This window comes from Eulemur rufifrons, chromosome 3 (assembly GCF_041146395.1).
Source record: "Eulemur rufifrons isolate Redbay chromosome 3, OSU_ERuf_1, whole genome shotgun sequence".
In the NCBI taxonomy this organism is placed as follows: Eukaryota; Metazoa; Chordata; class Mammalia; order Primates; family Lemuridae; genus Eulemur; species Eulemur rufifrons.
This window is the reverse complement of record NC_090985.1, coordinates 72120105-73273537: the sequence shown is the minus strand read 5'-3', so window position 1 is coordinate 73273537 and position 1153433 is coordinate 72120105. Positions and strand designations below refer to the sequence as shown.

General features: G+C 34.6%; 1 protein-coding gene, 1 non-coding gene and 4 pseudogenes across 29 annotated transcripts; 4 read left to right on the top strand and 2 right to left on the bottom strand.

The window, feature by feature from the left end:
- Positions 1-182637: 182637 nt before the first annotated feature.
- Positions 182638-182837, bottom strand: LOC138382020 (small nucleolar RNA U3; annotated as a pseudogene).
- A 210923-nt stretch (positions 182838-393760) lies between these two features.
- Positions 393761-1046426, top strand: RALYL (RALY RNA binding protein like). Of its 28 annotated transcripts, XM_069466276.1 has the most exons (10): positions 394247-394560; positions 395312-395406; positions 693782-694060; positions 907764-907839; positions 933347-933379; positions 960401-960448; positions 977037-977197; positions 989274-989387; positions 1004500-1004672; positions 1045450-1046426. In XM_069466276.1, the coding sequence occupies exons 3-10, from the start codon at positions 693805-693807 to the stop codon at positions 1045465-1045467; spliced, it is 879 nt and encodes a 292-aa protein (XP_069322377.1). In that variant the 5' UTR covers positions 394247-394560; positions 395312-395406; positions 693782-693804; the 3' UTR covers positions 1045468-1046426. The 28 variants fall into 28 exon arrangements, with proteins under 28 accessions (XP_069322381.1, XP_069322386.1, XP_069322377.1 ...); XM_069466280.1 differs by lacking the exons at positions 394247-394560; positions 395312-395406 and adding an exon at positions 393761-393908; XM_069466281.1 differs by lacking the exon at positions 395312-395406 and having other exon boundaries at positions 1004503-1004672.
- LOC138381781 (large ribosomal subunit protein eL21-like) lies at positions 738201-738683 on the top strand (annotated as a pseudogene).
- Positions 813345-834659, top strand: LOC138381887 (26S proteasome regulatory subunit 7-like; annotated as a pseudogene).
- LOC138381778 (mitochondrial transcription rescue factor 1 pseudogene) lies at positions 1016396-1017120 on the top strand (annotated as a pseudogene).
- Positions 1043279-1043382, bottom strand: LOC138382305 (small nucleolar RNA U13). Its single transcript, XR_011233391.1, has one exon. It is a non-coding gene; the product is annotated as a small nucleolar RNA U13 (small nucleolar RNA).
- Positions 1046427-1153433: the final 107007 nt, after the last annotated feature.

The following is a 1153433-nucleotide window of genomic DNA, read 5'->3' as shown; positions in this document are numbered from 1 at the left end:
TTTTATCACTATAAAGAAGAACTGACATGGGGGACAACTGATAGTCTCTTAAAATCTATTTTACAAAAGTCAATAATTATTTCTGATGAAACCTCTTAGGTGATAAGAATTGAAGGATACTTCCATAAAAGATATTGAATCCCAAATTTAAAAACTACTATGAATCTTAAGAAATGAAACAATAGAAACAGTCATGTTAAAGATAAAAATGAAATAAGTTTGACCCCATTAAAAATACTATACATAGATAAGGTATAATTCTGAGAGAAAAGAGTGCCCACTGTCACCACTTCTGTTCAACATAGTGCTTGCAGTCCTAGCCAGAGCAATCAGGCAAGAGAAAGAAATTGTGGGTATCTAAATTGGAAAAGAGGAAAACTATTGCTTTTTGCTAACAATATGCTCTCATATAGAAAACCCCAAAGACTCTACCAAGAGACTCCTGGAATTGATAAATAAATTCAGCAAAGTCTCAGGTTACAAAATCAATGTACCTAAGTCAGTAGCATTGCCATACACTTATAAAAGTCAACTTTAGCATCAAATCAAAGACTCAATACCATTCACAATGGCCACAAAGAAAATAAACTACCAGGAATATATTTAACCAAGGAGGTGAAAGATCTCTACAAAGAGAATTATGAAACACTGAGGAAAGAAGTCTCAGATAACACAAATAAATGGAAAAATATATGTTCATGGATAGGTAAAATCAGCATTGTTAAAATGTCCATACTACACAAAGTAATTTACGGATTCAATGCAATCCCCATCAAAATACCGACATCATATTTCACAGATATAGAAAAAATAATTCTATGCTTCTTTGGAATCAGAAAAGAGCCCAAATAACAAAAGAAATGTTAAACAAAAAGAAAAAATCTAGAGGCATCGTATTACCAGGTGTAAATTTGAGAATACGTTTTGACTCAGCAAACCCACTACTAGGAATTTAAACTAAAAAGATAAACAAATATTGAAAAAGATTAGTGTTCATCAGCATTAAAAATAGCGTAATTAAAAAATAATGGATATTAGAATCACTTGACTAGCAGCAAGGGAAGATATTGCACAAATTAGGACACATTCATATGGTAGTATACTATTGAGTCATTAAAGATCATGCTACAAATAAAGGATTTGTGTGAACTCTGTGTCTGAATTATATATCAAAAAGTATATAAATATTGTCAAAATTTTAAGATGAAATAGTGTATATGAAGCAACTGGTAAGCAACTGAAAAGTATTTTAATTTATAATGGCTAATCCCTAGATATTGAGATTATAAGAAATTTAATTTTGCTCTTTTCATATTATTAGCAAAAAAGTATTAAGTACAGGATAATTATTTTAAAATAAGTTAAATAGTGTTTTAGAAGCTTGACTAGACATGTACTATTTGTAAGGGATAAAGAAAAAAAATCACATCAAAAAATCTTTGCTCTGCAATAAGAGGACTCATTAAACAAGTGTTAATTTTTTTTACCCACTAGGTTGAAAAAACAGTATTTGAAATATTAATGAAACTGAAGAAACTGTAAATCTTGAATTAAAATTTACAAAATACAAATGCAATGGAAGTTTGGAAGGAGATATAATTAATGTAGATTGGACTCTGAATGGAGAATTCAAACCGGAAAATCATGAACAATCCTCTGAGAGAGAATGTGTAAAGAAATACAGAGAAGGACCCCTTAAGTTATCTCACCTTCTCAGTGTGGTGGTTACCCCACAAACTTAGGTTAGCATAAAAATCATATCCTCTTGGATCTTTAACCCACGTTTTAATTTAACAAAGATTTGTAATACATGCATATGGAAATATAAAATCTACTGAAATATAGAAATGAAGATTTAAGCAATTTAAGACACATTATACACAGATTTATTTGGAAAAAGATGCCATTTTTCTCTTAAATCATATATATACGTAAGATAACCCTACCCACAATACCAACAGGATGTAATACAGAGTTGGAAGAGTTTCTTTTTTCTAAAATTAATAATAAAAAGCAAAGATTCAAGTATATAAAAATCCTTCTGATGGGGGACTTGGCCTATCAAATATGAAGACTTAGTCTAAAACTAAAGTAATTACAACATTGATATCAGCATAGGAATAGACATATAGAACAGTAAAACGAAGAAGGGAGAATAAAAGATTCTGTATATATGGAACTTTAATATGTGAAAACATTGTCATGAGAGACTTATGAGGAAAGCAGAAACTAAATAAGCAAATAGGAAAACTTATTATCCATAAAGGAAAAAAAGCATGAAAATAGATCTCTGCCTCACATTATACAAGGAACTCAAACCCAGATCATTTAATTATCTCATGGAAATGTTTTAAATATTTACAAGAAAATAAAGGAGAATGTCTTTTAGACCTTCATATAAGATTTCTTACACAAAATATAAACAGCAGCAGCAGCAACAATGACAAACCATGGGTCTTAATAAAAGATTTCTAAATTTAAATATGTTAAAATTAGAATCTTGTGGGAAAAATAACCTATAATTGAAAGAAAATGCTTTTTATATGCATATATGATAAAGGATTGATGTATAAAGTTTATAAAATATACATAAACAATGAGAAAACATACAACCCTGTAGAAAATGGAGAAAAGATGTGAAAAGTTCAGGTTAAAATTTAGTATGTACAGAACAATACAGGCTTAATATCTTTTACACCTCCGTTCTTTTCTGACTGGCCTGATATCTGTTTACATTGGTTGCTGCCTTCCTTCTACTGGTTGCTAAATGTTTAGAATATCACTCCACAAAGCAGGCATTTCACAGAATAGGAAATATGTATGACCGATAAACATATGAGAAAACAGGCAATAAAAAAACCCACAAATCCTTATCGTAATGAGGCCTTTCACAACCAATGGATTGAAAACTATGAGTTTGACAATACCAATGATAAAGAGAATACAAGTCAATAGGATCTTTTATAAGTAGCCTATGTGAGTTTAGATCCATAGAACATTTGGAAAACAATATGAGATTTTCTTTTCAAGTTGAATATTCCCACTATATCCCACAGCCCCACTCTTCCACTCTTAGGAATATACCCAAGAGAAATGCTTGCATGTGTGCAGCAGAAATAGAATCTTCCCTTTCTTTAGTGTTTCCTGCCTTCAGGGAGTCTTTGTTTACAACCTGTGTTTGAAAATACTTGTCTCTTCAAGTCCACTAATCCCTTCAAGCCCAGGCCAATAATGCAGATTGTGTAAAAATAACTTCTGCATTTATACCTGTAACACAAAAGCAATATAAACACTTGGCTATGTAAATAAACCAGAGTAAAAATAAAAAAGAGTAAGAAACAAAATAAAAATTAATATCTAAATAATTTATCCTGGTCTATAGTGGTAATAATATATCAGCCATCATTTACAGTGTCCTCACTGTATGTCAGACATCTTACAAAGCATGTGCCATGATTAATTTAGTTAATTTTCACAATATTTCCATAAAGTTTTAGCTATTATTTTTTTTTTTTTTTTTTTTTGTAAATAAGGAAACTAGGGCAAATTCCTAAAGCTTGGAAATAGCAGAGTCAGGATTCTAATATAGGTGATGACTTTGCAGAAGCCCCAGATATCAACAACTACATTAAGCCCCTCTCAAGGTCTATTTCTATCTTTCCTTGTCCTTTGCCCCTGGTAATCATTATGTAAAACATGAACCAGGCCCTGAACATGGTTCATTAGAGCAAAGTTGGGTAGCTGATCAGTGTGAGTCAATGACCTTTCCATAGGAATTTGAAATTTGGAATGAGCATTAGGATCTCAAGATGAAGGGCCTGGAATAGCAGAGGCAGAGAAACAGAGAGTTGGGGCTCATGACAAAACATGCCAATAAAACCTCTAGCTCATCAGTAAATTGTAATTACTAAAAATAGCATTATCTTTTGGTTGAAGCATGTAACATATCAGTTAATAATACACTAAATTATCAGAATCAATCTCATGTAATATTTCCATGCTGCTCTTCAGCTTTCAAAGTGGTATGACTTCAATTCATTTTAAACTGATTTTTAAAAAGAAAATAAGTAAAATATTAATAGATGAGGAAATAGAGGGTCAGAGAGTTGAGATAATTATGCAAAATCACTCTAATCATTACTTCCAAGTTCAATTCTAATCCCACATCTTCAAATTGTTATTTTTAATAGTAAATATTTTCCTAAAGCTATTTTTTTCATCTAAAGATTTATGGTATTTATTCACACTCTCTCCTGCTCCCACCAAAATATCTTTACCCTTGATTTGGTTAGTATAAGTTGTAGGTGATTGCATTTTCTTTCTTCACATTAACTGTAAAATAAATTTGTTTTCATGACATAATTCAGTGTCTTAACAAATTAAAACTACTTAATACAGAATATGACCCCAGGTAGCCTCTTACTGAGATAATGTACAAGATAGGAGATTCAAGCTTGATAGAGTTTATTCAGGAGGACCTCATTCAACAGGGCTCAAAGGCACAATTCAGACTTCACAGCATGTTACAAATTCATTGCATCTCCATGGTGAAAAGGGGAGGATAAAAAACATTAAGAATTATTTTGTTATTGTTGCTGGAGTTGCATGAAAATGCAGTCAACAGTAAAATGTAAGATGTTAAAAGACACAGAAGATTATATTATAGTGCATATTGGTTTAACTCTGCTGTAGTTTAATTTGGAAAATGTCATATGTTAATATAGCTCTTGAAATTCCACAAAGATTAAACTAAGAAAAAGAGTCTGTATAAAAAGAAATGGAACTCAAATAAAATAAAGCCAAAATAGGTTAGATATAATTTTGTTCAATGCCTTAATTAATATTAAAAAGAATAGACACCTAATTACATTAGTTATTTTAGTGTATTGACAAAATATGTCCAAGGTTTATATTGTTTTTAGGGAACAGGTTTTAATTCAGGGATTTAAAATACTTTAGAATCACCACAAATGTTTTAAATATGTAATGCAACATTTTATTTGAAATTGAAATTATTCCATAAAAGTTATATGAAGATCTGAAAGCACTATACTAAATTTTCTTTGATTTGTTTTAAGTGTTTATAAGTCCTCTGATTTCTGGACACTACTACAGAAACACATTAATACTTTGTCTTTACGGCATATTTTTAATACCACCCAGTCCTCTTAATGAGTAATTTACTTTACATGGATGTGTTCTCCTTTTTCTATATATTCATTATAGACAGAAAGAGAATATCATAAAAAATAAATTCAGAGAAAACATTTTACAATTAATTTTCCTGGATGTGGAGAGATAGGAAGACTCATACACTGCTAGTGGGACTGCAAACTAGTACAACCTCTGTGGAAAGTAATATGGAGATACCTCAAAGAGATACAAGTAGAACTACCATTTGATCCAGCAATCCCATTACTGGGCATCTACCCAAAAGGAAAAAAAGACATTCTATAAAAAAGACATCTGCACTAGAATGTTTATAGCAGTACAATTCACAATTGCAAAGATGTGGAAACAACCCAAGTGCCCATCAATACATGAGTAGATTAATAAAATGTGGTATATGTATACCATGGAGTTCTACTAAGCCACAAAAAACAATGGAGATCTAGCACCTCTTGTATTATCCTGGATAGAGCTGGAACCCATTCTACTAAGTGAAGTATCCCAAGAATGGAAAAATAAGCACCACATGCACTCACCATCAAATTGGTATTAATTGAGCAACACTTATGTGCATATATAATAAAAACATTCCCCTGGTGTCGGGCAGATGGGAGGGGGGAGGAGGCGATGGGTATATACACACCTAATGGGTGCAGTGTGCGCCATCTGGTTGATGAACACACTTGAAGCTGTGACTAGGGTGGGGCAAGGGCAATATATATAACCTAAATATTTGTACCCCCATAATATGCTGAAATAAAAAAATAAAAAAAATATAAAACTCATTTGGTGGCAAAACCTGACCTGAACTGACATGAGGCTTGGAGTCTTTTTAAAATCCCACCAGTGTAACAATTTCTATATTCTACTGCAGAAATAGTGACATACTTGATTACTATGGGAGTGTTAGGAAAGATACAGAATATGTACTCTATTTCCTCCTTGAATTCTAAAATCCATCTGATTGTAAGGGTTTTGTTTAAAGAATTTTGACCCCATAAATTAAATGCCTATTTTTGAGGGAAATAAAAAGGAACAAAATTGCTGATGATTTGAAATATAAAATATTATATTTCTAGTCTTATGTGATAGGAACTCACAGCGACAACATCATCAGCCTTTATGACACTAGTAATAAGTCAAGTGAATGCATACTAATCATGTTGGCTGCTGGAGGTTGTTGAGTCAAATATGATATAGGTAGTGCAGAATTTGTGAGATATTTGGGAATATTAAATGGAGGAGATCAGAGAAGGAGATCTAAAAACAGAAGTAGAGGTCAGAGTAATGTGCCCATGAGCCAAAAAATGTGGGCAGCTTGAGAAGCTAAAAAAGAAATCGAGAGAACAAATTCTTCCCCTTGATCCTCTGGAAGAAACACAGCCCTGATGACCCATTTTAGACTTTTGACTATCAGGTAATAAATTTGTGCTGTTTTCAGCTGCTGAGTTTGTGGCAATTTGTTGGCTACAGCAGTAGGATGCTAACACATATCAGCAATTCAGGCATGACTTGAAGTCATCATATACTTCCTCATATTTCTCTCTGTACCTAGCACATAGAGGTTATGTACAATAGGTTCTCAAAAACTTTTTCCAAATAAATGGAATTTATGCCTTTGATGATCACCTGAAAATTTTCATGTAGATCCAGAATAGAATAGAATAGAATCCTCATAAAGTTCTTGCTAAAAATAATGATCAAACATAATTTTATTATTTTAGAAGAAAGTCTAATAAGAATAATTTACTGATACACCTTTAAAAGTAGAACTCTGATATATTTCCACTACAAAATTTCATTGATAGAGTTATATTTAGACACCTCAAATGTCTTCTGAATTGCCTCACTTTAGGAAATGTGTTTAACAAATTTAAATGTAATATAGAATAATGATTTTGTGCAGATTTCTGGACAGAAAATAATGACCTTAACCACAAGCTTTAGTAATCTGAATGATGTGCCTTATAGAGTCAAGCAAAGCATATGTGTAAGATCACTTCCTCCATCTCACTGTGTAGATTCTGTATTCAAATTTACTAGAGTTTAGAGATTGTCTAAATTAGTTTCTTCAGGAAAATATATTTAAAAACTTCTAGGTAATTTCATTATCAAAGTTAAAGATATTTTTCTGCTCCAAACTTTTGAACTTAAAATTATCTATCTATTTATGGATTTATTTAACATGAAAAAGTAGGATGAGATAATTGAGCTATTTATGAATGGCAAGCCATGACATGAAATATTTGTTATTAGACATAAAATTCAAAACATCCGAGGATTCTTTTAATTGGTGTGGAAGTAGAAGTTAAAAGGTGGGTGCATAGACATGAAAATTCACCAATTATAGCTATGATAAAAAGACATATCATAGTCTTTGGTAGCAATATATCACCTTTCAAAATGAGTGTTATGGGTAAAATCATCATAATCTGAATCAATGCACAATTCATAGGCACAAAGAAAAACACAGTATGTTATTTTTTTTTAAGAGACTGACTACAATATATCACCTGATTGACCATATATATTCTCAGAAATCTTATGTTGTCAAACTAACTGGTTACATTAGAAATCTTCCTCTTCCTCTTGTTAAAAGTTTCATAGTGTCCAACTTACTTGATGCCAAAGATTCCCAGCACTGTCCTCCTCCTGGCCAAAATGAAGGTAATCATTTTCCCCTCTACATAAAATCTAGGTTCACCTTTCTTGACCTCATTGGTTAACTTGAATTCCTTACTTTCATCAATCTTCTGATTTCTCCTCTTCCTGATTTCCATTGAACACCTTGTCAGCCAAGGAAGAAAGATGCTCAATCCTCTATTGCATGATGTGTGGCATGTATAAATGGACATGAACCAATCAATGGCAATAACATAACCAGGATTGCAGTGTACAGTGTTAACCTCTGTTTCCCTCAGTAAAAGGGCATGCAATAACAATAATACGACTCAGGAACTAAATTTAGAGAAAAATAAGATAGCCTCACTGAAAGATAAAAAACAAAATCAGGTGTAATGGTAAATTTTATATGTTCTTGGCTAGACAATGGCACCCAGATATTTGGTCAAATGCTACTCTAGATGTTACTGCAGAGCTATTTTTAGATGAGATTAACATTTAAGTCAATATACTTAAAGTAGATTATCCTCTATAATGTGGATGGGCCTTGTCAAATCAGTTGAAGACCTTAATAGAACAAATACTGACACCCCCTTGAGAACAAAATTCTAGATTGCCTTTAGACTCCTGCGGAAACATCAGCGAGTTTTTACAACTGCATGAGCCAATTCCTTAAAATAAATCTATCTCCTTATGTATAGATAGATGACAAATAATAGAAGAATAATTGATAAATGGATGGATAGATAATCTATATACACACACACATTTTATTGTATTGGTTCTGTTGCTCTGAAGAACCCTAATATACTAGGTATTCATAAAAGCATAAAAAATTAATAAAAATGGATAATGTTCTCCCACTTCTCCTTTTCTACCCCAATTAAGAATTTTGATATTTACAGAATTTCTAGAAATTAGCATTGCATTTACCTGCTGGTAATGTAGTAGATTATCAGAAATATTTCCTAGAATCACAAAATCTACTCTTTTCTGTTACTAAAATTGTGAGTTCAAAAACATGTATATAATCCTCGTAAGAAAAGGGACTATATGGGAGCTTCACACGTGATTTGAGGGCAGAGTTTCCCTTCTAGAGCTATAGCATGTTCTAGTTATGCTTAGAAAGAAATATGATAAGCTTTTTTCTGTGCAGCAATAGTTTATATGAAATTTATGTATATGTTGCCTCTATTTTATGTGGATGGAATGAGATTTCCAGTGAGATATCTTACTGTTTTCCTAGAGTTGGTGGCTGATGTTCACAGCTGAGAAAAAATGACACCTAATACCTCACATTCTTGCTTCAGATAATTCCTAGCTCTTTGTGGTATCACCTACTGTGGTACTCCTTGTGCCTTTCTACCCCACTCCCACCATTCTGTAAGTAAATGCCCAAGACTGATAATTTCATGAGAACCTCTTTTGCATAAAGCTTTGACATCGGAAAGTGGATCCCAAAACTGAGGTCCTGCCTGGAAGCCAAGAGGGTTCTTGGTTTCCTGCAGGAAAGAATTCAAGCATGAGTCTTAAGTTGGAAACAAAAGTACCATTTATTAAACAAACAGTAAGCAGGCTACACCATAGACAGAGTAGCCTCTGTACATTGATGGCAAACTCTATTTATGCCTATCTCTTAAATATATACTAAATAAGGGGTAGATTATTCATGACTTTTCTGGGAAAAGGGTGGAGATTTCCAGGAATTGGGGGTTCCTCTCCTTTTTAAACCATATAAGGTAACTTCTGGATGTTGCTATGGTTACTGTAAATTGTCCTGGCACTGGTGGGAGTGTTTTTAGCATGTTAATGCCTTATAATTAACATATAATGGGCTGCAAGGTGAGACAGTGGTCATTTTCTCTTCCATCTAGCTCTCAGTTGGCATCAGCTGGTTTTTCCATATTCTGTTGTTTGTTTAAAGAACTATGTAACTTTTGAACCATATAAATTTGCTTTGGAAAACTTAATCCTGCCAAATCCAAATCCCTATGTCAGCTTTCTCCTAGAGAAATGAGATGCTAAGATGCCTAAGACAAGTATACCTGACCTTTAAAGGAAATAGTTTATCTGGGAAGACAAGATATATACACACAAATTACAATATATAGCGGGGGCATGTGTAAAGAGTGCAGAAAGTACATAGACAAAAATGCAGACTTCTGAGGCCTTAGAGATCCAAGGAAACATTTTTTGACTGCTAAGTTTATTAAAATTTTAAGAAAAGCAGTTATCATAGGTAAAATTGTTTAATTCTATTTAGTTCAAGCAAAGCTTCAGTGCTTTTAAACGACATAAAATAATTTCCTAAATTTAATCAAGTTTTATACCTATTGGAATGTCCACATGTCAATTACTCTGTTATAGTATTAGGATATGAGCTCCTCAAAGACTACAACTAGATATTGCTGTCTTTCTGTCTATAGAACACAGTACAGGGCCTGGCATTTACTATGTTCCAAAGCCATTCTCTTTCGTTTACCAAAGTTCAAATAAATGACTTCCCAGATGACAACAATTTAGTTTTTGTTCTATATCAAAAATATTTGTTAAGATGTAAAGAGAATGTGAGTTAGTGTAGTTATCCCACTCTTTCCTGAAACAGAAATTCTAGTAGAGGAATGTCATTGCAATTAGACAGGACAAGGTGACTTTTTCCTTTCAGACTACAAGAATTTGGGAGAAATTCGAGATGGAACTTCAGATCGTGGCACCAGGTATCCTTGGCAAATATTTTTTCTCCGTGGAATGTTGATAAGAATGAAGAAAAATCAAGATTTTGAGGCTTCTTTAGAAATTTAGAAGTTATTTATTTTTAATTTTTGATGATTCATTGTCCATTTCTTTCCTTGAATTGCTTTCTGGCAATTAAGCAGAAAAATTAACCATTGTAATAAAAACAACAACAACAACAACGTTCTTAGTCTCTTTCTGACTACTATGAGGATGGCTCGTATAGAATCCTCCTTTGAAAATATATCTTTACTTTTAGGGTATTTTGTTTTTTAGTGTTTAGCTGAAAGTTAGCCATTCATTGTTGTATGGCATAAATGCTTACCTTCAAGGATTCATCTAACAACAAATACTTTTTGAATACTAATTAAACAGAAAGGAGAGATTACAGACAAAAATAATGAGAAATAGAAACTTTAAAAAGATGTTGGGATTTCATAGCATCTACTGTGTGTGTCCTTATTAAACACAAAGATATGACTGTTAGAATTATATGTATATTTCTGAAGCTACTTCTTAAAATGCTAAAAGCAAGATAAATATTTTTAAAATATTATTTTTTGAACTAATGAAGCTTAGCTATTATACAAATGGATTCTCTGGAAAATTTCCCAGGCCCTATCATTCCATCTCTAAATTAATGTTATTGCTTAGTCAACAAATTCATATATACACATGTGTGTATATATAAGTGTATGTGTAGATATATATGTATATATAAAGACCGATGCATGAATCGGTAATAGAAAACAAGAGTTTCTAGCAAGAACTTTATTTCAAGATTTTTCCTGCATATTTATAATCTAACCATAAATTATATATATGTGTATATACACATATATTTAACAAAAATGCTTAAGACCACTTATAAAATTTTTCTATAGAATAATTTGGAAGTTAAATATCTCAGCAAAATATCTAGTTCCAGTGACATTAATTTCATGTTGAGAATTATGAAAGGCTGACTGATTGTCTTTATAAATTTTAGACTGATTTAATGTTATTGGACTAAAATAGTCATAGAATTCTTTTTAACTTGAGAGTCTTCACTGATACAATGAAAACATTAAAACATGCTCTCAATGTACACATTAATATTGAGAAATTATACACTATTGAAAGCTGTGGTAATAACTTCAAAATAGCAGGATCAAAACATAGTATGTTAATGCACTATTAAATTGATGATAAACTTAGGGGAAATGGGCCTTATATATATTAGGGTATATCCATCTTAAAAAATAATTTGTTGTAAAAATGTCATTTATAAATGTACCATATAAATTGATAAAGTCCAAAAGCACTCTAATTTAATGCTTCATAAATAATGGTGCATTTTTAACTTTGGAAATTATTATTCTAATGTATAGTAGTTAGGTAGACACAAACAAGAAATTAGAGTAGAAAGAAGGAGAAAATATAAAGTGAAGTTGAGGAGAGCAATAAAATTGAAAAAATAAAGCATAGCACAAGAAAGAAAAAAATAACTAATAAACTGCTTTTGTATGTTTAATTTTAAATTCAGATTTGGAACTACTATTAATTTGGGACTACTAGAAAATGTTTTATCTTTGAGAAGGAAAAGGATGAAAGTGTAGGAAAACTTCATGGAAGAAAAGGTACTATGTTTCTTCTTTACTAATTTAAACTCAAAATAATGGCAAGATTCAGTGAGAAAACTAACAAGCACATATTTAGATTACTTATCTGATCCTAAACAATTATGTTAGTCTCATACCATAAAATTAGTCCTTTATCAGAAGAATTGAGAACAATAAAATCTGGGAACTAAAGCATAGTTATCTCAAACTGTTCAACTTTCTTTCAAAAATCCAATTAGCAGTAACTCATCAGGACTTGCGAAAATATCTTATGTTTAACAGGGAAAAATGATCACTGTGAAGCTGAAATTGCATTTTTCTTTACACTTACATCCTATATTTACTGATAACTTTCAAAAGCATGTATCCATTGCTGCTTTACACAGAGGTCTCTGTGTAGCACACACAAAAGTGAAGTAGAGATATCAGTACCTGCCTTATAATTGAAGCAAACAGCAGGTTTCGTGGGGAGGTATGGGCAAGCAAGGCTCCCTCCTCTTTCCACTCTCATTGATATTTGTGCACCAATTCTGTACTTAGGGTACAATCTGCATGTAAGACCAAATAACAAACTACAACAAGAACACTGAAGCAAAGCTGCAAGAAAAGTACAGCACAAACAACTGGCCAAGGATAGATTTGGTAGTCTTGGGACCCCATCTTGATGCTGTGAGTAAAAAGGTTTATGGATTATTTTAATGATCTAACCAACTATTAACTACTAATACCTAAATTCCCAAATTAGATGTTTGCCTTTAGGAGTTCTTGTTACCTCTCGAAACTTTAGCTTATTCTAGCTAAAATAGAAACATCAATATCTGCCTGATTTGACTTTCTGGAAGATTAAATGACACACCACATTTGAAGCAGCTAAAATGATGTCTAACAAATATCGAGAGTGTCATAATAAATTGCCTTTCCCTAACCCTTCTTACACTAGCTGAAGAAGTTCATACTTCCTCTTGCATTTCTAATCAAATCCCATCCAGAAATAGAGTTACAGCTTCTCCCCTCTCCCATCCACCTCACAATCCCAGACCTCCCTTTATCACTACCATTAATAATGACAACAAAGTTGTATAGTATCCTTATGGAGGCAAATTGATCTCCATCACTGATTAAGCATGTGATTCTAAGGCTTGTGGAGGCAGACTACTTGGGTTTAAACCCTGGTTATAATATATATATATATATATATATACACATACACACATACACATATATATACATATATTTGTCTTTGTGGTCTTCTGCAGTATCGTGTCGTTAATATAAAGCATAACAGTTTTACTGAGTTCTAGTTCCTTATCTTTAAATGAGCTATGATAGTATATATTTTATTGTTTGGTTTTTCTGTAACATAAAATCAATTAATTGATGAGAACATGTAGCAGAGTACCTGGAATAATTTAAATATGCCATAATTCTTTCTAAATTTTTATAAATTTAACAAGAAAAAATGAAGTCATGAAGCTACATATTACATTTCATAGTGACATGTCTATCCCTAATTAGGGTGTTCTGAATTTAGGGTGACAACCATGAAATATTTCAGATAGTATGTTTATATGCCTAGCCATGGATTTCTATAGCTTATGGGAGGGAGTTTCCATCACTTTGTCTCAACTTCTTAGGACTTTTTATTTCATCATTTTTGTACATATATTTTTGTACCAGGAAAGCATTATGTGAAAATAATTTTCAGAAGTGAGTCTCAAATTCATCACGTCAGATGCTTGCAAACATTTCTCAGGTCCTGTTATGGGACAATGACATTGACAAAGCTACAATCATAGTGGCAGTTTCTAGAAAAATTCAATATGGCCACATAAAACCCTGTCAAATATGATTTCTATTACTTACTCCAGGTTGTGGTTGCTGTTATGTTATTTGCTATACTCATCTATATCAAGACAGCTCAATCAGATTTTTATAAAATTTATTAAATTTAAAATGTATTTTATAAATCATGGAAATCAATATATATTTGATTTCTTGAAAACATAGCTAACTTTTGTCATGCAAAATAATCAGAAGTTGAGAACAGTATAACAGAACACTATACAAATGAATAACATTTATATATTAACTAATATTTATAAATATGAAATCATATACCTAATAATACTTAAGATTTTAGTGTTATTTCAGGTGTATTTAGATACAACTGACATCTTGTTCAAATATTTTTGGCTTAATGCTAAAAACTAACTAAAGTTTTGTTCATATGACTTATGTCACCAAAATCACCATGCACCATGTTAGTTGCAGAATAAAATGGGATGTTACTTGCTAAATCTATATGTTTGGTTTGATGGATATAATTCACATTGATTAAAATGAGATGCTGTTAGTAGATAATACAATAACATTACTTGTCATAAGGCTAAGTTTCTCTCTCCCAAAACAAGGCACAGTCCATTTTTAGAATTTGCTTGATAGCGCTTTATGTAATAAATACCACTTGGCTCCTTGTATTCTAATTCTGATCCCACAATTCTCTTTTTCAGATTCCTTTGTGCTAAATATATTGATAATATTTATTATCCATTCAAATGTTCCTGGTTTTGTTGTAGTCTACATTTTGAAAATCTCCTTTGCTCTGCCTCACCCTTAAATTGGTAAGCTCCTAGAAGGTAATTCCTTCTGTCCACAGATGGAGGTATTGATATTAAGGAAGCTGATTGGAGGTGCCAGATGCCATAGAAGGCCAGAGTGAGGATCTCAAGGCCAGAAAACAAGTAGATTGTGGAAAAAGTCTATACAAGGAGCAATTTAAACCCTCAACTTATATATTTCTTTGCATGTGCTAAGGTGGCTTTCTCTCCTCCATCTTCTAGGAGGAGAAGAGGCTGGCTCAAAGGTAGCAGGCATGTAATGTTGTGGCAGAAAAAAGTGAATTCTAAGACAGAAAACCTGAAAATTAAGTAAAAGGCTCTTTTCTCAACTGCAAAACTCCAGATGCTCAACATCCAGGCTACTAATCCACAGCCAATGGACATTATTATCTTCTATGAAGTAAATGAGCATCCCAGAGATAAATCCTAAACATTCTGATACGCGAAAGTCTCCAGTGAAAAATATGACAGCAACGCTTTCATCCTATGCTAGCTGACCAGTAGCAAATCTCATCCATGCACAGAGACTTTTCCACTGTGAACAAAGACTTCCATATTCATAAGTTTCCAACACAAGAAATGGAAACCAAAATAAACATAAAAATGGGAATGTTGAGGGATAGAGACATAGATATATAATTTAATAGAAGTTTCAAAAGGAGTGAACAAAAATTTTTGATGGGGAGAATATTACTTTTTAAAATATATATATATTTTTTCTAAAGCAAAAGTCTTTAAGTCTTGGGTGGAGAAAGTATGGTGGTAGCAAACAATTCTCCTTTTGTTAAATTTTCAAACATTGGAGATAAAATACCATTTTTAAATTTTCCAAAGTAGAAAAAAAATGTACAGAAGTTTGATAATTAAAATGGCATCTGAGTTCACAATAGCAACGTTAGAAGACAGAATAAAATGGGAGGAAAATGCCTTCAAATTTGTAAATTAAAATAGTTTCCAAACTAGAATTCTAATGCACTAAACTGGCACTTGATTATAAGGGTAGAATAGATAAATTTTTGACATACAAAGTTTGAAAAATAAATATAGCTCTCATAACCCCTTTCTCAGGAAGCTCCTTAAGTATGTCTTTCAATAAAACAAGTAAATACACAAAGAAAAATTTAATCAGTCATCTACAAGAGGGTACTCAACACCTGAAAGAGGCAAAGAGAATCCCAAGGGTCACAACTGTGCAACATACCCACAGAGCAATCTGAGAGGGCTTTAGAATTCTAGGAAAGCCCTAGGGATGAAAAAGGCAACTAATAGGTTATTTGACCAATATAATCTTATGAAAAATTATATTACTCAAACATTTTACAGAATTTATAAATTGTGGGATGGGTATAACAAAGATTCCAAGAAAATCAAGTTGCAAAAAAAAGATCCAATTATTACCCCAGGACAATGCAAAGCATATATAAGAAAGAGAACATACCCATGGTATGTCATACTTGGAATATCAGTTAGTAATATTTTAAAATCCAGGGAAAAATAGAAACACTGAATTCAAATTTGCAATATAGCTATTTTGGGAGGATGGGCCAACTGGTGGTTGAAGAGTACTGAGATAATACCTAAAATGCTGAGTTAAGAGGTAGAAAAATGTTAATATTAGAAATATGAAAGAAAACACACTGGATATATTTAAAAGGCTTTAAAGTAGCTTTCTCTGGACTTAAAAGTGGGTAAAATTATGTGGTGGAGTGATGGCCAGGAATTATTTGGTTCATATTCTTTTTTAATTCAAGATATTATGAGGGTACAAACATTTTGGTTACATGAAATGCATTTGCCTTGCCCAAGCCAGGGCTACAAGCATGTCCTTCCCCCATACAGTGTACCCCATTTCCATTAGCTGTGGGTTTATCCCCCACCCCCCAACACCCTACCTGACCAGCACCCAGTGAGTATGACTACCATGTGAGCACCTTAGTGTTGATCAATTACTGCCAATAAATAGGCAAAGGACATAAACAGAAACTTTTCAAAAGAAGACAGACTAATGGCCAGCAAACATATGAAAAAGTGCTCAAAATCTCTAATCATTAGGGAAATGCAAATCAAAACTACAATGAGATATCACCTAACTCCAGTGAGAATGGCCTCTAGCAAAAAGTCCCAAAATAATAAATGCTGGCATGGATGTGGAGAGATTGGAACACTCATATACTGCTGGTGGGACTGCAAATTAGTACAACCTTTGTGGAAAGTAATTTGGAGATACCTCAAAGAGCTAAAAATGGTTCATATTTTTATAAGCTTTTAACACTATTTTTATGCTATGTGTATATAGTAAATGGTTAAAAACAATAATTTAAATTAATAAGAAAAATATGACCAATTACTAAAAAATAATATTTATAAATTTAAGTTAACAACGAAAACAGTCTATAATTGCAGTTCATAAAAATCTGTACTCCTATCTCTTTCTATTAAAATCCAAATGGAATCAGAGAAAAAGAAGCAGTATAGTGAAAACAGTGTTTTAGATGAGCAATAATCAAGACATACAAGAAAAGTGGAAAGCATGTTAGATGGTGATAAATGTTAAGGAGATTATAGAAACAGAAGAGAAGAATATGAAATGTCAGAGCTGGGTAGTTTGGGAATCTTAGGTAGGGTGACCTGGAAAGGAAGGGTCCATAATTCATGAATCTTTGAAATAAATTTATATTAATTTAAATAGAATGGGAGCCAATTTTTAAAATCTCTATTGACCTACTCACAGATCATAGAAACGCAGAGCGAAAGGAAATCACTTAACAAGTAGAGACATGTTCAATAATAATCCCAATGTTAGACTCAGTGTCTATGTGTTTGAGCCACACTTTTCTTTACAGATATCAGTATTCCTCTGCCTGATAAATATCCACTAAATTGTGTATAGAATATGAAGGGTAGTATACATAGAAAGAAAACTGGAAGGAACATATATTGTAAGGATTATTAGAGATTATGTTTTTCAATAAATGTTTCAGGGCAAAAGGAAAGCTCTGAATATTTCCAAAGTACTCAGAAATGTATTCACCTTCTCACAGACAGAACAATTCATAGTGAATGTTCTACCTCCATTTATTATAACCATAATAGATCCCCTAGAATTTTGACTAACATGTACATGTTGTACCTCAGCTTAATATCTGAAAGTAAAATGCTAGAAATAGCTGTAGGTGGAGCATGAGCTGTTGAAGGAGGCCATTAAAAGGAAGAGGAGATAAATAAAAATAATAATAAAGGCACAAATTCATACTATGTTGGACTCTATTTATTTGAGTTAAGAATACTGACAGGATCAGCAACAATCAATGATAAACGTATTGGAGCCTGAACATATCAAAGGATTCTGCAATGTCTGAGGATCACTTCTAAAATATACATGAAATGAATTACACTGAAAAAAGATACACTACAGTAGAACTTCACAGTTGATCTGTTTATATTCACATTTAATCATACAACAAATCTTTTGAATACCTGTTATGTTCTAGGCATGATTCCTGGAGATGTAGATATGGGAGTCACCAAAATGGACAAAAATCCATGCCTTCATGGAAAACTCTTTCAAGTGATTTTGGTGGTCAATAACCAAGAAATAGGGACTGGAAGAGAAAAATATGCAAACAGATAATAGCTGAGAATTTTCTAGAATGTATGAAAATACAATCCTCAGATTCAGACAGCACGACAAATCTCAAGCATGATATATAAAAAGAAATTTTATCACTAGATATCATAGTCAAATTGCAGAACATCAGAAATAGAGAAGATCTTTCAAAAACATCTAGAAAGGAGACACAAATTACTCACAGAGTAGGGTTGTCAAATTGACGATAACAACAAACATAAGAAAAGAGATAAATGAGATCTTTAAAAGAGAAGAGAAAATGGCTATCTGATGAAAATTCTACACCAAATGAAAACTATCTTTCAAAAGTGAGTTTAAACGAAAATATAACTGCACAATGGAGGGAACAGGCTGATAGCATGCTAATCCCTAATCAGTCTTAGCACCAGTGCTGGTACGGCTATTAGACATTATATGTCTCTTGAAACAAAGAATGAAACTACACAATATAACCCATAATGCATTCAGATTAAAGTTTACTGAGACTTTACCCTGTGCCAATGTAAAGGAAATAAAGAATGAACTAAATAATACCAAATAATAATAAATAATCAGTAATAAATTGGTAATTTGTTTATCCATATAAGCACATTTTAATTTTATTTCAAAGTTATTTTATTTCTGAATTGGAGAAGGGTGATACTTTTTTCTCCTGATTCCACAAAATCATAAATATAATATTTACTTAGAAGAAAAATTTGAGAAATAAATATTAATAAAAAATAAAATTTCAGGAAAACTATTTAATTTTCAGTGATATTCATAGCCTAATTGAGTTTCTGTTTTTATATAGGCAAGTTTCCTCTTTTAGAGAACTGGGGTGTCAAGGTTGCACTTTAAGTAAATATGTGGTCCTAGGCAAAATTCAGTGTCTAGGGTAGGTACAGGATGTTTCATGGTTAGAGACACAGAGATAAGGGCATTTTCTGTGTCCTAAAAGAAAGGCTGAAGAAATGTATGGAATTCACATTGTAAGGAAGCACACCCCAAGATAATATGTATTAAAGGGGAGTGAGGTAAAACAAAGATAAATTGAAACCAAGTCTGGGTTAGATGAGAGATACCATCTTGGAAAGACTGTCCAATCGAATAGGTAAAAATGAGCATCATTTGATTGAGCCATTGATGTTTTTGGAAGACCCAGAACTTCCTAATTCTGTATCTCAAACTGAGGAAGATTTTTCCAGGCAAAATATAGATGAGTATGTTAGAAAAACTAATATCTGGTCCAGAACACAAAGGAAAGATAGAAAAGGCACTTAAATGTATTAATAGCAAAAAGTACTAGACTTCATGTAGACAAAAAGGAGAAGTAACAATTTAAGAACTGTACCAATTCTTAGAAATGCAACTGAGCCCTCTTGAAATGACTTTCAGAACAGCAGAGGTAAATAAAATACCAGAGTCACCACTCACTTCAGCAGAAAAAGATGCCTAGAGTGCCCTGTGGCCTAGGGCACAGCAGAAAATGTTGAAAAAGGGATCAGTGGTCAACCCTTGGAAACATCATGGCAGCTTTACATAGTGCGACTGCTCCGCTGAAGCAAAAAATGAATGAGGGAGAAAACTTCCTGAGGAAAAACAAAATTTCACAGGTACAGGAAATTCTATACAAGGGCCCTAGAAACAATTTCTGTCATAAGACTAAAAAATTTCTTCTCACCAGAGATAGTGAAAGCTATGTCACTATTCGGTAGTCCACCTCTACACAACCAGAGGATATCAGAAATATGGGACACCAAAAAAAAAAAAAAAAATAGCAAGGAAGATGCTTTAAATACACTAGAAGGAGTTAAAGGAACCCCAGTCTAAGGCTGACATGACTACAAGTTATTAAAGGGGCAACAAAGCCACTTTAAGCCCCCTTGCTTTTTTTAAATTTTTTTATTCATAAATATTAAAGGGGTACAAAAGTTTTTGTTACATGAATACCTTTTATAATGCTTAAGTTGGAGTTTTTAGTGTGCCTGTAGCCAGAATAGTGTGCATTGTACCCAACTGATAAGTTTTCACCCCTCATCCCCCTCCCACGCTTCCCCTTCTTGGTTTCCAATGACATTTCCATCTCTTTGTGCCCCTGTATGCACATAATTTAGCTCCCAATTATTAGTGAGAACATGTGGTGTTTGTTTGTCCATTTATGAGATACTTCAATTAGGATAATGGTCTCCAGTTCCATCCAAGTTTCTGCAAAAGACATTATTTCATTCCTTTTTATGACTGAGAAGTACTCGGGTGTGTGTGTGAGGGGTGAGGCGATTGCATTGAATCTGTAAATCACTCTGGTCAATTTGAACGTTTTAAAAATGTTGATTCTACTAATCCATGAGCATAGGATGCTTTTCCATTTCTTTGTGTCATCTATGATTTCTTTCATTAGTGTTTTGTAGTTCTCCTTGTAGAGATTTTTCACTTCCTTGGTTAAGTATATTCCCAGGTATTTTATTTTCTTTGTAGCTGTTGTGTATGGCATTGAGTCTTTGATTTGAGCTCAGCTTGACTGTTATTAGTATGAGGAAATGCTACTGATTTGTGTACATTGATTTTGTATTCTGAGACTTTGCTGAATTTATTTATCAATTCTAGGAGTCTTTGGTGGAGTCTTTAGGACTTTCTAGCTACAATATCATATCACCTGCAAAAAGGGATAGTTTGACCCCCTTTCCCAATTTGGACACTCTTTATTTCTTTCTTTTGCCTGATAGCCCCATTTCTTAAATGCCAGTCTCAGTGAGAAGAGAGAAAGCAAACGCATATCTTTGTTCCCTATATTGGGTATATGTATATGTCAAAAATAATATTTTGCTGAGTGATTTCTCCAAGTTTATTTAGTTTTATAAACTATTGACTCTATGCAACCAAAATTAACTGACTGGCATATTATGTACCTGAGGACTTTTTAAAACCTTAATATCTCCTGAAATTATTCTTCTCCTATAATCTTGAACTCCATTCTATTTTAGCCTGTCATTCTCAAAGTCATTGTATGGACCATGTAATCACTAATAACTTAAGCTCTTCTATGTTTACAATTTTATCAATTCCCATTTCTTACCACCACTTTCTATATTATCCAGCCTAATTTCAGTGTTAGATAGTCATAACTACTCCTTGGCCTATGCCCTCAGCTCCCTTACTCTTCTTTTACTTAATTATACCTCCTTGGTAAAATCACAAGTCTGGGAATGTCTAAATCTCTCCCTTGTTTGCTACTGTACCCATACAGCTAAACATAACAAAAGAAAAGGTACACTCATCCTGACTAAGCTCCATTAAAATTCATAAATTTTGGAATGTAGAGTGGATGGTATTTATAATTAGAGTGGTAGAATTGGTATAAACTGAAGCTGTCCCTGGAAAACTAAGGTATACAGTTAATTATATATAAACAAAAAAATAATAATACGTACACAATCTCAAATGTCAAGAGGCTTTTGAAGGAACAAAAGTAAACAAGATAAAAATGGATAAATTTAAGATACTTCTTCATCAAAAGACACCAATATTGCAAACTGTAGAGTTGGACAATATGCAAAATTTTGAATGAATAAATATTTTCTTTCAAAAATACATTAGCGCTCCTACAGACTAAGAGGGAAAAGACAGGTTTTCTAATATAAAAATGGACGAGAAACTTGAAGGTAGTTCACAAAATGAGAAAAATGCCAGTACAAAGTAAACATATAAAATATTGTTTTATTTCATTAGGAAAAAATAGGGAAATTTTGATTAATCCTACAATGAGATGCCTCCCCCAACCATAAGATAAATTTAAACATTAAAAAAACAGACAATATTAGGTCTTGGTGAAGATGTGAGCATGAGAACTCTTATACATTTATGGTAGAAGTGTAATTGGAACAACAATTTTAGAAAACAGTGTACCAATACCTTCAATTACGATATCTTCAATGTAGCAAGTGCCATATATCCTGCATCCAATAATTCTGTTATAAATATATGCCCAACAGGTACATACAGACACAGACAGACAGATATATAGACTAAAATGTTATAGATGCCTCATTTGTAGTAACTTGAAACTAGCCTAAATGACCATGAACAGTAGAGTGAATAGGTAAATTGTACTATGTTTTAAAATGCCTGCAATACAACTATATGCAATAACATAGATTGATCTCATACACAGAAGAAGCTAGAAAAAGAACACATAGTATGATTCCATTTGGCTAATGGCACAAAAATACCATAGCATTATGTAATAAGTGGATAAAGGAAAAGTAAGGAGAGAGGTGATTAGGAAAAATCTCTGAATTGTAGATAGAGAGGAAGAGTTGATTTTAGCAGATTAGGAATGCTAACTGCATTCTATTTCTTGATGTGGAAGGTAGTTATACTAGGATTCTCTTCATAATTTTTAGTGATTCTTAAGCTATACATTTATGGTCTGTGTACTCTTGTGGACCTATGTTATATGTAAAAATAAATTGTATATATATATTTAATAGTTTATATTACTTTCTAGATATATGTCTCTAGTACTAATCAATTCCTATCATAATATCTAAATGCAATTCTTTAAGAAATTGCTAAGGAAAGTATAGTCATGAGGCTACTTATGTCTAATCTAGAAAAAAGAGATCAAATTCTTTTAATGTGGACTCAATATCATTTAAGATTTTTTTTGTTGGTGATGCAATTTCTCTCATATCAGAGAAGCAGGTTTGCATTTTTAGAATTATAGAGAGAGATCGAAGGAATATATCTAGACCTGCTCTAAGATGTTTTATAATTTTTCTCTTTAATTTTCCCAACTCTGTAAATAGTTGGAGGAAAAAAAAAAACAAACCTAAGATCTTTAAAAAAAAATCTTTCCAAAATGTCATTGACATATGCTTATTTATAAAGCAGGCCCTCCCACGTGGTCTTTTACAAGAAATGACAGCATCTAATTGGAGATTATTGGTTGGTGAAAAGTATCTACCTGCAAAAGATTAGAAAAAAATGAGCTCAAATATCCATCCCTAACTCTGCTTACATGGTAACAGAAGGGATAAGAAAGCAAATAGAGAGGCATCTAATACAAGCTATGAGCATTTATAGTTTCTCAAGAATGTTGTTTACTAAGTTATAACAATCCATAAATAATAATATGGTTGTTTGTCTAGTTTGCACTGGTAGGAATATTTGCTTTTATTTTGGTCATGAATTATGATAATTAAACCCTGAAAATTACTCTGTCATGGCATTTTGGATTGGAATGACCCTTAGAAGAAGTAACAAACATGATTCTAAATGTATTATCAAGTTTAAAATAAAGCAAAAAACTAGACTTGGGTATTCACTTTTATTAAAATGTACTAGGCAGAATGAATTAAATATCAGTATGCGAGTACTCCCAGTGAATATGGTATAGGTTGTAAACACTTCTGGAAAATTTTTATTATGTCTCTTTTTAAGTTGGAAAACACTGATATTCAAAATATTAAATTGCATTCAAAGTTCTTTGGTAGTTTTGTGTGTTGTGCATTGTTTGCCCAAATTTGCACATGGCAAAAATGCGTACACAAAGAGTTATAGAGAACAGAAATAAAATCAAAGATAGAAAGAGGAATTATATACTACTTAGCAAAAATATTTATTAATTGACTTCTTGAGTATGGTGGGTTTGTTCCATATGAGTGTCCTTTTGCGCCTAAATCTTAAGAGGAAAGGAGTTATATTTCTTACTGTGACTTAGACATGTACCCTGTTTTTCTAGTTATTTGACCAAAGTATGAAACTAACAGTATGGAGTAGGAAGTTCTCTCCATATAAAAGAGTTATTGAACATTTTTCTACTCTGTAACTCTCAAGCATTTGTTATAACCCCTTCTTTCTGGAAAGGCACTCTAATCGGAAAGGGGAATTCTAGATGTCATGTCCACTCACTTCAACTGGACAGACTCCAAGGTCTGCCAATGCCAATGACAGTTAATGCCAGTCTTCACACTAGTGAGAGATGTGGTAAGCTGGTAGGAATCAGATAACAGTTTTTGCAATATAAAATGCCAGACTCCAGTCTGACATCTTGCCTGATAAATTTCACATAATTTTTATTTACAATTTAATAATGTGTACAGCAGGTTTTATATCAAAGAATGAAGTCAAATGAAAATTACATAAATAAACAATAAAAATCAAAACAGCTGATGTGTCACCAAAAGTCAAATATGATAATTATGAAAATTAAACCCTGAAAATTACTCTGTCATGGCATTTTTGGATTGGAATGACCCTTAGAAGAAGTAACAAATGTGACTCTAAATGTATTATCAAGTTTAAAATAAAGCAAAAAGCTAGAGAAACATTAAAGCAATGATTATACCAACACCTTCAGCAAAACCTCACTAATTATTCACCAAAGCCACATACACCCATGTGCACACATACGCAAAAGAGTTTGACAAAAGAATACTTGTATACATGCAATGAAAATTTTACCTCACCTTTTCTGATTTGCTCCCTTTTCCTACCCTGAATCTATAATACTTATTTTCTAGAATGGAGAGAATTAGACTGCCCCTAAGAATAGAAACAAATGAAGATCCCTTAAGGACCAAATCTGCAAAATCACATTATAAAAGTACAATTTTTTTCCTTAATGAAAAGATAAATAAATCCAATTACAATCTGGTTGTGTTAAAATGGTTCCATTTCTGAAAGGAATTCCAGGACTACTGAACTTCATAGCTACATGGAAATTTGTAAATTTTTAGTTCAAACTAAAGTTATCAAAAAAGATTGTTTCACCGAAGGCTGGTTCTATTGAACTCCTTTTAGAAAATAAAATAAAATTAAACTGAGATAGTTAAACAAAAGAAATGATTAAGAGAGGTGATTTTTGATAAAAGAAAACCCCAGCATATTTACTACTTTAGCAACTTGTAGCTCTGAGATCCTGGGAAGATAATTATTATATTTATCCCTCAATTAATATTCTAATTTGTAGAATGAAGATAAATATTATTAATTCTCAATCACAAAGATGTAGAAACAACCCAAAGGCCCATCAATACATGAGTAGATTAATAAAATGTGATATATGTATGCCATGGAGTATACTCAGCAATAAAAAATGGTGATCTATTATCTTTTGTAACAACTAGATGGAACTAGAGACCATTCTTCTAAGTGAAGTATTGCAAGAATGGAAAAACAAACACCACATGTACTCAAGACCAAATTGGAGCTAATTGATCAACACTTACGTGCACTCAATGGAAATCAAGTCGGGGGGTGGGGGGGTAAATTCCTGCCTAATAGGTACAATGCATACTATCTGGGTGAAGGGCACACTTATAACTTTGACCCAAACTATACAAAAGCAAACTGTAACCAAAATGTGTGTACCCCTGTAATATTCTGAAATTTAAATAATAATAATTATGGTAGAGATTATGATCTTGAATGTAAACCGTATAGCAGAGTGCTTTAACCAATAAGGCTAGTTTTAACCAATAGCATTCTCATCATCATCATCATCACCACACTCTCGAATTAAGGCCTATGAATCTGTTGGTTGCCATTTAATATGGCCAGTCAGTATTCTAGTGCTTTAATTTGATTGGTTCGTGAAAATTTAACTTTTGCAGAAGTGTAATTGTCTCTTTTTTTATAAGTGAAAGCTCATTTAAATACATCAAATTTCCATTCCTTTAAATGTCATTTACTACACCAGTTCATTTGGCTTATGTTTATTGAGACCAACCAAATGCCAATCTTTGAATAAGACCTTGGGAATACAAAGATGTCCATGAGATAATTCCTCATCTTGAGGAGTATGTTGTTCCAGATAAATTTAACTGCAAATAACAAAATACCAACTAAAGGAGGCTTAAATTAAAATACAATTGATTAGTTTAAAAAATTGTAATAATCAATCTATTTGCATTTACACCTACATGCCCTGCTTTCTTTCCCATTACTGTGGATATACTATAAGACTTTATAATGCTTATCTTTCCATGAGGAAACTGGAATATCCTCTGTTGTCTATTCAACAATAGTATTCCTTAAACTGGTTTGGCTCTTATATTTTTAATTATTCTTTTTCTAATTGATCAACTCTCAGCAGTGCACAAATACACTGTGTCATTTACTGTCTCAAACACATGTTTTTATTGTTCCCATACCACCCTCAGGCTTTCTCACCTTTCATCATCACACTATTGTAAGAAAAGTCTTTTAGTATATTATCTGTAGTTCCTGTCTAGTGTCTCTTTTCTTTGTCCATCTGTCAGGACATAGTCCAGTCAGGTATTCTTCCTCACCATGCACATGAAACTCCTTTGGCGACAGTCACAAATGACCTCCACATTGGCAAAACCAATGGTTCTCACTCCTCAATTTGCTCAAAAACTAGCAGGATTTAAGCCAGCTAATAACTGCTCCTTCATTCTTTAAATATTTTTTTGTCTCAGCTTCTGAGTCATCATTCATACTCTTTGATTTCTTTCTGTCTCACCGCCCACTCCTTCTCAGCCTCCTTTGCTGATTCCTCCTCATTTCCCTCAACACTGTAAACAATCATGGCCCCAGAATCAGGCCTCAGGTTCTTTTCCTTTGCCCTTTTGTCTATATTCACTCCTACAGTGATATCACTCAATCACGGACAATAAATATTTAGACATTAGCTACTCCCAAATTTATATCACTCACCCTAACATCCTCCCTGCACTTCAGACTCAAATATGTAACATCCTACTTGAAATCTCTACTGGGATCTTAATTAAACTTCTTCAAATTTAACACTCTTAAACCATCAAAATTTATTCCTCTCACAGATCTTTCCCCATCAGTTAACATTTCAATCCAGATGCTCAGGACAAAAATTTTTGTTGTCTGAAATCAACATCAGCAAACCTCACCCACTTCTCAGAGAAATAGAAACGACATGCTTCTTTGTTCTTCCACTGCACCATCAGCTGTCATCTGGATAACTGCAATGGCCTTCCAACTAGTCTTCCTGCTTCTGCACTTGTTCTCTACATTTGTTTCTCCTAATATGAGTCATAATGATCCCTATAAACCTAAGTTAGTCCATGACACTCCTTCTGCTTATCATGAATGTGATCATATAGCTGTAATTTTTCCAAGAACAGCCACCATATTTCTATGTCCACCTCATTTTTCTCACTGGATATCAGATTTCTTTGATGATATATCAATCCTATTCCATAATATTTCTGTCATTCATTTTCAGTTATTAAATAGTCTTATTAAGGTCCTTAATACTTAATAACGATAACTTTAAAACCTCATTTCACATTTTATTCTTTTTTCTACTTTCAGTGGAAAATAGGTTTGAGGATATTGCAATCTGTGGCAGAGCCAGCCTGGTCGCTGCCATCCCTCCCAGTATTTGTAACACTGATGTTACAGTAGGAAGACGTGGAGGAAAAATGTGTTTCTTGGTGAGATACTCCATGGCTAGGTGGCCATCCTTTGCTGACTTGGCACTCCTTCATTTACTTTCTGATCTGAACGATCCTACATTAACAGTGGAGAGAATGTTCTGCTCCTTGAGTGATTTTTTAAAATTTGTTAAATACTGATTTTTTTTATTTGCCTTGTGATAAGTGATCCAAATGCTGGTTCTATCAAAAGAGATATTTATTGCTTCTTCATGAGGCCCTAAGGGGAGCTCCCCTTGCACCATCCCCAGGTAAGATCCTCCTCTTTCTTTCCCCATCCATCTTCACCATGGTTGAAGCCACCAATAGCTTTGAGCTATGGGATTCCATATCCAATGTACCTGTTTAAAGTATCTATGTAATGCTTTAAGCCTCTAAAACCTTCCTTTGTGTCATTGCAGCCCATGGGAAACATAGATACATGTCTTATAAAAAGATAAAATAGTATAATATTCATGCCATGCACCAAATTCTGGCATTCCTTCTTTTCCTTACCCCTTCTTTACATCTCAACAGCAGCAATCACTCAACTGGCTCAATGGCTCAGTAAATTTCAAGCAATAGATGATCATCTACTCTGACTTTTATACTGGTGAAAGGGTAAGGTTCAATTTAACCTATTAATATAGTAATTCGCAAGGTTGCTTTGGGGAGAAGACAAGTGGAATAACCCTCCTCCCTGATGAATAGGGTAGAAAACCAACAGTCCTCTCTTAGTTCCAGTCCTGCTACATATTAGCCTTCACTTTCTTTTATATGTCATGATAAAAAAGACAACAAAACTTGCAGCTGTTTTTTTTTTCTTTCTGTAAGACATACAGATATTTCAGACAATAAATAGTCTAAATTTAAATCTTCTTTGAGTAATTTATTAACTTTCCTTTAAAAAGTTCCTACTTTTGCAATAAAACATACACCTTTATAGGAAGAGGTGTTTTAATGGAACTTCACATTATGACTTATAAAAGCAGAAAAAGAAAATATAAATAAATACATTTTTAAAGTCTATTTAGATTAATAACTTGGTTAGCTTCCATGGCTAAAATGCTTATTCTCTAAAACTGTTATTATAGAAATATCTAGAAAACATTTACCTCTATAAGACTGAGTACCAGTGAAATCTTAGAAAATATTTTAAGATTTTACACACTCTGTGGTGTGGAGATGAGAATAAGAAATCATATTATAGCCTAAATATCTTCCCCATCATTTCTTGTATCTGTATTTTATTGACTCAATTAGTATAATTAACAAATCAGACAATTTACACCATAAGGAACCACCAGCCTCTAGATTCATTCATGGAAAAGAGAACATATATATCACCATTTAGCAGATAAATCTGTTTATCAATTAAAATGTCACTTTAAGAAAAAAATATGAGAATTTGAGAAATAAGCTACAGTATGCAAAATTCAAGTGACTCAGAAAATTAAGTAGATAGTTTTCTTATAAAAACTATGTCCTTTTCTTGAAAAGCTAAATGTTATATACACATTACTTCTTTTATATACGGAATTTGCACTCCATTCACTACTCACAATGTATTCTCAGCATCGTTTTGTTACCATCTTTACACCAAGGCTGATCCTTACCTAAGCATTTGGAGTCATATCTGACAAATTAAGTGGAAATAAAAATAGGTAAAATATTTAATATTTTATACCTTCCTATACCTATAAATACATCCTTTTTTCAAAATGGGCACATTGAGATGTTTTAATTAAGAGCTGCATCAAAGAGGCCACTTCAAATCTATAAGGCTAAGTGTCTATAATTTTCATTAGTTGCAGGTTTGCCCTGCTAGTCACTACATTTTGCATTTTGAGCCACAAGCCAGTTTCTAGCAAAAAGAATGACCAATATAAGATTAAAATGCAACAATTTTTTTAAAATTAAAATACCCAAATACTTGCTTTTACACAGGTAGACACTGTTGGATAGAAGAAAACTTATTACTGTTTTATATGTCCTTTCGTTTTCACATCCTATTACCAATTTATACAAATAGAAAACAAACAAGAACAACTGCCCTGAACTAAAAATCCATATGGAAAGGTGTTTCCCTTTACAGCTTACAACTTTAGAATAAAACATTATTAACAAGAACTCTTCATGATAACTTCTAGCTGTATTTTCCCAGAAACAATTTAAATAGCCTGTATTTTGAGCCAATAGTGTTGTAGTTACATTAAGATGCCTTACACATCTTTGGAAAACCTATATGTGACAATAAAGTGTGGGATTTTAAAAGAATGTAATTTCAAAGAGCAACAAAAGACTATTGGAAATGCATTTTTCATCAAAATCTAAAGTTTTACTATGTAATTTTCAATTATTTGCCCTCATTATAAACATAGACATACATACTGATATATATACATATACACACACATATTTGTATGTGGTCAGAGGAAAGAATAACTCATGACATCATATTATTTTGAATATAAATTTAAATACTTCTGAAGGAGCAAAAAATGTGCCCATATTCTGTACAATAAAGTCAAAGGGAGAAATATATTTTGACAATATTTTGTTAGTGTTCATATTTTCATACAATAGAACCCACATTTTCAAGTTTAAGCAAAGAGAGGATTTTTAAAACATAGAATATAACTTAAAAATTTCCAAGGGAGCCAAAGAACTGGGAAAAAGTACAAGAAAAATACCCAGTAGTGGCAGGTTAGGTTACTCAAGAAGCTGACCCTAAAATGGGGAGGGTGTGAAGCAAATTAATTAGGGAATGCTCTCGAGATTAACATGTACAAGAAGTTAAAGAAACATGGTTTGAGCAGAAAAAGTACTTGGGTAGTGATGCATCTCGGCAATGCTCTCAGCCAATCCTATCAAGAGCTCTGAAGCTAAGAAGACCATTCATTGTTTTCTGGAGTAGGAGCGAGTAGGATGGCAGTTTACAACCCTGCACTGATCACTTATTATATGCATGTTGTCCTTGAAAAGGGCCATGACCTTGAGGAAGTGACTCTCTTCAGCAGACACATGGCAATTCCTAGAGAGGGCTGGCTGTAGAGATGTCTGCTGACGGCACACTCAACCTCTGGAAGACCTCAATGGATTTCTAGTTGGCACTGCAAAGAATGTGCTATGCCATCCATGATAAAGTAATGTTCCAGTAAAACATCACTGCCAGGGCTGTCCAAATCTGGCCTTATGACATCAAGGGCCAAATGTTCCACCACTGCTGCCTCAGGAGTTCCTAATATCTCTGCCACAATGTGCACTATTCTTCCTTCACATTTCTCCTTCCACCTGCAAGTTTCCCACGGGTGGATCTATCTCATGAAAATTAAATGATATACAATTCTTAAATTGTACTTGCTGGATTTCCAGAAACTGGCAGAGAGAAATCAATCTAGAATACCACTAGAAAAAGTACTAAATTTGACTATGTATTTAGCCCTTTGACTATTCAAAGTCCATGTATATCTCCATTTAAATGTCCACACAATGGCTGTAACAAGCTTATCTTGCCTGACACACTACTGCTATTCCTCATACAAATGAAAATTCAATTACATTCAACCCACCCCAGAAAAGGTGTTTCAATATTCATTAAATATTACAACTGTTTTAAGTTTTATTGAGACACAGTTATACAAAAAGTGCACATGTTTAATGTATACATTTTGATGAGATTAGACATGCATACACCCATGATGGCATCACCTCAGTAAAAGTACTAAACAGATCCATTACCTCCAAATATTTCCGTGTGTGTGTGTGTGTGTGCGTGCGCATGTGTTTTATTTATTTTCTCTGTGCATGGTAAGAACACTTAACATGAGATCTATCTTGTTAACATATTTTAAAGTGCACAATACCACATTGTTAATTATTTCTAACATTCATTTCTCTTCTAGTTCAGTCAAAATTTCCCTTACAGTTTCTAGAAATTTTTGATTAAGGTATAGAGTCAATCACCCCTGTAGTATAGTAAAAATGTCCTAGTCCAAATTTTCTAGAAAATATATACATGTGTGTTTATCTCAGATGGGCAGCCAGCAGTGGCAATAAACAGGTCAGACTGATGAGTGACAGTCTCTGTTAGGTTTATGCAACCCCTGTTCCTTCTATCATAACCACTTAGTTTATAAGGCAAGAGTTTTTTTGATAGCCACAGAGCATGTCACCTTATCTACCTGACTTCAAAATGCCTTCTTTTCAAAGGTACGTTTTTGCTCAGTAAACATTCTCACATTCTGTGTCCACTTTGAGAGGTCCATCCATGTACTTTTTGTCTAAATCTTCTTATTACCCCTCCTCCAAGCTGTTTTCCCCCAAATCTCTGATAATCTGTCAAAACCATTAGCATCTACACCGAATAAGTGTATAGCCTTACCTTAGAACACCTGTCCTTCCACTCAAGAAATTTGGCATGCTATTAGATGTTTCCCCCACAGGAAAGATTTATTTTCTCCACTATTTCTAAGGGCCTTCTCCATGTGTTCTTATAGAACTACAGTGTTTATCCTCCTATTGCTGTTAGCATATCAATCAGCTAACCAGGTTCACTTACACATCATTCAGGAGATCATAGGATTTTTCTATGAAATTATAAATATGAGTCATGTGAGAGAAGGCAGTAGAGTTTACATACCAGCATTTAAGCCTTCAGGAAGTTTTCATTTACAGTTTTGAGACATAAATCCATGTGATGATGTGCTACTTAATACACTTAGTTTTACGGTTTGGAGGACCAGGGAACCTGGGATCATATGGATGTTAGGTGACCTAGGGTTGGATTAGGGTTTCTACAGGGGCAAATCAGCAAACCAGGAATTGCCTCTAAACAGAAAAAATGTTTTGCTCAACAAGATACGGCTTTGGTAAAACAAAGGCAAATAATAGCAGCAAGAAAAGCCTACTTCTTCTGTAATTAATCTACCTAAGCTTTCCTCATTATATGTATGTCACAATTTGCATATCCACTAAGTTGTAACATTAGATCCTCAGGATAAAGTCTCATCCATGCTCGTACTTGAGCCTTGATCAGCTTGAAATTATTAGAGCTTACAAGCTACAGTTCACATAGGCAATGCAACAGACCCAGTGGTATATGTTGAAATCAAAACTAAAAGAGAATCAGCAAGCATTTTGCTTCTTTCACAGTTGAAGAAAATATAAGATGTAGAATCCATCTCTTACTTTGGAGGGACACTCAGAAAGTAATTAAGACAGCAGGAGCCTGAATTTTCCTGTGGTTTATCTTCTTTCTCAGGCACAGAAGTAACTTGCCAAGGAATCTAAAGTAACTATGACTTCCTACCCACCAACATATACCATCTTGAATAATCTATCCAGAGACCTACTGGTCTCTTCTATTGCAGCTTAAAGTGACTAAATGAACAAAATTATTATTAATCTAGACAGCTAATATAAACCTCTGTCAATATTACAAAGGTATATTGCTGTCTGCCAATTACAAAATAAACAAATAAGTGCTGCCAGAATTATCTTATTAAATAATAGGGAAAAAACTTTTACCAGATCAGTGACTGTACACGCAGGCAGAGCTGGGTAGGTTCACCCCAGTCTGTGTTGCTATGGTCTTGGTTGTGCAGATAAGTAGGACCTTTTTGGGCTTCTCAAGTAATTAAAGTACCCATAATCGTTAGCCACTGCCAAGATCCTCATGGTTCACGTTTTGTGACTAATTGTTTGGTCTTGTTCCCTATTACGATAATGCCCACTAGGAATCTAGATGATGCATAGTACACTTTGACACACTACTCTGGAAGTCCACTGTCTCCACTGGAAGCAGGGATATCATTTAGGAATAGCATTTCATGACGACCATAGTCAACGGAAAACAGTCATCACGATGAGTTTTCATTGCCAAGGCTAGTGTTAGCTTCTCTCATTCATTATCAATGCCATGATCTAGGAAGTGTTTTCTAGGCCTTCTTGTGTGACATAGTTAGGAGGAGGGCCAATACGCTACAAATTATAAGTCTACTATAATATTCCTGTCTCCCTAAGACATTGGGTTCTTTTTTTCTATAGAAGAAATATGTGGGTTCTCAATTTCATTTGGCAAAGACCACTGATGATCAAGATTCAGTCGAACAGCCAAATAAATGTTTGTAACCCCTCCCTAAAATTCCATTAGCAGATCAAACTCAAATTCTGGTTATTGACCTGGTTCATGGGCATTCCAATCATTAGAAATTGGAAAATGAGGAGAAACTAGTAAGAAATTATTTGGGAGAAATGAATTACAGTGTAAGAGGAAGAAGAGTCACGAGTTTTCCAGGATCCAAGTGAAGGAAAATGTATTTTTATAGAATAAGTGAATTATTAACTGTGTCAAATGCAACTTATGAAGTTTATTGTTTAACCGCAGAGAATTGACCACTGTATTAACAATATGGAGGACACAGTTATAGTTGGCAAGAGCTATATTATTGGAATTCTGGAGACCAAAGTCTGACTAAACTGAATCCAGGGGGAAAAGGAAAGAGATCAATGAGAAATCACATAAATAAATAAATTTGTAGAGAATTTTTGATATTAAAAATAACAGAAATGGTGGGTTCTGGGCTCACTGGAGTGGGACATAGGGTGAAACAGTTTTTATTTTTAACATGAGTAACATTATAACTTGTTTGTTTGCTGATGGAAATGATCCGGGTGATAAGAGCAAAGTTGTTCTAGGAAAGAGAGGAAAAAATTAGAAAATGATGTTCTTGAGGATATGAAAGGAGTCAAATCTTATACACAAATGAATGGTTTGGCCTTATATAGGAGAAAAAAACAGTCTTCCCGTAGGGACCAAAAAAAAAAAAAGCAAGGAATGAGTGCAGTTGCTTGTTTACATGTTGCGGTGGTAAATGTAGTAGATTGTACGTAGAAATTTTTTTTTTCTGATTGGTTCTCTTATCGTGGTGAATTAGTAACTAGAAACAACAGCAGAGGATGGAAAGTTTCAGGAGAGGAGAGGGCATGACTTGGACCTCACAGACTGTGGAGGATGAAAGCGTAACAGAAATGTGGTAGGAAAGGCATTATTGAGAGTCTAACTGAGGTCAATGTAAATGAATTTAAAGTATAATAGTCATCATGCTTGTTTTTTTTTCTTAGCTTTGTATAAAAGTTGCTTTTTGGGAAAGTGAGTTAATTTAATTTGGGTAGGTAGACAATTTGTTGTGTCAGTCTTTCCCATCCATATAGAATGTAAAGTTTATAAACGCAAAGTACTCATTCTCTTGTTTAGTGCAGTCCCCTCACTACTTATAATTCCTGGATTGTAAAATTGCTCAATAAAGATTTGTTGAATGGATAATAATTAATGAATCCATGGGTAAACAAACATATTAATACTTTCTTTCTAGACAAAACTAGTTACTTACCAACACTCAATCCAAAGTGTTTAAAACTTTTTCCCCTAAATTTTCTCTTTTCCCTGGTCGCTATATTTCTTCATTCTATCATTTCAAAAAGTTATAAGTAAATATTCTGGCCGGGCGCGGTGGCTCACGCCTGTAATCCTAGCACTCTGGGAGGCCGAGGCGGGTGGATCGCTCGAGGTCAGGAGTTCGAGACCAGCCTGAGCAAGAGCGAGACCCCGTCTCTACTAAAAATAGAAAGAAATTATCTGGCCAACTAAAATATATATAGAAAAAATTAGCCGGGCATGGTGGCGCATGCCTGTAGTCCCAGCTACTTGGGAGGCTGAGGCAGTAGGATCGCTTAAGCCCAGGAGTTTGAGGTTGCTGTGAGCTAGACTGACGCCACGGCACTCACTCTAGCCTGGGCAACAGAGTGAGACTCTGTCTCAAAAAAAAAAAAAAAAAAAAAAGTAAATATTCTCTATCATAGTATTCATTAAATAATTATAAGTAATGGCACAGCCCGAACTGAAACTTCTCCTACAATAAAGCACTTTTACTATGTTGGTATTTGAAATATTTTCATGAAACTCTTAGAATTTTTCACTAATATTCTAGAGCCAGCCAACAGGTAATTCCCCAAAGGTAAGCTCTTCTGTGCATATACATGAGAGCTTCTTAGTTTCTGTTGCTTGCCATCTGCCTAGGCCAAAGAAAGAACAGAATATGCTTAAACCTGACTTAGCAACAAAGTTTTGTTTATATGATTCTTCCCAGACAATAACATATTAGACTATGTGGTTATAAATATTTGTGTCAGAAAACCTTCTGCAAAGTTAATGATATTTTTCTTCCTGCCCATGTAACATGGAGAGTCAGGAAATGAAATTTAGACGTGGCAGGTAATTTTATTGCCTGATTTCACACCTTGGCCTACCCATCCCAGCTCTGGCCCAGCACAGACACCTTGATACATAGTAGGGATTCAATAAACATCTGTTGAAGAAATGAAAATTTTCTTATGATAATAATAATAGCTAACTTTTATAACAATACTGCCAAGAACTCCTTTAAGTGTTTTCCATACGTTAACTTCCTTAATCCTCACAAAAACAATGTCAAAAATTGATTTCCTGAAAATATACATTTTTTATTCTTTTTTGATACTCTGCATTTGGGTCCCTATCTTGGTCAGAGACATTTATCACCTTGTGAGATTTAGAGGGACGTAGATCCTACATCCTACTAGAAAGATGAAAATCCCAGGTACTGGCTTTCCCAGCTTCCCCTTGAAGCTAAGGTGGGAACAGCTGTACTAAGCAGACACACATACCTCATATTGAATTGGGAGATAGTGACAAAAAATAATTAGGGTCACAAAAAAATCGGTCCAGTTGGAATGGCAGCTGCAATTAGCTTAATTTCCCAAGAGCACCACTGTCTTGTTGGAACTAAGTTCAATGCTTGATCTTCTGCAATGATGCTATTCCTATCTTAAATAAGAATCCTGAACAGATTGTTCTTTTGTTTCCCTTTGTTCCAGCCCAATTGTTTGAACTTGATTCTCTAGGTTCTTAGTGATTTCTCAGCTACATAATACTATTCAACTAATTATTTTAAAATTAATCAGCCACAGTAGGTTTCTGTTTCTTGCAACTAATATATTTGATTGATATACTCACATATTACCTTAGATCAGGAGACACATTTAAAATTAATTCCTCATTAATAAAATGTATTAAATAACTTGAAAAGATATTGATTGCATATGGTACTGAACCTTGAGGGAATACAATAATGAACGAGGAGTTCCTTGTGACCTTATTGTGCAGTAGATGAGTTAAGCCATGTTAATAATTACTGATAGACAATTAATAAGTTCTAAAAGAGAAATAAATATCCAAAAAATCCACTGAAGAGAGATTATTTTCACCAGCAGTTTTCTGGGAAGGTTCACTTGAAATAGGAGATTTTGATCTATGCTTCAAAGTTAGGGAACATGAAGTGAGGGAGGAAGTACCATGAACAAAGCCAGAATGGTGAGATGGTACAAAGCCCATCTTTAGTTTTGCAGAAGCACACTGAGGAAGGGCTAGAAAAGGCCAAAAACTTAAGTGATTATTGGGGCCAAGGATACTCAATAAGGGTATAAATAAGTCAGTATATGATAGTCTCAGTGCTGCAGCCTGTAGTGACAGTGCCTCGACTCTTTAAGACATTAAGTTTTGCATTTTTTCAGACAAAGTGCTTATGAAATAAAATATAAAATAAAGCTACAGATGCTAGTTACTGACCTCTGATGCTAGTATCTGATCTTTTTATATAGTCCAGAGGGTGCTTTGAAATTTTCTAAGTAAAGGAAGAAAAGAATAGATAAGTAGTTCAGGAAATTCAATCAATGTTGGTCTTTAAATAAATTTAGGAACAAAATTATTCAAGTTCCTCCTTTTGAACAACATTAAGAATTCCCTGTGGAAGAGGAATCTTTATTAGGTTTGAGATCTACAGGGAGATCTATCCCTTTACCTCTCCAAGCTTGTTTCTTTGGATTAGGCACATCATGGTATTTTTCTTCCTTTTCATTCATGTTTCTGATTCATGGTTAATTCTGAACCACATAGCCAAAATACCTAAAAATGCATTTGACTCAAATAAGATAGAGGTTTATTTCTCACTCATGTAACAGACCCTAGTGGGTAGGTAGTATCTACTCCAGGATTTATTTTAGGAACCTTCACCAACTGGGCACACTATCATCTACAACACATTTCCAAGTTTACTCCAGGAATCACTGTTTCCAGTCAGCTGAAAAGAAAAAAAAAAAAAAAAAAAAGGAATATATTCCAGACCAAGGAATTTCTGTTTGTGCATTTATTTTTAAGAAACTATAGTGGAAGTTGCATATATACTTATGCTCATATTCCATGAGTGAGAACTTAGTCATATGACCACAAGGAATGCTGTGTAAAGTAAAGTAGGCTTCCCAGGAAATCAAGTATACAGAAAGGAGAAAACAGACTGAGCAGGTGAGAGGGGCAAACAAAGGTCTTCTTCCTCATTTCCATTTGTCTTCTATACTTCACACAAACAAAAATATTACCTGTTAGAATCTACTTTACTTCCACGTTCCTCACTAAGACATAGAGTGATAGACATGAAAGGAGCTCTAGGAGAATACAGAATGTCTTGCATTTTCAATTTCATTTTGAACTTTTAGGTAGAAGAACTTAAATCTAATATTTGACTCTTAGTTTTTTTAATTTTGCTGTTTTAGATATCAATACTGTCTAGCAACATGCAAATACTTTTATTGACACCTGAGTGTATCTTATTTTATGTTGCATACTTAACAGAAATGTAGAGGTCAAAGTGGTTTTATTTAATTTTTCATTGACGTCTGAAATGTATTTGGAAGTTTTTGGTTGGTTGGTTGGTTGGTTGCCTAAGGCGATAAGGAAAGTCACAATGTATTCTTTTCTTCAAATGGAATCGGATATTTTAATCTGCATTTCTGTGGTAAGCAGCCTCCAAGAGCTCTCAGATGATTCATGCCTCCTGGTACTCATAAATCACTGGAGTCCCTCTCTCATTGAATAGAACTAATTAGGGTGACATATAAGATACTGTGGAAATGGTGGAGTGTGATTTTTGAGGCTAGGTCACAGAAGGCATCTGGGTCCTGTCTTTCTGTCTTGATTTACTCTCTCTGAGTGAAGACTAGAACATGTCATGAGATACATAAGTAGGCATAACTAGTGTCACACAAGTGAGCCATCTCGAAGGCAGATTTTCAAAACCAAGCCAAGCCTTCAGAAAATTGCAATACTGGATGCATCTTAACCATGTGTTGTAAGATACCCTGAACCAGAATCACCCAGCTGAGCTGCCCCTGGATTCCCTATCCACAGAAACTATTACATAAGAAATACTTATGTTTTAATCTTTATTTTAATTGATAAATAATAATGATATATATTTATGGAGTACAATGTGATGTTTTGATATATGTTTACAGTGTGAAATAATTAAATCAAGCTAATTAACAAATTTATCACCTCACATATTTATCTTTTTTTTTTTATGAAAACATTTAAAATTTGCTCTGAATGGGGAAGAGATGTTTATCAAAGTGTACAAAGTGTCAGTTAGACAGGAAAAGTATCTATTATTTTAAGCCACTGAGTTTTTACATAGTTGTTTACACTGTAAAGATAACTAATAAAATTTTCAACATATTAATAGAATACATCTCTGTACATCTATCTACATTTTATTTTATGTTCAATACAATATAAGCTTGAAGTTGTTATAGTTTTCACACTGAATGATGGTACAATTTTTGTCTTCATTCTCTTGTGTAGGAATTATCCAGCGAGTTTTTCCCATGAACAAGATTTGGGCCACATAGAAAGAAAATTGACTGGAGTTTATTTTCTAAGAAGGCTTCATAGAAAAGCAAAGTGAATCTCCAGATTTATGGATTCTGAAAAAGAAACTGCAACCAATGAGTTGGAAGAAAGAGCATCATCTGCAACAAGAGAACAGATGAGATATTGACCAAAATGTGCATAGATAATCCAAGCACTCTATAAAAACACTTATGAAAGAATTAGCTTTAACCACCTCCCCAGCTTTAAGAGTGTGATTCCAGCATACAACATTACCAATCATGATAATTTTTCTGACCATCTTTCCCCCGATGCCTGTACTCCAAGCTTGATAACAGGTATGGATCAGGAATAACTCTTAGCAAGGTGGCAGGGTAGAAGCAGCCAACTGTTCCTCTTCCTTCATCACTTTTCCATTGCAATGAATCCAGACTGAGGGGTGGAGGGAAGATGGGAGCACTTTGACTTTGAATCAAGTTCAAAGTTTGATTTTGACATGATATTGGGGCTTCCATAACTAAATAAATACAGTTTGTATTACAAAAGTATGAGAAATCATAAGAAAAAAAGGTTCTTTATATTTTATACAATAGTAGAGGGAAAATTAGCTCCACTGTATCTATGTAAAGGAATAGTGAGAAACTAAAATAATATTGCTTTATTATTAAATCCCCAAAGTCATATATTTCAGTATAATAGTTTGATAGGAAATGAGATTTATATAGACCAAAAACAGACATTTGATTGATGCAACTGTTCCTAAAATATACATGCAAAAATAATAATTTTCACTTTAAATGTAACTAAATCGAACTAATGTATTTTACAAGAGAAAAAAGCTCCTTCTGTTCTCATTTTGTTTTGTGAAGCTATATACAATGTAAAGAAGGGGTGTTTTTTCTTCTCTTGTGAATGTAATTAGTTGGAGGAGGTTAATAACCAGACATAAAAAGCTCTGTAAAAATTTTCCAGGCACGCTGCACTCTGATGTATTTCTTCACAGTTTTCAGTCACATTCTGAGGGGCACAAATAGATGTATTACCTTATTTACATAGTGGAACCGTGGAGTCAGCATAGCTATTGCATAGGCCAACATGTCAGCGAGAGCTTAAGAGTCTCAACTCAGGTTTAAGAAGAGATTCCAATATGCATCTAAATCAGTCAGATACACACACACACACACACACACACACACGCATGCACATATATATATTAAATTTCAAACAAGAACCTAGAAATGGTTGAACCAAATTGATTTCCAGCCCAAGCAAATTTGTTTAAATTGATAGGATAGTAAGAAATACATAGAATACAATACACTTATTTCAATTTTTACTTTGTTTCAGAAGACAGTTTGATAATAAATATTTTGATGCTACTCTGACATAATGCAAAATCCTTCAGTAAATTAAAAGTTTCTATTTTCAATCTCTCTATTACTACAAAATGTTAACAATTGCATGACTAATTCAAAAAGGCTTGTATTAGGAAAAAGAATCCATAAAAGATCAGCTTTAAATATATGCATTTTAACAACTTTTTCATATAGTGCTACATTAGGAAAAAGAGCATTTTATCTCTAGTCTATGCAGTTTAGTTTTATAGACTCATATTTTAATAATAAAACAGTTAATATGCCTAGCTTCTTAAAATTAGCACCAAAAATATGGAGACCTAGAATTGGTAAATAGCTGTGTTTTCATATTATATTTAATTATGAGAAAAAAGAATAACTTTTAATGCTGCAGATGCACTATGGTTTATGATTATGTGTCATTTACCTAGGAGCCATTGTGTAAAAAAGACAAACATAGAATCATAAAAAGAAAGAAGTAGAAGACTCCTTAAACCTCATTAAACCCAATCCTTTATTTTCAGAGAAGGAACGTAAGATCCAAAGTGCAGACAGATTCTTTAATGGTGGACAATAACTGATTTGACTCATAGCATTTATTAAACAATGATAAAATTCTCACAATTGTGATTTTTCAGTCTTTTTCTGCTGATGGTTGCAAAGCCTGTATTCAGTATAACTCACATGATCTTTGCTTGACTCTCCAGTTGGTGGCTGTGTTTCATGATCTAGTGAGAGGGAGGTATTCTTTTGTGTTTTTCTCTTCTTCTTTCTCTCAGAAAATTAGGAGGAAATAACATGTTATCTGCCCAGAATCCCTGTCTTAATAATATATTTATTTACTCAAAAAGGAACAACGTTCATCTCTATCATTACAGTAACTAGCTGTAGGGGGCTCCCAGCAAATTCTCATTATCCTTTCTTAATCTACAACAAACCTATTTAATTTACAACTGACTCTCCACCTCCAGCTTCTGCCAATTTAAGTATAATCCCTTCTAAACATGATGGGGTTCTTTAATTTTAAGTTAAATTTATTTTAAACACTATAAATCTCTCCTAGAACATAAAATGTAAGCAAGAAAATATAATAGTAATTTTCTTAATTGTACTTAAATTTAAATATATCATGTTCAAACTCTACTTTTTTTATCTAGTTAGAAAAGCATTGGAAAGTCATCATATTCTGTGCTTCAGAATGAAACATAGTTGAATGAGTCTAGATTCTAACCCATGGTTCTGAGGAATGACTAAAGATCTAGAGCAGTGGTCCCCAACCTTTTTGGCACCAGGGACTGTTTTCTTGAAAGACAATTTTTCCACAGACTGGAGAGGTGGGAGGGGGGAATGGTTTTGGGAGGATTCAAGCACATTACATTTATTGAACATTTTATTTCTATTATTATTACATTGTAATATATAATGAAATAATTATACAACTCATCATAGGTTGGGGACCCCTCATCTAGAGGTTTGACTGGACTAGACAGTAAAGCCCACTACATCACCCACTGCAGCAACACAAACTCTTTATGTCTCAGTTAAAAGGCGCAACACTTAATTCTCACTTCATAAAGTTGTTTGAAGGAATAACAGAACCTAGATGAATATATCGAGCAGAGTTCCTGATTATTTGCATTTATTCAGTACAAATTTGTTTCAACATTTCTTTTTCAGTAAATGTGTTTTTCCTTCTTAGAAGGGAAATTTTTTTCAACTTTCTACCTTGGTTTATATGTGTATTTTTATATGTTTGTCTATTTCTATTTTTGAAAATGAATTTTCGAAGAAATCCATTGTCAGTTGTTTTTACAGTCATAATTTTCACTAAGTTTTCCTAAGATTTCTCAATGTATTTATTGCCATATATAATGGAATGATTTTTAACAAAGTAAATAATTGCAAATTTTAGAATTCAAGTGTTTATATAATTACTTATATGTTTGACAAATTCTCATTCAAGTGTATTCTTCGGACTGAAAAATAGAAGTTAAATATATGCATTTAACCTAAATATACCAGTATTCCTTAGCATATTTTATATAAATAGTTTATGTTAATATTCATAATATCACTGAACATAATAGAGTTAAGAATATCAAAATAAGACTTTACAATTCCTTAGTTGGTCTCAGATCCTGTAACTGTCCTTGTCCTATTTGCTTTGAACTCTTACATATTTACAAAAGTGAATCCATTGCATAACAATGTAGTAGGGCTTATATTCTTGCAGACTTTAAAATTCATAGAAATAAAGATTTATGGGTTTTCTTTTTCTTTTTTGATTCCTGGCTCTGTTTCAAAAATAGTAACTCCAAAAACAGAGTAATTTTACTTGATAGCCTAAAAGCTCTGGGTGAAATTTATTTATCTTCCTAAGCTCAGCATCCCTGTGAGAACCAGGAAGTATACCCTGGGATAATTCCATCTTCCTCATACATAGGGCTGCTAGCGGTAGTTTATCCCACAATTTCTTTAAAACCTCATGCCAATGCATGGCAGAATCTAGAAAGAAACTGACTGGTTCTTTGATCCAACCAAGGACTCTCCATTCCTCTTGCACAAGCCTCAATAACTTCTTACTTACGAGATGTAGGAGTATAATTCCTAGCCCACCAGTTTAGTTGGTTTATACTTCTTAATCTCTTCCAAATCTTAATAGCAAAACACATATTCCTGTCCCTGTCATCCTGTCCTATTCATTTATTTTTCTTTCAAAACCCTCTTCTACTTTTCTACTATTTTACAAACCATTAAACTTATAATGATGGATTGATTTAATCAATGATTCATATTTTTTAAATTTAATAGTGTATACATATTTATGATATAAAGTCTGTTGGCACCAAAATCTAATAGGAAAAGGTTAGAAATGGTGGGGGAGTGAATTTTATTATGATTGTAAGGTGTTCATGGCATTTAATACCTGAAAGTCAAGGACACTACATGTCATGTAAGGAGAGACTAATGTTAAGGAATAAAGAAAATTCCCTCCGCTACCCCAAATGACAAATGTTACCTTATTAAGAAATGTCAAATATTAGATCCTTAAGTAAATTTTCATTTGATTTTTTCACTTAAATATTAATGAGATTCATACTTTCAAAAATTTAGTAATGATTGCCTGATAATATTAGTTATGATTTGGGGTGTAATAGGGCATTTATTGTCTTTTCATTAATAATGTTTATAATTAAAACAAATAAAATTAGATATACAGTAATACTAAAGATTTAATTAATGTAACTGATTTAAACTAGGATAATCAGGCATATCATATTTTAAGAAAAAGCATAAAATATTAAATCAATTAAAATCAATGTGGTGTGCAGATATTACAGAAATATACTGAAGGCAGTAAGCAAATGATGGTTGTTTGGGAAAAACTGAATTTGGTGTTGGGTTTGTGTCTGTGCATGCACGTATGTGTGTGTATGTTTAACAACACAGTTTTAATAAATATAACTTTTTTTCCCATGTAAGTTCATACGTTCTCACACACATATATTAAGAAGAAATGACAGATATTTAAGGTTGTGAAGGTTGTTAATATAGCAAACGTAGTTCACAGTCTGATAGTTCCCAAAACTCAGGTATGCAAACATTATCACTATAAACCAAATATAATTTAGTTTTTCATCCCTCTATTTATGGTTAAAATTTTAATCTTGCCCATTCTTCTGTCTCTTCCTCTGGACAATACTTGATCAAAATGCAGGGTTCTTTCCATCACTGCTCACCGTTTCTTCTGCTTGGGGATTATCGAAATTGCAAAGGGATTTAGGCATATCCCCAGCATTAAAGAGCATCATTACATATACAAATCTCTTCTGTTGTCTGCTGACATCCTATGGGAAGTAGCTTTCCTCCTTTGGGTATCCTTATAGTGAGTTTCCATGATCTGCTGATGTGTGTAATTGATATATACACTTTGGTTACCAGTTCCAGGTATTCTGCTCTTTCTCAGACTGATCACAAGCCTTTCAGATGTTCTAGACTGACTGTTTTCCTTCTGATTCCTCCTTTAGTCCACAGATTTTTCGCCATCTTCTAAACTATTCTGGAAATTCTGCTGCTAAATCCACCCTCCCCTCCCACAGACTTCCTCGGTGAAAGGAAAGCAGGAGGCAGTTTCCACAAACTAACAGCTAAACACTCATGCTCTTCTTTTTCAATCTTCTTCAAAGTTTTTACCCCAATTCAGAAATGTTCCCATACCTTTTGTTCTGCATAAAAAGAAACCTTTCTTGCATCATCTTGCATTTTTCTACCCTTAGTGCTTTAGGCTACAGAGATTGGTAAACTTTAATTTGGTAGTCAAGGGCAAACATATCAGAATTAAATGCTTAAAAAAATTTGCAAATGTATGGCTCTTGCAATCTAAGTTCAAATTGTATTTCAAGACAGTTTTGGAACTCAAAGCCAGCAATTTCACATAGTTTTCTTTTTGGGTTTTTTAAAAATTCTCTGTTCCCTGGGGCAATAAGGCTTCACTTATGGTCAATTATTAATGGCAGAAGAACTGCATGAAGAAATGTATTTGCCAAGAAGAAAAAAATATGTGTATATTAATATGGAATATCCCATTGCTAAAATCAAAATCAACTATATTTTAATAAACAAAGAAAAAATAGTATCAAATGTACCTATCTTTTTTGAATCACAATGAAGAATTTTTTTCTCTTGTCAATACGATAAAACTGATAAAGACAAAATGGATTAAAGAAACAACATTCTAAATATCTTTGTTCTAACATGTAATAGAATGAAAAGTTTGAACACTCCAAGACCAATGGTACATGTACTTATGGCATGCCCAACTAAGGATTAGGAAATTAAAGAATTTTTCTCTTTTTCACTGTCCATCAAATGACTGGTTCTATTATCAGTGGATTATGAATGCTGAACTAAAACTCAAAAATGCAATTTTAAAGAGCAACATGGCGGTTGACCTGTAGGTCTAAATATCACTGAAAGGGTTATTTAATCTTTCTCCACTGTGTTCATGTGTAGCGCTCTCAATGATTTTAAGCTACAAGTTTATTAAGTATTTAGAATGGGGGATGAGTAAAAGTCAAGAATGTTGCAATCTCTACATGATGTAGTAGAAATATTTAAATAAAGATATACATTTATACATACATAGTAATGTACCTAAGTATGATTCATTTTTTGACCTTTGCTAGGATAGCACAACTCAAAAAACTCTTTCTCTAGGTCCACTTGTCTAATATTCTCTTGATTTCTGCATAATTCCATGAATGATTCTATTATAAAGCAATTTCTGTTCATGGAAATGTGATTCAAGCAAACAGAATTTCAGTTATGCTTACTAATAACTACTGATATCTAAGCCAATACATTAACCTTTACGTTTTGATCTTTTCTACATTGAAAATATTTTCTACAAATATAATTAGTAAAGTTAATTTCATAATTTCACACTAATTTCAACCTAATTTGGTCACTATGGATGAACAAAACCAATTTAAAAACAAGTGTTTGTGAATACATCATATTTTGCTCCAATAACCATCACCACTAGGAACAAGAATTATTTCTGTTATTGAAACCATTTACTACTTGCGGGTTATCTGGACTGTAAGCCTCTGTTGACATACTTAAAACTGCTTTTCTGTAGTGAATTGTAAATTAATGTTTCAATCAAGATGATCTGTAGCTTTAAGGTATTCAAAAGAAAATATGGCTTGACCTATTTAAAATCATGAAAAGATCCAGTGGAAGATATTTTTGAAATATGATCTCACAGTTATCTTAAAATATAGATTTGTGTCAGGTGAACTGTCTGACCTTAGAAAACTGATAACTTCCTTAAAGTGAAGGAAGCAAAAATATCTTTTACCTATCTGACATTAGGAGTTCTATATGGATAAAATAAAATTATACCTATTAAAATACTTTCAAAATAAATACTCTTTATATCTCTCAGATATTATTAAATAAAGGAATCTTAATATAATCTTCTTATAAAGTAACATAGGTCATGTTATCCTCTGGTCAAAGAGTCTTCAGAGGCTCCTGTAACCTCCCATATTCAGTTCAGTTTCCTCTACCTGATACACTGCCCTCCACAATAGTTATGATCTGTTTTCCAGTCGTATGTTCTATTACCTATGCAGATGCAGAACTCCATCCATCATCATTTCAACTCCTTGTCTCATGATTTACCATCTCAGAATCTTTTTCCATTATCCCTTTATCCTAGAATGTGTCTTCCATCTCTACCCAAAAGTAGCTACCTTATCCTCATTTCTATCTCCAGGATCTAGTAAAAGAGTAGGAAAATAGTAATATTTCTGCAAATAGTAACAGAATCAAACTTACATCACTAACAGTAGTCAGCCTAATATTACATTCACCTTTTGATTTAACATGGTACCTAGGTTTCAAAAAGTCAAAAATGTTTCAATCAAAATTATTTATTTTCTTTCTGAAGACAAGTCACATTCCCAAAGTTATCACAATTAAATACAAAAAAAAAAAAACCCTCAAAGAAATTATAATCTGGGATTGGATAGTTTATATGGTGAGTTTACAGGTAGTGAGATTCTATTATACTTAAGGATTTTACTTAAATATACTACTCACTTAATATACTAGAGGTCCTCATAATTGTGAAATAGTTACTTAAATTATTACCTATAGTTATCTGGAATGAAATGCCTATTGATAATGATATTTTGGTTAAATAATAGGCCACTAACAAGAGCATTATGAAGGACATGAAGAACAATAATCAGAGTAGTGTTTCACTGTTTCTGAAAGAACCAGAGAGCTTACATAAATGCTTAAGTTTCGAAGGTTTAAATTCTCAGATGACAGTGTGGTCAAAGAATCAGCAAGTGTCCAGGACTGCTTCAAAAAACTCTCTCATCTCCTTAGCTGTAAGGCTGACTCAGCTTTAAAAAAATGAGTGACCCTGCTGTCATAACTTTGTTTCATAGCCTTATCAAGTCTCTTACAAGAAAGTTAGGGCAATGATTTAGAGTCATGCCACTAGAATTGAAAAGTTAACAATTTGGAGGATTTAAAACCTCAGATCTCACTGAACCTCCCTTGCCACTGAGTGATTTTTTTTTTCAGTATAAGTGGATGTGTTTATTCAAGTCCAAGTTTATAAGTAGCATTAAGTAGTTTACAAAAATACTTTAAATATGATTTTTCTAAAACTTGTTTTGAAATGATTTTAGATTCACAAGAAATTACAAGACATACAAAAAGTTCCTGAGTATCCTTCATTCAGTTTCTTCAGTATTATCTTACATAACTATAATATAGAATTAAACCCAATGAAATGGCATTAGTACAATACTGTTAATAAAACTACACCCCTTATTTGGACTTTACTAGTTTGTGCATGCATTAATTGGTGTGTGTTGTTTATTTTTGTGTAGAGTCCTAAAAAATTTTATATCCAGTTTTAGTAAGATGGTCCTGACTTATTTGAAAACCCTATAAAGAACACATCTGAGGTATTATAGCTACTGCTATGTTTTATATATATATGCATATATGTAAAAGAACTGCACTTGTACCCCCTAAATCTATAGAAATAATTTTTAAGAAAGAGTAGTATGCTGTGGCTTTTAGAAAACTGCAGGTGGGGCACTTAGAAAGGAAGAGTTTTCTGCATTCATGGAGCATCTGCTGTGTGCTAAGGTACATCAAAAATATTTTCTTATAAAATCTTCACAACAAAACTTAGCAATAATTGATATCATTCTATTCTACCCATTAGATAAATGAGACACATGTCAAATATATTTTCTAATGTATTTGAGCTCTTAAACTTTCTTCAACACTACATTAATTTTTAATATATTAATTTTCATGGCCGGGCGCGGTGGCTCACGCCTGTAATCCTAGCTCTCTGGGAGGCCGAGGTGGGCGGATCGTTGGAGCTCAGGAGTTCGAGACCAGCCTGAGCAAGAGCGAGACCCCATCTCTACTAAAAATAGAAAGAATTATATGGACAGCTAAAAATATATATAGAAAAAATTAGCCGGGCATGGTGGTGCATGCCTGTAGTCCCAGCTACTCGGGAGGCTGAGACAGGAGGATCGCTTGAGCCCAGGAGTTTGAGGTTGCTGTGAGCTAGGCTGACGCCACGGCACTCACTCTAGCCTGGGCAACAGAGTGAGACTCTGTCTCAAAAAAAAAAAAATAATAATAATAATAATAATAATTTTCACGTAGTGGTTTTTAAGAAGAATGAAGCTTTAACTCAGTTATCAGCAACTAACTATGGTTCCATTGTATTTTCAAAAGAAAAATGGAGGATTACTATGGCTTAATTTTGAATAAACACTATCATTCTGTACTTCATATCCAAGAAGAGCAGAAGATAGATCATTCTACATGCTAAATAAGTCACTAGTAATTTCTCATTCTACATTGAGATATTTCTACAATTGTATTTTTGTTTTATTTTAAGATAGAAAATTTCCACTGTAGCATACCAAAGACTTTGGAATGTATTTCTCTTTGTTCTAATTTTTTTTCATTACATTTGTTACTATAAACTGAAATTTCACTTTGTGTATTGAGCCAATGAAATACAAAAAATAAAGTGAAAAATGTATTCTGAATACTAAGTCATTTAATGTTTCATTGCAGTTTAGAAACTCTTATTGCTTATTTGGTGGTAATTTGCTTTAAAGCTTATAGAACATTGAACTAGACTAAGTCCCTTTGGGATGTTTGTTTTCTACTAATTAAATATTAGTATTTTAGCTCTGGTACAGCTACATATTAATAATTCACCTTTAAAATGAAAGTAATTCTTATAAATTCTCAAAGAATGAAAACCACTGTATAAGGATTAAAATATTTTATAAAACTTACTGCATAAGGATTAACTACCTTGACATTGAATTCTGTTTTTCCCCAGAAATGCCTACCTTATAGTTCTGTTGCCTTAGCTCTCTGTGAAGACTTTTATTTCAATACTGGCTGCATTGCATTAAAGCATCTATTTATATGTATTTATCTATCTCTTGCTCTAGAAAAATTTTTCATTGGAGTGAAAACTGTCATATATCTCTGTGTCACTAACATTTAGCCAAACATCTTATAGTCGCATTGTGGGCATTTGAGAAATATCTGTTACAAGAAGAAATGAATAAATAAATAATTTTTAATACTGTGAATTAGCGTATTATATCAAAACAATGACTTTTAGTCATGCATACTAAACATAAGGGCACATCAAAACGAAACTATTAAACTAGTGAAATGGATTAACTTTGACTTCAGTTTCACTGCTACTTTACTTTCACAACCTCATTTTATTATGCCACCAAGCTGCTTTCATTCTACTTGTAAAGTAATAGTAGGCAAGACAATATGCAGTAATTTTTATTCGTTATCACTATTTCTTATTAAAACTAATGTTCTGAGATCTATTCTCCTGGCTACTTACTGTGAAAGAGAGTCCTTTCCTTTGTGCTCTACCCTAGACTATATTATTCTGCCCCATACTAATCCCACATTTAAGGGTACTGAAGAAAATTCTACCCTCTTCACTCCTAAGCTACATAGTCGGATTTTAAAGATTTAAAAATATACTGAAGTGTTATGGTGGAGCTTCTTCACAGAAGTGTTAAATATTTGATGTGCTATGACTCAGAATCCAGGCAGGAACAGACTTTGCTCACGCAATTTTTTAAATGACCATTAGATAAGTTCTTCATGCAAAGGTAGATGATGTGATACATTATGTAAATAACATATTAAAATAATGTCTTCATTCTACTCTTGGCCTGTATTAGGTTTCATTGCACTTGAATATGTCTTATCTATTTTACTTAGGCATTTCTGCTTCATTGGCCAATCTTAAACTGATATTTATTACCTATTCATCTTCTTAAGGCTTTTATTAGTTGACAGTTTACTATAATTTAAGTAATATTATATTATGAACCTTGGAAAACTAATGTCTGCCTTATTTTCCTTTTCTTCTATATACAAAGAAAACAAGGTAGAACATTTGTTAAGAAAGTGGCATCCCAGGGTGAAGATGCAGCTCAAATCAATAAGCTCAGCAATACTTTTATGTCTAGAAATTGAGTTTCCTGTGGAGTAGTTTTCAATCAGTTTTGTGCATTAAAATGAAGTTCTTTGAAAATTTGTGCAGTTTTTTAAACTTTCATAAAGTAAGTTTCTTCATTCTGGGAACTGAGTCATGATTGATTATGCTTTGTAAAAGAATCAAGCCGTGAACAGAAGTCCAAGAAATTATCTAATGTGGAGATTTACTGAAGGTTTAAAATGTACTGAAATTGTATGATATACATTCATGCAGTTTATATTATTTTAAAAATAACACATAATTCAGATATTTGTATATTGTGCATATAATATTCATTTACTACTTTTTAATAAAACACCTTAACTTTTAAGATAGTATGTTCAAGGCACTACACAAACCACTTCATATACTTGGCAGGGTGAGTTTTTCATGTATGCATGCATGTGCATGCACATATGCGGATGTTTATCATCCATAGTCCATACTAACATTCTGGGAAAGTACATGGAACGTGATTTAGCAATTTATTGCTGAGGGAAACACAGAAATGCTTTTAGCAAATAAATTACAGGAGATGTGATGAGAAGAGATTATAGTAAAAAGATGTTAAGGGAACTCTTTCCTCCTTACTCAACAGAGCAAGGAAAATATGGACAAGTAGACAAGTGATAGGAATCAAAAGGCAAAGCGAACAGGTACCAAGAATTCAAAGGGAGTTTATAGAAAAAGTATAGAATCCAAAGAGCCTTTCATAAAGGATCTACATCCACTGAAAACCCAGAGATGGGAATGGGAGTTCAAAGAATTAGAGAATCTCCGAATATTATTTACTCCACACTGAATCCTTGTACACTCAATAAAATTTGGAATAATTTATACCTCATGCAAAGTAAAATTTTATAGATTCTTTATTATTCCTTCTATGCACTTGATTATTAAGATTGTTAAGTAATGGACAATAACACCCCAAATTCCTAAACAAATGAACATGGTGTGATGCAAAAATCAACTCATCCACCAGTCAGGACAACCCTTAGAACTATGTTTTTCATAATACAGATGAGCAAATTGAAACACAGGCAGATTTTAGAAGAATAGCAACTTGAACTCAAGTCCCTCTGGTTCAAAGACAGTGCTTTCAAAATTATATCAAAGTGATCAAAGTGATATGTTTAATTATTTGTGTATTTATAAACTCCTTCATTACACAGAGCTTTATGGGATCAGAAATTGTACATATACAGTTGGCAAAAAGAAAAAAAATTACAAAGTTCCAAAAAGCAAAACTTGAGTATGCCACACACTGAGTACTATGTTGAATCCACATGAATGAAGAGATGTGTGGGCATTGTATTAGGTTTTATAAGTAATCCAGAGGTGACTTAAAGTATACAGCGGGATGTGTGTAGGTTATATCAAATACTATATCATTTCATATAGGGAACTCGAGGATCTGTGGATTTTGATATCCGATGGGGGTCCTGGAAACAACTCCCACGGATATTAAGGAACAGCTCTAGTATGTTCCTAGGCTGCCATAACAAATTAACACAAACCTGGTGGTGTAAAACAACAGAAAATTATTCTTTCATAGTTACGGAGGTCAGAGTACAAAATCAAGCTGTCTGAAGGGCCAAATTCCCTCTGAAGGCTCTAGGGAAAAATCCTTCCTTGTCTTTTCCACCTTCTGGTGACTTCAGATGTTCCTTGGCTCGTGGCTGCATAACTGTGATTTCTGCCTCCTTCTTCAAATTGTCTCCTCCTCTGTGTGCCTGTCATCTCCACTTCTGTCTGTATCCAATCTCTCCCCGATCACTTTTCATTGGGTTTAGGACCCACCTGGATAATACAGGATGATCTCACATCTGTAGATCCTTAGCTTATAATGTCTGTGAAGACTCATTTCCCAAATACGGTTACATGCATAGGTTCTGGGAGTTAGAACATTGACGTACCTTTTTTGGATGCCACCATTCAATGTGCTATTTTTATGGTTAGACCAGGAATTGTGCGTTACTCACCTTTACATTATGGATGCAAATGGAAGGGCCTCACACATAATAAACTCAATATGTTTTTATCAAATTGTAACAAAGGACAAATTACTACTTAATAAAATTGGTATACTATAATATTTTTGGCTTGGTATAATTGTAATTTCAATGCCACAGGATATTTTTACCCAATATAAAGCAACCACATTAACCTGACCTATATTTTAATATAGTCATTATTTCAAAATATATCAAAATAACTATCCAAAGATGCAAGAAAACTGTGGATCAGGATGATTGTTTTTCAGTTAAATTTATAATAAATACTCTGAAGTTGTTTTTATTTGTACAAAGAATGAGAAAAATCTTAAATTATAACAGTAATAAAAATGATAATTATTAGTGGTGGTAGTATTTTATCAATACTTTAATCTTTAGATAGGGAAGAACTTTGCAAGCATAGCACCAAAAATATCACCAACTGTAGTGGTGACAATGTTTCTTCCATGCATACTTTTTCAGCTTCCCTTAAAATTAAGTTGGGAATTTTGTGAGTCATTTCTGGCCAGTGAAATATGGTTTGAAATAATGTAAAATACAGCCACTTTCAATCGTAACCCTGAAAAGCAGCCTCCCAATATTCCAGCACTCTCTTTCCCTTGCCCAGTATCCTCACAACTATAAGTTCCATTTAGTATCACTACATTAGGGAAGAATGTGGAGTTTAGAGACACTATTTTTAGATTTATAGAAGGGCCAAGAAATACTGCATTATGGTCATCCAATTGCGACTTGAATGAGAGACAAATTCTTCTTGTTCTAAGCTAATGAGATATTGGGATCTAATACCACATATAACCTCACCTCTCTTGATTAAAGGAAATACTTCAATAAAAAAAATGCTTCAAGGAATATATAGGAAATTTACAATAGAATAACAGGTTAAGAATCAAAGTCAATAAACTGATGTGTAACCTCCAACCTCCTTTGTAAAAAAGATACAACTTTAAAAACTATGATTCTCTTATAATGTTGGCAAAACAAATTTTTAATACAGTAATATTCTCTTCTTGTTGAAAAGTAAATGGGCAAATTACATCCACATAGTCTATATTCATTTCTGATTTAATTGACTTTATATCAACATGGAGCTATTAACACTTTATATAAAATAATTACATGAATCTAGGTCTATACAGATGGATTTGTTCTAACTCTTGTTATTGGAATGAAATATACAAAGTAATGAAATAGTTATAGAAAAAAGTGTCTCATTGTACATTATAAAGATTAACACACTTTTAACAATACATTTATAAAAACACCATATGTTTTCATAGTTTAAGAAAAAATGATTTCAATACCAGTTTGTAGTGGCAATAAAAAATACCTCAGGGAAGAATTGTAGATTAACAACATTGAATTTTAAAATGAAGATGGGCTGCAAAGTGTTGAATCTTTAATCAAAATATGCTTCTTGCAAATACTAATGGGGAAATAAAATATTACTTCATGCCAGAAAAGTGAATTATTGTGATCACAATTCAAAGATATGAAAATTGGGCAATACTAGTTGCACAAGCATAGGAAAAACTGCTCAGATGAATTTCAATAATGCCTGGAGACATGCATGCATTTGGTCCTTAAATGTGTAATGCAAACATTAAATGCCAGGATCTGGTATGTATTCACTCATCGTTTAAATGAACCAGACCACAGTGGATAGTGCTTTCATCTGGTTGCTAGTCCCGTTACATGTGTTTCATACAGATTACTACATAAGATAAAGTCTTCTCCTCTTTTCTCTTCCAATAAATGAACAAATAAAAGCTGCTCAATAACCTATTTTTAACCCAGCCTTTCAATCAATGAGCATTATTAATTTTTTTCAGAGTTTAAGTCTTTTTATCATAAAATATAAAATTGCTTATAAAATTACAAAAATGTTATCAATTATTTAGGTTTATAATTCTTAAGTATTTTGCATTTATTAACTCTCAATATAAAGGGTTCTGGTATCCTTTTAAAAATTATTCAAGACCTAAATTTTATACATATATATGATATATGAGATACAAAAGTTTGGGCTGCTATATTTCTATCAAAAAATTAACATGAATAGTGTTTGCTAAGATCTGCTCCTGGGTACCAAAATAAAAGTTTCAGTAGTTATCAAGATACTAATATTTACAGGGAGTGTATAATGGCTATAATAAGGTACACACAAAATTTATTTTTATTGAATTTAAGTTACATAATTTAAATTTATGTTAGTCTTCTTATTCTATAATGGCTCCTCTATACATGCAGTTGCTCAAAATAAAACCTACAGTCATCTGTGATTAGTTTGTTTTCTTCATCCATGCATGCCACCTACCAATAATTCTGGTTGGCTTTATCAGGAATATATATTACAAATCTGACCGCTCTTCACTAGTTATACTTTTTCTCTAGCATTCAAGACCAACGCTATTTTTCACTGGTACAAAAAAACACACTCCAAACTGGTCTCTCCACTTCTAGACTTATCACATTACAATCCACTCTCCAGACAACACAGCATCATGTTAAAAAAAAAAAAAAAAAAAGCCCGAGATCACTCCTGTCATTAAAACATTTCAATAACTTGGTTTAGAAATTATAATAAATTCTAATTTCTTATAATTATTCTGCCAGACTCAACAGAAGCTGATGACTACTTATCTCTCCAGGAAGTTTATTTTTAGTTTTTCTCCTTTTTAATAATATACTCCAGCCATATGTGTCTTCTTTCTATCTGGAAACCCCATTGCCTTTGTACCTTCTATACCTTTCAGCACAGATGCTGTACTCTGGTGTTTTGCATAGTTCCCTTTGGATGATTTATATATCTCATCTCAGAGATCACCTCTTTACAAAAGCTTTTCGTGACCACCCTAACTGAAGTAGCTCTAGTGGTAGCCATCGTATATGCCCATTTTGCAAAGCCCTTTATTGCGTCTGAAAGGGTGATATTTTTGTTTTCATGCTTACTGTATCTTTCCCCTCACTAAAAGATAATCTCCATGAGGGAAGGAATTTTGCATGGTTTACCACCATATTTCCTGCACTTAAAACAGTTGGGTGCATGGTAAGCATTCAATAGCTATCTGTTTAATTAACTTGTTAACAGAAGTATCTCACATACTAATGAGAATTTGTCTGTAATTATTAAATGCATAACTTGAAACTATTTTTGTGGAAATTTTATTGATATGAAGAAGCAGTTTTTGTGTCATTTTAAACATACAATGTACACACCGCTCTCAGTATTTGAGTCAGATTAAATTTATGGTAGATATGTATAAAATCGCTCTTAAACTGACCTTAGTCTTAGCATGCACACTGCTTTTGTTTTATAATTTATTGTGTTTTATTATCTCACTTTATGTCTTCTCCACCAGTCAAAACAATGTCAAGTTTAATGATGGCATGTTACTAATCACCAGAGCCCCTACTGTCATGTGACTTTTTGTTTTAATAAACAGACTCTTTTGTTTTTAACAGCAATCAGGAGGAAAAATAGATCCTATCTTAAAAGCTGAAAGGAAAGGGTATTAATATTTCACTGAGGCACACTCATTTCCTGAATGGAAGATTAAGGGAGCAATAGTTTACAATCTATGCTGATGCACATTTCTGGGCAACAATAAGGAAAGTTATTAAAGTGAATGCAAAGTGTAGGTTGATCCCCACAATGACTTATCTTCCTAATAACAAAACAATAAAAGCTCCACACTGATACTCTCAGAAAAACTCAATACCATCATTTGCATCTCTAGTGTCTACTCATATGGATGAGCATTAATATTTGACCTTGAGCTACTGAGTTTGCTATTTTAATTTCCTCTTTTGCAAAGTCCACTGACTGTGAGGCATTAGAAATGACAATGAGTTTAATCAACCAGACTCATAGAAATCTACTGTCCACAGAGAAATGGGAGAAAAGAAAAGGGAAGAAATATAGGGAAAGAAATCCAAAAAAATAGAGCACAAAAGAAAAGGAAGAAATAGAAATACTAAGGGAAAAGAATGGTAATGATGAACCAGAGATTGCCTTGTGACTAGAAAAATCAGATCATCACACATAGAACCACATTCTCCTCTTCAATTTTGAAAACATTATTGAAGAAAATTGGATTCCTAAAAGCTTCATAAATACCATTAAATATTATTCATTAAACAAAAATTCACCACTTATGGTTATTGTTCCAGATTCTGGGGACACCATGGTCAACAGACAAAGTCTCTGCTGGTAGTTTATGCTCTAGTGGGAGGATAATGTGATAGAGTGTTAAATGAATAATTATTAGACTAGGCAGTCAGGAAAATGATCCAAGGAATTAACATTTCAGAAAATACCTGAATTATAAGATATTGTTAGCCAAAGAAAAAATCAGAAGAATTAAGCAAACAATGATAAACCCTGTAATGCCTTGAAATATCTATAGCTGCTTTTAAAGCTAATTACATATGGCATGTCTTATGGCATGAGTGTTCATAATCTAATATGAATATTATTATATGACTAAATATAAACAATTTGGAAAGTGAAATCATCACAAGGTGGATCATTCAATGATAACTTAGATGTCTATGTTAGTTTGGTTTAGTATTAATTTTGACAATTATAATAATTCAAATTATTAAGTACCTTGAATATGCTATAGCAAAATTATTTTAAGCTTCTAGGTCAGTTTCATATTTCAGCTTTTTGAGTTTTTCAGATGTGTGTGACCTTGGACAAATTATGTCACCCTTCTGCATCTCAGTTTCCTTGTTCTCAATATGTGAATTATATAAATATTTCACAAGATGTTCAGTTTAAATGAGATAATACACACAAAATTACAGTTGATTCTTGAGCAACAAGGATTTAAACTGTGCAGGTTCACTTTGACACAGATTTTCTTATACCTCTGCCACCCCTGAGACAGCAAGACCTACTCCCTTCTTTTCCTCCTCCTCCTCCTCAGCCTACTCAATATGCAGACTAGAAGGATGAAGACCTTTATGGTGATCCACCTCCACTTAATTAATCGTAAATTATCTTTTCTTCTTTGTGATTTTCTTTGTTTTTAGAGACAAGGTCTTGCTCTGTTGCTCAGGCTGGAGTGCAGTGACTCGATCATAGCTCACTGCAGCCTCCAACTCCTGGGCTCAAGCAAGACTCCCTCCTCAGCCTCCCAAGTAGCTGAAACTACATGTGCATGCCACCATGCCCAGTTTATTTTTAAAGTTTTTTATAGGGGCAGGGTCTTGCTAAATTTCTCAGGTTTGTCTTGATCTCCTGGCTTCAAGTGATCCTCTTGCCTCAACTTCTCAAAGTGCTGGGATTACAGGTGTGAGCCACCATGCCCAGCCATGATATTCTCAATAACATTTTTTTTTCTCTAGATTAGTTTATTGTAAGAATACAGTATATAATACATATAACATACAAAATATGTGTTAATTGACTGTTTATGTTATTGGTAAGCCTTCCAGCCAATAATAGGCTATCAGTTAAGATTTTGGGGAATCAAAAGTTATACATAAATTTTTGACTGTGTGTACAGTCAGTGCTCCTAACCGTTATGTTGATTACAGGTCAACTGTGGAACACATAATATGTAGTAAGCTCTTAATAAATATTAGCAGTCATGGCTCTCCCCTTACACACTACTCATTTAACTAAATGTATGCATGAGGCTTTTAAGAATACAATATTATATATATAAAAGAAAAATTGACTTTAGAATTAGAAATTAATGGCTTAGAATCTAAGGTAACTCTTTCAGTTAATTTGCCATTAGCTGAGCAATCTTGCATAATTTAATTTTCTTCTCTGAAACTCAGTATAGTTACCTTCAGATGAACAACAATGTTTAGCACCTAGGGTTGTTATTAGATTAAACAATTTATTTAGGGCATCAGGCAATAATAAGTGTTTAAAATCTATATGATAGTTTTATACAATGAAGTTTAGTATAACTCTGCTTACACGAGATCTAACGACTACTTTCACAATTCAGACATCAACTTTATCTCAGAAGGAGATAAAAATCTGTGTTAAATTTTTCATTAAAAAAACCCCATCTAAAAATAAAGTTCCAAATTTCACTAGATTGGTTAGTCTGGCTCAGGCTACCTTTAATTCTTTAGTTAGAGATAATATTTGATTAAAATATGGTTATCTTAAATTGAAAAATTTATGTCTGTGTAAGGTAGCACTAAATTGTTCCCTATTCATTAAGATTCTCAGCTTAAAACAAAGTAGGTTGGATAAATTGTATGTGGGAAAGAGAGGTTTGGAAATGTGCACCCTGGTTTATATTTTGGCATTACGACTTTCTAGCTGTGTGATCTTGGATAAGCAGCATTACTTCTCTAAGCCTATTTTCTCAAATAGAAAGGAAAAGTATAACAGTGTCACTGTATGTGCAGTTGCTCAAACTAAAATATATCACAAATTTGACCACTCTTCACTAGTTACACTTTTAAGCTTATTTTGAGAAGCAAATGAGAGAGTGTTGTGAAATAATTCAGTGCTTGGAATATTGTAAAAATGTAAGAAATGTTAACAAATTCTATATGTATCTGTATATTAGTAAAGAGGGATGGAGTGTTTCATTGGACATTTACTATGTGCCAGGATTTATGTTAAAGAGGTAGTGATTCCACTGTGAAGGGCGTTACCAGATGATAAATAAAGCTCTTTAATATGGTGTTGCTCATTTGATTAACTGTTATAAAAGAAGATATTATCAGTAGAAAATTAAAACGTGACCTGTATTTTCAGTGTTGGGTTATACACTCTGATCATGCTGCTGTGAACAATTAAAAACAATAGATAAAATTTAAAGCAATGGGTAAATAGAGAAAAAGAAATGCATCCTTGTGACACTTCACTTTGAAGGATGAGCTCCAGCTTCATCCAGGGTAATACAAGAGGTATTAGTTCACCATTGTTTTTTATGGCTGAGTAGTACTCCGTGGTATACATATACCACATTTGATTAATCCACTCAGGTATTGATGGAAACTAACTGATCAACACTTATGTACACATATGCAAGTAACATTCATCAGGTGTCCAGCAGGTGGAGAGGGAGGGATGGGTAAACATGGGTAAACTCACATCTAGCCGGTCTGGTGAGTGCTGTCCGGGGAATGGGCACACTTGTAGCTCTGACTCAGGCAGTGCAAAGGCAATATATGTAACCAAAGTGTTTGTACCCCCATAATATTCTGAAATGAACTTTTAAAAAAGAGAAGTGGGCCGGGCGCGGTGGCTCACGCTTATAATCCTAGCACTCTGGGAGGCCGAGGCAGTGGATTGTTTGAGCTCAGGAGTTCGAGACCAGCCTGAGCAAGAGTGATACCCTGTCTCTACTAAAAATAGAAAGAAATGATATGGACAGCTAAAATACATATAGAAAAAATTAGCCAGGCATGGTGGCTCATGCCTGTAGTCCCAGCTACATGGGAGGCTGAGGCAGAAGGATTGCTTGAGCCCAGGAGTTTGAGGTTGCTGTGAGCTAGGCTGATGTCACGGCTCTCTAGCCCCGGCAACAGAGTGAGACTCTGTCTCAAAAAAAAAAAAAAAAAAAAAAAGAGAAGTGCACACACATGTTTACATGCACAAACAACTCTTGAAATGTTTTAAAGTATTGAGCTGGCGGGGAAATAAAATATTCTCAGGGGCCAAAATGAATAAATAAAAATGAAAAGTCAGAGGAATATGGGGCACTAAAATTGGTATTCACCTGTATTACATTTGACAGACATCAGGGGCACTGAGCACTTTACACACATATATATGGATAATCCTGGTGAAATTTGAAGCAGGAGTAAAAAAATGCTTAAAGCATAAGAAAAAAAGTTGCCATAGTGTCTAAGTTCACTTTGTGCTGTTGTAACAGAACAACATAGACAAGATAATACATAAAGAAAAGAAATTTACTTTTCACAGTTCTGGAGACTGAAAAGTACAATATCAAGGTGCCAGCATCTGGGAGGGACATATTGCTATGACATCCTATGGCATCAAGCGGAAGGACAAGAGAGCACAAGTGCAAGAGAGAGGACAGAAAGGGACTGAACTCATTCTTTTATCAGGACCCTACTTCTGTGATGATGGCATTCATGCATTCATGAGGACAGAGTCCTAATGACCTAATCACCTTTCAGAGGTTTCATTTCTCAGTACTGTTGCACTGGGGATTAAGTTTTCAATACAAGAATTGGGCCCACAAATGACCTAAGATATTAGAATTAAAAACACAAATATCATATATATATATTAAAAATATGTGTGTATATGTATACGTTTAAAGAAATTATATGGGAAGTCAAAATAGCATTAAGAATCAAGAGATATAAAATCTTCAGATTTAAAAAAATGAAAATAAAGATGGTAGAAATGAAATATACAATTAAAATTAAATATAAAAGATGGGATTGAGAAAATTAACAATAGTTGAAAAAAGTAAATTGGAAAGAGTTTGGGAGAAACTACCAATAAGTCAGCAAATATAGAGACTATGAATAGTGGTTAAAACCCATAAAAATAGCATAAAATGGTTCAATATATTTCTAGTTAGAATTCCAAATGAAGAAGAGACAATGAATAAGAGAAAGATAGTATTTGAAAAGATGTCAAGGAATTTTCCAAAAGAATTAAAAGATATTAATTTTCTAATTTATTAAATCTTCCAAATCAAAAATAGGATATATGAGAAGAAATCCACACCAAGACACATAACATTATGTCTATACGACTTCAGGCTACCACCACCAGAGACAGAAAAGATCCTATGAGAAGTCAGGAAAAAAAGCAGATTAATTTTTAAAAAATAGCAGTTACCAAAAGTGCAGGATTTCAGTAGCAGCACTGTAAATAAGAAGGCAGTAGAATAATATCTTCAAAATAATAAGAGAGCATAATTGTTGAGTTAGAATTACAAACCCATTAAAACTATTATTTCTAGAATGGGGGCTATTTAAACATTTCTCAGACAAGATGAACAAAACCAGAGAGAAATTATCAACTCAGAACCTTGATAAAGGGCATTCTAAAGGCTAAATTTATTAATGGAAATCAGAAAGTGTTTCAGATGAAACATCTGAGATATAAGAAGGAATAAAGAAGAAAGAAAGTGTAAAAATATAGACAAATCTAAGATAATATGGGCTTTACAAAATAATAATAGTAGCAGTGTGTGGTATTTTAATGAAAACAATATAAGACTAAAATGTTGAACAGCTATACCATACCAATTAAGAGATGTGATCTGACAAAGCATTTTAAAGTTTGTTATTTGTTGTTGGTGGGATGGGGGAGCCAGAGAGCTATTGATTTTCTCCAGTTTATGCATGTTATATGTATTAGGTAACCATTACAAGAATAGAAATGAAGTACATAACTCAAGCTAGTAAGGAAAAAAACGAATGAGGAAGAAGATTAAGTCAATTGTTTTCCAGAAAGAAAGAAGGAAGGAAGGAAGAATTGATAAAAATGAAAGTTGATTCTTTGAGGGACTGACACGTAAGATATTTATGATGAGAGGATGACTCAAGAATAAAAGAGAAGAAAAAATGACAGTAGAACTTTTTAAAATATGTAAATACAGATATCGCAGAGAATAAGATGACGTTACTAATTGAATAATTTTCTGCCAACACAATTTTGTAAAGTTATAGTAATACATAAATTACTAGAAATAGTGGATTTCGAGCCTTACAAAAATAGAAATAGAAAACACATGTTTCCCTATAACAATTATGGAAATACCAACATTAGTTAGAAATATTCCCACCACCAGGCACAAATGGTTTTACAAAAATTGTCTATCAAAACTCAATTTTTCTAATTTAAAAAATTTCCTCCATTTTATGTTGGCACAATGTGTTATCAAAATCAGACAAGAATATCATAAAAAAGGAAAATTAGAAGCTAAACTAGTATAACAATAACAAAACTTAAAATTTGCTTTATTTATAGAAAATCAATTATGCAATTCATGAAAATAATACTATAAAAGAAAAAACTGTGTAATCATTTCAGTAGATAAAGAAACACATTAGAAAAAAGACAATACGTATGTCACATAAACAAAGCACCTTGAGATTTTTTTTTAATTTTTTTATTTCAAAATATTAAGGGGTACAAATGTTTTTGTTATATGGATACTTTTATTAATGCTTAAGTTGGGGCTTTTAGTGTGCCCATCATCTAAATAGTGTTCATTGTACCTGATAGGTAGGCTTTTACCCCTTCTCTCCACCCCTCCTTCCCACTTTTGGATTTCTAATGACCTTTATTATCTTTGGGCTCATGTATACTCATTGATTAGCTCTGAATTATTAGACAGTACATCACATGTGGTATTTATTTTTCCATTCCTGAGATACTTCACTTAAGATAAGCTTCTTCAGTTCATTGAAATTTATGCAAAAGAAATTATTTCAATGCTTTTTATGGTTGAGTAGTACTCTGTGGTATGTATACATATATACCACATTTTTTCTAATCCATTCATGAATTGATGGGAACTTAGATGGATTCTACATCTTTGTGATTGTGAACTGTACTGCAATAAACATTTAAGTTCAGGTGTCTTTTTAATAAAATGTCTTCTTGTATCTAAAAAACGCCAATGACTCCACCAAAAGACTCCTAAAATTGATAAATTCAGCAAAGTCTCAGGTCACTAAATCAATGTACACAAATCAGTAGCATTTCTGTATACTAATAACAATCAAGCTGAGATTCAAATCAAATACTCAAATACCCTTCATAATAACTACAAAGAAAACAAAATACTTAGGAATATTCTTAACCAAGGAGGTGAAAGATCTCTACAAGGAGAACTATGAAATGCTGATGAAAGAAATTAGAGATGATATAAACAAATGGAAAAACATATGCTCATGGATGGGTAGAATTAACATCGTTAAAATGTCCCTACTGCTCAAAGTAATTTACAGATCCAATGCAATTCTCATCAAAATACAAATGTTATATTTCACAGATCTAGAAAAAAAAATTCTGCACTTCATTTGGAACCAATAAAGATCCTGAATAGCCAAAGCAATTATAGGCAAAAAGAACAAATCTGGAGATATCACATTACCTGCCTTCAAATTATACTACAAGGCTACAGTAACCAAAATAGCATGATACTGGTATAAAAGTAGAGACATAGACCAATGAAACAGAATAGAGAACTCAGAAATAAAACCATCTACCTATAACCAACTGATCTTCAACAAAGCAGACAACAGCATACACTGGGTAAGGGAAGCTCTATTCAATAAATGATACTGAGAAAATTGGATAGCCACTTGCAGAAGAATGAAACAGGACCCCTATCTCTCCCCATTTACAAAAATTAACTCAAGATGGATAAAAGACTTAAATGTGAGGTATGAAACCATAAAACCTGTAGAAGAAAATGTAGGAAAAACTCTTCTAGACATCTGTCTAGGTAAAGAATTTATGGTTAAAACCTCAAAGGCAAACATGGCAACAACAAAAATAAATGAATGGGACTTGATTAAATTAAAAAGCTTTTGCGCAGGAAAGGAAATAATCAACAGAGTAAACTGACAACCTACAGAATAGGAGAAAGTATTCACAAGCTATATATTTGATAAAGGGCTAATTACCCAGAATCTACAAAGAACTCAAACATTCAGGAAGGAAAAAAAAAAAAAAACACCTCCATTAAACAGTGGGGAAAAGACACAAACTGAAGTTTTTCAAAAGAAGATGGACAAATTGCCAATAAACATATAAAGAAATGCTCAACATCACTAATCATCAGAAAACTGCAAATTAAAACCACAATGAGGTGTCACCTGACCCCATCATAATTGCCATTATGAAAAAGTCCAAAAAAAAAAAAAACAGATATTGGTGTGGATTCGTAGAGAATGGAACAGTTATACACTGTTGGTAGGACTGCAAATTAGTACAACCTCTATGGAAAACAGTATGGAGATTCATTTAATAAATATACGTAGACTTAACAGTCAACGCAGCAATCCCACTACTGGGTGTCTATCCAAAGGAGGCTTATAATTTTTGCATGTAAAGAAGCTCTGAGATCAAAAACTGACTAACAATTAGTATTTCCTTACTTTATTAAAATAATGAAAATGAATGAATTGCAGCCACGTTTAACACAGATTACTCTTAAATTAATAATAATGGAAAAGAAACCAAGGTGCAGTATATACATAGATGCTTTGATTTATATGGATAAAATATAAATAGTAAAATATAAAGAAAACAAAGTGAAAAAACATTGAATTGAAGATAATTATTACTTCCTGAGGCAAGAGAGAAGGTGATAGGATTCGAAGAACATACGGAGGAATTTCAAGGTAATATTTATATTCTATGTGTTAAACTGAGTCTTAGACAAGTATATTTATTGTATTATTGTTAATACTTTATGTGCTATATTTATTTATATTTATTTGATATTTAATGAAGTATAAACAAAACATAAATAAATCATTCTTTTATTATTTTATAAGTACTTTTTTCAACTTAATGATTAATAAATCTGAATTTACTTTACATTCATAATATGGATTTCTTTGGTCTACTGGAAAACTATTATAGTTGGGGATTCCTCTGTAATATGACTTCATTTTCCATGGATATAATGAAAAGGGAATGTTTATACACTATTGGTAGGAATGTAAATTAATACAACATCTATGGAAAACACTTGAAGAATTAAAAGTAGCTCTACCATTTGATAGGGCAAGTCCACTACTGGAGATCTACCTGAAGGAAAAGAAGTCATTTTATAAAAAAATACACATGCATTTATGTTTATTTCATATTAAAAAGATTTTTCATTTCCATGGATTATTATTCATGTTTTGTTTTAAGATACCAATTGATATTAATAGGATAAGAATGTTTTGCCCTTATTATAAGTAACTTTCTAATTCATAGTTGTTATTTTTCAGCTGGCTGATAATGAAAAATTAATTTAGGACCATAATGAGTACATCTGTATTAAATTATACTCACGTTATGAGAACTTTCAATTAAATGTATCTCTCTGAAACAAACAATGTTGTTGCTGGCTCAGCTACATTACATTTATCATTGCCATTAACAGAGATTAACACAGTATTCTGTATAGTATGATGTCTACACTACAAAAATATTTTCTTTGGAAATTTATATTGCATTTTCCTTTGTAATATATTCAGAATCATTTTCCATTCCATGAGAATTTTGCAAAAATTAATTATTCTATTGAAAATTAATTGTTTCATCATTTTATCAGTCATTACAACATAATATTTTATCATTTTAGAACCCCAAGGGGACTCAGATAATTTTTCCGAATGTAGAGAAAAAAAAGAAAAAAAATTGAAATAAAGCTTTTCTGGTTAAAATCAAGATGATGACCCCAGACTCCACTAACGAAGATTTGTCACAGCTCTATCCCTAATCTCCTATGTGCTAAGATCCTAAAACCATATCCAATAACTCCCAAAGTACAAGGAACACAATTGAAACCACATTGAATCATCATCTTGATTTTCAGATAAGCTACTGTGGAACAAAAGTTTAAACGTGTTATACATCTAGATTAATGACAGAGTCAAAATAGAACACAGGTTTCTTTTCCCATGTTCATTCTTTCCAGTACACCTCCATATCTCTCCTAGTATTGCCATCAACAGAACCCATATGTGCCCATGCAACTGTACTTGCCATTATTCTAAACACTTCACCTCTTTCTATCATTTCTAACGTTTTTATCATTAACTTTCATATTCCAGTTATTCTTCAAATTTTCAAAAGCTAGTATCAGGGGAGAGAATTCTAGACGTGATGTGTTGAACACACAAATCTATCTTTCCCTACTCCCTCTGTGGCGTACTATGACCATCATGATGACAAGTTGGAAAATCTTATATCTTGAATGTAGCAGCTGCTCCTTTTTCTTAGAAATCTTGGAAGATGTACACAGTATAAATGTGTCCCTTTACTCCACTAAGAAAAACATAGAATTAGACAAAAGTAGTGATCACGGTTTTCTCTTCTTTAGCTTTCCAGTATTCTCAGTTCCTCTCTGACTTCTAATGTCCTTATGGTCATAATCCCTGCATTGATAATCATATCTAGGGAAGAATAGAATTGCTCAAACTTTTCAAGCTACACAGAAATTATACACTATGTGGGCTAAATCCATGGTGTTATACTGTTTAATAACACTGTTTATTTCCAGTTGTTTCTTTGAAAACCTCCTAGGAATGTCTTGGCAGCCTTTGATTATAATATTGTCTATTTACAAATATAATCAAATTTCCTAGAGTTTTCCTTAGAGAATATGCATGTAGGTAAGTATTGAGTAAGGAAAAACTCATAGATGTCTCCAGACAACCAAGCTAGTTTCCCTTGCCAGTTGTAAAGAGATATTGTTTTGTGATAGAGAGACCAGTAAGAGCCATTAAGGCTGACAAGTTTATTCACAGTTTGGAAAAAATCCTTGCAGTGAAAATGTTTTCAAATTTAAAAAAATCTCCACTCACTGTAAATACATTAACAACACACATTGAAAACTAAGAAGAGGTTTCCAAATATCCAAAATATTTAGAAGTTAAAAATTTATCCAATTTGGAAAAATATGTTTTTAGAGCTAACAGATTTAAAACTGTAAGCATTTAGTCTTACCAAATCTGTAAGCTAGCAACAGAGATCACTTACAGGAAAAGATGGAATATTAGTTAAAGGAAATATTAGATATATGAAAGGAAAAGGAAAAGGTCTACAGTCTTTTAAATTCAATATTTCATCATACATTAGACATTTTTAATGAATTATGTATCAACTAGAAAAAAACTGAATTCCAGTATCTGAAATGATTCCACTGAATGAATCTAGAGAACAAATATATATTCCAGTTCATGGAAAGGTAAAGGGATAGTAAAAATGTTCAAATCTGTCTCTGAACCACTTATATATGCCATTCAGTAGATATCAAAAGGATAAATCTTGAGACAAGAAAATAATTAAAAAGTCATTTACACAGAACTAAAGTTATGTTTGTTTATATAAAATAATGTAATAAATGTAATGTATTTATTATGCACAACATGATCACTGGAATGTGAAAGATTTTATAAATAATAGTTGATATTTATTACTTATATGTGCTTTATCTCATTTCAGCCTTGAGGATATGGAGTAGAAATGACCAACATGTATACCAAAAAATGCTCAACAATCACTACTCATCAGGGAAATGCAAATCAAAACCACAATGAGATATCATCTCGTTCCAGTTAGAGTGGCTGTCATCAGAAAGGCAAAAGAGTAAAAGTGTTGGCAAGGATGTGAAAAAAAAAAGGAACACTTACACATTATTGGTGGGAATGTAAATTAGCACAACCATTATGGAAAACGGTATGGAGGTCCCTCAAAAAATTAAAAATAGAACTACCATATAATCCAGTAATTCCACTAATAGGTGTATATATCCAAAGAAAAAGAAATCAGTATTTCAAAATATATGCATTCCCATGTTTATTGTCGCACTGTTCACAATAGCCAAGATATGAATCAACCTAAGTGTTCAATAGTAGATGAATGGATTTAAAAAATGCGGTAAATATAAAACATGCAATACTATCAGTCATAAAAAAGAATGAAATCCTGCCATTTCCTACAACATGGATGAACTTGGAGGACATTATATTAAGTGAAAAAAGCCAGACACAGGAAGACAAATACCAAATGATCTCATTCAAGTCAATAAACTGATTTCATAGAAGTAGAGAGTAGAACAGTGGTTACCAGAGACTGGAGAGGGGTAGAGAATGGGAAGATAAGGAGAGGTTGGTCAACAGGTATGAAGTTACAATTAAATCGGAGGAATAGGTTCTGGTATTCCATTACACAGTAGGGTGACTATGGTTAACAGTGAGGTATTGTACACTGCAAAATAGTTAGAAGAGAGGTTTTGAATGTTCTCACCACGAAGAAATAATAAATGCAGAATAAATGCAGGAGTGATAGATACACTAATTACCCTGATTTGAATCACTATATAACATACACATGCATCAAAACATCAAATTATGCTGCATAAATATGTATAATAATGTGTCAAAAAATGGAGTATGGAGTAAGTACTATTACCAACTACATTTTAGACAGGAGAAAAATGAAAAATTAAAATGTCTAGCCTAAATGCCATAAAACACTGAATATTTTCTGCAAATGTTAATTAAAAAGAAGAAGGTATAATTATTTTTCCATTTTGTGGATGAGAACACTGATATTCAGAAAATTTAAATAATTTTTTCACCATTACACAGTGGCAAATCCAAATTTATATTCTTAAAATTTAAAATGCACTGCCTCTCACAACTTATTAATGATTTTTAAAGTAATAAGTACCTTTTCCAAGATTATGCTTAGTTATAAAATAGATCCAGAATTCAAAAGCAGCTTTATGAAACCAGAGAAACATTGTCTCTGGATTTAATCTCTTCTTCTTTTCTATCAATAGTAATTCATAAGTAATTTCATCCTATTTTATGAAAGGCTCCTATGTTTACATTTGTAGCTCAAACATTTTTCCTTGAAATTGAGATACATATATTCAACTATTTACTATGTGTCAGTACCTGCATGTATATGGTATCCGATAACTTATTTAATGGTTCTAAAGGGTACATTTAAAAATAACTTGTTGAAATACGAGTTAAAGCTTCACTTTTTGATAGCTTTAGAATTATGTTAGAGAAAGTATTTAAGCTTGCTAAATATCAGTTTTTTTCAACTATAAAATGAGACTAAAATAGCATCCATCTCATAATATTATTATGCAGCTTAAGTAGATTCACATATAAGAAAACTGAAAGAATATATTTAAAGCCTGGAAGAGAGAGCCACAAAAAGCAAAGAGAGAGAAAGCCAAAAATAAGAGAACAAGAGAATAAACATAGATGGAAACAGCAAGGAAATAAGTAAGGGGTGTGTTGATGTGGATTAGGGCTGTTCTTGGTGTCAAACCATAGAGTTCAGGTGGTTTGATAGACAATATAAAATTGTTGAACATGTATATGCTATAGAGTGAATGTTATGACAAGACATGCATTTTAGGAAGCTTAATGTGGATGCCATGTAGAAGCTATGTAAAGATGAACCGGAATGGGAAGGACCTAAAGTCATCGAGCAGATGCTTAGCTCTAGGGTAGGTATACAGTGGAAATAAAGAAGAGAAAATGATGGATTTTTGCGATGTGTGAGAGCAGAGGGTGGTCAGTGTTTTGATGCAGGATTTATGTTACAGTGGCTGCAGCTTTGTGTCACCACAGGCTCTCTCCAATACTACATGTGTTCACGCTGACCTAAGTTCACCTGGCATCTCTTACTGCACTTCCCCCCCCCCCAATAGCAAACTTACTCATCTTTTCTCTCCCCTTCCAGAAATAGAGTGGGGACAGTGAAGGAATTTTCCATTTTCCTAAAAACATTTTTTTCCTCTTCCTAAATAACAATCTTGGATCTGATCTAAGAAAAAAGAATTCTTTGAAGTGAAAGGAAATTGCACAACAGGAGGCTGTCAACAAACATATTATAGAAAGCCTATGAAGAAAACACTATCTCTAGCATCAAGACTCTTATAGTTATCTTTTCCCTCTACATATGATAGACGCTGAGAGAGACTAGCCAGATACAATAAATTTGGAAAGACAGGAATTCCTAAATATGCTGCTGGGGTGAGGTAAGTACAGTCAGTAATTCATCGATTCTCTCCTGTGTTCTCCTGATACTCAGTTCCGTTTCCCTCTGAGCAGCCTTAATCTTAGATCTTTTTAAGAGCTGCCTCATCCAAGCACAGATAATCAGAAGAGCAGCAGGTAAAAAGTCCATCCCGCAGGCGGTCACAGTTCTCTCTCCTATCCCTCCAAGCACGTACCTCATTCACCACACAGCAGCCTAGTCAAGGGTGGGGCATTAGGACAGGGAAGAGAAAATGAAAAAATAAAAATAAAAAGTGTGTAAAGGGAATAATGCCAAAGACAGCATGCAGTCTCTGTAAGGACTATGTGTTTAAGTTTTAGGGTGTTTAAAATGGCTTGAAGTGATAGGTGAGGGGCAGGGGAGGTTTAAGTGCCAAAAGTCCTAATGCCAAGTTACCTAAAAACATACCCACAAGTGCACTGAAAATTAGTAGCTAAACATTTCTAATTGCTTCAGTGGCTACTAAGGTCCTAATGCTCTGCGCATTCTAGACGCAGAAGCTTAAGGAATCTGGCACTCTGATCATCCTGAAGAAGTGGAAACTGCAGCTGAGGGAAATAACAAAATGTCTTCAGATTAACTAAACCCACAGAAAAACAAAACACAGAAAACTGAGTCTCATATAAAAACTACATCTTACGCTTCACCAGAACAGTGCATTTTAGCTTTTTATGATATTTCCTGCCTTCAATGCTGTTCTTGATACTATATTAATATGTTAATTAGAGATGCACAGAGTATAGTTTATCCTGATTTTCATCTACCCTAAGTCTGAATATCACGAAGAAGACTAGAATCTATAGTATTCACACCCTAGGGATGGAGACAGGCAGATATGATTAAAGACAGAGACATGAGATGAGTAGCAGGATCCCAGGCTCTGTGGGAAAAAATGGTGGGTAAGGCAGGTAGGTGGAGAGACTCCAAACAGAGTGAGCATCCATAATCATTCCATCAAAGTTCTTCTGTTATCTCTTCTCCCTTTCTTGCACATATTTCACATACTTCCTTCTTGTAATATCTATTTTTTTATTTTTTTAAAAAATGCACTTTATTTTTTAGAGCAATTTTAGGTTCACAGCAAAATTAAGCAGAAGGTACAGAGATTTCCCATAAACCTCCGGCTCCCACAAATGCATAGCTTCCCTGTTATCAACATCACCCTCCAAAGAGGTGCATTTGCTACAATTGATGAACCTACATTGACACAATTATCATCCAAAGTCCATAGTTTACATTAAGGTTTATTCATGATGAACATTCTATAGGTTTGTAAAAATATATAATGACATGTATCTACCATCATCATGTCATATAGTGTAGTTTCACTGACCTAAAATTTTTCTGTGTTCTAAACCATGGTTTTTAAATACATAGAGGCATGTAACTGAGTTTTAGTAAAGTTTTAGAAAACTGGTAGAGGTTTTGGCTGATGTATGTATTGCATGATATTTTTTCCTACATTATGGACTTCTTATTTAATAGAATAGGTTCCCTATTGGTATTTCACGAAGAACATTTTTTTCTTTTTAGAGATGGGGTCTTGCTGTGTTGCCCAGGCTGCAATGCAGTGGCTATTTACAGGTATGAACATCCTACTGATTATCACAGAACTTTTGACTTACTCCATTTCTTTTTTATTTTTTTAATTTCAAAATATTAATTCAGAGGGTACAAGTGTTTTTGTTACCTGGATATGATGCATTGTATAATGCTTAAGTCAAGGCTTTTGGTGTGCCCATCAAAAGTATAGCATTCATTGTACCCAGCAGGTAAGTTTGTATCCCACACAGCCCTTCTGACCATCCTCCTTTCTCCATTTCTCATGTCCTTTATATCCCTTTGTGCCTGTGTGTATCCATTGTTTAGCTCCTACTTATTGAGAACATACGTGTTTGGTTTTCCATTCTTGGGATATTTCACTTAGGATAATGATCTCCAGGTCCACCCAAGTTGCTGCAAATGGCATTATTTCATTCCTTTTTATGGCTGAGTAGTACTCCATGGTGTGTGTGTGTGTGTGTGCGCGCGCGCGCGTATATACTCTTTATCCACTCATACATTGATGAGTACATAGGCTGATTCCATATCTTTTCAACTGTGAATTGTGCTGGAATGGACATTCAAGTGCAGGTGTCTTTTTGATAAAAATGCAATAGCTGCAACCCAAACATTTGTACCCCTGTAAAAATTTTGTAATGGAAAAGAAAATAACTTTATTTCCTTTGGATTGATACCTAGCAGGAGGATTGCTGGATCGAATGGTAGGTCTACATTTATGTCTTTGAGGAATCTCCATATTGTTTTCCACAGAGGTTGTACTAAATTGCAGTCCCACCAATAGTGTATAAGAGCTTCTTTCTCTTGGCATCCATACCAATATCTATCGTTTTTTGGACTTTTTATTGCAATAATGGTCATTCTGATAGGGTTAAGGTGGTAGCTCATTATAATTTTAATTTACATTTCCCTGATGATAAGTGATGTTGAACATTTTTCATATGTTGGTTAGCCATCTTCTTTCTAATAACCTCTGTTCATATCTTTTGCCCACTTTTTGATGGGGTTGTTAGTTTTTTATTTTTGTTTTTGTTTTGTTTTGTTTTGTTGCTTTTTTTTTTTTTTTGCTGATTTGTTTGAGTTCTTTGTAGATTCTGGATATTAGCCCTTTGTCAGATGTATAGGTTGTGAATATTTTCTCTCATTCTATAGATTATCTTTTGACCTGTTGATTATTTTCTTTGCTGTGTAGTTGTTTTTTTTTTTTTTTTTTTTTATTTTAACGAGTCTCTTTTATAAATTTTTGTTGTTGGAGCATTTACCTTTGGGGACTTAGTCATAAATTTTTTGTGTAGATCAATGTCTAGAAGAGTTTATACTATATTTTCTTCTAGAGTTTTATGGTTGCATGCCTCATATTAAAGTCTTCTATCCATCTTGAAATAATTTTTGTACTTGGTAAGAGATAGTTGTCCTGTTTCATTTTTTGCATGTGACTATCCAATTTTCCCAGCACCATTTATTGAATAGATATTCCTTTCCCAAGTGTATACTGTTGTCTGCATTGTAGAATTTCAGTTGATTGTAGGTAAATGGTTTTATCTCTGGGTTCTCTATTCTGCTCCATTGGACTCTATCTCTACTTTTATACCAGAACCATGATGTTTTGCTTATGTATAGCCTTGTATTATAATATAATTTGAAGACAGGTAATGTGATACCTCCAAATTTGATCTTTTTGCTTAGAATTCATTGGTTATTTGGGATTTATGTTGGTTCCAAATGAGGTTTAGAAATTTCTTTCCTAGATCTGTGAAACATGATGTTGATATTTTGATGGGGATTGCGTTGGATTTGAAAATCACTTTGGGCAGTATTGACATTTTAACAATGTTGATTGTACCAATTCATGAGCAAGGGCTTTTTTTTTTATTTGTCTGTGATTTATTTCATCAGTGTTTTGTAGTTCTCCATGTACAGATCTTTCAACTCCTTATTTAAGTATATTTGTAAGTATGTTATTTTCTTTGTAGCTATTGTGAATTGTCTTGATACCTTTATTTGACTCTCAGCTTGACTATTATTAGTATGTAGAAATGCTACTGATTGTGAACATTGGTTTTGTAACATGAGACTTTGCTGAATTTGTTTATCAATTTCAGGAGTCTTTTGGTAGAGTCTGTAGAGTTTTCTAGACACAAGATTATATCATCAGCTGACAGGAGTAGTATGACCTCATCTTTCCTGATTTGAATGCCCTTTATTTCTTTTCCATGTCTGATTGCTTTGGCTAAGACTTCCAGCATATGATGAATAGAAGTGGTGACCATGGGCACCCTTGTCTTTTTGCAGTTCTTAGGTGGAATTTTTTCAAGTTTTCCCCATTCAGTATGAAGTTGGCTGAGGGTTTGTCATATAGACCTTTTATAATTTTGAGGTATATTCTTTCTATGCCATGTTTGTGGATGGTTTTTATCATGAAAGGGTGCTGAATTTTATTGAATGCTTTTTCTGTATCTGTTGAGATGATCATGTGGTCTTTGTTTTTGTTTCTCTTTATATGGTGAATTACATTTATTGATTTGTGTATGTTAAATTATCCTTGCATCCCTAGGATGAAAGTCACTTGATCATGGTAGATTGTCTTTTTGATGTGCTGTTGAATTGGGTTTGCTAGTATTTTGTCAAGGATTTTTGAATCTGTGTTCACAAGAAATATTGATCTGCGGTTTTCTTTTTTGTTGTGTTATATCCTGGCTTTGGTATCATTGTGATAGTGGCTTCATAGAATAAGTTAGAGAGGATTCCCTCCTTCTCAATGTTGTGGAATAGTTCCTGTAAGATGGGTAGAGTTTTTTGTAGGTCTGGTAGAATTTGGCCGTGAATCCATCTGGCCCGGGGCTTTTATTGTTGGGAGAATTTTTTACTGCTTCAATCTTGGTACTCATTATGGATCTGTTCAGGATTTCTATTTCTTCCTGATTCAGTCATGGGAGGTTGTGTGTTTCCTGGAATTTGTCCATTTCCTCTAGATTTTGTAGTCTGTGTAGAGGTTTTTGTAGTATTCACAGATGATATTTTGTATTTCTGTGCTATCAGTTTTAATATCTCCTTTTTCATTTCTGAATGAGATCATTTTAGTCCTTTTTCTTCTATTTCTTGTTAATCTGGCTAGTGGCCATCAATTTTGTTTATCTTTTCAAACAACCAATTTTTTGTTTCACTGATCCTTTGTATTGCTTTTTTGGTTTCCAGTTCATTTATTTCTGTGCTGAAATTTGTTATTTTTTTTTTTTCCTTCTGCCAGCTTTGGGTTTGGTGTGTTCTTCTTTTTCTAGTTCTGTGAGATGTGACATTGGATTGTTCATGTGTGATCTTTCTTTCTTTTCGATGTAGGCATTTAAGCCCATGTATTTCCCCCCTAAAACTGCTTTTTTCTGTATCTCATTGATTTTGAAAGCTAGTGTTCCCTTTGTCATTTAGTTTGAGTAATATTTTGATTTCCATCTTAATTTAATCATTGAACCAAGGATCATTCAGCAGCAAGTTGTTTAATTTCTATGAATTTGTTTAGTTTTGAGTGTTTCTTTTGGAATTGATTTCTAGTTTTATTCCACTGTGGTCTGAGAAGATACGTGGTATGATTTTCAGTTTTTTTGAATTGGCTGAGGCTTATTTTGTGGCCTAAGATACAATAAATCTTGGAAAATGCCCCATGTACTGATGAGAAAATGTATATTCAGTAGTTTGGGGGAAGAATGTTCTGTAAACATTGTTAGGTCCATTTTTTTCTAGAATCTTGTTTGAGTCCAGTGTTTCTTTATTCATTTTCTGCTTCAATTATCTGTCCAGTTCTGTCAGTGGAGTTTTGAAGTCCCTGGCAATTAAGATGCTTATATTTTTATTCCATTGCTTAGATCTAGGGGAATTTACTTTATGAAACTGGGAGCTCCAATGTTAGGAGTATATATATTTAGAATTAATATATCCTCTTGTTGAATTGCTCACTTTATCATTATATAATGACTATCTTCGCCATTTTTTTTTTTTACCATTGCTGATTCAAAACCTATTTTATCTGATATGAGAATGGCTGCACCTGATCACTTTGGTTTCTGTTTGGGTGGAATACTTTTTTCCCAACCCTTAACCTTAAGTCTGTGTGAGTGCTTGTGGTTTAGGTGTGTTTCTTGGAGATAGCAAATATTTGGCTTGTTTTTTTCATCCAATCAGGCATTCTATGTCTTTTAAGTGGGCACTGTTCACATTGAGTGTTAGTATTGATATGTGGGATGTTGTTCCGTTCATCATATTGGATGATACATTATTTTTTCACTTTCCCATTGTCCTGTTATTTTATAAGAGTTGTGAGCTATAACTTTTGAATGTTTTTACACTGGTGTGTATCTGTTGTGCTTTTGCATGCATAATTCACTTTTGAGCATTTCCTGTAGGGCAGGTGTAGTAGTGACAAATTCCCTTAGTGTTTACTTTTCTGGAAAAGTCTTTATTTCTCCATCATTTATGAAACTTAGTTTTGCAGCACACAAAATTCTTGGCTGGCAGTTGTTCTGTTAAAGAAGATTAAAAATGGGGCCCCAATCCCTTCTAGCTTTTAAGGTCTCCACTAAGAACTCTGCTGTTAGCCTGATGTGTTTTCCTTTGGAGGTTAGTTGTTGCTTTCATCTTGCAGCTTGTAGAATTTTTTTTCTCATTTTGACTTTAGCTAGGTTGATGACTATGTGTGTTGGAGATGTCCTATTTGCTACGAGTCTTCCCAGTGTTTGATAACTATCTTGTATCTGGATATCTGAATCTGTGGCCATACCAAGGAAATTCTCCTCAATAATTCCCTTGAATAGGTTTTCCATGTTTTTTGCTTTTTCTTCTACTCTCTCAGAGATGCCTATAATTCACATATTGACTCGTTTACTGACTGGTTGTTCATTCCTCTTTATTCTTTTTTCTACAACTCTGACTGGGTTAGTTTGAAAATCTTGTCTTCAAGCTCTGAGATTCCTTCTTCTGCGTGATTTAGGCTGTTGTTGAAGCTTTCTGGTTCTTTCATTTCTTTAAGTTCTGTTATATCCTTTCTTAGGTGTCTATCTCTTCAGGGAGTTTTTCATTTTTTCATTCCTATCTTGAAACATTTTCTTTGGCTTCTTTGTGTTGGTTTTCAACATCTCTTCAATTCTATTCATCATGTTTGCCATTCACATTCTGAATTCCATTTCTGACATTTTGACAATCTCCTTTTCATTGGAGTCTATTGCTGGAGATCTATTGTAATCCTTTGGGGGTATTGAACTAGCTTGCTTTTTCATATGGTCAGATCTTTTTTTCTCATTTCTTCTCATCTGAAACTTCATCTCTCAGCTCAGGGCTGGTAGCACACCTATTCTCCTTTGCTGGGAACTCTCCTACTTTTTGAGAAGGGGGAGAGTTCCCTAATTAATGCTTTGCTTTTGCATCCTATTTTAGTGACTTAATCCATTGGGAGAGGGGCAGATGTACTGAGAGCCTGTAACACATCTGTTTTCTTGTATCATTGTGGTCCCCTGTGGTTGTCACAGTCCAAGCCAATGCTGGGGGAATTCATTCAGATTGGTGTATTCGTTCTCAAGCCACTGTTGGAAGTTCAGGCAAGGGGCTGCAAAAGTCCTTCTCCACAGAGGCAAGTGGAGTGACCTTGGCTGGTGCCTAGGCTGGTTGTGCAACTTTGATGAGTGTCTGGGTGTGTCACAGGACGTTGGCCAGGCTGGGGGATCTCTTTGTGGAACAGTGGGTTCATCCCTAGGCCACCATTGAAAGTCTCAGGCAGGGGACTAGATGAGGCCTTCTCCACTGAGGTGAGTGCTGTAGAAGATTGCTCTGCTGGGGTCTCCCCACAGTACCACTACTGTGGCTGTTTGGTGAGGCTATGTAGGCCCTGGCCGCAGGTGTCAGACATTCGCGTCATCCAGGTCTAGGTGTAATGGTGGTACACAGCAAGGGGGAGGCTTTTGGCTAGCAGGTCCACAGTGGAGAGATAGAACACAGACGTGGTGTCCAGCAGTGCTGCAGGGGTGTGGCCTGCCAGGCAGTGCACAGAACTAAAGGGAATGGCCCACAGCATGGCACTCAGGGAGGGAGTGTGGCTTGCCTGCCACACACAAGATCAGAGGTTCTGGCCTGCCAGTTGGCATGCAGGTCTGTGCAGATGTGCACCTCCGTTCAGCACCCAGATACACAGGGGTGTGGGCCTCTGCGCAACAGTGCACGGGCCAAGTTGCTTGCTCCATTGGGCAAGGTGTGGGGCTGTGGGGGCTGGGCTGCTGGATGCCTGGGGCTCTTTCCCCATACAGGTCCTGAGGCTGCTACCATGGGACTCCTTGAGATCTGTTCAAGTTTCCTAGTTGGGGTTTGGGGTGGCTGGCTCCCAGTCACGGTTGTATGAGAGTGGCTGTTCTCCCTGTTCCCTCCCCAGACTGGCAAGGGGCAGGTACAGGGACCACAATCCCTGTGTAGACCTGGAACTCTAGACCTGAGAGCTCAGAGTGACATCAGCTGCAGCAACTGAGAACAGAGACCAACCAGACCCTGCTGAGCCCAATCTCTGATGCAACTCCACTATGCAGTCTCAAAGCAGTTCCCTCCTCAGCATGGAGACCCAAGGTGATGAGGGGGCCCCTCACAGCTCAAGTTGTAGTGTCCACGCAGGGAGCATGGGACCCTAGGGCTGTCTTCTTTATCACTTCCTCACGTGTAGGCATCTCCTGATCTTGGCGAATGGAACTCCCTGTCCCCGTATTCTTCACTCTTAGTGTCTGTTGTCAGTTCTCTGATGATCTACAATGCTCTCTCCAACAGTGTCCATCCACAGGTGAGCATCTACTTGTGGTTTTCGATCCTCTCCCAGAGAGTGGCATGTGTGGGCTGCTTCTACTCCACCATCTTGGCCGGAAAATCAATCCTCTTTTTAATTTCCATTTTTGCTTTTCTTTCTTATTTTATTTGAAGTGAAATCCCATACCACTTTGTATTTTTTATTGTATGCTGTATTGTGCCAAGATTAGAAGATATAGATATGAAAGATATTTAAACTATAGTCCTTGGAAATTATAATATTATTTATGATGATAAAGATAGGAATTAATATCTACTTAGGACTAACAATGTACCAAATACTAGAGTTAATCATTTTACATACATTATAGTACTTAATTTTAAAACATATATATCAAGTAAGAATTGATTATTATCTCCATTATATAAACATGCTTTTAGATAGAGTCCTATGGCACAAATAAGTGGTGAAACCACCATTTAAACCTGAGCGGCTGGACTTTCACGCTCTCAACTACTTTGCAATTCTGCTCAAGTGAATATAATCCCTTTACTTACCTTAATATTAGACCACCAAAGATTTTTACAAAGCTTGTGTATAATAAGAATAGATAACTTGGATATTAATTTCAACTTTTTAAAATTAGTTCACCTATGTTTATCCCTACACCAGCTCCCTATCTTGATAACACTGTCTCAGCAAAAATGGTTGCTAATGGTGGTAATATTAGTATATTCATTTAATATTTCAGCATTTTACATTGCTTCATTCTCTCTTTACAACAGCCCTGTGAATTAGGCAATATTATCAAAATTATATTGACAAGACAACTAAGTGCTCAGTATTGGATATTAAAGGTATTTAGGAAAATATGTCATTACTTTGAGAACTGTAAACTTGAAGTTACTCTCTTGCATTATTTTCTCTAGATCGTGATAATTTTTATCAAGGTAATTCAATGGATTATAATTGATTTGCTGTTCCATCAATCCCAGAAATAAATGTCAACCCTTTCTATCAGGGAAGTTTACTAACTTCACTTATTACAATTTAAAAAATATCAGATTGCAGTCTCCCAGTTACTCTCCTGTAAAGAAGTTTGTCTGACAAATAATATTTTAACCATTTATATTCTAAAGTTTAACTTATACTTACACTGAAACTGGATAGATATGACAAGGAAGTAAAATATAATGTGTTGGGTACTAAAAGAAATGATCTAATGCCATACCACCTACCATTGCGTCTATAGGCAGGCAGTTTATTCCATTGCCCTCAGATCGCCCTGTCCCCTGGTGTTCATGTCCTGCTTAATCCTCTAGCACTCCTAGGCAATGGAGTGATGGAATGTCACCTCTGTGATTCAGTGATATAATAATATAATGACTTTCATTTTGCTAGCAAATTGTCTTACCGTTGTTGATGAATTAAGTCTGCACATTGGTGAGGCCTACATGGCAACAATCTGAGGATAGCCTCCAGCCAACAGCCCACCGAAACTGAGATCCTCATTCCAAGACAAAAGAGGAACTTCCCTTGAATGTGCCTTGAGCAACTTCAATTCTATCAACAGCTACTCGAGCTTCTCAGTGATTGTTCCTCAGTCTAGCTTTGGGAGAAGTCTCCAGCCTTAACCTTTGATTTTACCATTTGTGAAAAACCATGTATGTAGGCCCACCTAAACTATTAGTTTCTGTAGTTACTATAGAAACAATGAGATAAATATAGGTTGTTTTAATCAACTAAGTTTGCAGAAATTTGTTATTCAAAACTAGACAATGAATACAGGGTCTACTCCAGGAAAAACCCCATCCTGATTTTTCCAGTTTCATTATGCCATGGGATTGTTGTAAGGAATTGAGTCCCACAGGCCTGAGTTAACAAGCGTTAGTTATTACACAAGAACATTGCTACAATACAGAGATAAACCAGTAATCAAGATAGTTCATGATGTAACAGAAAGATCAATCTGTGCATGCAAAAAAAGCAAAAAAACAAAAACAAACAAACAAAAAACAAAAAAAAAAAACACCTAGGATGTAATTATAAGAAAACATTATTGTTTTGTCAAGATGCATTTATTCTCTATCTTGTGATTGTTGCTGGAGCAGTCCCAACTCTTTGAAGGATACTGACCACAAAATTGTCTGAGGAATTTGGATACCAGCTGCCAAGTTCTGTTTCAGTGAGGCCATCCATGTTTTCCTTAATAAAATTGTTTTCTAATAGCTGTGATTTCTGTCACCAGCAGTCCCCTCTAACAACGCCATCCATGGAGATGCACAGGTTTGAAGTTCACTTAAACAAATTTCTATAAACACAAGGCAACCTCCCAGTGATCCTCCTCCAGTGGAAGGGCCTCTACAATGGGTCTGTCAAAGCAAAAACTGCACTGGACAAAGTTAAACAGGCAAAGACTTTATCTATTTCAATGGGGCAGAGAGGCCAGAAGTAAAATCTGAACTCAATTCTGCTGACACTAAGGGTGAGAGAATTTTTAAAGGCTCAGGTGAGAGGGAAATCATGAAACATGTGTGTTTGCTAGTTGGTTTTACCCAAAAGAAAATTAAATGTTCTCCTCCTATCTTTATAGTAGGAAGTAATTATACAGCTCAAAGTAGAGGTCCACCAAAGTTACACTCCTACTTTCCCACAGAGACTGGGAGAGATGAGTGATAGCTCCCTGGATGATTGCATTTCAAAACGATGGCTGCCAGATCCTTGAAAAAGACCTTCCTGGATTATAAAACTAGCAAGAGGTTTTTAAAATATATTTACATTTCAGAGATATAGAGAAAGAAATTACAATTACATATTCTTCTCAAGTAAATGCTCCCAGGAGAGGTTGGTTAGGGGCCTTAGTCAGCCTCAGGAGTGAGGTCAATTAAAGTTGCAGAAAACAGCTTTACTCCTTACTATGCTGTATGCACTGGGCATTATAAATGCCTGATTCTCAACATTAAGCAATTGGAAAAGGAAGAGCCTTGCTTCTTAGATACAGTGAATCATGAATGTAGGAGCTGCATTCCCTGTTTACCTCCTTAGTAATTTTTCCAACTTTGGTTCCTGATTAATATACACAAACAATTTTGGCATTCTTGTGCAGGAAGCATATGTCTGTAATACAAGCTAAATGATCACTTTTGAACTATAACTTGACTGCATTGGGTTGTAGACAGAAAGATGGTGCTTTATTGTGCAAACACGAATCAAAAAAGTTTTCGTTTATCTAAACAGAGAGAATGCATGTTGAGAGCATCCCCTGTGAATGTGGAGTCAACTCTCTTTAGTGTCTATCCTTTCTCATATCGTCTGTGTCTGTCAAAAGCTTCCTCTTCAGTGGCTCATATACCCTAAAGTTGATATTCAAGAAGGGCTGCAGGGATTTAATGCCTTTCCACTAACTTATAACACTCATTTGTAGTGGAAACATGATACAAATTGGCATAAACATCTTATCCTACATAGGGAGATACAGTTTTCTAACTTAGAACCAAAAAAACTCCCAGTGATAAGGTCTCATGGCACTGTAAAAGAACTTTCTTTTTCCATCATTCCACTTTGGTTTTAGTTTTTGAACATCTTTTTCTTTCCATGACTCTCAAAGGTGAAAATCACAAAGACTTCCCCACACAATATCACCTGAGGCTGTTTCCTATCTCTCTGAAAAATCATTCCGTTGTCATTTTAGATTCAATTTGGACTGATGTGAATGTTCCATTCTACAGTACCTTGTTTTAATTAGTCTTTCTAACACAAGATCCATTAAGACACAAAACACAATGCCCACATTTTTGTGGACAAAGGCCAAAGGCCTTTTTATTTATTATATGATACTTTTATTGATTGAATGTGATGTTTACCTAAATTTTCTGAAAATAACATACCTCTGTTACAGATAAGTGAACAATTAAAAATATACAATGCTTTCCCTGAAATCTGCTTAGTTTTTTTTATAGACTACCTATGTTACAGGAAAACAAATAGGTAGTTCGTAGAAATTTTGGAAGGTATATTTAAGATGGTTTTATTTTTAAAAAGTAAGCATTTAAAATTAACTGTACAGTATAGCCATGAATGGCAGGCAATCATTCTTAACAACAGCTGAAACTAAGGACAACTTTTTAAAAAATTTGGACAAAGTGGTTGGAGAAAATATAAACAATGATGCATCTATAAAATTTACTTAGGAGGGCTCTAAGCAGTGTGTATTTAGAGGGAGTGTCATATAGAGATGAACATACATATGTACAATCATATTTTCACATTTTGAAAATAAAAATATAAACTAAATATTTAATTTAAATTTTATTTTTAAAAAGGGTCAAAACCTGCCTTCCTACAACCTTGATTATTTCTCATAACCCACTGGCTAGAATTTAGGCACAATGACCCATCTATCAGGAAAGATCATCTAGCTATTTGCCCAAGAAGAAAAAAGAGATGTTAAAAAAAAAAAAAAAAAAAATTTAGCCAGTTCCTGCCATATCCAAAGAATTTGCTCCAGAAAACCTAGCCAAATATTCCTGACTCCTGTTTAACATCAACCCATCCATTACTTTCCACGCTTGAGAAACAAATGACAATAGCAAATTGCTGATTATTTTCTATTGTCTTTAAGCATCAGTGAGATATACACCTACTTTTTAAAAGAAATAATTTGTACAAATTGCTACAAGTTGTATAAATTTTTTTACCAGATTTCTGTATAAAGTCTCAGTCCACAAAAATATGCCAAGGCCAATAAATCCCTTTAAAAAAATAATGGATTGTGATTGGACCTCACCTTTGGTAATCATTTCTGTCCAAAGAGGCTTTATAGAATGTTTACCTTTTTTAACAAGTAGTCACAAGGTTGGAAACAAAACTCTTTAAGCAAACAAAAAGTAGGGAATTTAAAGGTTCACTTGAATTTTCCCCTCAAAGAAGAATCTGACCAGTGGAGTGCTGAACTCATGACAATGTCCACATACTATATAATATTGTTTTGGATAAAAAAAAGATTAAAGTAACACTTTGACACATCTCTGGGCCCATTGTTGTTCTGAAACTGCTGTCTTGTGTGTACTGAAAGAATTGATATCAGTTCTGCTTCAGAAAAGGGAGACATTACATATTTTGAAAATTACCTGCAAGTGTAACACAGCCACATTAGTGATTTAGCTATTGTTCTTGCCATCACAGCCAGCTGGGCAGGAATTCTATAGACACAAGGATTTCTGTTCATCTAAATGTCAAACACAGCACTGTTAAGGAACCCAAAATCCCAGTGATCTTATTAACTGAAACTCATGGATTTAACCGAAAAGTGGCATCAAACACACTACCTATTAAAGTTGACCTTGATCTTCCTCTTTCGGCTGCGTCCTTAATGGAAGACATAATATTGGTACTTTCATTATGTGTAAGTAGAGTGCAGAGATTTGGCCATCATTGGACCACTTGCTCTGATTGTCTTCCTATATTCTCTCTGCTTATGGCCCTTGCTACTCATTCAATCTTTTGCCATTTTGATGGGGCTGCAGTGGATACTTGAGATGGGAAAGGAAATTCTCCTTCCCACAATGTTATTGTTAATCAAGGATGCTTTATATCAATACTGGCTAGGGCTCCAAGGGTTAAATTTTTTAGAAATTTTTATTTCTCTAATCTATAGTCAGAAAATCTGAATAAGGACCCAAATTACTCATTTATTTCATCATCTAACATCACCCTCCCTCTGACCTTCACCCTTAGGATGAAACCAGCCAGTTGGCGCTGTTCCCTACCACCCTCATGATAAACCTTTCAGATCTTAGTGTGTGATTTCAGAAAAGGGCATTGGTGAGTGTCATTCTATTCTCTGCAATAGATTCTAATAATTTTGAACTTCAAAGGGAAGGAGTTAAAGCCATTTCTTTACAGAAGCTACTTCTTTTATATAAATGTGTTATGTGAAAAGTTTCATAGTACCCAGCTCCATATAGCAATGCTTATATTCTTAAGAAGGATGACAAGACACCAAATGCATAAAAATTCTAAGTCTAGAACAATTTTAATAATAATAAAATAGCAGATATTTATGAAGTTTTTACTATGTACCAAGCAATGTCTAAGAACTGTTAAATTTGTTTACTCTAAATATGCTCCCAAATTTTTATCTTCACACAACAATAACCCCAGAAAACTAAATATACCAAAATGTTGATTATTTCTATCCCATTTTTTATAATAATTTTATACATGCAGTTTGGAGCTTTTGATTTATAATTCATTTTGTTGTTTAAGTCCTGATTGGAGCTAAAAGTATAAAATGAGCAGGAAAAATGTCAGCTTTATGAACTTATACAATAGAACAAAGTTAGCACGGACCAAGGCAAAATAAAAGCTACCATACACTTTACTTTTTTTTTTTTTGGTGAAATATACATTTACTTACAAGTTTGTACCAAAATATTTTCATTTGGGCCATGAAATGAAACCAAGCAAACAAAATCTTATATTTCTAAATATTTGGCAGAATAAACAAATTTATTAGTTAAATATACCTCAAATATAAAAAAGTCTTTATTTTATAGAAATATTATATCTAGATATCTATATAGAAGTTACACATCTTACTTCCAAAATGTCAATAAAGAGCACAAGTAATTTTAAAAATTACTATGCATAAATATTTCCTATTTAGTGCAGACTCCTGGATAATTCCAAGTTATTGAAGGAAAGTCTTACTATAGTAGGCTTAAGTTTTGAAATTACTGGAGAAGTATCTAAAACCAACTTTCTCTTATTTCTGGCCATTAGTAATTATCTGTATCACACAATAAAGTGTGACCGATTTAAGGTGTGTTTGCCAGTGCGAGGATTTATTGCTGCAGTTATGAGAATTTCTCCCAACACTGTAATGTGGTCTTATTTTTTAGTCTATAAGGCATTTTGTGTGTCTTCATCGACATTTCAAAGGATACTTGAAGGAAAGAATACCAAAAACTTCTTCACATTATTGAGAAAATCAGACACTGAGACATTTAAAATCAAATATCACTCTGACCATTACTTTCCATGCTTTCAGTTTTCTCACTTTCTCACACTTACAAGAATACCATTTTTTTTTCTTTTCCATCACATTCTCCCAACACCTGAGACCCTCACATGCTTCACTGCCTTCACTATTAGAACTGGACCGCAAAGCAACAATTCTAACACTCTCTTGTTAACTAATATCACAAGGCATTCACTCTCTTGTACTTTTAATACTGTCCCTGTAAAAACAACTAGTCCTGAGCCAACCTCCATCCTGTCCAACCTAATAAGGTACAGAGCTTTGTGCCACTAAAAATTTATGGTCTCTAATTTCAGAAGATGCCTAATAGTTCTGGAACCTTATTCTGCATGTCCTGGTTCAGCTTCCTTTCTCATTTCTCTTTCCAAAAGCAGCTAGCTCCATAGGTATTATACATACATACAATTTTTATTTGTCAATTTAAAATAAATAAATTTGAGAAAAAATAAGGTAATGACTCTCAAGCTCATGTCAAGAATATATATAATAAAATTAGAATACAGAGAACATTAACATTCCCCACATGCAAAGTCATTATGTAATTTTTATATATTTGAAATTAAAAACTATTTCATTGATCCTCTCAAGACTATATCCTCCCCTGCACCTGCTCTTACTTGCAAAATACATCAACCCATGGCTTAGTTTTCTATTGCTGCTGTAACCAATTATCACAAGCTTAGTGGCTTCAAATGACACAAATTTATTATCTCACATTTTTGTAGGTCAGAATACTGGTATCACACTGTACACAATTTGCATGTTGGGGAAGAAATGGTGACTTTTGACCTATCATGGGCCCTTATGATTACTTATTGTTGGAAGTTTTAGTATCCTGTTATCTGAAAAGGATTTGATATTATAGAAAACTTTTAGGAACAAAACAGATGATAATACTAAGTCATGAAAAATAATGCTTTTGAGGACTATTTGGTGAAGGAAAGTAATATTAATGAAATTATTAATATTATGTGTGTATGCATGGTATGTGACCAAATTTCAAAAGTCAGTACATACAAAAATAACTACTTGTTCAATAAAATGGATGAATAATTAAATGATATCATGACCATGGGCAATGAATTATTAATAATACAATAATGAAATTGTATTGTACACTTACATTTTGAAAGTTAACTAAAACAGCTTTAAATATTTTAAATTTTATTTTGGCCCTGAGAAATATGCAAAACTCAAACATGGAAATAAAAGCACAAAGACCCTATCATGTTTTGAAGGCTTACCGTGCACCAAGCACTAAGCCATCTGTTCAGACTTTAGGCCAGTCAGACCCGGGTTTAGATTCTGACTTTTACATTTTCTGGAAGCGTGAATGGAACCAATTTGTTTCTTCTACTTAAATTCATGGATTTTTTTCGGGATTTAGATGCTATTGGAGTTAAGAAATAATTGTATTATGATAATTTAAAGAAAGTAACTACTGTCTTTAACTCCCTATTTTCTCCTAGGAGGTTTATAAAAACCTATGAGTTTACATTTCAAAAAAGTCTAAAATTTCAAAATATTTGTTACTTTAAAAATGACATGAATTTTCATAACAATTTTATAAAAATGCAACGATAATAATTTAATTTAAAGATGGTGAAAAGCAAAGAGATATTACACTTTTAATAAAAGTAAAAATTTAAAAAATTGTTATATATCTGCCACCTAATTGTTTAAATCATTTACTCACTTCTTCCTGTACAAACCTTTTATAGAACAGGTAAATGAGGCCATCTAACCATTATTATAATCTGTTATGAATCACTGCTCATGTAGACTTAGAACATAACAACTTAATTCTTCAATCTGGTTAAACATGCTAGTCTACTGCATGTCTGCTTTTGGAAACGCTGTTTCATATATGCTGAAAAGGTTAATTTTTCCATAGCAAGAATGGATGATTTTCTCTAAAGTGTAGATAGACATGCCCTACTCCTAGTCATGTAAGGAGAGATGACACAGATTCAGTGATTTCTGTCATCCCAAGTAGATCATTGCACAATAACATATCTAAACATTTTCTTCCTCATATTGAAAGGATTTAGATAGAAAACTGTGACAAGTATACTAGTGTTCAGCTTTTAGTCCTTATGTTATTCTAATACTTAATGTTAAAGGGATCAAAAATGACACTTTACCTTTCCACCATCATCATGAATGATAGTGTAATACAACCCTTGTCCATTACTTTGTCACTATAACTAATGGGGTCATCCCAATATCAATGCAAGTAGTTGAACAGCACATGATGAAGGATTAGAATATTGTAATGAATTCTAGCAGAATCATATTTTAAAGTTTAATTGTTTCAGTTGTATTTCAAAGTTAATGTGGATCTTTATTTAAATGATGGACAATAAGGTGTCTGCTTACACTTAAATGCTTTGTAAGTTGAGTATTGAATAATTTCTACAAGCTTATTACTCAGAGTTGGAAAATCTTAAAGCATAAAGGTCTTGTACAATTATTTAGGGAGATGCAAAAGGTACAAATAAGACTGACTGATGAAGAATTACTCATTGAAAATGTCGACATCCTGAAAAATGATGATCATCAACTTTAATGAAATAGCATGTGTTTTATTAAAGTCCAACATTCTTTAAGAATAAATGTGGAATTTTCTGATCTTTCATGACAAAGGAGAAAATAGTTTAATATAAAAAAATAATAAAATACTATTCTACCCCCAAATAAAAGAAGTCTTCAAGTTACTTATTATTTGATCATCTTATAATAAAGAAAATAGTTTGTCTCTGTTTCTAGCTTTCCCTTTTACCCCTCATTAAAAGTCAGAATTCCTTCCATAAAAGATAACTTCATAAGTTTGGATAAAAGAAATAGCAGCACATTCCTTTACAGAAATGAAGTTTGAAAGGGCCCCAAAATGAATTAGAACATATTCAAAATCTTTTGATTAAAAACTACTATGAAAAATTCAGCCTTTTAAGTTATATATTTAAATTTCAAGTTTCTCCTGTTTAATCTCAGTCAAAAAATGTTATAACAGAACCTATTGTAAGTTTTCTGTACTTCCACTTCTGATTTAGCATAGACCTAGACAGATAATAGAAGACAAAATATTTAATTAAATTTTTAGGAACCCAAATGTGAGCTAGATTTGGAAAGCCAGGTTTGAATTAAATATTAGAAGCAGTTTGAATTTTTCTCTAAAAAACTTTCAAAACCAAGATCGTTATGCACATTATGCTCTCTTAAAAAAAAAATCTATGTCGCATTGTAACAGAGCAATAAAAGTAATGGGTAAAGTTCTTTTGATTTCTGTCACCATCAAAAAAATCTATAGTAAGTGTTATGCAAATAACATAAACAATTTCAAATAAAGAGTCTTTATGTTGAAAATTATTATATATTAGTTTTTACAAGTACCTTTAAAATCTTTGAATATCATTTAATCAACAAATAGTAATTGAACATGATTTTATCTGAGAAAATAAAGGAAAATATAACAACTTTTGTTAATCATGGGAGACAGTTATATCAACAGAATTCAACTTTAAAATAAGGGCTCCTAGTTATAATTATTAATACTTGTTTTTTAAAAAATGTATTTTTTTTATAATTAACTTGATTGATATTTTCCCCTATAAGACTTGGACACATGATATGTAAGAGAGAAAAAAAAGCATGGAATCAACAATTTAATGTTTACTAATTTATACCATAGTGTTCATTTCACTGTTTTAACTGAATTGAGCAACTTTTTTTCCTTTCACATTTGATCGATATATTTTCTTACTTGCTGTGCCAATGTGAGACCCTCCCATCCTAGATTTCCAACATGCCTTTCCAAACACATATTTGTCCCTAAAAGAACTCATTTCTCCTTTGTTGTTTTAGATCATTGACAATTTAGAAAATGAAATAAGTTCTTTTTTCCAGTTTTATTGAGGTATAATTGACAAATAAATATGTATATATTTGAGGTGTACAACATGATGATTTGATGTACCTGTATGTTGTGAAATGAATACCACAATGAAGCTAGTTCACACATTCATCACCTCAAAAATTATCATTTGTGTGTGTATGTGTGTGTTTATGTCTGTGTATGGGTGGGTAGTGATAACACTTAAGATCTACTATTTTAATACGTTTCAGGTATACAATACAGTATTATTAACTAGGATTGCTGTACTGTGCATTAGATCTCCAGAACTTGTTCACCTTAAAACCGAAATTTAGTACCCTGTGATAAGCATCTCCCCATTTCCCCCACCCTACATACAGCCAGTCCCTGGTAACCACCATTATATACTTTCTGTAAGTTTGATATTTTTAGATTCCACATATAAGTGAAATCATGTAGCATTTTTTTCTGTCTAACTTATTTCACTTAACATAATTTCATGCTGCAAATGGCAGGATTTCCTTTCTTTTTTAAAGGCTAAATGATATCTATATTGCATCTTTTTCCATTCATCCATTGAGGAGCACTAAGTTTGTTTTCATGTCTTGGCTTTGTGAGTAATGCTGCAGTGAAGAAGATATTTCTACAGGATAATGATTTCATTTTCTTCAGCTATATATCCAGAAGTGGTATAGCTGGAGCATATGGTACTTCTATTTTTAATTTTTTGAGGAACCCACATACTGCTTTCCATAGTGGTTGTTCTAATTAACATCACCAACAGTGTACAAGACTTCCCTTTCCTCCACATCCTCACCAGCACTTATTGTTAGTCTTTTTGTTAGTAGCATCCTAACATATGTAAGCTGATATCTTATTGTAATTTTGATTTACATTTCCCTGATGATTAGTGATGTTGAGCATTCTTTTACATAGATACTGGTCATTTGAATGTCTTCTTTGGAAAAATATCTATTCAAGTCTTTTGAATAGACATTTTTAAATTGGATTATTGTCATTATTTTTGCTGTTAACTCATGTGAGTTCCTTATAGATTTTGGATATTAACCCCTTATGAGATATATGGTTTTCAAATATTTTCTCTTAGTTCATAGGTTGTCTCATCCATAGGTTGATTGTTGATTGTTTCCTTTACTATGCAGAAGATTTTTAATTTGATGGAGTCAGCTTATTTTGTTTTTGTCCACTGTGCTTTTGGTGTCATATTCAAAAAATCATTGCCAAGACAAATGTCAAGTTTTTCTACCATTTTATTTTAGGAATTTTATAATTTCACATCTTACATTTAAGTCCTTAATCCATTTTGATTTAATTTTTGTGAGTGTTGAAAGATAGAGGATCGATTTCATTTGTTTACATGAAGAAATCCAGTTTTCCCTGTACCATTTATTGAAGAAACTATGCTTTCCCCTTTGTGGATTCTTTGCCCCATCATTAAATGTTACTTAACTACATATGCATGAGTTTATTTCTGTGATTGTGATTCTGTTCCATTGCTCTATGCATCTGTTTTTATGCCAGTATCATGCTGTTTTGATTACTATAGCTTTGTAATACAGTCTTAAGTCAGAAGTATGATGCCTCCAGCTTTGTTCTTTCTCAGGCTTGCTTTAGCCATTCAAAGGCTTTTTTGGTTCCACATAAATTTTAAGATATTTTTATTTATGTGAAAAATACCATTGTATTTTTAGAGGGATTGCATTGAGTCTTTTTTTTTTTTTTTTTTTTTGAGACAGAGTCTCACTCTGTTGCCCAGGCTAGAGTGAGTGCCGTGGCGTCAGCCTAGCTCACAGCAACCTCAAACTCCTGAGCTCAAGGGATCCTCCTGCCTCAGCCTCCCGAGTAGCTGGGACTACAGGCATGCACCACCATGCCCGGCTAATTTTTTCTATATATATTTTTAGCTGTCCATATAATTTCTTTCTATTTTTAGTAGAGATGGGGTCTCGCTCTTGCTCAGGCTGGTCTCGAACTCCTGAGCTCAAACGATCCGCCCACCTCGGCCTCCCAGAGTGCTAGGATTACAGGCGTGAGCCACCGCGCCCGGCCCGCATTGAGTCTTTAGATTACTTTGGGTAGTGTGGACATATTAACAATATTAATTTTTCCAATCCATGAACACATCATATTTGTGTTTTCTTCAATTTCTTTTATCAGTGTTTTATATTATAGCATTCCATGTACAGATCTTTCACCTCTTTGGTTAAATTTATCCCTATGTATCTTATTGTTTTTTGTGCTATTTTAAATAGGATTATTTTCTCTTTTTTTCAGACAGTTCATTGTTAGTGTATAAAACACAATGATTTTTGTGTGTTGATTTTGTATACTGCAAACTTACTGAATTTGTTTATTAGTCCCAGTAGTTTTCTGGTGGAATCTCTAAGATTTTCTATATATAAGGTCATGTCATCTACAAATAAAGGCAGTTTAACTTCTTCCTTTCTGATTTGGATGGCTGTTATTTCTTTTTCTTGCTTAATTGCTCTGGTCAGAACTTCCAGCACTATGTTTAAGGAGTGGTGAGAATGGGCACCTTTCTCTGGTTTCTGCTCTTAGAGAAAAAAAATTTCAGCTTTTCACTGATGAGTATGATGTTAACTGTTGGCTTGTCACTTATAGTCTTTATTATGTTGAGATATATTCCTTCTATACCCAATAGCTTCTTGCCAGAAAAAAATGCATATATACATATATGCATATATATATGTGTGTGTGTGCTGTATCATGGAGTTTATAAATTTATTAATTTAATGAACTTTGTCCTAGAAAATTGGTAAGAACTGTCATTGGTTGTGATTTGAATGACTTCTGACTACTTGAGAGCTACCAAAATAAAGTACCCAAAAATCTAAGTGGGCAAAACTTCTGGAATCAATCTGTAGAAGTCAGATTCGAAATTTTTATTTGGCCCTGAAAATGTTCTAAATTCTCCTATATTCTATTTTTTAGATGGAATCAATAAAATCTTCAGTCAACAAATCAATTCTTTGATTCTACATGACTAGTCATTCCATACTTCTAGCCTAATTAGCTGACAAACAATATTTATTTGAAAGGTAAAAAAAATATGCATCATATAAAATACTCTTGGTTGATTTCAAATTTCATTTTTTAAATGTCAATTAAATATATCTCCACAAATAAGCCAACAAACACAAGTATGCACAATATATACAAGCTATAACAGATATTGTTTTAATAATCCATTAAAACTATTCTTTCATTGTATTAAAATTTCTTTCTTTGTTCATTAAAGCTTTTGACTTACTATTTTACCTAAAGGTTTACAGCACTGATAAAGCTCACTTTATATTTTTTTGAAATCAGCAATTTATCTTTAAAGTAGATTTCTGCCATTTCAGAAGTCAGATTCTTCATTATCAAAAAATTTCACCATGATAAATCTTAAAAATATGTATGATCTTCCAACATTTCATTAGTATCTGGAAGGCTACTTAAAAGCTATAGGATAAAATAGAGATTTTTAAAGTTTGTAATTGATTATTATGGAATGCATTATGTTATGTTATAATCTAAGGACATTTGCTTTTTAAGCTACTTATTAGATATTTATAATGTGGGCAGGTAGTCAATTTTTTTTTTTTTTTTGAGACAGAGTCTCGCTCTGTTGCCCTGGGTAGAGTGCAGTAGTGTCATCGTAGCTCACCACAATCTCAAACTCCTGGGCTGAAGTGATCCTCCTGTCTCTGGCTCCCAAGTAGTTGGGACTATAGTCACATGCCACAATGCCCAGGTAATTTTTCTATTTTTAGTAGAGAAGGGGGTCTCTTGCTCAGGCTGGTCTTGAACTTCTGGATCTTGCTCTTGCTCAGGCTAGTCTCAAACTCCTGAGCTCAAGTGATCCTCCTGCCTTGGCCTCCCAGAGTGCTAGGATTAGCTTCTTGCCAGAAAAAATGCATATATACATATATGCATATATATGTGTTATGTCATGGCATGAACCACCATGTCCAAGCTAAAATTCTTAACTGTTAAGAAATATTTGTTCTCTTTACACATGAAAGTGTATCATGTCCATGGTTCCAATAAATTATTCACAATAATTGCTTGTGTAATTAAATGTACTTTACATTTAGAGTTTTGATTCACCTCTTAACCATTCTGCTTTACTAATTCCCTAAAAAATGAAGAAATTATGTTTGGCAAAAACTTAAGTTCCCACTGTTAACATAAAATAATGACTTAGTCAAATTTAAGCCAAAACAAGACAAATTGTATTGGAGTATTTATTGTTTTAAATTATTAAATGCCATAGATTAGAGGTCATTTAAATTCTTTATGTGTAAACTGTATCCAGTAGAGGTTTGTGGAATAATTATTATAAAACAAAGAAAGGGACACTTTACAATTTATATTTATGTTAATTATCTGTAACAATCAAAAACCAGTTTTTCAGAACTTCTTTATTTAGGAAGAAAAAGTATAGAAAAAAATTCTTGTTTTCAATAAACTTTAGTTGCACCCATACAATTAAATATTTCCAGGCAATTGCTAAATTTCTTTTTCCTATTATGATAAACAAAGCTTAATTCAGTCTCTAAAATGTTTTTGTCAAGTAATTTTAAGTTTAAGATCATGGAATTGGTGAACTATCTGAATACCTGTTCTGTGTATTTATTTATTTATATATTTTTTAGCTATGTGGAAAATCTTTATATAAAGAGATTTATTCCTATGGTTCTTTATCCATTTTCTGGTTAAAGATAAATTCTTATATTTCCCAGATTTTGCTATCATATTGTAGTTCTAAGGGCCAATGTTTTACAAGCCAGTGTCAAGAGAACCACTTCTCTTCCTAATAGCAATGAACCACTAACGTGCTTTCATTTTAGTATAAGTGTGGATGTTCACCAACACCTGTTTCTTCAACATTTCATGTTTTAAGCATAAATTAGATAATATGAATCATCAAATACAAACATCCGGCATGTCACTGAAGCTCAGGTAATATTGCATTTTTACAGCCTCAAATGACATTTCATATATGCAGCACAAATTAATTGCAAATCTTTGATGATATTAGGAAGATCTAAATAATTTAATTATGAAGAATACATATATATACACACACACACATCCTTGAGCACAGCACATAGAATGTTAAACCTAAGCCATGACCATAGTTAATTATTTAAAAGAAAGATGCAATATAACTTGGTTATATTGAAAATAGATTAAACAAAACTCAGGATATAATTGAAACATTTAAACATGTAAAGTTCTTGAACTCACATCTGACCACCACATTATTATTAAACAATAATTAATAGAGTAAAATTTTCTAGTTCCCGAAATGCTTTATATCATGAACTGAATGGATAAAATGTTCTTAATATATATGACTGCTCCCATTCTTCCATTGTTTCTCTTGTTTTCCTAACTACTCCAAGCTCTCTGAATGTGCTATCTTTATAAGCTAAAAATTGATTTACACATACACACAAAAACAGACTAAGGTGAGAATAAAAAAAATCGTACCTTTTAACTGAAATCTCCTTTTCTCTTCCTGAGCTGTAACTTCCAACCCTTTCTTTTACCAAAGGATTACTGGATCAGCCAATAAAGGCAGCCTTGATTAGTGTGAAACATTGCACAGGCACTGAAAAGTGCTGAGTAAAAAATATTAATAAATCAAGAGGAAATGAAGTGGCTCTGACCATACTAAGAATATGAGTCAATCAATAGTGAAAACAATTCAATGAGGTAAAAGCAAAATCCTGGAAAAAAGGGCCTTTAGCTGCTATGGTCTCCTTTTCTGTTTTATTCTACAGTGAAGTGAACCAAAAGTGTTTTCAGATCCTTAAACCAGGTTATTCCTTTTTTACATTGATAAATTAAACTTATGCAAGTTCACTCAAAACAACAGCAGACTAAATTTAGCTAACAGGTACAATGAACATTATTCGGGTGATGGGCACACTTATAGCCCTGACTAAAGCATTATAAAAGCTATCGTTGCAAAAAAAACATTTGTATCCTTTTAATATTTTGAAATAAAAATAAATAAAAATATCAAAGATTGGGTGAAAGGAGGCCCAAAATTGTTTTATTGAAAATAAATGAGCAAAAATAAATAATATTCTATTGTCAAATACCATTAATGGGAATTCCAGACACCATTATAATAAAGGTAGTGTAATAAAATTGAATATATAAACCATGTCAGGAAAAGTTCAGACTGCTTATCGATAAAATAAGAGGCTATCAAAATAAACATGTAGGCCGGGCGCGGTGGCTCACGCCTGTAATCCTAGCACTCTGGGAGGCCGAGGTGGGCGGATCATTTGAGCTCAGGAGTTCGAGACCAGCCTGAGCAAGAGCGAGACCCCATCTCTACTAAAAATAGAAAGAAATTATATGGACAGCTAAAAATATATATAGAAAAAATTAGCCGGGCATGGTGGTGCATGCCTGTAGTCCCAGCTACTCGGGAGGCTGAGACAGGAGGATCGCTTGAGCTCAGGAGTTTGAGGTTGCTGTGAGCTAGGCTGACGCCACGGCACTCACTCTAGCCTGGGCAACAGAGTGAGACTCTGTCTCAAAAAAATAAATAAATAAATAAACATGTAAAAATAATAAAAGAGTATACATTTACATTTTATGTGCTAATATTTCTATTTGTTCATAAAATTTCAATAAAGAAAATACATATGGAATACATATTAATACAAAAAATTGTACAAAGACAATATCCATGAAAACAAAATATTTGAAAAAAGAAAGATCCAGGGATAAAAAAAATAAAGGGAGAAAAAAAAGTTAAAGGTAATGCCAGAAACAGACGTGTATTTTAAGCTCATATATATTTGTTTGAAGTGAAGTAATCATTTATTCTAAAGTTCTTGTGGCTAAAAAACCGATAAAAACATGAGCATTTCAAAAATCACTGTGTTTAAAGATTAAAAACATAGCTTTAGTTCATGAGAAGAATGACCTTTACTGTCAATAAAACCTGAGAATAATCTCCCATCTCCATCTTTATCGAGTTTTTATAAAAGAAGATCCTATGTGATGTGAAAAATAGTATCCTTCAAAATGGCTTTACAATAAATAAAATCATAAATTCAAAGTTTTATATGATTTCTGATATATACATACCTCAAAGCAATCTCAGGGTAAAATGACAAAATTTCAATTCAGTTAAGGCAAAACTATGAAGGTCAAAAGCAATATAATCTAAAGTTGAAGATATATGATCTGGCATTGATCCAGACTAAAATATTTATGTATATAAATGTATAGAGAGATATAGATATAGGTATATACACACAAATACATACACACATACAGAGAGACAGGTACATAGATACATAGAGATTTGAAGTTATGTTTTTGGATGACTTTGATCATTTGACATTGAAGCAGAAGATATACACTTTATCCAGTGACTCTTTGCAAGTAATTGAGTAATCTTTGGACAAATAAGACTGAGTGTGGCTTGATGCTTAGTGTATGGTGGTATGAAAGAAAGAGATGTATAGAATGGATTAAGTACCTCTTCTATGTGCTCTGACTGCTTTCTGTACTTTCTTCATTATATTGTGCCTTATTGCCTATTTTACATTCCCTGTCTAATAATATCAAGAACCTTGTGAACTTTGATTTGAAGCCTCAAAATCAGAATGCTGGCTAACTCAAGGTGGAGGCTCATAAAATATTTGTGGATCAATTAATCAATTAGTATTCCATGAGTGAAACACCAGATAAAACCTGTTGAAAAATGTAAAAATTCATGGACTAAGAGAAAATTAGGAAGAAAGTAGACAAAACAAAATTATTTTTACTTTCCTTTCCAAATTAATTATATGATGAGTTTCTCAAAATATTTAAAAATATTTATAAAGTATTAGAAAATAGCATCTTATTTAGAAATTTTTAAATGGCAAAACTTTGTTTGCATTTATAAGAAGTTTTAAAATAATTGAAAATCTTTGAAAAAATATAGATGCTGTGAATGAAGGGACATTGGACTACACTCAAGAACCACAGTAAAAACTGAATTTGATAAATATAATCTTAAAATTAGGTCAAAATTGGCTCTGTGTATAGTTGTCAAAGAATGAAATGGAAAACTGAACTTCAACAACTTCTTCACTTGGGACTTGTTTTATAATATATCTTAGCATTATTATAAGACTGCATTACCTTAATGGCTTAATTGTGAATACTATCATTTATCATTTACAGTTTCCTGAGTTGCAACATAAGAGAAGTCAATGTGCATAAAGAAGAGATCATAAAAAATGCAATGATCACAGGCAATAAAAAATAAGGTGATATATTACCTTGCCCCCACCTAGGCTTATCCTAGAAATATAAATAAGCATGCTAGTGAACCGTTTTTTCCTCTGTATTTTATCCAAGTAAAATGAAGTGAGAAGTTGACACATATTTCAGATAGCTGGAATGAACTGGGTTATCTTTCGCATCATTGCACATTTCTCCTATTTACATTTCTTACTTTGAACTTGTTAGTAATTGGCAATATCCTTCAATATGATTATATACAGACTTAGGACCCGAAAAAAAAAAAAAAATAGAACACTTGAGAGCTTTAACTAGGCAAGGAGTATGTAAGAATTTTATGTGAATAGAAAAATTAGTTTGGCTATGGATTTTCCCTGACAAGGAGCCACCCTAAGAATAGAAATGGGAACCAGTTTTGCTCATCGCTATATTCCCAGTGCCGACCATTCAATATGTCACTTACAAGAACTCCATAGATATGTATTGACTTAATTTAGAGAGTTACCACCTTGGGAGGAAAAGGTGAATCGGTCCCAGATTATGGAAGCCATTTGTGAGCTATCTATGATATGTATCACAAAGAATGCAATAGACTCTTTTACAATATATCTGCTCTACGAAAATGTTTGGAATGCGAAGAATAAATACTTTCTTTGTGGTATAGGGAAAGGATCAGCTTATTTTTAAGTCAAAAGAAAAAAGAATAATTTGATGTATTTCCTCTTAGAAAGCAGCTAGTGGATATCTTCAGTGTTGCAAAAAACCAAGTTATTGTAAATTTGATGTGGAATAGCCTACCAATCTACCCTGGCTTGCCTGATTTGTAGCATTTCCTTACAGAATGCTTTAGGAAGTGTTCATGATAATGTGGACAATAAGGCATTTTATTACCATCAAGTGATCCTTGCACCTAAAAGTGATTTATTTTCAGCCTTCCTTACAACATGTTTTCTGGCTATAGGCTAAAATGTTAACAGATTTTCTAACTTTGCTTAAATTATATGTGATATAATAGCAATCATTACTAAGACATCAAACTATATATTTTCCATCTCATGATATAATTAACACAGTTTTATATTATTCAGATATGAAATTTTATTGTTTTTGAGAATTATGTATTAGATTTAATCTTTTATAAAGATGCCAAAACATAAAATATCTATAACAGAGAAAACAAAGTATGATTTGAACTATGTCCATTTTCTCCTATTTTTATAGCCAAGTAGATTGCTTTACGATTGTCCATTGTTACTGCGTATCACAAGAGCTGGAATAGACCCAGCACCCAAACCACCGCTCAGTTTGTAGGTAACACATAGGAATCATCTACCTAAATCATCATTAAAAATTTCATGCTAAGTATTTAGCAAGATGCCATTTGAAAGCAAAGGAGGGTTTTTTTGTCACCCAATCTGTGCTATTAAAACTAATTTATAGCACATTTTTATATTTCATATTTCACGCTAATTTCATATTTAACAGTTCTATAACTTATTTTTTTGATAACCAATAAAGTGTTCAAGAAATACTGTTGAATTTTTTTTCTCCTCATAGCACCAGCCCTGAGGACTATCTTAGGTAAGCATTTACCCACTAGCTGCCAAGGGCCTGGGATACAAGAATCTGGCCTTTTTCCATATCTTTCCATTAAGACTCACACAGTGGCAACATTTCCAAACTAGAGGGAATAAAAAGGTTCACTGCAAATCAGTGTCAGTGGGAAATTCCTGTCTTTGGGCTACTATGGGCACCAATTCAAATACCAACATTTATACCGTCCTAATGTAACACTGGGCAATTTATTTTACTGTTTAACCTCAGGTTCAAAACGCTTAAAATAAGGATGATAATATTTATCTTGTGAATATTAAAATACCATAAAAATAATATGGTACAATGAATGCATGATACGCCATCAATAAATATCAGCTGTTACTCATTTTATTCAACAACTATTTGAGTGCTGAATATATGCTGGACAGAGTTATGGTCACTGGTAGTGCAACAGTGAAAATGAAAGACAAAGTTTCTACCATTGTGGAACTGAGTTCAAACCCTGGTCTACTTTAATTAACTGTATGATTTTGGGCAAGTTATTCCCCTTACCATTAGTCTAAAATATACCTTTAAGTCTAAAAATGCCTTTTTTCTGGCAAATCATTTTTTAATTTTTTGCACCATTTGTTATTATTGATATTGTTGTATAAAATTATTCAAGAATAGGGTGGCTGAAAGTCTTATTTACTACTGTATAACTAGCACTCAGAAGAGTATGATTGGTAATGACTCAATAAATAGTCCTCAAATAATCAATAAATTTAGTTAGGTTACCTATGATTAAGTCTCTTAATCATTAAAATGGGAATCAAAATAGTTCATATCTTATAAGTTTGTTGAGAATATCAAAAGAGATAATAGATTTATAATAGGGTCTTAATGTAATTACTTTATTAAATAATGGTAGGTTTGTTCACATATAACTATTTTTTTACTCTGAATGCGCAGGCGTTGGTTTCAGTCAAGTATTGTTTCTGAGAGGAGAGAAATTGTTAACTCTTTAGCGGAGAAACATGATATCCGCGAATAAGTCAATAATAGTGCTAAGAGCTAGAATGACATATATTTTATCGGTATCATTAAATATTAGCTGATTGCACTGATTGGATCATCTTCCAGATCTTACACATCAACTTGACTCCTGCACTCTGGCCCTGCATCTACGTATTGTTAATGACTGGATATCTCCACTTCATTCCTCTGCCATCACTCAGTATGAGCTCATTTGAAACAAGGCTAATGATTTCAGCCCACACCTATTTCAAATTATCCTCTCAGTCAAGTGTATTTGAAATCCTTGGGTCACTTTTACTTCTCTCCCTCCTTCATCCCCTTTTCTAGCCATTCACAGCCTTGTCCAATATTACACCTTGAAAATTTCCTTTCTATTTCTGTCAGGAACCAGACTCCCAGTTGTACATTTCTAGAATACGACATTTACTTCTCAACTATCTCAAGCTTCTCTTGATCTTTTTTCTAATTCAGCCAGCAAGTCATTACCAGGTTATTTTCATATATCATCATGCTCATCATGTTTTCTCCCTAATGAAATCCCTTTAGCACCTCCCCTTTGTCTATTAAGTGAAGATTAATCTGCCTTCATGGGTTTATGAACTGTGATCACAGAGCTTCGTGCTTAGCAGGGCTCTATGTTTGGTTTATTGATCTACTGTCACCATCTTGGAATTCTCTTTATTTTTAAATTAAAAACACCATATTTTCACTTTTCCTTGGACCCTGCGTATTATCTGCCAGAACTGAATGCTTAGCCTGGCATTCATTCATTTTACCAGTCCTTTCCAATCTCATTATCAACTAATCACATCCTTAAATTCCTAAATTAATTAAGGTTGCTGTACTTACTGTTCCTCACACATTACTGTGACGGTTAATTTTATATGTCAAATTGGGTTACGGGATGCAAAAATACCTGGTAAAACATTATTTCTGGGTGTGACTTTGAGGGTGTTCTAAAAGAGATTAGCATTTGAATCAGTAGACTAAAGATCCAATGTGGGGTGGATATCATTCACACTATTGAGGGCCCAAATAAGACTAAAAGGCAGAGGAAGGGTGAATTCTGTTTCTTCTTGAGGAGGGCTGGGCATCCATCTTCTTCTGCCCTCAAACATCAAAGCTCCTGGTTCTCAAGCCTTCAGCCTTCATGATTTATATCAGTGCCCTCTCCAACCATACAACCTCCCTGATTGTCAGGCCTTGGGACACCATCTGGAAGTTCTGCCATTGGCTCCCTTGGTTCTCAGACCTTTGAACCTAGACTGAATTACATCACTGACTTTCCTGGTTCTCCAGCTAGCAGACAGCATATTGTGAGATTTCTCAGCTTCCATAATCATGTGAGTCAATTCTTATAATAAATCTCTTCTAATATGTATCTACATATCTATCTATCTATATCCTATTGGTTCTGTTTCTCTGGAGAATCCTGACTAATAAAATTACTGTCCACTTATCTTTTACTATTAATATATATTTTCTATTCGGTTGCAATATTTATACCATTCTTCAGTGCCTATCTACATCTAGACCAGCTCAAAACTGAACTTTTCTTCAAGATGATCTGACCATTGAGACCCAGTAATTTGCTCCCTCTGAATGTGTACAGCATTTTTTATTTTAACCCATTAGATAGTTATCTAATTTTGGTATTTCAGTTTTCCATAGATGGTTGTTACTCTACCTAATTTAGTAGTTCCTTAAAAACAGGACCACTATTTGTTAGATGTTTTCTAGGCCCACTGTACTTATTAAAGTGCTTATCACAGAACTGCAATTTAATGATTATTTTGCCAAAAAAGTAAAATGGTTAAATTATCATAATACATTTGTTTATAACATTAAAAGATAAGCTCTATGGAAATTGCTTGAGATATTCTACATTAAATTTTTATTTCTCAGAGTGAAGAAAAGGAGAAACATATTTCTCTGGGTCATAACGATTTGAGGAACAATTATATATATGTTTTATATATATATATCATTAAAAATTTAGTTTAAAATTACTTATTTGACTATAGTCCCTCCAGCATAATTTGTAGAATGTTACTTTTCTGTCATTGAATGCCTAAATTATTTAATTTATACCCACAGTAAACCATGATAAGTCATCTCTTCCTCCTTCTGATCTCCTACCTAGGTTCCATGGTTGCTCTTAATGACCACATCTGTCCCACATCCCAGAGTTGAGATCACTTGTTTCAATCATGGATATGTCTCGATAGCTGTACTGAGATCAATCCTCCTGGCTAATATAGTTGGCCTTTTTGTCTCATTATGGTTTCACAGTGATATGGTGATATGGAGATCCTTGGCTCTGTATGGAGCCATGCTGAAGGAAATTGCATTTTCTCACCTGCTGTCTTCACCTTTCTCAAATGCCTCTATTTTTAGACCATACGCAAACATCTATGGCTTCCACTCTCTATTCTTCACAGAGCTGCCAGGCAGTTTTTCTAACTCTTTAATGAATCCCTCAATGACAGTTGTCAAAAACTCAATATCCTAGATTCTACCACGGTGATTTCTGTACGGGTACTTCATAGTCTATACGAAACAAATCTAAAGGAAAAAAAAAGCAACAACAACTTCACATTCCTGGTCTGGTTACTTGAACTTTAAGACATCAATAGTATCAAAATATATTTTTTCTAGCCCAGTAGATTCCCTTTACATTATGTTGTAGTCTTTACCTTACTTTCTGTAAAGGAAAGTATATGGGATTTATTTAGATTTTAAGAAAGTGTAACAGTTTAAAGTAAATTATAAGAATAAATTCAAAAAAAACTATAATTTTTAAATATTAGTAATATTGAGATTAAAACTTTTAAAGCTATATTTTTATGAGCTTGGATTGCTTTAGTATAAACTAAACTATAAAACTTTTTTGCTTTGTATTCATCGTGTTTCCTTAAAAATTTCAAAAGAAATATACAAATAAAAACTTTGAGAAATTCTTATAGCATATTATCAGGAAGGAAAACTCTTCCTCCTAACATCACTTTATAGCATTACCCAATGACGAGTATATTTGAAAATTATTTTAATTGTGGTAGGTTTTAAGCTATGGTGGTAAAGCATATAATATGTTATTTATTGTTGATACAATTATTAACCAAGGATCAATCTTTTTGGAAAAATAATACACTGATTATTTTAACATCAAAGAACATGTGGCTACAATAAATATAATTAAAAATTGATAGTTATTGATAGCAGCTAAAATTGTTTTGTTTATGAGGGAGTAGAGTCTTAAATCTTATATTTCTCATATCGTAATTTCAGTGGTTTTTTAGAAAAGCAGATATTTAATTTTTTATGCTTAAGTCATTGAATAACCAAAACCTAGTTTGTGTTAATTAACAACTATTTAAGCAACACTGTTCAAATATATGATAAACACTCTTACTTTTAAATATTTTTTTAAATATTAACTGAGTCTTATACACATATGAAAAAGCAAATATTCCCCCAAATAATATGCACTTTAGAATAATAATATTTCTTTAAATTTAGCTTGCTTCAGAATACTATCCAATTTCAAGAATTTGTCTCTATTGACTACTTATTTTTCTGTTTATGTGTCATATATTCCTGTTTATTTGTGTGTCAAAGGTTTTTGTTGAAAACTGGACATATTAAATAACATAAAATGGAGTCTCTGCAAATAAATTGACTCCTCCCCAGAATTTGTTATTGTTGTTGTTTTTGTTGTTGCTTTTTGTTGGTTTAGTAACTTTGTTGAACTAATTCTGTAAAGTATATTTTTTTTTATTGTGTGGCCACTGAAGGCTCTACTCAGCTTCCTGGTCACCTGGTAATTATTAATAGATAGAGACTTCCTTAAGCGCCTTGAAACAATAAGTCAGTCTTCCCACCTTCTGCCAAGAGGTGCTGTGTGATTGTTGAGGCACGTGTTCATCACTCCAGCAGCTTACAACTGTGCCTTGTCTTTCCTTTTTGCTTGCACAGAGCCTCAATGTTAGCCAGAGGCGAGCTTCATGGGTATTCTAAAGTCTTTCTTGGTCATACAGAAGCTCTGCTCATATGTCTGGCCTTCTAAATTACTAGGAATATGCTGCAGTTTTTCAAGCTTCTTATGGACATTTCACTCTACAGATTTTCCTTTTTACTGTTTTGACAATCCTCTTGTTTGCTCCAACTGTTATCACTGCCATAGGCAGCCAATGTTAAATTAAATGCCTTGGGGGAAGGTCTTTCCTCACTGAGCAAGATTTCAGTCACGTAAAATAAAGACAACTTCTGTGAATGGAGTTTTTCATGTAAGTTTCCCCGACAGGTCAAATTGTGACAATTCTCTAGGAGAGGGACATTTTGAGTTGTTTCAAAGCCATTCAGTCCCCTCCAGTGGCTAAGAAGCTGCTGATTTTCAAGGTAACCACAGAGCTTTGGCAAATTAAATATTATAAAGTCCTCTGTTCTTACTGGGATATAGCCACTTTACTTGAATAAACTCTGCTCAAATAGTTGCAAGCTACTGGTTAATTTCCAGAGTTCTGAAAAAGGTGATGTTTAAAAACTTTCTAATGTTCTTTTTCTTTTTAGAGAAGAGAATATTTTAGGAGGTCATTACTACTGCATTTGGAGATGTTTCTCCTTCTATTATTTTTTTGGTCTTAAGAGTTTTCTTTTTACTTAAGAGTAACAGTGGTAGATTTTAACTGACATTAAAAAACCCTGGATATGATAGAAGAAGTTAATATACTGAACATATTGTTCTTCCAACCCCCATCATTGTCTCTACAGTTTTAATTCATGAGCAAAAAGTTTAAAATTTGGACACTAGGCATTTAGCAGCAAGATGAAAAGCCTGTGATATTGAGGAAAAATAGAACTACATGAAACTACAGGGAACATCTCAACAAAAGACATATTTTTGCAGCCAGAAGTGATTAATTGATGGCAGTTCAAAGACACAAAAAATACTCTGAACATTTCCTCTAATCTAATTTTCTTTTTACAGTCTGTTCCTTGGCCAAAATCTATAAACATCAGCTTCAACATTTTTGAAAGACCTAAATATCTAGTACGCTGGTTCTTCTTCTGTTTACTGACTTTCCAATAGGCTGCACTTATTCCTCAGTTCTCCAGAAAGGCAAAGGGAACCTGCATTACCTACTTAACAAAATAACAGAATAGCATAGCAGATCATTCTCTCTTTCCCTCTCCATTTTATTCATAACCTCATTCAAATACTCTCTGTCTCCTTAATGAAGAAGAAAATGAACCAGACTATATGTTCACACTGCAACTTTGACAGTTAAAGCTCCAAGGAACTACCTAAACACAACACTGGGGAAGAGCTAAAAATAATGAGACGTTATATTTCTACACTCACGTAACAGGTATTGTAATGGAACGTTACAATCATCATCTCATTTAACTATCATAAATTGCTATATGCTTTGCCCTAAGTTTCTCCCATATTACAGATGAGGCACTGAAACTCAAAATTGTCCAGCTAGTGAGTGATAGACGGGCAGGGAGGAGGGGCGGGGGGAAGACCAAACACATTTTTGCATAAATCTAGTCTATGTTCTTCCTATGAGTTTCCCATTTCCCTTTCATTTTAGCTCATGTGCATCTTCCCCCCAACCTATACATAGCTATATTCACCCACTGGGCTGAAAAAAATTAAATATTGTAAGCAACTGATTTATTAAATAAGGTAACACAGGTACCAGAAAATTATAGAAACTTCCACAATCATGGTTTTCTTTAATATCAAAATATAACACTTTTGAGTCTGGCAAACTGAGGAAAATCTCAGTCTTCTTGGTTTCTGGAAAAGATTTTGTATTTTCTGGTTGTTTCTTTATACCTTTGGTTCTGAAATGGTGCTCTGGTTAGCACCGATACTCTTTCTTCTGTCATCTCAAATCATTTTGGGAAGTGGGTATTCTCTCTATTCACACAGCTTCACTGTGTCTAAGCTCAACACAGGTACAAGTTCCCTTAAGAAGATATCCCAACAAAAGGAAAGAGGAAAGTGGACAAATGACCAAAGTCCAGGAAACACTGGATTACAACACCAAATGCTGCAAAGCATGTGGAGCAGCAGGAATTCTCATTCATTGCTGATAGAAATGCAAAATGATACAGCCACTTTGGAAAACAATTTAGTGGTTTCTTACAAAACTAAACATATTCTTAGTATATGTTCCAACAGTCGCACTCATTGACATCTATCCAACAGAGTTGAAAATTCAGATTAACACACAGAAAAAAAACCTGACCATAAATATTTAGAGCAGGTTTATTCATAATTGCCAAATCTTGGAAGCAAACAAGATGTCCTTCAGTAGGTGAGACAATGGAATATTATCCAGTACTTTAAAAAAAAAAAAGCACTGACAAGCCATAAAAAGACATGGAGAAATCTTTGGTGCATATTTACTAAGTGATAGAAGCCAATCTGAAAAGGCTACATATTGTATGATTCCAACGATATGGCATTTTGAAAAAGGCAAACCTGTGGAGACAGTAAAAACATTAGTGATTATCAGAGGTTGAGGAGGGGGGAGATGAATAAGAAGAGCACACTAGATTTTTAGGGTAGTGAAAATACCCTAAAAATACTATAATGGTGGTAAAGACTTTATGTCTTTACATAAATTTTAGAATCACTTCATAAATTACTTTTAAAAATCATAGTTTGTGATTACAATGCAGTTGGTGTGGATCTAGAAATACTTTGAAAATTGACATCAAAATTGATTATTCTCATCCATGAACATAGTATATCTGTGTATTTATTTGGGTCTTTAATCTCTCTCAGCCATATTTTACATTTTTCTGTGTAGAGATTATATACATAGGTCATTAAATTACTCCTCAGTATGTCATAACTTTTGATGCTATTTTAAAAGTATTACTTTTCAATTCCAATGTGACATGGAAAATAGCATCCAGTCTCCATAACCAGTTAGAGCCTGATTTCAAAACCTAGTTATTCCACTTACTAGTTTTACGACCCTAAATGAGCCTTTTAAATAATCTATTTCCTTACCCATAAAATAATGAAGAAATACATAATGGTAATAATCATTTTTAATTTTGTTTATTACTTATTATTAACTCCCTTCCCTTTTGATTTTGATATCTCACCTTGTGAGTAATGCCAGAAGGCAGCATCCAAAAGACCAAATATTCATTTTCTCTTCTTTCTTGATAATTAGGACATGGACATATGATCAATCCTAAAACAGGTACTCCCAACCACCCAGGATTTTCATTTGGAACTATTTTCCAAGAAGTGCAGCAGGGAAGGGAGGATAGAGAATTAATTTTAGCCACAGGGACACTGGCGTACAAATGAAGTTTGCAGAAGCAAAATGGCAACAAAGCTAGCAATCAACCTAGCACCCCCTGCTGGCAATACAGTGGCTGGAGCTGTGGGTCCCAGTGCTATCTCCGGACATGCTTTGTTAGAAATGTGGCCATTATCTGGCTGCCCATCCTTTGTTCATGCTGTTTTGTGAGCTTTGTTCTCCAAATTTTCCATGGACTCTACGAGATATCCTAAATCCTTGCAATAAGTTCTTTTTCTGTTTAAATTAGCCATAGTCAACTTATGTTGCTTTCTGCTAAGAACCTTGACTAGTATTCTGCTTCACAGCATTTGTGTAAGAACTAAATGAGGTAAGAACCCGGAACAATGCCTACTCCAGAGTACACAAACAACAAGTACAATATTATTTCTATGTTTTAAATATTATAATCCATTCTGAATTTTCCTTTTAACTCCAATTTTTAATCAATGTCTACTTTAGATCATGGATAACATACAGCTTCAAGATAATTTATATCTTTAATGAATAATGAAATCTCTATCAATTCAGAATAATATTCTCTATAATCACCCATGGATAAGCAGAGGATTTCTAAACTTATTAAATTGTCTGGACTTTTATGAAATCAAAATATCTTAAACTCCAAAAAGCTATAAATACACATTAATATCTGACAAAAGAGGGGTACTTAATTCTTAAATTTGAGTCCCTTTCTCCAAAGGTGTTTTAGCCTGAAAGTTATCAGGGAGGAAATAGAAGAGTTATACAAGCAATATGGTATTGAGACACTTTCTGTGCAGTATTTATAAGAATTCTAGCCACTGAAATAATAGTTTCTCTCTAGCTTTGTGTCTCTAGCTTTTCTGCCAATAAAATTTATCTTCCTTTTTGCTTTTACTTCAGCAGGATATTTGTTTAAAATCTTTATGGATTTTTCTATAATACATCCCTAATTCTTATTCAGTGGCATTCTAAAGTATTTTTCTACAAAGAGAGACTTTGTTCAATTAATTTTGGCTCTAAGACTTACTTTTGAATTCTTGTTTTATATGAACTAAATTTACTATTTCTCCACTCTGTTTCCTATATGCTTTAAAACCTTCCAAAACACACAGTTATATCTTACACACTTCATTTGATCAAGGTATCGAACTAAAATCTTTGTATTATTAACTAGACCCCAAGAGAATATTCTTTACCCATTCTTTTTTATCCATTACACCATGGTTGGTTTTATTACATACTCTTTCTTTTCTTAAGACTACCCTTTCCTACCAAGATTCTACTCTTCCCAGAACAAAATATGATTTGCTTCCAGAGTTCTGAGTCATTTCTATAGAAATGTGAAGTCCTAGGTTATTAAGAAGTATTAACCAATACAGTTATATTCACTAGTTTGACCACAGGAATAGCAGTCAGAAGACCTGGTTTAAATCCCAAATGCAAATTTTTTTTGTTATGTAGTTTCAGGGAAATGAATTTAAACTCCAATCTTAGCTTCTTGCAGTTGTAAAATGTGGATACTATGGGTAATATATATGTACCCTACCTACTTCCAAGTAATACCTTGAGCATCAGATGGTGTGGTATATGTAAGAGCAATTTGCTAAACTAAATAGCACTTCAAATTGCTTCCCTCTAAGAAAGCACTCATCACAATGTCTGGTAATTATCTGTTAACTTGTCTGTCACCCCCTTCTAAATGGCTTCCTCCTTGAAGGAAGATGAATGAATGAAAATGTAAATTACAAGTTACAGAGCCAATAAGAATGTCATAGTACTTGAAATCTAAAAGATTTTTACCACTTGCTGTGCTTTTGCAATCTTGTCGCCTCTTGCTTAAATTTAGAAAGAATTTGTATAAATTCTGCTCCCACTGTCCTTTGCTTTTTTTCCCCTTGTTGTTTTCTTAAATATAAAATGAGAAAGAGTTGAATGAGCGAGTATAGGATTATAAAACCTTCACTGTCATAGACAAGAGAACAAATGTAAGTAATAACTGAAAGAAAAAGCAAAGATTTAAACTTTTTATTTAATTAAAGCTGTGATTTTTACAAAAACAGCTTTTATAAGTATTAACTAATTTGCCTCTGTAGAGTTTTATACGACATATATATTAATACAATAATCTTCAATATTACAATTAAAGACATTTGGGCATAATTTATAATGTCAGAGGGGGAGTCATTGCTGCATTTGTGGTTTTAAATCTGATATCTGCTTTCATGCTTTGAAATTGTGCTTAAATCACTTATCCCTTAGCATGTAAAGAAAACATTGTTTGTCTGTTTGTTTTGAGGGATGTCAATGCACAAGTCATTGCCTAATTTATTTTCAAGTTAAATGGTGTTTTATTATAACATCTGATAGAAAAGCTCTCATTGTCATGAATAAAGCTGGTAAATGTATAATTATCCTAATTTTTCCCTTTTGCTTTGAGGTGGAAAAAGTCCTGGAAAGAGTTTCTGCCAAAGAAAATACCTGTGTTTTTAAATTGCATAAAGTAAGTATCAAGTTTCATTGTAAAATTATAACTTTGGCAAAAGTAAGTAACTTGTATATGTCCACAGAGACCTTAGCTAAGAAGGCACAGGTGTGAGTAAACAAGGAAATATAGTAATTATATGAAGATATAGCAAGTACATCATTTTTCTGACTTTTAATTTGTCAAATAGTCATGGAATATATTTTGTCCCAAGCATTGTGCTAGACAGTGTGGTTCAAAGATGAGTATAGAGCTATTCTGAGAGCTTCTGTCTTTATAGATGCAAAGTCTAATAAAGTTGAGAGTTAGGGTGAGACAGAGGCAAAATCGTGGATTGAAAGAGTTTTGGTTTTGAACATCAGATACCCTGTTTATAAGCACCAAATCTTTCACTAGTAGGCTTTTGATACTAGTCAAGTTAATTATTACAATAGAAAAGGAATTCAGGGCCGGGCGCGGTGGCTCATGCCTGTAATCCTAGCACTCTGGGAGGCCGAGGTGGGTGGATCGTTTGAGCTCAGGAGTTCGAGACCAGCCTGAGCAAGAGCGAGACCCCATCTCTACTAAAAATAGAAAGAAATTATATGGACAGCTAAAAATATATATAGAAAAAATTAGCCGGGCATGGTGGCGCATGCCTGTAGTCCCAGCTACTCGGGAGGCTGAGACAGGAGGATTCCTTGAGCTCAGGAGTTTGAGGTTGCTGTGAGCTAGGCTGACGCCACGGCACTCACTCTAGCCTGGGCAACAAAGTGAGACTCTGTCTCAAAAAAAAAAAAGAAAAGGAATTCGGCATAAAGTATACATAACAGAATTAGAGTCAATATATTTGAAATCTAGTCCCACCATGATAAATTTTTTTATTTATATGAAGTATATTTAAAAGTAGAGCCCTTCAATCTTCACATATATTGAATTCTGCTTCTTTTTTATAGATAGTAGATTGGTAATCCAATACATCAGTCTATGTAAAATTGTCTTCAACTTTGTATGCAGATTAGTAGAATACAGTCATAGTGAGTATAACATTCTTGAAGACTGAGTAGCAGAGTCAGGTGGTGTCAGTTCTAGCTCCACCACTTTATATGTGTCCTTAGAAAAAGTAAATAACCTTTAGTATCCATTTTCTCATCTATAAGACAAGTTTAACAATGTTATATAATGCATGTGGTGGTTTGTTTTCATTTTTTATTTGCTTTAATATTCAATAAGATGTTGCTGTAAGTAAATCTTCCTAGGAGAGTGTCTGGCCCAGAGTGGATATTCAAGGAATATGCACTGCAATCTAATCACTACTGCTCATTTTAATATTATTATTCAATACACACAAGTGAACTGACAGACGCATCATCCAGCCTTGATCTTTTTCTCCTGCCACCTGACTGCAGGCATGTAAGTGAGGAGAGAAGTCAAAAGATAACCCACAAAATACAGAATCCATGCACAGAAAATTGAGATGACTACATCAGGAAATGCTACCCTCATGTGTGTCATTTATTAGAAATATCAACCAGTATCCTACAAAAGAGCAAGAATCATGTTTGTGAAATGTATTTATATTCCCCTAAACACTGGTGGCTTTTATAATTTGATGATAATAATAATCAACATTTACACAATGTTACATGCCTGAGTCCATTAAAGAGTGAAAGACCAAATCTCAGGTTGCTTCAGTTAAGAACAGAATGCGGCGGAATGGCTCAGCAAGTAATATAATTTCATGTTCTTGTACACTGAAGGGGAATTAGTGGTTTGAATTCATCCTGCAACTTTTTTCTAACCTTAGACAGTCAATATATTTATACAACTACTCTTACTTTCACAACTCAAAGCAGAGATGGAGATAACTTGCAAATCAAAAGTGAACCAAAAGTAGATTCAATGGTCCCTTTGACTGGAGCATAACTGACTCCCTCAAGTAGCATCAAAGTCTATTTATGTGTAGTAGCCATGTAGAAATAGTAGCACCTACATAGAAATGAATGTGATGAAGGTTCTGTACTCAGAATCTGGCCAGTCACAAAAGTCATTATTTTTTCCAAAGAAGTACTCAGCTCTCCTACATGATACTTGGATGGGACATAGACAAAGATCTCCAAGGAAAAATAATGTGTTGTCAAGAAGCAGGAGGCAACAATGGAACCAGGACAAAGGTGTTATTGAGATATAATCCACGTATAGTAAATTCCACATATCTTAAAGGAATTACTCAATGAATTGTTATATTTGTATATGCCAGTTAGACCACAACTCAATTCAAGATATAAAGTATTTCTTTCACCCCAGAAGCTTTATTGCTCCCTTTTTTAGAAGTAGCTATCATTCTGATTTTTTTTCAGCAGAGGTTAATTTTGCTGTCATTGAACTGCATAAAATTATATAAATATCTTATTAAGTAGGAATTTTAATTGATCATATATTTTCACATTAGATTTATTGTTTACTTTTGTCAATGTATTTGCTTATATTAGTGGTACAAACTTAGTTATTTTCCAGTAACCAAACCTTTCTACTGGAATTTTAAATAATATGAACAATATTTGTTATTAAGCAATTGTGATCCAGGTGACAGCTGCAGGCGAGAATGTGTCATGTTCTTGTGGGTAGACTAGGCAAGCAGTGGCCGTTACATAATGACAGCTTGTTCTTGAATAAAGTCTATGTGTGTCTCATGTTACTTTTCAGTTCCCAGAGTTCTTTTATATGATTGTTTCATTTGGCACTTAATACAACCCTGTAAAGTAAGAGGGCATGAGTAATTTTCTGCATTTTGGGGGGATTATAAGCGGTAGGTTTCAGAGAAGTTAACGGAGCAATCTGGCACTCAAAAGGCATCTTATCTCTCTCTACTATACAACATTACTTCTTCTTAGTTGTAATGATTATGATAATGCTAAAGGTGGTATATCACAAGCATTGCACACAAAATGCCTATGATTTACTAATAGATTGAACCCTGGCACATTTATAGCCTTTCTCTCTCTTCTCCCATCCCTGCCCTTAAAGCCATTTTATGGATGAGTACAGCAAAAGAATAAGCTGTTTTTCCTAGAAGAAAATAAAATAATCTTGTATTAAAAAGGGGGGAAAAAGTAATAAGGAAGGAAGATGAGACACAAAATTTGGGCAGCTGATCTCACTTAACAACTACAGAGTGTGTTGAGTCCATTATGCAAGAGTCACCCTGATTCCTGATGATCACCTCAGGCTGAGGGGTCAGGGTGCCAAGTCTCTGAGTCCTTTACCACTCTTGCAGGATCCTCTCACAGTTCAGAGACTTAGGTTTAAAACATGTGGATTGCACCCATCTCTTGGAGGTGGTTTATGTTCAGTCAATCTTAGTACAAGTGGGGAATAGACTATATTACATTTTAACATTTCTTCTAGCTCAGAGTTTTATGATTCTTTGGAGATTCATAATTTTCAGTGTCTATGACATTCCCTGGTATTAAGCTGGGTTTTTCTAATTTACTGCACCACACTAAATGGTGCCCTAGTGGTCTGAAAAATGAATATGTGCACCCAACCCTAAATACTGTATTTAGTACACTTGCCACTATTCCTCTCTTCTTTGCATATTTTCATCCAGAATTATCTCTTGTGAGCAGGAAAAAAAAAAAAAATCCTTGTCACAAAGCAGTATCAACTGAATCCTGTGTTCACCATATAATGGCCGTAGGAGGCCAGTTTCCTCACATAAAGAGAAAGAAGGGAAAATTATATATAGCTCCCAAGAAGCTAAATGAATTAACATTGTAAATAAAACTTCTAACAAAATATCTGAGCATATAATAAGAATTTTCAAATACTAATATTTTATGAATATATATCTAATATATATAGTGTATTTTATATACACTGTAATAGGTATCATTTATGTATTATCTCTAAGTCTGCTGAAGTTCAATTCTGAATTAACTTCCAAATTGATATCACTGTTCTCTGTCTTGTTCTCATTTTTCCTCACCTGGGGTAACATAATAGCCTCCTAATTGGTTTTCTACTTCAATTTATGATCCACACTGCCAATGCAGTATAAAAGTGCAATTATCTTATTTCAGTATCTTTGATCTCCACCCAGAAAGCCTACAGTGTTAAATCAAACTTGCTTAGTATGACCAAAAAAGTCACCACAATCTTTCCCAACTTAAATTTTAAACTCAGTATCTTGCAGCATCCTTTGTCATTGCTCACTCATACCATCTCCTACGGTTATCTTTGACTATGTTGACTATTAGACATTTTTTAATAGCTGTTTATTATGCCTCTGGTACCATTATTTCCTGTCTATGAGATGTTTCATCTACTTTTCTACATCATAAACTCTGAGTCATTCTTCAAGTTTAGATAAAATATTATCTTCCTAAAACTCTTAGGCAGACATTTTCTTCCAGGTTTTCATGGAGTGCTATCAATTCTGCTGGTGTAATGTCTATCTAATTGTGTAACAAATAGTTGTTTATTGTTAACAACCACTCTTGACGGTTGTGAGAACAGATGGCATCTCCGTCAACAAATTGCATCAGGATCTACCCTATGTCAAAGATGTCAGTCCCTCCTCTGTGCACACATAGCACGTTATAACATTTAACAAACTTCATTCTTGGTTTACTTTTCTGTCTCTTATTCCTCCTCCTATTTCCAGTATGTGAACTTCAAGATACTGCATTTATTAATTTATTTATTTATGCATTCATCAATGAGCCCAGGGCTTGACATAGAGAAATTGCACCATTAATGTTTAATATTTTTAACTTTTATCTATAGGAAAACTAATATTTAGCACATCCCTCATATGAGATTGTGTACAGCAAAATGAGCTAGTTGGAGCATCTTCTTCAGTTGGTTTAGTGTAAAAAAGAAAGAGAAGGAGAAAATAACTTCTCCTAAACTCTGCACTATAGGGAGCCAAACAAACTACCCAGGAATTTTTAATATACTTATTTCACTGTCTTACATTTTTAACACGTGCTTGTCAATCATGCATGTACATTTGCATACATTGTCCTTACTATTTGAAATTTGATAGGACATATTCAGCTGGACTGACATGGTTACCGTTTTGTGCCCTTGTCATTCTAAGCTTATTGGTATCGTCTGTCAGAGGCATTTTGAGTGGCATAGGAGATGGAGTCAGTAACTGATGCCTCTGCCTTTATTTTTACATTTAGACTTTTCAAATTCTTGAATAGTGCCTGCCTGTTATCTGTGTCATTCCATACATTACACATGTTCCAAACACTGCATTTTTTTGTTGCTGTCTCAGACACTTGTTACTATTGCCACTTAAAGACAGTGAGCTGTAATACTAAAATACTCATTGTATTATTTCAATTTTTAGCATGTATAGAACTGAAAGTCCAATAGATTATCTATACTAGCCTCTCTCCACTAGCCAGTGGAGATCCAGAGTGTGGCCTGTATAAGTAGAAATAGTGACACTAGAACACTAGTCTGGAATTGTCACTCGCTAGATACATCATGAGGGCAGCTTAAAATAGCATACATTTCATATCCAGCACAGTAAGGAAACAGTTATTGTTACTCAAAAATAGTGTAAGCCTTTTTTTTCCTTCTTTTCTTCCTCTATTCTTTATTTCCTCCTTCCTTCCATCTTTTGTCTATTTTATTTCATTCTATTTTATTTTTGTCTTTTTTTGTTGTATTATTTTATTTATATATCACAGTTGCACATATTTTGGGATACATTTATCTTTTCTTTGTATTGGCACCATTACAATTCTTCTCTTCTAGCTATTTTGAAATATGCAATAAATTATCATTATAATTTTCCTCTTATACTATCGAATACTAGAACTTACTCCCTCTACCTCACTGTATTTTTGTACCCTTTAGCCAACTTTTTTTAATCCCCCTCTACTTCTTTAATTTCTATATCAAGCATTTAATAATATATCTGTGAAAAATATTATACTATGACCTGTAGGAAGTACTGATTTAAGATAAGATTAACTGACAAGATTAACAGACAAAAAAGCTTTGTTCTTTAAAAATAGCTATTTACTACATAGATATATCTATGATACTAATCATAAGTAATGGTTAACAGAGCCCTAATATTCAGTAAGAAATGTTCTAAACACTGTACATGTATTATACATTTAATACTCACAGTGGAAATATCTTATTAGAACTATAAAAAGAGAGACAAACCAAGGCTGATAAAGTCTTAAAGAGAAAACATATTTATTTAAGGATAATATGAAAGATTTCGGTAAAGACGTAACATTTGATTCTGGTATTAATGGGTGGATAATTTTGCGCTAGTAGAGAAGGTGTACGTAAAGAACTGGTTCCCAAACAAGGGGTCACATGCTTACTACTTGGAAACTCTTTTTATAAAAATTCACAGATGTTCGAATCAGAATTCTAGGGTGATTCATTATGAAGAGCTTGGACAGAAGCCAAGGAATTTTCCTTTTCACAAATGACCTCAATAAAGTGGACCATCTACAAAGCAGCGATGCTTCCCATCCCCTGGATTATGACATAACCTGAGAAAAGACTCAGCGTGGTCTGGAATCCTAAGTGGGTGGAACTGAAGGCACATGGGGCACAGAAAGAAAAAATGGTTGATAAATCTTGAAAGGCAAAGTAGTTGCCAGGGAATGGGGCTCTGGAACACAAGGCTAATTCTTCTAGTATTTAACACATTTTTTGAGAACCACATTGCTATTCTGGGCTTTAAGGATCCAGCAATAACCAAGGTAGATATCTGTTCTTTTGGAGCTTACATGCCGGTGAAGGCAAACAACGAGCAAATACAAAAATAAGCAAAATTACCTCAGATATCCTGTGCTAGGAAGAAAGGTTGACTCAGAGAAGGGATATCAGGACAGTAATATTGAGAGAAAACTTAACAACAAGAGAGAGCCATCCATGAGAAGGTGGAGAAAAGAGCATTCCAGGAAGAGGAACAGCAAATGCAAAGGTTCTAAAACACAAACCTCCCGGACATGTTTGCAGAACAGAAGGTATCAAATCAATTGATAATGGGCCACTATGAAATGTTTTAATGTGAAAAGGGGGCTTGATATTACTGTTAACTAGAAATATTACTTTCTGGGCAATATAAAAATTGTAGAGTGTAGAGAGGATACTGAAAAAGCCCAGCTAAAATTTACTTGTAGTAGCCAAGATAAGAGGTAATAAAATCCTTCCCCAAGCAAATGATCCTCAGAATGGCCAAGAGATGGACAAGCATTTTGAGAGAGAGTTTGGAGATCAAACTCACAGATTTGGCAGCTGCTCAAATGTGAGCTACCAAGGTCAAAACTGAATTTAAACATTTAAGCTTGTGTGATGTTACTTGATGGCATTGTTGTGTGCAAAAATAAGGATGTTCGAAAAAGAAGTCCTTACAAATTTTCTTCTGATCACACTAACTTCAATCATCTGTGAGAGGCAGAAGGATGCCTTCTATGGTTTATATAGTACATTTAAAACTGGCTTTAGTTCAGAGAAGGTGCTTGATATATATGCATTACCAGAAAAAGCATCATTCAATTTGTATCTGGATCTCAACATACATTAGGCTTTAATTTTTTATTTGACCGGAATAGAGTACTGAATTGGAAGGATTAAAGCCCTAGGTTCTTAATGTGGTTCAAGCCCTAATTGTGCAATCTTGAGTGAGTCATGTTTCAGATATTCAATTTTCCCATTTAAAAGGAGAGCATGAACAAGAAATTTCATTTCATTTCAGTTCTAAACATTTATGATTTTATCATTGTTTTGATAATTTAGTTAACCTATGGGAAAAAACTTTTGCACACACTCTTCATTTAAGTATAAATGCATTAATAATTGCATTTCCTAAAACAAGTATTTATTCTCTATCCTTAGTGATTAAACACTCTCAGCAGTGTCCAAAGATGTAGCAGTAAAAATTATAATTAATGACCAGAAAAGATACATTCATGTGGTTATTCATAGCCATTTTGTATATTTTTTAAATATTTTGATCAGTATATAATAAACTTTCTTCATGGGCAATCAGTAGTGAAGTTAAGATGTATAATCAGGATCGTGTTTTAATGAAATGCTTCACACAGGCTGCTCACGTCATTCTTCATATATTTAAGCCAATACTAATTTCTTGTGGCTATAGTGTTTCTGCTGGTATCATTATTTTGAGATGGCACTATTTTAAATATTGATGCATTCTTATGAATTTTTTTGGAAGAAACTGTTATATAATGGTTAAAAGCAAGACAGGATATCACCAATAATTTTATTTGCTTCTAAATTGTAAGACTTCACTTAGGAAAAAGTGGATTATGCTGACACAAGCAAAGAACAACTTTTGTAAATTAAAGTTGAGGCTAATTCTAAACTCTCCCAAGTACCTTGGGCAAACCATTTATGTGAGAGCAGTTCATTCTCCTTAAAGGTAAAATAAGGATAATTATACCTGTGCCCTACCAACTGCACAGTAAAATTAAGAGGATTAGTGATTCAGTCTGGTGCTTTGAGGTCGTCAGTTCTGGCACTAGTAAACAAAAAGTGCCATCATTTAATTGGGGCCTGTGGCATATAGCCTAACCCCTCTTACCTTTGCTTCCTCATCTGTAAAATGGGGAGACTAATAACCCCCTGCCTTACCTAATTAATCTCCATGTGGATTAATTAGCAAATGATGACTTTATTCAGCTTGATGTGGGGAAAACCACATTACTTACTGATTCCCAATAGATTAGTTTCCTGCATAAATGCTCAGTCTCTTTTTGTAAAGTAGATGTGCGTTGACAGTTTATGTTACTTAGATTCAGCAATTGAATCTATGTATTGCACAAATTTCCTGAAAACTTGTCTCTTACTTTATTCTATGGGAAAGAAACATTCTTTCATTATCTTCAATCTATCTTTCAACAATCAAACTGCAAGTTAAACACTATTCCTCTGCACTTTATGTTGTTAGAACTATTTAAATTTGTTTTTGCATGTTTCTCCAATTCAGAAAGTGCTTGACTAAATTATATTTTCTAAAATATACATTCATGTTTATAGTTATGAATATAAACTAGAATAACAATAATAAAAATAATAAATATGTGAAAGTTGTATGTATTTATCACAAATTGTTATTACATAAACACTATGTTTTAATTTCAATTATGAAACTTACCTAGCAAACAAGAGTACATAACAGGCCAGGCACAGTGGCTCATGCCTGTAATTCTAACACTCTGAGAGGCCGAGGCTGGAGGATTGCTTGAGGTCAGGAGTTCAAAACCAGCCTGGGGAAGAGCAAGACCTTGCCTCTATTAAAATACCAAAAATTAGCTGAGTGTGGTGGTGCACACCTGCAGTCCCAGCTACTCGGGAGGCTGAAGCAGGAGGATAGATTGAGCCCAGGAGTTTGAGGTTGCTGTGAGCTAAGGTGACACCATGGCAGTGTAGCCTGGGCAACAAAGGGAGACTCTATCTCAAAAAATAAAATAAAATAAAGTAAAAAAATAAATAAATCTATTTTAAAAAAAGTCACTCATGTACTAACTACCCAGATATAGTAGGTGTTTACATTTTGCTGCGGTAATAGAATATTTTTTTCTGTTTCTCCTCTCAAATGTATTGCTTTTAAATGAAAACTTCATTCACACATTAAAATGACAAAAGTAAAATTTTCCTCCTTTTTTTCCAAATTTTATTTAACTAGATGTATGCATCTTTGAAAAGGTACTTTCTAATTAATGCTATTATTTAATATTTAAGATTACTGTTTCTCTGTTTTCTTGAGACTATAAACCTATAGGAATGTGAATTTACATTAAAATTCCTACTAGTACCATCTCCAGGAAAAACAAGTTTCTATAATTAGATTAATCTTACCACTTACATTTTTTTGCCTAAAAATAATACAGCCCATATTTATTTTCTTTCAAAATACTATTTGAATGTAGACAAATTAGTTAAGTTTCAAGAATGGATAAGATGTTATGAAACTTGTTTTGACCTAAGCATGAAACTGCTGTTTTGTTTGTTTTTTAACCTTATAGGGATAGATTTGCCTAGAATGAAATTTGGTTCTGCAGGTATCCTGTTGTGTTTCTACAGTCACAATTAAACAATTCCACAACAGCCTAATTACATTACATTGGCTACACAGAACTTTTTTTTTTTTTCCTATTTTTTCAGAGTCAAACTGGCTCAGTAATGAGACAAACTCACTAGGCAGGGGGGCCTTAATGCTGAATATGTTCTTCAGCTACGCTTAAGATAGTTTTCAGCTGATGCTAAACAAATGTTTACCTGGAGTAAAGAAAAATAGCTCCAGTTTTCTATCTGCTGTATATTCCATGGTGCTCATCAAGAGAAATTTCTTAAATTCAATTAGAGTATTAAACAGATTCAGAACCAAGTAAGGAATAGTCTCTAGGATATCAAAAAGTACACAAGTCCATATACTTTTTAATTTTATATTTGTCAAATGAGTAACTTGAATAATCTTATATCAAACAAAAAAGAATAATAAATCTATTTGTTGCCTATGTCTACTTAATATTCAACAAATAATTGTTAAATCAAATATTTTGTTCAATTTTTAAGGTTGTTTTTTGGTTCTAAGAATGAGCCAATCTATTAAGCCATGGATACGTTCGGGTAGGTTAAGAATTTCTTATAATGTCAGGATATTAATCTATCTGGATACAAGAAGCAGAAAACAAGTCTGGTTAACTTGGTCAAGGTGTGTGGGAGTGTGTGTGTGCCTGTGTTAGGCAGTGACCAAATCTGCAGGTGGCAGACACAGGCCGGGAGGGTGGTTCTTAGGGGCAGAGAAACCAGGGAAGGGACTACAGGAAAATGCAGCTAACAACCGCCAAGAGGTTTTGAGGCATACATGCCTGTGGAGTTGCAACTTTGTTATAAGAAAACCTGCCAATCATGTACGTCAATCACCAGATAATGTCCCACAACTCCTGTAAGCCCTCCCCCAGACCAGGTCAATAAAAGGAAACCACCTGGGAGTCCTCAACATCTTTCTACACTCATGGAGACTGACCCATTCCTCTTTGGAATGTATTCTCACTTTGTGTAGCTCCCTTCTTTTCTGCAGTAAAATCCGTTTGCATGGAATTGCTTCCTGTCTGTGGTCAATCCATTGCATGTGCCCTGCTTGTGAATTTGCCAAGCAAGGAGCCAAAGAGCCAGGACAACTGTCTGCCAAGAGGCCCAGACTGACACCTGCGCATGCACATGGGGGTGGGGGAAAATAACATCTAAGGAACTGTTGAACAGTGAAGACTCACAAAGAAATTATTTTTGTCCCAGGAGCCTCCTCTCCAAAGCATCTTAATAACATGACTTATCTCCCAGTTTACCCATTCTCTGGGAGTCTCAATTAAAAATTTCAAATGTTTATTAAACAATCTCATTAGATTATTTTGGAGCAGTTAACCAGCCCTGATTTAATCAGATCTGGACAAAATACTAGAAAAAGCTTTGCAGACACTAAAAAAGGGATTTTGTATATTACAGAACAAAAACATTTAAATTTGGGATGGGAGGGTGGCTATTACCAATGTGTAAAAGAAGATTTCAAATGTTTACTCAATACATATTTGACCATATGAGGGAATTTATTTTGTTGTTGTTGTTTCCTAAACAAGAGGTTACATTTGTGCCAAAGTTTGTTTGAAATGTTCAGTTAAGAACTTCAGAGATCCAGGTCACTGTTAAATAGCCAAAGTCCTCACAATATCAGATCCAGTTATTTTGATTTTGTCAATCGACTACAAAATTAGATCAACCGTGCACAACTGTACCAAGAGCTCATCAACTGAAAATAAACCACCGTTGGTTTATATTAGTATGAGGCTACATTTAGATATAGCAGCAGTGTTCTATTTTCTTACTAATGTGGACCCATCACTGTTATATTTTTTAATGGTAAGTGCAGATCCTGTTTTCAAAATAGCATTTCTCTTCTTTATTTCCAAAAGCATCTTTTTATTAAAGGTGTATACATCAGAATCAGAATGACCCTCCTCTCAAAGCAATGTTCCAATTAATCCCTCTTGTGATTGCCTCTGGATTCCTGTTGCACCTAATGTTTATTACATCTGAAATAGGAGTTGTCCCATAATGATCTTTAAAACCTTGCAGCATTTTTCCTGCAAGTTTGAAACTGTGGTTTCTGCTGGAATTTTTATTCTGTGTATTTAATGCTGTCTGCCATCCAACTTCCAGAAAGCTCTCATAATTTCTTGTAGTGGACTTTTTGGTTTTCCAGTGTTATTAATATCTCTCTCTCTCTCTCTCTCTCTCTCTTTTACTCATGTGTGTACACTCTCTTTTACTCATGTGTGTACACACTTCACGCTTAAGTATTTCCTCCTTGGATTTGGAATGGTTGGAAGCAACAGGGTACATTGGCTTTGTCCATATTTTAGTTTGGCCAGTTTATCAGTGATCTATTACCACAAAAACGCTGTACAACAGACAGCCACACATTTCATTGGCATATGGCAATAGATGTTCCTTTCTGTATATGAGTCTATGGGTATTCAAGCTTGTTTTGCTAGTATGAGCCTAGCTTGACTGATCTCAGCTGTGCTTGCTCATGTGTCTTTGGTAAACTAGTGGGTCAGCAGAGTGCTGCCTAGTCTAGAATGGCCTTAACTGCATCACTACACTCTCCTCTATAAAATCATCACATTATTCCAAGAGACTAACCTGGACATACTCTCAAAGAGATCAATCACATGGAGAGAAGAGAGATGAAAATGTGTAAGCACTATTTCTTTTTTTTTTAACTTTCAGGTTTTTTGTTATTTCAGCATATTATGGGGGTACAAATGTTTAGGTTACATATATTGCCTTTGCCCTGCCCAAGTCAGAACTTCAAGCATGTCCATCCCCTAGATGGTGCACACTGCACCCTATTTCAAATCTCTGTTTGAGTCAGGTTTGTGACTTTCATATTGACCTTGCATTTACCAGCAATAACACAAGGAAAGTATTCAGGGATCTTTGAAAAACAGATATAATCAGATAATAAGTCTAAGCAAACATAATAAGCAAGAAAGAAGCTGTTACCATATGTGGAAAAAAATATAAACATAGGCATCTAATACATTAAAAAATGTGCCTGTTTGATTCAGGTTCCATTCTTATGAGTATATATTCTTATAAATAAAGCCTAAGAAAATATGTAGAGGGTATAAAGAGTTAGAAAAACTCATCTAACCATTGGCTTTTTTAATTAAATGAGGAAAATAATATCTAAAATAGTGGCTTGATTACTTTTTGATTAAATAAATTGCGGTATATACATTGTGAAAGACCTTGAAAAACTAAAAATTTTCCAAGGTGACCCTTGCAAGACCTTATTACCCAGCTACTTTTTTCTATTCCTCTTAAACCCAAAATGACTAGCCAACAGCTGGTACACTGTGACCACAGTCTTACTGCCCTGACATCCTCTTCCATGATTAATACAATTTTGCCTGACCTTAGCCGATCTGCCCTATAAAATTTTTAAGCTCCTCACTTCCTCAGAAAACTTGTCTTGCTGCTGTTATCAAATTGACAAATTTTAACAAAGGTGTAAACTAATGTCCTCAGTTGATTTGTCTCCTTCCAAACCATACAATGGAAGAACATATATCTATTTTAAAGGCTAACTATAGAAGATAATAGAATCAAGAATGTTTCACAAGACATTACATAAGACACAATGATTACACATGGAAAAAGTATATATAAAATAAAATATGAAAAGTATGATCTCATTTTAAAATTGGTTTAAATGAATGTTTAAATATATAAAAATATGTATTTACACACGTGTATACATATGTGGTAGATTATCCATAAGACCACATATCAAAAAAGTAAGTGATTATTTTTAGTTGATAACAGGTGATTTTTTTTTCACTTTGGGTTTGTAGAATTTCTAAGTTTCCTCATGAATTTTGGAATGTGCATTATGAAAGACTCTGAAGGGCTTTTCCAATGCTTTTCCAATTCATCACACACATATATATGGAGATATATATGATGAATGCTAAAATACTGCCTTAATCTTAGAAATTTACTTTAGTCTATCAAGTTTTTTGATCATATATTGACATTGATGCTTAAGTAGATGTTTAAAACATAATTTTTAAATAAATAAATGAAAATATTAAAAATCAAACATGAAAATAAATATTTTGAAATATTTAAAAGTATTGTATCATAACAATTAATTATACAGCTTTATGCCCATAAGCTTAAGAAACAATAATGCCTTTTTTCGTAATATGGATAAGACTCAAGTATTTGTTGCATGCTATCAATTCACATTTGATATCTAGCATATGTTTTATTTTTAGACTTAAGACAGAATATTAAAACATTTTATTCTCTTATTCAACTAGTAGAAAAATATAGTTTTTGTATTTCTCAAAAAATCACTCCCAGCATTGTTTATAATTTTAAAAAATAAGAAAAACTATATTTAAAATTGTGAACTGAGCCACATGAGCAGTGATAGCCCCCAAATTAATCAGTTTTTACATATAGTCTATTATAAACTGATGCATATCTGATCAAAGGTGGAATGATGCATTAATAAGATTTCTAAAACCAAAAATCAATAATTGGCAATATGATGCAAAGCCACACTTCTCTAAAGCTTCTAGAGCCCAAATGAATATATGCATAAAAGCAAAATCTTTCATTTCACACATAAAAAATACAATATAAGGCACATTGTTAAATTAATAGAATAAAAAAATTTAACTGTAAGTACACACACATTTCCTAGTGAGGAAATGGTGTAAGAGTGGTAATTTGGAATAGATGATAGAAGTTATAAATTTAATTCTGGCACCAGAACATGACTTTGAAATGCTCAGTAAGGCATGAATGCAATACGATCCAGTCACCCTGAATCAGTAGCATTGCCAGCAAAGCACAGCATTGCAATGTACAGGAGGAGGAGCAAAGAACACATCCCTGGGCAAAGTACACATGATTCTATATAGCAACACTGTCCAATAAAATTTTCTTAATCTATATAGATATTCTATGTCTGCACTGTCCAGTACAGTGGACATGAGTTGCAAATGGGTACTGAAATCTTGAATTGTGGTTTATATGACTAAGAAGCAGTATTTGTAATTTTTAAAAATTAATTTAAAATTTTTAATTGTCATATGTGGATAATAATTTTCAGATAAGGCAGCTCTATAATTACCCTTTAATCAATTTTATTAGAATCTACACTTCCAACTCAGTCTATTTTTTTGACTTGGGGGCAAATGTGGTTAACAAGTAAACAAATTAGTCAATGTAATGAGTTTTTGGTGTTGCTCTATTGTTTATTCATGCTATTCCTGTAGGAAAGTATCAGCTACCTTTTTAAAATGCCTTGGAAGTTAAAGTCACTCCAAAAGCAGCACAACTGGAGAACTCAAGCAACTGGATAAATACTAACCTTGGCTTGGCTGGATCAAAATATCAGAGCCAGAGAATGATGACTTACTACCTAATACTCACTGTCTAGATACATTGTTGATGAAGTCTAAGAATCTTTTAAATATGTTTCTGATAATAACAGTATTTTAATATTATATTTTAAACTGTTCAAGTTTGAATAGATAAATTATGCTAGTCTTGTTCAATGTTAAATTATCATTCAATAGCACTTGGCTTCAGTCTAATTTGGCTTCAGAGCTCTGCCCCAAGTGAGAAATGTTTATTTATTTGATAGCACACAGTGCAGCTCAGGGCGGAAGTGATGTGAAGCCAGAAACAAAGTGGACTGACTTGATTGTTGTGTTTGGATGTACAAATTAAAATGTATTTCAAATGTTTTCCAAACAAGCAGGCTCCATATGCTCAGTGGCCTTGCTGCATTTTGCAGGAGAAGATAAAGAGTAGGAAGGTTGAGACAGGTCATTCTCACTCACTTATGCTTGAAACGTCGTGACCCTTAATGGTTGGCCCAAAAGGAAGAAATAATTAAATCATGCTAATTGTTTGGTGGACTCTATTTCTCTCGATATTTACGTTTCCTCAGCATGCTATTTCATTCACTATCTGAAGATGATTTCAAATGACAATAAAGTCAAAACCTTTGGTAAAGTTGCTTAAAAACCTCTTTAGGTTTATTCCATAAAGTGAAGTGCATCGACTGTATTTATGAGTTTCTATTAAACTGTGAAATACTTTGACTGTAACCATACTTGATAGTTATGATGTGACCCTTCCATATTCATTCTTAAATTTGAAGGTGAAAATAGCACCTCCAAAGAGTCATGGCTTAAAGATTGAACAGTATCACATGATTAATTCTTTCCTTTCTAGTACTAATCACCTCCAAACCTCAGAAATACACGTTCTTCTGTTTTATTTCCCCCCTCCTCGTTATATCTTTGATATTTTATTTTGTTATTGTGATGGTTAATTTTAGGTTTCAACTTGACTGGATTAAGGAATACCTAGAGAACTGGTAAATCATGATTTCTGGGTGTCTGTGAGTCCATGGACCAAGTGGGGAGACCAGCACTCAATATTAGTGGGCAGCATCCAATTGGCTGGGGGACCAGACAGAACATAAAGGTAGAGGAAATAATTTTTTTTCTTTCTCTCCTGAAGCTGGGGCACTCTTCTCCTCCCCTTGGACATCAGAACTTCAGGCTCTCCAGCCTCCAGACTCCAGGACTTACACCAGCAGCCCTTAGGTTCTCAGGCCTTTGACCTCAAACTGGAAGTTGCACCACTGGCTTCCCTGGCCCTGAGGTTTCCAGACTTGGACTGAACAAATCTACTGGCATCCCAGGGTCTCCAGCTTGCAGATGGCCTATGGTAAGACTTCTCAGCCTCCCTAATCCTGTGAGCCAATTTCTCTAATAAATCCCCTCTCATATATCTGTATATACATATATACACACACATATCCCATTGGTTCTGTCTCTCTGGAGAACCCTGACTAATACAGTTAATGTTCTAATTTCATATTTCATTTACTATTGCTATCAAACTATTTTTATAATACTCACTAAAGGGCAGCTTTTGGCCAAATCTCATCATCTCTGACTTGGTATCTTTAGACTTCAAAAAAAATTGAAACAAAGAAAATCAAGGCAAATATCACGATTTAATGATAAATGAGAATGTAATTTACATAGTATATGATATAACTTATCACATGCCAAATGTAGAAATTAAAAAGAGCAAGAGCCTAATAAAATTATTGATGCCTTAAATGGACTTAACAGTTCATTTTTGAACAGAAATAAAAAAAATTACACCTTGCTATAATTGGTACCAGTCTTATAGCTTTTGTAGTATGTTTTTGAGATTAAGTTTTAAAAATTTGGTTAAAGATGCTGAATTATGTGAGTGTTAGATGAAGTCAATATTTTTAAAAGTGTGTTTTACATCATAGGTTATGTCTCAATACAATCAGCCTTAGGTGCAAACATAATATACATATGATGTATACCCCAAAACTCACAAAAATCATAAGAATGCATATGCATGAGATAAAATAACTGTTTCATTATAATTAATGACAGTCTTTGTAAAACATATCCCTTGTAAAGAGCCACTGCACTCACTCCAGCCTGGGTAACATAGTGAGACCTTGTCTCCTAAAAAAAGATTAAAAAAAAAAAGCACTGATACTTACAGAACATTGAACATTGCAGCATTATTTGTAATAGCTAGAATAGTTAAATATGTATGTTATTATATGATCATATTCTAGATATTAATGTAGTTATTAAAAAAAATTAGAAATATATCTTAATTTGGACAAATGACTATGATGTATTTTTAAATAAGAAAATGAAGAGTCAAAATAATTATCATGTTTTTAAGAAAAGCAATAAACCCCCATATATGTGTTTGGATAAGAATCATAAGAGATACCATTAAACTATTATTAATAGAGAGGGTTGGGGAGGAGATACTTTACATTAAAAAAATATTTTCATTGTTTCATGATGTAAAATGAACATGAATTGCTTCTACATTTAGAATTTAAAAATTTAAGAGGTGATAAGAGTCATAAACATAACTTTATTTCCACAGACTACAAGTTTCTTCACTTCCTAAGTGAGACAGAGAATATGAAATCTCTTTCACTGAAAGTAGCAGTTTTGAGAACAAAGAAGGGAACTCAGTGTGGATCTCTCTGTTTTGTTCACTTCTGCTTTTTCTTGTGATTTGGCTCATGCTCAATGTAGGCCACTATCTTTCCTCTGGCTAACATGGGACCTATATAGAAATCAGATATTTTTCTTTTGTTTTAGCAAAATTTACACCCATATAATGCATTGTAAGAGCAATTGAGAAATATTTATTTTCAATTTATTATAGGAATGCTAATATGTTGTGTAGGGCAATAGAGTCAGAACTTTTACCGAGTCAGATGGATCTCTGCTACTTGGCTCTGAACTGGGGAGGTTTTCTCATTTAAAGAGTGCTATGAAGTAATATGAAAATGCTTCACACATAAATGTTCAACCAAATATTAGCTCCATTTCCTTAACAATCTTTTCAAAACTTACTTCATATCAAAATTTTATCTTCAGTCCAGCTTTAACCAGCCATAGCTATAATCAACAACCGATAGAGAAAGTTGGTACTTCAGGTTTATAATTAGGATATATAAGCAAATTCTGCTCATCTTCTGTACCAGAAATCTTGTCAAAGCTATTTTAAAATATTTTTCTATGATACTTCAAGGCTTTGCTTTAGTAATTCAGCCTCTTTTTTTCAGAGGCAAGGTCCAGGAATCGGATCATTTAGCATACAAATTAGCTTCTTCTTTTGCATTGGCATTTAGTTTCTTTAACTTTCCTTTTCCTGCCATTCAAGATAACACAGTTGTCTATTGCTTTATGTTCCAATAAGAAATAGGAAGGAAACCTCAGAAACATGCATATATACAATACCAAGTATGTTAGAATGTTCTCTGATGCATGCTTCCGAGAGGACAAAGGGCTGTGAACACCAGGCTGTGAACAGTTCAGGATGTGATTATTTGCTCAAGCTGGTTTGGTACTTTAGAACTGAAGCTTTCCAAGGATTACATGAACTGAGGAAAGAGTTTAGTCTATCTAAACTTATACAAGATGATTCTGTGCAAGAAATTTAATTTTATAATATAAATGATAAATATAACAACAAAGAAATCTGGATAGTTTTATTAACTGATCTATCTCTTTTTATTTGAATAAGCAAAATTTTAAAAACCTTCCCTTGAGAAATATAAGATCATGATATAGTCTATTGGTCTTCTGTGATATTTTTGACAATCAAAGGTCGTCTAGGCAGGCATCTTTCCAAAGGAACACTCACTCTATTAAGGTTAGAAAGGCTGTGGTGTCTCTGTACCAAAACCCTTTTCCTCTTGTTTCTCTAGACTGTACAAGCCACTAAACTACTGTGTATATTTTCAACACCACCTTAGTTATCTTCATTTCTATGATGGCCTACCCCATTCATGGTGTTTAAAATTCCTTAGCTTCCCTTCCTAACCATAACATTTCCCTCTCTGTGTCATCTTCTACTCCCTTCTGGACCCTAATCTGGGCATCTGTCTCACTTGGTTGATTTACCACTTCATACTGATTTCAAAACAGCATAGGCAGGCATTTGTTATTGTTGTTGCTGTTGTTTAAAACATCTTTCTTGAAAATAGAAAGTAGAATACATGCCAGAAAAGTAATCTTGGTATTAAAGAAGGCAAAGTACAAAATGTTGTAGTAGAAACACATCGTAACTTAGATATTGCTGGGGGCATAATGATGAATTTTATTTGGTTCATGGTTTTCATTTCAGAGGAAAAAATGTTCCATTGCATATCTAGATCCACTTAAAGTATAGAGTTTCAAAGGAGGTTCTATGTCCATGGATCTCTATTAGAACTTGGAAATTACCGGAGAAATAAGTATGCCAGCTAAACTGCTTCAAGTTCAGGTTAAGCCCTTCATTTCACATTCTGAAGTCATCTAAATAGCACATTAAAATTGTTGTGTATAGTTTAGAGTATGATCTAGATAGTAGATAAAGTCTCAGTTATCTATGAAATTTACACATTAATAATAAATTTTATAGAGCATTTTATTAAATACATGAAAACTTGCATTGGCAAATGTATTAAGTGTGTTTATATATCAGATAAAATGCTAACCCCTTGAATACAGTGATATGATAAACACATTATTAATAGGAAATGGAAGTGAGTAGCCACATAAATTAATCACAGATAGCTTACTTCAGGGGCTGACGTTCATATCTGGACTAATAAAATTTGTTTAAGAATTCCTTTGGTTGGATTGCTAAACAATGATGAAATGGATTTCATGATCTCAGCACTGATCTGTGTGCTCTTAATATTCTCACTCCATGCAATAAATAGCCCCCGTTTGGATGACAAGTTTACTGAACATAAAAGCCAAAATAATGTATGTGTTCGGAATGCATTTAATACTGTCAAACAGCTTAAAGTGGTTTACTCTGAGAATAAACAACCCCCAAACAAAAGTTCTTAAATATCTACATAACCTTGACTTCAAATATCTTATTTTTGGAATATTATGAATATAATGTGGAAGACCAAATATTTAACATTTCATTTGTGCATGGTAGTTCAAACTGGATCCCCCAAAGCTTTTACAAGTCAGTAAAGATTAAATAAGCAGTTTAAATTAGAACTACTACTATGCTTTTCTCGAATGCTTCTATATGAATATTTCTATTGTAGATATCTGCCTATGCCAACAGAAGCTAATACTCAGTACAGTGTTCTCTATTAAGACAATAAAAAAGAGAATAACAAATAATCTAAATGGTTCCAGGCAAAGGGCTCCTATTCGTAAATTTTAGAATATAGTTTAATCTGAGAAAAGGACCCTGAAAAGGACCGTGAAAAGTACTGAGTACATAATTTGTTTGTTCAACTATGGTACAGAAGCCAGATACAAGTTCCCTTATATTTTGAATAAAATTTGTATTCCCATTGCCACACTGGATGTTAGTCTAGTAATTAGCTAATCATTAAGTCACTCAGCATTAATCTAATAACCAGTAATCCTGCAACTTTCTATTCTCACAATCTCCTCCTCATACAAATCTGGGTAATTAATACTGATAACTCTGCCATAACCCTGTTTCTCCACTTACAAACTGGAAATAGCCCAGCAATTTCCCTATCTCTTCATCAAAAGCACATTTGTGTTATAAGATTTCACAGCAGCCTGCATTTGTACAACTATTGAGTCTTTCAACCCTATGTCAAGCATTATTTCATTTGATCCTGCTTTTTAGGTAGGATAAGCATACATCTTAGTTTGCCCAGAACAAATGTGGTTATATCTACTATTCTGGTGTGATTATTAATACTGTCCCACTTAATCATTAAAAAGTATCCTGATTTAGATGAAAATTGTATAGTCACCCTACTGCTGGAATGAAAGCATACCTATGGAATAAAATGGGGCATATTATTCTCCCATTTTACAGTGATGAAATTTAAGACTCAAAGCAATTAAGTTAATTATCTTTAGTAACCCCTGAATCTAGTCAATGCTTTTTCTGCTACAGCTTTCCGCTTATGTTCACATAAACCTTTTATTGGGAGATATTAAGATAAATAATATATCCACTATAGAGTATAAAGAAATAAAAGTTTATCTATATTAATTCCAGATTGATAATTTGGATATACACTGTAAAAACTGTGACAGTGGCATAAGCCTAATTAGTATCTGATACTGTGGAGCAAACTCCTTGGCAAAGAGCCCAGCAATCCCATTACTGGGCATATACCCAAAGGAAAAAAGATCATTCTATAACAAAGGTACGTGTACCCAAATGTTTATAGCAGCACAATTCGCAATAGCAAAGATGTGGAAACAACCCAAATGCCCATCAATACATGATTGGATTAGTAAGCTGTGGTATATGTATACCATGGAATATTACTCAGCTATAAGGAATGATGAAGATACGACATCTCTATGGTTCTCCTGGAGAGAGTTGGAACCCATTATATTAAGTGAAGTATCCCAAGAATGGAAAAACAAGCATCACATGTACTCACCAGAAAATTGGTTTCCCTGATCATCACCTAAATACAAATCTGGGAATGACACCAATTGGACATCAGACTGAGGTGGGGGGTGGGGGAGGGGATGGGGGTATGCCTACACAATGAGTGCATTGCACACCGTTTGGGGAGTGGTAACACTTGAAGGTGCTGACTCGGGAAAGGGGGGGTGGGGAAAAAAATATGAAACTATTGTTTTTAACTTGCACTGTTCACTTAATAATTTATCATGAATATTTCCCATATTATTTCATATCATTGTACAAGAAATAATGTATACATTATGAGGACATACTGTATCTAACAAGATATACTGTTAGACTCTTTGATTCTGTAAAACTAAATTGAAAAAAAATATATATATAATAAAAAAATAATAAAAAAAAAAAAAAAAAAGAGGAAGGTTGTGCTTGTCTTTCATGGTAACCAAAATTTCATTATTTTTACTTGAATTTAAAAAATTTCAACCTACATGATAGTCCTTTCAAATGAAATTCACCAGATAAAAATGACCTACTCATCCTTAACATTGCTGGATGAATGTATCATGATGATGTGTAATATAAAATTATATAATCATAGAACATCTGTGACTCAAGGGACATAGAAACTTTAGAAATCATCTCTTCAAGTCCCTAATTTTACAAATGGGGAAACTATGTCAGGAAAGTCACATATAGGCCAGGCGTGGTAGCACAAGCCTAGCACTCTTGGAGGCCAAAGTGGGAGAATCATTTGAGGTCATGAGTTCGAGACCAGCCTCGGCAAGAATGAGACTCCATCTCTACTTAAAATAGAAAGAAATTAGCTGGGCAACTTAAAAAATTAGAAAAAAATTAGCTGGGCGTGGTGGCATATGCCTGTAGTCCCAGCTACTGGGGAGACTGAGGCAGGAGGATTGCTTAAGCCCATTTGTTTACAGGGCCCATTCCATACTTCCTCTGCTTATGGCTTACTTTTCTGCAAGGTTACATAGCTAGTACTTGATGTAACTATCTAACGCAAGCAGTGGGATTCTAAGACCCAACTAAATCACTAGAGTCAAGGCAAGAATGTTTGAAGGGTAGTGGATTTTATGAGTGGCACAGAATACATGGCTACTTATAGTGGTCTTAGAGGCCAGAGCAAAGACCCTGATGGGTGAGCTTTGATTTGAGACAGTACATGCATTGAGAAACAGAGCTAAATTTATCACTTTCCAATACTTGCTTGGACACACATTATCAGAGAGAGGGAGATTCATTTAGTTGGCCATGTGAAAAGCTCCCTAGGTGCCAGTATAAGTACCCAAAATGTTTTTGTCAAAACAAATTCCTCCTTCAGCAAAATGAGGAAGGACTCTGCATCAATAGAGTTTATGGCTGTCCAGACAAGATACAAACCAACCACAAACCACAAATTTTAAGTTTATATTTAGAGGAAAAGATCACATTTCTCATGTCAACCTTGAAATTAAAATTTTAATCTTTCATCAGACTAAAGTGAGAAAGGAATTAAGATTAATCTTAATTGTATGAGTGCATACAATGTGGAAAAATCATCAGTAGGTGTTTTGCATTCCATTAGATCATTTAGCCTTCAGTTTACAGACTTTAAAGTGATGTAATTATCTAAATTTTTTAGATGACAAAACTGGGCTCAGAAAGATTTGGGTGATTTATCAGAGATCATGTCACTAGCTAAGCCACAGTGTTGGCATTCAAATACAACTACGTGGATTCAAATGCCCCTGGTCTTTCTGCTCCACCAATATGCTTCCATAAATCTGATATTTAAACTCAGGAAAATAAGCAAGTGAAAATAAAAACAAAATTGCTTCTAAAACTAAAATGTTCCCTATGTTTTTCTACTTTCCTTCAGGCTAAAGACTTAAAAAACAAGGCCACCATAATCAAAACAAGTATTTTTTCTCTGATTCTGCCCCCACCTATGTTTTCAATGCCACATCTCCAGATTTCTCAGGAACTTTACATTCTTCATTGTTTTCTTTTCTGTTTTGCATGTTTTATCTGACTTCATTTTTAAATTAAATTTTGAGTATGTTTAAGTCTCTCACATTAAAACAAAACAAAGCAAATGAAAAATGTCCCTTCATTCCACATCCTTCATTCTTCTCCAGACGTTACTTTTTGTATTGCATCACTGCTGTTTCAAACCCATGCTCTTGTAAATGTTGGCTTCATTGTTTAATTTCTTCATATTTCATTCACTCTACAACCAACAGTATCATGGCATCTTCCCCTGTAATGCCACAAAAGAAAATCTTTTGCCACACACCCCCACTCGCACACACTCCCACCCAAGTCCTTGGAAAAATTGTCTTCTGTTGCTAGGGGCCTCACCGCAGGACGTGAGTGGCAGGTGGGTGAGGGAAGCTTCATCTGTATTTAGAGCAGCTCCGCCTACCTCCCCGACCCCCATCCCTACCCCATTCATGGAAAAATTGTCATCCATGAAACTGGTCCCTGTTGCCAAATGTTTGGGGACCAACGCCTTAAAACATTAAAAAACTGATCTCTGTGTTAAACTGTCTACTGATGCTCTGTTTTTGATCAGTGTCACTAAGAAATCTTCATGTAAAAATAGCTTTAAGTTCTGCACACAGTACATACGTTATTTCATGGGTGGAAAGAAGTCATTTTGGCCCTTTTGTTATCACAGAGGGGTCCGTTTGTTGTCTGTGGCAAACCTATCTTGCTCTTACTCTGTAAACCTATCTTGTCCTTCTTCAGTAGACTTCTTTTTAGACTTGCCTTGAAAAAAGAAAGTAAGAAAGAAAGAAAGAAAGGGAGGGAGGGAGGGAGGGAGGGAGGGAAGTGAAGGGAGAAAGAAAGAAAGAAAGAAAGAAAGTTAGTTACTTTGCTTTGTGTGTCTCTGGTTCTGCCTCCCAAGAATCCTTTCTCGTATTCTTATATTTCAGAGTTTAAGAAATAAGATTTCTCATGAAACTAACATAGTAAAAAGACATTTTTTTTTTTTTTTTTTTTGGAACTGGTGCTCTGTACTTTTAGTCTGGATTTAGACTCAAATTAGAAGATTTCAAACATAGGTATAATAGATAGTTCTCCAAGCTAAATAGATGAATGAATAATTTCCCTAAACTCGTTCCCCAATTTAGGGTGGAATAATTAAGGCGCGATTGGTACAAAACGATATTCTGTGACTGGTCTTCCTATATACTCTCTTTCTGTTTCAAAACATAGAGATAATTCCTGGGATATGGGAACATTGTGTGATTGGCCTAATTTTTGTATGACTGCATTAATGCAGTATAAAAACCATCCAGGCCTATGCCAAAGTACCCACGCACTCTGCTGCTGAAGTGGATTGCAAGTTGGGCTCTCAGCAGGGAAGAGCCACAATAATTGACTCTGTGAAAGTGCCTTAAAGTGTCACTGCAGCACTCAAGTCACTGCTTCTCACAAGTCAAGACTAAATATTCTGTAATGCTCTGGCCTTTTCCTTGGAGAAGTCAAACTCTGTGCTGGGCAGAACAGACAGATAAAGTAGAATAGTTCACAGAAGCTTCTCCAGCCTCATTCCATTTCCCGTTTTTCCCTCTCACCAGGTCAGAGAACTCTCTTGGCAAATTGAGACACTTGGCAAGGCATAGTTTGCCAATGCTTCTCTGCATCCTCTTTTTTATTTTAGTACACTTTTTTTTTAGAGCAGTTTTAGGTTCATAGCAAAATTGAGTGGAAGGTACAGAGAGATTTCATGTACCCACTGCCCCAGCATGGGCACAGCCTCCCCCATTGTCAACATCCCCCGCTAGACTGGTACATTTGTTACAATTCAATTGATGAATCTACACTGATGCAACGTTATCACCCAGATTCCATAGTTTACATTAGGGTTCACTCTTAATGTTATATATTCCATGGGTTTTGAAAAATGTATAATGTCATCAATCCACCATTATAGTATCATACACAGTATTTTCACTGCCTTAAAAATCCTCTGCGCTCTGTAATTAATTCTTCCCTTCCCCTAACCCCTGATAACCAGTCTTTTTACTGTCTCCATAGTTTTTCCTTTTCTGGAATGTCATATGGTTGGAATCATACATTTTGTCAATTAGTTTTTTTCACTTACTAATATGCTTTGCAAGTTCCTCCATGTCTTTTCATGGAATTGAGTTTTTTTTTTTCTCTTTTTCCTTCCCTTTAATGTCTTTTAGAGAGCTCCTCAATGAACAAAGCCACAGTCAGTATGTCTCTTACATTGTCTCCTTTTAATTTTTTTTTATTGTCTCCTTTTTATCTTACGTGTGCTACATCTTCTTCCTATTCCCTTTCTCCATCATTCTTTACAATAACTGGCTCTTACTGCGGAGTCTTCCTGCCTTTGCATGCATAGTACAGCTTTTACACACTTTACCAAGATTCTAGCAGGGAACTTGACAAATATGTGGAATTTTCTGTGGCAGGTTTCACTATATGAAAAATAGGGATTTTTTTTTATTAATGACATAATGAAATCTGAGCATGTCATCCCTCTACTTAACCATTGGTCAAAAATGTTTATTGTTCCCCTTCACATAAAAGTAAATTCCAAACTCCTGAGTGTGATATCTAAAAGCATTCTTCATCTGACATCATCGGAGGTGAAAGCCTGAGTTTTTCATGTGTTGATTGCAGTGAGGGCCACTTCTGATTTAAAGGTGTAGAGGAGCAGGGCAGGAAGGAGACATTGTCCTTAGAGGTATGGGCTTAAAGAGCAGTGTCCAGGGAAAGCAGACTATGGTAAAGTGATGATTTTTATAATGAAGAGGAGTAAAGACCTGATCCCAAGGAATTAGGGACTGCCTCCCTAATGGCATCACGTTCTTTGAGCACAAAAATATTGTACATTATCAACAATTTTATCAAGATTTTTAATCAAATCATTTCATTTTTGAATAGTCCAATACTAATACTAAGCAAAGTTGCTCTCTGTCCCAACTGAAACCCAGTATAAATGAATTTGGATTTCCTCGTAGAATGTCCGGGTATCAGTATTCAGCAATACTGCGGTGTTTCTAACTATTTCAGAGAAACTGATCTAATGCTAGAGAAGAGCAAACCTATATCCATTAGATGTCTAAGAGACAAAGTCTCAGTAGTATGAAATATATTTTCTTTGTCTTAAAAAGGAAGGCATTTAACTTAATAATGCACCAGTGTAAATGATTTAAATTCACACCTAATGTGTGCAGTGTGCACTGTCTGGGGGATGGGCATGCTTGTAGCTCTGACTCGGGCAGTGCAAAGGCAATATATGTAACCAAAGTGTTTCTCCCCCGGAATATTCTGAAATAAAAAATAAATAAGTAAATAAAAAGGTTAAACTCCCCCCCCAAAAAAACAAATAAATAAATGGACATTTCGGTAACATCATGGACACATAGTTCATTTTATCCTGTGGTTTCTTTCTCCTCTAGCACAATGTAAAAGTATTTGTAAAAATCTATTTTTTTTTTTTGTTATTTTTGTCCTTGGAGGAATTTTGCTTATATCACAGTTTAAGAAATCGAACATGGTACGTTTAACATCTAGTCTCAGCTCTCTTTTCTCCTGATGGACAGGTCAATTCAGAGGTTTGTGATTGCCTGGGGCAAATGTACAAGAAATACATACAAATCACTGCATTCTTCTAATTAGAGGTATATTTGTGAGACAAAGTACAAGAGAAATAATTCTATGTTTCTGATCTCATTCTCATGCTGAATAATTGGAGGTAATTCTCACTGATATTTGAACATCTATTGATATCTTTACAACTAAATCAAACTCATATCTTGAATCTTTTCTGTGGTTTACAAAGTTGAGAGTTTAGCAATCATGCAGGAAAAGAAAATGTAGACAGCTGACCTAGATAATGTGGGTGTTTCTTTACACCACCAAAATTAACTGAGTTTCACGCTCGGCCTGCAATTCATTTTGACTGCATAGGTCAGGCTCTTGGCTCCATTACCTGAGCCCAGTGCATAACAGGTACTTTGTTCTGGTTAAATGACTACACGTATAGCAGGTTCCAGTGCAGAGTTCACATTCACCTTCACTAACGCAAAATATTTCACCATCACGGTTAACAGTGCCATTCAGTATATCTGTCAACTACACTCCAATATGTCCTGGCAGCGATTCAGACCATACGATTTGCAAAGACATGATGGCCCACTTGAGGCCCACCAAATCACTCTCTCTGTAATAATCACATCTAGCCTTGGCACTCAGTCCCAGATCATTCTCCCCAAATGAACAAATAAAACGATTGGGGGAAAATGCTTCTTGGCAACAGACTGAACTTAAATGGTGACAACAGCTGGTTCAGCAGATGTTCTTCATATGATATAACACCTGCATTCTTGAAGATAGAATTTTTTTTACTAAATTCATACTTCTAGGTGTCTTAAAAACTATTTTAATAGAATTGCTCAAGTGAAAGTAGAAAATACTATATTAAATCAAGAACATTAATGATATAATAAGATAATATTCAACTCTATACTTTTAGTAGCCATATATTTCCAAATTTAAACTCCTTTCTGTAACCTTACAATGACATCCAGGACAATCAGTTCTAGCCTACAGTGTTGCTGATACAGAAATGATTTGAATATAATGAATGCTATGCAACAAAATGAATGCATAATTTTAAACACCGGTAATTTTCATGTTTGCCTCTGCGTTAAGTAATTTTTTTTAAATATAATACTCTCCTCTTCTAGAAGTAGTTTTCCCCATGGGAAATAAAATCACTAAAAAAGTACCAATTAAGCCTTAGAGTTGCTTATATAAATGTATAAATATACTGGTAATATATATGTTACTATAGACATTGATATGTTGTACTCAGGAAATTTAAATTCTGGATTAAAATGTTTCAAAAATTCTAGAACCACTGATTGTGGTAACTTTGACAATCTTGGCTCACTGCAAAATCAGCTACATCTCTGAACCCAGCCATTGTTTTAACATCTAATCATAGTAAAGATGTGTAAGAAAATCATGAATATATTACATGACGTTTCCACAATATTGATGAGTCTATATGTTGGTCTAAAACTGGTAAAGCATCAATGTTAATAGTGAGGAGTGTACTTTGTGTGTAAAAACAAAGTATTTGTGAGAATCTAGTTATTTACATTTTTAAATATTTTTGGCACATCCTGGAGTATTAATATGTTTTTTAATATCTTAAGTCTTTCTTAAGACACTATCATTTCTTAATAACGTCAAATCTGAAAGTAACAATGCCTAGATGGTTAAATGCCTTTTTTAAAATAAAATTGATGGATAAGTAACAATTCTCAATTAAGAAATTCTAAACTAGGAGGCCTTCAGTGAACCCCAACCAAAAATAGTTTGAAATGTAACCATGGGAGTGGAGAGGCCTCTATCTCAGAGTGGTTTACAGCTATATATTTCACGATCAATACCCCAAGCAAATTAACTTATAGTGCAAAGAAGGGGAAATGCCTATTACTAGTAATATACACTGTCTACAAAAACTTGAATTGCCATGTTCTATATGAGATTAATCTTCCTAACTCCAATCTTAATCTCCAAAAATCTAAAATAATCAATTTCATTTTCTGAACTCCTTCTTTGTGCCTGAAATTGTGCTATGTACTCAATGTTTATTATTTCACTTAATTTTCACCATTCTTTAAGTCAGAGTTTATTATTATTCTCCACGTTAGTTAAGACACTGCAGATTATGCAGCTCAACTCCCATTGGCTTAACTAGCTTTTTAAAAAATAGTATATCACATTTGAAGATGTCCAGAAAAAGGACAAGTTTCAAGCCTGTTTGATTCAATACTTCCTTAATGTACTTAATGGTCCATGATTTTTCTATTTTTGTTCTTCTTTACATAGTATAAGTTTCATCCTAAGTCTGATTCACCTCATGGTTGCACACTGGTTTAAAGAAATAACTGGGTTCATATGTACCTTGATCACACCCAGCTAGAAAAAGCTTGGCCTTTCATTCCCAAAAGCCCTGTGTATGCCTCTTTTCATGCTTTACTGGACTAAATTATATTTACAATATCGCTAAAGCAAGTGGGATGTAACTGCCCTAATTGGTTGAAAATGAGTGTAAGAGATGGAGAAGATGTTGGGGAATACATATAATATCATTCCATTTTTGTTTTGGAAATATAAAAATTGAGAATGAGAAGTTAAATAATTTGCCTGAACTTCTGCAGTAACTTAATGATGGCTCCTAAATTGAAGACTACATATGTGCAATAGCATATTTTACTTCATTCTGCTTTACGCTTAAAAGTGGATACAGGTAGATAGAGGTAGGGAGTAATGGGCATAAAAAACTAATAATGTCCTTTATTTCTATATAAATAATTCAGTAGCATTTCACAACTAACTTCTACAGACATGCAATTCCATAAGATATTAACAGGTATTCTCAATTTTTTTAAATCTATTTTCATGACAAGTGGTGTAAATTTATTTCTCTCTGTTCCTCCTAACTAAGGACATATTAATAATGCAACAGACAATGGTAAGAGGATTACAAAAGATGGAATGCAAAGTTGGACTGGATGTGGATTTCAGGACTTTAGGAACAAATGCCACAGATGACGACCCTTCCACCCACTGTGGTGTTAATGGGGATGGCTGGCATGGAATGACCCAGGACAGCATTCCCCTAAACCCTCTGGTGTGGTGTCAGTGGAGACTATAGGGACTCTAGACTTCCAATTACATCCCAGTGATGGAAAGTTGCACCCAGCCTCACCCAAGTAGGCAGTGGAGGTAGCATCTCAGAAAGGAGGGAACTACAGAAAATGATTCTTTAAACCTGCATAGGAAGTCCTGGGCAAATCTTTATTGACCTGTGTTGTTGAGTAGAATCAACACACCCAATGGTTTTAGAACTGCACTACAGTGTAGAACAACCTCTGCATTCACAGTATAGCCTCCTGTCATCACACGAACAAAGCAGACCAGAATAGCACCGCAATAGCTCTAAAACTAAATTGTCATTGGAACCACAGCCCACCAAAGCAGACAGCACTTGTACATTAAACCTAAACAAGGTGACTGTCTGATCAAATAGAATAGTTAAGGAAGATGTGGAATCTTGTAATATAATTCCCCGAACAGGATGTGATTGAAATCACTCATCATGCAAAGAACCAGGAAAATCACATCTTGACTAAGGGAAGATAATCAACAGATGTTAACAATGAGATAACTCAGATGTTGAAATTTGACAATTTAAAATCTGACAAGGATTTTAAAACAATCATCACAAAAGTGCTTCAACAAAACAGATGGAACATACAGAAATGAATAATAAAATGGTGAAATAATTCCTAATATACAATAATTACATTAAATGAAAATGATCTAAATATATCCATTTGAAAAACATATTTATATCATCACTCTTCCTGATTTCAAATTGTACTATAAAGCTGTAATAATCAAAGAGCATGGTGCTGGCATAAAAACAGACACATAGAACAATGGAACAGAAGAGAAAATCCAGAAATAGACATCAACTAATATTGACAAGGGCATCAATAATACACAATGGGGAAAGGATAGTCATTTCAGTAACTGGTGTTGAAAAAACTGGATATCCACAAGCGAAATAATGAAACTGAATCTTATACCATAAACAAAAATCACCTCAAAATGGATTAAAGACTTCAATGTAAGACCTGAAACTTTAAAACTTCCGGAAGAAAACACAGGGAATAAGCTCCTTGACATTAGTGTGGAGATAATTTTCTGGATATGACACCAAAAGCACAGGCAATAAAAGCAAAAACAGACAAGTGAGATTACATCAAACTAAAAAAGCTTCTACACTGAAAAGGAAACATTAAGTAAAACACGAAGACAAATTACAGGATGGGAGAAAATATTTGCAATCATAATAAGGGAGTTAATGTCCACAATAGATAAGAAACTTAGACAACTCAATAGCTAACCCAGAAATAACTCAATTAAAAAATAGGCAAAGGGTTTGAATAGCTTTATTCAAAGAAGATATACCGATGACAATAATATGTGAAAGGGTGCTCAACATCATTAATCACCAGGAAAAACATAAAACTATAATGAGTTATTACTTTAGATGGCAGTTATCAAAAGACAACAAATGTTGGTGAGAATGTGGAGACAATGGAACCCTTGTGCACTACGAGTGGAAAGGTAAATTGGTGCACCATTATAGGAAATAGTATGGGGTTTCCTCAAATCATTAAAAATAGAACTACCATATGATCCAGCAATCCCTCTTGTGGGTATAAATTCAAATGAAATGAAATTACATGAAATCGGTATCTTAAAAAGATATCTGCACTCCCATGTTCACTGCAACATTATTCACAATAGCCAAAATACACAAACAATCTAAGTGTCCATTGATGGATGAATTGATGAAGAAATTATGATATATATGTGTTTGTGTGTGTATATATGTGTGTGTGTGTGTGTATATATATATATATATATATATATCATGTCAGCCTTAGAAAAGAAGGAAACCCTGCCATTTATGACAACATAGATGAGCCTGGAGGAAATTATGCTAAGTGAAATAAGGCAGACACAGAAAGACAAATGCTCTATGTGCTGACTTATGTGGAATCTAAAACAGTCAAACTCGTAGAAGCAGAGAGTGGAATCGTGGTTATGAGGGGTGGGGAGAGTTGGGGAAATGGGAAGATGAGTGTCAAGATGAACAAAGTTTCAATTACATGGGATGAATGTGTTAGAAATCTAACGTAGAGCATGGGGAGACTGTAGTTAATAATACTGTACTGCATACTTGAATTTTGCTAAGAGTATGTATATCTTAAGTGTTTTCACCACAAAAAAAAATCATACCTATGTGAGGAGATTAATATGTTTTTGGTTAGGAAAACAACTTTATTCTGAAAACCAGTTTTAACACACAAGAGATAGATATGTTAATTAGCTTGACTGCACTAATCAGTTCATTATGTATATGTATATCAAAACATCACAGTGTACACCTTAAATATATACAATTTCAATTAGATAAATTAAAAAAATAAAACTAAAATTCATGCATTGAAAAAATGTTAAGGGTGCTCATTGTGAGCATAACTGAGAACAGTGTTATTTTAATAAAAAATGAATATGATATTTTTAAAAAAACATTTACTTATATAAATATGATCCAACTATTTACTATCTTTAAGAAGCTCATATCAAACACAAAGACATAGCATAGTTAGGTTAAAGGGTTAAAAGTACAATAATGAAATAAGACATATGATCCAAACATTAGTTTTTTTAGAAAAGGAATAACATCAATATCAGGTAATTCAATTTCAATGCAAAGGAAATTACCAGGAAGAAACAGAGAAATTATCTAATGATAAAATATCAATTCTTCAAAAATATTTTCCCAATGTGAAGAAGGAAGGAAGGAAGGAAGAAAGAAAGGAAGGACTGAAAATTTGAAAGCAAAAATGGATAGAACTGCAAGGAGAGAAACAGACATTGATAATTGTAGTTGGACTTGAACTCTCTATCTTCAATTGAAGAATTACTTAAAACAAAATAAGCAAGTGTAAAAAGAAACTCAACAACACCATTAGCCAACATAATCTAACAGACATTTACATAACACTCCGTTCAATAACAGCAGAATGCAATTATTCTCAAGCTCACATGGACACCCACAAAGATAGATCACATTCTGGGCCATAAAACATACCTTAAAAATTGTAAAAGAATAAAATCTTACAAACTATATTTACAAAAAGTGTAGATAGACTAGATTAAAAAAAAAAAAAAGTGAGACCTGCATGATGTCTGATAAGAATGATGAATCCCAGCCAGATAAATCAGGAAGGGAAAAAAAGGTGTTAATTACCAATATAAGAGGTGATATAATCATATATTCTGCATATGTTAAAAAGATAATATGGGAATATTATGAACATTTTAGGTCATTGTAAAATGGACATAGCCTTGAAAGAGACAAATTACCAAAATTCACTCAAGAACAAAAGTAAACTTAATAGCTACTTATCTATCAAATGAATTAAGTTTGTAGTTCAAATTTTTTCCACAAAGAAAATTACAGCCCTAAATATCTTCACTAGGTAATTCTACTAAACATTTCCAGAAAACTGATGACGATATAATATTACCTAACTCTTCTATGAGATCAGCACTATTCTAATACCAAAAGCAGGCAGAGACCTTACAAAAAAATGAAAGTACAAGCTATATACTCTGAACATAGATGCAAATATTTTTAACCAAACTTTACCAATTCAAATGTAGCTATATAAATAAAGGAAAGCACATCACAACCAAGTAGAGTTTACTTCAGAATTGCATAGTTTAGCATTTAAAAAATCACAAAATTAATTTACAATTTTAAGAGATTTTTAAACATATGCTCCCCTCCTCAATAGATGCAAAAAAAAAAAAAAAAAATCCAACATCCATTTTAAATAAAACATCCTTGATATACAAGAAAAGAAAAGAATATCCTCTACTAAAAAAGGATATCTGTAAAAGAGCCTACAGTTAATGTCATGCAAAATTGTGAAGGACTGCATGTTCTCCTCTTAATATAAATATAAATTTAAAGATATCCATTGCTAGTACTTCTATTCAACAGGCCATTCCAGGCAACCCAACTAGACAAGAAAGTGGAAAGAAAGAAGTAAACTATTCTTATTTGCAGAACAAATCATCATCTATAAAGAATAGTCAACAAAATCTCCCAAAAAGTACCTAGAACTAGTAACTGAATTCATCAAGACTGAAGGATATAAAACTAATATAGACAAATAATTGCATTTTAGGTACTAACACTATTCATAAGATAGAAAAAGCAATACCATTGAAAGGGGTATTAAAATATGAAATACATGCTGATAAAACTGATAGAATTGCACAATTTGTACTCTTAAACCACAAAACATTGCTGAGAAATTAAAAATTTCAAGTGAATGGACAGATAAAATATACTTATGGATCAGAATATTGTTAAAAATATCAATTCTTGCTCAAGTTTATCTATAAATCTAGAGATTTAGTACGATCTCAATCCAACTTCAAGCAGACGTTTTGGTGTAAGATGATTCAAATATTCATATGGAAATAAAAAGAACCTAGACTAGCCAAAACAACTTTGAAAAAGGACAACATTGAAAGATATACACTATCTGACCTCAAGATCTATTACAAAGCTGCAGTAATCAGGACACTGTGGAATTGGCATAAAGATAAAGAGATCAGTGGATAAAGAGTTCAAAAATAGACCCACACCAACCTGGAGAAATAGTTTTTGCAAAGACACTTCTGAGGATAAATGACTATATTTTCAACAAATGATGCTATAACAATTATATGTCTGTGTGCAAAAACAGTTGATTAAAAATTTCATACTATATGCAAAAATTAACTAATAATTTATCTTAGACCTAAATACATAAACTAAAACTATAAAACTTCTGAAAGTAAATAAATTAAAAATCTTTTAAATTAAATATTTCTTAAATATCATACTAAATGAATACACTTAAACAATATAAAAATTGTTCCATAAAAAACAAATTAAAAAATTAAATTTAATTTAGAGAATTAAAGAATTTCTGTTTTTTGAGAATCACTATTAAGTAAAAAAGGAAATCCACATCTTGAAGATCAAGTATTTGTAAATCACAAATCTGATAGTGAAGTTGTATCCTGAATATATAAAGGACTCATAGAATTAAATATTGAGAAAGCAAACAATTCATATGCAAAAGTTAACAAAAATATTTAAAAAACACTTCATTGATGATACCTGGATGCCAAATGAGTACATGAAAAAGATATTCAATATCAGTAGTTATTAGAAAATATAAATTAAAACCCTAATAAGATAGCATTACATACCTATTAGAATGTCTAACATGTTAATTCATTGATTTAATCATTCCACATTGTATACATATATCAAAACATCACATTGTATCCCATAAATGTACATAATTAGGATTTGTTAATAAAATAATATTAATAACAAAGTTTTTTTTTTTTTTTACAAAAGACTGATCATACCAATTCTTGGGGAAGATACAGAGCAACTAAAACTTTCATACACTGCTGTTGAACTGTAAAATGGTGCAACCACTTTGGAAAAAATTTTGAGTCTGGAAATGTCTTAAAATGTTAAACATACACACTTACCATGGAATCCAGAGATTCTACTCCTAGGTAGTTACTCAGTAAAAATGGAAATTTATGTCCCCACAAAGATTTGAACATGAATCATCATAGCAGCTTTGTATATAATAAATATGTGGAAGCAGTCCAAATATGCTTCAACAGGTTAATGGAGAAACAAAATGTGATAAATTCATTTGATGGAAACTATTCAGCAATATAAAGGAATACAGTATTGATAGACCTGTCAACATAAATTAATATCAAAAAAATATGAGTCAAATAATCTAGCCAAGAAAGAATAAATATCTTATGATTTCTATTCTGTAAAATTCTAGAAATGCAAACTAATATTAATATATAGCAACAGAAAATAGATTAATGGTTGCTAAGGAATAGAGTGTAATGTGACAGAGAGCAAAAGGAAGGAAGGATTACAAAAAGACATGAGGAATCTTTTGGAGCTAATAGATTTCTCCATTGAATGTGGAGTGTATTTCATAGGTGTACATATGGCGAAAATATCAAATTTTACTCTTTGAATATATGTTATTTATTATATGCCAATTACAAACCCATAAAATGTTAAGAAAAGTAAGTCGTAGGGTCAAATTTTAAGTATACATAGATCAAATTAAAGTAGGTCAAATTGATATGTAATAGATGTTGCAAATCTTTCAACACATAGCCAAAAGTCACTGTCATTAGATCAGCATTGCTGTATTAAAATAAAAGTGTCGTGGAATGGCAGTGAGATTCAGATATAGCAGATAACTATAGTGTAAGTCTCAGCAAGAACAGTGGAGCCCCCGAGGCTGCTAATGCTACCATGTCAAGCTCCGGTGAAAAGCTTGAGTTAGTTTCACATCAGTACTGTCAGTATCCAGCTTGAAAGAGCTCACACTCAATTCCCACGAACCCATTTTTCACTCCTATCCAATTATTAAGACTCTAGTATGAAAGATTTATTATTTTTCACTCCTGAGTTTAAAGATTTTTTAAAACATATGCTCTTCACTTAATGCGCTTACTATTTTTGAAAACTGATATTTTATTTTAATAGATAACTCTTCCAAATCCTACAGAATTTGAATTTTTATATAACAAACTTCTTTCAAAGAAAAATTAGGTGTTTTGTTTGTTTGTTTTTGGGTCTGTTTGTTTGCAGATTTTACTCTAGGCACTTCTGCAGAGAAAGAACTTCACAAATTAGAAATGACATGAAGGTATTTGTAAAAGTTATAGACTGGCCAAACAGTTTTAAAGTGATAAGGCCGTAACCCCATTAAAAATTGATTCTTTTAAAGACAGCTACTTTGAGAATATATAAGCACCTTTGGATGATAGAACTGCTGTCTTAAACACTTCCCTTCCATCTGTGTATAAAAGAGATGTATTGATTGCTTCTTGCCATCTATATTTCTGATGACCTCTCTGCAACCAACACAATGGCAGAGTGTCACTTTCAACACTATTCATACAAACATCATTAAATCAGCTGGCAAAACAGAAGCATGGCTCCTGGGAGAGGGATAACTTCATTGGAGAAGACAAGGGCAACTCGGAGACATGACTTCAATACGCTGAAATGTCTGTTACAAAGGCAGAACAACAAACATCCTAAAGAAATATACTCTTCTGTACCTTCTATAATAGCAGCAGTATGCTTGAAAATCGAATTGTATCTTCCTATTTCTCTTCTCCTTCATGGATTCTGAGAAGTTTCTCTTAAAATTGAAATGCAAACTATGTCATCAAGATAGTAGAGGAAAACAAATCTAAAGGAAAATCAAAACAAGAAATGAGGACTGATAAGGGCCAACCTAAGTGGGTGATGGCCAAATTAGAGAACAGAACTGACTTCATGAGCTCTGTGTGTGAAATGAATAGCACCCTGCACTAGGAGTTCTAAAACTCCAAATTTGACCACTGTGTTCCTTAACTATTTTGTCCCTCTAACTTCTCATCTATGAAATGGGAGACATATATATATATATATATATAGTGCACACTGCTTTATGCAGATCAAAATAAGATGAATGTGAAATGTTAAGCACTATTGAGTTTTATAAATATAAGTTCTTGTTGAGTGGCAAATATTTAGAATGTATGTTACATTTTAATCTTGATAAAGTACAATGCAACTCTCTGTATAAATCTATAGTTATTAATAATGGAAAAGTTCAATTATTACCTTTCTATTCAAAGAGATATAATATGACAAACTCACCTTTTCTACTGTGCTGGAGAGCAATATTGAATTCTATATAAAGTCACAAATCATAAAAACTATTTCCCTGATTTAATGATATCATAGCTAGTACAGACAAGAAAGTTGCTCACATTTTATAAGTAGATATTAGGGCTGGGATCCAGCCAGGCACAATATTGATGTTTAATAAATTTCATTGATTCATTGCTTTACATAGAGACCAGAATTTGGAGTGACAGTAAAGATACCACTGCAAAACTGTTAATTTTTCTCCTTTGTCCTCTCCACAGGAGGCTTTTCCTAGAAATATGTAAAGAGTAGTAGAAGTTCCAGAATTTTTCTTTCTTTAATAACATGATTACAAGCATTTATTAAGCATCTATAATGACAGGAAGCTATGACTGAGATACCAAGAAATATGAGACATAATTTCTATACTCAGATAGCTCAGGATCATTAACAGCAGTAACAATAAAAATACAAGCAATAGCACAAAACTATAAAAAATCATTTCATATGAAGCATAAATTATTAATATATCATGTATAAACTATACACTTACTTCATTTCCCCTTAGAATTATTGATGAGAATTAACTGTATCTTGATCAACTAGCCTTAATAAATTCTTGTTATGATTATTTCTAACTATGACAGTGAGGAAAGTCTCAATACTTGGATGCTTTGGTATTTAGGACTTTAGTAGGTTAGCCAATTAGTAGCTACCTCAAAGTCTTAATATTTCTGGAAATGCCATGTTTAAATTTTGAATATATAACACAAATCCAATGATTTGGTTGGATTTAATTTTACTAGATGGAATCCAAGCATTTCCTAAAACTCCATCAGATAAGATGTGTTCCATGAACATTTATATGTATTTATGTGTTGAGTGTGCATGTAATGTAGGGCTCCAAATGGGACAAGCTTATATTAATACATTTATGTGTGTATATGTGTGTTCACACACAGAAAGAGGCCACAATCCAAGCTCTTGCCTATCCACTCAACTCTTCCAAAATGGAGTTATGAGACTCTACTTCTTGCTTACTCCAGTCCAACCCATTGTAGCTGACCGTGTGGTTCACTTCTTTTCTTATCATCCTACAGAACATTGGCATGATGTGGCGTGCACACGAAGAAGACTCTCAGTGAACTGCACCACACAAGACCTAATCAGTAATGTACAAGAGCCCACTATCTGTGTAATACAAGCCAGTCTTCCTCTGCCATTCTGCCCTCCTGCCCACTCACAGATTTGTCAAGCATAGATGCCACAGGAGAACCCTAAACAAGAATTTTTATACAGGAGATGCATAGTGATGGAATCTGGTGGGAATATGGTTGGAAGTCAGGGCTCAATTATTTCTCTTGATCCTGAATCTGTATAGCACCTTTATGAATCTTAATTACAGTGCATTTTTTTGTTTATTTATTTGATTTTTAGTAAATATGGATATCCAAAGGTAGCTTTAAGTGGTTGGGGAAGGAGACACTGATGGAGATTGTGACCGTATTTCAGCCGCACCCTCAATTCCCCTTATACCCCACTACCCTGACACACACACACTCTAAACACGCTTTGGTGAGACCACTGGTCAAGAGTCCAGTCACCACACTAGATGAGGAAAACAAATATTATGATACCAGGACTTCAGAATATTATTTTTTGGTCTTTAACAGCAGTATACCTTTCAAAAATCCAAGCTTTTATTTCTCTATTCTATGTTCTTCCAACAATATGATTTTATTTTGACTTCAGCGAGGATGGAAAAATCAGATTAATGATAAGCATTGCTTTAGATCCTTCACGAAATCATCATGAGGCGTTCCTTCTGCCAGTCAAATACAATTAGAATTATTATTCACAGTCAGTTTTTCTAAAGACTTTAATTATTCCATAGATTATCCCCTAAAGAATGCTCATCATCTTACCAACAGAATCCCTTAAGTGGTTCAATCAATCGAACAAATCATTAGTGGTGATTATGATAACCCACAATTTAAAGCATAAAGTTGAGGAACAACTTTCTAAAAGTTCTCAGAAAATAGAATGTGATACAATACAACTGTAAGACATTCAAATATGTCATTTTATTTGTCAGGTAACTATAAAAATGGGGGAAGGGCATGGTACACATCGTTTATGATAACAGTTTAGTTATGTCTGGTTTTAATTTGAAATAAATTATATAGTTTTTTGATGGCTGCAAGTAAAGTTTAAAATTTGGTATGGTAATGGTAAATAGGTTTTTATCCATGAGTTTACACTAATTAATGTTTGGAAACAATTGTGTAAATTTCATTTCTATTGGAAACAGAACAGCTCCTTTAAGCCTTTGTGCCCATGATTGAGGATTTGAACACTGTTTTCTACAAAGCATATAGTGCTGTAGAATAATCCAATCATTAATATTATCTCCCTGTCTGGGAATTAGTCCAGAGATTAGGTGATCTCTGGGGATTACTGAGGTTTGAAAATGTGTGACATGCCAATTGCTTTTTCAGGGATTCAAACAAGTACATAAAACCAGTATTTTCTTTAGTAAATACTAACACCCCAAATGGAGAGCTGACCTCTAAGAATGTGGGGAGGACAGAGGGACCATCCCTGCCTGGAGCTTATCCTGAACTGGTGGTGGTCTCCAGGTTGCAAGCTGGCATCCACCCACTGCCTGACAACCTGCCCCTTCTCAACTTCATCGAGCATCAAGGAAGTCCAGGAAAAGCAGACTGCAGACCTCACTGTGCTCCCCATGTTTTGCAAGGACCTTCTCACCACACACACACCCTCTTCCCAAAGCTTGAAAACTGAAAAGCACAGAGGATTAAGCAGAGATGGAGCTGCTGAAGCAGCAAGTGTCAAGGCATAAGAGAGATCAAAGGCCTAGAATGCGCTGAGTCCTTTGCCCAGCAAGAAAATCACCTAAGCAAGGAACTGCGAAGGAAGGCACAGATGCAGCTTAGTGGATACGGAGTTCTGAAGCTGAAGGAAACTTTTCAAAACTGTCAATAATAACAGTAACAAATAATAATTCAATAAATAATGCTGGAGACAAGAACATAATATTTTTCTAATCTTTTAACAGCAATATTAGAGCGTTGTCAAATGACAAAGTGAGCAAAGAATATGGAGCCAAAACAAATTAAGGAGAGTATTATAGACGTGTGCCAGGAAGGCTATAGTTATTAGTCTGTGTTACTATTCTAAATGTCATGACTGTCAGCTTTTTTAAATTTATAACTTTTTCTAATTTATTTTCTCATTCTAAAGAAATACACATTTGCATGCCTAATTTTATATTCCTATTTTGTTTCTTTTCTTTGTTACTGAATACATTCCTTACCCACAAACCCTGAGTCAGCCTCAGTGTTAGTGCACATTCTCTAGACATGAATGGCTGATGCCGTATGTCTATTATTTTCTTGTGTCTAACTCACAGGGCTTATAGATCTTTACGTTTCACAAGTGCCATTTGTTACAATAATGGAGGTTAGCTGCGCCAGTAGTCTCCTGAATGTTTTCTTTCTTAAACTTCTTTGATTTTACTCTTCTGAAGCAACTCACCTGCACACTTTCCCTGTCCTGTGTGATTCTCATGTGGCTTTTACTGCTCTTTTGTGGTTCTGCATCTTTTCTTGCACGCTGTTCTCACCTAGTTCACCTGAAAACTCATACTCTTACCCTCTCTCATTTCCTAAGTTCTACTGTGCTTCAGTATTTGTCCTTTGTTCCCAGCTGCTTGTTGCCTATGTTGCCTATTTTTCAGGTATTTTGGCCCCTAAAATGAAAATTGGGATATTCAATTCTCTCAGTCAGTGATGGTCAAAAGGTGGTTCCTGGAGCATCCTTATCAGAATCTCTTGAGCCATCATGAACTGGAATCTCCAAAAGTAGGGCTCAGAACCTGCATTTTAACAAGCCACTCAAGTGAGGCTTCTGCACACTTAGGGTAGAGACCCACAGTCCTGTAGAGTTAAACTCGACCTTCTGATCACCAAGTTCCATTTTTCAGTGGCCACAGGAGAACCAGTAGAGAAATTTTCTTTTTTCTCTCCTCCTTTACTCCAGGACTTTTCAAGAAAAGAACTCAGTTCAGAGGCCTCTCTTCTCAATATGAGTTATGTCATCCTTCAAATTCTGAAGTTCAGATGCCAATGAAAATAAAATTAACTTTTGTTTTAAATTGATAAAAATGTTCACCGTACCTAAATGTCGAAAAAGTGGTCTGAATAACTACCAACAAAACAAATAAGAGTAACTTTAAATAACATGTACGTTTTTTGTTTGTTCAGGCCATACTGCCTGTTGAAAAGAGATTGGCTCAATATGTTCCCAAACTACATTTTTAATCTAATTTCTTATATTTAATCTCTCTCCCATGTACCCAACACTATAACTGCAATCTCATCTGCATATAGTACTTGCCATTTCCTGAACTTATCCTTTACTCACCAGTCTTGCCCAAAGCTGTCTCTCATTTTTCTTTCTTTGTATAACTACTGCCACCGCTGCTGCTAACATCTTACACATTTTTATAGCACTTTATGTTACTAGTTTATTAAGCTCTTCCACATCCTGTTCAATCCCTACAACAATTTCATTAAGACAGGAGGAAATTAGAAATCAAATATATTAAATAAACTGCTCAGAATTCCAGTGTTGGCAAGAAATGGAGTCAAGTTCAAAAACACAAGCTTTTTTGTGGTTTTTCTATTCCAACACAGTACTCCTATCAGTGAATCAGTTTTCCAAGAAATATACCCATATAGCTGTCCAAAGAGAATTAATCTCCTGTAACTTCATCAGTACATAAGGGTGTAGGAAGGAAATTGACATTGTTTAAACTTAAGGACGATTGAGGGAATTAAAATGCATAATGCAAAAACAGAGGACAAAACTATGATGTTGGAAATCAAGATAATAGTTACCCTTGGAGATGAAAGATTAGTGATAGGTGACAGGAGGGTGTCACGTAAGATCTTCTGGAGCTTTTGGGTTTCTGATTATACTGAGTTTCTTGATCTGCATGCATATTAAACTGGTATTGTCACTTTGTAAAAATCCACAGTCACCCAATTAGAATTTGTGCACTTTTCCATATGTATGCCATACTTCATTAAAAAAAAAACATACTGTGTGGAACATTCTCAACAGAGCCTTATAATAATAGGCACTCTATTAACGTTAGTTGATAATATTAATATTGTCATGATTATTGTTAAAATCCTTGTATAAAATTCATATTTTATTTCACAGATAAGGAAACTGACTGCATCAAAAAGTTAAGTGAATTTCACCCAGTTAATGAATAATAGAGCAGAGATTTGATAGAGGTAGAATCCTTTGCAATTTCTATTCTATTGTTTAAAGAACAATAACAAACCTGTAGCTCAGTGACCATTACCCAATCGCCCATGGGCCATCTTAGATGAATATCCTCTAGATATATATTTAGCACCTTCACTAACCCTTGAGCACCTGGAGGAGAATGTGTTTTGCTCTTTCCCATGTGAGCTTACACATTTTGCATATAGCCCTCAGAAAATCACATATATGCACACATACACCTAAACACACACTTTTAAACCTGTTCTAAACTGAAAGAATATAGACATCTTGAGGGGGGCATACATGTTGGCACATTATCAGTGTATTTTTGTATTATCAAGCAAATAGTTAATGCTATGGTCTGAACGTGTCCTTACAAAATTCCTATGTTGAAACTTAAACTCCAATGTGATACTATTAAGAGGTGATACCTTTAGGAGGTGATTAGGTCATGAGGTCACTGCCCTCATAAATGGGGCTAATATTCTTGTAAAAGAGACTTCACAAAGCACTCTTCCCTCTGCCCTTCCTCCTTCCGCCATATGACTACACAGCAACAAAGCCCTATCTTGGAAGTAGATCGTGAACCTTCACCAGTCACTGAATCTGCTGGTGTCTTGATCTTGGATTTCCCAGCCTTCAGAACTGACTGTGAGAAACAAATTTCTGTCATTTATTAGTTTCCCAGTCTAAAGTATTTTGCTATAGACAGACTAAGACAGTTACTTTTAAAAATTAAACTAAATTTTGAAAATAAACTTATCGGTTGACTGAAAATCCCTGCAAAGTATTTAACTCAATCATCCACTTTCCTGAATTCAAATATCTATTCATGTAGCATGCTAATAAAAATCCCACTTTTTAATATGCATTATTCCTTGAACTTTTAGCTTTCAAAAGAAGATGAGTCAAAAAAGCATGAATAAGTAAATGTGCTATGCATTAGATTCTTTTAAGTAGCAGAGAAATTTAAGAGCTTGGAAATCTTTATAAAAGCCATTTTTTTTTAATTTACTAAAGATAAATAGGTTAAAAGATGTTTCATTGGTCTTGTATAGAATAATAAGTGTTCTTTACTGGTGTTTTCCATGTAGGGGTTTGATTGAACCTACTTGTTAAGAAATGTTCTGCTTTTTAAATTTCAAATATCTTATTCTAAAGGTATGAAAGAATAGGAAAATAAGATTTCCCATTTTCGTTTATTACTGCAAGCAGAATGAAACCATAATCATTCAGTCTAACTAGAGACAATAAGCTGATTTATAACAAATTTGTTATCAAGTTCTATGAAGTCTAAATATTATTGTCATAATATCCACAATGCTTAAGACATTCAGAAAAGCCTAGGTGTTACTATGTAGTGAAGTGGAAAATTGTATAGCTGCTACAAGAATTAAGCTACCTGTTCTCCACATCTTTATCTTTGCAGCCATAAGAAGCAAAGACTTAAGATGATTACACACATACACACACACACAAGTCCAATGTGCTCCTAGATTTAATTCTAATTTCATATAAAATATCTAGGAAAAGGTATTGGTTTCTGTAAAAATACTTTTGTATGACTAACAAGAAAAAGTGTGATAGAGTGTGTCATAGAAAAGATAAGAAAGATCGGAGATGGATTTTAGGGAAAGGACATGAATTTTTAAAATGATAAATCAGGAGCCTATAACAATAATTCACTAAAAATTGTCCAAGGAACCTACAGAATAATTATGTCTATTTATGGTTAGGTCATTTCCTATTATTTTCTTGGCCATGTGCATTCCACATACCAAGGCCAATGTATTTTTTATTTTTTTAAAAACTTTAGAAAATTTCCAAAATTAATAGGAAGAAAATAAATTTTAACAAAAGGGTGACACATTATCCAATAGATTATGAAATGATGAATGCAAATTGAAAATAAAAATGTAAATAAATAAATAGCAGAATTTGGAGTAGCTCAAAGAACATAAGACTCCCTCGTTCTTCCTTTGTTACTCTCACATATATTGATAACACATCTGGATTTCCCAAAGATCCGGATGAACTTCAAATGTTTCCATTTCCACAGAAAAAAAGTGGCCCTGATAGGTAGAGAACTTGAGGACACTCAATGTAACAGGAATGGAGATTAGGTTTTCAAAGTCGATGGATCAAAGTTTAATTCCTAGATCTGATAGTTACTTGCTGTGTGATTTCTGGCAAGTCACTTGAACTCTGTGACTTAAAGTGATCTCAAAGCAGTAATTATTCCCACCTTTCAGAATTAATGTAAAAATCATACATAATACAGTAAGAATAATAATATCTAGAATATATTAAATACTCAAAATGTCGCAGATACTGTTTTAAATATTTGTATGTATTATCGCATTTAATCTTCACAGCAACCTGAGGAGATGGTAGCATTTCTTCTCCATTGTATAGATGAGAAAAGTAAAGCAGAGAGAGTTAAGAAACAAGATTACATAACTATTAATAGCAAGAGGAAAGCCTGTATTCAAACTAGTTAGTCTGGTTTAAGAATCCACCTGCTTAACTATTTTACTCTATTGCCACTGATGTATTCATAATGGATGAATAATTTTAAAATAGTAGATGCTAAACAAACCATAGCTAGTTCTATTATATGCCAATAACTATCTTGTTTTTCATCACTTAGAAAAATCATTGGCACATAGTAGGCTTCCTAAACATTTAATGTATATATAAATAAATGAGTTACAAAATAAAGTATTTCAAGAGAACATTGTCCCTATTAATATCCTAATTTTTATTTAAGATTTTAATGTTAAGTGTCTTGAAAGAATTTTTGGTGATTAAATATCAGTAGCTTATAATTAAATATGAATCATTTTAATGAAACAAGAATTTTGCAATATTTTAGGTCTTTGGAATATTTTATATGTTAAAGTAAATTTGAAAATTTTTTGTAATATTATTATGAACATTAATGTATGTGGGCAAGACCTATCTTCATACATTGTGCAAAGGTCAATATCAACCAATTTGCAAGCAAATGATAAATTAGACCTTGGTGGTTCAAAATTAAAAAGTGCTACTTATATGACAAGCTGTTCTTTTATGGTATATATGCACAAAATGTGTGTGTGTGTATATATGCACACATACATATACATATACAAAAATGATCATGTCCTCTGTAGCAAAACATTAGCTGTTAATGTAAATTATACTTCTTTGTCCAATACCCTGAGAGATTGCTTGTTTGAAAGTTCAATTATTAATAGTTTGAAGAAAACATTTAGCTTTTTTTTAGTTTCATCTTGCTATTGGAACTAGCAATGTTACTCTGGAATTAGAGATAAATATTAGCTTTATCATACCTAGACCATAACAAAAAAAAAAAAAATAGGAAGTTGGGTATCCCATTATCTGAACTATCACTTGCTTCTATATTAGGCTATTTTAATAACCTAGGAACTGATGGTATTTTAATTAACTAAAGATGAAAACTTTATAATTTCTTTTTAAAATTTTGATGTATGCCAAATTTTACTGAATTGGAGCAAATATTTAAATATTCATATATGTATTACTTAAATCATTTCTCATCTTATTTTTATAACAATTGCATGTTTTATTATAAAGTGGCTCCAGCAGTAAAATGTAACTGCACAAATTCATCAATTATGAACTTTTTAGTAAAGATGTAGAAAGCATTTGTTTAATCACTCTTCCTCCTAATTTGAAAAAAAAAGTTGATTAAATAAAAGAAATTCCATAGTGACAGTAAATCAATGTATATGGTCTATCCTAATACTAGACAAATATGTTTGGTAATACTAGGCAAATATGTTCTCTCGTAAGTGAGGGTGATACATCTTTCTGAAACATGCTGCTCTGAGCCACTCCAGTGGACTTCATTACCCCCTAAGGGAGGCCCCAGAGATTCTCTTGCAGACTGTTAGCCTTTGCTGACTGATGCATCATAATCACCTGCCCATCTGTAAGCACTACCCCAAAAAGCAGAGGTCCACGTCCAAAGATTTAACTGTACCTCGTGAAAATCACTGAGAGTGTTTATGAACAACCATTTATTACCATCCATGGGGCCCATATAATTAAAATTGTCTGTGTCCCTAATTTGCTGTTGAGTGAGATTTAGAAGAAGAGGGATATTGCTATAAAATGACACAGTCACAGATTTCATTACTGTCCTCACAGGGAACCATTTGTCTTCCTATAGTACCCTCTTATGGTTTCTCATCTGTAACTGATCTGATGTTCAGTTTCAGAAAGTAGGCTTAATCCCTATAGATCCTAATTATACTAATCATAATTGTCACCACTTGTTGCATGCCTTTAATGCATCAGCCAGTGTTATAAGGGAATTGTGAAGATTGCTTATAGTGCTTTCTACCAAGCCACTTGCCGGTATGTGGATTTTACAATATAAGAAACTGAGTTTAAAGACATTAAGTGAATTGCTCAAGGTTAAATATTAGGAAGTAACTACGGAGATTTAAACTCAGGACTATGTACAGAACCACAGTCTCATACTTTTCCTTTGCTCACTATGCCAAGACTAAGGGTTTAGGATCTTCCAGAGAGAATTAAGTATATTGCCACACTACAATCTATATAGGTAGTGAAATGTGTATTCACATATACTCACAAACAGTATAAAACATTCTTTGTAAGTACTTCTGTAATTCATTGGTGATATCTCTCTGATATCATCAAATAATTTTCTAAGTACCAAAATAAAGGTATTCCATGCTAAATTACTGGTTTCATTATTCACACAAAAATCAAAATGACTGTCAGTAAAAGTGGCTGGCTATCTATAACTATATAAAAAACTATCATGGATTGAAAACTGTGTACTCTTCAAAATATTGCATATTTTCTTTATTATCAAATAGATATTTTGACATTAAGATGAAAACAGTGAATGACAGAATGACAATTCTCAGGATCTCTAATTTGGCAACTAAGCATATGAGGTTAGTATGAGAAAAAGATAGAGTATATTCCTTTAAGAAGATGTCTGGAGATCACAACTCCATGAATTCACTTTACTCATATTAATATCCTTTTGTAAATACATGACTTAACCTCTGAGTTTCAATTTCATCCTCCATAGAATTTGTATTGATTTACAAATAAACTCATTGCACGGATTCCAAAAGAGGAAAATTATGATGACCTGTACTATGGTTATGAAGGAAGGCTAATCATTAGGCGAACGCTACCTAGCATAGTGCCAGATGCATATCAGTAAGTACAGTAAATATACACTCTAGAGCAAGTCTTCAGTTGTATATCACTACAGATAGGTGCTCTGGAAATGGAGCCGGTTCTTATCAGGGCTTCGCTCATCACTGATGTTTGGCAATGTCTTGTTCTTCTATGCCTCCATTTCTGGTTTATGAAATTGGGGGTGGAAATGTATTATTTATTCCATAAGATTTTGTGAAAGTTTAAATAAATGTATTCATATAAAGTTCTTATAACAATGGCTATCTCAATAAATATTAAATATTAATATTAGGAATATTTGAACATATAATAAATGTTATGTTTATTAAGAAAGATTTAAGATAAAAGGCATCTATATATAAGCAATACAAAATGGTTATGGCACTTATGGGAAGCCCTAGGTTAAAACGTAGAGCTAAGTTACTTAATTTCTCTGAACCAATTATACCCCATCTGGGTGATTCACTCACTCATTCATCTGCACACCATTTATTTGATAACTACAGTGTGTTAGGAAATATAGAGAATAAGCTAGAAAATTAATAGCAAATAGTATATTACTTGGTTTATGCATTGTTTTGAGAATTAAATGGATTAATTTATGAAAAAAGCAAATCTAGGAAGTGTCACCTGCTATTTCGCTTTTTCTCACATTTTTATTACAGGAGACCTCATGGCTTAAACTTTCTCATATTAGTATAAAATCATATCCACACAAAAATGTAAAATAAGTAATCCAGTTCATCTACCTGATTTTTGGAAAGCTAATAGAAGTAAATGAGAAATAATTTAGGTTATAGGATTTTTAAAAAGCTGCAGCTATACCTTAACACTAACAACAAGAGCAATAAAGGCTCAGCATATACGTTACCAAACATTTTTAAAAGCATACCAGTATTGTTATTATTTTAGAGAAATGTTTGTAAAAATGGCATATTACCAATCCCTATCTTTATGGACCACATAAAGTCTCAGTCATATAGTCTTCTTATTCTTCCTTTTTTAACTCTTTAAAAATGTAAAAATTATTCTTAGCTTGTGGGCCATATAAAGATTAGCCATGTGTCAGATTTAGCTTTTGACTACCGATCCCCAGTATATTAAAAAAAAAATAAAAACTCTGAACCTTGTTCAAGTTGCAGTTACAGTCTCCTGTAAGGAGCTCTCCAAGTAGCCAAGCCAACTCCTGTTATCCATTCAGCCGATCATCCATTCAATGAACGTATGTTCACCTACTAAATGCCAGGTATTAAAAAAAATAGAAATATAAGGCAGTATGTGCTTAAACTCAGAAGTTTATAGGGTTTGTTTTTGTTATTGATGTGCTTTAGTGGAGTGTCCAAATGTGAATGCAAACAAGTTAATTCAGGGTGAAAATGCTAAGATATGAATAAAAGCAAGATATTAACAAGGAACAACAGGAGAAGCTATTAATTCTCAGTGTTGTAGGAAATATGGAAGTTTCTGGAGGAAGTGATGTCCAAATGAAGATGAAAGGATAAGTTAAGGAGGGAAGGGTTCAGGAAGAAGGGAGAAAAATTAGGTGCAACATTTTACAGGTGAGAGAGAACTTGGCATGTCTGTGAAAAGGAAAGAAATCCCTTCTGGCTAAAGTACTCATAGAGGAAAAGGGAGAGAGGCAGGTTGAGTAATAGATGAGGCCAGAGAGTTAAGCAGGAGACAGATCATGGAGGGTCTCATAAGTCAAATTACAGAGTGTTGACTTTGCCCTGCAGAGAATGAGGGAAACGCTGAAGGATGTTAAGCACATGAAAAGTATGATCACATATACACTTTAGAAAAACACGGCAGAAGAGTATGGAGTTGAGAGCTATTTGGAAGTGGAATTGATAGACCTTTGTGACTATATGAAGGATTTTATGTGGCACCTAAGGGAGAGAAAAGCATCAAGATCGCTGTCCAGTTATGTAATGTTTGCTTCACCTACATCAAGTTAATGTCTCAGACACAAATTGTGTTCTTTTCCTTTTGCCACGGTCATTTTCCCCACACAGAATGCCTCAGCCATTTGCACTAACCTCTTGAAATCCTATCTTTTTTTCAATGCCCAGTTCAATCTCTCCCTCTGTTAAAAGGCAACATTTCTTGTCTAAAATGATTATATTTTTGTTTGTTTTCCTCAGCTTTCATATTATAGAAATAGACAAAATATAGTAATTGATTCTATTTTCTGAATTACGTTATCCTCCCTTCAACCAAAACAGTGTTGGTTGCACGAGTGTCGGGTGTGTAGTCAATGATTGATGTACAACTCTGAAAACATCAGTGCACTAGCTTCGCCAGCTGTTACCTACACACTCTGTTTTAGTAGCCGTGTAGATTTCCACAGACAGGATTCTCACACATCACTATAGATGAATCTATTGTCTAACAAATATAACGCTCAAAAATTTTTTTCTTACTCAGTTCATGTATTTCAAATATGTCTAATTCCTTGTATCCCTACAAAGCAGTTGGCCTGCAATCCCTTCTCTCTGGGAAGAATTTAGCGCTACCTTAATTAATATTTTCCCGCACAGACTTTTTTTGTCCCAGTCCAATTCATTCTTCACATGATGTAAGAGTATTTTTAATAGAAGTTAGATCAAGTCACTCCCCTACTGAAAAACCTTTAGTGGATTTGGTCTGAAATCTGAGTCATGATGTGTATAATTCTTTCATGTGCTGAATCCTTGCAGGCTTTTCAACTTTATCATGAGTTACTCATTGCTGCCCATGGCCAGTTCCAGGGGATGTCTGTCCTTTTGTGCCTTTTAGCTCACAGTTCTTTTTCATCTCAGGAACATTACCTAAGTTGTTCCATCAGCTTGCTGCATGTCTTGCTCTATTACCACCATCCACCAGCTTTTACTCATCCTTCTAAACTTCAGGTAAATATTAATGCCCATGAAATTCTTCCCTGATGTCCTCAGTCCTGAGACTAATTCAAACCCTTCTGAAATCTATACTCATCTTTCAATTTATATGCATATTCAGTATAGTATTTTTTTCTATTTTCCAAATTGTTTAAAATGTGATTAGATCAATGGTATATCCGCCAATATGGGGCATCTTAAAACTGAAGGAATATGGTGTGTTCTGAGACAACCCTGCTGCTGCCCTCCTGCTAAAATTATTTCCGTTATCTTCTATTTCTGCTCACCTGAAAAGCACCCTAAGTGCTGACCTTGTCTCAGGCACTACCTGAGCTCTTAGCACAATGTTGGAACTTAACAGGTACATATTTGGTCAGTATTCATTACTTAAACAATGATTTCATTGTTTTTCTTTCTCTCTAGCAGCAAATATATGGTGTTGAAGGTGATAAATACATTGAGAGTTTCTGGAAGGGTTTCGGTAATCTTGTCTCAAATCTACAATCTCAACACCTGGGAGAGTCTAACACTGCAATACCATCCTTCACAATTGCTGCCTCTACATTGGCTGGGGGTTCTTAGGTTATTTTAGATTTGTTAAAATCTGCCCACAACTTGTTACAAAATGTAATCAAACACTTTTAGTAGAAATTAATTCCCATCAAGTATGTCATGAGTTATTTTTTCTTTTTGTTGGATTACAAATTTATGCAGTCATGGTGGAGAGAGTTCATTATATTCACCACAGCAGATTCTGCTGATCATTAGTCGGCCTCCTGTTGTGCCGTCAACCTTGATCCCATTACTAAAACTATGATACACGTAGCCATCCTCAGAAACACTGGCCCTGTCTTCACTCAGGATCTACAGTGAATAAAATTTTCCACACTCTTTACATGAATTTCATCCTGGTGCCTCGTGTTATTTTAGCATCCAAAATACGTGCTTTTGATAGAACTACCATAAGATCTAGCAACTTCACTACTGGGTATATATCCAGAAGAAAAAAAATCAATATATCAAAGAGATATCTTCACTCCCATGTTTATTGTAGAATTATTCACAATAACCAAAATGTGGAATCAAGTATCCATAAATGGATGAATGTATGAAGAAAACTTGATATATATACACAATAGAATATTATTGTTATAAAAAAGAACTAAATCCTGTCATTTGTGGCAACATGAATGGAACTCAAGGTCATTATGTTAAGTGAAATAAGCCAAGCACACAAACACAAATACTGCATGTTCTCACTCATATGTAGGAGCTAAAAAGTGGATCTCATGAAAGTAAATAGTAGATTAGTGGTTACCAGAGGTCAAGAAAGGGCAGTGGGGTGGTGGTGGGGAGTGGGCCTGGGGAATGAAACAAACAAACAAAAAAGAAAATAGGGGAAAAAAAGTGCTCTGAAACTGGTGGACTCTTCTTGGAAAGGAAACTGTAAGTATTGGGCAAAATCAAACTTTACTGGGAGAATTAAAAGTCTTGGGAGGATAGAGCAAAGAACATGGGTTTTGCAGTGAAACAGAGCTAGGTTCTACATCTAGATCTGACATTTAATCAGTGTGTAACCTTGTGAAAGTTGTCTAATATCTTCAAACATCAATTTCTTCAAGTATCAAATAATACAGAAACACTGCTTAAGTTTGTTGTAAAGCTGACACATAGATCCTGCCAAGTATGGTGGCAGCTGCATGACAGCCATTTAATGTTATAGCTATGAATGCCCGTAATGGAAAATGAACTACCTAAAAATGAGGAAATAATAATTTTAGAATAATATATATAGGTAAGGAAATTTTTATTCAGCAGGGAAAACTTTCTCCCATAGCCATACACAACTCCCACTCTCACCCTCCCCATTTATCTTTGAATGGCTGTTTTTACCTGCAACAATAGTAGACGATTACAGAAAAGTATCATGATATACAGCCAAGTTTCAAATATAAAAGTTGAAAATTAATGCTCTAAGTCACTAGCTATTATGTTTAAATAATAGCAATTGGTATTTATGTTATGTTTCAATAATAGCATTAGCTATTAATCCTCTTACATTTTAAAAAAAAAATTGCAGGTTTCTTTAACAAATTAGCAAATGCAAGAAAATGAAATCAATCTTACATTATAATTTTATTTCACAGCATGATAGTTATGTTTCAAATACTCTTGTTTCAGCATCTAGCCTCTCATCTAAGAATTCTTCTAATAAGTTCATTTTGAACAGAATCAAGCCTTCAAAGCCTGAAGAATAAGTTTATTCTGATATGGATTAAGATATAATTTTCAAAATGATGGATAATAAAACTTACCTTAATTATAGAGGTTCTGCCTAATCATTTCAAGTGTTCTTAATATTTCACAACTCCATGGAACTTTAGAGAGTGAGATTTGGTGTAGAATTTAAAATGAATTCAATTAGTGAAACTCATTTTAACAGAAATGTAGTCAATCAGTCCAGCAATGTCTACTGGGTCCTTCTATGTACCAGCACCAGTGCTAGATAATATAAATCATTATTTTTTTAAAAAACAGACACTATTCCTGTTATTACAGCTCAGCAGGGTAAACTTCTGGTAGTCAGAGTCACAGACACAAAAGGAGAAAAAGAAACAGATACCATAAAGGTAAATATTAATTTACTATATTATTTTTTAAATTCCATGCTGTAAAAGATGCCATAAAAATGTAAAAGACAGAAATACTTAGAGAAATGGAGAAATATTTTCACTACATATGAAAAAAGAAATGCCAAAAACTAACACTTAAAATGTTAACCAATAAAATATTTTGTATATATCAGTGCATATAGAAAAAATGTGGAAGATACACAGCAAACTGTGAATATGATTACCTGTTGGGCACAGAATGTGGTTAATCAGGAAAGAGGAGGTTAGTAACTTTGTCATTTTCATTTTAGTGCTTATCAGTGATGTCTAAATTATTTATTCAATCTTCTATTATTTTGTAATTCAAAAAGTATGTACTATCTACATTCATAGGAATGCAATATAAACTACTCCAAAGTATAGGCAAAATCATCTAACTTACGACCTATTTTTTTCAAAGTAAAGCTTTATATGTGGTCCATTAAGTGACAGAACAAAAACAAATCTACTACAATTCCTTATAAAAAAGACTATGCTGAGAAAAATAATAGATGATTACATTAAATCATACTCCATTTAGGGAGAAGATGAATAGTTAAATCATGTTCAGAAATGTGTCTTTAAAAAAATCATGAATTTACATCTAAAAGCAATTGCTGACCACTGAGTAAATGTCAGACTTCTAAGTCCCAGAAAATCAATGACAATGACAAAATTTTCAAGGGAGGGAAAATTTCTTATGGTAGAAGATGAAAAACAAAGAACACAATCAAATGCGATCACATTGCTAGAGCTACCTCTACTAAGTGTTATGGGAACATAAATAAGAGAACAATCAACTTTGACCCAAGTCTGGAATGGCTTACCAGAGTAGAGAATGGTGAACCCAGGCTTTAGGAGGAAAGTGAAATCCATTAATGAAAGAAGAGGCAAAGTGGCATTACAGACAGGAAGAATGTTGTGAACACTATGCCCAGGAGTGGCATATCAGGGTGAAGAGCTTAATTTAGATTAGTATATGATCCCTGATAAAAATTAACATGCATTATTTTTTAAAACAAACTATATTGTGCACACACACATAAATGTGCCTGCAAATCACCTGGGAATATTGCTGAAATTCAGATTCTGATTCAGTAGGGCTCCCGGTGTGGCCTGGAAGTCTGAATGTTTCTCAAGCTCCCATGTAAGGTTTGTCCTGCTCCATCCACAGACATCTTTGAGTCACAAGAATATGACACATTTGACAAGTTGTTTTATGAAACATGTCTGCTTCATCCTGGATCTCTATTCCATTAAATCAATCTCAAAGATCCAAATTAAATATGTTATTCTGTAGCAGCGAACTATTTTGGCATTTCTAACTTCATAGGAAAGTGAACATTTTACACACTTTTCACTTTTTATTTGTGTTTTTATTTTTTAAAAATTGGGATTGGAATTATTGTTTTGGCAGTTGTTAGTTTGTTTTGCATTTACTTTCTTACATTATTCTCTTCAACTCTTTGCCCTTATCTTGGTTCTGCAGTATCTACCTTGGTAAGACCTCTGTGATTTTTGGCAGTCATTGTCTTAGCAGCCTACGGTGGCATAAAAGAAAGAAAACAAGTCATCCAGTCTTTGCTTAGCATTGAATATTATTATCTAACACATGTTTATATAACATATATTCTGGGTTGGAAGTACGGCTGATTGTGACATCCTTCCTTTCATTGATGAGCAAGGTTGTTGACATCACTAATCTAGGTGAAGAAGTGTTCTTCCCCCTGCCTCTTTTTTCTGAATGCATCACTAAAACTGAGATGTAATTAAGAATTTGAAATCAAGTTTTATAGGATTAGATCTGCACAATTCACTAACAGATTGAGTGAATTGAGACAGGAGTATCAGTTTCCTCCTCTGTAAATTGGTAACTATAGTAATCATCCCATAAGGATAAAGTGAATAGTGTATATAAACATTTAACACAGTGTATGGCACATCCTAAGCCCCCATTATATGGTTGGTTTTGCTCATATTATTGTAGTGAATATAAACATCACAACCACAACAGCCACAAAATTCAGGTATGGAAAAGTGCACCTCTATTTCTCTATGATTAATTTACCCAGTAAGTCCCAATTCTCTCTGATGTTATCAAAAATTTTTCCTATTTAAACAGAGAAAAATGATGGAGCAGGATAGGTTTTTATTTTAGATATGTGCTCACAGAAGGCATCTCTAATTGGTGATATTGAAGTAGAGATCTGAAGGAAGTGAGGAAGCAAAGCATACTGCATGGGATCCCTTCAGTCCTTACCTCACTACACTGCAGGACGCCCACTTCACCTCTCAGAATCTGCATCCACTCTTTAGAAGAGCTTAGTGATTTCTCCCATATCTGCATGAAACCAACCTCCCAAAACATCTAGGACTCTCATGGAATGTTCAGCTGTGTTCTTGGAATCTTTTTTACGATGTGGTCAGTTCCCTCCTGCAAATCCATGAATATGGGATTTTTACACAGTGTATGCTACTTCCCAGCGGCTTCATGCCTCCCAAGCATACAGTCAAGATGGAATCAGGAAGGCCAGAATGGCTTTATGGATCTCTCCACCCACTTGGCCACAAGGGTTCTGAGAAAGTCTCACTAGAATTGGTCAGTGCCTAGCACTGACTTTGGCACAAATTAAAGGTTCAGTAAACACTTGCTGAATGAATGAAAGCCCTGACTATGAACTATATCTGAAGGAAGGATGTATTTAAATGTGGTAGAATATTCTATAATAAAGTACATTCTCCTCACGAAATTAAGATGAAAAGTTTTCAACTTTGCTTTTATCAAAAGTCATCAATTTCTCTTTTTAAGTGAATTTAAATTTGAGACAATAGGTTTGAGTTTTTCAAATTCTTCATTTTCCTTAAAACTTTCACATGTATATTTAATCTATAAGAATATAGAGATCCTGAAATTAAATAGTGGTGGTCAGTGCACAATTTTGTGAGTATACTAAAAACCGATGAATTGTGTATTCTTAAAAGGGTGAACTTTTTATGGTATGTAAATTATATCTCAATAAGCTATTATTTTAAAAATTCCAATTTAGATGTACATGCTTGAAGCTCTGACTCAGGTGGGGCAAAATGTTATGTAACCTAAACATTTGTACCACCATAATATGCTTAAATTAAAAAAAAAATGAAAAATAAAACAATAAAAACTCCAAGTTAATCTAAATTTCTTCTGGATAATTGGTCAAGTAAGGATTGCCCCACTCACCCTTTTCAGTTCCCTAATTTTCTGGGGTGGAGTAGATGGGAAAGCTTGTGATTTGCCATTTTTGGTGAGAAATTGTCTTCTTTTGGTCACCATTTAGTTATCATCACCTTCACAATCATTAGAAAGTGGTTTCTGCCTGCATCTGCTTATAACTTCCATGGGCTCCAGTCATCAGATCTACAGCAGTCACTTTACATGTGTTCTTATGGCCTCAATCTCAGAATCCTGAAAGCCTTCTGCCCACTGCCAGTCACTTTGTTTTCTCTCTCAGGAGCTTGAGAATTTGAGGCATCTCCTCCCATACTTGGCTTAAATTCCAGGAATGCCGAGTTCTATCTCAGGCCTCGCTTTCTCAGCCCTTTCACTATAGTTCTAGCTCCCTGATGGAATCAGGGCTTCTTTAAATAGCATGTCATCTTCCTGGGCTATTCCCTTGAAGAGGGCACAACATATCAGAGGTTTTTAGTTTCTTACTCTCTAAGGTGCAATCCTAAACCTCATTTGGACATCTAAGTTCTCTTCTTCTCTATTTCTTTTAAAGTTTCTTCTTGGGGGCAGAAAGAGCATCAAGTTCCTCTTTGTGTAGGAGAAAACCTACCTTTTATTTTATTCTTAATGCTTCCCAACTTTCTTCTTTATGGATCAACTTTATACTGAGTTTTAGGCACTAAATCTTGTTCTAACTCAAAACTCTCAGCTTTTGTGAATATGCCTGCTTTGTATTTCAAAACTATTGTCTCAGCTATGAGTTTTAAAAATCCAATCAGAAATTCCTCTGGCTTCTTTGTTCTGAGCTATATTCATACTCTGTTTGAAAGAAGTGTGGATGGAAAGCTATTGCAACTGTCAGAATCATGAGGGAAAAGTACAGCATACAATGGCACTCACTAGGAAGGAAACTTCTGTTCATAAAGATAGAAGTGCTATATGTTAAATCATTTAATCTTGTGGAAATTTTACCCAGATATAAGATCAATAGTCTTTGCATGCATAGAGAAATGATAGATAAATATATACATAGATATATAGATAAATATTTACTTTTTCTCCATTTCAACAATATATTTCACTTTATTAAGTCTTGAGCATAAAAAGATTGTGCAGAACAGAATGACTGTACTTCTTGAGTTTATACTGTCTTTTAGTCTTCACTCAAATAATATATGCAGATGCTAGCCTCTTCCCCACTGTTCCCATTTGAAACCTAGTAAGCTCTTATTCATTGTGGAATATTCAACTCAAGAAAATCACCTCTTCCACACAGAGCTCCTTCTACCTACCCCATGCACAATCATACCTTCCCTATCCTCCATCAGTATTCTCTTTACACCTCTACTACCCAGATCTTCACATTGAAATTGAATTACCCTCTACAGAGTTAGATTCCCAAGGTCAAGGATGGATGTATCTCTTTAAATATTAATTTGAGGGAATGTTCCACATATTTATCTTTGCCTAATCAAAGTTGAAAAATAAGGCCAAATTCTGTTTCATAGATTCCTGCTAGTAAGGCAGTTGAATTAGCCTGGATCCTACTACATGGTAAACTGGAGTGGGCATGGAGACTGTGGTTTCCAGATTTGCCTAAATGATTTTGGCAACGAAACATGTTCACAGGAGAAACAGGAAAATAGACAACTACATGAACGCTTCTCCTACATGCAAATTCTAAGAAAAACAGGAGGTTTGTCAACTTTCCAACAATTCAGAGGTGGTGATCAATACCAAGGAGAGTTTCAAAACCAAAAATGCTTCTTATAATACTTTGGTGGAGAAATGGATGGCAAAGACTGTAGGAATTTAGAGGTGTGAAAATTGAGGTGCCATAGAAAACATTTCACCTTTGGGGATTTAGGGTGTGATTAACAGAAGTCAGCAGGACACTAAGAGGTACTTTAAGATAGATTAGGGTGTAAATAATGTAGCAACATGTCAACTCTATCATATTCAAGCCAAAAACTCTTTTCTGAATACCTCCTCTGAACTCACCAATTAGGTACCCACTCTATTTTCTAATTATATCTGCATTTATCTGCAACCTCCTCTGAACTGAATTCAAGGACTCTTGGTATTCTTTGATCTGGCACAGTGGGACAGAGTAAATTCTCAACAAATACTGGTTGAAATGATCGAATAAGCACTCCAATGTTGGCTGGTGAAACATTACATCAGTGAGTGTGTAGCAGGAGGCACCAGATAGAGTGAAAATCAAAGGTGATGCATAGCAAAATGGTCTGAAAACTTACTGCTCTAAGACAAGCTAATATTTTCTTCCAGGATGTGAGTATCTTTTCATAATTTTTATTCTTTCCAGGATACTGATAACCTGGAAGACATTGCAGATCAAATAACATCTATTTAAAAATAGATTTTTCTTTTCTCAGTTTTCTAAGTGTTTGTAAGAGGAAAGCATTGGACGTTCTGGTAAGATATATTTGCCCTGATTTCAGGATAAATATTTAAGCAAAATAAGAAGGAAATCCATTCCAAATCAGGGGCCCTTAGTTTCATAGAAATTTTAACAGCATTATACATAGGTTGCTGCTGCTTTAGTTAATTGGTTGCACTGTCTTTGTTGTGGACTGTTCAAAAAGGCACTCTCCCTGGATTTCAGTCATGTTGCTGATGATGATTTTTTTGTTTGTTTCTTGTGAATAATCAAAACAAAGGGGAACCATATAGTATAGAAACAAGTGAAACTTACAGAAACGTGGAGAAGGAATGGAAAAGAAAAAGAAAAATACACGACTGGAAAGTGGAAAAATAAAAGACTGAAAGAGAGGAGATGATATCAGAAACAAGTAAAGAAAACAAAATATAAAAATTAAGTGGAGAAAAGGACACATTGAAAGCAAAACATGAAAGAAAGTAGAAGAAAGCCCTTCAGAGCTGAGATCACATACAGTGTTGTTAAACTTACCCTTAACTTGAGTGGACACCCCTTCTTTTATTATTAAGGACTAGGTATTATTAAGTACACTTTTAGTGTTCCTTGTAAGCAACATATGTATGTCTGAAAAGTCATTAATGTGATTTAAAATATAATAAATGGGCATCAATTTACTCATTTAAAAACATAAAACTGTTCAAAAACATGTCAGTAAGTGACCATATTACTGAGTAATAATTGTATTCTTGATGGGAGAAGAAATGGAGATAGAGTTATGCCAACTTACTACATTAATTAAGGTAAGCTGTACAACTGTAAAAAAAAAAAAAAAGACTCTGAAAACAGGAATTTATTTCTTCCTCACTTAACAGTTCAAAACAGGTATTCAGGCTTGTTTGTGCCTTTCTTCTATATGATGATTCAGTGACCACCCCCGCCCCCCAGGTTTCTTCCATCTTGAGGGGTTCACAATCTCCTAGAACCTTGTCACTTTTACATCGTCTTAAAGAAAAAGAATAGTGTGCTTGAACCATTGTTGTTGCCTTAAAAGCCCTGACCTGGAAATAGCTTGCATCATTTTTATTCATGTTCCATTGGCAAGAATTTAGCCACATGAACCCACTTAATGGATATGGTGTTCGTAGAACAGTCTTCTAGTCTTACACTATTATCCATCGGCAGTAGCATGTGGCATCAATGACACACCCCTTCTACCTAACAGACTTCCTTCAGCTGGTTTCTGGGATTCCATACTCTCTTGAATCTATTCCTATCTCACTAGCTGTTCTTCCTCAGTCTCCTTCTTCCCTGGTTTCTTTTCTTTCTCTTTGACTCCTAATGTTGGAATTCTCCGGGACTCAGCCATGTAATCCAGTGTCTTCTCTATCTAGAATCCTCAGTCAGTCAGTTATCTTTTCCAGGTTTGTGACTTTCAATATGATTTATGTACTGACAACTCCCGAAAGTATTTAACTCAGACTTTTCTGAAGAACTCCAGCCACTTTTTAGCCAACAACACACTCAACCTCTTCACTTGTTTTTTTTTTTTTTTTTTGAGACAGAGTCTCACTCTGTTGCCCAGGCTAGAGTGAGTGCCATGGCATCAGCCTAGCTCACAGCAACCTCAAACTCCTGAGCTCAAGGGATCCTCCTGTCTCAGCCTCCCGAGTAGTTGGGACTACAGGCATGCACCACCATGCCCGGCTAATTTTTTCTATATATATTTTTAGCTGTCCATATAATTTCTTTCTATTTTTAGTAGAGATGGGGTCTCGCTCTTGCTCAGGCTGGTCTGGAACTCCTGAGCTCAAACGATCCGCCCACCTCGGCCTCCCAGAGAGCTAGGATTACAGGCGTGAGCCACCGCGCCCGGCCCAACCTCTTCACTTGAATGTGCTGTGGATACCTTAAACTGCACATGTCCAAACCTTAACTGGTGATTTCCCCTCTTAAACCTGCTCCTTCTAATGCCTTCCCCAAATCAGTTGATAAAAATCTCATCCTTCCAGTCGCTAAAGTCAAAAAACAATGCCCCTGACTCCTTTCATTTTCACACTCTACATACACCCCAATCCAAAAAAAAAAAAAAAAAAAGAATGTCCAGTTAATTCTACCTACAAAATATTCAGAATCCCAGAATTTCTCACTTCTGCTTATACCAACCAGATCTAATCCACCACAATATATCTTCTAGATTATTTCAATAGCTTCTTAAGCTGTCTCACTGTGTTTACAAAGTCGACCATCATAGTTTATTCTCAAAGCAGCAACCAAAGTTATCTTTCTAAAAAGGTTAATTTTTTTTTTATTTCAGCTTATTATGGGGGTACAAAAGTTCAGGTTATGTATATTGCCCATGCCCCCTCCCCCATCTCCCTCTCCCCGAGTCAGAGCTTCAATCGTGTCCATTAAAAAGATTAAATTTTAAAAAAGGTCATGTCACTACTCAGCCCAAATCCTCGAAAAATCTCCCCTTTTCACTCAGAGTTAAAGCGGAGTTGTTTACAATGGCTTGTAAGGCCATGTATGACCTGACTCCTATTATCTCTCTGATCTTATATACTAATCCTCTACTCTCTCCTTGACTTCCAAGTTTGCCCTCTCACAGGTTCTTCCTTGTGCAGGATACCCTGTGACCATATCTGAAATGGACTTATGGGAAAATGTCCTCCTAGGGGCCTGTACTGCTTTCACAATTTCCTGCTGGTGGAAGCTTGATAGCATGAGGATAGATTTAAGGTTTGAACAATCATAGGCTTTTTAGGCAAAGCTCACTGTTTCTTTAACAATAAAATCTTCATAAAAACTGAGTATTTTTCTCCTATGTTTTGTTTCTAGCATCTATTTTTTTAAACATAAATATTAGTCCCACTATTTTTGAGTTTTGTTGTTGTTTGGTTTTGAATTTGTTTTGAGCTCTGCTTTGTTGTTGGTTCTCTCTCTAACTTTAATACATCGATAGCCACACTAGAAAAAAAAAATTTTTTCCACGGGGCCAGGGTGTTTTATTATGAAAATAGAATAAAACTTTGAAAACAAAATGCTCCTTTCTAATTTAATGAAAAAATTGTTGTTTTTTTATTATTTTCTGTGCATAAGTTATATGCAATTAAATTTGTCAAAATTGTTACAATAAGAACATCAACAAGTGAGCTTTTCATGAACCAACTGCAGGGTTTTGCCCAGGGGCCACCCATCACATAACGTGCATGCTACAGGATGGCAGCGTGAGTTGCCTGAGCACCACATGGCTCCCAAGGTAAAGAGACGTGTGAGTTACATATGTTTCACCAGGCCCTGGGCTCAAAACTAGAATGAGTTAAATACAACTCACATAGCAGCTAATGTGTTAATAGTGGCTATACACTAAAGCCATATGAAGTAATGAGCTTAGGCTTTCACAGCTCTCTGGAGCCCCCATTTTCTGGACTCTTCTTTTCTTACCTCTGTTTGCAAATCTATCAATCCCTACCTAATCTTGTCTCCTATAATATCTTGTTATAAGCTGCAAGCAGCAGTCAAGACAGTGACTTTCTGTTGTTGTCAAACATTTCCCATAGATCTAAAAGCTTAAAACATGCTCTGACTTCCAAGTTGTCTCATGACAATTTTATCAAAGGCTTACCAGAGTTTGACAGGAGTCTCTTCCTTTTAAAACTTCAACCCACACACTGCTTACCAACTAAACTAATGCCATATCTTATAATTTTATCATCACAACACTCTCCCTTCCCATGCAAATATCTGTATTCTTAGGATCTACATAACATATCAAAAACAATAGAGGCCTACTTCCTGTTCCTATAAAAGACAAGACAAAATTTTAAGAAGCTAGTCTCCATATACTGATTAAAGAAGCCAGAACATTTTATATTTCTATTCTATCCATTAGGGCTACATTGTTATCTGTATCCAACAGGCAGAAGAAAAAGAAAGTATAAAGAAGACACACCTTCTCTCTTAAAAGCTCCAACCTAAAAATGATGTACATTAGTTTTTCTCACACTAGAGAAAACAAAATCCACAACTACTGCAAGGATGCTGGGAAACATACTCTATCCATGTGCCCACAACTAACCTACTGGAATGGAAGAGGAGGAAGATGAATTTTGGTAGACAGGTAGCCACCACTGCCACCATTACTGTTTATGGCCTTGGTTCTTGGAAACTAAGAGGAAATAGAAATCAAATGTCTCATTTTATATACCTATACTAGTTGGATTTAAAGTAAGCAGACTATATAGAACATATAATATAAATTATAAATTTATAAGATAATGCACAAATAGCTAAACTATCAATCAATGAGAAGTTATAGGAAAACTATATCCTGTGTTTAGACTTTACTGTTACTTAAAGTTTCTAGGATGGAAACAAGCTAAGAAAATATTATTAAATTACCTCAAACTGTCACTTTAAGAATTATGGTAATCATTAGGAAACCATAGAACAAATGAGGACTAAGGCTCTAATTTTAATAACAAATTGACTTTAAAAAGTAAAATAATTAAAAATATTTTAACGTGGATTTTCCTTTTTTAGAATATATTAAGGTGTTTCTAATAATTAATAATGTTCATAGAAAATTGAACATTTTTTCTTTGTTTGTTTCATAAAACTCTCATAAATTATTAGTTTTATTTCATCCATTTTCTACATATAAAAATGTAAGATAAATTAAAATAATATCCACTGTTTAAAGGATTTTCCTTAGTCAAATTGACAAAATGGGTCAATTTGAGACATAAATAGGATGCAAGATTAGATTATTTTAGCCCTGTGCACAGAGAAATCATTTTTTTAGATGAAAGTGGAGAATAGATCAATGTGATGCATTTTGTGTCATTGCTAAACTGAGACTTTAGGTAAGATTCTCATCTATAAAGAATCCTTAGTAAAAATGAACATATCTTTGAAAATTGGATCTTCTAGCAGAGGAAATGATGGAGCCATAATCACATCAGTGAACTCACTTTGTATTGAAGTTTACAGGTTCATCTAACTTCATTAAATTTTTCCCCTTATTATTGTTGAAACAGAAAGATGGCAGGTGAATGTAGAAATTAATCCATTAGAGTGAACATGTTTCCATTTCAAAGTATGTTAATTTCGTTTCTACTTTGTCAGCTTTAATTTGTCACTGAACCTAAAATGGGATAATTGTGCCAGCATTTAAGTTCTCATACGTCGTCAAGGTTTTTCCTAGTTTTATAAAATTACATTTAGATTCCGTTGACACTGCTCAATGTATTACAAGGTAACATGTGTTGAGACTTGGCTCCCAACATGTCAAATTAAATCAAAATATAAATTAATTCAATGACAACTCCTGTTGATATTTGCTCATTATGTTGTAGATTATGCGTGGAATCCCTACAATTTCACCTAAATTATGCAAAGTACCTTTTATTATTTTTTAACACCTTGGATGTTCACTATGCAAAACCACAGGTACAATGATGCTTAGTTTGGCAGGGGAAGTATGGGACAGGTACTTATGCAACAGTGGAGATGTAAAGACACCAGCTAATACCCAGGGATAACTCCAAGGATTTTATCCTCTCTTAATTCATTTTGAATAGCCAAGATAAAATTGAAATAGCTTTGAAAAATTAAGAGCATAGAAATTTTAATTTTCAAAATATCTAGTTTTCTTATTTAACCAATGCCATGGTATTTTTATTTCAAATCATATATTCTTAGAAAAGATTTTTTTATTTGTCACATCTTAGTGTAAATGAAAATATCTCACAGATGAAGTTTTACTTTAATGATAAGCAGGAAAAGAAAGGATGGAGGAAGAAGAGCTTTTATATGAATAGATAAATGTCTATTTTGAGAATAAATGAATGAGTAATGAGTGAAAATAAGGGCAAATATATTTTAACAGTTCTCAGTTCTATACTCACACCCTTTTCCTCCTATGATATCATCTACCTGTATTAAACCATTCACTTTGGATAATTTAATACTTACTTCCAATTAAAGGATATCTTTGACAGTGTCCTTCCCCATGCCAAGGCACTCCATAAAATTTAGGGAAAAAATCACCTACCTAGTATGTGATGTAACTAATAATAAAAGGATCCTAGAAAATATTTTCAAATTATTTTACAGCATATAAATATTTTAGGGTGTTTTATTAAAATTAGATTTATAATGTATCTTTTTATATTTATGTTCTTGACTACAACTAAATACTAAGTATCTACAATGTGTTATAGTAAATTTTTGTCTTCTTTCTGAATAACTCATCAAAATAGTACAAACTGGGTTTCTCTTGCTACAGCTGTTAAAATATATTAGCACATTTTATTCACACTAATGTTACTGTCAAAGAGAAATCAAAAACTATATATAATCTGTGCCCAAAGTCATGTAATATTGAAAGACCAGAAAAATTTACATGAATAGTTACCTTATAAAAATTATTGGTTGCTAGGATGAATTTTCCTAGCTCATCTATTTAATGAAATACTGCTTAAGATCCTCCATTTTTACTTGAAGGTATTATTTTTCTTGCCAAAAGAATTTCACCTTTATTCTTTGCTATTTATGCAATTGTCTGACTTCAAAGAAAGAATATGTAATTTGATATTATCTATATTTTTTTCTATTTAGAACTGTAAAGAACCATCCTATTTTTGAAATAAGGACAATTTATTTTGTTTTTCATAATTTTTTATTGGATTTCATACCAAAACTAAGAAAGTTAAAACTCAAATTTAAATATATTAGTTATTAAAGAGAGAGGATGACAAAAAGTCATATTTATATCAAATATTTTCTAATAATTGGCTATTTTTCTAGTTATGCTATACATATAATTTTTATTATAACAATATTAAATTACAAATCTCTAGCTGAGTATGGTGGCTTATGCCTGTAATCCCAACGACTGGGATGCTGAGGCAGGAGGACCACTTGAGATCAGGAGTTTGAGACCAGCCTGGCAGCAAAACAAGATCCCTTCCTTAAAAAAAAATAAAAACAAAATTAGCCCCACATGGTGGTACACACATGTAGTTACAGGGACTGGGAGTTTGAGACTACAGTGATCTATGATACTGCGACTGCACTCCAGCCTGGGTGACACAGTAAGACTCTGTCTCAAAAAAAAAAAAAAAAAAATTTTTTTACACTTTCATTTACTCATCATCAACATGGAATTTTAATTAGAGAACATAAAACATTATGATATATTATGGTGGTAGAAAATCAAAAACATAACCAAAAAAATAGAAATCACCCAAAGTTAACTTTTATTACTATTCTGACATTTTTTTTAGTCATGGTATAATTTTATATAATTTTAAAAATCATATGGAAACATTCATTTTTCTTAAAAGGAAGATAAAAATATCAAATACATAAAGGTCAAACAATATAACTCGTATACACTCAGAAGAGTTGTCATTTGACTTTGTTCAGGGTGATGACTGCATGTCTTAGTGATGTCCTATTTGCTATGAATCTTCCAGGTGTTTGATGATCATCTTACATCTCTATGTCTAAACCTCTAGCAATATCACGGAAGTTTTCCTCTATTATTCTTTCAAATAGGTTTTCCATACTTATTGTTTTTCTTCTTCTTCCTCAGGGATATCTATAATTTTTTTTATTACTTCACATTCCATAATATCATACTTCACTCAGTGATTGGTCATCCATCTATGTTCTTTCTTCTGCATTTTTTACTGACTATGTTACATCAAGATCCTTGTCTTCAACCTCTGAAATTCATTCTTCTGGTTGGTCTGTCTGTTGTTAAAGCTTTCTGATGTATTTTGAAATTTCCTAAATGAATCTTTCATTTCTGTAAGTCCTGTTATCTGTTTGCTAATGTATATCTCTTTAGCGAATTTTTTGTTCATGATCTGAATTTTTTTTCTTTGGTTTCTTTGAGATGGTTTTCTACCATCTCCTCAATTCTATTCATCTGACTTGCCATCCATAATCTGAATTCCATATCTGCCATTTCAACAATTTCCTTTTTGTTGGAGTTCATTACTAGAGAGGTATTTTGATCTTTTGGGGGTGTCAATCCAGCTTATTTTTTCATGTTGCCGGAGGTTTTTCCTCCCCACCCCCCTCTGGTTTCTTCTCATCTAGGGCCACTTCTCTCAGTTCAAAACAGCAGATGTGGTACACCTGTTCTCTGCTGAGACTTTTGTTGCTCCATGAAGATAGAGATGGGTCCCTTGATGGCATGCTTGGGTCCTACTCCAGAAGCTTGACCAGGCAGAATGCACTGTGGGCCTTTAACACTGCTCCTCTGCCACATCTCCCCTGTTCCCCTGTGGCTATCAATGGGCCACTATGGCAGGGCTGGCCCCTGGTGCCAAGTGCACACATGAGGTGGAGCTCGCTGGCAGGATAGTGCATGCTTGTGGGATAGAGCAGGTCCACTGAGCTCAGCATGCATACTTGCATGCATACTTGCAGGCCTGGGCAGCTGAGGTGCCAGATGCATGGGTTGGGTGAGGTCCATGCAGTGCAGGGCACAGCAGGTGCTCAGGACATAGTGGCCCCATGGGCCCATGGAGCATAGCGTGGGGTAGCCCCTGGTGTGGAGGGGCCATCAGTTCACAGCTTACATGAAGGGTAGAGCGTAAACTCCAGACACAGCAGACGCACAGGGCAGGGAATCTACTAAGGATGGAGCAGGACTATGGGGTGTGGTGCTCACACCCATGGGCTGGGGGCAGCCACGGGGAAGGGTGCACAAGTAGGGCAAGGTGCTGCATCCATGGCACTTGTGCAGGACAGTGCAGACCCCTGGAATGCAGACCACCCATATCCAAAGGCTGCAGCTGTGCTGGCTTTCATCTTGCTCCAGGCCTTTCAGACAGCAGCAGCAGTAGCAGCAGCAGTCTAGCTACCCAAACAGTAGGCAGTGGGCACCGAGGGCTATGGGCATGGGTCCTGGAAAAGTGCAGTTGAACAGGATTGCCCGAGCCACAGCAGCAGGTGCCAGGCTCTTGGTCTCCTGCTCTCCCCAGATCCCCAAGCAGTGGTGGAGGTGGTGGGGGTGCATGTCACCTGCCCATGGGGTGCACACAAGTGCTGGTATTCCTTGCTCCTTCTCCACCTGCCAGGGGCAAGGGGGAAGCCGCAGTCATAGATCTGACCCCTGGGCAAAAGTAGCCTTCCAGGGTTGGGATGTTACAACCCTCTGCATATAGCTGTTAGATGACAGTTTTAACAGCTAATAGTGATCATTATTCTGTTAAGGTCATATTGCTTAATGCCTAATTTTAAATGCCTTTTTTTCTTTTTAAATGAGGCTTTAGCTTTTATTGAATCAACTGCAACAAATACTGGAATAAACATATAAATATTCTTATTTATCATACAAATATATTTTATTATTTATTTTGTAAACTGGATAAACTACCTGGTATAAGACAAAACACTCATTTTTTAGACAAAAATGTAGAAATATGCTTACTATAAAACTTTTAGAAACCTGGGTGTTTTACTGATAATATGAGTACTTTTATTTTTATTAATATATATTATTTATGGTGTGCTTTTACTTTCATTAATTTTATACTTACTTTCTTTGGGATTGATATTTATTACTTTTTTCCATTCTACTGTAACTTATTTAGTTATAGTATATTATTCTGTTAGCATATTGGTTTTCTTGCTATCTCTAACAAAGTGAAATATATTTACAATTGTTTGTTCCAGTATGAGCAGCATTTACCCCTGGACCGATCAGTTTCAGCTGGGTACTGGGTAAAATATATGAAGCATGTTTATAAAATATAAATCAACTGAGGAAACTCTTCATTTTAAAGATATTATAACTTCTTATCCAGAAAGATGATATATGTTTATTTAGTAAAGATTATTACTTTATTTTAATAAAAGGCTCATGCATTTTATTTTCTGTTTATATATTTATTTAAGATATTATATTTTCTAGCTATCTCAAGCTGTTGTATAAAAGATATTGACCTTTTTTTTATTCATTGATCTTATCAAATTATATTCCTAATTATAACAACTTGTCTTTAGATTTGGATAGGATGGACTGTCTATATCGTATCACTTGCAAATAATGACCATTTGTCTCTTCTGTTGCATTTCTTATGTTTCTTGCTATTTGTCTAACTGCAGCAGCTAAAATTTCTGTACAATGTTGAATAATGAGTGTAGGCAGACATAGTATCTTTTTTATAATTTAAAGAAAATATGTTCATGTATCATTATGAAGTATGCTTTTTGTTTAATGCCTTGACTCATGCTTGGTAAATGGCCTGCTTTTTCTAAGTTTCTTTATTATAAATGGATACTATTTATTTTTACTTTTTTGTGTATCTATTAATATGCTTACAAAGCTTTTATGGTTTACTCTTTTAATGTGATATGTTATATTAAAATATTTTCTAATTTTAAACGAGCCATGAATTCCTTGGTAAGAAAAGCTTGGTTATTATATGTTCTGGTTTTGTTTAGTTTTGCTGCTAATAAATTTCTGGGCTTCTTTTATCCCCTAATATATTGTTCAGGAATTTTTTTTTTATTTTTTTATTTTTTTATTTTTTTTTTGAGACAGAGTCTCGCTTTGTTGCCCGGGCTAGAGTGAGTGCCGTGGCATCAGCCTAGCTCACAGCAACCTCAAACTCCAGGGCTTAAGCCATCCTACTGGCTCAGCCTCCCGAGTAGCTGGGACTACAGGCATGCGCCACCATGCCCGGCTAATTTTTTCTATATATATTTTTAGCTGTCTAAATCATTTCTTTTTATTTTTAGTAGAGATGGGGTCTCGCTCTTGCTCAGGCTGGGCTCGAACTCCTGACCTTGAGCTATCCACCCACCTCGGCCTCCCAGAGTGCTAGGATTACAGGCGTGAGCCACCACGCCCGGCCCGTTCAAGAATTTTGAATCTATTTTTGTCATTGAGATTCATTTATAATTTTATTTTTTATCCAGATACCTGATTTTATTATGTAGTTAAATTTAGCCTCATATAGAAAAACAGTTGCCCCCTATTTTTTATTTCCTGGAAGAGTTTGTAAAAGCAGAAAATACCTGTGATATAAATTCTTAGAATAATTCACCTACAAAACTATCTGAACTTAGCCGTTTGAAGGAACATTTTGAATTCCTAATTTAATTGCTATATAATTTTCATTATTTCTGTTTCTTCTTGAGCTGGCTTTTAAAATTACTTTGCCTAGGAATGAATCCATTACATCTAAACTTTCAAGTTTATTGGCATAAAATTATTCACTCTCTTAGTGTATATTTAGTTTCTCATACTTTTACTTTTTTTATACTTTATGTACAGCTGACCTTTGAACAATGTGGTGTTGGGGGCATTTACTCTCAATGCAGTTACAAAGCCACCTATAATTTTTGACTCCCTTAAAACTTAACTATTAAATACTAATAGCCTACTGTAGACCGGAATTCTTACAAATATCATAAACAGTTGATTAACAAATATTTTTATGTTATATGTATTACATACTGTGTTCTTACAATAAACTAAGGTAAAGAAAGGAAAATGTTATTAAGAAAATCATAAAGAAGAGAAAATATATTTACTATTTATTAAGTGAAAGTGGATCTTCATAAAGTTCTTCAATCTCATTGTCTTCATGTCCAGTAAGTAGGCTGAGGAGGAGAAAGAGAAGGGCTTATTCTTGTCGTCCCAGGAGTGATAAAAGTGAAAGAGGTAGGGGAGGCAGCAGAGGCAGGCCCTTAGGGAACTTTACAGAAATACATCATGATTTCTGTCTGACTTTTTTGCTTGTTCATTTCTTTAAAAATAATTCTATACAGTACCACTCCTACTTCCACTATTTGCTTTAGTTTCAGTGCCTGTGTCATAGAAAGGCCCATGTCATAAATGCAGGCAAAAGCAGTCTTGCATATAACCTCCCAGAGGAAGAGAACAATCATCAATGGCAAGTGGCAGTTGCAGTGAAGCAAAACCAACAGCTGGCTTCAGGCTCAGGAGAGAAGATTAAGTCTCCTCCTTGTGGTTTCCAGTGCTCTACACATTCAGAGAAACTTCTCTAGTAACGAACTATAGAAATGGTCTCAGAAAATATAATCTTGGAACGCTTCTGACAGATAGTCTAATGTCAAGTTGTTTTCTGGCACTTCTACACCTTCGTCCTCAGCCTCTGGCATTGGTTTGGAAGCAGTCACCTCCATCAAGTCACCTTCTGTTAATTCCTCTGGTTTGGTGTCTATTTACTCTTAAATTTCTCTAAGATTCATATTTTGAAACTCTTCACCCCCACCTTTTTTACCATATTCATAATCTCTTCCATGATTTCTTTGATTGGCTCTGTTGTAAATCCTGTGAAGTCATGCATAACATCTGTGCGAAGTTTTCTCAAGCAGGAATTTATTGTTTTGGTTTAATAACATTCACAGGTTTTCTATAACAGGGATAACATCTTCAATGGTGTAAGCCTTTCAGACTTTCATGATGTTCTCTCTCTTGGGGTTCTATTCCATAGTGTTGACAATCCTTTCCTTAAGGTAGCATGTGTAATGAGCCTTAAATATCCTTATAACCTTTGATCTAGAAGCTGAATTAAAGATATCATATTTGGGGGCAAGTAGACCACTTTGACACCTTCAGCATTGAATTCATAGAGTTCTGGGTGACCAGGAGCATTGTCTGATATCAAAAGAAATTTATTAATAAAAGGTTTCTCTTAATGGCATGGTACTTCCTGGCTTCAGATCAAAGTATCAGTGGAACCAATCCAGAAAAAAATGTTCTCGTTGTCCCCGCCTTCTTATACTACTGGAAAACTGGCAGTTGGTGTTTATCTTTTCCTTTCGAGGCTCAGGGGTTATCAGCTTTATAGATAAGGGCAGTCCTGATCATAAACTTGACTACATTTGCACAAAACAGAAGAGCTAGCTTATCCCTTTCTGCCTTAAATTCTGGTACTTGCTTCTCTTCCTTACTAATAAATGTTCTTTGTAGCTTTTTTTTCCCCAGAATAGGACACTTTCATCTGCATTACTTGTCTGCTGCCCCGTGGTTAACAGAAGCTGCTTCTCCTGTTATCTTGACATTTTTAAAACCAAAACTCTTTCTAAACTTATCAAACTATCCTTTGCTGGCATTAAATTTTGCAGCTTTAGATCCCTCACATCCTTTGTGTTTTAAGTTCTCATATAAAGACTTCACCTTTTCTCAAATTGTAATAAAGTACATAGGTATGCCTTTCTCATGGCAAGCCTGCACCCACACAAAAGTTGTATTTTCAATATGAGACAAAAAGTATTTTGCAAAATGTGCAAGGTTTTTGTACCTACTGGAACAGTTGCAGAGAAGGCTTCACAAATTTCCTTTTCTTTGTTTACAGTGGTCCTTATTGGATTCATTTATGTTAAAATGGTGGGCAACTATAGTTGCAGACCTCAATCTATAGTTCAATTGCTTTTTTAATGTCATGACTTTTTTCTGCTTCTTGGGAACTCTTTGAGTATCACTAGTGGCATTTCGTATGGGTCCCATCGTGTGATTCAAGGTTTACTGTATCATACTAAATGTGACGAAAAATACATGAGAACTGCGAGAGATTACTTTTCACTGTAATATGCAATTTACTGGAGGGGATGAACTGCTCAAGTATTAGCATCACAGAGTGGTGGATACTGGCAATACTTGAGCTCACCACAATAGCAACAGGAGGTGGCTACAAAATTATTATACTGGTATCATATGTACTACAGTTAATTTTCTGCAGTTATGACTTAGTACTGTATCTTTACATTGTTTTACATTTCTCTCAATTGCAAATGATGCCAAGTACAGTCTGTACATATGTGCATAAATTTTCATAAATTTTAACTTTTGTAATTGATTTGTGTGTATTTTATGGTAGAAAGTGATAAAAATAGACTAGTATATGCATATATTGTACGCATTCATGACATATCTTTCTTAATTTTTTGACATTTCTAGTCTACACAGTTCGTCTAAGAGTTTTTTCAAATTGTCACATAGCTCCAAAAAATTTTCCAATATATGTATTGAAAAAAATCCAGATACAAATGGACTCACACAGTTCAAACTCATGCTGTTCAAGCATCAATTATAATGTCTTTGTTGCTTTCTTCTCTTATTATTTGTCTTGATTAATTTGAATAAATTGTGTATCTTGTATTAGTTGTTTCAAAGAACCAATTTTGGCTTTGTGTATTCATTTTATAATATATATATCTCATTAAAGTGTACTCTTACGTTTATTATTTCATTCATTTCATTCTCTTTCTTTTTTTTCAAGCAAATCTTTTCATTCTCTTTCAACTATTGTTCTTTTTCTTCTTAAATTAAATGCTTCACTCTTTAATTTTCAATCTTTCTTCTTTTTTAATATGAATATTCACGGTTATATTTTTCCCTCTAAGTACCACTTGGGTGACATTGCATATATTTGACATATGATATTTTAACTATGGTTTATTTTTAATTTTTCAAAAATTTATTATATTTTTAAACTATAATTTATTTAGAGTTGTTCCTTTTTGTTATTTTCAAGCATACAAAGATTTTTTGTAGTTCATTTATTGATTTCTAAATAATTGCTTTTTGTTCATGAAGTATGAAATTTGTAAAAGCTAATTTAATTGCTTTAAATGTGGTCGATTTTAATGAAAAGTTCCTTGTGTAATTAAAACAAATGAGAATTCTTCTAATTTTGGCTGCAGTGTCCTTTATGTGGCTATCATAAATATAAAAATTTACTTAATGAAGAGAGATAATTTGTTTCTTGTTTAATTCATTATTTTTAATGTCTGCTAAATTCAGAGAAAAGTAACTCTAACAGATATAACATAGATAAACATGAAGTGATCATGGGGAAAAAAAATTATCTTCTGTGGCACCAAATTTAATGATGCAACAATCTTACATAGCACATAACATGAACCTTTTAAGACACATTCTATTAAAATTTTTCCATTGAGTTTCATTCTCTGAATTTTTAAAAATGTTTTTATGACTCACTTTGGTCCAAAATAGCAACCCTATGTCGATGTAAATGATAGCTGATATATTCAAGATAAATTAGATGCTTCTTAAAATATTTTAGTATTGCCAAACAAATGTCTTTAGCAAATATTGGTGACTGTTATTTTTTAAAATATCACAATATCCTATATGAAACACAGAAACAGCACCCAAAGCCAGTCTAGTATTTGTAAAAATTATATCAAGTATTTTTATAAATCTACGTGCTCTCTAAGCATATTTTATTACCTAAACTGGTTTATATATCTGAAATGTATTATATATTAAAAGCAAATTATGTTAGCTTCATTTTAAGCAAATACTATTAAAGACCAAAGGAGAAACTACAAATAAGGCACTAGAACTATTATAAGCATAATTCTTGACATTTCAGTTGCTGGTGAGTATAACAGTTCATTATGATATTTGAACTAGTGGATACTCAGTAAATATCAGTTATTCTGACCACACTGCTTTTCAGACAGATTATTGATCTGGGTGACTTGTCAAAAGAATTCAGATTAATCCTCTATCACTGCATGTGCTTTGTCAAACTTCAAGAAAATTCATTTCAAGTTCCCATTTCTATATGGACTTGTTTTTGATGTTATCAACAAGTTTCTAAGTAAAACAGCATAAAGTACAATAAGAATACATATTTTGTCAAGGAATATGTAATTATTTACATTTTATTATATATGCAAAGTCTCTTGGTGCGGGAAGGTTGGAAACGAGAGATGAAGTTGGACTTCAATAGGCTGGTTTTGGATTTGATGATATAGAGCAATTATAAATAATGAAGACATGTCATTCAGGACAAAAATATTATTCTTATAATTATAGTATGTACCAAGGAAGCAAAGAAATTAATAAAGAGATATACTAGAGAAGATATGTTATATTTTTAAAGAATTTTGCCCACATAAAGAAAACTAGCTTATATCATATACTACATTGAGAAACTGAGATGGTCTTGTTCTTGATATAGTCTTTGTATTTAACAAAGATGTATATACGTAATTCTCCCTGTGCACTTGCACTTATATTAGCCTTAATATAACTTAATGTGGTAGATTATATTATTTTTCTAACTTTATTCTACCTACTACCTATTCCTGAGCTCTAGAAGTCAGTTTTGGCTATGTGACTGTCTTGGACAATCAAATGTGACTTAGCAGTTATGAGTAGGTTACCCAGAATAAGTTTTATGAGTCATTGTGTTTCCAACCTGCTCTTTATTCTTTCTCCTTAGAATCCCAGATGGAAAATAATCTGTCAGCCTGAGTATCAGTCTGAAAACACATGGAGCTGAGCCAGAGCTAAGCTGGACCTCTGGTTATGTAACAAATTGGGGACTATTGGGCATTGCCCATCCTTCTCTTTTTAATAGGAATATTTATTGCAGTTATCTTTTCCCTTTTCCAAAGTTGTAAATTGTATAGGAGATATAGCTTGTCCTTGCAGTTCAGAAATCTCTAGATCAAAAGAATCCACATCCTAAACTAATATAGAGCTCATCATGAGACCCAGTTAGGAACTGCCCCATCAGTTGAGGACCTAGAATGGAAACGTGTAGCAACTATAGGTAGCATGTGATCAGTATATAACATAAGTGAAAAATAATATTTGTTGCTATAGCTGTTAAGATTCTGGGGTCATTTATTAATTACAGCATATTTTATGCTGAACTGAATTAGAAATGCAAGAAGTAATCAAAAATCAGTATTCTGAGAGGAAATTACCCTTTCCAGCTAGAAGTTGGGAACTCAGCCTTAGTAAGAACGTAGTTAAGAATATTAAGATGGCTTTTATTACTTCTCTTTCAAATTTACTCTGGTCTTTCCTATTTTTGATGATCAGCTGATCATGGTTATAAGGACAATTTTGATGAAAAATATTCAGATGAGTGTTATTCCCCATCATCTACCAATCTTTTTAATTATTTTTATTTCATCTTTTTGAATCCCATTTGAACTTTACTCATATACTCTTCAAGTTAAGATTATTTTTACTGAGCAAAATTTGGCTAAAAAATTGATTCATGCATCTCATAAAACAGATAATTAGCAGAATGTTTACAGAAAGCTAAAAATGAATTTCTAGAAAATGAAGCTAGTTTCTTTAGTGGAGACTTAAAAATATATATCCTTGCATAACGTGTTATATTGATAGTCTAAAAATATAATCCATTGATAAATGTTAACAGGTATAGTTCTTAGATAGACATTTTTAGTACATCTTCATTAGCTAATGCATATTAAGCTTCTAATGATCAATAATGTACACGTTAGCATTATTTTTCCTAGTTTATGATAACATAGTATGTGATAAAATATTTTTTTTATAAAAAGCTAGTGCTTTACTATAGTACACTAAATGTATAGATTATTTCTCAATGAAAAAATTGGGAAAATACATTCTCCAAAGGTTTTTTATTTATCTCATTAAAAAATATGTCCCGAGGACCTAGCAATGTATAGTACATTGTTAAATATTGGGAATTTTAAGAGACATACAATAGGTTTTGTTCTTAAGTAACCTTTAATATCTAGTGAGTAAGACAAATCACATATAGAACAGATTTAGTGTCAAGTAATTGGTATGGGTAGTGAGTACCAAAGGCTTCAAAAAAGTGAGTGATCTCCAAATATTTGTAGGACAAGAAAAGATTTTCTGGAGAAGATGAGATCAGTCTTTATTTGAAGGTTGACTAGGATATAGCCAAGTGGAATAAAAGGATAACATTTTTTTGTTTGTTTGTTTGTTTGTTTGTTTTTTGAGACAGAGTCTCACTGTCTTGTCCGGGCCAGAGTGCTGTGGCGTCAGCCTAGCTCACAGCAACCTCAAACTCCTGGGCTCAAGCCATGCTCCAGCCTCAGCCTCCCAAGTAGCTGGGACTACAGGCATGTGCCACCATGCCTGGCTAATTTTTTCTATTTTTAGTTGTTTTGCTAATTTCTTTCTATTTTTAGTAGAGATGGGGTCTCGCTCGTGCTCAGGCTGCTCTCGAACTGCTGAGCTAAAGCAATCCTCTTGCCTCGTCCTCCCAGTGTGCTAGAATTACAGGCGTGAGCCACCTCGCCCAGCCAGGATAACAGTTTTATTGAAAGAAACAAACTTGAAGATAAAATGACCATCAGATTTTTAGAAAAACTCAAGACTCACTTTAACTGGGACAGATCATTTGTGAAGAGGAAGAATGAAAGATACAAGAGCCATTGCAATCTTTGATAAAGGAATCCTATCAAAGCAATAGGCAGATTCAACTGACAGGGCAGAGAGCCTTTGTTTTGAAGTTATAATATTACAGAGGAAGGGTCAACATGGTTGGTGACTGTAAATATGGTCAGTGATGAAGGTATATTCGATGATTATTCCAGAGTGTTACGTTTTATGAATATTGGTAACATACATAGATAATAGAACTATTTTAGGAGGAGCAGTTGCTTACTGCAATAGGACAGGTGGAGAAAGAATGGTTATGATTTCACAACAGGTTGAGTTTGAGGTGCTAGTGAGTTATTTAAATGGATGTGCACAGTATGATTTTATTTATGAAAGAATAACTTTGGATAAGAAGTTAGACTTTAAATATAGATTTGGGAGTCGTTATGTAAAGCCATGTTTCTAGACACTAACACCCACAAAGTGCACAAAAAGAGAGTCCTGGGACCTAGTACAAAGACAAAGAAAAGATATTCACAAAGAAGATTGAAAAGAAACTGAAAATGTGTAAGAGGAATGAGGAGAAAATAATGTCACAGAATTTAGAAAATACACAATTTCCAAGAGTGAGTCATCAAAAGTGTCAACACATTCTAACATCTTATAGAAGGCAGGGGTAAGGACAGAAAAATAAAGACCGTTGAGTTATAAGGTACTTAGAAAATCAGTAACAGCTAAAAATATGAGTAAGGTGTAAGCAGGAGGAGAGGATCAAATGAACTGAGTATGAAGCACGTTAGATTTTAAGAATTCCAAAATGGTTAGACTGTCAGTTATTTCCTATGGTGGCTGCCATTGGTTACCATCAGGAAATAATTGCTGGAGAGTAGCTAGTGGCTACTTTCATAAATTTTATAACTGCATGGCAGACATCTGCATTTATATATTTAAACTTGTTTCTGCTTATTAAAGTAATATATAGGTTTAATTTTTTTAAAATAAAGTAAAATTGTTAAAACCAAACATGACATTATCTTGCCTCATCCCTCTACACATTCACCCCTGTAACTATTTCTCCCAGTGATTGTGTTCATATTTCTCATAATTTTAAATAACATATTAATGTTGCTATTTCTTCATTTGGAAACTTCATAAATAAATTTGGCTTTTTTGTTATGATTTATTCAACCAAACTCACTTCATCTTTTGCTCTCAGCATAATTACAACACCAAACTTAGAAGCTGTATTGCTTAATTTTGGTAGATTTAAATTATGGTTCTTGGGTTTTTATTTCTTACTCTGTATCATATATGCAGTATTCTTGACTCTAAACATTATATATAAATATATGGGTATTACTACTCTTCTGATTTCCTTTTCTTGTTTCTCCTTTTACTATTTGACTCTGTCATGTATACTTTTACTATTATATTGTCAAGGTTGATTCTATTCAATTAATAAAGTTAGTTCCTCCTATCTTTGGCTTTAAGCTGATTTTAAAATTTGAAATGAATACATTGGTTATGCTATTATGAGTATTAAAATACTGATAATTATATCATTGCAATTCAGTTCTTAGAAAGTTTGCTTTTCTTTCAGTCACTAATTTCGTTCACGAAACAATCTATTTGCTTTTTCAGTTTTGAATTTTGTTTATTGCTTAATTTAGCTAAAATACCTCCAAAAGTAACATACTAAGATAGGATGTATGGTAAATAACCATTACAAATGCTTAAATGCCTAAAAAGGTTTTCATTTTGTTTTCACATTTGATAATTTTGCTAGGCATAGAATTATCAGCAGAAGAGTTAAAAACTTTGAAGGCTTTGTTATACTTTTTTCAATCCACTGTTGCTGAAATTTTAAAGCCAGTCAGTTATTTTTCCTTGTAGGTGATTTTTTTTTTTTTTTTTTTTTTTTTTGACTTGTTTTGCTTTTTCACTCTGGAAACGTTAAGATCTTCTCTTTAGCCTTGGGGTTCTCAAGTTTCCCAATATGGTGAATAGGTATTTTATTCTACCTAGGTCTTTTAATCTAATGGATTGTGTCCTTCAGTTTAGGCAATTTTCTACATTATTACTTTTGACAATTTTCCCTTGTTTTTTTTATTTTCTCTCTTCCTCAAACTCCAGATGTTTGACCTCTTGTGTTAGTTTTTTTTTATAATTTTTAAATAACATTTTCTGATTTTCTTCATTTTATATATTTATGGAATATTTTCTTTCCCTTATTTTACAACCATTCCATAGAACTTTTAAGTCCCCACTCACATTAAGCATGTAAAATCACTTTCTTGCATTCCAATCATTTCTTTTTTATATCATCTTATTCTTTTGTTTTTTTGTTTTTATAGAGGTACAGTATCTTTCTGAAGCTCTCTAATGTTACAAATTTAAATGTTAGATTTTTCATTAATTTTTGTTTTGATCCCTAAATTATCACTGGTACACCAAAGCCATCTTGCATGCATGAAAATATTGAGTTCTTTTATACAAAAAATTTTTGTTGAAAACCTTCAGTCCTAAGAAACAGACAACAAAGAACTAAATGTAACTTCTAAGTAGTATTCATGTCTTATCAGTTATTGCTCTCAAGAGAATGGGAACCTCACACTTTGAGACCTTAAAACCAAAATGCTCTGAGGCTTCCATGTCCATACCAATTACCTTAGTTCTCATCGGATAGTACATTCTTTAGTCATCAGTGAGTGGTGGTAAATGTCTGGAATGGAGAGAGTTAGGCAGTCAACCATTCTACCTACTGATTTGTAATTAATCTCTCTGTTTTAATCCTCATACTTTAGTTAGCATATCAAACACAAGCCTTTCTGTCTAAAACCTACCTTGCTCATCTGCTACCCTCTTGGCTACAACCACCTATTCACTTATCCTAAACTGAAGCTCTGACCTCATCAGTAAGCCTTCCTCAATTTTCTTTTCATGTATCTAAAGAACACTGATCTTTTTTCCTTGATCATCAACCCATTTTCTTCAGCATTGTGAATGTAAACCTTTTTTAGTCCATTAATGTCATCTCAATGGCATCTCTGGAAGGAAAAAAGCTAAAAATGTGTGTTCAGTCTCTCACATTGATCCAGAAATGCACATTTTCTATTACTAATTTTTGAAAAGTTAACAATAAAACCAATGATGATTTAATTAACCTTGTTGGATAATTAGAAGGGATACATTGGCTAAATTGTATGACTCAGCCTTATAGACCAAAAATGGTGGAGAGTGCTTAGAACATTACTTGCCCTCAATAAATGTGTTCTATTTGCTAGGGGAATCAACATTCCTTTTGGACTTCTTCTGGAATAAGAAGATCAAATTGGCATGGAAGGAATTTCTTTATATTTATACATGTCTTAGGCATTGTATCTTCCACTGTATACCAAAAGCAGTGTTTCCCTATGTGACTTTAATCAGCCTATAGCATCTTTCCTTTCCTTGATGACCACCACCATGATCGCTTAGTATTATGTAACTTATCTGTGTATGTGCAACTCTCAAAATTGAGTGCTTGGTCAGAGACTTTCTGTTTTCTTTCTTATACCCAGTTTCTCTCTTGGTCAAATGTGGATTTAAATATGCACATAAAATAGTATAAGGCTTAATGACTCTGCATAATCTTCTCCACTTCATTTCCATGTCTGACACTCCCAGGCGTACAACTGAGAGGTTCAAAGCACTATATAGCAAGTAGTTAATTACACACACTCCCAGACCATTATATGACTCCTTTTGTTCATAGTTTCTTCTACCTGAATTTCCTTCCCTCTTTGTTCCACATTCTTACCCACCGTTCTCTCCACTACTTTAAAAATTTGTCTTTCAAACCTCAGCTCAAGAAACATGTCACCACTTGCCCTGCCTCTATCTGACCAAACAACTGTGGCTCTCACCAACCCCCTCCATCTTCCACACTCCCCTGCATAACTCTATTCAAGGTTCCTACCACATTATGACTATCTGTTCATGTGTAGTTCAGCCTCCCCTTTTAGGTTGTATAATGGTGGCTCTATTAGGGGATGCAAATCATAATCAATTGAAGAGCTTTTTAAAATTAAGCTAATTGCCATCTTCTGGGGTGCGGCTCATTGCTGTGTCAAAGCTCCCCAGGTGATTCTAATGTGTAGACAAGGTGGAGAACCATTGATGTTAGTCCCCAAGTGTAGGAACATGCTTTATTTGTCTTTAAAATGTTAGTCTCCAATACAGTGCCCAATACAGAGAGAGTAAGATGTTAAAAAGTTGCTATATCAGCACATCACATTGTATTAATCAAAATGAAATGATTTAAAGGTATACTTTAAATATCTAATATTTCAAAAATGAAAATTAATCATTATGCTTTATCAAGCAATTCAGTTTTGTGTTTGAAAAATGCTTCTAAAGATTATTAAATAATAATCCACACAAGTCAATCCATGGAGAAAACATTATATGAAAATAAGTATACCTACCTTTATATGTGTGCATTGTTCTATGGACAACTAGTTTTACATAAAACTAGAAATTCAAACACACACACAAACACACACACACACACACACACACACTGAAAGGGCTGGATTATATATTACATTCTGATGTTTTGGGTTCTCACTAATCAGGGGGCTAAAATAGTTTTCAGAAATTAAATAAGACTGCTGTGAAACGTAATTCAAAAGAGGCTGAAAGACACTAAGTAGATATTAAAGCATGCTGTCATAACAGGATTAGTTGCATTTTTCCATCACATTGTTAAAATAAAAATAGGAGAGAAGAGAGACGGAAGAAAACAAATACCAAATAAAGTAGATCTCATCCTGAATTTAAAGCTAGATATTAACACTACAGGTAGACAAAGGTTTTTCTAAAGAAATCATTAGCAGAAAGCTTTGGATTTCTATTGCCGGATACTGATGCTGAATGGAAAAATACATATGGATAAACTGATGGATTGATAGCTTTATTCCACACAGAAAGCAGGTCTCCAGAAATAGATTCTAATTCAGAAGAATCAGAAAGTATTTTGTTTTGTTTTTGTTGTTGCTGTCAGCAGCCATCTCAAAACTGTCTGGATAATAGAGATTGCTCTAAAATGTTTTAAGTTATAAAGAAAGCATTCAACACCCTTATCTGACAGAATCCAAAGAGTCTGATCATTCAGCACCCTTATCTATGAGAATCCAAAGTATAGAATACCTTTTAAAAGTTAATTTATCACAATAGATCAAAGATTTCATTTTAGAAAAATCTAAATATTATACTTGGTAAATGCAGCATGAATTACATGAGAACTCAGTACAAATAACTGTGATAGCATTTTGTGAAATAATCTAAGTATCATCATATCATCCATGTGAATCCTGCTTTTAAAAAGACAGCAAGGTTTGGCCTCACTTATGGGTGAGGTGCCTATAGTGTTACTAATGGCATCTTGTTATATGGTAAAAAGACACATTCTGCCATGAAAAAATGTTTTCACAGGGCAGGCTTTCCACATTAGAAATGGGAGAGTAGCTTTGACCGGTTAATGAATAAGAGATTTTTACAACTGCAGTACAATTTTCTAGGCACAAAGCATTTGAAAGTGTTTGCAACATCAGATACGCCCTCTTTTCAGCAGTGCAGGGATATTTGGGCAAAAGACACGTCAAAGAAAATAAATGCAACAGACAGTTAAATAGGCAAGGAAGACTTCATTCAAGATTATTGCAGTAGGGGAGGGAGACTGAACTCAACTCCATAGAAACAAAGGGTGGGATGATTTTTAAGCACTAAGGTGAGCAAGTGGAAAATTACTGGAGGACTTTTGGGGGGGAGTTGATCAGTGTGATTGGGCTATCTTTGTTTACTAATTGTTACTTATCTAAGTTAGAGTCCCATGCTCTCACAGAGACTGTGAGATAGGAGTGCTTTCTTTTTTAATGATTACATTTTAAAGTGGTGCCTCCAGAAAGAAGTTCCTGGGTTATAAAACTGGCAAGGGACTGAGAGACGATTTACACCTCAAAGGGACAGAGCAAAAATATACACTGTAAAATTGTATAATGTAAATGTTCAGAGGTCAGGGCCCTGTAGTCAGGAAGAAACCTGTCTGAAGTTTCCTCAAGCTGAAGGGCAGTGTTAGGCAGTCTTTGACATAAAACAAAATGATTAGCTCTCAGGGTGCCAGATGCCCTGTCACTATTGCCAAGAATGAGTGTTTCCATAGTGTAGCCATTAAGTGTGGCGAACTGCCTGGGTTCGAATCCTGGCTTTGCACTTAACTGGCTACAGCAGTGTAATCATTGTAAAATGGAAGCAACAAATAAATAATTACAGGCAGATGTCACCATTTCTTTCCAAGTAAGAAATTTGTTTTATTAAATAAAGTATCCTGATAGGTCATCCAGATTATGGATAGATAAGCTCCATGCCCTGGAGTGGGCAGATCTTGAAAAAAGTGAAACAAAAGCAAAACTCTTGCATAACAAATTAAGTAGTATTTGATGTATTCTGCACAGGATAGGAAATGGAGGACAGTCTTGAAAATGAAGAAAAGAAGTAAAATTAGAGGAACATAGCTAGAGGGACCAGATTCCTGACAGGAGCATGGAGCCTCTCAGGGATCAGAGAACAGTGGTCAGTGAGAAATTGCTGGCAGCAGGGCGCATGAGAGGACTTTAAGAACAAGTATGTACATCAGTCATTCGTAAATTGTTTGCAGTTCTGGGAAGAAGCCTCTCCTCAGCCTCTCCCTGGCATCTTCAGCGGAAACCAGCTCCACACAACTGCCTTGTAAGGATGGTGCTTCATGGAAATCAGTGAGGTAGAGGTTAAAAAGCAGTCATATTATGTGAGAGAAAATTCAGCAGAAATAGGAATTTGGAAGCACAGGAAGCCTCATACCATCACCATCCCACTCCCACCCTTTTCAGAAATACTGAAAGGTAAGAATTGTAAAAGGTTCCCAGGCAGTAAAACTGAATATTACCTGAAAGGCAACACTGAAAAGATACTCAAGCAGTTGACCCTGGATTATATGGAGAAAATAACAGTAATCTACTGGGCCAGATTAATGCATAGGTTTAGAAGGGGCTAGTGTAGGTGCCTGGTGTTCAGTACTGACAACCTATTAGTGTTATCATTAGTTATTTTAAGTGTGTAATTAGGAAAAATAGCAGGATCTATTAATGAGCTAGTTAGTAAAAATTCTGAATGTAAGTCCTTCAAGTAAAATCAGAAGAAGGGTTTTTGGTATACTTCTGTTAATATTAATAACTTGACAAGGAGATTTGAATCCCAATAACATATAATTATTAAGTAATACACTGAAATTTTCCTAGACACAAATGCAGAATGCAATGTCTACCACGGTGAGTATGTCTCAAAAGAGGATTCTGTAGTCCCAGTTTTTAAGCAGTTATCATATGCATAAGTATCTGTTTCAATCAATTTCTAAAATTAGAAATATATATATCTTTAATATATATAAATATATTCTCTTTACATATAACATTATCCTTTTATATATAATATCCATATATATAAAATATACTATAATTCCTATAGATGTATATAAAGCTCAGATTCACATCCTAGTCCTTGCTTTTGAAGATTTTTGACTATAGATTTATAGTCATTTTTAGCAGCCTCTAAAATAAGTAAGGTATAGAGTTTATTGACTCCTACATAATAGACATTACTTTTACATGTGTGTGTGTATGTGTAAAAGTAATGTATATACATACACACATACACACACACACAATTTTGCATTCATTCAACAATTATTGAGAATGAGCTATTTTAATGAACAGATATGATGCCTACCCTCAATAATTTGCAATCTAGTGGGAAATATTGTCAAACAAATGAGTAAAAATGTCACATGCCACCTTTGAGGAAATATATATTTGTTTAGCTCTTTGTTTTAGAGGTAATGTAAACTACCTCTAGATTTTCTTCTAAGAAAACGTAGATTCGTATATTATTTCTTCTAGTCCTGTCTTCCTGAGAAACTCAGTTTGAGACTTCCTGCATCTTAAGAAAAATCTCTCATTTAAAGAGACAGAAGTCTCACAAACATTTTGGAAACTTTGTGGGCCATACAAATGAGTACCAAAGCCATCATTTCATCACACAAAGTTTACTGGTGAGATCATTTAAAAGGCAATCATTTCAGAAAAGATGAGGTGTCATTTCCACAAAGGTTTCTGTCATTCAAGAAATTATTATGCATTTGCTGATTTCATCTGTTCTATAAAATCTCTACATATATACCAGTAAGTTCTGTATTGCCTAACTCTAGTAATTCTATTTTAATGATATTCATCTAACAAAATGAACACAAGGGGTCCCATATTTCAATGAAATGTTCACTGAAGACAAGGCCTATACTCACTATAGCATATGCTTTATATTTGTACTTATCTCAAGCTTCTGTGTATAGAAGCCTTAACTATTAATTTCTGTGATTGGAAATACATAAAAATGACAAGTTAGAAAGTAAATATTTTACATATAACAATGGTAGGGATATTTCTCTATCTCATTATGTGTGTGTGTGTGTGTGTGTGTGTGTGTATGTTTTTTCCTTTTGGTAAACGTCTACATTTGTTAAAGATGTCATTAAATAATTTCCCCTCTTCTTCAAGGCCTCCAGTTATCCATCAGCCTTTGAGGAAAGAGTGTGCTTTAGGCTTAACAGCAATAGAGTTAAAAGCAGAATATGCTCAAGAAAGTGAATATAGGAACACACAAAAGCCAGAAGGTATAGAAGCTCAGATAAAATAACTATCTTTTTCTGGAAAGAAAAAGGGAAAATAATTCAAGAGAAGACAAGTAGGAAGGAGGAATAGCAAGTTTAAGATTAAAAATGAAATGCATCATGCATATAAATGTGTGGATCAAAAAACAGGATGGCAAGACTGCTGAATGTTTAATCTTTAGAAACAGCAGAAAGAAAATTAAAAGCTAAAAGGAAAAAAATAAGACTGTATGCTTTAGATCATACACTTATCTAAATAATTTGCCAGCTCTGTTTTTCAAGTTCAGGTTTTCTGGGGACATAATCTGTTAAAGAGTTTTGGAAGGTCTCACTCTGACCCCCAGCTATGGCTCTGCTGCTCCTAGACATGAAACCGTGAGTGTGAGTTAGTGTCATTATGAGGCCAGGATTTGGTGAGCCTTGAATTCTTGCCCAGGGAATTCTAAATTGCACTGCTCTTTTGACTTCACCTCCTCTTGGATAGTTAGTTGATATTGATCAAGGCCCTAGTCAAAGCTTCAAGAGAAACAGCAGCCAGGATATTCCAAGGTGTTTCCAAGGTGTTTTTTGATTTTCTCTGTTGGTAGAATAATCATTCTGATTCGATTTTATAAATAATTATTAAACATCTCCCATGTACTAAGTTCTCCGAGGAATAGAATATGCAAATGAAAAAGATATGCACTCTGAATAGATATTGTAGTCATAAAGCTTATTATTTTTCATTTGTTTTTTCTTTTTGAGTTTCACGTTTCTGCACAATAAGGTGAAACATTTGGGCTGCTTCTATTAATTCAATAAATAATTATTCAGCATGTTCTGTTTGTCAGGTACTGTAGTAGAGCCTGGAAATACAATATTAACTTGATCAATATGAAATTGCTATATATATATATATATACATATATACACACACACACACACACACACACCTCAATATACAACTCAAGGACAGAGCTTCAAGGAGCTAACAATGTAAAGATGCTGCAGAGAAGTAAGTTAATGTTTACAAGATTATGGTAAGTGCTATATTTGGGTAAGTACAGAGTTCTTTAGGAACATATAAAGGGGAACACATTACTCAGAAAAACTTCCAAAATTAAGTCCAGAAATATAAGTAAGAAAAGCGTCCTTAGCAGAAGGAATAGTAATTGCAAATATCTAGAGCAGGGGTGGGGAACCTGCAGCCTTAAGGCCACATGTGCCCTTTGACAGAATCCAAATTTTACAGAACAAATCCCTTTATTTTTATTAATACATTTTTGTTCATCTTTTATTTCATTTTTAAAAAGAACATTTTTAAAATACCAAAGAATAAAATAAGTTTTGATGAAATAAACCTCCCAGATTGACCAGCAAATTAGAACATTAGTGAGCTATAAGGGCTAAATTGACGGCTGCTGCACTCATGATTTAGTTCTAACTTTCCCCGCCTGACTGACACCACTACTACAGGCTGGGTGGTGAGAGATTATGGGGGTTGAGTACACCAGTTTGTTATCAGCTTTTGATAATGTGCACTGTGTTTCTGTTTGAAGTGGAATTTGTGAGTAGCTGCACAGCTCAACTATATTTTTTAATTCTGTCTGCTCAACAGCCCGTCATGTCAAAGAAGACCAAGAGAGCGCTGAAAGAAGAAAACGGATTTTTTAGTAAGGATTGGGAATTGCAGTTTTATATTGTTTCTGCTAAAGATAAGATGATTTGCTTGCTTTTTGATGTTGCAATATCAACATTTAAGAAATTCAATGCTCATCAGCATTATAACACTCATAAGGACCACAAGCATTATAAATTAGAGGGAGAGGCATGAAAGGTTATACTGCAAAAATTAAAAGATGAAAAGCAAAAGCAAAGACATTTCTCTCAAGCAGCAATAAGACCTGGAAATAATGCCACTGAAGCAACTTATAAAGTAGCTTATATACTCAGGAAAAAAGGAAGCCATTCAGTGATGTAGAAATTGTAGAAGAATTCATTGTTGAAGTTATAGGATGCTTAGACCCCATTAATGTTTCAAAATACAAACATCTGCCTCATTCAAGGAGAATCATAACTGATCGGCAGCATGAATAAGCCTTCACCCTAACAGAACGACTTCATGCAATACTTCAAAAGGAAATATATATATATATTCAATTGCTTTGGATGAATCAACTGATAGTACTGACTCAGCACAGACTTTATGCTTCATTTGGGTCATAACAGAAGGTTTTCTTGGCTACAAAGAGTTTCTAGCTTTGGTCACTCTTGTGAACAGAACAATATAGATATCTTCAACAATTTTCAAGATAAATGTCCTGAAGTTGTACTGAATTTGGTAAATTTAGTGAGTGTATATACAGACAGTGTACCTTCCATGACAGGAAAACATGAAGGGTTTATTGGACAGATTAAAAAAAGGTATTAACAGATCCAGATGCTCTCATCGCTTGTCATTGTATGTTGCATAAACAAAAACCTCTGTGCTAACGCTACTAATTTAAGTGACACTTTGCAACAAGTTATAAGTACTGTTAACTACATTTGTGCAAATGCAACACGGCATCATCAGTTTCTTTACTGGCTAAAGTTGAACTATGAGGTATTCAGTGTGGATTTGCTGTATCATTCTAAAGTGCATTGGCTATCGCAGGGACAGTTGTTAGCCAAAATTTTATCTCTGCAAGGACAGTTAAATTTTATGAACAACAGAATCAGCAATGTGAATTATTGAAAGAAGATTTCTGTAGGAATGCAACATCTGTGTTATATCATGTCAAATCAAAATGACTTGAATATTTCTTTGCAAGGTAAAACTAAGTCTATATACGATATGTGGCAAAAAATCCAAGTATTTTTTTCAAAACACTTTTTCTTCCAAAGGAAATTTCAGATGAACATTTTCCCCAGTTAGCAAAGGTCATTGTTGAGCAGAATGATATATGCAAATCATTTGAAAAATACGCAGCTGTTATAGACTTATTTATTGGAGAATACAATGAAAGTTTTACTGACTTTAAGAATCATGACATCACACTCAAATTAGCATTTCAGCCCCACCTAGCTGATATCATCAAGGTACCTAAAGAACTACAGATGAAATTGATCAAACTCTCAATAGACGACATTTTAAAGTTATTTTTTGATGCCAAGAAAGATCCAATTGAAATACGGGAAAATGCAGTAGAATACCCACACCTTTGGCAACAAGGTCGAAAAATGCTTTCTTGCTTTTCAACCACTTATTGCTGTGAATCTCTTAGGTAGATAGTTAGGATCTCTGGCTCTTCTCAGGACAAGAGTTTTTGTTTTTAGTTGTTTTTTGTTTTTGTTTTTGTTTTTTTCCTAGTCTAGACTTCACCTCCAACTAGCACTTCACCTATTTTGGTGCTCTTTTAGCAATTGCTCCACCTGAGAAGAAGGATAAATGCCAGCACTCCATTTTGGTGTTACCCCACCCTTAATCCTATCCCAAGCAACTGCTACACCTGGAGAAGGAGGGAATGCTTTATCAATGTAGGAATTCCCCAGCCCAGACATAATAAGATTTAGAAAGTGACTTAGAGTGACCTAAGGGTAATTAATATGCCATTAGCTTGAATTTGCATTGTGGTTCACCCCCAGGTTAGTTTTCTTAGAGGGTGCTATTATGTGCAGATGGAATTTTGAGGACAACTGTTGATCATTTGATGACATCATACACCTCCCCAGAGCCCTCCCTCCTCCAGTCTGGGCTAACAAAAGGAAACAATCTGAGAACTAAGAAAGTGAGTGGGTCAGTCAGTGAATGAGTTGGTCTGTCTCTCTTCACTTGTGGAGACAGACCCATTTTATTTTACAATAAAGACCTTCCCTTGTAAAACTGCTTCCTGCCTGAAGTTATTCCACCATATTGGCCTTGCTGGCGATTTTTCCAAGAAAGGAGTCAGAGGACCAGGACAATAGTCTGGACTTGACACTTTGGTGTGTCTGGTCATTTTTCCGCCAAGAGCACACCAAGAACCAAGGGCAGACTGCCACCCTGACATCTTTGGCGACAAAGCCCAGGATTCTGACAAATCTACATTCTCTACCTCATGCAAAAAAAGATGCCCTTAAGGTCACAAATGATTGATATCCATCTAGAGGATCAACTGAAACTGCAGACCTCCATGCTGCAATCAAATATTCAAATGCTTTCCAACAAAAAGCAGACACAACAAAATCACTAAACGGCTAGTTAACTTTAAAATTAACAAAAAGTTTTCATTTTTTGGAAATTATTAAGTACATAGTGGTTAGATTTTTTTACAAAATAATATACATTTTTACGTATACCTATGTGAAGTTTCTTGAATGCAGCCTTATTTGATTACAGCTAAATTAATGTGGCCTTCCAACATGAAAAGTTTCCCCACCCCTGATCTTGAGGCAAGTAAGAATATGAACAGTGTGACTCAGAAAGAGAAGTTGGATGTGGTAGAAATTCATACTGAAGAGATAAGCAGGGAGTATATCAGGTAGAACATGGCCGTATCATTCATGATAAGGCTTGTGAACTTTTTCCAAAGAAAAACAAGAAAATATTCAGGGGCTTTTAAGTAAAAATATCATAAGAATTATAATTTAGAATTAAATTTTAAAATGTAATACAGCTAAATGAAATAATTCAACAAAAATTTATTGAGCATCTACTGTGTGCCACACATTGTGATTCAATGCCTAGACACAGGCTCTAAGAGGTCATTAACCCACTCTGGGATTCAGAGAGGAATTCCTGTAGAACATGGTACATAAATAATGATAAAGCCTCAAAAATAGGGACAAGGGGTGTAAGAGTGGAAGTTGCAGGTAGAAAATGCATCATTAGCTAGGTAGGCCCTGAGCTGAGAGGGTAAATGGCTTTGGAATTAGCTTTGGCTGGGAGAATTTCAAGAAATTTTGTAGGAATGTTGGACTTGATAGATTGAGCATTGGGTAAAATCATTCCAAATGAATTTAAATTCATTAATATGGAATAGATATATAAAGGGCATATTAAGGGAAGAATGAATCTGCTTAGGCTTTGACTGGACTATGGTATTTATGAGACAGTAAAGAGAGAAATAAAGTTGGACACGTGGGTTGGGCTTAGATCATTTAGGAAATAATATATTGACAATAATTGCAAATTCTATACTCAAGATTTAAGGAAAATTTTTAGAGTCTGTTTTGTAAAGGATAAATATTCAGATTTTCACGAGTAAGTTGGGTAAAAGATTCATTGAAAGCAGAAAGATCCATTACCAGCTTGTTAAAGGAATATCCCAGTAGTCTAAGAAAATTCTGTCTCAAGCAGTGGCAGTTTGGATGAAAGGTAGGTAATTTTTCTTCCCTTCATGTCTTTTCATGCTTTAATACCTCATTTCTTTTTAGCACTGAATGATACTCCATTGTCTTGAATTTCCAGTGCTTTTCAGATCTTTTAATTGAGAAGAATTCAGAGATACAGAGATGATTGGATCCATTTAATTATATTTGTGTGTGCATGTGTGGTGTGTCTATATTAAATTTGAGATTTCCTTAAAGATACTCATTTTAAAGCATTAATATTGCTCAATTCTTAATAGAACTTTTAAGACAGATGCTATTTTTTGTATTTCAAAAATTAAAAGTCTGATTTAAAGTTAATTTTATCTGATATGAGAATGAAAATGGCTATATCTGCATTTGCATGGAATAATTTTTCCATCCCTTCACCTTGAGTCTATATATATCCTTGTGGGTTAGATTTATTTCTTGGAGACAGCAGATACTTGGTTTGTATTTTTTTTAATCCATTCAGAAAACCTGTGTCTCTTGAGTGGGGAATTCAAACCATTCATATTGATTGATAGAATTTATATGTGGGATGCTATTGTATTCATCCTATTCAGTAGTATCATGTTACTTTGTTTTACCTCTTGCACTATTGTTTTATATGAGCTCTGAGCTTTAGCTTTTTTGATTGGTTTTACACTGATTGGTGACTCTTGAGTTGATCCATGTATAAAACAGATCTGAGAATTTCTTTCGGGGCAGGTCTGATTTTGACAAATTCTCTGTGTTTGCTTGTCTGCAAAACTCTTTATTTCTCCTTCATGTATAAAACTTAGTTTTGCAGGATACAAAAGTCTAGGCTGGCAGTTCTTCTGTTTAAGAAGACTGAAGGCCGGGCGCGGTGGCTCACACCTGTAATCCTAGCACTCTGGGAGGCCGAGGCGGGTGGATCGCTCAAGGTCAGGAGTTCGAGACCAGCCTGAGCAAGAGTGAGACCCCGTCTCTACTAAAAATAGAAAGAAATTATCTGGCCAACTAAAATATATATATATATATTTATATATATACACACAAAAAATTAGCCGGGCATGGTGGTGCATGCCTGTAGTCCCAGCCACTCGGGAGGCTGAGGCAGTAGGATCGCTTGAGCCCAGGAGTTTGAGGTTGCTGTGAGCTAGGCTGACGCCACGGCACTCAATCTAGCCCAGGCAACAAAGCGAGACTCTGTCTCAAAAAAAAAAAAAAAAAAAAGAAGAAGACTGAAGATGGAGCCCCAATCCCTTCTTGTCAGGTCTCAGTTTTGAGAAGTTTGCAGTTAGACTGGTGTGTTTTCCTTTGTAAGTTACTTGATGTTTTCACCTTACAGTTCACAGGAGTTCCTCCTTTGTGTTGACTTTGGCCAATCTGATGATTATATGTTCTGGAGATTGCCTCTTTGCAACAAATCTCCAAGGTGTTCACTAAGCTTCTTATATCTGGGTGTCTAAATCTCTAGCAAGACCACAAGTTTTTCTTGATTATTCTCTTAAATAGTTTTTTCAGCCCTTGTGCATTTTATTCTACTCAGACATGAAGAAGAATCACTTAATGACTTTTGCAACAATATGGATGAAACTGGAGACACTTATCCTAAATGAAGTATCTAAAGAATGGAAAAATGAAGATCACATGTACTCACTATTAAATTGGAACTAACTGATGAGCACACATGTGCATAGACAGAAGTATAACTCAATGGAAATCAATTAGGGGGACACAGAGGGGAAGGCAAAAACCTATCTAATGGGTACAATGAATACCATCTGGGTGATGGGCACACTGACTCTGACTCAAGCATTACAAAAGCAATCCATGTAGCCAAAAACATTTGTACTCCCATAATACTTTGAAATAAAAATAAATAAATAAAATAAGTTAATAAATAAAAAGAATTGAAAGTCTGAGGGAGACAGCCATCAAGTGAATTGGCCGAAGTTAAACAGCCAATATGTGAGGAGGATATCTTGTGAATGTAGATGATTTGATTTCATAACCCACTCTCTTAGTCTAGACAGACTCAAAAAAAAAACAAACAAGAAAGACAAACAATTGCCTCTGCAATTCATTTTCAACATATGTATGGATTTATAATCGTATCGAACATTAAGTAAATAACTTCTTAAGTAAAAATTTTCTCTTTTATAAGATTCCTAATACATTTTGTATTTTACTGCTTCATTTTTCCAAACCTAAAAGAGGCATTATCATTTCAATAGTAATTTAAACTATATTAAAATATAATTAATTTTGCAAAGAATACATTAATGTTCCACGTATTGCATAAAACCATAGAAAAAGAATAAGAGTTTGAAATATGCATGTGTAGAGTCCAAGCCACAGAAAAGTCAAAGTTAGCACCTGAATGAAATTAAAATTTCTTAAGATATAAAATCAAATCATTATGTTGTAGACCAAGAAATGATACAATTTTCTATGATAGTGAAACAGACACTCATATCTTTAATGGAGCCTACCTATAGAGCAAAAATTTGGCATTGATCTCCAATAAGATTTAAATGTTATGTATAGAAAAATAAATTAGATATGAAAAAATATTGTATATACACATGTAATTGGATAGCAATGCTTATATACTGTATAAAGCAAATATTCTCAGCGACACAAATTTCTATGATATTCATCATTCAGTCAAAATGGTGCCTTTATTTATTCATAATACGTAATTTGTAGCTGAAATGACTTTATTTAGGAAGTGATTTCTTAAGGAAAAAGTATCCACATTTTTCAGATTCTTTGAAATTGCAAACTCATGGCTGCAAGCTGAAAATATAAGCTTAAATTTTGGTATGGGAAATAGAGAGTATTCTGGGAAACAGCAAACAAACATGCAATTAGTCAAACATGTTACATATACTTGATATCAAACACATTTGAAAATATTCTTAATAGAAATTCTTAATTAACTGAACAAGTATCATAAAAAATGTTGCTATAAATTTTTCTAAAGGCTTTGGTTTAAATTTGTGGCTTAAAGAACAGTTTCCAAACATACAATACCTTCAAATCGTAGAAACTACTATGGGTGGTGTTGTCAATGTACATTGATTCATTTAGCTCACAAATAATGCTGGATTACTAATCTATAATCAATGTTTTTAATTTATTTTTGGCCAAATACTTTTTAAATTTTACTTAATTTTAAATTCTAGCCAGATGAGGAAGAAGAGAACAGACCAGATGAGGAAAAGAAGACTAGATTGGACAGGAAGAGGAGACCAGATAAGACCAGAAGAGGAGATGAGACCAGATGAGGAAGAGGAGATCAGAGCGGATGAGGAAGAGGAGACGAGACCAGATCAGAAGAGGAGACGTGACCAGACAAGGAACAGGAGACAAGACTGAACAAGGAAAAAGAGATGAGATCAGACAAGGAATAGGAGATCAGAGCAGATGAGGAAGAGGAGACGAAACCAGAGGAGGAAGAGACCAAACCAGTCAAGGAAGAGGAGACCAGACTGGAAGAGGAGACGAGACCAGATGAGGAATAGGACAGGAGACCAGACGAGGAAGAGGAAATGAGAACAGTCGAGGAAGAGGAGACCAGACCAGATGAGGAAGAGGAGACTAGACTGGATGAGGAAGAGGAGATGAGACCAAACAAGACCAGATGCAGAAGAGGAGACCAGACAAGGTGAGGAAGAGGAGACCAGACTGAATGAGGAATAGGAGATGAGACCAGACCAGACAGGCAAGGAAGAGGAGACCAGACCAGATGAGGAAGAGGAGACTAGACTGGACGGGGAAATCAGACCAGTGAGGAAGAGCAGAGGAGGCCAGATCAGACTGGATGAGGAAGAGGAGACCAGATCGGAGGAGAAAGAGAGTGCTAAGTTCTTAATATGCAATACCTCATTCAGACCTCATGAACCATCCTATATGATAAGTATTGTTCTTTACCTTGTTTGCAGATGAGGAAACTAAGGCTTAGAGAAGTTATATAATCTGCCCAAGGTAACACCTTAACTCATGAAACTGAGAATAAAAGCCAGGCCTGACTCCAGAGTCTCTGCTCTTAGCCATTATGCAAGTTAGATACCTTCTTTCTGCCTATATGGTTGTTCCCACAGCTTCCTCCAAAGGTGGCCTCAGGCTGGCCCTGGGGCTGAGCCATAGCTGCTGTCCTGGTGATTTTCAACCCCAGATTTTATTTTTACTATGTATGGGGGTGGGGGGGAGCCACAGTCCTGGGCAGAAATTGGGCTTTTTGTGCTGTTCTGTCTCTGGACACAAGAGGGTGAACTCTCAGCAGGCATCTCTTGCACTAGGCCTCAGTTGCCCCATTAATAACATGGGAAGAATAATCCTACTCCTGGTGCCTGCCCAAATTACTCTTTTTTGAGATCATATGTGGAAGAATTCTGCATGAAAGATTAGCACTTATTAGAGTATGTATAGATCTAGTCCCCAAGCAAAGTTCTAGACTTAATTCCCAAAAGTTCCCAGCAAATTTGGAAAACCTCCAAAGGATCCTTACCTCCCTGCATTTGTTCATGCCTTTCCATGTATCTGAAAGGCCTCCTCATCTTTATCTACCATAATCCTACCTATCCAAAAGGCCTAGTTCATAGACTTCCTCTTAGAAGGTGTTTGTGGACAGCTGTCCCTGAAATGATCCATTTCTCCTACCTAATCTTTGGCTGTAAGCACTTAAGACAGGCATCACTCATAGCCTTACCATGTAATTACTGATGTATAGGACATCTTCTCTATGGAGGACATGTGTTGATTTCTGCTTACCTAATATCTTCTCCCCCTTTTAGTAACAGCAACTTGATTTTCCTCAGGTGAACAACCTTCCCTCACTTCTAATCCATATGATTTGGATGGGGTCAATCCCATTTCCAAATCCAGAGGTAGGCATGTGATGTAGGCCTATTCAGAGTTACTACAATGGGTTCTGCAAAGGGCAGTTGACTCAATTAAAAGGATTGAGAATTACTCCTAGGACTTTTGCTAGAACCATTGGCATATAAATCTCTATTTTTGCTACAATTGGATGTAAACATGGAGCTGTGAGGGGCTTTCACACAGAAAAAAAAAAAATTCCTGAGAATGAAGCCACCCAAGAGCAGGTTATAGAAAGAGACCTAATCTGGAGAATAACATTGTTGGAAACTCTTGGATCTTAGATTCAGCTATTCCTGAAACTGTTAATAGAAGTAACCTGCCTAGGACAAATAAATTCTGTCCTCTGCCCACATTCTTTTTTTCCTTTTAAGCTAATTTGTGTTGGGTTTCTATAATGTAGAATTGAAAGATAGGAACACATCCTCAATTTGTTTATGAACTTTAAGGGGCCAAAGGCCTTATCTTTTTAACTTTCCATCTCCTCGCATGGTATGTGGTAAGACAGAGGGTGCTGGAGGTGTGATGATTGATTCATTCAATCTCACTTTCCCTGAACGCCTACTATGAGCTGAGCTAAGCACTGGAACCACAAGGAATAATTAGACATAGTCCTTGCCCTCGATCAGTTCTGAATTTAGTACAAGAAGGAGGTATGAAAATGAACATTTAAAATATAACTTGGGCTATGATAGAAATCTGAGCAAATTTTTGTGGGATTCTGGAGGGCTGCAGGTTTTGGGAGATGGGATGTGGGAAGGCTCCTCAGAGGAGGTGACATCTGAGTTGGGTTCTTAAAGAACAAATAGAAGTTCCTAGGCAGAGAAGTGCCATGAGGAAAAGGTGTCCCAGGGATGAGGTATTCCAGGTGGAGAGAACAAGATTATATATTAATAATTATAAAATTAATAATAATATCACCATCTCCTGTTCTTCCTATGGCCTCTTCATAAGTTCCTTCCTCTTTCTTTTCCTCTGCCTCATCTATCAGTGGAACCATCATAGTGTTTAAGAGCACAGGCTCGGAGCTCTGAAAGATTTGGTTCTGCCAAACGGAGTGTCTCATGCCTATAATCCCAATGACTCGGGAGGCTAAGGTGGCAGGATCACTTGAGCTCAGGAGTTTAAGACCAGCCTGAGCAACATGGTGAGACCCCATCTCTACAAAAATAGAAGACTTAGCCAGGCATGTTCATGCACGCCTGTAGTCCCAGCTGCTCGGGAGGCTGAAGCAGAAGAATCACTCGAGCCTGGGAGTCAGAGTATGCAATGAGCTGTGATGATGCCACTGCATTCCAGACTGAGCAACAGAGCAAGACTTTCAAACAAACAAAGATTTGGTTCTGCCACTTGCTACACACATGACCTTGAGCAAAATCACTTACATTTTACAAATAAGGACAATAGTGTATTTGCCTTAGAAGATTGTCAAGAACATTAAACAAAATTACAAATATAAAGAATGTGCCTGGCACAAAGTAATTCTCAAGAAACAATAAAAATAAAAAAAATAAAAATAAAAAATCAATTCTAAAACATGCACTAAAGTGCCTAACCACAATAAGAGCAGAAAAAGTTAAGTTCCATGGAAAAATCTAGACAAAATAATTGGTTTCTAAATTATAGAGACTTGTTAACTGTCAGTAATTTTTGTAAATCCTTACTTTGCTCCTACATACCTGCATGGTTTCAAGAACTTACTAAATCACATTTTATATACTTTTATTACATTGCTTGCTGTGGAAAGATTTTCAAGTTTATCATTATAACATCCTTTTGGCACTGCCCAAATATCCATGATATTTATTAGATTCCATTGGAGAGGAATCACTTGTACAAGAATGAAAGAAGAATTCAAAGTTGCTAGAAAGAAAATTAAAAAGTCATATATATTGTCCTTCTTTCTTATTCAACATATCTCCTGAGAACAAGAAACAATGTTTTAACCCCTGTAAATATAGGTTCCAATCACTGCAAGCTAAAGCCAATTTGGTATTATTATTCTTCAAGGTGAATATAAGTCATTGTGTAATCTTTCTATTAGACGAAGAAGATGAGGAAGAACATGACTAATAGCAGGAGTGAAATAGGTTTTGTGTCAAATAAAGAAAGAACAATGTTTTCTAAACCCGTTAAAATAAATACTCCTTACAACTTAGTTTGCAAATATTATTTTATTTGATTCAGAATTTTAGAAACATATTTTGTTTGTACAACCAATGAGTATCTCCATAAAATCAAGGTATAACTATAGTCAGCAGTTATTCATTGTTTCAGTGAATTCCCCGAGGCCCCACACACTTTAAGAACAGTAAGTCCAGTATTTCAACCCTGAGGCAATGCCCAGACAGTCCACAGAACCAGGAAAGACTGTGCAGTTATTACACTTAAGCGGCAGGGTGAGCTCTCTAATCTGATCACGTCCACCCCGCTTCTGCTTTCTCTGCCACTTGGTGTCGCTGTGGAAGCTCAGGGGGTGTAGTTAGTACTCCTATATTGCCTTTCCCGCTCAGATTCGTCCCTGGGAGTTTCTTGCAGGGAAAATGTTCCCTTCCCTGAGCACTAAACCTAGTGTAGAATCCCATGGTTGGTTTCCGAAGGCAACGTGTTTTTTTGTGAAGCACTTTCAGAATCTAAAGTGCAACTATTGATTCATGCAGCACCATTTTCCTTGCTTCCTTCCTGCAAATCCACCAAATAAAGAACAGGTACCTTTTTCTGTTAAAGACTCAGAACACAAAGAGACCAACGGTAAATAATTAATTTCAGAAATTGGGCAATTAGCCTTATACCAAGCTTCTAAGTAAACATATCTTCACCAATTTTCCAGGTGTTTCATACCTTTTAAATTTCTACGTGGGAGAATGAGGCAGTTTTAGAGATTCCCAGATGGTTTATTACTGGAGAGTATAAAAATGAAGCACAAAGAATCTCCTGTGAGGCATCAGGCAATGTTCATATTTTCTTCTACACAATGTGCTGTGGTTCTTGCATTTTTCTTGAGGAAAAATGTGACAGCGAAATTAGAATATAATATATTTTTATTATATTCAATGGTTTTATATAGTGAACAAAATCAGAGTGTTTTCTGGAAACCTAACTACTGTGTATCTTTTTCTAACAACTTTGTTGAGATATAATTGATATGCAGTATTACCCATCTAAAGATTACAATTCAGTTTTTTGAAATAGTCACAGATTTGTGCCACCATCCTCACAATATATAATAATTTTAGAACATTTTTGTCTCCCAGAAATGAAACTTCCTACCTATTGCTAGTCATTCCTTACTCCCCACTCTTCACCTCCAACCCTTGGCAAATACTAACCTACTTTCTGTCCCTACAGATTTGACTATTCTGAACATTTCATGTCACTGGGATTGTACAGTATGTGGACTTTTGTGATTGGCTTCTTTCAATCAGTATAATTTTTTCAAAATTCGTCCATGTTGAAGCATTCATCAGTACTTCATTCATTGTTATTGCTGAATAATATTCCATGTGCAGATTTTCCACATTTTGTTTGTCAATAGATGAACAGTTGTGTTGTTTCCACTTTTTGACTATAATGAATAATGCTCCTTGAAAAATCCATGTATGAATTTTTGTGTAGACATATATTCTCATTTCTTTTGCACTTGCTGGGACTACGGAATCAAATGGTATTTCTATCCTTAACTTTTAAGGAATTGTCAGATAATTCCAAAGCAGATGCACCCATTTATATTCCCTCATGTAATTAATGAAGGTTCTGATTTCTCCACATTCTCACTTACCCTTATTATCTGATTTTTATTATTATAACAGCAATTACTGATATCTCATTTTGGTTTTTAATTGCAGTCTCAGATAACTCATGATATTGAGCACTTTTCATATGCTTGTTAGCCATTTATATATCTTCTCTGTGGAAATGTCTATATAAATTCTACATCCATTTATTATGTTATTTATATTTTATCATCATTAGAGGGGTTCTTAATATATATCCTTTATAAGACATGAGATTTGCAAAAATATTCTCCCATTCTTTCGGTTGTCTTTACTTTTTTTTTTTTTTTTTGACTTGTCATTAGAAGCACAAAACTTTTCAATTTTGATGAAGACTAATTTATCTATTTTTTATTTAGTTGTTTGTGCTTCTGGTTCTGTATCTAAGAAATTTTTGCCTGATCGAAAATTATAAAAATTGACTCCTATATTTTCTTCTAAGAGCTTTATAGTTTTAGGCTATTATATATAGGTCATTGATTAATTTTGATATAATTTTTTTGCACTCTGTGGGGAGAGTCCAATTCAATTCTTTGCATGTATATATTTAGTTGTTTCAGTACTATTTCTTAAATTATTTTCCCATTGAACTATATTGGCACCTGTGTTGAAAATCAATTGAGTATTGTCATTATATCTCAATAAATATGGGAGGGGTATAAAATCAATGGAAAATAAACAAAAAGATGTATTTCTGAATTCCCATTATATTTCAGTGGTCTATTATGTCTATTCTTTTTTATTTTAAAATATTTAATTGGCAAACATTATATATATTCAAAGTATAAAATATGATGCATTGACATATGTATGCATTGATTAATGGTTACTATAATTAAATTAATTAACACTTTCATTCTCACCCATGCTGTACATTGTTAACATATCCCCTGAACTTGTTCATGTTATAGCTTATATTAAATAGTTTGTACCCTTTGAACAACATCTCCCTGTTTCCCTCACCCCATCCAGACCCTGATAACCACCAATCGGTTTTCTATTTCTATGAATTCACCTTTTTTATTTTCCATATGGGAGATCATACAGTATTTGTCTTTTTCTGTTTGGCTTATTTCACTTAATGTCCTCTGTGTTCCTCCATGCTGTTGCAAATGGCAGGATATTCTTCTTTTCATAGCTGAATTGTATTACATTGTATATGAATGTACCACATAAAGGTGTCTATAAACACATATACACATGAATATACAAGTATGTGACTATGTATATGCATACATAAATGTACATAACTTTTTGTAAAATCTATTTAGCTTATTTGCTCAAAATAGAATAGAATATTAGCAAATCTTTTATATTTCTAGTATTTTATTTAAATCTGATATTTTTATAAAACATTATTAATAATGTGCTATGAAAATATAAAATATAGGCATATTAAACAAATGAAAATAGGAAACTATGGTGTAAATTTTGGATGAATAGAAAATATCACACTCTCTGATGGTAATTTGCTATTTTCTCTCTTTATAAACAAAGTATCATGAAAAAGTGTCTATTTCTAGCTTGGTTCCATATTTTAATTAATAATAGGAATAATTTTGATGGCTTCTATATGCTAGGAACTATGCATTTATTATCGTGTTCAGCCCTCACAGAAATTCTGTGAGGAATGCTTTCAATATTGCCATTTGGTAGAAAACTTGAACTTGTAGAGATTCTAAGAAAAAAAATTAAATTACCCAGGTGGTAAAATGCCAAGCTGTAACTACCTGCTTTCTCTAGACGTCTTGTAGAAAAGCTCTCTGAGTCAGCCAAAGTCTATTAGCATTGGAGAGTTAATGGTTTAAGAGATACATATGTCACATGATCAATGGAAGATTACGCTAAAATTGTTAAGTGGTCAGAAGTGTGTTCACATATCCTCTACGCTTTTGCTAATTCTCCATTCCTTTTATTACCCTGATCTCTCAGACAGGATTGTCCTCAACTTACAATAGTGGACATTCCAAATAAAATGATTGGCTATAATTTTAAATTCTTTAAAGAGAGATTCCTGGGTTTTCTGAAATAACAGCCTGAGGAGGAAGATTTACTCATTAAATTAATCACAAGTACCATTCTGAGGTGGTGGAGAGATATATATGGCTCTCCTGCCTTTGCCTTCTTTGTGTCGTATTATTGGCTTTCATTCTGTGATGAGTATCAGGATGATGTCCTTAGAAGAAAAATGACAAAAGAGGTTTTCTCCCTTTTACTTGTAGTTTTTTTTTTTTTTCTTTTGAAATAAGAAAATCATGAGAGGAGCATAGTAGGAAGGTGTCTCCATTTCCTATTAAGAATTACATATTGCAATAAACAAAGAACTGTAAAGTAACAATCTCTGCATTTTTACACTGAAAATCATTTTATTTTGGGCCCATAAATGTTTAGTTGTTAATGAGGTTAAATGTATTCTAGGATGCTTCACTGTGTAAATATGTGATTGTAATTTTTCTCCTTTGTGATCTATTTACAAATTGTAAAGGATGACGTTTCCAAATTTTACAAATTCGTTTTTTGCAACTCAAATAAGCAGCTTCTCCAATAAATCATAAATGACAACAATGTCATGTGGTTAAAAAAATACCAAGAATGAGATAATTATGCATAAAATGGTAAGTATAATGGAAATTTTGTCTGAATAAAAACAATATGAATCCTGTTACTTGTTGCATTTAAGAATATTAAAAGATGCATCATGACAAAAAATATAATTTAATTGTGTAGTTAAGTAACAATGTTTCTTCATAGGTAGTCAAGTAGCCAAATTAAGAAAAAGCTGATTAGGTCCTAAAGAATTAAGCAGTAATGATTCATGAGAATGAGGAAAGAGAATCAGTGCATATTAGCACAACTGAATGATTATGTTACAAGATTCTTTATAACCTAAAGTGTAGCTATTTCCTTAAATAAGATTTAATAAGTAAGAGAGCAGGATAAAGAAGCATATGAAAACAGGAAATAAATAATGCTGCCAAAAAGATTATTAAACATGGATAAGTTATGAAGGCAGTCAACATCCATTCAGGCTATGGATTTGCCTTTGGAATTTCACTTAGTTAGAAGACAGTATTGCCAATCAGTCATTACTGCAAAGACAAATAAGAGAATATTAGACATTAAAAAGACAAAATGATTTTCAAAGTCAGCAGTGTCAGCCTAAATGCTAGAGAGGGGACCTATGTTCCAGTGACACAAATAGCATGTAGATCATTGTAGGGAATTTCATCTTAAAAATTAAATTTCTTTCAAAATTGCCAAAATGCCAGAAATATTTCATTAAGATTAGAGTTTTGAGCAACATAATACAATTGTTTGTAGTATTATGTTTGTAGTATTACAATGCAACTGATTATTTCTTCTAAGTAGGTAGGCATTGATCTTAGGAGTTAAGGTTGACAACAGTGAATACCTTTGAAAACTTCAGGGGGTTAGTCCTTGGCAAATGCCTGTAATTCCCTAAGGAGTTTCTTTCTTTCTTTCTTTCTTTTTTTTTTTTTATTTCCTTTCTCTCTCTCTCTCTCTCTCTCTCCCCGGGCCTTTCAAGTTAATTTATATTTTTCACTGAAAATAACCGAAAGATTATTTTAATATTTATCTCAATAGAAAATGAATACTTGGTCATTATATTATTGGTTTCTAGCACTATATAAGGATTTTTGGGGTTAAATAAAAGCCTTACTAATGAAGTCATGTAGTCTTAATTTTACTTTTCAGTGGAGTTTATTCCCAACCCTTTTTCTTATCTGAAGAAATGAAAGAGGCATTATGTTCCAATTGGAAAAGAAATTTAGCTTATATGGAACTGGCAGATGTACAGTTTTACTGATTATTTTCCCTTTAAGAAAATTGGTTACATGGTTATGTTTAAAGGTCAAGGAAGAACAATCATGAGATTGTTGCATAAAGTTACAGTAAAGAGGTCAATTCAACAGAAAAGTAAGATTATCTCACTCAATAAGTTGAATCTGTTTTTATCTTGTAAATAAACACTAAATATCTTACTTCACACTATTAATGATTGCATATACTGTTACAAATGAATTTGCAAGAGCTTAGATATTATAATCAACCAAAGTAAAAAGATAGTTTGACAAATTTAAGCACCTGGGCTGACGAAAAAAAAATAATTTGTACAAATCTTTTTCACAAAGTGGTTCAATTTTAATGCCAGCATGTGAGCTTTGGTTGAATGTCCAGATGCTATGATTTTTTGGTTTGCTAGTGTAGTGAGTGTTGAAATCCTAAAGTAGCCGTAGAAGCAAGTGAGGGAACTCAAATTAGTCAGGAGTCTGAAATGACTAACTCTTCTTACCTTTTGCTACGTTTCACTTTTTGGGTTTTGGATTCAGAATAATATATTTTTATTAAATATTCTCCTTATGGAAATGGCTAAAAGTCATACTAAAAGTTATAAGGAATTAATGAAAGGAAGATGTGATTTTGCCCTCCAAGACCTGTCAGGATATTGGAAGCATAGCTACATCTAAATAGGCAAAGTGAAATGGAAAGTTAAGAAAATGTATCTACCTAACTTAAGGAGAAAATTTCTTCTTCTGTTAAAGAAAAAAGAAAATGTTTCAACATGAACGATTCAGGCTAAATGTCTGTATTGTTCAGACACCTGCTCTAACTCACCGCATCTGTTAAGGACAGTGTTTTATCTTTATCATAATTAACATATATACATATATGTATATATGAGATTAAAATTAAAATATAAATAGTGTCAAGTTATTTTAGTCACATCCTGAAGACAGACCTATCAGTTATTTTTCAGTAGTAGAAAGAAGGTTGTTGGAGGTGCTGTTGAGGATTATTTTGGTGCTGGCTGGCTCTCAAGCCAAGCAGCAGTATGAATAATGGGCTTTAGAAAAGGAAGCTTCTGGTCTTACTTATACATGATGAAAAGATGGTAAGATGGTTTAGTGGAAGATTGTGCTGTGGAATAGAACACAGCTCTGGTAAAATCACAATAGCTGCTATTTACTGCCATGCCGCCATTTACCCAAGGCCTATTTTTAATGCAGGAACTGAGCTATTTTTAAATACTATTAAATATTAAAATGTTACTTTTCTGCCACAGCTCCCCAGTTAAATTTTAAGTATGCTATTCATAGAAAAGGCTTCTTTTTAAATACACAACTAGCACATTAATACCTCAAATATCCTAATTTATCTAGTAAATAATCACCTGATAAATGGTAGAAATTAATATAATTATTTAGCTCATTTTCTTCCTGATGACACTGTGGACAGGAAGTGCCATATTGTATTCATGGACGTATCTCTAGCGCCTAGCATTGAACATGGTAAATTCTTAATAAATATTTTTAGTAAAGAATGGTTATTTTGTTTGTTTTTATTTATGTGACAAAGCAAAACAAAAGAAGAAAGGAAGGGAGAAGGGAGGAAAGGATGGGAAGGGAAAAAAAGAAAGAGAGATAAAAGAATGTTCACTCCCCAAAATACTAGTACATATTTTATGCCAGTAAAGCTTACTTGAATGGACAAGTATAATAACACAATGCTTTTGATTGCACAATTAAATATCTTAAGGGAAAAAGCTTTTACGGAGATGTTAGGAGTTGCATCAGTATGATTAGTAAGCAGTAAATAGAAATATGTACAACAGTTGCTCTAAGAGAGTCACTGGAGTCATCAGCTGCTTTAAAGCTTCCAAGCAAGAGTCTGGCAAAGATGGGTCTAGCTGCAGGAGCTTTTGATCAATCAGAGGATGACAGAGGTTCACTACTCAGAGGTTAACTAGAAGTGATTAAAGGGGACTGCTGATACAATCTAAAAGAAATACCTCCACTGCGCCAAGCCCCCTGAGTCAGTTTACCAACAAGAACAAACCGTTGTATGCCAATGAATGAGAATAATTTTGGCTTTTTCTCTCTGCCATAGTCTCTCTACTACAGGGGAATGATTTGAAATTAATTTTGTACGTTAAGTGTCATTTAGAGTGAATTTGTGTGTGTGACCTAAAAGAATTTCAAATAAGAGGCTTGTTTAATAAGTGGAAATAATGAGTAAATAAAATGAATAGTCAAATTTCTACCTTTTAGCTAAGAATTTATATATCTGCTCCTGACCAGACACTAGAAATGAAATTATTAGCTCTTTAATGGAGTACCATGGTACCGTGGATAAATTATAGATTAAGATTAGGTCTAATTTTAACCATATAGATGTTTAGTATTTAAAGTAATATGCATTAAATTTTTATTATAAACTCCGTACTAGTCAGAAATTGACCGGCATGTCATGAGTTATCCAAAGTAGGATCTATATGCCCAGGTCCTAAACGCATAGACATTATAACAACATATACTAAAATCTTGGTTAAAATAACATCTTAGGAAATACTATTAATTTAGGTAACAGTCTAAATTTTCAATAATCAAAGTTATTATAATTACCCTGTAACTATTAGGTAAAACTACATCTAATGTACACTTTTTATTTTAGCGTCATTAAATTAATGCTTATGCTTCAACAATGCTCTGAGGGTTTTTGTTTTGAAACACTTCCGTCGATAAAAGATTTGAGTTGGCTTGATTTTTATAAGACTTATTAATATACATGCTTTCTTTTTAAATGTAATTATAAATTTTAAAATGTACAATAATAACAACCAGCCAAAAGCATATATAGGCAATTTTTTACTTAAACTTAAATCAGAGAAATAAACTGGAGTTTACTCTGAGCCAAATTTAACAAAAACAAAGATTAGTGTGAAGGGGAGTGATTCAGACGCTCAAAGCCATAAGATTGGGTCTACTGCCCAGTATCTGGCTGCCCCACCTGCAGGCCATGCGGTCAGTAGGAGAGGTGGTGCCTGACGCTTAGAAAAGTTACAAACAAAGTATCAGGTGATCTGGAACAAGAAAAATACTGGTCTTAAAGAAAAAACTTTTTTTTTTTTTCCTATTTAAAATGTGAAATAGTTGGGTTCCATTTTGAGAATTTGCATATATCTTCTCCAAGCATGTATTATAGATCCTGTAAACACCAACAGTCATCACACCCCCGATATTTTCTCCAGATCCAGTTGGTTTTAAACCACAGCCTATTAACAAGTAAACAAAATCTGTTCTTACTGTTCTCTGAGTGAGTCATGTTTGGTGATTTATTTCCTCCCGTCTATTACCAATGACAGTGAATCAATAAAATTGTCAGAGTAATCCCTGACTCCCATTGCTTAAACCCAGTGAAATATTGTTCCACCTGCCTAGCCATAGGTAGTTCCCATTCCTATAATTTCTTTATTAATAATAAACTTCTTGACAACCTGCATTAATTCAAAACTGCATAGATCTTCCTTCAGTGAGTAACATGAAAATCCCAGCACAACTCCATTATTCTTAATTTAACTCCTTAATAATAAACATGCCTATTTTATTTTGTTTTATTTACACCTATAAACTACATCAAAATTATTTTGGAAACTTTAAACAAATTATAACATGTCTTTTCCTACTGCAGTAATTTAAGGCTTCCATTTCTTTTGCCATTCCATTTCCTCTTACCAACCATTCAGCTCTAGTTTATGCAGAGGGAAGTTTGAGACTAATGGTAACAAGGATGAAAGGAGGAGCCTCACTCCCCTCTTTGTGTACATGTTACACACTCAAGTCTAGGCCTGGGGCATTTAACACATCCTCCTATAGAGCCCATAGCTATTGGCTTTTTTTTTCTCTTGGATATTTTTTTATATCAGTTTTACCAAAACAACATTTAAAAGAACATTTTTTGTTGAAATGTTATTAAATCTGACTTCAATTTTTTGTGTACTAAATATTAATATAATAGTCATATACTGATTATCTTTCTTTAAAAGTGTAAAATTTGAAAAGAGAAATGAGGTGGGAGTAGGTGAGTGTCTTTTGTTTTGGTCCTCATGGTTGGTTATATATTGAAACTTCAAAAAGCTGTCAGTCGTCATGGGAAGGAGAGAAGGAGAGAAACTGTGAGACTGCATTAGCAGGTAAAATCCAGTTGGTTTTAAACCACTGTCTCAAGCAGTCAAATATGCCAGAAGAAAGGGTTGAAGCATTAAAATGTGGCCTAAGAAGAGTCCTGGAAATCAGAATGTTTAACACCTGCTCTAGATAGGGAGTAAGACATTTTGTCAATAAATTAAAAGCTAAATAGGAAATATACAAGTTGTGATAAATACAGATGGAAGAAACAGGGTTCAATATTTAAATATTGTCCAAATGGAGCCTGCAAACTCGTTGTTATGATGCCAAATAGGCAGCTGCCTCAGCTATGCATGCAAAGGGCTAGGTTTGTCCAGGCTTGGTTAAGAGCAGGCAGAGATAAGAATGGATTTCAGCAGGAGGTGGAATGTTCAATACAGTTTAAAAACAAAATTAGAAATAAGAAGTATACATCTTAACTGTCAAAATGTCTCCAGTTCCATCCCATTCTGTAGATTGTCTATTTGCTCTATTGATTGTTTCGTTGGCTGTGCAGAAGCTCTTTCATTTGGGTAATGGGCACACTTATAACTTTGACTCAAACTGTACAAAAGCAATTTATGTAACCAAATGTTTGTATCCCCATAATACTCTGAAATAAAAGAAAAAAAAAAAAAAAACTGCCAAAATGTCCAGCAGCCAAATGACAGAGAAGTCAAACAGAGACGTGAATAGGCCAGAATCAGAGACCACAATTAAGATAATTTATAATTGTGGCACTGCGAAAATTGTGTTGACCAGCTTCTACTGCCATGGAAAGTGATGAGCCTATGTTTCATTTATTATGATTTTCCTGGCTCTAAATATAATGCTGGGCACTTGGCAAGTGTTCAATACATGCTCCTTAGATACAAATTCCAGATTAGGGAAATGGAGTAAAGGCTGAGGCAGCAGTAGGAGTACATACAAAGACTGGGAATACATGCAATGACAAGATCGGTTTCCCTGAAACTGAGTGGGAGGGACATGATTAAAACCTCACTGTAAATCCTGATGGGATATGGCACTTGCCATCAGCTTTTCCCAGTAACTGTTTTCTCATTCTTCCATAGCATTAATAACACCTTCCTCATTTTTAATTGACCGCACAGTTTTCCAAGGGCTTCCATGCACTTGTTTCTGCACATGGTTTGGTTGAGAGTAGCATTTCAAAGATACTTGCACAGCAAATAGCCTTGGAAGATAGAAATAGGTTCTCTCTCCAGGTCAAAAGACACACTTGTTTTTCAACTAGATAATAAAAATAGTGACTTTGGGGCAAAATTTGGGCAGGTTTGTTAGGAGTTCCTTTATAAGGTTGGGAATATTCTAAGCTCAGATGTCCTCAACTGTGACACAGGCACAACATGTACATGGCATCTCATGTGGACCCACGTATGTGTGTGCCCCAAGGAGCAAGGGAAACTGATACACAGAAGGCTCATGCTGCCTGCTCTGCTGTGAGTAATAAAGTCCTTTGCCCTTTATCCTAGAGTCTTGTATTTTTGCAGCATCTATGAAACTATGACAGGCTAAGTGGTTAGCTTGCAAGTATGGTCAAGTCTCAGACATTTTTCCATTCTTGGTGTACACAAGACTGTATTTATTAGCCTACCTTCAGTTAGGCAATGGCCTCGTGACTAACTTCGGACTAATGGGGTTTTGTGACTCTTATGACATACCTTTGTAATTAGGGACCATGATCTCCTAATAGTCTTCCTGCAGGATGAAATATAGTTGAAAGTATTGAGGCTTCAGTGTCCACCTGGGAACATAATTTGGCTTTAGAAATAAAATCCGTGCAGGACTGAGCAATAAGATAGGATCCATGGTCTTTGAAACTACATAAGATTTTGTAAGATACATTAACATAATTTTGTTTTTTTCATTAAGCATCATAATGTACCAGTCACTTGCTAAAAAAATGCCACTTATTAAATCAGTCAAGCCTCACTAAAATTTTATAATGCAATATTCATTTTACAGATGATGTAAATTGATGGTTATCAAACTTAAGAAACTTGGTCACCTGGCAAATTACTTAGAACTAGAAAGTGGCATATAACTAGCAAATGGCACTGAATCAGAGAAGAGCAAGGCTAGGGTGTAAACTCAGTCTTGTTGATGCTGCCAAGCACTATATTAACCTTTAAGTACAAGGGCAAGGGCCAGGCCTGTTCTTTTCACTACCATCTACCCCAAACCCTGCAACATGCCTGATGCAAACTAGTTAATCAAAATTTATTGAATGAATTAGGGATCTGAAGTCACTTAATCACTCCGGCTCTCATTTCCCTCATACATAAAACAAGAGTAATAGAAATCTTGAAAAGTGTTACTTGGATTAGGCATTATACATGAATAAATGCTGTCATATATTAGATACACAATTCATTGTTTTTTGGAATTAGTTAACGTATGTTACGAAAAGTGGCAGTTGATTTCACTCTGTTCTTCTGATCTTTATTGACACCCTTCCTGGGGTTAATTATGGGAAACATGAAACACAGAGCTAGACCCTAGTTTACTTGACATCTAAATGTGAATGAATCTGTTAATGTTGCATGTTGCAACATTAAAGAAATATTTATAATTTGACACAGGAGGTAACTACAGTGGGCAGTGGGTTTTATTGTTGTTGTTTTATTTTTTATACTGTCTGAAGACCCTTTAAATACCACTCAGGTCAAAAATTGTCTTCTCTGCAAAAAATGCCAAATTAGTTAGCCCTTACACAATGACGAAGCCTAGAGATGAATACATTCCCAAGCAGCTGCATCACATAATTAAAATGCACATGTTGGTTGACAGCCTGCATCTTCCTAACCTCCAGCATTTTTCACAAGTCTGTTTTTACAAAGCAAACAGAAAGGATGAGCTATTGTTAAAAAAATAAAAATAACTGATAAACACTCTATACTCAATGATTTAAAATATCAAGCAATTACAACCTGAGACACTGAGAACTCCATAGCTAATCTATCAAATCTAATATAAAGAAAGGGTCATTTCAAGATGAACAGACACAGATCACCATGGTATATAGAAGAGAACAAGGATGAGACAGAACTGGCATGATTAAAGAACAGGATACAAAGGGAAGAACAGAGACATCCCCTTAGTCCTTCCTGGATAAAAGCTCAACTAGATGCTTAATGAAAAGGAATTGAGTTAATACCAAACAAAAATCCTCTAGAAATTATTAATATAGCTAAGACATTATGGCTACCGTAATGTAGCTCATTCAATTATGTAGGCTCATTCTCAAAAAAGAAAAAATAATAATTTTGTCTTTATAAAGATTTATGTAAAACTATAACAATGAGTACCTGATACTGATTGGACAAAATGATAATTGCCATTAAGATTTCACTAAATATATGGGAATATTAGATTCAAAAAGGGCATCTCTTATAGAAGGTAACTGCATAGGACCTTCTAAATCGAGGATGTTCTTTCCTGATAAACATGCAAAACTAACATTTTCAAATAGAACGAAATAAAAAAGGGTATATCTAACTCATATATGCAAACAAATATTTAGGTTATTATTTGGGATAGACCATAAGTCTACAGAATATACTTCTATAAAATTAATACTTTAGAAATGAGAGAGATTTAGTAGTTCATTAGCAAGACATTGTAGACACAATTCTCCCTCACATAGCTGGTATAAAGTACTATTGCTGCCCCCATTTCTTGCTTCAGATTTTATAACTATTTTGGGATATGGTCCTATTTCAGTCAGATTTAAACTCATTACTACATTCACTTGGTGGAAGAGAAATTATCTGTCATCTTATATTTGACAGGATGTTCTCCTGGGCTGTATATTTTAGGTTGAAATATAGATTCTGCCTCCTTCTGTCATTTTGAGTCTTGTCTAGTTGAAATCAGTAACTAGGTGAAAAATATTGTATTTATTTAATACTATATCTATAACTATTGCTGATCTAAAATAGTTATTGATGTATTCTTTTACTTCAACATTTTAAATGTTCAATTTTCTATCTATTTGTTACAATCTCTTCAGTTGGTGCCTAAATCTTGGATGCACACTCATCATTGTTTAGGAAGTAGAATCCACACATTTCATATCACTGTGAGAGTTGGGACAGCTGTGTTTTGGACTACATGCTGGCTCTGATATATTTGTAAGATTTACTATTTTTGAATGCATCTTATGAAAGAACGATCATCACATGTCTAAATGATGAAGTCATTTTGAGCTACAAGGTAGGGAAAAAAGTAATCTTTCCCCCAGAACCAATCTGCAAGTGTTCAACAGAATAATTGGCTATGAAATCTAATATATTTTCCATTCTTTGCTCTTAGTACTAGTTGTATTTTTTTTTAATTTTCAGCATTGATAAGATTTTGTATATCTTCCAGTGGCATTTCTTCCATCTTCTTTTATAACATATTCTCCATTTATTTTTTAAATTTTAAAATAAATTATCATAAAATGTACATCCTTTATTAATTATTAATGAAACTTTTCACCTGTTTCATACTGCCACCACAGTGCCTTCTGTTTTAATGATTATTGAGTGCTACTGTTTCTCAGAAAAGATTTATTTCTAATATTTTCTATGACAATATCATAAAACAAAAGGAATTCATCCTAATACAATGAATCTAATTCATCTTAAAATATGAATCATATCATCATTACAAAATAATTTTTCTTACATATTATGTACCAAGCAAGCTAACTATATTCAAATAGGAAAAAATTCTAATTCTTAAAATTCCTAGATATACACCTATAAATATCAAAATTGTGAAGTGATAACATCAAATCCATGTCATTAATTTCCAAGAAAAATATATTTGCAAGACTATTTCAAGAATATTGTAAGAACTGAACAATATCTAAGACAGGGCCAAATATTGCCAACATTTGTGAATGTATTTAAAAATATGTACATATCTGTAAAACTGGATTTGCAATGCCAATGTTGTTTCTTGATAGATAATAAGAAATAACTCAGCCAAGTAGGCAGGCAGAATTATGGTCAGATAGGAAAATGACATTGGCTCAAAAGTTCCAGGGAAAAAATACATATATGTAAAAAATATCAACTAGTAAGGAGAAATATAATAAAACCCCATTGCTCCTTCTTCAGTAGGTTTTGATTGAATTGGAAATTAATGATCTGAAGATTTGCCTTTGACTAGAGTGATCAAAAAATATTACCCAAATTCAGACAATTTTGAAAGTGAAAAGGGTCTCTGTTAATCACAGCAGGTCAAGTGCAAGCACAGAGTATCCCAGTCAAACTAGGCAGATGGTGAGCAGACCACAATAGATGAACGAGTTTTGGAAATACTGGTGAAAAGGAACTATTAGAAGGGGTTAGACTGTTGCTGTGTGAGGCCAACTCAAGTATATGTTAAGGTCCTTAGACTCCAATCTGAAAAAATATATATTTCTAAGGAAGGTTTAATCTCATTCCGTAGGTTATTTAAAGATTTTACTTCATTATAACCTAGAATATACCTACTGATTTTAAATGACAAGTGATTTCTGGATATTTCCTTTCCACTTCTGTTGAGCCCTTCTTTTTCCCCACATTAAGTGCCAAATGAGAAACTGAGGAGGAAAATATGGCTGAAAGACATAGTCATGGTTTTGATCTATTGATACTGTAATGAGAATAAAGAGAAGCAACAGATTCATTGATGAGACTGCAGAGGAGACTGTGGCTCATGAGGAATTCTAAGAGTACTATAAAGTAGCTTGTAAGTCATTTAGGATCAAAGAGTTTATTCTGAAAGACTAATATGTTTAATAATAATAATACCTATCATTAGCAGTAGTAATAGCTAACATACAAATGGCATTTGGAATGTACCAGGCACTCTCTAAATACATTACATGCACCACTTAACAATGGGTGTAGATTCCAAGAAATGCATCATTAGGTAGTTTTGTCTCTGTGGGAACATCGTAAAGCATACTTACGCAAACCTACATGGTGTAGCCTATGACACATAAAGGCCATGTGGTGCTCCTATGCTGTTGACGTGTACAGCATGCTACTGTACTGAAATACTATAGGCAACTGACAGCTATGACCTCATTAGGTGACGGGAACTTTTCAGTTACAATTTTATGGGACCACTGTTGTATATGTGGTTAGTTGTTGACAAAAATGTTGTTTTACAACACATGATTGTATAACTATAGTAAACCTCATAACAATTTCATAAGGTAGATATGACTATTAACCCCATCTTACAGAGGAAGAAACTGAAGCATGTGGAGATTATGTTATTTGCTCAAGGTCAAACAACTAGGAAGTAGTCTGGGGATTTGAACACAGCAATTTGGATCTAGAACCCTTACAATTAGGTTGTAAAGACAGACTTGTCCAAAGATAGAATCAGTCTCCTCTGGACTAGATACAGAGAAATTCCAGTAAATAAAGAAAACTTAGGAAGGATCTTTCAGTTGATGGTTAGATGAGACAATAGTCCTATGAAATCTGTTCATGCCTTCCTGTATTTTAGAGTTAGGAGAGACATTTCCCACCATTAATATGTGTGTGTGTATAAAATTTAGCAACAGAGGAAAATGGAGCCTAGAAATATGAGGTACTCCTACAATCACAGTGCAAGTTGGAGATTAGACGTTAGTTCTAATTATAAGGCTTTTTTCCTTTCAATATAAAAATCATACTGTAACCTTCACTTTTAGATGGTATTGACATAACTACTGAATACTAACCATTTCATATTGACCAGTAAACAAATAACTTAGTATTCTTTAGTCCTAATTTCTTCATTTGTAAAATAGGTAAACTATCTCAACCTATCTCATGCCAAAATCTCATATATCAAAATGTTACTATTTTTTACTATTACTTTTGTATTCTGGAGCATAATACATACATGGTAACAGCACAAAATGTGAACGTGCAACTTAATAAATTATTGTAAAGCAAACATTTAACTACCATCCAGATGGTTCCCCTCCCTAATCATTATCTTCTTCACAGATGGAAACATCATTCAAACTTGTAACAACAGAGTTTAGTAGCCTGCATTTGAGCTCAATAAGAATGGAAACCTCTGAGGCCCGGTTGATGGCTCACACCTGTAATCCCAATATTTTGGGAGGCAGAGGCAGGAGGATGGCTTGGGGCTGGGAGTTCTAGACCAGCACAGGTAACATAAAGAACCCCCCCCATCTCTATAAAAAACACTGAAAAAGTAGCCAGCCTGGCAGTGCCCGTCTGTAGTCCCAGCTACTTGGGAAGCTGAGCCAGGAAGCTTGCTTAAACCCAGAAGTTTGAGGTTACAGAGAAATCCTGTCTCTAAAAAAAAAAAAAAGAAAAAAGGAAAGAAAAAGAAGATTGGAAACATCTGAAATGCATTCCTGGATTGGCCTCCTTTGATTAACATCATTTCCCATTTGTTTCCCTTATTGTATACTATTCCACTGAATAAATATATCACAATTTATATCTGTTAAAATTTAGTTGATAATACCAAATTCCAGAAAATATTTAAGTTCCTGTGACCCTAGCAAATTCAGAACCTCTTAATTCAATCAAGGATTGAGATAATGTAAAGCTCAGTTTTAATCCTGAGAGACAATCAATTTTTTGTTTATTTTCACTCTCTCTTTCTGCTGCCAACAGAAAGCTCTCTAGAATCAGGATTCTTCCTTCTTGGCTAACTCTAAATCCAAATTCTTCTCACTCCAGATCCATGAGTCAATCAAAACCTCTGCTCAGCTTTTGAGCCTGTCAGACATTTCCTTTGGAATCAGTACATTACTGGAAGAAAGAAGTTGACCCAGTTTCATCCATGTTGCTACAAATGACAAAATATCATTCTTTTTTGTGGCTGAATAATATTCCATTGTGTGTACATGCCACATTTTCTTTATTCATATGTTAAGTGAAATAGGCTAAGCACATAAAGATAAATATTACATGTTCTGACTAATATGTTGAGCTAAAAGCTTAAAAAGTGGGTCTCATGAAGATAGAGCGTGGATTGGTTGTTGCCAGAGTCCAAAAAGGTGAGGGGAGAGGGGGGTGGAAGGAAAAGAAAAAATATAAATGTATTTACTACGACTGAACTGTACACTTAGGAATGGTAAAGATGGCAAATTATATATGCATATTTCACCTCAATAAAAATAAGTAAATGAAACAAGAAGTTGACCCCATTCCTTGATCTTTTCTCTCTTGCTGATAGTTACTCACTTACTTAGTGACCAGGAAGCTCTTTTTTGTATTTAAGCAGATTTCCTTTTTAATATAATATTTTTAGATCTCAGCAGGAGGTTTTGTCTTAACCAGTTGGTCTACCACTGTGAGAAATAGGATGCTTCAAAAAATCAATATTTAATGGCAGCAGTGATACAGAATAGCAGAAGTAATATGAGAGGAAAAAAAACAAATCATGTAAAAATATGGTTTGTTGTAAAAAGTACAACTTGAAATCATTCTCAAAGAATTCAAAGGCATTTATAAAAGTACAAAAACATGACTAAAGAAGACATATTTGAAGAAAAAAATGGAGAGTCAAAGTACAAGTTAAGAATATCCCATAGTATTAGGCAATTGGAAAATAACATATAGTTAAAATTCAAATAGAAATAAAAAACTCTGAAAAAGCATAATTTTTTTTTTTTTTTTTTTTTTTTTTGAGACAGAGTCTCACTCTGTTGCCCAGGCTAGAGTGAGTGCCGTGGCGTCAGCCTAGCTCACAGCAACCTCAAACTCCTGAGCTCAAGCGATCCTCCTGTCTCAGCCTCCCGAGTAGCTGGGACTACAGGCATGCGCCACCATGCCCAGCTAATTTTTTCTATATATATTTTTAGCTGTCCATATAATTTCTTTCTATTTTTGGTAGAGATGGGGTCTCGCTCTTGCTCAGGCTGGTCTGGAACTCCTGAGCTCAAACGATCCGCCCACCTCGGCCTCCCAGAGTGCTAGGATTACAGGCGTGAGCCACCGCGCCCGGCCAAAAAGCATAATTTTTATAGGCATATTTTATATAGAAATGGTTCACTTTGAGAGGCCGAGGCAGGAGGATGGATCACTTAAGATTGGGAGTTCGAGACCAGCCTCAGCAAGAGGCTCTACAAAAAATTAAAAAATGAGCCAGGTGTGGTAACATGTGCCTATAGTCCCAGCTACCTGTGAGGCTGAAACAGGAGGATCACTGGAGCCCAGGAGTTTAAGGTTGCATCTAGCTGTGGTGACACCACTGCACTCTAGCCAAGGAGACAGAGCAAGATCGTTTCTAAAAAGAAAAATGCACATTCACTGAAAAATAATTTATGGTTTTAATATGATCCCAATCAAAACTGTCAAAGATTTATGGGAGCCTAGCAAAATAATTCTCAAAGACATCTGAAAAAATGCATCCAGAATTACACCTCCCCAAAAGTGGGATGTATGGTTATCTTTGTTAGTTTTCCATTGCTGCACAAAATTGCTGGAAACTTGGGAGCTTAATACAACACAAATTTATTGTCTCACAACTTCTTTATTCAGGATTCTGGGCAGAACCTACCTGAATCCTCTTCGAAGACTTGCAGCTTTATAATCAAAGTGTCAGCCAGGCTACCCAAGGAGGCTCGAATGGGGAAAAATCTACTTCCAAGCTCATTTAGGTTGTTGATATAATTAATTTCTTTTTGATTACATGATTGAAGTACCCAGCTTTTTATTGACTGTTAGATGGAGGCCACTTGTAGACATGTGGGCACTCAAAGTTAGCAGGAAAATGTGTCTATCCAGTCTAAGGCTAAGACAAAGTCGTATCTAATATAACGTAATCAAGGGAGTGTCATTCCTTGTCATATAAAGTAATATAACTAGGAGACTGGCATCCCACTACCTCTGCCATATTCTTATTCTATTGATTAAAATCAAGCCACAAGTTCTACTCACACTCAAGGGGAGGGAATTATACAAGGACATGACTTATTGACAGTCACCTTAGGTTGTGTCTGCCACAAAACATACACTAACAGGTATTACTAAGTCATAATATTTAAAACAATATGGGCAACAGTATAAACAGTGAAACAAAATATAAGGTTTAGCACTAGATGGTGTGTATATATGTGCATAAAACAATTTACTATATGCTAAAAACAGCATTTAATATCGATTGCTGCTGAAGATATTTATGGTTATACAAATAGTGGATCTTTGAGTTACAGTAACAGATGGTGGGGGGAATATGGAATGACTTTTTAATTGTTTCTATTTTATTATGAACAGTCTAAGTACATCTGGGAAAGAGTTTCTCAGATTAGTTTTATCTGCCTCATAAATGGAGAATTTTCTCAGAATTTGGCAACAGATTGTCTTTCCATCATAGTTTCCAGCATCGTACTGGTGAGTGAATCTGTATGTACGCATGTGAATACGTGTACATAGATATTTTAGTGGAAATTGCTAATGATTGCATTAATGAACCAAGCAAATAAAGATTTCTGCTTAACAGAATTTTATATTTTATCCCATTACAGTGATGATATGATGGCATATATAGAAATCAAAAGACTTGAAGAGACAAAATTTCTGTCGATATTGTCAATATTGAAACAGTAGTTCAGTATAGATTATAAAATTAAATGTATTTTTCTTTGTTCGTTTAAAAAAAAAAAAAATCTCTTCTAACAGACAACTTACTTGCTGCCAAAAGAAGTTAAGAAGTTGTGAAATGAAGAAGTAAATAAAAATAGTAAAATTAAAACCATAGAAAGAATAAACAAACTTTATTTTACGAATGCTTTTTTCTTTCTGTTTTTACCTGGATAAAATAATGACTGAATTATTTTAGTAATCTTATTAAAATTCTAAAATTGACTTTTCCTTAGCAGTTCATTTGCATATCTTAGGTATGGACATTTTTTTCTGTCAATGAGTCACATAGACATAATTTACTCAGATATCTCTTGACTTCTCAAAATCAAGATACAATTAGCAAAATTATTAAAAAAATAACATTTTTACAACCACTGATAACTCTCTCTAGAAGATCTCATTCTAAAAAATGGGAACAGACGGTAATAAAAAGATTTTAAGACGATGAAAATGACTTGCCAAAAAGAAATTAACGAACATATAATACTATAAAAAGTAAGCTTTATAACTTAAAAAAATATAAAGTGAGTAGAGAAATAAGTTTTAACTATCTCAGAGGGTGAAAAGAGGAAGAAAATATTATTTTCTTTTCTGGGTTTGAAAAATTATTTTCACAGTATTTTTATTCAATTACTGTATTTTTACTAAAAACAATGGAAATTTATCATCTAATTTTTTTTTTTTAAATGATACATTTGTGTTGTAGTTCTAGTGTACTCTTTCTAAGTTCTGTAAACTTTCTAATTTCTGAAAGTCAAAAATAAAAGAGTCTTTGTGGGTAACTAAAAGTTTCTAATTGTAGAAGTTAATATATTTATTTGGGAGAAATTGTGTTTTAGTTTTTAAAAAAATACAGTATGATGCACCTTGTCCACAAAACGTAAAATACCACCACCAACCTCCAAAATACATAAATAAGTAAATGAATAAAAGTTATAAATGGTATTTGAAGTGAAATTAGCTTAAACATGTCTTTGTTGGAAATATCAAATTGCTACTACAATGATGGCCATAAAAATGTACATCCAGAAGAAAAAAAAATCACTAGGTATTTTCCCAGCAGCTTCATTTTTGTGATTTTTGCGAAGAGGTGATACAGGTTCTTTTCAGAGTTAATACTTTAAACTTAAAAAAATAAAAAGCAAGGTCTCCAAAGCCCAACTTTCTGGTAAGTACAAGTCTTCAGACAGTGAGCTCAAGAGCAAAACAGAATTTCAAAAATATAAGATTTTTTTTCCTTTCATAACTCCAGATTCGATTATAAGCAAGAACATGACAACTTAAAAGTCAATCTTAAAAGACACTTTAGAGAACACCTGGCAGGTGAAAGGGAAAGTGCTCAGTTGTACGTAGCCAAAATGAACATCACATACCTATATAAAACATTCATGCATGGGGACACAGCGAGTCCTAATCCATCTGTTGTTGAAAAATATATAAATAAGTAAAAGAAGAGATGAAATAAACAGTCTAAATCTGCCTCTGAAGGAGCTTTTTCTGTTGAACCTTCTGTGCCAGCTGTTCTAAAATGATTCAACTGCTCTCCTTTTCATGTTTCTTACATTCTAATTTTGTTTTGTTTTGTCCATTTTTTCCCCTCTGAAATGTGCTGTATTTTTCTGATAACTTCTTTGTTGTTATAAATAGGATATCAGTGTTATTAAAATGTCAGTAGATTAAAAAGGCACAGTAAAACATACTTTAATTTAAAAGTAAACTAGTTTTCACAAATATTTCCAAAGAAGAAAGAAAAATTTTGCAACATACATTCTTTCTTTTAATAATGTGTAATCTGCTAGTTAAACATCAAAGAATATAATTTGATAGAGTGATTTATAAACTAGCCAATAAAAATGTACAAGTCATTAGTGGAAAATTATTAGGATAATTTACCAAACTGCAATTTTAATGAACCCTACATAAGTCTTTTGTTATTTATTTGTTGTTGAATAATTTATATTCTTATAATTATTGTTGCCATCATAGAACAAAATAGCAAACAGAGATGATAGATACGTAGATCAAGATTCAGAACTGAACATTCACTTGGTCCAAATATTTGAATTTATCACTCACCCATAACAGATAAGCTTTGAGTAACTAAGTTGGTCAGATGTGTAGGAATTTTTAATCCTGAAATGGCGTTACTATTGAAATATGGGCAGGTCTCTAATGAATATGTTCATTCATTTAATTAATTCAACACTATTAGAATACTACATGCATTCTAATACTGGGGAATATTATTACGAAACATTCTCACCTCTTGTTGAGTTTATAGTTTAATGGGGGGAGGACAAGAAATAAGAAATTTTAGTTCAATGTTATGGTATACACACAATTCAAATGGCATCTCTTTATTGTGCATATAAAAGGTAAGGGTTTTAGTAATTAGTAAAATCAATTTGAGTAATAAGTATAAGCTATTCATTCAGAACGAAAATTCACTGAGGAGTTATTAATAACAGCAGTTTCCATAACAAGACAAGAGATAATATGACATTTCCAAAGCATTGATCAAACTGCCCCTTAATTATTATATTCCAATGTTTCTAAAACTTTGATGGCTAGTGTGATAATAAAGGAGCAACATAAAAGGTATGCTAGGTGGATGAAATTGTGACTTAGTGAACCAAATCTATTTAACTTTTTCTTTATTTTTAGGCATTTATAAGCTCTCCAATTTTTTCAATTCAATAGACATTATTGTATGTACATTTTTTGTACTTATGCTATTTCTTACAATGAATGTTAGATGGAGAATTTTTAGGTCAGAAAGAATATATTTGGAAAATTTTGATGCATATGGCCAGATTTCTTGAAGAATGGTATATTTAACTCTTACTGATGTTATGTGGAAAAGACAATACTGTAGTTAAAACTCTATGACTGCATTGTCAAGTAAAGCAGCAACTAGCCACAGCTATTCAAATTTTAATTTTAATTTGAAAAAATTAAATGAAGTTAAAATTCAGTCCCTTAGTTACATTAGTCACATGTCAAGTACTCAATAATCACATATGGCTAATGGATGCATACATGATCTGAAAGATATGGGGGCATTTCCATTATCATAGAAATTTCCCTTGGACAGCACCGCTCTGTAATAGATTTCTGTCAATATTTCAGCCCTTTTCTACTTAATGTAATAAAGTAATATTTTGCTTTACATTTTAATGAGTTTGAACACATACATGCTTTTTATTTTTATTTTTTTACATTTTAAGAAATCTTTACACATCAGAGATAACTTATGTCTGTTAAATATTAAATCCTTAATTTATTTTCCATAGACAGATTATTATTGTTGTTGCTTGGTAAAGAAGGTGATTGTAGACGGAGGTGTTTAAGGATGAAAAGATAATAAAAGTTTCTTTTGTTCTCAGTTTTATTATCTTACTTATATTACTTATCAAACTCTCAAAAACCAAAATTATAAAAATGATTTATTTATTAAAAATTTATGTCTTTGATAGATCTGGGAATATTTCATGTGACACAAAAGGTAGGAATCTAACTTTTTTACTTACATATGGCAAATCACATGTCTATATAGTATTTATTGAACTAATTTCTCCTTATCCCACTATTTTGAAAAAACTCCTAATATAACTTCCTAAAATTTCAAATATATCCTGGTCTTTTTCTAGACATGTGAATTTAGTTTCATTGGTAAGTCTACTTTTGTACTTTGGTGATTTGTGTTAAGTAATGTGTTTTAAAATATGCTTCAAAATTTAATGAAACTAGTCCCCCTCTATTATTCTTTGTCTTAAATTTCCTAGGTATTTTCACATGCTTCTTTTTGTAGGTGAGTCTGGAATAATTTTAAAGCCCCAAAATGAAAGCAATTTGAATCATTTTTAAAATTATACTAACTTTTTAATTTTCATTTAGGAATGTATATCTTTTTAGAATACATTCTACATACATTTAGAATACATTTTATCAACCAGTTATATTGCATGTCTATATATATCACCTTATTCTTCCTTGGTAGGATTGTATATATTTTTTTTCATGCAAATCCTATACTTTGAAAAAATTATTCCCAGTTATATGATCATCATAACTTTAAAAATGAATATTTCAATCTTATTTTCTAAGCAATTATTTTTTTTTTTAAATCGGATGTTTATTCATTTTGCAACTGTCCACAATCAAGAACTATCTTAAGGCCAAACATAGAGGCTCCTGCCTATAGTCCCAGCACTTGAGGAGGCCAAGGCAGGAGGATAGTTTGAGGCCAGAAATTCAAGACCAGCCTGGGCAACATAGTGAGATACCATCTCTACAAAAAAATAGAAAAATTAGCCAGGCATAGTGGCCCACACCTGTAGTCCCCGCTACTTGGGAGGCTGAGGCATGAGGATCACTTGAGCCCAGGAGTTTGAGGTTGCAGTGAGCTATGACAATGCCAATGCACTCCAGCCTGGGCAACAGAACAAGATCCTATCTCAACAAACAAACAAGCAAACAAAAAGAACTATGTTATTAATTTTACTAATTTTACAATGATATTCCTGGATTTGTAATGCACATGGTCATGATATGTGCAAATAATGATACTAGCTAGAGAATTTAAAAAGTCTCATAAACTAAAGTCGTCTTTGATGAGGTTGAGAAGGTAGAAGCTTTGCCTCCTTTATTGCAGAAATAATTCAAATAGACTATCTTCTCAATGCTGTGCTCTTGTCTTCAGATTTAAACTCCTCTAGATTAGGTAGTATTATCCCATGTGGGAGTAAATCTTTGCCATTTTTAAGAACCTGGCTTAGAGGAAAACAATAGCAAGAAGCAATCCTACATTTTACCTTATAGCCCCTTTGAACTATTAAATGCTGTTTATCCATGGCGCGGGAAGGAATATCTCATTTATTTGCAGTCTACCCATGTATCCCTATGTTGGAAGGCCAACAAAGAGAGTAGTGATGAAATATGCCTAAAGTCGTTTAATTTTCTTCCTGGAAAACCAAACTACTGTCTCAGGAAGGGAAAGTTTACATCAGTTCCAAGTGTCTTCATTAAATTATCTAAAGCATTTTGTACCTGGAAAAATTTTCTTGAGGTTATGATCTGCTACCTTTTCTTTTTGCAGTTTCACTGCTGATCAATTCTTTGTTTTGTGTGTATTTTTAATTTGTTATCTGCCTCCTTTTTTCTTTCTAGACTTCTGGATGGTTTTGGTAAGGGAGATGTTAAAAAAAAAAAAAACTTTAGACAAATTAAATTTAACAAAGTTTAACTGAGCAAAGAACAATTCACAAATCAGTCAGTCACCCAAACCAGAGTAAGTTCAGAGAGACCCCACACTACCATGTGGTCCAAGAGGATTTATGGACAGAAAAAGGAAAGTGACAGAAAATGGACATGAGGTACAGAAACACCTGGATTGGTCGCAGCTTGGTATTTACCTTATTTTCATATGGTTTGAACAGTTGGCCACTCGTGACTGGCTGAAACTCGGTGATTAGTACAAGAGTAGGTTACAATCTGTTTACACATCAGTAGGTTACCGTTCACTATATACAGAGAAATCTTTAGCCTAAACTTAAAATATGTAAGGAGGCAGCTTTAGTCTAAAATTAATTTAACAGAAGGAAGATCATTTATTATTTTCAGCTTTATCCCCTAAAACTGTAGAGTTTTGGTATTTACCTGTACGTAAAAGCTGCTCTTCTCCTAATTAAGGCTATACAGTTGTATGTAATTCCCAGCTAACCTCCAGCACCACTTTAGTGTTTTCAAAGGTTTTTCAGTTAAACACTATTGGGAACCAGAAGAGGGAAATAAATGTAAATTAATAAATGTGAAGTTATTAAGGTTTTAGATGCTATAAAGATTTTACAGAAATGTTGAATTTTGTACTCCTAATCATGTTGATAAGGTGGCATCTTGAAACCACATGGTGTCTTCAGCCTTAGATTCCTCCAGATTTATTAACAATTTTTTTTCTACTTCACCCTTCTGCAGTTAAGCTTGTTACATTCCCAACTTCCTGAAGTATTCTATCCCAGCGGAAAGGCCTCCTGGAATAGAGAGGGCAGAAGAAAAATAATCCCCATTTTTAAAAGTCTCACCCCCAAGGAAGATTTGACTTGGGATGCCACCGCCGCTGCAGAGTGCCATGTAGAGAAGCTTCACAGCTTCCATGTAACTCCTGAAAGAATCAACAGTCCCTAACCATGCACATGCCAAAGAGTACACATATATACCAAGAAGATCTTTTTGCATTAACATTTCCCAAATAGAGTGTCTGAAATTTCAGCTCGTGTTGGCATCTTCATGACAGACTGGACTGATAATTGCAATGACTGCATGCTAGAGGTTGTGATTTAAAAAAAATAATGATGCAGAATAAGGTGGAAATTGATCACTACAATTACACTGACATAGAATTTTTAAATATTTATTTTTATTCAAAAATATAATTATGTGGTTGGATTCCTATTACTTCAAAAACACTGATGAGCTCATCTTTTTCCTGCCTAGATAGAGGCCAGATCGAACCGATTCGTGACCAGTGCAAACGCTTCAGTTATTTTAGTCGTCAGTTCCCATCACTGTATCTAAATTGGTCTTTCCATGATCGATATCAATTGCTAAGCTGAGCAGCTTATGTGAGTGCTTAGGCTACAGGCAAATGATCATATAAGTTAGATAAATATCAGTGGAGTGATATTATCAATAACAAGCTAATGTTTTCCCATTATCAGTTTCTTCTTATTGAATTAACAACTTAACATGTAGCTTGATATTTTTCAAAATTAGGAAAAATTTTTTAAATTTTAACATTATTGAAAGTAGGATATTTATAACAATCACTTCCCTTCCTCCCCCTTCCTTCATAAAACACAGAATGCATTAGCATCCATCTCCACCACAATTATAATGCTGCTTATAGCTATGCCTTAGGCTCAGAGGAGAACTTGGAAAAAGAAAGCAGTTTATTTGTAACTGTGATAGAAGTGTTTTGTTTTCCCTTTATATTCTACATTTATAGTATTAAAGTATTAATATTGCTTGTGATTTCTCCATATTTGAATGTAACCAGTATTGTGATTTTCTTATAAGTAAATCATTATTTTTCCTTTTAATTTGTAGTATTTTATGCAATATCAACAATACACCATGCTGTTAACTGCCATGAGTATATCTAAATACATTCACTGGTATTTGTTTTTAATTTATCACATTTTATTTACTATAAATAATATTTTGAAAACTTTTTCAAATATCTCCAGAGTTTCAGAAACTATTATTGAAGCATCGTTAAATATCTAGCAAAGCAGTTCATGTTGTTTTGGTCTTTTCTAGATGTTATATCCCTGGTCAGCAGTCCCCAAAGTTTCTCTTGGGGGAAGAAAAAAGTGGTGATCTGATAAATGGCAGAATTGAAGGGCAGATTGCAAGCAGGGAAACAGTTTTCTATCAGCATTGACTCTCAGCACAAAATACCATTGTTTATGAAGTCTGCTTATATTTGTGTACTGAAAGTATCTGCTCTGTAGCTATTACTGGCCAATTGAAAAAATAACACACATACATGCATGGGACATACTTATTCTGTACATTGTAAAGACAGTTTGAAAACAGATTCAGAGTAAGTAATGAAAAGAGAATTTTAAATTTTGAAGTTACAAGAAAGATCATATACTTCCTTTCTGTGTTTTATAAATTAACAAAACTTCATGGATGGGCTAGAATCAGAACTTGGGCCTTGAGACAGATGGCCTGCGTAATTCCCCCCACACTTTACTCCTCAACATGCAGGCAGAACCTTTTAGAGAAATGAGTTCCAAACAAGGAAAATGCATTTTCTTCATCTGTACTCTAATTTTCAGAAGTATCAATAGATTGTTTGAAATCTTGGGAACTATGGCATATAAATTTCTGTGTTCATGAAGATATCAAAGTTGTTGATTTGGCTTTCCTTGCAAAACTGTAAAAGACTAATAAGGCCACTCTACAAACAATTTGGATAAATCTCCCATTAAAGCCTCAAGAATTGTTTGTTGTGTGCTTTACTATAATTTGTTTAAAAAAAGCAGATCTCAGATCCACTGAAATGTCCACATTGAAAACAAAGTGAGGATGAAGAGGAGGAAAAGAAGGATGGGAAAGCAGAGGAGAAGAAAAAGGAAGAGGGAGACAAATGCTCTTACCAGTGGGATGGAAGAGTTTGTGAACTAAATAATTCAGTGGTAAGTACGTGAATCAAAATCTAAGTGGTAAGAGAAATAGTTATGAGTGATGGGTACTTCCCACTCTTAGCATTATAAAAATGTTGCAAATTTAAGGAAAGCATGAACAACTGAAATAGTAGCATACAGTGGGTAATCAATGTATTCTTTTCCAAGGATAAGATTCTTTTTGTGGATCTTAAAATACTACAGTATTCTTCATCTTGCTATTATGCTAGAAATCCATTAAAAATAAAGACTTTGATAGCAACTAGATGCATCCAAATTCATTTGTGCTATTTACTAGTGCTCACATGAGTTCTGTAACTCTCACTTTCCCTACTTCATATTGGGAGTAATAATACCTTTGCAAAATGAAGTTAAATAAAACTATCTATCTATAGATGACATGATCTTTTATATAAAATAGTTTAAGAACCAATCAAAAAATTTTTAGAACCCATAAACAAAGTTGTCAAGGATGCAGGATACAATATTAATGTACAAAATCAACCGTATTTTTATATACTATCAATGAATAATCAAAAATAAAATCAAGAATCAATTTCATTTACATAGATATAAAAATATGTAGGAATAAATATAACACAAATGCAAAGTTTATAACCTGAACACTGCAACACGTTGCTGAAAAAATTAAAGGAAAAAATAAATGGAAAAAAAGCTCATGTTCATGGATCTGGAAACTGAATGGTGTTGTTAAGATAGCAATATTCCCCAAATTGATCTATAAACTAAATGCAATCTCCATCAAAATCCCAGCAGGCATTCTTGCAGAAATTGACAAGTTGATCCTAAAACTTGTATGGAAATGCAAAACAATCTTTAAAAAGGCAAAATGTGATTGAAAAGAAAACAAACTTGCAGGACTAACACTACTCAACTTGAAAAAAAATAAAGCTACAGTAATCAAGAATGTGTAATACTGGCATAAAGATATGTGTATGTGTATGTATATGTGTTTATATATATATATATATATATATATATATGGAATAGAACTGGGAATTCAGAAATAAACTCTTAAATTAATGGTCAGTTGAATTTTGACAAGAGTGACAAGACAAATCAAGTAGAAAGAATAATCTCCTCAACAGTGTATGACAACTGTATATCTATATGCAAAATAGTAAAATTGGACTCCTTCCTCATGCTATACACAAAACATTAACTCAAAATGAATCATAGATCTAAATGTAAGACCTAAAACTATTAATGTTTTAGAAAAAAACTATAGTAATAAAATTTCTTGTCCTTGGGTAAGGCAAAATCTTCTTAGGTATGGCACGAAAGCATAAGAAACAAAATTTGAAAAATAGACAAACTGAAATTCATCAAAATTAAAAACATTTTCCTTCAAGTGATATCATTAAGAAAATAAACAGACAACCTAGAAAATGAAAAACTATATTTGCAAATCTTATCTCCAATAAGGAGCTTGTGTCTATAATATAAACAATTCTTCCAACTCAGTAATAGCCCAATAACAAATGGGCAAAGAGTCTGAGCAAACATTTATTCAATGAAGATATACAAATGGCCAATAAACACATGAAGAAACGTTCAATAACATTAATCGTTAGGTGATTGCAAAGGAAAACCACAGTGAGATAGCCCATGACACCCACTAGGATTGCTATAATCAAATAAATAATAAGAAATATTGGAAAGGAGATGGAAGAATTGGAAAACTCATACAATTCCCATAGGAATGTAAAATGATACCAGTTTGGGAAAAAGTCTCTGACAGTTCCTTAAAATGCTAAACTTACAGCTAATATATGAACCAGCATTTATATTCCTAGGTATGTACTCAAGAGAAAGAGAAATAAAAACATGTTTGCATGCCAATGTACATAGAAGCATTATTTATAATAGTGAAGAAGTTGAAACAGCCAAATGTCCATTAATTGACGAATGGATTAATAAAATGAGACACACCCATATACACACACGCACACACACAAACAGTGGAGTGTTGACCGTGTGCTTAGTGGCTGCTTTCAAACAGTAGAGTGTGCAAAATAAATAAATATACTGTGAAGAAACCTGTTAAATACAACTGATGAAAGTGAATATTAATCAGTGACAGATAATAAGTAGTCCTGTTATGCGACACCCTAGATGCCTCATTTCCATGATATTCTTCCTAAAAACCTATAACCCTAGGCTAAACATGAGAAAAATATTAAACAAACCCAAACTGAGAGACATTGTACAAAATGTCTCTCTAATACTCAAAACTGTCAAGGTGATGAAAAACAAGGAAAGTCCGAGAAACTGTCACAGCCAAAAGAAACTTAAGGAGACCTGACTACTAAATGTAATGTGGTACCCTGGATGAAATTCTGGAACAGGAAAAGATGCTACTAAAATGCTAAAAGTCTACTAAAATATAATTTACAATAAAATGTTACCCAATAATAAATCTAGTCAGAAATAAGCATAAAGCTCATGAATATAGTTGTTTAAATTCACTGGATTAAATAAATGATGAAGTTTCTATGATTGAAGAGGAAAATACTCAATATCTTCATTTCTCTCAAAATTATTGTATTAATTCAATGCAATCCAAAAAATTCAGTGTTTTTCACAAAAATTAAAAATATCTACCTAAAATGTGTATGAAATAGAACAAATAATAGCCAAGATATTTTTAATAATAAAAATTGTCTCAATTATATTTCAAGACAAAAGACAGAGTATTTGAAACAGTGTGGAAAAGATCATTAGACCAATGAAACTGAATTTAAAAAACAGATGCAAACCCAAACTTTAATGAAAACTTGGTGTATATCAGCAGAAGAATTATACAAAGGTATAATTTGAACTATTCAATAAATTATGCCTGTTTACTTGGAGATCTATACAGAAAGTGATTAAAATATATCCTTACCGGCCGGGCGCGGTGGCTCACGCCTGTAATCCTAGCTCTCTGGGAGGCCGAGGTGGGCGGATCGTTTGAGCTCAGGAGTTCGAGACCAGCCTGAGCAAGAGCGAGACCCCATCTCTACTAAAAAAATAGAAAGAATTATATGGACAGCTAAAAAAAATATATATATATAGAAAAAATTAGCCGGGCATGGTGGTGCATGCCTGTAGTCCCAGCTACTCGGGAGGCTGAGACAGGAGGATCGCTTGAGCCCAGCAGTTTGAGGTTGCTGTGAGCTAGGCTGACGCCACGGCACTCACTCTAGCCCAGGCAACAGAGTGAGACTCTGTCTCAAAAAAAAAAAAAAAAAAAATATATATATATATCCTTACCTATACCTTGTAAAATATAAACTCCAGATTTAATTTAAAAACATCAATGATAAAAACAAAACTCTTAGAAGAAATTATTATCTTTATGATATAATGTTATTAGTGATAAATATAAAGGCTTTTAGCTAAAGTGGATTAACCTTTATCTGACAGATCCTGCCACCACATATAAAGAAAACCAGAGTTAATTATATGTAACTGAAGCCCGCAAAAAGCATTGATTTAGCCAAGTTCAAAAATGTCAAGATTCTGAAGAGAGAGTCCAGATTTGTGAGTCTACTATTTGGTGCTACCTTTCCTTACCTTTTTGTAGAGGCATTTACCACTTCAAATGGTAGCACAGACATCTGGGCATCTGAGCAGTGCTTACAGCTGCCTCACAGAGGTGGAGAAGCAAAAGTTGGAGTTCAGGACCCATCAAGGTAGAGGCATTCTGCTAACGAACTCTAGATTTAAAATGGGTCCCCCAAAGGAATAAAAACAAACTGTAAATAAAACATCACTTACAGAAAATATTATAAAACTGGTCACCGAATCACCTCAACCCTTGACTTTAGTATGGATATTTACTTTTGCGTTAGCTATAGCTGAAAAGCTGAACAGAGTTGGCAATCCCACACTTCTGTAAGACAAAGAGTGGAGTGCGGGATCTCAAGGAGAAGAGCTCATTAAATACTCTTGTTTTTCAGTTAAGTCTTATAAAAGACTCAACAGAGAACTAAGGAAGAAGTGGAAAAAGAGAAAAACTGATAATATAATATAAATAAGACCACAGGAGATCCAGGTATTGGAATATCAGATAAAAATTTTGTAACAACAGAAATTACTATTAATACATTGAATAAAATAGAGAAAATACAGAAATTCAACAAAGAATGGGAATATATAAAAGGAATGCAAATAGAAATTTCAGATATATCAACATAATAACCAAAGCCAAGAACTCAATAGAACAGTGTAATGGCAGACTAGACAGAATGCTTTCCCTCTAAAAAAGAAAAAAAAAAAAGATTAATGAAGTGGAAAGTAGTTCATTAGGTCCAGATTCAAGCATAGAGAGGAGGGGAAAAGGCTGGAAAACACACTAAAGTGCTTAAGAAACATATAGAATGTGTTAAAAAATGCTTAATGTAACCTGTAAATAAAGTATCAGAAGGAAATGGCATAGGCAATATTTGAAGGAAAATCACAATCTTCCATTAAACACAGATTCAAAATATATAATGAACCTCATGCAAAATAGAAAGGAAATAACTCCTGGGCATATCATAGGAAAACAAAAATAAAAAGAAAATCTTAAAAGCAGGCAGGTAGAAAAACATGTACCCCTTACCTACAAGTAATAGTAACAGAAATGGCAACTGGCTTCTCTATAGAAATGATGAAAGCAACTGACAAGATAATTGAATTTTTTAAAACTGAAAAAAAAAAAAAAAACAGGCACTAACCACTAACAATGCTACTCCCACATGAAATGTGCTTTACAAGTGAAGGTAACATAAAGGCTTTTTGGATACTTAAAAATGAGGAAAATGTATCAATAATGGGTCCATACTAATAAAAATACTTAAGGCAGAGGGCAAATAATCTCATGTGGAAGCCTGGAAATTGAGAAGGAAATCAAAATAAAGAAAGATTAAATATGTGGATATACCTAAATGAATATTAACTGCATTTCACAATAATTGTAATAGCTTGTGTGCATTTTAAAATTGTGAATAATTAAATTAAATGACAACCATAGCAAAAAAGCAGAAGAAGGAAAATGAAATTAAAGTGCCTTAAAGTCCGTGCATTGTCAAGATAAGTATTGAAAGCGTTAAGTTAAATGAGACTTTAATAAATGAGTAATATATATAGTAATTTCTCATGTAAACACTCAAACATTATTTTTAAAATGACAAATAAGAGGATGAATATTAATAGTCTTACTTAATCCAAACAATGCAAAATAGGAGGAAAAGGGAAATACAAAACAGGTGCAAGAATACAAAGCAGATAAGATGGCTGCTTTAAACACAAATTGATGAGCAATTATAGTAACTGCCAAGTAAAAGATAAAAATTTGTCAGACTGGATACGTGAAATAAGAACAATTAAAAACTTGATCAACTGAAATGACAAGATAAAAAGTATTTCAAGCCAAAAAACAAAGAGTAAGTTGGTAAATTTAAATAGAAATTTATTAGTAACTATGTTCCCTGTAAACAAATCCTAGTTTAAAAATAAACATAAATTATGCTTGATTAAAAAAAGAACCAACTATATACTGAAATTAATATTAGACAAAATAGACAATAAGATGACAAACACTATCAGAGATAAAGAAGGGCACTTTAAAACAATATAGATGTCATCTAACTCAGAAGTTATTCAATTCAAAACATGAATATACTAAATAATATAGTCTTAAATTATATACGAAAATAAATAAAACTATGATAATACTGGTAAAAGGCAAGAAGCTTCTGGGTCAAAGACAAAAGGACAGTTCATAATTCACTACAATAGCAATAGACAGAATAATGTCATTTGTAGCTGCTCCCTGATCCTTAGCTCCTACAGAACAAAATGCCTTATCAGGTGAAGCCCTAGGATGTATTACAGAGTGGAATCTAAGGTAAGGAAATCCTCAATCTTATAAAAAGGCTACCAGCAAATGTGGTCAACCTTTTCCCAAGACATTATATTATTATTACCTGTTCAGAAAACAAATTTTCTCTCTGCCTCAAGGAAGGCACTGTATTTTCCAAGTTGTTTTCTAGACATTTCTGAAAAGCTGATTCCAGATGTGCAGAAGCACCATGGGAGAATTGTCACCCACACCTCATATACATATATCAAACATCACCATAAGTGTGCCATAAATATACACAATTTTTGTTTGTCTATTTAAAAAATCTATTGAGTATTCAGAAAACAAACAAAAAAAGGAAGGCAGAACTCAGGCAGTGACGCAAGCGATGGGGAGCAGCTGTAATTACAGATGAAGCTTTGTTTGCTCACCCGCAGCTCACCTCTGGCTGTGCAGCCTGGTTCCTAACAGGACACAGACCCGTACCAGTCCCAGTCCGCAGCCCAGGGGGTTGGGGACTGCAGCTATAGAGTGATTAAATGAATGAATTGCTGCCACAAACAGAAAAGTCTTACAAAAATAATGATGAGGAAAATGATCTAGGATCAGTGGCATAAAAATACTTATTAATAGTTCCCTTTATATAAAGTTCAAAAATAGACAAAATTAATCTATTTAACTAAAAAGAAGAATGGTAGTTAACGTTGAAAAGAATAGTGAGAGGGAAAGGTTCCAATGTAATTTTGGGGTGCTGACAATGTTCTATTTCTTGATCTGGGTGGTAGTCAAAGAGGTATGTTTGTTTTGTGAAAATCCATCAAACTCCACACTGTTTTAATTATTCTTCAACATAAAAGTCTACTTTGAAATTAACTTAATATAGTATAATATCATCAGGATATCATTTTATGGAAGAATGTCTTAAGCCAGACAAAAATGTGATGTAGGAAAACATTAACAAATTTTGTCCCATAAACAAAGACAAAAGGTAAATCTTAGTCTGCAAAATATAACTACAACACTTATAGATGATAAACGACTAGCTAGCATCAAGATTTTATAAAGTCTTATTCTGACAACCAAATTAGAAAGAGAAAAGAAATTATTCAGAGACTTCTTTTTTTCTGAATAAAATTTAAAATTATTTACTTATTTTTTATTTTTTTTATTTCAGGTTATTATGGAGGTAAAAACATTTTGGGTGCAAGTTATGACTTTGACTCACCCAAGCCAAGGTTAGAGGCGTGCCTTTCCCCCATACAATGCTCATCGCATCCATTAGTTGTGAGTTTACCGACCCCCACCCGCCAACACCCAATGAATATTACTACCACATGAGCACCTTAGTGTTGATCAGTTAGTACCAATTTGATGACGAGTACATGTGGTGCTTATTCTTCCATTTTTGTGATACCTCACTTCAGAGGATGGACTCGAGCTCTATCAAGATAATACAAGAGGTGCTAGATCATCATTGCTTTTTGTAATTGAGTAGTATTCCATAGTATACATATACCATATTTTATTAATCCACTCATGGATTGAAGGGCACTTGGGTTGTTCCCACATCCTTGCAATAGTGAATTATGCTGCCATAAACATTCGAGTGCAGATGTCTTTATTATAGAATGTCTTTTGTTCCTTTGGGTAGATACCTAGTAGTGCAATTGCTGGATCAAATGGTATTTCTATTTTTAGCTCTTTGAGGTATCTCCAAATTATTTTCCACAGGGATTGTACTAATTTGCAGTCTCACTAACAGTGTATGAGTGTTCCAATCTCTCCACATCCTCGCCAGCATTTGTTGTTTTGGGACTTTTTGATAAAGGCCATTCTCACTGGAGTTAGGTGATATCTCATTGTGGTCAGAAACTTTGAACAAGAAATTCACAGAAGGGAAAACTTAAATGGCCAATAAACATATGACAAAATGTTTAATCTCCCTAGAAAACCGGGAGATACAAAACCACAACCACACTACCAGCACTACCCCAAGGTATCATTTCAAATCCATATTAGCAAAATAGAAAATATATTAATATGATAAGATATTAATAAAAGTCATATTAGTTCCAAAGTTGAAATTTATAAATTTGAGGATTCTTATTGTAAAAAAGAGTGTAAGAGTATGTTACTTTCAAAAGATTTCACAAAATCCTATAATGTGTGAAAACAGGAGTTTGGGTGGGGGCCATTTCAGGTCAAGATCCCTGCAGAGCTCTTACCTTTCATTAGCTTCATGGTAAACCTTCATCTGTGCCCAAGCAAGAATGTTGGGAACTCAGCAGTATTATAAAGGTGGGTGGGAATATAAATATGTACAACCATGTTGGATTTTCTGGAGTAATAAATAATACCCCATTTCCTCATCCAAGGATTGAACTAAATAAGATACATGGAGTTATCAGGCAAAGAAGACCAAAATCACACCCTTACTATTAATAAAGGCTAGGTCGGAGACTGTGGTCCAGATGAGTGACAGCATTGGGCCACCTAATACTGAATCCCGGGATGAGGCAGACTGGCCAAGTCAGCCATAGACAGTGTGGGCAAACTGCAGGCTTTCTCTTCAGTGGGCTTTTCTTAGCCTTCCCATGTTGGCAAGATCAGTCAGAAGGAAAGAACACATTCAGGGAAAGCCCTAAGACAATCAAAATAGAAAGGTGGCAGAGCTATGCACACCGAGGCCCTCTTTCCAAAGTCACCAAATAATCCTTTCCATTTCCTCAGAGCAGGAGCAAGAGATAAGGTGGAAAGAAGTCAACTGTTGACAGCTGTCTCCTCACCTGGACGGAAACATCAAGCTTGGTATGTATTTCCTGCACTATCAATCTACTTAGAAGAAAATGTGCAATATTCAACAAAATTGAAGACTAAATGCCCCAAACATATCTATTCCATTTTAATATTAAATATTTATATCCTAGAACAGTGGTTCTACACAAGAGACACACTTGGAAAGCCCTGAGAAAAATAAGCATATAAACAAAACAACTAATGTACATTCAAACAATGGAAAAATACACAGCACTTAAAAAGAATAAACTTGATCTACATGTCTGTGTACGTGGAACAACTTCAGAAAATGTTAATGAAAAAAAAGCAAAATTTAAAAGTAAACTATTGTATGAATTTTCAAACAAAACAATGTTTGTTACAGGTAGATACATATATAATAAATGCATTAAAATACATATACAGAATGCATATCTTAGGATACCTATAGAAGGGAAGAACGGAGAATAGGGCAGGAAATACCTAAAGCTTTAATGCTTTAGTCTTTAATAACTAACAGAAATACTGAAAACATTATAGCAAAATGTAAACATTTTTTTAAATCCAGTTGATGGGCACATGTATGTTTCAGTACATTAGAAATATTTCAAGAGTAAATTATTTAAAATATTTATTACAGAAAGAGAAAAGTACCAGGAATATAGAGGAGATCCAGGTAGGTCAGCACTCGTCACCGTATGTAGGCCCGTGCCAATTTTTTCAGCCTCAGATTCCTCCACCCCCCCCATACGTACCAGCCACATTAAAATACTTGAGTTTCCTGGATTTTGAGGGGGGACGGCATAGTTTCTGTGTAGAAATGTCCATACACTTATTGATGAATATTTAGCTCACTTGTAATTTGTTGCAATTATAAATAATGGTGTAATAAACATCTCCTATGTGTAATAAACATCTCCTATGTGTTTTATTATGTACTCATTGGAGTTGTCTGGGGTGATGATCTTCATTCTAACTGTATTATAAGATTCACTTGGGGAGATTTTAAAAATACCATTGTTCAGGCCCCCTTCCTCCATACAAAATGATTCTTACTTGATGAACCTGAGTGGTGTCTTGGGCTTTCAAGTGTTTTCTTATCAAACTCTGCGAGCTTCTCACATATAGAACTATTGCTCTAGTGGAGTTATAGTACCTCTTCTATAACGCCATTTAGTCATCTCTTGGGCCTCCTCTGGGCTCTCATTGCACCTTATTCAATAATCTACTGTATTATATGTAGCATATTTTATAGTATATAGATGATAGATAGATTCCTCTGTATATTTAATCTATGTGAATACAGGGGACTAGCAAAATAAAATTGTGCCATGAGTGCTGAGAGAGGGTAATAATGCAATGTTAATGAGACAGTATTCTAAATTATTAATCTTTTGCAGAATTTGCACCTGATTAAATGATATATTTCTCATCACAAGGCTAAACCTACCATCTTGTACAAATTTGAAACTAGTAAGTATTTACTAATCAATTGAATGTGACCAACACCAATGGAGTATTGATTCCAGGTTGTGAAATTATGCTGTATATTTAAAAATGCAAGTGCCTGAATGTTTCTTAAGAATAAAACCATCATAAAGCTATTTTGATCTGATAACAGTTAAAACTCCAAAAGTATAATTTGTCAAGAATATAATTATGGTAGAGATTTTGGTATGTTTTAATATAAAAATACACAAATGATTTTAAGATTTGATATTTATTGGGTTTATATAAACCCACGGGCCAGTACTACCTGAACTTATTTGACCAAGACAAAATATATAAATCTCACTATTATTACAATTGCAAAAATAAGGAAACAAAATCTCAGACATATAAATAATTATCCATGATCACTTAGAAAGATGTAGGATGCAAACTCAGCTCCATTTACTTATAATTCCCATTAAAAGCCAAAGCTTTTTTTAATATAACATAAAAATCTAATAAGAGTAGCTGTTAAACATTGATTTGAATAGTTGTTGAATTTTGAATATTAAGAAATTCTTATATTATCTAGCAGCAGTTATAAGCCAAAAGTTATGTAGAATATTTAAATTTGTTTTGTTAATACATCTGATCATGACACCCCTTTTTTTTTTGGCAAGTCACAAAATTTACATTTAATGGAGAGAATGTCTCAATTTGAGTTTCTTCTATTTGTCTTAAGCATTGGCAACTTCTGCCACTTTCCTGGTAGCAGGTTCTAGCAGATGGCAAAAGGGAATGAGTAAGAAGCAAGCAAATATGCACAGAAAAATTGGAACCATTCACCGTGCTTAGAAGAAAGCTAATTTTTTTTTGTTGAATATATTCTCTGGGTCGTGATTCTATTTGAATAGATTTGATATAGCATACTTTTTATAGTGAAATCATTCCATTTTTACATGCAAGGATAAAATTCATCTATTTTGATGGTGGTCTCCAAGGACTACTAGGACTATCATCCAAATTTGAAATGTCTCCTTTCTGTGGCCCTTTCCGCCCTTGCAACAGAAATGAGAATTAACTTTATTATGGCAATTTTCAAACTCCACATTTACTTTGGTTTGTTTTTAGGGACAATATTATTCCTCTCATTTCTAACCTCCTCCTTTGTCTTTCTGAAATCATTTCATCTTAAATGAAGTTGCATTTTCTCCTAGCATTCAGTTTAGTGATATTTAGCTATAGTTTAATTATATTTAATTATATTTTATATTATAGTTATATTTAGCACTCTCATTTAGGTACACTTCCCCATTTTTATTTATATTATAGTCTGTTTCAAAAAGTTCTGATTTTTCCTACCCTACAATGTTTTCACTGCTTACTTTCTTTTGAAAGGTTGAGGTCTTTCTTCTAAATTCATCTAATTATAATTACCACTCCAATAGCAACATCATTGAGATTTTTCTATTCTAATCTAAATTAATCTCTTCTAGTCACACTTAGTCTGTGTAAGAAGATCAAAAATATTTAAGATAAGTATACTTATTATTTAACATCTAAATTATAGAGATTTCATTTAGTTTGCACCAAGTCATGTGTTTTGGAGTAATATTTTTCTACCACATAAAAATGGAGAAAACATTTGAGGTGCAAGAGTAGTAGGAAGTTATGTGATGCCTTTACACATTGATTATCAAATACTTAATAGAAGAGAAAGTTTAGGAAATATACCTTCTCCGAATATTTTTTCCAAACTAACAATCTATTCTCTTTTCACTTCTAAAAAAATCTATGGAAATTTTAAACATCTAATATCTTCCTTTTAGTGTTATAATTTGACATATAATTGTTTTAATTGTTATAATTTAGAAGACGTTTTTAAGATGCTTAAGGAAATCGTATAAATCTTTAATGGAAATTTAGCAACCCAAAATAGTAATATTTTGACTCATGACATTAAATCTACATTAGTTAATAGAAAGGGATCTTCTAAAATGAGATTTGACTTAATCTGTAAAATTATCAGGATGTATTGTCTCTTTTTGATCATGAGCAATAAGTTAATAAGTGATCAAATTTTAAAAGGATACTGAAGTTAATTCTCTCTTGGTGAAGTAAACTGATATTACAATGCAAATGAGGTATAGTTGTGTTTGGTTTCCTGCAATTTGCCTTTTAGATTTCACAGAATTTCTGTGTTATCCTGATGTACAAGCGTGATGCAGTTCCAACCAAACACCTGGATTTGATATGGCTAGGAAAGGCTACTCTGTCTTATTGAGTTCCTGTTTCTACTGTAATCTTGGGATTCTTTAAACATTATTTTAGGAAAAGGCAGCTACTGAAAACCTGCAATTTAGGGCTACAATAAGATGCTATAATCGTTCATTATTTTAAAATGTATTTTTATAGTTGTTTAAAAGATAAGATAAAAATAGGAAAAAAATACTAACAGTATTTAGGTCTGGCTCTCAAGAAGTTGAATTGCTTAGTGCTTGAACCAGCAGATGGCAAATAAAGATAAAATAAAATAATTAATTTGGGATCAAAGAACCAAGCTAAGTAATATAAATGGGATAATCTTCCAGCAGACTAGTAAGGAAAAGGATGTGGATGCTATACCAATGAAATTACTAAAATAATTTCATTGGTATAAAAAATACAAAATAGTATGGTAATTTGTTCCTAAAGAAACAACAGAAAGGAAAATTAGTGATGCTATTGTCTGGGTGTTTTTAGATCCTTTCTGTCATAGTGCCCATAAATTTTCTGCTGTCATCTGGCATTAAAAATATTTCTATTTGGGAAATGTGAGACATAAACTAAAGGAAACACATTCTTTCTACCCACATCATCTATTCACAAGATTAAGACAGATTAATCTTTTCAGTCATCTCTTGAAACTATATAAGTAAACCTCTCCAAAACTTAGTTGTATTCAGCCAATGAGTTCTGCTTTCTGCTTCACATAGTGTTATCTAGAGTCACTCATGTTGCTGCACTCAGCTAGGAGCTAGATTTGAGGTTCTCCTGAATACAGTCTCCATAACCACCCCCCTTCTCCCTGTCATCATTAAATAGGCTAGCTTAAGCTTCTTTATCTGATAGCTGATTGAAAATGCGAGGGGGAAATGGAAACTACAAGATTTCTTAAGTCATAGACCCAGAAATTACTGTTTCATTCCCTCTGCATTCTATTGGTGGAAACAAGTCACAGGACCAGCATAAATTCAAGAGGAAGGCAAGTATATCCCACTCATTTACAGGAGATGTAGCAAATTCACATAGCAAGGAGATGTGCAGGATGTAATGGGCTGATGCACAGATCTTTGGAAACAATCTACCATTGTCCACCCTTGGACACAACAAATTGCCTCCCAAATGCAAAATACACCCCACCTTCCCCAAGAAGTCTCATATCTTTAAAACGTTGTCTCAAAACCCAGAATGTCACTGTCTAAATTATGTCTATATGTGGATGAAGTTTTCTGAATATAGCTACTCAGGCTCAGTTGCTCTTGATCCAGGGACAAGAAATGAAAGGCAGATTGTCTGCTTTCTAAACACCTAATATACACTGAGGAAGCACAGATAGAATGATTGCAACAGCCACCTGTATTTAAAAAGGAGAAGAACAGGAAGTAATTATTTCTCACTGGTCTATGGCAATTCTGAATGCAGCCCAACACATGTGGCCAGGTCCTCCTACTTTAAAAGCAAGAAACATTCCTTGAGTAGGGTACAGTCCTGGTTCCTGAGAGTGAATTCACAATCCATTATTTTCAAAAGATCTTGGGTTCACTTCAGAGTCATTTTTTCTATTCTAGAAATAGGTGACATTTGCAGCTGAGTAGCTCTCTCAGCAGCTTTTTTCTTTTCTTAGAAGTTGGGAGCCCTTTGAACATTCTTTTCCCTTTTAGTCTAATCAGATGCTGCTTTTGCTAATACCCAGCTCTTAAAACCTTCACGATTTTTCTGTAAATCTTATTGGGGTTCACTTCATGCCCCCAAAGCAATATCTCTCAATTTTTTTTTTCAAAACAAAGCTATCCCTATTTTGCATATGTGAGAATACTGTGGGAAAATGCTACTACAATTCTTGGAAGTCCTATGTCTAGTTGCAGCAGTCTACCAGGAAGCATCTTTTAATTTTCCTGAGGTCTTAACAAAGGGGCTTATAGCAACGCAATGGATAAAATCCTTACCCTGAGACCGTATTTTACTCAGAGAATCTTTGGTCAGCTGGAGAAAGTGTACTATGCCATAGGAAAGAGATTACCACTTGATGAAAGACCAAAATCACATTATAAAAGGACAAGTGAGATAGGAGGTCTTGTTGAATCTCTATGTAGAAATCACTGAGGTCAATTATCACTCTCAATCTGAATTACTTCTAAATGCTGAGCTCTGAGCCATCACTATTCTGCTTTTCTTTTATTGATAAATAGTAACCTGGGTGCGGTATAACACACAGCAATATTATGAATGTCTTCAAATTAGTCTTAAATATTTTATACTGACTATAGAATTTTATTGCACAGAAACATTTTTTCACCTATTTAATAGCGGGAAAGGTGAGCCTTGTTGATTCAAGTTTTTGCTGTTAATTGCCTAAATAAGTATCTGCCTACTTTGTATGTGCATATGTCTACTTATTTTGGGTTTCATAACTTTGTGTTTGTTCACAATAGAATAAATAAAATCGTATTTAAAATCATTCTATGTCACTTCAGATCCATAACTACATGATGAGTGCGATGCGCACTGTCTGGGGAACGGGCACACTTGAAGCTCTGACTTGGGGGGGATGGACGGGACATGGGCAACGTATGTAACCTGAACTTTTGTACCCCCATAATAAGCTGGAAAAAAAAACAGAAAATAGCAAGTGTCGGCAATGATGTAGAGAAATTGGAACCTTGTGCATTTCTAGTAAAAAGTAAAGTGGTATAGTCCCGGTGGAAAACGCTATAGCAGTCTCTCAAAAAAATTACACATAGAACTACCATGTAATTCAGGAATTCCACTTCTGGGTGTATACCCAAAAGAATTGGAAGAAGGGACTTTAATACATGCTTGTACAGCCATGTTCATAACAGCATTATTCACAACCACCAAAGGTAGAAGCAAGCTAAGAGTCCATCAATGGATGATTGAACAAAATATGTTATACACATAAACTAGAATATTGTTCAGCATTACATAAAAGGAAGTTTTGAAACATGCTATAACATGGATGAACCTTGAGGACATTATGCTAAGTGAAATAAGCCAGTCACAAAAGGACAAATATTGTATGATTCTACTTAAAAGAAGTATTTAGAGTAGTCAAACTCATAGGAGTAGAAAATGAAATGTAGTTGCCAGGAGTTAGGGGGAGAAAGGAATAGGGAGTTAGTGTTTAACAGGTACAGAATTTCAGTCTGGGAAGATGAAGTGTTGCCGATGGACAGCTGATGGCTGCACAACATGAACGTACTTAATGCTGCTGCACCGTACACTTAAAAAGGTTAAAATGGCAAATGTTATATTTTACCAAAAACAAAAAATTCTTCCAATATACCCAGTAATATATTTAAAAGGATAAGATAACGAAGACCAAAGAAAACACCTTAATCTTACATTTAGTCAGCTGACACATGTACTCTAATTGCTTCTTTATAAATAACAAATCAGCATGAAATAAACCCATGAGTCTGTGAAAATTTAATGGTAGTTAGTCTTCACATTAATGAATATCTAAACGGTGCAAGCAAGTTCTCCCTCGTGTTTCAAGCTAACATCTTTACCAAACAAAAGATACTCGCCATAGATTTTAGGGCCATATCCTGACTGCAGTGGAAGACAGTGAGACCATCTTCCCCAGTCCTGAGCACATGTTTCCACTTGGGGTGCTTGTTCTCTAACTATCTATGCCTCTAGAATAGATCCTTGATGTTTGCTTACTGTCTGAACGCTCACCTCGGAGGCTTTCCTTATGAGTTTGGAAGCATTGGAATAGGCTTTATTTTGTTTTCTTTTAGTTACTTCAGTCGTATGTTCACTGAAAATCATTTATGAAGCCTTGCATGTAGTAGGCATGTTGCTTTTTACTAAGGACCCCAAACTTTCACACCTCCTGGTGTGAAGAGGAATTGCTGAGAAGAGGAATAAAGAATAATTAAGTAAAAGATAATTCAGCCCTGAAGTCAAATCCAAAAACCTTCTAAATGCTTTGTGCAGCAGTTGTACTCATGATTTGGAGGAGTAAAAGTGATTATAATTCTTTTGGCAGTTTCTAAAATTATTTACAGCTTAATGTGACAGAAAGAATTCAATGCATACTGAGGATATTTTTCTTGCTTCCTTCACTGTGGTCAATCAGAAACTAATTTAAAAGAATAGAGGAAGTTTAGGGAATAAAAAAATATCTTGCAAAAAATGACTGCATAAAAGCATTACATTATTTCAGAAAAATGACAAATATTTTTGACAGTTTAAATGATGCAAAAATTAAGTTTAATGAGAAATTATAAAAATATCAAAATCAAAATAATTACAATGAGAATATATTTTATTTTCTATATAAATTTTAAAATGTTGTTTGCTGTGCTTCAAAATGCGATGATTGTCTAGTTAAAAATCAAGTGTTTTATAAATGTTCAGCTAATGAAGCACTAATTTTGAAAAACACAGGCCAGACCCTCTGATTAGTGATATTAAATGTCATTTCCTGGTAAAACTAAGGAATGCATGTAGTCATTTGTCGCTTAACTACCAGACTAGGTTATGAAAAATGTGTCTTCAGGTGACTTTGTCCGTGTGCAGACAAAGTAGAGTGAATGTAATTGCACAAACCTAGATGGACTCTAGCTTACTACACACCTAGGCTGTATGGTATAGTGGCTGTTGCTCTGAGGCTACAAGCCTGTACAGTATGTTACTATTCCGAATACTGTGGGGAATTGTAACACAATGGTAAGTATTTGTGTGTCTGAACATATTTAAACACAGAAAGAGTGCAGTAAAAATACAGTTTAAAAGATTAAAAATAGTACACACTTATATAGGGCACTTATCATGAATGAAACTTGCAGGACTGGAAGTTATGGGTGAGTCAGAGACCAAATGATGAGTGAATGTGAAGGACTAGGACATTTACTATCCACTACTGTGGACCTTATAAACACTGTACACTTATTTTGGCTACACTAAATTTATATGAAAATGTATTTTTCTTTCTTTAATCATAAATTAACCTGAGCTTACTGTAACATTTTTACTTTATAACTTTAATTTCTTTTAATTTTTGACTTTTCTGTAATGATATTTAGATTAAAACACAAACACATTGTACAGCTATACAAAAATATTTTTATTCTTTATATCCTTATTCTATAAGCTTTTTCTATTTAAAAAAGAATTTATTTTTGTTTACCGTTTAAACTTTTTTGTTAAAATCTAAGACACACACACGTTAGCCTTGGCCAGCACAGGGTCAGAATCATCAGTATCACTGTCTTCCACTTCCATATCTTGTCCCACTGGAAGGCCTTCAGAGGCAATAACACACATGGAGCTGTCATCTGCTAGAAGAGACACTTTCTTCTGGAATACCTCCTGAAGGTCCTGCCTGAGTCTGTCTTACAGGTAACTTTATTTTTACACAAGTAGAAGGAGTTACAGTCTAAAATAATGATAAAAAGTACATATAGTAAATACATAAACCAGTAACATAGTCACTTATTATCAAGTATTATGTACTGTACATAACAGTATGTGCTATACTTTTATATGACTGGTGGCAACACAATACATTTGTTTATATCAGCATGGCCACAAATATGTAAGTAATACCTTGTGCTATGACATTAAGAGAACTACAAAGTTACTAGGTGACTGTGTAGCAGATAGGAATTTTTCAGGTTTGTTATAATATTATGGGACCACCATAGTATATGTAGTCCCTCCATGGAAAAAGGTCATTATGTAGCGCATGACAGTACATCCATGTGCAATAGTATGTGATATAATTAACTCTGAGAGTAATATTCCTAAACTTTCAAATTTTTGTGATTTCTTTCAAGCATTGAAAGTATTAAAATCTGCCATAATATTATTTTTGTGTTTTTATCACCCAACAATGACTACATGAAAAAAAGAATTTACTTTTATGGAAAGTATTTGTATTTATAGACAAAAGTGGTAAGTTCTGTATCTTCCATACCTAAGGTTACTTTATGCTAGAGGATATAGATAACAGACTTTACATTGTGTCATTATATAATTGTTATGATTAGTATCTTGATTTTCTTTAATTTTTAAAAGAATTGCCTGTTTTTACAACCTGTAGCAATGTCATTTTATAATTCAAACTTTGATAGGTAATTGCATGGACGGCTCAGAAAATTCTTCTGTCTCTTGAGAGCCTACACTAAATTAATTTACAAATTAAAGGGGAGGGAGCAATCAGATAGTAATCCAGCTAATTTGCATAAATATATTATATCTCAGGTGTCTTGAGAAAAAAAAAATAGAAAATGAATTCTGCCTTTCACGAAAGAGCCGTTCTCTTTTTCCACTCAGAATTTTGTTGTTTGCAGCAGTTTTTGGGCGCTGCTCTTGGCTTCCCTGACTCTGGCTTTAGATGCCTCACTGGAGCATATTTTAGATGTAGCACCCATATTACCTTATACTTTGAGACTACAACTTCTTGCTTTATTAGAAAATAAATTAAAACATTCAAAATTAGGTTGGAAAGTTGTCAACCTTTCCATAGTTGCTTGAATGGCAGTGGTTTGATAACATTCATAACTAGGGAAACATTAAGGAGAAAGATACACAGAAGATGCACTCAAATTTTCTATAAAAATATCGTCTGAATGTAATTACACACAGAAAGCTTTTATAACTTGCAAGATGTACTAAATAGGAAACTAATTAAAACACAAATTTAATGCAAGATGACTGGATTTACTTACTTAACACTGATCTTCCTGAACTTCAGACTTTTTGTTGATTTCCCAAAAGTGTCAAATATGATGTTGTGATTTAAGGGAAGTTGATAACAATTCATTTTTTGGTCAGAATGATATGAGAATCTTATTTTAAAGTGAAATCAGAAGAGGAAATTCTAATGTACCTCATGGAAACAAATATACACAAGTTATTTAAACATATCAAATAAAATGTTAATCACATTATATGTTCTTTGATGTTTCACAAACTGCAGTTGTGTTTCCTTCTGTATATTATTCATAAAAGTATGTGTGTGTGAATATTATTGTTATGGTTTTTTGTTAGAATCATAAATTATGTTTCTCAGCTTCTCCAATTGCTTTTATTTACTTCTCAAATTCAAACCCCCTGATTTTTACCAAGATATTAAAATGTACATAATTATAAAATTTAAAATATTAGAAAATATCAACTAACATTTGATGAAATGTTTATTCTTTTTACCACCCTCAACATAGATGATAGAATATTCTTTAAGATTCTAAAATAATCAACTAGTATTTTAAATAGATGTTAAGGTGGAAGATAATTATTTAGCACTATCATAACTCATTCCCTATGAACTTTGAGAACTCATGGATAAAGAGACATGCTAAAAATTAGAATTTACCAAGAATTTTTAGGAAAAAAATGTCTTTACCGAAAAATAGATACAGATGTGTTGACTTGATGTGAAAACCTCAATCTATTATACCACATTGATAATTTCTTTTTGTTATTTTAAAAGTCTATAATCACATGATCATTTCAATTGATACAGAAAAAGCATTTGACGAAATTCAACACCCTTTCAGGAATAAAGTACTCAAGAATCTAGGAATGGAAGGAAACTACTTTGACATAATAAAGGCCATTTATGAAAAGTTTACAGCTAACATTATATTTAATGGTGAAAAACTGAAAGCTTTTCCTCTAAGATCAGTAACAAGACAAGGATGCCTACTCTTACCATGTCTATTCAACATGGTATTGAAAGTCCTACACAGAAGTATCAGACAAGCAAAAGAAATAAAATTTATCAAAATTGGAAAGAAGTAAAATCATCTCTGTTCACACGTAACACAATCTTATATATAGAAAACTCTAAAGATACCACACAAAAATACTATTAGAATAAATGAGTTTAGCAAAGTTGTAGGATACAAAAGACACAAAAAAGCAGTTGTGTTATAACTGATGTTTATTAAATAAATATTAGCCCTAACATGTAACTTTTACCAAAAAACAGTCTATAATCAAATCCTTATAAGGAAAAGATGATGTTCACTGGTTAGTTCTCATTAACCAGCAAAATAAGCCTAAAAGACATTCTCTACTCACCATTACACTTTCCTAACATCGACTTGACTGCTCATTCTTCACCAATCACTCCTTACCCTTTGTGTGTGCTTATGTATATAGGCATGTTTGTGTGTGTGTGTATGCATGTATAGGTGTGCATGTGATAGTATTCTGAGTTTAGGTATTATCACTTAGATTTTTAAATTTCTCTTATTTAATTGAAATAATCTAATTTCATGATTCTCCTTAATTTGCAATGAGGAAAAATATTTTTAAGTTTAGAATGGTTTTTTCCCCTAGAAACAATTGCTCTGTATGTAATTTGGTACTATATAAACTATTTGAGGGCAAGGACCAAATTTTGATATTTGTCATTATCTATCACGGTGGAAAACAAAATATCAGATATTCAAGAATGATTTAATGAATAAATGAATGAAGGAATGGACCGTTCTGTTGTACCAAAGTATTTTTCTTTTTTTTATGAGGATTACTGGATGGAGATAAGAAATAAATAGCACTTAATCTATCACTGAAATTTAATATAGCATTTGATATGCTTTCTCATAATATATTTGTAAAAAGATCATATGGAGGAGTAGATTTATGGTGATATTTATGTTGATTAGTAAGAGATTAAGTAATCTAATATCAAAAAGATTGATTAACACAATTTTTCAGAGTGAGAGGTCTCTAATTCTTTTCTTGAGCCTGTCCTCTTTAATATTTTTAGGAAAAAATTAAGGAGGCATATTTGTGCAATTAGGGAATAAAGGATTGAATTTCTTATTCCAGATACCTTTCTATACACGTTCTAGTTTATCTCTTTTACAATGTCATTCCCAAATCTGGATGAAAGCTCCAGGTGTTGTCCTCTAGTGCTAAGTATGGCACATGGTAAAAAAAGTGCTTCTAAGCTTGTTTGAAGCAAACTTTCCTTGATAAACCCAAATATCTCACCCATTTTTGAATGTTTGACATTCAAATACATGCTCCAAATAACTAAAAAAAAAAAAACAATAAAACAATGGCAAAAGCCTAACTTTTATATCATCTCCCCAAATATGCCTTCCCCTACATGGGTCATGTTCTCCCCACTTAGGAATCAAAATCAGGTGTATCCATGTTGTCACAAATGACAGAATTTAAACCTGGAGGATGTTATATTAAGTGAAATAAGCCAGGCACAGAAAGACAAATATGGCATGATCTCAGTTATGTGGAATGTAAAAAACTCAAACCCATAGAAGTAGAGAGTAGAATGGTGGTTACCAAAGGCTGGGGCTTAGGGGGTGCACAGTGAAAGGGGAAATATTATTCAAAGGGCCCAAATTATTGCTTCAACAGAAGAAGTAGGTTCTGGTGATCTATTGTACAGCATGGTGACTATAGTTAATAATAATGTATTGTATATTTCAAGATAACTAAAAGAGTGGATTTTAAATGTTTTCAGCATAAAGAAATGGTAACTAGTTGAGGCAAACCATCATATGTTGGGGTCATCTATAGTCTATAGTTAGGATATTAGAAGGTTACTCTGAGATAGTAGAAACTTTTCAAAATAAGATAAACTCATCGTCAAGAAACATGAAAAACTGCTCAACATCTCTAATCATCGGAGAAATCCAAATCAAAATCACAATGACATATCACTTCAGTGAAAATGGCTTTTATTAAAAAGTCCCAAAAGAACAAATGTTAGTGTGGATGAAAAGAGATAGGAACACTCATACACTGCTGGTGGGACTGCAAACTAGTACAGCCTCTATGGAAAGTAGTATGGAGATACCGCAAAGAACCAGAAGTAGAACTACCATTTGATCCAGCAATCCCACTACTGGTTATTTGCCCAAAGGAAAAAAAGACATTCTATAAAAAAGACACCTACTCTCTAATGTTTATAACAGCACAATTTACAACTGCAAAAATGTGAAAACAACCCAAGTTCCCATCAATAAATGAGTGGATTAATAAAATGTGGTACATGTATACCATGGAGTACTATTCAGCCATAAAAAATGGTGAACCTCTTGTATTAACCTGCATGGAGCTGGAGACCCTTCTTCTCAGTGAAGTATCACAAGAATGGAAAAACAAACACCACACGTACTCACCATTAAATTGGAACTAATCAATCAACACCATGTGCACATATGGCAATAACGTTCATCGGAAATCAAGCAGGTGGCAGGGGGAATAGGGGGTGGGTAAAATCACATCTAACAGGTACAATGAACACCATCTGGAGGATCGGCATGGTACAAGAGCAATTTATGTAACCAAATCATTTGTATCTCCATAATATTCTGAAATAAACTATAACAAATAAAAAAATAAATTTAAAAAAGAATGTGAATGGAAATTAGCAACAGCAAGAATTCTGGATTATCAATTTTTTTATTACTGCTTATAAAATCATCCCATAATTTAGTGGATCAAAACAAAAAGTACTTTTCAAAACTCTGTGGGTTAACTAAGTCTTCTACCAGTCTTTCCTGGGCTTATCGTGTAGCTGCATTTAACTTACAGAGCTCCTGGAGGCTGGTCTCAGGTGAGCACCTGGGTTGTCTGGGCTTTGTTTCTATGCTGTCTTTTATCATAGGCTGCTCCTCAACATAAGAATCTCATGTCAATATTCCAAAAGAATGAAGGCTGGCCCTGCATTGCACCTTGAGGCCTAGGCTCCAGATCTCAACAATGTCACTTCAATCACATTCTCTTTGTTTAAGCAAAACATGAGACCAGCCCAGATACTAAGAATGGGGAAATGGACTTCACCTTCTTTGGGAATGAGCTGAAAAATATTGTGGCCATATTGTTTAATCTACTGTATCTGGTAAACACCAATATGTAAAAGCCAGATGTAGAAAGGGCTGAAAAAATAAGATACAATTATAGTAAATGTAGAAGAATAATGAGCAAGCTATATCATGAAAGCCAAAAAAAGAATGAACATTAAAAACAACAGACTGGCTAAGAGGGTCGAATTTCATAGAGAGTGAAGTATCATTAGATTTAACAAAAGGATATGTCTATTAGATTTAGTCATTAAAGGTCTTTGGTGATCAGAATGAGAACAATTTTAGTGGCAGAGTAAGGATAAAATCCAGATTGCAGTTTATTGAAAAGTAAATGGAAGTAATGAAAATAGTCACGTTAGGTTATTCTTTCTAAAATTTTAGATGAGAAGGAAGGGGAATGATATTTAAAATCATGCAATTTTTTTTTTATTTCAGAGTATTACAGGGTACAAATATTTTTGGTTACATGGATTACTTTTATAATGCTTAGAACCATGCAATTTTTTGATGGGAGATATGTGAGAATATATACATGCTTAGGAAAAAGAGCCAATAGAAATATAAACAGTGAAGAGAGACAGAAATAGACAAGGAGACAGAGACAGAAACAGGGAAAGGGGGTAGGGTTGCAGTGGGAGCAAGAGGGAGAGATGTGAGGACAGGAGGGAGAGTCAGGGAGAGAGACAGAGACAGAGAAAGAGAAAAACACAGAGCAAGAGAGGAAGAGACAGAAGGTCAGGCAGAGACAAACGAAGACAGACACAGAGAGAAACAAATTCAGAAACAAAGAGGCACACAGAACAACATAAAAAGAGATAGAAAGGCACAGAGAAATTGAGCAAAAAACAGAGAGAGAGTGCACTGCGTACATGGGTCAAAGCCATAGAGAGAGACTCAGGGAGACCTGGAGGTAGAGAAAAGCACACACAGAAATACTCACCTAGAAAGTCAAAGACAGGTAACCAGAGACAGAAACTGAGACCGAGTATAAGAATAAACTGTTCAAGAACAAAGTTGGAGGAATTGGGTAGGAACAGAACCAAGGATCTTGTCACTGAGACTGGAGAGAGATTGGGATGAGTTTTGATACATGTAAGTTTATGCAGAGTTGAGGCAAAGAAACAGGAAATTCAAGTGTGATAGTCCCAGTATCTTTGAAAAGATTAGATTGAAATCTTTTTGCTGAAAAGGAACATTTGAGGATGCATTAGAGCAGCGATTTTTCAACCATAGCTTCAAGTTAGAATCAACTGGGAAGACTTTTTAAAAATATTGCCTGGCCAAACTTCCAGAGATTTTTGTTTAATAGCTGTGAGCCTGAGCATCAGAAAATAAATCTCCCTCAAAACTTCAGGTAGGCTTAACAACTGTTAGTTAACAGGCTTGAGGATAGCAATAAAGTTTTGAAATCATTCCTGTGGGCACTATTCCAGGGAGCAGACCATGAAAGAGTGAGGGATGATGGGTGCACTGACAGCCCTGGCAACACTGGACCCCCTCCATAGACAACGGCACCAGGCCACCCGCTAGCATGGGTTTCTGCGTTAGTACTCAGCTGCCCAACCAGAGAGGAAAAGAAGATTGTAGGATTTCCTGGAATGATGTTTCCTAATGGAACAGAACAGAAGAGATTGCTAAGATATTATGCCAGTGACAAACAAGGATCCAGGTTTATTAGGGAAGGAAGCCAGATAGGAAGAAAATAAAGGAATTATGAAACCCTAAGTATAAGATCGAAAGACAGTTATAACAAGGGCATATTTAAGGTAAATATCCAGAAGCTTAGGCCTAACGATAGATTGTGGCATTTGGAAATATCTAAAACGGGACAGCTCTGGGCCCAGGGTGTGCAATGTGAAATGGAGGCAAGGATCGCCTGAAAGCAGGGGATTAAGAAACCGTGTGTCTCTACAGCGGTGCAGAAACCACGGCTTTGAGGAGGAAGTCACTCGAGAAGGTTTGTGTAGAAAATGATTTTTCTTTTTGTGCATGAGGGAGAGCAAATAAGAAGAAGTAGTAAAATACAAGAATGTAGATGAATTAAGTTACTTGTTTAAGGTCATGCAAATAGGTGTCTTGTACGTAGATCAGACCTGGTTCATAATAAACACTGATTAAATATTAACTGTTATTACTATTATTATTATTATTGTTAAGAAACAGAGCCAACACTAAGTCTATCCAACTCAAAAGTAACTGTTTTTTTTTTTTCTAAATATACCAAGAAGGTTCCTTTTTAATCTTACAACTATTCCCCAACCCTCACCAATTCCCTATGAAGAATAAAATTCTACTCTAAACTTAGCAAGTTGGCTGGAGTTGCTAATGTGAGAAAACTTGTCTGTACCCTTAAAACATTCTTACACACAAACCTCTTAGAATAATGGAGGTTGATAAAGGTCCAACTCTCCCCGGGGAGCCCTTTTTGTCTGTCCCTTCACAAATTACCACTGTCACAACCACAATGACCTCAGGGAGGCACTGCTTTTAGCATTTTCACTTGGGTGAGTACAGGCTGACTAGAATATTTAAATATCTTCTTTAAAGGCTGGGGAATATCTGTTAACTCACATCAAAGAGTAGCATGCATAATCAGTGATTCACAAGCCCGGTGTGCAACAGGGTCTTGGGGAGATTTGGATTCTAGCATTAGTGAACACATCTAAGCTTATTTTCAATAAGCTCCTCAAGAGAACAGATCCTCATGCAATCAGCTTGGCTGAGGTCTGAAGTTCAGCTTAGGAAAATGCTGCATTAACGCCATGTTTTGAAAACTTGCTAATAATAGGAACCACCTGAGAGAATTACTAATAATAAAAAAAATTTAATTCTGGGCTTTTTCTCTAAAGAGTATTATTTGCTACATATGAAATTGACACGGGAGACGGGGCATGGTAGCTCACTTCTGTAACCCCAGCACTTTGGGAGGCCATGGCAGGAGGATTGCTTGAGACCAGGAGTGTGAGACCAGCCTGGGCAACATAGCAAGACCCTGTCTCTGCAAAAAAAAAAAAAAAAAATTAAAAATTAAAAAAATGGCTGGACATAGTGGTACACATCTATAGTGCTAGCTACTCAGGAGGCTAAGGCAAGAAAATCACTTGAGCCCAAGAATTTGAGGTTACAGTGAGCCATGATCACCACTGGACTTCAGCTTATCCCTGTCTCAAAAGAAAAAAAAAATTGTACATGGGAATCCATGTTTGTAATAAAAGCTTCCAGGTGATTTTTTTGTGATGAAGAAAGTTTGGGGAATTTTACAGTAACTAATTCTATGAAGTGAATATTTATATCTGTCCCAAATTCATATTAAAATCCTAACTCCAAAGGTGATTGCATTAGGAGGTGGGACTTTGGGGAGATGATTAGGTCATGAAGACAGATCCCTTATGAATAGGATTAGTGCCCCTTATTTTAAAAAAGCCCCAAAGAGACCCCTCACATCTACCTCATGAGAACACAGGGAAAAGGCACCATCTATGAATCAGAAAGCAGGCCTTCCCCAGACCCAGATCTGCCAGCACTTTGGTGATGGACTTCCCAGACTTCAGAATTCTGAAAAATAAATTTCTATTGTTTATAAATTTCTGTTGTTTATGGTATTTGGGTCATAGCAGCCCAAATGGACTAGGAAAACTAACCTGCCTCAATAGATTCTCACTCTCTTTAGCCAGTAAAATTGCAGGTCTCCTAGAGCTTTACCACTCAGAGCGGGCATGAAAACACTCTTGCACACAAACCTCTTAGAATAATGGAGGTTGGTGAAGGTCCAGTTGGCACCACCTGGAAGAGTTTTAGAAATTCAGGATCTTGGACCCAGCCCCAAACTAGTGAATGAGAATCTTCACTTTACAAGTATCAGCAAACGATTAATAAGTAGGTTAAAGTTTGAGGCTACAGAGCCTCTGCCTATCTAAAGAAATTCCTCTCTGCTCACTCCTAGCTATTCTTAATTTGGAAGAGGCCATCTTTCTTCATTTACTGAGGATCATTTCCTGAATCCTGTTAGCCATTTTTCTGCAGAGATGGACCAAACAAGCTTCTCAGATCATTTACTGGTTGATTTTGGATAGACCTTTTCCGATACAATCCTCTAATCCACAAAAGCTGAGAATCAAGATCAACCTATTATCTTGGATGATTTCTCTCCTGGATCACCAGCCCTTCTGAATAGAGGGTAGAATTAGGGCAAATGGGAAGTTATGGAAATATATATCCCAACTCAATATTAGAAACAACCAAACTAAGAATCAGAACTAGCTGTGTATGCCAAAAAGCAAATATGAATGAATAACCGTGAGTTACACTTCACAGGAAACTTCAGAGAATATGCTAGAAGACTATCTGACAGAATGGTTAAAAAAAGAAAAATTCCAGAACCTAATGCAAGGTTATAATTTCTTACTTTTAGTATCACCATCAGTCATGATTTTCTATTCTTATAAATACTAATATATAATATTTCTCATATCCTAGAAAACATAATGAGATCTTTTATATCAGCATTTCACAAAGTGTATTCTACATCATTTGTAATGTTATGTTTTAAAAATATGCAAATAATCAAATCTGTTTGAGAATCAGTCAGTGAACTAAAAAGTTTTCATTATTGTAACACTTCTTATAGCCTTTAACATATTAATGTTCCTTGTGACCCTCCAGGCTGAGCACAGAGAATGCAGTGTTTTTCAACAATGCTTAACCATGAATTGCTCTTTTTTACAGAATGTCTCAAAGCAGTATGCTCTGTGGAACACAGTTTGGGAAATGAAAACATATAAATAAGTCCTTGAATACATAGAGTCCATATTTAAAAAAAAAAGAATTATATTCAGTGTTTTCCTACCTAATTTAACATCTATGTGCTCTGCCACCTTGCATAGAAAAATGATGCCACAAATAAACATATGTCATCACAGCCATGTAGTTTGTGTCATTTTAACTTCCCTGTCTTTCAAAATACAAATCACTCCACCTCTATTAATAGCCTAGTATCATTAGTATTTCTTTACCCAAGCCTCACTGCATTTGACACACTTAAAATACTGAAAAAAAAATATTGAAATTTTCTCCTCTTTTTTATTTAAAAAATGAGACAATAATATATAAACACGTTTTTAGGTGTAGCCATAAAACTGGATGATATTGTATGATTTTGTTTTAACTTGGTAAGTCTGAGTTTTTAATTAATAGATATTAAAACAATCATCTAAATCGTAGAAAGAATATATTTTAAATTTAGAATATCTGCCTGAACATAGATAATTGGACTGATTTCATTAGAAAAATCTGACACTTTCCCAAATTCTGCCATGGGTGTAATAACGTGAGGTTGCTACTAGGCAAAAACTCAAATTATCTCACTGACCTCCATATTTGATGATGGCAAATAAGCTATAAAATATGTGTATACAAACTGGAAAGTACACACAATATACACCCACACAGGATAACCTGATGTGTTCCTAATCCAATCATGTAGGCTGTCCTAATGATAGATGTTGATGATTGCACAATTGCATCAGCAGCAGCCATTGGAATCAATTATTGAGATGACTAAAATAGCCTTGCTGGCTTTACTGTGTTCTGGTCATTTCATGTTTATAGCTCAGACTATGCAAAGTCACTTTAAATGGATGTGAAATGGGAGCATTTCTTCAATCAGCCTTCACAACAACTAATTCCATGCTCCATACTGACGCAATAAAAATATTGTCATTTTTCCCTTTGCAGCTCAAGAATGGAATAACACATGCTATATAAAAATTTTGATATTGCAATGATTTATCATCTGGAAAAAAAACTAGACGCCAATATTACTTTGAAGGAGATGGGGAACTGCCAAGGCACATAGTCAGAGAGAATTCTCATTATGCTGAATCAGTTACATCTGAGCCCTTATGGTGTTTTTCAATCCACATTTTACAGTGTAAATGTACATTTAAAAATAGTTATAAAACTCAAATGTATAATTTTGAATGACCAACAAATTACATTTTGAAAACTCAATCTCTAAGTTGAAAAAGGCTTTTGGAAAGAAATTTTAGAAATTCCTTTACAATGAATTAGCTAAAATAACTTCAATAGTAAAATAACAATTTGTAAATTTATTTTGATAACACTAGAATACTTCATAATTCTAATGTCCAGTTGCTTGAGAAACAGAATTATAGTTCAAATAACAAGAAGTGAATAAAAGTTGTATCTGAGAATACATCATGCTTTTGAGACCAAGATTTGGCATATGGAATCATGGTCTTTGTATATAAATTATGCATATTAAAATCATTTTACATTTTATTATTCATATCTGTGATATGGACCCAATCATTTTAATTAGCCAGAGATAAAATTAAGTCCATATAACATCAGTTGCCAGAAAATGTACTAGATTGGCCCCCCTCTATATCTTTTTCTCTCTTATATCTAGTGTCCCAAACTGCACTAAGGTCCACATTAAATTAGGATTATTACTCTGAGCTTTTTCATGTTTCTCAGGTCCAATTTTGTGTTTCTAAGCAGAGACACTGTCAAGATAGCACAGTGAGAAGAACTTGGCCTTTGAGTTAAATAGGCCCTGGTTTTAATCTTAGCTCTGCCAGCCACTCTTCTGCTATTAACAGAGTCCTTTATTCTGCCAAACGCCAGCTTCTTTATTTGTAAAAAATAGTAATAGTAATAAAAACCTAAGTAGCCATACTGTTGTGAGGCTTCAGTTAGCAAAGGACATGCACCAGCTTGTACATATGAAGAGCTTAAATGTGGCTTTTTATGCTTAGGGTGATTTATTCTTTTTTCTTTACCAAATAATTTTTAACCTTTAATTTATAATTATATGTGTTTTAATTTTTGAGAAGTCTCTCTAAGCAATTTTAGTTGGATTTTAAAGAAATCAATATGAATTTATCTGCCTTCTAGGAAGAGATCTGTACAATTACTGACATAATTGATCTAATTGTCCTAACTCCTGCCACTTAGTTTTATTATTTACAAATTATAAATTTTGTTTTTATTACATATGATTTTCAAGATAAACTATGCTTTTTCGTTTTGTCCTTGGGATTCTAAAAATACCTTTTATTTTAAATCACTTTTCATTATTGTCAGGTTTTCAAAAACACTCTTTAAGTAATTGATTCATAATCATAAATGTAAAATATCACCAAATAAATATTTCTATATCCATGCTTCTAAATTTGGAAATGTTTTCAAGTTTGTCACTTCCTTTGTGATCCCTTTTCTCCAGGATCAGTGATACTCAATAAATACTCTAATGTTGATTTTTCATTATTGTTTTAATTTTGTTGTTTTTTCAAAATCTTTTCTTTTCATCTCATTCACCTCCATTTTCATTGTAGCCACAGATGGAAATTCATCTTGTTCACTATTCTTAACTTATACTTTCCATATAGCTTTTGCTTTTTGTTTCTGTTTCACAGATAGTATGTGTGCCATAAAAGTTTTCAGGGTATGCTTTTATCAATAATTTCATTCTGTAGCTTTGGATCATAGGCTACATTATTTTGTCTATTTTTTCTCAGTTTAGAAAAGATTTGTCCAGATAGGGTGTTCACTAATACACATAACATGACTTTCCAGTTATCCCACTCTAGATCCACTCAGATGTGGATACAAATATTCTTATAAGGTCTTCACACAGAGGGTAGGTTGTTTAAGTGATTGCCAGCCATCGCTGTGGGCATGCCTTTAGTAGAGCTCTGCTAAATTAAAGTAGAATATCCATGTGCTCCATGGTCAAAGCTCTCCTGCAGTGAATGGATAGACAACACAATAGACACTGATATTAATTATGTACCATTACCAAGACTCTTCCTTTGCCTTCCAAACACACCTAGGCATCAAAAACCTCAACACTGGAATTTTACTACTTGAAGTAGTATGCAGTGATTCACTGTCAGTTTCCCCACTCAGTTTCTGTGGTTATTTACAAGAACTATAAAATGGGATCCTGATGAAATTTGGGTCAGGAAGACCATACTTCCTCAAGTAATCTTACACAATAGATATTTGTCTATTTAGAGTTGTTTTACTGAGGAATCTTAAAAACAGAATAGAACAGACTTTGCTTAACCATATTTTCAGGGCAGTATATTTAGATTTTGCTTCATTTTAGATGTTAAAATATGCATGCATCCATCAATTTCAGGCATCTTTTAGCACCAGAGGTTTTATAGATGGTAGAAAATCATCTCAAATTTTGTCAACCTGTTGACTCTCAAAAAACTTAGTGGTCAGTACAATTAAAAGTTTCTACCACTTTTTTCTTCTCAGGATATGTTGGTTGATAGTCACTTCAAGCCATGAAACAAACTGGTAAGGAGAAGTCTCCCTTCAACAATTTCTAACACAATAAAAAATATATTTACACATAATAAATGAAGTAAATCATAGGTTAATATTTTTATCCTGAAAGACATAAACATAATTAAGCCTTAAGGTAATAGGAAAAGAGTCAAGGAAGTCGCCATTCCTTTACAGGCTGTAATTGAATCAAACAGACTTAATGATAACAAAATTATAAAGGGTTCTACGTTTGTAACCTCTTACACTCTTGTATTACCAAAGAACACTCAAAGGAAGAGAGGAGGCAGAAGGAGTTTGAACTAATTAGAAGACATACTAATTACTATGTTGATGTTTCAGCACAACCAGCTCACTAATCAATAACAGAGTCCACGTGAATGCCTACAGTTTTATGTTGCTTTAAAAATCTCGGTGAATTTTCAAAGACACATTTAGCATCCTTGTAGATTGCCTATGACCTTGTTAATTTGCAGCAAAGCATCTCTAATGCATTTATTTAAAAGTTTTCACCATTAAAAAGCGGCTATATAAAGATCTGGGATTTTGTAACACACAGGAAGTTTTTATGGGCTGGACTTGACACGTTAGTTTGTGGCTCCTGGATGGCCCTTGCCATTGACACAGCAGCATTTGGTTTTGTGTTTTTCTCCCCGGGGAAGCATCTGGTATTGACCTTAATCTCCTGCTTTTAATGACTAATAACTGGTATATAACCATATTTCTCTTTAGATAGGCATACAGCAATTAACCTCAAGTATTCTAAAGCAAAGCTGATACTTTTCATAAGCCAAGAATTCTGAGTACTTGAATTTGGCCTGAGAAGGACACTAGAGCTTGTACAAACCAATATATGTCTTCTCTAGTTTTAAGTTGTAACTCAGTATTCTGGAAGAACCTTGGTAAAATTCTCATGTACGGGACTAAAAAAGATAAGACGCTGTGCCCCTCCCCAACAAAACTCACCACACAATTAATCTTCCCTCCATCTTCAGAAAAAAAAGTAAATTAAAATGTGAACCTGCATAGTGTAGTAGACCTTGGAATACAAACTCTGAAGTCAGGCAACTTCAGTCATAATCCTAATTAACTTACTAGTTAGAGGAGTGATACTGTATAAGATATTTAAGCTCATTGCAATAATAGAATAGACTTCATATACTAGTTGCAAAGATTATATGACTTCATTAGAAAAATTACGCTTGTAAAAAATTTTGTAAAAAATTGTTTCTTTTACAGATTTTGCCTGCTTGATGCTTTCATGTTAATAATATGGAATGGAGAGAAATGTGTCTACTAGACTGTCTCAAATAAGGTAGTTAAAGTCTTCCTGGATGTTACCTGTGGACTTAATTTTTGTAATAGAAGTAAATATTTTTATAACTTTTAAAGCAATTGTCCAGTGTTACTCCTAAACCAATGAGTTTATTTGCCTTCTCTGTTTTAAAAAATCTGTATATTTATGGTCTTTTGAAAAATTAATGTTTCAAGCAGAGAGTTGAAATTAGAGTATAAAATAATGAATGGCCATTAACTAAACATTCATAAATATCTACTGAATGTCTAGTATGTGCCAAGCATTGTTCCAGGCACTGGGACTACAAGAGCTAATGAAGCGAATCTTTGCCTTATAGAACTTATATTCTAGCAGCAGGAGAAAGACAATAATATAATATTTATATAATAGCCTATACATTTATAAGTAAACACATATATACACATTACATATATGGCTATATATGCATATATAGTTAAAAGTAAAAAATGAAGTTAAAAAGTACAGCAGTGAATTAGGAAGGCTGGTAGTGAAGTTAAAATTTAAATAAGATAATCACATCAAAGACTCAATACCATTCACAATAGCCACAAAGAAAACAAAATACCTAGGAATATACTTAAGCAAGGAGGTGAAAGATCTCTACAAAGAGAACTACAAAACACTGAGGAAAGAAATCACTGATGACACAAATGGAAAAACATATCATGCTCATGGATCAGGAGAATCAACATTGTTAAAATGTCTATATTATCCAAAGTGATTTACAGATTCAGTGCCATCCCCATCAAAATACCAATGTCATATTTCACAGATATAGAAAAAAATTCCACACTTTGTTTGGAACCAGAAAAGATGCTGAATAGCTAAAGCAATCTTAAGGAAAAATAAAGAATCTAGAAGCATTGCATTACCAGACTTCAAACTATACTACAAGGCTATAGTAACCAAGCAGCATGGTACTGGCACAAAAATAGAGACATAGACCAATGGAACAGAACAGAAAATCCGGATATAAAACCATCCACATAGGGCCAATTGATCCTTGATAAAGCAGATAATAACATACACTGGGGAAAAGAAGTTCTATTCAATAAATGGTTCTGGGAGAATTGGATAGCCACATGCAGAAGAATGAAACAGGATCCATATCACTCACCACTCACAAAAATCAGTTCAAGATGGATAAAGACTTAAATGCAAGGAATGAAACCATAAGAATGCTAGAAGAAAATGTTGGAAAAACCCTTCTAGATATCCGCCTTGGCAAAGAATTTATGAACAAAACTGCAATGGCAATCACAGCAACAACAAAAATAAATAAATTGGACTTGATTAAATTAAAAAGCTTCTGCACAGCTAAGGAAATAATCAACAGAGCACATATATAACCTACAGAATGGGAGAAAATATTTGCAAGCTATATATCCGATAAAGGGCTAATAACCAGAATCTACAAATAACTTAAGCAAATCAGCAAGATAAAAACAAACAACCCCATTAAAAGTGGGCAAAAGACACGAATAGAAGCTTTTCAAATGAAGATAGACAAATGGCCAATAAACATATGGAAAATGCTCAACATCACCAATCATCATAAAAATGCAAATTAAAACAATGAGATTATGACTTCACCCTGGTTAGACTGGATTTTATTAAAAGTCCTAAAACAATAGATGCTGGCATGGATGCAGAGTGAAAGGAATGCTTATACACTGTTGATGGGACTACAAATTAGTACAACCTCTATGGAAAACAGTATGGTGATTCATCAAAGATCTAAAAGTAGACCTATCATTCAATCTAGCAGTCTCATTACTGGGTACTTACCCAAAGGAAAATAAGTCATTTTATCAAAAAGACACCTACAGTTGAATGTTTATTGCAGCACAATTCACTATTGCAAAGATGAGGAATCAACTCAAGTGACCATCAAGTCATGAGTGTATTAACAAAATGTGGTATATTTATACGATGGAATACTACTCATCCATGAAGAATGATGAATTAAGTCCTTTTGCAGCAATTTGGATGGAACTGGAGAACATTATCCTAAATGAAGTATCTAAAGAATGGAAAAACAAACACCACTTGTACTTGTTATTAAATTAGAACTAATCGATGAGCATATACGTCCATAGAGGGAAGTAAAATTCAGTGAAAATCACCTAATGGAGAGGGGGAAAGAGTGGATGAGCAAATATCTACCTAACAGGTACAATTAACACTATTCAGGTGATGGACACACTTATAACCCTGACTCAAGCATAACAAAACCATTTGTACCAACATAATATTTTGAAATAATAAAATATAAATAAAAATAAATAAATAAGATAATCAAGGTAGTGCTTACTGAGAAGGTAAAATTTGAGAAAAGATTTGCAATAATATTTTTAATATTATTTTGTATAAGGAACAAAGGGAGCAGGCCAGGAGGAGGGGATGAAAACTTTTCATGATGTAAAGTGTTGCCTAATTACTTGAGTAGGTCAAGCCTAGATAAATAAATAAACTTTGATTTTGACAAATACCTAAAATACTCAAATGTTGATAATAAAAGCATCAGGGAAGGATTGTAGTGTTACCTGTTCTAAGTCCACCTTTGCCAGAAATTGTCATATAGGGTCCTTTCAAGACTGGTCTAGATCATTTGTGTATCCACCATTCTATCTGGAAAGATTATTTTATTTGAAACCATATGGAGTTATCAAAAAGTTTAATTGAAATAGAAGCTACATAGATTTTTCACATACTTATATTTAATAAATAATGCAGGGTCTATATCTGAGTCTAAGACATGAATACTCAACTTCCCTAAGAAATAGATACTCATGATGGGTCTACTCCTTCTGCTGCTTGCCTTTATGAATTCATCCCATGGTAAGATTTGTCTGTGAAGTGTTTATCAAGGCCCTCATTATCACTCACCAATCAAGAGCTTGAACAAATTTCCCTACTAGTGAGTTTTATCAATTGGTTGCTGTATGAGTTGTTCCCCACACCTAGAGCCTACGACAAGCTAACTGTCTGCTTCTTTACTCACCCATGAATGGATAAGTTTTGCTCCAGCCATTTCTATGAACTAGAAATTCTGAATTCTGCCCCCTTAGTAGAGCCAGGAGAGCATGACTTCTTCGTACTAAAGGTGGGCAAAACGTTGACAGCTGCATCTAACACATAAGTGGCTGGGTAGACTAGGGAAAATTCTTCAACTTTTCCAAGTCAAAGTTTTTTTCCTATATAAAAATGGAAATAATAAAAATATCTACCTCAAAGGGTTGTAGTGAGAATTAAATAAAATAGAGTACATAAAGTTTAGAGAAGTGCTCAATACCTGGTTAAAGATCTATAAAGATATCTCTTAATGATTTTTGCTAAATTCTCTTCCAGACATAAATAAAACATATGTGGGGTAAATTAAATCTAGATATCTCTGGTATTCAGTCTACCCCTGGGATAGTATCATATAGTCTCAATTGTGAGTGTCTTCATTGGGGGGTTATAGAATTCTTGAGCCTGTTCTAGCATTCGGTTTATAACCATTCTCAATAAGAGACAAAAGCACTGCATAACTCTAGTCAAAACGACTAGACAGAGCCAAACAAAGAAATGTCATTTCAAGCTTGGTAGTAAACTGAAATGAGAGGAATTAGGTATACCATACCAGAATAAGCTTTCAGTAACTAATTTTTTGTGTGTGTTTTCAATAGGTAAGATGTCTATATTTCAGAGTTTAAATAAAAGGGGTAAACTTTAAAGACAAAAGACTGAATATATGTAAAAAGTTGGGTTTTAATTTTTCCAGAATAAAAGAAGACAATGAGAAATGCCATTTCTAGACTCTGGCTTTGAACATGGGGTAGACTTCTTAAAAAAAAAAAAAAAAATCTGATTTCCATTTTATCTTTGGTCATCCACATTGTGTCATCTTATTTTTACTCAGTAATTAATTAACTAATTGATTCAACAGACATATTTATATGCCTATTTGGGCTTAAGGGATATAAGAATGAATAGATGAATAAAAAGTCTCTCTTAGCATGGCACTTAAGATAGTTTGCATCAGAGACTGTTATCCAGGGATGTGTCTGTGTGTATGTATGAGTGCACTGGGGCCAGGGGGGTGGTGTTGTGGGAGGTAAGGCATAGGGAAAAAGTGATCCACCTATGACCGACTTGGTAGACACCAAGGTATTTTAAAGTGAGCTAGCTAACTCCAGCCACAGTTACACTACATAAGCTATATCTTTAGACATATCTAAAGCTTTAAATTTTTTTACATCCTTATCTTTTAGGTAGAGTTGAAGAAAGGAGATCATTTTTCATTCTAAGAACAAATTCAATGATTTTAGTAATTTTAGACAAAAGACTTGGAAACATTTCTGAAATCCCAGAGAAGTTCCCTTTCAGGGGTATTTCTAGTAGATCGTATCATTCCTCACATTTGCAATCCTTTGGGGGAAAAGTGAGTTCTCAATGATTGTTATGAAATGAATTGCTTTTGGTTCCACTCACTCTTTGTTTTTTCATCTAGGATGAGTTTCTATTGAATTCTTGGTACATTATTACAGATCCTAATAGGAAATGGTGGGGAGCCGCCATTTCAAGAAAGAATTGGAAGGTCACCAAGCCTTTTTGCACAGTTCCAGGGAGATAGCTTAAAACATTACATTGTCTTCCTGACCCTGAAAGTAAATATAATAAGAACTAGGACAGAAATAAGAAAAGAGCAACACAAACGAAGTGGTTGGAGGGATTGACATAAGAAAAAAATGATAAAATAACTGAATATGCACAGTTTGCTGAAATGATAACCCAGAAGGGTATGGCGGCTGACTTCAAATATCTGCATTCTTAGAGACAACTGTTAGTGGTAGTTTATGGTAATTATGAAGTGGAGTGGAAGTGGACTTAATAAGAAAGCAAATTTAAACTCAGTGTTAGTAAATTTAAAAGTGAAATGTATGAGTGTGAGAAAAAGAAATGTATTCCTTGGGGAAAGTCCTGAGTTACTCCAAATGAAGCAAAACAGAATGTACTGTTGGCTGTTTTCAACAAAGGCAGAAGATGAGTATCAGCCATGAGATAAGTTATTTCCTTTTGGTTTGATTAATAGTAAATTAAATAAGAATTATTTGGGGCAACTTTTAAATGCCTAAAAGAAAAAGGTAATATGCAAATATTTGGGCAGTATCACAATGTTTAAAAATTTATGACAACAATGATCTGCGATTAGCAAAATCCTCACATAATGCAAATACCTAACTGCAGTTCAATACAATCAAATTTTGATCATGTGTTGTAATTCATTTGAATATAGGGAGTGGTATGTCAATCATAGATAATTCTAAACCATTAATTTAAGAACTATATTAAAACTCCATCAAACTGTTCCTGTGCTGTTAAAAGGGAGCTAATTAACTGATGGATATTTTATCTCTTTTTTTATTTCTCTCCTTACCCACTTGGGTAGTTTTGGACGAGGAGCAAAAGTGCCAAAATGAAAGATATCTCGAGAAATGAGGAGAAGAAACAATGGGTTAAATGCTCCACAATGCAGATAAATATACTTAATAACTTAGAGGTGGCTGTGGTTTATTACTACTCACAAGGAATTTTTCTAGGAGAATAGAAGCTATTGATATCTATAAAATAGAAAAAAGTACACTGCTTTTTATAAGAAGTCAAACTATAAAATACTACATTGTATTATACTGTATTGTAGCTGTTATTTTAATATATTAACATCTGAAAAAAAAATTTCTTATTCCTAAAGTACAAGTTAGGCTAGCAAATTTATATCTTGGTGAACTTTTATTCATTATTAGTAAGCAGTAATGTGAACTTATAATTTTAGAGAGCAAAATTTAGATTGGACATATATTTTTTTCAAAAGTCTTCAGTTACCTCTTAGATATTTTTTTTTCTTGTGGTTGGAGAAAGCAAGAAATTATCTTTTTCCAGGAGAAATTTTAATGTTGCCCCATGTTGTTTTTAAAAGGTGGCTCTAAAAGTGCAAGTGTGAAATCATAGGAGCACCAGGTGAGAAATAGATAGACGGGGGCATACAATCTGTTCTTCCATCTGCAAGCAGGGCTTTGCCTGAACTACTCCGGATAATGAGGCATCCAGTGTCTTAAATATTTTCTTTTCTTTTTTTTTTTATTTCAGCATATTATGGGGGTACAAAAGTTTAGGTTATGTATATTGCCCTTGGCCCCTCCCCCCCGAGTCAGAGCTTCAAGCGTGTCCATCCCCTAGACAGTGAACATCGCGCTTATCATGTATGTAAACACCCATCCCCTTCCGCCCCCATCTGCTCAACACCGACAAATGTTATTCCAGTATGTGCTCTTAGGTGTTGATCAGTGAAACCAATTTGATGGCGCGTACATGTGGTGCTTATTTTTCCATTCTTCGGATACTTCACTTAGTAGAATGGGTTCTAGCTCTATTCAGGAAAATACAAGAGGTGCTATATCACCATTGTTTCTTATAGCTGAGTAGTACTCCATGGTATACATATACCACATTTTATTCATCCACTGATGTATTGATGGGCACTTGGGTTGTTTCCACATCTTTGCAATTGTGAATTGTGCTGCTATAAACATTCGAGTGCAGATGTCTTTTGATAGAATGTCTTTTGTTCTTTTGGGGAGATGCCCAATAATGGAATTGCTGGATCAAATGGTAGGTCTACTTGTATCTGTTTAAGGTATCTCCATATTGCTTTCCACAGGGGTTGCACTAGTTTGCAGTCCCACCAGCAGTGTGTGAGTGTTCCTGTCTCTCCGCATCCACGCCAACATGTATTGTTTTGGGACGTATTGTTAAAGGCCATTCTCACTGGAGATGAGTGATATCTCATTGTGGTTTTGATCTGCATTTCCCTGAAGATTAGAGATGTTGAGCATTTTTTCATATGTTTGTTGGCCATTGTTCTGTCTTCTTTTGAAAAGCTTCTGTTCATGTCCTTTGCCCACTTTTTGATAGGGTTGTTTGATTTTTTCAAAAGATTTTCAGTGTGTGAGATTCCACCCTTTCAACTATCCTTTCTCAGATTACCAGCTAGACCTATTTCCTCTTGTTCTGTTTTTTGTTAAAGACAAAAACAGCTGCTATTTTCTATGTAATAATTACTGATACATTAATAGTAAGTGGTGTTACCCTACGTAGCACCTAGGTGTCATCATATATTGTGAACAGTGCAATAAAACTTATGCATATGGGGAAAATCTGCAAACCCAACATAGAATAGAACATGCTATCTATATTTGCAGAGGCTTCAATAGAAAAAAAATCATTAAATATCTGCTACATTCAAGGTATCTAAATGACCTATCTGATCAGTGATATCTCTAAAACAATGTATAATGAATTTTACAGAATAAAATGAGTTTCTCTTACCTACATCTTAGTAGTGCAGAAGTTTGGAAGTGTTCAGTATTTTAATAAAGACAATTCCTTCTTTGAACTCCCTGTGCTTATTCTCAAAACAAAACATAAAAATGCTAAAATTAACTGTTATCAAAGTTCATGTGACTATGTATCTTGATCTCATTTATGAATATATTCTTTTTTTACATTTTGGACACCTATTTCCAAACTATACCAGATAATGAGTTTCTAATATCATTTTCTAACTATCCTCTATGAATCCTAAATATTTTCTCTTGTAATTAGACAAATAAAGCTCTATACTTCACCTTTAATGCATGTTTATGTGCATTTGAAGATCCTTCTATCTCTCATCTCCCATATTTGTCAGTGATTTCTCCTGATCCTTAAAAGTTTCTTTGGATCTTTGATTCTTTCCTCTTTTGTTTCAGGTATAATTTGCAGCATGCATTTCACACTTACTAGAATTCTCTATGTTTTAAATATTTTTCCTTAATTTTAATATTCTTCCTTAATTTTTGTCCCCAGAAAAGCCCGTCGGCTATGGCAAAGATTGATTTATAATTTCCCTTTCAGAATCAAAGAAGACCCCGTATAGCAAAAGCAATTTTAAGCAACAAAAACAAAATGGGAGGTATTAATTTGCCAGACCTCAAACTATACTACAAGGCCGTGGTTCTTAAAACAGCCTGGTATTGGCACAAGTGCAGGGACACAGACCAGTGGAACACAACAGAAAATCCAAATATAGAACCATCCTCATATAGTCACCTAATTTTTGACAAAGCGGGAAAGAATATACTCTGGGGACAAGAATCCCTATTCAATAAATGGTGCTGGGAGTATTGGTTAGCCACTTGTAGAAGACTGAAACAGGACCCACAGCTTTCACCTCTCACAAAAATCAAATCACGGTGGATAACAGACTTAAACCTTAGGCATGATACAATCAGAATTCTAGAAGAAAATGTAGGAAAGACTCTTACAGACATTGGCCTAGGCAAAGAATTTATGAAGAAGACCCCCAAGGCAATCACAGCAGCAACAAAAATAAATGAATGGGACATGATTAAATTAAAAAGCTTCTGCACAGCCAAAGAAACAATCCAGAGAATAAACAGACCACCTACAGAATGGGAAAAAATTTTTGCATACTACACATCAGATAAAGGACTGATAACAAGAATCTATTTAGAACTCAGGAAAATCAGCAAGAAAAAATCAAGCAACCCTATCAAAAACTGGGCAAATGACATGAATAGAAACTTCTCGAAAGAAGATAGAATGGCTAACAAACATATGAAAAAATGCTCAACATCCCTAATCATCAGAGAAATGCAAATCAAAACCACAATGAGATATCACTTAACTCCAATGAGAATGGCCTTTATCAAAAAAACCCAAAACAACACATGTTGGCGTGGGTGTGGAGAGACAGGAACACTAATACACTGCTGGTGGGACTGCAAACTAGTGCAACCCCTGTGGAAAGCATTATGGAGGTATCTTAAACAGATTCAAGTAGACCTGCCATTTGACCCAGCAATCCCATTACTGGGCATATACCCAAAGGAAAAAAGGTCATTCTGTAACAAAGACACATGTACCCGAATGTTTATAGCAGCACAATTCACAATAGCAAAGATGTGGAAACAACCCAAATGTCCATCAATACATGATTGGATTAGTAAGCTGTGGTATATGTATGCCATGGAATATTACTCAGCTATAAGGAATGATGAAGATACGACATCTCTATGGTTCTCCTGGAGAGAGTTGGAACCCATTATATTAAGTGAAGTATCCCAAGAATGGAAAAACAAGCATCACATGTACTCACCAGAAAATTGGTTTCCCTGATCATCACCTAAATACAAATCTGGGAACGACACCAATTGGATATCAGACTGAGGTGGGGGGTGGGGGAGGGGATGGGTGTATGCCTACACAATGAGTGCATTGCGCACCATTTGGGGAGTGGTAACACTTGAAGGTGCTGACTCGGGAAGGGGGGGTGGGGAAGGGAGGGATATATACCTCATGATGGGTGCAATGCGCACGACCTGGGGAACAGACACGCCTGGAGCTCTGACTTGGGGAGAAAGGCGGTACAGGAGCAACATATGTAACCTGCAATTCTGTATCCCCCATAACAAGATAATAATAATAATAATAATAATTTCCCTTTCAGGTCTATTAACTTGATGAATTCAAAACCAAAGCAACAGCAGAAATCTTTTGGTTTCTGCTGCTCTTGATTCCTAAAGTAACACATCTGGCCCTAAGCACAGCGGCCAGAGATGAGAATCTGAGCCTACATCTGCTGGAGAGTATCTTGATGATCTGTACAAAAATTTTATTATAAGAAAACTCAGCCTGGTGATATGGCTCACGCCTGTAGTTCCAGCACTTTGGGAGGCCGATGTGGGAGATCTCTTGAGGCCAGGAATTTGAGGCTTCAGTGAGCTATGATAGTGCCACTGCATTCCAGCCTGGGCAACAGAGGGAGACCCCTATCTCTAAAAAAATGAAAATAAAAAAATAAATTTAAATAAATAAATAACTTTTATTATAAAAAAATAAGCTAATGTTGGCTAATAAAACTAACGACATGAAATTTTGTGTGTTAATTTTTAATGTATTTGATTTCTGCATGATAACTAGTAATAAATTAAAACCCTGTAAGGCTTAGTGGAAACCTCAAATCATCAGATTTTTTTTTCTTTAATTTAGGTAAATAGCATTGTTGTTTAAACCAGTGGTCCCCAACTTTTTTGGCATCAGGGATCAGTTTCATTCATGGAAGACAATTTTTCCACGGAAGGGGGTTGAGGAGGAGGCGGAGCTCAGGCAATGATTCAAGCGATGGGGAGAGATACAGATGAAGCTTCCCCGGCTCACTTCCGCTGCTCACCTTCTGCTGTGCCTCCCCACCCCCCATCCCATCCGTCCTGGTTTCTTAAGTTTCATGGAAGACAATTTTTTCATGAACGGGGTGGGGAGGTTGGGTAGAGGGGACGCCGTGGACCGGACGGAGTTCTGCAGTCCGGGTCACTAACAGGCCACAGACCGCACCAGGGTGACAGAGGCCGGTTGGAGATCACAGTTTTAAACCATATTGCTTCAAGGCCAGAGTTTCACTTTAATCTTACTAGTTCTATTCCATGCATCAAGTTATTTTCTCTTATATTTTTAAAAACAACAAAAAAAGATAACTGATACAAAGATTTCCCGATACTTCTTTTACTATTTCTTGAGATTATGATTTTAATATAATCTGTGATATTCATCAAAATTTTATTAATTTGATGCTTAAAATACGTTAGCATTAAATCACGACATATTTCTGCTATATCTATTTCATACTTTCCATTATTTAAAATGAAAGTAAACTTAAATCACTTATTTACATGTATATGTGTGTATGTTTATAACATGGATATTAAAATACGCATGATACATCAATTTTGTAAAATATCACTAAACAAATTTCATATTTGTTTTTGTATAGGAGTAAAAATTAATTTGTATCGTAGAGAAATAAAATGATATTCTACTTTTTCGAATAGAACCATTTACTAATTTATAATAAATATGGTAAGTGTGAGGGACATTAAAAGTGCCTATAGCGACAAGTTGGATATAAAATCGAGATTTGAGATTTTAAGTATAAAATAATGTATAACGGATCACAGAAGAAATAAGGAAAGTCACTTTAAAATACAGAAAGGGTCTAGGGCCAATATAAAAAATATTTTTTTAAGAGAGTTGTGTTAGCAGTGGAAATACACATAAAATAAGCATTGGAGAGAGCCGTGTTTTGGCAGGGCTCACTGATGCCCTGTCCAAAGGAGATGGCTTCTCTGCCAATGACTCAATCACACCAGGTCCTCTGGCAAATCTAGTCCTCTCATATTCAGATGCCAATAAATATCTGGATCATAAGACTTTCCTGCCCTGCTTCAGCGAACTTCGACACATAATTTGGCTTCTGACGTAAACCTGCTTAAAGGGAAAGATTATGCTCGCCATGCTCCTATAAATACATGGACACATGATAGCTCTATCTGCTTTTACATTATTTTGCTGTGTATAACTTGAGTCCATATTCTGATACATGATGAGGGCCAAAAGTCATTCACTGCATAAATAAAGAATAAATAAGAGGTAGATCTACATACATTGTGCTAGTAAGATAAATATTCCGAACCTGTCAATGTGAGGGCCAGCCCAAGTGAATTTTTTAAGGTATGAGATGACAGGTGAGGCTTCTTGGCAATCTAACCACCCTCCTTCCTGGAGGCACATCTACCTCACCTAGTAGTTTTCCTTTAAACTGTAACAGATCATATCATTGTCTCTGGCAGCAACAAGGACACTTTTGTATTTTCCCATAAAAAAAGAGAGAACAATACCTACTCTAAAAATACTTAAACATGAAAGATCAAAACCACACATTTAAATATGTTTTCTTCTAAAAACCAGCACTAAAGATATTTTTGATAGACATAAGTCTACAAGATCAAATAGTAAAGGAGTACAAAATAGGACAGAAAAAGAGACAATAGAACAACATTGTAGAATCTGAAAGTAAAAGAAAAAGTGGGAACTCATTAAAAAAAAAAATCCCTATATCTAATGCTGGAAATGTAGGGAAAATGTAGGGAAAACAGAGGATAAATTTATTCTCAAAATCTCCTAATAAGCCAGGTGGCATCAGGACTTCTGGAAACAGGAATGAAATAGGAATAAAGTCCAGAGGGCTGGCTAAAAGTCTGAGGGGCAGTCCAGCTACCCCACAGGTCTCCTCCCCCGTCCCACACAAATCTCCCATGAACATTTGTTTGTGTATGTGTATTTCCATTTCCCTTAGGTAAGTACCTAGTTGTAGAATTACTGTGTGATATGGTAAGTGCTTATTTAACTTCAAAAGAAACTGCCAAATTATTTCCCAAAGTGGCTATAACATTTTGTATTCTTACTAAAAATGTACGGGAGTTCCAGGTGCTTCACACCCTTGCCAACTGCTGGTATCGACACTCTTTTAATATTAGTCATTCCACTAATATATAAAGTGCCATCTCATTGTGGTTTAAATTGCATTAACTTGATAATTTTTGATGTTAAACATTCTCACAGGATGAATGACTATTGAAATATATTATTTGGTAAAGAATCTGCTGGGTGTGAGTTTTTTAATTTTTTTTTTTTTTTTTTTAGTTTCTTAGTCATGCCTTTCAAAGAATAGAAATTTTTAATTTTCTTCTAATTCAATATATCAATTTTTTGGGTATGTGGTTGGTATTTTTGGATCCTAAGAAATACTGTATTTGCCTAACTCAAAATCCAAAGTTTTGTTTTGTTTTGTTGTAGACGTTTCAGAATTTTGGCTCTTATCCTAAATCTATGTCCTATTTCAAATTAATTTCTTTGATGATGTTAAGGTAATAATTGAGGTTCTTTTTTTAACTTTTTCCCCCACAGCTTTATTAAGATATAATTACCAAATTCTTTGGCTTTATAATCCATTTCATATGTCAGTTCTTAAGCCAGTACCACTCTGTCTTGCTTATTGTAGTTATATAATAAGTCTTTAAATCAGGTAGCATAGTGTGAATTCTCCAAATTTTTTTCTTATTTTCAAAACTGCTTGGCTTTTCTAGGTCTTTTCAATTTTCATATAATCTTATCATCATCTTGTCAATATTTAATATTTACAGAAAAATATTTGAGATTAGACTGGGATTCCACTGAATTTGCAGATCAGCTTGGAGAGAATTGATAACTTAACACTATGTAGTATATCCTGATACATGAACACAGAACAGATTTCTATTAACTTTGCTCGTCTTTAGTGTTTCTCAGTAACATAGTGTGATTTGAATTTTACTTGTTTTGCAAGCATTTTGTCAAATTTTCATAACCATTTCATACTTATATGCTATTCTAAATGATATTATTTCCATATTTCAAATTTTGGGTACTTCTTGCCACCACATAAAAGTATAATGTCCTGTGAAATTGATAAACTTGCTTATTAGCTCTAATACCTTTTTTTTGTATACTCCTTGGGATTTTTCTGTATAGATGACTATTTCATCTATATAACAAGATAGTTTCAGTTATTTTGTTCCAAATTCATTTCTCATGACACACTGAGGAAAAATAATAGTTATGTAAATGGTTCTGACCTCAATGGTAAGGCTGAATAGAAGTGGTAAGTCTAGAGAGCTTGTCTTATTCTCATAGTCAGTAGTAGTATTCAGTGTTTTATTATTAAGTATGATGTTAGCTGCTGGTTTTTCTTAGATGTCCTTTATCAATTTGAGGAAGTACCAATCTATTATTAGTTGTTTAGCATTCTTAATATAAATTGCTATTAAATTTTATCGTTTTTCTGCATTTATTGATATTATAGATTATAATGTTGTATGTGTAATGTTTTGATATAGTAAAGTACATCGAATAACTGGCAAAGTTGAATCAAGTTTGCGTTTTTAGAATAAATTTTACTTGGTCAAGATGACTTGCTCTTTTTATATATTGTTAGATGTTAGATTATTCGGTTTAGAATTTTTGTGTCAATATTCTTGATAGTTTTCTTTTCTTGCAAGGTCTGTATTTTTGGTACCATGGCATTAGCCAACATAATAAAATGATCTACAAACTCGTCCTCATGCTTCCAGTTCTCAGATGAATTTGTGTAGACTTGTTATATTTCTTTTTTAAATATTTGGTAGAAATTCCCAGTGAAGCCATTTGGGCCTGATGTTTTCTTTGTAGAACTTTTTTACTATAAATTCAATTTATTTAATAAATATAGGGCTACTTGGATTACAGTTTCTTAAATAGTCTTTGGTAGTTTGTGTCTTCCAAGGAATATTAAGTTACCTAAGTTTTTTAATTGATTGACATTAAGTTGTTGATATTTTTCTATTATTGGTGGCTATAGAATCTATAGTAGCATTCCCTAATTTTGGTGACTTGCATATTTTCTTTTTTTTTCTTGATCCATCTGTCTATTCTTTCACTATGTAATTTCTTCTTTGATCTATAGATTCTTTAGAAATGTATTGTTCAATTTCTATCATTGCAGATGCTTCCAAGTATTTTCTGTAAATTTATTGTGGGTTTTTTTTTTTTAATTTATAGCTTCCTGCCCTTTTCCTCAGAGAGCATACTTTGAATGAATTTGACATTTTGAATATATTGAGAGTTATTTCCTGGCCTAGAATATGTTCTATTTTGTGAATGTTACAGGTACATTTTAAAACATTTATTCTTCTCTTTTTGACTTTGGCATTCAAAATGTCAGTTAGCAAAACTGATTGTGTTGTTGAATATTCTATAATATATTAATTGTCCCTCTGCTTATTTATATTGTCCATCAGCTCTTGAATGCTCTATGTTGTTGGCATTTTCTGATCTATTTTTTTTCTCTTTTTGTTTCACTTTCGATAATTTTCATTAAACTTTTTTCTAGTTCATTGATTCTTTCCTCAATTCTATCAAGTGTCATTATAATTTCATCAAAGGAATTTTTGATTTCGTGTTTTTCATTTCTAGCATTTCCTTTGCACTCTTTAATAAAGTTTCCATTTCTCTGTTCAAATTTACCATCTGTCCATGAAGATACTTTACCTGGTAGCCTTTCACCCTGTATTATTTGAAATCTTAATAATAATTGTATTAAAGCCCTTATTTCATATTTTCAACATTTTTCTTGTCTCTGAGTCCACTTTGTTTTGTTGTGTGTTGTGTTTTGTTTATTTGTTTTACTATTTTTGCCTCTTAGCCGTGAGTTTTACTCCTCTGCTTTGTTTTCTTATGCAGTCCTCCACTTACAACGAATCGACTTACAATTTCTTGACTTTACTGTAGTGCAAAAGTAATATGCATTCGGTAGAAGCCACACTTCAAATTTTGAATTTTGATTTAAAATATTTATAATAACTTTGTTACAAAATAGACTTTTTGTTAGATAATTTTGCCCAACTGTAGGCTAATGTAAGTATTCTGCATTTTAGGTAGGCTAGACTAAGCTAAGATGTTCAGGGGGTTAGGTGCATTAAGTGCATTTTTATTTTTGAGACAGAGTCTTGCTTTGTCACCCAGGCTAGAGTATAGTGATACCATCACAGCTCATTAAAACCTCAAACTCCTGGGTTTAAGCTATCCTCCTGCCTCAACCTCTCGAGTAGCTGGGACTACAGGTACGCACCACCATGCCGGGCTAATTTTTCTATTTTTTTGTAGAGACAAGGTCTCACTCTTGCTCAGGCTGGTCTGAAACTCCTGGCCTCAAGCAAGCCTCCTGCCTCAGCCTCCCAAAGTGGTAGGATTACAGGCGTGAGCCACCGCACCCAGCTTAAATGCATTTTCTACTAATGATATTTTCAATTTACAATAGGTTTATCAGGGTATAACTCCATTGTAAATTGAGGATCATCTGTATGTCTTATAATTTTTTATTGGAGGCCAGACATGGTGATTAAAAAAACAATAAATGCTGAGATAAATGTTTATATTCTGAAATGTGCACACCTGTTCTGTTTCTTGTTATTAGGAGAGGATCATTATTGAGTCTATCAGTCTGCAGTTAAGGAGAGTTTGGGCTTGGTTGTTACTATAGTTAACTTCAGTGGTTTCAAATTTCTTCAGTTATAGACTGCTACTTCTTTGTACAGAATGTGAGGCCTGTAATACTGAAAGGTTTTTTTCTTAGCATTCCTGTTACACTCCCAATAGGCCCTACATACCTTTGCCATAGAAGGACTCTCTCTTTTCTTACCTATTTCCAGGCAATAGACTGTTTTTTTCTTCTTACTCATGGAAAAGATGGTAGCACCCAATGAGTTTCTCAGTTTTCTTGCTCTCTTAGGAAGATCCTCTGTGCCTGAGCCTCCAAGGTAGAGTTTTCTCAGCATTCGCACTCTTCTCATAGTGGTAGCAGATTCTCTTTCCTATCAATGCAGGATCCTGGATCTAAGCAGATTGTTCTCTTACACTCCTCCCCTCCCATGCCGTAGTAGAACTCCTTTGCATATTGTAAACTTAAAATAAAATCCTAAGCCCCCAACCAAATGAACAGACCCCTGTTAGGCCAACGGGACCCCAGAGAAACCTGAAGAACTGAGTTCTCAGACATGATGGGAAAGGAGGTCAGACATACCTTATTATACCCCCTTTCTTTTAGGGTTTTAGACACAATAGCTGACCAGCATTAAGGTCAAAACAGAGGTCCTAAGACTGTCAGAATAACTGTTTGTGGCAATAAGATTCGAAATTACAAACAGGACCTAAGGCCATGCCAGACGAGGTTAAGTTATGCATTCCTATACTTAATAAACAATAGTCTAACTGCTACAGGTTTTTCTTTTTCTCTAGCAGCTAAACAAGCACTGGCCTCAAGATAAGCAACATGAAAACAATTTGCAGCTTCACAAGCCCAGTGCTGACCCCTACCCCCTGTTCCACAAGCCGTAACTATAACTTTGACTGGACAAGAAACTGATTTCACTAACTTTCTTCTGATAAGAAGACCACCAACCATAAACTGGTTCTGGATGGTTTTACAGATGCTGTGCACTTCAATGTCTCTGCGTCCTGAAAAGACCTGATGACCTATGGTCCTGATTATAATACATTTAAATGTTAAGTCTCCACTCCAAATTGAGCATGGGTGGTATGTTACATGCATGTTTGTTCAATACGCATGCATCAGGACCACCTTCCTGAATATTCATGGTTCCTCCTATAACCTGTTGAATATCATACCTAGCTAACCCATTTAACACAAATCCCTGCCCCAAACCCTCCTCCTTCAAAGTGCCTGCTAATGGCTTTGGCCAGAGGCTGTGCTTCCCAGGCTGTTAGAATGGCCATCTTGCAGGCTGTAACCCTTTATTTTTTAAGAAATAATTCTCTCCTTTTCTAAATGCGTAGATTTTGTGATTTTTAAGTTAATGATATTGCATATTCATTGGGGCTGGGGGTTGTGGTGGGGGAAAGGGTTATGTGCAAGCAAATATCCTGTCCCTCCCCTAGTAGGTCATTCAAATTACATTTTTGCAATCATAAATTACAGTATAACCTTTATAATTTTACTTATTATTTTAGTAAAATAATGATGGCTAGATGATATGTTTAAAATAATTTGAGATAAATTCCTAGTTCCTGAGCTCCTACATCATGTAAATTATCCTCAATTTTTAAAATGGTATACTCATTAAAGTACTTGTTTCCTCAAAAAGCTTATGGAGTGTAATTTTTATAAACAATTAGTGCAATGAAGAGGAACAAAATCAGCCAACAATATAATGTTTTCAAACACCAGTCCAGTGAAAAAAAATCTCAAATAATTTCATTGACAAAATTCTGGAGGTATTAGAGCCTGCCGCATAAACCGAAGTCAAATTTACAGTGCCAATGAATAAATGAAATTCCCAGTTGATAAGCAATTATCATAAGGGGAAAAGCCACTATACTAGGTGCCAGTTGGCAAAGTGGTACGTTAGTTGGCAGTCTCTGTCAACACCACAGACTGAATCAACATCCTCACTGAACTATCATCTCACCCATAGAGGTGTTCTGTGTACAACATGGTTGACACATTTTTATAAGAGTACTGGAAAGCTCTATTGTTATGCCTATTCTGTATCTCTTCTATAAAAACACAATGACAAATAAAATGGATTTCATTTCATTAAGATATATTTTGTGTCTAGAAACACTGGTGTATCCACTTCTCCAGATTTCATTGGCATGCACAATATGTTTTTTAAATGTGTGTATGTTATTACAAAAACAGGTTTGAATCTTTTTTAAAAATATACTTTACTTAGAAATCCTAGGTTAAATTCATGCCAAAATTTCAGGAGCAATTGCTTACTTTATTTAAGTTAAAAACTTTGAGTTACTAAATTACAGGGAGAAGTCTCCATGTAACACAGTAGCAGAAAATCTTGCAGCAGGAGGAAGAGTTTTAGAAACAACTTGTGTGACCCAAATGGATAGACTCTAACCATAGAGCAGCTGAGCTGCACCTTTGTAATATTGCTGGGCAGTCTCTAGAAAAATAGGGGATACCCTAAAAAGAAGGGCAGAAGGACTTACGACCTACTAGGTAAACTGAAATTCAAACTGACTTGCTGAGCTCAAAAGAGACACTTTTATTGTGGTGAGTTGACATGGTTGATATAAAGTCCATAACGGAAAGAGGAACTTTTTACTTTACTAAGCATAAACATGCCATTCACTTATCCTTCTTTTCTAAGACATATTTAACACTATCCAAGCTGCCTCTGGGTCAGAACTTTACCTATGGCCTATCCTCAAATCCACTCTTTGTACCTGAAGATAAATGTAATGAACACAGAAGGAGCTTGGAACTCAGTGTCATTATTTATGATCGTTTCTTGCATCTATGTATCCAAAATAATTTTTAATATCAAATATAATTTTTTCTTAGACCAACATTTATTCTTTATCACTTTAACTTTTATATAAATGTATCATAGATAGATAATTCAAATACATATGTACACCAAGAAAATTAGATTGAAATGGTGAAAACGTGTATAAAATATAATGATAAAAATGTTATCTTAAAGTGGTAGTTTACTTTTCCTAAATTTTTATGCATATGCAATCATCTATGCTATAAAACATCTATTCATTACAATAAACTATTCTATACAACAAAAAATGAATCGTTCTTGCCATGCTGTTTTATAAATTTTTTTCACTCAACTATTTATTAAAAACATCTTTCATGAAAATATTATACCCTCACAGTATCATTTTGTTGTTTCCACTACCTTACATTTTATGAGTGTATCATGTTTTATAAAATAAGTCTTCAAATATACACACACACACACACACATATATACAATCATGCTCCCTATAACAAATTTTCCATCAATGACAGTATATACTATAATGGTCCCACAAGATTATGAGGGAGCTGAAAAATTCCTATCACCTACTGACTTTGTAGCTATCATAATGTTGTAGCAAACACATTTTTCACATGTTTGTAGTGATGCTGGTGTAAACAAACCTACCACACTGCCAGTCATATAAAAGTATAGCACATATAATTATGTACAGTAGATAATATTTGATAATGATAATAAATGACTATGTTACTGGTTTATGCATTTACTCTACTATACTTTTCATTATTATTTTAGAGTATACTCATTCTACTTAAAAAAGATAATTGTAAAACAATCTCAAGTAGATCCTTTAGGAGTTATTTCAGGAGAAGCCACTGCTATCATAGGAGATGATAGTTCCATACGTGTTATTGACCCTGAAGACCTTCCAGTGGGACAAGATGTGGAGGTGGAAGACAGTGATACTGATGATCATGACTCTTTGTAGGTCTAGGCTAATGTGTGTGGTTGTGTCTTAGTTTTTAACAAAAATTTTTAAAAGTAAAAAATAAAAAATTTTAAAGACAGAGAAAAGCTTATAGAATAAGGATATAAGGATTAAAAATATTTTTGTACAGCTGTACAATATGTTTGTGTTTTAAGCTAAATGTGATTACCAAAAAAGCCAAAAGAGTCAAAAGTTAAAAAATTAAAAAATATATAAAGTAAAAAAGTTACAGTGAGCTAAGTTTAATTTATTATTGAAGAAAGAAAAAAATTATAAATTTAGTGTAGCCTAAGGGTACAGTGTTATAAAGACAACAGTAGTGTCCAGTAATGTCCTAGTCCTTTCAGTCACTCACCGACTCACTCAGAGCAATTTCAGGTTCTGCAGGCTCCATTCATGGTATGCCCTATACAAGTGTACCATTTTTCACTTTTTATACCATAATTTTACTGTACCTTCTGTGTTTAGATATACAAACACTTTACATTGTATTACTGTAATATTGTACAGTATTCAGTACAGTAACTTGCTGTACAGATTTTAGCCTAGGAGCAATAAGTGTAGTAGACTATATCATGTAGCTTTGTGTTTGTGTGAGTACACTCTACGATGTTAGCACAATGACAAAATTGCCTGCTGATGCATTTCTCAGAATGTATCCCCACACACCCCGTGTGTGTGTGTGTGTGTGTGTGTGTCTGTGTGTATGTATATACATGAGAACCTGTCTTTAGCTAAATTTTTGCAAATATCATTTTATCATATCCTTAAGCTAAATTAATGGATTCTAAAATGGATGTAAAATATAACTTGAAACTTTTGGTCTATATTCAAAATTTAAAGGTTACTGAAATGTTCTAAATTATTCTATTCTACTCAGATAATTATTTCTTTTATAGTTTACCATTTTAATTATTCATATCAAAGGAATTCATACATATTATATTTTGCCTTCAAATGTGAATGTTTTACAAGTGTGGACCATGTAATTTCTTCATTTATATTTAACTTAGTATGTGGCAGAGAGTACCCAAACATTAAATGGTGGTAATTATTCATTTCAGTATTTCAGTATCACTGACAATATCTAGGAAATTACTTTCATCATAGGATAAACATAATCAATTACTGTTAAAGCAAAAAAGAAAAAAACGGACTTAGCTCTCCCATCTAGATTATAATCAGTTATTTAAAGAATTTGAAAACTGTGCTCGTTTCAGCAGCACAAACACTAAAATTGGAAAGATACAGAGAAGAATTTGAAAACTGTGCTCGTTTTGGCAGCACATACACTAAAATTGGAATGATTCAGAGAAGAATTTGAAAACTAAAGAAAAGTTAAATCATATTCAATATCTAAAAAGCAAACCAGGGTAAAATGTGAGCTTAGCTAGTTAGCAGCTGAAAGAATAAGTTGTATTAAACAGGCAGATATCCCAAATATAGAAAAATCTTTATAATTTGACATTTCAGGCTATTGTTTTTTAAAAAACAATATCACATTTCTTTTTTTCTTAAGAGCATACATTGTTATTAATATACACACAGGCTAAATTGAAATGGTGCATAAAATTTATCTTAAGCAACTCAATTTAGCGAAATGTTTTGAATGTCTATCATGTCGGATGTTAGGGGTTTGCAGATATTACAAGGATGAATAAGCTCTGTCAAAGTCATTGCAGTCTAGTAGAAAGTTAGGAAAAGTTGTAAACTTTGATACAACATAGAAATTAATAGAGGTTAAAACAAATATCTTGATGAATCACAAAAAGGAGTAATTTAATTTGGAAGATTAGAATAAATTTAAGGGAAGGAGTAAAATTCGTGATCACCTAGAAGAATGCATAAGATTCTGAGAACAAGTACCAGTAGACATAGGATTACCATATAAAATATAGACCTCCCAGTTAAACGTGCATTTCAAAGAAACAACAAATACTATATTAGCATAAATATGCTCTATGCAATAAATGGGGCATACATATGTTTTAAGTTGTTTATTTGAAATTCAAATTTTACTGGTTTTCTGTATTTTTATTTGCTAAATGAGATGACCTAGAATGAGTGGGTTATGGATGAAGCAAACTATATTATAAAATGCAGAAGGTTGGTGAAGAGCAGGGATTGTTCTGGGAACACTGTGTATAATTCAATTTGACTGACACAGAGAAGCAATGCTTATAAATCAATAGTATTAGAAGATCTAGATTCAAGTTCAGATTACAACACTTGCCCAGCTGCACGATGTTAGACAAGTTGAGAAACATCTCAGTTTTTTTCTCCATTGGTAGCGATATTAGTCACTACCCTCCTGATCTTACACAGCTGTGAACGTCAATGGATGAGATGCATGACCATACTTGGAGATTTACAGAAATGGCATAAATGTTAGTGACTATCTGGGCCATGTATGGGAGCAGGAGTAATAGGGACATGTTGTAGAGTAGAATTTTAACTCTAAATTTAAAACAAGAGACCTCAAGTAAAATTTGGCATAGGCAGAAGTGATATTCAGAATATTTGGCAATTAGAGTGACTCTGGAATAGATACAATAATGAATCAAATTATTTTTTTCTTTTTCACACTGGCCTGTTTTGTGATACACCTCACTTTCTATGTCATGTGCAAGTGCCAGAGATTGACTGCAAAATGAGGGAAGAGAAAAAGGCAATTTGCAACTTACCTTCAGGAGTAACAGCACTCTAATTTTATCACCCTCAAAAAACTCTTCACTGCACCAAAAGCTTACTAAACATTCTAAAAAGACCAGCTAAGAAAATGTCTCAATGCATACTTACAGGGTTTAGATGCTTCTACATTCATGGTGTCTACGTGCCCACTCTTAAGAGATGAGCCAAGGTGGACAGTGTCACCCCCTTCTGAGTTGACCCTGCCTTAATTCCCACGTACCCAGCCTGCCTTCTGCAATTCCACAAGGCAACACTTATCAGCAGAATATTTTCATTTGAAATATCTCTCATACTTTTCTGTTTAGAAACTGTTTCCCTCACTCCAAGATTGTACTAGATTGTATTTCTTTTTTTGATGAAAGAGAAACAGAAAAAAGGTGAGTGGCATTTCCAGACCTGGCCACTGGAGATGGCAGCACCCACAAAAGCTTGGAACCCAACATGATCCTGCCCCCACCTGGAGCCTCCACTCCAGCCAGTGCCGCAGGCATATTACTTGGGTCTGTCTGCAAAGCAGTGTGAACGTGTCCCATTTAACACATTGACTGCCATGTGAGTTGGATTTAACTCAGGCTAGTTTTGACCCTGGAGCCTCGTGAAGCAAAACCCTGCAGTTGGTTCATGAAAATCTTACTTATTGATGTTCTTATTGTTACAATTAATATTGACAATTTAATTGTAAATACACAGATTGCATTGCATATAACTCATGGACAGAAAACAATAAAAAATAACAAATTAGAAATGATTGCTTTGTTTTAATAATACACTGTGGCCCCAGGAGAAAAATTTTTTTTTCTAGCGTGGCAATCAATGTGTTAAGCCATGGATTAGCTGTGGGACTCTGGACAAATGAGATACTCGTACTGTGCCTCAGTTTCCTCACCTATAAAATGAGAGTAGCTAGCACCTTCCTAATAAAGTTGGTCAGAGGATTAAATGATATATAAAGGACACAAAGCAGGGCTGGTGCTGTGGTTTGAGTGTCCACTCCAAATTCATGTTGAAACTTACTCCCCACTGCAGCAGTCTTGAGAGGTGGGGCCTTTAAGAGGTGATTGGGTCATGAGGGCTCTGCGGGCACAAATGGATGAATCCACTTATGGATTAATGAGTTAATGGATTAATGGTTGTCATGAGAGAGGGGTGGCTTTAAAAGAAGAAGAGACCTGAGCCATGTGATGCCCTGCGCTCCCTCAGAACTTTTCAGAGTTCTCACCAGGTGTGCCCCTTGACCTTGGACTTCTCAGACTCTGTAATTGTAAGAAATAAATTCCCTTCTTTATAAAAAAAAAAAAAAAAAACTCTTCACTGAATAACTTTTTAAAAAATATGTTTTCTTTCTTGATTGCAAAATATTAATACTTATAGTATTAATAGAAAAATCAAAATACAGAGGAGAAAAATGATATATAAAAATACTACTTCATAGAATTAGCGACCATTTAAAAAAATTGACTTAATATCTTAATGACAATGATAACAATAATACACACACACATACTATGCTAAAATCTTCTACAAATAAATGGAATAGAAGTTTTAAACAATCAATTGAAAAATGGACAAAGGAAAGGAACAGGAAATTCAAGGTAGAAATAAAAATGGTCAATAATCATATTTAAAGATATTGATCCTCACTAAACAAATCAATGCAAATTTTAAAAAGTTTATTTTCAGTTCAGAAAACATATTAAAAAATAATATCCTTGTTGTTAAATATACAGGGATATAGGCAAGCCCTTCCGTTGGTGATAGGGAAACTTAATACATTAATACTTCATTTATAGAGGATGATTTGAAGTACCTACAAAAAATTTTAAAGTGTAAATTCAAATGGTTGATAATGCAAAACTCCATTTCGCAGGAAAAATATTTTGTATAGACATAGACATAAAGATATTGTCTGTGACATTTGTAATTATGAAAAATTGGATATTGTCTAAATGTCAATAATAGAAAAATCACAGAATTATTCATGGCACATCCATATAAGATCATGACATGAAGGTAATAAAAACTGATATATATCTACATAGATATTGAATTTAAGATATGATTATGAGCTTTTTTGCATAAAAATAAATATTGATACATATCAAGATATATTGCATTATGTTTTTTAAAATTATATAGCATATTATACAATAATGTATTATATATTGCACATATGTATATTTCATTATTACTTAAAGATAAAAATTACATATGTGTGTTTGTGTGAGAGGTGCATATTTACATATATGAAGTAAAATGTCTTCTGGGACTAGAAGATGAAAAACTGAAGCCCTAAATTGTAGTGAAGTCATGAGGATAAAGAGAAAAGAGCAGCTTCAGGAGAGAATGAAAACAGAATCTTAAAAACGTGACATCTTTTGGATGGATGTGTGGACAGGGACAGAATGACAAAGAGGATATAATCAAAGAAGACTGAAGTTTCATTTCAGATTTTTACAGAAATAAAGATACCTGAGGTTGTAAAGAGAAGCTCCTGAGTTACTTTTTAAATTTTTAATTGTGTTTTTTAAATTGGCAAATACTGATTGTACATATTTGTGATGTACATAGTAATATTTTGATACATATAATGTATGGTGTGTTAACAGATCAGGTAATCAGTGTATCAATTATCTCAGACATTTATCATTTCTTCATGTTGGGAACATTCATCATCCTCCTTCTAGCTATTTGAAAGTATATTTGAAAAACCAACAGGTTTATATTTATGTGTGTGTAGCTCTAAAGAAGAGTGGACACCAGAACTTTGGATTGGAGAGCCATCTTCATAGAAATTACAGGCCTGGGAATTGATAAGTTTGCAATAAAGGAAAAAAAGCATTGAGTACAAAAGACTCATCAATTTATGGGTCATGGACTCTAGGCAGTCAAAAGTTTGCTAAAAGCTAATCTGATTTCCCATCTCACACCGCTGCTCTCTCCCTGCAGCTAAAATTACTGAGAGTATTTTCCTCTATTTGAATACATATCTCTTTGAAGCTAAGTAGTGCCTGTGATCCACCATGCTGAAGGTTGCCAACCAGCCAAGATGGATACCAAAACTTTGAAAGCACTGGTTTAGACCTGGATTTCTTTGTCCTCTTTATTTTACTTCAATTGGTATATCATCTCGTAATTTTTATGTGCATAGGCTACTTCATAATAATTCTTTCAATAATGAAAATATAATTCATATATAATGCTTATCTTATGTAGCTTAGTGAAGGTTTAAAATGCCTATAATTAATAAACTAAAATTAAGGAAACACCATGGTGTGGCAACTTCTTCAGATTACCATCAGACTTTAAAGACATACTCTAACCCTGAGGTACCCAATCCCTGGCTGTAGACCAGTTACAGTCTGTGGCCTGTTAAGAACTGGGCCACACAGCAGGAGGTGAGCTAGTGAAGCTTCATCTGTATTTACAGCCACTCTCCACCACTTGCGTCACTGCCTGAGCTCCACCTCCTGTCAGATCAACAGTAGCATTAGATTCTCATAGGAGCACGAACCCTACTGTACGCTGCCTATGCGAGGGATCTAGGCTGTGCACTCCTTATGAGAATCTAATGCCTGATGATGTGAGGGGGAGCTGAGGCAGTGATGCTAGCACTGGGGAGTGGATGCAAATACAGATTATCATTAACAGAGAGGTTTGACTTCACAAAGACCATAATAAATCAATTGCTTGCAGACTCATATCAAAATCCTATCAGTGAGTGGCAAGTGACAATTAAGCTGCATCTGGTGGCAGGCTTTATAGTGGCAACTGAGTTGATGAACGTCAAATGTACAGCTGCATCTGGTGGCAGGCTTTAAATCAGAATCCGATATATTTTAGTCCATGCATGGCCCACCCATTATTTTATTTACCACTTCCGTCCCTGCCTCTTTCCTGCACTGCATACCTGTCTCAGTCACAGTTTTGGTAAGCCCATATGCTAACGCTAGCAAAAATGAGTAAAAAACACACATCTTTTGAGAGCTTCTTTGAAAAGGGGGACAGACCCATTGACGAGACAGCAGAAGCCTCTAAGACTGCCAACAAAATGAAAGCTACATTTGAAAGAAAATACCAAAAATCCTACTTAAGTATTGGGTTCGTTGCAACAGGTGATTCACATTCTCCAAGCCCACTTTGTATAATATCTGGCAATTGGCTATCCAATGAAGCCATGAAACCTTCAAAACTGCTTCGTCACATGGCGACCAAGCACCCTGAATTAAAACACAAGCCTTTTGAGATTTTCAAAGAAAAAAATGTGAACACGAAGAACAGAAGCAATTATTGAAGGCCACCACTTCATCAAATGCGTCTGCACTGACAGCATTGTTCTTAGTGGCCAAACGCATTGCTAAAACTAAGAAGCCCTTTACTGTTGGTGAAGAGTTGATCCTGCCTGCTGCTAAGGACATTTGCCATGAACTTTTAGGAGAGGCTGCAGTTCAAAAGGTGGTACATGTTCCTCTTTTGACTAACACCATAACTAGACAAATTGATGAAATAGCAGAGGATATTGAGACACAATTGTTAGACAGGATTAATGATTCACCACGATAAGCAGTCCAGGTTGAAGAATCTACTGATGTTGACAACAAGGCAACAATGGTTGTTTGTGTGCGATATATTTTTCAGGAGGATATGTTATATACACTTTTGTTGCCAACCAACATCACAGTTGCAGAACTATTCGTCTTTGAATGATTACATATCAGGAAAACTGCATAGGTCATTTTGTGTTGGTCTATGCATGGGCAGAGCAGCTGCTATGACTGGACAGCTTTCTAGTTTCAGTCCTTGGGTCAAAAAAGTCTCTTCTGAATGTGAGTCTACTCACGGTGTCATCCATAGAGAAATGCTGGCCAGCTGGAAAACATCACCTGAACCAAACAACGTTTTGCAGGATGTGATTAAAATTATCAACCACATTAAAGTACATACCCTTAACTCACATCTGTTCATGCAGCTGTGTGAGGAGATGGACGCAGAGCATGCACGTCTTCTCTTATACACCGAAGTGAGATGGCTTTCTAAAGGCAGATCACTGGCCAGAGTTTTTGAGGTACAGCTACTCCAGAGATTTCTTTTAGAAAAACAGTAACCACTGGCAGCACATTTCAGTGACACAGAATGGGTCGCAAAGCTTGCTTAATTGTGTGACATATTCAACCTGCTCAACAAACTCAATCTGTCACTTCAGGGGAGAATGACAACTGTGTTCAAGTTGGCAGATGAAGGTGCTACATCCAAAGCCAAACTGGAATTATGGGGGCAATGAGTGAACTTTGGGATTTTTGACATGTTTCAAACATTAGCCAGAGATTTTGAAAGAGACTGAGTCAGGGCCTTCTTTCCCCCAGCTGATGCATGATCACCTATCTCAGCTTTCAAAAGAGTTTGAGCATCACTTCTCAATCATACTAAGAAGGAATGGATCTGTGACCCATTTGTGAATAATCCAGTTGAATCAACTTTGTCTGTGCTAGAGGAGGGTCAACTGCTTGAGATTGCAAATAATGGTGACCTTAAAAGTATGTTTGAGACAACTTCAAATCTCCATACATTCTGTATTAAAGTCAAGACAGAATATCCTGAAATTTCCACAAAAACACTAAAAAGCCTGATTCCATTTCCAACATCCTATCTTTCTGAAGTAGGGTTTTCTGCAGTGACACCAACCAAAATGAGATTACGGAGCAGAATGGACCCAACCAACACACTTCGGGTGTCACTCTTTCCCATCACCCCCGACTGTCTAGTTGCAGGGAAACAAGCCCAGGGATCCCACTGATTCTGCATTATGGTGAGTTATATAATTATTTCACTATATATTTTAAAGGAATTAATTATAATGTAATAATAATTGAAATAAAGTGCACAATAAATGTAATGCTTTGAATCATCCCCAAACCACTCCCCATCCACGTCCGTGGAAAAATTGTCTTCCATGAAACCAGTCCTTAGTGCCAAAAAGATCACTGCTCTAAACCCTCAAGTGGCACAGCAGAGCAATGACATTCCACCATTAATTTCAGTACTGTATATTGCTTTAAGCCAAAAAAGAATAATGATGATCTGAACTAAGGAAATATTTGGCATGGTATAGAAAAGAAACTACAGGCATTTAAGTAGTAGTAATTGAGCATATTGAAAGAATTTCAGGTTGAATTCCAAGTCTCCATCTTGGGTGTGTGACAGTGTCACTAATTACAATAGGGAAATTAAAAAATGGGTAAATTTCTGAAATAGAATCAGCTGAAGGTGCTGTCTTGAAAGTCAGCTAGAAATGACCAGTAAACTGTTTTTATGCTGAGCATGCAGAGTTGGGTTGGACCTGGGAGTTGGAAATGAATTCCAGATTTCAGAGCCATCAACTTCAGCCACCAGGAGAGTTAATGTGGTCAGAGTGAGAATGTGTAAAATAAAAATAGAATATAACGTATGAGGTGTTGGCTGTAGAAAATCCATAACCTAATAATGGATACCGAGATCGAATATTCAGCTCAAATTACACATATTACATGTAATATGCAACATTATGTATTTCATACTTTGCCTCACTTTGCTATTAAAAACCTTTTATCTATTACTTCATTCTATCACAGTCAATAGTGTTTAGAATCTAAACCCCATTTGTGTCTAAACCTGTTGCTTTCTAATTGTCCTTTTATACTTAGTAGCAGTGATTTTTTTAAGACTTCCAACAGAAACTATATTTTCATGCATATATGTATTATACTTCTTATTTTAAAAGGAAACATTAGCACTAAGTTTCTATAATGTCAAGTATTCTTATTGTGCTTACGTTAAAAATAAAGAACAAAATTTGAAATCTTATAATTTAACATAAAAGATACCTGCTCACTGCATCTTTTTGTGATAACAACAAATGCACCCAGCAAGCAATCTGCCCCACCATGCTAATTCAAAAAGATATTATCTATAGAAGCAGATTATTTTGTAAACAAAAAGAGTAGCTTCCCTAGCTCATCAAAGGAGATAATGTATGTAGAAGTGCCTATCATAGACCTCCTGAAAAGAGATTAAATTATATCTATATCTGGCGTATTACTGTAATTTCACAAAATTCCAAATTCCATAAGATTTTATAAATACTCCACAGTCCACAGACATGCAAAAAAAATCTATTTTTATTCACAGTGCTTCCAGCTCAGTAATGACAACTAGTGCTAGGATTGTTCTGTCACTATTCCATATAATTTAATAGAGTTTTCCTTATGAACAGTAAATTTATGACTAGAGAATATGATTTAATGTTTTCCACTTTCAACAGGATATGTCATTTTCAGTCAACTTGAGTATGGAAAAGCTTAATGTATCTTGAAACATTATTTTGAAAATAACAAAAATTATCTTAGCCAAAACTCCATGTTCCATAGGACTTCTTAGGGAATTTTAGTTTTAAACATAATTCTTTCCTGTGGGGCAGATCCCAAAGCCATTCTCTCTCATTTTCATCATTTTGATCAAAGCTAAGAATATTCAACTAGCATTTAATTAGAACTGGCTGTTTATTTGCCTAAAATATACAGATTATTAATTCATCAAATGAATCAAAAATACCCAGCACATTCCACACATACACAAGTAGCCTCTCAGTGACTAGCCATTAAACGGTTTATCTGGGGCTTCATAAACTAGAAAGCTGAATTTGTTTTAGTGTTGTATGGACATTCTTGACTTCCAAAGAATCTAATAATAATAACAATCATGCTAATAGTCAACCTGAAACTGAGCAGAGACCCAGGCACACTCTGCCTATAACTCTTACAATATCCTGAGTGGTAGATCATATCAAGTTTATATCAAAGATAAAGATCTGAGACTTAGAGATGCGAAGTGACTTAATACCAAACCATATAATTAGTAAATGATGGAGAACAGATAGGAAACCAGGATTTTCTTTTCTAAAACCTAATTCCAGGGTCAATAAAGTAAAGAGATGGTGATTTTTTTTTTTTGCATATGCGCTTCTTAGTAGTTGTGGTTGTTGAATTAGTGGGCCAAGAAGCTAATTTAGCCAAAAATTTAAAAATATTTGAAAATTCTGAATAACGAGATCACATAAACCTTCCCTCAATGACATGTAAATTATTGCTTTTCAAGTCCCTCTCTTAAGAAAAAAGTAAAATCTGGATTATGGTATATTCTGAATGGTGAAGTCTCTAAATTTTTACCTTTCTAGACATACATCAGGAGTTTTGGGGAAACTGCTTGTTTTATGCAAGTTTTCCTATTAGCATGGCTGCCACAGTGCTTTGCGCAAATTCAAGTAAAAGAGTGGGAGATTAAGACAGACTACAAAATAATTTTTTTTCCACCAGCTGCTTGTGGCTGACTAGAAAGATTACAATTAGGAAGCACTACATTATAGCTGGCCCTATAAGAATACAGGATGAAAAAGAAAATCAAAGAGTACAATGAATCAAACATCTGCATAATTTTAGCTACTAGGCCAACAATAGGGCTGCAGTGTTTTTATTTGTGAATACAGAAAAGACACCGAATCCTGCCTAAAATGAGATGAGATGGTGGATTTATCAAAAGTGGGAGCCCTGCTCTGAGGATTTGTTACATTGTGCTTACTAATAGCACTGCAAAAAGTTTAACTTCTATTTCCACTGAGTTTGCCTCTACCTTTTAATAAAACATGAATGCTATGTGCCCTTTTCATTAAATTTTCCAAAAATGTGAGATAATGCAAAAGGATAAAGTGAATGTAAAACTACCCAAAGTTTAATTAAAATGCTTCAAGAGGAGAACTTTATTAATACTTCACATCCCTCTTCTAGTAAAGATTCCTAGGACACTGAAAAAAATTTCAACCGAGAATTAACTCATTATTCCAAATGCATGATTATTATAAATTGTGAAATATAGTATTTTGCCTTATCTGATAGAAGATGATAGCTTGGGTTATAGCATTTAGATTACAATCATGTAAGGAAATATAGTTGCAAGATAATTAGCTAGTTTTGCTCCAAACATTAGAGATAAAGGAGGCCACTGTAAACTTTAAAAAGAGATACAGCTGGGTGTGACGGCTCACATCTGTAATCCCAGCTACTGGAGGGGCTGAGGCAGTGGGGGGACACTTGAGGCCAGGAGTTTGAGGCTGCAGTCAATGAGTTATGATCCTACCACTATACTCTAGCCTGGGTGAGAGAGGGAGACCTTGTCTCTTAAAAAAATTGTTTTTAAAAAAGAATGCAGAATTAGGCATAACAGAGAGAATGCCTCTACTATAATATAGTAGTGTCCCTTATCTGAGGTCTTGCTTTCTGAGATTTCAGTTACTTGCAGTCAACTACAGTCTGAAAATAGGGTTTGGTACTATCCATGGTTTCAGGCATTCACCGGGGGTCTTAGAATCTACACCCCTCACATAACGGGGGACTACTGGAGATGGATTATATAAATGATCCCAATTCTCTGCCCCTCTCTGTATTCATGCTCTTTCCCGGGTGATTTCCAGTGTGTCTGATATCATTACCACCACCACTATGAATCTGGATTAGACTTGTGACCTGCTTTGCTTAATGGGATGTTATGGATGATACTAGCAGATGTGATGTAAAAAGGAGCTTGGAAATGTGCTTGTGCATTTCCCCTTGCCTTTTGCTCCTCTTCCAGAGAATCTTCCTGGGCTAATCTTAGGAGGATGAAAAAACATGTGGAACACAGCCAGCTGAGAACACCCTTTATAAACCCCTAGTTCTGTGAATAAGATCAGACAAGGTCGGCAGATCTGCCTAGCTGACGCACTACTGATCATAGAAGCAAGAATGAGAGCACTTAAGATCAGTGAAGCCCACCCCAAATCACCTGAATTTTGTAAATTCGTCAGCCATATAAACTGTTTTATGCCACTGATGTGTTATGATTCTCTGTTACAGAACATTATTGTGGCAGTAGATAAATGATATGCCAACCTAATATATTAAGAAGCAAAATATAACCCAGATGCAGGTATCTCCAAACCGAATTGCATTCCATTGTCAGCGGGGAGGAGATAGTACCTGTAGCAAAAACAATGAGCTATCTTCTGATTGAATGGACTGTCCTCTCTCTCTCCTCCTACCAAATTCACTTTTCTTTGAAATCATGAATGTCCCCCAACCCTGTAGGGAAAAAATAAAGAAACAAGGAATAGTTTCATCAGCACCTGTGATGGTTAATTTTTAGGTGTCAACTTGACCAAGTTAAGGGATACCCAGATGGCTGTTAAAGCCTTAGTTCTGGGTATGTCTGTGAAGGTGTTTCCAGAAGAGATTGGCATTTGAATTAATGGACTAAGTAAAGAGGATCTGCCCTCACCCAGTGTGGGTGGGCACCATCCAATTGGCTGAGGACTTGGATAGAACAGAAGAGAAAAGGTAAATGTACTCTCTCTTCTGGAGTTGGGATTCCCATCTTTTGCTGCTCTTGGACATCAGAACCCCAGGTTCTCTGGCCTTCAGACTCCAGGACTTGCACCAGTGACCCCCAGGTTCCTAGGCTGAAAATTATACCATTGGCTCCCCTGGTTCTCCGGCCTTTCAACTCTGACTGAGCTATGCCACAAGATTCTCTGATTCTCCATGGAACGCAGCCTCCATAATTATGTGACCCAATTTCCATAGTAAATCCCCTCTTATATATCATTATCTATCTAATTATTCATCTAACCTACTGGTTCTGTTTCTCTGGAGAACCCTGACTGATGCAGTACCTATATCCCTACCTTGAAATAGTTTATTGCTGCCATTACCCCTTTTAGTGTGAGTGTGTGTGCTTGTGTGTGTGTGTGTGTTTGTAGTCTGCCACCAGAAACAGTCACACTTACTTCAAGTAAAATGGCTGCAGGTGAATGTCAGAGAGAAATTGCACTAGGGAGGTTAAACAAGCAAGAAAAACTTTATTCAAGTCTATTGAAACAAGAGAGAGAGAGATTAAACTTAAATCTGATGAAACAAAAGGCAGGAGAATTTAGGTGCTAGAGTAAGCTGGCAGGAAAGTACTGAAGGATATTAGTGGGGAGAGTGGTCAATGGGATTAGGCATCTGTGTTTGTTAATCGGCATTGATGAAGTTAAGCTCCCACCCTCCCACAGAGCCTGGGAGATAGTGGTGCTATCTTTCTTGATTATTTCCCAGGTCCTTCAAAAAGACATTCCTGAGTTGTAAAAGTAGCAAGAGGTTGAGAGAAGGTTCACATCTCAAAGGAGCAGAGAAAGAGTATACAGTCGTAAAAAGTTTCTAAAGTAAACGTTTTTAAAAAATAACAAGGCCAGGGGCCTATAGTCAGAAAGAAACCAACCTGTCTAAAGTTTAGTCAAGCTGAGGGAAATGTTAAGGCCAGCTTGGTCAGAAATTACCTGGAAATAATGTTGGGAATAGAATTGGAAAACTATAACGAGCCACATTCTTCTTTCTCTTTCAATTTGGATATATTTGGTTTCTTTGTTCTGTCTTGTCTCTGCTAATTAACTGCATTATTATTTCCACAGAAAAACTTTCTATGGTCATTCCGCATTTCTAAAACATACCAGTAAAATCAGCATATGATTTTCATATATCAAAGAATTAACATTGGCTCTAAGATCACTGTTAACACTGAATTAGAGAATATGGAACCATTGCTCTGGGAGAAAATACAGGAACAGGTTCCTATGAGCCTCTGATTCAACATTTTTGTCAACCACTCAATACATAACCTTATTGTATGTGCATTTCTGTTTAAAGATGTTTTATTTAATTTGTATTGTTGATTCAATAACATTGAAGTTATGGCCAACAGTACTGTTTTTGACTATTTTTATCACAACAAATAATCTCACAAAATGTAAAGAAAATTCTGATGTAGCTTGAAATAAAACAAGATAATAGTGGAAATACTATTGACCAACCTACAAAGTTAGATAGAAGATAATTTTAGTTGATATTGACCTATATAGTAAAATGAATACTTAACTTTTTCCTATTTAAATCAGTTATATTCTCAAGAATAGAAAGACCATCAGCTATGAGATTCAATTAAAAGTTACTTTACTATATGTCCGGCAAGAGGTGCCAATATAGCATATGCCCTAGACTAAATATATGTTAAGAAAAGTTCTTTGTGTTTATTGCGAACAGTTCTAAATTGGCTGTACTCTGGCTTGACATTATGATCAAATTGACCTATAAAAAGAATAGAATTTTTCAAAGTCTGAAAAAGCCCTTATTCCTCATTGTTTGATTTTACATAGCTATTATCCTAACTTTAGTCATAGATGTTCACCATTGTCAAAACTATTGCTAATTTAAAAATATATGATAAATCCGGGCATATATTAAAGAAAACATATTTATTCCTATTCTATCAGATGATAGAAAATGTTTCCATACCCTAATGATGGATTAACTTGGAGAATATTTTTCAGATACATTGCATATTTGGTGTTGAGGAGGTGAAAAATTGCTACAATGCATATGTAGATTTGTCCAGCAAATCATATTTCTGATAACAAATAGTGATAACATTTTTTTAAAACCCTGAAGGTTGCTGCTTTTTTCAGACCTAATACATGTATTACATTTTAAGTAAGTGAAAAAATTCAAAACCATAAACAATGAGGATTCAAAATATATAACCTTAAATCCAAGGGATATTCATTCAGCAAGTTAGTTTATTTGCAAGGGTAAAACAAACATTTTTTAAGGAATATTCCTCTGAGCTATAAGTTTGCTTTTAAAAATATAATTGAAGAAGCATTTTCAATTGGTCAAGTATCTGACAGTGATCTTTCAGTTGGGTCCAACCAGGTAGAATTATAAAATACTTAAGCTAGTCTTTCTAGGGTCTGTACATGGAACAGAAAAACAGACTGATTGAACATGTAACCCCAGCATCCCTAAATGTACACACTAAAGGGATTTTGCACATTCAAATGGAAGAGTCAAGAGCTAGAAATCACGAAGTTATCAGGAATTATTTCAACTTATTCCCAAGAATATTTCCATGTCTTTTACAGAGCATATGAATTGATTGTAGATATCTACTGGGGATAATTGACACATCCACTATCATGATGGTTTGAAAAAATATGAACATCAATTATATTTTAACATCTTATTGAAAAAAATACACATCCACATGTCTTCACATATGTATAAGAAAAAAACAATTTCTTTAAAAACAGTATAAAACATGGAAAAAAGATTTGACTTTGAAAATATCTATATATTTTGTGGATTAATGAACAAAAATGAGATTTGGGCAATGCCCTTTTTTGTGTGCCCATTGTTCTTACAAACTTACTATATTCATGATATAATAAAAGCTATTATATATGCTGTTATATACCAGGGATTATACACCAGCCAAATATAGCCTGACACCTACTATGGTACAGCCAGAGACCTAAAAATGTTTTTTATATTTTTAGATATTTATAAAATTCAAATAAGAATATCTTGATATGTGAAAATTATATAAAATTCAAATATAAATGTCCATAAGTAAAGTTTTATTGGAATGCATCCATACTTATTCATTTACATATAGTGTAAGAGCACTTTTGCATTAAAATTACAGAAAGGACTTGTAGGGATAAAAATTGTATGTTTCACCAAGCAGAAAATATTTACTAGCTAAACCTTTGCATAAAAAGTTTGCCAAAGCTTATTATACACTATATCATATGCAAATAATATGATAAGCAGAAAGAAGCCTTTATTTACCTCAAGTGATTATAAACATTCATTCACTCCCACCTTGAGCCTTTCAAAATTTCAAAAAATGGCAGGGGAAGGGGAGCAAGTAGGGTGGGGAAAAGTGGGAGGAAGTCAGCTTTGATTCAAATCCCTTTGCCTCTTTCAAAAAGCATGAGTGTTTTCTGGAATAATTTACCTAAAAGAAAGAAAGAGAGAGAAAGGGAGAAAAGGAATGTCACCTGAGGATAATATATTTGACTTTCTATATCTTCAAGCAATACAATTTAAGATTCCTGCGATCGTGTCACTTGATAGCAGAGCATTTAAAAGAATTAATTCTGAATATAAATATTGCCAGACTCCCAAAAACATGTATTTCATAACATACATAATGGGTCAGTTAACGTGGTAGGAGATGAAATTTCATAGATGCAGCCTTAAAAATTTTATGCGTAGCGGTGTAGTTACTTCAAAGATAGTTTTCTCCTTCTGTGAAACTCCTAGTGGCAGTATACCTATTTAGTAAGGACAAGCTACCAGGCCTGGAAAAGGAAAAGAATGTGAATAATCAATTTGTCAAGAGCATGTAAATAAATAAAAGTGTTATTTTACTTATCTCATAAACCCAGAGCTTATTTATTAATAAATTTTCTGAGCTCAGAAAGGAAAATGTTCAGCTAGAGCTATACCTTCACTATAAAATCTCAACTTTCACAGGTGTTATTGAAAGAGATGTAAGTGTATAGAAAAGAGAATAGGCACTGAATTATTTATAAAGGTGAACAATAAAGAAATATAAAGAAATGGGTGCCTTGGAAGATGGTGGTGAAATATGAATTTTTTTCTTTATGAATTCTGATCAGTGGTTTGATTAATAGGCCTCCGTCATCATCAGATTAAACCAGTTCCCTAACCAGCATGCGTATATAAATTTGTAGTCAGAATGACTAATTTGTTTTACTTTATATGATTAGCTTTTGTTATGTTATGTTCAAAATTTACTTTCGAACAGCATATATGGCAAATTAAAACAGATATATGGTATGTATCATAAGGCAAGAAGAAAAATATGCATTGCTAAAATTGTCAACCTTTATATTATCTACAATCTTATGAATACTTAAACATTCTCAACTCATCCTTATTTAACAAGGTGGTATGACAGGAAAAAGAAAAAAAAAAAGCCACAGGTTAGGGATCCTCCGGCAACTGTAGATCAGTGCATATGGTACATCATTACCAGGCAGATTTTAATGGGGTTTTAGAGCTTTAAATTTCACATCACAGTTGGTGCTGATATGCATTTTACTGTTATTGCCTTTTCTTTGCCAAATAAAGATAATTGATGATTTTACTGGATTTTGAGATTTCAAAGGAATGTCTATATTTAACTTTGAGTTTGAATTTTGCGTTATCTCCAGGTATTCCCAACTGTTAAGCATTTAAATTGAACACCTACAGACACATTCTTAAAATTATTTTAATGTTTTATTCAATTACTGTCAGGTCGAACTGTCCAACCCAATATCTTTTTTTGAAATTACCATATAGTATATGATTCTTTATTTGTATCATATAACCAAACATATTGTGAAAATTCTAAATTTTTATTATAATTTTATTCCAGATTTTATGGTTGTACATGCCAAACAATTAAAAAAATAAAAATATTAAAGCTACATTATGTTGATTCTCAAATCTTCCAATTTATGAAAATCAGAATAGCTTCTATACTTTCTGAACTCTTATGAGATACATTTAGTAGGATTAAATTTAATACAAAAGTATGTGCTATTATAAATGTTTTCTAAATTATTTATATGCCTATCCATGATGCTTCTATAGTAATACTGTAATTTACGTAAGGACCAGGAGTATAAATCCTACCACCCTTATATTTTTCACAGCAAGTGACACAATACCTGGCATATGAGATTTTCCCAAAGAATTTCTACTAGAAATACTGTAGATGGTAAAGCTCCACCTTGACATTTCCATTTTGATAATGAAATCACTGGCATATAAATGGAGCAGATTCCACCATTCCCATTGAGTAATTATTTCTCACTAAGAGAAATGTAGGGAGCAGACAGGACTGATCATTGTTTGGGTAAGGACGTAAAAGAGAAAAATATTTGTCCCCTTGGAAAATTTTCTCCACTCAACTTTGAAATAGGTGTAAAATCAAGTCAGTCAATTAATGTGTTGTGGTAGGTTGGAGATTGTGTGTTTTGTGTGTTAATGGGGAGAGAATGGGTGACACAAAGGAACTATAGTGACTTGAGATGAAATGAGGACCACTGTTGTAAACCACGAATTTGTCTTTAGTATTACATATTTCATATGACCTCATTTTAAACAACATATTTAAGACATTAATAGTCAATTTATAATAAATAAGCTCTTTAAAGATTTGTGCTTATTAATGGCCAGGCATCATGGCTCACAGCTGTAATCCTAGCACTCTGGGGGGGCCAAGACTAGAGGACTGCCTGAGCCCAGGAGTCTGTGACCAGCCTGAGCAAAAGCAAAATCCCGTCTCCACTAAAAATATAAAAATTAGCTGGGCATGGTGGTGCATGCCCGTAGTCCCAGCTACTCGGGAGGCTGAGGCAGGAGGATCACTTGCCCAGGAATTTGAGGTTGCAGTGAGCTGTGATGATGCTGCTGCACTCTACCCAGGGCAAAAGAGCGAGACTCTGTCTCAAAAAAGGAAAAAAAAAAAAAAAAAAGATTTGTGCTTATTTGTAAGAAATTTAACACAATTAAGTTATAAAATCTATGTATATTTAGAAGACTATTAAGCATTCCACAAAATGAATAATTGGATATTCTGGAGCTAATCAAAATGATAGAATTCTCATTGAGTCATTGCATCAACCAATTTTTAAACCCCCTTTCATCTACCCTGTACACATCTCTGGATTTCCTACTATGTACAAAAATACCTTTTCTTATTAATTAAGCCAGTCTGAGTAAGGTTTTTCAGGTATTTGCAGATGAAACACATCCTAACTGATATCCAGGAACCTTAGTAGCTCTTGAGAATTTATTTAGAAATGTACATAAGATAATAATAATAATTGCTGTTGAGGGCTTACCATTTGCCAGGCACAGTTCTAATCACTTTTAAGTGTGTTACCTCAATAATCCTCCCACCAACACAAAAGCTAAGAGATATGTACCATTTTAGCCACATTTTACAAACAGAGAAGCTAACACCCTCCAAGTCACAGAATCAGGATTTGAATTTAGGCAGTTTGACATCAAAGCTTAAATTATGCTGGTTTTCTAGAAGTTTATGTAATCTAATAAGAGACTCAAAGGCTCAGTAAATTCTATATATTATTTCAGATACAGCAAGTCTGGAAACAGGAAAGAATTCATTGTGTAGAGGGAATTTGAGTTGGATCCACAAAAAGAAGGTGAGTTAGTCTGTTTGTGCTGTTATAACAAAATACCTGATACTGACTGGGTTATTTATAAGCCACAGAAATTTGTTTCTTATAGTCAGGAGGCTGGGATGTCCAAGATCAAGGTACTAGCAGGTTTGGTGTCTGGTGAAGGCCTGGTCTCTACTTCTAAAAAAGCACCTTGGTCACTACAACTTCATATGGCAGAAAAAATAGAGGGCAAAAAGAGGTCTACCTAGGTCTCTCCAGCCCTTTTATAAAGGACTCACCTCATTTGTAAGGGTGAATCCCTCATAGCCTAATTTCCTACTAAAATCTTCACTTCTTAATCCTGTTGCATTGGAGATTAAGTTTCAATATGAATTTTGGAGGAGACACAAACATTCAAATCATAGCAGAAGGGGAGGTAAAAGCAACCAGGTTATAGTGAGAAAAATATTCAGACCAAGAGAAGGGTGTGAACACAAACTCAAACAAAGATAGAAATGAGCTTGTCCTTGTACTTGTTTGTTTGTTTTTGTTTCCCCCCCTCCTGGTTTTGAGGAGTGGTGGCGGTGCCCAGATCCATAAAGAAGTCTTGGAGGACCGGTAGGTAATATTTTAGAGAAAATAATGCCCCCCCTGAACACCATAATCCTTGAAACCTGTGAATATGTTACCTTACCTATAATAGGGATTATGCAGATGTGATTAAAGTTACAGATCCTGAAATGGTAGAATGATCCTGGATTATCTGGGTGAGACCGATCTGATCACATGAGCCCTTGAAATCAGAGAACTTTCTCCTGCTGGAAGAGGAGAATGAAGCAGGAAAGGTGGTCAGAAATATCTGAAGTGTGAGAAAGTCTCAACACACCATTACTCCCTTTGAGGATGAAAAAAGTGGCCGTGAGCCAAGGAACGCAGATGGCCTCAATAAACTAAGAATGATCCACACTGGCTGGCAGCCAACAAGAAAATAGGGACCTGAATTCATGGACCTGAATTCTGCCAACAACCTGAATGAGTGTGAATAGGATTCATTCCCAGAGCCTACAGAAAGGACCTCGGGCCTGCCCATACCTGGAACTTGGCCTGGTGTAACCCAGTGTGGCTAAGCAACACTGCGTCAGGACTTAGGACCTACACAACTAGGAGATGCTAAATGAGCTCTGTGTTGTTTGCAGCCACTAAATTTGTGTTAGTTTTTTATAGGCAGCAATAGAAAATTATTAGAGGTACCAAACAGATACAGGAGATTGAGACAAAGCAATTATAACAAAAGTATACAAGCTAATGTTTCCCATAAGGTGTTCTACAGAAAACTAATTTTTGAAGTAAAACATCAGATTTAAAAACGTTAACAAAGTACTTAATCACTTAACTTCTTCTTGCATTTAATTCAACAATAAAATGCTAATGTGAACATCTAACAAAAGGAATATATGGTGTTTTTCCATTTATATTATCTAGGATTTATTGTAAATGGTAGATCTAATCTATGTCAGTTACAAATACATTCAATTAAAAATTAATTTAAAAATTATCTGAAACTACATTTCACCTATTAATGCATTTACATGATTTTGAAATTATTTTGAATTTATTTTCCAGATTATTTTCCCAGATCTGAAGTTTTTTTCTCATCTTTCCTTTCTTTTCTTTTATTCATTATTTCATATGGTGCCTTAGCTATTACCATTTTTTAAAGAAGGTAAAAAGTTACTTGGAATTTTCAAATATGTAAAATACTGCATTTATTATAAGGCAATGCTTTGCAATTTTTAGGCAATATTATAGCCTTATAAAATTGTATGGTTAAACCATGGCAATAGGGTGCAAGATTTAATATGATTGCTCAAGTGTTCCTAGTGAAAATAATTAGAGCTGTGGTCAAACTGAAATAAGAGTGTTTCCTTCTGGCTGAAATTTCAGCACATGTATACCAGAGGAAATTTTAAATGAATTATTGGATGAGACTAAAGAAAATTCTCAACAGAGAATCATCCAAGTAATAAATAAAATGGTGTCATGCATGGATGGACATAGGAAGCAATAAAAATTTATTAGGGCAGCACACCAGAAATCAATAGCAATATAATTTTTATCTGTCGTGAGAAATAATATAAAATTTAAAAGACTTAATACTGCTAGTTAATATCACCAATCATACATTTTTGTGCATATAAACTGAACAATCCTGAATTAAATATTTTTAAAATGTCTAATTAAATAGAAAACAACAAGCTTTTTACACAATTCCCATGAAATACATATGCTAAAACTTCAATTTATTCAAAATCAAGTATTTCTCTTATTTTATATCCTATTTTTCACACTGATATCAACAAATTCAAAAGTGAAATCAAGAACCATGATTTTTTGTTTCCTTTTCTTCTCTTTTTAGTTTGTTGGTTTACTTTTCCATAAGTTCATTCATTTATCCTTAATATGAAAGTTTTGCTCCTGGTGCAAGTTAGAAATATTAAGCAAAGAAAGAAAGTATCAATGGTAAATATAGTCCAAATCATATAACACATGTAGTGTGTGTGGGCAGACAGACAAAATCTTGATAAATATGGCATTTCATAAACACAAAACATAAGTTATATAATTGACAAAATATGACAATTGTTTTGCTTTACATGACAATCTCATTAAAATTGATAATTTTATAATGTTAACTCACATTAAATATAATTTTGATTTAATTTTTACATGATTTCCTGCTAAAAATAATTTTAAAATGGCCAACTCATTAGTCTATTAAAAACTGATGTACTTTGCAGTTATCATAGAGGGCTTTATGGTGTTAATATTCAGAAGGACTTTTCTCACTAGCATCTTTATTTAACATTGTTTGATTGTCATGAGTATCAAAAGTCATTTGGTAAAATTTAAATAATAAATCTTTGCAGATAGACATGATTTTATTTTGTTACCCCATATTTAAATTTTTCCAGGAAGTAAATGTGATTTGCTCCCTTATTTTCTTCCTTAATAAAACATAACATCATTTATAATTATATCTCTTCTCCTGTCTCTTCTCATTTCCTTCCTTTTCACCAACCTGATTTCCCCATTCACATACAGGCAGCCCCTCCCCAAAGGAGTGTGAAGATGCCTAAGTCTCAGAGAGGGGACCACATAGGCTGATGCTGTGCGACTTGCTTATATACAATCAACTGGTATCATGAGATACTTACAATATCATAAAATTTGGTAAAATAGAGGCTTGTTAAGGAAAGTCTCTTTTAGCCTCAAATTAAAAGCAAAATAATTTCACTTACTATTTCTCTTCTAGTTATTGTGAAGTATAAAGAAAGAAAAGGTAGAAGTGTTCATGTGATGAGGGGGACTGAATCACTGAAAATAAACTGGCCCAGAAACAGATGTCAGCATTCGGAGAGGTAAGTGATTAGACTCCGACAAGGTAGCGACCACTCTAGGACCAAAACTAGCCTTAAAAATGGAAAATGATGCAAAAAGCAAGTGATTGTATTAATGAAAAGGAGAAGAATGAGTAGGAAATTGTTGGTGTTTCGGCTGACTTTTCTAATTATTATCATATTTATTATCATTTCTATGGATCATATTTTTAACATTCATACATTTAAAAAACAGAGATTTTGGAGTCCAGGAATACATGCACAGAAAGACAAATATCGTATGGTCTCATTTATATGTGGAATTTTCAAAAGTCACGCTCATAAAAATAGAGAGTAGATTAGTGGTTGCCAGGGACTGAGGGGGTGGGAGAGAAATGGAGATGTTGTGCAAAGAGTAAAAAATTAGGAAGAATAAGTCTAGAAATCTATTGTACAGCATGGTGACTACAATTAATAATAATGTATTGTACACTTGAACATTACTGAGAGTAGATCTTAATTAAATGTTATCACCAAAACAAAGTATGTGAGGTAATATGTTAATTAGTTTGATTTAATTATTTCTCTCTCTCTATATATGTATACATGTGTGTACATATATATGCACATACACACATATACACACACTATATTGTATAACATAAGTATATACAATTTTTATATGTCAATTATACTTTAATAAAGCTGGAAAAATTACGTTAAAAAACAAGCAAGCAAACAAACAAACAACAACAACAAAAAAAACCAGAGCTTTTCTATGGTAAATAAGCAAAATGATCACTATTAAAATGAATGATTAATTTTTTCTGCTATCTCTAAAATGAATACAATTATAGTGTTTTACAGTTTTGAACTCAAAATTCATGAGCTGTGCAGACACACTTGACCTGCAGTCAGAATCCTGTAGAATGGGCTGCTGGATGCTCTCCTCCATGTGCTCTGCAGACCTATTGACTGCCCTTCTCTGCGGTGCTCTGGTGTCCTAAGTGAGTACCTCCTTGGACTGCAATAGGTGAATTTCTTTTGCCCACTCTTTCTGGTAAATTTCAGCCAATAAGAGGCATAGCCAGGAGATTATAGACCAGGAAAAAGGAGACTAAGTATTTCTTTTCCACTTCCTTCAAGTTTCTGACAGTAGCTGAAACCTTCTATGATGAAAGCTCCAGCTGAGAAGCCCCTTACTTATCCCTGGGCTCTGATAACTCTCTTTTCTTTCCTTATTCTTTCAGACCAAGGAATGGTAATGGTTTACCACCCAGTGTATTAGTAGCCTGGAGCCTAAACATTTGTGGTTGCTTCCTCTAACTTTGCTCTCATCTCTCTAATCTCTTTGGAATTCATCAGAAGCGGCCTTTTCTTTCTCTGTGGAACTGTGACTGATACAGAAGAGCACATAGAAATGCGATAGAAATTATAGAAATGTATTAAGTGAGAAACAAAAGCCACAAAATGTTACAGCACTAAAGTCACTGACAAAGGCCTGATGATTGATGTGGAATTACACCTGTATTTTTAAGGTTTACTGTCTAAGATAATTAGGAAATTGGTTTCAAAGGAATCAACTAAAAAAAAAAAGAAAGAAAGAAAGAACAGGGAAAAAAAAAAAACTATCAGAACAAAAATAGCCAAAACAATTCTGAATAAGAATAAAGTTGGAAGATTCATATCACCCAATTTTGAGACTTAGTATAAAAACTTACTATAATTTACTATAAAAACATTAATCAAGACTATGTGGTATTGGTGAAAGTGTAGACACAAAAATCAATAAAACAGAAAGTCCAGAAATAGACCCACATATATATATAGTAACTGATTTTCAACAAAGTTCCAAAGGCAACTTTGTAGAGAAAATATAGTACTTTCAATAAATGGTATTAGACCAATTAGACCTCAATATGTAGAATAAAAAAAACTCCTCAATCCATGCCTTGTATTACATAAAATAATTAACACAAAATTAATTATAAACTTAAATATAAATCCTAAAGCTATAAAACGTCCAGAAGGAAAAAAATTGTAACCTTGAGTTGAGGAGAAATAACTTAAATACAACACTAAAAGCATAATTTGTAGGGAAAAAAATGTATAAATTGGACTATATAAAAATTAATAACTTTAGCTCTGCAAAGGACATTGTTAAGAAAATGAAGAAAACAAATCCATTAGACTGGGAAAATATATTTTCAAGATTAATCTGATAAGAAAAGCGAATTCAGAATGTATAAAAAATTCTCAAAATTAAACCATAAAATATTCATAATTGGGCAAAAGATTTGAACAGACATCACAGAAGAACAAATACACATGGCAAATAAGCAATGAAAACAGGCTCAATCAACATCATTAGTCATTAAAGAAATACTAATTAATCACAATCAGATCTTATGCACCCCTAGTAGAATGACTAAAATCAAAGAAACTGGCAAAAGCAAGTGCTTAACAAGGATGTGGAACAAATGGAACCTTCATACATTGCTAGTGAGAATCCAAAATGGTACATCTACTTTGCACAAGTCTGCCAGTTATTTGTAAAGTTAAATCTATACTTACCATATGACCTAATAATCCCACTCTTGGGTATTTACCTTAGAGAAAACAAAATTCATGTTTCTACAAAAACCCGTATGTGAATGTTTATAGTAAGTTTATTTGTAATAACCCCAAACTGGAAATCATCCAAATGGCCTTCAATTTCAAATAATTAAACAAACTGGTGCATCCATACAGTGGAATACTGCTCAGTAATGAAAGGGAATTAACTACTAATACATGCAAACAAGAAAAAAAATTGAATAACACTTCATTATAATAAGTGAAAGAAGCCATATTCAAAAGGCTGCATTATGATCCCATTTATATAGCATTCTTGGAAATACAAACTATAGGGACACAAAACAGATCATTGAATTCCAGAGGCTGGAGTTGGAAAAAAGGTATGGCTAAAAGAATTTTGGAGAAAAATTTTAGTACTAATAAAACAGCTCCATATATTGATTGTGGTGGTGATTACACAATTAGGTGCATTTACCAAAATTAATACAACTTTCCATACAGACCAAGAAAAACAGTTGTTGTAATAAGTTCTACACTTAAGAAATCTTACTTTCAAAAAGTGAACAAAAACATTTTAGCAGATCGAGAGAAAAATAAGGCTGGCCAGAGCCAACAATTTTTATTCAGGGAGGTATTACTAATATGATCTGACAACAGTATAATGAAACAAATATTAAATGTGTCATTTGGAGAAGAGATATTTATTAATGGAGGATAATATTGCATTAGCTTTCTGGGCAACATACCCAAATATGTCTGCTGATACTGGTCCTCTAACCAACTCCAATTCAATAACATAACTGGTTTCAGGGTAATGTATTTATCTATTCTTTAGAACATTATTGCATGCCTTTAAATTTGTTTTTATTGGGATATTTTTAGTTTAAGACTTTTATCTCAACCTATGATAAATACATTTATAATTATAAATCATCTATTGAACATGTTGTCTAACTTCTTCCACTCAGTAATCTGTGGATTAGTCAACAATAGCTTAAGTATCATCATACTAAATTATGTTGAAATTTTCCCTATTGCCTTAAAGATTCATTTTGGCAGTTAGTTTGTTTGAATGAAGACCCAAAGTCCATGCATTTCATTTATTTTTTTATTTATATAACTCTTTTTCATTTTAAAACAATAGTTATGCATTAGAACTTTTTAAATTTTTAATTCATTCAGCTTTGGGAGAAGCCAGATTATTTAAGCTATAGGATATTCTACATACCGGTTGATTTGTTGATATTCTACATACTTTGGTTGATCTTTGTAGTATCATTAACTTGTTCTTCTATCACAGCTGGTAGCTCCTATAAACAAAGAATGATATTCAGAGGATTGACAGATTCAGGTCCACTTTTTTTAGACAAAAACACATCAAAATATTGCTATGCATTTCCTATTGCATCATCATGAGCCACTCCTCATTGCCCATTTTTAAATAATGATAGGATTGATCTCTAGATTTAGGTGGTATCAGTCTGATGGGTTCCTTATGAAGTTCACTATCACTCTTTCACCCATTGATTTTGGCTTCCAGTTATGGTCGTTGCCAAGCACCATTCTTTCAGGAATTGTTCAGTTCCTGAACAATTACCGAATGGTGATGTTCTGATTTTATTTTTTCTTCTGCATTCATTCTCTGGAATTGGAATTCTTCTATAAAGAACTCTCCCACATCAACTATTTTTCTACTTTGAAATTCAATTTATGTAGGAAAGGCAAGATATATGCTTGATTCTTTACTTTTATTAGATGTGTTTTAGAATAATGAGTTGGAACCCAGTCAATATCCAATAGTGACTAATGAGCTGTGTATGTGTTCTATGTGAGTTCAAATATCATTAAGAAACCTCATGAAATGTTATACATGCAATGTGATCCAATCATTTGCAGTTATTTTCTCTTTCAAATCTTGCCATTTATTTAAGTGTGAATTCAAACAAGATGGCTCCTGTTTCTTTTTTACATGACTCCATTACACCTTGATAGATTCCCTGATTTGGGGTATAAAGTTATGTCACAATTTTAGGTTTTACATTTCCTATAATACATCTAGAAGAATACATATTTGGAGTAACCCAAGATTATTTTACTGAGAAATGGTAGTAAGCACCACAATTTTTGGTACTAGAGATGTTCGTTGGCTATCTTTGTTTCTCAGCATTTTCAATGTCATGTTGGGTAATCATATTTATAACACAAGAGAAAAGCTATGAATTGATCCTGATGTTTTCAAATTCAATTAAGGAATATATAAGATAATTGTATTAATAACTACTAAATGCAGTTTGAAATTTCTTTGTATTCTTGGAATATATCCCACTAGATATACAAAATCAAATACCATGTTATAGTATTATTTTTCTTTACATGGTGATATCACCAGCTTCATATATAATAGTATACAGTGTTGGAATATAGTTATCCATGGCACTTCTGCATGTTTTGATTAGCTTTTATTGCTAAATATCTTTTTAAAGATATTTTTAAAACAAATATACTTTGAAGATGGAAATAAGATATCCTTCTAGGCCAGAGAGCAAATTGGTTTCCTGACCAGGATAATAAAGATAATGTCTCCCTCTTGGCAAAGTTTGAGCAGGTTTGCTAGCTGCTCTTCTATAAGATTTACAAATTCCTAAACTAAAGGTTCCTTAGTTCCTCATCACAAACCTATTGTGTGTGCTGCATTCACCCAACCCCCTCTTTGTCACCCCCATGGGATTTGGGAGGCAAGAGTAACTCATGCAAACTTGATACTCTTGCTTCTTATTGTGCCACGAGTTATAAAGCCCTTTGTCTCAGGAATGTCATGTCTTCAGCCAGCATATATGAAACTAGAGTAGTCTAATGAGTAAAATCTCAGATCCTTTACAGTTCTTCACCTTGGTCGGTAAAACATGAAAACAACCTTTTCCAACAAGAAGCTCAGTGAAGTTTTTATGTGCTAAGTTAAAAAAAAAATCAGAATTCAGCACTTTAAAGGCAATATAATAAAACTTTTGAACAATATATTATACTACTCAAATAAAACACCAGATAGATAATACACTGAAATGTTAGTAGTGGTTTTCTCACAGTTCCAGGATTTTTTCTTTTTCATATGTATTTTTGCATTTTCACTTTTCCCATAGTAAGAATGCATTACTCTTACAAGGAGAAAAAATTAAAATTATGTACAAAAATTACATTTTTAAACAATATAACTAAGTCAATCTGGTTGTTTCTCTTAAATACAATTAAAGTAGTTAAAAGAGTCATTGGCACATTATCTTTAAAATGAAGAAAAAGGATTTTTTCTTTCATTTGATGAAAGGGTAGATTTAGCCATTAAAAACTATATGAAGAAATATCAAAGAATAGCAAAGTTTTGACATAAAGCACCTTGACCTTGACGTTAAGGGGAACTATGAAAGTTATTTTACAATTAGCAAAATCTTGAAATGAAAAAGGAAAGGTGTCTCAATGAAGTGTGCAGGCTGCTTTTCTGAAATAATGGTTTTCAAAATCTATTTAGTCATGGACTTTCAAAGGAATCGTACCTGGAAACCTAAAATATAAAACAGATAAAAGGCAATCTGCCATTATTGAAATAGAGATGGGGCGACCCTTGCTGGCAGCCCCTTCTGTGATATCCCTGGGTCACAGTCTGAAAATCACTTTTCTGAAATATAGAGAAGAGCAGTTAAATTAGAACTGAGAATATTAACAACAAGCAGACCCTGGTGTAGATACACATTATTTAATTTCATGGATACTAAAATATCACAAATCCTTGAAATGAGTCAGTGAACAATGACAAAAAAGAAGAGAAAAAATCAAAAGAAAGTATCTAAAGCCCAGAAGCTTACTCTGGCTAAAGGGCAGAGATTTATGTTGACAGCAGTTAATGAAAAGAATAACAAGCCTGTGTTGCAAGAAAGCAAAAGAGAACACATTTTCATAATCACTACCTTACAGTAAAAAATCCTCAGATTTTTGAATACACAATTGTATGATATGACTGTGGTGTGCATAAGGCCCAGGAAGAGCAAAATAAGGATTATAAGTCCTTACATATCAGTTTATTCATTGAAAATGGCATTATGTACATAATATACAATATAACCATATGTGCAAGCAATTGTATCATAGGATCAAGATTAAGCATAACATTTCTATAGAACACTGGATTGAAGAGAAACAAAATTAATTCCACATGATATAAGCCAGATAGAATGTGCTGCACATAGATGTAATTAGTATGTTGAATGAGCAAGATTGGACTTAGAAAACTCAATTGTTCTCTCTTTGCCCATTCAAACCCATTTTGTGGGATAGGCTTTTCCCCTTCCCCAGGATGGGAATCTAACACAAAGCCAATAACTTTCCTACTCATTCTCAGATAATAAAAAAGCCTCTAGGTTCAATATGGGTATACTCAGTGCCGCATAACAAAAATAAACTCCAACTTTCATTTAAAGGTAAATCTCCAGTTTAGGTTCAATATCCTGTATTTCCAGTTCTTTCTTTTAAAAAACAGCAGCGAAAAGAACCAAAAGCTGAGGAAATCAAAGTTGAAGGAAGGGAAGGCAAGGGAAGGGAAATGCCTGAAGTTTATTTAAAGGTAAAGTTTCCCACCCCCTGGGCCCTGTTTCCTTTGGAATGCTTAGCTCATCTCTCCTCCCTGACACCCAGCTCCTCAAGAGGCTGCAGAGGAGGAAGAGAGAGGGAGAGGAATAGAAGTAAGGGAAAGACAATATTATATCATACTTGAAAGTGCGCATCTAATGGGACTTCCATTTCCAGTAACCTGGGCAATGTTTAAAGCAAACCCTTTTATTCTCTTAGTAGCTTTTCTCTCAGGGTTGTACTGATTGCAGCTGCCATAACAAGTGGCAGCCTTGTCTTTGGCTTTCTGCTTAAAAACCTCCCCTCAGGGTCTACATCTGTCACCTTGCCTGACCAGGACATCATTCCACTTTTGGCTCCCAGGAATCGCACACCTCGGACCCACTGCCAGTCTGAGCAAGTTGAAAACCACACAAAACCCGTTCTCTGCTGACTGGGCTCCCTCTTGCACTCCCGCCTCAAGTTCAGTTCTACAGGTGTATGCCAGGCATTTGTCTACTATGCTGTCTCTCAAACTCCCAGAGACAAGTCAACTCTCACAGCAGTGTTTTCTTTGAGGCTCTGCTCACCAAGGCTTGGGGTGATTACTAATAGTAAGCAAACTGCACTCTTCCCTGCAGGAGCAGCAGGGAGGTGGATCATGTCCCACCACTCTGACACCTTATTTAGAGAAATCCCCTCCTTAATCCCAGGCCACTTCAAATTCAACCCTTTACTAATGCAAGTGAGTGAGTCTCTACAAAATTAGGCTTCATATATCCCCTTTCCATGTCCCATCACTATTTTATTGTAAATCGACAATTTATAACTCTATAAATGTATGGGGTGCAAAATGATGTTATAATTTATGAATATAATGTGGAATAGTTAAATGCAAGCTAGTCAATTTGGAATGTGGGAAAACTTGCCACCTGCAGTTTTGTATTTGTCCTTTGGACTCCAAAACTAAGACAAAAATAGTATCATTTTAATGTTTTGTAATATTAATTAATGGAGCAAAGACAATTTTATTTTGTACACATGAAACACAACTCTCTCAATGGTGTCAGAATACTGTATCTGAGATGAAAACATGATTATGAGGATAGAAAAAACTGTAAGTTGGACTAGTCTCTTCATGATATTAAAGAATAGCTATACTCATATATAGGATCCTAGTAAAATAATAAGCCGTCTCTTATTAATACATTTAATTTTATTAAATAAGCTAATACAATAAAGATTATTTAAATTAGTCAAAAAATTGCCTTCCTGAAGTTGAACTACGATATTCTTCAATACCCTGAATAAATCGCACACATACCCATCCACCCACTGCACCGTTTAAATTGATGGTTGTTTTTTGTGACTTGGAAATAGATCAGAGCATATAAAGAGTCCAAGTATTTCCAAAGGTTTGCATAATGACTCTGGTACTTAGGATATCACAGTAAAACAAAATCAACACAATATATGTATAGAAACAAAAAGCAAAGTGGATAATTGAAACAATTATCTTGAGCATTCATGCCTAATTTGCTGAAATAATCCCCCAGATATCCAGATAATAACAATTACAGGCTGTGAGTGCAAAGCGTATTCCACCATTTGGCAGTGAAGTGTTCTTTTGGGGGGAAACAAGACTCTTCTTTAAATTTTCTGTTTAACATATGGTTACCAAAGGCAAGCCTTTTTTTGCAGGAAGAAACGCTAATGAGCATATGCTGAAAGAGCTGACATACAGTGGTAGAATCAGAAGACGCAGGGCATTCTTACTACTGATTTGCCACTTGGTAATGAGAAAAGAAATATTTAGAATTTTCTGAAGTTTTTCCCTCCAGGAATTAATTTCTCTGTTGTTTATTTCTTCAGCTCTTTTCTTCTTTCCTTCATGCTTTCCTTTCTTTTTTCCTTCCTTCCTTCCTTCCTTCCTTCTGTCTTTTTTCCCTTTTCCTTCCTCTTTTCTTCCTTCCTTCCTTCCTCCCTCCCGTTCATCCATGCTTCCTTTCTTCGTTGTCTAGTGAGTTATTGTAAATATACAGGAATGTTAGAACATATTTTTAAATAATTTTTTAAAATTTAGATTATTAGTCTTTGATTTTCAGAAAAGTTGGAAAAATAGTTCTCATATACCTCTTACTGAATTTCCCCTGTTGTAACATCTTACATTACCAAGTTGTCATTGGAACAACTGGGAAACTGACATTGGCATATTACTATTAACTATCAACTTAGATCTTATTATATTTTCTACTATTTTTTTTCTGTTTCAGGATTCCAACCAGGATGACATATTACAATTAGTCATCTTGTCTCTTTAGTCTCCTCTGATCTGTGACAGTTTCTCAGATTTCTTTGTTTTTCATAACCTTGACATTTTTTTGAGTACCCAGTAAGGTATTTCATATAATATCCCTCAATTTGAGTTTGTCTGATGTTTTCTTGTGGTTCAGCCAGGATGATAGATTTTCAGGAAGAATATTATAGAAGTGAAGTGCTCTTCTCATAGCATAACAAGAGTACATGTTATCAATTTGACTTATCACTGATAATGTCGACCTTGATCTCCTACCCAGCCAAATTAGGGCTTGCCACATTTCTCCATAGTGAATGTATTTAATTTTTCCTCTGTTCATACTCTACTCTTTGGAAGCCAGTCAGTAAGTGCAGCCAACACTCAGGGGTAAGGGAAGAGAGCAAAACACATTTTTAAGTGCATAATTATTCTTAATAATAATCTTCAGTGTGATTCTTCCACTGGGTAGAAAATGCATAAGTTTGGCTGCATTATATTTTGAGAGGAAAGCAGAGCAACTCTGCAGATTTTCATATTGTTCAAATTCAGACATTTTCACCTTCTTGCTGGTTGATGTGTGTATGACACAATATTAAGGTAAATATTTCAATATAATTTTTAATATTTAAAGGAAACAGTACATTTATAATTGCACTATACCTATTATCTGACAGTAATTTGGCAGTATATCAATGGTCTTAAAGGCTGAATATACTTATAAATAATTTATTCCAGGATTTAAAGTAAGTCTTTATGTTTTATTGCATTGAATGTCATTTGTTAATATCTGTGCTTTGTAGAAAAACAATAGAAAATAAAAGACACTGAAGGAAACTTAAAATGTCTGTGATTTAAAGGCATAGAATTATAATTGCCTGGTCATCAGCTATGTGTATTTATTTTTCTATTCAAAATGCCTTTTAGAAAGATTGTCGCAATTTACATTTTCTCCTACCATACAGCAAGTGCCCTTTTCTTTTGTAAAAATCAGTGTATTCTCCAAACCATAGGTCAACTTGTCATAAATAATTGGAAGGATATTCTGAACCTACACTTGTAGAAACCATGCTGCATGTATTTAGCATAGAATTTCCTCTTGCCAAGATAAGGTTTCCCATTATTGGACTGTGTGATTAGTTGCACATAGAGAACAATGACAATACTGCCCCAAAAATGTGGAGGTAATATTTCTAGCTGAAAAATAAACTAAAATGTAGCATATTAGAACACCCTAAAGACATAGGTTAACTTTTAGTACAGAATAAGATTTTTCTACAATTTAATTGAAGATAATAACATTCACTTACATAATCAACAAATGTTTATTGATTTATTGAGTACTTACTACATGACAATAATGCTTGGCATTTGAGTTTTAAGAAAAAATGCCTGCCTTTTCAAGGTCATGTCAGAACATTGCTTTACAGGCACACTCAGGATTATTGAACTATCTAGATGAATGTGCCTTTGTTTGACTTGGTATTTCTGTTAACTAGTGCTCACATGCAGTGAAATTAGTTGGTACTTGCAGCGTTTTGTTCAGTAGAAATTTAAATTATTTTTTTCTGATCGAAATTTAGCCTCAAATTTATTATTATGTTGCCTTGTAGGACATAGACAGTTCTATATCTAATCTATCAATATTATCCCTTCTTTGGTGCCTAATATACTGTTTCGCAAATGTGTTTTACCAGTTTTACTATCCTGCTGATCCTCCCATTAAAAAGTTGAATAAATTTTTAACACGTTTATTCAATATTTTATGGGAGTCATTTTACTTTAGCATGGGAATATCTTAGTGAACAAAACAGTAAAAAAATCTTGCGTTCTTGTAAATTATGCCATAGTGGCATAGAATCAATACAAAAAGTAATAAGGTATATATTAATGCTAGAATGGGTAGTTGTTATGTTGAGAAAATAAGTAAGAAACTTGGGAAAGGAATGCAGGAGTGGAAATTGTAATTTTAAAGAGGGTAGTAAGACAAAGCCTCACTGTGAAAATAGTATTTGAACAAATATTTGAAGACAGCGTGGGAGCAATTCATGGGAATTTCCAGGGCAAAAGCATTCTAGGAAGAAAGCAGTATGAAAAAAAAAAAAAAAAAAAGAAAGAAAGAAAGCAGTATGTTTGGAAGTCCTGCAGTGGGAGCATTCCCAGCATGATGAAGACAAGCTAGGAGACCTCCAGTACATAGGAGTGGAAGGGAAGGGTGGTATAGACTTTGGATTTTACTACAATTGGAGATGAGAGCTATTGGAGGTTTCTGAGCATTGGCTGCTATAATCTGATATCATTTTTAAGAATATTATTCTAGTGTGTTCTGTTAAAATAGATTTGGGAGGGGAGGCAAAGGGCAGAAGGAGACAAACCAGTTTGGAGGCCATTGCAAGAGTGTAAGCGAGAGGTGGCAGGGACCTGGACCAGTGTGGTAGTGATAAAGGAGGTGAAAATATTCTTGTCCTGAATCGTTTGTTATATGTAGAGAAATAATATACCATCTGCAAAGAAGATTCATCAGTCTGGCCACAGGGGGATAAACCCAGAGCTAGAGTACAAGGAAGTCAGTATTATGGCAATATAGTAGGAATTAGAAGAAAAACTAAACAACCAAGAAGAGAAAACCTTTGCCAAATTTTCTTAATGTAGACAAATAATTTTATGTTACCTTAATTGAGAGAATTTTTTAAAATTTTGTGTCCTGGCCGGGCGCGGTGGCTCACGCTTGTAATCCTAGCACTCTGGGAGGCTGAGGCGGGTGGATTGCTGGAGGTCAGGAGTTCGAGACCAGCCTGAGCAAGAGTGAGACCCCCGTCTCTACTAAAAATAGAAAGAAATGATTTAGACAGCTAAAAATATATATAGAAAAAATGAGCCGGGCATGGTGGCACATACCTGTAATCCCAGCTACTCGGGAGGCTGAGACAGAAGGATTGTTTGAGCCTAGGAGTTTGAGGTTGCTGTGAGCTAGGCTGACGCCACGGCACTCTAGCCAGACTCTGTCTCAAAAAAAAAAAAATAAATAAAATTGTGTCCTGATTATAAATATAATATATGCTTATAATAGAGCAATGTAAAAACACAAAACAGCATATACCAAAAAAAAAAAAGATTAATCTCTGAAAGCATCCCTAATTCAAAAGTAATTCATGCAATAAAATCCTCTACCTATTGTGACTAAGGTTATTAGTCCTAATATTAGTGCTGCAATGGTGTATTTGGGGGTTCTGTTTTTGTTTTAAATTTTAAGTCATTCAATCCATTGTGCAAATAATATCTTGCTAAGAAGAAAAATATGTAAAATAGTTAAACACAAAACTTCTCTACGTGAAGGTGAGATTGGGGAACAGGAACCAGATTGTTCAGACACCTTGCCTCTGCAGCAGTCTGGTGCATCACCAGGTACACCCAAGGCAGCGATAGCTTCTCAAACCTAGTATCTCGCCACTAAACCCAGATAAACAGGTACCATACCTTCATTCAAAAAACATATATGCAGTTATATATTTTTTCACAATAGATCATAGATTAAGGAAATAAAGTATTATGCAAAAAATATATATATAAAATAAAGTTAGAGATACTCCTGAACTAATTCTTTTTCTATTTAGCATTTTGGATAAATTAAATTGTTCTGAGGGTTTTAAGAGAAGCTGTCCAGTAACAGCCAACCTGGGGCAGAAGTTGGGTGAGACTTCAGTCTAGTAAGTCATCCCAAAATGTCCTGCAAATTTAGATCTCTGTGTCTCAATAATCTTGCCTGTCAAATTAAGTGGCAGGATTGGGACAGATTGCTTACAAGATGTTTCAACCTGTTCTTAAAGAAGGACTTGAACTTTTAGATCAGATTCACAAAATGAAAATATCAGAAAGAAAATAAAAAAACATGATTTAGTATGTAAATCTTAGGTCTCTATTCTGTTATCCGCCACCAAATGCAGAAAGTACTATAAAAACAAAGAGCATATTTAACTCATAAATGGAAAGCTTAAAGAGAGAAGGAATTAGATTTTTTTTTAGAATGCCCATTAAGCATCTAGTATTAATCTTATCACATTGTGATCAATCAACATCATTTCCTTTAGCTATGTTTAAAAGATAAAATAATTAAAAGTTTTAAGAAGACCTTAGGTTGCATATTTATTTTAAGAATACAAACCACACAAATACACAATAAAATGTCACACAGGAATCGACTGGCGTTCACAATATTTTTATATAGGTAGTAAATTTTTTTAAATAAAACTAGGTCACCTCATGACCAAGTTCATCACTTTGCTACCACTACAGAAAAGATGAGTCCAACCTGCACCCGAATGTTTATAGCAGCACAATTCACAATTGCAAAGATGTGGAAACAACCCAAATGCCCATCAATTCATGAGTGGATTAGTAAAATGTGGTATATGTATACCATGGAGTACTACTCAGCTATAAGAAATAACGGTGATATAGAATGACTTTTGTTCTCCTGGAGAGAGTTGGAACCCATTCTATTAAGTGAAGTATCCCAAGAATGGAAAAATTAGCAACACATGTACTCACCAGCAGATTGGTTTCCCTGATCATCACCTAAGTGCACATTTGGGAATAACACCAATTGGGTGTCGGGCAGATGTGTGGGGAGGGGGGAGGGGATGGGTGCATACCTACATGATGAGTGCGATGTGCACTGTCTGGGGAATGGACACACTTGAAGCTCTGACTCGGGGGGGGGGGGATGGGGGAGCATGGGCAATATATATAATCTGAATTTTTTTACCCCCATAATAAGCTGAAATTAAAAAAAAAAAAAAAGAAGTGAAAGCAAGAAATCAGAAAAAAAAAAAAAGGAAAGAAAAGAAAAGAAGAGTCCAAATCAAATAATCTTGGCAAGGGCTATAGACCTTTCCTCCAGGTTTTTTCACTTTTCTTATCAGTAAAGCTTCATTCTGCTTCATTTCCTTCTCCCTTTCTCTTCAAGCCTCAAAACTGCCATCAACTCTATTACTCTCTTCTTATCTTAAAGTATGGGATCCCCCAGCCTCTCCCCAACATACACACACGCACTTCCTAAAGGACTGTTTTCCCCATTCCCTCAGCATCTCTCAAATGCATCCCTGTGTACCATCTGAGAAATGAAAAATATATATTTTTCAAAAGGATCCTTCTATGGACTCATCTTTAATAATAATGGTCTATTAATACTTAAGACAATGTTTCATCCCACTCATCTAAACAGAAATAAAATCATGTAGCATATATTATAACATACTTTTATTGCTTCTTGGCCTTTTAGCTAAGATCAAGTGTATTATAACATACCTTTTCTGTTATAATTATGTTATTCTCATATTGTTACATATTTTCCAACAATGCCATTTAAATGACTATCATTTGGCACTTATGTTGTCTCTCATTTTCTTTGATATTCAAAGATCCAAATGGGTTCATCTTTTTAATCAAATACTTGATAACATCCATGATTTCTTAGGAAAAATTCTGTGAAAATAAATTTGGGGGCCAAAGTACATGAATATTTTTAAGCCTGTTAATATATATTACCAATATTTCCTCTGGAAAGTTTATTGATTTTGATTGTATTGCCTACTGAAATCTTTTTGCTTCTTTTACTTCTCGAATGATTTCTCCAAATCATTAGTTTGATTGTGGACATAGTCCATTTTACAGTTTATAGCAGACTTTATTTAGTCATTTCTCAACCTAGACTATAGGTAACTATTGCTCACTTTTTATTTTATTGGTCCTTAATATAAAACTGTCTGAAACAATTAAATTCAGCTGCTTAAGTAGTTTCAACAGTGATAGAAAACATCCATGTTCTTTAGTATTTCTCACTGCTTTCTTTACATGATTTTCTTTTTTCCTCTGGAATACCTTTCAACTACTACTTCAGAGTGCACAGTAGCCCCTGTGATTCAGAGATTTAGTATTTCTGCTTTCAACAACTGGACAGCAATGATGAAGGTCTAGGTCCTATAATTATGGATAATTTCATCAAAGCAGATATTTGAATAGTGACAATGTGAGTTTGGGTTGGGAGTGAGTCATTTAGTTAAGGCATCTGCAGCTCTGCACATTTTATTCACTGGCAGACTCTTCTCTAGTATCTCTAGAAAGGCACTAATTCTTTTTTACTGTGAGAAATAGGGCCTAGAAAAAAACTCACCTAATAGAGTTGGAGTAGAAACAATCACCAGTAGAAAACATCACCTTTTGAACCAATGAAGTTCATTTGTTCAGATGCTGAAAGTCTTGGTTAAATAAAGGGGCAGAAATTCTAAATAATTTGGTTGTGGATTTTTTTTTCTTTTCTTTTCTGAGACAGAGTCTCACTCTGTCACCCAGGCTAGAGTGCTGTGACATCAGCCTAGCTCACAGCAACCTCAAACTCCCAGGCTCAAGCAATCCTCCTGCCTCAGTCTCTTGAGTAGCTGGGACTACAGGCAAGTGCCAGCACTCCCAGCTATTTTTTTCTATTTTTAGTAGAGATGGGGGTCTCCCTCTTGTTCAGGCTGGCCTTGAACTCCTGACCTCAAGCAATCCTCCCACCGTGGCCTCCAAGAGTGCTAGGATTACAGGTGTGAGGCCTGGTTGTGGATCTTATCTAAGATATTTTTACATTTACTCCATGCTGAGTAGAGAACCAAGGCAATTCTCCCCACTTTTCAGCAAGGGCCTTGATCACATAGTGCATCAAATTAGTGGTAAAACTGGAGAGAGTTTGAAACTCACTAACCTGTTTTTTGAGGATATTGACAACAAACATCTCCCTCTTGCAGAAAATGAAGTTCAGGTGAAATCTTGGGAATCTATATAACAAAGCGTCTGAACAATATATTGCCATGAATAAAAGTTGATATGAGAATTTTAAGAAGAATTTAATGGGAGAGGTAGCATTAGCCAAATATGTGCCTGCCAAGGTTTAACCTCTCAAGCCAAAGAACTTCATAGAAAAGAAGGACCATGGGCCAGGAAAGAAAAATAGTCAATGAAGGCAAGCCTGTTTGTATTGGAAGAAAGTTCCTTCCTGACCAGGCAAGCATTTAATCCATGCACTGCTCAGCAGCAATAATCATTCATCACCATTGATTCACTTTGCTGACTCAGAGAAGTTCATAGTTAGGTTACTACAGTAATAATGTAATGTACTTTGGAGTTTATTTTAATGGCAGAATTAATTTTAACAGCTTTATAAATTACTTTAGTTCTGTATTTATAGAACCATTAAGGTTATGAAGGGGTCAGTCATATTTTCAGTTATACTTTACTGCATTTATAAAGCAAATTATATGTTATGTTAGTATGAGTGAATTAACAGATTCCAGTAGCTCTAAGGGTATAGCACTCAAGAATATACTCTATTCTGAAACATAACTTATGAGTTCTCCCACCCCCAGCTGCAACTATTTTTACGCTTAACTGAGTAGTAATTCTCCCCAGCATCTGCTTTCTCATGGGAATCAACAAATTCTGAAAAATCTGAACACCTTTAAAAAGTAAAATGCTGATTAACCAAAGGTACAACCAGCCTTCTTTGTAAGTGCCTCCGTTATTTTTCTTTTTCATCCATCATGTCCTCCTGCTTTAAGCACAGGCTGTGACTAGCCAGACAAGGTATGAATTACAGAAACAAAGTTAGGGGAAAAAAATCTTAAATAGATGTTCTCTCCAATGTGTACATTGGTAGAGTTATACTTAAAAGTGTTCAAATAAAACTTCCTAGTCAAAGAGGGCATAGGAAAAGAGGCATGCTGTATGATAACTTAGGTATCAAAATACTTGACATTTTATTAATATATGTTGCCACTTCAAGCTCATGTTTGAAATTAGTTGAGATATTGTCTTAAGAATGATTATGACTATGGATGCTAAGAAAAGCACAAAGATGCTGTCAAATATATTTCAGTAAGCAGCAAATGAACCTCACTTGCAACTATAAATCATTAATCTTTAATCACCAGTCAATTTCTCAATAAGCTCATTGGCATGGAAACTCTAAGATACTCAAAGGATAGTTCTCACTGAACTGGCATGCATGGTTGGCTTGTGTGTTTAATTACTGTTTATGCATCGGCAGAATCCAGGCTTTTGTATGTAATAAATAGAATGCTGTCACAGTGTCCAGATGGCTTTAGATTCAAGGCCCAGGGAGCATGTTTGGAGATTATAGAACTGCTTTACTCTCTGTTTGCACCAGTTCAATTGTAAAAATCATGCTAATAGCATGCATATCAAGAATTCTGACTTGTGGAAATAAATGTACTGCTATACTGGTTATTTTGAAAGACATTTAAATTTAACTTTATTTTAGAAGAAATTTGAAAGAGGTTTTGAAGCTAAGTTCATGTCTTTGTTTAATACGATGTTCCTTTATTTTTTAAGGAGATAGAGGAGAATACCTACCAAAGGTCTGATCACTGCTTTATACAATTTGGCTTTTAAAACAAATGAATATATGAACCCAGTTGTGTTCTAATAGCACCTTAAAACAATCTTTTCACAAACTAAGAGTTTCTCTTTAATCATAACAGAGTTTGTACTGAAAAGTTTATAAGTAAAGAAAGTATGTTCAGTGAATCATATTTTCTCTCACCTTTTATGGTTTATTTTAATTTCACATGATAATTCTTTTTTAGTAACAGGACTGTGAAATAAAAAGTGAATTAGACAAAACATTTACTTATTGGTAATTATTTTCTTCATATAAGTTATTTTTAGTTTTGTAAATTTCAGATGCAAGTTGTTAAATTCCACTCTTGCTAAAATAGTAGAGATTTTTCAATATATGAATAACCTAAAATCTTTCAATGTCATTCTAACTGGTTTGAATCTTGAGTTTTGCAGCCATTTTTATAAAAAGGAAAAAAAATTAATCATCTTTTATATAACTGGGTTGAGGGCTAAAGTTAGAATAAACTGAGTAAAGAGAATGCCCTGTCTTCAACTTCAAGACCTATGAGAACAATTCTATCCAGAGGTGTAGACTGAGCATTTATAATGTTTACTGAAAAACATCTATAAGAAAGAAAATTGTTCTAAAGCTGGCCTTCAACAGAATTTTTGAGTTGATATAACCTATTATCCTTTCTGAGAAGTAATTAGCATTCCTGATAAAATGTTTGCGCAATAATCACGCTTCAGATAAAACTCATTGGCTACGATACTGCCACTGCGAAAACTTGTTTGAGTAATTTTATAACAGACATCAAGGATTTTAGAATCTCTTTAGAAAATCCACTCACTTGTATCTTATTCTTGGGAGGAACCTAACCAGTCTCACAAAGAGGTCATGATCTTTAATCAATATGCCAAAGGGGATAAAAATTTAATATTCACCGTATTCATATGATGATTGTGGTACAGCAATGAAAATGAATCAATTGTAAATACAAAGTATGCAGATCAATTTCACTAATATAATGTTAAGCATTACATAATTGTCCATAAAAAGTATATACTGTTGATTCAATTATATAAAGTTTGAAAACAAGCAAAACTAATCTATTGTGCTATAAACCATGCTGTTAGTGAGCTGATAGTGACTGGAGAGAACACAGGGATGGTACTGTAGGTGTTCGTATTATTCTCAAAATTGATATAGATGCTGGTTACATGTGTGTTTATTTTGTGGAGTTTCATTGGTTTGTGGGTATGTATGTGTGCATGTGTGATACATATACTTCAACAAAAAGTTTAGTATAAAATGAATGAACATACCTTATTTATACATACATATCAGGATTTTGCGAAGCTTAAATTAATCCCCAGCATCCATGCTGTCTTCCTTCTGTACCTTGATTTGGCCCACCTCTTAGACCCCAACTCTCTCTCCTTACTTGTTCCCATAGGCTCCATATCCTTTGGCCATTCTGTTTTGTGCAATTTAAAATTGTCCTATGCAATTTGAAATTGTAACCTTGCTTTAGTTAAGGGAATTGTCTGCCATTTTATAACATTAAATAACTAAACCTCTTCTCTATTATCAGATAGGATAGAAAATCTATGCTAAATTTATATCTAATATAGGACTTTTTTTTTTTTTTACTGTCAATGCCCAACCAAAGGAATATCCATTTTGTTGACAGCACAACCCTTATTAGGAGGCGGAGAGAAAGCCCTTCTAAATCTAACCACTCAACCACTCAAGGACCTAGAAAGGTAACAGAGAGATGAGGGAAAGTAGAAACAGAGAGAGAGCCGTATCTTCATTACAGAATGAATTTCAGATTGAGGTAAATAAAGGAAGCTGAAAAGGTTGTTGATTCTTACTCAAAAGTAAGAATATGACTTTATTGGCTGGTGTGAGGTGAAATGCCAAAATGGAAGATGTGCATATTTGCCAATAAAGGAACAAAAGCTATTTTAAACTCAAATATAAGTAATTCTGAGAAATGTGTTAGCATTTTGCATTATCTATGTTCCGTTCTTTTCTGCTTGTAGTTTTTAAATAAGACAGATTGTAACGTAACTCTCAGGAAACTTTATTTGAAAGCAAGCATTTCTATTGGCAGAGAATAACAGTAATTTGTTCCTAGAGAAATTTGGATCAGATTTTGTGCATCAATTTAAGTAATTTTTTTTATTTTTGGCCATATTGTTGTTTTGAATTTTAAAACTTAATAAATTATATCAAACTGGTATGTTCTATGGAGACATACTGAATACTATGCATGGATATTTGCAGAATGAGGCAAGCATAAATACAGGTTGGAAAGATTCCAATATATTAGATATTTGCATCTACAGCTGGGCACTTGGGTAGGTAGAACTTTTGTAAAGGTTCCAATTAGAAGTTTTCACATGCTTCTTTATGTACTTGGATATATATAAAGTCACCTTTGAGCATACCATCTGTGTACTGTGAAGAATTGTTTGAGGGAACATCTTAGTTATGATAATGCAAGGCAAAGATGCAGCTATTGACCAAAGGAAAAATGTAACAGGACTGATTATGTCCCTTAAAGATTCCCTCTCTCAATAATCACCTGCGGTGCATTTTGGGTCTTGGAGAAAGAGAAAGTTTTGCATGGAAGCCTGGGAGAATATGGATAAGAAGCCTACTTTTTCTTTTTAGTTTCAATGATTTTGGAATCCCTCTGAAGTGGTTCTAACTCTTCTTAGCCAAGAGGAAACAAGGACCCAAAGGAGAACTCCTTATTATGGCATGTTCACATTACAAAAATTGCATAATAGTATCTACTAAGGCTGGATGTGTACTAACCTAATTTAGCAATTCCATTCCAAGTTTATATTCTAACAGCTATTAGTTCATATTTTCACCACAAGATTTGTGCTAAAACATTCACAGCAACATGATTTATAATATTTCTAAGTGGAAACTACCCAAATATCTATAAACAGCGTATTTATAGAAATGAGAATGAAAAATTACATGCAAAATATGGTTAAGTCTCACAAAAAATCATAGCATTGAAAGAATGAAGCTAAGCATGAACTAAAACATGCTATAATAAGTCCTTGTATTTAAAGTTCAAAAAGAGTTATAACTAATGTATGTGGTTAGAAATCAGTATATAGTAACCCTTGTGTAGGGTTAATGTCTACAAGAAGACACAGTGGGGATTTCTGATGTGCTAGTGATATTCCATCTCTTGGTCTGGGTACTATAATAGTTACGTAGGAGCATACAGTTTGTAAAATTTCATTAAGCCATATACTGATATGTGCTTTTCTGTATATATGTTAACTTCAATAAAAAATTTAAAAATATAATATGTTGTAAATTTACTTCAAGTTGACAAATGTGTTATGCCAGTTTTGTACGTTATATATTTAAGCCTAAATTTTTGGAAATAATATAATTTTAAGAGGATAAATGTTAGATTATCTTAATTTAAAATATGTTTATATATGGTATAGGTGTTCATATATATACTATGTATGTTAAATATATCTTTCATAAAATAAAGTGTCATAAAATAAACATGTATATTCATTTATAAGTACTAATTCTTTATGAACAGCAATAGAAATTATTTTTAATTAAACTTCTGAGTATATTATAATACTGAACTTAGTTTGCCTATTTTTTATGTAAGATTCCAGAGTGACACTAAAACGTTTGAAAGGGATGTTTAATCACAAAAACAGAAATGTGCTTTAATTATAGATTCCCCTTTTCCATCTTTTTTTATCTATATTATTCAAAACCAAGTACATACGCCTGTTGTGTTCTGTGAAGAAAGGATTCAATGTGAGACTGATGTTGCCCAGAACCTTTGGAAATAAAGTAGCTGGAACAGAATGTGTAGGATGAATAGAGACACCAAAGAATTTGAGGAGAAAAAAAGATAAGACATTATTGCCAGCAGTGAAACTCTGTGGCTTTGATTATTTTCTATAATTCAGCAAACCCTGAATTTAAAAATCATTTATGAATGAAACATTACAGTGCCAACAATAAAATAAGTTTCAGGTAATGGAATTGGGAAAACATATTTTGACCCTGGTATTTAATATTTACATGTCAGTATAATACAAATAATCCTGTGAAGTAGATATTATTATTTCCACTTTATAAATAAGGAAACTAAGACACAGAATGGTTAAGTGCTGTGTATAAGGTGACTAGAATATGGGGGACTCTGAATTCAAAATGAACAATGTCGGATCTTAAGGCCGGGCGAGATGGCTTATGCCTGTAATCTTAGCACTCTGAGAGGCTGAGGCGGGAGGATTGTTTGAGCTCAGGAGTTCGAGACCAGTCTGAGCAAGAGCGAGGCCCCATCTCTACTAAAAATAGAAATAAATTATATGGACAGCTAAAAATATACAGAAAAAATTAGCCGGGCATGGTGGCGCATGCCTGTAGTCCCAGCTACTCAGGAGGCTGAGGCAGGAGGATGGCTTGAGCCCGGGAGTTTGAGGTTGCTGTGAGCTACGCTGATGCCACAGCACTCTAGCCCAGGCAAGAGAGTGAGACTCTGTCTCAAAAAAAAAAAAGAAAAAGAAAAAGAATGTCGGATCTTAGAGCCTATGCTCAGAGTCGTCATGCTATACTTCCTGCAATAGAATCAAAACACACTACAGAAAAGGTATATGTGTTATAGACACTTTGGAGCCTGAAAATATGATTTTTTATCAGTTCATTAAATGGTTGCCAAAACTCATCAACAAAAGAATTTTTCATATCTTAGTAGGTAGAGGGAAAAATACACTTTCTTTTAAAAGTTCAGAAAAAGGGATAACGGCAACATTTGGCAACCTCTTTTGAGAGTCCATACTTAAGGAAGTTTGCCTGGAAAAGGGAACCCTGGTGCTGGGGTTGAATAACTTCAAGCCTTAACAAAAAAAAATGTCAAACTTAAAAAGAAATGTAGCTATCCTGAAAATTGATAAAATGAAAATCATACAAAATCACAGTTGAATATAAGCCTACAAAATAAACAGATTCCCAGACGTCATACACATTTTATTACTAATTTATGTCAATGCTGCAATGTTTTTCCTCTGGCTGTAATGGCTTCAGCTAGTAGTGCCACTGACATCCCCTCTGCTTGCTCATTTGTGAATTAAGATGCATTAAACATTTGCAATGAAGCAGCATCTAAACTCTGAAATGTGGATTTAACAAATGTGTAATATAAATGTTTTCTCTCCTTAAGATACTCTCAATCCATGAAATAAAATTCACCTGTAACTAACAATTTTAATACAGTATAATTATTTTTATTCTCATATAGCAAAGGAAAGATGACATTCCCTACTTTCCTTCTCAGCAATCACTTAAAATGATTAGAAGAGCATAAATAAAAAAAACCCAAATATTATCTTCTCTTAAATTGATAGATACATATATTCCTGGATCACAGTAGCAATAAAGGTCAAAAGAAGTGTCACAGACATTGGGAGAGGACACCCATTGCTGTGCTGCTGACACTGGATAATGCTAGTGGAGAACCCTACTCTAAGGAATGTGACATACACCTAAAGCCAAACAGCCTCTTGCTTAGAACAGCGAAAATCATTGCAAGTCCTTTCTTTAAGAACATTCCTGTACTGAACAGACAAGGCAAATTTGCAGAGAGAGGTTTGTAGATGAAGCATGGTGAAGAAGACCACACTATGAGCAGACCTATGACTCCCAGCCTCTGTGGCATGAAGAGGAGTGAAGCTTCAAAAATCTCTCTCTCTCTCTCTCTCACACACACAGACACACACACACATCTGTGTTACAGAGAATTTATGTAAGCCAGAAACTAGGCTTTACCCTTTTCTCAGTATAAACATCTTAGTTCAAGAAGAACATATGTCATAGAAAGGTAAGTAATAATCACAAAGAAATCAAAGAGACCGTAAGACATTCCATGGCAAAAGGATAAAAAGAACAGAAAAGGCAGCTGGCAGGCAAAAAATGTCAGCCAGAAAAATCCATTCACACAGGAAATGCAAACTATGCCTATACATATGGTCACAAATATATAAAATAATGCAAAAAAGTATATTATAAAACAAGGGACTAAAGCCGAGATGTAAGAATGCAGGTATAATACAGTGAGACAACAGAAATAAACCATGAACTGGTAGAGCTTGGGAGAAATGGAATAAAAAATCAAACTAATAGGATATGGCAAATAGTATAAATTTTATGACATTGGCTGGGATGAGAGGGCAAGTCTTCAAAGAAGAGAAAATGTTTGATAGAGATACTGAAGGGTGAATAGATGTGAGGACAATCAGAGGAGACAAAGTTCAGTCAAATGTAATATATACAAAGTCACATATATATTTGCAGCAAACTAAAAAGGATTATCTATATTTGAAGTTCAGGGTATGAGGGAGAGAGAAATGATACATGGGACTGAAATTGTAGGTAAGTACTGGGTTTGGGAGGGTGATTTATGCCATGCTAGTGAATCTAACTTCCTGTTACTAGTAAAGAGGATCCACTGGTGGTTTAAATCAGAGGATGAACATGATTATTTGAATTTTAGAAAGATTATTCTGCCAGCAGCAAGGTAGGTAAATAGATGAGGATGAAAACAGGGGGCAGATAAAGCAGTGAGAATAATGGAAATTCCTTTCAGTAATCCAGATAAAATATAATGTTCATAACTGTAGCCAATGCTTCAGGGATACAAAAGTATGGGAAAAATTAAAAAATATTTAATATGGAAGATCCATAGAACTTCTTGGTCAATTAAACATAGCAAAGAAGGAAAAGAATGACCCAAGAATGGCTGACTCCAAGTTTCCAAATTGCTTGTCTGATTGGGTGACACTGAAAGAATCAATATAAAACCACCACTGGATATACAGGATTGGTGAAGGGAAGCAGGGGAAGAGTTGATAAGTTACCCATAAGTGAGTATACTATAATAAATCCAAATACTCCAAACATTTATGAACTCTCCCAAAAGTGAAACACCAAAAAGATATTTGGCAATTTGGAATAGTTAAAACAAGAAAACAATCAATATGTTTTCATATCATATTTCATAAAGAATTCTTACCTAGCATGGTTTTAACTCTTGAAGTATGAAAATTATCAAGAATTCTCTGTCAGCAGTAGTAAGGTCTCAGAGGAGATTTTGTGCAGAAATTACATAATTTTGAAAGGTCAGTCTTTCCGGAAATCAACTAAAATGCTAAAATCGTATTATAGACTGGGTTAGAAAACATTAGTACTGTCAAGGAAAACATTACTTTTCTTTTTTTCTTTCTAAAGTAATATGTTTTCTGTTACTTTATAACACCTAAAGTCTCATGGCACAGCAAATGCTTTTCTACTTATTTCAATCTTTTTAAACTTTTACTTTCACATTGATGAATATGATAGATACTAACAAGATGTTCTGTTGTGCTGTAGAAATTTAAGGATATTTGAAACACCAGTCAATAAAATGCTGTGAAATGTTAGCACCAACAGAGTAGGCAGTGTGATGGGAAATGCAAGGGAAGTCTCATGAGAAGCTCTGTTCACAAGGTTCTATTTGATGCCCTGTATTAAACTGCATCACGTTTATTTACTTACCTTTTATGTTTCTTACCATTACATAATGTATGAAGCACTTCGCCTTTCTCTTAGTTTGAGTCTTTCTTCAAATGATTTTTTTGGCTTTGCTTTGATGATTTACACTTCACATTTAGTTTTATTTCTATTTTTAATTATCTTGATATATCTTTCTATAAAGTTATGAAAGACATAACTTCTGAAAAGACACATATTAATATATTTCTGACACGTACAAATCAAAGTATAAAAAGAAAGACTTGGAGAAGAAAGGGCTATGTGATAGCTTTAACATGTATAATATAGATATTGGATTGAAAATGGTAGGTATACATACGAAAGCAACATTCCTCAACATTCCTGTGCTGGTGGCTGTGGGATAAATGAAGTCACATAAGAAATCTCTTCTCTTGTGAGGTTTATGATGCTCTTGCCATGAAAAGTGGGTGCTATGGACTGAATTGTACCCCCCAATTCACATGTTGATGCTCCAAAGCTCAACGCAATTTTATATGGAGAGGGGGCCTTTATGGAAGTAATAGAGGTTAAACAAAGTCATGAGGAGTGGAGCCAATAGGATCAACGTCCTTATAAGAGAAACACCGAAGAACCTGCTCTGTCTCATCTCCATCACGTGATCACACAGTGAGAAGGCGGCCACCTTTCAGCAACACCTCACCACAGCCCAGCCATTCTGGTCCCCTGATTTTAGACTTCCAGCCTCCAAAACTATAAGAAAATAGATTTCTTTTGCTTAAGCCACTCAATAAAGGTACTTTATTATGGCAACCCAAGTTAAGACAGCAGGTTTACAACTAACTACAATCCAGGCAGGCTGCACTATATGTTCTAAGGAGAGCTGGGTGCAAGTGGGATATAGGACTTCTGACTTGGGGACAGACTCAGGGAGAAAAAGAAGATGCCTTTGCAGTGAGTTTTATAAGATCAGCAGTTTTTCTATGGGAATAATGTTCTGATTGGATTAACTTGAACAAAAGCACAAAATCTGAGGTGTGTATGGAGAATTGCAGGTTACTTGTGGTAACTACGGTGTAGGGTATGTGTACGTGGGGAACAGAGCATAGGCGCAGAAAGAGTGAAGGAGTGAATAACATAAAATGAGCTGGAAGAGGCAAGTATTGGGATTTAGAGGGGTGCAGGACATAAACAGCCCTCTTTTACCTGCCAATTTGGAATCAATTGAGAAATAAGATACACAGGTAAGGCTGATAAGGAAAAAAATGCATATTTACTACTGACAAAGTTGATGACAGGTTATGCTACTCATATCCTTAGGTAAGTGAGTTTTCTCATACTGACCCAACCAGTTACGAGCAGCACTGGATCAGAGATGCTCTCCCCATGCAAGAGCCTGTGACCGTATTAAACATAAAACATGGAAAAGTAGAACAAAAAGTTAACTATACAGGCAGCCAGCTCACAGAATAGGAGAAGAGAAGATCTAAGTAGGCAGGTTTGGTTTCTAAACAAGTATCTTGTCTTCGCTAAGAAAGGAGAAAGTGAAGAAGGAAATAGAGACCAGGATATAGAATGATGGAGCTGCCCTAAGCTGAGTCTGGGTCAGAGGCATCTGAGATAGCCCTTCCATGTGGTACTTTCAAAATTTGCAGAAAATGTATCCCATTAGTCAGGTCTTCTTACCTGTATTGTAATCTTGTAATAAAAGCTTATTAATTTGCACTTACCCTTTGAACCTGTGTTCCTGGAATCCCCATACAGCATGAAAGATGGTTATCAGGGAGAGAGGATTAACTTTCTTTTGTGAACATTTTTATTCTTATGCCATAGTAGTTTAAACAATTTGCTCAGCCTATGGAATTTCTTAGCCCTGTAAAGCCCTAAAAGTGATTTCCCTCCTCTGTTCCTAAATCTTTTCCCAGGAGAATTATCCTCAGCAGAGTCCTTATCTAAAGTTGCTTTGTTGTTTCAGAATCCAGTGTACCCAGTATTCTAGGGGATACTTAACCATGTTGCTTCTTAAAACTTTACTTTTCCTCAGCTGTTGTGCGTCCTGGCCTTTCAGTACCCTTCTCTCCACCATACTTTTTTCTAAAGTGGTGTGCATGGAGTCATTGTTTTATTTTCTGCCTGTTCCTCCACTGCTTTCATGAAGTCCCAGTGCACCACAATTTTCCTGAGACCTATATACCCTTATGGTCAATTTTGCTAAGATTGAAACAACCTCTTTCCTATAGTTAAAGCTACCGTAAATTGAAGTGACATATCAAAGTCGAAAATCGCATGCGACCAAAGGCTAAAACGTGTTTGGCCAGGCCATATTGGTTACAAGCTAATTACACTACTATAAAAACCAGCCACAACACACAATAAGAGCTAATACAAAGTGCTGGGGTCCTAACCCCACAAGCCAACCCAACAAAAGGTTGACATTCAAGTATTATTTTGTTTCCCACATTTCGCTGTGGTTTATTCTGTATTCCTCAAGATTTCAGACCAAGCAGGAGATGTTATGGTTTTGAGGAAGTCCATATATAACATTTCTGTTTTCCTCACTTGGATTCTAAACCAAATAAGAAAGAAAAGTAATATATATTGGGATTATCACTGGGAATTTAACCTATATGCAGGCTAGTGGACTTGTTAATACTGATGTCCAGAATAAGAAAACTTTACTCACTCAGTTGTTAAGAGCTGGGATGAGCTGGAAGGGACTGAATTGTTGGGCATAGCAGTCAATCAAGACAACAGGCTAAAATGAAATGAACAGTCAAGCTTTGATTCACTTCCTGAGATACTATAAGCAAGAAGCTCCCACAATATTCCTTTCTTCCCCATGGAACAGCACCAGGGAGGGTCCAGAGGATCAGGACAGACGGGGAAACATTTCACTGCCTGGAAAGCCTGGAATATTTTATGGACCTTGGGATGAGAGGGGAGTTAAAGGGAAAGGTTAGGAGTAGAAAAGTACTGAAAACTGAGTCACAGTGGAAAACAATGTTTTCAAGTTTCCCAACCCCTCACTAGGTGATCTCAGGAGAGGCACCTGAGAGAGGCCTTAACCAAAGGGCTCCACGAAAGAAGCCTCCAAATGGAGGTGCCCAGGCTAGAAATGCAGACACGTCTGAGATCATGGTCAGAGTGGGGAGGAGAAGGAGACATAGAGGGGACTGCTGGGTCCTTGACTGCTATTCTGTTTAGAGACTATAATGTACTGATTGTGCACCAGGTTTGGTATAGGGAGGGCAACTTTCCCCGTGAGGTGTGCAGGTAGAGCTTTGCAGCTGACCATGGTAGGACCTGAAAGATCACACATAGGATTTGGGCCAGGAGCCAGAGTCCTCACTAGCAGAACTTCACCACCCCTTCACTGAGGGGGCATATAAAATTCAAAGTGTGAGCTCTGAGCAGAAAATGTTTCTCATAAGGAGAAGGAGAGCACAAAGGCACCGCAAATGCACTCTATTTTTCTCTCAAACTCAGCAACAAATAGGTCACTCCCCTGCCCCAGGGAAGGTAAGAGTAAAAGGGTAGAAAGAGGCAGAAAGATTGTTGAATATGAGTGAAAATCTCTAGATTTTTTTTTAACTTTGTTTTTTTATGCAGGAGGGCAACTTTATTCAAATATTTTGGCACGCAGTGTACCATAATTAAACAATATCAATCAATAAACAAGATACTTACAAATATCCGTAATTTAACAACTTTCAAACAAAGCATCTTATTTTTTCTAGGTTTTTTTTTAATCACCTCAGATTTTTGGTATCATGTAAAGTCAAATCAACTTATTAAAGTGAGAGGAGGATTCAGAAGAGAGGGCAGACAAAACATACAGAACAACTATGATAGTAAAACAAAAAGAGATGGACAATATCTACAGGGTAAAAAAGTTGACAATATCCTCATCATTCCTAAAATGCAAGCAGGTGGGAGCAGACCTCTGCATCTTTGCATAGGAATAGAAGGAAGCAATGGGGCATCTTATAAATCTGAGATCCCCAAAATAACCACCAGGCACTTAGTTGAAAGCTCGGTAAGTTATTTTGAGGATAGCAGCTGCAAGTGGGAGGGTGCACACAGCAGTAGTGAGGGAGAGAGGAGTCTAGGATGAAGTCCAGAGGTGTGGAGTATTTTATATCTTATGAACTCTTAGAACTCATCCCATGTCTTTTGCATAATACCTCATGCTAAGGAGAAATTGCTGTAACTAGAATTCAAATAAATTAGAAACAATATAATCAAAAGAAAAAGGAGTTTGGGTAAAACTGAGGGAGAGAAACAACCAGGAGTTCTCAGAAAGTAAGTTGCTGTATCTTTTAACAGTTCACAAAAACAACCAAAGAGAGAGAAACTTAGATTCAAGAAGTTAGAAATGCTATCCTAAAGTTTAATAAATTAAGTTCACAAAAATAAAAGCAACAAAATGGCTCCCATAAAAAACTATCACGAAAGAGAGAGAATAAGAAAGAAACAATGACATCCACCCAGGAAACGAAAGTAGAACAGAAGAAACATCTATAAAACATCAATACATTAAAATAACTTAAAAGACAAAGGAAAAGTCATGTAAAATATGAAAGAACAATGTAACTCAGAAAAGTGTTGGTAGAAGTCAAGAAAGAATTAGAAATTTTAAAAAAGCAATTATTCCTAAAATAAAGACTAATAAAGGCAAATATGCAGGCAGTGCTTTAAGGGAAATAAAAAAAATTAAAAAAGAAAATTTTAAAGTAAAAATAAATGCAGAAAGGAATTGACAAGAATTTTTTATATGGTCAAAATTACTTTCAAGCATAAAGTCTGCAGAAAATTTGTCATCAGCATGCAAACTCTCAAGGTCTGTTGTTCCAAAGTATATTATCTTTAAATCTACTAAAGAATGAGCTTCAGACAACCAAAATGACTGGAGAGACTTTGACATAAAGACTTGTGGTGAGCATTGCAGATATAGTGATTTGTCTATATTAGTAGAATTAAGATTGATGGAAGACATAAAGAAGAGCATATAATTTGTATTGGCTATATGTTCTGACAATGAGGACAACAGGAGAAGATGAGTAGACCATTTGCAAGAAAAGCTTTTAAAACTAAATTGGTGGTAATGTTAGCATTATTATTATAAAGATGCTTTGTATATAATCTAGTAGACAATATACACAATTCCAATGATAGTATCCTTGCAATGCAGGACCTTCATTGTGGGGAAAAGGACACATAAAAAAGAAGAGGTTAAATTTTACTGAATATGAATATAAATGTCATGAAATATCAAAAGATATTTTATTTTAACAATATCTATATACATTTTTTTTCTTCTATATCCGTGTATATATTTATGTCAATAGAGCTATGGACAGACAGATATAGCTAGATGGTAGATAGCACACACGCACACACACACAAGTTCTAGCAATGTTCACCATTAGGAATGACACTCCTCTGTTCAAACTGTGATCTCTAAATACCATCTCCCAGGAAAAGGAACCAGGGATACTTGGGTAATTGGCTGAGTCCAGGTCTGAGGTATGAAATCTACAGTATACTATTTTCCTACAAGATTGCCAGAAAAAGTTGTTCTGATAACAAAACATTTGACCAGAGATATAACTAGTAAGAGGGAGAATAACCCTGGGTTTCTAGGAAAGGCCATTCTAGACAGAGGGAACAGCAAGTGCCAAGTCCACTTGGGGAATTGTGTTTGTTGTACTGAGAAAAATTAAGGAGGTTTTCTTGGCTACAGCTCAGTCTGTGAGGTCAAGAGTGGTAGCAATGGGCAGATGGTTTGGAGGTTCACCAGATCGTGAAGGACTTTGTAGGTCATTTTAACCACTTTGGGTTTTCCCTGAAACAGTTCACAGAACATTTGGAGCAGATAAGTAACATGATCTGCCTTCTGCTTTAAAAGGATCATTTTGGCTGCTATGTTGCATTAGATTATTGTGGGAGGAGATCAGTTGGGAACCTGCTGCAGAAATCTAGAAAAGATTTGGTGGAGGCTTAGACTAGCATGAGAGAGTAGTGGTGAAAAGTGGTAGAATTGTAACATCTCTTGAAGGAAGACTAATGGATGGGGTTTGGTATTGGCTGGACATAAGATGAGAATGAAAGTGGAAACTAAAGGCAATCCCAAGACTCGACCTGAGCAACTGTAAAAATAGAGTTTGTAATTCCTGAGACAGTTAGGACTCCGGGAGGGCCCTAAATATTGAGAGGGAAAATCAAGTGTTAGATTTTGCATGAATTGTTCACCATTGTTATTTTATTAAAATTATATGAAATATACTTATTTTTAAATATTACTTTTTTTCCACTGCAACATTTGATTAAAAATTATAGTCAGACTTTGCAAATGCATCTTTAATGTCAGAGGCTTTGTGAAAATAAAGACAATTTTTCAAGCCATCTAACGTATTTTTAAGAGTGCATGATCGTCACTTCTATCTCAGTTGTGAAAAATAGCACCTTTTCAATTTAGGTGTGATATTGTCTCTGAAGGTTTCATTCCATATAGGAAATATTAAGACAATCTTTTGAAAAATTTATCCTATAAGTGTGAATATGTGATCTCAAAATATAAACCACTTATTACATTTTAATAAATTCTAATACAGTTCTATAAAGTGTTCTTTAAAGGAATGAATTAAAACATCATAAACCATTTGCAATGGAGATATTGACACTTACAAAAAAATATTCAAACTTGTAAAATCGTTTGCTTTTCTTCTAATTGAAACTGATGATCTCATTCAAAATGAACATTGGTTTTGATCAAGGTTATTTGAAAAGAGTATGTTTTACCCTAACAGCATTCTCTGGTTTAAAATAAGGTAATTGTGAAAAGACCTTTTATAATAATATGAAAAGCATTGCAGGAACAAGCAAAAGAAGCTACTCTGTTTTCATGGTGATAATTTTGGAAGAGGAAAGAAAATGAAAATAAACAATTTAAATACACTCAGAAATCAAGTTATTCCTGGTTCTTAAAAACATTTCTCTGTATTGTTTGATATATATAAATTCATTACTCCTTTATTGATTTATCCATCTAATAGTTAAACATTTATATTAAACTGTGGAATTTTAGGAAGATAATTATATTTACATATATCTTTATAACATGCAAAAGAAGAAACTTAAAATTACCAAACTCATTCTAGTTAACAACATTTTCTTGACAAGATAGCATCATCAAAAAACATTCAATACTCTAATATTTAACACAAGTTTAAATATTACTTATATTAAACAAGTTAATAAAGATTAATAGTCTGGTAGCTTTCCATTCCTGCTCACTTACCTTTTGGAGGAATTGCTTCATAAAATCTGTTCCCAAATTTCACATATTGTCAGTATACAGAGGATAAAGTGAGTGCCATAATTTTTAAAGAAACTAATATCATTGTTGGAGAGTAAAATTTAAGACTAACTCATAGTGGCCCCAAGAAAGTTCCCTATGAAATAGTATTCCCAAAGTCAAGACATTCTGTGCCAAAACTGAATGTATTCATATATTTAGAAAAAGAATGTGTCAAACAGAAAGGGGTTAAAGAAGTAAAAGAGTGGAAGTGGAATATTCCTAACACAAAGAAGTGATAAATGCTTGAGGTGATGGACACCCCAATTACCCTGATTTGATTATTACACATTGTATTCCTGTATCAAAACACTACATATATCCTGTAAATATATATAACTATTATGTACCCACAATAATTAAAAATGAAAAATTTAACCCCCACCCCCCCAAAAAAACAGGGTTTGGCAACTTATGAAAAACTAGAGAAAAAATTTCATTAGGAACACTGACATATTCATCTGTTCAAGAATAAGAGCAGGTAAACTAAGGGACTCCAGATAGGTCCATCCCACCGATAAAACATTGCTATCATACAATAAATGCAAAGTGCTATCTTTTTAAATTTGGCTAAAGTGATTCATTCTTATTACATGTTTTTCAAGATAATTTCTAATTATACTTTCTTGTAGGGAAAAAAAATCAAAGGAATCCATCAAAATGTATTAAAATAATTCAATTCACAAATTAAAAATAAATAAAATTAGATCTCACGTATCCCTCCATATCATTCTTCAATTCTTTGCTTCCCTCTACATAATTTTTACCAAAGACTTGTGTGTAGTCTGTGTTAGCCTAATTTCTTTTGAACATACTCAAACCAGGATTTTACCCTAGATTGGCAACTCAAACAGCTCTTACTAAGGTGATCAACATAATGTCAATGCCAGCAGTCAATTTGTCCCCTTATTCTTGATATCAGCAGCTTTTAAAATTATTATTAATTTTTTTAAATATATATAATAGTAGGAGTAATACAATGAGATCTCACATAGCCCTCATTGATTCTTTTATTTTGTATTATTATTGTGATAAAAACACTTAACATGAGATTTACTCTCTTAAATTTTTAAGTGCACAATACAATATTGTCAACTATAGGCACAACATTGTATAGCGGATCTCTATAATTTATTCATCTTGTGTAATTGAAACTTTATATCCATTAAAGAAAAACTTCCCCTTTCCTTCTCCCTCTAGCCCCTGGAAACCACCATTCTACTTTGTTTCTATAAATTCAATTATTTTAGATACCTCATATACGTGGAATCATGTAGTATTCATCCTTCTGTGATTTGTGCACTGTTGGTGGGAGTGTAAAGTAGTACAACCATTATGGAAAATAGTATGGGGTTCCTCAAAAAAGTAAAAATAAAGCTATCATATGATCCTGCAATCCCACTGCTGGGTATATCTTCAAAAGAATTGAAATCAGGATCCTGAAGAGATCTGCACTCCCATGTTCATTGCAGGATTACTCACAATAGCCAAGATATCGAAACAATCTAAACGTTCATCTACAGATGAACGGATAAAGAAATTGTGGTGTGTATATATACTATAAAATATTATTCATTCTTATAAAGGAAGGAAATCCTGCTTATGCAACATCATGGATAAACTTAGAGGACATTATGGTAAGCCCTTACATATTCAAACCATGCCCCTCACCTATCACTCAGATTCAACCATTATCAAGATTTTGTCACATTTTCATTTGGTTAAGTATTTAAAGCTCATGATGCTGAGATATTTTAAAGAAAATCCTTAGTATCATGGCATTTCATCATTATCCACTTCAATGTGCATTTCTAAAAACTATAAACCTTATCCTGTCATAAGGCCCCAAGAATCACATCTAATAGAATGAGCAGTAATAAAATTAATGATAAAATAAAACAGTATCTAGTCTGTAAGCAAAATTTCCCTGTTGTCTCAAAACTATGTTTCCATAGTTGATTTATTCTAAAGAGAATCTAGACAAGGCCTACACACAATATTCGGTTTTCAGATTTTTTTAAGGTCTCTTAAATAGAACAGCTCCCTCTGGGTTTTTTGTAGTTGATGAGGGTGGGGAGTTGTTTTGCTTCATTTTGTCTTGTTTTGTTTACTTTTGTTTTTATGGTATTGAAAATTAGTCAGTTGTCATGAATTTTATGTATTTTTTTCGTGGATTCCTATATTTTTAGAATGGTCCCTAAATGTGACTCGGTCAAAGATAAATGCATAAATCATTTTTTTTAGTTATTGCTCAATTTCTCACCATTTTTTCATTCTTATCAGCAATATAAGATTTTATTTCCCTACATCATCCTTATCAAAGGATGTTGTCAAAATTTTGCATGCCTTGTAACTTGGATAGGTAATAAGCAATATTTCAATATTGTTCAAATTTTCATTTCTTTTATTAAATACAATTAACTTATTTTCAGATACCTAAAAGGCCATTTTTATTTCTTCTTCTGTTAACTATCTTTGATGTCAGCAGCTTTTGAAACATTTGATCAGCACCTCTTTGATAAAATACTTTCTCTGTTTGACTTCCAAGACACCTCAGTCACCTTGTCTCTCCCCACCTTCACTGCCCTTTCTTTTCTTCTCCCTATGCCAGACGATTCTTCTCTTGTCAACCTCCAAATGTCAGGCAGCCCTAGGGCTCTGTCTTTGAACGTCTTATGTTCATCTATACTCACTCACTAGGGAATTTCATCCTGTCTTGTAGCTTAAAATACCATCTACTCACTGATAACAATTCCCAAATTTATATCTTTAGACCCTAACTTTTTCATAAATTATAGAAAAAATATACATAAGACTGCTTGACATATCCACTTTAACATCAAATCAAACTTTTGATCACCCTCACATCCCAAAGTGACCCACACATTGTATTCCCCTTCCTCCCATCTCCTTGATCATAATTGCTCAAGCCTAACCCCTTGGAGTTACCAGGAACTCCTCTCTTTCTCTCAGACCCCACTTCTAATCCAGAAACACATTCAGTGTTTCAATTTGACCATGTCATCACCACCCATACCATTATAGTCCCACCATCCTTCCATTGAATTTTTCCAGTAGCCCTCCCACCAATCTCCCTGTTTTTATTTTCTCTCAGTTTTTACCTTGTCTTCTTGACCTACAACAACTAGAATAGATCTATTAAAATATGTCAGATCAGACCTGGCAATTCCACTTCTGGAATAATTGTATTCCAATGCCTGGTACAATTATCAATATATTTTTCATAAATCAATGCTCTGGCATTCTGATTCTGGAGGGCTTATTTGTTTTGTGTACCACAAGGAGACATATCTGCTTCAAGTGCTGATAAACCAAATTTATTTGTCATCAAGACCAAGGTGGATTATACATGGTGACAAAAATAATCAAAATAATGAATTCTATCTCCTTATGCCTTCAGAGGCCACATTTGGGCCTCTATCCACGGGTTGCTTTCTCTTCTGATGATGTCTGAGTATCCAAGTGATATTTTTACTCTCCCTCCCTCTCCAATTAATCATAAAATTTTATACGACTTTTTGAGCCATTGAGTAACTATATCCAATAATGGTGTCAATTTGCTAGAGTCCCATTAAAACAGGATCCTCAGATGTGTTAGGAATAAAGGAACATATTTAGTTAAATTTTCTTTGGTTTTATACAGTGTGCATATAAAGCATATGTATAGTTTAAAAAGTGATAATATTCACTCATATTTAAAAACCTGATATGATAGAGCATTACTATGCCTTTGAATCCCATATCCCATTCCCAGTGTCCCCCTATAGGTAACTACTATCCTCATATAAAATTTTATCACATGTGCATAACCTTAAAAACATAATATTTAATTTTAAACATAGGTCATTATTCATATTTACATTAAATTATTCATACTACATATATTCTTCTGGATACAACTTTTTTTGGCCTTAAATTGTGTTTGTTAGAGTTATCTGTATTTTTTTTCACTTATTTTTCTATCCCTGCTGTACAGTCATCCAATTACTAGTAAAGTTTTATTGCCATTTATAATCTATTTTCCTATCAAAAAATATTTGGAGTGCATCCAGGTTTTGTTATTACAAAACCCACACTATCAAAACTTTTGTACATGTCTCCAGCTGTAGATGTACAAAAAATTCTGTAGAGTACATAAAAAGGTCATGGGGTAAGGAACACTTTTAGTTCTTCTAGTCATGCCAAATTAACTTTCAGAGACTGCACCATTTTGAACTTGTACCAGACATGTGTCCCATTCTTACTCACACATGATTTTGTTGAACTTTTAAATTTTTGTAAAATGATAATAACAAATGGTGTTTCTTTGTAGCTTTAGTTTGCATTTTCTTGATTATCAATGAGATGGGACCATTTATGTTTCCTTGTCTGTGAATTGTCTATTCATGTCTTTTGCCAATTGCTCAATTTTTCCCCTTATCAGTTCATTGTAATTGTGTATATATTTTAGCAATGGGATTTGTTGACTATGTCTATGGTAGATGGAATCATTGTTTAACAAATACTTTCTTCTCTCTTTTGGAATAGCACAGCTGAGCTTGGCCCTTTGTCTTGCTTTAGAATGTCAATGTCTCTGTTCTAAGCTAAGGCTATAGGAGGCATACTAAGTAGCTGAGAGCTCTCTTTGCAATCTTATCTTTTGCCATAAGCCTCTGCTTGTGCTGGGTAGCTACTTGTCCCAGAACAAAGAGACACGTGGGGCTGACCCAAAGCACTCCTGACCAAGTACTGCTCAACTCATCCGTCCTATATGCAATAGCCAATGCACAGACATATGATTGAGAAATAAATCCTTGTTATTGGAAATTATTGAAATTATTTCAGTAATTCACTACTAGGATTATTTTTACACCATATAGTCAAAGGAAATTGCAAGTAATATGTATTTGTTATGAATATTTTTATTTGTCTTGTGTCTTTCTTTTCTTTTTTTAATGGTATCTTTTTTTAATGGTATTTAATCATGAACATACGGTCATAAATATAATTTATCATGTTACTTTGGTGGTTTGAGATTTTTAGGTCATGAATAAGAAATCCTTCTTTATTACCAAATCGAAAATTTTACTGTATTTTTTCTAGAAATTTTAAGTTTCCCTTTCACACTTAAGTACTTAATTTATTTGGGTTTTATTTTCATATACAGCAAAAAGTTAAAAGTTAATTCTTCCTTTTCCTTTTTTTCTTTCCCTTACTTTTTCCCCCCTTTCTTTTCCTCTTTTCCCTTTCCTTTTCCTTTCTGTCTCTCTCATTCTTGCTCTCACTCTGTCTTTTATTTTCCTTTTCTTTGGTTGTTTTTATGGCTAAGTAGTTTTTCTATCTTCAATTATTGAAGACTATTTTTTCATCTCCTATTTCCCTCGTATATTAAATTGTCATATATATTGGTGTTTTCATCTTTATTATTGTGTTCCCTGAGAAAATATCACACTGCCTTCGTTTCTAGACATTTCTGGCAAACCTTGACATCTGTTAGGTGAACTGTTCACAACCTGCCCTTCCAAATTGTCTTGTTTAATCTCGCTCTTTTATTTTTTAATTTTTTTGTAGTAGTACTGTATTTACAGTTATTAGAAATACACTTTCTTTGATTATACAACTAGACAGACCACTAAAAAGAATAAAAGAAACATATGTGGGATGTATTCTAATGAAGAGATATTTTTCCGGTTTGTCTTCTAAATCTGGATATGTTCTTCATTTTCAACCCAACTGATAAAGAAATGAAGTAATTCTATTCTGTTACAGAAACAGAAAAGATATGAAATTACATTCTCTGTTACTATTTAATGATCTTCTAAAAAATTTATAAAATAACTGCGCTATTTTGCAATTATATATATTTGATTGAAGTGTTGGGAAGTTTGCCAGAATATTGACTTCTTTTCTAATAAAATATACCAGAGCCATAATATATCCCATGATTTATCATGAACTAGAGAGTTTGGGAATTTTGGCCTTTATTTTGGGCATGAGTTACTGAAATAACTTTTGTAAGATAGCTTCTCCTGTAGAGTAGTTTCACTCTATGGAGTTGGAGGACACCCATGTGGTCAGCAGGATTCCAGGTGGCTGTCACAGTTTCTGCTCTTTAATTGTTCATATCTATCTAAGAATCAGCTTGTCAAGTTTCATAAGAATAATTCATAGAAATTTTAACTGAAATTGAATTGAATTTCTACATCATTTTTTTGGAAAATTTACACCTTTCCATTCCTGGATCTTCCTATATATAGTGCAAGTTATTTGGGTCTTTGATGTCTTTCAATAAAGGTTATAATTTTCTGAAAAAAGTCTTTTACATATCTTATGAAATTTATTTTTACTACCTTAAATTTTTGGTTGTACTCTTAGATAATATGCATTTTTAAATAAAATTTTCTCTTATTTTCTGATGTGGAGAAACGCCGTATAATTCACCTGATACCTATAGCAACCATTCTAAACTCTCTTATTAATTCTGTCTTAAGATTCTTTGGGGGCTTCTGCGTTGGAAATAACAAATCTGTGTATGCTGATAGCTTTATTTCCTTTTCAGGACCTTATGTTTTCTCCTTTCCTCTTGTTCTGGCCAATCCCTTTAGAACAATATTGAATAGAAATCAGGACAGTGGATACCATTGTCTTATTCTTTATTTAAAAGATAAATGATTTTAACATTTTACTATTAAATGTTGTTATTTTTCCCCAGATTTTTTTATCACTTTAGAGAAGTTGTCTTTTATTCCTATGTTGCTAAGCATTTTGTGTTTTAATTCTTGAATGGCTATTTTATGTGTCTATTGGGATAACCACACTTTTATCTTTAATATTTACATGCAATAAATTATACTAATATATTTTCTAATGTTGAATTAGCCTTGCCTTTCGAGAATAAACATAACTTGGTGGTACTGTTATTTTCTACTTTTTTAAAAGATGTTCCCATCTTGTTTTGTACATAGGGGAGATTAGCTTGTAACATTTTATTTTCATATAGTTATTTTCTGTTTTTACCGTAAGGGTTAAACTAATGCCATGACAAAGAGAAGCTGAAGAGAGTTTTTTTTCTATTTTTATTCCCTCAGACATATGCAAGAGAACAATTATCTGTTCCTTGAATATATGTTCAAAGCTGGTCTTTAAATTGGTCCTAGGTGTTTTCTTTGTGAGTGATTTTTAAAACGTTGATTCAACTTCTTTAAAGATTGTGTGATTCAAACTTCTGTAATTAAAGTCTTGCACTCCATATTATGTGTTTATATGCTAGCAGTGCTAAACAATATAAAATATATGTAGTCTGTTATGTTTTAAATCTGAAAAACTCTTAATTTCAAAATGACAAAATTGTTCCCAAGAGTTTTAGATAAGAAATTGTAGGCTTCTGGTTGATATTCTTCTTGAATCAATATTTTAAGTTACATTTTTTCAAAAATTTATCCACTTTATGTTTTAAAAATTATTTCCATCAAGTTGTTAATACTATTGAATAATAATTGAAAAATTTCTGCTGCATCTATACATCTGGGCTTCATTTCTAATACGTTTTTATGTACACTATTTAATTTTATCAGTGTTGTGAGATATTGTTAACTATACTAATGTTTAAAACAAAGTTAGCTTTCTTCATCCTCTCTATTGCATCATAGTTTTTTATTACATTCTGCTCTTTTATTTATTATTCTTTTTATTCATTCTAATTCCTTCATGTTTGTTTTAGTGTTCTTTTTATAGCTTCATAAATTAGATCTATAGGCCATAATTTGTTAGACTATCTTCTTTTCTAATGAGAATATTTATGTTTTACTTTCACTGCATACCACAAGTTTTCCTATGAATAATTTTTATTATCACCAGTGCCAAGTATTTTCTAAACTCTAGTACTGAATCTAACTTGACTATTGCTTATTTAGAATAATTTTTGCATAATTTTTTAATGTTTTTAAAATATCTAACTTAATTTTATTTGTCAGAAAGTAAGTTCTGGATGTTTTCAATTTTTGAAATTTTCTGTACTTAACTAACTATATTACCTCTTGTTCAAAATGCTATTTACTATCATTATTATATTAATCAATGAGAGAATTAATTTCCTAATACTGAAAATTAACTTTATATCATCAAAACTCTGAGTTTTAGTTTTCTCATATATCAAATGAGGGTAACAATATCTACCTTGATAGATTAGAAGTGACATAAATAAAGCATCTATCACAGTTCCCTGCTAATAGTGGTTGTTCAGAAAACAGCAGCTAAATAAACAAACTCTTTCTTGTGTGCATATATGTATGTGTTTTGTGTACTTGATTAGATTAACATTTCTTGAAGAGGGTGATGAGTCTGATTCTTTTTTATATACAACACAGTTTTTTGATGTAATATATTGTATAAGGTAATGCTATTTTTGACTAATTGATCAATTGGGTAATTAATTGTAAGTCAATCTTTTGGAAATTTCTATAATTTTTCATTCAGATTTCAAAAGTTAATATTAAACATTCAATAAAAGCATGCAATGATGAATAATGGTCTGAATAATGGTATTAAACTGACTACACACCATTTTGTTTATAAAGATTTTCTTAAGGAGTGGTTCAAAGAATGATCTCCTGTGGAAAAATGTTAAGGATGAGCTTTCATACTAGATGCTCTGGATAACTGGAGACATATGTGCACATGCGCACACACACACACACACACACGCCCACACAGACACACACATGCACACACAAAAACATGTCTGAATCCTTCAATAAGGTCTATTGCATACATACAGCCTTCTAGAATGGTGCTATGAGAACTAAAGGATGTGGACCTAATTTTGTCCTGCAACACAACTCAGAAGGCAGTAGCAGAATCATAGCAAATGAACAATGATTTCAAAGTTCCACGTGGATGATAGGAAATAGAGAAAAGGAAATCTCAGAAGCATTTGTAAGAGATAATGAGAAGCAAGTGACGTGGAGAAGTAAATGTAAATGGAAGACGTGGGACAAATGTGAGTCATCCCCCCTTTCCATTTATACTACAAAGAGTCACTCTTGAAGAAAATGAGACTGATCCTTATGTCTTTCAACTCTATGCATTAGTCTGTCTCTATAGCCAAGCTGATTTTATACCTCATCAAGAAAATTAAGTTGTACATGGACTGTCACCCATACAAACCAAATTGTGTGCTTCTTCTCAGGCTCACTTGCAAGCTTCTCTATTCATCCATTGCATTTTATTTTTCCCAAAATCATATTTCTTTTATGTATTGAAAACATTTTATCCAGCTATCAATCTTCATCTCCAATGTCTGAGGTGACTCCAGTATTGTTATGCATGACCAATCCAACATTACACCCACAGTGTCTTGCCGTGAGTTAATTTCAGTTTTCCTCTCCTCTTCCTTCGCTCCCCACTCTCTCAATCTTTGCCATCACTACTCCCTGTATAAGCCCTGACTTGAGTATTCTTTCTAATCATAACCTGATCTCCCTCCATATTACCTATTCAACTATGCCTATTGTTGCTGCTCACTTATATATTTTGAAAAAATGTTTTATGCAGGCTTACCTTTAAAACTCTTACACAAACTCCCTAATTCCTTTCATGTTTAATTCTATTTTCTAAGTATGTCTCAAATTTGTCCATATTTCTAGTACTCCAAACTAATCGTTTTCCTGGGCTACTGCAATAGCACACTAACAGCCTCTTTGCACTTACTCTGGTTCCCTTCCAATGTGCAGACAAGCTGATGTTTTTGCAAAGCTCTATTCATCCCTCTCTCACCACTACTCTCAAGCATAAACAAACAACTAATTATATCCTCTCCTCCCAAGTTCTTTGAGCTCTTTCTCATCATATTCTCTGCAAATATTCTTACTTATTTTCACAACTTTTTGACTGACCTCTTGCCTCCTTATCATGCCCCCCATATTATGCTGCATTAGTCTCTCAAATGGTCTTTTGAAAATACAAATCAATAATATGATTGCCATTTTTAAAATACAGTCATGCATTGCTTAACTATTATATGAAAACACATTCTGAGATATGAGTTGTTGAGCAATTTTGTCACTGTGAGAATATCATAGAGTGTACTTAAACAAACCTAGATGGCATAGACTACTACACACCTGGGCTATTTGGTATAGCTTATTGATCCTAGGCTATAACCTATACAGCATCTTACTGTACTGAATACTGTAGACAATTGTAAAACAATGGTATTTGTGTGTCTAAACATAGGAAAGGTACAGTAAAAATATTATAATCTTATGGATCCACCCTATATACAGTCTGTCATTGACTGAAACATAGTTATGTAGCACATGATTGTACTGCAATGGTTCACCAATAGATTTTCATTATAAATCTCATGTGTTCTAACAAGACACACAAGGATCTGACATCTGTTTTTCTCTCCAGTCTCATCTCACCACCCCTCTCACCTGCCCCCCACAATATCCTCTTCAAATATACTGACCTACTTACAGAAATCTAGTTTATTTAATCACCTTTTTGCACCTATAGCTCCCTCTGCTCCCTCTCAAACGCATAAACCCCAATTTTCTAGCCTTGACCAACTCCTTTTTATCCTTTAAAACTCCCAATTGACTTTTCCTCTAGAGAGCATTACCTAATCCCATTCTACTCTACCTCTTAACTAGATTAAGTGCTACCTGTGTTAATCAACTTATTCAACATATATATATTTATATAAATTACTTCTTATGTGCATGTTCTATACACTAGTAATAAAATGGTAAGGAAAATAATTGTGGTCTCTGCCCTTGTGGAGTTTTACCATCTAGTAGATAAATCTAATGGAGAATGGCATTAATCAAATGATTACGCAAATAAATGTAAATGTATAATTTGTTAAGAATCATTAAGGAAAGGCATATATTCTTGTAGCCCTATACATACTTGGATTATAGTGCCTATCTCCTCCCATTATATTATTATTTGTGTTTTGAATTCCTTTAGAAAAGTCACTTGGTTTAATCTCTGCAACTAAGGGTAAAGTAGTGGTCATTATAAGTTTCAATATTTGCTAATTGAATAAATGAGAAGAAGAATGAATTAACATTCATTTTACCTATTTCCTTCTTGTTTCAGTACAAAGAGCCCTTAATCTTGTGTAATATTTGCCACTTCACCTGTGTTCCAAAGCCCCATCCTCTCTTGTATCTTCTGATAATTTCAATTCACAAATATTAACCCCTTTCCTTCACTTTCAACCTGTGTATCAACTAGCACCATTGTTTTTCAGCATATGAACATTCTCAAACTAATCTTCCCAAACAAAGGAAGCAGGAAGAAGAGGAAGAACAAGAATAAGAACAAACAGAAGCCATCACTTTATTCTACATGGTAATCTAGAATTTCAACTTTCTTCTTCTCTGTAATACCTTGCCCTTTGGAATGAAAATCTGAATTCTTATTTGGGCTTTGTCATCCACCATTTTCCCTTAACTCTTAAGAATCTATTCTCTGAGTCACTCTGCAATACTTCTGATCTCACCAAGACTACTAGTCGTTTTCTCTTTCCTAAATCCAGAGATATTTGTCAGCCTTGTCCTACTTTGCCTCTTTCCTTGGCCTCTCCCTGATTTGACTTCTCCTCCATGTCCAATGCTTAACACACTGGAATCAGAAGTAAACCCCAACCTTTCCTTCATTAGTTAAGCCAATCAATATAGAAAAAAACAAATCTGAATGTGTTTGATTATTGCACTTTCATCGGTTATGATTGCATATTTACTTAAATTAACATTGTCAATTAAACTCTTTGCAACTCAATCAAGGATTTTTAGATGGTTTTCTATTGATAGTAATTATTCAACATTAATTACCTCCCTTGACAAATACACAAAATTCGCATTTTACAATATTTTCAGAAAAATATGCATAAAACTATTTGATGCTATCAGAAGTTTATAATCCAGTTTTAATATCATGTATTTCCTAATAATTGTTCTGCTTTCTATGTGGTCATTTTTGTTTATTTAGCCAAATCTGTTTAACAAAAAAATAAGGAATTTCCTTAAATGTATATCAAAGCAATTTATTAAGCATGCGATGGTCACTATGATAAACCTTTCTTTGAAAAAAGAGGAAACTATAGCAAAAAGGTCAAAAGATTTTTTTTTTTTTACCTTGGCCATGTATTAGAAAAAGTTCAAATGTTCAAAAGTTCAAAGCTCAAAAAAAAAGATTTAGTAGCAAGGCTAATTATTCACTGCCTGGGTTCTCTCATATTTTTCTGATAATCAAATAAAAGAGAGGTAAATGGAAGAATATCCCTCAGAAAAACTTTGGGATAATTTCTGTGTCCAGTTTCCTCTTTCCCACTTAACTTTTCTCCATGACAGTTGGTTTAGGTTTTTTTAATATTTCCACCAGAATAGTTCCCTAGGTAAAAGTGTTACATGGAGTTGAATATAGTTTAGCTGCATTCAGTTAAAACAAACAAACAAACATTAGAAGCTGCAATAAGTTCCTTCAATAATCAAAATTCTCAAACATGGAAAAATGATAATATGAAAATCAAATAGAGAAACCATACAATCAGACAAAGCCTGAAAATGTCAGATTTATAATCATATTCTGGAATTTACTAGATGATGGTAGCACATATTTATTAAGTACCATGCATGCGGCACTTTTTATAGATCATAATAGAAAAGAGAAAAAGAGATGTGACAAAGAATAACAAGTACAGTTCTTTCCTTTAATATACTAGTAATTTTGTTGGGAAAAAAAGAAAAAGGGGTTAAGCCCTTATTATATGCTGGGCACTGTGCTGAGCACATTAAATGCATCATCTCACGTAAGCCTGTAACCTCCTGAAAGAGAGAATTGTTATCTTCATTTTACAAACAAGAATAATGAAGCTGAAAAAGATCAAATAACTTATCCAACCCACAAAGCTAGTAATCGACTATCTTGGGATTCAAGCCCAGATCTATGTGAATTTAAAGCATATCCTTTATCCATTAAGGTCCAGGTTTAAAAAAAAATGCATCAAATCCTAAATGATCCTTATGTCCTCATGAAAACTGAATGTATAGGAAATTGAAAATAGGCAATCAGATTTCACAGCTTATAGTTTCCTTTCTGCCAAAATGAGATTGGTTAGTTCAAATAATTGCATTTGTTATTCTAATTCCTTGGACAAAATAAAGTTTTGGGTATCAAAAGGCTGTAAACAAAGTTATTTACATTATGCATAAATCAAATTTGTAGTAGACAAAAAGATAAATTATTTTAAGGATGTGTTTATAACATTTTAAACTTGTACAGATGCCCAGATATTTATGTACTGAGAATATTTTACAAATTATGGAAAAACAGAGTAGGCACAATATCCAGCTTCCACTAAACGAAGCAGTTTTCAATGCCAGTTTAGATGTTTGGCAATTTCTCTTATTTCATGCGAGGAAAAAATATAAGCCATTCTTTTGATATCTAGTGTGTCATCGTGTCCTTCATTATGATGCTAACAGCATTGCTGCTGTTGGTGCTTGACAGGAAGCATTTGGTACATTTGAATTAAGCTTCTGAATTTTCCCTTGTAATATGTGAATTAGATCTCAGACACTGCTATGAGGGCATACTTATCAAATGAATTAGGGAATGGTCATTTGCATGGCTTTTGTATTTATGTATACTGAATATTAGAATTTCTTGCATTAGGGTCAGCTTTCTAAATATACTTACACATTCTCGGGTAGTCATGGGGTGGGAACTTTGAAAATCTAAGTGACAAACCAGTGAGCCTGTCAATAGGGCATGATAGGTAGAGTGATTATATAATGTATTGTCTCAGTTGAGGCCCGTTTTTGAGCAAATATTCTAAAATCTATTTAAACACCAACACAGCAGGTCTAAACTAGGACTTTCCAAAGCACACCAATGTATAATTCCACACTAGCTCTAAGTCACATGAATCACTAAAGGGACCCATGCACTCTAGATCCACCTTTGTCCTCTCTGCTCCTAATCTATTGACACATTGATTTGCCTGTGCTGAGTTGAACTGATTATCAGAACACATAGAAGTGAAAAGAGAACATTTGAGAATATCTCAGGGAAAATCAAAAATTTAAAAAATTTGAAAATATTATCAGACTGTAAGTTTCTTCAAGTTAAGAATTCATCTGATTTTATGTGTTATAGTACTATAATTCTTCTCAAAATAGCAAACAATTAGAGAAAATTTGGTTATGTGATTATTAATTATTTCATTTAAAATATATGCTGAGCACCCACTATGGACTTAGTACTGTCTAATGCTCTGTGATAGAAGAATAAATTAGATATAATTTCTGCCTTCACAGACAAGGGCAGAAGAGTGAGATTAGTTCTATAATAAAAGAAGAATTTAATGCATTTTATATTAAGAATAAGTAATTGTATGGGCACTTTATAAAGCTGATTAATTCACAAAATGAGAAACAAATTTTTTAGGTTGCATATTAATATGAAAGATTGAAAAGAATTAACATTGAAAATAATTTATTTAACTCTCTCAACTAGTTAATGATGTAAACTCTTCATAAACATTTCTTGGCTTATCACTAATTTATTTAGCTAAAATGTTGAGTTTACAATAATAAAAATAAATGTACATATGATTCAGAATGTGATCTCAGTAATTGAAACAGATACAATTACTTCTAATTCAATAAGAATATAATATTTAATGCAATTTATCAAATGTAAGGATCAATTTGGCAATGCCACAGAAAACATAAGTCACTGGATAATAGGCAGAGTATATAGCTAATAGCAATGAAAATGTCTAAAACCAATAACAGTATTTTATTTGATGCATCCAATACCTAACATGCAAGCAAGGAAATAAAATTAAGTCAAGTAAAAAGCACAGCGTTATGCTTTTTCCTATTCTACACCATATATTTGTTTAAGAGAGATCATTTTTATGAGCCATAATTTTCCTTTAGACATAAATACTTCTGAGAGTGAGATGGGGTATGGCACAAATTGGTAACGATATTTCATGGTAGAATATAGCACAGAACCACACTCAAGAAATTTTTGTATAAATCAGAGTACCACAAAATAAAGACACTCTCCCCTTATGCAAAACAAACTCATGTTTTATTTTAAAAATGCAAAGAAAAAATTTCCTGTGGTTTTTAAAAAATTTAATGTAATTTAATGTTAATTTAATTTAATGTTAGTAGACCTGGTAAATAAAATCTGTAGGATTCTTGAGTCAGATGACCTCTTCCTAATTCAAAATTAGAACTCGTCTGTTACATATAAATGTATTGGGACTTTCTTGAAGAGTTTCTCTTGCTGAGACATCCCTAGGGCTTTAGGAAATGCTATTAATTTATTATACTTATATATCATGAGATATTTCTGGTTGATAAAAAGTGTGAAGTACTAGATAATATGTATGATATAGCAAACTAGCTAAGATCGAAGATAATATCTGGTTTGCTGGTTAAACATCTAGTTATTGGTTACCTAAAATAAGAGATAACTAAAATTATCAAGGATGATATAAGATAATGTTATGTTCTTCCCAAGTGGTTTCTCTCCCATTGGTTTGTCTTACACAAATCATCCTAAAGTACAATTGAAGTCTCCCTTACAACATGCCTTCCTACATATTCTGACCCATCATACTTCTTTTATCCACACTCTAAGAATTTTATTGATGCTTTTTTTTTTCTTGGACAGTTTATACTGTCATATGCTCATTGAGTGTCTTTTGTGTACTAGACTCTTCTTGGAAGTGGGCTCACAAAATTGATTAAGATTGACACAAACTCCTGCCCTCATAGTGTTTCTATTATAATAAGAGATGCAAATCATAAATAATATAAATAAGCAAATTATACTATACGTATTAAATGGTGACAAATGTTATGGAGAATAACAAAGCCCAGAAGAGGACTAAGAAGTATGGTGAGGTGAAACATTATGTTTAATAGGATGGTTAGAGAAGACATTAAAGAGAAAATTACATATGAGTAAAAAGCTCAAGGAAGTAAGGAGCAAACTTTGCAATGGATAGGTCAAAATGTGTTCCGCTTAGCCAGGTGTGGTGGTGTGGGCCTATAGTGCCAGGTACTCAGGAGGCCGAGGCAGGAGGATTGCTTGAGCCCAAGAGTTTGAAGTTGCAGTGAGTTATGATGACGCCACTGCACTCTAGCCTAGGCAACAAAGGGAAACTCTGTCTCAAAAAAACAAAACAAACAAACAACAAAAAAAAAAAAAACGTGTTCCAAGAGAGGCAACATCAAGTGCATAGACTTGGGAACAAGAGTGTATCTCTCCTGCTCCAGGAATAGAAAAAAAGTCCTGAGCTCATGTGATTGTGATCTAAACAGAGAAGTCAAAGATTGGAAAGAAATGAGGTCAGAGAGCAAACAAAATGCAGACCAGGTAAGGACTTGCACATCAAGTCCTGTTTGTTTTGACCTGACTTAATTTAACAAGATAATTATGGTTGCTGTATTAAAATAAATGAAAAAAACAGAAAGATGTAGGCTTATAGAATTTCAGATAAATTGTATTGAACTCATTATGTATTGAGCACTTATAAAATACCTCACTTAATAATACAATTAGCACTTAATAATTTCTTTATATCCATTACCTTGCTAATACAACTAAATTTTGAAATACATAAAAAGACCAACTAACTTTCCAGATTTGCAAACTAAGATTCAGAGAGGTTGAGTAAACTGTCCAAACTCAGTTACTAACTAAGAGGCAGAGCTAGAATTTGAGACCAAACTACCCCAATTCTTTTACACTTACTCAGCAGCCCTCCCCACATCTCCACTTACCACTGATAAATGTGGCAAAAATTGATCTTGAGGTTAGCAGCACTATGAGAAACTTTCAAGCACATTACTGCCAGGGTATAATTATCTTTATGATTAACTTTTCAAATTTTTTATATTTTTACCATGTCTGTCTCCTTGATTCCATCACTTATAAGTTCAACATTTTGCTTTTGTAGATTTTGAGTTTCCTAAGGGGAAGCTAAGTTTTTATCAGAGAGTCTTAAAATGTTAACTATAAGAAGATTGCAGATGGAGAGGTATTCTAAAGCAATTAGCTGAGACCAAAAAAAAAATGAAAACTATTAATGGAAACCTTGGGTCATTCAAGACTATTTTGCCTCAAGAAAATAGTAACAGATCTCTGGATAAATCACTTAGAGAAAGATGACAGGGTCAGATTCAAAAGGTTTTGAGGCTTCTGTGTAGTTCATGCCAATTTTGTTTTCAAATTAAGCTCTAATAATAGGTTTTAGTCTCTGTGGGCCTTGAACCCGTAATACTTATTAATTCTCCTCAAATCTTTAAAGCATGGACTTCCATGAAAGCATCTAGCATAGTGCCTAGCATTTAGGAGGCACTGCTTAGATAGCTGTTAACTGAATGAATTAGTTAATGACAGAATTCCCTAACCCTAAAATTCCACATTTATGTATTAATGTTACTTACAAAGCAGATTAAATAAAAGCTTTTTTTTAATTAGTGGAGAAAAAGGGTGAAGAATACCCTGAAAGCCAGAAAATGGAAGGTTTAGAATGGCATAGCAATAAATCACAAAACAGCAATAGAGGGTAGTATTTATTGAGTGTGTACTATATGCTGAGCATTGCAGAAAGTGGAATATCTAATACACTTCTTCATCACATCACCCTAGAAGGTAGACATAGCATAGCAGTTGCTAAAAATTGGGGCTCAGAGTCAAATTTCTAGTGCTGCTGCTAGCTAGCAAAGTGAACTTGGAAAAATTGCTTAAACCCTCTGTGTTTCTGTTTTCTTTTAGTAAGAAAGAACAATAATCATAGTATCTACCTTGTGCATTAAATGTGTTACTAGGTGTAAGTGTTTAGAACCGCACCTAAGCAATCAGTTTATTCATGTTAGCCTTTTACATTTTCATTTTTAAGATTGATGTGAGTCTGGGCAATCACTTTGTTGGATATGACTCCAAAGCACAGGCAACAAAAACAAAAATAGACAAATGAGAGTGCATCAAACTAAAAAGCTTCTGCATGGCAAAGGAAACAACAGAGTGAAGAGACAACCTACAGAATGGAAGAAAATATTTCTAAACTATACATCTGATAAGGGGTAATGTCCAAACTATATAAGGAACTCAAACAAGTCAATAGCAAGAAAACAAATAACCCAATTAAAGAATGGGCAAAGGATCTGATAGACATTTCTCAAAAAAAGACATAAAAATGCCAAACAGGTGTGTGAAAAAATGCTCAATATCACTAATCATCAGGGAAATGCAAATTAAAATCACAATGAAATATCACCTCACACTTGCTAGATGGCTGTTAAAAAGACAGAAGATAATATGTCTTCAGGAGGATGTGGAAAAAAGGGGACCTTTACTAGTACTGGAGAGAATTTCTATTAATAGTATAGCCATTATGGAAAACAGTATAGGAAGTTCCTCAAAAAATTAAAAGTACAACTTTCATATAATCCAATAATCCTATTACTGGGTATATATCCAAAGGATATGAAATCAGTATGTCAAAGAAATATCCGCACTCCAATATTTATCACAGCAGTATTCACAATAGCCAAGATATGCAACCAATGTAAGTGTTCATCAATGCATAAATGAATAAAGAAAATATTGTAGATATACACATGGGATCCTATCTGGCCTTGTAAAAGAAGGAAATTGTGTCCTTCCTAAAGGGGAAGCTAAATGGGGTACACATACACAGTGGAATACTATTCAGCCATGGAAAAGAAGGAATTCTTATCATTTGCAACAACATGGATGAATATAAAGGAGATTATGTTAAGTTAAATAAGCCTGGCACAGAAAGACAAATACTGCATGATCTCACTTATATGTGAAATCTAAAAAAGTTGATTTCATAGAAATAGAGAGGAGAAAGTTGTTACCAGGGGCTTCAGTGTTTGGGGTTGAGGGTTTGAGGAGATGTTGGGCAAAGGATACAAAATTTTAGTTACTTTGGAGGAATCAGTTCAAGATATCTATTATATAATATGGTGACTATAGTTAACATGTATTGAATTCTTGAAAAATGCTAATATAATGGATGTTAAGAGTTCTCACCAAAAAACAACTATGTGAAGTAATGCTAATTAGCTAGAAGTAGTCCATAAAGCTGATTATTAAAAAATACATAAACAAGCAGCTTCATTTTCCCTTTGAAAATAAGGAAAGAGATTTCCCCCTCCTCCTTTTTCTTAGAGCATTTACTTTAGAAAACTTGTAGTACTTTTTCCTCTCTTTGAAATGTATATAAATCCTTTTGAAACTAGATAGGCTTTTTGTCAGCTTTATGACCCAGGAACGTCTTTCTCAAGGACTTGGGAGCCATCTCTTTGAAATGCACATATCAAGGGAGATAGCATCCCTTTCTATCCAGTTTCTATGAGTAGGTTGAAGTCTAACTTCCGTGAGTACCTTGCTCCAAGTTGCAAACTACATATATCATAAAGATTTGAGAAATTTTGTTTTTCTTCTGGATAAAGCTAATTAGGTAACATAGATGATCACCCCCAAATATCAGGTGAATCAAGGATGAACTAGTGTAACAAATGGCACTGTCAATTCCTCTTACTTGAGGTCTTGGCTATATAGAAGAATGAGGTTTCTGTATTCCCAGCCTCTTAGCAGATTACCTGTAATGCACATTACATCTGGTTTAATGCTTACTGAATAATAAAACAGTGTTCTTTCTCCACTACTTTTGTAGAGAACTTTTCTGAATTGGGAAAAAATGTTTTTTTAATTATGTTTCCCCAACACCATTTAACTAAGAAAGCACATTTTTGTCACCAGGATGGCATTAAATCAAGTGATGTAAATAATTCATTCACAAAAAAGAGTTGGTATAGCAAGAGTACTGTCAGTAGTTATTAGCTAGAGATTATTTTGAACTTTTTGATTATATATTTGGCCTTTATAATACATGAAGAAATGTACAAACACTGGTAGAAAGAGATAGGAAGTGTATTAAAATAATTTCAAGTAATTAAAAAGCAAAATGATAGAATATTTGTATTCTTTTAATTAGGCACCTACCCAAGCATCCTAGATAATTAGTATTCTAAAGTTTGCATAGTAGAAAGAAGTCAATAAAGTAACTATTATGAAGCCAGTTGCAAAATGCTTTATTCATCATTTAATCAATTCACCCATTGAATATTTTTATTTGAATAAATAATGGATGATAATCATAATTCTGTTCCCTGTATAGAATGTATCATAATAAGATAGAATGTTTCTTAAAGACCTGAGAATATTAACTGTTGAGTGTGGCAAGCTTCCTTCCAATTTTACCAGTGTGGCTAAGAATAGCCTTGACCTAAAGAGAACCAGACTGAGGAGAGCATGTGTTTTATTTTATACTTCTAAGTACAAACCTCCTACATGGAGTTGATTCATTCTATTCCACCCCCCTCCTCATTCTAGGAGGAATACAAACTTTAATGAGAGTGAAGACATTCTTTTTAAAATTGTAAATTAGATCATCAGTACTGGTAGAAACAATGTGTACATTGCTGGAAGCTCCTTGTGTTTTCTCATTGATCATTCTACACTCTGGACCAACTAGGGCTTTAGTCTTGCTCACAACCTTACCCGCCATCTTTGAAGAGTAAAATGGTTTATTAACATATGAAAGCCAGATTCCATGACCTCCAGAATCTGGTCTCCCTGGAATAAACCTAATTCAAAATATTATATATATTCTTTTGTAGCAGAATTCATATTAGATTGCATGAATTTTTAATTTTGCTTCATTTTATCAATTTTAAGCATTTATTAAGATTAAATACTTAATACAAATTTTTTTGGTAAATAAACCATAGTAGAGATCTGTATGATTTTCTTGTGTTAGATTTTTCTCCTCAGCATAGGTTTTTATTATCCTTGAGCAGTGATCTAGTTATATCAGAAGATTTTGATTATTTCTGCTTCATAAAATTTTGTTCTATATACAAAGCTACATATTTTTCTTATGGCTAACATTTTTATAATTGTATATTTCATAATAGTATACTTTACTAGTTTATTTTCTATGGAATCTTTACAGCTCTATTAGAATATCAACTTTAAAATGTGTATTTAATTTTTTGATATGATAATATCTGGCACATAAGTTTAGGATATGAAAATTACTCAATAAAGTCTCATCTCATCTTCAGTCAGAATATTGATTCAAAAGTATTCACATAGTTATGGAACTTGGCTCAAACATTCATTCATTCATTCAATATATATTGAATCACATATGAGCAAGAGACTCTGACAGGCTCAGCCTGTGTTAAAATTAAGGTGATAAAAAGAAAAAACAACAGATGCCTATATAGTCAGGGTTGCCTGGAGAATCAGAAATCTAACAGAAGAAAAATGTGTCTAGACTCTAGTATTCAATATTAGCACAGAGAAACCAAGTTATGTCATTGTAAGATAAGGGTCTGACTGTACAGAACAGGTGTATACAATCAAAACTATAGCAAGCAAATGCTTATTGATTTATAAGGTAACTGCTGAGAATATCTGATATAATTATCTTAGTGATTTTATTCTCTATTAGTGCAGAATATTTAAGCAACCAAATCAAATTAATGTGAGAATATTTTGATATCATGGTAAAGTTAAAAGCTAGTATCATCAAAATTGGAAAGCCTGCATTATTTATTCATCAGAGGAAGAAAAAGATGTGTGCTATGGTGGAAAGAATGATGTTTGGAGCTATACACATCTTGAGACAAACCTTGTGCCATCCTTTACTACTGGGTAATCTCTGGAAAATCACTTTTTCTGCTGAACTTTCTTATTGTATAATTGGTATTGCTTGTACAGTATGACATCCAAAAAAAAAAAAAAAACAATTTAAATCATGACTAAAAGTTCTTTTCTAATGTATTAAAAAAAACCTTAAAATCCTTTATTTCCCTTAATATTTCAGAGTGCATTGCCTCCTGAGGGGTGTGTAGGGCCCTGGAGAAACACTACTTGTGGGTCTCTGCCAATCTAAGCATTTTAAATAAAATATTTAATACTAAATTCAGGGGCCTCTGTGAGGTATTACTATATCTCAGTGCTGATTTAGATTAGTGGGTAGAGAAAAGGGGATTACATATTTGTTTATTATTCAGTCAGTGCATATGAAGATCCTTCATGGTGTCCAGGCACAAGTTTGTTGTGTCCAGAAACCATCTCTTCCTGTTTTTTATTGCAAATGTGTTATTACTATAGAACTTCATATTTCCCATAATAAGAAAAAAGTAACAACACTATTATTACTCACAATGCCATGACTCTTTGGAATCTATTTAGATTGAAACAATATAGGCCTTCTTGTCTCTGCAATTCCCCAATACCATTCACTTAATGCTGGTTACATCTTTACTCCCGACTTTAGATCATCCATCATGATATCTGGGTGTACTGGCTTCCAATGACTCCCTCAAAGGTTATTACTGTGCGTCATATTCCCAAATGCAAGTCTTAACCAGAGAATGCAGAAAAGAATGTGAAAGGTAATTCATTCTCTGTTCATATAAAACTTACTACTGCAATTGTATCCACTAAACAGAACACATCTTCCAGCCATATTTTCTTTTGAAATTATTAGTCTGTCATAAGTGCATTCCTAGAATTTGCTCTCTTACTATGTTGACCAAGATCTCCCTAAGGATTTGTGTAATAGCCAGGCAGTACAATGGACATCTTTTATATCACTCAACAATAAAACAAATGCTGAAGAGGAGGAATTTTCCACTTGTTTGCAGAATCACAATGGAAAACTTGTCTATTTTATTAGCAACAATTTTATTGCAATATATGACATTGAGACAAATGCAATGATATGAAACTTGTAGGAGGTGAAACAGAGTATTTATTTTACATATAAGGGATAAATCTATGAACACTTAAGTAACATTAGAGGAAAAATTCAGGCAGACATCAGGTGAATGTGCAACATTTTCTAGGACTTTTTACTACATAGGGATCCCGAGCTATTGGAATCTGGAACTATTCTGTCTAATGCAAAATAATTAGCTGAAATAATATAGACATAGTCTTTTTCACGTGCCATATAATAGGTCCCATATATACAAAGTAAAGATAATGTTTGCTGGGCTTTGTAGGTGGCTTATAAGTATTCTGTTTTATTCTGCATGTTTCATCTTATTATTCTATCATAATATGTTGTGCCTCTGATGAATGAAGTCCTTCAAAGCACAGAACTTCCTGAGGCAAGGAGTCTGGGGGCAGAGGTCCCACTTGGGTTTGGGAGGCTTAAGTGCAAGAAGTATGGTGGCCCTGCTCTTCATCTCTGATCTCACCATTGGAACTATCTCCTAAAATCTCAACTTCAAACTCCTCTCCATTTTCTATTGGCTCCTCATTCCACAGTCCCATTCCTCCTCCTTGCTTTTGAATTTATTCTTCTTATCCTGGTTACTCTCTGTCTTGTCAAATTATTCAGTTTTACCTTAACTGAATCTTTTTTGCCTTCTGCAATTGCCAACTTCAGTCTTAACCAAATCTATGCAATGAAAGGCCAGGGAGATGGAAGAGGCCCAAGAGGGAGGAGAGAGAATACTAAAGCCCATGAATCCTCAAATATTAACATTAGTGCTACTGTCTCAGGATTGTAGTACTCAACAAACAGTAGCCAGCATTGGTACTCTAACATTTTACAGGTCACATATGGGGGCTGATTCTCCAGAGTAGATTCTTCCTTAAATAAAGCTCAAATTTAAACTAGAAGAAAGCCATCATCAACTAAGTTTGGAGCTGGAATGACGGAGTTCAAATTCTGACTCTACATCCTGGGAGAAGTGATTTGACTTCTCTGTGCCTCAGCTTTCTCGTCTCAAAACTGGGGATATTTAGCATTCACCCTTTGGTACTTGTTTTTGGGACAGTGCTTGGGCATAGTAAGCATTATATCAGTGTTAGCCATTATCATTATACGGGAAGTCATAGTCTCTGATTATTTTTTCTGGTTTTCATTATTCGTCAAAAACATTAATTTTCCAGATAGCACATACCTTATCCTGCTTTTCATCTGATGACACTTTGAAAAGGTTTATAGAATCTGTAGAATAATAACCAATACATCTTAGAATAGCTCTAGATGGAAGGTTTCTGCTGATAGGTATTTTAACTCATTTTATGTTTAGTCATGTTAACTTTTAAATTAATATTGTGTCGTTTTTGGTGATTTATTGCCCTCAATATAAACAAATATATATTTATCTAAGAGAGAATAGGGAAAATATAACAACAACAACAAAGAGCTAAAACCAGGTTTGGATATTCGAAAAGTTCTGTTTAGGGTTTATAACGTACTTAAGCCTTGAAAGCCCCCATATGCTGTCCCTAAAAAGAAGCATAAGCCACATCCCAGCTAGCTCACCACTTAGATGAGGAGATAAGAACATAATGATAATTACTACAGGTCCAAGGTGTATACGATAAACTTGCCATGAATGAAACGGAAAATGCTATCTGCCCAAATAGTTTTTTGAGGAATAAAAAGAGAGAAAACTCTGACGGTGTGACAGGAAATAACTTCCTGTTGGCAATTTATTTTTAGGATTTGAGCTGGGCCTTGAATATGCCTTGTCTGCTGAATTATATTTAGGACACAATGTTAAAATTTTTAAGTATTGCAGATTCCTGTCCATATAAGTCTAGATTTTGAAAAATCATTTTCTGATTCTCTGGCATAACCATTTAGCATGCAGGAGGGGGAAATAAGCCCAGAAATGAATGACTTACATTGATTTAATAAATAATATTCTCAAAGATCATCATAAGTAGGTAAAATCCCTGACATGAAAGCACTGGGTACTTTGTATAGATCCTGAATTAAAACTGATGTTTGCCAAAATGCAACATAGTTATTGTCTAAGACATTCCATAATAAATCAGTCTAACTATCTGACCTGGGTAAAGAAGACTCCTCTGATGTTTTGTGTTTTTCCTGAATTTTGTGCAAATATTTACTAAATGCTAGTATCATGCCTTCTAGACCATATCATCTAGCAAAAATCTGTCACGTTCCATGATCTTTGAATACCAAATTCAATTCCTCTTCAATTTAGGGCAGAACCAGGTTCTGCCCAGGGTAGAATGGTTTTTTAAATGTATAAACTTACGACTTTGCTCAGTGAAACCCTTGCTTATCAGTCCTGACTTACTTATCAGCATTGTTCTATTTGGGGTCAAATAAACTTTGAGTCTTTGAGTCTCCAGCAGATATCACCAATCATCAATTTGCCAAAAAATCTTAGATCCCTAAGTCTTACTGAATCATCTAGAGAAAGGAAGAAGCCTGGTATTTTTGTTTGTTTGTTTTTGTATTTGTTTATTTATTTATTTTTTATTTCAGCATATTATGGGGGTACAAAAGTTTAGGTTACGTATGTTGCCCTTGCCCCCACCCAGTCAGAGCTTCAAGCATGTCCATACCCCAGACGGTGCACACTAGCACTCATTATGTGTGTATACACCCACCTCCTCCTCCCCCATCTGCCCAACACTCGATATTTAGTAAACAATCACCATATGGCCTGCATAAGTGATGATTTTATTTAATTTATTTCTCAAAAAACACAATGGGATAGGTACCAAATACTCACTGCATTGAATTCCTTCAGCCAAGAGCTACAAATCAGCATTTCATCTTGCAGTGCAAAGTTTATAAGCTCAGCATTTACACTGTGGCCATGTGATCAGGTTGTCTCCTTTGGGAAGTGAACACAAAAGACGTGCATGATTTTCACCTCACATGCTTAAACGGAAATTGCTTGCCCAGGATGTCTTCTCTTTCTCTTCCTTTGAGATGGAAAACCAAAGTGTCCGGGGTGAAGCATAGACCTGGGAGACTAGGACAATGCCTGTGAATGGGCAGGTCAAACAGAGAGAGAGAACCTGGGTCTCACAATGAACTTTTGAAGCAGATGTGCCCACCAGCCTAGACATGTCTGACTCTTAATGAAAAGAAAGTAAACTTTCATCTTATTTAAGTCATTGTATTTTTTTTTCTGTATTTTTGTTACAGTTACTTACCCTTCACCCTTTTAATTAATACAAGTGCCTTTCATCCTGGATGACCTAATTATCTAGAATTGGCTTTGAACTTGTGGGCTCTAAAGGGCTATAGTATATACTTTGTTTAGGGCTTGTGCTTCATTGACTAAATTATCTGCAGTTTCAACATTGTGCCCATAGCATGCTGCTACATCTATTTTTTTATTTATAATAATAATATATGAAATGTAAACAAATCTTGCAATAGAATTATCAACACAAGTTATTTAAATAATGTACATTGTTTACAGCAAATGATACCAAAAATTTCAATACATGTTTGTGATACTAAAAATGTTAAGGTTTAAATCTCTTTGCATTGGTTTTTAACAATTGTCTTAAAGTCATTCAATAACCCTGCTTAGAGATCAGAAAGTTTTACACACACACACACACACACACACACACACGCATATAGACACACATCTATGAGTATAATTTTTCATGATGGACATCTCATGTATATGGTCCACATATGAACCTCAGTAAACTATCCAGTCACATTTTTGCTCTGACATAAAGTTGAAAAATTACAACACAAACATGAAATGATCACCTTTATTTAATGAGTAATTACCCCAAATTCCTACCCTTAGAATTATCTCTTTTAGTTATGATGCTATTTGTAGAATTCTCTTGCTAAATCAAAAGGTTTTGGCAGGAGAACTACCAACACAATAGCAAAATTAAAAAGCATGAAGGAATGAAAGCAAAAGAAAGGTAGTTTTGCTGTTGACAGGGAAAGATGGTAGAATATATGAGACCAAATGAGGGAAAAGCAGATCTGACTGCTAAGATTCAAGGAAACGCTTTCATTACTTACACGGACAGGCATAAAAAGTAATTGATCTACAACAGAAAGCTCTAAGAGGGGAAATAAAGGAGGCAAAGGGATCCTCAAGTCATATTTTGCCTGTTTGTGGGGTTTCCACATCACAAGATACCAAGACCTTTGCTCCAGACAAGTACCTTAACGAGATATATAGTTGACCTCAGCTCCCTGCATTTATTCTCCAGAAATAATCACTTCTTAAAAGTTAAGGGTGATCTTAAGGGAGAGATTATAGGTAAAAAGATTTTGTCTGGGAAATCAGGAAGAATCACTCTATATAAGGTTGGGAGTTAATCTCTGCTACACACCAAGTCTCATAGGTGGGATGATTCTAAGGCTGTAAGCATTCTCAATCATTTTGATTTATCTCTAGTCCCTTAGAAGCTATAAGAAATAGTTCTATTAGAGACTATCTCAGATTTGTTATTAGAGATGAGATCACATTTTCCAGTTGTCCTGAATTAATCTATAGTTGAGCTATGAAAAGAATAGATAAGTATGTGTTGGGAGAAGACTATATAGATACGAAGTTAAGACAGATGTTTTGGGAGGCTTCAGGCTTGTGAACATGCTCATTACATATGAAGGGTTTCTGTTAGTTAAATTTTCATAAGAAGAGGAGAGAGGAGAATGAGCAGGAGAGGAAGAAAAGTTCGTATTTATTGATCACTTGCTTGTTGTTATGTACTCTTCGAATTGCATTAAATGGTGTTACCATTGTTAATTTTTTCCTTCTTACTGACTTTCTTGTTTTCGATGACTTTAACAGTTTTGCAAAGTACTGGTCAGATATATACTGAATGTAACTCACTTGGAGTTTTTCTCATGGTTAGACTATGGTTAAAGGTTTCGGGGAGGAAAACCACTCAAAGTGTCATTTTCATCACAACAAACAAGGATATGTGCTATTAACAAGACCTATCACTGTTAATGTTAGCCTGGATCCCCTGTCTGAGTTAGTGTTTGTGAGGTTTCTCCATTACAAAGTTATCCTTTCTTCCCCTTTCCATAATGTACTCTTTAGAAGAAAGACACCGTGCTCAAATAATAGGATTTATGCTCCTTCTCCTTAAGGGCAGGATATCTACATAAATCATTTAAATTAACATGTATGGGAGATTTGTTCATTATACTTACTTAATTTATGTATTCAATCATTTAGTTATATCAATATGGACTCACAGATATTTATTTTATCCTTTAGGTTACAATTAAACACTTTTTTGCTCAAAATTTTCCACCTTTAGCCACTGGGAGCTCTTTCAATTGACTTCTGTATCCTTTTGAGTTGCCCTTATCAATGTGCGTGCGTGTGTGTGTGTGTGTGTGTGTGTGTATGAGTGATTAGGAAGGAAGATTAATTATGTACATCCTTCAAGTCATCTGCAATTCTTTTAATATAGTTATATAATCATCACTCTTATTAATTACCATAAAAGCATGCCAATGTTAGGTTTATAGCATGTCATCTTTTATAATTCTCTCTGTCTTCAAGGCTTCCTAAAGATCCTGAGACACTTAATATGAAATTAGAAACTGCTTGGTCTAATTGGGCCAGCAGTGAAGTCTAAATGAAAACCAGGGGAGGGACTCCAGTAGTTCTCAAACTTGGCTGCACATAGAAATCTACTGGGGAGCTATAAAAAGTACTGATGCCTGGGTTCCAATCTACAGACTGTATTCAAATTTTAATTGCCCCCAAAATGCCTTTTATGGGTCATTTTCTTCCAGTTCAGTATCTAGTCCAATATCATATATTTCTTTTACTTGCCATGGCTGTTTAGTCTTCTTTAAATATCTCTGTAGTCTTTGCTTCCAGGATCTTGACTTTTTTGAAGAGAGTAGTCCCGTTATTTTATAGAATGTCTTTTAATTTTGATTTTTTTATGACATTCTCTCATGCTTATTCCTCCTACCTTTCTATCCATTAACTACCCTTAGGCTATCTTCCCCACTCCCTTCCCTTACCCATCTCTAGTAACCAATATTGTACTCTGTATTTCTATGATATCAACTTCTTTAGCTCCCACATATGAATGGCATTTATCTTTTCCTGACTTATTTCACTTAATATAATTGTCCTCCAAGCTCATCTATGTTACTGCAAATGACAGAATTTCATTCTTTTTTATGGATGAATAGTATTCCATTGTGTATAGATACCACATTTTCTTTATCCATTCATCTGTTGAGGGACATTTAGATTGATTCTTTATCTTGGCTATTGTATCTCTTGAACATACCAATTTCCTTTCCTTTGTATATATATTCAGTAGTGAGATTGTTGGATCATATGGTAATTCTATTTTTAGTTTTCTTAAGGAACTTCCTTAGAGTTTTCTATAATGGCTGTACTAGTTGACATTCCCACCAATGGTATATAAGAGTTCCCCTTTCCTCACATTCTCACATTCTCATCAGCATTTGTTAATTTTTATCTTTTTTTTTTTTTTTTTTTTTTTTTTGTGAGACAAGGTCTAGCTCTGTTGCCTGTTGTCCAGGGTGTATAGCGTCATGATCACAGCTCACTGCAGCATCTAACTCCTGGGTTCAAGTGATCCTCCCACTTCAGCCTCCCCAGTACACCAGGACTACATGTATGCACCACAATGCCTGGCTAATTTTTTTTAATTTTTGTAGAGATGGGTCTTGCCATGTTACCCAGGCTGGTCTCGAACTCCTGGACTCAGGCATTTCACCTGCCTTAGTCTTCCAAAATTCTAGGATTACAAGTGTGAGCCACTGTGCCTGGCCTAATTTTTGTCTTTTTGATAATAGTCATTCTAACGGGGGTTGGGTGATATCTCACTGTGGTCCTTATTTGCATTTCCCTGATGATTAGTGATGTTGAACATTTTTTCTTATACCTGTTGGCCATTTGTATATCTTCTTTTGATAGATGCCTATTCAGCTCATTTGTTTATTTTTGATTAGATTATTTGTTTATTTATTTATTTTAAGATTAGGGAATAGTATTAGAAACGAAGATCTGGGTGTTTTGTGGACTACTTTTTTTTTTTTTTTTTTTTCAAGATACAGGGGTCTTACTATGTTATTTGAATTCCTAAGCTCAAGAGATTCTCTTGCCTCAGCCTTCTGGGTAGCTGAGACTATGGGTATGTCCAGCCTAACTACTCACTTTTGAAAATCTGAACTCCCATCATTTCTCAGGCACTGAGAGCTTCTGGCCTATCTATTGTTTCAGGTCGTGCTGTGCCTGTAGCTCAAATGTTGGTATTTTTAAATCCATAATCCCTGTGGTTTTCATTGTACATACTCTTGGATTTCATCATTTTCATGTCTTAAACATTCAGGTAGTAACCTGGATACTGCTGCTCCCAAACTCTACTCCAACCCTGACTCTCTCTGCACTAAAGACTCCAACTTCTTGATGAGCATAATTATTTGAATTTAATAGATGCCTCAACCCAAATATTCTAAAAGTAAATTTACCACCTTATCCTCATGAAAGCAGCCACTCCTGTTCTCCTAAATCTCTGCTGACACCACAATTGTCCACGCAGCCAGCTCACCAGTCACCACGGTCATTCTAGTCTCTTCCACATCCCCCTTCTGCCTCCTACTCAAAATCAAATCCTGTCCATTTCACTGCCTGAGATTATCAGACCAACTCCTTCCTTTTTATTCCTACATTTTTCTTTGCCTACAGTAGTCCCAGTCTTTACCAGCTCTCACTTGAATTATTCAAATTCTCACTGCCTCCAACTTTGTCTTCGCAAAACCATCCTCTAACCTCAGGTCACAAAGATTTGTTATACATTCTCTTCAGACTCTATCATTCCTCTACATAATATATATACTCTCTACCACCATACAGTAAAAATGAAAGTAAAAGAAAAAGAATCTGTGTTTTTTTATTATGATTTTTTGAGCACTTGGCAAAAGCCTAACAGAATAAAAGTTTATACAAATAAAACATCTTGACCTCACTAATATTCTAAATTTTTCTTAGTAATGTGGCAGGTGCTGGAGCAACAAAAAGCTTCCGAAGAGGTTTCCCAAGGTCTGCCTAAACTACTGAAAAATAAATTCCAAAAGTAATCATTAATGTGGAAAGCATCATGGTCACCGTGACAGAAGAGTGATCATAGAATCAATATAATAGCACTTCAAGGAAAACCTAATGACCAAAATGAAATACTGTTTATTTATGCAGTTGTCCTTAATTGCTGCATAGTCAGGATTTGATGTAATACACTCATTTTTTGAGGTTACAGACAATTTGTTACTACTAATAAAGAATTGAAATATGTATATTATTTACATGTTTAATAAATTAATTTTTCTAACATATCCATAAAAGTGTCTATTTTATGCATTTGCATGGCAATGTGATTTCTTGATAAGAAGAGAAAAATCTGTGCTTACAGATAACAACTTGGTAACCCTGGGAAATGCTGCATGGATTTGAACAGCCCTCACCAATAATGGAAAATAAAAATGGCAAGGACTGCTACTTTATGTATCTATGTACCAACAAAACAGAGCTGCTGCTGATTTTTTATGACTTTGAACTGTTTTTACCAACAACATCAGGCCAACTCAACATGATCGACCCCTTACTTCTCTTGCTGAAGTATCATTCACTTATCCAAAATATTTATTCCACAAGCACTTGTTCAATTCTGTGTAAGGCATGAGACTAACAGAATTTCGAAGCTGGTAGGCATCATGTGGTAATCCTGTTTAAAGATGGTCATTCACATGTGTAACTCAAGTGTGCTTTCCATTAGCAGGTATTTAAACACCTTAGCAAGTGTTTAAATAACTAAATTGTCTATGTGTGTATATGTGTGTGCCAGAGGTTTAAAGAGTACAGAAATTATAATGCCACAGATTAATTCCAATATCCCATATTATGTTCCAATCCTATCACTCAGCTTACTGTCAACTAGTATACTATGTTTATTTAAATTCTATCCACCAATATCATTGTGTAGGATATAGGATGTACAGTACTCATCTGCTCTTGATGACTTTAAAATCTAGTTGGAAAGATAAGTCTCTCTCTCTCTGTCTCTCTCTCTCTCACACACACACATACACACACACAGACACAAACACACAAATGCATATTGTTAAAAAGGAGGAAAATTAAGCAAAACAATAAAGTAGATATACCAAATGAGTGATACACATATAGTAAAAGTTTGTGACTGCCTCTTTGTGCATGGTGTGAAAATGCATGAATGGATTTTCAATTTCAAGAGTAAGGTTAGGACTTAAAGTACAAGCCATGTGACATTTCTGGAATTCACTTTGCGGTGCCCAGGTGAAAACTCAAAAGAGTTTCACAATAATGCCAAGAGTAGATGAAACCTTAGCACAAGAGACCTATGTGCTCACTGCAACAGACCTGCCATACTGATTAGACAATTTGAGCAGAGATAATACTTTTTTCAAACATGAGGCCCAAATAAAATGTCATCAGGACATCAGGCTTCAATTTATAAGTATCGGTTTGCAATTAAGCTGTGTCTTACATAGGGAACTCTATGATACACGCTTCAAAGTAAAGAACAACAGGGATTTATTTATATAATCATCATTTGTAGATTTCTAAAGCAATATTAAGAAAATCAGCTAGATTGTAAGTATGATGGATTCAGTGTAAGAAGAAATGGTTGTTTGCTAATGATCAGAGGAAAGCTTTAAAATGTGATTTTAATTGAATTTGGCTATTTAAAAATATTTTTAAAATATTTTGGGTTAAAAACAATGAGCAAAGCTTCTTAAGACAAGGAAAGAGAAAAAAGCAAATAACCTGTTTTGAATGCAGACGCCCATGCCAGATCATTTTGTTAAGTTACTGCACCGCCACATTTGTGATGTCTTAGCCCAGGCTTTAGTTCATTTCACCTCCCAAATTCCCAAATGTCAATCAACCAGTTCCTTAGAGTTCACTTCTCCAAGAATTCAGCCATGTAAAAAGGTGATACATTCCTTTATAGAATATAAATTCTAAATATAAAATTCACTAAACTAGTTCCTTGAAAGATCACATCATCTAATCCTTTTTCAAAACCAAACTGGATCCATCCCTACAACACTTAATTTTTTTTTTGTAATCAAACAAAGCAAAATAAAAAATTATTATCTTCTTTCAGTAGCTTTTCTTCCCCTCATGTAGGAATTTTCTTTCTGTACTCTAGACTTTCTCCCAATCCCACAGAAAAGAACCTCTCTCTGCTATACTCCCTTTCTGGGAAACTACTAGATCAGTTATAGTTTTCAGTTCATATCAGTTAGAGGGTTCTTCTTTATATATAAGGAGACTAATCTACAGTCTTCTGCCCATGTGTTCCTCTTAAGTGTGTAGGATTTTGATTTCCTCATCCTATTGTGTGTGCATACGTAAAATTTGCTTTGGCTGCAGTGTATTTTAAATATCCAAAAGCCAAAATATAGTTACCATATTATCATAAGTCTAATTTTGGGAAACACAAAAAATGCTTCTTGTAATTATTGTTTTGTGATGTCTTTATGGGTTCAATTTGAGCACAATATATTTTGAAAATTGTGTCAGTATAATTTATACCCTAGATTCTACCAACATTTTGATATGATTAATTTTCAGCATCACAATGCAAACACTATAGCAAATATTCTAAATGATAAATATTAGCCTATTAAATATAGACATTTTATTTGCAGTTACTACATTGACATTATAATGTATAACATTTGAGTGACAAAACTTGTTATTTTTCTATGAGTGGCTTGAAAATTTGACTCAACTGAAAAGATGCGTTTTTGAAAAGTCAGTATTATTTTTTTCATAATGTAGGAGAGTTTATAATTATGGTTTTATATCCATATATTTTACCTTAAATATGTTAACAATTAGTTTCTGTTGACAGGGATGAAAATATTTTCTCTTTTAGTAAATGAGCATCATATTTAAGAAGAGAAGATTTACTTGTTTCAAAAAATTATGTGAGCAGTTATATTCTAATTATGTTAGTCAGCATCAATAATTTTATGCTCTACTACATCTTCTTAATACGTCAATATTATTACTGTTAGCAAATATTCTAAATTTAATCTTGCTATAGTGTGTGCATTCTTTTTAAAATCTCCATTTAAAGAAGTGATTCATGAAATCTATTGATTTTAAGTTGATTTTGTATTGGTTCCTGAAGGTTGAATTTAAACTGAGTATAAACTGAAAGAATATGCTACCTTTTTGAAGAGATATGGAGCTATACAGTAAAAAATAAAGGAATATATGAATAGCAATGCAGTTTATCATAACTTACATCCCTCTTTAGAAATTTTAATGAGAACAGTGAACTGAGCATTAAAAAAGTCAAAAAACAAAACAAAAACCTTGTTCATTTCTCATCAGTATTTTAAATTTACAGAAAGAAACCACTTAACTTTTCCTAGTAATTAATCATAATAGAAAATTTCTATTATATTTTATTGTGTAAACAATATAGCTCACCACATTGTTCTCACTGATAATGAATTTCTAATTATCCTTTATAATGGGAAATTAATACAAAGCACAGAGAAAACACGGATAAAGTTTAAATATCTACATTTATTCAACTTTCTTATTTCATCTTTGACTTAAAGAAAAGCATTTAGCAATTTAGCTGAATGTTCTGTACTTCTCCCCTCAAATTTTCTGCAACATTCAGACTATTTCTTTATTGAATAAATAAACATTAAGTGCTACTAATGCAGTCTCTGTGCTATATACCATGGGTCTGGTTAAAAATTCTAAGAGACATAGAATCCCTCTTCTCTTATTTCTCTTAGTATCAGATAACTAAGAGCAGTGTTTGTGTATCTGACAAACACTACTAGTGGCCCTAATAATACCTATTCTCCCCTTCTTCTTTGCTAATAAAACCCTGATTTTCTACAAGTGCTAGTTAAAAATAGTCACTTTCCTGGCTTCCCTTACCTTCTGACCTTTTCTCCTTCTTCTTGACCAGAAGTACCAATTTTGGTATCAGGATAATGAAAGCCGCAGTCTAAGCATAAAAGAAAAGACTCATAGAAGAGATTTGGTTTTTGAGGACTTCTTTAGATAATTCCTTGGTCCTGGACTATCAAGATGTTGGGGCAGGATGGCGTGAGAGAATGGGTAGCAAACAAATTTGTAAACCATTCTTGTTGTTATTAACTGAATTCAGGAACAAAAATAACTTCCTTTTTGATAGAGACTCTGAAAGTTTTGTTAGAATATTTACATTTTGTTAGATAATATCTCTTTTAATTTGAAACATATTTCATTGAGATCTTTAAATCTTAACTTTGATTGCTGAATAGGTAAGCAAAGTTACACTGAAAAAAATCTTTAAAGTTTGTTTCACGTTAAAACTGCAAAATAGAAAGGTTAGACAAATATCAGATGGTGCTATCTGAAAAGTTCAGCAAGCTAAGGTATTTTTCCTCATTAGAAAGCCTTAGTTTGGGTGCATTTAATAATTCCCTTCTTATTCTAATTGAATAACGTCAATCAGTTGAAATAAAATTTATTTTTTCTAAGATGCATTTGAAGTTATTTTCACTGCCAGCCCCCGCTACTTTCCAAGAAAGACAGTACATGCTTTGTTATTCATGCCAGCTTTGGTACTGTTTCAATTATCTCATGGTTCAGGGAGTTGTTGGGTTTTAAATGGATACTCTCGCTATGGGAAATGGCTGCTGTTTTTTCACCATATTTTCTCTTATCATCCACAGATAATTAGTTCTGCCTGACAAAGCACATCACAAGGGACAACTCTGTAGCTTTCATAAGCATCTCAGCAGTATCTTCCTTATGGCTAATTCTTCCTGAACCTGTTTAAAACTGCTTCATTATAATTACGATTCCTCATCACTTGTCCACATTATAAATGTAGGAAGTATTAACAGTATATGTAGCAGATATCTGCATGTCATCTTCTTAATGCTCCCAGATATTTACAGAGCAAGAAATTGGGGCATTAAAAAAAATAAGCTTACTCCTCCGACCCTCAGTATCCACACCATCATTGGAGCCCTGAATAGATTATTAATGAATCTTAAATTCCTAAATATATTACCTCCTCCCACTCTTTACATAAACTGCTTTATCATGAAGGATAACAAATAGCCTCTCTCTTTTACAGTAATAAAATATGTATAATTCATAAATGAAAGCCTATAAGCACTAAGAAAATATATTTTTTTAATTCTAAGATACTGTCAAAAAAGCAACATCTATTTAGTAAAAGCTTCTCAAGAATGGAAAAGAAACACTGTATATTAAATACCTATATTTGTTATAAATAAGAACCCAATGAAAATACGTTAAAAGTGAAATTTTACTTCTTATAGCCAAATAAATATACTAACATCTTTATACTGTGCCTGATAATTAATCACATTTTGAAAAAAAAAATAGTGACATATCCATCCATGCTTTCTACTTAAACTCTCTAACAGCTATTTTCACATTTGCTCCCTTCTCTCACTCTTGTCTTTAAATCTATACTTTTGAAACTTTAGCCCTTGTGATCTCTCCAGGTATTTCCTTTGCAGAGCTCATCTATTCAAAGAGCTCAACTCTCAAAATCTATGCCAATTACTCTCAAGACTCTGAAGAGACAACTGGGAAATTTAAGTTACAAGAAGCATTTTTTCTTATTATCTACCAGCTAATTCTGTATGTGTATCTTGCTGTCACTTCTAGCACGATATGTCCCCAAACTAACTTAACAACTTTTTCCAGGACAATTTCTAACACCAACTTATCCTTCCCCAACGCCTTAAAAAAAAAAAAAAAAAAAAAAAAAAAGATACCTTCATTCACCCAGGAAGTAGGTAATATCAAATTATCTCCTCTTTTCTTTTCAATCTTCCAAAATCTGTTCCCAAAGTCTTTCAGCTTTCCCCTTAACACCTCTCTAGTGTCATTGTCACAACTCTGGTCAGGTTTTTCCCTGAAGCATAAATAGAGGTAACAGACTCCTCTGAAGGTATGGATGTTCTGATTACAGAGTTCTCACCAATGAGATATTTTAGAATCTTTCTAATGCTTTTCTTCTGTATTGTTTACTTCAACACAAAATCACTTCTCTCCCTTGAACTCTCAGCAACATTTGGTTCTCTTGACCACTCTTGCCTTCTCGAAACTCTCCTAGTTTCCATTGCATTCTGACAGCGCCTTTGCAGCCTTCTTAAATGTTGGTGTTTCTTGGGAGCTTGTTAAGAGCTTGAAGTCACACTGCAGATGGTGTGTAACTGTGGACAAAATTACATCACCTCTTTGTGCATCACTTCCCTCATCTGTAAAACGAAGATAACAATAGTATCTATGCCATATGGCTGTTATAACTTTAACTGATTTTATCCATATTTATTAGCACTAATCTGGGTCACTCTCTTGAACTCCAGATAAGAATTTCCAATTATGCAATAGAGATTTTCATGTGAATCTTGCACAGACACTTTCTTCCCTTCAGTTTGTATTCCCTCTTCTCACAGCTTCCCTCACCTCCTTTGTCTATACTTTCTCCTCCCTTGAAAGCTCCAAATTATTCTACAAGTTCTACCTTGGCAATAGCTGTAATGTAGGAAATAAGATCCTGCTGAGAGAGGACGAGGGATAGAGGTATAAAGAACTTGAGTTGAGAGAGGGAAGTAGCTTCCTGATGTGGAAAACGGTGGTGGTGCTGGGGAAAGACCTGTAACAGGCCATGCAGCTGTGATTGGAGATGCTTTATCTAGAGCCATGAACTGGGCATAGCAACTTGCTTCCTCGATTTTTGTCTTCCCGGCATCAAGCAGGTAGTATAGGGAGCATGGCATGGATTTGGCTACTTCTAGGAATGCTTTTAAACCTGACATCCTGGCAGATCCTTAAATATACAGTTCTATTCAAACCAAAGCTGTTTTCCCTAATTTGATGAGTCCACAATGTATACACATATTGAAACATCACTTTGTATCAATACATATATATGTCAATTAAAAATAACATAAAGCTTTAAGCTACTTTTTGTTTGAGTTGATTATTTAAAATAATTGTCCTTAAAATTGTTCAGGCCCTGTTGCCCTTTCTTGTTTTTATCTCTTCGCAGGATTCTGGGTCATAGAACACAGCCATATTACCCATTGCTTTTTTCAAAGCAAAAAATTTGTATCCAACTACTGATACCAATCCTTTGTCACACCATCTTGAGGAAGTGGCCTGGCTCTCCACTTGATTGATGCATACAAATCAGACCCTGAATTTTCACAAGGAATATCATTTCTCCTGCTTGAATGCTTGGTATCTTAAGCATATGAATGTCTATTCAGCAAAGCCCTCTATCAGCTCTTCAGGCACTTGTAAAAGAATTCAACCATGATTTGACGGTGATCCAATACATGGGAAAAGCTTATTTGAAAATCTGATATTTATAAATGTATGGGGAACACATAACTGTCCATTATTCCAAATTCTCAAAAACCAAACCCTGAGTAGTTAGAGAATAGACAGGAAACAGAATCCTGCAGAAATGCTTTTACTAAGTTGAAATTTAATGTTCGCTCCTCAATTTTTATAGAAAGATGATCTAAAAATATTTCTTTAAAAGTCATTCTTTATCACAAAAGAGCCATTTAAGGATCCAAGAAATACATTCCTTTGAGATCTTGGCATTAGAATAAAGTTAATTTTCCTAGTGAACTTGTGTATTTCCTTCATCGGTCAATGGGAACAAACATTCAGAGGTAAATTTACTATTTTGTTGAGGAGACTAACTCATGCCAAGTCTGATACCTTGATTTCTCTGCAACCTTTAAAGAACTTTTGTTTTATTAAAAATGAAAAACTTCTTAAGATCATGTTTTTTTGAAAAATGAAAATAAGAAATAGGAGCAATACATAATGTTTATATTTTAGTTTGAATTTAAAATATTAAGAATCTTTACAAATGATATCTATTGATTATATTGTAGTTAAATTTGAGATTTAAATAAAAAAGAATCCAAGTCTGAATTTTTGAGAGTCTTTTATGAGCACAGAAGCACAAGGTTCTTTTGAGTACATTTTCAGAGTCACATTAACAAAAGTTTCAACAATGAGATTATTTCATCAGTTTTTACTTTTATACAACCTGTCACCTTGCTTGAGTAAGTTAAAGAGTAATTCTATATACCGATAATTTGCAAATATTCAAATATTTTAAGGTACCCAAAATATTATAGTATTTCTCTAACACAAAATAATTTTTCTCACAATAACAAATGGATGCCTTTATAATTATATAAATAATACACAGTTTATGGGACATGAATAATAAAATTGTATGTTTTCATAGTCATCTAATAGAGGTTTGTTCTCTATCTAATCTGATCTATTTATCTACTTGAGTGTTACACTTGTTAATTCATTGTCATTTCCATTGGATTTTTGCTGTTGATGAAAATATACACTTAGAAGTACAGGAGTCCCCTTTTTTCTGTGGTTTCCCTTTCAGAGGTTTCAGTTGCCTATGGTCAACCATGGTCCAAAAATATTAAATAAGAAATTCCAGAAATAAATAATTCATAAGATTTAAACTGTGCACTGTCCTAAGTAGTGTGATAAAATCTTGCATCATCTTGCTCATTCCTGCCCGGGAGAGGAATCATCCCTTTGTCCAGCGGATCCATGAAATCTATATTCTGTGAACATTAGTTACTTCATAGCCATCTGGGTCATCAGAGCCACTGTTGCGGTATCTCAGTGCTTGTGTTCAAGTAACCCTTGTTTTGCTTAATAATGGCCCCAAAGCACAAGAGCAATGATGCCAGCATATTGTTATAATTGTTTTATTATTAGTTATTTTTATTAATCTCTTACTCTGCCTAATTTATAACAAATATTGTCATAGGTCTGCATGTATAGAAAAAAACATTGTGTATATAGGGGTCAGTACTATTCATGGTTTCAGGCATCCACTGGGGGTCTTGGAACTTATTACCTGTGGATAAAGGGGGACTACTGTGGCATTTAAATCACCAATAAATTATGATGTATTATGTTTCAGGATTCTAATAAAGGTCTTTATCCTAAGTAGAAGAAATTCTATTTTCATCAGTAACTATACTCAATTCCAGGAACATTTTAACCAAGCAACAGAGCCTTTGTCTCTATCAGTATATTGTGGCAGAAAATTAGTTTTTGACAAAAATTCTTCTATAAAATCCCTCCTTCTTAAAAAAAGTAGTATATTCTTGACTTTGACATTTACATTATAATTTTATGTTCTTGTTTTCTTTTTGTAAATGCTCATTGAGTGTACTATAATATTTTAATAACAGCTTTTTAAATCAGTGCTGCCTGCAGTAAGTTTGAAGAATATTTGTTGATTTCTTTTTATAGACCTTAAATATATTATATCTTCTCTTGTATTACAAATAACAAAAATTACAGATGACATTTATTTGCAAGATAAAACAAGTGTCAAATTCAAAAATTAAATTTTATCTGTAATTGACACATTTTTGTTAACTCTTGGGTCTTGAACACAGTTGATTTGGGGACTATTATTTAAATTTTTTAAAAAGCTATCAATTCTTGTAAACAATCCAAAAATAATGCTGTACATCAAGTTTTGAAAATTTTTTATAGTTATATGAAAATAGAGAAAAGAGCTACATTTGATTTTATATAATTTGTAAAGACAAATGCTTCTGAAACTAGCATTCATACAAGGACATGTATGACTACTTGTAATGAATGGTGTGCTGCTATTCTGTGATGTGAAACTTAACTGGAATGTTTGTGTATTTATAAGTTTGTAGTTTGAAATATTCATATATTGCCCAGTGGCCTACTAGTAGTTCATTATACTTTTATTTGGAAAACCTGTGTTTGATCTTTGCTCCTGTTTTCTCTGGAGCTTTAAATGAATAAAACAACAAATAATTTACTACCCTGAAGCCAAACAGCCAAGGGCTGTGATCTTTTCAGATCTTAACAAGCGTGACCCCTCTCCACTCTGAGGAAGGAGATATCCATGGGGAAAGAAAAGGTCCTTATTCTACCTGGAGAATACAGACATATACATATCACATACATAATAACTATTTCCTATAATTATCTTTTACCAAATGTCTATTCACACATTTGCAAGTACAAAAGATTTCTACTATTATTTAAATAAAAGAAAAGATCAAGGAATTAATATATTTATATGTCTTATCTCACCCCACACATATACCCTGAATATGGATAGGATATATGAAGATATAAGAAGCCTGAGTTCTGAGAGAAAGTAAAAAGACAGTAGAGAATATCAGAGGACATAAAGAATATAAAACAGGACAGTTACATAAAAATAGCCTATGTATGGTTTCAGCGAGACCACAAAAGAACTGGAGAATACAGATCTGTACATACTACAACTTAGACTTAAATCAACAGTTTCCTATAATTATTTCTTTTTACCAAATGTCTATTCACACATTTTTAGTACAAAAGATGTAAATGAGCAAATATTGATTATTTACTTGTGCAGATCTATCATAAGAGATTTGCAGAGTATAGTCCCACATGATTTGTCATAATAAAATGATTCTACTATATTTATCTGGCCTTTGAAAAACTCGATTTCGTTCATAGAAAAGGAAATTGTGTTTTCAAATTGTAATCTTTATATTAATAAAAATAAATAATTTACTAAATTTCATAGAAATGAGAAGTGCCTTATCTAATTTTTGACAGGAGCCCAAGACTTTATAATAATCAACTGATCTATCTCATGCACTCATCTCTTTTTTTTTTTTTTTTTTTTGAGAAAGAGTCCCGCTTTGTTGCCCGGGCTAGAGTGAGTGCCGTGGCATCAGCCTAGCTCACAGCAACCTCAAACTCCTGGGCTTGAGCGACCCTACCGCCTCAGCCTCCCGGGTAGCTGGGACTACAGGCATGTGCCACCATGCCTGGCTAATTTTTTTTTTCTATATATATTTTAGTTGGCCAGATAATTTCTTTCTATTTTTAGTAGAGACGGGGTCTCACTCTTGCTCAGGCTGGTCTCGAACTCCTGACCTTGAGCGATCCACCCGCCTTGGCCTCCCAGAGTGCTAGGGTTACAGGCATGAGCCACCGCGCCCGGCCTTCATGCACTCATCTCTTGAATGCTATAATGAGTGAATAACCCTCAACTCAAAAAATTTCCAGAGTTTAATTGCATTAATATTCACACTTGAAATCCATATCATCTCTAAACATACAGTTTTTAAAATTAAAACAAGTAGACAGACAAACTAAGAAAAAAAAAGAAAACAGGAGAATAGCTATTACATAACCATGTAACTACAGTTGGTTCTCTATATCAGCAGGTTCCAAACCCTAGTGGATTCAACCAACTGTAGATAAAAAATATTTATAGAAAAAAATAAAAAAATAACAATTAAAAAACACAAGAAAGCAATATAGTACCACTATTTACACAGCATTTACATGGTCCTAGGTATTATAATCTAGAGATGATTTAAAGTATGAGGAAGGATGTGTGTAGGTTATATGCAAATATCATGCCATTTGACATAAGAGACTTGAGCATCCATGGATGTTGATATGGGGGAAGGGGGTCCTGCAACCAATTCCTTGAAATACCAAGTGATGAATGCATCATATGGTATATAAAGGAGCAACTTCATACCTCCGAGTTTAAAATCTTGTGGATGGACAGTAAATATTAGTTTCCTCTTCTGTATCTTCAAGATTTTTCCCCTTAAACAAAATTAATTTTACAGTGAAATGTCTGGTCATTCAAATAAACAAATCTCTTGATTTTTAGACATAAATGAAGATAGCTATTTCTGGTTTTCCTTTCTCTTTTTAAAAATATTGCTTCCTCTTGTTTAGAGTTTTGCTAACCTCAGCAAGATTGTTTTCTGGAGTTTTCAGGCAACACTAAAGAAACACATTATAAAGTCTGCAATATTTTTCTAATGTGCTTTTGTCACATGTCTTTTAGGACTCATCTGTATGACCCAAATCTGTCCAGTGTTTGCACTTGTCATACATTTCTCAAGTATTGTTTTGGAGATTTTCCAGGCCCCTGATGCTCTTGGTCTTATACTTTCACTTTCTCCCTCCTTTGTGTCCTTCCTGTCTTCCTTTCTTCAGTTCATCCCCTCCTCCCTGACCCTCCTCTTCATGTCCCAGACCCATTTATCAGTCTGATGGCTTTGGGTGGAGTCTTTCAGAAATTCATTTTCTGACTATGAGGATTTTATGACATTACATATGTCAAGCATCCAAAACACAATAAATAGTCACTGACAGATATTTTTCCTTTATGTTGTTTCTCAATTGCATTTTGTTTTGTTTTGCATAAATCTCCTTTCTTTTTGTTCTCTTCAAGCTTCTTGTGTGCTTATATTTATACATCCTAGAGTATTTTTAACTTAGCATTTTTAACCATTAGAACCTTTTCATATGCCTGTTTCTGACTCCAGGATTGCCACATTTTCATTTTTAACTCTAAAACTCTAAAGAAGTATCGTGAATAAATTCACATCTTCTAAATATATAAACTGACATATTTTATATTCTCTTTAGGATGGATGATTTTCAGATCAGCAATCAAAGAATAATTACAAATGGTGCAGAACCCTGAACATGTCAAGCTTTTTTTCCTTTCCGTGTCTCAAGTATATTTATCAGGAAACTCATCAATTCTTTCTTGTGTACACACTCAAGTTGCTTTCGCAGGTTACTTTATCATTGAACTGCACTCAATCTATTTAATTCAAAGTAAACATTCAAGTAATAATATTAGTAGATGTATTAATTTGTTCTAAATTTACTTTCTCAACAATAGATACATTTTATTAATATGATATAGAAAGAAATATGAGTGTACACAAATCATACTAAATTTTGATATACTACATATTTTGTTCTATGTATCTGAATTTTTTGGATTCCATAAAATGTTATGTGAAGAGTGAAGTAGGAAATATTAAAAATTAAATTACGCAGAATTTTGATAGTGCTTTCTGCCTTATGTGACTCATGCCATATTATACTCGTAATATTTATTTTCATATTATTTGACCTTTTTTTGATAATTTGTACACATTATTTGATGTGTTTTGGTATTTAAAATTCCCTCCAAATAAAAATATTGGAAAAAATACAAGAAACCATCAAAATTTGAAAGCGAAGATTAAGAGAATGTATTCATAGGTAGGGATAGGACACATAATTAAGAAAAAAATTTAAATTAATCAAAAATAAAAATCACTGAATTGTGAAAAAAATCATCAAGCAAAATGAAAGAAAATAATTAAAGTGTACTGGATGTAAAAATGTGGATTTAAACCATGGAATTATAACACAATTTCTAACTAGGTATGAATTAATATGCAAAATATGTGTAGTTATAATTCATATAACTTCAATATTTTCTAACGAAAAACATTGATATTTTTGTAACATGGATTCCAAAATAGATTTTTTTCCTCAGTCATCATCATTTATTTATCTTTTCTTAAATATAGTATACTTTTCAATTACAAATCTTTCATGGCTTACTTCAGAATGGATATAAAAGGAAGCAGTTTAAAATTGAAACTTTGTTTTCAAAAGTTTCTATAATTAACTCCAGAGGCTGGGACCAGGATGACATGACCACATCTTTTGTACAAATTTTTTGCTGACAAAAATTTAACCCCTTCACCTCTGTATTTTGTTTCCATTTTTTTCTTCTCTTTTCCTTTTTTTTTTTTTTTTTGCAAGAACCGAGAGATAAAGCAAGGCACTTCTGCATTTTGAACATTTATTTTCTTCTCCACTTGTTTTATGGAATCAAAAAAATGAATATAAATATGTGTACTACAATTGTTATTTGTGGTAATAATTTAGCTGAATTAATTTCCACAGATTTATTTTAGATCTGCTGAATTTGAGAAAAGCATGCCTTTGCTAATTGGTAGCTTTCATGTAGTTATTAAAAATGTTTTATTCTAGCTGTAAAACCAAATATAGTTTTGGTCCAATCCTGTCTCTTCTATGTACTAAAACTGGAATCTTATGCAAATTACCTAAAATTTCTGACTTTATTTTCCTTACCTTTAAAATGAGTACAATATCAATGTCATAGAGCTGTTACAAGAATTAAATGAGTGGCTATGCTTTCTAAGTACCAGTACCCTCAACTTGACTTTGTTTACTATTGTTCATAATGTGGTGATGCAACCTAAAAAGATGAGAATGGCACACTGGAAACAAATGGTAGCAGAATATTTTGAGTACTGTACTGTAATTATGTAAGTAAATGGGAAAAGTGCAGGGAGGATATTGATGTCTTGCTTTTCTTCAGCAGAATTGCATTTAACATAAAGGGGAGTCATTTTATTGAATAATAAAAGCCTGACAATCACTGTGATTGGCTGACAGCCATTACTGCAGTGTAATTCTAAACAGCTTGTTTTTCAAAGTTCTTCTTGAATAACTCTTTAAAACCCAGACATTGTCCAGCCCGGTTGAAAGGTTCAAAACTCGTTTTTAAAATGAAGATTTTTACATTTGAATCCCACTGTGATATAAGTAATAAAAAAGATATGCATTAAAATAGCATTTTCTTCCTAAATGTTTGGAATGAAATGTATTTTGACATGGAAAGGAAAATTGGAGAATTTAGCAAACTTAGGTTTCAGTGCTAGATAAAATTAATTCAGGAGTCAAGGAAGAAAAAGATCACTTTTTAAAAGATCTTATTGATGAAAAATGAAGTCCAACGTATTTTACGATGAAAGCACAGTATTTGATTTGTATTAGTCAGCTTAAAATCGTGTGATTTCTGAATAGAATTCAAGACTTCCAAAATTACCAAATCCACTTTGATGTATTCATCTCTCTCAGTCAGTATCTCTAATCAAGAGTCCTCACTGGAAAGTATGTATAATAAGTGGTGTACAGTTGGCAACTCACCAAAATAAATATTTAATAATATTTTAATGGTTATTGAAATCTCTTTATTTAAATTGCGGATTAAAACTTTATTTGGCCAATGAATTGTAACCAGAATGTTTGAGAAACATATTTGCTATTGCAGCTCTCTGTAACGGATGTGTACTTAATTTTCAGAAGTGTCCAGGTTAGATCATCTCTGATGGACGCATTTTATCTTAAACGTCAACATTGGAAACATTGAGATAAAGATCAGGGCAGGAATCTGTGAACTGCAGAACTGTGTTAATTGTTCATTCTCAAACATAGAGATGTCGATTAATTACACACAACCCAGATTCAAAGCAGCACAGGGAAATGGTCCTGATGTGAGTATTGTACAAAAATGAAGAAAAATATGCGTTCCAGGGCCCAGAAAGCTGATTCCTCAACAGGCAGCAATAGGAGAATCCCAACGCATCCAGCGATTGGCTGATGGCATCTTTGTTCAGGCGATAGGCATCCTAAAACAGATGCTGGGTGGAGAAATCCCTCTCTCCCCCTCACCTTCCCCAGAATCCACGGCTCAGCCACCTGGGCTCCCACGGGGTGCGCTGCCGCCTCTCTGCTGGCGCACGTCTCCCCCTCTCGACCGCCAAGTGCTTGCTCCCTCCCGGCGAGCACTCACACAATGGACTCACTTGTTTCCCTTGCACCTGTCCTTTGACTTCCAGCCTCAGTCAACAACTTGAGCAAGAGTCAGGCAGGAGTCTCTGCCATGTAGTATGGAGCCTTCCAGACGAGCTTGGAAGCACGCGCGCACACGCAGACAAAACAAACAATGCCTGGTCCACGAATGAATAAATTAAAGACACCCACGCCCCCACCCACCGCTCTGCAACCCGCAAAAAGAAACCCGGGACGGGGTTCCCTAAATAAGAGATTTTGTTTTGTCTTCCAAACTGCAAACCTCCCTTCCTTGAAGACGGCGAAAGAGATGCCGTGTGTTCAAATGGCAGTAAAGATTGACGGTGGCTTTGCCGTTGACAACGCCCCCAGCATCGCGCTGAGCCAGGTGCCCAGAGAACCGCGAGGGACAAGCGTAGATATAGGGGGAGGGAACAGTAGAGGCAAAGGCAGCTTAAGAGGCATGGGAAGTGGGAAATCAGAAAATTAAAAAAAAAAAAATGAGTTAAACAGGGCTTGAATAGTGAAACTTCGAGAGAGAGAAGACGACGGGATCTCTCCCCAGGTAACTCACTACCTTGAGATGAAAAATAGATGAATGCATCAGGAAGTGGGAAGTAACAACTTTGAGGTGAGCAGCAAGTTGTGCACCTCCTATCAGGCGTTTGGTCATCACCCCCTGAGCTGCCCCCAGAACACACACTCCCAATCGGAGGCGGCGACGGCGGTTGCAGCAGCAGAAACAGCAGCAGTGATCGCGGCAGCAGTGGCAGAGGCAGCGGCAGCTGCGCGCCTCGGGCCCAACCCCGCTCGGCGCCCCCTCTCGCCGGCGCCCTGCCTGTCTTGCGTGTGCGTGTGCGTGTGCTCAGCCTCAGCGTGAGGGGCACCTGCTCGTCTGGGCTCACAGCGGAGGCAGCCTCGCGGTGAGCTGCCGCTGCCGCTGCTGCCACCACTGGTGCCGCCGCTCGCAGGCGCCGGGCTCCCAGTCGCCGCCGCCGCCGCTGCCGCCGCCTCGTCGGCCAGAGTTGAGCTCCGCGGGCTTCCCCCCTCGCAGCCTCGGTCCTTCCCGGCTGCCTGCAAGTCAGCCTGGCGCCGAGTCACGTGTCAGTGCCTGAGGCAGAGACTGAGAGAAAAAAACGCGCTTCATTCCTTCTTCCACCGCCATACTGTATTTTATACTAAATCTCATTTTTATTCCAACATTTTACTCCCGCTCGGTGAGTACCTTCTCAGTGGCATTCTTGTCCTATTCTTTTTTTTTGTCCTTTTTTTTTGTTTTTGTTTTTTTTCTTCTTCTTTTTTTCCACTTCTTTGATTATTGTTTATATTTGGGAAAGCTGGAGGAGCATGGTTTTGAGCCTTTTCCTGAATCCAAGTTTTTCTAGCATGCGATCGTTCTGTAGACAAGGCGCTGTGTCTGGGAGTCCGCGGCGACCGTGCTCGGTGGGAGCGTCTCCCAAGTCCAGCAAAATATGCAACTGGTTTTATGGAAAAAGCGATATGAAGTATGGTGCCTATTTTTTTCCTTTGTAAAAATAAAAAAGCATGTTTCTAACTCTTCTTTTTGCATACTCTTTTTTTTCGGATGACATTTTTGTATAGGTGGGATTTTACGGCAGTGTTTACAAGTTTGTGGTCTTGCAATACTGGTGCAAACCACTGAGCAAAGACATTAATTTTATATTTTTTTGTGCCCTTTTTGGAAGCCGGTGAGAACAAATTCGTTTTTTTCTCTCCTGTTTTTGATACCTATTGATAACATGAAACTTTTCTTGCAGCTGGTTACTGGGATCATTTTTAAGCAAAATACTTTTTTCCTCCTTTAAATTAACTATGACTTTTGCACATTTGACTTTTTTTAAAAAAAAACCGAGATAATTTTATAATAGATATCCTGATATCTATATCTATATTATCCCTTCTTCCTCTCCCTCCCCTCCCCGTAAATCAATTTTCAAATGATGGCAGTGGAAGGTTTTTCTGGAAAAAAAAAAATGAAGTGCGGTTTGGTTTCCTTGTCAACGGAGGATGAAGTGAACAGCTGAGCAGCTCGAAGAGAGCAGGTACTTGGTCCCCTTGGAGGCGTTTCCCGGGTGTGCAATGGCAACACTGGTCCTGGCAAAGAAATGTGTGAGTGTGTGTGTGTTTGCGCGCGCGCGTCTCTGGGCAGTGTCCGAGCCCGCGGTGGGGAAAGGCGCGCGGGGAGCCAGGGAAGACCGAAGTCCGTTCCCTGCCTCAGGGTCGTTTTTGGACGTGCGCAAAATACTGCCCCCCCCACCCCCCGCCCCACTCCGGGTCTGCTGCGCCCAGATCGTCTAAGCAGCGGGCGGCGTCTGCGTCGCGGGCGGCGCCGGCCAGGGACCCGGCGGCCCGCGGGCCCTGTAAGTTCTCCGAGGGCCACTTGCAAAGCAAGAGAGGCGTGGGCCATGTATGTGGCGCTGGCCGTCGGGCCGGCTGGGGCGGCCCCTCAGAGCACTGGGGAAATGAGGGTAGAAGCGGCAGGGACAGCGTCTTCCAGCGGGGTCGGCTCCAGGCCACGCGGGCCAGAGCTCGAGACATTTCCAGAGCCTTGAAGATGGCACCAGCCCCCGCACGCTCAACTCCTGCTCCTCCTCTTCACAATGAGTAAACAACGCAGTAGGTCTTTCCCAGCCTGTTTTGCTTTTTGGAAGGGCTTTGCTTTCTTAGTGGTGCTGTCTTAGGATCTTTTCCTTCACTGTTGTGTTGCATTGGTTTTAAGGGCTTGCTGGTGTCGTCTTCCAGGGGGTGGGGAAATAGTTACTTGTATGATGGTCACTTGGGTTTAATGTTGAGGACGAAACTGTTACTTTGCCTTAATGAGACTATACACCTAAGGTTCAAAATAGCCTTTTACTTAAGTTTTAAAGCGACAGTGTTTTCCCTCTTTTTAACCACCTGATACTAGTTCAAAGGTTTTCCCCTGAGAACTGGGTACAGGGCAGGAGTGAGGGGTTGGTGAGGGTGGTGATGATTTCATGTGTTGGTAGCAGTGAAGTACTCAGTGTTGAATGTATTCCATGATATTTTATAATTGTCCTGTTACATGTTTTCAGCATAATCTAGCACTACTTTCAGAGATGTACCAGTTGGCAATAAAAAGCCTGTTCTGTATTTAATACAGGAACAGAATCGGCTGGAAAATTTGCTGCCTAAATAAATTTCATAAAGTCATACTTTAAATCTTCAGATCTGGAGGGTAACTGTTGTTGAAATTATTTGATTTCGAAGCTATGATTTTCTTACTTTTTTCCTTAAATAAAAAGTTTATCCTTAAATTTATCATGCACATATATTTTGAATTCTGTTAAATAAACATAAAACAAATGAAATAACTTTTTACCTCTCAGGTTAAGGCTTCTTCTAGGTTACCACAGGAATAACCCAATCTCCAACATACATAGGGGCCCATAACGAAGGAATTAGTAGTATATGCTGGCTTTTTTCAAGCAAATATTTCACCGAGTCTGTAACTTCAGTTTGTGGAATGAAAAGTTTTATGCTTTATTATTTACCTTTTTTGGTGAAAGATTAAGGAGTGAAAATGGGCATTTATCTGTAGAAGAGTAAAATTTATTGGAATATCTAGAAAGCTTTCTGTATGTTTTATTAACAATGCACTCATGTATCTAAAGGTCGTTGGACATTGCACTGCATGTGAGATATTTTTGTATTCAGGGTAGCTTTTCTCTGTGAATGAAGTTCTGTTGCATTTATATTAGGGAGACAGTTTGTGTCACTATCTGTGGACACCAAACTTGATATCTTGAAGTGCATAGTTCTAAGATTTGAAGCCAATATTATGTCACTAAGCCTTAAATTTGGATTTTCTTATTTTGTGTATTGAGCTGATTGCTAAAATGTAGTCTTTCATATAGTTTAAACAGCTAACATAAAACATTTTTAAAAAGCTATTTACAACATTCTGTGGTTTTTTAATCATAATGTATATACGTAGAAATGTTTATTTTTTTAAAAATACAAGACAGTGTATAATCTATTTTTGTAGGCTATATGCATTGTAAGTCATTTAGTTCCTTTACAAGAGAGAGAGAAAACAAGGAAGAAATAACTTGAGTGATTAAACCTGAATTTTCATTAAGAGAACCATTTGCTCCCCTAAGGTCGGGACAGTTTGTGTCTTAAGATGGGCAAAGCACTAGCTGTACTGTATGGTATTTCCAAACTAGATTGAAGCCAGAATGGGACCAAAAAAGATACTCATAAGATTTTAATGTGGAGACCAGAGAGGTTGTGCTTTAAATTCTGTAAATAAAGATCAGGCTAAGAACCTTTAGTCAGCTTATGTTTTCATTTATTTAATATTCATTTTTCATTATATTATATACATATATTCAAATTTTTCAAATGTCCTTCTCCATGAATCATACTGGGAATTCTACAACTCTAAACTGGCCACCTGTTATATGAATTTCTTGGTTTCAAATTGTTGAAGATTGTATCCTAGAGTTAGCACCGCCTACTGGTTTCTTATGGAAAAACATACTGCTCTTCATTGACAAAGCAACACAGTGTGATTTCCAGCAACTTCATCCTGCCTACTTTTTCAACTGCTTACTACTCAAAGAAAGAGAGAAAAAAAAGTTTCTATTTTGTAGGGAGATAGGTTTTCTGAGGTGAAGGTGAGGGAGTGAGGGAAAGAAGACACATAAATTGGCTATTAGACCATTAATTGACCTCAAATATTTTACTGTCTAAAAAAGATGACAAAGAAATCATCACAAACTTAATCTGTTAAATTTCCTAGAACTTTTCTAAGGGATGGTAAAATATAAGTATTGTTAAAAATCCCGGATTACTGAATGAATTTTGCAGTTTCTGTCACAATCTTGATATAAAGAAAGAAAATCCTAGTTGAAATTTTGTCTTGAGTTTATGGTCTGTTCAAAAATAATTAAATGAATAAATTTTCATCATTAAAGATAAACACAATTTTTAAAAAACTTATCCTTTCATGGTCATAAGCAATCAAGTAGCAACCCGATCAAGTAGCCGTACTGTGATGGTGTCATATAGAAGGGAGAAAAGTTCCAAACATACATTTATAAAAGCACTTTTTCATATTCTTAACTATAACAAATGTATTACCTTTTAAAAATGATAGCTAGTTTATTTTCTCTAATTCCTATGAAAGGCTCGTGGTTGAAAAAATCTATTATATTTATACGAACAATGATAATTCCAGAATATAAAAATAGTGAAACAAAAATTATTTTATATCCTGAAAATTTGTTTTCCTAGTTAAACATGTATTAATATTATTTGGATAACTATTTCTTAAATAAAATTTTTTTTAAGAAGCCGGTGATAAATATATGGAAATGCCAGTAAGAAGTGTATGCCTGTTGCATTTTTGAAAGCTTTCCACCCTAGTAAGAGTGTGATCAGGCTTTGTTTACTATTTACTGACACTGTCAGCAACTAATTAAGTAGTGCATCAAATCAAATAAAACTTTACATTTCAAGTCCTGGAAAAAGCTTTGTTATGGAAGAAGTGGATATCTATAATTGTTTACATAATAAGAAGGAATTGGAGGAAAATATTTTAATTACAATTTATTTTCCTAACTGAAAAGTACTATTTTTAAGTGGTGATTAGTTGTGACTTTAAAAAACAGCAATTTTTTTTACTTCTTTTATCACACTGCCAGTAAGAAAACTCTATCTTGTGCTTTGAAAAACTGAGATAATGATGAATTTTATTCTTCAATCTGTGTATGGATCTCCAGAAAGTAAATAAAAACTTATTTTTAAAAAATATTCTCGCTGATCAGAAGTTATTGTTCTTATACTCTTATTATTATCCGCTACTTCCAATGACTTGCACAAATGCTTTTAAAGATCCCATTTTTATAACTCAGTATGATTCTTTGATTCAGTAAGTTTTTCTTCAATAATTGACTGTAGCAACATAAACTTTCACATTATTGGCAATGAAAACAGTTTCACTACACCATAATTTTGAGAACAATATTAAATAAAATTTAAGTAATAGGTGATTCCTGAATGTATCAATAGCTAGCTAGTTATACATTTACAAGTTTATATAAATATAATTTTGTTATCAGTCTTCCTTTTATTATTAGATTGTGATCTACAGAAGGCATAGACTTAACATAGCAACTGCCAACTTTTAGTAGTTTTGCTTGTTCTTACAGATTTTAGATTTTTGAGAACATACTGGAGATTTTTTGGTTGTTCCTTTATTTTGTTAGACTTATGTTAAATATGAGACAGTGTGGAAAAATGACTTTGTGTTTTCCTCATTCTTGCCTACATTTAAAAAGGTTTTTGTTTGTTTTACATTATCTTGCTATCTTTCTGAGACTGAATCCTGGAAACCAAAGGTGTTGATTTATATTTTTCCATCCATTCCTAGCCACAGAGATGGCAGTGGGAGAACTTCAGTTAGTGTTTAGGATAAATGTCTTCTGGACTGTCCTTGGAGACTCCTCAGCTGGGGTCAAGACTTCAGGCATTATTTCTTTGGCCATCCATAAATCTAAATGAAGAGAAAAGTATGGAGTAGAACCTGGGAACCCTGTCCTGGGTTTCTGAAAGATGCAATAGAATGCATCACTAAGTTCCCTCATACTAACAAAAAGCTAGATATTTTTATGTGTATAAATATTTGGTACAATTCCATTTAATTTATCAATTAATATTTTTCCTTAGAATAATGTAGTTGAATTTTTTTCTAAATTCACAGTGAAGATTAATTGCATTTATACATAATCCATGTGTTTAGAGAAAATGTTTATACACATTTTGATAGCCATATGCTAGATAATAACAGGAAGAACATATTTCTGAGTTGTTTTGGAAATCATTAACAGGTGGGGGTATTTTCTCATTAAATCAAGATGAGAGAGAAAGAAAACTACTAACATTAATTTGATGTGACAGACACTTCCATTTGTTCTTTCTGTGAGTGGATAGTATCGTCATCATTTTATATGTTGGAGGACAATGAGACTTGGAGAAATACTTAACTTGCTTAAAGCTCCACAGGTGGTAAAAGAACAGATGACAAACAGAAGTCATGTCTCTTCCTTTGCACAGGGATACTTCATTTGTAGAGAGGAATTTTTTTGTTTGGTTTTTTTTATGTAAAACAATTGCTATATATTTATTCTGATACATTATTTAAAATGGCTGTAGTTTGGCAAGTTTTCACTAGTGAGTGCTGTTCACTACCTAGTGTTCTGGCCAGGAATAAAAGAAAATTGTACCACTTACTCAGAGACTCTTACTGGTTCTGAAATGACCTTTCAGTGACCATATTATCACATATCTCTTCAGGACTAGTGGATTTTCTGAAGAGAGCCCAATGCATGGAAATTTGTGAGTTACCACTGATGTTCTATGGCCGGGACAAAATAGATAGTTCTCTATCTACAGTGGTTTTGCAGAGGCCCTAGAAAAAGCATTCAACACTTACTAAGTACAAAATATAATCTCCAGACTCTTGAAGCTTTTACAGTGTGATGTGGAAAATTAGACTTTTGCACAAGGAAAACCAAACAGCTAATTCTTTTATAACACAGAAGTCTATAAATATAGGTGCTTCTTCTGTCTACTAACATCTCACCAACATCTCCACCTCAAAGTTTTACACATATTTGGATGTGAAATTTTTCAAGCTCATTTTACCTATTTGTTAATAACATAAAACACCTATAACTGCAGGATATTATTTTAGGATTCTGTGTTTAATAGCTTCTTCAGATATATGCAGAGAGTCTTCCATTATTAACTAGTTTCTTTGGAATTTGAAAAAATGAGTATTTTCATTAAAGAATGGGAAGCATAAACCACAGTGGAGACAGTGGGAATGAACATGATGGAATGGATTTTAAAGACATTCGGTGATAAATCTATAAGTCTATAAAATCAGGAGATTTGGAGGCCAGTGTGTTGGGAGTATTAAAGGCTACCTTCAAATTTTCAATCTGGATATCTTGAGAACTAGCCATATACAACAAAACAAAACAAGAGAAAATAATATCTAGAAGAGATTCTGATTTGGTTGGTGGGAGAATAGTTCAGTTTTTAACATTTCACTAATTTGAAGTTCTGTCGTTTACTTCAGGAAGAAATGACCAATGTGCAGTTTGAAATTCATGTCTAGTGCTGGAAAACACACTTAAGGTTAGGAGGAGATGACCAAATCATCTATGTTAGAACTCTAGGTGGGAATAAGTCACCCCATGGAAGCAATCTGTGAAATGCCTATATTTTTCTGTGTGGGTGTAAGAAGTGCTGGTAAAAGGCACAAAAATAGAAAGAGTTAGGACGATAGCCACTGAAGCTCAGAAAAGTATCTGGTTATGTGTAAACAAAGAAGTGTTATACAGCTAATGCTGCATAGGCTCAAGAAAAGGTGAGGCCTGAGGAAAAGGTCTTTGAATCTGTGTTTAAAAATCTAATTTTCTTATAGCTGAGTAATACTCCATGGTATACATATACCACATTTTGCTAATCCATTCATGAATTGACGGGCATTTGGGTTGTTTCCACATCTTTGCAATTGTGAATTGTGCTGCTATAAACATTCGGGTGCAGGTGTCTTTTTTATAGAATGACTTTTGTTCTTCTGGGTAGTTGCCCAATAATGGGATTGCTGGATCGAAAGGTAGGTCTACTTGAATCTGTTTAAGGTATCTCCACATTGCTTTCCACAGGGGTTGCACTAGTTTACAGTCCCACCAGCAGTGTATGAGTGTTCCTGTGTCTACGCATCCACGCCAACATGTATTGTTTTGGGACTTTTTGAATGGACACGCTTGAAGCTCAGACTCGGGAGGGGAGGGGATGGGGGGGATGGGTAATATATATAACCTGAATTTTTTTACCCCTATAATACGCTGAAATAAAAAAAATCTAATTTTAAGAAGAAATTAAATGAATGAGACAGATTTGAGTAGATGAAAAAGCGATCCATGATTCTGGATATGATGTGGCAGCATCATCAAGAGGGCTGTTGCCCCCAAGATTATTATATATGGTTTGTGTGTGTGTGTAACATGATCGCAATAGGAAGACCAGTAAGAAGTTATTGGAACTAGTTAAGTTGATTTTAAATTACATATAGAAGTGTAAAAAAACAAGAATAGCAAGGAATATTCTGAGAAAGAAAAGCAAAGAGAGGGCTAACATATCAGTTATTAACATACACTGTAAAGCCTTTAAAAATGAATATATTCACTATCTCTGTCTACTGCAAAGACTTCAAAGCAATATCTCTCCAGAACCAATGAGCACAACTAGTACACAAATCCAGGCTTCTAAATATCATCCCCCACTAAAGAGGACCAGAGCTCCAGGCAATTGGTTGATTTTAGGTATGGGTGGAAAAAATATGAGATGAGCCTGGGGTATCTCATTGTGCCAGAAAGTAAAGGAATGCTCAAAGACAAAGTTGTATCAACGTAAGCAGAAAACAGCTTGAAGGGTCTTCCAGTTGCCCAATTTGAAGCAATTTGAACATCAAGAGTGACTGTAACAGATTGTAAAACATTGAATAAAGTAAAATCCACGAGTCCATAGTGATACTCTAAATAATTTTTTTTAAAAAAATTGATGGTAATTAAATTGAAAGCATTAAATGGTTAGCCTGCCTTTGTTAGTTGAAGGACAGCTCTTTACAAAATAATGTGAGTTAAATGTAATAAATCCTAGAATTAGAAAATTACTGTTTGTAACTCCCAATGAAATATGTGATTCAGGCAAGGATGATCAATCAGCAATAAAAGCCATCATTTAGAAGTATTTTGGGGGATAACATATTCTCATGGCACTCAAACATTCCTTCTGCATTGTTTGTGGCAGTCATCTGATTAAGTAACTGAATGATCAAACCCAGCATCACTGATAGACAACCTGACACCATGAGCCTCCTGATGTGATGCCATATTAGGTCTATAGCACCATTTGCGAAATATTGTTGCTAGAATGTTTAACCTGAATCTACTAATAAAACCTGGTTATACTTAACTTCCAGTTTGTGGAAAAATGCAGGCAAACAACAAATTAAGCTAAACCATAAGAAAATAATCAGGCAAATTCATAAAGTGAGATATTCTGCATTGAAAATATCATACCTATGGCCTAGTCTCTTCAAAAGTCAGTGCAACTGTGGAGGGAACTTTTATAGAATAAAAGAGACTAAAGATAACCAAATGCAGTGTTTGAATCTTGATTTTATTTTTTGAGGCAGAATCTCACTCTGTTGTCTGGGTTACAGTGCAGTGGTGTTATCATAGCTCACTGCAGCCTCAAACTCCTGGGCTCAAGCCATCCTCCTATCTCAGCCTCCTGAGTAACTGGGACTACAGGCTCATGCTACCTTGCTATTTTTTTTTTTTTATTTATTTTTTGTAGAAGCAGGGTCTCACTCTGTTTTCCAGGTCTTGAACTCTTGGCCTCAAGTGATCCTTCTGCCTCGGCCTACCAAAATGCTGGGATTACAGATGTGAGCCACTACTCTTGGACTTACTCTACTTTTTAAAAAAGCAGGCTATAAAGATCAAGTTTTGGAAGAATTGGGAACATTTGCATATGGGCTAGAAAATTAACAGTATTAGGAGATAAATGCTGAATTATTTATGGATAAATGCTATGCTGTCTGCAACTTAATTTCTTATGAGTCATTGAGTGTGTGTCTGTGTGTGTGTATAGAACAAATCATCATTTGCCAACCAATTTTAAATCCAGAGATTGCTTATGCTGGCTTCATTGTATTATCCTTTCAAATATTCTGTGTATTTGAATTTTTCTAGTAAAGAAAGTTGAAAAATTTATGAGTTGTCATGGAGAAAAAATATGTATATTAGGGTTAAATAGAAGCAGAACTCTGATTGCCCATGTTTAACGTCATGGAGGGTCTTAATATATGGAGACAGGAAGTAAATAAAGTTTAATGTTAAATTGTGGGAACAGACTACTACTCAAGGGAGTATATTATCAAAGGAAAGATAGATTTTTAAAGCTAGAATAAGAAGAATCTGAATGTGTGTTTTAGGTTTTTCAGGATAGATTCGCCTAGCAAGGACAGTTGGAAGTATAATGGCAGGGAAGATAATTTTCAAGAGTAAGTTCCAAAATGTTGTGAAAAAGTTGATGTGATCGGTGGTAACACAAGAAGAGGCTGGTCATGTCTTAGAAGATGAAGTAAATTGAATCAGTTGATTAGTTAATTAAATATTCATTATTTACTTAACATATTTTTTGAGCATTTTCTCTATCAGTACTGTGCTGGAAGATGAGGATTCAGTGATAAATAAAACTGATAAAAACCCTAACTACAAAGAGTTTGCCATCTAAGGATGACTTTAGCCTTCTCAAATAAGTATAAGTGAAGTCATAGGTGGAGACATACTAGTATGAGGATTGGAGCTTTGGGAATGTAGCAGGGAATAAGCGTGAGGTATATTAAAAGATTCTAGAGTCGTAATGAGGAACTTGGCAAAATTAACGTTTGTTGTCACTTTAGTCAACACAATTGCATCAGTTTCTCCAGCAACTCTTAGCTTGTAATCTGAATGAGTCAAGGAAAGAACTGAGGTTTACTTGGTTAGGAGATTAATAAGGCATGCATGTTGTGAAACAAAGAGGTGAGCTTTCTAGAAGTAGTGAATATGTTGAATGAAAAGACATAAATAAATCTGGGCTGGGATGGGGAGCAAGAGCAACTCCACGAGATGAATAGAATATGAACTGGTAAGATTTGAGAGCCTTAAGGTCAGGATGAAAACAAAATAGCAGGCTCACAATTTTTAACAGAATGAGAAAGGTGCAAAGATGGATAGTTTTGGTCAGAAAAGAATGTTATGTTTCCAGACTTTGAAAGTGGAGCATACTCACATGATGAATCAGTTTGAGAGTACGGTAAGGTATGCGGCTAAGTAAGGAAGATGCTGCTGATGTTGAGAAGTTAAAGTATTGTGAAGCGAGTCTGAGTGTTAAAGGTGTAACTTAGAAAAAGAGATTTTAAAAATCCGTAATTGGATGACAGAGGAAAACCTAGAAAGGAAAACAATATACACTCTAAAAGTGTCAGTGACATTTCTGGAGGTTTAGAATTAATTAATACCAAAAAGGATTTTTTTTAATTTAAATTTGTGACTTCTGGACTTTAATCCTTTGTTTGGACTATTATGAAATGAGCTATAGGTATATAATATGTGTATTTATCTTTCTTGAATTTGAGGAGAATTTTCAGGTAGTGCAGAAATAAATTTTGCAGTGGATGCAGTAATGCAACCCTTTGTAAGGAATTTACAGATCGGAGCCAATACAGGATACTTCAAATAAATACTGTCCAAATGTAACAGTAAATGATTCAGACTAAGAAGACAGCTATAGAGCAGCAGTCCCCAACCTTTTTGACACCAGGGGCTGGTTTCATGGAAGACAATTTTTCCACAGACAGGGGCAGGGGGGATGGTTTGGGGATGATTCAAGTGCATTACATTTATTGTGCAGCCAAATTTCTCTGGTAATGATAATCTGTATTTGCAGCTGCTCCCCAGCGCAGCATCACCACCTCTGGTCCATCTCAGATTATCAGGCATTAGATTTTCATAAGAAGCACACACCCCAGATCCCTCCCATGCACAGTTTAAGGTAGGGTTCGCACTCCTTTTTTTTTTTTTTTTTTTTTTTTTTTGAGACAGAGTCTCACTCTGTTGCCCAGGCTGGAGTGCCGTGGCGTCAGTCTAGCTCACAGCAACCTCAAACTCCTGGGCTTAAGCGATCCTACTGCCTCAGCCTCCCGAGTAGCTGGGACTACAGGCATGCGCCACCATGCCCGGCTAATTTTTTGTATATATATATTTTAGTTGTCCATATAATTTCTTTCTATTTTTAGTAGAGACGGGGGTCTCACTCTTGCTCAGGCTGGTCTCGAACTCCTGACCTCGAGCGATCCACCCGCCTCGGCCTCCCAGAGTGCTAGGATTACAGGCGTGAGCCACCGCGCCCGGCCATGGTTCGCACTCCTTTGAGAATCTTATGCCCTTGCTGATCTGACAGGAGGCCTAGCTCAGACAGTAATGCAAGCAATGGGGAGCCACTATATATATGGATGAAGTTTTGCTCACTAGCTTCCTGCTGTGCGGCCAGGTTCCTAATAGGCCATGTACCACTACCACTCCGTGAGGCGGAGGTTGGGGACCGCGGCTATAGAGTATTTGTTAATACATTTTATACTTCAGTTAAAAAAAAAAAGGTCATTCTGTAACAAAGACACATGTACCCGAATGTTTATAGCAGCACAATTCACAATAGCAAAGATGTGGAAACAACCCAAATGCCCATCAATACATGATTGGATTAGTAAGTTATGGTATATGTATACCATGGAATATTACTCAGCTATAAGAAATAATGAGGATACGATATCTCTATGGTTCTCCTGGAGAGAGTTGGAACCCATTATATTAAGTGAAGTATCCCAAGAATGGAAAAACAAGCATCACATGTACTCACCAGAAAATTGGTTTCCCTGATCATCACCTAAATACACATCTGGGAACAACACCAATCGGATATCAGACTGAGGTGGGGGTGGGGGAGGGGATGGGTGTATGCCTACATGATGAGTGCAATGCGCACGGTTTGGGGAATGATAATGCTTGAAGGTGCTGACTCGGGAAGGAGGGGCTGGGGAAGGGAGGGACATATACCTACACAATGGGTGCAACGCGCACTAACTGGGGAACAGACACGCCTGGACCTCTGACTTGAGGGGAAAGGTGGTACACGGGCAACGTATGTAACCTGCAATTCTGCATCCCCCATAACAATAAGATGAAATAAAAAAAAAAACTTTTTATTTTATTTTTTTAAATCAGAAGTCCAGGTGGCAGGCAGATTGACAGTAGATCTGGCTGCTGTGAGTTCTGTTGCTGCCGATCCTGCGATCTCATTCCACTTATGGATCAGCCCTTCTGGACCAGACTGACTGACCAGTGCTTGGTCAGATTGTGCCTCATCTTTGTAACACACCATAAGAATATATTATTATGCTAGGTTACAACATCTAGGAGAAAATTAAGGATTGGACAGCTGACTCGTTAAATGTATCATTGCTATTAAATGGCTGAGTAAAGATGTGAACCCAGGACTTTTTGGCTCCACAACTTGAATGTGGACCATTTTTCCTTGTTTAAAACATGGAAAAAAAAGAAATACTTTGATTTTTACATCAATAGTTCAGTGACATTTGTCCAATATCGTAAATACACTCACATAATTAAAGCCTTCACAGTAGCTCTCTCTCTATGGAAGATTGCTAACTTAGAACTGCACTGCAGTAGGTTCTGATTCTAGTCCCTCGTCTCATAGTCTTCCATAACTTTTCCTCTGTGGGGATAATGGGTGTGATTTTGAATGCTTGTTTGTTTATTCAGCCAATATTTGTTGGAAATCTATTATAGCTACATCAATGTTAGGAGAATAAAGCAAAGTTTAAACATAAAACAAAAGCCACTGAACCTACCCTCATGAACTGACAATCTACTTGGGGAAGGAAATGGTGCATGTGAAAAGTGAAAATGCATAAAGTTATGAGAATTAAGAAAAGTGTAAGTGATTATTTATAGTTCTTTACATTATAGTTCTTTACATTATTAAGGCATTTGAACAATTTGAAATGCAGTGCCTGTCTCTCCTCTTCAGTGACTTGGTAAATTCCTCAGCTTGGGAGATTTGATAGCACTTTCTTTACGTTGTTTTCCAAAGTCAAAAATAAATGAAATCAGACAGAGTAGATGTCTATGTAGAAGGAAAAGTAAAGGAGACCAAGCAAGAGGAATAAAAGCAACAAAAAAATTTAGTGCGAGCAATCTGGAAAGAAAATTCAGAGATGAAAAGAACTTGTAAAATTTTGAGGAAAATAAGAGAATGTCAGAGTAAAGAGATACAATTAGTATGAGTTGTATACCCATTTAAATGCTTTGATAAATAGTCTCTTGTTTGAGACAATTAATTTTGTTCTGGAATATGTTGAGATTACTTGAAAATTTCAAATAAAAATATCTTATTAGAAACTCTGAAGTGCTATAAAAATATAAAATGCATTCAGAAATATCTGTGCATTTAGATTTTTTAAAAATGGCTAACAATAGAGTTTTATAAATAATTTAGATTAGTGTACCAATAGTATAAAAATATTTTCTCTTTTATTTCTGAACCCATTCCATTCCATTCGTAATCTTTTTATTTCAGAATTGCTAGATCTTCCCTATTCTAGTCCTCCACCCTGACATTGGTACAACTCAAGGGGGAAAAAAAAAAAGGACAAGGGAAGCTTGGAAGAGGGGAGAGGGAAATGGAGCAATAGAGGGGCAGAGGTCAGCAATAGCCATGGCAACATACTCTTTAGATCAGCACTGTCAAATAGAAATATTATGCAAGTCATGAAAGTGGGCCACATGGTAATTTTAAATTTTCTGGAAGACACATTGAATAAAGGAAACAAATGAAATTAATTATCATAATATATTTTATATAACCCAGTATATCAAAAAATATTTCAGTATGTAATCAATATAAAATTACTTTAAAATATGCTTATTCTGTACTACTTCTTTAAAATCTATTTACTATAATATACTTATAGCACAGAAATAGCCTGTTTCAAGTGTTCATGTGCTAGTGGGTATCACATAGGACAGTGCAGATCTAGAGGGTTCAGAGAAGCCTCAGGGCCATGTCGTGTTTCTAAACTCTTTTTGGCATCTTGTTCTTTCTCAGAGATTAGCCAAGATAGATTTTTAAAATATTCTCTGATTGTTTCAATTTTAGCTTTCACTTTTTATTAAGAACCTCAATTGAAATCCATTGAAGTTCATTTTTTTGTCAAAAAGTGGTCCAAAAATATGTCTGGTTGACTAAGAAATATTAAATTTATCTTGATACTTATTGTTCCTTAGGAGCAGGACAGCCACTTTTACTGAATTAGCTTTTCTAGTCTACTCATTTGTTATTTGGTCCTGTAGATGAAGAAATAATGCAATGGTAAGAAATGGATAACATTTTCATAGACTGGCCTTCTATATTAGGGATATTTGTCTGGCACCTAATTTTTGGTGAGAACTATCCATGGTCCTGCAAAGTCAATACACTATTTTAATAACAGAATGATATACTTGATATGTAAATTTGTTTGTAGACTTAGTCATTGACTACCAACTTAGTTTCAGAAGCTATTTGAAAATTAAATAGCAAATTCTGTATATAATAATTTATTTTCTGCATGTTTGAAGTCCATGAATATAGAAAATAAAGGGCATTGCATAATATGAAACTCTCCAAGCTGCTCAGCCTCAGTTTTCTCCCCACAGCCTTCTATTCCAATCAGACTAGTTTCTTCTGAGTCTCACTCACGTACAGCTTACAAAGTGACATTAAAGTCACCTTAACCCATTACTAGGTCCTACCTCTTATACACAGAAGTTAGTCCCACAGCACTTTTAACATTCCACATTTCATATCCTACTAGGTTGTAGCTTCATTACAATAAGTTTATCTTAATGATGTTTCCTAGTACCTACACTGTCTGACACAAAGGGAGCACTCAACACATCTTTTTGAATTAATTCGTGAATTAATCATTCCTCACTGGTGGCTTACTGCACTTGGACTTTCCTAGATATTTTTAATATCTCTCTAAACTCTCTTTCATAGCATGTAGGTGGCAACTGAATTCAACAAGATTTTTAAAGATCTCTCACCACCATTTGTAACAGTTATCTCTAAAGATGTAAAAAAGAAGACATAATTTCTGCAGCAGGAAGGAAGACAGACATAAGTGCTAAGAGAGTATGTGTACTTTACTTAGATGATAATTTGTCTTAACAGAGTTACCTTACTTTTGTAGAAGGCTTTATAATTCAAAAAATACATTCATACACATTTTAATTTTATTCCCACTGCTTCATTTTTGAATGTTGAAATTTAATCTCAGAGGTAAGGTGACTCAGTCTGCTCACCTTGTAAATGTCATAAAAAGAACTCTACTTATTTCTGCCAATTGCATTGGAAGATAACAGTCTACTCTGTGAGTTCTTTAGATTTTAATTTTAGTCATTTATTTGGAATAGTTTGAAAATCCTAATGCTTATAATTTCTGGGTGCTGCTTATATTTATGATAAAAATTCAAGATATTAGATATTATTAGGATTCAGCTTGAAACAAAGTAAAGTTTTCTACTTTTACTCACTCAAGCTTCTATAACACTGTTATTGTAGGATATCATGAGATTTTAATGGCTATCATGAACAGTTAAACTGTTACCATTTATAGATGCTTACGAATTTTCATAAGAATTTTCATAATATAATGCCCTAAGCAAAATAAATATATTGGATGCTGAGAGTGATACAGGATAGCAGTAATGACCTCTATAGACTCCAGATTCTAAACTTTGTATTAATATTTATTAAATAAACCATATTTCAGGCATTGGTTGACTTTGTAAGAAATTTTTACAGGTGCAAATAAAAAAATAATTCTACACAGAAGTTACTACTTTGGTCGGGCACCGTGGCTCATGCCTGTAATCCTAGCACTCTGGGAGGCTGAGGCGGGAGGATCATTTGAGCTGAGGAGTTCGAGACCAGCCTGAGCAAGAGCAAGACCCCATCTCTACTAAAAAAAAAAAAAAAAAAAGAAAGAAAGAAATTAGCTGGACAACTAAAAATATATAGAAAAAATTAGCCAGGCATGGTGACACATGCCTGTAGTGCCAGCTACTCGGGAGGCTGAGGCAGTAAGATTGCTAGAACCCAGGAGTTTGAGGTTGCTGTGAGCTAGGCTGACGCCAGGGCACTCTAGCCTGGGCAACAGAGTGAGACTCTGTCTCAAAAAAAAAAAAAAAAAAAAAAAAAGTTACTACACTTATCTGATTTAGGAACTTCTATATAAACTTCCATTAATAGAAAGGGTTCTAAGATTAAATAAGTTTGAAAATCACTTCCTTCATGTGGTTTTAGCTAAGACTTTTAACTATTTGCAAATACAAGAGTATCTTAAAATACTTTTAATGGTTAAATAAACCACAACCATTTTTACATTTGTCACTTGAAAATGTAGAATTACTTTTCTATTTAAGTGAATTAAGGGTTGAACAAAATAGAATTAATATTTTATTTAAAAGATGATCTCGGTGATAAATTTTGACAGTTTCTTGGGCTATTTTGTGAACAGTTTATATGTAAAATTAAAAGGCTTGAAAATTCATTCTTAGTTTTAGTGAGGAGAATGTGATAACAATTCAGTTTTTAAGGTTGAACAATCACTGGTTTATGGCATTTACTCATTTGCCAGTTCCCAAACTGTAAGTATATTGTTTAATTTATGAAATATATTATCTTCACATTATTTCATGAATCAGTTCATTTATCCAATAAATATTCCTTGAAAATTCACTTTTTCACCATTCTGCGTGTATGAGACATTACGTAATGTATGAAGATGAAGCTTACAGTGCAGAAGGGGCTGGTGGTGATAAATTCCATAAGAAATGAAAATAAAGTTCACAGTTAAAATGGTATGTTATTTTCTATTAAATCAGAGAATTAATTTTCCTATGTAATTTCACCTGCAAAATGTAACCCATCATGAAGTGAATACAATCAAATCAGCTTTCTAAGACTATGCAGAATAACATTAATTGAAAGAAATGCCTCAAATTTATAGAATATTAAATAATTTGTGTAGTCTTTGAGGTTAAAGTGATTTAGTATCTTTGATTAAAATTTGTGAGTCACCAATCATTTGATGGGGAAATATAAGCATTGAATTTTGATCTATTAGTTATTATTTGGTGTTTCAGAGCTAAGCATATGTCAGTATTCTCTGTACAGATCTTTCAAGTATGTCTCTGTGTGGGAGGGAAGATGCCCTTGTGAGTGTGAGTATGAGTGTGAGTGTGAGAGTGTATGTCGGGGGAATCACTGGCTTATGAACAGCTTTAGGAAATGGTTCTAGCTATTTAGTTGCCATATAGCATCAAATTAGAGGAGTTCTCATTGTTTTTTGCATACTTATTTGATACTATGTCTTTTTGTCCCTAAAAGATGCATGAGACATATTAAATGTAAGTACATTTTGTTATGAGATAGATTTTCTGTTTTTGACACACACAAAAGGGGTTGGGATTTTAAAAATTATGCAGTATTATATTATAATAATGTACTTTGCCATGCCCCGTTCTGAATATTTTAGTTGGCTCTTTTTTCTCTTTATTGCTATTTTAAATAATGTGTATTCTCTTACTTAACATCTTTTTGTGCTTATCTTATTCTGGTATTGTAGCATCTTATATGCTTTTAGTTTATATGAATTCATATACTTCAGTTATATTTATTGGTAAAACCGCAAGCCTTTCACTTCAAGTTTAACCAAAGAATTTGTCTCTTATACAACATTGGTAGAAAAACTGGTTGGGTTGGACTTACTGAGAGATGATATAAAACATATAAAATCATGTATAAGTATTGTGTGATTGATTGAAGATATTTTCAGAAGCATTTTTTAAATACTTTTCATGATGACTTTAGAACATAACCATGAGGAATTATGTGATTGCATTTTGTAGAATATTTTGTTTATGCTATAGGTGTGACATTTTGGGCATTTAATGTAAAAACTTGCCAAATATCTTTTTTATTTAAGTTTAAAATGTTATAATTATTTCTTAATATTTTCACCACATATATATACATTAGCTTTTGAGTGCAAATAATAGCTTTTTTAAATAATATTCATAGGTGAAAATTGCTTGAAAAATGTAACATAAAAAAAACAGTATTATATGGGAACATAGTAGAGATATCAGTACCTTGTGTAGTCATCAATTATTTCCAGCCACACAACAAAAGAATAGTAGTTAATTAGAAAAAGACACAAATGGAAATAAGAAGTACACTTAGAACATTTACCATTTATCCTCTAGGTAAGTTGCCTTTCTCACCTACCATATGGAGAGTGCCTGGTGCTATGAAAGTCTTCTATAGAAAAGCAGCTGTACCTGCAGATCCTCCTTTTGAGTCCTGCAGAGTTGCCAGGATAACTAGAGTTTGCTAAGAAGAATCATTTGGTGTCCTATTTTTTTGTTTGTTTCTTTTTTTTTTTTTTTTTTTTGGTTTTGTCAGTTGGATGAATAACTATAGAATTCTGGAAAATACAGGAAGAAAATGATAAATTTTCTTAGTAGATTATTCTAAACTAATCTTAATGGAATTTTTCAAGTGCTTTTCTTTCAAATGTTAAGTGGGGTTTTGTCCCCTCACATTGTTCCTGGTAATAGTAACAAATGGTGCTACTCAAAACATGGTCTGTGGCTTGTGGGTTGCTGTTTTGAAACAAGAAATTGAGACTTCCACAATTTTACCGAATAATTTTGTATCTCATTGTATGTCTTTGTATTGTCTCCTTCATTTTTCTAGTAATTTATTTTATTATGTTCTATAAAACATGGTTTGTGATTGGTTAGAGATGGAAAAAAATGGTCACTTCAACACAGACTGCTTGAGAAGCACAGGTACAAAACAAGCACCTTATACTTATGCAGCTTTAGTCTTTTCTAGATTATATGTTTCTTAAAACTAGGGATTTTCTAATTCAGTCATTTACTAATTCACTTATTCATTCATTCATTTACAAACGTTAGTGACACGGTGTTAGTCACAGGATGAATAAAACATTGTCCCTTTCTCAGGGGCTCCAAATCTCTGGGGAAACTCTGTGAAACTAGTTGCTTTAGTGCTTATGGATTTTTCAATAAACATTCTAAGAATTTAATTGTATTTATTTAAGTAAATATACATGTGTATATATAAGATATATCACATGTATACAGTGTATATATGTGTGTGTATTTACTTATGTTTTTTGTTTTCTGTACCTCTGGCATTGCATGTGAATTGCCTAAATTTCAAAAGTAATCATCATAGACAAATAATATTGAATTATTCTTATAATTTAATACCTTGAATAAGAACATAGAGATATCATGTAGAGCCTGATATTTTAAGTGGTTTACCCGAAAGATCTGGGCAAATATCAGAATCCTCTTTTAACCGGTAGAACTCCAGGTCAAAGAAAAAATGAGAGGAAGAGCACAAAAAATTATACCTTTTTCCCCTTTGGATTAAAATATCTGGAAGAATATCGATAAATTAGAATCTATAAATAATATTCTGTAATCCTCTTAAAATGTAAAAATGGAGGAGCAAGATATTTTTTCTTCTTTACAGAAATTATACATATTTTGACTCAAATCTGTTTCATGTTGAATGCATACAAACTTGCATTATAACTGTGCATGTCATTACTGCCTACAGGTTCTGCCAGTATTTTGCATATTCCTGATCAACGTCAGTTTTACTGAAATCAAGTCACTCTTCTTTATATTTGTCTATTTGTTTTGTTTGTTTTTACAAAAATGTTGTCTCACCGTAGTATATTCCTCAAAGTACCATTGTAATACTATGCTCCTTTCTAATATTTGGCAAATTCCTAAATGTATCTTTTTTGTGCATGCCATATGTTCAACTGCTGTCTCCAATTTCTTCATAACTCTTATGTGGATATTTATATAATCATTTCTAAAAGTAATTTACTCTGAAGACATAATTTCAGTAGGCAAAGAGAGTGTTCAGCATTTCTAAATTAATTAATAAATGTTATTTGAATTCTTAATAGCAGCTAGACATACAAAGAGTGCTTAAATTTTTTTCCCACAATAGTCCTTGGAGGTTGATTATTTTTATTCCTATTTTATAGATGATAAGAAGCCCAGAGGGCTTAAGGTCCTTGCCCAAGATGATAGGACTAGTAAATAGCAGAGCTAAAACTTAAGCCCAGGTCAGTCTGATTCTGAAAGCCTGTTAACTCTGACCCACTGGGTTACTCTCATCTCATTTCTTATGCTAGAATAAATAGGATTTGATTATTTACTAACATGGCCCTTTCATTTTATCTGTGTGGTTCTTTTTTCTGCCTAATAAAACACATGTTGATACTTCCAAATGTCTTTAAAGCCATTGGCCACAGATAATGTTCTCAATTATGCAGTTACTGAATACTTGTGACCTTGGCTCAAGCAAGATAAGGTGGCAACATAAGGATTTCTAGGACCCACCCCTCTCAAGCTGTTTGTCTTTAGCTTTGCAGGGTAGAAGAAATAAATTAGGATGAGGAAGATCATGTAGCTGGAAATTGCCTACGTGAAGCCCTTTTCTGTTTAGGAGTTAAACAGTTTAAGTTCAGTTTAAGTTCAACTTAGAGAGGATTCCAAAAATATTATAACCTGAAAATATTACACAGTCCCCCTCTGACACATACACAAGGTACTAAAAAGGAAAGACCACTACTTCTCTTTTACTTGGAAGTTTTGTCTTTTCGATATTTTCTTGATTTCCAGCCTGATGCATGGTTACCTGAAGAAATCATTACTTGAAGAAATAAACTTAGTATCACTGTGGGGCTGGATGTTAGAAACAGTAGTGATTTTATAAAGCACTAAGTTAGAAATAAGAAGAACAAGGGGGAAATGAATGATTTCAAGTCACCTATCTTTGTGAATCTATCTTATTATAAAAATCTGGTCTGAGAAGGAGAAAGAAATAATAAATTATAAATTCGAACCAATTCAGCAAATAAATGCTGAGTATTGTGTTAGTTAACTAGGGCTCCCATAACAAAATGCCACATATTATGTGGCTTAAACAACAGAAACTTAACTTTTTCACTGTTCTGGAGGCTAGAAGTCCAAGGTCAAGGTGTTGGCAGGTTTGGTTCTTCTGAGTCCTGTGCCCTTGGCTTTCCGACAGTCACATTTTTACTGTGTCCTCACTTGGTCTTTCCTGTGTGTGCATGCATCCCTGGTGTCCCAGTCTCTTCTTCTTAACATACAAGGACACCAGTCTTATTGCATTAGGGCCTACTCATAAGACTTAGTTTTACCTTTATTACCTCTTTTTGGGGCCTATCTCCAAATACAGTCATACTCTGAGGTACTGGGGGTTATGGATTCAACATGAGACTTTTGTGGGGGACACAATTCAGTCCAGAACAAGTATCAACTATCCTAATCACTGTTGGAAATACTAGAAGAATAAATCACAGACCTAGCTTTCAAGGAGTTTGCAGTTCTACATGGGGCTGGGTAAAACAGCCATGTCATGAGTGGGTGGGTGATTTGGAGGTACCTCCAACCTTGCACATGGCACCTAAAGTCAGGTGACCTCATTTGAGTAGCTGGGAAAGTGTTCTTTACTCAGTCACTTAAAAGCTACTCATTTTGGCCAGGCGCGGTGGCTCACGCCTGTAATCCTAGCACTCTGGGAGGCCGATGCGGGAGGATCGCTCGAGGTCAGGAGTTCGAGACCAGCCTGAGCAAGAGCGAGACCCCGTCTCTACTAAAAATAGAAAGAAATTATATGGACAACTAAAAATCTATATAGAAAAAATTAGCTGGGCATAGTGGCGCATGCCTGTAGTCTCAGCTACTCGGGAGGCTGAGGCAGTAGGATCACTTGAACCCAGGAGTTTGAGGTTGCTGTGAGCTAAGCTGACGCCAGGGCACTCACTCTAGCCTGGGCAACAAAGTGAGACTCTGTCTCGACAAAAAAAAAAATTAAAAAAAAAAAAAAAAAAAAAAAAGCTACTCATTTTAAGAGGATACTTTTCTTATTAGAAAATGTAATTATTTCATCAAGGCTGTATACATGAGACACTGGGAAAATGGTTCAGTGAGAGCCTATGATTAAGGGCTGAATTAGTGGTAAAAGTAAATTCAATTAGAGGACAATATGAATTCAGTTTTTCAAGTGAGAATTTGAGGTGTCAGTAGCTAGAGTAATTGCCATGCACTTTGAGGAAATAGGAATTAAGAGAAATTTTAGAAACTATCTGAGATGAGGTGATATTTGATAGTCGGAATGTAAGTGGATGTATCTGAGAATAAGGAATTGTGGACAAGAAAGAGCTTGTGGCATGGCATTTAATCATGAGGAGTGTTGAATATCACTGAGGCAAAGGAAGGCAAATTAATGAGGAAATTGGAAGGTTTAGTGGAAGCTAAGGAAAAGATCATCAGGAACAAAAACTTTATCCCTGTATATACGTTTCTCAAAAGAAGACATACAAAAGGCCAACATGTGTATGAAAAAAATGTTTAACATCACTAATCATCAGGGAAATGCAAATCAAAACCACAATGAGATATCACCTCACATCTGTTGGATGGTTATTAACAAAACAGTAAAAGAAAGCAAGTGATGGTGAGAATGTGTACATAGTGGGAATATAAATATAATATAGCCGTTATGGAAAACATTATGGAGATTCCTCAAAAAATTAATAAAATAACTTCCATATGATCCTAAAATCCCACTTCTGGGTATATATCCAAAGGGCAGGAAAGAAGTATTTCAAAGAGTAATGTGCACCCTCACATTTCATTGCAGCTTTATTCACAATAGCCCAAATATGAAAATAAACTAAATGTCCCTCAGTGTATAAATGGATAAAGAAAATGTATGTTTCAGCAGCACATGGGAGATTCTCCAAGATTGATCATATCTTAGGCCACAAAACAGATCTCAACAAATGCAAACAAATCGAAATCATTCTATGTACCTTCTCAGACCACAGTGGAATAAAACTAGAAATAAATCACAAGAGAAATACTCAAACCTACCCAAGTTCAGTCATGGAACTGAAACAACCTGCTGCTGAATGATTATTGGGTCAAGAATGAAATTAAGATAGAAATAAAAAAAATTCTTTGAACTGAATGACAAAAGGGACATAATCTATCAAAATTAATGGGACACAGTAAAGGCATTCCTTATGGGAAAATTTATAGCATTAAATGCCTGCATCAAAAAGACAGAAAGATCAAAAATTAACAATCTAATGTCACATCTCAAGGAACTAGAAAAGGAAGAACAAACCAAACCCAAAGCCTACAAAAGAAAAGAAATAATGAAGGTGAGAGCAGAACTAAATGAATTGGAAAACAAACAAAATACAAATGATTAATGAACTAACTTTTTGTTAGTTCTTTGAAAAGATAAACAAAATCAACAGAGCTCTTTCTAGATTAACCAAGAACAGAAGATAAAGGGCCCAAATAAGGTCAGTCAGAAATGTAAAAGGTGATATTACAACTGATACCACAGAATACAAAATATCACCCATGAATATTATATAAATCTCTGCGTGCAGAAATTAGAGAATTTAAAGGAAATGGACAAGTTTCTGGAAACACACAACTTCCCAAGACTCAACCAGGAAGAAATAAAGCTCCCAAACAGACCAATTGCAAACAGTGAGATAAAAACAGTAATTAAAAAAACCTCTAAAAACCTCTCAACAACAACAAAATCCCTAGACCAGATGGATTCCCAGCTGAATTCTACAGACCCACAAAGATCTGGTACTCATACTACAGAAATTATTACATAATATTGGGAAGGAGGGAATCTTCCAAAACTCATTCTACAAAGCCAGTGTTACCTTGATAACAAAGCCAGGAGTGACACAACAAAAAAGAAAACTACAGATTAACATCTCTTATGAATATAGATGCAAAAATTTTCAATAAAATACTAGCAAACCAAATTCAACAGCACATCAAAAATATGATCCACCAGGACCAAGTGGGTTTCATCCCAGGGGTGCAAGGATGGTACAACAAACATATTAATAAATGTGATTTGTTGCATAAACAAAGAGCATATGGTCGTCTCAATAGATACAGAAAAAGCATTTGACAAAATCCAGTACCCTTTCATGATAAAAACCCTCAAGAAACTAGGCATAGAAGGAACATATCTCAGAATTATAAAAGCCATGTAATGACAAACCTACAGCCAACATCATACTGAATGGAGAAATGCTGAAAGCATTCCCCCTAAGAACTGGAACAAGACAAGGATGCCCATTGTCACCTGTTCTATTCAATATAGTTCTGGAAGTCCTAGCCAGAGCAATCAGGTAAGAGAAAAATACCAAGGGTATTCAAATCAAGAAAGAGAAGGTCAAATTGTTGCTCTTCACTGACAATATGATCTTGTATCTAGAATACCCCAAAGATTCCACCAAGAGTCCCCTAGAATTGATAAATTAATCCAGCAAAGTCTCAGTATACAAAATCAATGTGTGTGTGTGTGTGTGTATATATATATATATGTATATATATATATCAGTAGCATTTCTGTATACTAATGACAGTCAAGCTGAGAGTCAAATCAAAGATTTAATACCATTCACAATAGCTACAAAGAAAATAAAATATCTAGGAATATACTTAACCGAGGAGGTGAAAGATTTCTACAAGGAGAACCTATGAAATTCTGAGGAACCAAATCACAGAGGATACAAACAAATGAAAAATTGTATCATACTTATGGATGGTAGAATCAACATTGTTAAAATGTCCATATAATCCAAAGTGATTTACAAATTCAGGGAAATCTCCATCAAATTACCAAAGTCGTACTTCACAGATCTAGAAAAAATAATTCTGTGCTTTGTTTGGAATCAGAAAAGGGCCTGAATGACCAAAGCAATCTTAAGCAAAAAGAACATATCTGGAGGCATCACCTTATTGGACTTCAAACTGTACTACAAGGCTATAGTAACCAAAGCAGCATGGTATTTGTACAAAAATAGAGACATAGACCAATGGAACAGAACAGAGACCTGAGATATAAAACAATCTATCGACAACTGGCTGATCTTTGACAAAGCAGACAGTAACATACACTGGGGAAAAGAAGCCCTGTTCAATAAATGGTGCTGGGAAAATTGTATAACCACATGCAGAAGAATGAAACAGGACTCCTACCTCTCACCACTCACAAAAATTAATTCAAGATGGATAAAGACTTACCTCTAAGGCCTCAAATCATAAGAATTCTAGACAAAAAATGTAGGAAAAACTCTTCTAGTTATTGTCCTAGGCAAAGAATTTATGACTAAGACCCCAATGGCAATTGTGGCAACAACAAAAATAAATAAATGGGATTTGATTACACTAAAAAGCTTCTGCACAGCTAAGGAAATAAGCAACAGAACAAACAGACAACCTACAGGATGGGAGAAAATACTCACAAGCTACACATCCGATAAAGGGCTAAAACCAGAATTTACAAAGAACTCAAGCAAATCAGGAAGAAAAAAACAAACAACACCATTTAATAGTGGGCAAAAGACATGAACAGACACTTTTCAAAAGAAGAGATACAAATGGCCAATAAACATATGAAAAAATGCTCAACGTCACTAATCATCAGGAAAATGCAAATTAAAACCACAGCAAGATATTAAAAAGTCCAAAAACAATAGATGCTTTTATTAAATGGCTTTTATTCATAAGTCCAAAAATATTTGATGCTGGCATGGATGCAGAGAGAAAGATACGCTTATGCACTGTTGGTGGGACTGCAAATTAGTAAACCTTTATGGAAAACAGTATAGAGATTCCTCAGATAACTAAAAGTGGAGCTACCATTCGATCCAGCAATCCCACTATTGGGTATTTACCCAAAGGAAAAGAAGAATTTTCATCAAAAGACACCTGCATTTGAATGTTTATTGCAGCACAAGTCACAGTTGCAAAGATGTGGAATCAACCCAAGTGCCCATCAATTCATGAGTGGATTAATAAAACGTGGTACATGTACACCATGTAGTACTACTCAGCCATAAAAAGATGAATTAATATCTTTTGTAGCAATTTGAGTGGAACTGGAGTCCATTCTCCTAAGTAAAGTATCTAAAGAATGGAAAAACAAACACCACATGTATGCACTATTAAATTGGAACTAACTGATGAGCACACAAAGGCACAGAGGGACATAAAACTCAGTGGAAATCAAGCAGGAGGAACGGGGGGAGAAGGGGAAGGGAAAAAAACCTATCTAATGTGTACTATGAGTACTGTTTGGGTGATGGACACACCTGTAGCCAGGACTCATGCATTAAAAAAGTGATCCATGGAACCTAAAACATTTGTGCCGCCTTAATATTTTGAAACAAAAAAGAAAATATGTATATACAATGAAATATTATTTAGCCTAAAAAAAGAAGGATTTTTTTTCAGTTGAAACAACAGATGAAACTGGAGGACATTATGCTAAGTGAAATAAGTCAGGCACAGACAGACCAGTACTGTGAGATATTATTTACATGTGTAATCTAAAAAAGTTGAACTCAGAAGCAGAGAGTAGAATGTTGCTTGGGACTAGGGGTTGGAGGAAATGGGGAGATATTGGCCAAAGGTTACAAAGTTTCAGTTATGCAGAGTGAATAAGTTCTGGAGATCTAATATGCATCATGGTGATTATAACTAATAATATAATACTATATTGTATACTTAAAATGTTATAAGTGAGTAGATCTCAGATATTCTCACTCACTTTCCAAAAGGGAAACTGTGAGGTGATGGATATGTTAGTTTGATTGTAATAATCAGTTCATCATGTTTCTGTATATCAAAACATCACATTGTCCATCATAAATATATATAATGTTTATGTGTCAATTAACCTCAGTAAAACTGGGAGGAAAAAAGAACAAAAAGTCCATCATAGTAGAATTTCCAATTTGCTGTTTGAAGACAAACATTTAATTTGCTAGAGTTTTATTAGGAGGGAACATTTTTTACCTGCATAGTCCTATTAGCAACTGTCTAATACAGATCAAAGGTACCATTTTTTTGGTCAACAATTTGAGTTTTTTAAATGTGTTGTTGTACACATATCCAGTGACACTCTCTAAGTAACACAGGATTGATTGGCTACTCGAAGCTCTTTCTGTGGAGTGTTAAATTGTGATATCAGTAATAAGAGCTTTATGCTAAAAATCATCATCACAGAAACAAAATCTTTTAGAGTTTGAAGTTATTTTTTATTGTATTTGAAAGATATTAGAGGTTTCTTTTAAAATCAGAATTTTCTTTGTATCTAAGTAAATCATATGTACTGGCAAATTATAAACATTATCATGAGTTATCCTTTTCCCCTAAAATCCTAAAATATGATTGGCACATTACCTTTTTTAGGCTTACTCTCAGCTGAACAGCCCTGTTGTAATTGTGATAGTTCTTAATCTCCTCGGGAGGAGCATAAACTTTCTATAAGGAGGGTTTTCAACTTCTTAAGAATAGACAACCTTGGATAGAGCCTTGGGCTGGCAGGTAAAACACTTGCCTGAAATTCCTGCCCTGACTTTTGAGCTCATATTACACTTTTCTTGCCTGAGCCTCAGTTTCTTCATCTATAGAAATTGTGCTAAATTGATTGACAGAAACACTTTCGCTAATGTTATTCAAATTTATTGTTATTATTTCTGATTTAAAAGGTTCAAGCTAAAAATTAAGGAACTTTTAAAGCAGGGATCACAAACAAGATTGAAACTGTCCCTTTATAATAAAAGAGGGTTCTCTAACTTGGCCACCTGAGAGTAGCAGTCATGTCTACCAACCCAGGATAAAATAGATAAGTAAGAAACAAGGAGAAGGCCAGGCGAGGTGGCCCACGCCTGTAACTAGCACTCTGGGAGGCTGAGGCGGGTGGATTGTTTGAGCTCAGGAGTTTGAGACCAGACTGAGCAAGAGCGAGACCCCGTCTCTATTAAAAATAAAAAGAAATTATATGGACAGTAGCCGGGCATGGTGGCGCATGCCTGTAGTCCCAGCTACTCGGGAGGCTGAGGCAGGAGGATCGCTTGAGCCCAGGAGTGTGAGGTTTCTGTGAGCTAGGCTGACGCCATGGCACTGTAGCCCAGGCAACAGAGTGAGACTCTGTCTGGAAAAAAAGAAAAAAGAAAAAGAAACAGAAACAAGGAGGCCATAGTTAGAAGATTGTATTGGCTGCATGAAGCTCTCAGCCTTTTGGGAGTTAGGTGAATGCTGTGCTTCAATTTTGAATTGGAGAGCCTTGTGTGTGCACACAAATAATAGTAATAATAATAAATAAAAACACTTAAAAAGATGTAACAAACATACGTTGCAAATATATCCCACTCTCCAACCAAAAACAAAACAAAACAAAACAATGCATGCAAGATATTACAAGGAAATTGTTTTTTTCAGGAAGTATTGTCTTTCTAATGTTTCCTGACATCCAGCAGATGGTTGTGCAGTTTTTGAAACAACAACACTGCTGGCTGGACAAAATGTGAATGCTGGTTCATTGTGGCCCCACTTATAAATTCTATGAAAGCTGTTTGGTTTTAGTGTGCTGTGTTTTTAAGAAGTACACATTTTGAATTAGACAGATCTAGAGTCAAATATTAGCTTTGCATTCTAACCTCTAAAAGCTTCCTTTTGTCATGTGGAAAATGAGGATGATAACATCTAACTCTAACAGTTGTGAGGATCACCTTTAGTAAACTGAAGGACCATAGGATAATATTTTCAGTAAATGATGGCCTCTTTCTTATAATTCAGTAGTCCTTGCATGAAATCACCTGGGAGTTTAAAAAAATTTCGGTGCTCTGATGGCAGCCCCAAGATTCAGATTCACCTGGGCCTAGGATGGAACTTGGAAATTTGCATATTAGAAGGTCCCCAGTTTGTTTAAAGTGCTGTTAGGGTGAGAACCAGTGCTGTAATACCATCAGCCAAATGAACAACAGGACAAAGTAGATTTGGCATTCTAGTGTAGTGTTCCAGCACCTCTCCACCCCCAACTGTATGTGTACGTTTACACATGTGTGTGTTCCAATTTGATGACTATTTCTGAATAGGTAGCTATCATTATTTGCACAATATGCTGCTGCTTTGTATTCCTCATTTTATATTTACTCCCCTTTGGCTGACAGCTTATGTAGTGTGATTACAAATTAATACAGCTACTTTTCTCATATGGAAACCTCACACAAGGGCAAAGGCGGTTATTAAAGAGGACTGATGAAAACATCATTGGAATAAGTGTACATATCTGAAGCCCACTACATTGGATTGATAGTTCACAGTTCTGATATTCTGATATGTTTTTAAAATGAATCATGTATTTATATGCTGTCTAGTTTTATAGCTTTAGGACTGTACAAACTTAATCATAAATATACAGATATTTGCATGTATATATATTTTCTTAATTACTTTTCAAATTATTTAAATTACTTTTACCGAGTCTCTGTATTGACAGCTGATGAATCTTTAAATCGTGCATTTAACATTTTAATAAATAATGTTCAATACACTATCGATTTCTCAAAATGGATCTTTTTTTAAGCAAACTCCTTATGTCACCATAGGACCCAGTAGTGCTAGTACCAGTATGAACTGTTTCTCTTGCTCAATTAGTGGTGCATTCACAAAAACAATATTGCATTGGCCTCTAAAAAAAAGCTATTATGATGAAGAAATGTATATGCAAGCACTTATTCAAGAGTCAAAATAGAAATAAAACATAGATCACTTGCTGTTCTAGATCATTTCTTCTACCAGTGCAGAAAATTGAGGAATGTTCATAATATGCAGTGTTTTGTTTTATTCATTGACAGAAACCACTTTGTAAAGTGATGAGCCACTGAAAGTTTATTTTATAGTTTGCTGAACATGTTTTATTATGTTTAATTTTCACAAACTTAATTTTTTCAACAAGGCTGTATGCCATTCATGTTTGTATAGAGGCAGATGTACATGGATTATTCATTTCACTCGGTTTTCATAAATTGCGTCATCAGCATCGTAGCAACTGTTTCTGTGTACCTAATGTGTGCTAGACTCTGATTTATGAACAACTAGCTTAATCTTCATGTTGTTTATGTAAGTCTAGTAAATGATGATGCAGTTTTGTATGATGTTTAAATGTTGGTTTCTTCCTTAATTTTTAAAAAAATTATTTTATGATTACCAATAAAAAACAGCATCAATTCCTGAATATCAATTGTGTGCAGGTATTCCGTAATCATTGTCTCTAGCATTTACACAATCCCTGAAAGATAGATACCTTCTGATCTCCATTTTACAGATTATGGCTGTGAAAAATTAGATCACTTGCTCATATCAGTCAACAAGTGGCAGAAGAGAAATTTGAAAATATATCTCTTTGACGTTGTACCTGAACTCTTTCTCACGTGCCGTACTACATCATCCTAATCCTCACTGCAGGATTGTTGTTACCTAAAGGAGCCCCTTAGTTAATTTTTTAACAGCTGGTCTTGATTTGAAATGCACAGCTACTAGCTTTCCAGTAACAGCTTGGACTGGGGCCTAGAATGGTCTTTTGAGTGTTTGGTTGTATAAATGACTGCAGCAACTTGCCCATCTTCTCCATCAAGCTACTGAATAGTAATGTAATTAGATCCAGCACTTAGATTTTGCTTCCTCCCATGATTTTTTTTTATCATGTGGTGATTAGATTACAATGTCAATGATTACCATGCATGGTTTCCCCACTCTACGCAATAGGAAACTCTCTATTCAATGTTTGAAAATGGCTGCTGGGTTAATTCACTAACTGCCTGTACCTTGATCCAAAATTATATACTGATGAATGGTGATGAATTCCATGAAATTCAGGAAACTGCCTTGTTGGCTGACACCAAGATGTGTTATGATTTGATATGGCTGTGTATAAATGTTTGCACTCAATCAGAACCACAGGAAAATATATTTAGAATTATAGAAGAGAAAATGCATGCAGTTGGAAAACAAATCCTAGAGAAAAATCTATGGTGACATATCAAATCAACTTATATTTTCTAAGAATTATATCATCATAGTGTTTTCTGACAAGTAAATGGAAATTTAATTTATTTTCCATGGTATTTATTTTTTAACATGAAAAATTATATACTAGCCTTCTGCCCTACCATAAATTATATTATCATCTTTTATTTCTCTGTGTTTTCTATTTTCAAAACCACGTTCAACAGTTGATGCAATCCTCGTAACTCCTTCATGTTTTCTGGAGAGACATGATTTTCTAAACTTTTATTAAAAAGAAAGAATCATAGTGACATTTAATGATTAGCACAAAATCACCAGCAAGTGAATCCAGGGCTTAAAATGAGAACACACATTGATTGATCTCTGAAGATGCAAAGGCTATTGCACCTTCTAAATTTTGTTGAAATAGTTTCAGGCTTCAAGAAGCAATATAGAAGGGGAATATATTTGTAATATTTGTTAGTTAAATCTGTTTTCATATTTCTATTTATTATTATAATTTATGTGTGTGTGTTTGTGCGTGCACGTAAGCCTCTCCAGTTCAAGTTAAAGCACAGCATTAGCAATATCTGCGGGTGTAGATGGACGTACAGGTAACATAAATGAGGTAAAGCTAATGTGAGCTCTGTACAAATAGAAATCTTCCCATTGAAAAATAAGACCAATAATTTCAATATTTCACTAAAATATGCACTATGAATTTATGGAATATGTTTGAAAAAAGATTAATATTCTCGTAAGCACACTTTTCTTCAATTACCTTTGCATATTTTAAAAAAAACATTTCATTGACAGTTTTTATCTTTAAGAATTTTATAAGAAGATTTAGGTACATCACAGAAATGACACGTCAGTAATAAGTAATATGATAACTGCCTTACTGTGTGAAAATAAAAAATTTCTGCATATAATAAAATGTTTTATGTTTAAATTAATTAGTATTTTGAAAAGATACATCAGATTCCATTTACAGAATCCTTACTTTTCAAAAATTTATTTGGAATAATTAGATTACCTTTCTTTTCTCAAAAGGAAATTGTGTGTGTGCATGTATGTGTCTATTTTTGGTTCAAGATAACAGTAATCATCTATAATACTGACACAAAGTACATGTTAGAAAATACATGTTATATAAATCCTGTATTTGTCATTTTCAAAACAAATCCCTGAAATGAATTTAATGTATTTCCCATTAATTGCACTTTGGGAAGTATATGAATTACATATACATGTTTAAGTTCTATCCTTAGAATATGTACTTGAATGTTCAAAATTGACATCCATACAAATGGGCAGTTATTTATACAATAATTATCAATCTGTGTAATGTGGATGCCCTCAATATGTCTTGTTAGTATTTAGAATGATTACCTTATATACATAAGTAGGGATTTTTATTGATATTATTGGAAGATAAATGAAGAAAATATTCAACAGAGTTTATTTAAAAAATTCATTATTATTAAAATTCCCCTATTTTTATTTCTAAATTAATAATATTTTGATTTGTTTTGTATTTAGCTAATTTTCTTTGCTATGGCTGTGGTCCATCATTGTTATCAATTTCCATAACCTGTACTTAATACTTTAGGTCAATTATTTACTGAATATGCTAAATTAGGTCGTATTACCGTAGATTATTAGGTTGTTAAAAGATAAGGCAAGGTAATTAGGCAGGATGTATTAACAAATGAACTTTGAGTAATGAAAACTGATAATTTGAATGTAAGGAATTTGTATCATTTCATATGCATAAAATAGGCAGTAGAATTGTGGATATGTTTTATGGCCAAACTCCATTTCTGATAACTGGATGGGTTTATATAGACTGGGGTGGAATGTGTCCTTGTGTTTTGTCAAACTTATATAAACTTAGTAGAGGAAATACTATATCTGCATGAATATTTATATTTGGCATAATAAAATGACATATTTGCTAAAAATATCCTATTGACTTGTTTGTATAATACACAATAACAATTTATTTTACCTTTTTAGTTACTTGTTAAATTTTTCAAACATTGTGAGAGATAATTTAATATTATTTATCATAATAGCCTTGATAACATTAATATACCTAAATGGCAAGAAGTATTTGACACATTTTTATTGAATTATATATTAGCCCTTTTCAGAGCTGCTCAAAGTGTAGTCTATCCACTATACCACTATTCCTCCACTAGTGTTTATTTCGGTTCTGTTGGGAGATAGAAAATGCAAATTAGCATTTAAGAACATTTGTACCAAGTGACAGTAATTTTTACCCATTGACATATAAATACATTGGCTTCTCTTTTTGTGTGTCATATTTTATTTCATTTTGGTAGTAACTAATTTTTATTTTATCAGTCCATCACAGATTGTGTGGTGAGAGGGGAAGCCTGGTCCTTCATTAGAATTTAAAAAGCACTGATTTATTTATCTAAGTAATAATTCAAAAAGTTCAGTATTATGTTTTCGACTAAAATATGATGTATATATATTTTACAGGAAAAACTAATATTTGAGCAACTGTCATGCCCATAATGATTTTTTGACATATGAAATGCAAAACTATCATTAGCATGTGAATAATAAAATATTTTATCAAAATGCTCATTAGCACTGAAATAGATCCTTTCTGTTTATAAAGAAAAATTTTTATGCCTTATCATATATTGATTCTGAATAATGTAAATGATATTATATTTAAAATAATATTCGTTTAAAGGGGATGCATATATTAAGCATGGATAAATTGAAATTTTAATTATTTATAGAAAAATATCCTAGTCTATATTTTTAAATTTATCTCTTCTGCAGTTTACATCTTCATTTTTCTATGTGTAGCTCAGTCCCTTTTTTCCTGCTGACTTATTTCCTTGGTGTATAAACAGTGGCTTTTTAATCTTAAATTCATAATCCAGCCAATACTTTATTCTCTAATTCTGAAAATGTTTGGTTGGCTTTTGTGATTTCCAGATCATACTACCCATACTAATTTATCTATTCCCAAGGTGCACAAAGAAGAGCAGAGGACAGAATCCTTAAAGAACGTTTTTTAAAACAATTATCCTTTTGAATAAGTAATGCATACACATGGCAAACAAGAAAAGATGCAAAAAGGCATGAACTAGAATTTAGATCTCCCTTCTCATCACTGTACACATTCCCTAGAAGAAACTATGACCAGCTAGCTACCTGTATGAGAAAATATAAATATTCTCTGACTTTATAGTCCCAGAGTAACATTTGAAAATAAATGGTACCTCAATAAACAGTGCCATATATTTGCATTTACTACCTGTAAGGCACATGACCTGTCCTTCCTCTCACTACCCTATGATCCAGAGTTCTGATCATCCCTGTTGTACAGATGAGGAAACTGAGCCTTGCATGTTGAGGAGTTTTCAGGGATGGCAGATCCTGAAGTTGAGCCTTGCCTAGGTTGTTCCCAGAGCCTGTACAGACATTTCTGCTATGATTTAATATATGCATTTCTGAACAATCTAACATTTTTCTAAATTATGCACTAAAACTTATAATGCTTATGGGGAAAACGGACTTTGTGTTACACTACCATAAGTATGTGTAATCAGATCACAAAGAAATATATTACTTTGATAAAACTCTTAGCAGAGTTAAAAAGAAATGTAAAACTTTTAATAAAGGAGTAATAAGGCAAATATAAGACTTAACCTTTAAAAATGGTGAAGGTGAAAGGTGGAAGGGGTATAAAGAAGGGATAACACTATGTAATTATTGAATGAGCAGCATGCACAAGTTCAGGGATAAGTGTGCAAAAAGTCCTTCCAAGACTTAGTAGCTGGCCAGCTACTAAGTGGCCAAATGAGCCAGAAGGAAGAAGGAGGCACCATACATTATTGAATTCTTTTGAGGCTTGCTGCTTTCTGCTATACTAATAATAAACTTTGTGTTCACTTGCTAAGACTTGAGGGCATAAACTCCATTTTAAATGTTTTAGAATACATTTTAGTGTGTATATTTAAGGTATACAATAAGATATTATGGGATACATATAATAGTACAATAGTTACTATAGTGGAGCAAATCAGCATATCCATCAGCTTACATAGTTTCTTTCTCTCCTCTTTTATTTAGCTGAATTCCCTGATACAGACTTCCCACTTCTTGGGAAATATTAAGTGTGTACCAGTGCTATGCAATAGAACTTTCTTCAGTGGGGAAAGTGTTCTCTATCTGCTGTTCAGTACATGAGCCATATGTAGCTAATGAGCACTTGAAACGTGACTACTGTGACTGCAAACTGAATTTTTGTTTTTTTAATTTTAACTTATTTACATTTAAATAGCTGTGTATAGCCAATGGCTACCAAGTTGGACATTGCAGATATAAACCAACTGATTTCCACATTGTCCTAACATCATTTCCCAGTCATGAATCTTTATGAGATAATTCACATTGCAGGCAGGTGTTGCAGCAGACTAGACTGGCCTTATAACCAGTAGATTCTGTTCTCGTCCTAAGATAAAATTGAAGCTGGCTTACATCTATGTGCTGCTAGCATATATCAAGTTTTGTAATAAGAACACAAAGGGTTATAATGGGTTATAACCCCTTTAAATAGAAGCCTGCTCATCCCTGAACACAGCTTAGCCTCTGAGCTTGTGCAAACTTTCTGTATCATTAATATGTAAATCTTACGCTCAGTAGGTAAGCTCTTTCGGAACTGTGATCCACTTAGTGTGTCCTTGTTTCCTGGTGAGTAATCTTACCACAGAAGCACATTTTGCATTTTAATTTGCTGTGTGAGTTTGGCTTTTAGAAATTACTAGGTCATTTAATACTTTTTGTTAGAGAAAAGAACTATTATGATTTCCAAAACAAAAATTGCCTAGCAAATGCATATTAAAATCAATTTTATAAGCATATCTTAAATTATTTAAAATACACTAAATATTAAATATATTTGAAGTAAACTATTCTTCAATTGTATGTGCACATAGACTATCTTAAATAAAATAGTTTACAGAAGAGGATGACAAGTTGTGCAATATTAAAGAACTAGAGTGTCTGTAACACTTCAAGGCAAGACCATATAGTGTTACATTGAAAGGAAAATAGGTACGAGTTAAAGTAGAGAACATAAGTTTTTTTAAATCACTTATATATCTCAAATATATTTTTTTCAGGCTTGTGGAACTTGGTTTCTATATAGTGGGAAGTCTCAAATCCACTTGAAAAGCAGAATGTTTGTTAAGATTTTTATAGTAGATCATCCTTGGAAATAGATTGTCTCACTACCTGATTTTTTTCATCAAAATGCCTGGCTTTAATATGATCTGTAGAACCAGCATGTAAAATGATCGTTCAGGATAAAACTAGAGGAGCCTAATGTAATATTCTGTACTAATTCTCTTCACTGATCCAATAGTTTAAGCATTAACATATTTTCTTTATATGTATATATGTGTATATACACACACACATTGTAGAATACACACACATATATATATATATACACATACACACACATTGTAGAATGGCTAATCCAGAAAATTAACATATTTTCTACCTTACGTACTATTTTTTTGTGTGCTGAGAACTTTAAAATTTTATTTTCTTAGCAATTTTCAAGTATACAATATCTTTTATATTGTTTTCTGAAAAAAGTTAGACTCTTTAAAAAAGAGATTTTAGAACATTTTATTTCACCATTTGTGAAAAGTATGGGTGAGCTGTGGTATGGGTTTCTTGCAAGTAGATAGACTAGTCACAGACAATTTATTTAAGCCACTTTCCAAGTTGATAGCTGAAATTATGACAGAGTTTAAGTCTTTGTGGAGAAAGTAAGTCGGAGATGTAACCCTTTATAATTGGAGAGAACCTAAGCAGGACTAGTTACACTCTCCCAGCAGAAATACTGCCCAAGTGATGTCTTGCAGAAACATAGCTTCCTGTATGTCATCAAATCTAAGATGCCGTTAAATATAAGATACACCAGTATTTTCTTAAAAGGAAAAATGCTTTCAATTCAACTATGACAAACCTTCAATTGCAAAATATGGCTTGCTTTCAGAGCTGTTAAAATGTGAAAAATATGTCCTTAAAATTTTATGAAATAAGGTAATTTTTTTCACAGAGATTTTTCTGATTCAGTATTTTTTTTTATAAATAATGCAGACTGACAACAGGGAAGACCTTCATGCTCTACAAGTTAGAATTCCAGTGATGTTTCACTCTCTCTGGAGAATGTTTCCAACTCCAAGTCTTATTCAAATGCCCCTCCTCTGAGCTCCCACAAGCCCTATGCACAGCTCTACTGAAGCTTATCTCAATAGTCAATTTATTGATCTTCTATACCTAACACATAATTTCTAGAGCTCTGGGGGGTATATGGTATCCTTTTTAAAATTTGTAGCCTAGTGCCCAGTATATGCTTGGTGCTGACTAACTCTTTCATGAATGAACAAATGGGTGAATAATAAATGAAAGGGGTGCTGATGTAGTAGCCAGAATATCAAATGAAATTTTTCCTTTTAAACTCTTTCAAAGACAGAATGATTTTCCCACATCTGAATCACATTTCAGAGACATTTTCAAGTTATCCTGAAACCCAGAAAATTTAGTGCACACTCTTGGATAATGTGTTGGGCAAACTAAAGCCTGGAGTTAATTACAGTGAATTTAAATAAAAAGCTATAGGTAAGAAAAGTTGAGATTGTGTACTTTATACATTTTCTGTTTTCTTTGTATGATGATCCACAATCTAATTTTCACTCACACTTTGTATTAAGTGTAACTTAAAAATGAACAACACACTTTGTGTGTGTGTGAGGGAGAGAGAAAGAGAGAGAGAGTTTGTGCTTAACAAAGTGGAAAAAAAAAACATTTTCCTTTTAAGAGAAATGGATGAGAATGCATGGTGCAGCATAGCAGGACTGAATAAAACAAAGTAAATAGAAATCCTAATATTGAAAATTATTACATAACATTAACTCTAACTGGGTCTAATATGGATAGTCGGATCTATGGGAAAAGGAAGAGGATATGAGAAGCAGAAGATTACTGGTTTCTTCTTTCCGAAAAAGTAATGATAACAGAAGAAAATGAATTAATCATAGAAGATTGGTCAAACATTCTTCCTATGCTTGTATGATGTAAAACTAAAGAAAATGGAGTCCTTTATATTTTCGCTATGACAACATTAACAGTTCAATTTTTAGATATTCCTAACCTAATCATCTCAATAAATGTTTGACTATGGCACTCTGGAAAGTTTGAACACCCTTATTTGCATAATTTGGGTATGGTCAACCAATGCTTCATAATGAGGTAGCTAATTGTTTTTAATAATATATTGATTTCTCCTCTCTATGTAATGTTGTATTACTAAGTTATGATATTAATGCTGCTACTGTTATAAACAATTATGAAATCTTAAGTTCTTTAAGACTACAGAAACATGTTCGTGCCATATTTATATATTCAATCACTTGCTTTGTCATTTGTGTAAATATAACATATTTTTGATTGATTTGGCTTGATTTAACATGCATGTTTTGCTGTTAATAAAAGGCTAGTGTTTAGATACATGGTGAAATATAGTACATTTATTTCTGTCCCTGATGAGCCCACAACTGGAAAGCAGATAATATTCTTGTTCTATAACACTAACTTTTGGGAAATGTCATTCATTCTGGAAATGATTGAAATAGAGATCGTTGTTTTATAATACTTTCATTGAAAGTTATGGTAAATGATAATAAAAAGAAGAAAAAACATAACCCATTTCCAAATGTCTTCCTGATTTTTATATAAGATCATAATTTTTATGACACATAATAGCCATTTGAAACAACTTCCATATTAGCCAATATTTTATTTCCCCCAGGTGATGAAATTAGCCACTCATTTGAGTTTCTTTTGCAGTGAGTTTCATGCAATTAAGTCAAACAAGAACAATTTCTGTAAACCATAGTCCGGAAAAGTTAAATAGAATTTGTACTTAAGTGATTAGGAGTGCATTATTAATATAACTAAAATTTTTCATTTCCTTTATTTCATTAAAATTTTTCTTAAATGTACTCACTGTATTAATCTAAATTGTACTGTCTTAGTAAACCTCACCAAACCATAACTCACTTTTTAAAATTTGACCAATATATTTATCTCATATATTAGAATGTGTCTTTCTGAACATTTGACAGAAACACTATTTTTAACATTTTCAGGTGAAATAAAATGTATTTTGCTTATATTTCCTCCTAATGATATCGTTGACTGTAAATGAACAATAATCACTATTTCTTCAAAGTAAATAGGCTTTGAGACTCATTAACCATCTTAGTTTTGCTTCAGCTATTAATCTGATAAGGCATTTATTACTTTGCATATTACAATACAATAGAGACTATCAGTTAATTAATTCCATTGGGAGATTTTGGTGTCATCATAAACAACATTTGAAAAATAATTTAATCTTATAGAAAAATGGAAAGCAGAATATATACATAATATGCACAAAGAGAAACAGAACTGTCAGTAATATTGTTTTCACATTCATAGAAAGGACAGTAGTTATAACTTAGGAATTCTTCCCAGAATTTAAGGTACTATGTATAAAATGTTCATATTAATGCTAAATAAATCTTGGCTGTTATGATTATATACCAGAAGTCCAAGTGCTATAAATGTCTTTTTCCCAATTGTATCATGACACAAAGGGAAATCTAAAATTAAGGTGAGAAAACATAACACTTCAGTTTCCATATATGTGGATGTAGGTTCACTGGTGTGCAACTGGAACAGAAATGTCTACAAAGTACTCTTGGGATTCTGGTACAGCCCCTCTTCCTAGAGTCTGCTAGTTTTGTTTTTTAAAACAAAGCAAAACAATAGCTATGATTTATACATGACCTTAAGTATTTATTTTTTGTATAATTACATTTTTTAAAACATCCATTTTTGTGTTTAGGCTTAGTATGGCTATTTTAAATATTTTGAGCTAAATGGATAGTATGTGATATTGGGTAAGTGAAACAGGTTGCTTAATCATCTATGTAATGGATACATTAATATCAGCCCATCCCCATGAAATTTTTGAGGGATATTTGAGATTATTTATTTTCCAAAAGAGTGCATTGTGGAATATAAATGGTATGCAGAGGTAACTTATCGTTATGCTTATAATACTTAAATAAAATAAATTAAAAATTAATTACAATTATAAGTTGAAATTTATCCATATAAATCAATAAAAATCCCAATTATTTATTGAACACCTGTTATGTTAAATCCTCTATGTTACATCTATGCTGTATTAACACACTAATTAACTTTACTCAGCAACACATACTTAGCAACTCTTTTGTGTTAACTGGAGATACAGACACAAACCAGATATAGCTTTGACCCTGAATTAAAGTGCAGAATGATGGATACCATAATAAAAGTACAGTGGTGAGTCACAGAAGCCTAGAAATGAATCTATTGATCAGAGGATTCTAGGAGGGTTTCTTTGAGACAATGATGCTTAAGTTAGCATGGAGGATATGCAGAAAGATTTACTTTATCTCACTTTGGGAGATTAAAAAAAAACAGCACGTGACTGCCTGTGCTATGGAAATTTATGAATAACATTATTTTATGGGGTCAGAAAAACCTCACAGAAAAGTTGTATTAAGTCACTTTCACCAACGGAAATATGGTTCCTGCTGCATTAGAGGACCTTAAGAATTCTTATGCCTTGAGAACTAACCCCAGCTTCTTATATAACAAGCAAGGGTAAGGGGATGGGGGCAAGAACACTATAAGAAGACCAAGTCTTCGGTTGTGAAGTGCAGGTGGTGTGATCGGCCTTGACACAGGCACCCTGTTCTAGTAAATCCTGAAAAGGGAGGCTTATGGGAATCCAAGTGCCAGAGGAGCCATTACTGTCCTGCCGCTGCCTGCCACATCCAGCTTGGAAAACTTCTCCATTAAGAGAATATCATGTCTTTAAACTTTAAGTGGGAATTTCGGGGACAGATAGAGTGAAAGAGTTTTCTTACCCTCCCTCCATCCATCTCTTCCTCCATCCTCCCTTCTTATCCCTATAAAAATATCTAGAATTTAAAACTAAATGCTCTTTGGTTAATGGATTATATTGATAGGGTTCTAATAGGCTCTTTCCTTTCCAGCTCTTCTGACTAGCTCAGAGTAGTCGCCCAGAATGAGATAAAGGTCAGGTAAAGCACTTGCCTTTCTGGTAACACACTACGATGAGAGGGAAGGGTGGGCAAGGACAATGGTAAAAGTTTGGAATATTAACTTTAATAAAAGGGAAATGAAGCTGATCGATGATAAGCAGAAAGAATGCCAGATAGCAGGGTGTTGCACCATGAACCATGGTTGAACTATGAATTGGTTGTTTTCCTAATTTACATAATGCAGCAGTTTTCTCTAGTAGTTCTCAGAACAGAGTAGGTATCAGGTTGGAAGGAAGTTTAAGGTTCCCGGGTGTAATTACAGAACGCTATGGTGCTGAATAGGAATTATTTTGAACTGCACAGGGGCTGAGAGCATCCTGTCTTGTACAACTTTCTAAGTTTTTGTAAGTGGCACATAATAAATGATTAATAAATATTTCTGAACGAATAAATGAATTTATAAAGATCATTAAAATCCATGTGATCAAGAAAATATGAGACCAAGGGGTTATGCGTTGAATTCTTGCAATATGGCCATAGGAGATGAGATGAAGAAGGAATCATGTACCCAACTTCTTATGTCCAGTAGCCTACTGGACATCATCACTTGAGTGTGTCTAGGCATCTTACGTTTACCCTGCCATAGTTATAACCTCTGATTTTTTATCCCTCCCAACCCCTCCCTTTCTCTAGAACTGCCCCCCAAAAGGGTCCCTACCTTTGGCTTTGTGCTTGCTCTGACCTCTTCCAGCTGCAGCTCACTCTATGGGGCAAAATGGTCATGCTCACTGCCAGTCAGTATTTTCCTCCACTTCTAGACCAAGCTCCGTGTTTCCAAAACTCAAGAATTGCTTCCTCAAATGGCCCATCTCCAACTTTCAGCTGCGTGAAGCCCTTTTCCCCAGGTTCATCTTCACAGAGGTGGATGTTGTCACTAATATACATAACTCAAAGCTCAGTAAGTAGCTTTTTGCAGGAGTGGGTGGCTGGGTAGAACTGTCCAAATGACTATGAGAGAGCATGCTGGCTGCGAAGCATACAGCAAGGTATGGAAAATAAGGGGGTTAGTCTGGGGCCCAGGGGCTGGCTCTGTCTAGGCTGTCACGATGCTACACAAAATTCCAAGGAATTTGAAAATTATATATTTAAGCTAAGCATGATAGTTTATTATGAATGTGTATCCGTCAAGGTAGAACGATATAAAATTATTTAATGAGTTATTAGCTTGGTTAATAATTTGAAAATATTTAAACACATGGTTGTTGTAACTTCATTTGGAACCTAGTTTTGGGACCCACAGATATTATGTATATTTACCTTCCTGTAAACTTTCTGTCTCAGTTAATGGTATCATCCCCATCCATCCAGTTGCTCCGGCTAGATAGTAAGAAGTTATCCTTAATTCTTCTCTTTGCCTTGCCCTTATTTTCTGATACTGAAGAAGTCTTAAGTGTTCCTTTACAAAAACTGTTTTGAATTTCCCCCCCTTTTTTTCCCCATTTCCTTTGCCACCGCCCAAGGCCAAGTCATGTCATTTCTAGCCTAGATTTGCTAAAATAGTCTCTTAGCTGGACTTTCACGTTTACATTCTCTAATCCATTCTCTACACAGCAGTTAGAAGTGATCTTTCCACATGGCAAATCAGATCATGTCACAAGTGGCCTAGTCCTTCAGCAGCTTTTCTCTACCCTGAGAACAATATCCGAGTTCTTTGCAGTGGCTTACATGGCCCTGCCTGATTTGGTTCCTGCTTATCTCTCCAGCCTTGTCTTGTTCCCTCTTGCTGATTATATTTCAGCCACAGAATCCTTCTCAGTTTTTCATAGCAGCTTTATTTCTGTCCAGAATCTTGGCCATTTCTCTCTCTGCATGAAAATTCTCCCTTTAGCTCTGTGTGCTCCTGGTTTCTTCTCAGTTTTGATATCTCAGATTTTATTGCACCTACCAAGAGAAGCCTTGTTTGATCTCAAACTGGTATGACCCCCACTCCCAGTTTTCTTGCTCACAGTGCCTGTTTATTTCCTTTGTCGTACTTAGTGCAATCTAGAATGTGTGTTCTTTTTACTTGACTGCTCTCAATATGCTTCTCTAGAATGAATACTCCATGAAACCATGTCTCTCTTTTTTTCTGTTGTATTTTTATCACTCGCCCCTGTGCCTGACACATACAAAGCCAATATGCTTTTGGAGGAATGAATGACTGAAAAGAAATGAGAAGTAGGTTTTTTAGTGAGTTTAATAGAAAGAGCAGAGGAGCCAATTACTATGGGTAGCAGTGCATCAAAAATATAATTTTGGTACTAATGTATAATGTTGTAAGCATGACTGCCTGTTTATTTAGATCAAATAGGTGTTGGATTTCTTTAGGTAATATCTTAATCATTTTTGACTTCACAAATTTTATATGTTTATTCCGATTAAAATTTAATCTTTTATTTAGATCATTTATTGGGTACCCAGGCTTATTCATTTACACCTCGTCTAATCTTAATTACTTTGACCTATTCTTATTATTCATTAAGAAAGCAACCACTGCCCAATCCATAGGTCAAAATAAAAAAGCTATAAAAGGAAACAAAATTGCCCAACTTAAATTTTTAAATTTGAGAGAAATTATTGTTCAGAAATCTGTTGAGAAAGTCTGATAATTTATACCTATTCACAGAGATTATTTTAGAAAGAAAATAATGTATGTCTTTGCCTTGTGCTAAGCTTAGTTTAGGAAAGGATATATACTTAATAAATGGTGGCTAGGAAGGAGCATAGCTTAAGAGGGAGAGAATTTACATTTGTATCTCTTACCCTTTCAATTTTATTTAGCTGAAGACTTCTTTAGAAAAGCTCAACTTTTTTTTTGAAAAACAGTAGTTGCATGTGTTTGAAAAGTAGCGTTTATCATTGAGGTTAAGTTCTAACTTCTGTCTACGTTGTTTAAGAACAATATTCAATTTTAAAAATCCAGTCATGCCCTGTAATTCTAGTGCTTTGAAAAACCAAAGTTGGAGGATTGTTTGAAGCCATGAGTTCGAAACCAGCATGAGCAAGAGCAAGACCTCATCTCTACAAAAAATAGAAAAATTAGCCAAGCATGGTGGTCCCAGCTACTTGGGAGGCTGAGGCAAGAGGATCACTCAAACCCAGGAGTTTGAGGTTGCAATGAGCTATGGTCATGCCACTGCACTCTAGCCAGGGTGACAGAGTAAGACCCTATTAAAAAAAAAAAAAAATCCAGTTGGATTGTGACCAATATTTAGTGATCTCCTTCTAAGACAGGTTTTTTAGGTGTGGATCACAATGTAATACAGTAGTTTGATATCTATTAGTTGATCTGAGCTAACATGTATATTAGTGAAAGAATGGAATGGAATGGAGTAGAATAGAAAAGAAAAGAACATAGAGTATTTTTCATGGTAAGTTCAGTATAGTTTCATAAAACTTGATTCAGTTATGTGTTTGTACTTGTTTATATTTTTTGTCTGTGGCAGGTCTCAAAAATGTATTTCTTAAAATAAACATTTAAAAACCATTGTTCTAATGATAATCATTATAAAATCATTGTGTATAATTCTGGCTAGTTCAGTCTTATTAATGGTTTCATTGAGAGGGAATTCAACATACATTCAATCAATACTTATCAAACAAAAGTTATGTGGAATTTATTCTTCCACAATGAAATTTTTAATTTTAATTTTTTTGCCTTTCATCTGCAAGCCCTTTTATCTTATTAGAGTCCCATTATGTGATGATATTTTTCCCCAATCAACGATTTCTCCTGGACTCCCCTGTTCCTGTTAAGAAATAACGTAAAGTTGATAAGAATTAATTATGATTACAGTAGTTATGGGTCATTAAGTACTATGAATCAAGTCTTAGAAATCAGTTTCATTATTGTAATAGTGACTCAGAAAACAATTTTTCTCTTTGAATTTTAAATTGTTACTACTATCATATATGCCATTTATGTGTTCATCTATCAAATATTAATCAAGAATTGCTTTATGCCTGCCATTAGCATTTAAAAGACACCTTCCTAGCCCATAGGGAACAGGCATTTCAGTGGAGTGTACTGAATGGAAACAGATAACTATATCATACAGTGGGAAAAGTGCTTCAATGGGTACAGTATAGAGCTGTGTGGGACTGAATTGAAGAGATATTTCCTATTCTTGAGTTTTCAGTGAAATGTCTTTGTTCCAAAATACCATTTAAGCTGAGATACAAAGGACAAAAATCACTTAGGAAAAAAACCAAACAGTGATTGTGGTAGTTAATGTTTCAGTCAGAGAAAATAGCATAGTATGGGGAGATGAGAGTGTAGGAGGTCTATGAAATGGACTTGCAAGGGTAAGCCAGGTTAAAGAATTTAAGCTCCATCCTGGTTGTATAGGCGATTTTTAAGTGTATGACAAGGTCATACAAAATTACTACCATAAAAGTATTTTGTTAGCACTTCTAATCCAAGTACACTTGACTGTAGATAGCTGAGGATAGTACTAGATGCTTGAGAATAAGACTAACCCTAGACACAAAAGGTATCAACTGACAAAATCCTGCAACTTTTATGTGGCATTGGAAATGGTAAGAGCATCAATATTTAGAAGAGAATCTCCAAAACTGCCAAATAGAGAAAAAACACTATATTTATCTCATGATAGTGGGGTAGAGTACATCACTTGCTATATTAAATGTAAATGACTCATCAAAGCTGCATTTTGTACACACGCACACACACACACACACACACACACACAAGATGTTAAGAACTTCTACACCATTGCCATACTCAGGCTCCAGCTCTTTCTGCAGTTTCATCTCACGCTATTCATTCATTTATTCATTCATTCACTCATACATGCATACATACATAAATGCATTCGATTAACCAATCAACCATTTTGGGGGAAAAATTTATAAACCAAGTAATACTTTCAGTTTCTTTGCCAGACTCAATGATCTGAAACACAGTCTCTGTTCTTGAAGAGAAAATAGAAAGTGTTCTGAGTCATACAGAAGTATACATGTAAATTGCTCTGGGTTTCATGAGAAACATAAGGAAGATCTCGCAGAAGTAGTGGAGTTTGAACCAAGTCTCAAGGAATAAGTGAAATTCTAACATGGAGAATACAAAGTAAAGGACAAGCAAGTGCTAAATGCACAGAGATAAATACATGTTAAATGGCAATAGACAAGTTCTTGTATTTCTTCAACAAGGAGATAATTTTGAACTATTTATTCCATAATATTAACTTTCTGTTTGGGCTGTTGAGATTCAGCAACTCCAAGAACAGTCCCTATTAACTCCCAGCACCTATTTTTATTCCTGCCTATCATAATTGTATAGCTTCTCATATCTCTCACTAAATGCTAAGATAACCCAGGTTTAAACTATGAGTAACTAGAGAATAATTAGAAATCTTAGGGTCAAGAAATATAATGGGTCTTTTAGAAGAAAAAGAAATTATAGTTACTATGAACCTTGATGTATTTCCAGTTCAACTTTCTCATTTTGTAGATGAAGATAAAAGTTATGTGACATCCCATGGTTAAGTACTCCTGTATGGGCAGAGCTGGGACTAGAACTCATAGTTCCTGAGTTTCAGTGACTTTCTCCCTATGATAAGGAAATCAGATTATGTCATATAGGGTAAGAAGATGGTTTGCAGAATTAAAACCTAAGAATTTGAGTGTGATATAAATGAAATAGAAAATTACTATAATGATGTTAGCACATAGTTTTATTTGGATAACACCTCTAATTAATTTGAGTAGATAGGACATAAATAATACATAAATGAAATAATTTATATTTAACATTTAACCTAATATAGTCCACATATATAAGCTTTATCTTTTAAACTCCATTAGTGCCAACAGACTACGTAAAAATATGAAAATAGCTTCAAATTCCTGATTTCTAAAAATGATTTGAAATAATTCACAAAATTTTTCTATGGTAGCTGATTTAATTAAGAAATTTGCATTCTATTCAATAAGTTAATTAAATATTTTATGAAATTCACGAGCTAATTTATACATGGAAACTTGTTACCAACGCTATAACATTAATACATGTTGCAGAAGAATTTGTAAAGATGATACAATTCCATTCCTTTAATTTGGATGAGGAAAATACCAAAATAACAAGAATAAACAGAACTTCCATTTCTGGAAATTTAATATACTAATGAATTTTTTTATATATGTATCCTATGAATAATGTGAACAAAAGCAAGTTTTGGTATGTAAAAATTTATTTATATTAAAATATAATTTTTTGTATCATAATATATTTCATAGTTATTGGGATAATATTCATGACTTTATAATATTGAAACATAATCACATTTGTTCTGTATGATCACACTGGACACAGCATGCAATGGCAGGAAAGGGGCCACACAGGTGGGAAGAATACCAGTGAGGAGACTGACAGTAGCTCAAAGTGAGGGTTGGAGGACATTTTTAAAGTTTTTATTTTTTTCTGTTCTTAAAACATATTTTTTGATTACATGCATCTAAGTAAATATATAGAGTTCTGTTTATTTCTTTCATGCTTAAGTTACATGGTTATATCTGCAAATACCTTCGTGGACATTAGGTTACCATTAAGTCCGACAAACTCTCTCTCAAAGTAGCCATTACATCCTTTCCAAGTATGCTTCCTTTGTATAACTACCATATGACTGGCCCTGTCCATGAGAAGACAGCTACATATCCCAGGATTCTGGGCAGGTCTTCTCTTCCTGTTCATAAAATTGCCATGCAGATTAGGAAATTGAGAAAGAAATACAACAATATGGGATTTGTCAAATATATCTGGCATTATAGGTATTTAGTATGTGATAAAGGCAACATTTCAGATAATCATGTTAAAGGCGGATTAATCCAAAAGAGGCCTTAATAAATTCAACTAATTATTTGGGGAAAAAAATGTCTGGTCAGTACGTCACGCCTTATACCAATCTAAGTTTCAGATGCATGAGAGATTTAATTGTAAAAAATGAAACAATGAAAGTACAAACGCAAAATTTGAGTGACTTAGATGATAGAGGGATTTTCAGTAAATGATACCAAAGACAGAAATCCAAAAGAAAACATATATTTGACTACGTAAAAATTTAAAACTTTTCTACAATGAAAATAACATATATATATACATATATATATATACAGAAAGAAAGAAAAATAACTGTGAAAAATGTTTTCAACATAAGTGATAGATGAATAATTAATATGGCCAATAAAATATTCAAATGTATTCAGATTTGGTAATAATCTAAAAATGCAAATAAAATAATGAGGTGTCATTTTATCCTATCCTGTTGAAAACTATTTTTTTAAAAATAAAGTATACAAAATTTCAGTTAGATTGAAAGAATAAGTTCAAGAGACCTCCGTACAACATGATGACTCTATTAATAATGATGTATTATATTCTTGATAAATGCTAAGATGTTAATGCTAAATTATAAATAATAACCATGTGAGGTAATTCATTTGTTAATTATCTAGTAGTCATTCCACATGTAAATATACTTAAACATGTCATGTTTTTAAGAGGAGACAGTCTATATTTTTATGTTGTATGTGTAACAAATACATACAATTTTATGTCAGTTAAAAATTCTATATAATATAAATATAATGTGTTTATATTATATTAATATGCTATAATGTGATCATATTATATATGTGTATAATTATAATTGTGTGATATTTTAATAATATGATAAAATAGCCATAAAATGGTAGAATAATATTTCTGAACATAGGAGAAAGCCTTGATATATCATAGATATTTCTTGGTAATTAGATTTTGGATAATTTATTTTTTTTCTATATTTTCATTTTATTTATGGTACATTTTTATATTTAGAGAAATAAAAACTTTCATTTTGTAGGAGGAAACCTGGTAGATTTGGTGGAGACAAAACTTTAGTACTATGGCAGATCTGGGATCTGGGTATACACATAACACCATCACAGGTGTAAGAGAGCTAGAGTAACTCCAAACCCAAAGCACCTAACCATTGTAGCTTTTGTCTGCTTTAGTTTAGACACTGAGTAGAGCTGTAATATTTGCGTTTTGAAATTTGAGATAGCAGAAGGAGAGGACTGGCACTGCTTCCTTGTTACCACTGTGCCACCTCCATTCTTCTAGTCACTCATACTGGAAACCCTGGAGTTTTCTATGAACTTTCCTTTTTTTTTTTTTTTTGTCTTAGCCACCCTTACTGCCCACCAAGTCCCATTAATTCTTCCATCCATTCTTTTTTCTCTACTTGGACCAGCATCATACTCTGGAGTCCACTATGTGTTGATGATGGAATAACTTTCCATTTGGTCTTGTTTCTTTCTGTCTCTCTTTAGTTTATTCTAACACCTCTGCTAAAAGGCTTGAAAAATGTCATGTTTCAACTCAGATTTTGTAAGTCTGTCCTATTGTCTGTTATCCCTTGGTTTCCATTCTTTGTGTGCTTCAGATGCTGACTGTGAACCTTGTAGTTGGCCAGCCTTTGTTCCACTGATGCAAACTCGGCTTTCCAGTCTCATTTGTCTGCAATTTCCTGATGCATCTTTGATTGCCTTGCCTTTCTTTCTTAGTTTTTGGCAGCACTTTTACCTATTTATCTTTTTGTACCTCTCTGTAGAATGAGTTATAAACATAAATATCATAAAGGAAAGCTAGATAACTCCCTTAATTTTCAGTGCATTATGGTTTTTTGGAAAAAATCCACAGTTAAATTGCTCATATACTCTCAAGAGTCTAGTCATTGCTAATTACTCCTCTTAGCCCAGCCATTTCTTATCTTTGTCAGGTTGTCCCATTTTGTCCATTTATCTTTTGCTTCATCTCAAAAAATAGTATCTTTTCTAAAGAGCTCTGTAATGTAGGCCTTTTATATGTATTTTTTCCTATTCTATGTGATAAGATGACATGCTTCTTTCTCATATCTCCAGCAGAAATAACATCATGTAGCCAGACTTCTTCAGTCTGATCCTTAGGCTTGAACATGTGCTGACCAGGAAACACTGTGACACAGGGATTAAGTACTCTATCTGTAATGAGAAGGCAGGGATTGGCTTTAAATGCATGTTTCATAACTGATCCTGCTGGGTGTGACTTTGGGTAAGATATTTAACCTTTTTAAGCTTCCGTTTCCTTATCTGGAAAGTGTTACCATTTTTGAGAGATTTCCCTTCATTTGAATGTCCTTTTCTTTCAGTCCATCTGTTCACCTTTTCAATTTGAATCATCTTAAACTCAATTGTGTTTCTTTTCTTCTTTTTCTTGTCTTGTCTTTTCTTTCTTTTTTTGACAAGGACTCACTCTGTCTCCAGGCTGGAGTGTAGTGGCATGATCATAGCTAACTGCAGCCTCAGACTCCTTAGCTCAATTGATCTTCTTGCCTCAGCCTCCCAAGTAGCTGGGACTATGGCATGTGCCACCATGCCTGGCTAATTTTTTTTTTTTCTTAATATTGTAGAGACACCGATCTCACTATGTTGCTCAGGCAGGTCTCAAACTCCTGGCCTCAAATGATCCTCCCTCAGCCTCCCAAAGTGCTGGGATTATAGGCATGAGCCATTGAGTCACCCAGCCTAAACTCAATTTTCTAAGAGGACATGCAGTATCATTTTGTTAAAGTATTTACTGACTTCTAAAATTTTAGAACTAATGTGGATATTTTGTTTTGTTTTAGGTGACTTTTTTCATTTTGTCTATTTTGAATATTTTATAAAAATTTTAATTCAATGTTTGCATCCTTCAACATTTATTTTTATTTAATTATAATGTGAAATTTACTTTTAGTTGACTCTAAAGCAATTTCATTTTCATTTCAAGAATATGCAGAAAAATACAAAAATATTCAGATGAGGTTGAAATACAGGCTAAAAAGTCAATTAGGCAAACTGGTTTAGGGCAACTGAACTGCTTTAGACACAGGTGTTTGTTACTGGCCTCCACTTTTCTACAGTATAAGACTTGAAATCTGTCCCTTTTTCTTCATTTACCTGTGACATCTCAGATCACCAGTTATGGCTCCTTGAAAGGTAGTCAGACAAGCAAGTTCAGTTCTCAGTTTTAGTCTGTTCTCCTAAGTTTGTATGAAATCAATTTTTGTTGCCATAATTTGACAAAATTTGAAGTTGGAATGGCCAGAAGATAACCTCAGACTGTCTTGCAAGATACTGATATGAAAGTTTTATAAATCAGGGAAAGAGAAATCCAGGAATGAAATTTCCAATATTAACAGCTTGCCTTATTAATGATGCTGATGCCTCAACACAGAATCTGATAGTGACTAGCACTTTTAATAAGTATTATATTATCATTTCAAATAAGATGAAGCTAGATTGATATGAAATACTCAATATTATCTGATGAAATTCTTAGATATTAACAAAATGATTCCCGTTAATTAAAGCTGCTCCTCTGGCTGTGTGTCATTTTTTACGATGACATTAGGTAGCTTAGTTGTACCACATCCAATATAATTAGCCTGAGTAATACAATTTGTAATGTATATATAATTTTTTTACAAAAGGACTAAAGGCATAGTTGCAAAAATAAGACCACCAATGCTTTTTTTAGTCACATATTTATGGACAACTTTTTATCCTTGCATCTGTCCAATAATATAAAGTTACTCAGGATCACAAAGAAAAATACAGATGAATCAGTTACAACAATCAAAGTTTACACTAAGCACATGCAGGGAATTGTGTAAAAATTTATTCATCAGCTGAACAGTTAACAAGAGTTTATATTCACAGCCTTCGCTAAATGACCCTGCCCCTAAGGAGGTTTGTATTGGGTTGGTTTCTTGCCATTCAGTGGTATTTGTGGGAGTAGACTTTGAACTTGCCTGTAATAGTTACCTTTTATATTGTAGACTGATCCAGGCCATATTTCATGTGATTGGGTTGCCACTTTGATCTCTCCAGTAAAGCAAGACGCAAGGGTTTGTGTGGAAGCAAAAAAAGATGTAGGGAGGGCTCACTGGGGAACTTTTCTACAAAAGACTACTCTGTGTATGCCAGACACAGATGTTGCAAGGACTCTGCCTTCCCATCACTCAGGATACTTTTCTAATCAATATCTTCATGTGTTAACTACAGTGATAGCATTTCACTGTATCAAAATACTAAGAGAGACATGATAAAAATGCAAAAGAAAAAACTGGAAACAAAAAGAAAATGGTTTCAAGGTTCAAACAGGTAGAATATAATTAAATGATGGGAGATGTCATGTACTTTAATAAAACTTTATTAAACTAAAAGAAATAATATGGTGTAGTATAATTTACTTAATTAGTGCCTAGTGAGTTAAGTAAACTTATTTGGTTCTTAGATGGTGAATTGTCTAGGTTCCTGTAGGATAATGATGGCTATCTAAATTTGATCTCTCTAAATATCCTGTAGAAAAATTGACAAGGAGGGCAGATAAAACTGCTTATAATCAAGCCTACAGAATAACTAGCAGAAAATACTACAAACTTCAAGATACTTCTAAATGGGACAAAAGTTACCAGAAACCTGCAGAGCCAGTTTCAAAGCCCATGCTGTCATCAGGTGGGGACACAGCCCTGAACAGGGGAGTGAGGCCGGATTTTAGTGATGGACGATCACAGATAAGATCACTCCCAAGAAAGAGGGAGAAATACTGAGAACAGGCCTGGCCCTGTGAATGGGAGCACTGGCTACTGGGGAATCATAAGGAAGGATCCTAAATGTGTGCAGAAGCAGAGGTGGCAGCCTTGGGAAGGCATTGCCTGGGGCAGGGTTCTCTTAGAGGCTGAGAGGTAAAGGGGAGAAAAGAAGCAATTGGTGGAAATTTGGAGTGTTAAGGAATGAGTATCCCAAGATCATATGACATCCCACCCCCTTTCTGTCAATAGTTGATTTAAAGAAATATACTTTATTATAACAAATAACAAAGTACTTTTGACAGCAAAATTCAAATCCTTTCCTGGATAGAAGCAGGTTTTTGTTGGTACAGAAAACCCCAAGATAATTTAAAATGAAACATTAGGCAGTATCCAAACCACATTACTATAAGAACAAAACAAAAAGGAAGAATCATTTTTTATCTGATAATTATGCTTCTCAAATACCACCCACAAAGCAGAAGAAATATTATTAAATGAGTATTTGCATATGTAAAAGAGCATTGCAAATTGAAAATTCAAAAACTCAGAATGTGAATGGATGAAAAAGTGAAGGATGGGAGATGAGTTGATAAAATCAGGAAACTGAAGAAAAGGAAACATAGTCAACATAGTTTCAGTAAAAAAGACTAAAGTTTCTTCCAAAAATAAAATTAATTGGAAAATAGCTATTAAAATATTAACCTGTAAGATGATATTAATTATAATCATAATGTTATCCTGAAATTGCTTGTAAATCATTTATTGAACTTAAAATATTTTGAAATGTGATCCACCCGTTTTCCTTCATAAAACTATGATGATCTGTTGTTAGAGGTAGGGTACATAATTTTTTTTCAGACCAGCATGACATTCATTAGTGAATTAAAAATTGGAGAATATTTATAAAATACCTCTGTGATGATGCACAGAGGTTGAGCTTATGCATATTGCCAAAGAAACTATTTTGTTGCACGTTTCTGTTGCATGATATTTATCGATGCATTTATGCATATCTATTATATATAACATATTAAAAATTATATTTATTTTTTCCTCCAAGGACTAGAATTTTCTTGAGGACAGACTTTGTTCTTTTATATTTCTATTTCCAGAACTTTTCACTATGCCACATGCATCTTAGGTATACAGTCGATTTTTACGATGGTATACAGCTCCATGAACTACAGCATGTGTCAACCAGCTTCTGCTTACTTTATGACAAGAGAGACTCACATTTTTAATAGAGAGAAACTTTTCTCTTTATTATGTTGTGAAATTCCTGGTGAACCCAGTGAATAAGAGAGGGATGTTGACTGAGGTTGGCAGGGAAGCAATGAAGAAGATTGTAAATGGTGAAAAGTTGAAAGCCCTTTGAAGGTTGCAGTGGCAGGGTATGAGAGAGGGGAGGAGAATTGGAGAGCTTCTTCCAGGGAGTTTAGTGAGAGTTAACACATCTAAGGGGCACAGAGTGACAGCAACTAGAAAGCAGAAGGCATGGTGGCAGCTGTTGATTCTCAGTCTATTCTAGATCTGTAATCAATATAATGAATTGCACATAGTCTAGTTTTATGACAGTCTATAGTAAGTATCTTGTTTCCCGCTACAAGTTATAGCTCAGAATTAGAGGCTCTGTTGTGAGCCATGGGGCTTCTTGTAGGCCGACAAGGGTGTAAAGTCATCTTTTATAATGCTCTGTCGGACACCAGACTGCCCTGTAATGTGCAGGAACTTTCTCTGCCATAGGTGCTGATGAACTATGTCTGAAAATGGCACGAGGCTACACAACCACATTGCTGGTTTTCCCCTCTTGATGTATGGTTTGACAATTCTACAGTTAGTAGGTATATAGAAAATGTCTTTTAAGAAGTTAAGATGTTTTTATAGAAAACAGAAGTTCTCACCAATTGTACATTTATATAGCTTATAATTCATTTATGAACAACTCAAATAAAACATGTTCTATCTTGGTAAATATAACTGAGCCACCTCATGCATTGAATACATTCAGGTCATTTTCTAATTCTGTCAGAACTAGTAAATGTAACATAATCGAATTATAATATGTTTATCTAGAAATAATATGCCTCTGATAATAATTTTTAAATGGCTGCATTGTGTTTATAATGTGCCTGGCCTTTACATGTGTCAGCTCATTAAATCCTAATGGCATTAAGGCAGAGTAATTATCATTTCCATTTTACAGATAAGGAAAATGAGGCATGATAATGTTAGTAACTCACTCAAGGTCTCTCAGGAGCTGCCAGGATTTGCACTGAGGCAGCCTGGCTCTAGTGTGTACCCCAAAGTACTGCATCGTACTTGGTACTTTCCCTTCAAAATAGATTTATGTTAAAGTGACAGACAAACAATAGAAAGCTAATATTTTATTTCAGTGTTGAAGAATCAGTAGCAGTGATGACTAAGTTTTCTAACATTATTTACCGGTGCTTATCAATATCATTGTAGACAGATTAAATTTATATACTTCCTAAACCAGAATTGAGACACATGAATAATGAAAATTTTCCCCTGGTTTGTGAATTTAGCTAAATTGGAAAAGTATACATTTAAATAACAATTATATTTTTGATAATTTATCACTATTTAATCATTAATGTGAAATTTAGATTATCCAGGAAATTGTTCTATTTAGATAGTTTTGATCCAGTGTGTTAAACTGCCTTCCAAAATTCGAATTAGTGTCAATTGAGGTATTGCTTATTTTGGCCTCCTGACATCCTGAGACTACAATATTGAAAGTGCTGGCCTCTTTCTTACCATCAATTCTAATCAACAGATATTTATTGAGTGTCTACTAAGTGCAACACTGTTACAAAGAAATGAATATCTTCAAAGAACATGCATTGTTGTAGGGAATTTTCATTCCTCAAGATGACAGAAGTAATGTCACAAGATGATAATGTGAATTCATTGCCACATGAATAAAACAGACAGCAAATGCTATTGACTTCTGAAAAAGGAGAGAGCTCTTTATACTTACTTCAATATCCTGGATAAAGATGTTCTCCTGGCAAAACTGTCTTGAATTGGGCATTTATAGGAACTTTTCAATCAGTAACTTTAAAACTTTTCAGCTAAGCTACAGACTTTTGATTTTAACAGGGAGAAGTAAAAAGGGTGCAATAAAAAAGCTCAAATCTGAGAATCAGCTATATCCCAGGAACAGCATTGAGTGTTTAAAACAAATATGTGTTTTTTTAAATCAAAGCAATAAATGCACATAGCTTAAAAATAAAATAGTGATATTAAGTTTTTAAAAGAAAGCAGCAGAAACATACCCCATCCTTTACTGCCCTGTATTAAAAGAGAAAAATTCTATTAAGTATTTAAGTATTTTCCTGCATATATTAAAATAATATATAGATGTACTGTCATTTCTGTACATATATATGTTTATTTTGGACAAGAACTATTTATTTTCTCTTAGAGCAGTCAAATGCTTTCTTCTCTTAAACAAACATATACATACACACATGTATGCGTAAGTGCCTGTGCAAACACAGAAGTACTTCCCTTTCACACATTACCGCAATACATTCATGCCACAGTTTATGGTGAGGTGTATTGTAATTATGACTGTTATGATTTCCATGTGATTTTTTTTTTTCTTTCTCTTCATGGTCTCTGCTTCCTCCTGTTTTGATTATTCTTCCTTTGGTCTCTCTTTTTCATGTTGAAAGTTTTCTCAGATGTCTGGTAATCCCTGATTATGTTCACATTTAAGAGTAAGGCAGTACAAAGCTCTGTGTGCTTGGGGTGAGGGTTGGAGAACGAAGAGAGAATGCAGTGGGCTTGACAGCTGCTGGATTTCTTAGAGTGTGATCAGTGATTTGGACTGAAATCTCTGTGGAGGAAGTCTTCCAAATATAAGTATCCACAGCGTTTTTCTTTGAGGTCTATCAGATTTTCCAGAGTGGAACACTGTAGTTTTCTATCTGGAAAATGTGCTTCTCTCTACCCATTTTCTGGAAGTTGGATGGGGAGAAAGAGCAGAGTTAAATGTGGACTTCACTTAATTACTCACTCCTGTACACTGCCCCCCCCCCATTTCAATTAACAATTTAATTTGTCTTATCTCTCTCCTTTGCTGTGCCGAGTTTCTTCCAATCCATGGTCTCTCAGATTTTATTTTTCGAGGGTTGGGTAGTCACAGTGTAGTGGCATGAGAGGTCATTACCTGGCTTCACAGAGATGTGATCCTGCATTATGAGTTAGGGGTTCTGGGAGGACATAAACCAGAAGGACATGCACCTCTCTTTGCTATTTCCCTCTGAAGTCAGGTTTACTCTGCTCTGCTAACTCAGTTGCTATTCTTCTAAGAGCTTTCCATCAACTTAAATGAAGGTATGTCTCTCTTACTTGTTCTTGTCTTTTTTCTTTTCATTTTGTCTATGTTTTAGTAAAATATTTTTTTCTTTACTATTTTAGTGACTTTGGGGGAGGGACAATATATGAACATGCATATTCAGTGTGCCACAATGCAATAGAAGCAACTATGTATTTTATGATCATTATTTCCTATAAACTCCCTAGTATTTCTATGAAGCTATCCCATTTGACAGATGATGATAATAAGATTCAACTGAGTTTAAATATATTACCAACTGGGTTTGACAGAAAGGTCAAACTTTTTCCACTGGTTTAGGAAGAATAAAGGAACATGAAAATATAGGATTTCTTTTAGATACTATGTTTCAAATAATTTTATCTACCAAGCAAACTGTATATATGAAATTAGGCACCATTACATTATGTTCCCTTTTTATGTTCATCCAAATACATCATCAAAGTTTCTGAACAGCATGAGTAGCCAGAGTTGTTCCACAGGACAAGGAAGGGTCTCTTTTCTTCCAGTTTTCAATATCATTCTTGTCACCTTTCTTAAGCCATTCTGAAGGCCATCAGGCTTCCCCTGACAATTTTTTCAAAGCCTTTTCCCCTCTGCCCACCATACTATCATAGATCTGCTGATTTTTTTGTTTTTTTATCAGAGCAGCACCTCACTTCCAGATTTTCGTTGTCTTTGTTGTTAACTCAATTACCTCAAAACCTATTTGCTTTAAACAAAAATGGTCATTTATTATCTTTCACATTTTGTGGATCACAAATTCAGTCACACAGCAGTAGCTATGGCTTCTCTTTGCATCACAGTGTCTTGGGATGGGCTGGGAGATTCAAAGGTCAGGAACTAGAATCACCAAAAATCTCCTCCGCTTATATCTGAAAGTAGATTCTCGCTGTTATTTGGGGCCCTGGAAGAAATGTGAAGGATCTGAGATTTTTCCTGATGTGTAAATTCTCATGGATGCTGGCAGAAGACACAAGATTCCTGAATCAGAGACAAAAGACTTTATTAATTAAGGCACTGCAGGTAACCTGATTTTCAAATTCAAATTATTATTCTTGTCCTTAAGTCCCATGAGGGGAACATGGAATGACTCAGGTGGATGCTGCACATGTGGTGTCTGTGCAAGTGAACCTGCTCGATCTTTGCACCGAAGGGTGATGTGATCTTCATTATTATTCTCGTCAGCAGACAACTCTACCCTCTCTGCAGCCGAAGATACTGTTTCTGTCTTCCAAGGTTCTTTGCTATACAAACATCCTTGGAAAGATAATCTGGAACAGTTTCCTCTGCTAGCAAGATGTGCAGAAACACAAAAGACCCATTCAGAAGTTTCTCCCAATGAAAGGAAGAAGAGGACAATGGATTTTTAAAGATAATTAGCAGCTTCTGATACGTTGTCTTTTAGGACAGGTTGATATAAACAAATAATTTTACCAGAGTGTAATATGTACAGAAAAAAATAGACTTCCTATATTGGTGGCCTAAAGACAAGGCTGACAAATTCTGCTTGGGGGCCTTGATTCTGAGAAGGCTTCACACAGAAAATGCTTGAAGGGAGCAAATTAAATACTAAGAAAATCTTCACATACTCTCCTGTTCTTATTGTTATTGTCATTAGCTGTTTGAGCATATGCATATGACTTATATCTAAGATGCTTGAATGGTTTGGGATGGCACATTTTCATAAGAACATTTATTAATCTTAAGCTAAATGTTTAGCCTGGAGAGAAGGAGACACCGGTGTATGCATAATACCATATTTAAATAATCTGAAGGAATGCTGGGGGGGGGGTAGGTTTAGACCGATCCAGAATACAGAATCAAGATCAATGTATAAAGGTTATGAGGAGGCTGATTTACTTTCACTACAAAGAAGGAACTTTTTAATAATTAAAGCACAGCCTAGGAGGAATCTTAATGGACAAAGAGAAAGTGCAGCTTTGAAAGCAAATGCAGAGAGCTTCACAGAAAAGAAAGCATGGAGAAATCAAGCCCTGAATACTGTAATATCATGTGTCTGTATTCAAAAGCCAAAGGAAGATATTAAAATGGTAGCAGTGACCGTGGCGCTGGGAGAGAACTGTGCTTTTTTAAGAGTGTCAAGCATTTGTTCAGTTTAAACTTGACAGTGAAAGAATGGAAAAGTCTGAGTGCCCTGAGGTAAACTGGCAAGGTCACTTGTGTACCCCAAGAGGTAGATAGCACCGGGGAAGACAGGTGGAGAACACTCAGAAATGAGCTTTTTCCCTTCCCTTCTCTACCTTCCCCTCCCCTCATTCCTTCTTTCCCCTGCCCCGTTTTTGACTTTCTCCCCCCATTTTTCATCTTATAAATATTTACTTTTTGTCAGGCACTATGCACAGATCTAAGGTTATAGTAGTCAACAGAAATCATGGTCTTTATCTTCAAGAAACTTTTAAGTTAGTAAAAGAAACACATATATGATCACAAATCATAAAGACTTGCAAGGGAGAGACTTATAAGGGACAATTAAATTAGACTGAAGGAATAAAAAAGCTTCTCAGAGGAAGTGATATTTAAGCTGAGATCTAAATCCAAATAAGAGTATTCCCAGGGAAAGGAAGAAGGGATTGCCATGGAAGACAGAATAGGAAGTTTTCATGAACTTAACTGGATTGAAATGGTTGTACAAAGCAGGAGACTTTCCAAATTATTCCCATTAGAGAAGCAAGTGTCCCATGCCTTCAGGTACATCCAGTGTGCCCTAGCACAAAACCTGACCATTAGGTTTTTCTTGGTATTTCGTTGTCATTCTTCTGTGATGTCTTAAACCCTTTTGGTTTGTTCCACTATTTGTGTATTGGTTGTAAGGTGCATGTAACTGGTAGTAGCAGTCCCAGCACCTTACTGAACTTGTCTCAAGATTGGCATACCAGGTATGGTGCCCTTGGCAGGTCAAAGGTTAGGTCTGCTTGAAGTTTATTCCTACAAGTTTGTGAAATAGTTTAATGAGATATTTTGGATAAAAAACTTGGTCCAAGCCTGGAAAACTGTAAATACAGTATAGGATGGAGGCTTTAATTACAAGTGAATTGTTAAATAAATCTGTGGTTTAGTTTTGGTTATTCTAAATAGGATTTATTTTACTATTTTCTAAGGGTCTTTAATAAAGTACTCCTTCAAGTGTAATAATCCAGACATGTCTAATCGAAATGAACCAGCTCACCATCTGCTCGCAGATCTGCTATTTAGGAAGGGATAACACTAAAAACATCCTGCCACAGTTTCAGTTATGCAAATAAAATAAACGGTGGAACCCACACTATCCTTGCTTTGCATTAATTTTTATGTCTTAAAAATGACACCCAAGTAGAACCACTTCCTCTGTGTATTATGCCAAATGAATATATTTTATGAAAGCTCTTTGTCAAGTGAAAATTTTTTTCAAAATGTAAATGATTTTTTAAGCTTAAGGTTGCTAGCCTAATAAATTACAATAATGATAATAACAACAATAGTAATCATAGATAAGGTACATATAACTTTATTTCTCTTTTAATTTGCTTAGGGGATGCCTTTATGTATTTAAGAGGGAAAAATAAGAGGATTACTAATTTGTATGCTAGGTATTAAAATATGTGACTAAGTTTTTGGTTGGTTACATGAGGCTGTCATGAGACATCTCTTCAGGATGCTCATAAATAAGTTGGCCAGGTCTAGGCTTACAGCTTGAGGAATGTTTCAGGGGACTCATGGGAGTAATTAGAAGTAAAGATTAGTCAGTAATGGTCCTACTCAGCAACTATATCAAACCTGGACCAAATAATCTGCTGATAGATATGAGTGTCATGCCTCTCCAAGGGGATAACACCTGATGTGTCCCTCTTAATATACCTGGGAGCTCTTTGTTGTCAGAATTCATACCTCATTAATGATTGTTGTAATAGTGTTTCCACAAAATGATAGCAGCAGTAATTTGATGCTCTCTTCTCTTGTTGCTAATAGTCTACTTTTGTATAAACCTTAGCCATCTTTCGTTCTCCACCAACACTGTCTTTCCTGCTTTTAGATTTGCATTGTGATGCTGTAAATAAGGAAAACATTCTTTATTTTTTCCTCTTTCTTGTTATCTGTTCTGATGCTATTGGACATTTTGGGCTGATTATCAATCATCTTGAAAGTTGGCCTGAAATCTGTGCATAACTCAAGCTCATATTTATATGCTTCCAAAATGGGAGCACTAAGTAGCAGCAGTTTCATTTTATGGAAAGATTTACATTTTCCTTTTGAATTACAGAATGTAAAGAAGAAATAATCAACAAACTCTGCTTCAGGGACTTGGTCTTTTAGAGTTAGCTTGATATACCTCAAACATAAATTATCCAGCTTAATTATATCAAGAAAGAAAGAAATATCACTTTGTATTTATGGTTCTCTTTTTATGTATAATATTTGTTTATTCCATAGTCATGGAAGGAACATTTCTTGAACAAAAGCAGGTATTCATTGTGATAAAAACAACAACATTATATAAAAAATGAACTGTGCAGACAATATTGAAACATCTGAATATAAAAATATAAGAAAGGAGATAGTCAAGAAAAAAACTGAATTTGGAGTAAGGAATTATAAAAAGATTGTCTGGAATTTGACAAATTAAATTAAAAAGTTATTTTTATGTTCTTCCTTTTCCCTACTAGAGTTCACCATAGTTAGCCAGGTACAGACATCTGACGCTTATTAGGATTTCTCCAGAATTTGCAATTAGACAGAACTTGTACAATAGTTTAGGTAAATGTTTATGCCTAATCTATCTGAGATCCACATCATTGAGAAGAAAGCATAGTACAACCCTCATTTAAAATTTCCACTTTAAAATCAATAAGCTATTAAAATTTACAACTTTCTTAAAACATTTCTGAGGTGCTAAATGTACTTTTAACTTTATTCTTGCAATTCTACTGTTTTTAATGATTTAAAAACAATGACTTGAGGAAGTGACAAAGAGAATGTGGAATCCTGTACCCTTAAAACTGAAAAAGAGTTGAGCACATATTTTCTCTGCATTTTACAGAAAACTAAACTGGGTTAATACAAGATCAAAGGATACCACTAGATTGTTTCAAAACCAGGACCAAACAAGTTTCTTGATGTCTTAGAGACATCTCTATTACACCATACTACTTATGAAAGAAAAGTTTTCCAGGGAGAGAAAATATAAAAAATAATAATACCTAGAGATAATTTATTATTATTTTTAAATTCAACTCTTTTTCTGCATACACATAACCAAGCTATTATTAATACAATAACAGGAAAATATGGAAAGCTAAACATTTTTGATAAGGAAAATGTTTTGAAAAATATTGTAAAATGTAATAAAAATATTAGTATGGGATTTCTAATTTTATTCTTGCTTTAGATTAGTTTATTCCAATACCCTGCTACATTAAACAGCTGAGACAATATAAAAAGAGAACTGGAAATCGATTTATCTTTATATATTCTTTAATTTTAGGAAAACAGAAGCTTTCTAGCATTCAAAAATTTTAATATCATGACAATCAGATAGCAGTTTACATGATCTTCTTAAAATTTTTAAAAAAGCTCTTTTTGAACTCCAAGTCCTAATGAGCAAATGAGCAGATGGCACAAAGCGAAACTTCAGGTATGTCTTATCTTCATGTTTCGTACATATTTTGTTTAATTTATATTTAAATTCAGTCTGGTGGTATTAAGTTTGGCTTAAAGTAATTTTTTTCTGTTAGCCCAGAGAAATATGGCCATTTTTGACATGTTATGGACAAAAACTATAATTAGTATCTTAATTATAGGAAATTGCAAGATAGAAACATGGAAATGTTTGGCTTTTTACTTAGGAAAAAATGGAAATATATAATAAATATGATGCTGAATTGCTTTAAAAAGTTATGTACAAAATTTAAGGCTGTAGTTGATGCTGATTTATCCTTAGTGTTAAAGGTGGTTTTTCAGTCTACCGTGTACTTCCTTAGAGACATATTACAATAGATTTATCAGCAAGTTAAAAGAAAGATAGGGTATAATAAATAGAAAATAGAATACCAAGGAGCCTAATTTTCACTCCCACAACCTTTGTATACTAGAAAGTAATTTGTGCTTTGCAACCATCTCTCCATCAGTTGATCTTCTACTCAGGTTTTAGTGTGTCAGTTTATTTTTATTCTTTCTTTGCAAAGCTATTTGCTCCTAATTCTTCAATATTAAATAGGTTCTTAAAGTTCTAGAAGAAGTAATGTTGAAAGAGTGTTTTCTATATACAACATGGCAGGTAAGGAACTCTAGGAAACATTTACAAGTTGTTTTTTTATGGAGGATGCCTTTTTCACTTCACTATATTCTTGTAAAAATATAGATGGGGAAAGTATTCTTATTTCTTTTACAGAATTAAGAAAACTGAAGCAAGTAACATTTAAATGACGACTTTTGCATCATCAAAGTTGTGGAAGGTAGACTGCAGGCTAGGACTCAGAAGCCCTGCTGCCCAGATCAAGTTACCACATCAGTTATGTGAGGATACTGTATCAGGATGCAGGAACAAACTTCAGATGTTCATATATTTATTCTGAATTTTTGGTAGTAATTTACTTCTGTTGTCAAATAGTAAAAATTTCTTTGTTAAAAATATGCTAAGTCTTAACAATAGTAAAATTGTCTCCTTGACACCTCTTTCAGTGTGCTTATTAAGAGCTTAGACTCTAGAGTAAGACATCTAGGCTCTACCCCTTATTAATTGTATAAGCTTGGGCAAGTTATTTTACCCCTCTGTGTCTTGACTCTTCTGTAAAATGAATCACGTTTTCCCTATTATTATTTTTTTATTTCTAGGCAGCCAGTGCTCATTTTTGGATTATATTTTTAAGAGTGACCTGAAGGTATTGTAACCGAAAACAAATTCTGTTGCTTCAGACAAATTAAATATTAACTAGTCATAAAATTTTCTATAGACTAGAGGGTAAAGAAAACTCACAAATCCAAGCTGGAAATGTAAATGGTGAAGTATGCAAAATGTAAGATAATAGGTAAAGTCTATGGCAAAATGCAGAGGTGCAGAACCATTTTGAAAGCATTCACACTCAACTATGTAATTTTAATGTGGGAAGGGAAAAAGAAATGACCATAAGCCAAATTTGAGTCATGCAAAGCTAGTGTTTCTGTAGACATTGCTTGAATGATTTTTATAATTTAGTGGTGAAGTGAAGTTTGAGGCAAGTATGATTTCTGACACACATAATCTACTTTTCTGTATATAATTTTTTCTTTATCCTAAAATAACTAGAAAAAAATTCTTAGAATATTTGTAACTGTTGATGTCTTCAAATTAAGATGAAGTATAATTGATAATCTCTTTCAATTTTCAAACTTATGTTTCAAACTAAATTATTTTATTTTTGCATGTTATTTCTTCGTGATGTGTTCCTGATTTTCTTTAAAAGTAAATATCAATATCTCATTTAATTTTCTGCCACATATCTTTATTTCCCTTCATTATGGGAGAGTCTTTTCAAGTGTGTCATTTACATTATAGATTTAGTTTTCTATGTAAAGACTATTTTTTTTTCTTCAAATATTTTAATTTTTTTATTGTACTTACATTGAGTAAAACTTCTTTCCTAATAGGCTATGGCTTTTATTTGATATACATTTACCACCTTTCTTATTTAAAAATATGTGTGTGTGTTGTGGGGGTAGTTAACATTTTACTTTATTACTGTTGAATGAAAAGAAATCTTTCCATGCCTGGCATTTGAAAAGGAATTTATTGGGAAAGACAAATTCTGACTGTCCTGTTCGTGATCCTCCTGGGTGCTGTTAGAGCTCTTGTCTTGCATCCTAAAATGGAAAAGCAGTTGATGTATAAATACAAACATCCATGCCATCTTTTTTGGACCTTGCCTTTGCATGCATATTATGGGTCTCTTGAATTAGGAAATATCTTACTCATCCACTGTCTAGGTGGGTAAAGTAGAATTTACTCTTGGATAACTTAAAGCAGTATTTCTTCCTATGACATCATTGATACCGAAAAGTGCCCTCACGGTTTTTCATGGGTCCATTCCTTCCTATGGCCAATTCCTCATTCCAACATGCGGCATACCATCGCCTGTCCACGTCAGCCCAATATATACTGTCTTTCTGGAAATTGGTGCCCCTGAATGGATGAAAATATTGTTTCTCATCCTTTTGTAACTACGGTGACCAGCTCATCATGATTTGCCCAGCACTTTACTGGTGTCGGCACTGGAAATCCCAAGTCCTGGGGACCTTCACAGTTCAGGCAAATGGAATAGTCACATTATTTGCAACTATAAAATTTAAATTTCCCCAAGATTCTGTTACTTCCAGCGGACTGTGTTTCTTTTATCTTTATTGTGTATTCATTTTTTTAGTATCCACATTAGCCAAGTTAATTTTATTTTCTGTTGTATATACTTTAAAAGCAGTAAACTTTGCTTAAAAGACTTAAGATTAAATTGTAATATTGAATATACTTGTTCACATTTTGGGTACCACTCCAACCCAAGTGACTCTGATACTTGCCTAGCCTGCCTTCAAGTGATGTAGGCAGAGAAGTAATGTAAAGTAATGTAAATGGAAGGAATGTAAAGATGAAATTTGATCTCCTCAGTTAACTCTTCTCTAAAAGTCTGCCAAGTCTGAGGGTCTATAGGTCCTGCCATTAGTGAAACTCTGATGCCTTTGACATTGGGACACGTAATGACAGAAGTGGGTAAATTCTCCTTTATCTGTTTCTAGTCTAAGCATATTTCCTGAGGGCTCCGACTGCCTTTGGCATCTGAAAATTTGTCCTGAGTTTTAGCAAATCAGTACTGTGGGAATTCCGAAGTTTGTGTATGTGGAGGGTATGGGGGTGTTAAACGGAATGAAAAAGTGGAGGGTAAGTCAATTTTGTATCACAAAATGATATATGCTTAAACTGAAAATCTTAATTATTTTAAAAACTTGATTCAACAAATATTTGCTGAACACCTTCTATGTGTACGGTACAGTACCGGAATGTATAGGACATAGAAATTTAGATACAGACTCTGACTTCACAGAACTTTCTTATAGACCTACACTGCAAAGTCTGGGATGTCATGTACAATTGATTTGAAAGAGCTGGAAAAGGAGAGATGGTTTTTGATTGCTGGTGGTTATGGAAGAATTATTTGAGATAATATTAAAAGGTATATTGAATTTTAATTGACAGATTTGGGGGAAACATCTGTAAACCCTTAGAACAAATATGTAGGGTTGAGCAAGTACAGGGTGCATTGGGAAATTCAAAAGAAGCTGGGTTTAACTGGTGCTTCAGATCCTTGATGAAGTTTTGTGTAAGCAATTCTGGAAAGTTCTGTCATGACCAGGTGGGTAGAGGGCTTTGAAATCCAGACTTAATAGTCTCATTTTTTTAAAATCACCTGAACTTTTTAACAGAGAAACTTTGCCCTATTTATTTTTCTATTCGTAGAACACTGCCTAAGAGTAAACACTCAATAAAATACTTGTGCAAAAATAAATTAATAACATAATTGTAGCTGCACATCTTAAATAAATATGACTGTACTTATATGCACTTATGTGGAGTTTTCTTTAGAAATTTCATTTAAGTTTTTTAAAACTAATTTTATGGAAGTGGATGAATGAATGAGATATTGCATATAATTTCACTGGAAACTAAATTAGAAGATTTTTTTCCTTTTTATAACCAGGAGCATAAATAAGGATAGCACTTAGCAAAATTATTATGATTATGAGTAAGGTTTCATTTAAAAAGATTTTGAAAGGCATAGACTGAATATCATGAAATACCCAGGGTTATCGTAAAACAGGCAATTTGCCACAATTACAGGTCCACCAAAGGCCAGGGCTGCAAAGGGTATGTGTGCTTACTGGTGAAGGGTGTAATTATCTCTGCATTGGGGAAGGGTTACATGTGTTGACTTGTTTGCCAACATCTGTCAGCTGTTTCTGTCTATCATGTTTTCTGTTCTAGTTTTTAGCTTAATACAGAGTCCTGAAATATTCCTGGTAAGAGTTGAGTTATGTGCAAAAATGTATTCAGGTTTGTGTCTTAACATAAGTTCCTACACAAAGAATAACATTTCTTCTTTCTGAACAGGATTTTTTATTTTCTAGCAGACACCTGTATTTTGCTACCTAACAGTTTTCATTAAGTTAAGGTGTGTTCTCATATCAAATAGTGGGTAAAGGGCTTCCTATGTAATTACTGGGAGTGACTTACATTAAAAGACATTCTCTCATATAAAACCATTTCTGAAGGTCTTGTTTTCTGTCCTGAGGACTTTTAAAGTAATCTTGTCTCTACTTGATATCCTCATCTTGTCTACATTTTAAAAATAATAGGATCTTCATGCAGCTGTTGTAGAGAAAGTGTACTGGACTTGGATAACAGAAATTTGTTTGAATCAGAGAAATACTATTTATTGACTATATAATACTCAACAAGTAACTTAACCTCTTTTTGTCTCTATGCATTTTTCTTATTCTTAGGGCCTTAAATGAATTAACTTATTTAATTCTCAGACAACTCCAGGGAGTGGTACCACAATAATCATCATCACTTTCTAAATTAGGAAACTGAAGTACAAAGAGGTGAAGTAATTTATCCAGACAGATAGCATACAACCTTAGGAGATGAATCAGGCTTCTGTCCCCTGAGCCAAAGCCTCACTCATGTTCTTCTGTGCCCCACTAATACTATTTACGCTAGAGTATTCTTTCGAGGACTAAATGAGATAATGTCTGACCATAGCAAGTATTTATCAAATGGTTTTTGACTCTGAATGTAAATTTTGGGAATTAGAGATTTTTAAAAAAGAGTTAATTTTTTGGCAAAAATTACTCTTGGTTAAAAAAAAAAAGAAAAAAAGAAAACTTGCAGGGAAAAAGATTATATGACTAATCTAACCAGTAAAGGTAATTGGAAAATGTTCAGGTAGTTGGTAGAGCCCTACTTTCAGCCTGAATTGTTTTATGGAGCATTAGGTCACAGATTATTGAATCTTGGAATTATAGAAGAAAATTTATGCAGGATTTCATTGTTTTTGCCTACTTAAATTCCAATTACCACAGGCTATGCCTGGAGTTGAAGGGTCATACTTAGAGCAGTGACACTTTGAAGAAATGAAGACCCACTTAATTATTTAATGGGACTGCAAAATGCCAAGTACAGCCATAAAATGATAAAAGTTCATAGCAGGCAAGCCTTTTGGTGTTATAAATTTTCATCAGCATCATCATGGTGATATTAACATATGCCTTCTAATACCAGGTCAGAAATTACATCATGCTTGGTTTGTGGTCAACTGTTGGCAGGCCAGGAGTGACTCCAGGGCATTAGACAATAGACACTTGTCATACTCAGAGCATCTTTTCTCTGTATGATTGTATAAGCTATCCTACCTGGATAAGTACACCTCCTGAATTTGCATTGGCTTCATTTTCCCGGTAAAGATTTAAAATAGGCAAGAATGTTTGTTAAGGACATGAGTTTGTGGGTATTTTAAACTTATTTATTATTTAGGGACCAAATTATTTTGTGAAAAAAAAATGAAATGAATCTTAATTTCTAGATGAGAGTATGAGGATAAAACAGACCGTAAGCAAGCTGGATAGTAACAGAAAAAGCAGATGTAGAGAAGAAATGGAAATAAAAACGAGTTTTAGAACATTGAATTTAGAGTCCTTGTTGGGTATCTATTTGAAAATTCTTGAAAATAACTAGACATACAGAACACACAGTCCTGGAACTTAGAGGAGAAATATACTATAGACATCGTTAGCTCATTTAGTTCCTGAAGTAGCCACACTCGTATGTCCTCCTCCACGATCTATTTTTTTCATCAGTGATTTAGATGAATACATAGAAAGTAGGTATTTTTTTTAGGAATTCAAATATAAAAATGAGTGGTATGAATAATATACTGGATGGCAAAATTGGAATTCAATAAATTTCGTTTAACTGGAATCAGTATCTGAAAAAAACAAAGTGAAAATTTAAAGGAATATATATTAAATTCTACATTTAGGTTGAAATATTAAATTCAGCCTTACAGAGAGGCTACCAAAGCCATACTTTAAAGTGCTTAGTTTGAAGGTGGACTAGGTATTTTTTTGTTTAATTATTTTTGCTTCCAAGTTGCTAATTCCTTCTGGAACCCTTCTCCTTCCTCCCCAAATACTAAGTTGCAGTATTGGATGATATCAACAAAAGACATTTCCTGTATAATTTGTGTCTGGGACTTCATTTATTGTTTCTACTTCCCCTTATTCTTCTCAAGATCTGTAACACATTTAGAGAAATGATGGTAGTTTGAACAGTTGGAGGGCGGATCTGTAAATTATTTACTATAAAGATAATGTAAAGAATGTTTAAGAAATTTTTAGCAAGGGGATATTAGGTGCATATAATTAAAGGATTGTTACTGTTTCTCTTTCCCCACAAATTTCACTTTTTATATTTCTCCACAAACTCATTCCCATAATCATCTTTCAAGGCTCAATTCTAGCGATACTTCTTCTGTGAGGACTTCCTTGATATTCCCAGAAATGGACCACTCCCTCTTTTGTGTTCTCTTTGTGTTTCTGCCCTCTCCATATTGTTTCAGCACTTACCACATTAAAGGACATTAATTTATTGACATGTGTGCCTGTCTCCTCTAGACTGCAAGGGATATGAGAACGCAGACCTCGTCTTACTAATGTGTTATGTCTGTAGCCCAAGTGTATGTTCAATTTCTAACAATATGCTTTTGTACTGAATTGAACTGGGGGTATAATAGAAATGTTCTATCGTGCTCTGGAGGAAAGAAATAAGGCCAGAGGGCAGAAGTGACAAGGACACAGATTATTTAAGCTCATTACTAATAATTAGAGCTGTCTGAAAATGAAATGACCTGCCTTTACAATGTAGGTCAAGCACAAGGTGAATGATAATGCAGATGAAATGTTGCATAGCCTGACCTCTAAATTCTCCTCCAACTTCCGTATTCTGTGCCTTACATTTTTCTCTTGTGTCATTAACTACCCTCTTAGGTAGTCTTCAAAAGCACTTTCATATATATTATCTCATTTATTTGAACAAATTTCCTATGATGTATGTAGGGACAGGTATTATCATTCTAATTGTTCAGTAAAATGAGGCATAAAGAAGTTAAGCGACTTGAACAGGGATACTCAGTCAGCGTTAAATTTGAGACCAGGATATAATCTTCCTCATGGTAGTTTAGTATTTTTTGATAGAACATCTGAAATAATCAGATTTAGATATTTGGAGGGACATAGTTTTTTAGATATTCATTAAGCAATATGTTTGTCCTGATTATACTTGTATACATGCTTAGTTTTTTTTTTTAATGGCCAAAGTTTGTCTTTTTATGCCATCTTTAATTTTCATGCTTACTGGTGGTTCTGAACAACCAGGAAAACAACAGAAAAGTATATAATATAAAACTTAATGCCTAGGAGGGAGCAGTGATAAAATGCCATGTGTTTCAGCAGTCTATGTGTGTGATGGAAGCCCATTTGAGTATACATATTGCATTCTATGTCAGCATCCCTAAGAATGAAGTCCAGGCTGTTGCAGGTCAATCATCAGATGTGGCAGGGATATATTAATATATCCAGGTTCAGTGCATTCTGTTAGAGGTACAGAGGAGTTGTTTTGGATTGCAATAGACACTTATTATGCATTTTATTTTATTATGTTCTATTTGGATCTGGTCTTGTCTGGCAGCTACATAAGAAGGATTGTATTTACAAATTAGATATTTCCTGAAGAAAGGTTAAGACCATATGAAGAAAGTTAACTGATCATTTCTGATACCTTTTTCTGTAAAAGAAACCACCCCAGAACTTAGTGGCCTAATGCAATGGCAATTATTTTTTTCTCATGATGCTTTGATTGACTAGTCCTGTACTGGTCTCAGGTGTGATCACTCATGCAGCTACAGTCAGCGGGTGGTTGGGCTGAGGTGTCAGCTGGAACTTCTTAGTTCTCCTCTGTGTGGCCTACTCAGATGGCTACCTTGGTTATTTCACAACATGGCGGCCTGTGAGTTCTAAGAGACAGAAAGTGGAAATTGCCAGTCCTATTAGGCCTGGACTCTGAAGTACAGGAATGTCACTTCAGCCACATTCTGTTGATCACAGCAAGTAAAGTCACAAGCCTAGCTCAGATTAAAGAGGAGGAGAAATTGACTGCCTTTCTTGATGGGGGCAGCAATAAGCATGAAAGGGGTAAGGGAAATCTTTGGTGTCCACTGTTGGTGACCATAGTTGCATGTCTGTTACAGTGGCCAACCAGGAAAATAGTAACATGCAGGGAGGAAAATGTGAATTCTGAAATTGCATTGGTGATTTTTCAAGATCATGGAAATAATTACCTAAAAATTATATGAATGGTGCTTCTCTATATGTTGATTAAAAGCCGTAACAATCCTCATTTTCCTAGAGTAAACCAATTTTCAAATAATTCTGTTGTCACAATTATGCTTTTACCATTTATGTAGTTATTTTTGTAATTTTGGAGTGTGATAAACATTTTTCTGAAATGTAGAAGATGATAATTTTGGGATCTTGAATTTCTGTCATCCATATATATTGATTAGGTAACTGTGCTGCCTTAAGATACTTAATTATGTTTAAATATGATTAGTTCCACTAATTTTTGTGTAGCTACAATAAGTTATTTCCAAAGACTCATGTATTATTATTATAATGCATTACTTGGTTTTTGATTGATCACCAAGTTTAATTCAGATATAATTGGATTAATTTTTAATTAATGTTCTAATAAAATTCTTTAATAAACATCTGAATTAGTTATTTTATCTCAGCAAAATCATGAATCACATTTTCTTTTTTTTAACCACTTACTGATTGATGCATGATAAAAGTGCAGTTTCTTTCCTATATAATACTATTTTGAAATCTGAATATAAGGCTGTAAAATATTAGTCCAAAGCATCTGGGCTTGTTTTTATTAATTCTAGCTGTATTTATTCATTTTCTAGTTAATTGATGTTTGCAAATTTCATTTATGGCATCTATTTTATTGCTTTATCTGTGATATGGCATTAAAATAACCATATTGGTATTTTAAAGCTGTATATGGGCCGGGCGCGGTGGCTCACGCCTGTAATCCTAGCACTCTGGGAGGCCGAGGCGGGTGGATCGCTCGAGGTCAGGAGTTCAAGACCAGCCTGAACAAGAGTGAGACCCCGTCTCTACTAAAAATAGAAAGAAATAATATGGGCAACTAAAATATATATACACAAAAAATTAGCCGGGCATGGTGGCACATGCCTGTAGTCCCAGCTACTCGGGAGGCTGAGGCAGTAGGATCGCTTAAGCCCAGGAGTTTGAGGTTGCTGTGAGCTAGACTGACGCCACGGCACTCACTCTAGCCCGGGCAACAGAGTGAGACTCTGTTTCAAAAAAAAAAAAATAAAGCTGTATATGTATATGTATGTATGTGTGTGTGCGTGTGTATTGCTGTTTTAAAATTCCATTGTACCAATCCAGGTTATTGTAATTTCAAAAAATAAAATGCACTATATATTTAATATTTATAAATCAATTGCCTGGCAATAAAATTCACTTAATAAAGATATTTGACAGAGGAAATTTTGTCTCATCTCATATAAAAGTGTGTATACACACACACACACACACACACACACAGAATCCTCTACTACGTCACTACAATACTTAGAATCTATTTTCATGGCAGCAAAGCCAGCTTTTCTCTATTGAGAGAAATTTACATGATACCAGTGAATGTAGGAGTTACGGTTCCAGAACAGAAGTTTTTGATAATGTTTTCTGTTTGTAGATGTTATTAATTTCAGTGTTTAAAACCGAGTCCTCTGATTTAACATTTCATTCTGGCAGCTGTGTTCTTTCACTGGTGGAAAAATATAGTGTACTTTTTTTTATTGTGGCTTTTATATGCATAAGAATGTTTGTTCTGAGTCACACTGGAGACTCAAAATAACATTTCAAATGTACTTATGAGCAAAGACTATTTACAAATCTAAACTGGAAACAGTCTTTCAATGTGTTTATCAAAATGTTTATAGTTTCTTTTTCTGGAGACATCAAATGTAAATAATTGAATAAAATTCTAATCCATTTCTTGAGCATTTCTGTAAATAAAAGTGACTAAAACTATATAATTTATTGGTTTTTATAATTATTTTTATAATGAATGATAATACATTTAAGTATAGTTTAATAAATTATCCTATCCTGCTCTGTAAAGTAACTGCCATGAGTTATTTTTATAGATTTTTTAAATTTGTAAAGAGAAAGAAAAATGTTTCCAAGTTCTTAGGCGAATTATATAGATTTTCTGCAATAATATTTGTTCAACCTATTGGTGATCTATTAGTGGGTCATGAAATCAATTTTGTAGGTTAAACATGGAATAGAATTTAGTAAAATAGATTAGAATTGAGAATAAGAGAGTACATAGGTGTTTAGTAAAGGGTAGATGTTTCATGAAAGTTTTGTTTCAGTTTTATACACTTATGTGTAGTCAGTCTCTGTAACATATGCCTCTCTAGCTGAGGGTCATGGTCAAATCTGTTCAAAAGGTACTTGTTGAGAAGCAACTCTAGTTTTTTTAATAACAAGATTAAAGCTCATTATTGAACTAAGTCTAGTGTCTCTAACTATATTTTGATGAACCAAAAGATGAGTGATTAATGTGAAAAAGTGTGAAATGTGGGTCATAAAAGTTTTAAGTAAATATTGAGCTCCTGTATTAAATGCTTATCTTTACTATTAAAATGTCTGGGACTCATCTATTGATTTATCTCTAATTTCCCAGTTTATTGTTCATAACCATAGGACAATTGTCAGTCATACTTGATGTATTTTGATGGGAAACTTTCCATTGGTAAGAGTAAATGTATTGGTTTACAGGACAGAAAGTGTTGTAATATTAAATAGTAAAGTTCTATTAATTTTATGTTATGACTTGATAAGGTACTTTCAAAATGAGATGAAGTGAAAGAAATCTATGTAGTAAGAAATAACAATTGTCCCATTCTGAATGCAATTTAAATCATTAGTTTCTGCTTAAGTATCTGTAGGTGTTAATCAAAGATTAATATATTAGGTTTATATTGAAGCCTGATTTTTTTATTCTTAGTAATTGGTTAGTCATGCATTTAATAATTGTACCTCTGTTTACTAGTCTGCTAAAACCCTAAAGGTGTGATTCTCCCTTCAAGAAACTAACATTTTAGTAGAGGAGATAAAATAAATGCTCATGAAATATGTGAGCTCTTGAGGTTAACAATGAGATATATTTATGTTTATCTCTTACACTTTCAGTAGTTTCTTTAACAAAACTTCAGTAAGTACTGTTGAATGAATGGATTATTGAGTGAATTAATTTAAATAATGGGGAAAACTGGCAATGCATATGAATTTAACATGTAGTTAGAGAACAGAGGAACTACTATGATCTCAAGCTGTTTAGTAAAGGTTTCTTAAAGGAGGTTGGGCTAGACTTGACTACTTCCGACTAGTCTGATGTATTCTAGATGGGGAGCATTGCATAAGCAAAAGTACTGTCATGGACTAGATGTGCTTGTAAAGCCCGCCCTACTCTGCCTCTTCTGCTTTTCCTGAGAAAAATAACCTTTTTCAGAGGGAGATACTCTGACAGGAGGAAAGATTCAAACTGTGAGAGACACTAGACCTGCCATTGCTGGCTTTAGAGGTGGAGGAGAGGACCCTGAGGCAAGGAATGTGGGCAGCCCCTTAAAAGCTGGGACCAGCCCTCAATGGACTTCCAGGAAAGAAACAGGGACCTCAGTCCTAGGCTCAGATGGAACTGAATTCTGCCAATAATCTGGATGGGCAAGGAGATAGATCCTCCTCTGGTGGCACCTGAAAGGAGCACAGCCATTTGACACTTTGATTTTAGCCTGGGTGAGCCCCACATCAGATGTGTGATGTACGGATCCCGGACTATAAAGTAATGTTTGATTGTTTAAGCCACTTAAGTTTTGGTTAATCTGTAACAGCAGCATAGACCTGAATACAGTTATGGTGGGGTTTTTTTGGACACCACCTCTTCTCTTTTTGTATCTCTTTGGAACAGAAGGGAGTTACTGACCCAAAGGCATCTAACCCAGAGGTTAGCCAATGGTATGTAAACTCTAGATTCAACGGTAGCACATAAAATCTGTCCTGGTTCAAAAATAAATTTGGCCAATTAAATTCTCTCTCTTTCTCTGGTCTTTGTACTGGAAACAAAAAACATAGAAAAATGTTTCCAATTTTTGATCTGAGTTGTAGCTGAATCACAAGCTAAGGCTGAAAGTTTATGATGGCCCATGTATAAAAGGAAGTTATGGAGAAGAAGAAACTAGGAGCTACCAGAGGACAGTTGTTAGGAGGGAGACGAGATTCAAGCAGGTCTGCAGAGAAAAGCAGAGATCTCACAGCCCCTGACCTAGAAATGCCTCGCAAGTTCCAGTTCCCACCGTAGCCCATGTATATTCTTCCAATGTACCTCTTTTTCCTTTAGATAATTGAAGGGAGCCTTCTTCGCTCAAAACAACAGGCCTAACTAAAACATGAATGTTATCTGTGAGAAGTCTTTAACAAAGCCAGTTTAAATGATTTAATCTAGAAAATTAGGAGAGAGGAAAATAGGTCACAAGAGGAGAAAAAGAAGGGACAGAAAGATGGAAAAATAATCAGCTAAGGCTCAGAACTTCATTCATGAAAGCACATGTGAGAAATTATGTTTAGAATTGAGTAACCTGTCCTAGTTCAGCATTATTTTTTAGGAATAAGAAAAGGGAAAAGGAATGTACGATGATGAGTAGATCTCTCTTTTTTCTCTTCCAGAGCAGCTTAGGTTTGAGGTCCTCAGCGTCTCTATCCGTCAGTTCACGGTTCAGGCAGCTGATAATACCTCCGGTTGCTTTTAATTGGTACCATCCTTTCCCTACTTAGCCAGTTTTGAAATCTACCACTCACAACTTTCTTACACTAACATATAATTTTTTTATCAAGGCCAGATCTTGCAATCTTTGAGTAGTCCTATTTCTCATATCATCCCTTTTTTCCCTTTCCTGTACCCCAAATCCCAATCCTGGCCTGGTCACATCTTGTCTTGCCAACTACATGAGCCTCCTTTCTCCCATCTTTTCCATCTAGTCTCACCTAGATACAGCCCCATAATAATTTTTAAAACTCCTTTTAATCTTCTTGCTTCCTGAGTCAAAAACGTTAAATAGTTCCTTGACATTAATAGGTTCCTCTGTAGTATAGCTTTCAAGGTACTCTGCAGCCTAGTTTCAATTTACATTTATTATGCCTCACATCCCATTATATTTCTACAGAAATCATCTTAGCTAGCCAACTTGGCTCATTCAGAATCCCCTAAATATACCTCTTGGTTTTTTGCCAGTGTGATTTTTGCCTGTCTCATTCCTCTCACCTTCAACGTACTTACTCCCTGGCACATGTTGCCTATTCAAACCCTGGTTCTCTTTTGTATAGTGTCTTTCAAATTAGCAAATGCTTTGCCCTGGCATGGATTGTGTTCCTATTCTTTTAATAACAATGAAGAGGAAACTTCAGAGCTCCAAGAGAGTAAGACCAATGGTAGAATTTTTCCTTTCTTCCCTATCAAATGCAATGTCATGTAATATTTGGATTTTTCCAATATCGCTTTCTCTTTAGTCCTTAAGGTGGGAGTCTGTAGACTATCCTAGACTTCAAAGCTGGGTCAAACGGATCAGGCTAGCCCTCTGGCAAGGGGTGTTTTGACCCTTTGTTTTTCATTACTTTCCCTAGACAGAGATTGAGAGTTCCTGGTGAAATCAAATTACAACCTCAGTAGGTAAATGCCAATCCCTTGAATTGATGTGGAAAACAAAGGGATACCTATCTCCCTGATCAGTATTCTGGGACTTATACTGAGAGAGAGTATAAACACGGGGCCTTAAGCAGCAGATGTGCTCATTATTCACTCTCGGAGCAGATCTGCAGGAATCTTAACAGGAAAGGGCAGAGTGATCTTGCTTGGCAGTCTTGCTAAAGGAAAATGACCATAATCTATTCTTTTAATCTTTCATGTAAGAAAGAAAAATTATTTATTAGTGATCTATGAATTTTAGGACCCATGCGGTTATTTCAGTAACAGTCAGTCTAGGCTACTCTGTTGTCGATTTTATTTTACTAAATGCTTACTGATGTGATCATCAATGTTTACTTGCTTAAACTTGCTCCATTTTTTCAGGTCATTAAAAAGAAGGGATAATAAACGTAACGGTTTCAAGTGAAGAATAGAGGAAAGCTATTTTGAGGATCCCTGAGAATAACTTAAACAGTTTGTGGCACCTATAAACTATAGAACTAATCCTATAGGACATGAAGCTATCAAAATTAGGGTACATCTTTTTTAGCAAATGCTTCACAAGGTTGGGACTTTAAGAGACAGCCAAACACGGTGAGGGGTTCTTCAAACAGTTGTCTAAACCAGTGACAATTTTATGTATTTACAGGGGCAACTTAGAGAGTCATTAGCTGTCTTCTGCTCTTTTCAGCCGCACCTGCATACTTCCTTGCAAGTAATAATCACCTCCGTAAGAGACTTCACTTTTAAAAGCAATCTGCAATCCAATATGTAATGTATAGGTTGTGTACTCATGTTTTCTAGGGAATTATTGGAGTAAACTAGGTCTAAAGTCAAATCAAATTAAATCAAAGCAAAGCAAATAAGTAATATTATAAGAGAAAGAGTAATAAGATGTGTGTTATTTTGTAGTTTATTGTATAACTTTGTGGATTTTTTTCTTTCCATGTTTGTTTGTCTAAACCACAGGAATACCCCCTTTACAAATTAAGTAAGAAAAATTGAACTATATCACAGTATAGCCATCATTTTTAATGTTAATTGGAAGTACAAATACGGAACAGAGAGAAGTCTTTTTAGGATTTTTCCTTTCCACTGAGAATGATTGTTTTGTCCAGTCCTTCAAGCAACTTCTGTAACAAAATATTGATTGATAGCTGCCATGTACTGTAAACTTCTCAAGTAAAAGGGAAAATGGATGGCTCTTCTGTTGTCTCATATTTAATGGACGTTCATTCTTTGGCCTTTAGGTTTCTCTAAGGGAAGGGAAGCATATTGTTTAACAGGGAGAGAAAAAGAAGGCTTGCATCTTATGCAATGATCTATTAGCCTATATAGTCAAATTAAGTATAATTTTAAGTCAATATAACTGTGATCCCCAACTCCCGGGCCATGGACTGGTACCAGTCTGTGGCCTGTTAGGAACTGGGCCACATAGCAGAAGTTGAGCAGCGGGCAAGCCAGAGAAGCTTCATCTGCATTTACAGCGACTTCCCATCGCTCACATCACAGCCTGAGCTCCGCCTAACTTCTCCTCCCCAATCCATGGAAAAATTGTCTTTCAGGGAACCAGTCCCTGGTGCCAAAAATGTTGGGGACCTCTGCATTATAACATGCCCACCACTAAATATATTATAAGTCCAGAAGATGAAAGAGTACTAAGTAATTAGTAGTGAGCATAAATGGTGAAATCACATTGCATTTACAGATGTAATGAATTGCTGGTGGTGCTACTTTTCAGGTGATTACTAGAAGTTTGTAATTCATTCTTTCTCTAAATGTTCTGCTTCAAAAGCAAGATCTCTTATTTTACACTATAAAAATTATATAATTAATATGGGAAAGAATGACTCTACTGCATAGTGAGACTAGAATTATATTGGTAAATACAGATAAATTAAAAACTAATTAATTTGAAATGTATGGACTGGTGGCCACTTAGGCCATGACACATTGAATGCTTTAGGAAGCAATTGCATTATTCAACAGAAGTCTAAGTGGGAGTGATTGACAAATAGAGGGATGCAGGTCTCTTATCATGAATATTGATGAAGTCAGAGGTAACTTTTTTATTTTATTCATAATTAATGATTGTATCTTGTGAAATATATTTTTGTTGTCTGATTTAAATGTTCTTTTTTTGCTTTCTTTTTTTTTAGTTTCAATTCTGTTATCTAATTTAAGTTCTTTAGGAATTACAAACCACGTGGTGTCAATGACAGGAAAACACTGCCCATTAAATTTAATTAGTAGTTCAGACTGATTAGCAATGGCTGAGTAATATCCAAGTGGCTTTGGTAATGTATTTAATGTGTAGCAATTCTAATTATTATTTTTAAGAAATATCATCAGCTCTGTGGTTTAATACAACATTTGTGGTCAATAATTTTTCTGTTTTTATAAATATTTGCTAGGAGAAATAGGTGTTAATACTCTTTGGATCATAGAAAAACGATCCAGATATATTATTAAGCAAATTCATCTAAAGAAAATAATAACATAGACATTTAATTGAAGCACATTGTCTTGATTATTGGTATTTTAAAATTATAGCAGAAATGTTTATCATCTCCTAAATTTTAAGGGTAAATAAGGGCAAATAAGCTAGATTTTTGATTGTGCAATTTTACTGTTAGAATGCTTCAATTATAGCAAACACCCCTTCATTATTCATAATAGTACTGTTGTGGACAAAAGACTGCAGATGTATAATGTTGGCATTTATGTGAGCAGCATTGTGCTCACCAGTGAGGGATTAAATCATGACAGCCCAGTTCTTACCAAGTCCAAAGAGCAGATTGTCTTTTATGCCTGCATATACCAAGACCTCCTGTGGGATTTGTGTTGTGATCAACAACAGGAAAGTAAAAAACTCATCACTCTCTGGGAAAGAAGAAGTGGCACAAATAATGGTCAATGGAGCTGGTAATAGTGGAACTCATCATAAAATAAAACTTTAAACGTGCTCTTCGAAAGATTTTTGATATTTCATACAAGACAAAGGCAAATATAGATTTGAATAGAGACCAAGATGCACTTGAAAACAAAGGTTTTCAAAGTAACTGCCAAGTGGAGAAAGGGGAACATACTGAGATGGAGGAGCCGTAAAGAGATTCTGATGTTTGATCAGAGGAATGCAACATTAGGGACCTTTTGGCTCGAGTTTTCAACTGTCTACTTGACAGGATGTTCATGTGAATATTTTTGTATGTATAATTTTCACATCTTTCTATAAAATATTATTACATAATGTACTGGCTGTAACACATAATATTTATATAGTGTGTTTTACTCCACATTTTTATTCTTAATTTTTAGTGTAGAAGAAATTCTTTCTACATTTATTAAAATATTGTAGATAGGAAAGTAAACATATTAAAAATTTTAAATAATTTTTTATTGCTTGTGTCTAACGAATTACAGTGAATGAATTAGAGGAGAATCAAGGGATCTCATGGGATATGCCAGTATGAGCACAAATCATTCCAATCTTATGTTTGAGTTTGAGTTTGAGTTTATCTCTCAAACTGTACCATGAATTCACAATATGATTTGGGCTTTTATCTCTTATTCCTTCATTACAGCTTTTCTTACTGAATTTTTTTAAAGATACATAGAGTTTTCTTCCTGTAATGTCATAAGAAAACCATTTTTGCTGTAGATCTCTCCTGATTAAAGTTAAATGCCTTTAATTTTGTCTTTGTGGTATCTTTGTATCTGTGTTAAAACAGGTGTACCTTTCTACTCAAATTTTTTTTATTTTATACAGGATCACAGAATATACACATATGTATGTATATATGTGTATAATCAAGAAATAAAATTAAAAATCAAAAAGAATCTCATTTGCAATAGCATCAAAAAGACATGAATGTAAGACCTAAAATTATGAAATTTTTAAGGAAACATAGGAGAAAATCTTTTAATCTAAGAATTAGACAAAGACCTTTTTAGTGACAAAAAAAGTATAAAAAATAAAAAAATGATAAATAGAACTTTATGAGAATTAAAAATATTTATTTCTTTAAAAGACACTAATAAGAAAATAAGAAGACAGCTAAAGGGTAGAAAAGGGCATTTTCAAAATATATATCTGATAAACGACTTGTATTCCAAAATACATAAAGAGGTATTACCACTAAAATATAAAAAGACAACCCAGTTAAAAATGGGGAAAATATTTGAATAGACCCAACAAAGATATACAAATGGCAAATAATAAGCACATAAAAGATACTCAACATCATTAGTCATCAGTAAATATGCAAATTAAATCCACAATGAGATACAATTACAAATCCACGAGAATAGCTAAACTCGAATACCAAGTATTGGTGATCATGTGGGGAAACTAGGACCCTCATACAGTGTTGGGGATAGTGTAAATCTTACAGCCACTTTAGAAAATTATTTTGTAATTTCTTGCCATTTAGTCCAGCAGTTACATTTCTAACTATCTAAGCAAGAGAAATGAAAATGTATCTCTACACAAAATCTTGTATGTAAGAGGAATAAACCTAAATAGCTGTCACCTTGTGAATGGATAAATAAATGTGGTAAATCTATATGATGGAATATTTTCCAGCAATAAATAGAATGAACTACTGATATATACAATAACATTAATGAATCTTAAAAATATTATGCTAGCCGGGCATGGTGGCTCACACCTGTAATCCTAGCACTTTGGAAGGCTGAGGTGGGAGGATTGCTAAAAACCAGGAATTTGAGACCAGCCTGGGCAACATAGTGAGATCCCGTCTCTACAAAAAAATAAAAAATAAAAAAAATTAGCTGGGCATGGTGGCACATGCCTGAAGTTCCAGCTATTCAAGAGGTTGAGGCAGGAGGATTGCTTGAACTTAGGAGTTTGAGGTTACAGTGAGCTATGATGACACCACTGCACTCTACTCTGAGCAAGAGAGGGAGACCCTGTCTCCAAAAACAAAAACAAACAAACAAACAAACTATGCACACACACACACACACACACACACGCACGCTAAGTAAAAGATGCTAGACACAAAAGACTACATATTGTGTTATTCCACTTATTTTATTTTATTTTTATTTTTTTTCCTGAAGTGGAGAGTATATCATTCCACTTATATTGGAGTTTTGGAAAAGGCAAATCTGTAGAAACAGAAAGCAGATCTTTGATTGCTTGGGGGTTTGGGCTGGAGTGGAAAAGACTGTAAATGGCACAAAGCAACTTTGGGGGTTATGAAAGAATTTAAAAATTGTGTTGTGTTTTCACAACTGTATAACAGTACTAAAATCAAATTGTGTGCTTAAAATAAGTGAATTTTTTGGTAATAAATTACCTCAATAGAGCTGTTAAAAATTATTAGGCTACCACCAAAGTGAGATTTTAATATTATTTTCTATTTTTAGTGGGAAAGGTGTGTGCATATTTAATTAAAAGAGAGACATTGAAGGCAAAGCATCCATCTGGAGGGATTAGGAGGCTGCTACTACCTGTGAGATTCCAGAAAGTGTCATTATTAACTTGGTAAATTTACTCTGATGGAATGTCTGGCTGATTTTATCAGCTGATTTTATCAGCAACATGAGAAATACTATTATCACATGGTCTAGGATACAGTTATTTGTACTATAGTACCTATAACTAGTTTACTTACTTCTGTAAACAGAACTACATAGAAAATAAAGTGGCTGTTTCATTTATTAATGATAATGAAAATGCATATGCATATTAGATAGTAGCAATTGCAATGTCAGCCTATATGAATGGCTCATAAAATGCATCATAATCAGAAAATTGCTTGATAAGCCAGACTCAAAATTAGTGCAGTTAATTAGATAAAGTTGGTATTTACTGGAATCAGTATACAATAGTTTGATTCCTCTATTCCACAGCAGAGATGACCTTTTTCCATGGCCAACCGTCTTCGTCAGAGAGATGACATAGATATAAATATAGATGTAGATACACATATAGATATATAAATATAGTTATACACATTCGTTAGATTGATTCCTTTCATTCTAGCAATTATTCAGCCTACTTAGGTGGATTTGCATTTTTCAGCACTGAAAATTAATATGTTGATCATAATGTTTTATAGACAGAGGGCAAATTTATTGCTTTTTATATTATTAATAGTTATCTATTGCTATATAATCAAAGCTCAGCACCTTAAAACACCAACCATTTATTATCTCACAGTTTCTGTAGATCATGAATCTAGAGTCTGGGTGCCTCTGACTCAGGACATTTTACAAGACTACAGCTATTAATAAATCATCTCAAGGCTCTACTGGGAGAGCATCAACTTCCAAGCTCACCGATATGTGGCTGTTGGCAGGCCTCAGGTCCTCTCTGGCTGTTGGCCAGATACTTGCCATGTGGGCTTCTCCCTGGGGCATCTTACAATGTGACAGCTGGTTTCCCTCAGACCAAGTGGGCAAGAGAGCAAGGGAGGGCACCCAAGTAGGAGCCACAGTCTTTTTGTAACCTAACCTCTAAGGTAATCTATCTCCTCTGCCATTGTATCAACAGAGAGGAGTCATTGAATCCCCACTCAAGGGGATAGGATTACACTAGGGCCTGAATACAAAGAGGTGGGCACATCATATCATCCTCTTAGAGGATGCCTACCACATTTGTGTTTATGTTTTGGGAGAAGCTTCACTTTACTTGTCACTATGACTTGACATGTCATCACTGGTGAAAATATGTATTCCTACAAAGAAAGTCTGTATTAAATGTAGGTATAAGACTCCTTTGTTAACAGTTGAAAGGCAAGAGCCCTTTTTAATAAAAATCAGATAATATAATAGAAAGAAAGGAGAGAGGGGAAGGAATGAGAGGTATAGGGTTACTTGAATAGCATAAGAATCATGCTCCCTTGTAAATTATTACTGTTTTTTATTTACCATTAATCTGGATGGAGACATAGGAAAACTATGAACCATAGAAAAAATATCTTTGTGTCTCCCTTGTCTACTGCCTCCTTTCTCCTTTCTCATTGTGAAACTCACATCCATTTTTCGAATTGGCAAAAAATATGTTTCTTTTTTTTTTACCAAGCTGTTTGTGAAGCTCCCAAACTTCAGGGTCATGATTATATCCCAAGAATGACATTTTGCTCAAATATGAAACTGAAATGTGAATTTTGAAAAATCACAATCCTTAAATGTGGTTGTGGTGTTGGTGGTTGTGGTACATTTGTGTGTTCCTTAGTTTAGGAAATTATTGATAAATGTTACAAGTCTATTCAAATGCCATTGCTTTGCCCCCTCATTAATATGTTTTTGATGTGTTTTGTTTCTTATTATCATTGTTTTGCTTTGCCATTTAATGAGTTTTATTAAATATAATAATCCAGAGGGAAAATACACTAATATTCTCTCTTGGTTAATTTTGGGAAGCTTGGCTGTGTATTCTTTGAGTGTAGAGTATACTCTGTATAATCAGTACACAGCGCCCTGAAACTGAGCTGCTCATGAGCTGCTCACTCTTAGATAATGTAGCTAAGAAGAAAACAATAGCAATTCCATCCTTTATAATGAAACTAAAAGTACAAATTTTTGTATATAAGATCACCTTTTTCAACAATAAAGCAAATTAAAAATATATTTAAAATATCACAGCTGAAATTAATAAAACTATTGCTGACACCATGAGATGAGGGACTATTTCTTCGGTGTTGACATTTTTGTACAATTCAGGAATTTTATATCTATAAGCCATGGAAATCAATTTAAGTGAGCATAGTCAAAATCACTATTTTATTGAAAGACTTCTATATTACTGAAGAGAGGATTAAAAACTAAAGCTATATAAACATCTAGAACTCTGCCAAGACTTTGTCATCTCTTCTCACTGTAAGTTTTTGCCATATGGCATATGAGAGCGACAGTCTTCAAACATCCACGATTTATAGCTCTACCATCAGAGTGAAAAAATTCCAGAGATACAATCTGATTGCTCAGGTTTGGGTCAGGTGCCTACCCTGGGCTCGATCACCTGTGGTCAGAGATTCAAGACCCTGTGACTGACTGTACTTGGGCCTGGTGTTCCTCTTGTTCCAATCAGCTATAACCCAGAAGGTAGTGTAATACAAAATCATTGTGAAAGTTATAAATAAGCTTATTTTGGCCTCTGAGCTTAATATATTTTGTTTATTTTTAGACTTTTTTATGAGGAATTCCATTAAAAGTTTAACAAACTCTGTCTTAGTTCTTTGTGTTTGCACTAGAATACAGGGTAGCATAGAAGGAGAAACAGTTCCCCAAGGATGGGAAGAATGCTAGGAAAATAAAGTAAAAATGGCATTGCCATCCTTAAACTTCTCATGTTTTTGAAAACTTAGCTTGTCATTTGTTGAGTATTTTGTGCAAGAATATTAAGTCCAATCCAACTTGTTAATATATCTCATAACTGGATTGGGAAGTGGGAAATGTGCCTGAGTTGGATACCAATGTTAAACTTACAATTCTTACTGCAAGCAGCTTACATTTCTAACATCAGCATTAACTTTTCTTTTTTTGTTGCTTTATTATTTTTTAAGATGACAGATCAAATTATGTGTATTTATCATGTACAGTATGATGTTTTCAAGAATATATGCATCGTGAAATGACTAAGTCTAGCTAATTAACATATGTATTAATTCACTTAGTTATCATTTTTGTGGTGAGAACACATCCACTCTCACCATTTTTCAAGAATATAATATATTGTTATTAACTATCGTCATATATTGTAGAATAGGTTTCTTGCACTTTATGTAATTGAAATTTTACATCCTTTGACCAACATCTCGCCAACCTCTCAACCTCCTCAGCTCCTGGTAATCACCATTCTACTCTCTACTTCTATGAGATCAAGTATTTTAGACTAAACTGAGCATTCGTTTCTTTCTCAAGGATATCCTTTGGAAAAGTGAAATAGCCCATCTGGTTCGGTTTTCTAATTTCTTACCTAGTTCTTTACAGATATTCTTGAAATGAGTTAACCAGGAGTCATTGGCCTTGGGACAGTCTTTGCATTTTGGTTCTATAAGGCAAAAATTAGGCTTACTATGGCAAACTAACTTTTTAAAAAATGATATTCATCTCACTAGTCTATACTTAATGGCATATAAAAATCATATTACTTTCATAATTATGCTTTTATTCTTAAAACATAAGTTATCTGTGGTTGTGCCATCTCTACTTTCATATGTATATAATAATTTTTGAAGTCAAAAGAGCCCATTGGTAATAAGCTCGGTTTTGTTGTTGTTGTTTATTTGTTAATAATGTGTGGTGTTTTGAAAAGAAGATGAGCTTTGGAGACTGACTTTGAATTCAACTCTGCCATGTATTAGCCAGTGTGAATGTGGACATGATTCTAATGTCTTTGAGCCTCAAATCGTCATATACCGGATTGCACTGTTGGTAGGGTTAAGTGTTACAGCATGTGAAAGGCACCTTGCAGCAGATGTGATTTCCCTCCCCTATCTTTACTGAACCTCATTTCCACTACTCTTTACTGTTTTGCATTTTACAAAAATTTTCTTTTAATTTTTGCTTTTTGAACCTCACAGCATCTTTCTGTGGTAAGAAAGAAAGCTGTTATCTCCATTTTGCAGTTAAGCAAACTGAGAAGCACAGTTGAAAATAGTAGATATTAAGTACACTTCTGGGAAGTTTTTAAAAAGGCATTAGAGCTGGGCTTGCCACAGTCAGTCACCCTGTTGACTCAGTCCTTGTGTCCTTATAAGCAGACAACAGTGGGATGAAACGGAATTTAAGAAGAATCACTGTGGACAAGAAGGAAATGAGTGCTAAATGAGGTATGATATTTAAAGTTCAAATTGGACTAAGTTTTGACTTGCTCTAGACATCCTTCAGGGACAGGAAAGAGTAGTATAGTGAATGGAGAATAAAATAAAATTATTTAGTATTTATACCCTGGTGAAGTGTAGATTTTTTAATAAAGCAATTTTTAATAATTGTAAAGTTATTAGATTCAAATTTTATGTGAAAACACATATTTATTATCATCACTATGTCTTCATATTAGTGGTAATCAAAAAATAAAGGACTAATCTTCTTTTTGCCCTAAGAAATAAAGGCAATGCTGACATAATAGTGAAGAAAGCACACAATTGCCAGAAGCAAAATATTTGATGTTCACCTCCATGTCTTTTTATAGCTCTATTATCTCTTCTCCTCACTCCTTCAATATTTATGTAGCATTATGTTTAGGACATTCTTCCAGGTGCTGTGGCTTCTGCAGCCAACAAGATAGTTAAGTTCTATGTCCATGTTAGGGACTTTATGTTCAAAATTGGATAGAAATACATTTATAAAATTGAGAAACAAGGTAATTTTAAGTAGAGGTAAGTGTTACAATGAAAATGAAAATGAAGTGTATTAATATCCTATTGGTATTAGCGGCTTAACATAAAACAAATTCATTCTTTTACATTTCTGGAAGTCAGAAGTTTAAAAGCCAGGTGTTGGCAGGGCAGTGTTATTTCTACATGCTTCTGAGAAGTTTCTGCTTTCTTCAGGTTTTAGAGGGCCCCTGCCTTCCTTGGCTCATGGCCTCTTCCTTGCATCACTTCAGTCTCTTGCTTCTACCATTACATCTTTTACTACTGATTTTGAACCCTCTCCCCGCTGCCGGTCCTTACAAGGGCCCTTATATTTGGGGCCCACCCAGATATTCCAGGATAATTTCCCACGTCAGAATCCTTAATCACATTTGCGAAGTCCCTTTTGCCATACAAGGTAACATATTCACAGGTTCTTGGGACATTTTGGTTGGGGGACATTTTTCAGCCTACTGAAAAATGAAGCTGACTGAGAGAGTAATCTAGAGTGGGTGGGGCTCTGTCAGACTGGGTGTTCATGTATGGCTTATCTGAAGTGGTAACACTTGAGCTGAAGTATAAATGCTGAATGAACTCATGCTGTAGTGGCTTTCTCTGAAAAGAATTATCAGTAGATATGAGATGATAGAGTCTATTGATTCCTCTTTCATTTGCCCTTGAAAGCTTTTTTGACAGTGAAATATATACAATAAATCTCAGCAACTGGTGATATCTCCCAGGTCTCTAAATGAGAACTATTATAGGTCTGAAAACAATATACCAAACTTTCTACATGGAAAAATACTAATTTAGTGATATGTTTTCAAATTTCATTGATAGGCAAGAGACAGTATATCCAGTTATTAATATTTTCCTAAAACACCAAAATATACAATGCCTTACCAATTTTTATTTTATTCACAAAGTTTACCTTACCGAAAGTAGTTTATGTTCCTAATTTAGGGATTTGTAAACTTTCAAACAAAGGTATGGTTAATAACTTTGTAATTTCATTTTATTTCTGGATGTAACACCATAAACATAATAAACACACTAGACATTAAAGGACCATGAAATTTCAAAGACCCTGACTTCATCTTTGCACCAGTTATTTTGCCTTGAGTGCATCATATCTCAGCTTTGAATGCATGGTGTCCAAGAGTGCACCTAGGTGATCCATGCTATTTCTTGGGGAAAATGTAGATTGAGGTATGTGTATGATATATATATATATATATATATATATATATAAAAACTAGATGATTGGTAAACTCTTCCCTACCATAATTGGTTAGTCTATGTGAAATACATCTTTTGAAAGGAGAGAAAGTTTTTTGTTGTTATCCTATGAGGTAAAATCATGGAGAGTAGTCAAACTGACTCTTTCACTTAGATTTATTTTCCAGCTTTAAAACTCTGTGATACTGTGAGCCTGTGTTTTCACACTTCAGTGTGCATGGGGAGGAAGTACATTATCGCTAGGATAAATGTTTGTGTGAGTGAGAAGTCCAAGCTGATAGTTATGGAGCACTTTCATTAGCACTGAAAAAGGGTGTTAACATGCTTACATGGAAATTTTTCTTTGGCCTGAATCCTGGCTTGCTTTCTGTTATTCTGGATTGAAGACCCCAATTGTGGTGGGAGATCTAAGTGCAGCAGTTTCCTGAAATCACTTGGGATGCTGGAATATGCTAAATATTTCTGGATAACTTTAAATATGTGAACAAACATAAGGTTATTTTTTCTAATATTGATTTTCTTGTGTCAATTTTTCATTCTCTCTTAAGTATCATCTTCTCTTGAAGAGAAAAATGAGATGAGGTATTTTGTATCTCCTCATTTACCAAACATTAAGATGCTTTGTTGGAATATTTTTTTCTCAAAATGGATTAAAATGTAGGATTTTACAACATATGAATGACAGAATTTAACATTGAAAGCTAGATTTAACTCTACCTAGAGTATCCTCTTTGGGCATATACCACTGTTTAACTTCACTCCACTGACATTTGCCCCACCCTCCTTTCTTGAAATTGTCTTCCTCAAACTCCAGAGCATAAATTATCGAACAGTTTTGGGAAAACTCACCACAATCCGGTCTCCCAGAAAGATCCATCCCCAAACTTTCCTCTTTCTTTCTTTAATTGACCCACCTGAAAGTATAATAATAAGAGCAATTATACACACACACATACACACACACACACACACACACGTATGTACGTATTGTATATATATAAAACTCTCTTCCCCCTACCCCCTTTGAAAGCCTCCAATGACTTCTCATTTCACTTGAACGTATCTCTGATTTCTGCTATGATCTAGCCCCTGCCTACCTTTCCCAGTTCATTCAATGCTACTCTTCTCTTTTTGCTTTATGCTTCAGCCATAGAGGTAACCTTTTGATTCTCTGAATATGTCAGGTTTTTTGCTGCCTAATGAATTTATACATAGTATTTCTTCTCCATGGAAATCTCTTCCCTTTGCTCTGTGTTTGTCTATTTTTTTATTCTTCAGTCCTTGTCTTATGAAGTAAGTACATACTCAGAGAGACTTTACTCCCCTAGAATTTTATATAAGTGGCCTTCCTCTGTTATCCTATATCACCATATGTACTGAAATATATGCACATATTGCACTGAAAAAAATATAATTGTGTGTGTATTTGTTTAGTTTGCTATGGCCCTTCTTTCTCACTAGATTGTAAGTCCCACAAGGTTGGGGACCCTGTCAGTTTTGTTCTCTAGTATATACCCAGTGCTTAGTACTGTGACTGGCACTTAGTAATTGTTAAAATGTATTTAAGCAAATTAATGAGTAAATGAAACAGTATTATTTCTTTCCTTTTTCCTTGCACCATATTGTCATTCATTTCAAACTGTGAACCTTCTGACCTACTGGGAATAAAAAGGCAGGAGGAGGTAGGACTGGGAGATGGCTCATTACTTAAAGGCTCTTTCCTCAGCTGTACAAAGACCCAACTAAAGTTTTGCAAGGTCCTATTTATTTATTTGTTTTGCCATTTTTTGAAGTTTTGATACTGATCAAAGGAGAATTCTGTTTGAATGGTTGAGGAGCAAACATCTAAGCAAGAGGTAAAAAAAAAATACATATGTGAGGTTACGACAATCAGGTGAATATGTATAGGTCACTCGGTCTCTATGCGCTAGACCAAATGCATAATGGGAAATTACAAAATATTTATACTATTTTTTAGTTTTCAGAAGAGAAGTGAATCAAGAAAACCTTTGGAACTTGGCAAAATGGAACACGGCATTCAACTGAATGTGGATTATGTGCTTCATTCTTGGTTAGCATAGAAGTAGGACACTGCTCTTCCCTGTTTTTAATGGCACTATGATAAGATGATCCATGTAGAAATAGAGTAAACAATGGTTAGAAGTGTTGATATTTTATTCTAACTAGCTGCTTTTGGAAAGGGAGAGTGTTTAGAGAAGGAACTTGGAAAGAATTTGTACCACAAGGAATAACATAATCATGTGTGGAATTTGAGTTATGTATAAAAGAGTTAAGCTGAGCTTGCTGTTGGGTACTCTTCTGGGCTGTTGCTGACCTGCTGCTTTTTCTCTTGACTTTAGTCAAGTCATTGCAGGCAAAAGTCATGTATTTTTGAACGTCCATGTTGTCTTGTCAGCATCACTGCTATCGGAATCCTAAAAGTGGAAAGGGAAAAGCTCCTTTTCATATTAAAAGACAGTCTCAGGAGGAGAAAACCTGTTTCCCAAGCTCCCTCTTTGCTCATGGGAGGCTGGTTTGAGGCCCTGATCCTGGAGGGGCCTCATCTGTCTTGTGACTGTCATGTAATTAACATGAAGAGGAAATTCTAACATGATGCTGCAATTAATTAAAAGAGGCTAGGTCCTTATTTGATCTCTGAGTGGACCCTAGAAGCAGGCATCATTTTAGTGATCAGAAATATTCTTATGTTTTAGGCCACACTTACTTGAATTTTCTATTGTGTACAGCCAAAAGAATCCTTTACAGATTTTTTTTGCCTTTAATATCATCCAATAAGCTGGGCTTCCTGTGAGAAAGAGGGTGGGGAAGGGAGGTAGCATATCTAAGAGATTCAGAATTTCATTAGAGATGGAGATGTGTATATATATCATATGATATATGTAATATCACATAATGCTCACAATTAGTGAAATAGCTGATACCCAGAAGTGAGTATGTATTTTAGTGGAATAATAAAAGGTGTTGGTTATATTTATTAAACAGAGCATTATACTAGACTAGTTAAAAAATTAAAAAGAGATTGCAGTACAGCAAATTAAAGAAATCAATAAAATAGGATATCCACTCAAATGGCAATTTTGTTGTAAAGGCTAAATAAAACATAGAACAACAGGTCAAATAGGTGGAAATAATTCTCAAATGGCTTTAGAGAATTATTCCTGCATTGTAATAAAATGTGGCTAAAGAAAATATTGCAATGAGAAGCGATCTCACTCAATGATAGACATACAGTCTTTCCTTACCCCAGATTACCAGGTGTGAAAATGTCTTATTTAGTAATACCATTTTCTTTCAATTTTCCATTATATAAAAGGTTAGTTATTCTCAAAAAGTCAAGCAGTAATGCAGAAAATTGCTCTGTTTGAATGATTATTTTTTTAGCTTCAAAAGTCATCTGTAGTCCAGCATTAGAGAAATGTATGTTGTTAGGCTATATAAAATTCATTTTTATTTGCTTATAATAGTGACATTGGTGTTTTGTTAAGCAAACTAGCACATTTCCAACTAAATAATGAAATGTTTAGATTCTGAAATAAGTCACTTAGAAATACATAAGTACCTTGTATGTAGCTTTCAATTTTTTCTGGTTTACAAATGTTTTTGCTGCTCCATAGCAGGGTTGTTCAAGGAGAGCTCTGCAGGAATATAGAGCAGTTTTCAATGCAAAGGATTCATAGACCATTGGCTGTACTTTAACCTTATCACAGTCCGACGGGGCATTCCCCAGAGAGTTTTGGATTAAAGGAGCCCGTGAAGTCATTAGCTGGAAAGAGGCACAGGTTAAAACTCATTTGCCAGAGACCCTTCATAAGTTCAGAAGTGGCAAAGGATGGTTAGGGCCAAGCTCTTTCTTTCTAACTAGTGTTTTTTCCATTATCTTAAAACATCTACTTTAAATTATATTAATTGCAGTGTGGGATGTGATAATTTGGAAACCTAAAATTAGTGTCATTTCTAATGCTAGTAGCATATTAAACACAAAGTCTGCTTGGATGTCTGTATTTAAGCTATAATATTCAAGTGAATTTCATCTCTCTGTGAATATGAAATACAAAGGAGTGAAGAGTTGAAGAGAGGACAAGAGAAGTGAAATGAAAGAAATATGATTATAGATGATGGAAAGCCAACACTTCATATGTTCATTTTTTTTCCTTTCAAACACATTAATTTAATAAAGATGAGATTCTGGATACTGGGCTAATTCCAAAACATGGCTCCATCTTTGTCACTCTTACAAGCCAGGAACTCTCACCAAACTTGTAAGACGTAATAACTGTAGTGATGCATTTCAATGCTAGAATCAAAAAATATTCTTACTAGAGTTCAAAGATTTAAAATGTCATTTAAATATATATTCTAGAGCATACATAGATAGTATGTTTTGTGATTTGGGAGTCCTAAAGACAAGCATATTATATTAGTGGGAAATAATGAAAAATCAAAAATAAATATATATAGTGTTATGGCTGGTTATAAATGCTATGGAGAGTGGAAGGAGGATCAGGAGTGCAGGATGGAGGGGATATAATTCTAAAGGACTGCTGGTATTCTGATATAAATAAGGATATTAATCTAGCTCCAGAGGGCAAATAAAGCCCACGGACTGAGTCTCAGGTTGGAAGTCAGGCCAGTGTGCTCAAAGAAATAGAGCTGATCATTGAGGGACATATGCAGATGACCAAGAGTATTGGTTACAGCCACGATTCTCTAGTTTTTCCGCACATTAGAAATATCTGGTTCCTTTAAAAAAAATCCTGACACCCAGGCCACACCCCTAGGCACCAGTATTTTTAAAAATTCCAGAAGTTGATTCCAATAGGCAGCCAAGTTTGAGGGCCATTGTCTTATAGTATCTTCTAATCCTCTGATACTCAAATCATTGAAAGCATCTGTCATGTCATTATTGCCGATTTTCTCTTCTTCAGTTGCTATCTGTTCAAAGTGTGACAGGACCTCATTTTTCAGTGGCTTAGTTTGTTATATAAATAGTTGCAGAACGTCACATTCATCAATTACATGGAATTCTGAGTCTGTGGAAGATTTGAAATGTCATGTTGTGCTCCTTTTTTGCATTTTAGTTGCATACTATTTTTCTATTGCATTTTATTGCCCTATTTGAAATCCTAATTAGCTAACAAAGGCATTGACCTTAAGAATGGGAATAAATGGAAGACATGTTTATTTTACAATTTCTTTGCTTCTCTACCTAAAATCCTGTGTGAGGAGATTTGTAAAAAGAAAGAAATATTTTTCTCTGTTGTATTTTATCTGCAACATGATATTTGTGATTTAGTTATGCAATTAATATATTGAATATATAAAATTTTATTTTTTGTTATAAGTAATGCATTAATAAAATACAATAATACATAACTTTTTATGCTGTCAAAGTAGAGATTGCACTGTCCAAAATTAAAAAGGCAAAGGAGACTTTATTGAAAGCTATCACTATAGGAGAGAGGAACCAGAATGCAGATTGAACTCAACTCTGCTGAAACAAAGGTTGAGAGGACTTTTAAGTGCTAGAGTGAGAGGGAGACTGTTTGCTAACTGGCTTCACCCAAAGGGAAAATAAACTTTCTCTTACCTTTGTGACAGGAGGTACTTTTACAATTGGAGCTGGGCTCCAGCAGGAGTTAGGCTCCTACCTTCCCTCAGAACTAGCAGGTCTCTAAGTTCTGCAGGGAAAGAAAGAGAGGGCTCCTGGGTCCTTGAGAAAGACATTCCTGGGTTGTAAAACCGACAAGAGGCTTTTAAAAAGATTTACATCTCAAAGGGCTAAAAAGGAATTTACTTATTGCAAGTTTTCTAAAAAAATAAAATAAAATAAATCAGGGCCTAGAGTCAAAGAGCACATAGAAAGTTTAGTCAAGCTGAGGCCATTTTGATCAATGTGTATTTCTCATTATTTTTTTAAATTGCCAGTTTTTAAAAACAATTGATTCCTTTGGAAGACAGCCTTTATGATGCTGGTTTTTTTTTTTTTTTTTTTTTTGGTTTGAATTTATACTCTCACTAGTAGCATATGAGGGTTTCCATTTTCCTATGTGTGTGCCAATATAGGATTGTTAAAGAGAATATTTCCAGCTTTTATTTTTATCTGGACCAATTTGTAAGTGAAGAATGAAATATCTCACTTTGAATTACCAATGATATTAAACTTTAAAAAAATATTTATTGTCCATTTGTAATTCATTTGTTGGGAATTTCCATTTTATGACATTTTTAACATTTTTTTTTATCTTTTATATTGTTTTTTTAAAGAAAACTGTACTGTTATCCTGCTTAATGACTCAGAAATGGGAAAAATCCATACAGTGTACAAAGAGCTAATAAAACCTAGCTGTTTCTTTTTCCCCTGGAATTTGCACACAACAGTTTCCATTGGATTTCATAGTTTTGAATAAAAACAATTGGAGTAAGACAATTGATCTAGTTCTGAGGATATTTTCCTCATTTTGGCCCAGTCAAAAGGAATCGGTACATCTTAGCTTGTGAAATATTAGACCCTGATATTTCTGTTGCATAGAGGTAATCACTGCTTATCAGAAGAAGGAAAGGAGAGAATAAATATTTTACAGTATTCATCAAAACTATGACAGAGGAAAGATAAACTTTGCCCTATGTGGCCCACTCTCTTTCCCAGCTAGGACCACACACCTACGTATAGCACACCAAGATGTGTATCGTATGTATTTTAAGTTATTTTAAATATTCTTGGTTGTAACACTTTCATAGTCACCTCTTGTTTACGTGCTTTGACCTTTTTTTAAGAGTTCCCATCTTTACATGCTCATTAAATTCCAAAAGCTTCAATGTTTCTCAGAAAGATCCATAAATCATTGGAGAGAAGTAGTATATTAAAATGTAGTTCTACTTTAGATATCTTCCAGATCTCTTACTTTTCTATATTTGTTACTTTTATCTTCTGTCACTTTTCAAATAATTAGTGAATTGATTGCCTTTTCTGAAATAGACATTATTCTATATAGGGTTGATATAAATACTGAAATGAAGGCCTACAAACTTGTTATAAAGGAAACAGTCATATAAACATATAATTTCAGTGCAGTATGTTGAAGCATAGACTCCAACAAAGGTATAAACAGTGTGAGATAAGGGAAGGGCAGAGAGGAGCACTAAAGTATACTGAGTTCTAACTGCCAAGGGCTGAGAAAAGTCCAATCTCATTTGAGTAAGGAACATTATTGACTGAAAGTCTTGTGAGGAATACTCTTTTATATTTGGTTTTGTCCCTTCAGAGTTTACCACTGTATCTGGTCCATAGTAGGCATTAAAGAAATATTTGCTGATTAGAAATGTATAAAAGCTGGGAAGGCAAGGGACACTGAGCTGATCTTAAAGGATGTGTAGAAGAGATGGGTATATTTTTAATCTTGAAAATTCCTTAATACAATATATAGATCTTCACAATTTTATGGATATCAGAAATACCAGTTGGATTATATTTATGTTCTATAATCAACATTAATTATCAAAACATTGATTTTTAAATCATTGCTAAAGGACTAAAGTTGACATATTAATGACTAGTTAACACCACAACTTTATTGCTGATTAAGAATATTTAAAACTAGTATTCTACTAGTTTTAAATCATGTTTATTGATTATGAAAATTTGCTTACTGTAGATATAATAGGCATCTAGTTCCAAGAAAGCTTGTTATTTGAATGGAGAGGTCTTGCCTTTGTAAAAATGATAATTTTGGTCTTGATTTGTAACCAATACAATGGCATTATATCCATGCAGAGCCTCAGTAGAGCTAATTAAGAATAAATAATGCTTTCTCTGATCATGAACTGTTAACTGCAAGAAGATATCTCTCATTTCTCATGATTCAAATCCAAGAAAGTAAATAAAATAAAATTATAAATATATATAAAATCTACATATACAGAGAATATACATATTATATAACACATATATTAGGAATACATATTAGCCATATATGTAGAATATATATGAAATATACATATACATGAAGTATGTATATATGTGGAAGGTATATATACACACATACATATTCTTTACAATTTGTAATCTGATTTATCCCCAAACCCTAAATTATAGAGGCTATTCTACTGTTCTACTCATGTTCCTGCATTGAAATTTGTGTCTCACCTATTTTTCTTACCAACATGGAATTAACAGAGAACACATAGGTAAAACACTTAGTCTCAAACTCCAGAGAAATAACTCCTCACACATTTCTTCCTTTCCACATCATGCTTCCATAGTTTGAATATTGGTAGTACAAATAAATTCCTTTTTAAGATTACTTCAATATTACATTTTAACTTAATATGGTAATTGAAAAAGTGAAAAGAAGAAATGAAAAAACCTGCTTCTAAGTTTAACTTCTTTTAAGTTTAAAATTCAAAACAGAGAATTAACTGTACATATCAATAAATTGAGTAATAATGGAAAATTTTAAAAACAGAGAAAGAGAAAGAAGGAAAGAAAAAGAGAGAGAGGTAGAAAGGAACGAAAGAATGAAATAATAACCCTGATTGTTAGTCTCAATTAACATTTATATGACTACAATTACAGAATCATGTCACCTAAATGTCAGTTTCCTGGGTGTTCCCAGATCCTTTGGTCTTATGACTTTATTCTTCCTTTAATATGTAAGTAAAATTTATGTTAGTTTCCATACCAATTATTATAGAAAAGCCAACATTTCCCTCGTACTATCTATAGGAACACTTGGTGCCTACATTTCTCTGAATCACTTTTTGGCCCAATTTCACATTTTCATTGAATTCTTCGTCTTCAGGTGTGTTTTCTGCATTTTGTGTTGATGTAAATACCTATATCTTTTTCTCTTTGATTCTCCAAATCATCATGATCACAATGCTCTTGAATTTTGCACGGTTTTTCTAAATCTTTTTGGGCAGCACAGCATGGGAAACAATATCAAATTAAATACTAGAATATTATTATTTTATTAGTAGAAGAATATTATCTTTAACAGTCTTTCAGTCATTACTACTCTTGGAATTTCTCAGAGGCTGTCATTTGTCATCAGACATCAATGTCCTCATCTCTCACCTTTCATGATTAGTGCTGAGATTCACCAACCACATTCTCCAAGCATTGGTACCTTCCTCATTACTGCTTCCTCTTCCTCTTGTTTCTCCCCATTTTATTATACATGAAATTCAATTCTCTATTTTTTTATTGCAGCAATCCCTGACTTTTTATACCAAAACACCTGTAATGAGTAGTCATCCAACCTAGAGAAAAATCACGTACCTCTCTTAGAAGGCCCATTGTTTGTTTTCTCTCTGCCCTGCATAAGGAATTGCAGGTCCCCCCTCCCCCCCCCCCCCGCCACCAGTCTATCTAAGAAAAATGAGAATTTTTGTATTCCTTTATACTCTACTTTTTAATTTATTTTGGTGCCTGATTCAAAAATAGATACTTAGAAAATGTGATTGGCATATTAGAAGGGTTTAAAATATAATGAAATTGATAATTTAGCATCATCATAAGTGGTGCTGAAGTAGGAAAAAGAGTATTGTGATTATCTGAATACACGATAACTAGGTATGTAACTAAAGAATGAAAAGTGAGAGATGTAGAAAGCAGTTTTTTTTAAGTGGCTAGATTTGAGGATGACTTTTGTATGTGGATTAGATTATGTAGTCCAGAAATGCTTGTCTATTGGTGTCCTCAGTTTCATATGAGGATATCAATAGTATCCATAACTCAACTGTCATTGAAATTCTTGGCTGGGCAGGGAGTTTACCAATTTATATTAAAAGCTTGACTGGAAAATGAGTAGTCCTGAAGAGTACTGTTGCTGAAATCACAAGGGGGTTTTGGCCTAGGCCTACTTCTTCCTTGCACAAATGTCCAATTGTTGAAGCAATGAGGATTGCCAAGGAAGAAAGGAATTTTTTAATAGGACAGACATCTTGATGGAAGAACAGGGAAGCTGCCTCATCTTTCAGACTAGTGGAGATCATAGACTTTTAAAGGAAGGCCAAGTGCCTTGGGGTACTTTGAGGTGTAACTAACAAGGGAATACATACATTGTGGGCAGTGGGTTGTGTGGGTTGTGGGGGATGGTGAATTTTGGCCTCAGAAAGTCTGCTCAGGGACCTTCAGAATTTCAGCCCCTTTGTCTCACAGAAAATCTACCATTTCTGGGAAATAATTCAGAAGGTCACAGTAGTTAGTTAAGGGAAAGGATTATAAAAAAATATATAGGGGTCATTGAAATTTGTTCATGGGGCTGGTTACAGTATGCTGCCAATTCAATCTTCTAAAAGCTTCTCCTGTATTTTTCAAATTCTGCTGTCAAAAGCTGTCTCCCATAGAAGGCAAGGAGGACCATCAAAATGAGAACACATACAGGCCACTTAATCAGAGCTTATTATAACAAGGATCATCCACCATCACTTCGGTTTGGCAGAGAATCAGAGGTAGACAGGGGAGTGGGAAAACTTTATAGTAAAAATAAATCTGGGAAGACTTCAATTTTGCATCGATTGGAGGTTGTTGGCAGGGGGATGCTGAGGGTGGGCTACTTAGAATGAGAGGCATCTTTTGTGACTGGTTGGGGAACATAGTTGACTTTCTCTGCTTGGTCCTGCTTAGAAGCAGGGGCAAAAATCATGGAAGCTGGCAGTCTTTGACCAAGTCCTGAACCATCTGAACTGATTCCTGCAGAGGTTGTGCTTAAGAATTCTATTGTCATATATGGTCTTTCACTGAATTTATCAAAGGAACCTGTTAGTAAGACAAACTTGAATTTATTTCTTATCTGGATAAGGTAGAATGCTACCTCACAAAGTGTCTTGGGTAGGGAAAGTTAAAGACAGACTTTGTTGACACCAGAAAGTTTGATTTAAAACAGGTCTTTCAAAGTGGGAAAGAGTTCCATCAGAAGTGGGTGAGGATAAGGATACAACAGTTCAGGCTTGGTTGAAACAGCAAGGTAAGGATTTTGAGGTGAGTGATTCAATAGCCTGTTGATATTTGCCATTGAGGAGATCTTTGGGAAAGTTCCTGTAATGAGCAGTCAAACCATTTGCATGGGCAGGAGCCTTCTGGAAAAAGAGTCATGCCATTGAAGACAAAAGAAGAGCAAATCCATGTTAGTAGAGACAGCAAGGTGTGGTTTTGGTTCTCAGTGTACAAGGCTGAGTGTGGTAGTAGACAGATTTTGCTCTCTGTTTACTTGGACAATATCCTCTTTCTTCCCCCTGGATGCCATTGTCTGGTATTGAAGTTTGCATAATAAATAAAGTAGTTAGGTTAAATTCATAATCACTTTTACTACACAAATAAATTTGTTAGGATTGTACACTACATTTCATTTCCTAGTAGTATTCTCTGCAAATACTGTCTGTTCTACTTAAATATCTCCTAAATAGGTCTAAGAATCCTTGTTTCATGTGGAATTTGATCTTGTTTGGTCTTGCTGACTGTGGAAGGTCATTTTTTTTGGACAAAATCAGTCCATGAAGTTTGTGTATGAATTGTGGTAGCATGACCTGTGCTTTCCTTGCCAGTTGTTACTAGGAGACTTTAAGCTGTTCGGGAAAGGCTACTGAATTGGGGAAGCTCTGTTAGCTCTGGTAAGTAATTGCAATGTAGGTATTGTCCTCAGGAAAGATAAAGAGTGGGTGTCTCCAGAATGTCTATGGAGTAGGAGATTTTTTTATGAAGTTGTGTATGCATGATACACTCTTTAGGACTGCATGTGTCTTTCAAGTAACTTCAGGGTGTGTTACCACCAAAGCCATAACTTGGCATCTACTACTGGCTGAATGAAGGTTTCCTACAGAGGTAGAAATTATTCAAAGTATGGAAATTTTCCTGATAATAAACTCAGATCAGATAATTCAAAGCTAAAACTTTCCCAAGCAACCAGAAAATTGTCTTCATGAATAATGCTTTTAGATCACACACTATATCCCAGGACATATATCTTTATATCACATATATCTTTCCTGGGGCTGTGACATTTTATTATGTTCACCATGTTCATCTTTCCTTTCCCTTTAAAATGCTCCAGGCTCCTTAATAATTTCACCCAGTTTTCAGAGCTTTACATAGAAAAATGTGGCATGCTGAGTCACAAAAAGGTCCCAGTTCACCTGTTCCCTAGAGCAGGAGACATCTTTCTCTTGCATTTATTTGACTGGGAGGTATACTACTCAAGGAACATGTAGTAAAAATTTTATCTGCACCAAATTTACTTGGTTATGCAGAAATACAGAGTAATGGATTGTTTCTCTTGCTTAAAAAAGATCAATCGAGTAATGAGGATCTGATAGGGACACCCATAGACTACTACACAACTAAATGATTATGTAATGTTGATCAGCTGAATATTATACTTTCATTTGTTGCCTAAACATCTTAGAAATGTTGGCTTTTTTTTTTTTATGGAGTAGATGTACATGTGAGGGAGGGCTGAATAAACGCCTTAAAATCTACAGGTGACAAGTGAATTGGATGTGGAAGAAATTGAGAGACTTTGAAGAATAATGTAAGATTAGAATTAAGAGAGTACAGGTATTTCTTACATTGTATGGTAGTGCAAGACCATAGAAATGACTGCAAGCTGAAACTATGCAAAGAGATCCTAAAAATCAATGGGGAAAATTATGTTTGTTCTGCGACCTTTAAATTTTTGTTAAAGATTAGAATGAACAATATTTGATATCACAACAAAAAGACTATAATCAACATAAGTTATGTTATATTTTAAAATAACTAAGAGAGTGGAATAGGAATGTTCCTAATGCAAAGAAATGATAAATACCTGAGGTCATGGATACCCCAGTTACACTGATTTGATTAATACACATTGTATGCCTGTATGAAAACATCACATGTACCATATCAATATATACAACTATTATGTACCCATATTAATTAAAAATTTAAAAAAGTAAAGCTAATATTCATTTAGTACATTGTAATTTAAAATATTAGAGACACTGAGAAAGTGTTTTGTTTCTTTGTAAATAACTTATCAGTCATAGTTTAACCATATTTGCCTTCTTCTCCTTGTATAACTTAGTGGGCATCCTTTCTATGCCATGGTGAATTGTCATATTCCTTTCTAACTCTGAATCAGGTGCCAATATTTTATCCATTAAATTTTCAATATCATGAAAGATATCTGAGAGTTTCTTTAATGTAAAGTTCTTTTTTTTTTTTTTTGCTAATGTCACTTGTTCTGGGACATGTTTTTCCTTTATTTTTCACACTTTCCTCATTTCTGTCAATGAGTTCATCAGTAAGTGTCTTTGGCTGCATATGTGACTCTCTTGAATGGTGGCAGTGCCAACGATCTCATGTTCCACTGTTTCTTCTATAAATCCACTCACATTACATGGAAATTTCATCTTCAGTACTACCAGTTTTCATTTTTTTGTGGCACTTTCATCGCTGTTAGCCAATTCCCTCTTTCGCTTATCCATTTTCATAAAATGTCATATGGTTTTATCATTGAGAGACAAAAAAGCAACACAACGATGTGCTTTACTATCTGTAAGTAAACTGGATAGCCGGTGCACAGTGACCGGTCACCAACAGACTTTGAAAGAAGTGATATGAGTCATCGCTGATCACATCTGTTATTTATGGAGCAAAACTAGCAGCGGAGTTTGTACTTTATGCAATTACTCAGTTAATATAGTGTGGTAATTGAAACTTAGTGTTGTTGGGGGCTGATGGTGTTTAAGTAACCATGGTAACTGGAATTTGTGCATCTAAGAACTGTGCAGAGCAAGGACTGTCTACAATTTATATATATTAAAGTAGATTAATGTATTACTTGTATTTGGTGGTATAATCAAAATAAATAAATGCTGTTATCCAGCATCTTGCTCTCATGAAAGAAACACTAGTGACCAAATGCAGATTTTAGTATCAATTTAGTTTAGATTGAAGAAGACTGGAGAACAAAGAGTTGAGAGAGGATGTGAGGGGATTGCTAATTTGGTGGGCTATCGGTAAATCAAGGAAACCTGTTATAGTAAGGAGAAAAAAAAAACAAACAAAAAACTCCTGGTATGTTTCTTCAAGAAAAGTAGGTATATATGTTAAATCTGTGGTTCCCAACCCCAGGGCCCTGCCAGGAACCGGGCCGCACAGCAGGAGGCGGGCGAGCAAGCGAAGCCCCACCTGCACCCACAGCCTCTCCCCATCGCTCGCATCACCGCTGAAGCCCCGCACCCCGTCAGCTGCGGCATCAGACCCTCATAAGAGAGGGAACCGCACTGCAAACTGCGCATGCGAGGGATCCGGGTTTCGTGCTCCCCGTGAGAATCCAACGTCTAATGATCTGAGGTACAGCCAAGGTGAGGATGTGTCCCCCAACCTTACTCCCACCCCGCTTCCGTGGAAAAACTGTCTTCCACGAAACCGGTCCCTGGTGCCCTGGCATTAAAATGGTTGGGGACCCCTGAAATTGCAAATAAAGTTTAAATACATGTTATGTAAACTGTGTGTGTGTGTGTGTGTGTGTGTGTGTACACACATACATACACAGGAGGGAAGGCATCACTATCACTACTGGTAGTCCTTCATAAGAGCTTGTCAGGTGACTTTGAAAAAGTGGTGAATTCATCTGCAGCTAAGACTATGAAAGTAATGAAGATTTTGAATGTCTCACATAGATGATGAGAACAAAGTAATGGTTTTGATGTAGAGTTAAGGCAGAGTGAAAGAGAAAAATCCCTACAATTTATTATGTTATGACCTTGCATAAAAATTTGTGTACTTTGTTTTATATATCTGGTGCTATTTTTAGCAGACATTTCTCATAAACATAATTATATAATTACTTTATAAGATAACTACAGTCCTTAAATGAAAGTCTAGTTAAACGTTTGGAAAATATGTCCTTTGGCAATATGATTTTTTATTAATTTTTTAATTTAAACGTTGAGAGTTTGGGTAATGGGAATTAAAAAAATCTATACCTTAATTATAATCCAAAATTTTGCAAGTAAATCCATGATTTGCACAAGGCTTTTCAAAATTATCATTTAGCCTTTTGGGGTATTATCCAATGCAATATTTGAAATTTGGAGCAATTGCTGGACCATATCAAAGGTTACTCTACAACTGAGACACCAGAGGGATGTAGAATCAGTTGCTCCATCTTTCCCTCCATGGAGGGATTCTTTTTTTAAGATGCTTGCTATGTGAACATTCTGATACTTTTGAAACACTTTTTCCTTGAGAGAACTTTACATTTTATCTAAAGCAGTGATCATTGAAAAATTCTTTCTCTTTTTGAGCAAAAGGCTTCCTATCACCTCTCCTTGGTCTTTGTTCTTTTCTCAAGAGCAGAAAGAACTAAGCATACTTGTTGAACAGAACTGCTTGCTAAACATCCAGAGAGCTTTCCTGCTTGCTGCCCTCTTTCCTGTAGGCTGTAGATCATTTGCCTTTTGATTTCTCAAAACCTCATAGGTTTATTAGCTCCACCCTCTCTAGTCTTTTTCTTGTACATATACCCAAGAGAGTTTATTGATTTTGACTTTTTATCCTATTCTGTCCACAAAAGTAAGCTTCATTGCTTTTGTGCCAAAGAACAAGAGGTAAATCTTGGAAGATGGAATCTAGACTTTATTCTCAGGTCAGTGGAAAGCCATTTCCAGGTTATATGTAGGCAGAGGAGCATTTTTATGAAGATACTGTGCAGCATTTTAGAAAAAGAAATAGTGTTGGAGAGGGGCAGTGGGGTATGGAAGGTGATTTAATTATGAATTGAGTGAGGGAGTTCTTCAAGTTCCTTTGAGTCAGTGAGCATTTATAAGGATGCTGGAGCAAAGTAATATGACATGTTTAGTCAAGAACTTATATTAGACATCTGAAGGACTCCCAGAAATAATTACAGAGAACTTGAAATGGAGAATCTTAAGTTCTGTAGTTAGTTATGTAGGTAGGAGTCTATGAACCATAGAATTTTAATATTAATGCAGATATAGGTTAATTTTTACCAACATGCTGTTGAGGTTATGGCACATTCAGGGTACATTGCCACTTATAATAAATTATTCTCTATATGTGTCTGTCTCTTCCACTAGACTATGGTCTGACTGATGGTTGAGAGACTGACATATTAATGCGTATGCCTTTTTAAATAGCACAGCATGTGGAACATATTAGAAAGAATATAAATAAACGTGAGCTGAATGAATGAATGATAGACCCAATGTGTAGTTGTTATTCAAATCACATAGTTGAGTTTGATAAAATTTGTTTATTATTATTGTTGTTTGTTTTTTTGAGAGAGGGTCTAAACGTGTCACCTGGGCTAGAGTGCAGTGGCCTCATCATACTTCATTGTAATGTCAAATTCCAGGGCCTAAGTGGTCCTACTGCCTTAGCCTCCTGAGTAGCTGGGACTACAGACATGAGCCACCAAGCCCAGCTAATTTTTCTATTTCTTGTAGAGATGAGGTCTTGCTCTTGCTCAGGCTGGTCTTGAACTCGTGGCCTCAAGCAATCCTCCTGCCTTGGCCTCCCAAATTGCTAGGATTACAGGCCTGAGCCACTGCTCCTGGACTGCTTTTTATTATTTATCTGGCTTAAAAATAAACTTTTTGAGTTAAAATTTGGTAACAAAGACCTACATTAGCAATAGTACAAAAAACATTTTCAGATAACATTTAATAGCTTTACAAGTGTGACTTTAATGAACTTTAAGGTATAGATAGCTTCCCCTGTAATTGCTGACAACTGTGTTGTTGTAGGTTGACGATCAGGCATGCTTATCAGAGGTACTATTGACTTATACTCATTCTGTTTATTGATTACTTAATTAGTTTTCTAAGATAGCTAATCAGAGAGAGATGTAGGTATTTAGGAGTCTTTCATTAAACCATGGTAAGAAATTTAAAACACAAATGTATGACCTGAAACTAAAGCTCAGTAAAGGCAGAGCTCTTGAGGACCATGGATATAATGTATTACTCTATCATGGGTAAAATTGTTACAATTTAATTTCTATTTTCCACTTCAGAATAACAATATTTTCTTTTTGGTTCATTGGTTAGGGAAAGCTATCACATGCATACAGCTGTGATTCATATGGGCATTTCCATTTCCATATGAATCATAGATTAGCAGAAAAGTAAATATACCTTTTTTTTTTTACCTGTATATATTAAACACATTTCAGTTTTGAAACTCTCTCTTTTTATTGGAAATCTATTGATAAAATATAAAACTTGCCATATTTTTTCCATATTTTAGTGGTATATTTTTAATCAAAATCAATTATTTCTGCTCAAATATGTACTAATATAAATTATATTAGTGAAGTACTTTTAACAATTTTTTAGCTTCAGTTGCCTTCTTTAGAAAATGAGTTGCTCATGCTTTCTTTTTAAACAATTTAAAACCACTAGTACTTTTTCATCACATCCTATGATGTTCTATGTAATATAAATTCTAATAAATGTTTCACAGTATATATTTTTAAAACAGTAACATCTAATTTTAACTACCCTTACAATCACACAAGTTTTTAAAGAAAAGTCATAGGATTATTTTGTTCCTTCTGTATATCTGTGCATTTTATTAGATGGTTTGCTATCTATTTTTTCTTAGTATTAAAGTTGATCACAATCAGTTAGACTAGATAGGACTGTGCAATAATGACAGCTGATTGTTAAAGATGTGTGATTAAATTGAGATTTGAGCATTGTACGTTGAGATAATACATTTATACTAGAGAATTCTAGATGCTGCACCTGATTTACAGTAAACTCATTAAACAGTTCTGATCTCGGAACTTTCATGTACTAGTGAGGAAGGCTTTTACTGTCAACTTACATCATCGTTTTAATTAAAAACTATTTTTTCATATGACTTTTGGGAAACAAAAGTTACAGAGCTGGTTTGTCAAAAGTCCTTGCACTAACGGAGTGAAAAATCAAGATGATAAAACTACAAGACAGCTGTAATTCTTTTGTTTTATTTTAAGCTTAAAATCTAGGAGATATATGAACTGTTGTGTAAAAAAGAGCTTATTTAGAAGAATTTATTCATTCTTTCATTCAAGCATATAACCAATATTTATTAAGCATATAATATTTTTATGTGAAAATTGAATCAGAGAGCTTTTTGTTTTAGAGTAAATAGTCTTCATTTAAACATTCTTAACATAGAGTAATAAAAGACTCATCTATACCTGTAGCCACTCACTGATTCATTTGGATGGAACTGGAGACCATTATCCTAAGTGAAGTATCTAAAGAATGGAAAAACAAATACCACATGTACTCATTATTAATTTGGAGCTAACTGATGAGTATACATGTGCATAGAAGAAAGCAAACCTCAAAGGAAATCAAGTTGGGGGAAGCAGGGCACAGGGGATGGGAAAAAACCTACCTAACAGGTAGAATGACCACTATCTGGGTGACGGCACGCTTTCAACCCTGACTCCAACATTACAAAAGCGATCTATGTAATCAGAAACATTTGTATCTCCATAATACTTTGAAATAATAAAAAAATGTTTCCTTTAATCATCTAGTAATTCAGCTGATATTTACTCAACAACAGATGCTCATTTACCTAAAATAAGAAACAATACGTTCAGGAATTGGGAGAGATGAAAAACAGTTATTTAGAAAATAAGAATAAGCTTAAATTTAATGGAAAATAATATATAGAAGAGCACTTAGAAAATATTTGTATAGATTTAGTTGTGTGAAATGGGAGAAAAGGGAACAGAAATTGTAAATGAAGCAAGTAAAATAAAAGTACATGTTTTCCAACTTTCTTGAATTGCATAAGTTTATTTTTTATTGTTTATAGATGATTTAGGGGCATAAATTGCATTAACAGGTATCATTTGTCATATAGTTTATTTAAAACTTGTATTCTGCCTTCTGGCCCTATCCTCCATGTTCTCTCACTAATGATAAAGAAAACAAACTGGTAGATAATTGAATATAATAGTGATCATTCATTCCCGGAAGTTACATATCCATTCTCCTTTACTGCAATAGTTCAATATCAGTGGCATGATTTGGATTAGGAAACTGAAGATAAAGTGAAATATTAATGTGAAATGAAGGAAGACACTACAATCTTTTAGGGAAGAAAACAGAAATGTATATGCTCCAATGCCCTAGGGCAAAGAGAGTTTCAGAAACACATAATCTTTTTCAATGGCAAAAATTATTCTATTATAGCAGTGTTCAAAATAAACCTTAGATACCTCTGATTATGTCCAAATAGGGTTTCTAAAGTAAATATTTTGGCTACAATGAGTTTTTGTAGGCACTTATAAATAGAAAAACTATCATTTCTGAAGCAATATTTTGAGTGGGTCTGCTAACTAGATAGATTCTGGAACCATATCTGCCTGGCTAATTGTTTTTAAACCATCTTTAACAAGTATAGATCAGGCTTTGGTGGTGTAGTATATTCAGTGGTGCTCCTCCTAGACCTTTCTTTAGGGCCAACCCACCCATACGTAGTTGCCTGGCGTATCAGCTGCACCTCACTTTAACTTCAAGAAACTACCTGGGTGTAGGTTATCTCTCTCAGGAGGCTTCCTATTGCCACTGGCAAGCTGATGCAGGGACAAAAAGGCCTGGCCTTTTTGCCTCAGTTCAGGACAACTCTGAAGGAACTGCCACTGCTTGACAATGAAGAAAATTTGAGAAGGGTCTGCTCAGCTCAGATATGAGGATAAAGGGCCTGAGACTAAAATGAGGATAAAACCTTGCAGTAACCCTAGGTGACTCAGACTGAGGGATCACGTTGAATTGCTAGAGTGCTACATCTTGGCGTTTAGATCAGTATTAAGAAAACTGAGGGCAGACATCCTAAACTACCCCACGGGGACTTCTTTCAGTTTTAGCATGTGCATCCCAGAACATAGAGGTTACGCCATTGAAAAACCTTCTGGTTCTGTTTACCTTGAGTGGATGTGGGCCAAGTGACAAGTCCTATTACAGGGAGTATGTGAGCAAGGCTGGCTCATATAACTCTTCAGAAGCAGCAACTGAAGCTTGAGGGTACGAATGATTGAGGAATTTGCATTGGCAGCTACTGCGGTGTTTTACATCAAGTACAGAAGGAGGAATATTGATAGTTTTATGAGTTAGGAAGAGCATAGAAACCCCGTTCATTCCTCTGTGTATTTATATGGAGAGTAGACTTGCCTTTCTTCTTTCTCCTTTTGTTCTGCCACTTATGGGTATACCTCACCCTGGTCCATAACATAGTAAACCATTCTTTAAACCTACCTTGGTGGGCATATTTGCTTAAACACCTAGGAAAATACAAACAGTGGATCTTTTCCAAATATCATGAATCCAGCCTCAGATTGAGGGTTAACCTAAATGAAACAAAATTAAAGGGTAGTTAAATAGTTTGGCTTTGCTGCTCTGCTCAATTCTAGTTTATAGTTTTTTCACTCTTCATAGCAAATTTTTTTCAAAAAGTACAACCAAGTATATTTTAAATTATTTCATTGATTAAAGTAGTATCAATTCAAAATGGCATTCAGAACAAGTATTTCCTCCTTCTCATTCTGAAAATTACTCAAGGCCAGAAGCAGACTAGAAAGTAGACCTTTAATTATATTTTTGGTGACAGTAAGTTAGAAAGGCTATACAAAAGAGCGAGTAGAGGAGAATGAATAGGAAAACGAGGGAGTACTCCCACAGCTGCACAGCTTAGAAAGCCAATCAAGTTCACGTTTCAAAAATGCAAGGCATGTTCTGAGACACAGGACTACATCTTTTATTTGCAGAGGTCAGAATGGGGTTACTGGGTTGAGTCAGGAACTTGCCAGACTATAGTTTGTTTCCCATAGAGGGCTCAGGATAAATAAGGAATATTGTACCCAAGCCATATTTTCAGGAAGAACCCAGAAGTCCTTGAGTAGTGAAAAAGAAATTAGTTTCCTATCTTCGTTAGCTGTTAAGAAATGAGGGCTAACTGAGCCTCTACCCCAAACTCCAAGTCAGAAAAAAAACCCCACTTATCTTAGACCATAATTGTGATCTTTCCCAGACACAAACCACATACACATTAATCATCAAGGAAAAACGTAGCAACTTAAGGATGAGTAATCAAAAATGAACCAGCAAAGTATCTAAATAAAGATTATACAAGGGAGGGAAAAAGGGAGAGAAACAGAAAAGACCAAAAACAAAAGAAAAATACAAAAATAAAACAATGTGATTGTGTAGCAAATAAAAATGGAACATCTTTACAAAAATTTAAAAATATTATACCTCTATGAAGCAAGTACCAAATAGAGGGAAAGAAGAGATCACGGCAGATATGGAAAGATAAGAAGCTTATTATATCTTAAGTTTTTGAAAAATTTACAACAGTTTCCACTTCTTTCCACATTTTTGTTTTGGTTTTGTTTTTTTGCCATTGACTTGTTAGATGCTGCCATTTTCTAGGGCTTTTCCTTAAGTAGTCAATAAAAGATTTCACATAATGACTAAATGGTCCCTAAATGGTTTGTTGACTACAAATGTTCAATTAAGCCACTCAGCATAACAAAGAGGTCACTTTACTTTTTAGATAGTTTATGCATGCCACACAGTGAACTGTCTTTAGTCAAAAAGCAATTGTAAGATACTGAAGATCCTATTATCTCATGGATTTTAATAATACATCCCAATTTCGGGGATAAGATGTGAAAAAATGTGCATTTTAAAACTGAAAGAATATATTGAAATGTACTGTCAGAATTTAAACAAACATCTATTATTCAAATAGATAAAATGGGCTATAAAAATGTTATATTTGATCACATATCAAAGTCCAATTTTGTCCTTTCAACAACAGATACTTTTAAAATAAAAGGATTCTTAAAGATAATATAACTATGATAGTAAAAATATGGACAAAGATATAAAAAGAAAATGACAATAAATAAATATCAAGGTCCATGATCATTATATCACAAAATGTTGACATTGGGCCAATAATTGATAATTGACATACAATTATAATGATAAAGTATATTGTACACAATGACTGTATGGGAACTATAATTATTTTTGTACAAACAGTATAGCATCAATGTTTATAAAAGCAAAAACCATAGGAAATAGAATTAAATGCAACAAAACTACATTTATATTATGAGTAGAAAACTTCAATTGGCCTCTCATAGTTATGACAAATTGAACAAATAAAAATAAAAGATAACTGATATAATTAATTAGGTGAATTAAATTGATGTTCTATACTACTATAAGCTGAAAACATCAATATGCATTCTTTTTAGTATCAACGGAAAAATTCAAAGGAATTGATAACATATTTGATTATAAAAACAGTCTTAATTACTAAACTAGAAGTAGTTTAGAAAACATTCTTTAGTAGTAATGCATTGAAACAATAAATAAATAACAAATTTATTTATTTATTTATTTATTTTTTTTTGAGACAGAGTCTCACTTTGTTGCCCAGGCTAGAGTGAGTGCCGTGGCGTCAGCTTAGCTCACAGCAACCTCAGACTCCTCGGCTTAAGCGATCCTACAGCCTCCCGAGTAGCTGGGACTACAGGCATGCGCCACTATGCCCGGCTAATTTTTCTATATATATTTTTAGTTGTCCATATAATTAATTGCTTTCTATTTTTAGTAGAGACGGGGTCTCGCTCTTGCTCAGGCTGTTCTCTAACTCCTGACCTTGAGCGATCCACCCGCCTTGGCCTCCCAGAGTGCTAGGATTACAGGCGTGAGCCACCGCGCCCGGCCATAAATAACAAATTTAAACAGTAAAAGATCCCTACCATTTTGATATTAAAAAATAAGTATCTAAAAAGCTGATTAAAAAAGTAATCTGAAATAACACATTATTGAAATTCCAGACAATTAATATAATGGAAATGCTTAATATCTATAGTATTGAATGGAGGTAGCAGTGCTCAGAGATATGTTCACAGACCTAAACATTTCTATTAATAAGAAAAAGAAATTATATGAATTAAACATGTATTAATATAATAATTCATTTAAAAAATGGACTTAAGAAAAGCAGAAGACATTAATAAAACAAAATTGGAAAATAGTGAACTGAAAAAACAAAAAGTAGAACAGTAAAACTTCATAAGAAGAAAAATCTCTGAGCTAGGTTTTTTTAAAAAGAAAAAGACATATTGGCTAACTTAACTAAGATAAATGGGAAATGTGTTAATTATTTTGATTGTGGTCATACATACACAACGTATATGTATATCAAGTAAAAAAATGAAAAAGAAAAAAATGGAAGAATGTACTAAGACTGAAAAGAAAGAAAAGAAAAAGAAGAAAAGAAGTAAAAATAGAAAGATGAAAGAAAAGAAGGAAATAAAACAGACAGATGGACAAGAGTGAAATAATATAGACAAGGATGAAAATAAGAACTTTGTTCAATAACATTCAATTGAAATATGAATTTCATTAAGGTGAAAAAATTATACAGTTAACCTGTGAGTTGTCATAAAGGCATTTGATAGAATTTTTGATAAGATAGAAGTAAATGGTTAATTCTAATGTGTGTTTATAAAGTTCACTTATATTTATAAAATATAAATATAAGAAAGTGATATGTATTATGGTTATATATGCATAATGTATTTTAAAAAAAGAATATGTTTATATATTAGCTCCTGAAAGGCTTAGTGGAAAAACCCTAAAAAAAGTGCCATTAAATTCAGGATTAAAGCAAGGCTATTCATTGCCATCATTACTATATATAATACTATAGCAAATCAGTTAAAAAAAAACATTGAAACTATAGATATAAAATTGAAAATATTTTCCAGGCATACAATCATTATCTTTGTAAATAATGATCAGCTATGTGAAAAATACATCAAGGAAATAAACCGAAAAGCTATTATAAACAAAAGATAATTTAGCAAGTTAAATCAATAACTTTTTCTATTCATAACAATGTTTAAACATAAAACGGAGGAGGAGACACATTTTTGTTCTAGTAGCAAAAACAAAATAATATAAACTTAAATGTTCAAATATGTATGATATTTATTATATGTACTTGGAAGACTGAGCTTCCTTTCAAAAGGGGATTGGTTATCTATAAATGAACAATATCCCAGTAAAATACCACAGGGATTATTTTGGTAATTGATGCCATTATTTCTAGATAAAAAAGAATAAGTAAAGGAAAAATCTGAAATGAAGAGCAGTAAGGGGAAACTGGCTATACTAGATATTGAAATTTATTATAAAGCTTCAATCATTTAAGAAGAGAGGTACTGTATATGCACTTAGAGAAAGGGATGGAACAACAATACCCAACCAACAACGACAGAAATAGAACAAATACAAAAAAGAATTTAGTATAAAATAGAAATGATATTCAAATCAGATGGATTATACAGTAAATGGTATTGGGATAATGTGTCCATAAGGAAAAAACAAGTTTGAGACCATGTATAATTCCTTAAACCCTCATTCCAAATTGAACAAAAAAAAATAATTAAGAGAAAGATAAGAAACCAGAAAAATATTAGAAAAAAATAATGACTATATATACACACATATATATGTGTATACAGATACATATAAATGTTTGTATATATATGTTAATTTATATATCATACTTTAAAAATCCATTTCTGTATAAACATATACAAAAAATTTACAAAACCCAAACCGAGTTTTTTAAAAAAAGTAATATGTAAACACATTTAAAAAATATTGCAGACATAATCACCACAAGAAAAATACAACAGAATTACAGATTGTGATATGTATTTTTCCAAAATATATATATAAACAGCTTTTTAATATATAAGTTGGTAAGATAAAAGATTAAAAAATTAATAGAAAAATTGGCTAAAGATATGACCCAAACTCTTTGCAGAAAATATATAGTTCTTAAACATATCAAATGGCCTCAAAGTCACTCTCTGGTGTATAGCTTTGGAGAGACAGGTGTTCCTTGCATAGCTGGAAAGTAGTTTGACAACTATTATTGAAATTACCATGCACATTAAGAACTTTTCTAATAGTATATTCCTATAGGTATAAGAAGTTATTGATAAAATTTGCATAATATTTGTGATAACAAAACTTTGGAAATAAATTAAATATCTGTCAATAAGCCAGTGGTTAAAGAAGTGACATTCTATCCACATAATCCATCTAAGAATTCTTCTATATGTATATCCCCATATGTAAAAAAGAACAGTGTTTCAATAAATAATATTTATCCACACTATAGAATAAAAAGCAGCTTTAAAAAAGATTGTAGAAGGTGCTGGTGGGGGATAATCCAGAGTATGTTTATTTTAATTTTTAAAAATATTTTTATGAAAAGGAGGCAAAGAATGTTTATGCACATTTATTGGATATACAAAAATATATGCTAACTACAAGAGACTGATATAATTTGCAACCTTTGAGAAGAGGAATTGCAGGTCTAGGGGAGAATTGTATGCTGGGACTTTCAAAGAATATTTTTTTTTGTACTTTCTGAATTTCGAGCCAGGCTAACCTTTTTAATTCCATAGTAATCTATCCATCAATCAAAATTTATTGAATAAACTGCCAAATTTCTTATTAATATAAGCCCAGTTAAATAGATTTTATATGTTAATGTACAATGGCGATTTGTATAGCATTTTATAGGAATGGAACCCAAGAGCAGAAGAAAATCTGCCTAATTTATAGCCAATTATAAATATTTAATTTGAGCAAGAAATTGACATTCTACTATCCTACTGCCTGGAAAAATTTTACTGAATCAAGAACAGAAATATTAAAATTGTGCTGAACATCTCCTTGATTTTTTAACTTTAATGAAAATTATAGGTTGCTTAATAATAATGGTTAATTAAAAGTTGGAGTAAGATGCAGCTTTCAGCAAAAACTGATACTATTTATTTCTATTGACTTAAACAAAGGTTCTAATACTTTGTAAAATTACCATTTTTACTTCAGGGAATTGTGTCTTCTACTTTTTGTTAATTTAGAGTCAGATAATCATACATGTGGAAAGTCCTTAAAGCTGATGTTTCTGTCAGGATTTTACAAAGCCATCTTTACTCTGATTTTCCAGAAATAACAGCTATAACTTCTTTGGCTAACCTATTCACTCTTTAGCATCTCTATCCAAAGTATGACTAAATCCCTTCTTTGCAGTTTACTTTCATTTCCAGACATTCTGACTGAGATAGACTTGGAAAACTATTGATGGTGTTCATTTCTATAATAATTTTTCATGTTCTATGAATCATTTATCAGACTTCTCTCAAAAAGTATTAGTATGCTTAAAAATGAGAAAGATAAATTATTATATTTCTATAAGCTAAGTCAAGTTATTATTCATACTTACATTAAAACATTTTATTAGTTGACATAAAAAATTGTATAGAAAATTATAAAAGGTATTTTTTTTCTTGTTTTGTGTGCATTCTAGTGTAGGTATGATTAAATCTTAGTGATTTATTATTTTGGTTTATATCTTTTCTGATGTTTGCTTAAAATTGTTCAAATAATCTGTAGTTGTTTTCCTGGTAGATCTATTTTTTTTTAATTTCAGCATATTCAAATGTTTATTCTAATTCTGTACCCACAAGTTCAATGTTTAAACTTAGCAATTTTCAAGAATTTGAAATTTAGAAGACTAACTTTTTTTACCTCTAGAATCTTTATCAATCTCTGTTCTGACCAAGTAAAAAATAGGCACAGATAAAAGTCTCCCTATTTTAGTAGAAAAAATGATATACTAAACCTTTTTAAAATAGAACATAATTTGAAGTCACTAGAGAGCTGCTACTGCTTTTTTTGTGATCATTTGCTAAGCGTGCTTTTAGTTATGGATCTGATTAATTTTGAATAGCACACATTAATTAAAATTTAATAACACTTCATTTAATTAGGTTAGGTATTCTCAAAAGCACTCCAAAGATAGATTTCATGATTCATAGAAGCAAAAATATTCACTTCTTACCAAACATAAGGATTCCATGTTATGAGGAATATAGTGAGAACAGCAGGGATGAAGCACAGGCAAACCTGTACCAAATACTATTTTGTGATGCTTTATTTGCACATAATTCTTAGCTTCAAAATTAACTCATTCTTCATAACATAAGATACAGTTGAGAGGTTGAAAAAACTGTGTTAAATGCTATGGGCAAAACAAAGATGAATAAAGCAGCCTCTGACCTCAAGGGTATTAAATCTAATAGGATTAAACAAAAGGAATTTAATGATCACACAGTCAAACTTCCAAAATAGGTGGTTATAAGCTGAATAATTCAGCAACCAAACAGAGAGTTTTCCATCTTGCTGGTCTGTTAGTGTTATCCTGAGCTTGTTGTTTCTTTCCTCATGATGTCAAGATGGCTGCCTTAGTTCTGAGGTCATGTGGCAAGCTCAAGTGGAAAAGGGGAGAAGAAACTAGATGTGCCTCTTTAGCAATGCAGGAATCTTTTCAGAAGCCCTCAGACTTCCCGTCATATCCCATTGGTTGGAATTGTGCTACACACCATTGTTTCTAAACTAATAACAACAAAGGGATTGGATTTGCCTGATTGGGTTAGTTGAGCATTTGGTTGTAAAGAGAAGTTTCTACTGAACAAAACCGGGCCTCCACTAACCAGGAGGAAAGGAGCAGGGGATAGATATTGCTTAGGCACCTATTAGTGTCTACTATATTATTGAAGATTTTTTTGAAGAGGGAAGTGTCATAATCAAAGCTGTGCTTTTTGTCTTGGAAATTAAATCTAATTTGGCACACTTGGAAAAGCCTATTCATAGGTTTCATGGAAACTGGCTATTTTCTGCTTTTCTTTTCTTCTTTCCTTTCTGTTTCCTTCTTTCCCTTTTTTCTTCTTTATTATTTCAATTAATTATTGATCTTTTCAATCATTAAATATTTATGTCTGTCACCAGTCCATAAATATTTTTCCTCTTAAAAATCATTACCCTCCATTTTTACCTTAGTCTATTACCATTATTTCTTTTGTAGACAACTAAAATAGCCATAAAACATGTCTGTCCTACTTCACTATTAGCCCCCCACAATGGGACTGGCTCTATCATTTGTGAGGCCTAATGTAAAAGTAAGATGCAGGGTCTTTTGTTGAAAAAATTATTAAGAACTTCAGTATGGCAACAGCAAAGCATTTAACCAAGCACAGGGCCCTGTGAAACTGCATAGGCTGCATGCCAATGAAGCTAGGCCCTGCTTTACAATTTGTTCTCCATCCAGTGCCCTAAAATACCTTTTCTATTGCTTTTAGGATAAATATCTGCATCCTTAATATGAGCTAAATGTTGCCAGCCTAATTCTCCATCTACATCTACAGCATATGATCCTCTGCTCTTAACCATCTGAGCTCTAGCCATAGTAGTTTTCTTTCACTGACTCTCTTTTATCAACATGCCTCTGGACATTTGCACTTTCCATTTTCTCTGCCTGATCCTCCTTCCCTATTCATCTTTCAACTCGTAACACTCATTACATCCTCTTACAGCTTTCAATGACTTCATAACTATGGAAAACTATCATGTGGTGTTTTTTTTTTTTTTTTTTTGGTAGCATTTGTAACATTTATAAATAAATTTACAGTATTTTTTGCATACTTCTTTAATTTTTTATTTCCTCCTCATTACTGGCCATTTAGTCAGGAAGATCAAGTTTATTTATTTATTTATTTTATTTCAGCTTATTATGGGGGTACAAAAGTTCAGGTTATATATATTGCCCATGTCCCGCCCATCCCCTCGAGTCAGAGCTTCAAACATGTCCATTCCCCAGACAGTGCGCATCGCACTCATCATGTAGTTAGATCAAGTTTATTTATTTGTTAATTAAGATCTTACTGTCTACTACAGTGCTAAGCATATAGGAGAGTCTCAAAAGTATTCATCAATTGAGTGGCAATATTGGGGTGATGAGAATAGAGTTGAAAATAGGAAGAATGCAGTGTCTGCCACCATAATGTTTACAATATAGGAAAACTAACGGGGATTTTATGAAGTTTCATTATCTGTAAAATATCTAAAATTAAGTCAATTAAAGATAATTTTTTAATATTTCCTCCTCATAAAATTCTTATAGGCTTTATTTGTGGGAAATAGAGTACCAAAATGTGTTGGGTTTGATAAGGATACACTGCTTTGCCCAGGAATGGGCATTAACAGAATTAAGTGAATTTAAGTGATTAACATAATTTTTGTAATGATACTCAACCAGGAGCTAGCTATTCTAAATAAATTTGAAATATACGTATGGCTTACCCATGTGACTGAGGTAGCATCAGGAACTGGGACATAGTGAGTATCTTGAAGAAGATTCATCTTCTTTCTATGTTCATAGAATAAATAGCTTGGCTCCATTAATATTAAAAATGGCAGAATTATTGCATTTATCCATAATGCTAAGACTGTTGCAAGTCAGCTGGGAAACATTTCTTAATATTTTTTGATGGCACTCTGTCTTCATAGTGAATACAAATGGTAGTTTTCCTAGGAAATGTTTGATTTTTCTAAAGGGTCAGATTTTTCCTTGGTTTGAAAGTAGTTTCAGTACATCTATTAAAAAGAATCTAAATTGCATTTATGGTGTGAATAGCTGACCAATTTCATAACCTTCTTTAGTGTTGAAAAGAAGGAATGGTTGTTCTTTTGTGACAGCAAGACGGAGGAGGGCTTCCTTACGTTCTTCTTAAGGTTGTTGCAGATGCCAACTCAAAAGTGCTTTGCTGGTCATCTTTTGAACTTTCCATTCTTTTAATCATAGCTAGAAGATGAGTCAGTTAGGAAGTCTTGATATTTACTAAATAGAAGTAAAGCTTTTGTTAACAGTTTTTGAGTAACTGGTGCACAGATGAGACTCAGAAAAGATGAAGCTATTCGAGGTGAAAAAACACATTTTTTTTCATCATTTTGTCACTTAAATATATTAGAATATGTTCCTGTTAAACTTTCAAGGAAGATGTATCTTTTGAACTGTGTTAGTTATACAAGAATTTTTTTCAAAAGATATGAATTCTCTAAAGTAATTTGTACAAATGGAATTCAAGTATATAACTAGTTCTGTTCTCTTTCTTGTTCTATAATTTATTTTTACATAGATGTATGTATAAAACTCTTACATTGTACTTAAAATACATAAGTGATGTCAGTGTACATAACTCCTTAAATAAATATCTTTCATTTTAAAACACAAGCTGAGTAAATTATTATTCCAAATTTGAATTCCATTGTATATAGTTGGAATTCTAAATTTCTGTAGTAGTAGTAATTTTATAGTAAAGCACACACATCTATCAAAGTCAGAATAGTCGACATCAGATTCAGATTTATCCTATTTTGTCTAGGTTTTTCATGAAACATATAATGTCAACTATTTTTTGTGTTGTCTACTCTAGAGTAATATGAAATATAGACAGGGACTTGATGGAGGTTCTAAGCTTGATATTTCCCTTATGTATTCAGATCTGCATTCTCTTCTCTCTTTCTATATGTATATGTATGTTTATATATGAATATATATTTGGCTACTATGAATAAATGCAATAATTCTGCCATTTTTAATATAAATGGAGCCAAGCTATTTATCCTATGAACATAGAAGAAAGATTAATCTTCTTTAACGTATATATGTATGCACATATGGTATATATATGTGCATATATATGTGTATTTTATATGTACACATATATATATGCACACACACAATCTTATGTTCTATTTTCAATTTTTATCTTGCTATAATAAAGTTGTACTCCATATATAGTTATAGGTTTACATAGATATATGTATTATGTATCAGCTACATAACATATTATAAATAAATGCATATACCAAAGACACAGAACTTAGTTAATAGTTGTTGCTTTTGAAGTTAGAATGAAATGGAATCATTTATTCATTCCTTAAGCATATGGTTACTTAATATCTGCTATGTATCATATAACACAATAACTTTATTCTTATTTGTAGCTACAAAGGCTTCTATTCTCTATAGCCTTTCTGGGTACTCCATTCATTTTTCTGGTTGCTACAAATAAACTAAAGTTAGAATACTAAAACATAATTTTAGATTATTTATGATTCCAGCTGAGATTATTGGGAAGTTTTTATCTGATTCTACAACGCCTGTGATTATTGGCTAACTTAGGAACTTCTAAGAATGAAAGGAAAACTGTCCTGGACGTAATTCTTCAACCTTTATTTTTTGATTTCTCAAAATACCTAAATTTTCTAAGGAAAAGTCATTGGTTAGGAAAGACTATCCTTTGTATGGTGGTCAAAAGCTTTTTCTTGGTATAGCAATAAAAAGAAGAAGAGAGAAAGAGAATAGTTGATAAGAAAAGTGAAGAAGTGGAAAGCAGAGTTTAAAAGGCAGAAATGGGATTTGTAATTTAGCTTCAACTTGTAAAGAACTTGAAAGCCTTAATTCCTGCCCTTACTATAAGACAAATTGAATAAACTGAAAATCAATGACTTTTCTTAGACACGTCAGAGGAGTGAGGTCTCAGGGCAAACTGCCGTGTTGAAATAGGGAGAGACAGCTAATCCAGGGAGGCACATCGAAGATCTGCTTACCTGACGCAGAAGCCACTGGAGCCATAAACCAGTAGAGACATTTCAAAAGTAATTTTGACAAATCGCTGGAGCCTGTGGACTAGGATGAGAGTGACAAACTCCATGGGGCCATATATATGGTCATGGTGGGGACGTCATCATAGTTGTATGAGTTTTACCTCCTGGGGAACCGAAAAAGATGCTGTCATGGTTCTGGAAGGGGGAGGGGAAAAGTAATCATTGTGAAATATGTCCAGAGCATTTTCCATAACAGAGACCCTCTGTCCAGGGGAAAAGAATCTACCAGAGCATTATCCTAGCTGGGAAGGAGATTTCTCTCACTAAAGCCCCCTCTAGCGTTTGTGTGTCCCTTAAGTTCCGGGGGAAGGAGAAGCTAAGAAACACTTGGGAAAATCACAGCCAGGGACATAGGGCCACTAAAAGACTGAGGTGTAATCTTAAGATAATACAAGACTTCCGCTTCCCCACACCTTACCACTACATCAACACAGCTCCAGTATAATAACAGTGAATTATAGCTGAAAGGGCTTCAAAACACAGACTTAAAAGTAAAGGAATGGAGGAGAATATACCATGCTCAAAAGAAAGCTGAAGTAGCTATTATAATTTCAGACAAAGCAGACATCTGACAAGGAAAATTATCAGGAGTAAAGAGCAGCACTGCTTAAGGATAAAGGGATTAATTTTCAAAGAAGACATAACAATCCTAAACATGCATGGACCTAACAACAGAGTATCAAAATACCTGACATCAAGAAACTGATAGAACTAGGAGAAATAGACAAGTTCACTTTTGTAGTTGGAGTCTTTAACGCTTCTCTTTTAGTAACTGATAGATCAAGCAAGGGGTGTACTTGACCTGAATAGCAGTATCAATCAACTTCATCTAATTGATTTTTATAGAATACCCTAAAAAGCAGCAGCAGAGTACACATTCTTCTCAAACTCACATGAAACATTCACCAAGATGGATCATATTCTGGTCCCGTAAAAGGCAAGAGCCAATGAAGAAAGGAAAAAAAAATCATAGGGGAAATTTATCTAGAAATAGTTTAGGCAGGGATAAAAATTACAGGCAAGAAAAGAGGAAAAGAAGACTAGAAACAGAGAAAATGAAAATAGCTACCCTTTATTAAACTTTTACTGTGTATATGTAGATACTGTCCCAAACTCATTACATATATTATCTCCCTTAATCCTCACATACGCGGATCTGCGTTTTGATCATCATTTGCAGATGAGAAAACTTAGACTCAAAGAAATTCAGTAATTCGTAAGTGACAGAGCCAAGATTTAAAGCCAGAGATGTGACTTTTATTAAGACTGGACTTTGTTGCCTCTGTAGATGTGGGGTCAAGGCTACCTTTTGTGAGACTGGGTTGGAGGGCTTAAATCTAGAATAGATTCATTCATCAATAATAGTTTTAGAGGGTGAGCAGTGCCTGACAGTGTATTTCCATTTTCTCCAGATCTTTTTTCTCATCAGTTTCCAGCTTCCATCCCCCCAGCCAACCCTCTCATCTTCCTCCCACTTGCTATAAACCTTGTTTTCCTCTGCACATTAATTTAGTGCTGCCAGGATGCTTCTATCAAGCACCCCACTTCCATCACTTCATACTATTTAAAGTACATGAGAAGGCTATTATTGTAAGACTGGTGACTTTGTCTGCAAATATAAGTATGTATTATTCTTGAGTGGTGGGACCAGGATTGGGACAGAAGCAAGATAGAGGAGAAGGTTGTTAAAATCAGAAAGCCTGTTCCCCGCTCAGCTGAATTGTGACATACTATTTTTCAGATCAAAGCTATCCAGTGGTACATTGCATGCTTCTTAAGGGCAAGGACTATAACTTATTCATCTTTGTTTCCTCCAACTCGAGGTTTCATAAATAAAAGTTGTTTTAATAAATGATAGATGAATTGTGACCCTCAATAATTATTTTAAATAGTAGAACATGCCTCAAGTTTTAGGAGAAGCTCATAAATATATTATAAATATATTGCATAAAAAATTGAATATATTTTATACGAAGGAATGCAGTATGCTGTTCATACAGCACATAAATAATATAACTCCAATGTATCATAAATTTGGTCTAAAGCAAACAAGCTAGCTATAAAAACCATTTTCAATTTCTTATTTCTTTAAATTTAAAAGAGTTTGTTAGAAGGATTTAGATGGCCTAAGTTTCTAAAAAAAAAAAAATAAATAAAAAGCTGACCTTGGAACTTTGAATAATACTTTCCTTTGATCTCAGTATATGTGCCTTAACAAACAAAAAGTCATTCCGTTTCTTGGCATAGAGCTGAACTCTTAGGAAAAATAAAGTCTGTTTTCCTCTGTGCAGTTTAATGCACACTGTTAAACTGGTAAACCAGCACATTAGTAGGTAAAGACATTTGAAATGTAGTTCTAAATTAAATATTTCCAAATAAGCCAAATGAGGAAAATTATGGATTGCCTATGTGATCAATATACTAAATTCCAGGGTCTTACTATGAAAGGAGGTGTCTCTTGGATTCTGATTCCATCATTCATCATCAAACAAGTGTTTTGTCAGTTAAAATTTTAAGCATGTCATCTTACAACAGCTGAGTGCTACAGTATGACTCATTGCAGAAATTATTCTTGTGATCACAGGGTTGGAATGCTAGAATGTGTTAAACCATATTGGAATGTCACTAGAGCAGTTATGTAATTATCCTTTTAAATATTTTCTTCTTGAATTTCTTGTGGTATATTGTTGGCTCATATATTTAATGATATAGTTAATAGCATATGTGAAACAATAAAACTGTGCTGCAGTGAATTTGGAAGTAGGCATATGTGTGTGTTTACAATAGTACGTGAGTTATTAATAATGATACTTTAATATACAGGTATTCTAATGAATTAAAAAGTCTCTTTATTTTCACCCATTGATTTAAGATTAGTAGTTTGGTAGTTTGAACTATTCAACTAAGTAAACTGGTTATTTAACTATTTTACTGTTCAATCAACAGAGTATTTTAATGCCATATACAGTTAATTTTCCTTCCTTCCTTCCTTTTTATGACTGACAGTTATACTTCAAACAAAATGAAATTTGAGTGATGGTATAGCTTAGAGCCATTTATTAGTGACCTTTCTTAACCATTCCATACTTCAGTTCCCTCACTTAGAACCAACCTCATCAAGTTCTTTTGAAAAATTCCTTAAACATATTAAAATTCTCAACATTTGATAACCAATTCAGTGGAGTTTCATTACAAGGATTACATTCCTTTTGAAATCTTTCAAGTCTCTGTTTATATTTTTTCAGTAAGTAGTTGTATTTTTGTAAATATTTTCAGGTTTTATTTAAAAAAAACTAATTTTTGATAACTGGTGTGATGCTTTTGTTTTTACATTAATATTACTATTATAGAATTATTAATCATTTCCTGATCTCACAGATCAGTAAAGGTAAACTTCTGAGAGATTTCTCACTTGGGAATCAGGTTTTCAGCCACAGTACCTCCTAGTGAGGTTATAAAGGTGTTAAATTCATAATTCTGTCACTAACACACCCCTCCTGCATAACCCGTAATTAAATGTCCTGAAATGTATCATGCAAAGGCTCTTGTCACACTTACGTCCCACACTGTCACTTCCTGGGGTGCTCTTAATTCTATGAAGCTTGAATCACACTGTGTATATATACTCCATCCATGTCCAGCCTTTAAATAATCTTTCTCATTGTGTTATAAGGATTGTTGCACTAGTAGGAAAGGAGTTTCATTTCCCTTAATGATTCCCATGTCCACAACTATGTGGAACTTTTTATTGCAGGTCACCAAGTTTACTTTTATGGATTCACTGTTACGGGGAGAGGGCTCCTCACAACTTGCTCTTGGATACCACATTCAAAATTTCATTATCATGAGGCAATATATCTTCTTGCAGTCATCAAACCATTCTCCTATACTATATTCTTGATGTCCTAATCAATTTCATTCTCTGAATTTTAGATTTTCCTTTTTCTTGATAAATTCAGTAATTACACTGCTTTCCTGACAGCCTCTGCAGTGACTACAGAATCACTACTTATAACTGATGAAATATCCTAAAGTTCCCTGATATTCTCAACCTCTCTGGCTTTTGACGTTCTTTCATTTCAGCCACCCACTGGCAATGCACCGTCTTGGAACCTGTCATCACTCAGAAATTCTCCACTTTCAAGTTGACAGTCTCAAAGATATGCAAGGACCATCTCTCTACTTTCTTGACATCTGACAAACACCGAACTGACAGTTGATGTATTTGAACCTGAATTTGACCCCTCTGTATATTCTCTTTATTTATCTACTTCTATTGCTAGGTTAGAGAAGATGATAATTTATTGATAACTTGGATATAACTTCCTAGCTAGCATCCAAGATGACCTGTCTCTTGGCCTTCAAAAATTCTACTTTTAAAAAACAATTCCATATGAGTAGCAGGTAACTTCTGCTTTGTGTCTCTTTGGGAAAAATCCACAGAGTAAAAGTAGTTGTGCAATTTATTTATTCAAAAAATAAGTAGAAGCACTTATTATAAACTACTAGATTTATTCAATATTAATTTAATATACATATATGATTGCATACATTATAGTGCCATATATTATATATATGAATTACAATGCCAAGAATTTAATGAAAATTCTACTTCTTTATAACTTTAATGCTTAGTATACTGTTTTAGATAATATGTCTCTTATGGTCCATTTCAAGATGTATCAGATTCCAGCCTTTCTTGATTGCTTCTCTACTAATGGCCACTTACTATCCTAATTGGACTCTTCACTTCTTTTCTAGTAGATAAGATTGGAGTGTTATCTTTGCTCTTAGTTAACAGCTTAATTTTCCTTAAGTGGAGTATTCTCTACGATAGGTAGATGGTTGACATTTTATTTATGTAGCTTATGCCTCAAATATGTTAGCTATTTTTATTTTAAAATAATATCATATTGGCAAGAAATATTTTATAGAACATTATACCAGCCCAATAAATAAATAGATTAACTCAATTTGGGGTGGGCACGGGATTGAGAAATATTTTGGAGAAGATTGGGTATTGTAAATGATTTTGAGTTTAGTTAGGAATTTTCCAGGTGAAGAACAGGGTAAGATATTCTGGGTAGTCATATATACTATGAGAACAAGCTATGTCATGAAATGGCACAATCCAGAGAGCAGGAACAAGTCCGCTGCGGCAGTATGTGGAGTTTGTAGAGGGAATGTGGTAGGAGATGGGCCTACAGAGGTAGCTTGTGATGTGATGTCAAGGGCCATATATGTTTTAATTTCATCATAGATACCAGGGGTCTGCAGACTAGAGCCCATGGGCCAAATCCAAAACTTCCATGTGTTTTGTAAATAAAGTTTGTTAGGGACATAGTCACATCCATTTGTTTACCTTGTGTACCTATTGCTGCTTTCCTGCTGCAATGGCAGAGTCGAGTGGTTATGACAGAGGGCCCAACATATTTTCTCTCTGGACCTTCACAGAAAAAGATTGTTATGCCCCTTCCACATCAAGGATTGCTCTTTGGAAGTTTTCAAGCAGGAGGAATTTACTAATGCAAGGTCTTTTAAGGAAGTGTGGAGTAACAATTTATTTATTTTTGAAAATCTTGATAAAATGTTTCTTTTTTCTGTTTTGCTTTTTTTTTTTTTTTTTTTTTAAACATAGACCATGCTCAGAGATTAGACTACAAAAGAATCCGAAGTACATGCACTATAAATAGTTTGTTTACCAGTACTGGAGAAAGCAAATCAAAAAGGATTAGAGAGTGTGCCAAAAAGGTATTAAAGAGTTTGCTTAAGAAGGGAAAGGAGGAATAAACTTTTACATTGAATGCATGGCTGGGCTTTGGTTGCTATTTTAATTAATTCTTGAGGTTGTCTTTCACTTAGAACTTATCATAGTAACATTAATTATTGGGAATTATCTTGGCTATGTTCATTGTCACAGCAACACAATAGGAACTGTTACAGTAAAGCAGTCTGGGTCATGACAACTACTGAACAACTGCAGAGAACATCTGGGTTAGCTCACCCTTTCTAGACCTAGAAATTTGTCAGTTTTCAGAATGACTTCTTTTCAAAACCAATTCACCCCAGGTTTCCTTAAACTTGAAGCTTTTTAAGTGCTCTTCATGAAGTTGTCATACGGTATTAATACACAATGAGCATCATTCATTAAGTCTACATTAATCTGACAGACATTATACTTCACATAATTATTGCCTACTGCATTACCTTTGTCCTTTGTAAGTTTTAATTTCACATGTCAACAGCAATCACTTTGGAGTGTGATATTTGCAGAAACAGAAAAAGTCTTGTCGTGGCAAATATGTACTTGAAAGGTAATGCCTTAAACCATAAACTCCTGCACTTTAGTTTGCCTCACATATTACCATTATTTATTAGAGGATCTTTTAAGCTTGAGTTTCACTTGTATAATTTGTCTGAGTCTTTTGTAGTAAATAAGATTATTTACTCTTTTATTAATGAAATATAAAGCACTGTGACCTGTTATTAAATAAACAGATCCTGTAGGAACTCAGATATTCCTCACTATGATTTAATTCCCCATCAATCCCTTGGGTTTTAAATGACAAGCACACTGTAGAACTACTTTCTATTTTGCATATTGAAGATGAATGCTAATCTGATGCCTTTAGATGGAGGCCTTGAGTTCTTCTATTTTCAGTGGAACTCTGCTTTATTAAGAAATGTACTAACTAAATCCCTATAAGACTTATTTTAAAAAACTACTGCATGGTTAAAAACAAAACACAAATTGGTAAATCAGAAAAATGGATATTATGACTATGTAAAGAACTCATAATATCATAAATAAAAATGTATATATCATTTAAAATTAAAAAATGTGGGCATTCAGTTCACAATGTGGATACAAATAGCTAATAAATATGTGAAGAGATGCATAACCTCTCTGGAATAAAAGAAATGCAAATTGAAATCACAATGACATACTGGTCTTTTTACTTATTTGATTGTAAAGGTGCATAATTATCTCCAGTAGTAGCTAGGGCATGTAAAAACATAAGCACTCTACTATTCACAAGAGTACAATTTTTGGTTTTTGTGGAAGAGACTTTGGCTGTATGTACTGTATACATCTTAAGTGTTATGCTATTTACATACTTGTTTAGTAATTATGCAGGAATTTATGCTGAGGAAATAGTAGAACAAGGGCATAAAGATGTGTGCATAAATTTGTTCATCATAGCATTGTTGATACTGAGAATAAACTAGAAATAACCAAAGTTATCATCTGCTGGAAGTTTGCAAAATACTATAAGATAGACTCATCAAATGGATATTATTTAGCTACTGTAAATGACAAGTAAAAATAAAATGTGGTTTCTTTTTCAAGTACTCTTCCTTTTACTACCCTCAGAGTATACTATGGATTTTCTTCTAATGTCTTTAAATTTGCCTGTCTTTGAAGGCTTATTCTTCCCTAACTGGTAGTTAAGATTTTGATTTCACAAAGTTCTACCCAAGACTCATTTTCTTTCTCATGCTTTCTCCCTCAATCAGACTTTTTCAAACTGTGAATGGTGATCCAGTCATGAGAATTGCAATACATTTAAAAAATTTATTGCAAATGAAATAGCATGAGCAAGGGAATTTCATGAAGTTCTAGAAAACTAGACTATTATGTTCATTTGGACAGTTTCTAGGACTTGACCCTGGTGAGAAGAATCATGGAGAGCATTGTATGCTGTGAAAAATGGGTAGAATTTTGTCTGGAAAATGATGCAGAGACACTGATATTTTAAACTGTATTTTATAGAGGGATTTAATGTACTTTTTATATGCATGAAGAACCGTGAATATCTATTTGATTTATTGGAAATGTACATCAGATATTCTAACATATCTTTATGCGTAGAATGATATTCAGGCTCACCAAATATCTCCACAAAGACTGAGTTTATATCAATAGTCTATTAGGACTTATTTGAGCAACTAGTGACCATAATATTGATTATTGTACTTTTAGGGTTTCTGCATTGTTGACATCTATCTGTGTCTTTACTATTAGGGCAATAGCTGAAAGTATGTGTGCCTGAGTCACAGAAAAGAATAATATTCATCTCATTCTGTACAATTGTAATATATGTAACACTAGAGCCACAGCTTCAAATTACCATAATAATCCTCGTATCATTTGGATCCAATAAAACCAGTGTTACTTTTTGAAGTAACTGCTATTTTAGAACAGATATAGACTCTGAACTTGGACTCCACATCCTTCTTGAAACTATCTTCAGAAATCTCATAAAAGTTTGTTCTTCATTATGCATCCAGAAGTTTTGATCAATATTGTGCTTGTAGCCACAGTCCATGGCAGGGATGAAGGAAGGCATTCTGAATAAGGAAACCTGATCTGAAAAGCCTATATAAATTAACTTTTCCCAAGATGTTTTTCATAGTAGTAAATTTATCTATGACTAAGCAGTGCATAGGTAACATTGATCAGTATATAATTGCCTTATTTTATCATAAAAATATAATGTTTAAATAAATTCCAAAGTGCATTAAACACATGCTGACTTGTTAAACATAATATTCTGTAATCAAACACATACCTTCCACCTTTTCTTGATGGTTCAGAATCAACGTTATAGTTATGCAAACCATAATAATTCCTTCAATCTATATAATGTATTGTAGTAAATACACATATATTATATGTATCATGTGAAATTAAATTATATGTTGTGGAATGCTTAAAATAGTTGAAGCTATTTGGCCCAACCTTCAACAGACCCATCCTGCCAACATTTTGGGGTTCTTGAATCTACTTTATTTGTAGTTTCCTTTCATATCTTACGGAATTTCAACTTTCTCTTAGTAGTACAGGCTTTCTTAAATGTTTTTTTCCTCATAAGAAAAAAGACTATGACTTTTGTGTCTAACGCAGAAGGGCATTTTGCTAAAATGTCAATCTAAAGTGTCATCGGACTCTTCTTTGGTCCTGTTGCCTATCACATACTTTTTTTTTTTTTTTTGGTATCTTCGGGGTTTGATTTTCAAGGGGAAAAAGGCAAGGAAAACTACAGCTTGAGAAAGGGAAATGAAAGAATTATACACAGTTCGGTCCACTTGTTCATAGTTTTATTATATAAATACATACACATATAAATACATATATATGTATGTAAATATACACATATACATATATATATGTGTGTATATATAAGAAATACATATATGAGGGCTGTCCGGAAAGTATCCAGCCATGTAATTGTTCTCATTATATTAACAATGGCTGGATACTTTCAAATAGCCCTCATATATTTATACATACACAGCCTGACTAAAAGAAAAGACAGAGACAAAGGAGAAAGGGAAGCAGGTGGCTTAGGACTGTGGTCCCTAACCCCCCAGGCCGCAGACCAGTGCCGTCTGTGGCCTGTTAAGGACCGCTGCAGAGCTCTGGCTCCCCCCACACACCCAGCAAGAGGTGAGCAGCAGATAAGGGAGCAAAGCTTCATCTGTATTTACAGCTGCTCCCCATCACTGGGCATCACGGTCTGAGCTCTGCATCCTCACTTGTGGAAAAATCGTCTTCCACGAAACTGGTCCCTATTGCCAGAAAGGTTGGGGACTACTGGCTTAGGAGCAGCAGAAATGGAAATAGAAGAATTATAAGGGTTGGATACTATTACTAATAAAAGTCAATCAAAGAGATAATAAGTAACCAAACAATCAATGAAGGAACAAGCTAATAAAGAGCAATTTTATCTTCATTTATATTTTCTGAAAATTATTAATAATATTTTAGGTTTTTAATACTTTCCCCTTTTTAATATCTCCAAGTTTATTATTTTTAAGCTCTTATTTCCCTTTTACAGCTTGCTGCAGGTGTCTTTCTAGTGACTTTTAGAAAAGGGTCCATGAGCAAAGAAAGACTAATGGAAGTCTGCCCAGATAATGGCAGCAAAGATGAGTCCCTGCAGACCACTCTTTGGATTCAGAGAAAAAGAGCTGGAGGAGAGGTGGCCTGGAAACTAAACTAAGATCCAGAAGTGAAACTAGACAATTAAATCTTATAGAGGTCCCTGGGTGATTGCCCTAAAAATATATCAGCAGTCCTATTATTTCAAGCCACTTGGATAGGAAAGCAGACCTTATTCTAATAACATTTCTAAGCTAAGGAACAGAATTTCCAGAAGCACACAAGAAGGCAGAAATAGTCTTAAATATTTTACTGAAGAGTATAATAGCTACTTTAGATTCCATTTACATTTAGTTGATTGGTCCCACTAGTTACTTCGTTTTTGTTTTTGTTTTTTTTCCTGCCAGGAGAATGTTCTCAAGCCTCTTTGAATTAACACCTGCAGAAACCAGTGCATGTCCTTGCCTTTCTGTGCTAATGTTGGACACCTGGATGTAATTGTTTGTTCAATCTTGTCATGAATATCAGTGAGCTAATGATGAAAGTGCCCTGTAAAAAACCTGAGATGCAGTAGGTGTCCTTTAATATTAGTGGTTGTCTTGTTACGCACTATGCAAACTACTATGATGAATTAAAAACTGAGTCTATCCTTGGAACGTTCTCAGTCTATTAGAGAAACTAATACATGTATATTAATAATGGTTAAAATGAAAAAAAATGGGTGAGACTCACATATAAGTCTTTTGACTTTTGAGTTTGACTTTGAAATGACCACTCATTACCCACTCCCAGTTCCTTAACAATAGTCGAAATAAATTTTCCTTATCGTCTTTATCTGGCGGTGTCCACCGTGATCACCTCTGTAATATAGGTGATTTGATCCAGAAAGTCTGCTGATTCCTCCATTTTCAGAAGTTCTGACATGCTCCCGCTTGAACTGGATGGATTTGGCTTTCTACAATTGAGTCAAACAGCATATGTGGGAGCTGGAGACTGTGGTCCCTGTGGAAAAGTCAATGGTTGCCTATTTCCAGATGTAGATATCTGAGTATATATCTCAATAGTAAATTTTTGTTTTTAGATTTTGACCAGGGGGCTAGCTCTAAGGAGTTCGTATTTTATCTTTTTAAAAAACAGATTTCAGCACTTTTAGTTTACTATATTTAATGTTTTAATCATTTATATATTTGATCATCAAGAAAATAATAAATTGGCAGGTACAAAGTTGATATAATAATTTTATAATAAATTAAGAATAAATTGCAAACATGTTATTTTTCACATAAATGCTTCACTATGCATTTCCTAATAAGAACATTCTTTAACATAATTAGTGAATTATAAATATAATCATATAATTCTTATACAATTAAATAATTACATATTAAGTTAAATTTGTAATTTTTACTTAAATTTTTAATTTAAAATTTAATACTAAATTATGGATAATGAAAACATAATTATCAAAATTAAGAAGTTTAATCCACAGTCTATGCATAAATTTTACCAATTTTCCCCTCAATATGCTTTACAGCTTTTTCTTTTTATCCAGATCCAGAACCCAGTCCAGGATCATGCATTGCATTTAGTCATGATGTCTCTATTTTACCTTAATCTGGAAAATGTCTCAGCTTTTATTTGCCTTTCTGGACCTTTACATTTTGGGCATAATGAAGAATAAATTCTAAAATGTTTGATATTTGGTTCCATTAGCACAATCACTTGTCCAGTCCTATTTAAAGTCAAAATTCCAAATCTCTTCTAAGTTAAACCCTGTCCTATTATCCAGCCCAGGCCTCCTTTGGACTGGATGCCCATCATGGGAAAGCGAGAGGGGGGCAAGGTCAGCTTGTTTTCTGTTCCCTCCCTTTCCTGATACTTCTTTACCCTTCCCCTCACTGCTTCTTTACTCACTCTTGTTCCTGACCTCCTTAGAGTTGGCAGTGCAAAGAGGGAAGGTCCAGGAGGAAGGAAAAGCTACACTTCATTGCTGTTGCAGTGGTTGGCATTGTTCAACTTTGGGCTTTACCAAGTTCAAGGCAATCTAGTGGAACACATCCATAGCCTTCGGTGATTCCTCAGTAGAGCTTCTGATTGCAGCATTCTCTCTCTTCTTGCTGGCCACTTACGACATCAGCTTCTAAATGTGATTCAGTACATCTCCATCCTCTCTCTGCTGATGTCTCCTTGCTCCCAGATGAAGCTGTCTCAGGTCATCATCATACTGCATGGCCAACGTTCATTTGGTTCATGGGAAGCAAGCATCTCTGCTCTGCTGTCTTTGAAACCAGAGCCGGTTTCCAATATGACTGTTTTTTTCCTCTGCAGCTGAACAGGCAGTTCCATTAAATTTGTCATAAAAGTTTTGGGGGCCTTGAGTCAGAAACCTATTGTGCAAACTCCAGGGGACACAAACTGAGTTTTCTTAGTTTCTCATTGAATCTTCTCTCTCATCTGACTAGAGCTGACTGGAAGCAATCTCTTCTCCCTCTGTGCCTCCAGGGGGACTGGAAAAAATACCACGGCATTGTGACTGTTTCAAAGAAAAGAATGGCTTAATATTAATAACATCTGTCTTTTCTACCTTTTTTTACCTCTACCCTCTTACACCCTAGGAGTGTCACAAGATCTGATTTTGCCAAATCCTTTGCTCATGCTACTTGGTAGTCAAACATTTCACTTTGGAATGTGGGAGTATGTGCCTTGTTTTGATCTCTGTTTTGGGGGCTTCAGTAAAAACTGAGACAGAAATAGACCCATGTAACAGCCAGGGTAGTGATTAAGTCTTCCATGGGCAATAAGTAAACCTGTGTAGCTCCTGTCCTTCTAGAGAGAAAAACAAAGTTTAATTTCTAGTGGGATATTCTTGTGTACAAGCAAAAAGACTAAGACTAATAATCCTAATAGGCTGGCATATAATATATGTGGATGGTAAATGAGAATGAAAAAATATTATATCTCTATATTTATTTTTAGGGATTGTTTGATTGCTCACTCTACATTACAACGACTTCTCTATAAGAATTACAGAAGAATTTTTCTTCAGTCCACAATTCCAGGAATAGTAATACTTCTCTTGAGCAGCTGATTTTTTTTTTTAATCTTATGGACTCTGCAATTGATTGTTTTTCACTTGTGATGACTGCTAGATCTACTGGAGCTGAGATGGATTTTCACTTCTAGAAAATGTACAAAACTGCAAGATACCTGTTTTGTTTACAGCTTCAACTTCGTCTTATTTTATTTTCCTTCTTTCCTTTTTTCTTTCTTCTGATTTCCTCACTTTTGTCTTCACATGTAGCCTAGTATTTTTTTTAAAAAGTCCTTTTTGTAAAAATGTAAAGTATGATTTAGTAACTCATTGGAAAGATAGCTGTTAACATTTTATGTAATATCAGAGAAGGCCCTCAGCCCTCATTTCCACTTTCTACATGCTTTAGAGACAGGTTGGGATTTTTTTTTTTTTTTTTTTTTTTTTAGAAACAGGGTCTCACTGTGTTACCCAGGCTGGTCTTTAACTCCTGGGCTTAAGTGATTCTCCTGCTTCAGTCTCCCACAATATTGGGATTACAGGTGTGAGCCACCATGCCCAGTATATTTTTAAAGTATATAAAAGGCTAAGTGTTCTTATATATACCTTTAGAGTGGGGGTATTTAAAAATAAGACAAGACAAATCTGTAACTATTAGGGCATTGTTATGTGGTTTTTTTTTTTAATGAAAAGCTTCAAATAAACACGCCTTAATTCTTTTTCATGGTTTTAAACAGCTTCTGATAACAGTTTAAATAGAGCCACAACCATACCTATAGCTGACACTGAAAACAGAAAGTGAGGGCCATCCATTAAGAAGTCCACAACTTAACTGAGACTATGATGTGCAATGCAGTGGAGCAGAGATGATGCTTGCAGTACACTTACCTAGGCTGGGAGAGAAGGGCTCTCCACAAACGCTGGTGTGAGCATTGCTCAGTTTACAGTGAATTAAACACAAGATTGAAACCTGCATGTTATTGTTTGTTTGCCTATTTGTTTTTATTTGGAAATAAGCTGCCTGCCTATCTATCTATCTAATCCATCTATCTAATCGCTTTATTCTGCTTAGAGTTTGAGTTGGCACCATAGAGCTAATATGTTACAGCAATTGGCTATGTCTGGTAAGCTTTAAAAGGGTTAATCCAATTATTACATTTTTACTTGAAGCCTACATTACAGAATTACTATGGAAAGCTAGACTATTACTGTTTTATTTTCGTAAGTGTTTGGGTACATACTTGATTCATTTCAGTGTTGTTAGAAAATTAAAGTGGCATTCTTTTTCTGATGATGTTTTCCCTTGTAGTTACTATAGAAATGGGGCTAATAATGCCAGCTCATTCGAGGAATACGGCTTCAGAAATGAATGTTTTTTTTTTTTTCTTTATATCAAAATGGTAGTTTTTTAAATAGAGATACTGAATGTTGTATTTCAGATATTTTTAAAGGAATACTTAATTCAGAATTGAGTGCAAAGAAGCTACAGAGGATTATTCATCCGTGTAGATACAATTATATTGTGGTAGATAATGGATTTGTGTTATTCTTAATGTCTATACATGGCTACGGCAAGACTGAAGTTGCTTTTATAACTTTTCAGTACATTGAATGTAAGAAAAGTATGACAGCAGAAAGCATCTGATAAATTAAATGTGACATGTTTTTTATCCATATAAAATGGTCTCTGAGCAGCTGGTAATTGTGAATATTTCAGCAGTCATTTTTGATGTGGAATACTACTTCTGTGTTCAACACTAATGAGTTGTGAGTTGTACTTCATCAAATTGACAGTTTCCTTACTTTTGTAAATAGGCATTTGATACACCTTGTAAAAGCTAGTAAAAGATACTCAACTCACCTTTTAAATGCATGGAATTGTCTCCTTACTCTCTTTCTTTTTATGTTTCAACGTTAACTTTTCCTATAAGGGAAGATAATATGAAGAAAAACAAGCATTCACTAGGTGCTTACTAAATTCTCAGTGTCATGCTAGGTACCATAATATTCACTATCCATTGAATAATTATTACAGCTAAAATGAACTCAAAGGAAAAAGTGAAACTATTCATTGGCTATAATAGAATATAAATGAGTGCACAAAGAAATTACCTTTATAGGTTTTGTAAAGTGTCTTAATATGAAATAGTTGTATATGCTGTTGTTATTTTAAAATATGAGTTACTTTTAAAGAATAAGAGATATCTAATGTTCCTTCATCTTTTATAAACCTTTAAAGAGTATTTTTACAACATAAATCTTGTTAATCATAATTCTGTGAAATAGGAAGTTTATGCACTATTCCCAATTTATAGGTGAGGCAAGTTACATAGAGATGAATGTTAGTCACAAAGTAAGACCATAGTGCACACTCCTGTGCTTTAATATATATTATTTCTTTTACTAAGTGATAGAAATAAATTAATTTAATTGTACTAGGGACCTGGAAGAACACAGATTATGGATTATCTGAAGAGAACTAAAGATGTTAAGATAAATTACTCAGGAAGTATATTTTAACAAATCTAAAAAGATGAAATTAGCTGTGGTACTGGAATAAAAGAAAAAAAAAACCTTTAAAATTGATTGATTATTATTAGCAATGTTAACTCAACCTATTCTTTGGGGGGAATATTATATATTAAAAATTATCTTAAAACAAGCAGAATACTATAAGGTGTTTTTTTTTTTTTTTTTTTTTTTTGAGACAGAGTCTCACTTTGTTGCCCGGGCTAGAGTGAGTGCCGTGGCATCAGCCTAGCTCACAGCAACCTCAAACTCCTGGGCTTAAGCGATCCTACTGCCTCAGCCTCCCGAGTGGCTGGGACTATAGGCATGCACCACCATGCCCGGGTAATTTTTTCTATATATATTTTTAGTTGGCCAGATAATTTCTTTCTATTTTTAGTAGAGACGGGAGTCTCGCTCTTGCTCAGGCTGGTCTCGAACTCCTGACCTCGAGCGATCCACCTGCCTCGGCCTCCCAGAGTGCTAGGATTACAGGCGTGAGCCACTGCACCCGGCCCAGAATACTGTAAGTTTTGAGTGGAAATGTAGCTTAGTGGTCAACTATCACAAGTGAACTAGTACAGTTGCTGCCAGGCTTTCAAGTCAAATAGGCCTCTCTGATTTGTTTTATGCTTTGGGATTCTATACAGTATTTCCAAAAATAAAGAATTCTGATGCTAATCCGTTGTCTGACTGCTAGTCATCCATATCTTCATGCAAACTGAAGTGATACTAATTTAGAATCTCACTAGTATACATAATAATGGCAGCATTTTATGCTTTTACTGACAATTGCTATTTTCCAAGAAATTTTATTTTGATGGTTCTGGCAATATGTCAGAATTGGTAACCTGAAATCCCTTCCAAAACAAGTGTGTAGAAATTCTAAAACTATAACAAACCTCTTTTATAAAAGCATAGATAAGCTCACAGAAAACAATTAAGGGATATCCTCAGAAACCAAATACTAACATGGCACCAAAAACTAGGGTGGGTCAGACATGATGGGAAGGTTTGGTTAACTAGAGCTGAGGGGGATTGGGGTCAATCGTTTCAGTCCAGAAGCTTGTGATTTCCCATTTGTCCATGTGAACAAAATTGCAGCTTAGTCTACTACAGAAATTGGACCCACCAAAAGATTATAACCTAGATGGACTAGAAAACATTTCCTCCATCAGCAGAGGCATGTGACAAGGAAACTTGCAGTAAGCTGAAATCTACCTTTGGCTCTTCCTGGTTCTGCTTGCAGGAAAACTTAGTGCAAATCTGGTGTTTCCTCCATGAAGTCCCTCCTTCATTTTATGAGGACAATTACATCTCTGCTAGGTCTTACCTTTTCTAGACTAAACTTTTCTTTAATTGTAGTAAGAACACTTAACATGAGATCTACCCATTTGACAATTTTTAAGTGTAAAATACAGTATTATTCACTGCCGGCACAGTGTTGCACAGCAGATCTCTAGGACTTGTTCGTCTTGCATGACTGAAACTCTATACCCATTGAACTGCAAGTCTCATTTTCTCCCTCCCCTAGCAACCATTATTGTACTCTCTATTTCTAAGAGTTTGACTGTTTAAGTATTTCATACAAGTGGAATCATGCAGTATCTGTCCTTCTGTGACTGGCTTATTTTACTTAGCATAGTATCTTTCAGGTTCATCTATGTTTTTGCATATGACAGGATTTCCTTCCTTTTTCAGACTGAATAATATTACATCACTATTCAGGAGTAATAAATATCAATTATATGTATATACTATATTTTTCTTTCTTCATTCATCAATGGGCAGTAAGGTGGTTCTATATCTTGGCTATTGTGAATATTGCTACAATGAACATTAGAATGCAGATATCTTTTCTAGATCCTGATTTAAGTACTTTTGGATATATTCCCAGAAGTAGGATTGCTGGATCATATGGTAATTCTATTTTAAAAATTTTTGAGGAATCTCCATACTATATTCCATAGAGGCTGTGCCATTTTACATTCTCACCAATAGTGTACAAGGGTTCCAATTTCTCCACGCTATTGCAAATACTTGTTATCTTTTTTTTTTTGATAATAGCCATTCCAGCAGGTGTGAAGTAATGTCTTCTTGTGGTTTTGATTTACATTTCCCTCATGATTAGTAATGTTGAGCATTTTTTCATATGCTTGTTGGCCATTCATATATCTTCTTTGGAGAAATGTCTATTCAAATTCTTTGCCTATTTTTTAACCAGGTGATTTCTTTTTTTTTTTTTTTTTGCTGTTGAGTTATAAGAGTTTGTTACATATTTTTGCTATTAACCCCTTATAACATAAATGGTTTGCCAGTGATAGACTAAACATTACAGTTTTCTTCAGATAGTCTTATGTACATGGTTCTGTTATTACAGCATATGTTCACTATCCTTTTAACCTGGTTAAAGCTGCAAGTTACCATGTAAAATACTGTGCTCAAATTATTGCTCTTTGAGCCTAGTTTCTTTGACTTTAAAAGTTAGACAATTCTTTCTTGAGACTTGAGGTTAGTAAGCATGAAGCCCCTTAACATCTGGCACATAGTAAGTGCTTAACAATTTCCATTTTTAATTATTATTTGTCTATAATGTAATATCAGTATTGCATTTATATATCTATAACCCTGTTATAATACTCCATTTATATACAGAACTAATTTAAATTGCCCTCAAAAAGTCATTAACTGTATATATAAATATATTAATTCAGAATGATGACTGCCTGTTTTCTTTAAAATTAACAAACAAGTTACCAGTAAGATACACAAATCACTCTTGAAAATATACCCATAGACCCATGGAAGTTTTTTATTTAAGAATTTTGCTTGAAGACATCAATGTGAACCAGCTTTAAAGAAAACCGTTGTATAGATACATTTCACTTACCTTGAAGTCACTATTCAAGTCACTGTTCAAAAACAATAAATATCCATCATTTGAAAGTTGCTGAAAATACTTTAGGAGTCAGACAGCCTTGGGTTGTTAACTTCCATCTCTTAACATTACTTCCATGGGACCCTGGAAAATTCACTTCACTTAACACATTTTTCCTCAGTTTTCCCATATGTAGAATATAGTAGACCATTGTAGCTCATACCTCATAGAATTGTGAGGAGGAAGATTTAATTAGGTTATACACGTAAAGTGATTAACACAGAGCATTACCCATAGAAAAGATTAGAGGCAATATTATCATTTTCATTATGATCATACAGGTAAGAAAAAAATATTGTTAATAGGACTGAACTGACAAGTTAAATGAAATATGAACATGCACACCCAGGTGCATACACACACTAAAGTTGATGAACTTTACTTATGGGAGAACCAAACCTTTACTCGGGAACCATAACTGAGAAAATAAAAAAGGCAAAATGAGGAGAATCCATTAAAGTAAAGCAAATTCACAGTAGCAAAAATTGTTAAAAATACCTTGACAGTCAGTGAGAGTACGGAACATCATTAAAAATAAATATATATAACTCAAAAAGCATAGCCTTGCTAAGTCATTTAGCATGACAAGAGCCAGGCCTACACACATTAATTGTCTCTGACGGCATCAGCACAGTCCAGCATAAGGCCAAATTGATGTCCATGGATTTGTTTTCTGAGATAACAGAATAATATTTAATACATTGAACAGAAAATGAAAATTGAACAAACCAAAAGCTTTGGCGCTTAAAGGAGCGAGTTTCTATTATCTAGAGAAATCACGGAAGTAGGTGTTCATTTCCAAATGATGATGGATACGCCATGAGTTTCTATAATTGCTTACTGAATAGACAAATGTTTGATCTAGGCTTCATATTGCCAGTTACTCCAAATGGGGTACAGTGGGATCCAGCTAGCCAAGGTAATACAGATTCATATCATGTCATTTCTGCATGCATGGATAATATTTTGTTTAGTCAAGTTGGGCTTTGCCTTGGCTTCCTTTGGTGTATCAATATTTTACAGCAAAAAGAAATGGTCTGGATGGAAGAATCTGATGAAGCAGGTGTTTTGACCTATCTGTAATCATGAAATATAGTGAGTTGGTAGACAAACAGACACCCCCCACTCCCCATTAGGCCTCTAGCTTTTCCTACTGTTTGGAATTTGAATCAAAAATCACAATGGAATTATGCCAATCTCTCTTATTTTGAAATGCACAGAAACTCTGCAATGTAATATATAACACTTAGCCATTGATCATTTAGTAGACAGATATCACAGAGGTAAAGAATTAAATCACTCTATATTCAAAGTGGATCACAATATTGACAGTTGTGATTCCTAGTATTAAAGAATAATTTCTATCAAAGGAGTATATATATTTAAAGATTTAGTTCCATAGGTTACTTCTTTATGAAAATTCAGAGAAAATCCTCTTGCAGAGAGGCATGGAGGATATTTACTGTCAATAGGTTTATACTATTAATGAGTTATATTCATAGTGGTATGAAATATTAGTTCTGTCAGCTTCTTAAAATTTATGGGACTTTTGCAGACCTTTAGGAATGCAGATAAGCATTGCTCTGCTCACTCGGAATATCGGATACATCCTCCTTGCACTTTGAAAAGCAAATAGAGTACATACATTTATCAATTCTGACATTGATACCTTTCTACCTAGCTCAGCAAGGAATCGTCCAGATAATAAAAAATTGAAAAACTGGAAGGCCAAAAAAAATAAGCAATCTTATGTTTTACAATTGAAATATTTAAAGGTATAAATGAATTAAGTAATTCTACTCCTATCTAAAGGGATATTTTTCCTTCTTTAAATTCTCCCTTTCTTGAAGAAGTGCTCATAAACAGAAAGCTAACCATAATCTTATTTTTTTTTTAACAATTGAAAACAAAACAGAAGCAACTTATATACAAATATAAAGGTCATTGTATGTGACCTACACTGAGATGTGGCAATTGGTTTACTGATTGTGCTTAGAAAAATCCCCAACTTCTCCAATGTCACATTAAAATGGCGAGTACTTCTTAAGGTTTACAATTATAATTAAGAATGCAATTTTGCGTAACTGAAATTTCAGTTTTATAAAGGTATTTGCCACAGTGCGTGGGGACTTTAAAATGGGATTTGTTTCCTCTTTAGTTTATATTTTATAGCCATTACAATCATGATCTCACAGAGGAGAATATGATTAAATGTAATACAGATTAACCTATTAAGAAATGATTATAATTCTTACGATTGATCAAGATAGATAGATATATATATATATATATTTTTTTTTTTTTTTTTTGAGACAGTCTCACTCTGTTGCCCGCGCTAGAGTGAGTGCCGTGGCATCAGACTAGCTCACAGCAACCTCAAATTCCTGGGCTCAAGCAATCTTCCTACCTCAACCTCCCGAGTAGCTGGGACTACAGGCATGTGCCACCATGCCCAGCTAATTTTTTCTATATATATTTTTAGCTGTCCTATTAATTTCTTTCTATTTTTTAGTAGACATGGGGGTCTCGCTTTTGCTCAGGCTGGTCTCAAACTCCTGACCTCGAGCGATCCTCCTGCCTCAGCCTCCCAGAGTGCTAGGATTACAGGCATGAGCCACCGCGCCCGGCCAAGATATTTTTTATTACACAAAAAGTATAAAACTTTACTGTTCTTAGAAATTCTGTTATCATGCTTTCAAATTCTATAATTTAGTTATTTTTTCTTTTTAAAAAAAGATTAATTTATTTAAAGTAGGGTAACATACTTAAGTACTTTCTGGGGCCAGGTAGTGACATAAGTGAAAGTATAACATGATGACATTAGGCTGCTTGTAGTTTGACTAGAGTAATACTTGCCTCATTATATTTATTTTCTCTCTTATGAGGGCATTGTTTTCTTTTTTTTTAAATTTTATTTTATTTTTTGACAAATTATAATTGTATGTAATTATGGGGTAACAGTGATGTTATGATTTAGGTATTCAGTATGGAATAATTAAATCAAACTTACTAACATGCCCGTAACCTTAAATACTCAGTGTTAATTCACCTAACTGCAATCTTCCATCCTTTGACCAACATTTCCCCAGTCCCCATCCCCAGCTCCCCCAGTACCCAAAAGTGAGATTTCTGGATCATATGATAATTCTCATTTTAGTTTTTTGAGGAACCTTCACACAGTTTTCTATAATAGCTGTACTAATTTACATTCCCACCAATAGTGTGCAAGGGTTTCCTTTTCTCCATATCGTCAGTTATTAGAGAGATAAACAGAACATATTTATGGGGTATACTGGACCTTGGAAAGCCACCAAGTAGAGCAATCTATATAATGTTACGCAGGAAGATGCTCCTAGAGAGATTGTAGCTAAATGGTATCTGCTTGCTTTTCATAAAATATTATTCTCTTCTCAGAAAGGCAGTTTGGAAATATTTCATCATGGAAGGGAAATAAAATGCCATCATAATTTCTCTGCTGTGAAGCGTCTACCTCAGTCTCTTCCTGTTCAATTCATACACGCTTTACACTTACCCCACTGTTATTTTTGGATACATGTGTCTTTTCGTATCTTCTCTAAGTTGTTAATGAATTTAATTGGTTGAATGATATCACCTTCAAAGTAAAATCTAAACTCTTTTAGAATGTGACTAACCCACCTTTAAAAAGCCCCATGAAAATCTCCCTCTCATCGTCACTTCTCTCTACCTGCCCTTCTTCGTCTTCTAATATATGGAAGCACATTAATTCATTTGTCTGCTAATGTAAACTGAGAACGCAGAAGGAGCCAGGCACTGTGCTAGATTTTGGTGTTAAATCTTAGGGAACTAGAAAGGCATCATCCTACTCTTGAATAGCTTTACACAGGCTTGTGAAGATGATAGACAATAACCAAATAATTATAATTATGATGCATGTTATGGAAAAGTTTAGGTTCCATGATGGACTATACAGATGTTTTCCAAGTTGCCTGTTGCTATGTTACCTGTTCCTGCTCTTCCCTCTGTGAAGGCTTTCCTCAGTCCTCTGGTCCTCATTAATATACCTATTTGGGGCCATTATTACAACTTCTGTGCATTTCTGTTACTTCTCCTATCCATGATTGCTCTGAATGCAGTGGTTTGCTTGTTTGTATGTTTCCACACTGGACTGTGAGTTTGCTAAGGGCTGTTGTTTTTCTTTTATCTTCCTTTGTAGGCACAACCCTTGGTGAGGGGCCTGGCTACATAGGAAGTGTTCAGTGACTATCAGGAATAAAATATTGCATTGTTGAATTTTTAAAAATATTTAAACTAATTGATGACCAACATCTTACCAGATTTGTCACATTCAGATGACTGTGCAGCCTCAGATACTTCTATTAATGGTGTCAGAGATTGGCTGACAGGCTTGCCTTTCTTTAAAGCACAACTTTATTATTATATTGATTTTTGGGGTGTAAATGGTCCCTGTCTTTTATGAGAGTATATTTGTATTTATAGTAGGGATTAAATACATATGTATTACATGAATGAATGGTTGGTTGTTCTTGTAGGAGAAATTGATAAATGAAGGTTTCTAATGTTGTTTTCAGGCCTATGAATTTTTTATGCCAAAATATTGATTTTAATGGAACTGAAAATTAATACAATCCATAGCTTGAAAGTAAACACGTCAGAATGCATAACACTGTACACAAATAGAACTTTTAATAAGTTGACATTTATAAAATATTTGTAAGGAATAAACACATTTGCCACTGTAGTGTTTTTAGCCCCCACCCCATCTTATTTTTTGCTTTGCTATCTTGTGCTTTCTATTTATTTTGCTGTTCTTCATTTTTCTCGTTCAGATTCTATACTCTGCTGTTCCCAACCACCCCATCCCTGTCATCTCCATGGTATCTCAAACTTCAGTTATGTTAAGGTTTCTCCTTCCTCCTCTAACCACTGGTGCCTTCCTTTTCTATATGTTCCTACTCCTTCTGTGATTCTGGGCTTCAGAGCGTCCTTCCTAATCTATCCTCTCTAAGGTCAATATCCTGTTATTCTCGATTAGTTAGAATATCTTCCTATTGGGCTGGGCGCGGTGGCTCACGCCTGTAATCCTAGCACTCTGGGAGGCCGAGGTGGGCGGATCGTTTGAGCTCAGGAGTTCCAGACCAGCCTGAGCAAGAGCGAGACCCCATCTCTACTAAAAATAGAAAGAAATTATATGGACAGCTAAAAATATATATAGAAAAAATTAGCCGGGCATGGTGGTGCATGCCTGTAGTCCCAACTACTCGGGAGGCTGAGACGGGAGGATCCCTTGAGCTCAGGAGTTTGAGGTTGCTGTGAGCTAGGCTGATGCCACGGCACTCACTCTAGCCTGGGCAACAGAGTGAGACTCTGTCTCAAAAAAAAAAAAAAAAAAAAAAGAATATCTTCCTATTTAGTTTTGATCTAATATACCCTTTTTTCTTTTCTCCAAAACTAATTTAAGTCTATCAGTTCACCTTGGTTCTAATCTAGGCAAGGACATAGGTCCCTAATGTCTATTTTCTGAACAGACAAAATAAAGTATGCATAAATTGCATCTGAATATTTTAGTCCTCTAATTATTTGAGCCGTTTGGCTGTGACTGGAATTAACAACTCTAGGTTCTGTTTCCAGAGGTTTTGTGTCTGTACCTTTGCCTCTTAGGCTTTCTGAAAAGAAAATTTTTAGGCAAATTAAATTTAGCAAAGCTCGCTATTTGAGCAAAGAATGATTCATGAATCAGGTAGCACACTGAACTAGTAGAGGTTGACAAAGCTCCTCCCAGTAGGCAGTATTTATAGACAGAAAAAGGAAGTGACATACAGAAACAGCTTGATTGGTGAAAACTGGGAATTTCCTGTTTTTGAGTATGGAGAGATAAAGCATTTGTCTTATATGGACATAGTCTGATCAGTTGGCAGCCTGTGATTGGCCAAAGCTTGGCTGATGCAATTGGCCAAGACTCAGCTATTTGTTGTAAGAGTACACTCTCAGTTAGGTTACAGTTTGTTTACCTATAGTAAGGTTGCAGTTGGCTAGGTGTGGAGGCAGCTTTAGGGCAAATTTAATTGAATTTAACAGCTCTGTTGCCAAAATCACTTCTGAGAAAAAAACTTACCATTTGGTATCTTCATGCTAGGCTTTACTATCAAAAGGTATGGTTTTTCCGGAGATAAAGTTTGCTGTTTGAGTAAAGACTGAACTTGAAGTTGTCTCACATGCAGTTTTTCCTATATCCTTTGCTTACTGTTCTTCCATTTCAGTTCACCTTGCAAAGCCTCTTGAATGTCCCAATGATGTTCATTCTTCCCAGGCTATTTTGTAGCTCTATTGCCATAAGCATTGCTCTACAAAGAGGGTTATTTTACCCAGCCAGTTGGCCATTCAATGTATAGACATATCTGTGTAGAACTGATCGAATCATTGCACAATGATGAGGCAATTACACCACCAGGAACTGTTACTATTTTATTGACCTTCAACATTTTTCTGGAGTTCAAAATAACAGGATAGCCATGTTCCAGCAGACTCTCAGAAGGTATTCAACCCAAACATTTAATCCAATCCTACAAGTATTTATTTAAAACCAACTTGTTCACAGGTTCCAAGACTATGATAGAAAATTATGAGGGAATAGGATTGTGGGGCATGTTGGTATATGTGTGTAAATTAACATAAGATGCGTGGAAAGTTTTGACACTCCTTGTCCACTCACCTGTGGTTAAAATTGCCCTCACCTGCAGACCAAGTTCTTCAGGCAATCCTGACACAGGCTGGATAAGGAAGAGCAGCCTAAGACTGCCAGTTTAGGTTTGCTGCCTAAGGCTTAGTATCAGTGTGCTTGAGGTTAATTTCTGGGTACTCACAGGTCCAGGGAGCAACCGTTCAGAGGTCTTTTTTCTTGGCTTTCCGTGGGTTTGTCTTACCTAAGTTTTATCGCATTTTGAGACTAACACCTAGAATTAGAACCAGAATTTAAAAACTGTTTTAGTTGGCTAGGATTCCAGGTACTCTATTTAGTACTTACCACCTGTTTTTTTTTCAGGCCTAGGTCCACAAATTAGATGACTCATCCAGAAGTATGCTGTTGCCCCTTTTTCATCTATACAACAACAACTTGTAGTGAGAACTTTGTTAAGCACTTTTAATAGATTATATCCAGTTCTTACAATAACATTACATACTACAGTTTAAGAAATTAAACAAGTGGAAAGGTTGAAATCCAAACCCACATCAATCTTTCACATAATTTGGGGTACAGTAAGTCCCCCAAAATTGCTGTTGCTGCACCTTTCCCACCACACTGGACATATTTGGTGAGCAGGTTAACCTTGTATAGTTACCTGAGCTTCAGATTCTGAAATTTGTCTTGATATTTTCTCTGCCCCCACCCACCCTTGTACCCAGTCAGCATCTGTCATTGTTCTTAATTGCAGTCAACAGATGCAGACTCTAAATATCAAAGGTGTTATTATAAGGTATTTGGTAGATACCTATTGGTGGGAGTTCTGAAAAACCAGGCTTGTGTCTACGTCTTCAGGAGATGTGCTCAGAGGCATGTCACATGGTTGGCCTTAGATGAACATTAGCCCAGTGGCTACCATGGAGTGAGAAGCAGGAATCACCCACTATCTCAGTGAGGTTAGGTCTGAGCCAAGAATTTGACCTTGCATCATTTGTGTCATTATTGTGTCTGCTGTTGTCACCAAGAATATCCAGACACCACTGTAGAACCCCCACACTGTCAACAGAAGTAGAAGCTTCTTCTTAACGTTACACTCACTTGAATACAAGTATCTCTTGATTTTTACATTTGATTTCTGGAGCCTGGGTCACATGCCAACATCACAACTGCAAAGGAATCTGGTAATTTCGATTTGGGCTTCTAAATTGGCAAGGTAGAAGTCGTATTTTGAAAATTTAGTCAAGTACCAAAGGGTAGCGCCATGTATGACCTATGTCCACCAGAATTGTCTAGCCTTATAATTTCATTCCCCCCATGCTGTCCCTTCCAGTATCTTCTCCAGTCAACCATTTCACAATGATCTTAAATGCAGATCAAGTTCCAATGTGAAATCTAATAACAATTTGTTATACTGCAAAACTATGCATAAGTAGTTGCTCTTGAATGCTATTTTTTCAACTATTTTTTATAAATAGTTGGATTTATATGAATTCAAGTTTTGCGTTTATTTTTCTTGTTTTTATAGTGTTCTTTTGAAATCTATATTGTCCTTGGTTTACCCAGTACTATAGTGGTCTGTTTGTGGTCCCCAGAGATGAAATAAATACGTCTTACACAAACAAGCAAGAAAATAAATAAGAAAAACAAGCCATGGATATATTGCTTCAGAACCAGGGTACTAGTAAACTTCACAAAGACACATTAATCAGAATGCTCCACCATTTACAATGACAAGTGGCCCCTTGTCATTATTATTGGGACAATGCTGTCAAATAAGCAAAAACAAATAAAACTCTCCAGTGGAAAATGGCTAAGAGTAATTAGGGGCAAGTAGTTTTGTGTAGACTAAAATGCTATAATTAGAAGGGAAGATTTGCAGTAGTATTTGAAGGAGACGGATCTGTATAAGACTTATTTTCTCTGTTCAGAAGAGCTTTTTCAGTTATCTTTGTTCAGTGGTAAAATGGAGTTATTTTAGAGTAGAAAGTGAACCTGGGCTCTAAGGACTTCTGTTAGGGACACACTTGGGACTGCCTTGCGTATAAGGATGAAGTGAAGGGAGTTAGTGTATGGCAATGGTTTTTGGAAGCATGTAGTTAATAGCAAGACAAACTACCAAAAATAATAATGATAAATGCTTTCTTCCCTTCTGTTTGATATATATATTACTATTTCTTTGAACTTTAAATACCACACAATGTTAAAGTAAAATATTTGTGATAAACAATTAAAACTAGTTCAATACTGAATAATACTTCAATGTTACCTTGAATCTGATTAAGTAGTTATTCTGTTAAGAATGTTATAAATTGATCAATGACTAAGAGGAAGCGTAACAAATCAGAATTCATTGCCTCATATCCCTTTTCTAAAACTGATCATGATATTGTATACTTATATTCATGGTTTGTTCGCCAGGATATTTCTTAGTGTGATTTAAGGGTGAATTTTGTATTTGAGTATCCATTTTTAAAGGTGGTCAATTATTTTTAAATTTTAATTAGAATTTACAGAATCTCTGGTACAGAGGGTACCAGCTCTCAGGGGTACTTGAATTTCCTTCTACTACATTGCTGGCCAGCTGGTAATTGTCTTGCCTCTACGATATCTCTACAATGTGGCCTAGTAGATACTCTTGATTATAGCCCCTTTTAACTTTGGGTAGTTATCTCTGATAGTCTCCCAAACTGTTAATCTGAATTTTTTTCTCTTAGCAGCTTCTTTTCATTTGACCTAATTAGTTCCCTTAAGATTAGCCATTTTTGGGGGTACTATCAGTGGTATAATATGGGTGCTATGCGACTTTATTAAAGGGAATATAGACTGCAAAGTTTCTAGAAATACACATTGTGCTTACACATTTATTATAATAAAAACCTTTGGCATTTTTAATACATTGTTTACACTTGCAATTTATTTAAGAAGAAAAAAGAATTTAAGTTCATGGAGACTGAATGGGATGGGAGTGAGAGTTTGCAAGGTGACCTGGAGCAGTTAATTTCACAGCATGCAATAATTGTTAATTTTTAGGTAGAGATATATATGTCTAAGCCTGACTCTTACCCCACAGCAGAGGGGGAACTGCAGAGAAGGTTGTTCCTTTGACCTTAAAGCAAGTTGAATCTGGAGAGCTATCTAATTAAGAAAGTTTTATCCATCAATATCTTTTTAATTTAATTCTTTCATTTTTAGTAGAGATATTAAAAAAGTTTTTTCCCTTCAATTTCCTATTCAAGTGCTAGTAATATAAAGCCAGTGCTGAGTCCAGAGGAGAAAATTCCCCATGTTCTGGTCTTTACCTGGTTAGTTCTCTGCTTATACTCAGGTAGTTTAGAACCTCTCATATATAAAGTCCTCAAAAACTGAGGCCCCCCAACAAGTCACTATTATTTTTTGTTTTATTCACCTCAGTTGTATACATTGTACCAGGGTTAATGAGTAATAAGAAATTAATATTGAAAACTAATAAACAGCAGATACAGAAATTAAAAATACTTAGAGGAAACATTTTTTAAAAAATCCCAATAGACAGGTTTCAAACAAAATTAAGATATTTGAAGAGCCATTTGGTATGCTCTTGTAGTTTCCTGTGGGTGGGTAACACTTGTATTCCCATTTTACAAATGAAGAAACTGAGGGTCAGACAACTTAAATAATTTCCCCATAGCCATGCAACTAGCAGGTGGTCAAGACTGGGTAACTGTACTGCATCTGGAATTAGGCTGCTTTTAAAAAACTGCTAGTGAAATGGAAAGGGAACTTATATCCATCAAATGCAAACTGTATACTAAGTAATTTGCTGTTATTCAATGCTTATTTATTTCTCATTACAACCCTATGAGATAGATATTTTCATCTTTATTTTGCAGATAATAAAATGCAGGCTTGGAAAGGTAAAACCATTTCCCCATGTTGGCCACCTGGTAGGCAGCAGAGCTAGCACTTGAACATTAGCTCTGACTGTAAAACCTGTGACTTTGCTACTCTGCAAAAAAAAAAAAAATTGTAGACTCTTTTTAGCAGGAAAATTATTTGAACAAATTGTTTCATAGAAACCAAAGCTAAGTATGGTGCTGATTGCCTAATCCCCCTGTTGGACCATCCCCATACTTTGCCCAGGGCACCTGGAGACTTGAAAGTGCTCATGCTGCCCTGCTGCTTTAAGTCATTCTAGCCTTTTAGAATCTACAATTACAAATAATTTCACAAGCAGACTCATATTAACACATACATGTGCAGTCCTTATGTAACTGTCATTGATTCAGCAAATGTTTAGTTGAGCACTTACTATGTGCCAGACTGTCATCTAGGTGCTGGGGAATACAAAGACCAAATTCTAAGCCAAATTCACAGAGCTTCCATTGTTTTTACTATCCTCACTTCACCTACTCCATTGAGTCATTTACTATCTTGATTATATGTGTATGTATTCCATCTCCTACTAGCTTTTATGGTCCCATGGGAAGGAAATTGTGTTTTATTCATTTTTGTTTCTCCCACAGGCCACCTACACAGCAGTATTCCCAAAACATTTCTTCTTTTACACCTTTTTCCAATCACAGGCTTATAACATGCAGTTTCATAAAATCCATCTCTTCACTTGAATAGATTCCAGCTGTGACAATGTTTATAATTTCCCTGTACCTTGAAAGTTTCATCAAATTTCTACTTTTAGAAATGCAAATTTGCAATTAATCAATGAGTCACGCAGAAAGTATGAATTGTTCCTTCGTTGTAGGGCATGCTGAGATGTTACAAGGTGTAAGACTGAACATTGATTGCCTTTTTAACATATAAAAAACATGTCAACCACCTAAAAAAGAGTAGGTTTGTAACCATTTGTTAGAAGACTGAGAGTTGTTCCTCTAAGCAAGGTTAATGGTATTGAGTAATTTTTTAATATAAAATCCTCTAAAATGAAATACAAATATTTCATCCATATTTGATAAAGTGCCATGATGTCTTTGTTCCTCTTTAAAAGCCATTATACAACAAAGTAATTATTTTGAGTAAATTTTGAAATTATTGATTTTAAAACACAGATATACTTGTCATTAAATATCCAAGGGTATTTTTTGAAAGCCCAGAGTTATTGTCAATGACTAGCTATGTATGACAAAGTGTTTTGTGTAGGTCTTTATTTGCATGCCTGAGGAAATTGCCGTTTTTTAAAACTAAATTTTTCATGTGGTCTTTTAAAAGAGAGTTTATTGTAGCTACCTGAAAAAATTCCCAGAGCAATGTTAAGGGTTATCATTTACATAATAATAATTTCACCTTTGACTCAACTCAGTGAAAGCAACCCTGATTAAAAACAGTTTGCTAGAAGTTTCTAGTTACTAGAAGGCACTTGAACTAAATTTATTCTGCAAATTTGTAACCCAACTCTGGGATACAACACTTTTTCCCTAAGTCCCATCTCAGCATGATTCCCTCTTAAAATAAAATATAAAACTAACTCTGGGCAGCACTTAGGAGTTTTTGCTGAACGCTTTTGATGAGTGGTGGGATTAGGATTGCATACCATACACTGAAGCAAACCTAAGAAATCCTCTTCCGGTTTGTCTTTCTTTCCAGAGTCAGTTTAATCAAGACAGCTCTCCACACCCAAGCTTGCCTAATTTCTCCTCAGTCTCTTTTTAGAAATATAAACTCTGGTTCCAGGACTTTGTCATTCCAGTTTGGTCCCCTTTTCCCATATTCTGAACTTTTCTTTTTCTGTGGCCTGCTATGATTCATTCTTATGTAAATCAGTTTAGCCTCTCAAGGATGCTTCTAATTTTTTCCTACTTTAAGTTCCTAAATGAGTACAAAAAGTCCTTGGAGCCAAACAGAGCAAAGGAAGAGTCTGCCTTAGAAGCTGGGGGGAGCCAAAAGCTTGTGTCTATTTATACTTTAGCATTTTTGTCTTTATCACACTGACAATTTAAGGTTTCAGTTTACTTTTGGGTAATGCTTCTTTTGAAAGGCCATACCAATAGGACCTCACAAGGTAGCTCAACTTAAGTAAATTTACCATCTTCCAGGGAAAAGCCCTCAGCTTTTTAATGAATGTTGATTTTTGTCAGCATCTAAGAGTGCTTCCATCTCACGCTCATCACAAATATACGGCCAGTGTGTAAAATCGCAGTAGTAATTTACATTGGAAAATACAGCTTTTGAGAGGACAAGCCTCGTTGTCTGGTATCCCTAGTTTATCTCCTCTATGAAGAAGACCTATGGAGAGAGCCAAATTTTATCCTAGGAAAGTTACTTGTTCTATCTAGAATCAGAACAAGGGGGATTTAAATAAATGCCTATTCCTTCCTTCTTTCTACCAGTACTGAGTACTTAGTCTGAGACAAGGGCTCCCTGTGCAGAAAACTAGGACTATAATGATAAATATGTCTCATCTGTGCCCTCATATTGCTTAGTTTAGTGCAACACTAACCTAAGAATTTTTTTTAAAAAAACTAATTTTGAAGGAAAAACGGTGTTTACTGAGAGTGGTTAACTGCTAGGTTAGGAAAGGCTTTTCCAGGGAAGTGAAAGTGAGTTTGTGTGTGGGGGGGGGGGGTGGGGTGGGCTTGACAGTGGGAAGAAAACAGGGAGGAGTTTTTCAGGCAAGGAAACAGCATGGCTCATGCGTAGACCATGGGATTGATGTTATGTACCAGGTTAAGGATTTAGAAATTAGTTTTGGAGCAAGAGGAAATCAGTTTTTTCCTGTGATTATCAATATAATCAAATTTGTATTTTAAAATGGTGAGTATATTATGGGTAGAGAATATGGTGGAGAGGGTGAAGGAGATTCAGTGAGGCCAATTAGGGAGCAATAGCAGAAAGTATGATGGTCACTTGGCTTATGTTGGTGGAAGTGGAAAATGAGAAATGTAGATGGACTTCCTCATACTTATGAGGTCAAGTCAACAATACATAGAGACTGATTAGAAGTTGGGGTGGAGGGGTAGTGAGAAAGTAACTCTAAAGTTATTGGCATTAATGACTTGGTAGTAAAATGGTGGTATGGAACATAGGATGGTAACCAGGTTTGAAGGCAAGATATTAAATTCAGTTTTCTATCAGTTGCTATTGATTTGGGTTGTATCAAATCTAAATAGTAATAGTAGTTTAAATCATACAAATTCCCCTACCCACCACATATCAAGAAGACCAAGAGAGTAGTTTCAAGGTGGTCCACTGATACTTTGCGCTTTTATTCCATGCTTGTTGCCTAATTGACACAAAATGGTTGTAGCAGACATCATGTTCTCATTGAAGGCAGGAGGAAGGAAGGGGAAAGTCTTAACAAGCTCTCTTCCTATTCTTTCCCCTTTTATAATAAGCAAATATTTACTCCCAGGACTCCAGAAGACCTCCTCGTATGTCTGCTCAGCCATAGCCTCCCCTAACTGCAAAGGATGTTGAGCATTTGGAAAAAGAGAAAGGAATCATCACAGCTGGGTTAAACTGTGTTTCTCAACTCTATTAGATACCAACCTTTGTTTAGTAATCTGAAATGAAATTTATAGATGGCATAATTTACCTGCACACATAACCTAACAAGAAAAAAAATAATGCGCTATTTGTCATAAAACAAAATAATGTGTAAATATTTGAGTCAGATTCAAATTGAGGTAATTAGATTCTTGCAACTATATTTATAGAATAATGGGGTAAATAGAGGTTGCAGCAATATATGGAGTCACAGCAAACCTAGCAGGGCTAATGCAAACTGATACATGTTTGCTGTACTGGTATCAGAATGAGTGCAGTTGACATCACCTTTTCTGAAATACTAAACAACTCTTGGTAACATTCTGAATAAAACAAACTATAATGATTCCTGATCAATATTTTAGTTGCAATCTTGGTGCACATGGAAAAGTAGTGTGAAATGCAGAACGATACTTTGATATTCACTTATTCACTTTTGCTCCTCACATTGTAGAAAAATACTCTGTGGACCCCACTAACCAATGCCAGTGATGCCTGCAATCATTGTGCCAAGCACATTTCTAGGAGGAAAAGCATAATCGACACACTATAGATCAGAGTAGAAATATAAGATCAACTAAAGGTAAAGAGAGATTGATTTCCCTGATTTTGAGTGGCACCTCATAGGTTCCCACATATTGCCTACAGCTATTACAGACATTCACTACAAAGTTAAATTAAAGGTTACCCTGCACTAATTCCTCATTATGTGTTAAGCTATGGAGAGTTTAATGAATTCTATCTAGGATAACACTAATTGTAAAGTTAAAGTTTCCTTAGGAAATCTTGCCCAATACCTGAGGCCCTAGGCAAATACAGTGATTTCAAAGTGAGTCAAAAAGCAGCTTTTTCATCTATCTTTTCAAGACTTAACAAAATACATAGTTTACATTTTTGATACTCTAAAAAATGCCTCATGATTTTAGTGTGTTTCTTTTAAATCGTTGGTTTCTATAGTTTATCATCCTATACTGAACTACCCAGACTTTAACTTTTTTCTTATTATTCTTTCTATTTTAATTTTCCATTTTTTTTTTTTTGCTGATGGCTATTTGCCCCTTTAAAATCAAGTTAAAAATAGTTAATCTTGAAAACAGTTAACTGATTCAGCAGAGGAAAAAATTTAATTGGTAAACATTGATTTCATTAAAGTTTATATGTTTTACTTTTTTTCTCTGCTACATGAAGGAAATACATATTTTTCTTTATGATTTCCATCTAATGGACAGCCTAATAAGAGAAGGCAAAATTACTTTGAAGAAAACATTAGTATTCATAGTAGCCTTTCAAACTGCTTTCTACATTTAAGGTAAATTAGAATTATTTTACCAAGTCAAACAATGTCAAGTAGAAAACAGAAATAGTTGTTGATGAATATATTAAAATAATGAGTCATATTTTACTAATTGTTGTTAATTTTGAATTTTTTAGTGAAGATACTGGCATACTAAGTCATTGTCTTAAAATTTCTTAACCCCCCTTAATTCAATCCAGGTAAGAAATGGTAATTTTATGAATTTATAAAGCAAAGATGAAATATTTTGGGGACAGGACTTAATAGTGGAATTTGGAGAGTTCCCCAGAATCTTAGCTTTTCAGCAGGAAGATAAAATTGTCCGTGCGTGTGTGTGTGTGTGCATACATGCATGTGCCCTAAAATAATATAAAGGTCTACTATGAATACATGAAACGATGTTGCTTATTGCTGTGAAGTTTCAGATTAAGGAACTATAAGGTAGGCTTGATTAGTAAAAGATGAAAAAAGAGATTAGTGAATAATGGATTAGTAAATGATGAGAATGATTTTGAGCAGGCAGAGGCTTGAAAGAAATGATGGATATGTGAAGCCTAGAATACTGATATGATATTGCAGACTGAGAAAAATATGGCGAAAATAAGGCACTCCTGAAGTGGATATGCAAGAAGAATGGCTTGGCTGCACTGGTGAAACTGTGTTAATGAGGAATTGAAAATTGCTTAGATAGAAATAAGATTATTGATTAATGATTTACTGAAGAGGTTGTTGATTTAATGTCCTAGATTTGGATGACAAAAATGTAAGAACCTTGTAGAGGTTCTTTAGGTAAGAGGGTGGTATTATTAATACAAGAGCTATATGTAAAGTAGTTTTTTATAGTATTTTATTGGAGAGGGCACAGGTAGAGGGATCCAGGAGGTGTGTGTGTGTGTGTGTGTGTGAGTGTGTGTTTGTGCATGCGCGCGTGGGTGTGTTGAATTAGTTTAAGCATCAGACAACAAAGTACTAGGTAATTAGATTGCTGGTAAATGTGTATATCCCTCTCTCTCTCTATATATATCTATACCTATCTATATACATGAATGATATAAATAGAGCCTGATAAACAATGAAAAGGTATATATACCTGCATACATACTATTTAACCATATTAATAAACTTTATTAAATTTGAATTAAAGAAAATATTATTTCTTCCCAGTATTTCACAACATATAACCCTAATTTTATTTCCTTTGGGAAGGGGTGTGAGCAGGGGTTGCAGGGTGCTCTGAACTATATGATACTTAAATTATTTTGAGACATAGTTTTAAAATGGCAAACAAACCCAGACAAAAATTTCCATAATTTAATGCTATTGTCCTGTGGGTTTCTCATGAATTAGCATAAATCACATTTGTTAAATTAACCATGTACCCTTATGAAGTGAATAGAATGAAGGATTAATGATTTACTTGTAGATTCAAATATAAATTCATTATAGGAAAGTAAGGAAACATTTATTCTGTTTATATAATAATACACTTATTTATAGGTTTAATATTAAAGTTTTAATCTTTATCCCAGGAATGCTTGCTTTTACTTTAGTTTAAAATAGAAGCATTTTAGTGATCTAGTAATCATACTTGTATAATACATTTTCATATTTTATCTAATCAATTTGACAACACTTATTTCACTAAAAAAATCATACTCTCCTACTTTTTATATAATAAACTGACGCTTTTAGAATCTGAATTAAGTTCTGCAGTAACAAGTTATGCTCCAAGAGGAAAATAAACATTTCTCAATTTTCTAAAATTTAGTAATTTCCAAATAACAACTCTACTAAATATTAATGGCTTTACAGGTGTACCTACCACACCTACACTGTGCCATCCTGTAGCCAGTAGCCACATGTCGCTATTCTGATTTAAATTAATGAAAATTAAGTACATTTAAAAATAGTGTGTTTATCTCTTGCTATGGCACACAAGAGTGTTACTTGAATATTGTTTGAACATTTTAGAGATTATTTGTTGCAGCGAATGCCAGAATTTTGAAACCTCAGACCTTTGTCAGCCATCAAGAAATATTGTCTGAGAACCTCTCAGGCAAGCACTTGTGCTGAGCAATAAATGTGAACATTTTGTATTAACGCAATAAATGTTCTTTTGAATCTTACAAGAGATGTATCAACTTAAAAACTTCCTCCTTGTAAAAGACATTGAAGTATTCAAGAACTTTCTTCCTAGTGAGATACACTGAAAAGTTCAAGAAAGTTCTAATGAGTTATTCATTCCAATGGAAATTGAAGGTTAATAAATAAGGCAATAGGTAAGCATTCATTCTTAATCTTGACTACAAGTAAGAAAAGAGGAAGCAGAAGGCACAAAGATAAGAAAAGTAAGAAATTTTAGTTGGATATAAAGAAATGTTTCCTGGTGTGGAAAGTAATTGCACATTGGAAGGATTTATTGAGTGAGGTTGTGGAATTTTTGGAAATTTTTAAAAATAGAATACATTTCAATCTCTCTAGGGAGGTATGTGATATGCCTGCAGGCATTGAGTGTGGGGATGAATTAGATTCATTGCCATGGTTTTCTCAAACCAACGATTCTATGAATCTGTAGAGGACAATAAAATTGGATAATTCTCACTGTGTTCTTCAGGGAGTCAGGTTCCCAGACTGCTTTTTCTAGCAGTGAATCAGGACTAAAATATTACCTTATATTCAACAACTTTTCATATACAGAGAATAAACATAAAACAAAAAACAGAAACTGTGAAATACTAGTGCTTTGCCATTTTAAGAGTCAGTGTTTCTTGAGATGGATTAGCATTTTCTCTTCTCTAGTAAGAAGGAGATGATTTGGGTCTTAGCGTAAGCACTACTATTAGAAAATCTTGAATTCCTATTATGCCACTGAGTCTGAGGAACATTGTATTTATGATGGTTTGAAAATATATATGAAATAATCATTTGTGCCTTTAATCTGAGTAAAATTAGTTTCACATGTGATAAACTCCATTTGCCACCTTGTATGAGAATGTGCCGTCAGAAATACCCGTTTGGTATTCCAGCCACCTGCTGTTTGTTCCAGCACTCCAATATACAAGCCTGTGGCTGTGCTGGGAATGAGGCAGCAGGCACCTAGGTCAGGGCCACAGACAACCAGGAATTTGGGAAGTGGCCCAAATACACTCCCTAGGGAGGCATTGGAAGAAATTGGGCAGAGAGGAAACTGGGACAACAGAGCTGAACTCGCCGCTGTGGGGGATGAGGTGGCTGCGTCAGAGTTGCAGAGAGTCTAGTCACATGTCATTCACATCAAAGAAGAAATCCAAAGCCATAAGTCATCTGTAATGCCGATGGCTGGATTTTTTTAAAAAAAAAAATCAGTGATGTAATTCTTATGCAGGTTTAAAATGGAAAGCAGATGCAGGTCAGGCTGAGTCATACACAAAAGGCAAAATTGGGGGGAAGCAGGAATCAAAAGTTGGAGGCAGAGAGAATTCTAATTCTGCAGAACACTCTGAGAAGAATCAACCAAATAAACACAGAAAAATACGAAAACCTACACTGGGAGAACACTCCAGAGGGGGACTGGTGAGTGTCTGTGTGAGCCTTCCCTAGAGATAATGTCCTTTTGATGGGCAGCCTCATGTAGCAGAACAAGCCGCCAGCTGGGGGGTGAGACAAACACAAGTTTATTCTCAAGTTTACTCTCATACACATGGGTTGTGTGCCTTTGAGCAAGATGCTAAATCTCTATTTCCTGACTGTTGAAATTCTGATAATAATTCTTATTTTCCAGGTTGTTATATTTCAAAAATGAACAATTCTTGTGCCTGATATGAGTAGAAAAATTAATAAATAGTACCCACTATTATTATGTTGCCTTTTCAGTGGGTGAGCTGTGTCGACCTAGTGAAGATGAAAACTAAATTCCCCAGAATTCCCTTCTCTGTGTGGTAGTGTGTTGGGTTGGTCACAAAGAAATACACATGGTTTTTGGAAAGTAAAGACAGAGCATAACTCATCCCCTTCATACTGTTGTGCAGGGCCTCAGGGACCACTGCACTTCACTCACATTGTCTTTGATCTGATGGTTTACCTCACTGGCATGAGAAAGTAGCCGAACTGGTAGTTGACACAAACTCACCCTTCTCCCCATCCCCTTCAGTGTCTGAGTCCTGGGCCAGGTGCCTGTGCAGGTGTCTTCAACATTTATTCATTCTTCATTCCATAAACATTTATTAAATATCTGCAGAGTGCCAGAGAGTGCTAGATACAGAGGGTACTATCAGGAGTAGCTTGTCAGCTGCCTTACCGTGGTTCAATTGTCTTTAGAAATGGGTCACTGGCAGCACAGAAGCCGCATGATACTACCTATAGAGAGGGAAGCACCTACAGAGAGGGAAGCACCTACAGAGAGGAACTGCATCTGAGTTGGGCAGTTGTCCCTATTGGGATCATAATGGTTTCAGATGTCTCGGCGTCGGACATGTCCCTGATTTTTCCCTCTAAAGGAATATCTTTGGGAATAGCACTTTGGCTAGTTCCACGGGACTTGAGGAGATATTGAAGGCTTTCTTGTAAAAAAAAAAAAAAAAAAAAAATTATAATTATATCAGAGTTTGAGTAGAAAAACAGAAGAACCACAACGAGTGGTTTAGGCTAAGGGATTTATTATTAGGAGTAAACCTCATGCAGTTGTAGGAAACACTGGGGAAATAAAGGTCTGAAGAGGGATGATTGAAGAATCAGAAAAAAATGCTAATTAAGGGTCATGAAGAGGAGCTGCTAAAGAAGTTCTGAGAAAGCTGTTCCCTCCGCTTCTGGTGGAGGGCGTGAAGTCATCGGAGGTGCTCTGGGCAGCTGGGTGGAAAGCAGAGACTTACCTCATCTAACCTCAGTGATATTGGTCATCTGCAGAAAAAGCTGGAGCCCTTCACCAGGGATTTGCACAGGCACATGGCCGAGGGCCCAGACAGGGAAGGGGATGGGGAGAAGGGTGAGGTTGTGTGAACTACCTGTTTGGCTACTTTCTCATGCCAGTGAGGTAAACCATCAGATCAAAGACAATGTGAGTGAAGTGCAGTGGTCCCTGAGACCCTGCACAAACCCTGTGAAGGGGATGGGTTGTGCTCTGCATCTGCTTTCCAAAAACTATGTATATTTCTTTATGACCAACCCAACACGATACCACCCAGAGAAGGGAATTCTGGGGAATTTAGTTTTCCTCTTCGCTAGGTTGACACAGTGTAAAACCACCCTGAGAAGAGAGAAGAGATCTGGTATCATTATCCTTGTAGGCCGACTCTGTGCATTGTGATTCCATTTAACCCTTTCTGCATTGGCAATTCCCAGGCAGAGGTATGAGGAGGGGCTGAGAAGGGTAGAAACAAGCAAATGAAAGAGGCATCCCAGAATCACTTGGGGAGCATTTTCTAACTGATCACTTGTGCTTCTGTTCCTTCATCTCCCCAAACCCTTCGGTTTTGATTACAGTTCTTTTAGAGCAAGGCGAGAACTCACCTTGCTGCTGCTAAAGAACTGTAGCATAGCAAGTCATCAGTACTGGTACAAATGTGTTCCTTCCAAATGTGTATCTATATGGAGTAAAGCTGAGAACCACTGTTTTTTTGTTCTATGCTAGTTTTTGTATGTTTGTTTTTACTAATGGGTTGGTGACTCCTTAAAGGCAGAAATAGACTTGTATATAACTGTGTTTCTCCTCTACATACTTCCCTACTTAAAGTAACTGTAGTCTTGTTATGCAACAACTCTCGGCTCTCAAACTCAGGTATCCCTAAAGGCCAGACATAAAACACAAATGTGAGATCAAAGAATATGGTGGGGCTGAGGGCTACAACCAGAACATATATTGCCTAACCTAAAGCCATTCAAATGAGAAAAAGAGCAGGGTTGGAGTGGAGGGAGAGATTGGGTATCTCTATACACCATCAGTCATCACTTCTGATAAAATAATGGAGGTTTCTATTTTCATATATAAAGTTTGCTTTTATTATTAATAATATAAGAGTCATTCATTGTGGAATCAATTACTATGGATTATACTGTGACCAGCAAATGGTGTTCATAAGCAATGCAGATATGAAACAGCTTTGATAGTAACCCTCTGATAGAAACTAAAACAAAACATTTTAATGTTTCAGCGAACTAGCATTTGACCTACTAAAATAGTCCTTCACTGAAATTTATTGACATAAGTTGGAAGCAAAGTTGTGTATTAATATGTCTTAGCTTGGTCTTTCCACTGAAATAATAAAATATAAAAAGAAGTTTAATAACATTAAAAGTGTGATTGTGATTTGATATTGAATAAAATGTCTATTGGTATGATTAAATTAAGTTACTAAACAGAGCAAATGATACTGAATTGGTTACTTATATGAAGAAAATTATGTATACAATGATAAAAACTTATGTTTCATAAATGCTAACTTATGAAATGTCACATTTCATTTTTATAATTTTCAGGCAATACTTATTAGGAAAGCATATTCCACCCTAGTTCTTTAGTTCAAAATCTTTTCCTAATTGTTCATATTAAACTTTCCAGTTATTGGTAATGTCTTATATCACAAAATTAATTGAACATATTTTAAGAGAAAATAATATATGATTTAGAAAAGTTTACCTTACATGGGATATAGAAGTTCAAAGATAAAATATTACTTTCAGCTTCAAATAAATAGTTTTGAAACATTTTTTTATTTGCTAAAAGTCCCTCCAATGCATTTTCATCACATAAATCTCCTATGGGAATGATAGGCACTATTAAAACTTTTATAGGTAACAAAGCAGGAATAACAACCAACAATGGCACATTGTTGGTCCTTTGGAACTGTTCACTGATGAATAAATAAATGATTATATAAGTAAATAAATGAACAATTCTTACCCTTTGATTATTTACCTGGTCCTCCTCCATGGTAAATTGCCTACTATTCAGTTACATAAAATAAATATCTATTTGGGAGTTCTGAGACATACATGTGTGATACATTTTATATTTTACATAAGGTTCCACTAGTCTTTTCTTACATTTTGAACTCACAAATATTTTACTCATATATTCATCTCCTATCTTTCTAATTTCCCTCTAAACACTGTTTTTTCTTTTCAAATTATAGTAATGACCTATAACTCAGTCCTTATCTGTAGGATAAAACAGATTTACAGTGTTTCAAAACTAATGTTGGCCATAAAAATCAATATATTGTTTATAATCTATAAGCTATTTATAAAAGAAATCGATGTTAGTAATTATAACTCAATTTATCTCATAAATAGAAGGATAAAAACAATTAAAAAGAATTACTGGCAGCACACCCTACCACTGACGGTGTCTAGAAAATTAAAGTAAATATATTTTATCAAATCAGTGAGTTATATATGATGAAGAAGAATGAAGTTTTTAGGGTCAGTGAACCTATGTGCTAATTCAGTATTGGCCTCATATTAATCAAGGTTCTTGGTTGCAAACAAGATAAAGCAATTAGTGATCTTAAGCAGAAAAGAAATTTTTGGAAGGAAATGTTTAACTCACAGAATTGAAGTAAAGGCTGCAAAATTGGCAGAAACCACAGATGAAGAAATGCTTAGGAACCTAAGGCTTCTACTTGGCCAATTCTTATTTTTGGAGTAGCAGCTGGGATGTTACAGCCGTGGATACTGGACCCCACACTGACCCCACTCACGCTGTTGGCACTGGATGCCACACATGGGTACCTCACTGTGGCTGCCATTGTGATCAGTTCTAAACTGTTCTTAATTCTTGGTATCACTTGCTCTAGATTCATAGTCCCAGACGATGTCATCCAGTTGTTGAATTGAGGTCACATGTTTATGCTCTGATGTCTGGAGCCAGAGAGAGCAATTAAATGAAAATTTCAGCTTCTACTATGGAAGGAAGGGCCCTACCTCTAGCCAAAACTTGTAGGACGGCAATCTTTCCACATTGGAAGGAGATATGTATATATTCCAATGACTAGTGAGCGCTAAAGCCATTAAAAAGCTGTGTGATCTAAGGGGGCAAATCATTCAACTTCTTTAGATATTATTTTTCAAACAAGCAAAATAAAGACTGAGAAATGGCTAATGTGTAGCTAAAATAACAAGTTTTCAGTTCAGTTAGAAAGATAATGCAAACACTGAAACACTGCCGATGATAGCAACATCTAATGAGGATCTGAAGCAGTGGGGGTGAAAATGATAAAGTGTAAGGGACGTTTTTATACTATTTGATAACTAGGGATATCAGAGATGGAAAAGAATGCTTAAAAGGTGTCTGGCTGGGGTAACTTGGGGGTTAGTCAGGTCTACACCTGTCTGATATGTGCTCACTACATCTATGAACACATAACTGGATGTTATTATTCTTGTTAAAGCAAATTGTCACAAGAGTGGCAAAGGATGAGAAAATTGGAAAATAGTAGGAAATAGACTCTTTACAATATAACATAGGAGTATTTTAGCTTATTTACAACAGAAGATAGGGAAAACTATATTGTGGAGTTTTGGGAAAAACACTCTATAGAAATTTTCTTGAAAACAACAACCACTTACATAGCAATTTGAGAGAAATGTATCTCATTTTCTTATGATGCCATTATATGTTGTTTTATAATTTGTCATACCTTTCAATATGGTTTACATCTGTCAGAAAAAAAAATTACCATTTTTTAGATTTCTCACAGAATCCAATGGTGAAGATAAGCATAGAAGTATTCTGGAATTTTTCAGAATCTTTGATTTTAGTAAATTGTATTACAAGATGTAGCAGGCTCTCTCATGCTTTTCTTCTGTTAAGAAACAACACTTTTATAAAATTTTTCATTCCAGACACTTGAATATTATAATTTCCCTGTCCTTTTGCTTTATCTCATCATTAAAATCAAGACAGCAAGGTATCTAAGCAAATAAGTAATATTGAAAGGCCTCCAACCACAGTGGACTGGAATTGCAAAGAGCCATATCCCAATGTTTTAAAGTTTATAAAAATTATTCTAGATCCATGCTGTCACCAAATCTTTGAGCTTAGGAAAATCATCTTTTCCTCCTGTTTTCAATTTAATGTTTTCACGTGGTAACGAGGGAGTATCGTAAGTCACTTCTAAGATCACTCTCATCTCTACAACTATGTGATTCTGTCATACCACTTTGTATACTACTTCAGCAAGTCTCCAACTTGTGTTATAAGCAAAAGTTGCATTGAGTTGATGTTTCTTGGTGTATTTCACTCTTCTTTTGAGAATTTGTAGCTAAAAAAGGGAAGTAAGTCAAATGTTTAAGAAACATAAATGTCCAGTATGTATTTAGATATGTGCTTGCTCTCATGGATGAGCTCTCTCCCTCTTTTCTCTTTCTCCCTTTCTCTCAAAGAGAGAAATACAGATATAGATAGATGTGTGTATATTATGCATGAATTTTTGAAGCATGGTACATATAACTTATTTTTATGGATACTTACCATTATAATTACATTATAATATGTTATAATTTTGCTATACAATCCTTTAGAGACAAGTACTGGAATTTACAATTAGAAAAATAATATAATGTATATATCATGTTTTATACAACACTCCCAGCAGCGTTTGGGCAACAAACCCTAATCAAACAAATTTGTATTTCTATATTGAAATGTATGTAGTATTCAAAAATAAACAAAAACTACACTAGCCTCACATCCAAGTCGTGCTAAGTTTGTCTGCCAAATTAGTTCAAAGCAGGACAAGTTTTGCCGTCAAGTGAATTAGAAAACAAAGCTTTTAGTTTTAAGAGCATTTTGGATTTTGGCTGTGTGGATAAGGGATTTTGAACTTGTATATGCATGTTTTCTCTTACTAGAAACAGCTCTTCTTGGGAATGGTTTTTGAGCCTGTTTCTGTCCCAACCATGTATTTTTCACTGAAGCTCCGTGGTGTCCACAGGTCACACCCTCTCCTGGACACCGTGGAGAGCTGCACTGATTGTTCATGAACAGCCTCCACACTGTCCTCTTGGAATTTGATAAAAATCCTGACAAGAAAACTGGCATCAAATTTAACAATCATGGTGGAAAAAAATTTTTTTTTTTTTCTAAATTAATTTATAAAGGTCAAAAGAAAGAAATCGTCTGAGAGGAGCCTCTGTAGAAGACTACGCCAACTTTCTATCAATAAATACTTCAGATTAGAGATCTGGGTTTCTGCAGATTGTTTCTCCTCTCTGACTGTGAATTCTCCTTTCAGTACAGTTCAGTTGTTTCCTACAGATCTTCTGATATGGATGGATTTAAAGGTTAGATGAAGGGAATTTGAGAAGGGTGGGGGAGGAGGCTGTGAAGACATTACTATGAAGATTTCTCACCCCTTTAATCATTGCTTTTACTCTTCATTCAAACATGTCACTTTAGACTTTTTAAAAAAAAATCAGGAGCATATTTATTTCAGCCTTTTAACATTGCAAATGAATGAGGTGAATTACATATTCTAAAAGAATGAGGAAAACAAATGATACTAGTGAATAGAAAATACCAATCTCTTACATAGTGCTTTAGTTTAAGTAGTTATAGGGATGTGCTCTCTAATTATACTATATTAGCCTATAGCAAACCATTACAAAATTCTAATGAATCCTTTTCTTCCCAAAGAAAACTATTTAAGCATCCAATCAGTTAGTATAATGGATTAAAATAGAACATCATTTTGGTGGCACAGTTTCAAAACAGAATAGAGACATTCAGATACTGAACATTCAACATAAGCTATGATTTCAGCAGGGAGTCTTGTTTTGGCCTTTCTTCATTTTAATTCCATCAATTTCAAATTTTATTAACGACAATGGAACACAAAAATTCTGACAGTGATGCTTCACACAACTGTGCAACTTTTGAATAATTTTAGTCTTTGAACCATTTTGTTTCTAAGAGCATGTGCATAAATAATATTTTTTACAGGACTCAATATTTCTTCCCAGTGGATATTGAATAGTTAAGTTGTAAAAGACAATAAATATTTAGTTTCACTGTTCATAAGTGAAATACTGCTTATCTGATTTAACTTCATTTTGAGTAAAAATTTGGGTACAAAGATGAAGATGAGTTACCTAACCTTCTGAACCCATTGCTAAAATAACAGGATTGTCAAGTATAAGCAGTTAGTACTTTTACATAAATGAAAGATAGTTTCGGAGTAGTTAGAACTAATATGGGAAATTATACATATGACCACACACACACACACACATGCACACACTATACACACATAAAGTAGTGTTCTTGTTTGAGCGTAAATCAGTCATGAGTCTTGTAAATGGGGAGCCATATGATATGTTCAGTAAAAATTAGCGTTTCAAAATGGTTGGGGTCAGAAACAGAAACAAAGAAGACCAAAGAAAGTTCCAGAGCACCAGAAAATAAGTATGCAGCAAGCAAATATCAGTGTAAAATCTTCAGTACAGCAAGGCATGGGTATTTTGAACCTGAGTATTTCCATAAACAATAGATGGATAGGTGGTCAGGAATATTTTCAAATACTGTAAATGTGTGAGTTTATAAAATCCTGAAAGTAGGACGCAGATATTCCAATTTATTCACTTTGTGGAAAAAGGAATGCAGGGTTACTATATGGTCAGTAAGTATAGAAGCCTCGGGTTATCAGAGGTTGCAAAATTGCCTTGCTCCAGAAAAATGAGAGTCTCACTAATAAAATTATCATTATCGTCCAAGGGTAAAACTCTTCAAAGAGTGGTAGTGCTGAAAAATTAAACAATTAGGCAAACATAGCCTGGTCTATAGTGTTGAAAGTAGGGATTAATTGTGCTATTCCCTTATCCTTACAGCCTCTTCCACCTGTTCCTTCTAACAGAAGCTTATTAATAACCCCCTTTAAAATGAATTCCTTCCATCCACAATTATTCTGTATCTACTATGTGTCAAGAGCTGGGTTAAATTCATGAATTTATTTTATATTATCTGAGGAAACTGATTTGTGATGGGAGGAATTGATATTATTTTATTTTCACCATGTGCGATGTGCACTGTCTAGGGAGTGGACACGCTTGAAGCTCAGACTCGAGGGGAGGAGGGGCATGGACAATATATATAACCTGAACTTTTGTATCTCCATAATAAGCTGAAATAAAAAAAATATTTTCACCATGAAAAAAATATATATCTATCTCAATATCCTAGGAGGAAGATGTTTAAAGATTTTTAGTGTAAGATATTTGATGATATTTCATGACATTTTGCACCTCTCACTCTTCCCCCCAGCACACAAAAAAGAGCCACAACCAAAAACTACTTGTAACTTAGTATTTCCTCATTGTATTTCTGCACCGAATCCTTTATGATTGTGAGAGCAACAGCAGCATAGATTAAAATAAAGCCATGTAAAACCTATGGAGCTCAAAGTTAGTAAAAATTAGGAACAAATTTGTAATAATCATGCATATATAGAGAGAGGAAATCTTGTTACATATTATTTACCTGAACAGACTGAACACAAAAATTCAAAGTCCCTGAGGACTTTGTGAAATGCTGTGCTAAGACATCCACATCATTAGAGATGAGAAAAACTTTAGATTCATCAGCAATTTGGAGAATTGTTCCTAAAGATAAACCCTTTGAAGATGTTTGCCCTTATAAACAAGTTTCTTAGGAAAAAAAAAATAAAGTTGGCAAATGCCAGAGTAGCTTTTATTTTATATATGGAGAGAGAGAGAGCCTTGATGAATTCAGGAAACACAGGCACAGTCAGTGAGAATTCAGCCTTGTGGAAGATGATAATGACACTGTATGCAGCCAGCTAATAAGACACTTAGCTGTAATTAGCAGTAGAAAAACCTGACCAGAGTATAAAGTCTTTTACACTAATTTAAAAAAAAAATCTAGAAATAAAAATTCTTTAGAGTGCTTGGTAACAACAGAAGTCATTTATATAATATGAAAACCATACTAGGGGTTTTAAAATTTAAAGGAAGTAGAGACATGATACCTCTTGGTTGCTAAGGGGAAAAGACCAGTATTCCTTTATGGGTCAGCAACATCCAATAAAAATTCCTGGGCATTTTTTAGTGAACATCCATGACTGAAATCTACTACTTTGTCAGGGAAGGCCAGATATTTACCTTCTGAGAACCCCGGCAGATGAGGGGCATACATTCACCTATACTCAGCCAATCACAATCATTATCCTGATTCCATATCCATTGATTCAGTCTGGATGTATCATGAAGAAACAAGAATAGTTTCTTCTTTAAAATTTATTCTGCATGTGGCAGTAGCAACAGCCTGCATACAGTAGTAAAGGTGGAGCAGTGGGGTCAGTGGCAATGTAAAAACACAGTCTGTGTGTCATTTTGCATGTAGTTTTCTAACCACCTAGCTTCCTTTGATTTCTGAACATTTTCAAGCCTGAATCATCTGCATTCCCACTGATTCTATGAACCACACACCACCTATCCTTTAAGGCTATTTTCTGCTCAAGATATCCAGAGTCATTTTCTATTCTTCCTTATCCAGAATCTTGACTGCAACCCACAAACAACACCCAATATACAAATTGTCCTACTTTCCACTGTGAGCCAAGTCCCTAATGAACAATACGATTCTTTATTATCGTGAGCTTCTTAAAGTTTAGAGATATAACTCACCATATTTTTTACTGCTTATGGTCTGGAAGAAAGCACATTGTGATGTTTAATAAATACCTCTTAGTGAAAGAATGAAGTAGGCATTTTATTTATAATTTAATGGAACTTTGATCCTCACAGAGTTAAAGACCATATGTTATTTTACAGAACACACTGAAGCCACTACCAAGAACCTATAGAGAGAATTATTTGATCACATTTCTTTTTGTGAAAATGAAGCACATGGATGTTAATGAGGTAACGGTGGTATGCGAATGTACACCACATACTTGACTAAGGATTAGCCTTTCAAATGATTTTGCATCATTTTGCTAATGAATATTGTAATAAGCAATAATGAACATTCAACTTAATTTGCCAAAGTAGATACAAAGACTTCATAAAGATAATGTCATCCAACAAGGATTTTGAAAACATGTAAGGGTAAAATGAGAAGTCCTTAGCTAAAATATATCCACTGCTTTCTATAAATTGTCAATGTACCAATGCCTTGGCTTAATAAGTAATGTGACTGCCATTGATCAGAGCTCCGTAAAAGACCAATGATTTCCATTTTCTTATCTTGTAAACTGGTAGGTTTAAACAAGCAGAATAGATTGAGGAAAGTTAACAATTTTATCAAGGGAAAAGTTTCTAGAGAAATAAGTAAATAATTTCATTTATATAATATGAAAACCATACTAGGGGCTTCAAAATTTAAAGGAAGTAGAGACATGATACCTCTTGGTTGGTAAGGGAAAAAGTCCAGTATTCCTTTATGGGTCAACAACATTAAATAAAAATTTCTGGGTCCATTTTAGAAGAAATAAGTAAATATGTGTACAAAGAAAATGTACCATCCATAATGCATTTGCAACTTTAAGGAGCCCTTTATAAAGGTGACACACCAAAGACCATTTAAAATGGAAGTCACCATAGGATGGCTTATGTTGTTACGGGTAGAAAATTGACTTTTAGGCAAGAAACGAGGGATAAAAAAGGCATTGCTTTGTGTGGGGCAAGTTGAACTAAGGTTCAGTACTGGGAAAGGTTTTACTTTACATTTTTACAAAAGATCTGATAATGTGTGCCCAGTAAAATTTGTTATTTGGCAGATAATACTAAAGGTTTCCAGGTATGCCAGAAATATTTCAAGTGGACCTGAGTGAAGAAAATAAAATTGTATGGGAGTTTTATTGTCAACAAATGTAAAATAATGCTTTGGAAGTAGGCAACATGTGCGAGTCCTGAAAGGTGACCACTTACCTGCCTACATCGGAGGCAATTACTGACACACAGAGGGACCCATTACAAGGTGTAAAAGAAAGATAGAAATCTGTATCATGAGAGGTTGGCACACGTAAGGAATAGCATCTCCAATTGAGGAAGCAGGGTACTTGGCAATTTGTCGAGACTTAACCTCAAATTACTGAAATAAAAGAAATTCAATTACTGGAACTTGGTAATAGCAGAATAGTCAAATCATAGGAGAAATGGGCCCAAGTTGGAGCAGGCCTCACTGTAGATTCACTTAACAACCTGATGCTCATGAGTTTCTTCATTTCTGCTTCTTGAGAGTATCTTCCTCTCTTTCTGATTAAAGTTCATTCTAGTTTCTGACCTTGGGGGCCAACTGGATTCTGCAATTCAGTATCATTGACCTTGGTGAAGAATAGAATTACATAACAGGGGAAAAGCATCCAGTCAAGTAAATTTACCCTCCCTGAAATACTATATACAACCTTGAGTCTTAGATTTGTTTAAAAAATACAGTGGAGGTGAAGAAGAGCCACTATAATGAAGAGTATTGTTTACAAGTTAGAAAAGGATACAAAATAATGTAAAATATAGGAATAAGAGGCAGATAAAGTTAATGAAACTGTGGCTAGTACTGACAGACTAAACATAGATGTATTTTCCAAATTCTGGAATCATTTATGAAAAAATTATACTTACATCGGTAGACTCCAGATTACTCATTTTAAGTACCATGAATGGTGTGAGTGAAAAGTACAGTTTATTAAGGGCCTGGGAGTCTGAATCAAGTGCCCTAATTGAGTCCTGTGAGCAGGCAAGTTTGGGAAATACTGACTTACAAAGCTTGTGTTTAATATATGGATTTTGTGACCCTCAAAATGTCATGCAGGCTAAATAATAAATGGAATCTTGAAGAGTTTAAAGTAAATTATTGGATGGCATAGTCATGTCCATAATGAGTTATTAAGGGAAACTGCATATATCCCTTTGACAAACAGTCTTAATATTTTGAGGTGAATAAGGGTTACTGTTTTTCCACAAAACTCTTTTCTTTATAGATAATACCACTTTTCATAGTCTGAGGCAATGAGAAATGTGTGCCTTTCTGTTCTCAAGTAGGTAGAAAATTATGTTCTTAGAAATAGGTTTTGTTTTAGTTTTCTGGAACATGTGAGACAGTCCTTTTCTATACTAATACTTCTCAAAGAAGTCTCAGTATTTTATCCACCCACACTCCTCAAATACATCCCACTCATCCAAGGAACTAGGGAAATAGGATTATTTTCACGTGAAGAGTTGAAAATTCAGACCAAATGCTTGCAAACAAATGTCAAAACACCAGATCCATAAAACCTGTGGTCACTGACCTTAGGCTTAGCCTAGAGCTCCGTAAAGTTTTCAAGATACAGATAAGTTATAATTACTAGATGGTGTCAGTGCTCACCATCTTGAGGAAGTAAATAATAAGACATGTAAAAGAGATGTGAAAATTTTTCTGTAGTTAAAGAATTTAAGAAAGCAATAAAATTATTGACTGAATGATCTTGCTGATTTGGTGCTATTGAAGCAATGTTTAATACAACTGCTTCTTTCTAGAACACATGATCTTAGGTGGTTGCTTGGATAGATGAACTGTGTTTTGTTCTTTAATTATCCTTAAATAACTGTCATCAAAAGAGATTTCCATTTAATAGTTTTATCTTCAAGGTAATATCCATGTTTATCTCCCTTTACACCTTCTCAATTCTCTTTAAACTACAATAAATTTTAATATGTTTAAATAAAGTTATCATGGGATCAGTGACTTGGTGCTATCTGTGGTGCTTTAAATTAATAGTATTGACATAACATCGGGCATGGCTTGCTATATTTCACTTTTTCTATATATATATATATATAGTTTGTGAATTAGACAAACTTCCATCATTTCCAAAAATAAATGTTCATCTGAGAGTTTAATTTATTTATTTCTTCAGTATTATATATATTTTTAGACATTTATGAAAAAATAATATATGTATATTTAAAACTCAATTTCATGGACACCAGCATCCTCCTGAAAACAATACGTGAGTTTGGAAGACTGGAAAATTGGCCTTTGGAAAATTCCATTACAGTTGTGGCAGAGTTATTTATTGATGAAATGGGGAAAATGCACTAATCATAAACTATAGGTTTTTGTAATATCGAGCAGAGTCTAGAATTACGATAATCATATGGTTGCCACAAGATTTAGCTGATATGCCTTTTTTGCGATGGTAACTTCTATCCTTAAGACATTTAGTTTTTTTTTTTTTTTTTTTCACTTATCTTCAGAGCTAAATAAAGCCTCTTACCTTGATTTGAGTTTGCTATCTTATGTGTTGTATGATTACTTTGGCATTATAGTTTACTGCTTCATGTGAATTCATACAACATTCCTATTTATTGAATTTTCACCACGTGCCAGACCAGGTGTTCTAGTTCTGCATTTCTATTTTTTCTCCTTTACATTAAACTGCTGTACTTGGCTTTCAAGTTCAGTTTTGCTCTTGGAAGCTGCCTGTTCTCTCAATATCTACTTTGCTTTTGGTTGCTGCCTGTTTGCTCAGATGCAGCTCAGTGCTCGACAGCCTGTGGATATGTCCCAAACCACTGTCTCATTTACACAAGGCTTCAGACAACAAGAAGAAAATTTACATTTGAGCAGAACATTTAAATTTAAAAAATTGGATTGTCTTTATGGGTTTTATTTGAGAAATCTTACTGTAGGAGGCATTGGGTAGACACGATTTTAGTAATCTCCCAATGGATTAGTCATAATTTGTTAATTGTAATATTATCAATAACAGTGCCAAGAGAGGTAATAAAATTAGGACTAAAGTGTTTTTCACAGGTGTAAATGCAGTGGTTTATGTTACCTTGACTGAGTGTGCAACTTTCATACACATATAGTGAGGTCGATAGTTATTAAAACTATGCATACAAATGCTTATAAATAAATACTACTTCCTACCATTCATATTACTGATAGTGTATTTAGAGATATTCCTCATATTAGCTTTAATAATAAATTTTAGTTGAAATCAACCTAGCAATAATTTTGTTTAAAAAATCCCTATAGAGGCTAGCTTATAAAACAATGTTTTCATTTAAACTGTGCTTTAATTTCTAGTAATAGAGTGAACTGGGTTTTAAGGCTGCCTTTTCCACTAAAAACAACTAAAAAGAGGAGACAAAATGTAAAATGAATCCAAAAATATAGAGTACAAACAAGAGAATAATCCTTTAGGCCAAAATATAAATGTGGGCAGGAATTCAGAGTGAAAAGTTGCTTTTATCCTGAGGGCATTTGCCAAATCTGGAAAAAAAAAAATCTTAGCTTTGGTTTTCTCAGGGTCATAAAAGGAGAAAAAAAAAAAAAAAACCTGTGCTGTCCTTCAATATTTAAGAAAATATGCTTTTTATTTGCTTTAATACTGTTAAAGTTAGAAAATTTATATTGAGAATTTTCATGAAGAACCTGATTTCACAGATGTTTAGCTTATTGTGTTATATCCCTTAACCCATCAGGTGATAAGAAATTTTAATGGTCATAATCTATATGCTTCTTAAAATAGTAGATAATTCTTTGCTCTAGAAATAATTTGAATTTTGGTGTCACACCTGTGTTGGAATTCTGACTTTGCTCCATTTGCTGTTGTGCAGGTTACTCAATTCCTCTAAAGCTTTGGTTTATTCATCTGCAAAATGGGAAGAATGATGCCTGTCTTGCACACTCCTTACTCCTCACATATAATCCTTTATTGAAGTCCATTATTTATTCTTTTAAAATGTATGTAATGGGCATAATATTTCTGGGATAGAAGACAATGTGTCTTCCTCCTTGGTAAGTTCTAGTTCCTAGTTGCCCCATATCCCTATATGAAGAGCCATCCCTGCTAGACCTACATTGGAGAGTTCCTTTCATGTTATGGAGAGGATGCCCTTTCCACCTGAGGTTATGAGGCTATGAGGCTTCCTGCCCATAAGAATGATGACTAGAAGACATAAAATAAATTCAGATCAGATTGGAAGAGAAACGGGAATGCTTGCTCTTTCTGATCCTTTAGAGCATAGAAGAAAAACAGCAAGTAGCTAGCCACATGTCCCTTCCTATTTGAAATTTTGTAAGTGGAGAACCAAAGAGAAAATGTGCTTATGCTTCTTGTTTTTGGGAGAAGACTGAAACTGTTTAGGATATGCCAGCATCAATGGTGGGGGTCAAATAAGAATGGAAAGGTGTTTCATGAAATGCTTAAGCACAGAGAGGGTCTACATTAACCATCCCATGTGGAGAAAGGGGAACCCTTGTACACTGTTGATGGGAATGTAAATTAGTGCAACCACTATGGAGGACAGTAGAGAGGTACCTCAAAAAACCAAAAATATCCTCTGAGTTAGAAAGAAAAAAAAAAAAAAAAAAACTAAAAATAGACTACCATATGACCGAGTAATCTCATTGCTAGGTATATATCCAAAAGAAGGGAATTCAGTATACTGAAAAGATATCTTTTCATGTTTATTGCAGCACTATTCCCAATAGCCAAGTTTGAAATCAACCTAAGTGTCCATCCACGGATGAATGGATAAAGAAATTGTGGTACATATGCACAATGGAATACTATATAGCCATAAAAAGAATGAAATCTTGCCATTTGCAACAACGTGGATGGAACAGGAGAACGTTATGTTAAGTGAAATAAATCAAGCATAGAATCAGAAATCTTGTATGTTCTTACTCATATGTGGGAGCTAAATATTAAAAACAATCAATCTTATGGAGACAGAGAGTAGAGTGATGGTTACCAGAGGCTGGGAAGGAAAACGGGGAGGGGGAGGATAAATTGGGGATGGCTAATGGGTGCAATAATATAGTTAAATGGATAGAATAGACAGAATGAACAATATTTGGCAGCCCAACAAAGTGACTACAATCAACAATAAATTAAGGTATAATTTAAAATAACTAAGAGTGGAATTGGAATGTTCCTAATGCAAAGAAATGATAAATGCCTGAATTGATGGGTACCCCAAACACTCTGATTTTTTTAACTCATATTGTGTGCCTGTATCAAAACATTACATATACCCTATAAATATATACAGCTATTATGTACCCATAATAATTAAAAATTTAAAATAATAACAAAGTTAACGATAAAAATAAATAAATAAATAAATGTGAAGTAGCTATCCCAGGGTGTCCTTGAGGGGTACAGAAATTTCTACCTGCCTTGTGGTGGTCAGCATGGTATCTGTATTGAGAAGTGGTCTACCTGCATCAAGGCCTAGATGACTGAGCATGAGGTGTCTCCCCACAGAATCTGAGGGCTGGACACCTTAGGCAGGAGGTCTGTGGAGGGTGTGACTAAGTTCAGGAAATCCACCATTGCACAAACAGTCAAGATGAGACCAAGTCATCAAAAAGAAGACCCCTTTTCCTAACATTTATAATACAAAAGAGCCAGATACCATAAAGTACGGATCACAGTTAGAGAAGCCAGGAAAACTCCCAGTGACCACGTAGTAAAAGGAAATCTCCAAAGGGAAGAGATGAGCCAGAAGACAGCCCAAGCCCTGTCTCCAATCTTGATGAGGGCATTTAAACATCCTTCTTTTCCACAGAAGTCACATGCTCTTAATTATCTTCTATGATTCTAAAGTTTTACTATTTACATTTAGGTCTTTCATCTATGAATTGTGCATGTGTGTATATTGGTATAAAATATGTTTGAGAACTAATTTTACCATTTTTCTATGTAGATAGCTTCTTGTTTCAGCGTTCCTTCTTATCTTAAAGGAAGAGAAGTCCTTCTTAATACTAATCTTCTACCTGGTCTCTCAGTTTCATCATTTTTCCACCTCTTTCAAAATCTTACTCCATTGCATATCTTATTTCATTTTTGATTTTCTTTTGCTTTTTTTCTGCTGTTTTCATATTCTCTGATTACAAACATGCTTATGTTCCCTGTATTTCCTTTAACCTGCATTTATACTCAAGCTGGCCCACTATTTTTTTTTACTTCCAGCAATTCTTTTGAAGCAATAGATATCATTTGGTGTATATGTCCTCAACTTTCTACCCACAGTACTTAAACTGAAGTAAGTTTACCTATTACCTAGTTACTAAGTCAATTAATTTGCTTTCATCTCTCATTCAATTTATTCTTCCTGATACATCTAACATGGCCTGCTGTCCTCTTGATACAGTTTTCTTTATTAGTTCTGTGACATTAATTTCCTTTGATTCTCTTTCCATCTACTTGATTGCTATTTCTATGGCTTTTTCCCCTTGCTGTTTTTCTCTCTAAATATAATGACTCATACGTAGGGAAAAATAGAAATCATCTTTGAAACATGAGGGTAAAGGATTGATGATAATATGTACTTTATTGATGATTGGAAATATAATCTGTCTAATGTGGTTATTGAATCCCTCTACATTATAAATAAATTATATAATCAGATTAATATTATCAAAAGTTTATTTTTTAAACTGGAGATATTTTCATTTTTTTGTATTTATAATGATTGAGAAAATCATACGTAACAATGTCAAAAGAGGAACATGTCTTGGTTAACATACATTTGGGATGGGAATTAAATATATGTTCTTTATAAACAGTAAACCAGTAGTGTGATAAAAAATACTGCAACGAGTTGGTTTTTTTTTAATTTAAATATGACTGAAATAACACTTTTGAAATAGTTATTCTTAAGGTTGTCATTGGTAATTTTTTATGGTTTAACACTCCCAAATAAGTGTTCATCGTGCAAAAATCTCTACATAATACATACTGATGCATAAAGAAAAGGCATCAACTAAGCAGATTGTTCTATGATGGCTTGGATTATCAAACATTTGCAAGTTAAATTTAATACGACTGTATAAATTTGAAGAATTAACAGAAATTAACATAATTTATTTAGTCCTTTAGTGAATAATCAAAATTTTAAAGTTCCTCAAGCTATTTTATATGCTTATTAGAATAATTGTAATTATTCATTTCTACTTAAAAATTAAATGATATTAAGCATACAGTGTTTGATGAATAGAAAAATATATATTGCTGAATTACAAATCATCTTGCCTCTAGCTGCCAACTTGAAATGCCAAGCATTTCACTTATCTTCATATTTCATAGAATGTTGAACTATTTATTGTCCCTGTGCTGCCTTATATGTAAAACAGCCATTCTCCTTAACCCTTTATGGTTCATGAAGCAAAAGGGGTTATTTCATTTATGAGTTTCTTTCTTAATAAAGACTGATCACATCTCCTATCTTATTTATCTTTGTGAGTTTAAATAATTATAGGCATGCAGAATTCCCCATTGAGGGTATTTATTAGTTTGTTTTCTCCATAGTAATGGACCATAAGCTCAGTGAGGGTAGGCAGCAGGGTAGTCTTTTTGCCATTATATTCTCAGCATTTAACAGTGCCTGGTTGGCATGAATAAATGCATTTATTTTCAAGCATTTCATTTTTATTTTTTTTTATATAGTTATTAACTAAAATGTAGGTACCCATATCACTGCTTGATGCCTGAGGGTGTGTACCCTGTAAAGATATAGAATGATTATATATCCATAATAATTAAAAATAAATAATAAATAACAAAATAAAACATACTGCCTCCTGTCAGAGGCCTGTGGTATAACTGAAGATACAGATTAATACATATGGATCAGTATCAATATGAGATACGGTATAATTAATTCTACTTGAAAATCACAGAGTATAAATCATGTAGGAATTCAGAAAAGAGAGTCCTCCGTGAAGAAATCAAAATCACAGAAGTGATAGTTGAGTAAAGCTTAAAGAAAAAAATATTTGCCAGAAATAGGGGGAAACTTTGCTCTACAAACAAATGGAGCAAGACATTGAGGGCTTGAGGGAGTAAAAATCATAAAGTATGTAAGAGGCTAGGAGAGTCCAGGGCTTATTGAAAAAGAAAAGAGTATGTTTGGAAATGTTTAGAAATTTGCTGGCATTTCAACTAAAGGATTCCGAAAGGCTGTCAAAGTATTTGTACTTTAAGGATTAAAAAAATAAGAATCTAATGAATGCTTATGAAGAAAAGGATTCACCAGTGGTATATTGCAGTACCTATGGGTAGATTGAAAAGTGGATAAACCAAAGTACACTGTGGAACTGAGTGAGTGAAGACCTGGGTTAAGGTGGAGACAGCAGGAATGAATGGAAAGAAGACGGGGTGAATAATTTCAGATAGTTAAATTAAAAAAATGTAACCAAACTGAAACCAAGTTGTCAAATCTGGATAAAGAAATGAACAGAGGTGCTATAGATAGAGACTGAAAATTGAGATATGGAGGTAAATGTCCCATACATGAAATTTGAGATAGGCCGGGCGCGGTGGCTCACGCCTGTAATCCTAGCACTCTGGGAGGCCGAGGTGGGCGGATCGTTTGAGCTCAGGAGTTCGAGACCAGCCTAAGCAAGAGCGAGACCCCATCTCTACTAAAAAAAAATATAAAAGAAACTATATGGACAGCTAAAATATATATATAGAAAAAATTAGCCGGGCATGGTGGTGCATGCCTGTAGTCCCAGCTACTCGGGAGGCTGAGACAGGAGGATCACTTGAGCCCAGGAGTTTGAGGTTGCTGTGAGCTAGGCTGACGCCACGGCACTCACTCTAGCCTGGGCAACAGGGTGAGACTCTGTCTCAAAAAAAAAAAAAAAAAAAAAAAGAAATCTGAGATAATAGCTAGATAGTTATATGGAAATGTCTCAAAGAATAAGGAAGCTATTTAAACTATGTTATGCAAAATAATTTTCCTGTCATACTTACCATATCAAATGCATATACATGGTCACATAATTTTAGTTTCTTTAATTGTGACTATTTTTCTAGGAAATTTTCATCCTATAAATTTTATTTAGTCTTCCCTGACTCTCTTTTTTATAAAATAATTTATAATGCCATTTATATCAAGAAGAGCAAGATGTTATACAATCACTTTAAATATAAAATTACCTATTTGAAAAAGATACAAAGTTTCCTTTCCTTTAAAATGGGAATGATAATTTTCGCCCTACTCAGCTCACAGGATTGTTGTAAGGATCAAAAGACATGATGGGTATGGAAGCACTTTGAAAACTGAAATACTTTACAAATGCAAGCTATCATCATTATGATTATACAGTGCCCTCTATATGAACCTGAAACAATTTTCAGTTTCCATTTATCATGTTACTCTTCTAATTCCTGTAGAGCATGTCCCACAAGATTTTTATCATATGACTCCATTTTAATCAACGACAAATGCATTTTCATGAAAGCTTAATATTGTTTCTATTATGGATATTCTTTGAACTCTGGATGGAGACTAATACACATTTCAAGGCCCATTATACTTCTGAGGGTTTTTTCCTATATTTTTCATTTCATAGCTGCTTTTCTCCCATATTACGTGGGTGCAATGAAATTATTTCAGTGAGTAAAGTACCATATAAAAACTTAACTGTAAGTTTCATCCTCCTTTATCCTGACTTTATCTTTTCTCACTCTGTGAATTCAAATTCTCTGATAAGCACCACCCATGGGCTCTATGCACTAGCATCAATCTGTCCTAGGAGTCAAACTAAACATTGAAGGTATCGTAAGGTGATAGCAATGTCAGCCTCATTATTTAGCAGAGCTTGAAATTAGGTCCTGTTACCAATCACACTCAAAAGCTGTCGTGTCAAAGAAAGTTCTAATTATTCTTAAGTCTTCCTATACCTATACTCCATCCTTCACCAAATTAGTACTACCCTAATGCTTGCAAAATTTTTTGGCCTTTGGAATAATAACGAAAGCAAGAGAGACACAATCCCATTGGTAAACACAGATTTTATGATCACCTTCTTCTTCTTCCCTGCAACATCCAGAAAAGTAAAGCAAAAGCAAATAGTTTAGTCAACCTATTTAGTATATATCAGAGCATTTTACATGTATAAGAGTAATCACATGCTCCCCTTAAATATCTTAAAATTGCCACTTTTGAAAAAAATAGCAAATTTAATTGGTACAATACTAAACTACTTTTATTTTCCAGTCATCTTAAAGACTAAAAACATTACTGATTGGAATATTAAATGTAAGAAGTTAAATTTGATCAACTTCTAAGAGCTATATAAATGGGTTTTTGGACAACCCAAATTTCTATTATATAGCATTATTTTTTTTTAAAGAAAAGTCCTTAAAACCCATCTAATCATATGACAGTAAAAATTAGAATAGAAATGAACCTTAGTTATTATACTTACTTCATCTAATCTATGAAGAATAGTTTTAGAACAAAAAGAAAAGGCCTCTGATTCCCTGTTCATCTACTCTCAGTGAGTTTTGAAGGGCTTCTTAGCTTCCTAAGGCCTGTGAGGAACAGCCACACCATTCTGAACCATCGCACAACTTCTGTCTTCGTTCCTTGTTACTCCTTTCCTGGAATCTTCCACATGCCCTCTCCTCAAGATTGACTCTCTTTTTTTCATAACTTGACTAAACAGTTCCTAAGTGTATGAATCCTCTTGACCCCTGAATTGTGGGTTTCCTAGCTGCACGTGTCACAGCTAGCCTTTGATGTTAAGTAAATGTCAGACATGGCACAAACTGCACCCAGCAAACTGGTCTGTGGCTCACCCCGAGTCTCACCAATCGCCTTCCTCATCTAAGTTTGTTGGGTGGTTCCACCATGCTTCATATCTAGGATGGTATGGTGAGAAACTGATTCCAAGACCAAGAAGCCATGCTTGTCTTTCTTTATCATTCTGCTGCTGCTTCAGGTGGTTTTATTCTATTTCAGGCTGATAACTTCTCTCTCTCTCTCTCTCTCTCTCTTTGTTGGGATTTCTACAAAGAAGTATAAACATCTGCTTAGGAAAGAGGACCATGGGTCTTTTCTGGCGTTTGTCAAGGCTGGGTCTTTTCTGACACTTGAATTAGGTCACTAGGTCACTGCAGATTTACAGAGAAAAGAGAAAGACTGCACTTGAGAGTTTGCTATAATTGCCAGAAACTCCAAACCTGTAATTACTATCACCACTCTGGAACTCCAAGTGAAGCCTCCATAGTTAGCCTTTGCCCTTATCCATCCTGCCTTTCCTGCCATATTTTTCTACTCTCCCCTTTGTTAGAACTTATACCAGGAATAGAAATTTCAAAATCCGGCTCAGAGATTTTAGACTAGTACAAAGAATATTCTTTTAAAAAATTTATTTGATGCCTAACATAATATACATCAAAGTCCAGGGGGGAAATTTAATGGGTGGTAATAGAATTGTTAATGTTAACAAAAACTGGGGAGGTTTGACTTTGACATTATCAGTTTTTGAGCTCCTAATAGATGACTTATGTACTACTTTGTGACTTAGCATTTCAATATAGTTCCATGGGGTAGATATTTCCTTTATTCCATTTTAAAGATAAGGACACTAAAGAGCATTGCTGATGAGAATACTGGAAGTCAGAGTTCACAGATTTGCCTGATTCAGCCACTGGGAGCTGTTAGACCTCAATGAACAGTGATAGCGATAGTGAAGCTCACACCACACCGGTCACCTCCTCACTTAAATTCATCTCTAAGTCCCACATTGTCTTCAGGGTCCACTACCAAGGAAAGTTACAAGGCGTTTCATAATTTCACTCCATCCTGCCTCCTCTGTGTTCTGTTCTTGCTAGTTCTCTTCCTGTACTCCAGACATTCTAAAACTCTTATACATTGTCCCCACTTCCTACCTGAATAACTGACTCCTATTTGTTAGGCCAGATCCTTTGGGAAAGCTTTAGTGTCATCTGAGTTGACTTCGGATGGTATCTTGTACAATCTCTATTTTTTAGCCATTAGTACTGTTAATTTCCTGGTTCTCCTAGATTAAGCTTCCGAGGGTAGAGAATGCCTCTTTCATTTTTGTTTCCTCTTTTTCTTCATCTATAAATAAATATAATAATAGCTACATTATAGATTTATTGGAAGGATTAGAGGTAATGTATGTAAGTAAAGTAACTAACAGTGCCAGAGACATGGTAATAAAACTAACAATAACTCATATTTATTAAAATCATTTTCTGTGTGCCAGGAGCTATCGTAGGCACTTAATGTGTATTATCTGTAATCCTTATGTAATGATTTTATTGAATGGCCTGAACTCAAAGCCAATGAGCACTTTTACTTTTTCTCTTCAACCAGGTGATCAAATTTTTTGACCCTGTGGTTTGATACATCTTAGGAAGAGACCATAGTTTTTCTGATCTTCAGTTATAAACACAATTTAATTTCAATAATTAAACCTTATTTTCAGTTCTTAAATTTTCCAGGCTGTACTTAATTCAAATAAAATTCAAAATCACTCCCCATCCCCCTCAGTTCAGGTCTTAGTCCTGTCTCTAGAGGTTCTGCATTGCAGTATAGTTTTTTATTTGACTGTATTTTCCTGTTCTCTCTCAGTAGTCAGTGCCTGTGTCATTGGCAGGTTTCGCTGCCTTGTGGGCTGTAGTTGTAAACTATTCAGAGCACCACCCCTCCCCCTTGCCACTACGATTTGGAACCTCATCCTTCTGATAAGGGACATAGTTTAACCGCCACTCTTTAGCTACCACTCAGCTCCAGCACTCAGCAGCAACCCCAGAATCTTCTTCTGCTGGAGTTCCTTTCCTTTGGGAAGTAGTTCTTTCCAGTGGGATCTCATGAAGGTAGAAGATTACTTTCCGGGGGATGCGCTGAACCAGTGGAAATGCAGGCAGCCTCTTCATGCCTAGTGATGTAGGTCTGCCCAGTCTGCTGTCTTCTCTCCTTGCTCCCTGCTGGTATAGACTACTCTAGCCAGTATGATGCCTTCTGAATTCTCCAGGAGGGACTGGAGCAGTCATCTCAATGTTCACATGATCCCCCAAACTCTAGGGGCCACGTGTCAGCTTGTTTCAGAATCTTCTTGTCACACTGGTTTTGGAGAGATTTGTCTGCCCATTTCTGCAGCTCAGCGAGTCTGCGGTTAGGACTGAGCCACTACTGTCTCTGCTTTGAGAGTGTCCCACTCACTTAGACCCATTGGAGCACTTGTGAAGGGGAGGAGATAAGTCAAAAGCCCTTTCCTTCCCTTGGATAACATCTCATTGCTTTGATGACTCTCTTTCGCTCAAAGTACTCCATAATTGTGCTTTGGAGAGGCCAGAGGTGCTAGGTTGATAGCCGGTTTCGTTGCTCATTAGGAAAGCCTAGGCAAGATGACCAGGGGCTGCTCTTTACAATCCTTTCTCTTATTGTTCTCAATCTTAGGGCTGTAGCTGAGATGTCTGAAGCAACAGGAAAAATCTTGCTTCACATCTTGTTACATTTAAAGCACTTGTTTACATCTGAAGAAACTGTGACTCTAGAAGGAGGTTATATTTCCTAAAGCCACAAAACTTACTTAGTAAAAGTCAAAACCTGATTAGCCTCTACGTTAGTCTTATCTCAAACTTACTCTTCTGTTCACTGTACTATTTTCCTTTAGTATAATTGTTCAATTGTAAGTGGTTACCATAGGGCATCTACAAGTTGAAATAGACAGCAATAGAACTCCGTAGTTTTTATTTAGATATTTACAACATAAACTCGGGTTTTGATGCTGTAGGTGTATTAAGGCTTATTCAGCTTAATGACCTCTGCTAGTAACTATTAGTCTTTTTCCCCAGTAAGCGAAGAAAACACTTGATATAGTTAAGTAGTTCCAAGCTCATTGTGAGAATTCAGTAAATATTTGTTAATGAAAGACTACAGAATTCAAAGTTAGCTGATGCCGCCACTCCTAATGAATAGTGACAACGGTGGAGTTTCGTCTGGTACTTTCAGTGTGTAGGCCTCATGGTGGTTCATGCATCCATCATCAGTGACTACGTTAAAGGAAATGTCTATAGCATTTTTACCACATGACAGCATTTTCCTTACATGCAAGAAGGAGAAATACCAGACTTTGAAAGCAGGCTGATTGTGTGAGGGTTGAACATTTAATCAGCAAGAACCGATTTAAAAGTGCCAAGTTGTAGCAAAATCTAGGGAATTCTAACTTTACATATAAAATCCTTTTCTGCTCCACAATAGCCCCAACTTTCTTTCAGTTTTTAAATTTAAAACATTCTGTTAGGTGGCACTGCAAAATAGTTTAACATAGTACAAGAATAATTTTTATTTTGTTTTCTTAATGCTTAGAGAAAAAAAAAATCTGGATAAATCCCAGGGATCTTTGAGGAATTTTAGAAGCATTCCTCTCTGTCAGGTTAAACCACTAAAGATCAGTTAGTAAAAGTCCTATTGGAAATATTTAATTCTTTTCCTATAGATAAATTATTGGTACATTGAATCAATGGAAGAGATTTCTCTATAAAATTTATGAGAGAAATATAAAAAGTATTATATTCAATTGCAGATGCTTTATGTGGACAGGTATCTTTAAACGTCAGTGCATTTGCAGCACAAATCAGACATTTAAAGCATTAAAAAAATACAACTTTGTATATGGAATTTCAGAAAGTGTAAAGCTATAGTGAGAGAAAGCTGATCAGCCTGAAGGAGTTGGGGGAGAGGCTTGACTGCATGAGGCAAGAGGGTACCTTTTCAGAGATGCAGATTCTCTATATCATGACTGTGTTTGTGCGTACATGAATATTTCCCAGTTGCTAAAATTTATCAAGTGGTAATGGATGATTCTTTTGTATGTATATTATATCTTAGTAAAGCTGAGCAGAGAAAGTGGGGAGAAAAAAAAAAAAAACCTTGTTATTGAATTCAGGCTATTTTACTTATATTAATAGTATCTTTTATGCTGGTAAAGTAGATAGGACCATGGTAGACAAACTAATTATGTTGTACACGGAATAATAATAAAATCTCATGTTTCAAGTGATCTTAAAGATCACTGACCTAATCCTTCATTCATTCACTCAGTCAATGGGCTTTAAAGTGTTCCTTTCTGTGTTTTAGGAACTGTGCTATTTGCTAGGTACACAGAGCCAATTAAAACATAGTCTTTCTTTTGGGGAAGTGTAATTCATTATCTATTCCTATGTAACAAATACCCTAAAGTTAGCTCAAAACAACATACATTTATTATCTCACAGTTTCTGAGAGTCAGGAATCCAGGCACTGCTTAGCTGGGACGTCCATTTCAGAGTGTCTCACAACACTGCAATCAACATGGCAGCCAGGCCTGATCTCTCATTTGAAAGCTCGACTGGTAAAGGATCTGCTTCCTCACTCACATAGTTGAGGACCTCAGTTTCTTGCTGGCTATTGACCAGAGCTGCCCTCAGTTCCTTGACAGATGACCCTCTCCAATGTGACCTCTTCATTCAAAGAATGCAGGCTGAAAAGGCAATAGAGAGAGTCAGCTAGGAAAATGAAGCCACGATCTTTTATAACTCACAGAAATGACATTCCCTCAACATTGCCATGTACTATTAGTTACAAGCAAGTTACTCGAGAAAAAGGAATTAAGGAGATCCATAGCAAGAGGAGAGGATCACTGGCAGGCACCATGAAGGCCACTTGCCACAGGAAGCCTAGTTGATTCAACTAACTATTCAAGCTTAATCTATGAAGAAGCCATCCAACAAGTGCTTTAATCCTTCCTACTATACAGAATAGTGTATGTAAGAGTAGGGACTGTTTCTACCACTTACTAGCCATATATCCAGAAATTCATTAGACTCTCTATGCATCAGTTCTTCACCATAAAATGGTGCATGCTGATAAAATTACTATGAAAATTAAACACAACAATAAATATACATATAGCTCGGAGCATGGCACCTGACAAATAGTAAGCATTCAAATAATGTTAATTATTTTTTGTTGTATTTGTACAAATCTTATTCTTGACTTGAAATCTAGCTGTCTGAAATTTTTCCTGTTGAACTTAGTTTAAAAACTTGGAACTTACTAATCAAGCCATATCCACTTTCAAATGCTCTCTATGCCTTTAATCTACATCAGAAAGCAACATATTTGTTGCCTACATTTCCTGCACCCTCCACCCCGACTCCTGTCTTGTACCCTTACTACAGATATTCCTTGTGTAACATGATTTCAAGCCTACAGGTCACTTTCTTCTCAACACATTAGTTAGACTACAATATGATACCTCACTAAGTCATCATGTAGAACTGAATAATAAATGTCAGGTATAGTTTAATCTGTGTGAAAGGGATCAGGATAATTATTAATGGTGTGGATAACCTATGTTTAATGAAGAATTTTAAGTGGTTAGTTTTTAACTAGTACAATGATTTTCATGAATCTTTTTCTTGAAAGTGATAGCATTGTACAAATGACCTAATGGTGGGGGCAAGGGAAGGCTAACATTATTAAATTCTACTTACTTCCACCGAGATCCATCAAAATAGTTGCAAAACTGAATGCAAAGCCCAGGAATGCGGTTTGATACCTCATTGTTCTTTTTTTTATGTATTTCATTTGAAATAAATCAGATAATTTAGCAATAATATAATGAGGATATTTATAGTAGAAAATCCCCATCCCCATTGCTCAATATTAATACAATCTTAAAAGTAACTCCTGACATTGAATCGTAACATATTAGCTTCTATAAAGAAAGAAATAGGCCACGCACGGTGGCTCTCTTCAGTCATTCTAGCACTCTGGGAGGCTGAGGCAGGAGGATTACTTAAGGCCAGGAGTTGAAGACCAGCCTGAGCAAGAGCAAGACCCTGTCTCTACAAAAAATAGAGAAATCAGCCAGATGTGGTGGTGTCTGCCTGTAGTCCCAGCTACTCAGGAGGCTAAGGCAAGAGGATCGCTTGAGCCCAGGAGTTTGAGGTTGCTGTGAGCTAGGACAGTGCCCAACGCACTCTAGCCAGGGTGACAGAGCGAGACTTTGTCTCAAAAAAAAGAAAAGAAAGAAATATTTGTTATCCTTTGAATAAAACATGTCACTGAGTAAAAGCACTCAATGGCTTAAATACAATCTTTTATTATTGTAAATATACAATGTTTATCAATATGGTATAATGAAATCTTTAATGGAGATATATATATGATGCTTATTCACTGACAATAAACACATAAATGTTTTTAACTATAGATTTTCATGATTTGATTAATAATAAAGTGTACTTTCTTTTGTAATTGACATTAAATACAAAGATTTTCCACAAAAAAAGATGAAAGTAGGACCAAATATTTTTTTCCCAAGTGAGCAATTCTTAAAAGTTCATTTAAAAATAGAAAGTGCTATTTTTGTCAGGCATGGCATTTTCTAATTATGCTCCTTGGAAAGCATAATGAAATTAAGTTTATTTATTTATTTTTGGCTCATAGATTAAACACAAAATATATTTTTAATGGAAACATCAACATTGTATATTTCTGCTTGTTAAAGTATACATGTTAATGGTAAAACACTTAGAAACATCAGAGATATGAAGAAGAAAACAAAAATCAACATAACCCAAATTATCATAGGGCAACTTTATTTTTTCTATTGTAATATTAGTAATTTATTTAATGATTTTTTTTAAAAAAGTCCTTTGATTATATATAATGTAGCAAAGATTTAGGCTTTACATAGTCATTGTTTCTGTCATTGGTGTCACTTTTAGGATGCTCTATTTCTACTGTAACCACATTGTGTCCTCTCATTACCCATAAAAATATAGAATAAAAATATAAAAAAGTAAAATTTTCTGTGTTTTATTAAAGGATTTTGGAGTGGAGTTATTTTCAATAACTCATAATTTTGAGTGAAAATATTTGAGGATTTCTGTAATCAAATATTTATCTTTTTGTAAAAAGAAATGCCAATTTAATTAGTTCAGAAATCTTCAGTATAATCTGTAAATGATGTCATTTGCTTCAGCACTTGTACTTTTCTTCAGATTATAGTAGAAATTCACATGAATGACATTTTATTATTTTTATTAAATAACATTGAGCATATTACATGTATTCACAGAGTCCCATTGTTCCTTCAAAACAAGAAAGTTTAACATGTACATGATATCCTTGGGTAGAATCCAGTAACAGAGAACATTTGTATGAGGATAACTGTTTTATTTAAATGCAATCTCTTTCCTTTTTGGAATAGATTGTGAAGTAAAACCCCATCTTTGGTAAAAATTCCTAGAATGAGAAATATCAAGAGTAAAATATTTAGGATTACTTATCAGAAAGCTATTTCATACTTCCTTTCCTGGGAATGTAAATTTAAGTACAGTAATTTTAATTTGTAACATTGTTAAAATGCTTCTTGGATAAGAATGTATTTCTTCATAGGATCATATTTTCATTTGGAGTCTTGTTAAACAGTTTTAAAAGTGAATGTATTTTTTAAAGTTTTAAATACATTCATTTTTAGCATATTGCTTTGTCTACCTGGATTAATTATCCATTAAAATATTTACCTTGTCCTTTGATAGTAATTTTTGCAAAAATTACATTAACTGTTTGCCAACTTAGCAAGTTGTTAGAAACATGTGTGAGCTTGTCATGTGCATCTAGGTTAGGTTCTAGATCAAGATGCTTTTAAATTAACTTGAGGTAAGAATATCTGTGGTCTATTTTTATTTGAAAATTTTTCCTTCACATTATTGGCTCATTTTATTAATGATTTTTTAAAAAAAATTAGGGGTATATATTTGAAATGAAGCTTGCCTAAAAATCACTTACATAGTTCTTAAAAGTTTATGGTATATCAGGTCTGCATTTAATATTTTAACCAGTAATGCTATTGTGCTTTAAAGAACCTACAAAGATAAAACTAGATTTTTCTCTTTAAAAGATAACTAGCTGATGTGGTTTCATTCATTCACTTGTTTATTCATTCAATAAATATTAGAAAGCCCTTCTGTTATAAGCACTAGGTATACATGCAGCTGCAGACCAGAAGGGATAATGAATGGCACAAAAAACCCTTTAAAGAAGATAATACATTATTAAGTTTGAATGACAATTTTTTAAAGAGAATTAATGAAAATTACTTTGATGTAGATATTTCAGTCTTGCCTATATTTGAAATGTTCAGTTATTCTTAATTAATAGATTAGCAATTCAGAAATTTATATATTGTAAAAGCTCATCAGTGAGATTTTTTTAAAGTTTTGTGAAATGCAGTTTTAAAAAATATTACTTTGAAAAAGTCACTTTAAATTTGTCTTTCATTTTTGTTTTATAATCAAGTTATAGAGGACCTAGTACCTAATGTGTAAATATATTCCCATTAAGCAATTAATTTGGTTATTGCAACCTTATTATAGACAGGTGAATGGGTCGTTTTACATAGAAATAGGGGCTTTGCTGATGTGGTTAAGTTAAGGATCTTGAGATAAGAAGACAATCTTGGATTTCGCAGTTGGGCCTGGTGTAATCATAGGCAAGCAGGAATATCAAAGGCAGAAGCAGCAAATGGACAACAGAAGCAGATGTTGGAACAATGTGCTTTGAAAATGGTGAGAGGGCTGTAGCCAAGGACTAGGGGCACTCTCTAGAATCTGGAAAATGCAAGGAAACAGAATCTTTTCAGGAGTCTGTGGAAGGAATGCAACACTACCTAAGCCTTCATTTTAGCCCTGTGAAACTCATTTTAGACTTCCGACCCCCAGAACTGTAGAAAATAAAATTTGTGTTATTTTAAGTCATTTAAGTTTGTCATTAGTTACAGCAGCAATATGAAACTAATACAAACCTATACAGTGATAATACAGTAAAACAACCTCTGTTGTGATAATTTAATACAAATTCCAGGTTTATTCTCCAGAAAAATCTCTGCAGAGATGATCATCAATTAGAGAATAATGTGAAACCTTTCACATAGGTAGGCTAGGTGGTAACAGCCCATTATGCCAACTAAGTCTTCAAGCCATACGAAAGCAGGTGCTGGTGTAACCTAGGCCAGAGCTACTACATTTATTGATTGGGATAGTTGCTTTTAAACTAAATCTTCAGGTACCACTAGGTTTTATGAAACAACATGAGACATTTGAATGTGCAGAGTTTCAATGTTTCTTCAGCTGTCACACATTCAAAAAAGCCTCTCCTGGTAATCTGTGCAATGTGTTCCTGTGTCAATTGCAGACAAGCAGAGAGCTGAACCCTGTACTGCTCCTCCTGTTCTCTGCTAGTATTTAATGTTAAGAGAGACCAGTACTTGTTTTTCTGTGGTGAGGGGGGAGAAGCTGTCATAGTCTCTATGCTATTAGTTTTGAAACTCTAGAGTTCATTAAACCTCTCTTTGGCTTTCTTCATTGCCATCTTTCTTCCTTCTTATGAATTATTCAAGGCAAATTTCCGTTGAGGTAAATAGTTTGATTTGAAGGTTTTTGTATCTGGATTTAGATGCAACAAGAAATGTTAAATGCTCAGAATTTTAAGTGTACAGAATGGCACAGCCTCAGCTATTAGGATGGAAGACATTTGCTGTTAACGCTCTGGAGCTGCTGTTGCGACTTCAGCTTGGCACTATTTGTCATTCTGAAGTAGGCAGGCATTATGATGCCTGCAGTATAAATCAGATTTTACAGAGAGCTTCGTTCACAAGCACTTTGAACATTCTATCCAATTCTCAATTGAACATTTTTTTTTTTTTTGGTTTTTACAAAGTAAAGTTTCCCTATTTAATTTAACCTTGCCAATGTATTATTAATCTCTGTTATTTTTGAGGTATTATATACCAAACCACAAAACAGTTTTAGTCTGTATACGTCTCTTGAATAAAGTGAAATTATAAGTTTTGAAAATTTCTTCTTTCAACAAATAATGTTAAAGATAAGAGAACCTAGGAAATATTTCATTTTTATAAAAGTCAAGATAAGACCTATTTCTTTTCTTACAATAGTCATCTCTTCATCAGATTCTGTGTCTTAGTTTTAATCTTTTAAACACTTAGCTCATGGAGTCACACAGTAGAAAAATGATATATAAAACACATGGCTGAAAACTACCTTCCTTTGGAATTAATGGGCAAAATTGGTTCAGTGCAATGTAGCACATTAAAAAACCAATCCAGGGAAATCTTATTATAGTTCTGTCTTCTGCTAAAATTCACTTCCCTAATGTCAGTTTCTGTTAAAGCAGTCTACATAAAATCATGTTGATAAAATTATGCCCAGGTGGTACTGCTTTTAGACAAAGCATTTTATTCACATTCCCTGCTCTAACACACTATTCTTAGGAGCAGAAGTTTTATTTACTAAAGAATAAGAACTAAAATTTATTAATTACTATATGGTAGACCATGTGCTAATTACATGCATCACCTAAGTTAATGCTCACAACAACTCTGTGAAATAGCTTTTGTTAGTACCCTCATTTTATAGCTAGAAAGTTGTTTGGAGAGCACAGTCTTGAAATCAGTCTATAGGACATCAGAATCCACGCTCTTAAATATTCTGCCAGGAAGAGCAAACTGGAAACATGTACAGGAACATAGGTTTATGCAGTTACCCAGTATAATGCAACATGAAGTGGTAGATACTTCACAATTGTCCACAGTTTAAATGCATTTACATTTAAACTACACATCCATCCGGGGCATCCAATTCATATTCGTGGGCTGAATTCAGCTTTCAGCCCTGTGGTTTTTTAACTCAACACAAAGCTACACTGCTTTCAAAAGCACTCATCTGTATGCATAATTATTCCTTTATCCGTTTCAAACTTATTCAAGTTTTATCAGAGAATGTAAACATGCAGAGAACAGAACTACATTGTAATTACATTGTAATCACGATATCATGGCAAAGCCTTACCTATTCAGCTAGTCATATGGTTTACTTGTTCCCAGGAGGGAAGGAGGAGCTTCTCTTCTGAGCCTGGAGGAGATACAAGTTCTGTATTCCTTATCCAAAATTACTGGAACAAGAAATATTTTGGATTTCAGATATTTTCAAATTTTGGAATATTTTCATATGCATAGTGAAATATTTGGGGGATGGGACCCAAGTCTAAACACGACATTCATTTATGTTTCATATACGCCTTATACACATAGCCTGAAGGTAATTGTATAAAATATTTTAAATAATTTTGTGCAACCTGTCACATGAGGTTAGGTGTGGAATTGTCCACTTGTGGTATCATGTCTGCACTCAAAGAGTTCTGGATTTTGGAGTATTTTGGATTTCAGGTTTTTGAATTAGGGATGTTCATCCTGTATTGGAATCAGAGGAATCTTCAGAATCAAAAGCCAAGGGAAAAGTTGAGTTCTGAGGAGGGCACATAAACTGAAGGGGCCGAAAGAATGTATTAAAATCTAGCCTGCAGCGCTAGGTGTCTTATGATCAAGACTAGAGAGTGATAGTGGTTATGGAAGGAAACCGAAGCCATATTTCTATATCAAGCCTCATATTTTGTAGGTGATTTGCTAGCCATCGTGTAAGCCAGACATGGGCCATTTTTAAGGGACTTGAGATGAAGTGCATATAAATTTTGCACATAACAATGTAAAAGTGAAAGAGATGTTTAAATCCTCTAAAGAAAGTTAAGAGAAAGCTGTGAAGGCACCATTAGTTTTTTTTTAGATTACGAAGTCCACATAAGGCATTTTCCTTGTCCAGGTGTCAACTGACAAAAGAAAGGTAGAAAAACAGCCTTTATTTTTTTGATCATTATACTTAAGCAGGACATACATATTTTCTTACAAATTATTGATATATTTAAATATCAATAATTCTTTGAAATGTCTAATGGCTCTTTATCTTAGTTATGACAGACATCCTTAATTTGTTGTTACTTAAGTTCTCTGGTCTTTAGTTTCCATGAAGCTGTGTGTGTGTGATTTATAAGCCTTTTCCCAGTGAATATGATCATAAAATATGAAATTTGAAAATCACAGAGACTATACTTGATCCAGTCCCTGTCAGCTCTGAAATTCAGCAGGTCAGCAGTCAGTTATGACAAGACCTTTGATTACGTGGTAATCCTTTCTACTGTAATGTATTATACATTCTTTTCTTTCTTTTTCCTTATTTCCTTCTATCTTATTACTTTCTATTAAAAAATGAATTTCATTGAATTCTTGACTCAGTGGTTGGGTGTGGGGAAGGCTGACTTGCCACTGTGGAACATTTGGAAGGGTACGAGGAAATTTTGGATTTTCTCCATAACTAAAGGAATTAACAGTCTTTGCTATTAGCATTTAGTAGCCAGAGATCAGGGATGTTGTTAAACATTCTGCTGCACATCAGAAAATGTTCTCATGTAAAAGATCAATAGCGCTATTTTTGAGAAATATTGTAATGGGTCATGACCCTGCAGTCTGAAAAACATTGCAGTAAAACTAATTCTTTTTCTGATTAGGACTTTCATTTCTTGCTTTGCTCATACTCTCTCTGCCTGGAGCAATTCTCCAGTTACCCTGTCAAAATTCTGTTTGTTCTTTAAGGTTCAGCTCAGATCTCATCTCGTTTATGAAATCACTTATAAACCTCTCACTTTAAGCTCAGAAATCTTTCTACTTTTTAATGGCCCTTATGCAATCTCACTCTTGAACACAAGCTTGAATAATCTCCAAGGACAATGGCAACTTGAGAAAATATTGCTGGCTTTTCCATTTCTGCTTTCCATATCAGGTTTGTCAAGGGGCTTTATAAATGGTCAAAACATTTTGTTTTATTTAAATTAAATTGATGTTCCTACAGAGAAATAGACAATAAATAGTGGGATTATAATGACATCCTCGTGTACATGGTACACATGCTAGCTAAGATAAATGTGCCTTACAACTCAACCCAATTTATTCATCTGTGGTTAAGTCACTGCAGTAGCTCATTGAAGGTCGGATATAAAACTTGTCCTTTAACATCCTTTCTTCTTGGTTATGTCTTGAATCCATGACTTAAATTTCAATATATAGACTACCTAATGGAATAAATATTTTCTAGAAATAAAGGTAGCTTTCAGAGTTTAACTTAGGAAAAAAAAAAAGTTCAATATGGCGTATATAATGAACTACCTACCAGTTGACTGAAACAAGACTAGGTATCTGGCCCACTGCCTTAGTTCAAACTCAGTGAAGGAATCAACACTATCTGGCAGCCTGATGATCTTGGCTTTAAGAAACAGAAAGTCCTTGATTACTCCCAGATGACAATAGTGAAAATAGCCTCGGCCAACACCATTGACAAGGCTTACCTCTGGAAACTACGTACTCTTCCAGATTTTCAACTCATCTCAAAAAGAACCATATTTCCTTTGAGTTACAGTTTTTAGGATGACTTTGATTTTAAAGCCTTAACAGAGAATAGAATTGTTTCTTTGAATACACTAATATCTTTCTGTAGGCTATTACTTAAAACCACAGATAATGATGTTACCATTTAAATAAATTTATTCTAAATTTTAAATCAGTTTAATGATCCACATGTTTTCATTCTTGATGAATAATGGCCATAAGCTAGAAAAACAATGCAAGGGAATTGTAGACTTTTGCTAAATATGAAAAAACAAGATAATTTCATGCCATTTAGAACCTAAAAGAAGAAAAAAAAGAAAAATGTTAAATTAACTATACCACCTATTTTATTTTGAATTTGGAGACAGTATTTTTTTTAAGTCATGAACTATTAGATATAAGCTTGAAGTTTTAAAGGCATCTTTAAGGCATTATTTTTTCCATGTTCTTAAATAGCTGTACAGATAGTGAATATGTTCAATAGCTGAATTAACACTTCTGGGATTCTGTATACAGTATAAGTGTTATGTATGTATGTATGTCTAGGTACTTATTATTTCATTTTTCCAGAGAGATTGTGAATTTTCAGGATTTAGGAAATCCAGTTATATTTTCTCCTATGACCTTCAGTTGTGTGCCCACTTTGAAAATTAATTTGACAATATGAAGCCATGTGGAAGTGATGATGAAGATGGGAATGGTGATGAAAATAAATGAGGAAAAAAAATCCCCTATCTTCTGCTTGGTTTACTACATAACATTTGGGAATATAATATTAGGTAAATATATTCAAATATATTCTGGATCAGAAAGTGCTGGGTAAGTAGAAAATAAGAGATGGGCACTTCTGGGCATTTTCTTTTGATATAATATCACCATTTTGAATAAACCATTTACACAAACATATGCATATAACCTCTTACCCAGGAACATCAAAACTGAATACTTAAATTAAGTTTATGTAATCAGGAAACATTTCAACTACCATGGGTCCTAAGAGTCTAAGGCGTGTAGAAATGAATAAAATACCAACACTTTCTAGAAGCACTAAAGAACCTCATGCATTCAGTATTTGGTGGAATTTGTCCTTTTTGGCATTGAAAGGAGATGATGGGTGATTACACTGTCAAAGCTTCTAGTTCTCAAATATAATCTTCAAAAGAGTGGCTGTGCAGACATAGGCAGAATAATTTTAATAGACCTTGAAACATCTGGAAACAGAAAAAAAAAACCTTGCATAGTAACACAGGAATGTTACTGATATTTTTTGTTTGCTTGTGCTCTCTCTCTGCATACACACACACACACACTTTAATTTGTAAATTTATATATATTTATATTTAAATAGATTAAATAGAGAAATGTCTTCTTATGATATTAAGGCACATTTAAAACTTTGTTTTACTCTCTATTTTGAGTCTTGGAAGCACCCTTCAACACATTTTTCTTTTTTTAACAATTTTATTGAGTTATAATTCATATATACAATTGGACCCATTTAAAATGTACAATTTAATGTTTTTAGTATTTCATAGAGTTATATATTTATCACTGCAGTCAAATTTAAGATGGTTTCATTACAACAAAAAGATATCCTGTACCTTTAGCCATCCTCTCCCGATACCCCCATCCCTCTCTGTCCTAGGCAACCTCTAATTTATCATCTGTCTTCATAGAGTTATCTATTCTGGATGTTTCATATAAATGGAATCACAGAAGATGGTCATTTTGTAACTAGCTTCTTCCACATAGCAGAATGTTTTTAAGGTTCATCCTATATTGTCATAAAATATATCAAAGTTTCATTTCTCTTTATTGCCAAATAATATTTCATTGTATGGATATGCAACATTTTATTTATCTGTGAATCAGTTGATAGCTATTTGGATTGTTGTAACCTTTTGGCTATTATATATAATGCTGTTGTAAACATCTGCATACAAGTTCTTGTGTGAACAAAGGTTTTCACTGCTCTGGTATATATCTAGCCGTGGAATTGCTGGATCACTGGTACACCTATGTTCAACTTTTTGAAGAATTGCTGAACTATTTTCCAAAGTTTCTGTACCATTTTACATTTCTACCAGCAGTGTATGAGGGTTACCATTTTTCCATATCTTCAAACAACACTTACTACTATCTGTCTTTTTGATTATAACCCTAGTGGTTATAGAGTAGTATCTCATTGTGGCTTTGATTTGCATCTTCCTGTTGGCTGATGATGTTAAGCATCTTTTCATGTGCTTATTGCCCATTTATGTATCTTCTTATGTCTATTTAGATCCTTTGATCATTTTTAAAAATCTTTAATTGTGAAAAACATACAACATACAACAGACCATCTTAACCATTTTTTAAGTATTTAGTTCAATAGTGTTAAATATGTTCACATTATTGTGCAACAGCTATCCTGAACTTTTTCATCTTACAGTTAAAACTCTATACTCATTAGACAACAGTTCCCCATTTCTCTTTCTCACTAGTTCTTGGTAACCACCATTCTATTTTCTGTTTCTATAAATATGACTATGTTCAATGCCCTGGATAAGTTGAGTCATACAATATTTGTTTTCGTGAGACTGGCTTATTTCACTTAACATAATATCCTCCAGGTTTGTCCATATTGTAGCAAGTCACAGGATGTCCTTCCCTTTTAAGACTGAATAATATTCTACTGTATATACAAGCTACATTTCTATCTCTTCATCCATTGTTGAACAGTGGGGTTGCTTCCATTTCTTGGCAACTGTGAAAAATGCCGCTATGAACATGGGTGTGTAAATATCTATTTGAGATCTTGTTTTCAATTCCTATGTCATAAGAATTTGGATTGCTGGATCATATGGTAGTTTTATTTTTTAAAAAATTGTTGAGGACTACCATACGGTTTTCCACAGCAGTTACACCATTTTACAATCCCACCAACAATGTTCAAGGGTTCCCTTTGACCATTTTTTAATTGAGTTATGTTTCTGTTTTTTATTAAGTTATAATAGTTTTTAAAAACATATTTCTGACACATTGCTAAATGAAACCACTGCAAAGACTGCTACAGTATTTCGCTCTTATGCTAGTGAAGAACGTAAGCTCTTGTTCTAGAGAAATGCTGAACAATATTCTGTGTATAGTTAACAATAATGTACTGTACTGTTAAATGTTGTTAAGAAAAAAAGTATAAGCTCTAATTCTAGAATGAGAATACAAATTATGTGGCCTTGAATGAGCTCTTTACTGTCTCCAACCTGCGATTCCCTTATTCATGGAATGAGAATGATAGTGATAACACAGCATAGGTTTAGTTTGAGTGTCAAATCAGGAACTGCATGAATGACAGGCAAATGAGCCCCTGGCATATGATAAGTACTCGATGGTTGTGGTGGGAAAACCACACCACTACCCAGCTTCTTACTTTTTCTCATGGGTAACAGTTCCAAAGTTTCAAAAGAATACAAAAGCAGTGAATAGAGTCTTATTAAAAAAAAAAAAAACTTTTTATTTCAAATATGCAAAAGCAGAGATAATGATTGAAGGAAACCTCTTGTACCTATCAGCCTGATTAAATAATTATCAACAATTATCAGTATCAACAAAGTATTAAGATAAATAATTTGCAATGACAATGAAAATATCTTGGCTCAATACTGAGCAGGTTCTGTGTGCCATGTACTTTTACAAATCTCTTGATATAATAAACTTCCCTATATCTCGGTAATAAAATGTGTTTACTAATGTTGTTCTAGCATTACACAGAAGGGTTAGGGGAAAACAGATTCCTTTAATGTAGAGTCAACTTTTACTGGAAAATGAAATAACAAATAATAAGATTTTAAAATTGGTTCAGTTTGCAAAATTGGTGCTATTAAGTAAACATGTTGACACATCTTTCATCAGAATAACAATAATATTATTAGCTATAATTATTGATTGCTTATTATAACCAGGCTCGAAATCATCTCATCTTAATTCTCACAGCAACTCTATTAATTAAGAAGTACTATAATTATCATTATATAGATGAAGAAATTGAGGTTTAGTAATCGTAAATAAACTGTCCAAGGCTAGTGGCAAGACTAGAATATAAAACAGTGCTATCTCTAGAGGCTATTCTTAACTACTATGACATATGTCAAAGCATTTTCTAGTCATTAGCCTAATACTCCAGGAATAAGAAAGCTATGAAACTTTACCTTTTTAAAAGGAGAGTTTTTCGTATATTTATCTGTTTAATTATACCTGTAATGATATCATTTTAAGAACTCTATTATTTAGGATAGGCCAGCTGCTGTACTAATAGACCCCAAATATATGTAATGGCAAAAAACAATAGAAATTTCTTTCTTTTTCATATAACAGCATGGAGTGGATGAGCAAGTGTCCATGGCAGCTCTTTTCCATGCGGTTATTCAGGAACCCAGGTGGCTTGACACTCTTCCATCTTCAACACCTGGCTTCTTGAAAGGACACAGTTAGCAGCAGATCTGGAATACATTCTGTGCCTTACTTGTGAAAGTCCTAAAAAGAAAGAAATAAGTCAAATCTCCTTATAAACTGATTAATGACCAGACCTTTTGGAAAACGTGACACTTAATGTTATTTACCATTCGGAGAGTTTTTTATCTATGAAATGTTCTTGGTCAGACTGCCATATAAATCTATGAATTTATATAGTGTCTCACTTGAAAATATTGTATAAACTACATAACAATTGAAATATAAGATGGAGGTGTTTCATGACCAAAAAGCTCTTTTTGTTTAACTGGTGACTGTGCCAGATTCTTAGAAACCTTATATTAAATCTGGGCTAGAGTGAGTCCTATTGTGATCCTAGACTCTGCCTTGCTTAGTGATTATTGGTATCTGGAAAGTATTAGTAGTGCTTGATGTTGGATAAGATCTGTGATTTTTGTGAATCCAATTTGATAATCTAAGGCTTCCAAAGTTGACTTGGTGGGGATTGGAGGGATTCTTCATTCCAGCTAATGTAAAGGGAAAAAAGCTCATAGCAGGACTATCCAAGGAATTTTATGCGACTGGCCTGGAAATGGTGCACAATACTTTCCCTTGGCATTTCATGTCTGGAATTCAGCCATGTTGCCACACCTAATTGCAAGAGAACCTGGGAAAAACATTCCAGTTATGAGCCCAGAAAGAAGATAAAGACATGGATTTGGTGAGTTGCTATCAGTTTGTTAAAACTCATACTAATAAAACAACTAAAATATTTTGTAGCATCTTTCTTCAGAATAGTGGTTTAGTTATAGCTCATATTGATCAAATGCTTACTTTGTACAAGGCACCTCATATCATTTAATTTCCACAACAGCTTTGTGAGCTACAGACCAATATCATCACTTTATAAATGTGGATTCTGTGGTTTAGTGAGGTTAAATACATTACCTAAGGGCACAAAGTGGTCTGTGGCAGGACCAAGATAAGGGCACAGTTCTAACTACTATGGTGCTTTTCAAAGTAGTCATCAGTCAAGAAATAAAGGAGTAAGAATATCATGCAGGTAGGGGTGCTAGATAAAATATAGGACATCAATGCTGTATTTGGGACATACTTTAACAAAAAAATTATTCTTTATTTACATGAAATTTACATTTAACTAGATTTCCTATATTTTTATTTGCTAAATCTGGCAACCCTATATATAGGATGATAGGTATGTAAGGAAAAGAATTATTGGTCATACCTTAGCATTTTAAATTAATATTCAGAATACTTTCACCCTAAAATGCTTAGCACATGCTATAATTAACTGTAGTCATCCTGACATGGAAAAAATAGTGGTATAATCATCACTTAATTATATGATTGGGAAAAACATGTAGGTGTGACTTCCATGAGGGGTTAATTGACTAGAATTAGAAGCCATGTCCACTCATCACTAGAGCATACATAATCTTGCAGAAGCTAACTTTAATAAAATTAAGCATTTTAACATTTAAAATTATTTTAAATTTTTATCAGAGCAGATGGTTGTATTTTCATTGAGTTTTCACTTATTCATGTATAGTATACATTATTTTATACATTGTATATTCAAAATTATTTGAATATTGGGTGATATAGTATAAAAAGTGAAAATTAACTCTAATATATCTCTGATTCTTTACAATGTGCATAATTTATTACCCAGACTGGACACTACTGAGAGGAAAGTGATACTCTTAATAATTACTTCAGGACAACAGGTAAAAAATGAGACAGCCTTGGGGAAACTGGGACAAATAGTTATGCCAGTGAACTTTGGGCTCATAGAATTTTAGAAGAGGAGAACCATTTTAGACCTCATTTAATATGATTGTACTTTATAGACTAAGAAGTCTGAGGCCCAGTGAAAAGAAATCATATTTTCTGTTTGATTCTCATTCAAGTTGATGACATTTTTAAATGAAGAATGATTGATATGACACTTTTTCCATCATTCACTTTCCTTGTATTGGACCTGAGGTTGTTATCTTTTAAAACAATTATGAACTTCAGCTAAGACTCCAAAGGCCAGAATTAAAACTTAACACATTGACAGTGCAGAGTGTCTGCATTCATTGTTTCAGAACACAAATTAACTTTTTCTAAACATATTAAGAATTAAGTATGTGTTTCATGAAGGATTTTTTAAAAATATTTCATCTTATAGTTTAGAATATCACTTTTATATTCTGATAACTCTATGATGTTGTAGAACAAATGGCATGTCATTATTTGGCTGAGAATGGAATTGAACTAAACAATAGCTAAGCCATTAATATGGTCTCTGGTAAATGTAATGAGTAGAAAGACATGTTCTTTGGTATTTTTAAAAGTAAATCTTACTTTTGCTTGAAATTACCATAGTACCTACAAAATGCCCAGCATAGGTTTTTAATTGTTAAGCATAAAAAAATACTCTGATAACTTCCTTTTTCCCAAATATACGTGTATTTAAGCTTTCTCTTTTGTTCACAATAATGTAAATTGAGAGGAGGGAGTATTAAGTGGTATTAGGAATCTGTGCTCTAGAACCAGATTACTTGAGTTCAAATCCTGATGCTAACACTCTATAGCTTGTGAAACAAGGATAATTTTCCTAATCACTCTATTCCTCGATGTTCTTATTTGTAAAATGGGATTTATTATAGTAATGACTGCATAATCTGGCATGAATAAGTAAACGGTTTAATATTCATATAAAACACTTAAAATAGTGTTTCTGTCATATATTAGAGACACAATGAATGTAAGCTCACATCAGTGTATTATTTATTTTCAAAAATATAGAATCCTTTTCTTTGCCCTGTCATTTTTGGATTATTTTTTTCTTTTAAATATAAACTTGTAAATAATAAACCAGTTAAAATTATACGACATTATTTTTCATAATATGTAGTTTTCAAAAATTAATCAAGGTCAAATTCCAGAGTAGAATGACCCCATTTAACTTACTATAGTGATACTCTATTATATTTTTTGAGCATTTTTTTAGATTAAGTTAAAAAAATAGACTTAATAAGAGCCATTTTCTATATTTGATAAAATTACATCTATTTTATCGTTGTTATTTTCCTAACTCTCACAGAAAATATTACCCAAATATTTAGTTGGAATTTTAAAAATGTATATTGTTAAGAATGAAGTAGGAATTTATTTTCTGCTTGAATGCCCAGGTTATGATATACATACAAAATGAGAAAGGAAAAAACTCTGGGATGAATCTTGTTTTAGTAAGGTATAACATTTTTATTGAAAGTAGAAGATATTTCTTCTTTCAAAAGCACCCAAGACCAATAAATTATCTTATTCTAGATATAAAATATAAGATAATGTGCTTTTTCTCAAAATCTGCTTAAATTGAAATTAGCATCATTTGGATGGAAATTTGGTAATAATCAGAACATATTTTCCTTCAAAAATATATCATATTTTCAGAATGAGCAAATCAGATATTTTAGACTTTATTTGTTCCATGATTTTATCATTTAGAATACCTACTGTGATGTCTGCATTCTCCATTCTAATGGCTGAACTACAAGACATTAATAGAAAAAATAAGTACATCTTTCTGGCAGGGTCCACTACCCATGACACCTAAGATTAGCTCTCAGCTGTTGTTTCACAATTTTTATTTTCTTGTTTTCATTTCTTTGTGACTTCATTTTGTAGTCTTATCAGTGGCTTTTCCAAAATTTCACTGTTCTTAGTTTCAACATACTGTTTCTATTCCCTCTCCCTCTAGCCAGGTGATCGCAAACCCATTAATATGGGGGACATTACACTCTTTTCACTTTTTTTCTTCTTTGTTCTTTAGAACAAGCAGTTCAGTTCAACAGTTTTTTTTTTAACCAAGTCTCCAAGTTACTTTGGCAAATATGTCTTCACCATCTCACCATCCTGAGGATTAATTAAGATAATATATGTAAAGTATAATTTCAGACACATAATAATAGCTATTATTTTTCTTTTATTCTCATAAATAGGCAATCATAGGTTATTTATTTAAATACTTTTCTTTAAACTGCTTCTCAATGAAAATTGCCATATGTCTTCTAATATCTAAAAATTACTGAAGAAAATAGTGATTAGAAGAAAAGGGGCAGAAGCCAGACAGCCAGACTCCCTAGATGCAAATCCCACCTTTGCTATTTATAAGCTATATGACAATTGTCCAGACATTTAAACTTGCCTCTGCTTCCTCATTGGTAAGTTACGATAGAATCTATCTCCAGTATGGTAAAGGAGAGAAAGTGTGTTAATGTATGTCAAGTGCTTAGAAGTGCCTGGCACATGCTAAACACTAAAATTGTTAGCTATTATTAGTTTTCACAGTATCCAACATTCATTATTTCAGCAAATATTTATTGAAAACCATTAAGTGCTAATCACTATGTCTGGTTTTAAAGTACAATGACAATTAAAATATATTCCTTAATATTTAGAGGAGAAAAAATACTAATTGAATAGCTACAAAGATGCAAATAAAAATTGAAACTATATTAAGAGCTACGAAGAAGTGCCAGGTGGTCTGAGGGGATCTGATCAAATCTGGAAAATCAGGCAAGTCAGATTCCAAGGATGTGTAGATGCTCACTAAAATCTTATTTTATTTTTTTCTGATAGTAGTAATGATTTATTTCCCAGATATATTAAAAGCCAAAGTGTTATCTATCCCCTTTATCTGAAAGTTCACTTAGATTCTCCTTCTCCCATGGATCCTTCATTGTCTCTTATTAAGGAAAACGGGACATTTTTGGTCTAGGGAGATGTTACTGTGGGTTTCATTTATGTCACGAGTGAATTGTTAATCTCAGAGGTGTTCACATTGTAAAATGATATTAGTAGTTGAGATAGTGAGATCCCATTTTTACCCCTTTAATAGCTTCCTAATTATAGCTTCCTTTTCCTTTAATTTCAGCCTTTATATTAATGATAAAACTAATCTGCAATCTCTCTCAAATAACTTTTATGCTAAAAGCAATTAGGTAGCTATCTTCTTGGCCCCTTAGAGAGAAAATAGATTTAGATATGCAGGAAAAGCTTTGTCATTAAAGGCCCAGGTAGCTACAATCTTCTAACAGTGGTAGAAGGAGTTGAGCTCAAGTAGGGGCTTATAATTTAAAGTAAAAACATTTTGACCTGAAATTCCAAGGAGCACTTCATGATCGGTGAACTTACCAAGTGGTTATGAAAGCAAAGCCCTACGTGTTTGTGGAAGATAGAAAGCAAATTCATTCAAAGGAAAAGAAAGAAGAAGTAAAAAGAAAGAATTAATAAAGGTTTTGCTAAAGAAATGTTTACTATCATTCCTTTCTTACTGTTATTTTATAATACTAATTGTATATTACTAAGTATAAAAATATTAAATATATAATTACATACATAATTGAAATGAATTTTTTCTGGTTCTTCAAAATGTATGGTCAAAATTATTTAGAGGTCTCAAAACTGGTCATTTTAAAAATCACTATGATCACGTTCTGGGAATTTATTATAAAAATATTTAGGTAATTTTAAAGTTTTAATTTTTTCTTGTCCATTTTTATAAATTTTAAAGAAATATAAATAAAAAGATGTTATAATATATATAATGGACATTATGTATTTACCAATGGAGAAAAAAAGAAAAAAATTCCTTCATTGTATCAGATACAGCCATATTGATATCCAAATTCTATATATTTAGATATATATTTAAGTGAGCAGCTTAATTTATTTGGACATTCCAACATCTTTCACTATATGTTTTGTATATGAAAAGAGAGAATTATCTCTCTGTTCCTTATTTTTTAAATAATTCTTTAGAATATATTTTTTGTAGAAAACCTTAAAGTTGTCAAAGACAGTTGATATTCAATTAAAACATGCATAAAAATGCAAGTTGTTGTAACTTCTACCTTATTCTTCACTCGAAGTGAAGGATAAATGCATAAGATTTTATATGAACTGAATAGATAATCTTCATTTTACAAATGATTTGCATATAGAATGAGTGTTATGATAGGGAATTCTAAGTGTAATCAAGATCAGTTTCTTGTTTCCTATTTTAAGTCATGAACCAAATTCTTTTCTTCATCATTAAATCTGTAGCATACATTTTGCTGGCTGGCATATTTTATTATTTAGAATCTTATTTTTTCCTGTGTGGCGTATATGACAGCGAAGTTTTCTATGTATTGAAAATCTTGTGACAGTAGGCTAGTTTACTTTTTTTTTAAAGTAATCTCAAACCCTTTTTGTTGAAATAGAGGAATCGGAATATAGAATAACAAAAGTGCATACTTAAGCTAAACTTCGAATGTGTTTAAAAAATAGTCTCAAAACCTTCCCCTCTGGTCTAAAAGAAAGATTTTCTTTTAATCTCATGGTGATAACATTTAAAACATTTGTAAATTTTCTTAAAAAACATTTAATATCTGTTAATAGAAATTACCATATCAATGGTCATCCATTGTGGCAAAGAAAAGTTAACATTTTTGAATTTTAATTCACTTTTGGTCTCCTCCTGATGATCATTCTTCTACTTTATACACATTTCACTAATGTGAATTTCCTAGGAGAAAGTATGCTAAAAATAGCCTCTTTTACCATATGCGACTATGGCTCAGAAAGTTTACTTGCATCTGTGCTTCAAATGACTAAGCATCTTTGGTTTCTATGATGGCAGGTGAAGGGAATTAAAGAAAAGGTAGACCAAATGTTTTAACTGACTGGTGCATAAGCTACTTAGACCATCTATTATTCCTGTGTTTTGTGTCTTCCACTGTGATTTGATTGCTTTTAAGATAAAGGATTTTGAACACAGTTGATATGCAAATATATTTAAGAGTCAACTGTCAGCATTTACTTTATAATTAAAAGTTTAATAATGGTTTACAAAAATGCTAACTGCCATTTTATAGAGTGGCAGGTGAAGTTTCCTAATAACTGCAAAGAAACTGTTTTTATTTGTTTGTATTTTTTCATGGTTTGTTGGTATCTATGTTTTATTTTCCCTCTAAATCATAAAAGTATTGTTCTGAAGAGACTATAGGTCAGGACTACATCCCATGCAACATGGACCAAGAGAGGTGAATGTTCTGCTGCTGCTGTGGTTGTCACCTCTGGATATATGTGATAGTCATTGGAAGCTCTTGAGCTACAAATTCAGACCTCTGTCTACCCTTGGCAACACTGAAATCCAAGGTTCAGGGTGGGTCCTGGGCATCTGTAATTTTTAAAGGCAGCTGTAGGTGATTGTGATGGTCTGTCAGGACTGAAAATATCTAATTTATGCACTTAGTCTTTTGAAAACGGTATGAGGATTCATGTGAGTACTTACTAGCAAAATTGGAATTTGAATTAGGTGTCTTGATATTCTCTTCACTATAATATATTGCCTCTGCTTTCAGGAAAATGGAAGTATTCTATTTGTAGACACATTTTTAGTTAATCTGGGGAACATGGTCACCAGTTTCCTTGCCTGGATCCACCAGCCCATTCTGCATTTCTGACTGAATTATTAAACTCTCCTGTGCCATAGAGGTGCTACGGCCTTATGTGTATACAGTATCTAGAAATGAGAAACTGTTTTATTTTGTGTAGTTAGCAATACTAAAGTACTGAATTGCCATGTCAATATTACTTAATTACTTAACATAATTTATAAGTGTGTATGTGTGGGTATGTATGTATATATTATTTTTGTGTGGATATTATTTTTATAGTAAATGCACTGATTCTCTGTTTTTAACACATTTGCTTCTCATTCATTACTTCGACAAGTGTTAAACCTCTAACACACCCGGTCATATTCTCAGACACCATCATTTTATGGTCAATTCATAAATTCATATCTGCATTTCAAACTTTTGTAATTCCAGTGCAAGTAAGTGATTAAGGATTATTTAAAGATGAGTTACAAATAGTTTTTAGATATCTTTGCATCATATAAATTTACTGGTTATTTGGCACATTGAGATTTCTTACATAATTACCCATAATTTCATTTGGCAATGAAAGAATCTCCTTTATTTATCCACTGGTTGTATTTATCCACTATTTTTTTATTCACTCAATATTTATTGAGCATTTATTTTGTACCAAATACAATGCTAGACGCGGGGAATAAAAAGATAAGCAAATTCATGCCTTATACTGGTCCTCATTACACCTAAGAGACACTGGTCAAGACAGACCTTAAATATTCTGCAAATAAATATAGAATTCAACCTGTGGGGAGTGCAATAGCCCAGGGAGCTAACTTAGTCTATGGCAGGAGGAGGGTGGTTAAAGGCCCAGGGGCAAGTAAAGCTTTCCTGAAAAGGTGGCATTTAGGAGAGATTAAATAAGCAGAGAAAGAAGAGTAATTGCAAAGGTTTGGTGCTTTCAAGGATTTGAAAAAAAAATAATGTATAAAGTGAGATTTTTACAAGTAGTTGAAACATTTTTCACGTGTGAATATGGGATTGCTTGTACCTCTGTATAGGTAATATATTAACTTTGTAAGGGTTCAGTTTTGCTGATGGTCGTCAAAAATTAGGATGACTGTTTTCCTAATTTGCCTTATTATGGTAGTCCCAGTATTATGACAGTCCCCAGCACTCTTCCAGAATAAATTATTAATAGTGACCTTTTTACTCTCAAATGTGTTATAGTTTGAATGATAAATTTATGGTAAGCCTGTCTAGAATGAAAGACAATACAGTTTACTCAGTCCTCAAACCAAGTTACAGAGAACAGAGTTCCGGTGAGTACAGACACTAGGAAAGTGCAGCCATCTGACTTACTGTTTTGCACAATTTCTTTCTATAGCACAATAATCTACCAAATAACCAACCAAAATTTTGACTTCTTTCCTTCCTTCCTTCCTTTCTTGTTACTTTTCAAAGTGCAACCAACCAATATTTATGGAATGTCTGCATTATGTGTTGCCCAGTGCTAGGCAATGAGTATATAATAGTGAAATAGACAGAAACTAGAATAAAAAAGAGAAAACAAGGTGAATTTGAGGGGATGTTTTGAGAAGGCTTGAGAGCAGCTGTAAAATGTGCTCTGATTAGGAGAATAAAAAACATATTTTTAGAAGTATTATAAGACTAGAGTCCTTTTCTTTTCAAAAAAAAATCAAGAAAGTCTGTTGTCCCTGATTCTTCATAACTAAGACTGAAGAATCTCTTGGGCAAGGCAGGACCATCCATGGAGGGTAAGGGATTAGAAAGTCCAAATCAGGATCCTCAGTATTTGGTAGATGGAGGGAAAATGCTGGGAAGACCCTCTTGTAGAGTGTGGATTATTTTCTTTTGATGGTGACACTATTTTTCCCTTGAGTTGCAACTAAATGTGAGGGGTTGACACAGTATCATAAAAGCAAGTGGAGATACCCAGTCCTATTGTCTTTTTTCTTTTATGCTGTACTTTCCTAGGTGAAATGAGTTTGCCGTATTCCTTATTGCTGGGACCATATCACCTTTTTTTTTTTATTCTCACTACAATGTGAGATTTCTGTCTTCAGATATCAAGGACATGGGTTATTTTTTGGTTATTTTTATTTTCATTTATTTTTTATTTCAATATATATAGGGAATATAAGTGCAGTTTTGTTATGTGGGCATATTGTATAGCAGTGAGGTCTGGGCTTTTTGTGTACCCATCATCCAAATAGTGTACATTGCACCCAACAGATAATTTTTCATCTCTCACCTCTCTCTCAACCTTCTACCTTTGGGATTTCCAATGTGTATTACAGATTCTTTTTATACTGGATTCCCCACACTTAAATATCCTGAGTTTATATCAGGGAAGAAGAGACAAGCAAGAGAAAGGATGTACATCACAGACATGCTCCATGTTCATATTTGTATTGTTCCCTTCTACAATTCTTTTTTTTCTTCCCAATTCCAGAGAACTAGCACTTATCAACTAGGAAAATATTAAGATCCTAGTAAGTATTTCTAAAATTGTATTGATAATCTCTGTACCTCAACTTTTGGATAGCGAAAGAGTTTTGCTTTTTTTTTTTTTTTTTTTTTTTTGAGACAGAGTCTCACTTTGTTGCCCAGTCTAGAGTGAGTACCGTGGCATCAGCCTAGCTCACAGCAACCTCAAACTCCTGAGCTCAAGGGATCCTCCAGTCTCAGCCTCCCGAGTAGTTGGGACTACAGGCATGCACCACCATGCCCGGCTAATTTTTTCTATATATATTTTTAGCTGTCCATATAATTTCTTTCTATTTTTAGTAGAGATGGGGTCTCGCTCTTGCTCAGGCTGGTCTCGAACTCCTGAGCTCAAACGATCCGCCCACCTTGGCCTCCCAGAGTGCTAGGATTACAGGCGTGAGCCACCGCGCTCGGCCTGAGTTTTGCTTTTTTATTCCTTTTTTTCCCCAATAAAATCATCTCTTGAAGATATAAAGTTCCTCCCTCCTGCTAAGTCACCCAAAAAGGAATGATAAAACGGTTCAAAGGAAATGCAGGGATATAAGTTCACTCCGTAATGCATCACCTGGCTCTCCTGACACACAAATAATTGCTGACCTCTTCATATTCTGATTAAAGTCTCCAAGCATTCATGCTTGGCAAGATCTATAGTGTCTTATATAGGCATACTTATATAGTACAGTGGTTAAAAATACGGACTCTGGAGTCAAAATGGTTGGATTTGAATTCTAACTTTGATATTTACTGATTACAGGACCTTGGGTACATTATTTAACCTCTCTGTATCTGCTTCTCTATCTATAAAATGAAGATCATTATAAAGTCTTCCTCATAGGCTTTTTGAGGAAATAAAATCATATCATCCATATAAGACTCAAAGCACAGTGCCTGGCACAAATTAGGTACTCAGTAAGTCTTAGCTAGTATTACAAACGTCTGATGACAATTTAATTTGCATGATGTCTGGAACTTCTATTATTTGATCAGAATTAGTATAGCAGAAGCATGGAAAACCTGAGGAAGGGCCCTAAATGAATAGATATGTTCCTTTTTCTCCTTCTTCCTTCAATTAAAAGCTCAATGATACTCTTAAGTACAGAGTTTAATTTTTTTAAATGACTATATTATCTCTTCTTCACCCTTACCACAGTCACTCCCCCTTCCAAAAAAAGAAATGAATCATTCAGTTGTTAGAATGCAGTTTAAGTTCTATGAACTGCAAACTCAGTATTTAGCTATTAATAAAATTTATATTCACCATAATATTAAATTTAGTTTTCAAATTTTGAATGTAATGCCATTAATGTCTTTAAATTCAGCTGATTGTCTTTCTGTCAACTTCCAGAAACTAGCCTCTTCGTTGATATATTCTTCTTACCGTGGTCATTCACTGTGCTGACTTTTTTCAGTTTTTTCCATTTTATCACCAGAACCTTATTTCAATCTTAAATAGGCCTCTCTTGCCTTGTCTTAATGTCTTCTTAACGATTTTCAACATTTTCTTTTGCCACATGCAACCTAGTTCTCTCCTTAATACATGATTTCTTTCACAATCCTCTCTTGTGACAGTTGTGCTTTCTCTTCCACTCCACATATGGAAACGCTGAGGTGCAAAGATACTGTGAACATGGCAGTTTCCATTGCTGCCTCCCAGTTTGTTAGCCCGGCCCTCCTTCTTTGTGGCTGTGCCCTCCAGCTATGCTGTGCTTTCTTGATTCTTGTGGTCCTCTTGTACATTTATGGAGGACTTTGCTTTGTTACTCATAGTCTTCCTGTTCACCATAATTTCCTGTTCACCACTAGGGCACCTTAAGTTTCCTTGACCCTTTTGATATCAATGTCCATAGACTTCATTCTGCTTCGGAGATATCTGTAGATATCTTTTTGATATACTGTTAATAATTTCCTTTCTTTTGGATATAGACCCAGATTTAGCAGTGGGATTGCTAAATCATGTAGTAGTTTTATTTTTAGCTTTTTGAGGAACCTCCATACTATTCTCTATAGTAGTTGGACTAATTTACATTCCCACCAACACCGTATGACTATTCCCCTTTCTTTGCATCCTCATCAGCGTTTGTTATTTTCTGATTTTTTGATAATAGCCATTTTAACTGGAGTAAGATGATTTCTCATTGTGGGTGTGATTTTCATTTTCCTGATGATTGGTGATGTTATGATCACTAATAATTAGCCACTCATTAAGATGGCTATTATCAAAAAGGCAAAAGATAAATGCTGGAAAGTGTGTAGTGAAAAGGAAACCCTTGTACACCCGTTGGTGGGAATGTAGATTGGTACGGCCATTATGGAAAACAATATGGTGGTTTCTAAAAAAATTAAAAATAGAATAGGACCCAGCAGTCCTTTTTCTGGGTATATACACAAAGGAAATGAAATCACCACCTCATAAATATATCAGTATTCCCATTATGTTCATGGTAGCATTCTTCACAACAGTCAAGATATGGAAACAACTTAAGTGTCTGTCGACAGACTAATAGATAAAGAAACTTTGGCACATATGTAATGATTTTATTAAATTTAAAGGCCCATGTTCTAAAATGAAAACCAAAGTAACAGTTTCACCCTAGTTATTCAATGGACACTAGTGAATGAGTGCATGGGAGATGACTGAATGTTAAAAGACACCTTACTGTGATGGCGTGTACTATTGTTTGCCTCAGCTGTTGTGTTAGCCTCTCAACTAGACTTCAACTTCTCATCTCAGCCCTTCTAGTCCATTCTCCACACTGTTTCCAGATCTTTCTTTTAAAAAGCAAAACTGAAAATGGTATGTCTTTCTCATTCCTTATCTAGGAGTGGTTCTCAAATTTAAACTTACTTAGAATCATCTAGGGCACTTGGTAAAATGAAGATTTCTGGGCTACATCCTAGAGATTTAGATTGTGAACTTGTTCCACTAATCTGCACTTTAATTAAATTTTCTATTGCTACCTATTGCTACCATTCCAAAAATCATATTTTGAGAAAACACTCACCTACAGAATGACATCCAAATGAAATTTACATATTTTCAAACAAAAGACTTGTCAAGGTGTCAAGGTCCTTCTTTTTTTTTTTTTTAGAAAGGGTCATACTCTGTCACTCAGGTGGAGTACAGTGGCACAATCTTAGCTCACTGTAGTCTCAAACTGCTGAGCTCCAGTGATCTTCCTGCCTCAGCCTCCCGAGTAGCTAGGACTGCAGGTTCGCATCACCACACCTAGCTAACTTTTTTAATAAGGTGCATTCTTTAATATAATTTTTTACTACTGGCCCTTAGGTATCCTGTGCTTCAGCCATATGTATTACTTATCTTCTCATGTTCTCTCTCCTCTGTTCCTTTGAATACATAGTATTTTTCTTTTTGCTTAGAATATCTCCTGCCCTCCTATTGTTGTCTGAGAAGCTTTCACCAAGTCACCTAGCTATGTTAGGCACTCGTCCTCTGCCACTAACTTCCTCTTCTAATTTTCATGTTTTCTTGTAACTATCCGTCTCTCCCCTCGTCAACACTCTCTCCTTGCTGCTTTGACTGTGGTCTCCTTAAAGTAAGCAAATATGTGTTGGTCCCTGCTTTAATCCCCTGTGCCTGCAACTCTGCCTGGATACAGGAAGCACTAAATCCTGTTGCTAAATCAATGGATCTGTCTTCAAATATGTATGTCCTGGATTTATCATCTGTAAAATAAAGATTGTCAGAGGGATTTTTTTTCTCCAGATGAGGTTTTATTGATCTGGATAAAACACACACACACACACACACACACACATGCACACACACACAAATACATAAGCACATACACCTGCAAAGTGGTTCCATATATTTTAAGTTTATATTGAAACTATTTAAAATGAAGAGCTCTATAGACTATATAAACTTTTTATTAATTATAGTTTGCTTTTCTTAAACATATTTTCTTTCCCAAAGCTAACGTTAGACTGAAAAGATAGTCAAGGTAGCCAGATGGTCATTGATTGTGAGGGCTTTTAATATAATCATAAAATTTGCACCACCTCCAAGGAGTTCCATTTGTATCTTGTCTTCATCCTAACATGGGCTATGAAAAATTGGTTTTAATTCAGATGTAGGGTTTAAATCATTTACATTCTTTTGTCTTTTTAGAGTAGGCTGGTTAGAAATGGCTAATTCTTAAAATCTTAAACGTAGAGTTCTTGTTGTAAATGGATTTAGTCAGCCTCAATCCAATTAAAGATTTCTTTCTTTCCATGACCTTTTATCAATGTCTTTGCCTATTGTTTTCAGAAGTTAAGTTAGAAATTTTATTATGATATGTCTATCACTTTCCATCCTTTATTTTTATTTACTCGCATACACACATGCATAGATGCACACTGATACAGAGACACACACATACAATATATTCCACAGATGAAGGAACTCACACAGGAAACATATAAATGAGGAAGTTACATTTTATAATATAATTACCATGGTACCCTTTAAATTTTCTAATTATCTGACCAACTTGATATTAAATGTGAAATAAATTAAGTCAGTTATGCTGATTCATACATTATGATTTATAATTAATAAACCACCTTTAACATAGGACAAATACCATGTTAAGGGAGAATTGCATATTGTTCAATTTTTCTTCCTTTACATATACTCCTGGACTTATTTTCACATGAAAGATTTATAGGTTTTCTCCCCATTTGTGTAAAGCTAATTTATGGCCACATTTCTTTATCCAAAGAAAGCCAAGCAAAGGGAAACAAAACCAAAGCTCCTTTTGATAGGGAAACACACAGTGCCTGAGTGAGAGGTATGAAGAAGGGGCAAGAAGAAGCATATTCTATGGTTTAATGCTCCAGGCTTACAAAAGCATGGTGTTGGAATGGTAATTGGATTTCAGAGCATTGCTTTTGAGAATAGACTGCTTAAATCATTGAAAAGGAAATCATTGCAGAAAAGAAGCTGAGAAGAATTGCACAGGCTGTTTGAGTACTTACAAACTAAGAATAACATAGGAACAATGAACAACTGGTTTAGTGCTGTTGAGATTTGACGTCTTTAAAAACCTGATATTGTAGCTGCAGTTTTGATCTTTATTCCTTGTTGAAAAAGGCCCCAGTGCATTTTAGACCAATACTTTAAATAAGGGCTGAAATGAATGAGATTTCAGAAATGCTTTTAGAGGAAAAAAATGTTTTTTCACAAAGTCTACATTATACTTTTGTATGAAAAATAGATACAGATATGGACAAGTATACATCTTTATTTGGAGTTTGTTTCACATGTTAACTGCTGAGGAACTTTACTTGCCATTCTTAAAAATGTTAGAAGCTTCCTATATCCCCAAATTTTCATGTAAATAGAGTGGCTGGCACACTGTAAGCATTCCAAAATTATTTTTATGTGCTAGGGGAGGCTTGGAGGTAGAGCAGGGTAGAAGCATTCTATGGGTGTTAGCCCCTTAAAATCTGCATCTGAATTTTCCATCAGCAATTATAAGCAAAACATTTCATTTACTAGGCAAAGATAGTTCAAGGCATGTCCCCCAGATGCTTATTCAACAATACCTATCCATTATCCTTGTGTATCATGAATGGGCAAAACTTTTATCTTCAGTAATTTATATGTATTCTCTGCCTCCCCCAAGTTTTAGCATTTTGCTCTAAAAGCTGTAGAAGGAAACACCAATAGATAGAAAGTGGATTTCTAGGAGAGTTTGCTAAACAAATTGTTCCATTTTTCATGGAGATACACAGTGCAGATCTTTACCTGTGCTTGTTAAATTTGTCACAAAAGGAACATTTGTTGAGTGCATACTTTGCGCTAGCCGTTTGCTAGTTATCTTAATCAGATATATAATATATTCCTCACAACAAGCTTTCTTTTATTTTACAATGAGAAAATGGAAAATCCAGAGAGTGATAAAAGTTCCACAGGGTCATTGTAGCTAGAACTTCAATCCAGTTCTATGGGACTCAAAAATATTTCTTTCCCTCTATCATGCAGTCATTTATTTTAAACATTAGTTATATTTGAAGACAATTCAAAAACTGTAATTGTCTTTGGGGAATATTCATTGCTTTCTGGAGTTTCGTTTCATTTCTATACTCTATTGTTAAGTTCAAATACAAATGTACCGTTCACTTTGTTCAAAGGGAGAAAAGAAAGTCACTCACAAAGTGGCAATGTGCAAAGGACTAGAAAAGCATTCTGTTCTCCACCTGAGACCTGCTTTATAGAGACAATAAGAACTGCTGTGAGAAAACCAGTGAGTGTCAGCGGTTTACTCTAGTGTAAAATTTGAAATCATTTCATGAAAGGATTTCCAGGAAAGAAATTTTAGAAATTAGAAGCTTCATGTTTTATCTATGAACTGTCATTCCAGGTCAGGGTTTAAGTGCATAAGTAACCAGCATTAGAGAGTCACCCATTTGAAGCAAACATTCAAATACAATTTTCTCTTTTACTCAGAGAATATGTTTGTGCTTCCTTCTTTGTCAAAAAATATTCTGAGACAGAAAATTAAAATTATTTGGCTGTGGAAAAAGCTATGTTATTTATAAAATTGCACAGCACAAGATGCAAATTTATTTTTATGAAATTATGAATAATAGCTTTGAATATTTTAATGTTGTGAGCACTATTTATTTTAAAAATATTCCTTGTTAGATAGCTTCAGAATACTTGAGTAAATATATGTAAATTATTTGTTAACTTTCAAAGCAGATCATGGTGGTGAGGAAAAAGTTCCTCTAACATAACTTTTAATAATAGGCATTAATATCACTTTGTCTAACTGTCCCCTGAGATGGAACAGTGCCTGCTACACCATTGAGGTCAGAGTGTGAGTTCCACAGTCACTTGGCTGGGCTTCGTGATGTCCCATTTACTTCCTGTGTGATGTGAGGTGTGTCATGTAACCTCCCTGCTTATGATTCCTCTTCTGTAAAGTAGAGCACTAACACACACCTCATACAATCTCTGGGAGAATGAGCCCACTGATATGATGTAATAATGGTAGCCAGCTTGTTCTGAGTCCTAGTAATGTGTCATGACCTCCTCTGCTTTATAGGTATTAGCATCTTTAGCCCTTACAACAACCTTATAAGGTAGGCCTGTTATGCCTCTTCCCTGTACAGAGAAAACTGAGGGGTGGACGAGGAGGTCACACAGTTAAGAAGTGTCAGAAGCCAGTCATATTAACTCCACAAATTGTGCACTTGGCCAATATACTATATACTGTGCTGATTCCTGCCACTCACCACAAGATAAGATTTTTGTTTTCCTAATGGCCAGCAGGTCTATGAAAAGATGCTCAAAATCATTAATTATGAGGGAAATGCAAATTGAAACAACAACGTGATATCACCCCACATCTTTTGGGATAGCTATTATCAAAAACCAAAAAATATTCCTCCTATCTAACTGAAATTTTATATCTTTTGATAGACATCCCCCAATCTCCACTTCTCTATAAACATCCCAGCCTCTGCTAACCACCATTCTATGCTCTAGATCTATGAGATCAACTTTTTTTAGATTTCATATATGGTGAGATCATGCAGAATTTGTCTTGCTGTACCTGGCTGATTTCACCTACAATAATGTCCTCCAGATTCATTCATGTTGTTGCAGATGGCAGGATTTCCTTCTTTTTTATGGCTGAATAGTATTCCATTGTGTAACACAATTTTCTTTATCCATTCATCTGTTGTTGAACACTTAGATTAATTCCATCATATCTTGGCTGTTACGAATAGTGCTGCAATAAACATGGGAATGCAGTTATCCCCTTGACATACTGATTTCATTTTCTTTGGATATATACCCAGTAGTGGGATTGCTTAGATCATAAGATGACAAGTATTATCAAGGATGTGGAGAAATTGAAAGCCTTGTGCACTATTGGTGAGAATGTTACATAGCATAGTTGCTATGGAAAACAGTGTGGAGGTTTCTCAAAAAATTAAAAATAAGGTTTCCATATGATCCAGCAATTCCACTACTGGGTATTTATACAAAAGATTTGAAATCAGGATTTCAGAGATATATTTACACTCCTCTCTTTATTGTAGCATTATTTATAATAGCTAAAACATAGAAACAGCCTAAATGTCCATGTATGGATGAATGGAAAAATAAATGTGGCATATACTTACATTGGAATATTATTCAGCCTTTTAAAAAAGAAAATTCTGTCATATGTGACAACATGGATGAGCCTGGAAGCCATTATGCTAAGTGAAAGAAATCAGGCATAGGAGGACAACTCTTGCATGATTTAGCTTATGTGAGGAATCTAAAATAATCAAATTCATGGAGGCAGGGAGTAGAATGGTGGTTGCTAGGGCAGGAGGGAGGGAATAATAGTGAGTTGCTATTCCATGCATATACAAATTATACAAGCTGAATTAGTTCTAGAAATCTGCTGTACAAAATAAGCTATATGGTTAAGAATACTGTATTTTACACTTAAAAATTGTTAAGAGGGTAGATTTCATGTGAAATGTTCTTGCTCCAATGATATATATAGGTTGAAGTCTGTCTACCAAAATGATATGTTGAACTACTAACCCCAGTACCTTATAATGTGACCTGTTTTAGAAATAGTGTCGTTGCAGATGTAGTTAGTTAAGCTGAAGTCCTACTGGAGTAGGCTGAGCCGTTAATCCATTATGACTGTTGTCCTTATAAGAAGATAGTGTGAACATACAGAGGAAGATGCTCTGTGAAGATGGAGACATAGATTAGAGCTGTGCAGCTGCAAGCCAAGGAATACCAAAGATTGCCAGTCACCATCAGGAGATGCAAAGAAACAAGGAAGGATTCTAGCCAGAGTCTCAGAGAGGTCATGGCCATGCTGACATCATGATTTAAGACTTCTATCCTGTAGGACTGTGAGGCACTTCCATTGTTTTAAGCCACCTAGTTAATGGTCCTTTATTATGGGAGCTCTAGTACATACATACACATATCTAATTTATATTTAATATATATTATTTAAAATTGTGATCAAAGTGTAAGGTATAATAATTGCTCAAAAACATATGTTCTTATCTTTACTCAGGTTAATAGTGTAGGAATCTGTGCTTGTGGAAACCTTTTCCTAAACATCAAACACTTCCTGTATGTAATTTCCTAAAGTTAAAAATCTACAAAACTGTAGTATTCCTGTATACTCCCTCAAGAGACAAATATATGCCTCTGTTGACATAGATGTTTCTTTTTGATTCAGGCAAGTAGCAAATTTACACAGAACTTGGCATTCATAATTCCTATAGTATTTATAATTTATGGCACTCAGATGAGTGCTTAGGTCTACACTGCCTTGTAGCATTTATTTTTATTTTATATATGGTAATTTTTTTTCTGTGTTTAGACTATAAATTCTTAGATGGCAAGGTTTATCTTTTATACTTTGTAAAATAGCATCTAAAACAGGATGATGTTCAACATGGTGAATTATATATATATAATTCTACCTTATGACAAGAGTTATTTTTCAGTCTCTGGTATTCATATCAGAAACTTGTATGTGGTTGCCTCCATTGGTCTTCCCTTCTCAAGGAGAACACTGAAGGAAGGTACACTAGTTTGCTAGAGCTGTCATAACAAAATGTCACAAACTGGGTAGCTTAAAACAATAGAAATGTATGGCCTCACAGTGCTTGAGGTTACAAGTCCAAGATCAAGGTGTTGACAGGGTTCGTTTGTTCTGAGGTCTCTCTCCTTAGCTTGTAGTTGTCCATCTTCTCATTGTGCTTCTGTGTCCTGATGTCCACTTCTTAAAAGAACACTAGTCAAATTAGGGTCTAGCCTGATGATCTCATTTTAACTTAATTAATACCTTTAAAAACCCCATCTTCAAATATAGTCAGATTTTGAGTTAGTAGGGGTTAGGACTTTAACATATGAATTTGGGGCAGACACAATTCAGCCCAAAGCAGAAGGCATGAATAGCTTGTTTCTGTGGAGATTCTTAGCTGAGGAACTTCCTAGCTAGAAAGCCCTGTGAAATACTTAAAAGCTTCTGAGGTGATAGATATGTTAATTAGATGGATTTAATCATTTTACAATGTACACAGATACCAAAACATCATGTTGCACACTTTAAATATATGCAATTTTTATTTTTCAATTATGCCTTAATAAAAAAGAATATGAATAGCTAATGCTTTTCTTTTAAAAGAAAATTAAAAAATATTAATCAAATATCAGTACCAAAGAAGATTACTAATAGTATTCTTTTTCAACCTGATAATTTTCTTGAGGCAAGAAAAAAATATGTATATTCACAAATTTGAGAGACTTGAGATTCTGGGTTTTTTATGTTTATTTTGTTGAAACATCTGACAAACTGACAATATAGGTTTTTATTTGAATATAGTAATCTCTATTATGTGAAGCAATAATATCTAAAAAGTAATTAATGCAAAGGAGATGAACTGATATTTGAGCACACTAACATGACCATTGAAAAAATATCACATTACCTCTTCAATTGCTCCAATTTACTTTTAGAGGGAATGAGAATATCGTAGTATCTTAAAGGATGTACTGTTTTATCTGCGGAACTTTGAAGGATAAGAAAAACAGCTAGTGTGGAAAAAAAGAAAGCTTTTACATTCTTTGATATGTAGGATTCTGTGATTCTAAAACTGTGATTATTTCTCTCCATACCAGAGCTTACTAGCCTACGTGGATATTAGAATTCATAGCAATATGTAATTCAAATTTATTTCTGTATGTGAGAAGGGATGTGATTTCCTTCTTCTCTAAAACTCATCCAGTGTATAGACATAACATTATCACTCTATTATTGGTAGAGATGTTACAAATCTTGGATGAAAATTTTTTTTCAAAGTGAAAATTTATGCTGCTAAGTATATTGATTCAGATCAGACATTCTCGGTAAAGAACACTAAATAATAATTTATAGTTTTCAGAAATTTTGGAGAAAATAGGAAAAAACTTTATTCACATGAGGCTTTTTTAATGGACTCTAGATACATACATTAATATAAGTTAGTGATGTGCCACAATTAGTTTTTACTATCCACATATAACGAGATTGGATCATGTGAGATGTTTTCCAAAAATTTGTCATTTTTATCTCAACATACCATAGAACTACATTTTCCTTGTTTCCCAGGAATCGAATATTGAGGCTAATTACTACCACACTCACCAAAGAGACTAAGGCCAGCCTGTCTTTCCTGAATCCTCTTAGCCCTTAGTTCTAGAACTGGCCTTTTCTTTCACTCCTGAAAATAAGGCATCGGATTGCATTTTCAGCCTAGGATCATCTTTCCTATTAACCCTTGGCACAATATGCCCTAGATTCACTCCTTTCAAGTAGCCCTCTGATGGAGAGGCAGGATTGAACAGATAGGATGCTTTCTTCTCTAGAAACATGGTTGTTGTGGATTAAAAATGTCCTTCAAGCAGTCATTGGAGTTGTTTTTATTCCAGCTTGCTCCCTTTTTTTCTTATGTGTCCTCTCCACTGTCCTGGTAGGAATGTCCCATTTTTATACAACATAGGGGATGTGTTTAGAAGTGGCCAGCTCAATTAAAGAATTTCAAGCCTAGGAATAAATAATACAAACAGTGGCATTTTGATGTAAGAATTTCTCAATATGCACTTTGTCTAATATAAGCATTCTTTCAATTGTCTTTTGTATCATCCTTTTTGAGGGGTTCTTGTTTCTATAAGCTATGAATGTCACCTGTAGTTCTGTTTGGGGGATTTTTTTTTTTCTATATCATAGAGATTAGCTTAATTGTGATAGACATTCTGTTTTTTTCATATATGTGACTTTCTTTTGCTCACACTTTCCATTGATCTATGCTTCTGATTTTAATAATTAAAACACAGATCACTATACTAGCATTTTCTTCATCCAAATTTAGTAGCTTGTCGGATCTATGGTCACACTTAAGATAAATGTGTTTGCAAGTGTGTTAATACTTGGATTTCTTTGCAATTAAAAAATTATTTGATTGGTTATGCTGGATTTATACTTTAATAATCCTTCACTCATGCATACCAATAATCTTCACTGTTTAAATCTCAAACCTTTTAAACTAGTGTAATGCATAATGATATGTATAGTCATAACTACTTTCAGGAGCAAAATTTAAATTGGTGTATTAGTATAGTAAAGTCACTGTTAACTCATAATATATCCATGTTATTTTACATTTATAAATCATTATGATTAAGCCAAAATGTAGGAGATTACTATGGAGTTTTATGAGAGAGAAAATGCTTTCATTAATTTCATACAATTGAGTTTAGATATTAGAGTTGGAGGTTGATAATAATTTGGATTCTTCAGTTGGCTGACACTACTGATGTTTATTTTCATAAATTTGTGCATATGCTTTCTTCAAGAACTAAAAATACGTATTTGTTAATGGTCACAGTGGTTTTTCTTAATGACATCTAAAATTTGGGCATGCCCCTAATTCTGTAAGACACAGAATAGTGCAATGATTAACAATAAGGTCCCAAGTTCAAATCTAACTTTTTAAAACTTCAATGTCTTCTGCAAAGTGGAGGTAAAGACAGTCAATACTTCATAGAGGACTGTTTTGGAGAGATTGAATAACATTGAATACATAGTAGGCACTCAGTAAATGCAGCTACCCTTATCATTAATCTGCTGTGCTTTCCAGGCCCTGGCAATGACTATTATAATATTTACTCTTCCTATAATTCCACCTTTGCAAGAATGCCATAAACATAAACATATTGTTTTAAGTCTTGCTGCTTCTTTTACTTAGCATAATGCATTTGAGATTCATCTACTTTGTTCCATATATTTATACTATTTTCCTTTTTATGCTGAGTAGTAGTCCATCATATGAATATGCCACAGTTGTGTATCTATTCCTGGTTCAGGGATATATGATTTGTTTCGAGGTTTGGGTGATTATGAACAAAGCTACTATACATAGCTACAAATGGGTTTTTAGGTGAACATAAGTTTTCATTTAACTTGGTTGACTCTCTAGGAGTGGGATTTCGGGGTTGTATGATAAGTATATGTTTAATAGCATAAGAGAAAAAAATTCTGTTTGCCAAAGCAGTTTTACAATTTGCGTTTCCTTCAGAAATAAATGAGAGTTTCAGTTGTTCTGCATTCTCTTCACCACTTACTATTGTGAAGATTTTGTTTGTTTATATGTCTTGCCAATCTAATAGGTATGGGGTAGCGATGTATTCTTTTTAAAATAAGAAAAGATATATTTTAAAGCATATTAAAGTATAAAACAGCCTTCAAACTAACTTGAAATTACAAATTTCTACATTTCCTTTTAAGAGGATTTCACATTTTCTCCTTTACTTCATTCTTTTCAAGAGAAGTTTTGTGTGTTTGATTTCATATTCTGTGGGGTTTATAAGGCACTGTCAGATCTCTACAGAGTCAAGATTAAATAAGAAATGCTCCCTGCATTCAAGTTGTTCATAATTTATCAGAGGCACTGAGATGGATCCCTGAATACAGGTCTAGGCATATATACGAGTGAGTCCAGTGTCCAGTGTGGCAACTGAAGGGGTGAATGTTACTGATTGGTGAATAAAGATTAGAACTTAATTGTGATATTCATGACAATAGGGCAGAAGACAGCTTTGAAAGGTTAGATTTGGAGATTCAAAATAATTTTCGGTTTTGAACCAGCTACAATAATATTTATTCTTTTTTAGTTTGTCTTAGAACCCTTAGGCATGAACGGTAATGTATTCAGGTTTATGGAACAGGTAGCATACTGAACTGTAAGAGATCGAAGAGAGGGAAAAAAAGCAGTGCACTAATAAATCCTTAGATCTATGCCATTTTAAAATGCCAAATTTGTTTACATTATGGTTGATGTGAATATCAGTAATATTAATAAAAATTTTAGTAGTTCATCTGAATTAAAAATTAAAGGTTTTTTGTTGTTTCCTTTAAACATCTAATTCAGCTCCCCTTCTCACTGCCCATAGCAATTCATATCCCATGGTAAGCACTGGGGCCTTTTGCAGGATTGGCTTTGGAAATTCCTCTCTGGGTCATTGTTTACCCAGCCTTTTGCTAATAGCCAGATATAGGTATTTATTCTCCTGTTCACCTCTTAAAAATGAGCTGAAAATAAACATTAACTAGAAAATGTGAGAACAATGAAATTTTATTTAAACAAAAGAGAATGCTACTGAACATTTGGATATTAGAGAGCAGCAAAAAATGCAAAAAGAAAGAAATGGAGGAAAAGCTGTGGAAGTGCATTTGGGATGTTTGTTACTCTCTTATGTGATTTTTCTTTTCAGATTCTTCTAAAATTTAAATTTTTTGCTGTACTCATTTTTTGTATAGATATGAAAAAAGATTATAAATATACATCATTGTGATGGCATAGCTAAATTTAAATGGTAACACGATATTTTATGGATGTTCTGTTTTTAAAGTAGGATCAGTTCAGTTTAGCACTTGCAGTTGTGATTCTAATTAAATGCCTCAAATTTAAATGCTGCATATAGAATCTATTTTCTGCAGTATTAAAACATTTATAGGACATTTATTGTTTGTTCATTTCCTTATTCCTCATCCAACAACCATTTTTTCTTGCCTTATACGTATCAGGAACTATGAAAGGCTATGAAGACACAAAATCAAATAAGAGCTAGTTCCTAACCCCAAGGTGCTTACTGTCCAATGTTGGATGAAGTTTCCCTGGGAGCTCCTATGGAAGGAGAGAGACAGATGTTGAGTCAGTGATTTCTGAGCTGCATTGAAGGATGAGTAGGAATGGTTTCTCGTCACAGGAGACAGCATGAGAAAATGTTGAACTGCATTTTTGGATGCAAGCTTGAAGGAGGGGGATGTTATATGTATTGTATTTGTATTGCAAAGAACAAAGCAGAAAATGACAGAAAACAAACAGTTTGGTTATGAAAGAACTGGTATGTCATGCTACAGGAATACCTATCTACCTACCACTTACTGAATGAGAGTCAGAATAGTATATTGATCAAGTGTAAAATATATTGGTTTGTGGAGCCAAAATGCCTGGCTTTCAGAGCTGGTTCTCACACTTCTGTGTGACCTCCCACTCCACCCCTCAGTTTCCTTATCTGTAAGAGGAAAGTGGTGTAAGAGAACTTGCTTTATAAGGTTGTTGGGATGGCTATGTTAATGCCTGTAAAGTTGAGAAGATCCTGGCCACATTGTAAGTACTAAGCACAAGTCAGCCACCTTTATTACATTAGTATGTTTATTGGTTAATTCTTCTTGCAATTTTCTGAGGTGGGTATTAATATCCTACTTTACAGAAGAGGGACTCATATTCAGAGAGTTTAAGTGACAAACCTAACATCACATAGAAAGTAAATGATACCACCAAAGAAAAGCCCCAGTACAGGCTTCTTCTGCAATAAGGAAATATAATAACTTCAAGGAGTATTGTCTCTGTGACTCTCTGGATTAGGAAATTATTGGCCCTAGTTAGATAAAAAGCCCCATATATAGACAAGGAGAATAACTAGTATGTTGTAGGGATTTTTAGTTTCAGTTAATGTTTGGGAATTCCATTCTCATAGCCTGGAACTTCTTTCTAATTTATGAGGGAGCAGTAGAGCTGCTGGTTGGTTGCCTTGTGGTGCAAATGTGGATTGAGAATCTCATCACAGCTGAAGAGTCTGGGATATTTGAAGTTCTTTCATGTCTACTCACTCTCCATATGTAACACCATTAGTATCCTGCTTGGTAGACAGTGCACACTCAGACCCAGCCCTATGATCCCACTCTCAATGCCTATGGGAGCCGGCAGGTAGGCACTGAGTGAAGCAGCTGGCTTAATTTCATAAAGGTTTCATAAATTGATTTTTTAGGCCTAGAATCTTTCTCTTTGATTTTTTTTCCTCAACTACACAGCACCTGTGTTTAGCTTTAAATTTTCCACTTTTGATATAGGCATGGATATAATTCTATCCTAATAAAAAAATAACAAACCTGATGATGAATTGTGACTTCCAGTGCCAGCCAAGTGGTAAAGGATGGTAGGGATGATGATGAAACACATACTATATATCTAATATTGACAGTTTTTCTATGAATAATTTTTCAATGAAAGCTAGAGGAGTGAAGTTTCATGTTTTATCTCATTTTTATTTATGTGAATAAAGTATGCAAACTAAAAACATAAAACAAAACAATACATGGACTTAAGGGTATCTGAACCAGCCAAAACAAACATATTGTTTGATCTCCCAGTGAGCTACCTTTATCTAGGTAAGGAGAATACCAGGTGAGTTTTCAGCAAGAAAGAGAAATGGTTAGATTTGCATGCTATGTAGATCATTCTAGCAGATCCATTTGTCTCCTTGTGTTATCACTCTAGAGATAGTAGTGAAACCATGAAAGAAGATGAGATTTCCAGAGACCACAAACACAGTGGAACAAATAAAGAGGCTATGGTTTTACCCTGGGTAAAACCATTAATGAGAAAGAAGAGCCCATGGAAGAAACAGGAAGGAATGATCAGAGAGAAGAAATAATTTTAAGAAGGAAGAAGCATCATATGCTACAGAAAGACCAGTAAGATAAACTCTGAAAAAATGTCCATTAGTTTTAGCAGCTTGAATTTACTCAGAAATTAACATGAGGAGTTTTGATAGAGTGGAAGAATTATAGAGGCCAATGTGTGCTCCTCTTTTGAGAAACTTAGATTAGAAAGGAAATGATAATTCCTGAAAATCAGTGAGTAGAAGATAAATTTGATATCAGGAAAGGGTTTATTTTTATGAAAGAGACTTAAAAAGGTTTATTGTCAGGGATATTTTTATAATGTTTACTCAAAAGGTTGAAAGAAACTGCCATTTATTAATGACTACCAAGTGCCAGGCACTGATGTTGCAAGTATTTTTAGATTATCTCATTAATTCACACAACCATGCTGAAAGTTAGCTAAATAGCTTTCTGTTACAGGAAACTTAGTTTTATGAAAGTTAAATATATTTTAGGAAGTTATATTAATTTTTTAATTTAGTTTTAATTTATTTTTCAATTGACTGACAAAATGTATATATCTTGAATAACATGATGTTCTGGTGTGTGTGTATATATACATACATACATACATATACACACACAAACACATTGTAGGAAGTTGCTTGACTATAATCAATCTTTCTTTTCAATGCTTTTGTTTGCTATCTACCTGACAGTTGTTCTAGAAAAGATTTAAATTAATTTATAAGGCTACTTAATACATAATTATGAATAGGAGATATCTAGTCTCTACTCTTTTTTACAGCACACTACCAGAACAATACATTTGAGTTTTTAATTTTTGTGCTTAAACTGTATTACATGTGTTATTTGCTTCCTGCATATTATAGTTCTGTTTTTGTTTGGGAAATCATTAAAAAGTTTTTCTCATCTTCCATCCAGATAAACTGAAAAACATTCATATTGTTATCAATATGAATTATAAAATGTGTAGCTTCATATTTAGTTAGGACCAAATGACCTTCATTTAATTTACTTGCGATGCATTTGTATTTATTGAAAAACATGGGCTCCCTCTTGTGACAAAATCAATGATTCTAAATTTTTTTGGTGGCAGACTAAATCACCTATGGTCTTTAATTTTTTACAAATAACATTATGTAAAAAAGTAATTAATCATTTAATATTATTCTCTAACATGATAATTCTTCCAGTTTTTAAAAAGAAGCAATACATGATTCTGATTTGTGTTTAAAGATTTATGTAATATTTAAACATATTGACTTTCAAATTTGTATTGAAAATATCAAAGAAAAAAGGAAAGAACAAATTTGATTTCCCTCCATTTTTATTTTTATTTATGCTATTAGCTTTTTTTGAAAATTCTTTGGAGAAATTAAATTAGTTCTTGTAATATTTTGATTAACACCTCAAGCTACGCACAGAATTTAATTTATATTCTGTATGTTCCCTATGTTTGAAATGTGTGCCCATATTTCTCAAAATGCATAGTGTTTCTCTTTGTTTTGCTCTGCAAACTATTCATGTGCATTATTTCTGCATTCCTCAAGGAAGCAGCATGCACATTGAACTGCTGGGAATGCCCATAATAAGAAAGTCTAAGAAAGACTAAAAATTACAGTTTTTTAAAAATGAAAGCTTATATTATGTGTCATGTGTTTATTTACCTGTGCGTGTTTTTGTGCTAGAAAGAGTATACTTTGGTGGCGGGCGGGAGAGAGAAAAATTACCAAATAGTTATATTCATGGACCTAGCATTGTTTAAGGTCGTCTCAATACCAGATTGTGAATTAAAAGAATTGGATTTAATTTTGGCTCTCTCATGAACTCCTTACATGGCCTTGGGCAAGTCACTTTCCTTTGTAGTATGTCAATTTTCTCACCTATATAATAAGATAATTGCATTGTATCAACTTATTCTCTGCATGAACACACCTGTGGGAAATAGCATATTTTCATGGCTCACTTGAGTATTGATTATTAAGGCTATGTCTGTGTGGTAATAGAGGAGGGAGTTTGAATATAAAGGCGTCAAGAGTGAGGTCTGTCAAAGCACAGCCTAAGGAGGATATGAAGTTCTGGAGCTGAGGGAGTTCCACGTGGGAGGCATTTCACACTGATTCATTATAAATAAGCTAGTCTCTCAGCTCTATTATCCAAGATACTATAAGGTCTAAAACACTGTGGCAATGCCATATGGATAGGTAACATGAGAACCGAGACTGGAATTTTATTCTAGTCATGTTAACATTTTCTATTGCTATAAATCACACATAACTCAGCATGTTGCTGGAGTCACAAACTAATTACCCATGAGTTTCGAAAACTTAAGATGCAGGGCAGGAGTTCTTTCCACCGCTGTCCCATCAGTCCACATTCTCTTTCACAGGCCTGCTTCTTTTAGTGCTTTATATTACTCACGTGACTCCAGGAGGCATCTGAGTTTGTGGCTGTAAGTAATCTACCAGTGACTGTTTTTCATTACCTATTGTCATGTAATCCTAAGTGTTATAAAATGCCATTGGAGTTGCATTTTGTTCTGTGGACTTCTATGCCACCTGCCTACTCAAACTGAGCCACAGACTCCTCTAGGGAGCAGCTGCCACTGTCTTCACCTACTCAGGAACACACTCCAGATCTGAATCTGCATGTCTGAGTCCCTACTTTCCTTTTTTTTTCATACTCCTGGGTCTCTCCCTCTTTTGAGTCATACCTGTGTGGACGGCTTGCCTGGTCTTTGAGTTCATTTTTCTTTCTACACACCATATCGCGGGTCACACACAGGCCCGCAAGCCATGACCCACAGACTGGTCCTTTATCTTATGTCTTATCCAAGGCCTGACTCATCTCAGAGCACAGATCAGTCTTGGGCCAGGAATGAACAACAGCAGCGGGTGGCTGGAATCTCATGTTTAACACTTTCATCCATTCATTCATTCTTTTAGATTAAAAATATTTTTTGAATGACTACAATGTATTAATTAAATCCTTCTTGCTTCAAAAAATTTGGGATTGGATGAGGACACTTTGTGGGAAGCTCAAGACAGAGAACTGGTTCTGATTTATTAAAGAGATGTGAAAACAGAAGGTGGTGTTTTACTTGGGTGTATTAATGTGAACAGCCAGAGCTAAACTTGGATTTATGTATTTGTTCATTCAGAAAATCTATTTCTGGCTGTTTATATGTTGAAGATTGTTTTAAGATGCTAGTGAGAAAAACTGACACAGAGAAAGTAAACATATTATAACATATATTATATTTCAGGGATAGAGGAAGAATATATAAGATGTTGTATATAAGCAATAGAGTGAGAGAGAGACAGAAAGAGAGTGAGAGCCCTCATTCAGCCTGGTAGATTATCCTTCAGGGAAGAATTTTTTGTACTAGATCGTATGTCTTAACATATAGTTGAAATGGTACATAAGTAGCCAGGGGCAATGCCAATTTTTGGTTGTGGTTAAGATAAATGAATTACTGGGAAGGGATTCAGTAAGTGGGAGGAGTGGCCTGTTAAAGGTTTTTTTTTAGCAACCACTCTCCAGCCCACCCTTCTATACATACCTAGTTTCTTATCCTAAGTGTTATATGGCTTGGGTTTGTGTGTAGGTGTGTAACCACATGTGCACATGCCTATGTGTAGTGGGGAGGGGGCAGAGAGTTTAGAGGTTTTCCAGTTTGGTTGTTGACATTTTTGAAATGATGGACAATTTCCATGTGATGACTTGTTAAAAATAATGTTAATTATTAAAACGATATTTTTTTACTTCAGTTTCTGGCTCCCTGCATAGTACATAATTTATGGAGAAAGATGAAAAATCCTCATACAGGATTATTCACTCTGTAGAATTGTTGTCATGTAACAAAGCACTGCTAGAGTCTGTCTTTTTCTTTAATAAGGAATTAATTTTGGGGATTATTGCCTCTATTAACTCTCTGAATTGGGGGATCCTTGATCCCAAGTTAGGTAAAATGCCCAAAATGAAGACGATTGGAGAATAACTAACATATCTTTTCTAACTCATGGAGGTTCATGCTTTTTTTTTTTTTACTTCTTTTTAAAATTTTTAATTATTATAGGTACAGAATAGTTGTGGAGAAAGGGGAACCCTTGACACTGTTGGTGGGAATGTAAATTAGTGCAACCACTATGGAGAACAGTATAGAGGTTCCTCAAAAAACTAAAAATAGGCCTGATGCAGTGGCTCACGCCTGTAATCCCAGCACTCTGAGAGGCCGAGGTGGGAGGATTACTTGAGACCAGAAGCTCCCTACTAGCCTGAGCAAGAACAAGACCCTGTCTCTACTAAAAATAGAAAAATTAGCCAGGCACAGTGGCATGCACCTGTAGACCCAGCTACTTGGGAGGTTGAGGCAGGAGGATCCCTTAAGCCCAGGTGTTTGATGCCACTGCACTCTACCCAAGGTGACAGAGTGAGACTCTGTCTCAAAAAAAAAAAAAAAAAAACAACTAAAAATAAAACTACCATATACCATATATATCCAGCAATTACACTACTGGGAATATTTCCAAAGATTCTTAGGTTTAATATTTGGGAACGCACCTCTTGCAGCCTGAAAATATTGATATATATGAGTTTAATGTATATCTACTCACTCTCCACATTTAAAACCCTGAGTATATGCTTGTTATAGAGTAGGTGTTCACCCCATGCTTGATTTCTCTTTGCTTTGCCTTCTTCCAAGAGAAACTCAGAATCTGCAGCCACATTATAGGTCACTTTTATCCTCAAATGAAACGAAAATATGTGAGTATCCAGCAAACGTGTTCCAATCCCATCCAGACAGTGGAATGAGAGTGTTAAGTTCCTAGCACAGGGCTTGAGAAATGTTAGATTTTTCTTGCTGGTGTGTTAATTGCAAAGTGATCTCAGGAGATAAAAAAATAAGTCCTTAACATAACTTTGCCTCTTTTAAAATGTTTGTATTTATTAATATATTTACATTTATCCTTCTTTCTTTTAATTAATTGCTATATTAGTAGAGGGCAGAACAGCACTGTAGGAGGTGAGGTTCGCTCCACGAATGGCAGAAATGGGGAGCTTTGAAGCACTTAGTACTCAGTACAGCAAGGAGAGGATGGATGTTATGTTCCTTGATGATTTCTGGAAAGACAAAAGCGTATGATTCTCTTTGAGTGCTGCTTGAAAAACTCTCCCCCATAACTCAAAAAGTCTTTCCTTTATGGTTGTACTCTGTCTTCCACCTTAAATGTTCCTATATGTTCTCTGATTAAATCCAGGGGCTGAATAAGAGATGTGTTGCTTTTAACTGTTCAGGGCCTTCACACAGTGGTTCTCCCCCTGGCTCCCTGGCTCGGCTTTTTGGAAGTTCTGCTGCCCCTGAGAGTTTCTAAACCACAATCTCTAAACTTTAGCAACGTACTTTTGTATAATGAGTTTTTAATAAATCTCAACTGAATAAAAATGGACTGAATTAAATTTTTAATTTTTTAATCTGAAATATACCCTTTTCTTTAATTGATTTGTATTATCAATTTAATTCCCCCCACCTAATCTTTTGAATTTGTTCCTAATATGAGAAGACACTAAGAGGAAGTGGCATATGGTAGTATGTCATATGCATATAGTTTCTCTGATTTGCCTTATTAATGCATTTAGTACAGTGTATTGAAAATATTTAAGTCCCATCTCCCTTTAATAGATAATGAGAGCCATAATGCAGGAACCATAACTACTTATTTTCGTATTCTAGGACGTAGGCTCATGTCTGAACTCAGAAAGCATTCAGTAACAAAATGATTGAATGGATGAGTCACAGCATTGTTCAGATTTTCGTCTAAAATATATGCGAAAAGTTCTATAAGTATTTTAATTTATGCATATAATTCAAACATGTAATACCATTTAAAATGATACAGCTTATGTTACTGGATCAGAATTCTGTAAAACTCATAAAGGAAATATATAATTTGGTTCTGAGGCAGTTTACATACATGTAAAGAAATGATCTCTAAAAAGATGCTTTAAAGGGCCTGGGAGAATGGGGAAACTTTTGACAGGGGAAATCAGAAATGTGCAGTCCAGTGAAGAATTAAACTACTGGGAGTAATAATATGGGCTGATGCACTCAATATAGCAGTAATGCCCTCTGAGAAGGATAGGAAATAATTCAGCTCCTCCAGGCTGCATGGAAGCTAAATACAGTATGACAAGAAATAGTAGCAGTACTCATTATGTCTGATTGCTAATTACCCCTTTGAATGATTCAGTTATGCCTGCTACTAGATAATTAGTTTAGTAATTTATGGCTGCAGCACAAACTAGTATTTTAATTTTTGAAGCACAATTTTTACAATACCTACAGTTCAGATAATATCTTTCCTTTTTATTCAATTTTAAATTGCTTTTTTGAAGGCCTATAAAAGAGAAAATATCCTTGCATTTTTTTCCACATGTATTTCTTGCAAAAGTTAGGCACTTTGCAGAATTTTATTTAACTTTAAAGTGTAGAAAAATAACAGCTTATTAAGTCCTGTTTCATTGTGCTTAATTTTGTCAATTTTGTGGGCAAAGGGGGTGAAATTTTTTATAGGATTTCATCAAATGACTCAATATAACAGCTGACAAATTTCATGTTCCAAAAAGACATTGAACATTTGATAATGCACATCTCCTTTTTATACATTTCTGCTTCATATATGTGTTCTGTTTATGTCTGGTTGTCTTTTCTCAATGCCTACGAGTAACAAAGTGAGTGCTGCTATCCTGCACTACCAACCAAGTCTGGTGTGGTCCACAAGCAAGTCACACGCTATCGGATTAAGTAGGAAGATTCCAAGTCATCATTTCCAATTCCTGTTCTAATAGATGAGCTTACCTCTATCTAGCCAAAGACAGTAGAATTGAGTCACTTTGGATTAAATTGTGGCCTTGGATCAAAAGCTTCTTGAGTCCACTTTCAGTCCTCCAATTTTCCAGCTATTTTGCTGGGGTTTTGTAGTGAAATGAAGAAATATGATAATTGTCTAAAGGTATTTTGTCATCTCAGTGGTATAAAAGTACCAGAAAAAGAGAGAGATTGATTATAGTATGCCAAAAAATTCTGATGACTGATATAATTTCAGGTCTGCAGCCCATAGACTACTTTGATCAATTAAATTCACATGGCAATATCAATTTAATTGTATATTTATTTTCATTTACATATATAATTTATATATATTTGCCAAATTGTTGAGCAATATGATGAATTACGAGTTGACTTAAAAATATGCCATGTCTAGGTTTTGGATTATCAGGCTTGAATTCTTAGTAGCTGATAGAAAAGTTGTCACTTTAAGATCAATATAATTAAGACTAGGTAATTTTCAGAATGAGAGAGAACAAAGAAATTCTTAGAATAACAATAATAAATTCCTGGATTAAATATTAGGTTTGCTATTCCTAATATATTAAAATGAGTGCTTTTAAATTAATTGACAGTAGTAAACACATGTACCCCATGGCTAAGTTATAGCTAGCATCTTAAAATTAAGATTATTTGGCATTACTTGTCACTACCATTTGCTTTCTACGTGGTACTTTTTCACTGTAATCCAATTACAAAATGCCTATGGTTTGTACTTGCTATATTGTTCTCGTACCGGATATTTACCAGTGCTGGATCAGTGTTCTAAAGGGCAGCCCTGACAGTATTATTTCAGTGAACATCAGGCTGATGTTTATTACAGACTGCATCTATGCCCTTTATTGCCAACAGTCTTACTTGAAATATGTGTTCCTTGACCCATTTAATAAATGGTTACCCATAGATAGGGCAGTATGACTCTTCTCTTTTTCTATAGATGCTTTTTAAAAAGTTTCTTACCCATAAGGCAGTCTGTCTAACCGTCAAAGCATCATATTGACCTTTGCAACTTTGTTCAGGGTGCCAGTTGGTATGTTGTTGATGCTTCTTTTTTTCCTCAGTTGCTAACTAGAGCTCTAACAAAATTTTGTGCTGCCAGAGTGTGAGGCAAGTCAACTGTCTTTAGATTTATAGTTCATTCTCTTTTACTTGTTCCAATACGTTTATATCATAAAATAAATTGCAGCTGTTATAAAGTGTTTATAGTATCAGTAGTCATTTAAAACCAAAATTTCCATGGATTACGTTTGTACCAATATTATGAAGCCCAATAATATAGTATTACCTTTTTGTCTATGTTATGAAATTATCTTGGTTCTCCTCTCGGTAGTAAAAAATAAAATAAGCATTGGTTATCAATGTAAATATGATATATTGATAAACAAATTAGTTCTTAATAGAACTCTTTAGAAGGAAGATGCTGTAAATCTTGTATTTCCCTTATAAATCACAGCCAGATGGAAGTTTTTTCAATAGTTAAGGAAATGCCGTCTCAGCTCTCAGAACTGCATTGTTCTCAGAACATGACTGTGTTGAACTTTTCATGTATTTTTCTACACTTCTTTCTTTACCTTTTTTTCTAAATATAAAATGAGATAGACAATTAGATAAAAGTATCCAAAAAAAGGGAAAATCTTCCTTTTTTGAATTCGTATATATTTGTATATTTATGATTAAGATTTTTATGGACATTTGTCCTTAAAGGAAAATTTAGTCCATTTTCTGATTTTGTAATCTCGATCTACAGGGGCTGCCTTTATCTTGTTTGAGTGCACTGCTTAAAATAGATTCAGTACAGTTTCCTACTGTGTCTCATCAGAGCTTTCAAGGAATTAATTATACTATCATAGAATTTGGTACTTCTGAGTGTTAAGGTTTTTCTTAATAATTTTTCTATATGTGATACTATAATACATTATATTACTTTGTGTAAGTACTATTTTTATGGATAACATATATATGCATATGTATACATACATATATAATTAGAGTTCTTGACTTTTTATAAGATTAATGTTACATATCATTCTATGTCAATAGGTAAATAACAATTTCCTGGGGAGTCTGTAGTATGTCTACTTAAGACATGATATTTATGAAGAAAATATGAGGCAGGAAAGGATATGATGATAAGAGAGGAAGCAATGTTTCATCATACAATTGATTTATTTGTCCAGTTAAGTTTATTCAGTTACATATCAAGAATACATTTTAGTACAAAGAAGATTGAACCAGAATCCATTCCCACAGAGTTTAAAATCTACCAAGAAAGAGAAATGAACACATATAATTTACAGAAAAGTCAAAACAAGAGATTGCAATCAGAGAAATATACTCAAAGTGCTAAGGCGACACAGAAAGAAAAGGACAATTAATTTAGTCTTGAACAATTGTCTTGGACTGATGCTGATATTATCTGCTTTCAGGGGCACAGTGTCAAAGACACGAACATCTCTTATTCAGAAATGAATTAAATAAGCCTGTCAGTTTCATTAATATTATCTCAAACAACATGTTTCATTGGTTTAAAAAAATGAGATCTTGTATTCTTTGGGAACACATAGGTACAAGCAGACAAAGAGAACATTTTGGAGACTTAAGTGGAAGTGAAACTTTGTCTACCTGTTTGCAAAATCTTGTACTTCTGTATTTATGTGTGTATTAATGTATTTATTTATTTGTGCCAAAACCAGGTGTAGGCTAACTCAATCTCAAACATGAAAGGCTGGCAGATATTGTAATTCAGGTATAAAATCATGCTTAAGATTACACGTAGTAAATAGACTTCACATACTTCCAGAATTCCACCATTGTCAGAAGTAGCACATCTCTGGTATCAAAGCAAGTTGGACACTTCTACTAAAAACAGTATGAATGTACTCCGATGTGAGGTGTCTGCCAAGTGTGTACCAGCAAGGAGAAGATAGATTATCTTCCAGGCAGGGCAGCAAGCATGGAAAGAATGCTAACTAGACCAGAGTCATATTCTAGACATGCAAGGTAGAAGTAGTGGTGGCCAGCATCAGATAGATACACATTAGAATTCTAGAAGTTCTTTGTTTGAGGAGGTAGAGCAAATGTTTTTTTAAGAAATCTTATATCAACTCAGGAACTCTTCACAGAAAATTGCACATACCTACATCCAAACTGCTATATAACTTCATGGGCTTCATAGACTACCTGGAACCTTTAAGGATCAATGGTATACATGGAGGCAGAAACCATGGAAGTAGGGTATTTTCCTTCAGCTTAAAAAGAGCCTCATATCTGAAATCAGCTTCATTTGTGTTTTAGGTAAGGTCCTTGTTCCAAATGGAAACTAGAGTCAGAACCATAAGCTGGGAGCCTGGGATCTGAAGTCACTCAGCTGACCTAGCCCCATGCCCTGGCAGAGCCTTTGTTGACACCTCTTTGGTGCCATCTCTCAGTTGGCATATTTCTTCTTACCTAGTTTAAGAAACAATTCATACATCTAATTTTCAGGAAGTGCTTTAGCATTCAGTGTTAATTAACCTTTTTTAATCCCAGAATTCGCTTCCATAATAGTCACAGCTTCTGTGGAGAATTATGTCTTACTCATTTCTGAATTCCTGTTCCCAACACAGTGCCAGGCATGTGGGAGGTACCCAGGAAATCTTTATTTTACGAATGAATAAAAGCTAACAATTGTGTGTTGCAGGTTTTGCTATGTACTAGAAACTAGAAGCAGAGAATATTCTTCATAGCTCCAGAAAAACTAAATCAATGCATAAAAGATTCATATAATCTGAAACAAGTTATTTTATGTGAAATGAATTGGGATAACTCTACATAGTATAATATAAAATGCACTGCCATACAAAGGGGAACAAAAATGAGCCAAGCATTGCACAGAATTTGGGAACTTTGATTCAGGAGCAGTTCTGAAGCAGAGGCCTATTATGTGAGTAAATCTCTGGCTGAGTTCATCAGTCTCCTTTGATTGTTCAGCTAATGTCACTTCAAAGCAGACTGTGCTTTCTTCATGTTAACCCTTTTTTTCTTACTGAAATTGTTCAGGGCTTCAGGACTAGATACGGTATACCTGGAGTCTGGTATAAAAGATAAGGCATTCACTGTGGAATACAAAACCAGAAAAGTGGCATTATTTTCTTTCAACAATAAAAACGAGTTCTTTATGAGAGAAGAAGAAACCTTTAATCAGAGTGAGAAAAAACAAGTTCAAATAGAATAAATCTCTAATTTAGCCACCTTCCAACAGTACTGAGTCTTTGCTGAAAGATGTAACTGAAGTTGCTTAGATTTTGGTATTTGTAGAGAAAATATAGTTTTTATAGGATTCCATTTTCTTCATATCAAAGAATTATGTCATTCGGGGTTTAAATATTGAAAACTAGATTTAAACCTGACCCGGTAGAAGACAAAGTCAATCAAAAAACCCATGATAATCAAACAGTAAAAGATTCCTTATATTTACTTATTTTCATAAACATTGACAAATTAGTTCAGTTATTAATCTCCGGCTTTTAGGAACTCTAGATTCACTGGGGCAAAATGATCCTTAAGTCAGTTACCATATAAATTTCTGTATTTGTTTTATCAGAATACTTGCTGGCTTGAGGATTTATGTTTCCCTAAAACAACTTACACATGGTCAAGTCATCTAGTCTGATTGCCTAGCATCTTTCTAGTGTCATCTCAGTTTTAATCTCTTAACTGATGCTATTTCCTCTGCCTACAACTCCAATTTCAGCCTCAGACTTAGCTGATAACTAACTTTATACTCTTCTATCAGAACTCAGTTCAAGCATACCATCTCTCCTCTTTCAGTGTATTTTAGATGTATCTTTTCTCTGTTCCCAGAGCAAAATGTACATAATTCTATAATACAGTGAGGCAGAGAGACCAGTGGGGCAGAAAGACAAGTATTTGCCTTCCTGAAACAGAAACTAGGTGAGGTATTGCTCTCTAGTGCCTAGCACAGATGTTGGACCATTCAGGCTCTCAAAAGTTTTTGAATACATTAATGAATGACCTTTCAAGCCGTAATCATATGCATCTTCTAAGCACTGTATGTTAATTAGTTCATTTAATACAACATACATCTGAACTTGGTATCATCATCATACCAAAGAAGAAGCCAAGAGGATACTAAGGTTCACTAAGGTTGTGTGACTTTTCTGAGGCCATTAAGTAAGTGGACAAATGCAATGCTAACCCTGGGCATCTGGCCCAGGGCAATGCTCTTCTTGTCATGCTCCATTCCATGACCTGGTTATATTTTTGAAGGTACTGGGTTATTGACTTTGCTTCCAAACAGAGAAATTCATGATTTATCATTTGTCGTGGATTCCCTAAGTGTTTATTAGCCCCTTTCTAGTCATTAATTTAACAAATAATCATTGCATTCCTTCTATGCACCAGGCCCTGGGAATGTACAAATGAATAAGATATATCTTGACAACAAGTGATTTAGATTCACAAGGGCAAAGCATATTATTAATATTCTGTGTTTTGTTAGTGTTGCATCATAGGAAGTTTTAGTCTACATTACATCATCTTAGAATAAGTACAATTACATTAGTCAGAAAAATTTTAAATTGATATTCTTTATCATTTAGGCATTTGACTCTGACAAAGATATTACAGCACATTTTGTAATGAATTAATGTAATTACCCTCCATGGATGCTCCATTTTAGGAGAAGCTTTGAGCATCCATACATTTCTCTGCAATACACAGAGTTTATAAAACTACCAGAAAATAAAAAAACTAATCTAAAATTAAGAATCTCTACTTTATTTTTGTACTGACAATGCAAATACTTATCTTAAAAAAATCTAATTTCATTCCCTTTTCACAACCAAGCACAACTGTAATACTTCTAGAATCTTAGTTTCCTTACCAATTGTCATTCTGAAGAATAAATGGAATGCAGCGTTTGGAAGTTGCATTTGTTCTGCATTAATAAGAGCAGTAAAGGCTGTTTTTCTTCCACCCCTAAATGATGTAGCAATAACTCATAGAATGGATAACTATCATTACAAGATGTCATTTTCACAGCCACTCTTCTAACTGTAGCTATGAATAATATGAATGGTAGAGTTCACTTTTAAATTTTTAAATGCTTTTTGATGGCAGGAATGGCTTTCATTTTTATTTTTATTGATAGCATTTTCCTTCCTTATATTAACTATAATCATGTAGGTCATTTTACTCTCTACCAAATGTCTGGAGCAGTTCTAACTACGTATAAGATGTTGTTTTGTAGTATTCCATAAAAGGGACATATTAATGTTTCCACATTTAAAACATTTCTTCATGAGAATAGAATCACTTTTTAATTGTGTTGTATGATATTGTTGTAGATGTATAACACTTTCTGGCTTATTTAAGTGTATTGTAAGCAATATTTTATATCTTATGCCTTGTCTTACAGTATTTCATTGCCCATATTATGGGAATCACTCAGCTATTGTTTATTTCTACTATCTCTTTCTCTTAATATTATTCCAACTTTCCTTTTTACTGAGACCACATTTTTAAGCTAAAATGCAATTATAATTCTTTAATAATTTACTAATTATTAACTCTTTTAAGAAAACTATTTTAAAAGTAAAATTTACTAAGAAGAGCCTTGACTGTAGCAGTATATTCTTTTAAATCATTGATGGAAGGCCATTAATGAAGACCAGACTGTTCTATTTTGATATGATAGGTGGCAACTAGCAAGGCAAAGGGCAATATTTAATAATTTATTTAACTTTTTACTGCTTAAAATATGATCAGTTGTGCTGCTGCTCAGAGGTTACTTAACTCTTTTAAGCTTCAGATTATACATATATAAAATTTACCTACCTTCCTGATAGAATGGCTAAATTAAGTTAGTTAAGGTACATATCATAGTACTTGGCACTTCGGAAATAATAAATGGTAACTAAAAGTAATTTGAGTTAAATTTGTTCTTTTAAAATAATAAATCGTGGGTAATTTTGCATTGCAATGTTGATAGTTACCTAAATTTGTATTCTTTTAAGACTATCTCATTATTTGCATAAGTCTTTGTCCTTTTCTCTAATATTGAGCTAATGAACTTGAATTACCCTTTTGAACTAAACCTTAAGTCAAACTAAGTTAAAATAATTTCCCTTGGTGTATCCATAATTATTTTTGCTTTCTTACATTATCACTTACCACATTGTATTGAACATGCTCTGACGTCCACAGGATATCAAACTCTATCTTATTTCTAGAGGATAATTTATGTTTTTAGCCCTAGTGCCAATCACAGTTTCTGGCACAGACTACATCTTTAATAAATATTTTTTAAAACTGTTAATAGTAAATAGTCTCAAATACCTTTGGCATCTGCTCAAAAATTAATTTTTACAGCCAAATAAGGTAACATCCTGTTGATCTCAACTTAATTCTTTCATTTGTCAGGATATAAAATTTAAATTGTTTAAAATAATCAACTTCATCTGTACTATTCTCTAATACTTTCTTGTACATGACAATTGATGGTTTGCTATTTAAATAATTTTACAATTGTCAAAGGGGATAAACATGTAGTCCTACATCTTTATACTCTGGTTGAGCATAGATATTTGTAGAAATTTCCAGATAAGCAAACCCATGAGGTCACAAAAGTACAATTCTATGTTTCCAACCATGGCTCAAAGTTAAATTTTTTCAACACATATGAAAGAACATTGTTAGGGTTCTATGCTGTATCTAAAATTGTTCTTATGTTAATTGTTGATTATATCAAGTCTTGAGTCTTGAAACAGAAATTCATTTGTTTCAAAATTTGGAGCCACATGACACTGTCATATGCTTTCTCCTAAGTATAGATCTGCTCCATTATCTTTCCTTTCTTTCATCTTGAGGAAAATATGCATTGAAGTATTTGTTTTGAGAAAAAAAATTCAAACTTATAAAATATATTTCCCAATCATATAAAAAGATAGGTCAAAGTTGGAACTTACTAGTCTTTACAATACCACTTTAACTTTATAGCTGATAGGAAGAATGGTGGGGGTGGGGCTTCTATAAATTATGGTAAATCTATATTTTTGGAAGTATAAATAGAACCTTTATGAACCTTTATGAAAGCAATTTGGCCTTGTCCATCAATTCAAATGCAAATGCAAATGTCATTCAATCAAAATTTCTACTTGTACTAATTTATCCTACAGATATATTTGTACACATGCAAAAGGAGGAAATGAACAAGAGTATTTTGTTGCATTGTTTGTAGAGACTTGCTTAGGTTCACTATGGTGCCTCCATAAATGGGATATCGTAAGGCTGTAAAAGGAATACAAAATCTCTTTACTTATGTAAAATGTTCTTCAAGATACATTATTAATTTAAAAAGAAAAGCATCCAGATTCAGAATAGAATGTGTGGTATAAAAAATACATAGACTTTTCCCCATCTAATAAAAAAGGGAAAAGTTTATGTATTTACATATACATGTAATATATTTTCAAATAAATGTATAAGAAAGTAATATTAGTTTCTGGTGAGACGAAAATTTGAGGCTTGGGGGTACAGAAGTGGAGAAAGAACTTTCATGGTAATTTTATTGTATATTTTTTCATACTCTATGAGTTTTGAATCATAAGAATATTTTACTATTTGGAAATTTAAAAAGACCAAACTATGGATATAACAAAGTTAAACATAAAATTTATTGTAAAATATTACTTTAGTAACTTGGAACTATGTTGAATTAATGAACTTGGGGTCATGGAGGAAAAATTACTAAAAAATATGTATGTAACACTTGTAAAACACAGACATAGTAAAATGACAAGAGAGTACACACGAAGATATCAATAGTGATTATAAAAGGTGGTAGGATTGGGTTGCAAGCAATTTTTATTCTTTTCATTTTCAATATATCTTAGTGTATACACATTATTTACATTTGGGCAAATTGGACCAATATACTATGAATTTCATTACTAATGGGGAAATTTTTTTTATAATTACTGAGATAATCTCTGAAACTCCATTCTTTAAGATGAGACAACTGTTATAAATTTCTGGTAGTTTACAATACATTATAATATTAATAAAAATAAATGTGGGATCTTCTATAATGCCTTTCAATTTAATCAAAGATGCACCTACTAAGAACTTTTATCTATTATCATAAATAAATTGTATTCATTGATCTAAATTATGAGAATATTGCAAGAATGAGACTACAAGAGTAATCTAATGAAGAATAATATGGATTGTTAGAAGACACACGCAATTCCCAACTAAAATGAATGACCAATTTTATAGCTTCAACATAATTGACAATAAAGAAATAACTTGCATTATGCATTCAGATAAATGAACATATCCTATAAGTAAAGTATCTGCAAAATCTTGGTTTCAGGCAGAAGCTAGAATTTTTAGTAAGTTGTAAAATTAAATTTTCTGAAATACCACTTTGTTTTTTCACTTACTAATTCACAAGTCTATTGAATATATAGTCATGAGAGATCAAAAGGAATGTTAGACTTCTTTATGGCACAAAATAATTATTTTAAAGTTTATATTTAATGTATTTGTTATAACTAGGATTAAATTATTTAAAATGTCTTTCAAATGAATGGTTTTAGAAACTTCTGTAAACCCCTAAGCAGTGAGATTATATAAGCCTTCGTCACTCTTTCTCATTTCCCCTATCATTATCATTATGCATTAGACTGGTACATTTGTTACAATTGATGAGCCAATTTTGATATTTAATTATTAACAAAAATCCATAGTTTACACTAGGGTTCACTCTTTCCGTTATACATTCTAGGGGTGTTGACTAGTGCATAATGACATGTATCCACCATTACAGTATCAAACACCATTTTGTTTCACTGCCAGTAATGAAAGAGAGCTCTTTTTGCTACAGGTTCTCATTAGCATTTGGTGCTGTCAGTGTTTGGGAGTTTAGTTATTCTAACAGCTATATAGTGACATCACATTGTCATTTGAATTTGCAATTCCCTAATGGTATGATGTTGAACATCTTTTCATATGATTATTTGTTATCTGTATGTCTTTGGAGAGGTGTTCCTTCTGATCTTTTGTCCAAGTTTTAATTGGGTTGTTTGTTTTCTTATTGTTGAGTTTTAAGAGTTCTCTGTATATTTTGAATACTAGTCTGTTTGCACATATGAGTTTTGCAAGTATTTTCTCCTAGTTTATGACTTGGAGCGTTCTCTGAGTAGTCTTTGGCAGAGCAGAAGTTTTTATTTTTTTAAATTTTTATTTATTTATTGTAAGTTTTAATTTTAATTGTTATGGGTACCATAATAGTTGTATATATTTATAGGGTATATGTGATGTTTTTATAAAGGAAGTTTTTATTTTAATGATGTTCAGCTTATTTTTTTTTTTCTTTCATGTATTACGTTGTTAGTTTTGTATCTAAAGAACCATTGCCAAACCTAAGGTCACTTCGATTTTCTACTATGTTATCTTCTAAGAGTTTTATAGTTTTGCCTTTTATATGTGTGTCTGTAATCACATTGAGTCAGTTTTTGTGAAAAGTCTAAGTTCTCTGTCTAGATTCTTTTCTTTTGAAATGTGGATGTGCAGTTTTTCTAGCACCTTTTGTTGAAAAGATCTTTTTTTGTCAAAATTATTTTTCCTATTTTATTCACTGACTTTCTAGTCCCACTCATAAAATGCGCTATTTCAAGTTCATTTCTTTCTCTCTACTCCAAGTTTTCTCCCTATTATACCACATTTTTAAAAGGGATCTTCCATGTTTTCCCAACCACCTATATAATGGGGTAATCTCTTCCATCACATCCTACTGCTCATCATCTAGTTCACATTAAGGAATAGATGACAATTTCATGAAGCAACCCACCTTTGTGTTGTATAACCCAAGTTATCATTCATTCATTCAACATATAGAGAGCACCCATTTTGTGATAGTTATTTGTCTAAGAAGTTATGCCGAACCTAAAACACTAGATCCTGGTTTTATTCCTTTGAGCAATATGCAAACATTTGTACTCTTCTATATCATTAATTTTCATATATGTTAGAGTGTCTTTTTACTCTTTCTCACAATTTAGCACTTTCCTGTTTTCCCAAACATTCTTAATGTGACATTGATATATTTTTATCTGGATGCAATTTCATTTGTCTATGCTCCTCTCAAAACATTGTTTACTCAGTTATAAACATATTACTCTGGAAGTTATATAGCAGATGTAATGTAAAATGGGTCTGTTACTTTCGGTGACATGCACAACATCCTTTATTAATTGAGCCTTAAATCATTGGTACTTTTGCTGCCCCAAATGGAATAATGCACTATTATATTCAATTCATTATGAAATTAATATTTGTCTGATGGTCATATTTAATATCATTTAAGAATGGAAAATTTTAATATGAGAGACCTTGAAGGAATGTAGCAGTAGGGGACTAATATTAACTGACTAATTTTAATTTAATTTAATATTATACCTAGGTATCCAAAGAGATAGTGTGCTGTAATAGGAAATTGGGAGATTCAGATTTAGAGTATATCTAATACACATTAGCTGGTTGTCCTCAGTAAGTTAATTAACTTATTTGAGCATTAGGTTATTCCACTCTAAAATAATAGAGAAAACAATACTTGCCCCATGTATTTTCCAGTGGGCTTTGAGAAACTAATGTGGAAATACATACAAAATAATTTTAAGTAAGTTGTAGTGAGGAATAATTTACATACAGAAAAATCACCCTTTTTAGTGTATAGTTTTATTTGTTTAGACAAATGCATGTAGTCATGTATCAACCATAACAATCATGGTATAGAAAATTCCATCGCCCCAAATATTCCCACTTGCCTCTTTGTAGTCTACCCCTGGCAACCAGTGGTTGGAATCCCTGTAGTTTTGCCTTTTCCAGAATGCTATATAAATGGAATCATATTGGGTGCAGCTTCTTTCACTTTTCTGTAATTCTTTGAGATTCCTCTGTGCTGTTGTATTATATTTATCAGTAGTTTGTTCCTTTTTACTGATATGTAAAAAGGTTTTTAATTTTATTGAAATCCATTTAATTACTTTGAGAAAAAATTAAATCAAACTCTTTCATAAAATAAGTTATTAGTGACTTATTTGAATAGTTAAGGATGTACAAATACTTGCATAGAATACAGACAGTAATATTTAAATAGTCTTCTTAAGTCCTACACCGTCCCTTTAAAAAAATACTTATGTATTTCTTTCATATGAAAATGAATTCCCAAGGGCATATTTTTCAAAAAATACAACTGTAATGTTTGTAGTCATGTAGTTTGAGATGAAATTAAAAACAGGAGGTGGTTTTCTTGAAACATGTGGATGGAAAGGCCAAGGTGTGACTGATTGGGTAGGGTTTTTTTTCTGTTGCCAAAAAAAGCCTTTTTGAACTGAACAAGAAAGGTATAAAATTAAAGTAATTGCACACTTCAAATTTTAGTAGCAACATGAAATCTTGCTGGCAATGTGATGTTTTACTGACATTGTGGCCTGCCAGCCTATTGTGAGGTACATCAGATGTGAATGCTGCTTATTTTTCCCAGTGACTTCTACATGGTTTTGTGGGGTAGCTCTTATGATAGACCAGCAGTGTGCCTGCAGAATGCCAGCTTGTGTTCCAGAGTCTGCCTCTTTAAATCTGAAAGTTATCCCATGTCCTTTTCTTGTTTGTTCCTAATTCACTAGTCATTGTATATAATAATATGTTAGAAGGATGATTACACACCAATGAATTATAATCAAACTTGGCTTGTTAGTACATAAAGCTTTGGTTGTTAATCACAATCATTTAAGTAAGAGCTCACCCTCCCTGAAATGCAGATGCCATGTTACTATGGGTTAGAGTTCCTCAAATCAGAAACTGTTATGTATCAGAAAGAACACATTGATGTCATGTGTTCATCTTTTCATCTTTTCTGCATCACTGAGCAGTGTTTCTTGGCTCTGAGATCCTTTTGTGAAACTGGGATCAATATAAGGGCATATATCAGAAGTACAGTTTTCCCTACAAAATGTTGATTTTCTAAATTTTTTGACATAGCAAATCAAATCATACCACACCTGGTGAAAAATATATTGAATTAGTAACTTGCAAAGTTACTGCTATAAATAGAAATGCAGATTTTTTAAATTAGTTTTTGTTTTAGTTTTTTTCAAGTAAAATAGAAAACGACAACAACAAGGATTTGAGGTTTGACAGTCTTCCAAATCACATTAACATAAATTAGGACATAGAGAACTGAGAAGCAGTCAACATTCTATGAAAATTAACAAATAAAAGTTATCTAAAGCAAACTGCATTAGAGAGATACAGCATTGACCTCACTTAGCCTAATTGTGAACTTGGGCTAATTTCTTGACCTTTGTGAACTTCCATTTCTGCATTTGTAAAATGGGGATACTGATAAAGCCTTTCTTGATGGATTTCATGAGGATAAAACAAGTTAATATTGGTAAAGTTCTTAGGACTTGGCACATAAAAATGTTGTGGAGTGTTTTTTATATAAAATAAATAAAGTTGGTAATCCTTGCAGTGTATTCAATTAAAATACTTTGGACAATGACTTACATGTAGAAATGAGAGGCTCAGTGTTTATCTATTAAATGGAACTGCAGATTTCTCAAAAGAAACACTTTAATGACTTTGTTCATGATTGGTACTTTAATCTTTATCCTTTTATACAAATGCTCTAATAGTTTATTGAGCATTGGCTAATATCTTATCCACTACTAATCCACAAGCCAGATACTCATGGACCATTTTTTAAAAAAGCTTTTTATTTCTTTATTTGACCATTATTGATTTATTCACTTTTCATTCAGAACTTACTGTATCCTTGACTATACATATTTGTTTGTATAAGGCATGCTCCCTCTCCTTTCCTCCTTTAAGAGAGATAAATGTTTGAATTTTTACAATACAAGAAAAAAAGATGTTTGGTGGCAGAAGAAAGATGGAGATCAAAGTCCCAAGGGAGTTCAGGAGAGTGGAGCTATTAATTCTCTCTCAGAGATTAGGGAGGACTTTAAATTGAGCCTGAGGAATAGTAGGATTCGGATATGCAAAGAGAGAATTCTGGGAAAAGGGAACTAGAAGGGAAGAGGTCCAGAAAAGTATCTTACTGTTTGGGGAACCTAGTCCATTTGACTGTAATATGTAAAGTACATAAAGAAGGGCTGGGGAAAATAAGATTGGAAATATGATTTAGATCAGATCATAGCTTTGAATGCAAGTGAAGAGGGACCTTCTTAGCGTGTACATTTAAACCTGAAAAAAATAAAAGTTAAGTTCAGATCTTTGGGTGAAATAAATCTGGCTACTATTTAGAGTTACAATGAGTAATGAAAATATTTTTGACTTATCCATTTTTACTTTTCCAAAATCTTCTCTTCATTCTCACAGCTCCAAAAGTATTATTTTCTTTGGGAAACTGTTCTATGTGGATTGCCTGCTGGCTTACTCCCTCACAAGGATTTATTTTAATGGAATTGTCTCTGAGACTGTTCTGTAAAACTCTTTTTGTGGAAGCCCTGAGATCAAAAAATCCTTGACCTTGCTGAGCTTTGGCTTTAGTACTCTAAATGGAGAAAAATTAGGAAGCTATAAATAAATATCGTGTAGTTCACATTCATGGGAATATCTATGGGGGGAAAAGGGAGAGGATACTCAAGATCCTTTAGAATAATCCATATATTAATAGTTTGATTTATTTTGCCACTCTTTTGCTTTTTGAAACTGAATAACTCAGGTACATTTTAAGAATTAAACCCTCAATATGATAGTGTGTGTGCTAAAAATTCTTAAATATACTCTAATTTAAATTATATACTTAAAAACAAAAGAATATTAGAAAAAGTTTTACATTCAGCAAGTAATCCAGTTAGTCAATGATGTTAGAGCCCATTTGAATCTGCCAGAAAGCGATATGTTAGGTTTAAAAACGGAATCCTCCTCCTCCTCGTCATCATCTTTAAAATGCTTTTACCAAGAGTGAAATAAAAAATTGAAACTGAATTTATTCAATTAGCTATATTCAATTTGAGAAAATCAAATACAAATTAATTTTTTATTACTTGTATTTTTGTGACCTTATTTGGAGTTAATTTTTTATAACTTTTAATAAGTTATATCCTTTAAATAGTTTTGCAAACTAAATCTTATAAAGAATGAAATCTTCCACTTTAAACTTTTTTTAATATTCCTTGTATAGCATAGTATTTTCAGTATAATAAGCAGCATTATATATATTTAACATTTTTGTATGTGTTTATTTTGTGTACTTTTTTCTTTTAACAACGTCCTTTGATTTTTCATTAAGTAACTAATAGAAATAATTTTAAGTTGAGAAAATATTAGCACTTACTTCACCTAATACAGAAAATATTATTTCAAGAAATGAAATATTCCTAGGTTTTAAGCTATAATTATCTTAAATGTGTCCTCTTGATCTAGCATGTGGAGCCAACATTATTAAAATAAATTTCTTTTATACAAAATGTTGGAGTTGGGGTTATTAGTATTAATATTGTTATAAATATTGTCACTATTAAGCAACATAAGGTTAATAAAAAGTCTCTGCCTCATAGAATAAAATGAAATTTGGTTAATCAATATTAAATTCTTGTTTTTATTACTTAAAGTGATTTCTAATCCAGGAAGTTATTGATTCTGATGAATTAAGTAGAAAACCCATAACATTTCCTTTATTATGAGGTCTGACATAAAACATTTAATAAAAGGTGAGTTTATTTGGTGTTTCAAAGATTGATTTATTGCAAGTGTCACCATTTGTACCATCTTTACTACAAAATTTAAAATGGAAAAGAAACAGAGGTTTAGTAGTGAAACGAAGTGCTGACTAGTATTTCAAAGCAGAAAGGTTAAATCAGCTGGGAGTAAAATTTCAACAGTACATGCTTTCTACTTCAGTGGTTTCATGCTTGTTCAGGTAAAGGGTCATATTGTCATTTGCCCAAAATATGGAACTCCTCGGAGTTGTCGGAGTTAAAAAAAAAAAAGAAAAAGAAAGAAAGAAAGGGAAAAGATCTATTAAAATAAAAGTAGTAAGAACACTTTCAGGAAAAGTAAATTTCTAATCATTTTTCCTTGATAAAAATTATGTTAATTAGTTATAAACTATTGCTATAAACCAGAAATGGGAAAAGTAAAAGTTTATAAGCAAATTTCATAGTGCTACAGTAAATTTTCTAACTCTTTAAAGCATCGTATATGTGGAATACTTTCCTCCAGTGGAATTTCAAGCTTTATGGATTATTTCCTAGGAAATCCCTTTGCAATTGTGGTATGTAATCATCTCTCAGTCTTTATTTTAATGGTTTCCTGATGGTGAAAAGTTCAGTCCCCTGGCATTATAAAGAGACTTCCCTGTAAATGTACCTCCCTCAAGTGTTTTTGCTAAGTAACTTGGATTTTTCAAACTATCTGTAGTCATTTAGACTAAGTTTTGTGTTGTATGTGTGATATACACTGCATTCGGATGTCTATTTCTTTGAAATAAGGAAATAGAAAAATTACAGATGTAACAGCATCCTCCATCCCCTTTGTAAAGACATTTAAAATACATAAAACAAATTTTTCAGACAGATTAGAAAAGTCTCTAATATAAAATTTCTGAGGGCAAATAGCCTATCTTAGTTAAGGGCTAGAAAGATAGTAATATGTGTTCAGACATATACCAAAAAAAAGAGGATAATAGTTTATTTTCCTTCATGAGGATTGTGATGGCAGATTATTAGATGGTAGATTAGACAATTAGTGTTAAAAATTTCTGGTATAAAAAAAGATGCTTTTGTACCTGGCTAAAGAAGTTATTGAAATTATGGTCGCTAGAATTTTTTTTTAATTCTATTGTTATTTCTTCGTTAGTTGGAGTGGATCAAATCTGTTGCATTAATGAATGAACACTTTTGAGATAGCATATAAAGTTTGCATATTCTAGGTTGAATGCATGATATATAAAAGTACTAACTATTTAGTAAAGGAATTGTAATCCAGATTTTTAGTTTGGCGTTAAAGTTACTAAATAATACAAGGTGAAATACAAATCAGTTTAAGAGGTCAGAGGCATTGTACCAATAATAGGCATTCATTCAACAAATATTTGAGTTACTATGTGTCAGGGAAAGAACCATAAATGAAAGCAGATACAGCTCTTGAATTCCTGCATCTCACAGTCTGAGATAGAGGCGGTGCAGAGGAGAAATATAGGAACATATGCAACATTCCACAAGGAAAATTCCCACTAAGGAAAGGCACATGGAAAGGAACCTATAGTGGAGGATTTTAACCTTAGATGGAAGCCAGAGGCTACACTAATTAAAATGTGCGATTAGTGTAATTACAGTTCATACATCCAATTAATTATGAATAGCAAGGAACAGTTAGCATTGAATCAGTTCTAGACAGTACTCCTATATGCCACAAATAACCTATCTAAATAGTCAAAACTCTCTTCAACCTTCCACCATACACACTGTTTTGACTCTTTTGTGAAAAACCTCTTTTGCTTTCTAAAAAAGAGCAAAGCCAAGAAAGATGAAGCATTTTATTCTTCATCTTTTTTTTTTATCTTATCAAATTGCTATTCCTTCACTTCTTTTACTATTCTTCCCTTTTACTATTCTTCCCTTGAGCAAGTAACAGAAAGGTTTACTTGCTAATAATCTCTTAAGGTTTTGAGCCAATGTCTTATTCTTCCTGATACCTGAAGGTTTTTGTCTCACATTTACTGTCTCTTCTAACAATACATATCAATAGTATTATCTTTATTTTCTCGTTGCCAAATTTCTCAAATATATCTACTCTATTTATAAAGATATCCATGAAACCAGAGCAAATGCTTTAGTTACGCTCTCTCAGGTTTCTGATGTGTTAATGATTAGGGGGAAACATTGGTGCTATGCAATGATGGAGCAAATGCAGAAAGGGCTGCAATTTTAGACAGGAGTTTTAATGTAATTGTGAACGTTCTCAGTTTGAAGAAGTCGGAGAGCTGACTGCAAGAACTACACCTGGAGCTCAGTTGTAAATACATCAGTAGCAGTTTCTGTAGCATCAGATTTTTATGTGGTAGTTAAGACATGGTTTGGAAGACGTGGTGATTCAGAGAAATAGTGTAGAAAAAAAGGACGACAAAGCAGACCTCCTTGCTCCTCACACAGGGCAAAAGCATTGTGATAAAAAATTTGGGATCATACTAGGCCACTTTGATTCTGTCTAATTCACTTATTCCTATGTAAAGTACCAATATGACTCATACTTTATTTTCTATGTTAAATTTCAACTTTTTGTCCTTATTACCATGCCATGGCTATATTTGTCATTTTGATGTAACTCACAGATGGCCCTATTTCTTTACATCATCCATGTGTACACATGTCTTATTTTTGCTTACCAAATTGTACGTGTTGGGAGATAGAAATTCTCCTTTAGCATGTAACCCTGTGTCATCATAAGCACTCTGTACATATGTCTAAATTCACTAGTGACCTCCCTCAAATCATAATCACTTTCTGCAATGGGAAAAATAGTGACCACTTTTTGAAAGTTGAATTTCAGGGCAAAGAATTGGATTAAAGCTTCAGAGAAAGTAATTTTTAGTATTTTATCCTTATACTCAGAGCAAAGGCAGTAATAGTTCTAGCATTATTTCTCATAAAATGACTACCAGTGATATCTTTAACTCTCTTCAGGATTCAGAGAAAGATATGATACCTGTCAAATAGGTTTAAATGATAATTGTATCAGACCAAACAAGTATAAAAATATACCAGAAAAAGAAACTTCTTAGTTTCATAGGTAAGGAATAGTTTTCATTAATTTTTAATGTCCCCACCAAGCAAAAGATTTGTTGAAAAAATGAACAATTTTTAAAACTTTGGAAAAAGAAAGCATCATTGTTTATATTTTAAATATTTTAAAATTTCTTTCTCATTTCTTTCAATCTCAGTAAGAAATTGTTAGTAAAAGCCTTTGTGATACAGAATATGTATTAATATTATGGATTATTAAAATAAGTAAGAAAACCAAGACTTCACTTTATATTGATACATGTATCATTTATGTGTAATGTTTTATGTCTTAATAAAATCCAACCTATACACCCATTCAAAATGTACTAATTAAGCACTATGAAGACCACAAATGTGACCTGGTTAAAGAGGTAACAAGATTGTCCCAGATGATGAAGAATTTGTTGCCAAATGGAGGAAAGACAAAGTTGAATAAATTGAAAGATACAAAGCAATGTCACATGTGCTTTGACAGAAAGAAGCAAGTGAGTGGCACAAAGCATTAGAAAAGGAAATGTAATCAAATGTCTAAATGAAAACACTGTACATCCAGTTTCCTATGCTAATCACTTTCTGCACAAGCTAAAACACTAAGCAGTCCAAGAATATGGTCTGCATATCAGAATCATACATTTTAGCTTTGAGAAATACAGCTGCCTTATCCTATGAATCAGGATTCCTAGGAAGGGAAACTGTTCCTCTGTAATTTTTAAAAAGCTCTAGATATTTTTTTTTCAGCTTATTATGGGAGTACAAAAGTTTAGGTTATGTATATTGCCCATACCCTCCACCCCCCCGAGTTAGAGCTTCAAGCGTGTCCATTCCCCAGACAGTGCGCATCGCCCTCATTATGTAGATATACACCCATCCCCTCCCCCCCACATCTGCCCGACACCCAATTAGTGTTATTCCCAAATGTGCACTTAGGTGATGATCAGGGAAACCAATTTGATGGTGAGTACATGTGTTGCTTATTTTTTCATTCTTAGGATACTTTACTTAGTAGAATGGGCTCTAGCTGCATCCAGGATAATCCAAGGGGTACTAGTTCACTATTGTTTTTATTGCTGAGTAGTTCTCCATGGTATACCTATAACACATTTTACTAATCCACTCATGTATTGATGGGCATTTGGGTTGTTTCCACATCTTTGTGATTGTGAATTGTGCTGCTATAAACATTCGAGGGCAGAGGTCTTTTTTACATAATATCTTTTGTTTTGGGGGATAGATGCCCAATAATGGGATTGCTGGATCGAATGGTAGGTCTGCTTGTATCTGTTTAAGGTATCTCCATATTGCTTTCCACAGGGGTTGCTCTAGTTTGCAGTCCCACTAGCAGTGTATGAGTGTTCCTGTCTCTCCGCATCCACGGGAGCCTAGCTCTTGACCCTTTGCTATTATTGTTGTCGAATAAATAGGATTTGGTTATTAATTAATTATATTTGGAATTGAATATAAACAATAATATTATTCTGAACTGTTCAAGAGCTATCCATCTAATGTGTGTTCTAAATTAGGAACATTATGACTAATATCTGCAAAAGATGAAATAGGAAAGGTTCACTTTCGTTGTTTTTGAATAACTAGTAACTGGGGCCCATAATCATTATCAAAAGGAAACTAAAGTGGGTTAATGAATGATCTTGCCTTTGGACAACATATGCTTCTAATGATCTTGCCTCAGTGAGGAAAAAAAAATGCTTCCTTTAAAATCTATCTACAGGATTCCCTTAGGAAACAGCTGCCTTTGCTTAGGAATACACCTTAATGAGTGCTTTTGGTTTTGTAATCAAAGACTTTTGAGCACATTCTAAATTGAATAGAGCACAAAAATCAGATAACTGAAATGCGTGGTGGGGGAAAATAATCTGCAGAAAAAATAAACAGGGGTTTCTGGAGGATGTAGACAAATGAGCCAAGAGGAGATGGGAAAAAGAAAGCCGAGAAATGCAATGATATGACAAGAGTTCAAAATAGGAGAGCTTTGGAGTTCCTATTGGGCTGAAAAAAGAAGCCATTTTCTGGAGATCTTAGTAGAAGGTAAAAGGACTAGCAATAGCAGAAATGACTTTTATGTCCCTACAGTTTTCTGTTTCTGAGTAATAAAGTGCAGCTAGGAAAATGTGCACAAGGTAGACTTAATAATCTTTGTTGTAATTAATTTCCTTAGCAACTGATGGATGACCTTATAAAGTAAGGAACTAGTGAAATAAAGACATTCAGAGAAAAATATCTAAAATAAAAAGAAATATTCCATATTCCTTTTTTATATTTCTTTTATGTTTTTATATTATTATAATGTTTAGTATCATCTGGGCTTACAGATCTCTGAACATATTGGCTACAGAATACAAATTTTATTATCATAATAGCAGAAACAAAGTTCATTGTGCTAGCAGTAGGTGCAAAAGTTTTGGCAAAAGCAATATAAAAAGGACAAGTAGAATTTGAGAACAGGACAATTTGTAAGAGATCATTTGTGGATTTTGTAAATTATATTTTTCTAAATTTCATTTTCCATTGTCCACTAGATTATAGAGAAATACAATTGCTTTTTGTATGTTGACTTTGCACCTTGTAACATTACAAAATTGAAGTATTAGTTTTCTAGATTTGTTGTAGAATATATAAGGATATTTTAAACAATGAATTGTCTGAATGATGCTCATTATATGTTTTCCTTTTCAATCTTCATGCCTCTTATTTCTCTTTCTCAGGGTATTGTACTGGCTAGGAGTTCAGTGTTGAAAATAGAAGTGGTAATATCAGACATCTTTTTCTGGTTCCTTATCTTAGGGGAAAGAAGATTGATATTTCACCATTATGTATGATGTTAGGTATAGGTTTTTCACAAGTTCTCTTTATCAGATTGAGAAAGTTCCCTCCTATTCCATTTTGAATTTTCTCAAAAGACTTTATCATGAATGTTCATAGAAGTTCTATTTATATTAATAATAAGCAACATTTGGAAATAATCCAAATATCCATCTACAATACAGTAGATGAAAAAAATTGAATGGATAAAAATAGTGTTATATTCATACAACATATTCAGCAATAAAAAAGAAAGGAACTACTAATACATGTACCAACATGAATAAATTTTACAGACATTATGCAAAACATAAGAAGCTAGATAAAAAAAGAGTTCATATTCCATTTGTATAATGACTTAGAAAAGTAAAACTAATCTGTGGAGATAGAAGTTAAAAAATTATGATTGTCTGAAGGCAGAGGGTGAGGTTTGATTGGGAATCAAACAAGAGAATATTCTGGGGTGATAGAAATGTCCTGCATCTTACTCTCGTGGTATAGTATAGACAGGTAGAATTGTCAGCTTTCTTAAAATTGAATGTTTATGTGCTATATATTTTAATGTCTGTACATGATACCTAATTTTTAAAAGGGAAAAAAACAAACTGAAAATCAAGAAAAGAACTTTACAAGACTATGTTTTTCTAATATTGTTTTGCATACTTATATCTAAAACTATGTAAGGAAAACTGGTAAGTTTATTCAGTAGTAAATTTTCCTCAATTACTATGCTTATACTTTAATACTTAACAAAGCCAGAAAATTTTAAAAGAATAAATTGGTACAACCACATTATTGAGAACAGAGGAATAACAGCATTTTTAATTTAATTTTTCAAATTAAGATAAAGGTAGTATCAGATACCCTTATTGGAAAAGGATTTCGTGCAACAATGTTATTTTCATATTTAATCCTATGGTCATTAGTAAAAGTGCTTTACTGCTCTGGTTATAATGAATAGTTGACCCACAATTTTATTTTGTCTGTGATATTTTTGTGTGCTCAATTATATTCAAAGAATAGCTTGGTGGGTTTTTTAAAAAACTATTAAATAATTGTCCTGTTTATTTTTATTCTTCTGCAAGCAAGTAGCCACTCAAATTCCATTTCAACATTTAACAACCTCAAAACTTTTCATCAGTGTGTAATTGGCTACACTCAAATTGCTCAAAATGGTGATGGGAAGAGACCAACATAACATAGATGTGCTACAAGGAGAGGTGTATGTCAAAGTAAATGTTTCTCAATAGTACTTCACGATACATGCTTTTATTTCTTAAATTGCTCTAGGATATGAGTGTCTTTCATCTCCTGTTATTGTGGATATTAGATGATATATACACTAATGCACTTATTAAAATAATTGCAAGATAAACAAATACTTTGACTTGTCATAGCATAAGTTTAATAGTTTGTGGACTCTTATCAAAAATAATGATACTTGTGTAGGTCACTGATTCACTATTGATAAATTAAAGTCCTAAATAAGTACAAAGTGAAAATAGCACTTTTAATTTTGTGTGTAGATTGGTAGGACATTTAAATTAACCTCTTTATGTAAAAGATAATTCTGTGATTCTTCACTGTACAGTATACTTTGAAAAGATTTTGAAGATACATAAATTGGAGAATTAAAATATAATCAACATGAAATTCAATATTCATGGAAATTCAGTGTTTAAAATAAAGATAAAATTATTTACTTCAATATTCAATTGTAGATTGCACTGTTACATCTAAATGTGATTTTATTTTTCTCCAATTTACATGGCTATGTAACATGATATATGCTTTTCTAATATTCCAAAAGGTACACCTTAACTTTTTTCCCTCTGGTGATTAGACATAAATTTTGAAACACTGAATTTAGTATATAACCTTTTCTCTTCATCTTCTTCTGGAGATGTAGAGTATTAGTTGCTGGTACAATGTAGACCTTGTGAAGTCATTGAAGGCCTCTGAATACTTGTGGCCAATTAGGCCATTATGCTGTGACTGATTAATAAATTTCATAGGATGGTAATACCCTGGAAATTTCAACTTTGCCTTAATAGTCCTCTGCTCTCTATTTAATAATAACATAAATGATTGCAAGTCACTTAAATAATGTGCCTTTCTCCTTAAGCTTAATTTGGCCTATATGCAACCAAGCAAAGGCATCATCAGTTCAAAGGTGGGAAGTATATTAATTGATGAAAGGATGAGATGATTAATTGGGAGGTCAGTTATCATCAAAAAAGAACAGAGAGATAGAAGCTATTATGTTTTTGCAAAGCTCTTAAGAGACAAATCATACAAGGTTGGAATTGAAACCCATTTCTGAACAAAACTCTGACATTTTTATATGCAATGCCATTTTCTAAAACAATATACAGTTTTGCTTAGAAATATTTCATATCTTCTTTCATTCATTCATTTGATACATCCTGTGATACTGTTTTAATGTGTTTAGTTCTCCTTTGGGGTAGACATTACTGGATTATATCAACTCAGATATGTAAATGACTTTTTTCATTTTAATGTTTCTGAAATTTAAGATGCATTTAAAAATTGGCACATGTTGCAGCATCTCTTTCCTGAAAAAATTTTATTGAGTTAATAGGTTTTCTTGAAATAGACAGTATCTTAATCAAGAAAAAAGGGTCATTCAATAAATTAATTCATTTAACAAATATTTATTGAATGTATCTACTCTTCCAGGGATAGGCTAGGCACTAAGAAAGCCACAGCAAGGACAAATTCTTAATCTTCTTAGAGTTTTTGAAAGTAAAATAAGTGTGTAAAAAATTAAATAGACTATATAATTATCAATGCAGCATAATACAGATATATGTAAAATGCTACTGGATAACCATAGAGAGAATGAATAATTTTGGATATACTTTTCAAAGGAGAAAGAACCCATCAAGTGGAAGGACACCAGGCAGGAGAAAGAACATAAGCAAAGGCAAAGAGATATGTAATGTCAGGGTTTGTACAGGGATTGATGAGTAGTCTAGTAGAATTGTAGTATAGGGCAGTTTCTCTTAAACATAAGTAATGAAGAGAACACTTCATAAGGAAAAAATATCATTTCAATCTTCAAATATTGACTGAAATTATTTTTCTTATTTTTTATATATGTAATGTTTTTTTCTTTTTAAATATGAACAGAATCACAACACCAATTAAAATCTAATTATCAACATTGACAAAGTGATATGTGAGTTTTTATTTGGGGGCATGGTGAGCTCCGACTAAGCAAGGAACTAGTTTTTTACTTAGTTTATTCACAGATCTGTGAATTGAATAGGCCAGTCAATTTAAAGATATCTCAAAATATCACACCATAATAACAATAAACAATAGCTAGAGTTATTGAGGGCTTATTATATGCCAAGCTCTGTTAACAAGTGTTTTTCAGCCAATGTCCTATTTATTCTTATAAAGACTTTTTCAGGTGACTTCTCATACATCACACTCTAATGGATGTCCTCTTACCTCTTTGGTTGCCCCTCTCAGGCATTTGCTGATTTATCCTCTTCTCTTAACTTTCTAATGTCAGAATGCTTATGGGTTCCTCCTTGGTTCTATCTGCCTCATTCTTTGGTGATCTCATTTAGTTTCATGAGTTTCATTTTCTTGCATATCGTAATAACTATCACATTTATATCCAACCTAAACATCTTTCCCAAACTCTAAATTCATATATTAACCTACCTGCTTGACATCAGCACTTGGGTGCCTAGTAGACATCTCATACATGCATACATAACATGTCCAAATTTAAGCTCCTGATTTCCCCAGACTGATCTGTTTTTCTTTCTTTTCCTCCCTTCCTTCTTCCTTCCTTCCTTCCTTTCTTTTTAAGGGACATGGCCTTACTCTGTCAGCAGGCGGGAGTACAGTGGCCCAATCATAGCTTGCTGCAGCCTCCACCTCCTGGGCTCAAGCAGTCTTCCTGTCTCAGCCTCCTGAGTAGCCGAGACTACAGGCCCATACCATCAAACGTGGTTCATTTTTAAAAAAATTTTTGTAGAGACAGAGTCTTACTATGCCGCCCAGGCTGATCTCGAACTCCTGGCTTTAAATGATCCTTTTGCCTTGGCCTCCCAAAGCACTGGGATTACAGGCATGAGCCACTGCCCTTGGCCTCAGACCTGTTTCTTTTTCAGCCTTCACCATCTCAGTTAATGACAATTCTATTCCAACTATTCAGGACTAAAGCCTTGGAGTTTTTCTTGACTTATTTTTCTCTCATCTCCGATCCAAAGTCTTCCAGGAATTAAATGAATTTATCTTCAAAATATATCCAGAATGAAGCCTGCTCTCACAGACTTCACTGGTATCACTCTTGTCCAAGTAACCATTATGTCTTGTCTGTATTTTTGCAACAGCCTCCTAATCAGTCTCCAGGTTTCTATTCATATTACAATTCATTATAATGGATTCTCAAAAGAGCTGCCAGTGTTATCCTTTTATCATGTAAGTTGTATCATGATGTCATTTCTCTAGTTAGAAAAAAAAAACAAAAAGCATTTTTTTTTCTGAGTAAGAGTCAAAATTCTGGCAAAGTCTTACAGAACCCCCCAACTCTCCATACTATAGAGTGGCAGCATTATATATAGTATATTTGATACATACATTGGATTATTGCTTACAACCCCACCGCTCTGTACAACAAGAATTTGTTTTGGAATAATCATGAAATAAAACAAGTAATCAAAATAGCCAGAAAAGAAACCCCAAATTTTCTTTTATTGAGCCCATTGTATATATTAAATATAATCATGCCAATAATTATAAGTCATTTAAAAAAGCAAGTATTCAGTTAAAAAAGCAAATACCATGGAGTTCTACTCAGCCACAAAAAAAACAATGGTGATCTAGCACCTCTTGTATTATCTTGGATGGAGCCAGAGCCCATTCTACTAAGTGAAGTATCACAAGAATGGAAAAACAAGCACCATGTGTAGTTATCATCAAATTGGTACTAACTGATCAACACTTATGTGCTCATATGGTAGTAACATTCATCAGGTGTCAGGCAAGTGGTGGGGGAGGGGATGGGTAAATTCACACCTAATGGTTGCAGTGTGTACTATTTGGGGGATGGACATACTTGTAGCTCTGACTCGGGTAAGGCAAAGGCAATATATGTAACCTAAACATTTTTACTCCTGTAATATTCTGAAATAAATAAATAAATAAAGTTTTGTTGGAACACACACACACAAAGCAAATATCATGGTTACTAATTTTAAGTTATTTTAATAATTTTTTGGACAAAAACCTTTTATCTACATTTTAGTTGGTTACAATCATAAATAGTAACATTCTGTTTTCCAGCTTTAACTTCTGCAAATTGTCAATGATTTTGCCCAAATTAATCTTCTTTGTGTATTCATTTTAATGGAGAATATAAGCAGATATGTTTATCTGTCTATGATCATATTTGGTCAAAGAATACTTTTTATTATCTTTAATTTCAAAAAGTTTCAGGCCAGGTGTGGTGGCTCACGCCTGTAATCCTAGCACTCTGGGAGGCCGAGGCGGGTGGATCGCTCGAGGTCAGGAGTTCAAGACCAGCCTGAGCAAGAGTGAGACCCCGTCTCTACTAAAAATAGAAAGAAATTATATGGCCAACTAAAATATATATATAAAAAAAATTAGCCGGGCATGGTGGCGCATGCCTGTAGTCCCAACTACTCAGGAGGCTGAGGCAGTAGGATCGCTTAAGTCCAGGAGTTTGAGGTTGCTATGAGCTAGGCTGATGCCATGGCACTCACGCTAGCCTGGACAACAGAGCCAGACTCTGTCTCAAAACAAAAAGTTTCCTTCACATGCAATAAGAGGTATACTCAAAATTAGAAAAAAATTTTAACATAAGACAATTTAAAGAGATGTATAAAAATCCTACTTCACAATAAATTCCAAAAATACATAAAAATATCACATAGTTACAATGAATGATGGAAGATAAATATTTCAGATTTTGTTTCTTCCTCTTTGTAATCACTGTGTTATTCATGTTTATATCTAATCTACTTTTTAAAAAATATTTTATTGTAGTAAGAACACTTAATGTAAGATCTACCAACCCCAAAAGCAATCACAGCAAAAATAAATGAATAGAACCTGATAAAATTAAAAAGCTTCTGTGCAGTCAAGGAAATAATCAATAGAGCAAATAGACTACCTTATTAACAATTTTTTGAATGTACTGTGTACAGTGCACTAATTATACGGACACTGTACAGCAGATATCTGGAATTTATTCATCCTGCATAACTAAGACTTTATGCCCAATGGAGACTTGCTGATCTAATCTACTCTTTGAATGCAGGTGTAGATAGTACCACCAGAATTAGAGATATGGACTGTGCCTAAAGTAAGTTTAAAGGATCCTCAAACTTCATGAATTTATTCTTGATTGACTGTATAGTGACGTTATCTGAATTAACATCCATGTGCAAAACAATTTTTGTTTGTGTTTTCATTTTAAGGATAGGTAATAAAAACATGGCAACTAATAAGTAAAGTTAGTTTCAAAAAATAACCAAAGCAATTGTTTAGAGCATAGACCAACAAAGAATTTTTTCAGGAAAAATACTTTTTTAATGACATTATTTAGAATTGCCTGTACCCTAATAGACTGCTCCCATTCTTCCACCCTTGGAAGGCCATTGGATTATGAGATAATAAAAAATCCACAATAAATATACTGTATTTAATAGAAATTCTTTGGATGCATTTGCAGAAGTTCTGCTTCATTGCACTTCTACTTTGGCTGAACCTTTGCTCTATAATAAATGCACTCTGGAGCCGATGGTTGATTAATAGAAAAAGCCCTTCAGATTAAAAAGTTGTTTCTCAGTCTTGTAATATAGGTCAGGGGTCAAAAAAATCATAATTCACAGATCAAATCTGCCCTGTCAACAGTTTTTGTAAATAAAGTTTTATTGAAACACAGCCATGCTCATTCATTTACATATTGTCTTATGGCTGCTTTTAAGCCACACAGGAAGAATTGTGTAACTGAATCAGATATCAATTGGCCTGCAAAACCTAAAATTTAAATTACTTATCCTTTCATAGAAAGTTTGCAAACACCTTTTCTATTACATTGTGTAGAAGGAACTGGGTGTTAAAGTTTACTTTATAATGAATTTATTTTATTAAGCTGTGTTAATGAGAGACAGAAAAGAAAAAAAAAAGAAAAGAAAGAAAATTGATCGAGTTTGGCTAGGAGGTATGCAGTGAAGGATTTACTATCTGAGAAAAGTGTTACTGAGGCAACAGTGTTTTTAACATGACTGTGAAGTCAACAGAGGAAAAATGTTTATATGCATGGAGTGAGATTATGAAACATTAACTTTGCGTTTGCATTAATATTGGAACCAAAATAGCACTTATAGAGGAAGAATGATTGAAGTGCTAGCATTCGTACAAGGTAGAGTAACAGGAAATAATTTATCATGAGATGATTTATAACTTCACTTTATAGAGACAGATATTTTCATGGTACAAATATTTCATATCTGGAAATGACTGTAACAAATGTGATTTTTTTTTCCTCCTTCAGCATAAGTCGTATAACCTGCTTCGAAAGTTCGCCAGTACAAATACGATTGAATGTTGAACTTGTCCAATTAATTGCATGAGTTATTCCCTATCCATTTTAGCAAGAAGGTTGATATCAATTTTTTGAGGCCTCCTCAATATCCACAATTGCTGTCAGTATGTAGGCTTTCTTAATCTAAAGAACACACAGATGAATAGTCAGGGAGTCCAGTAAGTGCAAAAAAGTTCCTGTTTTTAAATGTCCTGGCTCCTACTGTTAGCCCATGTTCCACTGCTATTGTAAATTGTTCCTGAATTTATAGTCTTCTGTAGGATCTAGTGTGTAGCTCTGAGCCTTGCTTCCTTTCTTCCAAATAGGCGGCTTGGACTCTTTAAATTTGTATAATTCCTTGTCTACAATCATTTCTCTATGCAAAGGGACAATTGGGTTGGAGAATTTTAGTCAAACCACTGAAGGTCAAGTTATCCCCTCCCCCCATTTGTGGAAGAGCGATTACTCGCCATACATTTGAGTTACTGAGAGGGACGCTTAGATGACTCCTAAAAAAGATCATTTCCAAGGTAATTCTGGGCTCATCTTGACAAAGAAATGAGCAACAGCTTCTTGTTTCTAAAATAATATTTAACATCTACCTTACAAGTTATATTAATACATTTAAAATTGGCATTAGTAGGAATAACAATTTTATAATTGCAAATAGTATATGATTTTTAGTGTTAAAAGGGCCACCAAAATATTATTAAATAATTATTTCATTAATTGAAATGAATTTAAATATTGAGCCAAATTATCAGAATAAAGTAAGCCATGTAAAGATTGAATAAGATTTGTTTAATAATTTAGTCACAGATATCATATGTATTCACTATTGTTACATACTGTGCCTTGTTATTTGTGTGCTCAAGCTATCTTCAAGTGATATAAACTCTATAGTTTTTGAATCAAGTATGAGCATAAAAAATGTTTCATCTCCATTTTTACAGTGTAACTGTAAACACTGCTGGCTACTGTTGGCTTTTCTTTCTTTTCTCCTTGACCTGTGTGTTATTACTGTTGAAATGATATTTCTATTCTTTTTGGCATACCTTATTTCAGGAGCTCTGAAACCCAATATAGAAAGCTGTGAGTTAATTATTGACTTTACAAAGGACAATATCCAAATAGTAAGATATGATGTTTCTAAAAAGAACACTTAGTTCTAACACCAATGTTTATAGTTAGTTAAGTTTGAAATTTCACACATGAAAATCTCAACATTTTAGTGCCTGGAGTTTATGTCATATAGTCAGCAGACATTTATTAAGTACTTACTGTGGCAAAGTTCTTGGGATTCAAACAAACCAGACATAAGATCTTCATGGAATTTACAGTCCAATTTCAGAAATGAGTAAGCAGAAATTACCGCATATTATTATATATATTTTGTTAATGGACAGAAGTGAACACAGAATACTATGGAATCACCTAGAAAGAGCAACTGGGGAAATTGTAGGTAGCAGTAAGAAGATTCAGTTATCAGAACATCTAGTTAATAGGCTGACTCTTGTAAGATAAGTAGGAATCTGCTAAGCAATGACATAGCAAGATGTGGGAATTAAAAGTAGTTAGAAATTCCATGTTAAGGGCCTATGATACAAAGACCAGAAGTGCTTGGAAATAAGCAAACATTGACCTCCTAGAGAGCTGCAAGTGGCTTGCAATGACTGGATTTAGTGTTTTTTGTTTTAAAGTGGCAAGAAACAGGCCAAATTAGTGAGAAGGAACTAAATCATGAAAGACCATACCCAGACAAAGAATTTTTCCTAAAGACAAAGACTGATGTTGAATGATTTTAATGACAGTAACACAATCAGATTTTCTTTCTCTAAAAATTACATTAATAGAGTCATAAAAGTCTGGCTCTCTTATTCCCTCTCTCCCTCTCTCTGTTCGTGTGTGTGTGTGTGTGTGTGTGTGTGCGCGCGCGCGCGCATGCACCTGTGTGTTGAGAGAGTAGCAAATAATTATCATACTATTATAATAAATATTAAAGATCTGAGCTCAGGAAAGATAAATATGAATGGAAAGGAAGAACCATATTAGGAGCTGCAATTAGGCAAAATCAATTTATGGGGAGACTGGGCCTTTCATCTCTCCCTGACCACTAAAGAAAAAAAAAAAAATTTCCCTTTATACAATATCCTGTGCTTACAGGGGTAACCTCAGAGCTGCCATCTCTGAGTAGAAGCTGACTCAAAAAAGCTAGCAAACTCTGCAAGATACCATAGCGAAGCAGGATAATCTGCTCACGAGTCAATGGAAGATGAAAAAAAGAATGCACAGAAGAAAAGATAAAAGGCGTTGCCTGGAATAATTCCTGGAGCCAAGCTGCTTTTAGCTGTTTTAATGTTTCCTTTGGACACTGAAGGCTGAAACTGTCAGGAGTGGACAAATTTGTTAATACATTTGACTGTGGAAGGAACAAAAGAAGGAAAGCAAGGGCTGCAAGAGTATTTGAAAAGGGTGATTCAATATTTATTATGTGAGGGAAACAGGTATTTCCAAGAATATTTTTTAGAATGAAAACATTTGAGTATAATTTAGGTTTAGGGCAAATCACAGAGGGAAAATTTTGAGTTCCAGGATGACAACGAACAGTGGACCATAGGTAGAAGAATCCTGGGGAGAGATCATTCAACATGACTTAATGTTATATTTGAATAAAATTTTAATATCCATTCATATTTTTAGGAACACTTCATGTGGAGGAAAGATTCCATTTACTTCGTGGTACTCTGTAAGCAGAACTGAGGACCTCTATGAGGACGTAGTGAGGAAGCATATTTATGATCAAAACTGGGCAGAATGTTTTTGCCTAAAATGACAATAGCTTTATCATTTCTCCTGATTATATAAGGACTACATGCTAATTATAAAAAATGAAGAAAAGCATAGGAAGGAAATAAAAATACTTTTGAAATCTCAATATGAAAAGTATTTTTACTGAGTATAGTTTATGTTACTTTCTGTCTTTATAAATCCCCCACACATGCAGAGAAATGGGATCATATCATATATGGTGTTTTCACCAGGGATAAATTTTTAAAAACAGCCTTAAAAATATGGCTTGCTTTTCTCTTCTCCTTTTGCTTACTCTCTCTAACCTTACCTGTCCCCAAGCCAGATAACCGGAATTAATGACATTGTATGTCCATCTATAACTTAAAGTCCTTTTCTCTTAGTGTTTTCTCTGCCATATTCTATTGTTTCCAAGGATATAGATGAGAAGTCTCATGTCATCTGATATATTTCTCTGTAAGTTACCTGTTTATTTTTGTCTAGAAGCTCGTAAAGTTTTCTCTGGAAATTTATTAGGATATGCCAATGCAGTTTTTTGTTTGTTTGTTTCCTTGTTTTAAATAATCCTACCTGGAAGTAGTCTTTTAAATCTTTCTTTAAACTGGAGAAATTTTCTACTATTATATTTTGAGTTTCTGTCTCTTCTCTCTGAGTTAATGTTTTCCCGTCTAGTGTGATTGAGTATATATCCCTTTTCTGTCTCCTGCCTCTGCCATCTCCTTCTCACTGTTATCATTCCCTTGATTATCTTTATCTTTTTATGTGTTTGCTGTATATTTTGAAATATAAATTGGTCTTGGGATTGACTAATTTCTTTTCTTATAGTTTTTGAACTTCTTAAGTCTTCATGATGGGGTTCTCATTTGGAACTTCGTATTTTTTTCTTCTTTCGTTGCTTCCTTCTTTGCTTCTTTTTTTCCTTTCTTTTTTTTTTTTTTTTTTTTTTTTTTGAGACAGAGTCTCACTTTGTTGCCCGGGCTAGAGTGAGTGCCGTGGCGTCAGTCTAGCTCACAGCAACCTCAAACTCCTGGGCTTAAGCGATCCTACTGCCTCAGCCTCCCGAGTAGCTGGGACTACAGGCATGCGCCACCATGCCCGGCTAATTTTTTGTATATATATATTTTAGTTGTCCATATAATTTCTTTCTATTTTTAGTAGAGACGGGGTCTCGCTCTTGCTCAGGCTGGTCTCGAACTCCTGACCTCGAGCGATCCACCCGCCTCGGCCTCCCAGAGTGCTAGGATTACAGGCGTGAGCCACCACGCCCGGCCCCTTTCTTTTCTTTTAAAAAAAAATTGTTAAAGTTACTTTTTTTTTTTTCCTTTAACAGTGTTCCTTTACTAGGAATGACTATTCTAGTACTCTTTTTTTCCCCTGCTTTCCCTAGTTCTGGGGTCTCAGGTGCCGTGTTACTCTCTTGTATCCTCTCACGTCTCCAGTGATACTTGAAACAGATCAAGCTAGTAGGAAGCGTCCAGAGGAAACAAACCAACAAATGCAGGAAGGAGGAGCAGCAGTAGCTTCTGTTAGCTGGCAAGGTACCAACCCAAATGCTGGCTGTCCTCCAGTGATCAGCCTCTAGCCCCAACGTCTCTCTGGTCTCAAGACTTAGACAAATCTTAGGCTCAGGGATAGGACAGAACTCAACCTACCTGGCAGCCTTCAGAGCAGTTCTTACAAAGCCAGGGAGACTCAAAAGGTGCCATTTTCAAGACATGGGCTGCTGTGTATGGCCATGCAGGATGCTCCAGCTCCACTCCAGGGGGCTTGATGCCCGTAGATTATGATGGCAATGGTGTCAGTAAGGCAGTCGCCCTGTCCCTTGGGCCATGGAGGGTTGGATCTTGATCTTAGACCACTCAGTCACAGTTCACAGCATTCCTGTGTGGTCCACAGGCCAACAGAGTCACTCTTTTCATGCATGGCAAGTTGCAAGTTCTCCACCCTCAAACAGAACCTACCTGCATGTCAGTCTTATGTTAAGCCTCTCAGGAGGGTTATTTAAATTCAATGTATAAGCTAACATTTTCTCAGAATATCCACTTGCTTTAAGAAGACCGAAGAAGAAAGCTCAGGAAAAAACTTTTTAATATCTAAGGATTTTTTTAAATGAATTCAAATGTCTTATAAAATAAATATTTCTCTATTATCAGAATTAGTCTTAATATTTTTAATGATGATCCCTTATTGATGCCATAGAATTGATTTTTAAATTGAGAAGTAAGTAGTCCTAGAGCACTTACAGAATTCTTTCCAGTTTTGTTTCTGTTAAAGCACTAAATTCAATCCTAGATTCTCACCCCCCCATCCTCATTATTTGTAATAAGTGAATGGCGATTTGTGTTATCATAGTTTTAAAGGAAAAAAAAATCCATACAAATAAAGCAATTTTTAAAAAGACATACAATTCTCTTATGGAATCAGTATTTAACTCAGAACTATAAACAACCATTTTTTTAGTTTTCTAATTTTAGTTTTTTAATAATTACCACTTGCCAAATATTTAGGAGAATGCAAAATCTGAATACATTTTATAATATAGTGAGGCTTTTTCTACTTTACTTTTTTAACCCCAGGCCATGGTTATAAAAACCACATATAATAAACAGTAACTTTCCATCCCCCAAATCAGAACAACAATACCTGCCGTTAGAAGAAATCACTCTTAAGAAACCTAATTTATGCATATAACTCAATTGTGTAACTATAGCACAGTGTTTAAGAGATTTGATTACAACATATTTTTGAAAAATTTACTGTATCATATCCATATTACAAAGGCAAACAAACAAAATCCTCAATAAATAAATCCTCCTTGCTCTCTGAATTATTATATTCAAGCTCCTTCGCTTAGCATTCAGTCTCTGCAGTCTGACCTTACTGTATCTTTTCAGTTAATCTCCCGCTGCCTCTTTCTATGTATGTAGAGCACTAATCAAACTGAATATTTTATGAAGCTACTCATGCTTTTTTAATCTATTGAAATACCTTCTCTTTCAGTAACCATTCAAATGCCACCATCTCCATAAAATGTACTAGATACCATAAAGAGACTGTGCTTTTTCCTTCTATGAATACCCATAATACAAGTGGGTACATATTATTTATGTAAATGAATGAATACATCTTTAACAAGGTAATACATAATATAGTTTCTTGCATTATGGTTATATTTATTATGCTTGTATTTGCCCTTTAATAAATTTTATACTCTTGGAAGGGTCCCATTATTTTACATTTTCACCTAGAACACCTACTTAGAGTACAAACAATATACATGCATCTTTGACATACACAATAAACATTAAGATCTTCACTTCAGCATCTTCTGGAAGAACAACCTTATTTTTAAAAGAAAACCTCACCTGCAGATTAGCAGATGGTGCATACTTTCATGCCTTTGTTAGATGATGCTAAAGTAAACCACTGATTCTGCCTCTTTCCAGGATAACTGCAATGGTGTCATATGGTGTAAAATATTTTAAGACATCAACTTGAAAAGTGTCATTTTGATTCTTTAATGATTTATTTAAAATGATATCAATTTAAAATTTTTATTTTACATTTTTTATACTCACTATTTCTAAGTTCATGTTTTGAAAACATCCAACAAAAGGGGACATTTTAAAGAAATATACCTTGAAATAAAAATGTAAAAGATTTCATAACTTTCCAAATTTTTTATCTGGAATATAGAAGCTTTTAGAAACAGGTAACTAATTAATTCATACAAGGTATATGACATTTGAAATTCATTTTAACTATCTCATTGACCTTTCATTTCCATTTATCTTCACTCTGAAAACTTTAGGTATTCACCTTTTCTTGTCTTTTTATAATCTTAAAGTTAAGCAGAATTCGTATTTTCTCTTCTATTTGTAACCTTGGACTCTTTTTCACCAGTATGACTGGAAGCAAATGCATAAGGTGTCTCTTCAGAAGTGGTAGGAAGGGGGAAACCATTGGGTTACAAGTCACTTGCTGCTATTTAGTATTTTGTATGGAAAGATAATAGACTTTGAAGATACATAAAAAGACCACTCCACACTCACTAGATATATGCTTTTTAAAAGGTTGCAAGTTCTCTGATTTCTATGTGCTTATTTATAAAATATTTTATTAGTTTGGTTATATTTAGGTATCATAAGTAAAAGCACTATGCCTGACATATGTAGGTACATATTTATTGAATACCATTTACCTGTTCTGCTAGAAAAGTTGCTCTTTGTGGTATATCAAAGGATTTTGGTGAGTGAGACTATTAATGTCAGCAAAAAACAAACAAGCAAACAAACAAAGCACACATGGCTATACTGAATTCATTATTCTTTTGATTTTTTTTTTTTTAAGTTTAGTCAAATTAGTGTATAGCACCATTTGGACCCCAGTCTCTTTTTCATGTGAAAAAGCAAGTTACTCAAATGAGTCATAAGATATGAAGTATCAAATATAGACATAGTGTAGTCATGGTGCAAAGTTTGCAAACCAGTTAGTACCATCATTGGGTGTTTAGTTTTAGGTTGGATGACAGCATTTGGAACGCATAGAATTCTTCAAAAAGGAGATTGACATGACCTACATGATATTGCCCCTTGTAGTGCCAGTTAGATACATCTATGATATGATCAACTTAAAACTATGGCTTTATTGACGTAATTCTCTAATGAACCAAACGAGGCTACTGTGTATATAGTATATATATACTTAAATTATTTCATGACAGAACTGTCATTTTCAGAATGAACCCTCTTAGTGATGCAAACCTAAGGTTATCTATATCCATGAAAAATACATGAATATATTCTTATATATAAATATCTAGAATATATATATTTTGAAACCTATTTATCTATATATTGATAATATATAAGGTTTATAATCCTAACCCTGACTTACATTTTCCAAGAACACTTCAAATCACAATCATATCCAAAGTGATATAATTGCAGTTTTATCTTCAACTTTATACCATATTTTAGCATTTATATAATTAATCACTATAGTGTTAGGAGAGTTTTGATATTTTTTCCATGGCATTATCACTCAATAATCCAAGAAGTCAGAAATCTTCCTGTTTTTCCTGTCGTAATTTCTAAATAAGTAATCACGTGAAGAATAACTGATAAGAACCCAAGTATGTTTTATTAATATTTGCTTGAGCACTCAGTATTCTAATTCAAAGCTCTAGAAAAACTGAGTCATGGCACGACTTAGGCTCTTGGTCTGAACTGAGGCCTCTTACCATCTATTAAAACCTTTATTCATGTCTTAAATCCTAGTACCTGTGCTAGTAGGTACAGAACTGATAAGTACTGCATCTTGGCACAGAAACTTGTCTCTGATCACTGTTCTCAAGCATGTATGTGAAGGCAGAACAAGAGAGGAAACCTACAGTATCTCTTGCAAGGCTTGACTCAATTTATTCACTCAAGTCCACAAAACTAAGAGCAAAGTACGGGTTTTTGCTGTCTACAACATGATGACTATACCTACTAGTAACTCTGGCTTATTTAGTGAACCAAAATTAGTTAACTGGTTTACCAATTTAACTACTCCTTCCTGATATATGAGGGCTGTCCGGGAAGTATCCAGCCATGCATCCATGGCTGGATACTTCCCGGACAGCCCTGGTATATGTTCATATAGAGCAGAAAGAGTAGAGATTAGGTCGGAAAAGGTAACTTTCTACCTTTCATAATATACTAAACATTAAAGATTTATAAGTGGGGACAGCATTGTATTAACCATATGTTTTCTTTTCTTTCATCTATATCACACATAAAATTTCAGAAAAGGAAATAAATAATTTTCAAGGTTTTTCTATCAGTTAATTTTTAAGTTTGCTTTCATTTTTGGCTAGTACAGAAATCATACAATTCCTGTTTGCTGGAAGGCAGCGTAACTCCATTATAAGTACTAATCATCAAGGGCCATATGATTATCATGTGTCCTGAAGAAGCTAGTATAATGTAATGCACAGATATATAAATTATAAATTCATAAAACAGTTTCATGGTCCAAATGAATAGATTTTCTTTAATTTTCAAGTTGTAGACTGTCATCATCCTAGGATATTATTTCCATTATATGATTAGCTCTTCAAAATTCTAACTACTTTATTGAGCAATATCAAGTACTTCTTTTTATATTCAGTGTCACTCACTATCTGTGATTGAATTGAATTATAACCATTATTCATAATTCTATTAATTACTTACTTTGACTAAAAAGCCTCATTGCAGCTACTAATGGATATCCTTTTAAGGCTTGTTAACTTGGCACCTCAAATAAAACACTGAATGCCTGATAGCAAGATATACTTCTAACCATCCTAATATTGAATATGCTCATTATAATATTTTAAACTATAGTGAAAAAAGTGAGAGGTGCTTGAACCGCTATATATTTAGTTTAATCAACATTTTCATAGACCTCTGTAAACTTTGTTCTTATTCACATCCAAATGAAACTGCCCTTTCCTAGTATATTTTAAGAGATAAGATAATGATGACACACTTTTCCATAGACTCTTACATATTATCAAAGGTGTGAAAGCAAATTATAAACAATGCTATGAAAGTTGAATTGTTAAATTTCCTAAGAAGTTAGGAAAAATTTTAATTCCAAAAGAACAAGTCCAAAAAATATCCAGCATGACAATAATATTTATAGTGTTTTGTTTATTTGTTTGTTTTACCTAATTAAAATTACAGTTGACCTTTGAACAACATGGGTTTGAACTACACAGATCCACTCATATTTGGATATTTTTTAACCAAACACGCATCGAAAATAAAGTATTTGCAGATGAGAAACCCACATATCCGGAGGGCTGACTTTTCTTATACATGGATTCCACAGGGCCCACTGCTAGACTCCAGTACGCCTGGATCCAGGATCCAGATTATGGCATATGTGGGGGGGGGTGCATGAGGAACGACAGTAGTTAACCCTATTTATTCAGGGAATAGAAGATCTTTTCTGTGCTACCTTATCAATCTATGCTTCCTTAGTTAAAACTTCATTAAATATCTACTGGGGACCAGTCTTACAAATAAAAGGTGGATGTAACATGGAGAATATGCACCAGCTGTCTTAAGTAGCATACTATTATTTCCTTTAATCACTTCTTTAAACTAAGATATTTATTCTTGCTGTCAATAGAATACTGGTTTGGGGAAAATGGGAGTAAAAGTTAAGTTAGTACAATGTGAAGTTTATTAGGATATCTTGAAACAAATTGGGGGGAGTTGCAAATTGCTAATAAGATATGAAAATTATTTTTAATTTTAAATTGTATTTGCTATATTACTGTGTTTTAACCAGTTAAGCAGTTGTGTATTTTAAGCACTGAACAGAGACAACAAATACCTGTTATGTAATGTGTTTCCGCAGTGTGATTTGTGAGCTCCCAGGCAAAGCAAAGTTGGCCCAGAAGAAGTTAATGGTGTTTTCTCACATTTCCAGGGAAAAGGTCTAACTCTGAACTCCTGTGAATTGAAATATCATATAATACATTGACATTTATTGAAAAAACAAAAACAAAAACAAAAAAAATCCTCTTGATTTGGGAATTAATAATGGTACTTTTAAGTAATTTATTTTCTACCACATCCAGGACTATATGAAGCAGTATAAATTTATCACTATGTATGTAATACCTAAAGCAACTTGCTATAAAACAGAAATATGATAATTTAGAATATAATTTTTAAAATGTTGCAAATGGCTCTTTTCAATGTCTTTTAGAGTCACAGTGTTTATTTCGCAACCTTTTTTGGCCTTTTACTCCATGACATCTGGTAAACTTTACTGGTAATCAAGGCTGAATAACTTATAACATTTACAATCAGTATGTAATCAAATCTGATGAAAAAAATTTACACACGCTTATTACATTCCTGTGTATATATTTTTAAATGAACTGTTTTTAAGTGCTGCTATTTAAGACCTTATCCTGTAGCTCTTAAACTGGAAATGTTCTTTTTGTTATCAATGTCCTGGTGCAAATAGGAATATTCAAAATTATTCTTGTAGTAGTGATGGCATTTAAAATCCAGGTCCTCATGTTTATTTTGTTTGTCCTTGTTTCCTGTCTGATACTGATTTCAGGGTTAATATGAATATTTTAGGAAAAACTGCATTCTGAGAAGTTATTTCTAAATACTTGGCATCCAAAATGTTACTAAATGAAAATTAATTGCTTTTCATAAAAAAAGGACATTTTACAAGATTGTGTAATCATATTAGAATAATGAGTGTCCTCACTAATGGAAATTAAATGTGATGCTGGGTGTTCTAGCAGTGTGGCCTGGAATATAGGTTTGCATGTAAAAGTGTAATTTCTATCCCCACTGAGTAGATTTTGAATCTCAAAATAATTAGTTCTGTCAAATAATTAATTTTGTTGACAGGATTAAGTAGAGAATATACAACCTCACACACATATATTATAATTATTTGGAATGACAAGATGATATAGAACAATAATCTTCAATTCTGGCTGTCAAACTTGATTAAATCATTTCTGTTAGTACTTTTGAGATTGATGTTGTTAACCTTGAATGTAACATGTAAGCCATTGTCTATAGTACCATTTACATATGGAATATTTATCATAGTCATTGAATGTGCTTTGTGTACATGTATGTGTGTGTGTGCACATGTACCTGTTTGTAGGAAATATTGGTGTTTTTTACAAAATTCTGCAGTTCACCAGGAGGTTATTCTAAACTAATACTATCCAAATTTTAGTACTATTTTCTGAAACTCTTTAAGAAAGTACAACAATGTAATTGTGTGTTTCTTTTGCTTTCCAAAGTTGGATAATATTTTAAAAATACATATTTTTAAAAAAATACATATCGCTTGTCTTTCAAATACCATTATGCATCCAATTTAACTTTCTACATAGATTTTCTAGAACACTGGAAGAAATGGAATCATTTCTTAACATAGACTCACATATATACACAATTTATCTTAATAAATAGCCAATGTAATTCTCTATAAAGCTGAAAACTTTGGCAATATTCCAATGAAAATCATCAAAATACTTCCTAAGTGACATATTCTAGAAGTTTATGGTCATTGCAATAAGACATAAACATAATAATATAGATTAGAATGATTGTTTGTTGCAGACAGTGTGAATACCAATATATACAAACTGGAAAAACCACTAAGATAAATATGAGTGTCGAAGGGAGTAAGATAGTATTGATCTATGTCTATATTTAATGCTATATTTATGAATCGATGTGTATCTCTCTCTTTCTCTCATAAAATCAAAATCTCTGGAAATGGCTCCCAGGTGATAATTTTTTAAAACTCTTCAGGTGCTTCTTTCATACAGCCAGGGTTGGGACCTGTTGATCTACATTAATAATTAATAAAATTTTACTGAAGAATTAAAAATGAAGCCTTAAACTAATAAAAATTTACCAGCCATGCTTTCAGAAGCAAGGTTGACTATTGTAAAAATGTAGATTTTTTTTTTCCCAAATTATAGTTTGTGTGGTAATCCAATCAAAATACCATTTTTTTTTTATGATTTGGCAAATGGCAAATAATTCTACAGTTTTTATCAAAGAGTTGTTATATTTCTACATACTATTTTGAAAGAAATGCAGTAAGATTAGATGTTTACACATATATACATATATAGACACATAAAATAGCATAATCCTGAGGAATATGAAAATATGTCGTATATTACAGGATACATTGCATACCATTAGCTAATCAAATAACTGTTCAATAAGTAATGCTAGAATGGTTGTCTCCTTTTAGGGAAAACATCACAATAAGTCTTGACAAAAACAAAGTCTATAAATCCCAAACATACCTTGACTGAGTCCTTTTTATTGTAGGAACCCATTGAAGGACAAAAATCAAAATACACAAAAGATGTACAGCTAATTACTATGTAATAGGAAAACAATAAGCAGTTTTAAAAGTACAACAGTAATTAAATTCATATGATGAAATGTAAAGTGTTAAAAAATAGAATAGAAAAGTTTTCTTTGTTAAAAATGACAAAGAAATAAACTGGAAGGAAAATAGAACTAATTATATTCTTTTGAGGGTTATTTTTCTTCCTGTGTGTTTCCAATTTTTTTCAGTTTTCATGTTTTTTAAGCAAACATGAATTTGTTACTAGACAAAACCAAAACATCAAATTATATTAACTACTATTTATGGGAGTTAATTCATAAAAGGTTTAAATGTCATTTAATATCATAAAATTACCTAAATAAATGGCTTTGTAAATTTTGAGATATGGGAAGACAATAACATTGAAATCCCCTATTTATTTAATATACGTGTGTGTGTATTTTAATTCAGCACCCATAAAAGATGCACTCTTTAAAGAAACTGAAAAAGTAATTTGGAGTATAATTCGAAAAGTAAACTCAAGAGAAAAATTTGAAAAGGAAGACTACTGAAGAATCTTTTGACCCATCAGTTTTAATATCAGAATAATAAATGTTGGCACAGAAATAGAGAAAAATATTTACAAGAATAAAAATTCCAGAGAAATATCTAATTATATGTGATTATTTAATATGTAAAAATGTCTCACTTGTTTTCAATGAATGAAATGATAATATAATTAATAGATAACATTGAAATATTGGGCCATCCATCTGTAAGAAATCACTTCTATTTCTAAGCTTATAAAAATAACGAAAACAAAACAAAAATGTACAAAAGATTGCAAATACCCAAAGTTAAAGAATATGCAATTAAATGTTAGAAAAATGTAGGCATATTTATTAATAAATACATGAAACCCAGATGATTTAAAGGAAAATATTAATATATCTGACTTCATAAAAATAAAAATTTTTTGCTGATGAAAGTCACCATAACGGCCGGGCGCGGTGGCTCACGCCTGTAATCCTAGCTCTCTGGGAGGCCGAGGTGGGCGGATCGTTTGAGCTCAGGAGTTCGAGACCAGCCTGAGCAAGAGCGAGACCCCATCTCTACTAAAAAAATAGAAAGAAATGATATGGACAGCTAAAAATATATATATAGAAAAAATTAGCCGGGCATGGTGGTGCATGCCTGTAGTCCCAGCTACTCGGGAGGCTGAGACAGGAGGATCACTTGAGCTCAGGAGTTTGAGGTTGCTGTGAGCTAGGCTGATGCCACGGCACTCATTCTAGCCTGGGCAACAGAGTGAGACACTGTCTCAAAAAAAAAAAAAAAAAAAAAAAAAAGAAAGTCACCATATGGACAAGAGACAAAGAGAATCCTGGGAGCTGTTGACATAGAATGAAGAGTTACTGTGTTTACAGTGCAAAGAACTCCAAAAATCGATAAGAAAAATACAATTAATCCAATTTAAAAGTGGGTAAATATTATTTAACATGCAATTCAAAAGGAAAAGGAAATAGAAAATAAATATGAGATGATGTTAAAAATCATTAATAGAGGAATGTAAATGGAAATTATGAGATATCCATTTTAACCAATCAGATTGGTAGAAATTAAACTTTTAATAATATTTAATACTTTTGTGGGAATAAATAAATTGGTACACTCACACAATTTTGGTGGAACAGTAAGTTGCTATGAATAACAATTTTGGCATTTAACAGAGCAACATCTGCTGAAATTTAAAATATGCATATAATTTTACCCCATAATCATTTTTCATACTTTTTCTACGTAAATAAATGCACCAATATGTTAAGCATATACATATCAAATATTTTTAAAATAATGATTGGGATGGCAAAAACAAGGCTAGTTTTCATGGTGATTATATAAGGGAAGGGTTAAACAAATTATATTTGATCTGTCATAGGAAATATTATAGAAGATTTAAAAAGAATGAGTAACTTCCTATCTAAGGGCCTGAACAGATGTCTAGATTACATTGTCAAGTAATGGAAGCAAGTTGCACATAATGTGTGATATGATGCTCAAGGGTCTTAGACAAATTATGGAGTATAGAGATGCACAAACAGACACATACACACTAGCCAGGTAAAGGTATTTTAATTTTCAGATTTAATTAGTCAGGGATAACAAATCAATACAGCACAGTTCACATGTATTCCTTTGACCCAGAGTCATGAACTGGGAGATTGGAGACACTCAATTATTGCCACCCCCACACCCTACCTTTTCTCAACATATAAATTACCAATTGGGAAGAATTTAGACCATCATTCTATTTGATGCTTTGTATGGGAATGTTACATATATTGGGCTGTCCTATCTCATGAGCCAAATTCAGTATCAGCAGCACCTCATTACCATGTTAGGGGAGAAAGGAGAGTCAGATGTCATGTGTCCATGAACAATGCATCGGCCTCTGTCTTTTCAGCATCCTGGGATTCCCATTTACCATCAATCAAGATTGCATCTTGATTCAATCTTTTCATTTCCTTTGTTCTGAAACAGTTTTATCCTCGCTTCAGAATTCCAGAAATATTTCCCTCCTCCATGAATTTTTTTGCTTATAATTATATACGTTCTTATTTATGATTATATGTGCTTCAAACAAGACGAACAAATGCGCATTAAAAACTTAACATTTTAATCTGGGGAGGGAAAAGGCATGTTATTAGTGGAAGGAAAGGGCCATTTTTATTTATGCATTTTTCTGGGTCCTTTTACTTGTTACTTACCAACAATAACTTGTATTATTTTTGTCAGTTAAAAATATTTTCATGAAAGGAAATAACTACAATTAAAAGAGACTTGTGCAGAGTAGTGTGGAAAATTTTAGGTGATATAATATTAAGTGAAAACAACTAAAATTGCATATTATTAGAAATATTTTAAAAATTGTAATCTCAAAGTAGAATAAAAAGTTGGAAATGCATTAAAATTTTAACAATAGTTATCATCAGGTGGTGGTATTAAAGAGGTAAGTTTCATAAAAATGTTGGCATAGTACCTGGTTTAGGATGGCTATTTTGGTTTATATTGTCATTTTTACTCACATATAACTATCATTATGTGTGTTAAGTTTGTTTTTCTGGTTTTGTAACTTCTTTAGATTTGCTAATATATTGTGACACCAAACTCCATAATTGCTATTATTAAATACAATTGTAGCAGTGACAAACAACAATGCTAATGAAATTGACCATGACATTAGAATAATACCATTCTCTGGAATTTCTGGTTGGTTTCTAAGCATCATGATTACTTTTCACTTATCAACTCTGTTCCAACTAGATTGCTATGCTGTTGCTAATATTTTAAACGTTACAAGTACCCAGGTTTTGTAAAAATTGCCTTCATCTCCACTGTAGCTTAAGAGGAAAGTGATGCCATTATTTCAAACATATTTTACAAATAGGGTAAATGAAAGTCAAGGGAGTTAAACAACTTTCCAGAAGACACACAGCTGATGAAAAATGTCATTTGAACCAAGACCACCTGATTCCAGAGTCTATGCTTTGAGAATTCTGTTTATCGCCTCCAAATTTATAACTTCACTCATAAAAAATGAGACTTTTTCTAAATTTGATTTCTTTCATTACTTATTACATACAAAGTTAGCAATTCAAAGTATTGTTTTCTAAAACAGTAATAATCTAAATATTTTGTGAAGTATTAGATTATTAGATTTTTCAGGTTCAGAAATGTAGTTATGCTAAATGACGTAATGATTTTTCTTATGAAAAGGAACTTGTGTTTAGTTTTTCTGAGTATCATAAGAGTTTAAGAAATGGTTTTTAAATATAGTAAAGTAATATATTGTATCCCGATAGACTAATTTCCAGTTACTTTGTATTTTATCTAAAATGTGATTAAATTATTTAGCAAATTTAAAATATCCGCCTTCATAAGGTTCTTGTAGTATGCTACTTTTGAATAGTGTAGTTGAGCTAGAATACAAATAAAATTTTACCTGGTTGAAATATCACTTTTTGATTGAATCCTTTCAGCCTGAACAAATCTGCTCTTTAAATTTTGACGATAACAGATATTTTGCACTCTACTGAAGGTAACAAAGGTAATATAAGTTTCTACATCTGACATCTGTCACACCGCAGAGCTCAATTTAACCAAAAATTGTACATACTTATATAATCAGAGTAAGGCTGTCATCTAGCTAGTATTTATCTAGAAAGTACTGTATATACTTTGACAAACTGTACAGTTTTTTTCATTGACATGGTAAATTAATGATGGTGGAGTTTTATACTTCACTATTGTTTTCTATTCTACTCTTTCCCTACCACATCTCCTTTTCTTAAAATCAACAACAAATTCTTGATTACTGCTATCCCCAAAGCCTGTTCATCCATCAGATACAAAGATGTAATTATTTGAGTGTAAAGTTCTGTTTTTTTTTTCCTTATTGACTGTAGATGCACATAATTAAATTAATAATTCTGGGTTTATGAAACATGAGCAAGATTAGTTCATGCAAGACCCACTTTATTATAATTAATTATTTAATTATTAGATACCAAAGTCGAGTTACGTATTCTGTCAGCATGCAGTTCTATAGTGAGGCAACACACAAAAATTGTGGCTGGGTGATATAAACTACCAGGCTTCCAGTCAGAAATTCAGTCTGTGGAGTCTGATCTGTATCTTGCAATTAGGAGGAAATAAAAAGATCTACTTAAATACAAAGTATATTAATTTGTCATCAAGGATGGATTGTCAAGTCTCATTAAGCACATAGGGTTTTTTTGTCCCTTGTTGCTCTGCAACACAGGAGATAAGTTCGGATGACTTTACTGCTAACAGAGGTTTATTTTTCCCTCCAACGGTAGGGCACATGTTGGGCATAGAAAAGGTCTTACCCTGCGTCCATAGAGATGAGCTATAGCTAACATCTCTGGACACTGTTATAGACAATTACAAGTAGTTTACTTGAATTTACATTTTATACAGTAATTATTAGGTCCTGATGATAGTGTATTTCACAATTAGCTGAAACAGAATTGTAGATTTTTGCTCTGGCAGGCCTTGCATAAGTCTCTCTAAAGGAGGAAAATTAAAGGTATATTTCACGAGTTGATACCCAGCAGTAGATTAATGAATGCCATGTCTAAGAGTCTATGTCCAAAGAATTTAAATAAACACTTGTTAGCTTGATGTATTATAGTCAATGTGCTGTTGTTGCTATCATTGTAAAGGGAAATAATTCAGAGAAATAAATTAAAAGAAGGCACAATAGACATATGAAAAGTGCTTCAAAAACACTATTGGACACAACTGAAGCTCAGACTTGGGGGGATGGGGAGGCATGGGCAATGTATATAGCCTGATCTTTTGTACCCCATAATGAGCTGTAACACAAGCAAAAAATAAAAAAAAAATAAAAAAAAAAACCCACTATTGTTTAGAGATTCTTAACCCTGTAGCTGGATGATCAGTATCACTGGACTTTGAACCTTAGTTGCTTTCTAAATAAAACAGCACTAATAATACAAGCCCCATCTACTTCACAATATCTCCTTCATAAGAATCAAGGAGATATTATTAGTGAAGCATTTTGTGAGATTCAAGTTACTATATGAATCTTAACCATAATTTAAATTGAAAATCTTGAAAAGAAATATAGTGTAATGTATCTACTGACCATCATCAGTTAATTAAGCTGGTACTATATGCCAAGTACTATTCAAATTATCTGTAATTTTTTTAAAAGCTGAATTTTTCAAAGTTTGCCCTGTGATTGGGTTTTTATCTCAAAAAGGGTTACCCATTCTACTTGGGTAACAATCAAGAATACAATATTGTTAAGCATTTGCCTCAGATCATGATTCTCAGGCTACTGCCACACCCATTACAACAGATTGATGCTATAAAAATCTTAATAAAAGAGCTCAAACAATATTTTCAACTCAGGTAGACATATTTTATAGAATTTAAAGATTAATTGTAACGAGGTTCTTTTAAAAAATAGAATGATCCCTCATGAGTATATAATTAAGCATAATAATGACTATTTTTCTTGACTAAATAACTGAATTTGAGATTCCAAAAAGATTTTTCTGCTTATACTTTTACTTGTCCACATACTTTTAGGAAAAAAAATGTATAATATGCTCATTACATACATATCATAAAAGATATTTGGTTGAAGGAAGAGAAATTTCTAAAAATAATAACGTATTATATGCTACATTTATTGAAGGGGACATCTGTCTGGATGAACACATTCTTTGAGATATTTGGGTTGATGCATTTGATTTAATTGGCTGAATAAATTTTTTTCTCTTACTTTCAATGTGTCATAGAAAAATGGAGTGCTTCAAAGTGAAGAATCTTCCGAGAATAAGTAGTCTTAGATTAAATGCATCGGTGTTGCTCTTTTCCCTTGTCAAATCCTCCAATATTGAAATTTTGAAATACACTGTGCTCTTGTGTGAGACATAATAGCATGATGGAATTGAATGAGGCAGATATGTTTTTTGCAGGTATTTTCTTCCAGTCTATGGCTTGCCTTCTCATTCTCTTGGCAATATCTTTACAGAACAGAAGTTTTTAAATTTAATGAAGTCCAGTTTATCAATTGTTTCTTTCATGGGTCATGTCTTTGATGTTGTGTGTAAACAGTGATTACCAAACCCAAAATCATCTATATTTTGTCTTATATTATATTCTAGGAGTTTTATAGTTTTGCATTTACATTTAGGTCTAAGATCCCTTTTGAGTTAATTTTTGTGAAGGGTCTAAGAGCTGTGTCTAGATTCATTTTTTTAACACAGATGTCCAGTTGTTCCAGTACCATTTCTTAAAAAGACAATCTTTTCTCTGTATTATTGCCTTTGCTGCTTTGTCAAAGATTGGTTAATTATATTTAGTATATATATACATATATATATAAGCTATCTATTCTGTTTCATGCATCTATTAAAATTTGTCCATTCTTTTGCTAATATCATGGTCTTTATTACCATTGCTTTATATTATGTCTTGAAGTCAGGTGTGTCAGTCCTTCCGCTTTGTTCCTCAGTATTATGCTGGCTATTCTGGGTCTTCAGCCTCTCCATATAAACTTTAGAATCAGTTTGTTAATGTCCACAAAATAACTTGCTGAAATTTTTATTGGGATTGCATTGAATCTATAGATCAAGTTGGGAAAAACTGATTATCTGGTAGTATTTATTCTTCCTATACATGAACATGGAATATTTCTCCATTTATTTGTTCTTATTTGATTTTTTAATCACAATTTTGTAGTTTTCCTCACATAAGTCTTGCACATATTTTGTTAGATTTATACCTGTGTAGTAAATGTAAATGGTATTGTATTTCTAATTTCAAATTCCATTTGTTCATTGCTGGTATATAGGAAAACAATTGAGTTTTGAATATTAACCTTGTCAGCTGCATGTTTGCTATGATTGCTTCTTATTTCCAGGAATTTTTGTTTTTGTTTTTGTCGATTCTTTCAAATTCTCTACATAGATAATCATGTCATCTGTGAACAAATAATTTTATTTTTTCTTCACAATGTGTATACCTCTTATTTCTTTTTCTTGTTTTATTGAATTTGCTAGGCCTTACAGTATGATGTTGAAAAGAAATGGTAAGAGTGCACATCCTTGCCTTATTTTTGAGGTTTGTGGGAAAATTTCTGGTTTCTTATCATTAAGTATAATGTCAGCTGTAGGTTTTTTGTAGATTTTCTTTTATCAAGTTGAGGATTTCCCTCTATTCCTACTTTTCTTGGAAGCTTTAGGATTAATGGATGTTGGATTTTGTTAATTTTTTTCCTGCATCTATTGATATGATGATGTGATTTTTCTGCTTTAGCCTATTGACATGATGGATTACATTATTTGATTTTCATGTTGAACTATCCTTTCATACCCACGATGAATCCCAGTTGCTTGTGTTATATAATTATTGTCATACATTTTTTGGATTCCATTTGCTAACTTGTTGAGGATTTTTGAATATATGTTAATGATGGATCTTGGTTTGGAGTTTTGTTTCCATGTAATTTCTCTGTCTGGTTTTGGTATTAGTATGATGCTGGCTGCATAGAATGAGTTAGGAAGAAGTTCCTCTGCTTCTTTATTCTGAAAGGAATTCTAAACAATTGGTATAATTTCTTGCTTAAAAGTTTAGTAGAATTCTCCAGTGAACAGATCTGGAGATGGTGGTGCTTTCTGTTTAGGAAAAGTTAATAATTATTGATTGAAGTTCTTTAATAGATATAAACATATACATACTGTCTATTTATTCCTGTGTGAGTTTTGACAGATTATGTCTTTCAAAGAATTGATCCATTTTGTCTATCAAATTTGTGGGCATACAGTTGTTCATTGTACTCATTTATTATCCTTTTAGTATCTATGGGATCTATAGGATGCCCCTCTTTCATTTCTGATGTTAATGATTTGTATTATCTCTCTTTTGTTCTTAGTTGGTCTTCCTAGAAGTTTATTAATTTTATTAATCTTTTCAAAGAACCAACTTTTAGTTTCATTGACATTTTTCTATTGATTTTCTGTTTTTAATTTTCTTATTTCTGATCTTTTATTATTTTTTTCTACTTGCATTGGATTTAATTTGCTCTTCTTTCCTAGTTTCCTTAAGTGAAACTTAGACATTTTTAGATTTTTCTTCTAAATGCATACATTAGAAAATGTATGCATTTAATACTACCAATTTCCCTCTGCTTTCACTGCATCTCACAAATTTTGATAATTTATATTTTCATTTCCATTTAGTTCAAAATATTTTTAAATTTGTCTTCATATTTCTTCTTAGATTCATATGTTATTTAGAATTGTATTATTTAATATTCAAGTTCTTGGGAATTTTTCAGCTATATTTTTGCTATTGATCTAGTTTAATTTCCTTGTGATCTGAGAGCAGTCATTGGTCATTGTATGAATTCTATTCCATTATATTCTTTTTTTTTTTTTTTTTCTTTTTCTGAGACAGAGTCTTGCTCTGTTGCCTGGGCTGCAGTGCCATGGTGTCAGTTTAGCTCACGACAACCTCAAACTCCTGGGCTCAAGCAATCCTCTTGTCTCAGCCTCCCAAGTAGCTGGAACTACAGGTGTATGCCACCATGCCCAGCTAATTTATTCTATTTTTAGTAGAAATGGTGTCTCACTCTTGCTCAGGCATGTCTCGAACTCATGACCTCAAGCGGTCCTCACACCTCAACCTCCAAGATTACAGATTAGGATTAGAGGCGTGAGCCACCATGCCTGGCCTATTTTGTTATATTCATTAAGGTGTATTTTATGGCCCAGAATGTGGTGAATATTCCATGTGAGCTTGAGAGAATGTTATTGGATAAAGAAGTCAATAGATGTCAATTATATCCAATTGAATGATGGTGGTATTTATAACTATGTGCTTATTAATTTTATGCCTTCTAGACCTGTTCATTTTTGATGGAGGGGTATATATTGCTCTATTTTTTATAGGAACAATCTTTTAAGTATAACATTATGTTATTACTGAATCTGCCAAATTTCCCATGTTAGGTACTCACAATGTAGCCAAAATATAGCACTAGTAGAATGTTAATATTGTTACACCTCCCCATTATTTATGGCATTGTTTCCACGGGAAAATGTCCACAGCAGTATAAATTGGAACGTTAAGGGTGATCTTCCCTCCTTATCTGTTTCATCTAGCTGGTGGATTTACCTTGAAAATGAGAATGATATAGAAGTTTCTGTAAGTCAGTGGGTTTTGACTTTCTTTTTATTCATGTGTCTTCTCAGATTCATTCTTATCTATATCAAAAAGCAAACCAGGAAAACAGAGACATTGCTCAATTTGAAAGATGGTGGAGGGATGGAGAACTACTGTACTTCCTACCTCTACATCCCTATCAAGGTGCATACTTTCCCCCTTTCCTAGGTCTGAGAAAGCTCTAACCTCCACTGAGTACATTTTTAAAATAACTACTGTGCTTTTTTGTTGCTGCTGTTATTAATATTATTTTTGATGGATAGATTATAATTGTATACATATATGAAGTACATTGAGATGTTTTTATATATGTATACAATGTAGAATTATTAAATCAAACTAATTAACATATCAGTCACCACACTTACCTATCATTTTTATGGTGAGACATTTGAAATTTACTCTAGTTATCTTGAAATAAACAATATATTAATATTATTATTGAGGATAGTTACCCTACTGCACAGTGAATCTCAAAACCTATTCTTCCTGTCTATCTGAAACTTTGTACCCTTTGATAAACAACTCTCCGTTCCTTTACCCTCACCTCCAGCCTCTGGAAACCATCATTCTACTCTCTACTTCCATGAGTTCAAACCATTCTGCTTTAAGTTATTAATTTCCTTCTTTTAACCTGGGAAATAGCAAGCAATTATGCTTATCAAAGACAGTGTTTGAAGTTTAGGTGTCTAATAAGACAGAATACCGGGCTCTCAAGCTAGACTGCTGGAATTAAACCTAGGCAAGTTGCCTGAAATCTCTTCTTCAGTTTCCATTGATGCCTAATAAGGATGACATAGAATTAAGAGAATTAATAATATCATATCCTTAAGCAATGCCTAGAACATACTAAATGTTCAATAAATGTTAGCAATTTAATTTTTTTATTTTTTATAGATGCATAATATTTGTACATATTTATGGGGTACATGTAATATTTTGATACGTGGACAGAATGTGTAATGATCATATCAGGGTATTTTGGATACCCATCACCTTGATCATTTATCATTTCTTTGTGTCGGGAACATTTCAAATCTTCTCTTAGATATTTAAAATATGTAATATATTGATGTTGACTATAGTCACACTACTCTGCTATCAAGCATTAGAACTTATTCATTCTATCTAACTGTATGTTTGTACCCATTAATGTATCTCTCTTTATCCCCCCTCCTTGCTACGCATGCACACACACACACACACACACACACACACCCTTCTCATCTTCTGGGCAGTATCATTCCACTCTCCATCTCTATGAGATTACATTTTATAGCTCCCATGTATGAGTGAGAACACGTGATCTTTGTCTTTCTGTGCCTGGATTATTTCCCTTAACATCATAACCCCCAGTTCCATCCATGTTGCTGCAAATGACAGGATTGTATTCTTTTTTTATGGCCAAATAGTATGCCATTGTGAAAATATACCACATTTTCCTTATCCGTTTTCCACAGACGGACATTTAGGTTGATTCCATATTTTTCTTACTGTGAATAGTTCTGCAATAAACATGGGTTGCAGGCATCTTTTTGATATAATGATTTCTTTTCCTTTGGATAAATATACCCAGCAATGGGATTGCTGGATCAAATGGTAGTTTTATTTTTAGTTTTTGAGAAATCACCATAATGGCTGTACTAATTTATATTCCCACCAAGAATGTGTAAGACTTTCATTTTTATTCATATCCCACCAGCATCCATTATTTTTTTCTTTTTAATAATAGTCATTCTGATTGGGTTAAGATAATTCATTGTGATTTTTATTTGCATTTCCTGGTGATGAGTGATGTTGAGCATTTTTTCATATACCAATTGGCCATTGTCTTCCTTTGAGAAATGTCTACGCAGATCCTTTGCCCCACTTTTTAAAGGGATTAGTTTTTTTTTTTACTGTTTTGTTTGAGTTCCTTCTATATTCTGGATATTAGTCCCTTCTCAAATGAATAGCTTGAAAATATTTTCTTCCATTCCACAGGTTGTCTCTTCACTGTGTTCATTGTTTCCTTGGCTGTGCAGAAGCTTTTTAGTTTAATATAGTCCTATTTGTCTATTTTTGTTTTTATCACCTATCCTTTTGAGATCTTAACCATAAAATTTTGCCTTAACCAGTCTCCTAGAGTGTTGCCTTTATGTCTTCTTCTAGTAGTTTTGGGTCTTACATTTAAGTATTTAATCCATTTTGAGTTGATTTCTGTATATAATAAAAGCGATCTACTTTCTTCTGTATATGGATATCTGGTTTTTCAGTACCATTCATTAAATAGCATGTCCTTTCCTCAGTGTAGGTTGTTCTCAAAAATCACTTGCTTTTGGGTCCTCTATTTTATTCCATTGGTCTATATGTATGTTTTTATACAAATACCATGATATTTTGATTATTATATGCTTGTTCTCTATTTTGAATTCAGGTAGTGTGGCACCTCCAGCTTTGTTCCTTTTGCTCAGGATGACTTTGGTCATTCAGGTCTTTTTTGGTTTCATACAAATTTTAGGATTTTTTTCTATTTCTGTGAAAAAATGTTATTGATATTATGATAGGGATTGCATTGAATCTGTAGATTGCTTTAGGTAGTATAGTAATTTTAACAATGTTAATTCTTCAGATTCATGAGCATGGGATATCTTTACATTTGTTTATATCATCTTCAATTTCTTTTATCAGTGGAGGTCTTTCCTTGTAGAAGTCTCTCACCTTCTTGCTTAAACTTATTCCTAGGTATGTAATATTTTTGTTAGCTATTTTAAATGGGATTGCCTTCTTGATTTCTTTTTCAGCTAGTTTATTATTATTGCATAGAAACACTACTGATGTTTTTATATTGATTTTGTATTCTGCAAAATGCTAGCAATTGTGGTAGCTGTTAGTCTAATTTGATTGTCTTTTTTTTCTTTTTATTTTTTTATTTCTAAAGATATCACAGATTGAAAATCATATAGGAAAAAGCCATAAGCACAAGTGAAGTATTAAAGTTTCTGTAAGTACATCCAATTAAGAGGGATAAATGGGCAATCTCACATACAAATTTATACCTTGATTAAGAATCCCAAGATTTAAATCCTATGGACTGGCCTTTGTTGCTGGCATTTAATAATCATTTATAACTTTTTATTATCTTATTACATTTAAATAAACTTTTATTGGTTTGGTTTTTTGAAAATTATGCATATGTTCTATAATTAACTTTCCTATTGGCGGTCTCTGTAATAGATATAAATTTATTGACTCATAAACTATAAAATATTGAAGAAAATATTAATGAAAAGTTTTCTATAAATAAACTCCTTTGAAGATAAGAAACACTGATGTGACATCCAGGTCTTCTGACTCACGTTAGCTTTACAAACGCTGCTTCTAAAAATAATACCGCAGGAATCTGTTTTCATTAAGGAGTCATAAGAACTATTAATATGTTAAGATCTTTAGAATGTTACATTTTGTGTGGTCTGCAGTGTGTTTAAAATTTAAGAATAGGCTTCTAACTTAGTCCATTTTTGCTGCTATAACAAAATACCTGAGATAGGGTAATTTATAAATAATAGAAATTTATTTCTCACAGTTCTGGAGTCTGTAAAGTCCAAGATCAAGGTGCCGGCAGACTCAGTGTCTGGTGAGGGCTCAGGCTCTGCTTCCAAGATGCCACCTTGAGCATTATGTCTTCATATGGCAGAAGGGATGGAGAGTCAAAAAGGTCTAGCTACTTCCCTTAAGCCAGGATGTAAGGTCACTAATTCCATTCATGAGGGCATTGCGTCAGTAATCATTTCCTAAAGTCCCCTCCTCTTAATACTAGTACATGTAGGTATAAGTTCCAACATACGAATTTTGGAGGGACACATACATTCAAACCATAGCAACATCAGTTTTGTCTCAGTCTAAGAATAGGCATTATGTGCCCCTTAATCCAAATTGTGATCAGCCTTTGTGTAGTATGTGAATTGTTGCCTGCAGGTGTGGGCTACCTCAGTAAGAGGCAGGGTTTTGCAGGTGCCTGTATTATTATAGATGAGAAAGTCCTCTAGAGAGCCCTTATAGTTCCAGCAGATGGCTCTCTAGAAGTGGCTTTTATATGCAAAGTGTTTTATAGAACCTTAGAGATAATCAGATAGCACTACAAATAATGCCTGCTGAATATGCAGTAGGTGAAAAGAGTATCAGCACTCATTTAAAAATCATCTTGGCTTTTGGACTTTCAAGCCTATAAAACCTACTTATGTAGTTGCAATACCTGTATTTTTCTGTATAAATCTTTGCAAAGTTGAGGTCATTACTGATTGTGTTTATGATTCTAAGTGATATTTAATTTTATTGTACTGAATAAAATTTACGATTATTAACTAAACAATAGGTACATAGTGGTAGTGATTATTTCTAAATATCTTTAGTAAAAAACAAGCTTTTCTTTATGTGTGGAGGGAACCACTCCCCATTCAGTTTTTTTAATAGCTCTACTTTCCTGTTTAAATCTATTATGTATAGTGGATGCTAGCATGTTTTTGTATGAAAAAACATTTTATATACTATTTTAAAATAATGAGACCTATTCCAAGTAGGAATTGCATACTTCTCAATTCAGTAATGAGCATATGTTCCTTTAAATACTGTTCCCAAAAACTATGAAAATATTTAAAACCATACCATTAATAATAGCAATCAAAAGTATTTGTTACATAGCTCTGATTCTCAAAATTGTGCTTTTGTAATTTACAGAAATCTGATAATATCTACCAGATTGTGTATTTCAACCTGTTTAATTTACATGGGCGCTCCTATTTGATTTAGATTGTTGGTCATGCCAGAAAAGATAATGATTAATGTCTTTGCCTGTATAGGACAAAAAAACTTGTCTATAGGAAGTGTGTAAGAATTAAATAAATTTTCAGTTGACACAACAGGGAAAAAACATATTTCTTGCCCCTGAGGTGTGACAGATACTTTTATAAATGTTAACCTACCAGAAAGATTTTCTCCTCTGGCAGAATCTCTGACTGCTTCTGTCAGGAATTTTGACTCTCAGCAAAGTTCATCATGTGATTATTGAAGGCAATGGATTTACCAATGAATACTGTTTTTATATTATCTCAAAATTGTAAATAGAAAGTAATCCAAATGCTATTTGCCTGGTTGTCAGGGGGTGTTAGAGTGGGAGAAGAGCGGTAGTGTTAATGTAGATGGATATATTTAATTTGAATTGGTAATATCAATAAGAACTAATAAGAATTAATAAACATCCTTCTACCCATTCATTTTTTAAATGTTTATATACACATTTAATGAACTCAGCAATAATTAAACACCTAATATGTTTGAAATTGTGATCTACATTATATAAGACAGTTAAAATGTACATTACATACACACATATAACGTATAATATATGTCATCCTGGATTTAAGTTAGTAAGAAAAATGATACCAATAAGAGTGAGTGGAAAAATATAAAACAGAAGTAGTTCACTTTGTTCCTATATTTTTTTTCTAAAATTATGTAAAAGTCAAATGTATAGTAAGTTTATCCCTATTTGTAAAATTTTGTATAACTTATTGTCCAGATATTTGAATTTAATAATTGAAACCCCCAGTCTGGAGAAGCTGTTTTTTTGTTCCTAGTTTGAAGCCCCATAATCTATCTTGGCACTACAGTTTGCAGCATTTTAAATAACAATATGCTCTGAGAATAATTTATGTGAGAAGTTCATTTTAAAACTCTTCAGTGACAACTCTATTGAACCAAAATTGATGTCAACAAACCAAGCAAAGGTTACAAGTCTTTTAAATATGAAGAAAGGGTAGTCGACAACTGCAAGCAAGAGACTCAACACCGTTCTCCACTTTGCTAGCATAAATTTCCTTGGTTATAAAGTCCTCATTAGAATATCCCAGAACAGATGGTATCTCTGTTCAGGGTGGGGCTCTCTTCGTTTTCATATTGGCCTGAGAGTCATAGAGCTGTTCTGGACATCCTGTCTTGTTAATTTATTACAAGTGAGTAAAATTTACCATGTGAGCATTAATTTCTATCTATCTCCTCACCTTGGAATCTAACAGAAGCCCATATAGCATATTTCTGAATAAATATAGCAGTCTTCATAGAATTGGCCAATCTCTGGAATCTGACTTTCCCTGAATATTACCCTGGTAGACTGTCTCATTATTTGTAATGTAGCAGTGTGTCAAATTTGTAGAAGAAATTTCTAACATAAATTGTCAAAAAGATCACTGGCTAATGCTGCTACCTGAGTACATGAAATGTACATAACACTCCAGATGAAGCTTAGATTCATGATAATCACCCTGGCCCTTCCGCAGGCTCTATCACAGGGTTTGCTTGAAAAATCAAGGAGTCAAAGAGAAGATACATAAAACATGGGAGTCATTCCTCAGAGTTTATGTACAGACTCAAACACCAGAACTTCTATAACATCATGTCCTGATTATGTATATGTCAGTGATGCCCAAGGGCCGGGTCATAATACCAAAGCAAAGATACCTGTAGAATCACAACTGCTCATAAGTGTAAGGTAAATATCAACCAAGGCTGTGATATGTCATCTGTTTAATTAAAACACTCTCCAGTAATGCTGATTCCAGAAAAAAAAAAACTGTGAGACCAATGTGCTAACTTGCTAACTTAAAGATTGCAATGATATCACATAAAATATTATTAGAAGCTGTGTCACATCTCCAGAGGCCCCTGAAAATACATTTTGGGAAGGAACTGCTGTAGAGCACTAGGAATCAGTGTCCAAATCCAGCTTCAGAAAAGTTATTAAATTACTAGAAAATTGCCTGAAAATGTGCAAGTATTAAAAGGGGAGATGTAAATCATCCTTGGATAAGCCCAATGTACCTGAAAATATTTAAATATCATTTCCACCAAATGAAAATAATCTAGGGCATGAATTTCCAACATTTCCATGTATTCTGAATAACTTAGCTAACATTTTAAAATCACTCCTTATGTGCCAAATACTGTGCTGAGTGTGTTACTACATCTCATATAAACCTCTCAAAAGTCTTATCAGTAGTTCCTATTACCATTACTAAATTACAGATAGAAATCTGAAGATCAGAGGGCCAAATAACTGCTCAGCGTTACTCAGCTAGAAAGAGGCAATACTGATCCTAGAATCCTTGTTTGCATAACCCTAATGGCTAAAAATTCTTAAAAACTAAGGTAGATTTACTCCCCAAGTTTAAAAATCTTCTATGCTACACTATATTTGTGAACATTAAAACCCAGTGAAAAGTCCATGTGGAGACACAAAATTCTATTGAATTAAGACACTGTGGCATAATTATCTCACACCTATGGCCAATCATCTCTTTTACTATTTCTAGAATAAGATCTTAACAAATCTTAACCTTTACGAAGCTTATGAATGGATGAGGATTAATAATAACACTATACCTTTTACTCAGAAAAGGACATTCATAATATTTAATTTCTACATTCTTTGGAATTTTCCTATGTTTAACACATTAACTTCCATGTGAGTTGTATTTAACTCATGCTAGTTTTGAGCCTGGGATCTCGTGAAGCAAAACCTGGGAAAAACCCTGCAGTTAGTTTGTGAAAATCTTAAGTGTTGATGTTCGTATTGTTACAATTAATATTGACAAATTAATTCTAAAAATGTGGATTAAATGAATAGAAGTTTATAAATTTCATTTTTCATTAAATTAGAAAGGATTGTTTTGTTTTCAAAGTTTTTATTCTATTTTTGTAATAAAACACTGTGTGGTCCCAAGGAAAAGTTTTTTTTTTTCCTAGTGTGGCAGTCAGTGCGCTAAGGGAGATTCTGCTTTATATAACTAAAGAGAGGGTAGAACTGGAAAGTTTTGGTTATCATCATAAACTATTGCATTGGTAGAGATTGGATTTATTCCACCAAAGAGAAATTACGATCTGAGTCAGTTATTTGTAGTACTGCATGGCTAGATGTTATCATTTATGACGACACTGCATCTGAATTCATAGCAGTTGAGTTTGAGGAATTTCGTGTAAACAGAAACTTTATCTGATCTAGACATACAATAGGCATTTTCACTATATCATTTTTATTTGCTACTTAATACAACCCCAAACATGCAAGTTTGGGGAGGAAATTCACCATTGCTCCTATTGTTGGGCATATATTTCTACTTTACAAGAGTACAAGAAATTTCATGAGATTGGGAGTGGTATTTAAGACCTTTCACTCTAGAGCCAGTCTTCCAAAGCTGCATCAGTTATGATTGAAAGTTATTCATCTCTGCAGGCAGTTTAGCCTACATGAAATCACTTAGTGGTCTAAATTTAACTCCTGAGGGAACTGTCATGATTGACAGTTTGAACAAAGAAGACAAGAATGGAATGGACTTGTTAACTAGAAGTAAGTGAATTTCTGCTGTGGACATGACAATGTTTACCTTCTGCAATTTAGCTTTAAGTGACCTGAAAGTTTTAAAATGGAGAAAGATGTTTTATTCAGGGAAGAAACAGGGGGGTTAGATCAGAGTTTTATTTCAGTGAATCCACACAAACAAGCCTCTTACTATTTCTGCATTGCTGGCATCATGCGGTGTAAGAAATGAACATAATGATGCTTTTGCCTTGATTCTCCATATGTGCTTTATTGAACTTCTTTAATGTGAACTATATCATACCATTTATTATTAGATGGCTCATAAAGGAAGGTGAATAAAAAAATATATGTTTTCTACTCTATTTTATATTATTTTAGGGAAACTCTAGCTGGCGTTTGCGGGCTGGTGGATCTTATAATTTCTTTAAGAAATAAAAGAACAGTTTTGGGGCATTCTTGAGGTACTTTATCTGCCACTCTTTCTCTTAATATAAATCACAGAGTAAATCTTAACAGTTTCTGGCTGTTCCCCTCAACATGACATGAAGAGTTATGGTGGTAAAGAAGCCTCTCAGTATAGAATCCTTGGGCGTTTTAGTGCTTGGTGTCTTCCTTGAGTAACTTGGAACACTATTTGGAGGTACTCCAGATCCTAGAGAAAACAAGGGGAAAAATGAAACCCTTTCCTGACTACTGTAAGTGAATGAATATTCAATAATCACTTTGGCCAATGGTAGCTATTCAAGTGCTCTGTGCTTGTTAAATATAAACTAACTGTTGCAGAACCGTTGTTGAGATAGTTTTAATGATTTGTAGACAGTCTTTTATGATTCAAAATCTCCTAAATAAAATGTCCTTTTAGCAATATCTACAACAGACATTAAAAAAAGAAGGGTGATGTGAATAAAGAATGAAGGTGACACTGATTACTTCTTCCCCACTTTATTCTGACTTCTCAGTCCCAGCCCAGTAAGGGATATTTTCAAATAGGTTTTGATTTCCACAAGTTGTTGTTGACCAGTCACAGGCCAAGGTAATGGAATCTCCTGGTCCATGGCCTTCGGTCCAATAATGGTTCAAATAGCAGTCAGTGACATAGGGTTGTACCTGTCCTTGGTGCCCACTCCTTGGTAAGGTAGATATTACACCAACATCTCCAATGATTCCAAAGAAGCTTGTTTCTTAATTGTTCCATTTTCCAAGATGCTTACATCACAAGTGGGTACTAACCCTGATTAACCTATTTCCTCCAGTTAAGTAAAGAGTCTAATTATTGTTGGTTTGACTTCTCTATATAACTCAAAACAATCTTCCTACTAGGTCATGTTGACCAGTAGAAAGTTATTGTGGAAGCATAATTGCAGTCATTATATTTAGACAACATGTATGACTAAAGGTCCATTTTGCAGAGGAAAAAGCTTTTCCAGGATATCACATGTACTAAATTTCCTGAAATTGTATCAATTTGGTCACATTTCACAGAATATGAGTATACTTTAGGATAATATCTTGAAGTGAATACTTCTGAGTTATACCATATGGTTTTATCCCTTTGAGTCCTTTTGTTTTTAAAGTAGATATTTTTTTTCTTTGTAGAAATTTTATTGGAATATTTTAATAGAATTTAGTGATTGGATACATAGACATTGTTTACATGATCCCTAATAGAATAACTGTAACACCAATCACAATGTCACTCATGACTTAGAGGAAGCTTGTTCTATTTCCCCAAAACTCTGAAGCCACAAGTGGGTCCTTATTGTTGCATAGTGTGAACTTTCCTGACTGAATTGTGTCCTCTCAAAATTTATACGTTGAAACCCTAACCCTCAATGTGATGGTATTTGGGGCCTTTGGGAGTTCATTTGGTTTAGATGAGGTCATGAGTGTGAGGGCCTCATAATGAGATTTGTGCCTTTATAAGATGAGGAAGTGAGGCCAGAGCTGGCTATCTCTCTTTCGTGTTAGGACACAGTGATGACACGCCTATCTGCAAGGCAGAGAAAGAGCTTTCACCAGGAACCCGTGCTGTTTGACTAGGAATTTCAGTCCTGGACTGGGAATTTATGCTTACTAAATGCATCAGTGTTCGTCTCAGATTTTTCTTTGACTTGAGAAAATTGGAAACAAGTTAAATGTCCATCAAAAGGACAAAGAAAATGACAGTTTTAACATCATTAGTATGCACCTATTTAACTTATAGCCAGTATAATTATTTAACAACATAATTAAATGGGTGTTCAAATAAAATATAATGATACTTGATATGTAGATTATGACATTATAACTTTTTTCTATTATAATTTATACCTTTTTTTCTAGCTACTAGAAAAAATGATAAAGAAATATACAACAAAATTTTAACTGTAAATGTCTTCAGGTTGGGATTATACATTTTTTCCTTTATATGAATGTGTTACTCTTCATATTTACATATTCCACCAGATCTTTACTTTTACAAAGCTACATGTGAGTTTATTTCAGGAAGTAGTTTAAGGCTTAAGAATTGAATCTTCAAGATAATTGGGTTATTTATCTTTACGAATGGCAGAGAGATCACTAATAATACTGTGCTGATTTCTCCATGGCAAAATGGACATCAGAAGATGCTTTAGAGAATAGTTTTATAAATAGTATTTTAGTTTTTTAGAAATAGTTTTTCTTAAATCTGTTGAAGGATTGTAACTGCTATGGTGGATATAATTTATATCTTTCTAAATTGTGGGTGGTTTTCTGATGAATAAATTCATAATTTTCTTGGCATTCTTTTGGTTTATTTTGCCCAGGAAGAGATGCTTATATATGTTTGTTTCAGTTCGGTTTTTCCCTTTTTCTACTTATGAATATATGTAATTTTATAGTAAACTGTTTAATTTAAAAAGTGCATGTGGATGATTTAAAAAAATTGGAAAACAACTGTCATCTTGAACATGCTGAGAAATTAACTGTATGACCATCTCGATCCCTTTAATGATTAATTCAAATATCACCTACTCAAGAAGTTTTCTCTGGTCTTCTCAACTGGATATGCTCTCTCTATCTTTTCCAGAAATGACAACTTTAGTTTGTCTATCTTACACCATTTGCCATGTTGTATTTTATATGATAGTACTTATTTGAGTAATAACTCTAGACTTCAGAAGATGAAAACTTTTAAGGTACGATCCATTCTTTATTCATTTTGCCTCCCTTTCATCTTTTTGAAAATAATGTGCATTAATATTGTTGGCTGACTCTTAAATGCCTGGATATTTATTGTTTTTCTTGTTCATTCTTTATTCAGTATGAGTGTCTGAGTGACTACAACTTTTAGATTGAAAATTCAAGACCACTAGAGCAGGAGAAGGTTAAAATTGACTATCTGTTAAATTTGTCTGCTCCAAAAATATTTTCTCTAAAGCACATTTTAGAGCTGCCTTTAATTCAAAATCAATGGATCCTGTTTGGATTCAAAGGTAGAAATCTTCCTCAAATACAAATTAAGAGGCTTTATATATTCTAATCACATTCTTTATGATTTTATATAGCATTCACCATCTCAGTCTGATATTTTCAGAATGAAAAACTATAATTTTTCAAATTAGTTCTCATATGGCAGCTACTTGAACTTTTTATTTATTCTTCTTCTGAAATATAGCTAACACCATCATATTTTTCCTAAGTTTTCAGGGCCAAAAATGTGCCCATTCTCTAGGTAGGAATGAAACGTAAATAGCTAAATTACTTCTGATTTACTTTTACCTTCTATGCTTAGAAGGCCAGAGCCCTGTTAGCCTTTTTGGCCTTAATTTTAATTAAGTATATTAAAAATTCAGGTCCTCAGTCACACTAGCCACATTTCAAATGCTCAGAAGTCACATGACCACCTCTTTGGTTAGTGCAAATATAGAATATTTCCATCATCACAGAAAATTCTATGGGGCAACAATAGTTTACAGTTTATCCTTTATTTTACAGCGGCTTTCATAGATAGACACTTTATACTAACTCCATCCAAACTTCTAAATTAAAAACAAAGAAACAGTTTGCACTGAAAGATTCATTTTTCCCTTGTCATTTTTTTTGTAGTTGTAACATTTCTTTGACTGTTCTAACCCATTTTTGTGTCAAAATGTAAGCATTTTTTTGCAATGCTTGCCAGCTCTCTGCTTTTTCTCTTTATCACTGGTTTTTAATAATTTGATTGTTATGTGTCTGGTGTGATTTTATATGTGTTTATTCTGCTTGGAGTTCATTGAGATTCTTGGATCAGTAGGATTATCATTTTTATCAAATTTGGAAGGTTTTAACCATTTTTTTGGATTTTTTTTCTGTTTCTCTGTGACTCTCTCTCACTCTCTCTTTCTATATACATATACACATATATATTTCATATATGTTAAATAGCTTGATACTGTCAAATAGTTCATTGAGGCTCTGTATATTTTTTCAGTATTTCATCTCTATACTACATTTCAGACATTCTCTATTTCTGCAACTTCAAATTCACAAATCTGTTCTTCTGCAGTCTTATCACCTGTAATATCCATCCAGTCTATAGTTTTCATCTTTAAATGTTTCATTTGATTCATTTTTATATCTTTATTTCTCTCCTGGTCATGGATCATATTTTTCTAATTCCTAAGATCTCTAGGAGTTTTTAATTGGATGGTGAAGATAGTGTATCATATGTTGTTCAACGTATGAGTTCTATTACTTTTTTTTTTTTTAAGTGTTATACTTTTCTCTGATAGGCATTTGAGTCAATTTTGGTTTTGTTTGATCATCTGAAGACTTGTTTTCAGGTTTTGCTATGGTGGTCCCAGAGTACCTTTAACTCAAGGGTACATTAATCCCCATTACTAAGACTTGGCCCTTCTCATGTCTAAATTTAATTCTCCAGGGAGTCAGTTTGGATTCTCCAGTCTTGCTGGTAGGAACTTCAATAATCCTTAGCCCTTTGTAGGTCTTGGAAATATTCAGTCCACAGCTTTCCAATAACTTTTTACCCAGCCTCATGAAATTTTACCCTTTGCATGCATGTATTAAAAGTGGGCATTGGTTCAAAGGACCCCTAAAGCAGATTTTTAGAGTTCTTTTTCTGCATAGCTCTTGTCTCAAGAAATCTGTGCCACAAATTCGAGCCTGCTCAGATGCTCTGAACTCTGATCACTCTCTCTGCAACTCACTAAGGTCTCTGCTTACAATACCTCCCTCCCACCCTCTCTCTACTGCTCTATGACCTGAAATATTTTTTCCAGTCAGAAAGCTGGGGCTGTCCTAGGTTTTACTTCTTTTTTCTCGTAACTCTCAGATATAATGGCTCTGCGCTGCCTGTGGTTGTGAAAAACAGTTGCTTCACCTATATTTGCTTGGTTTTCTAGTTATTTGAATCAGGAGGCTGAATTTAGTCAAAGTTATTTCATCATGACTGAAAGTGGAAATCCTACTTCAATTGATTGAAATTCATGTAATAGAGAAAGACAAACTAAATATTACACCATGAGTTGAGGCTTGATTTTTAGAGAATGTTGAAATGATAATGTACATTATAAAAAATTACTGTAAACACTGAATTTGTATTGAAATTGGAAGGTCAGTCTTTGTGAAAAAAATTAGATAGATTTAAGGTAACTAAGAGTCATTAATTAGAATTCCACACTGGCAGTTTGGAGTTACAGTTATGAGAGTCATGCACATAGAGTCAAAGATAGCATATTGACATTTACAGTGAGGATTCAGAGCACAGCTGTACCCTCATATTAAGTTTGACAGAGGGCCACTGTCAAAGGAAGACCACCAGGCTCTGTAGACCATGAGTCTGACCTAATCTAACAATTCCTGTGTTTGCATTTTAACCAACATATCCCTGTCCAGGAAATAAAATGTCAACTGTAAGAATCATTCACCCTTAAAAATAACTCCTTGATATTTCTAAAAATATGTATCACATAAGAGCAAAAAGAAAATAATATGTTCTCTATGAATTGTGTTACTTATGTTGGCCAGGACGGGTAAGAAAGGAAACTGACTCTAGATTATCTACCTTGATTTTTCTTGTTTCAGTTAATTCTCAGAGCATTTGTCTTGAAATATGCAATAGCTCAAATTACAAGATTTAAAAAAAAAAATTAATTTTCTTTTCTTCAACCCTAGCGTATATACTTCATAAAAGAACCAATTAAATGTAGCTAATCTGAAACAATACAAGGCAGCATCATAATCCTTGTTTCTAATGATGTCTTACTCTTAATTTTCATGTAAATAACTGAATGTTTTATGAAATGGACCTTGATGATAAGGAGATATTTATAATGTTGAGTATCCAATATGAAGTAAAGCTTTCATAATCCCAGATGTAATAACAAACAGTTTAATTTGAAACATTTTTATGTTACTTGGTTGCCCTTGATTCCAGGAGTACTTGGTTTAAATGCATAGTAAGTACATTTTCAAGCATATCTAATTTACATGCCTTACAGACTTCTACCACCTTAATGCTTAATTTAGAAATGTCATTTAAAATGATTCTTAAAAATCAGATGCACTTATTATTTTTATAGCTGTAATATTTTAAAAGAGAGTCTTCATATAAAAATGTAGTTGTCACTGACAAAGTGTATCAATTAGCTAATGTTCAACAATGATCATCAATGTCAGAGAGTGTAGACTTGTTGAAATTTTAGTTTTGCCATAATGGTTTCTATAAATTAATAGGTATTATAAAAGATGATGCCTGGCAAAAGGTAGGTGCTTAATAAATATTGTTAAATGAATTAATGAATAAATTAATGAATACATTTCTAAAGTCTTAAAAATAAATCTGTAAGTGCTGGAATACTTAGAAATAAAAGCTTCATTGAGGTTAATTAAGCAAAATTAAACATTCTTCCAAGCTCAGAAAATGGTTTTTAAAAATACTAGCAGTCCTTAGGCAACATAGGAGCTGTTAGTTAAATGGATTAAAAAAAAGAGGTTGAGAATAAAATGTCAACACTTACCCAGTCTACTAATTTGCTGATCATTGATGAACACTGGTTACACATGCTTTTCTTGAAACGGATATATGCTATTGGTTCACATAAATAGCATGCATAGTATTAATTTTGGTTAAATCTCTTATTTTCAAAATTATGTTTTTCTTGTGTTAAATTTCCTAATCGAATGTCTTATTTTAATACTATTTTTCTCTTTCACAGCCTTTAATGGAATGAATTGTTAGTTTCTGATATAAAGGTCCTGATATTGAAATAGACAATGTATCTATCTATTATAGAAAGTGTAGAAATAAAAATGCATGTACTCAAACAGTAAACAGAGGTTGCATGCTATATTCCATCTATCGTCAGACGTTAGCCACATTGGATTTTCTTTCTTGTTGATAGAATAAGGTGAATTGTTCCTCAAACTGTCTTCTGTAAAATAGACTTATAAATAAAAACAATTAGAAAATGTTCAGTCATTATTCAGGGTTGAATTTTGGATAAATAAATCACGAATTTATTTATAACTGTCTATTATGTGATTATGAGTATTTTTCTACTGTATTTAGCAATGCAATGTTTACCTTTTATATTACTAAATTTTCTTCTCAAGAAAATCAGTAATACTTAGGGATTCGAGGTTTCCTGAGTATAATATTGAAAAACTGTTAAAAACCACGGATAGTCATTCAACCTAATTTTTTACCTTTTGATTATTTGTTTTTTGTTTTTTTGTTTAAGGATTAAAACACAGTGAGCCAACCATGACTGGCAAAACGCAGACCAGCAATGTCACCAATAAGAACGACCCCAAGTCCATCAACTCTCGTGTCTTCATTGGCAATCTAAATACAGCCATTGTCAAGAAAGTTGACATTGAAGCCATTTTTTCGAAGTATGGAAAGATAGTTGGATGCTCCGTTCACAAAGGTTATGCATTTGTACAGTACATGAGTGAGCGGCACGCGAGAGCGGCAGTGGCTGGAGAGAATGCCAGGATCATCGCAGGCCAACCCCTCGGTAAGTCATGCGCAGATACGGATTTCACGTTATGGTTCTAGTCACGGCACACATCTGGATATGGTTTTGTTGCTTAAAAGCCAGCACTGCCATAATTTCTGTCTTCTTGAATCAATTATAGTACTAGTATATCTATCTATCTATCTATATATACACACACACATATATAATTTATATTGTTCTCTTGTTCTCATATTGTTTTACATATAGATATTTTATTTTCTCTACAAATTCATAAATTTGAGGTCAAGGCTGATTTGTAATACTTATTCCCTCAACCAGTCCTAGCAGAGCCAGGCAAATAATAAATAGCCATCACATGTAACTTTCTTTGACTTGAAATGGTGCCTATCTTCCAAAAAACCACTATGCTCAGCAAAAAATAACTTTTGCTTGTTATAGCGTTTGATCTGAGGGGCTAATGCATTTTCCTCATTTCCTGTTTTTTGGGGGAGAAGTCATAGAAAATAGCAAAAGGAAATAAAGGAAGTAAATTCTTTAGAACTCAGAAAGGAATATAACCCACCTTTTAAAAATCTAGTTAAGAATCTTGTACATTATGCCTATTCAGTCATGCACAATAATCAGATCTCTGTCTAATGTCCAAGAAAATAATGTAGTTTTTTCAAAGAAAGGAAAAGAATGTAATCTGAAGCAAAATTAAAAGACAGAAGAAAATATTTTTAATTAATGTAGAGATAAAAAGTAAAAATTAGATAATTATCTAGATGTTTCTGTATGAGAAAAAAATACAATTAATACATCAGTGATGCCCTAATTTATATCTCTTACCCTGTCCATTCTCATATATCAAACTGATTATATAATTTCTTGTCTTGAATATCGAAAAGGCACCTCAACCTCATTTGCCCAGAGCAAAACTCTTGATTTTCCACTCCTTCAACCTGCTCCACCCTCAAGCTTTCCCATCACAATCAATGGAATGTCCATTTATCCAGTCTGTCAAATAAAAATCTAGGTGTCAACTTTGATTCTTCTCTTCCCCTACACTCCAAATATAACCCATCCTCAAGTTTGCTTATCAGTATGTTGCAAATATATCCCAAACCCAGTTACTTTTCAAATCTGTACTGAAGGCCGTCTCATACAGGCTACCATTGTGTATCGGGTAGACTGGAATATCTCCCTAGCTGGTCTGCTTCTTTCCCTTCTTGCCAGAGTGTCTTTTAAAACATAAATCAGATTAGGTCATTAACCTGCTTTTAAACCTTGAATGCCTTTCTCATACAGAATAAGATTGACATTCTGTACCATACCTGCAAAGTCCCACACTGCCCCATCTTCAGTTCTGTCTCCTTATTCTCTCTGTCTTCTTGTACAACTCTAGTAATACTGGCTTCTTTGATCTGCCTCAAACACTCCAAGATTGTTCCTACTTCAGGGGCTTTGGACTTGCTATTCCCTCTGCTCAGAAGACAGACCTTTGCTAATTTTCTGCTCCCTGCTTTATTGTGTGCTGTGCTCCAGATTTATCTCCACAAAGAGGCTTCTCCTGACCAGCCTATTTAAATAGAAATATCTTCTGCCCCCTTGCCTTTGCCATCGAGTCCATTACTCTGCTTTAATTTTTTTCCTAGCCTTTATCAGTATCTGGATTATGTATTTTAATTTATGATGCTGCCTTTGTCCTGTCCACACTCATAAAGCTGAAGAAGCGTACAAAAAAAATGAGTTAAAAATTGGCCTGGCTTAGTGGCTCAGGCCTGTTATCCTAGCACTCTAGAGGGCTGAGGCCGGAGAATCTCTTGAGGCCAGGAGTTGGAGACTATCCTGAGCAAGAATGAGATCCGTCTCTACTAAAAATAGAAGAAATTAGCCAGGCGTGGTGGCACAAGCCTGTAGTCCCAGCTACTCAAAAGGCTGAGGCAGGAGGATCACCTGAGCCCAGGAATCTGAGGTTGCAGTGAGCTATAATGATATGATGATGCCACTGCACTCTGGCCCGGGGCAATAGAACAAGACTCTGTCTCAAAAAAAAAAAAGAAAGAATAGAAAAGAAAAGAAAGAAAGGGAGGAAGGGAGGAAGGGAGGAAAGGAGAAAGAAAGAAAGAGAGAGAGAAAAAAAGAGGAAAGAAAGAAAGAGGGAAGGAAGGAAGGAGTTAAAAGCATAGAGAAATCAAGCTAGAAGAGTGCTAAGAGTATTTCAAATATATATCAAGTTATATAACATAATTTGGTAAAATGTTTGGGAAGGTAACAAATTCATTAAAATTCATTAACACTGAGGTATTAGACTTGAGTAAAAAATAAAAGATGTTTTTTATAAGTTCATGCTATAAAAACCACAAATAATCATTACCATATAGGATATCATTTTTATTTACATGTCTCCCATCTATTTTTCAATATTTTAAAGAAAAGTAATGCTTTCCAATAGATATTGGTAAGTTTCCATTTGTCCCTCTTTGTTTTCCTTAATGCCTCCATTCTACTTGCTTACATTGATACAGGAATTTTCTGAATTTTTATTTTCCTTTCTAAGTTGAAGCTCTTATTTCAGGGCCATATCCCAGCCAATTTCAGGGAAAATGCCATTTATTTTCTGTATCTTGATTGTTATGAAAATAGCACATACTTGGAGAAATGCATTTAATTAATTTTGGTTTTTAAAAATGTTATCAATATAAGGTCAATTAAAAGTTCGGTTCACTTTTTAATGAGCTATAGCTAATTTTCTGGAGTCTTGTTTCCTATTACCATTCATTTAATCTCTATCTTGTTGAAAAGAATACAATGGACAAAGAAATACTCACACTAAAAATTTAGTGTGTTCTTTGCATAAACCTAAGGGAAAAAATGGTGACACCTAATTGCTTTGCTTTGAGAGGCACAAAGTTAAGTTGTGCCTCTAATAAGACGCCATTTGTCATTCTTAGTCATTCCTTTTGGATCCTCTCTTAGTTTTGTCCTCAGGTTAATCTCCAGAGCATATATCTTAATCAGCTATAATCACACTTTGTACCTTAGACCAGCAAAGACTTTATTCCTTTGGTTCAAATCTAGTCTTTCACTACATCTGTGGAAGCTGAATGGCTTTTCATACAGAAAGTGATTTACAATTTACCTAAAAACTATACTTTTCAGGTCAAGTGTCTGAATATATGTACCATTTTTTAAACCACTTAGCTAGAAATTCAGGCAAAGGTGTGTCTTCTAGTTGTTCCATATAGAAAGTTAGTTCCCCAGTCAAATCCTGAAGACCGTTAGTTTCCAGGAAGTATATCTGCTTCTAACTTTAAGTACTGTATCTTTGTTGTTAGTAATTTGGGAAAACTTAGGTTCAAGTAAATTAATCACCTGCATCTTGGGTGTTTTTGTTCCCAAATAAATTCTTTATAATTTGCAGCCCCCATGAAACTCTGAAAAGCCTTTAATATGAAGTGAATTGATTATGGATTAAATAGGCCATCATTATATGAAATTGATATTAGCTTCAGTTACCACAACCTATGTAAGAATTCTCCTTTTTCTTTAGCGTGGGAAGGAAATTAATATTGATTAAGCCATGCACTAGGTTAGTACTTTACCTTCATTATCTTATTTCATCTCAAATAATATGCATATTATGTATCATTTTCTGAATAGGAACAACACTTTTATTATTACATGTTTAAAATATTTATATAAGATTTGGGGATCAAAGTACTAGAAAAAATTAAACATCCTAATGTGAGTTCTTAAAGTTTTATGACGATTATAGATATATCCTTAAAATGAGAATAAGGTATGTATGTGATGAAATATAACATGTATTAAATGGCACATATTATTCATAGTCATTTTGATTCTGAAAATAAAGGGGTTTTAAGCTGGGAAGTAATATGTTGAAATTTCATTCATTGAAAGAATAATCCATTAGCAGTTTGGTGGATGGATTAGTGTGATATACAAGTGAAAACAGGGACACGTGTTGAGAACCTACTGAAAGAGTTCAGGTTTCAAATTATGGAAACGAAGATGGAAAAATGAGGAAAAAGAGATAGGATTGATAAGCATTAATAACTAGTTGACACAATGAATGAGACAGAGAGCAAGAGAGAAGACTCAAGATGAGTCTCATATGTCTGTTGGATAGTCTTGCAAGTCACTTGGATGATGGAGGATGATTTTTCTAGGGAAAAAAGTATTGGTGTAAGACAATGTTTTCAGGACTGAATATTTACAATTTTACAGCCACTCCCTGTGGCTCACTTCATCACTTGAGCACCTGAGCTCCACCCCTCCCCACTCACCAGGTGTCCATGGAAAAATTGTCTTCCGTGGAACCAGTCCCTGGTGCCAAAAAGGTTGGGGACTGCTGTCTTAACTACTAATGATTTCCAAACTTCCAAGGCCATATGCCCAATTTTTAAATTATAATACATAAAAACATAATTTAAGAGAGCTTAAGCACTCATAAATTACTAAAATTTAGGCCTACGTTTCTTTAGATCAATTTCTTCTTTACCCAGTCATCTGTCTAGTGAGTAGCAGAGAAAATTTTATCTATTTTTTCAAGTTTTATTCTCTACCTTTAATGAAGCCATTGGCATAAATGGAAATGTTCTGCAGACCAATTGCAAGTCAATCTTTGCACACCCAGCCAGGATGATTTTACTCACTTGACTATAGTACACTAGAAAATTTAAGATCAAGATTTCCATATGTCTGTCTGTGTTATAAAATAACTCTATAAAGTTCAGGAGTATTTTATCATAAAGTTGAATTTTACCATAAAACTGTTACCATAGTCTACATTTGAGATTTTATATAGGGTACATATAGCATTGTTTTCAAATTCATATATTAATAAAATGAGAAATTATTTAAGAATTGCTAAATCCTGCCTAAAAACTACAGTGCTCAGAGTAACTACAGGAGCTCTGAAATTAGAGCTCAACATACTGGAACTTTAATCTGGATTTTGAAAATCGGTTACATTCTAAGGTCTTGATTAATTTCTCTCTCTTGGATTTTTTATTCTTACTATGTTGACATGTATTCCTTAATTATAGGCCAGAACACTTAAAAAGACAGCTTGAGTTAGTTCAATGGTCCATCATTTTATTAACATGAGGAATGTTTTATTGAAAGCAATGTTTGGTTTTAGGAGGTTTTTTCTTTTAAAGGCATATAAAACATAAACTAATAATATAATTAAGGTAGTTTATTTTCCTGGGGTGTTAGTAAACAAAAACAAACACATACAAATACAGAAAAATAGCAAAGAATATCTCCAAATCTATTTTTTCTTCCCTCCTTCCCTTTTTTTAAACTTTGCCTATAATCAAGACATGTCCTAGGCTTGATTGTGAGGTAGACATATTTATTTTGGGAGACTTCATTTTCATGCTATTTTCTTTATAGTTTCTACCTCTGTTTTTTAGTACACACCCTACCCACGCAAGCTTTGGGTGGCATGTAACCCCAGGCCTGGCTGTGTTCCAAGGTGTGACACATGCTTCAAAATCATCCTCTCTGCTTTTCCCAATTGATGGTTCTTCTACTCAGTTCCAGATTACAGTTGGCTGTCTGAAGAAATTTCCTTCATTAATACCCTTTATCATATATTTGGAGATATAATCATAGAACACATAAAGGATTTCAAATAAATAAACTGGGTGGAGAAATAGAATTTTGGTATCGCTGCCTCCCATGTACCCATCACAGCATATGCTGTGGTTATCATACGGAAAAGGAAATTTGGCCATAATTTAATGCAGTTGCTTATACATTTCCAGTTCTTCACTAAATCTTTTGCACCACAGTGGGAAAAGAATATTCATTTTTATCCCTGGCTTCCTGCCTTTGATCTATAATGAAGGATTGCTAAGCTTTCTATGGAAAAGACTAATTGATTGTATTTTGACTTAAATTACTTAGGAATTCCTAAAAAAATCAAAATCCAGCTATGAAATTCCCAATTTTGAATTTTTTGTAGGAAACACAAAATTTATAATGTAAAAGTTCTTACAAAAATGTATCTCTACATATGGTTATTTAATTGATTTTAATAAAATTTAAATTTAAGAAGGTAAAATCTAACATATCCTCTTCTCAATATTTCATTGAATTTGGATTTTAAGTTTTATTAATATTGGAAATATTTATTAAATTTTTAATCTAACTGTAGTCATTAGAATTTTTTCTCAAACACATTACCTAAAAGGTGAAACAGACTTTTTAAATGTGTAATATTGACAATTTTTATATGAGAGATCACAGATAAAGTGTCCTTTTGTACCAGAATATCATGCAGAGATTAGAAACTAAGACTAGGTCAGTGCCAATTTCATATATCCACTGATTACATTGGCTTGATTACACACATGCTATAAATAAACATTTGTAATGTCTTTATTTTCAGATTATTTTTCTGTTACAGTGCTTGTAAAAGATACGATTTATGACCTTGAGAAGTCAACTAGCTTGTAAAAGATACTGTTTATGAACTTGAGAAGTCAGCTATTAATAGTATGAGGAACCAAATATTAGAAAAATTTATCTATAGAAATCATTTTAGTTTTAAAACCTGTATTTTAGTTGCCCCTGTGTTTAAAAAGCAAAGTTTACTTTAGACAAAGGATATGTAAAATCTTTTAAACAATTAAAGAATTAAATAAATTTTATCACATTATAAATGTCTTGTAACTGTGGAAGGAATTCAAAGTAGGAGCGTGATGAATAGGGATTGTTAATTTTAAAGTAAATTTCGTGAATATACTTCATCCTGATCCTCAGGGAGGTAATAGAAATGCATTCATAGGGAAGAAGACATTGGAGAAAGATACTGAGTCAGAGCAAAAAAAGGAGATCAGATGCTTGCAACAGTCTCTGTCAAGCATACCCTACGACTAATGGATTTCATATGTGTTTTTATTTTCAACTATGTTTTGCGTCCAGCGTGATCTCTTCAAAATACAAATCCAATGATGTCACTCTCTGATTGGAACTTTTAGGAATTTCTCATTGTTCTCAGAAAAAAAACTGGGAGCTTTGCTGTGGCCTACAAGTTTCGACATCATTTGTTTCTTTGTCATCTGCAGACTCATAACATCGTCCTCTCAGCCTTGCTCTGTGCTCCATCTAAATCGACTTCTTTCAGTTCTTTGAACAAGTCATGCTCTTTCCTTCAACAGGGCCTTTGTACATGCTCCTTTGACGGCCTGGAATTTTTTTCCCTACCAAGCTCTCTACCACCTCACCCCACTTCCTCACTTCTTCATTCCCTTTACCTGGATGTTTGTTCTTCAGATCTCAAATCAAATTTCATTACTTTAGGAATACCTACTTTGGTCCCTCAAACCTAGTTAGAGTGTGTTTTAACTTCACTTTGTAGCAGATATTTTCCTTCCAATTGTATTTTTATATTTACCATTTTGTAATTGATGTCTGTCCCTTCTCCGTCTTAGCTATAAATTCCATGAAGGCATTGACTGTGTATGTTTTTATTCATCTACTTAGCACCTAGCAAAGTGCTAACACTTCCATGGCAAATGCTCAGTAAGTGAGCACTGGATGAATGGTTGGATAGATAGTTAAGTGGAAGAATGGATGGACATGGCTAAAGGGCTTTTCCCTACTTTTGAAAAGAGCACTACAGGAAGAAGAAGAAGACAAATAATAAAGAGGAAGAGGAAGAAGAGGAGAAGGGGGAGAAGCAGGAAGGGGAAGGGGCAGTTGCAAGTTACCTGGGAAGTGAAGAGCTATAGATTGGGGTTGCTGTTAAGAGAAGGCACAGTGGTTGATGTCTTATTGTTAGTGTGACGAGGTGTTCGGTCTCTTGAAAGTCAGACACCCCAGAGGAAGATATTCCTTTGGCCTAATTTCATTTTTTCTAAATATAATCCAGTCTTTAATAAGCATCAAATATTAACACATATATATTTTATTCAAAGGTCAGAGAGAATGATGTATGGGTTTAAAGAAATATTTTTATTCATGAAAAACTTCCTACACATTCCTTAAAATGTCATCCTTTCACAGTTTTCTCTAATTAATAGCTAGACATTTGCACAGTACTTCATCATTGTCAAAGCTCTATCATGCACATATTGTCTTCTTTGATTTTCACAACAATGCTGAGAGTTAAGTAATAATAGTATATATGCCCATCTCCTGACTAGTAGTGGAAGCACAGAGAAATGAATTTTCCCTATATCACACAAATGGTGGTGTAAGATTTCAAGCTCACATTTTCTGACCCTAATTATTTTTACCATTTCTTCTTGCTAGTAATTCATTCCATATCAATAGAGTGACCATACACTTTATCATGCAAACAGGGATACTTTTGCATGAAAACATTACTCTCACTGATTATGCTATGACATCAGGTTTAAACCAGGATTATCTTGGACAAACTGTAATGTATGATCACCCTTGTTATATATTACATTTTACTTAAAAGAGACTTGTTGATTTATTTCATCTTTCTCATAGGACAAATATTGTATAATATATTAGTCAGAGTATGGTAGCCTCAGTATCAGCTAAACTCTGATATTTCAATAGTTAACACATAGAAATGCATTTCTTCCTCACATAAAATGCAATAAGCGCCCAGAGGAGGAGAAAGAGTAGAGGTCAAAGCTCTGTTCTCCTCAGTCTTTCAGAAACCAGGCTATAGAAATCTCTGACATCTTTTAGTAGGTGGTCCCATAATCTCCCTGGGCAAGACATCAAGCTAGCAGATGGATGAAGAGAAAAGAAGGAGGATGCTCTGGCAGTTCTGCAGTTCAAGCCAAGAAGTGGGGCCCATCCCATCTGCTCACATTCCATTGACCACACCTAGGTACAAGTGGGGCTGGACAGCTACTCCCTGTTAGTAACCAAGTAAGCAGGAAGAGTATAATCTTTGCTAAACAGATTAGCTTCTCTGCCACATGCAGTTGAGTAAATTGAAGATAGTGTTCACTAAGCATCTGTTTTCTTACCTACAAAATGGAAATAGTAGTGTTTAGTTCATATAGTACAGTACAGAACTGTTACATTTGTAAAGTACTAGAATATTGCCTGCATACGGTATATACCATGTGATAAAAATGTGCACATCAATATTTCAGCCTCCGAAATCATTCTAGTGGTATGGGATATTTTCTATACTTTTTGGCTGCACCATTGTATACAGACTTTGAATAGATGGCATAGGCAGGCCATAATGGTGGAGTTAGTAATTGCTGAAAATAAGAGATTGTGTATAATAATAGGTGATTATAGGTGTGATGGCATATGACTCTTTAAGAAAGAAAATATTTTAAATTAGTATTAAAAAGATGGGTGGGTACAGAAATAGTCATTCCAGGTAGATGACACATTATACCTGGAGTTATAATTCAGGCATAAGTGGAAAAAGCCCTGTTGATGACAAAGCAGACTTATGGAAAAGAGTGGAGGGAGATAAAATTGATGCCAGGCTATGAAAGGTCCTGAATGTAATGCTGATGAGTCCAAGTGTGAAGAAATACGTATGAGACTGTACTCAGTGTAATGATGATTGGCTTCAAAAGAACATTTTCTATTTGATACCTATCATTTGACTTACTGTTGTGTTCTTAATTAAGAAAGGTATTATTTAATGTGCACATTGATTTCTTCTTACTGTTAAGATATTCATTCACATATTCATTCATTTGTCAATAAATATTAATGTTCTATTCAGCCAGGACATCAGTTTAGATGAGGTCTTCTGTAAATAAAGAATACTCTCAGATTTAGCCGGTCCTTAAAAGGTATTTGCTGAAACTTTTACATTTTATTTATTTATTTATTTATTATTATATAGCAGTGAAAGTCTTAGAGTGGTATTTCTCAACTGTGGCAGTGTTGACATTTTGGGTCTTTCTTTTGGACACCTGTCCTGTCATTATAAGATGTTTAGCAGCATCCCTGACTTCCACCTGCAAAATACCAATTGTAACCCCTCCAAGTAGTGACAACTGATATTTGCCTAGATATTACCAAGTGTCTCCTGAGGGAAAATCACCACTGGTTAAGAATTATTATTTTAGGCTAATCATACCAAAAACTCCATTAATTTTCAGAAATGTTCTAATATTTTAGTCGAGATAAACTATTAATATATGAAAACAATGCTTTGAGTTATTTTGATAACTCATAATCTATAATGATAGATCTTTTCCAGAAAATATCAAAAATATCTTATCCAGAAAGTAAAATTAGTATGTACACTTCAGAGAAATTTTGATATATTTAATGACCAGAGCTTACCACTTATATCACCAGTTTGTTAAAAAGCCCTCTTTATCTTCCCATGTTTAATATACATCCTTTTAAGGGTGTGATTTTTTCCCATTAAATCCCTCTATTCAAATATGTGCCAGCACCACTAGAAATTATGAAGAAAAAGAAAGTCTCTTGAAAGTGTTAAGTGAAAAATACTGAGTTCTGAGATTACTCAGGGGACCAGGATGATCTTCAAATCTATATTACTCAGCAATACTACTAAAAGCTTGTTAAAAACAAAGAAAGTAAGAATTGTGGCATTTCTAGTTGGAGTCCTCTCTAACAAATACATTAGCTCTACTATTGCAGCATCCATCCTATTCCATTTGGATAAGAATTATTCTCCTGGATATGCCTTCAAGTACAAATTAGATGCAGTGCCTGAGCATCTAGTAGGGACAGATTGACATAAAGCCTAGAGTGAAATGATGAATATAAATGATTAATCATTTTCGAAAATGTAGTGTATTGAAGAGCCCCTGAAGAAGTACACAAACCTTGTGGAGATAGCTAAGTCATAAAAATCTTGTAGAAAACATCTAAAGAATCCTGAAGGTAATGACCCTGTTAGCAAGGCACTATTATATAACCCCATTACCATTTGGACTGACAAAAAATAAGAAAAAACTCAGCTTTGCCTCAGTGTCTAAAGAACATATTGTCATTATACTTTCCTAACATGATGATTTGACAGAACTTCCACTTCCCAAGATATAAATCATCCTTAAGCTAATTTAAACATTAGCTGCAATAAGCATTTGAAAATATTTGAATTAGTAAATCTTTGAATTATCCTTAGAACTATTTATCATTCCAGCTTTTTTCCTTCACTAAAGAAATATTCAATGCATCCCTATGTTTTAAACATACAATTTTCCAACAGATTTTATATTATGTAGATATTCAAAGTGGTTATCAGTTGCAGAGTGCTATGTATAATATGCCATTATATTTGTTTTAAAAACTCTATTCTCAAGGCTGTGTAGGGTCTTGAATGATATACAAATAAGTGGAAGTGTGAAGAATTACTTATTAGATGGTATTCAGTACAAGCCACTCTTTTTCTTCTTTTCTGAGGTTAATAGAACTATATTGCCATTCCTTATTAGTACCTCATAGCAATAATTATTTTTATTTCAGCATATTATGGGGGTACAAATGTTTAGGTTACATATATTGCCTTATTTATATGTCATTTTCCATCGTCATCTTTCTCAAAGAAGTTTAAGGTACCCTCCACTGCATTTTAAAAAATACCTTTCTAACATCTTTCATGGAAGCTAGATAGTAGTTTTAATTAATCTCTGTTATAAATAAGGGAATTCTATGATGTACTGAATGTTAAAGGGAGTATATTTTTTTATGAAAAGCCTTGGAACTTTCTTCTAACATTTTGCAAAATTACTGTAAGTTATCCTTAATTATATGAAGTATATATATAATATCTGGTAATTGTTTGAGAAGTGTTCATCCTCATCCTTCACTGTCATCAATTAATAAGTATTATAAAGAATACTAAGTGGGCCATAAACCAGAACACACATTTCAAGTTTTCAGTAATTAAGCAGAGCTACTTCTAATGTTATAAACAAATGCTAATTAGCAAGATTCCATGATAGAATGAATTATAGAACTAACTGTCTTGTCAGTCAGGGAGATACATGGCCCCACATATAATAGAAGCCTGGAGGATTTGCGTGATATTTCTAAAATTGGTTATTTGACTCAATCACTGTTTCTAAAGTAGTAAAAACACTGGTAGAGACTGTGAGTAACTTTTTCGCTGCGACTACTACTAGAAACTTCTGAGCAACATTTGGAAGGCTCTTATTAGTTCTAACTTACTTGTCAATTAATCCCTATAACAGATAATAGATAAATGCAAAATACCTCAAGGTGTCCTTTAATCCTGAATGTAATGTCTGAAAGTCACTTGTGAACTGATTTCAGAATGCTATGCTGCTATGAACATTTATTCTTTCATCACTACATGTAGAGTTGTGTTAGATGTTTGCCAACACTTACTAAATTCTAAAGGGACATGGAAACAGAGTGCCTTCACCAAAATGAAATAAAATAAAATACAAAATAAAATGAAATAGGTGACTTCTCTTGGAGAATATTCTAATTGTGAAGTAAAGTCTGTATACATAAAATAACATGCAAATGAAAATGGCAAATACAACATAAAGCATGATATAATGCATATCAAATACCGTAAGGGGATAAAGAATTACAAGTTTTTCAAAGAGGGACTATTGGGCCAGTTGCAGAGTAAAATGTGCATGTATGAAATAACATACAATAGGAGCAGGACATTCAAGATAAAGCATTATGCAATACACAACACCAAGTGCTACAGGGATTTTCAGAAGTATTGGTAAGGTTTGGAGAAGGTCTTTTAGGAATGACGATTTGAATTTAACTGTTAATCTAAAATAGATGGCAAACAAATTGAATATTAATCTTTAAGAAAATCCTTAGATGCTGCAATTATTTTCTTTTTTTTTTTTTTGTCTTAGTTCTTTATTAAATCACACAATGCAGGTCATGAGGCCCCACTAACTTCGTTAGAAACAACCTGAGGTTGTGGGGGGCTGGAAGGGGAGTGAGGAGAAGACCCACTCTCCCCAGCTTTTCACTATAGGGACTAAAAACATCACAAATCACCCTGAGGAGAAAGCAGGTACAAAATGCCCACCAGAAGGGACAGGGAGAGTAAAAGCCACCCTGACGCCAGGAGAGTGTGGTGAGGGAGTGCTATGGTCTGAGTGTTTGTGTCTCCCCAAATTCATATGCTGGAATCCTCACCCCCAAGGAGATAGTACTAGGAGGTGGGGCCTTTGGAGGTGATTATGTCATGGGGGAGGAGCCTGCATGAATGGGATTAGTGCCCTTATAAAAGAGGGTGGAGGGAGCTTGTTTGTGCTTCTACACAGCAAGAAGGCACCATCTATGAATCAGGCAACAGGCCCTCAGCAAACTCCAAATCTGCTGGTGCCTTGACCTTGGACTTCTCAGCCGCGAGAACTGTGAGAAATAAATTTCTGTTGTTTATAAGCCACTCAGTCTATGGTATTTTGTTATAAGAGCCCAATAAACTAAGACTAAGACTGGGGACAAGCAGGTTCTTGCAGCCCCAGCTTCAGGGAAGAATGTAAATGTGTTTATCACCTTCACAAGGGAAGAGGCTCAGAGTCTGGTTCTAACGCCCCCCTGGAGGGATCTGGGGGCCAGGCACAGCTGAGGTGGGAGGCTCTGAACCGCTGATCCTTGCTCCATCAGCCTTGCTTTGGGATGAAGGCTTTGGGGGAAGCAGAATTGGGAGAGGGGAGAAGCAGCTCCCTGGCTCTGCTTTCGGAAGGCTGTTACCTGAGTCAGGCGGTTCTGTCAGGTGCTGGGAGACCAGAGAGGCAGTTGCCCCTCAGCAGCAGAGAAGCCAGGCAGGTAAATCTGGTGTCAGGGGTTGGGGGAGGGTGTTAATGACCCTGCTTAACCTGTAAGTGTATGTGGTCCCCCATGTTCAAAAGCTGGAAATACAGGGTGCTGGAATAGGGGGTGCAGGTGGTGGGTACTTTCTCATGATGCACCCCATTCCCAGGCCACTTCCCAGCAGCCCCTGGGTCTACTGGTCTCAGAGGGAGCTCACATGCTTCTCTGAAGAAGGCCTGGTTTGTGGGCCCAAAGCTACACCGCTTGCCTGCTGGAGATATAAGGTTTCCCGACCCCCTCAATTGGCTGTGGTGGGGTCACATCCCCACCTCCCCTGTGTGTAAGTGGGGACTTCATGGCTATACCAATACTGTCCCTTCAAAGCTGTAGCCCATCCCCAACCACAGGGTGATGTGGAGGTAGACAGGCCCTGGGTGGGGGCAGGAAGGGGTGCCACTCCCTCTAGAGTGATCCCTAAAGAAGGACAAACACCCAGAAATAGGAAAGAGGGCAAAGAAAATTTGGCAACTTTCTGATATTACTTGAAAACACTGGTTCCTTTTCAACCACCACATTCTGATCAGGTCTGTAAGCAATATCCAGTCTACAACACACCACCCCTTTCAGAGTCCATGTGGACATCCTTCACTGCTGCTCTGCCCCACCTGAGCTTTCCTCCCAGCACCAGGCCATCCATCCATGGCCAACGTGCTCTTCTCACTCTCTTTGGGACTGGGCCCTTCCTGAGGCTTCTTCATCTCCCAGCCCTGTACCCAGGTATAGGCGGAGGAACCTCCCAGCACCATCATGTTGCTCATCCACCAGAGGAAGCTCTTGGTCTTCTCGTAGTAGAGGACAGCCAGCAGCATCTGGGTACAAGCCCTGGCAGTGCCTGACACGTTGTGGGTCTGGGAACTGGTGAACTTGATATGCAGTCCCGTCACATAGCCGATGGCAAAGCCAAACAGGCTGTCCAGTGTCATCATCCCCCAGAAGTGGGCACTGCCCAGCTGTGCAAAATCCCACAGGGTCTGAAGATGCTGCAATTCTTAAGTTATTTGAATTGAAAGCAAAACATAGAAATTAAAGTTATAGCTTCCAATGTTTGTGAAAGGTAGTGGTGTAAAGTCAGGCTCTGGATGCAGGCTTCTTATGTTAGAAGCCTAGGTCTCCACTTACTACCTCTCTTTGGACAAGTTACTGAAAATCTCAGTGCTGTTCCTTTGTCTGCAAAACATAGATAATCATAATAGGGCCCACCTCATAGAACTGTTGTGAGGATTAAATGCATCAGTATGTGTAAAATGGCTAAAACATTGCCTGGGACATATAAAGTGCCATAAAAACGAAAATGAAGGTAAGGGGGATGGACATCCTATCAAGTGCTATTGTTTAACACTTTTCAAAACCTTATAAAAATGAATTCAGAAAAGTTGGGTAATCTTTATGTTTGCTCTCCATTTTCCATTGTATTTTGTGGGGCTTCCTTATAATCCATATTTTTAATTCTTTATCTGTGATTACAATATTCTGATTTTGGTTGGTTTCCATTGATGGAGAGCTGGTGTTCCCTTTTGGGGGTGACATTTCACTGTGATTCTTCATACTTCTGGAGTCTTTTGACTGATTCTTTCTCACCTGGAGCAGCTGTTGCTTCATGTTTTGGGATTTTCTTTTGTTTTGATAGAGCTTTTTTACCTTTGCCTCACCCGTATGGGTGTGTTTGTAGCTTATGTTGGGTACGAACTTTTGGGTTTGCTTGGGGGTGCTTTGATAGTGATCTATGTTCTGGATGGATGCTTTGGTTATAGATATCCTTGCTGTGGTGGTTTTCTTAGTTGCTAGCTGTTTTTAGGCTGCAGGAGTGGTGAGCTATGTTAGTGGGCAGATTCCCTGCCTCTCCTTGATGATGGAGGATGGAGGTGTTTGAAATCCTTTCTCTTTCTCCAGCCCCATGTTGTTCTTAACAGTGTGAGTTGTAAAGGTATGACTGAGTCAGTAAATGTTGTAAAGTGCCTGCAAATTGGCCTCCCTCTCAGTAGGTGACGCGTACCAGAAGGAACAAGCTGCAGTGTTGTTTTGGGGTCCTGTGACTGGCTCTAGTCCCTCAGGAGAAGCATTTGAATGCCCCAGGTGGTGGGTGGGCTCTGGAACTTCAGGTGAGCCCTTATTCTCTGCCACAGCAGAAGCTGGGCAGGTCTAGGTTGGGTGAGCCTGCCCTCAATCTCCACAAAAGCTGTCAAGGTATCTTTATCTGCAGGATTCTAAAGTCTTCTCCAAGCTTCTGGGCACAGCTGCCATGGAGGGGCTAAAATGGCCGCACCCAACCAGCAAATCTTCTTGTGCAGGCAGGGCCATCTGAGATTCAATCTGGCAGTCTGGAGTGGGCCTCACTTCTCTCCGCCTTCCCTTGCTCTGCGGTTTTCCCCTAGCATCTGCTGGCAGGTGGGAGCTCAAGCCAGCCAAGCTCCCCCATGACCATGATGCAGGCTGGGAGGTTTCCTGCCCAGTATCCCTGCCCGAGCTGAGAGCACAGACCTCCTGTAGGGGGCTGAGTGCCCTATACACACTGCAGCTAGGACCCGCATTCTTCCCCCTGATCTGCCCATTCAGGCTCTGTTACCTCTTGAGACTAATTCACAAATCTCCCCTTCTTGCCCCCGAGCAACACAATCACGATCTCGGGATATGGGATCTGGCCTGTGTGCCCATCCCCGGGTCCCTGAAGATCAATCCCTGACCATGCCAGGGAGAAGCATGCTGGTCCCGAGTTGCCCACTGGGTGCCCAAGCAGATTTGGTATCCCCCTGCCTCAGGGTGTCCTGCTCCAGTGGAGTTGCTAGGCAAGCAACACCAGGGAGGGCCAGAGGGCAGGGAACTCACAGTCTGAGCACTTCTCATTCTGCTGCAGGATCCCAAGAGGAAAGGTCTGAGCCCCACTCCCTGTGGAAGCCTTCATGTGGTGGCTCAATTGTCTCTCTCAGCAGTTGCAGGTGGGGGAGAGGAAAGGGAGAAAAAGAGTCTGAAAGGAGGAAAACTAGCACTCTGTTTGTGTCCATCCCTCTCTCTGGGAGGCTTCCCGTCAGAATTTCCAGACACTGGCGTCACGCAGATCACCCGAGACCCACTGGACCCTTGTGTCTCCTGCAGTTTGGGCCAGAATTGAGAAATGTCTGTGTAGGACTGAGCAAGATGAAACCTGGGGAGTGGAAGCCCCCTGGGGAAGAGAAAGGCACATGATGGGCAGAGAACCAATATGATGCCCACTGTCCTGGCTCGGGTCTGTGGAGATGGGAGGTGCCCCAGGGGGCTGGGAGCCTGGTGTCCTGTCCACAAGAAGCTCCCAACTCACTGGTGACAGCAGCCTCTGGGTGGAAAGTTTCTCCAGCAGCTCAGGAAGCTTCTGATTGTCAGAGATGTGAAGGAGGGAGAAAGAAACTGTTCCACCTACTTTTTTCACTGGATTCTAAGCCTCTTGGGGGTTGATCTCTGTCAATACCTTGCTCCTTCCTGTTCTGCTCCACAACTTCGCAAGGAGTCTCCTGAGGTTCTGGCACCCTACCCTTACACCCACCCCCAGTCTATGTCTGTTCATCTTTTCTGTTTCATCTAAAACTTCTCTTTCTTACTGAGACACTCTGGCTGCTGGTGTCTCTGGTCAGCCATCTTGCCCCAAATAAATTTTCTGTACCTTGAAAATTACTCTGGGATCGATTCCTGGAAATAAGAGTTTGGGGTCATACAGTAAAAGCATATTACATCTTGCTAGATATTTCCAAATAGCTATAGTGTTATTCACTTGTACATTTAATCTTGAAATATTTGGTGGCATCTGTTTTCCCACAGACTCACTACAAATGTACTTTGTAAGATTGGAATTTCTTCCCCATCCGATGGATGATACATGGTATCTCATATAGTTTTCCTTTGTATTTCTCTTATTATAAGTTGTATAATTTGGCAAGTTTTTTCATGTACATTATTTTTATTTTGCTTGTGATTATTTAAAAAATAATTAAGTAATTAAATTCATTAACCTTTGCACTATTGCTCCTTGAATCATATTTCTGAAATATTTTTCCACTTCTAGCTTCTATAAGAATGTACCTATTTTTTCTTCTGCTCATGAATTTTTACTTTCCATATATATGTTTCTGATACATTTGAAATTTATCCTGCTATATAAGAAATTGATCAAATTTTACCATATCCATATGGCTATCCAGATATGCCATCATCACTTATTTTAAAATCCATCTTTTCCTCAATGAATTTAAATCCTGCCTGAATGGTATTCTAAATTTCTGTAAGCAATTGGTTCTATTTTTGGATTTTCTTTTCTGTGACATTGGTTTTTGTGAATCAGAACCTATCAAAACTAAATTATTTTTATTAGAGGAATATGTTTTATCATCTGCTATGGTAGTCTTCCTCAATGCTCTCCTTTTTCAAAAATATCCTGTCTGTATCTGCTAGATTAGACTCTCAAATAAATTTTTATTCAACTTTATAGATACAGAAAAATATATTTTAATTGGGTTTGCTTTAAATTTATAAATTAACATGGAACGTTGACATCTTTGTAATACTGGGACTCTATAACCAATTATACAGTGGATATTTCTATTTGTCCAGATCTACTTTTGTAACTTTCAGTAGTGTTTTATGGTTTGTGTATGTTCCTCATATATAAGCATGTATGTATGTGTGTGTATATATACATATATATTTCTTATGTTTCTATTTTAATACATTATTTTAAATTTCTTAGTGTAATTAGAGTCTTTTCACACATTTTATCTTTTTTTTGCTTTACATCATCACTAATTTTGTCTTTATATATAAATGCTACTGGGGATTTTTTGGTAATATTATCATGATCTACTTTACAAATTCTTTATTAAGTGGTCCTATTGCTATCTCGAGCTGTAAAAAGACAGGCCGGGCGCGGTGGCTCACGCCTGTAATCCTAGCACTCTGGGAGGCCGAGGTGGGCGGATCGTTTGAGCTCAGGAGTTCGAGACCAGCCTGAGCAAGAGCGAGACCCCACCTCTACTAAAAAATAGAAAGAAATTATATGGACAGCTAAAAATATATATAGAAAAAATTAGCCGGGCATGGTGGTGCATGCCTGTAGTCCCAGCTACTCGGGAGGCTGAGACAGGAGGATCGCTTGAGCTCAGGAGTTTGAGGTTGCTGTGAGCTAGGCTGACGCCACGGCACTCACTCTAGCCTGGGCAACAGAGTGAGACTCTGTCTCAAAAAAAAAAAAAAAAAAAAAAAAAAAAAAAAAAAAAAAAAAAAAAAGATATATTTACAAATAAAGCTAGTTTATGTCTTGTTTTCTAATTATTATGCTTTTTCTTCCTAAATCATACTAACTAATAGCCCCAAAATTAACTTAAATATTACTGGAACTAATAGACATTTTTCTGTTGCTCCTGATTTTGTAGTAAATTCCGGCTTAGGGACTAAGGTTATGTGTGTAAACTGTGTGTGTGAGAAAGAGGGTGAGGGAGAAATTTTAATGTAAATAATCGACTGAATTTTGCTACACACGTTTTTAGCATCTATAAATGTGACCATATGACTTTTCTACATAATTTTATTAATGTGATGTATTAATATGAATTAATGAATTTCTTAATATGGAACCATCCTTGCATTGCTGTCAATAGAATATACCCCACTTTGTCATAATGTGTTTACTATTCTGCTGAATTCTGTTAGATGACTTTTAGAATTTAGAATTTTTACATTGATATTTATAAGTGAGTAGATTGGTTGTTTACTTTTGTGGCGAAATCTTAATCAGATTGTACCCTGCATTATATAAAGTGTTCCTACTTTTTCTATGCTTGAATTATCTGATCTTTTAAAGATTTGATAGCATTCCCCTGGATAACCAACTGCCTAAGAATTTTGGGGGGGTGGGTTTCTTAAACTACTTTATTTCTTTAATAATAATTGTACTTTCTTACCTCCCTCCTATCCTTTTTATTTTGATTAAGAGAAATAGTGCTTTGTCTATATTCTTCAAGTTTTCAAAGAATAAGCTATTGGATTCATTTATCAGTTCTATTTTTATTTATAATTTTTTTATAATTTATCTCTTTTTCATTTTTTTGTTTGTGTTACTTTTTGTTCTTAATTTTTATATTTAAATTAATTTAAGTATTCAGTGTTACTTGTAGCATTTGATATATTATGCTTTTATTTTTGTTGTTTTCTAAAATTCTATAATTTTATTTTTATCTATGCTTTGATCCAAGAGTGATTCAACAGTTATTTTTTTCTTTTTAAATCCCGGAAGACCTTTTAATTGTTGGTAATTTCTTGTCTTATTGAGGTTTTCTTTGTGGCCTAGGATGTGGCCATATATTGGTGACTATTCATGTGAATGTTCAATATCAACTTCTAGAGGTGAATTTTTTAGTATTATACTATACTATAAGATCTACCTTACTGATTATGTTTTCAGTCTTGTATCTTCTTATTAATTTTTAAATGTTCGCCTTGGGTACTTATGTACATTTCCAGTGGTTTTTGATGTCTGAAGCTTGACTTTTAGTATATTCTTCAAAAAGGTTCATGGCAATAATATTCTCTGAGTTATTGCTTTTATTCTTGAGTTTGTGACCTTTATCCTTGAAGTCAGTTTGACTTGTTGGCTATTTTGGATAAATTTTTCCAGGTTAAAAATGTATTTTTTAGTATATACGAGAGCTGTCTGGAAAGTATACAGCCATTGTTAATATAACAAGAATGGTTACATGGCTGGATACTTTCCAGACAGCCCTCAGATTTTCAAATTAGATTTTCTTTCAGGAATGTGTTATTGACATATAGTAGTTAACTTATATTATTTAAGGTTTCTTTGCTATTTTCTATGTTTATCATTTTTTTCAAATCATTTTTGTCTTTTTTCTTCATTTATTTTTGATTTTTAAAATTTTGTACCTTTGTATCTCCTATTTTTTTCTAGGCATTTTCTTATGTGTTTATTTGTTCGTATGTTCCTTCTAGCTTAGACTGCCTTATGAAATTATTTTTTCTATTATTTCCAAATATTTTCTGAGTTTTGTTACATATTTCCAAATATCCTTTCTCCACTCATCTCATTTCAGAGATTTTCTTATTCTAATTGGTGTAGTTACTTAATAGCTACTATCATTTCCTTAAAAGTTGGAGCACATTTTGAAATTATATGTTATATTTTGATATGTTTTATGGCCATGTGTTTCTGGCATGCTTTTATTTTCTGTATGGATATTTTTCTACTCCTTATTTTATTTTATTTTCTCTTAAGACCTATTTGGAGACTTGAATGTGATCTATTTCCGTTGCTTATTTTAAAATGAAATTCACTCTTCAATGTTTTTAGAAGGGAGAAAATAAGGCAGAATAGGTTTTCTAGCTTCACAGCTATAGAATTCCCACTACCGTTGTTTTCAAAGTGGTTTTAAAACATGAACTTTTACAATTTAAGATTGCTTTACTGTTCTTTCTTTCTCAATTTTATTGGGGCTATTTCTTTATTTTCTTTATTTTTTTCTCTCTAGACCCAATTTGCTTTTCAGTTCAATCTGGAATTTATTCCATGCAATTACTTTTCATTGTGGGGTTTATTTTGCTTGGAAGGGAATACTTGTTTGTTGAGAGTCTAAATAGTCAAAATCTTTCTAGCATGAAAAAGTTTGCTCAAAATGTAGACCTGTTTTATGTATCCACAAGTTGGATCATAGACCCTGTGCAAGTTTTGGCTGTTCTTTCCATATGCGCCTGCTCTACCGGAAGGGAGTATCTGCTTGGAATGCTGGACCTCTCCTGTTCTCAGAGCCATCAGAAGCCCAGTTATTTTTATTCTTCTTTCTCCTACATAGATATATAGGTCTTGCAGCAGAAAATGATTTCTCTCCATGTACTTACTCATCTTGGGGGATTCATGGCATTTTTTTTTTTTTCAGTAGCTCAGCTAAGCTAGAGAAAATAGCTGAGTAAAATAATGCGTCAAAATGAAAATAACTCTTTAGTCACTTATTCTGCTAGTATGAGGAAGAGACTAAACTGAGGAAACCACTGAGTCCCCCTCCCATATCGCTTTCCCCAGTAGATTGGTGTTCTGCTTGAGGGTCAGGTGGATTGCAGCAGACTTGAAGGTCATCTCACTGCCAAGGGAGCCCGGAAAAAAAATGATCCTGCCATTTAATGGACCCAGGGACAAGGGGAAGGCCAAGAGGGCAGGACTAGAAGTGGAAAAATATTGAGTACTGAGTCTGAGTAGCGAGAAGTGTCTTCAAAATCCCTCACCTCCCGCCACCCCCCTCACCCCAGCTCCATAAGGAGATCTTGGCAGAGGCTCTGAAGAAGGCCTCTGGGAGAGGCTCCAAATACATGACCACTGAATGGAGGTACCTGGGCTAGAAATGCAGATTTCCTTAAGAGCATGGCCGCCCTGGTGGCTTGAGTCCTTAACTGCTCCCTTCAGAGACTGCAGTGCCCTGTGCACCAGATCTGGTGTGGGGAGGGCAGCTTTTCCCCATGAGGCCTGCCAGGTAAAGCCCTTGTAATTGTCAGTGGATGAGCCTTTAAAAATCACACACACAGATTTTTTGTCCAGGATCTGAATGCCTCAACCTTGCTACCCATATTTGTTGTACATGTTATATTTGGGTATTTTGATTTTACCATCTTAATTGTTCTGTCTGCTTTTATGAAAATATCTGTGGAAATCAAAAATCCATATTGCCACCACCATCTATGCAGACTACTCTCTACATATATTTAAAGCAACCTGACACCATATTTTTTATTGTTTTGTACTCATTAACATTTATCCAAATATCTACTCTTCCTGTTCTTTGTAATTCTTTCCTTCGTTTCCATGTTTCTCTCTGAAGAATTCTTTTTAGCATTTCTTTAATATTGGTCTGATGGCAAAAATTTATCTCAATTTTGTGTTTTCTGTATATCTCTCTCTCTTCCATTGTTTCTTTCCATCTCTCTCTCTCTCCTTCTCTCTCTCTCTATCTCTGTCTCCTTTTCCTCTGGCTTCATTTTTGAACATTATTTTCAAAAGATATAAAAACTAGATAAGTGATTATTTTCTTTCAGTACCTTAAAGATACCAAAGAAGTTGCTACAGGAAATAATAAGAATATTTTCTAAAAATTGAACAGTCCTGATACCATGCTAGTTGAAATTTTATCAACATATGTGAGAAAAATTATTTTATGTTCATCCCATGATATTGAAAATATTTATAGGTTCTAGACTTTGAATAGTACTATGATATTCTTTCTTTAACCATTAATAATTAAAATGAAACTAAAAAATTACTCATGTAGATTTAGTTGACATAATAGTTACTGATTTTTTAAAAAACTATATATTTTATTATTCACCTTTTAGCTTATTAATACAAAAGCAAAAGTTGTTTATATTATAACAGAAACATGTTTTCCCTTTAGAAACTTATAAGACAACTTAAAAACTTGATGGAGTTGGTAAGTAAGCCCCTACTGATTGACAGGAATAGCTTGCTCAAGACAAAACTGTGGGGAAAGAAAAGTCAGAAGTGGATAAAAATACACAGAGGTACTCAATGGCAGTGAGTGATTGCATTGAAGAGGCAAGGAAAGCTAATTCTAGAAAGACAGTGGGGATATATTTGGGGCAGAGAACCACATCTGTTTTGCTCGTGGTTGTATCCCTGTCTCCTAGGCTAGTGCATGGTGCTGAATAAATATTCACTTAGATAAAGCCATGTCATTTTTTCCCATAGTTTGACCAAAATGGTGGCTGTAAATGGAAAGAAATCATTTAATCATCCATTTATCCTCAACTCTACTTTGAATGCCTACCACAAAGGGAATAAAATATTGTGCTACTTCTATTAGGTTGTTAAGTATGAAATGTCCAATTTCCTTAAGTACTAAGTTTGACAGTTGATACCTCTGACATTTCACTTTGACACCACATGCTTTATTTTTATTGTGAAGGTACATCCTCAGTCTTTCAAATATACATTTTGGCTTGTGATTATCTTTCAAAAAAATTTTTTAGAATAATTTTTGTAAAACCATGGGTAAGTCAAAAATTTGTGTTATTTTTGAATATGAGTTCTGTCGTGGAACCAAGGCAGTGCAGCTCAAAATATCAACGAAGTGTTTGGGAAGGATGTGGCTAATGAACACATAGTGTGTTGGTGGTTTGAGAAGTTTTGTTCTGGTGATTTTAATCTTGAAAATGAGCCATATGGGTGACCTGAAACCAAAGTGGGTAATGATGAGCTGAAAGCTGTAGGGGAAGCGAATCCATCTCAACCTACATGTGAATTAGCAGCAAGGTTTGACATTACTATTCCAACAATATTGGACCATTTGAAACAAATTGGCAAGGTAAAGAAGCTGGATAGATCGGTTCCGCATGAATTAAACAAGCATCAGAAGAGAAATTGTCTGAAAGCTTGCCTTTCTTTGCTGTCACAACATAAAGGCAAACCATTTCTACACCATTGTTACATGTTATGACAGATGGATTCTTTTTTACAATCACAAGTATTCAGCACAATAGTTGGATAAAGATGAAGTGCTGAAACACAGTTCATAACCGAATATTCATCAAAAAAGCTAAAGGTGTCTGTTTGGTGGTACAGTGCTGATATTATCCACTACAGCTTCATGAAACCTGGTCAATTGATCATAGCAGATGTCTACGGCAACCAGTTGAAGGAAATGTGTGGGTGCCTATGATTAAACAGCTTGGTCAATAAAGACAGGCCAGTCCTCTTGCAAGATAATATTTGGCCACATGTCACACAAACAACGCTCCTCAAACTACAGAGGCTGGACTTGGAAACTTTGTCATCCGCTGTATTCACCAGACCTTGCACCAACTGACTTCCACCTCTTTCAGGCTTTGGACCACTTCTTGCAAGGAAAAATATTCAGTTCTCAACAAGCTATGGAAAACACCTTTTGCTATTTCATTGCCACTTGCTCTCCAAGCTTCTTCACTGTTGGCATAAACAAGCTACTATTAAGGTGGCAAAACTATGTCAATATTTTAGGTGCACACTTTGATTAATTGTACTGCTTCTTGTTTAAGATATAATAAACTACACCTTTTATGCAAAATTGGACATTTCATATTTAATGACTATATATGTAAAAAATATATGTTATACCTAATATATATAAATAAAAATAATTATATATTAGGAACATATAAATAATTTGAGGACATTTTTATAAGTTCAAAAGAAGAGTGGTGAGGCCGGGCGCGGTGGCTCACGCCTGTAACCCTAGCACTCTGGGAGGCCTAGGCGGGTGGATCGCTCAAGGTCAGGAGTTCGAGACTAGCCTGAGCAAGAGTGAGACCCCGTCTCTACTAAAAATAGAAAGAAATTATATGGACAACTAAAATATATATATATATACAAAAAATTAGCCGGGCATGGTGGCATATGCCTGTAGTCCCAACTACTCGGGAGGCTGAGGCGGTAGGATCGCTTAAGCCCAGGAGTTTGAGGTTGCTGTGAGCTAGGCTGACGCCACGGCACTCACTCTAGCCCGGGCAACAAAGCGAGACTCTGTCTCAAAAAAAAAAAAAAAAAAAAGAAGAGTGGTGAATAAAGTGGAAAGAGTAACTGTCAGAAAGTGTTGGGAGGTACAGTTTTATGACTTACTTATTAGATATAGAAAATTTTTAAAAAGTGAAAGTATGAAAATTTCTCCAAAGTTGAGCAGCATTGTGAGAAATATGATTTCAGAAAAGTGCTAAGAAAATATAAATAAACTGATTATATTTCCAATTAAATTTAGGTGACTTTTTTATTGTTTTACCTATTATGTAAATTACAGTGAGATGTATGTTTGGAAAAGGGGGAGAGAGCAAAAGTAGTTGTGTCAAAGTGGTCAAAGTGGGGTCATTGTTGGTGATAAAGTAGATGAATCTGTCTTGTGATATGGCCTCGCCCACATGCATACTTGTTGCTCCTAAGATAAAGCAACTAAACCAGCCCATTTTACAGATGAGAACAGTCTTGTGTATAAACTAAAGCAAACAAACCTGACACTCACTGGTCCGTGGTGCTCTGAATTTTATCCTTCCTTTTGTGACTTGACCCGGCTTGGTCTTATAATCTTTGCTGTTAATCTAACCTGGTACTCTGATTTGGGATCTTTGTTTTGACTTTGGTTTCATAATTAGATTCCCTTGGTTCTTACGTTCCAACTCTTGACTTCTTGTTGCCATTTCATGTAATGGAGTGCGTGTTCATGTCAGTTCAATCCACCAACCTCATGTTTAAAATGTTTCCATCAGATCTTTATGGTGAGTAGCATGTGAAATAAACAAGTTACTACATTTAAACAGTGCTATATCTAAAGCAAAGTTTTAAACAGAGAAGTGGCTAGTGAATCAAATGGTTAAAGATCCTGAGGAAAGGGTGGGAGTGAAAGGGCATGAGGGAGGAAAAAATTCACACGCACACACATATGTACATAGATGAAGTGGATGAAAGAAGAAAAGGAAATCTTATGCAATTATTTGGAAAAATATTTAAATGTTAAAGTATACAAATTTGAATTTTGAATTTTGAATTCACAAAAAGTAAAAGCAATCAAATCTCAAATAATTTGTTAAGGGAGAGACCCCACCCATGTCACCAAGACTGGAGGAAAGGCCAAGGGCACGTACTGGTGCTGAGGAAATTGTTTCTTGCAGATCTCATCTGTTAGTCTCACAACAGCCCTCCAGTAAGACGTGATTTGGAGAGTGAGATATGAACCTCAAATTGTTTCAGGGTAAAAATAGCACAATTGAAAATTAGAAGTATTTCTAAAAGGGTATCTAATAAATTATTTTATACTTCTAAAAGGAACTAAAGTAACCTTTTCTTTTTGTGCCGGGGGGGGGGGGGGGGGGGGGGGGGGAAGAGAATTTATTAAAGATCCAAAGTACTCTTCTAACTGAAGTATTAGTGGAAAAACAAGTACCACATATACTCGCCATTAAATTGATACTAAGTGATCGACACTAACGTGCACATGTGGGAAGTAACATTCATAGGGTGTGGGGCAGGTGGGAGTGGGGAGGAAGGGATGGGTAATGCGCACCTAATGGATGCGGTGCGCTCTGCCTGGGGGATGGGCGCGCTTGTCAGACGACGCAAAAGCAATTTATGTAACCAAAGCGTTTGTATCCCCATTATACCCTGACATAAAAAATTTTAAAAAATAAAAATAAATAAATATCCAAAGTAAAATCAAGCTACGGGTGACCATGAACATTTAAGAAAATTAATATACTCAGCCTGCGCTATTTCATTTTTATATGCATATCTTTGTAGGTAGATATTTATATGCTATTAGCCTCGCAACATGAAATGGTGGAGGCATAAGATGTAACTATTATACAAACATTTGTTCTAAGACGAATCGTCTTTACGTACACATAATTATTTTAAAATACTTCAGAATACATTTTAAAAATGACTTTAAAACAAAGAATTCATGTGACATAATCACATCCTTAATAGAGTTTTATTTTCTTGTATTCCTTTAATTCTCTTACTGAATTGAAACTTAATAGGTTTCTTTTAGAAACTTGATTATTATTATACAATAGTAGTTTGTAATAAGAAATTCCTTACAAAATTAAGTAATCATGGCCAAAAGACATTTATTCATGTTTGTAGGCAATAGTGTTTCATCATTAGCTCAAATCATCTCAGTATTTTTCACTTTAAGTTAATTAGATGAGCACACATTTAAGAAACTGGAAATATAACAATTTATGGCAATCCATTCTGTTTTGTTTTGTTTTTCAGCCATAATGTATTCTCTCAAATGTGAGAGTGCTTTTTTTTCTTTTTTTTTTTTCCTTTTTTTTTTTTTTTGAGACACATTCTCACTCTGTTGCCTGGGCTAGAGTGCCGTGGCGTCAGCCTAGCTCACAGCAACCTCAAACTCCTGGGCTCAAGGGATCCTCTGCCTCAGCCTCCTGAGTAGCTGAGACTACAGGTGCATACCATCACGCCTGGCTAATTTTTGTACTTTTTGTAGAGACGGGGGTCTCACTCTTGTTCAGGCTGGTCTCGAACTCCTGAGCTCAAACGATCTGCCCACCTTGGCCTCTCAGAGTACTAGGATTACAGGCGGAGAGTGCATCTTTTGAAGAGAAACATACATCAAAGTAATTGTGCTAATTGTTGTCTAGTGTTTCTATTATATAAAAATATAAATATTACAAATCCAGGACCCAAGTGTCTTTGTTTATGTAAGTAACATTTTCAAATAAACAACTCCCAAAATAAAAAGTTATAAAATAAAAGTGAATTCCAAGTTATATTCCAGTCCCTATGGGTGTCAATCAATAAATGTCAAAGGGATTCTAGACATATAGTCCCAATAATACTGAACAAACCCTCAGACCTCTCCATTTCTCCAACACCTGGAAGTTCTTGGAACTCTTGCTCTCCTGCCTCTGAAGAATCATTTTTGCTGTGACACATTTCATGTCCTTGTCATAAACCAAATCCCAATCATTCCCATCTCATTTCAAGAGGTTCTCACATACAACAGTGCCTCATACCCTAGGATGAACAATCCTAGATAAATACAAGTAAATAAAATATAAATGTCTAAAATATTCTTTGGGCCCAGCATAGAATTTGTGATAAATTATTTCCTCTGCAAAAAAAAAAAAAAAAAAAAAAAGTATGACAATGTGTCAGCTTTCATAATGTGAATCCTATATTTTTGGTCTATTTGAAGAATTTTCAAGGCTGATTTTCAGTCTTACCATTTTTTTTTAACCTTTATAATGCTGTCTTTGGATCCTAACTATAAAACTCCTCTGTAATTATTTAATATTTCCCTTCTCGTCTAGACAGTAATGCCTTTGACAGTATGAGCAATCTCTGTCTCATACACAGGGTGGTTCTGATGGCGAGCAAGTAGCCCATCCTACCTCCATGTCCGTTCTTGGTCTCTTTGTGGATTCTGTAGAACCTCATTAGGCTGCTCCATGCTACAGGCTCACTGGAAGAAGTTTCCCCCTTCTCTTTGACTAACTGATATGACTCCATCCTAGGAACCATTTTCTTAACCAATGAACATTTGAATGAATAAAAAGTAATGTGAAGGTTCTGTTTAGAAATATTCATTCAATAATACGTTCTAAGGCTTCCTTTATTTTTTTGGAAATATATTTAGCTTCTAAAATTTTGCCACTTAACATCTTCTGGAAACAGCCCCAGGCTCAACGTGTAGATCATTTCCCTAGTATATATGATAATCATTGTAGCCTATAGAACATTTACTTAATTTAGATATCCTAACAGTATGTAACAATCAAGCTACTGGCTAACAGTTTAGAATGAAATAAAAACGATTACAGAGGGCTTTGCACAGTAAAGAACAGGTTAAGAGTGGTATACATAATTTTCATTATTTTGAATAATTTGTTTTAGTAATAAAATCATAAACATCAGAAAGAACATCAGAACTTAGAACTGCTCACTTGGGTTTGCCTCAATAGCATGTCTTTATGGGATTTCTGCACTCCTTTCCCAGACTAACTGCTTTCATATTATGTACATTTGCAGGATCAATGTGACAAATGATTAAAGATTAAAGATGAGTGATTTATGCAAAATGTTATTAAAAATTACTATTTAAATTGTATATCATCTGTACTTTTCAGAATGTAAAAAAGTAGTATGATGTGTGTGGAGATGATGGCTGAGGGTGAGATGGAAAGCATATTAATGTATGAAGTAGCTTAAAACTTCTAAAAGGATAGTCAAAAGTACATCAAGTATCTCATTTAATATGTAGAATAAAGCAGTGGAACAAGCATTATTAATTTTTTTCAGATTAGAAAACTAAGGCATGGATAGTTTGCTCAAAATCAAACTAGTAAGTATCAGAGTTGGAGTCTTATCCAGGCTATTTAACTCCAAAGCCTGAGCTCCTTGCCTTCATGAGGGACTTGTAAAAGATAAGAAAATTACCTTTGTTGTTTAATCACATTCTTAACACATTACTTGCCGTGCTAATTTTTATAGCATTGGTCTCAATTTTTGACCCTTGCCATAACGTCTTGTGGCCAGAGTACATCCCCTCCCTGTTGCCAGGATTGCCCAAGAAACTTGTTTTGGCTAATAGAACGCCAGTGGGCATGATATACAGCACCTCTGAGAGAAGTTTTAAATGTGCTCACTATGGTTTTATTTTGCTGCTCTGTTCCTGCCCTTTGTTATGACAACAGCATGTTTTCAGTACACTGTTCCTTCAGCCTACGTGTCTGAGAAGATACCTAGCACATATCTGAACACCAGCAACACCGGCCAAACCTGAAGCAGAGGCACAGCAGCAGAATTGCCGCCAGTGGCATATAATTCAAGTGGGAAATAAACATTAAAACCACTGATATTTTGGGGTTTCTTGATACCTAGCATAATTTAGAGAAAGCTAAACAAAACACTTTCCAACCATTCCAGAGATAGCTTCAGATCTAAAATGGTAGATAATTGGTAGCATTTTTATAATAGAAAATCTAATTTGTCACAGTTCTCTTCTATTGTGTATGGAAAGCAGAAAGTTGTTCTAGAAATACATTTTCATCCTACATAGCCAGAATAGTTTTGTTGTCCTGGTGCCAGGAAAGGGCTTCTATGAAAATATATATCCCCACTATGGTACTAAATCATAGGAATGAATTCATTTTGTTTAAGCATTGTTTTCTCTGTGGAGGCAGTTTTTATAAATAATCCTGGGAGCAGTTACTCATTATGTAAGCAATGCTTTACTGTGCATGCGTTCATCAAGTAATTTTCTCCATGATTGGACAGGCCTAGGATGGACCCAGAGCAATCAGTAGTTACTGGGTGGAAAGGAAAAGATAAGATTCTGAAAGACAGAGGAAAAAGTGACACAGACTGAGGAATTAAACAACTATTTTGACTTCCTTTACATCACTGAGATCTGAAATCAGAGAAAATATTCTTAGAGCTTAAATATTCTCTATGAACATTTAAATATATTTATTATGATATGTGAATAAAATTGATACATGTGTAATGCAAATCATATGAATGACCACCTTTTTAATTGCTTATATCACACAAAATTGGTTTTTCCCATAGAGTAGGCACTATTTGCTATATTTACTATTTACTATAGAGTATTTAGAGTTTCTATTTACCATGAAGTATTACTGCTATAATTTCCTGGGCTAATGAGAAAAGAACAAATGCTGATGTAATAGGCCTGTAAAATGTTTGAGTGAAGTTAAAAGTTATGAGATTTCAAGTTACACTGCCCAAAGGAAGATTTTCTGATAATTTAACTAGAAAAGTCATATAATGCAGTCATTAGGAGCATAAATCTGGGGTGTAAGACAATTAAAAAGTCTAAAGAACCTGCACCATACAGGTAAGTATATGTTCATCTTGTAAGCTGTGATTTAGTTTCATGATACATTGTTATCTATCTCATTAAATTAATGTTGATAATTTGAATTCATTGATACCATGTATTTATTTCTATTTAATTTATAAATGAGTCATTTTATAGTTGTTTAAATTGTTAAGTATAAAGAGTCTATACCTACTTTCACATTTATATATTGTTTAGTAGTATAATAAATATAATTTAACTGAACACAGGGGTTAGCAAGAATTGTGCTTTTTCTTTATAAAGTCCCTATTTATCAGATAAAACACTATTTCCAAAGCGTAAACTTGCCTAGCATTAGATGTACAAATTTAGAAATAAACAGTGTCTCACAATAGTATCCAACTTAGATATTCACGTACTATACTTTGCATGTTACTATTTTCTTTAGTACATATATTACGTACTCTGAGAAATTGACATTTAAAAGGGGAGAAGTCACTATTTACGAATCAGTTTAGCTGTTTCATTTATTGACTTTGTTTTAGTTATAGAAGAGTATTTCTTTGTATTTACATTTAAGAATGACTTTTTTAAAATTTGTTGTGGAATAATAGTTGCTATTTCTGTTAGCTGAACTCACTTCAGTACTATTTCTGTTAGCTTAAATCACTCCTGCAGGTTTAATTTACTTCCCAATTTTGCAATTATCTGGGGTTTTTTTCTGGGTTTATGTTGACCTATATATACTAAAATTTGAATTTAAAATTCCTGGTCGCTGGAGATGAAAGTTCTTCTACAGAGATAATTAGGCAATATGGATGTAGTTTTTCAACATGTGCTGTAACTTTCAGTGAGAATTGTCCTCTATAATTGCTTTCAGCACTTTCTGATTTTGTCCTTGGTACCATGCTTTGAGTTCAGGGCACCTGAAACACATCATTTTCTTTCTTCTGAAGAAGGTCACTAGACTTTGCCCTCTGCATTGCGCTGAGTCTGTGAAGGAACACAATAGCAATCAACAATCCTATAAATAATATAATAAGATCTCATTAAGCATTAATCACGTTTTTATGTAGTTACTATCATCATTTTTTTCCTGAAAAATAATTAAATGTTCTTTAACAGACACCTGAAATAGTACTATTTGTTCATTTGTATGGCTCTTCATCTAACGTTTTTGCTGAAATTACTGGGTGATATTTTGCATTTATTTGGGGAAAAAAAGAGATGATAAAATTTTTTCTCTTCATATTAGAAGTTTAATTAGTGAAGTGTTTCTGTAGTGGATTTATAATTATTTAATATAAGAATTATTTCAAAATTATAAAAATGTACATTAAGTGTGAAGACATAAAAATAATTGTACTTGGGGAAGCAAGAGTAGAGTTTTCGTAGAAGCAAATAGGAATTTCATTTAACCTTCTATACAACCACAAAATGTATCTAAGGATAATCCTAAAAAGCTGAAAGGAGAACTTTTTGTCATTTATTTATTTATTAATAAATATTTATTTATTTTTAATTTTGATGTCATTAGCATAGCCTTTGGTGTAATTTATCTAGCAGTTTGTAAAATATTTATTTCTAGTGGAATTAAATTTGCTTTTCAGGCTGATTCATTTTCCATGTAAATGATTGTGACTTTAGCTTGTTAGATAAGACTATTTGATTAATAATGACATTTAGAACAACAGAAATGGCATAATAGAATGGAAAAATTAGTATTTGATTATTAAAGGGTAGCAAGGCAAAGATCTGGCTGGCAAAAATGAAAATACTGTTAATGACAGTGATAACATATATTTCAGAATTTAGGGGGCTCAGGTGGGGAAAAGTTAGACATCTCAAGATGTGACCAAGCTGTGGTGAAATATTTAAAATAGATGAATTCAGGTCAGAATAGGGAGCTAACTCAGGTCAATAATGAAGGGGCAAGAAATGGGGTGGGGAAGGAAAGGAGGCTGCTAAGAGACATTGAGGGTTGGGTCATTAGCTCCAAGGGTGCTGTAGAACAGCATGGTAAGAGGGAGCCCTGAGCACCTACAATCAGGTATAGGCAATGTATTAGGGTTTTTAAGTTGCCTGAAACAGATTCTGACTCTGGCTAACCTAAGCAAAAACAGAATTTATTGGAAGGCTACATGAGAGCTTACAATTTCCATGAGAAGATTGGAGAATCAGACATGGAAAATGGTAAATCCAAAGTGACTCCAAGGTCCTAGACTTGCAGGGGTGCATTTCAGATTTCATTTTTATGCCATAAGTCATTATAAGGACAGTGTGTCCAAATAGGTAGCTTGGGTTACCAGTCTACCTCTTGCCTGGGAAAGGGTAATACACCTTAAGTAAAACTTTCACTAGGCTATTAACAATAGGAAAACAAGCAATTTCTCAAAAAAAAAAAAAAAAAAAGGAAAAGAAAAAAATGAAATTACCAGAAGACCATGAAATTGAAGCTAAACAACTAAATATACACTGATAATAGTATAAGCAACAACAGGTGGAAACTACCTAGTGCCATGGATAATTCTATAGATACCTAACAGCTTCTGAAGGGACAATACAACAGCATTAGAGAAACCATAGCTTGAGATATAATGATATTTTTATTAAGGAATCCACCATGGCCATTCATTGCTATTTTGGTGTCTTAATTGTGACTACTATTTCTAGCAATGTTTTTCCTCCCCTATAACCTAGAGGTTAGTTCTCTTTACTAGAAAGAATCATCTTCTTCTGAGAGATTCACTTCTTATTGTACATTCGAACAGATTTTGGTTCGGGATAGTACAGATTAAGGTAAATTATTGTATCTTTGGCAACTGAGACTGGATTCCAAATTTCAAGTCAAAAAGAGAGGATGAGCTAGGCACGTGTGCTTGACCACTGCAGAGAGGCAGCCCATCGCCCTGCTTATCTGTTGGGAGAAGACATTCTAACAAAGAGTTTCAAGTCAGTCTGAGAACTGTTAGATTCAAACTTCTTGGCTCGGTCAGTTAGGTATTCTTTCTTTCTGGTTCTCTGTAATTATTAAATGCATGTTTTCTCCTCTCTGCCATATTTTGTGCCTGTGTAGCAATAGGATCATCTTTTGGGTTGTTTGCAATAGGGGACCTCTGAAATCCTAGAAGTTTCATTGTATTTTTCAGAAGTTCCTTCATTTCTTCTTTTAATAAGTCTTTATTCAATACAATATGTCAGACATTGTGCCAATTAATGCTAATCTCTGGAAATCTAATTCTTCTCAACCCAGGGACCTAACAATAGTGTTATCGAGGATTGCATATGATGCCTACTACATTTTTCTTCTATAAATGACAATTATATGAGTGAAATAAGCCAGACACAGAAAGAAAAATACTGCATGATCTCACTTATATATGGAATATGAAAAAAAGTCAAATATATAGAAACAGACAGAGAGAAGAAATGGTGCTTACCAAGGGTAGGAAAAAGTTGAGGGGTGGGGAAATAATGAGATTTAGGTCAAGGGGTACAAAGTTGCAGTTATGTAGGATGAATAATCTGAGATCTAATGTACATCATGAGGACTATAAATAATATTGTAGAAGTATTCCCTCCTTATCCACCCGGGTATGTTCCAAAACCCCCAGTGGATGCCTGAAACCATGGATAGTACTGAACCCTATATATACTATGTTTTTTCCCTATATATACCTGACTATGATAAAGTTTAATTTATAAATTAGTCACAGTAAGAGATTAACAACAACAATAATAAAATAGAACAACTATAACAATATGCCAGCATCACTACTTTTGCACTCTGGGGCCATTATGAAGTAAAATAAGGACGACTTGAACACAAGCTCTGCAACACTGTTTCAGTGGCTCTGATAACCAAGAAGGCTGGTAAGGGACCAGTGGGCAGGTAGTGTAGACAGTGTGGGTAAGCTGGACAAAGGAATGATTCATGTCCTGGGTGAGATGGCGCAGGATGGCATGAGATCTCATCATGTTACTCAGAATGACACAGAATTTAAAATTTATGAATTGTTTATTTCTGGAATTTTTTATCTAATATTTTTGGACCACAGTCAATTGTGGATAACTGAAACTGTGGAAAGCAAAACCACTAATGAGGGAGACTACTATAATCATTTCACTATATGTATGCATATCAAAATATCATATTATAAACTTTAATACAATAAATTTTTTAAATGGCAATAATATGAAAAAGACTATGAAAACCTCTCATTGAAAATGACAATGTTAATGAATAATCAGTTAATCTAATTTTTAATTACACTAGCATAATTAGAATTATTTACTAAGTATATATTGTAACTAAAGAATAATATTTAGGTAATGGCTCTGGTAGATAAAAAAAATAGTAAACAAAAAATTGTGCTTTGTTTTATGTTTCTCTTTGCAAAACTAATGGCCAAAGAAGCTAGTTCTGTTAAGGTCATTAGATAATCCTCCAAGTGCTTTGAAGTATTGCTGAAGCCTGTATCTAGTAACACTTTTCACCTGTATCTATCGAGTCTTTTCGACTAGCCCTTTTAGATTCCCCCCAATGTCAGTATGTAAGATTTTTTTTTACTGTTGTTTTACAACTAAACAAGCCATGTGAACCTTCAGAAGCTATAGTACAATTTAACTTCCAAATGTTTGTTTGCACATCTACTCTGTTTATATCAGTGATTAAAAATCCACATTCAGTAGTCAGATGCTCTTAGATTCAAATCCGGATTACACTACTTGCTAGTTGTGTGCCAGCTATCACATAACCACATTCCTCACTGATATTTGTGTCATTTGCATATGATTTTACTCATTATAATGTCATTTGCATAAGGAGAATGAACTAGAACTGGCCAGCAAGGTTAAAGCCTGCACAGTCTTTTCTGCCTCCTTGTGGTAAACTTCAGCCATACCAGTGATGCTCCACTTTTAAGTGTATCAAAAGCTTAGGAGAAAATCTTAACTCATCAGTGCCTTCATATTAATGCATGGTTCTGACCAACACATATTCTCCTAAATCCAATTTAATACCTCTACTGAGACATTTATAAGCTACAAATCATTTCAAAGCAAGCATAATTATGAGATTATTTCTTTACCCACCCTGTAACCAAATTCAATTTATATGCACATTATATAATCTAATAAAATTACTTAATCTGGTAAAATGAATTTCTTAATTTCTCTAATCAATATTGACTAGTATAGGTTGCTAGTAATGCCTGTCTTGGTCACTGTTAAATCACAATCACTTTGCAGAGTGCTTGGTACATAATAGATGTTCAGTGTTTGTTGAGTGAATAAGCCAAACTTACATTTGTTCTGGAATGTACAGATGCCTTCAGGCCTTGGGAAACAGCAATATTTACAGGATATCACCGATCACTTTATCACCTAATTATTTATTTACTTTGATACCACCTGATATTATTTAAATATTTGAGTTATCCTTATCCAATGGCCTTACTTGACATGTGACACAGCAGCAAAAGCATACTCAGTCTACTTACTGTTTTATATTAGGATGTGGCCCAATTAGCAAGGGTAGATTACGCAGATTGGGAAAGCTCAGGGCCTAGAACAAGAGTGGAGAATAGAGTCAGAGAAGCCAAGACCAATATCAAAAAGTTATGAAAAAAATGAATTCCAACTAGTTGTAATTAGGAGTTCCAGCAAGTGGGTGAAAGATGGTGACAGAAAATTTATGTGAAAAGTTTCTCAAAAATGGAAAAGATGGGCATCCAGCTTTAGCAGTGACTACGATTCATCAAAAAGCAGATCTTGTGACCCAGGGGACTCTCCACGGAGAGTTAATACTCCACAGAGTATTAACACAAGCAGACAACTTAAAAGTTGGAGAAGAAAATTTAGGAAGAGAGAGATAATAATATACCTCCTTTCCACTTTTCCTTTTGCAAAACACTACTTAATACATTAACTACCTCTTAGCTACGCAAAGTGTGGTGTGCAGATCAGAAATATCTGTCTCACCTGGGGGACAATGGTGCCCAACTGGAGACCTACCACATCAGAATCTACATTTTAACAAGATCTCAGGGCTACTCTTGTGCATATTATAGTTAGGTAGGCATTATGATAATCTACCAAGGTGATCAGAGACTGCAGATACCATGTGGAGAGGCTTTGGGCACAGAACGTAATCACCATATGTGCAATATAGGAGCCAGTGGCTCTATGGCATAAACTCCTTGGGATAAGGATCTGAATACCTGGACAGAGCTGGGCTTGCAGAGAAATGTGGATTCTGGAAAGGTACGGCAGTCACTGTTAACCTGGGAAGTCCTAGAAGTCCCTGATAACTCCTTTATAGGAGGTGAACTGCACAGAGGACCTGGATCTCTTATGGCCCTGGGAATGTGATAGTCCTAGCCTTGGCAGCAAGGAAATCTGGGAGCAGACCAACTCCCTGGCACCTTCAGTGGAGGACTGGCGGTGCCAGCTGGTGTGTCACAGGCCCACAGAAACAGATACTGCATGTTATTTCTACGTAAGATCTATAGCATCCTGCCCTGATTCTCATTGAAAAAAAATAAGCTTATGAGGAAAAAGAAAAACAAACAAGCAAACAAGAAAACAGTGCCTATAAGAGCACTGAGAAATTAGAGGAAAAACAAGAAAACTAATCAGCACAAACACCTGCTAGGAAAATAGAACAACTGGGGGAAGCAGACTATTACATTGGCATTCACACTTTTTTCCTGAGAACCTTTACATGAGTTAAATACGGTTTCTTGACTAGTCAAGTTCAACTTCAGAAGATTTATATCTAGAAGACTGACAATAACATAGAATAACAGGTTACCACGGTGGGGGGAGGAACTTAAAGAACCCCATTAAAAGTTTGGAATCATCCAGATGTGTTCGAAGTGTGTGTTCAGATGTGTATATGATTGCAGTTTTCTCCTCTGATTCTCAGTTTCCTCATCTATAAAATGGGATCACTGGTTTAACAGTGAACAGTCCTGGGCAATCTGAGTCAATTTGTGTCCTCACTTCTGAGTTTCTTTGGTGCCTCAGCTGCCCATTCAGTGTCTACAAGGACAGTAGAATAGGAAAATTTTTTGAGTTTTGGTAGGACTGTGTTAGGGTCAGTCATGACTTAAAGAATCCTGGTTCCAGTCTACTCCAGGAAATGTGTATGTCCAAAAAGAAGAAAAAGCAGAGATTTCTTTATTGAAGAAAACCCAGAAATGGTGAATTTATCTATTTATACACAAAATTTACCACAAATAACACAACCACATGCAAGGGCTTAAGGATAAAGATGAGGCTTGGTTGATAACAAACAGAAACCATTTCTTCGCTCCACAGTTCCCACAATTGTGGCAGCAATTTTACCCAGCAACCCAATGCCATTATCGACAGACTCTAGTCCCTTAAAATATAAAATGCAGGTATATCTCATGGAAATTGATATTAGAAATGGAAAATAGTTATATGTCAGTAGTATAATTATGTGTTCTTTAATTTTATATACTTTAAATAATCGTTTAGCACACGGAGAAATGTACTATTTCTCTAATCTGACTTTCTTGGAACAATTTTGTGCAGAAATGTAACTTCATGTTCCAGGGAAACCTAAGGGAAAAACACTGTGCTTTATCTTAGAAGAAACCGTAGTTTAGGGCAGATTTATAGCCTTTAGTGTAAGCAAAGCAAACTGATTAAATTGGGTAATTTTTTTTTTTTTTAATTCCCAGCGGTCGATATGGCACGGTGAACCTAGATCTTTTCTTTGTTGTTTTTATGTGCAGGAAATTGCTTCTCTAGAAATAAACCTTCTTTTCCTTAAAGTGTGGTTAAAGATGTTTCAAAAAGATGTCTCCCTCTTATTTCACTTTTAAGACTTATGATATTATGGTTCTGTTGCTTAATTTAGTTACATGATTCTCTACATATTTGAAATTTACACTTTGTTATAGATTTTGAAAAATGAAGTGTTTAATTGCTTTTTTTACTTTTTACATCTGATGGACATTATTTTAACAGTATAAAAAAATCTCAATATGATCTTAGAAGTATCTAGATTTTTACATTTGTGCAAAATTTTTACATTTATTGAAAAATGTAATTGAGAATTTTCCTGGGAGAATTTAAGACATATATAGATCCAATAGAAAAAGAAACAATGTCTTCAACATAACCTACTTTCAAATGACTGGGTATTATCTTATAATAGTTTTAACTCTCTTACATTTAATTATTCTAACCATGCTTATTCTATTAATTCCAGCCTCAACATCATGATTAATGAAAAAAGTGATACAAAAATAAAAATTAAATAGCTCTGCCCTTTTCTATCACCTTTTGATATAAATTTCCTCCTGTAGGCATGCTTATGTACTCTATAAAATAGTGAATCTTAGACAGCAAGAAGCTATTAGGTATCCCTAGCCCAATCTCTTACCCAGTATAAAAACACGCCTATATTTCTGTCGTGCATGATGAACTGGCTTCTCTTGAACACTTTCAAGAATGATTGCTATTACTCGAAATACCTTATCCCTGTTAGAATGGCTTTTATTTAAAAGTCCCAAAACAACAGATGTTGGCGTGGATGCAGAAGAGAAAAAGGAATGCTTATACACTGTTGGTGGGACTGCAAATTAGTACAACCTCTGTGGAAAACAATATGGAGATTCCTCAAAGAACTAAAAGTAGATCTACCATGCAATCCAGAAATCCCACTACTGGGTATCTACCCAAGAGAAAAGAAATCATTTTATCAAAAAGACATCTGCACTCAAATGTTTATTGCAGCACAATTCACAATTGCAAAGATGTGGAATCAACCCAAGTGCCCATCAGTTCATGAGAAGACTAACAAAATGTGATACATATACCATGGAGTACTACTCAGCCATCAAAAAGGATGAATTAATGCCTTTTGCAACAATTTGGATGGAACTGGAGACCATTATCCTAATTGAAGTATCACAAGAATGGAAAAACGAACACCACATGTACTTGCTATTAAACTGGCACTAACTGATGAGTACACATATACACAGAGAAATGTAAAACTCAGTGGAAATCAAGCAGGGAGGAAGGGGGAGCAGGGGAGGGGCAAAAACCTACCTAATGGATACAGTGAACACCATTTAGGTGATGGGCACACTTATAGCCGTGACTCAAGCATTACAAAAGTGATCCATGTAACCAAAAACATTTGTGCTCCCTCAATACTTTGAAATAATAATAAAAAAATACATCCTGGACTAAAATCTGCATTTTTGTAATGTTAACCCATTTTTCCAAGCTCGTCTGCATCTTTAAGGAAGCCTAATACTCAATCCATGTGATAGTCATTTGGATATTTAAAAACTGTCATCCTTGTTCTGTGAAAATCTGTTTTTTCTCTCTGCCACAATCCCTTCAACATTCTTGGCCATTCATGGTTTCTAGAACTTTCATCATCTTCCTATTAGTCCTTGCCAGATTTCTCTGGGAATTATTAGTACCTTTTGTAAACAGTAGGGATTTTACATGCAGAAGGACTTTTTTAATTATTGTTAGAACATTAGAAAGGAAGGTTTTCCTAGGGCCTGATCTCTCAAGCTACACTTTACCATATTTATATTAATACAACCCAAGTTTAATTGCCTTACCTAGTAATATTTTTAGTTTGCATTATAATGATTGTTCAATCAACAAAAATATTAAAATCTTATTTGTGTAAAATACTATTTATGCAAGTGTCCTTTCATGCTGCATTCATGCAATTTATTTATATGAATGTAAAATCAAAGCTTTATGTTTATCGTAGCTAACATTAATTTTGTTAGTTTTATTTCATAATTTTCTTTTACAAAATTGTTTTAAATTTTTTTATTCTATTTTGTAATTTATTAGCAGCTTTGCCCATACTTGAGTCATCTCCCTTCTGATGACTAATGAATGGAATAGCATTAAATTATATCCAAAAAAAATCTCTCTTCAGGACTATATACATTATATATGTAGAGGTGATAAAATAGATTAATTAGCTAATACTAGTTGAGTGCAGAAGTTCAACCACTTATAAATTTGCCAAACTATATTTTGTAGCTATAATTTATGAAATAGCAAAATAAAAATTTTCAATTTTTATAACATTTGACTCGTGTATCATTTCTAGCATCAAAACAGGAAATATTTATTTTAGTATCGTTTAGTCTTAATAAATTCAAGCTTGTTTCTAAAGAGAATACCTATGATTAAATAAGATTATACTGTATATGAAAAAAGTTTTATACATTTTGAAAGCATTATGAATTTAAAGGATTTCTGAGGGTTGAAAAAAGATCTATATAATAATAGCTGTTCTAGATTTTTTTCTTGAAAACAATATTAGACACTAAGATTAGTTTTGACAATCTCCACCAACTCCTAGGAAAATAACTAGTAATAATAAATCTCAATATTTGTGGAATTAATACATGAATGAATATCTATTGATTGTGATGAAGTGCTAACTGAAAATGAATTTAGTCTCATTAATTTATGTTCTAATTTTAACTTTGATATTTACTTATACTGTGAATCCTTAACAATTTACATAACTTTTCTGAGCTTCCTCAACATCCTCATCTATAAAATGTGGTTAATGCCACCTACCTCAGAACATTGTTAAGATTAAGTAAAACCATGTATACAAAATAAAAAAAAAAAAAAAACAGCACAAAATTGTTATTTCCTTCTTTTCCTTATCCCATCTCTCCCTGCAGTAACCAAAGATGAAAAGGATTAATTGCCTTGTTCCGTAGTACATTGAACACAAAATCAATTCATTTGAATTAAGTCAGACAAAAGTTCAGTCATTTGGCTACTAGAATCCATTGATAATGGAAGTATTATGGTGTGTATTTTTTCATAGGGGCCATTAGACTGTAGGCTATTTGGATGTCATTAGAAGAAAAAATGATGATCTTGAATTGCATAGAACATTTCATGCTTTCTCATGTTATACTTTTTACTCCTTGCCTTTTTAAGAGAAAGTTCTTTTGCAACAAAAGAATTTTTAAATGTATTCTAATAATATTCTGTTATACCGAAACAAAAAAGTAGCAAATATCCAAATAAATTCATACTTTAAAAAGTTGGTGGGGTGGGGTGGAAACCATGAAAAAGACAAACAATGAAAACAGATGGATATGTTCCTAAATTGGAAATGGAATTAAATACAGAATGACTAATGATTTTAGAAAGCTATGATAAAGCCAAGGATTTCTTTTTTCTTCTGTATACATGCTAAGGCCACTTATTTTCTGTTTAATTCACATTATACTTGTTATATAACAGCAGACACTCCTGCCTTCTTTAAGCATTTTACTCATTTACTACAAATGTAAATGACTCTCTGAATGTCTGTTCAGAAATGATGTAACTAAATGACACATCATACCCAAGATTTTTTCAAGTGGTTGCAGACCTTTATGATTCAATTGTCCAAGTTAACAAAGGACTAGAATCAGACAGCTAATCTTGAGAGTACATTGAGAGTACATGATCCAAAATTCAATGGGTAATAGAGTATTTTTTAAAAAACTGAAAAAAGAGCCAAGCAGTATAAATCTAGACTTTCTAAAACCAGTAATTACCTGTGGGTAAGTTATTTACATTATTGAAACTCACTTGGCCCCAATTTTCCGAACTCTCTAAAATTAAGGAGTTTTACTGTCTTATACAACCAACATACTCTTGAATCTATGATTATATAATATTTTTCAAAGTGACTATGTTCATACATTTGAATATAAAGTTTTCATTTACAGTTTTTCTTTTTTTTTTTAATTTCTCTGCTGGCCTCTATCCCATCTCCTAGAACAACTTCTTCCCATTCCTCATTTATATTGAATATGGACAGAATCACATCTTTGAGTAATTAAAATTATCAGCATAAGAATTGAACCATAACTTACTCTCATTTTTCCCCATGATTTCCATGGGACTGTGAGGTCTATCTATTTACTAGTTAGTTTCAAAGGCCTTTCAACATCATTCTGGGCTACTGATTGTATTTGGAATAAGAAAAATTTAGGCCACAAGAATCCCTCAAAATGCCTGTAGTAGTAAAGTATTTTATCATTTGCACGAAAAGTTTAAATTGATGTGTGCTATAGGTATAGAAATTGAAAGTTTATTACAATCTAGGATTAGTAGTTCTCAAAATTCGGCATGTATCAAATAATTTGTTAAATTTATAAGGACGCGAGTTCTTCCCCAGATTTTCTGGGGGTGGGATGAGATGGCTGGATTTTTTTCAATATATTTATTGTGGTAGACTACACCTAACATAAAATTTGCCATCTTTACTATATATAAGTGTTCAATTTAATGGTATTAATAATGATATATTTACAATATTTGGCAGTGTGACCACCATCCAACTTCAGAACTCTGTCATCTTTGTAAAATTGAAACTCTATACCTACTAAACAATAACTCCCCATTCCAGCTTTCCCAAACTTCTAGAAACCACCATTCAACTTTCTGTCTCTATGATTTTGACTATTTTATATATCTCATATAAATGGATATAAATGGAATCACACACAGTAGTTGTCTTTTTATGACTGGCTTATTTTACTTGCCATGTTATCAAGGTTTATCCATGTTGCAGCATATGTCAGAATTTCTTTCCTTTTAAGAAGGAATTTCCTTCCTTTTAAGGGTGAATAACATTTCATTATATATATATATATATATGATGATGATATATATTTATCATATTTGGGTTATCCATTCAGCCATTGATGGACACTTGGTTTGCTTCCATACCTTGGCTCTTATGAATAGCTACAGTGAACACTGAAATGCAGCTATGTCTTTGACATACTGATTTCATTTCCTTTGGATATGGATCATATGGTAGTTCTATTTTTAATTTTTGAAGAACCTCCATACTGTTTTCCATAATGGCTGCACCAATTTATATTTCCACCAACAGTGTGCACTCACCAACACTTGTTATCTTTTGGTTTGTTGATACTAGAGATTTCAGCAGGTATGAGATAAAACCTCATTGTGGGGCCAGAGCTGCCATTTTCCAGTAATTCGCCAAAATGAGGAACACGAAGGGAAAGTGGAGAGGCACCCGATACGTGTTCTCTAGGCCTTTTAGAAAACATGGAGTTGTTCCTCTGGCCACATACATGCAAATCTACAAGAAAGATGTTATTGTAGACATCAGGGGAATGGGTACTGTTCAAAAAGGCATGACCCCACAAATGTTACCATGGCAAAACTGGAGAGTCTACAATGTTACCCAGCATGCTGCTGGAATTGTTGTATACAAAAAAGTTAAGGGCAAGATTCTTGCCAGGGGGATTAATGTGAGTGTTGAGCATATTAAGCACTCTAAGAGCTGAGATAGCTTCCTGAAACGTGTGAAGGAAAATGATCAGAAAAAGAAGGAAGCCAAAGAGAAAGGTACCTGGGTTCAGCAGAAGCACCAGCCTGCTCCACCCAGAGAAGCACATTTTGTGAGAACTAACGGAAAGGAGCCTGAGTTGCTGGAACCTATTCCCTATGAATTCATGGCATAGTAGACTTCTCACACTTTATGAGAAGCAGTGGAAAGGAGCCTGAGGTGCTGGGATCTGTTCCCTATGAATTCATGGTGTAATAGCTCATATTGTGAGAAGCAAAGAAGGACCTTGAGCTGCTGGAATCTATTCCCTATGAATTCATATCATAGGAGACAAACCTAATGAAAGCCACTGGACTCAAAAAAAAAAAAAAAAAAAAACCTCATTGTGGTTTTAATTTGCATTTACCTAATGATTAATGATGTTAACATGTTTTCATGTGCTTAATGGCCACTTTTATGTTTTCTTTGAAGTATACAAGTCCTTTGTCCATTTTTGAATAGGGCCATTTATTTTGTTGTTGAGCTTTAGGAGTTCTCTATATATTCTGAGCATCAATCTCTTATCATATATAATATGTGCAAATATTTCCTCCCATTCTGTGGGTTACCTTTTTTCTGTTAATATTATATTGTGTTGTACAATTTTTTTAATTTTCATGTCCAATTTGTCTAGTTTTTTGTTCTCTATTGCTTTATTGTTATATTCAAGAAATCATTGCCAACCCAATGTTGTTGAACTTTTGCTGTTTTATTTTGAGAGTTTTATAGTTTGAGATCTGACATTTAGGTCTTTGATCCATTTTAAGTTAATTTTTGAGTATGGTATTAGGTAAGGGTCCAGCCTCATTCTTTTGCATTTGGGTATCCAGTTTTCCCAGAAACATTTATTGGAAAGACTGTCATTTTCTTAATGAATAATCTTGGCAACCTTGTCAAAAACCATTTGGCAATATATGTGAGGTTTATTTCTGTGTTCACTATTCTACTCTTTTGGTTGATATGTCTGTCTTTACGCCATCATAACAAAATTAAGTCTCCCAACCTATGAACATTGGATGTGTTTTCATTTATTTATATCTTCTTTAATTTCTTTCATCAATGTTCTTCAGTTTTCACTGTATAAGTCTTTCACCTCCTTAAGATAAATCCTGAATATTTTATTCCTTTTGATGCTATTTTAAATGGAATTGGTCTCATTATTTCCTTTTTAGATTGTTGTCAGTGTATAGAAATGCAACTTATTTTTGCAAGTAGAATTTGTATCCTGCTAATTTGTTGAATTCATGTATTATCTGTAACAGTATTTTTGTGAAATTTTTAAGGTTTTCTACATATAAAATCATATTACCTGGGAAAAGAAATGATTTTACTTATTTCTTTTTAATGTGGATGGCTTTTATTTCTTTTCCCTTTCCATTAAAAAAAATTCCTTTACCTAATTGCTCTGGTAAGAATTTCCAGTACTATCTTGAATAGAAGTGGTAAAAGCAGACATTCTTGTTCTGTTCCTGATCTTACAGGAAAAGCTTTCAGTCTTTCACCCTTGAGTTTAATGTTCACTATGGGTTTTACATATACGGCTTTTATATATTGAGGTGGTTTTCTTCTATTCCTAGTTTGTTCAGTGTTTTTATCATGAAAAGGTGCTGATTTTTTTGTCAAATGCATTTTCTGCATTAGCTGATATGTCATGTGTTTTTTTTTCCCCTTCATTCTGTCAGTGTGGTGCATTACATTGATCAGTTTTTCTGTGATGAACTATCCCTGCATTCCCAAAATAAATCTCACTTGATCATGGTGTATAATCCTTTTAAATATGCTTCTGAAATCAGTTTGATAGTATTTTTTTGAGGACATTTATATCAATTTTCATAAAGGATATTGGTCTGTGGTTTTCTTGTCATGTCTTTCTCAGACTTTGGTATCAGACAGCGATATTTTTAATAGGATCACTAAAAGATTCTGATGCTTCACAAATTACCTATTTTCATAAACCAGTACTTATGGCCCAAATATCAGCACATCCTCCTGTTTAGAATGACCATATCATATATCCTCTAAACTGGTGCTCTTTTGAGAGTAAAAGAGGGCTCTCTTTAATAATTATAATAGGTACAAAAGACATAAGATAGGACTACTGGGAAAAACCAGGACCAACACATAACACATAACTCTTTTTGTAGGAACACTCCAAACTAAAAATATTATTAGTAAAACTTCTTTAAGATAAAATTGGGAAATGTTTTTTCTCTTGTATAAAATGTAAGTAACCACTTTTTTAATCAGTTTATTATACATAGTGGTTCCAAATTGTGTACTATTTTCATTAACCTCTCTCCTATCTCATATTATTTGGTGAAAAGTTAAATTTTATGTCCTCATTTTGAGGATAATGAGAGTTTCTGAAAACAGAATATGAATACCCAAGTCACAACCTGGCTTGCTTTTCAATCTTTCCATTAAATTAATTATTTAACATTCTGTGAGAACAAGCCTCAATCATTTATTTTCTAGTAAGTTAGGATTTGTACTGAGATTAAAAAAAGATTGGTGATATGGCCTTTCCCTTGATCAGTTGACCATTGAATGAATGAAATTGAAGTCATACACACTAGCAAAGATAGGCTGCTATTATAAGTAGAAGGAAATCAACATTAAATGCACACTGTATAAGGAAGACTTATAAGAAAAAATCAGTATTGAATGGACTTGTCTGGGACAGGGAAGTTTTTGTAAACACTTAAAGAGAGAGAGAGTTTGAGGTTTAAATAAGAGGGGAGGATATTTTCAAACAAAATGCAATAGAAGTGAAGGTGATCAGTCTCATAAATGTGATCAAAGATTTCCTGTTTGTTATGTCAACTTGGTTAGGCTGTGGTACCCAGCTGCTTTGTCCAACACTAGTCTAGATGTTGCGGTGAAGATATTGATAGATGTAATTAACATCTACAATCAGTTGACTGATAAGTAAAGACTTTTACCTTTAATAATATTTCTGGACCTTATCTATTCATTGAGATAATTAAAAACAAAAACTGAGGTTTCCTGGAGAGAAGGAATCCTACCTCAAGACAGTAACATAGAAATCCTGGTTGAGTTTCCAGTCTGCCAACCTGCCCACAAATTGTGGACTCAAGACTACAGCTTAAACTTTTGCCTGAGTTTCCAGCCTGACAATCTGCTCTATAAATTTCAGATATGTCAGTTCCCACTGTTGTGGTTTTGATTTGCATTTCCCTGATGATTAGAGATGTTGAGCATTTTTTCATATGTTTGTTGGCAATTGTTCTGTCTTCTTTTGAAAAGTTTCTGTTCATGTCCTTTGCCCACTTTTTGATAGGGTTGTTTGATTTTTTCTTGCTGATATTCCTGAGTTCCAAATAGATTCTAGTTATCAGCCCTTTATCGGATGTGTAGCATGCAAAAATTTTTGGAATATTTTCTAAACATATTCTCTGCTTTCCTGCCTTCTTGAACTCCAGTTCATGTATGTTTAACGTCACTGATATTTTTAAGTGGTTACTGAAGTTCTTGTCATTTGTTTCCATTTATGTTTCTCTGTGCTTAAGTGTGGATATTTGCTATTGCCGTATAGTCATGGATCTTTTGGAAATAGTTTCAAATCAGCTATTACTCCCATCCATTGAATTATTCACATCTCAAACAGTGTTTTTTTCCATATAAGTTCAATTTGGTTCTTTTATGTAGTTTTCATTTCTCTTTTTATTATTTTCATGTTTTTATTTCAATTTTCCCAAATACTTTTCTTTACCTCCTCAACTCCAAAACCCTATTGTCTCTGATTAGCCTTCCCGCTTCCCTTCACACCTTTCTTGCGCTATAATCTGGACAAATCCTCCTGGCAGAAAGCTGGGATGGTAATCATGCTAATCATAGGACTCACTTCACATGTTTCCTTTCTCTCTGTGTTCTCAATCTCGTGCTGATGCTGTCCAGTGTCTAAACATGTTTGTTTCATTTATATATATATACACACACACACACACACACACACATACACAAACTATATGTATACACACACACACCATACAGACACACATACACCAGGTTTGTAGCTGTTTATGACAATAGGGTAAGGTGATTTTAGTAACTTTTTCATGACTAAAAGTGGAGATAAGCAATGTTCAATTTGCATATTTCTAACCATCAACAAAGCCAAATATTTGAGTATGTCTCCATTCTTATGGCATCATACTAAAACTTGATTAAGAATTATCTTTTTATCCATGATTAAACAATAATTGTTTATGTGATAATTAAGGTAAGAGTCCCTGGAATTTAGAAAGTTCTGGCTGTTTTCACATAGCCTCACAATAATCTAAGGTTTTTCTTCCATTTCACTCCCTTGATGATGCAGAGATCTTTAACCTCAGATATGTGAATTAAAAAGGAAAGAACTTGGTATGGTTTATAATTATGGCATTGCATTTTTATTATGCAATAAAAACTAAAAATAAGTCTTTTCTATGTATTTCAGTGGTACTGAATGAGATTTCCATTAAAACTTCATGTATGTCTATCATTTGTTTATAAGTCAGAACTAAACATGTGTGTTTATTGCTTGTTTGTAGTCAAATATAAACATAAATATTATATTTGAAGCATATATGCTTTTATATGAAACAGTGAAAGCTCATTTTAAAAATTCTTTAAAACATAAATAAAGATAATTTGAAAGACTCCGTTCCATAGAATTCTGAAGTGGTACAATTGTTTTACTTTAGTTTAGTTTGAGAATAAATTTTTTAATGAAACAATTTACTTTACATTTTTAGGCATTCCTGCCTGTCAATAATTGTCTAGTGCAGCATGGAAAGTGTTCTTCCTCACAAGATGGAGGCAGACAGTTCAGTCAATAAAGTATCATTCTTTTGGGGCGTATCTTGCTGACATGGCAAAAGCTCACTCTTCACGTATGGGGTTATCAATGAGAACTGTGTGCCATGATAGATTCAGACACGGACATCCCCTTCTTTTCATTAAACAGATCAAAGTAATGGGAGGGCATTCTCCTTACTTGGCATATCCAGGAGTCTCTATTTGAAAATTAAGATAAGTGATTTCAGTAGTCTAAATCTGATGACTGCCTCTGAGACAGCAAGTGATTAAAGGCAGTTCCAGCTTTAATTACCCTACTGTTTTAGAAACAGGAGTATTGGACATTAAACAAGTTATTTTTTCTATCACATCCTTCTTAATTGTAAAACAAAAAGAATACTCTATAGTGGCTTATTCAATAGTTAATATTAAAAAGGGAAGTATCATACATTTGCCCAAAAATTAATTTACCATAAGGAACAATATATTTGATCATAAAATACTCTATCATAAGGAACAGAGTATTTTTTTCTGCGATCATTTACTTGCTAGCTTAAAACAATACACATTAAAACTGTATTTTAGACAGTGAAAGTGAAAAGCTTCCATTTATGTATAAAGTGAAAGTTTTATGGTAGTTTCTTCTTTACCCTAGAAATATAAACAAAATAAGGAGTGAACTTAAGCATTAAGGGATAAAGAAACTGTAAGTATAGAAAAGACTTTTTAAAAGCATATGTTTGGATCACTATAAATAAAATTGAGTTTTACTGTTAAAAGTTTATATTTAATTTCAGAGTGCATGAGGACACGTGGCTGGAATTTATAAAACTTGTTCCAACTTTGATTTTGTAGACAAATCAATGGCAGAATTGATATGGCAGATGCATTTGGTTTTTGTGGCCAAAACTGAATGCCTTCAGGCAATACATTTGTTCTTCAGGTTGAAGAAGAGGCACCACAGCTCCCTGTAGTAGTGTGGCTTAAGCTTAAGACCACAATCTCTAGAATTGTAGAGTTTGAATTTGAATCTCACATTCGCTTGCCATGTGTGGATGGGCACATTACTCTATGCCTCAGTATATTTATCTACAAAGTAAAGAAAATTACAGTATCTACCTTACAGCATTTTTTTTTGTAAAAGTTAAATGAAGATCTAGATCTATCTATCTATCTATTGCTTGAGACAAAAAACTGCCATATAAGTTCTCAATAAGTGTAATAATATTAGAAGTAATAGTAATATTTGGTCTCTCCAAAAATATATCTTACTTGCTTGGCTCCTGAAGACATCTGAATTTGTGACTGCAACTCTAAACCTTAATCAGGCCTTTACACTGTTCCTAAGCATGAAGTCTGGTGGTTATTGGCAAACTCCTAGCCAATCTGCTTTCTAGTCTACAGTACCTATTTTTCTCATTGTAGTTCCACCACCTTGACGGTCTTCTTGTTCACTGAACTTTTGACTGTACATAGAAGCTGACAGGTGTTTTCCCAGAAGTGACACCAGCTGCTTCACACAGCTTTTATCTGACAGTTTTCAGGTCTTTCTGAGGAGAGCGCATGATGGAAACGCCATCAGACAAGCAGGCCTACAGTTGCATTTGGCATAATTACACACTTCCTCAAGGGAAGGAAACAGTCAATCTCACAGTTTTTAGTAAGGCTGACACTATCCACCTATTTTGCAAGGTACATTCACAAAGTTCAAATAGTTGATTGACTGAAGCTGAGCAGCAAAGGCTAAATGTCAGGCTTTTAAGATGAAATTGGTGGCAGCTCTGTAGCAGTCTGGCAGGTAGAGTGAAGTCTGGAATTAAGAATGACAGACGAATGGCGGGCGGTAAGGAGAACACTGTGTTAGCTGGCAGAAAAGGAAGTCAGGCTGTGCTAAGAGCATGCTTGGGGTTTGATTAGGTCTGGGAAGGCTAAAATGCATGCAGATAGAAGTTTGCAAAATTATCTCAGCATTCAAAGGAAGGACTGCCACAATTTTACTAAAATAATAACTTTTAATTCCATCCCTTTACTTTTGAAATGTTAATGTGAATTCTTTTTTTTTAGCAGTTCCCAAAATGTTGATATCCTGTTTAAAGATCATTGTACTTTTTGCATTTTTATAACTCCCACCTCTACCTTAAGAGCTATGAAAATTTAGGAAAAAATATATAAATAAATTATATTGATAAGAGGGCAGAGTAGAGTAAATAAATTTAAAGTTCATGAGAAAAGTAAAAAATTTTGAAAAGTTTGATTCATGATTTTTTCACATGAAAATAAATAAAGGAATCTAAAATAATCAGAATTTTTCTTTTTTTTTTTTTTTTTTTTTTGAGACAGAGTCTCACTTTGTTGCCCAGGCTAGAGTGAGTGCCGTGGCGTCAGCCTAGCTCACAGCAACCTCAAACACCTGAGCTCAAGGGATCCTCCTGTCTCAGCCTCCCGAGTAGTTGGGACTACAGGCATGCACCACCATGCCCGGCTAATTTTTTTTGATATATATATTTTTAGCTGTCCATATGATTTCTTTCTATTTTTTTAGTAGAGATGGGGTCTCGCTCTTGCTCAGGCTGGTCTCGAACTCCTGAGCTCAAACGATCCGCCCACCTCGGCCTCCCAGAGTGCTAGGATTACAGGCGTGAGCCACCGCGCCCGGCCCAGAATTTTTCATAGTACAAGAAAATATAGTAAATAAAGCATCCTTACTTTAAGAAAATTCAGCATCTAATATAACACTACCATCAACTTTACTGTGTATGTGTTCTTAATTAACACAAAGTGTTTTTTTATTTCTTGTTTTGGAATGATAAGCAATTGAGTCATAGTTTAGTTACTTGGTAATAGAAATCATTGGATAAACTAAAATCAGTCTTCTCTCTTCTCAGAATTTGGGAAAATTGTGGCAAAATGAAAATTATTAATTGGAGTCTTATTTTCTTTCATTAGTGTCTAGTATTTTCTAGGATAGAATAATGGTTTCATACAGTGCTGTACAATAGATATACAATGTGAACCACAAATCTAAGCCATAGTTAAATTTAAAATTTTCTAGGAACTAAAGTATTAATCATAAAAATAATCAAAAAGAAACAAGTGAAATTAATCTATAATGTATTTTATCTAACCCATTGTCCAAAATATTATTTCATCAAGTAACCAATATAAAAATTATTGAGATACTTAAGATATTATTTCAATGGTTAATTAATGTAAAATTATTAATGAGGTTTTTTTTTTTTTAGATTTTTTTCATGCTAAGTCTTCAAACTCTTGTGTGTATTTTATATTTACAGCACATCTCACTTCGATCAATAGCCGCATGTGGCTAGCGGTGATAGTATAGGACAGTACAGATTTGGATAGGTTTATCTTCATTCTATTCATTCATTCATTTTGTACACAAAGTCAACAAATGAAATATTAATTGATGGCAGATATATTTTTATGGTCTATATCTTAGTCCATTTTGTGTTGCTATGAAGGAACACAAATACCTGAGGCTGGAGAGTTTATAAAGAAAAAAGGTTTATTTGGTTTGGGGTTCTACAGGCTGAGCAAGAAACACAGTGCCAGGAATCTGCTTTGTGTCAGGTGAGAGCCTCAGGCTGATTCCACTTAAGGTGGAAGGCAGAGGGGAGCCGGCATGTGCAGAGATCACATGGTGCAAAAGACATGGGAGTGAGGGGGGAGGTGCCAGACTCTTTAACAGCCAGCTCTTGTGGGAACTAATAGAAAATGAACTCACCCTCCCCACACCCCAGGACATTAATCTATTCATGACAGATCCATGGCCATGACCCAAACACCCTCCACTAAGCCCCACCTCCAACAATGAGGATCAAATTTCAACATGAGGTCTGGAGGAGACAAGTACCCAAACTATAGCAGTCTACCTTACATCCTGAACTATATTTTCAAGATATTTTCAGTAATATTCTCCTGTTAGCCTAAAGACTGTCTGCTAGTAGTGATGTATCTTATCATTTGTGAATATTATTAAAATTACTAGAAAGCATTGTTCCAATCACTATTGCTGCATAATAAATCATCCCAAACTTTACTAGGTTAAAACAACCATTTTATTAGGCTCATAGATTCTATGGTCAGAACATGAAAAGGCAGAGCAGGGGTGACATGTTTCTACTCCACAAATTCTAGAGCCTTGAATGTGAGTCTGGATGGCTGGAAAATAGCTCGCTGTCTGGGAGCTGAAATCTCCTGAAATCTTGCTCACTCAGACATCTGTTGCCTAGTCTGGGCGAATTCAAAGAGAAGGGCAGCCGATTGTAGCTGTATGTGGGCTCTCCATGTGGCTTGGCCTCCTCATTGCATGGTGCCTCAGGTTAAACTTCAAGTGCTGCAGCAAATAAGACCAAAGTCACACTGCTTCTTAAGTTTTAGCTTTAGAAATCACGCAGCATCATTTCCATTCCTTTCTATTGGTTCCGGGCATTAAGTTTAGTCCTTATTCAAAGGGAGGTGACATAGACATCACCTCTCCATTCAGTGTCAAAGAATTTCAGAACATGTTTTGAAACCATCACACTATTTTGCTTTCTGAAGACTTTCCTTCCTAATTTCCCATATCTATAGTTATGAATTCTCCTGGCTTTATCTATTGTAACTCCAAATGTTGACTGTACTCAGAGATTCATCAGAGATTTAATTTCTACATGCCCAGAGTCTGAAATAATGCCACCTTATGGCACACATAATTAATAGAGATGTTGGGATTACATTAACTCTTGAATGTTAAGTATTCTGCAGAGGACTAGCACACTGGGCATGCTCAATAATTGTTAACTTTAAGTGTCTTTAAGAGTTATTATTGCAATGATAAATCTTTGTTCGAGTTTCATCTCCATGACATACCATGTTTTACCTTGTACGCTACTTGAATTATCTAAGTTTCTGTTTCTCTTTTGTAATGGGAGATAATAATAGTCCATTTTCATAGGATATGAGTAGTACTAAGTGGGTTATTCCATATAAAGTGCTTATTATGGAGCCTGGTAGATAGTAAGCCAAGTATTTTATGAATTTTTTTCCCAGAAGTCTTAACTCAGACAAATTTCTCCATGGCTTATTCCATAGAGAAAGGACTTTTAATCGAAAAGTAGGAAGAAGTAGTTATCTATTCCAATGAATAAAGAGAGGACAATTCTGGCTACTTTAATTTTGATGTATTTTATTACATAAGATCATTTGTGTTCTTGAAATAGTCTGAGACTAATCAAATCATGTAAATTTGCAGAGTGATATTAATAATTATTGGGCATCCATTGAAAACATTTATAATTAATTAAATAAAATTAGGAGGACTGGTTACCCTCTTACATGACTGATTCTTACTGTAGCATAGAACAGTAAGGAAAACCAGGTGACATAAAACTTTATTGGCATTCTCCTATTTTTATTGTCATTTAACATCATTACCCTATTTTTTATTATCATACTCCTATATTTCAGTATATTGGAGTCCTTCCCAAGTGGTTAAGAAATTGCTGATGCAGTTGATGTTTATGTGTGTTTAACTATAACTTTATACTCTAATAATGACTATCAGAGTTTAAAATTGGTTAATTTTACCAATAAACACAATAATTACTGTCATATCAAATGTATCTCATTTTTTGTTCACTTTGATTTCTCATAGTGCAAAGGCATCAACCCATAATGAATCATACCATATCAGAAATGGTGTATCAGGCTGGTGTGTTAACTGCATTCTTTCCTCATTCTACAATGTAACTGAAAAAGAAAAAAAAAAAAAAAATGCCAGGCATCACACTTAACTGGATCTAATCCTTGCTAAAGGATCTCTCATTCATCTTTTTTTTCACATGAGCCATTTGATTTGTATTGCTGCAAATATGTAACATTTTCTGGAACATTGTTCTTATTAGCGTCCTACATATGGTTCACAGATATACTAAAAAGCTATTCAAAGGTCTAGATGAAGCAGAGCTGTTAAAAGACATCACTGAGCTAAGAGGTAGGAGAGCTGGGTTCTATTCCTCACTCAATTGCTAACAAAATAAGTGATTTGGGGCAGGTCATTAACCATTCCAGGATGATTTGGTATATAGTTGTTGGTGTGGTCTAGAATCTATAAGGGAATTTACCTACAAATGTCTTTGATTTCATAAAATATAGTTGTCTCATCGTAATGACCAATGTTAAATAAATAATATTTTTATAAACTAAAAGCTGTAGTTTGTATTGCTGTAAGACATTAATGTAAATTCCTTTATTCCTGAGTAACTAATGACATTCTTGACTTATTCCTGACTCCATCTACCTGCACACTAAGAGAATTTGAGCTGCCTTAGTAACAGAGATTGATGATAATAATTTGGGTCTTTGATCTCTTTGTCTCTGTGTTTTATTTTCATGGTTAAAACTGACACAACATTTTTTTTTATCTTTTGACAAATAACAGTGCTCTTTTAATACAATAAAATAACTTTAGATTCCTTGTTCTTTAGTTCACATACGAACTTACTGAGATCAGTATTGTGGATGGCTAGGTTAAGAATGACTTGAGGTGAGTTAGAAGGTTTCCAAAATCAATTGATGAAAGCTGTGCCTATTTATAATATTATTTCACTTTGATAAAAAATACGTCAGACATCACAAAATCCAACATGTTCAAGCGTAATGCAGTGCCATACTTTATCTATCTGTAAACTTTTCAGGTCTGGCAAGTCCACTCAATAGCATTCATAAATCATGTTCCCTAAAACATTAAAATTAATTTAACAAATATTAATTCAAATGTTAGAATAGATTTCCTGAATTTTAGGAATTACTGAGATTTATAGAAGTCCAGTAAAATTTGTTATTTTATAATAATGAAAAATGTAAACTGCTACAGTAATTTCTCAGGAAACTCTATCTACTTTCAGATTGTACTATGATATTTAATTTGTTTTATATTTCTGGAAGAGTGAAGGAAATATCCTTATGTAATTATAAAATATATTCTAAAAATTAACATTTTATTATATAGTATATGCTAGGCACTTCTAGAAGGCTAAAATATCTTGCATTATTCAATCATTGCATCAACTTTGTGATGTAAGTGAGCGGTCCGTAGCCTTTTTGGCACCAGGAGCTGGTTTCATGGAAGACAGTTTTTCCACAGATGGTAGAAGGGATGATTTCCGGATAATTCAAGGGCATTACATTTATTGTGCAGTCAAACCTCTTTGCTAATGATAATCTGTATTTGCAGCCACTCCCTGGTGCTAGCATCACCACCTCAGCTCCACCTCAGATCATCAGGCATTAGATTCTCACAAGGAGCAGGGAACCTAGATCTCTTGCAAGCCAGTTTACAGTAGGGTTCCGCTCCTATGAGAATCTAATGCTGTGGTTGATATGACAGGAGGTGGAGCTTATGTGGTGATGTGGCTGTAAACAAAAATGAAGCTTTTCTTGCTTGCCCGCCACTCACCTCTTGCTGTGCGGCCAGTTCCTAATAGGCCACGCATGGGCTTGTACCCAGGGTCTGTGGCCCAGGGGTTGGGGAATGCATATGTAAGCCAATATTGACAAGTCACAAAAACAGAGGCTTAGTAATGGTGAAGTTATTAGCCCCAGTTATTAGGTTGGAAAGGTTTAGAGGCTAAGTATAACTCATGATCGTAAGTTTAGGATACCCATATATTTGATAATAGTACCTACATTTTTAACTGGGAAAAATTTGGATTATATTAGAACAGGTGATATGGCAGAACATATGCAGAGGAATTTATGAAAACAAATGTACCATATTCCCATAACTTCTTACCTATTTGGGGGGATTTAATAGCTGTATCATTTTTATACTTAGTCCTTTAAAAATTATTAATATTTTAGGTGTGTTTTCTTTTAAGTTTCTTTTTTCCATGAAATAATTATTTTATAATAACCTGAGATATGCAGACACAAGAGAAACCTTACCATAAAAGCTTGTTTTAAAGAGGTGGGATCCACAAGTTGAGAAAAAAGAAAATGAAAATAATGATCACGTGGAGATAGTAGATCTGCTAAAACAGAACTGTTTTCCATGTCCTCATATCTTCTTACGATCATAAAGAAGCTGCTAGACAGATGATTTTCACTTCCACTAAAAGCTTTTTATGAGCAGCTTGCCCTAGAACAACACTATTCTTTGCAATGTTACTCAGTATCTAGGGTAAGGCAAGCCTTGTTTCTGCCTCAACAATTGTTCAATGATTTATGTATTCAGGGTCCTTACTTGACTTCAGACTTTTGGATCAACCTTCTCACAGAATGTGTGCTTGAGTCCTTCTGCTTGTTATGGGTATTTTTTATAATGGTGATAAATTACATCAAGCAATTTAGAATCTCCACTTTCCTCTTAAGTATCAGGCTTTGATCTATATGCCATGATGTCACTCACTCTTTCCTTGAATGCATTAACCTTCTTTCTCTATTTTTTTTTTTTGTCTGGTATGCCTGTCTAGTCTGGAGTAAAAGCCCTCTGGGAAAAGTCTGATATGGTGCCGTGTGCATTCTGAAGTCATTTCATGAGCTCAGCAAATGTTTATTGATGAATATTATTGCCAACATTATTAGTGGATATTTCTGATTCATAATGGTAACAATAAAATGCATTCATTTTTACTGGAAAAAGATAACTAGACCTAAATTTTATTTTTCTTAATCAGGGAAATATAGTTAATTATGTATACAAGTATATAAACACATACATATATATACATATTCAATGAGTTTTATTTTTCACATTCACATTCTAATAGAACATGCTTCTTCAGTGACCGTTTATGTTTCATGTAAATATACTTCACTCTTAAATGATAATTAAAACAGGCAAAATACATCTAAATATTGTTTGCTTTGACATTTTACTTATTTCAGAAAATGACTTCTATTTATACATTAACAAATATGCCAAATATGCTGAGTACCGTGCTACATGTTGGAGACAAAAGTACACACGATAGTAGGCATTTGCGGTCCAAAGTGGTGAATGCTGAGACAGGAGTCACGTGTGGAAAATTCGTCTAAGAACCCCTTAAGACAATTGATTTTCAGGATACTTTTCTGATTTCAAAAGGGTACTAGCCTTGTTGAAGACTTACCATGTACTAGCTTAATTTAAACTTCAAAAGAACCTTAGGGGATATTTGGTTTCCATTTTCATGTAAGAAAATGAGAACTTAGGGAAACTTGCTATTAATTTGTCCAAAGTCACAGAGCAGAAATTTCAATCCGGGTCTGACATGCACAAGGCTTAAATTTTTCTGTTTACTAATGACTCCCTAAATAAATCCTGAAGAATCCAAGCAATTAGATAATATATTTGGATCTATATACTAGGAACTCTTCTCTAATTTAATCTATTAAGGAAGTATAATAAACCTATAATTAGAATTATTGATAGTAACCATGGAAGAATAACAACTAATATTCCAATGCTTAGTCTCACAGCTAATGTGGTACAGTTGAGTTGGAAAATCATACTGAATAATGTTTTCTTTTCTTAAAAAGAAAGAAGCTGTATGTTGCAAGTTTCTATATATTCCTAGCATTTAAAGTAAATTACATATTCTTCTTAAATTTTTAAAAATATGTCACGTAACCTAATAATACTTTAGACTTATTAGAGAAACATATTCTTTCCTTCTCCTTTGACTCAGGATTGTTAGAGCAACATATAATATTTTTTGTGATCTCTACATCACTGTTAGAAAATTATATGACTCATTTGGTTCACTTTTTCTGGGCTAAAGAGCAATATTGGTGTCTCACCATCCAAGCCTAAAGTATTGATTGCTACTGAACGTACCATTAAACACAACATTGAATAACTTTAGCACAGTCTTCAAGTAGCAGTACTCATGCTTGAGAAGCAAAAAAGTATAGTTATAGCCCAGTTAAGTATAAATATATTCTTCTTTGATGTTGCATTCTATCTGTTCATAGAGTTGTAGAATAAACATGCATTAAAAGTGGACTTTTTGTTCACTCATTCTGATGATAAAACTGAAATATAAGCTTTTCATCTAAATGTTACCATATTACATTAGTTTCTATTAATTTCTAGATTTTCTTGAGGCTGAAAGAGTAAGTCCTAGAGAATCATTCAATTGTTGTGGAATTGATCATTGATTTTAACCTACTGTCCATTCTCTCCATAGTATGATCATATTGAGTTTCAGATTGCTTTATATCAATTTTGTGTTATTTTTAAATGTATTTCCCAAATTGTGTTCCAGAGATACTTGTTCTATAAGATATAATAGTAGCTTATGTAGAAAAAAAATGTGATATAAAAGAATTCTGGAAAATCTTAAACAAAATTATGTTGTTTTAGTAGTATTTCTTAAAATTTGCATTCCCCAGGGAGGAGTTATAGTATGCAGCATTTCTAAACTAATTTGATTAGGAAAACTTTTTTTATTGAAAGCCAAAACTAAGGATTTTCCAGACAAAATGCTATATGCATTTTTCACTAACATTTTAAATTAAATACTTGTATGTATCTGAAATATATATAAAGAGCTGTCAAATAGAAATTTCCATGTGTCTCAGATTATTGCTGAAACTCCAGAACTGAGAACAACAGATTATGGGTGGTCCACAATCTATTAAGAATCACCAGACACATTCACAATAACCAAATACGAAACAGCAGATATGCTCATCATTTTTTTAACCTTCCTTCAACCCCTAGAGGAGAACGCCAGAAATTCAAAAAGATGGTGGCAGAGAGCCTTGGAAGTAGACTTGTCAGCCTCATAAAGAGTACCATGATATTTCATATTCCCCCTTCACCCACCCGCCTCCACACACACACACACACACACACACACACGCGCGCGCGTGCACGGAGAGGACTGCTGCTCTCTCCTAACCCAAGAGTAACACTTATAAAACTTTAGGGTTTGCTTGAAGCTCCAAGGTGGCATCGCTGTCCTCATGTGGTGAAGCGCTAAGCTGTAGAAATGTGTAGGAACAGCATGTGCATTTGAGGGGGGCTCAGCAAGGTCCTTCTTGGGAGAGCTTGACCCAGGTTATTAAAGTTAAAGAATGGACATGAACATAGAATCTGATGCCTGATTCCCATGTCTTCATTTTGCCAAGTTATGGACTGTTATTTTTTAAAATGCCACCATTTTGCCAAGTTGTGGGCTGTTATTTTAAAAAATAAAAATATCAGCATAAGGAAAGAGGTCTGTGTTCCTGTGTTTTCAGAATATGCTAAATGTATGAGTTCGTGGTAGACCAAGTGGCTCATTCAAAAGGGCCAATAAGGCATAAAAAAGCCACAAGGTGTGTCACTGGAAGTGGTTACTGGGAGCAGGGGGTGCATTAGGGTGTTTATAACCCACTTAAGGGAACTGTGCAGTTCTATGTATGTGAGGAATGTAATATTGCAGTGTCTCTGAAGAAGTCACAAGTGTACCCACAAAAAAACCATTATTTGCAGATATGCCACAGTGGAGGGCACGATGGTCAGCAAGTGTTAGCCAAGTGAGAACTACAGCAGAGCTAGTACGTGCAACTTTTGCATGTCAGCCTGAAATTCCTCTTCCACTACCTTGACTCTGGAAAAGACAGAAGATAGAAGGAAAGGGGTAGAAGGAGAGCTAATGACTAAGCTATACTCCTTGCCCCACTGGGCGTTCCAAAACCACAGTTCAGACCTAAAATGAAGGGAAAGGAAGAATATTTAACTGGATGTAAATGTAAATTTTAAACATATTCAAGACTGAAACTATTAATAAATAAGAGAGATACTTTTGTTTTTGTTTTATTTCCCTTTTCCCCCAATAAAGGATTTGTGCTAATCATTGACTGTAACCAGAAAAGTATAAGATCTCACGGATATGTCTTCCAGGGATCTGAAAGGGATTTTTCAAAGAACATCTTGAACATAGGGATTAGAGAAAAATAAAGCTTTTTTTTTCTAATTGGACCCTATTAGATTCAGCCTGTCCAATAAGCCAGTTACAGAAATCATGTTTAATTTCCAGGTAATTAACTTTATGTTGAATTACCAAATTATTGTATTAATAGATTAAAATAATACAAATTTACTAACTTAAGATGAGGTTAATTACACCAAAACTGTAGAAGTGGCATATATTTCATACCCGGATGTATGATTTATATATAAGAGCTTATGAAATATTAATGAACATAATTCATTATGAAAATACTTATTTTAGAACATTAGATTATGTATCAGGAAAATACTTTTAAATGGCTAATATATTTTATTATACTAATTCATAGCTAAAAGCCCAATTATTATATGAATTGTATTCAGCTGATCATTTCTAGTAATGTCAGAACAGAGGGCTAATGGCAACCTAAATTAACTTTGTGTCAAATTTTAATAGAACAATGAGAATGTCAAAAGAGGAAAAGAAACAAAGAAATATGAAATAAACTCAGACACTCTGTTTTGTAAAATTATTGAAAAGTCGTATATAATATTTCTATATCATGTAGCTAGTGGCAGAGACATCAATCATCACTTTATCTGTACACAGAACATGATAAATTGATTGTGTTCTAATGAGAGGATCTAATTACTTAGAAAAATGAAGGGGACATATGAAAGCTCTTTAGCTCCCATGGCCATACATTATCATTAATAACACTGAACTCTATGTGGCTTAATTCCCCTGATCTGTACATTTTGGGAGACATAGTCTTCCTAATTCATTTCTTTAAAGGGAGATCAGATAATTAATTTATCATCCTCCTAAAAATAGCAAAGAAAGTATCAGGATTTTACAGGAATGTAAAATCTATGTGATGGTCATCAGAGGTTTGTTACTTGTTTTTTTTTTTTTTTTCCTCCCAGTCCTTGCTAAACTTTCATAACTAGCAAACATAAAGCTTACATATAATTTTTGGTTCAAAATAGAATTGTAAAACTCATTCAGTAATTTCTACAGGATATCTTGTGATCATAAAATTATGTTAGAACCTTGCTATACCATAAAAAAGAATCAAGATTCAAAATTATTTCAACATTCTGTAAGCCAAGGTAAAAAATCAGCAAGATGAAATGTAACAGAAGAGCTACAACCTTGTGTATTTCGGCTTAAATGATCATTTGTTCAAATCTAGCATAAGGAGACATAAACTTTGAAGTGAGTGACTGGGTAAGAGTACAGTTGAGAATGAGAACATTGCACAGTGTTTTACGGATGCTCATGTGGAAGGAGGATTAGAGCTGTAGGCAGGTGAACCTATGGAATTTACCTTTAGACAATTTTTAATTCAAGAAATAGCATGTCAACACCAGAGCTATCAAAAAATGGAACTGATTGCTTTGCAAGGTGGTGAGCATTCTTCTCGGTGTCTTTAGATACTTCCAAAACGACCTGGAAGTTTTGATTATGTGACTTCTAAGTATAAGCTCCACTCAGACTTTAAGATTTAAGACTTGTATTTTTTTTCCACTTACATAACCTATCAACTCTCTCATTGGCATTTAGAGTCTTTCTTATTAATTATAGGTATTTATGTACATGTCCTGGTTCTTTTTTGGGTGTTTTCTATGTAGTGAATTCCGTAAGATAAGTAACTACATTGTTCTTATATTTTTCTCTTTTGTGGGAAATCTAGAAGTGTTGGACTTAGAAGGACACCAAAAGTATTTGAGTGTATTGTGAAATTAATATATAATAGTACTTTCTTAAACCATATATAAGAGGAATATTTATTGTAATATTAAAATAACATTTTCATGAGATAATTTTTCAAGGGTTGTATTCTGGTTTTTACCTAACTTGCATGCTGAGAAGTTAGCCTACCTCAGTTTTATAGATGCTGATTGAACACCCAAGAACTCTGTATCAGAGTCTACGAGTTTGATGGATTTTAACAGAAGATCCAAGACCCTTGGGTTAGAGCCAAAGGACTGTTCACTCATAATACAGCAAAAAGCATGGGCTTCAACATATTTAAATCAGTTCCCTTTGCCACCAAATCCCAGGGAGATAATGCAGATAGGCCCAGATGGTGTGTGCACATCTAATAGGGTGCATTAAAGGAGAGAAAACTGAGCTTGCATAAGGAACACAATGTTTTTATAATGGGTAGTAACCATGATTTCCCTCTGGTCCAAGGGAGAAAATGTTTGTCATTCAAGGCTGTTTGCTATACAAATATCCTAGAAAAGGTATTCAAAAACAAAGTTAAGTCAGTGCCTTTTTCACAAGACTTGCAGAAACATGAGAGACCCATAGAGAATTGTCTTCCAATATCACCCATAAAATGCTTTTACATTTTGAACTAAAGGGCAGTACTTGAGCTAGACGTGGTGTAGGATCATGTGATGATGGGGGAAAAGAAAGAACATGGAACAGCAAGTGAAATTAATGGATCCAATGCATCGGCAGTGACCTCAAAACTGTGATTTATCTTTAGATAAACAATCTGTATCTAGAATTGGCAGTGATTGTCTATTGACACTCATGATATTTGTGGCTTTTATTTATTGTTAGGGCACCTCTTATTTAATCTTTACAACAGTTCATGTCATCTTTGTTGTTCCATGTTAATTTTGTACTATAGCTCTTTTATGTTTTACAGGTTTCTATGTACAACACACATGAGTAGCTAGCCAGTGCATTGTTACGTTTTCTTTTATTTGCTTGTTTGTTTTGTGGCCTGGTGATCTGATGATCCTAACTAGGATGAGAGACTTAAAAGAAAAAAAAAAAAAAAGAAAGAAAAAATACACATGACCTATAAAACACAATTTCCAAAGGCCAGGTCCTCTATTTAACATTCTCATAGTTTGCTTGGTTTCCATACCACAGAGACCAGCAATTCAATTTAAAAGCAATAAGGAGATGATAGTAGATATTATCAAAAAAATATATATATATATATATGGACAGGACCCGTTCTTACTCTAAAAGTTTAATAGATAACAAGTTTCTTTTCAAAAATAATAGTGTACACTCTATTCAGCAATAACCAAGGCCTTCATTCTCTTTGCTTGCTTTTATTCCTGCTCTGTAGAAAGGCAAGATTTGTAAATTAATACAGATGTCTATTTAATGTATCTGAAATATATGGTTTAAATTTCTTTAAACTTGTGGAATTTATGCTATAACTAATTGCTCATTTTAATATCACTGAATCTGTTGTCATCACTAACATCAAACACTATTCATGAAGGACTTCATTGAATGTGGGCCCGTGAATCCTGTTGAACAAAGCTAATTAATGCAAACCAAAATCAAGTAGGTCATTGTAATGGGTCATATCTTTCAATAGTACCTGGAACAAAGGAAATATCCAATAATCTATGGTTGAACTGAGCAGACTGAGTTGATGAGCTCAAAGAATAAATATGACAACTTTCAAAAAATGTTTCAAGAATCATAAAAAGAAATGAATATATTTTCTTTATTAAATTGGTCAGTTTTGCCTTCATCATGCTCAGATTTGCACACAAGGATAAGGATATTGCCCACTAACACATAAAACTGTCTCATCTAACATACACAAGTTTAGCCTGCAGGTTGTTTAAGAATCACTGAGACATGCTTCTTGGGTGAACATACTACACTGGGTGCACTCCAAAACTACGTTACAAGCACCAACATTAGATCCTGTATTACATTATAATATGTGACCAATTTTACACATCATCTACTTACAATAAATTTCTAAATGTATTTGTTTGGATCTTATCTTTTTAATTTTTATGTATAGTATGAGGTAGGGGTTCAAATTTATTCTTTTCACTTCTTCAGTTCTTGCTTTACCAACAACCTAATTCAGACTCACCTCTGTATATCTGATCTTTTCTACCTTGAGAATTTTGCTCACTCATAATTTATAATCGCTTATATCACTGCAGTTCAAGTTTTCAGCTCTTCCGCATTGCCTGTGTTCTGTCTTAAGGCTTCTTGGCTTCTGTTCTATCAACTGTTAAACTTTCTCCATGCTTCTTCTATCTCCAATCCAGAGTCCTTAAAAACAAAATCGTGATTTCTAAAATGGACCTACTCTAGAGACAGGTGGCAATAAAATATGAACCATAACTGTGAAGGGCCATAGAAAATCCCATCTTATGACAACATCGTTTTCCCTCGGTAGAAAATCACAGGACCTTTTTGGTGCCCAAGAAATTAGAGCAAATGGGATTTGTAGTACTAGCCTAATGATTAAGGCATGCATCTCTAAAATAGGAAAAGAAAAAAAAAAAAGGAAAAAAAGAAAAAGAAAAATTTCTCATGAAAATTGAAATTGGAGGCAGGATTCTTCTATGTAGCAGTGTTGGAAAAACTCCAATACCTTCTCAGCCCACCCATTCTTTCCTTCTGAGCACGTTTCAGGTGACTTATCTTGTCCCTTAGACATGATATGAAAATTTGCTCGGCTAAGAATTTTTTAGATATTTTATTAGTTTACTATCAAATGGAGAAGAAATCAGCTACACAAATTGTGACACCTAAGTGACACCTAAGTCACAATTCTGTTCATTTGAGCTTAGTGTAAATATTGAGAAAAACTCCATGTTTTTTTGTTCAACTCAAATAGACTGACACTTTCAATCAGGTCATCATTAGTGTGTCCCATTGTCCAATTATCCACATTATTGCTGTTGATACTTTTGTGTTGCTTTGTATCCACATCGCTTACTATACTTCAATTGATCCATATTGTAGCTCTTTCAATTGTGTGTGTTTTTTTCCCTCACTAACTGCCATATTTGAAAACGATAGCTCTCTTCTGGCAAAGGCTTGTTACGTATGCTTTGCTGACATCTGGTTCTAAATTCTCAGAAGAGACTGGGCAGGAGTCATCAGTTTTTCAAGATAAGGCACAAAAAATCTTGTTTAACAAAGAATACATTTTTTCATTTTTTGTTAAGCATTTTTAATGTTTTCAAAAATCAAAGAAGAGTAATATTTTGTGACACATGAAAATTACACAAAGTTCAAATTTCAGTGTCCATAAAGTTTGATTGGATCACAGCCACACTCATTTGTTTCTGTATTGTGTCTGGGTGCTTTTGCACTATCATAGTAGAGTTCAGTAATTGTAACAGAACCCAGAGGGTTCAAGAAGTTTAAAATATTTACTATCTGCCTCTTTGCAGAGAAAGTTTGCTGGGACCCCTTCTCTAAAGCACGAAGATTAGTGCATCATTTCTCCAGCAAAATCTTTTAGTGATATTCCCTCACATGCAAGATAAGCCCAGCCTCCTGAGCATGACTTCCAAACCTCCATTATCTTAGCCCTGTTCTCTCCAACCTCCCCCTCCTTTATACTGTTACCTTCTGTTATACTGTTATGCGCTGCCTGGGTTCCTATGCACCTCTCCCTGGAATGCCACACTCCTCTCTCTTTGTCAACTGTTTCCTGTTTCTTTAGAAGTATTGAGGCCGTCTCCTCCAGGGAGTCTCCCTAGATCTCCACCCAAAATATGTCTTCCCTGACTTCTGTTGTCCCACATTCTACATTATTTTATGAATATTGATTTGTGAATGCATGTAAATTGCAAGCCCTGGATTTCAAGCCCTTTGACACCTACCTGGAAAATGATCTCACTTCTTCTTTTTTTTTTTAATCTCCAGTGAATATCTGTCTCATACACTGTTAGCAGCTCAATCAGTGCTTGTTGAATAACTTAAAATACCTGACTCAATTAAAAATAGTTAAAGTTTAAAAGAGGACTTCCTATAAGATTATAAGCAATATCATTTGATAACAAAAATACAGCATTAAAATTTTCAAACATTTCTTATCTTGGCTATTGTGAATACTGCTTCAATAAACATGGGAGTACAGATGGCATTCTGACATTCTGATTTCTTTTTCTTGGGATAGCAAACCCAGTAGAGAGATTGCTGGATCATATGGGATTTCTGTTTTTAGTGTTTTGAGAAATCTCCATGCTATTCTCCACTGTGGCTGTACTAATTTACATTCCTACCAGCAGTGTATTAGAATTCCCTTTTCTCCACATTCTTGCCAGCATTTGTTACTTTGTGTCTCTTTGATAATAGCCATTCTAACTGGGATGAGATGATATCTTCTTGTGGTTTTGATTTGTATTTTCCTATGGGGAACCTTTAATTTTGATATGTCATTACAAAAATATGTGATTTTCAGTTTAGGGACATTGAAGAAAAAAATATATGACTTTAAGATAATTTCTTTAGATGCAAAAATAAATTATCAGGCTGTATAACACATTTAGTAAATATTTAAACAACATGGCTTGTCACTCTTCCTTATTATCATGTATCATTAACTATTAAAAATTTCATAAATGTGCTGTGATTATTAATAGAGAAAACGAAAATCTCATATAGCTGAAATGCTTTATGTGTTCAGTCTTAGCTATAAGGAAATATTTAGTATGGCTTAATTTTGTATTAATATATCATACATCACTTTGCATCCCCAAAAATGAATAAAATTATAATTTGTCAATATTCAATAAAATTAAAAAATTCTAAATATTATGTATACTTTATATTTATTTTGTAAGTCAAGAAGCAATATAGCAAAATAAGCTTTCCCCTTCAAAATTAGTAAAATAACTATAATAAATATATCACTAATTAAACATTAGTGAATGCCATTTAAAAAATTAAGATAATATATATCTATTGAACTTTTCACCATGATTAAAACTTACTGTTAATTACTGAGATATTTAAAGGAATTATTTCTTTTGATGTCTCTAAATAGAGAAAGCTACATAATGTCTTAAATGTTTTATCATTCATTCTTTGCATCCTCTCTCTTCTCAAGAAAAACAAAAGAATTTGGATTTATTCAGTTGCATGTGAATGTATGTGTATGTGTTTTTTAAACAAAGAAAGTTTTGCTTCAGATATGAAAAATTTTTAAAAATCTCTTTTTCTTCAAACTCATTGTTCCAAAAAAGAACATTTGCTTTTGTTATTGCACAGTGATGTGAGAAATTTATCCAGGGTTTAGCAGAATGTATATATATATTCTGTCAAATATATATATATATATATATATATGTCATCACCTATATCATTAATTCTCATAACCTAGCCTAATTTGATGAAGGGGTCACTTTCTGTTTTGAATATATTTTTACACTGCCAACCCTTGCCAAACTGATGGTTAATATCCTAAGCTCATACATTTGGGGGTGTTCACAGTGCTTTCTATCACTATTTGACTTATTTAGTCCTAAAACTTTCAATCTGGAATGTTGCTGTTATTATTTTTGCTTTAATATTGTTTTCATTATTTTGCTTTTTCACCCCTAAAACAAAATAGCTAGTGTAATCTTCAGTTACACTCTATGCCCTAAGTTGGACTCATCTTCAGTTCACCAAATGAAATCCTCTTTTTTTTTTTAACCATGTGAAAGTATAACACCTTTCCAGAGGCTGCATTTGGTTCTTTTTTTTTAACAGACAAATCACTGTTTGTGAGCTATTTTCTTACATTTTTTTGTTTTATGCCAGACTCTTTCTCTCAGCTTGACTTACTAAGTATATCTTGTGACCATCCACTGTTATTTGCCTGCTGAGCACACACTCTTGCTTTTGCAGGCTTTTGTAGAAAGGTCTGCTCTTTAAAAAGTTAATAGGTAAAGCGAGGTTGGTATTTGAGGCAAAATGTTTTCCTAGGAGGATCTTCCTAGCTGACATTTGCTTTCCTTCTAGATCCCACAGTCTGAATGTGCAGGCCTCTAGGGCTCTGTACACAGCCCATCTGTTGGAGCAGACCTATGCCAAGCCGATCTGGATATGACTAGGAGGAATAAGGAGGGGATTTTAAAAAATTACTTTCATAATCATTTTTTTTTCCTTTTAATGCAAAGCCACATTGCAGGGCTGAACATAATTCTGCCATCCCGAGTAAACCTGACAACATGGTATTAGAAATAAATATCAAACAGAACCTGTTGAAATGTCAGTTTATATTGGAAAGGTGTTAGATTTGACGTTTTATGTGTTTCTGTTCAATGATTTGCATCATGATGCTGTTGGTTATCATCAGTCACTTAATTAAATTCAACAACAGGTTCAGGAAACAGTGAGTACCTGTAATGTACAAGGTATGTAGGAAGTCTTAGATGTGCAAATATATCTGAGATGTGGTTCCTTCCCTCAAGAACGTTCCAAATGAGGGATGGCAGAGTGATGACATATCCAGAGAATAATGTAAATGCCACTTGATATATACAAATAGCATATTCTTAATATTGACAACACTTATATCTTAGTACTATGTATAAGCACTTCACTAAAGTGTGTTATATATTATCTAAATTTAATCTTATAATAAGTTACCCCCATTTTATATGGAAGGAGACTGGAGATGCAGAGAAGTTATGGCCCCAGATCTGATAGGTAGTCAGGGGGGATAATGTTTTGTCCGCAAACCTACCTATACCAATAAGCTACAATGCCTAGGGAAAACAAAGACAGAGAGGGGAAAGCCAAAAATGTGTTTAATACTGTGGGAGTTGACTGCCTTCAGGAGAAATGATGTAAACATTAAACACCCACCTTCCTGGGACAGTGACTTTGGGAGAGTTTCTGCCTGAAAGTCTACTGACAGGATTTAAATCAGGCCAGGTGAAGCTGACTTTGCTCTACATCACCCATCCCATCTTTGTGGCTTCAATATAGATGCAATGGCCAAAGCTGCTGCCACCATCTTGCAACATGAGAGAATTTCGTAGACCTCTGCTCAGAGGAGCTGATGAACACAGCCAGCAGCTGTCATCCTCTGTGTTTATTGCTAAGTGAGAAGAATAAAGCCCTGTTGGTTTAAGCCATTGTAAAATCAGATCTTCTGTTATGTGCCGCTGAATAGAAACTTAAATAACAAATTCTATCTTTAACCTAAACTATTGAGGCTGGGATGTTATTGTCTTCTTCCTCCTTCTCACCATTTTGCTACCTGGATTTATATAAACCACTTATTTTTGGTTTTGGAAGAACTGTCTGGTTAGTCACACTTCATTTTCTCTGTAGATTCTCCTTTCACTTCCTGCCTCTTAAATAACGCTATTTCCCGAGGTTTTATTCTTGCCTTTTAATTTTCTCACTGCATTCAGTTTTCTCACATACTCTCTCTGAGGGAGCTCACTCCCTCCTCGTTATCAAATAGCCATGTAGTGTTGCCATGAATGTGCCTTAACCATGACATCATGGGCATTTGACTCCCCGGTCAATATTTCTAGACCTTTCCCCGGAGCTCCAAACTGAAATATATCCAACAATCACTTCACCTACAAAATATTCAATACCTATTTTTCATCTTTCTACACAAGTCTTGTTTTTTATCTACTTGGTTGCCCAAGTCAGAAATCTACAAGTCATTTTTCACTTCTCTATGTTCTCTTTTCATTTCTGGCCAGACACCACATTCTGTTCAATTGCTATTAACCCTATAATCTATTTCTTCCATCCTTACAACCACTAACTTGGCCAAGGATTTTGCAGCATTTCTCACCTGAATTACCACAGCCAAACCTTTAATGGATCTTCCTGCCTCAATTCTCTCATTCCAGTCAATCCCCTAACATTGTCATGAGTGATTTTCTTTAATAGAAATGTATCATTAGTGCCATTTATCACTGAGATCCTTCAAAAATTTTCCAGAGTTATTAAGATCTAGTACAAACTTTTAGTATGGCATTTCACAACCTCAGTTTAGTTATCTAATCTCTTCTATAGCGATCCTATGGCTTGCACTCATTTCCACTTACCAGTGAAGAAACAACCACTGGACACATGACATGTATGAACACCAGGCCTGCTTCTGGGGTTACAGACTTTTTCCTGGCCCTCGTTGAGCTTATAATCAAGTAGGCAGAAAATTTTTAAAAATCAATAAAATAAGATCAGCCTGTGATGAGTAAAATAAAAAAATATTTATGTATTTCTGTCATTGAGATTAATAGGTGAGGGAGAGTGCTTTATATTGCAGGGCCTGGTAAGGTACCTCCAAAAAGATAACATTTAAGCTGATGTTTCAAGGATGAGAAGCACTCAGCCATGTGATGTGTTGAAGGCAAGAACGTCTTAGGCATAAAGAAACGCAATTATAACTGTCGTGAAGAGGTAAAAACTCTAGACGTTTTTATATAATAGAAATTGTAAGGAGGCCAGTGGAGTAGGAGTAGTGAGAAGGGTGGTGTTGAAGAGAACTATTTGTAATTCTGTAATTGCCCCCAAAACATGATACATTGTCCATTGCCTCTTCTTTGTATGAGCTTATTATCATTATTGCTATGATTTAATTATTATTAACTAAAAAGCTTCCTGCTTTTATCTTTGTCAGGTTAAATTGTACTTTTCTCTGAAATTCCTCTGGGAAACAGGGTTAGCTATCTCTTTTCTTTTTCACAGTGTGAATAACTCTGCTAACAATTATCACATTCTAATGTAATTACTTGTTTGTTTCTCCCATTAGACTAAATTTTTTGTAGACTTATACTGGGTCTTATTCATCTTAAATTAACAGGGTCTAGCATAGCAGAGAACCTAGCATATAACTAGAACCGAATAAATGTCTCTTGGATAAGTAGATGAATGAGTGAAGAATTGTGACATTGTATTACTACTACTCTATACAGTTGAGAAAATATTAAGAGTCAGAGAGAAAAGGGGAGGGAAGAAAAGACTCTGATTTAGATATGGGATTGTATTTGGCTGCACGATCATGCTGTGAGGTGAGGACTGCCATTTTTCCTGCTGCAGAGAAGAGGCAAGAGAAGTGAAGTAACTCATCCAAATTGGCACAGAAGTGAAACAACTATGGATGATGCCTTGCCTAGCTGATTTGCCTAGCAAGTGCAGCCTTTGATTTGAAAAACTTAAATAATAAATCACATTTTCTCTGATATACATGGACATTTGCACTATGGGCAACACATATGTTGTTTTTGTTGTTGTTTTTATGGTTTGATTAATTGTGCAGCTCATTGTCATTTCATTAAGATTGCTGCAAAAATGTCACCTCTAGGGAAATGCTTTTCCTAAGCCTGTCTTAAGGAAACTTCACCATCACTGCTCTGGACTCTCTTTTCAGGTTTTTTTTTTTTTTTTTTTTTTTAATTTCAGTGTATTATAGGGGTACAAATGTTTAGGTTACAGGTTTTTGTTTGTTTGTTTTTGTTTTATTTCCCTTTCTCTGCTACCCTTCTGGTAACCATCATCCACCCTGTCTTCATGAGATCCATTCTTTTTAATATTTAGCTCTCACGTATGAATGGGAATATGCAATATTTGTCTTTCTGTGCTTGGCTTATTTCACTTAACATAATGTTCTCCAGTTCCATCCATGTTGGTGAAAATGGTAGGATTTTTATTATTTTTGTGGCTATATAATATTCCATTGTGTACGTGTACACAATTTCTTTATCTGTTCATCTGTTGATGGACACTTAGGTTGATTCCAAATCTTGGCTACTGCAAATAGTGCTGCAATAAACATGGGAGTGCAGGTATCTTTTTGATATATTGAATTCCCATCCTTTGATATATACCCAGCAGTGGGATTGCTGCTGCAGATGGTAGTTCTATTTTTAGGTTTTTGAGGAACCTCCATACTGTTCTTCAGAGTGGGTTCATAATTTACATTCACATCAAGAGCATACGAGGGTTCCCCTTTCTCCACATCCTTGCCAGCATTCGTTATTGCTTGTCTTGGTAATAAAAGCCATTCTGACTGGGGTGAGATGATACCGCATTGTAGTTTTCATTTGCATTTCCCTGATGACTAATGATGTTGAGCATTTTTTCATAAACCTGTTGGCCATTTGTATGTGTTCTTTTGAGAAATGTCTACTCAGATCCTTTGTCCATGCTTTAATCAGATTATTTGACTTTTTCCTATTGAGATGTTGGAGCTCCTTGTATTTTCTAATTATCAATCGCTTGTCAGATGGGTAGTTTGCAAATATTTTCTCCCATTTTATGTGTTGTCCCTTTACTTTGTTGATTACTTCCTTTGCTGTGCAGAAGCTTTTTAGCTTGATGTGATTCCATTTGTTCAATTTTGCTTTAGTTGCCTGTACTTTGGGGGTATTACTCAAGACATCTTTGCCCAGACCTATGTCCTAAAACATTTCCCCAATGTTTTCTTTTAGTAGTTTCATAATTTCAGTTCTCAGATTTAAGTCTTTAATCTATTTTTATTTTATATAAGAGTGTAGTTTCATTCTTCTTCATACGGATATCCAGTTTTCCCAGCTCCATTTATTGAAGAGACTGGCCTTTCCCCACTGTATGCTCTTGACACCTTTGTACAAGATAAGTTCAACATAGATGTCTAGATTTATTTCTGGGTTTTCTAGTCTGCTGTTTTGGTTACTACAGCTCTGTAGTATAATTTGAAGTGAGTTAATGTGGTTCTTCCAGTTTTGTTCTTTTTGTCAGGATGGCTTTGGCTGTTCTGGGTCTTTTGTGGTTTCATATAAATTTTAGGATTTCTTTTTCTATTTCTGTGAAGAATGTCATTGGTGTTTTGATGAGGATTGCATTGAATCTCTATATTGTTTTGGGTAGTATGGACATCTTAACAAATATTGATTCTTCCAATCCATGAGCGCGGAATATCTTTCCATTTTTTGGTGTCCTCTTCAATTTCTTTCATCAGCGTTTTATAGTTTTCATGATAGAGATCTTTCACTTCTTTGGTTAAGCTTATTACTACGCATTTTATTTTATTTGTAGCTTTTGTAAATGTTTGTGTTCAAATAACATTCATCTCTACCTTGCATTTTCTATTCATTTGCCTACTACGTATGAAAGCAAAACCTAGAGCTCAGTAACTTTGTGCAACCGATGATTTGAACAAGAAAAGTAATCATAGCTCCTTCCTCCTTCACAGTTTTTTCTGACCAGTTAAAAATGAGGTGAATATTTCTCTCCTTTTATAAAACAAAGTGCCTTTCTGACAGCACAGCTTTAGGCTAATCTATTCAAATCTATAATGATAAATAATCAGTTTCCATGCCTTACTTATCCAAATATTTTATTTTGGGATGTTTGTAAGCTGTGAAAGTTAGGAAAATATACTAAGTAACATGTGGCTTACTGTCAGTCAATACAGGATCTTGATTTTGGCTGTCTTTTTGTTTATTTCAACCACTGTTATCTTAAGCATTTGCTATCTACACAAAAGGCATATGTCAACACATGCAATAAGGTTGAGCCAAGAGTTCCCTCCATGCAACTGTGAGGTTGATGTGAAATATACTAACAGCCGTCTGTAATCCTAGTGCCAAAAATATAGTCCCACCTCACTGCTTCTGCTGGCAGGGTGTACTGTACTTTCCTGCAAGTATTCCTATATACTTCTAACTTGAATTTCTTCAAAACATTTAAAATATTTCTCCAGACATATCGTAAATACAAGAAGATGCACCACATCCTCTCTAAGAGGTTATTGTCTCTGAAATTGTAGCACATTTTAATAGGGCTGTTTTCCATCTATTCTTATTCCCCACCTTAACCTCATATCAATTTGAAATCCATTGATGTGTGGCATTTGGGATTTGTTACCAAGGGAAACTTAACTGTCAGGTTTCTTGTTCCCTTTTAGAGGATGAAGAATGCTCTGTAGCTTTTACTTATTATATGTGATAGATGAAGGAAAACACTGAGTGCAACAAATGTATAAAAGCAGGAAAGTAAATCTTTGAAAAGCACTTTGGTGCCACCATGTGGTTAAGACTTGGTATTTTTGAAACTTAGGACATTCTGTTCTTCAAACATTCTACTTGCATACGCAATTTTTGTTCCATTACCTTCCTAAAATCTAGTTCTCCCATTACCCTTGAAAAGGTGAATTTTTATTATAAAGTACATCAAGGAAAGTCTCAGAAATTGATTTGAAGAATGTTTAGCTATTCATCCAAAGCTCACTTGCTCTCTTTTTTTCCCCTTTGAATATGAAATAGAAGGTAAGTCCTGATTTAGAAGCTTCATTTAAGGATTTTCAATTTAAAAAAGTTATCTTTGAGTTAAATCAACAACTCTTACTTAGATTTCCATCTTAATACACAGCCTCAGGCCTGAGTATCTCTGCAGTCTAATCAAAAGGGCAACATTCCTCCATTTCTATTTACAAACATTAACATGGCTTGACAGGAACTATTCTAAACAATCCACAAAAACTAACACTTAATCCTCCTGACAACTTTTTTGCGGTAAGTTCATCACCATCCTCACCCTCATCATCACCACCACCATGAGATTCCATGCACCACTATACTCTGCACCCTCTTTCACGGTAGAACTCTCTCTTAACAGCACATTGTCCATAGCTCACCTGCTGCTCATTCTAATCAGCCTTACACTTCTGCAGGCTCAGCCCTGTCCAGTTTTTTAGGTTATCCCAACTCAGGTAGGTAGGTAGGTTCCATATCTGTAGCCATGGCATCATTCTGTACATTGAGCCCAAGTCCATTATTAGTCCTTTTGCTCCAAGCCTAGATTCTATTGACTTGTGAATGCCTTGTAAATGCTCAGAACCACTGGCAGTCTTATTGTCCCTCTCTGTTGTGTTGGCTCAACCACTGTGAACTCCTTCTATGACAACCTAGCACACTGCTTACTCACTGCACAAGAACACAACCCTGGATTCTGACCTCCTCTGGAAAACTGAATATGCTGCCTGTGGCCAATTGACGTAAATATTTCTATTGAAATGCCCCTGCTGCCAGGTTAGACCTACCAGGGCAAAGCAGAAGTAGCCAGAGCTCTTTTCAAGGTTCATTAATATGCATGTATTCCGTGTTTAAGCCAGCTGCGCACTTTTGTGCATTCTGCTAACCCCTAACCCCATCCTAACTCCCTTTCAGCATGTGTTATTGAGATCACAGTAGGTTTTGCCCCCAGGTCAGTCCAGCTCTTCTCCATTGCTCTAGTGTATAACATCATCATTTTTTGTGTATTCCCTCTAATGATGCTCTAGCACTCTCATACACACATTAAATATCTCCCCTTTCTGTCTTAAAAAAGCTGCTAATCTCTTCCAAATTTCACAAAGCTTTCTCTGGTAAATTGGCCTGAGGTGGAGAGTTTACTAATTTCTTTAATCATAGGAAATAGAATGTATCATTACCAGCAAAAACCCCCCAAATATTTGAGCAGGAACATGCCATACTTACTACTGACAACCTTATAAATAATCTCTAAATTTAATGTTTGGTTGGATGTGTGTCTGCAGAATTGGGAAAGACTGAGGGTGTTTTTGTTATGTTGTTTTAATCCCAAAACAAAAGCACATAGCTTTAGAGCCTGGTACTATTCTGTGCATACGGAAGATAACTTAATGTGGAGTCCTTAATAATTTAGCTGAATATTATTTCAATTCTCCCCTGAAGATATCAATATATTTTAAAGTTTTCTATAAAGAAGCGGAAAGACTCTCCATTGCACATGCATAATTCAAATATGACTGGTGTATGCTTCTAAGTGTTTATCCAGCCTGACACTGGGTGGCCAAGTCTCTTAAACATGGTCCTTTACCTTTTTTTTTTTTTTTACAGCTAGTAGGTGTTCCAATAAATGCATACTTTTTGCAAGCAGAGTATTCAAAAAGGTCTAATCATTAAAGAACAATATACTATACATATGTATGTTTAAGATCATTTTATAAGAAGAAAAAACTTAGTGTAGTGGAGTGGAAAGATTTGGAGCCACAGAATTGAGTTCCAATTTTGCCCCTAACTGTATTAAGTAATTATCAATATTTTACTTCAGTGAAAACTTTTTGTGTTAAGGGGAAAAACAATGTTCTCCTTCTGGAAGTAGTGTATGGGTATTTGTGTATATGTGTGAGTAAAAACGATAAATCTAAAGTGCCACACTTGTGGCTGGTACATTGTAGCTGGCCTATAATGATTATTTTCATTATTTTTAACTCGATTTAATAAAAACTAAAATAGTATTTCTAGCTCTTCTTTTTTTCTTCCTTCCTGTGTCTTTCTCAGCTTTTCTTCCTCCTTCTCTTTATTTCCTCTTTTTTCATGCTCCTTTCTCCTAAAAAAGCAGAAGAATATGGACAAAAAGCAGTATGTATCACATTTGTATAGGCCAACTGTTTCATTTTCTTTTGGCTCTCGCTGGCCAGAGTATAGTTACAATTTGCAGTAATTCGATACTAAATTTAGGAAGGTTTGTACAGGCAATTTTGGTGAAAGAGTGATTAAGTATGAATTCAGAGTAATTAAATATGAATTCAAACTGATTTTTTGTTAAGTGCAGGCTAGACAAAATTCAGCAAAATATTTAGCAAAATGATAATTCAAAAAGAAGGAACCTTTGCATATTTTCATTTAAAATTTAAAATCCAGTTAGATATGCAACGATCCTCTCAAATGTGTGCTAACATTGCCTGAACCCATAGGTAGGAGACAGACTCTGATCAGCGTGTGTGCTCCACTCTCAATCATTGTAAAACTGTGGAAAACAGTCATCTAGCCAACTTGGGCATCTGGGACTCCTGTAGTGGACTCTGAGCTTTAGAAAGCTCCACTCTGTCCTTGTCCCACCGTTATTCTCCTCAATCTGTATCTCCTCTACCAATGAGGAATCTATAGGTCCGGTCCAGGTTTTGTGTACCCTTCTCAACCTGTGTTTCTCAAACTCTCTAGGGGCAAGGACCAGTTTCTTCCTCCCACTCTTTCAGGGCTCAATACTTTGATAAAAATACAATAAAAACAAATTTCTAGAAAGATAAAACATATTTTTAAAGAAATATAAATTATAAGCTTCATTTTTTTTCTTATTAGTTTCAACAGACATAAAAGTACTCAATCAAGTTGCCGTGAAGTTTCTAAGTTCCTGCTGTTAGTTTTTGAACGTATCTTGTTGAGGTCCTGTAACAAACAGTTTACAGACAGTAGCTGTTTATGGACACACTTTGAGTAGCACTGCTCTAAATCATGCTCCCAATACTCAGCCTCCGGGAATTCCCTGCGCAAATGTCCCAAGCCAGCCCCAAGGGCCTGGAAGCTCTCCTCAAGGTTTGTTCTCCCAAGTGTGGTGGAGGAATCCCTAGGGTGGCCTAGGGATGCTGTTGCAGGCATTGCAGTTGTGGATGGAGCTTGGATGTGTGGGCCAAGGTCCTGCAGGGGAACATGGGCACTTCATGCTGGACTGAGTCTGGAATGAGAAGAGAGGGTGCAAGTCCCCGTCAGTACCTTTTTACCCTCTTGCTCCATTTTCAGCAAATGCTGAAGTTGGACTGGGATGGGATTGCTGTTTTGTCAGTTTTTTTCTGTATGTCTCAGGGCCCTCCTGTTCCTTGAACCCAGTCTCCTGGAACTGCTGAACAAATCCTGCAGATCTCTCCTGCCTCCCCGCATGCCCTTCCCCAGAGCTGCTGACTTTCATATTCTGTGCCTTTGCTTTATATTTCCATCCAGCAGTACTCCTGTGTCCTTTTCTGAGAATGAATCTTTTAAACTATCAGCAGCCTCTTAAAAAGCAATAAAGTGTGCCTATTCTAAATCATAGATTGCCAAGATTTTTGTAGTAATAACACAGATTTTCTGAATTCTAGCTGCTGCGACAGCTCTTTGCCAAGTTGCCCCTAAAAGGACTATTGATGACCCAAGTTCTGGACCCAGGTCTGCCATGAATCCTCAGTTCAGTTTAATTCAGCAGAGATGTGTTTGTTGCTTGACCTGCAAGGGGCAGGCAGCACGTTGGGTGCCGGGAGTCACACACAGCGAAAGACCAAGCCCATGCCCTCAGGGAGTGTGCAGTCTAGCAGGCCATTTTTACCAATGTGGAATCTGAAGTCCAGAGAGTTGAGGCAAGTTCCCCCCAGTCTCACAGCTCGTGCATGGAAGAAGGTGCTTCAAACCAGGCCTCCAGCTCAGCGTCCAGTGATCTTTCCAGTTTATCATTCTTTCTCACGTGTATGAGAACCAAGCTACTAGACATCTGCGAAGTATGTTCGTCTTTGCTGCATACTGTATACATCAAAGAGGTTTAAGTAATCAGGAGGTTTATGAAGTCTGTTAAATTCCTCCCAATTTGTATGAGGCATGGAAAATTGAAGTCAGGGGGATGGAAATCATACACTTTGAATTTAAATCTCAGCATCTTAATTCACAGTTTCTCCTTAATCAACTTAACCTCTTGAACTCAGTTTCTTTGTCTGTGAAATAGAAAATTATGTCTATTTCATAGAGTTTGGAAATTAAAGATAATGATATACCTGAAAATAGCTATCCCCAGTGCTGCCTCCTATTAAGAGCTCAATACATGAGAATTCCTTTGCCTTTCTTGTACATTTCTTAAAACTCAAATCCTTCAGCCATTAGATATAAATGCACATATCAAAAGTATTCATTAGAAAGTGCAAATTCACTATAACTGGTGCCCAGTTCAAAACTGGATTTTTTTTGATAGACTTAATTTTGGGGGACAATTTTATATTTAAGAAGAAAAATTGAGCACATATTCCAGAATACCTATATAATCCCTCAAACCCTGTACTCAGTTCCCCTACAATGAACATCTTACATTAGCTTGATGCATTTGCTCTGATTAATGAACCAATATTGATAAATTCTTATTAGCCAAAGTCTACAGTTTATTAACATTTTTTGAAGTTTTTACCTAATATCCTTTTTCTGTTTCAGGGTTCTACCCAGGATACCATGTTACATTTAGCTGTCCTGTCTCCTGAGGTTCCTCTTCACTGAGACATTTTCTCAGACTTTCCTTGTTCTTGATGACCCTGTTAGTTTTAGGAGTACTGGTGAGGTATTTTGTAAGGTGCCCTGCTGTTGGGTTTTTGTGTGATGTTTTTCTCACGATTTGACTGAGGGTCTTTCAAAAGAATATCACAGAGGTGAAGTGCAATCTTTAGCACATCATAGGAAAGCTACATCTGTGAACATGATTTATGACTGTGGATGCTTGTTGTGATCAACTGGCTGAAGTAGTGTTCGTCAGGCTTCTCCACTGTAGTTACTCTTCCCTGCTCCCCTTTCTATACTGCACTCTTTAAAAGGACATCACTATACGCAGCCCACACTTAAAAAGTGAGGACTTATGCTCTCCCTTCTTTAGAGAGGAATATTTATTTTGAATTCTCCTGCACTGCACTTATAAATTTATCAACCCATGTATTTATATCAGTATGGAGTCATTAGCATTTATTTTATTTCGTGGGTATAATTCAATGATATTTTATTTATTTTGTTGCTCAAATTGTCCCAGCTTTGGCCACTGGAAGCTCTTTCTGTGATTTTTGACATCTCTCGTCAATGTTTGTGTGTGTCTGTGTGTATGTGTGTGTTCGTGTTCTTTGTCTTATTTTCTTACTTTTGTCTTATCATTTTCTTATTTTCTCGCAGTACCAGATCCTCCAGGCTCATATTATATATTTTGTGCTCCAGTCCTATAATCTGCTATTTCTCCAAGCATCCCTGGTTCTTTTCTAATGGAGACTGGCATCTGAAACCAAGATCTGGCTAGTAGGTGTGCTTGTTGCTACTGTAATACCATTTCTTTTAAGCATTTGGATTTTATTGCCCACATTCTTGGTAGTATTTGTATAAAAGTTTATCCTACTTTGCAGAATACTTTAAGTGATATTTTATGAAGATGCTACTGAGGGTTTTATGGAAACCAGTGTCTAATGGTTTGCTTAATGAAAGTGTCATTCCTGGAAGATATTATGTACATCAAAGAGGCAAGGTGATTATTTTTATAGAAAATGAATGTTGATATGCACATATATTCCCATTTTACCTGCACTTTTTTTCACTAAGGTTACCACCATCCCGGTTTCTCTGAGACTAAGGGGGTTCTCACTTTTAAAACCAAGAAAATTCTAAGCAAGCACTAAGCTGGCCACTCTATTCATAGCTCTTATAACCATTATAATTGTGCATTAAATAGACTTAGATATAGATACATGAATATGTGTGTTTGTATGTATGAACACACATATACACACATGAAAGTTGAGATTATGTATGAATATCTTTATCATAATATTCCTAGCCCAATAGCTGGTTCAGAGTAGGCACTCGATAAATATTTATAAATTAAACGGGTGATTATGTTAATGACTGACTTCATAATGTGTTTGATTAATGCAATAATATATAGTCAAACATGCTATAAGTATTTACATATTATGTTTCTCTTTTAGAATACTTTTTACCTACTTTCTTTTTATCATAATAGCTAATTGTATGCATATTTTCCCTATACTGTAGATGCGTCGAAATCTTCAGGAGTGTTTAGAAGCTTTACTCTTATAGCCACATCTGTAGCAGGTTCACTCCCCCAATTACACAAGTCCTATCATCCTAATAAATAAAATATAAAATTTGTATTTGTGAGTGTGAAAGTTTTTTCCCTATGTTTTTGGTCATTTATCTCTATTTTTTAAAATAAATTTACTATTCCTGTCTCTCGTTATTTGTATATTTGTCTTACTTATAAGAACTCTTTTCATAGTAATGATATGAGCTTATTTTCTATCATATACTAAACTCTTTCTCTTGGATTATGATTTGAATTGTTTGCCATGTAGAAGATTTCTCTTCAAGAATTTTTGTTTGTGTGTTTCCAGTAATCAAATCTATTTATTATTTCTTTATAACTTTTGGCTCTGGTGTCAGTTTTGAAACTTTAAAAAAATTTGTTACAAAAACATCATCAGAAGTTTTCCAGGTCATTGTGCATTACCTGTGTCATGAACACCTGGTTCTATCAGGTAACGAAATGACAGACCTCACAAAGTCATAGCAGGAAAGCATAGTTAAGTTGTAACATTTTCTCTGAGACCAACCCTCCCATTTGTAGGCTTTGTTACTGGTATGTATAGTGTTTATCCATGAGCCAGAACAAGATCACTAATGCTTTCATAAAGCCAACAATCAGCCATTACCTGATTTGGGAAGTGATTATGCAAAAGAATATAGATTCAGCCTATTAATGTACTTTAGAAAAGAGAGGAGCAAAGACTAAAAATTAACAGACTTCATTCAATATTCCTTTCTGTGAGAGAATATAATTATTGTATGTAGGATTTTTTTCTTTTTGTTAGTACAAAAAAAGTTTTGGAAAATATATAACTCAAAGCTATTTGGGAGTACTGCTTTGTTTGGGTTGGTGCAAAAGGGAAAACTACAAATATCATTTAAATATCCTCTGAATAACTAGGGATAAAAAAAAAAGTAAGAAAACTTCCATTCAAAACACTTGGTACAGCATTGCTACTGTCATTTTTAAATATATGTTTATGAATCCATAATGACATTGTACAAAGAAAAAAGTCACCACTGCATGTAAATTGCTTGTATTTTCCAGTAAATCCAACTTTAGTTTTGGTAGTAAAATTTACTGTGCAAAATGGATTATGTTCACTCTTTCCTTTGAAGGTGATTGCAAAGTGTATTTACTTGTGATCCAAGTTCAGGGAATGTAGAAGCTCTTAAAAAGATTATGGGTTTATGGGTTTATGAGTTACTTTAGGTAAAGAAGTTAATCAAATACTGGAAAAAAATAACATACCTAGGTAAATGAAAAATTTCCATGTAAAAGATTTAAAGTGGCAAAGTTATGTTTATCTTACAAAATTATTGTCTGAAACCTGAAAACTTCAGTTTTCATAAGAACTAAAAATGAATCTTTTTTAAAAAAATTGAGCTTAACACAGTAACTCTTAGTTGGAAATAGAGGAGAAAACTAAAAGATATATTTCTCTAAAATAAACATCCCTCAATGTTTTAGTGTGTTCTTTGAAGAAATAATTGATTCTAAACATAATCCCAAATATTCTTTCCCGGCTGGAGGACGCTTTGCAGAAAAACCTGGGAGGACACATAGAGAGGGATCTCCTGCATGCGAGAAGTGGTTCTTACACTTTAGTTTTTATCTTCCCTGTCTCTCCAGGTAGACTCTGCCTCCAGTTCTTCGATCTTCCTCAAGAATAGGTTGTTTAACTTACTTGTGGAATCGTTTGTAGGTTCTTACACGTTTAAAGCTAGAAGGAACCTTAGAAGTAATTTAGTTAGACTCTGTCTCTATAGAGGGCTGTAATCAGAGTCTGCTGGCTAGTGAAAGAGTTGTGACTGTGGTCAGGTCATTCCTCCTTTCTTTCCTTTTTACATTTTCTTCTTTTGGAAATGATTTACTTTTTTATAGATGATAAGATTTGATAAAATATATTTATAGATTTGAACCCACAGAACAGTTTCCCTAGAGGTACCCAGGAGGATGCGGTATATATATTGCATGTGGCATTTCCTGACCTCAGTAAAACGTCTTCTTGATACTTGCCCTTGAGGAAGGATGGCATAAATTACTGTAAAATGAGGCTTTAGAGGCAGAAACCACTTATCTCTGTGTTTGCTATTATATTTTCAGTAGTTGTTGCAGTGCTTGACAGCTAACAGGTATTTCACAAATGTATAATAAATAAACATAAGTGCATTTGTCTTTTAAGAAGAACCCTATCGTAAAGTTGTCCTTCAAGATACTTTGTAACTTTTCATGGAAATCTTTCTAAAATGGATTATTACTCTTTTGCTATCCTCCTTTATTAAACTGAGTTTACGTTACCTAATTTAACTAGTCCCAGAAGATTATTAGGGAATCTTTCTCTCTCATTAGCACTTATTTCCCAATTGTTTCAGCTTTAAACATCCCTCTTGTTTGCTATCATGTTAAAAGCATTTTTTTTTATAAAAAGAGAAAAAAAAATTTAAAAAAAAGAACCAGATAGTGTCTTTGTGCTTTTCATGTGTGGGCTTTTCATGTAATACATAGTCAATGTTGGTATGTATTTATTAAGTCATTAAACATCAAATGTCCGATTTCAAATCAAAAGTATAATTCATTATATCTCAAAGAAGCAGTACAATTAATCAAAATATGCACTTAAACTATCAACAGAGTTTTGCTATCTTAACGGTAGCTTGTTTATGCCAGCAACCAAGAAGCCTGGAGAGCAGGTGGTGATGAAATCGTGAAAGGCGTTTTCCACAGCTTGTTAAGAATTAAATATTTTTCCTTGCAAGAAGTGGCCCAAGCCTGGAAGAAGTGGTAGGCAGTTGGTGCAAGGTCTGGTGAATACAGTGGATGACAGAGAGTTTCCAAGTCCAGCCTCTGTAGTTTGAACAGCGTTGTTTGTATCACATGTGGTCTTGCAAGAGGATTGACCTGTCTCTATCGACCAATCTCAGCTACTTAATTGCAAGCATCCTCATCATTTCATCTAACTGGTTGCAGTAGACATCCACTGTAATTGATTGACCAGGTTTCATGAATCTGTAGTGGATAATACCAGCGCTGGACCACGAAACAGGCACCATTAGTTTGTTTTTTTTTTTGTTTTTTTTTTTTTATGAATATTCAGTTTTGGACTGTGTTTCAGTACTTCATTTTTATCCAACCATTGTGTTGAATGCTTGTGATTGTCAGAAAGAATTCATTTTTCATCACATGTAACAATACGGTGCAGAAAAAGATGTTCACTATATAATGGCAAAGGAACAATTCAACAAGAAGACCTAATAATTCTAAATATTTACGCACCTAACACAGGTGTGCCCAGATTCATACAGCAAATCCTACTTGATCCAAACAAAATGATAAACAGCAGCACCGTAATGGCTGGGGACTTCAATACTCCTCTGACAGAACAGTACATGTCCTCCAAACAGAAAATAAACAAGGAAACATGGACTTAAACAGAACTCTAGAACAAATGGACCTAACAGAACATTCTACCCCAAAACCACCGAATATACGTTCTGATCAGCTCATGGAACATTCCCTAAGGTTGATCACATCCTAGGCCACAAAACATGTCTCAACAAATTTAAAAAGTAGAAATGGTTCACTTTATATCGTGACAGCAAAGAAAGGCAAGCTTTGAGATGATTTCTCTTCTTATGCTTGTTTAATTCATATGGTACCCATCTATCCAGCTTCTTTACTTTATCAATTTGTTCCAAATGTTACAATATCGGAGTAATAACGTCAAACCTTGCTGCTACTTCACGTGTAGGTTGAGATGGATTCGCTTCCACTACAGTTTTTAGCTCATCATTATCCACCTTAGTCTCAGGTCACCCATGTGGCTCATTTTCAAGATTAAAATCACCAGAATGGAAATTTTCAAACTATTAACGTACTATGTGTTCATTGGTCACATCCTTCCCAAACATTTTATTGATATTTTGAGCTGTCTGAGCTGCATTGGTTCCACAACGAAACTCATACTCGAAAGTAACATGAATTTTTGACTTATCCATGGTTTCACAAAAACTGCTCTAAAAAAAATTGGAAAGATAATCACAAGCCAAACCATGCACTTAAAAGAATTAGGATGTAACTTCACAGTAAAAATAAAACAAGAAGTGTCAAAGTGAAATGTCAGAGATGTCACCTGTGAAACTTAGTACTTAAGGACATAGGACATTTCATACTTAATAACCTGAAATAATAAATATATATATATATATATACAGTCTTATTCAAGAAAAGAATGAAAACTGCTTAAACTCTCAATAACAGTATTGTACAGTTAAATTTAGTTTTATTAATCAGCTTGAACAATCACTATACATCTAAGTCAATAGGTTCTATAAAAAGCCGACTATAAACTTTCACATAGTATGTGAACTTTGTTAAAAAATTTCTGTGCTAAAAAGCCTTTTTCCAATTTACTTCAAGGTTTGCTGTCCTAATTTAGACTGTGGCTAGTGGTCGCCTTGCCTGCAAAGAGATTGGCAAAGATGACTTTTAAATTCAGACCCTCTCTCTAAGGCATGGTTCTTAAGAATATGTGTAATGTCTACCCTAGCCTGTGTAAATTTCCAGTTTCCTGAAGTGCCAACTTAGCCATTATTTTCAAGAATCTTTTTCTGTGAAACTAATTGACTATCACCCTTTGGTAAAGTCTTCTCTTGCCATAGCATTTGCTAATCATGAGGTTAGTGTGATTAGCATAATTATTATTAATAATACCCATGATTTAATTTAAATATTTGAGTTAAAACATTAAATGCATAGAATTATTCAGGAGAAGCCACAGCGAGTTGTTGCTGCATCAGTAATACAATTACAAAGGGAACAATTCAAGACAAAAGTAGTAGTGAAAACTGGAGCTTTACCACTGCAAGAGAGGAAAGATGTGTTTGATGCCACAAAGCAGAGAAGAGTAGTGGGTGGTAGTAAGCTGCTAGAGAGTCAAAGGAAAAGTTCATCTCAAAGTATATTTCAGCATGAAGGGCTTGTTCAAAATTTATTCTAGGAAGAAAATAGAAGTGTTTGCTTTATTGGTAATGTCAAAGAAATCCCCAGTGTGATTTTCTTTGAGCTCAGAATTCTGTCTCAGACATAAACATTCATTATTTATTAGGCCAACCTACGTCCCAGGCATTTAAAAATTTTAGAACCTAATCTGAGCCACTAAATTTTGAGCAGGTTTTGCAGAGCATGGCATCATTTCCTTAAAAAAAAAAAAATGATAGCAACAAATGTGGGACAATGAAGAATGTCCTTAGGGTTAGTGTGTCTGGAGGTCAGGACATGTGCTCAACAGAGTTGGTGGGTGTTAGTATATATAACTAGAGAAGTCCCTCTCAGAGACCATAAAACTAATCCCTGTCTAATTTCCTTACTGTCATATAGGAGATATTGAAGTCTGCTGGTGTCAATGTCATAATGGACTCCGCCAACATAAAGCTTTGTGGATCATGGAAAGCCCATGTAGGATATAAGGGGAAAAAAAGGAAGCAGAAATGCTTTTTTTTTTTTTTTTCTTTTGAGACAGAGTCTCACTCTCTTGCCAGCCTAGCTCACAGCAACCTCAAACTCCTGGGCTCAAGCGATCCGATCCTCCTGCCTCAGCCTCCCGAGTAGCTGGGACGACAGGCACATGCCACCATGCCTGGCTAATTTTTTCTATTTTTATTTGTTTGGCTAATTTCTTTCTATTTTTAGTAGAGACAGGGTCTTGCTCTTGCTCAGGCTGGTCTCGAACTCCTGAGCTTAAGTGATCCTCCTACCTCAGCCTCCCAGAGTGCTAGGATTATAGGTGTGAGCCACTGTGCCCAGCCTTAGAAATACTTTTTAATTTGAAAAATAGACATATATGTGTCCCAAAATGTAAGAACTGGGGTGTAATATCAAGTTTTTACCTAAGTGAAAAAGAATTCTTAGGAGATTTATTTATTAGCATATGATCTGAAGTTTTTCTGTGACAAATTAGATAAAGACTCTATACCTTTCTAAAAAAAAAAAAAAAGACTCTATACCTTTCTGAGATAGTCATGTGAAATTTTAAATGAATATTTCTTCTTAAGGTATTGTGCCCATGATGTATGTTTAAAAATTCAAGATAATCATGACTAAAAAGGCAGAGTTATGATTATAATATGCATGATTCTCACAAACAAATGGTAATTATGATGATAGTTCTTAACAAAGATTGAATGTGGCCCTGAATGTGACAACAAAGAACTTGTTCTAAGTTTTATTCTATTTTCAAATATTAGCTCAGTTCTACTCCTCAGCTATGACATGCCGTTAGATTTGTTTTTATTGCATTGTTTAAGTGTTCAGTGGGCACATTTTTTTCACTAGGTAAGGAATTAATGATTCATGTTATTATATTAGTCTAAAAGCATGAAAGATTATTTTGATCCAGTTCACCACATGGAATAATGATTACTATTCATTTTCATTTTAAAAGGTATTTCTTGATATGTATAGGAAGGTTAGTGGTAGGAATAAGTGTGTTTAAAAATGAATAAATCTTTACACTAGAGTTCTGGAAAACACTTTACCCCTTAGGTCTCCCTACTATCTAGCGGTAAGTCACCAACAGTAAGTAGAATTAAACTTATATTCTTTTAATATTGAGATCATTGCTGACCTTGAAAAGAGTTCGTTTGGAGAAGTAAGGAGAGGACATTCTCAAATGGAGTGTATTAAGGAGAAGGTGTGATATGAGAATATGGAATCGAAGATTATAAAGCTCTTTAAAGGACTTTTGCTCTAAACAGCATAGAAAAACCACGTGGAAGTTTTATAACAGGGAGGGACGTTGGTACAAATAAAGTTTTCCTTTCATTCGTTGGGAACTGTCACAAATATGCTGTTAAGAAAAAATAATGAGCGAGAAAAAAAAATGCTTGAGTTAGTCAAAGAGCCTAAGCAGAAGGACTTGTTTCAACAGGAGGAGACAAATAGTTTCATCATGGGGGGGGGGGGCGGAGCACACTGCATATATGAAGTTGGTAGATTTAATTGTGGGAGATAAGATCCTTTTCTTTTGACTGTTCCTATTTTTTGTGTGACAACATCATATGAAAACCAAGTCTCACAGAAAGGACTTAAAGTTTTCACTTTCGGTTGTGGTTGTTAGTCTTCAGAGATCATCACGTTGGGCAGCCCTCCCAGTGCGGGAATCAGTTGCATTGTGCTCAGGTGTTTTGAATGTGGGATCCAGCAGTGAGCAGCTCACTTTTTCAGGAACAGCCCTTCCCATGTTTAGGTACCACTAACTTCTAAACTTTTTCGTACTATACTTGTTTTCTATTGCTGCTGTAAAAAATTACCACAAACATAGTGACTGGAAACAAGCATTATCTTACAGTTCTGTAAGTCAGAAGTCCTACGTGTGTTTTACTGGGTTACAGTCAAGATTTTGGTAGGGCTTCATTCCTTTCTGGAGGCTCTAGAAAAGAATTCCCTTTTCTCGCCCTTTCCACCTTGTAAAAGCCACCCTCATTCCTTGGCTCATGGCCTCCTTTCGCCATCTTCAATGCCAGCAACATTGCATCACTCTGTGCTTACATCTCCCTCTGACTGACTACACCTGAGAAACGTTATCTGCTTTTAAGGATTCATGTGATTAGATTGGGCACATCTGGGTACTCCGGGATAATCTCCTTGTCTCAGGGTCCATAACCTTAATCACATCTGCAAAGCTCCCTTTTGTCATATAAAGTAGCAGGTTCACAGGATTCAGGGATTAGGCCATGGACACCTTTGAGAGTCATTATGCTGCCTACTGCACTTGTATTGGGTTTAAACCTTTTATTCGTTGGCCATTGATTTGCTATGGAATTATGACACAAAATACAGTCATTCCTTTCTTTTCCATATAATAATTTTATCAGCTGTTTCAATATAACCTTCAGGGCCTCTTGTTACATTCATTTTTGAAGCTCTTCATTTCTCCTCACCAGGCATAGTTTCAAGTTCATCACTCACCACTATCCTTAAGAAAGTTTCCACCTTCTCCAAAATTTTCAATAAAATACTGTGCCCATAAGAAAATAGGAGCCATATTCATGCCTATACCTTTGACATCAATCTTTTTATACATACAGAGAAGTGCATTCCAATATAATCTGGAAATAATGGAGTAAAGAGAAATTGGAGTTTACTTCAGTGACAATTATATTCTGAGACTTTCCTGATAACATTTCAAAATATGAAAAACAAGTTCAGGCAGATAATTATGTTTGTTGAAAGGTAAAAGAGGAAACTGTCTTTCAAGCAAGTTGATTTAAGTGTAGCTCAAATCCATAGTCATTTATTGAGCATTAATGGTACTCTATGAACCAATATCCACCCCAAGGACCTGGGGCTAATTGGGAAGATGTTCAGAGATGAATAATTTCATTGCATTACAGTAAATGAAATGATAGATTAATTACAGGCTATCATGGCAATGTAGCTTTGGGTGGAAGAATTGGTCAAGGACTCTTCCTGGAATTGTCACCTGAGCTAAATTTTAATGAGTGAATTAGGACAGTGGACTGGGTGTGGAAAGCATTCCAGACAGCAGAAGTAGAAGAAGCAAAAACACTTTGGTACTAAACAGTATAGAGTGAGTGTATTTGGTAAATATCAAGAAGCTCATGTGAATAGTAGTAGTAGTATTATAGTAGTATAATTTTAAATTCTAAATGGTGTTTACTATTTCTCAGCTAACTTTTCTAAGTGCTTTATTCTTTTAACCATCATAAAAATCCTGTAGGGTAGGCACTATAATTATATCAATTTGTTAGTTTAGGGAACTGAAGCACAAAGAGATTAAGCAACTTGCCTACAGTGTGCAGCAAATCTAAGATTTAAACCATGCAAGTCTGAGTTCAGGGATTCTGTTAACAAACATTACACCATATGGCTCTCAGGATTACCAGAATACAATATTTAAAGCAAAGATGGGTGAATACGTCAAGAAATGTCACCAGGAACTTTTGTTAACAAGTTTGAAATTCAGCCACTAGGTGGAGGGGCTCCCTTGATGTTGGAGTTAAATAGAGGCATATCATGGTCAAGTTACATGTCACTGTGGTTGTGTGTGTTTGTGGAGGGGGTGATGAGAACAGAAACAGGCTAAAAGATAATACAGAGATAGAGGCTCTGATCCAGGTAAAATATGACAATGAGTTACAGCAGGGTTAGCCAAAATTGCTGAAAATGAGAAATATTTAATAGGAAGTAAAATAACTGGATGTGGTGACAGTTTTATAAATGAGGATAGAATATAATGAAAAGGAGGGAAAAGATAGCTTTCAATGATTTAGTTTGAATGACTTTTGAACTTTTGTAATTTACTAAGAGAGCACATAATGAAAGCAGAAAATGAGTTAGTATCGAACATATTCAGATAGAGCTGTATGTGGGAATTCCAGGATGTGCCACTAGGCGGCAGCATTTATCTGCCTGCGTCGCGTTAATTCTGTTCAGCTTTACCCTCTGCATGAATGCTCTGTCAGTATAATTTAGACTGTCTGAAGAGAATAGAGAATTGACTCTCATTCTCCATTTTTGTTGTAGTATTACCTTTTAACCACACGATGGAGCCATTTCTTCACATTTCCTCATAGTGATTTTTTTTTTTTTTAAAGAAAATTCATCCATTTAAATACTACATAGAATAAAAGACATCTCAACTATTAGAATATTCCACTAACAATTTAGGTTCTGTTTGACAAGGAACATGAAAATTAAATCAATGAGTATTCGCAACCAGCTTCTAATTATTTAAGATGAAATTTGAGATTGCTGAAAAATATAAATTAATCCAGGAATATTGATTTTAAATTTTTTAGAGACACTGAAAAAGCATAAATATATACCTAATTGAGAACAGAATTCCGTTCCATAGTCATTGATTTCGTACAAAGTTTGTCAGTCTGAATCAAGTTTTGAGCTTTTTTAAAATAGGTGAGCAATCGTACACAAGCATATTATCAAGCTACATTCTATTTTGTGTATGTTTCTGCCAAGTTTTAATAAATAGTATCAGAACTTACCAGTCATTAACCCTTTATCAATAATGTTTTAGAACAGAATAACAATGATGGCAACTGCTGTTGGCAGAGTACCTTACAGTTTGCTGTGCTTTGACAAACTTTATTTCATGTGATGCTAAAAGACCAATTAAATCTCTGCTCCCAGGAAAATGTAAAGAACTGACAGACTCTGGACAAAGAAAAAATTAGTACCATTACCTCCTTATACCTTACACATTTCTTTATTCCAGAGGTAGTATACTTCTGGTACACCCTTGTTCTTTAAGAATGTATCTTCAATTTAATATCTGAAATGTATTGCAATGCTTTTAAATTATTGCAGCAATAGAACCATATGGTTCTTGACATTTCTGCACTGGACTGAATTACCTAAAAAGAGCTTCTAAAATCTTAAGAGTTAGCATTCTTCTTTCCAGGTCAAAGAATCCCTTCCACTTTTCTCATTAGCTGGTACAATCCTTTTGGGATGATCCCTCTCCTAGACCATGATGCTTTTCTAATTCTCTATTCAGAATCCAGGTACCTGAAATTCCCATCATACATGACATTTTTATGTTAAGCCATTATTTGGAGGAAACCTCAGTGGAAATACATTCTTAATCTCCCTGTCATCTAGTGTCTCTCCCACTGCTCTCCAGGGTTCCAAATTAATGGACGATTTTCAGTTATCTCGTAGGCTGTCATACACACAACATTGCTTTCTTCCTGCAGCACTGTGTTCTCCTGGGTTTCTTGCTACATTTTTGGTCACTGTTTCTCAGTTTCCTTTTCCCTGTCTCCTTCACTTCTGTCTCTATATTCTGATAAATACCACATTTATTTCTCTAGCTCAGAACTCTTCTATGAGCTCAAATGATATAGCTAAAATTGAACACTTAATGTTTTCCACTTTCCCATCCTAATGAATTGTATATCATCCGTTTTCACACTTGTTCAAGTCAGAAGCCTGAGATCCATCCCTTATTCCCCTCTGTCCTTTAACACCCATATCCAAATCCAATCCTTTAACATACCTTATCACATCTATGTCACATTATACCCCCACTAACTTCATGTCTACCTCCATTGTCATAAGTTGATCCACTCTAAAATCTCCCATTTGGACTGTCGTATTAGCTTCCTAATTGCTGTTGTGTCTTTCTTGTTCCCTTTCAATCTATTCTCTGGAACCTCAGTCAAAGTAATCTTGTAAAAATATAAATAAAAATAATGTCACTCATTCCATAATAACTTTAAATGACTTACTATTAGATATAGAATAAAATCCTAATTGCTAATCTTAATATGGTTCGACAAGTACTTCCCTCTCCTCCTTCATCTCAGATAACTTTTCCTTCTATTATTCCACAAGCTCCAATCTTTATGCATCTTCTCAGCTCACCGAGTATTTCCTTCCTTGTTACGGTATGAGTGCCTATGAAGATAGACCAACTCGATCTTTCTCACTATGGTATTCAAATGTCACGTAGCAGGTGGTTATCAGTATTCACTAAAGGAGTAAATTAATGTATTTTACATCAGCCCATGTTGCAGTTAAAAACAATACTAATTTTTGCTTACCAAAACCAAAAATAGTGGTGAAAGGTGTCATTTCAAATGGTCTAGTCAACAAGAAAAATATGGATAATTACTTGAAATAGATAACCTAACAAGCATAGATACAAAATATAATTGCAGTTATAGAGGCCTCAACTATCTGAGTATCTGATGGACTCCACAAAAAGAACATGGAAAAATGGCCAACAAACATATGAAAATATGCTCAATATCACTAATCATTAGGGAAATGCAAATTAAAATCACAGTGAGATATTACCTTACCCCTGTCAGAATGGCTATTATTAAAAAGCTAAAAAACAATAAATGTAGACACAGATACAATGAAAATAAAACATTTATACACTGTTGGTGGGAATGTAAACTAGTAAAACCTCTATGGAAAACAATATGGAGACTCCTCAAAGAACTAAAAGTAAACATACCATTTGATCTAGCAATCCCACTACTGGGTATCTACCCAAAGAAAAGGAGTCATTTTACAAAAAGACAACCTGCACTTGAATGTTTATTGCAGCACAATTCACAATTGCAAGGATATAGAATTAACCTAAGTGCCTATCAGCTGATGAGTGGATAAAGAAAATGTGTATGTGTGTTCGAACACACACACATATTTATGTATATATACAGACACACACCATAATATATATGTACACACCATATACCATGTAGTACTACTCAGCCATAAAAAGGAATGAAATAATTTCTTTTGTAGCAACTTGGGTGGAACTGGAGACCATTATCCTAGGTGAAATATCTCAGGAATGGAAAACCAAATACCACAAGTTCTCACTTGTAAGTGGGAGCTAAATGAGGAGTATATATGGTCATAAAGTAGTATAATGAGGACTGAAAATTAAGAAGGGAGGAGGGTGAGAGTGAAGGATAAAAATCTACCTATCAGGTACAATGTACATTATTATGGTGACGGGTACAATAAAATCCCTGACTTCAGCATTATATAATTCATCCCTGTAACAAAAAATACTTGTATCCCCTAAATCTATGAATTTTGTTAAAAGCAGAACATTTGATTACCTAGAAATTTGACTCAGAATTATGTTACACTGGAAGTGACTACAGAAATAATATAGCCTGTTATGGAAATTGAACCCTATCAATGACTTACCTAGTTTTTCTCTATTGCTCATATCACATTCTAACAACTATGTATTTTATTTGTCTGACTATTGTCTGTGATGCCTTATTGAATGTATGCTCCAAAAAGGCAAGAGATTTTGTCTATTTTATTCACCCCTATGTCTCCTTCCACCTAGATAGCAGGGGCTTAATAAACTTTTGTTAAATAGACAGAAATAAGAATGAACTATAATATTTCACCTACTATGTTGGCAAATATTAAAGAGAAAATAACTGTGAGTATGGGAAAAATGTTTTAAAAATGTGCATGTTTTTAGACTTAGAAACTAATTCTGGGCATCTATCCCAGGAAAATAAGCAAGCAACTCAAATATACAAGGATATTCATGTAACATTTTTATAATAATAATGAATGAGACCTGAAAATCCTCAATAATAGAAGATTCATTAAACAAATTCTAGAACTTCCATGCAATGCAAACCTAAGGAAACAACAAAATGGTGTTGTTGAGATATAAAGATATTTTACATATACTGCTTAGTGAAAACTAAGCTCATATGACAGAACACTTTGTATTATGGGTATAATAATGTACCATATGAGCATATATTTGTGTTTGTGTATGTAACATACAGAATTTCATAGACTAAAGCTTGAAAGATTGTGCAGTGCAACACTGAAAGTGGATATCCAGTGGACTTACGTGTAATAAATTTCCCCTTTTATATATTTTCTAATTGTTCTACAATGAGTATGAATTTTGGGGTGAAAAGATTAAAGGATGTCTACTTTCTAAAAAGAATCTTTATTCCAGAAACTTTATAATGATTATGCTGAGGTCTACAAAGGCTAAATAACATGTTAAAGGTCATGCAGCATCTTAATTTTGCTTTGTGGGAGGATTATCTCTGAGAACCTCAGAGGAGGAATTAGGACGTGATGTCCTAAGCTTAATTCTGAATACCAAGAAAGACCATCACTTAAGTGAAGGGAAGTTTAGGAGAATCAGACTGTACAATTTTGAATGTTTTTCCAGCTAATATTAGCACAGCAAATTATTTTTAAAAAATAGAAAATAAAATGATAAAAAAATAAAGGTAGAGTCTTAACTGGAAATAGAATTTGGAATGAGTAGAAGGCTCTGAAAACTAAAAATCTATCACAGCAAATGTTCTACTAATTAGTAACAGGAAAGCCATTCCACATGCAGCGTGGATGCCTACTGTGTTCTCCAAAAAACTCTTATTGTGAATGGGACTGGACTAGTGTGGAAGGGCTCAGAATCCTGGCAGGTTCATGTACACTTCCAGGGAGGCCAGGGAGTTTTCAAAAATTTCAATAACAAAAAAGACCTGTGCACAAGCAGGAAAAATAAAACACACACCCAACACTATTATGAGTAAGTTTGATTGTTTAGAATGTGCGTTTGTTCAAAAGGAGTGGGCGGGGGAGTGGAAAAGATAAATGATGCACTCAATTCCTCTCCTGTTTTCATGTTTTTCCTCAATAACAATCATCTTCAAATTAGGAAGTCGAGTAAACTAAAGACCAAAATATTAATATTTTGCTGGCCTTACCAAATTGGAAACTGTTAAATGACAGTATGGTAATGGCTGTAATCCTAGTGCCTTGCTCAATGGCCATTCAGAGAAGGTACTCCATAAATGTCTGTGAAGGAGAGAACTGTGAATATTATGAGAAAAAACAAACAAAGTAATTTAATACATTCACCTGTATTTCCCAAAGAATTCAATCCTAGACTACAGAAAAAAAAAAAATTGCAAATGAGGTTAGATTTTCTAAAAATCAAGGGGTTTTGGAGAGCACCAGAAGATTGAAACATGCAAATGTTTTTATTATCAAAACCTAAAAATAAAAATGCATTGCATAAACAACAAGCTGGTGAACTTGACACAAATACCAGGCAAAATTCTAGAAGGCATACACTGGTTTAAGAACATTCTAGAAGAAAAGTGTGATCATTAGGAGACCGTATGAGATCACTAACAATCCCCAAACCCAACTGCATCTTTTGATAGTGGCACTAGGTTGATAAATTAGATAAGTGCCTTTAAATGTCTGTGCATTTCAGCAAAATCTTTGCCTGTTTCAATAAAGTCTGTCTTTCAGAAATCCTTCCTGTAGTCCAAAAAAGAGAAATGTGGACTATATGAAAATTACTAGATCAGTTTATGTTGTTCTTTTAATGTGATCCCTCAAAAATTATCCAACTGGTTTTTTTGTCTGTGTGATTACTGAAAATCTAGTAAGATTCATATTCAAGTTCTGGCTTGATATTTTAAAAGCTTTTCAGTGTTAGAAAATTGTGGAATTATTACTCTCTGAGTGTTACTTTCTCATTTGACAAATGAAGACACTAACAGAACTACTGAAGGTAACCATGAAATGAAAGTGAAATTATGTGAAAATCTTTTGAAAGCTGTTTAACATCATTCAAATATATTATCAAATATAGTATTGTTGTTGCTAATTTCAAGACAGCACTGTTTTCAATATGGTAGCTTCAGAAAGTAAACAGGGTCAAAAAAATGTTTTTTGTTTTTAAGATGGGGAAATATGCACATAAGTGCAGATTGAGATAGATTTTAGGATAGAGGAAGAGTGAAAATGCTAGGAAGAAAGATAAGGACAAGAGCTTGGTGAAAGGTTGATAGTAAGAACTATTCACTAATTTCATCCCAACATCCTTTTTATTTTATATATTTGATGACATTGAGACTTATCCTCTGCAGATTTATAATGTCCTGAAAAATTTATACATAGGATTATTTGTATGATTTGAATAACTGTTGCTTAAGGGTGGAGATATTTTACTATTAAATCCAAATTGGCATCATTCACTTCTATCATTAAATAAATTCCATATTACTATGTTCTGAATGCCTGTGTCTCCCCCCTGATTCATATGTTGACATTGTAACCCTCAAGGTGATGACATTAGGAGGTGGACCTTTGGGAGGAAATTAGGTCATGAGGATGGAAGTTTGATGAATGGGATTAGTGCCTTTATAATAGTTCTCATTCTTCCCTTCCACCACGTGAGGACACAGCTAGAAGATGCTCTCTGTGAACCAGAAAGCAGGCCCTTATGAAACACTTAATCTGCCAGTGGCTTGATCTTGGACTTTCCAGTCTCCAGAGCTATGAGAAATAAATTTCTGTTGTTTATAAGCTACCCAATTTATAGTAGTTTGTTACAGAAGTCCAAACAAATTTAGATACGTATATTAGACTTTTATTTCCTGCATCTTTAAAATGGGGAAAAAATTTTGCTAGCTACATTTTTGCTATGTTAAAGGCAGATCATATTACTAGAAGTACGTTCTTGAAATCCTGAGTATATGAGTGTACCAACAAGAGCAGTACTGCTCCAAACCCCATTTTATTTCTCACCTTGATAGTGGTAGGTAAACAGTAACCTAGAAATTGCTTTGTCGTATCCCAAGAGAAGATAAAGTTGTCAATTGAGAAATTCAGTTGTGATGTGACTTTATATTCATATTCAGATATGTATATACATACACACATACATATATAAAAATCCACATGCACATATATTTTCTACTCTTCTTATATCTTTCTGTCTGACCTTTACATTTAGCATATTTCAGTACAGTGGTGACCTTGACTTATTCTAGCTGAGAGCAGTGCTAAATTCTATTATTTTGTAAAGTACGCCACAGAGACTATTTGAAAGATAGTTTTGTGGAAAGCCTTATGAATATCTCCAAATAGCGTTATTTTGAATAGGAAATTAAGTAGAGCTTTTCCCAGGGGAATATAAAATGTTTTTATTTTAGCAGCTTTAAATTCCCACTACACAGAATTCCTATGGCCTTGAAAAAGTTACTGATTCAATATGATACTATTTTGAGAGCACTACTCTATAATGTCTTCATGCCATGTGTATATATTTCCATCCAGAGTGGAATAGATTTCAATTTAAATGTCTATCTCACAAATGCTTATGATAGCAACTGCAATTGGCTGTACTTTTCCTGTCCATAAAAGTGGAGGGTTTATCTATATATTTATATTTATAATGAACTAATTTCCTTACCACAACTGATAGAATTGGGCGTTTTTTCCTAATATTGCCTGTGGTATATTAAAATTTTAGAGACTTGGTCTTTATTGAGTCTCCATTTCATGTACTTTTCTAGAGGTATACTATAAACTATGCTTGTATTACTCTTTAATGTCTTGTTTCAGCAATAAAGTTTATAAGCAGATGACATCACAGGCTGATAACACCCCAAAAGAGTTGGGACATTGGGAGAAAACTACTTATCACATCGGGTAAATAAAGTGGAAACTGGATCTTCCTTGCTTTCTTTTTGCCCTTGTTTTTTTATTTTTAGCTGCACAATTCAACCATCCTCACATAGCCATCTGATCTTTGACAAAGCAGACAAAAGCATACACTGGGGAAAAGAATCCCTATTCAATAAATGGTGCTGGGAAAATTGGATAGCCACATGCAGAAGACTGAAACAGGATCCACACCACTCACCTCTCACAAAAATCAACTCATGATGGAAAACAAACTTAAACCTAAGGCATGAAACCATAAGAATTCTAGAAGAAAATGTTGCAAAAACTCTTATAGACATTGGCCTAGAGAAAGAATTTTTGAAGAAGACCCAAAAGGTGATGACATCAATAACAAAAATAAATAAATGGTAACTGATCAAATTAAAAAGCTTCTGAACAGCCAGAGAAACTATCACTAGAGTGAATAGACAACATACAGAATGGGAGAAAATATTTGCATGCTATACATCCGATAAAGGGCTGATAACTAGAATCTGTACAGAACTCAGGAAAATCAGCAAGAAAAAAAATCAAACAACCCCATTAAAAAATGGGCAAAGGACATGAACAGAAAGTTTTCAAAAGAAAATAGACTAATTGCCAACAAACCTATGAAAAATGCTCAACATCGTTAATAATCAAGGAAATGCAAATCAAAATCAAAACCACAATGAGATATCACTTAATTCCAGTGATAATGGCTTTTATCAAAAAGTCCCAAAACAACAAATGTTGACGTGGATGCAGAGACCTAAGAACATTCATACACTGCTGGTGGGACTGCAAACTAGTACAACCTCTATGGAAAGTACTAATAGAATGAAGATACCTCAAAGAACTAAAAGTAGAACCAACATTTGATCCAGCAATCCCTTTACTGGACATTTACCCAAAAGAACAAAAGATATTCTATAAAAAGATATCTGCACTAGAATGTTTATAGAAGCACAATCCACAATTGCAAAGATGTAGAAACAACCCAAGTGCCCATCAATACATGAGTGGATTAATAAAATGTAATATATGTATACCATAGTGTACTACTCAGCTATAAAAATGTTGAACTACCAATTGTATTATCTGGGATGGAGCTGGAGCCCATTCTTCTAAGTGAAGTATCACAAGAGTGAAAAAATAAACACCACATGTACTCATCATCAAATTGGTACTAATTGATTAGCAGTAATGTGCACATATGGGAAGTAACATTCATAGGGTGTCAGGCAGATGGGAAGGGGAAGGAGGAGATGGGTAAACCAACACCTAACAGATGCAGTATGCACTGTCTGGGAAATGGGCACAGTGCAAAGGCAATTTATATAACCAAAACATTTGTACTCCTGTAATACCCTGAAATAAATAAATAAGTAAAATAAAGAATAAGAAAAAAGATAGCTCGTCCAATAAAAGTCACATTTTTAATTTATATGACACTCACTTGAATAAATACAGCAATTGTTTACAAAACAAAATCCTTATTAATTTCATAAATAAAAATCCCTTATGATAAAATGTTTTTTCCTTTTAAGAGAGAATAGTAATAAATCATGTAAATCAAAACAAAAAATAGCAAGAACAGCAAAACATTTAAAAGGAGCCTATAAATCAATACTAACTAAAGATTAAATTTCATATGACATTTGAAAAATGAAGACCAAACAGCTTATTTTTGCATATATGCAAAATTTACTGGTGAAATCACTTCCATATTAGGAAAGATGAGTGTGCCTGAATCTCACATGTTTTCACTATTAAGACAAAGGCATTCTGCTATCACAGAAAAATCCATCACAGTCTATGTAATCAACCAAACCCACATATGAATCTTACTCCCAGTTATGATTGTTTTAATTTGGGGTAAGATACTTAACATTTTTAAGCCTTACCTTCAAAATGGAGTTAATAGATTTTTATCTTAAGAAAGATTGACCAATGATATTAATATAATGAACATAAATAACTTAGCACAACTCCTGCCAAACAAAATACCTCATTACTTATTGGGTGTCATCAGAGCTGTAGTTGTAAACTAAGCATTGGCCCGAGAGTGTTAAATTTTATATTAGATTAAATTAGATTAGATTAGTATTTTTATTATTTAATCTTTTTATGCATGATTTCCCACATCTAAATAAGAGTGCACATAAAAACAGCATGCTCTAAACACACAGATTTGTGTGCTGCCTCTAAACATGTTTTCTTTATTTATGCTTCCCCTATTTTCCTCCCTACTTTTGACTGGCATCCTCTGTCTACCAGCAGTACCTTTCCCCTGTCTGTGTATCTGCCTTTCAAAGGTCTATGCATTCATGAAAACCCAGCTGAACCACTATATCTTCCATGAAGCCTTTTTATACAACACTATTGGAATAAATTGGTCCCTCTATGCCATTTCTACAGCATCTGTCATTTTCTTAAAATTTTAAAGCTCTTTATGAAATGTTTGCCTGTCCCATTAGACTGTGAGCTGCTGGCACCCAAATACTACATGCACAGTACTCTATTTTACATCCTCCATAGCTCATAATGCAATACTCAATACACTTATTAATTAAGAACTTAGTTTTCTAGCCATTTCTATGTGTAAGGTACTGAGGGCACAAGAGTAAACAAAATATCTCCAATAATAGGTAATAACAATAAATAAATGTTTGCATAAACTAAAGATTTAACCTGTCTAGTTGTCATATCTCTAGCAGCCTCTACCATCAAGAACATAGCCATAAACCTGAAAAAAGGGAAAAATCCTTTAAATACTAATAAAAACAATTCTGATAAAGACCATTCCTACACCATAAGAAGCTTATTCCTCAGGTCAGAGTGTACTGAGTTAGTAATATATGTAAAATTAAATTAAGAGATTCATAAAGTATTCATCTGGTTTCCACTGGCAACCGTTAGTCCTTTTTAGGTCCAGGGACTACAGACTATAATCAGGAGTGAGTGGGAATCACTGGAAGCTAGCTCAGTGACAGCATTATAAAGTGCCAGCAGTTAAGGATGACGTAGAATAAATAACAGTAAGAATGGCAAGCTGGGCCTTTTAGTGGGAGAGCAACCAACGCCACCCATGTCAATAAACTCTGAAGGATTTCTGTTGAGTAGAAATAAAGTAAACATGGTGAAAGGATGAGCAAGCCATCAACAAAAAAATCCTTTGTAACTATAAAATTACTCAGTATCAGCTGAGCTGACTGCAGTCATCATAGCAAACAGTGGTAGAAATCCAAAGGGCCCCAAACCACAACATTGAACTGCAGAGCTTGCACATGGCCTGGTGATCGTAGCAATGCCTCCAAGTTGGGAACACTCTAAAATGTGTTTCACAAGCTATCTTTACCAAAATAAGAACTCTATAACTATGTAGGTAGGATTTCTTCATAAATGGATAAAACTTTACTTTTTATAGATAACTAAAAGGCATGTCCCATATATTGGGAAAATTCAGCCAGTCAAGACCCAGGCTGACTGAAGCATCATTTGGACTGATAATAGAACTTAGTCATTCATTCAATAAGAAGAATGTGAAAAGCAATACCTAGGCATGGTAATTCCAACATATGTTCTGTCTAATTTGAGATTGTATTTTTTGTTGAGTAAAGAGTTGGTATTTGTGACTAACCAATTTTCCCACCACCCTTTATTGAATAGGGATTCTTTTCCCCAGTGTATGTTTTTGTCTGCATTGTCAAAGATCAAATGGCAATATGATGATTGTTTTACATCTGGGTTCTCTTTTCTAATCCATTGGCCTAGGTCTCTGTTCTTGTGCCAGTACCATGCTGTTTTGATCACTATAGCCTTATAGTATAGCTTTAAGTCTGGTAAAGTGATGACTCCCAATTTGTTCTTTTTGCTTAAGGTTGCTTTGGCTATTCGGGGTCTTTTCTGCTTCCATACAAAGCATAGAATTATTTTTTCTAGATATGCAAAAAATGACATTGGTACTTTAGTGGGGATTGCAATGAATCCATAAATCACTTTGGGTAGTATAGACATTTTAACGATGTTGATTCTGCCAATCCATAGCCATGATATGTTTTTCCATTTGTTTACATCCTCTGTGATTTCCTTCCTCAATGTTTCATAGTTCTCCCTGTTAAGGTTTTTCATCTCCTTAGTTAAACATATTCCTAGGTATTTTATTTTCTTTGTGGCCATTATTAAAGGTAGCCACATGTAGAAAACTGAAAGAGGATCCATACCACTCACCTCTCACAAAAATTAATTCACAATGGGTAATAGACTTAAGTCATCAAACTATAAGAATTCTAGAAGAAGAAATAAGAAAAACTCTTATAGACATCAGCTTAAGCAAAGAATTTATGAAGAAGACTGAAAAGGCAGTTACAGCAACAATAAAACAATAAAAATTAAAAAATGACACCTGATTAAATTAAAAAACTTCTGTACAACCAAGGAAACAATGAATAGAGCAAATAGACAACCTACAGAATGAGAGAAAATATTTGCATGCTATACATCTGATAAAAGGCTAATAATCACAATCTACAAATAATTCAAGTGAATCAGCAAGATAACATCAAACAACCCTATTATAAAGTTGGCAAAAGACATGAACACAAACTTTTCAAAAGAATATAGCCTAATGGCCAATGAGCATATGAAAAAATGCTCAACTTCTCTAATCATCAAGGAAATGCAAATCAAAACCACAATGAGATATTACCTAACTCCAGTGAGAATGGCTTTTATCAAAAAGTCCCAAAACAACATATGCTGGTGTGGATGGGGAGAGAAAGAAACACTTATACATTGTTGGTGGGACTGAAAACTAGGACAACCTCTATGGAAAGTAGTATGGAGATACCTCGAAGAACTAAATGTAGAACTACCATTTGATCCAGCATTCCCACTATTGGGTATTTACCCAAAGGGAAAAAAAGACATTCTATTAAAAAGACAACTGCACTCCAATGTTTATGGCAGCACAATTCACAATTGCAAAGATATGGAAACAACCCAAGTGCCCATCAATACGTGACTGTATCAATAAAATGTGGTATGTGTATACCATGGAATATTACTCAGCCTTAAAAAATGGTGGACTAATACTTTTTTGTAACAACCTGGATGGAACTGGAGACCATCCTTTTAAGTGAAATATCACAAGAATGGGAGAACAAAAGCCATATGTACCCACTACTAAATTGGAACTTATAGATCAACACTCATGTGCACATATGGTAGTAAAATTCCACAGAAATCAAACAGGTGGGAGGGGCGGGTCGGGATGGGTAAAATCACACCTAACGGGCACACTATATGGGTGATGGACACATTTTTAACTTTGATTCAAAGTGTACGAAAGCAATTCAAGTAACCAAAATGTTTGTACCCCTGTAATATTCTGAAATTAAAAAGAAAATTTAAAAAGTTCATATTTGGCATGACATGAGAAGAGGGTTACCATATGTCTGGCTTCTTGGAAGTGCTTAGGGATATTAGCTTTAGATTAACAATGCTCAAAACTAATATTCCAATAATATTTAGTAGATAGCTGACTAGACTATTGAGCTCACCAACTAGGACTCAACTTGAGGTATAGTTTTTGGAGTTATTAACATATAAATTGTAGTTGAAGCCACAGAATTAGATACAGACATCACCAGATAGAGTGTATAGAGTAAAAGGCAAGGAATTTTCTAGGATTACAGTTTAAACAATGGAAAAGTTCAATAAAAGACTGAGAAGGTATCAAAAAGGTAGGAAAGAAAAAAGAATGTATTGTGTCAGAGAGAGAGAAGAGAACTCCAAGGAGTTGGAAGAGGTCAATATGTTGAATTGACAGCTACTTCAGTATTCTTGAGCTCATTCTATTCTAACCAAATAACGGGAAAGTGATAAACCACTATGTTCCTTTAGGTTAGTTCCACTACATTTAGTGTAAACTACACTCAAGATTCTACTTCTGACCTTGGAAAGTCCACCCCTATATATTTATCATGTAATTAGGGAGAGCCTGTAGTTTGCAGATAATGATGATACAAGGGTATGCAAGATCGCAATCATCCCTGATCCCTGCCATTATGAGGTGAATATCCGGCTTACTGAGGGTGATGTTTATTGAACATTTACAATGAGTTAAGTCACATGCTAAGTACATTATAAATGTTTTCTCATTTAATTCTCACAATTCTACAAAAAAATGTTCTATTATTATCCCCATTGTACTGAAGACACCATAGAGGCATCAAAAAGTGAAACAATATGTAATTACTATGCTATATGGGGGAAGGTAAAATAAGTCCAGTTATGTTATGCTTTACATCCCTTCCCATTGTCTACAACATCTGTCATTTTCTGTAAGCACTATCTTCTATAGAAGAGCCATTCCCAAATTCTCCAACCACTCCTTTCATGACAAAAGTTTTCAGGCCTTTTGTTTTATGGATAAATTTACCAGAATATGCTATATGTGTATAACAACCTCTTTTAAAACATTTTTGGATATAGTTTTTCAAGCACAATAGGATAATCAGCTCTCTTATTATGGGAGCTTCAGTTCTTCTGACATTACATTCGGCTTTTTAGCAGATACCGCTGAGAGATTTACATAAAAGTCATAAAAACCTCTAGCTCTTTTCATATGAAGTAAAATTATGTCATCTTGTACTAAGATATGAGGTAATTATTTCTCTAGGTCCAGGAGATATAATAAAATGACACTGAAAGTGTAGATCTGGGAGGGACCTTGTTTAACATAAGGCTGTTAGCGTGGTGCCTGGAATGTAAATATTCAATCAATATTGGCTCCTCTTACTAGCAGTCTGTTGTCTAGAGATGAGGAAACTCAATCCAGCTTTCTCACTTTCATCAGTAGACTTTATGTTTTATAACCTAATGTGGCCTTAGTGTATCTTTGGTTTTTTCCATCAAAATATATTTAAAACCACTTTGGATTTTTAAACCTCTGCTTATTCCTAATTTAAGACACTCGGACACCATTTTTTCAGTTCTTCTGCCTTGTTCCACTCTTTCTTGTTTATTTGAAATGTTTACATAATGTAGAGTGTCCTTTTCCAATAAGAGTCTATTTGAATGTCTGGTAGTACCACACACTTTCTTTAGAGCCTTTGTTTCTTTCTATCTTAACTAGAATTATCTGATGTTACCAGAATTTAATTTTGTACACTTTTACAAAAAAGCCACCTTCCCTTTCAACAGCACTACCTAAAGCCATTACTCTTATTTTTGCTCTGAAATTTCTTCAATCTACTCTCCTAAAATTTGGAACAGTGATTCCATTCTGGATAAGCTCAAAGTGGAAACATACTTTTCCCCTGTAGTTTGGTAGATATAAGCAAGTTGCTTTCATATCAGAGAAGAATCCTTCCTGTGAGAGTTGGAATGTTAGTAGGACAAGTTAAGAAATACACACATTTCTTTCATAACAGTAAAGGTATCCAGAAGCAGCTCCGGTAGCAGCTCTCCCCTTGCTACGTCTTGATTCTGTCAGTTGGATGATCTGTATTAGGACAATATGGCCAAGTCCTCTCTCTACCTGGACAGCCTGTAATACACTATCACAAGAATAACACTTTACTCTCTCCTTTTGTCACCACCCAAATGTTCCTCTGCTTTTTTCCACCTACAGATTCTTGGATATTTTACAAGCATTTATCTTGTTGACACACAGGGCTATTCCACACTTACTTTCAAACTGGTTTCTTTTGCACAAAGAAAATCCTTCTATTGCTGTAAAAATATCACTGGGAGTGATGTGTATTTTTTTAAAGGAAGGAGTAGGAAAAAATATATAGCAGCATCAAAGTGCATCTTTAAATCTATTTAAATATAAGATAATAATATCTTATGTTTCCTGAAGACAAACCCCTTACAGCTCATTTCTCACCCTTCCCACAAATGGAATGGCTGTTTTTGCTAATGTTCTAACTATTCTGCTGTTGCTGGTCTTCGTCTATGGAAGCTTGAGGTCAGTATCATATCTGAAATTTGCTAATAAGAATATAGTCAAAATACTTTACCTTTCAGAAAATATACATATGTAGATGCTTGATAAAATTTCATTATAGTATTAAAGGTTTCTATCATTAAAGTTGCACAGTTCTTTGTGTCAATGATTCTAGCATGTAAGAAAGAAAAAATGTTTCATTTGATGTTGCATATTTTGTATCAAAACAAAAACAATTGAATAAGACTTCATCAATTCAATTTTTGTTTTTTCTAGGATACTTTTGCTCATTTAAACCAATATTCTCGGGTATTTAAGGATATCAGGAGTTAGATTTCAAACTATTGCTGTTGCTAGTAGTAATAGTAGTGAATGTATCCAAGGGTCAGGTGACACTTTGCTAGATTTTTATGCATTTTCTCCTATGCTTGCATGAAGCCCGTAAGGACATTATTATTCCTATTTCACACATAAGAAAACTGATTAAATTTATTATTCATTCATTTAACAAAGATTTATTGAACATCTACTATGAGCTAGGATTTATTCTAGAAATTTGGTATACACTAATTTAACAAACAGCTACAAATACTTATCTCATGAGCTAACTTCCTAGTGCTAAACTTATTAGACATAATAAATATGTAATTAAAATTATCTAGTAATTATTAGATAATAAATGAGTAATTAAAATTATATTTTAGAAGTTGTTAGAAGTTGATATGTTCTTTAGAAAAAAATAGAGCAGTGTAAGGAATATATGATAGCTGGGGTGATAGCAGGGGAAGTTTATAACAAGTCATCCTTTACTCATTTAATGTTTTTGGCTTAAATTCTACTTTATCTGGCATCAAGATTGCAATCTCTGCTTTCTTGTATTTTCTCTTGTCTATTAAATTTTGCCCATTTCTATATTTTTAGCCTTTTGAATCACCGTGTTTCAAGTTTGCATTTTGTGTACAGCATAGAGTTTGGTTTTGCTTTATAAGCCAAATTGAAAATCTATTGTTTTATTAAAGAAGTATCACCTAATCACATTTACTAATGTGACCAATATGTTGGGTCTCATTCCTGTCATAGTATCTTATCTTGTAATTACTGTGTGTATTGTGTGATCTTATTTTTACTATGTTTTTTTCCCTTTTGTTTTTGTGTTTTCTTTCTTGTTTACATCGTTTCTTTAATTTGTTTATGCTATATTTTGGTTTTCCTAAAGATTTCCATTTTTGTTCCAGAGGTTATTTTTATTTTAATACTTTGTATAGTAATCTTAATCTTCCTTTTGTTCTCTCTACTTTTAAACTCTTACAATCTCTTCTGTCAGTTTTAATTGGCATCTGACTTCTACTGAATATATGCACAATAGTCGATAAACTAATTCTACTTTCCCCTCTCCTTTTCCATGTTTTCCTTTGTAAGTTTTGTTTTTATTTGTCAGAATATATTGTGCTTACATATTCTTCTACCCAAGACTAAGACTACTAGTGAAAATATGAAATACCCTAAGTCCTTTGCCAGATTTGGTTAGATGAAGCTCATCCTCTAGTAGATTCCTTCAAAAGGGCACATGTATTCTCTGAGGTTTTGCACATTCAAAACTGTTTTTCTATTGCTTTGACACTTGAAGGACTTAGCTGGGGTCCTGATTTCTTTAAGTTTCTTGTAAATGCTGATTCATGTTGCTTTGCTTTATACTTTATGTTTAAGAAGTCTGATTGCCCGACTACTGCTCATGCCTTTGTACCTTGTCATCTCTTTGCCTGGAGGCCCTGAGGATGCTTTATTTTCTAAAAAGTTTAATAGTTTTATTTGGGTATGTCTTGGAGTTGCTCATACCAGTTCAATTTTCCTTAGTACCCAGTTGAGCCTTTCAAGATGCAGAGTTAGGTCTTATTTTGTTTTCTGGAAATTTTTCTTGGATTATAGTTTTACATATTAGTTGCCTTCAACAGTTTTGATTTCCTTAGTCAAGGTATCCACATACAGAAATGTTGGACACCCTTACTCACCTTCCATTTCAACCACTTTCTCTCTGACATTTTTTATTTTCCTTCCTTAAAATCTAATTTTCACTCCTCTGGTTGTTTTTATCTATCATCAAAGCCCATTATAGAATTCTCACTTGAATCCATTCGTTTTTGGATGTCTTGTAATTCACTCTTCATTTCTGACAGTTAATCTTTTTTCTATTTCCTTTCCTGGGTTCAACTAATTTGCATTTCATTTCTTCCTATTTTTATCCTTTTCTATTCTCAATGTTCATATTTCTAATTGAGCAATATTTTAAAACTATTCTCAGATGCTTATTTGAGAATATTTAATTTAGTCTGTTGTATTGTGTTACAGTTCTCTTCATTTCTTTGGTTTTATGGGGAGGATTTTCATCAGCTGAAATGCAATGATTCACTACTGATTTTTCATAATAGTTGTATGTAGATATGGTCTGTTTTTCTCTATTCCTATACACTTCCTAGACAGAGAGTGCCCACTTCTTTTAGTTTTGTCATAATTCATGCAATTTCTTTTAAGAGTAATGTTTTTGTGGAAGTGTGGTGGGTGAAGGGATTGGAGTAATTTTTTCACTTTTGTTTCTTTGGTTTCTTCGTTTCTTTCTGTTCTTTCGCAGCCATCGATCCACATTGTATGTCCCCATCTTTATACATTTGACTACCCGCTTCTCCCCACTTCAATGACCCCTGCAGGTGCCACTTCCCCTGCTTCTCACTTTCCCTGAACCCAGTGCTGTGGACTGCCACGTCCTGGCCTGTGTTCAATGTTTTGGCATCTGACCTTGAACTTTCTCTTTTCAGCAATGGTTTTGTTTGTGTTTTATCTAAATCATCTCCACTTTTCTACTCTGTTTTTAATCCTTAAGACTCCTCTCTTTTCCTCTTCACACCCATAGGCTTTTAGGGCAGGCAGTGGAAATGCTATTAAAATGTTTTTTTTTCTGCCTACAGGTCATTTTAAAGTTACTACATTTTCTGTTTTCTAGTGTTTCTGAAAATGTGGATCATCTGGGGTTTTATTTGCTTTCTTTGTTGGTTTTATTTTTTTGGTTTTATTTTTATTTTTTTGTTTTTTGTTTTTTGTTTGTTTTTTTTTTTTTTTTTTGCAGGGAGGGTCTATGAGCAGATTTCAACTGAGGCAGCCACCATTGTTCTCCAACCCACAGGTCTTCAAGATGTGAAATAGGGTCAACAGAGAAGCTATTATTGAGAGAGCTGTAGTAAACAAAGACTTGGAGGAGAATAGAAAGATATGTAGGGAGATCTTGGATGGGGTGCACTTCAGGCAAAGGAAAGAGCATGATGGTCTTGAGGTACGAGCATGTCTGGCATGTTTGAGGAACAGAAATGAGGGGATCTGGGAAGTTGATGTGTATATGGGGAGAAAAGAGTAAGTCAGAGAAGTGAGGGGGTAAGTGTATTTGTAAGGACTGAATTGATGTGCCTGAGGATAGCAATTGGGGGAGGTAGTATGCAAATCTACATGCCTTCACACTGTGGTCCTAGCACAATATAATGTTGCTATTCATAAAGTGTTTATTAAGTTTATCTGATATAAAATATAACCCCAAATCTGCAATTTTGATGTTAGCAAAATGATCTTCCAGTGTGGAAGAATGATCTATTTTGTGGACTCAATTTATCTCTGTTATTCACCTTTCCCTTGAGCCTGCCATGAATTTCCATTGTCAATACACACTCTCTACAGGAGAATCAAATCCTTTTAACATCGGCTTCAAAACAAATCAACATTCCTTTAGTTTATATCCTTTATACCTTTCAAAAGTATAGTAAATACAGTATCTAGAACAATAAAGCAAAGCTTTATTACAAGCAAAAAGGAAACAGATTGAAATAAATACTACTACTTCTAATAAAAACCATACTGCATTATTACATATTATTATGTAGTAATAATTACTATTATGTATTACAATTTTTATTATGTAATATTACTACATATTATTATACAGTAATACGTTAATATTAATACATAATAACACTTTATAGTGTTTACTGTGTGCTAGGAATTGTTATAATTGCTTTTCATATTTTAAATCAACATCCCTAAGGACTAGGCATATCATCGTTAATCCCATTATACAGATGAAGAAAATGAGACACAGTTAAGCAACTTTCCCAAGGCTACCCAAGAACATAAATGATCTGGTTTATAGGATGAAGATTCCTTATCCTCAGGACTCCCTTCCTGGATCCAGACCTCCATCCTCGTCAAAGTGTAGATATCGTATATCCACAAAATCAGACCATTAGGGAGGTTAAATCCTTTCTTCTAGCTGCCTGTTTCCTATTTATTTTCCTGTTGGCTTCATTCCCTCATAATTGACACTAGGATGAAATCTTCCTTCTCATAGACTCTATCTTCTTAGCAAAGCGATCTGTTCTTCCCTTTGATTTACAAAGAAATAAATTCAATAGCATTCTTATTGGAAAATAACTGGGGTAAGGGTGTGAGTTTCTTTAAAATAACTTAGTGGAGATTGTAAAACTTCTGTGTTTTCACAGTTTCTTTTTTCTAATATCTTTGTGTCTAGTTACCAAGTTTAATTCAAAAGATAAAAAACTGCGATCTCTTTTTTGTTTTGTCATGTAGTTCATTAGACACATGTTCTCTCATCATGAGCACCTGGTAGCATCTGAAAAAGAAAGAAGAGTGAAGGAATTTTTTTTAAGTATACCCCAGGAAAGTCTTCATTAAACACTATTCCTTCAAATAGTGGAGTCACATCTAAGAGCCAGACAACAAACTCAAATAAATGAATGAGTGCTTTGAGTTACAAAGATGACTAACATTATAAACTGATGAGTAAAGGACAGGGCAATGTATACTGTAAACAGATGTGAGAAGAGCACAGAAGACCCACGTCCTCTAAATCAGGTAAGACAAGTCAGTGTGTCCTTCCTCTTACCTGCATCAGTGGAATATTAAGCTGTTGATCTCCTTCCTGGTATCCAACAAGAAGGCACTAGAGAAATGTCAAAAATACATGCTTGAGGGCACAGATAAGAAGGAGTATTTCCTAAAATGTGCCTAGGACATAGAGGCCATTCAGTGTAAGTGTACTGAATATTGGAGAAATGAGTGGACACAGAAGGCACTTTCAACACTTCTTTTCTCTAGTTAACTCAGGAAGAGTTGAAAGAAAAACCAACTGTTTTGTTCTCTTTCATGGCTTAAGTTAACATGAGACATGGGGACACTTGTTTTTTGTGCACTAGATTAAATTGCCATCGCTTGTGGCACTAGAAAGAGCATTTAAACAGTCCTAGAATCACATCTTAGCTTCATTACTCACTAAATACTCATTCACTTCCTCATTCACTCATTAGCAAATGCTTATTGAGCATCTATTATGTGCCAGCCACTGTTCTAGTGCTAAGATGGCTGTCATGAGCAAAAGTGGTAAAACTCCTGGTGTCATGGAGCTTATATTCCATGGAGGGAGATAGACAAGGTACAAGATATGTAAGTGAAATGCATAGTATATTATAGTGATAATTAGTAAAGAACAAAAGATGATGAGTGTTGGGAGGATTTTCAAAATTTTCAGCAAGATGGTTAGGGAAGAGCTTACTGAAAAAGTGACATTGAATTAAAACCCTGAAAGACATGAGGGCTTCATGCAAGATGCTTAATCCTTACATACTTAATTTCCTCATCTGTAATTTGGGGAAGGTTAATACTGAATGGTCTATGTCAAAGCTTGTTTGGCTATGTCTTAGCACCTAACGCATGATCTTTACATAGCTGTCTTTTTGATGCCGAGGTTCAAAGTCAGTACCACAGAAGACTGTCAGTGACTCTCCAGAATAGTTTAAATAAATGCTTTAAAAAATACACAAAACAGAGCCAGTTAATCCTGGCAAAGATCATTTTGGCCTCTGATTAGACATTTCAGCATGATTATCAGTTGTGGAGGTGGACTCCTGCAGACACATTAAAGCAAATTTTCATTAGTAATTAGAAAACAACATCAGAGTCCAAGGGTGCAGCATGAATTTGCCAATATATCTGAATGCATCAACTGCTGTCAGCCTTGATGGCTCAGGCTCCCCATCATTACTGAAAAACGAGGAAGAAAAGTTGATGTTTTATTCATTCAGTACTAATTTGCATGTGGTTTGATTAGAAAGTAAAACAATGCAGTCAATAGATGGTGCCAGAGGGTTGTTTCTCACTGCAAGGCCAAAATTAGTTTGCTGAAGATAATCTCTTGTGCGATGATTCTGATTTCTTTCCTCTGACCATACTAAAAATTTCTCACACTCAGTAAATTATTAACATGAGAAAATTCTAAAACTTTATATTAGACTCATACTATTATACATGGAGTGGATACTTACAAATCTTTTCAAAAAGCATTTAAATGTATAAACTTCAAAAGAGGAAATATTTAATTCTAATATTTTAGGATCATAAAAAGACATCTTCAGCAATTAATATACACTTGAATATGTATTCAATGTATTAAATTGAATTATGAATATATGTATATTTGTGTGTATACACATAGATACATACATTTTTAATAATATTGGAATATCTTAAGAAAAATTATATAAGGAGTACATGGTGGTTCATCTACATATCTGAGCGGGCTTCTTCACCAAATCTTTTCTCACTGGAGTACATTCTTTCAGACATAAGGCACCATGTCTTATTCATCTACCATTCCTTTAAGCATAACACCACATGCTGCTCATCCATTCAGTAAATATATGTTGAATTAATTCCTTACATGATATCTTGTTTCAAGACCTCCCACCCTTTGTGCTATTTTTATAAAATCTTAATAATTAATAATATTCAATCTTTTCTTAGATCCATGTAATGATTACATATGTTATCACCAAAACTCTGTTACAAGTCCCTTCAGATTATGGACTATGTTAATTTTTAAAAACATGAAATTTGCTTATAACAATGCCTGGCAACATGGGTAACACAATATAAATGTTGTCAGCATTATTAGTACAGTTCATATTTATGATATGATTAATACCACATATGTAACCATAGTATTAGATTACTTATTTCTTGGCATAAGCAATGAAAGTAAAAATACTTACTGTATTAAATTCAATTCTACTTATGAGCCAAATAGGAAAATTTTCTGAAACACAGAAATTTATTTCAACATACAGGTTTTGCCAGTAGTTAAATTTAGAGCTAGAAGCAAATGCTTTCCATAGAATATGGGATATTTATAGTATTTGAATTTATTTCATCTGAAAAATTTTAAAGTGTCAAAAGCAACACAATATGTAAACTTGTCATTTGGTATACTTATAGACTATGTAAATTGACAAAAGTTAGGATGACTATTGAAAATTATGACAACTTCATAAAACATTATGTGTTATGTTAAAAAAAGTTAAGGACAGAAATAGACTTCTGGGAAAAACGTGATGAAATAAAGATAATTTTTGAATTAGATTTTGGAAGCAAAGTAGGTAATGTATCGAGCCATTTGTAGTTGGGAAGAAGCAGTATGTCAAATTCTGTAGATAAAGCCTGGGAAAGAAAAGCCGCTTGATCGGATTAAGGTAACTCGAACGAGTAGGAAAAAACGTCTGAATATCTTGAATCTCAGAAAATGAGAATATTTCAACAAGTATCCACACAGAAAAGATCTTAGATTCTTTTTTCAGAATCCTCAAATTTGTATTTGACATGAAAATTGAGCGTATCATTAAATCCAAGAGTCTAGAGTGTCTCATAAAGATTCCAGGCTCCTGCGATTACCCATAGGAATCTGAAGTGTAAGGCAATTTGGTGTCAAATGTGTTTCTACAAGTAGATACATCACTGGACTATAATTGTAAGAGGAGGGGAAAAATTCTAATCTCTTCTTCCAAAGAAACTTTTGCTATCAAACTTATCATTTTAAATCAGTCAATCTAATACCTAAGAATTTAGAAATGATTTCTCTATTATAAGGCTCACTACTCTAATATTGAGTAAGAGATGCTATATTTGATGATTCCACCACATCAATTCATATGATTTTAGTTAAAAAATTGCACTATTATTTATGCCAGAGTATGCTCAGGATCTCTGCTAGTTACTTTGATACTCATTCAGTAATAATAATAGTTCTATATCACCATGGCCTTAGAGTAACTTAGCTCAGGACAGTTTTATAGCAACCCCCTTTCAATAACTTTTACAGTAATTAAGCATAATTCTCCCTACCTCCCTATTGTTGATTATATCTCATTCCCAAAATGGCTCTATACTGGACAGGTATGTTTTCTTATCTGAATAAATCCTTCTAAACAACCATGAGTTAGATTTTATAACCTCACATTATAGATCTAAAACATGCTGTGTAATGTGTTTAAGTTCATCAAAGGAGTAAGAGGTAAGGCTATGATTCAGTTCTAGGTCTGCTTAACTCCAAAACTCTTGTTTGATCTATCTCTGGGGCCCCTCTATTCTTGTTGTCTGGGAAAGTTCTGATTTATGCCTATTCATTTTAGCATTGGTCCTTTACTAAAGTGTCCCATTTTAGATGATACATTATATGGTCGCTTTAGATCACACTAAGAAACTAGGATTATTCAATCAGGTTTCAGACATTGCATCAATTCACTGGAAAACCAGAGATGTGGTTTCTACTTTAAATGCTTGAAGAAAACTAGAAAGAGAAGCTTAATATTTATTCAAGTTAACATCTACAAGATATTTGCATAAATCTCATTGTGTACACCAATTAGTCCAATGCTAAAAACAAACAGGATATGAAAATTGAGAGTGGGTACCAGAGTATAACGTTAGAAATTTTTGCATCCTACAAACATGCTTCCTTTAGAAAGAATTTTTCCAAAGGTAAAATGTATTAATAAAAGCTACTCTTCTTCAGGTGCTTTTAATTCCCTGCCATTTTTTTTAAACTAATATCCAACAAAGCAGGTTAATTTTAGCCAAAAGAGTTCTGAGAAAATGATCAATATAATTACCTATACATAAATATAGACAAGCTGAGGATGAGGGCAAAAAGTCCTTAAGTGGCCCATAGAGCTGTGTGCATGCCCCTCCACCACACACACACACACACACTCATACACACACACACACACACACACACACACACACACATACACATCTGGACTTCACCTCCTACCTCCTCTTTTAATTGCTCTGTTCCAGCCACAGTCAGTAGCTTCCTTGCTTTCCTGAAACATATTAAACTCCCTTCTCCCACTGAGCCTTGGCAAGTGTTGATTCCTCTACTTGGAATGCTTTTCTCTCTGATTTCCCTATGGCTTGCTTCCTCCCCTCTGTCAGGTCTTGGCTTGAATAGTTTACTTATGCTATGTAAATTAAACCATAAATGAAGTCCACTAAGACCAAAGTTTGTATTTTGTTTTGTTTTGCTTTGGGGGTGAGGTGTTTGGGTTTATCTTTTTCACTGATATTCTTGCTGTATGTAACACAGTATCTGCCATACCATAGTTCCTCAATACATATTTGTTGACCAACGAATGAAGAAATAGATTATGAATATGCTGAATTTTACTTAGAGATGATACTTTGACTCACTTGTTGGAAATAGGATTCAGAGATTAACAGTAGGATCCACTGGATCAACAATTACTCTTAGGATTGTAGTTATTACTGAGAACCAGCAATGGTTAACACCTTATGTGCATATATCTTACAATATCTCACAAGAATGCTACATGCTGAATATGAAGTTAAATAATTTGCTTCTTTCTTATAGTTGCAAAAGAGTAGAGGAGGTCAATTCATAACCAAAATCAGTTGTTTTTTGTTCATTTTGTTTTGTTTTGTTTTCTATATTCAGTGACATATTTGCAGTGTAACTGAATATAAAGGTGTAAGACTGTTTTTCACCCCTGCTTGTAGACACAGTTCCACTTCTTTTTAATGATGCCATGTGTACTTGTAGAGCTGATTCTGAGCTTGCTTTCTGTTATTATTGAGGCTCTCATTCAGTAGGCAGGTATTAAGCAGCAACTCCATTGGCAGCCTTGAAAAATAGTTGTTCCCTTGAAATAGCTTTACCACACACCCAAATATGACCAAACTCATTTAAATTAATCCATAAAGATAGAAATATGAGGGAAATAATATCCCTGACCAATCATTGACTATGTGTTAGGCACACTCAGTCCTCATTCAAACCTTATGAGATATTAGTGTTCTAATTTTACAAAAACCAGAGTACTAGAAACTAGCTTCATAATATTCGGTAAATAATAAGCACTCACAAAATTTTAGTGCCTTTATTTCCTTCATCATCGTTTCTAGCTCCAAAATTTTATTGTTATACTTTAAAAATTAATACAAGCATATAAACATACCCCAAATTGAGCATGGATTTCTTTAATTAGGGCAATTGTGAAAATTAAAGAAAGCATTATCAATATATACACTTTAAATATACATTAAATGTATTTAAAATGAGCGAAACTCATTACATTTTAAAATGCATTAGGTTTAAGAAGCCATATGAGATAAATCAATTGTCTATTTCCCCATTAAATATCTAAAGTAGCCTAGAAGTTTTTCTCTTCCATTTTGCTTGCCTCTGATTATAATTTTATAGCTGAAATCATTCTCAAACATTGGAAAAATGTTTTATGGGGCAAAAAAATGAGCTCACTTTAAGCTGCTGATTCAGATTTTACATAATGATAAAAATTATTTCAAAGCCCATATTAAGAGAGTATAAGAAATTTCAACTGCTGACACTGTAAAGATTGTTTTTATTATACTATACTTTTAAAGCAGACCAAAAATCTATAGGCCTCCACAAGACTCGCATATAGTAACAAATCTAGAAATTGCTGTGCTGTCTCAATAGCGATTTCTTTTTCAGATTGCATCATGGGTGTTGGATTTTCCTCAGTCTCTTTTTACCCTCAACAACTGTCTAGAACAGTCTCTGGTAATGTAATAATTGCTGATTAAGTATTTGTCCATTTATCAAATTGGTTTTATTTTATTAAAGACAAAAGAATATGCTCTTACAGTAAAAATTTCCAACAACTCACAAGAAGTGCAATTGAAAAGACATTTTCCTTTCTTATTGAAATCCCAGTCCTATGCCAGATGACACTCGTTATAATTTCCTTAAATACATCTTGTTCAGGCCAACAGAGAGCACTCATGTGCCTATCTTTCTCCTCATAATACTACATTAGTAAAGGGGCGTAAAAGGGTAAACATTAGCAAATTCAAAGAAAATAGGAAGGTATCTATTTGCAGATGAATATCTTCAACAACTGTCTAGAGGCTAAAACTTGGATAGAAGAAAGTTGAGTGGTAAACAGATCAGAGAAATAACACTCGAATAAAGGGGCAAGGGTTCATTTGAGGAAGCCTTTCCTGAAAATGGGGGAATAAATCAAGAAAGGAGATAGGAGATCCAGGAAACTGGGGGTTCAACTCTAATGAGACTGTGCAACAGGGCTAGAGAGCAGTGAGTCCTGGTTGGAGTAGATCCCACTAAGTGGGTCCCTGGGCAGGAGGATGAAGGATCCCAAGAGGGAGTGAATCATTTGACATAGATTGCTGTTCTGTTTACTTTATTAAGTATGTATCTAAGTTTAATTTATGGATTGAACGTCTCTGTAAAAGCATCTTTCTCTTTTAGTCTTTCTTCTTTTCATTTTTGAAATTTAGGAAGGTGTATACATAGGAAATTCTGGATAAGCCACACGGTTTTAGGAACAGCAGAAAGTGTACCTATGACTGAGTCATCAGTACTAGCAATCACACAGAAAGTGATGCCAAGAATTTGTTGTAAGATGATAGACAGACAGATACCCCAAGAGGAAAACTGACCTTCCAGAGGTAACGCCCTATCTGCTGGGAGATGAAGCTTCTCACTGTGACCCTTATAATTATACAAAGATGCAAATATGGAGAATAGAGCTGGAACCCATCCATCCCAAGAATGGAAAAATAAGCACCATATGTACTCGCCATCAAATTAGTTTCACTGATCATCACCTAAGAGCACTTTTAGGAATAACACTAATTGGGTGTCGGGCAGATGTGGGTGGGGGAGAGGATGGGTGTATACATACATAATGAGTGCAATGCGCAGGGTCTATGGAATGGACACACTTGAAGCTCTAACTCGGGGAGGGGGCAAGGGCAATATACGTAACCTAAACTTTTGTACCCCCATAATATGCCAAAATTAAAAAAAAGCAAAAAAATAAAAATAAATTAATTAATTAAATTAAATTAACAAATACAGAAAAGTGAAGTAAAAAGAAAACTGAGGTTGACGGACATTTTGCGGCTAGTATGTTCTTCAGACATGGTAGTGAAGAGGGGAGGAATTGGGGTAGGAAAAAAAAAAGGGAACTACATTTCAGTTTCATTAAGCCAGACTTTCTTTTCCTCTCAGTTTGCAGCGGATATGGGCTCCATCAAGAGGCAAGGACTCTCTAGCAGGAAAAAAGTGAAAGAGGTTTTGCTAGGTTGACTCTGCCTTGTTCCCAGGGAAGACAGTTCATTACAAGAGGGATGAGTGCAAAAGGGTACCAGTAGGTTTTTCTTTAGTGCTAGTGGTTTCAGGATGTATGGACATTCTGTTTATTGACATATTTCCAAATTACCGGCCAGGGTGCTAGTCTGACTAAAACAGCATTGTTGCAGGTTATGTTCTACAGGAAACAAACGTGGAAATTAGTACGCAGGGTTTTCATTAGGAACTGCTGTAGAGATCAACACCTTAAAAGCGGGGGTGATGTGTGGGGAAGCAGGATTAGGCAGAGACAGAAGTGAAACTGTGTGGCAGCATCAACAACCTCAGCTGACCCTAAGGGAAGTTCTGGAGTTGATACGGTCTGAGCTGCACCCCATAAATCCCCAATGGGAAAGTCTTTATACCTCTCCTTGGATCAGTCAACAGAAGAAGACTACCCCTGAAGAGTGCACCCTTGGTCATGGGAGGCAATCTGGAAATGGCTGTCAGCTGAAGAAAGGTGGTTTTTTGGCAGCACCTCCAGCTGCAGAGGCTCTTCCTGCTGGGGATCTAAGCAGTGTAATAATAAGCTTGAGACGTCAAAAGTCCTTGATGAAGAGAGAAGCAAATGCCAGAAAAAAGGAAGGCCATATCTGTGACAGTGAGCTAAGAGTGGGGGAGAGGTCAAGGCAAACTGTCAGAAAGGACATTAATAACCATTTGGCTTTATATAGTCACAATAATATAAACATCATATATTGCTTTTGCCTCTTGTATTCAACCTGATGAAACTCAGATTTGTGGATACAAGACCATAACTGAATGCATATATTCCCCCATATCAGCAATCAAAATATAAAATTACAGGTAGCTCATGTTTGTAGGTTGAAGGTGGAAAGGGGTGAAAGAGAGGGTAGGGTTACTAATATCATCATAAGATAAAATCAGAAGTCAGGAAATGCCACCTATATGAATGGAACGAGAAATAGATTTTAAGTAGGTTATTCAAATTTAATTGGTTACCAATTGAGGGGAAAAATAGAGTATTAAATAATAGTATAAGTATCTGTTCCATGGAAATTTGTTGGGTGGTTACATTTGAAATGATATTAACATGGAACTTTACAATTTTCTCAATTTCTTCTAATACATTTGGCCTGTTTGGGTTTAATATCCCTTCAGAAGAAGAGATATTTGTTCTAAATTTTCAAAGTTATATACATAGAGTTGAGAAATAAGATTTATTTGAATTTTTCTTTCAATAATTTCTCTCAATAATATTACTAATTTTGTAATTTCTTCTTTTGATTCTTAATTTACTAAGTAGTTTATCAATTCTTTGAAAGAACCATATGCTGGATCTGTATTAGTTTTACTATGTTTATACCTTCTAGATGTCTCATTAATTTCTGTCTTTATCCTGTATTGCTTTTTCCCATCTATTTCATTAGATTTATTTATTTTAGTTTTAGGGGTTTTTTTAGTTTATTAATTAATTCATTTAATTTGTTTGTTCTTATTTTGATGTGTATTTCTTAAGACTATAAATTTTCCTGTAGTGACAGCTTTGACTATGTACTATAGATTCTTGGTTTCTCAATTATTTTTTAGATGTTCTTCGATTTTATTTCTGCTTTTCCTTAGGCTCCAGGTTTCTACTTGAAGATATTTTTGAAGGGGATTGTTTTTTAAATTTAACTTCTACCTTGATGTTGTCATTAGAGAACAAGGCATATATATTATTTGTGAATTGTGAAATTCACTGAAGTTATAATTAAGGCTTAACATAGAGCAAATTTTGAATACATCCCCAGAAGAACTTGAAAAGAAAGTGTATATTCTATTTTAGGATGTATAATTCAGTATATTCATATACAGCTAAAATGCTTTGTAATATTATTAGTATATATAGAGAGACAGACTATATATTCTTACCATTTTTGTGCTATTTGATTTGCCATAAATTAAGACATAAGAGTTAAATTCACCCACTTCTCTGATAAATCTGTTCCATTATGCTAATGTTTGTCTTCCATTTTTACTTTATAAATTTTGGATGTCAAATCTTTATTGTGAATTATACAATATATGTAGTCTTGTCTTAATCATTGGGCCTTCAAATCAAACATCTTTCATCATTGTAACAATCTTTCCATTCTATTTTTAAAAATATATCCATGCTTACTATCTAGACTTTTTGAGTTATTTTGATATAGACATGGCTTTCATTTATGACGATGGTTATTTTGACATATTTTTCTTTCATTACATGAATTTTTTGAGAAACAAAGGGAGCTCCACCTAAGTGTATGGCCATTTATTCCTTGATTTTGCTTCTTTTCTTCCAAGATAAATTGAACTGGTAGGACAAAAGGAATTCTGTAAAACCCTTTCTTTGTCCTTAAGCCAGTTCTACTTAGTCATATTCATATTTACATTATTGTTTTTTTCTCCAAAAGGAAGAAGTCCCTTTTTCTTATTTCTGTTTTTCTATTTAAATTATTTATGGAAGAAAATGATAATTTGTCCTATGGATTTTGCTGATTTAAACCTTCTAGTTTTTAATACCTTTTTCTATTGTTTCTTTATTTCCTATAAATTATTAATTAAATCTAGAGATTTGATCAGAGTTAGGCTCAAATTTTGGCAGGACTACTTCATAGGTAATGTTGAGTACTTCCATTAAGAGACCAAAACTCTCTGTTTAAGTGTCTTTTGGGATTTTAGAGAGCATTTATGATCACTGTTTAAATCCAGTGTTTAATTGAAGACTCCAAAATAGTGATTTCCTTTTACTCTTTCTAAATTTATTTGCTGTAATATTTTTATGACAAGAAACTTCCTCTGATCAACTCTCTAGTTATGCTATAGTGTAGTGGGTACAGGAAAATCAAGATAAAGGCTTGATTCTTTATCAGTTTTTAAAATAATGAGTTGGTTCTTCAATATCATTTAAAGGTGACTGATTAAGCATTTTTGTTGCTATCATTAAGAACTCATGTTTTTAAATATTTAATCTTTTCAATCCCTTACAACTATCTTTGTTCTCAAGTCTTCCCAATTTTGGTCAATGAAAGTCACTTCAAATTGGCTCCAAAGAACTTGAAGTGATGATTACAAAAATATGTGAAAAAAAATTATAATCTGTTTACACCAAAAAGTTCTAATATCTAGAAATGTATTTATGTAATTCTGCTGTACAGATCAGCATAGGCATTGCTTTACTACGTCCACTAAGGTATCAAAAAGAGTTGTAGCATTTTTAAAATTGGAAAAGACTTTGGGGTTTGACAGTTCAAATCTCTCATTTTTCAGGTGATTAAACTGAAGCCTAAAGAAAGGTGGAAACTTACTGGAGTATACAGGTTTTGGTGGAGGGTTGGGTTTAGAAACTAGGTTTCCTGTTTTCTTGCCTACTGTGCTCTTTTTATTCCTATCCCATCCTTCAACATTGCTCCTAATGTTACATTCTCTTGTAGCTCTCTCCAGCTCTTCCTATTCCACAGACCAAACAGTACAATCTGATGATCACACAGTACTGTAGAAGTACTTTCAAAGGTAGTTTTTATTATTATCTCACCAAGGCTGTATAATCTTGGTGGACAGGACTACTTATCTTTTATCCCTAACATTTTTTTTTTTTTTTGGCATATACAGGGTACTCAATAAATTTGTGTTAAACAAAATGACCTCTGCTTGCCTGTTAGCGTGGTCAGTGCTTACCTACCAGGTTACGCATGAAATTCAAGATTATGGAACATTTTAGAAGAAAGTAAATTTCTTCTAAATTTAAAATTTCTTCTTAAATGTTTAAAGTATAATTTTCGACAAAGTAAACACAGTTTGAGTTAAATTTGTTTTTTAGATTTAGTCTTCTTATTTTTAGCTAAAATTATATTATAAAAAGATACATGCCAATACTTTTAGATATAAAAAACAAGGAAGACATAAAATTCAGTACTATCTACTTTTAAGTGGCTGAGTTCTTAAAAATGTAAATATGCTTAGTTAAATTATTAAAATGAAGGTTTTATAAACCATAAAACTCATGCCAAGTAAGATTTATTGTACTGCCCAATTTCAAAGTGCTTAAAAAATATATTTTATTCTGAAAGTTTAGCAAATAAATATTTAAGTTGAATATAAACTTGAATTTTTCCACAAAACTTCTTAGATAATCCTTATTAATTTCTTATAATTATAATGTAACTTCAGATAGTTTGGGTGAATTCAGAGATTATTTGTAGGACTTCTTTTTTTTAATTTTTATTTTTTTTATTTCAGCATATTACGGGGGTGCAAATGTTTAGGTTACATATATTGCCTTTGCCCCACCCAAGTGAGAGCTTCAAGCATGTCCATTCCCCAGACGGTGCACACTGTACCCATTTGGTGTGAATATACCCATCCTCTCCTCCCCCCTCCCACCTGCCTGACACCCGATGAATGATACTACTATATGTGCATTTAAGTGTTGGTCAGTTAAGTCAGTTAATACCAATTTGATGGTGAGTACATGTGGTGCTTGTTTTTGCATTCTTGGGATACTTAGTAGAATGGGTTCCAGCTCTATCCAGGATAATACAAGAAGTGCTAGATCACCATTGTTTTTTTGTGGCTGAGTAGAACTCCATGATATACATGGGATTTCTTTTTTAAAAAATATGTATTAAGATCAGGCATGGTGCTCCCACCTGTAGTTCTAGCACTTTATGAGGCCAAGGCAGGAGGATCGCTCGAGGCCAAGAGTTTGAGACCAGCCTGGGCAAAAGTGAGAATTCATCTCTATAAAACAAACAAACAAACAAACAAAAACACAAGAAAGTGTTAAAGTGTAACAAATTCACCAATTCTATTGTTTTTCCACTAATATTTTTGAGTAATTTTTTCATAGAGGCTTACAAAAGTATCCTTAAATAAGATATAGGGGTGCTGAATGGAATATGCCTGATTCCCAAAGTATTAATTTAAACTTTACTTCAAAATTACAAAACTTACCATTATATTTGGGCATTATGTTCAAAACTAAATTATGAGCTGAAATTTTAGAAGTTGTTATTTGACTTAGGGAAGCAATATTTGATGATATTCACACCTCAAATACAAATATTATCAAATTCAAACATCTCTGTTTCTCTGAAAGGCCAACTTTGTTTTTTCTGTGGAATCCATGACTATTTCATGTTTTTGGTCACTTATAAAAAGTCTATCTTTTTTAGCCCCCATTTTCTATAGATGCTCTCCTTGCCTTTTCACAATAGCTTATCAACATTAGATGAGCTTTTTCTAAACAAATTATAGTGAGAAGAGATATTTTTAAATGTCCTTACTTGAAAGAATATTTTCCCTTTGAAATTTTTTTGATCCAAGTAATCCCAAAGTCTAGGAATCACTGATATAGAGACATAGATAGTAAATTTAGGTTGCTTATACTATGACTATATTACAAGTGAAGCTTATTCCTTTCTCCAAATAGACCCTGAAATTTTTCACATCTATACAGCAGAAATACATCTTAGCCTATGGTTTACATGCAAATATGCAAAGGTTGAGTGTAGGCATAACACCTTTTATCCTATCAATTTTCTATGAGAATGTTGCAATCAAAATGATATCTGAATACTCCCAGTGTGCTCCCAAATCTCATGTCCCAATTAGCATTAGTTAAGTGAGCAAATTGATTTTACAATGAGTGCATGGGATTTCTGAAGCTGTCTCCAGGATTTCAATGTGATCATGCTTAATAGCAGATATGACCAGTTAAGTTCTCCACCCAATCCTAAGAAAAAGCCTTCTGGATTCCAAGAAGCTAAATAACAGCTAGTTATGCCATCATTATGCCTCAAGCAAATGATTATTGAGATCCTTCTGTGCTCAGAGTTATGCAGAACACAGAAAGGAGTGCAAAGGTTATAATCCTCTCAAAATGTTTTCCATTGCTTAGGCTTGATTACATTTACATGGAAAAGTTTAATACACTCTCACACTTTACAGGAAGAAATGAGGAATTAAAAGAATGAAGAAGCAGAAAGATTTCATAATGGCAGAGCCATTCGTGCTAAGACTTCAAGGCTTAACTTGTTTTTCTCCAGCTGTCAATGTCCTGCGTAAAATAAAAATTTGATCTTGGTTTGTCCTTTATTAAATAGACTAAATAGTTAAAATTGTTATATTTGTAAAATTCATTATGGATAATATGGTTCAATTATTTTCCAACAGCACTAAATTATGGACTGGAGATGATATAAACAGTTAAACCTGGTCAATGTACTGCTTATAACCTTAAAAGGAAATAAAGGAAAGTATAAGTGGGAATGAGACCAGGTTACCTACCAGGAAATGGCATGTTATAATATCAAGAATAAATAATTTGCCTATTTCTTAATGATCCCCACAAAAATGTGTTTTTCAGAGGCTTTTTGAATCTGAAAAGTGTTATCTACAACATATTATATCTAACAATTTAAACTGGTGATAAACCTGGAAATAGAAAAGAATAAAGATTGCTTCTGAATGGAAAAGGCTTAAAACCAGCAGTATTTACTGATATTTTGTGCAATAAAAAAAAATAAAAGATGCAATTACTTTAGCTACTTTCTCAGGTAAAGCTGTTTTTAAGGAAAACTTAGAGCAATAGCTAACCTGGCACTCATAGGAGATGACTTTTTTATAACATTTTCAATGTACCTTCAATGCATGTACTTCTAGTCTAAATTATTAGCCTGTACTACTTTCCCTTTACCCAACCCAGATAGCATTTTTCAAGAAATAAACATACACGGCAAAACGGGAAAATAAAACCACTTTCTATTTCTTCATTTGTAGGGGGTTGAACCTCTTTGGATTGCTGGAGCTATAGATTTTTCAGGATGTGTGCTTCAGAGTGAAGTCAAGTGATAATACTTTTCTCTTAAATTATCAGCTGACTGAAAAATATCATTAGTCCTAAATTTCAAATTCTACCTATATTGTAAGTTATACAAGAACACCTTGCTTTTCCACTTTTTTTGACATTGACTACATGAGAATGGATAACTCCTGATTACTATAGTTAGATTGCCAGCTTTTTGAATTACTTTTTATACAAATGTCCTTCTCTGCCCCGCACATAGCATTTTTTAATACAAACAACAGGCAGATGATGAAGAAATTTAAAAGAGGCCACAAAGGTCAGAAAAATTGTTTAAATCTATTTCAGCATGGAGTTTTTTCCTTTTTTATTATTTAATAAATTCGGAGGTACACGTGGTTTTTGTTACATGGATGGATTGTATAATGCTGAAGTCAGGGCTTTTAGTGTACCCATCACCAGAATAGTGTACATTGTGCCCAATAGGTAGATTTTTGTCACTCACTCCCCTCCCATCTTCCCCCTTCTTAGTTTTCAATGCCCATTACACCACTTTATGACCATATACACCCCTTGTGTAGCTCCCACTTATAAGTGAGAACATGTGGTGTTTGTTTTCCATTCCTGAGATACTTCACTTAGAATAACAATCTCCAGTTTCATCCAAGTTGCTGCAAAAGACATTATTTCATTCTCTTTTATGGCTGAGTAGTACTCCATGGTGTGTGTGTGGGAGGGTGTATATATTTACCCCCACACACACAGTTTCTTTATCCACTCATCAGTTGTTGGGCACTTAGGTTGATTCTCAGTGAAAAGGGAACACTTATACACTGTTGGTGGGAATGTAAACTAGTACAACCACTATGTAAAACAGTATGGAGATGCCTCAAAGAACTAAAAATGGAGTTCTTTCTAGATTCTCTTTCTTTCTTTCACACTTCCTGCAGAAAGCTAAAAGTTGACTAACAATAGTGCATAAAAAAATAATAATAAGGCTGCGTAATTACCAAAGAGCTGAGACACTTGAATCTTCCAAAGTGCCAGATTACCTCAGTGCTAAACAGCAAAAAGCTAAAAGAGAATAAGAAGGATGGAAAGCCCATTTAATCTCTGGTTAAGGGGGATACTTGCTTGCTGAAAACTTGTGGTCAAAGCACTTATTCTAGGAAGATTAAGCAAGTTGAGGATGACATTGAACAACTTCTCAAGCAAATTAGTGAACTCACTGATATTAAAGAATCTGACACTCACCTGGCCCCACCAGCATTCGAGGATTTGGCTGCAGATAAGCAAATGCTCCAGAATGAACAACATTTACGGGTTGCAAGCTGTACAAAGGTAATCGTTGCAGACTTGGAGGGCCAGAAATACAATACATTATCAACGTGAACCAGTTTGCCAAGTTTTTTGGTGGACCTTAATGATCAGGTGGCACCTACTGACATTGAGGAAAGGATGAGAGTCGGTGTGTACAGAAATAAGTATTAAATCCACATTCTACTACATCCTAAGATTGACCCAGGTGGAATAAAAATCTGATGTCACAGTGATTTTGGTGGTTGTAAGAAACACATTGAGAAATTGCAGGAAGTAGGTGAAACCCCACTACTTTATCCAGAGAGATTTGTTAACCTTGACATTGAGACTCACAAAGGTGTGCTGCTCTTTCATCTACCAGGTACAGGCAGAATAGTCTGTGTTTGGGCAGTTGCTTGGACTATTGGACTGACGCTCGCTTCATTTGAATTATTGGATCTGAGCTTGTACAGAAGAACATAGGTAAGGGGACTGGAATGGTTCATGAGCTCTTTGAAATTGCCAGGAAAAAGAAAGCCTGCCTACCAATTTAGATGAAATTGGTGCAGTTGGAGGGGCTCAGTCTGGAGATGGTGCTGGGGAGGTCAGTGAAGTACAGGACAGTGTTGGAACTAATTGACTAGCTGGATGGTTTTGATCCTCAAGGCAATATTAAAGTGCTGGGGCCACTAACTGACCTGATACTTTGAATCCAGCACTGATGAGACCAGAGAGATGGATAGAAAGATTGAGTTTAGCTTACCTGATCTAGAGGGTCAGACCCACATCTTTAACATTCATGCTTATTCAGTAAGTGTTGAAAGATACCAGATTTAAATTGTTAGCACAACTGTGTCCAGATAGCACCGGTGCTGACATTAGAAGCATTTGCACAGAAGCTGGTATGTTTATGGTCAGAGCATGGTGAAAATTGCTATTGAGAAGGAGAGCATGGTGAAAATTGCTATTGAGAAGGATTTCTTGGAAGCTGTAAATAAGGTCATTAAGTCTTCAGTGCTACTCCTTTCTGACATACAACTGAGCCCCAAAGGCTTTCAAATGAAAACACTGTTTAAAATTGGAATGCTAACCTTACATAGACTTGTTAATAGGCATTTCACACAAACAAAAGTCTTCAAAATTGTAAAAACAAAAACAAATAATAGTTTTAACTGTCATTTACTGAATACATGATACTTATCCTGGGCAGATTTGTCTGTTTATTTAATAAATATTTATTGAATACCCACTATATATCTGGTAGTAGTGAAGGAATTAAGGCAAGGAAAATGATCATTGCCTTCAAGGAGCTTATAATCAAATATTAAGAGATGTGTCCAAGACGGTGATGAAAGATATGCAATGGGAATTATGAAAGCATAGACTAGCCTGAGGCAAAGCTTTCTGAAGATGCCGATGATTGATCTCCAAGTTAAAGAAATTAGATTTGCACTTGAAAATGAAGAGAAATGATATACTAAACAGAGAAGTTGTGTGAACAAAAGCACTGATGGAAAAACACTATCTGTGTTCAAAGAACTACAAAGACTTTGGGATTTGGAAGGTTGGAACTGAAAAGTTGAAGCTGAAGAGGTGCACAGAATTAAAATCATGAAAGAACTGGCATGACATTTTAAGATACTTAATTCTACAGGTGGGGAAGTGAATCAAGAGTTTCAAAGGTCATACATGGTTCAAATACATACCTTGTGCCCATGTCAGAGTAGAGTTTGTATTTATGAGGATGTATCAGCTCAGGCTGCCACAACAAATTATCATAGACTGGGAGGTTTAAGCAAAAGAAATTTATTTTTGCACAGTCCTGGAGGCTGGGATGTCAAAGATTAAACTGCTGGCATAGTCAGATTTTATCTGAGGACTGTTCTCTTGGCTTGTAGGCAGCCTCCATCCTATGTGTTCACATGACCTCTTCTTTGTGGGAGCATGGAGACAGCAAGCTCCCTGGTTTCTCTCCTTACAGGGGCAAGAACCCTCATGACCTCACTTAATCCTAATCACCTCTCAAAGGCTCCATCTCCAAACATAATCATATTGGAGGTTATGGCTTCAACATATGAATTTTAGGGGGCTGCAAACATTTAGTCCATAATGGAGAGAAGGAAGCTGCTGTAGTCATAAGCATAAGAGATAATGAGATCTTCAGCTAGAGTTGATAAGACATGTGGAGAAAAAGAATAGAAGAATAGCTATGAGGTGAAATTAGTGGTTTTGGGTGATGATTGATTGATTGGAGCTGAGGGAGAAGGAGCAGTCTACTTTTTTCTCTCTCCCTTGTCACCCATCAACTCCATGCCACCAGGTGAGGCTATTGCACTAGTCTTCACACTGATTTCCTTCCTGCACTTCATCCAACTTCCACCATCTTCTACACTGCAACCCATAATATACATATATTATGTTAATATATGTATAAAAAATATCATACATGACATAATGATTAGGGTATTTTTACCTTAAAATTTGAAGTTTGCTTTTGGAAGTGGGCACTGAGTGTTGCAGCTTGTGAATTATTGTGGGGTAGAAGGAAGGTAAGCTGAAAACAGAGGAAAGTTTGTACCAGATGCAGATGGATGTGGCTTATAACACACCCAGTGAATGGGGGGAGCTGGTGCTTGTTTGTGGTGTGTGTATGTGGTGGGGAGGGGGGGATGTTTTTCCTATATAGCTTGGATACCCAGCTGAGTATCCATTTTTTGCATTCTCCATACATTTCTCACAGAGGAAATCATGCACAGCCAACCTTAAATTTTTGTCTTTATAGCAATTGCTTTGGAACAAATTCATGTTTTCAAAACAAGTGTTGTAGCACAACTGACTGTAACTGTGCCTTGAACAGTTGGGAAAAGCATCACAAAAGCGGTGACATGTGAACTGAGTCTTGTAACATGGAAAGATATATGTCAACAGAAAAAGGAGCAGCACACATAGAGGGGACTAGGTATGAAAGAGAACATCATGTTTGGCAAACTGCGGATGTGCAATTTCCCTATCTTAATACGTTACATTGTTTGTTTAAATTTTTTCAAACATTATTTTCCTCATCATGCATGTTCTAATTTACTCCTTTTTCTAACATATAATTCTTTATTTCCCATTTTTCCCCCGATTATGGAAAACATAGTTTTCCTTCATTTGATATCTAAAATCTTTATTTAGATGTACACTTTTTAGCTGGGTGTAGTGGCTAGTGCCTGTAGTCTCCGCTATGCGGGAGGCTGAGGCAGGAGGACTGCTTGAGCCCAGGAGTTCAAGTCCAGCCTGGGCAACAAAGGAAGACCCTGTTTCTAGAAAAAATAAAAAAATATATGTGCTTTTACTTTTGTGTAATACACAAATATGGCAATGTTGTGTAAATATCTTTTTTTCTAACAACTCAATTAGCTTTGTCTTGATGATAGATATTACAAATAGTCCTTTCAGATTAAAAAATAAAGAAACATTATTCACAAACTTGAAACAATTATTGCAGCTTTATGAATTCTAATCCAGGGGTAATCATGTTTTCATTTTATTGTATTGGGAAATATTACAAAATTAATTGCTGAAATTAATGTTAGAATTTTTAGTTCATCCAAAAAAATATTGTTCCTTGAAGTTTAATTTAACCTAGTCTATTTCAAGTTACCAAAATATAAGATGTGTTCTTATACTACACAAATTCATTAAATCAATTAACAATCACTTATTAAGTGCCTGCCATATGTATAAATTGATCTTAGGGCCTATGAGTATAATTTCCTGTGTTCTCTCCTGTGTTGATGTTGTGTATATGTACTAAAAACATATGGAAGCATACTAAATGGAAAAAAATACCTGAGTGAAAACAGCAATATCGTTTCACTCAGATGATTGTGTTAATTGGTTTCCTGATAGACGAGGGCCTTATTCCACATAGATGATCAAATTTATTTTAGAGTCTGATCCTTTGAGGACACTGCAATCTAAGTTTTTTAGTAACTTACTGCTTCGTATAGAAAAGTATCTTTGTTATCTGGGATATTCACTTGAGATACAGAGCATTGTCATAATGAAAAAACGTTGTAAAATTAGTAAAATCACTGAACCTATTCAAGCTACATGTGGCGCATTGTCTTTTTAGGGTTCTATGAAATGTTCTACAGAAGTTTTCTAAAAATTTCTTTTATTTTCTGCAAAAAGCTTATACTATATCATTGTTCTGAGTATTCATTAACTTTCCCACTACATTTTTTAATTTTTATGTTTTATTTTTTATAAGAGATAGGATCTTACTCTGCCACCCAGGCTGGAGTGCAGTTGTGTGGTCATAGCTCATTGCAGACTCAAACTCCTGGGCTCAAGCAATCCTCCTGCCTCAGCCTCCTGAGTAGCTGGGACTACAAGCACTTGGCGCTATGCTTAGCTTCCCACCACATCTTGAAAACACTTGTGTCACTGAAATTGCTAAGATGGTTATTGTAGTTACTCTTACAATGCAAGCACTGTGAAGTATATCTTTTGATTCTTATTTTCATTTCCCATTCTCCTATCTGCCTTTCTGCTCAGTTCATTTCTTTTGCACTTTACAGTTGGGAACAAAATGAGAAAGATAATATATTCATTTCCATTAATTCCCCTACTCTTTATTGAAATAAAAAAGAATTAAAATGGATAAATGGGCCCTCAAAGTATTTCATTTATTTAACTCCTCCCTCAATTGCAATTAGTTGACTGAGCTATTTCTCTATTCCTCATTTTCTTTAACTTTAATATCCATATTTGTAACATAAAGCAATTCTAGGTAAAACTTGCCTTTTTATGTTTTTTTCTCTTTCTTCATATCTTTATTGGCAAGTTATACTTTTCAAAAATTTCTCCTTTTTTCTAAACAATCACTTTTCCCTGTAAAATTACTTATGATATCGTTTTCTTAACTTCTTAATATTCATTGTATCTTAGTGATACCCACTTTCTTACATTTCTGACATTGTAATCTGTATTTTATTTCATTTTTTTAAATTTACTTCAGAATATTATGGGGGTACAAATGATTTGGTTACATAAATTGCTTTTGTACCTTGCCCATCCCCCAGATAGTGTGCCGTGTACCTGTTAGGTGTGATTTCACCTAGCCCCTCCTCCCCTCTTCACCTGCTTGATTTCTGATAAATATTATTTACATATGTGCACATATATGTTGATCGGTTAGTTCCAATTTAATGGTGAATACTTGTGGTGTTTGTTTTTCCATTCTTGTCACACTTCACTTAAAAGAATGGTCTCCAGCTCCATTCAGATTAGTACTAATACAAGAGGTATTAGTTCACCGTTTTTATAGCTGAGTAGTACTCCATGGTATACATATACCACATTTTATTAATCTACTTATGTATTTATGGGAACTTGTGTTGTTTCCATATCTTTGCAATTGTGAATTGTGCTGTAATTGTGAATTGTGCTACATTTGAGTGCAAGTGTCTTTTTTTAGAGAATATCTTTTTTTCCTTTGTATAAATACCCAGTAGTAGGTTTGCGGAATAAAATGGTAGTTCTACTTTTAGTTCTTTGAGGTATCTCCAGACTCTTTTCCATAAAGGTTGCACTAGTTTGCAGTCCCACTAGCAGTGTATGAGTGTTCCTATCTCTCCACACCAACATTTGTTGCCCTGGCTAGAGTGAGTGCTGTGGCGTCAGCCTAGCTCACAGCAACCTCAAACTCCTGGGCTTAAGCGATCCTACTGGCTCAGCCTCCCGAGTAGCTGGGACTACAGGCATGCGCCACCATGCCCGGCTAATTTTTTTCTATATATATTTAAGTTGGCCAGATAATTTATTTCTATTTTTAGTAGAGACAGGGTCTTGCTCTTGCTCAGGCTGGTCTCCAACTCCTGACCTCGAGTGATCCACTGGCCTCAGCCTCCCAGAGTGCTAGGATTACAGGCGTGATCCATGGCGCCCCCGCCCTGGGACTTTTTGATATAAGCCATTCCCGCTGAAGTTAAGTGATATCTCATTGTGGTTTTGATTTGCATTTCCTTGATGATTAAATATGTTGAGCATTTTTTCATATGTTTGTTGGTCATTAGTCTATCTTCTTTTGAAAAATTTCTGTTTTAAATAATACATTAATATAATATTCATCAGTGTGTTTGGAGGAGACCTTGGAATCCTATCATCTAAGAATGTTAAGTGACAAAATAACAAGATACAAACAAAGGCCAATAAGTGTCCAATGATTAAGATGCTTTCAAAATATACTCTGATGCTGCAGTAATCGGAATAGCATGGTACTGGCATAAAAGCACACATATGGGCCAAAGGAACAGAATGGAGAACTCAGAAATAAATCCACACATTTATCGTCAATTAAAATGTGCCAAGAACACACAAAAGGGAAAAAAAAACAATTTCTTCATAAATGGTGCTGGGAAAGCTGAATATGTTCATGCAGAAGAAAAGAATTAGACCCCCGGTCTCACCCTCATGTACAAAAATCAACTTAAATTCATTTAACTCAGAGTGAAGAAACAACCTATAGAATGAGAGAAAATATTTGCAAACAATACATATGATAAATGGGTTAATAACTGAAATATATAAAGAACTCAGATAACTTGATAGCAAGGAAAAAAATAACCTGATTTAAAAATGAGCAAAGACATTTCTCAAAAGAAGACACACAAATGTTCAATAGTTATTTGTAAAAAATGTTCAATATCACTAATTATGAGGGAAATGCAAATCAAAACCACAATGAGATATTATTTCACACCTGTTAGAATGGACGCTATCAGAAAGAAATGATAGCAAGTGTTATCAAGTGTAGAGAAAAGGGAACCCTTTTACACTGTTGGTGTGAATATAAATTGGTACAACCATTATGGAAAACAGTATTGAGTTTCCTCAAAAATTAAAAATAGAACTACTATATGATCCAGCAATCTCACTATGGGGGTATATCCAAAGAAAATGAAATTGGTATATCAAAGAGATTTCTGCATTTCCAAGGTCATTGTAGCCTTATGGACACTAGCCAAGATATGGAATCAACCTAATTTTTCATCAGTGGATGAATGGATAAAGAAAATATGCCATATATATACAGTGGAATATTATTCAGCCTTAAAAAAGGAAGAAATCCTCTTATTTGCAACAACATGAATAAACTTAGAGGACATGATGCTAAGTGAAAGAAGCAAGGCACAGAAAGACAAATACTGCATGATCTCATTTATTTGTGGAATCTAAAAAAGCCGAACTCATAGAAGTAGAGAATAGAATGATAGTTGCTCAGGGGCTAAGGAATAGAAGAAATGGAAAGATATTGGTCAAAGAGTATAAAGTTTCCTTTATGCAGGATTAATAAGTTCTGGAGATCTAATGTATGACATGTTGACTATAGTTAATAATACTGCATTGTATACTTGAAATGTGCAAAGAGAGTAAATCATAAATGTTCTCATCACGCAAAGATAACCATATGAGGTGATGGATATGTTAATTAACTTGATTGTGGTAATCATTTCTCGATGTATATATATGTCAAAACATTATACACCTTAAATATATATAATTTTTATTTATCAATTATACTTCAATAAGGCTAGAAAAATTTAAAACCAAAATAGATGAAGATAAAAAGAAATTTCTAATATAAAAAAATTTATGAATAAAATTTTCTGCCTTTTTCACATGCAAATAACATAGAAGTGGGAATCAGTCTTTAAGTCCTATAGCCAAACATTAAATAATTACAATAAATTCAGAAAAGGAAAGAGGAGAAAGTATCTGGTAAATTCTAAATTTGGATTGTGAGGACCCAGATTTTGGAGATATCATCTGTTATTTCATAATTTTTTAAGAAATTTATCACCACTGAAGGAAAGTCATAGAAATGTGAGTCTCTGGGGGTGGGGGGAGGACATAACCTCTTTAGAATGGAGTGAGTGCTAAAATCCTTATTTTTGTAAGAGTGATTTTTAAGATTAAAAGCAAAAAGAAATCTAGCATCTGTAAACGTTTTACATTTATGACATTTTACAGGCAAGTCAAAGCACAGTTTTGGAGACTTTCCACATGGCTGGTATTTATTAAAGATAAAAGTTAAAATAACTTTCTTCAGTTTTATTAGACTACAAACATTTTGTACTGTTAGTCAGAATGACTTTATAAGGAATCCAGAAATGATAAATGGTGTTGTGATGAACTGCTACTAAAGGAAAACCAGAGGGACTTTGATTTCTGTCATATATAGAGTATAGCATTCTGGATTACGAGGAGGGTCATCTTTCTCCACACATCTCTCTTGCATCTGAATCTTGGGTATTTTAGCCATCTCTGGCTAGGTGAAAGTATAATAATAGATTATGTCTTAGCTCTCTAAATCTCTTTGCTGGAAGAAGATTAATCTGTGCATTTTAATAAGAATAGCTTATTTTCATCAAGTAGTTGAAATGAGAGTGAATTGAGAAAGATTTAAAAATGAAGAGTAAGACCTCCAAATCATTATCTGAGTACATCCATAAGGAACTAAGCATAGCCCCATTTAATTCAAAAAAGAGCAATTGAGTACCTCCTATAGTACAAACGTTAGGTATTCTTTCTCCCCCAGTATCTTATGTGGAGGTGGAGAGGCTCACCACAGAGGCATGCCTGGGTTGCTATTGGAGCACAGAAGAGTGAGTCCAATATTTCTGGAGGAAAGGAAGGAAAGGGGTATTCTAGGGAGAGAGAAAGCACATGCAAAAGAAGTGATCCTAAAATCACTGGAGAAAATATAATCCAAGGTTTCTCATGTGCATAGATGCAGAAGTCCTAAATAAGAGCAAAATATTAGCAAATTAAATGTAATGATCCATAAAAAGTATAAAACATCATGATCCTATTGGGTTTATTCTAGAAATGCAGATATGGTGAAATATTTAAAAAGAAGCCAAAATATTCACAAATGAGAAAAAATTATATATTTGACCAAATTTAATATCTTATCATGATTTTAAAAAAATTTCTTGGAAAATTAGAATAGAAAGGAATGTCTTTAGTGTAACAAATTTCTGAAAAGAAAAATATATGCACATAAGTAAAATCATACTTAGTAATGAATTATTGAAACTTTTTGCCTTGAAATCAAGAGTGAGAAAAAGATGCCCACTTCATCACTTACAGTATTACACTGGAGGTCATAGCCATTGAAGAAAGGAATAAAAATGATCTTCAATCTTTATTTACAGATAACTAGATTGAATATATAGAAAATTTGAAACAATATAGACTGTTTTAATCAATTATTGTTAGTTTAGAAATGCAAAATCATTTTTCTTTCTATTAATAATGTATACCAGCAGTAGCAATAAAACATAAAGTATATGAAATTTTAAGGGGATACCATTTACAATAGCTTTTAAAAATTCTAATATTGTAGAATAAATCTAATGGAAGATGTGGAAGACCTCTACCCTGAAGCCTGCAAAACCTGTACATGGGTTTCAAGACCTAAAATATTATTTCTCGCAAAATTAATCTTTAGATTCAATGCAGCATCCATTCCAACATCTTTCTAGTATTCCTTCCTCTGCTGCAGAAACTGGAAAGCTAAAAATGCAAAACATGTGGCATCTATTTTGCTGGTGTAGACTGTAAGAGGCACAGCATGGATCAGGAGCTGGTTATTGTTTCCTAATGCTTGAGGCTTATTGGTTGTAGCAGTGGCAAGGGTGGCATGATTCTAAAATAAGGTCTACTTTACACTGAAAAAGTCACTTCCTGAGCATAGAAATGGCAGCAACTCATCTGGCTGCACAATTCTGCACTTGTATCTTTGAGGGCCATAGATAAAAGCTTAATTTGAAGTCTGTTTCTTCATTCCTCCCAATGATCCTAAAGGCTATTTAATGCCATGTAGTAAATCTCTTTCTACGTAATGTACCTAGAGGTGAAACTTCTCTCTGTAACTGATTCCTACTTGATACAATAAAGCATGATCAGCATCCAGTATAAGGATCAAAAGTTTCAACTAAATGGATAAGCAACTTTTATCTTGTTTTATAATTAGAGTTTAATCTTGGTCCTCTAATCTCTGATCACATGGAATATTAATTGAAAATAAATTTTGTCAGTACAAATCCATCACCACTTTTGAAAACTATTCACATAATAAATGCGATCTTTATTAAGTCAGTAGCATCCTCCATGTAACTGTAAATAGCAGGGCCTACAGGAGAAGAACACCAACCAAGTGCTATTGTACCACTAAATATTGAGTCTTTACTGTTGCAATTTATGTTCTCTCTTTTGCCAATAATGTCCAGACATTATGTTTGCCCTGTTCTGGTGGATCAGTAGGTGCAAGGACCTGAATGGATTTTTGCTAAGGATTGATTTACTCTGATAAACTAGTAAAGGAAAGACATAAAAATTGTAATAGCACACACATACACACAGAATGCAAAGCATGAAGTATTGGATATCATGATTGATTCTTAAGTTAAAGGAGTAGAGAATCATTTCCCTAAAAATCACAAACAAGGGTATCGGTAATTTACTTCATTTTCTTTCATGATGTTAAACCACATTTAGCACTATCCTTTTCAACATAATGACTTTTAAGTAAGTTTGTGTGTGCAAACTTCTCAACGGATTGTTTCTTTTTTTTTTTTATTTCAGCTCATTATGGGGGTACAAAAGTTCAGGTTATATATATTGCCCATGCCCTCCCATCCCCCCGAGTCTGAGCTTCAAGCGTGTCCATTCCCTAGACTGTGCACATCGCACTCATCATGTAGGTATGCACCCATCCCCTCCCCCCACCCTAGTATTTTAGTGAGCATCTGCTAAGTACAAAGAGTGTTGGGAACTATGGAAAACATAAAGTTACTTAGGAAACTGACTTTATTTGTAAAGAGCCTATAATCTTGTGGAAGAGGCAGTAAGAAATATTTACATTTAATTATATTTAAAAATCACACTAGAGTTTTATTAGATTGTAATTAATATAAATAAATTATTAGAAGGAGAAATAAATCCCAAATTAGGGTGTTGGGGAAAACTTCAAGACAGATGTTTTATCTGAATCAGATAAGATAGAAAGGAGGGCCTTTCAAAAAATAAATATCATGGACACATTCTATTAATGGAAAGTTATGTTTATTGGACAACTTGGACTTACGTGGATTGGCCACATGTTAAAGGTGGCATAAACAATGACCGTGAAAGAAAAGTTGAGACCAGATTGTGGAAGATCACAAATGGCATGCTAAGAATTTTCAATGTTATTCTCTAGTTATTTGGAAGCCACCTAACCAAGAAGTACCAAAATGTGGGGGGGTTAGAAAGAACATTGTGGCAGAAACGTGCAACTTAGATTGACCAATTGAAGGATTCGAGCTGAGAGACCTGTACATTACTAGTGGAAATGTTCTAGTGGAAAAAGGCAGCGATAATAGGAACAGAGGGGGGCAAACTACATCAGAGGTATAATCTGGCCAATCAGTGATAATAGGACTGGTTATGAGAGAGAAGAAGCCCTAGAAGATTACCAGTCAGAGAAACTTGCTGAATGGTATTTCATTTATTTCATGTGATAGACAGAATAAAAGCATTCTTAAAATGTCCATGCCCTAATCCCTAGAATCTGTGAGTATGTTAATTTATGTGGCAAAAGGAATTTTGTAGATGGGATCTTGAGATGGGAAGGGTTTACCCTGGATTATCTGGGTGGGCCTAGTACAATCATAAGGGTCCTGATGAGGTGGAAGCAAGAGGAGCAAAGTGAGGAAAAGGAGCTATGACAATGAAACCTGCAATTGGAATAATGCACTTTGAAGAGGAAGGAAGGGACCGTGAGCCAAGGAATTCAAGCAGCCTGTAATGCTGAAAAAGGCAAGGAAAGGAAATAGACTCCCCAGATTCTACTCTGTAGCATCCAGATGGAATGTGACATTGCCTACAACTGAATTTTAAATTTCTGACCTCCAGATTTTAAGAGAATAAATTTCTGTAGTTTAAGGCATTGAGATTATAATTTCTTACAGTGGTAACATGAAACTAATACAGATTTCGATACTTATAAGTGGGGTGTTGCTGTAACAAATACCTAAAACTCTGTAGGTGGCTTTAGTATTAGGTGATGTTTTCAGTAATTTATTTTCTTTTCCAGCAGTTTCAGTATATTTAGACAGCTATTACTAACCCATTCATGTCATAGGCACCAACTCACATACATACACTTTGCCTTACATTTTTACAGTATCCCCTAGAATAGAAAGAATTAATTCTGTTTCCCCTGAAATTTCCCAAAACGTCATGTATGGCAATCTGCATGGGATTAACTCTAGTCATATATTTATTGACACATAACAGGGCCTTCTATCACTACTCACAGCCACTTTTGCAAAACTAGAATTATGATTTAGAATGTCAGGTTACTGGATACATTTATTCTCTTTGATATAAATAAATATTTTAACTGGTAGCCTTATTAAAACATTTTTTGAACACCTTAAGATTCACATCATTTCTATTATAAGTAAAATTTGAAGATTAAGACCATGGCTGTCTTACCTTCATCTGTCCCCTTGTACAAGTATATACTTAATAAGTATTTGTTCCATGGGGTAGGAAGCATGGACTTCTATTAACTAATCATTATCATCTTAATTTGAGTAATGAATGGTTGAGTAGACTATGTTTACACATTGGTAAAAAATTTAGCATATGAATAACTTCTATCAACATTATTTGTTGAATACCAATTATGTATCATCATCTTGTTCTTAGATTAACATATTCCTCTGAACTTAACACCAATCTCAGTAATTCTCTCACTAATAATTATTGTCACCCATGCCTCCATTCTTTTAAGACTTCTTCCACAGAACTCACCCACTCAGTCTCAGAGAAGAGTGGACCACTCACTGTCAACGACAGTTTTTTATGGGACCACAAATCTACTTTCAGGGCACCTATTTTTAAACTTAAAGGATATATTCATTCATGTGATCACTTGATTATGTCTGTATTCTCCACTAAAATAAAAACTACATAAATAATCATGTCTATTTTTGCTTACTATTATATCAACAAGATGGCATATTTAAGTACACAAAATATTTGTACTGAATATATGAAAAAAAGAGTTAAAGTAATTTGATTAAGGGATCATATGTGGAATCCTAAATTTTACAATAAAAAAATCAGGTTAATCTGATCCAGGTGGGAACAGAGATATTTATGCTACTGAAAACACATGCATCATCCACCCAAGAAAATAACAACAGCAAAACATAAATTTTTTCCGCATAGAATCAAGATCAGGTAGTTACAAGCTAAAATCCTGGCACCTTCTATGTTATACTATTCTCTTACAAACATTTCTTTAAATGGTCTTAAAAGTTGGAAGCCAAAGGTTTTTAAAATTGAATAGTCATGTTTTCACATGCTGTACTTGTGTTCATATTCTGTAGGTCCCCTAATGACTCATTGAATATTTACTGCACACTCCAGGTGGGCTTTCTAAAGCTTTCCAAGGCATGATTTAAAGATGATACAAGATTTAGTGTTCACCAAAGTAAAGAAGACAGTTTTGAAAATAAAATTTGAGAGTCTTTTTTTCTCTCCATAGTTCCTGTTTCTGTATCTAAAACCGTTTAAATAAACATCTAAAAACAGCTTTTATAATGGTAAGAGAATTGCGAATTTCATTTACATATTTACTGTTCACATACTGCTGTGCTGGTAATGGCAAATGCAGAGTTTATTCAAATAGTTGTCTTTGAAACACGTGCACGAGGTCAAAGAATATCCAGGTGGTTCTGAGCCCTTTCGCAGACACAAATACACACACAACGAGAATTGGAGATGGATTCCTGAAATACCCTTGGGCTATGTATTGCTAAATTATACCTGAAAATCCATTCTATTCAACTCAGCAGGCTGAAGTAGCTCATCAATGTGGTAATTATAACTAAATATGAACAGGAAAGGAATTAGGAGGACAAGACTGCTGTGTACACTACTTTTGTAGACAGGCTGAAATGAATTCTGTTAATATATATCTAAGATACTTTATGCACATTTTACATTGGAAATTATTAGGAATTTTGGAGTAAACGTTTTGATATTACTATTGGAAACAAAAATATGCTGAATGTGATCTATAAATAGAAATTGATATTTAGCTAGAATTTTTAAAAAATCCATGATGGGGGGAGGGGATGGGTGCATACCTACATGATGAGTGCGATGTGCACTGTCTAGGGAATGGACACGCTTGAAGCTCAGACTCGGGGGGATGGGAGGTCATGGGCAATATATATAACCTGAACTTTTGTACCCCCATAATGAGCTGAAATAAAAAAAAAAAAAGAATTACAAATCTTGGTATCAGTTTTTGTCCGTTTTAAGCATTATATTTTTAAACCATGAACAAATCATCTAAATGTCTAGATCAATGTTTTAAAGCTTGTATGTGTTTATGAGTGTGTGTATGTGTGTGTGTGTGTGTGTACTTAACTGTATGCCTTATTTATCTCACATTTATTCATATTTTTAATCGGAAACTTTCTCTGGGTAGTTCTAATCCACTTGAGTCTTTTCTCTGAGGAGTATTATCGAAGTCCATGCGGGACCTTAGGTTAGTTCAAATACAGGGTGTCCCAAAAGTCTCCACACAAAGGAAAAACTTTGTAATGAATATTTGATAAATAAAAGCACATTTAGCTACAATTTCTGATTTTTTCTATGTATGGTGACTTTTAAGATACCCTGTATATAATTTCAATAGGCTTTATGCATTAATTAGGCTTTACTTGAATATCTTTAGAATTATGATATAGACACCTCTAGAATTCTTTATCTGTAGTAGGATAGGTAAGTATCAAAATGCATTCTATCTTGAAATCTGATATAGCACATATATTCTCCCATTGTCTCATACTTTAAAAATAGATATGTTTGCCAAACTAATGACGCTACCCCAGTAATTCAAACTGAAGCAAAATTCTAGATAGTGTTCTTTTTCCTCCACTGTGTTCTGGCTTTGGTTTTTTTGGCATTTATTTGTTCAATACATGAGATAATGATATCATGGATTGAGTATGGCTTTTTCAGTTCACAAACACATACACTCCCCCTCTGCTTCTTGCCAGCTTTGTGAACTTGACACTTGAACCTCAGTTCCCTTATCTGTAAGGTGAAATAAAGACTCCTACCTCACATAGCTGCTTTAAGATTAAAGTAACATAAATAAAAACCCTGACACAAATTAAGCACTTGATAATTGTTCATTTGTATGGTTCCATTCAGCTTCTCTAATTAATCAGTAAACTATTTTAATTAAAATACCTTGTGGATGTTTAATTCATTGTTTACATTAGGATGCTAATTTTGGTGGACCCTAGGAGTGATGATGTAAAATTATAATATATGGTCCCAACCATAAAAAGATAATATTCTTTAAAGCAGAAAATATAAGGCATCATACAGTAAAGTGATAAATCCCACAGTTCATTCGTTTTTAGTATCATTTATTTGTTACCTGCTTCATAACAATAAGAATTTTAGGAGACTCACCCCACTCATGCCGCACTACCACATATATACAGTAAAGTATAAATACAATAAATTTTACATAGGTAACACACAGCCACAGCAGAGGAAAACACAATAGAATAGAAGTTTGAAACCAGACTCTCTAGTTGAGTCTAGAAAGAAAAAAGTCAAGGCAGGTTTGAGGGAAGTGGACTGAAATAGAATCAATCAGCAAAAAAGAAAGGCAGAACTCTGGGATATCAGCAATTTGTGCAATAGGATATTTGGTACTTTATTTCTCCACACAAGTTTGCTATATTTTGCTTTCCTCTGCCTCAGGTGCCTCTAACTGGTCATCACCATTGTCTTGGCTCTTCTATGCTTTGTTAAGAATCTTCTCCAGCTACCGTCTGGCCACTGGAGTATGACTCATCCTCCCAGCACCCTAGACATTGTTTTGCTGGGTAGCTCTACAGCACACAACTCCATGGCTTTTAAGATAAATAGATAGAGATATTAGATAGATGATAGATGACAGAAGATAGAGTATATATGTATATCTTATTTTGTAATTTTTTATAGTAAAATTGTGCATATAATTTTCATACACAGAAATTAATATGACTTCAAGGATGTTTTAATTTCTCACCATCATTCCCTATAAATGTAGTACTGTCCCTTCATCTCAAGACGCAATGGAGATACCGTGTCTGAGACAAGACCCCTAGACTATAAAGGCATTAATCCCATTTGTGAGAATTCTACCCATGACCTAAACACCTCTCAAGGGCCTCACCTTCAAATACCATCACATTGGGGATTGTGTTTCAACATATGAATTTGGGGGGAATGCAAAATTTCAGACCATAGCAATACACACATTCAGTAAACTATATTATTGTGTTCATACATCTGTGAGATAATTTGTTACTGATGATAGTATCTTTTATGTGGCTATCATCCCAAAAAGAAGCTTTGTGCTTCTTTAGGTCGAGGATTATTCTTTACATGTTTAGTGCATAACATAGCTAACATTTGCTGAAAATGTGTTGAAGACAGGCAAACTATTTACATAGATATAAATAATTTACTTCATACTTTTAATAATCTCTAGGAAATTCAAGATTAATTTAATTGTACATGCTTCAGTCTTTTTTTTCCAATTCTTTTATAACTATTAAATATTTAGGTCCATCCAAAAGGGTATGATAAAGAAGATAGGATCTCATTATCTTAAGGCACTGCAAAGCTTATCCAAATATAAATGCAAAAATAAGATAATTAAGAAGATAGTCTGGGCAATCAAATTTAAAAATGTCTTCTTCTTTTTTTTTTTTTTTCCTAAAAAGAAGGAAAAAACTCAGATAAGATTGGGAAGGGAAGCAACAAAAGTGAGGATGCTCCAAAAGGATCACCATTAAGGAGGTTCAATGAAAATAAAATCAATTGAGTTATAAAGTAGAAACGTTTTTGCTGTGTTTAATACTTGTTTTAAATATTTCAGGAACTTAATCATTTCAAAGACTTCTTTGATATTAATGCATAAGAAACTGGAGAAAATCCAAAGAAATGAGTAAAGACTTAATAATAAAATCTAATTATAGTTCTTTAAAAAAAAACTAATCAAAGTCTTTTCCCAATACATAAAAAAATTAATGAACAAAATTTAGGAGTACCAAATTGATTTGTTTGCTTATTTCACTTTTTATGACAGTCAAGTATAAAAAAGCATCTTTTTGGAAATTATTATTTTCCCCTGATTTGAACCAATATCACCAATGAAAACCTGGACCAAAATTAAGAAAGTTTTATATTTCCTTCAATTCAAAAAAGAACAATAATTAATATAGTAAATAAATCAACTAAAATGTAGTGCTACATGAAATGACAAGATGTTTTTACTTTGATAGTCATTGAATATTTTATTTAAATAACTATTTTTAGATTATCTACTTATAGGAGTTCACTTGACTTTGGGTGAATAGATGTGGGTCCGGTTCCATAGGCATTTGGCAAGACAGCAAGTCACTTAACATAGATGTGTGCAGAAGATATAGAAATATTTTTTTTTAATTGTTGAAAAGATGGATCGGTGACCATGGGCTTGAAAATTACTTGGTTGTTATCCTTGAAAGGACCTGAGGAAAGTGTTAATGTCAAGAATTTATAGGAATTTTACTAGCAAGGAAATGTTCCCCTCTGAGAGGAGAAAATGCAGCAGATTACCACGGGGGCAGCTGGCATGATAAGGAGGGATGGATAAGAGAAGGTTCTCACCTGTACATCATGGTGTTGGGTGATAAGGATGACATAAGAGAAAGGTTACCTGTGAGTAACTTTCTGTCCAAACCTGAGAAAAACTTTCTGTTCAAACCTGAGAAAGGAGAGTTGAGATATCACTCAGATCACTTGAAGAAAATTTTAGAGCTAGTGTGTTCAGAGAGAAAGGCTCTGGGCTAACTCTAGGGAGCCCCAATTTAAGTTTCTGCTTGAAGTATGTGGTCCAAATTGCATCAGATCACGCACCTCACTTCCCTTCAGTTATCCGTTCAGCAAACTGGTAGGAGTTGTCTATTGCATACCAGACATCTGTAAATGAGGAATTTGGGCAACATAACTTTGCTGCACCTTTCCAGCTTTAATATTTAATTATTCTAATAATTCTCTGAAATGTAGGCATCGCACAGTTAAATATTTCTATACACTCCACGTACTGTGTCTTGATACAATTTTTAGAAGTTTTATGAAATCCAACATATATTTTAATTTGAAAACCAAATAGAGATGCCAGAAATCTGGGTGGGCTAATAACTTGATACTCTTGGTATTTTGTAAATATTTGTTTAGTGTTTTATTTGAAGGGAAGGATGAGAGCTAGGGGATGAGGAGGAGAGGCAGGAAAGGTGACTGATATAAGACAAAGGAGTCTTCTGCTGTAGAGCTGAGAAGACCTATTGTCCCAGGTCAGCTCTAGTTGCAAACTTGAATGCCCCTACCCGCAAGCCAGAAGTCCTGCAGTTAATTGCATTCTCCCCTCCTAGAAGGTAGCTTAGCACCACTGGTTGTTATGGAAACATGTCCCTCATGGTGTCTCATCTCCTGTTTCCTATACAGCCACTGAAAGTACCCATTGACCACACATGTCATGGTACAAAGTTCACTGTAGAAAGACCTGCCAGATTTGAACGAGGGCACTATGTCTTGCTCTCTGTGAGACTTTAGTCAAAACACTTAACCTCTCAGCCTCACTTTACTGAAACATAAAATAAGGATGGTGATAGTAACAACGATAATAAATGAGGACAATAATAATAATACATACATAGGATGGGTTTCAGTGTTCAATGACATAATGCCTATAAAACTTAGAAAAGAGCCTAGCACCTAATAAGCATTCTCTCAACATTATTAATAGCTCTTATTAACCCATACAGCATTTACTCCCTGTGTCAAGTTCCAACAAACATGATTTTCTTGATTTCAGTACATGACTAGTGACGCTATAGAGGCCCTTTTAGATGAGTCTACCCCATGAGCTACCCCATGCATTTTCACTTAATTCAGCCCTAAATCATACTGGCCTAGTTCCCAATAAAATACTCTCAACATAGCTATGTAAGTCATGTAGTGTCCCTGACCATTACCTGTACTTGTCCTCATTTGGCCAAGGTTTCTCCTTTTCCAAAATTGGGATAGAGATACCTAAGTAATAGAATTATTGTGAATATTATGTGACATGATATAAATTTAGCACAGGGATGGTCTATAGTCAGTCTTTCTCTCTCACTCTATTTGTCTCTTCTCCTCCCCCCTTTTTTCCCTCCCTCCCACATTCTCTCTCTTCTTTCTTTCTTTCTTTCTTCTTTCTTTCTTTCTTTCTTTCTGTTACCATTAAGAGGCCAGGTGCTTTTATTTCTACTGGTTCCTTCCATCAAACTGAGAAAGTTGTAGGTATAATTATCTGATTTTAGATGTGAACTCATTTGCCCCAAATTATTAACACTTACTGGATTTGTATTTTAAGTGTGGAGTATAAAGATTAATTCTATTAAAGGAAAACCAAATTGTAGGCAGTAGTTAGGAAGATATTTTGTTAAGTGAGTAAGGCTTCTTTTGGCCTCTAACACTATAGGCATAAAGCTGATTTTGAGAACAAAGAAAGGCTAACCTATACAGGATTCGATTCTTGAAGAGAGTGAGGACAAAGAAGAGTGGAGTGCTTGGACATGTCCCTTCTCTTCAACTGCTCTCTCTGTCCCTTATGTCCAAATTCTTGTTTCCAGCTCTTCTGACTGAAGGTTTCCCAGGTTTCACTTTTACTAAGTCCTCTCGCCTCCCTCAGCCACTGCCCATGCCCTCCCCTCACCTGCCTACCATTCTGCAGCACGGTGCTCAGAAAGCTGGCCTTTATTCACCAGGTATATGTGTAGTCTCCAGTTTTGGTGGTCTCAAGCCCTCCAGGATTCAAGCCACTAGCCCAGATATGAGCTTCAGGGGTAGATGCTCTAAATGCCCTGAGGTGAGAAAAGCAATGTAAGAAAGGATTGATGAGATAGAAATCCCCTCTATGGAGCCTCAGAAAGTCAGCCCTGATACGGGATCTGGAAGGCAAAGGTGTGCCAAACATTGATGAGAGAGTGTGAGTCAGACTATTTGTTTTAACATGTATCTGTACATACACAGACATGTAAAATAATGTGTATATGTATGATGGTGGGTGAGGCTATAGAGGTTGTTATGCATGTGAATGAATGAAGTTAATTAAATCGTTACATCATCTTTGCAAAGACTATTCAGATTGATATTGTAAGGTTTAAGAACGGAGTCTACAGGATGGGCGGCACCGCTGAAAGTTAAAGCACTCTCCCGGGTTTTGGCACCAAATGTAAGGTTTTTTGGATTGGTCGGCGCCAGAGAAAGAAAGACGAGCAGAGTTGAAAGGGATAAGTAAAGAGGCTTTATTGGGGCGCTTCTGGGTGAGGGTAACGAGTCCCAAGAGAGGGACCCAGGCGAGATTTTCGGGTCCCGGGAGAGAGAGAGAGACCCAAAAAGTCGCATCGCCCAGAAGTCTGAGTGGGTTTATATATGTTTTTAGGGCTGGGGGTAGCGGTTTTTGGTGGGAAGATTTATGGTGGGGAGAGCAAGAAATTTTCCGTTGTAGTTTTAGGGCAGGTATTGAGAAATAGGAGGGGCCGGTGGTATGTGTGGACGCTAGGAACTGAGACCCTTATCAGGGTAACCATCCAGGTGTGGTCGTCCTTTAATTTAGCTGGGCCTTGCAGGCATTGTTCTCGGCAGGTCTCGTGGGCTGCTTCTTTTTCCATTAGGGAGGGGAGGGGTGCCCACCACCAGCCTTACATATATTAATTATAGATAATGGAGAACTAACAATGTGAAAAGTGAAAAAACTAGTAATTTGATTGTATGATATAATAATAATGCTAAAATTAGTGGCATTTGTGTCATTCTGTCATTAGTCCATTACTGCCTAATAATCGTCAACACCATGTTTATTTATATAATAAATATATACCGTGTATGTCAAACAAACTCTATTGTTTTATTGGATTGCTACAGTTTTTATGGCTTGCTGGTCTTATGGCATTTTTTCTAAGAAATTAGCGGATAACTTCTATAAAAGAGATATTGCTTATTAAATATGACTTTATTTCAGTAAATTTAAGATATATCAATACATTTTCATACCTGTGAGTATACATAATTTCCATCCAAATCAGAGAACTTATTCTTAATATCTATGACTCTGAAATAGAATTATTTAAGTGTAAAAATAGTCCTTACACTGAAATGATCCTTCAATTAAGAAGATTTGTGGAGATGGTATTTCTAGCTACCAATAGGCAGCCTACATTTGTTCACAGTAAAAACAAATTTTGACATTTGGAAATGTCCACTACTTCTTCTGTTTTAATTTTTTTTTAATTATTATGGGTACATAATAGTTGTATATATTTATAGGGTACGTGTGATGTTCTGACACAGGCATGCAACGTGTATTGATCAAGTCCGGATAATTGGAGTATCCATTACCTCAGGCATTTATTATTTCTTTGTGTTTGGAACACTCCAATCCCACTCTTTTAGTGATTTTAAAGTATATCCTAACTTATTGTTGATTATAGTCACTACTGCTTCTTACTGGAAGGTGAAACTTAATACATAATCAGGAAGTCTTATTACATAGAAACTCTTCACTGGTATGTAGATCCTTCTGTATTAAAAAAAAATACTGACTCAGACACCTTAAATACCACACAAAGGTGCCTTTAAAACCATGTACTCTTTGAGAGAGGTAGTATTCCTGAGCTTCCTCTGGGTGCCAGGCATTGCTCTCAGAAAGGATAATACACGATATATAAAGACAAAGCTTCTATTCTGTCCACTCGAGGTGATAGTGTGAAACGCTTAGGTAAAGATATGCTCCATATAACGTGAAAGTAGAGAACTGAGGACTAAACTGAGGTCCCAGGCGCTGGGAGTGCAGGGAAGCTTCTAGAAAGGCTTCCTGCAAGAAGAGCAGAGTGCCTAGCACACAGTAGGTACTCACTGAGCCTGAGACCCTATTGCGTGTACCTTCTATCTTAGGTCCTGGAGATATAAACGTGAAAACATGCAATTCCTGTGTTGTCTAAGAAGTGCAGTCTGGGTAAATAGACAACACTAAAAGTGATAATTGCTTTAATAATTGAACATACAGAGTGCATTAAGATCTCAGAATAGGAAAGAATTTAGCAGTGTTTCAGAATAAAATACAAATCTCAATATTCTAGAATAGCTAAAAGATATATGAACCCAGAAGACAGTTTTTTAATTTCTGTAAATACCAAACAAGGGTTTTTATATTTCACATTTAGATTTTCAGTTTTACTATTCTTGCTAAGTACATGAATCCACTCTTAATTCAACATTGCTTCATGCACAGCACTTTAATAGTGCACGTTCTATTAGAGAACTTAACGGAGATCGTTTAGAGGAAGGTGAAGGAAATACAATTTTCTCTAGAAGATTTGCATTAGATAGAGTAGTTACAGGCTGTAGCATCTCCCCTGTAATTTTATGAGAATGGTATTACCCTGGCTTTCACTGTGTGATTGCTGGTTACCTTCTGTCAGTGAGCAACAGTCTTACTGCAAAGCAGGAGCACAACCCGTCTCTTTGTCTCCGTGGTCAAACCAATTACTTCTTAGAAAGTCGGATTTTTTCAGAATGACCATGTACAGGAGCAAACGCAGACATCAGAGATGTAAGTAAATTCTGACCCAACTTTTTCATATCACTGTGGTGGGAAAAAACATACTTGATTTCTTAAAAGACTAATCATGACTTTTTCAGATACATCCTGGTAGTGGAAAATATATTGTAGCTTTTTTCACCCTAACCTTTATCTTTATCCATGTAACATGCTTGAAAGATGTTGAGGGGAGACGGGATAATTCGCTTGTTACTATGGAAACCCTTGGAAAGGTTTACAAAATCAACAGAGAAACAGATCAAATGCAATTTCAGTCTAGCTCAGCATCCTTCATTCAGGCATGATCACTGGACAGTTCCCTTTTTTGCTCTTCTAAGAGTGATAGATTTTCTTTCCTGGAAGTCTGTTGAAAGGTTTGGGAAGCTAGCCTACAACTTCTATTTATTCATCCAATTTCAATTACAACTCTCATGGGAAATAAAACAGTTCAGAATGGAGGGTAGAGAGTTAATTGTGAGTGACAAGCTGAATATTTAACAGGATATTCATTGCCAAACTTCTTGGTCCAGAGCATGTTTGTAACATAATTCACTACGGGCACCATTTCAAAGGGTTAAAAGAAGTCATCTGCAATCTACCCTAAAGGAACGGATTCTGACTGAAAAAGAGCAGCACAATCACCCTGGCCTAAAGTCCAGAACAAAGATGATTATGGAACTGAAAGCAATCAGGATTTAGCTAAAATTCAAAGTCTTATAATAAAACTGTTTTATGGCAAAGCAATATATATGCCTCTCGTGAACAGCTTTCCAATCACATCTCTTTCCAGTAAGCCCAACTCTTTTTCACTTTGTCTTTGCTATTGTCTAAAGTAAATGTTACCATCTTTATCCCATAAGGGCCTGTCATTGACTCTATTTACCATCATAGACAGGTAACAGCAATTTACTCTTCAGTCAAAGTCTGTACTTTTTCATTATTCCTTATAATGTCTTTAAATGGTATCAAATATTTTGAAAGACAGAAAGACTATCAGCACAAATTATCAAAAAACCAACATATGGTGGAAATGCAGTTTTTAGTGTGATAATTTATTCTTTGGTCTACTTTCATGTAAGACCTGAAAACTAACATTTCTCTTGTTTAGAGAAGTTTTATGCACCACAGAAAGCTCTGAGGTCTAGGACTGCCAGTTTTATTCTATATGCCTGATTGCCTCTTGATGCCAGTTCTTTCTTGTGATCAAGAAACAATATATGATAACTGCTACTTTTTTCTTACAAAAATAATGAGTGTGAAGTATACAAATATATTGCTGATTAATGTCCTTGTGATTTCCTCCTACAAGAATGAATCTAAATTATGCATGTACTTGAAAACCATCTTGCACCTTTACTCCTGTGTCTTTTATGCATCTCTCATTTTTTTTCCTTGTGGGTTATCATTGCCTTTAAGCACATGGCAAATAAAAGATTCACAGAAAAGATTATACCGAGTCTCTCCCCCTAAAATATGCTTGCTGAAGACAGCGATTAAGCAGCAGGAAGAAATTGTGAATTACACAAGACAAGTCACAAGATGTATAATTATACAGGCATGAACACAGTAGGGTGTACTGGAATGGTTTAGTTAAAAAAAAATCTAATGTGTTACTTATGTTTAATTGTATCAGCTATATTATGTTGCATTAACTGTTTCTATATTCTAATAATATAAAATATCAAAGACTAGGAATATAATATTATTAAAGTATATAGAAATCTAAGCAATAAAAGCAAATAGAATCCTTAAATGAAATTCTTACACTAATAATACTTACAAAAGTGGAATGCAATACAATTGTTTTCCATCCAATGGGGATGTAGAAATATCAGAATTATCCCCTCCTCAAAATCCAGGCCATTTGAATTTTCAATCATATCTTTTATGTGAGTGTTTTTGATCATGTAAAAAGCATAAACTCACCAAGAGGCAATTTTAATCCAATTAAGGCAACAATTGCACACTAAACAAAACCTCATTGTAGGAAAGAAGGAAAAATATTCTTAGGATTTTCTTTAAAATTGAAATAGTACATAAATCAACTTACAAATTTTCTCATTAAGATTTAATAATATCCTTTAGCAAAAATAACACAACTTCCTTTCAGAGGCCCAGACAAGAGGAATAGTAAAGGTGCATGTGGTTTATACCCAGGAGGTTGAAAAAAGGGAGAACAAAAATACTTGTAAGAGAGATTTTAAAGTATAAATGCACTAAGCTTTTGAAAAGTCATGTGGGACTTAAAAATTCATTTTTCACTCATATCTAGATTGTTTATTTATAATTCCCTGTACAAGAGGAGAAGAGGAAGGGAAGAATACCCCTTTCTTTGCTTCTGATGGAGAAATTGCTATGGAAAATAAACAGCTTCAGTGTTCATTCAGATAATAGATCTTACCTGTGAATAACTACATGACAACTTTCAATTAGATACAGAATTTGTTGAGTGGTTTTAAAAATTGTTTGCATATATCAGATGTTGATTTTTCTAGAGTCGAACAAGTAGAGACCACTTTAAGGAACTCTAATACATGTAAACCTATTTATACAAATCAGATTTATTTGGAAATTATCATTAGTATAAATAGCTTTTAACTTATGAGTTTATTTAAATATTAAGGTTTTCATATATATATATATATATATATCACAAAGATATTCATTAAAATGTGAAGTTTATGTTTAAATTTACAAAAATTCAGATTTTGTATAAAACAAGGAATACCTGTAATCTCTGTTGCTGAAACTCCAGATGACCTTGAGAAAACATTTTTTAGCTTTTAAAAAAGACACATAGAAGACCATTTTAAAAAATGAATGTATTCCTAAAATACAGACTTAAAGGAAAAATAGAGTAGAATCCTTGTGATATTAAATATAGAATTTTGAAAATGCTGCAATACCTGTACCACAGCAAAGAAAACAGCGTAAATCCAATTTTGAGTGTGTGTAACATCTCTTTTTATTTTACTGAACTGGAACAGATATTCATTTTTAATTGTGAATGCTGTTTGAGCGAGCTTACCCACCTTATCCATATTAGCGTGGAAATACTTGATGAGATCGAATCAGGAATCTGAACACTAGTCATTAGAGTCCTCTACTTAAATTCTTGGCCAATATCAATTATCTCTGTGGGTTTCAAACTCTTTTTCTGTAACTTTAGCAGATTGTACTGAGACGATGGTTTCTAAGGTATCTTCCATCTATAACCCTCAGTGCCTCTACAACACGGGCCTCATAGGTAATTCTCCTACTCAAAGACATTTGATGACTTCTCATTGACTAGACAGTGGCGGCTCTGGGCTTGTGTGCTTCAGATCCATGGGCGACCATGGAGTTGCTATTATATAAGGTCCCCTAGAATCCATATGAATATCAATCATTGCCTGTATAATGAAGGAAAATATACATGAATATGTATATACACATATGTGTATATATGCACACAAACACATATATGCTTAAGTTCTAAAATATGTTTAATAAAAATAAATATACTTAAAAGGTAGTATTAAATTTGTAATTGCTTTTGATACCATACATTTAATTTTTTTTTAAAAATTATACCACATGAAGATTTCATTATGTTTCAGTGTTTTTGTTTTTGTTTTTTTTCTTTTTAATCCTCATAGTCCCAAAGATTGGTAATCACTGAACTAGAAAATGAATGCAAGCATGACCTTATAATATAGACATTTACATGATTGTCATACCCTCCCTATCTACTTACTTCCTGGTACCACCTCTATTCTAGCGTTTATCAGCCTCTGAGGTTGTCCTTGAAATTCACGATATACTCTCTTATCTCTGTGCCTTTGCCCATTTATCTTCCTGCTGATAGCTGGCCTTCACCTTGCCTCTTCACATATAGAAATCCTCTCTGTTCAAGTTTTCACACCAATGCCCCCATCCTTCGTAAGGTCTCTTCAATTTCCAAGTCCAATCACTCTTTCTCTTCTCTCTTTTCAGATGACACATTATAATTTTATTTACAATTTCTACATTCTTTCTTTTGTATAAAATTTATCTATTTATGCTACTAATCTCTATGTTTATTTTATATGAGGTTTTTTTAAATTCTTGTTTGATGCATTCTCAGTGAATAATAAAATGCCCACAACAATCCATCACTATCTAATGAAGTGGTATCCATTCAAAGATATATTTTTGGTCACCTATACTTTCCAGACACTGCTCTAGTGCTAGAGATTATAGCAATGAACAAAACATTTTATCAGGGATGGGAAGATGACACACAAATAAATATTTAATAGGCCATGTCATGCTAAGTGCTATGGAAAAAATGAAGCAAGGGGAAAAAGAGATTGTAGAGGGTAAGGAGGAGTAACTTCTATTTTCTATGGGAAAGTCAGGACAGGCCACTCTCATTAAGGTGACACCTGAAGGAAATGAGGGAGTCGGTTCTGCTTTTCTCTGCATGGTTCCAGGTAGAAACATCATATGCAAAATCCCTGAGGAGCTTGGGATAATTGAAGAAATAAGAAGGAGCCTGGTGAGTAGAGTGACTAGAAAGAGATGAGGTCAAAAAAGCATCAGGGCATTGGGTAGATAGATTAGGATAGATAACATGGAATTTAATTGAGCAGTACATTTCATTTGTAACTGAATTCAAACATGTATCTACTAACTTTTAAAAATTACTATCTATATTTCTAAGTGCCTCATGCAATATTTTTTTCTTAAAATGACAATTATAAGATTTTTTAATTTTTTTCATTTTTATTTTATTTACTCATTTATTTATCATTTTAGAGATAAAGTCTCACTCTGTCACCCAGGCTGGAGTGCAGTGGTACGATAATAGCTCACTCCAGCTTCAAACTCCTGGGCTTAAACAATACTCCTGCTTCATCCTCTCAAGTAGCTAGGACTACAGGTATGTGCCACCATGTCCAGTTAATATTTTTTTAAGGATGGGGTCTTGCTATGTTGCCCAGTCTAGTCTCAAACTCCTGGGCTCAAGCAATCCTCCCAAAGTGCTGGGATTATAGGCGGGAGTCACCGGGCCCTGCCAAGAATTCTTTTTTTTTTTTTAATAATTATACTCCATACTAGGCAAAGCATGCAATTATTGATTAGAAGAAAATCAAATTGTGGTCATCCAGAGGCCAGAAAGATATTATTTGACCTAGAATATTTTCCGATTTATCTCCTTATAAATATCTTTGTATTCCTGATACATCAATCCTCTCTCTCTTTTTAAAAATCTTTCCATGAGAAAAAAATAAATTCACATCTTGATAGAATTGTTGTAAGGCTTCTTAGGGCACTGGCATGGAGAAACAATGCTGTTGCCAGTCTCAACTGATGCAGAATTGGCCCCATAGTGATCAATGGGAATAGTAGGTTTGATGTTCTGTAATTGTTACAACATGAGTTGTCTTAGCTGTCGCTTACATATCTATTACTATATTGTGTTTTATACATCTTTATTATAAGTGCTTATTGAAATTTTTTATTAAAAACTAGATACCTAAATAAAAATGGATTATTATTCAAAACAAATATTTATATTGACACTATGATTTGTTTGTAACTCTGAAGGTAAGTCAGTGACTATTAATTCCCAAATTATTTCGTATCTCAAACGTTGATATTCTTCATTATTATAACTGGTTAAAGATATGATCTAGGTTTTAAAATTTTTTTTAAGTTTACACTAAAAAAACGATTTGAGGCTTGATTGGTAAAGGCTCTCCCATGGACACTATTAAGTTCAGGCCTTGATTTCTCTATTTTTGATGCTTGTGGGGAGTTCTGGTCACACATCTGAAATTTCTTCAGCCTTTTTCTCTCAAGTTGTAATAGGCATTATATAACGGGCATGGACTGAGAATTTGCAACTTTATATTCCTCCGTGGAATCAGGTCTGCATGGTTAGAATCAGTATGGTCTGATTGAGCATGCACAATGGGACCAGAGATGCCAGTTTGGGAGCAAAGATGTGCAAAAGCTGACTGATGACACCCCTGATACAGATTGACCTTAAATGGAAATATGTGTTGGTCTGCCTCATATCCTTAAACACAGGCTTTTACAGGCCCTAGCCTGTGACTGGTTCTGCCTACAGGAATACACTCTCCCTCTCTCCCTCTCTCTCTCTCTCTCTCTCTCATAAAGTCTGATGATCTATCCATGTATTTTTGTGTTTAACAATACTCTACACAGCAAAAGATTCCTTTTGTAGAGGGTGAGCTTTTGTGCATTATCTCTTAACTTCCGTACTTGCAGAAAACAACTTGGCTGTCATACATCACGCTCTTTTAGTTTCTCTCTTCTAAGAGGCCATTTATGCCTACACTTGCATAAAAACCATAACATTGACTTTGCCCCTAGGTGTTCAGGTAAATGTTCTCTGCAGAATATCATTTATCTCTTCAAAGAAATTTACAGCTAAAAAATAATGTTCATTTGTATTTATTGAAAAAATTATACACGTGAAACAACTAGGCACTTACAAAAGAAAATTGGTGTTAAATACATATTGTCAATCTATCATTTAAACGTACTGTTGTATATGGTTTGCAAATGTTTTCTCCCGTTTCATGGTGGTCTCTTCACTCTGCTGATTTTTTTCTTTGCTGTGGAGAAGCTTTTTAGTTTGATGCAATCCCATTCGTCCGATTTTGCATTTGTTGCCTGTGCTTTTGGGGTCATATCCAAAAAGTCTCGGCCCAGACCAATCAATGTCAAGAAGCTTTTCCCCTATGTTTTCTTTTAGAGGTTTTATAGTTTCAGTTGTATACATTTAAGTCTTTAACCCACTTTGAGTTGATTCTTATATATAAGTTGAGATAAGGATCAAATTTCTTCCTTATACATGTGGATATATAGTCCAATGCTACTAAAGGGACTATCCTTTACCCGTTGTGTGTTCTTGGCACCTTGGTAGATCACTTGACTAAAAATGCCTAGATTTATTTTTGGGTTCTCTATTCAGTTTCATTGGCCTATAGGTCTGTTTTGTAAACCAGATACATATGATAAGAGGTTAATATCCAAAATATACAAGGAACTCAAACAGCTCAATGGCAAGAAAGAAATAACCTGATTGAAAAATCGGCAAAAAACCTGAAAAGTCATTTCTCAAAATAAGATATACAAATGCAATGTATATATGAAAAAAAGTTCAACATCTCTAATCATCAGGGAAATGCAAATTAGAACTACAATGAGGTATCACATCACAACTGTTGGAATGGTTATTATCAAAAAGATAAGAGATAGTAAATGCTGGCAAGTATGTGAAGAAAGGAGAATTTTTTTTATACTGTTGGTGGGAATGTAAATTAGTACAGTCATTGTAAGAAACAGTATGGAGGTTCCTCAAAAAATTAAAAAAGAGCTATCCAATGATCCAGCAATTCCACTTCTGGGTATATATTTAAAAAAAGAAAAATAGTTATCTCAAAGAGGAATCCGCACTCCCATATTCATTGCAGAATTTTTCACAATCAAGATATGGAATCAACCTAAATGTCTATCAACAGATGAATAGATAAAGAAAATGTGTGTGGGGTGTGTGTAGGGGTGTGTGTGTGTGTGTGTGTGTGTGTGTATAAATGGTGGACTAGTCAACCTTAAAAAAGAAGAAAATCCTGTCATTTATGGCAACACGGATAAAGCTAGAGAACATTATGCTAAATGATAAGCTAGACACTGAAAAGCAAATACTACATGGTCTCCCTAATATGTGGAATCCAAAAAAGTGGAACTCACCGAAACAGAAGGGTGAGTGGTGACCAGAATGGTGGTGACCAGATGCTAGGTGGGTGGGGAGAGCAATGAGGATATGGTGTCAAAGGATACAAAATTTCAGTTATGGAAGGAAGAAGTTCAGGAGATCTATTGTACAATGTGATGACTATAGTTATAACAATACATTGTATGCTTGAAAATTGCTGAAAGAGTAGATTTTAACTATTCTCACCAGGAAGACATGGTAAGTATGTGAGGGAATGAATATGTTCATTAGCTTGATTTAACCATTCTATAATGTATACATATATTAAAACATCATATTGTACGTCATAAATATATCCAATTTTTATTTGTCAAAAATAAGCAAACAAAAAACAACAAAAATTAATAAAATACTTTCATAGATACAAGCAATTTGACAGGATTATAAGAAAAGATAATCATTTATAAGCACCAATGGAGAATGGGATGTTATAGGAAGTATTTTTTTATGCTTTAACATATCCCATCTTTGGAAGGTCAGAAAGCAACATTCTTAAAAACCATGTTCTGGCATAATTATGCTTTTTGGAAAGTCTATCTGTTTGGTTGAGCAATATGAAATTGCTGTTTTTGATTTTCAAAATATGTCAACCTAAATGTCCATCAACAGTTGATTGGATAAAGAAAATGTGGTGTGTATGTGTGTGTGTATATGTGTGTATATTAATATATCTCTGTGTGTGTGTATATTTGACTTTAAAAATGGCAATTTCATATGATTAAAACTAAATACCAGCTATTACAGAAGTGGGCACACAAAGGGGAGAGGCAGGTGTATGAAAAGCCATCACACCAGCATAAGTTAGCATTAAAAGTAAAGGGCTGTCATAGTTAATCTGAGTGTAATTACTTGATGTACTAAAAATATATAATTAGGTAAGGGACTATATTCATTATTATTCTTTAGGATATGTGAGGTTAAACTTTCTACAAAGAAATAGAAACTAGGACCAGTTTTGTCAACATAGATTAATTAGATGACAGTGTAAGTGACGTGTCTAACTAGGCTTTGAAGATCATCACAACTTTTCTAGAAGCTGCCTACTTCCCACTAAACTTAAAATGTTTATCATAAAGGTTTGAATTCTAATTTTACATGATTTGATCATTAGAATTTTGTTTCATACAAATGGAGAATGGCATAGCTCTAAGTAAATTGGTAATAATAAAAATGAAAAAAGTAAGATTTGACATATATTGAATTTTACCCTATGTTCAGCACTTTTTAAAACATTTTCGTATATATTATTAGTGTAATTTATTTTGTAGAGCAATAATCAAACCTGTAATAGAGCAATAACCTAGTAACCAGTGACATTTCATTTTCATTGCAATTTCAAAACATTTCTAATTTTGACTTCTAATATCTAGGAAATTGGACACCCAAAATTAAATTGAAATATGAATATTCACTAGAGTGAAAAAATAAGCTTATATATCCCCTGAAGAAACTAATAAATCAACTTTAAAAGGCAAAATATAATACTTGACCAATAGCCGTATACTTCTAATAATATAAAAACAGAAAAAATACCTTGAGGAAAGTTTTGAATAAATATATGCAATCAAAATATCCACGAATGAAAGTATTTGCCTCATATGCTGTCTTTTCCACAAAAGAATAAAAGGTTTCAAGAACTTAGGAAAGTGAAGTGCTCTGCGGTGATTTTAGTAATTCATTGTGAGTCGTTAACACTCTTCTTGGTCTAGAACAGCTAAATTGTTTGGCATAACCTTTTGATTCATATCCCTTTTTCTAGTTATTGATTTTCTTGGCATTACTTACTGAATTGCAGTCTCATTCTAACTATGGAATTTCTGACACCTTTAGTTATATAGGACTACATTATATATTTGTTAATATTTACTCAGGGTCTTAATGGTCTCTTATTGACATTATATTATCTCTAGACCTTCATTTTTATTTAAAATAAAAATTCCCATCTATTTCTGTGAACTTCTAGAGTGTGTGGCATATATTTTTGTAATGTTTCATGCCTTAGGCTGCTTATCATTGGAAATGTTATATTTTGTTTTATACAATTCTTTTGACCCTACTGAACTTGAAACTACCTCAGAGGAACAGCTGGATGTATTTCCTTAAATAAACACACATTGTTCTTCAAATTGCTAGTATCTGTCTTCCTAATAGGCTCCACAGGCAATAGGAATCTTGACTTTGAAGTCACCTCTCCTGGGTTCATGTAGATAAGTCTGACTATTTCATACCTTTCTTTTTCTGATACTTAACAGTGTACTTCAACTCAAGTTTATTTTTAAATGTATAGCACAGACCCATAACTTATTCTTTACTTGTACTTTGAAATTACAATATTTTTGGTATTTTATTTTATGTGATAATTAAATGTAACATAATATAAAATATCAAAAATATGACACTTGTAAATGCATATAGATGACATGGAATATTTAATTCTATCTAATTTTTAGTGTCAATAAATAATGAGAGGCTGGCTTACAATTAAAAATAAACTTACACAAAATCAGAAAACATAGATTTTTAATTGTGGTCTGAGGAAAACTTCATTTACGTGGCCATGCCCTTGGCTTTGATAAAGTATGGTCACTTGAATTTTCAAAGTGGTCATAAATTTTTTCTCAGCACTGAATTTGTCCTCCCAAAGCTATCTGTATGAAACTTGCCTTTTTCTTTTTTTTTTTAATTTTTAATTATTGTGGGTACATAATACTTGCAACACGGCTTTTTCCAATGATCATTTCTGACACAGATGATACGCTCAAATTTGGTAAATGGGTGCAGAGTTTCCCAAAGAGGCTGTGGCAGTGATACTCCCTAAAGGTTTCTAAAGTTTGTTTATTCACTATCCAGACAGAAATATATTTCATATTATTCACCATCTCAGTTTTGCAAAACCCAAGCTAGAGTTTGAGAAGATTTCTATTTGAATGGACGTGAAAATTTATCTGATATTGAAAGAAAAACAAATCATTAAAAATTCTACTGTAAAAAGATTTTTTGGAACTTGGGTATTTAGGAAACAAATTAATAACCAACAACAGAAACAAGATGTAAGGAATTGTGGTATAAAGATCAGAGATATGTTTGTTGCTGAGATTCTTCTTTGGGCCTATGAAAATAGGTCTCTGAGAATTAGAACCGTGTTAAGTTAGCCAGTTCTCTTATATTAAAAACAGTTGTTCATCAGGTTGAAGGCACTGTAAGTTTTTGTCCTATGGAAACAGGTATCTAACATATTTGTTTGTTTGGGGAAGCTATTAATCTTTAGTAATACCATGTCTCCTAGATTATTACTGACAGCAATTAAATCAACTTGGTTGTAGTAATTTGCCATATACTTCAAGCTGAATTACTCAAGTCTTCCCTTGCTTATCTGGATGTTAAAGGATGATGTGGCTTGGGGCCTGATATTCTCAGTATGTTGTCCACATTATTATTTATTAATACCAGTGTCAACTTAGGAATAGGTTGCAAGGTGTAAGACATATCTGTTGTAATATTTGTTTTTTAAATACATGTTCTAAATATTGTAATTCAGTATAATCACATCAATTATGATAATCTAATTTCATTTTGGATCCAGGTTGATTGAATCTGGAATCACATAAGATGTGGTACAATGATGACAATATTCCATTATTCTTTGTAGCTAACATTCCAATCACTGGTATGGTATAGATTGATACTTGAAAAATGACTATCAAATAATTCTTTATACTAGGAGACTTTCTAATGGGTATTTTTTATACCTTGCTGTAATCTTTTATGTACTAAATAACAGTACAGCTTCATGTAGCTTCATAACAAATACTTACTATTGCTATATTTATGTGATAATAAAACTAGTTTAAGGTACTTTTTATGAAGTCATTTATGGCTTTTGGTCATTATTAAGTTTTTTATGACTATTATAAAGTGGTATGACTTAAGAAAAATTATAAACGTCTCCTCTATGTGTATTTGTCATGACTAAAAATAATAGAATTCTTTTGATTTTTATGTCTTGGAAAATTTTATCTTCTATCTAGAAAAGTAAAATAGCAGGGATCTTCGATTGGGTTATTACCAAATTGTTAAAGTTTTGTTATATTTATTGGCTAGAAGTAAATATTCCATTACTTGTCTTAATTTGAATAAATATTAACTGCCAAGTTTCCTGGAAAACCAAATGCATCTAGAGGCCAGTACAGTTGATAAATAAGTATCATCACTTTGTGTTATCAAATAAAGGTTTTATTGGTTGCTCCATTTAGGTATTCTGGGTCAGTTTCCCCATCAGTCTTAACTGAAAGCCTTGGTATTATTTACTTATCTAAACTTAATTACTTAATTGTTACAGTAAATGATTTTTCAATCATTGCATAAAAACATGCTAAGAAAAGTCTCATTTTATGACTTTAAAAAAGCAAGGCATTTCTCGATCTGGTATCATCTTACTTTGCAGATTCATTTCTTGCCATCCCACCTTACGTATTTCAGATTAGTACATGATACTGAAAATTCTTTCTGTTCTCTGAGGTACTCTGTAGATCATTAGCTCCTTATGCAGTTTCCATTTTGAACACTCTTCTCTCCTCTTACCTTGGCTAATTCCTACTCACTCTTCAGGTGCCAGTTTAGACAATCACTTCCTACTGATAAATTTTCTAAGCTCCTAGTGGCTAGTAGAGTTGATCTTTTTGTGTATTCTTTTTGTAACCTGTATGTAAATTATAATCTACCCAATCATTTTGTTATACCCATAAAAGACAGAGACTAGGTCCCTTTTTTTCATTGCTGTATCCCCAGAATGGTCTGGCGCTGGGAAGCCTGCAATCAATACTTGTTGAAGAATAAAAGGAATAGATTGCCTTATTTATGTACCTGTTCCAGCAACTAGAAATTGCAGTCATTTGCCCCAAATATATCACTATGATAATCTATTGATGAAATATCTTGTGCCTTTTTATATTCACAAGTGTCTACAAATGATGCTCATCTGCTAAGGCCTTTTTGTTCTCAGTTTTTGGAGTTATTTTTTTTCTGCTGACAAACCTAATTTCCTTATTTCGTGAGAGGTATTAAAGGAATCTAAAAATACTTACATTATGTCCTAGGCAATTTAGCAATGTTTAAGGCACATTTGGAAGTGACATTAAATGCACTGGTGTCTTTCTCACAAGCACTTTTGTTGCACTAATTATTAAACAGCTAAGCTAGTTTCTAGTTAATGTGTGGCCAATTTATTTATGTGTGTATTGTAATTTTTTTAATTGACACAAAAATTGTATGTATTTATGGGGTACAGTGAGATGTTTTCATACATATATGTAGGATAATGATCACATCAGGGTATGTAGCATTTTCAATCTCATTCATCAGTCGTTTTTTGTGATAAGAACATTCAAAATGCTCTCTTCTACCTATTTTGAAATGTACCATACAATATTGTTAACTATAATAACCCTTTTGCACAATAATACACAAAAACTTATTCCTCCTATCTAATTGTGACCCTATACCATTTAACCAAACTCTCCTTATACCCACTACCCTCTCATTTCCCCGTACTCTGGTAATCACTAGTCTATCCTCTACTTCTCTGAGGTCAGCTTTTTTAGATTCCACACACAAGTGATAACATGCAGTATTTGTCTCTCTGTGCCTGGCTCACTTCACTTAATATAATGTCCTCCAGTTTTATCCATGTTGCCACAAATGACAGTATTCCATTCCTTTTTGTGACTGAAGAATATTCCAGTAACATACTTTACCAAAAGTAAAAAAAAAATCCTAAAATTTGTATGGAACCATAAAAGACCCCAAATAGCCAAAGCAATCTTGATCAAAAAGAACAAAGATGAAGACATCACACTACCTGACTTCAAAATATACTACAAAGCTATAATAACCAAAACAGCATGGCACTGCATAAATATAGACCTATAGATCAATGTAACAGAATAGAGAACCCAGACCTAAACCTGCATACTTAATAGCCAACTGATTTTTAGCAAAAGTGCCAAGAACACACACTGGGGAAAAGATAATCTCTTCAACAAATCATGCTGGAAAAACTGGATATTCATACGTAGAAGAATGAAACTAGACTTCTAATTCTTACATGTAGAAAATTAACTCAAAATGGATTTAAATATTTAAATGCAAGACTAGAAACAATAAAACTACTAGAAGAAAACATAGGGCAAATGCTTTGACATTGTCTGAGCAAAGATTATTTTGGACAAGAACTCAAAAGCATAGGCAACAAAAACAAAAATAGAAAAATGGGATTTAATCAAACTAAAAACTTCTGCACAGCAAAGGAAACAATCAACAGAGTGAAGAGAAAATCTACAGAATGAGAGAAAATGTTTTCAAATCATACATCTGACAAGGGATCAATATCCAGAATATAAGGAACTCAAACAACTTAATAGCAAATTATAATCATCATCATCTGATTAAAAAATTGACAAAAGATCTGAATAGACACCTCTTAAAAGAAGACATACAAATGGCCAACAGGTATGTGAAAATAATATTCAGCATCATTAATCATCAGGGAAATGCGAATCAAAACCACAATGAGATATCATCTCACCCCAATTAAAATAGTTATTATCAAAAAGAAAAAAGTACTGGTAAGGATTTGGAGAAAGGGGATTGGGAATGTAAATTAGTACAGCCACTATGGAAAACAGTATGAAGATGCCTCAAAAATTTTTTAAAAATTAAAAATACTACCATGTATTCCATCAATCTCACTACTGCATATATACCTAACCAAAGGAAATGAAATTAGTATGGCAAAGAGATATCTACACGCTCATGTTTATTGCAGTACTGTTCACAATTGCCAAGATATGGAATGAACCCAAATGTCCATCGACAGATGAATGGATAAAGAAAATGTGGTATATATAGACGATGTAACAGTTTCTAGTTAATTTAAAGATGTGATTCTTTTATTATTGTGTTTCAAGAACTTAAGAATCACAGCTGATAACACCTTCAGAATTAAAACTTGCTTCTCTACGTTCTGTTTTTTTCTTGCATCAAGGATTGGCTCTGCTATTAAGCTTCATTATTCCCTAAATCAATTTTGCATCAGTTAGAGGAACAAATTGTTTTTCCACAGATTTGTAGCTATTAATCTCAGCAGTAACTCAGTGATTGATTTTTTTCAGACCTAAACATCAGAAAGGCATGGACAAGAAGGAATAATTTGAACCAAGTCCAGGAAATACTGGCTGAATCTATGAAAGTTAAGGATTCATGCCATATATAATAAATCTTTGTCATTAATTTATGCCACTTTTGAGTTTGAGGATAAGATTAGAATGGTCATAAAGTAATTTCACCGACCACTTTCTTATTTTATTCTTTCATTGTCCTGTCCATTATTCTTACTACTAAGTAGTAGTATCAACTGGAAATTCTTGAATTGTAACTAAAAGTAACCTCATTTCCAAAGCATTTAAAGTTATTGCAGGTGAAAGCCCTCTCAAGGGCTTTAAATTTTTCAAATACATGGATGTATAATCTCTGTCAATAATGAATACTGCACATTAAATTGACATGAATGGTTAGAGCACAAACTTTTTACTCAGCATTGGCAAATTTCTGACATAAAAGCTTAGAATATAATGATTGAAAGAAGCTATTAGAATAATGCAGAAACTCTGAAAGGATCTCCACATTACTACTTTTTTTTTGTCTTTTCTGAGTATAATTGAGATTTCCAAGAATTTTTACTGAGGAGTCATTTTACTTTCTGAACATTTTAATTTTAAAAAAGATAAAATTATTAGAGGAGCAATAAGTAATTCAATAAAGAATTGAAGGCAAAATATTATGTGCTTGATAAATTTATATGGAGCTTCTTACCTGTGTTGGTTAAAGCACCAAGATAAAGTGGCCAAGGTCATAGGTTTTAGCTCTCTATGGCCCAGGTAGTTGACCCTCCTTCTGGGTCACAGACCACTGTAGTCACCCTGCCCAGACATCCTTTAAAGAAGAACTTGGTCTGAACACAACAGTAGATAAAAGAGAGAAGGCAAGCCAGGGCCAATAGACAGCCATCAGAACTACGATGTCTCAAAGTGAATATATTGCTAGCAATATCACACACATATGTATATACCAAATATACATATATATTAATCACACTGGAAATATTTATACACACACATATCTTGTGAAACCTTTATAAACAAAAGAAAACACACCTATGTTTGAATAACAATTATTTGTTTTTTTTTAATTTATGAAGATAGCAAAATTCAACCTTTTTGATTGAATTTTCTTTTCAAATGTCAACTTCACATACTTGGAATTTCACAGGACACAAAATATCTACAATTTCAAAAAAGGCTTGCTTCACAAAGAGATGTGAAGCTACTCTCAATATTTTCATTATAGCCTTGTAAGCATAAGTAAAATTTTAGATAACTTAAAGGACACTGAGCTAATGGTATACTGTCGTCTTTTTTTTTTAAGGCAGCAGAATGAGAGTCACTAAATTTCTCTAAGAAACTTTACTTTGCCTACCATGAAAGAATCTATGAATCTGAGATTTATTTCATTGAGAATTTAGGCTGGATTCAAGTACTGTTGTGAGTAGAATTAGTAAGAAAAGTTCCAATTTTAGCTAGATTGGCAATATGTCATAACATTTTTCTCAAGAAGCATAAATCTTACACCTCCACTACCAGTGCAAGCCACAAACTACTGATTTATTTTCATTTTGAACCTAAAGTCATCATATGCATCACACTTAATCATAGCAGTCTTCATAGACTTAGATCCAATTGTGCAGAATTATCAAGAATTTTGTTTTGAGTCTACACTCTAGTTCTTGTAAGAACAAACTAACAATGCTATAGAATAAAGGAAAAAGACTTCAGAGTTATCTATGACTAAGTTTTCATTTCATAGAGGAGGAATATATTTATTCTGTTGCCCCCAGAAATGGTGCCCAATAAATGTGCCCACCCATCTGTCTTCTTCAAGGAAGTAGGAGTTTCTTCAGCATTAGTTATTTCTTTTTAAAAAAAAAAAAAGAATTTTGTTACAGAAAAATTAGTTTTAATAGATATTCACATGGTAATATTCTTCTATCTAAATAATTAACAGCAAAGTAGTTTTATTATTATAGTATTCTATCTTCCTATTTATGGCCACTTCTATACTCACCATTCCTCCACTCAACCCTCTCTAGGCATTCACTCCCCTATCACCCTTTATTTTCCCTATTAAAGTGCATACTATGCTCAAAGTTATATTTATTTCTTTGCATCACTCCTTCCAGCAAACTACGATAATTGAGACTAGTTCTGTTACCTTTGCATCACCTTACCTGGCTCTGTATCTTGTTCATGGTGGGATCTCAGTGAGTATTGGATGAATGAATAAATGAATGAATTCAGTAATATTCTTGAGTCTTTGTCTTTTATCTTCTATTTTTATTATACTTTTAAACTCCTGTTTACATTCAGTAATTAAACATGGAGAAATTAACTCATATATTTACCTTTGCTAATAAAATTGTACCTGAGGGAGCCATAATATTATTGATGGATTCTAAAAATGTGCATGACTACAAAGGGTTAAACCTAGACACCTCCTAATGGTTGTCCATGTAATCACTATTCTAAATTCACAATTTAAAAACTTCACAGTGTCTATCATTCAGTAACAATATAAATGACAGCTTTCATATCTGAATTATAAATAATTCATCATCATTTATTAACCTCCTTAGAGTGTTAAGCCTACTGCACCATGCAAAGCATGCATAGCAGAATCTTTGTTAAAGATATTTTGTCAGCCATCTACTTAGTTATGTGAGAAGAAAACTGTCCAAGGCATTTGACCTACTATTCCAATTTCTGGCAAACTTAAAAAGTACCATTTTTGACATTTATTTAGAATTCATTTCCTTGATCTCTTTTGGCCTAGAGTCACAGGCTTTGATTGAAGACTTCTAAAACAACTTGTTTCGACCTCTGCTCTGTTGCTTGCCAAATCATTTTAAGATAGAGACAAAAAAAAACTTCCTTCATATTTTACCACAGTAATAACCAAAATTCTCAATTATTTCATTGAACTTTATGTCATCATTTTCCCCCACACTGTGTGCATTAAATTGTTTAAGATTTTATAGGCGAGTCCCTCATTTCCCTGGAATTTGTGCTTGGAAGTTCACCAGATAACCATCAAATCAATTGTCCTTAATTAAACTCTAAGTATAGGCACTCTGTATTTTTCACAATGCTTAATTATCCCCCCCCCCCCCCGCAATAGAACACTTCAACGCTATTTTCATCATGGAAATAGTATTATGAGCTCTAAGAATATTTTATGTTGCAATCACTTTTTAATTATGAAGCATAGCTTCATTCGTTTATTTCTTTGATGTGCAATCAACCTGCTGTTTATCATGGTCTGAATTTTATGGCATGTAAAGTGGTTATATATACCTCAATTATAAGTATTTAATGAATATTCTATAATTTTCCTACTTCCTAAAATCTACCTAAGCCAATACTATTTTTTAATTATCTGAATACCAATACTATTCAAGTGTGTTGTGTCAAAAATGTCATTTTCATCTTTCAGGAAGTGGTTTATGCAGTTTTGTTCTTTCTAAATATAGTGTGGTTGCTAAGGTCATTAAATAATATACATTGCCATGATGAAATATCAAGCAAGACTGGATATAAGCCACACTTGTTTCTTTTTCCATTACTGTAGAAAATTGATTTGTGATAATGGTAGTTATTTATTTCAAACAATGAATCCAATCAATCTAATCAGTTAACCAAGGAAAAGGATAGTATTAAATAAGAATTTTGGTAATATTGGAATTGACTATTAAAATACATTAATTTGTTTGATTCATGCTTTATTAAAACCAGTGTTGTGTCCTTTAGTAGATAATACATCTGTTCACACATAGAAGAATGACGCTTTGTGAGCACTCTTAATTTTTAGATTCTTTGATAGCAATAATTTTTATATCTAACATGTTCTAGTTGAATGTGAACATCATGTAGTATATGTCTATGAGTCCTTCAATTTAGAAATATGAGTTCTGTGAGAGATTATAAAACTACCAGAACCCAGATACATGAAACTCATAATGAATAATACAGATTCCTATACACTCTTCTCATAAACATTAGAAATGATAAAAAGCTTAATCTATTTGATAAACAACATACATAAATATATTTTATGTTTTTTTCCTAGGTTTATACAGGAATAGCAAACATATTTAATAACATTAAGCAATCTTAGTTTGAAATAATCAGTTTCCTTTAAATTTAAAATAAAAATTATGAAAACAATTATGTTCCTTTACAAGGAACTAGGTTTACATTTTAATTGGATATAAGACAATAAAATATTAACACTTACAAAACTCACCTTTAAAGTATTTCTTTACTATAAAAGTAAATCCAGATATATAAAATAACCTTAAAGAACTTGAATATATAAAATCAAGAAATCCTTAAACAATCCTCATTTTGAATTTGCATATATAGATAAACCTGCTCAGTGGTAACGTAACTGATCTAGATTACACTTATATAATTTTCTTTTTGTGGGTATAATGTCTTTCTTACAGATAATGGTTGAAAAATTAAAGAATTTTAGCTGCTAGGTAGTAAGTAAATGAGATATTTCAGTTACTAACTAGCCATTCACTTGATGTTGGCAGACTGTAACTAAAGGGTAATCTGCAACCTAATATGATTTAAACTCTATTTGGACCTTCAAAGGAGAGAAATAAAATAGCATTATACGATTTCCAACAAGTGCTTATAAAATAGAAATTGGCTCAAATTTATGTTGGAAAACAAACCATGTGATACTATTTTTGAAAAGTAAAATTATACGTGTGTGTGTATGATGTGGAGAGAATCTACTTCCTTACTCCTAATACAAGAGAGGCAATTCCCAAGAATTTGCTATATTTGTCCTGCTCTTCTCAGTTTTATCAAGCCTTTTCATGGCTCCATCCCAAGCTATTCTTAGCTTTTAAGTGATGAAAGCATTAAATTCACCCATTTATTTAGTAAACATTCATTCAACGGGAAATGTACAATGCTAAGCCTTGTGAGGGTTGTAAATATACATGAGGGAGGTCTCCATTCTCAAGAAGTTCACACAAACACAACACAAGGTAGTGAACAAAATGCCTTTGCAGTCCCCAGAAAAATAAGATTACTTTTTTCTACATTGTTTAAAACCTGAAGGAAAGATAGACTATCAGTAAATGGAAGTGGGGAATAGGCTATGAAAAAGTGTTCCTATCTCTCTGCATCCATGCCAACATTTGTTGTTTTGGAACTTTTAAATTTTATTTCAGCATATTACGGGGGTTACAAATGTTTAGGTTACGTATATTGCCTTTGTCCCACCCAAGTCAGAGCTTGAAGCGTGTCCGTGCCCTGAATGGTGCGCACCACACCCATTAGGTGTGAATATACCCTTCCCTTCCCCGCTGCCACCTGCCTGACACCGGATGAATGTTACTACTATATGTGCACTTAAGTGTTGATTAGTTAATAGCAGTTTGATGGTGAGTACGTGTGGTGCTTGTTTTTCCATTCTTGTGATACTTCACTTAGTAGAATGGGCTCCAGCTCTATCCAGGATAATACAAGAGGTGCTAGATCACCATTGGTTTTTGTGGCTGAGTAGAACTAGCCATTCTCACTGGAGTTAAGTGATATCTGATTGTGGCATGGAAAGAAGTATGGAGATACCTCAAAGAACTAAAAGTAGAACTACCCTTTGATCCAGCAATCTTGCTATTGGGTATTTACCCAAGGGAAAAAAATACATTCTATTAAAAAGATACCTGCACTCAAGTGTTTATAGAAGCATAATTCACATAATTCACAATTGCAAAGATGTGGAAACAACCATGTGCCCATCAATACATAAGTGGATTAATCAAATATAGTACATGTATACCATAGAATACTACTCAGCCATAAAAAATAGTGAACTAATGCCTCTCGTATTAACCTGGATGGAACTGGAGATCATTCTTTCCATTCACAAGAATGGAAAATCAAATACCACATGTACTCACCATTAAATTGGAACCTAATCGATTGATGCTTATGTGCACATATGGAAATAACATTCATCATAAATCAAGTAGGTTGGAGAGGGGAAGAGGGAATGGGTTAATTCACACCTAACAGGTACAATGCACACTATCTGGGGAATGGGAACACTTATAACTTTGACTCAAACAGCACAAAAGCAATTTATGTAACCAAAATATTTGTTCCCCTATAATATTCTGAAATAATAAATAAAAATAAAATAAAATGTATCTGAAAGAGGAAGAAAAAGAGTGAAACAGTAGATAAAGCATGGAAGATACGAGGTGTATTTAGAGAATGAAGAGGGGTTAAGTTTAGTACCAATTTAGAATTCCCCTTGAAAGGCTCTGCTGAAAAGCAAGTTATGAGATGTAACACAAATAGACATCAGATTTAGAAAACATTCAATGGTATGCATGCAAGTGTAGCATTCATTCTATGATAGTAACAATATCAACTATGCAGCACCTCCTAAGATATGATTCTGGGCATCTGAATGCATTTTCTTAGCTGATCTTCACAACAGCCTATAAGGAGTTATTATGTCCATATTATAGATGAGAACATTAAGCCTTGAAGATATACATTATGTTTTTCCCAAATTGGTGAATGCCTGAGTCAGAAAACAAACAATAAGAGAACACCTTTCTGATTCCAGAGGTCTAACTCTTCAGTATATTTCCATTCCACTTACCACCAATGGGGAGCGATAAAAGGTTGTGGGCAGGACGATGGGACATGATAAAACTGGTAGCTTAGGGACATTAATCTGACAGCATTGTGTCACATGATTTGGAAGCCACAAGGTTAGAAGCAATGACACAGTTCATCTTGGTAGTGGAATAAAATAATAAAGGCTGATAGTTGGTGATGGAAATGGTAATGGAAAGAAAAAGGTTAAAATAACAAAGGGAATGAAAAAAATCATGTCAAGATGGAAATTTATGTTAATGAATGATAAGAAGAAAAAGGAAGAGAAAAAGAAAAAACATGCTAAATATGGTGAGTAAGTGGAGGGGAAGAAAACCGAGATGGTGCAGGCATAGAAGAAACAAGGAGTGGAGGAGAAGAGAATGTCAAAAGGAGCAGGAGCATTTATTTTTTGAAAATCCCATTTGGCAAACTACTAAGCCACATGGATTATTTTATTTATGTTTCATGACCATCCTATGCATTAGATAATATCACTATCTCTAATCTATGAAAGGAAAACGAAGGCTTGGAAAGCACTCCTTGCCTCTGGACAGAACCTGTAGGGTGGAAAGCTGAGATCTGCACCAACAGAATTGGCTTCAGCAGAACTCAAGCTCATTTGGCCTTACTCAGAATTCTGTGTAATGAGCAGGGATTGTTATCCTTCTTTTGAGGATAAGGCTCAGAGAAGTATTTCATTTAAGAGTATAGAGTAAGGTTTTCCACTTTAAATGTCTTCCTCTATTTTGGAGAATGGAGAGACAGCACACATAAAGATTATGCAAGCTGTAACTCTGGTAATCATCTTTGAAACCTCTTTTCCCTCCATCTTCCATCTTTAATCCATCACCAAACATTGATGATTTTATCTCCTGAATTGTTCTATAATCCGTCCACTTCTCTCTACCTTCACAGCTACCTAGCTTATTGCAAACGTTAGTATCTTGTGTCTGTCTGGACTACTGCAATTGCATTCTAAATGGTACCACATGCATTATTTCCTCACTACAGTTTGTTTCTTATATTCTAGCAAGGATAATGTTTTTAAAACCTAAATCTATTCTTCACAGTCTGCTCCCCAAAATAAAAGTACTGTCAAAAACCTATGGCTTTCTATTGCCCTTAAAAAAAATACCAAAGTTCTTCAATGACGTAGGGTACTTCATAGCAGGCATTCCAACCTCTGTACCTTGCACCATTTAGCTCTCACATGGGTGCTTGAACAAGCTGGGACTTGGTTCATGCTGTCCTCTTTCCCGAAACATTCTCCAGTCCTCATGCCTACTCTCCACCCTTTACTTGGTTAACACACACTACTTGTCTTTCAAACCCCAAGTAAAATGTGACTTCATCAAGAGTTCTCCTTGATCCCAGAAATACAGAATTTCCCCTTTTATAGGCTCTTACAGAGCTATGTGTTTCCTGTGTAACCCTTATCTCTGTTGACAAATATATATTCACATGTGTGGTTTTTTTGTTCAGTATCTGTCCCTCCTATTGGTCTAGAAGTACCATGAGGAAGGAATCCCATGTTTTTTCACGGTTCTGTTTTATGCTGAGAACTTGTACCCAACATAGAACAGGTATTCAATAAATATTTGTTGAAATGAACCATGAATGATGAATAGCTTAATCTGTGTTTAAATTCTAGTCACAATCTAATGAGTAAGATTATTCATCTAAGTTTTTGACATATAGAAAGTGCTAAAATAATTATCTATTATTATACTACGAAAACATCAGAGATCCCAAAGAACAAAACTAGCATTTACTGAGAGGGAAATGTCTTTTTAGTACAAATTAAAAAAACATAAAATGCATTTTAATGTTCAGGTAGTACCTGAAAAATAAGTAACACATGTAATTTATTTGAAAGACTAATTTTGTAATAATAATTAAATAATTATATGAGGACCTGTAATGAAACAGTATATAGTATTATAATAGTATTGATACTAGGAATGGAAAGCTGAAGTCTAAAATATGGAGAATGTAGGAAAATAGTAACATGGGATTTGTAAGAAAAGAGTTAAAATTTAGCCTGAGCTTTAAACTGCTTGTCTTGGAATCAAGTGATCCAAAGTTTGAATCCCCTCCTGCCCCTGCCAACCTGTTTTCTCATCTGTATATTAGTAATAGTATACAGGACTTACATCATATGATTTTTATTTTTAAATAGAAAAATACCTGTAAACCCCCCAGCGCTACGCATAGGACACAGTGAACACTTGATGGATGGTAGTCAGCATTGTTACTACACGAAACACCTGAGCCATCACTATCAGCCATGCCCAGAGATGCTAATGATTTGCTTGTGCATAAGACATCATCAACCTCTGAACTGAATGTTCAAAAACCACTAACAAAAATATTAAAAAGGCTGGAAGAATACTTGCTATTGCTACAAAAATGTTAGTTTGGTCTATATACAAAGTATTATTTGTTTAGAAAATCTACGCAATCTTTTATTTGGGAATATTGTTGCTAATAAGTCTTTTACTCATTGTGTACAAACTGCATGATTTATGCAGATAGGCTATAACATAAAAATTCTGCACAGTCTATTTGAATCATCAAGTGGGTAGCCACATTTATCTCTGTTTACTGTTGAATAGCTTTTGTTGTTAATTTTATTTTCTATTCCTGTTGTGCATGTCACCCTTAATTTAAATCTTTGACAAACTAATTTATGAAATGAAATAGTTTTTAGAGTGGAAAAAATAAATACTTTTACTCATCTTTTTAAAAAATTATAATTGGCTAAAACAAAGACTTTGGTCAGAGTTTCTGTGTTTATTAGGTTTATCATAAGAGAATATTCATGCTAAAAGATGAATTTCTCTTTTATTTTTAAGGTACAGCCTTCTGAAATCATTCATTTACTATTTCTTTATTGTTAAAATTTCATTAATATGAAGGGGTTATATTTTTGGCCTTATGGACAGAAATATCCAGCTGTTAGCGCAAAAAGGTTTATGTCAATCAATATGGAGAGAAATAGAGTTTTAGAAGCAATGTATTTAGTCCTAGAATGCCAAAATGCATCCTATTATCTGGTGATATTCTATTCTTGACAGTCACTAAAGACGTGATTATTCTTATAAAAATGGTCTGGTCTGAGACTCTGTATCTTGACTATTCTAAGTGAAAATGGCATTATCTATGAAATAGGAATAAAATGATATATGAGGTATTCATTAATATGAATGCCCCGAAGGTACAGATAAATGTATATACATGGATAGTGTGGGAAGTATTACAGTAAAGTAATTATGATTTGGTGCACCAAGGTACTTAGGAATAAAAATGGAAAGAACTAACAATAAACAAATTAGTTTTAAATTTAAAACATGGGTTTGGAGAATAGTGATATAAATATACCACTACAAATTATGATTTATAACATAATATTTTACATACATATTTGACATATATGTATACCCATTGTATTTTATATATAATATAATACATATATAATACACATGTACACATATATATGCATATATATGTACATATATATAAAATCAGTAACACTTGGAAGTTCAGTAACATTTTATTGGCCATGAATGGTCAGGGGCAAAGTTTCACTTGTCAAATTGATGAACTATCCATTACCAACTTAGGCACTTCTCAGTACTAAGTAGAATACCCCCAGGAGTAGCCTGGATTCCAGCAAGCTGGATAATGAATTCTTGGCACTTATCCTTGCAATACTGTTCCAAGTTCTTTATGCTTTACCCCCAGGACCTAGAATAACGTCTGCCACATAGAACTCATGAAATAAAACTTAATGAAGGACAGAAGGAGAAAAATCATATCTAACTTATAGTTTATTGTATTAAAAAACAATACAACTTATGGACAAAGAATTTTAAAATTTTTCTCTCACTATATTCTACAAATTCTATCATATCATACATAGCTCCATAGAGCTGAAACTATAGAGAACCAAATTTAGTTATGTATTGGTTACCCTTTTACCCCAGCAGTAGAGTTTCCCATGTGCCAGCTGCCAACTGAGCCTCAAGCCAAGCTCAGGTACTTAGTCTCAAATACTGAGCCTCCAACTTGGTTTTAGATGTGTGTTCCATTTCTGTTCTTAGGCTGGTCTGCTAGCCTGAAACTCATCCCACTTGACTGAAACGTTGACAATGTATCTACCATTTCTACTAGGACATTTACACAGTGAGGTTCTCTCCAGCCATTTATTGGTTTACTGGTTGAACCAGAATCAACCTTCATACAAGGAGGACCCTACTATCCAACTATGGGTAAAAGACACTCTCCATTCCTTAAGATCCAAACCGAGAGAGAGAGAGAGAGAGAGAGAGAATGAGACAGAAGTTCAGAGATGTTGTTCAGGATGTCTCCTCAGAGGCTGCAATTTTGATTTCTGACCATGTTCCTTGGAGAACAGCCTTACAGTCATTTCCAAAATACTATAAAGTTAAACACATGCAATTGTGACATGTTATTTCCTAAAATATTCTCTCAGAACTGCAATATTCCAATGCAGACTCTAGCCATACTTTTCTGCCAATGTGAGAAACCTAGGAGGCAGATGTGAGACCAGTTAATTTTAATTTCATAAGAAACAATTACAATAACAAGTAAAAAATAGTCTAATTAAGTGAGTTTCTTCTCAGTGCAGTAAACATATTCATACACTGGAAGACTTAATGCTGTTTTCAGGGAAGGCTGAATTCCACATTAGCACAAAAAGTATCTATTAAGCATCTCTATAACTAGCCCTATTTGATACAGTAGTCAAATGATTCCATCTATTGTAATAAGAAAATAGCATAAAATCTCTTCTTCTCTTCCTAGTAAGTTTAATTTGGAGGACCACTGGAAACAAACAAAGGACAACATAACAGAATATAGCCCAGTGGAAGCTTTAGTGGCACCTGTGTGTTACAAGAACTGAGAGTTTGAGAAAATTTCGTGTGAGAAATGCAATATGAGCTAGACGTGAAAGATATGTAGGAACAGTTTAGGCACCTAAGACATCAGATTTGTGAAATATCTCATCATATTTCATGTTGTTTATCATGTTTAAACATTATTAGGTAAACATTTTAATTTTCATTAAACTGTAATTTGCCCAATTGAAATGCTGAGCTGTCTATTCTCAGATAATTCACAATTAAATTTGATTGTTTATTGTGAATTTTACGTATAATAAAATAAGCTTTTCTTATTGTATTTCAGTGTACAGAGCTGCTTGCTATGTCTAGCTAAAGCTCTTTAACCTGAAGTTTAGAACAGTTTTTGTTCTTGCTGTGATCCCTTCACCAATCCCCTACTCCAAAAATGTCTTTAAAAGAAATATTTCATTGTGTTTTACTTTCTTAAATCCTACTTAGCTCTTTTACAAATCCTGAAATAGAAATATGAGACCCTCATATTACTACTAAAATAATGGTACATTTATGCAGTGCTCTCTTGCCAGATTCTATACCAGACAATGCACATTTTATGAATGAGGAAACCATGACTTTAAAAGATAAAGAATCTCAGAGCGGTAAAAGGGAGAAAGCTAATACAAGAAGTTTCTGTCTGATTCCAAATCCCTCGTCTAAATTACCATACTTTTAGGCAGAAATATTTTTAAAACCCTGAGTCACTAAAAAACTATTAGATGTTATTTTTATCAGTTACACTTAACATTTATTGCAGTAAACTTAAAGGTAAATAAATCCTTAATTTCATCATAACTCATAAAATATGTTAACAAATAAAAACATAATATATTGACCTTTATGCAACATTGCTCAACATTACCCTTTGTCCTATTAATAGTCAAATTTTAAGGGAGATATTTTAAATGATCTCTTTTCTTTTTTTTCTAACCTGAACAATTTATATCTAGCAGGTTATTTCACAGTTTTATATAATGTAAATAGAATAGTGCCATTGGAGGGAACACATATCAAGTAAAGAATATGCCCATATGAATGTGCATATATAATTCCAAGATAATTAAACTATCAAATCTAGTTTATCAAAATCAAAAATGTGTTTTCATTAAAGAATATATTGATTACTTATTCTATGTCTGTCATAGACTAAATATTTATGTTCCCCAAAATTCGTATTTTGAAACCTAATCCGCAATGTAATGGTGTTTAGAGCTGGTGTCTTTGGGAAGTGATTAGCTTATGAGGGTGGATCCCTCATGATGGGATTAATTCTCTTTAAAAAGAAGCTCCAAGGAGATCCCTGGCTGTCTCTTCCATATGAAGACACAGCAAATGGAGGGCCCTCTATGAACCAAGAAGCGTATTCTCACCAGACACTGAATCTGCCGGCACCTTGATCTTGGACTTATCAGCCTCCAGAAATGTAAGAAATAATTTGTGTTGTTTATGAGCCACCCAGTCTATGGTGTTTTTTTATAGCAACCCAAACAGGCCAAGATAATGTCAGACATTCTACTAGGTGTCAATGTGTGGTCAAATCAGATGTGATTTCTTCTCCGCATGAACTTGCAGCCAAATAAAAGATTCAGATCAGCAAATCAATGACTGGCCTAAGTGCCATGATAAAAGGAAGCACACAGAGCTGTGGGAGCAAGAGGGACACCATCGAACTCAGATGGTATAATTAGGAAAGGCTGGAGGAGTTACTGTTTGAGTGGAGTTTTGAAGAGTAGAAATTCAGAAGAAAGAGGGGAAGAAAGCAGGAACAGTAAGAAGTACAAAGAGATGTAGTCAAGACTAGGCTAGAGCCAGGCTATGATTCATTCACTCACGTGCCAAACTGAAAATTTAAAATGCTATCCTGAAATCTATGAGTCATTGCAGGACTGTTAGCAGGGAATGAGGATAGACAGTACAAACACATTTTGGACTTAGATTTGCACAATTGTCAGCAATATCCTTACAGATATTTTTCATACCCTTTTTTATTTTTACCTTCTTCCTAAATGGGAAAATTAGTTAGGAAAGCATAAATGATATTGCCTCTGCAGCTACATCTGGAGCACAGCACAGTTATATATTACTATTAACGTGAACATTATAGATGACAATGAAACATTGTTCTATAATAATTGGGCATACTTAAGCACAATTTTAGTTTGTGTAAACCATAACTCTGACTATCTTGACATTTGTGTATGTAAGGTCTGGGAAATAGCTGAAATACTATGATAAATGTAGTTAATGTCAATGAAGTAGCTCTCACATTAACTGCCCAAATCTACTGAGTGTTTAATTAATCAGTGTTTGCAATTTTTGAAAGATTTAAGATAGACTATTTTCTTAACTGATGGAACTTAATTTCAAAGTTAAACATTTATTCCTAAACTAATAATTCAGTGTGAAGCTGATTAAGACATGAAAGTCTCATGAAAAAGTAACTATTTTGATAATATATTAATATATATCATGAAGATGACATTCGAATTACCAGCAAAAACCCAAAATAAAATAATGAAATATCAAAATTAATGAGAACATGATTAAGATAAAATTTTAACTCTGAAAATGTACATTTGTATGTACATCTCCCTTAGTTCCCATTGAGAATTAAGCTCATGAATGATTATATTTGGCTGAAAATATGTAGGTCTAATACCATGGTTTTCTTTTGTAAATTCATAAACAATTACCAAATACTTCATATCACATTATCATTGGCAAGAGGAAAAAGCTGTCTCATATCTTAATCAATTAAATTAAAGAACTTATAGTTTAGTACCAAACGAAAAAAAAACTAGGAAAAATGAAGATCAGATAAAAACATGTAAAATAAGGTAATATAAATAAATGACTCAAATATAAATGAACGTCAAGGAAATGAATAGTATAGACATGGAGAGATAGGAATTAGAATTTTTCAAGGAGAAATATTTTGACTTAGTTCTTGAAGAAATAGTGGAAATTATTGAGTAGGAAGGAGGGAAAAGGATATTTCAGGTAGAAATACATATATATAGAGAGAGAGCAAAGTCATGAAGACAATTAGTGATGTAGTTCAGAGATAGACTTAAGTGATTCGCTTGAAAGAAGCAGATGAATCATCTTTAATATGAAAGATGAATTTTGAGAAATGAGGCTGAGAATTGTTACTTGAGTATGGTTTAATAGAAACCTTTAAAGTTAAACTTTGCTACAAACTCTGATAGTTAGAACTAACAAGGATGCCTTAATAAAAACAGTGAAATAATATAAATAAGGATTGGAATAACCATATATAATATGAACAGAAAACATTGAAAAACAAGTATTTGCCCAGTTACATGTATTAATATTTTGATAGGCTTGTTTGAGGGTGGTGGCTTTAGCAATAGGAAAGAGTCATAAAATCAGGATTAGTTCCAAGGTAAAGATGGAGAAAAAACAGAGCAGAAAAGTAAAGCCTAAGAATCAAATCTAATGATGTGAGGAAATTTTGGGAAGGGATACTAAAACTTATGAGGGAATAGTTGTAAAATGTGCCTTTAAGGAAGGAAGACAACCAGCTCACTTTTCTACATTATACTTCAGGTGTGCAGAATGTTTGGAAGACTTCAAAAGCACGGTGAAAGACTGGAATATTCATCCACAGGGAGATAATTTCAAAACTTGGAGCAAGTCAGTTACTCTCTACATGATCAAATGCTAAGAAATGAGGACAAAAGATTAAGTATTACAGGTTATTGTTAAATGTCAGGAGAAGAAAGAAGGAAAAAACAAGGCAGAATAAAAGCAACCAGTGAATGAGAAAATATAATTCAACAAAGTATAATTTGTTCTAGAAATGAAAGTCAGTAATTTAAAGGAAATTTTTTATTGTGGTAGGAACACTTAACAAGGTTATACCTCCTTAAATTTTTAAGTGTACAATTCAGTAGTGTTAACTATAGGCACAAAGTTGTATAGCAGATCTCTAGAACTTAAATACCTTGCATAACTGAAACTTTATGCCCATTGAATATAAACTTTTATATGCCTATAAAATAGTAATACATTGATGAACTTGCATTATAACTCTAGAGGTTAAAAATAAACCACAAGTATAGCATGGGTAAGTTTGATGACTCTGCACCAGTGGTTGTTGAGAGGTTTCTGTTATTCTGGAATGAGCTTTCAGTAATTGAAAGCTATTATAGCTAGTCTTAGATAGATGGTTCAGTGATGAAAAGTACCTGGGAATAGGTAATGAGAGGGCTATATTCTCATGAAACTGAAGTACCACATAACACCTATTTCGTTACTATTATAATTATACACACTTATGTATTATGTACTCTGAGACCTGGAAAGTCTTGCTAGAAAAAAAACAAAGGAAGAAAGGAGAGAAAGAGGGAAGGAAGAAGGAAGGGATGGAAGGTGTTTCTTTTTTTTTTTCCTTAGGGGTCATTAGAAAAGGAGTTATGGTTTATTAGGCCCTAAAATGGACTTGAGAGAATGGTTATCTTAGAGGGTTCTGACTCCCCTATTATGTACAGCTTACCCTGGAGGTGACTCAGAAAAGGTCTGGAAAAGAAAGGACATTATGTTTCATGGAGTAGATGAAAAAGAAGACGAGGACCACAATGTCAGCCCCTCTGGTACACTGCTTGATGCAGCCTGCTCCAGGCTCACTACCCATCACTCCCACTGTCTAGTCCTCAAGAGTAAGGTTACCCAGCTAGCTTTCTTAGCTCACTTGTGCTACTTTAATGCTATATACTATAATATTATATATACATATATAATACATATATGTATATGTATGTATTTATATATAAAATATATATATTATATAATGCTAAATGCCTGAGGCTGGGTAATTTATGAATAATAGAAATTGATTTCTCACAGTTCTGGAGGCTGGGAAGTCCATGATCAAGGTGCCAGCAAGATCAGTGTCTGCTGAGAGCTGCTCTGCTGCCCTCTGCTTCCGAGAACATGCCTTGAATACCGTGGACTCAACATGGCAGAAGGGAGATGGAAGAGCAAAAGGGGAGAGTTAGTTTCCTCCAGCCCTTTTACAAAGTCGCTAATCCCATTCATGATGACTGAGTCCATGGACTTAATCACATCCTAAAGGACTCATATCTAGTATTATCACATTGAGTCTTAGGTTCCAAGATATGAATTTTGTGGAACACAAAAATCCAAGGTTTGGACATTAGACAGATCCATTATTTCCATGGCATGTGTGCACGCTCTCTCTCTCTCCCCACCCCCTCATGTCTGTCTCTCTCTCTCTCTCTTTCTCTCTCTCTATCTCCCCCCCCCCCATTGTTTTTGAGGAGGGGGTACTGAAGGTGAGGGAGGATAAGGAAAAAGTGAAAAGATAACAAAAGAGGATTTTGTGGTCATGCAAAGATTAATTTTTTAAGGAACTCACATATTCTCAATAACCTTGTCTATTACAAGCTTGGATAGAGAAACACTGGCAAAGCTCTAGACAGGCATTAGATTACAGCCTTATGAATCTGAACAAATAAATGTCCAGTATAATATCAAATATCTTCATGGACAATCAGATACCATTTTTATAGGTAATAGCAAAATTCTCTGCCAACAAAAGGACAGTGTTCTGAAAATAAAAAGTGCTTTTATTATAAAAATATGTGAGACATTTTAAACTATTGTTAAATTTTATTTTTTTCTGAAGAAAAATCTATAGCAAATAGTAGACTTAGCAAATAGTTTATATATCAATCACAAGTGTGTGATAAATAAATAACAAATGAAAATATTCTAAATATCAATATAGTCATGGAAGTTAATTGGACCAAAAATATTTGTTTAAAAAGAAGTTAACCTGAAAAAGTTAACTCTATGCAAAGACAAGGAAGGTAAATATAATTGATTACCTCCTTTTTTAAGTTCTTTGGGTTATCTGCCTTCAGTCCCACGTTTTATAACTGTGCTTCAAGGAGTAGGAAAGGACTAGAGAAAATTAGGAAAGGTGGACACCAATCCCTACAGGTCAGTGATTTTGATGTGCACCAAGCATTATAAGCAAGGAAATGCAGGTATAATGGAACATTCCCCAAGGAAAAATAAAATCTTTTCTAGGATAATACATTACATGTTGTCTTGGTAAAGTATTACAGAGAAACAGGCTGTCCTTCCGCAGTCCGATTAAGTTATCCATCAGGCTGACTTGTGCACATATAGTTTAAATCAGAAAAGACTAGATAGTTGCCCTGAATTCTCTGTGCACCTAAGGGGAACAATAATTGAAAGTAGAAGTTAAAGCTACTTATTGACCATGTGAGATCCTTGAATAACATTAAGTTTGGCATTATTGAATCTATCCATCCCTTTTCTGCTGCCTGATAGAGTTATTTCTCTTCTGTTATTTCCTGGCAATCTCAAGAAAATACATTATAGTCACAGTATCTACTGGTTTTTAAAATGTATTCAATTATTTTTGTAGCACTTTTGATAGCTGTAACACTTGCTAACCTCAGACAAATTGACTACAGGATTAATGTAATCATTTCTACAGAAAGTATTTCAAAGCTTTAAAATGACAGCATTCTAAAATAAGATAGTGATTCCCTGACACAGGATAAAGCTAAATGGAGACGTTTTTAACTCTGTGTCCTTTCCTCTGCTTCAAAGGTCATTCTGCATTTTGGTTCTTAATCTTTCATCTGAAATACATTTGACCACAATGAGCATCAGAAAATAAAAGATACAACTAATGATTAAATGTCATTTAGCATTCTTGCTGGTTGTCTTTTCCTGACCAACCAATAAATGTCTCTTCTGGAGGCACTATCGATTTATGCTCAATATCTGAAGATATATTGGCCAAGGAGAAGGGTTTCTACATTCCAGCCACCAATTTGACTCTTAGCTAGAGAGTTATTGAATAGAACTACTTAGCGTGAAGAAGAAAAATCTGAAGAGTAATTGAATAGTTGTAAGTTTATTGAGACAACCAAGACATCTGGTCACAGTTTATTCTACATGCTACAACAAAAAAGAATAAGACAGAATGTCTCCAAATTAATATGTGCTTTTTTAGTCAACATCAAAAGGAAATAAGAGAGAGAAATATTATTCAGCCTGAAAAAGAAATTCTGACACATTCTACTACTGATGGACTTTGAAGATAGTGTGCTAAGTGAAATAAGCCAGTCACAAAAGGACAAATGATGTATGATTCCACTCACATGAGATACCAGGAGTATTCAAATTTATAGAGACAGAAAGTAGAATGGTAGCTGGCAAGAGTTGGAAGAGGGAGGAATGAGGAATTACTGTTTTATGGGCATGGAGTTTCAGTTTGGGAAGATGAAAAAGTCTCAAGATGGATGTTGGTGATGGTTACACAGCAATGTGAATGCACTTAAATGCCACTGGACTGTACACTTAAAATGGTTAAAGTGATAAATTTTGCATTATTTATTTTACCAAAATTCCAAGTTCAAAGCTCCCCATATCATCCCTAACCCCACATACTATGGTCCCCACTTTTGCTGAGATACAGGCAGGCAGTGTTGGGCCCAGACACAAACCAAATGTTGCTTTGTTTTGCCTAAAAATACTGCAGAGTTGAGCCAGATGTTCTCCTGTTATTGCCTTTCTCTCTGGGACCCACCCAAGCAAAGCAGGAAGCCACACTTAAAGAGAAAAAGAAATTTGGACTTAGCCCAGCACACTGAGAATGCTAACTGTTTGACCTTTGTGGAAAAGAAATTAGATTCCATATAATTATACAGTAGTCTCATTAAAAACACACTTCAGTGTGTATATCACTCAAGCATCGTTAGCAGACCATACTTTAAAAATCACCGATCTAAACTACTCACAAAAAGATCAAGGTCATTCAAGGCATTTTACATTAACAGAGGCATTGCATTATCAGAATTGTCTTCTGATACTGAAATCAGAGCAAATCATTTCATTTGGAGAAGCAGAGATCTAGACCTGGTATCAGGCTGATGGTCCTGATTCAGACTTACTTATCACCACAAAAGAGGATGAAGGATAAATGATGATGTTAAAGCCTTGAAGGGCAGGTGGTTCTGCCATAATGCTTGTTGTGAAACTATGAATCTGTTTCAAAGTCATTTATATACCATGGAAAATTTAAATGTAGCACAAATTTTCTGTTTACTTACACATTAAGTTCATCTGGGAGAAACATTAAGTGGGTGCAGAAAACAAACCTCTCTGAACCTAGCTGAATAGGAACATACAATACCCCCCAATACACACACACACACACGCACACACACACACACACACACACGTTATACATCTGATCACTGCCTTGGTTCACCAGCACATAGGTCCATCCATATCTGGTGTTATGACCTTTTGTAAGATTTCAGATCACCCTCCCTCCACCACTTCACATTAATTCACATGCTTCCACATTTCCAAAACCCACTTCCACAGACAAAAGTCAGGTTTTTTCGAGATGAAGTGTCATATTTATTGTAGTATTTGTATGTGTCTTAATGGTGTAACGTGTAAAACCGTGTTACAGTTCTTATTAAGATCCTATTTTTAAATCTGTTTAAAATTATTTTGTTTCTAATTATTATGGGTATATAGTAGTTGTATATATTAATAGGGTACATGTGATGTTTCAACATAGGCGTACAATGTGAATTCATCAAATAAAGATAATTGAGGTATCTATGACCTCAAGCATTTATCATTTCTTTCTGACAGGAACATTCCAATTCCACTCTTTTAGTATTTTAAAGTATATCCTAACTTATTGTTGATTATAGTCACTTTGTTATGCTATCAAATATTGTTCATTCTATTTAACTATCTAACTATATCCTTGCACTCATTAACCATTCCCATTTTATCCCTCCTTCCCTGCTACTCTTCCCAGCCTCTGGTAACCATCATTCTACTCTCTGTGTCCATGAGGCCAATTATTAATATTTAGTTCCCACATATGAGTGAGAGCAAACAAAATGTGTCTTTCTGTGCTTGGCTTATTTCACTTAACATAATGTTCTCCAAATCTACCCATGTTGCAAATGGCAGGATTTCATTCTTTTTATGGCTACATAATATTCCATTGTGTATATGGTATCAAAATTTGTTTATTCATTCAACTGTTGGTATTTGGATGAAGATTGCACTGAATCTGTAAAACACTTTGGGAAGTACAGATATGTTAACAATGTTAACTCTACCAATCCATTAACATGATATATTTTTCCATTTGTTTGTGTCATCTGTGATTTCTTTCGTCAGTGTCTTATTGTTCTCTTTGTAGAGATATTTTACCTCCTTGGTTGAGTATATTCCTAGGTATTTTATTTTCTTTGTAGTTATTGTGAATGCTATTTAGTCTTTGATTTGGCTTTCAGCTTGAATGTTAGTGGTGTATAGGAATACCACTGATGTGTGTACATAGATTTTGTAACCTTAGAGTTTGCTGAATTTATTTATCAATTCCAGGAGTCTCTTTGTGGAGTCTTTGGGGTTTTCTAGGTATAAGATCACATATCATTAGCAAAAAGTGATAGTTTGACCCCCACATTCATGATTTGGTTACCCTTTAATTCTTTCTCTTTCCTGATTGCTCTGGTTAGGACTTCCAGCACTATGCTGAAGAGAAGTGGTGATACTGGGCACACTTGTCTTGTTCTAATTCTTAGTGGGAATGCTTTCAACTTTTCCGCTTTCAGTATGATGTTGGCTGTGGGTTTGTCATATATGGCTTTTATAATCTTGAGATATGTTCCTTCTATGCCTAGTCTATTGAGGGTTTTTATCATGAAAGGGTGCTGAATTTTGTTGAATGCTTTTTCTGCATCTATTTAGATGATCATATGGTCTTTGCCTTTACTTCTGTTTATGTGGTGAATCACATTTATTGATTTCCATATGTTGAACCATGCGTGCATGCCTGGGATGAAGCCATTCGGTCATGGTGGATTATTTTTTGATGTGCATCTGAATTCAGTTTGCTAGTATTTTATTGAGGATTTTTGCCTCTGTATTCATAACAGATATTTGTCTTTACTTTTCTTTTTCTGTGTGTTTCCTTTCCTAGCTTTGGTATCAAGGTGATACTGTCTTCATACAATGAGTTGGGGAGGATTCCCTCCTTCTCAATGTTACAGAATAATTTCTGCATTATGGGTACCAGCTCTTCTTTGTAAGTTTGGTAAGATTTGATTGTGCATCTATCTGGTCCAGGGCTTTTTTGGTTGGAAGAATTTTTATTACTGCTTCAATCTTGCTGCTAATTTTTGGTCTGTTCAGGAGTTCTATTTTTTCCTGATTGATTCTTGAAAGATTATGTGTTTCCAGGAATTTGTCCATTTCCTCTATGTTTTTGAATTTATATGCACAAAGATTTTTATAGTATTCACAGATGATATTTTGTATTTCTGTGGTATCAGTTGTAATATCCCCTTTTTCATTTCTGATTTAGCTTATTTGGGTTCTTTCTCTTCTATTACTTGTTAATCTAGCAAGAGGTCTATTTTGTTTATCTTTTCAAAGAACCTACTTTTTCTTTCATGGATTATTTCTATTTTTGTTTGTTTGTTTTCCATTTCATTTATTTCCACTCTCACCTTATTTATTTCTTTTTTTCTACTGACCTTGGGTTGGGTTTGCTTTTCTTTTTCTAGTTCTTGACATGTCATTAGATTGCTAATTTTTGATCTTTCTGACTTTTTGATGTTGGCATTTAAGGCTATGAATTTTCCCCTTAGCACTACTATTGCTGAATCCCATAGATTTTGATAGCTGGTGTTTCCTTTATCATTCATTTTGAGGGAAATTTTGACTTTTATCTTAAATCCATTATTGACACAATAATCATTCAGCAGCAGGTTGTTTAACTTTCATGACTTTATGTAGAATTAAGTGTTTCTCTTGGTGTTGATTTCTAGTTTTATTCCTCTGTGGTCTGAAAAGACACATGGTATGATTTCTATTTTTTTGAATTTTTTAAGACATCTTGTGGCCTAAAATATCATCAGTATTGGAGAATGTTCCATGTGCTGAAGAGAATCATATATATTTAGTAGATTGTGGGTAAAATGTTCTGTGAATGTCTGTTAGGCTCATTTATTCTAGAGTCCCATTAAAGTCCAGTGTTTATTTATTTTCTGTTTGGATGATCTGTCCAGTTCTGTCAGTGGGGTGTTGAAGTCCCCAGCAATTATGATGCTATTGTTTATCCCTTTGCTTAGATCTAGTAGAATTTACTTTATGAATCTGGGCACTCCTGGGTTAGGTGCATAAAGATTTAGGATTTTTATGTCTTCTTGTTGAATTGCTTCCTATAACATTATACAGTGACCATGTTTGTCTATCTTTACTATTGTTGATTTAAAGTCAATTTTATCTGACATGAGAATAGCTACACCTGCTTTCTTTTGGATTCCTTTTGCATGGAATTTTTTTTTCATCCATCACCTTGAGTCTGTATAAGTCCTTGTGGGTTAGATATATTTCCTGGAGACAGGATATACTTGGATTGTATTTTTTCATCCATTTAGGCAGCCTGTGTTTCCTGAATAGGGCATTCAGACTATTCATCCTGTTGTGTAGTACCTTATTGCTTTGTTATACTTCTTGTGCTATTGTTTTATATGAGCTCTGAGGTTTAACTTTTGGGTGATTTTACACTGATAGGTGTTTATTGTCCTGATCCATGTATATAATGCAGTTCTGTGTGTTTCCTGCAGAGCAGATCTGGTCACTATTTGCTTGTCTGGAAAAGTCTTTATTTCTCTTTCATACATGAAACTTAGTTTTGCAGGATAGAAAATTCTAGGCTGGCAGTTGTTCTGTTTAAGAAGATGGAAGTTGGGGCCCCAGTCCCTTCTAGCTTGAGAATTCTGCTGTTAGCCTAATTGGTTTCCCTTTGTAAGTTACTTGATGTTTTTACTTCATGGCCCACAGCAGTTTCTCCTTCATGTTGACTTTGGCCAGTCTGATGACTATGTGTCTTTGTGGTTCCCTTTCTACAATGAATCTCCCAGATGTTCATTGAGCTTCTTATACCTGGGTGTCTAATTGTCTACCAAGACCAAGGAAGTTTTCCTTAATTATTTGCTCAAGTATTTTTTCCAGGCCGGTGTATTTTCTTCTTCACCCTCAGGGATGTCTATGATTCTTATATTTGGCCATTTTACATAATCCCATATTTCTTATAGGCCTTGTTCATTCCTCTTAATTCTTTGTTCTTTATTTTTGACTGACTGAGTTAACTTGAAACAGTTGTCTTCAAGCTCTGAGATTATTTCTTCTATCTGGTCTAATGTATTCTTAAAACTTTCCACTGTGTTTTGTATTTCCTTAAATGAATTTTTCAGTTCCAGAAGTTCTACTTGTTTTTTTTAAAATATGTTGATCTATTTATTGAATTTTTCATTCATTTGTTGAATTGTTTTTCTGATTTCTTTAAGTTGGTTTTACATTTTCTGTTGGGTCTCATTGAACTTTTTTACAATCCATATTTGGAATTTTTTTTGTCATTTCAATATTTTCATTTTGGTTATTATCCATTGCTAGAGAGCTGGTGTTCCCCTTTGTTGATGTCCTTTGGCTCTGATTTTTCATATTTCTGGAGTTCTTTCACTGATTTTTTCTCATCTGGAGCAGCTGTTGCTTCTTATTTTTAGATTTTCTTTTGTTTAGGTAGGGCTTTTTTTCTCCCCCTCACTCTTAAGAGTGAGTCAGTAGCATAAGTTGGGTAAGAACCTTTGGTTTTGCTTGTGGGTCCTTTGATGGCGATCTAGGTTCCGCATGAAAGCCTTGGTTATAGATATCCTTAGTGTGGTGGTTTTCTTAGTTGCTACTTATTTGTAGGCTGTAGCTGTGGTAGTCTATGTGTGTGGCCAGATTCCCTGTCTTTCTTTGATGAGAGAGGATGAAAGTCTTTGAAATCCTTTCTCTTTCCCTAGCTCTGTGGTCTTCTTATCAGTGTGAATTGTATTGGCCCACCCAGTTTAATCTCTGAGATAGTAGGTATTGCTTGCCGGTAAAAATCAACCACACCCTGTATGATTGTATCAGTAAATGTTGTAAAGTGCTATGTAAATTGACCTCCCTATCAGTAGGTAGGGCTTGCTGGAAGGGACAAGCTGCAGTGTTATTTCTGGTATCTGTGGCTGGCTCTAGCCCCCAGGAGAAGCACTCAAATACCTCAGATGGTGGGATGGGCCCTGGAACTTCCAGGTGAGTACTTACTCTCCACCATACCAGAAGCTGGTGGGAAAGTGAGGTTGGATGGGGCTGGATTGTGTGAGCCTTTCCTCAGGCTCCAAAAAAGCTTCTAAGGTAGGTGTTTCAGCAGGGGTCAAAGTTCCACTCTGGGGAAAGCTGCCAGGGAGGGTCTGAAGTGGCCCTAACCACCCATAAAGTCTGCTTGTGGAGGTGAGGCCACCTGAGATTCACAATCTGGCTGTCAGGACCATGTTTTGCTCTTCTCCACTCTCTCTTCCTCTGGGGTTTCCTTCTGGCATCTGCTAGCAGCCAGGAACTCAAACTAGGTGAGCTCCCCCACAGTAGTGCTGCGGGCTGGGTGCTTCACTGTCCAGGATCCCATTCTGGACTGAGAGCACCATGTTTCTGTGTAGTGAGGGTTGCTCCATGAGTGTACTGTAGCTGGGATCCACACTGTGCTCTCTTTTCAGTTCTGTCTATATGAGCTTCCTGGACTCCCAAAATTAGTTCACAAATCTCTCCATGCCCCCAAGGAACATGATCAAGTCCCAGGAGTATAGTATCTGGCCCATGGGCCTTTCTCCAGTTCCCCAAAGATCAATCCCTGCCTGTACCAGGGAGAAGCATGCTGGTCCTGATTTGCCTATAAGATGCTCAACAGATTTGATATTCTTCTGCTTCAGGGTGAGCCCTGCTTTGATGGAGCAGCCAGGCGGGCAGCATTGGGGAGGGCTAGTGAGCAGGGAGCTCATAGTCTGAGCACCCCTTCATCCACTGCAGGTCTTCAAGAGGATAGATTTGAGTCCCATTCTATGTGGAAGCCTTAGTGTGGTGGATGAACCAACAGAGGGCAAGAAACCGCTCCTGAGAGCCCCAGCTCAGTCTGCTCTTTCAGCAGCCATGGACGGGGAAGGCAATGTGAGGCCCCCCTGTGGTTCTCACAGTCTGGGCCAGAGTTGGGAAATATTTATGTAGGAACAAGAAAGTTGAAATCTGATGGGCTGAAGCCCACTGGGGAAGACAAATGTGTATGATGGGTGGAGAAGCAATATAGTTCCTGTTGTCTTGGCTCAGGTCTGTGATGATGGGAAGTGCCCCGAGGGGGCTGACAGCCTGGTGCTTTGTCCTCAAGAATGTCCCAGTTCATTGGCAGCAGCAGCTTTTGGGCTTGTGAGGGTAGAAAGGCTCTCCAGCAGCTCAGGAGCCTGCTGACTGCCAGAGATGTGGGGGAGGGAGAAACAAACCACTCCACCTACCATTTTTGCTGGACTCCAGTCCTCTCAGGGGTTGATCTCTGCTGATATCTTGCTCCTTCTTGTTCTGCTCCACAGCTTCTTCCCACTGAATCTCTGGTAGATTCTGACACCTTTTCTTCGAAAATATACCCAATCTATGTATGTTTGTTTTTTCTTTTTAATCTAAAAGTTTTCTTTCTTTATGAAATGATCTGGCAGCTGCTTGTCTCTGGTCAGCCATCTTGTCAACATCACATTTGTCACTTAATCACACATTTGAACCCAAGGAAAAATCTTGGACCTAAGGTCTTTTATATTCCAACCAAGTTACAAGTAAACACCCTGAAACTTTTCTTACAGTTTATTTCTATCTACTTGTTCAAAAATAGAAGTTAAGTTCATATAGTTCAACTGAGAATTATTTCACAACCTAGGGAATCACATGTACCCTTTGTCAAATTTTATTTAATCTCTTTAAACTGTTTTTAGCTGTTTGGGTAGGAAGGTAGAATTCTGCAATCCCACTTATTTTGCAGGTATATTCCAGTACCACTTGAATGAATTTATTTAATCTTACTGCCTGAGAGGATCCGACATTCTTTTCATATTATTTTCTCTTTTGACTCTTGGCCATGATTCAACAAAGAGTTTATTAACACAGAATTATATTTGCAGGTAATAATGGTAGCTCTGTAGTGCAATGTTATGCATAATTTACTTAATTGTCAAATAAAATTTGCAGCTTTTAGTCATCACAGTATGAGCTTGAATAATATTTGGATAATGGAGATGAAAGATGAGTAAGATAGAAGACCAACTCAGATAAAAAAATGAAAAGATCTAGTTCTAGCCTGACTCCTGTATTGAATCTTTGGAAAATCTCTCAAGGATAAAATGATCTATTATAATTCTGCCCAATTTTCCTAATTCTGAAATTCTTTGTGTTACTTAAAAAAGAAAAGAAGCTATATATTGTCTTGAACATTTTTGAAGTCAGTAGCTACTATTACAAAAGATGTAGCTAACAGTAAAACATCTTTCTCATGTTATCATTCTACATAAATGGATCATTTTAAATGGAAGGACTTTTCTTTTTGACTTCAAATTATGCTCATATTTAGTCTTTGACCAGAAACTTGGAATCTTATGTTGGTCGAATGCAAATGTTTAATAATATAGAGTTATGTAACCATAATCATTTTCCAAATATTGTTAACACAAGAAATTATTATTAAACCTACTGATTCTATTTTGATGTAGGTTTTGATCCAATGAAAAATATCAATAAGTAGGCATGTCCCCCAGTCTTTTCTTACCTCTTTTGTGCCCTTTATCTTCTTTCTACTTTCCTTGGCAAATCTCAATTGCCCTAACCTCTGCTTGTCTGCAATTAATTTGATCATATTTGGTTTGGCTACCTTCTTTCTTTCTTTCTTTTTTAATTTCAGAATATTACAGAGGTACAAACACTTCAGTTACATATATAGCCTTTGCACCAGCTGAGTCAGAGCTATAAGCATGCCCATCTCCCAGAATGTGCTCTTTTGTTTATTTGTTTGTCTGTGTTTTGTTTTGAAGGATGGTTTAATGGATCATACAAGACAAATGCTCTCTGGCTTTCCCTAGGGCAGGAAGCCCATACTGGAGCCAATATGCTTTCACTACTTTCTGAAAAGAGGATTTTCTGTATTGGCAGCAGCACTACTCTAAGAATTGAATTGCACAATAAATTAACATTGCTATTGTCAAACAACCAATTACATAAAGCAGTAAATATTCTTTAAAAAATTATATCCCAAATGTTCAAAGAAATTCAGACTGAAATCTAGATACAGAAAATCTTTGATAACAGATAACAGATAATGAGAGTTGTAAAAATTATAAATATTATTACCTTTACCCAATGATTCTTAGCGCAAATGCTACCACTGTTTAAAGCCTTTTCACTTTTCATCCACATTATTCTAATAGTGTCTTATCTGATCTCTCTGCCTGATATATTTGCTTACACCACTTTTCCAACAGTCTTCTGGACACATTGCTTTTCCTTAAACACAATTCTGAATCTATTATCCTTATTTTGAGTCTTGTATTAATTTTTTTCACAAGTCATTGTTGAGCACCTACTATGTGCAGAGAACCTGTTCATCATTGTCTCTTAGGTGAAGTTACCAATAAATATAGTATACCGTATACTGTGTAAGAAGGACTCTTAAGCAGCCTAGACAAAGGACCCTAATCAGGAAAAACTGTCCACAAAAAGTAATGCCTAAACTGAGTTGAACTAATCAGGCAAAAATTCAGAGGACATAAATTAACATGAGAAAGGATGTAGCATTCGGGGGATCTATGTGAAGCAGGTTCACTGCACACTGGTCACCAATTTGTCTGAGTTGAGGGAGACAGAACACAGTCATAAGCAACAAGTTACATGAAGCAAATTTCTTTCTTACAGATAGGTAGCAAGAGACAACTGAAGCCCAAGATTCATTGTAAGCTAAATTTAATTCTGTGTACAGAAGCCCAGGATTCAGCATTAGTCGGAAAACTGCCCAGGGAGAACAGAGTTTTGTCTGCACATGCCCCACCTGCGCCACAAATGGAACCCTAAAAGGCAGCCCATCCTGGGTTGTATACCCTGAGGTCACATGAATCACTGGGCTAAAATTTTGAAGGACATCCTGTTCTGGGGGAGAAGACTAGAATAAGAGCCTAGCTGCCGCAGCCAGTACTCCTTATCTCAGGACGTTGCATACCCAGCACATTCTACAGCTATTCTTAAGAACTATATGTGAGAAAGAGGGGGAGAACCGGGTCAGACCAGGGCCACTAGGAGAACTGTACTGCGATCTATAGCATAGTAAAGCCCTGTTATCTCACATGATCAGGACCAGAGGCTGATTAAAAAGTTAAAGAAAAGAATCATTTTAAAAAGTGATACACCAATGCTGTATTAGATACAGGCAACATAACAAAATGCAGTGGTTTTAACAAGGTAGAAATCGCTTTCACACACTAACGTCTAAACACGAGCTATCTAGGACTGACACAGTGACTTGTGTGGGGACCCAGGTGCTTTCAGTCTTGCTCTTTTATCTCTAGAGTGGTGCCCTCTTACTTATGGTTGAAGATAGCCAGCTAGCCATTCCAGTCAGTGGGGAGGGGTGTTGTCCACCAGCTCTCATACCCCCTGCTATGGTTTGAATATTTGTCCTCTTCAAAACTCATCTTGAAATTGTGGCAGTATTGAGAGGAGGGGCCTTTAAGAGGTGATGGGGTCATGAGTGCTCTGCCCTCATGAGTGGATTAATTCATTCTTGGATTAACAGATTAATGGGTTAATGGATTGATGAATGGGAGTGGGACTGGTGGGTTTGCGAGATGAGGAAGAGAGACCTGATCTGGCAAGCTCTGCCCCCTCACCATGTGATGCCCTGTGCCATCTTGGGACTCTGCAAAGTCCCACCAACAAGAAGGCTCTCACCAGATTTGGCCCCTCAACCTCAGGCTTCTCAGCTTCCATAACTATAAGAGACTCTTTTTCTTTATAAATTACCCAGTTTTAGGTATTCTGGCATAAGACACCACCCTCTTTCTTCTCTGCATTTACTTTGCTGGTATGGGGAGGAGAGGGATCAAAGTGACTATAAACACTGTCTTCTTACATATCTGCCCTTTAAAAAGTGTTTGTCCTATTGTGGCCATATCACTGTACTTTTTCAGCCTATTTCATGTGACCATAAGTATGACTGATGTCCTCAGCAGGCTTTCTTGACAAGAGGGTCAGTCCCTGGTGACTCCAGGTCTTTGGTCTGATACTCAGTTGATGGCATCCCTCCAAAGTGCTCTGATGTATGCATCTTTTTGTCTCCAGCTTGAGACAATTTTAGGCAAGCCAATAGCTACCAATGAAAATTAACCTTAGTGGATAATACATAATTGTAAGTGGGCCCAGGAAAAATCTGTCTTCTATACCTCTGGAATTATGAATTCAAACCAGTGATTCTTGCCCCTCTCTACTTGAACATTCCCCCTTACTCCTCTCCAGGTAGCATCACATAAACTGCATGATTAAGTACATGAGCAACAATGGAACGGAATATCAGTCTTCCTTTCATGTTGAAGTCCTCAAACTTGAGGTGTGACTTTCCTGGGATATCTCGCCCTTTATTTCGGAGAACTTCACCAGTTGTGTACCACTCTCTCCTTTTTCAATATGGTGATGAAAGGAAAGAATAGTTCACAACTATTGCACACTCTCAAAAGGCAACTCCTCACATCCCACTACCTTTTATTGAATGGGGACAGAAAGATGAGGAGGGAGGAGGAGTGATTGATGACACCACCCAGTAGGTCCTGTGGGGAGGTGGTTGGCAATAATAATAATAACAACAATAATAATAGCAGCTAACCACTGAGTACTGATTATATGCCAAACTCTCTTCCAAGTGTTTTATACATATTAATTCATTTAATTCATTCCCAAGGCACTAGGAGGTAGTACAAATATCTTTTTGATGGATGTGCTTATGTATTTGCCCAAGGTTACAGCCTAGTGAGTCATGGGGCTAGAATTTGATCCCAGGCAGTCTGGCTCCTGAGTCTGGTTCTAAGACCAGCTATGGATATGCTGATACTTAGGTGCCATGGGACATTGAGGTGCAACTATCGAGATGACATGAGAAGAGTGCAGATGTGCAATTTGAAGGAGTTGTGGAAACATGGCAGACACAACATAGTATGATACAAAGCTACTGGAGAGAGGAGAGATCAGAAAAAAAGGCTAGTGTAGCCTATCAGATCAAGAAGCAATCAAATCTCCTATAAACAGATGCTCACAAATTAAGTAGCAGCCTTTTCGTACAGACATGGTATGAAAATCATTGTTTAACCTCACATCAGTTTTTTATGTCACAACTACACACACGAATAACAAGCTGTCAATAGAAGCACCTTCTCAAGGCATCGGGGAAATGATGCAGAACAGGCATTTTCTCAATAGTCCCTTTCATTTATAGTTATTGTATCACTGTGTCCACATGTCTAACAAGTGCTATAACTATAAATAAACTGGACTTCAGTCTTGTGCTGTCAGAAAAAAATGTTTAAATATTTTCTAGACAGGCCAGGCGTGGTGGCTCACACCTGTAATCCTAGCACTCTGGGAGGCACAGATTGTTTGAGCTCAGGAGTTTGAGACCAGCCTGAGCAAGAGCAAGACCCTGTCCCTACTAAAAAAATAGAAAGAAATTAGCTGGACAACTTAAAATATATAGAAAAAATTAGCCGGGCATGGTGGTGCATGCCTGTAGTCCCAGCTACTCAGGAGACTGAGGCAGGAGGATTGCTTAAGCCCAGGAGTTTGAGGTTGTTTTGAGCTAGGCTGATGTCACGGCACTCTAGCCCAGGCAACAGAGTGAGACTCTGTCTCAAAAATAAATAAATAAATAAATGTTTTCTAGACAGAATTGGCAAATTGTTGTTATTACCAAATTAGTAGAATTTGTAACATAAATTAGTATGTGTGTGAGTACTGTTTCTGTATAAAAGTACCTTGTTAAGAGAAAAGAAATTGTCTCCCAATCTTAGATTGTTTCCTAATACTGAATTTTATATATATATTATTTTAAGTATTAATACAAAGGTAATAATAGAATTATGTGGCCATAGTAGAAATCCAGGAAGAGTCTAGTTCTATCTATAATGCTGTGACTAAATTTGTAATCCATTTAGTTTAATCATTCTTCATTGCAAATGTTTTGTGACTTGACAGCTATTATATAGAAAAGTAAAATATGGCATATTGTAAAAAAAAAAAACATAACTCTTACCAAGTGTTCTTGACATTTGACAATGCCATTAAGCTAAAAGTATTGAAGACAGAGTTTTAAATCATGTGAAGCTGTGGGTAAGCTGAACTTTTCCCAAAGGTTTACAAAAAATTTTTTCTAACTTATTGCCATGAACAAATAGAGGCAACCTACATTTTTTTGAATTTTCGATATTAGTAGTATATTCATAAAGTCTAAGGGTCATACATTGTCTGGATCAATATACCATGAATTTTATTACCCTTATGGCTTCCATCCCCTCCCCACTCCCCATCCCCCAAGATAGAAATATTTGAAATTTGGAGTGATATACAATGTTTCACACAAGTTTTCAGGTGCCTAATTTCTAAGAAAAAAGGAAATAGAGTAAAACAAAATAATAGAGGTTTAAGGAAAGCAGATACAAATTCTTCATAGGTGGCCATGAAAATGAACAGAAAGAGATTACAGGACCAGCCCAGACAACATCAATGAATCATGCAGAGCACATAACAGAGTCTCAGGAGTGTTCCCATTTCCTTTCTCATAAATAGAAGTTAAAACATTCTAATGACAGTTAAATCCTAGTCACAAACCATATCTACAATTGAAAACTGTTTGCTTTGCTAGCTTTTAATTGTCACCTTTCCAAGGAAAAATAATGATGACTTAGTTCCATTTTATGTACATATTTTAAGAACCCACTAGTAACACATGCCTATCTTCCCAACAATCAGGCTGTTAACATAATAATTTATACAATATCACCTGCTGATCCTGGAGCCCCACTCTGAGAAGCTATGCATAATTAATTATATTCATATTTTAATATTCATATTGCTGGTGATGATTACTTGTCATGATTTATTATCCAAATGTCGTGAGACAAAAGCATTATAAAAGATACAGTTTAAAAGGCTGTTCTGTTTTTTCATTAGCAGAACTAATTGATTTGTAGATGAGCACATTTTCCTTTACATAATGGAAGCATATTTTGATTACTCTGTGAATGAAACTACATTTACTATTCTCCTTTTTAAAAGGCACAAAAATTATTTTCCTACTTTACCAATTTCTTACTTGACTTAGAGACCATGAATGTGAACACAGGCATTCTTATTTGAAATTTCCTCTCATGCTATAGCTTATCCCTCTCTTAATTAAGCAATGGTAACATATGTATTGACACACTACCAAGAAGAATTTGAATTAAGGAGAAAAAGTGCTTCTGAAAGGTAGAATTCCATATACCTACATGTAGAAATAAGGGCCTAATCTGTTTTCTTAATATGAATCCAATTTAGAAATATTTTTAACTTATGAACATTGGACTATCTGCTGTTAATTAAAATCAGGTCAGATGTGATGCCAAACATCACTGAGGCAGTGGACACCATTACAGAATAAAAGTACATAATATCCATCCACGGAAATTTCCTTGGGAATTAGTTTCAAAAGGTAAAAACTGGTTCACTTTTCACATGGAGACTAATTTATATAAAGGTACAGTTTTTCCTACTGCAACATTTAGGAACAGAGATTCATTCAACTTCTTGGAAGAAAACTCCCAGTATACAGTTTGTGTATCTCCTTTGTATTTATACATGGAGGAGATCATTTATACACTAGTCAATATTTAAGCTGGATTTGGAGAATTATATTTTAGCCATGCAGGAGCAGTGAATTTGATGAATGAATACTTCTATGTAAAAGAAATTGTGAGCACTGAATTTGTAATCTGAATGTTAGTAGAATTAAAAGGGGGAAAGTAGAGAGAGAACTGGGCTATCTTCCCTGCAGTATAGTGTGACTAGTACGTATATGTGGTTAGCCTGGACAAATTATATTCAGAAGGGGGGGAAAGATGCTTTATTTTAATAATCATATTCAATTCTGAAATTCAACATAAAAGTATCTCGGTTATTTTCTTGATTTAATGGAGATATATATATGTTAGTGTGGAAGTCATTAAACTTTAAAAGTTGAAATCTGGAGAATATTTTTACATGGCAAAGTGGAAAACCTATTAATTAATCTCAGTTTCTGCCCTGCTTTGTTCCATTAAGCATAGACTTCAAGGGAGAGGCAAAATATAAGCGGAGAAAGAACAGAAGGAAAAATTAGAGGTTAATTGCCTTTGTTGCTCTCACAGTAGTTTTAACAGCTCTGATCCCTTAAAATATGTGTGAAAATGGAGGAATGTATTCTTAGTAAGATTACATGTTTTGAGAAATTTTATTCTCAACATTGATGTTTTAATTCCATTTATAACCTGAATAAAAGCTAACAAAATTATATTTATAGAAATGTCAGATTTTATATGTGTGCATTGCTATACCAAAAATATCTCATAACTTTCCAATGTAATATGTACATAAGACTTTATTTGGAGAAAGAGGAATACTCAAAAAGCAATTTTTCTTGCTATTTCGTCTCTTTTTTTAGAAGTAAAAAAAATTTTGGAGTAATTGTATTAGTTTTCTACAGTTACATAACAAGTTATCCCCAAAGTGTAACAAACATTTATTATTTCACCATTTCTGTGGGTCAGAAATCTGAGAACAGTTTACCTGAGTGGTTCTGATTTAGAATTCTGATTTAGAGGTTGCCATCAAGTGGTTGGGTAGGGCTAAAATCACATAAAGGTTTAGCTGGGGAAGGATAATTCTTCTAAGTTCATCTATGTGGATGCTGGCAGGCCTTGGTTCTTCACCATGTGACCTCCCCACAGGGTGCCTGGTGACATGACAGCCAGCTCCCTCACACAGAGGCAGAAATCCAAGAGTAAGCACAAGTATATCCAAGATGAAAGACACAATCTTTTTAACCTAGTCCAGGGAGTCACATCTCATTTTTTGCCATATATCATTCATTAGAAGCAGTTTTTAAGTCCAGCCCACAGGTAAGCTAAAGTGAATTAAGTTCTACTTCTTAAAGAAAGGGCTACTATATTAATTTTCTACTGCTGCTGTAACAAATTAGCACAAACTTAGCAGCTTAAAAAGCAAAAATTTAGTATTTTAGTTTTGTAGGTCAGAAATTCAACACAGGTCTCACTGGGCAAAAATAAAGATATTGGGAATGCCATACACCTTTCTGGAAGCTCTGGGGAAGAATCTGTTTTCTTGCTTTTTCCAGCTTCCAGAGGCTTCCCCCATTCCTTTGGTTGTGGTCCCTTCATCCATATTCAAAGCCAACAATGTTTAGTCGAGACTTTCTCACATGGCACCACTCTGACCTTTTCTTCCTTCCTCTTCCAAATTTAAGGACACTTGTGAAAGCATTTGAGTATATCCAGATGTTACAGGATAATCTCTCTATTTTAAAGTCAGTTTAATTTCCCTTTTGCTATGTAATGTAATATATTCACAAGTTCTAGCAATTAGGGTGCTTGATGTCTTTGGGGGATTATTATTTTGCCTGCCACAGGCATCAAAGAATATGTGGACATATTTTTTAAACTGCCACAGGAATCAGTCACTACCACATAATGCTCCTAGAATCTGTCTCCTACCCAAATACACACAATCAAGGTCCAATTCCTTCAAAATAGTTGTCAGTCTAATGAGCACTATCCCAGGTAACAAACTGCCTGCACTAGTCAATGAGTACCCAATGGAAATAAGCATCCCTACCTTTCTCTTTTTTGGGTATTTGTAGTTTCCAAGGGCAATAAGATAAAATTTCTATTCTAAAGTAGGAGAAAGTAATTCCATGTAAAGAAATGTGCCCCCAGAGTCAGAAAGTATCTAGTTATAATAACTGTGTTCTGCTAGAATACTATCTGTGTGGTCTTGTAGTTACTCATGTCTCTTGCCTAAGGTTTTTCTACCTATAAAATGGGAGAAACAATATTGATGTTGCATAGATATAGCACAGACTGGTTTACAATTCAGAAATTGATTAGTCTTCTTCGTTGTCCAAAATCTAGTATATTTTTATATTAATAAAATAGCTGCTATTAATCCTGTTATGTATCTGTGATCTTATCTTTTTCTTCTAATTCCTATTGGTTATTAATGAACAATATTTCTTCAAAGATGTATTCTAGCCCCTCCACCAATGATTTCTACCTCTGAGCTCACTGGCACATGTACCCAACCTACACATCAAGAATCCCTTTTGAGGAATCACATATTGTCTTGTTTTCACATCTTATGGGAAATTCCACAAGCCTTTTAATAAAAATGATGATGAATTATTTTATTCATAAATCTTTAACAGGACATAAGATAATTTATCCATGGAACTCTAGATGTTTCTTTTAAAATTAAAATCTTAGTGTTATAATATCATAAAATTAAAAACTATGAAATTGATGACATGATTTGTGAATGGTATATTTTACATTTAGTTTAAAAATTCAACATTGCAGATAAAATTATGTGATTTTTGCAGTACTAATATGAATGTAAATTTGGATGGAACACGACATGGTGTTAAAAATAACGTTCTTAGTAAATCAAGCCGGAGGAGAGGAAACAGCTAAAACAAAGGGCAGGGAGTCACCTGGAACGTTTGAGATGCAACAAGGAGGCCAGAAGAGCTGGAGAGGAAGAATAGGTGGGTGGTAGCAGGAATGAGGCAGATGAAGGGCAAGAGAGGGAATGTGGCTGGCCAGAGAGAGGGCATGGATACAGGTAGGATGATTAAAAATCCTCTAAACATTGTTGCTTACCCAACAGCTAGAAGAATTTTTATCTGATTCTTTTGTATTCTGTTCTTTACCTAGCTTGGCTTTGTTATTAAATATCACATATCTCATTTCTCTCCTGTCTTTGGTGAAGGATCCCAGATCTTTTCTATTTTCCTGGACTCCTTGCTCTGTCTTTCAAGTTTACACTCTCAGTCAAAAGAGCACTTTGAGGTGCTAATTTCTCATGGAATTCTTAAGAATAAGATTTAATTTAATGGCTTTTTACTTTACATATACTTGTAGAGATTTTATGGAAAAAATAAACTTTTTTAAAAATAAAATTACTAAGTATTTGATAATTTGGCAATAAATTATATAGATCTTGTCATAAGCAGTGGATTTTTTTAAATTAAAAAGTAAAGCTTCAGCCAGGCGTGGTGGCTCACACCTATAATCCTAGCACTCTGGGAGGCCGAGGCAGAAGGATCACTCAAGGTCAGGACTTCGAGACCAGCCTGAGCAAGAGCGAGACCCTGTCTCTACTAAAAATAGAAATAAATTAGCTGAACAACTAAAAATATATAGAAAAAATTAGCTGGGCATGGTGGTGAATGCCTTTAGTCCCAGCTACTCGGGAGGCTGAGGCAGGAGGATCGCTTGAGCCCAGGAGTTTGAGGTTGCTGTGAGCTAGGCTGCTGCCACGGCACTCTAGCCCAGGCAACAGAGTGAAACTCTGTCTCCAAAAAAAAAAGTCAAGCTTCATCTACAGAATATGATGTTTGGAGTGAGAACTCCTGAACTTGGGATCTTGGCACCACTACTTATTATCTATATTATCATGTGCAAATAACTGATACTTTTTGAATATTAATTTCTATAAATAGGGATCAACACTAAGACCCACAGCACAAGATTATTGTGATATTTTTTAATGTGGTTAAAAATTTGATAAATTATTAAATAATATACAAAGGTTAGTGACTACAGTCATCAAAGATGACATTAAGATAGCATTCCATCGTAAGCCTTTAAAAAAGCATTTTTCAAATATCTTTCCTAAAAGCCTTATTTTTCTGTTCAGAATTCTTAATACTTTCTTTGCAAAACTCCTTAAAAATAAAATTCTTAAAACATAATTGAAGGAAGGAATCTAAGCTAAATGTGTTATATTTCAGTGTTTCCCAAACTTGAATGTGCATAGCAATCACCTAGGTGTCTTGTTAAAATGCAGATTATGATTCACTGGGACTAGGATGGATACTGAATTTTGCATTTCTACATATCATCTGGGCTCCTAGATGATACAGATGCCACTTGTCTTTGAGTATCCGGGTTGTATACCACTCTCCACATAAAATATAATTAGCTTCCTAACACTAGCTGTGGCATTTCATTATATTTATGACTTATGACATACCTAGCACAGAGCTTTGGTGATTTAAACATTGAATACAAAGTCATCACAAAAAGGGCCTAAGAAAATAAAGTCCATATATACACACATATGAGAAAGGAGAAATTAGAAAAAGAAAGGAACAAAAAGAAACAAAATTCTTGGGGTCTCCTTTGCTTCACTGATAGAAAACCTGAGAGTTTTCAAGGAAACTGATAATCCAGACTCTCAGTTGGTTGAATTTTGCTTTCTTTAAGGAATCTTTGTAAACTTTTGCGATTCAATGAAATGAATAGTGATGCCTATGCATTAATGATGAATATATGGCTAACATGATTTGTCACCATGTAGTTTTAGTCTTAATTACCCCTAATAGTTGTTTCTACTATTGATGTCAATACATCACTAAGAATATTTGTGAAATTGTTAAACAAATTCCTAAACACATTCAGAGTACTGCTGGGGAATATTTATCTGATTTTTATGTTTGACACATTTGGTTTCTATAGGCTTTATTGCTTAATAAAACATGCCATCCTTTATTTTTAACCTTTGTAGAGATAAAGATGTTCATGGCATCTAGAAAACATTTCTCCAGAAAACTTATCCAAGATAACAACAGAAATAAAATAATAGGAAAAATAAAAAAATAATCCAAGTTGAACACTTTAGGAATTAAATAAATTCAAGTTTGATAATTATCTGTATTACCATTTGATGTTTGCTTTGAAACCTGTGTGAAAATGTGCTTGTGTTCTCCATCAAATAACTTTAAACTAGATATTGATTAAACATGCACCAAAGCCACAAAGATTCATCAAGTTTTGTAGACACTTATGTTTCAAAGAAAATCAAAGATATTTTGACAGTTAGCTAATAGGAGTTTTCATTGGATCATCAAAATAAAACAAAACAAACAAACAAAAGAAGAGCAACAGTTCTGTATGGCTCAACTGATAGAGCTGAGGCTTTTGCAGAGTTTGCTGGTAGATATGGTTCTATAAAACATCTAACATTAGAATCAGTGTCTTGGGAAGAAACTATCTCATATACCAAGAATGAGCCTATAAGGGCATTTTCAGCAATAGCAGATACGGCACCATGTTCCTAAAGCGTGAAGTCTACATCTTTGTTATGACACTTGTCACATTTTCTATCATTAGTGTAGTTAATGGCAGGCTTGTCTTTCTCTGTGATATCCTTGAGCACACAACAATGTTCATATTCATTTACCCAATACTTAGCACAATATCAAGCATGTTTTGTATGTTCAATAATTATTTGATCAATGAAAATAAATGAGCCATGACATTTTTATTTTCTTCTTAATATAACCTTTGAATGAAATAGGCAGTAGATAGAAAGGTCATCCGAGTGTATGCGTCCACTTTTTTTCACTTCAGTTTTTCTTGGGACAAAAAACAGTTTGAATCTAAATAAGTCACATACAATAATCAGATTTATCAGGTAATTAGTAAGAAGTTCAAGTTTTCACTTTCATTTGCCCTTGCAGACAGAGTCTGGGAGCATGGAGTATTTTCTGGTAACAAATGGGAATCTGGCCAACCAGTGATCTTACATTAGCATTCTAATAACCAGAGGCCAACATGCGGTAGTGCTGTGTCAGAACTAATTTATGAAACTGGGTCCAAAGGCTCATTAAAGTGGTCACAATTCAGTGACTGCCCAGTAAAATTAGACTACAGTTTCATTCTCATAACAGTGAATATTTTAACATACTATTAAGGACATATTTTAAACGGTAACACTAGCTTTGATTCTGTGAGGGGCAAAACAACAAGATTTGAAACCATTTACTTTTATACAAAATTGGCTCCACTCTCAGCTTTTGGCTGAAAATGCTTCAAATGTTCATATTTTAGAGCCCAGGGTGGGCTGTACTTGCATTTGCAAGTCTAGTGCTTTTTTTTTTTTTTCCCCCTCAGAATAAAAGCACTGCTGTGCAGCTTCAGCAAACCACAGGGTTGTGAACCTACCTGGCCAGGAAATCTCAGGCAGCTCAGTTGGGAGTCGAATTTTCTTCTCTTGCTGCCAGACATATCTCCCTACAGCATTCCTTTAATCATACTTCCTCCCCCATGACGCCAAAGCTCCTGGGTTTTTAGAGTGCATTGCTTTACAGGCTCCTGTGCACAGCCAATCTAGGATTGAGTGGCATAGCAGGTGTGGCATGCAAAATCTGGTCAGGAGCAAAGAGATGTAGTAGGGAAAGTTCTAAACCGTTGTGTCTGGGGCAGCTCCAGTTCAGGTCCGCTGCTGACTCTCAGGGAGTCATCTCCCTGTGCTGGGGCAGGACATCCCCTCTCCTACTGGCTCAATGGTTGGCACGAGGGCCATGCTCAATAGTAAAGATGGATGTAATGAACTGAACTAATGATAGTAATACAAAAACTGTTTAATTTTTCAGTATCTCAAGCATCTTTATACATGAAGCGGGAATAATGATTTCTGCTCTGCTTATTTCACAGGGCTGTTTGGATGGTCTAAACTAATAATAACTACAAAAACACTTTTTAATGGTCTGGTGCTTATACTTGGGTAATGTATGGTTATATCCATTCACTTGTCAAACATAACAGACTGTTTTCTTTATCTCCTGAATTTTTATTCAATGGAACAATAATGAATCCCTAAATCTTCTAAATGTGAACAATAAAAGACTCTGAATGACTTTTCCTGGCAGTCTATATGCCATGGCTGAATTATTTAGACTTCCATTTAAGCCTGGGGAGGAAAAAATAACTCTAAAGATTTTCCTTTTAACTAATTCCTTCAGAAAACTGTCTCTTTTAATTTTTTCCACATTTACAAGATACCATTGATAATTTGGATGCCCTATTATGTTCTTAAGTTCTATATCACTTCCATATCAAAATTAAATTTCTCTAAAAAATGACAAGTCAATAGACATCACTTGCCAGTGGCAGAAGTAAGCAGCAAGTGTCAGTTTAATGTAGCAGTGTAAATTATATGTAATTTTAAAATATGCATTAACCTTTAAAATGAAGATATTCCAAATTGAATCCATGGAAAAGAAATAAATGTAAAATATTTTTCTAAATATGCTAAGAGTATCTCATAAACCAGTGCTCTGGAAGAACTCTGATTTTCTGGATGCTAATAGGTGTGCCTTCCAAAAATATTCTTTAGTCCCCAATATGTAAGAATATTTGAGTTAAACATGACTAGATATGTTTCCTTTTTTTAGGCAAGGTTTTGCCTATTCGTATTCTAGTGTAAATAGCCAATGTATAATATAGCATTTTTACCAAACTATTTTACCATGATAAATTTGCTTCACAACGTACCATCTTCCAACATACCATATTCAGATAAACGCCACTTTAGGAAATGTGTTAGCAAAGCATGTTTGGTTAGACTCACATGAGGGTATACCTTTGGCCTGTATGAATGTAACTGACAATAGACTCATTGAGCAGCTGTAGGATAAACAACACTGTGCAGGTGCTGAAGGGCATAAGAATTAAGTGAAATTACTACTGCCCTTTAGAAGTCCAAGGTCAAAGGGTACGCATACTCAAGAGTCAGTGCCATGGAGACGCTGTGATCAAATAAAATAAGTGCAAAGAGGGACAGTCACATCTATTTGAGTGTAGAATTGGAAATATCTTCCCAAGAGTCAAAAGTGAGAAATAATAGTACACCTACAAGGATTGATCAAATAAATATGTTTATACGTACCAGCTGTCATTTCTGAGGCTGACACTTTTGGAATATTAGCAGTCTCCATTTGCCTCATCTCATTTGTCAGAATGGGTTTAGCTTACTGATTTTTTTCAGTTCTGAAATGTTATAGTTATTTCTGTCACAGAATTGCTTATTTAGTTTTACAATAAAGAAGAAAAGAAAATGTGCTAAATTTTTGAGAGCAGTTAATACACTTTTTAATTAACTTACCATGAAAAGATAGAGTTAGTACCCCAGTGGGGTACTTTTTAACTGTTTGACTCTGCGGTTTAATACTAGAATGATAATTTTGGGGCAAATTTTAAATTTTTCTCAGAGTTTTTCATGCTAACTTGAAACAATCGAAACTTCAAAATAGAGATGGAGCTGTTCCATATGCTTCTTAGTAGGTGCTTACAGAGGCTTATAATGCTATATGACAAAATGCAAGTACGCCTCCTCCCTTCAGGCGAGGGCGTGTTGTCTCCAGCCATCTCCTAGCCACAGGTAAAGTGTTAGTTCTCTTCTGCTTTATCCTTATGGCAGGAAAGGGATGGGGGGACGTTCCTCCACACAGGTGTGACATGTAGTACACTGAAACAGAAATAAGCCTATCAGTAGAATTCTTTAAAATGATGCCTACCTGCTTTTGCCAATCCTCACCACAAGAATATGATTTTAGTAGCCAGGTAAGAGGGTCCACCATCCTGGAATATAAATATCTGTACTTTTGCATAATGACTAGAAATTTAACTAGGCTTTTGGAATATGCCAAAAGTATTTGTTGAGAGTGATTAAATCCACATCCTCTCTTGAGGATAATATGAGTTCTAAATATTAGTACATGGTATAAGTCTGTAAATTCAGAAACCCAAGGAATAACACTTGATTTTCCTTACCTCAGTGTTCTACTCCAAAGTCCCTATCTTATAATAGCGGTAGAAAATTGAATCTGGGTCATTCTTCCTCTTGCCCTGCCTTGTGAGTAACTCACACAGTGCCAGGATAGTCAAGGCACAAAGTCTCAGGTGGTGTCTTTGTCATGGACCATGAAGTTACTGCTAAGATGCCATTTACCCTGTTTGTGTGGTCCATTCAAGGCCAACAGCTCTTGAAGCATAAGAACCTGAGTCTTGGCTTCCAATTAAGCTGGATTGTCCAGAATACACAATTAAATCTTGTATATATTAATATAAGGTTCAATACAAAGGGAATGCTTGTTCATTCAGACCTTGGCAAGGCTTTATGTTACTGTGGTTAACTAAGCTCACTGCCACTCTTCTCCCTGGACTATGTCATGCCTCTTTCACTCTCTTCCCTGTCTGCCAAAACCAGGTTTTGGACAATGATCAACATAGCAGTGCAAAATATATAAATATGCACACAGGTGCTCGTCAACTGACAATGAGGCCACCTGATAAGCCCATGATAAGTTGAAAATATCGTAAATCAAAAATGTGTGGCTCTATGGGAGTTGTGGCTCCCTGCTGCTGCCTAGAATAGTGAGAGAAGTGTAGTTTCTACTGAAAGCATATTGCTTCATATCATCATAAAGTAGAAAAATCATCAGTTGAACCATCCTAAGTTGGGGACTGTCTGTGTTTAAGTATAAATTTCCACACATTTAGAGTAAAATTCTGCATTTGAACACTATTCAATATTTAGAAGAGGCAAAGGATTTTCTTCTGCATTTTTAAATACCTTTGAAGAGAGGCTAATGTCTGGAAATACTGAGTTTAACAGCATTTCATGAAAAGTTTTCCATTGTATGAATATGCTGTCAAACTCATAAGCATATCTTCAGAACAACTGATAGCATATTATTTAAAAAAAGAATGCTGCAGTATTTTTGTTGACAGACTTAAGTCTCAAGCCTTTCAATTTATTTATGAGAATAGTTTTATATTTTCATTGTATAAGTCATGAGGTCTAAGTTAGAAATATATAAGTGATGGCATGATATTTTCATGGACTTGTGCCCTCTGTAATCATTATAGCACTTCAAAAAATTATAGAAATCTGCATTTGTTTCACATGTTTTTCATCCCTATGATGTCACATCTGAAAGATTCAGATAGCCTTGATCTTCACTGTGCCTTATTCCAAGTCATACACAAGTCACTATCTTCATGATTCATTCTTAGGTCTGTTCTCTACTCAGAAATTACCCTAAAATTATATCCCACTAAAATCATACTTGAAGTTCTAATTGGGGTTCCTAATGATCTCACACCCAATAATCCACTCCCCAGCATGTTCTCCTTTCTCACAATATGCCAGCTCACAATCTCAGCTAAACCACTTGTTCACCAAAACTGCTGTCTCTAGCTTAAATATTTATCAATGCATAATTTACCATTTTTATTCTCACTTTCTTTTTAATTATTAATTAGTTATTAGTTACATGCAGAATAAAATTTTTAAAATATTGAATCTATAAAAAAATAATGCCATAATATAAACACATATTCTCATCAACCAATTTAAGACATAGTACTTTATAATTAACTGGGTATCCTTTCTAAGTCCCACACTTTTTTCTACCCTTTAGAGAATACTGTCATCTTGATGTTTTCACCTTATGACCCATAGGAGTTCCTCCTTCATGTTAACTTTGGCCAGTTTGATGACTGTGTCATGGTGATCGCCTCTTTGGGATGAATCTCCCAGGAGTCTGTTGAGCTTCTTGTACCTGGAAATCTAAATTTCTAGCAAGACGAGGGAAGTTTTGTTCAAGTATTCCCTCAAATAGGTTTTCCAGCCCTTAAGTATTTTCTTCTTCACCTTCAGGGATGCCTATGATTCTTATGTTAGGCCTCTTTACATGATTCCATATCTTTTGTAGGCTTTGTTCGTGCCTCTTATTTCTCTGTTCTTTGTCTTTGACTGACTTGTTGAATTCAAACCTGTCATTTTCAAGCTCTGAGATTCTTTCTTCTGCCTGATCTAGACAATTCTTAAGGCTTTCCACAATGTTTTTTTTTTTTATTTTCTTGAATGAATTTTTTATTTCCAGAATTTCTGTTTGATTTTTTAAAGTAATTTTATTTCTTTAGTGAAGTTTTCATTCATTTCCTGTATTGGGTTTCTATTTTCTCTTGTATTTCATTGAGCTTCCTTAGAATCCATATTTGAAATTCTTTATCTGTCATTTTGGTGTTTTCATTTTGGTATCCATTGGAATGGAGCTATTGTTTTCTTTTGGGATTATCCTTTTGTTCTGATTTTTCATATTTCCAGAGTTCTATCACTGATTCCTTTTCATCTGGCCTCTTGATCAAGACCTGGGGGTGTTATGCAGCTTGCAGGCTTGTCTCCAGGTCCCCAAAGATTGATCCCTGACCATTTTGGGGAGAGGAGTGGTGGTCCTGAGTTGCCTAAGGAGTGTTCTAACATGTTTGATGAGCCTCTCAGGGTACCTCTGACCTGCTGTCTTCACCTCTTCCCAACAGCTGGAAATTAATTAGGTCCCCCAGCTTAATCTCCAAGACGGTGGGTGGTACTTGTGAGCATGAATCAGCCACTCTCTATTTGCTTAAGTTGGAAGGCACTATGCTTAGCTATAGAGTTGTTCCTCCTGTTATTGGCTGATGTTTGTATGGAAGAGCCAGCTGCCGAGATGTTCTTTTGTGCCCATGGTAAGTTCTGGTTCCCCAGGCAGGGCACACAAATGCCCCAAGCTTTAGGAGGGACCCTAGAGCTCCCAGGGATTACTTGATATCTACTCCCACTGAGGTTGGGGGAGGGGCAAGGCAGATCATGGCTGGATTTGGAGAGCCTGAAGGCTTTGCAAAGCCTTGGAGGGGCTCAGAGTTTGTTTTTCTGGCCACTAGGGTGAGCCGCTGGTAGAAGGTTCAGGGCAAGCGCTCCAAACCAGGAAGGCTGTTCCTGAGGGAGGGATCTAAACACTTTAGTGCAAAGGCCCTGGACGGGGCTCTTTCTGCCCTTATCCACTAGCACAGTTTCTCTGTAGGGAAGAGTGAGTTCCCTCCCTAATCACTGCTGACCGGAACCCCACAACATACTCCCATCAGATCAGTCCATGTGACTTTCCTCACCACCTAAGCCCAACTCTCAAACTTCCCCCCAGTCCGTGTCTGACCCACTAGCGTTTGTCTCCACCAAATGCTGGCAGGTAGGGGGTTCCCCAATTATGTACCCCTGTTCCACCACAAGACACCAAGGGAAGAGTAGTAGGCCTCTGTATCTGCAGGAACCTCTGCCAGAGGCGTGCTGCTACTGGAGAGAAGCAGCCATACTTGAATTTCTTGGCGCAAGCTGCACTCCCTAAGTGTAATGAGTGGAGGGAGGGACCACTGTTCCCATTCAGCCAACCTGCCCCAGGCATTTGGTCACCATGGGAACCAGGGGCTAGGCTAATGCTCTCGGAGTGCCACACCTTTATCCAATATGGCGATTCTCCAGCAGGGGTGGGGAGTGGGCATGCTCACAGATCCCTGGCCCCCAAAACCCTTCCACACTGTCCTGTAGGATATGTTCAAGAGGGCTTCCTCGCCATCTGAATCCAGGACCGGGGAGGGGGGCGCTCACTGGTTCACCCTACTGTTCCTATTAGCCACCGTGCCTGGGCTCATAGAAGGTGGAAGCACCTTCAATATACTTTGTGTCCTGCTGTTCACCGAAAGCACCTAGGTTGGGGAGCAACTCCCTTTCCCTTTCACTGAGCTCCGAGCCTCTCTGGGTTTGATAGGTGTTGCTATCTTCTCTTCTGTATCTTCTTTTTTATCAGCTTTGCAGTTTTTCTTTGTGGGGTCCCCAGACATCTCTGTTCTCTCTCTCTGTGATCCACACCTGAGCTGCAACTCTGCTCTCCTCAGTCCAGGATGCTACCTTCCAGCCAGGACGCTCTGACAAGCAATGTCTCTAGTTGGCCATCTTGGCTCTCTTAAATATACTACACTTTATTTTTGTTACCTATCAATGGATATTTGTGGTTTCTTCCAGGAATTTTTTTAATGCCAGTGTACTACAGTGAACACTCTTGCATGTATCTTATGGTACACATATGCAAAAGTTTCTTACGGTACATACCTTATGGATCATAGAGTTGGAACATTATAAGTTTATTAGAAACTGCCAAATAGTCTTTCAAAATAGTTTTACCAATTTACACCGATACCTGCAATGTGAACACATTCCAGTTGCTCAAAAACTTCACCAACATTTGGTATCACCAGACTTCATAAACGGTTGTAAATTTAATGGGTTTCAGTTGTATCTCATGGTGTTTATTCACCATTTGTGTTTCGTCTTCCGTAAGGTGTTTTACTAGTTACTATTTTTTTGTCTAATTTTCTATTTAGTGTTTTAACTCTTTTTCCTATCATGTCATTGAGTTCTTTATATATTCTATAAAGAAACACTTTGTCAAAGATTTCTTCATCCAGTTTCTGTTTTTTTTTCCACTGTCTTTATGTGGCTTTTGATAAGCAGAAATTCTTAATTCTAATGTGGTACAATTTATCAATTTTATATTTAAGGCTAGTGATTTTTATGTCTGGTTTAAGATTATCCTTCCAAATTCTGAGCTCATAAAGATATTCTATTTTATTGCCTTTTCAACATTTTATACTTTTGCCTTTCATATTTAAGCAATAGTAATTGATTTTTTTGGTATGGTGTAAGGTAGAGGTTCAATTTTATATTTGTCTTTGTGGGTAACCAATTGTTACAGCATCATTTATTCAAAAGTCTATCTTTCCCTCATTGATATGCTATGTCAGCTCCATGTACTTACATGTCAAGTGTGTGCATGCACAGTTTTGTCATACATATGTGTGTGTAAGTTTGGTGGCTCTCTATTCTGTTCCATTGGTCCCTTTCTATCTTTGTACCAATACTATAGTCTTATTTACTACAGCTTTAAAATAAATCTTGATAAGGCAACTTTACCAACTTTGTTTATGTTTTCCAGGAGTGTAATGGCTATGTTTGTCCTTTGTTCTATGATATAAATTTTAGAATCAACTTGTCAAGCTTCATGCATACATATAAAAAATACTTGGGAATTTTATTGGAATTGCATGGAATTCATAAATCAACTTGGGGAGAATTGACATATTTATTATATAGAGTTTTCCAATTTCTCTGTATTTATATAAAGTTACTGTAAAATCTTTCAATATGGTTTTATAATTTTCTCCATTAATGTCTTTCAAATTTTCTGATTTACTCCTCAGTACTTTATATTTTATGCTATATAAATGATATATTTTAAACTATTAATATATTTGAAACATATGCATTGCTGTATAGAGATATACAATTGAATTTTGTATATTGCCTTTTCATCTAATAAACTTACTAAACTCTCTTACTAATTGTAATAATCTGGATATTTTGGAATTTTGTATGTGAACCCATGTATCATCGGCAATAATGACAGTGTTGCTTTTTCTAAAATTATTTTCTATCTTATAGCACTGACTAGGATATCTACTGCAATGTTATATAGAGTTGTTTATAGTGGATGCACTTTTAAAGTCCCTGATTTTAAAGCAAATGTGTCCAATATCTCATATTAGGTTTGATGTTTGATGTTGATATTTTTGTAGATATCCTTTATTAAGTAAGGAGGTTTTCCTCTCTTCCTAGTTGCTAAGGATTTTGTTACATATAGATGTTGAATTAGATAATTATATGTTTCATATTTTTTAATCTGGGCAGAGATAGCATCCTGTCCCCTTTGACCCACAAAGATATAAAAACTAAAACCCAAATTCTGACTTCAACAAATGTCTTCAAGGAACAAGCCAGGTTCGGTGATCTATTAATACTTCGATTTGATTTTCTGTTTTCACTCAAATGTAGGATATTCTTTGAACTGCTTACTTTCTTGGTAGTTTTATGTTTTATTTTTTAGAGAGATACATTTATATTTTATCCAGAATTGCTGGCTGTTTTTGGTGGTGGATGGTTCAGAGTATTTAGGACACTGTGCAATAAACAGAAGTCTTCCTTTTCTCTTCTGTCAAAGTGTAATAGTATCTCTCACTTTTTTTCAAAGCTTTTCTTAAAGTTTACCTCCTTTAGATTTTACTTTCTATCATCTTTTGGAAATTTTAACTTTATTCAAGCTAGTTTTTTATTTCACTTTCCAAACTTTCTCAAACTTTCCAGTTTAACAGGTTTACACATTTCCTTAAGATTGAACTGATCAATTGTATGCAAATACTGTTTTGTCATGTACTTAAACACCGTCTTGTCTATCTCAGAGACTTGATCTTATTTTCAGACAAAGTATCTGCTCCCCTCCCCTTTTAACTAATATTTTTATATAATATTTTCTTAAACAGTGCTATTTAATTTTTTGCTTTCAGATATCAACATGGCAGGAGAACCCAAACCCTACAGACCAAAACCTGGAAACAAGCGGCCCCTTTCTGCACTTTACAGGTAAATAAATAAGCACTGTTCTACTATATGTATTAGTGAAATATCCTTATAGCTTTCTAAGATAATATAACCTGTAAGGCATCAATTATTTTGAATAAAAGTCTTTACTGGCATAAAGTACAACAAAATGTTGATGGTCTAGATATAAATATATCATGCAGCATTGGCAGGGATCTTGGATGCCTAACCTATCACATCTGCTTATACAACCCTTTTACAAGGTATTTCTCTAGTTAAATCTAATGAAAAATCTCTAATGATTCTACCTGACAAGTGGGTGGAAAGGTCAACGTTGGTTGACTGTTTACTGCATGCCATGTGCTGTAGGTGTTTTACATATGTTCTTTAATTTCATTTAATCTTCATGACAATTCTGCAATGTAGATATTCCTGTTTTCATCCTGCAGTCCTTAGATACAGTTTCGTAGTGATTTTTCTCAAGGTCACACCACTGGTAAATGATGGCTCCAGTACTCAAACGTATCCCTTCTGTTGCCATACCTGAAATTCTTTTCACTCAATTACTTAGCCTCTTTTGTTACAAAGGACATGTTCCGCTCATGCCCATTTTTCCCAAACAGCAAATATATTCCTTCTTTCCTCAAGAGAGACAGATCAGATGCCTTTAACCTTTCCTAAAGTACTTGGGTCTGAGTCACTTAACATTCTGATCGTTCCCTCTATATGCCCCAATTTATCAATGTTCATACCTATTATATTATTCAGAACTCCAGGTGGACAGAGTCAACTAGATTTAGCACCTTTGTCATTCTGTATTTACTTCTCTTAGGTTAAGTAAAATTTGGTTGATTTGGGGAAGAGGACATGAATAAACTCATAGAACTTTCAGTTCTTTAAAAACAACCACTTTTGGGGAAAAAAACCATGTTATGCTGTTAAACCATATTTCCCATTTCAAGTGCTTTTGCCATTGGGTTTTGTACTGTTACATGCTGACTTTGCATCTATCTCTGTGAAATTCCCTTTCGTTAAATATAGCCAATTGTTCCAGGCTATTGAGATCTCCTATCATCCAATTTATTTGGTCCTTCCCCAGACACAGATCATCAGCCCATCAGTATCCATATCCAAAGAGTTAACATATGTGTTGAGCAAGCCTTCCTTCTTTTCTGATATCATTTGGATAAAGGAGAATTAAGTTATGTATCTTAAAATTGATTATGTTCCAATTTAGTGTAGTAAGAAGAGTGCTCAAAAGACAGCATGGAGCTCTTTGTGTGTCTTTCTTTTCTGAAAACTTAGCATATCACCTTTTTAGCCGCTCACAGACTCATTTCCCAAACTGTAAGATATTAATGAAAGGGTTGGAATTAGATCATTTCTAGAGTCCTATTTATGCCTAAAACCCCAGGCCTCTCTATTGTATGGCCATGAGATATTTTTAAAGCTATATTGAAAAATACAACTTAATTTCTGTTGTAATTTTGGCTGTTTTAATTTTACTAAAATATTTTATATAAAAATAGCAAGCAACAGTGCATAACAAATGTTGATAATTAGTCATAGGGCAACATTGACATTAAAGAGCAGCAATGAAGTCATCAAGAAAAGGCATCTAACACTTTCTGTACCTTGTTTGAGGTAAAGGACATGGTTTATAAAACTGAGAAATGCAAATTATATTTTTATCAGATTCATTTTTAAAGGTATGCATAGAGCTTCAGCTAATACAGAACTTTTAGAAAGTCAGTTTTTAAATTATTAATAAAAAAAGCTGGTAGTGGCTTTTTTTCTTATCAAAGAGTTGCCACTGTCTGTACATTGATGTTAATTTTCATATTTTCCCTGTTCTTGGATTGCTTTGATTTTCTTATGAGAATGGAAGCTCATGACAAGAAAAAAAAATTTTTAACTGTTATTTTTCTATTATAGTTGTATTCAATTGTGTTCAAAAGAATTAGAAGCAGAATTTTATTTAAATATGCTATATTATATATAAATCACATTCATGGGGAAATATTTATTCTGTTTTTATCTGTTTACACAAATTAAGCCTGGGGTATAGTGAAATTACAAAATAATAACAAAGAAAATACAGGGAGTGAATATGCAACTGAGAAAACCCCTTTTCTCATTCTTACATAAGATTAATAATACCTTAATTTTATGTGGAGGAACTATGTTTTTATAGTTATTATTTATTTGTTCATACAGAACTCCACAAGGTAGATATCATATGCTTTGCTTTATAAAGGAAAAACCTAAGTTTCCAAAACAATGAAGGATTTGCTTCAAGTGAAATAACAAGATTAGGAACTTAACTCGGGTTTTCAGCCTTTAAGTCTAATGATCTTGCCACTAGATCACAGCTCCCTCTATTTACTCACCTGCTACTATCTAAACAATACAGATTATGAAAAGCAAAGATTTTCTGGCCACCAAACCAATAATCAACCATATTTCTGTGCATGAATATCATGCCAGCAGGTGACAGAGGAAAGACTACACTGGACACTGCATACCTATATGTGTGATCATAGGGAAGAGCTTTTAAGCTTCAGGTCCTTTACTTGAAATAATATTTGCATAATTTTCTTGAAATCTGGATAATTGAAGTGAAAACACCTAGAACAAAGTAGAGAATATGGTGGCAGCTTGGAAAGGGGGTGATGTCCACTTTCCTATACTTTGCATCTTATTTTCTCATCTATAAAATGAAAGAGCTGGAATAGTTCCATTTGTTCACTAGTGCATTCATTTATACAAGATGTATTTCATATGTGCCTAGTATGGTCTAGGGACTGTAGTAGCTGCTTTTCTAGACAACTGGCACAGAAATGCCAAGCATCAGGGCAAGGACAGAGCACAATGAAATAAAAGTAATGTATAGAGATAATCTCTGATTTACCTTCCTTCTCTAAACTGCCATGTCTCTACAGCTATTTACTCTGGGCCTTTGAATGCCCACTTTAGGTCCATCATCAGCCACAAAGTGGTAGTCCCATGAAATATTCATTGAGGTATAACTTTGTTTTGTTTCTTCCTGTAATAGGATTTTCAATTCAGCCAAACAACCTTCGCTAAAGGCTTATTGTATGCTCAATTAACATGATGTGCATAGAAGATGCAAAAATAAATAAAACAGGGAGCCTTCAAAAAACTTACTGTCTGATATGTGAGTTCGATGCACAGATAAGTAAGGACAACCAGGAACAGTGTGTATATGCTTCTATAAGAGAATTAATGAGGGGGTTACTGATTCTGCCTAGGGGAAGGAAGTAGAAGGTATGGGAAAGTTACAGCAAGATGATAGCCCTTGAGCTGGCTTCTGAACAAGCAGACATTCACTCAGCAGACACAGGGAAAGAAGGGCATGCCAGGCCAAGAAAACATGTGCTAGGGCAGAAACACAGAGATCAAGAAGAGCCTCTCATGGTGGAGGCTACTTGGTGGAGAATGGGTAACTGGAAGGTTGTGGTGGCCCAAGCTGTGAACATCCCTATGTATTAGATTAAGAAGAGTTGCCTTTTATTCCACAAGCAACAGGGAACCATTTGAATATGGTGACTGATTGTAAATGGGGTGTGAGGGTGAGTGAGAATCTCAGATAAGTCCAGGGTTTCTAGTTCAGGCAACTGAGGGAATGATCACGTGATTCAGATAAAAGAAATAGGAGAGACATGATGAGCAGGGGCAGGCTCCAGTGAAAGGTCAGGGAAAGGAAGAAAAAAACAATTATTTCAGGCTTGGGCATGCATTCATAAAGACAGACAATTCATTACAAAAAGTGCTTGCAATAAAATGTCTCCCATTAGAGCCTATTTGTAAATGAAACATAATTAATCATTTGTGAACATTTCATAAATATTGGACCTGGTCCTAATGGTGAATAGCTAATCCATTCTCCAGGGAAAATATTGTAACTTTTAATAAATTGCTGCTTCAAATGTGCTATGTGCATTATAGAGTATCTATGGTGCTCTAAAATAATAATTCTCCCCCAGGAAGTGAGGTTTTCAGCATGCCAAGTTCTAATTAATATTAAATAATTGCTGAGTGAAAGTAGTTGTATGATGGCTTTGCTTCTGCTTATGAAGTGGACAGACCTTTCCTCTCTGATGCGAGTAAAGCCCACAAAGATACCAGAGAACAAAGACATTATTTATCAGGGCTGAACAAGTACAGGTTTTTATTCACCTAGGAGCAGCCCTCCCAGTTGCAGGGAACACAGCTTAGTAAGACACGTAGTGCATAAAGTTCCAGCTGAATGATTTTATAGAGATTATCGGGCACATTTCCAAATAGCATTAATATTTTGTGGCTATCATCCAGGTGCCTTTTGTAGCATCCTTCCCACCCCACACAGATGACCATGGGAATCAAGATTATCACTGCCAGTAACTTAAAAACTCCTTTATATTCTTTCAGGATAGCCTACAATTACCAGCATCACCATTTTAAGATCACCACAACTGGTGGTGGTAACCACGAATGTGAGTTATATTATGATAACTTCAGTAATCAAAATCCTTTCCGAACACAAACCAAGTAAGGTGACTCTGCCACAAAATATCTCTGTCGTTTTGTTCACCACTGGACCTCCATGAATTCTATTATCATCCTTCATGGTGGCTCTGGCACATCATGGGAAAGGGGGACCCACTCAAGTGGCCCAAAATGTGCCCTAACATCTTGGCAATAGAAATGAAAATAATGGAAGCTAATTTCAGGTAATGCCAAATAGCAAAATCAGTATGGAGGAAAAGCATACTGGATGTCTTCACTGCATTGATTTGCACTGTTTGTTGAGAAATGTTTAGCAATTGGATATTGATCATTTTATTTATTTTCTGTCTCTTGTTATAATTTCAAAGATAATACACATTCACTTTCAGAATACTCGTGGTGTCAGTGCTTCCCTTTGCACTGGCAAAGGCTTCCTTCCATTTCACCTGCCTACCCAGGTGCGTACAGAAACCATCTAGGAACGGACTCTGATTACTAAGTGGAGTGTGAGGAAGAGAGGGAAACATTTTTTTTTATATATTTTTTTATTTCAGCATATTATGGGGGTACAAAAGTTTAGGTTATGTATATTGCCCTTCCCCCCACCCTACTCCGAGTCAGAGCTTCAAGGGTGTCTGTCCCCTAGACAGTGCGCATCACAATCATTATGTATGTATACACCCATCCCCTCCCCCACTCACATCTGCCCAACACCTGATTCTGTTATTCCTAAATGTGGTATCCCAAGAATGGAAAAATAAGCACGACATGTATTCACCATCAGATTGGTTTCACTGATCATCACCTAAGAGCACATTTAGGGAAACATTTTTTCCTACTCCCCTTACTAATACATCCTGTCCTTCTGAAACGGATGCAAGCCCAAGTACTTCCATGCCTACTTGGTTGATTTTGAAAGTATGCTGTTGCTGGGTCTGTGTAGCAACTGCAGTCTCTTTTTGCTGCTGATCCAATCTTTCCTATGTGACCAAATAATTGACATGTGGTTGCCAATAACTACAATAAAAATGAACAAAAAAGCATATACTTCTAAAACTCAAAAACTGAATATCTATACATCTATACATCTGGGTAATTGAGGGTGAGTTCTCTCTAATGAGTCCCCAAATGAATGTTGAAATGTTTTTGTACCAGAAAAGGTCCCGAAAATTCACTTTATTGAAGGTTTAAAATTGCGAAAATGTTTTACATGAGTTTGTTTGGTAGAAAAAGTATTAGGCCTAGCGCCTTAAACAACCACAGCATTGCCAGTGGTTTAAACTTGATCTCTTGTTCCTCAGCTTCTTTGGCTGTGTAAAGAAAGATATAAATGTCTCCTGAAATATGATAAATTAAGGAGTCTGGAACTATTAGAGATACTTCACAAATTTTAGTTATCCTCATTATTCAAAGATTATTCCAAGAAAAAGTCTATAATAAAGTATTTTAGGAGGTTATTTTAAATGAGTGTTTAGCTATGATCATGTTGTTAAAACTCACACCGTCAACTAAACAGGTTAATGTTTCCTATAACTTCTTAAAAGAGTTTTTTTAAAAGATTAATTTTACTTATAGTAGGTCCCTCATATTTTAACACTAAGCAAATATAACTTGTAGACCTTTTCATTTAAAATGTTCAAAAAAGTGCTGACACAATACCCATTAAAATTGTTCTGCCGCGGGCAATTCTCTCTACTAGGTTAAAGAATGGCCTGTTTGCAGTTTTCTGTTTTGCTTTTAATGCATGAATATCCATGAATATCTTCTTGCATATGGGGAGAACAGGGTAGGCATAGAGGGAGACCTTAATACAGAGAATTCATCTCTAAGACCTTTGTAATTTACGTTGCTAGTCTTCAGGTTGTTTGAAAGACTATAGTTCTGTTTGTTTGATTTGAGGTAGTTTTGGATGAAATCAAAAGAAGCAAAACCAAGCAACCAATTTTAAAAAGAGGAATGTAATGCGAGCCAAGATTTAGGTGAAAATTGAGGAAGGAGTGAGCAGGTAGGATCAGGCAAAAGTTTAATTATGCTAAGAAAACTTATGCAACTACAAGGTATTACTTGGGAGCAAGTCAAGGCAAAAAGGGGAGCATGATGATAATCTATGTAAGCATGTGGTAAAAGAAAGTACTCGAATATGTTGGAAGAATCTATTTTTTTCTAACTCTATCCACTGACAGAAACTTATTGTATAGGCCTTTATATGAAATTATCTAAACAGCAAAGCAGGTATCACCCTAAGTAGCATTTACACAACACACACACACATATCAAAGCTGATGTCATTTTTCTTATGAAGTCTCCCAGTAAAAGCAAAGGATAAATAAACTGCAGTAGAGCAAGCCACACAGGATTCCTTTCTGTTTCTCCCAAGGCAATTTATCATCTTGAGACATGCTGTGACAAATGTATCATCCTATGAAATCCTAAGAGTGGTGCTCCATACAGCTGGATCTACAGAGTGGGTTTGGTTTCAAATTACCAATATGGCTGCATACTTAGAGGAGACAGAAGGCAAGAGTGGGCGGACCCCTTATTTGGATTGTTCACCCAGCCACAAGGACTAGAAGGAAAATATTATGTTTGGATGTCTACAACCTTTTCCAACAGTGACCACTTGACCTTAATAATACTCCTCCTTTGGGGTGGCGAGAAGTGTAAAAGGCATGGTAAACCTAGTATGAGAAAACTGAAAATTCATGTCGTCCTTAAAGTTGGCAGGTGCAAATGAAGACATGCAACTGATTTCTTCTAGCTGTTGATTTACTACATGTTAAAAACTGTAGCCTGTCACGAAATAGTTGCTTTCTTTCATGTATATATAAACAGGGTTTTCTGCTGAACCAAAGATCTCCTCTTAGAAGGACTCATGGCCTTATATGCTATATGCTCCTTTCATCTCACTCTGTGTTCTTCTTGGTTTGTATGACACGATATTGAGTTAGAGCACAGACAGTAACCCTGCTAGTCCCTCCCAGAGCTTAGGAGGAAGGTGTGCATGTCATCTGGCTCGGTGGTTGTGCAAGTGCTCCCTGCCTGGAATAAAGATGCTTTGTGGGTTCTATCTTCCAAAGGGTATTGAAGTTGGAGTGTCTTCATTGTCAGTGTTGATTTCATTTGTTGTCATCCTTTCGTTGGTGGTCTTCATTGTCTTTGGATTCAGTGACCTGCTTCTTGTTTGAGGGCCATTCTTGATAGAGGATTTAGGGCCTTGAGCTTCTAAAGTAAGTTAAATTCACAAGTCCGTTTTTAAAAAAAAAATTAGGATTACCTCATTCTTTTATTGCTCACCAAGGGCTCATATCACCTACACCCTGTCAATCTACCATTTCTTCAAGATCCAAGGATATGTTTCCCACTCCACAAGACTATGAAAGAAATTCAAATGTGTCTACAGATCTATCTCCAAATGAATCAAACTAAAATATCTTTAATGTTAGAGTGCTACCCTGTCATCATATTGTTGGGGAAATATAATTAAAACAAAATCTTTTCCAACCCAGAAATCCTCTCCACAAAGGTACTAGAGAAAGAAAACATTTGTACCATTGAATAAGCACTAAACCAGAATGTGGTGTGTGTCTCAGGCAACCCTCTAAGAAATTGAAGACAGAAAGAAATCTCTCTCTTTTATATAGACAGACACATACAACCTATTACATAAGTGTTTTCAGGATGAGCAATAACTAGTCCTCAAGTAAAAGAACTTGAAAGCACCATTTGTCACAGATAGTTCATCCTAACTTTACCTGGTAGTTGGGATGACCTATTTATGCTAGCTAATTGACTTCATCCAAAAGAAAAACAGACTTCTCTTATCCTTATGACAGGAGGTAATTTTATAATTTGGAGCAGCTCCTACCTCTCCCACATCAGCTAGCTGTTAGGGAGCGGTCTCCCTTGATGCTTACATTTCAAAGGGATGGCTCCCAGATCCATGAAAAAGACATCCCTGTGTCTTAAAGCTGACAGCTGACAAAATGCCAATCTCGTCTTCAAAGGGATTTATATACATTATATACATTTCAAAAAGAGGAGAAAGTAGTTTTACAATTAACAGTTTTCTAAAGTAAATGCCCAAATCAAAAGGAATGAAGGGAGATCTCTCCCCTTATTTTCAACAGAGAGAATTAAAGCTCTTATTTTGTTTCATCATTTTATTGAGCTCTCATTAATTCTAGCATTTCTTGTGTTGATTCCTTGTGTGGTAAGTTTCTAAAAACCTCTTATTTTTAATTTGTATTTGTCCCTAACAGCATAAGGAAGACAATCAAGGTTCAGAAAGAGTGAGAGCCAGCCAAGAAGTCCCAGAGTTAGGACTGAGACTCAGGTTTCTTGCCTCCAATTCTAAAATCATACTATATTTTTCTTCTTTTAATTTTAAGTTTTTAGGGTTTTGTCTCATTTTTATTTAAAATAGTACAGTTGAGAGTGCTAGTTAACTACTGGCTTGTGAAGATTGATGGGAAATTCCTTTTTTATGCCCCTTCTCTAGCAGTTAGAGCCCTGATTGCTCCTCTAAGCACCTGCAACCAAAACAGGCCAGGGCTTTCCCTGTAACAGTTTTCATACATTCAGTGATGCTGTAGGAGAAGACTGACCTTATCTGCTAACAACTGAAATAAATAGTAACAAGAAAATTGTCAAAATGTAGAAAAATGTTTAAGCCCATACAAAATGAGGAGAGGAGAAAAGAAGAAATGATTATTGACAATATTCATGGACGCAGCTGGATTAACAAAAAAACCGAACAGTCCTTTTTCCTCTGCCACATCTTGTCTCTTACAAAGTGGGTGATTATTTTTAGCCATATAAAATCATTTTACAAAATTAACTAATTTTATTACCTTTGTAAAACTATATTTTCCCCTGGCCAATTAAAGTTTGAAAATACTAATGATAAATTATAAGCTAAAAGATGTTATAGGAAGTTGTTTTTGATACATTAATTATGAGCAAGTCCTGCACAGTAGGAAAGTAGTTTATAGGTTTTTTAGCTTTGGTTGGCTTTAAATATGTTAATTACAAAACAATCCACAATTTCTTTGTAAAAATTACATAAACTATTTGATGTCTCCCTGAGAGTATTTCTGATTGTGTTATAAGTACTAGAAGTGAAGCTAGAAATGCCTCCTTTTTTGATGTCTAGATAGAAGAGGGCAAAAAGTCAACATAGTCTCACTAGATCATCAGTTGACTATGTATGATTCATGCTTCACACAACAATTGATTCTTCTGGAAATTAATTAACTATTAAACTTTCAAAATTTCCTTCCAGTGGAATGATAACATGATTGATAATGTATTCTTATCAGTATTGTTACATATCAGCATACTCAGGGATCCTCTTACAACTCTGAGTTGACATCTATTTTGCTTATGTTTACTCTATGGGAGAATCAAAGGACAATAGTTTATGTTTTAATATTTGTTTGAAATACCTCCTATTCTCTGTCCTGCAGATTTCAGTGGTCATTAGAACAAGCACTGGATTGAAAGTCAGGAAAACTGCAAACCAAGTCGTGCATCTGCTACTACCTAGCCACACAAACTAAGTGATAAGAAATTCAACCTTTTTTAAGCCCAGTTTTCTCATAGTAAAATGAAGGAGTCCAATTAAACTATTTCTTAGTTTATTCCCATTTCTAACGTTCTGATATTCTACTGTTTGTTTTTTAATCCAGAGGCTAAAGTCAGGTATTTGGTCTCCATTATCCAGTTTATTCCTTTCTTCCTTTGACTTTTATGCAGTGTCTTAAAAAAGATATCCATATCTTTTGACTAATTCCATCTTTTAAGGCGTATCTAAGTAGATAATCCTAAATATTTTTAAAATGTAAACAAATGTGAAATTATTCCCCAATGCTCTTTGCACTTTTATGTATAACAGTGAATAATCTGATATAGCCAAAATATTAAGCATCTATTAGATGAATGTTCACAAACTGTTCATAATGGCATGGAAAAGGATTTAGCATTTAATTAGAAAAAAAATTATATAAACATCATGACCAAAACTACTTAACAAATGAAATACATGCAGAGAAACAAATAGAGCAAAATAATAATTCTAATTGTCTTTGCAAGGTGAGAGTAGAGCTGATGTTTTTCTTATAACTTTAATACTTAATGCAAATTTTCTTTAAGGAGAATTTTATAACCAAAAAAGATATATTTAAAAATCAGCTTTTTTCAGTGGTAAATGGTAAACATTGTACAAAAAGACTCATGCAGGCAACAATGAAGATTTGTGTGTGTGTATGTGTGTGTGCTTGGTGTTGGGCAAAGCCAGTTAAATAGATATAGCCCTTCATCTTTAGAACCAGACTCCTTTAGTCACCATGAGTTTCAGGAAAGTTAATTTTCTAAAAGGGCAACTTCATTAACATCAGCTTCACAGTTCGGTGCGGTCCACAGCCCTGTGTGGAGACACGGTTACCGCCAGAGCTAACAGCCGAACACGGCCTGTCAGTCAGTGCCCACAGGACGAGCGACAGCTCCACGTGCAGAGGGAAGGGCAGGGAGCAGGGTGCAGGAGGAGAGCTACTGAAGTCATCTGGTCTTCCAAAACAAATAGTCAAAATATCTGAGCCCTTCCATGCTGCGATAAAATAAGTAATCAAGAATGCGTGGTGATGGCAGTTCTTCTGACTATAGATTAGTGAGCCAGTAATAAGAAAATGGCACCTGCCTCACAGTAACTGTCCCTTGTTGTGTTTAAAGCTGTAATTCAGCTGCTTTGTTGCTGCTGACGCTGCTTTGAAAAAGCATAGTGTGGGTGAGCTACAAATAGTGACAGAATAAAGCCCAGGTTGTAGCCTTAGTATGCAGAGCGTGGGCCATCAAAGAAAAAGAGGAGAGAGGTGATGTATTCCTAACTCTTAACAGAGAGAACATGTCAGTACAGGGCAACCAATGGTAATGAGTACAGTAAATGTATTGGAATGTACTTTTTCAGAATGTGATACACCGACCAATAGCTGAGTTTGAAAGGGAAATAGAGGATGACCCACAAAATACAGATAATCGTGTGTGAAATAGCATTTTGAGTTGGATCGCTTAGCAACTGTTACAGGTTTTCTAAAATCTTATTCTTACTAAAACTACCCACAATGTCAGTGGCGAAGACACTATTATGATATTGTGAAAATTCTAGAAGAATTAAAATAGAATTGTAACTTCTAATTTTTTGATTTGCTGACGATTATCTTTTTCTCACTTTTTTCTCTTTAATACTCCAATTCAATATATCAAATCTCATGTTTAGAGAGTTGAGAAAAGAAATATTAAATGACCAGTATTTGAAAATATGAACTAAATTGAGTATAGAAAAGTTGAGACTTTGGCACAGAAAGCATAAAGATATTATAAAAGAAATAAGTAATATCAGACATTCATTTTTAACTGAAAAAGAAATATATTATTTTTTAAAAACGTAATGCTGAAGAAATAAAAGAAAGACTAGCCTTATGGGTAGGTGAAGCACAATGTGGGCAGGCAGTTACAGAAAATCTATACCCAGTCTGGTTGCAGAGAGTTGCTGTCATTGTCATTAATGGGTTACGAGTCATTTGGCCAAGATCTAGGACAAAGTTCCAGCCCTGGGATGTTGACTGATGTAAGCAGGGTAACTCAGCTAGGCAATCCAGTATGCTGGTGTCCATAAGAGATGGTGGGATGGCGCCATTAGGACTTGGCAACCAAAACAGAGCTGAATTTTAGGGACAGACCAAATTAGTGGTGACAGATATGAAGGGCACAATAAATACTTCATATAGGGTCTGCTCTGAGGGTCTATTTAGGAACAATGAAGACTTACAGAAGAATTTCTGATCCTAGCTATTTTGAGTGAATCACACAATCTCAATCCTGCAAAGATGACTTATCTCTTAGCTTCTACTCACAGGGCTCACTCAGGGACAGCCGGCCAAATTCAGCCTGTGTTAGAGACTCTCAGTGGATCTAGTCAGGGAGAAGGAAATATAAATTTGCTATAAGTTAGATATTTATTTATCAATTAATTATTAAGCACTTACCAGGAATTTTTCTGGGCGCTGAGGATAATACATCAGTTAACACAATGTAGTGAAGTTGCTACAACTAAACAAAAACAAACCAATTAATTATTATGTTAGAAGGTAGTAGATGCATAGAAAAAAAAAATGAAGCTAAAAAGAGAGGCTGGGAGTACAGTGGTGAGAAGTGGTGCAGTTTTTTATAGGGTGGTCAGTGAAAGCCTAGCTCAGAAGCTGCTGTTTGAGCAGCTATGAAGGAGGTGATGAGCAGGTAAGGTGATACCTGGGGAAGAGATTCTAGGTAGAAGGACCAGCTAGCAAAAGGCCCTATGGCAGAAGCATACCCATATGTTAAAAAAAAAAAAAAGAAGAAGAAGAAGAAGATCAATGTTTCTGGAGCAGAGTCAAACCCAGAGGCCAGGAGGAGGTGAAGGGATAATGGTCGAGAGATAAATGGGGCACCAAATGATGTAAAGTCTCATAAGTCTTTGAAGTAGTCTGGCCTTTGAAGTACTCTAAGTGAAACACAGAGCCTTTGGAAGGTTTTCAACAGAGGAGTACCGTGACGGAACTTCAATTTTGAAAGATCACATTAGCTTTACATTGACAATAGGTTGTGAAGGAGAAAGGGTAGAACACTGTAAACCTGGCAGGAGATTACAGTGACATGGATGAAACTGCAGCAGCTGAGATGAAAAATAAAAGTGGTTATATTACAGATATATTTTGAAGGCAGAGCCAAGAATATTATTGACAGAGTGAGTATAGACTGTGAGAGAAAAAACAGAGTCGAGGATGTTGTTTTCATTATCTACTGCTGGGTGACAAAATTTACTGACTTTAAAAAAAAAAGTTGTCCTATTCAGCAATCTGGGCTGAGTTCAGTTGAAGAGTTCTGCTCTACACAATGTCCAAGATGGTCTCAGCACTTACACATCTGGTACCTAAGCTGACATTGGCTAAGACGGCTGTGGTTGGCTGAGCCTCTTTCTTCACATGGTATCTTCGTGTGGTTAATGTAGGCTTGAGCACATTATGGTGGTCTCAAAGTAGTCAGAGTTTTTACATGGACACACTAAACTGGGTTGAAAATTCCAGAATATCACATCTGTCACATTCTTTTTATGAGGGAAAATCACAAGGACAGAACACAGACTCCACATCTAGATGGGTGGAGGGAAGAAACTGATTATGGCCACACTATCTGCCAGAGATGTGTCCAAGGTTTTTGGACTGGGCAGCTGGATGTATGAAGTTGCAATTAAGTGAGATGGGGAAGACCCCCACGGGAGAGGTTAGAATAGGCCAACAAGAGTGGTGAGTGAAAGTATCAGGTAGTCAAATGAATATCCAATCTGGAATTCAGGGGCAGGTCTGACTGGATGTGAAGGTAGTGAGCTATCAGCATAAACGTGGTATGCAAAGACACAAAACTGGTGAGAACAGCAGGGGGGTAAATAAAGATAGAAAAGAGAATTCCAAGGACTGAGCTGTAGAACACTTCATTTAAGTCACCAGCCAAGACGTCTGGGAAGAAATGACTAGTAAGGTAGTTGGGCTGAGTGGTTTGAAATACAGAAAAGAAAATGTTTTCAATACAAAGTAAACAGTTGGGTCAAGTGCTCTTTAAAGTTCATGTTAACTAACAATTGATCATTGGACTCAGCATCGTGCAGGCTCCTAGAGACTTTGACAAAAACAAACAAGACTTTGTGTCCCTCAGGTTTTGAGTCATGCCTTGATCCTGCACAGTTAACTCAGGGAACAGCTCAGGAGAGGATGGGACCTAGAATTATACACTCACATGCATATAAGATAGCCATACAGTAAGAAGGATTCTAACATGAAGCCAAAACACAGCCCTGCCAGTCGGTTGGAGCTTCCAACACAATCCAGGAGAGGTAGTGTTGAATAATCCAGGCAGATGACTGGCATCATACAATTTTGTCAGCATGTGGCAGTTAAGACCATTAAATTCTAAAACTAAGTGCCAGGATTTAATTCCTTCAGAGAGCAAAGATTGCGGGGAGTGGGGAGAAGCTGGGGCAGAGAGAGGTTGAGGTTACCCAGACAAGAACTCAGAAAAGAGATTAATCCACCAGACCATTGTGTGGGAAGAGGACAGAAACATAATTAAGCAAAACACACACAAAAATGAGTTGTTGTTCCCCAAGCCTGTATCATACATTAGCTACAACTTAGTCTGTATGAATTTCAATTGTTTTATTGAGAGAAGGAGGGGTAGGGGTGAGGTTGAAGCTGGGACCTGAAGGCACTTGAGCATGTGGGGCAGAGGTGAAGAGTGCACAGTGGATGGGGGTTCAGAGGGGAGAGGCACACAAAGACACAAGTCAAATGCTCACCCCAACCTACTGGACCAGACGCTGAGCATATATAGGTTATGTCATTTGGCACCATTTATACTCCACACCACTTATTACGACTAGCAATCAAAAAACTGCATAGCATTGACTCTGATGTCTTCATCTTAAAATGGAGAAAAAAAGATAAATGGCGTCAGCATTCTGCAAGGAGCAGGAGTGAGGATGGAGATCTGAAACTGGACAACTGTGACTGATTACCTGCTTCCCCAGTCTGCACTCTGGACAGGTGCATAGTTTCTCCGTAGCATTTAACCGCCATTAGCAAGCAACTAAATAAGACAATTGAAAGAGACAGCTGAGCAGCCACTGGCTAGTTTTTCTTTCATTTACTTCCTTTTACTACATGGGTTTGGAACTGAGATGAGACAATCTTGCTACCTGAAAATAATTTAGTTTGAAAGTGTTTCTTTTCAGAAAATCATTTTTCTTAGTTTAATAGAAACATCTGCAGAGTTGTGTGCACTGTCTTCCAATGTGAGGTGCCAGGGGGTTAATCCTAGAATCATATTGGAGAAAGGGTAAGACCCCACACTCTGTGTCGGCCAAATATCTACCAGCACCATCCCTGCTGCTGCCCCAGAAGCTGTTGAGGAAAACAGTTCAAGTCTCCCAGGAGAATCTGCCAATGGTTAATGATCTTTCTTGCCGGGAGGTTCTTCTTTATCCTTCACCTCCATTTCTCTTGCTGCAGTTCAATCCTCCCAGTAGAGTTATGAAAGAACATTACAGCCTTTCCAAGGGAGATGAGCCTTGCAGCCTCAATTTCCAACGTGGCAAAAGTCATGACGGTGTCAAAACTGCCACTGAGATTCTTCCTTGACACCAAAGCCATCCATTAACCTGTCCCTGGAGTTAATGGTGGTGACGGCAAATGGAACTTACAAAGAGTCCCGGATGATTGCCCTAAGCAGAGATTTCAATCAGCCATGAAAACCCCTTAAAAAGGTATCACAGAAAATAGAGAAGAAAGCTGCTTTTTACTTTAGAGAAATCAAAGCCTTTGTAGAAAAATCCCGCCATAGGATTGAAGGAACCTGGCTCTCCTCAGCATTATAGATGAATTTGATGTTCTTCTAATGGTCAACAAATAACGTATAGGAAAATAGTACAAATATACTATGATATTAAGATTCAGGGTCTTTCTCAGACTGCCTGAGGAATCATCCTGCTCTATGACTTTCTAGCTTTAAGGTCCTGGGAAAGTTAATCAATCTCTTTCTGCCTCAGTTTTGTCATATATAAAATAGAGGTGATAATCATACCAATTACACGGGAAGGCTATGAGGATTAAATATGTTCAAATGCTTAAAATAATGTGTCAAATTCCAAATATTGGCTATCACATGAGGCACTGAATAGACTTCATTATTTGTATACATTGACACATGCACTATATGTCCACAAATGTTAAGTTCTACTGTGGACTTTATACCTCTCTATTTCTTTCATAGCTTAGAGAAAATTTCTGTACCTTTCATTAGCACAAATTTGGTAAATATATATTTGGACATCATTCTGTTCCTTTTCCTTTTATCCTGTGGCAGACATAGGTTAATTACAGCCCTCTTACACCCTGAGGCCTGAGTAGGTTTTAGAATTCTTGACAACACATTATTCCCAGCAGCCACCATCAATTAGTCAAGAGTTGACATGAAAATTAAAACTTATTTGACCTCTCAGCTTGGGATCATACAAGCTTTTAAGGGAATGATTGTTCCCACCCTCAGCCACCTCAGACCATCCCATCACAGTCTCACCCAGAGCTCCGCTTTGCCACAAAGTGTTCAATGTTGACAGGACACTACAAAAGGCTGCACGTAGGACAGTCCTTGTGTTTCTATCACAAACAACAGCCTTATAGGGAGCCACAGCTGAAGAAGGGATATGGTTGACATGAGAGTCCACTGTGAGTGTCTGCTTTTGGTCAGTGTGCATCAGTATCAGGGGCTCCTTCTTATTCAACAAAAGATGCCGCTGCCTAACAAGGTGTACTCAGACATCTGTGAGCAGACAGAGATGAGGAAGTCAGTGCCAATACAGAGTAAGTGCTTCTGCCCATGCTATGCACCCAGGAAGCTCCTTCCCAGCAGGCTTCTGGGTCCCCACATCAGACCTCAAAAGTGTGTCTCCTAGGCATTCGGGCCCTGGTTAACAGGCAGAGGGTCAAACTCCTGCAATGATGAACCCACTGCCAAGATTATGGCATTATTAATAGTAACTCATTATTATAAGGGTGAAGTCCTCATGACCTAATTACTTCTTATGGATTTCACTTCTTAATACCATCACAATGGCAATTAAATTCCAACATAAGTTTTGGAGGGCACAATCATAGCACTGTGTGACTTTGAGAAAATTATTTGGTTTTTCTGAATTTCAGTTTTCTCATTGGCTGCTATCAAAATCACATGTGTTAGAGGGCTTGGCACAGTCACTGCTACATAGTAAGTTCTGGCTTTTGTGATAATTATTGGGTTCTTTTGTTTTGTTTCGTTTTCTGTTAAAGTGACAGGAAGAGACTAACTAAGAGAATAAGCACCACAGGTAGATTCTGATTTTCCATGAATCTCAAAGAATTCACCTGCAGTTACCCATGAATATCCTGTCCCTATTACATAAAGAAGACACTTTTTTAAAATCTTTCAGCAATAAATGACCTTTTAAGAATATTGATAGAATTGTGTTATATTTTAATATGCAAAATATTCGGTAATAAGACATCTAAGAATCACTTGGCAAGTGCTTACCTTTGATCAGCCATCATCTTTTGTTCACATTTAATCACTTACCTTGAAAAAAATGCCTGTTTAATTCAGAAGGCTGTGGAATGATGAAAATGTCATGTGGCTGTGTTTAGATTACAAATGGTTAATGACAAGATGTAGACTAAATTTTAAATCTCAAAACAAGATTCCTATAATCCTTGAGAAGTATAGTAAGTTACTTATAAAATAAATAGTGTATCAAAAATTCCATAAGTAACAAGCAGTTAGGTAAGGGATAACTCACAATGATCTGGGCCACCATCATACCTAGTGTGGAACCAGATAAAAAGTCCAGTCAGTGTGGCATTTACTGTGTTCTTTACCCTTCCTTATAGTACAGAGCAGTGGCTAAGAGCATAGACTTTGGAGTCAGGCCTGTGATTAAATTCAGACTTCATCACTTTGTTCTGTGTCTTAGTCCATTTTTTGCTTGTCACAGAATACTGCAGACTTGATAGTTATAAAGAATTTAAGTTTATTTGGCTCACGGTTCTGGAGTCTGGGAAGTCCAAGATCAAGGGGCATCATAAGGTGAGGGACTTATTACTGCATCATAACATGGTGAAAGGCATCTCAAGGTGAGGAAATGCATGCAAACCAGAGAGAGAAAAAGAGGGTCAAACTTCTACAATAATGAGCCCACTCCCAAGACAATGGCGTTCTTAATAATAATTCATTAACATAAGGATAAAGTCCTCATGACTTAATTGTCTCTTACAGGTCCCACTTCTTAATACCATCATAATGGCAATTAAATTCCAACATAAATTTTGGAGGAGACATTCAAATCATAGCCCTGTGTGACTTTATGGAAATTATATGGTTTTTCTGAATTTCAGTTTTCTCATCTGCTATTGTCAAAATTACATGTGTTAGAGGGCTGGGCACAGTCACTGCTACATAGTAAGCTCTGGCTTTTGTGATAATTATTAGACTCTCTTAGAATTTGGAGAAGAGTGGTGGGATTGGATAGGATCCAGCCACACTGTTCTTTTCTTTGTAAAATATTTGTGCTCATACTTGTCTTTAACACACTTTTTGAAATGCATGTGAAAATTCTTTTTAAGAAAAAAGTATGCAGTAAAAAAAAAAAGAGGCCCTCCACTCCCTATTAAGAGATTATTTAATTTGTAAAGGTTTAACAAACTAAATTTCAAACATCACTAGATTTGGACATTAGCTTTGGCCTGTAAATCGACTGTAATCTGTATCTGAGAATGTTAACCCTCCTCAATTCCTGCTCTTTTCTGGCTTGAATTAAGCACAAAAGAGCTACTTTCAGAGAGAATCTTCTCTCCCTTATTGATTTCCATCCTACAGAACCAGATTGAAGGCTGGCAGCATAGATCTAGGCTCAGATTTGCTCAGTCAGTAAACATTTGGGGGGCATTTGCTCTGTGCTGGGTGTCATGCCAGGTGGAGGTTAATATATAACTGCTGCACTAACCTCTTCTCCAACATGCACTCTCTATTTCTGTTAACTAGCCATGAATACAGGAGCAAGGATCAAAGGACTCAGGGATTAAAAATTAGTAATAACTATGAGGGTTACTAATTTATTATGCATTTATCTATTCACTTATTTAAGTTATCTAGTTACATAATTATCTAATGTGTGCATTTATTTATTTATTCTCACAACAGCTCTGTGAGTTAGGTTATTATTACCTCCATTTTGCAGATGAGATAATTGAGGCACAAAGAAAAGTGCCTTACTTCTCCAAGGCCACACAGCCAGAGATGCTAGAATCAGGAAATCTGACGCTAGAACCTGTGTCCTTAAGCCCTTTGGCGCACACATCTTAAACATAGATCAGGGCTTGGGTTGTCATTACTAAAAAGAGTAGATTGGATATTAGCAATATCGCTGCCTGGTAATTTAAACTACCAAATTCTGTAAATAAAATAGGTAAACATTCTTATAAGACATATTGGATTCATTACAAAGCAGTAGTCTTTCAAAAACTTCTGAAATCATTTCTGAGAAAACAGTATGTGCCAAAGCACGGAGGAAAAGGCAAGACGTGAGAAAGCAAGATGCCACCCAGGCAGTGAGCAATTGGCTCACGCAGGGGTGGGGAACCTGCAGCCTTCTGATTTCAAGATTGTTCTTTTTCAAGCAACAAAGGAGGCAAAAAAAAAAAAAAAAAAGCTTCATCCTTCTCTGCTGCACCCCTTTTAATAAGAGTATATGTTCTGTAAAATTTGGATTCAGTCAAAAGGCCACACTTAAGGACCTAGAAGACCACCTACAGCCTTAGGCCACAGGTTCCCCACCCCCCAGACTGCAATGGAGAACAAAGGCTAGGAAGGTACACGGGGACCAGATTGTTAATGAACTTCAGTTATATAAAGCGGTTTGAACTTTACACTGTAGGCAAAGAATGGGAGGAGAGCTAGGGAAGCAAGGCAGGGCAAGTTCATCCAGCAAAATCATTACTGAGCACCTCCAAGGAAGTGGGCATGATTGTAGGTACTTGAAATACAGTGAATTTGTACCTTCAAGGAGTGTCAGTCTTAGTGGGGAGCTCAACAATTACTCTAGCAATTTTTAATGCCCCATAGTTAAGTGTTACAGGGTACTATGAGAACAGTTTTGAAGCACTCCTAACCAACACATTATGCCTTATGAGAAAATATTAGTACATCCTAGAAACACTAAGAGATTTGTAATGAGGGGAATTACATGGTTACATTTGTATCTTACAAAGATAGTTATGCTCGTATCTATGGCTATTCCAAAGAAATACTGAAGAAGAAAGGCCATTGAGGAGATTACTCTAATAGCCCACATAAAACATGATGACCACTTGAACTGTGCAATAAGAACTGAGTGGTAAGTATAGAATGAAGGGGGCTTTTGGCAACAGAAACAGAAGGCTCTACTGAAAGTGAGTGTTGTTGGAAAGAAATTAACAAGAATGACTCTAATCTTTCTAGTTTGATCAACTCAGTGGCTGAGTGTTTCAAGCTAGGGAAATACAAGGAAGAATAGAATGAGGGAGGAAGACAGTAAATTTAGTCTGAGCCGTGTTAGGTTAGAGGCACCTACAATTAGAGATGTTTGGTGGGCAGCTGTAGCCATTGTCATAAATAGAACAATGCTAGAGACGTAAGTTTCAGAATCCCCAGCACGCAGACTTTTAAAACCAGATGAGATTTCTCAGCAGAGCACTGAAGTATAAAGAGAGACAATGTGCCGGTGCCTTAAGGCACATGTAAACAAAACAAAATAGAGAAATAAGATGCGGCTACCCTGTGAGACATGAGCACAGGAATTTTGGAGCCAGACTGCCTGAATTCAAATCCTAGCTCAACCACTTACTAGCTGTGTGACCTTGGGCAAGGTACATAATATTTTTCAGTCTCAGTTTCCTTACCTGTAAAATGGAAACTATCTCAGAAGGTATCATGATGTTTAAGTAAATTAGTATTTATAAAATTTTTGTATAATAATAATTTAGTAAATATAGTTTACCTTTTGTTAAATACAAAGTATTATGATTCCTTTAGCGCCAAATATCAGTCTTCATTTTATGTTCTATTTTATCTCTACCATGTCTTATTTTTCTGAAGGCTAGGGTTCCTAATTCTAGTGGGTACTGAATGAAATATTACTAAATTCTGTGCCTATTTCATGAGAAAAGTAAATCTTAGGAAGGATAAAAATCAAACCCGTTCTTCAAGAAACAATTACCTTATAAAAAAATCTTAGGAAAGTTCTCTCTAGGCATATCATAATGTGATCATCTGTTTCTAGGTACTAAATTGATAAAAAAAAATTTCTTCAAAGGTATGTTTCTCCTAGTAGTTTTCTTCTTTTACATTTTTTCACTTTTCAGGCTAAAGTTACTAAAATAAGCTTTTCAGACATTGAAGCATTTTCAGCCCTTAGAGTTAACAACCTGTCTTCAAGCATCAGGATCCGCTCTGTGCCAGGAACTGTGCTAGATGCTCAAAATACATAATCTCACGTTCTTCCTAACAACCTTTTGAGGTAGCTATAATGCTTGCTATATAATTGAGAAAAATGAGGTTATTCAGAATGTCTGAATCATCTATCTCACGGCTAGGGAAGCTGACCGAATGTAATGAACTATGACTGAGCAGTTGGTTACAAACCACAGCATCATTCCACCTGGGCCAGTCGTCACTTTCCTCTGCAGCGCATCCTCATTTTGCAGATGAGAGACGAGGTAGGATGAGGTGGCTCCCCACCAAGACTTCCTGCTCTACTTCACCACAGAGGATACTTGAGAGTCCTGATACCTTGGACTTGTCTTCTCTGGTTTAAGGTGATTGATGAGCAATAATGTTTCCTTTCTGCTCAGTTCATAGAGCATCGTCAGCAACAACCTCCCATCTGGGCCCACCAGGAAGCTTAATGCAGAACTGTTGAGACTCTCCTGTCTAAGTAGAGTACAAGTTTAATATCCTTACCAGTGTTAACAAGACTGTAAGTTTGCTTTTTAATTGGAGACTATTGTTCTGATAATATATCATAGTGATGAAGATAATAAGGATTAGCTCAGAGTCAGGCTTATCCCTGTAAGATGAAGATGTCAGGACTGGCTTTATCAAGGAGTTAGATTGAGATACATTTAAAAGATAAATAGATCATGCATAGGGAAAAAAAGGAAAGGACAGTACTCTGGTATGGAATGCTCAAATGTACCAAAGCAAAGCTAACCTAGATATGTCTGGCTGAAAATGAGTAATTCTCCTAGAATAAAGGTTTAGTAGGAGAAGTGGTAAAGAGTAAATGTGGAAATCTGGTGCAGGCATGTTTGTGAAGAGCTTAAAAGTTTGAGTACCATCTTAGGGTTTTTTTAATTGTCAAGAAATATGGTGACATAAAAACAGCATTTTAGGGGAATATATCAGTAGGATCAGAGGCTGAAATGGTGATGTAGAGAAAAAAATCATATTATTCAGAATTTCTAAATATGGAAGAATTTCTTGATATGTATTAACAGTAAAGAGTGCCTATTTTGAGAGGTTATTTCCAGTTTCTTCCAACAAGATAATTATATTAATATCTCACATGTTGGCACATTTTTTCTGTAACGGCCATATAGTAAATATATTAGGATTGTGGACATACACTCTCTGCCATAAATATTCAACTTGCTGTAGCACAAAAGCAGCTTTAAACAATATGTAAATGAAGTGACATGGCTGTGTTCCGATAAGCTTTATTTAGGACACTGAAATTTGAATTTCATGCAATTTTAATGCATCACAAAATAGTACTCTTCTTTTGATATTTTCCAAGCATTTAAAAATATCAAAACCATTCTTAGCATGGGGTTGTACACAATCAGATGGCAAGCAGAGCTTGGCCTACAGGCCAGAATTTGCAAACCCTTGGTCTGTAGAACATCAGTCAGAACTCTCAACCTAGCATCATTTTGCAAGTTCTCCTCTGAAGTCTTCTTTCTATTCATCATTTGGAAGGAAATCATTGCAGTGTTGAATGAAGTAGCGAGAAAAGAAGGGAACAACTAGCGAGTCAGACTAACCATATGAACCACTGGAGTCAGCGGGGCAACATACGTCCTATATGCTCCAATCCAACAGCTGCTTGTCTGAAACCTTAGGAAAAAAGAAAAAAATCAATCAATCAATTCTACTTCAAACACAGTCTGAAGTCAGCACTTTGGTAATTGCAGAGGGAAAGGCAAAAGTGGTGGGCTTTGCTTTTATTCTACTTGTTTATGTGATACCCTTAAGGAAAGCGGTATAGTGCAGTTCTTAAAGCGTGTGAGCGGCAGCATTGAAGGAAGCTTAGTGTGCGAGCAGTGTGTAAAGTTGGGTCTCTTTGGAGAGACCGGTGAGGCTGGAGTAAGTAGTGAGAACCAGCCTGGGAATGGAGCACAGGTGGGAATGTGAGAGTCACAAAGGAAAAATTGACAGGACTTGGTAATTAATGAGACGTGGAGGCTGAAAAAGAGAGAGGAAAAAGATACAGGATGTTTGTGAATGCTCTCACTATCTTATTCAGTGCCACTAAGAAGCACACAGCAGTGAGAGGCAAGGGACAGTGTAGGGAGTGGGAAACAGGGAACTTACGAGGCTGGAGGGCAGCACTTCACACAAGCAGATCACACACGCACACTGAAGTCCCATAAATGTTAGGCTGAAATTATTGGCAGGTGCAGCAGAGAGAAGGGACCTCATTAATACCCACATGTTATATATGTGTGAAGTGTTATCAGATGAAAGACAAGGGTGAAATGGTATCATCATGATGTTGATGGTCCCAATAAATAAGCAGTCTCTGCCATCATATTCTATGGAATCCCTCTCATTTCTTCAAGCTGATTTCCTTTTGCTCACTTGGCATTTGTCATGTCCTATAAAGCAAATATACCTAAATATTTTTCATTATTTATCTTCAACTTTCCCCCCTAGTTCTGTTTGCTTATCTGTATCACAACATATGAGAAAAATAAATAAACACAATAAGACATTGTATCTGCAGGTAAAGATATACATAATATTGGAATTCAGAAAAGGAAAGTTTACATAGATACACTCCTCCAAACACTTAGCACTATCTATTAATTGTATCTGCTTCATCTATACCTGTAGCTGTCCAGGGGAATGGCTAGGGCACTGGCTCCCTAAAAGGGTCACCTTTGTGCTATGATCATCTCCCCAAGGCAGCAAGGCATGTAGCAGTCTCATGCAAGTTCTGCCTAGAAGTGCACCAAGACATATTTCTAACAAGTTATTATTTTACATACACAGAATGTAATAGAGATAAAAAAGAGATCATTGTCTTCATTGTTTAGATTCAAATAAAAGTTAGCTTTTTAGTCTAATTCTAAGACATCATTTCAATTGTCCACTTCAATATGCAAAAGTTGTCAGCTGGTGCTCAGTAAATGTTGCCAAATTAATTTCCTACCATTTCATATAACTATATATAAATGAAATAAGTTAAAATATGAAAGCTTCTTAAAAATTGTAAACAACAGGATTTAGTTTAAAATATCATTAATTTGCCTACATTTCATACATATTTGTATCTTAAGAGACCTATGATGAAAATAATGTGGCCAATATACAATTATCAATGGGTCTCCTTAATTATTAATCAGGAAATATTTAGAAGTGGATCCTTTTCTGATCTATTTAAATTTTGTAAGGAATAGAAAGTTAATTTATAAAATTAGAAAATTCACTAGTCGCAATCTTGGCCCATTTTATAATGAGGAAAATAAGCTACAGAAGTTTTTTTTGGTGGCTTTCTCAAGATATCACAACTAACCAGAACCTCCAGGATTGGACTTTCACTTTGATATATTAGAAGGTCCAGAAAATACCCAGTTCTTAGGAGACACAGAGGAGGCAGAAGGACCCTAATCTGTGACCGACACTACCCCCACTCCAAGGGGTGCTACTGCCAGTCTATATGTATGGCATGTTGCTTTATAACACAATATTTACCCTGGAAATCAATTATTCAGCTAATATGTAACCAAACACATTATACATTTCTTCATTATTACAACCGCCACAAATAAATATGTAGAAACTTCTACAAATTACCATGAATAAAATAAATGAGTAGATATAGGCAGTGCAAATCAGAATTAGGCTAACACTATTATCATCTTAATGTATCATTTAAATGCTATGTTCCCATTCCAAGGTGCTCTCATTTTACTAGCCTCTGCATTAATCCAGCCAGAATTTGAATTAGTCCAAATTAGGTCTTAATATATTATTTATAGATTTTTACTGGTGCTAAATTATGTGTTTTCATTCAAACTGGTATAATAATTCTGTCAGGTTCATGTAAAAGCAATTTTTGAATGTACATTAAATTGTTATATTAAAATAAAATATTCATGTTTTTTCATAGACTTGAATCAAAGGAGCCTTTCCTGTCTGTTGGGTGAGTATATCCAAATATTTTAAGTAGTAAGTTTTCAGTTCAAATTAAAAAGGGCCTTTTTTTTTTTTTTTTTTTTTTTTTTTTTTTTTTTTGAGACAGAGTCTCGCTTTGTTGCCCGGGCTAGAGTGAGTGCCGTGGCGTCAGCCTAGCTCACAGCAACCTCAAACTCCCGGGCTTAAGCGATCCTACTGCCTCAGCCTCCCGAGTAGCTGGGACTACAGGCATGCGCCACCATGCCCGGCTAATTTTTTGTATATATATATTTTAGTTGTCCATATAATTTCTTTCTATTTTTAGTAGAGACGGGGTCTCGCTCAGGCTGGTCTCGAACTCCTGACCTCGAGCGATCCACCCGCCTCGGCCTCCCAGAGTTCTAGGATTACAGGCGTGAGCCACCGCGCCCGGCCAAAAAGGGCTTCTGAGATGGCATTTCCAGTCATTTAACCCCATATTCAAAATCATAAAATATCATTGCATGCCTCATTTCTATCTATGTTTTATAAGGACTTAACTAAATGGTCCCTAGGCTATACTATGACCTCAGAAATTCAGCTAACAAACATATATGAAACCCTGTATCTTCCATAAGAGCTAAACCAGGTACACAGTGATTATCCATATTCTCATCATGTAAAAATATGCTCAGATTGGTCTTGAAAGTTCCTCTAAGCCATAAGTTCACTATTTCTAGTCTGTCTACCAACTTTTGTACTCTGTTTCTTTGCAATCTACTCTACTCAGTGACTTTTCACCTGCCTTCTGTAAATCTGCCTTCACAATCTGTATCTGTCTCCTCTCCTCTTTCATTTCACTTTCATTTCTACAATTTACTCACATTGACTGCTTCTCTACACACAAAGCCGAGGAAACCCGAGGCAGAGTTAGGTAAGACTAATGTTTGCCTCCTCTGATGGGTGCCCTTCTGAGTCACAATACAGGTCTTAAGTATAGTATGTTGTTGACAAGAATACATGTGTACTATTTTCAGGCATTTATACCTAATTAATAAGAAGCAACATTGTTTGCATCTGATCTGTCAAATAATCCTTTGACAAATATATTAAAATGTCTTATGAAGGAGTTTTTACATGTGTGGTATTATGGTTGATGTTGTAAAGTGTCAGAAGTGTTGGAAGTTGTGATCTCTAGCTTACAGAAAACTATGCTATATTTGATGAGAAAAAAAAAAATCACATATAGGCAGCCACGATATTCGTGCTTAATGACCAGAAACACGGTATGGGGTTAGGTTTTTAAATGATCAGATCAGTTTTATTTTATTATTTTGTTCACATCCCCTGAATATTTCTATCACTCATTGAGCAACATGGTTCCCCATTCCTTTCTATTCCCCATAATAGCATTTCAGAAAGCCATTTGAATCCTGGAAATCAAAATAATTGTTAGGAAAGGTGGAATAGAAAAATGGAGTATATGCATTTATTGGAGGACTTCATGAAAAATGAAAGGCCAGGTTGGTCTGACCCCAAAAAAATCATTAAAGCATGCTTTTTTTCCTACATTCATCATCAGCTCCTATTGTTAAAAATCTCTAAACCCAAAGAAATCTTTTATTTTGAATGCATATGTATCTGCCCTCAAGTCAAGGGGGCTGAAATAGCTTCTCTTCATGCCTCACTTAATGCAGTTTCTCTGCAGCCTTTCCTGTTCTCCTGACTACTTTGAGATGAAATCCATTTTTTATTGCACGCCTCTGTTTTACAAGGGCAGACCCTAAGTAATCTTTGTTTGCAACTTATCAGGAGTTTAGCACTCAGTTTTTCCCTGAGAAAAACTTTCCGAGAAAGAATAACGTATAACTCAGCAAATGCTCAAAGTGGGGAAATTGGCATGGCACTAATAACAGATTGCTGTTCTTTATATATGTGTTAAAAGTAAAGTGGGGTGAAACATGCAACCCAAATGGTTCTGCCTCATAGATATTTTAATTTTTAGCTGAATTTTTCCATTTCCCTTCAGGAAAATGATTTTAAATAAAATTGTCCAAAAGTATATACGAATCTCTCTCCTGCCCTGCTCAGTAAAAAGATGGGGTGAAAGTGAAGTAATGAACATATATAAGCCCATCAAGCACCAGGCAATCTAGTATAAGAACCATTATTCAAGTTGGTGACCTTTAATCCATAGTCATATGCCAAAGGAAATAAATGCATAGTATCAGTTGACACGAGTATATAACATTGAGTTTGTCCCCCACACACCTCACTTACATTAAGTTTAATTCTATGTTCAATAAAAATGTGTGAGTTATATGCATGAATAAATCACTGCTAAATACTGCATACTTCAGTCCATTGCTTGCCAGTGTCTTAAAGCATTTGTTAATATGTATAATACTTCAAAAACTTGCTTTCACCCTCATAGGCTCTAACACTTAGAAGTTAGCTGTATCAGTTTAGGCAATTACTTAAACTCCCAAGCTTCAGGTTCTTATTTGTGAGGTGGAGATTAAACGAAATAATTTTGATCAAGCATTTAGCAGTGGTCTGCACATAGGAATTGTGCATAAGTGTTAGCTATCATTACAATTCTTGAAGGAATATTCATGTATAATACTCTAAGAAGTCAATCAGAGAACTCTAAAATATTTCAAAGAATAATGCTCTATTTTTATAGGCAGTGCTTTGAGTTACATGTGGAAATCAAAAGAAGCTTTTCTAATGGGGGGAAAAAAATAAAAATTGTGATGAAATAAACTCCAAGCAAGAGGAGTACAGATATTCTTTCAGAATTTAATGAGGAACACTACTAATTGTCACTTATATCTTTAAAATATACATATTGATATGTTTTTAGTGTTCATGTCTTCTTAATATAAATTAGGGAGCCAAATTATCCCCTGGATAAATATACTACACTAATTTGGAGATAAAATTTTAAAGTGTCACAACATAAACTCAATCTGAATATAGCAATGGGAAAAAACTGTCAAAGAAAGTTACACACAAGAAAATATTTGTGTACTGAGAAAGATCAGGGAATTGTGGAATCTCCACAGAAAAATCTTTGAAATATAACGTCTCACAGTCCCTTCCTGTTCTGAATGCATGGGGTAGAGACTAGAATCGTCTTGGAGTTCACCCATCAGAGAACACGCTAGATGCAATGACCCCAGCATGTGTGCCACCAAAGTCACCACACTGCCTGTGCTAAGGTGCATAAAAACTCATTCTGATGTCATTCTAGACCTAAGGCTGGGATTGTACTGCATTTTAAATTTTAAAATAGTAAATAATATAACTTAAATATTCAATATTTATTAAATTTTAATAACTAATTTTCTACTTCAAATCATTCTAAATATAGTTAACTGTATAAATGCATAATGTTAAATATGTTTATATAATTGTAAATAAAATAAACTTATAAAAGAAATTTAAACACTAAAATTCTTGCCCACCTAACAAAAAAAAATATTAAGCAACATCTTTTTTTTAATGCAGAGCTTAAGCTTGGGGACTAAATGAGTACTAAATTGTCGATATTCTAATCAACCTTGAAACATTACCTTTTAGTGCAATTAATAAAATTGCTGGCAAACGCTTCCTTTTAGGTGGCATCAGATAGATTCTGACTTTGGAAATAAGCTAGAGGAAAACAGGCATCATGTTTGCATTTAGAAAAGTGCATAAGGACAGAGTGATCTTCTCAATTAAGATTCTAAGATATAAATCTTAGTTTAAAAGCAATCTTGCCTCGAAAAAGATTTTTTACAACTTTTTAATGAAAAATATAGATGAGAGGGAAACAAAGATCCTTCGTGTGAAGTTTGAGATTCCCATGGTAAAGGACATGTCAATGCAGTGCGTGAGGTCTCTTCAAGTGCAATGCTGACTGTTGACACCGTGCAGATGCTGAGCCACTTTTACGAGACACCAAAGGAAAATATCCATGTGAATTATTTCTTCTTACCTCTTCCACATGAAGTTGGCCTTTTTAAAAGAAGACTTTAATATGAATCAGCTGTATTTTGAAATTGAAACTTTGATTTATACCAGTTTCTCAGTTGATGAGTTTTTTTCATGAGTAGCTTTATTATGAGGATGATTATGGGTAAAAATTGTTTCAGATTTTTTTCACTTTATCAGAATAGCTTAAACAACTCAGAACAATTTAAAAAATTATATTTATATCTCTCAGAATATATTATCTGCCAGTTTGGGAGATTTTCAAGAATATACTGAGGATAAAAATACCAGAATTATTGTATTTATCTGTACTGTGGCATTGGCTCTGTGATGAGCTGATCATGGCCCAGCCAAGCCTGGATCTCTTAAGTCCCTTAGTATGTATGGGATCTGTTCTGCTAAGTCCAAATAAGAGGGAGTAAACAGGTGCCCTGCATCTAAAAACTGACCCTCATAAATGTGAACAGCTATATTTTGTGAAATCGTTTTCCTTGGGGGATATTTTCCCCCTTTTCTTTCTATCTTGAAACTGAATTTGAATCTTCAGCATACTTCCGCTGTTGTGAAGATGCTATTAAGCCTTGACATTCTTCCTAAGTTAAAGATTCATACTATTTTCCTTTTATTCAGGTTTTTTAGCAGACCTTGTGTTTAGTAACAGATGCTGTACATTATTATACTATTAGCCACCTGCTTTAAGAGCCTGAATTCTTTAATTGGATTTTCTTGGTTTAAATCTCATTCTGTCACTTCCTATATAAGTGGCTTGGGTAATTTGTTTAACTTTTCTGAGCTTCCATTTTCTCACCTAAGGTAGTAACTAACTCTTACGGCTGTTACGAATAAGCTCAAAGTGCTTGCAACAGTACCTAACACATAGTAAATAAGAAATAAATACCAATTATTATTAATATTCTATTCAATAATTAAATTATATTATAAATCTTTTCCAAAGAGATAAGTTCTACTGAATCACAGAAATTTTGACAAATTGAATCCAAAGCCTAAATATTTTAGAAAGATGATAACGGAATTGAGTTCTAAGTTCAGAAGACAGTGAAATCAGCCCGGGAGTGAAGGACTGCCTTACTGGAGGAGATCTTTGAGGAAGATAGACAAGAAAATAAAACAGCAGCATGAAGACAGGAAGACAATTCCAGAATGTACATAGATTGATAAAAATTATACAGTACCATATTAAAAACTTTAACAATAGGAGCATGGAAAAGGGAAAGCAATACTAATTTAGGGATGGTTGGTAGTAGAGTATTAAACAAAAGGAAAATTATATGAATGCTATCAAGTGATAGTTGTCTACCAATCATTTAGGACTTAAGAGGTTGCCTTAATTTAGGAAATGAAAAGTTAAGAAATTAGCCAGATCATCAGGAAAATTTTAAAGACAAAAGCAGGATCTGAAAGGTAAGGTAAGAATTCAGTAGAGTGGTATTAAAATGGCATTCCTGGGAAAAAGGATTGGGTGAGTGGCAGCAGAGAGAAGGCACTATAGCCAGTCTAGCAAGTTTGGAAATCCAGGAAAAAACATGAGGAAGGTAAGATAGGCAAGTTACGGGAGAGTATGTATTGAGAAATTATACTAATGTAAGGAGGTTACTAATCATTCTGTTGGTGAAGTGGAGTCACTGGATGATGTATGTTTATTTGCTTGTCTGTTTTGTTTTTAACTAGAAAGTGATGTTATCCAAAGTGAGGTCATAGCGCCATTTAGAAAGCTCTTGAAGTAGTTTAGGCATAACTTGAAAAATGCAGGACTTGACTAGAATGAAATAAGGATGCAAAGGAAATAGCAGACGAAATATCATTTTCTTTAAGAATATCAGAATCAGTGACTGATTGAGTGATGTCTTTGAGGTTTCTCAACTTGAGTGGGTGGGACCATGGTAACAGCATGACAAGCTAAAATCTAGGTGCAGTGTTGAAACTAAGGGAAGGTTAACAAGAAACTGTCCTTAAGCTTTAAATAGGCCCATCGGACATCATGGAATTACTAATGGCCAATTCAATGCCTGTCTTTTGCTAGTGCGGTTTCAATTTTCTCTACATCTCCAGGGAATAAGGGATAAGGGGATAAAGCCAATTTTCTTCTTCTAAAAATCTATTTTTTTGTTTTATTAGACTCAGACAGTGCTACCACAAAATTAATGATTTCTTTAGCAACTGCACTTGCTACATTTTTTCCCAAGGCCCTCCAGGCTACTTCTCTGGAGAGCACACAAAGTTTCCACAGCACTATTTTTGTAATCTAAAGCAGTTGTGCTTTCAGGCCTCATGCTACAACTGTAATTTTAATTTATCAACCTGCCACTCAGTGAAATGTTGTAAAAACATCTGAAAGCTTAAACCCATCATTTATTTCTGCACCTGCCAATGACACTCTTCTGTACTTGTCAGAATCATTTAAACTGCACTATGATGGCGTATACAATATCACCAATAAATTGGGTAATCAATCATGTATGTGCATATTTTGACAGTTGTGTCTTGAACGCATGGGCTCCAGAATGCATTTTTAAAAAGCAGGAACTCATTACTCTTATAATAAAATACAGTAGAGTCATCAAAAAGAGCCTTCTTTGGTCCTTACAATTAAAAAAAAAAGTCTTAGGAAACAGAGGGGCTGATTGTGACGGAAATGGCTTTTATTTCTTCAGTGAAATGTTCTCCTCAGGGAAAAGGAAGTAATTGCAGATTATAGCAGGCAGGAGTGTAGTGTTACATGGAGGGAAGAAAATGCATAGGATCATTAAATAGATTTATTTAAGTTCTGCTTATAAAGAAAGCAGTGGTGCAGTACTTTATAGCTGATGATATTTCAAAAAGAGTGTTATCAGCACTTCTACCACTATCTAATTTGTTCATATAATAAAGTGTCACATTAAGCCAAATGTCACAATTCATGTCAGTTTTACTTTGAAAATTGGTATCATTATGTATTATAGACAACTTCCCCCCAAAAAAATTTTTGGATGAGATCTTTTATCATAATAAATGAAGGCATTTAAAAATTGATCTATTATTATAGGTAGATAAAGAGAAAGACAAAAAGAAGAGAGAGAGAGGGAGAGAGAACCCATTAAACATTAAATTTATTCAACCCAATAACAAATCTGATGTCATGTAGGCTATGTGTCTATCTACGATAAAATGTTAAAATTGTAACTTAAATAATATTGACTAAATAATCTAACTGTACCCCCTAAAATCTTGGCTGTAGCAATCCTCACCATTTAATTATTTTAAAAAGGCAAGTCTTATGAGAAGTCCTTTAAAATCTATGGACGATTTATGATCACTTTATATCACACAAATCTAAATTAGCCAAACTGATTTGTAGACATCAAATACCCATACATAAGAAAATGAATGAGTAAACCTAGCATACATAAGGTCTCACTCATGAGAAGAACTAATCTTAAGAGATTGTATAGAATCAAATTTAAAACAAACAAAGCTTTGAGAAGTGTATTAATTTACACAACTACCAGTGTTTTCTTATTGCTACCAGCCACTGTTTTCAAGGAACATGAGGTTTTTAAAAGTGTCAAGCCACATTGGAAATGGTAATCATATAGTCTGACTGATGAAAGCTATATTTATTGAATGCATATATGAATAAAATAGAAATGGTGGCTAAGATTATTTAGATGTCATATATAGAAATACTACATGATGAGAGTGTTATTGATTCCATTTAAAATAAGATCTTAGTCCCATATACTTTTAAAATCAGTCCTGAAAACACTCCCTCAAGTAGAAATAAGAAAGCAAAATAAATAAGGTATTTTGATTTCATTCATTTGACTACCTTCAATCCATCTCAAAGAAAACTAATTAAGCTTACTTGAAGGGGATACATTTCCTTTTTTAACTCCATGAAATATATCAAAAGCTGAATTTCCAGTTGAATCATACTTGATTATCCAAATAATTTCCTGGCTATATAAACAACACTTATCTTAGAAGGTTCAAAGTACTGATTGTCCTTTATTTTTTGTTGTTCAATGAATCTTTAATGATTCTCATAAAGACAAAATAAATATCATTATTGCTTTAATACTGGAAAACTGAGATACAGAAACATGATGACATCTCCATAAGGACACACAAAATATTGGTAGTCATTTTGGAATGGAGCCCAGTCTGGGGCTTTTGCTTAAAGAGCTGGAAATTTCATGCATCCTAACACTTCATGCTGTCTTCTGAGTTTCACATGCACTTGAATCATCACAAAAGTCTAAATAATAACCATAATTATTCAGGAAAATAATCATGTACATAAAAAGTTATTTATTGCTTTTGGAGGCATTAGAATCCCAGATTCACATTATAAAAATGCTAGCAAAAGTTTTAAATCCTCACTTCCCAATTACATTCTGTTCACTCAGCCAGGAATGACTTATCTTTATTTCATCAATCTCAAAATGTGACCTTTTCAACACTTTTAATGACATTTTCAAAGTACAGAAATACTTTTTGATTCAAAGGGATTTTCTACTTAACTCTGTAGAATAAATCAGTTATCACAGTGTAATCAATAGCTGCCAGCTATTAGGAAAAGCCAGGCATCACTTACACTTTTAAGAGCTTATCAGGAAAAAAGATGCATCAAGTGGCTATATCTTAGCATACCAACTAAGGTAGATATTAAAATGAAAAGTCAAGCCTCAAATGTTTCATGTTTTTAGAAATCTTATTATTTCCTTGGTAAAAATTTTACAAAATCATTCAAAATGTACCATTAGAAGGTGCAGGCCACATTCAACTTCAAAATAAAATAATGTGCCTGTGGTTTGATGTGAAGGTAGGCAACCCTCAACTACAGTTTCCCTCAGCTTCGATGAAAAGCATATAAAAGATGAAACACTTGATGAGACATTTCTTCCAGATACTGGTTAAATTATCACATCATGCAGGTGGTATTTCAATGAAGTATATGTTATAGCCCAATTGGATACTAAAAATCTTGAAAGTCTTGTAAAATGTGAGGCTCTCTAGAGAAATTATTTCAAATATATGTTCTGTAAATCATACACCTTTGATTATCCACATTAATCTCAGTAGACCTGTGGCAAGCTAAGTACTCCAAATTCCTGTAAAAGGCCACCAAGTCAGAGATCACGGGGCTGCCCAATAAATCAAAGCATTCATTCCTAATTTTCTTAAGTTGCCAGGGTTGAGCTTGAAGCTCTTGAGAAAGGATTTGATAGCATTGCTGCCCTTTGTGCAAAGAAAAGCTGTCCAATTTTATTAAGTGCATCAATTCATTATTTGAAGGGCAATGTGTATGTGTAAAATATTATGTGATAACAATGTCAGCTGCTATTGCAAACTAGCCTACTAGACAGAGATAGTTTCCCATTACTGTGATTAAATATTGAGCTTTCCTTCCACGTTTCAAAATCACAACACCAAATAAATTATTATTGCTGGAGAATTTAGTAAATTATCTAGACGTTTATCTTTGACAATGTCATGTGAAGGGTGGTACCAAAATTATTTAGACTTAAATATCAAATATGTTTTAAAAATTCTGTAATTCACATTATTTTTGAGAGCACTTGCTAATTGCCTAACAGTTAACCCTCCAAAGTACAAACCAGAGGTTAAAAACAAGAAATGGATATTATGATGACATTTCATTCTAATTGAGACTTCATTTCCAGAATCGTTATTGTTATTTTTTAATATCAGTTCAGTTATATTTTTATAGGATTCATTCAGTGCAAAATTCTGCTTAAGTAATATTGGCATGTGCAAAGCAAGATGCAAACATGTATAGAATGGTGCTTCTAATAGTGGATTCAGTAAAACAGTGCCAATCAGTGAATTGGTGTTTTTTTACCATTTCGTGACTAGATAAGTATAGAAAGTAAAAGTATTTAAAAGCTTTTATAGCATTTTGATACTGCTGTGACATCTAAGTATGTACTTTTGTACAAAAGTATCAGACTGTGATGGACTGGAAATTTTTAAAATAAAAACCTAGTCCTTCACCACAGTAAGTTGGGAAGCCTTGAATAAGACTACATCTTTGCCTTCAAGAAGGTTGTAATCTAATGAAGGGGATAAGACAAATAAGCTGGGATCTGTAAAACAAGGCATTGCTTGGGAACTCTAATCTGCTGAAGGAGGTAAAAATAAACAGATATCTGTAATATAAGGCATTATTTTAACTCTTAAAAGAATGGTAAATAAAAAGTTGTGAGACTATTGTGTGATGGCACACTAAGTCAGGCAGGTTTAGTTTCTGTTTAGGAATGGCTTAGCACCACCATTTGGCTGGACCAAAGGTATCTTAGAAGCAAGACTGGATGACGTAACTGAAATATTAAATAATGACCACATCAAGGGAGACCGGAAATATGTTTCAACCTTTCTTCAACTTCTGTCTCCCCTTTTTACCCCTCTTGTTTCTCTTTCCTCTTTTGCTTTTCCTCTCTCCTCCTCCTATTCCCTGATTCTTCTTTCTTTTTTTCTTTATTATTTTATCCTGATGTACTTTATTTTTTTTCACAATTTTTATGTCAAAGTATTAGGGGGTACAAATGTTCTTCTTACATGGATCAATGGTATAATGCTGAAGTCAGGGCTTTTAGTGTGCCGATCACCAGAATAGTGTGTGTTGTGCCCAATAGGTAAGTTTTCATGCCTCACCCCCCTTGCACCCTCCTCCCTTCTTAGTTTCCAATGTCCTTCATACCACTTTATGCCCATATGTACCCATCATTTAGCTCCCACTTATTAGTGAGAACATGTGGTGTTTGTTTTCCATTCCTGAGATACTTCACATAGGGCAATGTTCTTTAGTTCCATCCAAGTTGCTGCAAATGACATTCTTGCATTCCTTTTTATAGATGAGTAGTACTCCATGGTATGTGTGTCTATGTGTACATATTTATGTGTGTATGTACACATATATTAATATTAATTAATAGGTTATATTAATTAATATAATTAATGGTGTATATATATGGAGAGATATATATATCACATTTTCTTTACCACTGATCAATTGATGGGCACTTAAGTTGATTCCATATCTTTGCAATTGTGAATTGTGCTACAGTAAACATTCCAGTGTAGGTGTCTTTTTGATATAATGACTTCTTTTCCATTGGGCAGATACCCAGTAGCGGGATTGCTGGATTGAATGATAGGTTGACTTTTAGTTCTTTGAGGAATCTCCATACTGTTTTCTGTAGAGGTTGTACCAATGTGCAGTCCCACCAACAGTGTATAAGCATTCCTTTTTCACCACATCCATTGCCAACATCTATTATTTTTTGATTTTTTTAATAATGGCCATTCTGACTGGGGTAAGGTGATATCTCATTGTGGTTTTAATTTGCATTTCCCTGATGATTAGTGATGTTGAGCATTTTTTTCTTGTATGTCTGTTGGCCATCTGTATATCTTCTTTTGAAAAAATTCTGTTCGTGTCTTTTGCCTACTTTTTGATGGGGTTATTCATTTCTTTCTTACTGAATTGTTTGAGTTCTGTGTAGACTCTAGACATTAGCCCTTTTTTGTAGGTATAGTTTGTGAATATTTTCTCCCATTTGTAGATTGTCTGTTTCCTCTGTTGATTATTTTCCTTTGCTGTGCAGAAGCTTTTTAATTTAATTAAATCCCATTTATTTATTTTTGATGTTGCTGTATTTGCCTTTGGGGTCTTAGTCACAAATTCTTTGTCTCCCTAGGACAATGTCTAGAAGAATTTTTCCTATGGGGTTTTTCAGAATTTTTATGGTTTCAAGTCTTACGTTTATGCCTTAATCCATCTTGAGTTAATGTTTGTACATGGTGAAAAATAAATATCCTATTTCATTCTCCTGCATGTGGACATCCAAATTTCCCAGCACCATATATTGAATAGAGCATCCTTTCCCCAATGTATGTTTTGTGTGCTTTGTTGAAAATCAGTTGGTTGTAGCTATGTGATTTTATTTCTGGGTTCTCTATTCTGTTACATTGGTCTATGTCTCTACTTTTATACCAGTACCATGCTATTTTAATTACTATAGCCTTGCAGTATAATTTGAAGTCAAATAATGTGTGCCTCCAGATTTGTTCCTTTTGCTTAAGATTGCTTTGGTTATTTTGGCTTTTTTGGTTCCATATGGAGCTTAAGACTATTTTTTCTAGATCTGTGAAAAATGTTGGTATTTTGATGGGAATTACATTGAATCTTTAAATCATTTGGGGCCATACAGACATTTTAACAATGTTGATTCTTCCACTGTGTGAGCATGGGATATTTTTCCATTTGTTTGTGTCATCTATGATTTCTTTCATCAGTGCTTTGTAGTTCTCCTTCTAGAGATCTTTCACCTTCTTGATTAAGTATATTCCTAGGTATTTTATTTTCTTTGCAGCTATTATAAATGGTGTTGTGTTCTTGAACTGACTCTCAGTTTTACTGTTATTAGTATATAGAAATGCTACTTACTGGTGTACATTGATTTTGTAACTTGAGACTTTGCAGAATTTATTCATTAATTCTAGGAGTCTTTTGGTGGTGTCTTCTGGGTTTTCTAGATACAGGATCACATGGCCAGCTAACAGGGATAGTTTGCCTCCTCTTTCTCAATTTGGATAAACTTTATTCTTCTCTTTCCTGATTGCTCTAGCTAGGACTTCCAGTGTTGTGTTGAATAGAAGCAGTGACAGTGGGCACACTTGTTCCAGTTCTTAAGGGAATGCTTTCAAATTTCCCCTTTCAGTATGATGTTGGCTGTATGTCATATATGGCCTTTTATTATTTTGAGGTATATTCCTTCTATGCCTATTTTTTGAGGGTTTTTATCAAGAAAGAGTGCTGGATTTTATTAAATGCTTTTCCTGCATCTATTGAAACGATCGTATGGTCTTTCTTTTTACTTCTGTTTATGTGTTTAATCACATTGATTGATATGTATCTATTGAACCATCCTTGTATCCTTGGGATGAAACCTAGTTGATCGTAGCAGATAATCTTTTTTGTGCTATTGAATTCAGCTTGCTAGTATTTTGTTGAGGAGTTTTGCATCTATATTCATTAGGAATATTGGTCTGTAGTTTTCGTTTTATGTTGTGTTCCTTCCTGGGTTTGGTGTCAAGGTGATACTGGCTTTGTAGAATGAGTTAGGGAGGGTTCCCACCTTCTTGGTGTTATGGAACAGTTTCAATAGAATGGTTGTCAGTTCTTTGTAGGTCTAGTAGAATTCAGATGGTGAATCCATCTAGAACAGGGTTTGTTTTCGTTGTTGTTGTTGTGAGATGTTTTATCACTGTTTCAATCTCACTACTCATTATTTGTCTAGTCAGGATTTCTATTTCTTCCTGATTCAGGCTTTGGAGGTTGTTTGTTTCCAAGAATTTATCAATTTCCTCTAGGTTTTCCAGTTTGTTTACACTGAGATTTTCATAGCATTCATAGATGATATTTTATAGTTCTGTGGTATCAGTTGTAGTGCCTCTTCTCACATTTCTGACTGAGCTTATTTGGGTTATTTCTCTTCCATTTCTGGTTAATATATCTAGTGGTCTGTTGATCTGGTTTATCTTTTCATAGAACCAACTTTTTGTTTTGTCAATCCTTTATGTTGTTTTCTTTTCTTTTTTTTTTTTTTGTTTGTATTTCATTTAGTTCTGATCTGATCTTTGTTATTTCTTTCCTTCTGCTAGCTTTGGGTTTGGTTTGTTCTTCTTTTTCTAGTTCTTTTATTTGTGATATTAGGTTGTTAATTTTGATCTTTCTGTCTGTTTGATGTAAGTATTTATGTCTATGAATTTGCTCCTTAATACTGCTTTTACTGTATCCCAGAGATTTGGAAGCTTATATTGCCTTTGTCATTTAATTCAAACATTTTTTTATTTCTGTTTTGATTTCATCAGTAACCTAAGGATTGTTCAGGAACAGGTTGTTTAATTTCTGTGTATTTTTGTAGTTTTGAGAATTCCTCTTTGAATTGATTTCTAGTTTTATTACACTGTGGTCTGAGAAGATACATGGTATGATTTCAGTTTTTCTAAATGTGTCGAGACTTGTTTTGTGGTCTAACACATGATATAACTTGGAAAATGTCTCATGTGCTGATGAGATGAATACATATTTTATAGTTTTGGGGTAGAATGTTCTGTAAATGTTTGTTAGGTTCTTTTGTTCTAGAGTCCCACCTAAGTCCAGTATTTCTTTCTTCATCTTCTACCTCAATGATCTGTTCAGTTCTGTCAGTGGAGTGTTGAAGGCACTAGCTATTATGCTATTATTGTGTATTTCTTTACTTAAATTTAATAGCATTTGTTTCATAAATCTGGGAGCTCCTGTGTAAGGTGCATATATATTTAGGATTGTTACATCTTCCTGTTGAATTGATCCTTTTATCATTATATAATGACTATCTTTGTCTTTTTTTTACCATTGTTTATTTAAAGTCTATTTCATCTGATATGAGAATAACTCTCTCTGCTAACTTTTGGTTTCCATTTGCAAGGATTATTTTTTCTACACCTTTACCTTAAGTCTATGACAATTTTTGTGAGTTAAATGGGTTTCTTGGAGACAGCATATATTTGAGTTGTGTTTTTTTTTTTATCCATTTAGGCAATCTACATCATTCAATGTAAGTACTGAGATGTGAGATACTGTTCTGGTCATCATTTTGGTGGTTCCCTAGTTGCTTTGTTCTCTTCCTTGTGTTACTGTTTTATAAGAGTTGTGAGTTTTAGCTTTTGGGTGTTTTTAGACTGGTGAGTATTGATTGTTCTGTTCCACATGTAGAACACTTTTAAGCATTTCTTGTAGGGCAGGTCTAGTGGTGACAAATTCCCTTAGTATTTGTTTGCCTGGGATAGACTTTATTTCTTCTTCATTTATGAAACTTAGTTGTGCAGGATACAAAATCTTGGCTGGCAGTTATTCTGCTTAAGGAGACTAAAGATAGGACTCATTCCTTTCTGGCTTGTAAGGTTTCTCTTAAGAAATCTTCTGTTAGACGCATGGGTTTTCCTTTGTAAATTACTTGATGTTTTCACCTCATGGATTGTAGGGGTTCCTCCTTCATGTTACTTTTGGCCGGTTGATGACCATATGCCTTGGTGATGCACTTTTTGCAATGAATCTCCCAGGTGTTTGTTGAGTTTCTTGTATCTGGATGACTAAATCTCTAGCAAGCCCAGGGAAGTTTTCCTCAATTATTCCTCAAATAGGTTTTCCAGACCTTCTACTTTTTCTTCTTCACCCTCAGGGTTGCCGATGATTCTTATATTTGCCTGCTACATAATCCCATATTTCTCGTAGGCTTTGTTCCTCTTGATTCTTTGTTCTTTATTTTTTACTCACTGTTAATTCAAAAGGGTTCTCTTCAAATTCATCTGGTAAAATAGAGATGAGAATATTTAAAAAGCTTCTGAATAGTAGTAATATAAAAGACACTATCTCTTCTACAGATGCAAAATTTAGGGATAATAATTGGCATGTTAATCAGTAGGAAAAAATAGAAACCATAACAATAAGCCATATTTATACAGGAAAGTTATAATATTTTGGGAAAGTGGGCAATTCAAAAAATCAAGTACATGTGTATAATGGAATGACAAAGTTTGGTATATAAAGATTTGATGAAATCTTCAAGATATTTTTATAATAATGCTGATAAAAGCTATCCTCCCAATTTTAAATGGTTTAATTTTTTTTGCTAAAATAACATTCTCTGCTTGTTTTTGCTACATAGTCTCTTGCATTTAATTAGTTTTCTTATTGCTATTTTACTTTGAAACATATTATAAGGAAGGCCTCTTAAATTTATCAAATGCCTCCTTAGCATCTACTCATAAAATCATATTTTTCTACTTTAATTTGTTTTTGTGTCAGATTATGTTGATGGATTTTCAGACTTGAACCTGATACTAATTTCCTCTTTCTGATTTACTTCAGTTGATTGGGTTATTCTTCTCTAATGAGATTAGAACTGAGTTCTTTTCTTTTTTTATCTTTCTTCTTGAAGAACTAAGGCATCTAAAGCAATAAATTTTTGAGTCAAGTTTTCACTGTGTCCCATAGGTTTTGGAAAAATCATTCTTTTTTATTTCTTTCTAGATAATATGAAAGTGTAATTTTCATTTCCTCTTTAATCCAGCATCAATTTGGTTGAACTGGAACTGGTACTAAGGGAAAGGGAGCCAAATTCAGGTCACTAGCTTTCCAAAACCTCTATGTGAATATCTACATGTTACATTTTAACAATATAATTTGATTTTAATAAAATCATGAAATTTCAACTTGGAAGATATCCCAGAATTATGTAATACATTAATTCTCTTTTCTACAAAACCTCTAACAAATAGTTTTCAGGCTCGTCTCATGGCATATGGCTGTGTGTTACATTAGGTCATGTAATGCTTTGTTATGGTATTTTCCATTTTATGATTCTATTCTTTTCCCAAACTACTAGAAGCTCAAGGTATTTGGAACTCATTATTCTATTTCTTTGTTATGTTTAGCAGTAACATTCTTCCTTGTAATTACCACCCTTTAATACTTGTTCTGCCTTCTGGAGCCAAAATGAATAAATTCAATTTCTCTTCCATACGAGAGCCTTTCAAATATTTAAACAGTTAGCCATCTTCTTTCCCAAATCCTTTCTTTCATAGACCAAACATCCTCATTAATTCAACCATTTTTTTATACAGGCCATCTTCTTTCCCAAATCCTTTCTTCCGTAGACCAAACATCCTCGTTAATTCACCATTTTTTTATACAGGATCATTTTTTGAGACTTTTTGCCATCTGAATTTCCTTCATCTGTGTGCATTACAGTTGGTCAAAAGTCACCTAAAACTGGACTGGCACATGCTGAATTAAATATTTCCAATGATGTCTCAAACATGAAAGTCCAGCGGAATTATTACCTCTTTTTTACAGACACTGTACTTCATTTAATGCCAACTAAGAGTTCATTAGCTTTGTGGTGTTGTATCACATTCATGGCTTATATTGAGCTTGCAATTGACAAAAACACCTAGGTATTTCTTACACCAGTATCTGGTAAGCGATAGACAATGTGGTTTATGCTCTGGACTTTAATTGGTCATATTGATGCCTTGGTTCTCTCATTTATAAAGTCAAAATGATATTAATACTAATTGATAGGATTTTTAATATTGATATATGTAAAGCACTTAAAACAGTGGCTGATAAATGCTAACCATTCAGTAAATGTTAACTATTAATATTATTATTTAAATTATTATTTAACATTATCATCCCTTTTGACATCACTCTCAAACATTTTTATAAGCTAGTCTCCACTAGGAAGAACTTGGGCAGTTGAAGGAAAACTCTAAAACAATCATTATAACTCAAGTTAAATCATAATAAAAATATCAACTGCATGAACTACAAAAAGATTTATTTGTAAATCAACAATCTGTACCCTTTGACTCTATGTCACGTATGACCATTCTCAAACATACAAAAATGCCTAAATTGGATTGTATCAGGCAGGGTCCAGTCAGGAAACTAGGGACAAAAATCACACCAGTAATTTTAACAGTGAAAATTTAATATGAAAAATTATTGACTTGTAAAAAATAATTAAATACTTTAAAAAGGTAAGAGACTGCAAAAGATTATTGGAATAGAAAATGCTACTATCTCTATGGCTGAGGAAGTGTACCCAAGAAAGGAACAAAGTTGAACAGCCCCTCTCCCCAAGACTGAGATTCCGATCTCATTGGAAAAAGTGTGTCTTCAGCCTACCGGAGGGTGGTTGGGATGTTGGTGGACTGGAGGTGATGAGTAGGAAACCTCCTGGTGGTGATTATCAGTGAGTCTCTGATAAGCTGCCATACTCCTGCCAAAGAGCAAGATGAAAAGCACATGGAAACCGGGAAAAGGCAGCTCTTTCTGCTTCTTCTATGCCTTGCAGTTTTCTTGCAGTGCCCTCTAATGGCAGACTTTAGCATTGTGCCCACTGGCAAAGGAGAATTGTTTATAGAAATCAGCTCTATTACCACAAAGCAAGAGCAAAAAACAGTGGATTTAAAGCTGATAGGTAATAAATAGATAAATGGCAGAAAGATCTAACCTAACATGGCAATTGTAATGGTCTAAACGTTCTACTATTAATGTTCAAGTATTTTAAAATTCAAATGAAAACCTTTGTTTTCCTACAAAAAGTAAATATTATAGCAGGAAGTTCCACAGAAGGCCACATTCAATTCACAAAATATCTACTGGATGACTAAAACACTCCACCTTTTCAGATCTCACAATCTAGTGAGATTCCTAAGTGGTCAAATACAATATAACATAGCTTCTTATTCATACTTCTATCTAAACATAAGAATGAGATCTGCACATTAATGACTAAATTCAGTTAAAACAAAGAGATGGATGATACTCTACAGGATTTTAACATGAGTCCTTCTGGAATGTTTTACTCTGAATATGTCAGTATTAACAAATTCAGATAAATTAGATTAAGTTCAAAGAAGAAAGACAGGGATGATTAATAGAATGGAAAGATTGGCTTGTGAAGGGAAAGACTAATAGAAATAAATCTATATAGATTAGCTAAGTGACCAGAAAAGCAGAGAGTTGACAAGCATGAGTCAGATGTGAATACAAAGTATCTATAATTAAAGAATAACACAGAAAGTGGAATTTAGTCTCATTCAACAAACTTCAGAATTGGAGAAGATATGGAGCTTGCATTAAGCCTTTAAGAATGGATACATTTCCATTCCCAATAGAAAGAAGACACCATATATGTTGATAAATGGAGAACATAACAGGAAACTTTCTATTGAACAATCAATTGAGCTAAAACAAAAGATTGTATCGAGATACAAGAATGTCTCTACCTGAGAGCAAGGAGATTTTCTGTACCAGCGTAGTGCCAGACAGAGAATAGGTGCTAAGAAATGCTAAAGGATTAAAAGAGTAATTGAATAAGTAGTGAAAGAGTGTCAGAGGAAGGAGCCACGTTTTGGAGAGTCCTGAACGTGGAAGAGTCTGTATATTACGTTGTAGGCCATGGGGTACTGAAGGTTTTTTGCTGTTGTTGTTGTTATTTTTTACTTTTAATAATTTATTTAAAACATACTTTCAAGCCATTAGCTCTTTATATGATGGGTAGAAGATGTGGAGATAGTTAGGATGAGGTATACCAGTTTGGAGACAGTTTCACTGATCCAGGTGAGAGTGTATGTCTATAGGCCGAGTCTTCAAATAACTAGATTTTTGGTTCTCCTGTTCTCACATTTATTCTTCTCTTACCAGGTGTGTCATGCTGTTTGTGAAAAAGAAATCTTCATTCTCATTGCAGCTTTATAAAGTAATTGTGAATTGAAAAGAAGCACACTTGTGTTTCCCTATTCATTGTAGACCAGAAGACAGAAGTAAAAACTAAACACAATTTTGGAATTACATGTTTCAATATCCTTCCTAACACAATACAGCATAGAGAAGGGTAACAGCATACTCTATGCAAGGTGATACTGCCTTCCAAAATCAGAATCCCTGTGTTAGCCAGAAAAAAGAAAAATAATTCTGATTTTTTTTCTCCTTTCTCTCGTTTCCAAAATTCACTCTTCATACATCCTATCACTGCTATATAGATTAATCATTCTTTAAATGTGTGAGACAGTAAGCTTTACTCACAGTAAGTAAAAGATCAGAACTTTTAAATGGGTCAAGTGGATTACTTTGATCTTTTGAACTTCTTAGCCACTTTCTCTTCCTAACAGGTCCTGATTTACAATTAGCCAGGAACTGTATGAATGTGTCATAATCCTTCAGATTCCTGCTCACCTTTTCTCCCTTTCTAAAGGTCCTTGGGAGTAAATTGAGTATTTTGTCAATGAAACTTTGACTAACTAGCCTATTTCACTTCTTTTGAATTTTGAATATGTATGTGCATCTATGTCGACCGCAAGCACACATAAAAGTAAATTTGTAATGTGAATTTCCTAAATTGAAAATGGACAGATTTTTGTCCACATAGTGTCTTGGCAAAGTTTAAAAGTACATTCACATTTAGATACTCTGACAGCTGGAAACCTACACTAAAATTTTCTGGCAAGTTAGAAACAGCATCCTGGAGCACATCTGAGGCTGCTTCTGATTTCACCTTTGCCATGAGGAAGGATGCTCTGGAAATTCAGCCACTTAGCCTGCATTATTTCTCCTGCACTCATAATTTCTAGGACTAACCCTAGGTATTCTAAAGAATAGCTGTGCTAAAGAGAGAGAATAATCTTCAAAAGGCACTGTTCTCCATACTTGTTTGACTTTCTTCTACCACCAATTTTCTTGACCACCTAGAAGGCCCTACTTTTGAACATTCCCTTGTCAAATCTGCACCCTTTACAAAGTCCAAATGTCATCTGTTTCATAAAGCTGTGTTTGGTTCCCATGTCCCACTCACCACATCGTATTTCTTCTGCATATAAGCTCTCATAGTTTTTATTTGCATTTTGACAATTATCAAAGTCTACCTCGAATTATGATCGTGTGTGTATTTGTCTAATCCATTATACTTAGATTGAAATTCCTTGAGATTAGAAGCCATGTTCTCCTGATATTGTTATCCATAACTCCTAGTATTGCACCTGACTTATAATTAGTACTCAATAACTGATTATTCAGTTTAATTTAGGAAGCCAGATGTAGTAATTGAGAAGGCTCTAGCAGTAGTTGTTATTGGCAAGATGTCTGCTAAGAAACCATCCATTAAAATGTTCCCTACATGTGCTAGGGAGATTATAAATATTCTTAAGATTATATTTTAATGAAGTTCTATAAGAGAAAATAAAAATAAATACTTTTTGTATTAGTCTACTCATATGAAACTGGCTTTATGAATTCAAAGGGATTAGATAAAATTGATTGCATGTATTTTAAAACCCAATGAGTTGTGATTTCTTCTGTAAATGAAAAAGTTTAAATGAAATTCCAGGAAAGTTACTTGGCCCTCATTTAATCTTCAGTAATAAAAGAAAGAGTATGAGTGTACAACTCTGAACAATTACTTTAGCAATTTTGATTTCCCATTACATTTTGAGGGAATCTGAGCAATTAGAATAAAGGTACATTGAGAATTAGAAAAAATTCATAAACTTGTACCAGATTTTAAAATAAACTATATGAAATATTTATTTGTGCTAAATATTCAAAACCATTTTTCACTTTTCTAGAAAGTCAAGTCCCTACCACAAGCCACTGACCATTCCCACAAACCACAAAAGCCTTGGCATTTCCTGGTTTGAGTTTCTTCCTGGATAGTGTCCCAAACATATTAATTTATTATTGTTTTTGTTTTCAGTGGCCTAAGGACCAGATTGTCATACAAAACAAATGAAATGAAAGTTGAAATATCATTGTCTTAAAAGCCAAAATAGATCAACCCATAAGGATGACAGCACCATTCTCAGTTTATGAGGGAAAAAAATGGTTGGGGGGAGATCTTTCTTAACTGAAAGACAAACTTCTTCTGGCCATATAGTTTGAGGATACATAAAATACCTTATAAACCTGAATATGACTCCTAGCAATGCCATCTTTTAACAACCAATTTCAAATAGAGTTTCACTGAGAAAAAATAAGAGGGGATTTTAATGAAAGAGATAGAATCTGGGGAGAGAAAAAAAAACAAAATAAAGAACTGAGGAAAGTGGCAGTAACACTGGAGAAACCATAAATGACATGAATCAGGCTTGCCCTGGGGTGATCTTTCCATCTCTTTCATCTTTTCCTCTTTCTTAGAAATCCAGCTTGATTTTATAGTTTATGACCTGTGCCAACTCCTGCCATGGCATTTCTGCTAAAAGCCCAAACCATTAAGACAAAAGCAGTCTTGATTACCAAGATAGGTCTGTTTATGCATTTCATCTCATTTTTAACTTTGACAGATAAAATTGAGTTCATGATGTCAGGCAGTGGAACTTGGGGATCAAACAATTCAGGATACTTAGCAATAACTGGTTCTTGTAAGTACATCTTCACAGTCAGAATAGAACAAAAAATAAGCAGGGTGGACAATATAATTTAAGCAGCAAGTAAGAAAAATAAAAACGAATGCTCTTTTCTAGTGCCCTTTTAAATTTCCAGAAGGCTGTTAAATTATTGATGTACTTCCTAAAGGTATAAAACACACGAGTGAAATAATTACTGTCATCTGTATTAATCACACCTGTTTAATTGGTCAGGGTGTCATATTTTCTTTTTGCAATTAAACTCTGCTGTCTGAGATTATAACATAAAATAAAAAGTCTCAGAAAAAATTATAAATACAGGTTAACCACATATTCCCTTTCTGAGATTATTTGGTTATATCTGAAAATACTGAGAATTTTCATTGTATGCTACTGATTGTTCCATCAATCAGTAGCTATTTAATGTATATAATATGACGAGCACCATGGCTAGTACAGAGCAAATGCTCAAATGTGCTTATTGGAATTAATAACTGCTCAGTATTACTTTATTAGTGTTATAATTATGATTATTATTATTACATTTCTGATTGCTAGACACCACCAGGAAAGTGAAATGGGAAACAAAGATCTAAAGGGTGCTTGGGATTCAAGGAATGTAAAAAGGGAGAGAGGACATATGTAAATATTAAAACAAATTGATACATCTTTAAATGTTCTCATCATTTTGATCATAAACCTTAAGACTGCTTTCTTTAACACCTCTGGAAAAATAGAATCATATGTACTAAAATGTTAAGATTATTAAGATTATTTAAATTAGCAAATGTCTGAAGAAGTATACATCCTACAGTAGGAAAAAATGACAGATTTTGGATTCCGATAAACCTGTGTTTAAATCTCAGCTCTATGAAAACAGATAAAAACATTCACTAAGTGACTACGATGTGATAAAAACTGCTCAGTAAAGTGGTTCTTTGTACAATCCCATTTTCTCAGTGGGGTTCAGGACAATTAGACGGATGGTTCAATGTCATGTCTAGTAAGTGGAAAGCTGGGTTCTGCACTAAGAGCTGCCTTGTGTTGAGTTTTATCTCCTACCCACCTCTGACCTAACTATTTTACTGTTTCCACCTCCTCATTTGACCTCTCCATTCTAATAAATCCATAGGAGCAGCCTTCAGTCTCTCTCTACACTGACTCCTAAAGATCTCACCTTTTTGTTGCTTTATTATCCTCAGTGTTCTCACACCTCTCACAGAGCTTAGTTTCCCAGCCAGCCTTGTCTTTGGGGCTTCCCTCCATCAGTTTGTGTCCAGTTACTCCAAAAGTGTTTCTTAATTATGTCATATGAGAGCATATGCTGTCATATTCAAAACTAATCTCTAGATTTTCCTTTAGAATGTCTTCCTTCCAATCTTGCCAGCTCAACAAAGGATAATACAATGTCCCCAGTTTCTCAAGCCAAAACAGTCGTAAGTTCTAGTGTGTCTACCTCCAGAACCTATCTTGAATCTGTCCACACCTCTCCATCTTTTCTGCTGCACTGTAGCCTAGGGCATTGTTACTTTTTGTCTGAGCGATGGCAGTAGCCCTGCATGGACCTTCTGACTTCGCTAAATCTATCAAAGTCTTTCCTGACTTGTGCCTTTGTGCTTCCTGTTCCCTGTCTGTCCCTTTTCTTCCCCAGCTCTGGGTAGGACTTTTCTTGTCTTCCAAGCCTTCAATTTTATATACATCATCTCCTCAGAAAGTCTAGTCCTCACCAATCTCTTCAAATAGTCCTCTCCGCTTGTTTTTTTTTTTTCTACTTCATTTGTTTCCAAAATTATTCATTTGCTTGTTAGCTTACTTTCTGTCTATAGCACTGTCAAAGAAAAATTACACCAGAAAAATTAAACAGGCAAAGAAGACTTTATTCAAGACTATGGCAATAAGGGACAGAAATTAAATTCAACTCCACTAAACAAAAGGTGAGGGAGTTTTTACGAGCTGGAGTAAGCTAGTGGAAATAGGGGTAAGGTTCCACAATGTAATTAGGGCATCTGTGTTTGCTCATTGGTATTTATCTAAGTTAGGCTCCTACATAGTCACTAGGAGATACCTTCCTTGAAGATTACATTTCAAAGAGATGATTCCTAGGTCCTTAAGAAAGACATTCCTGGGTTGTAAAATTGGCAAGACGCTGGGAGAAGAGTTACATCTCTAAGGAACAGAGAAAGAATATACAATGGAAAGTTTTCCAATGCAAATGCTCTACAAAAAGGGATCAGGGGACTATAGTCAGGGAGAAACCTGTCCAAAGTTTAGTCAAGCTGAAGAGAACCTTAAGGCCATCTTGGTCATCACTGGACTGTAAGATTCAAGCAAAAAAAGAAACTATTTTTCTTCTAACCTAAGCGCTTACTATAGTCCCTGGCACACATGATCTTAATCAAATTTTGATGAATGAACATGTGAATGACTATGCTATACTGTAATACTAACCTGTGTTATCTTGGGTATATAGCATCTCTAGACCTCAGTGCCCTGTAAAATTGAGAGAATCCTATACATCTTATAGGTTGTTGTTAGGATTAAATAAGATTATGCATATAAAAGTACCAAGAGTATAGCTTCAATAACTAGAATATTTCCCTCCTCAGATAACATGTTTTATAAACAAAGCCTATACAAAGTTCTTAAGGTGATATAAACTTTTCAGTTTATTTTTTTTTTTTTGCTTTGCTTGTTGAGAATCTCATTCATGTGTTATCCAAACTTGAATGCTATTAAACATAGGTTTATCTTCTACCAACATATTGTTGAAAATAATCAAGCATAAGATACAATGATGATTACCCATGACAAATACAAGAGTAGCATCACTTTAAACTTGAGACTTCTCAGTAAAAGTGTTTGGCAGGTATCACCATACTCATTGTTATCTGCAGCAGTAAGTGAATCACAATAAAAGAAGCATATGTACTGCTGTATTAGGAAGGTTTTGAGGTGACATTTATATCTTAGGGTTTGATGGTAGCCAATAGGTTGTCTTTAAAATCCCCCAATTCAATGTCACAGTTGTATCTACATCAGCAATATAAACTAAAGCATAAACAATTACTATTTTAGCATTCTGTGGCTGTCAAACAAACGTGGCTATTTTTATTCTTACCTTTTAGGCAATGGACTCATTGTCCTCTTGGTTTGCACAGATGGGTACAGCATTGCTTTGGCCAGGCAATACTCAGTCTTCCATTCAGACACTCACAGGGAGTAGTTTCACACTTTGTATTTCAGTACTTGTTCCATGAGGCAACACTGGAAAATTTACCCTCATGGATTGTGTGCGCTACGTCAGGCTTTTGTCCCCCTGTAAGTAATGAAATGTGGGAGATATAAATACATTTATCCTTAAAACCAGAATAACAAGCCCTTCTATAGAAGGTTCTTTTGAGTTTTCTAACATGAGAAAAGTTACAATGTAAAGGTCTGTGAGATTTATTCAGAAATATAAAATTACTCCTCCATCATATAGTGGTTTCTTAAAAAGTCAGACATATTAATAGAATTGTCACATTACCTAGAAATTCCACTTCTAAGTATAGATCCAAAAGATGACAGCAGGGACTCAGACCCTTTGAAACCAATGTTCATAGCAGCAATATTCACAATAGCCAAAATGTAGAAATAGCCTAGATTCTATTAATAGATTAATAGATAAAAAGTGGTATGTAGGTGTGAGATACATACACACACACACATACACACACACACATATACATACACACACACGCATACATCACACCCCATATAACATTATTCAGCTTTAAAAAAGACTAAAATTCTAATTTGTGCTACAATATAGATGAACCCTGAAAATATTATACTAAGTGAAATAAGCTAGACAGAGCAAATATTGTATGATTATCTGATTTGTGAAGTACATAGAAGAGGCAAATTCATAGAGACGGAAAGTAGAATAGGGGGTGGACGGGGCAAGGAATGGGAAGCTATTGTTTATTGAGTACAAAGTTTCTGTTGGTATGATGAAAAAGTTCTTGAATGGGTAATGGTGATGTTTGTGAAACTTTGTGAATGTACTTAATGCTACTGAGTTCTACAACAATGATAAGAATGGAAAATTTGATACTAGGTATATTTTACCACAATAAAAAATAAGTGAATAAACACAAAAAATAACTCCCCTTTAGTACAAAATACTCCCCTTATCATAAGAATAAGATTTCTTCCGGATCAAGTAGGGTTGCATGGTGACATGAAAAACAGCTTCAGAAGTCTTCTCGAATATCAGCTCTGTAACTTACTAGGGATGTGAATTTGAACAAATTACTTAAGTCTTTTGCACTTTAGTTTCTTCTAGTTACATTATCTAACAGAGTTATTTTAATGACTAAAATTAAATTGAAATGCACATGAAGTACTTTGTAAACTCAACTATGCAAGTGAATGGAGGCAATTTTTATTATATTAATATATTCATTTAGAGAGCTTAGTCATAATAACCTTATTGAAATGCATTTATTAATTCTAATTTAAATGCCCTAAAATATGAAGTTGTTGTTGGTAAGATTCAGCTAAGGTAGTTTTTATCTTTAAATTTTTCAATTTAAAGTACTGAATTCACAATTTTTAGAATTTAAAAAAATACTAAATTTCTGAGGAAACCATATTTGTATTTATCATTTCTATAATGAATGGTTCATGAGTCTTTTCCATTTATCTTATTTCAATACAATTTGTTCATTGTTTATCCTCATTGCACATATCGTAGGAAGAAGTGGTAACTATATCACCTTAGAAAGAAGGGACTAGATTACATCTTACCTGGGAGGAAAAAAAGTCTTCATTCATATTTAATTACAAGTGTTAAAAAATATTCATTTTGCTACCTGATCTCATCTTTTATTCTTTCACCACATAAACCGTTATCAGTCCTTATATTGTCAAACATATAATAATAATTTTATATTATATTATATCAAATTGGACATTATCTTGGAAAGCCCTTTGGATACATAATGATATTGATATATTTTAAATAAATATTTTAAAAAAACATAAATTTATTGCTATAACATTCTAAATTAGTATCAAAATTAATGTTATTAAAACAAGTACCAACTAATTTCTTTGTTTCCCTCCTTAGTGGTTATGTCTTTGACTATGATTACTACAGAGATGATTTCTACAATCGGTATGTGAATTTTTCATCCATGTTTTTCTATGATTTAAATTATCTTTTGACTATTTTGTGCATTTGTTCATGGGTATTCTTGATTAGGGTGTTTAAAATAATATTTTTATGGTTAAAAATAAAAGACTTTACTAAATCCCCCAAAAATGTAATATAGACAGATTTTACTATTTTCATAACTTACTGAATTACAGTGGATCTTGATGTTATAGGACTTTGGAGGTGCTTAAGCCCAAAATTTGTTTCTAATATTTGGGTAATATTCTAAAGATTTAATGAACTAATATTATATTCCAGGTCTGTTGTTGACTTAGAATCCTTCAAGATTGAGAGTTTTGTAAACTCAGAAAATGACTTCAACATTCTAAAATACCTCACTTTCATGACACATTGAGAATGCTATGTTGGTTAGATTCAGTGAAATTTACAGACCGTTCCTGCTTTGCATGATAATGTGAAGCGATGAAAGTGACCATGCAAGATGAAACCGTGCAAAGTTGTTGTTAAAAATCAATGGAAGAAAATAGGATTGTCCCATGACCTTTAAAAATGTTTATCAAAATATTAAAAACTCCTTTGTTCTCTTCTCTATAAATACATAGGAAACTATAGGAGAGCTAATAATTATTTAGTACACTTTAATTGAAAACAATAAAATATCGAGAATGAATGTGTTTTATTCCTTTGAGAATGAATGTGTTTTATTTCTTTGTAAAAAAAAAAAACTTATCAAAGGTAGTTGGACCAGTGCATGCCTTCTTCTCATTGCCTAATGTAGAACATGGAGCACACATGTGTTTTATGCCTTGGTGAATTGTCGTAATCCATTCAACATTTGAATCAGCTTCAATATTTTATCAATGTTGTGAACTATCTCTAAGGGTTCCTCTCCATATCTCCATCCCTTTCATCATATCACATCTCCCCTTTCTCATTTACGTCAATAAGTTTGCCTTTACTAAGTTCCTCTGGCTCCATATCTACAGTCTTTTAAATGGAAGAATGTCAACATCCCTACGGTCATCCATTTCTTCTATAATTTCATTTACATTTAATTTAATTTCACTTCCAGTGTTGCCACTCTTCAATTCTTTGCTGTACTGTCATTTGTGTTGACCAACTCCCTTTTTTGACTATCCACTTTTGTAAAATGCCACATGGGTTTATCACTGGAAGACAAGAAGTCATTACAACTACCCAGTTGCTGTCTTGTATGACTGAATAACCAATGAACAGATGAATGGTGACTGATCACCAACAGACTTTCAAAGCACTGATGGGACTGGTGATCATTGTGATCATCATGCACATTTGTTATTTACACAGCCATTTGTGGAAAAGCTAGCAGCAAAGTTTGGACTTTATGACATTACTTATAGTGTATATGTTGTGGCCACTGAAATTTGATTTGTATTGATGGAAAACTGGTGTTATTTAACTAAACATTGGTAACTGAAATTCATGCATATCAAAGACATGCAAAGCAAGGACCAACTGTAGATAGATCATTGGAGCAAAACACAAGGAGGTAAATATCATTTAAGCCTTTAATTATAAGTACTGTTCCAACTAGCAAAGAAGAAAAAAGAAAAGAAACCAAGGTACTTTATAAAAATGCAAACTTGTAAAAAAAGTTCTCAATAGACATTTTAAAGAGAGAAGAAACACTGTGATCCTTGAAAGGGTATTGTTCTCTCTGCTCCAACCTTAAGGGTTCACAAAAACACAGTGTTTCTTTCTTACTCTGTGTTGTTCCTTCGTCTCATACCTGCCTCCACCACATGGTTCACTTGACTTTCGTCCTTTGGATCTCTGCACAATCATCACTTGCAGATAAATTAAGTTCCTCTGTTCCCCTCTCTCAGCACCAAGCACTGTTCCTTCACAGCACTTTTCCTAATTTGTATTGCTGTATTTCTTTCTGTAGTGACACTGTTTGATTCATGTCTGCCTTCCTTTCTCTATGAGGGCAGCAACGATATTCAGTTTTGCTTATCTTTGTGTCTTTGGGGACTGTCAACAAACCTCACACATAGTAGATACTTGCTTTATGTTATTAATTCATCTCCTTCGATTTAGAGACATATTTTCCCAAAGTCACCCAGCTAATTAGTGACAGAACTACAATCCAAACCTCGGCATCCAATTAGATTCAGTAATCAGCTGTGTGAATATGCAGAACAGGGAGGGAACAATATCAGTCTATGGTGCTAAATAAAAGACATAGACTTGCCTACATGTTAATCAGACTCACAACTGTACCTTGATCAGCAGTATGTTCAAACTACCAGTTAAATAACTTATTTCACTAGTTATCCTTTTATGACAAAAATTAATTTTTAAGAATGATTTTGTCAAATTATTTTACAATTTCTATAAAATGTATTTTATTTTAAATATTGAGTAACTTATAATAACTTTCTTTGAAAGTGACGTGAACATCTGGCAGTATTAAAATAATCCTGAAAACCCTGAGAGGCTTGGATACCAGTGACAAGGGTAGGTGAAGTGGTTAAATTTCCCTCCCTTGCATCTCAGACTGCTGGTGGGCTCCTGAGCTGCTGGAGAGACCTGCCAATACCAGCCCCAGAGACGGCTGCCTCTAGTGAGCACTGATCCTCTTGTAGACTGGGGACTGGGCTCCCACTTCCCTCAGGATACCATACCTCCTGCCCTGCAGATGTGAGCCAATCTGCAGGCGCCACATTGCTTCATTCTTCCCTTCCCCTTCCCACAGCTGCTGACAGAGACAATTTAGGCACCACCCAGAGGCATCCACAGGGAATGGGATCTTTCCTTTTGCGGCCCTACAGCAGACTGAGGGGTATTCAGACTGTGAGCTCCCTACCCGCCTGCCCTCCCAGGTGCTGCTTGCCTGGTGACTCCAGTAGAGCAGTACAAATCCCGAGGAGGAGAGACATTGATCCAGGTTGGGCACCCCGTGGTTGACTTGAGACCAACACTCTTCTCCCTGGCAGGGTCAGGGATTGATCTCAATGGCCCAAGGGACAGGCCTGCAGGCCAGATCCTATGCACCCAGGTCTCCATCGCATTGCCCAGGGGCACAGAAGGGATATTTGCAAACTAGTCTACTGAGTTGTGTGTGCCATCAGGGGCAGATCAGAGTGAGTCCTAGCTACAGCGTGCTCGAGGGGCAACCCTCCTCCCACAGGAGGGCCAGGCTCCCAGCTCAGGCTGCGATCCTGGGCAGGGAACCTCCCAGCTCTCATCATAGTCAAGGGAGACCCACTGGCTTGAGGCCCTGCCTACCAGCAGAGGCCCAGGAGAAACTACAAAATGAGCAGGGTGGAAAGGAGCGAGACTTGCTCCAGACTGCAGGTCTCAGACAGCCTCACCTCCACATGCAGACCTTTTGGCCGAGTGGGGCCATTTCAGCCTCTCCCTGGCAACTTTGCCCAGAAGCAGAGAATAGACCTTTGACCCTTGCTAACAGAATTTTTGTAGCTTGAGGGCAGGCTCACCCAATCCAGACCCACCCAGCCTTACTCCCCCATGCACCCCCACTGAGATGGAGAATAAGGACACATCTGGAAGTCCCAGGACCCCACCTACCACTTGAGGCACTACAGTGCCTCCCAAGAGGAATGAGAGCTGTTTACAGGAACCAAAAACAATATTGCAGCTTATTCCTCCCAGCAAGCACCACCTATGACAGGGAGGTTAATTTGTACACCCTTTTACTGCATTTACTGAGGCATCACAAAGGATATGGTCAAATCTCACCCACAAGCACTGCCTACTGGCTCAGAGACTAACTTGGGCTGGCTCAGAGATTAAACTGGGCATGTCATTATCTAAACAAAAATCCAAAAGTAAAAAGCAACAGCTGCTCCAGATGGGAAGGAATTAGTGAACGAACCCTGGAAGTATGAAGGATCAAACTCAAAGCACACCCCCAAAGGGGAACAACAGCTCTGTAACAATGGATGTCAATCAAATTCAGAACACTAAAATGACAGAATAAGAATTTTAAACATAGGTTGTAAGAAAACTCAATGATATGCAAGAGAAAATGGATACCTAACACAAAGAAACCACACAAAGAAAAACAGGACTTAGAAGAAAAATTCACTAAAGAAATTGGAATATTGAAGAAAAATCAAACATAACTTCTGGAACTGAAGAATTTATTCAAGAAATTACAAAATATGTGGAAAGCCTCAGGAATAGGGTAGATCAAATGGAATAAAGAATCTCAGGGATTGAAGATAACATCTTTCAATTAAACAAGTCAATTGCAGAGATAGAGCAGAGAAATAAGATAAAAGAGCAAAGCCTACAAGAAATGTGGGATTATGTGAAGAAGCCTAACATGAGAATTATAGGCATCCTGAGGGTGAAGAAGAAAATACACAAGAATTGGATAAACTGTTTGAAGATATAATGAAAGAAAATTTCCCTGGCCTTGCTAAAAATCTAGATATCCAGGTACAAGAAACTCAAAGGACTCCTGGGAGATTCATTGCAAATAGGAAGACACCATGACACATAGTCATCATAATGGCCAAACTAAACATAAAAGAGGCCTCCTACAAGCTGTAAGGTGAACGAAGCAGGTAACCTACAAAGGAAAACCCATCAGACTAACTGCAAACTTCTCAACTGAGACCTTACAAGCAAAAAGAGACTGGGGCCCCATTCTCACTCTTCTCAAACAGAATAATGCCCAGCCTAGAATTTTGTATGCTGCAAAACTAAGTTTCTTATATGAAGGAAAAATAAAGACCTTCTCAGACAAGCAAAGACTGAGGGAATTCATCAAGACAAGATCTGCCCTCCAGAAAGTACTCAGAACAGTGTTACACACAGATCACCACAATAAACACTCACCAGTGTAAAATAATACAAAAGCTAAAGATCAAAGGCCAGATATCACAACAGCTCAAGAAAGAAAACAAAGCAACAAAGTTCAACTCAACAGGATAAACAGAAATCTACCCCACTTATCAATTGTTTCAGTAAAGCTGATTGGCTTGAACTCTCAACTGAAGAGACACAGGCAGACTGAATGGATAAATATACATAAGCCAAGTATCTGCTGTCTCCAGAAAACATATCTAACCCACGAGGATGCGTTCAGACTGAAGGTGAAGAGATGGGAAACAATATTCAGTGCAAATGGAAGCCAAAGGAAATCTTGCATAGCAGTTTTGATTTCGGATAAATTAGTCCTCAAATGAACAAAAGTAATGAAAGAGAAAGATGGTCATTATATACTGGTGAAGGGTACAATTCAACAAGAAGACATAACAATTCTAAATGTGTATGCACCTAACTCAGGTACACCCAAATTCAGACAGGAAATTCTACTTGATCTAAACAAAATGATAAACAGCATCACTGTAATAGCCAGAGACTTTAATACCCCTCTGACAGAACAGGACAGATCCTCCAAACAGAAAATAAACAAAGAAACAATGTACTTAAACAGAACTGTAGAACAAATGGGCCTGACTGACATTCACAGAACATTCTACCCAAAAACCACTGAATATACATTTTTCTCATCACCTCATGGGACATTCTCTAAGACTAACCATATCCTAGGCCACAAATCATATCTCAAAAAAATTTAAAAAATAGAATTTATACCATGCATCTTCTCAGACCACAGTAAAATAAAATTAGAAATCACCTCCAACAGAAACTCTCATCTCTACACAAAGTCATGGAAACTAAACAACTTTCTGCTGAACAATTATTGGATTAAGGAGGAAATTAAGATGGATATCAAAAGATTCTTTGAACTAAATGATATAGAAGACACAATTTCCCAAAATCTGTGGGACACAGCTAAAGCAGTCCTGAGAGGAAAATTTATATCCATAAAAGCCTACATTCAAAAAACAGAAAGATCACAAATCAACAGTCTAATGAATTGTCTCAAAAAAATGGAAAAGGACATGAATAGAAATTTTTCAAAAGAAGATAGAAGAAAGGCCAAAAAGATATGAAAAAATGCTCAACATCTCTAATCATCAGGGAAATACAAATCAAAACCACAATGAGATATCACTTAACTCCAGTGAGAATGGCCTTTATCAAAAAGTTCCAAAACAATAAATGTTGGCATGGATGCGGAGAGACAGGAACACTCATACACTGCTGGTGGGACTGCAAACTAGCGCAATCCCTGTGGAAAGCAATATAGAGATACCTTAAACAGATTCAAGTAGACCTACCATTTGATCCAGCAATCCCATTATTGGGCATCTACCCAAAAGAACAAAAGACATTCTATAAAAAAGGCATCTGCACCCAAATATTTATAGCAGCACAATTCACAATCGCAAAGATGTGGACACAACCCAAATGCCCATCAATACATGAGTAGATTAGTAAAATGTCGTATATGTATACCATGGAGTATTACTCAGCTATAAGAAATAACAGAGATATAGAATCTCTTATGTTCTCCTGGATAGATTTGGAACCGATTCTACTAAGTGAAGTATCCCAAGAATGGAAAAATAAGCACCACATGTACTCACCATCAAATTGGTTTCCCTGATTATCACCTAAGTGCACATTTGGGAATAACACCAATTGGGTGTCGGGCGGATGTGGGGGGGCGATGGGTGTATACCTACATAATGAGTGTGATGTGCACTGTCTGGGGAATGGACACGCTTGAAGCTCTGACTGGGGGGGGGACATGGGCAATATACATAACCTAAACTTTTGGACCCCCATAATATGCTGAAATAAAAAAAAATGCCAACATAATTTTTTGCATATCTAGAAAAAATAATTCTGCACCACATATGGAACCAGAGAAGATGATGTATAGTAAAAGCAATCTTAAGAAAAAAGAACAAATTAGGAGGCATAAATTTACCACACTTCAAGCTCTACTACAAGGCTCTGGTAACTAAAACAGCATGGTACTGGCACAAGAACAGAGACACAGCCCAATGGAACAGAACTAGGAACCCAGATATAAAATAATCCTCATATAGCCATCTAATCTTTGACAAAGCAGACAAAAACATACACAGGGGAATAGAATCCTTATTCCATAAATGGTGCTGGAAAAATTGGATAGCCACATGTAGAAGACTGAAACAGGATCTGCACCTTTTATGTCTCACAAAAATCAATTCACAGTGGATAACAGACTTAAACCTAAGGCATGAAACTGTAAGAATTCTAGAAGACAATCTTGGAAAAACTCTTATAGACATTGGCCTAGGGAAAGAATTAATAGAAGACTGAAACAGGATCTGCACCTTTTATGTCTCACAAAAATCAATTTACAGTGGATAACAGACTTAAACCTAAGGCATGAAACTGTAAGAATTCTAAAAGACAATCTTGGAAAAACTCTTATAGACATTGGCCTAGGGAAAGAATTAATGAAGACCCCAAAGGCAATCACAGCAACAGCAAAAATAAATAAATGGGACCTGATCGAATTAAAAAGCTTCTGCACAGCCAAGGAAACCATCAGGAGAGTAAACAAATAACCTACAGAATGGGAGAAAATATTTGCATGCTACACATCTGATAAAGGCCTGATAACTAGAATCTATATAGAACTCAGAAAAATCAGCAAGAAAAAATCAAACAACCCCATCAAAAAGTGTGCAAAGGACATGAACAGAAATTTTTCAAAAGTAGAGTAAGGGCCAAAAAACATATAAAAAAATGCTCAACATCTCTAATCATCAGGAAAACGCAAATCAAAACCACAATGAGATATCACTTAACTCCAGTGAGAATGGCCTTTATCAAAAAGTCCCAAAACAATAAATGTTGGCATGGATGCAGAGAGATAGGAACACTCTTTCACTGCTGGTAGGACTGCAAACTAGTACAACCTCTGTGGAAAGCAATATGGAGATACCTCAAAGAGCTACAAGTAGAACTCCCATTTGATCCAGAAATTCCATTACTGGGCATCTACCCAAAGGAAAAAAAGACATTCTATAAAAAAGACATCTGCACTGGAATGTTTATTGCAGCACAATTCACAATTGCAAAGATGTGGAAACAACCCAAGTGCCCATGAATGGATTAATAAAATGTGGTATATTTATACCATGGAGTTCTACTCAGCCACAGAAAACAATGGTGATCTAGCACCTCATGTATTATCCTGGATAGAGCTGGAACCCATTCTAAGTAAAGTATCACAAGAATGGAAAAACAAGCACCACATATACTCACCATCAAGTTGGTATTAACTGATCAACACTTATGTGCACATATAGTAGTAACATTCATCGGGTGTTGGGCAGATGGTAGCAGGGAGGAGAGGATGGGTATATTCACACCTAATGGGTGTGGTGCGCACCATCTGGGGGATGGACATGCTTGAAGCTCTGACTCAGGTGGGGCAAAGGCAATATATGTAACCTACACATTTGTACCCCTGTAATATGCTCAAATTTTAAAAAAATAAAATAAAATAAAACATAAGAAAACAATAATCATCCCATTTACTATTAAGAAAAGATAACATTTAGACAGGTTTTGTACTCTTTGAACATTTTAGTTTTTGACAACTTTAAAGACATTTCTACTCGAGCTTTTTTCTCACTTGCTATGAATAAAGTTTTCAATTAATACACATTGTCTCATAGTCTGTCACTATAAAACCATTTTAACATCTCTTAACTGTTTTCTATCTTGTAACTTCCTTACACATTTAAAAAATTTCTACCTATAATAGATTTTTGCTCTAAAAGGTAGGAGACCCAAGTTTTGGAAACTAGTTTTTTAACTTTGGACAAGTTAGGTTTTCAGTTTTCTCGTCTTTAAAAGGAAGTCAGTCTATATGCATTTTACTACTTAGAAATGATAGCTCAATAAAATCATTAGATAGACAGATCAATCGATCTATCTTACTTGCCAAAGAACAAGGGTCTTAAACAAATAATTATAGAAGCTGTAGCTTTCAGATGACTCTCCACTACAGAACAAAGCTAACTATGAACCATTTCCAAAATCATTTATTTGTTTTATATACAATCTGTTTAGCTTATAAGTGTGCAGCAGACCAGTATGGTTGTATTGCTAACAAACTGTCTGAGCAATCTGTGCTCTCATTAATTTATTTTCCATTTTTTGTAGTTGGCTAAGAAAGACATAAGCATCTGCCACTAGTGGATATACTCTAGAACTCTCTATAAACATAAAATACTGTGAAAGAAAAACAGAATGGAGAGGCTGGGCAAGATCCATAGCTCACAGAGTCACTACTAACTATTTTATCCACAGTGATTTCTCATAAGTTACACCTTGTATTTATGGTTAAATTTTTCTTCTCTTTTGAGTAGAGGCGCAAACTTGGGCAAGTTATTTAATACCACAAAATCTGTTATATCATCTGTTAGGTGAACAGGAAATTAATGCCTAACTCATTAAATTGTTCTAAGAATTAAATAAGGTAACATATATATAATGATCAGCATTATGCCTGATATGTTTTTCATGCTTGATCCAATGTTAGATGCTAGTAACAGTTAACAGTAACCATTAACAATGATGGTGAATGTGTTTCTTATAGTGAGATTCATATAGCAACGTCCATAGAACTGAGAAAAAAAAACCGGTTGGTCAGCTGTCTTTCCATAATAGTTCACTGGGACACCTCTGGATTATTTTGCTTTTATTGTTTTCCCTCTCCATGCTCCCCAAAGTATTCCAGCTGCAGCTGACACACTTACCTGCAGAGAGAAAGCATTCAGCTGTTTCTGTTAACCCCATACTGCTTTGTTTAGGTTGGGAATACAGAAATCACACTAGTTATTTTTAACAGAAATAATTGCATATAAAAACATGCTAACTGCATATTAAGGAACTGAAAAAGCACAAAAGAAGCACTATGGTGTAATGGAGTTAGCAATTGCATTACCGTAAGCAGCTACCACCTTTAGGGATGGGGAAACAAAAGAAGAGTTTAGGATTATCAAAACTTGCTTAGAAGAGCCTAGCAGAGCTGAAACTGTGAACAGAACATTCTGCTCAGCTAATGCTGCTGTATCTGAGTCCCCACAGGTGGAACATGTGGGGCTGGCACCCACACCTCCCAGGAGGGGATATGGGTTGGGAATACAAGGAAGTGTGGAGAGGCTGTTCTGCAAGTGTGGCAAAATTGCTCAAACTGGATTCTGCTACTGCTCCTGGAATGAATTTTTATTGCCAGGGTGAACAAACAAGGTTGGGTAATGCTAACAAGAGCAGGAAGCCAAAACACAAATAAGCAAAACATTACGAAAGAGCAAGCCCCTTTTTCCTGCCCCAGTCTTACAGTCTCCCTCTCAGGTCCTTTCCTGGACGACCCAGCAGGAGCCAGCTGCCCACTCCCTCCATAAATGGGGTTTGCTGAGTCCCAACCCCAGCTGTGACTAACAGTGAGTCTGAAACCAAAAAATAATAGGTTAACAACTGACATATATCCACATCTTCTTGTCATCCTATTTCTGCCAGGTTTGGAGATTCTAATGTAATTAAGAGTGTTCAACTTTTAGATAGCTCTAGCTTAGAAAACTTCTTTACACAAAGTTTCATCTTACTGTGACTTCTTTAAGTGTCTATCCATGGATTCAGGGATCATGAAGAGTATCACTAAGTAGTGGACTTGAGTGGCTATTCTAAACTTTCATCTTTCTGTATTTCACACAGCATTCCCCAACAATTTATAGCACTGAATGGCATTTTCTTTGAAATGGCCAAGTATGGCTCTAAGTGCAGGACATTGAACGTTATTCAAACTAAATATTTATACTCTTAACAAGTAAAAGGAGATGTATACCTAAGATTATATTGAATCCTCCAGAGAATGTTTCTAATTTCTGAGATATTAACAGTCTAAGGCCAACCTTTGTTTCAATAATATTAGGAAGAACCCTGAGCAGTTTATAACTTCCAGTGATAAGTAAACTGTTGTTAATAGAGAAAAAGAAATTCCAGAGGTGCTTTACCATATAGAAAACACATATATATTTTAAATGATTCAAAGTGGGTGTTGTTAAATTCTGTAGCCATTGATCTTGTGTTAATTAACCAAAGAAAAGCTACTAGAGTGTCAATTAATGAAAGAATTCTAACTCATTCTACAGTTGTTTCAGATCATTGATTATAAAGTACAACATGTATTCATGAATATTGGAAAGTGTATTAGCAAGAAGCAGTGTCTGTTTTGTTATGCAAATTTAAATTAGTATCTGGTAGAATCGTATTCCGTGTAAACCATGTGAAAATAAAAGCATGGTACAGTGGACAAGGGTATGACTTGAAGTCTGAAGACATGAATTTCTGGCCTAGATGCACATGTGTTGAATGGTTAAACTTGGGGATGTTACCCTCTTCCTTTTTTTTCTGCCAGTTTCCTTCAGGGGCAAAATGGCTTCATATTAATAATACTGACCTTACTGAATTATAAGAATTAAATGAGAAAATCATTTTATTGATCTATAACCTCAAAATGGCCATTTGAATGTACTAACTTTTTAATTACACAAAGCTGTATATAAAATATAGTAGATAGCAATGTTAGACAAACTATAAAGGTTATATTAAAGTCAAAATATTACAAAAGAGGTCACTCATGATTGCAATCAACTTGCCTTTAAAAGCATGTTCAGAAAGCATTTGCACATAGTCCTGGGGAAAAACTTCACAGAATACCTTGGAAAAGTTTAATGACAAAAAAGAGCAGTAGAAATTTTCGTTTACTGGTCTTGGGTGGAATGTGCCTTTTAAAATTATTTTCTGATTCAGTTGCAACCAAAAATTTATTTGAAGTCAGCATGGAAATTATAGACGCAGTTTATGAGTTTTGAATAGTTCAAACAATATAGGAAACAGATACACTAGCAGCCTATGAGAATCATTTGTGTGGACTTCAAATGTATATCTTCTTACAAATGAATAGGCACTTTAATTTGGTTTTATAGATAATATGCCTGTCAGAATTAAGTATGCTGAAAAGGAGGGCTCGAGATTGAATCATAGCATGGGGCAAGACCTCTGGTCTTCTGGTTGCCAATCTGTATATGCCCACTGAAAGGTCCTGATGAGAATATGGCCCTGAACTTGTTCTTAGGTTTTGCCTCTGGACAGCCCAGAGATTTAGCTCCCAAGTGCAGATCATATATTTTTATTAGCATTAAGTACATGGTGACTGTAAGTTTTGATTTGTGGGTAGGGAAAATGAAGAACTATTTTCATACGGGCAATTTAGAAGATAGGTAATGACCAAAAAATTCTTGCAATAACCATTAATCTAAAATGAAAATTTAATATTCAGTGACAAAATACTATGCACATGTTACATTTTAAATTTTTTTTTGTTTTTAAAATCATATTAGTTGATGGCAAAAATAAGCATCAAGTCAAAAGTCTAACAATCAGGTAATGATTTATTAGAACGTGGTACATCTACTTGAGAAAGTGCATCACAGCAGTTAAATATTAAGGAGACCATTTAGCAGGCTTGAGAAATGTTTTTAATATAAACCAAAGAGAACTGGCTAGAATACATGACTGTACATACATTATGTTTTCAATTAGGTAATAAATATGGATGCTTACAGAAAAAAGATTAGAGGGTTATAGTAGTTGTTTTGGGGTCTAAGATTGAGAGTTGCAGTTGTTTTCATGTATTTTTTCCAAAATGTTACCTTACTATTGTTAAAACTTAGTAATAACAAGCTCTTTGTCTTAAAAAGCACACAATTATATTTATTTTTGATGTTAATATGCCATAAAATTGCCTTTGTCCAAAAAATATTTATTTTTTAAGAACAGTAGATGAAATCAAATATCCTTATTGTTCCTAGAGACAAGTTATGTGTATTTTATGAAGTAAATTAATATTAAAATTAATATCATTAGGTTTTAGCTTTTGATATATAACAAAATTACATATCTCAGATATTATTTAAAGCAAACAAATGTCCAAACAAGAAAAAGGTACCTGGAAAGTAGGAATGTTTATTAAATAAAACAAATTAAATTCTCAAATTTCCTCCATGGGTTGCTTTTATTAAAATCTGACTGCATTAATTTTATTTACTACTTGATGGTAAGTCTTTTAGAGTTTTCATTGTATAAGGGATCTTAGTGAAGGAGGAATTATGTGTTTGGCTTCATTATAAACCATTATCTATTTGATGAGTATGAAGGAGAAAATTATTCTGACCAAGAAATACTAGGAAAAATTAAGGACTATTAAAGGAAAAGAGAAGGAATATAATTCTAAAAGGATAAGGAACAAAAAGAACTAAGAGAAAGGAAGAAACTTAAAGCTTTTAACAGACCTTTGAGATTTAGATTCCATTTGGTTCTACTGGACCGCCATCTTCACTGTGAGTCTATAATTTTAAATAGACTATCTCCTTAACTCTATTCGTCAATATAACAGTTTGTAAAGGCAAAATTTCTTTGATTTGTTGTAGACAGAATTCTGATGAGAAAGCTTGGCTCTTTCTAGGGTGCCTCCCACCTACTTCCCTCTGCATTTAGAAGAACCCCATCTTGCAATCCCAGAACACCTGTTCCCCGCCTTCCCATCCTTGTCTTGTTGTTCTTATGCATTAGGACAACATCCAGTTTTCCAGCCTTTTATTTCTGATAAACTTAAGTATGCCCAATGAAATTTTTTAAAAGTCTCTATCTCCAGCCAGGCATGGTGGCACACACCTGTAATCCAAGCAAGCTGGGAGGCCGAGGCGGGAGGATCACTTGAGGTCAGGAGTTCGAGACCAGCCTGAGCAAGAGCAAGACTCCGTCTCTACTAAAAATATAAAGAAATTAGCTGGACAACTAAAAATATATAGAAAAAAATTAGCCGGGCATGGTGGCGCATGCCTGTAGTCCCAGCTACTCGGGAGGCTGAGGCAGAAGGATTGCTTTAGCCCAGGAGTTTGAGGGTGCTGTGAGCTAGGCTGACGCCACGGCACTCTATCCCTAGCAACAGATCCAGACTCTGTCTCAAAAAAAAAAATTAATTAAATGTTGTAAAATTAAAAATTAAAAAAAATGTTGTAAAATTAAAAATCATGGTCTGTGAAGTACCCACACCTTTCTTTGTTTTTTTGAAATACATATCACATTAAAATATTTAAGTTCTGATGCCACTTATCTTCCCATCAGAGTGGGAGAAAGAGTTGGTAAAAACCTTACCTGATTCCTCAGTGAGAAATGAGTCATCTCGCTTTGAAGCAGCTCACCAAAATATTCAGAGAACAAGGCCCACTCCCCACAAGAATTTACACCAAGGGAAACAACATATACTAATATTCCCAAAACTTATGGCCCATACTAAAATTTGTCACAAATACAGTGAGCAAATGGAGCTCTCTTTTCTCAACATAAGATCAGGCCATGTCAACATTGAAAGCTTTGTAATATTACTACTTAGCTGGGAGAAGCAACAGAAATATCAGTAAACATTTTGATCTCCTATAAAATAGTATTGAATTACATTATAATTAAAGTACCAAAGAATATGTTGACTTTACATGACCTGCATTTTCATTGTAAGATTCTTACATCATTATGTATTTTGATTGTGCTTTAGAAATTTTCTCACCCCAATTTATAGATGAGTTTATTTAATGAATGTGTTCAATTGTACATTAGTGGTCTAAGGAAATGGTCCCTCAAAAAGAGCTTGCCTTTCCTCTCAAGTGGCAACTTCTCTCCTGACAAAAGCAGTCAATTGTCGTGTTTTCTTTTCCCTCAATACTTTTGGGTGGTTTTGCTCATGCAAAGTGCCTTTGTATTTTGGTTCACTGACTTAAGGTGTTCTGTGAATTCAACTTATAAATAACTAATGAAGACCTTGTTTTGTAATTGAAATAAGGGGCAGGTTTATTTCGCCCTTTTGATTCTCAATCCCCTAATGATTTGGATGATATTCATAACCCTTTTCAGCCTCACCCTGCCTGTACTCTTTGAAGTAAACTACCATATGTTGACATCCATGACCTGTTCTTTGCCAGAAGTTCTTCAGCTCTAATGGACTTTGCTTATTCGCAGAGGATGGCACCTCTCTTGAACTCTGTCTCATTTCATTTCTTTTCCTTTCCAGACATCTCTTAGTTTTTCCCCGGCATGTTCTAAGTCATTTTTGAACATTTTAGCTCCCTAATGTAGGAGATATTCCTAGTCCTAAAGAGTTCTGCTTGAAATTTGGTTCAAATAGTCCTTTTCCCTCCTATAATATGATAGTTTAAAATGTTTCTGGATGAATATTTGGAAACCAGCCTATCTTAATTTTTATTATATTTCATATATTATTTCCCAAAAAGAGATTATCATATTTTTATCTATGTGTAAACAAGATGTAATTTTATGAAATAGCTCCTTATAGAAGTTGGTTTTTTATTATTTTCTTCCTGTTGTAGTTTTCTCCTTTCTTACTTTCATATTGGATTATTTTCATTGACTGTTTTAAAACAATTGCAAGGCCATAATGTATATAATGGTGTTACAATAAAATATGTAACAATCATAATTCTAAGTCAATAATGCTATTTTTTCTTTAGTGGATAATTACACATCTAGGTCACTGGCAAATAGTTTTAAAAATAAGTAAATATATCCCAATATTTTTTCTTCAACTGACCTTTCATGCTTCTCAAATGTGCTGTCATAAAAATTTGTTGTATTTGTGTGTGCAGTAAAAGTAATAGGAAGCTTTTGAATCTATGAATTACATATTTATATAAAAGAGTTTAACATTCTTATACTTTGATTCTTTTCATTGTTTAGTGGAAATACGTTGATTGTGGTGAATGTCATTGTTCACTTCTTAGCAAAAGTATAAATTTTATTGATTTTTTTGTTAAAGAAATTTTCAATAGCTAACTTTAAATATATCTGTAGTCTCAATTTGCACATATAGCAGATTATCAGAATAATAAAAAGATATCATTATAAATACCTCCTACTAGTACTTTAGCCACTGAAGTTTTGTCCCCATGCTAACTTCAAGTCATTCAAACTTAGTCTTTTTTCTACAGTCAGAGGAGTCTTTTATTTTTTAAAAATTTCTCAGAGACAGGTGGGCACCATATTGATTTGTCTCTCATGGTTGTTTTCTTTAATCTGGTTTTACTTCAGTTTTTTTCCTTCTGAGCTCTGTTTTCTGATCAGACAATAATTTTCTTTCTTTGTTCCTGATTCTGCATAATCTTTTTCTCTTTGCAAACTCGTGTGCTAATAAATATCTGATGTTTAAAAGGAAGATTTCTGTTCACAAGGAGGACAAATCTGTTTATCCAAACAAAGAAATATATTTGGGAAAAAAAGGCCGGCATAATTTCACAAATTGCATGGTACTATTGGAGCAAAGCTCCTGTCTTTTGATATCTTACAAATGAATTCATATTGGGGGTCAGATTCTAATGTCCAGAAAACATAGACTATGGTACCATCCTATTTTCTTATTGAAAAATTAATCCGCCAATAAACACAGGCATCTGAACAGAGAACAATAGCAACAAAAAAATTATTGAAATTTTCTACCAGGGCATTCTCTTAATCATCTCACACATTTGATAGAACACGTAGGCATCAAGCCAACTCTCAGCCCCATTTGTGCTTTGTAAAGGTTATTTGACTACCACGGACGTGTGCCTCCACCTCCTCGCGCGGTCATTCCACTGAAGCGTCCCAGAGTGGCTGTCACAACAACTCGCAGGGGGAAAGGAGTCTTTTCCATGAAAGGCGGATCAAGATCTGCTGTTAGTGGGTCTTCATCGGGCTCTAAATGTAAGTAATGTTCTTCATTTTATTTCTCTTTAAAGAAGGGTGAGATTAACTATGATTTCATGAATGCCTGTATTCAATAAAGCAGGTAATTATGAAGTACCTGCTATGTACAAAATTAATTAGAGAATGATAAAATGGTGCTTTCCACCATGCTGTGTTGCAGTAGGGGAGACAGACAAAAACATGACTAACAAAAGCCCAGGACCAATTTGCAAAGTATTTTATCAGAGCAAATAACGTGTTCTCGTCCCACTTAGCTTGTAATATATTAAACTCCTAAAATAAAGTATGTTGCTTTTCATGGAGAAATGATTTCACTTCAAAAGGGAGTGCATTTACTGTCTTCTCAGAGAAACATTATGCAAAATTAGTTGATGTTTTGCATATTTGAGCAATTTAGAAAGGCAAACCATAGAGATGTTAAAAGCATAACTTAGTATATTATTCTAAATTATGAGATATACGTATCTGAAAAAATACGTAAATCATAAAAATGCAATTAATATTTACATGATTTCACATTAATTAGTAAAAAGTAGAGATACAAACTTTCCAACTAAACACATTGCTAAATTATTATATAGACTGATTCAGAAAAAATCTAATATGTTATTAGAATATTTTTCCTGGCCGGGTGTGGTGGCTCATGCCTGTAATCCTAGCACTCTGGGAGGCCAAGGCAGGAGGATTGTTTGAGCTCAGGAGTTCAAGACCAGCCTGAGCAAAAGTGAGACCTACACTCATGTGCACATATGGAAATAACATCAATGAGAAATCAGCAGGTGGGGGGGGGAGGAGGGGATGGGTAAATTCACACCTAACAGGTACAATGCACACTATCTGGGGGATGGGCACACATAGCTTTCACTCAAATGGTACAAAATCAATTTATGTAACCAAAATGTTTGTGCCCCTGTGATATTATGAAATAAAATAAACAAATAAATAAATATGTAGTTTTTTTTTAAAGAACACAAAAAAAAAAAGAAAGAAAGAAAAAGAAAAGAAAAAAGAAACACCAGAAGCTGAGAAGCACTTCTGGCCAAAGATTTAATCCATCTGAGTTGAAAGCCCACAGCACACAGGCAGAGAGATGGTTGGCTAAGCAATTCATCACTGTACACTATCATCCCTCGCTGGACTCCACTCTGGCGCTGAGTCTCCTTTGTCCACGGCATCGAGCTGGACTCAGAGCATCGGCTTTAACACCTGCACCTGTGGGATGTTTTCAAGGAGGCAGGTGCTGACCAGAGGAACAGCCTCATTCACCTTTAGATGAGTGTCATCAAATCCTCATTATTTGGATTTTAGAACCCTGTCTTTGATGTTAGCTGCATGTAATAAGCCTAGATTACTACCAACCACCATCCTCATGAAATATACAGGAGGAGAGGTTTACAATATTAGCCTTTGGTAGAAGAGCAGATTTTGAATGTTCACAACACAAAGAAATGATAAATGTTCGAGGTGATGGGTATGCTAACTACTCTGATTTGATCATTGCACATTGTATACATGTATCGAAATATCACTCTGTATCCCAAAAATAGGTACAATTATTATGTGTCAACTAAAAAGGAAAAAAATATATTGGCTTTGGAGTCAGAGACTCAGGGGTTGGAATTCTGGGTTTGCCAACTAGTAGCCATGAATCTTTGGGCAAATTTATTCAGTTCTGTGAGCCTTAATTTCCTCAGTGTTAAATTGCATATTATAGTAATATCTACCTCAAAGGTTTATAGTGAGAACCAAATGATATGACTTACGTAAATCTATTCACAAATGCCTGATAAATAGTGTTTCCAATATATTTTTTTAAGTTCTTACTGAGTCCAAAGATATCAAATGTCTTTCTTCCCTGAGGTGAACATAAAGGCAACTCAGCCCTATTTGCTTCTCCATATCATGGATTGGTTTCAATTACTACTTTTATTATGTATTATTTATCCCCTTATCTAGTCTATTAGTAAATGTGTTAAATTTAACAAGAGCCTCACTTCATGTCTCCTAAACATTTTAGCCTCTTTAGAGAAATAGTTATTAATCATCATTCTCTGCTCACAAACATTCAGTTAGGCTGACATCCACATGTCAAGAGTTCAGATGTGCAAATGTTAAAATGATTTTGCCAGTAAAATCTCATGAGTTTTCACATAAAGTGTTTCAATGAACTCCATTTTGCTAGATGTGATCTTAATCCTTAAAATGGCTATTAATCTCAAAAAAAAAAAAAAAAGAGCGAGATCCCGTCTCTACTAAAAAATAGAAAAATTAGCCAGGTGTCATGGCACACACCTGTAGTCCCAGGTACTTGGAAAGTTGAGGCAGGAGGATTGCTTGAGCCCAGGGGTTTGAGGTTGCTGTGAGCTATGATGACACCACTGCACTCTACTGAGGGCGACAGCGTGAGATTCTGTCTCAAAAAAAAAAAAAGAGAGACTATTATTTCTAAGGAAAGGATAATAAAATTTTCTATATTCCTTGAGATTACATTCTAGAAGAAAGGAACCAGTCAATAAGCTGATGTCTCATCAATTTGTAAAATAATAAACCTATAGAAAATTGGGAGCACTATATCTCATAGGATGATCTATGACTGTGTGTCTGATGAGGTAACATTTGAGCAGAAACCTAAAGGAAGTGAGGGAGTGAGAGACTGAGCCTGAAGCTTTCAGGGGCAGAGCGTTCTGGGCAGAGGGAATGGTCATTTCAGAGACCTTAAGTAGGAATCGTCAAGGAACAATGAGGAAGCCAGTGTGGCTGCAGCAGAGTGAGGAAAGGGAAGTATGACTGGAGTAAAGATCGAAGAGGTAGAGAGAGGGCAAGTTCCAATAAAGCTTCGTAGGGTATTGTAGGGACTTTGTATTTACTCTGCACCCCAACTCTTTAAGACAGAAAAAATACTGTTATCTCGCTTTTACTGATGAGTAAACAGAGAAGGACGTATAACTAATATTTATGGCAAAGCCAGAACTAAAACCCAAGTCAATTCTTATATCCACATGCTATCTATTGTAGAACACTGCCTTTTACCTCAGCACCATCAGAAATACTAAGAAAGAATCACTATTGAAATACTTTGTTTTTACATTAGAGTGTGCAAAAAATAGTTCAGGAACCAGGAAGGGACTGATGCTTCTTGAAACACCAAAGTTTCTTGATATGTTCAGAATTTGACTAAGAATAGGACTCAGCTAATATAACTTCAATAGCAAACTAAATAGATTTACAGTTGTCTGTGTACTTATCCATTCATCTATCTGTTCCAGAGATAGATAAATATGAATTCCTTTTTGAGTCTTAGTAATGCAAGAGAATGTGTTTCTGCAGCAACTCATTGAAGGTTGGGACACCCCAGCGTGGAGTATATGCAAGTTTCTATTCCTCAAAAATCTCCCAGTATTGACAAATTTAATGACTTTTTATCTTACATTGTAATAAATAAATAATGCAATGATTTTTATAGAAAGACAATTGCCAAAGTCAGTTACTTGTAGAAATAATCTGAACTAGCTTTACATGTATCATAAGAATCTACTCTTAAGTCTAGTGGTGGGTCATACATGAGGTTCAGTTTGGTCTTCTCTTTCCGGTTTTGTGTGACAGATGTGAGTCTTGAGAGAAGGCTAATTCTGAAAGTTGGACTACTGAATATAAACCTGTGATGTTGAAAGAAATATAGCGTGTTTTACATTTTAGCAGCAATCATTCCTTCTAGCTGTGTAACCTAGAGTACCTTTATTACTTTGGAAAGATGTAGAAAGAAATAGGTCGATAAATTATGAGATGAAAATATTTTATAAGGACTATCAATAAATTTGATTATTTGAAATTTATTATAGATAAATTCTTAAATTGTGTTTATTTTAATGAAATTCTTAGTATAGAAAGACAATAGACTGATCAATTCTATGCATGTTTCATGCAGTTCTGTACATTTAGAGCTCAATTCACAAAAGTTAACTGTAGATTAGTATTATGTTAGTGAAACATAAATCAAAATAAGACATATATAATAAACATAACTAGAGTCATGATTATAAATTCTCCCTAGAGGCATATTGGCAGACTATACTTTATACGTATATGTACATTTATATATGTAAATATATATGTGTGTATAAATATTCATTACTTGATAATACTTTTATAATTAGCCTGGTTTGGGGAAATAATAATAATTTTCAAATTCAAATCACAAATGAAAAATTTGAGTGAAGTGTAAATATACTAAGAGAAAAACCATATAAAGAAAAATATATCAATGTGATAATTTGCCAAAGATGAATACTGATAAGCATTTAAACTTAGATTACCACTAGGTGTTTCTGTCCCTTTTTCAAACAACTTGAACTAAAACTATAAGCAGCTTTTTCTGTACTACACTATGGAGTCAAAAGACAATGAAGATATGATATTACAGATGAACATTTCACAAAAGAGAAGTTGTGATTACCTGTAAGCTTTAGCTGTAGTTTCTTAGTGGAAAAATCAGTACCCTCTGGAAAAAAAATTCTATCAGATCAATTTCTTTAAACAATTGATTGAATTTGAATGTCCAACAAGAAAGACCCTAGCAGGCTTCAAGGTCTTTGGGGACCTGTCAACGTACTTTCAGTGACAGAACAGGTGACAGTAATACAAAATCCCTGAAGCATCTAGCAAGAACTTAAAGACAGTTCAATTAAGGTTAAGACTGAGAACTTATCCCCACCACCAAGAATGTTTTGTTACATTTGGTCCTTCCGCTAGAAAACATGTGACTGAAATATGGAGATAAAGTATCAACCAAAGAAATAATGTTAATATTCAACAAAATATCATTAAACATTCCCATACATCCATTATCTTGGACAAAGTATATATTATGTTTTGGGGGTTTTAGGAGAGAAAGTACCATTGGCCAGAGAAGTTAGAGAAGGCGTAATAGAGGATTTTTGAATTGAGTTTAGAAAAATAGGTGGATATGGAAAGATAGAATCAGAGAGACTCCTGCTTTCCAGGAGGCAGTACCTGGGTGAAAAGAACAGAGGCTTTGCTGTCAGATTGCCTGGTGTGGAGTCTGTGTTCTCCAGTATACTATGACAGTGGCCTCAGGAAATACTTTGACCCCTATGTGCTTTTATTTTCCATCTGAAAATGGAATATTACTTTCATGGAAGTAATATATTGTGCATCCAATAGTTGTAAAAATTAAATTACTCATATATGTAAAGTTCTTAGGCACATAGTCAATGTTCACTGAGATTAATTATTACCATTATTATTATTTCAGCAGAACATAGTAGTTAAGAGCAAGGAATATAAAATTTCTGTATCTGAAATCCAGTAGTGGCTCTACCATTTCTTATCTGTGTGTTTTAGTGCAAGATGCTTTGCTTGCTGTGCCTTAGTTTCCTCATCTATAAAATGAGACTAATAATCTTGCTGCCTTCTCCACAGAATTGTTGTAAGGACTAAATGAGCTAACACACATAGATCTCTTGGAACAGTGTCTGGCATTATCTAAGTCTTAATAGATAATAAACCATAATAATAACTATATTATTATTATCTGAAGCAAAGATTTAGTGCCAGGAATGTCAGTTAAGGAACTGAGGATATTATGTATGATTTGAAAAATCAAAATATAAAATTGCGTAACACAAAAATGGAAAACTATGGAGAATATTGAAGGGTTTGGATTTCATCCAGGGACAATGTAAAAAATTCTCAGCAAAGTGCTACCTGGTCAAAATGATATTTGAGGAAATTTATATGACAGGTGTATTAGCGTGTAGAGCTGCCATAGCAAAGCAATACAGTCTGGATGACTTAAACAGCAGAAATTAATTTTCTCACGGTTCTGAAGGCTGGAAATTAGAAATCAAGGTGTTAGAAGGTTTGGTTCCTTCTGATGGCTGTTAGGGAAGGGTCTGTCTCAGTCCTCTCTTCCTGACTTGTAGAAGACAATCTTCCCTCTCACGTAGCCTTGCCTCTGTATGTATCTTGTCCAGACTTTCTCTTCCTGTAAGGACAAGTTTAGACCCCTCGTGCTACAAGAGCATCATCTGCCCTCTGATTCCAGGCCAGTTGTTTATTTTTCTATTACAAACCTTAAGTTCTTCTGCTTCATGTTACAGTTTTTTATATACTCATCTAATCTCTCCATTTTTAATTGCAAATCCACTCAAGTTATTTATGCTTTGGACAGAATATACTCTTAAACATTTGTGGAATGTATCACTGCTATTATTTTTGCTTTTATAATTTTGATTTTTTTTTCATACATTTTACAGTTGACCACCTCTTTAGAAATCCTACAGCTCAGAGAAAATTAGTTTAAAAATATGTTGAGTAAGTCAGTGAAACAAGGGGACAAATTCTGGCCTGCACTCCAGGGTCTAAAGTAAATCAGTGTTTGACATGTATTTTCAAGCTCTGTGATTTGAGATCCGCTACTTCCTTTACTTAGAAGATTGACCCTTTTTGCTCACTAAAATCTAAAGTGTCTTTCCAGTCATAGCTCAAGGGCCCATTCTTTTAGGACTGTTTTCACAGTCAGTTATCAAACCCCATCAAAACTAATTGATCTCTTCTCTTTGCCCACATAGTTGACACAAGTTCAATTAATTAGCACCTACCACATTGACAGGTACTGATTTTCCAAAGATGAAATAGACATTACCCCTGCGGAACTAATATTCCATAGACAAAATAGACACAATCCTTCATTTTCGGCTCTTACAATCTGATGGGGGGACCAGAAAATAGAAAATAGGATATAATTTCAGTATCAACTGATTGGAGCTTTTCACTAATTCCTCCATTATTTTATGTATTTGATTTTCATATATACTATAATAAAGTGCTAACATATTTTTTTCACCAGTTATAAACTCCATGAAACCAAGGAGGCATTTCACTATGATGAGAAGGTCATGATTTGGGGCGGGGGGAACAGGGGAGAAGAATCCAACAAATGTAGACCATGGCTTTGCCATCAGACAGCCCATCCTAAACTCAATTTTATTGCCTGTTTGCTAAGCAACCTGAAACACATTACTTAACTCCTCTAATTTTTATTGTTCTAATCCACAAAGTAAATTTAATAACAATGCTTTACATATTTATCATAAGAATTAAATGAAAGAATATATGTGCAGCTCCTAGTGAAATTCCAGATGAATGGATGCATATAGGAGGCAATTTATGAATGGTTATTTAATAAAGTGTACTAATTCTCCATTTTATTTCTCTTTCTATGTAGAAAGAATGGGTATCAATGTATACAGGCATAGATATTACAAATACATACATGTGCACATATGTGTAACTTCTTTTACTAGGAAATTCCATCCATGGCAGGGGGATGACCAATTGCTCCAATTTATTTTAGCAAAATCCTATAAATTATGGCTTTTGAAAACTATCTGTAAGACTGGCAAATTAGCTTCTGTGTATTAAGTTAGATTAAAATATATGAATTAAAGAAAAGGGACAGACAGAATGAGAATCAAATGAATTGAAGTGACAATAATAAACATTTCCAGAAAACCACATTATAGAAATCAGTGGTCTTTATTTTTTTCTGAATGACTGAATTAAATACTATAGTTCTTTAATTCATAGTAAAAGAAAGAACTTTTTTCACATCAAGTGAAGTTGCATGGTCCTATGAGGAGTATAGGGTTTATAGTCAGAAGATCTAGGTCTGAGAGTGATCTCTACCTGTGCAAAGTATGTGACTTTGGGAAAGTCATGTAAATCATCAGATTCTCCGCTTCCTTATTGATGAAATACTGTATTTATTTTATTTTATTTTATTTTATTTTATTTTTTTGATACAGAGTCTCACTCTGTTGCCCAGGCTAGAGTGCCGTGGCATCAGCCTAGCTCACAGCAACCTCAAACTCCTGGGCTCAAACAATCCTACCGCCTCAGCCTCCTGAGTAGCTGGGACTACAGGCATGTGCCACCATGCCCAGCTAATTTTTTCTACATATTTTTAGTTGTCCAGATAATTTCTTTCTATATTTTTAGTAGAGACGGGGTCTTGCTCTTGCTCAGGCTGGTCTCAAACTCCCAAGCTCAAACAATCCGCCCGCCTCGGCTTCCCAAGTGCTAGGATTACAGGCGTGAGCCATTGCGCCCGGCTGAAATACTATATATAAAAGTGATTTATAAACTGATTTCCATGCAAATTATACTTATTCTTTTATTTTTGATAGTTAAATTACGTATCAATGGCTGGGGAGAATAAATAAAAAGAGGAACATAAGTTAATGTGAATTATTGTTGAAGTCCATATAATTACATTTTTAAATCTTCTAAATCAGGGGTCCCCAACCTATGGTGGGTTGTATAATTATTTCATTATATATTACAATGTAATAATAATATAAATAAAGTGCATAATAAATATAATATGCTTGGATCATCCCCAAACTATCCCCCCTCCTCAGGTTGTGGAAAAATTGTCTTCCATGAAAATGGTCCCTAGTGCCAAAAAGGTTGGGAACCACTGTTCTAAATAATTGATAGGAAGCATAGTGTTCGTGAGGGAAGGTATGTAATTATCTAGGACAGCGTTTCTAAGGCTTGGCACTATTGGCATTTGGAGTCAGATAATTCTTTGGTGTGGTGTGAGGGAGCTATCCTGTGCGTTGCAGGATTTTTAGCAGACCAAATGCCCACTAGATACCAGTAGCACCACCCCCTCCAAGACATAACAAACAAAAATGTCTCAAGATATTGAAAAACGTCCCCTGCAGGGCAAAAGCAACGTCTGTTAAGAACCGCTGATCTAGACGGTTAGCTGAAGCTTCTTTATTTGTCCTGAATAGACTTGACCCAAAGGTGATTAAAATAAATCGAAATATTTTTCGCCACATAAATCAGAGATGCACACATTTTTTGATATAGACAGATGGTATCATCCCATGTGCCTAATATCCTTTTGGATTATATCTCATGTCACAGCAGAGGCACATTTTGTTGACTGTATCAGAATGTAATAACATTTATCACCAAATCAATGAACTGTATATAGAGAGAAAGTCTGAAATGATTTAATATGATTTCTTTTTTTTTATAAAAATACTACAGTAATAGTTTAGGAAAAATATTTAAGATTATCTGGGTGATGCAACCTGAATCCTAGTTTCTCTAGTGTCATTATTGCCTAAAAACAAGCTAAAACAATTTATCCTAGGAACTTTGTAATTTTTTTATCACTTCACTAATCTTGTTTAATAATTCTAAATTTAAGCCCTATAATCACCCATAGGAAAATAAATTATACTCAACAGGACAATGAAAGATTTTTATTATGACAGTAGCTTGCTTTCTTCTATAACTTTTTTTGCAAAGTTTTTTGTGGTAGAATTTATCTAGAGAAAGAGCAAAGGCATTTTTCTTTTGAAGATAGCATTACTGATGTCTTCTAAAATAATGTATTTATGTACACTCAACTACTAAAGAAGAGTAAGTAAAAACAGGGGCTTAATGTAATCCACTGTACAGTAGAGAAATTTTTAACAGTAGGTGGGGAAAAAGTAGAAAATGAAAGCAGAAAAGAGGTAAAGAGATTAGCACATCAGACAGAGAATGGGCTCATTCCAGGAATTCCATCTAGAAACCAGGTGTAATAGCACAAAAGCATACCCCATCTACAGATAATGACTCTGCCCAAAGAAAGGTAGGAAGACTACCAGCAAGCAGACCACAGGAGGGGCAAGACTTTTCCAAGGGTGGCACTGAAGTATCGAAGTAGGATAAGGAAACCACTTCCACGATTACACAAAAAGCAGTAGTGTTACTTCTAGGGCCCACTTTGTAGGACTATGATGAGCATTTGCTGCTCTCCATTCTAAGAGAAGAACTGGACAACCTGCACAGGGCTAGAGACTCAGTTCAGCATTTCCTGGTATGGACCAGGAAAGAACCTCTCCTGATTTCCTTGTTACATTTAAGCTTGAGTAACATTAACTAATTAGACCCAAATTCTATAATATTCTAGCTCTGATCCTTAAAGGCACTCCTACAGTGATAGACGTGAGTCTAGACTTAAAGGAAACCTTGGCTCCCTCGGCACTTGTAAGTTCCTACTAGGTGAGTCCAGATTCCTGGTTGTTTTCTAATGTAGTTTCTATAAAATAGGGTACTGGTGGTTTATTGGTTTATGTTTTTTTAAGGAGATAAATAAATTAAAATTATTCAACTGCACTTCTGGGCTGAGGAATGGCTGTACTTGCTAAGAAATATATTCTATTAGTTTCCAGCCATTTCTATTTCTATTCCATTAGTTTCCATCCAAGTCCTATTTCACCTGCATTGAAATCTAATGTTATAAGATAAAATATTTTCTATTAAATTTGATAGGTTTAAATAAAACTACATGATATGCTTCCATCAAAGGAAATGAGTATCATTCTTCAAAGCAAAATCAATTTGCAATTGTGACAGATGATGTTTTTCAAATTTAGCTGCAATTCCACAATGATACTTTGATGTCTTTGAAGTAATTGACATAGGAGTGATTCTCTATTTTAAACTGTATTCTACTTTCAGTTTGGTAGTTCATAATAGGAATACTCCAGAGGGCCCCTACTTCTTGCAGTTTTTATTTTGCAAACTACTTTGCATCATAAATAAAAATGTTCTTTTTAAAATAATTTGATTGTATAATGGGAAAAGTTTTCTCATTTGTATACTGGAAAAAGATCTGTTCTTCCCTTGAGATTTAGTGTATATGATGAATAATATATCATATGTATTATATCATATGTTTTAATTGACAAATGGTTGTATTTCAAGCAAAAGTAGATTATATTTTGTTTTTATTACTTTTTTAAAAAATTTCTGAAGACTAAAGAATGAAGCTAAACATTCTAATTTCTTCAGAAATTTCTGGGGAATATCCAGTATGAGATGATTATAAACTTGAAGGAAAAGTGACAGAAAAGAAATAGACTGGAATCAAAATAAGTGTCCGAGATCTTAAGACTCAGCTTTTGACTGAGGCATGAATACTAACAAACCCACCAAATGAAATCTCAGAGGCAGGTGTAGCTGTTGTATAATGATAGCTTTAAAATCTTCCATCTCTGATTATTGTGGATTCCTGCCAAAATTTTCAGTGGTTCTCAGAAAAATAAAATAAGGACAGTGCAATAAATTTTCATAAATATAAACATATTTCATTTAAAGAATTGTTCTTTAAATATTAGATTGTCCTTTTCTTAAGCCCTTACCTTTATAAAATATTTAGTTGGTAGTGGCATGTTTTTTATTGTTGTTTTTAACATTCATATAATACTTGGCAAAAGGAAAATTGGCAAAATTTTGGCAAAATACTTGGCAAAAGTTGTCAATCTTAGGTTAGTCCCTATTTTTTTCTTTGAAACCATAATAAACACTGAAAATGTAGAATGAGAACCACTATTATAGAAAATGTCAATGAGAACCTCAGGGAATTTCCTTTCCATCAAGCCCCAGGACCTAAAGATGGACATGCACAGCCCATTGCTTCAATTTTTTTAGGAATAGCAACAGAAGTAGCAAGTTGGAGAAAGTTGGAAAGACTTCTCTAGCATCTAAGACATTTTCTTTAAAGGATAAATACTATTTATATCCTGGTTTCAATCAATCCTCAAGGAGATGGATTAAAATATCATTGACTGCTGAAATATGTATTATAATATAGTGCCTCAAAGTAGCATTAACATACCTGTCATGATTTAATTATTTCTTAATCTGAATCCATCTTACATTGCAGATTTACTCTACTTACCCAAACTGAATTGAGCATTATGCATTTTATAAAATATTTCTAGACTCTGTTATCCCTTTGAGTAACCTTCAGTCAAAAGATTTAGTATCAAGTGCTCATGTCACCGAGAATTCCTATTTGTAATTGGCAGCATCATCCAGTATTCCAGGATCTCTAAAATTAATGAGAAGCTGATAAAATTGAAAAGTATCCTATGTGATCTGACACAGCCTTGAGAAAACACAAGGTGTCTATGAGTTGTGTCCAGCATGAGTCATGGTGCATTTGATGTTCTGTTGTTTTCTTTCTCCTTTCCCCTTCCAGTGAAATCAGATGAGTTACAGACAATCAAGAAAGAATTAACCCAGATCAAAACTAAAATTGACTCCTTGCTAGGGCGCCTGGATAAGATTGAGAAGCAGCAGAAGGCGGAGGCAGGTAAGTGAAAGGATCTGTGGCCACAGACAGGTCGGAATTAAACCCATGGAACACTGTCAATCACTGAGACAGTACAGGTCCCGGGAGACTGGCAGAGTTTAATAGAGATTAGTACAGACACGTGAATACAGTCGTTAAGCCAAGAGTTGCAACTATGGAATATGATTTCTTTACTTATAGAGAACATGAACCAATTTTTCTAAGATTCATACTAAAAAAAAAAAAAGTAAGTATTTTTTGGAATAACCAGTAATAGTTGAATCACAATTGAAAGTTTATGTCTCAATATCATGTTAACCTTTCATAAAATAAAATCAATTAATGGAATAATGCTGTCATGCTCAAATAATATTCATATTTGATTAAATTAACCAAAGCAAAATTTAACGGGTTTCAAAAATTATTATTAGAATGCCCAACTCCTGCCTTTGCAAAATTTTAGCGCACAATTTGGAGAACCTCAAGACCAAGAGAATGCCCCTGGCCACCCACAGGCCAGGGTATTTGATTATATTCTTTACAACTTAATGGACTCTCTCCTTTGCATTATCAGCCCTGACCCAACTCCATTCTAGTACAATTCTAATGCTCTTTCCATATGGTGACAGATATATTTTAAATCATAGAATGTGAGAACTGATATAAATTTAGAGCTAGGCCATAGTTTGAAAAATTCTGTTCTTCAAGGCCTTAGATGTGTCAGAGGCCTCCTTGGAGATGAGATGAGGGTTGGGGGAGACCATGTAGATAGATAAATTCATGCCTCCTCCAAACCCAGCCCTTGCTCTGACTGGTATAGCTCTATCTGTATCTGTTTTAAATATAGGAATTCACCATAAGACTTAATATGCTGGAAGATTTTCACTCCATTGATAAGTCCAATCTCCTCATTTTGCAGATGAGAAAACAAAGGCTCAGGAAGGTAAATCGATTTTTCTATAGCCACATATCTGGTTAGTGATAGGCCTGGGTCTCAAACCCAGATCTTATAAGTGAATCCAGTGCCCTGTCCAATTTATAGCCTCAAACTCAGTTCCCCAGAGCCTGGGGCTAGCATTTTGCAGATGTGAAGCTGCCTGTGTTAACCCCTAACTGATAAGAGCTGATTGAGACTTAGAGCACCGGAGCTTCAACAGACAGGAGACTTGTTGACTCTTATCACTGGGGTGAGGACTCACCTTCTGGTGGTGAGTTATCTAGGGCTCAAGAATGAACAGGAGCCAGATGTGAGGTAGGGGCGTAGCATAATGCATGAGAGAAATGAACTCTGGTTCATATCCTCACATACCACATACACAATTTTCTGTTTTTTAAAATGAGGATAATAATGGCTACCTCACATTCTGAGAAATTAATAAAATAGCACATGCACATTACATAGCAAAGAGTTAAAGGCTTAATAATTGCAGCTATCAGGGGTTAGTAGCAGCACACACATATATAAGCATATGAACATGTCCTACTACTTTCCTGTAGCCCATTTTTTAAACACACAAGCCATGTACCAAGCACATAGTACATTCTAACACTTTGTTAAGTTAATGTAGATCAGAAATGACAGATTAAATGGAATCATTTCTATTACAAATGTATTTTATATTCAGAAAAGGTACAAAGCCTATACTTCTTAATAAAGAAATTTAGATTTTAGAAAGTTTTTATATGCTGTCTATGGCACTAATCTAAAGTGTTGCTGTAACTGAAATATCCTATGATGTTGCCTAAGTCAATATTTCCCTTTGAGGAACTTCTGTGAAATTCATTATTATGTAAAACAACCCTTACAGCAAAGGACTTTGATAACCAATTTGCACTTCAGTTTAAAGGATTATGGAGAACTCATTTAAATATAAATCACCTAAAAGAGAAAAATGTGATCCTTATTTCATCATATTATACTTTACAGTTTCCTGCAATGAATAATACCTTCCATATATCATCTTGTTGCATTATCTATAAACGTAACACTAAAATTCAAAGATTGCATCTTCTTCTCATGAAAAGATGTCACTTATTTTTGCTCATGTTTAAACTTTTCTGGTCATGAGACAGTTGCTATTAAAATGATAGACTTAGTCCTTTGATATTTATGTCTTTCTTACTTTAACATGTTATCAAGAAAATGAATTTATTTAATATATAACTTCATTCTCTTAGTAATTGTTTCCTGAATAGTATCTATATTTATGGAGATAAAAGATGATCATTTCTATATTTTTCTATATTTTATTTATAAAATCAAGGTTGTATGGAAAGAATTAATACTACATTATGGAAAGTGGAGTGAAATACATTAAAATTTATGAAAAAATACTCAATGCCTCCTTATTAAATTTAAGGGGCACTCATTTTAATGCTTAATTAGTTGAAAGCTAATTTGGTCACTAGCATTTACTCTTCATTATTACTGTTTTATACATCTCTCATTTCCATTTACTATTAGTTATTTGATAATGAAAATTTCCAGCACAGAAGTAGTGGCAGGAAGGAGATAGAGGATTAGGAACAAAACATGAGACGTGGCATACAACATGGAGCATAAGCTGAGTTTAAGTTTCATAGAATCATTTTTTTGCTTTTTTCTTTGACGTGAATTCCTGAGCTCTCAGTAGTAATCTCTATACCTCAAATTGCATCTAATAGGGGTGTGTGTGTGTGTGTGTGTGTGTTTTGGGTCCTGTCTCTTCATTTGCTATTGTAAATTTCCTAAGAACAAGATCATGTCTTCCCTCCCCTAACTTTACCTAGTACCATATACTATGTACCAGGCATGACTTAGGAAGTCATTTAAATTCTTCAGGTCTCAATACTCTTAAATGTAAACTAGAGGAATGAATTATGGCCTCATCTATAGACTCCAGCTTTTAAAATTATTAGTGTAAATCCACCATGCATATTTTATTTTTTTCTACTGAAATAACACAACCGCTTTGGGGGTATAGTGACTACATAGATTATAGAAAATAAAAAATAATACTTAAAATCTGTTGAACCTAAAACTGTGCTTCCTAGATGATTTTTTAAGAAGAGCCACATATAAATTGCCATATACACATAGCAGATATGTGCACAGTGATGTTAAATGACCAAAAAGAGTGAAAGGCACCAGAAGGAAAAGTAAAGACTGGGAATCATACAATGGCCACAATTATTCCATGGGTAACTATATTTTTTAAAAATTAAATTTCAAGCATAGACTTTCTGAAGTGAAAAGGCAGTAAGACATTATGCAGCTCACTTTTATTGTCACTGGCATGCCTGACACATGAGCAGCCAGTCTCATTGGACAATTCCAATGATAACATTGAAATGTTAGTCCTAAGCATTTGACAGGTCACAAACTGGAGTCCCATAACATAAATTCATTCTACCCATATGTCTGGAATAAGACATGAAATTTTTCAAATTAAGTTAATCTTTAAATATTGAAAAATTATAAATAAATATAAAAATACATGACTTCTTTTGGAAAATTTGAACTTTTCAATACTGTTACTCACTCTATACATGACATGCACTTTTCAGTTTGCTAATCTTTATGCAGCCAGTTCACACATTTTTGTTATAACTTGGCCCCTGTTCATTTTTGTGTCTGAGACTTCTATTGTATGTTTGCCTTACACTGAACCAAAATGTATTTTGTTTTCACTTTGTTCAGTTATCCTTCTTATGTCCTCTGAAACCAAGCTTACTGTCTACTCCCTTGTGAAGTACCAGTCAATTAAATATTTAAAGAGAGCTATAATATTTTCATCCCTCCAAAACCTTTGAACCTAGAGTCAATGTAAGTGGCCCAGAAATATTCACCTTAGCTGTACTCAAATTTTGGTAATAGCATCTTTGAAGCACCGCGCCCTCCCCTCCATTATTTTTTTTTTTTTGTCTAGAGAAATATCAGGTCCTTCAGCTGCTTCTCATGTAACTTGTTTTGCATCTCCAACCATTGTCATCTCCTTTCTCCTGTCATTCTATAGTTTGTCAACACAGATTATGGCAGTCAGAATGGAAAATGTTGCTCCAGATATGATCTAACTACTACAGCTTACAACATGACTACTATTTCTGTTCTGAATACCTTACTGCTCTCATAAATACTTCAGACTGAATTGGCAATGCTTCTGGTTACAGGCAATGGATTAAACACATAAATTGAGCTTTGTTCCCTTCTAAAACTGTGTTAAAATAAGGATAGAATTCTACAAAATGAAAACATCCAGGCATAGAGAAAATGGGAACAATATTTTAGAAGCTGGACAGCAAATGGATAAGTATACCTGACTTAGTACAACCTAGAAATCTAAGTTCAATTTTAACCACCAACTCAAGGCATTGTATTCCCTCCGGAAAAAGTGAGTATAAATGGTTGAAAGTCTGCTCAGAAAATGGATTCCTATATCCCCATTCACAATTATCCCTGTCTCATTTTGGCAGAAGGCTGGAGAAGTTTCCTCCAGAAAAGCTGAAACAGTGGATTTAAGGGCTGATAGGCAATAAGCAAATTTTAGAGCAGTTGGAAGCAGAGGGAGAGGTGAAAGCTGACACAAATACTATAGAAATGCCAAGTTTCTCCTCCCTCTGTGCTGCCAGAGCACCAGAAGAGTCTTCAGTTGGGAAAAGCAGCCCAAGAGGAAAGACTTACTGATGCTGACATGAGGTCTCCAAGGAAGTGGTCAACCAGATCACCCTACAGAAGCAATATCCCTCTATATTTACAAAGCTGCCAATCAGTATTTTAATGCCCTACTGTTAATATGAACAAGCAAGAATCACCAGACAAAAGAAAATATATTTAACATTAAAAGCAAATAAAAAAAGGAAAAGAAAAAGAAATCAGAGAAAACAGAGATTGTACAGAAAGGATAAAACTTCAAAAAGAAAAAAACAACTCTCCAAATACTGATTAGTACCCTCAGAGAAATGAGAAGACACTATAGTTATGAAATAAAAACACAAAACTATAAAACTGAGTATTTAGAGGGAAGAAAAAAGGTTTAGAAATTAACCTATGATAGTACAAATAAATAATATAAGGATTAGAAGACAAAATTGGAAAACTCTCCCAGAAAATATGGACAAAAATAGAGATGGAAAATAGGAGGGGAAGGATGTGAAAATTACAGGATAAACAACAAGGTTCCAGATAGAAAGAGGAGAAAGATCATCCAAAAAAATTTTTTTTCAGGAAAAAAAATAGAAAAATCTGAAGGATATAGTTAACCAGATTGAAAAGGTCCCCCAAGTATCTGGAACAATGCATGAAGATACACATCAAAGCATGTCATGGTGATATTTCAGAACCTAGGCACAAAGAAAAAATTCTATAAGTGCACAGTGAGAGAGAAGAAAAGAGAGAGAGAATAATTTTCATATAAAGAAATAGTAATCAGAAAGCCATAGGGCCTCTCAGCCCCCACACTGAAAGCTACAAGGCAATGAAAACATGCCCTAAAAATTCTGAGGAAAGATTATTTGCAACCTAAAATTCTATACCTAATATCCAAACTATTAAATGTGAAGGTAGATTAAAGATATTTTCAGGTATACAAGCTATCAAAAAATTTACCTCAAAATCACATGTTAAAAGATAAACTTAGGCCGGGCGCGGTGGCTCACGCCTGTAATCCTAGTACTCTGGGAGGCCGAGGCGGGTGGATTGCTCAAGGTCAGGAGTTCGAGACCAGCCTGAGCGAGACCCCGTCTCTACTAAAAATAGAAAGACATTATATGGACAACTAAAAATCTATATAGAAAAAATTAGCCGGGCATAGTGGCGCATGCCTGTAGTCCCAGCTACTCGGGAGGCTGAGGCAGTAGGATCACTTAAGCCGAGCAGTCTGAGGTTGCTGTGAGCTAAGCTGATGCCACGGCACTCACTCTAGCCTGGGCAACAAAGTGAGACTCTGTCTCAACAAAAAAATAAAAAATAAATAAAAGATAAACTTAGACACAGTCAACTTTTAATGAGTTTATTTAAGCATTGGACAATTCATGAATCAGGCCTCACCAGACCCTAAGAGATTCAGGACTCCATTGAGGGGGCGAGAGGGGAAAATTTTATAAGGTGTTTTCAGAAGCAAGACAAAGAAATTATGTGATTGATTAAAGTGAGAAATCCCCTTTAGAGGTTAGTGGTGGTTTCTGATTGGTAAAGTCTCAGGTTAGAGGTTATTTGGCAAGTTAAGCTTAAATTTCAGTTTTCTTGGGCTATGTCCATTCATTCTGAGTTGGGTTTCGGTTTACTTACATGGGAACCTAAGGCATTGGAGCCATCGAAACCTAATGGCCTCCTAATTGTTAATTTTAATGCACTCTTTCTCTGAAAAGTACCAGAAAATCTACTTCACCAAAACAAGGAGGTAAACCAAGAAAGAGGAACAATGTTAGCTTTCCTAAAGCATGAAATCCAAAGGTAACAGACAAAGGGAATTCTCAGGCGGGAGGTAAAAGATATCCTAGGAAATGAGCTGTGCCAGAGACCTGGAAAGAAAGAAATGAATCCAGGTCAGAGCTGTTCAAAATCTCTGGGATAGACGTTTTCAAGCCAACAAAATTGACAGAATAGCTACTGAGTGGGAAAGTGACTTGGGAGAAGGAGGGGTAAATTTGCATAAGTACACAGAAGTACATAGAGAAGTAAATTTGGAAAAAAAAAAAACTTAAGGCAATTTTTAATTCTAGAGGAAATAAAAATTATTAATTTTATGCTAACAGTTTAGCCACACAAAGTATCTTCATAGTTAAAATTATGTAAAAACTGAAAGTTGATCTAATCCAATTTACATTATAACTCTCCAGGGAGATGGGAAGTGAGTGGGGATTGTATGAACAAGAACTGCGTCCTAAGGATAATGTCAACAAATGGTGCATAAAACTGATCAAGAATTAGCAATATAAACATGGTACTGAGGGATGTAAGTGCATATATTTAAAAGAATCAGCTAGGTGAGTGGAAAGCCTTTAAGGAGCTTAAAATGGTAAGTAGGAACAGAAGACTGCTGTTTTTCATAAACCTTGTAGAAATATCTGATCACAAAAATTAAATGTTTTTAAAGAAGTTAAACATAAGGAAAAGAAAAGAGATTGAGTTGTCTTTAGCAACTAGATCAAAACTTTTCCAACCGCTTACTAGATAGTTTCCTGTGGCTACCCCTCAGTTAACTACTGTAAAGTGAACTTACCCTGGATTAAAATCAGCAAGGAAGGCTTTATGAAAGACTGTTGCAATAGGGGATGGAAATTGAACTCAACTCTGCTAAAAGGAAAGGCAGGAGAATTTTTGAATGCTGGAGTCAGCTACTGGGAAAGTATTAGAGGATGTTAGGAGGAAGGTTGGTCAATATGATTTGGCAATCTGTTTGCTCATTGGTTCTTATTAAAGTTAGGTTCCTACTCTCCCACAGAGACTAGGAGAAAGGGGCTCTGTCTTTCTTGATAATAACATGTCGCAGGGATGGCTCCTAGGCCTTGGAAAAAAACATTTCTGGATTGTAGAAGGTTTACATCTGAAATGGGCAGAGAAAGAATTTACAATTACAAGTTTTCTAAAGTAAATGCTCTAACAAAATGGTGGTCTGGGGTCTGTGGTCAGGAAGAAGTCTGTCTAAAGTTGAGTCAAACTGAAGGGAATATTGAAACCATTTGGGTAACAACTCAATAATAGTGTTTCAAAGTTGAACTCTTTCTCATTACTTTCCCACCTAAACATACTCTTCTTTCTATATTCCGTTTCCATTGTTACTGCAATATAAATCTTGCCAAGCAAATTGCCAACTTCAACATTATCTTCTATTCCTACTGTAGCCAGTGTTGTCAGATGTTACCTTTGCTATCTTCTTACCCCACCTCTTCTCTCTGTTTTCCCAAGGCTACTGCTAATACTCAACCCCTCATCACCTCTCATATGCTTTGTTACACTCACTTTATTTTCTTAACAACTTTATTGAGGTATATTTTACATAAAATAAAATTTACTGATTTCCAGAGTATAATTCAATGACTTAATAGTTTCACTGAGTGGTATAACCGTCACCACAAATCAGGACATTTTCATCCCCACAACCATCACCTTTTTAGCTGGTCTCTCCACTTCTAGTTTGTTTCCTCCCCAATTCATTTTCCTTATGACAAAATAAATTTACATTACTAAAGCATCTAAGGTCCCAGACAAGAATAAAACAGAACTAGGCCCACATCCCACTGGAGACCTAATTCAACCTACTAGCTACAGGAAATTTGGAAAAGTCCTTATAAAATTTATAAAAATGAGGAAAATAATCTCCCTTTCTAAAATTATGATATTTAAATAAATACAATATCTCAGTAATTTTTAAATGATGTATATTGAATTTTGGTCACCTTGATAATCCAGAGTATTTCATGTGAACAACTACAAAGCCATTTCTTCCAAAAATGTACTTATGTAACTGATATTTTAATCTAAAAACATTCTTCCTGTGTAATTTTCCTGATGTTTATTTATGTGGTTGTAAGTCATATCATTCAAATAAGTTGCATTTTTCTAAGTGGCATTTATTGGAATTATTGAATTAAATTTATACTATATACAGGTGTTATGACATAGAATTTTTTTTAAATACAATTTATACTGGTATGGAAAAACAATGATTCCAGGATACTAGCTTGGCGGTAATGAATAATGTGACTGTTTTTGTATCAACATTCTTTCCAACCATCTGCTAAGTACAATTCAGCTAACAATTATCTTGCAATTAAGCCAGCATGTCAAAAAATATAATTGCCAACTCAACTAATTTTCATAGTTATATTAATGATAATAGCTATGTAGCAAACTCAATTTAATAAAAATGCTTTGAACATAAATCCCAACAATTCCAACCTGTTTTCTGAATCATCTATAGCTTTTGAAGTACAAATAAGATGCACAGAAAAAATATTTGAATATGAGGATTGAAATTTAATGTCTGATATTTTTCTTTGATGGCTTTTTTACAGCCTTAGGCATTTTCTCTTAAACACAAATACTTACCTGTTATTTATCCCTCTTTTCTTTTGGTTGTTGTTGTTTAGCTAGAGCATGTGCCCCTAACTAAATAGACTTCTTCATTCTTGAAACTAAAATTGTCTGATTGTTGAAGAGATTCAAAGCATTTGCCAGGTGTGTCAAATTAGGCCTTTTTTTCCTAGAGATATATTAGAAAACAGCCCAGATTATGGAGTCAGAAATGTTAAATTAGAATTCCAACTCTTATTACTGTGTGATCATGAGCACCTTGCTTAACCTATTCATGCCTCAGTTTCCCCATGTGTAAAATGATAGTTAAGTCTACACTGAAGTATATTTCAAGAACTAAAATTAGACCAGGTGCAGTGGCTCATGCCTATAATCCTAGCTATGTAGAGAGGCTGAGGTGGAAGGATCGCTTGAGGCTAGAAGTTCATTATGTTGCCTAAGCAACATAATGAGATCCCTGTCTCTATAAAAAATTAAAAAATTAGTTAGGCATGGTGACATGCACCTGTAGTCCCCACTTCTCAGGAGGCTGAGGCAGGAGAATTGCTTGAGCCCAGGAGTTTGAGGTTGCAGTGAGCTATGATGACACCACTACTTTCTAGCCTGGGCAACAGAGCGAGACCCTGTCTTAAAAAAAAAAAAAGAAAAAAAAACACCTAAAATTAATGAATGTTACACAGTCAGCACTTCATAAGTACTCACTTGTAGCCATTACAAACTGTTTTTTTGTAATCCATGATTTAGGTAGTATTAAAGATATCCTTTAGGCATAGACTGCTGGCTTTTGGTTCCTAATTCACTCTTCTTAAACAATCTCTACTAACTCACTTCTCTACTCAAGAAAGAAATGCTATAGTCATCCATCACTCTGACTTAAGCCAACAGAGACTCCAAAAGATGCCAGTGTTAAAAGGCAGCCCTCCTCCCATAAGCACTTGACGACTTCACATTTTATTTTTCACTTGAAGACTTGTCAATATTACAGAAACAATTTTCTTCTAAGAAAATCTCAGACTTTACATTTCACTTAGACTTCATGGTGAGGGGCTGTCATGTAGAATGTGGTAAGGTTTTTTTTTTTTTTTTTAACTTCTATTTGGATTTATATTTTTGCTACCAAAGTGCCAAATTCAACTGTCACCTTGACTCTATGAAAAGAATTTGACACCTAGACATTTATTTTCATTATTGGATTCCACAACAATTCATGAATATATTCAGCAAACACTTGATTTTTGTGTTAGCCACCAGGTAAATAAAGATGAATAAAAATGTTTCTGCTCCAAATAAATTTTAGTGGCAGAAATATGAATGTACATACACACAAACACACATATACACTCACACATATTCACAATAAAAAGTAAGAATGATAATTAGAAAAAGAATTACACAAAGAGAATATTATAAAGTTAATAATAAACTAAACAGTATTATTTATTTCTAAGAGAAGCAAAATTGGAAAATTATTCATAGAAAATAGAACATGTTGCTTTATTTCTTTCTGTTTCAACAAGATAATTACTGAATCCAAACTGATTGTTAAACTGGGAGCCAACAGTTTTATAAACAAGATGAGGTTTCATGTGGGATTTTATTCATAGAACCTATCAGTGTTTAGTGATTATAACATTTCCCATTGAGATAATGGCAAAAGTCTATGCTGACTACATATTACTAAAGGACAGGCTGGTTGTAGTTCTGTTAACTCCTGTGAATCAATTACCATTATAATTAAAGCTTTTTTTGCTCAACCCAAATAATGCCTTCCAAGCATTTAGCTTTCAAGCTAATTATCAGATGAAGGAGGATAATTTATAGGGTTTTTTTCACTGAACTGTGTTTTAATACACCACTGCCTTTGAAATACACCATCAGAGGAATTACATGCATGTTTTATGTTAGTACTAAAAAAAGGAGTGACTTAATATACTATGTCTATCTAAACACAAAAATAAAAAGGCCATATCAAAATCAAAATGAAAAATTATCTTTGCAATGCATGATTCTTATGATCAGTAGTGATGAATGATTTTGACATAGAAAATATGTCTATAGCAATCAAGTAATCAATATAGATTCAACTCAAGAACTATTTTGATATTTTTATGATAACATGTTCATGTGGTCTTTGCAATTAAAAAAATGAATTCATATCTTTTTCTTCATTTCAGTACACAGCAACTCTCTGAAATATTTTTAGGCTCACCTTTTAGAGAAGAAAATTACAGTTAATAGGACCAGTAATAAACATAAGTATGAATCCCAAATTCTACATCCTTGCTAATACCATATATCTTTTCTATGTTCAAGGCATTCGGTGAGGGATGCAGAGCACATCAAATTGTTTCTTGATAACTGACTTGTGCTTTTCAGTTTACTAAAGACAGGCATCTGTGTCACTGATGATATCAAGGATGTCATTAAGTGTGAGAATGACCTCGTGAGGCAATAACTCAAATTTCCAAGAAGCTTAAACATTAATGAGAAAAGGATTTTAAAAAAACAGTAGAACTAACTATAAGACAATATTTGTTCAAGGCCGTGATTGATCAAAGGAAGAGGGATTGCATTCAGCTAGGAAGATCAGGAAAGTCAGCTTGAATTCCAAAGTTAACTGAAACAAGTTGGTAGATAAAGCCAGATGAGGACTACTCATCTTTAAAGTCTAGTCCTCCCAAGTTCTTTAAGGATCTTCTATGCTTCCTTAGCCAGAGATTATTTTTCTAGAGAAAAAAATATATATTATTTTCAACATCAAAAAGTGAAGATTCTCAGAGAACAAATATACCTGGAATCATTAGAGAAGAAATGGGCATTGCAGACCAAATGAATTCCCAATATAGTGTCCTCATAAGCAAAAGTTCATTTATTTGTTATAACAAAAAGATAAACACAATAACCTAAAATTGAGAAAGTTTGGCTTTAGGAAAGTTATTAATATAAGATTCAGAGCAGTTTTTTACTGTATAGAGTAATAATTCCAAACTTCCATTCCTCTCTGTTTCTTGAGGCAACAACACCAGGTCTTACAAGCCAGGGCATTTTTAACAAGCAGCATGGTGACCTAGAGCAGCAAGAAGTGAGAGAGTCAGATGATTAGTACAAAAACCACTCGTAGGAGAGAGTGGAGAGCCAAAACCAGAGTGGCCAAATCCATTGTGCCGTCCAAAGGCTCAGTGATAATGGAGGCAACAGAGTAGAATAAGAGATGTCATTAATGGCAAAGGATTCAAAGCTTTTCAGTGCTCAAACTACTCTGCCCATCACAGCGTTTTCTCAGTGGATCCTGGTCATAGGCGTGTAGGTGAGTTAGCCTAGGTTAAAGGTCTAGAACCCCAGAGGGCAATGAATGATGCATGGAAGGAAAATGAGGTGAATAAAACCTAGAAATTCTCGGTAAGTGTTAAATTGAGGGTGTTTTTGGTCTATATCTCTTGTCTAATATGCCTTCCTTTTAATCCAGATACCTGCATCATCTTCTCTAGATTAAATTAATTTTTTTCTTTAAACCACTTTTCCCTACTTAATTTGGATGATAATTTTCTATAGTTAGGGAAAAAAAAAAAACTTTGGTCAACTTTTTACAATAAGCACTTTGTAGTTTTGTAGGACTTTCTATGCTAAAAGTTATATAGGTATATAGAAAATGGAAAAATTTATGCTACCATAGTTGCTTCCATCAGTACACTTGTACATGCATATAAAAATAAAAAGTAGGCTGGGTGCGGTGGCTCACGCCTGTAATCCTAGCACTCTGGGAGGCCGAGGCGGGCGGATTGTTTGAGCTCAGGAGTTCGAGACTAGCCTGAGCAAGAGCGAGACCCCGTCTCTACTAAAAGTAGAAAGAAACTATATGGACAGCTAAAAATATATATAGAAAAAATTAGCCGGGCATGGTGGCGCGTGCCTGTAGTCCTAGCTACTCAGGAGGCTGAGGCAGGAGGATGGCTTGAGCCCAGGAGTTTGAGGTTGCTGTGAGCTAGGCTGATGCCATGGCACTCTAGCCTGGGCAACAGAGTGAGACTCTGTCTCAAAAAAAAAAAAAAAAAAAGATAAAAAGTATAGTTTTAAAAGCAGAATTTACATCCTCACTGCATGATTTTATGTTATATGGAGAAATTTGAAGCTAAAAAGTTGATAGAAAAACATCAAAGAATATATAGCTTGTGTCTATTTATATGAAGTAAATGTCTTTCTCTTAAAGAAAATTAGCCTAGGTTTAGGTCATTTTTATATGCCCACTGTAATTATTTTTAGCCCTGGTTGGATCTACCAATACTTTTCCTCTTCTGAAACAGACCCTCAGTCCTGTAGATGTTTTCACCATTCTTCCCGGATCTGACCTGGCCTCTTGATCCACGCATGCTGTTGTTTTCACTTTAACATATTCACAATGAAGTATACTGTCTCCTTTTTTGTGTATAATAGTGCACATTTATGTAGTTCTTCATAGTTTGCAAAACATTTCCCAAATATAAGCTCTATTAATTCTTAGACAAACCCCAGAAGTAGGTATAGATGAGGAAAGAATGACTTAATGTGTTTAAATGACCTGACGAAGTGGCCAAAACTTAGACTCAAACCCAATGTCTGTAATTCTATGGTTAATTAAGTAAGCTGTAACTAGACTCCTGTTGTCTGACAGCAGGGATGAGGCACACCCTTATACTACCACTGTCTTATTTTCAATAAACTTTATCATTTGGGGAATTAAAATGTAATAATGTATAGATACACATTTATTTATTGATGCAATATTATAATTTTAAACAATTTATGGGAAAAAATATCTGCTTATTTATACATCATATTTTTATCAGTTTGTTGATTTACATATTAGTTGTGTTTGAAAAGCTTTGTGCTGAGTCAAAATGAATATATCAATGCCTATTTTCCTTTTAACTCATGTTATGTAAAAAACTGGGAATGAATACTCCAAACATTTTTAGCTTTGTAAACTGCCTTTATTGCCATAAGATATCACTAAGTCAGCTCAAAATGTAGCATATTTTAAAACTCAAATTGAATGATGTAATACTCACTTGATAAAGTAAAAATAATCAAAATTACTGAAAACAACCCAGCTTTTGAATAGTCATGAACACAGGCAAATAACTTATAGAAGGAGAAACATATGATGATCTTCTTTATTCAGTATGTAATGCTTCTTGATATTTTCATAGGAGATAAAAACTACTAAGAGAAATAATTATTATGCTGTCAGCATAATTTCCATTTGGGTAGGTTTCTGTAAAAGCAATGCGCAGATCCTGTCAACTAGAGGGAATTCTATTAATGTAGAGTGTAGCTTCATTTATTGAGCACTTATTATTTGCAAGCCACTATACAAACACTTTGATTTACTACTCCAAGCCCTGAAAGTTTAGGAAATAGTTATCCTAATTGCACGGATGAGAAAACTGAGGCACATGGAGGGTTAATCATTTCAACTTTTCACAGCATCACAAAGCTATTTAGGTGATGGAGTTGACTTTGAACCCAGATTGTCTGACACCACAATTTATGTTCTTAACCATTGTAGTGAACCACATCTGCCAATAAAATTTAGACTTTAAAATTTCAAGGAGTTGTTCACAGATGTGTTGTCTGAAAAACAACATATCTGTTTTTGTACTTTTTTCCTCAGTGAGGTTCTCTTCATCTTTTCCACTGAGGTTTGAATTTGCCAATGAGTTTTCTCCATCCCACTTCCCTGAGTGAACAATTTCTATGTTGTACATGATTTTTTTCCCTTTGTTTCTGCTCCATTTTCCCCTCAGAGAGAACATCCTTATTAGAAAGCATTATATGAAAAAAATAAAATATCCAAAAAGATCAATTGGTTTTTATAAAGCTTATTTGCATATTACTACCATTTGGATTCCCTAATTTTTGCTAATTCCATTAAAATGAATATGCTTACATGTAAGCACATGTAGATATATGTACATAATTTACATGATTAAATAATTTCAAATGAAAACATCATATTCCCTTTTTTTCTACACACAAGTAACAGTACACAGAGTTTGCCCTTTCATGGACTGTTTTTTCATGGTTTATCCAAATGGCTCATGAACAACCCAAGGTAGTAGTCATTTGCTTTTTCCCCCCCAGAAGCTCAGAAGAAGCAATTGGAAGAGAGTATAGAGCTGATCCAAGAGGAATGTGTGTCAGAGAATGCAGATCACTCTACAGAGGAGCCTGCTGAAGGAGGGCCAGATGCGGATGGAGAAGAGATGACTGATGGGATAGAGGAGGACTTCGATGAAGATGGGGGTCATGAGCTGGTAGGAACTAAACATTTGGTGTCCACACCCTTTGGATAACAGCACTAGCATGTCAGCAACTCATTCATTCTAAAACAAAGATTAAACCATTTGGGGCTTATTTCTTTCTTATATGCATATATATATATATATATATGAGAACACCAGTATAGTGCTTTGCACATAATAAGTGCTCAATACTTTTTTGCTAACTTAAAATAGGAGGGTGTAAATGAACAAAAGAAATTTTATATATGAGATTAGGTATATCTAAAGTCCCAAATGAAAGATTCTCTGCCAAAATGCTTCATCATAAGAGGAATTTTGTGTTTGTGCAATTACAGGTGAACCATACTTGGATATAATATCCCAGTAAGAACCATTTACTAGAAGATACAGGGCTCCCATTCTTATTTAATAGTTTCACTCAGTAATGATTATTATCTATACTAGTTATATGGCTTTTCTGCAGTCTTCCCACTAAGATCACACTTTGCTATTTGGCTAGTTCACCATTTTCTGTGCCTGTGTTGCCTGATAATCAGTTTTTATGATTTGGAAATTTCGCTAAGACCTGATTCTTTATATATTTTATTTTCCTAATATTGTCATCAGTATACTGTTCATTTCCAGGTGTCCTTTTCTGCATAACCACATCAGGGACCCAGTAAATATATGCTGATAAGGATGTTGTTTCTCATATTTTATCAACCATGAAATTAAATATACTATCTCAAACAATTTGACTAATAAAAATTGTACAAGGGCAAGTATGTATGTTTGTGTGTATGTGTGTTGTCAACTCTCAAATATCAATGGGCTGATCATATTAAACTTGGCTTATCTAAGGTAATATTAGATTCCAATTTGGTTTTTTGTTTGTTTTCAAAGTTTTTATTCTATTTTTATAACAAAACTCCATGGCCCCAAAGAAAATATTTTGTTTCCAGTGTGGCATCCAATTTGTTTTAATACTGTACCTATTGTTACTTAACTAGTTTTGTCATGGTGGTGGTGGTTGTTGTTTTGGTATGGTAACCACTCTATCGATAGTTTCAAAGACAGCTGAATTTTACAGAATTCTATATTGACTTTTAACATCTCAGCTCTGTTAAAATTTGGGACACATTCATTTAATCTTTTTAAACATGAGATTTTAATAACCACCCCTATTTCTACAAAAGTCTGCATTAGTTTGAGGAACTTAAGCACATGTTTTTAGAATTATATCGATTTCAGGAATCTATTGATCAAGGATTAAAGGACAAACAAGTGTCTCAGCTTCTTCTTAGGTAGGACTACATGATTAGGCAAGACTAATTCAACAATATGATTTCCTTTCCAGAGGTTTGACTCTAATCAGACCCCTGTTGTCAACATGCCATTGTTAATGCTCTCATCCAGCTCTCTGGAAGCCTCCATGTTCCATTTCCAATGGTTATTTCTCTGTTCTTATTTTAATTTACTTCTCAGCAAAATTTTGCCCAGCTGACCATTCCCTTCTTCTGAGAAATTCTCCTAACCTACCAATTGCTCATTCTCAGTCTTCTGTGCTAGAAATTTTCTCTCCAATCTCCTACTTAATATTGGGATAGCTCAGGGCATTGTCACAGGCCACCTTCTCTTTCTGCACACTTTCCCAAGTTCTAGTATTTCATTAAATGCCAGAACTTTGAGCATTACCTATAGGCCAAAGATTCCTAAATCTACATGTCTATTCCTGATCTTTTCCTGGAACTCTAGGCTTAAATATTTAGCTGACTATTTCCATATTGATCTTCAATAAACAATTGAAACTTAACATGGCCAGAAATTTTTCTTGATTTTTTGCCAGCCATCTTATTCTTTCCCAGTCTTCCTCATTCTGGTAAACAGCATCACCATCCACACAGTTATTACAACCAAAAAGCTAGTATTGTCTTTGACCCCCACTACCACCCCTGTTAACTCTACCTCCAAATCACAGTCCAAAGCTTGTTACATCTCCACTATAAGTAACCTGGCCTACGCCAGCATCCCCTCTCTTCAGACTTTTCTGTCACATCCAAACTGGTTTTCTTGCTTCAGCTCTTGCCTCATGCAACCGATTCTCCACAGAAGAAGGATATAAACTATATGTCAGATAATGCCACTCCCTTTCTTAAAACTCTACCATACTTTTCATCACATGCAGAATGTAAATTGTGATGAGGTTGGGTTCAAGATTCCAGTAGAAGGAGGAAACTTGGTAAAGAGAAAGAGAGAAAGTCCCAGTGCTGAAGGGAAAGGAATATAGAACACAAATGTAGGGACTGCCTCAGACATGAAGACTCTTCCACTGCAACTGATTCTAGTAAGTCTGATGATTTTGTGCCAGGAACTTAAGGGAGTTCAAGCGCAAACTAAGATAAGTTAGAGAATGATAACCTCCGGAGAGTGAGGAGAGATGGGCAGTGTCACCAATTTGAGAAGAATGGAAAAGATTTGAAAAAACTAACATGGAAGACATAGAATATTACTAATATGAAGAACATATAAAGATTGGCAGTGTTAATAGCCAGATGAAATTACAAACCCAAAATTAATAGAACAGTATTTTGCAAACTTTAAAGTATATCCTAATTATGTGGAGAACTTGTAAAAACACAGACTGTTGTGTCCCATTCTGAGAGTTTCTGATTCAGTGTGCTGAGGGAGCTTTAGGAATTTGCATTTCTAACAAGTTCCCAGGTCATGCTGCTGCTGCTGGGCTGGGATCACACTTTAAGAACTACTGTTATGAAGTCATCCATCTGCCCAGCTGTGGCATTTTCTCCACTGGCTGTTATCAACCCTGGTAGAAGCATGAGGAAAGAAAACAGGTGCAGAGTCGGGTTTTTGTCAGATGAGCCCAGAGAAAAACAATAAATAAAGGGAGTTGAGGATATTAGGGGAAAAAAAGTGGCTGACTAGATGGGTCATGGAATCTGACAGGAAAAGAAGGGAACGTCAGAGTAGGCTGAAAAAGAGAAAATAAAGGCAAGATGAACAAAAGTCCCTATGCCATTAAGAACCAGAGAAAGAAGAACAAATGTTGTACTTACAGACTGGGCTATTTCAGAGGTGGACAGTTATAGGTGATGAGACGGTCCATAGGAGAGAGTGATGGAAGTGACATCAGTATTTGAAAGTCACAACAGATGAAGAATTTAAGGAACTCAGGGGCTCGGATGCTAGATGAGTCATCTATATGGTCATGAAATCACTCCAAATATTGGATGAGAAGGGAAAGAGTAGGACAGTTACCAAAAGGCTGACATGAAAGAGATAGCATGGTCAATTTCAGTCCTAGATCTGTCACTATCAATTCAGTTGAATCATCTTAAACAAATAACTTCTCTGAGTCTCAACGTTCTTATTTGCAAAATAGTAAGGTTATATCAGAAATTTCTAAAATCCATTCTGTTTGGTTTTCCCTCTGGTCTGAAGAAGCAAGGCTTCACCTTGCAGTCATGGTAATAAATCCAAACCATAGTCTAAATTTTTCTCTAAACACACAGAAAGCAACTGATTAGAACTGATTAGAACCTAGCACTGCCTGGAGGTGCTCAGGTTTTCTCCCTCATCCTATGCATTATAATTGAAGGCTTAGGGAGCTAAAGAATTAAATCTTCCCTCTAGTATGTCATTTTGTTTTTAAGACTTGAAATATAATGAATAAGGATAGGTTTAACACTCAGTCTTTACAATCTATATGGAGAGTAGGAAGTCCCTCCTAGTGACTGGCCAAGAGATAATTGCCTGGTCTAGTGTCTACAGTTGTCTCCTTTCCAGACCACGTGAATCAAATCATCCTTGGTTACCCAAAAGGGAAATAAAAGCACAAATCTTCTTTTTTTGTCATAATGAAGGGCATTATAAATGTCAATGGCAAAGATACAACATAATTAGGATTTGAGCAAATGCAATAGTAGTTGAGAAGAAGAGCTGGTATCTACATGCCCATTTTGGGTCTGCTTAAGGCAAACCCAGAGTGTCATTCCAAAAGAATGAACAGGAAATAAGAATTGAATCTGAAGCGAGGGAGATTCAGCAAAATGAGATAGTAGGATACCTGTAAATGGTGGTGCTCCTTGTGGAGCAGTGAGAAGCTGAAACATGAGCACAGGCTGTTCACACAAGATCTAGTTCTAAATACCCACTTAGTGAAATTCATTTTCATGAAGCAATCTGTTAACCTAACATGTGGGAATCTATCATGTGTGCACTAGGAGCTACCAAAAAATGCAAAGATAACTAAAATGATTGCTTTATGTGTGAAATGAAATGTTTAAGAAAATAGCTCGTTGTCTCAAATAGCTTAGTGTCTTGCAGAGAAATGACTGATTTCCCCATGTATGAAAAACAAAAAAGAAAACAAGCTTGGACTTGATAATTTATAAGAAGGTAGCCAAGGCTAAAAATCTATGATTCTACAATAATCCAGACCTATATATTCCATTAGTGCATAGAAATCAAAATTTGAATTTATTTCAAATCAAACTCTCTATAATAATGCACTGTACATACACTATCAAACCACTCCTCCTGTTTCTGAATAAATCCATTAACAAATATTTATTGATTGGTCACTAAACAAATGGCACTCATATTTGTGCTACGGGAATAAACAAGGAAAATCATATCAAGAAGGATGTGAACTGAAGATAAAGGCCACAGCCAAAAAAGTACAAAGCAGCATATTATGGTAAAAACCATATGAAAAATACAGTTTACAGGTGGGGAACCACACATAGCTGACAGGGTCAATAAATCTGCCAGCAGAAATGGGATTGGAACTTCACCTTGAACGATGCCAAATTTTAAAAAACTATGTACCAAAGTCGAAAAAAGAATATTCAAATATTTATTGTTCCCAGATCATTTTATGGAAAATATATTTAAAATCTAAAATGCATTAGATATCACAAATGATAGGTAGATAGGCAGGTAGATAGATAAAGATTGGGATTTTTTTAATAAAACTACTGAAAACTCCACAAATAAGACATTTTACCTTGCAAATCCTTTTATTCTCTTTATTCATGTCCACCAAATTTGTGTTCTCCTTTATATTAATATAATATAACATAATCCAAAATAAAAGTTGTCTGTGTCATAATGGAAATACTACAGAAAAGTAAATGTTTAGCACCCTGCTAATTCAAAAAGGCAAAGGAACTCCCCTTGAGTGTATGAGAAAAGTCTTCTGCATGCACTCTAGGACACTACAAAACTGTCAGATGTGTTATGGAGCCTCAGAGAGGCTAATCCAGTGTTTTCCAAAGTTCACGGTCAATTTACAACCAATACGTAGGGTGCTTGCTAAAACTGCCAGTATAGATTATCTGAAGAAGCAGCCTGGAATCAGTTCTTTGAACAGGCTGAGGTTTGAAACTACAGAGCTAAACCATCAATTCCCAAAAGAAACATAGACAAGCAAAACATTTAAATGGATTAAGGAGAATTTGAGTTCTTTTGAATTCTACTTGTAATTACTTTTGCTTTTGCTGACTGCACACAATCGAATCAGGCAAATCTAGTCAGAATCCACAGTAGAATTACCTAGCTGAATTGTGTAATACTTAGGCATGCAAGCTGAGTACTATGTTGTAAGACATCCTTCAGGATATAACAAAACATTCGACTAAGCAGTAAGTCACCTGGGCTTACCAGCTATTGAATTCCTATGCACACTGGGGAAGCTTTGGACCACAAATCCAATCCTGCAGTGAACGAGAACTCAAAGCAAGCATTCTGGTACACCATTAAAAAACTGGAATGCACAAAGCATTCTGATCAATATTCTCGGTCTTTCTGAGAAAGACTGAAAATGTCTCCTCCTTTTTGGAACTTTTTGTTCTTTTCCTAATGAAATCCTTCACCTGGATGCCCACCCGTATCAACTGTGCTTCTCTCTCTTTTTATTATCATTTGGACTGAATGCTAGCTAGAGGACAGACAAGAACTTGTGAGACATATGCCCCAAAGGTAGTGTCTACTGAATTAATCAGAAGTATAAATTACAAAGAAGCAAGAAAGTGGTTATTAATCTGTTTAGTTTGGACATGTATTTTGGTACAGCATTAGAGACCTTCATCTTGAACTCTGTCAATCAATCATATGCTATCTTCCTGTGAACACATACTGAGGGCGTAAAGAAAGCTGGAGTTAGAGATAGGATGAATAGCTTATACCAGATATGTCCTCCAAGTGACCTGGTCTGGGTGACCTGCTGCTGAGGCATGAATGGCCAGAGCCATGCAAGCTAATTGGCCAGCTCATCTCAACAGAAATGGGATATAGCTAAGCCACTGATGTGAGGCAAAGGGTGTGACAGGCAAATATCTCCGCTTCTGGCTTTCTACTTGGAAGCCTGCCTTTTCCAGAACTCTAATCCCTCTGTAATAAGTGTCCCTCATTTTGAATTTCAGACTTGCTACTCTTGGCATCTCTCCTGATTTCAATCATTTTTATTTTAGTTAAAGACGTTTGCCTAGACTAGTAGGGCAATTTTTCCCCCTGAGGCTGAATGGCTTAATTGTGACAAACAGGAGCTCTGTCTGCAGTCCGATAGAAGCACGTTCAAATCCCCGGGACTCTGTGCAAGCTACTTACTTACCTCTGTCCTCACTGGGTTCACTTGTTTCATCTAAAGAGGGTTGAAATAATGTGGATCTGACCAAGGATTGCCATGAGGAACAAATGAAGTGATGTCTAAAAAGCACATGCCTGGCACAGAGTAAATCTTTGTGTTTTTGTTGTAGGGCATTTGTATCCTTTTATATTTTTCTGTTTTATTGTTCCCTTTAACTTCATTTATTTAATTTCAGTAACCCTAATGTTTCCATGCCTTTCCAGACATGGCATAAATTAAGTCATAGTTATATTGGCAATAAAAGTTTACCGTATTCATATCAGCCACTGCCTGGCTGCAAAACCTACTGCCCCCTCAGAGTCTCTCCTGGTTATTTCTGAGGGTCCCAAGAAGTAGCTGAGCTATGCTCAGGAACATACCTGCTTACGTGCTGCTTCTGCCTGCTGCTTCCTTGAGGAAGCAGCCTTGCTGTTGCTTTTTGTGAGAGCACATTGCCCTCGGCCAGTAAGACTGCCTCTCCCACACCCAAAGGTGGAACACTCACAAGGTACAGTTGGTGCAAGCTCCCTTCAGGTCTCATTGTGCCAAAGAAGCCACACTAAGTTCCACATTACAGTTGGGAAAATGATCCCCCTCTCTCCAGCTCCAAGTTAGAAGTTGTCACCGAGACCACCAAGTAACACTACTTTAAAGCCTGAACCAGGAATTCCAATAAGAAAAGCAGCCACTTAAGCTAATGCCTGAATATTTTGCAATAACTCTCTGTGTCTGCCCTTATTCCCCTGCAGATTGTTCTTCAAAGAGCTGCCAATTTGGTTCTGTTAAAGCTTAAGCCAGGCCATGTCATTCTGCTCAAAACTCTCCAATAACTGCCTACCTGATTCAGAGGACAGACATAAATCCTCACAGTGATCTACAATGCCCTGCATGATCTGGCCCCTGTTACCTCTCTGATCTGACTCCTAGTTCTCTCCCACTCACCCCACATCAGCTATTTGGCCTCCAGGCACACACCATTCAGCTTCTACCTCAGGGCCTTGGCACCTGCTATACCCCTGATTTGCATTTCTCTGATGATTAGGGATGTTGAGCATTTTTTCATATGTTTGTTAGCCATTCTTATATCTTCTTTCAAGAAGTTTCTATTCATGTCATTTGCCCACTTTTTGATAGGGTTGCTTGATTTTTTCTTGCTGATTTTCCTGAGTTCTAAATAGATTCTTGTTATCATTCCTTTATCTGATGTGTAGTATGCAAAAATTTTTTCCCATTCTGTAGGTGGTCTGTTTATTCTCGTGACTGTTTCTTTGGCTGTGCAGAAGCTTTTTAATTTAATCATGTCCCATTCATTAATTTTTGTTGCTGCTGTGATTGCCTTGGGGGTCTTCTTCATAAATTCTTTGCCTAGGCCAATGTCTGTAAGAGTCTTCACTACATTTTCTCCTAGAATTCTGATTGTATCACGCCTAAGGTTTAAGTCTGTTATCCACCGTGATTTGATTTTTGTGAGAGGTGAAAGCTGTGGGTCCTGTTTCAGTCTTCTACAAGTGGCTAACCAATTATACCCCTGAATGTGAAAAACAGGAGGGCAGAGGCCAGATCATAAAGGACCTTGATGCTGTGCTAAATGTTTGACGTGTATCCCACAGATTTCATGTAAGTAAACTGGGAATTGCCTGTGCATGGGAGACAATTAGAATACAGTGCAACCTAGTGCTCTGATGCAAATGTTTTTAGAGTGAGATAGAGACAGAGTTTCCGGATTTTTAAAAATAAATGCAGGACACTCAGTTAAAGTTACATTTCAAATAAACAGTAAATAATTTTCTAATATAATCATGTCCCAAATATTACATGGGACAAACTTATACCAAAAAAATTATTTTTTATTTATCTGTAATTCAAATTCAACTGAGCTTCCTGAATTTTATCTGGCAACCCTACATAGAAATAGAATTGGATGCAGGTTTTGAACAAATTATTTAACTTTTTTCAACCTCAGTATTGTCATATATGAAAATGGAATAATAATACCCACCTCATGGGACTCTTGTAAGCATTAAATAATATAATGCATGGCCTGTACTTAAAGTCCCTGGCACAAAGTAAGCAAGTAAATTGTAGCTATTATTATTATTGATATTAATATTATCATGATCATTTCATTTTGAAAGTGAAGCTTTCAATAAAACATTACATCATTTATAGCAACATAATCTTCATATGGAACTTTGTGTTTTTAAAGGCCCTAAAGTATTCAAATTTGTTAAAAAGCACTTCTTATTTGATAAGAAAGCCTTCAGGAAATAAATGTAATATTCTCAGAGGAATCATACTTTGATTTCAGCTTGTTAAATTTTCCTTTGATTTTATAGTTACCAGCTTATTCTATTCAAAAGAATTTCTTTTTAAGTCTCCTTCTTAAGTCTTTAAAAAGGAAAAAAGATAACCCTAACAGCAGCCTGTGATGATATATGGCTTTTATATTAGTATTTGCTATAGATTTGCTCTTTGGCTCATGTGATCTGGCCACTAATTTAGTAACAGATGGTCACTTGTGGTTTTACGGATTCTGAGCATGTGAGAAGCCTTATAAGTCACATTTTCTTTAGTCATTCAGCCCCTTATTCATTAAAACAACAACTAAAAAAAAGTTTTAACAAAATAGTGGAAACTCAGTAATGTGCCAGATATTGTTAGTTGCTAAACATTCAAAGAATAAAGGATACTGGTTTTGGATTTTACAGAACTCTCACTCTCACACTCACAGGAGGTACTGCCACCAGAACAAATCAACAGATATTAACAAAACAGTATTATAGGTGCAATTATCACATAAATCATGCAATAGAGTGTGAGATGTGAGATGATAGAGCAAATGAATCTGAATGGACTTCACAAAGGTTGTGATATGCCAGCTGGTTCTTGAAGAATTTAAAAACATGTGCAAGAAAAACAAAGGGTTAGATGACATTCCATACAGAGAATAGGATAGATGAAGAAGAAAGGTTTGAAAGAATTTGGGAAGTCCATAGGGAAATTGCAAATTTAGTTTGGATAAAGCAGTGGAACTCAGAAGATGGCCCTAGAACCAGCAGCATCACCATGTGGAAACTTGTTTGAAATGCAGATTCCCAAGCTCTAACTCAGACTCACTGGATCAGAAACTCTGGGGTGGACCCTAGCAATCTGTGTTTTAACAAGCATTCCAGGTGATTCTGATGCCAACTGAAGTTCAAGAACACTGAAGTAGTGCAGTAGGGTTTTCAAGCCTGGGTGCACATAGCATTACAAAGGGTGCTTTTTTTGGAAATACTAATGCCAGAAACCACAAGCCATAACAATTAAATCTGAGTTTTGGGGGCTGGAGCCCAGAGCAAAATTCCAAAGATGTTTTACTTTGTAGCCAGGGTCAAGAACCACTGAGATAGAGCACATCGTACATGAAAAAGAAAGGGCAAAAAGGCACTTCACCAAGGTAGTAAGCATATGAAAACTCACTCAAAATTTGTATTCTTCAGGAAATACAAATTAAAACCACAATGAGACAACACTGCACCCTTCCTTCTCAGAATGGCCAAAATTGACTAATATAATCATATGTCAACAGGGATGTGGCACACTGGAACTGTATCATTGCATTTAAATAAACAGAGATTGCCTGAAGAGTAAGAGTTAGGGGCAGGGATTGACCTTCCTGAAATGCCATTCTGCACCTTACCCTGGTGAACATCCACTTTTATTTCAATACTCAGTTCTAATATAACAGCCTCTGGAAACCTTCCTGATACTCCCAGTTAGTTAAGTGTATCCTCCACAACTCACACAAACATCTATGAGACACTTACTTCAGGGCTGCTGCCATTTTTTTTTTAAATGTCTGTCTCAAAAATAGTCAAGGAGGACTTTATTTTAGACTATTGCAAGAGAGAGGCAATATTACAATAGGGAAGAGATTAAACTCAATTCTGCCAAAACAAAAGCATATTTACTGAAAGCAACTACATTCACTGAGGTTGATAATGTTTTAAGTAATGCAATTCACCATCATGGGAATACACTGACTAAAGACATCAGTCTCTGGATTGTCTCAGAAAGAAGGAAAAGTTGTAAATGAAATAAAAAAATACATAGCTCAGGTGTAATTCTGAGGGAAAAGTGCCAGAACCTACTGAAGATTCCATCGGAAGAAGTTGTGGAGCAGAACAAGAAGGAGCAAGATTTTGGCAGAAATCACCCCCTGAGGAACTTGGAGCCCATAGAAAGGGTAGATGGGGGTTTTGTATCCCCTCCCTTCACACCTCTGGCAGACTGAAGCCTCCCAAGCTGTCATAGAGCTTCTCTACCCTCATGAGCTCAAAAGCTGCTGTCCCCAGTGAACTGGGAGTTTCTTGAGAACAAAGTACCAAGCTGCCATCCATGTTGGGGTTGTTCAACCTCACTGTAGACCCAAGCTGAGCCAGTGGTACCATATTGCTCCACCCATTATGTGCCTTTGTCCTCCACAGGGAGGTTCAGCCCTTCAGTTTCCATGTCACTTGTACCCACACAAACATTTCCCAACTCCTGTCCAGACTGTAGTGGCCACAAGAAAGGACATCATAAAAAAAAAGAAAGAAAAATACAGACCAATATCCCTTATGAACATGGACACAAAAATTCTCAACAAAATACTAGCAAAAAAAATTCAATAGCACGTCAAAAAGATAATCCACCATGATCAAGCGGGTTTCAACCAAGGTATGCAAGGATGGTTCAACATATGCAAATCAATAAACATGATTCACCACATAAACAAAAACAGAAACAAAAACAAAGACCATATGATCATCTATACAGATGCAGAAAAAATTCAGCACCTTTTCATGATAAAAACCCTCAACAAACTACGCATAGAAGGAACATATCTCAAATTTATAAAAGCCATATATGAAAAACCCAGCCAATATCATACTGAATGGGGAAAATTTGAACACATTCCACCTAAGAAGTGGAACAAAACAAGTGTGCCCACTGTCACTATTTCTATTTAACATAGTATTGGAAGTCCTAGCCAGAGCAATCAGACAAGAGAGAGAAATAAAGTACATCCAGGTCAGTGCACCCATGGGGAGGGACAAGCAGCCCTGTGGTAAGGATTATATATACCATGGCTATGGCCAATGTCAGACTGCTTGTCAGTGTTTGAAGAAAGCCAGATGCCTGGACTGGGCTCCAGGGTTTGCTTTGAGGGACACCTTCTTCACACAAACTCTCTACTTCCTGGAATCAGTACTTGTATTTTTCAAGTACTGAGTTAAATGCATCAAATTATAAAACACTTTTCCACAATATTTTCTCTCTGAGACTCCCAGGGCTTTTATTATATCTGGAATATATTTTTTCCATTTTCCATAAGACTTAAAAGTAATATAAGCTCTAAAATTTCCACTGAAAAGTCTCCACAAAAAGCAGAAGATGAAGAGGACTCTGATGTAGAGGAGGATCATGATGAAATGGATGAGTCAGAAGAGGAGCTTGAGGATGACCCTAGTGTGGTCAAGGACTGTAAAGACCTGGAAGAAGTAGTGCCATGTTTTTGGTATGATGTTATCCTGAAGACAGGCCTCGATGTTGGGAGAAAAAAAAGTGGAAGATGCACTCTACAAAGGTGAACTCAGGCTGAATGGGGAAAAATTATGTAAGAAAAGCAGAACAACAAAAGTGAAGATAGATTGGATCTTCTCACTGGAGAGGACAAAGAAGCAGAAACAGAAACAGTGATGTAGCTTCTCCTGAAAAAAGTATTTGAAGAGAAGACTGAAAGTGAAAAATAGAGTGATGATACAACAGTGGAAGAAGTTAAAGTTGCCTAAGAGGAGTATGTATAAATAAGTCAATTGCTTTTTAGTGGTAAATCTGCTTTCTAGTGGTGGGGGAACAGGCCAACTTAAAAAGAGGACATTTTATTAAAATAGAGTTCTCTTACAATTTGTGGAATCTGCTGAGCTCAGTTTGTGGAAATTGGGATTTATATCTTGGTGATACTTCACTTGGCCTGGGTTTCCCTCCTGAGCTTGATTTGTGCTCTTTTTGGCACAATGAGGACATCAGCATGAGGGCCCTTTTGTCCAGTGAGATGTGTGCTGAATTAAGTCCAGAGAGGGTTTTAATGATTTGTCTGCTGTTTCCCACATAAACTGCCTCACAAGTCATTATAAAATAAACCAGCCTTGTTGTTTAAAAAAAATAAAAATAAAAAAATAAAGTGCATCCAAATTGAGAAAGAGAAGGTCAAATTATCTCTGTTTGCTGACAATATGACCTTGTATCTAGAAAACCCTAAAGACTCTACCAAAGGACTCCTAGAATTGACAAATAAATTCAGCAAAGTCTCAAACTACAAAATCAATATACATAAATAGTAGCATTTCTATATACTAATAACAGTCAAGTGCAGAGTCAAACCAAGAACTCAATACCATTCACAATAGCTACAAAGAAAATAAATATCTAGGAATATACTTAACCAAGAAAGTGAAAGATATCTACAAGGAAAACTACAAAACACTCATGAAAGAAATCATAGGTGACACCAACAAATTGAAAAACATCCCCTGTCAATGGATTGGTAGAATCAACATTGTTAAAATATCCATACTGTGCAAAGTGTTTTACAAATTCAGTGCAATCCCCATCAAAATACCAGGTCTAGAAAAAATAATCCTAAGCTTTATTTGGAACCAAAAAAAAGAGACTGAATAACAAAAGCAATCTTCGGCAAGAAGAACAAATCTAGACACATCACATTACCTGACTTCAAATTATCCTACAAGGCCATAGTAACCAAAATAGCATGGTACTGGTATAAAAATAAAGACATAAACCACTGGAACAGAATAGAGAACCCAGAAATAAAACCATCTACCTACAACCAACTGATCTTTGACAAAGCATACAACAACATGTTTCGGGGAAAGAAATCCTATTCAAAAATGGTGCTGAGAAACTGGAGAGCAACCCACAGAAGAATGAAACAGGACTCCTATCTCTCACCACTCACAAAAATTAATTCAGGATGGATAAAATACTTAAATGTAAGGCATGACCATGAAAATCCATAAAAATTCTAGAAGAAAACATAGGAAAAACTTTTATAAATGTTGGCATAGGCAAAGAATTTATTGCTAAGACCCAGAAGGCAAATATATCAAAACAAAAATAGATAAATGGGACTTAATCAAATTAAAAACCTTTCTGCACAGCAAAAGAAATAATCAACAGAGGAATAAACAACCTACAGAATGGGAGAAAATATTTGCAAACTACACATCCAACAAAGGACTGATATCCAGAATCTACCAAGAACTCAAACAAATCAGCAAGAAAGAAACAAACAATCCCACTAAAAAGTGGACTAAAGATGTGAAGATTTTTTTGAAATTAGATAGACAAATGGCCAAGAAACACAAAAATATGCTTGACATCATTAATCATCAGGGAAATGCAAATTAAAACTACAATGAGATAGCATCTTACCCCTATCATAATGGCCAATATTAAAAAGTCAAAAAATAATAGATGTTGGCATGGATACAGAGAAAAAGGAATGCTTATACAGTGTTGGTGGGACTGCAAATGAGCATAACCTGTATGGAAACAGTTTATTCCTCAAATAAATGTAGACTTACCATTCGATCCAGTAATACAACTTCTGGGTATCTAATCAAAGGAAGTGAAGTCATTTATCAAAAAGACACCTGTACTCAAATGTTTATCACACCACAATTCACAATTGCAAAAATGTGAAATCAACCTAAGTGCCCATCAATTCATGAGTGAATAAAGAAAATGTGGTATACATATATACCATAGAGTACTACTCAGCCATAAAAAGAAATGAAATAATGTCTTTTGCAGCAACTTGGGTGGAACTGGAACCCATTATCCTAAGTGAGGTATCTCAGGAATGGAAAGTCAAGCACCATATATTCTCATTAATAAGCTGGAGCTAATTGATGGGTACACATGGGCACACAGCAATAAAGGACATGAGAAACCAAGAAGTGGGGAGGTTGGGAGGAGGAGTGTGGGATAAAAATTTACCTATTGGGTAGAACCAACACTATCCTTGTGATGGGCACACCAATGGCCTTAACTTAAGCATTATACAAGTATTCATGTAACAAAAACACTTGTACCCCCTTAATTAACATTTTGAAATTTTCAAAAAGTCTGTCTCTTCAACTTGACTGAAACCCTTTGAGGGCTGAGTGTTTCTTTGCATTTTGTATCCCTCATGTATAGCAGTTTCCAGCATATAGGTGGAGATGGATGAGAGGATGGTTAGAGGGACTCTGGATTACTTGATGTCTCTCATACACCATATCATGCCTCCACAAATTTACACATGCTGTTCCCTTTACCTGAAATAACCTGCCCCATCTTTTCTTTTGTCTACCTGGCAAATACGTCTCCTCTCTTTAAGACCATTGGTACATCTCCCCTTTTCCATGAATCTATTCCTAAACAAGGAATAGATTCCAAACACATCCATTTGCGTGTGCTTCTTTCTTTAAGCCATGCTCTGTACATAGCTCACACTTAACTTACTATATTATAATTAATCATTTTCCTTCTTTCTGGATCACTGATTTATAAATTTCTCAGGGCTTATTTTATTTTGTATGTTTCCTTAGCATAGTGCTTAGTATATGTTAATGTTAATAAATATTTGTTAAAGAGAGAAGAAAATGTCCTCAGATTACCTCAAACATATGAGCCTTTTTAAGCATAGTTTTATTGCCTGTTGTAATCAGATTGTGTTCTAAGTATTACTTTTGTATGCATTCCCTCTGTGATTTAGAGGATTATTATACAAAGCATAGAAGCAAACTGTTTTCATTATAACTTATTCACTAGGTCATTCAGGCAGCAGCTGAGTATTAAAGGCGCTGAGAAGGAACAGCAGAAGGAGGCTGAAAACCAACACGTCAAAGTCAACACACCAGTATTGACTCTGTTGTGTTGGTTTTCAGTGGTTCTGTAATATTGTCTCCCATGAGTGATAAAAATGCAAATTTGAAGTAACCTGAATTTAGTTAGCAAAGCTAGAATGCTGAGTTATAAAACAAACCAGAAAATGAGCCTTTCTTTCAGTCGTGATCTGCAATTTTTAAAGCCAAAAGCAAAAAACCCAGAAAGGCACAAGTTCATAAGAAAATAAATTTCAGAGGATTCAAATCTAAAGTATGCCTAGATAAATAAGACAGATGCTCTGATTTCAACTGCAGCTAAGAGGAGAATGTGGTCATTAAAAGGCTTTAGAGCTAAAAATTTTTGAGATATCAAGAGTATTGTGGTAGACATGCAATTTTCGAACTGCCTCTAATGATGTTAAAAGCAGAATAATAAATCTAGGGTACAGATGGAAACAAAATAAAATATTTTTACCATCCCTGAGTTTCTATATAGAGAGTTATATAAGAGGAAGAGAACAGAAAGGTTTTGAAGTCCTTTGGAAATAGGAAGTCCAAAAATAAGTCTTAAATATACAAAAACAGGAAAAATACTTTATTTCAGAATATTACCGGGATACAACACTTTGCTTACATATATTGCCTTTGCACAACCCAACTCAGAGCTACAAGCATACCCATCACCCAGAAAATGCACATTGCACCCATTAGGTATGAATTTACCCATCCTCTCCTCCTCCCTCCCACCTGCCCAACATGCAATGAATGTTACTTCCATATGTGCACATAAGTGTTGATCAATTAGTGCTAATATAATGGTAAGTAAAATGTGGAATTTGTTTTTCCATTCTTGTGATACTTCATTTCAAAGAATGGGCTCCAGCTCCATCCAGGATAATATAAGAGGTATTAGTTCACAAATGTTTTTTATGGCTTAGAAGTGCTCCATTGTATACATATACCACATTTTATTAATCCATTCATGTATTGATGGACACTTGGATTGATTCCACATTTTTGCAGTTGTGAATTGTGCTGCTGTAAACATGCAAGTGCAGATGTCTTTACGATAGAATGTCTTTTTTTTTTCCTTTGGGTACTCAGTAGTGGGATTGCTGGATCAAATGGTAGTTCTACTTTTAGTTCTTTGAGGCATCTCCATTTTACTTTCCATAGAGGTTGTACTAGTTTGCAGTCCCACTAGCAGTGTATGAGTATTCCTATCTCTTCACATGCACACCAACATTTGTTGTTTTGGGACTTTTTGATAAAAGCCATTCTCACTGGAGTTAAGTGATACCTCATTGTGGTTTTGATTTGCATTTCCCTGATGATTAGAGATAGTGACTCATGATGGATAACCGACTTAAACCTAAGGAATGAAACCATAAGAATTTTAAAAGAAAAATTGGAAAAACTCTTATAGACGTTGGCCTAGGCAAAGAATTTATGAGGAAGACCCCACAAGCAATCAGAGCAACAAGAAAAATAAATAAATAGGACCTGATCAAATTAAAAAGTCCTTTTCTAGAAATCCTATTATATGCTAGAGGAAAATAGTGCAATCTAGAGTATTAATTCTGTCAGATTTCAGAAGGCTAGTTATGAAAATGGTTGGAGAAATAAAACAATCCTGCCATTAAAAAGACCTCTCCCCTACCAATATAGAAGAAAAGAGCACAATTTTTTTTATTGAGTAAGATATAACAGATTTTTAAGCATGTAAGGTGGCACCAAAGTAACCAGGCTGTTAGTATCAAAGAAAAAAATATTTCACTGATGTTAATTAAACAGGCAAGGAAGACTTTATTCAAGAGTACTGTAATGGGGTAAAGAGATCAAACTCAGCTCAGCTGAAACAAAAGAAAAGGGAGTTTTGAGTGCTGGGATGAGCTGGTAGAGAAGTACTGGAGGATGTTAGGAAGGTTGGTCCATGTGATTAGGCCCTCAGCTAACTGCTAATTGGTGCTTATCTAAGTTAGGTTCTTAACCTCCCACAGAGGCTGGGAGATACGGACTGCTTTCTTTCTTGAGGATTGCATTTCAGAGGAATGGCTCCCAGTTCCATGAGAAAGACATTCCTGGATTTATAAAACTGTCAAAAAGCTGGAGGAAGATTTCTATCTCAAAAGGGCAGAGAGAAAATTTACAAATATAATTTTTCTCAAGTAAACGCTCTAAGAAAAGTGGTATCAGGATCCTATAGTCAGGGAGAAACCTATCTGATGTTTTGTCAACACTTTTGGTTATCGGGACAAAATATCACACATTTTATGCAGCAAAGCAGAAGAAAGGACAATTTTCTCCCCAAGAATCAAAAAGCTGTACCACCTAACAGTCTCCTGCACAGCTCTCGAGAGGCCTCAGAGCTAATTCCAGAGCTACACTTTTATATTTGTCAAATAAAAAACAAATGTGGGCTTAGTAATGAGACTTTATTCAAAAGGGTTATTGCAAGGAGGGGAAGGGACTAATGCAATAGGGAGAATGCTTTGACCATAAGATCTGAAAGTATCTCAAGAGTTGGGCAAAAACAATTTTTCATTTATGAGAGAGGAATAAACAAGACTAGAAAGCACCCTATGTGTGGAAGTGAAATGAAAGATTGGCACGTTGAATGGTAGATCAGAGAATGTTTTACCTTGAAGCCAGCCTTTTCTTGGGGAGGACCCTTGAAGAGAGGGTGGATGCTGGCTCAGGCTGAACATGGGCTAAAGTTCAGGGTCCTGGAGGAAGGAGTGAACTTTAACCAAAGTTGGGTTCGCAAGTATTTTATTCTCATTGACCAATAGGGACAAAACAGTTCAGCTAATCACACATAAGGGCAAGAATAGGAATTGGGAGGATGTGTGTCTGGCCTTGTCATTGGTAAACAAGCAGATATGAGTCTTAGCTAAGTCAAACAGGGAAGAGTGGTTCATTTCCCAGAACAAAGGGTTTCTTACCTTTCGTAGCAAGGTGCACGTAAAATTTGACGTCATCACATATCTAGAGGTTATTTGACTCACAATCTTGGAGATATGTCTACCTTGTAAACATTGGATAATGGACTTAATCCCTAATAAAATGTATTTCTATGTCAAAAGTAAGAGGAAGAACACAGATTCACTAGGCCTACAAATAGACACTCTAAGAAAGGGACAAAGAGAAATCGTTCTCTTTGCCTTTTATAAATGGACATAAGCATTTCTATATGCCCTTACAAAGTGCAGATGTATGTTTATCAATTCAGTTCAAAGAAGGGTTATTTGAGTTTTAGGATGAGATGGACAAGCCTGTTCGTAGCTATTGGATCTCAGGCAAATTATTGAGGCTCACTTCCATATTTTTGTGAATTACTGAAAGGACTAAATATGATCATATTTATAAAAATCCCTACCATAAGATTTTCTATTGAAAATTTAGTCCTTCCCCTCAAGTGACAAAATTTAGTGAAAGTGCCAATTGTAGGGAGCTTTAATAACTTCCAAAGGAAAAAGTTAAAACAGCTTGGTTACAATGTTTACACATATCCCTTATAACTTTTATTGTCTCAAAATTCTTGCATATTTTACTAACAATCTTGTCTCTCACATCAAGACACTCTTCTGAAGTATTCTCTGTTGGGCTAAGGTGTAGACAAACACAAAACCATTTGAAATCTCTGAGAAAAGTTAGTGATTTGGAGGAAGTTATTTTCATTTCTGTAGGAATATTAAGAAGAAATGAACGAGTCAAGCTATAAAAGAGGATACATACTTATTTAGGGAGGGATCTGTCTATCATTTACTTAGCCACACATAATCTGACTCAACAAATTCTAGATTTTTGTATTATAGTCTTTTGGATCCCACCCACTCCAAACCCTAACCCTCACTCATGATTCCTTAGACTCTTCACATCGATTGACCTGAATGCAGAGGGACAGACTAGATCACTTATGGACAGGGATTCCCATCTAAGTGATCAAACGCACACACACAGGTAAAAGGGAGTTCTATGGAGTAGAACTTCATCTTCCGGATGCCTGGGAGGTAACTCCCATTGTTTTATTAGGGTGAGTAAGATGCTACATGCTGATGTCAGTAGCAGATTCTTAAGTAGCCCATACAACATGGTTTGCTCAGAATGCCTAGTTTTGTTTCAGATGGACAAAACCCATATCATAGGTCTATGTTGTCTAGCCAAGCAACATTAAATCAATAAACTCTTCTAGGATTCTAAGAGGCAAACAAGTCCTTTCTTGTAAATTATTCCCAAATCCCAAAGGGCAAAAGCTATTAGAAAGATGGTCTTACTGACATCGAATTTTATGCAACAGAATAATAATTAGCCTAATTATGTGTTTTTTCTTTGGTGTCATTTTTATTCAGTCAGCCAGCAAATACTTATTAAATGATTACTATGCTTAGGCACCATTCTAAGAACTGAATGGCGCCTAAGTAAAAGGAATTAACTAAGAAAGAAAAACCCTCTTTTGGAGAGGGAGGTTTGCAGGCAGGCTGCTTCATTCTCAAATGGATGCTTACATTCTAAAACATGTTTGAGACTCACATTCTAAAACCTGAACATATCGTATAAACCTAACTGGAGTATTAAATTCATATTTGCTTGACTGTTCACTGTTAGCTTCATTGTTATTTAAATTCAAGCTTGTCAATTAAAAGGTCTAGTTTGCAATTCACCGAAGAAAATGGATGCTATGATAGATATCTTAAACAGAAGGCTTATGAAGGATAGATAGAAATATGAGCACAAGGTAATTTTGTCAACCACTAGTAATTGACAGGTGCTTTCTAAATTTCTAGCTGTAAGGAAACTTGTATTAAAACATATGTGCTTTCTTAAAATGCTAACATTTGCACAATATTTGTAAGAAGTAAAATATAATTTGAGTGAATAATATAAAGCATGAGAAAATCAAAAGAATTAATTTTATTTCTATAAGAAAATAATTCCAAGATATATGAATACATGCTTATGAGTATGCTTAGCAAAACTTATCACATATTTTGGAAAATGTTCCCATTTTTCTGTCAGCCACTCATGAGAATTAAATAATTCATTGATTGCCTGGTAGTTGTAGATTTGTTTCATTTGACTTTTAAAGGATCACTTTAACTGGAATTACCTTCAGTTTATGAGAAAATGTAGAGAATACAAATTGCATTGATTAAAAAGGCATTTGAAAAAATGGCACTGTAACCATGGAAATATCATTTACAGTCATAAAATTTTAACCACACCTTTTTTTACATTCGCTTTCTGGTTTCTAATGCTGCCTCTGTTCACTGTGGCATGTTATATGCATATTCCGTCCAATTTTCTTGTGGCCGTTTAAGTGTTTACTATTTTTAAACAGAAAATTTTCTATCAGTGAAGACTCCAGAAACTGAAGGGAAGAACACACAACATGATCTCTACCGTCTTAAACATTTCAGTCTACAATACAGTATTGTTGACTACACAATGTTGTACAGCCGATCTCTAGTATTTATTCATCTTGCTTAACCAAAACTTTATGCCATTTGATTAGCAGCTCCCTCATTTCCCTCTCCCCCTCAGGGCCTGGTAACCACCACTCCACTCTTTGATTCTATGAATTTTACTATTTTAGATACCTCACAGAAGTGGAATCATGCAGTGTCTGTCTTTCCACAACTAGCTTATTTCACTTAGCATAATGTCCTCGAAGTTCATCCATGCCATTGCATATTACAGAATTTCCTTCTTTTTCAAGGCTAAAATACATTTCATTGAATGTATATACTGCTTTATGTCAATCCATTCATTTTTCAGTAGGCATTTGGGATGTTTCCACATCTTGGCAATTGTAAATAGTGCTGCAGTGAACATTGGAGTGCTAAAATCTCTTTGAGATCTTTTTAATTTCGATTCCTTTGGATAAATACCCAGTAGTGGCATTGCTGAATCATCTGGTAGTTCTATTTTTATTTGGGGGGAGAATCTCCATATTGTTTTTCGTAGTTGGGCACCATTCTGCATCCCTACCAACAGTGTACAAGGGTTCCAATTTCTCCATCCATTTGTATGTTCTAAGAATGCACATAGAAGTAATTCCCTTCATCCCGTTAAATAATGAATTTTGTATATCTGACACAATAATGATGTATTCCTTGAATTTTGGGGCACTAACACTATGTGAATACTAATTTTTTAAAAATTATTATTTTTTTCCAGATCTATATGACAGTGATACTTCCTATTTCCTACAATATTGAATCTATTATATAAAAACACTGGAACCTTTAATTGTGTATTTTCTTTATTTTAAACCTAAAATGTTATGAACTAGTAAAATATTCTATATGGACCACTAGAAGCTATTTCTTAGATATATCCAGCAATTCATCCATGTGAAGTGTTAGGTAAAGTGTAGTCAAATTACACAAACCAATTTTACAGCATTGTATTTACTGGATAGATTAATAGACTTTTCTGGTAAGACTGAGTTAATTGTAGATACTGACCTCTCACTGACTTTTCCAGAGACTGCTGAACTTAGTAGCCTAAACATTTTATCTGTCAAGTGACTAGTAATTTTTTTGTTTCATTTTTTTAATGCTCCGAATATAGTTAATCCATTTCCTAGTGTGTTATATGTATAGGACTTTATTGGTTTTTTTTTTTTTCCTAGCTAGTGTAAAAAATATTGAGTATGGTAAACTTTAAAAACTCTAAAAACAGAATGAAAATAAATGAATAGATAAAAGACAATGCTCATTTGATAAATATCAGGCCAAGAAATTTGTACTTGAACAAGCTAAGAAAGTCATTAACAGCAGTATTTCTGATGGAAACTAATGTTTTACCTGCTCAGGCTACACTGAATCTAATAACCTGTGACAGAAGAAATGGTTATAGGTATGAAAGCATTTTATTAAATCAGAAATTGAAAGAAAAGAAAGTGTGGTACTTTTTTCCCAATTTTATCCATGGCTCAAGAGGCAAGATCACAGTGGAAAAGAGATCTATTGTCTAAGTGGCACTGACCTTTTATAATTCTTGCCCCACATCCTGGAAGTTAATTCCTAAAATAATACATGTTCATGGAATGGCACAAAGTTTTTATCCAGGCAGCACTCTAGTTGCAAAGGGGCATCCTCAACTCAAGTTCACCCACCTTTACTGTGCGCCTTTATTGCCAGCCTGGACTATGCCCAGCTGGTTCCCCACTCATTAAAGCTGCACTGTCGGCCTTACCCTACCTAGGGATCTTCCCTTATAAACCTTCGCTGTCTTTAGAATGGCTCTGAATATGGAAAAATCGCAAGCTCCGGGGTAGCCTGAGATGAAATGAAAGTTCAGGCCTTTGAAAGACTGATAAGAATTCTTCTCAACTGGAGCCTGATAAGGATCCTGGATACCTTATGCATATTTGGTATTTTCTGTCTTGCCACATTTTTAGGAATATATTATAATAACGTTAAGTAACATTTCCTAAAAATAAATCTTCCTAGCCTGTGGTGTGCTGGAAGTAATACGTACCTCTGCCATTTAAAGCTGTGTGAATTGAACAAGCTGCAGATTTACTTAGTGCCTTAGTTGTCTCAAAAATATGGAAAAATAGCTTATCTGTAAAAAGGCAGAAACCTGAGAAAATAAGATATGGCATTCATGCACGTGCATGCGCACACACACAGAGCATTTTTATTTTAGTCCAAGTCAAGAAGAAAAGAAGAAAAGGAAACAATACTTTTTCCATTTTCACTATCTTCTTGGAACAATGCTGAGTTTTTGACTATATGTCATTTCATTATTCCTTAGAATAACTTTGGGGAGCAGGTATTTTACAAATAACTGATTTTAGAAAGGTTAAGTAACTTCCCCAAGGTCGTATTGTTAATAAAAGGCAGAATCAAGATTCAAACAGTGTCTGTAAGATTCTAACACCCTTAGATATTAGACTATATTAGTGTTTCACAAACTTTATTAATTTTAATTTGTATAATGAGTACCCTTATGATATTTGCCATATCTATGTACCATTTGTATTATTTTTTTTCATTCGTACTATTTTTAACTTAATGTTTTATTAAATTGGCTTACTTCATTTTTTACTTAAAATAAATGTATCTTTAACACTAAACTTTAGTTCATTCCAATAAATGAAAAACCAAGTATTACTTTACATAAGTAGGAGGTATATTTCAAATAAATATAATGAAAAGATAAAACTTTTTTTAATTTCAAAATATTAAAGAGGCACAAATGTTTTTGTTACACGGATAGCTTTTGTAATGTTTGAGTCAGGGCTATTAGCATGCCCATCACCCAAATAGTGTTTATTGTACCTGTTAGGTAGGTTTTTGCCCCTCCCTACCTCTCCCCTCCCACCTTCTTGATTTTCAATGACTTTTACTTCCCTCTGTGCCCATGTGTGCCTGTTGGTTAGTTCCAGCTTATTAGAGAGTACATGTGGTGTTTGTTTTTCCATTTTTGAGATACTTCACTTAGGATCATAGTCTCCAGTTCCATCCAAATTGCTGCAAAAGACATTGATTCATTTCTTTTTATGGCTGAGTAGTACTCTATGGTATAAATATACCACATTTTGTTAATCCACTCATGAATTGATGGACACTTAGATTGGTTCCATATCTTTGCAATTGTGAATTGTGCTGCAATAAACATTTGGATGCAGGTGTCTTTTGATAAAATGACTTATTTTGCTTTGGGTAGATATCCAGTAGTGGGATTGCTGGATCAAATGGTTGGTCTACTTTTAGTTCTTTGATGGATCTCCATACTGTTTTCCATAGAGGTTGTACTAGTTTGCAGTCCCACAAACAGTGTATAAGCATTCCTTTCTCCATGCATCCATGTGCCAACATCTATTGTTTTTGACTTTTTGATAATAGCCATTCTGACAGGGTAAGGTGATATCTCATTGTGGTTTTAATTTGCCTTTCCCTGATGATTAGTGATGTTGAGCATTTTTTCATGTGTATCTTGGCCATTTGTTTATCTTCTTTTGCAAAACTTCCGTTCATGTCTTTTGCCCACTTTTTTTTTTTTTTTTTTTTTTTTTGAGACAGAGTCTCACTCTGTTGCCCAGGCTAGAGTGAGTGCCGTGGCGTTAGCCTAGCTCACAGCAACCTCAAGCTCCTGAGCTCAAGCGATCCTCCTGTCTCAGCCTCCCGAGTAGCTGGGACTACAGGCATGCACCACCATGCCCAGCTAATTTTTTCTATATATAATTTTAGCTATCCATATAATTTCTTTCTATTTTTAGTAGAGATGGGGTCTCGCTCTTGCTCAGGCTGGTCTCGAACTCCTGAGCTCAAATGATCCGCCCACCTCGGCCTCCCAGAGTGCTAGGATTACAGGCGTGAGCCACCGCGCCCGGCCATTTGCCCACTTTTTAATAGGGTTGTTTGGTTTCTTTTTATTTTCCTTGCTGATTTGCTTGGATTCTTTGTAGATTCTGGATATTAGCCTTTATTGGATGTATAGTTTGCAAATATTTTCTCCCATTCTGTAGGTTGTCTATTTGCTCTGTTGATTATTTCCTTTGTTGTGCAGAAGCTTTTCAATTTAATCAAGTCCTGTTTATTTATTTTTGTTGTTGCTTTAATTGCCTTTGGGGTCTTAGTCATAAATTCTTTGCCTAGGCTGATATCTAAAGGAATTTTTCCTATATTTTCTTCTAGAATTTTTATGATTTCATGCCTTACGTTTAAGTCTTTTATCCATCTTAAATTAATTTTTGTGAGTGGTGATAGATAGGAGTACTGTTTCATTCTTCTGCATGTGGCTATTCAATTTTCCCAGGACCATTTATTGAATAGGGCTTCTTTTCCCCAGTGTATGTTGTTGAAACAAAACTTCTTTTTTAATTTAAGTTGATATTTTTGTATGGCAAAAATTCTTGTGTTTCTGCTCTCCTCTCTCTATTTCTATCTCTTTTTCTCTCTCTCTCTCATTAAAAAAACAGACAGTATTAGAGAAATGTTAAGATTAGCACAAACAAACTTTCTCATTAATGCAGTCCAAAGAACTGGAAGAACACTGAGAAAGACAATGTTCTCACTACATAAGTGAATGTTTATTTTATTTTACATTGACAAATTATAGTATATATTTATGGTGTACAAACTGATGTTATGATATACATAATGTGGAATGATTAAATTAAGGTAATTAACATAGCCATCACCTCAAATACTTATCTGTTTTTATAGTAAGAACATTGGAAATTTACTCTCTTAGCAAATTTGAAATATACAATGCACTGTTATGAGCTATGGTCACCATGCTGTGCAATTGATCTCAAAAAACATATTCCTCCTGTCTGACTGAAACTTTGTGCCATTTGACAAACACCTCCACATTCTTCCTGCCTCTGACAACAACGATTCTACTCTGTTTCTGAGTTCAATCGTTTTAGATTCCACATATAAGTGAGAACACATAGTATTTTTCTTTCCAAGCATGGCTTGTTTCACTTAATTAGCATAATGTCCTCTAGGTTTATCCATTTTGATTCAAATGACAGGATTTTCTTCTTTTTTAAGGTTGAATAGTATTCCATTGTGTATAATGTATGTTGTGTTATGTGTATGTGTGTATGTTCATTTTCTTTACCCTTTTACTCATTGATGGACACTTAGGTTGGTTACCTAAAATGGCTACTATGAATAGTGCTGCAATAAACATGGGAGTGCAGATATCTCTTCAAATGTGAGTGAAGATTTTTAATGCATCTTTCCACCTAACATTATCATCAGTTTGTGCACTGCCCTGGGAAATAGGGAGTGAGTTGTGCTGATCTGCACTTCATACCTGATGAAATAATGCCTCAGAATGACATTCTGATTGGACATCACCCTCCTGCAGTCATTTTTTTTTTTTTTTGCACAATTTCCTACTTGAAGTTGGCAGAAACTCTGCATGCAAATTTACTTTTTAGATCACATTAGAAAAGTACCCCAAATTTTACAGAATTTGATACCTCTAAATTGATAAAAAATAAAGTAGCATTTTCATGCTGTGCCTGAGACCCCAGAGAATCTCAGGAGGCAGATGGCCCACTGGATCTCTGGCCACTGCTGGTCACTGGGAAGCCCTCACCATGGCTCTCTCTATGATATGTCAAATGATTTCCATCAAAATAGGACATTTCCTTCTCAGACTTCCTCATTTTAAATAGGGAAAGTTTACAGCACAATGAAAAGAACACTCAAAATCATAAATATTTTATACATGTGTTTCTGTAGAACAAGTTGATTGTCCATAGAGAAGCTGCCAGGCTAGCACCCAAATGCTCCTAAGGTAGTTTAATAAATATCTCTTTAGAGGCCTGTTACTGCCTTTCAAATGATGTAAGGTCTTAACATTCCTAGTTGATATCATAGATTTTGTCCAAAGGGAATGGGAAAAAAATCACTCCAGAAATACTGACATATATAATATTAATTTGGCATAAACATTCTGTGCATAGCACAGAAGTAGTTGAACATTAACTGATAAATATAATAGTATGACTATTCAGGCAAAAATGATGTTGATAGCTTAGGCACAATGTAAATTGCTTTAAATGAAATGAGAGATTGTATATCACACAATATGAAAAAGTAAAGGCTGTAGACAAAGCACTAGGTGAGTATCAGATACTACTGAAGGAAGACACATGTGACTTGAGCAAGCGACTTACCTCTCTGTGGCGGTTTTCTTATCTGTAAAATGAGAATAATGATGGCACTTTTTTCATGTTCCTTATGAATATTAAATGGAATAAAATAGTTAAGTACTTAAAAGGGGGCTTGACATATAGTAAATGCTCAGTGCTCAGTACATGTTAGTTTTTATCCAAATAAGTAAGTCTCAAAGTTTTACCATAAGGGAAAAAGCAGTGACAAAACTATTTAAAGAATCCAGGTATATTAATGAGAAAACTTCAGTTTGGTGTTCTTTAACAATTAACCAAAGGGTTCTAATCTCCCATTTTAACAAGAGAATCTGACACTGGTAGCTTGCTTTCAGACTAGATTTTAATAACAGACTGAGGTGCAGAAAAGGCTGTATAGAGGAAGAGACAGTGTCAAAGTAAGAGACACCTAGGGCACACAAGTTATAAAATCCCCCCTTTGCACACTAACATGATGCTTTGGATCAAGAGAAAACATTTTTTGATAACACTTAACATTGCAATAAAACATGAAACAGGATGGCGTATGAAGTTACATATGTAAATTCTGAACATGGTATATGGTTCTATTTGCACTGCAATAGTAAAAAAATAAGAATTTTTTTTTTCAAATGGAAACTGGGAATAAAGAAAAAACATGGCTGTCAGAGAAATATCTACTTCATCCACTTTTTTAGTGATGCTATAAAACTCTTGGACCGTAAGAACTTAACAGCTTAGAAGAAATGATCTAACATCAACAGAGGTACCTAAAACAGTCACACAAACATTCCACAATTAACTGCAGTGAGAGGTACCATGTATTATTATATGTAAATAAGACAGCATTCATATTTAAAGATGAAAAGTGTTACCATTAATGATTTCAAATGTTAAAGGTTTTAAAAGGTTATGAAGTAAAAAAAAAATTATAAGAAATAACTATGAATTCTACACAAAAATTAATGACTTGTCTAAAAATAATTTGAAAATACTCTTTTTTAAATCATGTGCATAGTTTCTTACCTCAGTACTTTACACCTCATTCCTTTGAAATTTATCTGTGTGCCAAAGAATCTATTTTTGTTCATGTAAAATATTTTTAATATCATCTGCTTTTAAAAATTGTTCTTAACATCTGCTATGAGAAAAATAATGTGGATTTAAATAGCTTGAAATGTTATGATAATTATGTGTAAAGTAATAACTGTGAGACAAGGCCCAATTATTCTTAAATTTTACCCAGAATTTTAAATGGTTTCAACGTTTAAGATGCATTTTATTTTCTGATCTTCATGGGCATGTTTGATCTCCAAATGGACTGAATCTAATCAACAAATAGGACATTTTTCTTTGAACTATCTCTGTAAACATAAAGAGAGTAACTACATCTGGAAATAGGTTGAAAAGTTTAGCCAGAGGGAATGACATCAGCAAGATGGCAGAATGGGAAGTCTCAGGCTTTGTCCCCCAATCTCCCAGAAAGTTTAACTAACAACAATCCATAGACTAGAACATTCGTTTGAAAATTTCAGCCATATAATTAATTTTTTTGCTCTGTGAGGTATAGTATTTTCTTATGGTATATAAAATGATGAAGTTGGTTATTTCTTTTTATAATCCAAATACGTCCAATCAATGAGACAATTGCATTAAAATAATTAATGACTGTTAGCTATTACTATTACTTTATAGGTAAAGTATAAAAAACACACTGTTTTCTTCTACTATATCCTCACAACACAGAACACTTCTGTGACCAAATGTGTGGGGGCTTTTCCCCACACACCAAGATATTCTCCAGTGGATACCAACTGGGTGTCCTATAGTTCAATTCAATTCACACTACCCACTTGGAGATAGCATCAGAACCCACAGATTAAGGATTCAGTCCCACAAGACTGCCCTCCACCCATTTCAGATGCTAATACAAGTCCCACGTCATTACCTGTACTTCCTTTTTCTTTTTTTTTTTCAGATTATTAGCGCTTTATTTTTTTTATTACAAAATTTTTATGGGGGTACAGACATTTGGGTTACATCTATTGCATTTGTACCACCCAAGTCAGAACCACAAGCATGCCCCTCCCAGACCATTACCTGTGCTTCTGACCTACTGGATGTAAATCAAAGTTCCCATGAACCTGCTCCTTCTGTTCAGTAATTTGCTAGGATGGTTCACAGAATTCAGGACTTATGTTTACCAGTTTATAATAAAGCACATTATGAAAGATGCAGATGAACAGCCAGATAAAGAGGAACATAGGGTGAGGTTTGGAAAGGTTTCAAGCACAGAAGCTTCAGTCCCAGTGGAGCTGAGATGTGCCATCCTTCCAGCGCATGGATGCTTTCGTCAAGTGGGAGCCTCAGCAAACCTCTTGTTCAAGAGTTTCATAGAGCATAATTTCCAGCACCCCTCACCTTCCTAGAGGTCAGTGCAGCTGAAAGTTCCAAGCCTCTAATCACCTGATCTTTCTTGTGACCAACTCCAACTTGAGGCTATCCAGGGACCCCACTCTAAGGCACCTCATTAGCATCAACTCCGGTGAGCTCAATGGGTTTGTTATGAATAACAAAATACATTTCCATCCCTTAGGAATTTCCAAGGGGTTTATGAGCTCTGTACAAAAACCAAATATTATAGCAAAAGATGCTCCTATCACCTCATTCAGGAAATTACAAGATATTTGGGTGCTCTGTGCTAAGAACCAGGGAGTAAGACACAAAATATATATTTCTTATTATGCAGAAGAAACAAAAATGACACAGAAATCCATTTCCAAAGAAGCATTGTCCATCATCCTTTAAAAAAAGGTTGATAATGTTTATTTAAAGTTTATTAAAGCTGTGTGCACACATATAAGTAAATATTTGCAATTCTTCTTCGTGACCCAGAATCTAATTCCCCGTGCTCTCTCACGTGCCTACATTGTTAGCAGAATAGAAAAGATCTCCAAAACAGTACAGTGCAGATCCCCAAAGCTGACTGGCTTGCCCAGCCCACTCCCTAACACTCATCTGCCAAAACTCTATTAATCAAAATACCATTCCCAAGGCCCAAATGAACAAAATCTGTTTAAAAGTAGCTGCTACTAAGGACCCACATTTTCAGCCCAAAGTTTTTTGGAAGAGCATGTTAATTGCTGACCTTCACACATGGGGTATCTGTTCTATGATGTTTATTTCAGGTTGAACATTTATTTAATGTGGCCCTCAAGTAAGAGCAGAATAATGTGATTCTGCGATAGATTTATTTTATCACCTTTAATAGGACCATGTTCAAGTGACTTTCTTTCCTTGTGCCTCAGACTTTCCATTAAGATGAGCATTTGTAAAATGCAGTAGAAATAATTTATAGTTTGAGATGTATGGTGCAGATGTGGGATATTCATATGTATTTGTGTGTGTGTTTGTGCCAAGTAATACCATATATTATTTATTGATCAAATAATGCCAGATGTAGATGATACAACAGAAAGCTAGGCAACCACAGTGCCCGAGTCTTGGGGATTACTGAAGTCAAATCCTGATGAACAGATGATGTCATAGCATTCTGTTCAGACCCATAAAGTGTGATTTATCAGAGGAATTAGAGTATAAAGGCAAAAACCTTTCAAATAAAGTTTGTTTTCTGATTTGGGAACAGATTTGTTTATAGAAATCTAGGAGAGAACTCAGTTTATATTGAATTATTTCAATAATTTATTAAATTCAAATGTTAAAATGCCCCAAGGTTTTATTTATTTTGATCCATACCAGTATAATCATATAACAAATACTGTTTCTAAATTCTCTGTTCTCATCTAACGAAAAAAGAAAAACACAGGTAAGTGAGCCTACTTTAAAAAGTAACTTGCAGAGGATATGACACGATCAGTCATATATAAGACAGATAAAGCCCAATTTTCAATTTCTTCTACATATGTTATAATTCTGGAAATTCTTTTATAATCTTGGAAATTGAAGGGACTACAAGATTCTGAAATATCTTCTGAATCATCCGGATTCTATTATACCCTGCATAATTTCAGTGTTAAGGGTATTTTGGTAATATTACAAAGCTTTAAGACTTAACATTTTTTTTAAATTAACTATGTTTCCCAAATATACTGATAAAAAAGTTTATAATAGGATAATAGCATAAGTATTTTTTAACCTTACTATTTCATTCACCTTCTCAGATTAATTATACTGTTTTAAAATTGAAGCTATTTTATCATATTCTAATTTTTTGAATGGTGTATACATAAATTTAATTAAATTAAATGAGAATTGTTAAATAACCATGACATTTCCCCTAGCCATTCAGAATGATCATTTCAAAAGGCTTTTAAAATTGTACCTCTAAAGCTGTCAATTCTAAATCACATTTTTCTGTTAGATATGAAATGATTTTTTAAATATTTCTACTTATGGTGCTAAAATTAATACCCCAAGGACCTATAGAAAGCAGTCAAATTTGTGAAATTTCAATGTTCATAATAATCTTAGCATTAATCAGCATTGGGCTTTTCTCACTGGAATTAACATAAGCAAGTTAGAGTACTGTCCTAAAATTATCATTATCATTTCCAGCATTGAGAGTAACTACTGGTTGTTAGACAGTATATAATTAGTATGAAAAATTAGGAATTGATGCATGATCAAACATAAATCACGTACCAAATAAAACTATGATAATTTATCAATTCAATTAGTTAAATAAGATTGTCAGTGATCCCAAAACACAATTATCATTATCTTCAGAAAGTATCAGAGCATAGTTTGGAAAAAAATAAGAGAAATGTTAATGTGTGTGTAACAGAACATCCAGGTTCTGGTAAGTCACATAATTTAGCAATGTGATTCTGTTTTTTTTTCAGTATTAAATTAATTGAATTTTTACCTAGACATTTAAATAAAATTATGTAGTCTACACTAGACAATTTTACTCTAAAGTTAATTTTTTTTCTTAATCAAATGTAGTTTTGTAACATTAAAGGTCTTTTTTAGACAGTTGCCAAAAGCCAGTTTTTAATTAAACTGGTTTTGAATTAGTTCAAAACAAGAAAAAAAATTTAGGCAGATCTGGAACAAATAAGGGAAAAGCAGGTGGAAGGTTACGTGCACATCCTAATATGTTCTCAGTAATTCCATCCCTTTTCTCCCACTCATCATAAGGGCACCAGTGTGTTTTCACATCCCAGTTAAGACCATTTGTGCTAAAGTTAGAGGTGTACCCAGTGTGCCTGCCTATTGTACTTCTTTCCACCATTGGGCAGAACAGAATATTAGGGAAAGCTCTAGTCTGGGTTTGATGTAGGCAAGACACTCGCTCCTGAGCCAAGAATTAATAAGTAATATGAAGATGATTCTAGCCCGACAAACTACCTCACTGGTTTGTAATGAAAATCAAATGAGAATATACATGTGGAGTATTTATAAACTTCCACACACTATACAAATAAGCGTTACTATGATGATTGTGACCCACATCCACAGGCTTAGCCTAGTTCCAGGTTCTAATAACCCAGGTGCAACCTCTAATAATAGAGACTGTGTGATCTCTCTTTGGAGCAAATTAAGAAAGACTTAGCTAAGTAATTCAGATGTCTCTGACTGTAAGACATTCTTGCTGTAAATATATTACAGTTGTCCTAGGCTTATTCTAATAACTGGATCCTGCCTTGTTCCTAGGAACAAATGTGGTCACAAAAAATAAAGTAATGAATGTCTTATACTTCAGATTCCTGTCTTAATATTCTGTCTAAAACCAACCCACTTCCCCCTGGAGTTCGTCTCTTCTGTCTCTGTCTCTTGCCATCTACTGCCATTGAAGTATCAGATATTTCAGTACCTCTCAAAGTCTGCCTGGCTGTCTGGCACCATACTCTCTAGGTTTGGCTTAATACATAGTTCAGCCATTCAGCTGATTTACACTCAATGTAACAAATTCTTTTCTAACCACGATTATCTAATGGAGCAAGCTACGTGGTGAGGGAAAGAGTTCTGTCTTCAGATAGTCAAGACAAAGCTACCTACTCATCAGCCATGATCACTATGAAAGGCACTGCTGCTTTGGTTGGGAGGTGAGACAAGATCACTCTACAATCCTACATCCCCTGCTTAACCGTTCTATGACTGTGGTTCTCTGATGCTTCTGGAGTTACAATAGAGAAAACAGTTACATGATTCCTGACATTCTTGTATCTTACCACACTAAAGCATTATTACTATAGTGAGTCCAAAAGAAAAGACACTCTTTGCCTCTTATTTGAAAATTATTTGTGATTTCAATTAAGTGAAACATACTCCAGAAACACAAATGATCTGTGTGTCTACATGTTGAAGCTATTACTGCACTAATGTCTTTGTTAAATATAGCAGTAATTAGACAGAGGAACTGATTTCATTAATTCTGAAAAAATGGGTTTTTTAAAATAACATATGGTAAGCCATGTCCCAACCCAAATATCCATAAAGGATATCATAGTTCTAATTATAATTTTTATGTTAGCACATTATGTTCACTTCAATATCAAAAATTCTTTGTATTGTATCTATAAATCAATCTTATACACTAAACTAAAACATGAATGATGCAAAAGTTTGACAGTTTCTTTGTAATATTTATAGGAAGATAGTTTATTTGGATTCAGTAAATAAAGTTAAATTATTTTCACATTAATTTTTTTCTTTTTCCTTTTATTTTTATGATTGTTTTATAATATTGTTTTATGTTTAGCTTCAGTTTTAGGAGAGAAATTAAAATATCTTAGCATACCACATGCAGTAACTTAAATTCTATGCTACTATTAAAAAAAATCATTGATTTTCTTGATCTTTTTATTTTTTGATTTGGTTATGGAATAACAAACCCCCCTGATTTGGATATTTGTGATCTACTATGGTATAAAACCTTGTTATTTTTTGGTCACATTTATTTCATGAATGTTGTGAAGCAGATAGAAAAATAGGATAAAGACATGAGAATTATTGGGCAGAACAATGGGTTTGGGTTAGGAATAAGGCGGGGCGGAAATAAATCTAAAAAACAGAAAGTGGAATGGAGACAGGATAAAAAGCAGTGAGCATGTCCCGAAGACAGTTTGTTGTCAAAAATCACTATAGATACTGTCAAGAATTAATCCAATTTAAATAAGCTTGGCAGTATTTAGGAGACCTAAACAGAAGAACTTTGCTTTTCTGCAATCAGACAGGTTCCAAAAAATAACTATCCAAGCTAGTAAGTTAACCAGCTGTGGTCTCAGGGATGCTGACAGAAGACAAGAAACTCCTGAGACAAGGCTTTGCTACTCATGGCAAAAGCAGTAGGAGGATCAGGATAGTTGCACTGGTTCCCTGAGCCTCAAGACACAAGTTCGAGATGGATGGCCAAGCAGAGTCTGCAAGCACGGTGCAGTGTACCACAGGAGAGGGGCCTTGAATTTAGCGAATCCAATTTTCGAGCAAGCAGTAAGCAAAGCGATTCTTTGTCCAGAAGAAGACAACATATATTTCAGAACTATACGGTACATTCCTGAGATGAGTTACCTCACTTCTCAGAATTACCAGAAAAAGAAATAATCCTGAGAAGTTTGGCTTTGGGGAAAGAACAATCAGGGTGCCGTGACATTAGCACACTAGGCAAGGTCTGCAGGAGGGCAAGAGGCACACAGAGAACTGCCTCTCAATAGCAAAATGAAGTGGTTCTCAAAGAGTGGGATGCACAGATCCACATCACTAGGAAAGTTGCTGGAAATGCAATTTCTTTGGCCTCACTTTAGACCTAGTGAGTCAGAAATTCTCCAATCTGAATTTAACAAGGCCACTTGGTGATTCTGAGGCCCACTAAAGTTTGAGAACCAAGAGTGCACTGGTAAGGATTCTTGAAAGTAGTCAGGATTCTGGGTCTAGTGAGGGCTTCCACCAACTTTCTGAACATATTCTCAACCTATCTGGGCCTTAGTACCTTTACCTGTAATAGGAGAGAGTTACATAATTTCTGATTCTAGTTCCTCAAACTCAGGAAAGTCCTGTGCACCTTAACATATAACTTTGTAAATGTTTCCTGTATTAAAGATCTTAAAATGCATATGGCAAATATTGGTAGAGCCAGGAAAGATCAGCTAGCAAGTAGGCAGGTCTGCAGGGTTTCATTGCCATCCTCCACAGTGCAGAGTCTGAGGCTAGACTTGCAGCTTCACAGAACTTGCTTGTCTACTTTAGACAAATGTGAAGAAAGCATTCTAGAATAGGCTGGTATACAAATTCAGATCTGTTTATCAATTTACAGCAGTATCTATAAAAGGGAAGCTAGCCTTATATCCTTTGGCTGGAGAATTTTTTTCCAATAGTCAAAGTGCTAGGAATTATAATTAGAAGTTTTCCTTGGAGAGCGTGGATTTAGAACAAGAGTGGACTGTGTGATTGGATGTTCTAAGATTACTAATGTGTCTGTGTCTTCAATAGGAATATACCTCTCATCGCAGGCCAGGTTCACTTCCAAGGCTTGGACACCTTCTCCTATGGGCAGTTCATAGGTGGGCACAATCAAGTTGCCCTCCAAAACGCTCTTATTTTTCTGTACTTTCAGTGCCAAACAAGTTGCTTTCAGATCAGCACATTCTTTCTTTGGCTGATTCAATAAGCTTCAGTTATGTTCTAGTCAATTCTCAAACACCTAGAAACCTTCTACTTCTCTTAAGTGACATTGCATAGTCTGTTCTCTGATCATTTAAGTCTTGATTTTAAAGTTAAATTTTCCACCGGGCGTGGTGGCTCACTCCTGTAATCCTAGCACTCTGGGAGGCTGAGGCGGGTGGATAGATCGAGGTCAGGAGTTCGAGACCAGCCTTAGCAAGAGCAAGACCCCATCTCTACTAAAAATAGAAAAAAATTATCTGGCCAACTAAAATATATATAGAAAAAATTAGCCGGGCATGGTGGCACATGCCTGTAGTCCCAGCTACTCGGGAGGCTGAGGCAGGAGGATTGCTTAAGCCCAGGAGTTTGAGGTTGGTGTGAGCTAAGCTGATGCCATGGCACTCACTCTAGCCCGGGCAACAGAGTGAGACTCTGTCTCAAAAAATAAATAAATAAATAAATAAATAAAGTTAAAATTTCAGAAGACAATCTGAGAGTCTTATATCCAAGGTTCTCATGGGTTACTACACTTTTGTTCTCTCATGTTTGCTGTCTCACCCTCCTGTGCCCTAAATGGCCATCAACTAAGGCACAGAGACTATTCAGCCTCCAAGAACTACATAATTGAGCAGTTGCCTTCATTTGTAGCCATTCCATATTACCCATTTTGGTTTTCATTCCATGAAAGTTTTTGTGATGTGATTCTTTTGGCCTAAAAGTATGATATAATTTTGTCCCCAAGAGTTTTTTAATAGAAGGTAAATTTTACCTTACAATGAACAATAGATGCTGGGAATTAGTTTATTATTAAAAAATAGAATCGAATTGTATCTTATTTATAATTAGGGATCATAAAAGCTAAATATATTCAGTCACATTGTCCATAAATAGTGAATGGCTGAACAATTACTCAAGAAATGTGGTCAATGATGACAACAAATACAGATAATTCTTGTTCATAAGACTCCACTTTTCTATAAAATATTATGCGGACTGTTTTAGCCACATAGTTTCTTTCACCTTTTTTGTAGTTGCTCCCTAAATATACAGATTATCTAGATTTCTCTGATTTCTTATTAGTTATAAATCTCAATTAGAAAAAAAGATAACCGAAGACTTTCTGCTACTAAAGAAGTCACAAGACATTTAAAAATATGATTTTTTTAGTATAGCTGTAAATAAAGTGTATTTATTTTATGTATTGCTGTACTTATTTTATTTCAAACAGATTAATGTTTGAGGTTTAAAATTAAATATGCTTGCCCTGTAGATTAATACTATCTTTTTTATCTTTGTCAAAGAGAAGTAAATTGCTTGGTTCAATACAATCCAGTCCCATCTGAGTAGCTCTCTTTGTTGTGTTTCAGAAATGGGAGAGATTGAGAGTTGAAAAAGCATTCATCATCAGGAGAATTTGTTTTAAAAGCATCCAAGCTCCCATACAGCCAGTAGATAAATTACCCACTATTCAAGAGGAGAGCACAATTAGTTTTACTTTATACTAAACCAATCAGCTCCTTAAGTGACTGTCTTTCTTGACAAAAACGCAGCAAGAGCAATGTCATTTGTCCCCTTTCCCAGGCCATTGCAAGTCAACAGCAAGCCTTTTCTCAGACTACAAGTTCTATGAAAAGCTTTGTAAATATGTTTTGCCTTTGTTTTTAGATAAGGAGAATCATATTCATGACTTGTACCATATAGTTAGTCTTACCTACTTCACAATGCAAAGTTAATGAAGCTTTTGTTTCATACCAGTGACAGGCAAATGCTTTGAAGCCTTATGGCAAGAAATAGGACCTTTAATAAATTATTTTTAAACCTGCCTTTCTTCTTCCTAGGATAATTATTTTTATGTAATCATTTACAATTAAGGAGGAAAGGAAAGGGTAAGAAAAAATTGTGCTGAGGATAATGAAATATTAAACCTGCAGGTTGTTTTTTTCTATTTAATAAAGTGAATAGTTGCCAAACAACCATTATCTCTTTTGAGACATGCAGGATGGTGTAAGGATATACTAAATTAATGTAATCTGCCATGACTTAACCTGGAAAATGTAACAATTAGTAAATTTTACATACATAGTTGCTACAAATTATGAAAATGTATTCAGCATTTTCCACTTATAATAAGAAAGCAATCAATGGAGGCCTTGGAGAACAGAGTACAATTGCAATCACATAAATAGCTTTATTTCCTTCCTGCACACAAGTGCTGTCAATCAAAACTCAAAAATTGCAACACATTATTTTTATATATCAGTATCAGTGTATAGGTCAGTTTCATTTTATTTCTTAAATTATTTATTCCCATATTGATAATTGATAACTTTTGGTATGTAAATACAGGTTATATACAAAACTTTCTTTACACTGTGCAAAAAGTGTCATGCCTATTTTGTAAAATTAGTTCAAAACTTTGTGCTTTACAGACTATTTGACTCTTCCCATGCATAAAAACACAGCCTGGAACTACATTAGGAACAAATTTGAACAATGTTTTCATGTTTAAAAATGCATATATGTGTGATAGGTATAGAGTATAGATTGGGTAAGGAGGAAAAGAAGAAAGAGAAAAGGAAAGAGGGAGTAGGGGAGAGAAACAAAAAGAGAGAAAGAAATAACAGTATCAAATTGTACTTGTGCTTTACTCATACTCATGGAAATTCCTTTCCTAGGAATATAAGGTTTTTTAATGCTTTTGACTGTAGAAAAGACTATTAAAATGTATATTTTATTTATTTTTAGTTAAGTTTGATTTATTGAAGTTTTTTCTTTTTTTGTTTCTTTTCTTCTTTTTCTTTCTTTTTTTTTTTTTTCTTCATGTCAGACAGGTAATGCGCCCACATGGTAACAAGGTTTCAGAGAGGCATATCTCACACATGAGCATGAAAACGCACTCAGCATACGTAAGAACCATGAAAGGGTCTGATTTATTAAAGTTTTAAAATAAAAAGTTTAGGCATTTATTATGAGAATTATATTTCTAAGTATAGCAAGTTTTACAAAGTAGTTCTCAGAGTCCTTTGTCCCAGATTAGTTAATTAAATGCATTAAAATATTGTAAATGGATTGGTAAATTTAGGATTATATTTTCTTAGAGTGGGAGCTTGTACCGTGGGTAAGAAAGAATTCTCAACTCAAAGATTAGGATAGGTTTTGAAGCAAGTTTATTTTACTTTCCAAGAGAGGAAAGGGCACGGCATGAAAGAAAGAAGTACCAGCCCTGAGGATAAGCGGCTTGGGCTTTTATTGGGGTTATAAAGGATAAAAAAAAAAAAAAAGTAGTTGCTGCAAAATGATAACAGGAGGCTGCTGTGTTTGTTCTTTTTCTCTGCTAGGTTGGCTTTATGCGTCTCCTCAGAATGTGGTCTGGCAGATGTGGGGGAGGACTGTACCCTTTCTTTCTGCTCAGTACTCTTCAAGTGCTATTAAAACAAACTCTTAAAGACAAGTTAAGCCATAGGGGGTTAAGCAAACAAAGGGGCATTGTATGTAGAGATTTTTTTTCTCTCTTAGATGGTTTATTAGTAATGTTGTCTTTTCATATTTGATATCTTGTTTTTAAGTACTTCATTTGTCTGGTTTAACAAAAATGTCCCACTGAAAATGAAAAATTTCTTAAAACCTAATAAATTAAATGTATCAATATGAGGACCCAACGTTTTCCCAGACTTTCCAATATCATCCACAAACATAGTAAGATTTCAAATCATAAAACTGAAATCCTATGTCTCAATCAATTTTTTAATGATATATTCTAAACTAAAATCGTAAGACTGTCACTTTAGTAAGCTAAGTTCTCTTAAATAACAAAAGAACTTAAGGTAACAAATGTTCGTAGATTTTTTTCTTAACACAAAAATAGTACTATGGTTTTTGTTCTTTTAAATATTTTATATTTAATTTTAAATGTTCCTGGAATTAAAAGGTGTACTCACTAAAGAGGACAGTATCCCCATTAACTGAAATTATTTAAATGTATGTATTCATGCATGTGAAAGATGCCAAGCATGAAGAAAGAGAAATTATTACCCGGGTTCACTGGGTTCCTTTCAATCAGGAATCCTGGCCAGGTGTGAGATCTGGGCTACAGACATCCAGAGCCATCCTCACCACCTACCTGCCATTCAGTCTCTCATGATCTTTATATCATGGATTTCAAAACTTTAATAAAAGGTCAAGTTACCTAATTCTCTGTCTATGCATAGGAAATTAACATGTCTCATCCATATACATAGATTTGCCATCTAACTCCAAAGACCTTTGAAATTGATGGGATAACAATAGGTGTAATTATATTTTCTATCTAAATAGACGGGTCTGGAACGTGATAGGACTCTAATATAAATAAATGAGTTTCCCTGTTGATGGACTCCTGCATTATTTTATCTTCATATTCATATTTCTGTTCTCAATTCAATGCTTTAACCAATTGAATTTTGTCTCCTATATGATGTTTCAGACTCATGATTGCACCATGAAGTCTTCCACATTTCTTATTTACTTCTTTTACAACCATGATCGTATAACTCTGGTCATATCTGTATTGATTTTTTTCCTCCTAACCCAGATGCACAAGGCTTAGGACTGCACTGTTCAAAGCCTCTTAGAAGGGGAAAAATATCCTAGGCTCACTCACTCTTGTTAGGGGCAGCAAACATTCATGAGCAATTCAAATCTCTTTACCTAGGCTAGAACTTCAGTTGGTTCCCCTCTGACTTGGACAAGAGCTCAAGTTGAAAAATAATTGCTGATCTCAGCCACTGAATTAGCTAGATTAAAAAACATCATAGCATGCTATAAATGTAAATAATTTTAGAGTTGCCTAGAACAAAGGATTTAAGAACCTACCATCAAAAATATTTGTTCTAACATTTCCTTTATCCTTTTCTTGATTTAACCTTAAAATGTAACTAACATCTGGCTTATCTGTGCTATCAACAATGAAACACAAATCTCTGTATTTTAACATATTTTCTTTTCTTTTCTCAGTTTCTACAGATAAAGTGATCTGAAGTAATGCCTGATGCCGCAAAGCTGAAAAGAGAAACTGTGACAACCCCCAGAAATGTGAAAGGAGGTTTCTTACTGGATAGCAGCATCTTTGGTTCAATTTATATAAAAACCCAAATAAATAAAATGGACAGTATTGCTCAATTTTAGAAATTCCATTTCTTCTATGTTCTAAGCTGTACAATTGTCAGGTTTTTATGGTTTAAATTGTAAATGTGTTTTCCCCTTTGCTAATTATGTTTTTTTTTTAAGTCTTAAAATGTGAAAGACATTTATGAATGGTAAGGGAGACACTATATACAAATGTATATTTGTAAAAGCTATTTTTATGATTAGCATGTTTCACTGTTGATCATATATAAAGTCAGGTGATACTGCAGTTCTATGTTTAAAGCTTATTTCCAACAATGTCATGTAAGAGAAGACACATCTTATGCTAGTTTTTATAATTTATTTTTAATTTATAGTTTAAAGTATTTCAGATCGTAAGGATAAAATACTTGAAAGAGTTATATTTCTGCCCTCTATAAGCACCATTTTTATTAATAAAGAATGCAAATATTTCAGATATGTTACAGTAGTTAAAGGACTGTTGGTTTGACCTGTGATTAAGTTGAGCATGCTCCACTCTACTGAGCTAAAGTGATCCAAATATTACCTAATACTTCAGTCTGGGTGGGAGATTCCTTGGACAAATTTTAATGTTCTTATAGGTGAGAAGTAGATTGCCAAGGAAAAGATTGTCTTGTCTTTGGATCCAAAAGTTTAAATTAGTGCATACATCACTTCATTTCCTCTCCTATTCCTAGGAATTCTCCACTCCCAAGTATTGCAAGTGTTTTCCAGATGCCCTTAGCTGTTGTCTTGTGCTGTGGAAATGGAAGAAACCATCTTCACAGGCTGTAGGAGAATTCAGCATATAATTTCTTAATAAATATTGTTTCTTTTAAAACAAAGTTGGTGGTATCTTTCCTTTGGAGTACACTTAGTTTTAATATTCAATTTGAACTTTTTCACTGTAGTGCCACAAAATCAATTCAATAATGAAAGTAGCATAACTTTACTAAAGTGTATATTGTATGTTCTATATGCTCACACTCTTCTCGGAGCAAACTATATTCTATGACATATTTATTTGTCATGTAAAGGAAAACCAGATGGCCTTTAATCCTTGACAAAAGTAACATTCCAGTTTACATTTCCAGAAGGTATATTTTTCCTCCAAATACAGAATTTTAAGAAAATGTTTCAGTATAGAAAACAAAACTACTTCATCAGGAGGTACTAATATTTATGCTCTGCCAGATTAAAAGTCTGTAGCTAAATGACCGCAAGTTCCTCATTAAAGAGCAGAGAGACATGTAATTGTCACCAAGAACACTTAGTGGGATAAAGCCCTTTCTCCTTCAAAGAAATTGAAGAGAGTCTAAAATCACCTTGGTATGTTTTCCCTTAATTTTCTATTTAATTTCCTTAAGGTAATTTATCCTATCTCTGTCTTTCAAATATAAGTTAATGAAATATCATACAATTTCATCCAACAAAGTGTATCAAAAACTAAAATTCTTGGAAAAAAAGAATTACAGCTCTGTCATTAAAGAAAATAAATAAACTACATTTTACTATTTAAAGTGTTTAGAAACTTGCACAATAGAACCTAGGATCTGAATCAAGAATGTACTTCCCTTTTTAGGGAATGCAAAAACTATAGTGTAGTACACTGTCAACTATTTTTGATGGCCATAATGGGTATGGAAGAATTTGTGATTGCCAGTGACTGGACTCTGAAACTGAAAAGAACCTGATTATATTTCTCTATGGGAATAAAACCAGCATAGTGATTTCTTGGATTGATATCAAATAGATAAATTTGCTGGGAATAATCCAATGTTCCAGAGAGAAATGTTGGTGGCACTGTGTATTTGGAAATTATATATGTTAATATTTTTCCCAATTTGTCATTTGTCCTCACAGTATTCAATAAATAGTGTGATATTTATAATCCAGCATTATCATAAATTATTGAGAGTATCATACTTTCCCTGATGGTCATAAACGATTCTCAAAATAAGATGAATAATTAAAATGTATACAAAAAATTCCTTGTTATTGGACTTAATTTTCTCCACATAGGCTTTGAAGTATGAAACCATGGGTCCTTCCCTTTATTTACTGCTAATTCCTGGTTTAAGAATTTCTTTTGATGACAAAAATGGAAGAAAATATATACCAAATCAACAAACAGTATAGATGATTTGGGATTATAACCCCTGATGGCTTAGTTTAACAATTTAAAGCTTTGAAGTTCTGACGAGGGGCATGTGAACTTCTTCGAACTCCAAATAATGCCAGTCTCATAAAACAATACTAAGGGAAAAGAAAAAGGGGCATTACTCACTGCATTCAATGCAAGAAAATTGTGGGAAATTAGGCCCACTGCTTGAAGTTAGGTAAACTGGTCACTTGGGCAACCCGAAAAGGGAAAATACCAATTTTGCTTCCATCTTCTTCCTCAAAAGAATAGTTGGTCAAGCAGAAATGCACAACTAAATGAATTAAGATAGAAATGAAGCAGAAGATAGGCCAAGAAGAAACACTTTTAAATCAGTTAAAAGTTCAGAGGACAGAAGTCACAAATGTGAATCCCTACAAAGGCCTGATAAGAAATATAAATGAAAGAGACAGCCCTGAAGTTAGCAGACATTAAATGCAACTCTGCTGATAAGGAGACAACCATCTCTCAGGTCTGGCTGGCTACCTGATTCACAAATGCAGACCTGGACTGGCCAGGTTTCCTGATTTTCGAAGAGAAAGTAGACATTCTGAGTTCAAAATCAGATATTCTCTTTTGTTTCTTTTGTTTTATTCTAATGTGAATCTGAAGGTGAATGAACAACAACAGTTCATTTCATACTGAAGAAAGATGTTACAATGTAAGTTGCTTTTAAAACAAGAATATTTGTACTTAAATTAATATTTTATCTTATTCTAGAAGAGGAAGTTAGTTCAGTAAAGCAAGAAACAGATTATTAGAAAGGATGAGATCATTTTTTGTTTGAACATGATGTGGATTGGATTATTGACCTCCAAAGCCCCAAAAAATAGGAAGAAACACTGTCAGGCTTAATTAGAAGTTTTTTAAAATTTTTAAATATCCAATAAAAGTAAAAACTTATATAGCTTTGTTATATAAAATAGTGATTGAAAAATATATAATGAAAAAATATCCCTTTAATAAAAGTAATATAACTAGTTAAAATATCTAGGAATATACTCAATAAGAAATGCATAAACCTACACAGCGTACTCTACAATGTTATTTATAGATATAAAAGATATTAATATATGAATAGATATAAGATGTATCTAGATGACAAGTTTGAAGTTAAAAACATGCCAACTCTTTGTGCATTAATTCAGTATACATTTTCCTCTAAACCTCAAATATCTCTTTTACTCTCTTAGCTTTTAATGCTATTTTATATGCTGATGAGTCCAAAATGTATACTCATAGCCCTGCCCTCTCTTATTCTACAGCCAACTTCTCACTGGACAATTTAATTTGGATGTGTCACAGAATCTCAAACTTAACTCTTATTTTTCCACCCAAAATAGATTCTATCTCTAGAGTTTCTATCTCTAGAAATAGTACTTCTATCCACTCATTCACCAAATCAAGAAATCTAGGAATCATCATGAATTTCTTCTCTCTCTCTTCTCACTTCTAGTTTACCATATTTTGTTGCTTCTACCCCCATATTCACCTTGAATCCATCTACTTTTCTTAATTTTATATCAAATACTATGTAAATCACCTCCTAATTTATCTCCTTGTTTCCACTCTACCTGTAGCTCCAACCTGAGTCATCTTTTCAAAATGTTAATGTAAAATTTAAATTGCTACATGTTTATTTGAAAACTTAACAGCAGCCCAATGCTAAATCCAAAGAGTAAATCCAAAGCCCTTGTCATTGCCCATAAGGCTCTGAATGTCTAGCCTTGCTGATTTCTCCTACCTCTTCTGCCTGTTCCTTGAATTTACTGGACTCTTTTGTACCTTAGGCCTTTGCCTCTGTTAATCCCATATCTAGAATGCTTTCCCTCCATCTCTTCATAAGGCCAGCATGCACTCATTTATCAGTTCCTGGATTAAGAGTTAGTACCATTCTGAAGTAGATCTTCCCCACCCTCTGCTCCGACCCCATCATTCTTCATGAAAACACCTTGATTTCTTATGTTATGGAACTTTCTGATTTATAATTTATGTACTTATTTATCACTGTACTTCCTGTCTTTCTGATTAAATTATAAGTCTTGAGAAAACTGAGGTTTTAGTCTGTTTCCTTCATCATCCAGCATCTAGCTCAGTGCCCTACATGTACTAGGAAAGGAATAATAATATCAATGAAATTTGTATTTTACTGGAACTCTTACTCTAAATTCTATGTGGACAAGTAGTAATTAAAATAAATAAAAGTAATAACATATGAAAGAATTAAAAACAATAAAGTAGGGAGACTATCCCATCCCATTACACTAATGATTAAACCAGAAAGTTAAAAACTTAAAAAAAAAGAAAATGAAGAAGAATGTCAGATCTTTGAACAGAATGGATTGCTTTGGAAAGATCCCTTTATATATAAGAAAATATTTAATGAAAGCATTTCTGAAATACTTAAATAATATTATATTTAATACTTTTATTAAATAGTACCCCAATGAAAATGGTATAATATTTAATAAATAAATCTGGGACAATTATTCAGATACTTTTTAAAAATATATAAAACATAATACCACTCCTTATGTTACTTATAATAAATGAAAGATTTATTTTTAGAGTTAATATTTTAATCAAATTTTAAAAATACCTTGTCTAAGGTCATAACTAACACTAGACAAAGAGCTTTCTGTGCATAAAAGCAATAAGAATTCACAAGGGAAGATTTTATTACAAAAGATTTTAATATCTACACATCAATAATATCAAACAAACAAATAAATCTCAACTTTAAAACTTTTAAGATTAATAACCTTAATTTATAAAAAGATCAAAATGATAAAAAAGAAAACCTTCCAGCACATCAATAGATACCTGCACAGATGGCATACACAGACAATTTGTATAACCTGATAGTCTGTCTTTGTTGAACACCAGCTAGAGACACTGATGTTGTTTAAGGTCACCAGGATACTGATCTCTCCTGGAAGAGATTATAGCCTTGCTAATGATGTATTATATTTGGCTCAGGAAACAGAAAAGCTGAATATTTGTCTCCATAATCTTATAGAAAAGTTGTTAGTGTAGATTCTTTAGGAGTGGTGATGTAATCCTGAGTATAACAGAAATTGGTGAAATGATAAGTCCACTTCTTTCTCACCTCTGAGAAAACCCTACAATCATCAGTGAGTCCCACAAGAGATGAGGATTAATGAGAAAGTTGCACAGAGATACAGTTCATCTGCTTCTTCTCTGTGTTGCCATCTCTTTCTGATAAATTCTGCATCCTTGGCCAGATTGCGCCTTTATAGCAATATATTTATGTGATCTCTTTTGACTAATCCATAATGCAATTGCAATACTGCAATGACTAAGCAGCTAATAAACGTATGATTGCAAATGAAAGTAACATTGAGTTTCTATGTTATGCCTATTAAAATAGCAAATAATAAAGTATAATAATATTTAATTATGAATGTTTAGGATGCAGTGGGTTAAGCTCTAAATTCTTATATTTAAGCACTCCCATAAAATGTTAGTGGGAGTATTAACTGGCAAACTTTCTAGAAATGAATTTGACAATATATTTCAGTATGTTTCGAGAGCATTAACAAATGGTTTAGCCATTGCTGCCCCAGTGCCATGCTGGCCCCGGTGACAATGGACTTCAGACCAACACCTAGGGATGCAGACTCCAGGCCCTCCCCAGAAGACACAGTCAACAAGTCCACTCAAGTGGATCTGGGCTCTGGGCCTTCCCCCTTGCTGACCCAAGAATCAGGTCAGCCAACTCAAGAATTCCAGGAGCAAGGCCCCTTGTGGACCACACCAGATGGCCTGTCCAGAATCTCTGGATGGGATGATCTTTGAAGGGCTTTCCCATACAAAACCAGTCTGCAAAGCTTGGAAGAAGCATCTTCTTCAAATATGCAGCTACAAGGAAGATCAAGAACAATCAAGGAAACATGAAATTACCAAAGGGACAAAATAAAGTACCAGGACCTGATTCTAAAGAAATAGAGATGTAGGAAATGTTGGACTGTTGCTCCATAGATTAATACTACTATATAGAGACAGAAATGATTTCAGCAGTTTTGCAGGACTTTGCCCTGAAGGAATATGTGAACGTGTTAGTTCACATACCAAAAGCTGCCTCACCTCAGGAGGGCATCTCACAGGTCAGTGGCAGCTGCTTTCCAAGGTGATGTTGCATCTCACACTTGTGGCTTTTGTCTGTTTTGTATGACAAAGCAAGTTTGCACGGAGCCACAAGATGAGAGCTGACCAAAGAGTGCCCACCTGACAGACAGACACCTGCAGCCAAAAACAATTAGCCTAAGGGACAGTTCCTGCTTCACTCCTGACTACCTGTCCCAATCCACAAAAACTAGATAAAGAAATATAGAGCCACTATATTTCTGTTTATCCTTTCTGCTAAAGTGATAGCTTTGTCTTAGAACTTAGAAGTTTGTCTTAGAAAGATTTTGAAATGGTTTCCTCACATAGATAGAGTTAATTAAGGGATCTCTAGAAGCTTTTTGGGAGACTTTTAACCTAAAACGAACTACCTGTTATTATGTGAATCTGTTACCCCTGGCAACCGATCACTGTACCTATAAATACTGATGTGAAACTTTACTTGTGGCCTCACAGCTCATGGGAATGCTGTGGGGCCTCCTGAGCCCCCACCTTTCATAAATCTATACTTTATAAAACTGTACTTTCATCTCTGTGTATTCTTTTATTTCTATATTTTATGATTTTCTATTATTTTCTTATCCTTTGCAATGACCTCTGCCTAAGGGACCCAATTTTTTGCTGGGAGCATAGCTAACTCCCCGCAAATGATGTAAGAACTGTCGGACAAAGAATTGAAAATGATTGTTGTTAGGATGCTCAGCAAACGTCAAGGAAATACAGGGAAACAGTTCAATGAAATTAGAAAAACAATATAAAACCAGAATGAGGAATTTAACAGAGAGATTGAAATTATATTTTTAAAAAATCAAATAGAAATTTTAGAGCTAAAAAATATAATGAACAAAATAATGTAAAAGATATAATGTATGAGATTACCTTTGCCTTATAAAGAAAAATAAGACATTGAGAAAAGATTGCGGGATTGTAAATAATTTTTCCTCCATCTTTACACTTTTCTGCACTTTGAATATATTGTTCAAGTCTTGGTAACTGAGAGATGGTGTCATTGTTTACAGAAATGCATGAATCAAGAAGATATTAGGAGCAGGATAATGTATCTAATTTTTAATACGGTGGGTTTTAGAGAACATCAACATATCCAATGTGAAATTTTGTAACATAATATGTACTAAATATCATGAAAATGACCAAGACTGAAAGTTTTGTTTTGTTTTGGAAGTCATCCACAGAGACATCATGGAAGCTGAAGTAATGAACAAAAATTTCAATGAATTGGGAACAGAGAAGGCCACAGGACTGATCTCTTGAACTTCTTTCTTATTGGCAAGAATGGAGAAGGCAGGCCGGGCGCGGTGGCTCACGCCTGTAATCCTAGCACTCTGGGAGGCCGAGGCGGGTGGATTGCTCAAGGTCAGGAGTTCGAGACCAGCCTGAGCGAGACCCCGTCTCTACTAAAAATAGAAAGACATTATATGGACAACTAAAAAAAAAAAAAATCTATATAGAAAAAATTAGCCGGGCATAGTGGCGCATGCCTGTAGTCCCAGCTACTCGGGAGGCTGAGGCAGTAGGATCGCTTAAGCCGAGGAGTCTGAGGTTGCTGTGAGCTAAGCTGACGCCACGGCACTCACTCTAGCCTGGGCAACAAAGTGAGACTCTGTCTCAACAAAAAAAAAAAAAAAAAAAAAAAAAAAAAAAAAAAAAAAAAAAAAAAAAAAAAAGAATGGAGAAGGCAGAGAAATTGGTGATCAAAATGAGGGAGAAGAAGATGATCCTGCAGTACCCTTACTACATGTATTTGTGGTACATGTTTTATTGAACCAAAATTCTTTGTAATAAACCCAAAGATTGTCATTTTATATTAATAACATCAAATTAACTGGGATAAGCAATCTATCAGAAAGAGTATTAGACGGGTCTTGCAGGAGCATACTTTAACAGCTTATTATGAGTTATTATAAATATTCCTAAGCTTTGAGGATGAAGGCCTCCCCATTAGGGATATAGCAAAGAGTATTTCCCAATTAGTATAGATAGTCTCATGGTTTGAATGCATGTGTCCCTCCAAAATTCATATGTTGGAACCTAAACCTTAAGGTGGTGATATTAAGAGGTGGGGCCTTTTGAAAAGTGATTGAGTCATGAGGGCTGTGCCTGCATGAATGGAATTAATGCCTGTACAAAACAGCCTTCAGAAACTGCCTGGCCCTTTCAGCTCTTCTGCCATGTGAGGGCACAGCAATCATCCCTTTTGCCCTTCCACCTTCTACTGTATGAGGCTGAAGCACCATATTGGAAGCAGAGACATCCCTTTCTCAGACACCGCATTTGCCAGTGCCTTGATCTAATACTTCTCAGCCTCCAGACATGTAAAAGCCAAATTTCTGTTGTTTATAAATTACCCAGTCTTAGGTATTTTGTTATAGCAGCACAAATGGACTAAGACAGAAATCAATCAACCACTTACCCATCAGTTCACACCCTCTCTTGGATGATCCATTTTAACTCTCAAATCTCAGACCTCAATTCCCTATTTGTTTTTTCTGAATCCACAAAGGTTTTTTTTATTTATTTCAAAATGTTAAATGGGTACAAATATATTTTTAATATGGCTTGAGTCAAAGCTATAAATTTGCCATCACCCAAATAGTGTTCATTGTACCCGTTAGGCGGGGTTTTGCCCCTTTGCTCCTCACCCCTCCTCCCTACTTGATTTCCAATGACTTTTACTTCCCTCTGTGCACTTGCGTGCCCATGGGTGTGTTCCAATTTATTAGAGAGAATTCTTATTTATTAATTTCCCTTTGGAAGCTATTCAACACTCAGGGTTGACCTTGAGTAAAAAAGAAAAAAAAAAAAAAAGATTTCATTTCAATGATGTTAGGGCTGATTTAAGGGGTGAAAGAAAAGGTCAAGAGAATAAGGCAAAAATCCATAAAGTATGCTAAATTTATTTATTGGAAACGGATAAAATTTTATTTACTGTGGCTTCTGGAGAGAAGACTGTATGTAGTTACAAGAATTACTTTGGCCTCCTCTTGGATCCAGTAATACCAGTAATAAATGGGGGAGGGAGTGTAATCCTGCTAATTCAAAACTGTTCTGTCCATGGAGTACTTAAACAAGGGTTCAACCTCCAAATATCCTCCCCACCCTTATTAATTCACCTTCACATTAAAACACACACATACACACACAATTGTGTCAAAGAAATCTTTAATGATCATCTATTAGAAAATGTTCAACATTTTTAGTCTCTTCCACCTATAACCCCATACAACCTAGAGGATCTAGTCTATAGCTAAAACCAACTTTCTAAAAGATATACCTTCCTTGCCTATTTTCATTATTAGTGAAATACCAAATAACCTGAAATCTGCTCAAAATATGTCTTCTCAATATGATCATGCTCACAACTTTGTCCCATGCCCCAATAATCTAATGCATAGCTCCTTTTCAAGTTGAGGCTGAAAGCCTTTGTAAAAGCCATTCATAGTGTCCACAGTCTTCTGACTCCTTGCTGTGTAACATTACTACTATTTGAGCCTGATGAATTTTAAAAGTTTAGAAACAACAGTCCTATTCAAAGCCACTCATTCTTTTCAACTTCACTTCTGTCTGATTGACACCAAAAAAAACAAAAAGAGCATTTTTCTAAGATTAGTATGCTGTCACTTTTCTTTTCCAGTAAAAGAAACTTTGATGTAAAAATTTTCTCTGGAATTATAATTTCTCTATATACATTGTATTCTGTTTATTTATTTTTAGATATCTTAAAAATTCTATTTTTAGCCTTATGTTTGGGAGAAAACATTATTAACTTTTTAATGATTTTTTGTCTGTCAGGCTTTAACGCTAAAAGTACTTATTCTTTAAACAAATAGAAAAAAATATGTAGCCATTGTGATTGTCTTTTGATGATTTATCCTAAGTCTACGTAGAAGATTGTTTTTCTCTTTAGCTTTCCTCAATTATTTTTGTTAATGCATTAAATTCCTTTTTGACACTGTAGGATTCAAAGAAATTCAAGTAAGATTAGTTCATTGTGGTTAATACAAAAAACTCTATCTCCTAAATAGTGTCAAAACTATTATCAAAACCCCCCAAAAACCACAGGCATTTTTACTGACTTTTATTCATTTTGATACTTTCTCTTTTGTCTTGCTCTACTCACTAGCAATGCAGTGAAAGTACCTCAGCCTGACATATAAAAAGGCCTTTTAGTATTGATATTTCAGTACAGCATCCTTCATTTATTTATCTGCAGCCTTCTCTATTAAATGCAATACAGATTCTTACCATGTAAATCTCTCTAATGCACAGATATAATCACATCACTTTCTTTGTTTAAAAAAAAAAACACATTTTAAAATCTGGATGGCTGGCCATTACCAAAATGCTCAACCCAGCATTTAAGGTCCAAACTAATCCAGAATCAACATGCACATTTGGAATTCTCTTTTCCTACTTCCCTTAATGTAGACAAAATGTTAGCAAAAACAAGCATACTGTAGTCTTTCATTTCAGTATAATTAAATAAATATTTAACATATTTATAGAATATTTATTATTGTTTATGCACTATTCTGGCTAAACCTTCTCTCCCTGCTCTGAAGCTGCCAGTGCCCTCATCCCTCCTCTCTCATTTGTATTTAGTAAAACTTTGTATGTGTGTGTTCATTTACATACAACTCATTGCATTTAGATTTAAGGTGATCACTTTATAATTGTTTGTTCCTTCATTCATTTACCAAACACATCATGTGAACATAAATGAAGAGTAAGACAAAATTTGAATTTTGAAGAATTCACAATCTAAGGAGGCCGACAGAAACATAAACTACTGAATAAAATACTGTTGTGCTTTTCTGCTTATCTGCAGAACGAGTGCAACCTCACTCCGGTGAGTGACCCACACAGGCAGGACATGCATCACCCAGAGGGAAGACTGCGCGCCGTCTGGCTCCCAGCATCAGTAGTCATCTCTTGGTCAGGCTCTTCTGTGTAGTCACTGACTTGAAACAAGTCCTGAGATGCCGTGTCAACTCTCCATTAGGGCTCCATTCTCATTCTCTTCCTTTATAGCTAGTTTAAGCACAATCTCTCTATGTGACTTCACTTTTAAGGCTGATGAAAGTTGCCTTTCATGCCTGATTCAGACCACTCATAGAAATACAGACCCAATGAACAATACTTGAATTATCAAAAATCTGTTCATAACCTCAATATTGTGACTATACAAAATGTTTCTAATACTACATCATATCAAATTTTATCAGCTTGTTCATGTCATTAGTAAAGCTCATTTACCACATACAAGGAACTAGATTAGGTACTTATTCCATTGTATTATAGAATCAGCAAAACTTGACTTTTTAGAAAAGTGTGGATAACTGTGAAAAATTAAATTTCCTCTTTCACATATGCCAACTGAATTGTAATTTTTATTTTTTGTATGTAATTTAAATAGAGAAATTAGGCTTGGGTCAATGAGCATTTATTCAATATCTGTTGCATGCAAATCCCTAGCCAATGGAAGAAAACTGAAAAACAATTCAAAGAAGAATTCAAGCTATAGCCTCAAGCAAAAACAAAATAAATAAGAGGAGCTTTTTTCTTATTTTGCTTGTAGGAAAAAAAGAAAAAGAAAAAGGGCTCTCCTTTCTGTGCCTGAGAAGTAGAAGAGCTAAGGATATAAATGTTTGATAACCTGAAATAAATATGTCAGGAAAGAAATCTAACTTCTACCTTAAAGCAAAAGAGCAGTTAAAAGAGATATGACCTAGTGTGAATCCTCACGCTAGAAAAACCCAGATTTATTACAAAATACCTCAAAATTTGGACTGCTTTGGTCTTCCAATCATTTTGGTTTCCTCCCAGGATACTTGAAAGACCCTATTTGAGCTAGTCTTAGGGAACATGGAGGCAAAATACCTTGCAATTTCTTAGAAGATTCTGCATTGAACCATGTGGTCTTTGGGGCCCTGACTGAGAAATGGGTTTACTACAAAGCAACATGATACGTATGATATGTGAGGTGCTTATTTGAGCTAGATTAATAACAGAAGTCAACATATTAATATCAATTTCTAAATGTCTCTATGCTAGCTCACTGGTTACAATAATTCATATTCAAATATGTATTTATTCTATTCATTAGTGCACATATTATTGTATTATGAAGCTCCAAGAGTGTCAGGCACTGAGGCTATATAGATACAGTCTTTGTACAGGGATCCTATGGTCTGATGGGGGATAGATATACACACACATAATTATAATACAGTGTGATAAATGTAATGATACAAAAATGAACTAAGTATAGTAGTAGCACAAGCTCAGTTTGGTTTGGTAAAGTTAGAGAAGACTAGCTCGAGAGAAAAGGAAACAACAGCAAGCATCAGAAAAAACTATAGAAGTCTGCAACAATGGCACTTCCAGAGAACTGTGCGAAAATAAGGTCACTTGCAGCTTGTCTCTCTGGTACTCCTATGCTTGCCTCCAGGAATCCTTGAGACATGGTACTGACCCTTGGCCAAGAAAGAAACGAATTGTACTACTTAGTGACTGAAATGTGCTGTTTAAAATATGAAACTCCTCAAGGCACTCTGCATTATTTCTTGAAATTGTATAAATTAGCTTCTGCTTCCAGCCAAGCTAGAATAACAGGGACTGGAACTGAAAATCTTATAAAACATATAAAACAATAGCTTTCAATACATTGGACATAAGGAAATAAAGGGCAGTGATCCTTGAGAAACAGGAAACAAATGAGGTGGCACAGTGAGGGGGACCCCAAGAAAAACCCTGAGTTGGTCTTCCTCAGTTAAAGAGCTGAAGCTAGGAGTCCAGGAAAGCCAAGATGGCTGCCATTCACAGAGCAGTGGACAGAAGAGGCAAGAGCTGCACAAAGAGTAAGCTATGGACATCTTCAGAAGGTCCCTCTTGTGTACTGAGTTGAGTGCTGATCAATACTTGCTTATAAGGAAACCACCTCAGTTTTAAAAAGAACCGTCCAAAAGAGGGGTCAGTGCCTAGAAATCTCATAGTGCTGGGCATAGTGCAAGATCCCAATAGCCACAGTGGGAAACTTCATTTACTGGACATTAGCTACAGTATTAAAAAGGGTCTTGCCTCAGTAGGGAAATACATCACTAAACTAAATGCTGCTCTGGTGCCAGCTAACAAATCTTAAAACAAGACTCAAAAGATAAACCTGTTGTCTGACATTGAATAAAAAATCATTAGGCAAGTAAAATACATAAGATGTGAAGATTTCCTCTTCCTTAATGAAGAGGAAAATGAGTCAATTGAAACTGAACCAAAAATGATATAGACTATAGAATTAGTTAACAAGGATTTAAAAGTTATTATAAATGGTATTTCGTATGTTCAAGAAGCTAGAAGAAATTTGCAAATAAAAACACAGGAGATATTTTTTAAAACCCAAATTAAACTTCTAGAGATGAAAGATACAATGTCTGAGATTAAAAATACACTCTCTAGGATTAACAGCAGATTAGGCATGACAGAAGAAAAGATTAGTGAACTTGAACACAGATCAATAGAAATCATCCAAAATTTTCATATATAATAAAAAAGAGAGATCAATAATTTGTGCCTCGTTTAACCAATTATGCAGTCTGGTTTCAGCTACACGATCAGTGGCTTGTAAAAGGCCTTTTGGTAAATATGGCTTTTCTGAAACCAAGGTCTCTTGCCCTATCTTGGTGATTCACAATCTGAAGGTGAAGCACATCTTGTACAAAAAGAGCCCTGTGATGGTTCCTCAAAAAATTAAAAATAGAATTACTATATGATCCAGCAATCCCACTTCTGAGTATATACCCACAAGAACTGAAAACAGGGTCTCAAAAAGATATTTGTGTACTTATGTTCATAGCAGCATTATTCACAATAGCTAAAATGTAGAAGCAAGCTGTGTTCACTGATGGATGAATGGATAAGTAAAATGTAGTATAAACGTATGATGGAGTATTATCCAGCCTTAAAAAGCAAGGAAATTCTGACATTGGCTACAACATGGATGAACCTTGAGTGCATTATACTAAATAAATTAAATAAGCTACAAAAAGACAAATATCGTATGATTCTTATATGAGTTACTTAGAGTAGTCAAAATCATAGAAACAGAAAGTAGACTGATGTTTGCCAGGGGCTAGAGGAAGTGGGGAATAGGGATTTATGGTTTAATGGGTATAGAGTTTCAGTTTTATAAGATGAAAAGAGTTATGGAGATGGATGGCCGTGATGGTTGCACAACATTATAAAAGTATTTACTACCACTGAGCTATACACATAAAAATAGCTCAGGTGATAACATCTTATGTTATGTGTATTTTACCATAATAAAAATAATTAGACAAAACAAAAATGTATACAGTTATTACCTCTTGCACATCTAATAGTTTAGTAGTGGCACAAAGAAACAATAGGAAAATTGCAAGGCATGGTAATTACCTTTAAAACTTTTTAAAAATAAATTTTAAAAAAAATTTAAAAAGAGACCTGTGAGTTGTGTCTGGTCCTCTCTGATGTTTGGACTATCTTTCTGCTGCTAGGCCACATCCTTTATCCTTATTAAAGCTTTGCATGAATATACTCTGTGAAGTTTCGTGTTCAATTATATGACACTATATAATAGAAGGAAACTGCAGAGGTTTTTGAGGAAAAAGTAAATTATGGTTAATATAAAATAATAATTTAAGGTGAGGTAAAGAAGATAGAAAGAGATTGGATTTCTATGTTTGTTTTGCTTTGCCTTTTGCAAGGGCATAGAATGAAATATGAGGCAATGTAGTGAGGTGGATAAGAATATGGCCACCAGGGTCAGACTTCCTCTGTCCACTTCCTAGCCATATGATTGCTGTATGATTTTGAGCAAGTTGCTTGACCTTTCTGAACCTTAATTTCTTTATCAGCATCTGGCAAATCTGTCAGACAGCAAATACCATGTGAATTTGTAATGTGTAATTTGATTTTATTTCTATGTACAAGCTCATTGAAGTCTGAGAAAATATCCCTATTTTATTAATTTTACTAATAAATAATATTAACTTTCAGATTTGAATATTTACTCCAAAAAAAGAGAAGAAAATGAGAGCACAATAGCAAGAAAACTGTATGTCACAGTGACTAAAGTATTTTTTATCTACAAATCCTTGACTCTCATATAGTTATTCTTTCATATAGTCACAAATAAACCTCAATTTTTTAAAAAATATTTTTTGTCAACAGATCTACATAGTATTGATAGATGTCTCAATAAATTGAATCCTTATTTTTGTTTCACCTCAAATATAAAAGCAAATGTATTCAGAATATAGTTTACAAAAGATATGCTGGAACAAATAAAAAAAAGAAAATTTAACAATTCACTGGAAAGAACAATTCCATCAAGGTGAAATAAATCTCTTCTTTTAAATCACTAAATAGACTTAAAATCATCTAATATATCTTGGATGACTACAGGAGAGAGAAGAGACAGATTAATTCATATCACTATATTAGCCCAAGGTTTTTGAATCTTAATAAGTCATTGCTACCTGCTTCACTTGCTCAAGTGCTTATTTATGCACATCAGATTGTTAATAAACTCACAGTAAATTTAACACTATCTTTTAATTTCAACTGTAAAGAGGTCAATAGACTCTGCATTTTAAAATATTCTATCTTCAAAGCATACTTTGAAAGTGGAAAATGCTAATTATAATTAATAAAAACATAATTTATTTTAAAACTTATTTGGAGGAAATGATGAATTGAGTTATTTTTGTCAAGAACTGTGAAGGGCTTGAAATTTTACTCTCATAATTTTTTCTGCTACTATTTGATTGATATTGACAGAAGACATAAAACTCATGGGTCAGAGAGAAGGAACTTTATTACTTATGTTACAGCAGCAGTGTGAATCCCTTCTATAACTCCTGTGAAATGGTAATTTGGTTTTGTTTGAAGAGGTCCAATGCCAGAGAAAGCACTGTTATAATTTCTTAAAGAACATCCTTGTACATCTTTATTTTAGACACCTGTGCTCATTTTTCTGTGGGACAAAAATAGAACTATGGAGTAAAGAAACATGAACATTTTATATGTAGTTACTAATAAATTGCACATTTACATGCACACAAAAACATATACTGAACTAATTTGTACAAAAATCCATGCATGGCAGTCATAAGGAGACAGATTAAAACTCAAACTCAGGAAGGATATTCCACTAGTTAAACAGATTCCACAACAGATCAGTTTGCTTTGGTTTAGATAAGTGTTTAATAAGGAGACTGGAGGGCTTCTGTTTTTAGCTCTGACAAGCAAAGAGCTTAGTAGTCATCATTTCCATCTTTACAATAAGAAAAACAGCTAACCCAACTGACAAACACTTTTCTTAGACTCATGAGAGAAATAAGGTCACAGGGCAAATCACCACCCCAAATTCTGGAGAGAGAAGAGACAGATAAGAGAATTACAACCAAGACCAGCTTACATGGAGCAGAAGCCTCCAGAGTAATGAACTAGTAGGAACATTTGTTTGGTAACTTCAACTAATTGCTGAAAGCTGAATATAAAGTAGTACAAGAGTGAGAAAGTCCTGGGATCCACTCTTCGGGAAACGAACACTCTTTCAGGGGTTTTACCTCCAGACACCTGACCAGATCCTCAAGGTGAAAATCCAAGAAAAGTCCCTTCATATTTTGAGCAAATAAGAGAAAATTAACCATTTTGAAATACGCCTTCACAAAAATTAACTAAACATGGATCATAGACCTATATGTAAAATGCAACTTTAAGCATGATATTAGAGCAGCTTGCGTCTAAGATTTCTCTGAAAATCAACCTTGAGGTGCATGCTGCACCCTGGGAACTTCACTATGCAAGTCTCCTGATGGCAACTCAGTTGGTCCTGAGCCCTTCCGAATACCATGTATTTTCCAGGGAAGGCTCTGAGAGCACCAGCTGCACGGTAGGAGCACTCTTGGCTGCTATTCTAAAGTATCCTCCCCACTTTCCTGAGTCTCTGTAGAAACTTACTAAGGTACTCTGTTGTCCTCCTCCACAAACACGGGCAGCCTCACTGCACCATTCCCCCAGGATGGCCTGTAACCCACTACAACCCTCCACTTGGGATGTCCGATAAATCATGGTTTTCCAATAAGTAAAAAGATCTTCCGTTGTGCCTTGGAAGGGGGATAGAATTGCAAGTAAGATGACTGCTTACTTCAGGAAAAGGCGAATTTCTCTTCTTTGTGGCTTGAAAGCTTCACAGACTTTAAAGGAAATGACATTGTTAATTCTCACATGCATCTCCCTGGTAAACCAGGCACGTCGCATGTGTTTTTCACAGTCTGTGGCTGACTTGGAAAGCAGGATGATGTTAGGTAATAGAAGGACTGGGCAGGCCACAGTCATCATTCATGATAGTTGAGCACTTCTCATCATTTCTCCTCTCTTGCTGACCTCAATAAAGTCTCTCTGAAACAGTGGTGCATATTCGATGCATGTTCTCTATGCTATAGACATCACTGCATTGTTCCAGGGAGGAATATAATCACTGAATAGCCTCTCTAGGCCATGTAATTCAGCGATGTAACATCACTGCTCATAACTCTTTTATCAATATAGTTTAGCTGCTTCTTCGAGATTTTTCCTACCTTATCAGACAAAGAGGCCACCAACAGCATTCAAGGTAAGAGAAAAAGACAACTTCATATCTCACTCTAATGCCAGTGACACTCTAATGCCAGGGACTTACCCTGTATTGCTCTTTGTGACTTGTCACAATTATAAACCCATTATGTTCTTACCTCTAATAGCTTCCAGTCCCTCAGACTATGGTCACTGCAACCTCCAGAGGGTGGGGCAATCAGGGCCTGCTCTCAAGTAGGGACATGAATAACCCAGCTTCCTATTCAGCCCCTCCTGTTCTTTGGCCCTCAAATCCAATAAGTTTCTAAATCCTGTTGTTGCCTTCTGAGCAAGGGTTTTCCAAATCCAATTGTTAATTTCTTTAGGCATTCTCTTTATAATTCAGGCTTTATACCACTATAAGAAGAATCTCTTAAAATGTTATTTTCATCATTTTTTACCCTGCGCATTTCCTACCCTATGCAAAAAACCTTCATTGACTCTAGAGGACTAGAATCAATGCTTAGTCTGGTATTCATGGCTTTCTGCTCTAAAGTTATTGGCTTATTACCCACAGATCTTTATATGAATTCTCTAATCTGACCAACTGGTTAATCATCAAACATACCACAAACTTCAGAAATCACCCAGACTTCCCTGAATTCTCAAGTCCCAAGTGATCCTCTCTCCTCATTACTGTCACTGAACTATTATCTGCATAAATCACAAAGCTGATAAATACATAAGCCTTTTGATTGTCTAAGTTTTAAAAAAAGACAAGACTTCAAACAGCAATAGAATTTGCACATGGCGTCTTCAAGAAGATGCCAAGTCCAGGAAGAAACGGACTATAAACAGAGATTAGGTTTCAGAATGATTTTTAAAAACTCCAATGTCTTATTAATTTTCTGGTGTATCACCTTATATTAGTAAATTTTTTCAAAGCAATGATGAATGAAAAGACCCCAAATCATATCTTTAGGGTCCTTATTATATAAACTCCATCATTAGGCTTAGCTCAAACATCACTGTGCCTTTCTCCACACAGCAAAAATTATGTGCTCTCTCATCTGTGTCCCAAAGCATTTTCTTTATACAGCTGTTTCGGTTTATATCCCTCAGTTTCCTTTTCATGTATTTGTGATAATCTGTGTACTCTACATGTCAGTAACATCTATTTTTTAGCCTCTATTTCATTCTTTGGAAAGATGAGTATCTTAGGGTAAAAAGTACTGCTTTTTCCAGCATTCTCCAACCCCCAATAAACGAAAAGAGTCTGGCTCTGCCATGTGTGACTTATATTATGTGGCTATAGTAATGTGTGGTACTAGAAAGGAAATGAGAGAATTCATGGGTAAAATATGCCTAGTTTTGAAGTAAAAGATGTAAATATATTTTAAATGGAAGGAGAAGCTAATGATGAAACACACTTCATTATTAATGCAAAGGTTTGGGAAGGAAGGCATTCCACCAAAGTATGTGTAAAGGTTCCTTTGGCTTCTGCAACACATCCATGAGACTCCCTTTCTCCCAGACAATATCAGAGGAGAGTCAAGAAGCAGGGCAGAGATAGGACAGGCACAACTGCATGAAGGCTCCTGGAGCCAATCAGAGAACTACCAGATGTCATTTATTCACATGAAATTGTGTGCTTTTATTCTGTTTTGTTTTTTCTGAAAATTAAGAAAAATGACTCTTCAGATAATCCTTTTTAGCATTGGGAATAAAATCTGAGGATTAACTTCACATGAACCTAAATGTACTTAGTATCTCATTTTAAATGTAATGAACCTTTATTGATGGTCATCTGAGCACTCTTCCTTGAGTTTCCAACTCCTTCCTCCACTTACGTAGCACTTAATATTAGCCCACTGGGTTTACAACACTCCTTATACATATTTCTTTCTTAGCTTTTATCACATCATGTTTTAATTATTAATATTTGTACATACTTGTGTTTCCTACACTAGATCATGAACTCTTGGAGAACAGAGATCTTGTTTTATTTATTCCTTTATGTATCCTCGGCATCCAACCTCATAAGGGGCTCATTAAAAGAAAAAAAAGTTACTTGACCAAAAAAAAGTAAATTTGTGCCAAAGTGTCATGGTTTTCAATATTTTATTAAAGAAATAAAATAATAGATGCCAGCAAGTATGTATAGAAAGGGGAGTGCTCAAACACTGTTGGTAGGAATGTAAATTAGTATAGCAACTATGGAAAGCAGTATGGAGGTTCCTCAAAAAAACTAAAAACAAAGCTACTGTATGATCCAGCAATCCTACTGCTGGGTATATATCCAAAAGAAAAGAAATTGAAGAGTTACCTACACTCTTGTGTTTATTGTAGCACCGCACACGATAACCAAAATATGGAATCAACCTAAGTGTCCATCAGAAGGAATAAAGAAAATGCAGTATGTATACATGAAGCAATATTATTTAGTCATAAAAAAGGATGAAATCCTGTCATTTGCAGCTGCATGGATGGAACTGGAGGACATTATATTAGGTGAAATAAGCCAAGCACGGAAAGACAAATATCACTTGTTCTCGCTCATATGGGGGAACTAAAAAAATTAATTCCATGAAGGTAGTGAGTACAGTGGTACTTACCAGAGCCTGGGAAAGGTAGGGGTGAGAGGAAGATAAAGAGAGATTGGTTAATTGGTACAAAAATATGGTTAGATGAAAGAAATAAGTTCTAGTGTTCAATAGCACAGTAGGGCAACTATAATTAACAGGAATTTATTGTATATTTCCTTTCCCTACTGTATGTTCTTGGCACCTTTGTTGAAGACAAGTTCACTGTACATGTGTGGACTTATTTCTGGGTTCTCTATTCTGTTCCATTGGTCTATGTGTCTGTTTTTATGCCAATACCATGCTGTTTTGGTTACTACAGCTCTGTAGTACAACTTGAAGTGAGGTAATGTGATTCATCCAGTTTTGTTCTTTTTGCTCAGGATGGCTTTGTCTATTCTGGGTCTTTTGTGTCCAAGCAACTAGAAGAGAAAATTTGAAATGGTTCCAACACAAAGAAATGATAAATGTTTGAGGTGATGGATATCCCAATAACCCTGATTTGATCATTATACATTGTATGCAAGTATCAAAATATCACATGTATCCCATAAATATGTACAACTATTATGTATCAATCAATACCAAAAAATTAATATATTGTTCAAAAATTTAGTATACATCTCATTTAACACATAGAAGATATTCAAGGCTGTTTGTTATTTCATTTATTCATTCATTCATTCATTCATCCTTTCACTTATATTTGCCAAATGTCATTAGCATCAAAGATTCCCAGATTAAGGGCCAGGTGCCCATCATTTTCAGTTATACAAGTCATTTTCTTACTTGTGTTTGTGTTTGATAAGGATGAAATGTATGTTACAGTTCTAATTGAGTGGTGATATTTACATTTCTTTCAGGTAAAATGCATGTTGCTTTTTCTTTTTTATATTTCCCTCACTGAAATCTAGCAAATAATTTAACAGGCAGACTTTCAAAACTTCCAGAGTTTTTGGCTAGGCAATTGTAGAAAATATTTAACAAATTATTGATCATTTTATCAAATAGCATATTATAAAAAGTCATAAACTAGAATAAACAGGATGTTATATTCTTCTGAAAATGCTATTTTTTATAATAGGCAAACACCCACTACATTATTAATTATACAGCCTAAACACAGTTCTCTGCCACATTCAGATCCTTGATTTAATGGTAGAAAATATATTCCCATAGATAGCATTAATCTCTAAGTTACAATAGTTAATTTTTCATATTCAGATCCCACAAGAGAATTGCTATGTTTACACTGCAAATATAAAGTAATAAAATGGATTTTAACAAGAATACCAGAACTTATGCCTCCAAATGTGTGTCACCATTCAAAATACTCATATTGAAACATTTTTAATTATTGCAAGAATATTAGTATTCCCCCAAACGTTTATCAGGGCAGTAATAGAAGTAAGTTTAAGTTAGGGTAATAACAAAGGGAAGAAGTGATCAATGTTGGGGGGTTTCGAGAAAGACTTCAGAGAGGGGCTAGCATTCATGTATGATCTTGAAAGACAAGTAGATGTTTTCTCATGAGGAACATGCAAAAGAGACTTACCGGGAAATAGAGGAGCTTTGGTCATTACCAGTGGTTTGGGTGATTGATTGAGAATAGGAGTGAGAAGCTGAAGGAAATGGAGAGGATGGGGCACCATAGATTAGTAAAAGCAAGGTCACCAAAGGCCTTGTGTGTCATGCAAAGAGTACATAAGAGAGTAGCGCAACGGGATTTGCACTTTAAAATAATTATTCTGGTCATAATATGGAGGATAGTTTATCAAAGTATGAGTCTGGAAGAAAGACCAGTTAAGAGATAAGTGAGAGCTGAATTATGATAGCTGGAGAGAGGATTGATTAAAAAATGATTTAGAAGGTAGAACTCATGAGAATTAATGACACATTATGTAAAGACTCCCATGGAGAGGGAGGAGTGTAGGCTGACTCTTGGGTTTTTGGCTTGTGTGATGTATGGATAGTGGTACTATCAGCTAGATAAAGGAATATAAAAATGGGTCCTATGTGGGGAAAGAATACTCAGATTTGAAGATGCTGACCTCTATGTATCTGAGGATTTTTTCAGTTGAATCTGATTTCAAGAGACTGATCAAACCTAGTGAGATAAATATAGGAGTAGTGAGGACATAGGTGGTAAAGGAAACCATGAAGTAGACGAATTCACCCAGAAAGCATATAAAGAGAAGAAAAGAAAGCCAAGAAGGGATTGGAGGAGAAGGATAGTATTGCAAAGCAGACAGAGATGTCAGTGGGTAGGAGGAGATTCAGCAGTGTTATGCCATAAAAGCCAAGAGATAAAAGTTCAAGAAAAAGGAAGTGATAAGGAAAAGTAAAAATTACTAAGCAATATGTTATGTGCTTCCTTCTACGCTATTTTATCTAATTCTCAAATCAAGCCCTAAAGCAAGTGTTTCCTATGCTACAGGTGGGTAAAGTAGGCCAATTTGCCCAAGGTCAACAGTTAATAAGTTGTGGAATCAGGATTTGGACTAAAGTCCACCTGTTCCCAAGACATATTAATGCTACCAATAACATCAAAACATGAAAGAGAAGCATATGTACCTTGTATGTAATAATGAGAGTGTCATCAATAGGGTGACCAGATAACAATGAAAATGAGGAATTAGATCCAATGAACACTGACTTTATCTTCAAAAAGTTTGGTTTATGGGTTTTAGTGAAAGGAGATACTAGGCATGAGGGACTTTTTTTCCAAAATGAGAAGAACTTGATCATGCTGATGAGAAAGAACCACAGGAAAGGGAGAAGTTGCAGAATAAAAATTAAGTAAGTCAGATCTTTAAGAAGATGGGATGAGTTGGGGATTAGACACAAGGTCAAAAATTAGCTTTGAAACTTTACCTTCCTATGATTTCTAGTTTCAAGGGAAGTCACTAGAGCTATAATTCCAAATTGTGTTTTTTCTCTACGTGGATTAGAGATATGACACTAAAGAAGCAGAAGGTCTCATGGCCAAATGTTTTGGGGAATTGTTGGGTAAAATAAGGATCCTTTACTAAAGAACTTTACAGAGGCATGAATATATTAATATGCATCATGAATATACACAATTGTAAAAAAAATTGTATTTCCCAAGTATATTTAATCAAAGGAACTATTTATTTCCCTAAAACTTCCTTTGGTCTATAGGAGACAATTTAGAAAGATTACACTGAAATATATGTGTTCTAATTCTTTAGTGGAGATCTCATTACCACAACAAAGCTCAAAAAAAAAAAAAAACTTTCTTGCACTGATTTCCAAATAAAGTCTTTCTTCTGAGGTTCGAAACAATCTCAATATAATATATTTAATTAATATTTGGATTAGTTAGGTTCCTCTGAGAGGCAGGCACCAAGACAGGGTTAAATATGCAAGGGGTGTATAAAGGGAAAATGCCTGTGAGGGAAAAGAGGGGAGGAAGCCAGAGGATAAGGGAAGAACAATCAGACTGTGATGCAGGTTTGACCCCAAAGACGCAGAGAGAGAAAAGAGAGGTTGGTAACAAGAGTCTCACACTACAGATATAAGAAAGTTTAGATTAGGCCAATAAGGTGTCCTGGAGCCAAAGTTACCTTTGGAATTCTACAAAAGGATCTGCCTTAGTATCCCTGCCAGCTCAGTCATTGGGAGGGAGTAGCCTGTGAGAAGTGTGATCTCCATGCAAATGCAGTGGTGGAGTCATAGATTTGAGTGTTGCGTTTTCATGACTGCTGCAGTCCACTCTGCATTGCACAGCTCTTCCATGATTCTCATGGGTCTTTCTTCTGAAGGAAAAATTTTGAAAAGGAATTTAGTGGAATAAACTACATCCATCATCACTGTAACTAATCTCAGGGCCACAGCTGGTATCCATTCCTTCCCTCTTCCACCATTCATCCTAAATCCTCTTCATTCACAGCTGTCACGTTAGCAGGTTATGGTGGATTTCCTGGTGCTATGACCCAAACCTACTGTCTTGAGGTGTCTGGATCCTTGGTAATCATATCCTTTTCAGTCCAGGATTGCTGCATGTGTTTGTTCATGGTTATGAAGGGACTAGGATGTATACCACAAGGAATGCATGTGAATCCCCTGGGTGCTGCATGTATTCCTCCCTATGTAAAAGAAGTCTACCTCCTCCTGCTGATCAGCCAATTACCCCTTTTAGAGGGGTGTCTTCCCTTATTGTCTTCTGATTCCTGGACATCAAGAGTCTAAGGCATCCTGGCAGCAGCCATGGCATAATGTTCAATTGACTCCTTGCTGTATGCCCCGGAAAGAGCATGCCCCCTTGGGGAAACAGGACCTCCAACCTTGCAGTGTGAAGACTTGTGGGGATAGGAAGCACAAATTCCCAGTTATCCCTGGAGTAATCACAAGTGGGTCATTCCTGTTTCCACCCTTTTTCTCCTGGACATGTGTATTCTTCCTATCGGAGACAGGGTATCATACAGAGGTCTTTGATGGCATCTCACCCTTCCAGAGTGTTGGTGCTGAACTGGCACTACAGCTGTGCCTTTTGAAGGTCATGCCAGCATTCTATGAGGCCCACTGCTTCTGAATGTTGTGCCCATGGTACAAAGGATCCCATATTCACAGGCCCCTCCCTTGCCTTCTCCACTGTGACCTGGATTCCCTGGTCAGGTATTATGCTATATGGGATTCCATCCATGTAGATCAAGCACTCCCTAAGCTCCAGACAGTGATACTGGCTGAGAAAAATAAAATAAAAGGCAAATCACTCTCAGCATAGGATAGAAGCGGTTCAGTGTAGTCAACTTGCCACCAAGTGACTATTTGGTCTCCTTGAAGACTAGTACCATATGGGGAAGAGGAGACTCTGCTTTGTCTCAGTTTCTGACAGCTGGACATTTAGAGGTAGAAATTTCCAGGTCAGCCTTGGTAAGTGGGAATTCGTACTATTTGGCCCAGGCAGAACCTCCATCAATGTCACCATGGCAGAGTAAATTTTGGTATGGAATCAGAAGTAAAATGTCCCATGAGGAAAAAGTCACTAAATAATTTTAGCTGTACTTCTATCCCACAGACTACCCTTAGAACTTATGCTTGTATGATCCCAAGCAAGCTAGTAAATGAAAGTTATAAATATCAGTGAGTGTTCTCATTATAATTTTAACTTCTCAACCTTATTCCTGTTTAATAAATAGTCCACAATGCAAGACTTTCCAAATTTGTGCATTAAATTATCCAGCAATCATGCACCCCAAGTACGTTGCCTCAGTCCAGATTTCATGTAATTCTGTTAGTTTCATAAAAGCAACCTATTCAATGTATAATTCAAATTGCATAACTATTTCCTCAATGCTGAAAAGGCTTTTATTCATATTAAAAGTTATTTGATAGAATGTAGTATCCTGGTCTCATAGGGTCTCCCACCATTCAAAAACCAACATTGGCCTTGTAGTTGGGGGGCAACAAATGAGGTAAGAACAACACAATGAATCGTTACAGTCATTTTAGAAAGTAATCTGGAAGCATCTATTAAAATTAGTGTGTACTTATAGTTTCAAGCAACTTAGGAGGCTGAGACAGGAGGATCACTTGATCCCAGAGTTCAAGGCCAGCCTGAGCAACATAGCAAGAATCTGTCTCAAAAAATAAATAAATACACACACACACACACACACACATATATATACACACACACACACACACATATATATACACACACACACACATATACACACACACACACACACACACACACACACCCCTATGACTCCATCAATCTACTCTACATAAAAATGAAACCATCAGTACATAAGTAAAAATGTTCTTCAATAAAAACATTTACTATAGGACTGCATGTGACAGCAAATAATAATAACAATAACTGGAAACAAATTGAATATAATCTTAGAGGAATGGCTGAGTAAATGATAGTGCGTTTACATCCTGGAACGGCAGCTATTAAAATAATGATTAAAATAGATTTCCACAAGGTTTTGGTGAGAGAAAAAAAAGGCAACAATAACAACAAAAATCCAACATATATACTTGTGTGTGCATACAGATATATTTGATTCTATGATCATGGAGAAAAATACAAAAGGGAACACATTATGTTATTAACATCAGTTACTTTGGAAGGGAGTGGATTGTGGACAGACAGGACAGGAAGGAAAGGGTCAGAAAGGAACTATCAAAAAGCAAGCGGGGGAGAATACGGTCCTAAAAAAACAAATAGTATGCATAATATAACCAACTTAAAAAATACCATTAAAGCATAGTGAGAAATTCAGATAAAAATAAAATGGCTACAATAGAGTGATGAATCATCTTAGTACACTAGAAATTGCCAAGGAAGTCATTTCTCGTCATTTGAATATTTGCTTTTTCACACTGACCAAAGGTAGCTGTAGCAAAGAGAAGACGAAGGCAAGAGGGGAGGGATGGGCTAGAGGGATGCAGGGCAGCTAGAGGTCTCACCTGGGAACACTGGCAAGGCTCCCAGAGGGAAAGGGTCTCCTTAGACAGAATTAACCACAGCTCAGCTTCATCTTCAATCCTGATAGGGAGTCCATACGATCTGTAGTTCTAACCAGGACATTTTTTTAAGTGAAAAGGAACACTATTTGTATTACTCTTGGACAACAGATGTATTCTAGGACTGCTCCAATTAAGTGAAGATATGTGATCACCCTACTTGCTGGATGATGGAGATGGGGAGGACGGAGGCACTGGGAACTACCAAGCAGCAGCGACCACAAAATTGCACTTCAGGAGTTGCAATGTGGACAATGGAAAGAATAAGCAATTCTAAAACACAGATCTAAATGTGATATAACTCAAGTTTAAGAGAGAAGCACAAATGTTGCAGTGATGATAGTCTAGTGGAGCTAATCAGGAAAGCCTAGGAGAAACTAATAAATTAAATCATTCACCAAATAAAGTGAACCACTTTGGAAAAATTTTTTTTTCTCAAAAAGGGTAGGACAAGATGTTCAGTTGGTTCTGCTCCTAGTACAAATTTTACCTGTCAGTAAGAGAAGAAGAAAGTATAAATCAAACTCAGACCTCAAGTTTCCCAACTACAAAGCTTAACAAGCAACATAGCAATAATGAGTGGTAGTGGGTGAGCCCGTTTCTAGCTTTGGATTAATCAATGAACGAGATTTTTATACTCGTAATTTTTTACAATAAAAATTTTATACTGTATATAAAGAAACCACTGTATTCTCTGGAGTTTCTACATGAAAACAGCAAGATTTTCCCCTTTGATCATACATCTTCACTCTTTGTTTTGTACATGAAATGTTTATGTTCAATTTTGGGATAAGATCAAATCTTGTTCTATAAAAACTCTATGTTGGTGCTTTTCAAACTTTGATATGCATATAAGTCACTTAAGAATCATGTTAAAGTCCATGCTTTATACACCACGTCTGAGGAAAGGCATACGTTCAGCATACGCTCCCAGTGCATGCTGATGCTGCTGACCCACAGAGCCACACTCCGAAAAGTGAAGGTCTGTATTGCTCTTCCATTTTCTAGCTTTATAACCTACTTTTTGGAATCATTACCCAAATCACAAGAAAGATAGACTAAGCTGAAACATCTCCAATAATGATTCCACCAATCACCTGAGGGGCTTTTTAACAGCTAGACGATGTTTCCACAGGTGTTGAGGATACTCAGGGATATGTTTGTAAAAAAGTTCACCAGGTGGTTCTAATGACCAGCCAGGATTGGAAATTATAGTTGAAACAAATATGCTAACACCAGAATACTCACATAAAACTTGGATAGCATCTTGTCTCTGTTACTGCAGGAAAAAAAAAAATTCAGTTTCTCATCATCAGTGCTATTTATGAGCATTGAATCCCTATAAAAAAATTAAATGAGGTCCTTAGGCACTAGATATGGAGGAAATAATATTATTTTCCATGTAGAACATGAACAATGTACCCAGGTATATAGTCCCTTTAAATGCACTTGAGTCCATAGCAGGAGCTGTGATAATATTCTCTAAAGTGAACGATGCAGTTTCCAACTCAATTATTTTCATTTTATTCTAAGGCTTTGTAAGACTCAAGACTGCCAACTATAAAATGTATCAGCATGTGCCATTCTAAGTTGAGCGAGAAAACAAAATGACAAGTTATCTTTTTCAAACCAATGCTTTTTAATCACCTTCTCAGTTTCTTTTGACAGGTAGATATTCTCCAGAGCTTCAGAAGGGCTTTGCGATTTAAATAAATTTTTTATATTAAAATGACTAATAAGCCAAATTAGCTTGTATTTAATTGATTCACTGAGTCTATTAATATTAATGTATTATTTTTGAACAAAAGCATCTACCAATTTTGAATGGCTGTGACAGTCTAGACTTCATGCTAAAAATATTACGCTTACATTAATTATCACATGTAGAACTAAGAACAATAGTACAAGTGACTAATGTTAGAACCATTTTATAAATAATAGAAATAAGGCTTGGAGAAGTTGAGCATTTGGTCTCTGTGAAACATGAACCCTTACTTTAATGCATACGTACTGCATCTTGTGCAGGTAATATATCTTATGACATTCCAAGCCTGTGAATTGATAAAACAAAAGCACTTTCTTTACTATATGATGCTTTTTTGTGGTCTGGCTCCCTCTGATTTTCAGAATCTTGTTTCAGTAGGATTGTCCTACAATCTGCTTCCTTCCTTCTCTTTCCTGTACCAGCAGTTCTTACTTTTAAGCAGTATGACCTCAGCCTTCTAGATGCCTCTATTTCACTCCCCAGATTCACTTTCTGTGACCCTTGGTTATAATTCCCCTTTCTTAGTGTTATGACCCATTTGGCATCAGATCCACTCTCAGAAGTTTCTTGTCGGTATGGAGCTCTCTTTTTTGTGGGATTCACCCTTATTAGTCCCGTGTCCTCTGGAAACACTCCCCTATACTCTTGCTGAACTTTCCAAACTGCTGTGGTCTGGTGTCAGGATATTGTCCCCTCCCTCCCTCCCTTTATATATAAACTGTAGCCTGTTGGACTTTTTTTCCTAGTAACTCTATGAGTAGTGGTTATGAATGGTTTTATCTGGAATACTTCCATGGAAGGCTGTAGCGTGGGATCTATATAATGCAGAAAGTTGAAATGAAGCCAAAACACTAGGTCTCCTAACGTAAAGGATATGTATACCCATTTATTTAGAACATACAAAATGACTATCACAGTTTCTTGAAAATTTTCTGAGATGAATATGGCCTTTGCTTCTGTTTTATCAAGGAAGTGCTTTTCACATAGCAACCAAAAAAATCTTGAGAAGAATAAGTGAAACAGACAAAAAGATAAAAAGTATCAGAGAGAAAATGATATAAGTAAAAGTCAATCAAAGGAGATAACTGTATTAGATTTGTAGAGCTACTGTAACAGCATAGTACAAACTGGGTTTCTTTAAACAATAGAAACTTATTATCTCAGAGTTCTGGAGGCTAGAGTCCAAAATCAGGGTGTCAGCAGGGCCATGCTCCAGGGGAATCAATACTTCCTTGCTTCTTCCAAGCTTCTGGTGGTTTGTTGGCAAGGTTTGGTGTTCTTTGGCTTACAGCTGCAAACTCCAGTCTCTACCTATGTTGTCACGTGGTGTTCTTCCCAAGTGTTTCTGTCTTTACATAGCCATCTTCTCATAAAGACAGCAGTCAGATTGGATTAAAAGCTCACCGTACTCCAGCATGACTTCATCTTAACTGATTACATCTGCAATGACTCTATTTCCAAATAAGGTTATATTCTAAGGTACTTGGGGGTTAGGACTTCAACATATCTTTTTTGAGGGGTGTACAATTCAGCCCATAATAATTATGTATAGATATAATTATGTGATTATATATAACACATATTTCCCCCAAAGTATATATAGTTTCCATATAAATATATGCATTATTTCCCTGAAGAAAAAAAACCAAAACAATTAAATACAACAAATATTTAAAATTATAATTTAAAATTCAAGAAATTTTCAAGAAATAAAAACTTGAGAAATAAAAAAGACCTGTGTATACATTGCAAATAGATACTGTATACATGGGAAAATAACAAGAAATGTTCATTCTGAAGCATAACTGATAAAATTATTAAACTTTATAAATAAAAAATTCTTTGGCTGTCTAGGGGAAAGAAGTTATTTTACAAAGAAAAAAAAATTAAGTTGTCATAATTTTCGGTGCATGAACATTAAACTCCAGAAGAGAATCAAGCAATATATGCAAGGTACTCATGGCAATGAGTGTAAACATGAATTTTCATCAATTCCAGCTGACTTTCAGTACCAAAACAATTTGCAAAACATAGGACTTAGAATATATTATGCCCATGAGTCCTTCTTGAAGACTATACTAGAGAAAAATCTTTACTCAACCAGTAAATTATTGGGAAAGTTTCAGAAAAAGGACAAATGATAAGCAGTGAATTGATTGAACTGTAGATCTAAGACAAAAACAAATTTAAAGATTGGTGTTTTAAAACTATGTCCACAGAAAAAAGGAGCTAGCGGACGAGGGAAGATGGCGGAATGGCGGTGATTGCTTGGATCTGCGCTCCGGCGACGAACCGTGGATCCGGACCTGCCACAACGCTAGAGGACCGCTCCCACACAGGAACAGCGGTGTGAATCCACGGAGAATCAGCGTGGGACAGACAGAGCAAGTGAGGTCTGAGGTGAACAGAAATTAAGATCGCGGAACTCTGCGGAAGGCGCGGAACAGACAGTAGCCAGCGGAGCGCAGGCGGCTGCGCCCGCCCCCAGGTGGGGCGGGGGCAGTCTTTAGGAAAAGCGGCTTGCGCTCCTCACTGACCTCCACCCCCAATTGCTTGGAGACCCCCTCGCAAGCCAGAGCAGAATCTCCGAGCGAGACGTAGGGCATTGCAGACAGAAGGCTTTTTCGGGAGAATAGCTTGGAACCTGGGAAGTCTCGGCTGAGACAGTCCTTAGCGAGAAGGGACGGACCTGTGCCAGGGGGGAGGGGCACGATCAATCCCCGATCAGCGAATTGCGCTGTACCTCTGCGCTACTTTTGTCGGTGGTTCTTCAGCCGGTGGCCTCCGGCGGCTTTGCCCGCCAAACCCCCTGGCAGCGGCGGTCCCTGGTCTCTGCCTGCCGGGGAGCCGGTCCCCCTCCGACCCCGGAGCGCTGCGGGCGCCATCTTGAAAGCAAAGTCGGAACCGCTCGGGAGCCATAAGGTGCCCAGCAGCTCTCTCTCCCCGGCGCCCCCCGCTGGTCTCTGGGCCCGCGCCATCTCCGCCGGCGGCACTCGGCGTGAAGGGGCGGAGCTGCGCTAAGACTTAAAATAAACACTGAGTTGCCGCTCCGGAACCAACGGAGCTGGCGTGAAGGGGCGGAGCTGCGCTAAGACTTAAAATAAACACTGAGTTGCCGCTCCGGAACCAACGGAGCCGGCGTGAAGGGGCGGAGCCGCGCTAAGACGTAAAATAAACACTGAGTTGCCGCTCCGGAACCAATGGAGCGGGCGTGAAGGGGCGGAGCTGCGCTAAGGCGCAAAAACACGATCATTGAGCCGCTGAATTGTATACTTCAGAATTGTGTATCCCTTCGTTTAGTGATGCGTTGTGGTGTTGTGTAGCTCTGTTTTTGTTCTTTTGTGTTTGTGTTTTCGCTGTTTCTGGGTTAGGTCTCTTTGTGTTATTTGTTAGTTTAGTTTTTGTTTTTGTCTTTGTTTTTTTTTTATTTTTTTTTTATTTTTTTATTTTATTTTTTTTTTTATTTTTTTTATTTTTTATTTTTTATTTTTTTTTTTATTTTTATTTTTTTTTTCTTTTTTCCTCTTCTCTTCCCCTTTTCTTTTCTCTTTCCTTTTCTTCTCCTTCTGTTCTTTCTTTTCACTTCCTTTTTTTTTTTTTTTCTTTTCTTTTCTTTTCTTTTTTCTTTTTCCTTATTTCTTCTCTCTTTTTGCCTTCTAACTGGGAACCCACGCTGAGCTTGGGAACGGGCCAGACCCCTGGCTCTGGTACATACCGGAACCTGAGTAGTCACTCCCAACGCCGGCGATCTACGGGCGCGCAATAGCCATCTTGGGGCCCACAGCCAAGTCACTGCGGAGCAATAGGGTGCCAAGAGGCTCCCTGGACGGCCCCCTCCCCAGGTCCACAGACCTTATATAGGGTCCCCACCCACGTCTAAACATTGACTACTTCTCCAGAAGCGAGAGTGTGGAGCCTGGTCCCTGGGGACATTGGGCCAAGGCAGACTTTTGCCTGTGGGAGTTGCGGCAAATGGGGCGCTGAGCGAGCGAGGGCACCATCCACTCCCCACAACTAGTATTTTTCCTGCAGATAGAGACAGAAACCACCCCTATAGAGGAAGAACCAAAGGGAAACAAACAAACAAAGAGAATTTGGCCCACTACTAGTGTGGACCCTGCCAGCCCTCTGAAAGACTACAACACAGTGTCCTAACTCACCAAAGCAGTCTTGGATCACTCCAATCCTCTAGGATTGGACCCATCAGAAGCAGTCCCCCAACTGAAATAGAAAAATTTCTAATCAATTCACAACAGTCTTCCCCTCTTGCCAAAGGAAGCAATATACCTAGACTACTCCACAGCCTAAGAATAGAGCACAGAGAGTGCTGTTAACCAGACTAAATCTATAAGTAAAGATCCAACGATTAATCTAGATGGGAAGGGCCCAGCGAAAAAACACAGGAAGCACAAAGAATCAAACAGAAAGCTCACCCCCAAAGAGAAATACCGGCTCTCAACCATTTGACACAAACCAGACTCAAAACACCAACATGTCACAGGAAGAATTCCAATTATGGATCATAAACAAGCTAAATAATATACAAGAATCAATGGACAGACAACACAAGGAAAATGCAAAAAAAATTCAGGATTTGGAGGAAAAATTCACTAAAGAAATTGAAATATTGAAGAAAAACCAAACTGAACTCCTAGAAATGAAGAATTCACTCAGAGAGCTACAAAACACTGTGGAAAGTCTCAAAAGCAGGGTAGATCAAACAGAGGAAAGAATTTCAGAAATTGAAGATAACTCCTTTCAACTAAATAAGTCAGTCACAGAGATAGATCAAAAAAGTAAGAGAAATGATCTGAGTCTTCAAGAAATGTGGGATTATGTGAAGAAACCTAACTTGAGAGTTATTGGCATCCCTGAGGGTGAAGAAGACAATAAGCAAGGGTTGGACAAGCTATTTGAAGACATAATCGAGGAAAATTTTCCAGGCCTTGCCAATACTCTAGACATACAGATTCAAGAAGCTCAAAGGACCCCTGGGAGATTCATAGCAAATAGGAAAACACCACGCCACGTAGTCATCAGGCTGACCAAAATATCCACTAAAGAGTCCCTTCTCCGAGCTGTAAGGAGAAAGAAACAGGTAACTTACAAAGGAAAACCCATCAGAATTACGCCAGATTTCTCAGCTGAAACCTTACAAGCAAGAAGAGCTTGGGGCCCCATTTTCACGCTTCTGAAACAGAATAATGCCCAGCCTAGAATCTTGTACCCAGCTAAGCTAAGTTTTCTATATGAAGGAGAAATCAAGACATTCTCAGATAAACAAAGGTTGAGGGAATTCACCAAGACAAGACCAGCCCTGCAAGAAGTACTCAAAAGAGAGTTACACACGGACCAGCACAAGAAAGATCCACGAATGTAAAACTACTCAAGAGCTAAAGATCAAATTCCAGATACCACAATGGCTCAGGAGAGAAAACATTGCAATGAAGTTCTACCCAACAAGCTGAACAAAAAACCGTCTCACTTATCAGTTTTCTCAATAAATGTGAATGGCTTGAATTCCCCGCTCAAGAGACATAGACTGTCCCAATGGATAAAAAAGCACAAGCCAAGTGTCTGCTGTCTCCAAGAAACCCACCTAACGAGCAAAGATGCATTTAGACTGAAAGTAAAAGGATGGAAATCGGTATTTCAAGCTAACGGTAACGAAAAGAAAGCTGGTGTGGCAATCTTAATTTCCAATAACTTAGCTTTCAAACCAACAAAAATAATAAAAGACAAAAATGGCTACTACATACTGGTCAAGGGCACAATTCAACAAGAAGCCATGACTATACTCAATATATATGCACCCAACCTAGGTGCACCTAGATTTATAAAGCAAACCCTACTAGATCTGAACCAGATGATAGATAATAATACTGTAATAGCTGGAGACTTTAACACCCCACTGACAGTACAGGACAGAGCCTCTAAACAGAAAATAAACAAAGACATAATGGACCTAAATAGAATGCTAGAACAAATGGGCATGGCTGACATCTATAGGACATTCTACCCAAAGTCCACAGAATATACATTCTTCTCATCAGCTCACAGGACATTCTCTAAGATTGACCATGTCCTAGGACATAAATCATGTCTTCAAAAATTCAAAAAAATAGAAATTATACCATGCATCTTCTCAGATCACAGCGGAATAAAAGTAACAATGATCACAAACAGAAACCCTCACTCTTACTCAAAGTCATGGAAGCTAAATAACCTTCTCCTGAATAATTATCCTATAAAAGAAGAAATCAAGATGGAAATCAAAAATTTCTTCGAATTAAATGACAATGGAGATACAACTTATCAAAATCTATGGGATGCAGCTAAAGCAGTCCTGAGAGGAAAATTCATATCCATAAATGCCTATATCAAAAAGACAGAAAACATGCAAATAGACAACCTAACGAATAGACTCAAAAAGCTGGAGAAAGAAGAACAGAACGATCCCAAACCCAGCAGAAGGCGAGAAATTACTAAGATCAAATCAGAACTAAATGAAAAGGACAACAAAGAAACTATAAGGGAAATTAATAAAACAAAAAGTTGGTTCTTTGAAAAGATAAACAAAATAGACACACCTCTGGCTAGACTAACCAAGAGCACAAAAGTAAAATCTCTAATAACCTCCATTAGGAACATGAAAGGAGAAATCACAACCGATGCTACAGAGATACAAGATATCATCTATGAATTCTACAAAAATCTTTATGCACACAAACTGGAGAACGTGGAGGAAATGGACAAATTTTTAGAGACACATAGTCTTCCCAGGCTCAACCAGGAAGAAATAGAGTACCTGAACAGACCAATATCAAGAACTGAAATCGAAACAGCAATAAAAAACCTTCCCAAAAAGAAAAGCCCTGGTCCAGATGGGTTCACACCTGAATTTTACCATACATACAAAGAAGAACTGGTGCCCATCCTACATAAACTATTCTCCAATATTGAGAAGGATGGAGTTCTCCCCAACACGTTCTACCAAGCCAATATAACATTAATACCAAAGCCTGGAAAGGACTCAACAAAAATAGAGAACTACAGACCAATTTCCCTCATGAATATAGATGCAAAAATTTTCAATAAAATACTAGCAAATCGAATCCAAGTACTTATCAAAAAAGTAATCCACCACGACCAAGTGGGCTTCATCCCCGAGATGCAGGGGTGGTTCAACATACGTAAATCTATAAATGTAATTCACCACATAAATAGAAGCAAAAACAAAAATCATATGATACTCTCATTAGATGCAGAAAAAGCATTTGACAAAATTCAACACCCTTTTATGATAAAAACGCTTAACAAAATAGGCATTGATGGAACCTACCTAAAAATGATACAAGCCATATATGACAAACCCACAGCCAACATCATACTGAATGGGGAAAAACTGAAAGCACTCCCACTTAGAACTGGAACCAGACAGGGCTGCCCATTGTCTCCATTACTTTTCAACATAGTATTAGAAGTCCTTGCGAGAGCTATCAGGCAAGAGAGCAAAATCAAGGGAGTCCAAATAGGGAAGGAAGAGATCAAACTCTCACTTTTTGCTGATGATATGATGTTATATCTGGAAAACCCCCAGGATTCAACCAAGAGACTCCTGGAATTGATTAACGAATACAGCAAAGTCTCAGGCTACAAAATTAATATACACAAATCAGAGGCATTTATATATGCCAATAACAGTCAATCGGAAAACCAAATTAAAGACTCAATACCCTTCAAAATAGCAACAAAGAAAATAAAATATCTAGGTATATATCTAACTAAAGAGGTAAAGGACCTCTATAAGGAAAACTATGAAACACTGAGAAAAGAAATAGCAGAACTTGCAAATAGATGGAAAAATATACCATGCTCGTGGATCGGAAGAATCAACATTGTTAAAATGTCTATACTACCCAAAGTGATCTACAAATTCAATGCAATCCCTATTAAATTACCAACATCATTCTTTACAGACATAGAGAAAATAATTATACAATTTGTATGGAATCAAAGAAGACCCCGTATAGCAAAAGCAATTTTAAGCAATAAAAACAAAATGGGAGGTATTAATTTGCCAGACCTCAAACTATATTACAAGGCCGTGGTTCTTAAAACAGCCTGGTATTGGCACAAGTGCAGGGACACAGACCAGTGGAACACAACAGAAAATCCAAATATAGAACCATCCTCATATAGTCACCTAATTTTTGACAAAGCGGGAAAGAATATACTCCAGGGACAAGAATCCCTATTCAACAAATGGTGCTGGGAGAATTGGTTAGCCACTTGCAGAAGAATGAAACAGGACCCACAGCTTTCACCTCTCACAAAAATCAAATCACGGTGGATAACAGACTTAAACCTTAGGCGTGATACAATCAGAATTCTAGAAGAAAATGTAGGAAAGACTCTTACAGACATTGGCCTAGGCAGAGAATTTATGAAGAAGACCCCCAAGGCAATCACAGCAGCAACAAAAATAAATGAATGGGACATGATTAAACTAAAAAGCTTCTGCACAGCCAAAGAAACAGTCCAGAGAATAAACAGATCACCTACAGAATGGGAAAAAATTTTTGCATACTACACATCAGATAAAGGACTGATAACAAGAATCTATTTAGAACTCAGGAAAATCAGCAAGAAAAAATCAAGCAACCCTATCAAAAAGTGGGCAAAGGACATGAATAGAAATTTTTCAAAAGAAGATATAAAAATGGCTAACAAACATATGAAAAAGTGTTCAACATCTCTAATCATCAGGGAAATGCAAATCAAAACCACAATGAGATATCACTTAACCCCAGTGAGAATGGCCTTTATCAAAAAAACCCAAAACAACACATGTTGGCGTGGGTGTGGAGAGACAGGAACACTAATACACTGCTGGTGGGACTGCAAACTAGTGCAACCCCTGTGGAAAGCATTATGGAGGTATCTTAAACAGATTCAAGTAGACCTGCCATTTGACCCAGCAATCCCATTACTGGGCATATACCCAAAGGAAAAAAGGTCATTCTATAACAAAGGCACGTGTACCCAAATGTTTATAGCAGCACAATTCACAATAGCAAAGATGTGGAAACAACCCAAATGCCCATCAATACATGATTGGATTAGTAAGCTGTGGTATATGTATACCATGGAATATTACTCAGCTATAAGGAATGATGAAGATACGACATCTCTATGGTTCTCCTGGAGAGAGTTGGAACCCATTATATTAAGTGAAGTATCCCAAGAATGGAAAAACAAGCATCACATGTACTCACCAGAAAATTGGTTTCCCTGATCATCACCTAAATACAAATCTGGGAATGACACCAATTGGACATCAGACTGAGGTGGGGGGTGGGGGAGGGGATGGGGGTATGCCTACACAATGAGTGCATTGCACACCGTTTGGGGAGTGGTAACACTTGAAGGTGCTGACTCGGGAAAGGGGGGGTGGGGAAAAAAATATGAAACTATTGTTTTTAACTTGCACTGTTCACTTAATAATTTATCATGAATATTTCCCATATTATTTCATATCATTGTACAAGAAATAATGTATACATTATGAGGACATACTGTATCTAACAAGATATACTGTTAGACTCTTTGATTCTGTAAAACTAAATTGAAAAAAATATATATATATAATAAAAAAAAAAAAAAAAAAAAAAAAAAAAAAAAAAACTATGTCCACAAATTGTTTGATATAATTTCCTTCAAGAGACCTCCAGCTGAGTGTGGGTTGGACTTAGTGACACCTTCCAAATGGAAAAACAAAATGCAGAAGTCATGGTGTGTAAATTTGAAGACTAGGTCATAAAAAAAAGCATGGCTTCCCTCCCCTCCTCCCCAGATCACTTACTATTTTAGTCAGTTTGGGCTGCTTGCCCTGAGAAACATTGCCACCATAGACTGGATTGTTCATAACAACAGAAATTTATTTCTCCCAGGCCTGGAATTATCAATGTATCAGCAAGGTCTGATTTTGGTGAAGGCCCTCTTCCAGGTTGCAGACTTCCAACTTGTCATTGTATCTTCACATAGCAGAAAGACAGAGTTCTCTGTGGTTCCTTTTATGTGGGCACTAATCCCATTCACGAGGGCTCCAGCCTCATGACTTAATTACTTCCCAAGGGTCCCACTTCCTAATGCTATTACATTGGGGGTTAGAATTACAACATATGAATTTTAAAGGGACACAAACATTCAGTCCACAACATTCAATCTGGGGAATACCAATTGCCATGTCATGAGGACACTTAGGCAGCCCTGTGAAGAGGCCCATGTGATAAGGAACTGAGCCTTCTGTTAAGAGCCAGCAAGGAACTCAGTCATCCTGCCAACAGCCATGTGAGTGAGCCATCTTTGAAGCGTAACCTCCAGCTCCGGTCAAACCTTCAGATTACTGCAGCCCTGGCCAACATGTTGACTGTAACCTTACGGAAAACCTTATGCCAGAATCATCAGGCTAAGCCACTGCTGGACTTCCAAAACGGTATGAGATAATAAATGTTTGTTGATTTTAGTTGCTAATTTTTAGGGTAATTTGTTACACTGCAATAGATAATTAATACAGATTTTGGTAGCTGTTAAGTTGGGTGCTTTCATAGTAAGTGAACAAGAGCATGGGTGTGGCTTTGAAAACTGACAGTGGGCAAATATGAAAGGACTTTGAGGAGAAAGTTGCTGAAAGCCTAATAAAGTGCCTTAAACAGACTGTTAGTAGCAGTCTATACTTTGTAGAGTTTTCTGATGAGGGCTTAAAGGGAAATGAGAAACATGGTATTGAAAACTAGACGGAGGGGATTTCTTGTTAAGTAGTGGCAGAAAGTTTAGCATCACTGTGACCCATAGTTATGTATAAATGTACCTAATGGACTGGATAAACTAGCAAAGGGGATTTCCAACCAGAATGTGACAGCTGCCGTCTGGTTTCTTCTTGTTGTTTCCAATAAAGTAGAAATAATGAAAAGGGGGGAAAAGGTCTGTCAAAGAAAAAGAGCCAGAACTTGCTGTTTTGAAGTTCCCCAGCCTCATCAGATGGCAAATGATGCTAAAATCAAGAAATGACTTCCAAGCAAAGATGAGACATAGAACACTGCAAGGAAAACTTAGTCTAAAGGCGAAGCAGATGATGTGGTTTTAATCTTTATTAGAATTATTTCTGAAGACCTCAGAAAGATCCAAGGTGGTGCTTAGAAATACCATTCAGTCAAACGGCCCTATAAAAAGCTTAAGGACATGCTTGACTGAGGCATATCTCCCAACAATAGTATTTCTAGGAAGCTTAAGGGATTTATTTCTCAGGCATCTCAGCAGAAGCTTAAGAAAGAAGGGGAAGACCTATCCTGGAGAGATTTGTGGGCATGTCTTTTATCTAATGGAGCAAACCACCACTGAGATTCATAGAAAACCCACGGAGTTTTTAATAAAATTATGTTTGCAGAAACACTTCCAGCTCAGACAAAAAGGCACAGAGATAATACATAATAAAAGAGATCTTTAAATCCCCAAAATCTTGTCATGAAGCTGGATGAGAAACCATGCAGCTGCAAACATAGCTTACCACACTTGGAATAGGAGGGTTTAATCATGAGCCCAGAGGGTGTAGCCAAGAGCCATGGAGAGTGATTCCTGGGCAGGAGTGGAACTGAATTCCAATCAAGGAATTTCTGTTTGCCCAGCTGGATTTTCAGAATAGTCGTAAATGAATGACTCCTTGCATCTCCAATCCGTTCTCTCTTTTTAACGGGAATTGCTTAGAGGTTGTCTTTTACACCTGTCCTGCTATTGCATGCTTGGCGTATTAGGTGGAAGATAACTTGTCTCTCTCTCTCTAGTTCACCAGCTCTCAGATCTAGAAAAACCATACTTGAGGAGCTGTACTATTGAAATGAAACCCAAGGAGCCTCCAATGCACCTGGATCTGATTTAGATGACAAGATTCTGAACTTCAAGTTGATGTTATAGTGGCATATTATATTTAAGAGCCCTGGGAGGAGAGGATGTATTTTGCATATGGTAAAGATGCTTTGTGACTAGGGAATTAACAGTGTTTTGTTTTTTTTTCAAATAAGTCTAAAAATTTTTCTGGTACTGCCCCCTTCAAGATATGCAGCCTAATTCCTCTCCCCTCAGTGTGGCCTGGAAATGATAAATTGCCTCTAACAAACACACAAAAAACCAGAAGTGTTGATATGTGACTCCAGGGACTAGGTCATATAAGGCACTTCAGCTTCTTTTTTTTGTCTTGGATAATTCACTCTGAGGTAACCCAATTGCCATGTCATAAGGACACTGTCAAGCAGCCCAATAGAAAAGCTCATATGAAGAAGAATGAATATCTGCTGCCATCACCAGCAAGGAAGTGAGGCATCCTTAGGAGGATCTTGGAAATGAATCTTCTAGCTCCAGTTGAGCTTTCAGATGACTGCTACCCCAGCCAACAGCTTGATTATAATCTCATGAGAGATCCTAAACTTGAATTACACTCCTAAACCACTCATGGACTCCTGATCCTTAGAAACTGTGTGAAATAATAAATATTTTGTGTTGTTTTAAACTATTAAGTTTTGAGAGTAATTTATTATACCCTCAAAGTAACAAAAACTAAAAGTTATCTTTCACACAGCAAAAGACAAATAACAAATTGGGGATAAATAAATGTTATGTGATCTGATAATATAGAAATAACAAAGATAATCAAAAAGTGGGAAATGGAGTGGGGAGAGGGAAAGAAGAAACAGTTCATTAATTATCTCAAAAGTGGGCATCAAAGAATCTAGTAAGCTAAGTCAAGTAATAAAATCTGAATCATAGCTATAAATAAAAGATAAACACTTGTAAAGCTAATACCATTAGTTCAAACTAAATGAGAGGAGGGTGAAGAGGGATAGGACAAGGTTCTAAATAAATAGAAAAATTAATCACTAAAATTGAAAATTAATTCATTAGAATTAAACGAGTACAAAAAAACACAGAAGAACCAAATTTCTCAGCAATACAGTCAGAAAAATTTATGAAGCTTAATTTTTGTCTAGATATAAACCATGTATTTATGACCAAAAAATAGGTTATTATACTTTTCCTCCTGTAAATATGACCAATTCACTACAGTTAATGATCTAATTATAATACAATGTCTCCATTTAAAGAGAAGATATTTAAGTATTTATGTGCTTTTCTACTTGGCTAGCATCATAATGTAAAGAGCACATTAAATTTATCAGGATATTATATAGTCACTTTTATAGATGAAAGAAAGGCTATAGTCCCCTAGAGAGCAGAAATAAAATAACCTAGAATGAAATAATCCATATGTATATTAAAATAGAATTTGTGAAAATGAAGCCTGCCAGATATTAGCAGAAATGATCTCATTATAAAATCCTCAGGTTCTCATTTCTTGGAAAGGCCTTAATTATAACCTTATCTTTTTAGTGACCAATTACAGTATTCAGGGTATTTTCTGAAATAAATGCTTTACTATTTTTATGACTAGCCTATCTGTATTTCCAATTCCAAGAATACAAATCTACAACACAGACTTTTCCATGAATAAGAAATCTGAAATAAATGACACTGCTCTATCAAAATACAAGTACAAAATCTTTAAATTTGAAATGAAATGTAAAGTAGAAACCCTTTATCAGCATAAATAAGATACTTAAATGATAACCTTCTCATCTCTCCAAGTTATCAAATTAGATCAGTAGGACCTTCAAATTGTCAAGAAATAACTATATCTGTACTGTGTGAAGTAAATTGGCCAGCTTTTCTAATGAGCTAGTTCCTTATGTTAGAAGGAAAAAGTAGCTGATTTGCACTTCCAAAATATAAAAGTTTTAAAAATATTATTTTAAAAAGGACAATTATTTCCTATACAACCAATGTTCTTACTTTCAATTTTTGTTACTAACCTAGACATTCATAATGTAAGCCCTACTCTCGTGTGTATGTGTGTGGGGGTGGAGAGGATGTCGTGATGAAGGTGTGTGGTTGGGGAATGTGGCGGCATCCCCACAACACACCCTCTTCTAGTGCTTGCCCTGAGAAATGTCACCAGAAATGACATTTAGTCCTCTGAAGTGACCATGGTTCTAATACCTCACCCCTGAAATCATTTGGAGAATACGAAGCAAAAAGGGTTACACAACCTCCCTAGAACACACCTGATATGAGTATCACTCTTGAAAAGTTACACACATGTGCTTCAGCTACCTGCTAATTGACATGACCGCATTCTCTTTCTCTAAGGCAGTGGCTTAAGACTGAGGTCCCCAACCCCGGGCCGTGGACCATTACCCGTCCACAGCCTGCTAGCAACCAGGCCGCAGGAGGTCAGTGGCGGGCAGGCAGCAAAGCTTCATCTGTATGTATAGCTGCCCCCCCATTGCTCAGCATGTTTCTCCCCCCCAACCCCCCTCCCTGGTCCATGGAAAAATTGTCTTCCATGAAACAGGTCCCTGGTGCCAAAAAGGTTGAGGACCTCTGGCTTAGGAGAAAACCACCTCTTATTCAAGGTGGACATAATCGGTCAGGATTTGTAGTGAGCAAATGAATGAAGACCTGGTAAACCGGTTTGAAAAGGGAGCCAAGCACTGAAGGAAAAAGATGTCTATAAACTGAGAGTGACTCTGGTCATCCTTATCACGATCTTTCCTTGTTGAAAATGTCCTGCCCACTCTATTTTCTTTAAATTTTTAGCTCTTCTAATTATTTATTTTCTCAATTTTTATGTTTATTCAGTGAACAAAGAGAATATCTTTAAGCAGGCTGAAACTGAAATTGACAATCAAATCTCCCTTGGATTATTGCTCAAAATTTCTAGACAACAGTAACGTTGATGTTTGGGGCCAGACACTTCTTTGTTGTTCAGGGCTTCCCTGTGCACTGCTGAATGTTTAACAGCACCCCTGGCTTCTGCTCCCTACATGCCAAGGACAATCCCCATGCCCAACCTTGCAGTTGTGAAAACTAGAAATGTCTTCAGACACTGCCAAATGTCCTCGGGGAAAAAAATCAGCCCCTCTCATTGAAAACTCTTCTATCAATGTAGTTTTTTATTTTTTTTATTTTTATTTTATTTTATTTTTTTTTGAGACAGAGTCTCACTCTGTTGCCCAGGCTAGAGTGAGTGCCGTGGCGTCAGCCTAGCTCACAGCAACCTCAAACTCCTGAGCTCAAGCGATCCTCCTGTCTCAGCCTCCCGAGTAGCTGGGACTACAGGCATGCACCACCATGCCCGGCTAATTTTTTCTATATATATTTTTAGCTATCCATATAATTTCTTTCTATTTTTAGTAGAGATGGGGTCTCGCTCTTGCTCAGGCTGGTCTCGAACTCCTGAGCTCAAACGATCCGCCCACCTCGGCCTCCCAGAGTGCTAGGATTACAGGCGTGAGCCACCGCGCCCGGCCTTATTTTTTCTTTTATGTTTTTAATGGAGATGCAGAAGAAATAAGACTGTATAAACACTCAAATTGAAAACAAAAATTAATTAAGTCCCTTAACTTAAGATAATAATAAAAGTACGCAGAGGCTATTTCTAAGTCATGTATAACCCTTTGCCTGTAAAGTTTTTGAGAAAAGTGATATGATAACTCATTTCATATTTCGACTTGGCCATGGGATATCCAACTATTTAATAGAACATTATTTTGGGTGTTTCTGTGAGGACATTTTTGGATGGGATTAACATTTATTTTTTTATTTTATTTATTTTTTTTTTGTTGAGACAGAGTCTCACTTTGTTGCCCAGGCTAGAGTGAGTGCCGTGGCGTCAGCTTAGCTCACAGCAACCTCAGACTCCTGGGCTTAAGCGATCCTACTGCCTCAGCCTCCCGAGTAGCTGAGACTACAGGCATGCGCCACTATGCCCGGCTAATTTTTTCTATATAGATTTTTTTTTTAGTTGTCCATATAATTTCTTTCTATTTTTTAGTAGAGACGGGGTCTCGCTCTTGCTCAGGCTGGTCTCGAACTCCTGAGCTCAAGCGATCCACCCGCCTCAGCCTCCCAGAGAGCTAGGATTACAGGCGTGAGCCACCGCGCCCGGCCTGGGGATTAACATTTAAATTGGTAGACTGAGTAAAGTAGATTGCTCTCCCTAATATGGGTGAGCCTCATCCAATCAGTTGAAGGCCTGAGTAGAGAGAATTCCTCCTTTCAACTAGAACACTTAACTTTTTCCAGCCTGCAGACTAGAACCAAAACATTGACTTTTCCTAGGTCTTGAGCCTGCCAGCCCTTAAACCATCCAACTGAAACTACATCATCAGCTCTCCCAGGTCTCCAGCTTGCCAACCCTCCCTGTAGATCTGGGGACTTGTCAGCCTTCCTACTTGCATGAGTCAATTTCTTATATATTAATATATATGTTTTAATATAAGACAGATATATTAATATATATATTTTTAATATAAGAGATATATACATATATATTATAGAAAGAGATGTTCCTCAACGTATAATGGAGTTACATCCTGATAGATCCATTGTAAACTGAAATCACTGTAATTTGAAAATCTATTTAATACACCTAACCTACTGAACATCATTGCTTAGCCCAGCCTGCCTCAAACATGTTCAGAACACTTACGTTATCTTACAGTTGAGCAAAATCATCTGGCAGCACAGTACCCCATAGAGTATCAGTTGTTTACCCTTGTGATCACATGGCTGATTGGGAGCTATGGCTCATGGCCACGGCCCAGCATGACAAGAGAATATTGTACCACATATCACTTGCCTGGGAAAAGATAAAAATTCAAAATTCAAAGTACAATTTCTACTGAGTGCATATCTTTTTGCACCATAGTGAAGTTAATAACTTGTAATTCAAATAATCATTAAGTCAGGGACCATCTGTATATATTACTTACAATACTAAAGTTATACTAGTTATGTATATAGTATATGTATGTACTATTACATACATAAACACACACAGGAAGGTACAAATATAGATTTGTTTCTTGCTGGTTCTGTTTCTCTGGAGAACCCTGACTAATACAATTGACCTGGTGTCCTGGGGGAAGAACCTGGTTAAACATCTTTGTTTAAACATAAAGTCTGAGACACCAATAGATATTGAAATATACTGAGCTAGTCAGCATTTCAATATATGAAAACCATAATTTGGCTTCTTCTGAGTTTTACATTCAATTTCCAAAAGGGAAAGTTAGTATTTATACCCAGACCACACAGCAGGGCTTACTTTCTATCTCATAAGCCCAATATGAATATAGATCACCCTATTAACTTTCCTTGTCTATGGAATAAAACATTCTAACCCTTTAGTATAACTATAGCTCCCTTTAGTATAACTATATATTCTTCTTATAATTCCATTAACTTTATAATAAAATTTCACTTTGGTTTCATGTCCAATTTGTGAATCCCAACAGAACTTTGTCCTTCTCTTGTGGCACATGATTAAAGATGAGAACTATTTTCCAGAATCCCCTTCCTGTATGTCTCAAGGTTAGAATTTAGGCAGATTTTGGAAGGTTGGAGTGACATTCTTCATAGTCAGATAGGGCGACACAAATTTGCAGACATCTCCAGCAGGTCCCAATTTATCCTTTGTTCCACAGCCAGTTCTTCTTCCTAATCATGCACCTTGTTGCCTGACAGTGGCCCCCAGCCCGACACAGGTGCTTGGCTGCAGACACACACAGAGTAGCTAACGAGAAGGGACAGCTTCCCATTCATCCATCTCCTGAGCGCACCCTTCCAGTCCCACTTTGGTGACTCGCCATGGCTGCTTTCTCAGACGGACTGTTAACATCTCTTTTTCTGAGCCTCCAATGCCCCTTCTGGACTTTCTTTTCACCAAATCCTTCTACGATTGCAGAAGTCTAAATCCTATTTAAAAAATCCCTCATCCCAAAACACTCATGGGAACTCTCTGTTCCTGTGACTGAAACCTGACAGGTGCACGGCCCTCTCTGCATGTGTTATATTTTAGAATATGTTATAACCTACAAAAATGATGTCCCAAAGCCCAATCACCAATATGAGCTTTCTTGGACACTGTATCACATGTGTTCAGGGGTCAGTTTCCTAAGATACTTTTTCCCTGGATTCCTCATTATTACGGATTGATTTGTGTTTTCCTCTAAAAAGATACGTTGAAATCCTAACCCCTTGTACCTCAAAACATGATTCTGAAAATTTCCAAATAAGGTCTTTGCAGATTTAACCAAGTTAAGATGAGGTCATTAGAGTACGCCCTAATGCAATATGCTCGGTGTCCTTATAAAAAAGGGAAATTTGGACATAGACACAGAAGGAAGAACATATGAAGACACGAGGAAAAGAAAGCCATGTGACTGGAGTGACACATCTATAAGCCAGGGAACACCAAGGATTGCCAGAAAGCACTAGAAAAGTAGAAGGGGCAAGGAGGATTTCCTTTTTTTAAAATACATGCCCGTAATTACTCTGAAACATCAACCTCGAGATATTTTACACTACATTGCAGTCTACCCCTCACCCCCTGGACTTCGTATCTCTGCCTTTTTTTTCCTAAGTCTACCACTGGTCCCCAGATACATCATGAATGCTGCTACCTCGTACTGAACTCTTATTTAACTAGTGGTTCTCACCACGGACCAAGTGTATCATTTCTGTGGCTTTTAAAACAAACATGCCAGAACTGTATCCCAGACTTACACAATCACAGTGTATGTTTACCCAGCTCTGCAGGTGATTCTTATGTGTACTCCTAGTAGTGATGCAGCCATACTCCTTCTTCTGGCCACTCTAGTCCAGTTCTTTCTGTCCTCACTACCTTTTTATAGCACAGGTGCTTGTGGATTATATTCCTGCCAGGTAAATTCCCTGCCCACACATGAGAACTGAACATATTGGACAATCATCCACAGACACACTCTTTATATACCATAACCTATACATCTGAATGGAGGTTTTTCTGGAATCTAAAACTGTGTTCTGTGCTCCCACCTCTACTTTTCCATGCATCCAAACCCTTCTGTCTCTACTGTTCATGTCGACTCTCCTATGGAAGTCCTGGCCCCTCCTAGCTGCTCCATACCACTGGAGATAACCTTATCAAGTTTTATGCTGATATGATTTTACATGCTTCTTGAGGTTATTAGTAGGAAAAAATATGGTAATGGATTTGGAACTGTGTATATGTAGCATATAATTATTTATCAAGTTAGTTGAAACTGCAGTGAATTGACACTCAAATATGGTTTAGAATAATATCTATAGTTCTGATGGTAATTCATTTCAGAATCTGATGTATATTCCCATTTTTGTTATTAACAAAATGAGATACTATATCAAGAAAATTATATCAAACCTCCAATAAATCTGACTGATGTCAGGTGAAACCTTTCTATTGAATTTTGCTTAAGTAAAAAAAATCTGTGTTTTACTGACTTGGCTAAAAATCAATCAAGTTATCAAGGACATAAAATATTCCAAGAACAAATTAATATCTCATAAGAGAGGCAGTTTAAAAAGGTAATCTGCATATATAATCAATAGAGAACACCCCAGGCAGTATTTTCATAGTTTCAGAAGTAGTCAAAGGAAATTTTATCTTCATCCAGAATTTCTGAAGTAAAGCTTTTATGTCAAGGCAGATTAAAGAAAACAAGCTAAAAGTGAGTGATTTTCTCAAATAATATGGAATATTATTTTCTTAATTCTCAATTCACTTTTGAGTTAATATAGGAAGCTATTGGAATATCTCAACATACAAGATGAATGATACTCTACTCTGTCTTGATTACTATAAAATAAAATCATCCCAAATTTGGGCTTCATATCATTGTGTCTCACAAACTAAAATAAGATATACTTTATAGGAGACCTGGTACACCACGTGTCCATGTACTCGTGTGCCTGTGCATGAAAGAGAGCAAGGGAGGAAGGGAGAGAGAGATTTACTCAACACTCCATTTGGTTGAGATGAGGTTGACTTCTATCAGATATGGCCAATCAGAGTTCTTTCTGGTATCTTCCCAGAGCTTTAGGAAAACATTTGCTTTTCCTTTTATCTTAAGCATTGAAAGTCTTATGAGACCAAAGTTTCTGCTGGTCATGTCCCAACTTCATGGAGAGTCTTTCTAAAAAGCCAACATAGAGATAAAAAGGGGAGGGATTTGACCTTTTCAGTATCACATCTTAAAGAATCCTATTTAAAAAATATAGATTGCAACTAAAAAGTCAGTGTACTTATATTATTGATACCATTTCATTTAATACCAAAGCAGCATTTCAAACTCTAGTCCCTACTAGAAAATCATTATAACTTGTCTATGGGTTTTCAATAATTGCTCTTCCTTTTATTTCAAACATTTAAGTAAATTTGACTTTGTGACTGTCACTTTTTTGTTGTAAAAGAAATTTTAATTGGGCCCACTCTGGTAAAAATAGTTATTATTAAAATTCTCTATGTAATTTACATCAGCAAGTAGGGTTAGCATTTATCCTGATATTAGATTTTCTATTTCAAAGCAAAGGAAGGAATCAATCTTACCTTTTGTGTGATATACAATTTTTATGAGTGACATCAGCAAGATGGCAGAATAAAAGTTTCTTGGCTTCATCACACATCTGCCCCATACAAGGAAATCCAACTTGTAACTGTCCACCCTGAATATCCCAGAACTCAGGAGTGAGGCTAAGATACCCCGTTGGACCACAGAACAGAGAAAATCCATGATCAAAGGGTAGAAGGAATGATTCTCTGTGACTGCACTGCCCCTCCCCGAAGCTGGCACAGAGCCACACACAGAGAAATACTCTAGACTCATGGTTTCTATAGTGGGAAAAGTGAATCAGAGGCACGTCTGGCTTTGCATCATTCTGAGACCCCGTGCAGGAAGCTGACTCGTGGTCCATGCCATCGGAATCACCAGAGTGCCAGCAGCTCTAGACCACCCGCGGTCAGTGAAAAACAAAGAACAAGAGTGGGGCTTGCAGTAAGCAGTGCGGATCTTGGTGGTACACTTACCTCTCTCAGATTTTCTCTTAAATAATCAAACTGTATTTAATAGAACTTTAAATATAATTTGCCACCATAAGGCAACAGATTTTTTGTCTTGCATGGCATAAGGAGAGGATAGTACAAAGTTCCTTTCAAAGACTGAAGCTCAACTGTTTATGAGGATGTAGCTCTTAGATTTTAAAACTGTTCAATCATTCAGCTCTAAATCCAAATTCTGGTGTTTTGGAGTTAAGCTTTTAAATAAAAATGTGAAAATATTTTGTCTCGACACTTAAAATATAACCAATTTGAATATTTTAGGATGAAAAGTACAATATTAAAAAAAAAAAAAAAAGCAAAAACTATCCCTGTGGCAGAGACACAATCACCTTAATTTTCTTCCAAGTATCCATGTGTTCAGCTAAAAAAACAAAAAAACAAAATTGTCCATCTTCCCTTGTAGCTAGATGACTAAACCCTGTGACTGAATTTGGGTTAATGAGGTGTTAGTAAAAATGCCATGTGGGTTTCCCTAAAAGGAGGAGATAATCTCCCATTTATTCTTGTTGCTTAACTGGAATGTGGATATGACATCTGGAACAACAGTAGCCTTATTGGATTTTGAGGTGAACTTCAACGTAAAACTATATACTAAGGTGTAGAGAAGAAATACAGAAACCAGGACACCCGATGGCATAATGGACACTGTGCCGTTTCTGAATTGCCAACTTCCAGGATTGTTCTATGTGAGAAAGAAATGAACTTCCATTTTGTTTAAGCCACTGTTGTTTGTGGAATTTTTTTTCTGTTTGTTGCAGCTAACCCTAATCCTATATATTACCTTTTTAATTTCTAACAGGAAGTTTCTCTTGTTAATAATGCACATGCCGGCCAGGCGCGGTGGCTCACACCTGTAATCCTAGCACTCTGGGAGGCTGAGGCGGGAGGATTGCTTGAGCTCAGGAGTTAGAGACCAGCCTGAGCAAGAGCGAGAACCTGTCTCTACTAAAAATAGAAAGAAATTAGCCAAACAACTAAAGATAGAAAAAATTAGCTGGGCATGGTGGTGCATGCCTGTAGTCCCAGCTACTTGGGAGGCTGAGGCAGGAGGATTGCTTGAGCTCAGGAGTCTGAGGTTGCTGTGAGCTAGGCTAATGCCACGGCACTCTAGCCCAGGCAAGAGAGTGAGTCTCTGTCTCAAAATATATATATATATATATATAATAAACATTTTAATAAAAAAATGCACATGCCAGTTTTTCTATGTGGTATTAAGCAACATTATGTGCTTCAAATCTTTATTCCTCATATCTTTCCCAATTCTCTTTTAGGCAATGTGAAGAACAGATAAATTAATCAGTGAATTGAAGCTACAGAGAAAATTTCACTAAACAACAAGGATCATGTATACATGAGACAAACACATGAATAACCTTTGATAAACATAAGTCACGTGCTGTTTTAGGCTTTTACCTTCTTGATAAAGATGCTCACAAAACTGTATGACAAACTATGGGCACTGAGAGAATCCTTTCTCCCCAGTGATGGACATCAACTGAAATCATTCAGGATGGGGTAGATGTTACTGGATCTTCTGTCTAACTTTTAATTATGGATCTGTTAACTGAGAGTAGAGGTTACCAAAAGGTTTTTTTAATGTGTCTTTCTTCTTCCTAGATGTAAGAATTCCTGGGCCACTTTCTCCTACTTTTTCCAGCTTTATGATTATATTTCATAGAAAGTCTGTTGTCATTATGACCAGTAGTCTTGGGGTGGGAGTGAAGCTATGGTATTTTGAAAGAGAGTATTTAGGACCCTCTTTCTCAGACCATAAACCAACTGACATTCTGAAACATCAACTTTTAACAGATACAATTCATCAGTGTAATGAAATATTTTCTATAGGCCATTAAAATGTAATGTTCTGATCAAATTTTTAAATATGCTCATGTAACATTTTTCCTACATAACCTTTTTTTTAAAATCCTAGAACTACTTTTTTTAAAATAAGAAGAAAAAATATTCTATTACCCTTTTTCCACTTTCCAAGACAGTTTATTGGAAACAAAGGTACAGGTGTGTTAATAGAACCCAATCTTAAAACTTTTTCTGTAGATATTTAAGGATATTTAAGAAATGCTATAATTTCTAAGCTTGTTCCAGTTGTCTATACACCTAAAGGTAAAGGAGGGGTGCAGTAGGTCCTTTGGTATAGACCAATAGTTCTCAGTTATGATGTGCAAACCCAGAGGCACTTTCAGGGGATCTGTAAGGTCAAAAATATTTTCATAAAAATAGTAAGACATTACTGATCTTTTTCACTGTGTTTACATTTATACTTTAATGGTGCAAAAGCAATGGTGGGTGAAAATGCTGCTGCCTTAGCCCAAAGCAAGGCAGTATCACCAAGCTGTACTAGCAGCCCTTGTTCTCATCACCATCACAAACTCACAATTTAAAAAAGTAAAAGCCAGCTTCACTTAAAATGTCTTTGGTGAAACAGTAAAATAACTATAATAATAGTTATATCACAATAACTATTATATGAAGACAAATACTTGTCTTCACACTATATATAATGTGTAAGAATTTTATTAAATATTGAAAATTTAGGGAAACTGGATATACCATCATGTGCCTGCCAACGTCCCAAAATGACTTTTCTGAAGAGCTCAGTGGTGATATGAACAACCATGATTTTTTTTTATATTGAACTATAAAATGTGTCACCACTTGGAAGATCTGCATAACTCAGTGAACCGCTGTTTCCCAAATGACCAAAAAAGGTTACAAAATCGTGTGTGGGTAAAAGAAAAATCCACTCAAAGTACAACATAGGCTACGGGTTTTAATGTAACCAAGTATATAAAGCTCATTGATATAATTTTAGATTCCACATTCCAACTAACCTTTGAGAATTTACCACTATTTGGGTTTTTGTGTACTAAAAAATATCCACAAATATCTGAAAATTATATTAAAATACAGTGAGTTCTATATTAATGTTTGTTTTAAAACTCCAAATTTATTCCAATAAGCATGACTAGAAGAATGCACAAAATTGCACCCAGCTGAACTGAGCTGTGTAGGAACATGTGGAGCTCAGAACACGATACTCAGAAATATGGCATTTTGGCAAATGAGAGAACCACTTAAACAAGATGATCACTCTGACCTTCCTCGACCCTTCTGTGTGAAGCAAGATCATAAAGAAATTCTCTGACCTACCTTTCCTGTAAGCAGACCGTAAAACCATCATTAGAGGGCTCTCGTCCCATGCTCGGGGAGGGGGAAGAAATGCTACACAGAGAGGTCAAGAAGAATCTGAACAGACAAGCCCTAGATGAGTTCTCCTCAGTTTGTTACTGTTAGGTCCCACCTCCATTTTTGTCCAATCACATTTCTATACAACTGTCCATTCTTCATTGAACGTAAGCATCAAAATACACACTTTTCCCTTGGCTTCTGGGTCTTCATTTCTGAAGTTTCCCGTATCACATAAAACTTTGTTCAATAAATTTGTTATGCTTTTCTTTTGTTAATCTGCCTTTCATCATAGGGGTGTCTGATGTAAACCTTGTGATCAGTAAGCAAGGGATATAAGTTTTTCTCCCCTACAAATATAAACATCCCACTCCAGCACACATTTCACAAGGACATTGAACCACATCTGTCCACATCTGGTATTACATGTTCATTTAATTTCACCTCACCATCTCACCACCACTTTACAAAAACTCACAACGTACAACACTTCTAACTACCAGGAACACGTGGCCCCCGACCTCTCTCTCTTTAATTTTCCTGTTTCCTTTGAGCTTGTTTTGTATTTTCCCACTGCATTCTTCCTTTTTCTCTCTTCATCTATCTTTTGTTCTCTTCTTCTCCCCCATAGGGTGGTGGGCCTGGGAGCCAGGTGGGCCAGCCTGGTGGAGTGCAAACACCCAGTTCCACAAACAAACTTCAGATCTTTTTCAAGGTAAATTGCTATATTTATTGTTGTGTTTATTCATTTCTTAACTATTTAACGTGTAGAACCATGCTGCCATTTTTATTAGAATCCTGTTTTTTAATTACATTACTATCTGGGTTTTGTGTGTGTATCAAAGAAATTTTTGAGCACTATATCTCTAACCTCATTTTCTTATAAACCCTGTGGTTTTAAAGCACTATTTTGCATAGCTCAGTGCTTTTTAGGAATGTATATGTGCCATCATAGCAGAAGTGACTGTATTCCTCCCAGATTATTTTCTTCATATACTTTTTCAAATGCTTCCTATACTTCAGAAACTTTAACAGATTTTCTTCATATACCTCAGTCAAAACAACATATTGCAACAGCATGAGTGTAGAAGCAGAAATGAGAATCCACCATCTTCTCTTAAGCCAGACATTAAAAAGATTTGTGAAAATATACAACAATGCCACTATTCTCACTAAAATTATTTTGTTTTGGAAAATATAGTTATTTTTCATCAAAATATGTTATCCATGTTAAATTGTAATGGGTTCGTTTTTGTTAATTTTTTTTTTTACTGTGGTTAGAATACTTAACATAAGCTCTAGCCTCTTAATAGATTTTTAAATTCATAATGTAATATTGTTAATTATGGAAAGTGTTGTACAGCAGTTCTCTGGAACTTATACATCTTGCATAACTGAAACTTTGATGTTATTTTTGAATCAGTTAATTCATAATTATATATTAACCTATATTAACATACAAATATTTGTCTTCATTCAGGCTGCTATAACAAAAATACTCACAGTTTATTTCTCACAGTTGTAGAGTCTGACAAGTCCACGATCATGGCACCAGCAGATTTGGCATCTGGTGAGGACTTACTTTCTGGTTCATAGATGGCATCTTCTCACTGTGTCCTCACCAGGTGGAAGGGGTGAATCAGCTTGTTTAGGCCTCTTTTTAAGTCAACTAATCTTATTCATGAGGGCTCTGTTCTCACAATCTAAAGATATCCTAAAAGCTCCACCTCTTAGTAATATAGCATTGGGAATTAGGTTTCAACATATGAATTTTGGGGGACATAAACATTCAGAACATAGCAATATTTTTAATATTTCTCTTTTAGTTACTGGTAGGATAAACATCAGTAGATATAACCACATAAATAAAAGCTCTTTAGGGTCCTCTGTGTTTTATGAGTAAAAGGAGGTCCCGAGATCAAAAAGATTAAGAACAGTAGATATAGAAAAATACATCTTTATGAACCTTTTGATCATGAAAGACAATGTCTAGGCTGCAAGAAAGTATCTAAATTGCTCTATGTGCAAAACCAATATGAAGATTTAGTTTTCCAACTGGTAAGAGAAGAGAAAGGTTAGTCCCTAAACTGGGGGCATTATGGAAAGGGATTCCTGGCATTTGGTGTAGAGGTAAACAAGAAAGAACAAGAGCAGCATAGAGAGATGATGAAATGTTCAGAAGAGGCTGGGAGAGGCTTGCAGGAAGAGATGAGTTCAAGTTCACAGGTGATGATCAGCACCTGCAGTGCCCCCCACCAGATCCACCCCCAAAATCCTGCCCAGACAGGAGGATTCTATAGTTTCCACCATAAAATGCAAAACAGAGTCACAAATTATTTTATTGGACATTACACACCAGGGTAAAAGACTGAGAGAAATGTCAAAAGGCCTTGTGCTCGTTTATGTATCTAAATGTTAATTCTGCTTTACCTATAGCTTACCTTTCTTGGGTCTAAAAAAATGAAACAAGGCAGCAGGCTCTCTTTCTGCAAATGGAATTTTTCTTGATTTACTTCTTTGTTTCTTATCCTTTATGAAATGCATTTTGTTATAATTCCATCAAGAATGACACTCTGATGTAGATGCTGATAGTAAAGACAAATCAAGGAAATGATTTATACAGACAACCTTGGTCAAGTTGTATAATGTCCATTTCCTTTTTTATTTTGGAAAACTAAGGCTTCTTATGCAAAATTAAATTATTAATTTCAAACTTATGAATTGATATGAAAACATTTTTAAAGATGTTTTTAATTTGTTGGATTTTTTACAATTAAATATTACATATTTTAGAAGTACATTTAATTATGTTTACATTAATGGCAACCATTTTCCTACAAAATGAATCTTGATGCTAGTTGACTAACCATGGAGGCACAAGGGTAAAGTAGCCACCTTCCACCCTTGCTGCTTGTAGAAGGCCATGGGGATAAAATAGTAAACATGCTCCACATCTGGGTACCCCTCCTGTCTTTCAGAACAATCTATGAACTCAGCTTTACCCACCTAAGAAAGCATCATCAAAGCTATGTGGCACGAGAAGGCCTATGGGAACCACAGTCTCCACAATACAGAATTTAGCTTCTGTGTGGAATTACTGTGATTCTGAAGGGGACTTGCATCTTCCTTCCATGTTCTTATAACTCTATAAACTCTATTCTCAGGCCAAGCATAGGTAGCTCACCTACCACCAATATTTGACTTCTTAGATCTAAAAGACTATGATCATCCTCTTGGTAAACCACTGCCAACTCTATTTCTTATTTCATTATATTTTATTCCACATTTTGTTTTTAAAAAATTAGGTAGTAGTTGTCATTCCTTATTCCATTTTGCAGTAAAGAATTTATAATAATTATTATTAATGTCTTTGCTCAATGTTTTCTATTCTTATACCTTTAGGTAACATTAACCTCCCTCTTTTTTATGCTATTTCAAACTTTGAGTTGGTAATCTATCTTGTATGTAGATATAGAAGCTTTGGAATAGTACACTTTTATTTCTTTTGTATATCATATTTAGACATCATGGTTTTTCACAAGTTGAATCATTAGTTTCATGACGTTTATCCCCCCAAAAAACATAAACATATATGCAAAATGATCCACTACAATACTAGGTGAATATAGACATATTCAAAGAGGCAGGATTTTTTAAAACCCTTTATCAACAGTTATTAATAATTTTAGTGTTGGCTGTCCCCTACTCTCGTTTATTTCCCATTTCTGTTTTTTAGTGGAGAATTCTCTTATCCTTTACCCTGAAAATGATAATATAATCAATCATTCTACCAGTATATCACTTTCTTCTTGAAAAAGTAGGTAAGTTATTGAGATATCTATAAAATTATTATTGTTTTGGAGGGGAAAACATAAAAATAAGCCCTTCCCTCCTAAGTTCAGAGACCAACAAATTACAAAAATAAGCAATGCTAAGCATGATAAGGAAAAAGAAAATACCCAGATTCATAGTCATAACGGCTTCTCTGTAAGTTGTTAAAGCTGAATAATTCTCAGAACATAAAAGCAACCATAATCCTTGTCATTCCTTGATTTTCTTTTGTAAGAAGATAATTCTGGTGTGAATGGAGCTCCTCTGGTAAAGAGCATAGCTCTCATTTTTGCTGTCATTATCATGGAAATGAAGATGAGAACATTTAAATAGTAAACAAGACATATCCATTAGGTGAACCAAGAAGTTTTCAACTATACTGTCGTTTTGGTATTTAAACTAAAGACAGATTCCAAACAGCAGCTATTTATCATTTTGAAAATTTCAAATGACAAGTGGCATATAAATAGGTGTTGCTATTACTGTACTCAAAAGATGACGAGCATTGATGTGCAAGACTTCAGGAAAATGAGTTTTTTTTTAACGTTGTTCCCACTCTGGATAGCAGTACTATTATTAACTAGGAAATTTTTCAAATATGTTTTATAAAAATTAATCATTCTTTCCAGCATCTTTCTAAAGGCACTCAGTAAACCTTCTTTGAATTTTAACCAGAGTTTTTCTTATTTCCTCTTTTCTTCAAGGGCCTAATATGAGAAGGGCCATTGTGTTAAACCTCAGAAGACTAAAATCCTCTGACTCAGGTGTTTGAACCTAAGCCCCAAATAGTTACAATAGCTCTACAGGTATTAATAATACTAAAATTGAAGGTGAGAGGTCTTGTCAATGTTTCCCAAAGTCTAGGAATTGAGAATGGTCAGCAATTGCAATTTCTCTAACTAGCAAAATAGATAAACTGTGTCACAAAGCACTTTGCCTTCTAAGGGCACATGATAAACCCTTTTGCCTCAAGGGAAACAATCATAGCAGACGGTAAATAAAACTTATAAAACCAACTTTAGGCTTTTATATTTTTTCTCAAATAAGAGACAGGAGTAGTGTATGAGAAGGCCAAAAAAGTTGAAGAATCATGTCCTTATTTGGACTTTAAGGATAAATTTCTGTACAGGATCAACTGACCGCCCCCCGCCCTCAGTATTTGGGGAGCTGTGGAAAGAATAAAATATAGACTATAGACTCCCATGGCACACATCTCAATATTTAAAGTTATAAATCAAGCCAATAAACTCTTAAATAAAATATATCATATACTTCTACCCTTACAGCTCTTGGACTCCTCAGAAATGCCATCCAGGAATGTGGCAGTGTGGGAAAAGCCAGCCCCACATTAAGGTCCACTTTAGTTCCTGTCCCTGGCCTTTCTCCCCTTTTTTGCACTGGGCTTTGTCCAACATCATGATAATTCTATGCCACAGGTATGTCCATCCCAGCCCCCACACCCAAATTCTATCTACACCCTCCATTCTGCAACCACCCACACCTTAGCCAGGCCTTGGATCAAGGGATGTACTCACCATTGGTGCAGTTTCCCATGTGGGCCAACCTCTCATTAATCTTGCCTGAGGCCAGACTTGAGGAAGATACTCATGCAGATTGTGCATGTAAGTTTAACATTGTTTGGGAAAGGAATTCTGGAGTCCTGAATACACAAAACATGGTCTAGGTGAACAGATAGTGCAAGGGTTGCATAGGTATGTCCCATTGGACCACAGACTTTTTGTCTCATGGAAAATGTGACAGACAATGGAGAACTAGAGCAGGGCAAAAGCACTCATGGGGGTGTAAGGAGAGTATTGTAGATTAGGAGAGTTTATTTATTTTCCAGAGGAACACTCACACATGCTGAGATGTTCTGTATGTCCTTTTTATGTGATTTTGTCTTCTACCTCGTCCAAGGCAAGTTCAAGGCAAGAAAATTTGAATTTTAAAAGTCAGAAATGTTGGACCCAGAGAAAGAGGTGGAAAATCATTGGCAACATCCATATAGTAAGGCATGGACACCATCCTTTTCTAATGGTGCAATTTGTCACATACGAACATGGAGCTTCTATTGCCATGCGGCTGCCCTTAACAAGGTCTGATGAGGAGCATTCACTATGCTTGTTCAAATCTGCTTCACTCCAGATGCAATCTGTTGTATTGGGGAAAGTCACCATTCTCATCAGTGCCTCGTCAGTACTCAGCACCAGGAACCCAGACTAATTCAGAGAAATGAGCATCTGTTGATCCGGACATGGTCCTATATAGGAAATTTCAAAAGTTGGAAAGAAGAACAACCTACATAGAAAGACTGGAGTGAACTAGGCAGATGGATCCGTAACCCCTCACACTGCAGGAAGAGCCAGAAGGGGAGTTTCTCATTATTTCCCTGATTTCGCAGACTGCCCTATGCCTGCTATGTCCATGATCTGTGGGTGCTTTGCACAGAATTGGCACCAGACCTCACTGAAAAATACAGGAAATGTGTCTATAATGGTCTCTCTGTCCTGACCCTCTGGCTTCCTTCATTGTTGGCCCTCAGATGCCTGGGACCCCCATCAGAGTTGCATCTGTCTACTTTGACAGCAGACTCAATCATCACCAGGATTTCAAGGACAGCTGGGGCAGTCTTGCTGTAGCAGAGGACTGCTCATTTCTGAAATCGTCAAATATAAGAAATACAAAGGATGTTAGCAGTCACCTCATCCAAATCCAGATGGACAAGATGAGACCCAAAAGTGTAAGTGACATAGGCTTGACCACATAGCCTGGGACCAGAATCCAAGGAAGAGGAAAAGAAAAGAAACAGAACTAGCTAAGTGTTAGCTATTAATATTTGATGGGTATTTTAATAGTTAATTTTAGGTAACAACTAAACTAGATTAAGGGATACACAGATAGCTGGTAAAACATTATTTCTGGGTATATCTGAAGGGATGTTTCTGGAAGAGACTGACATTTGAATCAGTGGATTTAGCAGGCACCATCCAATCTGCTAAGGGCCGGGATACAGCAACAAGGCAGAAGAAATGTGAATTCACTGTCTCTCCAGGAGGTGGGACACACTTCCTCTCCTGCCGCTGGACATCAGAACTCCAGGTTCTCTGGCCTTTGGACTCCAGGACTTACCCCCATGGCCCCCATGTTCCTAGACCTTTGCCCTTAGACTGAAAGTTACACCATAGACTTTCCTAGTTCTGAAAACTTCAGACTTGGACTGAGCCACACTACCAGACTCCTTGGTTCTCCATCTTATAGAAAGCCTATTATGGGACTTCTCAACTCCTATAATCACGTGAGCCATTCTTCTAATAAATCTCCCTCTCATATATCTATCTAGGTTATAGGTTATTAAGTATGAAATGTATAGTGAATCCATCTCAACCTACACATGAATTAGCAATAAGGTTTGATGTTACTATTCCAACAATATTGGACCATTTGAACAAATCAGTAAGGTAAAGAAGCTGGATAGATGGATTCTATATGAATTAAATGAGCATCAAAAGAGAAATCGTCTGGAAGCTTGCCTTTCTTTGCTATCACGACTTAAAGGCAAACCTTTTCTACACTGTATTATTACGTGTGGTGAAAAATGGATTTTTTGACAATCGCAAGCATTTGGCACAATGGTTGGATAAAGATGAAGTGCTGAAACACAATCCAAAACCGAATATTCATCAAAAAAAGCTAATGGTGTCTGTTTGGTGGTCAAGCACTGGTATTATCCACTACTGCTTCATGAAACCTGGTCAATCAATTACAGCAGATGTCTACTGCAACCAATTGGATGAAATGATGAGGATACGTGCTATTAAGCAGCTAACATTAGTCAATAGGGACAGGCCAATCCTCTTGCAAGACAACACTCGACCACATGTCCACAAAAAACTCTGCTCAAACTACAGCACCTGTACTTGGAAACTCCCTGTCATCTACCGTATTCACCAGACCTTGCACCAACTGCCTACCATTTCTTCCAAGCTTTGGACCGCTTCTTCAATTCTGAACAAGCTGTGGAAAACACCTTTTGCGATTTCATCACCACTCACTCTCCAGGCTTCTTTGCTGCTGGCATAAAAAAAGCTAGTGTTAAGATAGCAAAACTATGTCAATAGTTTAGATGCATACTTTGATTAATTGTACTGCTTCTTGTTTGATATATAACAAACTACACTTTTGATTCGAAATTGGACATTTCATATTTAATGACCTAATATCTACATACCTATACCTATATCTATCTACATTTTGTTGGTTCTCTCTGGAGAACCCTGACTAATAAAGGTATGTACAATGTGCCAGGGACTTGACTCAATTTCAGTTTTTAATCCTCATGTCAGTATTATAAGATGAGTTATTTTCTAACTCCTTTTACAGTTGAGCAAATAGAGGCTCAGATCAGATAAGCAACTTTCCTGAGGTCACAGAGCAAATGAGTGACAGAGCCAGGATTCAAAGTCTAAGTTCCTTCCATCACACAAAGCTGCTTCTCATATTTTATATACCTTTATGGACCCAACAATATATATGGTGCATCAGGTAGGGATCCACTAACTACCTGTTCCTTAAAAAATAGCCTGAGGTGAGGCAGAGTGACAACGGAATGGAGAACTTGGTGCTCCCTTTCCCTCTAATGTTGGCACCATGATAAAGATGGTGGTTATCAGAATGTTCAGTTCATGATCATGTGAATAAGAACTCACTGTGCCTTCTAGTCACAAAGCTCTTTCATGATCCCAAGCTCAAACGCCTGTAAGGTCATTGCCATTTTTATCATTTCCATTATTAAAATAATGAATCTGAGATGCAACAAAAGATTTTGAGAAACATCCCCCAAAGTCATTAAGTTAGGTAGGAAGCATAGCAGGAACTTAAAAACAAATTTTCTGACTCTATATCCCAAGCTCTTGATGAATCTAAATTCCTTAAAAGTTAGAAGAGTTTGTAAATAGTTTCTTACTAATGCAGTCAGTTAATATACATTTATTATTTGAAAAATGACAGAGAATCACAACTCATACCTAGCTTGATCACTTTGAAGTATTCACAGAAATTTACTCTGTTAATAATGAAGTTTGGGAAGGCTGGAACATTTAGAAAAATGTCCAATTTCAGTGTCACAGGTGAGAAAAAGAGCAGGCTGAGCGGTTCACGAATAACTACCGCTTACTGATTCCAGAAAAACAAAAAAGTCAGGGCTGCTAAAATTGGGCTTCACAATCTCTTTCACAACAACAAATAATTGCTCCATTTCCCGAAAGAATATCTTTGGGTTATGATTGAAGTCAAATGTGATTCTTTCAAAGAGTTTTCTTTTAAGCAACTTTATTAGTAAAACTGTAGTAAAAAAAAAAAATTGTAACAAAAAGATTGTACTCTGATTTTTACCAATGTTTCTGTAGATGTGTATTATTTTGGCTTAGATGAAAGCAAGCAAGTAAATAGATAAATCACTTTAACTAATTATCCTCCCCATAAAAAATCATTTAAAATACCACCATTTAAAGTACCAACAGATGCTTCTTACTTAAATTCATATATAAAAAAAAATGGAAAAATAACACATTGAAGGAATTTATATCTATTTATTAATGTGGAATGGTAAAAATTATTATAGCGCATCTGTGATAATAATGTAATAAAGTTATATGACTGTTTTAATACCACAACTTGCATTCCCAAATGAGTCTAAGCCTTTTTCAAACCTTTTGGAAATAGGATGGAATATAAATTCACAAAGGAAAAGTGAATGATGTTGTCAGCACCACATACACGTTCCTATAGCGCTTCCATTGTTCAAGGTTTTTCGATTCTCCTTTTACAATTACTTTCACTCTGTGGCACATTCTTTTTTTTTCTTTTTTTCTTTTTTTATTCTTATTTCACCATATTGTGGGGGTACAAAAGTTTAGGTTACGTATATTGCCCTTGTCCCCCTCCCCCCGAGTCAGAGCTTCAAACGTGTCCATCCCCTAGACAGTGCTCATCGCACTCATTATATATGTATACACCCATCCCCTCCCCCACCCACATCTGCCCAACACCCAATCAATGTTATTCCTAAATGTGCTCTTAGGTGATGATCAGTGAAACCAATTTGATGGTGAGTACATGTGGTACTTATTTTTCCATTCTTGGGATACTTCACTTAGTAGAATGGGTTCCAACTCTTTCCAGGAAAATATAAGAGGTGCTATATCACCATTGTTTCTTATAGCTGAGTAGTACTCCATGGTATACATATACCACATTTTATTAATCCACTCATGGATTGATGGGCACTTGGGTTGTTTCCACATCTTCGCAATTGTGAATTGTGCTGCTATAAACATTCGGGTGCAGATATCTTTGTTATAGAATGTCTTTTATTCTTTTGGGTAGATGCCCAATAATGGGATTGCTGGATCAAATGGTAGGTCTACTTGTATCTGTTTAAGGTATCTCCATATTGCTTTCCACAGAGGTTGCACTAGTTTGCAGTCCCACTAGCAGTGTATGAGTGTTCCTGTCTCTCTGAATCCACGCCAACATTTGTTGTTATGGGACTTTTTGATAAAGGCCATTCTCACTGGAGTTAAGTGATATCTCATTGTGGTTTAGATTTGCATTTCCCTGATGATTAGAGATGTTGAGCATTTTTTCATATGTTTGTTGTGTGGCACATTCTTTTAAATGAATGTAATCATGGCAAGTGCTCAGCCTTTTGGCAGTCTTTTCTTTTGGAACAATAAAACATTTATTTTGTTCCTAAGTCTAGTAAGTATTGGGAGTCTATGGAGTTATATTTAGAGGTTTATTTTTTACAATCAAAGAAATGTTAAATTGAGAATTAAGAAAACTGGAAGTCTTAAAAAGAATGCCATTCCAGAACCTGACAGGTATGGGTTTTCACCATTCAAGAGGTTTTCTGGGTTTGTTTGTTTGTTTGGTGGGGTGAGAGTAAAGTATGGAGGCATGGGTGTAGCAGCATATTCTTTCCAGAGTCTTCCATCCCAACAGCAAAATCTATTCAAACTACACAGATATCTCACATCTTGATTTCTGTCCTTAGGATTGTAGGTTACAGCACAAATATCATTCCCATTCACAATAATAAACTCTAAAAGTGAGGCACCAAATGGATTTTTCTGGAACCAGTCGAAGAGTTTCTCAATTTACATTTTTTTTTAGTTCCTGCACCTAAAAACAACACAATTCTCTGGTAAATCTCCCCTAGGACAAGACCTCTAATATTTTTAAGTAATTATGAAGGATGAAATAGCATAAGCTGGGGAAAAGATATTATCTTAGGTTATAATTTAATCTTGCTTGGAATTAAGTCATTCATTCATCATAATTAGTAGTAGTTAGATTATACTGCATATTAGATCATTTATGCATAAACAGAAGCTGTCAGTATGAAACAATCCTAATGAATATAGACCTTTCTTTTTATCTAAAAAATAGTGATATTATCCTGGCTTTTGGTTCTGTGAGTAAAGTTTCTGGGCTCCAATATAAGATTCTTTGTTAATGTGAAGGATCATCCCTCCCTTAAAAATAAATTGCTGTATTACAGACTCTCTCGGTCTAGGGAAGACCTGCTCAGCTTCTCTGTAAACAATAGCTCTAGAATATATACTTTTCATTCAATAGCATCAACCAATGGGCCAACCAGGATGTTGAACAATCTAAGGTATAATTCCACAGGGATTTTAAAAAAATTAAATTTTAATGATAAATTATAAAATTAATGTAAATATATGAAAAAGCAAGATTTAAAATAGTAATTTCTCTGCTTTTAATACATTTCCACCTGCAGAACAAATTCTTCCTCCTGGATTTTCTTTAATTCAAATACTTTTGGTTTTTCATTTGCTGTTTTTTTTTTGGGGGGTGTATTTTTTTTAATTTCAGAATATTACAGGGGTACAAATGTTTTGGTTACATGAATTGCTTTTGTACAGTTTGAGTCAAAGTTATAAGTGTGTCCATCATCCATATAGTGTGCATTGTACCCGTTAGGTGTGAATTTACCCATTCCCTCCTTTTCCCTCCCATCTGCTTGATTTCTGTTGAATATTACTACTATATGTGCACATGAGTGTTGATCTATAAGTTTCAATTTAGTAGTGAGTACATATGGTTTTTGTTATTCCATTCTTGTGATACTTCACTTAAAAGGTGTCCAGTTCAACCCAAATTATTACAGAAGGTATTAGTTCACCATTTTTTATGGCTGAGTAGTACTCCATGGTATACATATACCACATTTTATTGATCCACTCATGAATTGATGGGCACTTGGGTTGTTTCCACATTTTTGCGATTGTGAATTGTGCTGCTATAAACATTCGAGTTCATGTGTCTTTTTTATAAAATGTCTTTTTTCCTTGGGGTAAATACCCAGTAGTGGGATTTCTGGATCAAATGGTAGGTCTACTCTTAGTATCTCCATACTACTTTCTGCAGAGGTTATACTAGTTTGCAGTCCCACCAGCAGTGTATGAGTGTATCTGTGCCAGCATCTAATTCAAATACTTTTGTACACCTAAGTCAGATTTATAGTTCACCCGAGAGTCGTAATGGAGTAGAGAGGCAAAAAAACAAAAATAAAAATAAATAAATCACCAAATTCTCGTTATTCTGTGTCAGCAAAATGACCACTATTACAACAGATTCTGTAGAGAAGAAAATCAAGCATATTGAATATTTAGCATTACTTCAACTAGTGTTGTGTTGTGGTAGTACTTTTACCAGATACCACTACTAGCAGTAATAATAGCTACATTTATTCACTCTGTGCCAGGCTCTGTTCAAAGTGCTTCATATGTATTTAGCACATTTAATACTTATAACACCCCATGAGGAAGAACCACTGTTACTCTTGTTTTATAGATTAAGAAATTGAGTACTGAATAGTTAAGTAACAGACAAAAATTACATTTATCAAAAGACAAAACAATTTCATGAGGAAAATAATCTGTCAGACAAAGACAAAAATGAGCGATGTTTGCAATGAACAAGGCAGAGATACCGAAGACAAATGCTCCTTCAGATGAATCAGGCCACAAGCCCTATGCCCATCTGAAATCTTACAGTTCATAAAAACAACATACTGTTTCCAAGCAAACAAACTTAGACTTACACTGGGAGACTATACACACACTACACTGTTTAGTAATTTGAATGCACAAATGCACTTTAAGGAAGTATATTGTTTAGAGGTCAAAAAATTAAGTACTTAACTGGAATTTTAATTAGATTTCTGGAAAAACAATAATTTTTACTGACAGGAATTGAATAAACGTATTTGTGGAAAACAATAAAGGAAACTGCTTGCCTTTTAATTAATTTACAATTCAGAAACACATTTTTGTGGGCCTTGATTATGCTCATTTATCAAAAGAGTTGTTAAATGGTTCTAATTCATTGCATGTAGTTCATTACACTATACCATTCAATAATTACTGATTCCCAATATTAAAAATTGTCCACTTACTGTGGTTAAAATTGGATTATGAGATTAAAGCTGTATTCATCAAGTCTTAAAATTAATTCAAAGTATTTGATATTAAATGATGGGTCATATTATCAAACCACTGGGAGTGGTATTTTACTGCACTTCATAGTTCTCTTTAATGTTTGGATTTTTTCCTTAGAAATGATAACATTGAGGCTGTGTATAAATAATACATATAATAAACATAAAAACATAATTTTTAAATGTTCGATTATTAACTGCTAGTATTTTTAACAAACTTTCAACTTTCAATAAGAATTCAAGAAAGAGGAAGCTCAACCAAAGCTGAAATATTTAGGAAAGATTTCCCAGAGGACAGGGGAGATGAGACAGCAGAACGATGGGTAGTCATTGAACAAGCACTGGTGAGAAGAGGGAAAAAATCCAAGCAATAAAATTATAATTGAAAAATGTCAAAGTAGTTTAGGTACATAGATGGAATCTAAACATATGAATGTTTTCTATGACTAAGCATTACCGCTAATCTATGATTAGTTTAAAATTTTGAATTCAAATTGTACCTGTAGGGAAGAGCAATTGTATTGTTGTAATATTTTTAATAAATTTTATTGTATATATTTGAAGTTTACAATATGATGTTATAGGATACACATAAATAGTAAAATGGTTACTATCATAAAGCAAATTAACATATTTGTCATCTCACATACTTAGTTTGTGTGATAAGAGCAGCTAATATCTACTTATTTAACAGAAATCTCTAATAGAATTTTACTAACTGTAGGCCTCCATGTTGTATTGTTGTATCATTCATTAAGTTTTTCATTACATTTAGTCTGAATAAAGAGCAGGCTGATAATTCCTATCATATGTTTTGTGTTTAGTATTTGTATACATTATTCACATAAAACATGGTATATGGATCAAGGAAAATGACAGTACTATTTTATTCCACAATTTACTAACAGTTCTTTGTGCATCATCTCTGGTTTGGAGCCACACACTTAAGGATGAACTTTAAAAAAAAATGGAACTTATACTGTGAAAATCAATCAGAATGACAAAAGGACAGAGAATCATGTTACATAAGGAGTAATTGAAAAAAATAGGGAATTGGGATGAGAAAAAGAAAAGATTCAAGCTGTCATTTGGAAAAGGAAAGACAAGGGAGCAATGGGGTGGAAATTACAGATATAGATTTGGACTCAGTTGAAAGAAGGAACTAACAAGAACTGTTATAATGAAATGTGATGCCCAGGAGGCAAAGCACACTCCATCACTGAAGATGTTTAAGGAAAAATGAGACAAGCCTCTGTCTGGAAAACTTAAGACCGATTTGTCTGGATGACTTCTAAAGTCTCTTCCAGCTATAAAAAGTCTGTTTCTTTCATCTGAAATTGGTAGAAGGAGTTCCCTCCTATGAACGGGACTGGTCATGAGCTTCTTTTACAACAGTGAGGAAACATCATTCCTCTCCAAACTTAATTATTACAAAAGTTGCTGTAACTCCTTAAATTAATATTTTGTTTAATTCTTGTTTGATAAAATCTCAAAAACATTTTTACCTCAAAGTAGCTGAATGCTTATTATTTTCCCATATTCGTGAGTTCTTCAATAAAATGTTTCCAACACCTTAAAAGTTTTCCATCCTCTGAAATACAACCCTAATGTATTTCACACATATGAGGTCCAGGGTGAAAGGTGGTCTTACTAATAACCCATCTAGCAGAGGAAGATAAGCTATCAAACAAAAAGTAAGAGAAATAAACTTATAACACAACTACCCCTTGTTTAATTAAAACACGGGGGGCCTAACTTCTTATCTCTGAGTTCTTTCTCGGCCTTGAGAAAGTTCCTGGGTGGACAGGAGGACTGAGAGCTTCCCTGCTTCCTCAGGAAGAGACAGTACCAGATGCCTCCTGCTGTCAAGAAGAAAGAAGAAACTAATTTCTACTATCAATCTGCTAAGTGAGAAACAGAAAAAGCCAACACAGCAGCTTCACAGCCGCTTTTGTTATCAGTCCCCTGAAGCAGAGGAAAAAAAGCCATTTCTACCCTTTAAAAGCACCAAGCAACTTTCCTCACCGCCGCACATTTCTCTCCTCCCTCTGTGTGTCGTGGCCACTCTCTCTTTCTCTCTCTCCCTCTCTCTCTGTCTTCCTCTTTCTTTCTTTCTTTCTTTCGTTTGTTCTTTCTTTCCTTCTTTCTTTCTTTCTCAGGAAAATAAATAAACTTTTACTTTTGTATATCCTAATCACTATCTGAGAATTCTTTCTCCCCCCACACATATACTTCACACCCTAACATTTGGTGGCCTGTACAGGGAAGAGAAACTGAGTCACTGAGTCAGTTCTCTGTCTCCGTATGAGCAGCTGACTTCTCGGCTTCAGTCTTGAGACTGCTCCCTCCTCTGCCGTGCAGCTTCCAGGACTGCATTCTCAGTGCCCTCATTCAGAATTTGGTAAGTCTCTTGGTCTCCAGAAACTCTGGGAATGGTCATACGCACAAGGTTGGGAGTGGTAGCTTTCTGTTTTGGTCAAGGGAAAACCCAGTGCTGGGTCCACCACTCAGAAGGGTGCTTCTCTTCCCCCAGGGGTGCCTTGGAGGGCCCTATGCCTCCTAACCACCTTCATCAGTCTTCACCCAGACCCAGGGACACCTGGCTTTGGGGAAGATCTCTAGGTCTCCGTCTGAGTCAGAACTCAGGGACACCCATTTTCTGGCCAGATGTCTAGGTCTCTGTCTGACTCAGATTTCGGGGATGCTGGACGTCTGATCAGCACCTGAGGTCATCTAGTGGGGGACGCTCCAGTCAGACTTTCAGTGTCTCAGCTTATGGCCTTTCCTAAAGTTCTTCCCCTTTCTTTCTCCTAGTTGCCATCAGGGGCAACACTATGTTACACAACAAGGAAATTTGGCCTGAGAATGGATCTCTGAATCATGATGCTATTCGACCACTCAACTTTCCGTTGCCACTGGCACGGCAAGGGGTCTAAAGTTCTCCGTGTTCAGGCTTTCTATAAACTTGCTAGCGATCCTAATCTTCACTCTGCCTGGCACATGTTACTTCTTACTCCTGTATCTCCCACTGTCTTCACTTTCCAGATAAGTTTTCTCTTTCTGCTCCCCATTTCCCTTCCTCCTCCTTCTTCTTTTCCATTTCCACCACTCTTGACTGGCTGCACTTCCAGGGCCGGCCAGACTTGCTGCCCACCTGTACACCAGCTCCCTCTTTGGGAGGCTACAGGGTTAGAAGACATTATAAAGTACTCAGAGCCAGGATAAAAATCTAGTCTTTTTCCTTTCATGACTGTCCTCTTTACTACTTAGATCCTGACACCGGGAAGGACAATCCATGTTAGCAATGCACTTCATCTCGCAGTCGGCCCCCATATTTGGCGTGAAATCCAAACACTTGAAAAGGGGCCTCAGACTCCACAAGTGGAACTTTAAACCTGGTCTTCAGGGTGTTTGATAACTGGGATGGGGAGAGGTGAGAGGAAAAGAGAGAATGGGACTGATAGCAGCCCGAGAGCAGAAAAGGTTTTCAAATGGTGGCTACCACAATAGGAGAGGCTTTTCAGAGATGGAGATACTCTGGAGGCTCAAGCAAGATGCCAGGACCACGTCCCACTCCAGGAACTACACCTTGTTTCCTCTACAACCGGGTCCCTGAAGAGAAATATCCCTGAAGAGAAATGTCCCAGGGAGCAGAGCTCAGGGCTACAACTGGCAGAGCCCCACTGAGCCGGCATCCTCCACACCCACGAATCCTCTAGGATTACTTCAGTCTGATGGACCAGACCCCAGCTTTGAAACAAGCTCAACTTCATCACACCAGGATGGCCAAGCCTTGGGTGATACTCTCTTTGTCACAGCTAAACTTCTGGAAATTCTATCCTGGATTCAGCTCTCACGGCTCAAACCTACAGAATCTCCAGAGGAGCCTTCTTCCTCCTACCCTGAACTCCCCAAGAGTCCACGGGCTTATACCTGCCAGCTCATCACAGACACCAGAATCTGATTCACTCAACAGAAGCCTCAAACCATGAGCTTTCATATGCTGTGATACAAGACATCTTACTGTTCTTGTCCTCTTTCTTACACTTCTACCTAACTCACATTCCAGGCCTATCTCCCTTTTACCCATGGTGGGAAAAATTGTTGTTTCTTTATTAACCAGTCATAAAAAAATGCAAACTAACCTTCAAAGCATTCTAAGTAAAGGACTAATACACTTTACGAACAAAAAACTTCTGATGGATTTGACTGGTGAAATTTTAAATCCAATGTGTGGCCATGGTTCTCTTGGTTAGCTCCTTTATTAGGGCCTGTAGTGGTTTTGATTTTAACTCTCATTTTTGGACCCTATATTCTCCGCTATCTGACAACATTTATACACAAAGCCAAATTCAACTCTAGCTGTTTCTCTTCGGTGAAACACCCATTCTGCCTCTAACCTTACTTTCAAGACTGTCCATTACCAAATCCCTCTCCCTTCATAATGCAAATGAACTCTGTATCAGGCAGGGACTTCTCTAGCCCCCTATTCAGCAGGAAGCAGATACGGGAGAAAAGAGACCTCCATTCATATTCCCCGGATTCTAAGTTCATTAAATAGAAATTTTTTTTTTTATCAAAGAGAGGGGGAAATGAAAGGTGGTCTTACTAATAACCTATCTGGCAGAGGAAAATAAATTATCAAAAAAAAAGTAAGAGAAATAAACTTATATTTAATTAAAACATGTGGGGCCTAACTTGTTATCTGAGTTCTTTCTCAGCCTTGAAAAAGTTCCTGGGTGGACAGGAGGACTGAGAGCTTCCCTCCTTCCTCAGGTAGACACAGTACCAGATGGCTCCCGCTATCAAGAAGAAAGAAGAAACTAATTTCTACTATCAATCTGCTACATGAGAAACAGAAAAGCCAACACAGCAGCTTCACAACCACTTTTGTTACCAGTCCCCTGAAGCAGAGGGAAAAAAGCCATTTCTACCCTTTAAAAGCACCAAGCAACTTTCCTCACCTCCCCACATTTCTTTCCTCCCTCTGTGTGTCGTGGCCACTCTCTTTCTTTCTTACTAAGGAAAAGAAATAAACGTTTACTTTTGTATATCCTAATCACTATCTGAGAATTCTTTCTCCTCCCATGCACAGACTTGGCCCCCTAACACAGAGTGTGTATTAAATCCCAAGGAAGGAAAAGAGCTAATTTTGGGAAGGCCACTGACAGCTTTGACGGGAAGAGCATGAGGATTAAGAACAAGGTCTTTGGCCTTGAACAGACATGGATTCGCATTCAAGCTGTGCTGCTACTCAGCTATGTGAACTTCCATCAGCTAACCTTCCTGGCTCAGCTTCTGTTTCTTCATCTGAAGAACATGGATGATATCACTGCCTGTCTTGTAATATTGTTGCAAATTAAATATGATAATACACCTCTACACCCCTACCATACTGTCTAAAACACACACCTACCACACTGTCTAACTTATAGCAATCCTTCAATAAATGTTAGCTACTATTATTACTGTTGTTAAAGGTTAACCCCAAAAAGAGAATATATCATTTTACCTTTCATGAAATCTCCAGAAATATTATCTAGGATTTCCTTGATATTCTACTACTCACCTGGGTAGCAGTTCTCACAAATTGGAAAAAATTATCTTTTGCTTCATCTTTATTTTCCTCAATTTTATGACAAACTGTGGTCTACATAGTAATGAGTCAAATTTTCATCATGAAAAACTCCCAAAATTGATATCACAGATAGATTTAGACCTGACATTACCATGATAAATTTGAGGAAGCACATTATGCTTAGTTGCCACATATGACCCAAAAGTTATGCTTACCCCCCAAAAATGCTGTTAGATGGTATTTTGTAGTATTTGTCAAAGTATAATTGCCACATACCATGAATATCAATTAAATTAACAAATATTAATAAGGTTCTACCATAATGAATCATTTTATTAAGCTAAAAGCATTTGTCCAAATTTTTTGCACAATATGTTTTAACAGAAATGAGATTACTCAAGTTTCTAAAAATAGTAGACATAGCCACACGTTTACATTAATGAATTCATGTTCGGAAGTAGAACAGAAAAAGTCTGAAATATATATATTCTCCCTAATTTTAGCAGAAGTATTTTTCAAAGAACTATGAAAATATTCAGGAATTAATTTGTCACAAATTTAATATACTAAAATTCTATATGGACATAATAACCATCACATTTATGTATATTATATATGTGTATCTCTACATGTCTTCCATCAGCATACTAATTTGGTATCTACACTTTCAGCTTTCCCTTTTTTCCTCCGCAATCTTGATATCGTGTATGAAGAATTTACTTCAGCGTGATTCACCTTTTCTCCAGAAGGGCTCATTTTATGAACATACCTATAGCCATTTTTTTTCCCAAATTCAATGTGTTTAATGGATAAAAACTTCCTTCTAAAGAGGTAGGAATAGAGGAAGAGGAGAGATGTTTCACTCTGCTAGGTGATAATGTCATTTCCTACAAATTTATTAATGAGTTAATTCTTATAATATTATTATAAATAAGTATATAAAATACTGTCATGTCTAATTTTTGGAAACTAAGATGGAATTAAAAGGAGGAGGATAAAAAAGAGGAGAAGAAGAAAGTGTAAAAAGAGCAGAAGATTTATTCTATTCAACACAATAAATCAGAAGGAAAATTCAGATGATAAACCAAGGCTAATGGCTTCTGACTATGTATTTTATTTAATAGCACATTCACTCATATTGTAATATGAATATTTTGTACAAAAATAGCTAAAATTTTCTAAGCCTTTGATTGAAGCCAAAAAGAAGGTCTAAGTTGGTTCATTAAACTTTATGCCACTAATGTTATTTTTCACTCCAGTAACTGTACTTTCCAATTCAATGAGCCATTGACCAATATACAAGAAATATTCATGGAAGACAAAGTATTCAGGCCAAAAAAAAAAAAAAAAAAAACGGTTGGTAAAAGCTCAAATGAAATATTTGTAAAAAATCCTAAAATCAATTCTGAATACTAAAAACTCCTTCAGATTGTCCAAGAAAGAAAAACTGAAAGAAAGAGAGAGATGAAGGAGGGAAAGGAGGGACAGAGGGAGGGAGAAAGAAAGAAAGAGAGAAAGAGAGAGAGAGGGAGGGAGGGAGGAAGGGAGGAAGGAAGGAAAAGAGAGAGAGGGAGGGACGGAGGGAGGGAGGGAGGAAGGGAGGAAAGAAGGAAAAGAGAGAGAGGGAGGGAAGAAGGGAGAGAAGGAAAGAAAGAGAATAGCATCATTACTTTCAAGCAAATATTGCAAAGAAAATTAAAAATTATTCTTGCAAGTCTCAGGAAGATGGACTTGGGTTTGGGGCTTCACGACCCTGGAGGTGACAGCAAAGCACAAAGGTTAAGAGCTTGGACCTTGGAAATGCAAAGGCCTGGGTTATATTTTAGCTCCACTACTTTCTAGTTACAAGAAATCACACAAGTCCTCAACATCTCTGATCCCTAGTTTACTGTTCTGTAAAATGGGAAAGATAGTATCTGCCCCATATAGTTATGTTACTAAGTAAAAAATGCTTAGCAGAGTACCTACCCATAGCAACTATTAACTAATAAGATTATTAAAACTAAGATCTCTTAAGCAAGATGGATGGCCAGTTTACTTGCTTACTCAAGGATAAGCAAGAAACAGTTCCTACTTCAAAAGAGCTTGGCTCTGAGGATTCCAACGAAGTCTCCATGATCTGACAGTCCATACAGGAAAGCAGAGGAAAACGAAACATCTGGAGAAAAATTGCCTAGTTCCAGCTCTGCATTTTATTAACACACTGAGAAAAATTTAAAGTAAACTGGTAACATAAGTTCTTAAAATAGAATTTTTCTCACATCACTTCAACAATACCTTTCAACGCTCAAGTAAACATATCCATTTGGAGCCTAGTCTACCGCAAAGAGCAAAGCAAGAGGAAAAATAGTTTTTCCATGTTGTCAATTCAAGTCATCGCATGAAACTATGTCAATAGTACTTGAAAAGTGCATGAATTTAAAAATTATCATTTTAGAGACACTTACTTGAATAGTTTCGTGCTGCTTGTCAGAATCAGAAATTAAGTGATTATTTTTCAGTTTTTCCAGAAAACTGAAAAATAAAATAAATGAGCTCCCTTCATGGTTGATGTTGTGGAATGGGGCAAGAGAGGTGCAGTTGTTCTTTAGGCACATTGAAATTCAAGAACTTTGCAAAATATTTTATAAATAAATAAATGTCTCAGAGGTATGAAGGGATTTTTATTAAAAAGCCCAAGTATTTCATGTTTCAGTTTTACCTTTTAGATTCTGTCAAAACTTTAGCCTTACAAGTTCTAGCCCCTAAAAATATATTTCATTAAATAAATGACATTATAAGCAAGTATTACAAATTTTAATTTAGTCATGGCAAAATGACACAGAAAACTTAGTAACTCATTCAGAGCCACGCAGGCTCAGTCAGCAGCATAAAGGAAAGAGTTAGCCATGCTGGGTTTGAGTATTGAAGACATCTTTCATTACCTCTCACGTCGGATACCATGAGCTGTCTGAACCTTATTCTCTTCTTTGTCGAATGAGGATAATAACTACTGGTAAAGTTACTTTGAGAGCGTGCAAAATGCATGCATACAGCCTGCCACTTTGTAGACTTTCAGGCATCATCAGATTTACAGAGACATCCCATATTTCCAAAGACATTTTGCTGCTTAGGAGAAGTTTTGGAATTTACGGATTGTATACTGCCACAAGTGTCTTCCTAGTATCCAGGCTAAAGGAATGTCCTGTTTTAAAGCAGATGCAGAATTTTTTAATAGCATGGACTGTCCCTTTTAGGAAACCAGACTGCCCATCAAGACTCTAGGTCAGTTAGGATCCTGTAGATGTCTACTGGGTATGTGGGACTGCAAATGAGAGCTGAAAACTGAAAGGCAAGTCTTGAGGTAAGCAATGCGTCTCCTCAGAAAGGGCTCAGGTTTGTTAGTTCAGAAGTAATGTTAGAAAACAATTAGGCTATTGCTCATTGTAGGGGGAATGGGAGGAAGAGAAGTTGTTCTATCTTTATCTGAAACGGTCCTGAGACCTTTTATTCTAAAGATCCCAGGGTAGATTCACACACATCCACACTGTCCCTAGAATGTCCTTCCTTTATTTAATGGACTTAATGCCAGAACATCTTTTTATTTCTTAATTGGATGGAATAATTTTTTCTTGCAGCCCTATTGAAGCTCCAACTGTTTAGTTTCCTAAGATTCTCCAACTTGGAAATTTACTCTTCCTTCCAGCAACAGTTTATGCTTTTGTTATAATCTCTCTTCCAGGTCAGGGGCAATTGCCCAGTTTACCCCTCCATCTAGAGGATATATATTACCTTTTTTTTTTTACTTTCTAAAAATTCACTCCTACATACCACCATCTGCTAATTGCTTTCTTATCCCTGCAGCTGGTGATAATTAATAAATTATAAACTATAAATTAGACACATCTCAACTGCTTCCCCTTAGCAACATCTTAGCAATGACTCTCTGTAGGAGCTTGGCAAAAAGCTATCTTCAGAAATAATTTCAAGTAAAATTTTAATAGTTACCCAATCATAGAATACAATCTTCAAACTGTTTATGTTTCAGATAAAAATCAAGGCTATGAGGATGTGTGTCTAGAGATCCCTATCAAACCAGGGAAAGAGCCAAGACCAAGCAACAGCACCTAGGTCTTTTGATTCTTGGTTAATTTCTGCATAATAGCATGTGCTTCTCTTCTTAAAAGTTCAGTGTAATTTAACAAAATGCAGAATGTTTTTAATAAGATTACGTAGAAATCTGAAAAAAAAAGTTGTATTGATTCTATCAGCTAGGCTCAGATGAGATAAATGAAAAAAATAACAACTAGACATAGGGTTCATAAAGGTCAGTGAGGGGTGGGGAATGATTTGAGTCAATTCATTAAATCACAGAGCTGCATCTTTGATATACTCCCCCAAGAGAACACTTTGTAAGTGAGTCACCTAATATCTCCAGCTATTAGATCCCAAATCTCTATGTAAACAGGAGAAACTATTATCCCATTCTTACCTTCAAATACTAATTTCACAATGATGACATTTACATAATGAGTCAATGAGACAAAAAATGTCAGTTAAGAATGTGATTAAACAAATGATAGTCATCACAATGATAGTTTTATATGCCTCATGGCAAACTTGTGCACCTACTGCCAAAGAGTTATTAGTAGAGGTTTACTGAGCTGAGTTCTATACAATGGGAATTCTAGAAGATACAAGATTAACATTGACATGAGGCTTGCATTCTTATCAGGGTTGTAAAGTTAAATATATGTAGAATAACTTAAGAACTGCATAAGCACTCAATAATTCTAAAGCGTGGATTCAGATATCAAGTACCCAAATCATCTAGTAGTTGAAATTTAGTTATTCTGTTAAGAAGATTTCTGTCTCTGTCATTATTGTTTGGTTATGGTATTAATCAGAGTTCTCCGGAGAAATAGAACCAGTAAGATTTTATATATAAGAGATTTTCTATCTGTGAAAGAGAAAGAGATTTATTTTAAGGAATTGGGAATTGGCTCATGCAATAGTGGGTCTGGCAAGTCTGAAATTTCTAGAGCAGGCTGGCAGGCTGGAAAGTCAAGTGAGTTGATGTTATAGTCTTGAGTCCAAATTCAGCTCAGTGAAGGTTTCTATGTTTTGAGAATTCCTTCTTCTTTGGAAAACTTCAGCCTTTGCTCTTAAGGCCTTCAGTTAAGTGGATGAGGCCCACCCATGTTATGGAGAATAATCTGCTTTACTCATGGTATACTGATTTAAATGTTAATCACATTTAAAAAAGACCATCAGAGCAACACCTAAACTAATGTTTGACCAAACAACTGGGCATCATAGCCTTGCCAAATTGACACAAAATTAAACTTCACAGTGATACACACTTGTAGTAATCAAGAAAATTAGTACTTATAGGAAAATAATACTCAGCACTTTCCACAACATATGCCATTTTTAAAACATGGCCCCCAAATTCTTGGACATTCCTCTGTCTGAGGGGTTACAGGGAGATAAATATTTCCATGCACCTTCAGCTTCTCATAGCATTGTGGCTGGGTTCAAAGAGGGGATATCCCAAGAGGAAATTTCTAGAAAGCATTTTAAGCTGCAGAGGAAGCTGTGTGACATTTTTTGAGCTTGGCTCGGAAGTCACATGATGTCACTTCTCTATACTCTATTAGTTGATGTAATTACAAGTGTTTCCTAACTCAAGAGAAGAGGGCATAGACCCCACCTCTCCCTAGGAGTAATGACAAAGACTCTGGGGCCCATGTTTTAAAACTGCTGTAATTAATGCACATTAATTGAGCTGCTACTATGTCCCAGGCTCTGTGATAGGATTTTATACACGTCATTTAATCCTCCAACCTTTCTAAAATGTGGTTTTCATGTATAGGTAAACTGAGGACTGAGAAATATTAAAACTCCCCAAACTAACACAACTAGCAAAGTGGCAGCAGCACCAATATTTTAACCTAGGCATTTTGACTCTACATCCCACACATATTGTATAACACAACCCCTGTCTCCTATTTAAAAAGAGAGAAATAAAGAAAAATAAAATCAAAGTTAATAATGATATTTTTTTAAATTGCCATCTGAAGTGGACATTTTTGTTCAGATCTACTCAGCATCCATTCAATCTTCTGATAATTAGCCAACTCATGAAGTGTCCTTAGGAAAATTAGAAAAAGTTTGCTGTCTAAGCAGATGCAGCCCCCATGGATCATGCCTCGGCAAGCAGACCTCAGGCTGGATTTCAGCCCCAAGTTACCCCCTCTGCCAGGCACCTTCATGCAATGAACATCCTGAAAAATTATGCATGTGGATCTTGCCCCAAACCACCCTCATTCCTCTTAGGAGTAAATGAGGCCCACCCCTCCCTATGCTCCAGCTGGAACATGTGATCCAGGTCTGCCTAATGACATCAGTAACAGGGTTCTTGTTGCAACTGTTGGGGGAAAAAGTTATTTTCTTCGCAGACACTCTAGCAGTAGGTTAAGTAAGGCAAGAGTGGCTGGGGCTACACTACAAAGCCGAAAATAAAACCTCCACAGAGGAAAGCAGAACAAAGAGATGCAGAGAGAAGATGGGATCCTCGGATCCAGCCTTGCCTGAAGCCTATCCCTGGACTCTTGAGATACTTGAGCTAATAACCACCCCACTTTCATTTTCATGTAAAAACCAATTTATGTTGCATTTATGACACCTGCAGTCAAAAGTATCCCAACTAACAGATCACTTTAGTCATAACTTCACTTCCCTCACTGGGAAAAACGTTAAAACTCCTGAAAATCCTTTCCAGCATGCTCACGTTTGCGCGCGCGCGCTCTCTCTCTCTCTCTCTCTATTTCCCTCTCTCTCCCTATTTCCCTCTCTCTCCTACCTCCACTCTCTCTCTATATTTCTATATCCCTGGGCCTCAATTTCCTCATCTCTACAACTAGAATATAGGACTGAAGGGTCTTAAGTTTCCTTCCAAAGCTAACATCTATGATTCTGTGATTTTCTATAGATAAGGGCAGAAAATGTCCTAGGAAATTGTTTCTGTTTGCGTTACCGAGCAGCTCTGTAGCACTGCCACCTGGTGGCCATTTGCTTCAGCTACGCCTTTGCCTTTCTAATCAACAAATAGGAATGAATGCAATTAGAAAGTTTTTAAAATAATGTTTCAGAGAGAGAATATATAAAATTAATACATCTCAACAAACATTTCACTGAACACAAGTCACTATAAAGGACATGTGAAAGTGTCAGAAGCAGTTTCTGTCATTACAGAATTTGAATCTCAACAGGACATCATGTGGTTCACACTACAAGAAGATAACAAAAGAAAGTTATAGATAGTAAATGCCCGGAAGGCCACAAATGCATGAGGGATTTGGAAGATATTAGAAGAAATTAATCAACATGGGTTTGTAGTTACAATGGGACAGTGTCACTCTGGAAGAAGAGAAAGTGTGGGCAGAGGGCAATGCAGTGATTCATCATGGAAGATATTAATATTTCAGGAATAGCTAGGGACCACTTGTAGTGGAGCATAGATGTGTTCAGGGGACTCGTAGGACTGATAGTTTTTTAAAAAGTAGTTGTAGATCATATTTTAGAGAAGTTTGAAAGTCAGTGTAAGCAAGCCGAGCACAGAATGGAATGGTGTCAGGAGATCAGAAATAAGAATAATGCCTAGGGTGTGAGAAAGATATGATATCATAAGGGCCTCACCTAGGGTGTTGGTAGCAAGAGGACTTATGCAAGAGATATGTCTGAGATGGACTCCACAGAGTTTAACTGATTAAATTTTTATTACAACAAAGGAACTCCTTAGGATGGAGAAATGTAATCTCAGGCTTTTCAACACAGGTGACCATAAAAACAGGTGGACTATTAAAAGAAATAAAGGACTCAGGAAGAGGAGCTTTTTTGGGGGGCGGGAGGGTAGGAAGAATACCCAAAATTCACACTTAGACATGCTAAGGTTAGAATTGAGGAGATTTCTGGTTAAAAATATCCAAGGTGTAGCTAGAGGATTTCTGGTTAAAGATATTCAAGGTGTAGCTAGAAATAAAAGAGAGACTCTGGAAACAGAGATGCAGGGTTTGGAACCATGTTTGAAATAATTGTTAAACTCACAAAAATAGATAAAATGGCCAACTAGTAGAATTGAGAGAAGAGTAAGTGCAAAACATTGAAGAACACCAAATTTTAGAGAATGGAAAGAGAAAAATAAGTTATTAAAGGAGACAAAAAGAATCAGAGAACTAAAGAAAGTATCAGGATGGGACAGTGTCATAGAAGCCAAGAAAGAAAAGCATTTCAAGAAGAAAAATCGACAAGAGAAAATACATTGGAGAATCTGGAAGAATGAAAGAATAAAAAATGACAAAAACCATTGGTTGAACCACTTGTCGGTCTTACAAGAATTGTTCCAGTGAAAGGCTGAGGACAAAAGCAAAAGAAGAACTAATGAGGAAGTTCAGGTAGAGTTCATAGCCTAGTCTCAAGAAATGTGATACACTAGGGAAGGAGAGAGAAGGACAAGGTCAAGGGAAGCTGCTCTTCTGTGGTTGAGGAGAGACAAGTGTGTTTATAGGTGAAAGAAAGAAGCTTGGTGAAAGGGAAACACTGAAAATGACAAAAAGGAGATGGCACTTGAAGTGTTAAAATTCCAAAGAAAAGGGCCAATGTATCAGGACATAGCTGTAGGATTTGTATTTGGAAAAAAAAAAAATAATTCTTTCCTTTATGGGAACAAGATCAGAAGATGGGGAAATCAAAGAATAACTTTATGGCAGAGAAAGGGTAAGGTCCCATAAGCTGTCACTTAGCTTCTTACTCTCAATAAAAAAGATGGGAGTACACAGGATAACCATCCCACCCTGGCTCACCCAGGCCTTTCCCAGTTTTAGCACTTGAAGTCCCACTTCCCAGGAAATCCCTTGGTCCAAGGCAAACAAGGATGGTTGATAACAATAGGCAAGTATCGAGGGAGTGTTGCTATTGTCAGATGGGTTAGTACCTTGTCGAGATTAAGGACAAAAGATTAGAATAATTTTTATGGGGCAAGTTGGCAGGAGTTAATCAGAGATGGATAAATAGATTGCTGACCAACAGTGAAAGACAATAGGAATTTCTAACGTCTATCAACAGGATTTCCTCTGCGCAGGTTTATGCTTATAAGCCCAGGAGCATGATCTGAGAAAGCAAAGGACTGGATCTTGCAGGGCGAGTGATCTTTCACCCCCAGATCCCATGCTTTCTGGCTTCTTTGCAGGCCACTGCATGAAATCTGTTCTTGCAAGATCACTTGTGACATCCTAATTATTAAGTAGAGTGGCTTCTTTGGACGCTACTCCTTTCATGAGATCTTTATGTCATTTTTCACAGTTGTCTTTTCCTTCCTGGAAACATTTTGCTTTCCTAATTCTTTGCATCCTTGGCTTATAATCATGCCTGGGTTTGCCTTCCCGAGGATCACCAGCTTCACTTTTCACTTTCCAGTCTCTCCTAAAGCTCTCTCCAGCCATTACTTCTTCATCCAGGACACATAAAATTCAACAAGTCTAAAACCAAATTTATTATTTATTCTAAAACCTGCTACTCCTAATGTATTACCTGTTCAGCACCATAATTCACCTAACACCCAAGCCTTAAACCTAGGAATCATCAATTCATTCCACCCCCTCATCCTCCAACATTAAATTGATCATGAAGTTCTTTAAATTAACTTGCCATTCATCTCTCATCGTCTTCTCTTCTTTTTATACACACTGGTACTGTCATAGTTCATTTCTCACAATTTCTCAAGTGGATTGCCATGAGCAAGAGCCTGACTCGAGGATTGAAGTGCTGACACTTAAGTTACAAGGTGCAAGCCAACGGAGGTGAGGATGAAGGTAAAAAGAAGTGACGGTAAGGAAAGATTGAAAACAATGCACTACACCCCTGCTGGCCAGCATTTTACAACAAACTGCAAAGAAAATCTCTCAGCAGTGTGCTTACTCAGTAAGAGGACTTTTTGGGTTTGTTTGTTCCCCCCACCCCCAGAAAGAAAAGCCATACCTTACAGGAAATTAAAAAGGAGGGTGAATTTATCTGTTTGGCTCCATTCTTTTTTCCATTTTTAGTTGACCAAATTTCATCCTGCTGGGACCTTAATCTCCACATTCCAGATTCTATCATCCAGCTACATAATATGGCATTTAATCCATGTCTGGGAGTCCAGGGTGACTCAGCATAAAGAGAGCTAAACATGGGGGGGGCTGGGGAGGGAAGACAGGGGAACCATAGAGGCCCAAGGCTTAATTTGGACTTCAACCATTTGTTGAAGTTTTTAATTATTGATGGGTTAGGGAGCTTGCTTTGGCTTGTTGTAGGTAACGCACACAAACTGTTAAGATTGTTTTCGAATTGAAAAAAATGTCAAGTTCCTTTTATATCTGAGTTAGAAAACTTTGAAGAATTTTCTGCACAGTAGCTTGTGGCCCTAAGTTTTTCTCACTTGTGTCTCTTCACTGCCCTCCCACCTCTGGTATTGGACACCCAGGGCACATTCCGATCTCAGTGTGATTCTGGGTCCTACATCTTCATGTCTTGATGTCAGTGAGTCGAGGCAGTGGGTTATAGCATTCCCGGAAGCTATTCAGAGATGGCCAGCAAAAACATAATTATACACAGACGTAACTATGAAATACATAATAGTATTACACTAAAGACAAACTAAAATAATCCCAGATCATCTTCCCAAAATTGCCTGTGACCATTTCAACACCACCCAACATGAGAAATGTGAGAGAGGTGAGTCAGAATGGAAAGAGACAGCTGTTTTAACCAATTCTGGTTAAAATATCTTACTTTTGTAAATTTTATGAAAACATATAACTTTCTAAACATATATTCAACTGAGGGGCCCTGAACTTCATTAGCTTGTCCACAAATCTGCACCAGTGCACCAGGTTTGTGGCCAATACTTGGAGCAAGGCTGCCCTGCGTACACATGCAGAACTTACAGTTTGGCCATATTCAGATCTTACGGTTCCTAAAAGCACTTCATTCTTTCATGCCTTTACACATGATACTGCCTCTCTTTCAAGAAAGCTCTCCTTATCCTTGCTTATTGTTCATCCAGTTTAGTTTTCCTTCTCTATGAAGCTTTCCTTGACCACTCCTAAACAAAGTTTACCTTTTTGTGCCCCTAAAGTACCTAGTATCTACAGTTAATACTGCACTTATTGATTCAATCATCAAAAGTGTATTGGGGCCGGGCACAGTGGCTCACTCCTGTAATCCTAGCACTCTGGGAGGCCGAGGTGGGTGGACTGTTTGAGCTCAGGAGTTCGAGAACAGCCTAAGCAAGAGCGAGACCCCATTTCTACTAAAAACAGAAGGAAATTATATGGACAGCTAAAAATATATATAGAGAGAAAAATTAGCCGGGCATGGTGGTGCATGCCTCTAGTCCCAGCTACTTGGGAGGCTGAGGCAGGAGGATTGCTTGAGCCCAGGAGTTTGAGGTTGCTGTGAGCTAGGCTGACGCCATGGCACTCTAGCCTGGGCAACAGAGTGAGACACTGTCTCAAAAAAAAAAAAAACAAAAAAAAAGTGTACTGGGAATCTCCTACGTGCCAGATATTGTGCTAGGATATAGCAGTAAACAGCATAGACAAAGTCTGTGACCTCATGGAGTTTACCTTCTAGTGGACAATAACCAGAATGTAAGTAAATGTATAATATGGAAGGTTGTGATTTCTCAAAAGAGAGAGAGAAGTTGTTCCAGGAAGGACTGGCTGCTTTGTAAATGGTCGTCAGAAGAGCTAAAGGAAGTGAAGTTTTAAATCATTTGATATCGGCCGGGCACGGTGGCTCACGCCTGTAATCCTAGCACTCTGGGAGGCCGAGGCGGGTGGATCACTCAAGGTCAGGAGTTCGAGACCAGCCTGAGCAAGAGCGAGACCCCGTCTCTACTAAAAATAGAAAGAAATTATCTGGCCAACTAAAATATATATAGAAAAAATTAGCCGGGCATGGTGGTGCATGCCTGTAGTTCCAGCTACTCGGGAGGCTGAGGCAGTAGGATTGCTTAAGCCCAGGGGTTTGAGGTTGCTGTGAGCTAGGCTGACGCCACAGCACTCACTCTAGCCCGGGCAACAAAGCGACACTCTGTCTCAAAAAAAAAAAAAAAAAAAAAAAAATCATTTGATATCTAAATGTAGAGCTTTCCAGATGGACGGAATAACAAGTACAAAGGCCCTGAGGTAGAAATATGTTTGGTGAATATGTAGCTGATATTAATAGCTTTGGGGCTCAAGGAGTAGCAAAGAGGCCAGTGCTGTTGGAGAAGAATGAGAAAGGAAGACAATGGGGCAATATGGAGTCAGAGAGATGAGGAGACAGGTCCTTGAGGCCCTGCAGACATTGCAAAGATCTCGATTCTTACTCTGAGTGAGTTGGGAAGACTTGGCAGAATTGTGTGAGGCAAGGGCTGAAGCAAACTGACTCACAATTTAAAAGTATCAATCGGCTGAAAATAAACTGTGGCTGTAAGAGCAAAAGTTATAGCTTATTTATCTTTGAGTTAAGGGTGGTGAAGGAAAATTATTTTAAAGTTCCCAGCGGTATCTTAAGGAGAAATTGTTTGTTCAGAAAACCAAAGCCCTCAGGACATGGCCAAAATGGGCTAAAACCAACATAGGAAACTGAATTGTTCTACATAATAAAGTTGGAGAAAGGTTGAGCTCTGGGGCCCGTGTAAGGAGGAGATTGATGAATAAGGAGCCTTTGGAGAGAGGGGAACAGCTCCAAAGCAGGAAAACAGGAGATTCAGGGACAATGTTAGGTGGCAAGAAATTCCCTGTAGAGGGAAGAGGAACTCTTATGCAGAAAAGTGTGAAATATCCAATTTTAGATCATCTAACACACTCTTTCATGATACAGAAAATGCTTCCAAATGTTCAGAAAATAAAAATCTAATACACATAAATGTCTTATGTGAGTGGTGCTTTGAGAAAATGAAGAAAAAAGGGATTGTGCCATTTGGAGTTGGCTTGAGTGGAGAGAAGAGATCAGGAATAGAGGAGAAGATGTGAGTACAGATGACTCAGGGGAAGTATAAGCAGAAGCAGAGAGGACCATAGAAAAATTTTTATGAGAGATACTGGGTATCTTATCATGGTAGGAAGGCGTCCAAGACATTGCTATAATATTTAAATATTAATAGTAAAGGAAGAGTAACAGTCTGACACTATAGGCGATGGAGGCTGGAAGTAATCCAACGTAACCACCAGGGTTACCTTTGTGTGCACAATGTGCTGTGCTTAAAAATAAAATGTGGGAATGAATAATCAATCAATCAATATCAAAAAATGAAATTCAGTTAAGAAATGAATTTTGAAATAGGTAACCATGATTTCTTGCTGAGGAATATTATATCTAATATGTATAATATATCACACAGTCATGTGTCTCATAATGATATTTCAGTCAATGATAGACCACACATATGAAGTGATCCCATAAGATTTTAATACCATATTTTAACTGTACTTTTCTGTGTTTAGATATGTTTAGATACACAAATAATTATTACTGTGTTACAATTGCTGTATAGGTTTGTAGTCTAGGTGCAATATGCTATAGCACATAGCCTAGGTGTGTAGTAGGCTATACCAGACAGGTTTGTGTAGGTGCATTCTATGATGTTCGTACAGTGATAAAATAGCCTAAGGATGCATTTCTCAGAATGCATTCCCATCATTAAGCAATGTATGACTGCATATATGAGCTTTGCAGTTCTGTGATGCTTTTACTTTTCATGCCAACATTTATTTTGAGCTTACTGTGTTCCAGAGCCTGTGCTAAGTGATTTATAAGAACTCTATAACCTAGGCACCATGACTACCCAACTTTAAGTATCTGAAACACTACGAATCAGGTAAAGTAATGTGCTCAAGAAATATAACCTGGGTTGGGCAGAGCAAGGATGTGAATTTGGGCTGCAGACTCTGGAGCTCATGCTCTTAATAATGCCCCTGTATACCTTTGTTTCACATGTCATGCATCCATCTTTGCATTTCAGCTAACAAACATGCCATTAATTCAAATCATGAAAGAACTGAGTCCATCTGGAGAAAAGTCCCTGATAGATACTAAATGTATAATTGGAAGTTATTCAAATTCTGTCAAATCACCAAGTATTTATATTAGGGAAAAATCTTAATATTGTAAAACAGAAGAGAAATGGACAATAGGATGACTATAGTTAACAATTTATTTTATACTTTAAAATAGCTAAAAGAGTAGAACTGGAATGTTCCTAACAAAAAGACACAATAAAAGCTTGAGGTGATGGGTACTGCAATTATTCTGAATTGATCATTACACATTGTATGCCTATATCAAAACATCAAATGTACCCCCATAGATATGTACATCTATTATGTATCCTTGATAATTAAAAAGAAAGATGTCTTAAAAATTAAAAAAAGAAGAGAAATGGAGAAAGTAGCCTCATACCATAGAATTAAAAATTAAAAATTGTGTACTCAGAGTTTTAAAGATATACATTTTCTAAACATTTATTTGGAGCTCCATGACTTTAACATAACTATTTTACCAGCTTAATCCTGGTATTTATGCTATAGTTAAGGGATCCTGAAGAGAAGGAAACTGGACATTGTATAATACATGCAACAAAAAAGGGGTTTTAACCAACATGTTTTGACTAGGGTGTGTGTGTGCGTGTGTGTGTGTGTGTGTGTGTGTGTGTGTGTTTTCTTACAGCTGCTTCCAAGATAAATTAAAAATGAGGACCACAGCCTTTGTGGGCTTGTGGAAGACTCACAATCAGAGTGTACATGATTAGACAATCAGGGAAAGGGCAAACTGTCAAGAAGAGATTGAAAGGAGAGCCCTGAGATGCTGATAAAACTTAAAACATATAGGCATTTTTAAAAACTTTTACTGGAAAATGCCATGGCATAAAAAGTGAGTTTGAAGAAATGAGTTTATTGCCCTTGAAATCATTTTTTATGGAAAAAAAAGATAAAATTTAAGTAGCTCAAGTTGTATGGTATAATTGACTCTCTAAAGAAGGAACAAAAGGTCTTTGGAAATTAATGAATGTCCATTGTCTTATGTATTTCTGTGACTGCATGTCCCCAAGGTTGGCAGCTTTCTTCCGAAGGCAAAGCTATTGGGCATTCTTTTCTTTTATGACAAGCTCAGTCAACATAGCTATGCATATTGTCAGACACCAAGGAAATGCTGGAAATTGTTTACTTATTTGTTCATCCAAAAAATATTGATCGGGCACCTACTATGAGCCAACCACTGTCTTAGGACTTGGGCTCCAAAATTAGAAAGACAGAATTCTGCCCTTGTGTCACTCACAGTCTAGAAGAGACTTAAACACATGAGCAGTGAGAACGAATACTCGACTTGTATGCACTAGATGACCATTCCGCTTGTTTATGACTGTGTTCCTCCTGTTAGGTTAGTGTCTATGTCAAACTGGTTATTAACTATTTTTTTAATATTACCCCTGTAAGCAATTACAATGTAATGTGGTATGTCCTATATTAAGGGCACACATATGATGCCAAAGAAACAGAGAAAAGAAATTTATTGCATCTTGAATTGAAATGGAAATGATGAAGAGCCTTACCTGTTTTGTGACACTGTTTGTAAACACATCAGCCAGTGGTGATACTTATGAGGAAACAAAGAATTTTAAGGTTGGAACGGACTCTAGAAATTAGTAGAGCAACCTCCTCACTCTACAGAGAACTACATGTTTTTCTGTCCACATGGCTTGAGCACAGTCCCACCCATGTCCACAGGCAGCGGCAACAGCATTCAGGTCCCCCAGTGGCAATGGAGGCATGCAGCTCCGGCTCACAGGACTCATGAGAGTGCCCAGCCTCCTGCTCCCTCCCTAGTCCAATAGGGATGATGAGGAAGCGGTAGCAATGAATCTGACCTCCAGGTAGAGGGAGCACTCTGGGATTTCAAAATGGCACCAGCCATATCACAAGGGTTCGCAAACCAGTGGGTCCCCACTGTGCCTTCTCTCTGGAGCAATGTGGCTGCACAGTCTCCAGTCAGCACTCTATGTCAGTCCTGCGGCCTTCTGCAGTAGAACGTCCCTCCCACCACTCAGACTTCAATGACTGTGGCCAAGAGTGTGGAACCCCAGGATTCTCTCCTCTGTCTCTTTCTCATGTGTGAGTGCCTTCCCCGTGTACCTCTGGTCCCACAGAGCGGGAGGGCTCTCTTCCCTCTCCCTCATTTTGGATGCCTCTTGTTACCTCTCTGTTGAGTCCCAATGCTCTCTCTTAGACAGTCAATCTGAGGGTGAATATCCACTCTCCACTCTCAGTCCTCTCCATGACAGCAGCATGTACCAGCTGCTTCTAGTCTATCATCTTAGCCAAATTTTTTCAAGTCATTAATTCTTGAGAGAACCAGTAATATGTTACAACCTATTTGAAGCATAACTCAAAGAGTGCATGTGTGGGTGTGTATGTGTTGAACTAATAAATCTGCTTAAACCATGCAAAATAGGTCAGTATCAATAGGACAATAATCAACTATATTTCCATGAGAGCTAACTGATCTTTCTATGGAAAAAGAATCATTATTATCAGTATTCTACTACTTATAAAGTTGTCAAATAACTTTACATATACAATGAATAACTTGGAAGTTGTGTTAAACAATGTCCAATTTTCTGTTTTCAGCCAGCTTCTTCAAGCTTCTATTCATCCAGTTTGGGCCTCACTTCCTCAGAGAAGCCTTCCTTTATTCAGTCAAAGTTGTCCTGATATATGTTCCAATAGCACCTTATATCTTTTCACAGAACTTTGTGTACTTGAAACTGTTTAATTTATCATTTGTAATCATTTGTTTACTTTCCAAATTCCTTTGCCAGGAAATGCCACATGGACAGGGTTTTGTTGGTTTTGCTTATCAGCATAGCTGCAGCACTGCACCTAGTCCCTGGCATTTGGTATATATTCAATAAATATTTATTGACAACAAAGGACACTTGGAAAATTTATAAATTCCTAATTAGTTTCTTAATAGCTACTGGTAGTTTTAAATTCACTTTCTAGTAACTAAAAATATGTTTAAATTTTTTTGTTACAGAAGATTTTATGATGCATTCAAATTTTTGAATTAAATGGAATGTTCTGAATATATATGCTTCTATAGAGCCATCTAGTGCCCATTTTGTTTAGTGAAACTAAAAATAAAATAAGACCAAAAAAAACCACAACATACTCAACAGTGAGGAATGCATGATCTCCACCTGGTAGTAGCAATGTAAAGCATCAGCTGGCCCCTTGAATGACTTCTTTTTCATAAGCTACTTCTGCCCTTCACTATATAGACACAAAATTAGTCTAATTACTAGAGTTCTGATAACTAAAAATCTGATAAGAAACTTCTATTTAATGTGGTATATTGAACAAATGTGCTGCTACTTGCTCCCTTCTATAATCCCATTAAAATGACAGTAAAGGAATAAAATATGCATAACCTATAAGGATAAGGAGAATAGGGTAGGAAACAACAGCAGATAAGAGATCTAAGCAAATCTGAGAACTCAAAAGAATGGATGGCAGCCGACATCGCCATTAGAGAAAGCTGAAAACTGAGGAAGACTGTACAGGAAGCCAGTAAGAGGGTGAACCCAAATTATCCCCAAATTTGAAGGCACTAGTTCCTCTAAAGTTACAGCCCTTCTCAAGAAGCTACGGTAGGATCTATACTCCAACAGAAGATAACCTAAGAAAAAAGAAAAACATCATGTTATCCAGGACACACAATATTCAACCAAGGAAAAAGGAAAGGAAATTCCCAGGTAGATCACGATAGGAAATCTCAGGATTTCATATGTGAAAATAGAAAACAACTAGTACAACTTGGTGTAGACAAATGGGGGACTCTAAGAAATATCTAAAAAGAAAAACAAATAAACAAAACTGCCGTTTGTTTATATAGAGGGGAGATTGCAGTTCTGCCAGAATATTTGGGAATTTATTAACCATAGGTATGTGAAAAAATTAGAAAATAAAAGAGGTTATAAAAATATAAATACAATAAATTTCCCAGGTGAGGATAATATTTAAAAAATAATAATATAAAAACTAAATATTGATTTAATCAAATGGAAAATAGTGGAAGTGGTGGGTGCATGTATGTAAAAGAGTTAAATCTCTTTAGTTATTTATTTTAATATCTAAACTGAAAAATTTAAAAATAATAGGTAAATTATATTATTTAGAAATATGGAGACAAACTCTGAAAAGAACAGAAAGTGGTTTCCTCTGAGAGAAGGAATCAGGAGTACGACTGCAGATAGATTTTTTTTAAAGTCTTGATTTTTAAATTATGTATGTGTATATAATTTTTAAATATATATATATACACACACACATCTTATATATTTTTCTTTCTTTTCTTTCTTTCCCATTGTGCACTTCCACACTGAGCCATGGCAGGAGATAATGTGTTTTCAGGTTCTATCTAGAAGGTATCAGTATTGACAGCCTCATTTGGTCTCAGTTGGAACTTTGAAGACATAATATTGAAAACAAAAATTTTTAATGTTTTCATAGGTGAGACATGCACAAAAGACTCCTCACCACTTTTATAAAATTTCCCCTCCAATGGTTGCTTAAATATAATGGCCAATTTGTTCCCACTGGGTCGGGGGATATTTTGTAATGTCTGGTATCACAAAGCACCTGTCCTGAAAAAAACAGACATCATCCTTGCCCAATTTCCTACCAAATTTTTTCCAAGTAACTCTTTTTCAAATGCAGGGCCAAACTCTGGCATTTTTCATAGAAGCCTCTTTGAACCTCTGTAGTTGGCTTCTTGGAGTACTACATGGGCCAGTACTTTAGTGAGGGCTGCCCGTCAGGGGCAACCAATCCACAGCTAGAGCATTTCTTTTAGCCTCAATCCTCTGCCTTGTGGTATGGATCCATCTATTATAAAACTTCAGTTAAATAGACACAATAGATTGTGTCTACTGTAAAACTTCAATTAAAATAGCTGCCTTCTTAGAAAGCATTAAAGCACTTAAAATTTCTTAAATCGGTTGATCATTTTTGAAGATAAAAATCCTCACTTTTTCAACACTCAAAAATCATGGACTACTCCAAAGGCACGCTTGCTTTCAGTGTATATATTAACTCTGTTATTACTTGCTGACTGGCAAGCTCTGGTGAGCAAGATAAGTTCTCTCATCCAGGCTGATTTTACTCCAGTGAGGGAATGGATTCTAGGCAACAATCAATTGAACACACTGCTTGTGCATCTCATGTCTTGGGGCTCTGCAACCTAATTGTTGGGCTGCCTATATCCTGAAAAAATATGTATTTCCCAGCACTTAAAAGGTTTAAAGAGATGTTTTCCACAGCCAGCCTCTCATGAACAAAACAAGGTAAGCATGGGTAAAGTTTTCATAAGGTTTTAAATAAGTGACCGAAAGCAAAACATGTCCAAAAAATACCATTCTAAGTAAAAACCTTCTAAACTCCTTAGATGTCAGGACTGACTTGAGGAATGGACTTAACAGGGCCTATGCCCATCCTAATCTCTATGAATCGCCTGTAGCAAAATCACAATAAACAACAGCAAGGATAGACAGAGAAAATAATGTTGCTACTAACAAGACAGTTTTCCAACAAGCAAAAACTTTCAAATTTTATATAATCAAAAGATTCTTTAAAGAAATATAATTTCAAAGAAAACAATACAAATTCAGTATTTAGGAGCTCAAAAAAAAAGCAAATCATAGATCAGACCCAGAGTGAAACATCTCACTATTATAGTTCAAGATAGCGTAGCCCTTGCCGGGCACAGTGGCTCACGCCTGTAATCCTAGCACTCTGGGAGGCCCAGGCGGGAGGATCGCTCGAGGTCAGAAGTTCGAGACCAGCCTGAGCAAGAGTGAGACCCCCATCTCTACTAAAAATAGAAAGAAATTATATGGACATCTAAAAATAAATATAGAAAAAAATAGCCGGGCATGGTGGCTCATACCTGTAGTCCCAGCTACTCAGGAGGCTGAGGCAGTGGGATCGCTTAAGCCCAGGAGTTTGAGGTTGCTGTGAGCTAGGCTGACTCCACGGCACTCACTCTAGCCCAGGCAACAGAGTGAGACTCTGTCTCAAAGAAAAAAAAGATAGCGTAGCCCCAAGCCAGAGGCTCAAGGAGGCTCAGTGAAGGACCCTGTTTCTGAGTTGAGGGTCTTGGGTTGCTGCAATGAGGATTTCTTGAATGGCTTTTCATAGAACTTCCACATTGTTGGGTTCCTGACCATAATACCAAAGGTTAATCAAGCAAAGCTACATTTATTAGAATTTACTACAATAAGGTAGAATTTTACTTCTACTGTGTTAGAAATCAAGTATACAGAGAAAAAGTGGTATGCTTTGAAGATCTTCAATTTGCTAACCTCTAACTCCAGCATATCTTTCTCTCTCTCTTTCTCAACATATTTTGGGGAAAGTCTTCTAATCATGTATTGCAATCTCTTTTAAATATGTCCTTTGTTACAAAAAAAGTGGTCTTTTTGTGAGTTTAGACCTATGCATATCTGATCAGATAAAATTGCACCAGACAGGACAGCTCTGTCAGACACTTTCAGTGCTAAATGAAATACCAAATGAGGCCCAGTTGTTCATGTTAGACACAAATTCTTGTTGTAAATGGCGAAATAACAAATAGGTACATAACATGCCACCCACGGTAGTACCTTATAAATTTAGAATTTCCCTTTTTAAAAATATGTTGCTTTTCTGACTTTACATATATTTAAAGGGAGGTATACAGGGGAGAGCTATTGTTCACAGTTAATTTTAAAACAAATTTCCTAATAATCTCATGTCAAGCTCCTGAACCAATTTAGTAGAAAGATGTCAGGTATTGCTAGCAAATTCTTAAATACCTGTTTTTAGTATGTCAAATATACTCAGTAAACTTGTGGGAATAAATTTTAAAAAATAGATGAGAGAGAAAGAGAGAGAAACAATGTGGAGTTTTCAACCTTTGATCATTTCTTTTTGTACAGAATTCACTGAAGCAATGCACAAATAGCTTTACAATGAAAGCTTGTTATATAATTTTATTCCTTTTTATAGGATAACTAATCTGAACACTTTCTCTCTAGAAATTACTCAGTTAATTTCTTCTAACATTTATCAAAAGATAGGGATTTTAGATTGTGTCTATTGTAAAATGTCAATTAAATGTTGTGTGTATACTTAATGCTCCAGTCAGAACTCACACAGTATTTATGGGTTCGCTGTCTTATGTGGGCATGGTTTATGGCATAACAAAAATTGGATATTCAAGCCAACACATCTTAATGATTTTAAAATCAACTCCAAAAATGCAAATGTAGTAATTGAATCAATTAGAAGTTGTGTGGATGTGTTATTTTTATTTATAATAAATTCACACTTATAAAAAAGTCTCAAGGACAGGAAAAAGAATTCTCATATAGCTTTCAACCCGATTCATCAATTGTGTCACATTTACTTTATCATTCTCTCTTAAATATATAATTATTTGAGAGTCTGTTATAGACCTCTTTCCTTTGCGAAGAATTACTTACTCAATTACTTTCACAGTTACTCAACAAAATCAGAAAATTTAACATTGATTCAATGATCTTGTCTAAAAGGCAATCCACATTCAAATTAAACCACATGTCCCAAAATTGTTCTTATGCCATTTTTCCCATTCCAAGATCACACATTACATTTAGTTGTCATGTGTCTTTAGTCTCCTTAAATCTACAAATTTCCTCAACCTTTTTTGTCTTTCACACCATCGATATTTTTGAAAAGTATTATTACTTCTAAAAAAATATACCGTAGTTTGGATTTCTCCTAAGTTTCTTTTGTGGTTAGTTCAAGTCATGCATTTTGGCAGGAATAATCATTAGCTGTCACTTGGCTTACATGAGGTCTTTCAGTTTTCTCCAATGTAGTTACTATTTTTACCTTTGAGATTAATAAAAAAGTTTCTGGGGAAAAAAACTTTGACACTGTTTAAATATCCTTTTATTCACCAAACTTTCACCAAAATTTTAGCAGCCACTTTCATTCTTGCCTGAATAAGTTATTACTATCATAGCTACAAAATAATTTTTAACTTCATTGTTTCTTCTAATGTTATTAATTGACATTCTAATGTGCAGCATTTTTAAATTTCTGGCATGGGCATGGATCCTTGTAATCAGCCTCTCTCTGGAATGTGAAGTAAAACAAAAAAGCTTAGGATTATTTTGGTTTAACTTTGATTTTACAGTATTTTCCTTTAAAAATTTAAAAATTTCTTCCAAGATAAAAGTGAAATCCACCAAACATATACAAGCATGCCTTGGAGATATTAAGGGTATGTTTCTAGATGACTGCAATAAGCAAATATCACAATAAAGCAAGTAACATGAACTTTTTTGATTTCCCAGTGCATATAGGCTATATTTACACTATTTACCAATATCTATTGGATTCAAACTTTTCTTCTGCAGCTTTCTCACCTCTCTCAGCCTTCACAGAATTGAAGAGAGGTGCCTTGCTCTGGATTAGGCTTTGGTTTAATGGAATATTGTGGCAGGTTTGATCTCCTATCCAGACCACTAAAACATTCTCTGTATTGGCAATAAAGCTGTTTTACTTTCATATCATTCCTATGTTCACTGGAGCAGTACTTTTAATTTCCATCAAGAACATTTCTTTTTCATTTACAACTCAGCTATCTCTTTCATGCAACAGGCCTAGCTTTCAGCCTGTCTTGGCTTTCAACATGCCTTCCTCACTAGCTTGATCATTTCTAGCTTTTGATTCAACATGAGAGATGTCCAACTCTTTGCTTCACTTGAACACTAAGAGGCTATTGTAGGGTTATTAACTGGCCTAATTTCAATATTTCTGTGTCTCAGGGAATGGGGTGACCTGAAGAGAGAAGAGAGATGGGGGAACATCCAGTCACTGGAGAGTTATAACACACACATTCATTGATTAAGTCAGCCATCTTCTACGGCCATGGTTCATGGCACCCCAACATAATTACAGCAGTAACATCAAAGATCATTGATCACAAATCACTATAATAGATGTTATAATAATAATGATGAAAATGTTTGAAAAACTGCAAGAATTACCAAAATGAAACAGACACAAAGTGAGAACATACTGTTGGAAAAATGGCACCAACAGACTTGTTCAATGCCACAAACCTTCAATTTCTAAAAAACACAATATCAGCAAAATGCAATAAAGTGAAACACAACAAAAGAAGGTGTGCGTACAGTCAGTAACATAAAAACAATATTTTTTTAACAGTAACCATTAAATGTCAGCAGTGTCTGTTCCTTTTTAACTTAGCTATATTCTGGTGTTTACCAATAAACTTGACTTACAAATTTTAAAATATTTTAACCACAGTACTTTTGAAGGGCAGAAAAACCTGACTAAAATCATACAAGTTTCATAAAAATGTGTAATCATTAAAGCTCAAGGAGAACTTAGGGTTATCTATTTCCACATTTTACAGATGAAACAAAGTCTCCAAATAAACAAGTTACTTATCCAAGATCATATCAATCAATAACAAAACAGTCCTAAATCAGAGATCATGTGTCCACTACATGTTAAATTATCTATGAAAGATGTTAATTGTTAAACCAAAGTACAATTTTTCTCACACATAATCGTTAAATAACAATCTCCTGTATTTCTTTTCAGATGGTTAAGTGAGGTCTTCTGAAAGCCAGAATGAAAAAAATTATCATTACTAATGACCTTTTGAAAATTATTATAATTGCGAAAATGGAAAGCTCTAAGCTCCCAAAGGCAATAGGATTTCTTCCAGGAAGCAGGGCTTTTATTAGGTAATATAATAGGTGCAGGAATCTTTTTGTCTCCCAGAGAGGTATTGAAATACTCCTCACTCAGTGAGAAAGTCACTCCAACTGTGAGGGCTGCATGTACAATGGCATGTATGCTGGCTGCTCTTTGTCATGCAGAGATGGGGACAGCTTTGCTAGAAGTTGAGCACAGTTCTTCATTGTCAATAGATCCCAGGGTTATTCATCTTCCGATCCCCATACTATCACGGCTGAATGAAGTGCTTGCAAAACTTTGTTGCTAGCCAAGTTTATTACTCAGCCTTTCTATGCCTGAAGTAGACCATGTAAGAAATTATTTTCTTTGGCCATTTTGCTGTCTTCAGGAGTTTTGATTGTTTGAGGTTTGAAGACATGGTTTCAGTCTATAGGAAGATAATTATCATCTACTTTTTTTCCTTAACTGGAATTGTGCTTAGTTACAGGAAGAAAGGAGTAGGACTAAAAATGCTCTTGGTGATGAGCTTTCTGATTCCTCCAAGACTTCAGAAGTCTTTGGTCAAGAATTCAGTTCATTGCATATTCATATCTGGAGCTTCTGATTGATATAACAGGAAAACATATTTCTCAGAAATATATATTGTTTCCTTTCATCATGCCTTCATTTACTTAAATATATATTATATATATCTTTTAAATTTTTTTTAAATTGTACATATTTATGGGATACAGACTGATATTTTACTACATATATACATTGTATGATGATCAAACCAGAGTAGTTAGCATAGTCATTATCTCATACAGTTATCATTTCTGTGTGTTGGGAACATTCAAAATTCTCTCTTCCAGCTATTTAAAATTCTGTAATTAATTATTAACTATAGTCACCTTACAGTGCTGTAAATTACTAGAATTTATTCCTCTTATCTGGCTGTAATTCTGTATCCATTTACCATTTCTCTTATCCTCCCCTGTCTGCTACCCTTCCCAGATCTTAATAACCACAATTTTACTCTCCACTTCTATCAGCTAAGCTTTTTTAGCCACCCCCCCATGTGAGTGAGAACATGAGGAATTTATCTATCTACACCTGATTTATTTCATTTAACAGGTCCGTCTATTTTGCTGTGAATGACAGAATTTCATTGTTTTATGGTGAAATACTATTTCATTGTGTATATAAGGAGTCTTCAAAAAGTTTATGAAAAAAGAGTATTATTAAAAAACCATGCATGGACTTTAAATTTTTTTCTGCAACAAAATAAACTCATACTAACTTGTTGCAACATATCTGAACTGGATCTAGTTTGAGGCACTGAGGATAAGGTATCAGTTTGAAAAGAGCCCCTATCAGAGCAACATGAATTCTGCTAAAATTGAAGCAAGAACAAACATAAAATTTACAGTGAAATTTGGGGTGGATAAATGGTGAAATTATTGATGCTGTATGAAAAGTTTATGGGGACAATGCCCCAAATAAATTAGCAATTTACAAATGGATAACTTGTTTTAAGACAGGATGAGACAATGTTGAAGATGAAGTCCACAACAGCAAACCATCCACATCAATTTGTGGGGAAAAAATTAATGTTGTTCATACCCTAATTGAAGAGGACCGGGAATTAACATCACAAACAATAGCCAACACCACAGATACCTCAATTAGTTCAGCTTACACAATTCTCACTGAAAATTAAAGTTGAGCAAACTTTTCACTTAATGGGTGCCAAACCCACTGAGCCCAGATCAGCTTTATACAAGAGCAGGGCTTTCAGTGGAAATTTTTAATAAGTAAGATTAAGATTCTGAAACATTCTTCGAAGAATTGTAACAGGAGATGAAACGTGGCTTTACTAGTATGATCCTGAAGACAAAGCACAATCAAAGCAATGACTATGAAGAGGTAGAAGTGGTCCAGTCACAGTAAAAGTGGACCAATCAAGAAAAAAGGTCATGGCAACATTTGGGGGGGATGCTGAAGGCATTTTTCTTGTTGGCTTTCTGGAGGACCAAAGAACAATAACATCTGCTGCTTACGAGAGTATGTTGAGAAAGTTAGTGAAAGCTTTAATGGTAAATTCCCAGGAAAGCTTCACCAAGAGTCCTTTTCCACCACAACAATGCTTCTACTCATTACTCTCATCAAACAAGGGCAATTTTGTAAGAGTTTCAATGGGAAATCATCTGACATCCATCTTACAGTCTTGATTTGGCTCCTTCTGACTTCATTTTGTTTTCTAGTCTTAAAAAGTCTTTAAAGAACAACAAATATTCTTCAGCTAATAATGTAAAAAGACTGTATTGACATGGTTAAATTCCTAGGATCCTCAATTCTTTAGGGATGGGATAAATGGCTGGTATCATAGCAAACAAAAGTGTCTTTGATTAATGGAGCTTATGTTGAGAAATAAAGTTTATTTCTTATTATTTTTGCCTTTTAATTCCATTTTTGACAAATTTTTGAAATCCCCTCCTATAAACAACATTTTCTTTATCCATTCATCTATTGATGGACACATAGGTTGATTCCATATCTTGGTTATTGTGAATAATGCTGCAATAAACACTGGCATGCAGGTATCTCTGTTTTCATTTCATTTGGGCACATATCCAGTAGTAGAATTGCTGGATCATAGAGTAGTTCTATTTTTAAGTTTTTGAGGGACCTCCATACTGTTTTCCATAATGGCTATCCTAACTTACATTCCCACTCACAGTGTGCAAGTGTTCCCTTTCTCCACATTCTTGCCTACATTTGTTATCTTTTGCCGTTTGGTAGCAGTCATTCTAACAGGTGTGAGGTACTATTTCATTGTGATTTTGGTTTGTACTTAGGTATTTGTGAGCTAATGTAGAGAGTAAAGGGTCCGTCAGGCAGGTAGACCAACACAGACAGGAGCAGTGAAGCATAAGCAGCAGGTGTCTTTAGCAAAGCCAGCAAAGAAGTTGTATGTCAGAAAGTCATGAGATGTGCGTCCAGAAAGCTAGACTAAGAACAGATTATAAAGGGTAGTGTGCTTAATAACTTGGACTTTATCCTATAGCCCAGGGGTTTGCAAACTAGTTTATAGTGTACAAGTATTAAGAAAATACTAGTTTCAACATATCTGTAGCATTGGTTAGCATAACTTAAAAACATACACAGTGTATTACAATTCTCCAAATTGAACAAAATATACATCTATTTTGTTATAATTGATATTGGACACATCTCTGTTTATTTCATAGTGCTATTTCCTGTTTTCAAAGTACCAGCCAATTTCTATTGCCATCAGTCTATGAGAATTTTAATATTTTTATCAATTTTATGTGCCATTAATACAACTAAGAAATTAATTATCTGTATGTACTTAAAACATCTATTAAAAAGAAATTTGCCTTTTATTTTGCATATATTATTTCCAGGCTACTTTAACTATCTCAATATCCTTAATTTAAAAAGGCAGGAGTTAAACAAACAAATAAAAGATATTCTATCAAATATGATTTGCATTTTTTAATGTAGTCAAATTTATTTATCTGTTTCTGCATGATTTCCTGTATCCATTTAACATGACAGACCCTCAGAAAAATCCTCTCCATTAGACGGGACCTCTTGATACCACTATGTAATGATTTTCCTTCTCACAGAGAGCAGACTAAATTTTACTCAGAATTTAATAAACCTCTAAGTAAATTGCTGAGTGATATTTACTACCCTGATCTAAGTTGGGATTTAGATCATATTTTCACATCCAAATATTTTACACTATTTGCTAAGAAGTAGGTCATGCCAATGAAAATGATCCCCATCTCTTTTGAAAATGAGATATTAATTCAAACATTTTTCAACTACCCTCATAAATTAGAAATTTCAGGTCATATATGAAAGAAAAATGAATTAAAAAGTATTCTGAAGGAATTCATTGTTCTACCATCTTAATTATAGACTTGAGCAACTGAAATCCTTTTTATTTAAGCCCTGCTATGAATAAATATATATATATTTCTAAAATATATCAATATTTCTTCTTGTCTTCACTGATTAGAGTATTAAATAAAATAGAATACTTCCTTAATGATTCATTCTGAACATTAGTTTTCATTGCATAATTCTACTGATGTACATGTCAAATGTAAAGAAAGGAATGGATTGTGGGCTGATTCTCAGAATTCACCTTAGAGTTGCTAGCTTTTTAAAGCATGTTCCTTATATAAGTTGTCACAGTATCTTTCTCTGTAAGTCAAAATTGAGGAAAAAAAGAAGTTTTTTTGAGGAAAAAGAAGTTGAGAGCTCAAAGTTGACTTTTTATTATTAACTTTTAAAAACCTCTGCAAAATAGATTTTATTATATAAAATAGAATTAGATAAATCTTGCCATTTGATGTATCATCAAAGCTCTTTATCAAAAATCATTAAGAAAACCTAACAATAAGAACAGTAAAGAAAGTGACCTCACAGCTACACTTCACATTCATGAAACTACTCAGAGCTGAGCATGTGTTGTTTGAGGATTACATGAGGGAAACAATAAAAATATTAACAGATATAAAAAGGCATAAGATGTGAAGCAACACAGTGGGTTTGGAAGAATAAAAGTCGTTTGATATGATATAAGCAGGGAGGAGGAGCTCAGTTGCAATGAGGTGAAGAGGTTAAAGGCATTACTCGTGAAGGGCCGGAAGAGCCACACCAGCCATGAACCATGGCGCACACACTTGTATACAGCTGTGAACCATAGTGTCCTGCAACCATCTGCTTTTCTGTCTCTTGGTTCCTTCTCTTCCCCATCTGTCCCACATTTGTCTCAAAACTTCTTCGTTTCTTTCCCAAAGTCGGCTTTAGAGGATAAGGAGGGTTTAAGGGAGGAAGCAGATATATGTTCCAAGTTTCCTTATCATCCTGTCCTTTTTCTCGAAGAAAGTGTAGCACAAACACATTGATCTCAGCTATTCCCCATCAGCAAGACCAGAGGGCTTGTCATACTGAAGATTTGTGGTTCTATGTTTACAATCTACTTAGGTTCTTCAAACGAACAAAAAAACATATGAAGTTGGTGCAAATTTCAGGCAAAAAAATGATAAAGCTTTAGAATAGGGCAATGACAAGTAAGACAAAGAAAGGGAACTGATACAAGTTTAACACATTAACTGCCAAGAGAGTTGTATTTAATCCACTCTGGTTTTGCCCCTGGGGCCACGTGAAGCATACATAAAATCTTACTTGTTGATGTTCTTATTGTTACAATTAATATTGACAATTTAGTTCTAAAAACATGGATTAACTGATCAACACTTAAGGGTACATATAGTAGTAACATTCATCAGGTGTCGGGCAGATGGGAGGGGGGAGGAAGGGATGGGTATATACATACATAACAAGTACGGTGCTCACCGTCTGGAGGATGGACACGCTTGAAGCTCTGACTTGGGTGGGGCAAAGCAATATATGTAACCTAAACATTTGTACCCCTATAATATGCTGAAATTAAAAATATTAAAAATAAATAAAGTCAATAAATTTCGTTTTTCTATTTATATTTGCCTTTAAATTACACTCGAAGTTTTTATTCTATTTTCATAATAAAACACTGTGGCCCTAAGGAAAAGTTTCTGGGGTTTTTGTGTGTGTGGCAGGCGGTCAATGCGTTATAAGAGCTAAAACAAATTCCCATCTAGGAAGAGTAAAGATTGGAACAGAACCAGCTGTCTCAAAGATGAGAGTATGACTGTATTAGATACCCCTGTTGCACTTATGTATATCTTATAATCACATAGTACTATAACTCTTGTTTCACTAGATTGACTTTATTCACAAAACAACTTTTTATCTTCCACTGTTAGTTTATTACCTAGAGGATGGTAAATACACAGAAAAACATTTGCTAAATAAGAAAATAAATCTCTAGTCTCTCTTACGTCTAAGCATATACATTTACAAAACGTCTGAGATCAGAACTAGTCTGGTCCTAGATGGAATTTTCAAATCTGTTTCAAGTCAACTGACCTATTCAGTAATCCAACTGTTAAAGTTGTACTTTTAATAATATGTTCTAACAAGCTAAGACAATAATTACACCTTAAATGTACAGAGAATGCATTAAAATGTAACAAAAACTAGATTCCTTTGTTAAGATATAAACATATTAAAGATGTATACAAAATATTACTAAACATTGAAAACAAAAGTAGAGAGTACAAAAGACCAATAGTAGCTTGATATCAACAAGACTGATCAAATTTTGTTCTTCACATGATTTTAGGCTGTCTTGACAAGGACAGCTAGGCCCTACACTCTATCTACCCTTCCTTCACTGTCAGCTCCAACTCAGGCTCAGACCCCATCCCTCTAACCTACACTCATATGCCTGACTACAAACATTTTCTGCCTCAACTTTTTTGTTATTGCAATGTTTGTTTCGGTTTCTTAAGTTTCACCCCACCAGCAGTTTTCTGCACCCGCCATTCTCTTTCCATACCCACCTGTCTCTGCACATAAAAGCTTTGCCTACCCACTCCTTCCCTCACATGTTTCTGGCTTAGGCTTTGGGCCATCTCCCTATTACAACTGTCCCTTATTGCAATTACTTAATAAATTTTTCTTTACTGATGTTTAAACTTCCTCTTTCTTTTTCATTGACCACATGAAATTCCATAACTAATCTAGTCTTTCACATCTTTCTTTCCTAACTTAGGGAGGTGCTGTGTAACTCTGAGCAGAAAACTCCACCCCTTGAGAGCTCTCAATTTCCTAACAAAAGGGTGCTTGCCTGGGGATTAGCGGTTCCTGATGCCCTCTATTGCACTGTGGCTCTATGAGTCCAGAATAGCGGTTGCTCCTGGAAGGAGCAAAGATCAATCATACGTCAAAGAATCAGGTTTTGCTGCTTTGCTTGTTTCTGGCTCTGAAAAAAAAAAAAAAAAACACTGGCATTTTATTCCTTTACACTCTCTGCTAAATTCAAGTGGCCATCGTCTATCCCCTGGAGAGCCTGAGTTTCCCCACACATGGCACACAACATCATGGTACACAAACAAAATGTTTGCATGCCACGCAGGAGTAAACAGACAAGGTGACTCAAAGATGAAGGCAAACAACCTGAAAGGCTACAGGACCTCACATAGAAATCAACATTTCCCCACTTCTGTATCCCATTTACAACATACACCAGGGTGGTCTGGCACAAACATCAGGAAGCTCAACTCTATGTAGTTTTGGAATGTTGAGCTCTGTTCTAGACATTTGAGTATACCAGGGAAGGTCTAGACAATCTCAATTGCCTTGACTAATCTCTCTGCAATTGAACATTTCCCAAAGTTTAAAATTCCCACGAAATAAGAAATTTTCCTTAAATCTTTAGTAAGCTTAAAACACTTTGGAGATATGAATCCAGTGAAGACCCTCTTTCCTCTTTCCCCCTTCTCCCAGTTTCTTCCTCAAAAAAATTGTGGAAAAAATGAAAATAGGATAAATCCCTATTTAGAATATGATTGTGGTTCTGAGGATAAAGATTCCTGTATTTGAAAACAGTGAAGTTTGCGTCCTGAGGTTAGACAGTTGATTGCTCTCTGAGCCATGGTTTCTTCACCTGTAAAGAAGGGAACAATAATGCCTACTTCATAGTATCATTTGTTGGATTCAATGACTTAATGCATATAAAGTGTTTAGTAGAGGAGTAGCCCAGAAGAATAAGAAGACTTCAATAAGTTTACTTCCAGCCTCAATAGCCAAATCTCACCCTGCTTCTTAAATTTCCATTGTCTTCCTTAACAATGACCAAACTTATGCAGGCATTTGATTGTGTAACCTCTTAGAAAAATATTTCTCGATCCACACCTCTTACTACTGGTAAAAATTAACTCACAACAGATAACAGACTTAAACCTAAGACATGAAAATATAAGAATTCTAGAAGAAAATGTGGGAAAAACTCATACACATAAGCCTAGGCAAAGAATTTATGAAAAAGACCCCAAAAGCAATCACAGCAACAACAAAAATAAATAAATGGAACCTGATCAAATTAAAAAGCTTCTGCCCAGCCAAGGAAACAATCATTAGAGCGAATAGACAACCTATGGAACGGGAGAAATATTTGCATGCTATACATCTGATAAAGGGATGATAACTAGAATCTATAAAGAACTCAAGCAAATCATCAAGAAAAAAATCAAACAACCCCCTTAAAAAGGGGGCAAAAGACATGAACAGAAACTTTCAAAAGGAGATAGACTAATGGCCAACAAACATATGAAAAATGCTCAACATCTCTAATCATCAGGGAAATACAAATCAAAACCACAATGAGATATAGCTTAACACTGGTGAGAATAGTTTTTATCGAAAAGTCCCAAAACAACAAATGTTAGTGTGGATGCGTACACTGTTGGTGGGACTGCAAACTAGTATAACCGCTATGGTAAGGAGTATGTAGATATCTCAGAGAACTAAAAGTAAAACTACCATTTGATCCAGCAATCCCACTACTGGGTATTTGCCCAAAGGAAAAAAAGATATTTTATGAAAAAGACATCTGCACTCAGATGTTTATAGCAGCACAATTCACAATTGCAAAGATGTGGAAACAACCCAAGTGCCCATCAATACATGAGTGGATTAATAAAATGTGGTATATGTATACCATGGAGTACTATTCAGCCACAAGAAACAATGGTGATATAGCACCTCTTGTATTATCCTGGATAGAACTGGAACCCCTTCTACTAAGTGAAATATCCCAAGAATGGAAAAATAAGCACGATATGTACTCACCATCAAATTGGTTTTAACTGATCAACACCTAAGTGCACATACAGGAATAACATTCATCGGGTGTCGAGCAGATGACGGCGGGGGTGGGGGGGCGGCGGGGGTGGGGAGCGGATGGGTGTATACATACGTAATGAGTTAATGAGTGCAATGCGCACCCTCTGGGGGATGGACACACTCGAAGCTCTGACTCAGGGGAGGGGCAAGGGCAATATATGTAACCTAAACATTTGTACCCCCAAAATATGCTGAAATAAAAATTAAATAAATAAAGATAAAAACCCTTCCAAAAAAAATTAAAAAATAAAAAAGAATGTGTTAAATTATATTTGGTATATTTTAAAAATGCAGGTATATTTTAAAAAATGGTATATTTTAAAAATTTTATATATTTAAAAATAAGAAATATATTACAAAATATTCCACCAAAATTTAAATTTTAAGAACTAGTTGCTCCTGAAAGAAGTTCAGTTCAGTGTTTGGAAAATCCATTTTTTGGAAACTACTAAACTCTCCAAATATTATGGATAAAGTAATACATCAACAAAAACACAAACCACAAAAATATTGTATATGAAGGTTTACATAGAGAGGTTTAGAAACACAGTGTGTCTGTGGAGGGAGGTGGTATATGTAATTAAGTAACTAGAATTCACAAATAACACAAATTTTTTCAAGGCCAGAGATTACAAAGTGGATAGATCTGATATGCCCACACTGTTAACCTGATGTTCTGCGCTAAGATCTGTATGTACAAAGTCATCATAAAATAAAAAAATGCTTTTGCCAGATGTAGTGGAACACACTTATAGTACCAACTACTTAGAAGGCTGAGGCAAGAGGATGGCTTCCGCTCAGAAGTTTGAGACCAGCCTGGACAACATAGAAAGATCTCATTTCAAAAAAAAAGCAAGACTTGGATTTTATTTTTGAAAAAAGCTTATGTAAATTTTAGACGGTTAAAAAGCCAAGTGATGGCTTTGTGCATCTTGTCTGAGAAACTAGCAAAAAAAGGCTATGTTGATTCTAATAGGAAAATACAAATACAGTAGACGCTTGAACAACATGAGTTTGAACTGCATGGGACCACTTACACATGGATTTTTTTCAGCAAAAGTTACACTGAGTGTTCCTGCCTCCCCTTCCACCTCCTCTATCTCTTCCTCCTCTGCCACTCCTGAGACAGCAAGACCAACCGCTCCTCTTCTCCTTCTCCTCCACCTATTCAACACGAAGATGATGTGGATAAAAACCTTTGAGATGATTTACTTCCACTTAGTGAATAGTAAACATATTTTCTCTTCCTTATGAGTTTCTTAATAATGTTTTCTTTTCTCTAACTTACTCTATTGTAAGAATACAGAATATAATATATATAACACAAAAATATGTGTTAATCAACCGTTTATGTTATTGGTAAGGCTTCCAGTCAACAGTGGATTATTAGTAGTTAAGTTTTGGGAGAGTCGAAAGTTATACAAGAGTTTTAGACTGTGCGAGGGGTCAGTGCTCCTAACCCCCACATTGTTCAAGGGTTAATTGTACAAATTACAGAATATAATACCGCCATTATACCTTCCCACAATTTGATACCACAGAAATGCAGTAAAACACTATTTTAAAGCTATAAAGATAAAAAAAAAAAGGAGATACGAATATAGTTTGCATTATACCCATGCATACAAATCAATCGACAAAGCTTATAAAATCTTTCTTAAAAAAACATTTTTTCAGGTATTTCCCCTCACCATTCCCACTCCCAGTATCTTGATCCAGTACTTCATTTTTCTCACCTGGTTTACTACAACAACCTCCTAATTTATAGACTCACTTCTAATCTCCTCCCTCCAATCTAGCCTCCAATCAGTTTCTAGAGACAATTTTTTAAAACACAAACCTAATTGGACCACTTCCGTGCTTAAATACCCTGCTGTCTTGCTTTCTTGAATCTCCTCTCAGTCTCACTCTCACACCTGCTGCAACCACCAGTCCATCAGTCCATCACCACCCTCTTTTGGACCAAACATCAACTGCTCAGCTGACCACAGAGGGTTCTGAACCAAGATCTAATTCAAGTCCAACTTTCTATTTTCATCTGTTGCCTCTCCTACACATACGCGCTCTCACCACATCAGCCTTTCTAAACAACTTACCATTTCCAGAACAGACACTATTCTCTCTGCATCTCCCACAATGCCCCCTCAATTTCTGGAGACCTTCCTACCTCATGCTTGATTTTACGCTAGTAAGATTAATGCCAAATGTATTGCCCTTTTTTGCACCCTACACATTCTTCCTAGATACCATGTAAAGTGAGCCTTGGGCAAATTAAACTGCAGTTTTAAAACATGAAACAGAACTATGGAGTGTAGTGATTGAACTTAAACTGTTGATTACAGATAGTTTAAGATACTAATGATAGGCTCTTCAAATTTGAAAACCGAGATCTCATACAGAAGCTAATTTAACATGTTTTATTTTGTAGATAATGAGTTAGAGGCAAAACTGCAGGTTTCTAAGAATTTGTGATCAAAGTCACAAGCAAATAATAGAAATAATAACTAAACTACCATTTTAAAAATCCTTCAGTACTGAGGCAACTGAGATACCACCTATAATGTTTGAACTCCATTAATTGTAATCAATATTTTGATTAATCATAATATGCATAATATTGGAGGAAAGATCCAGTACATTTAATATTATTATAGCACAATTTCTTTCTTATGTCAGTTATTTGTTTTAGGTAAAACTATAATATTTATCTTCGTTGAAAATCTTTATTTTAATTTATATTCAGTTATACTCTTAGTTACTGTATCAGTCATCTACTTCTACATAAGAAATCTCTTCTAGAATTTATTACATTAGCTTAAAAAAAAAAACCTCTACATTTAGCTTCCATTTCTGTGATTTGGCAATTTGGGCTGAGTTCAGCCGAGGACTTTTTTTGATCTCTACTGGGCTCATGCATGCATATGTATGTGCTTAACCGTTTATGTCCCCCACCCCCAACATTCATATGTTGAAATTCTAACCCCCAATGTGATCGTATTAGGAGATGGGGCCCTTGGGAAATGATTAGGTCATTAAGGTGAAGCCTTCATGAATGTGATTAGTGCCCTTTTAAAAAAGACCCCAAAGAGCTCTCTCACCTCTTTATGTCATGTGAGGGCACAAGGAGACATCAGCAGCCTACAGCCCAGAAAAGTGCTCTCACCAAAACCAGACCATGCTGGCACGTTGCTCTCTGACTTCTGGCTTCCAGAAATATGAGAATAAATTTCTGTTGTTTATAAGCTACTCAACTTATGGTATTTTGTTATATAATAGTAGACCAA

Bases quoted from the DNA above. Each gene is read 5' to 3' on its own strand.
- RALYL (XM_069466272.1), top strand. The intron at 694,061-907,763 runs GTAAGTCATGCG...TTTTGCTTTCAG, and splicing joins CATCGCAGGCCAACCCCTCG to ATATCAACATGGCAGGAGAA. The intron at 977,198-989,273 runs GTAAGTAATGTT...TTCCCCTTCCAG, and splicing joins GTCTTCATCGGGCTCTAAAT to TGAAATCAGATGAGTTACAG.